Raw genomic sequence first — 1,153,433 nt, 5'->3', positions numbered from 1 at the left:
AATTTTTTGAGAAATCTCCATAATGTTTTCCATAGTGGCTCCACCAGTTTACATCCCCACCAACAGAGCACAAGTGTTCTCTTTTCTCCACATCCTCACCAACAGTTTTTTGTTGTCTTTTTGATAACAGCCCTTCTGACAAGTGTGAGGTGATATCTCATTGTGATTTTGATTTGCATTTCTCTAATGATTATTGATGATGAGTATCGTTTCATGTGCCTGTTGGTCATCTGTATATATTCCTTGTAAAAATGTCTATTTAGATCCTCTTCCCATTTTTCAATAGGGTTGTTTGGTTTTTTTTGTTGTTGTTTTTTTTTTTTTTTGATGATAAGTTGTATGAGTTCTTTGTATATTTTGAATATTAACCCCTTATCAGATATGCCATTTGAAGATATATTTTCCCATTCAGTCAGTGGCCTTTTCTTTTTGTTGATAGTTTCCTTTTCTTCACAAAAGCGTTTTAGTTTGATGTAGTCCCATTTTTTTAATTTTTACTTTTTTTTCCCTTGCCTGGGGAGACAAATCCAAAAGAATTTTACCAAGACTGAAGTCAAGTAGGATACTACCTATGTTTTCTTCTGGAAGTTTTATAATTTTAGGTCTTACATTTAATTGTTTCATCCATATTTAGTTTATTTTTGTGCATGATGTGAGAGAATAATGCAGCTTGATTCCTTTACATATAGCTGTCTAGTTTTCCCAACCCTATTGAAGAGGATGTCTTTTCCGCATTGTATATTCTTCCCTCCTTTGTCATAGATTAATTGACCATAGGTGCATGGGTTTATTTTTGGGCTCTCTATTCCATTCCATTGATCTATTGTCTGTTTTGTGCCAGTACCATACTATTTTGATTACTGTAGCTTTATAGTATAGTTTGAATCAGGGAGCTTGATACCTCCAACTTTGTTCTTTCTCAAGACTGTTTTGGCTATTCAGGGTTTATGTGTTTCCATACAAATTTTAGAATTATTTGTTCTAGTTCTGTGAAAAATGCCATTGGTATTTTGATAGGTATTGCATTGAAGCTGTAGATTGCCTTGGGTATTATGGTCATTTTAACAATATTAATTCCTCCAATCCACCAACCCCATATATCTTTCCATCTGTTTTTATCTTCAAATTCTTTCATCAGTGTTTCATAGTTTTTCAAGTACAGGTCTTTTATCTCCTTAGTTAGATTTATTCCAAAATATTTTATTCTTTTGATGTGATTGCAATGGTATTGTTTTCTTCATTTCTCCTCTGATAGTTTATTGTTAGTGTATAGAATGTAACAGATTTATATATATTAATTTTCTGTATATTATTTCTGTATAATTAATGTCTATATATTAAATATCCTTCAACTTTACAAATTTATAGATTAGTTTTAGTAGTCTTTTGGTGTTGCCTTTAGGATTTTCTGTGTATAGTACCATACCATTTGCAAACAGTGACAGTTTTACTTCTTCCTTTCCAATTTGGATTCCTTTTATTTCTTTTCCTTCTCTGATTACTGTGGCTAGGAATTCCAATAACATGTTAAATAAAAGTGGTGAGAGTGGGCATCCTTGTCTTGTTCATTATCTTAGAGGAAATGCTTTCAGCTTTTCACCATTGAGTATGATGTTAGCTGAGGCCTTGTCATATATGGCTTTTATTATGTTGAGGTATGTTCTCTCTATACCCACTTTGTTGAGAGTTTTTGTCATAAATTGATGTTGAATTCTGTCAAAAGCTTTCTCTGCCTCTATTGAGACCATCATATGATTTTTATTCTTCAATTTGTTAATGTGTTGTGTCACATTGATGGATTTGTGGATATTGAAAAATCCTTGCATCCCTGGGATAAATTCCATTTTATCATGGTGTGTGATCCTTTTAAGTATTTTTGAATTTGGCTTGCTAACGTTTTGTTGAGGATTTTTGCATCTATGTCCATCTGTGATATTGGCCTATAATTTTCTTTTTTGTGATACTTTTCTCTTGTTTTGGTATCAGGGTGAGAGAATAATGCCACTTGATTCCTTTTTGTGTGTGTGTGATACCTTTGTCTCGTTTTGGTATCAGGGTGAGGCTGGTCTCATAGAATGAGTTTGGAAGCATTCCTTCTTCTGCAATTTTTGGGAATAGTTTGAGGAGGATAAGTGTTAAGTCCTCTTTAAGTATTTGGTAGAATTCATCTGTGAAGCCATCTGGTCCTGGACTTTTTATTTGTTGGGAGTATTTTATTACTTTTATTTATTGGGAGTATTTTATTACTGATTCAATTTCATTACCGGTAATTGATCTTTTCATATTTTCTATTTCTTCCTGATTTAGTCTTGGAAGATTGTATATATCTAGGAATTTGTCCACTTCTTCTAGGTTTTCCATTTTATTTGCCTATAATTGTTCATAATCTGTTATGATACTTTGTATTTCTGTGGTGTCAGTTGTAACTTCTCCTTTTTCATTTCTGATTATTTGGGCCCTCTATCTTTTTGTCTTTATGAGTCTGGCTAAAGGTTTATCAGTTTCATTTATCGTTTCAAAGAACCAGCTCTTAGTTTCATTGATTTTTTTTCTAGTTTTTTTTTTTTACTCTTTATTTTATTTCTTTCTGCTCTGGTTGGTGGGTCCAGTTCCTGACATGAGTGGCTGTAGGGTTCAGGGTGTCCTGAAGCTGTTCTCAACATGCTGGTGTATGGTCCCAGATCCTGAAGTGGCTGGATGAGGAGACCAAAGTGTCCCAGAACTGGTATGCCGTCCTGCTGGTGGGTGGGGCTGGGGCCCAGGGTATCCCAAGGCTGGTGCCACCCACTGGTGGTTGAGGCCAGGCCCTGGGGCTAGTGCTGGCCCACTGGTAGGCAGAGCCATGTCCTAAGTTCTCTGGCTGCAGGTCCTGGAGGACCCAAAGCTGGTGTCAGCCCACTGGTGGGTAGGGTCAAGGCCCAGGTGGTCCCGAGGCTAGTGCCAGTCCACTGGTGGGTGCAACTGGGCCCTAGGGTCTCTGGCTGCAGGGCCCTAGGGGTCCCACAATTTGTGTGTCAGCCCAATAGTGGGTGGGGCCAAGGCCCAGGGAGTCTTGGGGCTGGAATCTGCCCATTGGTGGGTGAAGCTGGTCCCGGAGCTCATGCTGGCCCACTGGTCCTGCAGGGGATGGGGTTCTCAGAGTTGGTATTGGCCTACTGGTGGGCACACTGGTATGCAGGGACAGGTCCTGGGCCCTCTGGTGGACAAGGCTAGTTCCCAGGCAGCTTGGTCTCAAAGGGTCAGGGCTAGTGTGTGGGGCTGTGTCCCTACTTGGGTAGCTGCTTGATCTCAAGTGTCCTAGTACTGGTGCTGACAGGCTTGGGGGTAAGGGCAGGTCCCAGTCCTAATAAGCTAGAGGGAGGATTCAAAAATGGTGCTTCCCAGGACCAGTGTCCTTGTAGTAAAACGAGCTTCCAGAAATGGTTGCCAGCAGTGTCTATGACCCCACGGTGAGCTTCAGTTGCCTATTGCCACTCCAGGAGGCTCTCCAAGATAAGCAGGTGAGAGTTCCTTTAAAATTACTGCTTCTGCCCTGGGTCCCTGAGATTTTGTGAGAGCCTGTGAGATTTGTGTGTGTGCTTTAAGAGTGGAGTTTCTTTTTCCCACATCCTTCTGGGAAGTCCCCCTTGCCTTCAAAGCCAGACTTTCTGGGGGCTCATCTTCCTGTTGCAGGACCCCCCAGGTTGCAGTGCCCAATGTGAGGCTCAGACCCCTAGCTCCTCAGGGAGAACCTCTGCAGTTGTAATTATCCTCCCATTTATGGATCACCCACCCAGGGTATACCTTGACTATACCCCTTCCCCACACCTCCTACCCATCTTGTTGTGGTTTCTTCTTTATATCTTTAGTTATAGACCTTTTCTGCTAGTCTTTCCATCTTTCTCATCAGTGGTTGCTCTGCAAGTATTTGTAATTTTTGTGTGTCCATGGGAGGAGTTGAGTTCAGGGTCTTCCTACTCCACCATCTTGGCCATTCCTCCTAGACCTTTTTTTTGAGGGGGAGCAGTCAGGTTCATAGCAAAATTGATCTATAGGTACAGAGATTTCCCATATACCCCCCCATTATCAACATCCCCCATTGGAGGGGTACCTTTGTTTCAGTCGATGAACTTACGTTGACTAGTCATTATCACCCAGAGTATACAGTTTACATTAGTGTTAACTCTTGGTTTTGCACAGTCTATGGATTTAGACAAATGTATAATGACATGTATCCATTAATTTGGTATTGTACAGAATAGTGTCACTGCCCTAAACATGCTATGTGCTCTATTTATCTCTCACTCTCACCCCCGCTTTTATGAATTTTATGTAAGAACCGTAATTTTTACTCTAGATTTTGAGCTCAAACATCCTTGACAAATTCTTTATTGTCCAAAAAAAAGTCACATGAATGAGAATATTTTCAGATATTGTTATAGATACTTACCTGAACTAGGCAGAACCTGTCTCTTATAACCAACATCTTTGTGCACATGATGGGCAAATCAGGTAGAGCAGCACCTTGAACAGAATTCAGCCTCAAAGAGGTTTATTTCTGCCTGTGCATGCCACATGCTAAACAGTCCCCTTCATGCCTCTGTATTTTTGCACATGTTGCCCCCTCTTCTCACACTGCTGTCCCTCTTTTTTCTATCTGATAGAATGCTATGCATATTTTAATACTTTTAGGTAACACATCTCTCTTCTATAAGGTCCTCCTGGACTCTCGAGTGAGAAATGAGTTCTCCTTTCTTTAGGCCATACATTCTCAGTGGGGGTGACATCACATCCAATTACGCAAACATTGATTTTGGAGAGCCAAACAAAGTCTTTTCTGTGTAAAGTAGAGACTTCCATGAGGTACATAAACAGATATATAATATATGTGTGGTATAAAAATTTAATATCAGGAAAGTGATTAGGGAAAAAATGTCTTTTAAAAGGCTCTTTTAGGGGGGTGATAATGGAAAAAAAACAAGATTGAGAAATATTGTCCCAAGCTGATATTGTATCTGCACATAACTGAATTTCAGTTCTATAATGCTTTATTGTATTTGTTTACTTACATATCTCTATCCCCTGTAAAATTTTGAGGACAAGATCCAAGTGTTCTCTTTTCAGCACTGCCTGACACACAGTAGACACTTAAATACATGTTGACTAATTAATGAACAAATCATCTGAATGACTATTTGCAAAACGCAGGATGAGAGCTCTGTTGATCTGGGAAAACAATCCCCCACCCAACACACGTCTCCAGTTTAGAGAGTAGAAATTCCTGGTCCCTGAACCTCCCTTGTCAGCCCCAAATCTTTCTTTCTCTTTCTTGAAGGATGTTTTGGGCAGGGAGCAGTTGAGGGACTAGCATCCTCATGAAATTCCTGAGTGCTTTATGCACATGGAGAGTTCCCAAGGAAAGCGTATGGGCTAATTACTTTCCTCCTTTCTCCTCCCCACCCTTTACAATGCTAGGTATTAATTCGGGTCATTTTAGGACAGGACTGCCTGTAAGTATAGTTTTTCAAGTCATCACTAACAGCACAGAGCCTAGTCCCAAATTACTTTTCCGGTTGAAAAATAGCTGAGGTCCAAAGACTACACCCTAACTGATACAATGTGTCCAAGTGAAAAAAGCAGGAACACTGCTATCAAATTGGATTTTCTGTGTCCCAAAGGCAGTGTTGTTTTTGACAGGGCTCAGTACAAAATACTTCCACAGATGAAAATGTATGGCTCCCAGCACTGTCTTTACCCACAGTGTGTGGGAGGGCAACGTCAGAAGCCACCCAGCGCTCATTAAAGACTGCCCTTAGAAAACATGGAGTCGCCGCCACCAGCCCACAGTAAATGAGAGACCTAGCAATATCCTCAAGGGTTTCCAAACAAGCAGTCGTCCAGCAGCCACTATTCACTGTGCTGCGGGTAGCAACTGTCTCTCAAGTGGGAATGTGCACTTGGCCTCAGATAAAGAGATTCTGAGCACTTGATGCAGCAAATGATATTAGAATAGAAATGCGGCTCTCATCACACTGTTTTGCTTTCTTGAAGAAGCCAGACTGGGGACGTGCAGGTGAAAAGCAATTAACCTCTTAATACAGACGTGGAGATTGGCGCTAGAATTGATTCCGGAAATAGCTGATTCCATTCCCTTGCCAAGATGAGAGAAGCCGCTGGAGCAAGCTAGCTACCCTTTTCCCACGGAGGGAAGGTAACCTCCACGGCTCAGCCTGGGGCCTTCCTCCACCCCACCCACCCCATCCCCCCCCTACAGCGGCGCTGGGCGTGTGACACACACAGGTGACACACAAGCACAGGTGCAGGGGATTCATCAGAGCTGAGGCGGGGCTGTGGCCCGTGTGACCTGAGCCCCGGCTCCGCAGGGAGCACAGCTCCTCTGGGCTGGAAAAGGAAGTCACCCAACCGAGGCACAGATGATAGGAAAGATTTGCTCCTTTGTTCATCCAAACTTTCATATATTCGACACTGTGCTTGGTCTTAGGAACATAATAGTGGAGAGATTAAAAAAAAACAATTTAAAAAAGTGGTCCTTTCATTCAAGGTGCTTACAGAATAGATGCAGAGATAGGAAATAAGCAAAACACTAACAAATGAGGTCATTTTGATCAAGGAGAGAACAATGAAGAAAACAAGGTGTTAGGATTGAGAGCTTAGCCTAAGTTGTTTCCACCCTGAAATTCAAGCCTTGACAGGCAGGGGGCCTTTTCACGGGAGCTGACTTCCTTTGGGAAGGGGTCTGTGAGCAGGAGCTTTCCCCCAGGCACCTGGGGGAGAAAATGAACGTGGGAGACAGAGAAGTGTGTGTTTCCTGCTACAGCCACAGACTCACCACTGCACCTGCAGAGGAAGGGGCTAAAGACAGAAGCTAAGAAACTTAGCTTCTTAGCAACATGAGTGGCTGTGCTTGGGTGCCAGGTAAGAGGGAGATTCAGGCTGAGAGAGGGGACCTTGGACCCCTTCCGTGGGGAACTGGCGTGGTGGTGATGTAGTGAGTCGGCCAGGGCATGCCGCGCTCTGAGCAACACAGACAGCACCCCGGACACAGCCATCACTGCTGGGGTCACCCTGGGACCCCACTGACAGCTGTGCCCAGAGGACTTCACCTGGGGAGCTGGAGGGAAGGGACACCGGAGGGCTGTTCGTGAGCTTCTGTAAGACACTGTCCTGTTCTCACTGTGCAGCAGCCAGGGGTGATTTTGACAGGAGGACACATCATATTAGAGACAAAATGCACTAAGAATTGCAAATACAACATAGCTACTGGTATTATGTACCTGGCCTTTGCCAGACACTGGTAGACTTTTGGACATGTATTAACCTTCAAAGCAACTCTATGGTAGATATCAATAGCCCCATTTTTTGGTAAGAAAACTGAGGTTCATGAAATCCTCCAATATCACAGAGCTATTCAATATTAAGTGACAGCAAATATTCAAAATTGAACTTTGTGCCTTCACTTCTATGGTGTGAAACAGTCAGCCAGTTCTTGAGGAAGGAGCAACACAGAGTCATGTGAAGTTCTCCTCATTAAGCCCCACATTCCTAGCCTCTCTCACCTCCCAACTTAGACGTTAGTGTTCGAATCTTCCATTCAAACACTAAATAACAGTTATTTGTTTGTATTTTCTCTCCCTCACTCTCCAGAATCCTGTCTCCTCTGCTCTGCATTCAGTGAGAACCAAAGCCTTGGTGTGAATCCTCCTTACGTCTTAACTCCCTTCCACAGGACAGATGGTTATAAAAAGTAGCACAAGGATGGGCCTTTTGTCTGGTCTCACTCTATGAACTGGTAACCTCGGGTCCCAAGAAGCCACTTTCATTAGATGGCCACCTGATCCATCCCTTAAAGAGTATGCAATTATTCTTACCTTCCATGGAGTCCATAGATTCCTAATGAATAAAGTCCCAATAAAAGATTTCTCAATCCTTCTCATTTCCTCACTCTTCTATGATGATGTTTTACTGCTTGACTTGTCTGTACAGTATCTAGAATGCCCTGTGGTATTTCTATGTTAATACATTTAAGGTCTGAGCTTGAGCCATTTTGCTTCCTTCCATTCTGCTTAAAAATGAAATAAGGATGCCATTAAGGATACACTTCTTCACAACACGGTAAATCAACTCTACTTCAATAAAATTTTTAAAAAAGAATGCACTTCTTGTTGCACCAATATTTTATATTCCTCTAACAAGTTTGAGGTCTATAATAAAAAGGATTATAGACATTACCAAGTTTTTTTTTTTCAGATTGCATTTATATTATCTAGTATATTTTTGCTAGGAAAGCACTTTACAATGAGGAGAGTCTGGAGATTATGCAGAGATAGCTATTGCCAAAAGGTCGAATGTTACATAAAATAAAACTGCCAATTTGCAGTTGATTTTCCACAGTTATGTAGTGTTTCTACACTTGATACCTGATATTAAATATGTATTCCTTTGCTACCATGTAATAGATGTGTGGATGATGATGATAAGGGAGATAAACATCAGACAAAGTATTCCTGAATACCAGAAAGATAACAAATTTTTGTCCAAATATGAGTATAAAAATCTAAGAACAGGACGGATCTTCCATCTTCTTCTCTGGGGGGGCATTTTGAACCAATGTACCAGATCACCACCATCAAGCACCAATTTGTCACACAAGAAATTCATTATGAAATTAGCAGTGTTTGCTTTTCTTTAAAAAGTTGAACATCAATTCAGAGGTCAGAGTGGAACAATCTAGTAGTAGTTGGTGCATTAGCAGGAGGCTCTTAAAAGGCAGAAATAGTATAAACGTAGGAATAGATTCAGCAATCGAACACAGTAGCTTATTAAAGGCAATCAGCCCAGATGCTCACTGACTCCCTGCTACTTCGTGTACCATCTCTAGCAAATGTTCCACATGCCGCTATATGAGCAGGATCCTGGTAGCTGGTCGAGGTAAAAAGTGTGCAAACACCCCCCTAGTTCTATATTCTCAGACAATCAACCCATACACTGGGTACCTACTGACCCCAACACTCAGAGTTTGACTCCAGCTGGCATTCAAGGCAATGAGCCCGCTCTTCCTTAGCCCTCATCTCTCATCAGCAGCCTCAGGAACCCCAGGACCTCCCTGATTCATCAGCTTCCTTACCTCTTGATTTTCCCACCCATTCCCAGACAGAGTTAGGCACAAGCCACTGCAGTATACACAGAGACACACGAATATAAATAAATAAATATATATACACACACACATATGTACATATGTAATATATATATTACATTTTATAAATAATACTTGTGTTTCATAGGTGATACCTATAAATATCTAAATATATATTCATCTAAAAGTATGTTTTCATATTCTGTTAATATGTGCATAATCATTTATATAGCTTGAGTTTTAAAAAGCAGCTGATACCAGTCATGCCCTTTTATGGATGTCAGGTATTAGTGAAATCAGCAGTTCTGCAAACACACTGTTTCTGCTCTTAGTCTCTTGGCTACTTTAACCTGCAGAATAGTTCCTGGTACATAGAGAGAGTTCAACAAATGGTGAATCAAAAGGAATGGCACAGAGGAAACATTAGACTTGGAGATAGAATATCTAGATTCAAGTTTGAGCTAATTCACTTCAATTCTTCCTTAGCTATAAGATGGGAATAAAATCCCTTGGTTGGCTCTGTCTTCCTCAGAAAGATATTGATGATAGAAATAGCAATAGTTTCAGTAGCAGTAACAATATCAGCAGAATTGGCTTTCAGTACCAGGAACAGTGGCAATAATAAAGTAGAAATTACATCTACTGTAAATAGTACATTGGTATGAATTCATAGATTCAATTATGCCAGGAACAGAAGACAGAGTCCCTACCCCAGGGGATCACCATCTAAATAAAGGACAAAATAGTGCATGACAGGGGAATAACTGTTTCCACATAGATACACATGGAAGTTTTCTCTGCATTCCTTGTCAGGGTGAAATGCTGTAGCATAATTCTCAAGGACAGGTAACTAGCCTCTTCAATGTATTTCTTTTTCCTGCCATTTAAATTGGAACATGTTTTTTATCTTAGATAATTTTAACCTCTGCTCCTATTCACCTAGGTAAATTCACTGATTCCCCTAAGTGCCAGGCACTTTACTAAACCTTGAATTTCAAAGAAAAAAGATTCCCTCCACTTAAGTAAAAAATTTTCCTCATTGCCAGGAAAACAATAAGAATTCACCAAAGGGACCACTCTGAAGATAGCTAAAAGGTACTTTGCAAATGAAATCTCAATACTGAGAAGTGAAATGTCATGATATCTAAAACTTACCTTCAAATGGTACAGCAAAAAATATGCACGTACATAGAGAAAGAGAAAACAAATACGACCAAATGTTTACAACATTGGAATGTTGAAGGTATAAGTTAATTGTATTATTTCAACTTTTCTTTATGTTTGAAACATTTCATTATAAAAAGTGGGAGAAAAGGAGAATAAAAGCTTCAATGGAGTCAGATCACCCTGGGTTGAGGTCTGGCTCCAAACAGTCAGGCAGTGTGAACTGGGAGAAGCTATTATATTAAACTTTCTAGACTTTCAGTTTTCTCATCTCTAAAATAAAGACTACCATTGTATATACTAGGATGGATTGTGGTAAGCATTAAATTAGATAACACATGTAAGTCACTTAGCAGAATCTTGATACTTAAGTAAAATAAATAAATATTAGCTACTATTATTTTACAGAATCTTGATACTTAAGTAAAATAAATAAATATTAGCTACTATTATTTTAATTTAAAAACATACATCTGTGAAGTAGTTAAAATGTAGAGATTGGGAATGTGCTATGAATATGTCAGACTAGATGTCCAGAAAGTCCTTCTAGTACAGACCACCTGAAAATATTTTTTTAAAACCTTTAGCCCACATTTTAACTACATGGCTGAGCTAATGGCAAGCTAAGGGAAATCTACAGATGCCAGGAAAAAAGTACAAAGTGTGTTTCCTAAGAGGTAAGCAAACTCTGGAGCAGGCATTACTTTGAGAGCATATGACAATCTCTGGTGGTTTTGATCCCAAGTTGTAAAGGATCCCATGACTGAGGGGACAGGAGGCAAAGCCTGGGGCTTGCAGAATGCAAAAGTTTGTATCAGAGATAATCAGATGAAGCTAGGGTTTTCACAAGGCAATATCAGTGAGTAATCTAGAGAAAAGTCCCTTTGGACAAATTGAGATGGGGAAGATACTTGCCTAGGTCTGAATAGAGCCCATATCACATGCATTTAAAACTAGAAGTTATATCCCAAGCTAAAATTATTTGAAAATGGACTCAGGTTGGTAGTATTATCTAGCACTTGAAACAAACACAATCCTACAAGAGAAAAGGTACTTAAAACCCACACTTCAAAGATTTTACAGAGATAAGAAACAAAATTCATAAACATGTGAGGACAAAGGTAACATGAGCAAAAGTCAATCATAACAACAGACTATAGAATAAGATTCACAAAGCTATAGGTTTGTTATAATTAGTTTAATACATTTTAAAAATAAAAGAAGTTATTAAAAGTATGCCAATGGAACAAAGCACTTCAGAAGCACTAAGACACAAATTTGACCACTAGACATAAAAATCTAACATTAAATTAAAAATTAAATTACAGGTTAAACAGCAGACAGGACACAGCATAAAAGTGATATAATGAACGAGAACATAGATCTGAAGAAACTGCCCAGAATTTAACACAATCAAAGATGCAGAAAGTACAGAATTTCAAGTGGAAAGAATGAAAAGAATAGACTAAAGGGAATATTCAAAGAGAAAATGACTGAATTTTTCCAGAATTGGTTAGACTTGTCCTCAGATTCAGAAACAACATATCTTAAGCAAAAATAAGTGGAAATAAATGCATGTTATATGGTAACCGCAGAACACCAGGGACAAAGAAACTATCTTAAAAACCGGCAGGAAAAAAAAGAGACCAATGGCATAAATAGAAATTACAAAAGAATGAAAGAGAACCTTAACAGTCGCAATGGAAGCCAGAGGAAATGCTTTAGCATTTCAAAATGCTAAAAGAAAATAACAAAGAATTATGAGAAGAAGAAAACTGTGTTTTAAAAAAAAAAAAAACTGAGTGTTTAGTGCCAACAGAAACTCCAAAGAAATTTCCAAAGAAGGAAGAGCAGAAAGAAAAATTATTTCAGAAGGAAGATCTAAAATGCAAAAAGAAATTGTGAGCTTAGAAAATGATGAACATGAGGTAAACATAAATATCAACCATATAATAATCAGGAAAATGTCTAATTTTTAAGGCTTTTTTAAAAGCAAAGTAAAACTAACATACCTCAATGGCATAACACTAGCAAGCTATTAACAAGAATGCTTCCTAGGAGGAAAATAATGATATTAACTTTAGACTTGGCTAAGTTACAAAGGAACTTTAAAATCGTTAGTGAACTTGCTAAAAGAAGAGAAATGCAATATATAACTTCCTCACTTCACAGAGTTTTTTAAAACTTTGAAAAAACTCTACAATTAAAAGACAAATATTTTCAAACTGGATTAAATAAAAACAAAACCCAGTACATGCTATTTCAACATCATACTGGAGGGTCTAATAATTACATTGAACATTTATTAGAACATTATCATACCAGGCACTGATTTAAGCACCTTACAGGAATTAAATTATTTAATCCACACAACATCCTATGAGATAGATGTACCTTCATCCATTTTTGCGGATGAGAAAACTCAGGTTTTATAGCTTGTCCAAGGTTAGATAGCAAGTTAATAGCAGAGGTGGGTTGACCCAGACAAACTGACTCCAGAATCTGTGCTCCTAACAATTAAACAATACCCTCCTAGCAAGCAAAATAGAAACAGAAGGAAATTAAAACAAAGATCATAAAGGAAGAAACAAAACTCAGTATCAGATGACTGCCTGTATGTAAACCCCAAAGAATCTAAAGATAACATACGGGAAATATTAAGAGAGTTTAACAAGATCGATGGATATAAAATCATTATGCAAAATCCTATTGTATCTCAGTAAATCAGTAGAAGTTAGAAAAATCTGCTTTTAAAGCAATGTCATTTAAAATTGCAACAAAAAACTGAGATGCTTAGTAATAAATCTAACAAAAGTTGTGTAAGACCTTTATTTAGAAAACCATAAAAACTCTTTAAAATATTAAAGACTTAAATAGAGAGGTATATCATGTTCATGGACAGAAATAAACAATATTGTAAAGCTATCATTCTTTCCAAAATATTCTGTAGGTCCAATGCAATTGCAATAAAAATCCTAATAGTATATTTTGTGGAACTTGCCAACCTGATTCTGAAATTTATGTGGAAGATCAATGGTCTAAGAATAACTAAAACACTACTGAGGTGGGGGAAAAATAAGATCAGAGGTATTTGTTCTTCTGGATATTGGCTTAGTTATAGAGTAATTTAGGCACCAAAGTACTGACACAGGGATAGACGAACCACTGAATAGAGTAGAGAACTCAGAAATAGACCATGCATACATAAAAACCAGTATAACATAGAGCTATCATTATAGCTAATTAGGCAAAGATTGGACTGAACAGAAAAGCTGGGACAATTGTTACTCTTATGGGGAAAATGGATTGAAATACCCACTTCACCATTCACAAAAATCAATTCCAGGTGGACCAAGGACTAAGAAATGTACAACTTTCAGGAAAAAATATCAGGGAATAACTTTATGATTCAGTGTAAGGAAGAATTTCTTTTAAATAACTCAAAAAGTAAAAATTATAAAGAAAAAGATGAATTCAACTACACCAAAAGACTTTTATTCATGAAATCTCACATACATACATACATACATACATACATACATACATACATACACAAATGCACACACACACACACACACACACACAAACAATAAAGGTAGTAAAAAGCCACACTTTCCAAGAAGATATTTGCAACATATATAACTGCTAAAAGGTCTGTATCCAGAGTATATAAGTAAGTCCTACAAAACAATAAGAAAAAGATAAATAATCCTTTATAAAAATGGTCAGAATACATCAACAGGTATTTTACAGAAAAGGAAACAAGAGGCCATTAAACATGTGCAAAGATATTCAAACAGTATTAATCAAGAGAAAGCAAAGTAAAAACACAGTGATATATCATTTTATTTCTCATGAGATTTATAAAATTTAAAAGTATTGACTAAGATGTAAAACAAACAAAAAAAAATCTGAGACGTTATTAGTGAGTTTAAATTGGTACAACTTGCACAATAATCAGGCATTCTCTTGTAAAATTGAATATATGCATTTTTCACGACTCTTCAATTCTATATGAGTATACATCTTAGGGAAATTCATATAAGTCCACCAAGAGATATACCTAAAAATATAGAAATATTATCAATATTTTATTATAAAATAAAAAAATTGAAAACAACCCAATTGTCCAAGTAGAGTAGAATGGGGGAAAAATTCAGGTGTTGTAGTCATGTGATGGAATACTGTACCACAGTAAAATTGGATGAACTATATGACATTTATCAAGAGATGAATGTTAAGAGTTCTGTTGAGTGAAAAGAACTAGACACATAAGAATATACACAGTATGATTCCATATATATAAAGGTCAAAAACAAAACTAAACAATCTATTACTTAGAGAAACATACTTATGTGATAAAAAACATTTAAAAAAATAAGCAAACAGTAAACAAAATTCGGAATTGAAGTTCCCTTTTGGAGGGGAGAGGAAAGGGATGAAATTATAGAGGACATACAAGGGTATTCAAAATTATTGTTTTGTTTTATTTACTAATGAATCTCATTGCTCATTTTGCTATTTTAAAGGTATACAAACATGTTAAATATTTCTTTGTGTGTATGACCTAGTTCTCTAAAATAAAATAAAAATGGAAACCATCTGTAAACATGTACTTTGTATTTTGACAGTACTTTCTATGGTACTTAATAAAACTAGCTCAGATTTCAATACAAACTTAGTAAAACTCAAATTTTAAAAAATAAAATGAAATGGGAAAAATTTACCCTTCATAAAATACCCAAAAGATTTAAAGAATTATTATGATCATTTTAGTACCTTGTCCAGTAGCTTGTGTTTGACACCATTTACCACTTGGGTAATAAAAGGAAGATGGGAACTCCTGGTTCGGGGTCTCTTCCCTCTGCCATCACTGAACTGCCCCAGAGCCCGAGGGGAGGGCGGCCTCACTGAGGCTGCTGGCTCAAGAGGGGCTCCAGCAGCCTAAGCCAAGACAGTCCTGGGGACCGAGGGCCAGATCACTCATCCTGGGGTAAGCCAGCTGCCATGTCATGAGGACACTCAAGCAGCCCTAAGGAGAGATCCATGTGGCAAGGAACTGAGGCCACCTACCTACAGCCACATACTTCTAAATATTTTCAAAACATTTGTATGAATTTTCATCCTTAGCAGCAGTTAATGAGATTCAAGGATTATACACATTCTTGTCAAACTTGATAATACCTGTCATTTTCATTTGAACTTTCTGGTTGTATTGGTGATGATGGGGTGCCGTGAGAGATATGACTTCATTAAACAGAATAGCTTCAAGATGGCGGAAGAGTAAGACGTGGAGATCACATTCCTCCCCACAAATAAATCAGAAATACAACTACATGTGGAACAACTCCTACAGAACACCTACTGAATGCTGGCAGAAGACCTCAGACCTCCCAAAAGGCAAGAAACTCCCCACATACCTGGGTAGGGAAAAAGTAAAAAGAAAAAACAGAGACAAAAGAATAGGGACGGGACCTGCACCAGTGGGAGGGAACTGTGAAGGAGGAAAGGTTTCCACACAAGAGGAAGCTCCTTAATGGGCGGAGACTGCGGGTGGTGGAGGGAGGTAAGATTCAGAGCCACAGAGGAGAGTGCAGTCACTGGGATGTGGAGGGCAAAGCGGAGATACTCCTGCACAGAGGACCAGTGCCGGCCAGCACTCACCAGCCCTAGAGGCTTGTCTGCTCACCTGCCAGGATGGGGGGGTGCTGGGAGCTAAGGCTCCCGCTTCAGGCAGATCCCAGGAAGAGGACTGGGGTTGGCTGCATGAACACAGCCTGAAGGGGGCTGGTGCACCAGAGTTAGTCAGGAGGGAGTACAGGAAAAGGTCTGGAACTGCCAAAGAGGCAAGAGACTTTTTCTTGCCTCTTTGTTTCCTGGCGCTCAAGGAGAGGGGATTCAGAGAGCCGCTTAAAGAAGCTCCAGACACGGGCACGAGCCGCGGCTATCAGCGCGGACACCAGAGACGGGCATGAAACGCTAAAGCTGCTGCTGCCACCACCAAGAAGCCTCTGTGTGAGCACAGGTCACTCTCCACACCTCCAATCCCAGGACACTGTGCAGCCCGCAACTGCCAGGGTCCTGTGATACAGGGACAATTTCCCTAGGAGAACACACGGCGTGCCTCAGACTGGTGCAACGTCACGTTGGCCTCTGCTGCCGCAGGCTCGCCCCTCACTCCGTACCCCTCCCTCCCCAAGGCCTGAGTGAGCCAGAGCCCCAAAATAAGCTGCTCCTTTAAACCCGTCCTGTCTGAGGGAAGAACAGACGCCCTCAGGCGACCTACACACAGAGGCGGGGCCAAATAAAAAGCTGAATCCCAGGAGCTGTGCAAACAAAGAAGAGAAAGGGAAATCTCCCCCAGCAGCCTCAGGAGCAGTGGATTAAACCTCCACAGTCAACTTGATGTACCCTGAGTCTGTGGAATACATGAATACACAACGAATCATCCCAAATTGAGGAGGTGGACTTCGGGAGCAACGATATATATATATTTTTTTCCCTTTTTCTCTTTTTGTGAGTGTGTAATATCAATGGTGAAAATCTCCCAGAGATCTCCATCACAACACCAAGACCCGGCTCCAATCAACGACCAGCAAGCTACAGTTGTGGACACCCTATGCCAAAAACTAGCAAGACAGGAACACAACCCCACCCATTAGCAGAGAGGCTGCCTAAAATCATAATAAGGTCACAGACACCGAAAACAAACCAACAGATGTGGAACTGCCCACCAGAAAGACAAGATCCAGCCTCATCCAAGACAACACAGGCACTAGTACCTTCCACCAGGAAGCCTACACAACCCACGGAACCAAACTTAGCCACTGGGGGCAGACACCAAAAACAACGGGAACTACGAACCTGCAGCCTGTGAAAAGGACACCCCAAACACAGTAAGATAAGCAAAATGAGAAGACAAGGAAACACACAGCAGATGAAGGAGTCAGGTAAAAACCCACCAGACCTTAAAAATGAAGAGAAAATAGGCAGTCTCCCTGAAAAAGAATTCAGAATAATGATAGTAAAGATGATCCAAAATCTTGGAAATAGAATGGAGAAAACACAAGAAACATTTAACAAGGACCTAGAAGAACTAAAGAGCAAACAAACAATAATGAACAACACAATAAATGAAATTAAAACTTCTCTAGAAGGGATCAATAGCAGAATAACTGAGGCAGAAGAATGAATAAGTGACCTGGAAGATAAAATAGTGGAAATAACTACTGCAGACCAGAATAAAGAAAAAAAGGATGAAAAGAATTGAGGACAGTCTCAGAGACCTCTGGGAAAACATTAAACACACCAACATTCGAATTATAGGGGTCCCAGAAGAAGAAGATAAAAAGAAAGGGACTGAGAAAATATTTGAAGAGATTATAGTTGAAACCTTCCCTAAAATGGGAAAAGAAATAGCTAATCAAGTGCAGGAAGCACACAGAGTCCCATACAGGATAAATCCAAGGAGAAACACGCCAAGACAAATATTAATCAAACTATCAAAAATTAAATACAAAGAAAAAATATTAAAAGCAGCAAGGGAAAAACAACAAAAAGCATACAAGGGAAACCCCATAAGGTAAACAGCTGATCTTTCAGCAGAAACTCTGCAAGCCAGAAGGGAGGGGCAGGACATATTTAAAGTGATAAAAGAGAAAGACCTACAACCAAGGTTACTCTACCCAGCAAGGATCTCATTCAGATTTGATGGAGAAATTAAAACCCTTTACAGACAAGCAAAAGCTAAGAGAATTCAGCACCACCAAAACAGATTTACAACAAATGCTAAAGGAACTTCTCTAGGCAGGAAACACAAAAGAAGAGAAAGACGTACAATAACAAACCCAAAACAATTAAGAAAATGGTAATAGGAACATACATATCGATAATTACCTTAAATGTAAATGGATTAAATGCTCCTACCAAAAGACACAGACTGGCTAAATGGACACCAAAAAAAAGACCTGTATAAATGCTGTCTACAAGAGACCCACTTCAGACCTAGGGACACATACAGACTGAAAGTGAGGGGATGGATAAAGATATTCCATGCAAATGGAAATCAAAAGAAAGCTGGAATAGCAATTCTCATATCAGACAAAATAGACTTTAAAATAAAAACTATTACAAGAGACAAAGAAGGACACTACATAATGATCAAGGGATCAATCCAAGAAGAAGATATAACAACTGTAAATATCTATGCACCCAACATAGGAGCACCTCAATACATAAGGCAAATACTAACAGCCATAAAAGGGGAAATCGACAGTAACACAATCATAGTAGGGGACTTCACCACCCCACTTTCACCAATGGACAGATCATCCAAAATGAAAATAAAAATGGAAAGACAAGCTTAAAATGATACATTAAACAAGATGGACTTAATTGATACTTATAGGACATTCCACCCAAAAACAACAGAATACACTTTCTTCTCAAGGGCTCATGGAACATTCTCCAGGATAGATCATATACTGGGTCACAAATCAAGCCTTGGTAAATTTAAGAAAAGTGAAATCGTATCAAGTATCTTTTCCAACCACAATGCTATGAGACTAGATATCAATTAAAGGAAAAAATCTGTAAAAAATACAGACACATGGAGGGTAAACAATACACTACTTAATAACCAAGAGATAACTGAAGAAATCAAAGAGGAAATCAAAAAATACCTAGAAACAAATGACAATGAAAACACAATGACCCCAAAGCTATGGGATGCAGCAAAAGCAGTTCTAAGAGGGAAGTTTATAGCAATACAATCCTACCTTAAGAAACAAGAAACATCTCAAATAAACAACCTAACCTTACACCTAAAGTAATTAGAGAAAGAAGAATAAAAAAACCCCAAAGTTAGCACAAGGAAAGAAATCATAAAGATCAGATCAGAAATAAAAGAAAAAGAAATGAAGGATACGATAGCAAATATCAATAAAATTAAAAGCTGGTTCTTTGAGAAGATAAACAAAATTGATAAGAAATTAGCCAGACTCATAAGGAAAAAAAGGGAAAAGACTCAAATCAACAGAATTAGAAATGAAAAAGGAGAAGTAACATCTGACACTGCAGAAATACAAACGATTATGAGAGATTACTACAAGCAACTCTATGCCAATAAAATGGACAACCTGGAAGAAATGGACAAATTCTTAGAAAAGCACAACCTTCTGAGACTGAACCAGGAAGAAATAGAAAATATAAACAAACCAATCACAAGCACTGAAATTGAGACTGTGATTAAAAATCTTCCAACAAACAAAAGTCCAGGACCTGATGGCTTCACAGGTGAATTCTATCAAACATTTAGAGAAGAGCTAACACCTATCCTTCTCAAACACTTCCAAAAAATAGCAGAGGGTGGAACACTCCCAAAGTCATTCTACAAGGCCACCATAACCCTGATACAAAAACCAGACAAAGATGTCACGAAAAAAGAAAACTACAGACCAATATCACTGATGAACATAGATGCAAAAATCCTCAACGAAACACTAGCAAACAGAATCCAACAACACATTAAAAGGCTCATACACCATGATCAAGTGAGGTTTATCCTAGGAATGCAAGGATTCTTCAATATACACAAATCAATCAATGTGATACACCATATTAACAAACTGAAGGAGAAAAACCATATGATCATCTCAACAGATGCAGAGAAATCTTTCGAGAAAATTCAACACCCATTTATGATAAAAGCCCTCCAGAAATTAGGCAAAGAGGGAACTTACCTCAACATAATAAAGGCCATGTATGACAACCCACAGCCAACATCATTCTCAATGGTGAAAAACTGAAACCATTTCCACTAAGATCAGGAACAAGACAAGGTTGCCCACTCTCACCACTATTTTTCAACGTAGTTTTGGAAGTGTTAGCCACAGCAATCAGAGAAGAAAAAGAAACAAAAGGAATCCAAATTGGAAAAGAAGAAGTAAAGATGTCACTGTTTGCAGATGACATGATACTATACATACAGAATGCTAAAGACGCTACCAGAAAACTACTAGAGCTAATCAATGTATTTGGTAAAGTAGCAGGATACAAAACTAATGCACAGCAATCTCTTGCATTTTTATACACTAATGATGAAAAATCTGAAAGTGAAATTAAGAAAACACTCCCATTTACCATTGCAACAAAAAGAATAAAATACCTAGGAATAAACCTACCTAAGGAGACAAAAGACCTGTATGCAGAAAATTATAAGACACTGATGAAAGAAATTAAAGACGATGCAAATAGATGGAGAGATATACCATGTTCTTGGATTGGAGGAATCAACATTGTGAAAATGACTATACTACCCAATGCAAACTACAGATTCAATGAAATCCCTATCAAACTACCACTGGCATTTTCCCCAGAACTAGAACAAAAAATTTCACAATTTGTATGGAAACACAAAGAATCTTGAGAAAGAAAAACAGAGCTGGAGGAATCAGGTTCCTGGACTTCAGACTATACTACAAAGCTACAGTAATCAAGACAGTATGGTACTGGCACAAAAACAGAAATATAGATCAATGGAATAGGATAGAAAGCCCAGAGATAAACCCATGCACATATGGTCACCTTATCTTTGATAAAGGAGGCAAGCATATACAGTGGAGAAAAGACAGCCTCTTCAATAAGTGGTGCTGGGAAAACTGGACAGATACATGTAAAAGTATGAAATTAGAACACTCCCTAACATCATACAAATAAATAAACTCAAAATGTATTAAAGACCTAAATGTAAGGCCAGACACTATCAAACTCTTAGAGGAAAACATAGGCAGAACACTCCATGACATAAATCACAGCAAGAACCTTTTTGACCCACCTCCTAGAGAAATGGAAATAAAAACAAAAATAAATAAATGGGATCTAATGAAACTTAAAAGCTTTTGCACAGCAAAGGAAACCAGAAACAAGACGAAAAGACAACCCTCAGAATGGGAGAAAATATTTGCAAATGAAGCAACTGACGAAGGATTAATCTCCAAAATTTACAAGCAGCTCATGTAGCTCAATATCAAAAAAACAAACAACCCAATCCAAAAATGGGCAGAAGACCTAAATAGACATTTCTCCAAAGAAGATATACAGATGGCCAACAAACACATGAAAGAATGCTCAACATCATTAATCATTAGAGAAATGCAAATCAAAACTACAATGCAATATCATCTCACACCGGTCAGAATGGCTATCATCAAAAAATCTACAAACAGTAAATGCTGGAGAGGGTGTGGAGAAAAGGGAACCCTCATACACTGTTGGTGGGAATGTAAATTGAAACAGCCACTATGGAGAACAGTATGGGGGTTCCTTAAAAAACTAAAAATAGAACTACCATATGACCCAGCAATCCCACTACTGGGCATATACCCTGAGAAAACCATAATTCAAAAAGAGTCATGTGTCACAATATTCATTGCAGCTCTATTTACAATAGCCAGGACATGGAAGCAACCTAAGTGTCTATCGACAAAGGAATGGATAAAGAAGATGTGGCACATATATACAATGGAATATTACTCAGCCATAAAAAGAAAGGAAATTAAGTTATTTGTAGTGAAGTGGATGGACCTAGAGTCTCTCATACAGAGTGAAGTAAATCAGAAAGAGAAAAACAAATACCGTATGCTAACACATATATATGGAATCTAAAAAAAAAAAAAATGGTCATGAAGAACTTAGGGGCAAGACGGGAATAAAGATGCAGACCTATTAGAGAATGGACTTGTGGACATGGGGAGGGGGAAAGGTAAGCTGGGACAAAGTGAGAGAGTGGTAGTGTATATATGGATATATATACACTACCAAATGTAAAATAGATAGCTAGTGGGACGTAGTCACGTAGCACAGGGAGATCAGCTCAGTGCTTGGTGACCAGCTAGAACGGTGGGATAGGGAGGGTGGGAGGGAGGAATATGCAAGAGGGAAGAGATATGGGGATATATGTATATGTATAACTGATTCACTATGTTATAAAGCAGAAACTAACACACCATTGTAAAACAACTGTACTCCAATAAAAATGTTTAAAAAAAAAAAAAGGGAGATGGAGTTCTACCACTGCAGACACTCACCACTTAGGAGGTGGCTGACAATTAGCACTCCCAAGTGTGCAAAAGAATCCATGATATTTGACAGATTGTGTATGGTAATGTCATCTCCTTGTGAGGGAGTCATTGCCTGACTTTGTGGAGCTTTTAGTCTATTGAATGAAACATAATAAGGAAAAAAGCTAATGAATTGTAGCAAGTGTTGTTAAGAAAATAAACTCACACACCTATGGTCAATTAATCTATGACAAAAGAGGTACGAATATACAATGGAGAAAAGACAGTCTCTTCAATAAGTGGTCCTGAGAAAACTGGAGAGCTACATGTAAAAGAATGAAATTAGAACATTCTCTAAGACCACACACAAAAATAAACTCAAAATGGATTAAAGACCTAAATGTACAACCGGATACTAGAAAACTCCTAGAGGAAAACATACCCAGAACACTCTGTGACATAAATTGCAGCAATATCTTTTTGGATTCCTCTCCTAGAGTAATAGAAAAAAACAAAAATAAAGAAATGGGACCTAATTAAACTTGAAAGCTTTTGCACAGCAAAGGAAACCATAAATGAAACAAAAAGACAACCCACAGAATGGGAGAAAATATTTGCAAACAATGCAACCAACAAGGGATTAATCTCCAAAATATACAAACAGCTGATACAGCTCAATATCAAAAAAGCAAATAACCCAATCAAAAAATGTGCAGAAGATCTAAATAGACATTTCTCCAAAGAAGACATACAGATGGACAAAAATCACATGAAAAGATGCTCCACATTGCTAATTATCAGAGAAATGTAAATCAAAACTACAATAAGGTATATCACCTCACACCGGTCAGAATGACCATCATCATAAAGTTTACAAATAATAAATGCTGGGGAGGGTGTGGAGAAAAGGGAACCCTCCTACACTGTTGGTGGGAATGTAAATTGGTACAGCCACTATGGAGAACAGGATGGAGGTTCCTTGAAAAACTAAAAACAGAATTACCATATGACCCAGCAATCCCACTCCTGGGCATATATCCAGAGAAAACCATAATTCGAAAAGATATGTGCACCCCAATGTTCATTGCAGCACTATTTACAATAGCCGAGACATGGAAGCAACCTAAATGTCCATTGATAGATGAATGTATAAAGAAGATATGGCATATTTATACAATGGAATATTACTCAGCCATAAAAAAGAATGAAATAATGCCATTTGCAGCAAGATGGATGGACCTAGAGATTATCATACCAAGTGAAGTAAGCCAGGCAGAGAAAGACAAATATCATCTGATATCGCTTACATGCAGAATCTAAAAAAAAAATGATACAAATGAAATTATTTACAAAACAGAAACAGACCCACAGACATAGAAAATATATTTATGGTTACCAAAGGGGAAAGTTGGGGGAGGGATAAATTAGGAGTTTTGGATTTACATATACAAACTACTATATATAAAATAGATAACCAACAAGGACCTACTGAATAGCACAGGGAACTATACTTAATATTTTATAATAACCTATAAGGGAAAAGAATCTGAAAAAAATAGATATATATGTATATACAACTGAATCACTTTGCTGTACACCTGAAACTAACACAACATTGGAAATCAACTATACTTTAATAAAAATAAGTTAATTAATTTTTTGAAAAAAGAAAAGAAACATGATTCAGGAGTGGAAAATAACAGTGAACAGGTGTGTAGAATAGGTTGGGTCCTTCCACAAGTTGACCAGGAAGAGCCTCTCTGAAGAGAAGGCATGCAAAATCAGATCTGAAAGAGGAGAAAGGGCCCAGTTTGAAGAGTGGGACAGGCAAGGAGTTGGAGGCAAGAGGAAGGAAGATTCCAGGCCAAGAGAAGTGCACCTACCAAGGCCTGGAGAAGAGGTTTGGCATCTAAGAACTGAGGAGCAGAATGGAGGAATGCTGAGAATGTCAAAAGTAGGACTGAAAAAAAGGAGGCTGAAACCAGATCATGCAGGGCCTTGAAGGCCGTGTTAAGGAAGCCTGATCCTTTTTCTCAAAGATCAATAGGAAGAAATGCAATGAGTTTAAGTGTAGAAGCCACATGATTCAATTTGTGCTGTAAAAGATTACTTTGACTGTTATTTGGTGAATAGTAGAAACAGGAAATTACTGTGATAATAGTAGAGTTGAAGCAAAGTAGAGGGTAGAACTAGGATTGTAGCGTGTTAGAGACAAAGTGAGGAGATTGAAGGTCTGTTCTGAAGATAAAATTAATGTGTCAGAAAAAATTACATAAAACAGTAATAGATCAAAAATGTATACAGTTCTCATTCTCTAAGGATGCTTCAGTTATTTCAACTGATTTCTCTGTCTTCATAAAGTTCTACAGAAATTAAAAAATAAAACTAAAAACCTCCTTATTATTCATAGCACTGACAGTACTGCCCAGGCCACTCTAAGTCACACAACTTCTTCCTGGGGAAAAAACATAGAACTATCAGAAACATGTCAGAATATCACAAACACTTTCAATCATCTGTATAAATTGTAAAATGTGTTATTATTTTACTTGTTCCCTAAGTTTCCAATTTTCATAGATAGAAAAGTAAAGCCTTTCACTACCACAGCCAACTAATCTGTGCCCCTATTTCCCAACACATTTGTTTCTCTCTGACCCCGCTTCCTAGAATAATAAAATAAGCCAATGCTTACTAGGCACCAGCACTGCTCATAACACTTGTAAATATTAACTGGTTTAACCCTGAGAGGAAGTTACTCTTAATTATCCCCATTCACTATACATGAATTCAAACATGTTTATTGTTGCCCCAGCTTTAGGATTTAGAAGGAGCTTGGAGCCACACTGACATCAAACAGTGCATTGTAACCTGCCCTAGTTAAACATGCTTTGATCTTAAGTGTCTTTGCTGATTAATTTTGGTAAAAATAGCCGATCAAGATCAACAAAAATTTAGAAAACACATTGGGTACAAGAATCAACATCTCCCCCAACAGACTGAGAATGAGCGATTTCTCTATTACAAGGAGATAAATAGGAACTAGAAATGCAAGCAAATTTCTAAGCAAATAAACTCTTTATTACCAAGTATTTCAAATGTTGCAGAGTATATAGAATGAAACCAGCCAGGATCCAAACATCCCACTTAAAACTGGGAGAAAAAAAAAAAAAGAGTATAACATCTGGATATGTAAAACTCAGCTTTTATTTCAGTTTTGTTTTGTTTTTCAGCTGTCACACTCCAAAACAGATTAAACTGAAATCTTTCTTAGGAGCCAGGAGATCCACGGGAGCGTGTTGACAGCCAGAGGAGCCACAGCCTTGGCACGGAAGTCCTCACTTACCAGCACTTAAGTACTAAGCCTGTAATGAATGGTTCACAGTGGTACTAAGTCTGTAAAGCACAGTTCATCGTGGTTCTCAACCTTGGCAACACCTTAAAATCACCTGGAGTGCTTTCGTAAAATACCACCCCAGAGATTCTTTTCAGCTGCCCTCAGGTGGGCCCTGGGAGTGCTTCTTACAAACCCCTGAGTGATTCTACTGTGCCGCCAAAGCTGGAGAACCACCTCTGGAAAGCTGAGCCTCAGGGGTTGCCATGCTGCAACATGATTTTGGGCTTATCCCTGCCTGGAAAGGCAAGAAAATCACAGGACGCTGAAGCCAGCTTCTGAGTTCCTGCAGTCGCTATAAGCACGGGGTTGAACCTCTCTCTCCCTGCTGAGCTCCCAGCGGAAGAAACCACGTAAGAGCACCGCCCTCTGGAAAACTTCGCTGTCAGTCAAGCTAGCCGCTGCCCACAACTTCTTTCAAAACTTACCTCTTCAACATAACATGTTAACAATCTTTGAGCGCCAATAAAAGTATAGTTTTCTTCATTGCTAGTATGAGTTAGGTAACTGTGGATTAGAGAGAGCGCTGAGTGAAGAAACTGAGTACCTAATATGTGTTAGATGTTTTACTTACTTTGCTTTCAATCCTTACCACAACTCTGTGAGGAAGGAGTTGTTTTATTTTAGTCTTCCAGGAGGAAACTGAGGCTCAGGGAGATTAGTCACTGATTTCTCAAGGTCACAGGGCTACTGAAAGGAACAATGGTAGGAGACCCAATCTGGATTTTACTATCCCGCACTGCCCCCTATGGCAGAAGGGGTCATGCAAGTGCAAGTTCAAAGAACTTAAAATGCCTGAAGGCAGCCAGCTTGAAATCTTCCCGGTGGACCTAATTGGCTGTGATTGCTCTTTCCTCCCAACACTTAACAGCCTTTCTGTTGGTACCACTGGTTTACAGCTGAACTCTTACCGCCTTTGGTTAATTGCCAGCTCATGTGCTTTCAGCTCATCGAGATTACAAGCAAGCTCAAACGAGTAAAGGCGGTCTTTGGTATTTTTAATCCACCTGAGAGCCTAAAATTGCCTTAGGCAATGCTTCTCAAACTATTATGGTCTTATGAATCACCTATGGACCTTGTTAAAATGCAGATTCTCATGCACCCCTCCAACCTCCATCTTACCAGCTTCATCCATATGCCCCCATCTTTCTATGTCCCTTTTCTTTTCAGAAAAATTTGCCTGTCTCTTGGCTTTTCCAGTTGGGATCCAATCTCCTTAGAGACAGCAAAGAATTAGAAATAACAAATAACTTTACATGCACAAACACTCAGTTCTCTGTAAACACTTATTAAATTAATAAATGGTTTTGCCCTCCTGTAAACAAGGCAACCCCAATGGATCCTCAATATTGAGTTCTAGAAGTCTCTACTATTAAAAAAAATTAGGTGTGAAAATGTGAAGAAGTAACAGGTATCTATAAAACTCCCTCTTAATTGGATTCATTTCAGCCTCTTTTCACAAAGAGAAAAGAATAAATCAAAGGTACCACCAATACTTAGATGGAATTTCAGAAAGAGTGCAGGGGCAAGGACATCAGGATGTCAGAAATGCTGTTTGATACTCCTAAAGCACACATCTTCCTATGATAGTCTTAAACTATATAGAGAAACATGTAGGAAATGCCCAGCCCCGTGAAATTTGTATGATTCACTTGATACATACTAAAGTTGTCTCATAGGTGAACTGAGGATATTACTACTTCTAATATGGGTTTGTCATAAAGGGTAAAGGAAATGGCAGATGTGTTTCTTAGTAGTTACCACTAAGTAGATACTCAGTAAATGTTCAGTTCCAGCTTATGTTGGTAGCACTTTTCATCCCAGAGGTATGGGGAAGAAGGGTAGCAAATACTTAGTCAACATATTTGTTTGTTGAACTTATAAGAAAGAAAGCTCTGACCATGGCAAAGATTTTATATGTTAAGCAATCTTAGCTCTTGTAGCCTTCCAAAATCATATGAAAGGAGATGCCAAGTTCTAAAAAATATAGTTGTCCATGTACAATCAAATTGCACCCAGGGACAGGGAAAGAGGGAATGATGAAAACAAACTGGTGATAGAAAAAGTCCCATCACTGCAAAAAAGTTCATAGGAAAAGATCAAATCATAGCACCAGATAATAGGCACTCTAGTAAAGCAGTGACATTAAAATAATTATAAAAGAAAATCTGAAAAAGAACCTTACCTAAGGGAAAAGTAAGAAAAAGGAAACAATGATTGTTAATTGAACAAAATTTAGCCTATATATTTAAGATAGGCAAACAAGGTATCATTCTCAGATAGAAATTTTTATTAAAATTAAAGTCATACATAAATTGTCCAATTGAGTAACAGTCCCCACAAACAAAACCTACAGCAAGATGTCAGAGCTAAAATATTCATGGCAAATCAAAAACAAAACAAAACAAGAAAGTGCAAGATATTTTATATTACATATTTACTTAGCAATAAAATCATCTTTTCTATTTCTTCCTAAAACTTTTGAGCATTCAACTAGCAATTGTCCTTAATGTACTACTGCATCTATTCAATATTTTGTTAATTAGGTTACACACAATAAAATCCAGGGGCTACAGAGAACACATTCAAAGTCGATGGGCTCAATACAAAATTCTATTATATGTGATTACATTTTTAAGGCCAGAAAGAAAGCCCATGGGAATGAAGGTAATTCCCACACTTTACACGTGTGGAAAATGTCATACTATCTCCTCTCCCGGAGGTTTCTGAGGAGTGTATTTTATTCCATGGGAAGCCTGAGGCATGTTAGAATCCCTCAGCCCGTGTGTACTCCCCTCCTTTGTCTCCCCTCCACAATGAGTGCGGTGCCTTAAGTGTCTATGCTCAAGACTGTACTCTGGTTTTGGTTTTGGTTTGTTTTGTGTCAGATTCACATGCCCATCTTCCTGCTGATTCTCTTACTAATGCTGTAGCTTTGATGAGTCACCACCACCTAGAGACCTGTGACGTCTATTAGAAAGCATTCTCAAATCCTGAGCCAAGAAAGAAAAGTAAGGGCTAGTTAAACATCATTAAGGACTGTTGTCTCAAAAAAGCCATTAGAGACGTACCACAGCTCAGCGCATTCATTCATGTTTTCTACTGAAAAATGAAACTTTAAAAAAAAAAATGTTAGTACTAATAATTCAAGTACTTTGTCTAACAAAAACCAGCGTAAAAACTGGAGATGTCAGTTCATCTCAAGTTCAGTTCCCGGATGAGGATGGGGAATCAGGCCCTTGACTTCAGAACAGATCTTATGACTTCCCAGAAGAGTTATTCACCTACGTGGTAAATTCCAAAGGTTCTGGAAAATCATCCCCAACTCAACTACATCACATACCCACATCTACCAAAAATGTACTTTCTCCACATCTTGAATGATATATATATATTTTTTTGGTGGGGGGCTGGGTTTGGTCTTCATTGCTGCACACGGGCTTTCTCTAGTTGTGGTGAGTGGGGGCTACTCTTTGTTGCAGTGCACAGGCTTCTCACTGTAGTGGCTTCTCTTGCTGTGGAGCACGGGCTCTAGGCACACGGGCTTCAGTAGTTGTGGTGCACGGGCTTGGTTGCTTTGTGGCACGTGGGATCTTCCCAGACCAGGGATCAAACCCGTGTCCCCTGCATTGGCAGGCGGATTCTTAACCACTGTGCCACTAGGGAAGTCCTTTGGATGACATTTTTATTATTGTTATTATTAGTATTAGTATTAGAGCTGCTTCTCTTGGTTTCCAGTTGTCCTCCACTTGGATGCAGGTAGTCTTAGAAAGGTAACACTTCAAGCCTTATATACTTGCATTTCTAAGTTATCTATCCCTTTACTGAGAGCTGCAGTGGTGAACAGATCTAATGAGGATGTGAGAGGACACAGATACCTGGGAGGAGAGCAGGAGAAGGAAGGGAGCACTACGGGTTCTGAAATCAAGCTGATCTCCCCACAATTTTACCTAAAGCTTCAGCAGGGCAAATACTTATGTAAATGAAATCATAAATAGAACAAAAAACATTTAAAAGAGATAAGCCCAGAGCTGTTCTGATTGATGCTACAATTGAAGCCTGGACCTCTGCCCGCTGTACTTGTCCTTCCAGAGCCAGAGGCAGTTCAGAGAAATGCTAGGCTCTCAGGAAAGATGCTTTGAAAACCACCAGTCCATTGGAAGTTGATACAGTGAAAGAAATCCTCTCTAAGAACCATTCCTTCTCTTAAATCTTTAATCAAGAATTTATGATTTCAGAAGTTAATATCTGGATAAATAGTTGGGAGGATGAATGCAAGAAAGAAAGGTATGATAAACTGTTGTTTTTCATCCATATCCTTTTTCCTATTAGCATCTCTATTTTCAAATAACATGGGACTAGCTTAAGCAAAGGTAAGGTAGACTGAGGGAGTCTCTCCCATCCATCGACAGGGAAGAACACTCCTCATGCTCAGATGCTAAAAACCTATGGAAACACAGCCATTCCCTTCTCTCCGTATCCTGTTGCTATGTCTCTCTTGCTGCAGATGGGGTTTATTCTATCCTAAGCCCATGTGAAGGAAACGGTCACCGTAACTAAACCCCTGATTTATACCTCTGTTCATGAAATCAGGCAGAATAATTCCAAATCCAAGTTTTCTAGAAAGTACTTTGCTCAGCCCAACTTGAGTGGAGCATCCCTGATCCAATCAGAAAAATCTGGCTGACAATTCTGCAGTGGGTAGGGCAAGTTTCAGAAAAGAGAGCAAGCACAACATTGTAAATCAACTATACTTCAATAAAATTTTTAAAAGAACAGAAAAGAGAGCAAGGTGTTGAGAAAACTAATAATAGCAGCCAGCACTTCCTTCCTGGAAACCTATGGTCCCTGATACAGCAGTGATGTGCTGGACCAGCTTGTACCAGTTGGCGAGAACTGATTCTACCCTCACTTCCAAACTCCATGTTCAATGATGTCATACTGGTAGCTCGAAATCAACTATGGTAGGAGTATTTATACCATGAAAACTAGCAAATGCTATAAATCAGGGATTCTTTTTTCAGAGAATCAGTTTACCAGCACACTATTGTCACATGAGTCTCCATGATTTGTGATTTTGGACACAGCCACATTAACTTCTACTCACACACTGTGAAGTTCTGCAGATAGCCTTAGTACCCTTTTCCTCACAAGCAGAGTCCTCTAGAAGGAACTCTGTCCACTTGTTCACCCAGGTATGTTTATATGTTTAAGAAAGAAAATAAAACAAGACGTGCATCACCATGAGTCAAATGCATCACATCTGTGGTTCAACACAAAGCCTTTTGTCTACTATACTTATTATAAGGTTAGATATATGTTAGAATGATCTTGAAAATTATCCGTATTCTTGGTTAAAATAGAAAATAGCAACTGGAGAAATCTAGGGCAGAAAGTGTGAAGAAATAGTAGAAGTCACAAGAGCACTTACTGGAATACAGTAGGAGATCAATAAAGGTTTGGGAAAGGATGAAGGGAAGAAAGGAAGTGGGAAAGAGGGGAGGAGGTACGGGGCAGAAGGGAGAGACGGAGAGCAGAGAATACAAAGGGAAACAATGAGCCGTCGATCAAAGGAGACAACCTCTCACTGAGAATAGAAGCATAATAACATATTAAATGATAATATGAAAGTAGTCCTTTATTCAACAAACTGTATAAAATGCTGAACCTGTGTCAGGGGCTGGGCACACAATGCTTAGTAAGACATGGTCCTGGCCTTGGGCAATGCAGAGTTTAGTGGAGGAGAGCTGCAAGTAACATCATCTCAATACTGGTAAATGTTATGCTTAGTTAACCAGGGTTGCTGAGGGAGACCACAGAAAATCTTCTACCCCGAACTTGGGAGTCAGAAAAGACCTAACAGAGAAAGGAACACCTAAACCAAGCCCCAGAGAACACACAAAAACTCCACAAATGAATAGGATGAGGCCAAAGGCATTTCAGATGGAGGAGGAAAAGCAAAAAGGTTTGGTGTGAGTAGGAACTGGCAATCATGGGTCTGAAGTAAGTTTAGACTGGCTGAGTGTAGTGTGCGAGAGAGGAAGTGGAGATAAAATCCACTGCGGGTCAAGAAGGTGTTGAGTGCATACTGTGAATTGGGACTTTAAGAACAAAAGTGAACTATCTAAGGGTTTAAAGAAAATAACACTTTAGAAAAATCACCAAGTCCTGATTACTTTATCTCCTGAGTAGCTCTCACATTAGTCACTTTTCTTCTTCACCATCACAACCTTTTTCTTTCAACAGGAATGACACCACAACCTCCAGCTGGCCTCCCTGCCTCCACTCTGTCCCACTTCTAAACTAGGGAAAGACGGGAGACCAGCTGATGGCTGCAACATCAGTTGTGTTGAGAGAAAAAGATTGTGGTCATGAAATAGGGAGGTGGAGCAGTTTGACAGCTATTCAGGGGATAAAGTAAGCAGGATTTGCTGAGTAACAGGACTCGGGAGGCAGGAGTTCAGAGAGGTTCCCAGGTTCCTGACTTGGGCAGCTGGATGGATGGTGATGCTTTTGACTATGAGAAGAAAATTTTGTTTTAAATAGGTTTAGCGGGGTATATCAGGAATTTAATTTTGAGCTTGAGGTGCTGTGGGACATCCTGGCAGAGATGTATAATAGGCAGTTAACTAGAAAAAACACAAAAGGGGGATTATCATGATTTACAGTTTTTTATACCTTGGGTTTTGAGGGGTCAATAACAGGGGCATGAACAGACAGAAAAACTATCCCCTTTGATTATCGATACATGCCATGCTCATGTGAAAGGATTTCAATCTAAAATGGAACCAGAGGATATGAAATAGAGAATCTCATACACGCACCCCCAGAAGAACAGAATTTAAGAAAGGAAGGACTGATTTCCTTTAAATGCTTGATTTATGGAAGACTGAGATTTATCTCCTGACCAATGAACATCTGCCAAGAAGCTCTCCCCATCTTCAAGTCAATGAACTTACTGCTCGTGCTCTGGCTGTACTTCCTCCACTTTGCACTCCATAAATATAGCCCACCCCCAACCCTCAAAGGACTCGCCTGTAACTTGCTACAGCATGCGTTTCCAGAATTGCAATTCCTCAGATGTTCCCTAATAAACTCAATTTCTCATAATTTCTTCTTGCCTCAGTTTAACTCTTTATTTAGGTTGACATTTGGGAAACTTATGTTGCCAATGTTTCCGTCCTGATTTAGAGAGAATATGGTCATCAGCCTCCAAGATGGCCCCTAAAGATCCCTGCCACCTAGTATGTGTGTCCTTGTGAAGCCTTCTCCCACACTGAACAGGGCTGACTTGCGTGACCAATAAGATACTGTGAAAATGGCAAATGTGACTTCTGAGGCTAGGTTATAAAAGATGTAGCAACTTCTATCCTGCTCTCTTTTGGATCTCTCACTCTGGGGGACATGTCACGAGGTTACCCAAGCAGCCTGACAGAGAGACTCACATGGTAAGGAACTGGGGCCTCTTGCCAGCAGCCATGGGAGCGAGCCATCCTGGGAGAGACGCTCCCAGTCGAGCCCCTAGATGACTGACACTCAACCATCATCCTGACTGTAACCACATGAGAAACCCTCAGCCAGAACCACCCAGCTAAGCTGCTTCCGAATTCTTGACCCACAGAAACTGTGAGATAAAAATGTTTATTGTTTTAAGCCACTAAATTCTGAGGGTAATTTGTTACACTGCAACAGATTAATAATACAGAAACTTACTTACCAGGTCATAGCAAAAAAGCTGGAGAACTGTAGGCCTCATGGAGGGGTTCCTGCCCTGTAAAACTTAGGCAGTAGTAAAACTTCAGCATGCAACACAGTCAACTGAAGGGATTATCAAAACACAGATTTCTGTTCCCCAACCAAGAGTTTCTGATTCAGTGGATCTGAGGCAGGGCCTGAAGATTTGCAATTCTGTGGTGAGTTCCAGGGATCTGATCAAGGAAAAAGATGTGACCATAAAATCATCAAGCTTTATTTGGGTGACACTTTGACATGTTTGCATGTTGGAAAAGTCCCTCACAGCATAAGTCAATCCAGAGGCTACCACCCAGAAAGGGGATCGTGTGTCTATCTGTTGTTGTTTAGCTGCCCAACAGAGAGTCTCTAGGTCACAGAGCTCTGAAGGTCAGCAGGAGCTTGGAGCCTTATTTATAGTTGCAGGATTTACCTTATCTTTTCTGTGGTTAGCAGAAGGGTGCAATTTCATGGGATAAACAAAGCAGGCAGGATCTATATGGTTAAAAAACTGCTTGTTAGGGCTGTACTTAAAAAAATGGACATGATAAAGAAAGTGTGGTGTGTATATATATATATGTGTGTGTGTATATATATATACACACACACAATGGAACATTACTCAGCCATAAGAAAGAATGAAATCTTGCCATTTGTGACGACATGGATGGACCCACTTGGTATTATGCTAAATGAAATAAGTCAGACAGAGAAAGACAAATACCATATGATTTCGCTTATATGTGGAATCTAAAAAACAAAACAAAACAAAACAAATGAACAAACAAAACAGAAACAAATTCATAGATACAGAGAACAAACATGTGCTTGCCAGAGGGGAAGAGAAAAAAGGGGGAGGGAAGAAATAGATGAGGGAGCTTGAGGGCTACAAACTTCCAGCTGCATAAAAATAAATGGGTTAAGGTTATGAAATGTACAGTGTGGGGAATATAGTCAATAACTATGTCATATCTTTGTATGGTGACATATCGTAACTAGATTTATCGTGGTGATCAGTTTGAAATGTGTAGAAATATTGAATCACTAGGTTGTGTAACAGAAACTAACATAGTGTTGTAGGTCAATTATACTTCAAAAACAAACAAAGTCATAAAAAAAAGATCAGATTTGTGCTGCGAGAGGTGGGGGTAAGGGCAGGGAGCATAATTGGATGAAGGCATTCAAAATGTAAAAACTTCCAATTATAAGATTAATGAGTACTAGGGATGTAATGAATTAACCCTGCTGTATGTTACATATGAAAGTTGTAAAGAGAGTAAATCCTAAGAGTTCTCATCACAAGAAAAATAAATTTTTTCCTATTTCTTTAATTTTTTATCTAGATGAGTGTTTACTAAACTCGTGATAATCACTTAATGATGTATGCAAAGCAAATCATTACGCTGTAGACTTTAAATGTATACAGTGCTGTATAACAATTAGATCTCAATAAAACTGGAAGAAAAAAATGGATACGTAAAAATGGAGCTGGGTGCCAGTGGACTTTTGAGTTAACTGCTCCCAGGCTGCTGTGGAAAAGTAAACAACATAGGACCAATATACAAAGGTCATCTTTAGCTCATTTATACAACCTGTCTCCAGGGGATCCTAATGCTGCTGGTTCAAGAACACACTTTGCAAACCACTGACCTAGAGGCTTCTTTTGGGCAGAGTAGCTCTGGAAATGAGGGTGAGGGTCAGTTTCTTCTCCCAGACTGACATTTCAAATAAAGTCTCGTGCACTGGAGAGAAGGAACAGGGAAGGAGAGAGATGTTATTGTAGCAGAAGTGCTATGCACACAGAAGGAAGCATTAGAACTAAGGAAGAAATATTCTGTCCCCATATTCTAAAAAAAAAAACACATTTTTTTTATTGGAACTTTTTTTCATTGTTGAGAAGCAGGAGCTCCAATGAGGACTGCGTGGTTTTCTATAAACAGAAACCAGTTTCATTACCCTGACAAACAATAGTACTTTGCCTGTGGGTGGCAAAAGCTGTTTATATAGTCTTACCTTTATTAAGTAATCGCTGACTGAAAAGGATTATCTCACAAGTATTCTCAACAGACTTTCTTTAAAGAATTCCAAGAAATACATCTATTTTCAGTGTTACAAAAGGTATATAAACTGAGATCTCCTATTAAAGCTGTTTCCTTAATTCAGTTTTTAGTTTCTTTCATTTGTCCTTCACAAGATTCACGTCCCCATAATCATCCATTAGTTCAATCACTAATTTATTCATATAGTCTTGCATTGAGAACTGCCCTGGGTGCTTTGAGATGATGGATGTTGAAGCCACAGCTAGGAATGAAAAAACAAACAAAAACTTTTTTTTTTTTTCCACTGAGACCTATATAAAGAAAATTAAAGAAAATTTGGTTACTGGAAGATTTTGACATGCTGCTCTCAGCTATTTTTTTTCCTTCCCTCCTCCCCATCACATTTAAAAGAATTAACACTAAATTAGCATGAAAAATTCAAGAGGGAAAAGACAACAGAACCACAATCCTAACGAAGAAAAACTCCACCATGAGATTTAGTGAAGAGAAATGTGTCACTTTACATGGTAGTTTTAATGACAGATGATGAATCTTCAGTAGGTTTTGTACTTCTTCCTGGCTGAAATCTCAAGCTGGCCGGAAGCTCCAGCCTCTTCGTCCTGTCCGTGTTGATACCAGTTGCCTAAGTACCTGTAATTATCCCCTATCAAGTGCCTCCTCTCCAACCTTGAACATTTCTTCTTGATTCATTATAATTAAGGAGCTAGTGTAGCCATTCAAGTTCACATTGTCAATGACCATGTAATCATCTTCCCTAGTGACCAGAATTCTTTTCTTTTTATGAGGTTACAATTCAATTTCTTCCAGCCATAAGGTCAAAAGAATCTGGAACAGTTAGCCTTCCCAGTGACTAATTACACACCTGTGACTCTGGTGCATATAAAAAAGACCTCTTAAATGGAAGGTGTCAAATTAAGAAATAATATACATTTGACCACTGAAGTCAATTAGACATAAAAATTAAAGACTGTGGATTCTTTTCCTGTTACTGGAAGTGATGCTTGACACTCCACTTATCAATTTAAGACACATCTGTGTCCCTTAGAAATGTTAAAGTAATTTGTAAGTTGGAAGAGAATTAAAATGGCTCAAAGACTGGGAGAATACTGGCCAGAAGATTAAGATAATGTGCTCATGTCTGTTTCATATAATAACTTGTCCATCACTTTATTTTTTTCCCTTCTCAGATTTGCTTAAGTTCTTCTAAAATAGATTTTGTTACTTTCCCTACTAATGAGGCTTTTTACATTTTGTAAAGGACTCTGATTATTAGATCACTACACATTGCTAAGTGCCATGAGCAGATTTAGCCTCCGGCTTCCAAGACATAACACTGACCAGGGAAGACTTCTCTTTTTCCTATCAGCCTGAAATTTACTGTGGACCTTCCTCTTCACCTACAGATTTCAGTTTCACTTCTACACACACACCCCTCCCCAACTCCCTATGCCTTTATCCTTCTTTCACCTCCAAGACAGTTGTTTTCAGCAGTGAGGCTGGAACCCTTGCAGGTCTAAGTTCAACAGGAAGTCTCTGTCAAGTCTCCATCTGTGTGTCTCAAGGGGATTTCCAGAAAGGAGGCTGCCTATGGTAGCCACAGTGCTCCTACCACCATAGCTCAAAGGGGCTGCTGGAAGGATGAGGTGTGTGACCCACAGCCAGCAACCTCCAAACTCTGCATTTCAGCTACCCTGAGATTCCAGGAAGTCAAATAGACCACCTCATCAGGAACAAAGGCAGGTGATCTTCACTCAGAAACATCTAAGTGATGACTCTGAACCCTGAAGAACAAACAAGATCCAGCTCCTGAACTTCTTGAAGTTGTTGCTGGTACCTCTTGGTCTCATAAGAGAAATAACTGTTGTTACTACCACCCACAATCCATTTACTTTTCTTTTGATAACTATACCTCAATTTCCCTCCGTGTAACATGTTTTCCCTGCTCTCAGCCAACACGCTTTGGATCACATTTTGCATGGCTGTGGGTGCCATGCAAAATGGACAGGGTGATACGAGTTCTCTGACCTGGCAGTTCTTTGACCTATTCCTGGATAGTAACTCTCTCCTCCAGGCTATCCTTTCCCACAGCACACCATGAGCATAGATTTTGCCTGGATCTTCTGTACCTTTGAAATAATGAACCCAATACCCCACTCTCTGAGTACAATATCAATCTTCCCAGTTGTTTCATTTAACACTTCTTCCAGGTCATAGACCCCTCTCATCTCTATGACCATGCTCTATCTTCACATCTTCCCTACCCACCTACAATCCTTAGACCCTTGCTTCAACCCTTACCTGTATCTCTCTTCCCCATTTTCCTTCTGCCTCACCAACCTGACATATCACTTATCATATATTATCCTAATTGTCTATTTAATTCTTTATCTTCCTTGTGAAACTACAGGCTATGAGAAGCACGGACTTTTTGATAACCATTGGATCCTCAGTGCCCAGCATCACTGTGCTTGACAAATAGCAGACAATTAACAAACTTATTCACCCAAAATATATCTCTTATGAATTGACTATAGGATGGAAACTGTGCTGAGTACTGAGAATGTGATGATCAGAAAATATTCAATAAGAACTCAGCCCTGCCTCACAGAGCTTAGTCTATTGGGTATAAAAGCAAAGCAGTGGCAACACTGCACTGAGTAAGACATGGTCCTGCAAGTCCAGGCAGTGACCAAGAACAAAGAGAGTAGTGTTCATTGCAGAGGAGTTTCAGAAGAACTTGCAATTCAGAGAATTAGCTGCCAAGTGGACAACTCACAGACAAATACATAATAAATAATTTCTTTCCCAAATATATTGAGGAAGTTGTCTCTTGAAATTAGAGACACTGACGCTTGCTACATATGTACTAAGAATTGGCCAAAGATCATAAAATGAAATAAGTTTTGATATGTTTCCTTGACAACAGGGATAAGGGAGTGATACCAAAAAAGGAAGTTTAAAACTTTTAAAACTGTTTTACTAACCTGGAATCATTTTCAACAGATTGTACTGAACACATGTATTATGTTTTCCCCTGGGATTTCCAGGCCTTGAGCCTCTCAAAGATCCATAAACATTGAACACTACTAATGGAAAAGGAGCATATAACACACCTGATGAAACATTTAGATGATAATAAACTGGGAGAATATGCAAAAGCCTGAGAAAGACAGAAGAAAAAATTATAAACGGCAGTTATATGAATCCAAATAACAAAATAACCAAATCTCAAGCACCTGAATTAACATATTTTAATGGCAAAAAGAAAATAATAAAATGAGATAAACATCTTAAATACAAAAGGATAACCATTGGACTGCTTTAAATTTCAAGGACTCAGAAAAAAAATATTGAAAAGGACCCCATGATCATATCAGGATGCACTGGTAGTGTCCCAGGCAGGTACAGGGTATTCTTGAATGTGAGTCTGGGTAGAATTTACAGTTAAATGAGGTGACCACTTAAAATACTAACTGATAGGTAAACAAACAAACAAAAAAATCAACGAAGAAGGGACCAGAGAGTTTCTTAGGGATTCTAGGGAAAGCCAAAATTCCCTGGACCCACTAGGAACATAGTGGAAAATGGGCAAACTGCAAAGCACAAGATGAACAAGAGAAAGAATTAGACAAATGTTAAGGAATTAAAGGAGATGAATATTTATGGTCTAGTTCAGCATTCACATCAAGCTGGAAAGCTTGACTTTGAATAATACAGAGAAGGACTCAGACATCAGAAAACGAGAGAGAGATATCCTTATTGGTTCTATTTCTCTGGAGAACCCCAATTAATACAGCCATCATTCTTTATATATGTGTGTGTGCATATATATATATATATACATATATATATACATATGGAAAGAGAGAGATACAGGGGAATATGGAGAAAAATACATATATATATATGTATATACATATATATATAGTGTAATTCAGTTCAAAGGCCTGAGAATCAGGAGACTAATGGTAGAAGTCCAGGTCTGAGTCCAAAGCGCAGGAATCTAAAGTGCTGATGTCCAAGGGCAGGAGAAGATGGATGTCCCAACTCAAGTGAATTCAAGAGAAACTACCTTTCGGTTCTATTCAGGCCCTCAGTGAATTAGATGATGCCCACTCACATCTACTGACTGAATCGCTAACCTGTTCTAGAGACAACCTCACAGACACACCCAGAAATAATGTCTACCAGCTATCTAGGTATCCTTTAGCCCAGATAAGTTGACACTCAATTAACCTTCCCAGTTGCCATCTTCCTTCCACTGCCTTCCCCCTTTCTCTCATACTTCTGTTGGAGAAGTACCCTGACCTCCTCACATACCTTGTGTTAGGAACACCCAAAAACAGAGCAAGAAGGAGGGCTAGCACCACTCAGCATGCTGTAGGTGAGCTCTGTGGTAGGCCCGTGAGAGGTGGAGCATAGCTCTTATATTATATTACTAGGTGTGTGGTCTTAGGTGAATCACTCAACTACTCATACAAGATGGTGATACGACAGTTCTATTGTTTAAATAATAGTGCTTGACATGTAATGGGTGCTCAATAAATGTTTGTTCTGTTTCCCCTTTTAATTCATAGAGCAGATCAAATAATTAAAAATGCATTCATGACAATAATACAGGGAAGAGTCTAGCATTTATCTCTATATAGATGATTTATTAAGTTCTGTTTGTGATTATCACACTGTGGGGTAAGAAAGAATGAGATTCATATTCATTATATTCTAATTATTATGTTTTGGATTATTGCAGTGAATCAGAGAGCGTTTGGAACTTGTTAGCATTACTTGGTCATAAAAGTGTTTTAATTCCTAGGTAAGATAGTGTAATTGAGCCAATAATAATTAAGTCCCTGTCTCTGAATAAGCCTTAGGAGAAACTAATTTAATGAAAGCAAAACCACCACATGGGAAGTGACCCCCTGCTCTGATGGAGAGAAGCAGGAAGTCCATGCAGTGCAGACCTGGCCCCAAGCAGGAGGGCACCTGGCCTCCCTTGGAGGGCACTCTGAGCCCCGACACCTCACTGGGACTTCTCCTGGGCCAGAACAGCTCCTGAAAATGGGAGCCCAGGTGGTCAATGATGTGACATTGGTAGTGAGCAACATCCGTCCTGAAGAAAGACTTTCCTGACAGACCGACAGAGGAGCCAGGTGTAGAGAGGGGAGTGGAAACAAATCCCTGCCATTTGTTTCTTGGGTTTGTTTCTTCCTTTTTTGCTGACTGTAGCCAGTAAGTGCATGGTTCTCGGAGTGCTCAAATCTATCAAAACATATGGATAAAAATTCACAGCACTAGGTTATTTAAAATTATTTGCTCTTACTCTGAATGTAGGTGCTATGCCTCTTTCCAGGAAACATAACCGCAGCGCATTCCACATCCTGTAATTGAATAGGGCGCTAGTGGTGGGACGCTGAAGTGAGCAAGAGCTGCTGGAGTGTGGAGCTCTCCACATGGGGACAGCAGAAGTTACCCAACAAGCCAAGGCCGCCCCCTGCCCAGATCTGACAGAGAGCTGGGCAGTGGGCAGCTTGGTCTTTGGCTTCCCGATGCCAGTCTCTCCAGTTTTTGCCCAGCATTCGTCCACCTAGTGTGGCACTCAGGTAAGTCCTCAGCCAAAAATGTCTCATGTGATCCCTGGCCTGAGACAGCCAGGCTGACTGACCTCTGCTGGTTTAGCGCTGAAGGTCCTGTGTCCTGAGATGTTCCGGAGTCCTGGGCAAACTGGGTTGGTTGGTCATACTACACAACATAGTGTGTTATGAGACCTCTCTTTAGACAGATTCCTGATGAAGTGGGATCCCCAGGCCTCACACATTAGGACATTAGGATGTGAGAGCAGATCAGACTCCCTTGGCCACTGGAGTCACCATTCACCTTCTGGCCTCTTTGTTAGAGCAGCAGAGCCTGGAATGAAAGAAGCTCTGCCTCACAAAAGGCTTGCTGAGCTGGTGAGGACGTGCTGTCTCTCCTTCTGGGATCTGGTTTTGAATAGGATTATGGAATAAAAGCAGAAGAGAGAGAAAGAATTTGTCCAGATTCTCGCAGTTAATTAGACAAACATACCAATTTAATTTTGCAATGAAACGTATTTTCTGCAACTGAAAGACGAGTGGTGAGGCAAAGCATCTGCTTAATGACAGAGCTGTAAGTCTGACTTTAGTGTTTAAGACAAAAGGCAGGCACCTGGCCACGGAGTGTGATTCATTAACATTAAACCAGTCAGATTCCATTATCGTGAACTTCCACTGACGCAGAAACAAGATAGGCATTAGCTAAGCCTTGTTAATCATTCGGGGGTGCAGAGATTTTCAACATAAAAGCATCCATAGCTGTAGAATCCAACTGGTCCCAATTATACCAGACATTCAAGTAATGCTGTACATTGTTGATTTGTTTCAGAATGCCAAAGATGTTGATGTCAGGATTGAAGACTCTTCACCTGATAGGTATATTTATATAAGGCATTAAAATAAAACCAGTGGAGAAAATAGACAAGTAACCCATATAAACAAATACTTCAAGAATATAGAAACCTCTAGACTCTAATTTGTTACTTGCCTAGACTCATGTTTATCAGAGATAAAGTTCAGTAGAAACAAAATATTAATTTAGACCTGATATCACAAACTGGCAGCCCACAAGATAAGGAGGCCCAGACAGTGTATAGTTCTGGTTTATTTGTTTTTAATTTCAATTAGGGTAAACATGGCAGACCAAACACATGTGTTTATATCCACTCCCTCATAAAATGTCACTAAAGTGATAGTAAAGTAATAAAAATAGTATGAACCCTGATGATTAAGAGGACAGGAAGAAAGGTGGTAAAGTATAAGAGATGTCAACAAAATTTTGGAAGACAGAAAGTGAATTGAGGGGTGGTAACAAACTTAACAAAGAAAAAGCTGAAACTTAAGTGCCTTCAGTTGGCAGCAGTAGTATTCACGCAATCTGCTTTTTGGAAAGTTAGAAGGTCTTAGACCTGAGAAGCAACACAGAGTTCAAAGTGCACTTGAAGGCTTAATACTGGGATGGATGGAAAGCCTCTTTCAGGAGCAACTGGACCCTCAAGTCCCCTCTCCCAGTCTGTGTGGTTAGGCAATTCCCCTTATGCTCACCCACCGAGAAGACCAAATGTTTACTCTTTTGGGGAATTGAATCTGAGCCATCCTAGACTCAGGGACATCTGTTCAGTGTAGGGCTAAGGCAGGGGGATTATTGAAAGTCTACATACAGAAATATTGAGAAGTTCAAAGCCTTCTTCTCTTCTCCTGCCTAGTCCTAGAGCACCAGCAGCCAGACTCACACAACTAGGAAGTCTTCTCTGAAAACCTGAACCACCCCAAAGGAAAGACATAATGATGTTAACATTGAAGAGCTCCAAAGAAAAATCAGATATTGCCCAATAACCCCATGGCAAACCCACCAACCAGTCAACCCTGCCCTTGCATATAGAACTTATAAACGGCTTCTCAATGCTTCACTTTAAGTATCAATAGACCACCAAAGAGCACCAAAACATTTGAGAAAATCCTACAACATTCAAGAGATCAAAACAAACAAAAATATTAAAAAACTTAAGGACTCCAAAAAACAATTCAATGGGAGGAGCAGAAGAAACAGAGAAAGATGAGATATATGGCTGTAAAAATGAAAAATCAGAGATCAAGAAAGAGATCAGAAATTTTAAAATATGAAAGCTGAAATTTTTCTTAAAAATCTATAGATGAGGGACTTCCCTGGTGGTGCAGTGGTTAAGAATCTGCCTGCCAATGCAGGGGACACAGGTTTGAGCCCTGGTCCAGGAAGATCCTATAGGCCATGGAGCAACTAAGCCCGTGCGCCACAACTACTGAGCCTGTGCTCTAGAGCCCGTGTGCCACAACTAATGAAACCCGCACGCCTAGAGCCCCTGCTCTGCAACAAGAGAAACCACCACAGTGAGAAGCCCATGCACTGCAATGAAGAGTAGCCCCCGCTCACCACAACTAGAGAAAGCCCATGCACAGCAACAAAGACCCAACACAGCCAAAAATAAAATAATTAATTAATTTTTTAAAAAGTCTATAGAAGGGATGGAAAATAAAGCCAGGAAATCTCCATGAAAGCAGAGCAAAAAGATACACAGATAGGCAACAGGGAATAGGTGATAAGAAAGTCAGAGAATCAGCCCAGGGGATTCCACAGTCAACGATTCCAGAAAAAAAGACATTCCAAAAAGCGGTGGGGAGGTTACTATCAAGAAATTAATACAGGAAAATTTCCCATTCAGGAGTCTTCATACGTAGGGCCAACCAAGTGCCCAGCACCACGAATGAAAAAATGCCCAGGCCCCAGACATCAACATGAACTTTCAGAACAACCAGAATAGGGAGCTTTTACAGAGGAGAAACTCAAACCACCCAAAGGATCAGGAATCAGAAATCAGAATCACTTTGGAATCCTCGATAATAGTATAAGATGCTAAAATCCAGTCAGGTGGCCTTCAAAACTCTGAGTGAAAAAAATGTTTTTCACGCTCAAGTTCTTTTACCCAACCAAACTACTAAATACATGTGAAAGTAGAAATCTTCAAACATGCAAAGACAAGAAATGTCCCTCTCACACACTTTAGAAGCCAGCGGCAGCTGCACTTCAACAGAGCAAATGAGGGAACCAGACACAGGAGGAGGAGGCACCGGGATAGAGGGGCCCTAACACAGGACCTGCTAAGGGCAACCATAGGAGCACAATGTGCACAGACATGACGAACATGACCCACTCCAGGGAGAAGTCAGGAGTGGGAGAGGGTGACCTGTCTCTATTTTATTACAGTATACATTTTCTATACCATGCGATTTTTTAACCAGTATGTGCTATTTTCATAAAAAATAAGTATTGGCTTCCCTGGTGGCACAGTGGTTAAGAATCCGCCTGCCAATGCAGGGGACACAGGTTCGAGCCCTGGTCCGGGATGATCTCACATGCCACGGAGCAGCTAAGCCCGTGCACCACAACTACTGAGCCTGCGCTCTAGAGCCCAGGAGCCACAACTACCAAGCCCACATGCCACGACTACTGAAGCCTGCGTGCCTAGAGTCCATGCTCCGTAACAAGAGAAGCCACCGCAATGAGAAGCTGGCACCGCAACGAAGAGTAGCCCATGCTCACCACAAAGAGAGAAAGCCCGCGTGCAGCAACGAACACCCAACGCATCTAAAAATAAATAAATAAATTTATTTAAAAAAACAAAAAAAAGTATCATTTTTAGAAATTTTCATTGGTTGTAATATGTAAAAATTAGGAGATTTCACATAAAAATTAAAATTTATGGTTTGTATCAGTCAAGATGGGCTAGTTTGAGACACAAATGACCATAAACTCAACATTAAAGAAAAAGTCCACTTATTTCTTACTCATGCTATATGTTCTCAATGGGCTGAAATGGCCTCTGCTTATCTTATCACTCAAGGAGACTGACAGAGGCTTTATCCCAAAACATGTCCCCATGATTTGAAAGGAAGGAAAAAGAACATAACAGAACCATCACTGTTCTTAAAGCTTCTGCCTGGAAGTGACACATATCACATGCCTGAGTTCACAGCATAGGATATATAATCCATTTACAGAAGGGAACATCACTGGGCCCATGTTTATTTTTAGCAGGAGTCTGCAAGAGCTGAGTAGCTCAGCTTTATTAAATATGTCTTTATTTCTTTAAAGACATATGCACACGCAAATTTGCTAAAATCTTCTTCACTACACTCTAATGTCTCCCTGACATGGAGACCCATATTAGTTGCCATTCACTACTGCACTTGCAATTTTTTATAGTATAGTATATTTTTAAAGGTAGCAATAAAAAGAAAATGAAATATTTCTCTATACCCATGGAGGAAAAAGAAAAGTAGAACAAGAGAATTGATTGTTTCAAGAAAAATGGAATAGATATTATTTCATCATAGAAGTGAAGAATACTCCTAAAAATTCAGCCTGCAAACAAGGCATAATTTCTTGCACACTCATTTGCTTTACCTTTATGTTATGGTTTGAATTGTCCCCCAAAATATATGTTGAACTTCTAAATCCCTATACCGCAGAATGTAACCTTATTTATAAATAGGGTCCTTGCAGATGTAATTAGTTAAAATAAGATCATCCTGGAGTAGGGTGGATCCTTAATCCAATATGACTAGTCCCCTTAAAAGAAGGAAAAGAGGGCTTCCCTGGTGGCGCAGTGGTTAAGAATCCACCTGCCAATGCAGGGGAAACGGGTTCGAACCCTGGTCCAGGAAGATCCCACATGCCACGGAGCAACTAAGCCCGTGTGTCACAACTGCTGAGCCTGCGCTCTGGAGCCCGCAAGCCACAACTCCGGAGCCCATGTGCCACAACTACTGAAGCCTGCGTGCGCTAGTGCCCGTGCTCCGCAACAAGAGAAGCCACCACAATGAGAGGCCCGCACACTGCAACGAAGAGTAGCCCCCACTCGCCAAAAGCTCATGTGCAGCAACCAAGACCCAATGCAGCCAAAAATAAATTAAATAAAATAAAATAATTAAAAAAAAAAAAAAGAAGGAAAAGAGACACAGGAGAGAATGCCATGTGACCACGGAAGCAGATTTATGCCACACAAGCCTGTGAACACAAGCCTGGGCCACCAGAAGCTGAAGGGGCAAGGAGGGATCCTCCTTCAGAGACTTCAGAGAGAGCATGGTCCTGGCAACACCTTGATTTTGGTCTAGTGCTGTCAGGGAATAAATTCCTATTGTCAAAAGCCAGCCAGACTGTGGTACTTTTTTACAGCCGCCCTAGGAAACTAACACACTTCCTAACCACTGCAGGACCAGACCCTCCTCCTTCCAATTTAGAGCACTGCTGAACCACAGAGCCAAGAGAGTTCTGCAACTGTCTCTTTGAGTGAGGACCTCCTTCTTCCATTGTATATTTAATGGTAACACAGCAGACTGCAGAAATCATTCTGATCCTGATAGTGTCCATCAGCAAGCCATGAACCATTCATTACCAGTTAGTTCAGGTGGACATAGGACTGTGGACTTTCTAGATTAACTGCTATACAATTCACAATCCCATTTAGAAAATTGGGTTCTCCAAGGAAGGGCTTGTGAGCACTACAAATCACAAGAGCGTGCTAAGTTCAGAGTCCAGGGTTCCAAGCAGCTAGTAGGGAGCAAATATTCCAGGTTAGCCAGCTGGGGTTAAAATCCAAGCTGAAGGGCATGAGCCAAAAGTTCATTCCAGAGGGTGAGGACGAAGTGTAGTCTAAGGCTCAGAACAAATAAGTAAATCCACATAAGGAGCACAGTGGATGATGACAATTTCTCCTAGGACAGAGATCAGCTGCCCCCTGCAGGAATGGATCTAGCAGATCTCCACTGAGAGCCGGTAAGGCAGGTAAGGCAGGTAAGGTAGCTTTGCGGAGGCCCAAGGAGCATGTCCTCAGGTGGTCTTCTTGCACTTTCCTCAGTGCTATTTCAGAGAAAGTTCACACCTATCAAAGCGAGGTGAGCGTATTTATCTGAATCAAGTAACTAAACCACGGCCTGGAGATTCACTAACTTACAAGATGCTACATTGTCAACAGGAAGGAATAGCCTATTTTGCCTGTAAATGCCATATTGTTTGGGAAATGATATTTTAATTGCCTGTTGGTAGTCTAGCCTTGTTTTTTAATCTTACAATTCAGGGCATAATGTCTTCTCATTTGTGTTGTGTCAAAACTATCCTCACTGCATTGTGTTTGTTATGCTTTCTCTTTTTCACAAATCACATACTTTTTTATTAAGGGATTCAGCTTTTATCTTTATTTTCCATGATGTTCAATTACTTTTGTCTCCTAAATCATTTCTTTCTCCTATACATACAAAGACACATCAATACTAAAGGGCTAATTAATTTGGACTTTCATCCTATGTTGCTTCCCTGTGCTTTTTAGTAGAATGGCCAGAGCACATCGTTTGCTAGTCACTTTTATAATAAGCACTAAGTTTCATTCTTAAATAGTTATTGATCTAAATAGCCAACCATAGGAGAATCGTTAAGAAAACTAAACAATTGCCACAATATGGAAGATTAGGCGCTGCTAAGCATGATGCTTAAAAATAATTTTTCATGTCTTGAGGACAGACTTGCAATATGATAGGTGAAAAATCAGAATATAATATACAATAATGGTATTTATGTAATGGTATTTATGTGAAAAATGTAATTATGTAATTATGTAATGGTATTTATGTAATGGTAATTATGTGAAAAATGTGTGTTAAGACCTAGGCAGTATTTCTTTTGTTCATCCCTTCTGTGCTTTTCAAAATCCCAATAATAAGCAAGTATTATTTTTATAATCAGAAAAAGATTAACAAAAATTTTTGGTACATGAATGGTATTTACAATTACCTTATATTATCTGGTATTACCTCAGAAGAATTCGTATTTGCATTCAAAATCATTGAACAATTTTCCCAATAAAAAATAAATAAATTCTTACATTTGTATTTAGGCCACTACATTCACACTGGGCTTGTGATCTCTCAGGGAAGTTTTCCCATAACAACTCTGCAATCCAAAAGCAGAGTCTGCAAACCGATTCTTAAAAGGTGAAATAGTAAATTTTTTTTTTAATCTGGGTATAGTTGTTTTACAATGTTGTTTTAGTTTCTATTATACAGTGAAGTAGAGTTCCCTGTGCTATACAGCAGGTTCTCATTCGTTATCCATTTTATACATATTAGTGTATATATGTTAATCCCAATAGTAAATATTTTACGTTTTGCAGGCTATGCGGTCCTTGTTGCAACTATGTCTACTCAGCTCTGGTGCTCTGGCACCTTAACAGCACAGGCAATGCTTAACCAAAGGACATGGCTGTGTTCCAATAAAACTTTATTTACAAAAACAGGTGGTAGTTTGCCAATCCCTACTCTAGAGCAATGCATCTCAAACTTTAATGGGCATAAGAATCACCTGGGGATTTAGCTGAAAAGCAGATTCAGATTCAACAGGTCTACACTGGAGCCTGAGAGTGCATTTCTTACAAGCTTCCACTAGATGCCATTGTTAATGGTCTGAGGACAATACTTTGAATAGCAAGGCAGATCATCCATTTTATCAGTCACATAAAATATAGATTTTCCCTTGAGACAGACCTCAGTAGGAGAAAATAATACACTGTGTTTACCCACAATACGTTTGCATATAGTAATAATATTTTGCTTAAATTTTTTTTACCTTATGCCCTGTTTTATTGGAACTAATTAAGGACATTAAGTGGAAGATAGATGACTTTAAATATTTAAAAATAGTTTAAGCAAAATGATTAATTGATTTTCATGTAGACAAAAATTCATTTGTTTGTTCATTCAATAAGCATTTACTGGTTGCTTCTAGACACTAGATTGCCAATTGCTTGGAAAACAAGAATAAAGAAAACACAGTCCCTGCCTTCAAGGAGCTCATCATCAAAAGGGAGAGGCAAACACATGAAAAGACAATTTTATTAAAGAAAATAAGTGGGTCCAAAATAGTTTTTTCTTGGAAGAAGTCAGATCTTTTTGCAAAGTTTTTAGATTGTAGAGAGATGTCATTACTCAATGCTGAAAATCCAGCCACTTATCAAACTGTGTCATGGAGGCATCAAACTTCTAACAAGCCACAGTGGCCAATTCTGCAAATATTCCTTCAAAACTTGCTATTTTAAGGGCATGTTGTGAATGTAACCCAGATTCCCTCAGGATTCATTACATGAGGTACTCATGAGTTCACACTAACTGAAAATCAAGTCTTGACATTCTGAACTCAATATGGGCAAACCAAACTCCTGAACCCCCCAAATCTGTACCACTTGCATCTTTTTAACTCATCTGATGGCAATTCCATCCTTCCTATTGTTCAAGTCAGCCATCCTTGACACCTCCTTCTCTCTAGCCCAACAAATTGTCTTAGCTTTACTTGCAAAATATATCCAGAATCTAACCAGTCTTAGACTTCCACTGCTTACCACTTCCTCTGCTGCTAACTGGTCCAAGCTTCCATTTACATGACTGCAATATCACCTTAGCTGGCCTCCTAGATTGGACACTATTCTCAGCACAGCAGCCCAAGAGACCCTTTTAAACTTATCAATAAATGTGATCTGTCATTCTCTACTCAAAACTCCACAGTATCTCTCCATTCACTAAAAGCAAGACCTTACAAAGGCACTTGTGATCCAGTCCCAGATCATTTTTCTGACCTTGTGTCATTCTACTCTCCCCCTTGTTATTCCCCTCCAGCCACTCTGGCCTCCTTGGAGTTGCTAGAATATGCCAACCACATTCCCACCGTAGGGCCATTGTTCTAGCTATACCTGCTGAATAGAACACATTTCCCTCAGGTACCTGCTTGACTAATTCCTTCACTCCTTCAATTCTTTGTTTAGATATCCCCTTCTTAATGATTCCTACGCTGACCACCTACTTTCCCCACAAATACATTAATAATCCCACTATTCTGCTCTTTAAGATATTTTATTACACATATCACTGCCTAACATACTAGGTAATATTATATTTATTTTTTATTGTATTAATCAGTTTGGGCTGCCATAACAAAATATACTATAGACTAGGTGACTTGAACAATGGGAATTTATTTCTCACCATTTTGGAGGCTGGGAATTCCAAGTGAGGGCCCTTTTCCTAGCTTGCAGACAGCTACCTTCTCACTGTGTCCTCACTTGTGGAAAGAGAAGAAGCAAGCTCTCTGGTGTTTCTACTTAAAGGGCACTAATACTATCATGAGGGTCCCACTCTTATGACTTTGTGTAATGTAGTTACCTCCCCAAAGCTCCAGGGTCAAATACCATCACACTGGGGGGTTAGGGCTTCAACATGTAAAGTTTAGGGGGGCACAGTTCAGTCCATAGCATTTATCATCTCCACCCCCTCCAAACTTTGTGTAAATTCCACAAGAATAGAAATCTTTGTTTTGTTCACTGCAGCATCTCCAACCCCAAGAAGAGTGCCCAACCCAGATTTGTCAATGATTGAATGAGTTCTATCCCACTGTACCAATATAAGACCTTTTGCACCTTTTGAAAGTCTTTCCCAGTAATTTGGAGAAGTCTTCAGGAATGTCTCCCATGAGTTCATGAATAGCCATTTCAGGTCTTTGCCCTGCTAATGGTTGCTGTTCATAATCATTCTTGAGGGCACCTCCCACCCACCCCTGCTGCCAGCCCCACAACCACTGTAACCACCCACTGCCTATGCCAAGGATGGATGAAGCTCCTGAACCTCCAAAGCAGCAAAGCTGTGGCACATTCCACACAGCCCTTGCTGAGGTGGACATTGTGTTTTGGTAGCAGTGGAGAGAATGCTCAGCATTCTCATTTGTGGCCATGCATTGTCACTGGGGCACCACAATAGGCCTGCACACAGAAGCCTATGGATTACTGGACCTACAGACTCCCCCAAAAGTTCAGAAATATCTGAATTCCACCAACAGAAGCAACTTAAAGTTCACCCATTCTTCAATTCCAAGATGGTGCTTCTAAATTTTGCTGATGGATAGGTAGATAATGTAAATTTGTTACTTTGTCAAGATGTTGTCCCTTGGGTTATTGAGTACTACTCTTATAGGCCCAAGCCATTGCTGTGGTATCAAACATGTGAAGATTAAGTGAAAAAGCATGTATCCAACAAGCCACACCTAACCTGAAGTGCATAAGGCATTTGTCCTGTAGTTCCTTGAAAGAAAGGCACTAAACATATAAAGAAAACCTTTCTTGTTATACATTATTCAAAGGCAATTTGGATATACATCTTGTTATATACATTATTCAAATGTAATTTTTCACAATAACAAATAAATACTCAAAAATGTCCCACTGCCAAAGGATATATCAATATTGGATGAAGTTCATTCACAACATTTTATTTAGAAACAACATGAGTCTTTCTATTACTTTTATAAATGTAAATTGGGTGGCTTTTTTTCTTCATTGAATTACATTTAAATTCCCTTTTCCTCAAACCAATTTAACTGCAGTGTTTCTGTTTTCAGCAGAGGCAAGATAAGTGCATCAGACAGAAAATCGAAGTCCTGGCTGTGGTAACAGTGGGCTGTGTGACGGCAGATAGTCTGTGTCTCAATTGTCGATAAAATGAAATGTTTGGATCAGATCATCTCTAATACCTTTTCCAGCAATATATTTTCTTGATTCCATGTTTTAAGAAGAAGCAACCTAATTTTAGGGGTTGGAAAAGACTCATTATCAGTGCACATTCAAACTCACCATTAAGTAAAAAATGGCAATTTCAATTCATCTTTAAGAGTTCAAAAATAATTACTTACATTGTAATTATATTGTTTAAAATTTCTACATATATTATAGGAGAATCGCTTCTTGAAGTATGCTATACTAACATAATTATTTAGATTTTACAGATGCATTTATTTGGTCAACATTTTTTGAGCACCTAGTATGTGTCAGGAATTATGTTAGATCCTGTACACATAGTTACAACATAGTCTCTGCTTTTAAGGACTAGATGAGTAAGATAAGATAATGGCAATAAAAATGCTGTAAATCTAGGATGAATTCTATATAAGGTCCAGAGTGGACATAAGGGAAAGAAGAAGTCAATTCTATCTGGAGGGAGGGGCTGAGGAAGGCTCTCCAGAGGAAATGGGCTTGACCTGAGAGTCTTAGTGAGAAGGGGAGTGAGAAGGGTGAAGGTGTTCTGGGAAAGGAAGATACACCTGCAGAGATAGTAAAGCTTAAGGTGGCATCTTCGGGAGGACAAGTACTCCACTAAGCCTGGGGCTTCAGCAAAAGAAGAGTGAGGCAAGAGAAGATAAATGAGGAATTTCCATCTCGTGCTGAGGAGCTAGGTTTTAACTAGCAGTGATAGGGAGTCACTTAAGGATTTTAAGCAGGGAAATAATGATTAGATGTGCATTATTGGAAGCTTCCTTTAACATTGTTTTGGAAGATGAATCAGATCATGGTCAAGGAAGGCAGAGAGATGACATATTAGTTTGTCATGGCTGCCATAACAAAGTACCACAGACTGGGCAGCTTAAACGACAGAAATTTCTCACATTTCTGGAGGTTTGAAGTCTGAGATCAAGGTGTCAGCAGGGCTGTTTCTTTTGAGACCTCTCTGCATACCTTGTAGACGATGGTCTTCTCTTTGACTTCACATGATCTTCCCCTGTGTCTTTCTCTGTCCTAATCTCTTCTTATAAGGACTCAGTCAGGGGTCTGGGCAAGATAGACCAGGAAGAGTAAGATGCGGAGATCACCTTCCTTCCCACAGATACAATAGAAATACATCTACATGTGAAACAACTCCTACAGAACACCTGCTGAACGCTGGCAGAAGACCTCAGACCTCCCAAAAGGCAAGAAATTCCCCACGTACTTGGGTAGGGCAAAAGAAAAAAGAAACAACAGAGACAAAAGAATAGGGATGGGACCTGCACCAGTGGGAGGGAGCTGTGAAGGAGGAAAGGTTTCCACACACTAGGAAGCCCCTTCGCGGGCGGAGACTGCAGGTGGCAGAGGGGGGAAGCTTCGGAGCCATGGAGGAGAGTGCAGCCACAGGGGTGCGGAGGGCCAAGAGTAGAGATTCCCACATAGAGGATCAGTGCTGAGCAGCACTCACCAGCCCGAGAGGCTTGTCTGCTCACCCGCCGGGGCGGGCGAGGCTGGGAGCTGAGGCTCGGGCTTCGGTCGGATGGCAGGGCGAGGACTGGGTTTGGTTGCGTGAACACAGGCTGAGAGGGTTAGCGCACCACAGCTAGCCAGGAGGGAGTCCGGGGAAAAAATCTGCAGCTGCCAAAGAGGCAAGAGACTTTTTCTTGCCTCTTTGTTTTATGGTGCACAAGGAGAGGGGATTCAGAGCGCCGCCTAAATGAGCTCCAGAGACGGGCGCGAGCCGCGGCTATCAGCACGGACCCCAGAGACGGGTATGAGACGCTAAGGCTGCTGCTGCCGCCACCAAGAAGCCTGTGTGCGAGCACAGGTCACTATCCACACCGCCCCTCCCAGGAGCCTGTGAAGCCCGCCACTGCCAGGCTCCCGTGATCCAGGGACAACTTCCCCGGGAGAACGCATGGCGCGCCTCAGGCTGCTGCAACGTCACGCCGGCCTCTGCCGCCGCAAGCTCACCCTGCATCCGTACCCTTCCCTCCCCACCGCCTGAGTGAGCCAGAGCCCCCGAAGCAGCTGCTCCTTTAACCCCGTCCTGTTTGAGCAAAGAACAGACGCCCTCAGGCGACCTACATGCGGAGCCGGGTCCAAGTCCAAAGCTGAACCCCGGGAGCTTTACGAACAAAGAAGAGAAAGGGAAATTTCTCCCAACAGCCTCAGAGGCAGCGGATTAAAGCTCCACAAACAACTTGATGTACCTGCATCTGTTGAATAACTGAATAGACAACGAATCATCCCAAATTCAGGAGGTGGACTATAGGAGCAGGATATATTAATTTTTCCCCTTTTCCTCTTTTTGTGAGTGTATATGTGTATGCTTCTGGGTGAGATTTTGTCTGTTTACCTTCGCTTTGACCATTTGTCCTAGGGTTCGGTCGGTCCGTTTTTTTTTTGTTTGTTTTTCTTTTAAAAAAATTTAAAAAAGTTTTTTCTTAATAAATTTTTCCTTAAGTTTTTTTCTCATTTTTTATTATAAAAAATTAATAAATTTATTTTTTTAATTTTTAAATTTTTTTCATTATAAATTTTTTCTGAATAACTTTTTACTTATTCTTTATTATAATAGCTTTATTTTATTTTATTTTATTTTATCCTCTTTCTTTCTTTCTTTCTATTTTTTCTCCCTTTTATTCTTAGCCGTGTGGATGAAAGGCTCTTTGTGCTCCAGCCAGACATCAGGGCTGTGCCTCTGAGGTGGGAAAGCCAAATTCAGGACAATGGTCCACAAGACGTCTCCCAACTCCACGTAATACCAAATGATGAAAATCTCCCAGAGATCTCCATATCAACATCAAGACCCAGCTTCACTCAACGACAAGCAATCTACAGTGCTGGACACCCTATGCCAAACAACTAGCAAGACAGGAACACAGCCCCATCCATTAGCAGAGAGGCTGCCTAAAATCATAATAAGGCCACAGACACCCCAAAACACACCATCAGACGTGGACCTGCCCACCAGAAAGACAAGATCCAGGCTCACCCACCAGAACAGAGGCACTAGTCCCCTCCACCAGGAAACCTACACAGCCCACTGAACCAACCTTAGCCACTGGCGGCAGACACCAAAAACAAAGGGAACTACGAACCTGCAGCCTGTGAAAAGGAGACCCCAAACACAGTAAGATAAGCAAAATGAGAAGACAGAAAAACACACAGCAGATGAAGGAGCAAGGTAAAAACGCACCAGACCTAACAAGTGAAGAGGAAATAGGCAGTCTACCTGAAAAAGAATTCAGAATAATGATAGTAAAGATGATCCAAAATCTTGGAAATAGAATAGACAAAATGCAAGAAACATGTAACAAGGACCTAGAAGAACTAAAGAGTAAACAAGCAACAATGAACAACACAATAAATGAAATTAGAAATACTCTAGAAGGGATCAATAGCAGAATAACTGAAGCAGAAGAACGGATAAGTGACCTGGAAGATAAAATAGTGGAAATAAATACTGCAGAGCAGAATAAAGAAAAAATAATGAAAAGAACGGAGGACAGTCTCAGAGACCTCTGGGACAACATTAAATGCACCAACATTCGAATTATAGGGGTCCCAAAAGAAGAAGAGAAAAGGAAACGGACTGAGAAAATATTTGAAGAGATTATAGTTGAAAACTTCCCTATTATGGGAAAGGAAATAGTTAATCAAGTCCTGGAAGCACAGAGAGTCCCATACAGGATAAATCCAAGGACAAACACGGCAAGACATATTAATCAAACTATCAAAAATTAAATATAAAGAAAACATATTAAAAGCAGCAAGGGAAAAACAACAAATAACACACAAGGGAATCCCCATAAGGTTAACAGCTGATCTTTCAGCAGAAACTCTGCAAGCCAGAAGGGGGTGGCAAGACATACTTAAAGTGATGAAGGAGAAAAACCTACAACCAAGATTACTCTACCCAGCAAGGATCTCATTCAGATTTGATGGAGAAATTAAAACCTTTACAGACAAGCAAAAGCTAAGAGAATTCAGCACCACCAAACCAGGTTTACAACAAATGCTAAAGGAACTTCTCTAGGCAGGAAACACAAGAGAAGGAAAAGACCTACAATATTAAACCCAAAACATTTAAGAAAATGGGAAGAGGAACATACATATCGATAATTACCTTAAATGTAAATGGATTAAATGATCCCACGAAGAGACACAGACTGGCTGAATGGATACAAAAACAAGACCCATATATATGCTGTCTACAAGAGACCCACTTCAGACCTAGAGACACATACAGGCTGAAAGTGAGGGGATGGAAAAAGTTATTCCATGCAAATGGAAATCAAAAGAAAGCTGGAGTAGCAATTCTCACATCAGACAACATAGACTTTAAAATAAAGACTATTACAAGAGACAAAGAATGACACGATATAATGATCAAGGGATTGATTCAAGAAGAAGATATAACAATTATAAATATTTATGCACCCAACATAGGAGAACCTCAATACATAAGGCAAATACTAAAAGCCATAAAAGGGGAAATCTACAGTAATACAATCATAGTAGGGGACTTTAACACCCCATGTTCACCAATGGACAGATCATCCAAAATGAAAATAAATAAGGAAACACAAGCTTTAAATGATACATTAAACAAGATGGACTTAATTGATATTTATAGGACATTCTACCCCAAAACAACAGAATACACATTTTTCTCAAGTGCTCATGGAACATTCTCCAGGATAGATCTTATCTTGGGTCACAAATCAAGCCTTGGTAAATTTATGAAAATTGAAATCATATCAAGTATCTTTTCTGACCACAACGCTATGAGACTAGATATCAATTACAGGAAAAGATCTGTAAAAAATACAAACACATGGAGGCTACACAATACACTAATTAATAATGAAGTGATCACTGAAGCAACCAAAGGGCAAATCAAAAAACACCTAGAAACAAATGACAATGGAGACACGATGACCCAAAACCTATGGGATGCAGCAAAAGCAGTTCTAAGAGGGAAGTTTACAGCAATACAAGCCTACATCAAAAAATAGGAAACATCTCGAATAAACAACCTAACCTTGCACCTACAGCAATTAGAGAAAGAAGAACAAAAAAAAAAACCCAAAGCTAGCAGAAGGAAAGAAATCATAAAGATCAGATCAGAAATAAATGAAAAAGAAATGAAGGAGACAATAGCAGAGATCAATAAAACTAAAAGCTGGTTCTTTGAGAAGATAAACAAAATTGATAAACCATTAGCCAGACTCATGAAGACAAAAAGGGAGAAGACTCAAATGAATAGAATTAGAAATGAAAAAGGAGAAGTAACAACTGACACTACAGAAATAAAAAGGATCATGAGAGATTACTAAAAGCAAATCTATGCCAACAAAATGGACAACCTGGAAGAAATGGACACATTCTTAGAAATGCACAGCCTGCTGAGACTGAACCAGGAAGAAATAGAAAATATGAACAGACCAATCACAAGCACTGAAATTGAAACTGTGATTAAAAATCTTCCAACAAACAAAAGCCCAGGACCAGATAGCTTCACAGGTGAATTCTATCACATATTTAGAGAAGAGCTAACACCTATCCTTCTCAAACTCTTCCAAAATATTGCAGAGGGAGGAACACTCCCAAACTCATTCTACGAGGCCACCATCACCCTGATACCAAAACCAGACAAAGATGTCACAAAGAAAGAAAACTACAGGCCAGTATCACTGATGAACATAGGTGCAAAAATCCTCAACAAAATACTAGCAAACAGAATCTAACAGCACATGAAAAGGATCATACACCATGATCAAGTGGGGTTTATTCCAGGAATGCAAGGGTTCTTCAATATATGCACATCAATCAACGTGATACATCATATTAACAAATTGAAGGAGAAAAACCATATGATCATCTCAATAGATGCAGAGAAAGCTTTCGACAAACTTCAACACCCATTTATGATAAAAGCCCTGCAGAAAGTAGGCATAGAGGGAACTTTTGTCAGCATAATAAAGGCCATATATGACAAACCCACAGCCAACATTGTCCTCACTGGTGAAAAACTGAAACCATTTCCACTAAGATCAGGAACAAGACAAGGTTGCCCACTCTCACCACTATTATTCAACATAGTTTTGGAAGTGTTAGCCACAACAATCAGAGAAGAAAAAGAAATAAAAGGAATCCAAATCGGAAAAGAAGAAGTAAAGCTGTCACTGTTTGCAGATGACATGATACTATACATAGAGAATCCTAAAGATGCTACAAGAAAACTGCTAGAGCTAATCAATGAATTTGGTAAAGTAGCAGGATACAAAATTAATGCACAGAAATCTCTTGCATTCCTATACACTAATGATGAAAAATCTGAAAGTGAAATTAAGAAAACACTCCCGTTTACCATTGCAACAAAAAGAATAAAATATCTAGGAATAAACCTACCTAAGGAGACAAAAGACCTGTATGCAGAAAATTATAAGACACTGATGAAAGAAATTAAAGATGATACAAATAGATGGAGAGATATACCATGTTCTTGGATTGGAAGAATCAACATTGTGAAAATAACTCTAGTACCCAAAGCAATCTACAGATTCAATGCAATCCCTATCAGACTACCACTGGCATTTTTCACAGAACTAGAACAAAAAAATTCACAATTTGTATGGAAACACAAAAGATCCCGAATAGCCAAAGCAATCTTGAGATCGAAAAATGGAGCTGGGGGAATCAGGCTCCCTGACTTCAGACTATATTACAAAGCTACAGTTATCAAGACAGTTTGGTACTGGCACAAAAACAGAAACATAGATCAATGGAACAGGATAGAAAGCCCAGAGATAAACCCACACACATATGGTCACCTTATCTTTGATAAAGGAGGCAAGCATATACAGTGGAGAAAAGACAGCCTCTTCAATCAGTGGTGCTGGGAGAACTGGACAGGTACATGTGAAAGTATGAAATTAGAACACTCTCTAACACCACACACAAAAATAAACTGAAAATGGATTAAAGACCTAAATGTAAGGCCAGACACTATCAAACTCTTAGAGGAAAACACAGGCAGAACACTCCATGACATAAATCACAGCAAGATCCTTTTTGACCCAGCTCCTAGAGAAATGGAAATAAAAACAAAAATAAACAAATGGGACCTAATGAAACTTCAAAGCTTTTGCACAGCAAAGGAAACCATAAACAAGACCAAAAGGCAACCCTCAGAATGGGAGAAAATATTTGCAAATGAAGCAACTGACAAAGGATTAATCTCCAAGATTTACAAGCGGCTCATGCAGCTCAATAACAAAAAAACAAGCAACCCAATCCAAAAATGGGCAGAAGACCTAAATAGACATTTCTCCAAAGAAGATATACAGATGGCCAACAAACACATGTAAGAATGCTCAACATCATTAATCATTAGAGAAATGCAAATCAAAACTGCAATGAGATATCATCTCACACCAGTCAGAATGGCCATCATCAAAAAATCTAGAAGCAATAAATGCTGGAGAGGGTGTGGAGAAAAGGGAACACTCTTGCACTATTGGTGGGAATGTAAATTGATACAGCCACTATGGAGAACATTATGGACGTTCCTTAAAAAACTACAAATAGAACTACCATACGACCCAGCAATCCCACTACTGGGCATATACCCTGAGAAAACCATAATTCAAAAAGATTCATGTACCAAAATGTTCATTGAAGCTCTATTTACAATAGCCTGGACATGGAAGCAACCTAAGTGTCCAACATCGGATGAATGGATAAAGAAGATGTGGTACATATATACAATGGAATATTACTCAGCCATAAAAAGAAACGAAATGGAGGTATTTATAGTGAGTTGGATGGAGTTAGAGTCTGTCATACAGAGTGAAGTAAGTCAGAAAGAGAAAAACAAATACAGTATGCTAACACATATATATGGAATCTAAGGGGAAAAAAAAAGGTCATGAAGAACCTAGTGGCAAGACGGGAATAAAGACACAGACCTACTAGAGAATGGACTTGAGGATATGGGGAGGGGGAAGGGTAAGTTGTGACAGGGTGAGAGAGTGGCATGGACATATATACACTACCAAACGTAAAATGGATAGCTAGTGGGAAGCAGCCGCATAGCACAGGGAGATCAGCTCAGTGCTTTGTGACCACCTAGAGGGGTGGGATAGGGAGGGTGGGAAGGAGGAGGACGCAAGAGGGAAGAGATATGGGAACATATGTATATGTATAACTGATTCACTTTGTTGTAAAGCAGAAACTTACACACCATTGTAAAGCAATTATACTCCAATAATAAAAAAAAAAAAAAAGGACTCACTCATTTGTGGGATTACGGCCCGTAAATATGACCTCATTTTACTTTAATGACCTCTTTAAAGGCTCCATCTCCAAATACAGTTGCATTCTGAGGTACTGGGTGTTGGAACTTCAGCACAGGAATTTCAGGGTAATGTAATTCAACCCATAACAGATAAGTTATGTAAAGTATGCTGCAATGGTCCTGCTGATAGACAGGAGCATGAACAAGGCAAGAGCGCTGGGGATGCAGGGGTGGTAATGGGCGCAGGACACATTAAGAAGGACCTGGTCACCACCTATATCTGGGAGGGAAAAGCAGAAAGAGAAGAAGGAGAACTCCTAGATTTCTGGAGGATGGCAATGCTCCCTAAGAGAAGGAGGGCCAGGTATGAGGAGGCGATTTTGAATTTTTATGTATTTTTAGTATGTTATGATATATGTGTTCATCGATTTTTGTACTTATCAACACATTGTATATACCTTAAAGAGTCACATATCACAGGCTTAAGTCAAAAAGAAGTCTTTGGCCCCCACCCACCTCCTATGCCTTCTTCCCTCCTCAGAAGCAATCACTTTCAACTCTTAGCTCTTTCTTCTGGTATTTACCACGATGTTTCTAAATAATACTAACATTATGTTGATGGGGCTTAACATCATTCTGCCTTCTGAGTTCAGTACTGATTGGGAGGCAGGCACAGGAGTCAGATGGCTGAAGATCAAAGCATCAGCTTGATTACTGACCAAAGCATATGGGCTCCCTAAAAGTCCACCCTGAACTTAACTTGCCTGCCCAGGCATGGCAGAGGTGGACAAACTGCAGGCAGTGCATGCCCTGAGAGCTTCCCTTCTCTCTAGGGCAGAGGTGCAGGACTCTTGCAAACTGGATACTGTTCAAAAGATCTCGGAAGAGCCTGACCAGGCCTGGCTCCAACTCCCCAATTTACCTGTAAGATAAGGTCCGGGTAAAAGAAACAGAAACAGAAAAATATTCCACTAACCAAAAAAACAATCACAAGAGTTAAAAATAAAATCAAGAAAGAATGAAGTTGCTGATACTAAGGAATCCTTGTTAATTTTTATGTATAATGATGATATTGCAGTTATACTTTTAATATTTTTAAATTTTTTTCCCCAAAAAGAAAAACTTTTATTTTTTTTCTTATTTTTTTAAAATCAGTCATCAATTTTATACACATCACATATACATGTCAAACCCAATCGCCCAATTCAGCACACCACCATCCCCACCCCACCGCAGTTTTCCCCCCTTGGTGTCCATATGTTTATTCTCTACATCTGTGTTTCAACTTCTGCCCTGCAACCCGGTTCATCTGTACCATTTTTCTAGGTTCCACATACATGCGTTAATATACGATATTTGTTTTTCTCTTTCTGACTTACTTCACTCTGTATGACAGTCTCTAGATCCATCCACGTCTCAACAAATGACTCAATTTCGTTCCTTTTTATGCCTGAGTAATATTCCATTGTATATATGTACCACAACTTCTTTATCCATTCGTCTGTCGATGGGCATTTAGGTTGCTTCCATGACCTGGCTATTGTAAATAGTGCTGCAATGAACATTGGGGTGCATGTGTCTTTTTGAATTACGGTTTTCTCAGGGTATATGCCCAGTAGTGGGATTGCTGGGTCATATGGTAATTCTATTTTTAGTTTTTTAAGGAACCTCCATATTGTTCTCCATAGTGGCTGTATGAATTTATATTCCCACCAACAGTGCAAGAGGGTTCCCTTTTCTCCACACCCTCTCCAGCATTTGTTGTTTGTAGATTTTCTGATGATGCCCATTCTAACTGGAGTGAGGTGATACCTCATTGTAGTTTTGATTTGCATTTCTCTAATAATTAGTGATGTTGAGCAACTTTTCATGTGCTTCATGACCGTCTGTATGTCTTCCTTGGAGAAATGTCTATTTAGGTCTTCTGCCCATTTTTGGATTGGGGTGTTTGTTTCTTTAATATTGAGCTGCCTGAGCTGTTTATATATTTTGGAGATTAATCCTTTGTCCGTTGATTCGTTTGCAAATATTTTCTCCCATTCTGAGGGTTGTCTTTTCTTCTTGTTTATGGTTTCCTTTGCTGTGCAAAAGCTTTGAAGTTTCATTAGGTCCCATTTGTTTTGTTCTTATTTCCATTACTCTAGGAGGTGGATCAAAAAAGATCTTGCTGTGATTTATGTCAAAGAGTGTTCTTCCTATGTTTTCCTCTAAGAGTTTTATAGTGTCCAGTTTTACATTTAGGTCTCTAATCCATTTTGACTTTATTTTTTTGTATGGTGTTAGGGAGTATTCTAATTTCATTCTTTTACATGTAGCTGTCCAGTTTTCCCAGCACCACTTATTGAAGAAACTGTCTTTTCTCCATTGTATATCTTTGCCTCCTTTGTCATAGATTAGTTGACCATAGGTGCGTGGGTTTATGTCTGGGCTTTCTATCTTGTTCCATTGATCTATGCTTCTGTTTCTGTGCCAGTACCATATTGTCTTGATTACTGTAGCTTTGTAGTATAGTCTGAAGTCAGGGAGTCTGATTCCTCCAGCTCCGTTTTTTTCCCTCAAAACTGCTTTGGCTATTCGGGGTCTTTTGTGTCTCCATACAAATTTTAAGGTGATTTGTTCTAGTTCCGTAAAAAATGCGGTTGGTAATTTGATAGGGATTGCATTGAATCTGTAGATTGCTTTGGGTAGTATAGTCATTTTCACAATATTGATTCTTCCAACCCAAGAACATGGTATGTCTCTCCATCTGTTGGTATCATCTTTAATTTCTTTCATCAGTGTCTTATAGTTTTCTGTATACAGGTCTTTTGTCTCGCTAGGTAGGTTTATTCCTAGGTATTTTATTCTTTTTGTTGCAATGGTAAATGGGAGTGTTTCCATAATTTCTCTTTCAGATTTTTCATCATTAGTGTATAGGAATGCAAGAGATTTCTGTGCATTAATTTTGTATCCTGCAACTTTACCAAATTCATTAATTAGCTCTAGTAGTTTTCTGGTGGCATGTTTAGGATTCTCTATGTATAGTATCATGTCATCTGCAAACAGTGACAGTTTTACTTCTTCTTTTCCAATTTGGATTCCTTTTATTTCTTTATCTTCTCTGATTGCTGTGGCTAGGACTTCCAAAACTATGTTGAATAATAGTGGTGAGAGTGGACATCCTTGTCTTGTTCCTGATCTTAGAGGAAATGCTTTCAGTTTTTCACCATTGAGAATGACGTTTGCTGTGGGTTTGTCGTATATGGCCTTTGTTATGTTGAGGTAAGTTCCCTCTATGCCTACTTTCTGGAGAGTTTTCATCATAAATGGGTGTTGAATTTTGTCAAAAGCTTTTTCTGCAGCTATTGAGATGATCATATGGTTTTTCTTCTTCAGTTTGTTGATATGGTGTATCACATTGATTGATTTACGTATATTGAAGAATCCTTGCATCCCTGGGATTAATCCCACTTGATCGTGGTGTATGATCCTTTTAATGTGTTGTTGGATTCTGTTTACTAGTATTTTGTTGAGGATTTTTGCATCTATATTCATCAGTGATATTGGTCTGTAATTTTCTTTTTTTGTAGTATCTTTGTCTGGTTTTGGTGTCAGGGTGATAGTGGCCTCATAGAATGAGTTTGGGAGTGTTCCTTCCTCTGCAATTTTTTGGAAGAGTTTGAGAAGGATGGGTGTTAGCTCTTCTCTAAATGTTTGATAGAATTCACCTGTGAAGCCATCTGGTTCTGGACTTTTGTTTGTTGGAAGATTTTTAAGCACAGTTTCAATTTCATTACTTGTGATTGGTCTGTTCATATTTTCTGTTTCTTCCTGGTTTAGTCTTGGAAGGTTATACCTTTCTAAGAATTTGTCCATTTCTTCCAGGTTGTCCATTTTATTGGCATAGAGTTACTTGTAGTGGTCTCTTAGGATGCTTTGTATTTCTGCAGTGTCTGTTGTAAGTTCTCCTTTTTCATTTCTGATTTTATTGATTTGAGTCCTCTCCCTCTTTTTCTTGATGAGTCTGGCTAATGGCTTATCAATTTTGTTTATCTTCTCAAAGAACCTGCTTTTAGTTTTATTGATCTTTGCTATTGTTTTCTTTGTTTCTTTTTCATTTATTTCCACTCTGATCTTTATGATTTCTTTCCTTCTGCTAACTTTGGGTTTTGTTTGTTCTTCTTTCTCTAGTTGCTTTAGGTGTAAGGTTAGATTGTTTACTTCAGATTTTTCTTGTTTCTTGAGGTAGGCTTGTATAGCTGTAAACTTCCCTCTTAGAACTGCTTTTGCTGCATCCCATAGGTTTTGGATCGTCGTGTTTTCATTGTCATTTGTCTCTAGGTATTTTTGATTTCCTCTTTGATTTCTTCAGTGATCTCTTGGTTATTTAGTAACGTATTGTTTAGCCTCCGTGTGTTTGTGTTTTTTAAGGTTTTTTCCCTGTAATTGATTTCTAATCTCATAGCGTTGTGGTCAGAAAAGATGCTTGACATGATTTCAATTTTCTTAAATTTACTGAGGCTTGATTTGTGACCCAAGATGTGATCTATCCTGGAGAATGTTTCGTGCGCACTTGAGAAGAAAGTGTAATCTGCTGTTTTAGGATGGAATGTCCTATAAATATCAATTAAATCTCTCTGGTCTATTGTGTCATTTAAAGCTTCTGTTTCCTTATTTATTTTCATTTTGTATGATCTGTCCATTGGTGTAAGTGAGGTGTTAAAGTCCCCCACTATTATTGTGTTACTGTCGATTTCCTCTTTTATAGCTGTTAGCAGTTGCCTTATGTATTGAGGTGCTCCTATGTTGGGTGCATATATATTTATAATTGTTATATCTTCTTCTTGGATTGATCCCTTGATCATTATGTAGTGTCCTTCCTTGTCTCTTCTGACATTCTTTATTTTAAAGTCTATTTTGTCTGATATGAGAATTGCTACTCCAGCTTTCTTTTGATTTCCATTTGCATGGAATATCTTTTTCCATCCCCTCACTTTCAGTCTGTATGTGTCCCTAGGTCTGAAGTGGGTCTCTTGTAGACAGCATATATATGGGTCTTGTTTTTGTATCCATTCAGCAAGCCTCTGTCTTTTGGTTGGAACATTTAATCCATTCACGTTTAAGGTAATTATCGATATGTATGTTCCTATGACCATTTTCTTAATTGTTTTGGGTTTGTTTTTGTAGGTCCTTTTCTTCTCTTGTGTTTCCCACTTAGAGAAGGTCCTTTAACATTTGTTGTAGAGCTGGTTTGGTGGTGCTGAATTCTCTTAGCTTTTGCTTGTCTGTAAAGCTTTTGATTTCTCCATCAAATCTACATGAGATCCTTGCCAGGTAGAGTAATCTTCGTTGTAGGTTCTTTCCTTTCATCACTTTAAGTATATCATGCCACTCCCTTCTGGCTTGTAGAGTTTCTGCTGAGAAATCAGCTGTTAACCTTATGGGAGTTCCCTTGTATGTTATTTGTCGTTTTTCCCTTGCTGCTTTCAATAATTTTTCTTTGTCTTTAATTTTTGCCACTTTGATTACTATGTGTCTCAGCGTGTTTCTCCTTGGGTTTATCCTGTATGGTACTCTCTGCACTTCCTGGAATTGGGTGGCTATTTCCGTTCCCATGTTAGGGAAGTTTTCAACTATAATCGCTTCAAATATTTTCTCTGGTCCTTTCTCTCTCTCTTCTCTTTCTGGGACCCCTATAATGCGAATGCTGTTGCATTTAATGTTGTCCCAGAGGTCTCTTAGGCTGTCTTCATTTCTTTTCATTCTTTTTCTTTAGTCTGTTCCATAGCAGTGAATTCCACCATTCTGTCTTCCAGGTCACTTATCCGTTCTTCTGCCTCAGTTATTCTGCTATTGATTACTTCTAGTGTAGTTTTCATTTCAGTTATTGTATTGCTCATCTCTGTTTGTTTGTTCTTTAATTCTTCTAGGTCTTTTTAAATCATTTCTTGCATCTTCTCAATCTTTGCCTCCATTCTTATTCTGAGTTCCTGGATCATCTTCACTATCATTATTCTGAATTCTTTTTCTGGAAGGTTGCCTATCTCCACTTCATTTAGTTGTTTTTCTGGGGTTTTTTCTTGTTCCTTCATCTGGTATATAGCCCTCTGCCTTTTCATGTTACCTATCTTTCTCTGAATGTGGTTTGTCTTCCACAGGCTGCAGGATTGTAGTTTTTCTTGCTTCTGCTGTATGCCCTCTGGTGGTTGAGGCTATCTAAGAGGCTTGATGGGAGGCTCTGGTGGTGGGTAGAGCTGACTGTTGCTGTGGCGGTCAGAGCTCAGTAAAACTTTAATCCACTTGATTGTTGATGGGTGGGGCTGGGTTCCCTCCCTGTTGGTTGTTTGGCCTGAGGCAACCCAACACTGGAGCCTACCTGGGCTCTTTGGTGGGGCTAATAGACTCTGGGAGGGCTCACGCCAAGGAGTACTTCCCAGAACTTCTGCTGCCAGTGTCCTTGTCCCCACGGTGAAACAGAGCCACCCCCCACCTCTGCAGAAGACCTTCCAACACTAGCAGGTAGGTCTGGTTCAGTCTCCCCTAGGGTCACTGCTCCTTCCCCTGGGTCCCAATGCACACACTATTTTTTGTGCGCCCTCCAAGAGTGAGGTCTCTGTTTCCCCCAGTCCTGCCGAAGTCCTGCAATCAATTCCCACTAGGCTTCAAAGTCTGACTCTCTATGAATTCCTCCTCCCATTGCCGGACCCCCAGGTTGGGAAGCCTGACGTGGGGCTCAGAACCTTCACTCCAGTGGGTGGACTTCTGTGGTATAAGTGTTCACCAGTCTGTGAGTCACCCACCCACCAGTTATGGGATTTGATTTTACTCAGATTGCGCCCCTCCTACCATCTCATTGTGGCTTCTCCTTTGTCTTTGGATGTGGGGTATCTTTTTGGTGAGTTCCAGTGTATTCCTGTTGATGATTGTCCAGCAGCTAGTTGTGTTTCTGGTGTTCTCTCAAGAGGGAGTGAGAGCACGTCCTTCTACTCCGCCATCTTGGTTCCTCTCCCCTAATTTTTTTAAATTTTATTATTTTTTTTAAATTTATTTTTGACTGCATTGGGTCTTTCCCTGCTGTGTGCGGGCTTTCTCTAGTTGCTGCAAGCGGGGGCTACTCTTCGTTGTGGTGCGTGGGCTTCTCATTGAGGTGGCTTCTCTTGCTGCAGAGCATGGGCTCTAGGCACACAGGCTTCAGTAGTTGTGGCACGTGGGTTCATTAGTTGTGGCTCACGGGCTCTAGAGCTCAGGCTCAGTAGTTGTGGCGCATGGGCTTAGTTGCTCCACGGAATGTGGGATCTTCCCGGGCCAGGGCTCAAACCCGTGTCCCCTGCATTCGCAGGCGGATTCTTAACCATTGCACCACCAGGGAAAAGTCCCGCAGTTATGCTTTTTAAAATATTTCTTTTCTTTTGGCAGTACAAGCTGAAATATGCATGGGTGAAATGAAATGATGTCTGGAATTGCTTCAAATTAATATCAGAGGGAGTAAATGAAGGTTTAGATGAAACAAGATTGGCTGTGAGTTGAAGCTGGGTGATGCTTCCGGGCCTTCATTTTTTAATTTTTCTTACATTTGTATCCATTTATTAAAGTTTTCCATAATAAAAATTTTAAAGAGAAAGAGAAATAATTAAGTTACAAAACCAAGAGATAGTGAGTTTCAAGATGGAAGTAGTCAAAAATGACAAGGCTACTGACAAGTTAAGTAAGATAATAAGGCAAAGTTCTTTGCTTTGATGATTAGAAAGATATTTTTTCATTTCTTGAGCAGGTGTTATGTACCCGGCACTACTCTGGGGACAGAACACACAGTGGGGAACAAAACAGAGAAGACTCCTGCCCTCTTAGAAATTACCTTCTAATGACAGTGACGTTTCTCAGAACAGTTTCATGCAGTGGTGAAGTGTAGCTGTCTAACAGCAATAGGCACAGAGTTAGAGGGAAGTGAGGAGGTAAATATAAGACAGAGTACACTTTTTGAGGGAAAAAGAAAAACAATGCAGTAGCTGGAAGAGGCTCTTCTTTTTTTTAATGTGAGACTTGAGAATATGGGTAGGCTATGAGGATGGAACAGGTAGAGGGGGAGATATTGTAAAAACAGAAAGAATAATTAATAATTTCCTGGAATAGCTGGGAGAGAATTGCATCAGACCTCAGTGGAGGGATCTTCCTTGAATAAAAAAAGGCCACATTTTCCCTAAGTTTAGTGTAAAGGAGGAGAAGGTGGATTCTGTGGAATGAAACTGGCCTGAGAAAAGTTAGCCTGGTCCAGGCCATATGTATTATGTAGGAAGTGGGCACAGATGTTCCTACTCCTAGACCACCAGGAATGCTCATCTTTTCCTTCCAATTCGCACCTGCTACTTAGATAACACCTATTTATATCTCATTCACTTACTCAGAAATTCCATCCCAGACTCCATAGTTTAAATAAGGTTCTCTGTATATCAGGTAGAAATGCATTCAGCTGCAAGTAGTAAAAAAACAGTGAATTACTAATAACAAGGAAGCCTCTTAATGATGCTATTAAAGCTCTAGGCTTGCTCATTCTTTCTTCTCCACTATTTTAATTGATGTTTGTTTCATCCCCATGGACACAAAATGGCTGCTGTAGCACCAGACATCACGTCTCAAGTAGGAAGAAAGAGGAAAGGACAGTGCCAGAAGCATCTGTCCCTTTTATCAGAGAAAGCAAAAGTTTGTTGTTTTTTTTTTCCCCCGCTGAACCCTCTTACAGATTTCTGCCTGTACATACTGGCCAAAACTATGTCACCTGGCCATTCCTAGCTGCTAGAGAGTCTGGGAAAGTGTTTGCCAAACTGTAGAATTGGGCAAAAAAAAAAAAAGCTAGGCTCGGAATGGCTGTAAGTTGTGATTTAACAGTATCTGTCATACCCTTATTATACTTTCTTACTAGACTATATGCTCCCTGAAAACAAGGCTCATGTCCATGCCTCTCACCAACATATGCCATTACTGGAGCAATACCTAGAGGGGAAGAACATCTGAAATTTTTGCTGGCCAAGCATCCGTCTTTTGTGCCTTCTTTTGGTTACAGAACATTGATTTCCCTTTGGGGAATGGCCCTCCCCCAGTGTATGCAATTGTGGTAGGACTGTCAGTCAAGGGGTCCTATCCTTCCCACCAAGGTGTGAGAATTGACTCAAGTTAGTCATTTTCCCATTTTCCTGGAAAGTTAAATCTTCACAGGGTGAAAAGTTTAGAAGCATGGATGCCAGGAAAGCCTCTCTCTAGCTCCTGCTGTTAGACCCTTGGAGCTTCCCTGGGTCTCGTCTTGGAGGCCTGCTTGGTTCAGCTTTGCCTTCTATTCTGTGAGCCACCTTCTATCATGACCATAAATTCTTTTATTATTTTGTTCCTTTATCAAGTGCATCAAAGAAGCCTAGCTGATAAAAGCAGGCATTTAATTATTTGCTGAATGACTATTGTTTTGACCAAAGTTAACCTATAAACCAGAGGATCCTGAAACCAAAATGAAATAAACTGAATAAGAGTCCAACTTTCATTTGGGGCCAAACTTCTTGATTGGCAATGTTTTACTTTTGTGACTACAAAATGTCCCTCTTTGTCAATCTCTTCATTTTAAATGTCAGTGATTATGTTTTTTATGATCTGATTTACTCTCCCATGGTGCTTCTATCCTAATCCCCACTGTCTGCCAGCCCATGCCCTCTTCGTCCTCTCTCCTCATTCTTCTTGAAAGGCATCTGTTACCTCTAGACAAGCAGCCATCAAAGGAATCTCTCTTCACACACATCTGCAAGTTGTCAGAATGACAGTCTCAGAGGGATGTTACGTCACCACCTCCAACTTTGAATGGTACATTTTCTTTTCCTTCAGGTTTTTGGGGATATTCTGTTCCAACTCCTTCCCTTTGAAGAAGGGGAGGGATGCCCAGGGCATGCTGTGACCATCCCAATGACACACACTCAGTTCTTAATAGAGCCGGCGTGAGCACTGAGTCTGGGGACTCCCTGATGATTATTCTTTCCAGCAGACTGTACTATTTTCTTGGTCTTTACATTTGTTTATACTCTAGAACTCCACACTATGTAAGATATTAAAATACTTCCCCCTAAAATCTCTACCTCCACTTCCTAATTATTTTGTATCCTCAGCTAAAAGTGATTGCAGGACACACACTCTTTCACTGGTGAGTGCCCTTGGGATAAACATCTGTGGAAGTGAGGGGAGGAAACAGAAGTGGACACAGAGAAAAGTCGAGTGGTGAGGCAGGCCCCTGAGAGCTCAGCCAAGCCCACGGAGAAGCTCGGGAGCTAGGGCAGCCCTTCAGAGTTCCCCCAAGCCGACCCAGGATGGTGGCCCCTGTCACTGCAGATCGGCCACCCAGGAATGATGTGACCTTGGTCTCAGATGGGCTGAGCGCTGAAGCTGTTGACTGACAGCACTGTGGCAACCAGGATAGAAGTCCTCCTTTGAAGGGGGTCATATCCACCGACACTGTTACCCTCCCAACAACTAACCTTAGTCCTACCAGTAGTCTAGAAATTGTCATGATTCCTGCCCCTGAGGAGCTTGTAGTCTGGTGAGAGAAACCTTAAGAAACCATGACGATAATTGAAGCATAAAATTAAACACATAAGAAAACAGACTCACAAGGAGGAGGTGATTATGTACATGCAGAAGAGGGGTGACTGAATCAGGATAGACAAGACCCAGGAAACACAAGAGCAGAGGAAGAGCCAGCAGCCTCTGCCTTTCTTTCTTTTCTTTTTTTTTTTTTAACATCTTTATTGGAGTATAATTGCTTTACAATGGTGTGTTAGTTTCTGCTTTATAACAAAGTGAATCAGTTATACATATACATATGTCCCCATATCTCTTCCCTCTTGCATCTCCCTCCCTCCCACCCTCCCTATCCCACCCCTCTAGGTGGTCACAAAGCAACGAGCTGATCTCCCTGTGCTATGTGGCTGCTTCCCACTAGCTATTTTATGTTTGGTAGTGTATATATGTCCATGCCACTCTCTCACTTTAACCCAGCTTGCCCTTCCCCCTCCACGTGTCCTCAAGTCCATTCTCTAGTAAGTCTGCGTCTTTATTCCCATCTTGCCCCTAGGTTCTTCATGACCTTTTTTTTTTTTTCTTAGATTCCATATATATGTGTTAGCATAAGGTATTTGTTTTTCTCTTTCTGACTTACTTTACTCTGTATGACAGACTCTAGGTCCATCCACCTCACTACAAATAACTCAGTTTCCTTTCTTTTTATGGCTGAGTAATATTCCATTGTATATATGTGCCACATCTTCTTTATCCATTCATCCGATGATGGACACTTAGGTTGCTTCCATGTCCTGGCTATTGTAAATAGAGCTGCAGTGAACATTGTGGTACATGACTCTTTTTGAATTATGGTTTTCTCAGGGTATATGCCCAGTAGTGGGATTGCTGGGTCATATGGTAGTTCTGTTTTTCATTTTTTAAGGAACCTCCATACTGTTCTCCATAGTGTCTGTATCAATTTACATTCCCACCAACAGTGCAAGAGTGTTCCCTTTTCTCCACACCCTCTCTAGCATTTATTGTTTCTAGATTTTTTGATGATGACCATTCTGACCCGTGCCTTTCTTGACAAATGGAATCTGCTCACGTTTGCATTGGAAAGTCTCCGTTTCCTTCCTTCCTTTTAAGGTCTCCCTCTCCCCAATATCTTTCCTTTGAATATAATCCTCTTAATTTCATTTCTCACTCATTTCATGCATTTTCCTTATTTCTTCTAATGCCTAGGGAGTTATTTTTCTCTACCTAAAAAGCTAGTCCCTCAGCATGTTTTAAGGTAAGCTTTAAAAACTAATTGTATGACATTTTTGCGTATTCACTGTGATTGCACACCTGGCAAACAGCATTTTCAAAGGATCTATAGAGTTAATGGGTTCAGGTTTCAAATATGTACATAGTTAAATTTCTGATGTTAATAAAAGAAATATTCAAATGCTAATTAGAAATAAGACCCTGAACAGGGAGGGAAGTGGGAAATGGAGTCCTTTAACAAGTATTTACTGGTAAGGAGATTTTTAACAGGTGATGCTGCCAGATCTGAAAGGTTACGTTGCAAATTTGACAAAGGGAATATAATCAGGAAATGCAAACTGGGACTTACAATCCCGTGGCCAAAAAAAAAAAACAAAGAAGGGAGGGAGGGAGGAGGGAAGGAAGAAAGAAAAAGAGACAAACAACTTGCCCTATTCAGACTTGAGAATTGCAAGAAGGGAACACACACTGAACTGCATTTGAAAATAACTGGCAGCAGCCTCCTCAGAGAGGCTGGCCGCTTCCCACTTGCTGGTGGAGCTGGCCTCAGACCCACAGCGGAAGATCATTGAAAAGTCTAGCGTGCCAAGCCACCACCTCATTTCCCAGGGGAACTTCCCTCACACGGTGAGAACGAGTGAGGGCAAACCTCAAACCCACAGCCCACTACGCTGGATCGCTTTCAAGCCAGGCACTTGAACTGCACACTGGCTGCAGCCTGCTGGCAAGTGACAAGTGGAAAGCGGCCCGAAGCCTTTGCTGTCTGTGCCAAGAAAAGCTTGTGAAGTCAGGGACAGACCTGGGTCCTGCGCCTAGAGAGTTGGGGGGTGTGGGGCGGGTAGGATGCAATCATTACAATGAGTCAAAGTCCTCCCTCCCCTTTGAGAGTGGAGTCAAGCCCAACCTGTATTTGATGGCCTGTAAGAATGGGTAATACTCTTCACAACCCTTTGGGGGTGAAATGTTTTGTGGGTTGCTCAGGCCCACCTGGAAGGTTGGTAGATGCCCTAGGCCACAGAATCATTTCGTTAGAGCAGCTTCCGAGTAGTTTGGGCTTTACATTTGGAATCTTTTGGTTCTGAAGATGAATTACAACCTAATGCAGCTGAAAAGTGTGGCAGGCCTCTCCAGATCCATGAATTATGTGAGCTCCTGGGAGGAGGAAGCGGAGATTATTCGCGTTAAGGCTTTGGCATCTGTCCCTGTTGCCTCTGAGCTCGGAGTCGTACTGCAGTCCAGGAGCCGACTTTGTGACACCGAAAACCAAAGCCAAACCTCAACCACCAGCACCATGTGCTTAAACAAAGAACAAGTATGTGTGTGTCTGCGTCCACGTCCAGGTTACTGGGGATGTGAAAACAAAGCCAAAGAAACCAAACACCCAGCTGGTACCAGAGAATGACATGTTTGCATTTAAATACTTCAACTTTTAAAAAGTGATTTTAAAAAATATTGTTTTAATAAATTATTCCTGAACATGGCTTTGGTGCAAGTTGCATTCGTATATATAACTTTACTTTTACGTTTAACCATCATTTGGGAACATCTTTTACGTATCAGGCATCGTGCCAGGTGGTAGGGAAGAATAAAAAGTAAATAAATTTAATCTCAAAAGAGCTTATATTGTACAGACTCGTGGGAAATCGTGTTCAGAATGGTCATAACTAAATTTTGAATCAAAACACAATTATGTCCTTCAAAGAGGCACTTTCACAGGGGCTTCTGCTTCTAGGACCTCCCTAAGTAAGACCAGTTTCCCACTTTATAGTGGGGTAACTGTTTCTGTGAGTGAACTTATGAGGACAGGGAATAGTAGAGCTTTCTGTCTGGGTCCTCTTGCTGCTGGAACTAATATACTTCCCCAAAGTAGCAGTGTGTCCCACAGAGGGAGAGCAGATAACCCAGAGAACTCGTGAGTAACAGGCTTGAATGGGCCTTTTTATTTTTGCTGTTATAAATGGAGCATGTTTTTTAAATAAGAAAACCATCTATTTTAATGTTTGTGAGAATTCTTAGACAACAGCTAATACTGACTACTTAATACCACAGAGTTCAATGTTTCACATAATTTTTTTTTCTTTTAGTAGTCAATGAGGTAGGTGCAATTATTATCTCCAGGTGAGGAAACATGCTCAGAGAGGCTAAATTACCCACGTAAGGGCACACAGTTAATAAAGGGTGGAACACAGATACTAACCCAGGCACTTGGACTTGGCAATTCTGCCTTCCCCTGTTGTCGGGACTTCCTTACCACTTTTCATTGGTGTCTAATAAATGAGAGGATTCTTTAAAGGATTACTAGGACTATTTGGTTGAAAAAAGTCTCCATTTGGACATGTTTATGGAGTAGAAATTACCAAGGCAGCCACAGATCTATAATATATACCTGCCCTCACCTTCTAGGCAGGGGCAATGTGTTCTCTTCTGGACCCCTGCACTGTTCTATTCTTCTATTATCCTCTACTGTATTGATTTATTTATTGGTATTTCTCCTCTTGTAAATGATTATACCCAGCAGGAGGGATTTTGAATTATTTATCTTTGGATTCCCAGCACCTATCACAGTGCCAGGCATACTGTATGTATTCAATGAATGTTTAAATGACTGTATAAATGAAATAATCCAGAGACTTAAATATTAATAAAATAGATCAGAACTAAAAGAAATCAGTTGAGTGGGGTACAAATGGAATTTACTGAGACTTACTATGTGCAAAGTACTGTGATATGCTTATTTTAATTCAGTTAATCTTCAGAACAAACTTGTGAGGTAAAACTATATCTCTCATTTTATAGGCAAGGTAATTAAAGCTTGGAGAGTTTTAGCAGGTTGCCCTGGGTCACATAGCTAGCAAAGAGTAGCACCGGATTTAACTCAGGTCTTCTGCTTTCAAAGCCCTTGTTTTTTTTTTCTGTCCTTCTTCTTCCTTTAAAGATGATCTCTATCCTTCCAATTGCTACCACCAAGTTCAAAGAATTCTATTCTTCCTCAATTGCACCATACCTCATTTTCTTTCTTAAACTTTGTAAGGATAGTCTCATAATGTTAATTCCTTTATAATCTAGCAGTCTCAAAAGTTAGTTAAGTTTTAACTAGTGACTGACTGAATGAATAAAATGATGGATGGACGGATGGATGGATTCATTAACACCTCTCTTATTCTTACTAATACAACAATGTTAGCAGGGAAACTAGGGTTTAAACATTCAGCTGTAGAGCAGGATTTGGGTCTCTGTTTGCAGAAGCATAATATCTGCAAGATTTCCTTTGGTCTTTTTTAATTTGTTTAATTGATTTTACAGTAAGCATGGAAATCAAAATTTATTTTTGCCTCTATTTTCCTTAAAACATAATTAGAGTTTGTAAGAAATTTAATTGCATTTAGCCACTTTAAAACAGTACATTTAAATGTCATAATTTTAAATGAAATTACATCTGAATTTAATAATAAAATCAAATTTTTCATATATTGTTAGAAAGTGCTAGTTAAATGAATTCTCAAAAGACAATAAGTTGCTGTTTAGTACTTAAAAAACCTGGCAAATTCTGCCTTGCTATTTGTTAAAATGTACTTTAGAATATACAATGCAATTTGAGAATTTTAATTTTGGATCATAAAGCAGTATTAAGATTTTTCTCCTGAAATTTGTTCAGTAAACTTTATTAGGTCTTCTTTTGACCCTCACTAGGGAGAAAGAAGATAAGGACCATTCAGTGGGTGAAGACACACAGCAGAGAATTGAAACTGACAATAGAAAACAAGTGGATCATTCAGACAGCAAACGACTGGGAGTAAGTGGCAACAGGTGATTCCTTGGAGCATAAAGCATAACAGACAATGGGTTTGAGGGGGAATGGTGAAACCTGTGGTGCCTGAGTATGGGATAGTTGTCATATATGGGACATCATTGATATGGGACATGTGAGAGGGCTCAGTTTAGAGCCAAGAATGCCAGACACTGCTGGTATGATCTCTCTTATATGTGGAATCTAAAAAAAAGAAAAACCAGGCTCATAGATACAGAGAACAGACTGGTGGTTGCCAGAGGTGGGGAGTGAGGGGGGGAGGGGTTAGACAGACAAAGTTGGTCAAAAGGTACCAACTTCCAGTTATAAAGTGAAAAAGTCAGGGAGATGTAATGTCCAGTATGGTGACTATAGTTAATAATACTGTGTTGTATATTTGAAAGTGGTAAGAGAAATTGTTAAAGTTCTCATCACAAGAAAAAAAAGGTAATGGATGTTAACTAGTTATTGTTGTAATCATTTTGCAATATGTACAAATATCAAATTGTGTTGTACACTGGAAACTAACATAATGTTATGTCAGTTATACCTCAATTTTAAAAAATGCCGGGGGACTTCCCTGGTTGTCCAGTGGTAAAGAATCCGCCTTACAATGCAGGGGACGTGGGTTTGATCCCTGATCAGGGAAATAAGATGCCACATGCCACGGGGCAACTAAGCCCGTGCACCACAACTACTGAGTTCCTGTGCCTCAACTAGAGCCTGCATGCCACAAACTACAGAGTCCACACTCCCTGAAGCCTGAGTGCCACAACTAGAGAGAAACCCGCCTGATGCAACTAAGACCCAACACAGCCAAAAATAAACAAATAAATCTTTAATAAATAAATAAATAAAATGCCAGGCACTGGATGATTAGACTGGGCTCTTGCCAGAGCAGTTACCATCTGATATGTGTCTTATTTCCATTAAGCCTCACAACCACCCTCTCAGGTGGGTATGATTATTATGCCCTCTGAACTGAGGCTCACCTGTGAACAATGTCTCATCAGGGAGTGGTGGACATGAGAGTCAAACTTCCAACTGCCATCTCCAAAGCTGTACTCTACAACTAAAGTGTATTCTACCAAGTTCCACTATAACCAGTTCTGCTACACTATGGAGTGTCTTCCGCCAAGATCCACTCTACTGCTGAGACTTACAAGTACACTTAGTTTTCTTCTAGGTTGTCCAGATAGTTCACTGGAATAAGAATGGAGGTAAAGCAAAAGATCCTGGGACGAAGACCTATTCAGGTGCTCTTTCTTTAATACTTGAGTATAGTGATTATGGTAGCGGAATTATGAATCCTGAAAAAAAAGATATATTTGATGGATAATATATCTGTATCTCATATGATAACAGAGCATGTGAAAAAAATGCTCCTAATGTTTTGCAAAGTTGTAGGAAAAATATTGATATTAGTTTGTAAAAGGACACACACCACCCCCCCACACACACCAATGTTGTCTTACAAATTATACTAAATTTTTTCCACATTCAAGAATTAACTGTGATGAAACTATGTCCACAGTAGTTCACCTGAAACATTATGGGCCAGATGTGTTTTGAATTCGAAATTTTTTGGATGTTAGTAAAGTAATAGAGTACTATATTACATGACACCCTCAAATGGCATATGAAATGTTGACCTGAAACAATAGACTGTCAGATATTTCCCCAGCAAAGATGGGTTTATTCAGAATCAACAGTGAATTGCAGTTCAGGGTCTGCAATCCTGGTGAGCCACCTACAAGTCCCAGCAAGGAAGGAAGAATGCTTTCACAGAGAAAAAGGAACTTGGGAGGGATATACTAAACAGAGTCCACAGCTTTTCATTGGCTGAGTCCTTGCCAGGGAAGAAAAACTCTTTTTTCTTCCTGTTGGGCTCTGCTACTGTGTCAGGGTGTAAGCACTCCCCCTTCGGTTTCTCAAGTCTATTTAATTGAGGTCTCTGTTTATTAATTTTTTACAGAAGCAGCATCCATATCAAATATTAATATTTCTGCCATGAAATATGAATATTGACACTAAGTGGGATAAATAAGTTCTATGTGAAACTTCGTGTCATTTCTGGTGAGGTTTTGCTGCCAAAAATGTTTGCCACAAATTTATCAATAAATTTTTCAGAGATTTTTAAATTTCAAAACTAAATATATAGGGTTTTAGACTGGTATTTTCTTGAAAAAGTCTATTTTGTAAACATCATTAAACCTTGGATTTTGTCAAAAAATGTCCACATCTCAAACTGCATCTTAGAGCAAAGTAAACATTCATTTCATTATCCATTTTCTAGATTCTTAATTCAACACATGTGACAACCTACAGAAAATAAGCCAGTTAGATCTGATACAACATTTGTGCCTTAAGATTGGTAAAATTATGAAGCTGTAGAAGTGTTTCTTCCATAACTCTTTCTCTATACTGCCAACCAAAACACAATGCAGGAGGCTGCAAATAAGAAAAGAGTTTATTCAGGGTCTTAAGAATTGCAATTCAGGAGACACAGATTCAGGTAAAACTTAAAGAGGGTTCCAGGGAATAGAAAGAGTCAGGGGCTTATAAAGACCACAATGTTTGTCAACTGAAAAAATGCACAACCTAAAATTTGAGAACTACATTTTATTTGGTGGGCTTAGGATTTAAGCCCAGGATACAGCCTCTCAGATAGCTCTGAGGAACTGTTCCAAAGAGGTGAGGGAGGAGCCAGGATATATAGGAGTTTTTGCTGAAAAAAAAAAATGTAGTCGAACATTAAAAGATTATTGCTAATCACAAAAAAACAGACATCTCAATTTAATGATTTTAGTGCTTTTCTATGTATGGGAAGATGTAAGAGTCTGGGCTTATTGAAATCATTCCTTTGAAATGTATGTTAACTATCAAGGGCCAGAATCCTGTTTTTCTCCATCCTGAATTCCCCTCTGTGTGCACTGTTGGGGGCGGCTGAAGTGGCTGCTGGCTTTATGGCCATAATATCCTTTGTTTACTGAAATGGCAGGTACCATTCTTGGTCCATAGTGCCTCCTCTTGGTCATAAATTCAACCAATGTTTGGGAGGCATTTCATGACCAATTTTGTCCCATGATGCCAAGAAGGCTCATTCTTAGATCAGGCAAATACTCTGGTGATAGACCCCTCAAGTGCTAATTTTTGGATTAGGCCCTGTTTATAATCTAAAATTCTCTGGATCACCTGTCTTACTAGTCTACTATGATTCAGGAAATGTCTTCCCTTATTGCTTCTTCCCATATCTAGAGTTGCTCTATTAAAATTATTCTATGTAGAGTTATATATGTGATTGATTGCCTCGAGACACTTAGCCATCATTACTTTTGTTGGATGCCTGGTTACACATTGGGTAATGCAAGAGACAACAATCTTATAAAATAGACAGGATATAAGTAATACAGCTGTAACATTAATAAAGTCACAGTACAGCAGAGACAGGCACAAGGCATAAGTAGTTTGAAAACAAGAGAAAACAAATTAAAACAATGGTTAGTATAACTAGTAGTAATCTGGTTGCAATAAGCCATCAAGTCCACAGGAAAGCTGGCTGTAGAAACAAAATTCTGGAGGGATCAGGTAGAGAGAAAAAGATAAATGTTTCATCTTTGTTTACAAAAATACACTTTATCAACTTGTTGTAGGTCATAGTTAACATAAGAGGAAAATTTTCCTGGAAAACAAATATTAAATGCCAGTATTTTTCAGTAAAAATGTCATAAAATTATAAATCATATTGATCAGTTCATTCAGTCCCATGTAATTAATTCCTGTTGATCTGGATGAACCATCAGGTTTTCCATTAGAATTTTAAAATTTCTTACCAGTTCAGTGATATGATCTGAGAATCATCAGAAACTCATATTTGTCAAAAAGTCCTTGTTATGAATCTTCTTGAAGATCTTAATTTTATAAAAATATCAGAGTAAAACAATGATTGTCTATAAATAACAAAAGACAATGGCATGCTTAAAGATCTGATTATAATGCAATTGACAAGAAACTTTATTTCTGTGACATACATTTTAAGATAATAACTAGAATTATGACTAATAATACTATACCAGGACATAACAGACTTTTAGGAATTCCACATAAATTTTGGAATATCTGTTTGGACATTTATCCAAACAATATAACCAAAGATTTTATCACCACTTCTTTGACAATGGTTCCTATGTAATTTAACATACCAAATAAATCTAAATTGTTTATATCTCTCTTTGAGATGTTTCTGGGACCCTTTGAAGCATCTCAAAGTTAGCTGGAGGTCAAAAGAATCTTAATTAGAATTTGATATTTGGGAAGTCTGTCAAAAAATATTATCAAAAGTTTTCATTTTTTTATTTTTTAAATTTTTTTTTTTTTGCTGTGCTGTGTGGCTTGTGGGATCCTAGTTCCCTGACCAGGAATCAAACCCAGGCCCTCAGCAGTAAAAGCACAGAGTCCTGACGACTGGACTGCCAGGGAGTTCCCCTCAAAAGTTTTTTAAAACAGTTGGTCAAATAGGATCGTAGGTCACTGTGAAACAATACTTATTCACTCAACCAAAGTGACAATAAAAGTTTCTTTAAGGCAAATACAGATCATTTAGAAGGCAAAGAAACTCACAATCTGTTATCAAAAGTAGATCAACATTGCAAGAAAACTTTGTTCTCTTAACAGAGGGAGAAACCAACTCCAGTCCTGCACCAGCCCACTCTCAATAACTAAATTCATTTACCTAATTCAATTCCAGCCTAACCATGAACAAGGACCCTTTTTCAGGGCTCTCTTTCTATAAACCTTCCACAACTTTCTGTATCCATATTAGTTTGTCCCTTATTTTTCCATCCAGAAATAACCAGCTATAGGACAAAATTAATCTTTCCCCTTAACAAAATGTAACTCTATTCTTCATACCTTGTTTTGCTGAAAACACACATCCTACTTTCCTTGCATACTAAAATGTTTCCCTTATTATTTTCAGTAGCTTTAATTACATATTACAATTTTAACCCTTAAAAACTTTGATCTCCGGCAAAAACCTACAAGCAGCAAGCAATTGTGAACTGTTTGTCATACCAGTATGACATGTCTGTATTGATTAACCCAATAAGTTTAAGCTAGTTTTAATGCAAAATATTAATTTAATATTGAATATTTCCTGGATAACCTGAAATTCATTCTGGTCAGTTTTCTTTATATTTAGAAATATTTAATTTGTAAACACTTTTAAGTCAATTAAATAGAATTCTTCTATAAATTTAATTTTGATAATATTTTCCAGAGATAGAGACATCTCATATGTATAATGTACACACAGACATGTAAACAGACAAAACTAGAGATCTCATAGCTTCACTTTAACATTTAGTGACGAATCAGGTCTTACAATATAAACTTATTAGTTTATAAAGAACAGTTGGAATACGTTAAATTTATTTGCTCAGATGACTAAGTCTTTACTATTTGTGGAAAAGACTTTTAAGATATATATTTGTTCTTGATAAATTCTTAAGGAAGCTGTGAATTAGAGTTTGTGTTAGGGAGTCTTTCCAGTGGTTTGAGTTTTAAAAGGGTACTTTTTTCCTTTTTTAAAAAACTTTGGTTTCAGGTTTTACATGATTGAACTAATTAGACTCAGTTGCAGGTTATTGTGGGCTGTATCTACATTTCTGATTTGCAAGACAAAGACAGTTGCCTTAATTCCCCAAAGAACTGGTCTGCCACATAAATGATATTAAAAGATTGATTTGCCCAACTATATTTTCATTAATTTGCTTTTTTATATCAGTGAGAAGATTCCCAAATAGACTGAAAATCAAGAGTTCTATGTTCTAGAACTTTAAGGATCAATTTATCATGCTTTCAGAATTTTGCACAAGGCATTCAATAAAGGACCTCTTTCTGAGGGTACAAGTTAAACCCAGAGCAAAAAAATTTCTATTATTGTTTTCATTAGCCCCTGAATATTAGTTCTCAGTTTTTATTTCATATTATGCAGGCTCAAGTAATCCTGTTGTTTTCTTTTAGTATGTTTAATTACTATTGTCTGAAGGGCACATTTATATGCCCTGATAATACCAAGGGGAGGTGAAGCACCTCAGTGTGACATAACGTCTATCACACAATATAATTAAGCAAAAGTGATGTAACCATTTTATATAAAGCCCATTTAAGTATACCAATTTTTATCAATTTTCTCAATTCTGTCAACTTTAATACCTTTAACTTTAGTTTCCATTAAGACCCCATCAACAAGCTTTGGTCTTATAAGGAATCGTAGAAGCTTTCCTTTTAATTCCCCAGACATTTTATCTATTTTTGTATAAAGCCTTTGGGATCCCCAGTGAAAGGTTGAGCCAAGGGACTCAGGTCCTTTTGTCAATCTTTTAACTTGATTAATTGGCCTTTTGCCCCAAGCAATTGTTGATCAGATATCTCAGTGTGATTTTCTTCCAGCCTTTTAAATATATAGATTTTAACTGGGGTCAATAGAGTGGACTCATTTGGGGCCCTTTAATGTTGGGACCAATAGGGAGTCCCTTTGGCCCATCCAACCTTAGGTCATGTTGTATAAAAACCTTTTGTTTTAATCCCATTAATGTTCATTTTATTTAATGTCTTATTTCTTAATAACCATCTAAAGATTTTTATTCTTTTGAGATGAGTTCCTTTAAAATTTCCACCTTATTGGGAAGAAGTCTCTAGACTTTCTTTTCAGTTTTTTCTTACTTCCCTGTTAACCCAGTTAACATTAATTATCCTAATGTTTTTATTAGCATCTGTAAGGCCCATTGAGGGGAAGTGGAGACCACAAATAAGGCTTTTCAAATTGGTTTTTTATTTGTTTTAAACTAAGGGAGTTCTTAGGTTAACTATATATATATATCTCTATATATAGATATATAGATAATATATATCTATATATATGATATATAGATATATATATGATGTTCTTCTAATTTGTTTTTTTCACCAATAGGTACCAGCTATTTATAATGAGGGCTCTCTAAAACTTTACCAATTTAGAAATTTTTTCAATTTAAAGGATCTATCATATGGTCATTGATGAAATGTATCTAAATAGCAGCTCAGGCCACAGGAGGCATCCCCACAAGAGAGTGCAATGGATGCAGCCTTCACAAGATCTAGAAAGTTTACTCCCCAAAACCACCTAAGAAAGTAATGGGCCTTTGTTGTACAGGTAATGCAACAAAAGTTAAGGTGACAAAGACCCCTGTGAGCTGGCACAGCCAGACAAAACACTGCTCAGAATCCCAGTCTATTTCACTGGCTGCCAAATGTACACTATATGTGTACCTTCTGGATGGTAGAGATCAAGCTCTCAAAACACAGAAAAGGAAAAAACAAAAACAACAACAACAACAAACAATGCCTAAGATCAGGTAGAACATTTACATCTCAAAGACACAGGGAGAGAGATGTAAGGGTTTTTGTTTTCTTTAAGGTCAGAATTCTGAAAAGATGTTTTATGAAGCCAGTTTTCTCTAACTTAACTGTGTATATAATAAATGAGCCACATCTTGGGCATTTTCAGGGCAAGATTTCCTTGTAAATATAAGTTTTGTACATACATACAAAAGCCTGGCTGGGGTATTAGTTAGAAGCTGGCAATCTGTCATTCCTTTTCTTTTGTTTTGAAGACTTTGTTCTCCATTCCAAGGTCAGTCTGCCAAGATAAATTGCTAGTGATGATCATGCAGTAGACCAATGTGCTGTTTGTGAGCTTAACTCCTCTAGGAGTTTCAGCCCTCTTACATGTCTCAGTTTCTCCCTTGGGTAGTATAAGACCACTGTGGGTGTTCAGATCACTGAGTGGCCAGGTCTCATGTGTGTCCGCAGCAGAGCAAGTTTTTAATTAAAATGAGTGGGTTTCTCTATAGGGACAGCTGCACAGTATGAGGACTTGCTGCCACCACTTGCAAAAGTTTCTCAGTTCCCTGAGAAAGCCTTTGTCAGCTGGGAAGAAGATGTTCCTTATTCACAGTTGAAAGCTCTCATGAGATATATCTTCACTTTTATTCCAACAAACTCTATTAAAGTAGCCAATTCAAGGAAAAATGCCAGGCCAATCTCCCATCTAATTACCCAGACCAACCTTACTCATTGTCTAAATTAGGCAAAAATCTTCCCAGTGTCTTTCAACTGAGGATAACCCAGGTACCTCTTCTTGAAACTAAGTTTCAAGGATAACTTTCTCCTCCAGAGAGGAATTTAATACGACTGAATAAAACCTAGGATCATTAGCCAATAATGGGACATCTGAGAACCAGGAGAGACTCACACAAATGTGTCTGGACTCCCTCAGGAGGCGGACAGACCCAAGAGGCCTCTGCTTGTACCGGGTTCCAGATCTTCATAGAGTTCAGGCAAAGGAGAGAAGTCTTCTCTGAATCCCTTCACTGGTCGCCAAAACTATCAACTGAAAAAAACAAAAACAAAAAAACACACAACTTAAAAGTGGAGAATTATGTTTTATTCAGGGCATTACTGAGGGTTATAGCTTGGAAACAACCTCTCAGATAGCTCTGAGGAACTTTTCAAAAGAGGTAAGGGAGAGCCAGGATATACAGGAGTTTTTGCTGAAAAACAAAACAAAACAAAAAACGTAGTCAAACGTCAAAAGGTTATTGCTAATCACAAAAAATCAGACATCTCCAGTTAATGATTTTAGTGCCTTTCTATATATGAAAGATGCAAGAGTCTGGGCTCACTGAAATTATTCCTTTGATAGGTATCTTAACTATCTAGGGTCAGTATCCTGTTTTTCTCCACCCTGAATCCCATCTGGGTGCAGTGTTGGTGGTGGCTGCAGTGGCCAATAGCTTTATGGCAGCAATATGCTTTGTTTACTGAAATGGCAGGCAACATTCTTTGTCCACAGGTTGTTAAAAGTTGCCTGGTGAGAACTGTGATAAATTCTGATGTGAATCAGAAAATATTTGTCCTTAAGGAATCACAAGTTATTTTAGGGTTGGGGGTCCAACAAGTAGATAGGATGTCACCAGTTATTTTACAGTAAGGTTCTTTTAAGTATCTTGAGTTTCTGGCAGATGTTCTGGATACCTTCATTAGGACAATAATAAGTCACACTTCCTCAATGGCCTTCCAGCTCCATTTAGAGAGTTCACTTAGCAATACCAACTCCACTTTGATTTTCCTCCCACAATATCTCTCCCCCATCTGAGGCATGTTTTCCCTTCATGCTGACCCATGTGTTCCCTCAGTGGTGACTTAGCTCTTCCCCAGCTCCTCAGCCCTGTTTCTCATTCAGCACCCTCAGGGGCCTGCTTTTCACCTGAAGAGGAGCCAATGCATATTGTCTGGTCAGAGCCTCTGCAACATCTTAGTTACTCTAAAAGCACCAGTTTAGGGCTTACAAGAAGCAAGATGGGTAATTTTCTCCATTTTAGAGATGACAAAATGAGGTTAAAAAAATAAAATAACTTGTCCCTGTTGGCAAATAGCTAGCCGAGATCTGAACCCAGCGTTTCCCCCTTCTCATATAGCCTCTAAAGTGCACATTCATCTGGAGATCCTCTTTGTGCTGAAAGGCAAGTTGCTTAAAGTGCTACTGTTCCAGAATAGTGAATTTAGAGCTTTGGAGGTGGGTGGGCTCAGTACTCCTCAAATCAGACTGTGTGGATGTCCCTGACCTGCCAGCATCCAGCTCCATCCTGCTTCCCAGGGAAGCGCCGAGCCCAGGATGCAAGCAGAGTCCCAGGGTGAGGATCAGGCAGGGAAGGGAAGTGCATAGGAAGAAAGGGAAGTTTAAACATGGTGAGGCCTTTTCTAGCTTTTAATGTCCACTGAGAGAATATTTTAAAACATGTCAGTGAAACAAGGCAAAGGCAAATTCTGAAGAGGGGAAAAAATAGAGAGAAAAATCACAGAGAAAAGACTTGTCCTTCCCAAGAGATGGTCGCCCCAGCAGTATTCTTCAAGAAGCCTTCTTTCACAGCCCAAATCACAGAGTTCCCACAAAGCAGTTCCCATGGTGATGAGGAAGCTGCCCACTGAGCCAGGGAATCTGGAGGCTGAGATATGCTGTCAGAGCCAACTCTGAGAGGCAGTTGTCAGGAAAAGCAGTATGTGTCATGTCAGTACTGGCCCTGCATTCACTAACTGGTGACCTGGTGCCTGGATTACCACAAGCAAGTCAGAGGACGTTGTAACAGGGAAGAGCAAAATCGGACTCCATGTTGGATCTGTTTCTTTTACTTTAACGTCTGCTTTTCGTTGCTTTTGTTATTATAATCACACATAATGGCCTGCCTCAGGGGACCCTGCCCCTCTGCCTGAATGTTAAACTAAAGTGCCTTTGTTTAGCTCAAAGGGAGACAATCTGACCCTGCCCACCTGTGAATGGTTGCAGAAAATAAGAAATCAACACATTCCCTCCCCCAGGCTGGCCAAGCCAGGAAAAACTAATAGCCTTTTTACTTTACTTCCTCTCCTCCTCTCCCTCTCGGTTCTATAAAAGAAACTGGCATCCAGACCCCGATAAGATGGTTTTTTGGGGACCCTAGCCCCGTCTTCTTGGATGCCCAGCTTTCCGAATAAAGTCGCTATTCCTTGCCTCAACACGTCGTCTCCCAATTTATTGGCCTGTCGTGCAGTAAGCAGAGCAAGCTTGGACTTGGTAACAACATGACCCTGTGGCCCAAGGGGAGCCCTCGCAGGCTGACCCCATGGCCCTGCAGGCAGTGGAACAGAGCTTCCCCAGTGCTGTGGGTTCCCAGGGGGGTCAGGCTCATGAATTACCCTGGGGAACCTGTGTAAAGAACTATTTGCACCTGCTGGGGAAATAGCATTAAAAATAAATCGTCTTCCAACCCAGAAAACCTCTCCACAAAGGCAGTGGAGACAGAAAATAGGTACATTAATGAATAAAATTTAAATCAGAATGTGATACACACCACAGACAGTCTGGTGAGAGATTGCAGTGACAGAAAAAAGATCTGACCCCCTTGTGTAGCCAAGCAGATAGAACCCATTACATACAAGTTCTCAGACAAACAATAACTAGTCCTCAAGTAAGGGGACTTGACAGTACCATTTGTCACACATACGTGGTAAATGGGGTGACTTACGTGGTAAATGGGGTGACTGTCTGTGTTAGCTTATCAGCTGTATCTAGTGGAGAGAAAAACTTCTCATATTTTTGTGGCTGGAGGTAGTTTTACAACTTGCAGGGGGATCCTGGCGCAGCTAAGCAAAGAGAACTTGGCCATGAAGTACTCAAGTTATCTTCTTTCATCATGACAACAAACTCACAGCCAGGCTCCATCTATCTTTTTTTTTTTTTTTTTTAATAAATTTTCCTTCTTTCTTTCTTTCTTTCTGGCTGTGTTGCGTCTTCATTTCTGTGAGAGGGCTTTCTCCAGTTGCGGCGAGCGGGGGCCACTCTTCATCACGGTGCGGGCCTCTCACTATCGCGGCCTCTATTGTTGCAGAGCACAGGCTCCAGACGCGCAGGCTCAGTAGTTGTGGCTCACGGGCCTAGTTGCTCTGCAGCATGTGTGATCTTCCCAGACTAGGGCTCAAACCTGTGTCCCCTGCATTGGCAGGCAGATTCTCAACCACTGTGCCACCAGGGAAGCCCCCATCTATCTTAGAATTCAGAAGTGAGGTGAATGTCTTAAAAGAAAGGTATTGCCATGTTTGTTTGAGTTGGGGAAGAAAATAAAGTTAGGTGCTTTCTGATCCCCCAAACCTTATGCTTTTACTTGGCTGACTGGTCTGACCTGAGGACTGGCTTTGGCTAACTGATGGAAAATGGACAACACTGTCCAAAAACTGAATGAGTTAAATGTGTAGCTCCAAGGCTTTGAAGAATATATGTTTCTGAGTCCAAGCTCGCTCTGCTCACTGCACAACGGCCAATACATCGGGAGACGAGGTGTTGAGACAAATAATACGACTTTATTCGGGAAGCCAACTGACCGAGATGGCAGACTGAAGTCTCCAAAAAACCATCTTATTGGGGTTTGGATGCCAGTTTATTTTATAGAACAGAGAGGCGGAGGAAGTGGGGAAGTAAAGTAAAAAGGCCATAAGTCTTGCAAACATCTCCTGGAATGGCCAGCCACAGGGAGGGAATCTGTTAATTTCTCCTTTTCTGCAGCCATTCACAGGTGGGCAGGGTCAGATTGTCTCCCTGTGAGCTGAACAAAGGCACTTCAGTTTAACATTCAGGCAGAGGGGCAGGGTTCCCTGAGGCAGACCATTATGTGTGATTATAATAACAAAAGCGACGAAAAGCAGACGTTAAAGTAAAAGAAACAGATCCAACATGGGGTCAAAATTGGCTCTTCCCTGTTATAAATATATAAAGATATCAAAAGTACATATAAAAAATTTTTATGTCGACTTAACAATATTGTTAAAAACAAAATTCAACCAAGTAAATCTGAAGATCTAATTGGCTTTATTAGGCAATTCATAAATCAGACATCATCCATTCTAGCAACTGGAAGATCCTTCTGAGGGATTGTATAAAATGGAAGGTTTTTATAGAAAGAAGGGTAGGACAAGGGAGCTATTAGCAAAAGAAAAGAAAGGATTATTTTTAGGCCAGGGCATCTGCTTTTGGGGGGAAGAGAACGGCAAGGGTTTTATCATGCAGGTTGCCTCTTCCTCCTCTGGGGGATGAAGAGGGCCCACAAGACCTACTACCTCAGTGGTGCTGACCAGTAAGTTTTAGACCAGTGATTAAGCTTATACTTCTGGTGACAGTTGAAACTGCAGTTAGGTTAGGTATTAAATCTAGGTTTGGCTTTAGCATAAGTGACGCCATTTGAGGCCTGCAGTTCTTCTCTTTAACTGTATGCTAGAAGGTATATAGTTTTTTGGTTTTGTTCTATTTTCATGTTCAGGGAGTATGTGGACAAACATGTTATAAAGCATAGCCTGAAAGATTGGAAGGCTTGAGACCTTAAACAAACTTAGTGCCATAGAGGGCAATACAGCTCACAAGTAAAAAAGATCAAAAGAAGGAAGCATAACAACCACCCCATGGCACCACTAGCAGCAGCATCTCTATATTTGTGGTAAATATAACAAGTTCTTGAAGGGTCCTAATAAAACACTGAGAAAATTAGCGACGGTGTCAAACAGTAATCAGTATCCATGGCAGCACCAGAGGTAAAGGTAAGTCACTTAGGATCCCACTTCTGATGTCATGTAATGTCAAACAATAATCAGCATCAAGGCTGCAAAGGACAAAGAGCTTTATCTGGGGTCTTAGGAATTACAATTCAGGAGACACTGATTTGGGTAAAGCTGAGAGTGTTCCAAGGAAGAGAATGAGTCAGGGGCTCATAAAGGCAAATCCACAAGGTTGTTAATGTTGCCTTGCAAGAATTATGATTAGCTGTGATGCAAAAAGGAAGATTTGCTTTTAAAGGATAGGATGTCACAAGTTATTTAGGGTAAGGATCCAATAAGTATCTTCAGTTTCTGGAACTTTGGGCAGATGTTCTGGATGCCTGATAAGTGGTCAAAAGTTCAGATTCCATCTGGGTTGAGACGTGCATAATTCCCACTTCCTCATTAGTCTCCCCACTCCATTTTAGAGAGCTCTCTTAGCAATACCAACTCCAATTTGATTTTCCTTTCACATTTCCCCCTTTTGATTGAGATCTTTCTTTGGAAAGCATTGATGATCAACCGAGGACCAGCCAAAGACTTCCAGAAATATACCCGTTGTTGAACAAACTTGGTTTATTGGCTCATTGCAATGAAAGAGACCATATGCCATGGAGAACTGTGTGATATCTTAGTAAGAAGGTGCTAGAAAGGACTTGTTATAGGTATTTTAAAATGTACCTGGGATTTTGGTTTTACTCAAATTTGGTGTGGACAACAGATTAGAAGACAAGTGCCATTGAAAAGATAGTCTATTATGCACAGTTTCCAAGAATAGGAGGACATGCCACAGGAGAGAACACAAAGGTTGGTGGCAGGCAGAGAGTGAGGGAAACTGGGAAGAGCTTTCATGTATTGTGGTTTTCCCAGGAATGGATGGGCTGACCAGGTTTACAATAGTTTAAATAATTTCAGTGGACTCTGGGGTGTAGAGGATGTCCCTATTTGTCTGATGCCTAGCCCTGGGAAGATTAGGGCAGGAGATTAGTATCTTATGAGGGTAAGTGGACTTTGGATTGGTTAGTTTTCGTATGAAAGCAATGTCCCAGTGGTCAGAACATCAAATACAGAAACCAGACAATGTGGTTAACACAGTAAGATTTGGCCTTGTATTATGGGACTTTTGGAATGGTACAAGAAAAGTAGCCTTTGCTCAGCATTGGATGTTGTCAAGAAGCAGGAAAATTCTCTGATTGGATATCTTCATACTTGTTATCTCGGTGGTGGGATGAATGAAGCAGAGCTGAAACTCTACTTGGTAAAGGAGCAGCAGTCTTTCAAATTAGCCAGAAAAGGGAGAAGTTCAGTCATTTTTGTGGTTTGAACAAATTCTTGTTTTGGTTTTGGCTCTTTAAATTATTTCTCTGGTGTTTTGTTTTTTGGTTTCTTTTGGTATTCAGACATGATTATAGAGTGTTTTTGTTTTTTCTTGCTTCTTCATTTTCCAAGTGACTTTTTCTGCTGTTGATATTCTGTGAAATTGTTTATGGGCAACAAGAGAGTTGAGTTCCAGGCCAGCATCTGGCTGTCAGCAGCTGCTTCTCTCTGTCTCACAATAATCCTACAAAGTAAGTCCTACTATTTTCCAAATGGGGAAACAAAGACTTAGAAAGGTTAAGCTACTTAAGTTCACAAGGTCAAGAAGCATAGAGACTTTGATCCCAGCTACTTCATGATTCTACTTCCTCCCTGCTGTAAATAATATGCAAACACAGTGGTTCTTTCTGAAAGTATGAAAGATAGGGGGAAAAGCAGTGCCAAGAGAAAGGGGTTGGATAAACAATCCAAAAGGTGTCCACTTTCTTACAAATGTGAATTAGTAAGTAATTCCACTGGTGCAGTGTTTTAGTGTTACTCTGATAATATAAGTAGCTTCCTTTTATTGGTGTCTAAAATCTAAGTAAAGAATCAGATTCAGGGGTTGAAGTAGAAACATTTGAACCCAGGAAATACTAACTGAGCAACTGGACATGACCATGACACTTAAGTAGGAACTATTCACTGTGAGGAGTCCAAGAATTAAGTTCCAAGAAGTGGTATAAATGGCACCTGGAAGGAACAATTCCTGTTGGAAAAAGCTGGTTTTATATAAGCAGCTTATTTACAGCATATGACACAATTTTCTTGTATTAAGTTGATTGAATTATTCACAGAGGAAGTTATTTTAGGAGATGACTAAACTGTAATCCAGCATACCCAGAATCTGTTTCTACCCATGTTCATGAACAAGAAAATAGTAAATGGCCTGAATTCCCTGGACCTTGTTATTCAGCAGGACAAAGAAATGTGTTCCCAAAAGGTTTTTAAGGGATACGAAGAAGAATTTAGTTGGAAACAGTTGTATATAAAGGGTATCGTTTTGCAAATACCATGAAGACATGGAAAAATTACCATGTTCCATCTCAAAATAAAGTGTTTCCTATAAAATGGTTATAAAAATCTTCAACCTTGTGATTATCACATATATCTGAGTTTATGAGTTTTAGCATGTTATACATTGAAAGCAACAGGTTAAGACAAAATGTATGAGTTATTTGTTCAGTGCACATAAACCTGAGTACCAAGAACAGAAGAGTTACGATAGTGTGTAAATGCTACCACCTAAGTGTATTTATTTTATTTTATTTTTTAAATTAATTAATTAATTAAGTTTTGGCTGTGTTGGGTCTTCGTTGCTGCACGCGGGCTTTCTCCAGTTGCAGTGAGTGGGGGCTACTCTTCCTTGTGGTGTGCGGGCTTCTCATTGCGGTCTTGTTGTGGAGCACGAGCTCTAGGGGTGTGGGCTTCAGTAGTTGTGGCGTGGGCTCAGTAGTTGTGGCGCATGGGCTTAGTTGCTCTGTGGCATGTGGGATCTTCCCGGATCAGGGCTCGAAACCCGTGTCCACTGCATTGGCGGGTGGATGCTTAACTACTGTGCCACGAGGGAAGCCCACTGTATTTATTTTAGCATGTATATGTCATACAGATCCAATGTAAAATAAGAGGGGGAAAACTTACTTCATTTTGAAAAAATGCCATGTAAAGTTTAGAAGAATTCAATGTACTGTAAAAATGCCAGAGCTAATCACTTATGGGTTTATTTTCCCTAAAGACCTAAAGGATTTATGAAATTAAAACAGGTACCTATTAAGTAGCAAATTAGGCCGCAGGTACTAGAGTTACTTCTGTCAGTACTTGAAAATTGTATAATAAATAAAAGGAAAAAACAAAAGGGCTCAGATGAGTAAATGTTTTCTATTAAAAACCCTAGTCCTTTTAAAGAAATGCCTGAGGCTTCTGAAAGATAAAAGCCTGAAAATAGAAAATTTAGGTACACACACGTATATATAAAACCCAGGCCCCAAGAATAGTTAGTTTAAAAGTCTAAGTAGTACTAACACAACAAAAATAGCAATAATTATAATGACCTATCTGGCCTCTGAGAATTAAGAGCTTTACAAATGAAGTGGCAATTTTAAAGATTCCATATCTCTAAAACGATCATAAAGAATTAATATTTTTGAGGTTAAATATTTTCTAACAAAGCCAATTATATCTGTCAGAATACTGTCACCACAACCCAGTGAAGAGTAAAAAGTTATGATGTGACTTTTTCATTGAATGCGGCAGGAGTGTCCAGTATTATTTCAGTGAGTTAGGGGAAGAGCAAGAAAACATCCACATTGTGTTTACAATTATTTTTAAGAAGTTTTATTGAGGTATGATTGGCATATAGAAATTCTTCTCCCCCCTCTTTGTCCCTCCCTTTCCCCTCCCCCTAAGGAGGAGCATCTAGCCTCTTTCACTCAGCATAATTATTCTGAGATTCATTTCTGTTGTTGCATGAACTATTGATCAGCTCATTCCTTTTCATTGCTGAGTGGTATTTTATTTATGGATATACTACAACTTGTTTACGCATTCACACGTTAAAGGACATTTGGGTTGTTTCCAGTTTGGGGCTATTACAAGTAATAGTAAGTATGAATATCTGCTTTCATTTGTCTTGGGTAAATAACTAGGAGTGGAATGACAGGGTCATACGATGGGTATATATATGTTTAACTTTTTAAGAATCTGTCAAACTGTTTTCCAAGCAGTTTGTATCATTTACATCCTCACCAGCAGTGTATGGGAGTTCTGTTCCTCCAAATCTTAGCCAACGCTTGGTATGGAGGGTCTTTTCAATTTTGGTCATATTAATAGGTGTGTAGTGGTTACCTCATTATGGTTTTAATTTGCATTTCCTTAATGACTAATGATTTTGAGCATCTTTTCATGTCTTATTTGCCATCTTTATATCTTTTTTGGTCAACTGTTCAAATCTTTTGCCCATTTTTCAATAAGATTGATTTCTTATTGTGTTTTGAGAACTCTTTATATATTATGTATACAAGTCCTTTATCAGGTATGTAATTTGCAAATATTTTTTCCAAATCTTTGGCTTGTTTTCTTTTAAATTTTCTTAACAGTGTCTTTGAGAAGCATAAGTTCTTAATTTGATTAAATACTGTTTATCAGTTTGTTCTTTTATGGATCATATTTTTGATGTTATACATAACAACTCTGTCTAAACACAAGGTCATGAAAATTTCCTGTTTTCTCCCAGAACTTTTATAGTTTTACATATTAGATTTAGGTCAAACAACCATTTCTCTGGTATTTTGCCCTGCAAAATCTACCAAACCTGTCTTCCCTAAGCTCTCCCCTCTATCTCTCAACTCACAGAGACTGACAGGTACCACCTGGGTTCCCCCTCCCTTCACCATGGCCTTAAAACTTCCTCCAGGCAGTAAGCTGAAGCAATTGTAAGGTTCACCCAGTTGCTTCTCATCTCTCAAGAGTCACTGTACCTTGTTGCCCATGTCCAATGTCTTGAGTTCCAATGTCTCATGTATTTAGTCCAGTTCTTTATGTGTGTCAGGCAGGAAGGTAAAGCCATCCCCTGTTGCTCTATCCTGACAAAAGCAGAAATCCTGTGAACTCGAACTTTAACAAAATTGCCTTTCTTTAGTGACAAAAGGGCAAGAATATGACACCTGAAGTTGGAATATGTCACCACATTCCTCTAACTTTGTTCTTTGCCTATAAACCTCAAAGCATTTAACAGCCTGTGAAAATTATGGGTATTTCTGTATCTCTCAAACCAGATGGCATAAAAATAGGTATCAAAAAAAAAAAAAAGTTCTGTCTGCCCTTTCATGAGGCTACATTTCCTTACTATTGCTGTTCTAAATTTATTATTTTTTTAAAAACTATCTAGACCCTGCAAGATGGGCAGCTAGTCTCTCAAAGCCTTTTGTAAAAGTTTCATTGAGGTTGAGCCCAGCGATCTCTGAATTGAGTCATTATATGACTTGTTAAGATTATCCCAATGTGAAACTAAATATGATGCCATAATAATTCTCTCAAATTATAATGTCTGTGACTCTGGATTATATAATGTGGACCTGACAATACCAGGAAGCAATGTCTTGATATTTTTAACCTACATGGTCAGTCTAACCATGGTCATAAAATTGACTTTCTATTATCTGGAAAGAAGGCAGATGGAAAAATTAGCAAGGAAAAAAGACCTCACCATGTGCCAGAAGAATCCATGCTACTGCCCAGAGAACACCCTCAGATGACTCAGAAAAAAATCTCATAACATAAGAAGTTTTAATACCAGGATTTCCACGTTCTGGGTGGGGGTGGGAGTTCTCCATTATGCAGACAACCTGCCCTCTTGGAAAATGGGGGCTGAAAGGGCCTGTCTTCATTTTCAAGTATTTCCCTAAGAGTTCTTTCCTTTATTTGTATCCTTATTTTTAACTTTCCATTTTCCCTTTGACCGCTGTTTCACCCCACCCTCTTGTGGGCAGAATCTCTAATATAAGCAAATAAACAACAAAACAAACAAATAGTACCTCTTTAAGCCCCATATTCTCTAAGTAGCAACCCAGTTTTTCTTGGTATTTCTCTAGCCCAGAAGGATCCCAAATCTTTCAAAGCAGTCACTGTGCTACTAGTATGTTTCATACCTGTGCTCTCAAAGGAGAGAAATTGAATGAGAAGAAAAAAAATGTTCCCCAAATGTGTCTCTTTCTCATTCTTGTCATTTCTCAGATTAGGAAACACTTAAAACAAATTAGTAAGCTTTGCTTTGAGAATGCAAGAGACCCTTTCAGAGGCCTCTCTTACTGAAGCAGTTGATTATAACCCTACGTCCTTTTTTTATTCCAGCTTTATTGAGATATAATTGAAAAGCATTGTGTAAGTTTCTGGTGTACAGCATAATGATTTGACTTCCATGCATCGTGAAATGATTACCACAGTAAGTTTGGTGAACATCAATCATCTCATATAGATATAAAATTAAAGAAATAGAAATATTTTTTCTTTCTGACAAGAACTCTTAGGATTTACTCTTTTAACAACTTTCATATATAACCTACAGCAGGGTTAATTATATTTATCATATTGTACATTACATCCCTAGTACATATTTATCATATAACTGGGAGTTTATGCCTTTTGATCACCTCATCCAATTCCCCCAACCCTCTTCCTCCCTCTCTGGTAATGACAAATCTGATCTCTTTTCTTATGAATTTGTTTGTTTTTGAAGTATAATTGACCTACAATACCATGTTAGTTCATGGTACACAACATAGTAATTTTATATTTCTGTACATTTCAAAATGATCACCATAATAAGTTTAGTTACCATTTGTCACCATACAAAGATATTACATAATTATTGACTATATTCCCTACACTGTACATTTCACACCCATGACTCATTTATTTTGTAACTGAAAGTCTGTACCTCTTAATCTCTCTCACCTATTTCTTTCCTCCCCCCACTCCCATCCCATCTGGCAACCACCTATTTGTTCTCTGTATCTATGAGTCTGTTTCTCTTTTGTTATGTTTATCCATTTGTTGTGTTTTTTAGATTCCATATATAAGTGAAATCATATGGTCTTTGTCTTTCTCTGTCTCACTTATTTCACTTAGCATAATACCCTCTAGGTCCATCCATGTCGTTGCAAATGGCAAGATTCCATTCTTTTTTATGGCTGAGTAATATTCCTTTGTATCTATAAACCACAACTTTTTTATCCATTCATCTATTGATGAACACTTGGGTTGTTCCATACCTTGGCTATTATAAATAATACTGCAGTGATCACAGGAGTGCATATATCTTTTTGAATTAGTGTTTGTGTATTCTTTGGATAAACACCCCAGAGAGTGGGATTGCTGGATCATATGGTAGTTCTATTTTTAATTTTTTGAGGAAGCTCCATATTGTTTTCCATATTAACTGCACCAACTTACTTTCCCACGAGTGTTCCCCTTCCTCCACCTCCTTGCCAATACTTCTTATTGTCTTTTTGATAATAGTCATGCTGACAGGTGTAAGGTAATTTTGATTTGCATTTCCTTGTTGCTTCATGATGTTGAGCATCTCTTCATGTGCCTGTTGGCCATTTGTATACCTTCTTTGAAAAAATGTCAATTCCTCTACCCATTTTTTAATTGGGTTGTTTGTTTTCTTGATGTTGAGTTATATGATTTTTTGTATGTTTTTGGATGTTAACCCCTTATCTATATATATCATTTGCAAATATCTTCTCTCATTCAGTAGGTGGCCTTTTCATTTTGTTGATAGTGTCCTTCACTGTGCAAAAGCTCTTCAGTTTGATGTAGCCCCATTTGTTTATTTTTGCTTTTTTTCCCTTGCCTGACATATCCAAAAAAATACTGTTATATTGGTATATATATATATATATGTCAAAGAATGTACTGCTTGTTTTCTTCTAGAAGTTTTATGGTTTTAGGTCTTACATTTAAGTATTTAATCCATTTTGAGTTTATATTTTATATGGTGTGAGAAAGTAGTCCAGTTTGATTCTTCTGCATATTGCTGTCTAGTTTTCCCAACACCGTTCATTGAGGAGGCTGTCTTTTACCCAATGTATATTCTTGCCTCTTTTGTCACAGATAAATGTGGCTTAATTTCTGGGCTTTCTATTGTGTTCCATTGATCTATGTGCCTATTATGTGCCAGTATGATACTGTTTTGGAGTAGCTTTGCAGTACAGTATGAAATCAGGGAGTGTGATACCTCTAGTTTTGTTCTTGTTTCTTAATATTGTTTTGACTATCGGGGTCTTTTTTGTTTTCATACAAATTTTAGAATTATTTGTTCTAGTTCTGTGAGGAATGTCATTGGTATTTTGATAGGGATTGCACTGAAGATGTAGATTGCCTTGGATAGTATGGTCATTTGAATAATATTAATACCTCCATTCCATGAGCAGGTTATATCTTTCCATCCCCTACAATGTGAATGTTAGTACACTTGATATTGTCCTGGAAGTCTCTTAAACCTCCCTTATTTTTAAAAATTCTTTTTTCTATTCAGCTTGGGCGATTGCCACTACTCTGTCTCCCAGTTCACTGAACCATTCCTCTGTACTATCTAATCTACTGTTAATTTCTTGTAGTGTATTTTTTATTTGTTATTATATCTTCAGCTCTGTTTTGGTTCTTCTTTATACTTTTCACTGTGTATATCCATTCTTATCCCTTGTTCTTTGAGCATCTTTATGACCATTACCTTGAACTTTGTATCGGTGACGTTATTTTAAGTACAGTAAGTCCCCTACATACAAACGAGTTCCATTCTGAGAGTGTGTTCATAAGTCCAATTTGTTCATAAGTCCAACAAAGTTAGCCTAGGTACCCAACTAACACAATTGGCTATATACCGCTGCTTTTACGCTTGCTTCTGGACATCCTGGCCTTGAAATAAACATACTGTACTACTGTATACAGTGCTGTACAATGAAGCACACAAAAGCACAACCACTTGTAGAGGATGCACGCACATGACAATGTACACCAGACAGGTGAACTGACTTATGTGATTGGACATGCGAATGCATGTTCACATCTTTGAAAGTTCGCAACTTGAAGGTTCCTATGTAGGGGACTTACTGTAATGTGCTAGGCCCTCCCCCCACATTGGTTGTCAAACCTGGCAAAAGGGGAACCTAGAGGATTGAGCTCTTGTGTGTGACCCTGGCCTGCACCCTAAGGCCCACATTTCTCCTAGTGTTGGACCCTGTGGGTGCTGTGTGACCTCCTGCTTGTCCATGATCTCTCTTGGAGCTAGCCCTGTGCTGCCACCCACCTGTTGTCTGCCAGGCATTCACTGGCACTGCACAACACAGGTTTATGAGTATGTCTGAACCCCACAGAAGAAGACCTGTCCCAGCCGTACGTGGAATCTATTCCTCAGGCTGAATACCTACTCCTCTTGATTGTACTTTCTCCTTCCCATCGTATGTAAACTATCCACCAAATTCAAGATTTTCCTTCTGTAGTTAAAACAATTTTAACCCTAGCCCTGTTCTCTTCACTATTTCTATAAAATCATTTCTGATGTCTGTGGCCTTGTCTTTTCCTTTATGCAAACATATTATGCTGTTTTACTGAATATCTTTTTCTGCAGCATTTCACCTCAAGAATTAAAAAAAAATATTTTTGATGGGCTTCCCTGGTGGTGCAGTGGTTAAGAATCCACCTGCCAATGCAGGGGACATGGGTTTGATCCCTGGTACAGGAAGATCCCACATGCCATGGAGCAACTAAGCTTGTGTGTCACAAATACTGAGCCTGTGCTCTAGAGCCTGTGAGCCACAACTACTGAAGCCAGAAAGCCACAACTACTGAAGCCTGTGCGCCTAGAGCCCATGCTCTGTAACAAGAGAAGGCACAACAATGAGAAGCCTGTGCGCAGTAACAAAGACAAAATGCAGCCAAAAATAAATAAATAAATAAATTTATAAAAAAAAATTTTTTTTGATATTTTGAAAAAACATAAATATGACTTCCACATATTAAATTACCCATTTAGTTATCTAGGTGATAAAGCTTGGATAATAGTAAGATTTCTGCCCCGCTAACACAAAACCTGGTTTCTTGCAGTATTTCTCATCTTAGAAAATGGTAATACCATCTTTTCAGTTGCTTTGGAAGGATGGAATGCAAGATAGAAAAGAGTGACAAACATTCTCACACATTTTTTACTTTTGAAAAACAGCATAAAATATCTATGTTCCTGAAATGGGACTACATACAGGGCCTACTGAATGTTCTCTAAGCCATGCACTGACACCCTAGCTTGCTCACACATGGGCCAAGATCTTGTTTTCCTGTATGTCCCAGTCAAGGGTCAGGGCTGGCAAGTCTGACAGACACTCTGGCCCAGTCACAGTGGAAGCACCACTCTTACCACTATCAGTTGTATTTTCCTTCTTTGTTCCTTCCATGTTTACTCCTTGCAGGTAGTGGGTTAGCCATGATGAGTTAGTTAAGAGTCACAAAGAAAGGCCCATGAGAGATGTAACTATATAAAAATAGGAGAGAATCACATGAGGCTGGGAGTGTGTGTGTGTGGTGGTATTGTTGTCATCATGGCCTAAGCCTGGAAGGTCCAGCAAACTACGAACTGTTTATTTAATGTGACAGAGACAGTCTCTTCAGTCTTAGCCCTATGAAGTTATGTGAAAAGAAAGAAAGAATGAAGGAAGGAAGAGAGGAAGGGAGGAGGAGGAAGGGAGGAAAGAAAGAAAGAAAGAAAGAAAGAAGGAAAGAAAGAAAGAAAGAAAGAAAGAAAGAAAGAAAGAAAGAAAGAAAGAAAGAAAGGAAGGAAGGAAGGAAGGAAGGAAGGAAGGAAGGAAGGAAGGAAGGAAGGGAGGGAAGAAAGAAAAGAAAGAAACAAAGAAACAAAGAAAGGAGAGAGAAAGAAAGAGGAGAGAGAAAAAAGAAAGAAAGAGAAAGCAAGAGAGAAAGAAGTAGCGAGGAAAAGTGTGTGGAGGGGGAATCCTTTGGCCAAATTAATTGACAAAATTTAGTACTTTGCTTTGAAGGAGTATGTCTTAGGAATTCTCTTGGAGCCTGTTAACTCTGAGTTTTCTTCATTTATTAGGCCACAGTTGTTTCTACAGTATCTTAATAAGTGGAAGTGGTATAGGGTGGGAAAAAATGGTTACCAGTGCTAACCATCCTTTAGGTCAGGCCTACTTTGTAGAAGTGGCAAAAGTTTGGAGACAACCTCAGGTGCTTCCCCCTATCTTGAGGACTTTCTTCAGAAAACAAATGTCCATGGCCCAGAGGTGAAAAATATTTTAAAATTAAAACCATTTTGAAAAGCAAAGCAGAAGGTAAAATATTAAAACTAAAAATTGATAATTTTTAGTAGTTTAGCAAAAATAAAAGTCAATGAAATACATTTAAGAAATGAAGTTTATAATAAAGAAATAAAAGGAATCTGAAAAGGATAATATGTAGATACTAAAACAAATTGCTAAGATGAGCTACATCTGGAGCTTGGTGAGATTCGAGATCATGCTGGTCTTGTTCACAGCATAGTGCCTAAAACACAGGGAGTAGTACTCAGTACATATTTACTGAATAATTTTTGAACTATATTTAAAACCATTTTTTTTGAAAGGAGAAAAAAGTAAGAAATTAAGCTAAAAATATAAATATGGAAATTCAAAGAAAAAGTAACGTTTGAAATAAGAGGAAAAGAGGAAAGGAAGGAGAGGAAGGAGTGAAGGTGAGAGAGGAAGAGGCCATGAGAGGGAAAGAGATAGATCTGCTATAGAACTAGGAAGAAACAACAAAAATAAACGTCACACTTCATGGCAATAACAAACTGTGAAACAAACCTAAGGGGCTAATTAACATGACAGAATATAACCATAATGCAAACCAAAACAAAACAAAAATAAAGAATAAGAGGGGAAAAGAGGGAAGAGTGTCCTAGAGTTGTGAAGATTACAAAGATAATGAATGAAAAATGCTTACCACTGTGCTGACACTTAGGAAAACCTCAGCAAATAGTTAACAATTGTTTTATTATTACACACTCCACCCACATATCCAGACCTACAGCTAGCCTTAATAACAGAAAGTCATGGTGGAGCTTAGCTTTTGGTATACTTAGCCAAGTACATCTTGCTGTGTCAGAAATGGCACTCCCACCCTCAGTGCCCCAGCAGCACCCAGCAATCAGCAGGGCAGATAGGCTGGCCTCACTTGCTTTAGAATCTAAACTTTTCTTGATTATCAGGTCAAATCATGTATATCACACATTACCACACAGAACTCTTCTCAGGGATTGTTATCATGACAACCACTAGCCAACACTAGTGCCATTCACTTAGTCTATTCTAGGCTTAACATTGTACTAGATACTACTGTCCCCACCTATCAATAAGAAAGTGCAGAGAACCAGTACTTTAAGCTACTCTCAGACCTCAGTTATGTTCTTCTGCCTCTTCCCTTATTGACTTATCAGTTGTCAAAGTCATCAAAACTACCATGGGCCTTCCTCTAGTTTTCAACCCAGGATATGCATTAGAATTACTTGGAGATCTTTTTTAAAAAAACCAATGCCCAGGCCACCCAACTCCTTGTTGATTATGATGCACAGCAATGGTAAAAGAAACAAACAAAAAAACCCATACCATTAGCCATGTTTTTCTCACCTGTACTCTTTCACTTATTAAGATACTGTAGAAACAATTGACCATGGGCTAATCAAGAAACAAAACTTAGAGTTAATAGGCCCTGAGAAAATGTCAAGGCCTTCTCCTTCAAAGCAAAATGCTAAATTTTGTCAATTATTTTGACCAGAGAATTCTATTTTCCCCTTCCTTCCTTCCCTCCTTCCTCCATCCCTCTTTCTTTCTCCTTATTTCTTTTTAAGTACTCACTTCTTACTTCATAGGACTGAGACTATTATTTTTGTCCTATTAAATTAAGAGTTTGTAGTTTAGACGTACTGGTTCTCTGTAATGGACATTCTGGTTGCTTTTCCAACACCTCTCCCTCTCCTTTCGGCAAGTATCCTGACTTTCGGATATATATCCTCTGCCTCAAATCGAATATGCTTCCAGGAAAGCAGATGGCCCCCACTTGTAAGGGTGGGACACTTGGATCAGGCCTAAACTAACCCACAGACCCTTGCTGAAGTTTCTGGTTCATAGGTTGAAAAGTCGCACAATACAGGTAAATGTGGCCTGAGTGTGAAAGCTTCTTTTCTTTTCTAAGTGCACTTCTGGAAGGGACCCCAACCCCATCCTTGGATTTAATAGCTCAGGAAGCTGTAGCCATCCTGGGCTCACATGGGGCAGCCTGCTGTAGAATGCTTATGCCAGAGAAAGCAGAAATGAGATGCAAAGAATCAGGATCTTTCATGACAACTCTGAGTCACTAAATTAAACCAGCTGAAATCTACTGTGCTTCTGGTAGTGAAGTCAGTCAGTACTTTAGTGTTTAAGCCAGTTTGAGCTGTGTTTTCTGTTATTTGCAACCAGATGCATCTTAAAAGATCCACTGCACATTTTATAAGGAAGGGAATGCCTGTTTTTCGATCAAATTACATTAATAGAGTGCTAAAACAACATATACAAGTTCTGAATATTTTTTGCTGTCATATTTAGTAGTGTTACCATACTAAGAACTGCTATTTGGCTTCAGGTTGTTTTGTAAGAAATGTGGCAAGCTGTGTAAGTCAGTTTATTCTGTAATTACAGGGAGGCATCAGTATGCTGTAATTGCCATTCTACAGAAGGCAATTAGTATGGGGTTAGTACCAGATGAACAAGAAAAATAACATTCAGCAAATAAAACATAGAGCAAAACAATGTATTTAATAGTGCACTCGTTTTATTGATGGCAGAAGAAAAAATTCTTTCACTTGTAAAAGGTATTTGCTTTATTTATTGTATTTTTTCCCCATTCTTTATGTGGGTTGAATTTTTTTCCCCTAAAATCTGTCTTTTAGTTCTCCAAATAATAATATCCACCATGGCTCCATCTTATTCTGAAGGGAAAGTAGGAGGTCTATCAACAGGTTTTGACCAGGATGTTTCAGTCAACAGCTCCTTTCTTCACAAAGACTCTATTTAAAAAGAGAGGAAGAAAGTGAAACTGAACCCTCAAATTGACTTTTCCATATGCAAGATACACTGCTGAAACTTACCTGTAAATGTGAAGTGTATGTATAAGTATCAATAGATCACAAGTAGAGCAAATTGGACACTGTTAATTCATAAACATAATTTCTATAAATCAGTATGTAAACAAAAAGCAAAATCTTTTAAAATAATTTTTTCTTCTAGAAATTCTTAAAGTACATCTCTGTCACTGTTAGTCCCTCTATTGCTAGCATGTGGACTTCAGGAATTCGGATTAACTGAGTAGAGTTTAACAGAGGATGACCTAAAAAAGATGCAGTCTGCCAATGCACGTCTACCCCCATTCTACCCACCTCCATTTCCCCTTTGAACACCTTTGAGCTGGTTTAGTCTCACAAGTAATTTACTTGAGTCTGCCGCCTCCCCCTGCCTGCTCCCCACCTTTATCAGATACCACGCTAGTAGAAACACTCTGGGTGGTGACAACAGAAAAGGCTGAGAGAGGTGGTGAGAGAAGCCTTGTTTGCTCCAGTCCTATTTCAGTCTCATGGATGAAAGATTGGTTGGGCAGGGATGGGTAGCATTCCCATGGCTGCATTCAAACAGAGCAGAAGTCTTCTGAGGTAAGTAGTCTCCTGATTAGAAAATAAAGAGCTTTGGGTACTATTATCCTCACACAATGCCTATCCTGCTGGCATCATGGGGTCCTGTAATAATAGCTACCTTTATGGCAATCACTTCCCTGACCTTGATTTGAAAAATTTTGCAAAAAGATGCTGATCTAGATTGTCAAAAAAAAAAAAAAAAAAAAAAAAGCCATTTAAAAATCCATCTTTTACCAGCTACAAATGGTGCTAAAACCTGGACCTTAGAAAATAAACAAAGTCATGGTATTTATACAGTAGTCTATACTTAGCTATTGGTTTCAAGGTTTCTGGTTAATATGCAAAACTGTGAAGACTACTCTTTCATGAAACAAATAAGAAACTAGAAATGAAATTAAAAGTGAGTCACCATTTATTAAACCACTTTGCATACTTAGCCTTAACCTCCATGGCACCAGGGAGCTTCCTGCTGATGTGTGTGACAAGGTCTTTCTACACAGGTGTGCCATTTCTCTCCTTTTACAGCAGGACACGAGGCTGTAACTCTTTGACTGGACCAGTGCAATAGCTTCTTAGATTCTTTCCCTCCTGGTGTTGTAATCCATCCTACATCCAACAGCAATATTTCTTTCTTTCTTTTTTTTTTTAATTGAGGTATTGTTAATTTACAATGTTGTGTTAGTTTCAAGTGTACAGCAAAGTGCATCAACCATATGTATACATTTATCTCCTCTTTTCTGGATTTCCTTCCCATTTAGGTCACCACAGGGCACTGAGTAGAGTTCCCTGTGCTATACAGTAGGTTCTCATTAGTTATCTATTTTATACATAGCAGTATATATATGTCATAACAGCAATATTTCTTAAGCTTAATTTTAATCATATAATTCTTATTCAGAAGTTCATGATAGCACCGAACACATCAAAGTCAAACTCTTAACGTGTCTAAAGCCATACTCTTCTGCCACCACCAATAACTGGTATCTAATTCCTAGGACTCCAATCATGTCAGAAACCTCTCCAAATGCACATAGTTCTGGTCATTTTCATTGATTAAATAACTATGTATACTTTCTCTATCCATATATGCTCTTATCTCTAAGCTGTCTGTAACAATGATGAGCCCAGGAACTAGAGGTTTTGGGCCCTCTGTTCCCTCAGGGGGTGAATCTGACTTGCCAGAACTCTTTCTCAGACCTAGGCCTATTTCCCACATTGCCCCCAGAGACCTCTTCCTCCACTGAGCCCTAACTCCCAGCTATCTGTCGCTTTTGCTAAGCATTGATGTTGTCCTTAGTACCAGGCTCAAGCAGAATCTAATTCCCTTTCCACTTTTGGGGAAGTATATGAGTATGTAGGGGTGGGCGGTGGTGGTGATGGTATAGAAGGCTTGTAAAAAACCTTCTTAGGATAATCAAAGAATGTAAATTACACATCAACAACTTTAAATCTTTGATTTAATACACTGATTTAAAAAACACTTACTTAGCAGCTACTATGTGTCATTCATCACCCAGCAAAGTACCCAAAACATAAAGATTATGACTATGAAATTATGTTTTTTAGAAGTGATAAAAGAAAGTGTCTTAAGTGTTTCTCACTATCTTGAATAATTTTAAATAACAAAATCTTACAAAAATGTCAGCATATATTAGAATTCATGCTTATATTTGCTGGGAGTCAAATGGCTGGATACAGTGTATATCTTCTTTTTAAATGTTTAAGTTAAATGGAAACCAGGAATGAGGAAATAAAAAGAAAACACACTACCAAATGTAAAATAGACAGCTAGTGGGAAGCACAGGGAGATCAGCTCCGTGCTTTGTGACCACCTAGAGGGGTGGGTGGGATAGGGAGGGTGGGAGGGAGACGCAAGAGGGAGGGGATATGGGGATACATGTATGCATGTGGCAGATTCACTTTGTTGTACAACAGAAACTAACACAGTATTGTGAAGCAATTACACTCCAATAAAGATGTATTAAAAAATAATAAAAAAATAAAGGGCCTATGTTAAAAACCTTTCATTTAAAATTGTATCTTAAGAAAAAAAAGTAATAAATATATCAACTTAAAAAAAAAGAAAATAATATATTCAGTTGTGTGACAAAAGCAAAAAGTATAATTATTGCTGAATCTCCTATTCAAAGATAGTATATTTAATTCTACTTCATAATTTTTCATAACATATGTTTGAACTAAGTACAAAAATGAATAAATAAGTTTTTTCAACCAAGATCACATGTGTCTTACTAATTAATTTTTAGAGTAAATTCTGCAGTGAGGTTTTTTTAGTGATACCATCATGGGACTGTCCCCCACCAAAATTAATTTTCTTACTGTGAGGATTTCCATGTCAACAGTATAATCCAAAGCAAGCATCTGGGAAAGATGGAAGTTTTAGCTCAGGGAACATAGAGAACCACTTAGATTGTAACGTTTTAGTTGATTAGGAACAATTTGCACTGTACAGTTTGATACGAATAAGCTACAATTACCCCAGGGCTATGGTTTATAATTTACTTTTAAGCAGTGTACTCTTTTTCAAAGGAAATTTTTGATGGAACCCTAATGTATAAAACATATGAAAGACACTAAAGAAGAGGCCAGAGGACTGAGAGTTCTACCCATTGGCTACACTCTCACTCACTCCCACCATCTTCTCTCTACTTCTAGCCCTCCCTTCAACAGCCCTAAGGCACCCTTGAAGAGCCCGAGTCCTGCATCCACTGTCCCAGAGCAATCAGAGGGTTGAGAACCTTTGGCCTCATTTTAAAACCTGTTTTAAACAATTTAGAAGACCCTGGGAAGCTAACAGGGAATTCTGTTTTCATTTACCTTAAATAAGATTTAATTATAAGCACACTGAGCTTATTTTAAAAGTGGATGTTCAACCGTGCACAATGTAAAGTTGCTAAGTCCTTACGTATACTTTGATTCTGCTTTGGTCAATTCTTGCATGCTACAGAAAAATGCCCAAAGTCAAGAAATAGCTCTTCTGTGATACTGTGGACAATAGGTCACGTTTGTTTACTTGACAGCCTTGTATTAAGTGCAAAGAAAAACCAACGATAAGAGGAAAAAGGTGCTATACTGGCTTACTCGGGTAAATCAGAAGTCAAATAGCATCAGGCTTCTGCTCCAGGCACACTATTACATAAGGAGCAAAGGGCTAGAAAATACAAGAAAACATTTCTTCATTTAGGATGACAGAACTAATTTTTAACCAATGAAAGAGCTTTGGGGAAGCTGCGGGAGATATAAGACTCTGGAACAGTGCTGTCCAGAAATATAATGTGAGACATACATAATTCTTACTTTTCTAGCAGCCACATTAAAAAGTAAAAATAAACAGGTGAAATTATTGTAATAACTTTTTATTTAACCCAATCTATTAAAAATATTATCATTTTGATATATAAATAATAAAAATTATTGAGTTTTTTTTTAAAACTAAGTCTGAAATCTGGTATGCATTTTTTATTTATAGCACATCTCAATTCAGGCTAGCTGCATTTCAAGTGCTAAACAGTATTGGCTGGTTTGAGAGTCACTTAGTACGGGAAAAATACAATGTGGATAACAGCATTATCGGAATGAACAGCTGAAATAAGGAATAAGGAAATAAGGAAATAAGGAACTGGGAACAATTTCTTAAAAATTCTCAGTAGTCTTGCTACTAAGAAGAGACTAAGAAAAAAGATATAAAGTCTAAAATAGTCTTATGTGATGTATAACAAAAGCTGTAACGGGAAAACTCTAATTATTAAAAAAAAAATATTCAAAAACCCTGGCATAAGGAAAAGACAGAAATGTTACCAAAGATGGCGAAAGTATTTCTTTCTAAAAACATATTAAGAAGTAAGGTCTTTGTTCATCAAAATGAGATGTCTTAGATTGGTCCTATAATTTGCTGACTTTGTTATATTTCTCTTCCTTCCTACTGAAGATGATTTTCAGATACCAACTCTCTTTCTGAAACTCTAAGATGAAAGTTTCTGGATCGACAGCATAAGGCCCCAAAATTACATCTCAATAAGCAGTCATGTTGTCTTCATCCAATTCCTGAAGATATATATATAACACTTCCTCTTTCTTAAAAAGGACTGAAATCAACTAAACAAAAAATAAACTCAATTACCCAGGTTGATAATTATTTAGTCCTTTGTTTTCTTTCATCTTCTTCCTGCTTTCAAATCTATAGTCATTTCACTGATTGTCATCACCTCCAATAGAAAAGAGTAGGTATAGAGAGAAAAGGGGATTAGGGATAGCATTTGCGGGGAAAGGTTTGGAGAAAAAGTAGTTTGTAACTATGGTATTATCTTAAATACTTTATAATTGAAAGTAGTTTTAAAACATTAGTTTTCTTCTATTACAGGCAAACCCCAGAGATATTGAGGGCTCAGTTCCAGACCACCACAATAAAGTGAATATTGCAATAAAGTAATCACCCTAAGTTTTTGGTTTCCCAGTGCATATAAAAGTTATATTTACACTATACTGTTGTCTATTGAGTGTGCAATAGCCTTATGTCTAAAAAACGATGTACATGCCTTAATTAAAAATACTTTATTGCTAAAAAGTGTTAACCATTATCTGAGCCTTCAGTGAGTCATAATCATTTTGCAATAGTAACAACAAAGATCACTGACCACAGATCACCATAACAAATATAATAATAATGAAGAAGTTTGAAATATTGTGAGGATTACCAAAATGTGACACAGAGACAGAAAAGTGAGCAAATGTTGTTAGAAAAATGGCACTGATAGAATTGCTTGATGCTGGGTTGCCAGAAACTTCCAATTTGTAAAAAATGTAATATCTGTGAAGTGCAATACAATGAAGCACAATAAAATGAGGTAGGTCTATATGTTATTATGAAATATTATATATATATAAAATATTTATATATTATTATATATAATATATATATTATTATATATAATATAATATGTTATATATAACTGGACTTATATATTTAACATGATAGTATCTTTCTTTACATGGAAAGCTCCTCACAATGTCAACTTTACCTTCTCACATTAGGTCCGAGCCCGGGGAGGTTGGTAGAACTGCTGGGTTGGCCGAGTGGATCGTCTTGGCTGGCCATCACCTCCTCTACGGAATTCAAGAGTTTGGTCATAGGTGGCTTCTTCTTCCTATTTGCAAAGAGTAGTGATTTAACATGTTCAAAACAGTTCCAAGTTTCCTACATTAAATACATTTTATGGTCCCCATTTTGATATACCCTCTTAAGCTGCCCTGGGATTCACATCTGTCAACTTTTATAATAGTGAGCGGCAGGGGAAAGAAAAAAAAAGGCAAGGACATTGTTAAAACTCTTTTGGTCCTTGTTAATAGAAGAATGAAATTTATAGTAGTAACATTAGAATCAAATTTAATTCTAGAAAAGGAAACTATTTCCACACAATAATATGGCTATCTCCTCAAATGACTTGACACAATGTGGTGAAAACACAGAAAAGCGAGCAATGTAATACAATTTTAGTTGAGTATTTGGGCTTCTAAATATTTCCAGGTATTTATCATGGAAAGGGGTTTTGGTAAGATATGGAAAAGGGATTGAGGAGCCAGAGAACGTTCACCAGCTGTTTGTCCTCATCTGATGAAATCTCCAACATCGTTAAGAACCTTACATCTAGAGACAGGAGAAAATAATGGATTGGAATGAGGAGAGAAATACAATTTACATATAAAGAAAGCTTCATGCAAGACACAGCAATCACCACGGTAAGACGCAAACTGTTTTCTTCTCATATTCTTTCTTACTAAGGGGGTAGATAGAACCAGCAGTTCAAGGAATGGCATGGATACATTAGTATAAGCAGAATAAACAGCAGAAACAGTATAGTTAATTACAATATTTGAAAAGGACTTAGAAGCAACAGAAATGTAGCCAAAAGCCACACTGGTTTCTTACCGAGTGCTGCCACCCTGTTATTTTAGTGTTTTAAGTTAATGCAGCTGTGAAGTATGTTCCCTTCAGAGAGAGAAAAAAATTGGCTCTCATTTTTGTTTATGAAAGAAACAGTATCTATTTCAAAAGTAGAGTTTAAATTCCAGCTGAATTATTAGAGCACAATAATTTGCATGATTTAGGAAATTTATCCTATTTCCTCCTCCTCCTCCTTACTTTATCATTGAATTTTCTGTCCCAAAAGATTGTTTTCCTTTGACCCTAATAGCAAATGGAGTTATATGAAAGACTGAGTTCTACTCTTTAATTTTTACAGATCAATTATTGCAATTTTACTTGATGCAAGTAGAAAGATGCTATGACAATTTGATCAAATCCTATTATTTAGAAATGATATTTAATATTTGGCACAAACATATCACTCATTAATAGGCATTCTCCACAGTATTCTTAAGAACCGTTATCTCCATTTTATATAAAGGACACTGAAGTCCAGGAAAGCTTTGTGACTTTGCCCTAATACTTCGAAGATAAATCTGAGTTTTGATTCAGACACTGCTATTTAAATTCTTAAGTCTCAGTCTGCATGTAAAAGAAATAAACTAATTGCCAAAAATTAATGATCACCCTTAAGGGGCCATCATCACCTAAATAAGAGAATAGAGAAATCTGACAATATATCTGGCATAACTCAATAACAACATTTTTGAGACAAACTTCCAGATTAGTCCTCCTTTCTCTATGCCCCTTTCATTAATAATCAATCTCAAAATGGTTAGAAGCATCAGATATTATGTCTATAATTTAGTAAAGCAATTAAAACGTGGGAAGAAAAATTAAAGTGCTGAGGAAAGAAGAGAAATATTTTTTATTAATATGGTCACTGCTCTGAATGATTATTGTCAAATCTTATAGCTAAATTTGAAAAGAAACTATTTATTTTTATGACATATGACATTTGAAACTGTGCATATTAACTGAGAAGGATGAAAATATGTTTGCTGCTGTAGAAGGTGAAGTAATTATTCTAGGAATTAGAATGGAATATTATTATTCTCCACACCCAGCTGCAAAACTGGTTAGAGGACATCTAAAAACCTGTATACTTTATCAGTAAAATATAGTGTTAAAGGTAGGACACTACATTTACTGAGTGAGTGAGCTGGATTTATATAATAAATATGACATTGCTATTTGAAAAACTATCTCTACTGTTTAAAAGAATCTCAGACTAAACTAGCCATAACCAATTAAATGGTTTTATAGAGATGACCAACCATGAGATTTCTTTCACATTATTTGATGTCTTCATAATCATTTTATACAAAATGGAAGCAAAAAATAAAAATAATTCTGACAGCTTGGTTTTCAGTTGTCAAAGGCACAATCTTGCTCTGTTAACTTTGAAATATTCTTCCCACAGAGTAGTCAGGGGCAAACCTGGTTACTCACAAAAACCACTTCATACAGTTTAGAGCTAGTAATTTTTAGCACTGAATGAGCAATTCTTTCCATATAACACACAGCTCAATTTAATAGATCAGTTTATTTGGAGTCATCTTTGAAAAAAATTTATACCTTTATCTTCTTCCTTTAGTTTCACTACTCTGTAACAGCTTTAGAACTAAAAAAAGTTTTAATTTCACAGTTCATGAACATTTTTTAAAAATCTGACAGTATTTTGAGCTGGCACAGTCCTGGAATGCTACCTGGTCTGTTCCCTTAGGTTTGACAGATGAGGAATCTCTAAACCCAGAGAGGTGATTTTCCCAAGTCACAGAGCTCACTAGAGGAAGAGTCCAGACCAGGGCCATTTTGTTTCTGACACAGACAAGGCTCCTTAAAAGACTGGTGATAACGTTCATAAAAATGGAACTGACCAATGCCATCTTCACCAAAGCTTTTGAGATTTAGAACCATTTTATTGGGACTCAGATTTTTGCTCACCATGCTATCAGATTTACCTGGTTTTAAAATACTAAATAAATAATATTCAAAATGTGCCCTCTTTTTATGCCAATATTTAGTAGTTTATTATTCCTTTTAATGAAAAGATACATATGCAATAATCATTGTGACACCAAACATGAATGAAGTGATATGTTGAAAGGAAAAAAAGAGTCACAGCACCAATGCAAAAAGGAGATACACAACTTCACCTATAAAACACATTTGACGGGTCACAACTACACCTTTCCTGCATATCATTTTTAGTTTCTCATTAGCACAAACTACATCTTGAGTAAGAATACAGACAAATACATTATTTCCTCATTTATAAATGAGCTGTTGGAAAAGCTCATTGTAAATCAGTTACTTCGAACCTGGAACATACTTCAGTAGGAGGTGTGAAACACATTTAAATACAGGTCAGGTTCTCTGTTCCACAAATAAAGGTGATGTGCAGATAAGCATATAAACCACCACTCTAAAGAAGGCGGTGGATCTGGTGGTTCTCAACTGGGAGTGATTTCCCTACCCCACTGAGTGGGGGTGCGGGGGAGGTAGCCAATGTCTGGAGACATTTTTGGTTGCTATATCTGAGGGGTGCTACTGGCAGCTAGTGGGTCTGGAGACATTTTTGGTTATTACAAGCTGAAGGAGTAGGTGGGGGGAGTTGTTACTACATCCAGTAGGTAGAGACCAAGGATGCTCGCTAGGTAAATGAAGGAAGAGGAAACTTCCTATTCCTAAGTGCCAGGACAGCCTGGAAAATAATTCTGAAATTCAGGAAGTTTGGGTTTGCCACCCTTTCCCTTTTCCTTTTCGGATATTTCTTCTGCCTCTGCCTCTAATGCCTAAAAGCTGCGTTTATGGAACTTCTGTGGGGAGGTCTCTATTCGCTGACAATATTATGTTTTCCTCTGCTTCAGCAACATGTTCATACTTACTTAACTTACTGAATTGCCTTATCTTACATTACCATTTCTTCAGCATTTTTGCACAGCCATGACTTTGTAAGGAGAAAACAATTATTGATTACTGGTGGGAATAGGGAACAGGGATGGCAATTCTCTTCACAAAAAACTTGGAAAAACTTATTAATATTGTCACCTCTAATAGCTATTTTGTGTGAAATTTAATAAAAAATTTTCTAGTCAGTTCCTTTTAACAATTTGCATAGTAGTCACAAAAACACAAGCCAGCATTCAAAATGTATACAACGTACCCTCAACAATAATCCTTGAACTCTGAATATTTTGAACACTGAAATCTTAATGAGTACATATCTCCTTGAGTGATTCACGTATGAACTACTTATGAATTTCCAGACCACATTTGCCTATCTGGTTAACTTGTGTAGTCAGTTTATAGAAATAGAAACTAATTTTAATATAAAACCTAAGCAAACAATAATTTTAAAGACAAACCTGCTTTCCCAAAACATCATGTAATAAAGGCAAAATAGGGACAGTAAAAAGATCATTGGTTGCCAAGGGTTGGGGGGGGGTGGATGGAGGGATGAATACGTAAAGCACAGGAAGATTTTTAGGGCAGTGAAACTATCCTGTACGATACTATTACGGTAGATACATGTCACAATACATTTGTCCAAACCCAATGTACACCATGAGTGAACCCTAAGGTAAACTATGGACTCTGGAAAATAATGATGAGTTAATGTAGGTCTACCAATTGTAACAAGTGTACAACTGATAGATGGTGGGGGATGTTGATAAACGGGAGAGGCTATGCATGTGTGGGGGTGAAGAGTATATGGGAAATCCCATACCCCTCTCAGTTTTGCTGTGAATCTAAAACTCCTCTATAAAATAAAGTCTAAAACAAACCAAAAAAAACAGGCTGTAAAGTAGGCCACATCAGTGGGATACTTTGTGCCTCATATATTGCTGATGTGGTAGATACTTAATATTTCATGAAATATTTGTTGACCTGCCTTATTAAAATGGCACATCTTGATCCATTCAGATTCTTCCTGTGGTTACCCGTAACTAAAATATGAGAATTAAATTTCTTTCATCCTTGGGATGCCATCAGCATTAATTAATGTATGAAAACCACTTTGAAGATTATTGAGCTTTCTGAATTGGCTCTAGGTTGTGTTTAATTTTGATTATACCTTGGATATTCATAACATTTCCTCTTGGTTTCCACTGGAAAACTTTGACCTTTGATTTTACTTTTTAGGCCAAGTAATGAAATAAAGTACCTCTGCCCCATTCAAAAACAAAAACAAAAAATCATATAATGGATTCCAAAAGTAGAACTTAAAATATTTTAAGTAATCTATTTTAGGTCAATTATACTAATATTCTATTATATTAGAGTAAATGAAAATTGAAGAGTAATAAAGAAATTGAAGATTATGGATAACAGCTGTGCTTACAGGAGTGAAGTATTATGATTAACACTGAACCTTAGTTTACCAATTATTCTTGTTTAAAAATATATTCCAATTCCATATTTACAACTCCACCACAAAATAAACTGGGTCTGTGGTAGCCTGGAATCACAGACTACAAAACAGATAGTTTCTGTAAAGAACAGTTAGTCCAAATAACTAAGAAGCTATAATTTGCTCAAGTAATTAGTACCATAACCTGAGTTAGTAGGTCTTCTGATTCATAGTCCTGTCTGCCCTTCACACTATGCTTCCAAGTAATAAGGGCAAGAAATACAGATACAGTGAATGCCAGAATTGGAAAAGGATTTGGGGATAATCTAATTGAGCAGATTTAAATTTTAAAAATCATCATTATCATCATCTGTTTTTGGGGTAAATGTGACACTCTTCTTTCAAATGAAATTTTATATAGAATTCCAATATAAAATAGATGGGCTCAGGTTACAGTGGGTGTTTTTACATGTGCATGAGAGCAGTATCCCCTTGGCTTTCTCTTCTTTAGTTCTTCCAAGTTCTGTAACCCCTAAAGCACAAAAACTAAAACACAACCTGGTTCAACCTCTGCTGTACACTAGGAACCAGCTAGGTTGAGTGGGTTGATTAATATAAAGGAAATGAGCTGCTGAAAGAACAGGAATGGGAACACAGGCCCCTGACTCAGTTCAGAGACCGTTGCCTTTGCGTGTTGTCACAGGGGAAGTCTAAACCCTGCTTTTGACTTCTATGAATTAAATTTCTCATTTGACAATACAAACTCACCTTCTATACCTAAATGGGGAAAAATAAAATTCTCAGGCTTCATTAAACATAAGCAAATTTTATGATAATAAACTAATTTATCTGTTTTTGAAACTTTGAAATAAGATACCATTTTACAATAAAGTGTAATGCAGAATTATAATCCCTCTTTCCCTCAGAGCAGCTCTAAGATAATCTCTTTAATATACCACATCCACTAATAATTTATTTTAACCAAATATTTTGTGGCAGAAAAAAACCCCACACTGCTACATGTAAAAGAGTGAAATTAGAACACTCCCTAACACCATACACAAAAATAAACTCAAAATGGATTCAAGACCTAAATGTAAGACAAGACACTATAAAACTCTTTGAGGAAAACATAGGAAGAACAGTCTTTGACATAAATCACAGCAAGATCTTTTTGATCCACCTCCTAGAGTAATGGAAATAAAAACAAAAATAAACAAATGGGACCTAATGAAACTTCAAAGCTTTTGCAAAGCAAAGGAAACTACAAACAAGACGAAAAGACAATCCTCAGAATGGAAGAACATATTTGCAAATGAATCAATGGACAAAGGATTAATCTCCAAAATATATAAACAGCTCAGGCAGCTCAATATTAAAAAAACAAACAACCCAATCCAAAAATGGGCAGAAGACCTAAATAGACATTTCTCCAAAGAAGACATACAGATGGCCAAGAGGCACATGAAAAGCTACTCAACATCACTAATTATTAGAGAAATGCAAATCAAAACTACAATGAGGTATCACCTCACACCAGTTAGAATGGGCATCATCAGAAAATCTACAAACAACAAATGCTGGAGAGGGTGTGGAGAAAAGGGAACACTCTTGCACTGTTGGTGGGAATGTAAATTAATACAGCCACTATGGAGAACAGTATGGAGGTTCCTTTAAAAACTAAAAATAGAATTACCATATGACACAGCAATCACACTACTGGGCATACACCCAGAGAAAACCATAATTCAAAAAGACACATGCACCCCAATGTTCATTGCAGCACTATTTACAATAGTCAGGTCATGGAAGCAACCTAAATGCCCATCGACAGACGAACGGATAAAGAAGATGTAGTACATATATACAATGGAATATTACTCAGCCATAAAAAGGAACGAAATTGGGTCATTTGTAGAGACGTGGATGGATCTAGAGACTGTCATATAGAGTGAAGTAAGTCACAAGGAGAAAAACAAATATCGTACATTAACGCATATATGTGGAACCTAGAAAAATGGTACAGATGAACCGGTTTGCAGGGCAGAAACAGAGACACAGATGTAGAGAACAAACGTATGGACACCAAGGAGGGCAGTGGTGGGGGTAGTGGTGGTGGTGTGATGAATTAGGAGAGTGGGATTGACATATATACACTAATATTTATAAAATGGATAACTAATAAGAACCTGCTGTATAAAAAAATAAATAAAATAAAATTTAAAAAAACAACCACTCACACTGATTCAAGACAAGAAACAAAATCGGATTCAAAATCTAATTACTAAGCAACTGGTCCAAAATGCATGGCTGACAATATAATCGTTTTTTTTTTTTCTTCCTTTCACTGTCATTTTAATAGAAAAAGAATATAAACTTCTATATTACAAAGTATATTTCATATTTTTTTCAATAGAAACTTAAAAAGCACTAACTTTATAAAATAAATGGATGTTTAAAAGCAAATTCTGGATGGTACTCCATCAATGTGGGGAAAAAGTGTTTTAGGGTACAAATACCCATTTGACTATGGGTACAAAGTATCAGTGAATACAGAGAAGAAATTCCAAGTGAATAGTGTTCTGACCGCTATGATCTTTTGGTCTCTATACCACCTCACTTATGATTCAGAGGCTGATCTGCGGATCAGTTGCCCCAAATAAGCAGTGATTGTCTTCAATCTATTATTAAGAAAGTTTTGTTCTATTTCCACTTGCCCTCCAGGCCCAGCCAAGGATGCCACCTGGTCGATATTAGCATTTCTTGGAAGAAAATAAATGATATTATTAGTGATCTTCTGGGAAAGTCTGAAAAATTTCAAAGCCATCAGGAGACGTCATGGTGCTGATGTCGAAGATCTCGGCGGTGGTGTAGTCTGGTCCTCCCCAAGGAGGGCTGAAAAACACGACCTCAACCTTTAAACGAGAAGCCAGCTGCAGGAAATCTCCGCAGATGAACTCAATCTTGTCTGCTACCCCATCAATTTCTGCATTATTGCAAGCAAGATCGATCTTAACAGGATCAATATCAACGGCGATCACTCTCTTTCCTGTTAAGGCAAACTGAATGGTATTTCCTCCAACTCCACAAAATGCGTCAACTATGGTGTCACACTAAAAGGACTGGCTGACCCTGCCGGCAATGTGCTCAGCGATCTTCTCGGGTGTAACTGAAAACCAGCCCTCTCTAATTTAATCCCATCGTCAAAGCGGGAGAAGAGCCTGTATCTCTGGGCCCAGTACTTTGCCAGCTCAGGCACAGCAGTGATCTCAGGAGGCAGACCAATTCCCTTTCTGTTCTTGCTTTTATTCTTCTTCTTTTTATTTTCAGCTTCGGCTTCTACCTGAAGGCGGTCTTGTGCAGCCTGGGCGGGGCAGTCCCCCTCATCTGTCACTGCTGCTTCTGTGCTGTCCCTGTCAGTTTTCTCTGTTCCCACTTCCCCAGCTGGAGACATGGCACGACGCTTTCCAGGTTCTAGCTCACTTGTCTCTGGTGGGTCATCCCCTTTTTCAACAGACACTTCTTGTTCCTCTGAACCACTGCTTGTGCAAGTATCTTGCATGTTGTTATGAGAAACTGACTCCTGCGATGCTTTCTCATCCATTGGTTCATTAACCCATTTTAGGAATTTTTCTACCTTACTCAAAGTTTTGCTTTTCTTGAAAAGAGTTTTTCCTGGCTCTTCAGTGAAGAAGATGTGTTTGTTTTTCATATGGATTTGTCTTCTCATGTCCAAGTACTTTGACTTGTACTTCACATTCTTGTGTACATACCTGACCCACCGGTGACTGAAATTTGAAATTCCACTATATTTTTGTCCTGAGCCATGCTTGAATCCTAGAAGGGAACCGTCGACATCAAAGTCTGAATCCGGGTTTTCATCGATGTCCAGTTCATGGCTCCTCTTGAGTTTGCTTGGCTTCTGTTCAGGTGGATCTTCGCCACTCTCATCTCCATCAGTGCCTATGAGGCGTGGTCTGTCTTTGATGGTGTTTGCTTCTGATGACTCTTGTGAATCCTGAGCTGGTTGGCTTGTGCTTCTGTTCCCAGACAAGCTGCTTTCCTTGGTTCCTCCATTACATGATTCACTTTGGCCTGAAGCAAGGCATTCTCTTCTGCTCTTAACTTCACTTAAACACTGATGTCCATCACAACTCACAGAGGGATCTAATCGGCTCTGTTCTACTTCCTCTGAATTCAGACTTATATTACTAAGTCCATCAAGAATTTCATTATGATCTTTATCACTTGAACTAGAGCTTTCGCTACCCACTGATGAAGATGGAGAAGAAAGTTCATCTGCTTTCGTGCGATTTTCATCTTTCTTGTTGTCAACTACTGTTTTAGACCCACAAGTATCTGTATCACAGCTTTGTGAAGCATCAAAAGTCCAACCCTGAGCTTCCCAATACTGAAACTATTCCAAATAATACCAATACAGCTGGCTATAATGCTGTTCCCATTCCTCCTTTGTATTAGGGATGTTCCAGGGTTCTGAGCACAGCGTCTGACCTGTATGCTTTTCTTGCCAGCTTTGTCACAGCAGATCCCCCCCCTGTATTCCTTCCAGTACTTCTCCCAGAGCTCCGTAATTTCCAGCTTTGGAGATAATGTATTTTCAGCAGGAAGATTCTCACCTTCAATGTCTTTTTTGGTTCGAAGTTTATACCTTCTGGTGTTCTCATTCTCAGATGAAGATGGATCATCTGAAGCCAAAATGTCATCTTCCTCACATTCTTGTCTCCAAGATTCTCTCTTAATTTCATCTAAGTACTTCTTTTGATGTTTTTTCTTTTTCTTTTTTCTTTTAACTTTGTTTCTAGTATTCATAGATACCTCAAAATTCTTATGTGCAGACACCCTACCAAACTGAAGTGGTAGTCCTATACTTCGCATGAGTTCAGCCTCAGAATCAAGTTCACTTTCATCTGGGCCTACGTCTTTGCTGTCACGTGACTCTGCAGTGCCCTGGGAACGACCGCCTTCTTCCTCTTCTGTAGCTTGCTCTCCTGCACTGTTGCCATCGTCTTCAACGTAGTAGCCTTTTAATCCCAAACTGCACAATTTCCAATCTTCCACAAACGCCCTGGAGCAGAGGCAGAGGATGCAGGAGCCCTCCCGCAGGTCTTCAAGGAAGAGACACATCTCCACCATAGAGCTCCACTTCTCGCAGTACATCGTAGCGCCTCAGAGGAGGCGGCCACGTGGCAAATGGCGCCGGAAGGCCTCCCAGCCGCTGTTCTGCTGCTGGGGACAGAGGGGAGGACTGGAGGTGCGCCTGGCTGCCAGGGACGAACGGCAATATAATGTTTTCATTCCTGTATCATGTAGAATTTCAGGAGAACTCTGAGACATTTCACTGTGTTCTGATATTCTCTTTTTAGAAGACAGTATATTCTCTAAAGTTACATAAGAATTAGGTAAGGATTATTGATGATTCTATCAGATATTAGGAAATCATCTGAATCCCTACCTCAAGGGTTTTATTCTGTACTCTGCCAACTAAAGCACTACCTAAATAAGACAACTAAACTTTAACATGGAAGAAAACTGGATGTTTCAATGACAGTTAAAGCAAATACAGTACTATTCACCATTGTATTTCCTCTAACATTGTTAAGATCTTCTACTATTTAATACAAAGTAAACGAGCTATTTTTGGCAGCTTAGACACTCAAGAAAATGCAACTCAACATCAAAAGGCTGCATTCATATTTTAAATAGGAGAATATAATACAAAAAAGAGACTAGAAAACGTCACCCTTATCAAACTTCAAATAATAAAAGTACTGATACTCTTCCATTCAAAAACACACCCAATTTTATTTAAAACTTAGAATAGAAAAAAGGGGAATGAATGATTATTCTACTATGTGCCTGGCATTTATCTCATTTAATCCTTGCAACAATGTTTTGAATTACTTAATCTCATCCTTCTACAGATGAACAAGCTAAGGCTCAGAGTAACTTACCCAAAGTTATGTAAGTGGCCATGCTTCAATAAGACCCCTGGCTGTCCACTCCAAAGTTCTTTTCATGGCATCAAATAGTGTATATTTTACATTTCTTGCTTCAGACAGTTTTGCTTATTTTTTTCTAATAGCTAGCTAAAGACTAATTTTAAATAAGTAGACGGCTTCTGCCCTGAGGCTAGTATAAACAACATTTAATGGTCAGCATCTTTGTTGAAATGCCATAGTGAAGTCCAAAGAATGAATATATGATTTGTAAAAATGTGTACCTCTCTCCAACTCATTTCCTCTTTTAAAGTTAAAGGTTAAATAGATTCCAAAGCTTGTCCAGAAGTCAGGGTAGGAAGCATATTTCTGCTCCAAAAGATGCCAATCTACTCAGATTTCCTTGAGAGATACCTTATCATGGCATTGGTATTTAAGACCTCAGTCTGTTAGGTCAGATCTGAGTCTGAGTTTAGACTCCACCACTTCCTACATGTGTTACTCAACTTCTCTACATCTCAGTTTTCTCACATAGACAACAGTAATCAACTCATAGGTTTACAATGAGCATTACATGAGATAATAGCTAAAAAGAGTTTAGCAAATAAGCCATATATGTTGCCTATTATTCTGAATTAAGTAATTCTTTGACAGTAATATATACATGTTCACTTCAATTAAACTATCAAGACTCACAGATTTTGCTAAAAATCAGGTTTGTTGTAAGAATATTCCTCAAATTGCTTTGGTCAGATAAGGAAAGTGGAAAAGCCATTGAAGAAAATGAAAGAGCCAATACAAGGAGAAAGACTCTTGTCACCTGCTTGCATTTTATTTCTTCAGAAATTTTAAAAACATCTATACACAAAAACTAATAATTTCACATTATAAATCATTCCATTGTTACCACTGTTTTTGTTTCTTTTAGGAAGAGGTCTTCTTCTTTTTTAATTATAGAGAAAAAGGGCAAATAAAACAACGAAAAGGAGAAAATTAGCAAAGACACATTATTGAAAATGATTAATCAAAAGTTAAAGACATTATTTGCCTAATATATGAATATTTTAAGAAAAAGCTAAAAATAAACGTGATTAACCTCTTTGAACATCTTGCCTTAATACCAATACCATACCCTTAAAATTTTATCAAGTGCCATAAAAAAAAAATTAGAAACACTATTTAAACAGCAGAGGTATAGCAATGATGATTAATAATGAAAAATGCTTATCTATGCCTGTTGCTATGCTTTCAGGTCAATGCCTATAAATTATCCTTGCAAAAGCAACTGCTTTCCCAAATATGCTAATTGAGCAAATATGTTTTAGAATATTTTATGGTTAAAACTTATGAGCACTAATCACAAGTGGTTAATCATTTCACTCCCTCATAAGTTATACAATTTTTACATCTTAAATTGGTAACTAATACAATATACTTTAAGAATGAATTAACTAATTCTTTCTCTGAAAGTAATAATAACCACATCATAAGGCCAGACTGCTTTTTATTCTAAAACAGTCAGCCCAGTACATTTTATGTAACTGACCACTTGAGACCAATACTTATGGTATGCTTCAGTGACCTGTAATACAGACTAAAGAAACAGAATTAGGAAAAACAATCTCCATGTCAAATTGATAAAATACAGGCCAGATCTTTGCCATTAAAAAGTACTGAGTGTTGGAGTAGGGAAAGGAGATGACTTGACATGTTTTATATAAGAAAAGGTTTGCAATATCTAACAGTACAGAAATAAAATCATTTGCTAATGTTTTCACCCGGTTAGTGAAAGTTAAGAAACATAAGATAGACAGGAAAAGAATTAAAATTTTGAATCTTATAGCAGCTATCTATAAGATTATTTATAGTTATCTATAAGATTACAATGTAATAATCATTTTCACATTTAAATCCCATACATACCCAGCAACCCATATTAACAATGTCTGCATAATGAAGTAAAATTATTTCTCTTTAGTGAAACACAAAGAAAACATGTTTAAAAGTCCCTATCAAAATAACACACACAAGGGAATCCCCATAAGGTTAACAGCTGATCTTTCAGCAGAAACTCTGCAAGCCAAAAGGGAGTGGCAGGATATACTTAAAGTGATGAAGGAGAAAAACCTACAACCAAGATTACTCTACCCAGCAAGGACCTCATTCAGATTTGATGGAGAAATTAAAATCTTTACAGACTAGCAAAAGCTGAGAGAGTTCAGCACCACCAAACCAGCTTTACAACAAATGCTAAAGGAACTTCTCTAGGCAAGAAGCACAAGAGAAGGAAAACACCTACAATAACAAACCCAAAACATTTAAGAAAATGGGAAGAGGAACATACATATCGATAATTACCTTAAATGTAAATGGATTAAATGCTCCCACCAAAAGACACAGACTGGCTGAATGGATACAAAAACAAGACCCATATATATGCTGTCTACAAGAGACCCACTTCAGACCTAGGGACACAGAGAGACTGCAAGTGAGGGGATGGAAAAAGATATTCCATGCAAATGGAAATCAAAAGAAAGCTGGAGTAGCAATTCTCATATCAGACAAAATAGACTTTAAAATAAAGACTATTACAAGAGACAAAGAAGGACACTATATAATGATCAAGGGATCGATCCAAGAGGAAGGTATAACAATTGTAAATATTTATGCACCCAACATAGGAGCACCTCAATACATAAGGCAAATACTAACAGCCATAAAAGGGGAAATCGACAGTAACACAATCATAGTAGGGGACTTTAACACCCCACTTTCACCAATGGACAGATCATCCAAAATGAAAATAAATAACGAAACACAAGCTTTAAATGATACATTAAACAAGATGGACTTAATTGATAATTATAGGACATTCCACCCAAAAACAACAGAATACACATTTTTCTCAAGTGCTCATGGAACATTCTCCAGGATAGATCATATCTTGGGTCACAAATCAAGCCTTGGTAAATTTAAGAAAATTGAAATCGTATCAAGTATCTTTTCTGACCACACCGCTATGAGACTAGATATCAATTACAGGAAAAGATCTGTAAAAAATACAAACACATGGAGGCTACACAATACACTACTTAATAACGAAGTGATCACTGAAGAAATCAAAGGGGAAATCAAAAAATACCTAGAAACAAATGACAATGGAGACATGACGACCCAAAACCTATGGGATGCAGCAAAAGCAGTTCTAAGAGGGAAGTTTATAGCAATACAAGCCTACATCAAGAAACAGGAAACATCTCGAATAAACAACCTAAACTTGCACCTAAAGCAATTAGAGTAAGAAGAACAAAAAATCCCCAGAGCTAGCAGAAGGAAAGAAATCATAAAGATCAGATCAGAAATAAATGAAAAAGAAATGGAGACAATAGCAAAGATCAATAAAACTAAAAGCTGGTTCTTTGAGAAGATAAACAAAATTGATAAACCATTAGCCAGACTCATCAAGAGAAAAAGGGAGAAGACTCAAATCAATAGAATTAGAAATGAAAAAGGAGAAGTAACCACTGACACTGCAGAAATACAAACGATCATGAGAGATTACTACAAGCAACTCTATGCCAATAAAATGGACAACCTGGAAGAAATGGACACATTCTTAGAAATGCACAACCTGCCGAGACTGAACCAGGAAGAAATAGAAAATATGAACAGACCAATCACAAGCATTGAAATTGAAACTGTGATTAAAAATCTTCCAACAAACAAAAGCCCAGGACCAGATGGCTTCACAGGCGAATTCTATCAAACATTTAGAGAAGAGCTAACACCTATCCTTCTCAAAGTCTTCCATAATATTGCAGACGGCGGAACACTCCCCAGCTCATTCTACGAGGCCACCATCACCCTGATACCAAAGCCAGACAAAGATGTCACAAAGAAAGAAAACTACAGGCCAATATCACTGATGAACATAGATGCAAAAATCCTCAACAAAATACTAGCAAACAGAATCCAACAGCACATTAAAAGGATCATACACCATGATCAAGTGGGGTTTATTCCAGGAATGCAAGGATTCTTCAATATACGCAAATCAATCAACGTGATACATCATATTAACAAATAGAAGGAGAAAAACCATATGATCATCTCAATAGATGCAGAGAAAGCTTTCGACAAAATTCAACACCCATTTATGATAAAAGCCCTGCAGAAAGTAGGCATAGAGGGAACTTTCCTCAACATAATAAAGGTCATATATGACAAACCCACAGCCAACATTGTCCTCAATGGTGAAAAACTGGAACCATTTCCACTAAGATCAGGAACAAGACAAGGTTGCCCACTCTCACCACTATTATTCAACATAGTTTTGGAAGTTTTAGCCACAGCAATCAGAGAAGAGAAAGAAATAAAAGGAATCCAAATCGGAAAAGAAGAAGTAAAGCTGTTACTGTTTGCAGATGACATGATACTATACATAGAGAATCCTAAAGATGCTACCAGAAAACTGCTAGAGCTAATCAATGAATTTGGTAAAGTAGCAGGATACAAAATTAATGCAGAGAAATCTCTTGCATTCCTATACACTAATGATGTAAAATCTGAAAGTGAAATTAAGAAAACACTCCCGTTTACCATTGCAACAAAAAGAATAAAATATCTAGGAATAAACCTACCTAAGGAGACAAAAGACCTGTATGCAGAAAATTATAAGACACTGATGAAAGAAATCAAATATGATACAAATAGATGGAGAGATATACCATGTTCTTGGATTGGAAGAATCAATATTGTGAAAATGACTCTACTACCCAAAGCAATCTACAGATTCAATGCAATCCCTATCAAACTACCACTGGCATTTTTCACAGAACTAGAATAAAAATTTCACAATTTGTATGGAAACACAAAAGACCCCGAATAGCCAAAGCAATCTTGAGAACGAAAAATGGAGCTGGAGGAATCAGGCTCCCTGACTTCAGACTATATTACAAAGCTACAGTAATGAAGACAGTTTGGTACTGGCACAAAAAACAGAAACATAGATCAATGGAACAGGATAGAAAGCCCAGAGATAAACCCACACACATATTGTCACCTTTTCTTTGATAAAGGAGGCAAGCATATACAGTGGAGAAAAGACAGCCTCTTCAATAAGTGGTGCTGGGAAAACTGGACAGGTACATGTAAAAGTATGAAATTAGAACACTCCCTAACACCATACACAAAAATAAACTCCAAATGGATTAAAGACCTAAATGTAAGGCCAGACACTATCCAACTCTTAGAGGAAAACGTAGGCAGAACACTCTATGACATAAATCACAGCAAGATCCTTTTTGACCCAACTCTAGAGAAATGGAAATAAAAAGGAAAATAAACAAATGGGACCTAATGAAACTTCAAAGCTTTTGCACAGCAAAGGAAACCATAAACAAGACCAAAAGGCAACCCTCAGAATGGGAGAAAATATTTGCAAATGAAGCAACTGACAAAGGATTAATCTCCAAGATTTACAAGCAGCTCATGCAGCTCAATAACAAAAAAACAAACAACCCAATCCAAAAATGGGCAGAAGACCTAAATAGACATTTCTCCAAAGACGATATACAGATGGCCAACAGACACATGAAAGAATGCTCAACATCATTAATCATTAGAGAAATGCAAATCAAAACTACAATGAGATATCATCTCACACCGGTCAGAATGGCCATCATCAAAAAATCTAGAAACAATAAATGCTGGAGAGGGTGTGGAGAAAAGGGAACACTCTTGCACTGTTGGTGGGAATGTAAATTGATACAGTCACTATGGAGAACAGTATGGAGGTTCCTTAAAAAACTAAAAATAGAACTACCATACGACCCAGCAATCCCACTACTGGGCATACACCCTGAGAAAACCATAATTCAAAAAGAGTCATGTACCAAAATGTTCATTGCAGCTCTATTTACAATAGCCAGGACATGGAAGCAACCTAAGTGCCCATCATCGGATGAATGGATAAAGAAGATGTGGCACACATATACAATGGAATATTACTCAGCCATAAAAAGAAATGAAATGGAGGTATTTGTAATGAGGTGGATGGAGTTAGAGTCTGTCATACAGAGTGAAGTAAGTCAGAAAGAGAAAAACAAATACAGTATGCTAACACATCTATATGGAATCTGAGGAAAAAAAAAAAAAGGTCATGAAGAACCTAGTGGCAAGACGGGAATAAAGACACAGACCTACTAGAGAATGGACTTGAGGATATGGGGAGGGGGAGGGGTAAGATGTGACAGGGTGAGAGAGTGGCATGGACATATATACACTACCAAATATAAAATAGCTAGCTAGTGGGAAGCAGCTGCATAGCACAGGGAGATCAGCTCGGTGCTTTGTGACCACCTAGAGGGGTGGGATAGGGAGGGTGGGAGGGAGTGAGACGCAAGAGGGAAGAGATATCGGAACATATGTATATGTATAAGTGATTCACTTTGTTATAAAGCAGAAACTAACACTAAAAGATAAAAAATAAAAATTCCATATCAATTATCAGGCTTGTTAATAAAAGCTGTAGTTTTAGAATTGTGAGGTGCCCCAGGAGTCAATGATCTGATCCACAAGGTACAAAATTCATCCCCACACATCACACACAGGTGGTGTGATGGTTCTGTCTCCTTCAAGTAAGTGGTGAAGGATGCCCAGGCTTTCTCAGGCAGCCAACCCCACTCCTTTGTATCCTTCTCTAGAAAGTGCAAAGTACCCGGGCTTTCTAGTTAAGCCCATTTCCTTTGCCATACGGAAGATTTTAAATTATTTTAAAACAAGTATTATGCCTTTCCTTAGTCTTCTATTTTCTAAAATCAAAAGACTCAGTTCCTGGAATCATTTGTCAAATACCATTATTTCCAGTATCTCCTATCATCTTGATCATCTTTTCCTTTATACATTTTAATATTTACTATTCTATGTAACCTAGTATTCAGAATAATATTGCATGAATGGTCTGCTTGCAACATAATACTACTATTTCCCATGATGAGCAAACTGTATATAATCATTAGTGCAATCTGACCTCGCTTTAATGTTTTTAACAGCTGCTTGATCATTCCTTGCTCATACTGTACTTGTAATCAAACGAAATGTCTACAACCTACTCCCAGGTCTATTTCATCATATATTTGAAGAGAATTATTTTCCCAACCTAATGTTTTAAATATAACTGTAATTGAATACATGCACTATTGAAAGATACTACTTTGGCATACTGTTATCATTGGTGTGTTCTGAATAACTATACAATATTAAGTCAGTTTTTCTAAAAAGTTATCTTGGTAATTTGGTTTTTTTTTTTTGCCTAGTGGAAATTGGAGGATTACCACCTAAAACATACATGGGTGGCTAAAATGTAGTTTAACCCTGAAACTAGATTCCAGTGAAATTTAGAAGATAAAAGGAGATTCACAGTATAAGATTAAGCTCTCAGGAACAGAACTGTAGGTTAAAGGAATAGGTTGATTCTTTTTCTACTCTTTGTAAAATATTTTCTAGCCCCTTGAGAAATACTAGCTTATACCTCTTGAATATACATCTTTGCTTCTCATTTAAAAATTCTCTAAATTTTAAGAGAGCATTAAGACTGAATGAACTAAATAGTTGAAAGTTTCTTTACCAAAACCGTGTATCACATATTGAGTACAAACTTACTGCTATGATGAGATTTTTATATACATTATACAAAAAGTAAGTTGGTATCATTTATCTCTATTTACAGGTAAAGTGTAAAATCATGTGCTATAATGTCAGCAAGTCTGCAAACTGAACATCAGCTCTACAACTTACTAGCTCAATGATTTTAGGCAAGTTTCTTAATGGCTCTGAACTTGGATTTGTACTTTTTCATGCATATTAAGTGGGAATACTAATAATTATTTCATAGGGTTCCTGTAGTTATTAAATCAGTTAACACAGGTCAAGACATATATGGTGCCTCGCGTATATGTTCCAATTATAAGCAGGCATTGTATAGAAGGAACTCCAATCTTCACCTTCTCAATCATTTATTCTAATTTATTTCAATATGTTGGTAGATATAACATATCGTCTTGCTGTTACCTAAGTATAAATTACTCTTAGTATGCTTAAATTTATGAGTTTTTTTCCCTCATGTTGAGATTTCAAAATGTTCGGTATATGAAGAGTTAGCTTTTTTTAAAAAGAAATCATTTTCTTTCCAAGCTTAGCTTCTCTTTTCAATCATTTTTGATGGTTAGACTGTTGAAGAAAGAAACGGTATCACAAAGATTTTCTCCAAGAATAATAAGGGAGATAAACTCATTTCCATCAACTTAGGTAAAGAAAAATTAGACAGTATATATCACCTGATTTAATTAAGGCTATTAAACATATTATATTTTGCTGTAATAATACTATTTCTAGGTTTATTGAAATTCAGGAACCATGTTTTTAGTCACATGTAATTCCACACCTGAAACATCTGAGATGTTCAACAGAGGCTGGGGGAACTGATAATATGCTATGGAGAATAATTTGCTCATCATCATACCCAAAGGAAAAGCAAATAAATGTTTGTTCCTACCGAATATGTAAATATTCTTGTAGTTCAAGAATGAAGCTATTGCTCCTTCTCCATTCAGCCATGGCTGGAACAATGATGGTAAGAACAAATCAGGAAGGTATAAAGTCTCTGCATTAGAGTCAAAAGATTTTCTTGGGTGTTTCAAATACCCAAGAAATAGATCAAAATCAAGTGCCTATACAAATAGATCAAAATTTACATTTTAAATACATCATAAAATTAATAAAACAAAATGGATGTGATATCATTTAGGTGCTACAGTTCTTACTGTAAAACACAAATTATCCACAATGCTTAATATGTACCTTCTGGAAAGTATTAAGGTAAAACAATCAACTTTTTAAAAATTCTAAATTCATCCATAAGATTATTTGAAGTGTACTCCTTTATGCAACTTGAAACTCCTTCCCCTTCCTCTCACTTTCTCCCCCACATACAATGTAAGCTGCTTATTAAAATAAAAAGTAAGGCAAATAGATCCTCTGGACAAGAAGGGACAGTAGGCTATCAGTGATGGTGTCTATATTGTACAAGAATTGGTAAAACTGAGAATTACTAATTAAGGCTTAATGAGAAATCAGTAAGAGGACTTCCCTGGTGGCGCAGTGGTTAAGAATCCACCTGCCAATGCAGGGGACGTGGGTACAAGCCCTGGTCCGGGAAAATCCTACATGCCGCGGAGCAACTAAGCCCATGCGCCACAACTACTGAGCCCGTGTGCCACAACTACTGAAGCCCGTGTGCCTAGAGCCCGTGCTCTGCAACAAGAAAAGCCACGGCAATGAGAAACCCATGAACCACAACGAAGAGTATCCCCCTCTTGCGGCAACTAGAGAAAGCCTGCACACAGCAACGAAGACCCAACGCAGCCAAAAATAAGTAAATAAATAAATAATTTATTTAAAAAAAAAGAAAAATAAGACTAGTAAAGTTTACGGTACTCCTTCAGAGTGTAAAATGTATGATAAAATAGTCAAATTTCACTTTCATTATCTATGGATAAGAGCAGCACAGTCTCTTAAAAGCTGCACTGAAACGAGGAGGAAAAGCCTGTCCGGGGTTAAACACTAATTTATGCAAAATCCCGGTTTTGACAAGAATCCTGTCAATGTCAAGCAGCAGGTACACTGACAGCAGGACAGGCTGAAAAATTCTCTGTCAGAGCTGGGATGGAAGTCGCCAATTTATGAAGGCTGTTATAAACCACAGGATTTCAAAAGTGTGAAAGAAAATGATGGAAATTTTTATAACTTTGCAGGCATTACTATTAGCTTAAAGGGACTGCAGTTCTTTCACTTTATGAGAAAAACTAGTTTACTTTAAAAGACTTGTGGATTTTTATATTAGGGCTATATTGTAAGACTCTTAATACAAAAGTTTGTTATACTAGTAACATTCAAACAGAAAAGAAAACTTTAACAGGACATATAAAAGGAAAAAAATTAATTCAAAGAAAAAGATGGTACAAGGAAGCAGTTTTGGTTTCCTTCCAAGAGGGGTAATTTGGGATGGATACCCAACTCCTGATCTGGAAGTTCCAATCAGTAATTGCTGCGGCTTTCAAGGGTCAACAAATATCACTTCGAGGAAGTGAACAATAAGGGAGGCTGCTATTTCTAAATCCTTGAAGGAAAACTAAAGAAATGGAAACAAAAGTAATTAAGAAACTATGTGCCAGGCATTTTGATCATTTGATGACTGAACAAAATATTTATTGAGCAGCTACTATGTTCTTTAAGACAACCAAAAGATTATGTATCTTGCCCAGGTTATGCTGGACTCTAAAATCCATGCTCTTTCCACACATCCCAGTAGATGCAGAGGCTGAAGGAGAGAATTACCTATCATGTTAAACTTTTACAAGGCTTATATAAATAGATCAAAATCAAGTGCTTTCCATCTCATTTACATTTTAAATACATCATGAAATTATAAAACAAAATGGATGTGATATCATTTAGGTGTTATAGTTCTTACTATAAAACACAAATTATCCACAATGCTATCTACTCTGAGCACCGCCTACTAAGAATCACTCAATGAGAGAATGAACTACCCTGAAATGGCTACACTATCAATAAGCAGCTACTATACTTTAAATAAATTAGTGTTAAGTCAAGAGCTTAGAATAATGTTGGGTACAACATTAAGTGTTCAATAAAGTTAGCTATCATTATTCCTTCACAAGTGTAAAGTTCTATTCTTTATAATGTCACATACAACAGTTTTTCTTTTATTGGTTTGAGTCAAGCAATTTGACTGCATTATTCTAGTGAGTTACAGAGGTTGAGAACACATAAGGCTAAACGAGCCTTGATGTGGCACTTTACATTTACAAAGTGATTTTACAATTATTGGTGTTAATAACCAATGTAATACAAAAGTGAGGCTAAGAATCTGGTCAATTAGCAACATGTTCATTTTTCTTCCAGTGAAGAAAGGAGCCCAGAAGCAATCTTCTTTACTGAGACAAATCCTACTAGCTTACCAAATACAGTACATTTGTCCTTCAATACCCATGAGTGATTGGTTCCAGGACTGCCCCTCCATATCAAAATCTGTGCGTGCTTATATACAATGGTATAGTATTTGCATGTAACTGACACACACCCTCCTGTAGACTTTAAATGATCTCTGGATTACTTATAATATCTATTACAATGTAAATGCTATGTAAATTGTTGCCTGCGTGCAGCGAAGTTAAGTTTTGCATTTTGGAACTTTCTATAATTTTTTTTTTCAAATATTTTTGATACACGGTCAGTGGAACCTGTGGATACAGAGGGCTCACTGTAATTGTCTTTATGAAATTCATCCAACTTAACGTCCCCCACCCTTGGTATCCACAGACATGGAGACCCTTCTGAAAAATATTACTAATGAGAAGGAAAGTATAATAAAGCAGTAAAATTCACCAATACAAATATTTTCACAACAGATTCTTCACATTAACCATTACATGTTCCAAGACATTTATCCTCAGAGGCTTAGATGAATACAAACAATTCTGCTTTGTATATGTAATTGGCAAGTTCCTAAATTTACTTAAGAACTTACATTTTAAATAAAGGATGTTCATCAATTTCATAATTTGATAAATCTCATAGTATTGTTTCTGTTTAATGAGTGTTATCACATTCTGTGGCATAAACTTTGAGACAAATAACTTTCCTAAGCTCTCTTAGGAAAGTTGAAAATAAGTTGTTGAGGCTCTTTCTTCAGAAATCTTTATCAATATTTTGGTATGGTAGCAATGAGAAAGGGCTGTCCACTTCAATAGCAGAACAAGAATAGTCCATGGTAGCTTATAAATTAACTCTATGATTGTGAACAGCATATGTTCTTAACTGGTTTCATATTTGGATTGTTTTATAATTCCATAGCTAGACAACTCTTTATAACTGTCATGCAAAAATTACGATGAGCATTTAAAATTTTTTTTCCTTATTTAAAACTGTGTCCATCTTAGGAAAATCTCCTTCTATAAATAGGTCAGTTAATAGAAAAGTCAATAGGTTAAGTTTTTTTTTTTTAAAAGCTTTTCTTGCTGCCTTTTAATTAATTAATTAATTTATTCATTTTTGCCTGTGTTGGGTCTTCGTTTCTATGCAAGGGCTTTCTCTAGTTGAGGCAAGCGGGGGCCACTCTTCATCGCGGTGTGCGGGCCTCTCACTATCGCGGCCTCTCTTATTGCGGAGCACAGGCTCCAGACGCGCAGGCTCAGCAGTTGTGGCTCACGGGCCTAGTTGCTCCGCGGCATGTGGGATCTTCCCAGACCAGGGCTCGAACCCGTGTCCCCTGCATTGGCAGGCAGACTCTCAACCACTGTGCCACCAGGGAAGCCCCCATTAGGTTAAGTTTTAAGATATTAAACAGGAGTTTAAAAATTTTTTACCTTATTTTCTTCTCTCCTTACTGAGATAAGCCACTCTAAATGAACATTTTAGTAACTATCACAATTTTTTAAACAATGATGTCTCTCACATGCTTGCACACTTGCACACCCAAACACGCACAGGGTCATTGCGTCTTCGAATGTTCTAATACCTAATTAACATTTTTATCTATTTAATGTATCATTACCTGGCATGAAGATTAGCTCAAGAAGGCCTGAAACTTTTGTTAACATTCCTAGGATTATACTAATGTTACTAGCAAGAGCTTAAAACCATTTTCACAGGGCATTTTCCAATACTGAATTCTAATGAGGTCCTAGGGCAATAATATAGTCATTATGACTGTGCAGACCTTCAAATATCAGGTCCTTAATGAGAACCTCTACTGAAAATTGGCTGAGTGGTTAACTTGTTAGTTTCTACTTAATAAACTTGTAAAGTTCTTCTCATTTTTATATCCACTTAAACTCTTCCTGCAGCTACTAAAAGACCAGAAACTGAGCATGAACTGTCACAGAATGCTTTGCACATAAGTTTTACTAAGGGTTGAAAACTTCTGCTGTGAAAATACATTCTTGGTCAGCGTCTTCTCCCATTTTCCTCGGTGGTTTCTAAATCTTTACATCTCTCTTCAAAATTCCTCTCCTATTCTTGACCTCATTACTTTGAACAGATGACCTGCTTTTACCTGACAGAAAAGAGTTCATTAGTGAAGAATTATTCACCTTCCTTCCCTGAAACCCAGCTTACTCTCATCCACACCTGTATTTACTTCCTTCCTCTCTTCTCTTTAGTACTCAACATACCCAAAGTCACCCAAAGTGATCGTACCCCACTTTCTCACGACAGCCTGGATTTTTTTTAATCCTTACACCTATTTTTACAACCTCTCTCTCGTTTCTTCACTCTGCCTTTGATGTAAACATGCTTGGATTTTCACCCTGAGCTCCTTTACTCCTTATTCTCTTCTTCTATCCTCTTTATCTTCACAACCGAGACCCTCTAAGTAGCCTAACCCTCATTTTCTTATGTCCCACTTACTGTCAAGAAACCACAAATTGCCATGCACATCCACCATTCCACTGAAAGTGCATTCTACAGTTATAAGAACCTGTCGATTGCCAAATCCAACAGCCACTTTTCAATTCTCATCTTCCTTGACCTTTCCAGCATTTTATACTGTGGATTAAACATCCCTCCCCATCTGCCCAACCCCTTGTCCTCCTAAGCTACAGCTACTTCTCAATGTCCCTTCCCACCCCTCAGCTGTGAAATTCCCTGGAAGTTGGTCCTTGTCTTCGTCTTTTCTCTTCTTACACACTTTCTTTTTTCTTTTTACACACAATCTCACCCATACTCTTTACTTTTGCCTAGACTCTGATGACTCCAAAGTCTCCATCTCTTGCCTTAACTATTGCAATAACTGGTCTCCTTGCTCTCTGCTTTCACTGAAACCCATTTTCTATACCACAGGAAATCATCTCTTAAAGCAAAATCACATCATGACGCTCCCCTACCCAAAATCCCTCATTGGTCCCTATTCTCAGATATAAATATTCCAACTCCTTACTGTAACCCACCTGACTCCCCATCCTTTAAGCCACCTGTCTTTGCAGCCAGCCTCATCTGTTGACACTTGCTGCACCCAACCTATACTGCTGCCAAAATACCTCACCCTACCATGCCCTCCTACACTCTTTGCTATTCTCTCACACATTTTTTTCCCAAGCTAAGTCCTTCAAAACTTTCGAGACTCACATTAAACTTCATTCATTCAGATTTAACAAGTACTTATTGAAAGCCTTATGTTTCAGGGACTGTTCTGAATGCTGAAGTATTAGCTGAGTCAAAGTCCCTGTTCTCACATTGCTTTCACTTAGGGGTTGGAAGGAGGAGCAGGATATGCAGAAAATAAAGCGGGCAAAGGGGATAGAGAGTTTGTGTGATGGCGCATTGCTGTTTTATAATACGATAGTTAGGGAAGGCCCCACCTCTTCTATGAGTCAGTTCCTGACTGAGTTAAACACTCTCCATCTATGGTGCTTTACTTGCTGGGCTCCTCTGCTAGTCTGACTCTTTTAGTGTAGAGACTGCGCATCTATGCATTGCCATTGTCCGGCATGCAATCGTTCTAAGGAAATGTGTTGTGCTGGGCACTGTTCTGGGTGGAGAGATAAAGTCACATAATAAGTGCTCAAAAAGTTTTTTGAAACAGATTAAAATATATTTGAAATTATAAGTTAATAAGAAAACCTCAAATATAAAAATATCACTTTACAGTTAATATTTTAATAGTGCATCAAAAACTAAAACAGGAACAAAGAGTCAAACAAAGTATCATAATTATATACTAACATATTCCCAAAATTATGAATGTTAAGTAAGTACCGGCATACCTCTGAGATATTGCAGGTTTGGTTCCAGACCACTGCAATAAAGCAAATATCACAGTAAAGGGAGTGACACTAATTTTTGGTTTCCCAGTGCGTATCAAAATTTATATTTACACTATACTGTAGTCTTTAAATGTGCAACAGCATTATGTCTAAAAAAAAAAAGCACATACCTTAATCAAAAATTACTTTATTGCTAAAAAATGCTAACCATCATCTGAGCCTTCAGCGGGTTGAAATCTTTTTGCAATAGTAACATTAATGATAACTGATCACAGATCACCACAACAAATATAATAGTAAAGTTTGAAATAGTGTGAGAATTACCAAAATGTGACACAGGGACACAAAGTGAGCAAATGCTGTTGGAAAAATGGTGCCAGTAGACTTGCTCGACACAGGGTTGTCACAAACCTTCAACCTGTAAAAAATGCAGTACCTACAAAGCGTAATAAAGTGAAGTGCAATAAAACAAGGTATGCCGGTACGGATTAAATAAACATTTCATAGGAGAAATGTATTTTCCTGTGCATTTGAAAGCACTTGGGAGAGACTGAATTCTGAAGTGTTCTGGGGACAGTGATTAGGAGAGAATTTTGCAAGGAATTGGAAAGTAGGTTGTATGGACAGATGAATGAAGGTGGTAATTTGTATAGGTAAGTCTATTGGTTTAGTTGTAGGAGTATTTCATTTACTAATTATAGACAGGAACAAGTTCAAAGATCATGGTATTTTATCATGGAAAACCATAATCATGTTGTTGTTAACTTCACTGAAGGCAAAGGGCAAAATCAGAAAGAAGTTATGTTTTTATTCATATTTCTTTTTTTAAACTCCCATATTTTCAGATCCTTTTTGCAAATTTTAGGGATTTTTTTTAAGACTAAAAATCCCTAATCATGATCAACTTTCTTCTTGGTAATTTTATTTTGCTTGCTGTTACTTTTTCAAATAAAAAATGTAATACAAAATTATAGAAAGTTTATAAAATTGAAAAATAAGTATATACACATATACAGAGTCTGTACATAATTCTACTACACTAAAACAACCACTACTTTGAGGGCATTCTCAACTCTATAAATTGCTTTCATTCACTCATCATAAATATTTCCCATGATTTTACAGCCTTCATAATGATCTTTTATCAGAATTGTAAAATATTTCACCCAGCTGATGAATGATGCTTTATTTTACCATTCTTATTGTTAGGCATTTAAGTAGTTTCTAGTTTTTCCTGTTATTGCTGCAATGATCATTGCTCAGAAATTCACTTATTCCTTTGATCTTTCACTAGCAGAGATTAACAACTGTGGGATTATTAGTTTAAAGGGAATGAACACTTTTAAGGCTTGGAAAAAAATCAGAAAGATCACACCAATTTACACTGCCATCAGCAATGTATAAAAGCACTCGTGTCACTGCATGTTTGCCAGCATGAACGTTATCATTTAATTTTTTTCCCATTAATTCACACATTTAACACTGAAGTTAATTGTTTCGATTTGCATTTGATTGCCACCAGAGTTCGATATTTCTAATTTTTAGTTAAGAAAGATGACACTGCTACTTCAGCAAGAAACCATATTGAGCATAAGTCAATGGTTCAAGGCTGTAAAAATAAAATAAAATAAAAATTTTAAGGAAGTTAATCTAATCATGACATGAGTAACTGTTACTGTGCTCCATGGTTATAAGGCATTAATGGCAAGCAGTTAACATAAGGGGCTATTATTACTATTATTGACACATAGCCAAATCAAGCATTCTTAGATTATGTGGGAAGGTTGGATCAAGTAGAGCTATAAGCTCTCGTTATGCCCTCTTAAAGATCCCTTGATCTGAAACCAGATGTGATGCAGAAGGCAAATTCTCTTTCCTCCTTAGCTCCATGCAGGCTCTATCAACTGAACACCCAGTAAAGACAACAGGTGTTATAAATTTAGTTTGACTGAGGGTAGGCTAGAGTTTACTGAGAATCAAAGATGAGGCCAAGTCAGATATAACTCAAAGAGCTGAAAAAGAAATGGCCACTAAATCCCTTGTCTCCTCTCTATGATTATTCCTCAACTTAGGATCTAGCTTATCAGTGAGATTTCAGAAGAACTTTTAACTCTGAACTATTTCCATCTCCTTTCCCACAGAGGAAAAGAAAGGACAAGAGACACAATCATATTCCCATTTACCCAATCAACCTTACTAACTAGTGGAGAAGTGATCTGGGTAACACGATTTAAGGGACTTCTGCCAACACTGTGCGAACTTCCATGCACTGGAGATTTTTCGACGTTTCTAAGTGCACAATTCTGAGAAGATTAAAGAAGAAAGGTGAGAGTGGGAAGGGTAAAAAGGGGCAACACAATCCACACTCTATAATGAAGATTAATTTAACCAGTCTGGTTTAATATTCTTAGAATACTTAAGTCTGAAGCATGCAGAGGACAGGAATAAGAGTTCCAATATGGAGAGGATATAGGGAAAAGCAAAAGGAGTTGTCATTTTGGGCTGCTTAAGAAATGCATAGCCAAGGATACTAGACTACGGAAGAACTGGGAAGAAGAAGGCCAGGTTATAATAAAATTTTAAGTTTCTATAGACCTTGGGAGTTTACAAAGCACATTTCCTTTCATCATATTACTTAATCCTTACAACAACCTTGTACTGAAGCTGAGACCCAGAGACATTAAATAACTTACCCAAAGTCACATAGGTAGTAAGTGGCAGAGCCAGGACTCGACCCAGGTCTTCTGACTCCTTCTGTGCATTTCCAGCTCCCCTGGAGCTGAAGCAGGGGCAAAAAGGGAGGTGGAAGTAATTTGCCCAAGACTAGCCCTGCCCTCTCCCCTTCTTTCAAAGGCCAAGCAGAGCAGACATTTCACTCTCTCAGTGACCCCTTTTCATCAAATTCTTTCAGGATAAAGCACACAGAATCTGAAAATGTTTCTCAGCCTTGGGTCCAAGAATGGCAACTGGCAGTAGACAATGTCAGAAGTATTTTTGCCATTTATGTGAAATTTATTGGAACTTCAAAGAATAGCAATTATCATTTCAGAAAGCAAAACTTGTTCTTATAATTGAAATTATTTAAAGCAGTTTGTTTAAAAAATTTTTGTTTAGCAGTTTAAGTCAAACCTTTTAAATTATACCATTATGAAAATTATTTTGAAAAATGCTTAAGAATCAAGATACCAAATCTACATTTAACCTACTCTGTGGTCATTTTTTTTCCTATCTTAAATATCTTCCCTCAGTCATTAATTTCATTAAAGCAATTATAATCATTAGAATGACTAGAATATTCAGTCTTTTCATAGCCAATTTTAAGTATTTTCAATAAATCAATAGGAAAATGTGCATATCATCTTCCTGAAATTTAAATCTTATATTCATTTCTAAATTATATCTAAAATGTTTTTATTGTAGCTTTTATAAGTAATTTTCTATAAAAAAATTTAGAGTTCTCAGTCTCAAGTTTTTTGTAACATTCCTTAATTTTTCTTAGGGAATTATATATTTTAATTTTAAACACATTCAATGAGAATTTTTCTTTGCTTTGCTTATTTCCTAAGAATACAAGGATACAATTTAAATGGACTGGGCATGTGACCAACGTTTTAGCATTTCTAGATCATTTTGTAATCAGCTCCACTACATCTCAGTCTCTAACAGTCTTTCTATTTATGAGAACTACTATCAGTAAGGCCAACTGCTTAGTATGCATTAACACTAATCAGGGCTCATAAAAGATCAACCAGGGATATCTTTATTTGTGCCCAAAGCTTTTAGAGGCTTTCTGAACTACTACCCTCAAGTTCTTGATCTGTCTCCCTTTTCTATTTGCTTTAAGACTTCAATTCCATATTTTAAAAATCTAATTAGTCTAACATTCGTTTGAGTACTGATGGTCAAATTCAGGAATTCTTAATAAGATTCATATTAACTGATCACTTTATAAGGAAAAAAATAGACTAGAATACTTTTCTCCACATTATTTTAAGCCTTATTTATTTACTTAAATCTTTTCAAGATAAAATGCTCATTATATTCTCCTTAATCATTCATTAAATAGTATCAAAAATGGCTACCAACATTAAAAAAAGATAACAAGTCCACAAATTTTAGAATTTGAACCATATAGAAACAGAATGAAACTGACTTCTAGCATCTTACTTTGTATAATAAGCTCTTGGGTAAGCATGACCAGGAGGGTTGAACCTAATTTCCCAATCACATGATCTGGGGGAAAAAATGAGCACACTTCAGGCAAAATAAAAATTCCAATAAAAAGTTGTTAAAGTTAATACTAGTTGTAAAAAGTCAACTTTGGCCTTCCCCACTTACTTCCTTCACACCATACCATTCATTTAACAGGCATAACAAAATTATAATCAAGAACCATGACAACAATGGTTCCCAGACTGGAACCATGCCAGCCAGATAGAGGCCTTATTAATATTTATTATGTGGCTTCTGGAAGGAAGGAAATTTATCTTCTACTTGTCTTATATCCTTTTAATCCCATGCATATATAGGCCAATCTATTTTCTGAAGTAGCTTTGCTATAAAAAGCACTCAGAATACTTGTGGAAAAACTATCATATTAAACTGTTACACTCAGGCTTCATGTCTGAAGTAATAAGGGTGACCACTAGGACTACATTAATCATTCAGCAAATAACTACTGACCTCTTTCCACTGTTTCAGCCACCAAGTCAGTTCATATGCTCACTTAAAATCAAATCCCCTCAAGCTCTAAAACAGATGGTACTTATAGTATACATCTACTGCTTATTAATAGAGTTCCTTTGCACTTTCACTAGCTATTATCCAACCATACATTCTGCCCTTGTTTATAATTATAAGTGCCTGGAAAGGATATGTTTCTTAAAATAAGAATTTTTTCCCCTCTAGATCTCTCAAGTGAACTCTGGAGTTAGATCCAAGATTATCAATTCATCTTAATAACTGTTACAAGGAAAATGAGAGATCTTCTGATCTCTTGAACAGAAGATCAAGAGCAGTTAAGTTTAATAGTTTGTTTCCTCTGAGACTTTTAACAAGCTTTTAATTAATTGAAATAATACTAGTCAAAGGCTTGAGAACACACTAGCCTATTAGTAAAGGAGCAATACAAATGTTGAAACAAAACAGAATTTTTGGTATTTTAGGAGTCCTCTTCTTCATTTAAGAATGCCCACACACTCAGTGGAATTAACTTGCTTTGATACTTTCTTTTGATTCAGTAGTCAATGTCAGTTTAACAAAAAAAAGGATTTCAGATTTTGCCTTAGACTAGATTATTGGAGAATAACAAATACAATACCCAAACAAATGATGACAATGTCTTGCTGCTGAAACATATAAATATCATGTGGGTTATTAGGCAAGAATTACAGAAAAGAAACAGCAATATTATAAAAGCTACAATGGGAGTTTTCATGAATGAAAATTTTAAAAAGTTAATCCATAAATGTTTCTAGAATTAGAGTTAAGTTAAAATTAAATTAAATGACCAGTGAGTTGTGTATAATTACATATAAAAGAAGATCTCAATTTTATTTTTATGTAATAAAACACTACTACTAATGGCATAAGTACTTAGAAGGGACATACATTTTCAGAAGTATATTTTGTCCTCTATTCATAGAAAGGTAAAGAACCATGGAACATGTTTGAGGAAAAATTGCCTTTTATATATTTAGTCTCTATTTATAACATAAAAGTACAATATTATATTATTAAGAAGAAGTCTGGAACATCTAAAACAATGTTTCTGAAGATAAATCTTAACCCTATTTTAAAAATGTGAAATTTGAAAACCAGAAAGAAGAAAAGAGCTACGATGTTTTTCAAAGTACCTCCTGTAGACTTTCTATAACAAATTTTATACAGGAAAAAAAAAAGGGTCCCATGAGCAAATAAGTTTGTGAAGCAATAAACACTATATATGTCTCTTTTGGAGATTTAAAATACATATTAATCTGTTACTGGCTCAAAGAAGTCCTATAATCAAAAAGTATACTTAATTTTTTAACCTAGCATTTCCAAATTTACTTAACCAGGAAACAGAACTAACCCTGAGCTAGATGGACTAGGCATGAAGAAGTACGTACAAAAAAATAATAACTTTTTAATTCTTATGATGGTCTGAGCTACTTAACTAGAACCTTATCATTATGTTTACTCTTAACAAACTATATGGTTTGTTTTTTTTTTTTAAGGCAAATAAAATGTACTCACTGTTGCAGAACGTCCTGTCCCTTCTGAATGGAGCTCTCAGCCACGACAGGCCACTACTAAGGGAGTTATTTCAAACTAAGGTGTAAAACTCTTGCCAGTATTTCCCAACTTTAATGGAACTGAAAGCTATTAACACCAGAGTGTTTCTCACAAGGAGACAGATCAACTCCACTCTTTTTCTAGAGGTGTGATAGTGAAGCCTACTGCACATGATTCTAGAACAAACAGCATAGGTCCAGTAAAGTTCAGGAAGTTAGGATCAGTAGGAAGGGTAACCAAATACATCAAGAGATACCACCCACTAAATGTGAAAAGAAAATAAAGTTTAAAAAACAAAGTCAAAAGGATACAATGATGTTTAAGAAATAGAATGAAAACACAGAGAGATGACTAATAAATAAGGTGACAAAAGCAAGAGTATAGAAAAACACAAATGACCATGTAAGGTTAAAAAAGAAAATGGACAACTGACGATTCATTATGGTACGCAATCAAATATGTATCATAAGTCCTCTTCTAGCCTATCACCAACAAAGTTCACAACCACTGACTTTAGAATTGGGAAGATGCATTGTAGGAGCTCCATCTGAAAGGGAATAAAGTCCATGGTGCAATAAGCAACATATTTTTCTGCCTTTTTAGGTATAGCTGGAAGAGGCTCAGAAATTCACTAGAAACTAAAACAGAACTGTGTGCACTGTTTTTTTTTTTAAATTCAAGAAGGATGCCTCTTCAGATTTATAAAAATCTTTAAAACATACTGACATGAGTGCCTAGTCAAGTCACATGCCCAATATAAGATTTTAACATCTTTGGGAACAAGAAATAAAACAAAACAAAAATATTCCTCAGATTGATTTATTTTACTACTTTATTTGCTGAGCAATGAGTATATTAGCAAGTCTTCTGCATACATATGTGAAGGAATGGTAAAATTCAGTGCAGTTTGAAATTACAGTTTTAAAAATCTGGGTTAAGTAAAGTAAATGAAAAAATAAAATGTACACTTGAAAGAGAACAAACCTTGGGTCTATTAAATCAAAAATGTCAAAGGAAAAAATAAGTTCATCTGACAATCCTAGCCCCCTTCAGCTGTAGATCATACCCAGGATGCCTCCTTAAGACTACTTTGAAGAAAAAATAAAAATTATACAACATTTAGCATAAATCTAAAGCATCTCGAATTTACTTCTCAATTGACCAGCACCATAATTCAGGAGTCCATCCTTTAAGTTGCTATTAATAAAGGGGAGACTTAGAAGATAAAAGATTAACACAATAGCTACTGGTGTTATTCATGTACACAAAAAAGATTTTTCAAACAGTTATGCTAACTTGATTATTAATATTTAAATAATATAAGGCTTAAATTGTTTTATGAATTGTAATTAAAGTTAGAAACAAATCAAAAAGACAGCACATCTTAGGTAATATCCTACCATGTTATTTCACTTTGGGAGTTATTTTACCTTCAGTAAAAAGGAACATGAAATAATAACATGATGTACTTTCATTGCTCAATAAAGGAAAACTCAGATTACCCAGAAACCTTTTAAAGATATTTTTATATACAGTTCCCTTGAATAGATTACAATACATTAAATTATCAGATAGCAAAATTCAAGCAGTACTTTTGTACAGGTTCTTAAAATAGCATACTATTTTCTTAGTATTAATTTAATGGTGAAATAAAATGTCTCTTGAATAATATAGCCCGGTCAAAACTAGATTTCGAGATTTTCATAATAATCTCTTAGGTTCCATAATAATCTCAAATTCACAAACTGAATTTGGGATTCAGGAGGTAGATGTCAACAGTATTTAAGTTGATATATCAATGTATATGGCATCATTTATGAATGAATCATCTCTCCCTCTATGTCAGAAGCTTTCATATCTCTAGTAAAGTCCTTCTGTATAATCCACAACCTCCTGTGGGAATTGTGAAAAGCTGGGTGATAGATTAAGAAATAAATAAAGCATATCAAATACAACCAAACTTTATTAAAACAGAGCTTAAACATATTATACGGAATCCTCCAAATTCTATCACCCATAAGGTGAAAATTATGTTCTTAAATGGGACCAAACCAGCTGTACAGTTTCCTTTTGATTTACTCTGTGTTTATACTGCAAAAGAAAATAAGCATTGCCTATATGGCAACCTCTGAAAGGGGAGTGTCCCAAAATATGTATAGTGGAAGAAAATGTATTTCAGTATTTCACTGACCTTACTCAAATTATGCTTTTAGTGCAGAAATTTAAGTATGGTAAATTATACCCACTAATTCATTTAAGAATTTATTATCAGAAATGAAAAACCTTCTGGACTATGATCAAATAGGTGCCTGCACTTTTTACTGGATACTAATTGGCAGAACCTCACTGTTACATAATTCTAATTTCCCTTTGAAGTTAATGGTTTCTGTAACAATTGTCCTCCTTTTAATATCTACTATGATCTTTGATATCAAATACAAACTAGATATAGCCTAACTTTATTACTATATCATTAAAATTACTAACATGACCTTGTTCTAATACATTTTAACTCATTAATTTACATATCACAACTCTCAATCTCCTTCCTCATTAAATAGGTTAGGGGTTTTTGGGGGGTAATATGTTTCTCTTTAATATTTTTATTAGTGGTAGAATACTTTATGTTTTTTTCTGAACATTATTTGAATTTGAAAAGGTAATTTTCAAATGTGCTTCCCAGGATGTCATTATAAAATAAATTTTGCACAAAGTTACTTCAAAAGTAAAACTTGAAACTGATAGTTCTTTTTTTAAAGTACGCTAAAACTGAAAAAAATATACATTATAATTATTTTTAAAAGAAACCCAAACCCACCTAAAAAGAAATTTACTTTTTAAATCAAGTAGATAAACAGATAGGAAATTTTAAATAGATAAAATTCATTAAATGACACTTCTTTCTTCTGTAATAATTTTATCTTCAAATAAGGTGAAATAAAATAAAGACCTAAACATTATTTAAATTAAAAATCAGTAAACAACATTTTTCCCACTTATATCTTGTTTTAAAGCTTCAAGAGGTAAGAATGAACACTCCCATGAGATATTTAAGTTTGTTTCACGTAACTGGAAATATAACTTTCTTCTAACTTTGTGGGCAGGACTTTTGTGTGTTTTGAGTACTAACATATATTCCTCACCCAGAACAATGTCTAGCACCTAACATACATACAATGAATATTTGTTGAATAAATAAATATGCTACAGAAAAACATTTAAGGTAGGTTAAAAGACAATAACAATCCATCTGTCACTTTCCAGAATTACTGCCCAAGATGATGTGTATGCTAAGGTCTTAGAACTAACCATTATCGATACAATCATAATTTTTCTAGTTGGAACATTAACTGAACAAAGATCATTTCCTGATACTATGAACCTTTAAAAAGGAAGTTTAGAAATCAGCATGTTCTAAAACATTTCTTGGGATATAGAAGTCTCAGTGGCATACAAGTCATAATATTCTGGGAAATCAGGACTTGACACTGTCTTTCCAGGTTTAGAAAAGTGATTCAGAAGCAACAACACTCTAAAAACACAAAAGATTTGTCTGAGCAGCAACGCCAGGGTATTTTACAGTAATTCCAAATTGCCTGTGGCATCTTTTTACTGGTTTCCTGATATTAGTTTTAGAGTTAAAAAGAATAAATTTGAAAAGCGCCTGCAGGAAACACAAATAGGTTTCCTTTGCCCCTAATGTTTTCTCATACAGTGGTCAGAAATATAAAATAATATTATGGTTTTCTCCCTACATAGTTTTACACATAATATGAGATTCCATAATGCTTCATTTACTTTGGTAAAATAAGGAAAATCCTGCAATATACAAAGAACATTTTTAAAAAAGTTAGAGGATTTATCCAGTTAAGAATGAGCTGTGGGGGCTTCCCTGGTGGCGCAGTGGTTGAGAATCTGCCTGCCAATGCAGGGGACACGGGTTCGAGCCCTGGTCTGGGAGGATCCCACATGCCGTGGAGCAACTGGGCCCGTGAGCCACAATTACTGAGCCTGCGCATCTGGAGCCTGTGCTCCGCAACAAGAGAGGCCACGATGGTGAGAGGCCTGCGCACCGCGATGAAGAGTGGCCCCCACTTGCCACAACTAGAGAAAGCCCTCGCACAGAAACGAAGACCCAACACAGCCATAAATAGATAAATTAATTAAAAAAAAAAGAATGAGCTGTGAATCTCACATTAATATATGATAGAGAGTTTACTATAATAAAGACACTAAAATTAAGACAGAATATTTTACCATAGTTAAAAGATCCAGGTTTAATCTAGCTAGAAGAAAAAAATCAAGTATGATATAACATAACAAAAAGTTCAGTAGATCATTTTGGAGGAAATAAAGTATTTAATCATAATCAGAACATATATTTTTACCATCTAAAATATCATCACTGAGTATGTTCTGGAAGTAAAAAGGTACATCCAGATAGAAGGGGAAAATAGAAATTTGTCTACAGACAGATTTAAGGCAATTAGTTCTTAAACTTCATGAGAAAAATATTAACAGTTAGATTTAAACTATTAACTTGATTTTTATTTTAATTTTCCATATAAGAGACTATTTACTTAGTCATTGAATCTCATTTCATGCTTTTTATTTAATAATTTATCCTTACACCTTTAAGAGACAATACAAACAACTGATTTCTATAAAGATTTTTGGTTTAGATGCAGGCTTCTTGGTTATTTTTCCTGCAAACTATTAAAAAAATTTCAATGAATGATCATTGCCACATTTAGGAAAACAAGAGGTTTTCCATAATCTTGTGCCAATAACAAACATAAACCTTAATAAAATATACAAAATCATTTCATAATTAAAAACAGTAATGTACATATGTAGTGCAAGAGTTAAAAAAAATAAAAAATTACACAGTCCATAGTGTGAGTGAATAATTGTGCTAAGGCTTCTAACACCTCGCTATACCTTTGCAGCTCTTTAATTTTTCTAGTATGACTTATCAATTAGAGTTACCTTCTTATTGGTATAGTGAATGTTTTGCTTTGATTAAAACTTGTTACAATTCCCAAGTTACAAAAAGAAAAAGTGCTCATAGACCCCAACATCAGCACTCTCAGAGGATAAGAGAACTCTACACTAATTCTGTGTTAAATGTACTGACAGCCACATAGATTGTTTTTCTTCAGAGGCTTTTTATGTATATGCACACATATGTATTTTTTTAAAAATGGAGATGGGTTAAGATATGTTAAGCTGGTGGCTTCTATTTATCAAGAAGGAGCTGCTTCTACAACTAAGTCAATTATTCACACAGATAAGAAAGAAAGGATGATCTTATCCTCAATAACACTGTTCATGATCCAAAAATATTTGCTATATTAATTTATGCAAAATCATAAAACATCAACAATCACTTGGTTACTTGTAAATAGGAGAAAAGAAATACCAGAATCTCCAAAATATTTAGTAATACTATCCTGCTTCTACCTGAAAAATATTTCATGTATCTTATGAAAGATTTTTAAGTTGACTGCAGAAAAAGTAAATAGGTAAAAAAAAAAAAAATAGCACAATAAAGCCTAGAAGAGTATTCACAAGTAGGCAGGGAGAATATGAAAGTATTGCTGTGGTTCAGAATCACTACGTGGGCTGTCACATGATAAATTTATTGTCCAGCTAAGTTTACAAAGACCTAAAATCAATAATAAAGCAATGAGGGCTATTAAGGGGAAAAAAGGAAAAGTCACTGACTGTAGAAAGAAAATGATCACTTCAGTACCAAACACCTCTGAATGGAAAAGCTACAGTGAGGAATGAGAAATGTGCTCATCAGTTATGTCCACTCTGGAACAGAAAGAGGCAGTAGAGAAGAAACAAAGTAAGGAAACTTAAATTTTTCTTTAGGAAGAAAAGAATAAAATTAATCTTTTATTAAATCTCCTAAAAAAACACTAAATGTAAAAATTTAATTTTGACTCTGACTGTAATGGCCAAAAACACTGGGATCACATGATGAATAGCAAACTAGGGTTCAACTTCTAGAAATACAGACTCAATAAATACTTTTACCATCAAAACTACATTAAGATGTGAGTATTAATGAAAAAGAGAATAAATGAAAAGAGAATAAAAACAGCCATCGCATGGGAATCAAAAGGGCAAAAGATATAGTTACATCAAGTTTCTCTAAGAAAAGATATAAATTAGATATTGATGGTATTTCAGTCTTTTAGGGAAAAAGCAGCTAAACTTTAGAGAATGAGAGTGAAGGAAAAGGATCTCTTAAACGTATGAATGTTGCACTGTAAAATATGAAACAATAAGCTACCTAGAAAATGATCATTTTTCTAGAATAAAAAGGTAAAGAATAAAGATCTATGGACCCAAATATGATTGCTGCTACTAGGCTTTTTGTTGTTGTTTTATTTATCTTCTTTTTTGGGGAGGCGAGAGGGAGTAGTGACACAGAGGTCATGACAGAAAAATCTAGAAAGACCAAAGCGAAACTAAACTAAAAGCAGCTCATGAGAATGTATGCTTCAATGATGAAGGCTACTGTCTAGATGATATAGTTTTCTAGTATATTTTTACATTTTAGGGAAACAGCAACAAATTAGGCTTCTAGTGATAAGTTTATTAACAGCTATCCACAAATTACAGAAAGGAAATAAATTTTTAAAAAACTTTAAGAAAAAAATTCTAATATGCCTTGTCCTTCTGTTTTTGCCTAAATGTAGCTGAGAATCTATCTAATGTAAAGTCACATAAGTCCTGTATAAAATGGACTCCATGAGGCCAATACAGTCTAAATTACATCAACAAAATCATCACAGCTTTGACATAACATTTGGCAACAAAATTAATCAAATAATTATTAAACAAAGATATTTAAATTTTATCTGCACATATACATATATAAACATATGTGTAGTAAATGGAGTATGAGTTCATATATAATTTAAAGTGTTTTTCTTAATTTTACATGTAACTAAAATAATAAAGAATATACATGTATCCAACAGACTTAAATTTGACAACTGCTGGACATAATTTAGTCAAATTTAAAGTAACAAACTCGGAAAGAACAAAATATGCATAAGAACCCATAAAAACATATACACATTTTTCGCCAACATATAAATGAGGGCACCTATTTCCAAAGCATAACATAACAAAGCATTATACAAGAGAAGCGATTGCAATGCATTCATTTTTACTGTAGTTCAGTGTAATTATTAAATTAAAATCTTACTTTAGGAGTAGCCGGTTTTAAGCAAATTCAAAATATTTTTCCACTGGCAAATTTCGTATTACTATGACTAATCTTTTAGAGCTATGTATTTCCTTCAAAACAGCTTATGCCTTTGTACAGAATTTGGATCACGTACCCATGCCTCTGTCTGAATGGGCCTGATGTTGCTTAGTAGCACCTCTTCATAGTTTCCATAATCAATGAATTTAACAACTGCTGTCACACCTGAAGAATGAAGAGCTTCAACTTCTGCTCGGTAAAACTGAGGAGACAAAAAGGAGTTTTAAATATGACAATCAATATTGTCTACAAAGGGTGATACATGATGGAAATGTAAATACTCAAAATGTTACAATATTTGTATTTTTTGAAAGCTCGTTTTTAAAATCAATTTTTATTGAGACACAATTGACGTATATCATTGTATTAGTTTTAAGTGGACAACATAATGATCTATGTATATATTGTGAAATGATCACCACAGTAAGTCTAGTTAGCATCCATCACCACACATAGTTACAACATTCTTTTTCTTATGATGAGAACTTTTAAGATTTACTCTCTTAGCAACTTTGAAATATACAATATTTTAAAGAAAATAATTTTTAAGAGAATAATATTTTTAAGAAAGAAAGCTTACCTTTGGATAATCATAAATTGGCTAAGGAAAAGAGAGAAATTCTCTCAGCCATGTGAGTTCTGACATACGTATACTGAGCAGTAGTAAGATTTCAGAACTAAGAGGGTCAATAGAGAAGAACATTCACATGCTAATGGGTGTAAAAAGAACTAGTGTTATGTTTTGTTGTTAGCCATTGAAGCCCTTTGACTAACACTGGTAAGATGATTCTTATGTACTAATCAGAATATTTAAGTATGGAGCAATGTATTTAAAAAACAGAAATATATGACAAAAAAAAAAAAAAAACCCAAAGTAAAAGGCTCAATGTTGCAGTCATACAGACAGCTGTGGTGAAGGAGGGTCTTCAGGTAAAAAGTAAGCACATTACTTATATCCAGGATTTATAGGATTTGAGACACTGTAAGACCGGACACTTTTATTTCATCTGTTTACCCAGTGTTCCTTGGCTCTTGGAACCAACACACATTAACAAACTCACTAGGAACTGAATTTACATAACAACTACAATTTTTAAATTTATCTGTTGAGGTAACTGGGAGTAGGTCAACTGATTGGAGTATTCCCTCCACTATAGGCCAACCCATTCAGGACTCAAATTATACGTCTGAACGTTGCTTAGTGAATATGAAATGGAAATGAAAAACTCATAAAACGCTTATTTACTCTTAAGGAATGTTTTCTTCAAACTAGGGCAGTAGGATGCTCTAATATAACACTCTAACAGTAACTCTTAATATAACAGGACCTTGTAGGGACCTTCCCAGGACAAACACCCCTCTCCCTCCATGTCCTCCACGTGCCTCTTGTCTGTAGAAAAACTTTAGCCAAAGAATAAATTTAATCAGAGAAGTGAGAAAATGCAGAAACAAAGGAAAATAGTCAAGCAAGACAAAATAATAATATTCATAGTTTAGCCATTAAGCAAAGTCAAGGACCTTTAGTTTCTCCTCCAGGGCTATAGATAAATATTCTGAGCTGTATCCTTTGAGCTGTTTTGTAGATACTGAAACCCCCACCAGGTAGAAAAAGTTAACCACATGATGACTGTAGCCATGACATAAGCTGTTCCATCTTACACAATTCCAAGAACTGGCCTCAAGAAAATGGGAACACACCGACGCTGGAGTTGAAGATTACTTGTACTTAAAACAATCATATGACGATCAGATCACTGCATGACCAATTTCAAGATGATTGCTGGAGCTGACTGTACTGTTCTGCATGTAGCTCCCCTCCACCAACCCCTCGCTCCACCTGTACATCCCTGAAAGTCCCCTTTAAAAGCTCTTGCCCCCCGATCAGCAATGGGGAGTTAGTTTTTTGGGACACGAGTCCATCTTCTTCCCAGGACTGCCAGCTTCCTCAATAAAGCCATCTTTCTTTTTACCCAACACTTGTCTCTCGAGATTTGGCTTTCAAGCTATGAACAGCCAAGCCTGAGTTCAGTAACATTAATAGGCTCACCAGAATCAAAAAATACTAAACACAACAAAAATTCTTATTCTCTACAATCTTCTAAAATAGCAGTTACTCTGGGTGTACCAGGAAAGAACCTGCTTTCACTGATTTTTTTTTTAAATAAGTGATGCTTTTTTTTTTTTAAAGTCTTTATTGAATTTGTTACAATATTGCTTCTGTTTTATATTTTTTGGTTTTTTGGCCCCAAGGCACGTGGGATCTTAGCTCCCCGACCAAGGATCGAACCCACACCCCTTGCATTTGAAGGCAAAGTCTTAACCACTGGACCGCCAGGGAAGTCCCTGTTTTCACTGATTAACTAGTATACTTCATATTACAAAAGTTATTAAGTTAATCCATGGTATTTTCCTTTCCAGATCTGGATGCTAGCAAATTTAGAGATACCATGCTAGAATTTTCCTTATCTTAGAGTTCTTATTATACATTCACATCTCTCCCTTCCTCCTTTATTTCTTAGCCTTACACGTCTGTGTTCTGTAAACTGCTGTATTTCTGGACCCATGCTTCAGTTGTAAGCTTCTTAGATAATTAATGTCAGTTCACGTAAGTTCAACAGTTAAGTTCAACAATGACAGCCAGTCATAATATATCCTAGGAAAATAAATAACTTGACATCCTTTTGGGAACTACATGTGAAAAATGACTTCTATATAATGTGGAAAGTACTGCAGTAAAGGCGTAGTGATATGGCACTTAATAAAGCTGAGGAGTTAAGGAAAAGCTTCCTGGGGCAGATGACAATGGATACAGTCTTCAAGGATGAAGAGTATTTAGCCAAGTTAAGAACTGAGGAGGGTGTTCCAGGGAAAGTTACAGAGACATAAAACATGAAGACGAGTATAGGAAACAACAAGCAGTTTTAAATTAACTATGGCATGATGTGAGAAGGGTCAACCAATAGGACAAGAAGGTAAGGACCAGCTGATAGAGGCTCTATATGCATGCTAAAGACTACAAGTGAAAGATTTTTAACCAGGAAGAATGACATGCTCTAAGACCAAGATCACAGTGTTGGCAGTGTCAGTAACAAGTTTAAGAGGAGTAAGATTTAAGGCAGGGAGACCAATTTGGAAGCTGTTACAATATCCCAGTTGACAGGGCTGAAAGAGCTGAACTAGTTATGGCAGACATACAGGGAGAAAAAGCATTGTCCCAAATGCTCAAATCCTTCTATGGAAGTAAAGCTTGAGAGAAGGTAAGATATCATGAGGAATGTTTTAAATGATACTATTTCCAAAACATTATTACAATGCAATTAAGATTATGGTTTCTTAATGACAGTTATAGACAATGCTTTTCTTAAATCTTTACCTTAGTCTCTGGCTAGAAAATTGGAAAGTTGCCTATTCTTGAAAAGACACTTAAAAGTTATCTCTTAAATTAGGTGGTTTCAGAAGATAACTAATGCCATCTCTTTCAGAGAGTGAATATTATTTATCTTATTTGCTTAAAGGTGCATCTATACAGAGCCTACAGTCCTTCACTCTAAACTGAATGTATACATCCACGTAAATTCAAAGTAGTCATCTTAGACGATCACCCAATTATTCTAAGAATACTCTAAAAGCTCAAAACATTTTGGGAAATATTAGGCACTATCTTTCAGAAGCTATATGACATTATTTTGAATATATTCAGTAGAGGCAATAGATGAATTCAGTATCATTGATTTTCTGAGAAAATTACAATTGAAAGTAAAGCTTTAATAACAATCTCATCAGGTATTTGAAGGCATTTGGGTAACAGCACAGACAAAACTATCTGATATATCCCAAGCACCTAACACTTAGCAGCTACTCAATTATGGTCTGTTGAATACTCAATATTTGTTGAAGAACTTGTCTAAGTGTAATATCTGAATATCTTAGGTCTGTTATTCTCTGTTGCTTTATTTGTTTCTGGTCTTTCATATTCTCTCTCTCTCTCTCTCTTTGTATTTTTAACCATGCCTTATAATTTTTTATAGGATGCCAGACATTGTAGATGAAATACTATGAAGAGGATCTGTATAGAAAATGTTACTTTTCCCCAAAAGAGGATTATATTTTGGGGGGCAGGCAGACAGAGTACAAGGAGATATCCTTAATCATGTAAAGGGTTGATTTTAGGCGTTGTACTGGCTTGTTTGTATTTTGCACTTACTACTAGGGCACAATCCTTATGGGATTTCAATGGAAAGCCTGAGTCTTTTACCAAGCCTTTCAAACATTATTAATGATTAATTATTAATCATTTACTTCCTCTGCTCGTCAAGGTCACCATCAACTCCATGCTGTCCGCAAAATAAAATTTCCATCCTCATCTTAACCTTTCACAGAAGCATCTGACAGAAGTGAACCCTCCCTCTAAGGTAGACAATGTTAGTTCTATAAACTAACACTGACTTCCAACTACTTCTTGCCTCTACCATAATGGAGAAACAGTTAAGCATAAGTAATCCCTCACTAGCCAAATCAAATAGTTGTATTTTGGAAAGTGAGCGGTCTCAGCTGCAAGAGTAAGAGTCTAGATAGTGAAGAACGCCTCTACTTGGTTTCCAAGTCTCCCTAATAGCCAAGGAGAAGCCATGTGAAACAGTTCCAACCAATGAAATTGTCTGTTGGTATTTCTGGGAAGGCTTTTGCTTTTCTTGAAAAAAAGAAAAGCCACAGCTAGTGCTATCTCCTCCTCTGCTTTTAGCCTTGCATAAAAACTTGACAGTAGAGATGCTGCTTCTAGACAAATATTATCCCACATTCATACCAAAACCTTAAAAGACTATGCCATCTAGTTGTACCTGGACCCCTCCTTGCTCCTATCATTAGATAACACCTCCTGATCCCAAGCCCTACAGCATCTTTTAAAAGATCCAACCACACTTCCTAGCCTGAATTTCAGTTCCTTGAAATTTTCAGTTAACTTTACTTCCACCACTCCTTTTAGCCACACACAGGCACACCCTTATCAACTGAAACTACTCTACATATGAAATATTTATTTCAAATATTTTTTGACTTGATCCTCACATCCACCTAGGTCCCTCACACTATAACTCACCTCTGTTTTTATTACCTTGCTAATATCTCCAGTCCCCTAACTACTCGATTTTTTTCCTGTGTAGGTGCCCCCTTGAGAATGAACTAGTTAACAAAGTCAACAAATAATTATGAAATACCTACACTATGAGAGGAACAGGGCAATAGAGGAAAAACTAGAGATACATGGTCCTGCCTTCAAGGAACTTAAAATCATGGTAGGGGAAAGAGTTATCAAAACCAAAAATACTTACAAAATGTGGTAAGTTTTAGAAAGTGAACAAGGCACTGATTGAGGAAGACAATAATGTAGAAAGGATGAGGGGGCAGAAAAGAACGGCTTCTTCTAGAAAGTATCTGAGCCAAGTCCTCAAGGATCAGAAGAGTAGTTGGTGGAAGAGCATGTTGGGCAGAACGGGAAACACGTACAAAGGCCTTCTCTCTGACGGTCCCTCTGTCCTCTTCCCCTTCCTGTTTGCACTGTGTTGGCCTTCTCCCTCTCAGCCAGGCTCTTTTATCTGATGCACTGTATTCCTTCTCAACCTCATCTTCTTTTTTTTTTTTTTCATGATTTCCCTCTTTCCCTTTTAACCAGAATATAATGTAGAACTGAAGATTGTTTAAAATGATTTGTTTCTTAAATTATTTATTATTAGCTAAATACTTAACCCTCCTGCTCTTAATTTTTTTTTAAAGTAGGCTGACTGTGTATTTATCTTTAAATTAAATGAAATCTGCAGAATTTGTGTGCCATTCAACTGATTCTCTTCCTTGTGAATCAGTATAATTTTACTAGAAAGAAAATATTAATAGTTCAGTTGATGATAACTGAAGTAACTCATCAACTTCACTTAATCACTTTTAAAATACTTTTCTGATATGCAAGTGAAAATCAAACCTAACATAACCAAATCCTATGGGACTCCTAAGCATCCATAAAAAATATTAAATATTTTGTTTTCCCTTTGATAAGTTATATATGTGTACATCTATTCAAAGACTTTACAAACAAGTACAATCATAGAACACAACTCAGTCCCAAAGCAATGGCTTTCTATGGTCTCACTAGACTGTTACATTCAGTACTATTAGTATTTAATAACTTTATAACATGCATACCTTGTTGTCTTCCCAATAAAGTGCTAAACATTCATCTCCAGGTTTCCACAGTTTTGCATACTCCATAGGAATAGATGATTCTAGTACTTTTTCTGGCTTAATTGGCCCAGATCTTCTTTTGGGTCCACTATTGTAAAATATTTTATCATCATAGGGTGTAGCTGTGATGAGTCCTGCTGGCTTAATAGGTCCTACTCGCCTTCCCTTCAGTGGCATTTCAGTCTCTCCATTTGGAACACCAATGAAACTATTCGTTTGGACAGGATACTGGTAATCAGCATTTACATTAAAATGTTTTTCAATTTTTACACCACTAAAAGCTTCATTATTTATTGTTCGTGGTTTCCTATCATAAAAATGATCAGTATTTGCTGTTTGGCTTTCTCTTTTCCCACGTTTTTGATTATTGTAATCTATGGATCCTTGAGGAAGTGGATTTTCTTTTGCCTCTGCATAGGATGGAACTTTTCCTGATTTGCTTTGCATAGAGTTATCCCTTTTTTTAAATGCAGCATCATTGTGCTGGGAACTTAAAGGGTATGAAGTATCTTTAGTTCTATCATATCTAGAATATGGTCTATCACACTTGATTCTCTCTTCAGCCCATACTTCAGATCCTGAAGAAGTACTTGGTCTTTCAGAACCTTTGTTTCTAGGTAATCCACTGCCTTCTAAAACTGACTTTGAATTTTGGATGTCTCTTTGAAAACGAGGAGGTTTTTCATTTCTTGGCTGTCTGGTATCATTTCGAGGAAGATATCTTGGTTGATTATTATCTTTTACTCCATTTTGCTCAGTATTTGACAATCTGTGTTGTCCTTGATGAAGCTGCTGTGGCTGTGATTTAGGTTCTGAAAAGTAAAAGTATATCATACGCATATTAAAATGAAGACTCTGCATTAATACTTAATTATCAAACTACTATTTTAACATCTTCCACTATCTTCCCACCTCATTATCTTAATCCCTCTTTGCTTTGTTAGAGTCCTGTATTTCTAATGTACAGTTTGCCTGGTTAGCCACATTAGTGAAGTAAAGCAATGATATGAACCATGAATAAATGGTGGATAATTCAAAATCAAGTTGTCTTTGTCACTGAATGTTTGCACTGTTATAACATAGCCAATCTATATATGCTATTCTGGTAATTCATCTCCCAAGACAGTAATGAAATAGAACTGCAACCTGATAACACAGAAGCTGCTATGAAACTGTACAAGTACAACCCTTGCTCAACTCCTTTCTGAATCCCAGTCCCATTTAAAATGTATAGCTATCATTGTCAGTCAAGTTCTAGTCTTTGCAAAAAAAAATATTTCTCAAATCTTTCTGGATCTGGAATTGCCAAGTGTTTGGATTACAATTAGATATTTACTATAGACCTATCAAAGTAATTAAGAACAGGTACTACTTGGAAATACAGAAAAAAGTGTCAAAAATATGATTAAGCAAAATAGTGCAGATAATGTCCAACTAGAAATCAAAATCAGTAACATGGTAAATATATACTCATAATCTGATGGTTATATTTCACATAATGATTTTTATTCTACTTCAATTTGTACTGTGTCACTTACTCTTTCTTCTTCCATTGTTTCACCTAGCATATCTATAACACTATTACCAATCATATTGACTGGTCTTTGGTGTACACATCTTGTTTCTCTTGTCATACACTATAATCAATATGCAGATCAGGATTATTCTTACATTTCCCCACGGTCACAATACTTCTTAACAGGGGCACTACTGACATTCTGGGTGAGAATGTTTCCTGTATTTGCAAGAAAATTAACTTCTTTGACCTCCAGGTACTAAATCCCAAAGCATTCTCCCTCAGCATTCCTAGTCACTGTGACTACCCAAACTGTCTCCATACATTTCCAAACAACCACTGGAGGAAAAAATGTACCAGATAAAATGTTTAGATCAACAGGAATAAAGAGAAGACCTTTAAAAGTTCCTGAGTGACAAAGCAAGTCAAGACTAAAGATCAAGGCTCAAAATGAAAAGAAACTTCTCAATGGAACCACTGGAAGCTAGAAGGCAATCTAACAGACTTGAAATGTCTTTGAAATTAAAGGAAAATTATTTTCTAAGTACAATTCTATATTCAGCCAAACCACCCATTAATTGTGACGAAGAATAGAGATTTTTCAAATATACAAGATCTCAAATACTAGCCAAGACCATCTACAGAGACATTTTTACAAAATCACTTTTTCCCAAGATCGGCTTTACAAATATAACACTAATATCTTATTTTTAAACCACTGTAGTCAATATTAATTTTTTCTTTAGAGAGAAGAAAAATGGACACAAATGAGCATTTTCAGCAGAAAGCATGTTTTGGCATTTGTTCCAGTCATTATTAGAGAATAAAGGCAGCAGCCGTCTCTTGCTGACAATGTGCTATGTATTAGGTACCCACACTAGCACTTTATACACATTATCAATAGTCCCCACAGTAGTCGTAGCATACGATCAATAGTCCCCACAGTAGTCGTAACATTTAGGTGTTGTGGGGTTTATTTAATAGAGAGAGGTAAAGTCCTTTATATATTGAATTGAAGAAATTTTTCAGCTTCCAAAATAAATCAAATATGAAGGTATTTTATTTCCTGACAACAAGGTTTGAATAGATATTCGGGGAGTAAGCTTTTTAGATCTGTGTTTAGGGATCAATTTTTCAAAATTATTCCAGTTAGGGACACCAAAATCTATGATGATCAGGATATACAAATAACTTAAGTCATCATGAGAGTAACTGAGTATCCTGGACTACAAATGGCAGTTGAATAACCATATATACGGAATGAAGGCTTCAGTTAGGCTTGGTAGGTGTGGGAGAACTTGATTTCAGTTCTTCTAAAAGAAGAAAAAAGTTAAAGATTTCCTAATCTATTTAACTGAAGATGTACATTAGATTACAGAATAAAACAATTTTACTACTAAAGAATATATTTCATTTGCATTATTATGCTGAGGCAATATAGTGAGAGAAGAATCTATAAAGGAAACTGCTTTTTAAATAAGAACACCTTTAAAAAAATAAACTCAATGAGGCAGAAGATAAAATTGTGCTTTTTAAAGAACATAGTTTTCATATACATCCATTTCATTCCAAAATAAAATAATAGTAAGCCAAGGAAGGTCCTTAAAGGTTTCATCATTCTTGGATTTCCTTAAACCTAATACCTTTTATCTTAGGTAGTTAAGTAATGAAGTCAGATATAAAGTAAATATTTTGAAACTGAACTAATCTATTAAATAAATAAAAGAATATGCTCAATCACTAAATTGTGGAACGGTGATTTTAAATAAATTAAGAAATAGCCCAAAAGTCAAACAGAAAGCTCCTCAATTCTGCAGTAGGAATCTAGCGGCTCTCTGCCACCTTTCCTGAGGAGGTATGATGATTCCAAACCACCAAAATACTAATTGGCACCAGGGGCCAGGTCTACAGTCACTGTAATAGGAATATACTGAGACACTCTTCTGTATAGGAAGGAGAATAAAATGCATCACTATTTTTTTCTTTTTTTTAATGACCTGAAGGGGAAAGATGAAACAAAACCATAAATGGAAATTGGTAACATTTAATATTAAATAGGAGAAAAAAAAAAAAAAGAAAATTAGCAAAAAAATTACAGAAAAATTCATCACAAAATAGATAAAACTGTGAAAACATCTAAAAAATTAAAGTGATAAAAGTTCATATGATAAAATTAATCAAAGACTACTACATGAGTTTCATTTGCCTTGTAATAAAATGTTCCTATTAGACCAGATCATTGAGTTTCAAAATGCATCTTTACAAGATAATTGATTACAATGTTTTACAGCCCCATGATCTGAAATGCAAGGATCATTAAGAACGAATTTATTAATTGTCACAAATTATTTAGGTTTGTACATAAGAATGTGCTTAATTAAGCAGGTATCTTAAAAATATTAATACTTCTTTGCAGAGTATTCATTCTCCAGTCACAGTTGTACCTGCTTTTTATAGTAGAAAAACAGGTATATTTTGTTTCCCAAGATGACTCATTTTATTCTGAGACACCTACCTGAAGAAATGACTTAATTAAGACTTTACTACGTACCTGACTCTACTTTAAGGTCTTTTGACTACATTACTTCATATAATTCTCCCAACCATGCTGAAGGGCAATATTATTATCCCCATTTTACAAGTGAATTAACAAAAAGGAAGGCTAACAGCTAGAAAATGTTGAAGCCAGAGCTTAACTCAAATCTAACTGAAGGAAAAGCCCACGATTTTCTCACTATGCCAAGCTGCCTGCCCACAGGAACAAAACAGAATGTAACCAACATGTTAACTATAATTTTATCACCTACATTTGTTCATTTCTGGTGCGATGCAGAAATCGCAAAAGCTCTTTCGCAAAACCAAAGGAATGGCCATTTATGGGCTAGATACTATTTTTAAAAAGTCATAGTACCACAGTACAACAGGTTACCTACTAATGCAGACATTAATTCAAGAAGAATAGTTAAAATTATGGCTGAGTAATCCTTCAACAAATAAAGCAAAATAAAAACAAATCATTAAAGATACTTGTTACAAAAAGATGGTATTAACTGATTAGTACATGAATTCACATTAAAACAGAAGCATAACACTTTCTCATATTTCTATATCTATATATAAACCCGATTACATTTTTTTTCACATCAAAATTTTCAACTAATTTTCTCAGTTATACAAATCAGGGCTTTTGTGTAAAATATCATTAGATATTGTGTATATTCTGTAATGATCACAAAACTCTTTGGCTATAAAATTTTATCTATCAGCTCAAAATTTATACTTTGTTTCCTCTGTAAAAAGTTACTTCCTCTATAAATTTATTCTGTATGAATTCTGACTTAGATTAAAAAGGTTAAGACAAGGAACTATGTTTCATTCTTAGCAGGTACATATAAACACAAGTGGTTATTAAATGATTATGTTCTCCATATAGTAAAAAAATAAACTGTAGCCTTTTAAAAATATTATGTTATAGGAAGAGAAATTGCCCATCACCCCAAGCCTAAAGCATAACTTTTTCATGCTATATTAAATACGTCCTTTCTTACCACTCTTTTCAAAATAATCACTTTAACATCCATAGAACATTTATCTACTGGATATCCTTCAGCTTGTCTTCTAACCCCACTATTTCACTGACACTATTTTTATCAGGGTCTCCAATCAGTGGTGTGTTGGAGCCAGTCTGAATATTGCACAAAAACTGATTATTAAATTTTCAGAAAATCTGCAATCTGGTTGCAGATTGAAATTAGCTAATTGTTGATAGCTTGAAATTAGCCATAGTGGAATATTTACACCACAGAAATCAGGAAAAGCTAAAAATCAGAGCATCCCTCCCCTGCCTCCCACCTCTTCCCCCAGAGCCAGTTGTTAAACATTCACCAGCACACTCTTAATGCTATGTAAACCCAATGGACACTTCCCATCCTTATCTCTGTTTCTACTCCTCCTCCTTTTTGGCAGCTGTTTTCTCAGTTTCCTTTGCTGGCTCTTCCAGCTCTATTCAATCTCTAAATTCTACTGCCTGCTGAGTATCTCTCCTTGATTTTTTAAAAGCATAACATATCTTTAAAAAGTGTATTTCAAATTCACGGTAAGCCAATTTTCACCAACTTTCTATATATTACCTTTAAAATTTTTCACTAAAGTTATCCCTAAATCCACATGTAAATTTCTATATACAATTAATTTTTAAATTCAAATAACTACTAACTTTGCATTAATAATCCGGACATTACCTGTGCAGCACTGTGGCATATTTTCACTTTCCACCTGCTATTTTATCTAACACCTTAAACTACCTGGATAACGTCAGGTGCTATGCTATCAGAATGCTTGCAAATCTAGGGACCACAATGTCATAACAACACAGATCAGAGCATTTCAAAGTAATTCTAGCTAAGGACCAGGGTTTTTGTTGTAGTTATTGGTTCTGGTTTTAATTTCCAATCAACTGTTGACTGTCACTTTTGTAAAATGCAGTAACAAATATTGAGGCATTGACAAACTGCTAAAAGAGTTTCTGAATACTTACTCTCAATTTCAGTACTTATCTGTACTTACTCAAAATCAGACACTATACCAGTATAGACTACAGTATCACTGGTACAGACTATTCACTGTTAAGGTAACAAGTCCACATGACAGAATTAGAAACAACTATCTCAAGTTAACCTAAAGCACTATCTAGATATGTGGGGTAAATTTACACTTAAAAAAAAAAAAGGAACAGTAGAAAGAAATCAGTCCTATAAGAAAAAATCAAGGACTGGGAAGGTCATACTGGTGGTTAGGGATAGAGAGAAAGTGACAGGCAGTGGGTAGATAACTACACATTTTCTCTCTTTTGCTAACAGCTTATGACTATTCACATAGCAATCATTCATCCCTGGCTTCCAAGTAAGCATTCCACCATCAATTTCAATCAATCAGTTGCACAGGGAAATGAGGAGGAATGTTGTTTGATGCAAATGGATGTAAACATGCACAATACTCAATACATGGGCGATGTAAACATACACGATACTCAATACATGGGCAATCCTTTCTTGAGGAAATCCTTCACAAGAACATCTAGCCTAACACATACACATTCTCCTTGTCTTCCTGACCTAGTTTTCTGGCCTTCCAATTAAACTGTTACCATTCTATCACATTCCTTTCCTGTATCCCTATTCTTCATTCTTTAAAATTCAAGCTATAAATCTATAAGTCAAACTATTTAAACTGACTTGAAACTTGATTAAATGAAAATAAAAACAAAACCAAAAAAGACACCTACCAACCATCAAAAGCCTGCGACTTCATATGCATTACTCATCAACCATTAATATTATACCTGCTACCATCTAAATATATTACATCTGAATATTATGTGGAATTTGAAATTATGCAGTACCATTAACCAAGAAAAATGATACTTCTCACAAAATCCACAGAAAATAAAGAAACAGAACTCCACAAAAATAGTATATGTAATATAATCTGAATTTTATTCTGCCAACAAGAAGAGTCAATGGAACATTTTAAGCAAGGGGGTAGTGGGATCAAATTTGTGTCCTGAAAGATCACTGTTTGCAAAATGGAGGATGAGATGATAAAGTTCTGCAAAGAGTCAGTGGAGGGTTGATGAGGGCCTAAAGTTGAGTAGTAGGGGAGGAGATGAGGACACAATGAGTGGAGGATGCTATCGCTACTACTGCTAATCACAATGATGGTAACGATGATGACAGTGGTGGTGGTGGTGGTGTTAGAACTACCATTATATGGAGGCCTATGTGCCAAACACTGTGCTTAGCACTTTTATGCATAATCTAATTTGATCTTCTCAATAACTCTAAACTTAGGTGGTGCTACTGTTTCCCCATTTCCCAATAATGAAATGAAGGTTTGAGAGATTATATAACTTTCCCAAAGACATACAACTAGTAAATACAAGAGCTGTGAGTTAACTTAGTGGTAGAATCAGTTGAGTTAGTGGTAGAATCAGTTGTATTTATCTGCCACAGCATCCATTCAATTCTCCCCTTCTTTTGGTAACAGAACTCTGCTTTCAGTGATAACTACTCCCTCCCCTTTAACATATAATCCAGAATCAATTAAGATGTCCTAAGCTCTCCTGACTAAGAAGGAGGCAGATATAGACATTAGAAGATGGGAAGGTCTTTTTCTGTCTGATATTCCAGGTATAAGGGCCATTTGATTGTTTCTGAGAAATATTTTTTTTATTACTTTTTCATATTATGAATGGAGATTTGACACCAACAACTGTCAAATAGACCATCCAAGTCTCTTTGTACTCCTATTTCAGCCACTTCATACACACAAATGCCAACATCCCCACTGGGAGTTGAGCTTGGGGAATCAATAATTATATGATGAAAGGTATTTATCTTTTCCCAGAAAAAATGTGCTTGCAAAATTAAGATAAGTGTTTTTACATGCCTATCTTTATATGTCATTATGCCCCCTTATATACGTTGGCCTTATGCTATATCTGGTGCTACCTGGGCCAATCTTTGCTACCACGTGAAGACAGCCCATCAACACACAATTCAGAGACAGAGAAAGACCTTCCAGTTACATAAGCCAATAAATTACTTTTTTGCATATTTGGATTTCTGTGGCTTACAGCTTAATGCAAACTAATTCAGAAATTAGTGTCAGGAAAAAGAGTGATACAAGTGACAGACCTAAAATGTAAAACTTGTTTAGTAAAGGAAGGGTACAGGGTAGTGAAAGCCGCTTCATCCCCTAACAGAAGTTGGCACTCCTCATTGTTTGGTTAAACTGTAGCCTATTGTCTTGGAACTGAGACCACCTAACTAATGAGGCCAATGCTTTAGAGAACTTGGTATGAAAATGTCAGGGTGATGAAAGGTGTTGGTTACTTCTTATTGCCTTCAGCAAGTCCTACAAGAAAGCAACAAGCTGGCAAGCTTGAAAGTAGAAAGGACACAGATGCAACTAGCTATGAGGTGCTCTTCTCAATTATACCAACAAGCCAAAAGGACTGTGACTCAGATAATCATGCTTCTTGAGAGATTACAGAATTCTATGAACCAAGGAATAAAAGAGGAAAAGTAGAAGATGAGACTGGGTCCTGGAAAGGGGAAGCTTGATCACCTATGACCATGTCCAACATTTATGAATGTTGGATGAGTTCTTAGTTCCTATAATTGTTTAATTTAAATCTTATCCTTTTCATAAAAAATATCTCTATTTGAATTCTGTTCATATTTTTCTAAGTGTTTACCCTTTATACAACTGGGTCATATTCTCTAGTCCACTTTCTAAAATTGTGACACAAAATATGGAGAAACATAAATAAAACTTGTAACACATACTTAATTTACAAAATAAGCTATAGAAACAAGGAAACAGAGGCGTATGAATTTAAGAAAGTTACTCTGTCCACTTTTCTCACAACGCCTCTTGTTCCCCATTTGGAAAAATGAAGGTTTTCCTGGTTTTATTTAGATGTAAAAAGTTAAAACAGTAAAGTTACTGTCTTAAGGCAACCCCTCCCTCTATCTCTGGCCAACCCAGATATCTTCCATGATAATAGAAAGAATAAAACCTACTCTTTTTGTCCCAAGTTGAAACTTAAAATACATATTTCTAGTGGGCATTGTTTCAAATGGTGGTTATGTATTAGTGAAGTAATATATTGATAAGCTTAAGATATGTAAAGTTGAAAGTTGGCCTGATAATCTGGCCATGAACTCTATCTAGTCTATGAAACCAAAATTTTTTTAAGAGCCTATATATGAGCCTTTTCGAACACAACCCTATCACAAACTCATCAATTGAATATTGACATCAACCAACTTGACATCAAATTATTACATATCACATAGAACACTTTAGTGATTACTCTCATAAAACAATGTAATCCAACCTCATTTTTTTCAGAATATTGATAATAATGTCAACTAGAATTACATTTGACTTGAATTAAAAGACACAACAAAAAAGTTAATGATACGAGAAAATCTCTAGGAAAAGTACATGTGATGATCAATTATAGGCACTACTTATTTTATTGCATTTCACTTTATTGTACTTTGCCAATACTGTGTTTCTTACAAATTGAAGATCTGTGGCAACTCTGAATCATTAGATGATGGTTAGCATTTTTGAGCAATGAAGTAATTTTTAATTAAGGTATGTACATTGTTGTTTTAGACATAATGCTATTGCATACTTAACAGACTACTGTATAGTGTAAACATGACTTTTTTTTTTTTTTAAACATGACTTTTATATGCACTGAGAAATCAAAAAAAATTTGTGTGACTCGCTTTATTGTGATGTTTGCTTTATTGTAGTAGTCTGGAACCAAACTTTCATTATCTCCAATGTAAGCCTGTACCTCTGATGGAAATTTTTAAAAATCAGAATAAAGAAATGATAGTGCCCTTTGTTCTTTTAGAGAAAATTATATAATACAATGTGAAAGTAAATGTGTTACTTATCTGCATTAAATCTGTAAGAAACACATTCTTAGAGGACGTATTTTTTTTCCAATAAGCCCAACACATTACACAGAATTTGATATGACATAACAAGTCCATCCAGGCCTAGGCTTATTCAGCTAAACACGACTTTTAGGGTTACCTGAACTAAACAAAATCCTCAGACAGCTTAAATGATACAAAACATACAAGCAAGAGAGGTTTGATAATTCAACTGAATTAGAAACAAACATTAAAAAAACCCCAAATATACACATCATTGAATCATGATTACTTCTTTATAATCAATTTAGGTCTGTAACAGACACAAATAATGACACTGATGATATGAACATGAATAAAATTAGAAGCCCATAGTTATTTTCATTAGCTGTCCATAAGGCATTTAACCATTAAAATTTATGGAGACTCTATCCTGAAAAGCTTTCTAGATTTTCCTTAGAAAAATGGCCAATATTTTCTCCCATCAATGCAGAGTTAATTTTAGAACATAAGATTTATGGAACAATGACCAAATTCTGAGGGAAAACCAAAGTGGAGATTCAATTTTACAAAAGTAAGAGGTTATTCTGGGCTTTATTTTCAACTAAAAAGAAACATGAAATCATGAAGTAAGCAGAAAAACAATTCATTAGCTTGCCCCAACTGTTTATTTTACTATGAACCTCAGCTCACCTAGGAATACCTCAATAGTATGAGAATTAATAACAGAAGGAGTAACAGAATGATCTTTGCAAGATACCTGAGGAGGACAACACATCAATCATTTCCATTAATCCTGTCACCTTTATTTTAACAGGATTACATGAAGACAGAGCCAAGAGGACACAGGCACACCTCGTTTTATTGCTCTTTGCAGATATTGCATTTTTTTTTAAACAAATTGAAGGCTTGGGGCAACCCTGCATCAAGCAAGCCTACTGGCACCAGTTTTCCAACAGCATTTGCTCACTTCCATTCTCTGTGTCACATTTTGGTAATTCACAATATTTCAAATTTTTTCATTATTATTATATTTGTTATGATGATCTGTGATCAGTGATCTCTGATGTTACTACTATGACTTGCTGAAGGCTCAGATGATGGTTAGCATTTTTTTTTAACAATAAAGCATTTTTAATTAAGGTATGTACATTCTTTTTCCAGACATAATACTATTGCACACTTAACAGACTACAATATAGGATAAACATAACTTTTATATGCACTGAGAAACCAAAAAATTCGTGTGACTTGCTTTACTGCAATATTCACTTTATTGCGGTGGTCTGGAACCGAACCTGCAATATCTTCCAGGCGTGCCTGCATAAGAAACATCTATAAGCATGATAATCTTCAGTCCATATATGTATCAATTTATTGTCCCGCTGTTTGTGCTCATGTTTGTTATAATTAATCTCCTCTGATGCGATGTCAGCATCATGAAAGAAAGAGTTTAGGGTGAGAAGAGCTATTACTGAAAGGGTAAGTTTCTCTGGTCAAACATTTAAAACAATGAAATAGCAAACCAAGCAGTATTTTCAAGGCTGCCTGTTTAAAGGATTTCTTAGCCATTCAAAACAATTAGTTAGCCTTATCTTGGCAATAAAACTTTGAAATAAAGAATGTAATATTATTACAGGTTACAAAAATGCCAGATCAGATTTGAGTATTGTATTCAAAATACCTCTGCTAAGTCTTTATATTTTGTTTAGTGTTGCTTACACTAAGTAAATGATAAAAAGGTTTACACAAAGTAAATAATAATATTCTTTTTAATAAGCATTCCTATGACCTTTTAAGTTTGTGGTTTCTTCTGTCTCACAAACTAACAGTAAGCTTCTTTGGGGCAAGAGCTACAAAATCCATCTATTTCCCCGAATTTTCTGAATGAGGTATTTTATTAAATTTTGTATCCCTGCCGCTTATCATAGACCAGGTACAAATAAATACTACATAAAATACTGCATATATAGAATGAATAATTTCTTACAACACATACAGTTGTAGCCTCACTTCAGTCTCAATCCCATTTTCCACCTTGCCAATGGACAAATTTTTTTTCTGAAAGCACCAAACTTTGTTACTGTCATGCCACAAACCCCTTCATGGCTTTGCACTGTCATTTGGATAAAATAAAAACTCCTTAGGACAAAATCCTCTTGATCTGGCTCCAGACTACCACTTTTACATCTGGCCTTCTACCTCCACCTCTCCCATAACCTCCCAGGCATAGGAACTGGCGTTCTGCTGCCTCCAGTTCCCTACATTTGGACTGCCCTTCCCCCAACACTCCTCCTTTGACCTGTCTAAATGCCACCTACTCTAAGAAGCCTCTGCCTATCTCCCATCTTGGTTAGCTGGCCTCCCCACACAATACTTCTAGGAAAGAACAGAAATTTGCTTCTCTGAGAATAGTGGTTATCAAGTAGGACAGAAATCTCTAATGTGTTGGAGGGGGTAATTTCTGGGGTTAGGATGATCAAAGGAACATGTGAATTTGGATAAAATTTAAGAGCCTCTACAAATGTTAGAAATACCTAATTTTTTAATTTGGGGATTTATGAAGGTCACAGGTTATATTCCTTGTGAAAATCTAGGGTGTGAAATACTATCATAATGTCTATATCTTTCTCACATTCTAGCTGACTCTGTACCATATTAATAACAATAATGTAAATACAAAACAGTCTACTAAAACAATATCCAATATTAACATATGTGTTTATAAATTTCTGTCCCCTCAGAAGTAAATCTCTCTAACACTGATGTTTGGATTTGAGTGCATTATTCATGTCATCTATCTTAATTACTAAATTTTGTTGGTATAGGATGTGTTCTGTGAGAACAGAAAGCTGATAGACACACAGGTCACCGTACAATTACTATTCTTGGTCTCAACTTCATTATGATTTAGGACAGACTCTAGGAGTCAAAAGCAAATGTAGGGAGACAGAAGGATAAAAGGAAATCAAAGGAGATCTGATTGGGATAGTATAAAGGGAGGCTGGGACAAAAATATCTAGAAGTCAGATTTTAAGAAGCAGTAGAGAATCTCCTGCTAACCTTGCAGAAGCAAACATGTGAACTGCCTAGGGAGGAGGTCATGTGGCAAGAACCTGAGGGCTTCTAGGAACTGAAGGCACTCCCCAGGAAACATCAAACAAGAAAGCAAGAATGTCAGTCCTACAACCACAAGGAAGTGAATATTGCTAAGAACCAGTTAACTTGTAAGAGGACCTCAAGCATGAGGCAAGATCACAGCCCCAGCTGAAATCTTGATTTTAGTACATGAAACATTGATCAGAGATCTCAACTAAGCTGTGTTTCAACTCCTGAACCACAGAAACTATGAGATAGTATATCTGCATTGTTTTAAGCCACTGACCTTTTGGTAATTTGTGAAACAGCAATAGGAAATGAATTCATCATACTTTAAAAGCAAGAAAATATTGCTCTTACATGTGTCTACTTACAAATCTCATCTACATTCTACATCCAACATTTGTTTTTCAAACAATGCATTATCTTTTCTTTGTCATCTAACAAAAGATTCCATTTTCATGAAATCTGTACACTTCAAATTTATAATAAAAGCGTTTTATCTCTGAGCTTAAAATTTTTTTTAAATGTCAATCAATTTCTTATTAATTTATTTATTTTTATATCATTTTTGGCTGTGTTGGGTCTTTGTTTCTGTGCGAGGGCTTTCTCTAGTTGTGGCAAGTGGGGGCCACTCTTCATCACGGTGCACGGGCCTCTCACTATCGTGGCGTCTTTTGTTCCAGAGCACAGGCTCCAGACGCGCAGGCTCAGTAGTTGTGGCTCACGGGCCTAGTTGCTCCGCGGCATGTGGGATATTCCCAGACCAGGGCTCGAACTCATGTCCCCTGCATTGGCAGGCAGATTCTCAACCACTGCGCCACCAGGGAAGCCCTCTGAGCTTAAATTTAATTCGAAATATATCTGAAAGAGAAAACTAAATCTAAAAGAATATTTCCCTAACTTTTTGGAATCATATATTAAAATCTTAAAATTCTAGAAAATATTTATCATATTCCGTACTTCAATTAAAAAATAAACATTTAACATGATTATATATTTCAGTATTATGTTAGTAACTAAAATATATCATACTAAGAAATATATCACAATGTGGGAGCATACTCACTCACTGTGCTCATTTAACCCTAACCATAACCACATATTATCATACAATGTGTAATATGTAGAGAAAAAAGAGATAGACCAATTTCACAATCAAAAAAGTTATATAAAATTATATAGTAATTTCTCTAACATAACAATATGTTTTCATAGCTAAATCTGTCATCTAGTAAACTGAGGGAAAGAGTTTTGTGATATTGCCCATCATAGAGTTAGAGGGCAAAATAAGCTTTAATATTTTCAGAATGCAACAATTAAAATTTTCTTCTGTTCTTTTGTCAAACAGGAAATTTGTAATTAAATAAATCTGTAAATACCCAGAGTAGACATTCACACTATCAGTATATTATACCTTTTTTTGTACAATTCCAAATAAAGTTTGGTGTTTTAAAAAGAAATCTACTTTAGGGATTTCCCTCGTGGCGCAGTGGTTAAGAATCTGCCTGCCAAAGCAGGGGACATGGGTTTGAGCCCTGGTCTGGGAAGATCCGACATACCACGGAGCAACTAAGCCCGTGTGCTACAACTACTGAGCCTGCGCTCTAGAACCCGCGAGCCACAACTACTGAGCCTGCACGCCACAACTACTGAAGCCCATGTGCCTAGAGCCCATGCTCCGCAACAAGAGAAGCCATTGCAATGACAAGCCCACTCACCGCAATGCAGAGTAGCCCCCGCTCGCCACAACTACAGAAAGCCCGCACGCAGCAATGAAAATGCAGCCAAGAGGGGCAAGATGGTGGAAGAGTAAGACGCGGAGATCTCCTTCCTTCCCACAGATACATTAGAAATACATTTACACGTGGAACTGCTCCTACAGAACACCCACTAAACGCTGGCAGAAGACGTCAGACCTCCCAAAAGGCAAGAAACTCCCCACGTACTTGGATAGGGCAAAAGAAAAAAGAAATAACAGAGACAAAAGAATAGGGACGGGACCTGCACCAGTGGGAGGGAGCTGTGAAGGAGGAAAGGTTTACACACACTAGGAAGCCCCTTCGCGGGTGGAGAATGCGGGTGGCAGAGGGGGGAAGCTTCGGAGCCACGGAGGAGAGCGCAGCCACAGGGGAGCGGAGGGCAAAGCGGAGAGATTCCCGCACAGAGGCTCAGCGCCGAGCAGCACTCACCAGCCCAAGAGGCTTGTCTGCTCACCCGCCGGGGTGGGTGGGGGCTGGGAGCTGAGGCTCGGGCTTCAGTCAGATCGCAGGGAGAGGACTGGGGTTGGCGGCGTGAACACAGCCTGAAGGTGTTAGCTCACCACAGCTAGCCAAGAGGGAGTCCGGGAAAAGGTCTGCAGCTGCCGAACAGGCAAGAGACTTTTTCTTGCCTCTTTGTTTCGCGGTGTGCAAGGAGAGGGGATTCAGAGCGCCGCCTAAATGAGCTCCAGAGAAGGGCGCGAGCCGCGGCTATCAGCGCGGATCCCAGAGGCGGGCGCAAGCCACGGCTATCAGCGCGGACCCCAGAGACGGGCATGAGACACTAAGGCTGCTGCTGCCGCCGCCACCAAGAAGCCTGTGTGCGAGCACAGGTCACTATCCACACCACCCCTCCCAGGAGCCTGTGAAGCCCGCCACTGCCAGGCTCCCGTGATCCAGGGACAACTTCCCCGGGAGAACGCACAGCGCGCCTCAGGCTGCTGCAACGTCACGCTGGCCTCTGCCGCCACAGGCTCGCCCCGCATCCGTACCCTTCCCTCCGCCCTGCCTCGCCTGAGTGAGCCAGAGCCCCCGAAGCAGCTGCTCCATTAACCCCGTTCTGTGTGAGCGAAGAACAGATGCCCTCAGGCGGCCTACACGAAGAGGCCGATCCAAATCCAAAGCTGAACCCCAGGAGCTGTATGAACAAAGAAGAGAAAGGGAAATCTCCCCCAGCAGCCTCAGAAGCAGCGGATTAAAGCTCCACAAACAACTTGATGTACCTGCATCTGTGGAATACCTGAATAGACAAAGAATCATCCCAAATTCAGGAGGTGGAATTTGGGAGCAGGATATATTAATTTTTCCCCTTTTCCTTTTTTTGTGAGTGTATATGTGTATGCTTCTGGGTGAGATTTTGTTTGTATAGCTTTGCTTTCAACATTTGTCCTAGGGTTCGGTCCGTACGTTTTTTTTTTTTTTGTACTTAAAAATTTTTTTTTTCTTAATAAATGTTTCCTTAATAATTTTTTCTTTATTTTCTATTTTTAAAAATTAAAAAACATTATTTCGTAGTAAGTTTTTTCCTATTTTTTATTTTAAAAAAGTAAAAAAATTTTTTCTTAATAAATTTGTTACTTAATAATTTTTTTCTTCTTTTTTATTATAAAAAATTAATACATTTACTTTAAAAAATTTAAAAAAAATGCTTTTCTTAACAAATTTTTTCTTAAAAATATTTTTTCCTGTTTTTTATTATAATAGCTTTATTTAATTTTTTCCTCTTTCTTTCTATTTTTTCTCCCTTTTATTTTGAGCCGTGTGGATGAAAGGCTCTTGGTGCTCCAGCCAGGCATCAGGGTTGTGCCTCTGAGGTGGGAGAGCCAACTTCAAGACACTGGTCCACAAGAGAACTCCCACCTCCACGTAATACCAAACGGCAAAAATCTCTCAGAGATCTCCATCTCAACATCAAGACCCAGCTTCACTCAACGACCAGCAAGCTACAGTGCTGCACACCCTATGCCAAACAACTAGCAAGACAGGAACACAGCCCCATCCATTAGCAGAGAGGCTGCCTAAAATCATAATAAGGCCACAGACACCCAAAAACACACCTCCAGACGTGGACCTGCCCACCAGAAAGACAAGATGTAGCCTCATCCACCAGAACACAGGCACTAGTCCCCTCCACCAGGAGGCCTACACAACCCACTGAACCAACCTTAGCCACTGGGGACAGATACCAAAAACAAAGGGAACTATGAACCTGCAGCCTGTGAAAAGGAGACCCCAAACACAGTAAGATAAGCAAAATGATAAGACAGAAAAACACACAGAAGATGAAGGAGCAGGGTCAAAACACACCAGACCTAACAAATGAAGAGGAAATAGGCAGTCTACCTGAAAAAGAATTCAGAATAATGATAGTAAAGATGATCCAAAATCTTGGAAATACAATAGACAAAATGTAAGAAACATTTAACAAGAACGTAGAAGAACCAAACAGGAACCAAGCAATGATGAAAAACACAATAAATGAAATTAAAAATACTCTAGAAGGGATCGATAGCAGAATAACTGAGGCAGAAGAACGGATAAGTGACCTGGAAGATAAAATAGTGGAAATAACTACTGCAGAGCAGAATAAAGAAAAAAGAATGAAAAGAACTGAGGACAGTCTCAGAGACCTCTGGGACAACATTAAACGCACCAACATTCGAATTATAGGGTTCCCAGAAGAAGAAGAGAAAAAGAAGGGGACTGAGAAAATATTTGAAGAGATTATAGTTGAAAACTACCCTAATATGGGAAAGGAAATAGTTAATCAAGTCCTGGAAGCACAGAGAGTCCCATACAGGATAAACCCAAGGAGAAACACCCCAAGACACATATTAATCAAACTATCAAAAATTAAATATAAAGAAAACATATTAAAAGCAGCAAGGGAAAAACAACAAATAACACACAAGAGAATCCCCATAAGGTTAACAGCTGATCTTTCAGCAGAAACTCTGCAAGCCAGAAGGGAGTGGCAGGATATACTTAAAGTGATGAAGGAGAAAAAACTACAACCAAGATTACTCTACCCAGCAAGGATCTCATTCAGATTTGATGGAGAAATTAAAACCTTTACAGACAAGCAAAAGCTGAGAGAGTTCAGCACCACCAAACCAGCTTTACAACAAATGCTAAAGGAACTTCTCTAGGCAAGAAACACATGAGAAGGAAAACACCTACAATAACAAACTCAAAACATTTAAGAAAATGGGAATAGGAACATACATATCGATAATTACCTTAAATGTAAATGGATTAAATGCTCCCACCAAAAGACACAGACTGGCTGAATGGATACAAAAATAAGACCCATATATATGCTGTCTACAAGAGACCCACTTCAGACCTAGAGACACATACAGACTGAAAGTGAGGGGATGGAAAAAGATATTCCATGCAAATGGAAATCAAAAGAAAGCTGGAGTAGCAATTCACATATCAGACAAAATAGACTTTAAAATAAAGACTATTACAAGAGACAAAGAAGGACACTATATAATGATCAAGGGATCGATCCAAGAAGAAGGTATAACAATTGTAAATATTTATGCACCCAACATAGGAGCACCTCAATACATAAGGCAAATACTAACAGCCATAAAAGGGGAAATCGACAGTAACACAATCATAGTAGGCGACTTTAACACCCCACTTTCACCAATGGACAGATCATCCAAAATGAAAATAAATAAGGAAACACAAGCTTTAAATGATACATTAAACAAGATGGACTTAATTGATATTTATAGGATATTCCACCCAAAAACAACAGAATACACATTTTTCTCAAGTGCTCATGGAACATTCTCCAGGATAGATCATATCTTGGGTCACAAATCAAGCCTTGGTCAATTTAAGAAAATTGAAATCGTATCAAGTATCTTTTCCGACCACAATGCTATGAGACTAGATATCAATTACAGGAAAAGATCTTTAAAAAATACAAACACATGGAGGCTACACAATACACTACTTAATAACGAAGTGATCACTGAAGAAATCAAAGGGGAAATCAAAAAATACCTAGAAACAAATGACAATGGAGACACGATGACCCAAAACCTATGGGATGCAGCAAAAGCAAATATAAGAGGGAAGTTTATAGCAATACAAGTCTACATCAAGAAACAGGAAACATCTCGAATAAACAACCTAACCTTGCACCTAAAGCAATTAGAGAAAGAAGAACAAAAAAACCCCAAAGCTAGCAGAAGGAAGGAAATCATAAAGATCAGATCAGAAATAAATGAAAAAGAAATGAAGGAAACAATAGCAAAGTTCACCAGAACTAAAAGCTGGTTCTTTGAGAAGATAAACAAAATTGATAAACCATTAGCCAGACTCATCAAGAGAAAAAGGGAGAAGACTCAAATCAATACAATTAGAAATGAAAAAGGAGAAGTAACCACAGACAATGCAGAAATACAAACGATCATGAGAGATTACTACAAACAACTCTATGCCAATAAAATGGACAACCTGGAAGAAATGGACACATTCTTAGAAATGCACAACCTGCCGAGACAGAACCAGGAAGAAATAGAAAATATGAACACACCAATCACAAGCACTGATATTGAAACTATGTTTAAAAACCTTCCAACAAACAAAAGCCCAGGACCAGATGGCTTCACAGGCGAATTCTATCAAACATTTAGAGAAGAGCTAACACCTATCCTTCTCAAACTCTTCCAAAATATTGCAGAGGAAGGAACACTCCCCAACTCATTCTACGAGGCCACCATCATCCTGATACCAAAACCAGACAAAGATGTCACAAAGAAAGAAAACTACAGGCCAATATCACTGATGAACCATAGATGCAAAAATCCTCAACAAAATACTAGCAAACAGAATCCAACAGCACATTAAAAGGATCATACACCATGATCAAGTGGGGTTTATTCCAGGAATGCAAGGGTTCTTCAATATACACACATCAATCAACGTGATACATCATATTAACAAACTGAAGGAGAAAAACCATATGATCATCTCAATAGATGCAGAGAAAGCTTTCGACAAAATTCAACACCCATTAATGGTAAAAGCCCTGCAGAAAGTAGGCATAGAGGGAACTTTCCTCAACATAATAAAGGCCATATATGACAAACCCACAGCCAACATTGTCCTCAATGGTGAAAAACTGAAACCATTTCCACTAAGATCAGGAACAAGACAAGGTTGCCCACTCTCACCACTATTATTCAACATTGTTTTGGAAGTTTTCGCCACTGCAATCAGAGAAGAAAAAGAAATAAAAGGAATCCAAATCAGAAAAGAAGAAGTAAAGCTGTCACTGTTTGCAGATGACATGATACTATACATAGAGCATCCTAAAGACACCATCAGAAAACTACTGGAGCTAATCAATGAATTTGGCAAAGTAGCAGGATACAAAGTTAATGCACAGAAATCTCTTGCATTCCTATACACTAATGATGAAAAATCTGAAAGTGAAAATAAGAAAACACTCCCATTTACCACTGCAACAAAAAGAATAAAATACCTAGGAGTAAACCTACCTAAGGAGACAAAAGACCTGTATGAAGAAAACTGTAAGATACTGATGAAAGAAATTAAATATGATAGAAATAGATGGAGAGATATACCATGTTCTTGGACTGGAAGAATCAACATTGTGAAAACGACTATACTACCCAAAGCAATCTACAGATTCAATGCAATCCCTATCAAACTACCACTGGCGTTTTTCACAGAACTAGGACAAGAAATTTCACTATTTGTATGGAAACACAAAAGACCCCAAAGAGCCAAAGTAATCTGAGAAAGGAAAATGGCAATGGAGGAATCAGGCTCCCTGACTTCAGACTATACTACAAAGCTGCAGTAATCAAGACAGTATGGTACTGGCACAAAAACAGAAATATACATCAATGGAACAGGATAGAAAGCCCAGAGATAAACCCACGCACATATGGTCACCTTATCTTTGAAAAAGGAGGCAAGCATATACAGTGGAGAAAAGACAGCCTCTTCAATAAGTGGTGCTGGGAAAACTGGACAGCTACATGTAAAAGTATGAAATTAGAACACTCCCTGACACCATACACAAAAATAAACTCCAAATGGATTAAAGACCTAAATTTAAGGCCAGACACTATCAAACTCTTAGAGGAAAACATAGGCAGAACACTCTATGACATAAATCACAGCAAGATCCTTTTTGACCCAACTCCTAGAGAAATGGAAATAAAAACACAAATAAACAAATGGGACCTAATGAAACTTCAAAGCTTTTGCACAGCAAAGGAAACCATAAACAAGACCAAAAGGCAACCCTCAGAATGGGAGAAAATATTTGCAAATGAAGCAACTGACAAAGGATTAATCTCCAAGATTTACAAGCAGCTCATGCAGCTCAATAACAAAAAAACAAACAACCCAATCCAAAAATGGGCAGGAGACCTAAATAGACATTTGTCCAAAGAAGGTATACAGATGGCCAACAGACAGATGAAAGAATGCTCAACATCATTAATCATTAGAGAAATGCAAATCAAAACTACAATGAGATATCATCTCACACCGGTCAGAATGGCCATCATCAAAAAATCTAGAAACAATAAATGCTGGAGAGGGTGTGGAGGAAAGGGAACACTCTTGCACTGTTGGTGGGAATGTAAATTGATACAGCCACTATGGAGAACAGCATGGAGGTTCCTTAAAAAACTAAACATAAAACTACCATACGACCCAGCAATCCCACTACTGGGCATATACCCTGAGAAAACCATAATTCAAAAAGAGTCATGTACCAAAATGTTCATTGCAGCTCTATTTACAATAGCCAGGACATGGAAGCAACCTAAGTGCCCATCATCGGATGAATGGATAAAGAAGATGTGGCACACATATACAATGGAATATTACTCAGCCATAAAAAGAAATGAAATGGAGGTATTTGTAATGAGGTGGATGGAGTTAGAGTCTGTCATACAGACTGAAGTAAGTCAGAAAGAGAAAAACAAATACAGTATGCTAACACATATATATGGAATCTAAGGAAAAAAAAAAAAAGGTCATGAAGAACCTAGTGGCAAGATGGGAATAAAGACACAGACCTACTAGAGAATGGACTTGAGGATATGGGGAGGGGGAGGGGTAAGATGTGACAGGGTGAGAGAGTGGCATGAACATATATACAGTACCAAATGTAAAATAGATAGCTAGTGGGAAGCAGCCACATAGCACAGGGAGATCAGCTCGGTGCTTTGTGACCACCTAGAGGGGTGGGATGGGGAGGGTGGGAGGGAGGGAGACGCAAGAGGGAAGAGATATGGGAACATATGTATATGTATAACTGATTCACTTTGTTATAAAGCAGAAACTAACACACCATTGTAAAGCAATTATACTCCAATAAAGATGTTTAAAAAAATAAAAAAAGAAAATGCAGCCAAAAATAAATAAATAAATAAATTAATTAATTAATTAAATAAAAAGAAATCTACTTTAAGTTGGCCTACCTTCCACACTCAAAGTCCCCATTTTAGATTCCAAGAAGTCAAATAATGTGCTTGGTGCTGATGGCCTTGCATTTCCCAGTTCCTCTTCATCTTCAGATCTTATTCGCCCCCTGCCTTTTCCTTTACCTTAAGAAGTAAAGCAAGACATATACATTATACATGCAAAAACAAAAGAAGAATATACACTAAAATATAGTCAGCAGACATCTTAAGTAGAACTTTATATATATATTTCTTTTCATATTTTTCTGTATATTCTACATCCATTATAACAAAAATGTTTTTAAATGACTATATTAAGTAGCACCTTTAATCCTGTAAATGATCTATCTAGAAATTTAAATTTGTTCATGTAAATTATTTTTTAAGGAAAATAAATCATTTTTATAAGATTTTTTTAACCAGTTTTTTTTTTTTTAATTGAAGTATAGTTGATTTACAATGTTGTGCCAATGTCTGCTGTAGAGCAACCACTTATTTTTTTAAAAGAATATAGGATTGGGACTTGAAAAATCACATAATACATTTGACCATACAATAATTTTAAAATAACATTAAATAAAAGTCATGTTCCTGTTAATTATTAAAAGTTTATAGACTAATTAGTCATTTACACAAATGGCCTAGTTGTAGAAATAGTTAATAGAGCTAGTTACTTTATATTTTCTGTATTATTCATGACCTTGTTAAGTAAGGTATTAGACCTACTTTATATAAAGATGAAGACAGTGAGACTAAGAATAACCTACATAAGTCTCTGTGGTTCCCAAACTGCTGCTCCTTCCACTTACCATAATGGTAAATGAAGTTATAGCCTTCACAGCAACAAAACCCAGGCTTTGTCGACAACATATATTTCTCTGAAAATCAAATAATACTGTCAGGCACATTGCTTAATGAATTATACCTCTCAGAGGTGGACCCGTAACAGGTTTCTGTTTATTGCTGTTAAGAAGTACATTCAGTGCTGCTTCTAAGTTGTTGCCATTATCCATGAGAGCTTGCCTTGATGCTTCTTTACTAAAGCCCATTTCTGTTATGTGCCTCAGAGCCTTCTCATCAACCTGTAAGGAACGAAGAGAAAAGTTATGCTGATAGCCAATAAACAAGCAAGTTATAAGTTTTTAACTACATACTGTTTTTTAACTAAAAATTACATCTGATGTTTATGGAAAAAATGTGATATTAATACATCACTTGCTGTTTTTTCATACCAATAGTCAAGGAAGGATCTGTGATATGCGGGGTTGTGCCTTGAGTACTTTCTCTGTACCATTACAAATGCAAAACAAACAAAAAAGAAATTTTATATGTCAGAATAAGGCTTTTGAAAATAATACAGGCAGTGAAAACTACCCAATGAAAAATTTTCATGGTTGATACTTCTCTGTCCTAAGGAAGTGCAATTTATATAGCACCTCTCCAAAAATGCAAAGTGTAAAAAGAGGCTAACAAAATGGTACCATCTCAGTAGCTTGGTTTTTTTTCCTACTCTCTATTGTTTCAGTACTCTGCTCTATATTTATTAGCAATACTATCTATGAAGCTTTGACAGCCTGTACCCCAAATAAAAAATCTACTTTACAAATGTCAGAACCCCAAATCTTGAAAAATCTAGACCTGAGTAGAATTAAAGGACTGTTTAAGTAACATAAACATATCCCATGAAGAAATTTACTGAATCATAACCAGCCGAGGAATACATAACTAACTTTTATACATTTAAGAGTTAAGATGGATAGGCTTTAAGATAGCATTACACATGGCATGCATGGTGCAGACAGCTACTCTGATACCCATGTAGACGTTGTTAAAAGCACAGCACTTTTTTTAAAATCCTGTTTTTAAAACCCTGACTTTTTTTCAAACCCTGGTTTTGTGACTTCCAAACACAAAATCCTTTCTAAATATAGTAGCAACTATCAACAGATCAGAGTTGACACATAAGAGAAAATTTACATCCCTGCTGTAGATATGCTAAAGTAAATGTAAAAAGGACTGGACATTAAAACTATAATTCATCCTTCTTATTCAAAAACTTATCTAAATGTAAAAAAAAAAATCCTTCCAAAGCCTTTCCCTCTCCCAATTATCTCCCAAGTAAATATCTAATTAAGAATATTGTCCCATACATAGAATTTAACCAAACACACTCAAGAATCAATTAATATTCAACCTTGGTATAACTTATTGTACCTTTCTTGTTAACATGATTTGCAGTTAACCAGTTAACTCTCATTCAGTGTTGTTGGCAGGGCCATGCTCTCTTTGACAGATTTAGGGAAGAACCTTCCCTGCCTCTTCTAGTTTCTGTTGTTTGTTGGCAATCCTGGGCATTCCTTAGCTTATAGATGTATCACTCCAGTTACACAGCCATCTTCTCACTGTGTGTCTTCAGGTCAACTTCCCTCTGTAAGTGTCTACCTCTGTGTCTAAATTTCCCCTCTTTATAAGGAGATTAAATTAGGGTCATATTGGCTTAGGGCCCAACCTAATGACCTCTTTTTAACTTGGTATCTCTGCAAAGATCTCGTTTCCAAAGAGAGTCAGTCACATTTTAAGGTACTGGTGGTCAAGACTTCAAGCTATCTTGTTTGTGGGGGCGGGGGGGGGGGCGCGGGAGTGATGGATGGGACACAATTCAACCTATTATACCACCTATTATCAAAAATTATTTTAAGGACCTGTCAACTGACATCCCAATCAAGTCCTCTTTCAATTGTTGAAAATAAAGAACTGAATATCATGCAACATGCAAAAGAACAGGGTTCCTGGTCATTAAAATTTCAAACTGTCCTTTTGATAGTCTCCTTCATTCTTAAATGACAGTTTTTCTGAATATAGAATTACAGGTGAACAGTTTTTTTTCTTTCCATACTTTCAATATATCACCCCACTGCTTCCTTGCCTCCATACTTTCTGATGAAAAATTGGCCATTTATTTATTGAGGATCCCTTGTATTTGATGAGTTGCTTCTCTCTCACTGCTTTCAAGATTTCCTCTGTCTGTAGCTTCCAACAACTTGATTATGTGTCTTGGTGTGTCTCTGAGTTTATCCTATTGGAGTTCACTAAGCTTCTTAGATTTGTAGATTTCATCAAATTTGGGAATTTGGGGGCATTAGTTCTTCAAATATTTTTTCTGTCCCTTTTTCTCTTCCATTGGGAAGAGAACATACACAACATAATGTGTATGTTGGTACATTTGATGGTACCTCATAGGTCCCTTAGGCTCTATTTTTCTTCATTTTTTTCTCTTTCTGCATCTTAGACTGGGTAATTTCAATTGCCCTATATTAAAGTTCACTGATTCTTTCTTCTGCCTGCTCTAGTCTGATGTTGAACCTGACTAATGAAATATTTATTTCCACTACTGTACTTTTCAGTTCCAGAATTTCTATTTTGTTTATTTTTATAATTTATCTTTATTGATATTCCCTACTTGTTCATATATTGTTCTCCTGATTTCTTTTAGCTCTTTGTCAATGGTTCCTTCACACCTCTGAGCATTTCTAAGACAGTTAATTTAAGTTCTTGTTTAGTAAGCCCAATGCCTGAGCTTCTTCAGGGATAGTTTCTTTCAATTTCTTTTTTTTCCTATGAGTGGATCATACTTTCCTGTTTTATGGTATGCTTTATAATTTTCTGTTGAGAACTGAAAATTCTGAATACTGTATTGATAGTAATTTTGGAAATCAGATTCTCCCTCCTCCTCAGGGACTGCTGTTGTTACTTAATGAAGACTGCAGCTGTAAGTTTGTTTAGTAACTTTTCCAGATTTTCTTTTGTAAGGATTTTATTCCTTGTGATATGTGATCACTGGAGTCTTTGTTCCATTATCTCCCTGGTCAGCCAGTGACCAGCCTCTTTCTTCATTAATCACCACTCTGTAGGCTGCAAGAGTCTGACTTGACTCCAGAGTTGTAAAATAGTTGCTTCAGACAATGTTTGTCAGCTTAAGAGTTGTTTTGGTGGACAGCCCAATTCCTGGAGCTTTCCATTCTGCCATCTTTGTGATATCACTCCCTTCATATGTTTTTACTCCTCACAACAATCCCAAACTGCTGGTCTTTGGTGTTCTACGGCAAGACATCCCCAGACGAGGGTTCTCAATTCACTCAAGTTTAAGAGCTTCTTGAGTTAGAGACTGTGTAGTTTTCAACTTGCTGTATCCACTCAAACCTGAAAACTGACTTTTTTATTAAAGAAAGAGATGGTCATGTATTCAAGAAAAAGATAGTCTGGCTCTGTTATAAATCTATTCTCCTTGGCTAGTGATTGATTTAGGAGTGGGCATGTGACCTAGTTCTAGTCAATGAACCACAGACGGAATTTACTGGAGATTTCCAAAATTATTTTTTTATCTGATAAAACAGACCCACACCCAGATAAATATCTCCTTTCCTCTTGCCTCTGAACTTTTTGCATGAAGATTTAACACACAGAGACTCCTGTAACCCAGAGAAGAAAACCAAGAAACTAGAGAGATGCTCACCAGAGCTCCAACACTGTTACACTGCTGAATTTACCAATCTTTGTAACCACCTATCTCCAAATTTCTTGTTATATGAGATGATGAAACCCCATTATTTAAGCTAGTCTTAGCACTCTACAGACAAAATCACCCAAAGTCATTTAACTTTTAAAGGCAGCGGAAAATGAATTCCTGTCAGTTCCCTTATATCTGAGGACACTGTAGCATACCAGAAATATCTGACTCCTCCCATTATCTCAAAAATCCAGGAATATTTTGCAATTGAGTCTATAATATACATTTACTATTTCAATATATTTTTCCCAAAGAACACAACAAAACAAAATCACTTTAGACAAAATTTGAGAAAAGATGTGGGGAAGGGTAGGGAACGGCCCATAACTGTATGATTCTGATGCATCATCTTTTAGAATATAATTTCCATTGAGCGTTTTCTGTTTAACTTGATGACTTTTTATCATTCCATTCTAAAAGACATCATTCAGACATTAGAAAGTTAAGTAAAATGTAAATTTTACTTAAGTAAATTATTTTTCAACCAATCCAAATTTTCCATGGAATAACTGGAAATTATTAACTGGAATCCTTAATGAAAGCCTTCTTAGAGTTGTGACACCTATTTATAATATACTCAAAAAGCCAGTGGTGGTTCTGAGAAAGAATTAAAAAAACCAAGGCTATTAAAGAAAAAAAGACATAAACTTTGTGGTTGGTTCTTCAGCCTTACCAGTTCTCTATAGACACCTTCATGTTTTCCCTCTGATTTGTTTGACTTTTCTTTCTGTAAAATCTCCCTATTTCGGTTGCCAGCAGCACTCATGCTGAGATTACTTCTAGCACCACCACCACCTCCTCCAAATGTCTTGGTCTTCAGATAACAGAAAGATAAAAGAAATGTAAATAAATAACATTTTAAAAAGCTCTAAAGACTAAGCTATGACTAAAAACTGAAGTAGTTAAGTTTCTTAATTATGCTTTACAGGAAAAAAATGAAATGTTAACTAATTCTTTCTAAATATCTACTAGTCATAATCTCACAAGTCCAGGTGAGGCAATAAAAAAATTACATGATTATAATCTTTAAATTTCCAAGGCAAATCATCAGAATAAACTTAAGTAGACAACAATATAAAAGAAAAGAAAATAGTACAAGTATTATGGAGATTAGGTGTCAAAAATTATTCTAGGGTAAAATACTCGACTGATATCATGAGACCTGAGTTACAAATCCAGCTACATGGCAAGGCTTTCTTTAGCAAGGCACCAAACCTATCTAGGAATCTGTTACATTATGTTCATGATCCAGTAGTAGGATTCTAGAATCTAAGAAAGTAGACAAATAATAAAAATTTTAACATGGGGTTAAAACTCTCATTACTAATTTATTATTTACATTAATTACCAAATATGCTCTATCTTACCAACTATGTATAAAAGCTTTAAAGTCCATATTTCTTATTTTGTCTGACTTATTTGAATAATTATATGTGTAATCAAATTTGAATTTGATCTCATTTTTGTTTTGTCAAAACTACAGTGGAAAGACTAGAACATAAAAAACATCGGTTTGGAAAGATACAAATTCATGATTGAAAAGCATTCCGCAGTTGTTATTTGTACAATATTAAATTAAATATCTGGTTATATAATATCTTTATAGTTTTCTAATAGAGCTAATAAAAGCAGAAGCCAAGACTTGATTTTTATTAGATATAATTATCAGTATTTTTTAATGTATCTTAAAATGATTACAATAAGAAAACATGCTAGATATACATTTATATAAGACAGGGAAATTATTTTGAATCAGATGAAAATGTAAAGAAATAGAACCTGAAAAATAGAAAAATGATGTGAGATAAGCATCAATGGACAACATATTAAATATCTCTATTAGGTAGTTGATACACCACAATATTTAAGTTTAATTCAAATCAAAATTAAAACTACATCTTCAAAGACCAAAGACCCATTACTGGATTCATTCAATTTTTGGTTTCTGCAATCCCAGCAAAAAAAGAAAAAAAATAGCTTTGGAATGTCTTGATAGTCATTGCTTACATAACCACAAGGAAAAAATGTGAGTTTATATTAATGTGATACAAAGTTTATTAGATTGGGAGACAATGTAGTACAGGTAAGAATACAGGCTTAAGAGCTACAGAAGGCTGGGACTAAATCTATACTGAGCCACTTCCTAGTTCCTGCCCTCAGGCAAGTCACTTAACATCTACCCTCCATGAACCTCGGGTTTCTCATCTTTAAAACAGGGATGAGAGAATTCCCTGGTGGTACAGTGGTTAGGACTCCACACTTCCACTGCAGGGGGCAGGGGTTCAATCCCTGGTCAGGGAACTAAGATCCCACAAGCCGCGTGGCTCGGCCCAAAAACACCTACCTCACTGGGATGTTGTGAGGATTAAATGACATCATCAACATGAAGTGATGAATTCAATAACTGGCACATGGTAAACACTCATAACAGATGGCAATATTACTGTTTTGCTTAATATATTAGAACATAGTTACCTGAAAAGTCTGGAGCCTGACCTGTTCCAAATTAAATATATTTCTGGAATTTAAATTACGTAACTCCAAAAGTGCTTTTTATTTTGGTGCCAGTGAAATAGTACCATCTTCTGGAGGCATTTCCTTATTATTTTCTTTCCATTTTATGGATTAAGGAATAGGATAAATAGCATTTTCAGAATTGCTTTTCACTACTTTAGAACAGTTGTTACCCACTAAACATACAAATATCTAGAAACATCACAACTTAAACATTACCCATAAGGTAAATGATGTTGTCCTGTTGGGTAACAGGACACCATCCCGTCCATATTATGTGAATTAGGCATCTGTGACATCATCACGACCATAAACCCCAAGTGCGCCTTAATGCTGTCTTGCAATCTTACTACATTTTCTTAGCCTATTCACCCTCCCAATCTTCTTTAGCATGGCACCAAACCTATCTAGGAATCTGTTACATTATATTCATGATCCAGTAATAGGATTCTAGAATCTAAGAAAGTAGACAAATAATACAAATAATACAAATAATAAAAACCACTATTTTACATGTTCTCCTCACTCCTCAAATCTCAAACATCTTCTCCCTCATTGTGCCCGTTTGACCATGCTTACTTCCTCACTGAAAAAATGGAAATAATCACTAAAGAACTTACATAGATTTTTACCACATCAACCCACCCACTGATATCTGCACACTTATACTTTACCTTACCACCATCTATATGAATGATAAAGGAATGTGGAGAGAATGAATGACTCCTCTAACTCTACATTAATTATCAGGCCACATCTTACATGACTTTTCAACAGTCTTTGATAAATTCAATACATCATCCTCCATGAAATAATTTCTGTATTCTCTTGTTTTGATCCTATCTTACTGGTCACACCTTGGCTGGTTCAACTTCTTTCATTCAACTGGTAAGGTTGAAATGCTACAGGGTTCATTCCTTCTCCTTTTCTCTTCCCTTCAGCTCTCATTCCCTTGGTGATCTCATTTGACCTCATGATTTTAAATATAATCCATACGCCTACCACTTTCAAATGCATACATCCAATCCAAAGCTCACCTTTCAGCTACACTCTTCTCTGTATCACTGCCTATTAAACATTACCACATGGATGCCTAAGAGGTACCTCAGTATTAATATACTAATTATATTAATAACACCCTGTTCCACCCCGGTCTTCTCCAGTACAAAGTAAGCAACTCTAACCTGTCAATTTTTCAGGCCAAAACCCTTGAAGTCATTCATGACACCTCTTTTTCTCTCAAGCTCCATCTTTAATCTCTCAGAAACTCTGATGGCTGTATTTTCAAAATACCAGAATCTGAACACTTTGCACCACCTACACAGCTGCCATTGCTACAAAAAACTTTTCTCCCCCTGGATTACTTCAGTAATTTCCTAACTCGTCTGATTCCCATCTTCCAGAAAATAGACATCAAACAAGATTTTGGAAAGAAAGTCTGTCTGAGAAAAATGTAAATCAAAAGAACAACTTTCCTATAATCATTAAGAAATTGATATACTCCCAATATCCTTTTCTGAAACTCCATAATTTTAACAGCTTTTTGGGAAAGAAGAAATGCATTTTATGTAAACTGTGCAAAATGAATTTCAGAAATATTAAAAATAATTTTTAAGTGTCTTAGAATAGAGAAAACATTGAGGAATAGCAATAGTCACATTTACTGAAGGCTTTTAGCAAAGGACTATTGTAACTGAGGCAGTGAGACTATAATTAGGGGCTCTCAGCTTCTCGGCATTATTCCAACTCTATTTCTTAGTTAGGATATGGCTGTGATCTTATGCTTACTATGCCTGACTTCTACCTTATTTACCATTAACTTAGCTTAGCTTGTTGGATGAAGAAAGCTGTTGATGTATATCAAGACTGAAGATTAGTTATTCTGTAGGCCTCATCCTTGTTCCTTATTCTCCAGGAACAGGTAATCAAAGATTTATGACTTAATGTTCCAACCACAAGCGAGACTTGCTAGCTACTTGGAATCATGTGATCAAGAAAAACATCTCTGAAAATAGAAGACAGCACCCTCCCCATGAGCACGTAGCCCTTTCCTCTTTCCCCTATATAATCTCCAAGCAAAACCTGGCGGGTTGGGAGTTGGTTTTTTGCAACATGCGTCTACCTTCTCCCAGGATTGCCAGCTTCCTCAATAAAGCTATCTTTCCTTTAACCCAACACTCTCAGCATTGGATTCTTGAGTGACAAGCTGCCAAACTGGAGTTCAGTAACAATATCATGATCTGTGCCATGTAGTATTCTAAATGTTTTAAAGATTAGCAATTTTAATTCTCACAGTTTCATAGATAAAGAAAATATGGTACAAAACTTAAGTAACCTATCCAAGATTGTCAGCAGGATATGTTTCCTATCTGCCTGATTCCAGAATTTGTGCTCTTGTCCCCTACATAAACATGAGAGAAAGACACTGCAGGAAGAACTACCAAAATTCAAGAAGTCTCCTACTTAAAATTTGAATTTAAATAGGAAAACAGTTGTTAGCTAAGATTTATTACTGGTTCTGAATAAAGAAACCTATTTCAATACCACTGGTTAAGAAAAGTCTATCTAAGCAACCAATTCATGAACTAAAATTTCTTGTCAAAATCTAAAAATTAATAAATAACTAGAGAAAAAACCTATTTCAAATAAGCAAGCAATTAAAAATAATGAAAAGAAAACCTTTTGGCTAGCAGTAGTAAATGATAAAGGAGGGTATGTATAAATGCACATATAATCCAAAGATAAAAATTATTTTTTACTATACATTAGATTTAAGAATGAAAACTGACAAAAATGTTAATCCTGAGCCATTGATTTACCTTCTAATGTTTACCTGAATTCCTCAAAAATTTCTATTATAGGGGAAAATTATCCTCAAAAAGTATCATCTATCCCAACTAATAGTGGGATACCCTCTGCCATTAAAAAAAAAAAAAAAAAAAAAAAAAAAAAGTTGTGTTCACTTGTATACTGTTAAGAAGAAAAGAAAGTGGGAGAAAAGAAGGGTGGTTTGCTAGCAAAGGTAACTTAATGGAATTGTTAAGGAGATTGGAAAAGGAATGTTTATGAGTAAATGTGTAACCATAAGACTCCAAAAGGCACCAGGGCATTTTCTACTGATGGAATATGGAAAAAGAATGTCAAAAGTTTGTTCAATTACTTTATGTGAAAAGACAATAATGATTGTGAGTAATCTAAATAGAACATAATGGCAAGGAATAAGAGAAATTCATAATGATTTAGTTTCTTACTTCTTTGCTCTTTGCAACTTCTGCAATAGCAGCAGTTCTTTGCTTTTCAAATTCATCATTATCATTTGGAGGTTTGACAGGCAATGTAACTTGTAATGTCTTTCTTCGATCAAGTTCTCTGCTATCCACTTGGACATGAGATACACACTTCTGGTAATAATAAATAAAAATAAATTGTTTCAGTAGTTCCAAAAGAGATTCAAGTTTTTCATAAGAAAGTAATGTCTTCAAAAGAAATATTTGTATCACAACAGCTAAAAGCCCATAAAAATACAATTATTTCCCATAGATTTAAAAATAAAGGTAGAAAACTAATTGAAGTAACTTTTAAGTAATTGTAACTGGTAAATGAAAGCTACACTAAATGTAGGCAGTCTAAAACAGGGCACATTTTGGGTTGGCCAAAAAGTTCGTTCGGGATTTTCTGTAACATCTTACGAACGAACATGTTGGCCAACCCAATATATAAAATATACATCAAACCAAAGGATCTAAGTTTCATTTTAGGATAATGACTTAAAATAATTTTAAATTTCAAACAGTCTAGACTATTGCACAAGAAGTAAATTCAGTTTTTTATTAAGCACTTGATTTCCACATTATGCCACAATATCCATGAGGGTTTACAGTTATTTTAACATATAGAAAGGTGTCTCTCAACTTATAAGCCAAAAGCTAAAAACATACTCCCTCCCCCTAATCAGGCTGCAAAGTTTTAGGTTTTTAGTCTCTTAAGACAAATTAAGAAAGCCATCATTGTCTAAAAATAAGTCCTGAATTCTGTTCTCTCTTCTAATTCTAGCAGCAAAAATCCTATAAAATGAACCTTTTTCAACTTGATAATTTTAAAGAGGAATAAAAATATGCTCTTAAATAAATGTGTTAGACAAATATACAGATTTTTGATTTTTAATAATATAAATATAAAATAGCTGATTCTAACACACAGCCAAGCATATTCTGTCTTTAGCCCATGTTCAAGGCTAAGATGCTGAATAACAGATTTTCACAATGGACTTCATAAACAAATAATATTATTTAAGCTATAACTTTTAATATACTTCCTAATACAAAAAAGCTATAAACACACTTCAAATTCTTGAAGATAATTAAATCTTAAGTCTCTGTGAGCAACTTTTGAAAGAAATATTATCACCAAAATGTTTAAGGGGAAAGAAAATTCTTACAAACACAGCATTTATTATTTTCAAATATAAATTATTAAAATGTTTACACTCTGTTTTCATTCTTGGGGTTTTTCACTGATAGAAATAAGAATATCATCAGCATAGATCATGCCTCCTTTTATCTTGACTGTCCCATGTTCCAAAGCACAATAAAAAATGACATATGTTTTAAATACTTTCAAAATAGCCACGATGCAAGAAGGCCTTATGTAATTTTGAGTAGACCCTCCAAAAAGGGTTTTGAAGAGGATGCCAGTCAACTGATTCTACCCACTTATTTTCTGATCAACTAGGTACCTGTTTTTCATACCAAAATTTTTTTAATTGTTATTGAGATGTAGGTCTCTGTTTCCTAGCTGTTGTGTCCCCAACTCATCTTCACTTTGAGCCAGCACTCTTGAAGGAAAATACAGCACAAATGCAAGGCAGATTACCAAGACCTAATTTTAGTGGCATCATGTTGCAAATAGCAAGCAGCCACAGGGATTATTCTCAGATTCTTCAGGTATAAAGCAGGGACAAGCTGGAGGAGATTGTTTTAAAGGCAATTTGATGCTTAGCACAACCAGGAAGACACAAGATATTGGTCAGCTGAGGAGCTACCTCAAGGTAACATTTTGCAGCAAGGGGGTTGAAAGTTAGGAAACAGAAGGAAAACCTTTAGCTTATGTGAGAGAAGAATCAGGGCTGCTGTAGTTGAAAATGAAAATACCAACTGGAAATAAAATTAAGTACCTGACTGAGATGGGCATTTGGATCAAGGCAGAACAATAGAATCTCGGAAGGGACCGCTGGGACAGCAGGCTCTCCTAAAGTGCAGTGATGCCTTTCCCTGCCTCATGTTCTCACTCTTTTGTCTCCTGTCAATCTTTCTGTTGATGCTTTTATTTTTTCTCCCTCTTTTGTTTTTAATGAACAAAGTGAGAAATTATAGCATATTTTTGTCTTCTTACTTTTGCATTTCTCTCTCTCCCTCAAAAAAAATGCCCCCACCACCATCTGATATTAATTAATTTTAAGCTGCATTTCAGGTGTGTCTCTTAACTGTTTCAATCTTTGGGTTAACAGCCTTTGAGAAAAGAATCTACACAAAAACTTAATGATAATAACTAGAAAAAAAACACAATTATTGATTTCCTGTAGTTAATATATTTCCATATAACTCCTATGACCTCTGAGTGAACAGTTCAGCACAAAACTAAACACAGCTTGAATACAAATGAAAAATACTTTTTGCTGATTAAAATTCATCTGCCATAATGAAAGTCATTACCTGTCCAAAAGGCACAAAAGGAGGTGGTCCACCTTCGGTTCCAATATTGCTTCTATTGTGTTTTGACAAGCTCTGTGAGAAAAGTGAGTTGTAAAACAGATTTTTTACATTAAAAATATATTTAACAACACTTATAATGTACCAGGAATCTACTCATTTTAGTAGATTCTTATAGGAAATAGAAAAAAAGCCTTCTATTATTAATTTCAAACTATATAAAATATCTTATTCCTAACTTCAATAACTAGGCAAAGGCTCTCCCCTTACTTCCCCTTTCCAAAACCCAAACTGACATATGATTTTCAGAAGTATTTGCCAAGTTGCTCCCATAAGAAGAAAACACAGTTAAAACCTCTCAACAAAGATGATAAGCTTTGGTAGCAAGAATTTCATTTTAATTAATTTCATTTTAATGCATAGTAAAACTATAATCTGACAGAAAAATATTATCTGGAAATCATCTTCAAAATGAAATTTTTAGACATAAAAATCTATTAGCAAACAACATATTTGTGATACTGTTATATAATAAGAAATATATATTTGGTCTTTGTCCTCAGTTTCTGGAACAGAGACCCTAAAACACTTGAAATTTCCTGAATAACAGGGGTAAGGAGCACATTTTGTTCTTCATAATAAGCGCCTTTGAGCATCCTGAGTTTATATTAATGAGGTGACTATTAATGGGCCCCTAGCAAGCTCCAGGGTGAGGACTGGTTGCTGGAAAAACCAACCATGCGATTAGAGGGCTAGAGATTGAGTCAATCACCAATGGCCAGTGATTAAATCAAGCGGGCCTATGTAATGAACCTCCATTAAAACCCCATAAACGATGGGGTTCAGGGAGCTTCCAGGCTGGTGAATACATCCACGTGCCAGAAGGGTGGTGCACACCAAACTCCACAGGGACAGAAGCTCCTGTGTCCAGGACGCTTCCCGATCTTGCCCTATTAACCTCTTCATCTGGCTATTTATCTTTTATAACATCGTTTATAATAAACCAGTAATGGCAAGTAAAGTGTTTCCCTAAGTTCTGTGAGTCATTATAGCAAATTATCAAATCTGAGCAGGGGATCTTGAGAACCCCTAATTTATAGCCAAGTTGGACAGAAGAGTGGATAACGTCAGAACCTACTACTTTCAATTGGCACCTGAAGTGAGGGGCAGTCTTCTGAGACTGAGTTCTTAACCTATGGGGTCTGTACTAACTCCAGGTAGTTAGTGTCAGAACTGAATTAAATTTTAGGACATCCACCTGGTATCCAAGTGGAGAGAAATGGAGAATTGCTTGATGTGGAAAAGAGAACTCCACACTTGGTGTCAGAAGTGCTGTTAACTAGAAACAGTTCATAGGAATACTGATAAAAGTGATTTCTAACTGTTTAAAGAGATCAGACTGTTATAGTTTATAATATGGAGGTTAATTTCAATTACAGTAAAATTTCCTTAATAAAAGTCTTGTTTTGCAAATCAATTTATACTTCAAAGAAGTATTCAACAGATTGCTCTTTAATAAAAAAAAAGCTTCCAAACGCTACTAATTTTAGTTTTCTTTTTTCCCTATCATATTTATGATTAGAGAGATAACAATATATTATGGAAATGAAAAAAATAACTTCCTAGCAAAAGCAATTTCTCACATTATAAAGTCCTTCAAAAATGCCATGAGGAGGAGCTTCAAGATGGCAGAAGAGTAAGATGGGGAGATCACCTTCCTCCCAACAAATACATCAGAAATACATCTACATGTGGAACAATTCCTACAGAACACCTATTGAACACTGGCAGAAGACCTCAGACCTCCCAAAAGGCAAGAAACTCACCACGTACCTGGGTAGAGCAAAAGAAAAAAGAAAACACAGAGACAAAAGAATAGGGACGGGACCTGCACCAGTGGGAGGGAGCTGTGAAGGCGGAAAGGTCTCCACACACTAGGAAGGCCCTTCGCAGGCGGAGACGGGGGACGGTGGGGAAGCTTCGGAGCCACAGAGGAGAGTGTAGCCACAGGGGTGCAGAGGGCAAAGCGGAGAGATTCCCGCACAGAGGATCGGTGCCGACCAGCACTCACAAGCCCGAGAGGCTTGTCTGCTCACCCGCCGGGGCAGGCGGGGGCAGGGAGCTGCGGCTCCGGCTTCAGTCAGGTCCCAGGGAGAGGACTGGGGTTGGCTGCGTGAACATAGCCTGAAGGGGGCTGGTGCGCCACAGCTACCAAGGAGTGTGTCCGGGAGGGGGTCTAGAGCTGCCGAAGAGGCAAGAACTTTTTCTTGCCTCTCTGTTGTGCGGTGCGCGAGGAGAGGGGATTAAGAGTGCTGCCTGAACGAGCTCCAGAGACGGGCGTGAGCCGCGGCTATCAGCGCGGACCCCAAAGATGGGCATGAAACACTAAGGCTGCTGCTGCAGCCACCAAGAAGCCTGTGTGCAAGCACAGGTCACTATCCACACCGCCCCTCCCAGGAGCCTGTGCAGCCCGCCACTGCCAGGGTCCCGTGATCCAGGAACGGCTTCGCCAGGAGAACGCACGGAGCGCCTCAGGCTTGGTGCAATGTCATGCTGGCCTCTGCCGCGGCAGGCTCCCCCCGCATCCGTGCCCCTCCCTCCCACTGGCCTGAGTGAGCCAGAGCCCCAGAAAAGCTGCTCCTTTAACCCCGTCCTGTGTGAGCAGGGAACAGACGCCCTCAGGCGACCTACATGCAGAGGCGGGTCCAAATCCAAAGCTGAACCCCAGGAGCTGTGCGAACAAAGAAGAGAAAGGGAAATCTCTCCCAGCACCCTCAGGAGCAGCGGATTAAATCTCCACAATCAACCTGATGTACCCTGCATATGTGGAATACCTGAATAGACAACGAATCATCCCAAATTGAGATGGTGGACTTTGGGAGCAACGATAAATATATATATTTTTTCCTTTTTCTCTTTTTGTGAGTGTGTATGTTTATGCATCTGTGGTGATTTTGTCTGTATAGCTTTGCTTTTACCATTTGTCTTAGGGTTCTGTCTGTCCTTTTTTTTGTTTGTTTTTTTAGTATAGTTTTTAGTGCTTGTTAACATTAGTGGATTTTTTTATTGGTTTGGCGGCTCTCCTCTTTCTTTCTCTCTTTTTTTTAAATTACTTTTTTAATTTTAATAATAATTTTTATTTTAATAACTGTATTTTATTTTATTTATTTATTTATTTTTCTTTCTTTTTTTCTCCCTTTTATTCTGAGCCGTGTAGATGACAGGGTCTTCATGCTCCAGCCGGGCATCAGGCCTGTGCCTCTGAGGTGGGAGAGCCGAGTTCAGGACATTGGTCCACCAGAGAACTCCCAGCTCCATGTAATATCAAATGGCGAGACAGTCATACAGAGTGAAGTAAGTCAGAAAGAGAAAAACAAATACTGTATGCTAACACATATATATGGAATCTAAAAAAAAAAGAAAATGGTCAGAAGAACCTAGGGGCAAGATGGGAATAAAGATGCAGACCTACTAGATAACGGACTTCAGGATACAGGGAGGGGGAAGGGTAAGCTGGGAGAAAGTGAGAGAATGGCATGGACATACATACACTACCAAACGTAAAATAGATAGCTAGTGGGAAGCAGCCACATAGCACAGGGAGATCAGCTCGGTGCTTTGTGACCACTTAGAGGGGTGGGATAGGGAGGGTAGGAGGGAGGGAGATGCAAGAGGGAAGAGATATGGGGACATATGTGTATGTATAACTGATTCACTTTGTTATAAAGCAGAAACTGACACACCATTGTAAAGCAATTATACTCTAATAAAGATGTTAAAAAATAAATAAATAAATAAATATAATCAAAGGGTAGAATAGATATGAACCAGCTAAGGGTGAAAAATAATGTCGAAATAAGTAAAAAAAAAAAAAACAAAAACCAAAAAGTGAAAGGAAGGAGAGAATGGTATACAAAGTGGTTGTACATTGGATTTACATGTGTACTGAGTTACCTGAAAGCAAGGTCTAAGAAAGCAGGGTTGATGAAGTATATCTTACCAGGATTAAAATGGAGCTGCCAAAACTCAGCTGACCTTAGAGGATGGGGGAAATTATCTCACTTCCTAGGCCTTTGTCTTGTCAATTAATCAGACACATTACCAGATTAATTGATTAAAATCTCTATTCTTAAAATGAAACTCAATCCAGAAATCAACTTTGTTAAGTAAAAACTGATGATTAAAGGAAGAAAAAAGATCTGGGGGCAATCAGAGAGTCTAGAATTGCTGAGGATATGAGATCCATAAACAGAATTTCAGCCATAATGATATCAAGGTGAGGGAGTGGCCCTCTTCACTGAGACCAGAGGTAAACCCTCTGAATATTTAACAATGAACTCTCTGTATAGGAATGTATCTGTGTATAGGTATGTGAGTACATGATTAATTCATCCACTGGATATTGGATTTCTTTGAGCAGTTATACTTTATAATAAACATAGAATCAAAAATTTAAAAAAAGCTATCTCCCCATCCTATGATCTGTAATAAATTACAGACTTTTATAACAACAACAACAACAAAAAAAAAAACCAAACGGCAAAAATCTCCCAGAGATCTCCATCACAATGCCAAGACCCGGCTCCACTCAATGACCAGCAAGCTACAGTGCTGGACACCCTATGCCAAACAACTAGCAAGACAGGAACACAACGCCACCCATAAGCAAAGAGGCCACCTAAAATCATAATAAGGTCACAGACAACCCAAAACACACCACCAGACGTGGTCCTGCCCACCAGAAAGACAAGATACAGCCTCACCCACCAGAACACAGGCACTAGTCCCCTCCACCAGGAAACCTACACAACCCACTGAACCAACCTTACCCACTGGGGACAGACACAAAAAGAAATGGGAACTACGAACCTGCAGCCTGCAAAAAGGAGACCCCAAACACAGTAAGTTAAGAAAAATTAGAAGACAAAGAAACACACAGTAGTTGAAGAAGCAAGGTAAAAACCCACCAGACCTAAAAAATGAGGAGGAAATAGGCAGTCTATCTGAAAAAGAATTCAGAGTAATGATAGTAAAGATGATCCAAAATCTTGGAAATAGAATGGAGAAAACACAAGAAACATTTAACAAGGACCTGGAAGAACTAAACAGCAAACAAACAGTGATGAACAACATAATAAATGAAATTAAAAATTCCCTAGAAGAGATCAATACCAGAATAACTGAGGCATAAGAACAGATAAGTGACCTGGAAGATAAAATAGTGGAAATAACTACTGCAGAGCAGAATAAAGAAAAAAGAATGAAAAGAATTGAGGACAGTCTCAGAGACCTCTGGGACAATATTAAACGCACCAACATGAGAATTATAATGGTCCCAGAAGAAGAAGAGAAAAAGAAAGGGACTGAGAAAATATTTGAAGAGATTATAGTTGAAAACATCCCTAATATGGGAAAGGAAATAGTTAATCAAGTCCAGGAAGCACAGAGAGTCCCATACAGGATAAATCCAATGAGAAACACACCAAGAGTCATATTAATCAAACTATCAAAAATTAAATACAAAGAAAAAAATATTAAAAGCAGCAAGGGAAAAACAACAAATAACATACAAGGGAATCCCCATAAGGTTAACAGTTGATCTTTCAGCAGAAACTCTGCAAGCCAGAAGGGAGACGCAGGATATATTTAAAGTGATGAAAGGGAAAAACCTACCACCAAGACTACTCTACCCAGCAGGGATCTCATTCAGATGTGATGGAGAATTTAAAACCTTTACAGACAAGCAAAAGCAAAGAGAATTCAACACCACCAAACCAGCTTTACACCAAATGCTAAAGGACCTTCTCTAGGCAGGAAACACAAGAGAAGGAAAAGACCTACAATAACAAACCCAAAACAATGAAGAAAATGGTTATAGGAACATGCATATGGATAATTACCTTAAATGTAAATGGATTAAATGCTCCAACCAAAAGACACAGACTGTCTGAATGGATACAAAAACAAGATCTGTATATATGCTGTCTACAAGAGACCCACTTCAGACCTAGGGACACATACAGACTGAAAGTCAGGGGATGGAAAAAGATATTCCATGCAAATGGAAATCAAAAGAAAGCTGGAGTAGTAATTCTCATATCAGACAAAATAGACTTTAAAATAAAGACTATTACAAGAGACAAAGAAAGACACTACATAATGATCAATGGATCAATCCAAAAAGAAGATATAACAACTGTAAATATCTATGCACCCAACGTAGGAGCACCTCAATACATAAGGTAAATACTAACAGCCATAAAAGGGGAAATTGACAGTAACACAATCATAGTAGGCGACTTTAAGACCCCACTTTCACCAATGGACAGATCATCCAAAATGAAAATAAATACAGAAACACAAGCTTTATATGATACATTGAACAAGATGGACTTAATAAATATTTATAGGACATTCCATCCAAAAACAACAGTATACACTTTCTTCTCAAGGGCTCATGGAACATTCTCCAGGATAGATCATATGTTGGGTCACAAATCAAGCCTTGGTAAATATAAGAAAACTGAAATTGTATCAAGTATCTTTTCTGACCACAACACTATGAGACTAGATATCAATTACAGGAAAAAAATCTGTAAAAAATACAAACACATGGAGGCTAAACAGTACACTGCTAAATAACCAAGAGATCACTGAAGAAATCAAAGAGGAAATCAAAAAATACCTATAAACAAATGACAATGAAAACACGATGGCCCAAAACCTATGGGATGCAGCAAAAGCAGTTCTAAGAGGGAAGTTTATAGCAATACAATCCTAGGGTACGAAACAAGAAACATCTCAAATAAACAACCTAACTTTTCACCTAATGCTATTAGAGAAAGAAGAACTAAAAAATCCCAAAGTTAGCAGAATGAAAGAAATCATAAAGATCAGATCAGAAATAAGTGAAAAAGAAATGAAGGAAACAATAGCAAAGATCAATAAAACTAAAAGCTGGTTCTTTGAGAAGATAAACAAAATTGATAAACCATTAGCCAGACTCATCAAGAGAAAAAGGGAGAAGACTCAAATCAATAGAATTAGAAATGAAAAAGGAGAAGTAACCACAGACAATGCAGAAATACAAACGATCATGAGAGATTACTACAAACAACTCTAGGCCAATAAAATGGACAACCTGGAAGAAATGGACAAATTCTTAGAAATGCACAACCTGCCGAGACAGAACCAGGAAGAAATAGAAAATATGAACACACCAATCACAAGCACTGAAATTGAAACTGTGATTAAAAATCTTCCAACAAACAAAAGCCCAGGACCAGATGGCTTCACAGGCGAATTCTATCAAATATTTAGAGAAGAGCTAACACCTATCCTTCTCAAACTCTTCCAAAATATAGCAAAGGGAGGAACACTCCCAAACTCATTCTATGAGGCCACCATCACCCTGATACCAAAACCAGACAAAGATGTCACAAAGAAAGAAAACTACAGGCCAATATCACTGATGAACATAGGTGCAAAAATCCTCAACAAAATACTAGCAAACAGAATCCAACAGCACATTAAAAGGATCATACACCATGATCAAGTGGGGTTTATCCCAGGAATGCAAGGATTCTTCAACATACACAAATCAATCAATGTGATACACCATATTAACAAACTGAAGAAGAAAAACCATATGATCATCTCAACAGATGAAGAAAAAGCTTTCAACAAAATTCAACACCCATTTATGATAAAAACCCTCCAGAAAGTAGGCATAGAGGGAACTTACCTCAACATAATAAAGGCCATATATGACAAACCCACAGCTAACATCGTCCTCAATGGTGAAAAACTGAAACCATTTCCACTAAGATCAGGAACAAGACAAGGTTGCCCACTCTCACTACTATTATTCAACATTGTTTTGGAAGTTTTCGCCACAGCAATCAGAGAAGAAAAAGAAATAAAAGGAATCCAAATCAGAAAAGAAGAAGTAAAGCTGTCACTGTTTGTAGATGACATGATACTATACATAGAGCATCCTAAAGACACCATCAGAAAACTACTGGAGCTAATCAATGAATTTGGCAAAGTAGCAGGATACAAAGTTAATGCACAGAAATCTCTTGCATTCCTATACACTAATGATGAAAAATCTGAAAGTGAAAATAAGAAAACACTCCCATTTACCACTGCAACAAAAAGAATAAAATACCTAGGAGTAAACCTACCTAAGGAGACAAAAGACCTGTATGAAGAAAACTGTAAGATACTGATGAAAGAAATTAAATATGATAGAAATAGACGGAGAGATATACCATGTTCTTGGACTGGAAGAATCAACATTGTGAAAACGACTATACTACCCAAAGCAATCTACAGATTCAATGCAATCCCTATCAAACTACCACTGGCGTTTTTCACAGAACTAGGACAAGAAATTTCACTATTTGTATGGAAACACAAAAGACCCCAAAGAGCCAAAGTAATCTGAGAAAGGAAAATGGCAATGGAGGAATCAGGCTCCCTGACTTCAGACTATACTACAAAGCTGCAGTAATCAAGACAGTATGGTACTGGCACAAAAACAGAAATATACATCAATGGAACAGGATAGAAAGCCCAGAGATAAACCCACGCACATATGGTCACCTTATCTTTGAAAAAGGAGGCAAGCATATACAGTGGAGAAAAGACAGCCTCTTCAATAAGTGGTGCTGGGAAAACTGGACAGCTACATGTAAAAGTATGAAATTAGAACACTCCCTGACACCATGCACAAAAATAAACTCAAAATGGATTAAAGACCTAAATGTAAGGCCAGACAGTATCAAACTCTTAGAGGAAAACATAGGCAGAACACTCTATGATATATAAATCACAGCAAGATCCTTTTTGACCCAACTCCTAGAGAAATGGAAATAAAAACACAAATAAACAAATGGGACCTAATGAACTTCAAAGCTTTTGCACAGCAAAGGAAACCATAAACAAGACCAAAAGGCAACCCTCAGAATGGGAGAAAATATTTGCAAATGAAGCAACTGACAAAGGATTAATCTCCAAGATTTACAAGCAGCTCATGCAGCTCAATAACAAAAAAACAAACAACCTAATCCAAAAATGGGCAGAAGACCTAAATAGACATTTCTCCAAAGAAGATATACAGATGGCCTACAGACACATGAAAGAATGCTCAACATCATTAATCATTAGAGAAATGCAAATCAAAACTACAATGAGATATCATCTCACACCGGTCAGAATGGCCATCATCAAAAAATCTAGAAACAATAAATGCTGGAGAGGGTGTGGAGAAAAATGAATCTTCTTGCACTGTTGGTGATAATGTAAATTGATACAGCCACTATGGAGAACAGTATGGAGGTTCCTTGAAAAACGAAAAATAGAACTACCATACGACCCAGCAATCCCACTACTGGGCATATACCCTGAGGAAAGCATAATTCAAAAAGAGTCATGTACCACAATGTTCATTGCAGCTCTATTTAAAATAGCCAGTACATGGAAGCAACCTAAGTGTCCATCAACAGATGAATGGAGAAAGAAGATGTGGCACATATATACAATGGAATATTACTCAGCCATAAAAAGAAACAAGACTGAGTTATTTGTTGAGTTATAGTGAGGTGGATGGACCTAGAGTCTGTCATACAAAGTGAAGTAAGTCAGAAAGAGAAAAACAAATACCATATGTTAACACATATATATGGAATCTAAAGAAAAAAAATGGTCATGAAGAACCTAGGGGCAGGAAGGGAATAAAGATGCAGACCTACTAGAGAATGGACTTGAGGACACGGGAAGGGGAAGGGTAACCTGGGAAAAGTGAGAGCGTGTCATGGACATATATACACTACCAAATGTAAAATAGCTAGCTAGTGGGAAGCAGCCGCATAGCCCAGGGAGATCAGCTCGGTGCTTTGTGACTACCTAGAGGCATGGGATACGGAGGGTGGGAGGGAGAGAGACTCAAGAGGGAAGAGATATGGGGATGTATGTATACGTATAGCTGATTCCCTTTGTTATAAAGCAGAAACTAACACACCATTGTAAAGCAATTATACTCCAATAAAGATGTTAAAAAAAAAATGCCATAAGGAATCTTTTCACCCATCTATTCCTCATATCTGTTTTGTCTTTGAGGTGTTAACATATATCTGTTAAGCACTGGTTGTCACTTAATACATCTTCTCAACTCTAAAGCTTTTTGTGCATTTTTAATGATTATCGTTATAGAAAATGTTATGTTTAAAATATTTTAAATGGTGAAAAATAAGTTAAAAAATTACCATATGTACCTTATACATACTCTAGAGTCCCTGCATTATAAAAAAAATACTATGTATTTTATATAAGTTATATAAAAAAACTAAGACTAAAGACAACAATAATATTCAGTTAATCAAAGAACAATTTAAACTGTATATGAATATCACATTTCTTGATAAGCTGTATTTAAGATGTTAACCTATTTTAACAAAAAACAGCAAATGCATAAACTTATCTAGGGGTCTTTTCCCCAGTTTTAATTTAGATAAAAGAAAAAGACCATTCAAAGGGCAATAAATCATTTCAGTTTATGCCATGACTTCCTTAAAAGCTCACATAAGCTGCCAATAATACCATCTCTCAATACACAGTATATAATTAAAAGCATATTACAGGATTTCTACTTCCCATCCTATGACTGTGTAAGATACAAGACTTAATCTCCCTCTACAACTAGCAATCTGGACAACATGTAGGAAACAACTGTTTTAAGACATAGGGCAAGAAGTAGCACAGGACTGTAGTCCCAAAGAGAAAGAAAAAAACAAGAGGTGAACTCTGCCTTTCTGCTTGGAGGCATAATGCAGACAGAGAGCACAGAGAGCTGAGTTTAGAAAATGTCTCATAGCTCAAGCCAGGCTGAAATAACTGGAAGCTGTGGGGCAGAGTTTTGAAAAAGAGAGCCCTGTACGGAAAAGAAGCTCCAGAAACCTGTATAGGAATTCCCTTAAGTCACTGCTGAGAACTAGGCTAAGCAAAAAACAACTGCAAGTTATAAGCTTCCATTTATACTAGAATAAAAAGAATAATATACTTAGGGATAAAATTACACAAAGAAGAAGATCTATACAATGAAAACAACAAAAGATTCCTAAAAGAAATTAGACACCAATAAATGAAAAGACATCACATGGTCATGAGTTGGAAGATTTAATACTGTTAAGATGGCAATACTACTCAAACAGGTCTAGAGATTCAATGCAATTCCTATCAAAATCCTAAGAATGCTTTTTGCAGAAACAGAAAAATCTATACTAAAATTCATATGGGATCTCAAGGGACCCTGAATAGTCAAAATAATCCTGAAAAAAGCTCATACTTCTTGATTACAAAACTTACTGCAAAGTTACAGTAGTCAAAACAGTACTGGCATTAAGACAGACTAATAGAATAAAGAAATAAACCCTTGCATGTACGGTTAAATGATTTTTGATGAGGGAGATAAGGTCATTCAATAGGGGAAGGAGATTCTCTTCAACAAATGGTGCTGGGAAAACTGGATATCCACATGCAAAAGTCTTACACCATGTACAAAAATTAATTCAAAATGGATCAAAGACCTAAATTTAAGAGCCAAAGAGCTAAACCCATAAAACTTCCACAAGAAAACATAGAGAAAAAGCTTCATGATATTGGGATTTCGCAATTTCTTGGATATGACACCAAAAACATAGGCAACAAAAGAAAAAACCAGGTAAAACTGAACTTCAATAAAATTTAAAATGCTTTTGCATCAAAGGACACTACCAACAGAGTGAAAAGGCAACCAATGGAATGTGAAAAATATTTGCATATCATATATCAGATAAGGAATTGATATCCAGAATAAATCAAAAACTCACACAACAACAACAACAACAACAAAATTAAAAATAGACAAAGGACTTAAATACACATTTCTCCAAAGAAGATGTACAAACAGCCAGTAAACATATGAAAAGATGCTAAACATCACTACGCACTAGGGAAATGCAAATCAAAACCACAATGATATTCCACTTCACACTTATTAGGATGGTTATTATCCAAAAAACATGAAATAACAAGGGTTGGCAGGGATGTCAAGAAATTGGATCACTTAAGCATTGCAGATGGGAACGTAAAATGGTGCAGCTGCTGTGGAAAACAATATAGCAGTTACTCAAAATATTAAACAGAATTACTATGCAATCCAGCAATCCTACTTCTGAGTATAAACTCAAAAGAACTGAAAGCAGGAACTCAAGCAGATATTTGTACACCCATGTTCATAACACCTTTATTCACAATAGCCAAAAGGTGGAAACAACCCTAATGTCCATTAGTGGATGAATGCACAAAATGTGGCATTCACATACAACGGAATGCTATTCAGCCTTAAAAAGTTAGGAAATTCTGACACATGCTACAATATGGATGAACCTTGAAGACATTATGCTAAGTGAAATAAGCCAGACACAAAAGGACGAATACTATATGACTATACTATTATGAGGTAGCTGGAGCACAAGGTGGCCAGAGATTGGGAGGGGCGGATGGGAAGTTATTGTTTAATTGGTACAGAGTTTCAGTTTGAGAAGATAAAAAATTCTGGAGAGAGCTGGTTGTGTAACAATAAGAATGTACTTAATGCCACTTAATTTTACACTTAAAAATGATTAAAATGTTAAACTTTGTTATGGATACTTTATAATTTTTAAAAACAGAAAAAATTACAAAAAAAATTATCTGTCATAGGAGGTGAGGGGGGGAGCACTAAAATGTTATAGAACTACATTACTTTACAAATTATATCTGCTACAGAACTCTCCAAAACCTATCTTTATCATACTTTGAGGTTTGAGTTTTTCTTTTCATCACCTGTCTATAACCAACTTGCTACAACTACAACACCTACACATGCTTTAAATACTATCCAATGTTCTCTTCCCCCTCTATTTATTTTGCAAGAATGCCTAGGACCCCATTACTTCCAAAATTTACTCTATGGTTTATTATTTCTATGTGTACATTTGATTTCTATGTGTTTCACCTGCCAGATGCTCAAGTAATTTGAACTCTCCATGATTTCTACAACACTATGGTTACCAAAATCAAAAAAAACTATAAAACCAAAGAGAACTATTATCATATTAAGATGTTTTTAAACTCTTTTTCATGTAAATTTTTACTGGCCCCTAACAAGAAATACTAGCATGGCTTTCAGGAAACAAAGTGCAAAAATATATAATAAAGCATTACAAGAATAACTGTCAAACTACTACTGATCCATGCATGTGTTTGTGTGTGTGTATGTGTGTGTGCTGGAGGTGAGGAAGTTCCTAGGAATGTCTGACTGACTTTACAATTAGTAAGGTAGTTCTGGCTGGGTTGTAAAAATTATGTATAATATGTTGGTCTGACTTGACAACATCTTAACACACTTTTAAAAGTCTCTAATGATAATGAAAATACAATATATCAACTTGTGAAAGGAAAAGATCACATGAAATGGGTGGGATTTCTCCAGGAAATTCAAAGTTCATAAACTTGGCTATTTATATAAAACTATCAAACCATTTCTGATTTACTTGTTTGTGCAACATTTTCAATCAAACAATGCAGTTATGGAATATTATTTTATATTTCATAGTATCTTATATAGTATATAATAGTATCTTATATTTCACAGCAGCCCAAAGTGTAGCACATTAGTATCATAAGGAATGAGTACTAAGGAATAAAAAATGTGCCTAAATTTCCTTATCTATTTACATCCCAAACAGAGGCACTTTCAAACTTAGAAGATAAAAAAGAGTAATTTATCTTAAAATACCAAAAGCTTGAAATATTGCTAGGCCCCTTGGCTCACTTTAGACAACAGACAAGATCTGAGAGTGGCACAAAGACATGAATTCTAACTCAAAGAGTAATTAGCTCTATGTGCTTGTAATTCATTTATTTCACTTTTATTTGTTATGATGTTTATTACATATAAGACTCAGGGCCAACACTTTGGAGATACAGGAAGGCTCAGATCCATCACCTATTAGTGGTCTAATCATAAAATAAGTTTAACGGTTCTTAAAGCCTATTTTCTGATCCATATGGACATAACACTCTCTTACAAGACTGCTAGGTGAATTACATGATATACAGATACAAGAGCCCAGCTCAAGACCTACACACTGTTCAACAAATATTTGTAGAATTGAATAAAGATAACACAAACAAGAATTCTGACCTCAAAAAGCTTACAATCAAAGGAGATAAGAAATAAATATAATTTTAGTGCTAAATAAAAAGTAATATACTTCTTAATACAATGAATAAAGTATTCAAGAATTCAATAAAGGAGCAATTATTTCATTTTGTGAAAAAAACGAGCACTTGTTTTGAGTCTAAAACCATGGGGATGAGAGAGAAACTAAGATGAATGTCTTAAAACTGGGAAAATTTTTTTTCTTTTTCAAAAGTGCAACTGAGGAAAGCTTAGAGAATCAAAGAAAGAGTAAGTAGTTCCATTTAGCTAAAACAAAACCTATGTGAAAAAATTAAGAAAGTTGAAAAGGTAAGCTGGAACTAGTGCTAAATTATAAATGACCTGAATCCCAGATTAAGGTATGTGAAATAAAAGCAGGGTGTAGCATGGTCTGAATTATGTTGAAGATAATCTGGCAGAAGTACAATAAGTTAGAAGATGGAGAAAGGATATATGGTGGAACCAGTTAAAAGGCTACTGCAAGTAGTCCAGGCCAGAGACTTAAACTACAATAGTGGCAATGGAACCTGACAGCAAGGGATTGACAAGAGATCTGACTGCAGAGGATCAGTAAAACTGGTGGGTAGAAGCAAAGTAGAAGGACAATTACTAGGTAACCTAGATGACGAGGAGGATGAAGATACTGTTAACATAAATGGAGAAAACATCAACTAATGTGACTAGGAAGACAAATGCAACAAGAACCCTTTCATTATAGTGAAATTCTAATTTGCTTTCACTTGTATCTGTGTGTGTGTGTGTAGATAAGACAAATACACATACATTATTCATATATATGCACAAACACTTGTTTTCTAAAGAAAAGAATTATATACAGATACATTACACATATCTTATAACTGGTATCTTGGCAGTTTTGAAAACTCGTCAGTAAAGAATGGCCTTTAAAATATGTAATAAAATGTAACAAATACTGAAAATGACATCTGTTTTCGAAGAACAATATGCTTAAACAAAGGTAGATAGTTTCTGTAAAGATCACTGTGTTCCATTCTATTCAACTCTGGCATAAAGAACTAATTTTACTATCCATTATAGGAAGATCCCTTAAAGCAGAGAATACAATAAAAAGAGTGTAGTGGTTTAAAAGTTCAAACCATTCTTAGTTTACACTTACTCTCTGTAACTCCCATTTCTCAATAAGGTGTTCTACTTCACCGCCAAGAACTGTGGTGTTAGAATCATTCAAGAGCAGGAATCCATTTTTTATGTCCACAACGCCTGAAAGCTTAACTTTAGTTCCAGGTGGTGTGTTCAGGCTAAAGCAAAGGGAAAAAAAGAGTTAAAACACATTTAAGCTCCTTCCCCAAACTGGAATTCAGTCTTATACTGTGACCTGGTAAAATTCTTCAAAATGCACGAATGTGAAAACTATTTTTCAGGTGACTGGCTATATAGCGTGAATAGGTCATCAGGGAGGAAGTCAGAAGACCAGGTATAAGACTGTCATTTTCTACCTTAATTTTTTTCTACATGTAAAAAAATATGGATAAGGACTTCCCCCTCGGTGGTCCAGTGGGTAAGACTCGGTGCTCCCAATGCAGGGGGCCCAGGTGTGATCCCTGGTCGGGGAACTAGATCCCGTATGCATGCCGCAACTAAGGATCCTGCATGCTGCAATGAAGGTCCCACGTGCTGCAACTAGGCCCGGAGCAGCCAAAATAAATAAATAAATAAAAAATCAGTAAGTCAGTAAACAAACAAACAAATAAATAAAAAATATCTGGATAATAAAAATCACATCTCACAAACATATGGTAAAGATAAATAGAAGATATGAAAGTACTTTCTCAACCATGCCATGTTGTATAAATGTAAGATTTGCCCTTTTGGTCCCCTTCTGAGCTTTGCGCATTATTGCAAAGATATACTATGTTATAAAATTAAATTTCAATACAGAAGAGATATCAAACCAGTAATAATCTTAGACATTTAACACCTATATGAGTTACTGTAATCCACACGAAACAATGCTCTTTTTGGTTAACTATCCAGTTAAAGATCCAATGAGAGTTATTTGCTCTAAAGCATACTGACTTCAAAAGTATTTTTTCATAATAGGTTAACATTATCAGATGTGGGGCAAACATTATAACACCATGACCCCTTTTACAAAAACCAGAGAAAAGATGTTTACCCTCCTATCAATCTTTTAATAAAGGAAACAGTGGAAGAAATCCATTTCATCACATAGGTTTATTCTAAAGTAAAAGCACATATACCAAGCCCCATTGCATCTCTTCACACATTCAGCAAGGGGTAAAGAACTCCAAATAGGAATAAAGATAGTCATAAAACACTTAGGATAAATTAGAAAATCATGCTGAAAGACTTCACATTGTCACATTTTTAAAAGCTCATAAAATTCACCATGTGCTGATAAGTGCAATAGCAAATCAATGAAAGCACTGGTATCTCTGGTCTATTTTTAAGAAAGATGATTGATAAAATAGTTATTAACAAGAAGAAATAGAATATGCCTATTTTTAAGGTTTCAAAGAGCCCATATGGAGTAAGACATTATCTGGTAAAAATTATTCTGAGGACTCCAAGCTTAATCATTCTTAGTCATCCTATGTAACTTAGAAAACAAATGGTCATGGACAGCCTTGCCTAACCTAACTCTTAAGTAGAGAGCTGTGTGGTGGTAAATGTAGGAAACTTACTACAATATCTATCAAACTTCAAGATCAACAACAACTGAATACACTTACACTAAGTGAAGTTTTTCCCAATTCCAGGTAATCAGCAGATACAGATTTTCTAACTCTATAGTCATCATTTAGGGATAAATAAAAAAACTAAGCACCAAGGGTACCAGGCTGCTATATACTCTTTACCTCTAAAGAAATTATTAATGAATTACATCATTTATATAAGACCAATATGTGTTCTTTAAAACCATTTTCGCCAATAATTTCTAACACATTAGTAAATCGGAAATGAAATGAAAATGTAAAAAACACAAATTAGCAACATAAGAAACTACAAAAGACCTTAAAAAATAGCAAGCAAATTACAGGGGCATTTAAATTGTGATTTTTAAAACTAAAAGCTAATCTGAAAGCAGATAATGAGCTAATTTTTTATGTAAAATAACTGTACCTTCCCCAAACTCTTTCTCTAACAGGTTAAGAAGGAAAACATCGTGAATTACTTGAAGTTGGACATACAATTTCATTAAGATAATTGATAGAGAGTTCTATTCACAAAATTAAATTATAGTTCTATTCCCACAAAAGAATAAATAGGTGCTAAAATTTTAATATAGTTTTTATTACATCACCTTCAGGGCCATAACTAACTCTTACTCAGAGAGCATACTGTGGTTTAATTAATACTTTATTCGCACTCCAAAGTTCCTTTATTCTCTCTTTATTGAAATTAAAAAAATAAAAACAGAACAAAAACAAAAATACAGTGAGAAGTGGGGCTGGAGGTAGGATAGATGAATGGAAAGAAGCACCCCAGAGAAATGCAATGTCCAGTGGAGAAAACACATTCTACACCAGTTCCTGGTTTATCCTCTCTAGTGAGTTCTTCTACCTTCCTTCTAAGATAACCAATAACCAAACTTATTTTGAAAATAGTCTCCCAAATTGTTCATATGTGAGAACAATTCTGTAAGCTGTTGTTTTTACAGCACCAAAAGTAGACATGCTACTTCAATGATGAGTGAATGAGAAAGTAGCAACATTTTTTTCTTCAACAGTCAAACTGTAATAAATTCAACAAAAGAAAACAGCGTAAGGGACCCTCCTCTCTGGGTTGATCCTATGTTTTCATTTACCTCAGAGAAATATACAGCAGTAAAATGAGAGAATGAGCCATTACATGGTAAGTCTTTCTTCTCAGGCATCTGTGAACTCCCTTGGAGGGGATCTGATTAAATTTGTCAAAGGAGGAAAGGCTGCGTTTCCTTTTATGGAAGTTTCTCCATAAAAGTAGGACTCTTTCTATTCTTCAAAAAAAAGACAACGTGGGCTTCCCTGGTGGCGCAGTGGTTAAGAATCTGCCTGCTAATGCAGGGGACACGGGTTCAAGCCCTGGTCTGGGAAGATCCCACATGCCACGGAGCAACTAGGCCCGTGAGCCACAATTACTGAGCCCGCGCGTCTGGAGCCTGTGGTCCGCAACAAGAGAGGCCATGATAGTGAGAGGCCTGCGCACAGCGATGAAGAGTGGCCCCCACTTGCCGCAACTAGAGAAAGCCCTAGCACAGAAACGAAGACCCAACATAGCAATCAATCAATCAATCAATCAATCAATAAATCTTTAAAAAAAAAAACAGAAAAAAGACAACATAATCACAAAGTCAATATACCCCCCTTTGTATATGAAAATCAACATTTTAGACGAATAAATATATCTTCTAAGGAAGAAGCCTCCCTCACTAAAGGCAGACACTAGTTGAAGGAAAAAAAAAAAGAAATCATTGAACATGGCATACAAGGCCTCAACCTACCACATCTCCTCCCACATACTACAATGCCAATCACCTATGCTCCTCCAAGTGTAACTTTTCACTCATCTGCTATCAGGGTACCATGTCTTTGCATGTGCTATTCCCCCCTCATCTCTCTCAAAACACCTATTCATATTTTAAGTCCCATTCCTGACTCCCCCAGGTAAAGGTAATTTTCTGAACTTCTATTCATTTCAGTTGATATATTTATTATAATCTGTATGCTGTGTGCTTACCTTGTCATATAAGCTACTTGGAGACAAAATCTAAATTCTTTTTAAATACCTTTGTCCCTCCAGCACCGGATAAAGAGGCTGGAATAAATTCTTGGGCAGGAGAGAAGCAAGGTCTAGGCATTTACACTAAATGAAAAAGCTCAAAGGACCCTGAGCAGCAAACACAGCATATAAAATGACTAAGAAAAGGGGGGCGGGGTTTGCAAATGTCCAATGAAAATTCCCATCTCAGAAAACAGAGTTTAAACTGATCTAATGGGGACACTGAGAATAAAGGTGACACTTTCTCTTGCTTCTCACCGCTTTTCTCCATTCCAACAGGCATGACTCTAAAAACCTCTTATGAAAAATAGCCAAAACAAAGATTTGGAAAATGTTTCCTTATGGAGTTCTTCCTCCTCTTAGAAAGTGGGGTGGCATACAAACCTCTCTAGCTTCAATCATTTCCCCCAAGAAAACTCATTTGCTTATAAACTTTTCTAGACTGCTAAACAGTGTAATGGATACAACTAACTGCCAAGGAAGAAATTGTAACATATTTAAAGAAATTTTTGTTCTGAAAAAATTTTAATGACCTAAAATTTAGTGATAAAATTGAAAAGCTTACTTTCCATGTAAGAACACCTTAAATTTCTGTTTTTAATTATTAACTTTAAAAGTAAGGAGCGACTAACTCCATTTTAAACTATTTTTCTTTACAGATAAAGTAAAAATACAAACTCTTTAATTTATTCTGAAAAACTGTAACATGCACTTAAGAGTTCATTCCTTCTTTTCAAAGGTCTTAAAAACAAAATCCAATGTGAACAGTACCTTTAAACACTTATAACAAATATACACCATAAAGTGCCAATTACCTTATTTTTGACATGTAACTAAATTCTACTGCTGTACAACTTATATGACCATCAGTCATCTGCAAACGCAGCATTCTTGGGGCAGCCTGAGATTCTTCATTATCCTTTGGTGCAGCAACATTGCGAATTTTTTGAATTTGCAAAACACATGGACCTTCAAGCTGTCAAAAGACAAAGGAATAAATATCACTTTTAGCCATAGCTTCGTTTTCACTTAAAATGTTTCTCTTTTCCTTAATGGTTATACTTTATTATTTATAATGATAACTTCAATTAAATAAGTTCAAAATTTAAACTGTTATATACATCAGGGTGTTTTTTTTTTCTTTTGTATTTAAAGATAAAACTTCAAAAAAGTCTCCTGAAGAATATTTTTAATATAATTCTGAATTCATTTTCAGAAAATAACAGGAAAAAACTCCAGGGAAAAAGTTATTTTTCTGAATTAAAGGTATATTAAAAGATGTTTTCAGTCTTATGTGCTCTAAATTGTTCACATATAACCCCCCCGTTCCACCCATGTACACTAACAGACATTCTAGAATTAAAGAACTTGGTAATTTTTTAAGGGACATCAACGTTACAGCAGCACTTGAAAGGAATGTTTTCTGTTCAAAAACATCAAGTTTAAAGTATACCTTCTTCTGGCATTAAAAAAAAAAAATACATATTCCAAAATTTAAACTATATAAAATCTAAGAAGTGTGAACTATACTTGACTTATTGTCACATTTCCTTTTTAAATGAGTTTAATGCTATGTTGTTATGCATTGGCAGTAAGGAGAATAAACATCCTATCTAGCCATATTTTAATCAAAGAGAAAAAGAAAATTGATGGGCTAACTAGCTATTGAATATTAAGTTAAAAGTTTTTATATAATAAAACACTTATGTTGTAACTGGGGAATGAGAGCAAAATCTGCTTACATGTCTGAAAAATAAATTTAACATAAAGTAACACTTTCTACATTATAAAATATTATATCCATTAAGTAGTAGCATACTTACAAAGAAAAAAAAGCTTTTTGTTATAGCCTTTTAAGTAAAATCTTTCTGTATGCATTAGTTTAATTTTTATTTTCAGCAAAGAGAAATGTGAAATGATATTTACACAATTTCTTGAGTAAGCATGTTCCCAGGTTGACAAATTTCTACTTCATATTTACCAGTATCTTTCCTGAAAGGGAGTAATTTTGTTAAAAATTTAGCCCTAGAGAATATAATTAGAGAAAAGAGACGAAACTTACATCTAATTTTCAAGTATGAAAAAAAAATTCTAAGTTGAAATAAGTCTAAAATCTTTAACAGATGTAGATAAGCTACTAATTCAGGATAAACTTTTTCTTTTACTTTTGCTAATGCCATTAAAATAAAGACATTTAAATTAAACCAGAGGCATGTTACGGTTCTTATAATGTTCATCATTCTCTATATTCTACTACTCCCAATATTTTTAGCCTAGACACTGACAAATATTTAGCCTTTGCTTTACTAACCACATATAACTATTTAAATTTACATTTAAATTAATTAAAACTGAGTGAAATTAAAAATTCAATACTTCAGGGCTTCCCTGGTGGCGCAGTGGTTGAGAATCTGCCTGCCAATGCAGGGGGACACGGGTTCGAGCCCTGGTCTGGGAGGATCCCACATGCCGCGGAGCAACTAGGCCCGTGAGCCACAATTACTGAGCCGGCGCGTCTGGAGCCTGTGCTCCGCAACAAGAGAGGCCCCGATAGTGAGAGGCCCGTGCACCGCGATGAAGAGTGGCCCCCGCTTGCCACAACTAGAGAAAGCCCTCGCACAGAAATGAAGACCCAACACAGCCATAAATAAATTAATTAATTAAAAAAAAAATTCAATACTTCAGTCACACTGGTCACATTGAGTGTTCCATTATCTGCACAACACATATACAGACTGTCCTACATCACTGCAAAAAGTTCTATTAGACAATCAGTGGTGATCTAGACTTATGTGTTCCACAATGATACTAGGGAGTGCACATCCATTGAAGTGTGGGAGGAAAACAATTGTCTCTATTTAATTCTTAGTAAGAAAGAAATTAAATGTTCCTAATACTTAATAATCAGAGCAACAAAGGCACTCTCATTCAGTCCATATGACATACAGGTCACAAGGCATCTTTATAGAATTTGGGGAAATCTACATCTCAAGGGTGTTGACATGGCAACTTCACTGGTTTGTTTGCTTTCAATGTATTATGACAAACTGACATTTATTTGTGTGCAGTTAAATGGATATACAGATATTACCTAGTTTTAACCATTAATGATCACAAAATGGACAAGTGGCTTTAAAAGATTCTGCCAAAGAAACACAAATTGAAGATAATGCCAACAACGCAATCACAGAGGGGGAACAGGACCATTTTTGCTGATCTCCTACAACTGGTTGACCATGAGAACAAAAAGCTAGGAATGCTAGGGAGGAACACCTGCTCCCAGATCTTGATGTTTCCTAGCAAGCAGCAAGTTTACTTATTTAATTACTCCAACTCCTGGCCTCTCCATCCCTTTTAGTGAATTAAATAGTGGCCCTGCCAAAAGATATATGTCCACCTGGAACCTGTAAACATAACCCTATTTGTGAAAAGGGACTTGGCATACCTAATTAAGATCAGTATCTAAAGATGAGATGATCCCGGATTAGGAGAAATACAATGATGAGCTTCTTTAGAAGAGAAGGGGAAATAAACACAAAGACACTGGGTATAAAGGCCATGGGAAGAAAAAAATGGGAGCAGAAATTGGAGTTACACATCTACAAGCCAAGGAACACCAAAGACTGCCCACAGCTACTGGAAGCTATGAGAGGGGTATGAAACAGACTCTCCTTCAGAGCCTCCGAAAGGAACCAACCCTGCTGACACCTTGATTTTTGACTTCTGTCCCACAGAACTGTGAAAGAACAAATTTCTGTTGTTTTATGCCACCAAGTTCGTGGGAATTTGTTACAAAAGCCTCAGGAAACTAACACACCCATTTATGAAATGACTTATCTGATTGGGAAGAATATACTGTATATTTTGGGCTCATCCTCACCCTTCGTTTCTTGGGATCTAGGTAGGGACCCTGAGGAGGAGGTACCTACTCAGCCTCTTCACTGGATTAGCACTGCAATAAGTGAGTGTACAAATCTGTCAGGTTTGTGGTTCAATTAATGCATCCATTTGGCTCTCCCACCAAGCCACATCTCCCAAATTAATTTTTATCAGTAGTAAAGTTGATACTTCGGCCCACATCTGCCACTTCTTTCTTTCTCAATTGATTCAGAACCAAAGTAAAAAAGAAGGTACTATTTATTAGACTCTCCTTAGAAACTCCCAAATTACACACAGTCTTTTTATAATCAATTCTCAATTTGAAACAACAGGCCTTAAGACTAGTTCCACAATTCAGAAAGATTCTATAAGTAAAATTGCAGATATAACGATTTTTTTCATTATGATGTTTACAATATTCAGTTTATTATCCTCTGTAGTCAAAAAATAGGGAAGTACTGGATCTAAATAAAACACAAATAGTAGAATAAAATGTTAAGATCCTAGATTAATTTCACCTTTACATGAGCAATAAGGAGGAAGTAAAAGAAATTACTGTAAAAAATTTAAATAGGTAAGAAGAAAGATCTTTAATTCTAATAAACAATATCAAGTATACACCAGAGATATTCTCTGGGGCCAGAAAAAAGTCATCCAGGCTTCATTCCTTCCTTTCCCTAGGTAGATGGACCTCTCTATTATCTGAACTCCTAACTAGTCATATCAATTGATATGGAATGTCAGATTTAAATGACTGTATTAGTTTATTAATTTATTGATCATATTAAATAACATTCTTGTTTACAATCAGACTCTCCAAAGTTTGGATGACATGGAACCACTTATCTATAGTCTGATCACACCCAGATAAATGGTTAAAACAGGATTTTTGAGGAATCAAGAAACGATCTAAATTTAGACATTCTATGATACTATGAAAAATCTGCCAGCTATTTCTTTTTATAATCTTATCAATTTCCTTGAGAAATGAATTTCTCACTCTATCTATACCTAACAACATAAGCATCACATTTTCCATCAACACTAGCAACGGGGCCATATACTCAGAAGGAATCTATGAGTATGATTAAGTTCTGATAAATCTTCCATCATTATTGCAAAGTAGGTTAAAATTAAGAGAATAAAAAAGTTTCATTCTCCACAGTCCTTTTTAAGTACTTAAAATCATAATTTATTTCTTTACTCTGTTACTACTTCCAAAAGCATTTCCAGTGGCTTCAGTAGAGATTTTCTAGGGCTCATTTTTTCATCCACTCATATTTGTATCAAGAGAAGTTTTTGCTGGACTATTCACATCTCTACCTGAGGATCCAAGCAACTGGGTAATGATTCAAGTGCCTTGGAATATGAAATAGTGGTTCTGCCTACAGCTGCTTTAAAAGCCTGAAGGATAAATTTTTATGACGCCCTCTTTCTCATCTACTTCTTTGCTCTGTTGAAATAACTCAATATCATTTTAACAAAATTTGATATTAATAAACATGGGGGTGGGACAGGAAGAAATCAGAAAAAAGTATCATTTGTCACACTCTGTACTATCCTAAGGATAGTATCAGACTCAAGAAAACTGGAACAAAAGAAAATTGTTTATTACAATGTTAGAAATTTCAGAACTTTCCCCATGTCACCTATGCAGGCATCTATGGTAAGCCTCAATTTGGAGGACATTTTCCTCCGGACAAAATCTATGTTTGCTTCTGATCGAAACAACACTGCAATTGAGAGCCTCAGCTTTCGGCCTGTGGAAAAGTAGCAAAGTTAACCTTAGCCAGAATCTCAACTCACTGTCAGTTCGTAGCACCACACTAGCTCCGTAATCCTTTCTATCAGCTTTCCTGATTCAGGTGCCCAAGATTTCCATGCAGAAAGATAAAGAAATATAAAATTACAAGAAAATATGATACAAGGAAATAAGCTACAAAATATGAGAATCATAAAAATATTAATTTTTAAAAAAAATTTAAGACTCTAAGGAGTTGAGAATTTGGAATTATCAAACACAGACTATAAAACAATAAGCCTAATCTAGAGAATTTATATAGAACTGTGAACCTAACAACTAGGGAAAAAATATTCCCCTTAAGCAAGCATGTGACATATAAACATATATCAAGCCATAATGTAAGCCTCTATAAAATTTCAAATACAGCTATCTTTCAGTCCAAATTCTCTGACTACAATATAACTGAATTAGAAATCTGTAACAAAAAGAAAAAAAGAGATAATGTTCTATTATTAAAACAAAGAAGAAATCTTAATATAAACTGAAAAATATTTAGGACCGAATGATAATGAAAATACCATGCGTAAAACCTTTGGGATATAGTTAAAGCAATGGTAGAAGAAAAATTAATAGCCTTGAGATGCTTATATTAGAAAAAAAGTAAATAAATGAGTCGAACTAACAAGTTGGGAAAAGAACAACAGAATGAGTTCAAACAAGGTACAAGAAAGAAGAAAATAAAGATAAATTAATGAAATAGCAAACTAAAAATACAATAAAGAGGGTTAACAAAGTCTAGCGTTGGTTCTTTGCAAAGACTGATGAAACTGATACTGAGCAAGACTGACCAGGAAGCAAAGAGTAATAATGCAAATAAACAATCTAAGGAGTAATAATAGTAATAAAAACACAAACATACTTTCACTAGCAATGAAAAAACAATAAGAGACCTATGCATACCAATCCAAATGTCCATCAACTAGAGAATGGAAAGGAAAAAGTAAAGTCCATACAATGGAATACTACTCAGCAATAAATAGTAACAAACTACTGATACATGCTACATCATGGATTCACCTCAAAAACATGACAGTAAGTGAAAGAAGCCAGATACAACAAAGTATATATTGTGTGATCCCATTCATGTGAAGTGTCAACAAAAGGCATATTTATAGAGAAAACATAAAAGAATACACAGATATATTATTAAGAACAATAAATACAAGATAGCAAATTTAAGATTACCATACAACTATTGGTTACCTTTTTATGTACCCCTAACAGAGAAAAAAACAGTAATTTTTTAAAAAAACACCATTTACAACAACAAAAATAGGAAGTTCCGAGCATAAAGCTTGCATATAGATATACAACCTATATACTTTCAATAAATTATAAAACTTTATGGACAAAACTAAATAAATGAAGAGATACATCCAAGGGTGTGCTGAAGCCAGCTCAGGCCAGTTCACAAGTGCCTGTTATGAGCACTTCTTCCCAATTTCAGCTTTGGTGATTTCATAGTATAGCTTATAATCAGCCACTGCAGGAATTTTTATACTACAAATAGTGGTAACTACTACATATTAGGGCTTTATTTTTTCCTCTTCAGAGAGGCAGCTTACCAGCATTTCACTTGTAATTAGTTATCATAAAGATGTCAATTGTCTTTAAGCTGATATGCAGATTCAATGCAATTTCATTCAAAACTCTGACCCATTTTAAGAAACTTGATCATTTGATTCTAAAATGTATATTGGGGAAGGCGGTCATCAGGGACAGAATAGCCTGAGGAAGAATAATGTATGTTACAACCAAAAGATTAGAAAAATTTGATAATATCAAGTGCCACAAAAGACATGGATCAATGGGATCTCACATACACTACTGAAGGTAATACAAATTGGTACAACCACTTTGAAAAATAATTTGGCATTATCTGGTAAAGCTGAACACTGGCTTACTCTAGCATACAATAATTCAATTCCTGGTTATATTCCCTAAAGAAACTCTTACACACATGCATCAGAAAAAATATACAAGTTTGTTCCTAGACGTAGTAGTAGTCATCTATTATTTAAAGAAAAAAAAAGAAAGAAGGGAAAAAGAAACACATCTAAATATCCATCAACAGGAGAATGAATAAGTAAATTATGGCATATTTAGATAGCTTAATATTATATAAAAGTGAAAATGAATGAATATTAGGTATATACAACATGGACATATGTTACAGCCATCACACTGAATGATAAAAGCAAGTTACAGCAGACAATCTGTTAACATTTTGTAAAGCTTAAAAACGAAACAGTAGGACCTCCCTGGTGGCACAGTGGTTAAGAATCCACCTACCAATGCAGGGAACATGGGTTCGAGTCCTGGTCCGGGAAGATCCCACATGCCGCGGAGCAACTAGGCCCATGCGTCACGACTACTGAGTCTGCACTCTAGAGCCTGCGTGCCACAACTACTGAAGCCGCGTGCCTAGAGCCCGTGCTCCGCAACAAGAGCAGCCACTGCAGTGAGAAGCCTGCACACCGCAAGTTAAGAGTAGCCCCCGCTCGCCGCAACTACAGAAAAGCCTATGTGCAGCAGCCAAGACCCAACGCAGCCAAAAATAAATAAATAAATAAATAAATAAATAAATAAATAAATTTTTAAAAAAAAACTCTCTTAAAAACAAATCAACATATTATACAGAAATAACTACATATGTAACTAAAATATTTCTTCTAAAAGTCAAGAAAAGCTAAAGTCAAAATTCACAACAATCATTTCTTGGTGTTTGGGAGAGGAAGAGCTAGGACAGAATGGTATTGTAACGTTCTAGTTCTTACATCAGGCTGGGGCTTCACAGATGCTCACCTCATTTTTAAGCTTCAAAAGAGATATGTTTGTATATATCCAATATTACACTAAAATTGCTCAAATAATTTACATAACATTTTGAAATTAAGACATTGGGTAGTTCACAGAAGTGTCAGGAGTATCAGAGAACTAAGTCTGTAGCCTTCACAGCAAGAATAACAGTGAAAATCAAACCACAGACTGGTTTAATAGCACTAGTATGTTGATGAAACAGTTTGGGATAGGAAGGGTAGAGAAGAAGCCCTAATTTGTAGCATTTGCCAATTTCCATGGCTGATTTCAACTACTCACCTCTAAACAGGGAAGAGATGCTGACATTCAGCCTTCATGAGTTGGAACAAGCTAGATCCAGCACACTCAAGCATCTAGCTCTACACCTTGTACTATCAATCTTACTTGCCCTGGACACTGACCCCAGCACTGTTGGCAGCTATTACCCTAGAAACTCAATCCTGCTGTAGCTTCTGCCACTACCAGAGAGGATTCACCACAGTTCCTGCTTTTTTGTGTGACTAACCCATGTCCTATGCAGCTATACCTGAACTAGTAGAGCTGAGGTACATGTGCACAGCATAGGTGCAAAGGAGGCTGGGGAAAAAGTATCCGGCATTTTCTTCTCCACCACCAAGACTTTGAAAATGGGAAATTCCCCCAAACAAAGGAAGAGAATTCAGGTTCTAGGAAGTATAAATGTTAACTTACTTATCTTCCATGTATTATTATCAGGCAAGAAGATTTTGTGAAGGTCTATTTTCTATAGTTTGTATAGTAAAATACCTTTTTTGGGGTAGTTTTATTTTCTAAATATAAATAATATGTGTATGTGTGTATGCATGTGTATACATATATAACGTTTATACACACACCAGATACACTCTCCCACCGTAAGATGTTAAATATGCCCCCAAATGGGGAGTTACCTATTATTCCCTTATTGAGAATTACAAGTCTAAAAACTAACAGTCTAGCAAGAAAAGCAACCTCTCCACCTCATCTCACTAAGCTTAACAAGCTGAGATGGCTGCCCCTCCCTTGTATGTACTTCTGACATAGCATTTGTTCCACTATACTGACATTGTTGGTTCCTTGATCTCTTATTAGGGTATATGCTTCAAGAAGGCAGGGGCTGTCCTGTTGATCTCTGCAGCCCCTGCACTTAGCACATATATACATTCAAAAATTGCTTGATAAAGAAGTTACCTTGTGTTTTTACTATAATTTATTTAGCACTTACTAGATACACCAGAAAATGCAGCAGGATTTTTACATGTTATTTTTTTTATAAATTTATTTACTTATTTATTTTATTTTTGGCTGTGTTGGGTATCTGTTGCTACGCATGGGCTTTCTCTAGTTGCAGCGAGCGGGGGCTACTCTTCATTGTGGTGCACGCGTTTCTCATTGCAGTGGCTTCCCTTGTTGCAGAGCACGGGCTCTAGGCGCACGGGTTTCAGTAGTTGTGGCTCACAGACTCTAGAGCGCAGGATCAGCAGTTGTGGTGCACGGGCTTAGTTGCTCCGCAGCATGTGGGATCTTCCCGGACCAGGGCTCGAACCCATGTCCCCTGCATTGACAGGTGGATTCTCAACCACTGCGCCACCAGGGAAGTCCTACATAAGTTATTTAATTTACCTCCAGAACTAAAAAGTATATTAGGATCATCTGTGTGTCTTAAATGAGAAAATTGAGAGCAGAGGATAAAGTATTTTGACAGAGGTTACCCAGCCAGTAAGAGGTAGAATTAGAATTCAAACTCAGATATGCCACACACCAAAGTCTGTCTTCTTTGTTTCATACATTCTAAAACTATGATAAAATTTGTTACATACTAAAAACATGTAGGTATAAAGGGCAGTAGGAATATTAACTCTTAAAAATTAATTCTGTTCAAAAGAGGTCAAGAAAATTAGAAGAGAAGTGGCATTCAAGTTGGAATTTGAAGACTAAATAGCAGTTTGCCTGACAGCCGAGGGAAGAACATTCCATTCACATGGCAATTATTAAGGTCCTGTAGCAACAAAAGCCTATGATTTTAGAAAAGCTGCAGCTCCCTCATCTCTAAAGTAAAACAGAGGTTGGTAACGATTTCTATTTTTCAATGCTGTTCTGAAGATTACACAGATTATTTAACATGGGACCTGGCACAAAGTAGGTTCTCAATAAAGAGAAAGAGAAGTGTTTACTGAAAACCAGGGTTCTCCTAGGTAAGTTAGGGGCTTGTACCAATAAAGGTCAAGAAGAAAGCAGGTTAAAAGCAAGAGGAACACTGAAGGAAATAGCTTTGGGAAGGTAGTCCCTAATCCTGATCTCAAATTTTTCAATTGATATTCATATACATCAAGAGAGTTTAAATGGATAAATAAATAATAATAAAAGAAAAACTTTCTGAATCATAAATATGGTAGTATACCTACTAGAAGATCTAAAAGTTTCTACCCCTTAGAAATTTTAAAAACAGGGTATTATAAATGTCTAGTAATAGACAAAAAGACAACATAATATTGAATAGGTTTTCCCAAACTTGAGATCGCCTGAAAAAACATCAATTTATACATCAAAGTAACAGCACAGCAGATAATTTGCTCTTATTCAATCAGGGCAATTACAGCCAATCAATTATAAGAAAAACATTGTGGGACTCCAGTCAAAAGTAACACTTCTTTCAATGTGTCATTTGCCTATTTCCATCCTTCGCAGCTATAGCTTTTCATTTTCTGGGAGGGTTAGAAAAAAAAAAAAAAAAAGGTGAACAGTTTGTTTTTTAATTATCATTAGAGTATCTAATATATATTCTATATATTGATTTGTGCAGTTGTTTTTAAACTACACAGAAGTCCTACTAATAATTACCAATAAGCACTTGTAAATAAAGCACAGTAATATCAGAATTTTAGTAATCTATTTTTCTAAAATTAAAAGTGCATGTTTAATTTTAATAACTCACTAAAAGAAACACTGGTAAATCGTATTATTTATTAACATATATAAAACATGACACAATTTATTTAACTTAAAACATTTTTCAATTATTTTTTTTCTGAAAACATCCAAGTTCTGTATTGTCTGAGGGTGAGAGGGCATTCAGTTTGAATTTTAAGGCAGTGAAGCCATCTTGTGGTTGATGTTGGTGTTGCTGAGGCTTTGAGAAGGTCACTTCTAACCGGAAAAATTAGGCCTTTAATCACAGTTTCACATTTAAAAATGCATATATAACCTGTCAGTCCTAAAACTTAGATGAAAAAAATAAACACAGATCTGGAAAGCCTTTCCTGTTAGGGCTTCACAGTAATGCATTAAAGTCCTCACACAGCTGGACTGGTAATAAAGTATTTTTACATTAACCTATATTTTATAATTAACTTCTACACCTTGGTTCAGAGGCTAAAGCTATGAAAATAACTACAACAAAATATTAAACTTGGAGAATATGAAAAATATTAAACAGTTTTATAGGAAGCATAGTCTTACTTCCATTTCGTCATGACTTCTTTCCATGATTTTGACCTTACAAGCTAAATATTCCAGGACCTTGTAATATCTAGATATACAAAGCCTGCCCTGAAAAACTCAGAAGTTGCAGCATATAGCTTCCTCGACACATATTGCTCCACTCTTAAAAACCTTTATGGCCTAAAAATCAAACATAAACTGCTATGGGAAAATCTAGCTTAGGCTTAGAACCCTGGAGAAAAGTGTCATCTTCCCACTCTCACTACTTTTTAAATTTGTCTGAAATCTTTGCATCAAGGTTACAAGCAACCTTATGGAGAAAATATGGGAACTGCAAAATAATATTAAGAACAGAATGGGAGGAAAGAGAAAAGAATGTGAACAAAACTATTACATTAATTACTAACAAAGTTACTTGCATTTTTTTGGCCATCCTACTTCCTCACAAAATAATCAATGATAACTAATAGAATTATTAAGACTTCGGTTTCAAACTTCAGATGACAATGCCCTTCTGAAGGTCCCAGTTTGTCTTAGGACAAAACGGATGTAACTACAATGTTCCAGGATTAACTGTCTTCTCCTAACTGCAGACCTACCATCTCTCCAACCTGATCATAGCTCTCTCCACACTTCCTTTCCAAATGCTGAAAATGCTGTTATCTAAGCCTTATTAATTATGATAATAACAATACACAGCATGTAAGCATTTACTTTTGGCCTCTCAGGAGAAGAAGTTTGAAGACTCCTCTCTACATTCCTTTAATCTACTTCTAAAGAGGATTACTGCTCTGTCTTGCAGAATCTCTAGTACATTGGATGGAGCCTCGGGCCTAATGAATAAGCTTCCAAGGGGGATGGAAGACCCAGGACTACGGCTCTTTTAAAGGACCCACACAAAACTAATGGAAGTAGCTCCTAAAAAGACAGCCTCCTCTCTTCTCTTGCTTATTAAGGATTTGCTTCTTAAACACTGGGGCAAATGCTCTCCAATTCTTTTTCCTTTGGCTTTCTCTCTTAGGAGTGGTAATATCACAGGCAGGCAAGGAACTTAGTAGAAATAGAGCAGGACTTTGACCTACTTTGATTCTATTATACTAAGATCAACCTAGCTCTAGTGATAAAGTTCTGCATTAGGGGCTGGGGCTAAAACACAGTCAATAATGAAGTATCCATTTGCCTTACTTCATTTACTGCATTCCCTTGGAGATCTCTAAGTAACAAGATAACAAACTGAGGTAATAAACATGCACTCTTAGATCTCCAGGACAAAAATACCATCCTAAATGTCTCATAATGCTCAATACTTGCCATACACATTTCACTACATTTAAGATGTCACATAGATTACAACATTTAATTCTTCAATGTCATAAGGGACATAATATTTGAATGATAAGAAAATTAAAATCTGGCAAGATTAAATAACTACCAGAAGTCACAGAAACATAATAAGCAGAAGAATGAAGATTTAAATCCAGCCCAATAATTCTAAAATCTATATCTGTCCAATATGTTACCAGCCCCTACTGTTTTATTCTCCCTCTCCACATCGCATCTGAAGCACATCAGAACCATGCCTCTGCTTCCTGGGACAGCTAGTCTATCTCACACTTTAAATTTTCTGTCTAAATTAGTTTTTGCAAAACTAGTTTCTAGTATGATGTATTTGGAAAATCACTAGGTAATACAGTTCTTTCTTTCATTCATTATTCTTTTACTATTAAAAGAAAATTAGAAAATAATGTTATTTTATACCAAAATCTGACATGTTCAAGGAACAGGAAGATTACTTATTCAAATACTCTGTTTATCTTATGCACAGATTAAAATAAAATTTATTTAAAATTTTTTATTTAAAATTTATTTTATATAAGAACTATTACATAATTTTAGTGTCTAGACCCATGTCTTAATGATTATGTCACCATTAACATGATGAAGTGCTGGGTAATAAAGCTTTCCAATAAAGGCACAAATAAAGCAACTTTTACTGTATTAGTCTTATTTTACAAAGACGCACAACTAATTCATGTCAAAAATACATTCCTTAAACATTTACTTTTGCCTGAAAGCAGTTATATTTTTATACAACATATGAAGTTTTAACCAAAGGCAAATAAAATGAGTAATTCCCGTGTGTTGGCTTCTAAAAATTTTATTAAAATTATTTTTCAGAACATTTTCACGAATACTGTGAAGAGAATTTTATTTGGTGTCTGAAGGAAAAATATAAATGGGAAGAGCAGAAAGGGGATATCCCACTCTACTTCTGTTTCACATGAAGACAGCTTATTTTGTATCTTTTCATTTTATGTATAAGCTAAATCTACATCAGCATTAAAAATATTTCAAAGGATAAAATTTGGCAGAGAAAATTCTAGATTCAAATATTCTAAGTTATATTTTATTTTTGTTAGCTACATTCAAAGGAAATTCTGAAGAGACCACTTATAAAACTTTGTGAGAAGATGGCAGAGTAGAAGGGTGTGCGCTCACTCTCCCTTGCGAGAGCACCAGAATCACAGCTAACTGCTGCAAAATCGACAGGAAGACACTGGAACTCACCAAAAAAGATATGCCACATCCAAAGACAAAGGAGAAGCCACAACAAGACAGTAGGATGGGCGCAATCACAATAAAATCAAATCCTATTACCACTGGATGGGTGACTCACAAACTGGAGAACAATTATACCACAGAAGTCCACCCATTGGAGTGAAGGTTCTGAGCCCCACATCAGTCTTCCCAACCTGGGGGTCCGGCAACAGGAGAAGGAATTCCCAGAGAACCAGATTTTGAAGGCTAGTGGAATTTTATTGCAGGACTTCGACAGGACTGGGAGAAAAAGAGACTCCACTCTTGGAGGGCACACACAAAGTAGTGTGTGCATAATGACCCAGGGAGAAGGAGAAGTGAACCCATAGGAGAATGAACCAGACCTACCTGCTAGTGTTGGAGGGTCTCCTGCAGAGGTAGGGGGTGGCTGTGGCTCACTACAGGGAAAAGGACACTGGCAGCAGAAGTTCTGGGAAATACTCCTTGGTGTGAGCCCTCCCAGAGTATGCCATTAGCCCCACCAAAGAGCCTGTTGGCTCCAGTGCTGGGTCACCTCAGGCCAAACGACCAACAGGGAGGGAACTCAGCCCCACCCATCAGCAGACAAGTGGATTAAAGTTTTACTGAGCTCTGCCACCAGAGCAACACCCAGCTCTACCCACCACCAGTCCCTCCATTAGGAACCTTGCACAAGCCTCTTAGATAGCCTCATCCACCAAAGGGTAGGCAGCAAAAGCAAAAAGAAATACAATCCTGCAGGCTGTGCAACAAAAACCACATTTATAGAAAGATAGACAACATGAAAAGGCAGAGGACTATGTACCAGACGAAGGAACAAGATAAAACCCCAGAAAAACAACTAAATGAAGTGGAGATAGGCAACCTTCCAGAAAAAGAATTCAGAATAATAATAGTGAAGATGATCCAGGACCTCAGAAAAAGAATGGCAGCAAAGATTGAGAAGATGCAAGAAATGTTTAACAAACACCTAAAAGAATTAAAGAACATACAAACAAAGATGAACAATACAATAACTGAAATGAAAAATACACTAGAAGGAATCAATAGCAGAATAACTGAGGCAGAAGAACAGATAAGTGACCTGGAAGACAGAATGGTGGAATTCACTGCTGTGGAACAGAATAAAGAAAAAAGAATGAAAACAAATGAAGACAGCCTAAGAGACCTCTGGGACAACATTAAATGCACCAACATTCACATTAGGGGTGTCCCAAAAGGAGAAGAGAGACAGAAAGGACCTGAGAAAATATTTGAAGATATTATAGTTGAAAACTTCCCTAACATGGGAAAGGGAACAGCTCCCCAAGTCCAGGAAGCACAGAGAGTCCCAGGCAGGATAAACCCAAGGAGAAACATACCGAGATACATAATAATCAAATTGACAAAAATAAAAGACAAAGAAAAATTATTAAAAGCAGCAAGGGAAAAGCAACAAATAACATACAAGGGAACTCCCAAAAGGTTAACAGCTGATTTCTCGGTAAAAACTCTACAAGCCAGAAAGGAGTGGCACAATATATTTAAAGTGATTAAAGGGAAGAACCTACAACCAAGATTACTCGACCAGAAAAGGATCTCATTCAGATTCGATGGAGAAATCAAAAGCTTTACAGACAAGCAAAAGCTAAGAGAATTTAGCACCACCAAACCAGGTCAACAACAAATGCTAAAGGAACTTCTCTAAGTGGGAAACACAAGGGAAGAAAAGGACCTACAAAAACAAACCCAAAACAATTAAGAAAATGGGAACAGGAACATACATATCAATAATAACCTTAAATGTGAATGGATTAAATGCTCCAACCAAAAGAAACAGGCTTGCTGAATGGATACAAACGTAAGACCCGTATATATGCTGTCTACAAGAGACACACTTCAGACCTAGGAACACATACAGAATGAAAGTGAGGGGATGGAAAAAGATATCCCAAGCAAATGGAAATCAAAAGAAAGCTGGAGTAGCAATACTCATATCAGATAAAATAGACTTTAAAATAAAGAATGTTACAAGAGACAAGGAAGGACACTACATAATGATCAACGGATCAATCCAAGAAGAAGATATAACAATTATAAATATATATGCACCCAACATAGGAGCACCTCAATATATAAGGCAAATGCTAACAGCTATAAAAGAGGAAATTGACAGTAACACAATAATAGTGGGGGACTTCAACACCTCACTTACACCAATGGACAGATCATCCAGATGGAAAATTAAAAAGGAAACATAAGCTTTAAATGATACAATAGACCAGATAGATTTAATTGATATTTATAGGATATTCCATCCAAAAACAGCAGATTACACTTTCTTCTCAAGTGCACACAGAACATTCTACAGGATAGATGACATTTTGGGTCACAAATCAAGCCTTGGTAAATTTAAGAAAATTGAAATTGTATCAAGCATCTTTTCAGACCACAATGCTATGAGACAAGAAATAAATTACAGGGGAAAAAACATAAACACAAACACATGGAGGCTAAACAACAAGTTACTAAATTACCAAGCGATCACTGAAGACATCAACAAGGAAATCAAAAATTACCTAGAGACAAATGACCAGGAAAACACGATTATCCAAAATCTATGGGATGAAGCAAAAGCAGTTCTAAGAGGGAAATTTATAGCAAGAAACAAGAAAAATCTCAAATAAACAATCTAACTTTACACCTAAAGGAACTGGAGAAAGAAGAACAAACAAAACCCAAACTTAGTGGAAGGATAGATTTCATAAATCAGAGCAGAAATAAATGAATTAGAAACAAAGAAAACAATAGCAAAGATCAATAAAACTAAAAGCTGGTTCTTTGAGAAGATAAACAAAATTGAGAAACCTTTAGCCAGACTCATCAAGAAAAAAAGGAAGAGGACTCAAATCAATAAAACTAGAAATGAAAAAGGAGAAATTATAACAGACACCACAGAAATACGAAGCACCATAAGAGACTACTACAAGCAACTCTATGCCAATAAAATGGAGAACCTGGAAGAAATGGACAAATTCTTAGAAAGCTATAACCTTCCAACACTGAACCAGGAAGAAATAGAAAGTATGAACAGACCAATCACAAGTAATGAAATTGAAACTGTGATTAAAAATCTTCCAACAAACAAAAGTCCAGGACCAGATGGCTTCACAGGTGAATTCTATCAAACATTTAGAGAAGAGCTAACACCCATCCTTCTCAAACTCTTCCAAAAAATTGCAGAGGAAGGAACACTCCCAAACTCATTCTATGAGGTCACCATCACCCAGATACCAAAACCAGACAAAGATACTACAAAAAAAGAAAATTACAGACCAATATCACTGATGAATATAGATGCAAAATTCCTCAACAAAATACTAGCAAACAGAATCCAACAACACATTAAAAGGATCATACACCATGATCAAGTGGGATTTATCCCAGGGATGCAAGGATTCTTCAATATATGCAAATCAATCAATGTGATACACCATATCAACAAACTGAAGAAGAAAAACCATATGATCATCTCAATAGATGCAGAAAAAGCTTTTGACAAAATTCAACACCAATTTATGATAAAAATCTCCAGAAAGTGGGCATAGAGGAAAGGGAACCTAACTCAACATATTAACGGCCATATATGACAAACCCACAGCAAACATCATTCTCAATGGTGAAAAACTGAAAGCATTTCCACGAAGATAAGGAACAAGACAAGGATGTCCACTCTCACCACTCTTATTCAACATAGTTTTGGAAGTCCTAACCATGGCAATCAGAGAAGAAAAAGAAATAAAAGGGATACAAATTGGAAAAGAAGAAGTAAAACTGTCACTGTTTGCAGATGACATGATACTATACATAGATAATCCTAAAGATGCGGCCAGACAACTACTAGAGCTAATCAATTAATTTGGTAAAGTTACAGGATACAAAACTAATGCACAGAAATCTCTTGCATTCTTATACACTAACAGCGAAAGATCAGAAAGAGAAATTAAGGAAACAATCCCATTCACCCTTGCAACAAAAAGAATACATTACCTAGCAATAAATGTACATAAGGAGGTAAAAGACCTGTACTCAGGAAACTATAAGACACTGGTGAAAGAAATCAAAGATGACACAAACAGATGGAGAGATATATACCATGTTCTTGGAATGGAAGAATCAATATTGTGAAAAACACTATACTACCCAAAGCAATCTACAGATTCAATGCAATCCCTATCAAATTACCAATGGCATTTTTTACAGAACTAGAACAAAAATCTTAAAATTTGTGTGGAGACACAAAAGACCCGGAACAGCCAAGGCAATCTTGAGGGAAAAAAATGGAGCTGGAGGAATCAGACTATACTACAAAGCTACAGTAATCAAGACAATATGGTACTGGCAGAAAAACAGAAATATAGAACAATGGAACAGGATAGAAAGCCCAGAGATAAACCCACACATCTATGGTCAACTAATCTATGACAAAGGAGGCAGGGATACCCAATGGAGAAAAGACAGTCTCTTCAATAAGTGGTGCTGGGAAAACTCGGCAGCTACATGTAAAAGAATGAAATTAGAACACTCCTTAACACCATACACAAGAATAAATTCAAAATGGATTAAAGACCTAAATGTAAGACAATACACTATAAAATTCTTAGAGGTAAACATATGAAGAACACTCTCTGACATAAATCACAGCAAGATCTTTTTTGACCCACCTCCTAGAGTAATGGCAATAAAAACAAAAATAAACAAATGGGACCTAATGAAATGTAAAAGCTTTTGCACAGCAAAGGAAACTATAAACAAGATGAAAAGACAACCCTCAGAATAGGAGAAAATATTTGCAAATGAATCAACAGACAAAGGATTAATCTCCAAAATATATAAACAGCTCATGCAGCTCAATATTGAAAAAAACAAACAACCCAATCAAAAAATCGGCAGAAGACCTAGGTAGACATTTCTCCAAAGAAGACTTACAGATGGCCAAGAGGCACATGAAAAGCTGCTCAACATCACTAATTATTAAAGAAATGCAAATCAAAACTACAATGAGGTATCACCTCACACTGATTAGCGTGGGCATCATCAGAATATCTACAAACAACAAATGCTGGAGAGGGTGTGGAGAAAAGGGAACCCTCTTGCACTGTTAGTGGGAATGTAAATTGATACAGTCACTATGGAGAACAGTATGGAGGTTCCTTAGAAAACTAAAAGTAGAATTACCATATGACCCAGCAATCCCACTACTGGGCATATACCCAGAGAAAACCATAATTCAAAAAGACACACGCACCCCTTGGACTTCCCTCGTGGAGCAGTGGTTAAGAATCCACCTGCCAATGCAGGGGACATGGGTTCCAGCTCTGGTCCAGGAAGATCCCACATGCCACGGAGCAACTAAGCCCATGTGCCACAACTACTGAGCCTGCACTCTACAGCCTGTGAGCCATAACTACTGAGCCCGTGTGCCACAACTACTGAAGCCCACATGCCTAGAGCCCGTGCTCCACAAGAGAAGCCACCGCAATGAGAAGAAGCCTGTGCACCGCAATGAAGAGTAGCCCTCACTCGACACTAGAGAAAGCCCGTGCACAGCAACAAAGACCCAGCACAGCCAAAAATAAATAAATAAATAAAATTAATTTAAAAAAAAATACACATGCACCCCAATGTTCAATGCAGCACTATTTACAATAGCCAGGTCATGGAAGCAATGTAAATGTCCATCGACACATGAATGGATAAAGATGTGGTACATATATACAATAGAATATTACTCAGCCATAAAAAGGAATGAAATTGGGTCATTGTAGAGACGTGGATGGACCTAGAGACTGTCATACAGAGTGAAGTAAGACAGAAAGAGAAAAACAAATATCTTATATTAACGCATATATGTGGAATCTAGAAAAATGGTACAGATGAACCAGTTTGCAAGGCAGAAATAGAGACACAGATGTAGAGAACAAACGTATGGATACCAAGGGGGGAAAGTGGGGCTGGGGGGCAGTGGTGGGATGAATTGGGAGATTGGGATTGATATATATAGAGTAATATGTATAAAATAGATAACTGATAAAAAAGTGTTTAAAAAAAAAATGCTCTGAGAAGTTGGAGGAAGCAGAGGAAACTCTTATCAGTACCTTTCCCCATGAGCTTATAGTAGAGATAGGTGCTGAGAATCCCTAAAGACACATGAAGAAACAATGGAAAATCAATAATCCAGATTGCTGGTTTTCTTAAATCAACTAGCATAAGGATGCGCAGCCACTGCTTTGATATTAGTTACTTTTCCTGTAAAGAACTGTGCATTCATCAGACCTGTCCAAGACTGCTGCCTAATTTGGAGTTCTATACCCCAGAAGTTTTCTAATTATGCTTCCCAGACCAGCAGAATCAACATCCCACAGAGACTTGCTCATAATACAAATTCTAGGGCTCTATCCCAGTTGAATGGAGACAGAGGCGTGGGAGTGGGAGAGGTTAGAGGCTGGCAATGTGTGTTCTAGCCAGGCCTCAGGATGATTCTGATGTATGCTGAAGTCTGAGAACTACGACCACAACCAGAAAAAGAAATGTATGGAACTGGAGAGGACTCTGAGAAGAACAATAAAGATGAATGGAATGCCTGAGACAGAATAAACGGAGGAACCAAGATAGATGGCTTTAGCAAGAAGAAACCTGTGGTACTGACATTTACAAGGCTTCAAGTATATGAAGAATTATTCACAAGAGAAGGTAACCAGATGTTCTCCATTTCCCCTGAGGGAAGATAAAGAAGACGTTACGGACTTCAAGTTGCATCAAAAGAAATTTAGGTTAAAATACAATTAAAGTTTGCTGACACAGAGTGTTGTTAAACATTAAAATGAATTGCTGAGGAGTTTGTAGAACTTTCTTCTCTGAGTATCTGCTTCAAAAACTACTGTAAATTATAAAATAAACTCTTGTTTTCTTTCCAGCTAAATGATTACCATCTATTGCATTAGGGAAAATGTGAAAAATATGTTGTTACATTTCAGACCTTTTAAAATTATCTAAAATTTAAAATATCTGAGGTACAGCAACTATCTTAAATATCTGAGTGTTAAAATGATAAGAATACTTATTCAAACACAAAACATATACATTCAAAGTATTTCTTTAAACTACAGATAATGATGTTCCGTAATAGTTCAAAAAGTGAGCAGTAGCACATATAAAATTCTTGGTTGACACAATTTACATGTATTTTCAAATAAAAAGAAGAAATTGAATACAAATGAATAAGAAGTAAAAGACTGACTAGTTGGTATCTAAAAACTGTATCCTTGTATTTTAAAAACATCACTGAAAAAATTCATAACATGAATACATATATGTGTTACACAAAATGATAGCAGTAACCAAATGCATGGCTTTGCCAAATTGCTCCTAACACTCTCTCCCAATCTTATAGTTTTATATTAACAAGTTCATTAAACAAATATGGTTAACAGGTAACTAAAATAAAAAGATACAAAAAGGTCCTTTTCCTGAGCACCAATAATATCTGGTAAGTCTCACACGTAAAGTAAGTGTGTCATAGTTACAATTCCTGAAAAAAAAGTTTTTTTTAAATGTTGAAAAGTCACCAAAAGTTTAAAAGTTTAAGCTTTAGTAATTTTCCATGTGTATAGGAAGTCACTATAATGATAACTCTGTGACTTGTGCACCTCCAAAATATTTTGAAGTTGCAGTCTTCATTGACAAAAAATAATTCCAGTAATTTAGTAGATGTTCATATTTATCGTACTTAGCATAATTTAGGAAGTTAACATTTTTCATTACCTTTTCCACCTTTCCACCATTGATGTCACTGGGGAGGAATTTCTTGCCAATTGTTCTCAAGTCTGTCTAAAATAAAAATATTATTATTAAAATAAAATTATAGAGAAAAGTGAATCTAAATCTAATCTCACTCACAAACAAAAGATAAAATTACTTAAGGTATGTGGAACAAAATTTAAATAAATGTCTTTCAACTGATTATGAGATCTATATATATATATAAAATCAATCTTTTCTAATAACACAGTCCCATACATACATTGTTTAAAGTACGTCAAAGGCCTTATTTATATCTGGTCATACTTCTCTAGATAACCTTTTAACTTACTAAGTCTTCTTTATTAAAATCTAAAACTTGATTTTATGAAACTATATAGTCTTACTAAAAAATTAATGCCACAATCCAAAACTAAATGACTACTTTGAACATATAAACAGAGTATATTTTTGACAACTAAATTCTATATAACCTTGATATGCAGAGAGATGAAAACACATTACTCTATAGGCTGTGATACTTATGACATAACAAAGCTACATAACATAAAAATATCCCAGAGAACAATACCACTGCAACAGCAAGAAATCGTAAGACTATACTGTAGTAAATACTTATTTCATTTGCTTTTTAAACAAATTACAGAAACAGAAGTTGGTGAACAAATGACTAACCACATGAAAATTCCTAAGTACATATTATTCAGCAAACCAAAGCAAAACATAAAAAGGACAACATAGGACTAAGATAAAGTTGTAGGATTTCTGACATAAAAACAGAACTTCAACTACACAGTCTACATAAAAAAACAGAAATTTTCAGGATTTTGTCTTCTTTAAGAAGTGAAAACTAAAGGAATAGTAAGAAATTTGTTCAGAAGAAAACTAATACTACTCATGAAAAAGGCCTAATTATTTAAGCTAAGAAATTATCTTGCTGCTTGAGATAGTGAGGTTAGATTAATAACTAAATTTGTACTGTTTTGTTATTCCTTAAATATAGTAAAGAGAAGCTCTTCATTGCCTCAAGAGCAAAACAAAACAGACTTACAGTGCATTTAATCACAACATTTATAAGGGAGAAATTTATATTAGACTTAAGGAGAAAATACTAGATGATTAAAATTACTGTATCACAAAAGGATACATATAGAGAAGTAGGACAGTCTTCTTTGAACACCTACAATAATAGAATATCCTCTTATTTGAAATATCCATATATGGTCAGCTTAAGAAACAAGCATACATGTTATATAACCCTCACAGATCCTTTCCAGTCTTTTACTACAATGATTTATAATTTATTTCTCAATGTAATGCAAGGATCACTCCTAAAGTAAAACTCACTGAATGGAACTGCCAGGTAAACTAAGCCCCAAATCCAAATACTTGTTTAACAATTTTTCAGGTTTATCCTTTTTGCAGCCTCCACCCAATAATAGAGTGAAAGAACTATAAACCATACCTCAAGTTGCATGGCTTTGACTTTGAAAATACTAAGCAACATATGGGGAAAAAAATACTTTCCTATACTAGCATTTCCTATATTAGGATTGTTTTGAAGATTAAATAATGCATGTAAAGCATTCAGCACAATGACTTGCAAACAGTAAGCATTTAATGAATGTTAGCTCTCATGTTTACTTTAGCGAATATAAAACATGCATACTGTTATCATCTGAACGTGTACAAGTCAATAATACAACTAACAGTTCATAAAAACATAAGCATTATCTTGAAGTCACTCAAAAGCTGAAATATTTAAATATGTATAAAAAACAGAATATATAAAAATTTTATGATACATCATGGTCCTTCATTTCTGGTTTTTATCACTAATTATAAAATTAAAATTAAATGAGGCATTAATATAAATGAGAAATGAGCACTAGACTAAAATCCTAAACTTTGATTTACTACATACTGTAATTAACTAACATGACCTGGGACACGTCAGAAATTCTCTAAATCCAGTTAATTTATTCCTCTGTAACATGGAAAACATATTACCAATTCTATCTTCCAAAGCTGTTGTCAGGCTAAAAGGAGACAATGTATTCAAAGTGCCGTACACACATATAAGGAATGTTATTTCACTGTTCTTTTAGCAAGATGAAAATGACCTACCAAATCTTTAAACATCCTAAATTCAAAGTCAATTTATGAGTTCTGCAAAGGCAATTCTACGATTCAGACGCTGTTATATCAGGATCACTAGGATAACTGGGCCCAAAAATACATTTATAGTGAATAAGCAATTATGCAGGAGAAATATTTAACCTATTACATGCACGTATGCACACACACACAAGATTCCTGACTATTTCTTCAAGTAAATTCAGCAGAATATCTATTTGGCAAATCATTTTGTATTATACAGAATCTTAAAAGAAATTTTAAAATAATCTTTTAAAACTTTTACTGTTACATATTATTTAGTAATTTAAGACTAGGCTATCATTTAATTTTTTTCTGAATAATTCAGGAATTTGAACGCAAAACTATATGCTGAATTTCAAGGTTATTTCTTAATATCCTTACTCCTCATTCTACAGAGGAAAAAAATTAAGAACCTCCCTCCTTTCAACATAAAAACCCATGCAGAAAAGAGTTACATAGCAGCTCTGAGGCTGCTATCTTTAGAAGGGCCTGCTTACAAAGTTGGCCCGAAGGTGTCATCTGGGAACTTGGCACTTGAACCATTCCCTAACAGAAAATGTGGTTCACTGCCTAAATTATTTGTATTAACAATGTGATTTATGGTAAACACCTGCTTTTTGAGGGGGGGAGTCTGGAATTTTATTTCATGCTAAGCAGAGAGTACCTTCCTAAGCAGCCCAATAATAGCCTAATGGACTTCCCTGGGCAGGAAAACCATATACATACCATTGCTTTGTTCACTGCTAGATAAAGGAACAATTTCAGTGTGTTCCCACTGGTAAAAGAGAACATAAGCAAGCTTATGCATGGATTATTCTCCCAATATGTAATAAGTTATATGTAAGAACTAATAATGCAAGTCTTTCTCAATTAGTGATTAACATCCCACAATCACTTGAAAGTTAAAATAATTCAACAGAAATACTGTATATACCTGATTTTATTTAAAGGTTATAAACTTGAAACTTAGATTATTTGTCTGGTGTAGACTTCATCCCGATTAAAAGTATTTTTTTTATCCTATTATATCGCATAATAGCTTTGGACTGCAGTATTCAACTATATATTTTAAAGAAAATTATAAAGACAAATTAATTCACTAAGATAATAATCATCATGTACCTCTTATGTACACAGGACAAATACTTCATGTTGACTTACTTTACTTAGTTTCATACCCAATTTATACATAGCTCAATGCTATTTACCTATGTATATAAATAAGAAAAATAAAAAAAGAAGATTATCACAAAGCCTTTTTCCTATCATCTTTAGGACTTTTTTTAATAAACAAAGAAACTAGGGTTTTTTATACCATTTTTTGAAAATAAAATTCACTAATTTGGGTGCAAATCAAAGAAAGTTAAAGTGTCTAGCAAATATTCCCATTTGTAGTCACAGATAACACACATAATTTCTAAAAAACCTGTTGGTCTTACTGAATAAAATTTCAAAGCAGCTAAAAAAATCACAGGCTTCAAAATATAAATTTTATGTTTAAACCCAAGTTTAATTATATAAATATAAATTTAAGTAATTTGAAAAGTTATACACAGTTACATATTTATACTTCACATATTCTTATCAGTTGTCACCCTTTCTGCTTTATGCTAAACCTACTTTGCAGTGACATAATGGATTTATCAGACAGTAATTCTCTTCTGAATTTCATTGATTATGTATCATAGTATATGAAGTTGATTAATAGACTGTGACTGCAAAGGCGATACAAAAAACACTCCCACGGGGTAACTGCAAGATTGAAAAAAGAATATTAATTTACTTACATCTGTACGTCAAACAATTTTTAGAACTCTTCACAAAAATCCAGAAGTCAATCCCAATTATAGAAAAGATACAACTATACAAACGGGTAGAGGGAAAGAGCTTGGAAAGAAATATACACCAAAACATTAACGGTAATTATTTGGTTTTATTATTTTACTTTTCTGTATTTTATGAAGTAGTTGTATGGTACCATATATACTACTTTTATCGACAGGAAAAGTTACTTTAAAAGAAAAAATACAACTGTCAAGAAGCTATAACCTAGCTAGAGTTTCTATGTACATTAAAAGTCAATTTGTTTTCATGAATATGATCAGTTTTTACTGCTATTACATAGCTACTGTAAATGTAATGAAATTCTGTAACTGATCACAGGGTGAAAAAAAAGGAGTTTTAATTGCATTTTTCCCTTTTTCATTGAATTCTGAATAATAGATGTTAAAGAAATATATATTTCTAATAATTGGCTTATATGAGATTACCAAATTCAACAAACATTCCTGCAACTTAAAATGGACAATAAAAATGCAAGATGATTTATGATTTTTTCTCATCATAAAATCCAGTTTATTCTATGAGATATTTTTCATAAATATAGCTTCCAGATTTAAAACGTTTATAAGTCAATAAATAAAACCTACATTGAGAGCAATCAGGATGATGTCATTTATATTGACTTTGTCAGGAGAACTTGTGCACGCGTCAATGCCTTCATCTGAAAGATACCTGTTAAAATAAAATAAATGGCTTAATGTTTTCTAAAATCAAAATTAACCAAAATTATTTTCTTAAGTCTACATGCAATTTTGTTCTCTACTATAAAATGCTTCCACTACAAATACTAGGCAAAAAGAGCCCTGGATACTCCCTGTTTATTTACTATCTGATAGAACAGGATAGACAATGCATATTTTTCCTCTTTTATATCTTTAAAGGGATACTGTGTTAATAAAAGTATCCATATGTTTTCTGAGAAAAGCTATTTAACCATCAATACACTTCTTAAGGAATGAATGAGCTCCTCTTTACTATTATACAAATACAATATCCGACTTAAATATTTAGTAATACAGTAAACTCTTAAGAGATTGAGATGTGCTATAAAAATAGAACTAAAAACAACATAGATTTAAATATAGTCCAACAAACTTTCTTCTGGGCTACTTTCTTACATTATCTTCTCAAGTCCCCTTTCTCTAACATAATGTTCCCAAGAATCTTTCAATAAATACTACTGACTCCAAATAGCACAAAGATAGGCAACTTTTTATCTTACATCTTTTACTTTTCCTGTCTCTTTGCAGTTTTTTTTTACTCATTGTCTTATTGTCCTCTGTTTTTTTTTATTCAGTCCAAACCAACCATACATCTGTAGCAGACAATAATTAATTCAAGAGTAAAAAGATTATTGAATCCAAAGGGGGGAAAAATCATCTCTACCAATTCACCCACACCCAATACAGTCATTTTGAAATTCTTTGATAAATTCTACAATTCAGATATCATCCCCCCAAAAGTCCACCTGTAAAAATGCCCATTAACATTCAGCATCTTTTGTAATCAGTATCAGATACTCCTTTAACCAAAGGTCTGATGCTAGCATTGCCACTGCAGACATTCTCCCACTAAAAAGATCCCACTACTGGGCATATACCCTGAGAAAACCATAATTCAAAAAGATACATGTACCCCAATGTTCCTTGCAGCACTACTTACAATAGCCAGAACATGGAAGCAACCTAAATGTCCACAGACAGATGAATGGATGAAAAAGATGTGGTACATATATACACAATGGAATATTACTCAGCCATAAAAAGGAACGAAATTGAGTCATCTGTAGTGATGTGGATGGACCTAGAGTCTGTCATACAGAGTGAAGGAAGTCAGAAAGAAAAAAAGTAAATACCGTACATTAACGCATATATATGGAATCTAGAAAAATGGTACTGATGAACCTAGTGGCGGGGCAGGAACAGAGATGCAGTCTTAGAGAACAGACTTGTAGACACAGGTGGGTAAGGGGAGGGTGAGATGAACTCAGAGAGTAACACTGACATATATACACTACCATGTGTAAGACAGATAGCTAGTGGGAAGCTGCTGTATAGCACAGGGAGATCAGCTTGGTACTTTGTGATGACCTAGAGGGGTGGGATGGGGAGGGTGGGAGGGAGGCCCAAGAGGGAGGGGATATAGGCATACATATAGTTGACTCACTTTGCTGTACAAGAGAAACTAACACAACATTGGAAAGCAATTATAATCTAATAAAGATGAAAAAAAAAAAAGATACAGGAGTGCTAGTCTGACAGAGCTAACTCTGGCTCTTCCTGATGGCCAGCAATTCCACCATCAACCCTCAACCTTAGGCTGATTCTAAGACACTTATCAATGTAAACTTTACCTGAAGACAGCAACCAAAGAGCATTTGCCTTTAAGAAACATAGGATGAATGATTTCTCAAAAGTAAAAGGGCAAGTGAAAAGAAATGTGAATAGGAGAGTACAAAAAGCAATAGAAAATTAAAGCTGATAAACCTATGCATAAGATCAAGGAGGTAAAAGAAAGGAAAGTGTATATAAATCAAAGCAAGAATGTGTTAAAAAAATTAGATACTATTAAAAGTTGAAGACCATGGCAGTGCTAAACTACAATGATGAATGAAGGCAAGGAGTTAAGTGGGCTACAGGGAAAAATAGAAGTGTTAAGTAGGTAGATGAGTCAGTAAGAATGAATGGATGGGAGGCAGGAATAAATAGTACATGAGTGACCATGGAATACAATGTTTGCAGTCAGCATAGATGGCTAAAACACTGCTTTAATTCAGAATGGCTAAGTTCATTTCCTTATTACCCTGATAATTTTTCACTATTCACAGCCATTGACTGTATCCAGCACTAACCATCTTACAAATTCAGTTCTACAAATATTAATTAACTCCCCCTTTATGTGAAAAGTACTATGTGAATCAGTAATAAGATCAGTAAAATGACGAAAAATAAACATCTTTCTTCAAGGAGTTTACAGTCTCACATAAAGAATAATACAACATGTAAACAGCTATCATACAATGCCAAAATAACTATAAACAAAATGTTATGGGTGCTCAAAGTGGCTGCGGAATGGAAAAGAGTGTACAGAAAGGGAATAGTACGACCAACAACATGGAAGTAAAAAAGTATAAAGCACATTCTAGAGGTAATAACTTGGAACGTTACGGCTGGAAAATGGGGAAGAGATGAGAGGTCAGTATAGGTTGAGATGAATTTTATTTACTGTAGGAAGCAACAGTGCATAGAGGGATATGGGTGCTATATTAAATGCTGACTGAGTAATTACAAAAACACAACTTTCAAAATTCCTACAGTGGGGAAATAATATGCAATGACTAATAAAATACTTTTGTTTTCTAGAAAGGCAACTCTTTAGAATTAAAAGATTACAGGATGTCAGATGAACTGGAAATGATCTTAAAAAATAAAGTTTAACTCTTCAATTTTACAGATGAAGAAAAGAATGCCCAAAGATGTTAACCTAAACTTGCTCCAAAACACAAACTTAAGCTATGCAAAGTTAAAACAAAAATGTCTCCTGATTCCCAGTTTAGCAGTCTTTTCATTACAACACACTATTTTTATTTATCAACAACTAATGCTAATATCAGGAATATGATTTTTTTCTCATAAACAGAAGTCAACATCTATACAAATCAATTTCTTAATCAAGTAGACACTTTACCAACACACACAAAAAAGCACAACTAGGCAAATTCAATCAGTGTCTCCAAAGTATATTAAATAAGAATAGGCCTAGTTTCATAGTAAAAGATCAGGGAACTAATATTAACTACTATTAAGAGATTCAAAAATTGTTACAACAATAAAAATACCTATCCTGCAAAATATAAAAAGGAAACATCTATCTAACAAAAATTCTGAAAGCAGAAGAGATAAGGGGGTGTAAATTTGACTTCATCCATGTATAAATCAAATATCATGTGATTTCTTCCAAACGATGCCTGGAGAAGGCTTCCTGAATATAAGAAATTATAAAATATGGCTCAGTCTCAATTTCCAAGTTTTACAAGTCTCCCTTCCTCACCCTTCACATTAAAAAAAAAAAAAATCAAAGGACTTGAGCCTCACAGCTTTACTTTGTAATTATCAAGAAACAGGAGACCCATTCACAGGTCTCCCCAGTAATATCTTGGTGATCCTTCTGTCAATACTGGACCATTTTCACAGGACTAAATCTAAATTAACTGTAACTTGAGATTTACTAATTAATCTTTTTGTTTTTGTAAACATTTAAGACTCCAATATCATCAATGAATAAAAAAAGTGATAAAACTAAGGTATTATGTCCCAGTCAGCTTCAAGATGCACTACAGGAACACAGCAACTGAAAGAACAAAACAACACAAAATTCACCAGCCTTAATGTGGTCACTGGGAAAAAAAGGAATTGAAAATTGGCACAAGCGTGTCAGAGCTGATCCCTGTGCACATCTGCACGATGGACCTCAAGGGAAGTGAGTCATAATCAGTTCCCATGTGCCGTCTTCGAGCATGCAAACCCAAGGGCATGGACCTTAAAGAAGAAATAAACCCCAGAGAGCTCTTGTTGACTACAACAGCCCCAAAAGCACACACTTTTTTTCTCCTCTGGTGGAGATTTGAGAACAGTAACATTATAAAACCACTCATTACTATTCTGAACTAAAAATACATCGGAATACATTTTATTGACAAGCAAGGCACTAAAGGGCTAAATTTCTGCATCATACTCACAGAATAGACTAATATTTCTCCTTAGTTTTACCTTCAAATAATTCCATTTTAAATCACAGTTTAATAAACACTCAAATTTGTTTTAAAAGATTTTGGAAAGTGCTTCTTATTTTCATAAATAAATGTTAAAATTCTGACTTTCTCAGAGTCATTTAATTTTAATCCTGAGCAACTCTTCTTACTTAAGAAGTAAAAGCTTTAAAATTAATTACTATCCACCAATTTGGGGGAGAGGTGGTTTCCTATTACAAATAATGAATATATATTTAATAAGAAGGGTCTCACTGCTAAAACCATCTTTACCTCATGTTCTAAAGTTACTTGGGCATATAAAACAGACATTCCCAAACTACAGTTCAAGAATCTCAACTGACAGAAAACTGTGATAAAAACAAATACTATTGTTTCAATATCACTTGTTAGATCCAGATAGTGGATCACTATTACCAGTAATTGGATTCCTAACTGCAAGGGAAAAGAGTGCCTATTTTCCTTTGATCCATTCCTCTGGAAGTAGGTAAAATCCTTGAGTCTAACTTAATTACTGACTATGATGTACACATAATGAGGAGGGCAGCAACAAACTGAAGAGTACATGCCCATCTAAAGGGGGCAGCTCCAGTGACTATCTGTATGAGGATAGGTTAAGCAGCCATTGTCAGATCTTCTCATTTTTAGCTTTTAGTTTTTTGCAAAGCAATGTACAAGCCAAACAAAACAGGCTTCAGTCTGCATGTGGCACACACACTTTGTACGTATTAATTGTATTAGTTTATTTCAGTTATCTGTTTGTTTGCTCTTATACACTTTCAACTTGTCTTTGACATGCAGGGTTGTGCCCTAAGTGTCTCTCAAATGATATAATATCCATGGCTGACATCCTTTTCAAGCAAAAGAGGAGAAGAACTGTCTTTTAGGTCACTTTGTATGACTCCTGGACAGCAATAAACATATTTATGCATGTAAATAGTGTTCTTACCGGATTTATCGTCAAATCATTTACTTTGGCCTAAATTATCTTCAAACTGCACATATGATAACTCATCCTTACCTAGATTTCCAGACTACATATATTTTTTAGGGGGAAAAATGTTCTAATTGACCAGAAATACTAAAACAGCACACTGAACTTTTCTTCCCCTCCACCTACCTGTACCTGTCCAAGCAATGACTGTCCATTCAAGTCTGAACTGAGACCTGAATTCCTAAGATAATCAAAAACGGAATCTATTATCACGCATACAAATTAGGCTGACGACACATGAAAATTCTTTAAAATGCCAATAAGAAAATCAAGAGTGAAAACATTCTTCCCAAATGGATAGGGACTCAATCAAAAAATAAAGGACATATCTGGACAATGACTGCTACAGGATGGTCTTAACTGTCTCTGAAGAAAACCCAGATCGCATGGCCTCATGTGGTTTTTGGGGTCTCTGATCTATACATGATTATTTGCTGCTACACTGAGATTACTAGCCCACATACGTTATCCAAATACCAAAATGGGAATTTTATAACTGAATCCTTGCTTAGCTACAAAGAAAATAATAACTAACTCCCAATTACTCAAGCCAATAGAGAGACAGGAGAGAATAAAACCTGACAGGTAATTTTTTAAACATTTATATTAAAAGATATCTTTCATCTTAGCAAATATGAACATTGCCAACCTACTGCAAATTCCCAGGGCATTAAAAAATAATTTTTAAAAACTACCCAAACAAAGGTCTCTCTATTCACTCTGCATATCCTGTTTCCAGCCCCACAGTGTAAGTGGTCTGTAACATGCCTGCTGAAAATTTTGGTTTTTGCTATTATTCTTATAGGCTTTTGCTGTACCCAGTCAAAAACACTGAAATAATAATTTGCTAATTCCCTCCTTTAGGATAAAGGAAAATGGCTTATGAACTCCTATTTATGAACCACAGAGTAATAAGATTAGTTAAGGTAACAAGGCTAATAAAAATTTGGGCACAAGGACTTCCCTGGTGGTCCAGTGGTTAAGCACGCTCCCAAAGCAGGGGGCCCGGGCTTCATCCCTGGTCAGGGAACTAGATCTCACATGCCGCAACTAAAGATCCTGTACGCGGCAAGAAAGATCCCACGTGCTGCAGCTAAGACCTGACGCAGCCAAATAAATAAATAGTTTTTTAAAAAACTGGGGCACAAAATTTGCTTCAAATAACCTGGTACAGACTAAATGAACATACTAAATACAATTTATAAATACATTGGCGAGGGGGCGCGGGGGGGAGTCACCAACCAGAATATAACTTGGTACACCAGCATTAAGTTGAATGAATTTATGGTATTAAGCACAGCAAACAGGAGGATCAGAATCTATTAAAAGTAATTCAGAAGGGGGAGTCCTATGACCCAAATGGCAAAAAAGGAAAAAAAGAGGTCTTTTATTTCATTTCCCTAAAAAAAGTACCACTTCTATCACTACCATTTTCTTTCCTTCTTTAGGTTAAGTGGCCACCTACTATGCCAAAATGAATACCACAATCTTTATTCCAACAATTACAATAAGGACCTGAGTCAACACTAGCTTAAAATTTAATTTTCTCTATGGTTTATATACGAATGGATCAAATAAAGATATGTATTATACAAAGGAACTCTAAGTAACAAGTAATTAGTGTTCATCTTAATCAGTGAGTGAACTATTTTCTATGTAAGATTTATTTTATTCAAATATAAACTATCTTTAAAAATGCATCTCTTTTTCAGTTTTTAGTTTTTATGATTTCTTTGCATGCACAAATGTATATTACTTCCACCATTTAGCTAATACGATATTAAATTTTTTCTACACATGGGAAAATCTATTTTAATTTCTTCTATGCTAACTTTCCAAATTTTTATATTACAAAAATAAAAACACCAAAAGCAAAGAAATCATCATTAAAACCTTAACATTTTATGTGCAAATGTTTCAAAAAATTAACCTGCACAAAAATGGAGAGGATAAATATGCAAAAAGTAAAAAAAAAAAATCTGCTTAGTACTACATAAGGATCTTTTTTCTAAGCAAGTAACTTCAATAGAGACGTGAAGCATTATGAAATGCCTTGATACATCATGATTAACATCCGTATTACTCAAACTTCAACATTTCAGTGGCCAGACAAAAATCTGAGGGCCCAATATTAAAGATTAAGATATGGACATCAGAAAAGGTTCTAGGGATAATCCTTTGTAAAGTCATATATAATGTAAAATATTTAAAAGTGTTTAAATTCTGAAAATTTGAAACCTAGATTTGTTTTTGTTAAGCATTTCCTTTAAAATGTTAAAGATGTTTTAGAGAGCTAATTCTGAAGAATGTACTACTTGAAAACACCACTAGATGACAACCTTGCTTCACAAGCATAATATCATCAGCCCATTACTGGAAGCTAAGACTCCAAAGATGTACTAAACTGGCTTTCAAATAAAGGTTTCCAACATTTATTGGGTTTTTTTGGTGGCGAGTAGATATATCAAAAATAAAATAGACTGTTATAATTTTAGAGTTTGTGTTTGCTATAAAGATCACTCAGGATTTAAAAAAGAAACTCATTTAGCAGACACTCAAGAGATATCTCACATGGAAAAAACAACTGAAGCATATCAATAGACAATTTTCTCTCTTATTCTCTCCTATTCATCCTTTGGAAATAGAAACTTATAAAAAGTACACATAAATTACTAGAGATTAATGTTTTTTTGCTGTGGAATAGTTACAAAGAGTATTTTCAACATTATTTCAATAGTTGTTTTTCTCTGACATCAAAACAAATAAGTATGACAATTTTAAGATAACTATAGGAAGACAGGTGACAACAAATCACAAACTTCTATTTTTTATGATCCTTTTTCAGCTATTTAAAATATTTTCCCTATACATAATCCAACCCATGAAGACATTAGCCCTGGAATGCTTATTTGATATTAAGTAATTATTTTAACATCTGAGCAAGTAAAACTTCCTTTGAAATTCCATAAATGATATACTACAAGGATTAGTGGCAATGGGAACCTAACTATGTTATTATTCATTTTTGTAAACCAAACCCTCACATATTTTTAAAGTATAAATGAAGGCCTGGATATTTTTACTTTCATTAATTTATGTCCTTCCTCTAATTCAACATTTTCATACTTAAATTCTGAAGCAGAGTTGAAGTTAGTTTTTAATAAATCATATTTTAAATATGTGATTTGATATTTCTGTCATCTCTACTCCAGCACAAAGGTGATAGCTATAAAACCATACATCAAGTGGAAAGACTCACTTTAGGCCTAATGCCTGTGTGCTGACAACTGCAATACAGAATCAGGGCCTGTAGAGGCCAGGCCAAAGGCCTCCCAGGATTAACCCCAGACCATGTACCTAGTTAGGTTTACATGAGAGTTGTTACTTTAAAATCTAAGATATGATAACAAATATTAGAAGGCATTTTATGAATAGCTTGGAGAGACTGTCATCTGATCTGTACTTTTTAGTGAGACAGAACTAGATGCAAATCTCAGTCTCACCATTTAATAAATGTGGGATACAAAGCAATTTATTCAATCTTTCTGTGCCTGTTTCCTCCCCTACTTAAAAAAAAAAAAAATCTATAGAGTTGTTCTAAAAAAATGCTAATCTTTAAGAGTTGTTCTAAGAATAAATGAAATACCTGGCATATGCCTCATATGAAGTTAGATACTAAATAAAAACTAGTTTTCTTCCTTCTTAAACGCTGTACCCTTTGTGTCTATTCTGGAAAATATTTCCAAAACATAATGATACTTAAAAATGCCTTCGGGTTTCCCTGGTGGCACAGTGGTTGAGAATCTGCCTGCCAATGCAGGGGACACGGGTTCGAGCCCTGGTCTGGGAGGATCCCACATGCCGCGGAGCGACTAGGCCCGTGAGCCACAATTGCTGAGGCTGCGCGTCTGGAGCCTGTGCTTGGCAACCAGAAAGGCCGCGATAGTGAGAGGCCCGCGCACCGCGATGAAGAGTGGCCCCCACTTGCCGCAACTAGAGAAAGCCCTCGCACAGAAACGAAGACCCAACACAGCCATAAATTAAATAAATAAATAAATAAATAAATTTTTTTTAAAAAATGCCTTCTTCTGAAACTAATACAATTGAATCTACTATAGTTAAAAAAAAAAGTCTTCTGGGTTATTAGAAGGGAGGAGGGTGGTGGGAAAAATTGGGAGATTGGGATTGACATATATACACTAATATGCATAAAATAGGTAACTAATTAAAAAAAAGTAACACATGAAGTATGATTCCACTTTTGATGGGGAAAAGCCTATACTTAAAAAAGAAAAAAAGAAAGAAAGAAAAATGAAGGGAGGAAAAGAATGAAATCTGCCTACCAATAAAAGGAATTGACTTGAAGGCTACAGCTAATAGTCAAAAGTGTATAACCTTCCTTATTAGAAAGCCTAAACTACATATTTCCAACATGCTCTTCATATAGAGCTCACTGAGAAATGAAGGAGTCAGCAAGATGAAAAGATTTTTATTATTTAATTTTTTCCAATTTTACATATTGGATGAATAGACATAGTTTTTAACAATAAGAAAAAAACTTATTCCATGAGACTGTGCAAATATTTCTGCCTCAAAGAGAATTTTCAGTGCAACATACATTGCCATCATTTTTGCTCAATCTGCCATTTATGTCAAAATTTTTAAAAATGATGTCAAGAAACAGCTGGGAAGTAATAAGTTTAATATTCTATAGCAGAATTATATTGTATTAAAATTACAATTTTAATATCTGTTTTAAAATTAGACATCTTATAATTTACACTCATAATTTATTTAAACTAATACCATCTATTCAAAACTTTAAAAATGAAAACCTACTACTTCAATTATCATAGGCAATTATGACAAATACCTACTTTTCTATTGCATGTCATCATATATCTTACCATTTAATAGCATAACAATTCTCCAAAAATTAAAATGAAATGAAAATAGAATGCCTAAAATAAAAAACGGCAGTCACTTAAATATGCTACTAAGTTAATTAAGTAAATATAAATGAATTTTTTGCAAAAGAGTGAAATAGCCCCTCATACATATATCTTAGTCAATAAATATGAATAATTCTGATTTTCATTTCTTTAAAATGCAACTTAAAATATAAAATGCTTGGTGTTGATTAAATTTTTGAAATTGAGATGCTGCAAATAAATTAAAAGTTTTCTTTTTCCAGCTTAGAAAACATAATTTAAATGTATACCCATCTCTTTGCAGTGGACTGAATGGTGGTACCCCAAATGATATGTTCATGTCCTAATCTCTGGGACCACTGAATGTTACTTTATTTGGAAAAATGATCTAAACAGATGTAATTAAGTTAAAGATCTTGAGATGATTAGCCTGGTGGGCCCTTAATGCAATGACAAGTGTCCTCATAAGAGAACAGCAGAGGGAATTTTGAGACATACACACAGAAGAGAGAGACACAGATGGACACAGAAATTGGAGTGATGAGGTCTCAAGCCAAGGAATGCCAGCAACCACCAGAAAGCTGTAAGCGGCAAGTAACTGATTTTCCCCTAGACCCTCTACACACACCTTTATTTCAGACTTTTAGACTCCAGAACTGTAAGAGAGTACGTTTCTATTGTTTTAACCACTCTGGTTTGTGGTAATTTGGTACAGCATCCACAGGAAACTGATACACCTATTATGAATTTAAGTAATTTGAAAGTACTCATTCAATTAAATAAAAACCTATTTTTTGAAAAGCCATCCTTTACATTAGAATCTATGAAAAACATCCTCTATTCAATTTAAAATGTCCTGATTCATTAACTCTCCCTGAATGATCAAGTTCAGTGAACTTGATCAGTTTAAGCCTATAAATAATAAAAATACAACTTTACAGAGTTATAATAAAAAGTGAAAGTGGTCCCTCCCCAATTCTTCCAAAAAATAAACATTATTAACAATGTTATTAACAACGTTATAACAATATCCTTGTAATACACATACACATAAATTGGGGTGGATTTTAGAAGGAAATACTTGTTTATAAAAACAGACTCATATACGTAAAAGTTTCTGCAATACATCTTTTCACTTAAGAATAGATCATGGCCAACTTCTATTTCAAACATAGATTTCCCAATCTCATACTGTTCAATAGCTGCTTGTCCCTCAATACCCGAGGGGAATTGGTTTGAGGACCTCTGTGGAAACCAAAACTGGCAGATGTTCAATGTTCAAAATGGTATCTAGAAATAGAACTTTCAGGATAAACTCCTGATTTTATATTTATATATCAATGTATTCATTCTCATGTGTGTGCACTGTCTAGAAACAACACATGACTCATGTAATAGTTGTATCTTCATTAATCTAATCATAAAGAAGCCTTGGTATGACTTTTAATTTTAAAAGAGCAATAAAGCATTGTTTTATAATATCTGACATATATACATTAGAAAATGTTACAGATTAATAAAATCTCAATTTTAAAAAACTGAGGTAACATTGATTTATAACATAATACGTTTCATGCATACATTGTATTTCTATTTCCGTATACCCTAACAGCATGCTCACCACCAAAAATTTAGTTTCCTTCCTTCACCATAAAGTTGATCCCACCTGTTCCTTCCTCCCTGGTAAATACAAATCTGTTCTCTACATCTACATGCTTGCTTTTCTTTGGTTTGGTTTGTTTATTTATTTGGGGGGTTTTGTTTGTTTGTTGTATATTCCACATTGGAATGAGATCTATACAATATTTGTCTTTCTCCATCTGACATAATTCACTTAACATAATACCCTCAAGGTCCACACATATTCTTAGAAATGGCAAGATTTCATCCTTTTAATGGCTAAGTAGTATTACATTGTACATACATACCGCATCTTCTTTATCCATTCATCCACCCCCTGATGGACACTTCTGCTCTTTCCATATCTTGCATATGGTGAATAATGCCATGATGAACAGAGGTGTACATATATTTTCTCAAATTACTGCTTTCATACTCTTCGGATGACCCAGAAGTGGGAAAGCTGGATTAGTGATGTTGAGTAACTTTTCACATGTCTGTTGGCCATATGAATGTCTTCTTTGGAAAAATGTCTATTCAGCTCCCCTGCCCAGTTTTTACTGAAGTTGGTTTTCTTTTTAATTGACTTATATGAGTTCTTTATGTTTTTAATTGAAGTATAATTCACTTACAACACTATGTTGGTTCCAAGTGCACAATGCAGTGATTCGATATTTCTACACATTACAAAATGTTCAAGATAAAGTCTAGTTGCCATCTGTCACCAAAGTTATTACAGTGCTACTGACTGTATTCCCCATGCTGTATATTTCATCTGCATCACTCATTTATTTTGTAACTGGAAGTTTGTACCTACCAATCCACTTCACCTATTTTGCCCAAACCCCCATACGCCTCTCCTCTGGTGACCACCAGCTTCTCCTCTGTATCTATTAGTCTGTTTCTCTCTTGCATTGTTTGTTTTGTTTTCTAGATTCCACATATAAGTGAAATCATATGGTATTTGTCTTTCTCTGTCTGACTTATTTCACTTAGCATAATACCAACTGGGTCCATACATGTTATCACAAATGGCAAGACTTTATTTTTTTTATGGCTGAGTAATATTCTGTTGATTCTATAAATCACATTTTCTTTATCCACTCATCTATTGATGGACACTTAGGATCCTTCCATATCTTGGCTACTGTAAATAATGCTGCAGTGAACATACGACTGCATATATCTTTTCCAATTAGTGTTTTTAATTCTTCAGAAAAATACCCAAAAGTGGAATTGCTGGATTGTATGATAGTTCTGTTTTTAATTTTTTGAGGAGCCTCCGTATTTTTTTCCATAGTAGCTATACCAATTTACATTCCCAACAACAGTGGATGAAGGTACACTTTTCTCCATATTCTTGGCAACACTTTATTACTGTCTTTGATAACAGTCATTCTGACACATGTAAGATGATATCTCATTGCGATTTTGATTTCCAATTTCCTGATAATTAGTGACGTTCAGCATCTTTTCATGTGTCTGTTGACGACTTGATGTCTTCCTTGGAAACATGTCTATTCAGATCCTCTGCTCATTTTTTAATCAGGTTTTTTTTTTGACATTGAGTTGTATGAATTCTTTGTATGTTTTGGATATAATGTTTGCAAATACATTCTCCCATTTAGTAGGCTAGCTATGTGTTTTGTTGAGAGTTTCCTTCGCTCTGCAAAAGCTAGTTTGATGCAGTCCCATTTGTTGATTTCTGCTTTTGTTTCCCTTGCTTGAGAAGACTGGTCTGAAAAAAATTGCTAAGACCAATGTCAAACAGCATAATGCCTATGTTTTCTTCTAGGAGTTTTACAGTTTCAGGTCTTATATCTATGTCTTTAATCCATTTTGAGTTTATTTTCATATATGTTATGAGAAAGTAGTCCAGTTTGAGCCTTCTGCATGTAGCAGTTCAGTTTTCCCAAAACCATTTATTGAAGAGGCAGTTTTTTTCCTCCATTGTATATTCTTGCATCCTTTGCCATAGATTAATTGACCATATAAGTGTGGGTTCGTTTCCGGGCTCCTTTATTCTATTCCATTGACCTATATGTCTTGTTTTGTGCCAGTACCATACTGTTTCAATGACTGTAGCTTTGAAGTATAGTTTCCAATCAAGTCATGTGATACCTCCAGCTTTGTTCTTCATTCTCAAGATTGATTTGGCTATTCGGGGTCTTTTCTGTTTCCATACAAACTTTAGAATTATTTGCTCCATTTTTGTTAAAAAAAAAAAAAAAAAAGGCCATTGGTATTTTGATAGGGAATACATTGAATCTGAACTGCTTTGGGGAGTACAGTCGTTTTAACAATATTAATTCTTCCAATCCATGAGCATGATATATCTTTCCATTTGTTTGTGTCATCTTCAATTTCTTTCATCAATGCCTTGTAATTTTCCAAGTACAGGTCTTTATTCCTAGGTATTTCATCCTTTTTGATGCAAATACACATGGGATTGTTTTCTTAACACATTACTGACCAGGGGATTTCTGTAGAAACTAATGCCTGTGGCTGGCAATTTGTTATATAAGTGAATATTGAAACACCCGCGTTTGAGTAAATATCAACAACTTTTTTGCACTTAATGTATTTATTTGATACTTTGAACATGTCTTACTACAGCATTCTAATATAGAGTGTGACAGGCAGTACAGCAGGCACCTCTGTGTAGGGGAACAGAACATCTATTACAAATATACTATGTTTCACTGTGCTTTCCCCTGGAAGAGCAGACTCTACACTTTCTGGCAGCATTTTTTTTTTTTAGTCCTGTGGGTATTATTTCCTCTAGAATATGTTCTTTTATTTTACCTGATAGTCGACAAGGTGGATCTTTGTGGGGGGCTCTTTTAGAAATGTCACAAGAAGGACCAGGTGCGGGACCACCACTACATTCACCAGAATGGTCAGTTACCTATTCTATAGCTACTGCTAACAAAAATTGTAAGTCATTTTATTCTGTGCATTAAGGCTACAATAAATTTTAAATGCATTAAATAAACTGCAATTACTCAAATAGAAACCTGCTTTCTTATACCATTTTTGTGTTTTCCAGAGGATATTGAAGTTTGCAAGATATTGATCAGATCGATCAACTCCTTTCATATATTTATTATACTCTAATATACAAGTGGGCTTAGTTATCTGATGGCCAGTCCTCCTGTCTTCCTTTCCTGGAGATGCTATGGAGGCGTCATGAATAGTTGTCACCATGCGGACTAGGCCTCTTGTCTTTCCATATAAGAAGAATCACTTCTCCCTTCCATAAGAATGTCATTTCTCCCCTCTGTAGATTTTTAGATTTCTCCTTTAATTGGTTTGGTAGACCATGATTCTCTCTTACAGTACTATAAACTCTGGTTTTATTTTTCAACAATATTTCAGATGTGGACACACTGTTGTAATAATTGTCTTGGTAAATATGGTGCCATGACCAAGATAAGGTTGTAGGACTGATAATATTGTTTCTTGCAGTTTCTTTCCTTCAACCATGTGAATCTCAAGGTTGCATATATATCTAGTTTCACTTTCGCTAACCATTCTGACCAAAATTCCATAATTTGGAAGTTTTCCAGGATTATAGGTTTTGAATCTGAGTCGTCCTGTCCACTTTATCATTGCCTCCTCAAGTGATAGCTCTTCTCTGGGCATATAGGTCGATTGAAATTTTGGTAGAAGATAATCCAAAAGAGGTTTAATTTTTGAAATTCTGTCTGCAGGAAGTGGAGTTTCTGAGATATCGTTAAAGTGAAGACATGTCATTATTTGTTCAAACCTTGCCTCATCATAATCTTTGGAAAGACAGGTGTTTCAAGTAAGGGATCAGTCGGCCAATATTCTTTCCAGTGTGACTTTATTTGTCCCATCAAAATTATTAATCCAAGAAACTTCTTCATGTCACTATGGGTTACATCAGTCCATTTTAAAGCCTTATACTTTTTATATGATTTTTCATTCTGTTGGTGACACAAGTTTGTTTGAGAAGCGACCAACTCGAAAAAGTCGTTACCAAAAATTAATTCTGTTATTTCACTAACACTTGGAGGGTTATTACATTCAGCAGTTACACCTGACACACCTGTAAAGTCTTCCAATTTCTGTGAAACGTTGTCTTCAATCCACTCTTCTGTAGAAGCAAAGGAGCATTCTCCAGCACCGTTTCATTTTCACTTTCCGCATCAGAGTCAATCACTAAGGTTTTTTGTCTTTTTGTTGGTCTAATATTCACATCATCTGAATCAGAACTATACTCTGAAGAACTATCATCTTCTGAGACACTAGTATATATGTCACTTGGACAATCAGAGAAAGTATCTGCACAAAATTCACCAAAAAATTCTTCACTCAATTTTGTGATGTGCCATTTTTGAAAATTTTACAGTAATTAACTTGTGTTTATAATATACAAGATAGGGACAAAAAACAGAGCAAAATGTGAATGATAATGATAAGGATAATCATAAGTTGTATAATGAAACCTTGATCAATTTTAAGTGCTAACAACTTCGCATGGTGACGTTAATTGTATCACTAAAAACGTATTGATATGTCTCCGGTCAATAACATTCGGGTAGCAAAAGATGTATTAATACTTCTCCGGTCAATAAATTATTAACTTCTCTTTCTGATAGTTTGTTGTTGGTGTATAGAAGCACAACAAATTTCTGTACATTAATTTTGTACCTGCACCTTTACTGAGTTAATTTACTAGTTCTAACCGTTTTTTGGTCGCATTTTTAGAATTTTCTATACATGGTATCATGTCATCTGCAGTGATAGTTTTACTTCTTCCTTTCTAATGTGAATTCCGTTTACTTCCTTTTCTTGTCTGACTGCTGTGGCTAGGACTTGCAATACTATGTTGAATATAAGTGGCAAGAGTGGGCATCCCTGTCTTGCTCCTGATCTTAAAGGAAATGTTTTCGGCTTTTCACTGTTGAGTATGATGTTAGCTGTGGGCTTGTCACATATAGCCTTTATTATGTTATGTTCTCTCTACATCCACTTTGTTGAGTTTTTAAAATAGATGTTGAATTTTGTCAAAAGCTTTTTCTGCACCTATGAGACGATTATGTAATTTTTATTGTTCAATTTGTTAATGTGGTGTGTCACATTACTTGATTTGCAGATATTAAACCATCCTTGCATCCCTGGGATAAATCCCACTTGATCATGGTGTATGACCCTTTTACTGTATTGTTGAATTCAGTTTGCTAGTATTTTGTTGAGGAGTTTTGCATCTACGTTCATCAGTGATATTGACCTGTAATTTTTGTGTGTGTGGTATCTTTCACTAGTTTTGGTATCAGAGTAATGCTGGCTTCACAGAATGAGTTCAAAAGTTTTCCTTCCTTCAAAATTTTGTGGAATAGTTTGAGAAGGATAGATGTTAAATCCTCTTTAAATGTTTGGCAGTATGCATTTGTGAAGTCAACTGGCCCTGGACTTTTGTTAGGCATTTTCTGATTACTGATTCAATTTCATTACTGGTAATTGGTCTGTTCAATTTTTATTCTTCCTGATTGAGTTTTGGAAGATTAGACATTTCTAGGAATTTAACCAGTTCTTCTAGATTGTCCATTTTATTGGTGTATCATTGTTCGTAGTAATCTCTTATGATCCATTATATTTCTGCGGTGTCAGTTGTAACTTTTTCATTTCTGACTTCATTTACTTGGGCAATCTCCTTTTTGCCTTGATGAGTCTGGCTAAAGGTTTACCAATTTTGTTTACCTTTTCAAAGAACCAGCTCTTAGTTTCCTTGACCTTTTCTATTGTTTACTCTTTATTCACTTATTTCTGTTCTGATCTTTAGGATTTCCTTCCTTCTACTAACTTTGGGCTTTGTTTACTGTTCTTTTTCTAGTTCCTTTAGATGTAAGGTTAGGTTGTTTATTGGAGATTTTTTCTTGTTTCCTGAGGTAGGCTTGTATCATTATAAACTTCCCTCTTAGAACTGCTTTTGCTGTGTCCCATAGATTTTGGATTGTTGTGTTTCCATTTTAATTTGTCTCAAGGCATTTTTAAATTTCCTCTTTGATTTCTTCAGTGGCCCACTGGTTGTATAGTAGCATACTGTTCAGCCTCCACATTTCTTTTTGTTGTTGTTGTTGTTGTTGTTGTTGTTGGCTGCACCGCATGGCAGGCGGGATCTTAGCTCCCAGACCAGGGATCGAATCTCTGTTTGTGTTTTTTGAAGTTGTTTTTTTTTTCTTGTAGTTGATTTGTACTCTCATATCATTGGTTGGAAAAAATGCTTGAAATGATTCTTATATTTATTGAGACTTGTTTTGTGGCCTAACATGCGATATATCCTGGAAAATGTTCCACGTGCACTGAAAAGAATGTGTATTCTGCTGCTTTTGGGTCAAACGTTTTATACATATATATTTATCCCATCCTGTCTAATGTGTTGTTTAAGGGTAGTGTTTCTTTATTAACTTTGTCTGGATGCCCTGTCCATTGATGTAAGTGGGGGTGTTAAAGTCCCTTACAATTATTGTGTTACTGTCAATTTCTCCCTTCATTTTGTTAATATTTGCTTTATCTATTCAGATACTCCTATGTTGGCTACATACATATTTATAATTGTGATACGTTCTTGTTGGACTGATCCCTTTGTCATTATGTAACATCCTTTTTGTCTTTTGTCAGTCTTTGTTTTAAAGTCTATTTAGTCTGGTATGAGTATTGCTACCCCAGCTTTCATTTCCATTTGCATGAAATACCTTTGACCATTCCCTCATTTTCAGTGTGTGTCTTTACATCTGAAGTATCCTGTGGGTGTCATATATATGGGTCTCGTTTTTTGTTTGTTTTTTTGTTTGTATACATTCAGCCACTCTATGTCTTTTGATTGGAGTATTCAGTCCATTTACATTTAAAGTAATTACTGATAAGTATATACTTATTGCCATTTCGTTAATTGTTTGGGGTTATTTTTGTAGTTCTTGCTTTTTTTCTCCTTCTTTTGCTCTCTTCCCTTGTAATTTGATGACTATTTTTAGTATTATGTTTGGATTACTTCCTTTATGTGTCTATTTATCATAGATATTTGGTTTGTGGCTACCATGAGGGTTACATATTACAACCTATATATATACATGATTATTTTAAGTTGATGATCTCTTAAGTTCAGACTCATTCTAACCATCCTGAATTTTTATTCCTCTCACAACGTTCAATGTTACGACATAATATTTCACATCTTTTAGTTTTATGTACCCCTTAAATACTTACTGTGGATATCGATGGTTTTACTACTTTTGTCTTTTAACCTTCCTACTAGCCTTATAAATAGTTGATATACTACCATTACTGCATATTTACCTTTACCAAGAAGATATTCTTCCTTTCATAATTGTCATATTTCTAGTGTGCTCTTTTCTTTTCACTAATAAAATCCCTTTAAAATTTCTTGTAAAGCCAGGTTAGTGGTGCTTATCTCTTTTAGCTTTTGCTTATCTATAAAACTTTTATTGCTCTTCCAAATCTGAATGACAGCCTTGTCAGGTAGATTATTCTTGATTGTAGCTTTTTTCCTTTCATCCCTTTAAATATATCATGCTACACCCTTCTGGTGTGCCAAGTTTCTGCTGAAAAGTCAGCTGATAGCTTTATGGGAGTCTCCTTGTATGTAAATAGTTGCTTTTCCCTTGCTGCTTTTAGGAGTCTCTCTTTATGTCTAACTTTTGCCATATTAATTGCAATGTGTCTTGTTGTAGGCCTCTCTGGGTTGATACTGTTTGGGACTCTGTGCTTCCTGGACCTGAACGTCTGCTTCCTTTCCCAGGTTAGGTAAGTTTTCAGATATTACTTATTCAAATAAGTTCTCTGCCCCCTTCTCTCACTCTTCTCCTACAATTTGAATGTTAATATGCTTGATGTTGTCCAAGAGGTCTCTTAAACTATCCTCAGTTTCTTTTTAATTCTTTTTACATTTTTCTGTTCAGTTTGAGTGGTTTCCACTACTCTGTTTTCCAGTTCACTGTTCTGTTCCTCTGTATCATCTAATCTACTCTTGATTCCCTCTAGTGTATTTTTTATTTAAGTTATTGTATTCTTCAGCTCTGGTTTTTCTTTACATTTTCTAACCCTTTGTTAACTTTGGAACTTCTCACTGTGTTCATCCATTCTTCTCCTGAGTTTGTTGAGCATCTTTAAAATAATTATCCTGAACTCTTTATCAGGTAGATTGCTTAGCTCCACTTTGCTTAGTTCTTCTTCTGGGGTTTTATCTTGTTCCTTCATTGGGAACATTTTCCTTTGTCACCTCATTTTGCCTAATTCTCTGTTTTTACTTCTATGTATTAGATAGGTCTGTTACATTTCCCAATCTTGGAGAAGTGGCCTTTTGTAGGAGATGTCCTATGGGACCCCGTCACATACTCCCCTCTGGCCACCAGACTTATATGTTCTAGGGGTTCCCCCCATGTGGCCTGTGTGGGCCCTTCTGTAGTGGTGGGGCTGAATACTGTGGATGCACTGGTAGGTGGGGCTGACCCTGAGCCTGGCTGACTGCCTGGCCTTACCTCTTGCAGATGCTGCCCACCCAATGGTGGGCAGGGAGAGGTCCTAACACAGCTGGTAGTAGGGCTGAGGAAGTCTTGTGGCTGGTACCAGACTGCTGGTTGGCCAAACCAGGTCCTGGTATGGCTGGCTGTGGGGCTCAGGGGGCCTGGGGCTGGTGCTGGCCTGCTGTTGGGCAGGGTTGGGTGCTGGGGCAGCTGGTGCAGGGTCAGGGCTGGTGCTGGCCCACTGGTGGATGGGGCTGGGTTCCCACATAGTTGGCTATTCAGCCTGGAGAAGGGGGGTGGGGGCTGGATTAAGTCTCAACCTTTATAAGCACAAAGTCATCACCATTTTCCAATGAAAACATTTTTCTCACTTTAAAGCTGTACATATGAACAAAGATGATATTTAATCAAATAATACAGATAACTAAATATGTGTATTTCTATCAAACAATTATGGTAGTGACAATCCTAAAATGAATAAAGTCAAACTAGCAAGAGGTCAGGTTGTTTGAGGAAGTATTATTCTAAAAGCATGCTTATACAAAAACTATATGCTGACAAAACTGTATTTTGTGAATCCATTTTTTTAGCTTGTATAATTTAGAAAAATATGAAACCCATATTTTTGCAGTACATTTATCGTGCAGGTAATTTTAAAGACAAACCTTGTTATTCTATCTGTTAAAAAATCTGGTATTTCATTGACAATGGATATAGATGCAAATATATTTCTAGTGTGTGTAATGGTACTCATATGTCAATTAGGGCACAAGAATTTGGCCTTTTACATGGCCAAAAAGTTTAACAAAGGATTTTTTTTTCTTTTTTGTCTCCTTTAATTCAGTCAGTCTCATGAATTCTTTTCTCCTTCCTTCAACAAAACTTTTATTTGGGACTTACTTGGCACCAAAAGCAATTCAAGTTAAAAGCTCAGACCCACTTTCAAGAAGTCTATGATCCAGTGAACTGGTAGACATGAAAACAAGACACTATAATAAAAAGAAAAATGTTCTAAGGTACCCTATATGAATAAGATGAATTGGGCAGCTAAGTCTGTGTGGAAAGATCAGGGTAGGCTCTAAGGAGGAAGCGGTATAATGGGCTGAGATTAGAAAGAACACAACCCTGCAACTAGGACACCAAAAATGTAATCCTCAGTTTTCCTTCTCATTAGCAACAAAACTATCAGTCATTCATGAGAATGATAAACCTTGCATGATAAAAAAAAGCTCAGGGCTGTGAGATAGGTATACAAATTGTAGTAGTCAAAAGTATATTCTATGTCCAAACTGCAGCATCAGTAATATATTCTATACCTGCAACGTTAAACTGGATATAGCATCATAAAGTCTGCAATAAGTAAGAAAGGTATCAGTTGTGAATTTTATGCCTTCCTCAACTGAACACCCTCTGCCCTAATAAAGGAAGATCTCACTCATAAATGAGGCATATTAAAACAATTCTAAGGCAGTTGATTATTATTCTACAAACTCCAGTAGATCACCATATGCTAAAACAACCAGCCTCAGGACCAAGTAAGTTTGCTACAAATCTTACTGCCCTTTAAGAAAATTACAAGATAGGATAATATAACATATTAAATTCTCTGAGGAACCTGAAATAAACAAGCTGTTTTCTATTTTTTTTTAATGAAGAGTTAATTAGATAAGGGAACCTACTTTCTCATTTAACAGCCTCAGAACATATTTTGTATTAGCATTTTAGTATTTGAGGATTTAACTATTTGTAAGTAACCCAAGACTCAACATAATAATGTGTAATTTTGCTAAAACACAAATTTTAAGCACATCTGCTGAATGGCTGCTTTGTGGGAGTGAGTCACAGAAGAACTTGGCCAACCACCAGATATCCACATCTCAGTGCAGCTTTTCAGTATTCTATATGGTAGTCACAGAGAAATCAGGCCATATTCTTCACTAATATCAATATCTACTGTAATTCCTATAAAATATAAAACCCGTATTATAAGCACAATGGCTATTTCCCTATATTTCAAAATGAAAGTATGAAGTAACACAATATATAAATTAGGCCACATATATAACTCAACTCAGGATGCCTTACAGTAACAACAACAGCTAACACTGCTTGCTAGACACTGGTCTAAGTGCTTTATGTATATTAACTTAGTTAATCCTCACGACAACTTTATGAGGTAGGTAATATTATTACTCATTTTACAGATGAGGAACCTCAGGCATAAAGAGCTTAATTAAGTTGCTCATGGACACACAGCTTGCAAATGACAGAGCTGGCATGCTAACCCCAGGAGTCTGGCTCCAGTCTATACTCTTGGTAATGACACTTGAACCCAGAGTTTTAAAAAATGCTTAGAGTCTGAAACCTGGATTCTGCACTAAATCATTGGGACATAAGGAATTCACACTTCTGTGCTTTAGGTTAGTCATATATAAAATAAGAGAACTGGATGGATTCAAGATGGCGGAGGAGTAGGTGGACATGGACAGTTCATCTCTCTCCACGGATGCATCAGGAATACATCTATAGATGCAACAATTCTCACAGAACACCAGCTGAAAACTAGCAGAAGACCTTGGACACCAGAAAGGACTATAAAGATCCCTGCATAACTGGGTAGGATGGAAAAAAAGAAGAGAGAAGGAGGAGGAGAGGAAGCAGGATGGAACCTGCACCCCGGGGTGGGGGAGCTGAAGGAGAAGAGAGATTCCCGAATTTGGGGAAACCCCCTCTCTGACAGGGAAACAGACTGGGACAGAAGGGAAGCATTTGAGGCTGCTGGAAGAAAAAGTGGCCCATCTGCGGCAGACAGGACAGAGTGAAAACTACACAGACGGTCCATACTGCGGCCCTACGTGCCCCAGACTGGGAGTGTGTTCACAGGTGTGCAAGGGGGCTGGGAGCTGGTGCGTGGGGAATGAAGAACAGGCCCGGAGCAATAACTGCTGTTGGCTGTGGGGAGATGGAGTGAGGGGACAGGAGGGAGGAAATCTGCAGCAGGGAATGCCTATGGAGGAAGACTGGACTGCCAAGGAAGCAGGGTGCTATTGCTGAATCACAGGCAGAGGGAAGGGCCACTATTGTAGCCTCTCTCTCCCCACACGCTGGCGCCTGCTGACGACAATAAAAAAAGCCCCCTCAGAGCTGGCCCTCCCGCACTGGCTGCAGAGCAATTTAAAAAAATAAAAATAAAAAGCCCTCTCAGGGCTGGCCCTCACATGCCTACTGCCAGGTGCCAGAAAAACCCCGACAAGAGCTGGCCCTCACATGCCTTATGCCGGGCACCAGAAAACGCCCTCACTAGGGCCATATGTCTTGAGCACATGGCTGCCGGATTCCCTGTGCATTTGGCACCACTAGTGCTCCCGCAATCCAAGCAGTCATACCACCTCTGCACCCGGCCCTCACAGAGGCAGACCCAACAGGTCCAAGGCCGCCTTAGGACCAGACTCCTATGGGTGGACCACACAAAGGTGGGGATAAAACCAAAGTTGAACCCCAGGGATGGGGTGACTAAGGAAGAAGATTGAAAATCTTTCCATCAGCTGTACAAGCTGCAGATAAAATCCCCATGATCAGCTAGGAAGACCCTACATCTATGGAATATCTGAGTAGACAATGAGTGTTCCCACAAATGAAAACTGTCTATCTCTGGCAGCTGTGGCTTTTGGGGGCAAGCACATGCAGGAACTGGGCCAGATCAGAGTCAGAGTGGTCCCCACAGGGCACACAGCAGGTCCAGAGGCCAGCCCAGAGGCAGAGGAGGGCCTCTTGGGGAGGCGGAGGTGGGCTGTGGCTCACAGCGTGTACAAGGACACTCACAGCAAACACCCAGGGAAACATAATTATTACTATTAATTTTATTATGTTTTGATTCATTCTGTTGTTGATTCTAGCTTTTTTTTTCTTGGTTTCTTTTTCTTTCTTTTGTTGTTTGTTGTTTTTTGTTTGTTTGCTTTTTTGGATTTTTTTAGTCTTTTGGGATCTCCGTGTTTTATAACATTTTTATTTTAATTTTTTATGCATTTCTATTTTCACTTTGCTTTTCTGTTGTTCTGTGTTCTTTTCCCATATTTATTTTCCTTTCTTCAATATAGTTTTGTTTCTTTGTGTTTCTTTTTTTATATTTCCATTTCTACTTTGCTTTTCTGAGGTCCTGGGCTTTTCCTTTTCATTTTATTTTATTTTATTACTATTATTTTCTTAATCATTTTTATCCATTTCTTCTGTTTCCTTGCTTTATTCTTCACTTGGTACACTACTTTGGTTTTGTTTTAAGATTATGTGTTTTTGTTAGTTTTAATCCTAATTGTATGATTTCATTTTTGAGTTCTTCTATTTGTCTTGTTGTTTTCTTGCTTTTTGTTTTATTTGGCTCTATTTTTGTTTCTTTTATGTGTATGCGTGTTTCCTCGTCTCGGTTTTTGTTTGTTTGATTTTGTTTTTACCATTTCCCCAGGGTTGTTTGTCTTTTTTTTTTCTTTAATACATCCTCTATTTTACTTTTTTTTTATATTTCTATTTCTACGTTGTTTTTCTGTTGTTCTTTTTTCCCCTTGCTCTATTTTTTTTATATATACATCATTTTTGCTGGTTTTTTTGTTTCTTTGCTTCATTCTTCAGTTGGAACTCTGCTTTGGTTTTGTTTTTTGTTTCTAGGTTTTTGTCAGCTTTCTCCTTACTTGTTTGATTTCGTTCTTGGGTTCTTTTGTTTGCCTGCTGGACCTCTTGCTATTTACTTTACTCAGTTCTATTTTTGTTTCTTTTCTGTGTGTGCCTGTTTCCTTCTTTCTGTTTGTTTGATTTTACTTTTTAACCATTGGTCTGGGGTTTTCTTAGTCTTTTTTTCTTTTTTTTAATGCCCTTTATTGCCATGAAGAGTGACTTGTGGGGTTCAGAAGTAGGGCCTGAGGCTCTGGAGCGGGAGCACTGAGTCCAGGACACTGCACCACTAGAGAATTCCCAGCCCCAGGGAAGATTAATTGCCAAGAGCTCTCACGGAGACCTCTATCTGAATCCAAAACCCAGCTCCACCCAACTGCCAGCAGCTCCCAGTTCTGGACGCCTCACACCAAACAACAAACAAGAACACAAACCCACACATCAGCACACAGAGTACCTAAAGTCATACTAAGCTCACAAACACCCGAAAACACACCACTTAACATGGCCCTGCTCATCAGAGGGAAAAGACTCAGCTCCACCCACCAGAACGCAGGCACCAGTACCTCCCATCAGGAAGCCTACATGAGACACTGGACCAACCCCACCACCAGTGGCAAAAACAGAAGCAAGTGGAACTACGACCCTGCAGCCTAGGGAAAGGAGACCTAAAATACCACAAATTAGAAAAAATGAGAAGACAGACAAATATCTTACAGACAAAGGAGCAAGATAAAAAACCACAAAACCAAATAAATGAAGAGGAAATAGGGACACTACCTGAAAGAGAATTCAGAGTAATGATAGTAAAGATGATCCAAAATCTTGGAAATAGAATAGAGAAAATATAAGAAACATTTAACAAGGACCTAGAGAACTAAAGAGCAAACAAACAGTAATGAACAACACAACTGAAATTAAAAATACTCTAGAAGGAATCAATAGCAAAATAACTGAGGCAAAGAACAGATAAGTGAGATGGAAAATAGAATGGTGGAAATAACTGCCACAGAGGAAAAAAAGAAAAAATAATGAAAAGACTTGAGGACAGTCTCAGAGAACTCTGGGACATTAAGTGCACCAACATTCAAACTATAAGCATCGCAGAAGAAGAAGAAGAAAAGAAAAGGTGTAAGAAAATATTTGAAGAGATTATAGCTGAAAAATTCCTAAACATGGAAAAGGAAATAGTCAATTAAGTCCAGGAAGCTCAGAGAGTCCCATACAGGAATAAACACAAGAAGAAACATGCCAAGACACATATTAATCAAACTAACAAAAATTAAACACAGAAAACATATTAAAATCAACAAGGGAAAAGCAGCAAATAACATACAAGGGAAGCCCATAAGATTAACAGCTGATCTTTCAGCAGAAACTCTACAGGCCAGAAGAGAGGGGCAAGATATATTTAAAATGATGAAAAGGAAAAACCTACAACCAAGATTATTTTACCCAGTAGGGATCTCATTCAGATTCAATGGAGAAATCAAAAGCTTTACAGACAAGCAAAAGTTAAGAGAATTCAGCATAACCAAACCAGCTTTACAACAAATGCTAAAGGAAGTTCTCTAGGCAGGGAACACAAAGCAAGGAAAAGATATACAAAAACAAACCCAAAAAAACTAAGAAAATGGTAAAAGGAACATGCATATCAATAATTACCTTAAATGTAAATGGATTAAGGCCCCAAACAAAAAAATAGACTAGCTGAATAGATACAAAAACAAGACCCAAATATGGTGTCTACAACAGACCCACTTCATGTCTAGGGACACATAGAGACTGAAAGTGAGGGGATGGAAAAAGATATTCCTTGCAAATGGAAATCAAAAGAAACCTGGAGTAGCAATACGCATATCAGACAAAACAGATTTTAAAATAAAGACTATTACAAGAGACAAGGAAGGACACTATATGATGATCAAGGGATAAATCCACGAAAAAGATATAACAACTGTAAATATCTGCACCCAACGTAGTAAAACCTCAAAACATAAGGCAAATGCAAACAGCCATAAAAGGGGAAATCCACAGTAACACAATAATAGTAGGGGACTTTACCACCCCACTTACACAAAAGGACACATCATACAAACAGAAAATAAGTAAGGAAACAAAAGCTTTAAATGACACATTAGAACAGATAAACTTAATTAATATTTACAGGACATTCCATCTAAAAACAACAGAATACACTTTCTTCTCAAGTGCACACGGAACATTCTCCAGGATAGATCACATCTTGAGTCATAAATCAAGCCTCAGTAAATTTAAGAAAATTGAAATCGTATCAAGTATCTTTTCCAACCACAACGTTATGAAACTAAATATCAATCACAGGAAAAAAACTGTAAAAAATACAAACACATGGAGGCTAAACAATACCTACTAAACAACCAAGAGATCACTGAAAAACTCAAAGAGGAAATCAAAAACTACGTAGTAACAAATGACAATGAAAACATGACGACCCAAAACCTATGGGATGAAGCAAAAGCAGTTCTAAGACGGAAGTTTATAGCAATACAATCCTACCTCAAGAAAGAAGAAAAATCTCAAATAAACAACCTAAACCAATTAGAGAAAGAAGAACAAACAAACAAACAAAAAAAACCCCGAAGTTAGCAGAAGAAAAGAAATCATAAATATCAGATCAGAAATAAATGAAAAAGAAATGAAGAAAACGATAGCAAACAGCAATAAAACTAAAAGCTGGTTCTTTGAGAAGATAAACAAAATTGATAAACCATTAGCCAGACTCATCAAGAAAAAAAGGGAGAAGACTCAAATCAACAGAACTAGAAATGAAAAAGGAGAAGTAACAACTGACACTGCAGAAATACAAAGGATCATGAGAGACTACTACAAGAAAATATGTGCCAATAAAATGGACAAACTGGAAGAAATGGACAAATTCTTAGAAAAGTACAATCTTCCAAGACTGCAACATGAAGAAATAGAAAACGTGAACAGACCAATCACAAGGACTGAAACTGAAACTGTGATTGAAAATCTTCCAACGAAAGCCCAGGGGCAGATGGCTTCACGGGCGAATTCTATCAAACATTTAGAGAAGAGCTAACACCTATCCTTCTCAAACTCTTCAAAAATACAGCAGAGGGAGAAACACTCCCAAACTCATTCTATGAGTCCACCATCGCCCTGATACCAAAACCAGACAAAGATGTCACAAGAAGAGAAAATTACAGGCCAGTATCACTGATGAACATGGATGCAAACATTCTCAACAAAATACTAGCAAACAGAATCCAAGAGCACATTAATAGGATCATACACCATAATCAACTGGGTTTTATCGCAGGAATGCAAGGATTCTTCAATATACGCAAACCAATCAATGTGATACACCATATTAACAAACTGAAGAATAAAAACAATATGATAATCTCAATAAATGCAGAAAAACTTTTGACAAAATTCAACACCCATTTATGATAAAAACCCTCCAGAAAGTGGGCATAGAGGGAAACTACCTCAACATAATAAAAGCCATATATGACAAACCCACAGCCAAAATCATTCTCAGTGGTGAAAAACTGAAAGCATTTCCTCTAAGATCAGGAACAAGACAAGGATGTCCACTCTCGCCACTATTATTCAACATAACTTCGGAAGTTTTAGCCACAGCAATCAGAGAATAAAAAGAAATAAAAGGAATACAAATTGGAAAAGAAAAAGTAAAACGGTCAATGTTTGCAAATGACATGATACCATACATAGAGAATCCTAAAGATGCCACCAGAAAACTACTAGAGCCAATCAATGAATTTGGTAAAGTAGCAGGATACAAAATTAATGCACAGAAATCTCTTGCATTCCTAAACACTAACAACAGAAGATCAGAAAGATAAATCAAGGAAACACTCTCATTTATCACTGCAACAAAATGAATAAAATACCGACAAATAAACCTAAGGAGGCAAAAGGCCTATATGCAGAAAACTATAAGACACTGATGAAAGAAATTAAAGATGATACAAAAAGATGGAAAGATATACCATGTTCTTGGATTGGAAAAATCAACATTGTAAGATGACTATACTACCCAAAGCAATCTACAGATTCAGTGTAATCCCTATTAAACTACCAATGGCAATTTTCACAGAACTAAAACAAAAAATTTCACAATTTGTATGGAAACACAAAAGACCCCAAAGAGCCAAAGCAATCTTGAGAAAGAAAAACAGAGCTAGAGGAATTAGGCTCCCTGACTTTAGACTATATTACAAAGCTATAGTCATCAAGACAGTATGGTACTGGCACAAAAACAGAAACATAGATCAATGGAACAGGACAGAAAGCCCAGAGATAAACCCATGGACATATGGTCACCTTATCTTTGACAAAGGAGGCAAGAATGGAGAAAAGACAGCCTCTTCAATAAATGGAGCTGGGAAAGCTGGACAGCTACATGTAAAAGAATGAAATTAGAACTCTTCTTAACACCACACACAAAAATAAACTCAAAATGGGTTAAAGACCTAAATGTAAGGCCAGTCATTATAAATCCCTTAGATGAAAACAAGCAAAACACTCTGACATAAATCACAGCAAGATCTTTTTTGACCCACCTCCTAGAGTAATGGAAATAAAAACAAAAATAAACAAATGGGACCTAATGAAACTTAAAAGGTTTTGCAGAGCAAAGGAAACCATAAACAAGACAACCCTCAGAATGGGAGAAAATATTTGCAAACAAATCAACAGACAAAGGATTAATCTCCAAAATATATAAGCAGCTCATGCAGCTCAATACTAAAAAAACAACCCTATCCAAAAATGGGCAGAAGACCTAAATAGACATTTCTCCAAAGAAGATATACAGATTGCCAACAAACACATGAAATAATGCTCAACATCACTAATCATTAGATAAATGCAAATCAAAAGCACAATGAGGTTATCACCTCACACTGGCCAAAATGGCCATCATCAGAAAATCTACAAAAAACAAATGCTGGAGAGGATGTGGAGAAAAGGGAACCCTCCTGCACTGTTGGTGAGAATGTAAATTGATATATATGATACAATTGATACTATGGAGAACAGTATGGAGGTTCCTTAAAAAACTAAAAATAGAACTACCATATGACCCACGAATCCCACTACTGGGCATATACCCTTAGAAAACCATAATTCAAAATGATACATATACCACAATGTTCATTGCAGCACTATTTACAATTGCCAGGACATGGAAGCAACCTAAGTGTCCATTGACAGATGAATGGATAAAGAAGACGTGGCACATATATACAATGGAATAGTACTAAGCCATAAAAAGGAATGAAATTGAGTTATTTGTAGTGAGGTGGATGGACCTAAAATCTGTCATACAGAGTGAAGTAAGTCAGAAAGAGAAAAACAAATGCCGTATGCTAACACACATACACGGAATCTAAAAAAAATGGTACTGATGAACCTAGTGGCAGGGCAGGAATAAAGATGCAGACATAGAGAACAGACTTGAGAATACAGGGGGGGGAAGAGGAAGCTGGGACAAAGTGAGAGAGTAGCACTGACATATATACACTACCAAATCTAAAACGGATGGCTAGTGGGAAGCCTCTGCATACCACAGGGAGATCAGCTGATGCTTTGTGACGACCTAGAGGGGTGGGATAGGGAGGATGGGAGGGAGGCTGAAGAGGGAGGGGATATTAGGATATATGTATACTTATAGCTGATTCACTTTGTTGTACAACAGAAACTAACACAACATTGTAAAGCAATTATACTCCAGTAAAGATATTAAAAAAATAAAATAAAATAAGAGAGCTAAAGACATGATCTTTAATGTCCCATCTGGCCTGATTAAAGCTTTCTGAAGTCACAATATATCTTAGCAGCTTCCAACAACTATAGGTTCACCTCCTAGCCTTGCTGTTCCTTTTCCTTCTGTTTCTTCAATCATTTCCTTGAAAGCACTTCATCATGCCACTATAAAACTTGAATTTTAAGATTCAGGATAATATTGAGAAAAATCTTTCTTTTGAGAAATAATCCTTTCCTCACTGAGGCTTCTTTTTTTAAAACTACCAAGTGAATCAACTAGGAATGTTTTTGGCTGCATGCAACAGAAAACCAGCCTGGAGGGAAGCAATACTGGAGACCGACACCAATTGGAAGGCTACTGCATCAGTCCAAATCAAACATGATGGTGGACTAGATTAGGGCAGTGATGGGGGTGGGGGGTGATGTAGATTAACAGAGGCAAGAGGCATTTAGACAAAAAAAATTATAGCGTTTGGTGACTCAGGGGAAATGAGGGAGAGTGAGAATGGATAGTGAGAATCATTGGTGAGGAGCAGTTTTGGGAGAAGGATGATGATTTCCGTTTGGGGCAGGTTTGATTTGGTATGTCTGCAAGTCAGTCAAATGGAAATGTCCTGCAGATGGCTGATGTTCAGGAGACTATTCTCAGCTAGAGAGAAACAATGGAGAACTGTCAGCATGAAAACGGCAATTAAGGCTTAATAAGATACTACGTAGCCCAGAGCAAGCATGTAAGTGAGAAGAGAGAAGCCTCTAGAATAGAAACTTCTGGCATGTACTAGGTCCTCAATACATGTTCATTGAGTGAATAAAAGAAGACCAACAAAGGAAAAAAAGCCAGCAAAGTCATCTACAAGGCATACAGGAAGACAACTACATACACTTTGGCTCCAGTCATCCATTCCAGCCTCATTCCCAGACATGTCACCACTGGGCCCTGACCAACAAGTTACCTTAGACTACACTAAGTTACCAACTACTCCAAAACCATGTCATTCACCTTTACACTTTCTTTTATTTTCCCCCTTCTGTCCCCCCATCTCCAACAAATCCTTAGTCGTTCCTCAAGATGTAATTTAAAAGTCTCCTCCTCTGTTGCCTTTCTTCAATCAGGATTGGGCTTCAGCTGAACATTTTGCTCAATCACTGCTCTTTCACAATTTGTCACTGTATTTTGTTACTTGTATAAAAGACCAGTCCTCTCCACTTCAGAGTTCCTTACTTAAGGTAAGGTACTAGTCCCAGAGTTCCTTAAGGTAAGGTATCCTTAGTACCACGCTTGCCTCACAAGAAGTAGTTAATAAATATCTGATAAACTGAACACATTTTGTGAAAGGGCATATGTAAAGAAATAATTTTTTAAAGGAACTAGTTGATTTCCTTGAGCCTCCCTCTGTTTATTATCTGTAAAATGAAAATAGTACTACCTTCTTCAACAAGGTTGACGAAAAAATGTCATAACATGTGGAAAGTGCTTACTTCAGTGCCTGTCTCACAGAAGAATTTAATAAATGAACTTGAAAAATTAATAAATAAAATCAAGCCTGAGAAAGTCTGGCATCAAATTATAAAGTCCCTAAGTACCCTTCATTCAGTTTGCCTCTTTTCCCAGATGAATTCCAAAATGTTAAGGCCTGCCCTGATACAGAACCCTGTAAGGTATCCCATTATTAATTTCCTTATTCAGAGCGGAATCCAGACATCCTTGACACTTTGTTGTGTTTCACGCATTTGACAGTCACACTGCCTTATGATATTTCAGTTTGGGGTTTTACCCATCACTGGGGTGAAACTTCTTGAAATTTTTAAAACGTCTATTATTTAGTAGACTGGAATATGGATTCAGGGTGGGATTATATGTGAAACAAAAGAGAAATAGGGAGAGGAGAGGAATAAGAGGGGAAAAAAGTAAAGAAGGAAAATGGTCAACATTCTCTCACCCTCCATTACTCAAGGGCAGACTCGCAAACTCTGGCAACCAAGTGTTTGTCAATATAAAACAAAAACAAAAACAAAAACAAAAGAAAGAAATACCCACACAGAGTTTTTCTTTAAAGAAACTGAATGCGCTCTCTGGGAAGAAACAAGATAGCAAATATGAGTACCAGGTACCACAGAACAAATAAGCCCACCCCAATTCTAGCTTTTACGGGTCCTAAAGTGAGTTATTAAGTGATCCACTTGTTCACTCCAGAGCAATGCCTTTCAGGCTAAAAGCCCCTCCCAGTGATAAAGACTTTTTCTCCTCATTCATTCTAAAATGTGAACTAATAACCAAATACCATGGATAATTGGGGAAAATCTGTAACATGAAACAGAGACCAAGAATAAAAAATAGAAAAAAAGAAAAAATGGCACTAGAGGAAACAGAAATAATTCAGAAAGGGAGAGGATCTCTGATTACCTACCTCAGAGAAAGTCAAGAATGATATCAAATAAAAACAGAGTATCATGAAAATTATTAAGCATCTATAAAAGAAATATGAATAAAAGAATAGGATGTTATGAAAAACATTAAAGAACAAAGGGGATTCCTAGAAATTAAAAATACTTACCAAAATCAAAAACCCAATAGTAAGTTTGGAAAACATCAAGGAAATCTCTCAGGGAGTAAAAGAAAAAAGAGAAGCAGAAAATGGAAGAGAACCATTAAATTGTCCACTTTAAAACGGTTAATGTTATGTATATTTTACCTCAATAAGTTACTTTTTAAAGGGAGGAATAACTGGCAATATAACTTAAAAATCAAAGGTTAACTCTTCTAAGGATTTCAAAAGAATGGATCCTGATGCCTCAAATAATCATTTTGAAAAGTTGATAATCTGAAAGGAAAAATAAGATAAAACTATTGCTCCAGGGTGCAGAGCACTTAAAGGAAGAAAAAAAAATATGAAGAGAACTTGTTTTAAAACCATGATTTTAAAACCAAGAAACTATGAAAAGTAATTTCGTTGTATCTAGATAAATATAAAGTTTATTTTCTACAACCCTGCAACTCCAACCCTAGATAAGCACTCTTGATAAAAATCTCAAACATAAGTACAAGGAGATGCATATAAGGATATTCTATAACAGTGTTTGTAATAAGAAAAATGGAAATTAGAAACAACCTAAACTGTCAATCTCTAGGGGAGTAAATTGATGAAATGTGAAATGGGGTATATTCATACAGTTGACTACTACTTAGCAGTTAAAAATAAACTATATTACTCTACCTAAGAAGTACATATATTGGGAGGACCTTCAAGATGGCAGAGGAGTAAGACGTGGAGATCACCCTCCTCCCCACAAATACATCAGAAATACATCTACATGTGGAAGACCTCCTACAGAACACCTACTGAACGCTGGCAGAAAGGCCTCAGACTTCCCCAAAGGCAAGAAAATCCCCACGTACCTGGGTAGGGCAAAAGAAAAAAGAAAAAACAGAGACAAAAGAATAGGGATGGGACCTGCACCACTGGAAGGGAACTGTGAAGAAGGAAAAGTTTCCACACACTAGGAAGCCCCTTTGCGGGCGGAGACTGTGGATGGCAGAGGGGGGAAGCTTCGGAGCCACGGAGGAGAGAATAGAAACAAGGGTGCAGAGGGCAAAGCGGAGAGATTCTCACACAGAGGATCGGTGCGGACCAGCACTCACTAGCCTGAGAGGCTTGTTTGCTCACCCGCTGGGGCGGGTGGGGACTGGGAGCTGAGGCTCAGGCTTCAGAGGTCAGAACCCAGGGAAAGGACTGGGGTTGGCTGCGTGAACACAGCCTGAAGGGGGTTAGAGGGCCACAGCTAATGAGGAGAGAGTCCGGGAAAAAGTCTGAAACTGCATAAGAGTCAAGAGACCATTGTTTCAGGGTGCACAGAGGAGAGGAGATTCAGAACACCACCTAAACGAGCTTCAGAGACAGGCACGAGCTGCAGCTATCAGCGCAAAAATCAGAGACAAGCATGAAACGCTAAGGTTGCTGTGGCAGGCACCAAGAATCCTGTATGCTAGCACAGGTCACTATGCACATCTCTCCTCCCAGGAGACTGTGCAGCCCACCACTGCCAGCATCCCGTGATCCAGGGAAAACTTCACCTGGTGAACAAACAGCATGCCTCAGGCTACTGGAACATTACACTGGCCTTTGACGCCACAGGCTTGCCCCCCATTCTGTACCCCTCCCTCTCCCCAGCCTGAGTGAGCCAGAGTGCCCTAATCACCTGCTCCTTTAACCCCCTCCTGTCTGGGAAAACAAGAGACAGAGGGCAACCTACATGCAGAGGCAGGGCCAAATACAAAGCTGAACACCAGGAGCTGCACAAACAAAGAAGAGAAAGGTAAATTTCTCCGTGCAGCCTCAGGAGCAGCGGATTAAATCTCCAAAATCAACTTATGTACCCTGCATCTGTGGAATACCTGAAAAGGCAACAAATCATCCCAAAATTAAGGCGGTGGACTCTGGGAGCAATTGTAGACTTAGGGTTTGCTGTATGTGACTAATTAGTTTCAGATTTTTATGTTTATATTAGCATAGTTTTTAGTGTTTGTTATCATTGGTGGATTTGTTTATTGGTTTGGTGGCTTTTTTTAATTACATTTTTATTTTTTATTTTAATACCATTTTTTTATTTTAATAACTTTATTTCATTTTACTTTATTTTATTTTACTTTTTTCTCTCTTCTTATTTTCCCTTTTCATCTGAGCCATGTGGCTGACAGGGCCTTGGTGCTCTGGCCGGCTGTCAGGACAGAGCCTCTGAGGTGGGAGAGCCAAGTTCAGGACATTGGACCACCAGAGACCTCCTGGCCCCACAAAATATCAGTGAGAGCTCTCCCAGAGATCTCCATCTCAACGCTAAGACCCAGCTCCACTCGACGACCAGCAAGCTCCAGTGCTGGACACCCCATGCCAAAAACTAATAACACAGAACCACAACCCCACCCATTGGCAGAGAAGCTGCCTAAAATCATAATAAGTTCACAGACACCCCAAAACACACTACTGGACACAGTCCTGCCCACCAGAAAGACAAGATCCAGCCTCATCTCCCAGAACACAAGCACCAGTCCCTTCCACCAGGAACCCTACACAACCCATAGGACCAACTTTACCCACTGGGGGCAGACACCAAAAACAACAGCAACTACAAACCTGCAGCCTACAAAAAGGAAACCCCAAACACAGTAAGTTAAACAAAATGAGAAGACACAGAAACACTCAGCAGATGAAGGAGCAAAGTAAAAACCCACCAGACCAAACAAATGAAGAAGAAATAGGCCATCTACCTGAAAGAGAATTCAGAGTAATGACAGTAAAGATGATCCAAAATCTTAAAAACAGAATGGAGAAAATGCAAGAAACGTTTAACAAGGACCTGGAAGAACTACAGAGCAAACAAACAATGATGAACAGCACAATAAATGAAATTGAAAATTCTCTAGAAGGAATCAATAGCAGAATAACTGAGGAAGAAGAATGGATAAGTAACCTGGAAGATAAAATAGTGCAAATAACCACCACAGAGCAGAAAAAAGAAAAAAGAATGAAAAGAATTGAGGACAGTCTCAGAGACCTCTGGGACAACGTTAAACGCACCAACATTTGAATTATAGGAGGCCCAGCAGAAGAGAGAAAGAAAGGGACTGAAATTATTTGAAGAGATTATACTTGAAAACTTCCCTAATATGGGAAAAGAAATAGTCAATCAAGTGCAGGAGCGTAGATAGTCCCATACAGGATAAATCCAAGGAGAAACACGTCAAGACACATATTAATCAAACTATCAAAAATTAAATACAAAGAAAAAAATATTAAAAGCAGCAAGGGAAAAGCAACAAATAACATACAAGGGAATCCTCATAAGGTTAACAGCTGATCTTTCAGCAGAAACTCTGCAAGCCAGAAGGGAGTGGCAGGACATATTTAAAGTGATGAAAAGGAAAAACCTACAAACAAGTTACTCTACCCAGCAAGGATCTCATTCAGATTCGACAGAGGAATTAAAACCTTTACAGACAAGCAAAAGCTAAGAGAACTCAGCACCACCAAACCACCTTTACAACAAATACTAAAAGAACTTCTCTAGGCAGGAAACACAAGAGAAGGGAAAGACCTACAAAAACAAACCCAAAACTATTGAGAAAATGGGAATAGGAACATACATATCGATGATTACCTTAAATGTAAAGGGATTAAATGCCCCAACCAAAAGACATAGGCTGAATGGATATGAAAACAAGACCCGTATATATGCTGTCTACAAGAGACCCATTTCAGACCTAGGGACACATACAGACTGAAACTGAGGGGATGGAAAAAAATATTCCATGCAAATGGAAATCAAAAGAAAGCTGGAGTAGCAATTCTCTTATCACACAAAATAGACTTTAAAATTAACACTGTCACAAGAGACAAAGACGGACACTACATAATGATCAAGGGATAAATCCAAGAAGAGGAGGTAACAATTATAAATATATATGCACTCAACATAGGAGCACCTCAATATATAAGGCAAATGCTAACAGCCATAAAAGGGGAAATTGACAGCAACACAATAATAGTAGGGGACTTTAACACTCCACTTTCACCAATGGACAGATCATCCAAAATTAAAATAAATAAGGAAACACAAGCTTTAAATAACACATTAAACAAGATGGACTTAATTGATATTTATGGGACATTCCATCCAAAAACAACAGAATACACTTTCTTCTTAAGTGCTCATGTAACATTCTCCAGGATAGATCATATCTTGGGTCACAGATCAAGCCTTGGTAAATTTAAGGAAATTGAAATCATATCAAGTATCTTTTCCAACCACAACACTATGAGACTAGTTATCAATTACAGGAAAAAAACCTGTAAAAATTACAAACACATGGAGGCTAAAGAATACGCAACTAAATAACCAAGAGATCACTGAAAAAATCAAAGAGGAAACCAAAAAGTACCTAGAAACAAGTGACAATGAAAGCACGACGACCCAAAATCTACGGGATGCAGCAAAAGGAGTTCTAAGAGGGAAGTTTATAGCAATACAATCCTACCTCAAGAAACAAGAAATATCTCAAATAAACAACCTAACTTTACACCTAAACCAATTAGAGAAAGAAGAACAAAAAAACCCCAAAGTTAGCAGAAGGAAAGAAATTATAAAGATCAGATCAGAAATAAACAAAAAAGAAATGAAGGAAACAATAGCAAAGATCAATAAAACTAAAAGCTGGTTCTTTGAGAAGATAAACAAAATTGATAAACCATGAGCCAGGCTCATCAAGATAAAAAGGGAAAAGACTCAGATCAACAGAAATAGAAATGAAAAAGAAGAAGTAACAACTGACACTGTGGAAATACAATGGATCATGAGACATTACTACAAGCCACTGTATGCCAATAAAATGGACAACCTGGAAGAAATGGACAAATTCTTAGAAAAGCACAAACTTCTGAGACTGAACCAGGAAGAAACAGAAAATATACACATACCAATCACAAGCACTGAAATTAAAACTGTGATTAAAAATCTTCCAACAAACCAAAGCCCAACCAGATGGCTTCACAGGTGAATTCTATCAAATATTTAGAGAAGAGCTAACACCTATCCTGCTCAAACTCTTCCAAAATACAGCAGAGAGAGGAACACTCCCAACCTCATACTACTAGGCCACCATTACCCTGACACCAAAACCAGACAAAAATGTCACAAAAAAAGAAAACTACGGCCAGTATCATTGATGAACGTAGATGCAAAAATCCTCAACAAAATACTATCAAACAGAATCCAACAGTACATTAAAAGGATCATACACTGTAATCAAGTGGATTTTACCCCAAGAATGCAAGGATTCTTCAATATACACAAATCAATGTGATATATCATATTAACAAACTGAAAGATAAAAACCACATGATAATCTCAATAGATGTAGAAAAAGCTGTTGACAAAATTCAACACAGATATATGATAAAAACCCTCCAGAAAGTAGGCATAGAGGGAACTTACCTCAATATAATAAAGGTCATTTATGACAAACCCACAGCCAACATCATTCTCAATGGTGAAAAACTGAAACCATTTCCACTAAGATCAGGAACAAGACAAGGTTGCCCACTCTCACCGCTATTATTCAACATAGTTTTGGAAGTTTTAGCCACAGCAGTCAAAGAAAAAGAAATAAAAGGAATCTAAATCAGAAAAGAAGTAAAACTGTCACTGCTTGCAGATGACATGATACTATACATAGAGAATCCTAAAGATGCCACCAGAAAACTACTACAACTAATCAATGAATTTGGTAAGGTTGCAGAATACAAAATTAATGCACAAGAATCTTTTGCTTTCCTATACACTACTGATGAAAAATCTGAAAGAGAAATTAAGGAAACACTCCCATTTACCATTGCAACAAAAAGAGTAAAATATCTAGAAATAAACCTACCTAAGAGACATAAAACCTGTATGCAGAAAACTATAAGACACTGATGAAAGAAATTAAAGACGATACAAACAGATGGAGAGATATACCATGTTCCTGGATTGGAAGAATCAACATTTTGAAGAATGGGAGAAAGTATTTGCAAATGAAGCAACTAACAAAGGATTAATCTCCAAAATATACAAGCAGCTCATACAGCTCAATATCAAAAAGACAAACAACCCAACCCAAAAATGGGTGATAGAACTAAATAGACATTTCTCCAAAAAAGATACACAGATTGCCAACAAACACATGAAAGGATGCTCAACATCACTAATCATTAGAGAAATGCAAATCAAAACTACAATGAGGTATCACCTCACACCGGTCAGAATGGCCATCATCAAAAAATCTAGAAACAATAAATGCTGGAGAGGGTGTGGAGAAAAGGGAAGACTCTTGCACTGTTGGTGGGAATGTAAATTGATACAGCCACTATGGAGAACAGTATGGAGGTTCCTTAAAAAACTAAAAATAGATTACCATACAACCCAGCAATCCCACTACTGGACATATTCCCTGAGAAAACCATAATTCAAAAAGAGCCATGTATCACAATGTTCATTGCAGCACTATTTACAATAGCCAGGACATGGAAGCAACCTAAATGTCCATCAACAGATAAATGAATAAAGAAGATGTGGTGCATATATACAATGGAATATTACTCAGCCATAAAAAGAAACGAAATTGAGTTATTTGTAGTGAGGTGGATGGACCTAGAGTCTGTCATACAGAGTGCAGTAAGTCAGAAAGAGAAAAACAAATACCATATCCTAACACATATATATGGAATCTAAAAAAAAAAATGGTTCTGACAAACCTAGGGCCAGGACAGGACAGGACAGATGTAGAGAATGGACTTGAGGACATGGGGAGGGGGAAGGGTAAGCTGGGATGAAGTGAGAGAGTGGTGTTGATATATATACACTACCAAATGTAAAATAGATAGCTAGTGGGAAGCAGCCACATAGCACAAGATCAGCTCCGTGCTTTGTGACCACCTAGAGGGGTGGGATAGGGAGGGTGGGAGGAAGACACAAGAGGGAGGGGATACAGGGATATATGCATACGTATAGCTGATTCACTTTGTTATACAGCAGAAACTAACACAACATTGTAAAGTAATTATACTCCAATAAAGATGTTAAAAAAATAAAGAAAAATAAGAAATTATTTTAAATTTTTAAAAGAGTAAAAAAAAGTTAAGAAAAAGTAAAAGAAATACATATATCATACCTACTATATGCCAGATACTGTTCTTGGTGCTGGGGATTCCACAGTTAGTAAGACAAAGGCACTGTCCATGGGAGCTTACAAATAGATCTATATACACCAGCATGGACAGAAGACAGAAAAACAGGCTGTAAAACAGTAACTATATAAATTCCTAAATTATCTACTAAGCAATCCTACATGTTATTTATTTACACACATATAGATAAATACACTCTTTAATGACCTTAGAGAATACATGCAAAAATAACAGGGTTGCTTCTGGAAAGGGAAAGAAGGGGATCAGACTGAACATGTGGGTAAAGGGAACTTCTACCTGAAACTTTCCTTTTTTATTAAAAATAAAAAAAAAAGAAGTCATTGAACCAGCTAACAATAGTCAATTTTGGGTATTGAAAACACTGATTTTAGTATATTAATCTCTCTGCTTTATTTATTTCCAGAAAGAAGAGAATGTAAAGGACTAATCCAGGGGGATTCTATATCCACCTAATAAAAGTTCTAAAAACAAAAAGCAGTACTGAAGAAACTAGCAAAGAAAAAAATAAATAAGAGAATTTCCCAAAGCAAACATAAGACATAATTAATGACTTGAGAAAACCCAGTAAGAAAGGAGAATTCCCAATACAATAAGTGGGGGGGGGGAACCCCAGACATGTAAATGAATTTTCAGAATGCAAGGGATATAGAGAGGGAATACTAAAAAACTTACAGACAAAATAAAAAGAAAGGGGGAAAAGGCAAGAAGGAAGAAGAGTGAGGCTGACACCAAATTTACCCTGATTAATGTCCTCAAAAAGATGAAAGAAAATGATTTCCACTTATAACCCCATAGCTATCCAAAATATCACTCAGGTGTGTGGGCAAAATATAGTTTCAGATATGGAATACCTCAGGAAATTTACCTTTATCCATTCATAGGAAATTAAATTCCATAAGGTTGTAATCTAATGAGGAAATGAAATAAACTAAGAAAGTGAACAAAACCAGAAAATGGACCTAACCCAAGAAAGCTGCCCTGTGCAGAGCAGTATGTTTAGCAGCAGTCCTGGCCTCTACACACTAGATGCTAGTAGCACTCCCCAAGTTGGGACAACCAAAAATGTTTCCAGACATTACCAAGTGTCCTGAAGGAGGCGGAGAGTTGGGGAAATTGCTGTTAATTGAGAACCATTATCTTAAAAGAACTGAAGGAAATGATAATACCAAGCAATGCAAGGAAAAAAGAAATAGGAATTAGAAACTCCAGGAGATACAAAAGGCTGTTTAAGAAAGAATATAAAATCAGAGCTTATTTACATGATTTTTTAAAAGGAAAATTTATAGTCATATTAATAAAAACACTATAAACTTAATTGCAGCTACAGTGTCAAGCAGTAAGGAAAATAAGAATGATTTAATTGTAGTTACATGACAAAATATACCTATCATCTACCTTGATACTATATAAATACAGATAAGTAAGAAGGGAAGCAAGTAATGGGCTCCTAAAAATAATAATATAATTTATTAGAGAGGACAGATAAATCATAGAACAAGGCTAAATATTCATATATGGCAGATAAATAAAATTAAAACTTATAAAGTCAAGACAACTTGATAAAAGCATATTATATTAAAAGAAGACAACAACCATCAGAAATATTTAAGAGTTAAAGTAGGATGGGGGAGGGGGACAGAGATGGTTAGGCCAGGAACTACTGTTTTTCATTACAAGTCCTTCAGTATCATTTTATTTTTCTTTAAACTATAAAGATACATTACTTTGATAGAAGTTCTAAAAATCATGTTTAGAAACAATTACGTTTAGAAAAATCAATGATTACCTTTTACAAGAAAAAATTTACATAAATGAAAACAGAATACTAACATCAACCACAGATACACTGAAACTGCACTGTAACTTAATTTTTAAGTGCTATAATAGAACCATTGATTCAACTTATTCAACAAATATTTAATAAAAACCTACTATAAAGTTTAAATAAGTAAAATGAGTTATTTAAATACCAAAGCAAGATTTAAGTCTATGAGCAATGGAGAGATATTCTTGAACTGGGCAGTGTCCTGATTAAAAATTCTATTTTAGGTAGATTTGTCTGAAAAGTGTAAATAAACCACATGGATGGGACAGAAACTGGAGGTAATAGTATCAGTTAGGAGGCTACTGCACAAGTTTAAATGCAATGTGATAAGAAGTAGTGTGTAAAATATGATGGTAATTGTCAGAACAGACAAATGGAAATGATGATGGGGTGGGTATGATGATGATGCTAATGATGATAACAACTGTGACGACAATAATATCAGCAAGTATTTACTGTGCTTTTAAATGTCAGATAGCACACTAATCATTTGCCATGTATTATGTCATTTAATTGTCATAAAAGCCCTGTGAGGAAAGTACTGTTTTACTCCCATTTATAAAATAAGAAAGTAATAATACCATAATAATATGGTATCTGAGAGAAATGGCAAACTCAGTAAAAGAATGGCTAAAGAATTATTACTAAAACTTTTAAGACGCTGATGAAAGAAATTGAAGATGATACAAACAGATGGAAAGATATACCGTATTCTTGGATTGGAAGAATCAATATTGTTAAAATGACCATACTACCCAAAGCAATCCACAGATTCAATGTAATCCCTATCAAAATACCAATGGCATTTTTACAGAACTAGAACAAATAATTTTAAAATTTGCATGTAAACACAAAAGACTCCAAGTAGCCAAAACAGCCTTCAGAAAGAACAGAGCTGGAGGAATCAGGCTCCATGACTTCAGACTATACTACAAAGCTACAGTCATCAAAACAGTATGGTACTGGCACAAAAACAGACACATAGATCAATGGAACAGGAGAACAAGCCCAGAAAAAACTCACACACTTATGGTCAATTAGTCTATGGCAAAGGAGGCAAGAATATACAACAGAGAAAAGAGTCTCTTCAATAAGTGGCGCTGGGAAAAATGGACAGCCACATGTAGAAAAATGAAATTAGAACATTCTCTAATACCATACACAAAAACAAACTCAAAATGGATTAAAGACCTAAATGTAAGACCAGATGCTAAAAAACTCTTACAGGAAAACATAGGCAGAACACTCTTCAACATAAAGTGCAGCAATATTTTTCTGGATCCACCTCCTAGGGTAGTGAAAATAAAAACAAAAATAAACCAGTGGGACCTAACTAAACTTAAAAGCTTTTGCACAGCAAAGGAAACCATCTACAAAACGAAAAGACAACCTACTGAATGGGAGAAAATATTTGCAAATGATACGACCAACAAGGGATTAATTTCCAAAATATAAAATCAGCTCATACAGCTTAATATCAAAAAACAAACAACCCAATCAAAAAATGGGCAGATCTAAACAGGCATTTCTCCAAAGAAGACATACAAATGGCCAAGAGGCACATGAAAAGGTGCTCAATATTGCTAATTATTAGAGAAATGCAGGGCTTCCCTGGTGGCGCAGTGGTTGAGAATCTGCCTGCTAATGCAGGGGACATGGGTTCCAGCCCTGGTCTGGGAAGATCCCACATGCCGCGGAGCAACTAGGCCCATGAGCCACAACTACTGAGCCTGCGCGTCTGGAGCCTGTGCTCCGCAACAAGAGAGGCCACAATAGTGAGAGGCCCGCGCACCGCGATGAAGAGTGGCCTCCGCTTGCCGCAGCTAGAGGAAGCCCTCACACAGAAACAAAGACCCAACACAGCCAAATAAATAAATAAATAAATAATAATTTAAAAAAAAAAAAAGAAATGCAAATCAAAACTGCCATGAGGTATCACCTCACACTGGTCAGAATGGCCATCATCGAAAAATGTACAAACAGCAAATGCTGGAGAGGGTGTGGAGAAAAGGGAACCCTCCCACACTGTTGGTGGGAATGTAAATTGGTACAACCACTATGGAGAACAGTATGGAGGTTCCTTAAAAAAACTAAAAATAGAGTTACCATATGATCCTGCAATCCCACTCCTGGGCATATATCCAGAGAAGACTCTAATTCTAAAAACTACATGCACCCCTATGTTCACAGCAGCACTATTTACAGTAGCCAAGACATGGAAGCAACCTAAGTATCCACTGACAGATGAATGAATAAAGAAGATGTGGCATACATATACAATGGAATACTACTCAGCCATAAAAAGGAATGAAATTTTGCCATTTGCAGCAACATGGATGGACTTGGAGGGCACTGTGTTAAGTGAAGTAAGTCAGAGAAAGACAAACACTGCATGATATCACTTATATGGAGAATCTAAAAAATAGAACTAGTGAATATAGCAAAAAGCAGACTCACAGAAAACAGAACAAACTAGTGGTTACCAGTTGTCAGGGGCAACATAGGGATAGGGGAGAGTAGAAGGTGCAAACTATTGGGTGTAAGATAGGCTCAAGGATGTATTGTAAAACACAGAGAATATAGGAATATTTTATAATAACTGTAAATGGAAAGTAACAGGAAGGAAGGAAGGGAGAGAGGAAGGGAGGGCTGAACACTATTCTATTAGCCTAAGGAACTGTATCATCTGGTTACTGACCCAGTAATCATATCTCACTTCATACCATAAAGGTTTTGAGGCAGAAGGAAATAAGCAGAGCTAACTGAAGGTAGAAGGAAAGTGGAAGGAAACTTTAAATTCTGTAAGTATATTTATGGCAGATACAAGAAAAAGAAGTCACAGTACTGAAATGTTCTCTGTAAAAGGTACATGAGACTCTAGTTATCTAAGGCCACTTATAACTCGGTCAACATTTCTTAGAAAAGAGTGAAGAAAAAAGACTGGGCCTGTAACTTGTTTAAATAAATACATAAAATATATTTATCTTATATTTAATAAGATTTAGCCTTTAATTGCAAATATGTGCTCATTGAAAGATCCTCCTTATCTTTATTCCCATGAATTTATTAGCATTTTACCAGTTAGAAAAGCTTCTGGCAACCTAAAAATTTTTCTGCTGTCTTACACTCTCAATCATTTATAAAACTATCAAACAAAACTTGTGCTGGCATCTATTCCTGAAAGGCTGCACTTTATATTTTTACCTTTCTCTGACTAAACAAGTGGCCACTCATTCCTAACTACTTGTTACATATCTGAAATGAAGATTAGCTTATTCTTATAATTAAAAGAAATTAAAATTATTTGCATTGGACTCATATATCTCAAAAATTAATATCACTGAAAAAAATCTCACTGGTAAAGGCAGGTATACAGTAGGTAGTAGATCAACCACTTATAAAGTTAGTATGAAAGTTAAGAGTCTAAAGTAGTAAAATCAATTATAACTACAATATGTTAAGGGGTACACAAAATAAAAAGATGTAAATTGTGATGTAAAAAACATAAAACATGGAGGTGGAGTAAAGTATTGCTGGGGGCAGGTGAAATAAGTGAAGGGGATTAAGAAGTACAAACTTCCAGTTATAAAGTAAATAAGTCATGGGGATGTAATGTGCAGCATAGGGGATACAGTCAATAATATTACGATAACTTTTTATGACTACAGATGGTAACTAGACTCATCATGGTGACCATTTCAAAATGCATATAAATATCAAATTACTACAATGTATACCTGAACCTATTATGGTATGTCAATTATACTTCAATAAAAAAATTAATATCAAAGTCCAATTTTTGTGAAAAAGTATATTCTGCTGCATAAAACAATTCAAAGGAAAATATTATTCATAACTACTATCTATACTTTAATAACCCACTACATTCACAATATTATGTACTGTTTTAGTAAATATCTATGTAACACAAATCCATTTATATGTATATCCCATTTATATTACAGAAGAGACAAACACTAATAATTAATACTCCAGAGGAATAATCTGTCTTTTCTAAACATTTTAAAATTCAAATTAAAGTCTGAATAAACAAAATATTCACCACAGATAAAAGTTACAAAGTAGAAGTCTAAAACATATAAACATTGTGCTAAAAGACAAAAAAGCAATGGCTATATAGATAACTAGATAACACACTCAAACTCATTATGACCAGCTAGAACATAAAGATATTTTCCCATGGGTAAAATAAAGGGATTGGACAACATGACCAAGTAGCTTCCTGTTCAGAACCTCCATGTCACAATTATCAAGAGATACATTCAAAATAACATTGCTTTGCTCAGTGATATTCTAGGGCAATGAGCTAGCCTTCGTTTTTTTCAAATTAAGAGTAGACCTAGTCAATATTCTGCTTCAAGTGTACAAAACTTGAAACATTTAAGGAAACTGTAAGGAAATTTTAAAAATTAAGAGGATGATTCATTGGTTATTAATTCCACATTCTTTTACCATTAAGAAAGTTCTACAAAATTAGAAATATAAAGAGAAACACTGTGTTCCACAAAGCAGCAAGAGACCTTCACTCTCAACCAAATGAACAAAACAAATTGAATAAACTACAAAATCACAGGTTTTTAAACCCATCAGAGCAATGAGGACACAAAGAAATTTACATGAACTAAATTCTAGAGAGTGGCGAGTCCTTCATAAAAGAGACACAAAATTGTTCCATTCTTTCTGAAGAAAGAGGAATTTACCACACTTGAAGAAAGACAAATCGGCCAGACTTTCAACTTTTTACAGCCACATACAGTCTGGCTTCACAGATAAGAATCCCAAGGATTTACAGCCACAATCAAGTCTGCAATTAATGGCCAACTCTCACACAGGTTTTTACCAAGTGCTCAAGAGTTGTATGCCAAAAGCTGGAGGCGGGGGAAGAGGGGGCATGGGAGGTGGTGGTGGGGGGTGGTGGAGAGAGAAAGTCCATCAGAGGCAATCTGGGCTTTTAGGTACAGAAGGCTGGGTCCAGAGCAGGGTATCTGAGAGGTACCCTCTGAACACTTCAGGCTTTCAACTGCAAATAACTATGGGCAGGATAAGAGAGAAGCAAGAACTTCTCATCTCCTCCTATCTTCCTCACTCCCACATCTCCAGGCACTCCAAGCTTTAAACTACAGGCAGTGAGATAGGAGAGCTGAAAGAAACTACTCCAAGGCTCTCCAGGCTTTAAGAGACTAAACAGGCAACAGGGCTTACAGAGCCATAGAAAGTAGAACATGAATCATGAATCTGAGAGCTGGGCAGCAAAACAGAGAAACAGATCTCCCACAGTTTCATAGCTGGCAGCTTAGCTGAAGCAAGAGCAGAACTCTGGAAGTTAACACTGCTAAGATCCCAGGTCCTGTTGAAGAGAAAATTGTGATCCTATCCTCAAAGCACCTGAAACCAGTGGTGACCTGACTCAAACTAACACTGAAAAAAAGCCATCGTAACCTCAAATCTCATTACCTCAGGCTTCCCCATCCCACCCCTCTCCCCAATCTAGAAGAAGGGTATGGAAATGAATACTATTTATTTCATTTTCTACAGTTCTTTTATACAAAGTCTAGCCTGCAATCAAAAATTATATGGCATACCATAAAGCAAATATATATATATATATATATATAAAACAATCAAGAGATGAAATAGGCAGTAGAAACAGACCATAGATAAAACAAATGTCAAAACTGGCAGGAACTTGAAACTAGCTATGATAAAAATAAAAAGATCTCATGGAAAAAACTGAACAGTAAGCAGGAAGAGCTGAGGATTTTCAAAGGATATATAAACTATAAAAAATAGAAATGCTAAAAATAAAAAATACAAGTTAGAAATAAAAAATTCATAGATAGTCTTTACAGTAAACATGACACAAAAGAGGAAAGGATTAGTGAACTTGAACATAGGTTAAAAAGGAAGTAGATAACTAAAAAAAGAAAAAAGGTAGAAAATTAACAGAATGGAAAATCCAAGATAACAGAGTCTAACATGAAGTGTCAGTGGAGTCCTAGAAAAGAAATAGAAGTGAAAATGAGGCAGAAGAAACGTATGAAAAGATAACACCTGCATAATTTCCAAAACTGATGAAAGATACCAAACCAAAGATGCAAAAGCTCAACACTGTGGGGTTCACAGTGAATAAACACAAAGAAAACTACAGCAAGGCACATCTCAATTAAATTGCTGGGGGAAAAAATAATAAAGAACAAATCTTAATAGAAGTGAGAGAATTAAGACATTATATACTGAGAAAAAATATAAGAATTTCCACTAACAATTCATTCTGGAGAAAATAAAACCGTATCTTTAAATAACTGAAAGAGATAACAACCTATAAATCTATAGCCAGAGAAAATATCCTTCAAAAAGGAAAATGAAATAAGAGATTCCTAGATAAAAGCTGAGAGAAGTTACCAGTAAAAGACACACAATACAAGAAATGCTAAAAGAGGTTATTGGTCTTAAGCAAAATGATACAAGATGAAACCACAGGAAAGAATTAAAAGCATCTGAAATGGTAAACATGTAGGTAAATACAGAATATCTTTTTAAACTACCTATGACCAGCTTTCCCTGTGACCAGCTTTCCCTGACACCTTAGAAGGTAGATTTAGAAGTTCCAAAGGAGTGATTTCCAGCAGGTTCTGCCAGTGCAGGACCACAGCAACTTCTCTTCCATTCAGTACCCTCTTCAATGAGGAATGAATCTCAGACCCCAGGACAAGGCAAGTTCTTCCTCCTCAGGCGTAGTAGCTGCTCCTTATATCCTCTATTGCTATATTTTTTTAAATTCTCTTTGCTTCTTAGAACTCCTCATTATTCCAATCGCCTGTTACAGTTCATAATTTTTATATGAAATTTTCTCTGTTCAAGTTACCATGTTGGTTTCACTCTCCTTACTGGAACCAGACTGATACATTACCTTTGCCATATACTAAGTTTCCATTGTTTTGGTGTCTAAACAGGAAGTCCAATTCTGGACTTTCTGTTCTAGTTCCCCTTTTACCAAGGAGTTGTTCAATCAATTTTTAAGTTTCCAGGTGAAAGAGGCTGTTTTTGCTTTTGGTAGTAAAACTTAGTTTTATTGCATTGTAATCAGTAATTGTTTGTAATACTTCTACTTTATGGAAATTATTGTCTTGAGACCTAATATATAACCAATTTTGTCAATGTGTCATGGGCACTCAATAGAAACATGTATTCTCTGTTTTCAAGGTGTAGCGCTCTGTATGCACCAAATACCAATCTCAATGACTTTATTATTTAGATCTTCTACCTCCTTTTTTTTTTTTTTTTTTTTTGGTACACTTCATCTGTCTACTAATAAAAGTGGTATATTAAAATCTATTATTGGTATGTTTCTATTTATGTGTCCCTACATCTCCTGTGGGTTTTATTTCTGAAAGGTGGTTGATAAATAAACTAAATATTCATAAGTATAACATCTTAACTGTGGAGTGTGGGTTTAAGCATTAACCTTCTCTGTCACATTTAATGTTCTTGGACTTGAATTCTACCATATCTGATATAAAAATCACTATCTCTGCTCTCATATTGTTTCCATTTGTCTGGTATACTGTTATCCATCCTTTTATTTTCAGCTATTCTAAATCACATTACGTCTCTTATAAACAGCATATTGGGTTTTGTTACATGAACCAAAATTTTTTTTTAATTTTTGAGTAAAGCCCATTCACGTTGATCGTTATGACTGATATATTTGATCTCAATTTCATCATCATAGTTTATAAATTGTGTATTTTGTTATTTTTAGCATGTTTATCCACAGGATGTGTATTCTTTGCTATTTTGTTCTAAAAAGTTTTTTTGGTTTCTACAAAGGTCTGTATTTTTGTTTTCATGGTGCCTTTGTACTTATAGCTTTTTTTAATTCCCTTGAGTCTCGTTTTCTCATTTAACTTTTTAAGGTACGATTTATCATGTACTGTTGATGTTCTTAAATACCTACTGCCCTATTTTCCCCCTCCCCTCTCCATTTCCCTCCTGTTTTCCAGTTACATTATTTCTAATGCTGTCACAATATATAACACTTTTATATTAGTAGTCCATTCTCACACCAATCTTTGTTTTAGTGTTATACGTATATTTATACATTTTTTAAATGCTCATCATCAGTCCTTTTGGTGAATTTTTCCCAATCATCAGCTGGTTGGATGAAGCTCAACTTCTAGATTCCTCAAGAAAGACTGAGGGGTAGAGATTTCCCTAAGTTCTGGTTTGCTGAAAACTATGTTTACATAACCATATTTAAAGGCCAGCTTCACTGTATATAAAATCTGGAATCATTTTTTCATTGACTTTTTTTAAAACACTGTTCCACTTTGCCTTGCTTTGTATGTTGGTTTTGAAAAGTTTGATGCTAGTACAGTTGACCCTTGAACAACATGGATTGTTGCTTACTTATACACAGGTCCACTTATACACAGATTTTTTTCAATGAATATTATAGCAATACTATACTGTCTGCGGTTAGTTGAATCTGCAGATGCAAAACTGTGGATATAGAGGGCTGACCATGAGTTACACATGGATTTTCAACCGCATGGAGAGTCGGTACCCCTAACCCCCACATTGTTCAAAGGTTAACTATATAATTTTTTGCTTTTCTAAGTTATTTGGGTTTTTTACATGGAGTCTTAAGGATTTTATTATCTTTGATATATTAATATAATAATTTTACTAACATATATTAGAGTTACTTGTTGTGGATTAATTTTTCCAGGTTCTTGGTATACTTTCAATGTGTGGATTCAGATCTTTTCTATCTGGAAAGTTTTCTTGAATTACAGTTTCAGGTATTAGCTCTTTTCAATTGTTTTGGTTTTCTTCTTCAGAGATTCCAAGAACACAAATATTATTCCTTCCTTAACTAAGTCTTCCGTTTCCACTACTTTTTCTCTGATATTTTTTACTCCCTTATGTCATTTTAATTCTAATGATTATTTTCCTGTTTTGTTTTGTGTTTTTTGATGCTCATTAAATTTTCATATTAGTCTATTATCCCTTTGGCACCTTGTAATATATTCTTCATTTCTGGAATAATTCTGACATTTTCTTCTATTTCTTTTCTGAACTCCATCAATTCTTTTTTTAATTTCTCCCTGTTTATTGTCCATTTGTGTTTTCAGTTTTTGAATTTATGATTAAAATGATTTTTCATATTCTCAAGTGCTTGTTAGAGTAAATTTAATTCTGTTTGGAGTATCAATTTACAGTTTTTTTAATACTTCATGGTGTGTATTTGTGGGGAATTTTCCTCAGTTAATTTGTGTACAAATTTATTTCCTGATTTAGACATTTTTCTTTCGTTTTTTGTGCTGTTGACCTGTTTTACAGTATTTCTAGTCCAATGTCACCCTTTCCTATCAATACCAGGTACTATAATGGGGTGGTTGGTTGGTCTGTTTCCTTAAGTGGTGGGGAGGGGGGGCCAAAGTAGTTTTTGTAAATCCTCCAATTTGTGATTCAGTTGTCTTGTAAGATTCTAACTTTTCCCTTATTTTTTTCCTCTTCACTATCCAAAAGCCAAAGGAAACTACTTCCTACACTTTTGCCTTTTTTGTCTCCCAGAAGCTATGTATTTGTAAGATTATGCATTTGAATAGTGCATGCTCTTTGAAATCAATCTTAATCCTTTAAATAGAGTCTATCCCTTTAAATCACATACCTGTTCCTTTATATAGCTATCTATCTCTTTAAGTTGCATGCCTGGCCCATTGTACAACAACTATCTCTTTAAATCTCCCACCTGGCCCTTTATTTGGAACCTGTCCCTTTAATATATGCATAATTTGAAATACCTTCCTGACATGTCAAGTTACTTTAGTATTTTCAGTTTTAGGGTAGATTTCATCTTTCTGGTTTCACCCTCAAGCCACTGGCATCTCTCCTCTGCTTTTCCTATAGCCCTGAATCATCAAGCCCCACAGTGGGACAAGTTTGAAGTGGGAATGTGTGGAACAATGGTACTGGTGTTTGTTAACTTTCTTTTTTACCCTCAGCTATTTGATAGTTTCAGCATTCTCCACCTTCACATAATGTTGAGAGAATGCTTTTACATAGAATTTTCATACGTATAGTTTGAGAGGCGATTTTGGAGGTTGTTAACTATACTACTGTCATTTTCTAACTATCGTATGTTCCAGCAAGCTTTGTTCAATAAATAGGTAAGCTGATTCTAAAATTCATATGGAAATGCAAAGGATCAAGAATAGGCAAATTATACTGAAAGAAGAGATGAGAACTTGCACTAATTGATATCAATACTACTATAAAGCTTCATTAACCAAGACCGTGATATTGGCATGAGGATAGTCAGACAGAACAATGACACAGAATAGAAACTAAATATAGATGCACAAAATATGGTCAACAGATCTTCAACCAAAATGCCAAGTCAATCCAATAGGGAAAGAAAATCTTTTTAACAAATGTTACTGAAAAAACTGAATACCTGTATAAAAAAATAAATAAATAAAACTCAGCCTCTTTCCCACTCCACATACCAAAATTAATTTGGTCATATACCTAAATATAACCCTAAAGCTTCTGCAAGCAAATTTTAGAGCACTTTCACAAACTTGAGATAGGCAACAATTCTTGGACAGGACATAAAATGCAATAATCATAAAAGAAAAAACAGATAAAATTGATCTTTACCAAAACTAAACATTTCTAATATCAAAAAATAACATTAGTAAAAATAAATTGAAAACCCATAGATGGAAAAAGTATTCATAGTATGTGTATCAGTCAAAAGATTTGTATCTAGAACATATAAACAACTTCTACAAATCAATATTAAAAATCCAACAATCCAATTTTTAAAAAAATAGGCAAAAGACTCAAATAGATACTTCAAAAGAGAATATATACACATATTTATGAAACAGACTCACAGAGATAGAGAACAGATTTGTGGTTGCTGGTGAGGGGGCAGGGGGGTGAGAGAGGGAAGGATTGGGAGTTTGCGATTAGCAGATGCAAACTAGTATATACAGGATGGATAAACAACAAGGTCCTATTGTATAGCACAGGGATCTATATTCAATATCCTGTGATAAACCATAATGGAAAAGAATACAAAAAAAAACAAATATATATATATATATATATATATATATATATATATAGCTGAATCACTTTGCTGTACAGCAGAAATTAACACATTATAAATCAACTATACTTCGATAAAATTTTTTAAAAAGAATGTATACATTCCCACCAACAGTGCAAGAATGTTCCCTTTTCTCCACACCCTCTCCAGCATTTATTGTTTCTAGATTTTTTGATGGGAATGTAAATTGATACAGCCACTATAGAGAACAGTATGGAGGTTCCTTAAAAAACTAAAAATAGAACTACCATACGACCCAGCAATCCCACTACTGGGCATATACCCTGAGAAAACCATAATTCAAAAAGAGTCATGTACCAAAATGTTCATTGCAGCTTTATTTACAATAGCCAGGACATGGAAGCAACCTAAGTATCCATCATCGGATGAATGGATAAAGAAGATGTGGCACATATATACAATGGAATATTACTCAGCCATAAAAAGAAACGAAATGGAGTTATTTGTAGTGAGGTGGATGGAGTTAGAGTCTGTCATACAGAGTGAAGTAAGTCAGAAAGAGAAAAAAATATATAGTATGCTAACACATATATATGGAATCTAAGGGAAAAAAAAAAAAGGTCATGAAGAACCTAGTGGCAAGATGGGAATAAAGACACAGACCTACTAGAGAATGGACTTGAGGATATGGGAAGGGGGAAGGGGAAGCTGTGACAAAGTGAGAGAGTGGCATGGACATATATACACTACCAAACGTAAGATAGATAGCTAGTGGGAAGCAACCGCATAGCACAGGGAGATCAGCTCAGTGCTTTGTGACCACCTAGAGGGGTGGGATAGGGAGGGTGGGAGGGAGGGAGATGCAAAAGGGAAGAGATATGGGAACATATGTATACGTATAACTGATTTACTTTGTTATAAAGTAGAAACTAACACACCATTGTAAAGCAATTATACTCCAATAAAGATGTTAAAAAAATAAATAAAATAAAAATAAAAAGAATGTATACAAATGGCCAATAAGCACATGAAAGGGTACTCAACATCTTCAGTCATCAAGCAAACACACATTAAAACCACAATGTCATATCATTTCACTCAAGCATGAATGGCTAAAATTAAAAGGACTGAAAACACTGGTAAGGAAATAGAGAAACCAAATCTCTCATACATTGTTGGCTGGAGTGTAAAATGTCACAGCCACTTTGGAAATAAAGGTAAACATAAATCTACCCTATGGGCAACTATTTCCATTCCTTGATATTTTATCCAAGAGAAATGAAAACACATGCCCACAAAAAAACACTTGTACAAGAATGGTCACAGTCTTATTCCTAATAACCGGAAACTAGAAACAGCCCAAAATGTCTATCAAGAGGAAAATGACTTAAAAATTATGCTATACTCAAACATGTAGTACTACTCAACAATAAAAAATAATGAACTACTGCTACAGGCAAGAGCATGAATGAATCTCAAAAACCTTATGTTAAGCTTCTAAGAAATCAGACAAAAATTACTCCATTTTTATGATGTCCAATTACAGGAGAAATTAATTCAGGATGTCAGATGTCAGAAAAAGATGACCTGGGGGCAACAGGCCAGTGGAAAAGGACAGAGCATGAGAAAGCTTTCTTGGGTGATGGAAATGTTTTGTCTCTTGTTTGGGATGGTGGTTGCATAAGTGTATACAACTATCAAAACCTATTGCACTAAACACTTAAAAGCTGCACATTGTAATGTATGTTAATCATGCTGAAATTTAACAAGAAAAGTCCTATCACTTTATCTTTTTTTAATTTTTATTGGAGTACAGTTGATTTACAATGCTGTGTTAGTTTCTGTTGTGTTAGTTTTTGCTGCTGTACAACAAAGTGAATCAGTTATAGATATACATATATCTGCTCTTTTTTAGATTCTTTCCCCATACATGTCATTACAGAGTCTTGAGTAGAGTTCCCTGTGCTATATAGTAGGTCCTTATTAGTTATCTATTTTATATACAGTAGTGTGACTATGTCAACCCCAATCTCCCAACTTACCCCTACCCTCCATTACGGCCCTGGTAACCATAAGTTGTTTTCTACTTCTGTGACTCTATTTCTGTTTTGCAAATAAGTTCATTTGAACCATTTTTTTTAGATTCCACATATAAGTGATATAACATGATATAAATCTAATCACTTTATTCAGTAAACATTTGTTGACTCCCTACTCTGTGACAGACATTGTTCTAGTCCTGGGAATTCAAAGATGAAAGGAACATGGTCACTGACCTCGAATAAGTTCAGTTCCAGTGATGTTTAGTTGACCTGAAGAGACACATATAAATAATTATAACCCAATGAGTTAGAGCCAGAATGTTACAAGAGCTCAGAGGAAGGACCTCCCATCAGAAAAGAAGTCCGGTAACAGGTGACAGCCTAAAACGATAGGCAAGAATGAACTTAAATGGAGAAAAGCATTATGAGAAATGGTACAATGGCAGGACACAAGATACCATGTACACAAAAGGTTCACAAGCAGGTTGATGTTGTTACAGCACACACTACAGGAAGAGAGGAGCAAGAAAGGAAGCCAGAGAAAGAACAACAAGAGGCCATGTAAACCTGTGTAAGGAAGACAGTGTTCATCCTGTATGTAACAAGAGATCTGAAGATTAGACAACTATTTTAGGTTACTCATACTAACAGCCATAGAAAAGATGGATTTAAAAGAGGAAACAAAAAAACCAGTGAGGAGGCTACTAATGTGTTCCCAAGAATGAAGGCCTGAAGTGGAATAATATTTAGAAGGTAAACTGGCAGGACCAATACCTAATTTAAATATAAGAGAATGGTATGAGTCAAAAATGACTCTCATGTGACTGGTAAGATGAGTGTGCCACAAACTAAGACAAAGTGTAAAGAGAAGAAGTGGGAAAGAGAAGCACAGTTAGAGGCATGGGGAGTTTGAAGTGCCTCTGTGATACCTAGTTAAGTAGCAAGTGTTTCATATACAAGGGTGCCTTTTCAAATACAGGCCTAGGCAGTAGGAATCATTAGCATATAAAAATTAGTTTCAATATGAAAACAAATGAGATTTATCAGTTAAAGTAAAAAGAATGAGAAAGTGGAACAAAGACATAATTTTGGTAGTACCAACAGGAACGATAAGAAAAGGCAGAGAAGGGCAGGACAAGAATACCATAAAAAGACAGCAAATGAATAATCAGGAAGGAATGAAGAGAACAAGAATTCTGCAGTGTTAGGAGATACAAGGAATAGTGAATTTCAAGTAGGTTGACCAATACCATCCCATGTAGCAGAGGTCAGTAAGGAAAGGCCTGAAATGTACTTCACTGGGAGGTCCCTGGTAACCTCAGCAAAAGCATTTCAGTAGCATGGAAGAAGCACAAGCCAGACTGCAACAGACAACAGATGGAACAGTAAATAAAGGTAAAAAGGTAGAAAGTAATATAAAGACTGGTTCAAAGAATTCTACATATGAACACAATCATACATGTGCTCAACATTAAAACAGCAACTTTCAAACCAAAGAAAAATACCAGAAAAGGCATTCACAAAATAATTTCTTAAAAAAGAAATTCAGATCTTGAAAGAAAAAAAAAAAAGTCTTGCTTAATAAATATCTACTTATTACACGAATGTTTTAAATATAGCCTCACTCACACATTGGCCTGGAAATAGCACTAAAATAAGAATGGAATTAGTGGTTGATCAGTTAAGAAAAATAATGTCCCTACTACTTTTCAGAAATTTAGATCTAAAAACCATATTATGGACTTCCTCATCTTCCTTTACACTTAGAGAGATATGTTATTTATTGAAGGGATCAGTTGAAATAAGGTAGGTCATTTTTGCTATGACTTGACATCACACCATGTTAAATCTTACATCACTACTTATCAACTTACAAAGCACAATTTTTTAGGCATCCAACAAACTTATAAACTCTTATGAAAGGACACCAAGAAACAACCAGCACTAACACTAACAGAGTAAACAGTATTAACTGATTTTAGTTTTAAACTGGGGCAGAGTAGGGTAGGGAGACAAGTCAAAGACACTGACAGCCAACCAGAGTTTTCCATTTCTTCAATTCTTAAGGGAACTAAGAAAAAATTCATTGATGACATTTACCTCTAAAGACTGTTTTTCTTCAAACTGTCCCTGACTGACAATTAACCCATGCTTGAAATAAAAGCCAGAGTGATCTTTTTAAACCCAGCAAATCTGATCTTTTCATTGCCCTGATTTAAAACTTTCCATGGGTCTCTGGACCAGGGTGGTTCCCAGGAGATCCATCAAGTCATCCAAACAAAGTTTGGCCATTTGAGAAAAGGAAGCAATTTTATTTGTGTACATCTCACAATTTGATATGTAAAATTAATCATGATTTGTACAGAAAAACTAATGTATTCTTCAAAATTATATTATTTAAGGGTGTGGATGAGCTATAAAGATTGCCTTGGTATGTTTAACTTAGCTAAAATTCAAGGCCCAGTTTTCTCAATAATGGCATTTGCCTGTTAGTGGTTACATTTGTTAAACGGCATGTTTGCTTATAATCACCACATCAGTTATAGCCCCAGCACACCAAAGTAGTTAGATGAAATGTAAAAGTTCTGATGAAACAGTAACTTCTGTAATCAAAGTAATGTCAAAAAATGGATATTGTGCACTGGATCCCAGCAAATATGAATCTCTACATGGTGGGACTGTTAATTCTACAAGTGTGAGGACACATTTCCAAAAAGGAAAAATATGAATGAGGATGGCAACAGATATTGAAAAACTGCATTTTATTAGACCCTTCATGCCTAGTCCCTGGACCACTGTTAGAAAACTTCACCAACTTTGTGAAATCAAGGCATGGAGTTATTTTTTTCGTAAGTTCAATTTCTAACCTAAAATAATCAGCTTGTTACAGATAAATCAGGCTAATTTAAATGATTGGCTACCACATATATTTTGTTATTTAAAGACAAACTTTTATATTTTACTCAGGATTGATATGTTTTGAGAGGTTTTTCAACCTCACACCGTTTCCTTCCCTTAAGCAGTACTGATTTGATTAAAAACTACCTGTGCTCTAGGTTTTCTATAAAATCCAAAAGTTGTCCAGCTGTGATAGAAATTCTCAGTTGAAACCAATGAAGGATTTCTACCTGTCCTAGGACATAACGGAAGAAGTCTATTAAAATCATTAGACCATTTCAAAAACACCTGACAATTCTGTATTTGATAGAAAGCCCCATTGCCAAGTACTGGCACATTCCTATCAAATAGTGAGGATTTACTAATCTGTAAGCCAGCACCATTCATACCAATCATCAGTAGTGAGGACAAGAACAAGAACTGTCGTTGTTTTGGAAAGTTATTTTTGACAAATATTGGACAAGTAACATGTACTAGTTGTGCAAACTTCAGTGTTTTCTAAGTAATAATGGACTAATCTATTTTACTAATTACTTAAGGCAGAGACCAGCAAACTTTTTCTATGAAGGGTCATATAGTAAAAATTGTAGGTTTTTTTTTTTTTTTGGCTGTGTTGGGTCTTCATTTCTGTGCGAGGGCCCTCTCTAGTTGCGGCAAGCGGGGGCCACCCTTCATCGCGGTGCGCGGTCCTCTCACTATCGTGGCCTCTCTTGTTGCGGAGCACAGGCTCCAGACGCGCAGGCTCAGTAGTTGTGGCTCACGGGCCCAGTTGCTCCGCAGCATGTGGGATCCTCCCAGAGCAGGGCTCGAACCCGTGTCCCCTGCATTGGCAGGCAGACTCTCAACCACTGCGCCACCAGGGAAGCCCAAAATTGTAGGTTTTTGGGGCCATATGATCTCTGTCACAACTGCTCAAATCTGTCCCACAGCCCAAAAGCATGGTCTGGTTGTGTTCCAATAAAACTTTACAGAAACAAGCAGCAGGCCAAATTTGGCCCACGGGCCATAGTTTGCCAACTTCCTACTTAAGGTAAAGCTACACAATCTTTCTTTCTTCAAAAACTAGATTCAGAAGATACCTCTCTCAAAATGTATTTAATTTTAAAAAAAGTATATTGTCCCATAAATTTACATATTACATAGCTGGTTCCAAACATTTAATTTTTGAGGAGGACATCTCATTACTCCTTAAGTAAAAACCTTATTTACAAAAATAAAAGGCAAATACTTACTAAATTCAAATCCATAATAAGAGACTGCATATTGATCATTTCCTCTCTCAAATGTCTTTCTATTCTTCCTTTACAAATGAAATAATATTATATGAAATAAATATTCTATCTGTACCATTTTATCTTTAACTTGAAACACTAATTATTTATAAGATTACCAAATGATAAGAATATACTTATGAAACTTAAAATCCTTAAGACATAAAGATTTTTTTCTTTATCAAAGGAACCCTTTTAGAGACTATATAACATATTCTAAAACAGAGTAGAGGACAACTTTTCCCAAAAGTGAAACAATATCAGAAATCCATATATGTGCAAATCACATAAGTTATGAGAGTCCAGGCTTAACATACAATAGGAAGAACTGCAAGTATTTACTGAGCATTTAGCATATGACAAGCAATGTTCTAAACACTTTGTGTGTATTAACTCACTAATCCTCATAACTATGCTATGGGATAGGTGCTACAATTGACACCATTTAACAGATGAGGAAACTGAGGCAGCAAGCAGTTAATTAATGTGATCAGGCTTACAGCTGCTCAGTGGCAGAACCAGGATTGACCCTGGCTCAAGAGACTTGGACTTCAGAGCCCTTGTCTTAACCACCAACCATACTGCTTCTCAGGAAATAGGTATAAATTTGGAAATTCCTTGGCAGTCCAGTGATTAGGACTCCGCACTCTCACTGCTGAGGGCCTGGGTTCAATCTCTGGTCGGGGAATTAAGATCCCACAAGTCGCAAGAGCACAGCCAAAAAAAAAAAAAAAAAGAAGTAGGTAAAAATCTAATTGAAGATCAAGGGAACATAGTAGTGTTTTTGTAATATTTTTTCCTCAGTAATCCCTCATGATAATCCAGTTTTGTGATATAATTCTAATTATTTAATTCTAATTAATAATTCTAATATAGATTTTTAACTATTCAAAACCATGTAATTTATTAATCTCAGTTTCAAACACAAATTGATTCAAGCTTGCAAGCCTGTTTCTAGGCAATTTCACAATGCAGACTTTCTGCTGACCTATTAGTTCATGTACACTGGGTACTTAGAGGCGGAAAAAATTGGTGCTGCAGGACAACACTGGGCAGGCCAAAACAACAACAAGCATGTTGAATATAACAAAAACATTTAGTCAAACATTAGGCTACTTTCCACTTTAAAAGTATGTGTCTTTAATATGTAGAAATACATAATCATACATTTTTAAAATATACTTTTGCATAAAGCATTACCAATAACTATAAATAATTCAATTTACACATGAAAGTTATTGTGATAAGGTAAAACATTTTAAAAGACTACCAACAGTCCAATTCAATTTTATTTTCCATAAGTGAAGTAAGTCAGAAAGAGAAAAACAAATACAGTATGCTAACACATATATATGGAATCTAAGGGAAAAAAAAGGTCATGAAGAACCTAGTGGTAAGACGGTAATAAAGACACGGACCTACTAGATAATGGACTTGAGGATGTGGGGAGGGGGAGGGGTAAGATGTGACAGGGTGAGAGAGTGTCATGGACATATATACACTACCAAAGGTAAACTAGATAGCTAGTGGGAAGCAGCCACATAGCACAGGGAGATCAGCTCGGTGCTTTGTGACCACCTAGAGGGGTGGGATAGGGAGGGTGGGAGGGAGGGAGACGCAAGAGGGAAGAGATATGGGAACATATGCATATGTATAACTGATTCACTTTGTTATAAAGCAGAAACTAACACACCATTGTAAAGCAATTATACTCCAATAAAATGTTAAAAAAAACAAAACAAAACATGTTGAGGCAGGAATAATTCAAACCATGTCAAGCCAATATGATAATGACACAGGTAAGTCTTATAACACCAACTGTAAATTAATATTAGTTCGTATTAATTCATAACTAAAAGTATAAGAAAGTTACAAAATACATTAGAAAGGTATCTCATAACAAACATGAACATCCTTCTATGACGTGCCATACTAGGTATCAGCAACATGATTAAACTAGGAAAGCTTACAATACCCTTTTATAAGCAAATATAATACATACATACTACTTCTTTTTATGGAATGACACATAATTAGGGAAAGAGGGCTTTGCAAGCTGAGAAGTCCTTTACAAACATAAGATTATCATTTAAAATAATATAATTTTTCAGGAATTCCCTGGCGGTCCAGTGGTTTCACTGCTGGGACCTGGGTTCAATCCCTGGTCCAGGAGCTAAGGTCCTGCAAGCCGTACAGAGTGGCAAAAAATAAATAAAATAATATAATTTTTTAAGTAGAAGAATATTAGCAAGTAAATCAAATCAAAAAGTATGAAAGGCCAAAAATACAGTGCCTCATTCATTCATACCAATTCACGTAACATTACCATAATTTGAACAGCATCACTGAGTGAAAAATTCAAAGTGTATCCAGGTGGAATACATGACCCATGTGTCCATGCATCGGTGCAGTGCCAATTCTCAAACTCTTTGTTAGTGCACCATGATGGGATAAGTACAGAAACTGAGGTAAGCATTTAGAAGCAATCTGACATTGCTGAAAGATTTCACAGTTTACAAAATTACTGATCTGTGAGAAACTGGATATTTTTAAAACTGGCAGATAGTTTGAGAATCACTGAACTAAACCACATTTCTGAGAATCCCTTACAGGCAGATTGAGACGAAAGTTCTTGGAAACCAAGGACATGATGTGTGCCACCTTCCCCAACAGGGAACAACGACTCTATGGCTCTCCGCTGTCTTTCCTTTTCCTGTTACCTGAAACTCAGATAAGGCTTTGACCATGATGACAATGACAAGGCCCTAGAGCAGTGCTTCTCAAACTTTAATGTACAGAAGAAACACTGAGAAAATCCTGTTAAAATGCATGTACTGATTTACTAAGTCTGTAGTGGAGATCTGAGATTCTACATTACAAATAAACTATGAGGTAATGCCAATGCTGTTGGTCTGAGGACCTCACTTGAAGTAGCAGGGGTAAGAGGACAATGAATCAGTAAGACAGAAGGAACCCAGGTCCCTAAATGACAGCACAAAGCAGAATTTCCCACCACTTTGTTTTGTGACAGAAGAAAAAGAGGCTACATTCTTGAGCCCTCTGTAATGCAGGGCCTCTATTACAGCAGCCTAGCCTTCAATCTAACTAATACAGAGTGTTTTCTAAATATTAGAAGTGTGTATCTTGGGCCAGTTCTTGCATTTTAATTAAAATAATATCAATGTAAATGTTTATTCACATAAATATAAACTGGCAAAAACTTCGAGACCCTATTGCGTTTTCAATCAGACTTCAGTACGTATACATGATTTCTGTCATGTATCACTCAAATATTAAGTCCTTTCTCATTACCCTGTACCCATTAAAGTCTATACCACTACACTGGATTATCTTTTTCATGATGTCAAATCAAAATTTCAATTTGTTAAACTCTCAATTTGTTAAGAAATTACATCTAATTTTATGAAGATAAAAGTTAATTGTGAACTATCACTACAAAACAAACCTTGTCTATGTAACTGGTAGAAAATGTAATGAGTATAATGGTAGGAAAGAGCAGCTAGGTATGTCTACCAACAAAGTTAAAAGTTATGTTAGGTGATCACTTTGTAACAACAAGGATGTAAACAAAGACACAAAAAAGGGCACCGAAATTTCATTGTATTGGTATAGCAATTAACTAGGTATACATAATACTTTATTATTTATCAATTTTTAACTATCAAAGAAACACCTAATTAATATATGCTCATAAGAACTTCTGATGGATGTGTAACTAATTAAGTGAACAAGGGAAAAAATAGTAAAAACAAAGAAAACAATCACAACCAGAAAAAGCAAGTCAAAAAATTTATCAGCAACCAAAATAAGGAAACAGTACATGCCGGTCCTGTAAAACTTCCAAATGTAGCAAGGAAAGAAGATTCTGATGGAGCATGGGTATTAATCTACCCCTTCCCTCCCCAAGAAGCTCAACTGAGAAAAGAAGTCAAATAAACACAGCCCTGAAGAAACCTCACTATTACTCATAGGTGACAGTGAAACAGACTGAGAAATCAGCAGGCAGCCTGGACAAAAGATCATGATAAAGCACTAAGACTAGGAGCCCCTTTATACCAACTTGGGCTCTCAACTCAGGCAAAAAGGGCCACTGAAAAAGTATACTGAGAAGGAGCCTATTTCACATGCTTTGTATTCTAACTAGTAACATATACATGATCCTTTTTGGTGTTCATAATTTAAATAACAAAAGAGCAACGTGTGCTTGGCAGTGTCTTCAGGTGGATTGGGAGCCTATGCCAGCTTACTAGACTACAAAGTGCCTAAAGGCCTACTTCTTTGCCTCATCAAAGGTCCTAGAATGAATTACAATCTTGTCATCCTAACACCTTTCTAACCAGGGACCCGAAGCTAACAATTCTAAAATATCAAAAAGACAAGTAAAAATTTGTAGCATATCTCATAAAATATCTAATGTATAAAGAAATAATTAGGGGCAGAGGAGAGAAGATGGCGGAAGAGTAAGACGCAGAGATCACCTTCCTTCCCACAGATACAGTAGAAATACATCTACACGTGGAACTGCTCCTACAGAACACCCACTGAGCGCTGACAGAAAACGTCAGACCTCCCAAAAGGCAAGAAACTCCCCCCGTACTAGGGTAGAGCAAAAGAAATAACAGAGACAAAAGAATAGGGACGGCACCTGCACCAGTGGGAGGGAGCTGTGAAGGAGGAAAGATTTCCACGCACTAGGAAGCCCCTTCGCGGGCAGACACTGCGGGTGGCAGAGGGGGGAAGCTTCGGAGCCATGGAAGAGAGCGCAGCCACAGGGGTGCGGAGGGCAAAGCGGAGAGATTCCCGCACGAAGGATCCGTGCCGACCAGCACTCTCCAGCCCAAGAGGCTTGTCTGCTCACCCGCCGGCACGGGCGGGGCTGGGAGCGGAGGCTCGGGATTCAGTAGGATCTCAGGGAGAGGACTGGGGTTGGCGGCGTGAACACAGCCTGAAGGGGTTAGTGCACCACAGCTAGCCGGGAGGGAGTCCGGGAAAAAGTCTGCAGCTGCCGAAGAGGCAAGAGACTTTTTCTTCCCTCTTTGTTTCCTGGTGCGCGAGGAGAGGGGATTCAGAGCGCCACCTAAACGAACTTCTGAGATGGGCGCGAGCCGCGGCTATCAGCGCAGATCCCACAGCAACAGGGGCGCAGAGGAAAAAACGGAGAGATTTCCGCACAGAGGCTCGGCGCCGAGCAGCACTCAGCAGCCCGAGAGGCTTGTCTGCTCACCCGCCGGGGCGGGCGGGGCTGGGAGCTGAGGCTCAGCTTCGGTCGGATCGCAGGGAGAGGACTGGGGTTGGCAGCGTGAACACAGCCTGAAGGGGTTAGCGCACCACAGCTGGCTGGGAGGGAGACCGGGAAAAAGTCTGCAGCTGCCGAAGAGGCAAGAGACTTTTTCTTGCCTCTTTGTTTCACGGCACGCAAGGAGAGGGGATTCAGAGCACCGCCTAAACGAACTCCAGAGACTGGCGCGAGCCGCGGCTATCAGCGCGGACCCCAGAGACGGGCGTGAGACGCTGGGGCTGCTGCTGCCGCCTCCAAAAAGCCTGTGTGCGAGCACAGGTCACTCTCCACACCGCCCCTCTTGGGAGCCTGTGCAGCCCGCCACTGCCAGGGTCCCGTGATCCAGGGACAACTTCTGCGGGAGAACGCACTGCGCGCCTCAGGCTGGTGCAACGTCACGCCGGCCTCTGACGCCGCAGGCTCGCCCCGCCTCCTCTGTACCCCTCCCTCCCCGCGGCCTGGGTGAGCCAGAGCCCCCGAAGCAGCTGCTCCTTTAACCCCGTCCTGTCTGGGCAGGGAACAGACGCCCTCAGGTGACCTACACGCAGAGGCGGGTCCAAATCCAAAGCTGATCCCCAGGAGCTGTGTGAGAAGAGAAGGGGAAATCTCTCCCAGCAGCCTCAGAAGTAGCAGATTAAAACTCCACAAACAACTTGATGTGCCTGCATCTGTTGAATACCTGAATAGACAACGAATCATCCCAAATTCAGGAGGTGGACTTTGGGAGCAGGATATATTAATTTTTCCCCTTTTCCTTTTTTTGTGAGTATATATGTATATGCTTCTGGGTGAGATTTTGTCTGTATAGCGTTGCTTTATAATAGCTTTATTTTACTTCACTATATTATAGCCTTTTTCTTTCTTTCTTTCTTTCTATTTTTTCTCCCTTTTACTCTGAGCTGTGTGGATGAAAGGCTCTTGGTGCTCCAGCCAGGCATCAGGGCCGTACCTCTGAGGTGGGAGAGCCAACTTCAGGACACTGGTCCACAAGTGACCTCCCAGCTCCACGTAATACCAAACGGCAAAAATCTCTCAGAGATCTCCATCTCAACATCAAGACCCAGCATCACTCAATGACCAGCAAGCTACAGTGCTGAACACCCTATGCCAAACAACTAGCAAGACAGAACACAGCCCCATCCATTAGCAGAGAGGCTGCCTAAAATCATAATAAGGCCACAGACACCCCAAAATACACCACCAGATGTGGACGTGCCCACCAGAAAGACAAGATCCAGCCTCATCCACCAGAACTCAGGCACTAGTTCCCTCCACCAGGAAGCCTACACAACCCACTGAACCAAATTTAGCCACTGGGGACAGATACCAAAAACAACGGGAACTACAAACCTGCAGTCTGTGAAAAGGAGACCCCAAACACAGTAAGATAAGCAAAATGAGACGACAGAAAAACACACAGCAGATGAAGGAGCAGGGTCAAAACACGCCAGACTTAACAAATGAAGAGGAAATAGGTAGTCTACCTGAAAAAGAATTCAGAATAATGATAGTAAGGATGATCCAAAATCTTGGAAATAGAATAGACAAAATGCAAGAAACATTTAACAAGGACGTAGAAGAACTAAAGAGGAACCAAGCAATGATGACAAACACAATAAATGAAATTAAAAATACTCTAGATGGGATCAATACCAGAATAACTGAGGCAGAGGAAAGGATAAGTGACCTGGAAGATAAAATGGTGGAAATAACTACTGCAGAGCAGGATAAAGAACAAAGAATGAAAAGAACTGAGGACAGTCTCAGAGACCTCTGGGACAACATTAAACGCACCAACATTCGAATTATAGGGGTCCCAGAAGAAGAAGGGAAAAAGAAAGGGACTGAGAAAATATTTGAAGAGATTATAGTTGAAAACTTCCCTAATATGGGAAAGGAAATAGTTAATCAAGTCCTGGAAGCACAGAGAGTCCCATACAGGATAAATCCAAGGAGAAACATGCCAAGACACTTATTAATCAAACTGTCAAAAATTAAATATAAGGAAAACATATTAAAGGCAGCAAGGGAAAAACAACAAATAACACACAAGGGAATCCCCATAAGGTTAACATCTGATCTTTCAGCAGAAACTCTGCAAGCCAGAAGGGAGTGGCAGGATATACTTAAAGTGATGAAGGAGAAAAACCTACAACCAAGATTACTCTACCCAGCAAGGATCTCATTCAGATGTGATGGAGAAATTAAAACCTTTACAGACAAGCAAAAGCTGAGAGAGTTCAGCACCACCAAACCAACTTTACAACAAATGCTAAAGGAACTTCTCTAGGCAAGAAACACAAGAGATGGAAAACACCTACAATAACAAACCCAAAACATTTAAGAAAATGGGAATAGGAACATACATATCGATAGTTACCTTGAATGTAAATGGATTAAATGCTCCCACCAAAAGACACAGGCTGGCTGAATGGATACAAAAACAAGACCCATATATATGCTGTCTACAAGAGACCCACTTCAGACCTAGGGACACATATAGACTGAAAGTGAGGGGATGGAAAAAGATATTCCATGCAAATGGAAATCAAAAGAAAGCTGGAGTAGCTATACTCATATCCGATAAAATAGACTTTAAAATAAAGACTATTACAAGAGACAAAGAAGGACACTATATAATGATCAAGGGATCGATCCAAGAGGAAGGTATAACAATTGTAAATATTTATGCACCCAACATAGGAGCACCTCAATACATAAGGCAAATACTAACAGCCATAAAAGGGGAAATCGACAGTAACACAATCATAGTAGGGGACTTTAACACCCCACTTTCACCAATGGACAGATCATCCAAAATGAAAATAAATAACGAAACACAAGCTTTAAATGATACATTAAACAAGATGGACTTAATTGATATTTATAGGACATTCCACCCAAAAACAACAGAATACACATTTTTCTCAAGTGCTCATGGAACATTCTCCAGGATAGATCATATATTGGGTCACAAATCAAGCCTTGGTAAATTTAAGAAAATTGAAATCGTATCAAGTATCTTTTCCGACCACAACGCTATGAGAGTAGATATCAATTACAGGAAAAGATCTGTAAAAAATACAAACACATGGAGGCTACACAATACACTACTTAATAACGAAGTGATCACTAAAGAAATCAAAGGGGAAATCAAAAAATACCTAGAAACAAATGACAATGGAGATACGACGACCCAAAACCTATGGGACGCAGCAAAAGCAGTGCTAAGAGGGAAGTTTATAGCAATACAAGCCTACCTCAAGAAACAGGAAACATCTCGAATAAACAACCTAACCTTGCACCTAAAGCAATTAGAGAAAGAAGAACAAAAAATCCCCAAAGCCAGCAGAAGGAAAGAAATCATAAAGATTAGGTCAGAAATAAATGAAAAAGAAATGAAGGAAACAATAGCAAAAATCAATGAAACTAAAAGCTGATTCTTTGAGAAGATAAACAAAATTGATAAACCATTAGCCAGACTCATCAAGAGAAAAAGGGAGAAGACTCAAATCAATAGAATTAGAAATGAAAAAGGAGAAGTTACCACTGACACTGCAGAAATACAAAAGATCATGAGAGATTACTACAAGCAACTCTATGCCAATAAAATGGACAACTTGGAAGAAATGGACAGATTCTTAGAAACGCACAAACTGCCGAGACTGAACCAGGAAGAAATAGAAAATATGAACAGACCAATCACAAGCACTGAAATTGACACTGTGATTAAAAACCTTCCAACAAACAAAAGCCCAGGACCAGATGGCTTCACAGGTGAATTCTATCAAACATTTAGAGAAGAGCTAACACCTATCCTTCTCAAACTCTTCCAAAATATTGCAGAGGGAGGAACACTCCCAAACTCATTCTACGAGGCCACCATCACCCTGATACCAAAACCAGAGAAAGAGGTCACAAAGAAAGAAAACTACAGGCCAACATCACTGATGAACATAGATGCAAAAATCCTCAACAAAATACTAGCAAACAGAATCCAACAGCACATTAAAAGGATCATATACCATGATCAAGTGGGATTTAACTCAGGAATGCAAGGATTCTTCAACATACGCAAATCAATCAATGTGATACACCATATTAACAAATTGAAGGAGAAAAACCATATGATCATCTCAATAGATGCAGAGAAAGCTTTCGACAAAATTCAACACCCATTTATGATAAAAGCCCTGCAGAAAGTAGGCAGAGGGAACTTTCCTCAACATAATAAAGGCCATATATGACAAACCCACAGCCAACATTGTCCTCAATGGTGAAAAACTGAAACCATTTCCACTAAGATCAGGAACAAGACAAGGTTGCCCACTCTCACCACTATTATTCAACATAGTTTTGGAAGTGTTAGCCACAGCAATCAGAGAAGACAAAGAAATAAAAGGAATCCAAATCGGAAAAGAAGAAGTAAAGCTGTCACTATTTGCAGATGACATGATACTATACATAGAGAATCCTAAAGATGCTACGAGAAAACTCCTAGAGCTAATCAATGAATTTGGTAAAGTAGCAGGATACAAAATTAATGCACAGAAATCTCTTGCATTCCTATACACTAATGACGAAAAATCTGAAAGTGAAATTAAGAAAACACTCCCGTTTACCATTGCAACAAAAAGAATAAAATATCTAGGAGTAAACCTACCTAAGGAGACAAAAGACCTGTATGCAGAAAATTATAAGACACTGATGAAAGAAATTAAAGATGATACAAATAGATGGAGAGATATACCATGTTCCTGGATTGGAAGAATCAACATTGTGAAAATGACTCTAGTACCCAAAGCAATCTACAGATTCAATGCAACCCCTATCAGACTACCACTGGCATTTTTCACAGAACTAGAACAAAAAATTTCACAATTTGTATGGAAACACAAAAGACCCCGAATAGCCAAAGCAATCTTGAGAACGAAAAATGGAGCTGGGGGAATCAGGCTCCCTGACTTCAGACTATATTACAAAGCTACAGTAATCAAGACAGTTTGGTACTGGCACATAAACAGAAATATAGATCAATGGAACAGGATAGAAAGCCCAGAGATAAACCCACACACATATGGTCACCTTATCTTTAATAAAGGAGGCAAGCATATACAGTGGAGAAAAGACAGCCTCTTCAATAAGTGGTGCTGGGAAAACTGGACAGGTACATGTAAAAGTATGAAATTAGAACACTCCCTGACACCATGCACAAAAATAAACTCAAAATGGATTAAAGACCTAAGTGTAAGGCCAGACACTATCAAACTCTTAGAGGAAAACATAGGCAGAACACTCTATGACATACATCACAGCAAGATTCTTTTTGACCCAGCTCCCAGAGAAATGGAAATAAGAACACAAATAAACAAATGGGACCTAATGAAACTTAAAAGCTTTTGCACAGCAAAGGAAACCATAAACAAGACCAAAAGACAACCCTCAGAATGGGAGAAAATATTTGCAAATGAAGCAACTGACAAAGGATTAATCTCCAAGATTTACAAGCAGCTCATGCAGCTCAATAAAAAAACAAACAACCCAATCCAAAAATGGGCAGAAGACCTAAATAGACATTTCTCCAAAGAAGATATACAGATGGCCTACAGACACATGAAAGAATGCTCAACATCATTAATCATTAGAGAAATGCAAATCAAAACTACAATGAGATATCATCTCACACCGGTCAGAATGGCCATCATCAAAAAATCTAGAAACAATAAATGCTGGAGAGGGTGTGGAGGAAAGGGAACACTCTTGCACTGTTGGTGGGAATGTAAATTGATACAGCCACTATGGAGAACAGTATGGAGGTTCCTTAAAAAACTAAAAATAGAACTACCATACGACCCAGAAATCCCACTACTGTGCATATACCCTGAGAAAACCATAGGTCAAAAAGAGTCATGTACCACAATGTTCATTGCAGCTCTATTTACAATAGCCAGGACATGGAAGCAACCTAAATGTCCATTGACAGATGAATGGATAAAGAAGATGTGGCACATATATACAATGGAATATTACTGAGCCATAAAAAGAAATGAAATGGTGGTATTTGTAATGAGGTGGATGGAGTTAGAGTCTGTCATACAGAGTGAAGTAAGTCTGAAAGAGAAAAACAAATACAGTATGCTAACACATATATACGGAATCTAAGGGAAAAAAAAAAAAAGGCCATGAAGAACCTAGTGGCAAGACAGGAATAAAGACACAGACCTACTAGAGAATGGACTTGAGGATATGGGGAGGGGGTGGGGTGAGATGTGACAGGGTAAGAGAGTGTCATGGACATATATACACTACCAAATGTAAAATAGATAACTAGTGGGAAGCAGCCGCACAGCACAGGGAGATCAGCTCGGTGCTTTGTGACCACCTAGAGGGGTGGGATGGGGAGGGTGGGAGGGAGGGAGATGCAAGAGGGAAGAGAAATGGGAACATATTGTATATGTATAACTGATTCACTTTGTTATAAAGCAGAAGCTAACTCACCATTGTAAGGCAATTATACTTCAATAAAGATGTTTAAAAAAAAAAAAAGAAATAATTAGGGCCTAGGACAAACATATACTAACTTAATGAGCCTCTGAAAAGTTTCTAATTAACATTGCTTTGAGAAAGAACATTTCAAAGCCCTTACAGAAACAGTTGGTTTTCCCAAGCAAAGAAATTTTATCCACATATTTCAAAATTTACATCTAAACTTGTAAGTATATGTCTTTATATTCAGTTAGAAATAAGTATCAATAGAGAAATATTTCTGTAAGATTATTTCCTATATTTCTGAGATTACGTTCTTTATAAAACTGTTGGGTTTTTTTTCATTTCACAACATTCATTTCAGAAATAACAATTTTCTACTCTACAAAAAGCTTGAAGAAATTTTGTGTTCCTGGAAAACACAAAAACAATATGATGAAAGATACCGAGACTAATTAAGATGACACTAGCATTCATTCCACAAGCATTTAAGTGTCTACTGTATACCTCACACCCTGCTAAATGCTACGAATACTACAGAAAAATGAAAAGACTTGATCCTTGCCTTACAGGAGCTTACAAAATAACAAGGCATCAATCAAGCTATTTTAACTAATAAGAAAAGAAAAATATTCATTTAGCTTGAATATAAAATCAAAAATATATTTAGAGAAAAAGGTAAAATTATTTCATTAACTTTATCATGATTACCTATCAACTTTCTGGACACTTAAACTTACATACATCAACTACTTCTTAGTAACTCCCTAGCTGTCCAGTGGTTAGGACTCTGCGCTTCCACTGCAGGGGGTGTGGGTTCTATCCCTGGTCCGTGAACTAAGATCAGACATTTTGCTCAGCACGGCCAAAAAAAAAAACAATCTCTCTCTCTCTCAAAACAATACTTGAATGGAATCAATTCCAATATCCATTATAAAATGTTGGCTTAACTTATTTAGCAACTTTTTCCATCAATACTTACGTTTAGTGTTTCATATTAGGTATTTATCAAACTTCTCAAGGTCCTGCTTAGAAATTTAGCAAAATAAAAATGTTTTTTCTTAACATGTTCACGTCTTCTGAAAAGCTGCAACTGAGTTTCACTTGCATTTTATATTTACAGGAGTTCTGGGGGGATTTGGGGAGAATTTTTTTTAAATGACCTTCAGAAACCTTAAATTTATAAAGACTGTCTTAAAATCTGCTCTGAATCTATAATACCAGCAAGTCAATAAACTAATGATGACCTAATCAAATAATCTTGTCACAGAACTCTTAAGAGATTATATCCATTTTCTCTTCTTAGAAAAGTCAATGACTTCATATGCTTTTTCCCCCTCTGGCAGCTCCTTAAAGGCTAATTCTCTTCTAAAAATGCTGAAATTTGTCATTGCTTGAACCTAGCCTCTTCCTACTCAAAGCCTGGTCTTTAGATCATAGATCACTGCTGTCTAACAGAAGTATAATGCAAGTCACATATGTAATTTAAAATTTTCTAGTAACCATATTTTAAATAGTAAACAGGTGAAATTAATTTAATAATATGTTTTAACACAATATATTGAGAATATTATTTCAATATTATAAACAATATAAAACTTAATGAGAGATATTTACATTCCTTTTTTGTAATAAGTCTCCAAAATCAGTGTGTATTTTACATTTACATCACATCTGAATTTGGACTAGACCCCTTTCAAGTGCTCAGTAGCCACATATGGCTAATGTCTACTATATTGGACAGTACAGCCTTAGATGATCTCATCCATGCTCTGCTTCACCATCAACTATACTCAAATGACCACAGATTTATATCTCTAACCCAGTCTTCTCTGCTGAGTGCAAGATTAGTATTTAGTTGGCCAAAAAGTTCGCTTCTAAGCTGTTACAGAAAAACCCAAATGAACTTTTTGGCCAACCCAATATTTCCTAATGCCCAACTGGCATCTTATTTTAGATGACTCAAAGGCACTTCACACTCAAATAATGCCCAACTTCGATTCAAGATCCACCCCTCAAGAATGTGGTCTCCTTCTAATAGTCTAACTGTACTGTATTCAGTTCAGGTATACAAGCCAGAAACCAAGAAATCAAACCCTTGACACTTCCTTCTCTCTTACTCGCATAAAGTTCTGTCGATTTTACCTCATAAATATCTCTCAAATCAATCTACTGCTCTCTATCTCAATCATCACCACCATTCCATCCATCTACTCCTACCTAGCTCCAATCTATTTTCTTCAAGGCAAGGATACCTCAAAATGTAACTAAGATGTTGTTCCTACTTCAATCCTCCCACCCCCTAATAAAACTTTTCGACTGATTTCTGTTGCCTAAAAATAAAAATGAAACTTACCGTGCGTGACCTACAAGGACCAGGCTACATGATCTAGTCCCTGGGTATCGCCGAGTCCCACCTTACTACACTGCCTCTCTGTCTTGCCCTCCACTAATACTGGTACTTCAGTCCTTTGTACTAATCATGCCCCCTACTGCCATATGATCTTTGCATATGCTGTTTTTCCCCTACTTGGTGTAATTCTCACTTACCCTCCAGGTCTCATAGAAGCATTCTCTGACCACCATGAAGACACCAAATTTCCCTTTTATAAGCTCTTATGGAGCCATGTCCCTTCTCCTCTCTAGTATACATTACAAATGCAATATGTTTGAATATATAATTAATGGCTTTCTCCCCTAAGACTACACCTGATCATACTAAAAGAAAGTGCCTGTAGGGCAGAGGGCAGAATCAAGACGAACTACAATCCTGCAGCCTGTGGAACAAAAACCACATTCACAGAAAGATAAACAAGATGTAAACGCAGAGGGCTATGTACCAGATGAAGGAACAACATAAAACCCCAGAAAAACAACTAAATGAAGTGGAGATCAGCAACTGTCCAAAAAACGAATTCAGAATAATGATAGTGAAGATGATCCAGGACCTCGGAAAAAGAATGGAGGCAAAGATCAAGAAGATGCAAGAAATGTTTAACAAAGACCTAGAAGAATTAAACAACAAACAAAGATGAACAATACAACAACTGAAATGAAAACTACACTAGAAGGAATCAATAGCAGAATAACTGAGGCAGAAAAAAGAATAAGTGACCTGGAAGACAGAATGATGGAATTCACTGCTGTGGAACAGAATAAAGAAAAAAGAATGAAAAGAAATGAAGACAGCCTAAAAGACATCTGAGACAACATTAAACGCAACAATATTCGCATTAGAGGGGTCCCAGAAGGAGAAGAGAGAGAGAAAGGACCAGAGAAACTATTTGAAGAGATTATAGTCGAAAACTTCCCTAACATGGGAAAGGAAATAGCCACCCAAGTCCAGGAAGTGCAGAGAATCCCATACCGGATAAACCCAAGGAGAAACACGCCGAGACACATAGTAATCAAATTGGCAAAAATTAAAGACAAAGAAAAATTATTAAAAGCAGCAAGGGAAAAACAACAAATAACATGCAAGGGAACTCCCATAAGGTTAACAGCTGATTTCTCAGAAGAAACTCTACAAGCCAGAAGGGAGTGGCATGATATACTTAAAGTGATGAAAGGGAAGCACCTACAACAAAGAATCTCATTCAGATTCAGTGGAGAAATCAAAAGCTTTACAGACAAGCAAAAGCTAAGAGAATTCAACACCACCAAACCAGCTCTACAACAAATGCTAAAGGAACTTCTCTAAGTGGGAAACACAAGAGAAGAAAAGGACCTACAAAAACAAACATACAACAATTAAGAAAATGGTAATAGGAACATACGTATCGATAATTACCTTAAACGTGACTGGATTAAATACTCCAACCAAAAGACACAGGCTTGCTGAATGGATACAAAAACAAGACCCATATATATCCTGTCTACAAGAGACCCACTTCAGACCTATGGACACATACAGACTAAAAGTGAGAGGATGGAAAAAGATATTCCACGAAAATGGAAATCAAAAGAAACCTGGAGTAGCAATACTCATATCAGATAAAGTAGACTTAAAAATAAAGAATGTTACAAGAGACAAGGAAGGACACTACATAATGATCAAGGGATCAATCCAAGAAGAAGATATAACAATTATAAATATATATGCACGCAACATAGAAGCACCTCAATACATAAGGCAACTGCTAACAGCCATAAAAGAGGAAATCAACAGTAACACAATAATAGTAGGGGACTTTAACACCTCAATTACACCAATGGACAGATCATCTAAAATGAAAATAAATAAGGAAACAGAAGTTTTAAATGACACAATAGACCAAATAGATTTAACTAATATTTATAGGACATTCCATCCAAAAACAGCAGATTAAACTTTCTTCTCAAGTGCACACAAAACATTCTCCAGGATAGATCACATCCTGGGTCACAAATCAAGCCTCAGTAAATCTAAAAGAATTGAAATCATATCAAGCATCTTTTCTGACCACAACGCTATGAGATTAGAAATGAATGACAGGGAAAAAAATGTAAAAAACACAAACACACAGAGGCTAAACAATACGTTACTAAATAACCAAGAGATCATTGAAGAAATCAAAGAGGAAATCAAAAAATACCTAAAGACAAATGACAATGAAAACATGATTATCCAAAATCTCTGGGATGCAGCAAAAACAGTTCTAAGAGGGAAGTTTATAGCTATACAAGCCTACCTCAAGAAACAAGAAAAATCTCAAATAAACAATCTAACCTTGTGCCTAAAGGAACTAGAGAAAGAAAAATAAACAAAACCCAAAGTTAGCAGAAGGAAAGAAATCATAAAGATCAGAGCAAAAATAAATGAAATAGAAACAAAGAAGACAATAGCAAAGATCAATAAAACTGAAAGGTGGTTCTTTGAGAAGATAAACAAAATTGATAAATATTAGCCAGACTCATCAAGAAAAAGACAGAGAGGACTCAAATCAATAAAATTAAAAATGAAAAAGGAGAAGTTACAACAGACACCGCAGAAATACAAAGCATCCTAAGAGACTACTACAAGCAACTGTATGCCAATAAAATGGACAACCTGGAAAAAATGGACAAATCCTTAGAACGTTTTAAGTGTCCAAGACTGAACTAGGAAGAAACAGAAAATATGAACAGACCAATCACAAGCAATGAAATTAGAACTGTGATTTAAAATCTTCCAACAAACAAAAGTCCAGAACCAGATGGCTTCACAGGTGAATTCTATCAAACACTTAGAGAAGAGCTAACACCCATCCTTTTCAAACTCTTCCAAAAAATTGCAGAGGAAGGAACACTCCCAAACTCATTCTATGAGGCCACCATCACCCTGATACCAAAACCAGACAAAGACACTACAAAAAAAGAAAATTACAGACCAATATCACTGATGAATATAGATGTAAAAATCCTCAACAAAATACTAGCAAACAGAATCCAACAACACATTAAAAGGATCATACACCATGATCAAGTGGGATTTATCCCAGGGATGCAAGGATTCTTCAATATACGCAAATCAATCCATGTGATACACCATATTAACAAACTGAAGAATAAAAACCATATGATCATCTCAATAGATGCAGAGAAAGCTTTTGACAAAATTCAACACCCATTTATGATAAAAACTCTCCAGAAAGTGGGCATAGAGGGAACCTACCTCAACATAATAAAGGCCATATACGACAAACCCACAGCAAACATCATTCTCAATGGTGAAAAACTGAAACCATTTTCTCTAAGATCAGGAACAAGACAAGAATGTCCACTCTCGCGACTATTATTCAACATAGTTTTGGAAGTCCTAGCCACAGCAATCAGAGCAGAAAAAGAAATAAAAGGAATACAAATTGGAAAAGAAGTAAAACTGTCACTGTTTGCCGATGACATAATACTATACATAGAGAATCCTAAACATGCCACCAGAAAACTACTAGAGCTAATCAATGAATCTGGTAAAGTTGCAGGATACAAAATTAATGCACAGAAATCTCTTGCATTCCTATACACTAATGATGAAAAATCTGAAAGAGAAATTTAGGAAACACTCCCATTTACCATTGCAACAAAAAGAATAAAATACCTAGGAATAAACCTACCTAGGGAGACAAAAGACCTGTATGCAGAAAACTATAAGACAGTGATGAGGGCTTCCCTGGTGGCGCAGTGGTTGAGAATCTGCCTGCCAATGCAGGGGACACGGGTTCGAGCCCTGGTCTGGGAAGATCCCACATGCCACGGAGCAACTAGGCCCGTGAGCCACAATTACTGAGCCTGCGCGTCTGGAGCCTGTGCTCCACAACAAGAGAGGCCGCGATAGTGAGAGGCCCGCGCACCATGATGAAGAGTGGCCCCCGCTTGCCGCAACTAGAGAAAGCCCTCGCACAGAAACGAAGACCCAACACAGCCATAAATAAATAAATAAAAATTTTAAAAAAAATAAAAAGATTCAGACAATCCAGAACAGAACATGAAGTCCCCTTCACCACTACCTCCCCTGCCCAGCTCCCAGAGCCTCCCTGCAAGTAACCATCATCAACAAACAGGCGGCTTCCTTCCAGACCCCTTTCAAAAAAAAAAAAAAAGACTGTGATGAAAGAAATTAAAGGTGATACCAACAGATGGAGAGATATACCATGTTCCTGTATTGGAAGAATCAATAGTGTGAAAATGACTATACTACCCCAAACAATCTACAGATTCAATGCAATCCCTATCAAATTACCAATGGCATTTTTTACAGAACTAGAACAAAAACACCTTAAAATTTGTATGGAGACACAAATGACCCTGAATAGCCAAAGCAGTCTTATGGAAAAAAAACAGAGCTGGAGGAATCAAGACTCCCTGACTTCAGACTGTACTACAAACCTACAGTAATCAAGACAATATGGTACTGGCAGAAAAACAGAAATATAGATCAATGGAACAGGATAGAAAGCCCAGAGATAAACTCACTCACCTATGGTCAACTAATTTATGACAAAGGAGGCAAGGATATACAATGGAGAAAAGACAGTCTCTTCAATAAGTGGTGCTGGGAAAACTGGACAGCTACATGTAAAAGAATGAAATCAGAACACTCCCTAACACCATACATAAAAATAAACTCAAAATGGATTACAGACCTAAATGTAAGACTGAACACTATAAAACTCTTAGAGGAAAACTTAGGCAGAACAGTCTTTGACATAAATCACAGCAAGATCTTTTTTGATCCACCTCCTAGAGTAATGGAAATAAAAACAAAAATAAACAAATGGGACCTAATGAAACTTAAAAGCTTTTGCAAAGCAAACTACAAACCAGACGAAAAGACAACCCTCAGAATGCCAGAAAATATTTGCAAAGGAATCAATGGACAAAGGATTAATCTCCAAAACATATAAACAGCACCTGCAGCTCAATATTAAAGAAACAAAGAACCCAATCCAAAAATGGGCAGAAAACCTAAATACACCTTTCTCCAAAGAAGACATACAGATGGCCAAGAGGCACATGAAAAGCTGCTCAACATCACTAATTATTAGAGAAATGCAAATCAAAACTACAATGAGGTACCACCTCACACCAGTTAGAATGGTCATCATCTGAAAATCTACAAACAACAAATTCTGGAGAGGATGTGAAGAAAAGGGAACCCTCTTGCACTGTTGGTGGGAATGTAAATTGATACAGCCACTATGGAGAACAGTATGGAGGTTCCTTAAAAAACTAAAAATAGAATTACCATATGACCCAGCAATCCCACTACTGGGCATATACCCAGAGAAAACCATAATTCAAAAAGACACATGCACCCCAATGTTCACTGCAGCACTATTTACAATAGCTAGGCCATGGAAAGAATCTAAATGCCCATCGACAGATGAATGGATAAAGATGTGGTACATATATACAATGGAATATTACTCAGCCATAAAAAGGAACAAAACTGGGTCATTTGCAGGTACGTGGATGGATCTAGAGACTGTCATACAGAGTGAAATAAGTCAGAAAGAGAAAAACAAATATCGTATATTAATGCATATATGTGGAACCTAGAAAAATGGTACAGATGGACTGGTTTGCAGGACAGAAATAGAGACACAGATGTAGAGAACAAATGTATGGACACCAAGGGGGAAAGTGGCGGGGGCGGGGGTGCGGTGGTGGGATGAATTGGGAGATTGGGATTGACATATATACACTAATATGTATAAAATGGATAACTAATAAGAACCTGCTGTATAAAAAAATAAATTAAATAAAATTCAAAAATTCAAAAAAAAAAAAGAACCTACAAGGTAGTGAGCTCCCTGGCATTACAGATATACAGAAACATAAGATGCAGTTTACCCACCCTTAAGGATCTTAGAGTCCAAAGAACAATTTAGTATGTGTTTGGAATCAAAATATTGAGACTGGCCTTTCTAACACAGGTGGGATCATGTTGGAAAGCAGTAAAAGACTGTAAACGAATTCATACAACTAGTTTGAAGAACTAAGGCTTAATCAAACGAAGAATGGGGAAAAACTCAGAAAGAGTGATCCAAGATTTTTCAAGACAGCGTTGTGAGGTAAAGAAACTGAATGTAGAAATTCCAGTTAGAAGAACAAAAATAAAACTGAAAAAGGAGTTTTTAACGCTACAGTTTGTTATGCCAAGAGTGTTCTAAGCAAAAACTGTCACAACAGTAACAGTTAAAAGCACCAGAGCTGGAACCAGCCCCTCTGTGCTCACCATTCAACTCCACCACTTTCCAGTTATGTCATTTTTTTTGGAAAGTTACTTAACAATTTTGTGCCTCAATCTCTTCACCTGTAAAATGAGGTGCCAGTAGAGCCAGGAACAGCGTCTTCAAAACACAGGTGTTACAGCCCTCTAATCAAAAATTTAATTCACAAAATCAAATCCATCCTTTAGGTACTTGTAGGCTCCATATCCTGGCCACAAACTTTTAAGGTCTTAATCTTCATTGGACACCCTTCTACTTCCAGGAACCATAGGGATCTAGTATCAATTCTGCAAACCAATAGGCACTTTCCTACCTCTGTGCCTCATCTCCAGCGGCTCTGTATCTACAAAGCCTTTTCCTCACCATCTCCCAAAGCCCACTTCTCTAGGAAATTAACTCTCCTTCCTCTCCAATTCCATACCACATTTGCCTGCACCTCTGTACAGTTTACCACAATTTCCCGTTTTTGTGTTTGTTGTTTTAATGCCTCCTTCCCCCTCTTTTCGCTAAGATAGTGAACTTCCAGAGAGCAGGGGCAAATCTTTTTCAACCTCCTTCCCACCCTTCATCCCAGACTGTGCCCATGCAGGCCTGTTAAAGCGTTAGTAAATTAAACTGGATGTTTACAACCCTAATGGCCGAAGTTGCAGAAACTGCTTAATTCACATAATTTTTTTATTGTTTTCAGATTCTAAAATCTTAACATGTCTTTAAAAATCCGAACACCGTCATCCTTTCAAGAAAAGTTCTACGGAGCATCCACACGAGTTAATGTGGTCATTCTCAGCTTCAGAAGTTGTGTGTCTGCCGCAGAGGGCGGCTTTCCCCTGCTCCGTCCTGTACTTTGGAATAAGGAGGACGGAGACGCAGCCGGCAACAACCCGGGCTGTGGTCTGCCCTCAACTTCCCGCGGGCCCGCGGGCTCCGGCCGCGCTCGTCCCTCTCCGCCGCACTCCGTTCTCCAGCCCTCGCCTCCCCTCGTCCAGCCGCGGCATCAACCCCCGGAGCGGCGCGGTGGCGCTGAGGGTCCGCCCGCGCGGCTCGGCTCGGGCCTGCGTCGCCGCCCGCCCCGCCGCCCTGCCCGCGGCCCCCGGCCTCTCCCCGGCGCGCCGCCCGCCTTCGGGGCCCAGGCCGCGCCGCCACGCCGAGGGGAGCTGGGGAACTCGCTCGGCTCCGCGTGGCGCCGGGGGCGGAGCCGGCCCGGAGGGCCCGGGGAGAGGCCGGGGGCGGGCGGCGGCCTCCGCCTACCCCGACACGCACCCCACCGCCCCAACCCCAACCCTACTCCGGCCCGGCCCGCGCCCGCGGCCGATGGGACTCGCCACTTACCAACCCGCCTGGGACAACACCGCGCCGGGGACCTCGGCCATGGTAGCTGCTTAGGCCGGGGGTGGTGGGGGGCTCGGGTGGGGGTGGGGAGAAGGCCTGCTGCTTGAGACCAAAAAAAAAAAAAAGAAAGAAAAAGAAAAAGAAAAAAGAAAAGAAAAGAAAAAAACTCCTCTGGTCGGCTCTCCAACTGGGCATGCTCAGTGCGCCCGGCGCTTCCGCGTGCGGGTTCCGCTTGCCGCGTTTTCCGAGCGGCCGCAGGGGCCGGCCTGGCGTGAGGCTGTGAGGCTGAGGCGCGCCGACAGCAGCGATCCGCCTAGGACAGGCAGAGGCCTGCAGGTCGGGGCAAGTTTGTCGGTAAAGAGCACGGCACTGCCTCTCCGCCGAAGGCCGGTTGCTTTTCGTTCGGGGTCACTTTTCTGAGTTGCACACCGTGGAAACTAGTGGGGCGGTTCTTTGTACAGCAGAAAGTAAGGCCGCGTTTCCAGCGCCCACAGGCGGCCACCTCCGAGAGGGCAGGACAGCGCTAGAGCTGAGACGCTCGGGCGGTGGCGGAAAAGCGCTTCCAGTTAAGCACGAATAAGGCCACATTTCGTACAGGGAAAGTCAAAGGAAGGGTGTTCCCAGTCCACTCCACACAGGAGAAAAGTTTACTTTCTTATGAAAATTCGCTCCATTTGCTCCCTTTTTCGATCTGCCCGGATACAAAGAAAAGAAATATAATCGGATTTTTCCGACTCCCCACAGCTAAATCGGACTGTTCAGGTCCCACACTACAAGAAAAGTGAATGGGTCAACCCAGGGAAAACCTGCACTTAAGGGATATGGGAAAATCGGAGAGTTCTGTCGGTGCTAGTTTTTCCTGTCGCTCTCCCACTGGGCCCGTCCAGGTCCCGGCACGGCCCTCTGATATTGGCACGGGCACTGCCAGGCCCAGTTCCCACCCGCCGCTTCCCGGTGCCCTTCTCTAGCTCTACGGGGGACTGAAGCGGTAGAGGCGGCTTCCGAGTGGGCCTGCGCGGCGGCGCCGCCGAGTAACGCAGGAGACACTCCAACGCGATTGGGCGGCCGAGACTCACGCCAGCCAATCGGAGGAACAGGCGGAAGGGGCGCTGGGCCCGGGAGACGCTCCCTGAGAGTTTGCTCCACCCGCCACGGTTTTCCAGTCTTGTGGCTGCTGGGGAGAAACATTCAATCGAGTGGCTCTGGTCCCACGTGCCAAGTCACTTGGGAAGACTGTTAAAACCTTCAACCCTATAGCGGGGCTGCCTCATCTGTTTCATTATCACCAACGTGGATTTAGAGCAGAGACTGCGGAATTGGGCAGAGTCGCTCCTGGGACTGGGGAGGAAACTGACAGTTACAGAAGGAAGAGGATAATTACACTGGGTGGAGTTAAATTCCTTAATGCAAATTTTTTTCACGATGCTTTGCTTAGCTGTGATGCTACTGAAATGTGTGTCCAAGCACGTTGCTTAGATACTGATTTTAATGAAACATGTTTCCAAGCACTTTTAGAATCAGAAATAACTATATCCTTGTCCCTACATTTTGCAGTAGTATACAATGTTTAGTCCATTGATATACTACATGTGTATTTCAATTTATAGGCACCATTCAAAATATCCAGGAGTCAGGAAAAGATTTACCATTCTGAAGCTAAATAGATGACTCAAATTTAAATTGCTAATAATTTTTATTGGTTGTGGAATTTTCTCTTACCAATTGCATTTTTCAACTAGTGTAACTTGTTAACTATGAAAGTAATATGTTGTCCCAATCATCAGAATTCTTTGCTGGTTAAATGTGAAGCCTTTACACATTTGGTCTCATATGCAGTGTGTACAATAAGAATTTACCATTGTGTGGTACTTAAAATAACTTTAATAAAATGCTCCACAAAACACTAAATTCCCTTACTTCAAGAAATGCTTTAAAGAATGGGTCGAAGATTCCCACTGGAGGAATTTGGGATAATATGAGCATCAAAAAGAATAATTACAATAATTGAATTTTTAAAAAAGGATAAAGAAGATGCAAGAATTCAGAGTGCCAGCAAAAATAAATAAAAGGAAGGAGGATGAAACTTTTCTTTCAAAGAAATAGCAGAGAATAAATGTAGAACAAATAATAGAATTAGAAAATCACCATATTCCAAGTCAATCTCAATTGATTCAGACAGAGTCCATCAGAGAATGCTAAAAGGCACTGGGTGAAAGATTGTAGGAGTATAGAATCTTCACATGGTCTCAAAGTATCAAGCCATAACTTACTTCTTACAAAAGGGAAAAACATACATTTACTTTAAAGAAAAAAAATCATTGCCTTAAATAAGTGATCAAGGCTAGAATCACTAATGGCACAATCTGATATTATGTGCTTAGTGATACAATGCAATTAGAAATACATGTCATCTGAGAAATATTCTTTCCAAAATTGTTTAACCTGAATTTAAGCAAGTTTCTAGACAGTAGTTCACAACCAGGAGGTGGATCCCTACCCCACCCTCCACCCCCATCCCCTGGGCACATTTGGCATGTGTGGAGACATTTTGGTTGTTACAACCTGGTGAGAGGGGGATTCTATTAAACATCCTGCAATGAACAGGATAGCCACCTGATCCAAGATGTCAGTAGTGCCAAGGCTGAGATATGTAGGAGCTATTGGAACAAGTAAAACATAAGGAAACAGGCAAATAAATCTAGAATGTGGCATCTTCTACAAGAAACCTGGCCTGGGCTGTTCAAATGAGCCAATGCAACTAAAAAAAAAAAAAAACAAAAAACAAAAAAAAAATTCTTCCAGATTAAAGAGAGTAAAGAGACATGACAACAACATGCAACCCTGGATTTTAAAAGAATAAGGGGAAGGAAAAGGAGGAGAGATTTTTGTGGCCAAATGCACAAATTTAAATGGACTAGATATCGGATAGTACAATGGAATTATAATTTTCTTAGATGTGATAATATTGTCCTTAATGTTAGAAATTTTATGTCAAACATTTATGGCTGAAGAGTTGTGTCTACAACTTATTATTATATATATGTGTGTGTATGTATATATATATATATATATATATATATATACATGAACGAGAGGGAGAAGCTAAATGTGGCAGAATGTTTAAAATGGGTGAATCTGATTGGAGGGTCGGGTGCTCATTATATATTTTTAAAAATTTTATCTAAGTTTGAAACTTTTCAAAATAAAAATTTAAGGAAAAAAGCATGGATTATACTAACTTCTTTCACATCAAAAATTTTAAATTGGAATTATGTTCTGTATTGATAAGTTAGTGCCATGGGATATGGTAGGAGCTGACTAGACAAAAAATTATATTTCCATTTTTAATAAGATGAATCATTGATTTACAGAAAATATAAAGTCTACAATGAACTGAAAGCTGGGGGAGAGCCTAAGGATGACAAAAGAGCTTTGTTAGGTACAAGAGGACAAAAAGGAGGAGTTAAATGTATTGGAGTCAATGGTATAAATTAACAGAAGAGAGACTGAAAATCCATTCAACTATGTTTTGCCCCTTTCGTTTCAGTGAAGGAAAAGTTTCTCAGATTGAAAATGATAGAAGACTATGGATGAGGAGGTAAAAACCACAATTTAAAAAGTGGTATTATAAGAGTACCTAGCCCCTCGGAGGCACATTAAATCTTTTGACCTTAAGCCATTTACAACCCAGAGAATACTAAAATAACCTGTGAATAACTTAGATGAGCCAATGCTAGGGAGCTTTGAAGAACTGCTGAGCTTTTCAGGAAATGTCCTAGAAGCCTGTCAACAGGAAAAAACTATTTTCAGTTTTAAGAAAGGGAAGAGAATCTTTTCAACAAATGGTGCTGGGACAACTGGGTATTCACATGCAAAATAATAAATTCGGACCCCTTTTAACATCATATATAAAAATTATTTCAAAACTGATTATAGATTTAAATGCAGGGCTAAAAATATAATACTCCTAAAAGAAAATGTAAAAGCAAATCTTCATGACCATGGGTTAGGCAATAGATATGACATCCAAAACACAATTGAAAAAAAGAAAAATTAGATAAGACAGACTTCATCAAAATTTAAAACTTTTGTGACTCGAAGATCATCAAGAGAGTGAAAAGACAATTTACAGAAAGGGAGAAAATAGGGGTTTGTATCAAGAATATATAAAGACTCTTATAATTCAATAATAAAAAGACAACTCAGTTAAAAATAGGCAACGCATTTAAACAGATATTTCTTCAAAGGAGACATACAAATGGCCAATAAGTTAATGAAAAGGTACTCAACATCATTAGTCACTAGGGAAATACAAATCAAAAGCACATGAGATACTTCACACCCACTAGAATGGCTATGGTTAAAAAGATGAAGGACAATGACAAGTGTTGGTGAGGACATGGAGAAATTTGAACCTTCGCACATTGCCAGTGGGAATGTAAAATCATGTAACCACTTTGGAAAGCAGTTTGACAGGTCTCAAAAACTTAACTTAATAGAGTTTTCATATGACTCAGCAATTCATATATACTTCTAGGTATGTATACCCAAGAGAAAAGGAAACATGTCCACACAAAAACTTGTAATGGATGTTCATAGCATTATTCATATTAGCCAATAAGTGGAAAAAATAATCAAAATGTCCATCAACTCATGAAAAGATCAATAAAAGGAGTGGGGTTCCACAAACTAAAGACCAGGGAATTTGCTGTTAACCCATTTGTCATGGTTCTAGAACTCATGATTTAGGAAATGATTTAGTAGGCAGAGGATTGAAATAGCTGACCTCTAAAGATTGTTTGACTCGTAGAATTCTATGTAAAATGAGCCTCATTTCCTTTTAAAAAAAAAAAGAAGAAGAAGTTTCTTAACTACTGAGTACAAGAAATAGGTGGCCATCAGGAGAGTCTGGGTTATGCCATGACAATAAACAACCACAAAATATTAGTGATTTGTGATCAAAACATGTTTATTTTTCTTTCATGTTATATGTCTAATGTGGATGTCTGGAGAGTGGGGAGAAAGGCCTTGATCATTCTCACTCCAGGACCCTGACAAAGCACTAACCATCTGGAACATTGCTGATGGAAGCAGTAGGAGAAAAGAAGACTCTGGAGGATCTCACACTGGAAATTAAATGCTCTGCCAGGACTGGACATATGACAACACAGGAAGTCAAACACCAGGAGCCAGTAGGTGGAGAGCCAGAACTGCTTACTCAGTGAGCAAGATTAATGGCTGTGGTAGTCAATGTGGTGCAGTAACACCATAAAAAAAACAAAAACAAAATCCGGAAGATAAAGTGTCTATCAATAGGGAAATATTTAAATAAGTTATAATGGGTACCACTGTAGACATTACCAAAAAAAAAAGAAAGAAAAAATTTTAACAGATCACTATGAACTGACTAAGATATATTAGTGAGATACATATGCGGAGTAAAAAAATAAAAGCAAGTTTTAATGTGATGAATTACTACAAATCATTAAGAAAAAGGCAAAATTGCCATAGAGAAATGGGCAAAGTATGTGTATAGGCAATATACAAAAATAAAATCTAAGTATTCAGTAAATATGTGAAAATGTTTAACCACATCAATAAGCACAAAATGACAATGAAAACAATGGGATATCAATAAAATTCCGTTTTCACCAACCCAATGGTAAAAACTAGTAGACAATAATCAAACGTTGGCAAGGATATGGGGAAATTTTTAGTGCACTGCTCATAAGAGTAAAGTCAATACAACCACTTGGGAGAGTATTTTGGCAATATCTGGCAAAACCGAAAAGGTGCATACCTTATGATTGAGCATTTTCATTTTTAGATACGTGTTCCAGAGAAAAATGTTCATTGATGCATTGTTTAAACTAGAAGAATGAAAACAACTCCAATGTCCAACTGGGGAGAAATGAGTTTTAAAAAGTGATATATATATTTTTTTCTACAAAAAATAGAATGATCTATGCCAGTTTAAATAAATACACTAGACCTCCTACATGTCAGTTTGGGTGGATCTTGACAACATAATGCCAAGTTTTTTTAAAAAAAAAGAGCAGCTTGATAAACATACTCAGGGTACTACCTTATGTGAAATTTTAAACGCACATACTAAAATATATAACAACAGAGCTCTGTGCAATGATGGACGTGTTCTATATCTGCACTGTCTAATATACTAGCTGCTAGTCACATGTGGCTACTGAGCACTTGGAATATGGTTAGTGCAATAGAAGAACTGATTTTTAAAACATTATTTTAATTAATTTAAATAACCACACTGGCTAGTGGCTACGTACTGGACAGCATAGATATATTTATGTTTGGATGTATAGGTGCACACAAATGTACTGTAGAAGGATGAAAATACATTTGAAGGATACCCAACAAACTCAGAATACTGGTTGAAGTGGGGAAGAAAGGGAATACAGCTGAGGGAAGTTGCCAGAGAGGAATTTTGCTTTGTTGGTAAGGTTTATTCCTTTAAAAGGAATAGAAGCAATTATGACAATATATTAGTTACTGTTCCTTGAGTAGTAAGAATATGGATGTTTTAAAATTATTATTTATACTTTTGGTTGCACTTTAAATATCTCAAAAAAGCAAGTTGTAACACTGTTGTATTACATGATACTTTAAAATAATATATGTAATACACTTTCATTTTCTACAGTATGTTTTATGTTGTTAATATAATGAACATATAATCAGTATAAAAATAACAAGGAAGAAAAAAATAAAGGGGAAAGGAGGGCAAATAAAAAGACTATAATAGTGACCTTAGAAATTTGAAATGTGGAAGAAAATAGACTTGTCCTTGTCAATCCCAGATGATAGTCCTAAGGACTAAAGAAAAGATTTCAGCTTAATTTAATAAAGAATCCTAATCTAGAGGCAGTCCAAAAAGGAAACAGGCAGTCTTAGAACAGAGTGAGTTCCCCAGAGTTAGACGATTCAAGCTTCCGTTAGATGATTAATGGTACGAATATTACAGAAAAGAATCCAAGCAGTTAGACTGGTTCAGTGGTTCACAAAGGATTTTCTAAGGAGCCCTAGTGGCTCCACTTGCTGCCTGAGGAACCACAGTATGTGGCAATGAAAAGGGGCAGCAAGCTGGAGTCTGAGGCCCTAAGCCCCCTCAAAGCAGAACAGCACTTCTTTTATCTGCTTTAATTTGAATAAAGGATTCAACAATTAAAAAGAAGGTTTAGGAACCATGAGACTAGATGAGTAAGCCATTCATTCATTCAACAGGGATTTTTTGAGCCCACACTATGAGCCAACCACTGTGCCAGGCACTGCAGGTGAGATTAGCAGTCATGAGCCCTGCCTTTGAGGTTTATAGTCTATCTGAGGATAAAAACATTAAATTAATTATATGCAGTTACTTAGTTACAATTGTAGCAAGTGCTATGAAGATATCAAACCAAACCTGAGATCTTATGTGTAATATTATGAATCCATGGTTTCATTATTAAAATGACTAATTTTTAAGGAATTTGATTTTGTGCTATGTATTTTTTTTTAATTTATTTATTTATGGCTGTGTTGGGTCTTCATTTCTGTGCGAGGGCTTTCTCTAGTTGTGGCAAGTGGGGGCCACTCTTCATCGCGGTGCGCGGGCCTTTCACTGTCGTGGCCTCTCTTGTTGCGGAGCACAGGCTCCAGATGCGCAGGCTCAGTAGTTGTGGCTCACGGGCCTAGTTGCTCCGCGGCATGTGGGATCTTCCCAGACCAGGGCTCGAACCCGTGTCTCCTGCATTAGCAGGCAGATTCTCAACCACTGCGCCACCAGGGAAGCCCTGTGCTATGTATTTTGTGTGTGTCCTTGAATGTAACTGTTGATTATCTATTTATGCAAATATCCTTTAACAAAAATTTACTCAGGGGCTAAGCGTGGGGAGATACAGTGATTAAGAAAATGGAATCTCTGCCCTCGTAGAGTTTTCCTTCTAACTGTTTAGGGGAGAAACAATTTGTTTTACTTAGTAAGTTGAATATTTTAGGTGATCACTGTGGTTTTTGTCAGTTATTACAAAATAATACAATTATTTTGCATTATATGAGCATTATTAGACACAAATACAGCAACATGAGTTGTAAGTGAAGAAAAAGATTGAAAGGGCATATGCATGAATGTTACTAGTATAGCTCTCTAGGTGGTTATAGGAGGAGGATTTTATGTCCTTTTTAAATATATACATATTTTCCAATACAGTGTTACTTTTATAAGAACCAGTAAGTATATGGCAGAGTGAATTTATATGGCATCTTTTATTCTATGGAATCTTAGAGTTTTACATATACGTGCAATACTGTTGGTAGCTGTATCAATTTGAAGATTCTTCTATCTACCCTTGTTAAGGATTTTATCATCTAATACATTGCAACACTTCTTGTGACATATATTTTATATTTCTGATTATGCTATTTCTCTTTGTTATGGGTATCATGAATTATATTTATATATTTGAAATACTATTTTTCTAGTTTAATACTTTACTTAACCTAGGTATTCTACATAACCTTTTTATGTAATCATTTCCTATAAATCACTGAGTACTTCAAATATCTTATATTTCACTAAACATTTCCATAGCTGTATTAATGTAGTTTTGATATACCACTGAAAGTGCAGAACATGCAGTAGGAGTTGTCTTAGGGCTCTTTGGTTTCAATAACACCTAAGGGAAAGTAGAATGTATGTATAAAGACAGAGGGGATTCTATTCAACCCATGAGCAGAGAAGTAGCAGACCTTAAGAAGGACTGAAAGCAATAGCTGAAAGCCACTGGATTCCCAGGCAAAATTTTGTCCCTACATCTCTGCTGTTCCATGCATAACTTCTTTCTTCTTTTTCCTTACTTCCTAATTTGCATGACAGCATATGTCCTTAACTCCTGAGTTTACATACTACAGTTCCAGGCCCCAGAGAGATTAACTCTCACTCTTGACCCCAAAGGGAAATTTCAGGAAAAGCACTCTGGCATGCCATGGCATGGCATGGCATGGGTAAGAAGCCCACCACAAGTTCAACCAAGATGGTCAGAGGATGGGGTCACATTTCACACAGAACTGCTAGAGGACTACCACATGCAAGAAGCAGGTACTAAGGGGATATTTACCCAAGCAGACACTCCAAAAGATATCTACCACAGCTGTATTCCTTCTAACTGTATAGAAATCAATGTTTTGTCATGTATTATATTTTAAATTACGCAAAGAAGCTTCCATTTAAAAGAATACTAGTTGCACCCACTTATAAAATAAATCATCACAATTTTAATGTATCTTCTGGATAACTTTCAGTTTTCCAATAATCACTCATTTAAATAAAAATCATTGGCAGTCACTTTCCAACAACTTTTCAACATGAGCAAGTTTCATAAGTATGTTAAAGAGGAATTAGCCTGTTTTGCTTTCATATCACAAAATTAGATTGCACATATTTTAGTTATTTCATTTAATGCACTTCAAGTACTAAATGTTGCCATATTCCTTAGAGCCATTGAACTTACCTTTTAAACTATTTAGGAAAGACACCATATGTATTTTATGTTCACAACGTGATCTGATACAGTTCACAGGATGATATGTTTTTAAAGAGAAGTGAAAATACTCCCCAAAAAGTCTTTGTAGTCTTTCAGTGTCTGATGATAAATCCTCCCTTTAGAATGGTCAGTTAAGTAATGAAATTCAATGTAAACAGTATTTTATCTACATTTCTTTACAGACTATTTCTTCCAGCATTCACTTTTCTTGAAGTATTGGGAAATTTTGACCAAATATATATATGGATCTTGTTGATGAGTAGTTTTCAGTTAAATTAGTAAATGGTAGAGCCAAGATACCTTAGTATTCTGACTCCAAAGCACATGCAGTTAGGCCTCACACTCATAAACTGGAAAATGGTGGGATCCTTGACAAGGAGAGGAGGATGAAACGGATGTGCTGACTTCAGTCATGTCTAATCTAAAGTGACAAGATGTGCCAAATATCAAGTAGTAATTGGGCTGTAAACAGCTGAAGGGCAGATTTGGAGATACTGATTTTTGGAGTCATCTTCTTACAAGAGATTGTTAAAGGCTTATAAATGACCAGGCTTCTGAGGAATAATGTATAAACTGAGAAGAGGCTCAAAGATTGAGCCTAAGGAAAAATCACAGTAAAAGGTAGGAGAAAGAGGAAGTAGCAGAGAAATAGAGGAGCTATTAGTAAGTCAGATTGCTAGAAGGACTATGATGCTAAGAGGACAAACAATATGGATGGATTTTTAAAACAAATAAACTGAAGTCAGAATGGATTTGCTTGACAATCAACCTGTAGACAATGCCTTAATAAAACAATAGAAATATATCTATAGTCCCTTCCTTAGCACATCCTGTACATTTTTACCTTATGAGCAGCTTCATTATCGTTACAACAAAATTTATTGACTGTGCTAAATGTTTGCTTAAATACAAATGAGAAAACAGGATTATAGTAGTAAAATTACCTTTCCATGATAGCTGTGCCATTAAATGACAAAGCTGGGATTTACATCCATGTCTATCCAGCACTCAGACCACCCTCTTAACCAATACACCATTCCCAAAATATGGAACAAGTGGAGATGGAGAACATTTCTAGATTTCTATCATGAAATTTCTGTTTCTATCATAAACATCTCTATCATGTTTGTGAACATGATATTAAATAACATCAACTTAGTAAATATTTATTAAACCAATCACGTAGAGGAAAGTTATACCCTTTCCAATTCTCTTTCAGTTTGTCTCACAGCCTCAAAGAGAAGGTATCAGTTCGGAGCAAGTGTTTCTAACATCCCTCTAACACTTGCCAACCTCCATTTTTAACAAAAAAGATAGCAGGCCTTAAGGTCAAAATCTTCTGTAGATGACAACTTCTAACTATAATAACATTGCTTTGTTTTCTTTGTGTTTATTTTTTATAGTTTCTGTTTATGGCAAATTATTTTGCTTTTCTATTTATAGTAGTGGGTAAAGTTTCCTGTCTAAATACACATAAGATTTTTAACAGTGGATCTGTTCAAAAACTTATGTTAAGCAAACAAAAATACTGGAAGCATGTGGATATGGCAGAATTTTGAGGGTGGCATGTAAACGACTAAAATTAGGAAAAACTACATTGTGTTAAACATCTTCCCCCGCTCTGTGAAATCCTTAATCATAACCTTGGTGCCAGCGATCAGTTACTTATTTTCCTCCCTACATTCCTGTCACTCTTTCTGTAGCACTGATCCAAACAACGCCTTCCATGTGATTATCCTGTTCATATGGTAGATTTTTTCTTTTTTCTTTTCTTTTACTTTTTTTTTTAACCCTTGCAAAGTATAAAACAATAAATGGGACAACCAGATTGAAGAGGTTTTGGATCTCTAAATTTCAGCAACAAAAAAGCATATAATGATACTTTCAAATAGGTGCTTCAGTAAATGTTTTTGAAAAGGGTAGTAAATGGAGTAATTTTATAAAACTTCTGCTTGGCTCAGAGTGAATGGAAGAGAAGGTAACAGTTCATTTTTTAGACATAAGTTATCGAAATCATTCCTCCAAATATCCTTCAAAATTCTAAGAAGTCAAATAAAATTATTGCTAATTAAATGTTAATTATAGATAGTTTATTAGTGTGATCCAAATTTTCAAGGACCTTATCTGCCAGCAGGTTCAAATGCATCTACATTAGCATCTCTACACCAATTTTACTATCACTCTTAACTACAGGGGACTTAACGCATTACTTATTGCCACCGCAGCAAATAACAAATTCTAGTTTTGCAAAGACTCCTCAGGAGCTGTGTAACACTTGGGCAGCAACATTCCTCCACTGTCTTCTGTTCTAGCCTCTTGTTTCGTCCACTGGCTCGAAACCCACTAGGGGAAAGTACTTGGATATTATAATCATCCCATGACCTCTCTTTCTCTCTGTTTCTCTGCCTAGGAGATTGTTTATTACTGACCCCAAACCAGCAAAACCTCAACATGCCAAACCGCAATGTGTTCCCACCACCACGTCCTCTGCGTAAAGTGGGGACTGCCCCTCTCCAAATCCTGGTTGCACTTGGGGCACCTGGGACCCAGAGAAGCTCTGCTTACTCAGTAGGTCTTACACTTTCCTTTTGAAACAGCAGTTGCTTCAGCCCTCAGATTCCCTAAAGCTCAAACAAGAAACTGCACAGAACAGGGTTGAGGAACAGACACTGCATTGTCCCCTCCACTCTCCTGTCTTGCTGAAACCCCGTACCTCTCGCTCATGCAAGTAGATGTCAGAGAGGTCATGAGTCAGCCTGTTTATCAGACACATCTACACTTTTTTAACCCTAGCTGGGAAACATTCTCCTCCAACATTAGTTTCAATAATCTAGTTTTCTCATATATAAGAATTGTATTTTTTTACACAGATGGATAGTTTTAAATACATTAAGCCCATTTTTCTAATCAGTGGACAGACACATTTTATGGGATAATATTTATATGATAAACTACCATAGAATTGAGATTCAACAATCCTGGGTTAAACTCCTAACACTAGAATAACCAGTTGAATGGCCCCACTCAGATAATTTATTTCTCTGGGACTCTGTTTTTTCTTTAGAGGGTTTGATTTCCGAATAATTGGATTTTAAAGTCCTCCAGACCCTCCTAACTCCTGATGATTTCAAGTGTAATTTTATTATTTCAGATTATTGATAGGTTGGCAAATTGTTTTTTCAAAGATGACTGCACCAATATATACCCATGCCATATGCTCTTCTTACAGTGTGGCACTCACATGCATCCACTGACAGGTGGAATTGATTCTTCCTCCTTTTGAGTGCCTGTAACTTCCTTGACCATTCAAATGTAGCAGAAGTAAGGCTGCTTGATCTCTGAGACTAGATCATAAAAGGCAAAACAAGTTCAGTGTAGTATCTCCCCCTCTCTCAATGTCTCCCTATCTATCTTATGTGCCCTTATACCCAAACCATCATATTGTGAGGAAACTCAGGCCACACAGAGAGGGCACGTGTAGGTGTTCTGGCCAACAGCCCTAGTTAGACCCTCCATCAGTAATCCCCAGCAACTTCCAGATATATGAGTGAATAAGCCTTCACATGATTCAGCCTTCAGGCTTTGGCTCTTCCAGCTGAGGCTTCAGACATCATGGAGAAGAGAACAGTTGAGCCTATGGTGCTATGTCTGATTTCTGCTTCCTGACCCACAGGAACTGAAACAGGAGGGAAGGGGGCAGGGTACAACCTTTAAAAGAATGCCATAGCCATTAAGGATAAACTAGGCCCAAGATGGTGGAAGATTTGACATCCAGTAGACTTTGAGTCTCATTAGATGCTCACTGTAACGCACTACTATGCTAAATGACACACCCACAGTGGCCATGACAGTTCCAACGCTAATCATAAAAAGGCCAAAAAGTGGGCAGGGCCCAAATCCTGCAAATCTCCTCCCTTTCTCCAAAATAGTTGTAATAATCCTCCCACTTAATAGCCTATGGAATTACCCAGCCCATAAAAACTAACCACGCCAAGTTTTGGGGCCTCTCGCTTTCTGAGATGGTTCACATGCTGTCCGTGGAGTGTGTTTCTCCCATGCCCACTCTCACTTTCCAAGACGACCATGTGCCCTGGGGCCACACTTGCCTTTTGAGACTGTCCGCATTCTGTCTATGGAATGTGTATCTCTCTAAATAAGTCCACTTCTTACCTAGCACTTTGTCTCTCACTGAATTCTTTCTGCGACGAGACATAAAGAACCTGAGCTTCAGTTAAGTCCTGACACCAGGTGAGCAAGTTGAACTAAAGGACAATAGGTTCAAGTCCCGGCCCATGGGTTCAAGTTCCATCTGAGTCTTCACTGGGTTCAAATCCCATCGGAGTTGTGTGGTTTCAGAACTTTAAGAGAGAATAGGTGATTATTATTATTTTAAGCCATTGAGTTTTGGAGTAGCCTGTGAGGCAGCCAAAGTAACCAGAACCTGGGATATGAGATACTAACATGTATGGATTGCCTACTATGTGACAGGAACTTATTTGCATCATTTCCTCTAGTCTGCACCATGACTCAATATTTGCTTTTATGCTATATTATTGGACATATCTGTGATTTATTTTATGCTAAGTTTTTGTCAGTAAAGCAACCCCCAGATATAACATTGTCCCTTGGGAAAAATAAGACTTTAAGATGTTTCATTTCCTAGTGCTGTCCCCAGAAATGCCCTGTGCCACCTGATTCTTCCAAAAGAAAAACTACTGTGAGGTAATGAAAACTCATTTCAGGGTTAATGCTCAGAGAGAATGTTTTGATGTTGACAGTTTTGAAAAAAATATTTTTAAATGATTAAAATTGAACTCTAAACTGCCTTCCATCTCTAAGGTTTAATTCTGTAAAATTATCAATGTATTTATTTTTGGGGTGCCACTTAAAAAGAGGAATTTTAGTTTTATAAAATATTTCTTCTTCTACCTCTTCTTTCACAATAACTAATACCCATTTTTCTTAAGCTTTGCTGACTCTAAGAAGTATAAGGGGAAAAGTGGTCAAATGAGATAGAAATATTCTCATTTACAATCTTTTTAAAATATGTTTTATACCAAAACCTGATTTTATACAGAAATGCAGCTGGGCTTATGGCTAGTGTTTGAAGAAATTACCTATTTCCCCCACTCAATCTTTATTATGCAAAAATAAAAATAGTAATATAATAATACAGTAAAATTATATGTATACACACATAGATATTGATATATATGTTTAATTTTATGCATTCATTATGATTGGTGCTAATTAGTATCAGACACAATATTATTATTTTTAATAAATTCTTAAATATTTATTACAAATATCATCGTTATTATTATTGAAATACCTGGGGCAGAAATTCAACCCATGTGGAGTTCAAAGCAGCAATTCAAACTGCTTTGTTTTATCGGTCGTCAACAAATGGAACAGATGCAGTGTTTTGTTGACAGATAATAGTAAGTGTTATATTGGATCTTACGCTAGTAACACTGGTGAATATTAAAGTCATAAATAATTCAATCCTTTGTAGCATCAGTGTATGACCTCAAAATAACCCTGTTCAATCTGAAGCTATCGGTAATGACCCAAAGTTCAGTAAGGCCAAATCATAGCCTGCCATATATAGTAACACACTGTAATATAGAGTTTCAACAAAGAAAATACAGTTAGCATAATAATGAGGCATTAGCTGAAATGCACACGAAGTTGTTGACCTGAAACAAAAAATCTACAGAAAGGATGTGTTCTGAAGGATGCTGACAAAGTAATTAAAATAACTAGAGAAATAGACCTAGCTTAAAACTTAGCAAGTCGTAAGTACTGTCTTAGTCACTTAACCTTTAGCTTATGCTCCCTGATCCTTACAGACTATTTTAATATTCAGTTATTCAATAGAGTAAATTCAGAGTATTGTTGTATTTAATTCCAATACTCCTGCCACAAGCATCTCTACCCCAATGCCAAACTTTGCATGATTTCCATAATGTGCAATGTCTTTTCCTCTTTAGTGGCTCTTTACTTACAATGCTCTTAGCCTTGAATACCCTTCTTTTCCTTTGTGTCTCAGATTTCACATCTGTGAACCCTCACTTGATTTACCCAGATACAACTGCTGCCTCCTGTCTCTGTGCTCACATGCCATTTTGTAATATCCATTTTCTCCAGTTCTTAGTGTACCACATTGATATCATTTGTGTATACATCCACCTATTTCTCCCTTCACATTGTGAGGTGCTTAAAGGCAGGCACCTTATTTCATCCTTTTCCTACCCAGCTAGTCACAGAGCTTGGTGGTCAACAGTATGGACTTGGAAGTTATACATCCAGGTTTGAATTCTGGCTCTACCTTTCATTAGCGGTGTGTTCCTGGAAGAGCTACTTAGCTTCTGACCCTCATTATCTCCTAATGGACCACACTAACAGGAATCCTTGAAAGATTAAATGAGTTAAAACACACATACACAGAGTACTCAATAAACATTGGGTTACTGAATGTAATAAATGTTTGCTGTCATCTGATTAACTTGAAATGTTTACTCTAGGTTAGATCAGACTAATGGACTGAAATTAGTGAACAGATACCATTTGCCTTCTCTGGATTAAAAGAACTGTATGCACTTATGAATGGTACCCAACAAATTTCCAACACATCATGGGCAATAATAAAAAGAATCCATGGAGATATTACTTGACTCAATACCTTAACCTCTTCCAGAACACCCTCAAAACCACAAAATGATCATCATCATCATCATAGTTATCAACTTATACCAAATTCACTCCCCACAGTCTTTCCTTATTAATAAGGAGGTACATTTAAATTAATTTGGTAAAATTTAAATATAAAAATAAATATATTTTTCTATTATAGAAAATATTATTTTATTATATATGAAACATTCAAAATATATCAACTATTTAATATCTTTAGAAATAGTGACAAGTGGTAAAGAAGTAGGAACCATGAAGGAATAGTTTTTTGTGCGTTTTCTTATATAATAGCACTGGCACCATGCTTAGCCTTATACTAAAAAATGCGGAAGTCATTATTCCAGAATATGCATCTACAGGCTTACAGGAAACATGATTACACAGTAAAGGCCACAGTCAAGTTTGTGACCTGTTCGGTGCAGGAGAGCAAGTGAACTCTGCCTTGAATCTAATCGTGCTCCTGCTACAGGGCCAGGAGCTTGAAACATTTTGCATTTTTCAATATCAAACTCACCTTAGAGTGAATTTAATCTGGATAACTGACTGGATCTAATCTTGTTCATGGCCCTGGACAGTTATAATAGTGGGCTGCCAACTGCTCAAGCTATAGTCCTGAACAGGAGAGTGGCTGAATGAGGTGGAAATGTCTATGTAGGGCAGAGAAGTCAGAAGTCCTTCTCAGGGGAACTGGAGAGTGTAAGGAAATAGAGCAAAAATGAACCTTTCTCTCCCATCCATGCCAACATTTTCTTGCATAGGGACTGAAGACACTGTTTTCCCCTCCACATGAAAAAGCAAAGTAACACCAAGGACAGATCCTACTACTTAAAAACAGCATGGAAGCGGTAGGAGGTAAGAACAGAGCTGAATAATAATACTGTTCAACATTTCCCTCCATTATCACTGCTCTTCATTTCTTCTTGTACTTAAGCTCTTTTCAGAAATGTCAAGCAAATAACCAGTATGGTATTACTTCGAAATGCACACTCTATCTACAAATAGTGAGGGGGTTTGATCCTTATTATATATAAACTGTTAAGGCCTTTAAAATTCAAGGCTCTTAGAAAAACCTAAGTAAATTAATTCATTCTCAAATTTAGACCTCCCAGCAAATGATAGCTTAAAAATTGATATTCTGACTTTAACAAAATAAAATGAGATTTCCCAGTATTAATTGGCAGAATTAAATGTAATGAATAAAAATGTAAATAGATTAGTATTGCTTTGAACTTATATCATTTTTGTCAATTACACCTCAAATTATTACGTATATTTTTTGTTATTGTTGCAGCATTGTATAGGTAATCTTTTAATCTTCATTTTAGTAATGAAAAAATTTTATACATATATGTGTATATATATACATATGTATATATATATTTACATACATATATATATGAAGTTAGGTAGCTGTCTTTTGGTAATTTTGATGGTGAATGCATTAAATGGAAAACTCAGGGATCCTGAGCAATTCAAGTCAATAAATATATTAGCTGTCACAAATTCTTAACCCTAACCCTAGCTAAGAGCCTTGTCATACTATTGACTAATTGAAAAAAAGTAGGGTTTTTTTAAAAAATTCATCTTTGTACCATCTGTAGGTGTCATCAAGTGGTAATAAGTTAGGACTCACTACACTTGTTACAGGAATGTAGAAACACACCTTTCTCATCAAAGAAAATATATTCAGGGACATACAGTCAAAACTTCACAGAGCTATAAATAATCTTCAAAGCTCTTCTTTCCCAGAAACACCCTGACAAAGACTTAATTTCTCCCGTTCCTCTCATCCCATTCTCACTTAAACCCATTCCATTTTGCCCCCATTACTCCATTAAAATTGCTCTTGTCAGGGTTATCACAGACCTCCATATTGCCAAATCCAGCGCTCAGTCTTTCTTTCTCACCCTTTTTGACCTATCAGCGTTGACATTTAGCACATTGATTATCAGCCTTGACCCTGAACACAGTTGAGCACCTCTTCTTCCCTGGTACACATTCTTCACTGGGCTTGTGGGATACCACACACTTGATTTTTCTCCTACAAGAAAAACAAAGAACTTCATAGCAATTGAACCATTTGAAAGATAAAAAAATGTATCTATGCTCAGAGAGGCAGCCTTTGCCAATGTCCCATAATCTGAAATGCCTGAGGGTCTACTGATCTGAAGGTTTGCAATATTAAAGAAACAAAGTTCTCTGCACCAAACTAGAGAAATGCAAACAAAGCAGGAGATGGGAAACCTAGTATGAGAAGAAATTGGCATTTAAAAAAGGTCTGATGCTCAGGTTCTTCCTTAGCATCTCTTGTTATGAATTCTCTTCTTGCAAAAGGGAATAATCATTCTAATTGCAAATATTCAGTGGGCTTGTAGCTTGGGGGCTAAAAGCTGCTTAGTTATTGCCTATTCACTTGCAGACCATATGTTCACTGTGCTGTGAGACAAAGGACTAGATAAAGGTCTTGACACTGAGATCTGGACAAATAAAGAAGAAACTGAAGGTGGTTGCTAAGAAGTACAAATCCCTGCTCAGATTCTAAGTTGAATGACTAATTTAACAAGATTAAACAGATTTGGTGATTAACCCATGGAATTGCAGACTCAGAGTCAACTAAATTTTTAGATTGCATTGCTAGAGAAATCTCAAATTTAGTAAAGAAAGGTAGTGATTGCTTAATTCCTAAGTCCTAAGTAATCCTTAGACCTCCTCTCAGTGATTTCCTGATAAATGGTAAAACTGGCTACAGGGAGGGGGACATTGATTCATAGCATTTGCTGATTTCTGTAGTATATATACTCCCACCATGGCCATTTCAAGCTGCCAATATATGTCACTGGATTCAGAGTTGGCAAGAGATATACACAATTGGCTCTCACACCCCTACCTTCTTTGCACCAACAGAAAGTCGGCTGCTACAGACATAACTTCACCAGAAGGGGACTTGTCCTTAATGCTCATTATCTATGGAGGATACTAGACTAGGGAGATCCTTCCAGAGAGAGAACTAGCCAGATTGTATATGACCAAGGATTTTCTTTTACTCCCCAAGCAGAAGTCCATATTGTTCCTTACCTGCAAGATGTGATATATACTACTGAATCAGTGACCAGCCTTGGTTGTTTCCTATGCTATCCTCTTCTCTATATGAATTCTAAATTGAAATTAGGCTATTTTAATCTACAATTGCATTTTGAATTAATTGGAACTAGTTAGGTTTTGCATTTATCCACTGGTTCTCAGATCATGAGAATTATATCCAGATCTATTTGAAAACATGCATTATCCAGATATCTTAAATTTAGAGTTAGATGCAGTAACTGGACCAAACTCTCAGTTGTCTCCCTTTGGGAAGGGCAGGAGTGTCATTATGTGCCAAGGTAAGACATGTTTGGAAATTTATATTTGTGGAGAAAGATGAGTATTGGAGCTGAGTTACCAAAGGGTAGACGCCACTGGATTTTCTCCATCTAACAGTCATTCTCCCTCTTTTGTTAACAGTGTTATATTTGGATTTCTTTTGGGTGCCCATTTCTCTTCATTCTCATCCATGCAGTGTGGCATAATTTTACCTTTGGTTCCAGGGAAAAGTATGTGACTCAGGCCCTTCCAAATAGACCTCTGCTTTCCTCTAGAGAATAATTTGATCTACCATGAGAATGTGACCCCAGTGGGTCCAGTAAGAATGAAGTCTATCACTTTTGCTGAGTTACTAGCAAGAGGTATTTTCCCTTATTTTCTGGACTTGAATCTTGGAAGATATAAGCCTCGAGATTCAGAAGCCACTATTTAGTGCCTTAAAATGATACCCCACAATGAATGGCATGGTTGAAAGCGGTAAATTGATTTATTTTAGCCCCTAGATCAAGCCAAACCTGAAGAAATTGTTACATAGGCCAATAAGTTATTTAACCAGTTTGAATAGGATTTTTTTACCTCTTAAAACTGTTTCAAGTACATATTTCTCTTAGCTAATTTCAAATTAAAGAGAAAAATTTTACACTAAATTATATATATATTTTTAATACTTAAGTTTTCTCAGATTCCCCTAGCCACAATCTACTTCTTTAATTAAGTGGAATACTAACATTTCAAAAAAAAAAAAAATCAAATCACATTTAGGAAAGATAGAATACTGATTACTTGATTCCCTATCTGCTACCTTTTCAAAAACTCCAAAAAAATAATGCATAAAGCAAAAATTTGCATATTTATGTTTATTGAATTAAGTTGAAGAATTGAGATTTCTATAGTGGCTAGTTTCTGTGATATCACTGCAGCCCTGTCATCTATGGTCAAAAATCTGTTGCCATCAAGATCTTGTCTCTGCCATGTTCCATTCAATTTTATTGACCCTCAGACCTGTCAGATTTCTTGTCGCTACAAAAATCAAGATGATAAATATCAATAGCTTATATAATTAAATAATTTATATTATTATAATAGGAGAAGAACATGCTCTAGTAAAAGATCCCTTTGTGCCATGGCATATAGAAATATTTTGGAACAACTTGACCTTTTGGTGTCCCTCAAACCAAAATTGTAGTGAAACTCCCACTTTGTCAAATTGTTGCAACAATTGTAGTGACTTCTTTTAAAGGCATAAGTTAAACAAAGTGTCTCTTGAAAGAGCATGAAATTTTGATTATGACAAAGCTTTACAGAAGGTAATTAAGTATCATCTGATACAGGTAAATTATAATCCATACATAAGTTAATATATCTGTTTCTTATATTTAATGATCTATAACATAAAATATATTTGATCTTTCAATGAACAAAGATGTTACATTTTTCTTTTTCTTTTTCCTAAACAATGAGTTTCTTTAACATTTCATCTTCCCATTCTCATATTCATAAGGAATTTTTTGTTCCCTCTAATACATGAGGGTCAGATTAATTCTCAGGTTTTCTCTTGAGCTATCAGAACTCAGTTGGTGGTCTCAGAAAGACGTCTGTTTGAACAGAAGAAATTAGGCACCAACTTTGTATATTAAGGAAACTTAATGTAGGCACTGAATGAAACGCAGAAATCCGGGGAACATTTGTTCTTAGTCTGCTGTGCTAGGGCTAGACCAATACTCACTCAGAGCTCGGAGGGCACTTTTCAGAGAATAGATAAAATTAAGTAAAATGCTACATCTAGTCCTCTAGCTTCAAGTTCCTTCCCCATGAGATAGAAGTCGATTTACTGTGCCCAGTTTGTAAAATTTGCTAAAGAAGGATATTTTAATCTCAATCAGTTAAAACCACTGTCTCTTTCTATTCTGCACTGGAATTCTACGTATTGGGGATTTGCCTAAGGAGAACTGAGTTGGGGGTACATTTAGTCTGGGTTTGGAGACATGTATTTATGTAGTTTGTAGGCACTTCCCTGGATAGCTGTTATTGCTGGCTGTCCCAGTGTGGAATGACTTCCAGGAATCTTCCTTCATCCCACTGTGCAGACCCACCCAGCATCATAATACAAGAACATCAATTACAAATTGGTTAATGAGTGCTACCAGATCAGTCACTGCTTAAGAGATCTTGAAATGCCTTGAAATCCAATAACTCATGTATAAAAGAAACTTGATAGAGGATTTTCCAAATTTAGCAACAATATTAAAATTGTATATGGACTTGATCAACAGGAGTTGTGAAGCTGAAACTTTTCTAAATTTTTAATAAGAATGAACAAGTTTAAGTTAACTATGCTAGAGGAAAGTCTGAATTATTTTTCTATTCTCTGGATAAAAAACTATATTCTGAAACTATTGTCATATGAAGAGACAATTAATGAGCATGCTGCTAAAAAGTGTAGGGAAAAGAGTATTACAAAGATGTATCAGGAAGTCCATCAATTAAAAGAATTTTGTTAATTTTCTGGATTTTGTGATTTTTGTGGTATTTCAGGCTTTTGAAATTTGTAACTTGCTGCAATTTCTACTATCTTTCTAAATAATAATCACTTTATTACCAAATTTTATATTCACAACTTTGTATTCTTTTTCTTAAAGAAATCCCCCTCCCCAAATTGCATAAGCTTCAGGATACACAAAACCTGGATCCACATATACCTTCAAAATAAATATCAATACAATTCTATCTATTTGAGTGCAAAGTAAGAAAATTTATTATCCAGGAGTTTCCAGATATCTGGATGATTTGCTGTATTTTAAAAAATTTCTCATCAGGATGACTATCTCCTCAGATAGTCATAATCAATGAATGACATTTCAGAATGAGAATCTGATTTACAGCCTCTGCCAATTCTCCAGGCTATGAAATCTCATTTGTTTGAGGGTTCAATCCCACTCAAAATTAAAGAAAGTTTTAAATAACTCTGGTTATCATGGAAAATAATGTTCTGGCTCTTTGCTTCCTTATCATATAGTTCTTCTCATCTAAACACAGTAAGTTCTTCCTTTACATTTTTATTCAATATTTTTGGCTAAGAATAAAACAGTCGCTATCAACTTCTCACCAGTTCCTGAACATTCCTAAGTTGAAATTATTTTAGAGTAGTTATTCATGGGGCTTGCAAGTTGAAATGAAAAAGCAATGAAAATCAATTTCATTATAAGCTTTGAAGTAAAGGGATGTTGCATCAAAAAACTTGACTGGTTGGTAGGTGGTATTTACTTATTTTATTCTGGAATGCTATAGAACAGCAGCTTTTAAACTACTGAAAAACCCAGCTGGTGATTTTCTGAAATGCATCCCTGTACATAATCAGGGAAGTCTCAGCTTGACTGGGTGTTTGCACAGAATTCACTGAAAAGAATACATCTGTATTATTTCATGGCAGTGACTTCACTTATAACATTATGCACTTTCCTTCTCGGAGTGGATGCTTCAGTTAACCATCCTGTTCCATAGCAGGTTGGATATTTTCCCTGGTGAGTATCAAAATAGCGAGACTAACTAACAGTTCTCAAAACCCTGAGGACAGTTCAAAAATCAACGTTTGCAGTATTTAATGGGCCAGAAGCCTAAGGTTTAAAGCCATGCATACACAAGCAATGTGAAGTAGAGAATAGCAATTGACACTCAGAAATTTTAATAGCCCCAAGTGTTACTAACTTCTATGGGAAACCAGAGCTCTTCCCAAACCCCTTGAAAAGAGTCAAGGGCAAAATGGAGTCCCAAGTACACACAATTTAGGTTTTGATATCAGGAGAGGACAATTTAGTGGAAATTGCAAAGATACAGTCAACAGAATTCAAATCCTCCCTTCCTATGCCACTGTGCTGGCTTTCTACATTCTCTTCCCCCCACTGTGATGAATACATCAAGGTAAAGCCTGAGGGTATTTCCTGTATGGGAATCCTACCCCACCCCAATTTAAACAGTGTAGCCCTTTATGGGTTCTGGGATATCCAAGAGCAAACAGAGGGCTGTTTATCAGCAGAATCCTTATTGAGGATGCCCTAACTTTGGAAGGTCTAGTGGACGGCAGGGTGGGACCAGGAAGAGGAGACAGGCAAGCTCCTCTCCAGTCCTTAAAGACAGGGCTCTTGTTTTCTCTGCCAAGCTTCACAGGGAAAATTTCAGGTGCTTAGGGTCAATCAAAGAAGACCTAGGAGCAAGCCCCCAAACTACCTCTGGTGTAATCTGAAGGAATTCTCATGGATCTCATGTCCAACTACTTCACCAAGCACGTGGTCAGATAGGAGTTTTGACTAAAACTCAGGCATCAGACTTGCATATTACAGTGACTGTGGGCATCTGGCAGATAATATGACTGATCCAGGCAGGCCAGGCCTAAGGAAAGTAAAGCATGAGTGCCCTGATACAGCATCAGTGCCACCCACCTTCAAGGTCAGGGGGACAGGACAAAGTCGGGGAGCTGCCCCTCTACTCCAGGGGATTGCTGCCAGCCATCCTGATTTTTCAAGGGAAATTGGAAATCTGGATTTTCATGTGAATTCTCCTGATTTTTTAAGTTTTGTCAATTAACTGAAACTTTTTTAAAAACATGCTGGCTGATACCATGCAGGTCAAGCAAAAATAGCTGTAAACTGGATGTTGTTTATGGGCCACCAATTTGTAGTCTCTGCCAGGTGTTTACCATATGTTATGGGATCTTCATGTCCCCATGACTCTGTGTGGCAGTAAGTTGTTGCTTCAGGAATCAGAAGATCTGGGGTTCCTATCTCTTTATATGAGATGGTGGGACTAATACTACCTACTTAATAACAATAGATTCTAAAAACAAAATGGAGAGATTCAAATTCCAAGTAATATAATTATTATATTGCATTGAATTGGGATTGGAATTGGAATAGAAGGTGATAATTTTGCTCTCATTTTCATCTCAAAAGCTGGGTAGAGAGACAAAAACCAACAGAGAGCTATAAAATACTTAGGTTGTAATGCCTAATGTAGATGAGATTTTGAGGATAAGTTTATATGTAGGATAAATTACTCAATATTATGATTTTTAGAATAGGTAATGTTAGTACCCAGAAAAAAATAAATTACATTAGATTTGGAAGTAAGAATACGAAGTTCTATCTATAGAAAATCTGAAAGTGTACCACTATTGTATGAGCTATCATAACACGATTCAACTCGGGAAAACCAAAAAAAACTATAGTACCTTTACTACATTTTACAAATATAATGAAACAAGTGAATTTATTATGGAGAAAACATGGATTAATTTAATGCAAATAAGCCACAGGCTCTTTGCAGATAATTTAAAAATAACTCACTGGAAGCTCAAGAAAATGTGTGACGTGAATTAAAAAGACCAGATTTCTGGAAGAAAAAAATTCTTCATGGTTGATTGCAATGTCTAAAATAATGCAATATCAATGATGCTGTCACAGAAAGGGATAGAGCATTTCTTTAAAAATATAAAGATTTCTCAAGGGGAAGATCAGGTGAAAATAAAATTATGAGAGGAAAAAATATCCAAGGCTAACCATGAATTAATATCTCAATGATGTATAGAAAAACACATACACACACCCCACAAGAGTACCAGTAAAATGGGAAATCTGAATAAAAATTGATGGATTGCTTCATGTTAGCATGTTAATATCCTGGTTGTAATATTGTACCACTGTTTTGCAAGATGTTACTATCAGGGAAACTGGGTAAAGTGTACATGGGATCTCTGCATATTATTTCTTACAACTGTTTGTGAATCTACAACTATCTAAAAGTAAAATTTTTAATTTTAAAACACTAATAAAAATGTAAAATATCAATGACAAGTTGTTAAAATATTGAAAAATAGGAATCTTGCTAGAGAGGCACTTAATAACCACAGTGTGATACATGTACAGAGGAGAATAGAGAGAGAATAAATGAGTTGTTTGCTTCAGTCAGAGAAAAGACTTGAGGGAACTTCTCATTTCCATAGTGTCTTTGAGAAAGAAAGGTAGCAGGTACTATATCAAATATTGGCAATCACATGTACTAGCCTCAATTTAGTAGTGAGTTCTGGTAGTTCAAGACTCTGTAAGGTGTTGCTGTCAGCTATTAGCCACCATGAGCCCGAGGACAGGCACACTGCTCTATTATCTTTGTATACCTATTGCATTTGAGAGTACATGGCACATAATAAGCATTCAATAAATGCTTATTTTTCTATAGAAAGAAAGAAAGAAAGAAAGAAAGAAAGAAAGAAAGAAAGAAAGAAAGAAAGAAAGAAAGAAAGAAAAAGAAAGAAAGAAAGAAAGAAAGAAAGAAAGAAAGAAAGAAAGAAAGAAAGAAAGAAAGGAAGAAAGAAAGAAAGAAAGAAAGAAAAGGAAAGAAAGAAAGGAAGGGGAAGGGAGGGAGGAAGGAAGGAAGGAAGGAAGGAAGGAAGGAAGGAAGGAAGGAAGGAAGGAAGGATGAGGGAGTAAAGGCCTGAGGATTAGTGAAATGCCAGAGCAAACATTCCTCAAGAGGCAATATAATTCAATAATTAAGAGAATGGGCACTGGACTTTGACTAACTGGGTTCAAATCCTGGATCTGTCCCTAACTAGCTGGGGGGTTACACAAACTCTTTAATCCTTGGCTACTCACCCTTGAGCTGAGGATGATGAAATAACACCACCAACTTCACAGGTTTTGGAAAACTCAGAAAAGTTTAATGCAGCAAGAGTGCACAACACAGAGCCTAGGACACAATAAATGCTCAGTGAACATTAGCTGCTACTCTCCATAAGGAAGATCCCAGTGCTAGCTTTGAGCATTACAGGCCAGTAATCCTTCCATACTCAGTAAATTAGTTAACAGTGGAATAACAGTAATCACTAGCGACTAAGATAAATAGAGCAAGTGCAAGAAGATAATCCTTGCGCATCTGCTAGAGTTCTTCATGAAGACAATTGTTTACTAAATACCTAGTAAATGGCAGATGCCTTATGAAGTGTTTAACTTAACTCTAACAATAACCCTAAGAGGTAAGTACTATTATTATGCCCAGTTTACACATGAAGAAAGCAAAACCAAAGAGTTCAACTTGTTAATCAACTATCAAAGTCAATCAACCTGAAATTGGAAAAGCCAAACTTTAAGCAGGAGCTGCCTTGAGAGCCCCCTCCTTTGGAGGATAAAGAAAATTAAAGTATGATCAAGGATCTAAATACCAAAGGACATACTGTAGATTATCAGGCAGTACATACTTTTTTAGATAGTAAACAATAAAAACTGTGGAAAGAGGGTCTCAGGTATTAATAGAAATTATTTCTAATGGCTGTCTAACTAGTATAGAAACAGTCTTATAAATAAAATGTATGTATGGATTAACTTCCTAATGGCTCAATGATTCTAGGGAGAAGCAACTAAAATGATCAAGTCATTTCTGGAAAAATAAACAGAAAACTAGTGACTTGGTTGCCTCTGAAAGAACCTGAGTGACTGGGAGGAAGAGAGGGTCAGAGACTTACTCTTCATTATACACCATTTAGACTTCTATAATTTTTTTTTTTTACCATGTATGTATTACATTTCTTAAAAAAAAAAATGAACAGGGCTTGAAGAGTATGTTTCGGTATCCAGTTTGATACTATAAAATGCTAAAGTCTCAAACAAATTATCTCTGTGTAGTTACTGGATTAGATAGACCTTGGCTTCAAACAAATATGGCATTTATGGTTTTTAAGCTTGAATTTTATTAATTATTATATTAACTTTAGACTTCACATAATCTCATTACTAAATATCTTAATATTTTTATTTCTATGCAACTTCAGTCTTTTAGTATTAAAGTCTAATTAACCTTTTAGAATCTGGTCCCAATTTTATATATTTCTTTGCTTGTCTGGTATAACAGTAATGAATTTTGTGGTAGACTGAAGGGTGTCCCAAAAATGTCTACATCCTAATCCTCAGAAAGTTTTAACTTGTTTACCAAGAATTTTTGTGTTATCTTGTTCAGCAAAAGGGACTTTGCAGATGTGATTAAGTTAAGGATATTAAGGTGAAAGATTGTCCTGGATTATCTGGGTGGACCCAGTATAATCACACAGGTACTTATATAAAGAAGACAAGATAGAGAAGGAGATGTGAGACAAAAACATAGGTAAGAGTGATGCAGCCACAAGCCACAGAATACAGGCAATCTCTAGAAGCTGCAAAAGGCAAGGAACAGATTTTCCCGTAGAGCATCCAGAAGGAATGTAATCTTGCTGACACCTTGATTTTAGCTCTGTGAGACTCATTTCAGACTTCTGACCACCAGAACTGTAGGATAATAAATCTGTGTTATTTTAAGCTCCTAAGTTTGTGGTGACTTGTCACAGTAGAAATAGGAAACTAGTACAAATGCTTTGTTTCCAGTTCTTTTAAAACTGTAAATCTGTGAAGAGATATATGGATAATTGTAAAATCTAAAGATAATACAACACAATAAATAAAGATTTTGCTATAAGCAAGAGGTTTATCCACAAAATTCAAGGTTATTATAACAGGAAGAAACAATCAACAAAATTAATTATATCAACAACAAATTTGTAAACACTAAATGTTTATCTTAGAAGTGAAAACTCATTATTACAATTAAATTTGATTAAACAGATATTTACTGATTTAAGCTAGGTGCCAATAAAGGCCTGAGGCCCAGGCGAGCTGATCCAGGTCTACACAGCTGAGTGGAGAGCAAGAGCAGAATGTATATGAATGGGTCAGCCACGAGGCCATGAAGGAAGAGGGGGTGTTTCTGGAGGCAGAGCACGGAGTGTGGCCAGGATGCAACAGAGTGCACAGTGGAGCGAACCTGTGCATAAGGAGAGAGCCTGCACCCACACATGTGTGTAAGGACGGAGTCTTTAGGATTTTCCCAAACACCTAGAATGGCCACAGTGATTTGCCCTGTTTAATTCATGGTTTTATCCTTTAGCTGTAACTCAGTAATCTACAGAAGGCAAGTAGACTTTTCCCATTAAGACCTACAGTATAAGAATAATTGATCTCCACAATGACCATAATGTCCATAAGTACATGGTAAGTACATAAGTACAGTTTCTTTAATTTTTTGTGTCCCTTTGTTCCCTCCTTCCCCTGTCATTTGTTCTTGAGCCCAATAGACAGACTGTGAAACATTTATATGAACTTATTTGACACATCTTAGTTTTAACTTTCTTTACCAAGACTTTTTGTAAATATAAGGCATAAATGTTCCAAACATTGTATTCAGTTTAGAGCAATTTACTGGTAATTACTCAGACATATCTTCTCTTAGAAATTAAAAATGGAAAGAAGGGAGTGTTGCTAGGTAGAATTACAATTCATTGGTAAAACAATTAACATTTGTAAGGTGCAAACACAGAGTTAAATTTCATATAGACTAATCATTTCTATTTCACTGTTTTGACTTTTCAAACAAATTTACCTAACTTTTAAAACAAAATTGAAAAAGTTAGCGGCCTTAACTCATTTAAAATTAGGTTAGGGCTTCCTGGTGGTGCAGTGGTTAAGAATCCGCCTGCCAGGGCTTCCCTGGTGGCGCAGTGGTTGAGAATCCACCTGCCAATGCAGGGCACACGGGTTCGAGCCCTGGTCTGGGAAGATCTCATATGCCACGGAGCAACTAGGCCCGTGAGCCACAACTACTGAGCCTGCGCGTCTGGAGCCTGTGCTCCGCAACAAGAGAGGCCGCGATAGTGAGAGGCCCGCGCACCGCGATGAAGAGTGGCCCCCGCTTGCCACAACTAGAGAAAGCCCTCGCACAGAAACGAAGACCCAACACAGCCATAAATAAATAAATAAATAAAAATTAAAAAAAAAAAAAAAGGTTCTTCAAAAAAAAAAAAAAGAATCCGCCTGCCAGTGCAGGGGACACAGGTTCGAGCCCTGGTCTGGGAAGATCCCACATGCCACAGAGCAACTAAGCCCATGTGCCACAACTACTGAGCCTGCACTTTAGAGCCCATGAGCCACAATTGCTGAGCCCGCCTGCCACAACTACTGAAGCCTGTATGCCTAGAGCCCGTGCTCCACAACAAAAGGAGCCACTGCACTGAGAAGCCCACACACCGCAACAAAGAGTAGCCCCCACTTGCCACAACTAGAGAAAGCCCGTGCACAGCAACGAAGACCCAACACAGCCAAAAATAAATAGATAAAATAAATAAATTTATTATTTTTTTAAAAAGCATGTTAAATGTGCCATGATTAAATGGGGTAAGTCTTTAATGGATAATTCAGAGAAATACTTTTATACAACATAGGGCTGTTAAAACTTAACTTGTACTTATTGTGCTCAAACTAATCACCCTATTATCTTCATTTTACAATTCTCTACGCTTAGTTAACAACATGGCTCACAATATATTAAAGAATGATGCCTGAAAATAAGAATTAGATAAGCTTATGATATGATCAGTAAATCAAATTAAGTTGACTCTAGATTAAAGATAATAGGAGAAAAACTATTCTTACAAAGAGATAATGAATCAAGAATGTTAAGTACTGGGACTTCCCTGGTGGCACAGTGGTTAAGACACCACACTCCCAATGCAGGGGGCCTGGGTTCAATCCCTGGCCCGAGAACTAGATCCCACATGCATGCCACAACTAAGAGTTCTCATGCCACAACTAAGGAGCCCACCTGCCACAACTAAGGAGCCCACCTGCCGTAACTAAGACCCAATGCAACCAAATAAATAAATAAATATTTTTTAAAAAAATAATGTTAAGCACTTAATACTTTCTGTGTTGTTATTTATGGAGTATTTGTACCCTACAAGTAAGGCTGAGATTGCCCCTTGACCTTGGCTGTAGTTACAGGTTACTCAAACCTTTGCTCCTCCTGACTTGTTTTAGAAACAGAGAAAGGTTTGTGTGTTGGGCTGCTAGGAGGTATCTTGCTAGGTCCCCCTTCTGCCCGATGAATTGATTTCCCTGGCACAGTGGTGGATCCGGGCATGAGGGCACTATTTGTGCCACCTTATTCCAGGAGATGGACAAATGACTCAAGGTGAACTCATTGAAACTTCCCCATGATCTGAGATTTCCTTTCTCCTGATAATATAAATAATTTTAAACAACCTGAGTCATGGGTCGAAGAAGAGCTATAAACTGAAGTTGCAGAATTTCTAAAATGCAATGATAATGAAAACAATATATCAGTGCTCAAAAATGTCATAGCCCTAAATATTTACATTACTTAAAAAAGAAGGAATAAAAATAAATGAATTAAGCTATTAACTTAAAAAAGTTTGAAAAGGAAAAACAAAATAAACTTAAGAAAACAGAAGGATGTATTAGTAAAGATAAAAGCAGAATTAATGAATTTAAAAAATAGAAAATTGAAGTGATAAATAATTTAAAACCTCAGTCTTTGTGGAAAATAACAGAGTACATAAATGGGTTAAGGAAAAATATAAGGAAAGTATAACTATATAGATTGATAAATGACAGTAAGAAAGTAATCACAGAAAGGAGGACTTTCAAGAATTCTGAGATTACTCTGCTTAACTCTATACAAACAAACTGAAAAACCTGGATGTAATGAATAAATTACCATAAAAAATAATGAGTATATAAACAGACCAATTTTCAAGAAGAAATAGCAGCTGTCAAAGCGTGATCGTCTAAAAACATTACCAGACCCAGGCAATTTTACAAGAATTTCATAAAATCTTAAAAAAAGGTAACTTCAATGCTATTAGAACTATTCCAAGAATGGAAAAAAGTAAAATCCCAAACCTATTTTTTTCATAAGTTTGCAAGTCCTCTATGAATAAAACATTTAAATACAAAGAAAAGACACATATAGAGCACTTGAATTAATGGAAAGACATATCATATGCTTGATTAGGATTCAAATCAGTTTCTGCTAAGTTAATTTGCTAATATAATGTGGTCCTAGTAAAAATACAACAAATTTATTTTTTTCTATACAAGTTGTTCCTAAATTTTACATAGGAAATTAAAAAGCAAGAATAAAACATTAAAATTCTTTAAAAAAAAAAAGAATAGTGATGTAGAACTAGCCCTACCAGATATTAAAATATTACGAGGTCTTCAGACAAACCAATAAATCAGAATAAAAATTCCAGAAATACAGCCAAATAGATACTGAGAAACATATTATAAATTAATATATGATAAATGTGTCATCTGAAACCTGTTAAAAAAAGAATTATTCAATGAGTGGTGCTGGAAAAAATGCGGTGCTTTCTGGATAAAATTAAGTGAGATACTTCACTTAACTTCAAATGGAATTAGGAAGAATTCTAAGATGACCCCCAAGATTCCTGCCTTTCAGCATACACTTCCTGTATAATCCCCTACACTTGATTGTGGACAGGACCTGTGAATATGATGGGTTTCACTGCTGTGATTAGATTAGATTACATGGGAAAAGTGAATAGATTTGTAGATGTGATTAAGGTCTCTAATCAGTTGACTTTAAATTAATCAAGAGGAAAATTGTCCTGAATGGGTCTGACCTAATCAGTTGAGTGCTTTAATAACGGGTTTAGATGTCAGAGAGTCTTCTGCTGACCTTAAGGAAGCAAAAATCTCTGTTGTTAGAGGTCCTCTAAGGGGGCAACATAGCAAGGAACTGCAGGGGTCTCTCAAGGTTGAGAATGACTCATGGTTGACAGCCATTTACCAAATGAAAATTAACTTATTCTAAGTTAATAGCTTAATTCATTTATTTTTATTCCTTCTTTTTTAAGTAATGTAAATATTTAGGGCTATGACATTTTTGAGCACTGATATATTGTTTTCATTATCATTGCATTTTAGAAATTCTGCAACTTCAGTTTATAGCTCTTCTTCGACCCATGACTCAGGTTGTTTAAAATTATTTATATTATCAGGAGAAAGGAAATCTCAGATCATGGGGAAGTTTCAATGAGTTCACCTTGAGTCATTTGTCCATCTCCTGGAATAAGGTGGCACAAATAGTGCCCTCATGCCCGGATCCACCACTGTGCCAGGGAAATCAATTCATCGGGCAGAAGGGGGACCTAGCAAGATACCTCCTAGCAGCCCAACACACAAACCTTTCTCTGTTTCTAAAACAAGTCAGGAGGAGCAAAGGTTTGAGTAACCTGTAACTACAGCCAAGGTCAAGGGGCAATCTCAGCCTTACTTGTAGGGTACAAATACTCCATAAATAACAACACAGAAAGTATTAAGTGCTTAACATTCTTTTTTTAAAAATATTTATTTATTGATTTATTTATTTATTGTTCTAATTCTGTGAAGAATGTCATTGGTAATTTGATAGGGATTGCACTGAATCTGTAGATTGCTTTGGGTAGTATAGACATTTTCACAATATTGATTCTTCTAATCCAAAAACATGGTGTATTTCTCCATCTGTTTATGTCATCTTTGATTTCTTTCATCAGTGTTTTATAGTTTTCTGAGTACAGGTCTTTTGCCTCCTTAGGTAGGTTTATCCCCAGGTATTTTATTCTTTTTGTTGCAATGGTAAATGGGAGTGTTTCCTTAATTTGTCTTTCTGCTCTTTCATTGTTAGTGTATAGGAATGCAAGAGATTTCTGTGCATTAATTTTGTATCCTGCAACCTTACCAAATTCATTGATTAGTTCTAGTAGTTTTCTGGTGGCATCTTTAGGATTTTCTATGTATAGTATCATGTCATTTGCAAAGAGTGACAGTTTTACTTCTTCTTTTCCAATTTGGATTCATTTTCCTCTGTGATTGCCATGGCTAGGACTTCCAAAACTATGTTGAATAAGAGTGGCAAGAGTGGACATCCTTGTCTTGTTCCTGATCTTAGTGGAAATGCTTTCAGTTTTTCACCATTGAGAATGATGTTTGCTGTGGGTTTGTCGTATGTGGCCTTTATTATGTTGAGGTAGGTTTCCTCTATGCTCATTTTCTGGAGAGTTTTAATCATAAATGGGTGTTGAATTTTGTCAAAAGCTTTTTCTGCATCCATTGAGATGATCGTATGGTTTTTATTCCTTAATTTGTTAATATGGTGTATCACACTGATTGATTTGCATATACTGGGGAATCTTTGCGTTCCTGGGATAAAAATCACTTGATCATGTATGATCCTTTTAATGTGCTGTTGGATTCTGTTTGCAAGTATTTCGTTGAGGATTTTTATGTCTATGTTCATCAGTGATATTGGTCTGTAATTTTCCTTTTTTTTTGATATCTTTGTCCGGTTTTGGTATCAGAGTGATGGTGACCTTGTAGAAAGAATTTGGGAGTGTTCCTCCCTCTGCAATTTTTGGAAGAGTTTGAGAAGGATAGGTGTTAGCTCTTCTCTAAATGTTTGAAAGAATTCACCTGTGAAACCATCTGGTCTAATATTTTTAAATTTATTTATTTTATTTTTAATTTATTTTTGGCTCCATTGGGTCTTCGTTGCTGTGCGTGGGTTCTCTCTAGTTGCTACGAGAGAGGGTTACTCTTTGTTGCACGGCGCGGGTCTCTTTTTGCGGAGCACGGGCTCTAGGCACACGGGCTTCAGTAGTTGTGGCTCACGAGCTCTAGAGTGCAGGCTCAGTAGTTCTGGTGCACAGGCTTACTTGCTCTGCAGCATGTGGGAACTTCCAGGACCAGGGCTCAAATCCATGTCCCCTGCATTGACAGATGGATTCTTAACCACTGTGCCACCAGGGAAGACCCATTTCTAATTTTATTGATTTGCGTCCTCTCCCTTTTTTTCTTGATGAGTCTGGCTAAAGGTTTATCAATTTTGTTTACCTTCTTAAAGAACCAGGTTTTAGTTTTATTGTCCTTTGCTACAGTTTTCTTCATTTCTATTTTATTGATTTCTGCTCTGATCTTTATGATTTCTTTCCTTCTCCTGGCTTTGGGTTTTCTTTGTTCTTCTTTCACTAGTTACTTTAGGTGTAAGGTTGGATTGTTTATTTGAGATTTTTCTTGTTTCTTGAGGTGAGACTAAATTGCTATAAACTTCCCTCTTAGAACTGCTTTTGCTGCATCCCATAGGTTTTGGGTCATCATTAATTTCTATGTATTTTTTTATTTCCTCTTTCATTTCTTCAGTGATCTCTTATTTAGTAGCACACTGTTTAGCCTCCATGTATTTGTGTTTTTTATGGTTTTATTCCTGTAATTGATTTCTAGTCTCATAGTGTTGTGATCAGAAAAGATGCTTGATACGATTTCAGTTTTTTAAAATTTATGAAGTCTTGATTTGTGACCCAGTATATGATCTATCCTGGAGAATGTTCCATGTGCACTTGAGAAGAATGTGTATTCTGCCACTTTTGGGTGGGATGACCTATAAATATCAGTTAAATGTATCTAGTCTTTTGTGTCATTTAAATCTGCGTTTCCTTATTTATTTTCTGCTTGGATGATCTGTCCATTGTTGTCAGTGGGCTGTTAAAGTCCCCTACTATTATTGTGTTGCTGTCAATTTCCCCTTTTATGGCTGTTAGCATTTGCCTTATGTATTGAGGTGCTCCTCTGTTGGGTATATATATATTTATAATTATATATATTTACATATATATATAGGATTGATCCCTTGATCATTATGTAGTGTCCTTCCTTATCTCTTGTAACAGTCTTTATTTTGAAGTCTATTTTAACTGATACGAGTATTGCTACTCCAGCTTTCTTTTGATTTCCATTTCCATGGAACATCTTTTTCCATCCCCTCACTTTCAGTCTGTATGTGTCCCTAGGTCTGAAGTGGGTCTCTTGTAGACAACATGTATATGGGTCTTGTTTTTGCATCCATTCAGGCAGTCTGTGGCTTTTGGTTGGGTCATTTCATCCATTTACATTTAAGGTAATTTTCGATATGTATGTTCCTATTACCATTTTCTTAATTATTTTAGGGTTTTGGGGGGGGGGTCTTTTTCTTCTCTTGTGTTTCCCACCTAGGGAACTTCCTTTAACATTTGTTGTAAAGCTGGTTTGCTGGTGCTGAATTCTCTTAGCTTTTGCTTGTCCGTAAAGCTTTTGATTTCTCCATTGAATCTGAATGAGATCCTTGCTGTGTAGAGTAATCCTGGTTGTAGGTTTTTCTCTTTCATCACTAAGTATATCCTGCCACTCCCTTCTGACCTGCAGAGTTTCTGCTGAAAAATCAGCTGATAACCTTATGGGGATTACCTTGTATGTTATTTTTTGCTTTCCCCTTGTTACTTTTAATATTTTTCTATAAATTTAATTTTTGTTAGTTTGATTAATATGTGTCTTGGTGTGTTTCTCCTAGGGTTTATTCTGTATGAACTCTCTGTGCTTCCTGGACTTGGGTGGCTATTTCCTTTCCCATGTTAGGGAAGTTTTCAACTATAATCTCTTCAAATATTTTCTCAGATCCTTTCTTTTTCTCTTCTTCTTCTGGGACCCCTATAATTCGAATGTTGGTGCATTTAGTGTTGTTCCAGAGGTCTCTGAGATTGTCTTCAATTCTTTTCATTCTTTTTTCTTTATTCTGTTCCTCAGCAGTTATTTCCACCATTCTGTCTTCCAGCTCACTTATGCATTCTTCTGTCTCAGTAATTCTGTTACTGATTCCTTCTAGTGTATTTTTCATTTCAGTTATTGTGTTGTTCATCTCTGTTTGTTCTTTAGTTCTTCTAGGTCTTTGTTAAGCACTTCTTGAATGTTTTCAATCCATGCCTCCATTCTATTTCCGAGATTCTAGGTCACCTTTACTATCATTACTCTGAATTCTTTTTCAGGCAGGTTGCCTGTTTCCTCTTCATTTATTTACTCTTGTAGGTTTTTACCTTGCTCCTTCATCTATAACATATTTTTTTGTCATCCCATTTTTTTTTTTTTTTGATGGGTGGGATTGTGTTCCTGTCTTACTGGTTGTTTGGCCTGAGGCTTCCAGCACTAGAGTTTGTAGGCTGTTGGGTAGAGATGGGTCTTGGTGCTGAGATGTGGACCTCACTCTGATGAATAGTCCCTGGGGTCTGAGGTTCGGTGTTAGTTCAGTGGTTCAGACTTGGAGCTCCCACCACAGTAGCTCAGGCCTGATTCCTGGCTCATGAATCAAGATCCTGCAAGCTGTGCAGGGCAGCAAAAAAAAAAAAGAAAAGAAAAGAAAAAAAGGAGAACAATAACAAAGAGTAAAAAATAAAATAAGATTAGAAAACTAACAGATAGGTTAGAAAAAATAAAAATATAGAGGAAACAACAACCAGAAGGTAAAACAAAACCACAATAGCAAAAAGGAGGAAAAAAAAAAACGGGAAATGCCTTGGCTGTTGGGGGCATGGTTTAGGCAGCAGGTAGGGTCTAGGCTTAGAACCCATGCCACTAGAAAAGGCCCTGGAGGCACTGAGGGGCAGAGCTTAGGCTCAGCATGGCCGGAGGGGCCCCAGAGTGCCTCCAGCCTCAGTGGGTGGAGGACCAGGCCCAGGACCCCAGCAGGCTTCTGGGGGTCTGAGTGGGTGGGGGAAACTAGGCACATCTCCCCTGATCCTCCCATGCTGGAGGGTTCCTCCCCATCTGCCTCTTCTCTTCTTACCCCCCTCCCTCCCTCCCACACCCCTAGGACTCACGCGGCTGGAGAGGGCCTTGAAGGGCAGTGGACCTACCTTTGGAGCCAGCAGGCTTCCCGGGGCCCAAGTAGGCAGGGGAAACACCAGCTACACTTCCCCTGATCCTCCAGTCCTGGAGGGTCCCTCCCATCCATCTCTCTTCCTCTTCCCCCCTCTTCCCTCCCTCCTATGCCCCTAGGACCCACACAGCCAGAGGGGGCCTTGGAGGGTGAAGGACCATGCCCGGGAGTCCAGCAGGCTGTCCAGGGCCTGAGTGCACAAGGGAAATGCTAGGTGCATTCCCCCCAATCCTCCAAACCCCCAAAGATCCCTCCAGGTGTGGGAACTTCACTCCCCCAGCCACCCCTCAGGATCTGGCCTCCACTTCTCCTCCCTCCTCATTCCCCCCACATCCTACCCAGTTGCTCAGGGTTTCCTCCCAACCCCTTGGGTGTCAAGGTCCCCCACCAGTGTCTGGTAGGTGCCCTAGTTGTGGGGAGACACCTATTTTATACATAATAGTTTGTACCTCTTAATCCCCTTCTCCTATCTTGCTCCTCCCCCTTCCCTCTTCCCAATGGTAACCACTAGTTTTTTCCTTATGTCTGTGAGTCTGTTTCTGTTTTATGATATTAATCCCTTTGTTTTATTTTTAAAATTCCACATATAAGTGATAACATAGAGTATTTGTCTTTCTCTGTCTGAATTATCTCACTAAGCATAATATCATCCAGGTCCATCCATGTTGTTGCATGTGGAACCAGGTCCTGGGCCCTCTGGTGGACAGAGCCGTGTCCTGGGGTGGCTGTGGGCTTAGGGTGTCTTTAGGCACCTGCCTGCTGGTAGGTGGCTCTGTGTCTCCACCTCACTAGTTGCTTGGCCTGAGGCATTCTCAATACTGGTGCCAACAAGCTGATGGAAGGGGCTGATCCCAGTGCTAATAAGCTAGAGGGAGGATTCCAAAATGGCCCTTGCCAGCACCAGTGTCCTTATGGTAGAACAAGCTCCCAGAATGGCTGCCTCCAGCATCTGTGTCCCCTAGGTGAGCTCCAGTTGCCTCCTGCCTCTATGGGAGACTCTCCAAGATCAGCAGGTGGGTCTGACCCTTTCAAATTACTGCTTCTACCTTGTCTCCCAGAACATTTGAGAATTTGTGTGTGCCCTTTAAGAGTGAAGTTTCTATTTCCAACAACCCTCTGGCTCTCCTGAAAGTAAGCCCTCCTGGCTATCAAAGCCAAAGTGCTGGGGGCTCATCTTCCTGATTCAGGACCCCTGGGCTGGGGAATTTCATGTGAGGCTTGGACCTATTGCTCCTTTGGGAGAACCTCTGAAATTGTAATTATCCTCTCATTGTAGGTTTCCCATTTGGGAATATAGGTATTTACTATACTGTGGCTCCACCCTTCCTACCCATCTCATTTTGGTTCCTTCTTTATACCTTCAGTTGTAGAAGATCTTTTCTGCTAGATTTTGGTCTTTCTCATCAATAGTTGCTCTGTAAATATTTGTAATTTTGGTGTGCCTGTGGGGAGAGGGGGGCTCAGGGTCTCCATTTCATACTCACCAACTTAGCTAAGTTCAATTCTTTGTGGTTTATTTCACAGAAATAATTATTTCTTTTACCATTTAAAAAATATTTATTATGAAGTGCTTAGTACCAAATATCAACTATTCCATGGCATTATTTTTGGAGAGCATTCTGTTCTTGATATTGCTAATCACTTTTATCTTTTTTCTATAGCATCATTTTATCAATTCTGTGTCAGTTTCTTTTCTGTCAGTTTTAATGAGTGAGATTTCCCTGTACTGGTTATTTGCAGTTGTTTCCTATGGAAGGGTTCAGAGCATTGTTATTAAATCTACACTGCCAAGGATACCTTAATTTAACACCATGCAATTAAAAAAGCACTTTGACACATGCTCTTATTTTTATTTTCATCCTACTACAACCTGGTGAACCAGATAGGATAATTATTATATATTTTTCAGAGGTGGATGTTTGAGATCAAACAGATTGTAAAATGTTTCCAAGTAGTAAGTGATTAAAACCTAGTCTCCAAGTCTAGACTTCACTACCAAGTATATGGAAATTAATACCTCTCGTTGTACTTAGCATAAGTATCCTTCTAGGTGCTTTTAGCCCATCTTAAAATTGGCAGTGAGGGGGCTTCCCTGGTGGCGTGGTGGTTGAGAGTCTGCCTGCTAATGCAGGGGACACGGGTTCGAGCCCTGGTCTGGGAGGATCCCACATGCCGCGGAGCAACTAGGCCCGTGAGCCACAACTGCTGAGCCTGCGCATCTGGAGCCTGTGCTCCACAACAAGAGAGGCCACGATAGTGAAGAGGCCTGTGCACCGCGATGAAGAGTAGCCCCCGCTTGTCGCAACTGGAGAGGGCCCTTGCACAGAAACGAACACCCAACACAGCCAAAAATGAATATAAAAATAAATTAATTAGTTTAACAAAAATTGGCAGTGAGACATAACTTTTGTTATTGTTATGAAATGGCTCAATAAAAGAGTAAATTTATCTATTGTTCATTTCCTTCTTATATGAACTTTAAATTATATAGAATTTGGGATTATCTAAAGGAAATATTTGCTTAATTGACATTAATAAGATCTATTTCCTATTCAGTGGATAATTAGCTGGTTATTCAACTTCATGGATCTCAGTTTCTTTACCTTTATAAGGCCTAGGTTTAAACCCAAATATATAAAACTAATATTCAACGAGACTAATTCTCAATACGTACTGAACTGAGACAAAACCATGGCATCTTGAATCAAACACAAGATTGAAACACAAGATGAGACTCTCATAACCCTACTTTTCTGCAAGTATAACAGAACATTCTATGGACCCCCCCACACACTGTGTCATTCTCAGCCTTAGTTCTCCTCCCTGCACAAAAGGGAGCATCTCAAGGTAAGACAAACTGAAACCAATGTCCGAGGTAATTCCATGGGGCAGAGAATGCGAAATCCTCTTCTTCCTTTTTTTTCCTCCATTTTGTTCTTACCTCTCTGTCTCTCCCCTCATTGCCTTTCTTTGATGTAACGTTGAATATTGTTGCACTTCTTTGACTCAACAAACACGTAGTTTATGCCTACCACATGCCAACACGGTGTTAAGTACTGGAGTTCGTGATTGAGATACAGCTCTTACTGAAAGTTATAAGACTTTGAAGCCTCTTAGATAGCCTCATCTACCAGAGAGCAGACAGGAGAAACAAGAAGAACTACAATCCTGCAGCCTGTGGAACGAAAACCACATTCACAGAAAGATAGCCAAAATGAAAAGGCAGAGGACTGTACCAGATGAAGGAACAAGATAAAACCCCAGAAAAACAACTAAATGAAGTGGAGATAGGCAGCCTTCCAGAACAAGAATTCAGAGTAATGATAGTGAAGATGATCCAGGACCTCGGAAAAAGAATGGAGGCAAAGATCAAGAAGATGCAAGAAATGTTTCACAAAGACCTAGAAGAATTAAAGAACAGAGACAACTGTTTGAATACAATAACTGAAATGAAAAATACACTGGAAAGAATCAATAGCACAATAATTGAGGCAGAAGAACGGATAAGTGACCTGGAAGACAGAAAGGTGGAAATCACTGCTGCAGAACAGAATAGAGAAAAAAGAATGAAAAGAAATGGAGACAACCTAAGAGACCTATGGGAAAACATTAAACACGCCAACATTCACATTATAGGGGTCCCAGAAGGAGAAGAGAGAGAGAATGGACACAAGAAAATATTTGAAGAGATTATAGTCCAAAACTTCCCTAACGTGGGAAAAGAAATAGCCACTCAAGTCCAGGAAGTGCAGAGAGTCCCAGGCAGGATAAACTGAAGGAGAAACACACCGAGACGCATAGTAATCAAATTGACAAAAATTAAAGACAAGGAAAAATTATTAAAAGCAACAAGGGAAAAACAACAAATAACTTGCAAGGGAACTCCCATAAGGTTAACAGCTGATTTCTCAGCAGAAACTCTACAAGTCAGAAGGGAGTGGCATGATATATTTGAAGTGATGAAAGAGAAGAACTTACAATCAAGATTACTCTACCCAGCAAGGATGTCATTCAGATTCGACGGAGAAATTAAAAGCTTTACAGACAGGCAAAATCTAAGAGAATTCAGCACCACTAAACCAGTCCTACAACAAATGCTAAAGGAATTTCTCTAAGTGGGAAACACAAGAAGAAAAGGACCTACAAAAACAAACCCAAAATAATTAAGAAAATGGTAATAGGAACATATATATTGATAATTACCTTAAATGTGAATGGATTAAATCTCCCAACCAAAAGACACAGGCTTGCTGAATGGTTGCAAAAACAAGACCCATATATATGCTGTCTACAAGAGACCCACTTCAGACCTAGGGACACATACAGGCTGAAAGTGAGGGGATGGAAAAAGATGTTCCGTGCAAATGGAAATCAAAAGAAAGCTGGAGTAGCAATACTCATATCAGATAAAATAGACTTTAAAATAAAGAATGCTATGAGAGACAAGGAAGGACACTACATAATGATCAACAGATCAATTCAAGAAGACAATATAAAAATTAGGAATATATATGCACCCAATATAGGAGCACTTCAATACATAAGGCAAATGCTAACAGCTATAAAAGAGGAAATCAACAGTAACATAATAATAGTGGGGGACTTTAACACCTCACTTACAACAGTGGACAAATCATCCATACCAAAAATTAAGGAAACAAAAGCTTTAAATGACACAATAGACCAGATAGACTTAATTGATATTTATAGGACATTCCATCTGAAAACAGCAGATTACACTTTCTTCTCAAGTGCACATGAAACATTCTCCAGGATAAATCATATCTTGGGTCACAAAGCAAGCCTCAGTAAATTCACAAAAGTTGAAAATGTTCAAGCATCTTTTCTGACCACAACACTATGAGATTAGAAATAAATTACAGGGAAAAAAATGTAAAAAACACAAACACATGGAGGCTAAACAATACATTACTATATTACCAACAGATAACTAAAGAGATCAAAGAGGAAATAAAAAAATACTTAGAGACAAATGAAAATGAAAACACGATGATCCAAAACCTATGAGATGCAGCAAAAGCAGTTCTAAGAGGGGAGTTTATAGCAATACAATCCTACCTCAAGAAACAGAAAAATAAACAATTTAACCTTACACCTAAAGGAACTAGAGAAAGAAGAGCAAACAAAACCCAAAGTTAGTAGAAGGAAAGAAATCATAAAGATCAGAGCGGGAATAAATGAAATAGCAACAAAGAAAACAATTGCAAAGATCAATAAAACTAAAAGCTCGTTCTTTGAGAAGATAAACAAAATTGAGAAACTATTAGCCAGACTTATCAAGAAAAAGAGGGAGAAGACTCCAATCAATAAAATTAGAAATGAAAAAGGAGATGTTACAACCGACACTGCAGAAATACAAAGCATAAGAGACTACTACAAGTAACTCTATGCCAATAAAATGGGCAACCTGGAAGAAATGGGCTAATTCTTAGAATGCTTTAACCTTCCAAAACTGAACCAGGAAGGAATAGAAAATATGAACAGACCAATCACATATAATGAAATTGAAACTGTGATTAAAATCTTCCAACAAAGAAAAGTCCAGGGCCAAATGGCTTCACAGGTGAATTCTATCAAACATTTAGAGAAGAGCTAACACCCATCCTTCTCAAACTCTTCTAAAAAATTACAGAGGAAGGAACACTCCCAAATTCACTCTACAAGGCCACCCTCACCCTGATACCAAAACCAGACAAAGATACTACAAAAAAAGAAAATTACAGACCAATATCACTGATGAATATAGATGCAAAAATTCTCAACAAAATACTAGCAAACAGAATCCAACAACACATTAAAAGGATCATACACTATGATCAAGTGGGATTTATCCCAGGGATGCAAGGATTCTTCACTACATGCAAATAAGTCAATGTGATACACCATATTAACAAATTGAAGAATAAAAACCATATGATCATCTCAATAGATGCAGAAAAAGCTTTTGACAAAATTCAATAACGATTTATGATAAAAAACTCTCCAGAAAGTGGGCATAGAGGGAACCTACCTCAACATAATAAAGACCCTATATGACAAACCCACAGCAAACATCATTCTCAATGGTGAAAACTGAAACCATTTCCACTAAGATAAGGAGCAAGACAAGGATGTCCACTCTCACCACTCTTATTCAACATAGTTTTGGAAGTCCTAGACATGACAATCAGAGAAGAAAAAGAAATAGAGGAATCCAAATTGGAAAAGAAGAAGTAAAACTGTCACTGTTTGCAGATGACATGATACTATACATAGATAATCCTAAAGATGCCACCAGAAAACTACTAGAACTGATCAATGAATTTGGTAAGATTGCAGGATACAAAATTAATATACAGAAATCTCTTGCATTCCTATACACTAACAATGAAAGATCAGAAAGAGAAATTAAGGAAACAATCCCATTTACCACTGCAACAAAAAGAATAAAATACCTAGGAATAAACCTACCTAAGGAGATAAAAGACCTGTACTCAGAAAACTATAAGACACTAATGAAAGAAATCAAAGATGACACAAACGGATGGAGAGATATACTGTGTTCTTGGATTAGAAGAATCAATATTGTGAAAATGACTATACTACACAAAGCAATCTACAGATTCAGTGCAATCCCTATCAAATTACCAATGGCATTTTTTTACAGAACTAGAACAAAAAATCTTAAAATTTGTATGGAGACACAAAAGACGCTGAATAGCCAGAGCAATCTTGAGGGGAAAAAAACAGAGCTGGAGTAATCACACTCCCTGGCTGCAGAATATACTACAAAGCTACAGTAATGAAGACAATATGGTACTGGCAGAAAAACAGAAATATAGATCAATGGAACAGGATAGAAAGCCCAGAGATAAACCCACACATCTATGGTCAACTAATCTTTGAGAAAGGAGGCAAGGATATACAGTGGAGAAGACAGTCTCTTCAATAAGTGGTGCTGGGAAAACTGGACAGCTACATGTAAAAGAGTGAAATTAGAACACTCCCTAACACCATACACAAGAATAAACTCAAAATGGATTAAAGACCTAAGTGTAAGACCAGACACTATAAAACTCTTAGAGGAAAACATAGGCAGAACACTCTTTGACATAAATCACTGCAAGATCTTTTTTGACCCACCTCCTAGAGAAGTGGAAATAAAAAGAAAAATAAACAAATGGGACCTAATGAAACTTAAAAGCTTTTGCACAGCAAAGGAAACTATAAGCAAGATGAAAGACAACCTTCAGAATAGGAGAAAATATTTGCAAACAAATCAACAGACAAAGGATTAATCTCCAAAATATATAAATAGCTCATGCAGCTCCATATTTAAAAAAAAAAAACCCTATCAATAAATGAGCAGAAGATCTAAATAGACATTTCTCCAAAGAAGTCATACAGATGGCCAAGAGGCACATGAAAAGCTGCTCAACATCACTAATTATTAGAGAAATGCAAATCAAAACTACAATGAGGTATCACCTCACACCGGTTAGAATGGTTGGGCATCATCAGAAAATCTACAAATAAATGCTGGAGAGGGTGTGAAGAAAAGACAGCCCTCTTGCACTGTTGGTGGGAATGTAAACTGATACAGCCACTATGGAGAACAGTATGGAGGTTTCTGAAAAAAGTAAAAATAGAATTACCATATGATCTAGCAACCCCACTCCTGGGCATATACCCAGAGAAAGCCATAATTCAAAAAGACACATGCACCCCAATGTTCGTTGCAGCACTATTTACAATAGCCAGGTCATGGAAGCAACCTAAATGCCCATCAACAGACGAATGGATAAAGAAGATGTGGTACATATATACAATGGAACATTACTCAGCCATAAAAAGGAAAGAAACTGGGTCGTTTGTAGAGATGTGGATGGACCTAGAGACTGTCATACAGAGTGAAGTAAGTCAGAAAGAGAAAAACAAATATCGTATATTAACATATATATGTGGAATCTAGAAAGTGGTACAGTGAACCAGTTTGCAAGGCAGAAATAGAGACACAGATGTAGAGAACAAACGTATGGACGCCAAGGATGGAAACGGGTGGGGGTGGTGGCGGTGGGTTGAACTGGGAGATTGGGATTGATATATATACACTAATATGTATAAAATAGATAACTAATAAGAACCTGCTGTATAAAATAAAATAAAATAAAATTCAAAAAAAAAGAAAGTTATAAAACTTTGATCTATATATTCTGAAGAAAAAGCTATGGAAATTTAATCAATAAAGTAGGGAGGCTGTTGTACTATAGCTTATTGTTATCTCCAATCTGCAAATGTAACAACAAACATACTTTGTGGCTTTTATTTATTACATATCATTTTCTCCTTCAGCCAGATTTGTGGCTTATAAAAATAACCAAATATTTGCTTACAAATTGTTATAATGAAAATCTGTAGCCTGCTGCAATAAGATTCATGATCACAATAACTTTGAATGCATTCATTTTCTTTTGGAGTGTGGGGGAATAATTTAAATTAAAATTTTTTGCATAAATTATTTATATGTTGAGCCCAAGATGCAGTGCAATTATGACAACATTTGTTAGAAGTTTAAAATTTATAAATACCTCTTTATATTTTGGTGGCACTAGATATTGTTTTCTAGAAAGCTATATTTTTTGTTGTTTGAATAGCAGTTAGCTGTTTTCACTTTCTCTAACAGATGGAACCAAAGCATTGTGAACATTTTTATTAAAACAACAAATGAAGCTATGAAAGAAATGTCACATTGCCAAGTATTCATCTTGCAAATTAAATTCTACAACTTAGCAGGTGGTTTAAGTTCCCTTTAGAAATTTAAAATCAGCTTATTTCATTTATCTGTGGTTTAACAGGGACACAGGTTCACTGCTGTATTCAGTTTCACAGAATCTCTTTGCATGTTTCTTAGAATTGACAGTTGGAAAAATATTTGCCAACTCTCACTCAAAACAGCTCACAAAGGCCACATTCAGATGGCTGAGTCTTTGATTTCTTTCACTGTTAAAGTCTACTATTTGTCTCTGTAATCAGTTTCAAGGCCCGGATGGATTCAAAAATTTAAAGCCCACACTCGGTATGTTTTTTGTTTGTTTTTTCTACCATTTTGATAAACACTATCATTCAGGCACTGGCACTATACTATCCAATACAGAAAATTCCAATATTAGATAGTAATTGCTGTAGACAGAAAATTTGTGTCTCCCCAAAATTCATATGTTGAAAACTTAATTCCCAGTGTGATGGTATCAGAAGTTGGAGCCCTTGGGAAGTGACTAGGTCATGAGGATGGAGCCCTCATGAATGGGATTAGTGCCCATATAAAAGAGACTCCAGAGAGTCTCCTCTCTCCTTCTGCCATGTGAGGACACAGTGAGAAGGCATCATCTATGAACCAGGATCTGAGCTCTCACCAGACACTGAATCTTCTGGCACCTTGATCTTGAACTTCCCAGCCTCAAGAACTTTGAGAAATAAAATTTCTGTTGTTTATTAGCCACCCAGTCTACAGTATTCTGTTAGAGTAGCCTGAACTGATTCTAGCTTAGAGAACAACAGTGAAGCAATTGACACTTCCAAGTCTCTACTGGGCTGTACTGATGAACTATCGTAAATTAGATATATTAAAGTACCGCCTTCTGCAGTCATTTCAGAGGTGATGAAGTAAACCTACCCTTTCTGCTTCTGAGTCAGTGCCATAAGATTAATTTCACAAAAACATCATTTTTCCTCCAAAAAAGTTTTTAATGTTTTCCCACTACCTACAGAATAAAACTTAGATTCATCATTCACAGACTTCAATTTTGCCTCCAAACTCTTTTTACAACTACCTCTCAAAAGATCTTCTTGTTCCAGATAAACTGGTCTATTTATTAATTATCTCCCAAGCAAGTTGGTACTACTTTGCCTGCCCCTCTTTTCACTTTTTATATACCTTCTTCCTCCTCTTTGATTGTCTAAATCATTCTTTTCCCTGCAGGCACAACTTAAATCACAACACAATGAAATCCTTATTAACTACACTAGATTATATTTGTTTCTACTTTAAACCTCTCTAGCATCACTTATTACATGATAGCTTGTATGGTTCTTTATATTCCATGTATACATTCTACCTCCCAATTAGAATGTAAGATCCTGAGGGTAGAGATGCCATTTTACACACCAGTACCTAGGACATAGTAATCAATAATATGTGTTGATGTTGGCAGGCTACATCAAAAATATAAAACATACTTATTGGTAGCTCATAGCCCTTGCGGTTTAAAATTATAGCTGAAGTTTTGCTTGTCTAGCATGCTTTCTCACTTCCTTTCTTCAGGCTTTTTTGGGGACTTCACCCTCACTCTATGTGGAGTTGTCAATTTTAGTGTTGAATTTTTAAGAACAGGCTAGTACATGAATTTGGATATGAGTAAATTCAAGCAAAAGTTGAATTCTCACTCACACTGTGTCCAGAGTGCTTTGGTTCTGAGCTTTTCTCCACATTATCCTTACTGTGGAACCCAGGTTAAGATTTCAGTCTCTATCTGGAACAATGAAGAAGCAAAGAAATAAACTGTGGCAAATTGTGCACTGACTCTTAAAACTTGCCAAGGAAGTGACACACATGCACTGGCAGAAGGCTAAACATCAATGAAATAGAATTGAGAACCCAGAATTAAATCTTCACATTTATCATCAATTGATTGTTGACAAGGATACAGAGAAAAGTCAATGGGAGAAAAATAGTCCTTCTAACAGATGGTGTTGGGGCAATTAGATATCTGCATAAAAAAGAATAAAGTTGAACCACTACCTCACACCATATAGAAAAATTAATTCAAAATGGATCATAGACCTAAATGTAAAAGCTAAATGTGAAATATGAAATAAAAGGTAAATGTAAAATGTAAAGTTAAATGTAAAAGCTGAAATTTTAAAACTCTTAAAAACAGGACTAAATCTTCAAGACCTCAGGTTTCCTATATATGATACAAACAAAAATGTTTCCTTATATATGGCACAAACAAAAGAAAAAATTAAAATGAAAAACTTTGAGCTTTAAAAGACTCTATCAAGAAAGTGAAAAGACAACCGAAGGAATGGGGGAACGTATTTGCAAACCATATATCTGACAAGGGACCTGTAACCAGAATATATAAAAGTCTTACAACTCGACAATAAAAAGACAATCCAGTTAAGAATGGGCAAAAGATTTAAATAGACATTTCTCCAAAGAAGATGTACAAGTGACCAATAAGCACATGAAAAGATAGATATTCAACATTGTTAGTCATTAAAGAAATGCAAACCAAAATCACAACAAAGTACCCTCAAGAATAGTTAAATTTAAACGATAGAAAATAAGAAGTGTTGGTGGAGAAACTGAAACCCTTATACATTGCTGGTAGGAATGTAAAATAGTTCAGCTTCTTTAGAAAACAGCTTAGCAGTCCCTCAAAAAGATAAACATAGAGTTACCACATGACCCAGCAGTCTCACTCTTAAGTATATATGCAAAAGAAATAAAAAGAAACAAAAACATGTAAACAAATGTTCGTAGCAGCATTATTCATGATAGCTAAAATGTGGAGACAACCAAAATGTCCATCAATGGGTGAACGGATAAACAAAATGTAATAGTAAATCTATACATTGAAATATTACCCAACCATAAAAAGGAATGAAATACTGATTCTGCTACAACTTGGATGAACCTTGAAAACATTATGTTAAGTGAAAGAAGCCAGTTATGAAAGGCCACACATTGTATGAAACATCCAGAATAGGAAAATCTGTAGAGACAGAAAATAGGTTAGCAATGTGCAGGGGCTGGTGGGAGAGGAAAATGGGGAGTGACTGCTAATGAATATGGGATTTCATTTTGGAGTGATGAAAATTTTCTGGCATTCGATAGAGGTGACAGATGTACAACTCTGTGAATATACTGAAAACCACTGAATCATACAATTGAAGATGGTGGATTTTATGGTTTGTGAATTATTCCTCAATAAGGCTGTTATTTTTTAAAGTGATATCTGTTACTTCTGCTCCCTTTCATTGGTCAAAGTCACATGGCCATAAGTTACCCCCAATGAAACAGGGAAGTGCAGTCCTACCTTGTGATGGAAGCAAAGTGGAAATATCTGGTGAACTGCATTAATGTCTATAAGCAATGCCCTCAGCCTTTAGTTATACAGGTAAGCATGAGTCTCAGGGTAGGCCAATCATGACACTACAACCTCCTGGACACAGTGATTGGTCCTGTAGTGGGCATGTAGCATAAGCAAGGACAACAAGTCCTTTTATGGCATGGATGTATGTTACAGACAGAAAAACTGAGGTATTACTGAACAGGAGGATGGGAGTCGGGGAGTATCAGAAGCCATATATAAGATATCAGCCTGGTGGAGAGAACGTGCATCCAGCTATGACTTTTCACCCCCTGGATTTTCAAGACGCAGAAGAATTCTGATTAATGAGTCATTAACAAAAAAACGGGATTCTAACCTTATAATTCGTTGCTCAACTGGTGTCTCACATGTTCCCTGAAAATTCTGACAGTGTTTCTTCTTTGCCACCTTCTGGGATCTGCTCTCTTCCCCTCACATTGTTTCCAATGCCTTAAGGGAAGGATTCTCCTTCTACCCAGGCTCTCATTCTCCCCCTTGCCTACAACCTCAGAATCCATCTTTGATGTTGCCCCAGATTGAAAGATTTTTAATGGGGCTCATTCCTTCTGTGTTTTACTGCCTTTGCTGAACAGCTTCTAAAATGGCTCCCAATGATCCCCAACTCTTCACATATGTATGTGTGAGGGTGGGCTGGACCCTTGAGAGTAGGCTGGACCTGGTGACCTGCTGCTAGCAAATAGAATGCCGCAAAAGTGATGGGATGCCACTTCCAAGATCAGGTTATAAATGACTCCAATTTCTGATTTGCTTGCCCTCTCTTGCTCTCTCTCTTGCTCACTCCGATAGATGGAGACACCATGTTGTCAGTTGCCCTGTGGATAGGCCCACGTGGCAAGGAACTGAGGGCTGCCTCTAGCCAAAAATCCACAAGAAACTGAATCCTGTCACCATCACTTGGGTGAATATGGGAGTGTACATTCCCCAGTTGAGCCTTGAGATTTCTGCAGCCCAGCTGATACCTCGATTACAGCCTGTGAGAGACCTTGAAACAGAGGCCCCAGCTAAGCCATGTCCAAGTTTCTGACACATACAAACTGTGAGATCATAAATATTGTTTTAAGTCACTAAGTTTTGGTGCAATTTGTTATGCAGTGATAGATAACCAATATAGTGCCCCTTCCTCAAAATCTTGCCACAAGATTGGGAGCCCTTATGTCTAACTTTGTCCTAAGCTACTCTCAAAAACTATCCATTCCGGGATTCCCTGGTGGTCCAGCGGTTAGGACTTGGCACTTTCAGTGCCTGGGCCTGGGTTCAATCCCTGGTTGGGGAACTAAGATCCTGCAAGCCACGCAGCAAAGCCAAAATATATATATATATATATATCCATTCTCGTTGACTCCTTATTCAGGGCCCTAAACCAAGCAGATTTACCCTGCTTCTCTTCCTTTGAGTGAACTGCTTCCTCACCTCAGTATGCTGCCTGGGGAGATTAAAATGGGCCTCATGCCTCCTTCCTTGCTTGGTGGTCTTAACCCAGAGTTTCAGCCCAATGTGCCCCATAGTTTCTTTTCCCAGATGCCACAGGCTGCTTTCATACTACTAGAGCCTCATTGCTCCTGGACACTCTCCAAAATGCTCCAATTTGCAGTGAGCATGTAGCTAATTACCCATTATAGGAATCTCATAATAATAAGTTTCGGGACTGGATAGAATCAGGATAGTAGTAAAGTACAGAATAGGCTTAAGTAGGCTTCTTATATGAGCAAGTGTTGGTTCTACAATAAGCATGTGATGTCACGGCTACTTTCAATCTTCTGGTGGCCCATCCATCTCTACAGTAATGCCCCAGCTACTCAGCATTCTCCCTCTCATGCTGCCCCCACCATCCCTCCTCACATCCTGGGTCCAACCATGCTGCATTCCTTGGCAATCCCTAGACTTGCTAGGATCTCTCATGTCGGGTGTCTGGCATATGGTTCCCTCTGTCAAGAATACTCATTTCTAGATTACCTTGTGCTTCAAAACTTAGTTCATACAGCACTCTCACACTCTCCAGGAATGTCAAGGCTCCTCTCCACCCTGTCCTTCCTCCACAAACTCTCCCCCAGGGTAGAGCAATATTGTTAAGATTGGTCATTTAAAGGCATTTTACTGATCACCATGAAAGAAAAGGAGCTTTTCCTTGGGCTAAGCAAAGGGGTCAAAAGGTGAATCCACATAAGGCAGTACTGTGGTCTCCTGATGTATTGTGAAGAGGTGCAGAGAACTCATAACCTGCTCCTGCAGCCTTAGCCTGCAATGGCCTGAGCTAGGTGAGAGCCAGGGTGAAGGATAGAAGGAGGCAAAGGAGGACTTTGAGGCCACTTTCGTTCTGAGCAACTTGGCTTATGTAATTCCCATGGTCTGTCCTAATTCATTATTTCAAATGATTTAGGGCCAAATCTGATCATTAGTTTCTGTGCATACATTTCTCTGTGGAACATTGAAATGAGGGACTACTGATTAGAAAAGGATTGGGTAATCCATGTCCCAGTTATCTGTGTCTTTCTATATAAATGTATATGACTTCCTATTTGATGGGACTTTCTTCCTCTGGGAGGCTCTCTGTGGCTCCCAGGCTGAGCTGGGTTTGTTCCCTGGCTCCTGTAAGACTTCATACTTACATCTGATATAACACATTACACTTTGATTATTCTTTAACTCATGTGTTTCTCCACCAGATGGGGAGGTTCTTGAGAGGAATGATCATTGTCATTCAACTTTGTGTCCTCAGTATCTTGTATGGTTCTTGTCCCATGGTATTTTCACAACATTTAAAATATTTAATATATGAATTATACATATATGAATATATATATGTGAATATATTTAATATAGGAATCAATGCTATATGATTCCTTAGTTCTTTTTTTAAATTTTAATTAATTAATTTATTTATTTATTTACTTATTTTTATTTTTTTATTGGGGTATAGTTGTTTTACAATGTTCTGTTAGTTTCTACTGTACAGTGAAGTGGAGTTCCCTGTGCTATATGGCAGGTTCTTATTAGTTATCTATTTATACATATTAGTGTATATATGTCAATCCCAATCTCCCAATTCATCCCCCCCACCCCGGATGCCTTGGTTCTTATCCCATCTTTGTCACATGATAACAATTGATCATTACAGTATCTTGACTTGTTCTGTTATTAGTTAGCATTTACAAGTCTCATCCCTCCATTCAGAAATCACATTCTGTCCATTTCCATTTGATGTCAATTCCTGTTCCTGTCTTATCCCCTTTTTAGGTGGTCTTGATGACTCCTCATGTCTACAGTCTGCTCTGAGCTGCTTCAAAATTAAATGAGATGATATTGAATCTGTATATCAATTTTTTCATCCAAGGAATCAATAGAGTGTGAAATATTCAAGCCTGAGACAGGGTTGGTGAGTGAGCCCATGAATCTATCTAGGAGAACCCTGTAAATAATTGGGGTTGAGGATGCTTAACTGGCTCCTTCTGCTTCGGTTTCTAGGACTCCTCTGTCTTGGCCAACCCCTCCCACAGGCGGATACCCACTCACACATTCAACTTGAACCACAGTGGTCAGAGCCCTGGCCCCCCAGGGAAGCTCAGCCAATATGTCCTGCCAGCAGCTGGGATCTGCCCATTACCTTGCTCCTGCTAGCCCTACCCCAAGAGGATTGGGCCAGCCTGCCCTCTCTTGATTTGGTGTTACTAGTAACATAAAAGACTTAGCCAATGTCTAAAATATAGTAGACAGTTATCATTTCACTTCTCTCGTGTAACAAAGTGGTCACCTGGGGCCGCTTCCCCTCAGACAGTGGAAAGTCCTGTCCACAGGCCAGTGCCCATCTGGACCCTCCCTGTGGTTCCCCACAGCCTCCTTCCCTCAACTCCTCTCAGAAGGCTGAACATCCATCTCTACATTTACACCAGTTTCTACAAGAAATCCAACCAAATGAAATAGGTTGTGATTGTCTGTGGATTTTTATTCAATCTGGGAGGCTCTGGGAGCATGAGGGTCTCCAATGCAGCCTTTACAGTCTGAATCCATCTGCCTTTTTCACCCACTGGTGTCCTCCCAGGTGACCTAACATGCTGAGCACACCCCCAGGGAAATGTGTCTGGCCCTCGTACTCACAGCAGTGCCTCTGCCAGGAGTTTTGGTTTAAAAAGTTTCCTCCTTCTCATTATACTTGTTTTGGATGCACTTTCGAGTATGATTTGGCACTGTGTCTGATAACAGTTCCTTTTCTCACCTATTCAACCACCTTCCTCCCTTTTTTCTGATGCTGGTTCTAGAATTAGGCTGCATTTGCCATGCCTTGGGTGTGTTGGCCTGTTCCCCGGCATTTTGCATCCACTTCCCCAGCTGATCCTGCGTTGTTTACCACTAAACCCCTGCTTTGGGAAAGCCCTAACAATTGACTGGGACAGCAAAGCTTTTTCCATTTCATTGATGTGTGTGCTGAGCCGGAGGCAGTGTTTTCTCCTAGATCTGCATGCAGGGAGGCAGATTAATCAAAAAGATCTTAAGCAGGCACTGTTTGTTTTGCATGAACAAACAGCAATTGTTCTTTGTTTAAATTTAATAGTTAAAAATGAACAGTTCCGGTGATAATTACCACATATTTATATTGGTATTTTACTTTTTAAGCTCTAGAAGAACAGCAGTTTAACTCAATTGAATCATATTTATCAAACCAAAGGTTAAGTACTACTACTGCCTTTTAACACTAGAGAAGACAGAGAATTTAGTTAAGAAAATGCCCAATAATTATGCGCAATATACATCTCTTTTGTTGGGGGGGGGAGTGAAGCGAGAGCTAAGAGGAACTAACAGTAGATCAAAGGAAATAAGTATAACATTTATCTATTAGTATTGGGGAACATACATAGGAAATCATCTTTGTTGGCCACATTTGCATATGGCTAACTTCTGTCATTGGATGAATGAAGCATGTTTGTCTTAAAAGACACCAGTACAAACCAAATACTAAGCACTTCACACCACAAAACTAATCCTGCTGATGCAGCCCTTATCACGCTGTAAGTGAGAATGTCGACAGTGGCATTTTTAATACGAATATTTTTAATGATAATCTCATGATTTATGAAATACATTGCTGGTTTTAGAGTCATGCTTAATTTTAATCCTGTTTCTAGGCACCAGAAAGAGGAAAGTTTCTCTTTTCATTGTGACAGTCTATTTGCACCTCTCTTTAAAATATGTCTTTCCAGTGCATGGCACACAGGTATTTAATTAAAACTCATCCATATGAAAGCTTTCTACCTGCTCCTAGTAAATAATTACAAATAGAAATGTTTGAAAGAGACTGAGTTATGAAAAGAAAACAATTACCAATTTGGAATTAGAAATAGAGTAGATTACATAGAACACGTTTATAAAAATGTGCCTTTAGTTATTTTCACTTTAGAGATTTAAGATAACAACTTAAATTATAGAATTACAGAACTGGAAGAACTTTACAGGTTACCAAGATCAACCTCTCCTCATTCTCCTTAGATAAGGTAACAAGAGGTTAATTATGTATCTGAGACTACCGACCTGGTGGGAAGGGTGGAACTAATTCAAAAAGCTCCTGATTTCTAGATGAACATTCTTTCTACAACCTCCACTAGTGTTCCAGTAGTAAATAAAATTAATTTGAAGTATTAAGTTTCATTGTATTTTAATAGATCGATTTTCTCAATGAAATTAAGATATCAATATTTCAACCAGTCAAACCATTGACTTTGTGTGCATATATTTCATGTTTATAGTATTTTGCATATTTAAAATTCAAGATGTTCTTTTTCTAGACGTAATTTTCAATCCCTACAATTACTCAAGGTGGAGAGGGATAAGACATAGACTTTCAATATTTGCATTTTTTTCTGCCAAATGAGAGTTCAAAAAATTAGTTCCACTGAGGTTTTAATAAATGTGACTTGATGTTTTAATAAATGTTTTAATAAAATATGACTTGAATTGTAGAATACCTTGAAAGGAAATATATATCCATTCTAAGGTAAGTAAAATGTTTAATCAGTTATTCCTAAGCTGATTTTTTTGTTGTTGTCTTATAAGATTAGGTTGTAGATTTCCTTTTATTAGAAAAGTGCTTTACAACACTGGTTGAAGAATACTTCACACAAATAATCTTTCTTGAGAATTTGTAACAAATCGGTGGCTGTCTGACAATTAAAAATAGAAATCGCCTTCATATATCACTGTATCAGATAAGCTGCTTCCAGCTACAAGTAACAGAAATCCTAAATTAAACTGATGATAAGGAAATGTATTAGCTCACAAACAGAAAGTTTGCTTTGGTTGATTTTGCAGCTCAGCCGTGTCATCAAGGGCTTTAGTTCTTTTAATCTCTTTGCATGAGTGTCCAAAGAGCCACCTTCATCCTCTGTGAGGTAGGTACTAGCATTATCCCCATTTTACAAATAAGGAAATTTATGGTCTTAAAATGATGACATCATGGTCCTTTGTGGTCATGATATGACCTCCAGTAACAACAAGGGCTATATTATTTCCATCCAGTGGGAGAGACAGACACTGGCTTCCTGTTGTTCTCTATCAAAAGAACGGAAGGATGTTCACATAAGTCACTAGTACACTTCTAGGATCTTATTGGCCAGAACTGGCTTCACATTCATTCTCGTAGCAAACATTGCTGGCAGGGGGTGGAGGACGTGGGGAGGGTTACTTTAACTCAGTCAGACCCACCCTTGAGTTAGGGTCAGTTGTTCAACAAGGCATTGCTGCTACTCAGTGAGGAGGGGAGAGGTTCTGCATTGAGCAGAGGGGTCCCAACTTCCCCTCTGAAACACTCTACCCTCTTAATTTCCATGACCTCACTCTTAGCTTTCTTTCTGCCTCTCTCGTTCCTACTTCTCAGATTCCTTTTCAGGCTCCTCTTCCCCTTCCCTTTCTCTAAATGTTGGAGCTACCCATGCCCCAATCCTCAGTCTTCTTCTCCTTCTTTCTCTGACTCTCTCCCTTGGTTATCTCACGTGTTCCTGTGGCTTTGAATAGCACCCTAAATTGATAATCTCCCACCCACAACTTTCTCCTGAGCTCCAGATTCATATGCCCAGCTTTATGCCATGTGAACATTCAGGTACTTGGGTTTCTTCCTTTTATGTCTGCTCTTGCGCCTAAAATAGTGGTTCTCAAACTTGAGCACGCATCAGAATCACTTGGACTAAAACACAAATTTCTTGCCCCCATCCTCAGAATTTCTGATTCAGTAGGTCTGTGTTCGGACTAGAGAGTATGCATTTCTGACAAGCTTCTGAGTGATGCTGACGCTGCCCATCTGGGACAACACCTTGAGAGCAAGTGTCCTAGAGTGTTGTCCTCATACAACTGTCCAAAGCTGAGTCACTGCCACAAAGAGGGTGCAGCCGGTGGGAAGGGATAAAAAGAGAGGATAAAGGAAGCACATCCATTGTCTGAGGCATTTTCTCTAAAGTATTATCCATCATGCCTACTGACATTCTATTGGCCCCACATAAGTGAAAGGAACCTGGGAAACACAAAGCAGCTGGGCATTCATTTACCCAGCTACGTTGTAGTGCTGTAAAAGAAGAGGAGAATGGGTTCTGGTAGACAGCCATAAGTCTTCACCCTCTCCAATCTTCTAATACCAACTAGTCAACAGCCACACTTGCTTTCTTTTATTTTCTCCAGTGTTCACCAAGTGTATTTGCACTTGCTTCCACACTGCTTAGTGCCCAGGTATTAATTTATGAAGGTAGCTAAGTGACAACATGGAGAAGTTAATGCCATTGAAAGAAGATTTTTATTACTTACATTTCCCAAGAGAGAGGGGCACATGCACCACAGCACTCAAGGCAAAGGGAAAGTGCTAGGCTTTGGTCAGGAGGCAGAAGACAGGAGCCAGAGGAAAGCTTAGACCAAAGCCTTTATTGACGTTTCCTCGAGAAAGACAAGGCAGGGCAGAGTAAAGAGTTGAGGATCGGCTAGTTTGGCAGGCTTTGGGCTAGAGGAGTGGTCTCTAGTTGCCTAGTACCTGGCCCTGGGATGATTTAGAGCAGGGGAAATATTGACTTGGTGTGTGAGAACTAGATAAAGGGGGTGTTTGGGTGTACAGATTGAGGTTGGTTGCTTGGTTTGCATATGAAAGTCATGCTCCCAGCCCAGCCCTTTGCTGTCTCTAAGAATTGGCCAGCCTTGGGAGGGGCAGCCTTTCCCTGGGTCTGTAAGAACCCAGAATGTGAAAACATCCTAAGACGCAAAAAATATAAAACATGGGGCTTCCCTGGTGGCGCAGTGGTTGAGAGTCTGCCTGCCAATGCAGGGGACACGGGTTCGAGCCCTGGTCTGGGAAGATCCCACATGCCGTGGAGCAACTAGGCCCGTGAGCCACAATTACTGAGCCTGCGCGTCTGGAGCCTGTGCTCCGCAACAAGAGAGGGCGCGATAGCACCGCGATGAGGAGTGGCCCCCGCTCGCCGCAACTAGAGAAAGCCCTCGCGCAGAAACGAAGACCCAACACAGCCAAAACAAAATTAAAAAAAAAAAAAAAATATATATATATATATATATAAAACATGATTAACACACACACAAACACACATTCCTCTATGCTCTGCATGTAACTGATTCATTCTCATCTTTGGTCTTAATTTATACGTCACCTCAATAGAGAGGTCTTTCCAGAAACACCTTGCTTTAAGTAGACATCAGTCTACTTCACAGATCCTTGTTTATTTCTTTCTCATCATTCATAGCAATGTATAATTTTACTTTTTTAAAAATTTTACTATCTTGCCAGGAGTCAGCTTCATCAGGACAGGATTTATGCCCCTTTTATTCATCTCTGTATTACTCATTTGGAAAAACAATTTTTGTTGGTGACTGAAAACCATTTCCCTTCCCCTCCTTCTTACATAGCAGACTCTCAATTTAGCTCAGGTTTCAAGGGATTCTAGATCTCAGGGAAGATGGGACTAGTATTCTAGGAGCAGGTAAGTAATCCAATTCTAACCATTGAGATACAACAAGAAATTTAGAAAATCTTCTGTAAATTATATGAAGATGTGATATCTGGAGTTGCAGCAGCAGATTGTAATCATGAGGGAAAGTTCTAGCAAATTGCAGAGATACCAATCCGGAGACTCAACATCATTAAGCTGCTGCACATACCTAGCAAACACCAACCAATTGTTAAGGGAGATAATAAAGACCACTGTAGTTTAAGCTGCTTTCTATTACAGTGGTTAGATGGAGCCCAAAGTATTATGATTTAGCACACTGCTTGACACATGCAAGCAATATGTACTAAGTTAATACAGGTATTTGTTTTTGTTGAATGAATAAAAGACTACATAGCTAAGGCAAAATGAGAAAGGTTGTGGGAGGTATCCAGATAATATTATCTACATTAAAAACACAATTTTGTTTCTCAGGGTTAATCTTAGGGGGGAGAGAAGCAGGTGCAGGGCACATATTATGCAGACTGGTGATTTTTTTTTTTTTTAATTCACATTCTTATTTATTTATTTATTTACTTACTTACTTACTTACTTACTTATTTATTTATGACTGTGTTGGGTCCTCGTTTCTGTGCGAGGGCTTTCTCTAGTTGCGGCAAGCGGGGACCACTCTTCACCGCGGTGCGCGGGCCTCTCACCATCGCGGCCTCTCTCGTTGCGGAGCACAGGCTCCAGACGCGCAGGCTCAGCAACTGTGGCTCACGGGCCCAGCTGCTCCGCGGCATGTGGGATCATCCCAGACCAGGGCTCGAACCCGTGTCCCCTGCATTGGCAGGCAGATTCTCAACCACTGCGCCACCAGGGAAGCCCAGACTGGTGATATTTATTAGCCAACTTATACAAATATTCTTTCATTCATTTAAATAAAAATGTAATGAGGACTTACTGCTTTGAAAAGTATTACATTAAGGAGGCATACAGTATACTGTTTGAAGATACAGGCCACTAAATACTTAAACACAACCGCTTAAAGTCTGGTGACCTTAAGTTGTCACTGAATCTCATTTAACTTCAGTTTACTCCTCATCATAAAGGAAATATTCACACTTTTAAAAGGTTAGTGTGATGAGATGATATATGTAAAATGCTCAAAATGTCCTACATGCCCATCAAATAGTAAACAATAAAGTTTTGTAATTGTTATTATAATTATTAGGCATAGCTGAGAGAAGTGGGACATAAAGGTGAAAAATATATCGCCTCTTTCCATAATAAAAATAGCACAGAATATTTAAGTAACATAAAACAACATGATGGGGACTTCCCTGGTGGCTCAGTGGTTAAGAATCCACCTGCCAATGCAGGGGACGTGGGTTCGAGCCCTGGTCCGGGAAGATCCCACATCCCACATGCCGCAGAGCAACTAAGCCCATGCGCCACAACTGCTGAGCCCGCGCTCTGGAGCCCGCGAGCCACAACTACTGAAGCCCGCGCGCCTAGAGCCCATGCTCCGCAGCAGGGGAAGCTGCCGCAATGAGAAGCCTGCACACCACAACGAAGAGTAGCCCCTGCTCGCCGCAACTAGAGAAAGCCTGTGTGCAGCAACGAAGACCCAACGCAGGCAAAAATACATAAAATTAAAAAAAAATAAAACAACAACATGAGGAATGTGAAGGAAGGAAAGGTCTTTCTGCTTTGGAGGATAAGACAAGTTTTCAGTAGAAGAGAAGGCATTTGATCTGGACCTTTAAGAAAAGGTTGCATTTTTACATGCAGAGATGAGCAGGGAAACATGTATGTCACGGTGGTTGGAAAGGGAGAACTGACAAACATATTACAGGCAATAAGACATGGGGAGAGGAGGGCAGGAAAATACAAGGCAGTGTAGGTCATGGCTGATAGGATGGCTTGGAACCAGAATAGACTTAAGGAAGAGGCCCAAGGAGGTGAACCCATGGAGAAAATGGAAGGGCCACATCTCATGGAGGAGTCTCAATACCTAAGAAGGCTAGAGCTTTTTTGGCAGGCAATGAGGTGCCATGAAAAGGTTTTAAAGCAGGGCAAGAAAGTGACTTGATGAAACTGTGGCAGACACTATTAATACCTCCCCACCTCCATCCTTCCTTTGGTTTGCCCAGCCTCAAGGGATGAAGACCACCAGCTCTGACAATGTAACCCAAGTCTGAGCAATGAGTTGTAAGGAAAATCTACTGAGTGCTTCTGGAAAATAAAATTTTTTAAAAGAGAAAGATATACAAAGGGAAAATCATTTTGCTCTCTCCTCCATCTGGTTCCCCTTGCTGAACTCATCCTGTGAATTCTGTTGTGTACAGATACCGTGCTTAGAGCTTCAGCAGCAATCTTGAAGAAAGATCTCTCACACACTGAGGATTTGAGAAGCCTGGGTCTTTGATGACATTATTGAACTGTTGAATCAATTCCTGGACTGCCTTCTCCCAGATGACCAGTTAAGTAAACAGTAGATACATTATAGTTTAAGCCGCTACTGGTTAGGTTTCCTGTTATTTGTGGCCACACCATTCTAACTAATGCTGAGAGAGGTGTTTTAGGAAGATTCATAAGGGATCAATGGGATGAATTGATGCAGTGATGAAAATAAGGACAGTCAGTAGAAAAACAATTATTGAGCACATCTTGTGTGCATTTTTTAAATTCAGAAACACATGTATAGCACTTACCATGCACCAAACACTATGAAGCACTTTGCTCATTTAATTCTCATTAAACCTTTACGAGGTAAATACTATCATTATCACCATTTTTCAAATAAGAAGACTGAGTCATGGACTGGTGATACAGTTTGCCTCAGGACACAGAGCTAGCAGTAGTGGAGCATTTACCCAAGCAGTTCAGCTCCAGAATCTGTGCTCCTAGCCACTAGTATACATTTAATTTACACACAAGCACTATCTTACCCCTATGTGGCAATTCTATGAGGGAAAATGCCACCATTATTGCCATTTTTCAAATGAGGAAACTGAAGCAGAGAGGGTAAGTAATTTAGGGTCATGCATATAACAAGGAATGGAGCAGGAAGTCAAGGCCAGTTCCACCCGACACCAGAGACACAACCTTGGTGCCAAATTTCCAGCACTGAGACTGTTCCAGACTTCTGAATCAGAGGAGCGCCTCTACAAAAGTAAAAGGAGAAACTTATGCAAGACAGAGATTAGGCAAGAATTAAGGGTAGATTTTATGTTAGGGGAAAGGATGAAAGGTGATTCTGGTTTTTCAAAGCTAAGTTAAAACACAGGGATACTTAAAAAAAAAATTTTTTTTATTGAAGTATAGTTGATTTACAGTGTTTACAATGTTGTTAGTTTCAGGTGTACAGCAAAGTGATTCAGATAGATAGATAGATATTTTCAGATTGTTTTCCCATATAGGTTATTACAAAATATTGAGTATAGTTCCCTATGCTATACAGTAGGTCCTTGTTGTTTATATATAATAGCAGGTCTATGTTACTCCCAAATTCCTAATTAGGGATACTGCTTTTAAAAAGGAAGCCTGGAAAGTGAACATTTTAAATTTATATTTTGAGAGAACACTTCAAAATCCTTGTCAGCACACCCCAGTGAGTTAGGTTCAACTCCAAAAGCAGATATTAAGATGAACTATCTTGTTTAAGCAGCAATTTCTATGTGCATCTAAAAATGTGGTCCAGGAGGAACAGGTTAGGGGCCTCTTCCACTTAATCCTTTTGCAATTTCAGATCCCTGAGGCAATTCTCTAAACAAAGCTCCCTGATAACCTACCTCCTCTAGAAGTAGTGCGGGATTGCCTGCCCCCCACTCAGGCCTCTGCCACTACCACACATGGTCTCCCTCAGTGTAGGACACAAGGAATCATTTGTTTTAAGAACATAATACATGTAGTGCTGTGCAAGGAGTCTCATGATAGGAGCTATATTCACAGGGCCTCTGTGGGCTATTTCCTGGGCTTCTCTCACAGGGCCACCTGCATCCCAGCTCCAATCCTCTATTTTTCCTCTTACAGAACCTTATTTCTACCCCTTGGACAAGGCAGATGAATTTTTTTAGTTTCTGTAGTCACTGTAGAAGTTTAGCTCTAGGTGAAGGCTTTGGTTTGGCGTTAAAATGCCATTTTCCATCTCCACCTGAAACTCTGTTTGGTGGCCTCCAGGAATTCAACTTAATTCATTCAATAAACTTCCATTAAGCATTGACTAAGTGCCAGGCACCATGCTAGAAGCTTAAAGTTTAGGAAAGCGGTGCTTCTCAAACTGACTGCATAAGAAATACCTGGGCATTTGTTAAAACTGTAGGTGCAATAGGTCAGAGGTGGGGTTGAGATTCTGCATTTCTAAAAGTCTCCCAGGTGAGTCCATTTTGAATAGCCCTAGAGGAAGATTGAAATATAAACAAATAATAAAGAGTTACAGATGCTATGATAAATACGTGAGAAACTGAGAATGGAAAGAGGTTTCCCAAATTTCTCTGGTCTACACTGCTTCCTCAGTAACCTCCCCTAGACTGCTCCTGATTCATTTCAGTATTTCTGGTCCTGCTTTAAACCTCTGCCATCAACTCCTACTCTAAACATTTGCTACACACCTACTCCAACTAATATTCTCCTATGTCTACAAAAGCATCTTTCTGCACCACTATTTCCCTCATACTTCTCCTTTGTTTCACTTACACCTTTGTAGAATTCCTTCATCCTGGCTTCTAATTTCTCATCCATGGTTATCAGTCACCCTCAGGAAATTCAATTTTCCAGGCATACAATGCCAGATTCTATGATCTCATCCTTATGAACACTAGTAGTATATAAACATATACATGTTATACATTTACACTTATATGTTGATTCTTTGTATATAATCATAATAATAGTTAACATGCATGAAAAGCTTAAAATATGCCAAGCACTGTGATATCTCATAAAAGCCTATGAAATGGGTACTCATATTATCCCATTTGAATAGAACTGAAACAGAGAGATTGAAGTCACATTACCATTAACTGGTGGAACCATAGTTTAAATATTGTATCAGCAGTTAGGTCTTCAGAGGATGGTGCCATTTAAAATGAAACTAGTTACAGCTAAATCTACTCACTACTGTGGTAAGTTTGGGAAGGTGTGTTAGCCATTCCTGTGGTGTGGGAAATCTCCTCCATGATGTGGAAGTAACTGGACATTTTCTCCTCTGCCTATGAGTAGAAGGAGATCTGGTGTCTATCAAATGTGCTTTCAAATCTGGTTAAATGGCATGTCAGGGCAACTTATGGCTCTAGATGAGTCAAACTCTTAAATTCAGCTCTGCCTTATGTAGATGAAAGATTCACTTTTATTTGATGCTTTACGTTCTGATCAAGCCTTTCAGTCGAGTGTCTCAAAATGCAAATACAAATCTTGGTTTTATAACATCATCTGGGTTTAGCAGAAGATCTGATCTCACTAGAGAATTGTATCATGTTGGGTTCCTTTTATGCTGTCTCTATAATTGAATCGCCTTTTCACCAGAAAGATTATTTTGAACTCGTGGAAAACTTCTTAAAAAAATAAATGACAATGAAAGCCCAGAGGACATTCAATATGAAACCAAATTATTATAGCATTAAAGGATCAAGTTAAATCCATGAAGGCAAGAAAATTCAAAGCAAGTTTTTAGGAATAAAATTCCTTCAGTTTCATGCCTCACTGCATGTGCAGGACCACTTCCTTAAACATATAGGAGGGAGTGGAGGCAGTGAAATTATTTATCTGACAACTCCCATGGACCTTCAAATCAGTGAAGGAACTCAAAATATTGGTAATAGGAGCAGGATCAGAAGGAAATAATCCAATTTTTTTTTTCAAATGAAGCCTTTCATTATTACTATTCTCTCGTCTTTTCTTTATCCTTGGTGTTTTCTTCAGCATACTTCCTAATAGACGCTATCTTTTGGCCATAAAAATGATACCACAAAAGTGAGATTCCATTTTGAGTGCTATTACCACCCGTTCACCTGACCTAATTACCTCCCACCTCTGACCCTCACTGCTTCCCAGATTCTGTCTTCTTGTCTTCATTTTCTTTCTCTCTGTTGGCCCATCCTAACAAGAACAATTGTAAGCAGCTTTTGGCAGGAAAGAGCTCTTTCTCTACAGGAGGCCCCTTCTGCTTTGTCACTAACCTTAAACCAGGCGCCCCTACACTCTACTCATCTTCCGCTGAGCACACCTTTCAAATCTTTTGGTCACACAATACCTTGCCTAACCTGTTGGTTCTTCCCACAGATAAAAGAAGTAGAAGTAAAGAATAAGTAACTAACAGATGACCAGATCTCTTCCCTAGCTTTCCCTTCAGTAATCTTGCCAACTGTGTGAACAAACTGAGTGAACAAGAGAGCATCTAGAGAAAAATAACAAGAAGTCAATAAGCCTGCACACAAGCCTGCACACAGTGAGGGATGGCAATGACTCTGACCCCCATCTCAATGATTAACTGAGATTACTTCCCCTTTTCCCTTTAAATCTTTCATGGCCAAGCATAATCTTCGGAGGTGTTTTTGGGAGACACTGAGTCCACCATCTCCCCAGATTGCCAGCATTCAATTAAAAGCAACTTTCCTATCTACCAACATTTGCCTCTCTCGAGTGTTGATCTTTGAGCAGCGAGCAGCCAGATCTGATTCGGCAGCACAATCTTTCTTGGTTCTTTCCCTTTAGCCCCCTGTTGAACCTCAAATTCAAATCCTTCACCAGATCTCTGCACCACCTGATGACAATGTCCAGCTGTTTCAACATGCATGCATGTGGGAGGTTCTAATATAAGCAGGCAAGAAGAGCGCTCCAGAATCAGCGGGCAAGTAGCAGTTTGTATCAATTGTATCAAATCATTCAAAGGCTCTGGAACTTAGCGTGCTTCATATTGAGCCTAAAAACAAATATTTCCTGGCTCTTCCTGTAACAAAGTAAATATTCTGTAGTCACTTTTATTCATATAGGATAACTCTTTTCTGTAAGTTACAATAACCTCTGTCAGCTCCCCAGATTTCTTTTCTATGACAAGTAGAGGGTGTCCCTGCCTCATATAGGCTCTGGTGTGTACACAGTGCGGGCGTTTATCCAGAGCAATTCTCTCTTCTCTCAATTGTGTTTAGCAACCACTTTGGTTCAATCATGTACATAGCTTTGCAATTCAGAGCATCAGGCATAATTTATTTCTCTTCTTCTTTCTCCCTTTGGAATCAAAATGGTCTGAAATTTGGTAAGTCCTCTTGCATGGTTTCAATTCAGTACGTTAACCTTTCCTCTTTGGCTATTATCCATGCTGCAGAAAAATCTGGGAGGGTGGAAAACCCACCTACATTCTATTTCTTTTAACATTAAGTCTAGCTAAGTTAACAGAAATATGCTGATTAATCTTTATTATACACAACTCTAGCTCTATAGCCCTTTCTCTACCTAGTCAATTTAGTCAAATAAGGTAATACAATGCAGTTCTGCATCTTTTTCACAAGATGGCACTATAACTTTCTGTATTTATTATTGAGCAAGGAAATACAATAGAATTCTAAAATTTATAGTTTAAATTACATAAATTGTAGTTGAATACTAAAGAGAATATAATGGCACAAAACTATATTATGATCTAATTTTCTTTAAGATATTGTAACTCCCTTTAAAAAAGTAACAAGTGAAAATCAGAACTCTTTTGAAAAAATTTCTCCCTTGTTTTTAATATCTATTAAATCAGGAAAGGCTTTTTTTCTTTTAGAATAATATGATATGGTATTTCCACTGAACAGAGATGCTAGACCTCTATTTAGTTTCTGCTTTCTTGGTTCAATTTTTCTAATACTGTAATAAATTCTTATCTGGAGTTCCATTGTCATTAATATACAAAGTGTCAGATTTTTTTTTACCAGAAATTTAAGCTGGAGAGAAATCAGAACTATCAATTCAAATTGGGACCTTATTACCATCTATAAGCACAACCCTATAAAGAGTAGACATTTTTCTAAAGAAGATAGAGATTATGGAAGTGATAGGAGAAATAAAAGAGAAAGTAAAGAATGCATAATTACTTAAATTCTTCTATGTCCATGCCCTGAGGTGTGCATTATATGTAACTCTATGCAATATAATAGAGAACATTTATTGAGCTCTTATTCTATGCTAAACATTATGTTGGATTCTTTACAAGGATGAGCTCACTTGATTCTCAAAGCCCTATAAGGTGGTTACTATTATTATTCATATTTTAATTGGGGCAAACTGATATTCAATAAGATCATGCATTCATTCATTTCATCTTTCAGCAAGTGATTATTGAGTGCCTATTATGTGACCTGAACATTTGAACATGGCACAGTTAGAGTTAAACCCAGAATCTACTGAGACCAAAGCCCAAGACTACTTCACTTAATTACAGAACTATAAAGAATCAATTTCTCAGATAAGCCTAACAGGCAATTAAGTGGTGAAAAAGAGAAAAAGAAATTCCACTATAAAATGAGTAAGCAAATTGACACACCACCAAATCAGCACTGGTTTCTTGCTCTATGTGTTTTTCATAATGTTGATTTGAAGCTCCTTTATACAAGGTTCAAATTGGCCAAAATACAGTGTATACATTAATTATAGAACAATTTGAGAACCATTTCTTGCACACCAAATCTCTCTCAGAGTATAAAACATTTGGGGTAGAAAAAAAGGCCTGGAATGACTTCCAGTTAAAATGGTAGGCTACACAGAAGAGGAAAACCCCTCTATTTCTCCAACAAAAACGAAAATACAGACATCTTAATAAAATGTTTTACATTACTTTAATAGTATGTAGCCAACCTCAACACTAGAAAAAAAATCTCCAGGCTACATAAATGAAGAAGGAATTTAAAGGCTTAGAGTAAAAAGAAATAAAGTTGCACTGTCCACGAGGCACCAGGATACCATAATCAGGGTCTTGATGCTTTGTGGACATGAGACTCAAAGTGCAGATCCTTGCACAGCAAGAACTCCATTCCCTGCCTAAAGGTAGAAGGTGAGAAAGAATTGTCCTGCCACAGGTCTGACAGCCCCGAGACAGCCATCTGCCTGGGATCAGGAGGAAATAGTCCACACAGAGGAATCAAATCTATGCTCAAGTGAAAAGGATCTAAATTCACTCTACCCACAATATGCAAAAAAACTAAAAAACATGATAATTAGTTCAGAACCTCAGTCCAGGCAATGTGAAACTACCTGTGAGGAATGCCTTCCAAACCCATGTGAAACTGCCAGGAAAAATGAGTCTTATGAGTCTAAAATTACAGTTGTTCAAGACACACCAGAAGTACTGCGTGTTAAAGAAAATCAAAAGAATTTCAGCTCGGGTTTATATAAAGAAGATGTCTCACCAGGAACGGCGATTGGAAAGACACCTGAGATGATGAGGGTGAAGCAAACCCAGGACCATATTAGCTCAGTGAAGTATAAGGAGGCGGTTGGACAAGGAACCCCCATCCCAGACCTGCCTGAAGTGAAGCGCGTCAAGGAGACACAGAAGCACATCAGCTCGGTTTTGTACAAAGAAACCTTGGGAACAAGCATTCCAACCCCTGTCACTCCAGAGGTTGAGAGAGCCAAACACAATCAAGAGAACTTTAGCTCGGTGCTTTATTCTGATAGCTTCCGGAAACAAATACAAGGCAAAGCTGCCTATGTCTTGGACACGCCAGAGATGAGATGGGTGAGGGAGATCCAACGCCACATCTCAACGGTGAAATATCATGAAGACTTCGAGAAACACAAGGGTTGCTTCACACCAGTGGTGATAGACCCCATCACTGAACGACTAAAGAAGAACACACAGGACTTCAGTGACATTAACTACCGAGGTATTCAGAGAAAAGTGGTAGAAATGGAACAAAAACGGAATGACCAGGATCAGGAAACTACTACAGGTTTACGTGTCTGGCGTACAAATCCTGGCTCAGTTTTTGACTATGATCCAGCAGAAGACAACATTCAGTCCAGAAGCTTACACATGATTAATGCACACGCTCAGCGCCGGAGCCGGGAGCAGTCTCGATCTGCCAGCGCGCTGAGCGTCAGCAGCTGCGAGGAGAAGTCCAAGCATTCAGAAGATGCCCACCTCTCCACCTACAGCGACGGGGGCGTCTTCTTCTCTGCAACCTCACCAGCTTACAAACATGCAAAAACCACAGAGCTCCCACAGCAACGATCATCTTCAGTTGCTACCCAGCAGATAATGGTATCCTCCATCCCATCTCATCCATCTACTGCTGGAAAAATCTTCCATGTCATGTATGACTATATGGCTGCAGATGCAGATGAGGTGTCCTTCAAAGATGGAGATGCCATTGTAAACGTTCAAGCTGTTGATGAAGGTTGGATGTATGGCACCGTGCAGAGGACTGGCAGAACCAGCATGCTCCCAGCCAACTATGTTGAAGCTATTTAGGAACTTCAAAGCACTGCACCTGTCTACAGCACCTACAAATCTTGCCATCAGTATTTCAGTTTAGACTCTCCACTATTTCCCGAGTTCTGAAGCTGCCTAGTGGTTTTTGTGTCAATATGATTCATGGTTGTACCATCCCTTAACTTGTTTCTATATGTACCCCAATAATTCACCAGTAAAACAAAGGTTAGTACAACTAATCTGTCCAATTATTAAACTAGACTTCTATCTTGCGGACTTGCACATAAAACTTGAGACAACATTAAACCCATAGGTCTTTTAATTGCCATTATTAAATTTTCCTTTGGGTTTTAAAATGTTTAATTTCAGAATAGACATTTTTAAAGTTTCTGTATTGTTGTTATATTATTGCTGCATCAACGCAGAATCTTTCTGCATTATGAAAATGTTTAACAGTATTTCTTTTCTAAATCAAGAGTTCTAAACATGTTAAACACATTTTTTTTAAAAATGGCAGATATTCACCTTTTCCTTGCTGACTTCCTTTCCTTTTCCTTGCATCAACCCAGAATCTTTCTCCATTATGAAAATGTTTAACAGTACTTCTTTTCTAAATCAAGAGTTCTAAACATGTTAAACACATTTTTTTTTAAATGGCAGATATTCACCTTTTCCTTGCTGACTGCTGACAATCTTATTTCTAATCCAGTTCTGAAGTTAGTTATAAAGCTGATAGTCAATATAAACTGGTGTTAAGCTAGTAACTAATAAAATCTGCAACAAACAAACAAAAAAAATGAGTCTTATGGAAAAATGAGTCTTATAAGCAGTAATTATATGAGAAATTTAGTGGCCAAAAAGAGAAGCCGAAGGGGAGAAACCAAAGCCCCACCAAAAACTGGAGATTTCACAAATATGACAATAAAGAAATCTAAAGGGGACTTTAATGTAAACAATTTTAAAATGCTCAAAAATATAGTGTGTGTGTATATATGTATAGATAGATAGATAGATAGATAGATAGATAGATAGATAGATGATAGATTTCAATGAGCAGTTCATTAACACTGAAACAAGTTGGACTATTAAAAAAATGATAAAAAGGAAAGAACAGAGTCACTTAAAAAAATCAATAGACACTAAATAATAATTTAGATCTCTTTAGATAGAAGAAAAATTTAGTGAATTGAAAGATAAATCTATGGAGATAACTCAGAACACAGCACAGAGAAATAAAAAGATATATGATATTAAAGAAGAGTTAGGAGAAGTAATGGATAGAATAAAAAGATCTGGGCATGAAGACAGATGGCTAAGAGACTTCCAGAAGTGAGTAAAGGAGCACACATTATTCTGAACAAGATAAATAAAAATAAATTACTCTTAAACACGTAGTAAAATTGCAGGATAAAGTTACCAAACATAAGAACCCTGTGAAAATCTTAGAAGTAAACAGAGAAAAGACAGATTAACTTCCAAAATGGGCATTAACGTAAGCACTGACTTTTCAGCAGCATGAGAAGATGCATTGAAAAAAAGAAAAAGTGCCAACATGAAAGATGCTCATCACTGCTAACTATCAGGGAAATGCAAATCAAAACTACAGTGAGATACCACCTCACATGGGTCAGAATGGCCATCATATAAAGTCTACAAATAATAAATGCTGGAGAGGGTGTGGAGAAAAGGGAGCTCTCCTACGCTGTTGGTGGGAATTTAAATTGGTGCAGCCACTATGAAGAACAGTATGGAGGTTCCTCAAAAAACTAAAAATAGAACTAACATATGACCCAGCAATTCCACTACTGGGCATATATCCAGACAAAACTATAACTTGAAAAGATACATGCACTCCTATATTTATAGCAGCACTAGTTACATAGCCAAGACTTAAAAACAACCTAAAAGTCCATCGACAGATGAATGGATAAAGATGTGGTATCAATATATATACACAGTGGAATACTATTCTGCCATAAAAATAGAATGAAATTATGCCATTTGCAGCAACATAGATTGACCGAGAGATTGTCATACTAAGCGAAGTAAGACAAACAGAGAAAGACAAATACCATAAAATATCACTTATATGCAGAATCTAAAATATGATACAAATGAACTTATCTGCAAAACCGAAACAGACTCACAGATGTAGAGAACAGACCTGTGGTTGCCAATGGGGAGGAGGAATGGGGGAGGGATGGATTGGGAGTTTGGGATTATCAGATGCAAACTCTTATACATAGAATGGATAAACAACAAGGTCCTACTGCATAGCACAGGGAACTACATTCAGTATCCTGTAATAAACCATAATGGAAAAGAATAATATATATATGTATAACTGATCACTTTGCTGTACAGCAGAAATTAACACATCATAAATCAACTATACTTTAATAAAATAAATAATTTTTTTTAAAGTGCCAAGAAACAATAACTGTACTGAGCTAAATTTTATCCTAAAATGAGGGCAAATTAAAGACACTTCCAGATTTATTTATAACATCTAAAAGAAGTGTAAGTTGACCAACATTTTCCTCTTGCACAACCATGGTTTTCCTTTCAATGGAAAACTTGCCCAAAGTGGAGATAACTGACAAGTACATACAGTAAAGCCACTTGAGGTTAGGGGAATGTGTATTGTCTGTCCTGCTAAAAGAGGTTGTTAGTTGCCTTCTTAAGAAACCTCCTGTTACATGAGTGAAAAGTAAAAAAAAAAAATTTGTTTCAGTGAGAAAGAGGGTTAGAGAGCCATAGACTTTCAGGCTTCAAAATGTCCCCAATAAAGGTTTTCCTTGAAGAATTTTGTGTATAGCTACAAATCCAATGCATTGCTTTTTCTCCAGGTGCCATATATATCCTTTGGGCAGGAGTAGACTGGGGACATGTAACTTTTGGTGTTTAAATTTGAAGCAAGCCAATTCTTCCTTGTGTAGATCTGTTCGGTGCATTGCAGTGAGTTTGGCATCCCTGGTCTCCACCCACTAATTGCCAGTAATTCTCTCACACCACGCCAGTTATTTTGACAACTAAAATTTCCCCCATATTTTTGGAAACCCAGTTCCACTGCATCACAGGACTAATTGCTTTTCTTTACCAGAGCTACCATCAGCACAGTGCTTATCTAAAGACCTTCTTTAGAAGGTCTTATCACCTTCATCATCCATTGTCTTATCACCTAAGCATTTAAACAATGCAACCAGAGCAGCAGTTTGGTTCTGATTGATGCTAAATCCCAGTCTCGGCCCAATTATAGCCAATGCAATCTATAAATGTAAATAATGTTCCCTAAGTAATCAATCATACTGAAGTCAATTCAAGTTATGAAAACTCAGGTTGTAGCTGAGAGGTTTGCACCCTTGTCACCTCTGCACTGTTTCTGTCCCCCTGTCCATTGACAACAAGTCCTTCAGCTTGTCTTAATTCTGAGCCCTGAGTACAAAGCCTTTCAACCTCTTACAACCCTGTTTGCACCTAGAAATTCAGCCTCAGATTCATATTGTGTAGAACACATTAGGTCAAGAGTCTGGAGAAATCAGTATGTAAGCCATTTGAAAGTCGGTGAGAACATGTGGGAAGAGTAGCATTACCTCGCTCCTAGGGTCAGAGAGCATTTTCAAAATCATAAATAAATAACAGGCAGAAAGGAGGAAAAGTTTCCTGCTGACCCCCACCCCCACTCCATTCCAGGCATAACTGAGCCAGGCAAGTAAGGATGTGATAAAAATCCTCAGATAGAAAACCAATCTGTCCTTTTATAACAGTCTTTCCTCATGCAGATAAACATTCTCTCCGGTTAAAGAATAGAGTGAGAAAAATGCTATTGGTGAAATCAGTAACAAAGTGATGAGGTTGGCTTACTTCAGCAGACAGGGTCTTTTTGAGGCCTGTTGAGACTGTGCAGCCTTGGTATTGGAGACAGATAACACAGAGAGACCTATGTAAATAAAGGGAGGGGAAATGCAGCAAGGTGTCAGACTGAGCCGAAGCTTAGGAAGAAGCCTGCAAAGGGATGACGGCAGACAAAGTAGCAGCCCCTCCATCCTGTGCTACACAGGTAAGGCGAGTATCCAGGACAAAACATGCAGGAGGACTAAGCTGCTGAAGGAAAAAGAAAGAGGAAACAAAATTGTGCCTACATCCAGGACATGTATACCTAGGACATCAAGGATTAGGTAATATCCAATGATTCATTCTTTCACCCAACCATTCATTTATTCATTCAACAAGTTTTTATGGCGCTGTTATTACATGCCTGGCACTGTGCAAGGTGCTGCACAAAGATGAGCATAATAAAATCCCTGTCCTTCAGGTTTTAGTGAGGAAGACTGACAAACAAGCAGGTACAAAAAATGTGATCAAGTGCTTTAGCAGAATACAGGATGCCATGGGAACTTAGAGGAGAGTATGACTCTTTCCTGCAGTCATAGAGAAGGCTGGAAAATACTTCAGAGACCATATCTTTAAAGGGTGAAAAGAAAAGCATAGGACAGGATGCTGAGATGTAGGAGCTGCAGTTGATCCATGATGATCAGAAGCCAAATTGCCTGTGAGACAAGGTAGGGAATGAGGCTAGAGAGGTGGGCAGAGGAGGCCTTTCATGAAACACTTGTGCCATGATGAGGAGTCTTGATTTTATGTTGTAAGAAATCCAGAGAAAGTAAAGGATTTCAAACAAGGAGTAATATGGCTAACACTTATTAAAGAACTAACCAACAGCCATTCCCAACTTCCTCCTTCCTTGTCCAATTCTCTCTCTCTAGAAGCTGAAAAAAACTATATATTTTCCTGGTCTCTCTTGCAGCTTACACAGCCATAGGACCCAGTTCTGGTCAATGTGACATTAGTGGAGGTCTCATGGGTAGGCTTCTAGGAAAGATTTGCCTCCCTGGCAGAAGCAGACAGGCATGTGCGAGGAGCTCTCTCACCACCATGGCCACTCTGTTGTTTCTTAGTTCTGAGGCCTGGGGACATGATGCTTGTGCTGCGGGGAAGAAACATCAACTAAGTGCCCTAAAATTTGAAGCTGCTGATCTAATCCCCAAACCATGTGCATCCAGGTTTTTATTACATAAACAATATTCTTATGGCTTAAGCCATTTAAGCTTAACTCCAACTTAAGCTAGAGTTTTCTGTAATGTGCAGCCCAAAACATTCCCCTTACAGATAATTACTAAAATGTGGTAATTCATAAACTAAATTAAACGTATTCTAGAATTTACTGAGCACTCTAAATCAGTATTCTAGTGGCTCTTATCTTCTCAAAGTGTGTTGCAGATACCTGAAATTCCTCCTACTTTCTGAAAGTATCCTTTATTGTCAGTGTGTCAACTGTGTGATGTTGGGTTGGTCCCAGTTCTCATTCACTACTACTCTTACTCTTTAAATATAGGCATACCTTGAGGATATTGCAGGTTTGGTTCCAGACCACTGCAATAAAGTGAATATCACAGCGAACACACGGAGATTTGGGGAGAACAGCAGCCTGGAAAGGGTGTGGGAGCTAAAAGCCCTCTCCTTATACCTTGCCCTCTGCATCTCTCCCACCTGGCAGTTCCTGAGTTTTATCTTTCGTAATGAGCCAGTGATCTAGGTATAAATGGACCATCTTTAAAACCATTTCTATGGGAGAGGACCTTCAAGATGGCAGAGGAGTAAGACGTGGAGATCACCTTCCTCCCCACAAATACATCAGAAATACATCTACATGTGGAACAACTCCTACAGAACACCTACTGAATGCTGGCAGAAGACCTCAGACCTCCCCAAAGGCAAGAAACTCCCCACGTACCTGGGTAGGGCAAAAGAAGAAAGAAAAAACAGAGACAAAAGAATAGGGATGGGACCTGCACCAATGGGAGGGAGCTGTGAAGGAGGAAAAGTTTCCACACACTAGGAAGCCCCTTCACTGGCGGAGACAGGGGTAGGTGGGGTGGGAAGCTTCGGAGCCACGGAGGAGAGCGCAGCAACAGGGGTGCAGAGGGCAAAGAGGAGAGATTCCCGCAGAGAGGATCGGTGCAGACCACACTCACCAGCCCGAGAGGCTTGTCTGCTCACCTGCCAGGGCGGGTGGGGGCTGGGAGCTGAGGTTCGGGCTTTGGAGGTCAGATCCCAGGGAGAGGACTGGGGTTGGCTGCGTGAACGCAGCCTGAAGGGGGCTAGTGCATCACAGCTAGCTGGAAGGGAGTCCAGGAAAAAGTCTGGAACTGCCTAAGAGGCAAGAGACCATTGTTTTGGGGTGCGTGAAGAGAGGGGATTCAGAGCACCGCCTAAACAAGCTCCAGAGATGGGGGCGAGCCGCGGCTATCAGCGCGGACACCAGAGATGGGCATGAGACGCTAAGGCTGCTGCTGCAGCCACCAAGAAGCCTGTGAGCGAGCACAGGTCACTATCCACACCGCCCCTCCTGAGAGCCTGTGCAGCCTGCCACTGCCAGGGTCCCGTGATCCAGGGACAACTTCCCCAGGAGAACACGTGGCGCACATCATGCTATTGCAACATCACATTCTGCCGCTGCAGGCTCACCCTGCATTCTGTACCCCTCCTTTCCCCCGGCCTGAGTGAGCCAGAGCCCCCTAATCAGCTGCTACTTTAACCCCATCCTGACTGGGCAGGAACAGAAGCCCTCAGGCTTCTTGGTTATTTACTAGTGTATTGTTTAGCATCCATGTGTTTTTAGTTTTACAGTTTTTTTCCTGTAATTGATATCTACTCTCATAGCGTTGTGGTCGGAAAAGATACTTGATACGATTTCAATTTTCTTAAATTTACCAAGGCTTGATTTGTGACCCAAGATATGATCTATCCTGGAGAATGTTCCATGAGCACTTGAGAAGAAAGTGTATTCTGTTGATTCTGGATGGAATGTCCTGTAAATATCAGTTAAGTCCATCTTGTTTAATGTATCATTTAAAGCTTATGTTTCCTTATTTATTTTCATTTTGGATGATCTGTCCATTGGTGAAAGTGGCGTTTTAAAGTCCCCTACTATGATTGTGTTACTGTCAATTTCCCCTTTTATGGCTGTTAGCATTTGCCTTGTGTATTGACGTGCTCCTATGTTGGGTGCATAAATATTTACAATTGTTATATCTTCTTCTTGGACTGATCCCTTGATCATTATGTAGTGTCCTTCTTTGTCTCTTGTAACAGTCTTTATTTTAAAGTCTATTTTGTCTGTTATGAGAATTGCTACTCCAGCTTTCTTTTGATTTCCATTTGCATGGAATATCTTTTTCCATCCCCTCACTTTCAGTCTGTATGTGTCTCTAGGTCTGAAGTGGGTCTCTTGTAGACAGCATATATACAGGTCTGATTTTTGTATCCATTCAACCAGCCTATGTCTTTTGGTTGGAGCATTTAATCCATTTACATTTAAGATAATTATCAATATGTGTGTTCCTATTACCATTTTCTTAATTGTTTTGGGGTTTTTTTTGTAGGTCTTTTCCTTCTGGTGTTTCCTGCCTAGAGAAGTTCCTTTAGCATTTGTTGTAAAGCTTGTTTGGTGATGCTGAATTCTCTTAGCTTTTCCTTGTCTGTAAAGGTTTTAATTTCTCTGTCGAATCTGAATGAGATCCTTGCTGGGTAGAGTAGTCTTTGTTGTAGTTTTTTCCTTTTCATCACTTTAAATATGTCCTTATACTCCCTTCTGGCTTGCAGAGTTTCTGCTGAAAGATCAGCTGTTAACCTTATGGGGATTCCCTTGTACGTTATTTGTTGTTTTTCAGTTGCTCGTTTTAATATTTTTTCTTTGTATTTAATTTTTGATGGTTTGATTTATATGTGTCTTGGTGTGTTTCTCCTTGGATTTTTCCTGTATGGGAATCTCTGCACTTCCTGGACTTGACTGACTGTTTCCTTTCCCATATTAGGGAAGTTTTCAACTATACTCTCTTCAAATATTTTCTCAGTCCCTTTCTTTTTCCCTTCCTCTGCTGGCACCCCTATAATTCCAATGTTGGTGCATTTAATGTTGTCCCAGAGGTCTCTGAAACTGTCCTCAATTCTCTTCATTCTTTTTACTTTATTCTACTCTGTGGTAGTTATTTCCACTAGTTTTTCTTCCAGGTTACTTATCTGTTCTTCTGCCTCAGTTATTCTGCTGTTGATTCCTTCTAGAGAATTTTTAATTTCTTTTATTGTGTTGTTCATCATTGTTTTTTTTGCTCTTTAGTTCTTCCAGGTCCTTGTTAAACGTTTCCTGTATTTTCTCCATTCTATTTCCAAGATTTTGGATCATCTTTACTATCATTATTCTGAATTGTTTTTCAGGTAGACTGCCTATTTCCTCTTCATTTGTTTGGTCTGGTAGGTTTTTACTTTGCTCCTTCATCTGCTGCATATTTCTCTGTCTTCTCATTTTGCTTAACTTACTGTGTTTGGGGTCTCCTTTTTTGCAGGCTGCAGGTTTCATAGTTCCCATTGTTTCTGGTGTCCGCACCCAGTGGGTAAGGTTGGTTCAGTGGGCTTTGTAGGCTTCCTGGTGGAGGGAACTGGTGCCTGTGTTCTGGTGGATGAGGCTGGAGCTTGTCTTTATGGTGGGCAGGACCACATCCGGTGGTGTGTTTTGGTGTGTCTGTGAACTTATTATGATTTTAGGCAACCTCTCTGCTAATGGGTAGGGTTGTGTTCCTGTCTTGCTAGTTGTTTGGCATGGGATGTCCAGCACTGGAACTTGCTGGTCGTTGACTGGAGTTGGGTCTTAGCGTTGAGATGGAGATCTCTGGGAGAACTCTCACTGATTGGTATTACGTGGAGCTGGGAGGTCTCTGGTGGACCAATGTCCTGTCCTGAACTTGGCTCTCCCACCTCAGAGGCACAGGCCTGACACCTGGTCAGAGCACAAAGACCCTGTCAGCCACACGGCTCAGAAGAAAAGGGAGGGAAAAAAAGAAAGAAAGAAAAATAATAAATAAATAAAATAAAATAAAGTTATTAAAATAAAAAATAAAAAAATATTATTAAAATAAAAAAATTTAGAAGTAATAAAAAAAAAAGGAGAGAGCAACCAAACCAATAAACAAATCTACCAGTGAAAACAAGTTCTAAAAACTATACTAAGATAAACATAAAAATCAGAAACTGGTCAGTCACATACAGCAAACCCCAAGTCTACACTTGCTCCCAATGTCCACTGCCTCAATTTCGGGATGATTCATTGTCTATTCAGGTATTCCACAGATGCAGGGTACATCAAGTTGATTGTGGAGATTTATGACCCTGCTCCTGAGGCTGCGCTGAGAAATTTCCCTTTGTCTTTTTTGTTCACACAGCTCCTGGGGTTCAGCTTTGGATATGGCCCTGCCTCTGCGTGTAGGTTGCCCTCTGGCATCTGTTCTTCACCCAGACAGGAGGGGGTTAAAGGAGTGGCTGATTAGGGGGCTCTGGCTCATTCAGGCCAGGGGGAAGGAGGGGTTTGGAATGTGGGGCAAGCCTGCGGTGGCAGAGGCCAGCATGATGTTGCAACTGCCTAAGGCATGCCGTCTGTTCTCCCGAGGAATTTGTCCCTGGATCATTGGACCCTGGCAGTGGCGGGCTGCACAGGCTCCCGGGAGGGGAGGTGTGGATAGTGACCTGTGCTTGCACACAGGCTTCTTGGTGGCTGCAGCAGCCTTAGTTTTTCATGCCCATCTCTGGTGTCCGCGCTGATAGATGCTGCTCGCGCCCATCTCTGGAGTTTGTTTAGGTGGTGCTCTGATTCCCCTCTCCTCACGCACACCAAAACAATGATCTCTTGCCTCTTAGGCAGTTCCAGACGTTTTCCCCGGACTCCCTCCTGGCTAGCCCCCTTCAGGCTGTGTTCACGCAGCCAACCCCAGTCCTCTCCCTGGGATCTGACATCCGAAGGCCAAGCCTCAGCTCCCAGCCCCTGCCCGCCCCAGCGGGTGAGCAGACAATCCTCTCAGGCTGGTGAGTGCTGGTCGGCACCGCTCCTCTGTGCGGGAATCTCTCCGCTTTGCCCTTCGCACCCCTGTTGCTGTGCTCTCCTCCGTGGCTCCGCAGCTTCCCCCTCACCACCCCTAGTCTCCGCCAGTGAAAGGGCTTCCTAGTGTGTGGAAACCTTTCCTCCTTCACAGCTCCCTTCCACTGGTGCAGGTCCCGTCCCTATTCTTTGTCTCTGTTTTTTCTTTTTTCTTTTGCCCTACCCAGGTACGTGGGTGTTTCTTGCCTTTTGGGAGGTCTGAGGTCTTCTGCCAGCGTTCAGTAGGTGTTCTGTAGGAGTTGTTCCACATGTAGATGTATTTTTGATGTATTTGTGGGGAGGAAGGTGATCTCCATGTCCTACTCCTCTGCCGTCTTGAAGGTCCTCCAAAGCTACAGAATCTTGAGAAAGTTACTTAACCTCTCTGACTCTAGGTTCACTCATTTAAAAATGAGGTACGTTATACTTCATAGGATTATCGGGGAGATAAATGTGAAAATATGAAAAGCATCTAGTACAATACTAGATATACACTAGGTGCTCAATAGATATAACTTCTTCTTTTTAGTGATACTTTATATAGCAATATGAGATTATTTAATCTTTTTTCTTTTCTTTTGTGCTTCGTCTAGTTTCACTTGCTCACAGGGAGCCGTGGGCAGAGGCCTCACGCCAACCCTTCAGACCAGAGTTCCTGGTGCAGAACTGCCTTGCCAACACCTCAGCTCATGGGAAAACTTTTTAGAAAAATTCTTTGTGGTCTTGCCCAATTTGAGCACTGGTCTTATGCTAATTTTTTTTTTTTTTTTTTTTTTGTCCCTTATATTTCATCTCAACTGGCACAAATACTGATTGACAGCTTAAAATCCGTGTCCTTCTCTTGGAGTGAGAATTGATATAGGGATTTTGAAACCCCAGCACAGGGTTAGAAATCCACTGGCTGCTACGAATTTGAAGTCCAACAGAACACCTGGGCCAGATGGTTTAAACGTGTCTATTTACTAATCACTCAGTACAAAGAAGAAAATAACTCCCTAGCTAGATAGCATGTTTCAAATGGTTTTAGAGATGGGAATTAAGGTAATGAAAACCAGGTGAATAAACCAATTTTTCTCCTTAAAAATGCAGGTAGTACTTTCCAGTGCAGCTGCTATGTCTTAGGGGAAGATAATAGTAATGTACTTTTCTTATTTTACTATTTTGAAACTTGATTTTTCTTTGGGAAAGTTTGAAACATTACACAAATACAGTAAGTTATGACAGTTATTAATTATTATTAACTATCAACATTGACATTATCATTTGTATTAGTTATCAATTGCTGTGTGACAAATTATTCCCCAAACTTGGTACTTAAAACAATAATACTTACGATCTCATCGTCTCTGTACATCAGGAACCTGGGCATGGCTTAACTAGTTTTGCTCAGTCTCTCACAGGCTGCAATCAAGATGTCAACTTGTTTGCAGAAATCAAGGCTCACATGGGGAAGGAGCCACTTGCATGCTCACTCATGTGGTTATTGGTGGGAATCAGCTCCACATGAGCTGCTGGTCGGAGGCCACCCTTTGTTCCCTGCACTGTGGGCCTCTCCATAGCATAGCTCACAACAGGGCAGCTTGCTCCATCAGAGCACGTGAGCAAAGGGGTAGGAAAGAGCGCCAGCAAGCAAGAGTGCTATTAAGACTGAAGTCACAATCTTGCATAATCTAACGTCAGAGCAGCATCCCATCACTTTTGCCATATCTTGTTTGTTAGAAGCAAGTCACTAGGTCCATCCTATACACAAGGGGAAGGGATTACATACAGGAGGGAACAACAGGAGGCCAGGAACGTTGGAACCATTTTAGAAGCCATCAGTCTACCATACCATTATTGCTGTAGGTATGCTGAGGCAATGTCCTATTGCCCATAAGATCACAACCTTTGAAGTTGGAGAGAAGAAATTGAGGCCCAGATCTGTTATTTATTAGCCATGTGACTGGACACTTCACTTGACCTCTGTAAATTTTCATTTTCTAATCTCTAAAAATCATAATACTCCATAGGATCAGAAGGAGGATGAAGTGAAACATCAAAGTAGAGCACTTAGCACAGTACTTGGCACCTAGTAGGTGCCAAAAATTAATATTATAAATTATTATTGTTATAATATGAGACCATACAAGTGGCAAGGCCATCAATATTTAGAAGGGATTTGTGTGTGAAAAGCCCAAGAGCCTGGATGATGTTGATCTCAATATGCCCTATGTTGGCAGCTGAATCAACAATCCATCATTAGGTCCCATGAATTCTACGTCCAAAAATATACCTTCATCTATAGGTTTCTTCCTCTCTCCTTGGGCACATTCTCCTACCTGGATGACAGTGATATCCTCCTAATTGGTCTCCCCTATTCCTCTGTTTAAGACCCTACTGTGAAACTTCCATACAGCAATCAAGGTAATCTTTAAAATATTTCAAAAGATCAAATCACTCTCCAGCTTTAACACCTTTCAGTGGCTTCTCATTTTATATGAGATTCAAGTATTTTACTATGACCTACAAGGCTCTGCCTATCTTTCCAACCTCATTTTCTCCCACTTCACATTGTCCTTTTGACTCAGCTTGAGTCCTTGAGACCTTGTTGAGTTCCTTCGTGCCTCAGGAGCTTTATATGTGCTCTTTTCTTTTTCTCAAATGCTTCACCTTGCTGACTCCAGCCATCCTTCGGGTCACAGCATACATCATTCCCTCACTATGGGCTTCTGTCACCTTCCTCTTCCAATTCAATTGGGGCTTTTCCATTATTATTTCTTACAGCATCTTACTCCTCTCCTTCGCAGTTTCTAACTTTATTTAGGAGGATTATATGTTTAATGTTTATCTCTTCTGAGAGGGCTGAGCCTATGTCTGTTTTAGTCCCCATTATATGTTCAAGTCAAACACAATCCCTACTCATAGTGTTTTTTTTTTTTAACGTTAGTTCTATATATTTTGAGAGACACTTAAGTACACAAGGAAGTGTGGAATGTTAAACAATAATGAGGGCTTGTCCAATGGAGAATCCAGTGTCCTTTCAAGAAACTGAAGATACTCAAAAGTCACTCCCCAATTTCTATAAACAACCTTCTAAAAATGAACCTCTCCATTTGATACAAATATACAAATTTAAAATAAGTGTGTAGTTCAGAAAAGCCTACCATTTTCAGATTGCTTATTTCCCAGAAAATATACAGTTAAAAAATACCAGAGATGTAGAGCCAAAGGCTCTCTAGACCTATACAGCAAAAATAAACATCACTTCAGTAGGTAGCAATTTGTGGAGAACGTGGCATCCTTGGAAACTAGTAGCACTGAAAGATGGAAGATCACAAATCTTCCAAAGATAAGATGTATATTAAGGTCCATTTTCCCCAGAATGATATTCAAGGACAAAATCTCAATACTTGAATTGCAGTGTATATCCTAATGCAAAACTTCTCTCCTTATTTGTAGCACCTCACCCTACCTTGGGCGTTATATCCCCCATTAAATTAGGCACCTAGGCTTTCCACGTCTCAGAAATGCCTATGGGCACTAGAGAACAGCTTTCTCCTATTTCATTCCACTTTATGAGAATAGTATTTTATACTTTCTAAAAGTACTTAAAGAATCAGAATAGCCTAATTTTTAAATTTTATTTTATATTTTATCTATTAGCTGAAATAATAATATTGAGGGATTTTCATAGAGTCAGATCTCTCAGAGATATATACAATACTTATAGATGAAATGACACAATGTCTGGGAATTACTTCAAGTGATTTCGGGCATTGGTGGCGGCTACAAGTTCACATGAAACAAGACTGATAATTTTTGAAGTTGAGTGATGACACGAGAATGCTCATTACGACGTAACAGGGAAGAGCCAGTTTTGACTCCATGTTGGATCTGTTTCTTTGATGTTAACTTTTGCTTTTCGTTGCTTTTGTTATTATAATCATATATAATGGCCTGCCCGGGGAACCCTGCCCCTCTGCCTGAATGTTAAACTAAAGTGCCTTTGTTCAGCTCACAGGGAGACAATCTGACCCTGCCCACCTGTGAACGGCTGCAGAAAAGAAGAAATTAACACTTCCCCTCCCTGATGCTGGCCAAGCCAGGAAAAACTAATGGCCTTCTTACTTTATTTCCTCACCTCCTCCCCTATTCTATAAAAGAAACTGGCATCCAGACCCCGATAGGATGGTGTTCTGGGGGACCCTAGCCCGCCATCTTCTCGGACGCCTGGCTTTCCGAATAAAGTCGCTATTCCTTGCCTCAGCACCTCGTCTCCTGATTTATTGGCCTGTCGTGCGGCGAACAGACCGAGCTTGGACTTGGTAACAATTATACCATTCTCTTTATTTTTTTTATTTGAAATATTAATAATAAAAAATTTAAAAGAATTCTTACAAAATATCATTAAAAGCGCCTAGATTCTATACGCCTGCTTTTCTTTTCCCAGCCCCACCTTAGGTCACAATGCTGGCCATATGGATTTAAAACCCTAGTGACTGAGAGTACAGTCTGATCAAAACTGCTACAGTTCCAAACCAGGCTCCACCACTTACTACATGTCATATTGGTACATGCTGAAAGAGGCAGCATACTCTTTCTGTGGCTCAGTTTCCTTTTCTGTAAAGTGGGGAGAAAAATATCAATCTCAAATTATTTTGAAGATAAATAAAATAATGAATGTTAAATGCAGAGTCTAGCAGGTAGTAAGTGCTTATTCAGCTAATAATGACAATCATCTACAAATTAATTCAGTTGATTATTTATTGAGTACTTTTTGTGGAGCACTGTTCTAAAGGTAGCTATTATTATTCTCAGACTTAGCTATCAGCTATAAATACACAGGAACACTGAATAAGAGGAGAAATTTGCAGAAACTCTAGAGTTGGACTGAAAAAGGAAAGGCATTGAAGAATCAGAATGAGGGAAAAGAAAATAAAGTCATGGGTGCTAGTTTGACTATGTTTTCCTCCTTTGTCCCTGTGTCTTTATACAATGAAGGAAAGATAAGAGGACATCTTTGGTTTTTGAAGGACTTACAACTTCATGGGCAGAAGATGTCCTTTGAGGGTCCTCTTTATAATGGATAGGAACACAATTAAAGCCTGGTCAAAAGAAAACATCTATTCACTGGGGACCCTTATCCATTCTGTAAGAACAAACCCAGGAGAATTTTTATCTCAAATTCAAATCCTTAGAGGAAAAGGTTCATGAGGATTTGATATGCATTTTTTTTCAGGCTGCATCTAAGAAAAAAGCCCCTCACCTCAGTCATGTGTCTGTGTTGCTTATTTATCCCATGGCCACCCTGGCTTGAGAGAGACTCAGAAGCAAGGCAGACAGGAAGTTTTTTCCAAGGTTAAAGCTACACAGATGTGGTGAGTTCCTCTCTTCTCCATCTGCAGCTGCCCAGTCCTGTCCCTGTGCACTAATTCTCCCCAACTTCCGCCTTTGGTCAGGGGCCTCAGATCCCAAGGTGTCTGAGCCCTAGTCTTCTGCTGCCTGCCTGTCCCTGGCCTGCCTGCTCTGGCTCTGCAGCCCTCCCACCCAGCACTGTCCACCTCTCTGCTCTCCAGGTCAGCAGTTCTGTGCACCTGCTGCCACCTTGGGCCATGCTGCTGTCAAGAGAAAGTGAGAGCAAGAATCATAGCCTTGGAGAGTAAGACTCTTAACAATAGCAGAGTTATTGGGAGTTGTATTACAGTCAACAAGTACAAAAGAAAAACTTTTAAAATAGCATATCAGTTTCTTAAAATGTGGAAATTTTCTTTAGGAAAATAATTCTTTTAGAATTCTTTCAGAGTGCATTTGAAAGAATACACTCTTAGAAAATATAAACTTTTACAATGTCTCAACTACATTACCTAATTCGGGGTGAATGCAGAGCAGCTTTACTTTTCATGGAGTCAGGCCTCCTCTCTCCTCACCATATGGTATCTGACAAAAGAAGTTGACTACTGTATTCTTTTAAAAGTCATTTCCTCCTTTTTGATACATGTCAAGATCTGAATTAAAGACTTTTTATTTCTTTTAATTTCTTCTTTTCTTTCTTTGATATCTTAAGTCAACAGTTAGGGAGAGGAGAAACATCCCATAGTATTGAACAGTGACACTTGTTAGCAGTTACAGGGGAGAATTTGAAACTCAGTTTAGCTGGTGTGATCTTTCAAACGTTGCTAGGAATTTTCTAGAATAAATGACGCTTTCAATGACATCTTTCCTAATTTGGGTGTAGGGGAGTAGTGGGAGTTAGTAAAATGCCCACTTTTAGAATCTTGGGGGAAATGGAAGAATTCAGTGGTCTACAGGCTCAGTGTTGGTCAGTTAATATCCATCCCATGTTGATTTCCTGTTGACATCACCATTGCAGCCACTGTGGATATTGCCAACTCTCCTTAACACTCCCAAGTCCCCCTACTCCTTCCACTCTCTGCTGCTAATATCACCACTTTTCTGGAGAAATCCGGTCTCTAGAAAGTGAGCTTTCTCAGCTTTCCTCCCCTCCACTGTGATTTTCAATGTCTATATCATCTCAGTGAAGATTAAAATGTATGTGTGTTGGGGAAGACAGGTGAGAATTTTTCAAAATACCAGCAGTGATATTCTCTAGTGGGGATATTAATAAGGGATTGCTACTTCTTAAAATTTCCATCCCTTGCAAATTGTCAAGGAAGACAGTTAATAATATTTTGATCAGAAAAAAACTCTGTTTTGCAAATGACCTGAAGAAATATTTTTTCTCTTCTCTTCAGTATCTCTCCCCTTTTACCTCTTCTGGCAACCCCTTCATCCCTTAAAAGAGAGCCAGTATCAATTTCAGAGCAACGGGGGGTGGTGGGGAGGGAACTTTTATTTTGGAGACCTCAGAAGAAACCGTCCTTTCCCCTTGGCTCAGTTGTCACAATTTCCAGGGGCCCAATTTCCATTTATAGTCACAAGACTATCTCCCCTCCATTTTTATCCCTCGTCCCCCGGTCTTGTTCTCAGTCCCTTTTCCAGACTCTCTCCCTCGTACAGCGCTGATCTTGCCCAATCCCTCACCTTTCCTGTTCTCTCTCAGCCCTTCACATGCCTTGAGGAATTCTAGATCCATGCTCAGCAAACTCCTCTCTGCCTCTAACTTCTTGAATATACCTTGCACTTCTGGTCTAATGAAACCTGGCTGTTCCCTGAGGACACCACTCCTGGCAACCCTCACACTCTTTTTATCTCAGGGCTAGAAGTAAAGCATAGAGTGCTCCTCATTTCCATACGCAAGCCTTTTTTCTTCCTTCAAAGCCCAGATCCTTTGATTCTCCTACCTTCCTTTTTGCTACATTTTCTTACTCCTTTGGCTGTCATCTACTGACCCCCTTCCTAGGCTCCTCTCTTTGAAGATTTTTGCTCACTGTCTTCTGGTGCCTACAATTGTCACCACTCTCACTTATTCTTGACATCCACAAGGACGACACATCCTGGCCTTCTGGGCCTTGGCTTCCCAGCTCCAGTAAGCATTTCCTTTACCCCACCTCAGAGACCCACACCCAGGGTCAGAGTCTAGTCCTTGACCTCACAGTAATGGCACCTAAAATCAAACTTGAATGTGCTTCTTCTTAAATACCACCTCCTACCTTTCCAGCTCACTGTTCCGCTACATACACTGTAGTAATACTTTGACACTCTTAACATTTTTAAGTGATCACTTTCTACTGTTCATCATTCCTCTTCTGTTTTCATGTCCCTGCTTCCCAGTTTAGATTTCACGGTCTGTCACTCCCAACAACCACCTTACACACACTTGCCCCTCTCTTCTTCCATCACATTCACCTGTCAAAACCCTAACCTGCTTAAACACATATCAGCACCAAAGTTGCTAATGGCTGCTAGGAAAATGATGCAGAGGACTTACGCGGTGACTGGTGGCATCCAAATCATGATTACAAACCCCTGTTGAAATAATTTTCTAGGCCCAAGATGGAGCCACTTCTGCCTGGGGTGCACATCAGCAAACTGAAACTTAGATAACTTTCGTTTTCTTGTAAATCCTCCCCCTGACCAGAAACACAGTCTATTCAGTCAGCCAATCCCCAGACACCAAGCTGACTCTGGGCCTTCTCACCCCAGAGTTGACAATATGGGCTCAGCCAATCAGATATTTCATTTGTCTCTTCCTTAGTCTGTATTCTTTATCCTACACAAGCTTCCTGCCTTCTACCCCATTTTGCAGTTGTCCGAAAGGGGACTGTCCACATCATGTAGTGTTACATAGTTTGTTTGCATCATCTAAATTGTCTTTTTAAACCATTTTTTACCACCCTAACGGGCATCCAACTGCACCCAACAATCCCACTACGTTTCCCCGGTGAGTTTGCTGCCCCGATATCTGAAACCGCTCTTTAGTTCACACCTTCCCCTCTCTTTCCACACTTTCTTACTCCCTCACTCCAGGATGACCTTTCCTGATTCTTCATGGATAAAATAGAATTAAGAACTCTCTCTTCTTTCATGTTCTTTGCCTTCCTCATTTCCTCTTCCTCTTACTACCTTCCTCTGTGTCTTGGCCACCATCTCTCATTTTCTCAGACTTTGTTCCTTTGACTATTTCCTCTCACTGCAGCATCATCAGTCTCTCCCTTTCTACTGGCTAGTTCCCATCAGCACCACAGACACGCTCTGGTGTGTCCTTTTTAAAACATCAACCTTCCTTTACCCAACATTGCTCTCCAGTTTTCTCCTTATTTCTCTTTTGCTTTTCACTGCAAAATACCCCCAAACATGTTCTACACTTACTTTTTCTCGCTTCTTACTTCTTTCTCACTTCTTCATTCCCATTTTCTCTTCAAGTAATTTCACGCTGGTGTCTGCCTCCACCATTCTTTCTACTTCAATGTCTACTGTGCATCTAAAAACTGACTTGTTCAAAGCCATCCCCATCCCTTGAAATCATCTACCTTCTGGTCTTCCACAGTTTGGACAATGGAACCACCATCTGCCCAGATGCTCAAGCCAGAAATCTAAGGGACATTTTGTTTCATCCTGTTTCCTCCTCCTCAATCCAATCCATTAGCAAATCCTGTCATTTCTTCCTCCAAATATATCTAGAATCTGCCCATTCCTCTTCCTATTTATAATTGCCACTGTCTTCCAGGATAATGCTTTCTTTCTTTTCTTTTCTTTTCTTTTTTTTTCATTTTTGGCTGTGTTGGGTCTTCATTGCTGTGCACGGGCTTTCTCTAGTTGTGGCGAGCAGGGGTTACTCTTCGTTGCGGTGCATGGGCTTCTCATTGCAGTGGCTTCTCTTGTTGCGGAGCATGGGATCTAGGTGCACAGGCTTCAGTAGTTGCAGTATGGTGGGCTCAGTAGTTGTGGCATGCAGGCCCTAGAGGGCACAGGCTTCAGTAGTTGTGGCATGTGGGCTCAGTAGTTATGGCTCACAAGTTCTAGAGCGCGGGCTCAGTAGTTGTGGCTCATGGGCTTAGTTGCTCCACAGCATGTGGGATCTTCCCGGACCAGGTGGATTCTTAACCACTGTGCCACAAGGGAAGTCCCGATAATGCTTTCTTAAGTGGTCTTATGCTTCCACTCCTCCCCTTCTTCAATCCATTTTGCACAAAGCATCCAGGAAGAATGATCTGTTTAAATGCAAATTGGATCTTTTAGCACATCCTTTAATGGCACCCATTATACACATACAATACACTCCAAATCACCTTACCTCTTACTCTTCCCTTAGGGCACAGCCCAGATGTCACTTTCTCCAGACCTGTCTTCTTTCACTCCACCCCAAGTCTGAATCAGTTGCCCCTCCCAGAGTCACATAGCAGCCTTCCCTCCCCCCATGGCTCTTCCCCAACCACTCTATCCTACTATTTTTTCTTCTTTTCTGCCTCTCTCATTATGCTACAAATTCTTTTAGATCTGGGAATATGCTTATTTGCTCATGAGTACATTGAAATCTTTTAGTAGAGTGTCTAGCAGACAGGATGTCCTTGGTAAATAATCAGAATATGAATAGATAAATGTCCTGGACTTTCCTGGTGACGCAGTGGTTAAGAATCCACCTGCCAATGCAAGGGACACAGGTTTGATCCCTGGTCCGGGAAGATCCCACATGCTGCAGAACCACTAAGTCCGTGTTCCACAACTACTGAGCCCGTGCTCTAGAGCCCACGAGCTACAACTACTGAGCCTGCACGCTGCAACTACTGAGCCCGCGTGCCGCAACTACTGAGCCCGCATGCTGCAACTACTGAGATTGCGTGCTGCAACTACTGAAGCTCACACACCTAGAGCCTGTGCTCCGCAACAAGAGAAGCCACCACAATGAAAAGCCCACGCACCACAACAAAGAGTAACCCCTGCTCACTGCAACTAGAGAAAGCCCACAAACGGCTATGAAGACCCAGTGTAGCCAAAAAGAAAATAAATAGATAAATGTCCCTCCCTACTATGTATGTCTCTCCCCTGTAACCACTGAAGTTCACCTATAAAAGTCACTCTGGTAGGTGCTTCTCCTCATGTTGTCCAACCCAACGATGAAATAAACTTCATATTTTACGGCAAGACAAGAAAATTTTAAACATAAAATTTTAAACCTAAAATTTTTCTCTGCCCGTTTAGGCCTCCGCCCTCCCTTTTAGTGTGTGTTGTGCCTGTGCACAACATCCATCTTAGGAGATAACCTTCCTTCTGAATCTTGTAAGGGCCCATGAAGACACATGCCCCACTACTTGCTTTGTACATGTAGACCTGAGTTGTGTAAACTGTCAATGTCATTTAGCGTACAGCCCTCTTGTTTCAAAAACTCATATAACTGTGCTTTGACCACTAATGGGCAAACAGTTCTTGGAGCTTTCTGAGAGGCTGTTCCTGGGTTATAACCCAGGCTCAAATAAAATTTTCCATTTCTCTCTTAGATCTACTGATTAATTTTTTTGTTGACACCAAGTCCATGTGCCAGACTTGTGAGGTCAAACAAACCAAAACATTGGAGTTTGGAGCAGAGAAATGTTTATTGCAGGGCCAACAAAAGAGAATGGTTGGCTCCTGCTCAAAAAACCCAAGCTCCTCAATGGTTTTGTGGAAGAGTTTTTAAAGGCAACATTTGGGGAAGGGCTGCAGGGTACATGACTTTCTTCTGATTGGTTGGTGGTGAGGTAACAGGGTAGAGTTCCAGGAATGTCAATCATCCACCTTCTGGTTGCAAGCAGTCTAGAGTCTCAGCATGTAGTTACCATCCTCCACCTGGGTGGGGGTCTTAGTTCCTGCAGAATAACTCAAAGATGTGTGTCAGATTGTTACATATATACATACCTCCCTTGAGGAAGAACTAGGACTCTTTTATCACTGAACTAGTGCTTCTTAACTGTTTTTCCTTTGTTTCTGCATTCCCTCACTTCCCTAATGAGTAACTACTTGAATCCACTCTTTGGAACCAAGGGAAGGTCTAGGAGACTAAAGTCTTTTACTACAAACAAGAAATGGAGGACACAGAAAGGCTTTTGTAGCTGGGAGGGACTTGTAGGGTCCTGCTTGGTTTCACTCACATGTAATTGATAAAGAATCTCATTACTGATTTAAGAGAATGTTTAGTCAATATAGATTTATTGACCTTTATTTGTTGAACATAAGGCAAAAAACAGAATCAAGCAATTTTTGCAGTCTGTATAAGATTTGGAGACATGAAGGGTTCTGTGATGGAATTTTCTCCTGTAGTGCCAGCTGCCATAATTAAATGTGAAATGGTGACAAATATTTAGGACCTTTAGCTTTATGTTGCTAATCACACAAAGATCTATGGGCCTACATCCAGGAAAGAGAATCAGTGAAAAAAATAAAATTATAGTCACAACTACAAGAAAAAACTTTCAGCTTGACAGTTTTTCTTCTAGGTGTTGAAAAGAAAACCACAAACCCAAAATGGCATCACTCGTGCTGAAAGCCCAAGATACCAAACCTAGATTTAATATCTGATCTAATTGCAGTTTCAACCTCTCCCAGAAATGTAATCTTAATTGACCAGTCTGGAATTTTCTAGTCAAGCACCAGTAAGGTAATCAGTCATGTGGGCCCTCTCCATCCCCCAGAGAAAGAAGAGGCAATCTGCATGATAAAACCCTTGCCATTCCCTTCCCCCAAAAAAGAAGATGTCCTGGCCTAAAAATAATCCTTTCTTTTCCTTCACTAAAATCTCCCTTGGGTTCACCCTTCTTCCTATAAAACCTTCCATTTTGTACAACTGAAACAGGAAGGAAGAAGGCAGGAAACAACCTTTGAAAGAATGACATAGCCTAAGGACACAACATAAATTGATTAGAACCAAATAGGTCCAAGATGGCAGATAAATGACTTCCACTAGACCCTGAGCCTCAGTATGTGCTCATTGTAACACATCATCAAGCTAAATTACACACCCACAGGTGCCATGATAGTTCCAAGTCCGACCATAAGGATCAAAAAGTGGGCAGTGGCCCAATTCCTGGAAATCCCCACCCCTTCCCGAAATAGCTGGAATACTCCTCCCACTCATTAGCCTATGAAATTACCCACCCCTATAAAAATTATCAACCCCATACCCTGGTATGGGCTCTCGCCTTCTGAGATGGCCCACACTCTGTCTGTGGAGTGTGTTTCTCTCTAAATAAATCCACTTCTTACCTACACTTTGTCTCACTGAATTCTTTCTGTGATGAGACATCAAGAACTTGAGCTTCATTAAGTCCTGAAACCAGGTGTGTGATCTCAGTTGGAAGACTGTAGGTTATGGCTTGGGTTCAAGTCCCAATCTGAGATGCATGTTTTCACAACCCCTTGGATCATCCTTCCAGTTGCTCTTTGGGATGCTTCTGGATTCATGAATCTTTGAACAAGCCAATTAGGTCTTTAAATTTACTCTATTTAATTTTGTTTTTTAACATAGGTATAGCTTAAAATTAATCCAAAGCTCAATGAAAAGTACCTTTGAGTTCTTTTGAACTCATTTGAGATCTTTTGAAGTTTAATTTTTTAAAGACACCTACAATATATATTAAAGAAGAAATAGTTTATTGTTTTAATCCATTCATTCATTTATACAATCAATAAATATTTAATGAGAGCTTCTACATGTCAGGCATTGGGCCAGGTACCAGTAATAAGCAGAGAAAAAGACCTAAAGTGTATCTGCCCTCAAGGAGTTTACATTCAAATAGAAAGATAAATGCTAAACAACTAATTATATAATTCATTTTTTAGCTTTAATTGTGACAAGTGCTATAAATAAGAAACCAAGAAACTATGAGTGCACATGGGGGTGGACAATCTCTCTTTGCCTTTCATATGAGTCCTCTCCCTGTTACCACAGCTGTTGTTCCAGAATCATACCCCTGCCTCTCCCTCCAATAGAAACCAATGACTCTTATCTGAGTTTCAGGAGGAAGCTGCAAAGAGAAAAAAACAAGAACTGGTTAGAACCAACTGGGCCCAAGATGGCAGAAGATTCGACTTCCAGTAGACCATGAGCCTCATTATACCCTCGTTGTAACCCATTAGCTAAATGACACACCCACCAGTGCCATGAAAGTTGATGATTGTCATGACAACAATAGGAAAAGCCCAGACAAGGACTGGAAAGGAGAGTTGCCTCAGTTCTAGGTCCAAACCACACCCCTGTTCTCAGAAAACTCATGAATATTCCTCCCACTCTTTCCAAATCCCTCTCTTTTACTTTGACCCTCCTATATATTTGGTGTCTCTGCCCAAATTGGGTTGAGGAGTTGATTTGTGAACTAGGTTCCAGCTTCTCCATTCTTTGGCCAGTGAATAAGCGTGTGCTGTTCTAGTCTCAGCATTGGTTTCATAATTGGCTGTGTGAATCTGATCGGAAAAAGAACCTCCCTGGAGGAGACAAGGGTCTTGGCCTGGGCTAGGACCCCAGCACGGGTCCACTTGACCAATTCAGTAACATCCCTTCTCTGCTCTGCTCTGGCCTGGGAGGCTGACCTCTTTGGGCTACACCCATGTTTCCTTGCTCTCTGGCTTCCCTTTGTGTTCATGAGGATATAGGAGAGCAGAAGGGGATCAAGGTCAGGGTAACTACCTCCCAGGCCCCCTCTCAGTCCAACCCTGGCATGGCAGTAGTTATACTGCTTTCTTTAGGTCTTGGGAACCACTTCCTTCCCTTGTCACCCAGCCCTAGCCATGGGCACAGCTCCCACGTGACAGTCTGGCTGTACCGTAACCCTGCGTGCACGTGGTGAATCATCTTCTTCTTGAGCTCATCAGTTTTCCACGTTGAGTGTGCCACCTATTTCCTGTTAGGCTCCCGAGAACTCGGAGCAGATAGCTGGGGAATCTGACCAAATTTACTTATTTATTTATTTTTCAAAATTTAGATAGAAAGGGTGAGGACAAAGAAGGCTTCCTTGAGGAAGTCATGCTTAAGCTGCCGGCTAAAGGGTGTTGCTCTCCTGCTTGGTTCTTCTTACACCTCCTCTCCTCTCCACATTAACATCCACGAGACCAGAGAAGAGTAATGGCGTCCGTCATCAATTGTTCTTTATCCCTTTGATTCCACTGCCCTCCCTCAACCCCAGCAGTAAACACTTTCTCTTTCTGTTTTCACTAGAATGACCCCTCCTGGGATAGGTCATCATGCGCTCTGAGATCTTTCCCCCTCCTTACTCTTTCTCCTTAATCCTCCATCTTTCCTGTCCTGTCAAAATCCCTAAAATATGTGCCCTCCATGTGACCATGCTGTGACATGTATGCCTTCTCTCACTGCTCCTGTGTATTCAGCCACACTAGACAGTTTGCTGTTCAATGCCTTTGTTCACAGTTTTTCTTCTGGATCACCCTAACCTCATCTGTCTCTTCTGTTGAAATCCCTTCCAGTTTAAATGCCACCACTGTGCAAAGCCTTCCTAAAGGTCTCAGTAGGAAGTATTCACATCCATTATTTTTTGTTCCCATAAAGACTCCTTTTTTTTTTAACCTTTTTTGTTCTTCTCACATGATTTATAGTTTTGATATTTGTGAAAATGTCTTATTTCTCTCCCATGATTTTCAGCTCTGAGAAGGCAGGGACTAGTTTGCCTATGGAACATTTACAACACTACATCTAATACAATGCCCAGCACTTAGTAAGAGACTTTGGCTTTTAGTATCCATTGATACATATTATTTACCCTCTGTTGTAGAAAATCATAATGGAATCATTCCCTTACACAACAAAATAAATGAAAATGTTAGTGTGCTCTCTTTGTTTGTGGCCCCTGGCATGGTTACTTGCATAGTGTGCTTTTTATTGCAATGTAATTAAATCGTACAGTTAAAACAAACATAACTAAGGGAAATAGAGCTAAGAATATTGCCTCCAGTTACAACTTGGAAGGACTGATTTTATCCCACCATTTCCAATCTTCTAACATTCAAGAATCAGTTATGCCACAGTCTTTATCATCTCAGGAAAAAATAAAATAAAAATCTTTTAAAGCCCTCCAGATACCATATACCTGCATAGACCTGGATAAATAGGGACAAGGCATAGACAGATTAATTCAGGGGAAATAAAAATATGTTTCCCTTAGATTCATGTTCCACACTTCAAACTGAGATTTCTAAAAGTTCTCCCCTAGGAGGCTTTTGTTATGTCTATTGTTTGGTTTGATAATGCTGGAAGATGAGGAATTTGGGAATTTTAACTCCAAAAAGACTTTTCAGTTCTATGTATTCTGTGAAATTGAACTTGGTTTTAAATGGTAGTTTCTATACGTTAAAGATATATTTAAAATAAAGTAATAATACTAACTACCATTTATTAATCATCCAATAACTCTTTTAACCTTATAACTAGCTCCAATGCAGATATTATTGTCCCCATTACATAGATGAGGAAACCGAGACTCAAGATGTTCACTGCCCTGTTCCAGGGCACAGTTTTCAGGTGACAGCTCTTCCTTGGTCCAATGCTCATGTTCTTAAACACTACTGTCTACCTCCTCCTGGCAATATCACTGGGGTGATGCACATTTGTTTGGCCATCCTCTGTGTATGGTACAAATGTTCTACAACCTTCTGAAACTTGTATGATCTCAGAAAGCATCTTGCTTAGGGAGCAGAGCTGCACAAAGAGCTGGAGAAGTGATGGCCTGGAGGAAACATGACAGGGAAATGGACCAGCGCTATTCAGAGTACTGCTAGGGCTTCCTTTGCCTTTTAAACCAATAACAGCTGGGAAATGAGCCTGTTAATCTGCTGGGAAAGAGAGTCTCTGGAAGGACAAGGAAGGACTTTCTGCCCTGCACACATAGGTAAGCATGCTCTGAGAGCATATATCATCTTCTATTTTAAAAATCACTCCCGAGAATGTGTGTTTTAAAGTGGTTGGGTGGTAGATTTTTTACGTTGCTCTCTGTGCATATTTAAATACATTTTTTGGAGAATACAAAGGAGAAAAGATAGTCTCTTCAATAAGTGGTGCTGGGAAAACTGGACAGCTACATGTAAAAGAATGAAATTAGAACACTTCCTAATACCATACACAAAAATAAACTCAAAATGGACTAAAGACCTAAATGTAAGACCAGACAGTATAAAATCTTAGAGGAAAACATAGGAAGAATACTCTTTGACATAAATCACAGCAAGATCTTTCTTGACCCACCTCCTAGAGTAATGAAAATAAAAACAAAAATAAACAAATGGGACCTAATGAAACTTAAAAGCTTTTGCACAGAAAAGGAAACCATAAACAATATGAAAAGACAACCCTCAGAATGGGACAAAATATTTGCAAACGAAGCAATGAACAAGGGATTAATCTCCAAAATATACAAGCAGCTCATGGAGTGAAATATCAAAAAACAAACAACACAATCCAAAAATGGGCAGAAGACCTAAATAGGCATTTCTCCAAAGAAGACATACAGATGTCCAAGAGGCACATGACAAGATTCTTAACATCACTAATTATTAGAGAAATGCAAATCAAAACTACAATGAGTTATCACCTCACAACAGTCAGAATGGCCATCATCAAAAGATCTACAAATAATAAATGCTCTAGAGGGTGTGGAGAAAAAGGAACCCTCCTACACTGTTGGCAGGAATGTCAATTGATATAGTCACTATGGAGAACAGTATGGAGGTTCCTTATAAAACTAAAAATACAATTACCATATGAGCCAGCAATCCCACTACTGGGCATATACCCTGAGAAAACCATAATTCAAAAAGACACATGCACCCCAATGTTCATTGCAGCACTATTTACAATAGCCAGGTCATGGAAGCAATGTAAATGTCCATCGACACATGAATGGATAAAGAAGATGTGGTACATATATACAATGGAATATTACTTAGCCATAAAAAGGAGTGGAATTGGGTCATTTGTAGAGACATGGATGGACCTATATACTGTCATACAGAAAGAAGTAAGTCAGAAAGAGAAAAACAAATATCGTATATTAACGCATATATGTGGAATCTAGAAAAATGGTAGAGATGAACTGGTTTGCAAGGCAGAAATAGAGACACAGAAGTAGAGAACAAACCTATGGACACCAAGGGGGGAAAGTAGGGTGGGGGGGGATGATGGGATGAATTGGGAGATTGGGACTGACATATTTACACTAATAGGTATTAAATAGATAACTAATAAGAACCTGCTGTATAAAAAAAATAAATAGATAAAATTAAATTTAAAAAAGTGAAGTGGTTGGGTGGTAGATTTTTTACATTGCTTTCTATGCATATTTAAATACATTTTTCTCCAGCTGTTAACGAAAGTTGTTTAAACATCAAAAGCTTCAAAGACATAGAGACCCAAGAAAAACATTTTTTATTGAATTGAAGCTACATTTTTTTCATCGAGAAAGCAGTCATCTAAATGGTTTTTTCTATTTTCTATCTCACATATAACACCTCAATAGTAATATGAGAGACAGTATTCAGAAAGCAATTCCAAACACATTAAAAAAGCTGCTTTGGAAAAATGAGTCAAGTGAGTTTTTTCCCTCTAAAGGCCACAAAAAGAAACACCCTTCTCACAGGGCAATAGGTTGTAAAGGGGATAAGCGCTAGGACTCAATATCTCATCTAAAATCTTGCAGGAAAGAACGGTTATTACTGCAGGAAGCAGAAGGTGAGCCTAGATTATAAATGAGATCCTGCAGACAAGGGAGATGTATCTTGCTGAAGTATTACTGTGCAGAACGAACCTTTAAAGCTTGGACTCTGAAGGCATAAACCATTGTCAAATAAATCTAAACTGATGTATTCATTTTTAATAAAAGAAAATGCAACATAGCATGGCCACAATAATACGTAATTTCATCCTTGCATTTCAGTTCTCAAGGGTTATTTAATTTTCCTTAAAACATTACAGAAAATACAAGGAGTTAGATGAAAATAAATATTCTCACCTAGAATGATAATTATTTTATCAGCATTTTCCCCACCAATGAGAAACAATAGTAGAATATGCATATAGGAAGGCCTGTCTATAGTTTATCTATACAATAATTTTAAATATCCCGATTGACATATAAATAGTTAAGAGAAGGGATGGCTAATTTTTTTCTTTTAAAATTATTTAAAGGTCTTTTATTTGAATATTTAAATTCTCTATAAAGAAGGTAAGTCCCACAGGAAATACAAATATTAATTGTAAAAATAAAGAGAACTGAACTGGTATAGGAGTATTCTATTAAAAATGGTTCTCATGTGAATAATCCATGGGGTTAATTGCAGCCATGAGACAAATGACTGCCAAAGCTGTTTTTAAAAAATGTTTTTATGGGCTTCCCTGGTGGCGCAGTGGTTGAGAGTCTGCCTGCTAGTGCGGGGGACGCGGGTTTGATCCCTGGTCTGGGAGGATCCCGCATGCCGCGGAGCGGCTGGGCCCGTGAGCCACGGCTGCTGAGCCTGCGCGTCTGGAGCCTGTGCTCCGCAACAAGAGGGGCCGCGATGGTGAAGAGGCCCGCGCGCCACGATTGGGAGTGGCCCCCGCTTGCCGCAGCTGGGGAGGGCCCTCACGCGGAAGCGAGGACCCAACACAGCCAAAAATAAATATAAAAATAAATAAATAAATAGAATTTATTAAAAAATAGAAAATCTCACTCTTAAAAAAAAATGTTTTCTTAATGTGACATTGCGTTTTTGATCTCAGTTTTTTTCTCTCTCTCCTTTTTCCTCTTCACTGTTTTCCTTCTTGCATTCTTCTGCTATTTTTAAAGTAGGGCTTAAATTAGTTATATTAAAAACACATAAAGAAGGTGGTAAATAAAATAGAAATAAAAGTTACCGGAAACTAATGACTTTACTACAATCTTCTACAAAGATTGTAGAATCTTTCTGTGTAACAGACAGTGCAGCTGAGTGAGTTTTATGGTGACCCAGGTAGATGTTAGGCATTCTTTTTTTTTTTTTAATTGAGGTATAGTTGATGTACAATACTATGTATCAGGTGTATGACACAGTGATTCACAACTTTTAAATTTATAGTTATTATAAAATATTGGCTATATTCTGTGTTCTGTACAATATATCCTTGTAGCTTATTTTATACATAGTAGTTTGTAGTTAATCCCCTACCCCTATGTTGCCCTTCCCCTCTCCCCACTGGTAACACTAATTTGTTCTCTGTATCTGTGAGTCTGTTTCTTTTTTCTTATTTTCACTAGTTTGTTGTATTAATAATGCTGCTATGAACATTGGGGTGCATGTATCTTTTTGAGTTAGTGTTTTCCTTTTTTTCAGACATATACCCAGGAGTGAAATTGCTGGGTCATATGATAGTCCTATTTGTAGTTTTATGAGAAACATCCATACTGTTTTCCACAGTGGCTGCACTAATTTACATTCCCACCAATGGTGTACCAGGGTTCCCTTTTCTCTACATCCTTGCCAACATTTGTTATTTGCGTTTTTTTGATGATAGCCATTCTGACAGGTGTGAGGTAGTATGTCACTGTGGTTTTAATTTGCATTTAGGTATTCTTTTTTAATGACCAGAATCATCAGTTACTTCCTCTTCACCAGTGCCCAACATACCAGGGGAAATTCTATTATATAATCATATTTAATGTAAGGATGTCTTTCTGGAAGATTGTATCATGTGTCACTCAAAGGAACAGATATAATTAATCAAATAATGATTTTGATTCCAAAAATCTGGATGCAATTCAAGGGATACTGACTTTCAGGGATATAGTGTCTACAACTTTACTTTTTATGTTGAATAGAACCTTAAAAAGTTAAAGAGGAAAACAGCTTGGCAGCTTCTCAAAAAGTTAAACATAGAATTACCATACCACATAGGAATCCCACTCTTCAGAGTATACCCAAAGGAACTGAAAACAAGTACTCCAACAAATACATGTACATGCATGTCCATATCAGCACTATTCCTAATAGCCAAAGGTGGAAACAGCTCAAATGTCCATCAATAGATGAATGGATAAACAAATTGTGGTATATAAATACAATGGAATATTATCCAGCCATAAAAAGGAACGAAGTACTGATACATGCTATGGCAAGGACGAACCTTGAAAGCATTGTGCAAAGAGAAAGAAGCTAGACACAGAGGTCACATATTGTATGATTCCATTTATGTGAAATAGCCAGAAGAGGTAAATCCATATAAAGACAGATGCAAACCGGTGGTTGTCAGGGGCTGGGAATGCGGAGCAGCTGCTTAATAGGTGCAATGTGATAAAAATGTTTCAGAACTAGATAGAGGTGGTGGTTTCACAATATTGTATGTGTTCTAAATGTCACTGAAATGTTCACTTTAAAAAGGTTAAATGTTATGTTGTATTAATTTCATCTCCAAAAAAAAAGAAAAGAAAAGAAAACCTTCCAGAAAATAAGGAATGAAAACTCAAAGTCACTGAAACTTAAATTATAGCTCAGAAAAATATGGACAGGAGGCATTGGACAGTCAGAATTTGATGTAAATGAACATGTGATAATATCAGGAGACAGAGAAGAAAAGTGAGCCCAATAGCAAGTATATTATGAACAAAAAACTTCAATAGAAAGACATAGTCAAACAAAAGCAAACCCTCCCTAAAGCAAACTTAGGAAAAGCTCTTTTTAAATGAGTGAAATATAAATAGTAAATATGTTTTTAAATTTTATATTATTGAATCAATTACATAGTTAAAGTCCGAAGTTGATTTTTGTAGTAGATAATAGATAACTCATTTATAGTTTATTAAATTACATAATTATTATCAAATGTATAGTGTAATTCAATGAGTTGAAATATGCTCCCTCAATCTATTTTTTTGGAAGCATAGTTGATTTACAATGTTGTGTTTCATGTGTACAGCAAAGTGATTCAGATATATATATGATATTATAAGAATATATAATACATATATTCTTTTTCAGATTCTTTTCCATTATAGGTTATTACAAAATATTAAATATAGTTCCCTGTGCTATACAGTAGATCCTTGTCGTTTATTTTATATATAGTAGTATGTACCTGTTATTTCCACATTCCTAATTTATTCCTCTTCCTTTTTTCCTCCCTTCATCTTATTTACAGTAGAGTTTTGCTTCATATGGCTTATGTTCAGAGAGTAACGCAAAGGAAATTTTCAGTCTGTCTTTGGTCTGTTGTCAAAAAAAAAAAATCTGAGTAAGTTATGTTTACATATTTATAGCATGCAAAACAAAGAACTGTATCAGAATAAAAGATGTAGAGTAACTCTTAAATACAAAAAGAGGACTATAAAAGCCCACATATTGGGTCTGAGTTATAGAGATGGTATGATATAGTTATTTCAAATAATTTTAATGATTAGGGTAAGTTAATCTGAAAAAAGGAGAAAAACAATTTGAAAAACTGGAGACCATGTTGAGTACAATACAGAAGGATAAGAGAGCAAATGGGGAAAGGATATGGAAGTTTTCAGGAAGCAATTACTCGCTATCCCAGGGTTCTGTGAATGATCTAGCAGTAGGTGCCCGGGAGTGGAAAGGGGCCACTGTGAGTGAATAGGACCTGAAGGAAGTGATCAGAGATAAGAATACGAGTATCAGAGGCACAGATACAGAATTGAGAGAGAGGATGACAAAGTTTACAGCCTGAACTTAAAGACATTGCACAATAAGAAAGAAAGCAAAAGCTGAGAATGGAATGAGGGGTCTGCTCACAAATATTATGAAAACTTAAGATGATGGAATACAAGCTCACTGAAGGAGGCAGTAAGGGCATGTGAGAGAAGCCAGAATGAGGGGCAAAAAGCAGTAGCATTATCAAAAGCATAAATGAATTTTTAGATTTCATGTTCAAATGCGTAGACAGGAAAGGTGAATAGGTGCTATGGTTCAGAATATAATTCTCAGAAGAAACAATTTTGGAAAACCACAGTCTCATTTTAACTGAAAAATAGAAAATTAGTCACGGGCAATCAGGGACATACTGGGGCCAGAGTTTCTGTTCTAGAAGTTTCACAGAGATGCAGTTAACAGGAACTAAAACAGAAAAACTTAGAGCCTTTCCCAAACACTGACTCTGTATTTGGGAAAATATGAACAAATAGCACCAAGTAAATATTGGGAAGCTAATAACTACTAAAAATTCCATTAGAAATCATTTATTATCACATATCACATTTATAAACAAATGTGAAAATCAAGGAGCATATTTAACTATTTGAATTATACCAGGAACAGTTCTACCACCCCTTCAAAAATATTTATTTATGTTTTACTGTTTTAAGTGTCAAATGATATGGTCTTACATACAACCTTGTCTCTTTCCAGCTGTGTCCCTAATATTCCTAAGTCTCAGTTTTCCTATGTGTGGAGAGGAGGTAACAACACCTGCATAAATGAACGTCACTTGTCATCGAAAAAATAGCATGAGGTAATGTCAAGATGCACTCTGCAACTTGAGAAAACACTACATCACTATTAATTTTTTTGTCACTCATCACTAATGGTCATATTGCCAGTATGCCTCAGTCAAATAACATGGAAAGGGAAAAAGGAGGTTATGGCCAAAAACAATATAAGTCTATTTATTGTAGACTTAACATGATACTAAAGAAAATAAAAGCTCACTTTTTTTTTCTACAGAATTTTTAATTAAATGTTATATTTTTATTAATAACCATATTTTGGCATAAAAGAGGAAAGCTGCACATTAAAAAATGCTTCAAAGAGAAATAAGTCCAGTGTAATTACTCTGAATTGTTGAAATGCCAGCATATAAGAGTATATGTGCCCTATTATAAAAACCAGGTGTTTAAATAAGATAAAATTGCCTCCTGAAACAATAGGGGACTAGAGTTGAGTTGTGCTTTTCAAATATAGAAAAGATTGTTTCTAATTTCTTTCTCCATAGGTACCAAATTTGTGCATTTTATAAAAATGTTTCAAAAAGAAGTTATCAATGCGATTGTGAATATTTGTATGCACTCAGTCACTCTGGATGTATCTTTGGCCCTAAGAAAGAGAATTTAAATATCAATCTAGTATAGAATAATAGATGGAAAAATGCTAACCAAAATAGACAGGAAAAAATTTCTCCCAGAATCTTGAATTTAGCATAGCAATTTCTTCATAGTTTTGAATCTTAGGAAGGACATGTAAAGATGGAACAAGGTCCTGAAAGAGACAGAAAGTGACTGGCTCAAGAGGCAGGTGGTGGTTTTGGCCTTATAAAAGGAGAAGGAAAGACAGGAGCCTCTGAGACAGGCTGAAAGGAACTGAGTGCAGGTGTGAATGCAAATAGTTTATACATAGCAGGTCAGGATTTAAGAAAGGTCATGCTCAATGGCCTCAATTTTCTTGATTAATTGGGAGGCAAGATTGTCTTTTTGAGAGTGGAGCAGGCAGGGGCAAGTGGGGGAGGCTAAAACCAAAAGCAAAACGAAATGAAGCATTAGTCCTTGTCACAGATCCAGGACTGGGATTAACCCCAAGAAATGGTAAACTTTCTTTCCCCTTTTACATCTTTGCCCAAAGATCACACTCTTGACTAATTTTTTCAGTCCTTTAACTGTCTCTGTAGATTTCACATACTTTCTCTCATATATATATTCTTCACTAAACTGCTAGATATACACATAGTTTGTATCCTGCTCTGGTGGAAAAACCAATGCATTCATCTCCAGTTCTGCTGTGTTATCCACTCTTGCAAAAATTGTTCACCTCAGATTGATAACAGAGGTCACTCCCAGGGCCCCATATATGCATGAGGCTGTCTCTCAGCAATCACATCATTATGAAACCTTTGTTCCTCCTGAATGTCTTAGTCTCTGAAGATAATAATCTGGGGGAAATGCCTGCAATTTCTACTCTAATTACTGCAGTACTCCAAAGGAAGCTCTGTTTGAAGGTGAAGTCAATTGCCCTCCTCTTTCAGTTTGCCAGGAAACAACTTAAGGATCTTGTCCCTTCCATTTTTACCAAAAAAAATTGTCAGATAAAGAGATGTTTTAAGTATCCTGCCAACAAAACTTACCTGTTTATTTAGCAATAATAAGCATCTTTTCACCCCTCAAACATTGACAGATTCTCTTCTTGAGCAAACTCTAATCAGGCTCCTCTGAGCTCTATTTCAACTAGGTTTCGACTTTTAGACTTCTCTGTTCATCTCTGCAATGTCCAGTTTTAACAAGAATCCTGCTAAGTCCAAGTTTAGCCAGAATCCCTCATTCTCCATATCTGATCAGCCTCAATATCTAATCTCATCCTCCCCCACTCAGGTGATGTCTGATCACCCTGACGCACCTTCAGTAAGAATCCTGTTAGGTCGGTTTAGTCAGAATTCCCCTTTACTCCTGATGTTTCCTCATAGCAATTTTCCACCCACTGACCCCCACCCTGCTCCTTGACTCTAAATTCCCACTTTTTGTTGTTGTATTTGGAGTTGAGCCAATCTCTCTCCCCCACTGCAAGACCCCATTGCAGTGGTCCCTGCATCTATCACTATAGTCCCCCGAATCAAGTCTGCTTTACCATTCTTTAGTGTCATCCATTTTTTTCTTTAATAATATCAACAGTTAAACGTGGATTTATAAAGTGATCCAAGCCTCAGTCCACATAACGTAAACTGGACAAACCACAGTGAAGTGCGACCCATGATACTGTGACGCCAGGTGAAATAATTGTCTTACTTTTGGACAAGTCCTTTAGGTGGATCCAAGATATTTCTATCAGTTTATGGCTACATTCAAGGCAAACAAGATGTTGAACCCTCCAGGAGAAAATGTGCCACTTCTACAAGGGAGCCCCCTTGAGTCTTTGTTTAATCTTCATGAAGTCCTGGAAGAGTTGTTCAAAACAGCCGGTGCAAGAAAGCTTTTGGACTTCAGGGGCTGTAATGTATGTGAAACTATTAAACTTAAATATTATACATATGTGAGGAAGACAGGAGAATATATACCGCCTGAGTCTAACCCATACTGAAAGCACAATTTTATCACCCACCTCCATCTCTAGCCAGTTCACATGGAAATCAAATTTGTGGGTTGTATAGACTGCAATCATAAAACCTAGATGGATGGTTAAGAGAAAGGAAATGATGAAGCTGCATGATGTCCTAGAAATAGTTGGGGCTGATTCAAAGCAATGGAAGCTCCATTAGTTAGAGCACAGCTTGTTCTTTACTAACAATCAGCCCACGAAAGACTTGCTGTGGTTGGTCTGACACATGTCTGAGCCTGGGACTCTGTGGTTTGATAGTGAGCATTGACTTGAAAATCACGCATCTCGGAGATCAAGAAAAACCCAACCAAATGGGAACACCCAAGGAGAAGCAAAATGGGGTGCCATAATTGGGCTTAAGCACATTTGTTAACTCACCTTCCAACCATCCTTTTTTTTTTTTTAGTTTAGTAAGAGAGGAAAATGCAGAAAAGAGCCTGCAGCTCAGAGGCCCTTTGTTTTACCCTAGGCAAAAACAAGTGTAATCTATGATGGAAGTTCTTCCTTTTTCCTTATAAAATAAGATCCTTCTGTCTGTTAATAGTAGTCTATCAGTGTTAACTTCTTGATTTTAATAATGTATTATGTTTATGAAAGAGGCTATTGCCAGGGAAAACTGGGTGGAGGATACACAGAAACTCTTTTCCAACTTCTTATGAGTCTTGTATAAAAAGGTTTTAAAAACCAACCAAACAAAACAAAAAGATCTTTCTGCATACAAATTAGTCTCAATCTGTCCCCAGTGACCTATTAGTCAGAAAAAGATTATCTACATTATCAGCAGAGGAAGTGATTCTCTTTCTGTCCTCCTTCTAGGATATTTCCACCTTATTCATTTTCTCAAGATGACATAAAAGAGGTGTGAGGAAAAGGACTGGTCTATGTGGGGGCAGCTTTGGGGCAGAAATGTATTAGGGCTTTTATGTATTTGTCATCTGTGGGGAAACAAAGTTCACAAAGCCCATGGCACAGCTGGGCCCGACTGAGCACAAAATATATGTCCCATACCAGGGACTGGCATCCCTCTCCAGGGTCAAGGAGAGAGGGAAGGCCAACCTGTCAGCCCTCCTACCTTTTTCATTTCAGCCCTTCTACCTTTTTCATTTATGTCCCTGTCCTCCCTGCACACCCCCGCTCAACCTCCCCAGCTAGACAAAACCAGCCCAGGACTCAGTGGCTCATCCCATTGCCCAGAGGCTGGCAAGAAAGTGCCCTTCTCTGACTGGGTAATGCAGACCCATTAGGCTCCTGTGGTATCCCCACTGCTCATTACTCCAGCCCCACCCCATGGCCAAGCCCTTTTCCAATTTCCCACCAGGCCAAAGCAAGGCCCTGTTATTAGTCAGGATCTAGCTGCACAATTTTTTTTTTTTTTTAATTTGGCCTGTCTTGTCTGTGATTACTGCATTTGAAAGGACGGTACAACAGCTACTTGGATCACCTGGTACACATGATCAGTTCATCAAAGTATGTAGAAGAAAACATTAACACTGTACTGGTTAGCTGGCTATGTGGTTTGGCCAATATAGACACTGGTCCTGAGTCTCCAGGAATATGCAAGAGAGATCACTGGTAGAAGCAGGGGTCTTCATCTCCATATGCATCTGACTCTCACAATATTTTTACTGCTTAGTTACCATGTGTGGCTGGTGTGGGAAAGATCTCAGAAAGGCCATGACTAAAGCATTGGAAGAGAGTATCAGGAAGCACACTGACCAAGCCAGTTCTTCACTGAGATGATGGTATTGAAAAGTGTTGGGTGAGTATGAGGAATACAAACCAGAAATGATACAAGATGTGAGAAGACAGAAAGAGGCAACAGATAAGAAACAGAAGGGTGATGTAGACATAAAGTTGAACCATATAAAATAGCCATTTGTGTAGGTCAAAAACAGAATATCAGCAATTTCAGTGTTCAGCCTAATAAAAAGAGGCTTGGTATGGTCTCAGTTATGATTTACTTCAAGAAATAAATAAGCTATGTCATGTCATTGATTAGCTCATTTATTTTGTCATTCATTTAACAATGATTTATTGAGCTTCTACTATGTTCCATGTAACATTCCAGGCACTGGGATTCAGCAGCAAGTAGGACATCCAAATACCTCTGCCCTCACAGAGATGACATTCTGGTAAAGAAAGACATGCAATAAATAAATTATACATATACATATACATACACACTCAAAAGCATTAAATATACAATATGGTATGTTGGTAATATATAGGTACACCTATGTATGGTTAGGCCACTCAAGATGGCTGCTCTCTTGCTCTCTGTACATCCCCTGCTTGACCAATGCCTGCCTCACCTACACCCTACTCACCTGACTGACCTTCCTACATACTTGCCCCAGGCCCCAGCTAGTGGTTGTTCTTATCAAAGGGGCGGTGAGGGCAGTGCCCCTCTGCTGGTTTCCCTGGTAACCGATGAGCCAACCTGATGTCAATTCCCCCTATAACGGCAATCTCCCCTTCCCTCAGAAGTGAAGACTGCCATGTGCTGCCCACCATCTGCTGCACATGGTGGGTGTCGCTCCAGGACCTTGTTTCAGACGTGTAAGATCCCTTTATCCATTAAACCATTGATGTCTCTGTTGCTGACTCTGGGCTCTTTCTTTGGTCTTGAAGCTGGGCAAGCAGAGGCCTTGTAGGCCTGTGGGTTGCAGCCCAACAATATAATATTACTATCTATCATAGCATTATTATCTAACATAAATCTAACATTTTATATAGCATACATATGTATATGTACACATATTTATGTATATACAAATATATATATATATATATATATATATATATATATATATATATATATATATATATGCACAGATAGTAAAATGTACTATAAAGAAAAATAAATAGGAAAGGAAGATACAGAGTGACAGGAGGTTATACAACTGTATGCAATTGTAAATAAGGTGATTAACAAAGGCTTTATTGATAAGTTGACCTTTGAGCAAAGATCTAAAGGAGATAATAGAGTAAACAATGAGGATGTTTGGAAGAAGAACTTCCAGGAAGAGGGAACAGCAAAAACACTAGGTGACTCCAGTGCAATGAGCAAAGGGGAGAGTAATAGGAAGTGAGTTCAAAGAAGTAAAGGGAGCCTATCCTGTGGGGCACTGTAAAGCTTTTGTCTGTTGCTCTGAGGGACAAGGGAGTCATTGGAGGGTTTTGAGCAGAAGAGAACTATGCTCTGACATATTTTTAAAGAATTCTGGCTATTCTGTTGAAGAGACTCTTTAGGAGCAAGGGTGGGAGCAGAAAGAGGAGTTAGAAACTGTTATGGTGATCGAGGGGAGGGAGTGAGTGGTGGTGATAGAGATGGTGAGGAGTGGTCAGGCTCGAGGCATATTTTGAGGGTTGAATGAATAGTGTTTGCTGTAAGATTGGACATGGGATGTGGGAGGAAAGAGGGTCAAAGAAGACTGAAGATTTTTGTCTGAACAACTGAAAGTGATGCCGAAAGTCAGCCTCTGTGCCCTGGTGCTGAATCAAATCTTGGAGACAGAATTTTGGGTGAAGTAGAAAAGAATAGCTTTATTGCTTTGCCAGGCAAAGGGGGACACAGTGGGCCCATGCCCCTCAAAACTGTGTGCCCCAACCTAGGAGTATTTGATGAGAAGTTTTTTGGGTTTTTTTTTTGGCTGCGTTGGGTCTTTGTTGCTGCACGCGGGCTTTCTCTAGTTGCAGCGAGCAGGGGCTACTCTTCGTTGCAGTGCATGGGCTTCTCATTGCGGTGGCTTCTCTTGTTGTGGAGCATGGGCTCTAGGCACGTGGGCTTCAGTAGTTGTGGCACGCAGGCTCAGTAGTTGTGGCACACGGGCTCTAGAGAGCAGGCTCAGTAATTGTGGTGCCCTGGTTTTGTTGCTTCACAGCATGTGGGATCTTCCCGGACCAGGGATCGAACCCATGTCCCCTGCATTGGCAGGCAGATTCTTAACCACTGCACCACCAGGGAAGTCCCTGATGAGGAGTTTTATAGCAATGGTGCAAGGGTGGGGTTGCTGATAAATATCAGGGTGTGTGCAAAGCCTGCATTCCTTTAATCGGGCCTCAGGTGGTCTCCTGCTGAGTTTCTGTGGTTCTCAAGGTTATAAAACTCAGCAGGACAGTCTCTCTGGAATGAAGAATGCTTCATCAAGTAGTTAACATCTTCCATTTGTTGGGGGTTTTAGTTCTGCAGAAGAGCTGGAAGATATTGTTTTGTGTATCCCTTGAGGCAGGACCAAGAGCCTGTCCCAAGGCTGCACTATTGTTTCTTAACTGCTCTTCCCTTGTCTCTGCATCCCCTCCCTTCCCTGATTAGCAACTGTTTGAACCAGCCCTTTGGAACTCAGGGAAGGACATGGAGGCTGAAAGCCTATTCCCTGACCAAGAAACGGGGAACACAGAAAGGCTTTCATGCCCAGGAGCTCCACAGGATCCTGCTCAGTTTCAAAAGCATGAAAAACTGAAAGAGTAACATGGGAAAACTGCCATAGAAGTGAAACTTCACACCTCAGATGGGACTTGAACCCACGTCTAGGACTCAAACCCAGCCAAAACTCAGATTGGGGCTTGAACCCATGGGCTGAGAATTTTACTCAGCCAAAATGCAGACTGGGACCCATGATCTTTTAACTGAAATCATACACCTGGTCTCAGGACTTAATGAAGCTCCGGTTCTTTATGTCTCCTCACAGAATGAATTCAGCAAGAGGCAAAGTGATTGGTAGATTTATTGAGAGAGATACACACTCCATAGACAGAGTGTGGCCATCTCAGAAGGTGAGAGACCCCCAAATATGGGGCGATTAGTTTTTATGGGCTGGGTAATTTCATAGGCTAATGAACGGGAGGATTATTCCAACTATTTTGGGGAAGAGGCAGGGATTTCCAGGAGTTGGGCCACTGCTCAGTTTTTGGCCATTTATGGTCGGCCTTGGAACTGTCATGGCACTTGTGGGCATGTCATTTAGCATACGCTAATGTATTACAATGAACATATAATGAGGCTCACGGTCTACTGGAAGTCAAATTTTCGGCCATCTTGGACCTAGTTGGTTCTAACCAGTTTATATTGTATCCTCAATGGCTATGTCATTCTTTTAAACGTTGTACCCTGCCCCCTTCTCTCCTGTTTCAGAAGCCTTTCGAGGCAGGGTGAGGGGAAATAAACTATGAAGAGTTCAGTTTAGATTGTGTTGAATTTGAGGCATCTATTAGATATCTAAGTGTTACTGAACACTAATGGCCAGTGAGGCCAAACAAACTGAAACATCAGAGTTTGGAGCAGATATGTTTATTGCACGCCCAAGCAAGGAGAAAGGGTGGCTAATGCTCAAAAACCTCAAACTCCCTGATAATTTTTGGGGAAAAGTTTTATAGGAAAAATTTGGGGTGAGGGCTGCAAGGTGTGTGACTTTCTTCTGATTGGTTGGTGGTGAGGTAACAGGATGATGTTCCAGGAATTTTGTGCTCAGTCTGAAGTTACCATCCTCCACCTGGGTGGAGGCCTTAGTTCCTCCAGAAGAACTCAAAAGTATTGTTATGTATATTTCTTGAGGAGGAACTAGAACCCTGCTCCAAGGCTGCAGTATTGTTTGTTGACTGCTCCTCCTTGTTTCTGCATTCTCTCCCTTCCCTGATCAACAACTGTTTGAATGTGCCCTTTGGAACTAGAGGAAGATCAAGGAGGCTGAATGAAGCCTATTTTGTACAAACAAGAAACTGGGAACATCGAAAGGTCTCCCTGCCCCAAACAGGGTCCTTCTGGGTTTCATAAGGGTCATAATATTGCTACCCCAAATCTGGGTGTGCCTCTTGGTGGGTGTCAAGCCAAAAGACACAACCAAGCCAAAGATGGGGAGAAGGAAGGATGTATTACTTGCAGCAAGTAAGGGGAACACCGGGGATCTTTCCCAAAGCTGTGTCTCCCTGAACAGCAAAGTTGGGGAAGTTTTAAGCTAACGGCACATGCGTATTCATGAAGGGGCTTGAGCAGAGGAGAATTCAGCATAGAATTGGGGCAAATGTTGACATAGTCCAAGCTTTAGTTGATTGAAGTCACAAGGGTCAGAAAGGGTCAACATCATCATTCCTAAGGTTTGACCAGTCTGGGGTCTCAGCAAGTAGTTACCATCCTCCACCTGGGTGGGGCCTTAGTTCCTGCAGAACTCAAAGATATGTATCAGATTGTGATGCATATCCCTTGAGGAGGAACTAGGACTCTGTTTTATATCACTGAACCATTGTTTCGTGACTGCTTTTCCTTTGTTCCTGCATTCTCTTAAGATCATTAATTACTGAGACCTGTTCAAGGGCAAGCATTGTGGCCAGGCTTAGATCACAAAATGACTTAGGCCAAAAATGGCTTCTCTTATGTTAGGAAAACCATTCCTGGTTCCTTCTCAGGGGACCTACTAACCTAGACAGAATAACCTACTATTAAAAAATGATAGTATTCATTCCAGAGCCAGGTCCACAAACATTTTCATATATTCATAATTTTTAAGCCCCCTCTAATGATTGCTTATATGGTTATATAAATATCTGGTGGTTTAAAATTAACTTTATTTTCATGTTAGCCCATAAGTTAACATATTCTTTTCCCAAATGAATAGGAATTATAACAACTGACTGCAAAGAGTGTTTACAAGAATAAGAAAAGGTAGAGTTTGATCCAACTTATTTTGCATACTAATCACATAATTTGGAAATCTTCGCGTTAAAAAAAAAAACAACACATTCTTCCGTTCTGACTAATGTTGATTTCACTTCCAAAGTCATCTGTGTTGTCAAGACTATGAAAATTGAAAACTATCGATCCCAGTTTATCCACCTGTACTTGAGAAATAGAATCTGGCTCATTTCTAATTTTTTTTAAAATTCATGAGCTTATATCTGGCGTTCAGTCATGCAGGACTGTAATTTGCTACTCTTATATTCTCTTCATTTTAAAGTCAGCTTATTTGACTCTCTGGTGTCAGAACAAATGTGTCCAGAGTTCCAAAGCATGTACATCATCCCTTTCATTTCACAGAGTCCCAGAGAAGTCTGGATCTGAAGCTACTAAGAAAACAGATTGTGCTGACCCCAGGCCAGTGGGTCATTGTAACCCTCATGCCTGTGGATCAGAGACAAATGGATCTGTAAAGCAGAAATACAATTATATTCATGTCATTATTTCTGTGATTCAACTGATTTAACTTGGGCATTTTATCACATTTTTCATTTGTTTCAACAGCCTTTAGGTAAACAACAGAAGAACCTTGGATTTCAATTAGCAGGAGAAGTTCTTAGTGGCAAAAAGAATGAAGAGAGAAATGAGGGAAGGAGGCAGTTCAGGATAAGGATAGAATATTTTTAAAAGAAAAGAATGAAGGAAGGGGGGACAGAGGGAGGGAGGGAGGGTGGGAGGGAGGGAGGAAGGAAGGAAGGAAGGAATGAAGGAAGGAAGGTAGGAAGGAAAGAAGGAAACCAAGGACTCCTCCAAAACCAGCTTTGTGTTTATTACATTTTCCCAATTTTTGCTGCCTCTCATTTCCTAGCCACTACTATGCTAGGTAGTTTTCACACTCTGACTAGGCTGACTTTATGATTTCTGTCCATTTAATCATTCCCTTTTTTTCCCATTAACCCTCCGAAAGCTTTGAAACAGATAAGTTTGCCTATTGACCTAAACATAACATTTTCATCTAAGCAAAAATCCAGAGTGAATGGCTGATTATACAATTAACAGCATACACCATTTTAACCTCAAGATTACCAGGGGCTCCTTCCCAACCTCCTAAAGAAGAAACAGGCTCCTCCTAGTCAGCAAGAACAACAATAAATCTGCAATCTTATGCTTGGGCTGCTATATGAGAATAAAACGTGTTTGAACAGGGAAGGCTGCAGACTGGTATTTTTAAACTAAATTATCCAGATAATTGCACAATTCTTCATATCATTACGCTATTAGTAGCTTAAGCTGATATAAGCATCGACCAAGCTAAAGGCTTGTCTGCAATGCTAACTTTTTATTCTGCTTAGGTACAATCATTGAGCTTTCCTATGTTCTTTTTTAGTCACTAGACTTAAAAGTAAGGAAGAAAAAAAAAGCTAGAAAGAAGAAGGAAAGATGAGTGATTTGATCATCACAAACCCCAGAACCCTGTTAAAAAGTATTTGTACTTTAAAAAGTCTTTTTTGCTGAAAGCTTTTTCAGGAGAAATAAATTATACTGACTCTATATAAATAAAAGCAGAAAGAGCAAAGACGAACATGAACATATATTACCAATGCCATTCATCAAATATAGCTGACACTTCAATCTAATCCAGCAAATGAAAACACAGAAGTTTATAGAGTCATAGGAAGTAAGCAATTTAAACATGCCAGGGCATGAGGTCATCTAACATCACAAGAAGGAAGATGTTCCTTTTTCTTTTCTGTTTTTCTCTCTTGCATCCTTCCACTTCTCTCAGATACTGATTGATATCCATGTTTCTTGCAGGGTAAGGTGATCTTCAAATCAGATAATTAATAATAGCAGTCCAAATGTTCCTGAACAATCCACCTTCCTCTAATGTCATAAAATAAAAGGACTTTTCATGCATTTCACACCATCATTATGGTGCAAGGTTTCTCTCTCCATAATAAAGTAATACATTTCTTAACTAATTAGGTCACTAATTTTAAATGTGATTCCCAGTAAAAACTCTTTGAGATAGTTAATCTTTCTTAAAAGTGTGTGAGGTTGTAAAAAACAGTTCCCCAAGCACTGTCACCACCAATCATTAATGGTCTGAATAGGTGAGGAAATACAGAACTGCGAAAACACATCTCATTTGTTTTTGAAAGCAAACTTCCAAGGCCACTTTATAACCAGAAATCACATCCACGTCATGAAGAGGCTGTGGTAAACTTTACAGTTCCAATTAGGAACGGACAGTTTTCAATGCACTGTTCAAACGCTTTGCTAGTCTATATGTAAATACTTCACTAAAACCACTGAATAGTGATGGTGTTTAACATTAATATCACAAATTAAAGATGACATCTGAATGCCTACTATCCAGAAGAGTGATCAGAGCTCATGGCAAGGCAATAATCAGCGGCTTAAGCAACTTTCAGGCACAAAGGGGGAAAAAACAAATGTGATGGAACTTGGAAATTCCACTGGTGCATGAAGAACATACCATATTAAGAGCAACTGCAGATTGACCTGGTGATGAAGTGGAGGATATGACCATATGCTGCCATAAAGGACATTTGGAAACAGCTTCGAGATTGTCCCCCGAGAGCTCATGACTATTACCTGGTGGATTCCCATTAATTGACAATGTAAACTTTATCTGTAACTGTGAAATAAGCTGTCAAAATAACTGCCTGTCCTCCTGGGAGGAAAAAATTGCCTGAATAATTATCACGCCCAGCACATTTTCCCGACAGAAATACTGAAGGTTTATGATGTCTGGATTTACCTTAAGTTCTGTAATCATTGCCTTGGAGAGAGAAATGGTTTCCACTTCTGTACTCGGATAAACTGGATGGGGAAAATAGGTATGTTAACATGGAAATAGAAATATAAAGTCATAAGAGAGGTAAGACACAATCAATGAAATTTTGTAATCCCAAGCACGAGACCCTTTGCCATATGCTAAGGATACTACTCTGGGTCTGCTTCCTTTGGTAAATCATGTTTTACTTATAGAAACCAATCATACAAAGCAAGTAAGGGAGTAGGCACTGATGGTCCCAGGCATGAGGCCTAAATCCAAGAATCTCCCCAAAGGAAGCTATGAATCTCCCAAGACACTGCTCCCCCATTTCGTCCTTCATGTTGGGAAAACGTCAAGAAGTGAAAGTGAGCACAAATGAAAATAGACATTATTTTCTCATGACAGTGTGTGCTGGGGTCACAAGAACAGACTCTGCGGGAAAGGCTGCTGGAGTTCAAATCCTGGCCCTGCTACCTCCCAGCTGTGTGGCCTTGGGCAGGTTACTTAATCTCTCTGTGTTTCAGCTTTCCTCTGTAAAATGTGGCTATCTCACAGACCAGGGCCTGTTCTATGTCCTATAGCTGCTACCTCTTATTATTGTCTTCCTGAACCTAGAACAGTGTAGGGACATGTTGAGAGAGCAAATAAAGGATCAAAGTTTGTTCTGGCCTCAGTTCATCCTCTCTCTGCTTCAAAAGTGAGAAGGAGAATTTTTTTTTTAATGTCCAATGGATGAGTTGGGTTTTTTTCTTTTTTTAACTCTTATTGTTGGATTCCAAATTCCATTTATTTATTTACATACTTACTTACTTATTTTTGGCCACACTGCAGCATGCGGGGATCTTAGTTCCCCGACCAGGGATCAAACCTGTGCCTCCTGCAGTGGAAGCGCAGAGTCTTAACCACTGACCGCCAGGGAAGTCCCAAGAAGGGGAATTCTGAGGCTCTCTCATGATCCCCTTTGGCTGTGTCTACTGGAAAATCCTCACCCTGGCTGCTGAACCTGGATCCAGGCAGGGATGTTCCTCCACAATACCCTCTCCACCTGGGCAGAGACCTGGATGGCAGGCCAGGACCGCAGTCACCTCTTCTCCTGCTGCCTTTCTCTGCACTCTGTCTTCCGACGACTCCTCTACTCCCAAGAAGGGGGAGACAGATCCAGCACCATGTGGAAAGTGGGGCCATCCCACCACTGACACCTGTTTCCCCCATGTCCCCTACCGCTATGGGAAGCTCAAGTCGTCGGATCCCGAATGGCACCACCTCCCCTGGTTTCCTGGGGAAATTTGCATTAGAATCCTTGTCTCAGGGTCTTCTTCTGGGGAAACCCAAACTAAGACCCTCAGTGGGTGTCTTCTGGTGCTGTCACTAGAGTGTGAAATAGGTTAGGGAACTCCAGTGGTTACACTGATTTGGGTCAGCAGCAACCACAAAGCAGGCACCTGTGAGCAGGTGAACAAAGTAGGAAATGACCATAAACACTGGCATGCTATACTAATCCTCATGACTTTTATTTGTGGCCTACTCTTTTTCTGAATACTCTTTTGTTCTAAGAGGCTTTCAACTAGGAGTATGAAAAGAAAAGAAACGGGATACGGAAACAGTACCAAGAGAACGCTGCTTTACGCTATAATTGCTGTGAGCAGAGAGGCTACGAAGAACAGATGCCATGTCGGGTTGAGATTCTCTCACCTGCACCTTTTCCAGGAGGCTGACGCAAATGGGAGGATGTGACACGAGACCAGTGTCCCTGTAATAACAATCTACCATGACTGTACAATCCATAATAGCTGTAATAGAGAAAGCAACAGTAATAAAGGCACATACCTTGCCTCTGTGAGATCAAACAATGCTCAGATTGATGGAGGGTACACTTTAATGTCTCCTGAAAAGTCCATATTTCTGGATATTGCTGAACTACCAAAGCTTTTCCTAAGGTAAGGTTAAAAAAATAATTGTGGTTTAGGCTTCTATTTCAAAAGGAGAACAAACTGCTATTTAAGTTCTGTGTAAGAACCACAGAGACCCCGAATACAGACAGTGTCTCTGACCCGCTGTACAGCAGAAGAAAAATAAAGCTGGGCCATCCATTAATACCTGCCTTGAATTCGGGAGCAGTTGGAGTGGATAGAATAGGCAGGAGGTATTATTACTTTTTAATGGCTACTTTACCAGAGACGTACACATGAGCATTCTTCTTGGGGAAAAAGCTTCTATTCTCTAAGACACTTGTCACTCTTCAATTAAAAACATATTTATTGTCAAGGGGTAGTAGAATATTGGTTTCCTTCCACCTGTATTTTGTCTATTGTTGAAAATCTTACATAAAGAAAAAGTTAGATGCCGAGATGAGCTTTTTCTAAGTCCAGAGTGGGGAAATACTGCCACTTAAAAAATACCATTTCTGAAAGAAAGCAGAGGTGTCAGAGACAAAGAGAAAAAGGGGGAGATGTGTCAGTCAGTCAATAGTCTTTACTGAACACTCACTGTGTGGGGAGAACACAAAGGGCATAATATACACCGTGCTTATTCTCCAGGAGCTTGGGACCAGATGGAAGGACAAGCATTAACACAAGGAAACACTCTTAAAGCATACGACTAATTGCAACTTTAAAGAGCTGTGTGTGAGTGAATGAGTGTGAGAGTGTGTGTGTGTGTGTGTGTGTGTTTAAAAGGAGCTTGAAAATAAGACACAGGCATAGTAATGAAATCAGAGAATAAACACCATTGAACATAGGAGAAATGATACAAGAATACAAATTATCCTGTAGTACTTTTGTCTTTCAGTTGACTCTTCCCTGAGTGTAAATCAGAAGTAGAAATATAACACAGGATACCTTTCTTGTCATTGGGATGTCAAGTAACTGGCATCCTCCCATGTCTGATAGCTAACGCTTCAAAGATATGCATCACATGTATTACTGTTCCACCTCATGGAAGTGACTTGACTTGAAAATGCAATGACAGGGAGCCATATTGGGGAACAGAAATTGTTTACATAATTGCTCGGTCTGTTGGTGAATACAGGCCTTCATTTAGAATTCATTATTTTATAAACTGCACAAAGGGATTTCCAAGTTGTCAAGCTTGGTTTGTAAAAAATAAAATAAAAAGATATGATAAAATGTCTGGCACCAGCTTTTCTGACTTTAATTTTTTTTCCTCTGTACTATTCGTCTTCCCAGTTATAGCGGGTACTCCATCAGCTGTGATAGCTGCTATTTTCTCTGGATTTAGATCAAACAACCTCAGAACATCCATCAGGGCCATTTTTACATCCTTTCTCCTTTGATGCCAAACCCCAAAGATTCCCCATCACGTAGAGTCTGAAAGTTGTTGGACTGACAAGCATTAGTAACCTTGGAATGTCACCCAGACACCAGCTTTCATACTGGAGAAGGCTAATGAATTTTGCTGCAACCAACTTGGTCTTGAAATGATTTTTCTGTAGGTCACCTTTCATAGTTAAAATAGTTTGCTTTCTCATAGTTTACTTTTTGTCTGCCATGTGAAGGTGGCAGAGAGGACTGAGCTGGAGGACAAGAGTCTGGAGCACAAAATTCTGCTAAAACATGCTTTTAACACTGTATATTGTTTTTAAATCATCTCAGCAAAACCCTAATTTCTTACACACATATATCAAAATTATATTAAATGTATGCATATTGTATGCTTTTATTTTTAAAGATCTTATGCTTAAAATATTGAAAACTCTAAAGTGTGGGCTATACTTTTATAATCATATTTAGCAGATGAGGACCATCTAAGAAATTTAAGTTTTGTCCAGATGATTAAAAAATACAGTGTTAATAGCACATATCAGAATTTTGTGCCCCAGACTCTCTTGTTCTGGGGCTCAGTCCTCTCTGCCACCCTTACTCAGCAGACAAAAAAAAAAAAAAAACTAGAAGAAAAGAAAATGATTTTAAGTGTGAAAAATGACCTAAAGAAAAATCATTTTACACACACACACACGAGACTTTTAATTGTCAATGCAATTTTGGCATGCATAAAAATTGGCTTGTCCTTCAAAATAACTGAGTTCCCCGGGTTTGAGAACCACTGGTCCAGGGCTATAATATGCAAAACTATTTCTGGTCTATAATGTGCTCACATAGAGGAAAGTGCCCATGTGGCCAAGTCAAGAGTTGAAGCTCAGGATTCACTCTTTTATGTAATTAATAATATTTGTTGAAGACTAACCACATGCATTTCATCCACCATTGCTCAGGGCAGAAGAGGCGCTCAAAATTTCAATCAAAATAATTAAAGAGTATATGTAACCTAAGTTTTCTTCTCTCTCTCCAGTTTCTAGCTGCTAGCCAAGTTACTGGAATAACGGGTTCCTGCCCTCACCAGCGTAGAGCAGGCCTTGGGCCACTTGAAAGACCCACCCACCGGCTCTGTCTTTCTGCGCCTGTGCCCTGCGCGCGGCTCCCACGCGGAGTCCGGCCGTTGTCTCGCTCAGTGGCCCCCCGGGTCCACTGGAGGGCGCCAACGCGCTCCGTCAGAAGGCGCACTCGCCCGGCTTCCAAAGCCGCAGACTGGTCATCTCAGAGGATTGTCGCATTCTTTGCGTCACACTTTATCCGCTAGGCATCCAAAGAGGAGATGTCTCACCTAACCCCGCGTGAACGCGGCTCCCACAGCTTTGCCTGCAGCCACTCCCACGAGCGCATGAGGAATATCTGAGGAACCCAGATCTGAAACTCTCCGGAGCTCTCCTCCCTATGCTCACCCCCTCCCCCTGCTGCCGCTTCTGGGGCAGGAGGAAGGGAGAAGGTATCTATCTTGTTCTCCAGCTCCAACAGCCACCAGTCCAGCCTCAGGCTTTTTTGGCACTCCCAGCACCTCAGGAGACCAACACCAGCTGTGGGGTGAAGTGGAGGCCCCCCTGAGGTCCTAGGTCCTGATGATCCCCTTCCCCTCTCTTTTGTTCCCCCAGGCCTAGGGATGGTAGCTGCTTCCAGAAGTTACTAACACTAGGGCTACTTCAGCATTTTCTCTCTGCTCTTTTAGACTTCAAACTCTTGTAAATAATACCCTGTATGAAATTCCTCTGCTTGAAATACTTACTCTGGCGTCTATTTTCCTGACTAAAAACTAGCTGATATAGGCTATTTTAACAATAAAAATAGGGACTATATAAGATACAACAACAAAATGCATGCAAGTGTGACTACACCTTTTCAGATACAGCTTATCAACTGTGCATTTCTCAGTGACCCTACTAGAAATAACATATGTAAAACATTACATTGCATGCTTGGAACAGAGATGCTCATAAAAGGGGTATATTTCTTTGCCATTTGTACTGTCTTTTTTCTCCACCAGAGGAAGCTGAAGATTAGGCAGATCAAAATTATTAAGAAAAAAAAAAAAAGATTCCAGCTGTTTGACCAAAAAAAGCAATGTCTGGAATGTATTTCAATAATGTACCTCAACCGGATGTGAACTGGAGTTTTCTCCTTTTTAAAGAGCAACGATGCCTGTCCAAGAGGAAACACTTTAATCATCCCACTCTCCCTTTGGGACTGTGGAAAATTGTTGCTTGCAGATGCCACAGGCCTCATTGATCATGTGTGGGTATATGTAAGTGACTGTGTATGACTTCCATTACTCTATTTCTGACTTGCCTGTTTATTCTTAACAAATACTTGTCCACTTTTCTATACATCCTAGATGTTCTTAAGTCTTAAGGGAACTTGAATATTTTGGCAGCCTGGCTCCTGTCATTTAAATTATACTATGCACAACTGTGAATGTTTTTCCTAAAATAAAGAATCCTAGGAAAGTTGAAATTTTATGAATATTCTGACAATCATTTTATTCTATACAAACACAGCAGTTAGTGATTTTTATACCACTCCAATGACACTTGGTAAGTAGGTAGAAGATAAATAAATAACTGCATTTTTATAAAGCCAGTTAGACATCTTAAAAAATATAATACCCATTGTTTGTAATATTCCTGTTAGAGGAAAATGGTTTTTTGCCTCCATCCACATTGACTGAATTGAGTGAAGTCTACAGTTCTATTTATATGACCACTTTCTGCAGGTTACCAGTGGCCCAACACCATAAACTATCCAGTCAATGTAAAATAACATCTTGGATGCTAGTAGGAGTACCAAAGGGACATAAGATATGGGCCCCGCTTTCTTAATCAATAGTCTCCAGCAGGCAGTGATGGGATAATCATGTGTCTTTATATCAGTGTGGTAAACTTTGTAAATACATGCACATGCAGAGGGCTCTTGTGCTGCACTGAGACATGCTTAAGTGATAGATAATTCATGGAAGAGAGGCCATGTGGAACTTAGGGGAATAATTACAGTGACCTGGGATGTTTGCTTGTAGTCTTAACCCAAGTTCCTCCCAGGAAAACAAAGCCTGAGCCCTAGGCTTTTGTGCAGGTAGTTTATTCTGGTAAGTGATCCTAGGGACCAAGAGTGAAGGACGAGGGAGAGTGAAAGCAGGAAGGAGGAGAGGACAAATCAGGTGTTCGTGAGTGAGTTGGCCACAACTCTGGAGTTCTACCCTGCGGGCACCTCCTGAGTAGCTGAGTGGCATGGTCCACCTGAAGGATCACAGCCTTTATCCACTGGCTCTAGGATCTCCCTTGGCACTTCTTTGGTTGAGAATTGCCCACTGGGAATTAACTCCTTCCCACACCCGAGGCCATAGATGTCCCACACCACAGGCAGGGAGCCCAGAGCAGGTGAGAGAAGCAATTCTTTCAGCATGAGTCAGAGCTTGTGCAGACCTGTCCACAGTAGCCATGGCTTCAGCGGGAAGCAAGACAGAGGACACGGGGCAGGGCTCAAGGGGGAGTCTGATAGGGCCAAGGAAGTCTTCTACAAAAGAGATTTCACCCTCTATGCCACAGTAAGTGTTTTCATCATAAGTGCCTATCAGTAGGTCCTGATTTATGTTTTCTTTTTTTTGTAAAACATTTTATTTTCCCAGACATTTCACTACTAAAAATTAATTTACTTCTTAGCTCCCGTGTAAGTGATGTCTCATCAACTTTGAAGAAAGGGAACCATTCTTGTCTTCTTTTAATCTGGCTAGAATTTTAATTCATGTTGGGTACCACAGGGCCATCCCTACCTTGGGATGGGGGGAGGCAAATATTTTTTCAAAGAGAAGCTGTCTATATAAACAACGTGAGTTATCCAAAATCAGCCTGGCAGCATCATTCTGGTAGCCCATACATTCCTTTGACAGAAAGACTGAACTTTTTGCAAGAACAATTTGCTCACATGGCTGCCTCCAGGAATGGGCAACCAGCCTCAGGACCCCAGGACAAGCCCCACCAACGTGAGTCCAGCAGTTCCCCAGAGCATCTGGCTGACCCCACACTTGGGGGCTGGGAGGTGAGGATTGGAGAGCACCCCAAAGAGGAGCAATGGAGCCTGGGGCCCACACAGAGTGGTCTGGGGCAGGGCACCCTGCTGGGACGGCACTGCCACTTGGGCTGGTCACAGCCACTGGAGGAGGACTTAGATCGTTTGAGGAGGTGCTCCAAACACAAGGGGGAAGGAAGAGGGAGGAGCCGAGGTCCCCTGGCCCAAAGCCCAGAGCTTTTTGTCCAGGTCAAAGGGCAGAACTAGTTCTCCTAGTCACCTGCTTTTTCAAAAGTATCTTTTCTTGGGACCAAATCACTGTTATCCTGGCAGCCGAAACACTTGGAGAAATGGACTTTTCCTTTGTGTGCTAATGCCAAGTGTTTATAAATTGGGCTTCATGCAGTACAGAAATATGTATATATATCGGGAGCCCATTTTTGTCTGCAATACAACCAAGGAAAACTCACTAGCAGTATTGAAACACCATCTTCATGCTTTATATATTACTCTCCAGGATTCACATTACACTTAGAAGACATTCCTGGTTTGAACAGAATGGAATGTATCTCATTTTCATTTGATCTGTAACAGAATCTATAGGTAACACTGTATATTTTCTTCTTTAAAAGATGCCTCTTTGTTATTTTAACACTTGGTTAATATTTCTTACAACCTATATTTATATCACATATTCTACAGAAAACACCATTATCAACGTCAGGCAGTGCAGATATTATCACATACACCCTTTCTTAAGAAGGCAGCATTAATGCTGCTGTTATTGTTGAACTGTTTCCGATTCATGAGGTTAACATATAAAAATGTATTATTCATGAGATAAAATGCATTACATATATTTGCCAGTTGTTACTATTGTTCTAGAGGGGGAAATAAATGAAAATGGTGGTAGTTGTAGAAATGCATCCTTATTAGGAACTTAATATACAATACCAATTTAGACTACTTACCTTCTTCAACTTTACATCTTCCATTAAACTGCAAAGCTTGATGTCAGCTAAACTCTATAAATGTTAATTTAAGGTCAAGGTGCTCCTGGGAAGCATTTGAATGCTTAGAGCAAGGCCCAAGAAAACTTCTTTTCAAAGATTTACGGGATGATATGGCTCCTTTCTGAAAAATAGGAACTCTATTTCTACTTTTTCTAATCACTTTCTATTTCAAGTTCTAGGACACACTTTCTTTTATGGACCTTTCTGAGATGTTTAATAGCATTCTGGAGATGTTAAAATGCAAATATTTTCCCATGTGTAAGGTATAGAGTCTCTCCAATTTAATCTTCATTTAGTAATGGCAAATGCTCTGTATAGTGAGGAATGAATCATCCAAAACTTGGGAGCCCCTTCATCCATAAAGTAGCCAAGACACAAATGCATCATTTTCAGTATCTAAATTATCATGAGGTAGGTTTTTTAGCCAGTAGTCTCTTTTTCTGAAACTAAATCACATACCAAAATGCATTTAAGGTTTGGTTCAAAGAGGCCCGGGGTCCATTTTTCTTTGTTGCCTAAGTTACTAAATGAAATAAAGTTGGGCACACAGGAATCTATACATGTTCCCCCTTTTTAGCCTACCGAAGTTTCTTTCAACAGGGATCCGGAATCTTTCTGGGGGGTGGTCAGGGGGAGCAGAACAGTTTATTATTTGCCTGGAAGCCGTGAGGTCACTCCGTTCCATGCGTGAATGCAGGCTGCTGAGAGTGAGGGGAAGCAACATCGCCTCATCCACATGACTCTTTGGGATTCGGACCAGACAGGCCACGTTCACTGCTCTCCTAGGAATCACACACCACCCCCCCGGCGCCCCGCCCCAGCCACCCAGCTGCTGGTCAAGGAAGGCAAGTCTCTATGGTCCCTTAAGCATTTTATATGACACTTTATGTAGCACACCATCTCCTAGAGCAAGTGATGGAAGGCCAGCAAATATATAGGTTCCCCAGAGGTTTATTAGGTGGTTTGACACAACAGCTTTCTCCAAAAAGGGATAAGACAGGGCAATGAGATTTTTCTCTCAGAAATTTGAAAGTGAAAAAAGCAAAACCCAGAACTGAGCAATTAGCAGAGTGGTTGGAGGTGGAAGGATACACAGAGAAGGCTGTTTGGAGAGGCCATGAGGGCAGTAAAGGTTGTAAATAAGCAGAAGCTCTAATAATGCCAGAGTCATAAAGCAGAAAATGGACATTGGAGAGAAATTCCTACAAACTACCAGAATACAAACCGTCTCCATGAGGCCTAGTTGTAAACCTTTTCTTAGTTCCCTGAAATACTCGTTGTCCTCATTCCCTGTCTTTCTTGTTAATTGAGATGACCTGAATTTTTTGCTCAGGACCAACAAAAGGGGGCATACAGATAGCTTAGGGAGCTTCCAGGTAAAGCTTGGAAATTAACTAAGGAATCTTTATCTTCTTATGGAGGACTCTTGGAATCACATGACTGACAAGAGGTTGAATCATGCAGACTTAACAATAGTCAGTGCATTCCTGAGGAAAGTTCTGTCTAAATAGCACCTCTTTTCTTGGTGGGGCTGGGGGCAGCTGGGGGTTGGCATGGATGTGACTGCCCACAGCAGCTACAGGAATCTGGAGACGGCAGAGTAACCGATACCCTGCGGGCCTGGGGAAAGGATGCCATCCTAGACACACCCTAGTTGATACTATGAGGCCTGGCTTTCTAGATAAGAGCACATCTTGCAGCCTCTCTTGGTTATCTGAGAGTGGAAGAAAGACTCCAAAATGAAACCGTCTCTTGGAGGCATTGACACTGCAAATTTGCTGCAACCTGCGTGGGCTGCCCATTAGGAACTTGTTCTCTCAGGGAAAATCTGGTCTATGATCAGAATCAGGAGGGTAGGAGTGAAATTCCAGTGACCTCATCCAGCCTTGTTTCTGAGGTTGTGGGATGTGTGGAAAGAGCACTGGGGCGAGAACTGGGAACCCGCTTGGAACTGAGAGCGCCTCACTGCACTTCTTGGGCCTCAGCTTCATCACAGGTACACTGGGTGGTAGGATTAGATAAACATTAAGATCCCAGTTCTGAGGTCTCTGATTTGACACTGACACCTCCACAGGTTTTAGAGTTCTGTTCACTCTCCCTGGCACAAGCTCAGGGCTGAAAAGGAATATTTTTCTGCTAAGAGCTTTGTAATTGCCGGCTTTCATTACCATACGGTAACTTCCGAGGTTGTAGACAGGTATGTAAATATTGATCCGTAGTCAGCTCAGACTCTACAGTATTTTTGGCCTAATCAAATTTGAAAGATGCATGAATATGAGAAAGGGTAGAGTTCTCTTTAGTAGGCAACATAAACGGCTGACCATCACACAGGCTAGAAGAGCCAGGGAATTGACTCCCCTCTTGAACCCTCAAGCAAAGTCTGACCAGAGCTGGTATATAACTGCCCCTCAGGTAGGATAACTTTAAGGCACATGTCCTGCCCTGGGTCCCAGAGTTTTCCTAGTGGAATTTGGCTCCAGCTGCCCACAGTTTAACCATTTCTGTAAACCTGGCCTGCTGAGCCAGGGTCCACCCCCAATCTCCTGCCTGCCCAATATATCTGTATGTGTGAAATCTGAGGGCAGGTTAGTTAGTTTCAGGGAGAGAATGCACATGTGCAGAGGCCCAGGGCACAGAAAGAGATGGTGAGTTAGGAAAATGGTAAGTAGATCATTGTAACTGGAGCTTAAGGTGGAAAGCAGTGAAAGACAAGATTAGATATGGAAGCAATGGCCAGTTATGCCTAATAAGCCAGACTGAGGGTTTGGATTTTAGTATGTGGTAATGGGGAGTGACTGAAGGCTTTTTAGGGGGAAAATGACATGACCAATTTTCCTTTTTGGAAAATTCCTCTGGCTGCAATGTGGATAAACCAGAGAAAGCAGCAAGTGGGAGACAGGAAGACCAGCCCTGAGTCAGCTGGAGAAGTTTAGATGCGAGACCCTGGGGTTTTGGATGAGGTGGTGGCAGTGGGAATGGAGAAGAGTAGACTGTTAGTCAAGCTTTCCTTGGCACCCCCAAGCAGATACAGGCGGGCTTCCTCTATTCTCTCTTTGAAAACTACTTGTCTCTCTGTGGTTTCATTTAACATGACCAATTATAATTGTTTGCTTGCATGTCTATTTCTTCACCAGACAGTAATTTCCTTGAGGTGAATAAATGCTTATTTTCATCTTGTGTCCAGTCTGCCCACTCTCTGCGTGGTACAGAGTAGTTTCCTAGATGTTTGTTGAAGGAGAAATGTGTATCCCTTATACATTCCACCCATTTTTCTAGTTCTACCACTAGGCAACTGTAAGGAATACATTTAAATCCATTTTGAAAGATACATGCACCCCCTATGTTCATAGCAGCACTATTCACAGTAGCCAAAACATGGAAACAACCTAAATGTCCATTGACAGATGAATGGATAAAGAAGATGTGGTATATATAGACAACGGAATATTACTTAGCCATAAAAAAGAATGAAATAATACCATTTGCAGCAACATGGATGCAACTAGAGATTATCATACTAAGTGAAGTAAGCCAGAAAGAGAAAGACAAATACCATATGTTATCACTTATATGTGGAATCTAAATATAGCACAAATGAACCTATCTATGAAACGGAAACAAAATCACAGACATGGAAATCAGACATGTGGTTGCCAGTGCGGGGGGAGGGGATGGATTGGGAGTTTGGGGTTGGTAGATGCAAACTGTTATATTTAGAATGGATAAACAACAAGGTCCTATTGTATAGCACAGGGAATGATATTCAATCTCCTGGGATAAACCATACCTATTTGCAGGGTAGGAATAGAGATGTAGACATGTGGACACAGTGGGGAAAGGGGAGGGTGGGACGAGTTGGGAGATTAGGTTTGACATAAATATACTACCACGTGTAAAATAGATGGCTAGTGGGAACCTGCTGTATAGCACAGGGAGCTCAGCTCCGTACTCTGTGATGACCTAGGTGGAGAGGGAAGAGAGGGGCGGGAGGTCCAAGAGGGAGGGGATATAGGTGTACATATAGCTGATTCACTTCATTGTACAGCAGAAACTAACACAACATTGTAAAGCAATTTTACTCCAATAAAAAAAAATGGGACACACTAACCACTTTTCAAGTGCCACTAGCCACACATTGGAGGCGCAGATAAAAAACATTATCCCAGAGCCCTGAACCAACCAATGGTGGAGTAGAAGGACGTGCTCTTACTCCCTCTTGTGAGAACACCAGAATCACAACTAGCTGCTGGGCAATCATCGACAGGAGGACACTGGAACTCACTAAAAAAGATACAGCACATCCAAAGACAAAGGAGAAGCCACAATGAGATGGTAGGAGGGGCCCAATCACAGTAAAATCAAACCCCATAAATGCTGGGTGGGTGACTCACAGACTGGAGAACAGTTATACCACAGAAGTCCACTCACTGGAGTGAAGTTTCTGAGCCCCACGTCAGCCTTCCCAACCTGGGGGTCTGGCAACAGGAGGAGGAATTCATAGAGAATCAGACTTTGAAGACTAACGGGATTTGACTGCAGGACTTCGACAGGACTGTGGGAAACAGAGACTTCAATCTTGGAGGGCACAACAAAGTAGTGTGCGCATCAGGACCCAGGGGAAGGAGCAGTGACCCCAGGGGAGACCGAACCAGACCTACCTGCTAGTGTTGGAGGGTCTCCTGAGAGGTGGGAGGGTGGCTGTGGCTCATCATGGGGACGAGGACACTGAGAGCAGACATTCCGAGAAGTACTCCTTAGCATGATCCCTCCCCGAGTCCAGCATTAGCCCCACGAAAGAGTTCAGGTAGGCTCCAGTGTTGGGTTGCCTCAGAACAAAAAAACAACAGGGAGGGAACCCAGCCCCACCCATCAACAATCAAGCAGATTAAAGTTTTACTGAGCTCTGTCCACCACAGCAACAGTCAGCTCTACCCACGACCAGTCCCTCCCATCAGGAAACTTGCACAAGCCTCTTAGATAGCCCCATCCAAAAGAGGGCAGAGAGCACAAGCAAGAAGAACTACAATCCTGCAGCCTGTGGAACAAAAACCACATTCACAAAAAGACAGACAAGAAGAAAAGGAAGAGGGCTATGTACAAGATGAAGGAACAAGATAAAACCCCATGAAAACAACTAAATGAAGTGGAGATAGGCAACCTTCCAGAAAAAGAATTCAGAATAATGATAGTGAAGATGATCCAGGACCTCAGGAAAAGAATGGAGGCAAAGATCGAGAAGATGCAAGAAATATTTAACAAAGACATAGAAGAATTAAAGAACAAACAAACAGAGATGAACAATACAATAACTGAAAAGAAAACTACACTAGAAGGAATCAATAGCAGAATAACTGAGGCAGAAGAACGGATAAGTGACCTGGAAGAGAGAAGGGTGGAATTCACTGCTGCGGAACAGAATAAAGAAAAAAGAATGAAAAGAAATGAAGACAGCCTAGGAGACCTCTGGGACAACATTAAATGCAACAACATTCACATTAGAGGGGTCCCAGAAGGAGAAGGGAGAGAGAAAGGACCCGAGAAAACATTTGAAGAGATTATAGTCAAAAACTTCCCTAACATGGGAAAGGAAATAGCCACCCAAGTCCAGGAAGCGCAGAGAGTCCCATACAGGATAAACCGAAGGAGAAACACGCCGAGACACACAGTAATCAAATTGGCAAAAATTAAAGACAAAGAAAAATTATGGAAAGCAGCAAGGGAAAAATGACAAATAACATACAAGGGAACTCCCATAAGGTTAACAGCTGATTTCTCAGCAGAAACTCTACAAGCCAGAAGGGAGTGGCATGATATACTTAAAGTGATGAAAGGGAAGAACCTATAACCAAGATTACTCTACCCGGCAAGGATCTCATTCAGATTTGATGGAGAAATCAAAAGCTTTACAGACAAGCAAAAGCTAAGAGAATTCAGCACCATCAAACCAGCTCTACAACAAATGCTAAAGGAACTTTTCTAAGTGGGAAGCACAAGAGAAAAAAAGTACCTACAAAAACAAACATATAACAATTAACAAAATGGTCATAGGAACATACATATCAATAATTACCTTAAACGTGAATGGATTAAATGCTCCAACCAAAAGACACAGGCTTGCTGAATGGATACAAAAACAAGGCCCATATATATGCTGTCTACAAGAGACCCACTTCAGACCTAGGGACACATACAGACTGAAAGTGAGGGGATGGAAAAAGATATTCCATGCAAATGGAAATCAAAAGAAAGCTGCAGTAGCAATACTCATATCAGATAAAATAGACTTTAAAATAAAGAATGTTACAAGAGACAAGGAAGGACACTCCATAATGATCGAGGGGTCAATCCAAGAAGAAGATATAACAATTATAAATATATATGCACCCAACATAGGAGCACCTCAATACATAAGGCAACTGCTAACAGCTATAAAAGAGGAAATCGACAGTAACACAATAATAGTGGGGGACTTTAACACCTCACTTACACCAATGGACAGATCATCCAAAATGAAAATAAATAAGGAAACAGAAGCTTTAAGTGACAAAACAGACCAGATAGATTTAACTGATATTTACAGGACATTCCATCCAAAACCAGTAGACTACACTTTCTTCTCAAGTGGACACAGAACATTCTCCAGGATAGATCACATCTTGGGTCACAAATCAAGCCTCAGTAAACTTAATAAAACTGAAATCATATCAAGCATCTTTTCTGACCACAATGTTATGAAATTAGAAATGAATTATAGGGAAAAAAACGTAAAAACCACAAACACATGGAGGCTAAACAATACGTTACTAAATAACCAAGAGACCACTGAAGAAATCAAAGAGGAAATAAAAAAAAACCTAGAGACAAATGACAATGAAACCATGACGATCCAAAACCTATGGGATGCAGCAAAAACAGTTGTAAGAGGGAATTTTATAGTTATACAAGCCTACCTCAAGAAACAAGAAAAACCTCAAATAAACAATCTAACCTTACACCTAAGGGAACTAGAGAAAGAAGAACAAAAAAACCCAAAGTTAGCAGAGGAAAGAAATCATAAAGATCAGAGCAGAAATAAATGAAATAGAAACAAAGAAAACAATAGCAAAGATCAATAAAACTAAAAGCTGGTTCTTTGAGAAGATAAACAAAATTGATAAACCATTAGCCAGACTCATCAAGAAAAAGAGGGAGAGGACTCAAATCAATAAAATTGGAAATGAAAAAGGACAAGTTACACCAGACACCGCAGAAATACAAAACATCCTAAGAGACTACTACAAGCAACTCTATGCCAATAAAATGGACAACCTGGAAGAAATGGACAAATTCTTACAAAGGTGTAACTGTCCAAGACTCAAACAGGAAGAAACAGAAAATATGAACAGACCAATCACAAGTAATGAAATTGAAACTGTGATTAAAAATCTTCCAACAAACAGAAGTCCAGGACCAGATGGCTTCACAGGTGAATTCTATCAAACATTTAAAGAAGAGCTAACACCCATCCTTCTCAAACTCTTCCAAAAAATTGCAGAGGAAGGAACACCCCCAAACTCATTCTATGAGGCCACCATCACCCTGATACCAAAACCAAACAAAGATACTACAAAAAAAAAAAACTTACAGACCAATATCACTGATGAATATACATGCAAAAATCCTCAACAAAACACCAGCAAACAGAATCCAACAACACATTAAAAGGATCATACACCATGACCAAGTGAGATTTATCCCAGGGATGCAAGGATTCTTCAATATATGCAAATCAATCCATGTGATATACCATATTAACAAAGTGAAGAATAAAAACCATATGATCATCTCAATAGATGCAGAAAAGGCTTTTGACAAAATTCAACACCGATTTATGATAAAAGCTCTCCAGAAAGTGGGCATAGAGGGAACCTTCCTCAACATAATAAAGGCCATATATGACAAACACACAGCAAACATCATTCTCAATGGCGAAAAACTGAAAGCATTTCCTCTAACATCACGAACAAGACAAGGATGCCCACTCTCACCAGTATTATGCAACATAGTTTTGGAAGTCCTAGCCATGGCAATCAGAGAAGAAAAAGAAATAAAAGGAATACAAATTGGAAAAGAAGAAGTAAAACTGTCACTGTTTGCAGATGACATGATACTATACATAGAGAATCCTAAAGATGCCACCAGAAAACTACTAGAGCTAATCAATGAATTTGGTAAAGTTGCAAGATCGAAAATTAATGCACAGAAATCTCTTGCATTCCTATATACTAATGATGAAAAATCTGAAAGAGAAATTAAGGGAACACTCCCATTTACCACTGCAACAAAAAGAATAAAATACCTAGGAATAAACCTACCTAGGGAGACAAAAGACCTGTATGCAGAAAACTATAAGACACTGATGAAAGAAATTAAAGATGATACCAACAGATGGAGAGATATACCATGTTCTTAGATTGGAAGAATCAATATTGTTAAAATGACTATACTAACCAAAGCAAGCTACAGATTCAATGCAATCCCTATCAAATTACCAATGGCATTTTTTTACAGAACTAGAACAAAAAATCTTAAAATTTGTGTGGAGACACAAAAGACCCCGAGTAGCCAAAGCAGTCTTGAGGGAAAAAAATGGAGCTGGAGGAATCAGACTCCCTGACTTCAGACTATACTACAACGCTACAGTAATCAAGACAATATGGTACTGGCACCAAAACAGAAACATAGATCAATGGAACAAGATAGAAAGCCCAGAGAAAAACCCACACACCTATGGTCAACTAATGTATGACAAAGGAGGCAAGGATATACAATGGAGAAAAGACAGTCTCTTCAATAAGTGGTGCTGGGAAAACTGGACAGCTACATGTAAAAGAATGAAATTAGAACACTCCCTAATAGCATACACAAAAGTAAACTCAAAATGGATTAGAGACCTAAATGTAAGACCGGACACTATAAAACTCTTAGAGGAAAACATAGGTGGAACAGTCTTTGACATAAATCACAGCATGATCTTTTTTCATCCACCTCCTAGAGTAATGGAAATAAAAACAAAAAGAAACAGATGGGATCTAATGAAACTTCAAAGCTTTTGCACAGCCAAGGAAACCATAAACAAGACGAAAAGACAACCCTCAGAATGGGAGAAAATATTTCCTAATGAATCATCGGACAAAGGATTAATCTCCAAAATATATAAACAGCTCATGCAGCTCAATATTTAAAAGACAAACAACCCAATCCAAAAATGGGCATAAGGCTTAAATAGACATTTCTCCAAAGAAGACATACAGATGGCCAAGAAGCACATGAAAAGCTGCTCAAAATCACTAATTTTTAGAGAAATACAAATCAAAACTACAATGAGTTACCACCTCACACCAGTTAGAATGGGTGTCATCAGAAAATCTACAAACAACAAATGCTGGAGAGGGTGTGTAGAAAAGGTAACCCTCTTGCACTGTTGGTGGGAATGTAAATTGATACAGCCACTATGGAGCACAGTATGGAGGTTCCTTAAAAAACTAAAAATAAAGTTACCATACGATCCACCAATCCCACTACTGGGCATATACCCAGAGAAAACCGTAATTCAGAAAGACACATGCATGCCAATGTTCATTGCAGCGCTATTTACAATAGCCAGGTCATTGAAGCAACCTAAATTCCCATCGACAGACGAATGGATAAAGAAGTTGTGGTACATATATACATTGGAATATTACTCAGCCATAAAAAGGAACGAAATTGGGTCATTAGTTGAGACGTGGATGGATCTAGAGACTATCATACAGAATGAAGTAAGTCAGAAAAAGAAAAATAAATGTTGTATATTAACGCTTATATGTGGAACCTAGAAAAATGGCACAGATGAACTGGTTTGTAGGGCAGAAATTGAGACACAGATGTAGAGAACAAACGTACGGACACCAAGGGAGGAGAGCGGCAGGGGGGTGGGGTGGGGGTGGTGGTGTGATGAATTAGGCGATTGGGATTGACATGTATACAGTGTTGTGTATAAAACTGATGACTAATAAGAACCTGCTGTATAAAAAAATAAGTAAAATTCAAAAATTAAGAAAGAAAAAACATTATCCCAGAAAGTCCTGTTAGATAGCACTGATGCTTCACATGTTTGTCTATTTCATCAGTGAAGGCAGTGTTCTCTGTGACTGGATGTTTCAAGTAAGTTTTTCCAACTTTATGTTAAAAAAAAGAGGGAAAAAAACATAATGAAAAAGAATATTAAAATAGAATGTCTGTATGTGTATAACTGAGTCACTTTGCTGTACAGCAGAGATTGGCACAACTTTGTAAATCAACTATGCTCCAATTTAAAAAAATTTTTTTTTTTAATAACCCATTTTGTATTTAAAGTCTCTTCAGAGTTCCCCTTTCCTCTTCCAGGTTCAACAACCTAATGCTTTCAATGGTTCAGTGTCTGACTTGGTTGTGAATTCCTTCACCATCCTAGTTCACCTAATTATGCTAAACTCCTAGGACTGGGCATTGCACTTCTGGAAACTTGAAAGAGAAAAGTCATGCTCCAGAAGATAAGTGAGACTGAAGACTCCACCCAGTACTGCCGTGTTGATCACTGTCTATGTGCTGCCTGCATGATCATTTTCTCCAAGGGCCAAGCTAGAGACTAAAGTGAAAAGGAAGTGAACTTCCCCGGGGAAGTGCTCCCCAGGGAAGTGAACAATTTCCCCATGTATTTCACAGTACTGTCCTTCATATAAAGATTGGGGAGGGGTGGGGAGACTGTAGAGGAAGGGTCAGATGGGCAAGAATGGATCTAGCCCCTAGCAAAGAGGACAAGGACAAACAGCCAGTTGAAATAAGAACCCCAGGGGGTCTGTGTTGCAGTTCATTCCTTTGAGGCCAAAGCACAGAGTATCAACTTCAGTCCCATTCACAAGTTACCAACCCTATCTTTCCTACAAAACTAGAGTATTTAACATTCCTTGTCATTTTCCTTTAGATATACATGTATAAGCACATACTTTTGACAGGAGAAAGAGAGAGACAGCAATATTGAAGAAGAAAAGTTCCATTGTTCTGTTGCTTCTAAAGTAAATGATGGAAAATTATAAGCTAATTTACATATGGGAGATTAGAAGAGTATCCCTTTATTCCTATTAATATATTTTCTCTTCCTAATTATAAAGATTTGAATCTTTTTAAAACAACTTTATACAAAACATTTGTGTGGATATAAGAACTGCATGTTAAATGCTAATTCTGGATGAGTTATTTGCATAATCTCACAAAAGAGCTAAATTGCTTGTATTTAATAATAAATAGAGAGTTTAAAAGGATTGTGGATATCTTGAGAGAATGTGAAACAGAGAAAAAATTTGCTTCTATTTTAAGATATGGACTGTTTTTTACCACTTTGAATTTAAAACTACTCGCCGCCCTCTAGGGAAAACTTGTCCTAGCTTTTCGATAAGCTTAATATTTCAAGGTTCTGACAACATAACAATTCAAGTACATTGAAGGTGAAGAGCTAATATGTTTTAAAATGAATATGGATAATTTTCAAAAGATAATAAACTGCATCTAAAATAGTTCTACATTTGGAAAGTGGAGACTTTTGAAGACTGTAGATTCTGTGTATGACAACAAAATGGAGAGAATTGTAGAAGTTATCCAGAGAATTCAGGGAGAATCAAAATTCATGAAGAAAGAATAGATGGGAGACTTTTCTTAAGAATGTGATTTGACAGTGTTATGACTCAGCAGTTGTTATTTCTGCAAGTGAGCAGGAAAATCATGCTAGCAGGTAAAACACATAAAATAACAGATGCTAAATATATCTAATTTTGATTTGATGTTTATGCTTTTTGAAGTCAGGAACCAGTCTCGGTGGCATTCAATACAGCAGACCCTTCACCTTTCTCCTTCTCCTCCCCTCAACTCTTTGCTTTCTTGGTTTTCCTTCTGTCTCTTTGCCAATTCCTCTTCGGACTCTTTTGCAGACGCCTCTCTCTCTCTTTGACCTCTAACTGTTGACCTCTCATTCAGTCCTAAACCCTCTTTCCTTTTCTTTTATCCCCCTCCCTCTCGGTGATCTTTTCAGTTTCCATGGCTTTAAATTCTATCTCTATGCCTCAAATACCAAATTTACATCCTAAAACCTGTCCTCTGAGTCCTGGTTTACAGATGCTTGTCAGCCTCCTCGTTCAGATGTCTGCCAGCATCTCAAATGCAACAAATCAGTTTAAAACTACACTCTCGATGTGACCCACCACCCATGTCTCCCCAATCTTCTCCACTTCAGCAACTAGCACCACATGCACCCAGTCTAGCTGCTTGATATCAACACACTTCCTCTGTCATTTCATTGAAAAAGCATGTCAAATCCTTTCACTGGGCTTCATTTGTACCACTGTCACCATAGTCTAAGTCACCATCTCACATAGACTATTTTGTTGGCTTCTCTGCTGGCTACTGACACTCATGTCTCCTCCAACCAGTTTTTTCTCCAACGAGTTTTTCCCACAACAACAACAAAAAGTAATCATTATATGTCATTAATTATTATCAGCTGCCTTTCCTTAGAATTAACAAGCAGATTCTGTAGCTACTGTAAAATAGCTACTCTGGGTTGCCACAAGTCTGACCTGGTCTATGAACATGTCACTTTTCTATTAAAAAGCTGTCAGTGGCTTCCTATTACATAAGAATAAAATATAAACTCCTGACAATGGTGTTATATACCGAATGTTTGTATCCCCCCAAAATTCATATACTGAAATCCTAACCCCTAACATGATGGTGTTAGGAGGTGGGGACTTTGGGAGGTAATTAGGTCATGAGGTTGGAATCCTCATGAATGGGATTAGAGCCCCTCTGAAAGAGACCCCAAAAGCTTCCTCACCCCCTTCTGCCATGTGAAGACACAGCAAGAAGATGGCCATTTGTCATTCAAGAAGCTGACCCTCACCAGACACTAAACCTTCTGGCACCTTGATCTTGGTCTTCCCAGCCTCCAGAACCATGAGAAATAAATGCTTGTTGTTTAAGCCACCCAGTCTATGGTATTCTGTTATAGCAGCCCAAATGGACTAAGACAAATGGTCTACAAAGACCCCACGTGATCTAGCCCTTGCCTATCTGACAAAATTCATCTCCTGCCCATCCACCTTTTTCACTTTCCTCCACCCACACTGACCTTTCAACCCCTCAGATGTTCTTTTTTTTTTTCCAGTCTCAGAGACTTTACACATGCTGTTCCTTTACTGAGAATACCCTGTCCCCTACTTTTTATGTAACTGACACTTTCAATTCTCAGCTTAAATGGCACTCCCTCAGAGGTCTTCCCTGCCTACCAGTCCTGAGTAAGCCCTTCTCTACAATGTATCGTGTATCACTCTACCCTCTTTGTTTCTTTCAAAGCACTGATCATAATTTGTATTTTGTATTTTTTTATTTACTTGTGTATTGACAACCTCTTCTACTACACTGCTAATACCCTAAGGACAGGGATTATATTTGTTTTATTATCTAAAGAGCTTAGTACAGTACCTGTCACATCCTAGGCCTTCAATAAATATTTGTAGAATGAGTGAAGAGTAAATCAGTGAGCTGAGGGCAATTACAGAGATAATGTTTTCTATAAAAATTTTTGGTGAGTGAGCAAAACTAGTCAGCTGCTCAGTATCTGAAAATTCAGTGGCGGATGGCTGTAGTTTGCTACCTGAAAACTTGATATATAGTTTCGACAGCGATCTTTCCATGTCTGGAGAATATTAAAAGTTTTGGAAAGTAGCCTTTCAAAATGTCAAGTGCCTATTGTATTGAGGTTTTTAATGTTTTCAAATGATTTAAGCTAATTTGCATTCTCATAATTTATTCCCCAAACACTTGCATGGCCTGAAAGAGTAGAGTCAAGCCCAACAAATGAAGACAGGGACAGCACACAGAGACTGAAGTGGGCCGTCTGTGCCAGTCTCAGATTTCCCTGATAGGAGACGTAGAAACACCACGGCCAGGTAACTCTGGAGTATAATTACTCACCAGTGTGGGTTCAGACCAAGTGGCCTGAACTCTGAGAGTATGCGATTCAATGACTCTCAACATAGTCAACGAGTTGATATAGCTCCTTGGATTTCTATGCTATTTTTTCTGTTTCAGTACAGTTTTTCCTTGAGTTTTAAATATTGCTTCTGTAGTTATCTAATAATTACCTATGCAAGGATGATGTAAAATCCTTGGCAATTCCAAAAAAATGTTTTGCAACCTGCCAGGGAATAGCCTCTGCCCTGCTGATTCCACTGAGTGACATTTCAAAGCTGATTACTTAGTCCTATCCAGACAGATATCCCACTGCAATCAACATCCTTCTTGTGTTTACCTCAATAGGGATTTTGCCTTAATAAGAAATATAGAATTGGGTTCTTAGTGATAATTATGATAATAATTTTCAAAGGACAAGTCTTTCCCTTAATAAATAATCCTTCTCTAAGAGCAAGCATCCTTGAATCTTATCTCTGCTGTTTTTCAAATGAACATTCTTAAAAATCAATTTTGATACTTGAGACTTATGCAAGGATAAGTGGAACTCAGAAATGACAGATTCTGTTTTCATGTGGCTATAGATGTTTTTCTAATGCCAACAGTAGGGGAAAAATAAATAAATTTGTTTATTAAGGTCCTCTTTAATCTTCCATTGCCAAAGATAACCTCAGATTCATATTAAATAAATATTCCACCATTGTCCTAAATTAATTAATTAAAATCAACAGAGGCTGCCATATCAGCATATTGTTATCACTGGAGTTTAATACAAGGCAGGCAATGTTTGGATGGCTTGAGGCTATTTAGCACCTCCTATTTCCATCCATTATCCCCATCCACCTCCAATAATATTTAATTGAGTAAAAAGAGAGCATTTGTTAGTGTTTAATTCCTCAGCCCTCCCTTAAATTCACACTGCTGCCTCTAAGCTGCTCATATGTGGGAATTCTGGACCCATCAGTGAAGACAGCAATATAGTAAGTTAGCTAAGACTATGTAAATGTTCTGAAGGAATACGTGTAAAGTAAAATACGTGGCCAGGAGGCAGTGGGAGTCTGTACAGGATTCTCATGACACTGTCTCTGCACCATCACAGTTCAAGGCAGTTGCCTGCATTTCATTGTCACAATGGTGAGAACACTGAACAAAGAGCTGAGCAAGCAGGAATCGAATTCAGTCATTCCACTAGTAGCTGTGGATCCTTACCCAAGACTTCAATTTCCTCATTTTAAAATTGAATGTATTGGATTTCTGCTCCTGGGAACATAGAGTAAACATCATTTCCCTGTTTGTCATATAAAATAAAACTTTAAAACCCTGAACATTTTATATAAAACACATAGGAAGTCACTGAAAGGTGGAGAGAAGAAGGCAGACAAACAAGAGACTTTGGGACATGAGACAAAACATGGTGGTGGGTTCTCTAAGTTTTCTTTTAACTTCATATATCCAGACTTGGAGCTGAAGAAGCCAACAATATGGGAATGCCAATGGAGGCAAGGAAAAAAACCACAACAAAACCTGCTTTCTCTAGCCAAGCAATAAATAAAGGGCAACCCAACAAGACAGAAAACAATAAAAGCCAAGCACCCTAGAAAAGTCTGTGGCCCTACTCCACCCATGCTGGCAAAGACTGAGTGGAGTGAGGAGCTGGGACATCCACTCACACACACTATAGCAAAGTGCCCCAACACCCCTACTAAGGTGATGTCTGAGAAGACCAAGCAGGAAGATGGAACCAGTAATGCTGACCAGTAATGAGCCCCCTCTCTTACACGATATCCCTGGAGACCATGTGAGAGTCTGTAGTTCCACCCCGATCCAGCAATAATTAGGCACTCCTCCTCCTCCCTGTTAGGGCAGTGTCAGAAGAAGTCTAAGGAATGTGAGGACTTTCACCATCAACCAGCAGTAACAAGGCCATCTCCACTGTGGTATCAGTGGAGATCGCAGCTGAGCTGAAAGTCCCACTCATCCAGCAAAATGAGGATCCCTCTGACCAGGTGTCAATGGAGCCTGGATGGCCACAGAGGCCACCTCTATCTGGCATTAACAAGGAGGTGCCCTCCTCTTTCCCCAAAAGAACAAGTGTCAGAGAAAGAGAGTTAGAATAAAAGGAGTAAATAAGATCCAAAGTCTTATAACAAAACACAAAAATATTCAGTTTTCCATTGAAAATTACTCATCATACCAAGAACAAGGAAGATCTTAAAATGAATTTTAAAAGACTATCAATAAATATCAACGCTGAAATGGCAGAGATGTTAGAACTATCTGACAAAGATTTTAAAGTAGCCATCGAAAGATGCTTCAGTGAATGATTACAAACACTCTTGAAACTTTTGAAAAATAGAAAGTCTCAGCAAAGAACTAGAAGATATAAAAAAGAACCAAATGGAAATTTTAGAACTGCAAAATACAATCACTGAAATAAAGTGGAAAAAACAGCAGAAAAGAGGTGACAGAGTAAAGAATCAATGAACTGGAAGATAGAACAATAAAAAATTACCCAATTTGAACAAACAGAGAGGAAATAAGCTAAAAAAATAAAATTAACAGAGCCTCAGATACCTGGGGGACAATAACAAAAGATCTAACATTTGAGTCATCCAAGTCCTGGAACAGAGAAGAAAATGATGAGATTAAAAAAGTACTCAAAGGAATAATGATTGGAAACTGCCTAAATTTGGCAAGAGACATAAAACTACAGATTGAAGAAGCTGGGTAAAGCCCAAACAGGAAAAACTCTATGAAATCCATGACAAGACACATCATCATTAAACTCCTAAAAGCTAAAGACAAAGACAAAATCCTGAAAGCAGCCAGATAAAATAGCACATTATCAATGAGGGAAAATAATTCAATGACAGTGGATTGCTCATCAGAAATCATGAAGGTCAGAGGAAAGTGGAAATCAAAAAATACAATGAACAGAATGAAAAGGAAAACACAACATAAAAGTTTTATGTGACACTCCTAAAGCAATGCTGAAAGGGAAATTTATAACACTAAAATCTCTGTTAATAAAGAAGAACATTCTCAAATCAGTAATTTAACATCCCACCTCAAGAACCTGGAATAAAGAGAGCAAAGTAAATCCGAAGCAAGCAGAAGGAAAGAAATAATAAAGAACATAAGTTGGTGAAATTCAAAACAGAAAAACAATAGAGAAAATCAATGGAACAAAGAGCTGGTTCTTTGGAAAGATCAATAACATTGATGAACCTTTATTATGACTGAGACAGAGAAAGACAAATGCTGTGTGATATCACTTATATGTAGAATAACAAACTAGTGAATATAACAAAAAAGAAACAGACTCACAGATATAGAAAACAAACTGGTGGTTACCAGTGAGGAGAGGGTAGGAGGAGGGGAAAGATAGGTGTAGGGGATTAAGAGGTGCAAACTACTATGTATAAAATAAACAAGCTACAAGGATATATTGTACAGCACAGGGAATATAGCTAATGTTTTATAATAACTATAAATGGAGTATAACCTTTAAAAATTGTGAATTACTATGTTGTACACCTGAAACATATAATATTGTAAATCAACTACACCTCAATAAAAAAAGAGAAAAGAAAAATAAATAAATAAATAAACATTTACCACCCCCACCCTGAAAAATAGTTCACCCTTGAACAACATGGGTTTGAAGTGTGCAGGTCCACTTATGCATGGAATTGTTTCAATTGTAAATACTACAGTACTACACAATACACAACAGGTTGAATATGCTGATGTGGAATCATGGATATGGAGGGCCAACTATAGGTTATACATGGACTTTTGACTGCATGGAGAGTTGGTGCTCCTAACCCCCATGCTGTTCACAGGTCAACTGTACTAAAAACAACTCTACACAAATAAATTTGACAACTTAGAGAAATGGACAGATTCCTCAAAAAACACAGATTACTACAAGTCATCCAATATGAAATAGATAACGTGAATAGCCCTAAAGCTATTAAGGATATTGAATTCATAATTTTTTAAATTACCGAAAAAGAACTCTGATCTTAGATGATTCTACTGGAGAATTCTACCAAAAGCTTAAAAAAAAATTATCACAAATTCTACACACAAGCTCCTCCAGAAAAGAGAATACCAAAGGATAGCTCCCAATTCATTTTATGAGCTAGTATTACTCTGATACCAAAGCCAGACAAAGACAGTAAAAAACAAGAAAACTGTACAACAGTACAACAATATGCCTCATGAATATAGATGCAAAGTCTTTAACAAAATATTGGCAAATAGAATTCAGCAATAGATTTTTTTAAAAAAGAATTATATACCATGAGCAAGTGAGATTTATTCCATGGATGCAAGACAGTTCCAATATTTGAAAACCATTCAATGTAATCAATTTGACATAATCTACTATATTAAAAAAAGAAGAAAAAATAACATGATCAAATCAATCAATGCAGAGCAACCATTCAAAAAACTTCATGAAAAATAAGAATAAGGGGGAATTTACACAACTTGATAAAGAACATCTACAAAAAAACCCTACAGCTAACATTATGCTTAATGATACATGGCAAGGATATCTGCTTTCACCAATGTTATTCAACATAGTGCTGTAATTTCTAGCCAGTTCAATAAGGCAGGGAAAGGAAATAAAAGACATACAGATCAGAAAAGAAGAAATAGAACTGTCCCTATGACAGAAGACACAATTGCCTTTGTAGAAAATTTCAAATTCTACCAAAAACTCTCATAGAACAGATAGGTGAATGCAGCAATGTGGTAAGATACAAGATCTACATACGAAACTTGATTTTTTTTTATATACTAGCAATGAACATATGAATACTGAAAAACACAATACTTGTACAATAGCTTTAAAAAATCCTTATGTGTAAATCTAACAAGACATGCATAGGATTTGTATGCTAAAACTACACAATGCTGATATAAGACATTAAGGATTTAAATAAGTCGATAGAAATACAGTGTTCAAAATCAAAAAAAAGAAAAAGACCAGGTACATAATAGAAACTATCTTATTAACATCCATGAACAGTAGATTGATTCCTATAAAATAACTGCATAAAAAAAAAGAGGGACTTCCCTTGTGGTCCAGTGGCTAAGACTTCACCTTCCAATGCAGAGGGTGTGGGTTCAATCCCTGGTGGGGAGCTAAGATCCCACATGCCTCGTGGCCAAAAAACCAAAACATAAAACAGAAGCAATATTGTAACAAATTCAATAAAGACTTTAAAAATGGTCCACATCAAAAAAAATTCTTAAAAAAAAAAAAGGACAAGGAATACAGTGTTCATGGATTAGAAGAGTCAACATAGTAAAGATATCAATTTTCTCTAAAGTGATATACAGGTTTGACACAACTCCTATAAAAATTCTAACAAGATTTTTTGTGAGGAGATATATATATGTGTGTATATATGTATATACACACACACATGTATATATCTCCTAAATTTTATATGGAAAGGCAGAGGAACTAGAATAGCTAAAACATTTTTGAAAAAAGAAGAATAAAGTTGGAGGAATCAGTCTACTCGGTTTCAAGATGTATTACATAGCTACATCAATCAAGACTTTGTGGTACTGATGGAGGCGTAGACAAACAGAATAGAGAGCCCAGAAATAGATCCACAAAAATATGTCCTATAGATTTTTGACAAAGGTGCAAAAGTAACACAATCGGAGACAAAGTCCATTCAACAAATAGTGCTAAGGAAAGCGGACATCATCTGTAGAAAAAAAAAAAAAAATAGACCCTTGACCTAAGTATCACACCTTGTTCAAAAACATTAACTCAAAAGGTATAACAGACAAATTTAAAGCTATAAAACTTTTAAGGAAAAAACTGAAAAATCTTGGATAACTAAGACTAAGCATAGACTTCTTTGAGCTGATGCCAAAATCGTGATCCATAAAAGGAAAAATTGGTACATTAGGCTTCATCAAGGTTTTTAAATGTTTGTTTTGTGAAAGACCCTGTTAAGAAGATGAAAGGACAAATTACAGCCTGGCAGAAAATATTTTCAAATCACATATTCAACAGAGGGTTAGTATCTAAAATATATAAAGCACTCTCAAAACCAAAGAGCAAAAATCCTATTAGAAAATTGACAAAAGACATGGAGAGACATTTCACCAAAAAGGATATAATGTGGCAAATAAACACATGAAGAGATGTTCAACCTCATCTGCCATTAGGGAAATGCAAATTAAATCACAATTAGATATCACTATATACCTATCAGAATCCCTAAAATAAAGAATAGTGATAACACCAAATGCTGGTGAAGATATGGAGAAACTGAGTCACTCATATATTACTAGTGGGAATGTAAAATGGTACAGTCACTGTGGAAAACAGTTTAGCAATTTCTTAATAAAGTAAAATAAACATGCAACTACCATATGTTCTCTAGTGGAGAACAGATTAGTGGTTGGCAGCTGTTAAGGAGGGGGTGATAGTGGAGGAGAGGAGCGGTGAACCTATACAAAAGCAACATGTAGAATACTTGTGGCAATAGAAGGGTTCAGCATCTTAGTATTTTGATCATGACATTGCATTATAGTTTTTTTTTTAAACATCTTTATTGAAGTATAATTGCTTTACAATGGTGTGTTAGTTTCTGCTTTATAACAAAGTGAATCAGTTATACATAAACATATGTTCCCATATCTCTTCCCTCTTGCATCTCCCTCCCATTTATAAGACGTTACAACGGGGAGAAACTGGATAAAGGGTACACAGGATTTCTCTGCATTTTTTCTTACAATGTGAATATACATTTATTCTGCATGTGAATAAACTGCATGTGAATTTACAATTACTTCAAAATAAAAAGTTTAATTTAAAAAAAGAAGGTATCAGCTGGGTAGTTTCTCATATAACTTCTCCTGAGAGACTGTCTCTCAGTTATCATTTTAGTTGAACGATTGTAAATACACAGAAGTGTAAACATAAGACACAAAGCTAATTTAAGCTAATACATTTTTGGCATTTATGATTGAAGTAGAAATAGGTCACTAAGTTGAAAATTAATAGACTATATTCAGAATGGTAAATTCTTGCATATTTATCTCAGGTTGAGAATAGCAAATATAGGGTCAGCTTGTGAAATACTATTTGGAATAACGCAAAAAATCTCATGTCCATTTCATATAGTCCTGCAAAAAGCCTGTAGAAAAAAATTCTATCACAGGCATGTGGCCTAGGGTTGGACTAAGAAAGAGTGAAATGACAATTTCCCATTCTCCACAAAATGTCATTCTAAAGAAACACAAGGTTATATAAATACTGTGTTAATGTGGCAAAAGCAAAGAGAAAACAAACTCTATACATCAAAACAATATAAAAATAAAACAAAAAACAACGACCTATTTCCACAGTATAGCTTTTCCTAAACATAATTCATCCACTCCTGACTGCACTCTTCTCTTTCATTAGCCCAGTTTGACTAGAGGGACTGAGGACCGAGGAGCTCCCGGTGCTCTGTCTGGTGCTGAACTGAGGTCAAGGATCGGCACTCAGGGTCAAGATTAATAGATAGAAAGTCAGGCAGGCAGTCTAACTGGTTTCAGTCCCAGGGCCCAAAATGAGAGGCCAAGTCCAGATGTGAGGCAGCAGGTAAGAAACCAGGGGGAGCAGAAATTCCATCCAGAGCAGAAGAAGCCTGGAGAGACTCTCCGCGTCATCAGGGCAAAACCGAAGACACGTTTACAGGGTGCCTGCGCTTTCACTACAAGTGAGAGAACTGCTAAAGGTTCAGGTCAGTTCAGACACATTTATTCGACAGCTATTTGCTAAGAACCTCCCTGTGTGCTGGGTTTTGTGCTAAGTATTGAGGGAGCAAAGGCCATTAAGTGCTTACCGTTCAGTCGAAGAGAGGGATAAGGTAGCAATGACCAGAACCTGTGAAAAGATGGAGTAAGCACTGGGTGAGGTGGGTGCCCCCAAAGAGGCATTTCTGTTGATCTGTGGGTTTGTGATGGTAGAGGGATGGAGAGGGGGGCAGGCCAGAGAAACTGTTCCTGAGATCATACCACCTGAACTGGATCTTGAAAGGACAAATGTGAAGGAGAGAAGGATTGGGAAAGAAATTTCAGGCAGAGGAAAGGAGAAGGAAGCTATGTGAGACACTGAGGCTTGAAAAACTATGATGCCTCAAGAAATTTCATTTCTGAAGAAATCGACCACGTTGGGGACTTGGGGGACACTAGACAGAGACCCTGATGAGGGTGAGGCACAGAACCGAAAGCAAGGGCATTAAACTGGACAAAGAAAGGTGGATCTTCCAGCCCTACTCTTCATGCAGAATGCCAGCCTCCAGGCTCTTTCGCCCGAGGCGGAGGTTCATTCAAACCTTAACCACGTATGATTCTCTAGGGGATCTTGCTGAAACGCAGACTCTGATGCAGTAGATTTGAGGATGGGCCTGAGATGCTGCATTTCTAACAGGCTCCTGGGATGATGCTGATTCTGCTAGCCCATAAACCGCACTATGAGCAGCAGGGGTTTAGAGTGCACTAGTCTCCAGAGTGGACATGGAAATGTTCCACTGGAGTGAGGGAAGGAAATGTTAAGACATATCTATAGTCTTTATCAAAACAGTAGGAAATTAGGAGAAGGCTGCGGTGGCGGCGGCTCTGGAGGCCACAGTCGCGGTCCTGGCTTTGGCCCCAGCAGCACCATGGTGCTCGTGCATCAGGAGCTCATGCTCCGGGCCGCCCTCCTGGCCACGGTCTCGGGCTACTTCATCAGCATCGATGCGCATGCAGAGGAGTGCTTCTTCAAACGGGTCACCTCGGGCACCAAGATGGGCCTCGTCTTCGAGGTAGCCGAGGGTGGCTTCCTGGACATCAACATGGAGGCTACAGGGCCTGAAAATAAAGGAATTTATAAAGCAGACAGGGAGTCCAGTGGGAAATACACATTTGCTGCTCACATGGATGGAACATATAAGTTTTGTTTTAGCAATAGGGTGTCCACCGTGACTCCAAAGATAGTGATGTACGCCATTGATAATGGGGAGGCCCCCTAAGGACAAGACATGGAAACAGAAGCTCACCAGAACAAGCTAGAAGAAATGATTAATGAGCTGCTCGCAGTGGCAATGACGGCTGTAAAGCATGAACAGGACAACAGGGGAGTTCAGGAGAGAATACACAGAGCAATCAATGACAACACAAACAGCAGAGTGGTCCTTTGGTCCTTCTTTGAAGCTCTTGTTCTAGTTGCCATGACATTGGGACAGATCTACTACCTGAAGAGATTTTTTTTGCAGTCCAGAGGATTGTTTAAAAAGCCTTTTCCTGGGCTTCCCTGGTGGCGCAGTGGTTGAGAATCTGCCTGCCAATGCAGGGGACACGGGTTCGAGCCTTGGTCTGGGAAGATCCCACATGCCGCAGAGCATCTGGGCCCGTGAGCCACGGCTACTGAGCCTGCGCGTCTGGAGCCTGTGCTCCACAAGAGAGGCCACAATAGTGAGAGGCCCGCGCACCGCGATGAAGAGTGGCCCCCGCTTGCCACAACTGGACAAAGCCCTCGCACAGAAACGAAGACCCAACACAGCCAAAAATAAATAAATAAATAAATAAATATTTAAAAAAAAAAAAAAGCCTTTTCCTGATGATCCCAAACTCATAATTCACTGTTCACCAAACATCTTGGTCATAATAACGTCATTAGTTTCTACATTTTTATTTTCTGAACTGTACATTCACAGCTTCTGTTTCTTTGTGATTAACAGATATTGGGGGAAAACACTTTTTTAGGAAAGTTATAGTGAAATTTGACATGTGATTGGCATGATTTCATATTTGAATTCTGCCTTAATTATACAGGTCCTTCCAGAACTCAAGCACTGTAAGTGGAATATAGGTGTATAGTCCTTATTATACCTTCTTTCCTTTTGTTTTCATCATAAAATGCAGTTTGTTCAGGATAATACTTTACTAAAATGACTGCATTCTTGGGATCCCTTATCCTGCAGTTCAAGTCATTAAAGATTCATTTTGTTGAGTCCTTATGAGAAACAACAATCTGAATCTTGACATTTTCTATCCAGCCTAATGGCAGAGCTCTGTGACTAGAATATGCTACCAGGTTGGTACTTTTACACCTTGTCTATCTTGTTTTTGCTTTAAAGATAAGACTTAAACCAACAACCTTTTTCCCCTTATAGTTTTACTTTGAACCCTAGAACTCAATCACCTCCACTTAAAATTGTTGACACAAGCAGCTAATAACCATTTTTTTGGTTTCTGCCTAACCTTGTAAGAAGTCTCTATTAAAGCCAATTCTCTGGGTGTTTCAGTGAACGATAGTTCTTTTTCTTTCTATGCTAGCACATCCACTTTCTCTACTCTTGGCACATAGGAGGTATGCATTCAAGTAACTGGAAAAATCTGGATTTCTGATGCCAAAGGGTTAAAAGCCTCTTGGATTTCTTTGCAGTGATATACAGCCACTGTTTTATTTTTGATCAGTGGCATTTTGGCCACTGTTTAATTAGAGTACTGAACATTACTGTCAGTATTAGGGTTTTTGTTTTTGTTTTTCTTGGGTCTTTCTTTTATGGCACATGTGAATTTTGTTTTGTATAAAATAAAATGACTTTCTCTTGGTATCTGATGATGGGTTTAAAATTAAAGGAGCATCTGGTTTTGGTGTGGATTTGGTTTGGTGTGGATTTGGTTTGGTGTGGATCCAGGATTATGTTGTAACTGACTTATGTTAGTTACTCATACTTTTTTTTTTTTAATCTTTGCAAGGGGAAAACTACAAGTAACGAGTTTTATATAACTAATTTAAATTTATTAAAAGTTTTTATGTTCAGGATAAGCAATTTTTCAACCTTGGGTGAAAATACTTGCAACAGTTTAAGGTGACTGTGTTTTACCTTAGGACAACTGTTGCATGCCAATTTGTGTGCATGTGTGTGTGAAAACACTTCAAAACTGAGTTAAAAGATGTAAATTTAAAATTGGTTGTGTATCTAATCTGCCCGAGGTTCAGTAAATAAACAATTAATTTTAAAAACAAAAAACAACAACAAGAACAAAAGTAGGAAATTAAATGTTGTACAGTAATATACAGATCAAATCTGGTACCTTCACTCACTCTGTGTGCTGGACAATGGCATGTGTAATATGTAAGAAATCCTGTGGTGGGGTGGACATTCTGTAACTTGGAGGAATTGACAATGGCACCTTTTCTCCTATGTCAAATTTCAACTTATAGTCACATACTGCAATTGTATTACTCAGTGGATTTCTGGATTATATTACCTAATGTTAACTGAGCTTCATAAAATGGACAAGTGGCCTAAAAGGATTCCTACACACAAACTACTGATCAAGAATTACACTAGGAATATAAATACAGGTGAACAGGGCTTCCCTGGTGGCGCAGTGGTTGAGAGTCTGCCTGCCAATGCAGGGGACACGGGTTCGAGCCCTGCTCTGGGAAGATCCCACATGCCGCGGAGCAACTGGGCCCGTGAGCCACAACTACTGAGCCTGCGCGTCTGGAGCCTGTGCTCCGCAACAAGAGAGGCCGCGATAGTGAGAGGTCCGCGCACCGCGATGAAGAGTGGCCCCCGCTTGCCGCAACTAGAGAAAGCCCTCACACAGAAACGAAGACCCAACACAGCCAAAAATAAATAAAATAAATAAATAAATACAGGTGAACAATCAAGTGGCAGTGATAATGTTTCTACTATTCCTGGAATGAGGTCTTGGTAGCTACACAGTAACATCAAAATAATGATTCCAAGATCTGACTCCAAGTTTGTTAAAAATAAATCTAAATTATGAATAAGACTATTTGCACTATGTGTTTACATGTACAAGTATTAACAATTAACCCCACTATGACTGTATCTTGTTCCTTGGGATATTAGTGAAGCCATCATGATTAGCAGGACTTTTCAAAGCAAAGCATTTCCATGGAGCAAACCTGTACTATTTTTCAGCTACATTTAAAGACATGCAACTCTCAATCTGGGACAAAATTTTATTAAATTTGATGTTACATTTTTAGAAACCACTTTTGCATTTTCTTACATAATAGCAGAGACAAAAAGCCATGCACTGGGGAGTGACTTAGTCTTTCTGGTGTATTTTACCACCAAAAATGTACATGAAAAACAGTATGGTAACCAACACATAGAATACCAACAGTGACTCAAGGACTCCCCATCCTCTAGGTGCCAGGGTCATCTCCATTCAGCTAAAAGTTGAGAATAGTACACAGGATATTTTTGATTGGCCTAAAAATTGGCTTACATCACTTTTGCTCAGTTTCCATTGACCTGAACTCAAAACTTGACTGCAACTAACTGCAAGAGAGACTGGGAAGTATTGTCTACCAAAATTTTTAAAAGAGCTGTATTTGAAGCCAGTGTCTCTGGTGAGTAAGTAAAGCTGAGAAGAAGTGGGCCAAAGAACTATTGTATATCATTATACTTGATGGTTAAACTGTGTGCATGTTGGCTTTTTGAAAATTATGTCAAAAAATAAATTAAAAACAATAATAAAAGTATAAAATAAATGGGCATCCAGTCAGACATTTAGGACTAACAGCCAATCTGATTTGTGTATGTGATTTTCTTTTTCAGAGTTTTGTTTTGTTTTTGAGGATATAGCAGTGTCTAGCCCTATTTGAAAAATGTACATAAAGAAACAAACAGGGAAAAAATGCTTAAGGTCAGCTAGCATCTTATTCAAAATACATATAAATGACTTTTTACCAGATTCCTACAAAACTAATGACACATTAATAGATATTAGAGTGTATTATGAAGACTAAACATCAAAATCTATGAATCTAGATGGATTTACTTTCTTTTAAAATTAGTCTATAAACTAGTATATAAAATATACATTTCTGAATGCTTAATTGGTATCTAATAATATTCTCTAGAATTTAGGGAATTAATCTAATTAATTTTGCTAGGCCGACAACAAAATCACAGAAAACAACTCAAGAAATGCAGACCATATAACAGATGACTGTTCTTATTATCTCTGGATATAATAGTCCCAGGGAAGATAAAACATTCATCATACTGTTGTAAAATGAATGAAAGCTGCAAATTAAAATTCCAAATCCTGATAACATAACTGTACAAGAGGGAAAAAAGTGAAATTTACAAGGAACAATTAGAAAAATTATAAATACTTAGGTTTTCTAAAATTATTTTGTAATGTATTTGATTGCTGAGTTATTAAGATTTTTCTCTCATAAAATTACAATAAATTCTAGGCAGTCTGAAAATCCTATCAGCAGGAAGCATGTGTCTTTTTTTTTAATGCAATGTGGCTTTAAAATGAGCAATTCCCAATTATTAACCTTAAAGCATCCCAACAGACAGACACAGAGATAAATGCTTTGTTTTTCTAGAACCTCACACCACGCATTTTCATCCTCTCCTCCTTCCTTCATAGGAAGCAATTAAATCTTTGCATAGAAGATTTACAAGACTTTAGAAAAACAAAATCATTAGAACAAAACAATGTGGTCATTTGAAAAGCATATCAGGGTAGGTAATAACAACTGAATTTTCAGTTATTAAGGCAATAAATTTTTTAATCAATTTGGGAAGTATGAGTATCTGAAATCTTTACATGGCATTAAATGATTTTTCTCTCCTAAGACAATCATTCTGAGACTGACCTCTTAAGGTTTCTCCAAGACCTAACTCAATTATTTTTTTTTTCCTCAGACTTTCTAAAGAAATAATGTACTTTTGAAAATCAGTATGGAACAGAGTAGTAGTTACCAGAGGGGGAAGGGTGTGGAGGGAGGGCAAAATGAGTAAAGGAGGTCAACTGTATGGTGATGAATGAATACTAAACTTTTGGTGGTGAGCATGCCAATGTAGTGTATACAGAAGTCAAAGTATAATGTGGTACACATGAAACATATAATGTTATAAACCAGTGTCACCTCAACATACTCATTATGGTATTTGTTTTATTTTGTATAATTCTTTTTTTCTTTTTTTTTTTTTTTGGCTGTGCCTTGTGGCATGTGGGGATCTTAGTTCCCCAACCAGGGGTTAAACTCATGCCCCTTGCAGTGGAAGTGTGGAGTCTCAACTACTTGACTTCCAGGGAAGTCCCTATTTTGTGTAATTTTTATAGAAGTTAGCTATCATATAAGTCTTAGGATATTTATAAAAACACTTCTCCTTTTTAACCTGATGCAACGTTTAGAGTTGCTAGAAGCAAGAGCACCATCATTTATTGCTCTAAGTAGAGTTAAGGTTAATACATGATGATGTTTGGCAGGTCATAGTTGATGATGTTATGGTGAGATGGTCCCAAAAACAAAGGAATGAAGCAAGGTACTTCAAAGGCCCAGTTTTAAAGTAAGTATACTTGAGGTTGCAGACAGGAGCTCAGAAGCCAAGATTGGAATTTGTTTCAAGTCTCCTGGGAAACTCTTTCAGCTAAAGAGAGTGCAAACACACACACACACACACAAATCTTTCAGTTGTTGAACAGCTGAGTGCTGATGAATGTACACCTGAAGGGCTCACACCAGCAGATTTGCTGGATATGGTCCTGTTTGGGGGAGTCAGCACAATACTATGTGCTTACGACCCGACAGAGTCTAAGGACGGGCCATAGCCCAAAGATATGGACAGCAAAAGACACAGTTCAGAAACACACGACTATGAGTCAAGACCAATTCAAAAATGCCCCAAAATATTTTCAAAGGGATAGAACCATTTATTTCATGGTTACTTTTAAGAAATAAATAAAAATCCTGAAAATACTGCCTCTATCTTTGGCCTGACCTGTATTGGTCTAATTTGTGGTTGTTTTTTTTTTTTAATTTATTCATTTATTTATTTTTGGCTGCATTGGGTCTTCGTTGCTGCGAGTGGGCTTTCTCTAGTTGCAGCAAGTGGGAACTACTCTTTGTTGTGGTGCACGGGCTTCTCATTGTAGTGGCTTCTCTTGTTGTGGAGCACAGGCTCTAGGCACACAGGCTTCAGTAGTTGCAGCATGCAGGCTCAGTAGTTGTGGCACACGGGCTTAGTTGCTCCACGGCATGTGGGATCACCCCGGACCAGAGCTCGAACCCGTGTCCTCTGCATTGGCAGGCAGATTCTTACCCCCTGCACCACCAGGGAAGTCCCGTCTGATTTGTTTTTATCCACTCAAGCTCATATTTTGAAATCCAAACCTCCAAAGGTGATAGTACTAGGAGGTAGTCCCTTTGGGAGGTGCTTAAGTCATTAGCTGGAGCCCTCATAAATGGGATTAAAGCTCTTATAAAAGAAACACCACAGAGTCCCTAGTCCCCTTCCACCACATCAGGACACAACGAGAAGGCACTGGCCATGACCAGGAAGAGGGCCTTCACAAGAACGTGACCAAGCAGGTGCCTCTAGAACTGTGAGATATAAATTTCTGTTGTTTATTAGCCGCCCAGTCTGTGGTTCTTTGTTATAGCAGCCCAAACAAAGACAAACCCCTTATACCTCTTACTAGGATTATTGATGCAGCCCCTTATCTCCTTCAGTTTCTTCCATGACTTCTCAAATTTGAGTGTGAGCTCTTGCCAAGCTAGTCTTCCTAAAAATATATTTTCCCTGTTTCCTTATCTTTTCACAACATCTTTACCTCAGTGTGGTTGACCCATGTGGAAAACTGTTTACAAAAATGGCCACTCCTTGTGGTCCACACCCTTTGCCCAGTGATTTTGTAGCTCTTCCTATTAAGAGGAGTGTAATTCCCCACCACTTTAGTCTGGCTTTGTGATTTGCATTGACCAACAGAACGTGGCAAAAATGATAGCGTGCCAGGTGTGAGTCTGGGCCTTGGCATACTTCTGCTCTTCTCTTCTCCCCTGTACCCCTACCAGGTGAGGAGGAGCACAGACTAGCCAGCCGGAGTATGAGAGACCACCATGTGGAGACCAGCCATAGCCCTTCAGCCAACAGCCAGCAAGCCTAACATGTAAGTGAGTTTTTCTAGACTAGCCAGGCTCTAGCTGACCTCTTAGCTGACTACAAGCCTAAGTGAGATCCACTAGGCCTGGCCCAGATCAGTAGAACAATAGGCAACAGCAAATGGTCTTTAAGTTGGGAGGTGATTTGTTACATAAGCAACAACGGATGAATGTAGCCCCCACACATCCATGCTTATTTCCACCTCTTTGATTCTATCCTCACATTGTTCTTCCTAGAATGCCTCCTTCCCTCTCCTCCACCTTCATCTGTCCAAACACTTCTAAGACCCAAGTCAAGTGCTATCTCGCAAAGCCTTCTTTGACTACTTCAATCTATACACATATCTCCCTTTAGTTTAGTAAAAAAAAAAATTTTTTTCTCTGTAATATTTCATGTATCCCATATTCGATTATACAGACCCTGAGTTACCCCAGTCCCTAACACAGAGCTAGCTCATATTGAATGCTTAATAAAAATTCACTAGCTGAAAGCAAACAGATCTGATAGTCTTTCCACCCATCCAACCTGTGGCCTGGTTTAGGCATCAATACAATTCCCTCAACTGACTGTGTCTTGGAACTGATTAACAGGTGCAAAACTTTCCCTGTTGAAGCTCTTTATAAAGAGAATTGATGGCTATATAACTACAGTTTACTTAAACCATCAATTTCCTTTAAATAAAAGAACTGTGTTTTCATATATATGTATATAAAAGCTTAAGGGAATTCCTCCTTCATTAGGGCTATCAGTTTCTGTTTCTGCTTATTAAGGATGCACTTCATATTCACTTTACTTGACACTACAGGAAATTGTGCATGTCTCAGGCTACATAATTCTGAGCTTACTTCTGAAATGCTTTGTCTATTATTTCAAACTGTCACAAGGACAGTTGACTCTTAACATGTGTCAGGTAAAATAAGAAATATGTATATACATACTAATTTAAATTCCATAATAAGTTCCTATATTCAGTATTATCCATCACCAACTCATGTTGTAACATCACTTTTTTTTCAGAATGTATGATACTTACACAAGATACTGCAAAAGTTACAACATTGGAGTTTTAGTGCAATAAACAATTATAGCATATTTACCACTTTGGATTCATTCGTTACCTCAATACAATTCCAACAGTGAGACTGAGTAATTTAACTATTTAAAAACTAATTTCTTTCAGTGTAGTTTTTCTTTTACTGGCTTTTTCTTAGAAATCAAGAAATGCATGCTCATTTCTTTTTTTTTTAAATAAATTTATTTATTTATTTTTGGCTGCATTGGGTCTTCATTGCTGTGTATGGGCTTTCTCTAGTTGTGGTGAGTGGGGTCTACTCTTCGTTGCAGTGCACAGGCTTCTCGTTGCAGTGGCTTCTCTTGTTGTAGAGCACAGGCTCTAGATGCATGGGCTTCAGTAGTTGTGGCACGTGGGCTCAGTAGTTGTGGCACACGGGCTTAGTTTCTCTGTGGCATGTGGGATCTTCCCAGACCAAGGCTCAAGCCTGTGTCATCTGCATTGACAGGTGGAGTCTTAACCCCTGCACCACGAGAGAAGCCCAAGAAGTGCATGCTCATTTCTAAAAAACTTGTCTCAGCTCAAAACTCTTATGATAAGATTAGTGTTAAATAATGATATCACTGAATATTATATAAAGGCCCCTCAAGAAGTCAATCTAAGCCAATTTACAGTTTACAACTTGGCTCATGCAGAAATAGTCATCTGTTAGAAGTAGTACTAATTAGAAGGAGTAAGAGCAGCTCTTTCTAATTTGTGGCAACAATTTACTGAGTATTTACTATGCATCAGGTACATGGAAAGAACTTTAGCTTTATAATCTGATACAATTCTCACAATAATCCCACAAAAAATATTAGTCTCATTTTCGCCAATAAGGAAACTGAGGTTCTGAGAAGTTAAGTCGCTTACCCATAATCACATGGATAATGAACCATGTTTTTAATATTTTTTTTTAAAGTATTTTTTTTAATATTTTATTTATTTATTTATTTATTTATTTATGGCTGTGTTGGGTCTTCGTTTCTGTGTGAGGGCTTTCTCCAGTTGCGGCAAGTGGGGGCCATTCTTCATCGCGGTGCGCGGGCCTCTCACCATCGCGGCCTCTCTTGTTGCGGAGCACAGGCTCCAGACGCGCAGGCTCAGTAGTTGTGGCTCACGGGCCCAGTTGCTCCGCGGCATGTGGGATCTTCCCAGACCAGGGCTCGAACCCGTGTCCCCTGCATTGGCAGGCAGATTCTCAACCACTGCACCACCAGGGAAGCCCAAACCATGTTTTTAATATTGCATTCCTCCGAAGTTGCTCTTGTTTTCCAGAAGTCCAGAACTATCTTTAAGATTCCTCTTGAGATCACTGTGATGGCAAGTCTTCTTCCTGTTTTCACACCGTATCCCCTTTATCCAGGTAACTGCTGCCTTCTGTGCACAACCAGCCCATGAGAGTGGGTGTGCTGCACATGTAGTTTCTTTACATATATAATTTTAATTCTTATGTCTTGATATGAGTCTTCTAAACTCAGTGCTAAATTATTAGAAACTTGAGTATTAAATTTTGAAAAACACTTATGTTTTAAAAGAAGGTATTCAAAGAGGAATTGCTTATCCAAAGGAAGCAGTTGCTAGTAGTAGAAATTTAGGCAGCTGTGAAGATGTAGGAATAGGTCAGTGGTTCTCAGTCTTGGCAGCACATTAGATCACCTGTAGAGTTTTTAAAAAAATCTTTATCCAGTAATCCCCAGAGGTCTGATTCAATTGTTTTGTATGATAGATTACTAGGTAGCAGTCTGTTTTATAAAAGCTTCAAAGGTAATGATAATGGTGAACCAGGGCAGAAAACCAATAGTTCGCATAAAGAGATCACAAAATACCTACATATCTAAAAATTTGGATTTGGCCTTGGTTTTCCTCAAATGGTGTGTCAGTCTGTGGCACTCAGCTTGCTCTCCCGATGAAAAACAGATTTTTTACCAACATGTGGGTAGGTGCACTTCAAGATTTAAAAAAAAACTTTTTCTATAGTGCTAGAAAAAAACATGGGGAGAAATGTTTGTAATGCTGAAGTGTGAAATATCTGAGTTAGACATAAATCCCAGAAGCCAAGACAAAAAATTGATAAAGCTATAATACAAGCAATTATTTTTGCATAGGCAAAATAACCATAAATAAAGTCAAAAGAAAAACCTCAAACTAAGATAAGGTATTTGCCACATGTTGACAAATGGATAATTTCTCAAAATATAAAGAGCTTGAAACAGCTGAGAGGGCTGTGAGCAACAACACCCCAACAGCAATGAGCACACTTGGAAACCAAATCTTGGTTTCTAAATACCATCCTCCATTAAAAGGAACTAGGCTCCTTAGAGAAATGGCTGATTCCAGCACTAGAGCAGCAAAAGGATGAGGTAAGCCTGGAACATTTTTGTGCCAGAAAGTAAGGAAATGTTAAAAGAACATTGATGAGATGTCAAAAGGACAGAGGAACCAGCTTCAAGAAGATCCCACTGGCTAAATCTGGGACAATTTGAGTATCAAAATAAATACAGTAACTTATTATAATCCATTTAATAAAATAAGAGTCCGCAAGTCCATGCTGAAATGAATGAATGAATGAATGAATGAATGAATAAATAAATATATAAATAAATAAATAGAAACTTAGATGAGGAACAGGATATTTTTGTAATCTTAAATTATCTCCCCACAAAATACTTATTAATTAAAAAGGGAACCTGTAACTTTACAGACACCACTGTAATCAAATGATCTAAGTTAACATCTTCAGTAATGAGATAAATCAAAATCACATTCCATCTGATAGAATGCAAGGAGAACACACCTCAGTTCTGTGGTATTCCTGCCAAAGATGTGTAACATCAATCTTATCATGGGGAAACAAAATGAAGGGGATTCTGTTAAAAAAAATTTTAAAAACAACAACAAAAAAAAAACCCACAAAAATCTACTGGATTGTAATCTTCATAAGTGTCAGGATCATGAAAGTCAAGAAAAGACTGAGAAACTGTTCTAAACTAAAGGAAACCATGGATACATAACAACTAAATGCCACACTTCATTTCATACCAGATCCTTTTTCTATCAAGGACATCATTGGGACAGTTGGCAAAACTTGAACAGGGTCCGAGGAAGTAAAATATCAATTTTGATCTCCTGACTTGGGTACTTGTTTTTATATAACCCCTAAAGTATTTTGGGGATTTTAGGACATCAGGTCAGCAACTTAAGCTCAATGGTTCAGAAAAAAATCTTTGTACTGTATTTGCAATTTTTCTGTAAGTTTGAAATTGTTTCCAAAAAAATCCAGTGCACTGGGATTTATTAGGAAAGCTCAACGAGGTAGAGATATGAATCTACATATTTTCCCCCAAGAAAAGCAGGAATAATAACAACTCTCTAGATACTAGTTATGGCTAAACTATAGAGAATTTTCTGGTATCAAAAATCCTACCTTGAGGTTCCACCAGTGATCTTACCTTGCCTTCTAACATTTAGGACTGCTGGGAGTAGAGGGATTTCTTGTAAAGGAAATGACTTTTATGTCCTTCTCAAAATTCAGTGGAAGAAGGAAGGAATCTATAAAGAGAAATATATATAAATAAATAAAGCCCCAAAGTTCCATAGTCTGAACATTTATGTAACTGTGGTTTTTAAAAAATGTTTTTTTGAGTACAGACACTTATGAAGTTTCAACAAATATTTCACGAGTACAATTTTTTTTTCAGAAGTACACTAAGATTTTTTAGAATGCTACCTCTTATCAGAGATAAGAAAAACATACTGTTCATTGAATTAGACCTTAAAGAGACCTCTGGAGCTCATCTGACCCAAATACCTCCTGCTGGATTATAACCCCCATCCGTTTGCTCTGTCCTGGTAAGAGAACAGATAGAAGTCATCCTTTGATCCTGTGAGCTCTGGGGTCTGCAGACAGAGAGCCTGCCCCCTGTGCAGACCTGTGCAGGCTGCAACCATGCCTTATTCCCCACGGATCTCCTCCAGCCAACGTCGATATTGATGTTTCATGGTTCACAAGCTCCACGGGCAGCAACCTCTTCAGGACAGCAATGCTTACCTCCCAGCTGGTGTTGTTAATCTTCTTGAACTGTGTGGCTTGTGGACCAAGCTAAATGCAAAAGGGCAGAAACTGCCTTTCATTAGACTCTGAGGATATCTATGGGACACAAAATGGTCATATTTCACCCCTTCCCAGAGTGTAATCATCTTTCAAACAAGATTGCTTCTTAAAGTTACCTGTCCAGCTTCTCTTCCCAGACTTCACATACCCTGCAAAGAGGACATGCATTCAATCTCATGCTCCTCCTTCCTTACCTATCCTTCTGTAAGATGTATCAACCAGTCACCCATCAAGTGGACTGACTGAATTACCCCTACATTTTTTCTGCCACCTGATAGGAGATGAGGGCCCAATGTGGAGAGTGCCACAGGAGAGGGAAGCCAAAGACAGAGATAATGCTAAAAATAGAGAAATAACTGCGGAAATCTGTCCCTGGGAAATCTGAATTCAAATGTTTTATACCTGAAATAAACCACAGGAAATCAATGAACCTTCATAAAACCACAGAGTGGGAAAAGACTTTATAGTCACTTGTTCTGGCTGAATCCTGTTCACCATGGATATTTACAGTTCTTGAGCTATAATCCACATTCTTCATTAGCAAAAGCTTTTTTCTTTCCTCTTTAGATCCAGAAGAAGCAAGTTTGTGTAGTGTGGCCTGGTCCCTATAATTTATTAAGTCCTTAACTTATGCCTGGATAAGGATGTATAGATTCTATATTTCCTAAGCCTCTCAACCTCCTTATGAATTAGGAGCTACTATTTTCCCCTCTTTCTCAGATGAGAAAATTGATTCTTAGAAAGGTGAAGTGATTTATCCAGGGCCACACAGCCTGAGTGGCAAGACCAGGATTTGAAGCCAGAACTGTCTGATTCTGACAAGTTATTATTATATTTAGTAATTTCATTTTGAAAAGTAATTGTACTATATGATATGTATAAAAGAATATATGTGACATATTTATAATATTCTGGTTATTTATTGCAAACCATGTGGCTTAAAACAGCAATTTATTACTATGGCTCACAATTCTGTGCATTGATTCAGCTCAGCAGGGCAGTTCCCACTTGGGGTTCTGTATGTAGTTGCAGTCAGGTGGTGCCTGGGGCTGGTGTCATCTGCAAGCTTACCTGTGCTGGACACCCATGATGATTTCTTCACTCAGCTGGTGCCTCAGCTGGGACAGCTGGTCAGACATCACCCTGTCTCTATGCAGCCTCTCCTGTGGCTAACTTGGGCTTCCTCACAATATGGTGGTCTTGGGGTAGTTGGACTTCCTACATGGTGGCTTGCTTTCCAGTGTGTGTGCTCTAAGAGGCTAAGAAGGCAGATACAAAGTTTCTGATGACTTAGGCTTATAAGTCACATAGTGTCACTTCTGCTGCATCCTCTTGATTACAACCCCAGGTTCAATGTGGGAGGGGATTATACAAGAGCATGAATATTGGGAAGCATGGTGCATTGGAGGTTCATCTTTGGAGACTAGTTACCAAATATAAGTCATAATGCATAATCAAAACACCAATAGTCATCAAGCCACCCTTCAAATAAAGAAGCAAAACATTACTAACACCATTGAAGCTATTGTTTGTTTCCACCTGATGCATCCTTGCACTCTGCAAGTGGTAAATACTATCCTAAATTGTGTTTTTATTCTCTTGCTTGTTAAAAACAAAACAAAACAAAAAAGCAGTGTGTGTATACAAACTGTTTAATAGTGCTCATTTTAAAACTATTTGAATGGTATCATATAATGTGTAGTCTTCAGTTACTTGCTTTTTTAGTCTCAGAACTCTATCTGTAAGTTTCACCTATTCTGTTGAATGTAGACAATACTCACTCATTTCTACTGTTGTAGAATATTCTGTTTTTTGAAAGATATCACAATTCATCCATTCTCTTTTTAGTGGATATCTGGGTTGTTCCTGTTTTTTGCTACCACACACATCACAGCTATGAACATTCTTGTGCTTGTCTCCTGAGGTACATATATTGGATGTTTTCTCAGACACATACCCAGGAAGGGATACTGGGTCATGGATCACTGGAAAGATAGTCTTTCAATCAGTTTCCCTGTCCCCAGACTCATGCCCCTCTAGTCCATTCTCTACACACATGGTACAGTGATCTTTCTAAAATACAAATCTGGTGTTATTCCCTTATTTCAGGACCTTCAGTGGATGCCACTGACGATACCAGTTATTCTCAAATTTTGTGTATGTTGGATGCAAACTTTGTGTATGTTGTCAAAAACATTAGTGATGGTCCTGCCACTGAAGATTCTGATGCCATTACTAAAGGGAGACGTGTGTGTTTTAACAAGCTCCCCATATAATTCTGTTGCATATCAAAATTTGAGACTCACTGGATATATGATAAAGTCCCAACTCTTTACTATAATGTTAAAACCACTCCACAATTTATTTCCTGCCTATGACTCCAGATTTATCTTTACCCCACCTTGTCAAACTCTCTCAAAGCAAGCCAAACCAAAGGGCTTAAAGTTCCTGAAATGTCTCCTCTTGCCCCAATCCCCATCCCATCTATTTCATATTGTTGCATCTGTATTTCTACAGTGTGATTATTTTTACAGTCTCTCTTTACTAAGGTGAAAGAACTTGGAAATCAAGGAATCTTTCCTATTGCCAAAATATCTCCAACATTGTGTATAGTATCTGGGTGCTTAAGGAATATTTGTCAAATTCATTGATTTTCTCAAGGTCACAAAACCAGTTAATGGTGCATCTGGAACAAGAACCTAGAGGTCTTCATTTCTAGTCCAACGATATTTCTACACCATGTAGTCGATCTTAATGACCAAACTGCACATTATCATAGTGTTCCTGGTATCTGGACTAAAAGAATGGTGACCTTCATCCCCATTCTTAAGAAAGGGCTGCATATTCACTCCTGAAGGAGTATATTGAAAAGAGTATGGGAACCTATGTAAATCCTCAGACCTCAGTTTCTTCCCCATAGACTAAATTATGATTCTCCAAATCATAGGAAAGTTTGGTTCTATTAGCTTTGGTAAATATTTTACTTTTGAAAATTTATCAGTGCTTTTAAGGTTGCCTTTAGAAAGGTCCTGTCTGCTTATTTTATCACCTTATACATTTTTCTGTATTATTTATAGTTGTTTCCATTGTTTTAATAAAAACCTAAGCAGACATGTAGGACCTATACAAAACTGCTCATATTTAATAATGCATTTTGGAGAGATGCTTTTTGGAGATTCCCCGTAGAGCAGAATGTGAATGGAGTTGTTGATGTTGTTGTTGTGTTGTTATTGATTTGGCTTCTAGCTTTAGGATTCTCTCCAGATGCTTTCTTAGTCAGACTTCTCGGTTCTTCTATAATTTAGTGTTTTCATGTTTCTGAATTGCTGCTTTGTAGAAAAGCCATGCTGTATGCAACTTCAAAAAATATATAAACAACAAAAAAATTTTTCTGAAAAATCAGTTAAGGTGATTTACTGGTTAAATGAAGTTAATTCCACGCTGAAATAAGCCAAGATATTTCCCTTTATCGACAGATCCTATTTTACTAATATGAATTCTTGCCCTGACAGTGAGCCACAGAAGACAATTGAGACAAGAATAATTAATTAAAAGAAATATTTCACGAAGCAGATGACATTGACAGAGTAAGAAATGAACAAAGCAGAACTCACAATCTGAAGATGAGGCACTAAAAAAATTCAGTCCCTTCAAGTGGTATAGGTATTTTCTTCTGATGCACAAAAATGCAGAAGGCAATTCAACCCTTCAGAGGTCTGTTTTTCATCAGCTTTGATCTTAAAATTGAGACAAGTGTTTGGAGTACTGTCGCTGATAAGGAGCAAAGTGAGGGCTGGAAGCACACTCGAACAGAATGTGGTTACTCACACCCGGAACGATTAAACACTCACGCATTTTTTTAAAAGCGAATTCCACAAGTCACACAGTTTCAGAAATCATTACTGAGAAAAAGAACACCACACACAGTACTTTCGTAAGAGCAAAAACTGTCATGACCACAGAATACCAAAGCATAAGCTCTGCACATATTCCCAGTTTCAGCTTTAGTTTTTCTTATTTGTTTCTAGACTCTGTTTTCTCTGCCACCAACAGTGTTTACAGTCCCTGCCTGTCACATAATGAAACAGAAGCAGAAAGCCTTACTATGGGGCTAGTAAGGCTTTAGAAAGATACCAACATAGCTGGGTATCGGATTTCCTTTGCTTTATTTTATTATTTTTTAAAATTCTCTCTCCTGGGACATGCTATTTTCTTGATCTGAGGATTCTGAGGAATCCTAGGTCAGCAGGGTTTTAGTAACTGAAAGATCACGTTCATAGCCAGTTGCATGGTTGAGATGCAATCCAGTGAGACCTAAATTATTAGTTTGTCCCCTAGAAGAGGAAGAGACATCCCATAAGCCAACCCCTCCTTGCAGCTCTTAAACCTTAGCGACCAGGCAAGGGGTAGATTGATACAGAGTGGAACTTCCTCAACTGTCCATTTCATTCAGTGCCCGTCTCCATTTCAGGGAGGCAATACTTCACACTCCACAGCTGAAAAACAGAAACTTCTCACTTAGCTATTGGGCTTTAGTTTCCCATCTTGCATTAGCAAAAGCCAAGGCTAGTTGAGTATTTGAAAAAGTGTGTGGGAAACAATTCGTTTGGAAAGTTTGTTATCAAGTGACCTTCTCGGATAAGGGGAAACCTTGGAGAAAAGAACTAATTCCCGTCTCTAACACTGGCATCCAGAGGAAAGCAGACAAAATTGACATTAGAGTTGCTTTGAAAGGGGAAGGAAGAGGTAGAGATGGTGCAAAGAGGCAACAGGCGGTGTGGGAGGGAGGGAGGGAGGAGTGTAAGAGGAGGTGAAGTTGACCCCTGGCCAGTGCCCTTCTGTTTACATACTGTTTCCATGTCCAGACCTTTATCTAGTGGATTCTTAAATTTATTTATTTATTTATTTATTTATTTATTTATTTATTTATTTATTTATTTTTGGCTGCGTTGGGTCTTCATTGCTGTGCCGGTTTTCTCCAGTTGTGGCGAGTGGGAGCTACTCTTGGTTACGGTGCGCTGACTTCTCATTGTGGTGGCTTCTCTTGTTGTGGAGCACAGGCTCTAGGCGCATGGGCTTCAGTAGTTGCGGCACATGGGTCCAGTAGTTGTGGTTCGCAGGCTCTAGAGCACAGGCTCAGTAGTTATGGCACATGGGCCTAGTTGCTCCACGGCATGTGGGATCCTCCCGGACCAGGGCTCGAACCCGTGTCCCTTGCATTGGCAGGCGTGTCCCTTGCATTGTCCCACTGCGCCACCAGGGAAGGCCTATCTGGTGGATTCTTTTTCATTTCTCCACACATTACCCTAGTGACGTGGCCTCTGAAGCAGCACTGACCCCATGAGTGACTGGAATTGGAGATGTTCCTGGCTTTGCCATATCCTAGGGACAGTGCTATCTAAATCCCAAGAGAGACACGTAGGCTTGAGGTCTCTTCAGAAGAACAAAAATAGAAGAGAGACAAACACTACCTCCATAGAAGTTGGGATCCTGAGGAGATCAACTCTTTGGGAGAACTGAGCCTTTGACAGCAGTGAAATTGTGGAGAAAAGCAGAAGCCTGTTACCTGAATGACCAGGAACACTCAGCCAGACTTACTACTGATGATGGGAGGAGTGACTGAGGAGAAAGAATTTCCAATCCAATGGGGACTCGCTGAAAAGATTCAAGACAGATTGAAATTTGAAAGGAAGAAAGACACGTTCTCACTCATCTCCAGGTCTTGTTACTCCTTCTACCCCAACTGACACTGTATCACTGGTTTTTATAAATTTAAGTTGTATTGAAACACAGCCATGCTCATTCATTTAAACATTGTCTACTGCTGCTTTTTCGCTACAGTGGCAGAGTCGAGTAGTTGTGACAGAGCTTTGTAGCCCATAAAGCCTAAAATGTTTACTATCTGGCCCTTTCCAGAAGAAGTTTGCCAATCCCTGCTCCAAATCTATCTTACAATTTTCAGGAAATACAGTGGATATAAGATCAAGTTAAAATGGTACAACAATGATGCAATCAGCCAAATCCAGAATGTGGCACGTTCTACCCAAGTTTCTTCAAGAAATCAATTGCATTAAAAAGAGGGAAGGGATATTGTAGTATACAAAAGACTTAATGAACACAAGTGCTTACAAGGGGCCAAGGAGATAAGTAAATGGGTAAAATTTGCCAAATGTAAACAAGAAGGAATGACTGGAGAGGAGAGAAGATGGCGGAAGAGTAAGACGCGGAGATCATCTTCCTTCCCACAGATACAGTAGAAATACATCTACACGTGGAACTGCTCCTACAGAACACCCACTGATCGCTGACAGAAAACGTCCGACCTCTAAACAGGCAAGAAACTCCCCCTGTACCTGGGTAGGGCAAAAGAAAAAAGAAATAACAGAGACAAAAGAATAGGGACGGCACCTGCACCAGTGGGAGGGAGCTGTGAAGGAGGAAAGATTTCCACGCACTAGGAAGCCCCTTCGCGGGCAGAGACTGCGGGTGGCAGAGGGGGGAAGCTTCGGAGCCACGGAAGAGAGCGCAGCCACGGGGGTGCGGAGGGCAAAGCGGAGAGATTCCTGCACAGAGGCTCGGCAACGAGCAGCACTCACCAGCCCAGGAGGCTTGTCTGCTCCCCCGCCGGGGCGGGCGGGGCTGGGAACTGAGGCTTGGGCTTCGGTCGGATTGCAGGGAGAGGACTGGGGTTGGCGGCGTAAACACAGCCTGAAGGGGTTAGTGCACCACAGCTAGCCGGGAGGGAGTCCGGGAAAAAGTCTGCAGCTGCCGAAGAGGCAAGAGACTTTTTCTTCCCTCTTTGTTTCCTGGTGCGCGAGCAGAGGGGATTCAGAGCGTCGCCTAAACGAACTCCAGAGACGGGCACGAGCCGTGGCTAACAGCGCGGATCCCACAGCAACAGGGGTGCAGAGGGAAAAACGGAGAGACTCCCGCACAGAGGCTCGGCGCCGAGCAGCGAGCAGTGCTCACCAGCCCGAGAGGCTTGTCTGCTCCCCCGCCGAGGCAGGCGGGGCTGGGAGCTGAGGCTCAGCTTCGGTCGGATCGCAGGGAGAGGACTGCGGCTGGCGGCGTGAACACAGCCTGAAGGGGTTAGCGCACCACAGCTGGCTGGTAGGGAGTCCGGGAAAAAGTCTGCAGCTGCCGAAGAGGCAAGAGACTTTTCCTTGCCTCTTTGTTTCACGGCGCGCAGGGAGAGGGGATTCAGAGCGCCGCCTAAACAAGCTCCACAGACGGGAGCGAGCCGCAGCGATCAGCGCGGGCCCCAGAGACGGGCGTGAGACGCTGGGGCTGCTGCTGCCGCCTCCAAAAAGCCTGTGTGTGAGCACAGGTCACTCTCCACACCGCCCCTCCCGGGAGCCTGTGCAGCCCGCCACCGCCAGGCTCCCGTGATCCGGGGACAAGTTCCCCGGGAGAACACACGGCGCACCTCAGGCTGCTGCAACGTCACGCCGGCCTCTGACGCCGCAGGCTCACCCCGCCTCGCCTCCTCTGTACCCCTCCCTCCCCGCGGCCTGGGTGAGCCAGAGCCCCCGAAGCAGCTGCTCCTTTAACCCCGTCCTGTCTGGGCGGGGAACAGACGCCCTCAGGTGACCTACACGCAGAGGCGGGTCCAAATCCAAAGCTGATCCCCAGGAGCTGTGCGAACAGAGAAGAGAAGGGGAAATCTCTCCCAGCAGCCTCAGAAGCAGCGGATTAAAACTCCACAAACAACTTGATGTGCCTGCATCTGTTGAATACCTGAATAGACAACGAATCATCCCAAATTCAGGAGGTGGACTTTCGGAGCAGGATATATTAATGTTTCCCCTTTTCCTTTTTTTTGTGAGTGTATATGTATATGCTTCTGGGTGAGATTTTGTCTGTATAGCTCTGCTTTATAATAGCTTTATTTTACTTCACTATATTATACCCTCTTTCTTTCTTTCTTTCTTTCTTTCTATTTTTTCTCCCTTTTACTCTGAGCGGTGTGGACGAAAGGCTCTCGGTGCTCCAGCCAGGCATCAGGGCCGTGCCTCTGAGGTGGGAGAGCCAACTTCAGGACACTGGTCCACAAGAGACCTCCCAGCTCCACGTAATACCAAACGGCAAAAATCTCTCAGAGATCTCCATCTCAACATCAAGACCCAGCTTCACTCAACGACCAGCAAGCTACAGTGCTGGACACCCTATGCCAAACAACTAGCAAGACAGGAACACAGCCCCATCCATTAGAAGAGAGGCTGCCTAAAATCATAATAAGGCCACAGACACCCCAAATACACCACGAGACGTGGACGTGCCCACCAGAAAGACAAGATCCTGACTCATCCACCAGAACTCAGGCACTAGTTCCCTCCACCAGGAAGCCTACACAACCCACTGAACCAACCTTAGCCACTGGGAACAGATACTAAAAACAACGGGAACTACGAACCTGCAGCCTGTGAAAAGGAGACCCCAAACACAGTAAGATAAGCAAAATGAGAGGACAGAAAAACACACAGCAGATGAAGGAGCAGGGTCAAAACACTCCAGATTTAACAAATGAAGAGGAAATAGGTAGTCTACCTGAAAAAGAATTCAGAATAATGATAATAAGGATGATCCAAAATCTTGGAAATAGAATAGACACAATGCAAGAAACATTTAACAAGGACGTAGAAGAACTAAAGAGGAACCAAGCAATGATGAAAAACACAATAAATGAAATTAAAAATACTCTAGAAGGGATCAATAGCAGAATAACTGAGGCAGAAGAACGGACAAGTGACCTGGAAGATAAAAGAGTGGAAATAACTACTGTAGAGCAGAATAAAGAAAAAAGAATGAAAAGAACTGAGGACAGTCTCAGAGACCTCTGGGACAACATTAAACGCACCAACATTCGAATTATAGGGGTCCCAGAAGAAGAAGAGAAAAAGAAAGGGACTGAGAAAATATTTGAAGAGATTATAGTTGAAAACTTCCCTAATATGGGAAAGGAAATAGTTAATCAAGTCCTGGAAGCACAGAGAGTCCCATACAGGATAAACCCAAGGAGAAACACCCCAAGACACATATTAATCAAACTGTCAAAAATTAAATATAAGGAAAACATATTAAAGGCAGCAAGGGAAAAACAGCAAATAACACACAAGGGAATCCCCATAAGGTTAACAGCTGATCTTTCAGCAGAAACTCTGCAAGCCAGAAGGGAGTGGCAGGATATACTTAAAGTGATGAAGGAGAAAAACCTACAACCAAGATTACTCTACCCAGCAAGGATCTCATTCAGATGTGATGGAGAAACTAAAATCTTTACAGACAAGCAAAAGCTGAGAGAGTTCAGCACCACCAAACCAGCTTTACAACAAATGCTAAAGGAACTTCTCTAGGCAAGAAACACAAGAGAAGGAAAACACCTACAATAACAAACCCAAAACATTTAAGAAAATGGGAATAGGAACATACATATCGATACTTACCTTAAATGTAAATGGATTAAATGCTCCCACCAAAAGACACAAACTGGCTGAATGGATACAAAAACAAGACCCATATATGTGCTGTCTACAAGAGACCCACTTCAGACCTAGAGACACATATAGACTGAAAGTGAGGGGATGGGAAAAGATATTCCATGCAAATGGAAATCAAAAGAAAGCTGGAGTAGCAATTCTCATATCAGACAAAATAGACTTTAAAATAAAGACTATTACAAGAGACAAAGAAGGACACTATATAATGAACAAGGGATCGATCCAAGAGGAAGGTATAACAATTGTAAATATTTATGCACCCAACATAGGAGCACCTCAATACATAAGGCAAATACTAACAGCCATAAAAGGGGAAATCGACAGTAACACAATCATAGTAGGGGACTTTAACACCCCACTTTCACCAATGGACAGATCATCCAAAATGAAAATAAATAAGGAAACACAAGCTTTAAATGATACATTAAACAAGATGGACTTAATTGATATTTATAGGACATTCCACCCAAAAACAACAGAATACACATTTTTCTCAAGTGCTCATGGAACATTCTCCAGGATAGATCATATCTTGGGTCACAAATCAAGCCTTGGTAAATTTAAGAAAATTGAAATCGTATCAAGTATCTTTTCTGACCACAACGCTATGAGACTAGATATCAATTACAGGAAAAGATCTGTAAAAAATACAAACACATGGAGGCTACACAATACACTACTTAATAACGAAGTGATCACTGAAGAAATCAAAGGGGAAATCAAAAAATACCTAGAAACAAATGACAATGGAGATACGATGACCCAAAACCTATGGGACGCAGCAAAAGCAGTGCTAAGAGGGAAGTTTATAGCAATACAAGCCTACCTCAAGAAACAGGAAACATCTCGAGTAAACAACCTAACCTTGCACCTAAAGCAATTAGAGAAAGAAGAACAAAAAAACCCCAAAGCCAGCAGAAGGAAAGAAATTATAAAGATCAGGTCAGAAATAAATGAAAAAGAAATGAAGGAAACAATAGCAAAAATCAATGAAACTAAAAGCTGGTTCTTTGAGAAGATAAACAAAATTGATAAACCATTAGCCAGACTCATCAAGAGAAAAAGGGAGAAGACTCAAATCAACAGAATTAGAAATGAAAAAGGAGAAGTAACCACTGACACTGCAGAAATACAAAAGATCATGAGAGATTACTACAAGCAACTCTATGCCAATAAAATGGACAACCTGGAAGAAATGGACAGATTCTTAGAAATGCACAAACTGCCAAGACTGAACCAGGAAGAAATAGAAAATATGAACAGACCAATCACAAGCACTGAAATTGAAACTCTGATTAAAAACCTTCCAACAAACAAAAGCCCAGGACCAGATGGCTTCACAGGTGAATTCTATCAAACATTTAGAGAAGAGCTAACACCTATCCTTCTCAAACTCTTCCAAAATATTGCAGAGGGAGGAACACTCCCAAACTCATTCTACGAGGCCACCATCACCCTGATACCAAAACCAGACAAAGATGTCACAAAGAAAGAAAACTACAGGCCAATATCACTGATGAACATAGATGCAAAAATCCTCAACAAAATACTAGCAAACAGAATCCAACAGCACATTAAAAGGATCATACACCATGATCAAGTGGGGTTTATCCCAGGAATGCAAGGATTCTTCAACATACGCAAATCAATCAATGTGATACACCATATTAACAAATTGAAGGAGAAAAACCATATGATCATCTCAATAGATGCAGAGAAAGCTTTCGACAAAATTCAACACCCATTTATGATAAAAGCCCTGCAGAAAGTAGGCATAGAGGGAACTTTCCTCAACATAATAAAGGCCATATATGACAAACCCACAGCCAACATTGTCCTCAATGGTGAAAAACTGAAACCATTTCCACTAAGATCAGGAACAAGACAAGGTTGCCCACTCTCACCACTATTATTCAACAGAGTTTTGGAAGTGTTAGCCACAGCAATCAGAGAAGACAAAGAAATAAAAGGAATCCAAATCGGAAAAGAAGAAGTAAAGCTGTCACTATTTGCAGATGACATGATACTATACATAGAGAATCCTAAAGATGCTACCAGAAAACTCCTAGAGCTAATCAATGAATTTGGTAAAGTAGCAGGATACAAAATTAATGCACAGAAATCTCTTGCATTCCTATACACTAATGACGAAAAATCTGAAAGTGAAATTAAGAAAACACTCCCGTTTACCATTGCAACAAAAAGAATAAAATATCTAGGAGTAAACCTACCTAAGGAGACAAAAGACCTGTATGCAGAAAATTATAAGACACTGATGAAAGAAATTAAAGATGATACAAATAGATGGAGAGATATACCATGTTCTTGGATTGGAAGAATCAACATTGTGAAAATGACTCTACTACCCAAAGCAATCTACAGATTCAATGCAATCTCTATCAAACTACCACTGGCATTTTTCACAGAACTAGAACAAAAAATTTCACAATTTGTATGGAAACACAAAAGACCCCGAATAGCCAAAGCAATCTTGAGAACGAAAAATGGAGCTGGGGGAATCAGGCTCCCTGACTTCAGACTATACTACAAAGCTACAGTAATCAAGAAAGTTTGGTACTGGCACAAAAACAGAAATATAGATCAATGGAACAGGATAGAAAGCCCAGAGATAAACCCACACACATATGGTCACCTTATCTTTGATAAAGGAGGCAAGAATATACAGTGGAGAAAAGACAGCCTCTTCAATAAGTGGTGCTGGGAAAATTGGACAGATACATGTAAAAGTATGAAATTAGAACACTCCCTGACACCATGCACAAAAATAAACTCAAAATGGATTAAAGACCTAAATGTAAGGCCAGACACTGTCAAACTCTTAGAGGAAAACATAGGCAGAACACTCTATGACATACATCACAGCAAGATTCTTTTTGACCCAGCTCCCAGAGAAATGGAAATAAGAACACAAATAAACAAATGGGACCTAATGAAACTTCAAAGCTTTTGCACAGCAAAGGAAACCATAAACAAGACCAAAAGACAACCCTCAGAATGGGAGACAATATTTGCAAATGAAGCAACTGACAAAGGATTAATCTCCAAGATTTACAAGCAGCTCATGCAGCTCAATAACAAAAAAACGAACAACCCAATCCAAAAATGGGCAGAAGACCTAAATAGACATTTCTCCAAAGAAGATATACAGATTGCCAACAGACACATGAAAGAATGCTCAACATCATTAATCATTAGAGAAATGCAAATCAAAACTACAATGAGATATCATCTCACACCAGTCAGAATGGCCATCATCAAAAAATCTAGAAACAATAAATGCTGGAGAGGGTGTGGAGGAAAGGGAACACTCTTGCACTGTTGGTGGGAATGTAAATTGATACAACCACTATGGAGAACAGTATGGAGGTTCCTTAAAAAACTACAAATAGAACTACCATACGACCCAGCAATCCCACTACTGGGCATATACCCTGAGAAAACCATAGTTCAAAAAGAGTCATGTACCAAAATGTTCATTGCAGCTCTATTTACAATAGCCAGGACATGGAAGCAACCTAAATGTCCATCGACAGATGAATGGATAAAGAAGATGTGGCACATATATACAATGGAATATTACTCAGCCATAAAAAGAAATGAAATGGAGGTATTTGTAATGAGGTGGATGGAGTTAGAGTCTGTCATACAGAGTGAAGTAAGTCAGAAAGAGAAAAACAAATACAGTATGCTAACACATATATACGGAATCTAAGGAAAAAAAAAAAAGCCATGAAGAACCTAGTGGCAAGACGGGAATAAAGACACAGACCTACTAGAGAATGGACTTGAGGATATGGGGAGGGGGTGGGGTGAGATGTGACAGGGTAAGAGAGTGGCATGGACATATATACACTACCAAATGTAAAATAGATAGGTAGTGGGAAGCAGCCACATAGCACAGGGAGATCAGCTCGGTGCTTTGTGACCACCTAGAGGGGTGGGATGGGGAGGGTGGGAGGGAGGGAGACGCAAGAGGGAAGAGATATGGGAACATATTGTATGTGTATAACTGATTCACTTTGTTATAAAGCAGAAGCTAACACACCATTGTAAGGCAATTATACTTCAATAAAGATGTTTAAAGAAAAAAAAAAAAAAGAAGAAGGAATGAGTGGCAGGACCTAAGTGAATTCAAATGCAGTTTTCTAAAAAATGTAATGGACCCAACAAAACATGTTGACTGAATTGACCAGGCACAACTTGTGAGCTGTTTGTGTAGGTGATGAATGCTCCTTAATGCAGTTGATTATTATTATTCATTTATTTCTCAAGCTTCTTCAACTTAAATATCTGTGATTTTATGGTATTAGTTATTAATAGGTCTATTTGTCACTTCCAAGCCCTGTAAAATTTTATCCTCTTGGATTTCTTTTGACTTGAAATACTAATGTTTTCCCCCAATGAACATTAGTTGGTGTTGTCCCAAGATTAATCACGTCATGATTGTTTACCCACACATTTCTAACCTTGTTAGTTCCATATGTACCATGTTTCTATTCTTTCCTGTGTTGAAAACACCTCATTTAGTATAATCTGCAGAGTTTAATAAATTCTTTATTTATTCTCTCATAGAATTAATAAGAATATTAAATGAAACCTTTTAAATAGTAACCAGAATTTGCACAGCTCAGTCTTTGACTCTGTATGCGATCTTAGTAAAGCTGTTTAATCTCTAGGTACTTCTCCATTTTGGTACTTTTCACCATTGCTTCATTTTTTCCACTTATTTATTACCTTGAGTGCAATGACTTCTAAGGCTTTCTTCTGCTTTTTATAAGAATGAGTGTCAGAATTATAGAGTGGACAAGTTGATATACCTTCTTCCTTAAAAATATTTTTTCGTTTGTTCTCACTAAGTAAATATCTCATGAAGGCGTTGCATGAGGGAGTCGTGCATGAATTTGTTTCTTTGATTCTGCTGTTGTCATTTAGCCACATTATGATCAAAATGTGTTTGTAAAATGCAAACAGTATAACTACAAAAAAATATACAAACTGCTGCTCTAAATTCCTTCTAAGGGAAAATATGGATTATATAAGTTAAATAAAACTATATAAGATAAATGAAAATTTATCACATAAGCATCAGAATATGTACAGAATTTCAAATGACACACCTATAGAAAGAAGCCTAAATTGCCCCTTTGAAAATTGAGGAATAAAGGACTAAGAACTTTGTAGAAAAATGGAGAAAAGACACAAACACAATTCACCAAAAAGATATAAAAATGGTCATAGTATATGAAAGTAAGTTCAATAAAAATATAATGATATTATAAATATTAATTAAGTGTTTTACTCATAATTAGAGAAATTCAAATTAAAACAACACTTGAGATACAAGTTCTCACTTATGTAATTGGTGATATTAAAAAGTATGACAAAAAATAAAATTAAATTTAAAATATGACAAAAAATTAAATTAAATTTAAAATATGACAAAAAATTAAATTAAATTAAAAAAAAAAAGTATGACAACATATTCTGTTGGCCAAGCTATGGAGAAATAGGAATTCTCATACATTGCTGGGAGAAGGCAAACTAGTACAACCATTTTGGGGAGAATTTGGCAATTTCTAACAAATTCATATATATGCTTACTTTTTGACCAGATAATCCCATGTCTAGGAATTTACCCTGATGATATATCTCCAATAATATGAAAAAGTACACTCACACAGCTATTAAATTCAGCATTATTTATAACTGCAAAATATTTGAAACAACTTATGTGCCCACACATCAAAGGGTGGTTGAATAAGTATGGTATAGCCACACAGTGAAGTACTATGCAGCTGTAAAAAAAAAAATGAGGGGGATCTTTATTGACTGATATGGATTAATTTCCAGGATATACTTTTTTTTTTAATTTAATTTTATTTATTTTTTTATACAGCAGGTTCTTATTAGTCACCCATTTTATACACTTCAGTGTATACATGTCAATCCCAATCTCCCAATTCATTACACCACCACCACCACCCGCCACTGCTTTTCCCCCTTGGTGTCCATACGTTTGTTCTCTACATCTGTGTCTCAATTTTTGCCCTGCAAACCAGTTCATCTGTACCATTTTTCTAGGTTCCACATATATGTGTTAATATAAGATATTTGTTTTTCTCTTTGTGACTTACTTCACTCTATATGACAATCTCTAGATTCATCCACGTCTCTACAAATGACCCAATTTTGTTCCTTTTTATGGCTGAGTAATATTCCATTGTATATATGTACCATATCTTCTTTATCCATTCGTCTGTCATTGGGCATTTAGATTGCTTCCATGACCTGGCTATTGTAAATAGTGCTGCAATGAATATTGGGGTGCATGTGTCTTTGAATTTTGGTTTTCTCTGGGTATATGCCCAGTACTGGGATTGCTGGATCATATGGTAATTCTATATTTAGTTTTTTAAGGAACCTCCATACTATTCTCCATAGTGACTGTATCAATTTACATTCCCACCAACACTGCAAGAGGGTTCCCTTTTCTCCACACCCTCTCCAGCATTTGTTGTTTGTAGATTTTCTGATGATGCCCATTCTAACTGGGGTGAAGTGGTACATCATTGTAGTTTTGATTTGCATTTCTCTAATAATTAGTGATGTTGAGCAGCTTTTCATGTGCTTCTTGGCCATTTGTATATCCTCTTTGGAGAAATGTCTATTTAGGTTCTCAGTCCATTTTTGGATTGCGTTGTTTGTTTTCTTAATATTGAGCTGCATGAGCTGTTTATATATTTTGGAGATTAATCCTTTGTCCACTGATTTGTTTGCAAATACTTTTTCCCATACTAAGGGTTGTATTTTTGTCTTGTGTGTAGTTTCCTTTGCTTTGCAAAAGCTTTGAAGTTTCATTAGGACCCATTTGTTTATTTTTGTTTTTATTTCCATTACTCTAGGAGGTGGATCTAAAAGGATCTGGCTGTGATTTATGTCAAAGAGTGTTCTTCCTATGTTTTCCTCTAAGAGTTTGATGGTGTCCGGTCTTACGTTTAGGTCTCTAATCCATTTTGAGTTTATTTTTGTGTATGGTGTTAAGGAGTATTCTAATTTCATTCTTTTACAAGTACCTGTCCAGTTTTCCCAGCACCACTTATTGAAGAGGCTCTCTTTTCTCCATCGTATATCTTTGCCTCCTTTGTCATAGATTAGTTGACCATAGGTGCGTGGGTGTATCCCTGGGCTTTCTATCCTGTTCCATTGATTTATATTTCTGTTTTTGTGCCAGTACCATATTGTCTTAATTACTGTAGCTTTCTAGTATAGTCTGAAGTCAGGGAGTCTGATTCCTCCAGCTCCATTTTTTTCTCTCAAGACTGCTTTGGCTATTCAGGGTCTTTTGTGTCTCCATACAAATTTTAAGATTTTTTGTTCTAGTTCTGTAAAAAATGCCATTGGTAATTTGATAGGGATTACATTGAATCTGTAGATTGCTTTGTGTTGTATAGTCATTTTCACAATATTGATTTTTCCAGTCCAAGAACATGGTATATCTCTCCATCTGTTGTTACCATCTGTAATTTCTTTCAACAGTGTCTTATCGTTTTCTGCCTACAGGTCTTTTGTCTCCCTAGGTAGGTTTATTCCTAGATATTTTATTCTTTTTGTTGCAATGGTAAATGGGAGTGTTTCCTTAATTCCTCTGTGAGATTTTTCATCATTAGTGTATAGGAATACAAGAGATTTCTGTGCATTAATTTTGTATCCTGCAACTTTACCACATTCATCGATTAGCTCTAGTAGTTTTCTGATGGCATCTTTAGGATTCTCTATATATGGTATAATGTCTCCTGCAAACAGTGACAGCTTTACTTCTTCTTTTCCAGTTTGTATTCCTTTTATTTCTTTTTCTTCTCTGATTGCCGTGGCTAGGACTTCCAAAAACTATGTTGAATAATAATGGCAAGAGTGGACATCCTTGTCTTGTTCCTGATCTTAGAGGAAATGCTTTCAGTTTTTCACCATTGAGAATGATGTTTGCTGTGGGTTTGTCATATATGGCCTTTATTATGTTGAGTTAGGTTCCCTCTAGGCCCACTCTCTGGACAGTTTTTATCATAAATGAGTGTTGAATATTTTCAAAAGATTTTTCTGCATCTATTGAGATGATCATATGGTTTTTATTCTTCAATTTGTTAAAATGGTATATCACATTAATTGATTTGTGTATATTGAAGAATCCTTGCATCCCTGGGATAAATCCCACTTGATCATGGTGTATGATCCTTTTAATGTGTTGTTGGATTCTGTTTGCTAGTATTTTGTTGAGGATTTTTGCATCTATATTCATCAGTGATATTGGTCTGTAATTTTCTTTTTTTGTAGTATCTTTGTCTGGTTTTGGTATCAGGGTGAGGGTGGCCTTGTAGAGTGAATTTGGGAGTGTTCCTTCCTCTGCAATTTCTTAGAAGAGTTTGAGAAGGATGGGTGTTAGCTCTTCTCTAAATGTTTGATAGAATTCACCTGTGAAGCCATCTGCTCCTGGACTTTTGTTTGTTGGAAGATTTTTTTTTAACATCTTTATTGGAGTATAATTGCTTTACAATGGTGAGTTAGTTTCTGTTTTATAACAAAGTGAATCAGTTATACATATACATATGTTCCCATATCTCTTCCCTCTTGCCTCTCCCTCCCTCCCACTCTCTGTATCCCACCCCTCTCTATTTCATTACTTGTGATTGGTCTGTTCATATTTTCTATTTCTTCCTGGTTCAGTCTTGGAATGTTATACCTTTCTAAGAATTTGTCCATTTCTTCCAGGTTGTACATTTTATTGGCATAGAGTTGCTTGTAGTAGTCTCTTAGGATGCTTTGTATTTCTGCAGTGTCTGTTGTAACTTCTCCTTTTTCATTTCTAATTTTATTGATTTGAATCCTCTCCCTCTTTTTCTTGATGAGTCTGGCTGATGGCTTATCAATTTTGTTTATCTTCTCAAAGAACGAGCTTTTAGTTTTATTGATCTGTGCAATTGTTTTCTTTGTTTCTATTTCATTTATTTCTGCTCTGAGCTTTATGATTTCTTTCCTTCTCCTAACTTTGGGTTTTGTTTGTTCTTCTTTCTCTAGTTCCTTTAGGTGTAAGGTTAGATTGTTTATCTGAGATTTTTCTTGTTTCTTGAGGTAGGCTTGTATAGCTATAGACTTCCCTCTTAGAACTGCCTTTGGTACATCCCATAGGTTTTGGATCATTGTGTTTTCCTTGTCATTTGTCTCTAGATATTTTTTGATTTCCTCTTTCATTTCTTCAGTGATCTCTTGGTTATTTAGTAATGTATTGTTTAGTCTCCATGTATTTGTGTTTTTTACGTTTTTTTCCCTGTAATTCATTTCTAATCTCATAGTGTTGTGGTCAGAAAAGATGCTTGATATGATTTCAATTTTCTTAAATTTACTGAGGCTTGATGTGTGACCCAAGATGTGATCTGTCCTGGAGAATGTTCCATGAGCACTTGACAAGAAAGTGTAATCTGCTGTTTTTGGATGGAATGTCCGGTAAATATCAATTAAATCTATCTTGTCTATTGTGTCATTTAAAGTTTGTGTTTCCTTATTAATTTTCTGTTTGGGTGATCTGTCCATTGGTGTAAGTGAGGTGTTAAAGTCCTGCACTATTATTGTGTGACTGTCGATTTCCTCTTTTATAGCTGTTAGTAGTTGCCTTATGTATTGGGGTGCTCCTATGTTGGGTGCATATGTATTTACAATTGTTATATCTTCTTCTTGGATTGATCCCTTGATCATTATGTAGTGTCCTTCCTTGTCTCTTCTGACATTCTTTATTTTAAAGTCTATTTTATCTGATATGAGTATTGCTGCGCCAGCTTTCTTTAGATCTCCATTTGCATGGAATATCTTTTTCCTTCCCTTCACTTTCAGTCTATATGTGTCCCTAGGTCTGAAGTGGGTCTCTTGTAGACAGCATATATATGGGTCTTGTTTTTGTATCCATTCAGCAAGCCTGTGTCTTTTGGTTGGAGCATTTAATCCATTCACGTTTAAGGTAATTATCAATATGTATGTTCCTATGACCATTTTCTTAATCGTTTGGGGTTTGTTTTTGTAGGTCCTTTTCTTCTCTTGTGTTTCCCACTTAGAGAAGTTCCTTTAACATTTGTTGTAGAGCTGGTTTGGTGGTGCTGAATTCTCTTAGCTTTTGCTTGCCTGTAAAGCTTTTGATTTCTCCATCAAATCTGAATGAGATCCTTGCCGGGTAGAGTAATCTTGGTTGTAGGTTCTTCCCTTTCATCACTTTAAATATATCATGCCACTCCCTTCTGGCTTGTAGAGTTTCTGCTGAGAAATCAGCTGTTAACCTTATGGGAGTTCCCTTGTATGTTATTTGTCGTTTTTCCCTTGCTGCTTTCCATAATTTTTCTTTGTCTTTAATTTTTGCCAGTTTGATTACTATGTGTCTTGGCTTGTTTCTCCTTGGGTTTATCCCAAGAGTATGGGACTCTCTGCACTTCCTGGACTTGGGTGGCTATTTCCTTCTCCATGTAAGGGAATTTTTTGACTCTAATCTCTTCAAATATTTTCTCTGGTCCTTTCTCTCTCTCTTCTCCTTCTGGGACCCCCCCTAATGTGAATGTTCGTGCATTTAATGTTGTCCCAGAGGTCTCTTAGGCTGTCTTCATTTCTTTTCACTCTTTTTTCTTTATTCTGTTCTACAGTAGTGATTTCCACCCTTCTGTCTTCCAGGTCACTTATCTGTTCTTCTGCCTCAGTTATTCTGCTATTGATTCCTTCTAGTGTATTTTTCATCTCAGTTATTGTATTGTTCATCTCTGTTTGTTTGTTCTTTAATTCTTCTACATCTTTGTTAAACATTTCTTGCATTTTCTCGATCTTTACCTCCATTCTTTTTCCGAGGTCCTGGATCGTCTTCACTATCATTATTCTGAATTCTTTTTTCTGGAAGGTTGCCTATCTCCACTTCATTTTGTTGTTTTTCTGGGGTTTTATCTTGTTCCTTCATCTGGTACATAGCCCTCTGCCTTTTCATCTTGTCTGTCTTTTTGTGAATGTGGTTTTTGTTCCACAGGCTGCAGGATTGTAGTTCTTCTTGCTTCTGCTGTCTGCCATCTCCAGGATATAATTTTAAGTGAAAAGGCCAGGTGCAAAAGAGTGTCATAGTATGTATAATATAGTGTGAGAAATATTCCCATACCATCTCATTTGTGCAAACAGAAACACAGGAAGAATAAACCAGATCTAATGAATTTGGTCACCTAAAGAAGGTGGGTGGGCCTAGGTGGAAAGAACAGGAAAATGGGGACAGGGGAAAGGCTGAGGGAAGAATGACACTGCTCTGAGTGTAACTTTTTTTTTTTTAATAGCTTTGACTTTTGGAATCATGATAATTCTAAATGTAAGTTATACTGAATAAATAGTTTAAATGAATCAGGGAGTAGAGGAAACTCAAAGTACACACAGCAAAAATTTGGAAAACAGTGTTTGGACTATGTATTGTAAGGCTAACTACAAAGAACTGAACAATAGTAAATATTGTTACTAAATTTGTTTTTCACTGGGGTATTTGTTAGCAATTCAATAACTTCTCTATGTGCTTTCCAGAATTGATTAAATAAATAAATATATTGTGGATAATGAGAGTCTGGTTTCTCACTGCTAGAGAAAGAAATGAGGCAGGCTAGGGATTTGGAATCAGAGGTATCAGTGTGAAGTCACAGTTTTTAATATATTTAGAGAGAGTGAGCGAGAGAGAGGTAGAGGAGTGTGTGTGGAATGTATGTGTTAGGCCCACATGTATTTCTTATCTTTTTTCCCTACAAGAGCCTAGAAACAGTGACATCTCAGCATTGAGCCCACCTGGCACTCAGATCTTGGTTTTGTTTTTAAACCATTGTCCAATAAAAGCAGCGTGCATATTCTTGGCTGATTCCAGGACTGAGGCAAGAAAAATGCAAGAGGAGTCTGAAGTGTATATTGTGGTGCCAGAGAGTGAGGAAGTGCTCCAAAACTGATGGGGGCATGTGAAAAAGACATAAGAGTTCACTTGAGGGAGCTCCCCCGGCCAAAGCTCGGGAAAGCCACAAAATAAATAATGAGACTAATAGAATATAACCTATAGAAGAAAATAAAGTACTGTGATCCATACTGAGAGAAAGAAATCATTAATATTTTTATGTAGACTTTTTTTCCCCACAATATCTTCTTCTATAAAAATAGGGCTAGAAATATTTATCTTGCAGTATTGTTGTGAGGATTAATTGAGGGACAGGGTTTGAAAGAACAGTTCAAAATACATGAAAGGTGCTTATAAATTACTTTATTTTTCTGCCTCATTTTCTTTTTACACAGAAAACCAGAATATTACAATTTTGAAGTTGAATAACTGTAGTTTTGATTTAGTTTTAGAACCATGGTCTTAGTCTATTTTTTTCTTTTAGCCGCTTCCTTCAAAATGGAAGCATCTACCTATTGATTTGTCAGTGATCGGTAACCTATTGTAGAATAGTCTTTAGGAATTCATCATCATTTCCCTGTGCATTCTGCTCCAGCTTCTTCTTCCCTCCAGGTGAATTGTGGAAGTGATGCTGAGACTTGAACGGTCAGAATGCTGTGATTCTGCAGCATGCCCTGGACAGCTGGCTGTTAGGGAGCACTGCAGGCTTGGAAGAGGAAACTTGTTCCCTCCTTGGAGTTCCACTCACTACGTAGGCAGCTGTCATCTAAACAAAGATGCTGATCTCCCGTGGAAGGAGTTTCAGCTTGGCTGGAAGAGGCCTTTTTCTGTCCTAATATTTGGGTGGTCCACTTTTAGGGCTGGTAAAAGGAGTTTGATGAACATGTATTTTCTATGCATGTCGTCCTCTCCTTAAAGTAATATAATCCTTGAAGGCAGAGAATGTTTCCACTTTTCTTTGATAATCCCTTAACATCTAATTTAATAATCTGCACACTGGACTTGATGTTATCAATCCAGTTTTGGGTGCAAACTAATCCTAGGAAACAGATATAAATCCAATCTTCCCTCTGTTAGAGGGAGATAACACTACTTGCTTTTTACCTATTATATAGAGGTGTGTGGTAGCATCATTTCTAAAGTTAGACAAACACACTGTGATTTGTGAATAAGTGCTTTGGACTCTGGCATAAAGGCAAATAACTCATTGAATACACTATTACTTCACTTATTCAACAAATATTTACCAAGCTTTCATGATACCCCTGGCACTGTGTTAAGTAGTGAGGATGAATAAGACTTAGGGACAAATAAATGATAGCATCTGCCCTCAATGGGCTTGCAGTCAAGTAGAGTGTGATGGTTGTGTAAATACGTGTAGCAAAGTGCTGTGGTATATGTGTCATGATAACCACCTGTACAAGATACACTGGGACACAGGGAAGGTCCAGCAATTCCCCTGAAATTATTGAAAAAGCTATCACCGAGAACCTATCAATTTGAGCTATGTTGGAAAGATAATCTAGCAACAGCATGATGAACAAGTAAAAGGGAGGCTTGACTGCAAGCAAGGAGACCAGTGAGGGGAAAATTGCAAGAGTACAGGCCGGAGAGAGTGAGGTCTGGAGCAGCAGATGGGTGAGCACCAGCACGGTGCAGGGCTCAGACGAGGGCTTGAGTCAACATTTATAGAATGTGTGAAAGAGGAAACTAATAGATACAATACATGTTAAAGTAGATGTGACAGGAATTAATCATTCATTTATTTAACAAATATTTACTATGCATCTACTAAATGTCAGACACTTCTAGGTGATAAGGATATAGAGTTTATAAAACAGACTCTGCTCTCAGGAAATGTACATTCTGATGGGGAAGGTACAGTAAACAAACAAATAAGTATAAGTCAAGTGTGTGTAAGTGGTGTGACGAAAAATGAAGCAGGATAGGGCACTAGAGGATAGCAGGGGAGTGAGTTGCTGATTTTATGTCAAGTGGACAGGGATGGCCTTTCTGATGATTTTTGTATCAGCAGAGAGCTGAGGGAAGGAAGGTGGGGAGTCATGTGAGTTTCTGGGGGAAGAAAGGTCTGGTGGAAATAAGAAGGCTAGTATTTCTGGCACAGAGGGAGTGAGGTGGAGAGAGGCAGCAGATGAGGGCAGAGAGGAAGAGTGGGATGACCTGGGCAGAACATGGTGAGATGTCCTTCCAGGAGCACAGGTGTTCTATGGGTCTGTGCACAGATATTGAAAGGGAGCCCTGGGGGCCTCCACTGGCAGCTCCATTGATGGTGGAGGTGGCGTCTCCTAAAGAACATGGGGCTCCAGAGCCCTAGACCATTGAAAGGGAAGACTCAAAGGTGACTTCACCTTCTTTGTTGGATTTTAGTGCCATTCCACCAGATATATAATATAAGAAAAGCAGACTGGGAATATGGCAAATGATTTCAATTTGGAAATGTTGAGTTTGAGGTTTCTAGGGGACAGCCAAGAGAGTGAGTGGGTGGTTTACGTAGGAATCTGTAGCTCAGGAAAGACTTCAGAGCTGGAAAGGAGAGTCATGTGCTTATTAGTGATAGTGATCTTAGGGGAGTTATGTGGTCACCAAGGGAGGGAGGAGAGGAGAGTGCTGGTGTCAGAGCTCGAGGATTATCAACATTTTAAGACAGGGCAGGAATAAATGAGCCTGCAAACAAGTCTAAGAAGGAAAATTGGAAAGCAGGAGGGGAATTGCGGCATCATAGAAGTCAAAGGAGAAGAGATTCCTCAAGAAGACAGGAATAATCAACATTGTCCAGTGAGCAAATGCCAATGGGAGGTGAGAACACGAAGACATTGAGCATAGACTCTTTTTCAAGAAACTTTGGTATAGGGACTTCCCTGGTGGCACAGTGAATAAAACTCTGCACTCCCAATACAGGGGACCCTGCATTGGGTTTGATCCCTGGTCGGGGAACTAGATCCCACATGCATGCCACAACTAAGAGTTCACATGCTGCAGCTAAGGAACCCGCCTGCCACAACTAAGACCTGGCGCAACCAAATAAATAAATAAATATTTTAAAAAGAGTTTCAAAATCAATATTCAAAAAGAAAAAGAAACTTTGGTGTAAAGGGAAGATCAGGGAGGTGCCAGCTGTTGCGGAGTCAAGGCAATTGAGGTGAGGCAGTCTTAGCTTTGTTTTTATTTTAAAGGTAGTTGACACTTAAGCAGTTTGTTGGCTTTGGGGAACAAATCTTCCTTAAGAGGAAGCTGAAGATCTAGGAGAGAGAGGAAATAGCTAACTGGGCAAATTCTCACCAGAGACATGAAAATAGGAACAAGAGCTGTCCACTTGGAAGACTGGTTTACAAGTGAGAACACCCACTCTTCTTACTAAACTATAATGCTGTCATTATTTAAAATTTGGATATTTCATAAATTATGGATTTTTGCATTAATTTTGATATCTTGAAACATTGCATTAAAATATTATTTATCTTGATTATGAAGTTTTTTGAAGTTCTTTCTTGCCCCTTAAATTTTGCACCAGAAGTAAGTCCACTTGCCTCAGCCTAGTTCCAGCCCTATTTGAAACAGACACACACTTTATCTACCAAGGAAAATGTTGTTAGGATTAATCATCCAGGAAAGAAGTTAATTCTAGAAAAGCACTGGGGAATAGGGATACATTATGGACCTAGGCAGAGATGGACACTGTCTGGGATTCAGAGGTGTGAAGAGCTTGGATTCCAGGAAAGCAGAAACGCTCAATTCCATCCCTAGAAGGACACTATACAGAAAGGCACCCACAAAGAACCCATCCCCCCACACACAAATGGGCCTGGCTTTGAATGTGGGCACATATGATAATAGCCATTAGATGTCCACTAAGTCATTCTTTTATGATCTAACCCCTCTAACTTCAGTAAAGTCTTCTTTCTACTGATGACAAACTGTTTACTGCCCAGCAAAGATATCCCAGACTCTAGCTAATGAGTTCACATTATTACCAAATTATGAACCCATGCAGTACATTTCTTTCTTTTAATACATTCCTTTCCTTTCACACAACACAACTTATGTCCCTCCTCTTGTGATAGCTTCTTCTCCATCTCTGTCTGATATATTCATGCAATAGATTTATGAGTTTCATATCTTTACCGCTTTTCTAACAGTATAAGGTGTTCCCCACACAGTTGATTGGCGTAGTTTTTATTTCTTGTTGAAACCTAACTTAATTCTTTACTGCTACTGATTTACAGTGTTCATTGGTGAAAAAGAGAGAACAAGGGACTCCACTTGTGACTATTGGAGTTCACAGCATTATAAAAATAGCTAGTTGATAGTGAAATGTCCCACTAGCCAGTCATGTAAACCTAACTCAGTGTTTTGTTGGGCATCTGCAAAGGAATAGACATCCATTCATACTGTCTTTGCCAAGAATGTGATGGTAAACATTTAACAACTAGCTCTCCAGAAAATAAAAAAAGCCCTAATTTTGTTGTGTTCAACAATTTCCATGGTATAAATGTTCTTACCATGATTGATTTCAAGTTGCCAACCTGACATCACTGAACGTAGAATGGGAAAGAGTCACAAAATAACATAACTGTCTGCAATTTCCACCATACACATACAATGAATGCATAAAAGTACAGGTAGTTGTAAAATAACTAGGAAGTGATGAATTTTGAGTGTTTATTAGTTTAAAAACATGTTGCTTAGTTCTAAGTTTACACAATTTAATTTTTAAGAGTGGCTTGCAAACTTTTTGAGAATTTAACAGTCAGCCCTAATGAGCCTTTGTGACAGAGCTCCAGGACAACCCTACTCCTTACTACCCTTAGTGAAAAGGAGTAGGTTATGAGGAGACAGACCTGAAGCAAAACTTCCTTATTGATAGGACTAGCAGCAGCTTGGAGGGCTGGTGGCTGCCTGCATTGAAGGAACAATGGCAGAGGAAGTGCAAGACTGAGGAAAAGGAGCTTTTCGATGCAAGGGTTCAAGAGTAAGATACATTATCATGACTGTCTTACCCTCTGAAGAATTCTTGATGCTTTGACATATCGAGTTTTGTGCTGCACAAGTAGGACCATGCTACTGTATCTGCCCTACTCCACTAGTCTGCTGGGTAACTTTGTTTAGAAACTTGAAAAGTTTTCCCCTCTAGGTTTATAAGAACCAAGGATCCCACTCTGGAGTTGGAAAATGGGAGATCGTCATAAAGATGGTTAATTTTCTCAAACATAATACAGGGTGTTGTTATTATAAAGTAATGCCTCTAGGATCAAAGCTCTTTTTAACGAAATAAGATTTAGCATCCTTGGGTTGAGGAAAAGTTCCATTCTCCCCAGTTTTATGTCAAAGTCAGAGCAGTTTAGGAGAATGTCTTTGTACCATCTCTGCTAGAGGTTCCTTCCAGATGGGCCATATTCTGGAACCACATTTCCAGTGATCAGTCACCAGGATTGAAAGGCCTGGACCTAGGACATGTACAAATATTAATTACTGGGGGGATGCTCACTCAGGAGAGAGGCAAGAGAGCCGACTGCTTATCATGGGTTGTTCCAGAGCTCCAGCCCATCACACCTGAGGGAGAGTAGAGAATGCAGACTTGAAAATGCAGTCTTGAACCTGCAGCCATTTCTATTCCTAGTGGCAAGGCATAATACTGTAATGCAACTTTTTCATAAATGTAGCTATTATATTTTATTATTTTCTATTTATGTGTTACTTAACAAATTTCCATACTTTGAGCAAATTACATTTTGACTGCTTCTCTATTCTGGCTATGAAATCTGCCAGTCAAACAAAGCATTCTTAGAATAGGGCAGTGGTTTTCCAATGATCTTCCTGATAGCAGACACTTCCTGAGCAGTTCCTTTCTGCTGTTGAGTTCTGAGTATGGTTTTATTTGATAAAAGAGTTTCCTCAGCTCAAAAGTCAAGTCAGAAACCACTGGTAAGCAAGAAAATAGTCTGTACCTGTGTTACATGACAAAAGTACGAAAGAATTAATCTGGAATCATTGGAACGTCATTGTTGGAATTTGGACTATGATACAAGCCAGTTGGTTTAAAGCTAAAAGAGATGTGAAAAAAGCCCTCAATATTAAATTGAAGATTGTTGTCCTGATATCATTCTTACTCTAGGACTATTGATTTTTCTAAAAATCAAGCTGTTTAAAAATGTTGTGCTAAGGATGAGACCATATTCAATGACAAATGGACTGCATAAACTGTCTTCCTGGGGCCTTATCGAAGCTTTTCACATGGTGCTTGGATGGTTTGTTTTTTGATGGGCAGAATCTGAGTCGTTCACCCTTATCTGGCTTCATTATTATGGATATGAACATGGTTCCCGAGACTCTCACTGGTTCCACAAAAGGAGATTTTTTTAAAAGGCAGCCGGATAAATTCCCCATTCAATGAGAGCTGAGAACCGTTTTATTCCACTGTACTGCAGTTTAAAGGCATGTGACCTGAGTTTCTGCAGGAAGTTGTTTTCATAGGGAGAACATTTAGGTTACAAACCTTGACTATTACTCTCCTCTCCTTCTCCTCCTCCAAACCTGATTTAAGTGCTTTCCCCCCCACATTTATTTATGCAGGAGAACCTGGAATGAAAGAAAGGGATCAGGAAAGAAGGAATTGAGACCCCTTTCAAACACCTGGAAAAGCATTTTAGAGGAACATCCAGCTCACTTCATCGTTGTATGAATTCAGATCCATCCAACTCACTTCGAAAAAAAAAATTATTTTTTGATCTGAAGCCCCACAGGACCACATTTTCTATCATTGATGCTCCCCAGTTTGTGCCATTGATCTCTTATGTTTTTCTCATGACTCAGAAGTTGAAAAGGACTTAACTTGTAGGTCAGGAAAGAAAGAAGCCTGTTACTGGGGTGAGTAATATCAGACAAGGATATTCACTACAGGCTGGGCATTATGCTAAGGTTATCTGATTTGTTTCTTATAACAACTCCAAGGAAGGAAACCTTATTATCTCTACTTTGTAGATTAGGAAATTGAGATTTAGAGAGATTATATGATTTACCCAAGGTCACTCAGCTAAAAAAAGGATGTGACAGCCCTAGCAGTGGGATTCCAGTTCTGAGCACTTCACTGCAGATCTTACCACAGTGGAGTCAAAGGAGATGGAGGAGCAGTGTGACTCCATCAATGCAGGGATTAAGAGACAGCAGAAGGGGAAGAGCAATTGCCCTTTTCCTCATAGAGGCTATTTTAGGCCTTGCTTCTTAACATTCATCTATGCACTAGGATACTTTTTGTTTCCACACATAATGCAAAATTTTCTGTGTCCCTAAAATTTTATTATGTGCCTTATGTAATAATTTGTATAAGGTCAAATTTGCATAAGTTGAGTGTTGAGCAACCCAGTGAACATCTGTACATCATTATGTGTAACTAAATAGAAAGGGAAAGGAGAAAGATGGGTAGAATAGGTTTTTTATTCGGAGGCTGAGAGAGAAAGGATTATAGGGAATAAAGAAGTAGGGATGGAGAGGAAAAAAAAACTATGAGAAAGGAACCCGGTTGAAGGGGAGAACAAAACTCTTACTCAATTATAAAAATGCACTTGCTAGCCTTGATCCTGCTCACTTCTTTCTCTCTTTCTTTCTCCTTCCTCCCTCCCTCCTTCCATCCCTCCCTTCCTGCCTTCCTTCCTTCCTTCCTTCCTTCCTTCCTTCCTTCCTTGTTTTGTTATTAAGCTCTTTCAGATTCTCAGGAACATAAACGTGCTCAGGGCATCTCAACTATGGTAGTTACTTGTAAGAATACTGGAGAAAATAAGGAAATAGGGAAAAACGGGAAAAGTCCAGCATTTAAACTACCAGGTCTTGGGAATAATAGCCCTCTGTTCACAGTTATAAAGCTGGTCACAGTTCCAAGAACAAACCTGTCTGAGGAAGATAATCAAACTGACCAGAATTCCTCTGAGGAGGAATATCTAGTTTGAAGTAATCCTTGGATAAGTTGGTAGGCTGAGTGGGTGAGCCCTCAGGGCATGCTCAGGTTGCACAAGCTGATTGCTGTCAACTCTATGCATAAAACAAGAAGAATGGGTGTGACTCAGGAGAGACAGTTAGGAAGGAGAAGGAGGAGAGAAGAGACTGAATGACCTCTCTACCCTTCACCTCATTAACAACAAAGACTACAAAAGTCAAAAGACACTCAATGACCAGATATTTGTAATGGAAATGGTGAAAGAGAGCTGAGTTCTGTCTGGGTTGGAGCAAAATGAGGCAGTCCATGAATAGGCAAGAGGAAGACAGCCAAGTTACACAAGTTAGTGGCCCAGCCACCTGGAGAGACTCATTCTCTTTGCTCCTATTTCATGTTGCCAGAAAAGAAACTCTGATTGGCTGATCTTGGGACTGGTCTGTCTGATAGGCATGTACAGAATGACTGTTGGGTCCACAAGGGGGTAGATGGGATAGTTAAGGGGATTCTTGTGAACTGGTCAGATGTTCTAAAAAGTATTTAATACAGGGAAGAAATGGGTGTCAAGGGAACATATAAGAGAGGTGTCTAGTTCATGCTAAATATTCTTTGAATAAAAGAATGAGTAAACTAGACTTTCTTGTATGGTTTGTCAAAAGCTGTGATGTATACAGAAGGAAGACAAAGCCATGAGGCAGTCAAAGTCAAGAGTAAGAAAAAGCCATGAGGTAGGAAGAGAGTAAGTAGAATCCGTGGTTGCAAGAGAAGTAGAAGCTGAGACAGACTCCAGAGGCTTTGCTGATGTCGGGGAGGGCAGATGATGAGATGCGACCCAGTGAGCAGACGAACGCTGTTCCCCTAACTGTCTCTCCTGGGTCACACTCATTCTTCTTGTTTTATGCATAGAGTTGACAGCAATAAGTTTGTGCAACTCGAGCATGCCCTGAGGACTCACCCACTTAGCCTACCAACTTATCCAAGGATTATTTCAAACTAGATATTCCTCCTCAGAGGAATTCTGCTCAGTTTGATTATCTTCCTCAGACAGGTTTGTTCTTGGAAGCTGTGACCAGCTTTATAACTGTGACCAGTGCTTTAGAGCGGCACTCAGACTGGGGAGCATTCTTTGGGAAAAGGTAAAGAGAAGCAGAGAGGAGAGTCAGAAAGAACACTTCTGGGTGGACAATGTCTCTCCAGTTCTTGTCCTTGTTCTCTCTAAGGTTAGGCTGTATTCTTCCCCTTGGGTTCTGTGAAATAGCCCGTTAGTTAATAATTCCCTTCTTTGCTTAGATTAGCTACGCTATCTATTTGTCACCCAATAGCCCTAATTAAATACTCCTCTATCAAGCATCACTTTTTATTACCATTGCCGGTTATGTCTGTGCTCTCTCTTGATTGAAAGCTTCTTAAGGGCAAGGACTGCAATTGTCTTGCTCACTGTTTTATTCCCAGCACTTAGCATGTTTCCTGGATACTTAATAAATGTATTTGGAATGATTCTACAGTTATTGATTACCAACTGTACCAAGCACTACTTCATGCACTGCGATTATAAAGATGAAAGACATGATCCTTGACCTCACATTGCTCAGAGTCTAGTTACTTCCAAATCAGTCCAGTTCTACTTCTACTTTAAGTGTTCCTTGTATTAGTTAGGCCTCTTTGAGCTTTGGTGAAGGGGGCAGGGTTGGCTCAAGTGACCAAATCTCACAAGGGCCAAGGATAAAACTGGGCCATGGGAACAGCTAGAACCAAGGACAAATGTGGTCAGGACTTTTCTCCCTCTCTTGTTTCTATCTGTGGGTTGACTTCTCCACGTCAGACTTATTTCCTCCTGAGTATGGAAGAGTAACAACGAGCAGTTTTCACTCTTACGTTCTTCCAGTTTTACCATGATTTTCCATGTTTCCAATTTGAAAAATCCTGGGGAGGCCTTCCAATTGGCTCAGATTTTGTTCAGGGTGCTTCTCTGGGCCAATCACTGTGGAGAGAAGGCACCAGGATTATTTTACCTTGGGTTTCCATCACTACAACAATCAGAACCAGCAGGACCTGTCAGATGGTGGCATGTTCCAATCTTAGCCACATGAATGGGGCCTGGCCAGAAAGGGGGTGGGAACTCTTCTGGGAAGACAAACTAATAGATGTCTGCCTACTCCATCTCCTTAGCCTCACATGCATCAACTCCTTTCCCTGACTTTAACAAATATCTATTAAATGTTCATTTAGTGCAAAGCATTGTGCTAGGCTCTTAGACTAAGCATTTACATTTTACGTATCAAAATTAATTTTTTTAAAGGAAAGCAAACATCTTTCCTTAATCCCCACAGTCATAACCCAATCTTTCCTGCATTTATTTTTCAGAGTCACAGTATAGCAAACCCTTCAAACACTGGTTAACTTGGACCATCCCAGTGCACATGAATCAGGTGATTTTTATCTTTTGTTCCTATCCTTGCCATCCCTAATCTGTCAGGCAGTCCTGAATCTATACCATCAGGCTTGTTTGTTCTACTTCTCTATCCTTTTATCATGGTTCCATTAACTCACATCCAAGGATGTCAAGAGAATAAATAGCCCAATAAAACAAAAGAATATACTTCCAGATTTGAAAAGAAAGAAACATAAGAAATACATAAATCATACTGTATGACAATAGCCTAGAAGATTGCATGGGAGGATTTTCGTGTTTTCTGTAGAAGAAAAGAAAAATGGAATTTTCATGCCTTGCATCAGCACTTGACAGCTGTATATTGGACACTAAAAGGAGGGATGGGCATTAGGAATAATTTTGCCTGAAATAAGCACAATTCCATGGAGGATGACTGCACATTTTCTCTGGTGATCATTTTATAACTCAGGAAAATTTAAACATGAGACTAATTTTGTCTAAGAAATTCTTAATCATGAACATTTCCTCCTCATAAAACATGGTCCCTTACAACATGGGCTTGGCATGCCAACTTCCTATCACTTAATGTCACACCTACGTAATGGACATTCATGTCTCAATGAACTCTTCCCAGATAAGCAGAAGGCTCTTGTCCAAGAGTAATAAACACCTGGTACACAGGTTGCTAAGAGCACAAATAAAGACAAATTTCTTAGTCTGACCTAAATGTTCTCTGGATCTCAAATTAATCTAATGTTATCTGACATTTGGCACTTTCTCTATCTATCCCAAAAAGACCACTCTATTGTCAGGGTCTCATCACTCTTTTTCAAGAAGTAATTGTTCTTTTGCCTCCTGGTGTTCCTCTGCCGCTTCAGTGGGGTACATTGTGAGCTCCAAATGTAGCACCCAGATTCAAGCAGACTATAACTCAAAGTTATTCAAAATCAAATGTTTTGTTCCTGGAGTCAATGCTGTTGTAAGGCTAAGCCTACATCTAAGGGGAATTTTTTTTCTTTTTTGAGATTCTCTACATGGCTTAAATTAGAAATAAATTATATCAGCATTTAAACATTCACTTTAGCGTTCTCAATTTAAAATCATAGTTTTACAGTTGAGGAAACTCAGACTCCAAGATCTAATTTCCCCAAGGTCACACAGACCTTAGTGAGTGCCAACTTATGCTGGAACATTCAAAATATGTTCTATACATCTTAATATGTTTAGTTTTGACAAACAAAGAAATTTTCTCTGTCAATAGAAAGCTGGATTGGTGAGCAGCCAACAAGCTTACCTGCCAGCTTCTATAGATTCAGAAGTCAATAATTACTTTACCTTTCTAGGAAATAAAGATTCCGTACACCAGGTTCTGAAAGAAGACAATGCAGAGGCGAGAGGAACCACTGAGAAGGTCACCAGCTGTAGGTACAGAAAACACATGCCCCAATCTCCCCATTAAATAAGAACAGACTTACACACTAATATTATTACTACTATTACTATTTAACATAATCTAACCTCTGATGTCCTCCCAGAGCAAGCTCTGTAATGTGGTTTATAGCTCTTAGGAACTGATTCTCCTTTTCCAACCTAAGTCTGTTAGCTGTTGTCTGGAAGCCTGGTGTTTGAAAACAGCAGCTTACTGACAGCTAAGACTGAAATGAAACCTTTTCCTCATCACTTCTACTTGAACCTAATCTAATCTTCTGCCTGAAACAGGCAAGATGGCTGTACAATAAGACAGAACAGACCACTGGAGTCACACTGCATGTGCCTCAAACCCACAACTCCAAATGGCCGTGTGATCACTATGTGCTCCCTGCAAACCTTCCTGGACTTGCAAATTTCCCTTGTTTACCACTTTGGCCAGCTGGTCAATCCCTCTACTTCATGGCTCTGCCTACCTTCTCCACAGGATTATCATACAATGCTACAGATTTTCCCAAACATCTGCCCATTTTATTTATTCAGAAGCAACAGCTCTCCAGCTGACTACATCTGACGTCTTATCAAGACCAAATACTCTTAGGGAAATTCTTTTTTTATTATTTTAAACTTCCTCCTCTTAAGATAGTTTACTTAATCATGCATGTGTTTAACATCAGAGTGAAATTTAAATAAAAGGAAATTCGTTAGCCTTCTACATTCTGCAGGAGACAGATTACAGGAATTGTAAATCCACATTGTAAATTGACAATACTACACAGCACTGAAACAGAACGGATTCTAGATACATGCATACCATGGAGGAATCTTCCAGATATAATACTGAGCAAGAGAAGGGAGCACAAAAGAGTACATGCTGAATAATCCCATATTTGTCAAGTTCAAAAGCAGCAAACCTAAGTCTATGGTGATACAGGTCCGATAGTTGTTGCCTTTGGCTGGGTTATCAACTGTGAGTGGGGACCAAGAGCCTGCTGGTACTGCCAGAAAAGTTCTGTCTTGATCTGGGCAGTGGCAAAATTAACTTATACTTATGTAAATATCCACCTAGTTGTAGGCTTGAATTGTGTACTTTTTACTATAGGTAAATATGTATGCAACATGCTGTAATATTAAAAATTGTAAAAACATGTTATATCTTAAAAACTTCTGTTTAACTTCTGTTTAAAGATCCAGTGATGTGCTCCAGTCTCTGATTCATATAAGAAGCATTCCTCAAGGTCACCATTCTTGTAATTATAAATTTCCTTTTCATAGTACACAGTCTGTTGTCCTAGCCTTGGTCAGTGGGAAGGCCCACATCTCACCCCCTCGGCCTGGCTGCACCTCCAGGAGACAATCTTGGCCAGGTTGCTCTGCAGAGGATGTAGGCACCCCACCTCACTGCACTTGGCTACATCTTCCAGTGTTGCTATGATCCTCGTCAGGATCATTTTCTAGACTGAGTACCCACACATCTTTCTGGATACGCTAGACATATCCAAAAGAACACTCAGAAATCCTCCTTCAAGTATTTTCAAAATATTTTAAATATAACGGCATCACAATACTAAAGAACATTGTGGTTGATTCATAATCTTCATAATTAATGCAATTATGAGGAGGAGTGGGATACCAACGATTATAGTATGCTAGTGAATCACTTGGTTTCCTGTGTCCATGTTCTTTGTCCATCCTTGTATATATATATATAAATAATTTAAAAGGTATAATCATATCATATTGGCATTAAAAATAGGCACATAGATCAATAGAACAGAATAGAGAGCCTTTCCAATTTGGATTACTTTTATTTCATTTTCTTGCCTACTTGCTCTAACTAGCACTTCTAGTACAATATTGAGTAGACGTGGTAAAAGCAGATATTCTTGTATTATTCCTGATCTTGGGGGATCTAGTTTTCCATCATTAAGTATGATGTTAGCTGTGGATTTTTAGAGGTGGCCTGTATTAGGTTGAGGGAGCTCCCTTCTACTTTCAGTTTATTGAGTGTTTTTTTTTTCATGAAAGGGTATTGGATTTCACCAAATGCTTTTTCTGCGTCTATGGAGATGATATGTTGTTTTTTCCCTTCATTGCATTAATGTGGTATATTATATTTACCAATGCTTTTTTGAGATAAATCCTACTTGGTCATGGTGTATTATATTTTTATATGCTGCAGGATTTAGTTTGCTAGTATTTTGTTGAAGATTTTTGCATCTGTATTTATAGAAGATATTGGTCTGTAGTTTTCTTGTGATGTTTTTGTCTGGTTTTGGTATCAGGGTCATACTGGCCTCATAGAATGAGTCAGAAAGGGTTCCCTCCTCTTCTATTTTTTAGAAGGGTTTGTAAAGGATTGATGTTAATTCTCCTTTAAATGTTTGGTAGAATCCACCAGTATATAATTTCCTTGACACATTTAAATGGTATGGTATTAACACAATGTTATTTTAACTTGAATTTCTTTGGTAACTAGCAAGGTTAAACATTTTCCCATATATTTGCTTGCTAATTATCTCTGTTGGTATGTACTGTTTGTTTATATCCTTTGCTCATTTTTATATTGGGGTCTCAGTGTTTTTCTTATCAATTTTAATGAGCTTTTTAGAGTAGTAACCCTCAGAACATTATATTTTAATCTAGTAATTTTTCATCATCCAGAAATGTTAATGTATTTTAGGCATAGGGAGGATAAATCAGGTTTTAGAAGCACTTCTGCTTACAATAATTTTCTCACAACTTTATCCTGTTGGCATGCAAAAGTATTCCATATTTAATGGAGGAAACAGGAGGTCACAAATCTAATTAAAAATAAATTTAGATTCCTTGATGCCCAGGCCAATTTTTTAAAATTTATTTTCTTGAATATTTATTTGTTTTTACTATGCCAAGCCAGGCACATATATCAGACATACCCAACCCATAAGGTTTTATCCTCCCTCTGAATTCTTGCTGATGGTTACATTTAGTGAGTCTGACTTACTGAGTATCATGCCTACATGCTCAGTTCAGCATCTAATTCAACTTCCCCAACTTTTTTTACCCTAGGAAAACATCAAAATGGGAACCAATTTAACCAATAAGTACCTTGAAAAATTAATTCTGTTCACTATTCTAATGAAAAACTAATGAAGAGGATTTGATGAGTCTTCTATAGTGTCAAGCATTTGATTAAGAAGGCCAGTTGGCATAAGGTCTGCTTAAAGGATTTTTAGCTAAAATATCATTCCCTACAAGCCTATCACAATGCCTGGACATCCCCCATTAGAACTGTATTATTTGTGGTTAGATTTGGAAAAGACTTAATCCATATATATTTTGTGTGGGTTATGTGTGTGTGTCTGAGGGTGAGTGGATTGTGGGTGCATGAGTTTAAATGAAGGAAAAGGGAATAAAACATACAGAGGCACAAAGGTATATTTTTGCTAGCACAAAGTAGGAATCAAATCACTCTTAAAGTCAGCCTCAAGAAAGTAATTTAAACTACCTTGTGTAGATTTTGCTTGGCTTTTTGCACTGTCATTAGAAACAAAACTGCTGTTTGTGTTAGGAGATTTTTATCTCCTACTCTCTTGTCATTTTAGATGAGTACACAGTTATACAATGTCTTTTCATTCCAAACCTATAGAAATAATAAACATGCTGAATATATGGAAGGTGTTTTAATCATTCTTGTGTTTTTCACTCCTCTTTGGTCTATTTCTTGTGATCATAAATTGATGCTATTCCTATACATTTTATTCCTTTAAGAAGTATCCCCACATATTTTTATGTGTAATTTAATAAAGTATTGCTATCTCTAGAAGCTTGCTAGACAATGTATTAAATAAAATTCTACTTTTCCTCCCTAAGTTATCATTCTCATTCCATTTTTTGAACTATACAAGGCTGCAAGCTCTATCATTTACGTCTATGTGATACTTGTACAAAGTACCTAACCTCTCTGGGTCTCAGTTTCCCCATTCATAGTAGGATAACTCTTTCAAGGTTGTTGAGAGGTTCTACCAAACTTTTGCTCCAGCCATCTTAGCAGATGTTGCAAGAAGAGAGGCCACTGTCCAAAGGGCAGCAGCATAGGCCCAAGGAACATCATCAAGGAAAAAAACCCTGTCCTCTCTGCTGTCCAGATGATTCATAGCCCTTGCCCATTAACTGAAAAATCACCCTGGGTGAAGGGAAGGAGAAAAGAGAGAAGAAAAATCCTGAAGTGCTGTGTCTATGGCAAACCATGAGTAACCAAGAAAACACTGGACTGACTGAGTCCACCATGAATTGCCCAGATTGACTTTTCTACATTAACCTGCAGTTGTGAGGCTCCCTCCTTGGAGACCAGTAAATACCAGCAGTCTATTCTCTTCAATCACAGCTGGATCTAGTTTGACAGAATGGTTGGAAGATTTGGGGAGGAGGGTTTAAAGACTGTTTCTGTAGCTTTTCTCCTTATTATTATATCTTTCATGGATATCCTATCCATTACTAGATCCTAAGTGTTGACATCAATACATAGACACCCGCTTCTTTTTGAAGCAGACAAGTGTGTGAGTCACTGCTGGAAAACTTTTCTCCAACCTTAAGTCACGAGGAGCTTCAAGATGGTGGAAGAGTAAGACTCAGAGATCACCTTCCTCTCCACAAATACATCAGAAACACATCTACATGTGGAACAGCTCCTACAGAACACCTACTGAACGCTGGCAGAAGACCTCAGACCTCCCAAAAGGCAAGAAACTCCCCATGTACCTGGGTAGGGCAAAAGAAAAAAGAAAAACAGAGACAAAAGAATAGAGACGGGACCTGCACCAGTGGGAGGGAGCTGTGAAGGAGGAAAGGTTTCCACACACTAGGAAGCCCCTTCGAGGGTGGAGAATGCTGGTGGCAGAGTAGGGGAGCTTCTGAGCCACGGAGGAGAGTGCAGCAACAGGGGTGCTAAGGGCAAAGCAGAGAGATTCCCTCACAGACGATCGGTGCTGACCAGAACTCACCAGCCTGAAAGGCTTGTCTGCTCACCCGCTGGGGCGGGCGGGGGCTGGGAGCTGAGGCTCAGGCTTGGGTTGGATCCCAGGGAGAGGACTGGGGTTAGCAGCGTGAACTCAGCCTGAAGGCGTTAGTGCACCACAGCTAGCCGGGAGGGAGTCCGGGAAAAGGTCTGGACCTGCCGAAGAGACAAGAGACTTTTTCTTGCCTCTTTGTTTCCTGGTGCGCAAGGAGAAGGGATTAAGAGCGTCGCTTAAAGGAGCTCCAGAGATGGGCGCGAGCCGTGGCTATCAGCGCAGACCCCAGAGATGGCCATGGGACGCTAAGACTGCTGCTGCCACCACCAAGAAGCCTGTGAGCAAGCACAGGTCACTATCCACACCGCCCCTCCTGGAAGCCTGTGCAGCCCGCCAGGGCCAGGGTCCCGTGATCCAGGGACAATTTCCCCAGGAGAACGCACGGCGCGCCTCAGGCTGCTGCAACGTCACGCCGGCCTCTGCCGCCGCAGACTCGCCCCGCATCCGTACCCCTCCCTTCCCACGGCCTGAGTGAGCCAGAGCCCCTGAAGCAGCTGCTCCTTTAACCCCGTCCTGTCTGAGCAAAGAACAGACGCCCTCAGGCGACCTACACGCAGAGGCAGCGCCAAATCCAAAGCTGAGCCCCGGGAGCTGTGGGAACAAAGAAGAGAAAGGGAAATCTCTCCCAGCAGCCTCAGGAGCAGTGGATTAAATCTCCACAGACAACTTGATGTACCCTGCATCTGTGGATTACCTGAATAGACAACGAATCATCCCAAATTGAGGAGGTGGACTTTGGGAGCAAAGGTATATATATTTTTTTCCATTTTTCTCTTTTTGTGAGTGTGTATGTGTATGCTTCTGTGTGTGATTTTGTCTGTATAGCTTTGCTTTCACCATTTGTCCTAGGGTTCTGTCCGTCCGTTTTTTTTGTTTGTTTGTTTGTTTTTTACTTAAAAAAATTTTTTTTCTTAATAATTATTTTTTATTTTAATAACTTTATTTTATTTTATTTTACTTTATTTTATTTTATTTTATCTTCTTTCTTTCTTTCTTTCTATTTTTTCTCCCTTTTATTCTGAGCTGTGTGGATGAAAGCTCTTGATGCTCCAGCTAGGCATCAGGGCTGTGCCTCTGAGGTGGGAGAGCCAACTTCAAGACACTGGTCCACAAGAGACCTCCCAGCTCCACGTAACACCAAATGGCAAAAATCTCTCAGATATCTCCATCTCAAGAACAAGACCCAGCTTCACTCAACAACCAGCAAGCTGCAGTGCTGGACACCCTATGCCAAACACCTAGCAAGACAGGAACACAGCCCCATCCATCAGCAGAGAGGCTGCCTAAAATCATAATAAGGCCACAGACACCCCAAAACACACCACCAGACATGGACGTGCCCACCAGAAAGACAAGATCCAGCCTCATCCACCAGAACACAGGCACTAGTCCCCTCCACCAGGAAACCTACACAACCCACTGAACCAACCATAGCCACTGGGGACAGACACCAAAAACAATGGGAACTATGAACCTGCAGCCTGCGAAAAGGAGACCCCAAACAGAGTAAGTTAAGCAAAATGAGAAGACAGAGAAACACACAGCAGATGAAGGAGCAGGTAAAAACCGACCAGACCAAACAAATGAAGAGGAAATATGCAGTCTACCAGAAAAAGAATTCAGAATAATGATGTAAAGATGATCCAAAATCTTGGAAATAGAGAAAATACAAGAAACGTTTAACAGGGACCTAGAAGAACTAAAGAGCAAACAAACAATGATGAACAACACAATAAATGAAATTAAAAATTCTCTAGAAGGGATCAACAGCAGAATAACTGAGGCAGAAGAACGGATAAGTGACCTGTAAGATAAAATAGTGGAAATAATTACTGCAGAGCAGAAAAAAGAAAAAAGAATGAAAAGAACTGAGACAGTCTCAGAGATCTCTGGGACAACATTAAACACACCAAAGTTCAAATTATAGGGGTCCCAGAAGGAGAAGAGAAAAAGAAAGGGACTGAGAAAATATTTGGAGAGATTATAGTTGAAAACTTCCCTAATATGGGAAAGGAAATAGTTAATCAAGTCCTGGAAGCACAGAGAGTCCCATACAGGATAAATCCAAGGAGAAACACACCAAGACACATATTAATCAAACTATCAAAAATTAAATACAAAGAAAAAATATTAAAAGCAGCAAGGGAAAAACAACAAATAACACACAAGAGAATCCCCATAAGGTTAACAGCTGATCTTTCAGCAGAAACTCTGCAAGCCAGAAGGGAGTGGCAGGATATACTTAAAGTGATGAAGGAGAAAAAACTACAACCAAGATTACTCTACCCAGCAAGCATCTCATTCAGATTTGATGGAGAAATTAAAACCTTTACAGACAAGCAAAAGTTGAGAGAGTTCAGCACAACCAAACCAGCTTTACAACAAATGCTAAAGGAACTTCCCTAGGCAGGAAACACCAGAAGGAAAAGACCTACAAAAACAAACCCAAAACAATTAAGAAAATGGGAATAGGAACATACATATCGATAATTATCTTAAATATAAATGGATTAAATGCTCCAACCAAAAGACATAGGCTGGTTGAATGGATACAAAAATCAGACCTGTATATATGCTGTCTACAAGAGACCCACTTCAGACCTAGGGACACATACAGACTGAAAGTGAGGGAATGGAAAAAGGTATTCCATGCAAATGGAAATCAAAAGAAAGCTGGAGTAGCAATTCTCACATCAGACAAAATAGACTTTAAGATAAAGACTGTTACAAGAGACAAAGAAGGACACTACATAATGATCAAGGGATCAGTCCAAGAAGAAGATATAACAATTGTAAATATTTATGCACCCAACATAGGAGCACCTCAATACATAAGGCAAATACTAACAGCCATAAAAGGGGAAATCGACAGTAACACAATCATAGTAGGGGACTTTAACACCCCACTTTCACCAATGGACAGATCATCCAAAATGAAAATAAATAAGGAAACACAAGCTTTAAATGATACATTAAACAAGATGGACTTAACTGATATTTATAGGACATTCCATCCAAAAACAACAGAATACACATTCTTCTCAAGTGCTCATGGAACATTCTCCAGGGTAGATCATATCTTGGGTCACAAATCAAGCCTTGGTAAATTTAAGAAAATTGAAATCATATCAAGTATCTTTTCCAACCAAAACGCTATGAGACGAGATATCAATTACAGGAAAAAATCTGTAAAAAATACAAGCACATGGAGGCTAAACAATACACTACTTAATAACCAAGAGATCACTGAAGAAATCAAAGACGAAATCAAAAAATACCTAGAAAAAAATGACAATGAAAACACAATGACCCAAAAGCTATGGGATGCAGCAAAAGCAGTGCTAAGAGGGAAGTTTATAGCAATATAATCCTACCTTAAGAAACAAGAAACATCTCAAATAAACAACCTAACCTTACATCTAAAGCAATTAGAGAAAGAAGAACAAAAAAACCCCAAAGTTAACAGAAGGAAAGAAATCATAAAGATCAGATCAGAAATAAATGAAAAAGAAATGAAGGAAACAATAGCAAAGATCAATAAAACTAAAAGCTGGTTCTTTGAGAAGATAAACAAAATTGATAAATCATTGGCCAGATTCATCAAGAAAAAAAGGGAGAAGACTCAAATCAATAGAATTAGAAATGAAAAAGAAGAAGTAACAACTGACACTGCAGAAATACAAAGGATCATGAGAGATTACTACAAACAACTATATGACAATAAAATGGACAACCTGGAAGAAATTGACAAATTCTTAGAAATGCACAACCTGCCAAGACTGAACCAGGAAGAAGTAGAAAATATGAACAGACCAATCACAAGCACTGAAATTGAAATGGTGATTAAAAATTTTCCAACAAACAAAAGCCCAGGACCAGATGGCTCCACAGACGAATTCTATCAAACATTTAGAGAAGAGTTAACACCTATCCTTCTCAAACTCTTCCAAAATATAGCAGAGGGAGGAACACTCCCCAACTCATTCTACAAGGCCACCATCACCCTGATACCAAAACCAGACAAAGATGTCACAAAGAAAGAAAACTACAGGCCAATATCACTGATGAACATAGATGCAAAAATCCTCAACAAAATACTAGCAAACAGAATCCAACAGCACATTAAAAGGATCATACACCATGATCAAGTGGGGTTTATCCCAGGAATGCAAGGATTCTTCAATATATGCAAATCAATCAATGTGATACACCATATTAACAAATAGAAGGAGGAAAACCATATGATTATCTCAATAGATACAGAGAAAGCTTTCGACAAAATTCAACACCCATTTATGATAAAAACCGTGCAGAAAGTAGGCATAGAGGGAACTTTCCTCAACCTTAAGTCACCATTTATGTTTGACCTATTGCTAATGGAAATATTCTACCCAAAGTCCGGGAAAAATATACCCTTTACTCACCTTACTCACATAATCATGAAATTTTGAAAGTATCTACAGTCCTAAGCATATCAACATTGCCAATAACTACAACTAGGTCGTCAGAACTTGAAATAGATAATAAGCATTATCACCAGCAAGAGCCCATAAAGCAGAGGTCAAGAGTTAGTTAGGTTTTCATACAAACTAAAGGTTTCTAAAATCTTTAACATAGGAAACTCTTTTTCAGCTCTTTCCATCCAGTGACATGGATATGTTTTATTCATCTATGGAGTACACATTGATGCTGTGAAGCAAGCACTTCCTTCCCTATAGACAACTTTCTTATCACCATTAGTGATGAAGCTTCTGATAAGAGTTAACACAGTGTCTTCACATTATCTCTTTCTACAACTGTGAGCCCTTCTCAGCACATCAGCAAGAGCAGGAAAATGAAGAGCAAATGAAAACCTGAAAACAAGTTGGAAATGGAAGCACCTCATTTAATTGAACTGAAAAGTTCTTCCTAAGCTTGCTGCAAACTCACTTGGCAGCAAGGCCTGAACTGATATAAGACTGTTTAAAGACTATTTATCCTACTTATAGTATGAGTATTCATTCAGTTTTCTGCAGAAATAACAATATGCTTGATTATAGGGCACAGACCTGTTGGGGATGTTATATTACATATCAGCACATTACATAAGTTATATGCATTTAATTACCTTCTGAAACTCAAAAATCTCTGAATTCTAAAATACTTGTAACCTCAAAGCTTTTAGATAAGGAAGTATGAATCTGTACTCATTTTTCTAATTAGGTTATATAGAATTATTCTAGACACTTTTATTTCATATGGCAATATACTTGGTCCATATTCCTGATTCTAGTTTCCTCATCTGTATCCATAACTTATATCTCATCTTAACTGGAGTACTAGGTAATTAATGATAGCTAAGCACTTAACATGATAATATGTGTATATACATATAAAACAGATATATGTTTATGTGTATACAAATACACACACAGAACTGCTATGGAAAACACTTCAAATTTAGTTAACACAGGTTTATAATTGATACTTTCAATCAACAATCTATTTCTCAGAAGCAAAGCTTAAATCAAGAACCCTGGCAGTGATAGCGTACCACTGAAATGTCTGGTTTTAAAGAGGCTATCTTCAGGCGGAGAACTCCCAGATCTCTCTTCAAATTGCTGAATACCTTAAAGGAATTTGATCGTCATACTGGAAATCAATCTATCTGTATATTGTTTAAAGAGCTTCTATGTGACATCCACATCTACACTTAGCACTGCAAGCATTTCTTCTTGATTATATTGCAGGAATAGCTTAGGTTTATATTATGTTTTTCAAAGAACTGTAATATGTATTTTCTATATTCGATTTTATATAATGAGGATAATAATAGCCACAGCAAGAGTTGTTTTGAGGGTTAGATAACACATTAAATGTCAAGCCCAATGCATTCCACATGGTACCACTGTGAGGTAGTATAGCTAGCATCATTGTCCCCAGTTTTCAGATGGGGTCCAGAAACCGTAGGTGGCTTGTTCAAGGTCACATAACTAGCATACTGGAAAACTGACACTTGATCTCATTTTGCCAGCAGCAAGTTCAGTGTTCTATCCACACCATCTCACTACCTAAAATAAATGATAGTATTTTTACCATAGCTTTTTGCAAAATGGAAACAGCTTTGTTATTTTTGCTGACTATTCAAATAATACATATGCATTGCATAAACAATTACACAGATCTAAAATTGGATAGGTGTAAAGAAAAAGAGTACAGAAAAATCACATCCTCCAATCAGCCAGAAAGACCCATGTTTAATTAGGAGCATAAACTTTACACGTTTTTCTATGCATAAACACATATAAATACAATATAGCAATTAAAATAGGATAACACATATTTTTTATAGTGTTTTTTCATATAATAAATTATAGCTATATTTACATATTAATAAATCTAAGTTTTAGTTATTAATTTCAAAATATTTACTAAAGTGTATGAAACTTACAGTAAAATACTGCTTAATTTATTCTGAAGACCCACAGCTAGTAGAAAAGTCAACCTCGGCAATTCATGGTGGACTCAGTCCACTGTTTTCTTGGTTACTCATGGTTTGACATAGTCACAGAACTTCAGGGTTTTTTTTTTTTTTCTCTCCTTCGCTTCACCCAGGGTGATTCTTCGGTTAATGGTCAAGGGCTATGGATCATCTTGGCAGAAGAAAAACCAAGGTTAGATCCTTAATGATGCTCCTCTGTCTTATGCTGCCTTTTATCTGCCCTTTAGGCAGCAGTTTTCATTCTTGTCACATCTGGTCAGAGGGTTGGAATCACTCCTTGACATCTGGCTGTCAGATTGTACATTCTCCATCCACTTTATACCAAACACAAGGTCTCTTCAAGTCTGCCCACCAACCCATCTGCCTTAGCCTGCTATAACTGAATATACTATAGACTGAGTGGCTTAAACAATAAACATTTATTTTTCAGTTCTGGAGGCTGGGAAGTCCAAGATCAAGGTGCCAGTAGATTCAGTGTCTGTGGAGAGCCCACTTCTTGTTCATAGACAGCTCTCTTCTCACTGTGTCCTCACATTGTAGAAGGGGCAAGGCAGCTTTCTGGAGCCTTCTTTATAAGGGCACTAATACCATTTATGAGGGCTCCACCTTCATAACCTAATTACCTCCCAAAGGCCCCACCTCCTAATACTATCACCTTTCGGGGTTATGATTTCACAGACGAATTTTGAAGGGACACAAACATCCACTGCTTAACATCACCTGTGCCCTCTCAGCTGTTTTTCCAACGCCAAACTGAGGTTACCCTTGGGACCACCTGCTGACACATCTAATACAGTCATTTCTATTCTACTGCTAGTGTACCATGTTATAATGGCCCCCAAAGATATTCACATTCTCATCATCAGAACTTGTTATTATGTTACTTTACATGGTAAAAAGGACTTCACAGATGTGATTAAGTTAAAGATCTTTATAAACAGAGATGATATTGGATTATCTTGGTAGGCCCAACATAATCATAAGACCCTTATAAAAGGGAAGCAGGAAGATCAGAAGCTGAAAAGGAGATATAATAATAGAAGCAGAGAGAGGGAGAGGCTGGAAGATGCTACACTGCTGGCTTTAGAGATGAGAAAGGGGTCTTGAGCGAATGAATGTAGGTAGCCTCTAGAAGCTAGAAGAGGCAAGAGATAGATTCTCCCTTAAAGACTTCAGAAGGAATGTAGCCTTCCCAACAACCTTGATTTTAGCACACTGAACTCTAATTTTGTTCTTCTGACCTCTAGAATTATGAGGTAATAAATTGTATTGTTTTAAGTCACCAAGTTTGTGGTAATTTGTTATAGCAGCAATTTGAAACTAATACACATACTAAACATAGAGTTTCTTTAAAAGACCTGCAGTGTCCCTGGGCTGTACTTAGAGAAGTAAAACCTAGGTACCCTCTTCATTGGTGCACCTTAATTGAAATTGGATTTCTATTCTCCCCACTCATCCCACTTTTAAAGCTTAGCCAACAGGAATGCAGAGAACTATATTCCTTCTCAGAGACCACTGATAGCAGCCAAGTTTATTACTCTACTCTATGTCTGTGAAAAATAAACTTGTTTCTTTGCCCAGAAAGGAGAAGAAACTCACCCGACAATCATCCAAATCTATCATTTGTTTTAACACTTCAGAGCTTTGGCTTCTAATATGCAAAGCCAAACTTTTCAAACTAAACATCTTTCTCTCACAAACTCCAGCTCTTAAAAACCTAAACTTTTTGTTTTTTGCCTTTTATTTTATTTTATTTTAATTTTTTAACATCTTTACTGAAGTATAATTGCTTTACAATGGTGTGTAAGTTTCTGCTGTATAACAAAGTGAATCAGCTATACATAAACATATATCCCCATATCTCCTCCCTCTTGCGTCTCCCTCCCATCCTCCCTATCCCACCCATCAGGGTGGATACAAAGCACTGAGCTGATCTCCCTGTGCTATGTGGCTGCTTCCCACTAGCTATCTATTTTACATTTGGTAGTGTATATATGTCCATGCCACTCTCTCACTTCGTCCCAGCTTCCCCTTCCCCTTCCCGTGTCCTCAAATCCATTCTCTACGTCTGCATCTTTATTCCTGTCCTGCCCCTAGGTTCTTCAGCACCACTTTTGTTTTATTTTTTTTAGATTCCATATATATGTGTTAGCATATGGTATTTGTTTTTCTCTTTCTGACTTACTTCATTCTGTATGACAGTCTCTACGTCCATCCTCCACACTACAAATAACTCAATTTCGTTTCTTTTTATGGCTGAGTAATATTCCATTGTATATGTGTACCACATCTTCTAAAACCTAAATTTTTTGATTTAAGTTTAAAATTTCATTCACATACATATGTATTATGTTATATTTGCCTTCCTCCTGAGCCACTAAATGCATTGATTCAATGATAGGTGGAGAGAGAACTTGGGTTAATATCATCACAATTTAACTCTGTTCATATAAACCTCCATCAACATTTTTTTATTGAAGTATGGTTGATTTACAATGTTGTGTTAATTACTGCCATACAGCAAAGTGATTCAGTTTATATATATATATATATATATATATATATATATATATATATATATATATATATATATATACACATATATATAATATATAGTATATATATTCTTTTATAAAATATTCTTTTCCATTATGGTTTATCGTAGGATATTGAATATAGTTATCTGTGTTATACAGTAGGAACTTGATGTTTATCCATTCTATATATAAAAGCTTACATCTGCTAACCCCAGCCTCCCACTCCATCCCTCCCCTAACCCCCTCCCCCTTCACAACCACCAGTCTGTTCTCTATGTCTGTGATTCTGTTCCTGTTTCATAGATAGGCTCGTTTGTGTCTTATTTTAGATTCCACATGTAAGTGATAGAACAAGGTATTTGTCTTTCTCTTTCTGACGTACTTCACTTAGTATGATAATCTGTAGGTGCATCCTTGTTGCTGCAAATGGCATTATTTCATTCTTTTTTATGGCTGAGTAGTATTCCATTGTATATATGTACCACATCTTGTTTATCCATTCATCTGTCATCCATGAATATTTTTAATGATAGTAGAATATTCTATTATATGGTTACTCTGGAATTTATTTACCTAATTCCCTTTTGATGGACATTTTCATTGTTGCCAAGTGTTTACTAATATAAAAATGCAGGGACTTCCCTGGTGGTCCGGTGGCTAAAACTCTGCGCTCCCAATGCAGGGGGCCCAGGTTCGGTCCCTGGTCAGGGAAATAGGTCCCACATGCCAAAACTAAGAGTTAGCATGCTGCAACTAAAGGTCCCGCATGCCTCAACTAAAGATCCCACATGCCACAACTAAAGATCCTGCATGCCGCAACTAAGATTGAAGATCCCACGTTCCACGACTAAGACGCAGCACAGCCAAATAAATAAATAAATATGTTTTTTAAATGCAGAAATGAATTCTGATCAGTTATGAAATCATTTATTTAAAAAAGAAAGCCTTAGGAACAGTTTTTCTAGGTCAAAGTGTATGCACATTTTACACTTGGAAACTTGTTACCAAATCTATTTTCTTTTATGGTGGAAGTAAAAATGAATTGTCCCTGTCATTGTACCAATTTTTCTTTTGTGTATACCCAAGTGTATGAGAGTCCTAGTTTATCCACACTCTGTCCAATCATAGGAGTTAATAATTTTTCTTTATCCACAATGGATCAACAATAATATCAAATTGTTATTTTACTTTGTGTGTCTTTGATTATTAGATTAAATGTTTACTGGTCATTTTTATTCCTTCTCTAGATTCATCAATCATATCCTCGGTCCAGTTTTTTACATTGCCTTCTTCATATAAGCCTTTACATGCCATCACAACATTTTTCCCCATGCTTGTCACTTATCTTTTTCTTTTTATTTATTTTTACTTTTCATTTTACTTTTATGGTTTCTCTGCCCCCATGAGATTGTCAAGTATGTCAATCATTCTTTTAAATGTTCTGATTTAGCTAGTACTTCAGCTTTTAATTTTAGTACTGTTTGTGATTTGCAGAATGTGATATCTGAATGGATTAAGCAGGAACATTTAGAAATAAAAACTTTTCCTTTTTTTTTCCCCCAGAGAATATTTATTTATTTGTTTGTTTGTTTATTTATGTATGTATTTATTTATTTGACATGGTTGCATTTAGGTCTCCAATCTTACTATTACTTACTTTTTAAAATTGAATTATAATTGACATACAATATTATATTAGTGTCAGGTGTACAACAGAGTGATTTGATATTTTCATATATTTCTAAAATGATCACCATGCTAATGTCCAGTTACCATGTTGCCGTACAAAATTATTACAATACCATTGACTATATTCCCTATGCTGTATACTATATCCCTATGACATTTATTTTATAGCTGGAAGCTTGTACCTCTTAATATCTCTCATCTATTTCACTCAACCCCCTACCCTTCTCCCCTCTGACAGTTTGTTCTCTGTATCTATGAGTCTGGTTCTGTTTTGATTCACTTGTTCATTTGTTTTGCTTTTTAGATTCCACATAGAAGTGAAATCATATGGTATTTGTCTTTTTCTACCTGACTTACTTCACTTCACTTCACTTAGTGTAATATTATCATCCACCCATGTTGTTGCAAGTGACAAGATTTCATTCTTTTTTATGCTGAGTGAAATATTACATATATATGGAATATTATTTATTTATTATATATATATATACACCACATTTTTTTTTCCATAGTGGCTGTACCAATTTACATTCACACTAAAAGTGCATGAGGGTTCCCTTTTCTCCACATCCTCTCCAACACTTGCTATTCATTGTCTTTTTGATAATAGCTATTCTGAAAGGTGTGAGGTGATATCTCATTGTGGTTTTGATTTGCATTTCTCTGATAATGAGTGATGTTGAGCATCTTTTCATGTGTCTGTTGGCCACCTGTTTGTTTTCTTTGGAAAAATGTCTATCCAGATCTTCTCCCCAGTTTTTAAGCAGGTTGCTTGTATTTTTTTTATGTTGAGTTATAAGAGTTCTTTGTATATTTTGGATATTAACCCATTATCAGATATATTGTTTGCAAATGTCTTCTTCCATTCAGTAGGTGGCCTTTTTGTTTTGTTGAGAGTTTCCTTCGTTGTACAAAAGCTTTTTGGTTTGATACAGTTCCATTTGGGTTTTTCATTTGTTTTTCTGTCTTTTGGGGTTTTGTGTCTGTGTGTGTGTGTGTGTGTATATGTGTGTGTGTGTGTTTGCTTTTCTTTCCTTTGCCTGAGGAGATAGATAGACTGAAAATAATTGCTAAGACCAATGTTAAAGAGCATACAGCCTATGTTTTCTTCCAAGAGATTTATAGTTTCAAGCCTTACGTTTAATTCTTTCATTCATTTTGAGTTTATTTTTGGATATGGCGTGAGAAAGTAATCCAGTTTGATTCTTTTGCTTGTAGCTATCCAGTTTTACCAACGTCATTATTGAAGAGGTTGTCTTTTCCGCATTGTATATTCCTGCCTCCTTTGTCATAGACTAATTGACCATATAAACATTGGTTTACTTTTGGGCTCTCTATCCTGTTCCATTGTTCTATGTGTCTATTTTTATGCCAGCACCATACTGTTTTGACTACTGTATCTTTGTACAATAGTTTAAAATCAGGAAGCATGATTCCTCTAGCTTCGTTCTTCTTTCTCAAGATTGTTTTATCTATTCTTGTTTCCATAAAATTTTAGAATTATTTGTTCTAGTTCTGTGAAAAAATGAGTTTGGTATTTTGAGAGATATTGCATTGAATCTGTATATTGCTTTAGGGAGTACGGTCAATTTAAAAATATTAATTCTTCCAACCCATGAACACATTATGTCTTTCCATTTGTTTGTAGTTTTTTCAATTTCTTTTTTCAACATCTTACAGTTTTCCAAGTATATGTCTGTTACCCCCTTGGTTAGATTTATTCTTAGATATTTTATTCTACTTCATGCAATTGTAAATGGGATTACTTTCCTAATTTCTCTTTCTGATAATTCATTGTTAGTGTATAGAATGCAATAGATTTCTGTATATTAATTTTATATCCTGCAAATTTGGTGAATTCATTTATTAGTTCTAATAGTTTTTGGTGGTGTCTGTAGAAATGTCTATATATAGTATCATGTCATCCGCAAACAGTGACAGTTTTACTTCTTCCTTTCCAATTTGGAGTCCTTTAATTTCCTTTTCTTATCTGATTGCTGTGGCTAGGACTTCCAAACCTATGTTGAATAAAAGCTGTGAGAGTGGCCATCTTTGCCTTGTTTCTGATCTTAGAGAAAATGCTTTCAGCTTTTCACTATTGAGTATGATGTTAGCTGTGACCTTTATTATTTTGAGATGTGTTCCCTCTATACCCACTTTGTTGAGAATTTTTGAGAAATTTTGAATTTTGTCAAAAGCTTTCTCTGCATCTACTGAAATGATCATATGATTATTATCCTTCAGTTTGTTAATTTGGTGTAGCACATCAATCAATATGTAGATGTTGAACTATACCTGCATCCCTGTGATAAATCCTCACCTGATTATGGTGTATGATTCTTTTAATATATTGTTGAATTCAGTTTGCTAAAATTTTGCTGAGGATTTTTCATCTGTATTTATCAGTGATGTTGGCCTGTAATTTGTGTGTGTGGGTGTGTGGGTGTGGTGTCTTTGTCTGGTTTTGTTATCAGATAAGATGTAAATTCTGGCCTGGTAGAATGAGTTCAGAAGTTTTCCTTCCTCTGCAATTATTTTGGAATAGTTTGAGAAGGATAAGTGTTAACTTTTCTTTAAATGTTTGGTAGAATTCACCTGTGACGCTTTCTGGTCCTGGGCTTTCATTTGTTGGGAGGTTTTATTGTTTTGTTTTGTTTTCTAATTCAATTTAATTCTGTTCATATTGTGCATTTATTACTGATTCAGTCTTAGTAGACTGGGCATTTGTAAGAATTTATCTATTTCTTCTTGGTTATCCACTTTATTGGCATATAACTGTTTGTCATAATCTCTTATGATACTTTGTATTTCTGTGCTATTGGTTGTAACTTCTCCTCTTTCATTTCTAATTGTGTTTGGGTTCTCAATCTTTTTTTCTTGATGAGTCTGGCTGAAAGTTTATCAGTTTTGTTTATCTATTCAAAGAAACAGCTATTAGTTTCCTTGATCTTTTCTATTTTTTTAAGTCTTTATTGAATTTGTTACAGTATTGCTTCTGTTTTATGCTTTGGTTTTTTTGGCCACAAGGCATGTGGGACCTTAGCTCCCTAATCAGGGATTGAACCCACACCCCCTGTATTGGAAAGCAAAGTCTCAACAACTGGACTTCCAGGGAAGTCCCTCTATTTTTTTTTTAGTTGCTATTCCATTTAATTCTGCTCTGATCTTTATGACTTCTTTCCTTCTACTAACTTATATTTGGTTTGTTCTTAATTTTCTAGTTCCTTTAGGTGTAAGCTTAGGTAGTTTACTTGAGATTTTTCTTGTTTCTTGTGGTAGGCTTGTATCACGATAACCTTCTCTCTTAGACGTGTTTTGCTGCATCCCACAGATTTTGGATCATTATGTTTTTGTTTTTATTCATCTCTAGGTATTTTTTATTTCCTTTTTGATTTCTTCAGTGACTGATTGGTTGTTTAGTCATGTATTATTTAGCCTGCAAAAGTATATATATATATATATATATATATATATAAAACATTGTTTATTATATATATGTAAAACAGTTAAGATTATGTAATGTCTTTTGTGTCTTATCATAATCTTTCTTTTTAAAAGTCTATTTTGCCTAATATCAATATTCCTACCCTAGCTTTCCTTCCTTTCATTTTGCACGGAATACCATTTTCCATCCCTCACTTTCAGTCGGTGTGTCTTTTTTTTTTTCCTTTGGTCGTGCCACATGGCAGGTAGGATCTTAGTTCCCCGACCAGGGATCGAACCCGTGCTTCCTGCATTGGAAGTGTGGCGTCTTAACCACTGGATGGCCAGGGAAGTCTCCTGTGTGTCTTTAGATTGAAGAGAGTCTCTGGTAGCACATATATGTGTCTAGTTTTTGTAGCCATTCAGCTACCCTATATCTTTGGATTGGAGTAATTAATCCATTTACATTTAATTATTCATTAGGTATGTACTTATTTTCATTTTGTTACTTGCTTTCTGGTTGTTTTTGTAGTTCTTCTCTGTTTCTAGCTTCTCTTGTTCTCTCCCCTTGTGATTTGATGACTTTCTTTAGTGTTCTGTTTGTATTCTTTTTTCTTTATTTTTTTGCATATCTGTTATAGGTTTTTGGTTTGTGGTTACCATGAGATTCATATATACAAGCATATATGTGTGTGTGTGTGTGTGTGTGTGTATGTATAGCATCAACTTAAAATAATTAGGTATATATATACATATTGTATTATACAATTATATATAATTATGTTTATATCTTATGTATAATATATATAATTATATATAATATAATACATAATATATATAATGTATATATAATGTCAATATTATGTACATAATATATTATGTACATATATTATGTATATTATATATGTATATTTTACATATACATATATAATATACATATATGATATTTATATATTATATATATTAATTTATAATATTTAATTATATTTTTATTATATATAATTATATTATATATGATATAATATATGAATAATATACTACATATGATTTATAATATATTATTTATAATTATAATTATATACTATACTATATATACTGAAATAATAGTATACTATATATACGAAAATAATATTATTTTAATTGCATAATTATATATATTATAAATATTATATTTATTATATAAAACATTAGATATTTCATATAATATATGATTATATATTATTATATGTTATACAATATAATTATATTATTTTATGTATAATTATATATATCATATTATATTATATATTAAATATAATATATAATTTTAATGATATATAATATATATAGCATAATATTTAATATATATTACACATACGTAAAATAATATTTTATATATAATGTATATTTATATATAAATATATATACAATATGTTTTATATAATATATTATATATATACTATATTATACATTATTATGTATTATATATAATATATTGTAGGTAATATAGTTTTTAAAATATATAGTATCATAATATTATATATTATATATTATGTATATTAGTTATTAATATATTATTATATAATATATTATAAATATAATGTTTACATATTATATTTCATAATATACAATATCATATAATATTATTGTTATATATTATGATATATATTGTATATATTACAATATATAATTATATACAGTATATATAATATATGTTATAGTATATATATCTATTAATATATAATATATAATTTTAGTGTGTATTTAATTTTTATTATTTTTATTATTAATATTTATAATATAATATATATTAATATATTATATAATTATTACATTATAATGTATATAATATATAACATATATGACATGCAATATGTATAATATACATAATATTATATTATTACATTAAAATATATATTACATATAGTTATATGTAATATTTTATAGTATTTATAATATATTATTATATGTTAAATTATAGTATAATATGTAATTTACTTTATTATATATAATTTATATATAAAAATTTATAAATGATTCATAAATTATAAATATAATCTATATATATAATTATATATATAGATTATATATAGAAATTATATATAGAAATTATATACAATTTACTCATTATATATAATTATATATAGAAATTATATATATAATTATATATACTTGATTATTTTCAGGTAATTATTTCTTAAGGTTGAACAAACTCTAACAACCCTGCATTTTTACTCTCCACCTCCCTATGTTAATGTTTTTTACTTCATATTTTAATGTTTTGTGTATCCCTTAACTACTTATTATGGATTTAGATGATTTTGCTGTTAATACTTTGTCTTTTAACTTTCCTACTAGCTTCCTAAGTGGTTTTTCTACTACCTTTACTATATGTTTGCCAATGAGATTTTTTTCTTTTCATAATTTTCACATTTCTAGTTGCAGTCGTTTATGCTTAGCGAAGTTCCTTTAACATCTCTTGTCAATCCAGTTTAATGGAGCTGAGCTGTTTTAACTTTTGTTTGTCTGTAAAATTCTTTCTTTTCTTCACAGCTGTATGATGGCCTTGCTGAGTAGAACATTCTTCTTATAGATTTTTTTTTTCTTTCATTACTTTTATTATATTATTCCACTGCTTTCTGGCCTGCAAAATTTCTCCTGAAAAATCAGCTGATAGCCTTATGGGAGTTCCACTTTACCAAAATAGTTGCTTTCTCTTGCTGCTTTTAAGATTCTCTCTTGATCTTTAACTTTTGCCATTTTAATTAGAATGTCTTGTTGTGGACTTCTTTGGGTTTATCTTGTTTGGAATTCTCTGTGCTTCTTGGACCTGGATGTTGTTTCCTTTCCCAGTTTAGGAAAGTTTTCAGCTATTGTTTCTTCAAATAATTTCTCTGCCCCTTTCTCTTTCTCTTTCTATTTCTTGATATTTTAACACACTGTTGCCCTTGGTTCTCTGAGGTGTGTGTGTGTGAGTGAGTTTATGTGTGTCTGTGTGTATGTTGGGGAGATGCAAGTAGTAAAGAGAGAAATCCATGTATGTAATTGTTTTATAGATAAAAGTGTTTTGACATGGGATTTTTTATTCAAATATCAGTAACTCCTTCAAAGACAGTCTTGATGAACTGATATGAATAAACAATTATCTAAATAAACACTACTATAATTATGTTCCAGATAACTTACATGTTCCTACTTAAAATAAGTAAACGATACTGTAGAATATTACATAGCTATTAAAAAGAATGAACATAAATTTAAAATTCATACTTGTTGAACTTTTTCCCTCATGTACGTCTAACAATTGAAACTTACTTCAGCCAACTGATAAACATATTCAAGAATTGTCAAGCTATGAATGGAAACGAATGCACTTATTTTTTAAAAAATAACTTTGACTCAGAAACTATTATATTGAATATTTCTAATTCAATCTAATTGAATTTCTAATCTAATTTCTATCTTCAAAACTAGAAATCTTTAATTTAAATTTGCTAAAACAGCTTGGTTAAAAGTTGAGTACTATGTTTTTTCTGCTGATAAATTTAAATAGCTTGTATGAAAAATATCTGATATATTCTCATCGTATAATCTTTACTACAGACATTCAGAAAGCTTTGATTTCTCTTGACCACATTCCATCTAAATCAAATTTATTTTGTCCAATAAAACGTTCAGGAAGGCTGCATGGAAATACTATGAATGTTGAAATACCAGACATTTTCTAGATAATTCTATAGAAAAGATAATTCTGAATAGGATTTTTTTTTATCTTGATAATGGGCTGTTATTCATTTTTCTTGGAACCATTTTTTTGTAATACATAGTTTTTCTCCTGTAGTGGTGAAACCATTATTTTGCTAATAGTTAACAATATATCTCCCAGATGGTCATTTCCTCTGCTTTGGTTCCTTGACCTTTCTCTTCAGCAGTGAAAAATTCTTTTCAACAAATTCTTTCCAAAGATATCCACTAGCTTTTAACAATGAGGTTTGCAAGGAACCCAACAAACTCTGTCTAATTGCTTTTCACCTCTGACCAGCCAGTCATGTTTGGCTGCTGATTTATATGTGTCCAGAATACCTAAATTCCTTATCATGCTTGTTATCACTTGTTACTTTGGCAAGATCTTCGTTATTTCTAAATTGCAAAAATTCCTCTTCATTTTCCTTGTTAAAGAAAAATTAAAAAAAAACAATTTCAGTGTCATAGGACATAATTGATTTCATGATTGTCCTCATTTATTAGTAAGCTTGTTTCCTTTCTTTGTGATTCCTTCCCCTTATATATTTGTTAACACCCTGCTGATTAGTGTTAATCCTTTATATTACTAGAATATTTTGCTTACTTGCAAACATATATCTTTTCAACTAAAGTTGTCTCCTTATCTGATGTGTTGACTCTGCTTCCTTGTCATCTCAATTCCCAAATAGATTTCATTCATCAAAATCTTTTAGTGGTATGTGCTCAAGCCACTTGTTCTATAGAGTTCTCATTCCTTAAGGAGTTAAAAACTATGCTGGGTTTTTATTAAAATCTCTTAGATTGAACATTTCTTTCACACCTCTTGATTTTAACATATTTTTTTCTGTGCACTTGGATTAGTTGGGTATTTTTTTCATGAATTATTATATAGTCAAGTCTCTACTGTTATACTGGAGTCATTAATTTTCTCTACTCATATCTGCTTTTATATCCATAATGTTGTATAAAATACTTATTTATATTTCAACAACAGTATATCTTTTAAAAATTCCTGAAAAGACAGGCATTGTCCTCCATCTCTTCTGCAACACCTTAAGAATCTAACATTTAAGATAAAGAACTAATTTAAGAACATAATGATTCATCTGAGGATTATTTGGATTTAACTTGTTGAAATGGAAAAATCACAAAATCTATTTTAAAAAAATGTTTGAGTCTTAGTACTGCAATTTACTAACTATTATCTTGGTTGGGTTACATAAGTGATCTGTGTCTAGTCCTCATCTATAAATGTTAATATGAAGTAATTTTGAGGAAAAAAATCATGTTATTGAAAGAGCTATGTAAGTTGCAACACATTCTACATAAATTAAGTTTTATTAACACTCCCTCGTTGTTTATATAAGGGGTCAGGAAATCTGATATTAATTGATTTATAGGTAAAGGTTTGATCTGGGGGAAAGTGTACACATTAAAATAAGATTAGGTGTTATTTACTGAGGTTAGAGAAACAAGGAAAAAGAGAGGCCTTCCCATTCTTCTTTTGAAGACTTAGTTCTCTTTTTTTCTCTTCTGAGTGGTTAAAGTTAATTAAGAGAGCTTCTCTATTCTCTCCCACTATCTCTCTTTTCTACCTAGCCCATGTCTCAGAACAGCTGTTACCTCGAGCTGGAGAATGCAGCCAGGGTATACTGACTGTATAGTACAGGGTGTCACTTTCCCTGCCCCAAAGATCCTTTACATACATTTTATACCTAATCACTTCTCCCACATGAAAGTTTAGTAGTACAGATTTAGTGTATATCTGTTTCTGTACTGTGGCCCTTTAGACAGCCACAAACCACTGTAACTAGCTAAATATTTTTTTGCCCTTATGTACCAATTTTCACCCTCTACAAGGTTATTATTGCCTCTGTGGAGAATTTGTGCTATGGGGGACACATGGGAGGATTGGTATTTCAAGCTCATCCTCCCCCTTCTGTCCATTCTCACAGTAAATCTCCCCTTAGCTGAAAACAACTGAAAACCAGGGGACAGAGAAGTTCACAGATATAGTTTATTCAGGTCACCCTCCTAGGGCACAGGGCTGGGTACAGAAGGGTGATGAGTGACCTGGATGGGTGAATAGAAGATATTAACACAGACAACACACCAGTAGCCATGAAATACATCTTCTATGTGTGGTGGCTTTGAGAACAGGCAAAGTCAAAAGTCAGAGGAGGTGTGTTCTGAAGGAGACAGAGCAGAAAGGCAGTCAGAGTAATGAAAAGAGAGCTTAACACAAAAAACAAGCTAACAGCAATTGCTAGGATATTTCAAGACCTAGTTCTTCTTCCCAAATTTTAAATGCATGAGTCCTTAAGTCTCATGCTAGGATTGACACTCTCCTGCTCTTGTCTTGATGGGCTCTTAGTTCATTAAGGTTCTGGCAGGGATGTGGTACAAAAGGGTTGAGTACAACATTTCATTTAATGAAAGGATTAATGAGGCTTAAGAGAAGACGTGATGTGGAAGAATTAGAACTTTTGTCTAATCTCTAATAGACCCCAGGACCTTCCTGGTATATCACATTATACCACTACATTTCTCTGACTGACCCAAATTTCCCAGCTTGCTCCCTTCTACTTAATTCTTTCCCATTTCACTTGAATTCTCTATAGATTTTACAAATAGTATTAACAGTTATAAACTTTTATGTTGGGAAATTACACCTAATAAATTATTCTCAAGCATTCACACATTTGACTTTTTCACTTATCACTAATTATGAATGACCCCAAATTTGCATGTCATATAATAATTTGTCATTTTGCTGCGGGTGTTATTTTTAGTTCTTTGTCTTACAATGTAGCTGTCCCTTAGAGAGTAAGTAAGGCTAGCTTACCAACCCACATACACATTTAAATCAGCCTTGTGTTTAGCAACTTTCAGGGCCACCCATAAAGTGACTCATAAACACAAAACATTTGTGTGCAGTGATTTATATATCCATTTTCTGGTGCAAATTATGCATAAAGTTGGTTTTTAGAAATAGAGCAATTTGCAAAGATATAGTGAGGGTCCACTATAGTTGAAAATCTAAGGTTATAAAACAAAAAAGAATGAGATTTCTCACAGGATTTTAATTTTGTTATTTATTTTAGATGGCACATAAGAGAAGTCTTCAAAACATGTAGGTAGAAAGAAAAAATGAGAGAGTCTTAGTCATTATTCTCTTCCTGATAAAGTCCTAGAACAAACAGAGCTTTCTCAATTTATCTAACACTCTTTATAAGAGGCACAAAGGTGAAACAAATGGTAATTTTAAGAGAATAAATACTGACTCTGTTCTGCTTAAAATAAAATTACATATTCCCTTGTAAAAGGAAAGATGTCAGAGTAGGCACAGAAGGATGAATTCATGTTATTAAGGATTCACAATTAAAATATTAAAATTCTGACATTATAAAAATGCTCATAAACCCACAACCATCTTTTGATGTCAGGATGATATTATAGTCATTAAAAAATAATATTACCTAGAAATTCCATCTGAACAAAGAAATTACACAGAAGAATTTTATTAAATAAAATTAGCATTCCTAAAGATGTTTGAAATCTACTTTGAGTAACTTTTATGATTGTGAACTGTAAAAATGAGCATTAAGTACATATTTCAACCTGGTGAGGTACAATCACTTTTTATTTTGATTATATCTTGAGATCTGCAATTTGTAGGAAATACTAGCAAATTTATGTTCAGATAAGCTTTCAATGTTTATGAGTGTATTTAAACATGTTAAAGGTACATTTCTTAGCAACGTGATGCCTCAATAAACACTATATATAGTGAACTTAGCACTACGGGTGAATTGTATTCACCTATATGCTCATCAGTAAAATACAGAACATGCTTATTTATTTGTTTTTGTCTGCATGGTACAGTAGCATTGGCAGATGGTCAACCTTTAAATGAAAGTCTGAACCTATCCTTTAGCTTTACTTTATCTGGCATTAGAAGCAAGAATTGATTAGTGAAACAGTTTATACAGAGTTGGAAATATGTAATATATCTGCAAACTTATTTACTAACACAAATGATAGTATAACAACAATAAATGGACATTTAAAAAGTATATTTTTCCCTATGCCATGTAAAATAGAAAAATTCTTCTACAGACCATTATGAAATTTCATTTGCCAAGTTTCCTTCCATTCTGTGCTCTATGTATTAGCAATGAAATTCTCAAAATTTGTTAATGGAGGTATTTTTCTGTGGAAAAATGTCTTTTTCCCTTACAATGGAGAAAATGATATTCACCACTTCACAGAATATGACACTTGGCTTTATCATACTGCAAATGTGGAAATAAGGATTTTAGGGGATGGTTAAATTTTGTATAACAAAATTATTATTTTCAATATACTCCAGTAAACTGTTATTTTCACTATCTTCATACATATATTGACTCTCTAAGGAAACATATTTGAAATCTCAGGGTTCATATATTCAGTTCAACCAGAAATATCTTTGCAAAGCTTACCAAATTAATTTTTTCCATGCCTACTTTTAGTCCTAGTAGTATACATTTCTTTGAGGTAACTATCTGCCTTAATTTGTAAATGAGACAAATTTATAAATTCTGCTATAAGAATATTTTAGTTACTTATAAGTAAAATATCCGAGACATAGGACATCCTGTCCCCAGTTATTTATTCTACCTCTATGATTAAGAATTAATGTTCTATGCTTTCATTTTCATTGCTACCTACATAATACCTTGCTCTGCTTGGTCAAGTATATTCCTCACATTCTTCACCACCTTACTGAAATCCTATTGAGGCAGGAGATAGATGGGCCCCAAGTTAGACATTTACATCTGCCCTTCTGCTTACATTTCGTGGGGCAGGAAAAAGTGGGCTTCAGGCCAGACACTTACAACTGGTCTCCTGTTTGCATTTCCTGAGACAGGAGATAGATGGTCTCCAGGTTAAACATTTAAAATCAGCCTCCAGTTTACTCTCTGAAATGGAAGCAACAACAGAGACAGGGTAAGTAGCCAGGCTTTGTTTCTTATGGATGCCTTAATATAACAGTCATGGCAAGAACAAAGAGGGGGCAAAACCTTGTTTGAGTAAAGGATCAAGGGCTCTCCGCTTCTCCCCTCCTTGGGGCAAAGGAAGCACTACACATGCGCAGAAAGGCTCCTCGGGGGTCAAAAGTCATGGGACAGCACCAGGCCATAACGAGTATTGCTTTCCCCAGACTCCTTTGCATCGAGATCCACCTTGGCTGAGAAGTGCATGTGCACCTAAGGGAAGGGTCCTGAGACAGACTAGCCAGGGGGGGACAAAGCAAGATGATTGGCCAGAAGGAAGACAAAGACCCGGAAAACTTCCCCCTTATAAAAGATTTAAACTTCCCAAAGGCGCGACTCTCTGAGTTCGCCTGTGTGTCTTTCCGCATGTACTTTGCTTTTCCAATAAAATTTTTACTTTTCTCTTTACCTTCTGCCTCCTTGCCTGAATTTTTTCTTGACAAGGCAGGCAAGAACTGGGGATCCAGGTCCTAGTCGCTGGCCTCTGTGGTCTAGTGGTTAGGATTCCTGGTCCAGGAACTAAGATCTTGTTTCCAGCTACTGCTCCCTGTTGCTTGTGTGCATACGAAATCACTATCACCCTTCCATAAACTTTTTCCAAAACTGTAGAATTGTACAATTGCCTTTCCTGCTAAATGGCAATGGGTATTGACCACTGTGGAAGGCAGAATAATGGCCCCACAAAGATGTCAATGTCTTAATCTCTGGAATCTGTGAATATGTAAATTTACAGAGCAAAAGAAAATTCAGGGTGCAGATGAAATTAAAGTTGCTAATCAGCTGACCTTAAAATAATGAGATTATACTTAATAATTGGGGTGAATCCTTAAAAACAGAGGACAAGACTAAAGAGTCAGTGAGAGATGTGATGACACATGAAGAGGCAGGTGAGCTTTGAAGCATGAGTGGGACTTGATCTGCAGTTACTGGGTTTAAGATGGAGGGAGAGGGCCATGAGCTGAGGCATGTGAGTGGTCTCTAGAAGCTGGGACCAGCCTTCAGTTGACAGCCAGGAAGAAATGGGAATCTCAGTCTGCAACAGAAAGACATGGATTTTGCCAACAACTTGCATGAGTCTAGACATGCCTTCTCCCCTAGAGCCTCCAGAAAAGAATGGGCTCTGTTGACACCTTATTTTCAGCCTAGTGAGACCTATTTTGAACTGACTCCCAGAACTGTAAGATAATAAATTTCTGTTGTTTTAAGCTTAGTTTGTGGTAATTTGTGTGAGGATAGGAAACTAATACAATCACATTCACCTTCAACCATTAAAGTATTAATTAATTTAGTTATTCTACAAGCATCCATTAACTGTCTTGTAGATAGATGGGGTTGGTTCTGTTCCACTGTGACCAACTGGGTGAAGGGATTTAGCTCCTATTCTTCCCAGAATTCTATTGAAATATTAGTAAAGAAGCAAATAGGAGAATACATTCATTAAAGAATCAAAAAGAAGAGTGGGAACATCAACAGATAAGAGACTTTAGAAGATAGAGAGTAGTTTGGAGCATATTTATGAGTAATCTGGACTGGAAGAATGTACAGACCAAAACCTGCACAGGAAATCTTATAGGGGGAATGAGTATGGTTATTTCCTGCTAAGTCCTGGGAGACTTCAGATTCTGTATTGGACAGTTTAAAAATAGAGTGAGATGGAAATCAAGGTGATTATGTGAAGCAAAGTCTATAGATCAGCTGTGCAATTTTCCTCATTTGCATCTCTAGGTTAAAAATAAATGGGGTAACCTGCCAGAGGAGGGCTAAGGATCTAGTGTGGGGATTATCCACCAGAATAAGCCTCCCTCAGACTGAAAGATGGGAGAGAAGAGGACTCCCTGCCTATTCCTTCCCTTAAAGTGAAGAGAGTCAATAGATGTAATTATATTTGTCAGGTAAATGTTATAAATGTTGACAATGTGAAGACAGTAATCTAAATGATAGAAACGGCAGGGGGGGCGCTGCTGAGAGAGGTGGAAGGAACTAATTTCCTCGTTTTATGGTAGTTGAGAGATGTCATCTAAAGATGTTGAAATAAGAAACAAGATTTAAGTATGCATATTATTTAAAATTATGAATGTAACATATTGTGGTAGGCAGCCTCTAAGTAGCCCCAGTAATCCCTATTTCCTGGTATTCACATCTTTGTGTTATCTCCTCACCTTGAGTGTGGGCTAGGGTTACTGATTAACTTCTAATAGAATACAGCAGAAATGACAGGATGTGAATTTGAGATAGGTTATTAAAAAAAGACAGTGACCTTAACCCTGAGTGCTTCCTTGGATTGCTCAGCTGCCAGGTTGTGAGACAGTGTGGTGGAAAGGGCTGCAAGTGATCCTTTCCCCATCAGTGAACCTTCAGACAACACTGATGTCCTGGTTGGTAATTTGACTGCAACCACAGGAAAAATTTTAATTTTTGTATAGTCAAATATATCTCATCCTTTTTGCCAGAAATTTTATTTTCCTATCCATAGATTATACATAGAGTATCAAAGATTTTTGTGTAAGAATGTTTTTTCAGTTTTACAGCTCTAACTTTAATGCATATGAAATTTATTTTTTGTCTAGAAGAGTTTCCAATTTGACTTTTCCTGTATGCCTAGTCAGTTTTACCAGAAAAATTTATTAAATAATCCATCATTTTGCCACTTATGTAAACAAATAAAATAAATTTAATCAATTATCATATGTACTTGGATTTGTTTCTGAAGGCTATTCTGTTATACAGATCTCTCTTCAGAAGAGATTTGTTTATCATGGCAGACTGTCCATCTGTACTGAGGGGAATTAAAGGACAGACCAAATCTTTACAAATAATGTGCACTGGCTCTACTTATGAAACCTGCTCTGGAGAAGAGTCATAGTCTTCACATTGTAAACACAAGTTTCTTGTCACTGCCCTTCCATTTGTCCTCCAGCTTTCTCTCAACCGTTTCTTATGTGAGTTTTGCAGAAAAGGTTTAGAGCCAGCCAGACTCACTGTGCAGTTTATCTTTTATATATAAATCCAAAAACTGTACCACTATCCCAAATTAATGATGACATTTTTTATACCCTGTGATGCACACTAACATTAGAGAATGTAAAATAAACTAATATTTACTGAATGTCCATACGATAGTATTAATCATCTCACATAATCTTTACACTGTGGATCAGAAAGATTAAAAAACTACAAACAATAAGGATGACAAGTCAAAACCAATGGGTTTTATGTGGATATTTCAGTTTTGCCTACTCAGGATACTGTTCCATCTCATCTTTATTAGTGCGAGCATCCCAATTTTCTTTAAGGAACTCCACAACAATTCCTTGTGATTTGAATGCATCTGCCCACCCCACTCTCTCACTTGGGTAACTCAGAGCCCTCTCTAAACTTTATTTGCTTGAATTAGCAAAGAAGACTGGCTCAGCCATTGCAGTAGGAAAGAATGAGGAAAACATGAAAAAAGAAACAGAGAAAAGTGAATGCGAGAGACATCAGGGAGAAAGAGAGAAGGAAGGTCGTGCTTGACTTGAATCTCTAGCGCACCATCTTCATGGGCATACAACTTGCATGTCACACAGGATTCTGAACTTGGAAGGGCCTCACACATAATGTTGACTGCTCTGCTGTAGTCATCTTGAAATTCTTAATAATTTTTAAACACGGCATCCTGCTTTTTCATTATGCAAATTATGTAGCCAATCCTGATCTCCAGGCCCAGCTTCTAAGATCTAGTTCTTTTTATTATGTGAACTTCCTTAGTATTTTTTTGTTATACGAAAAGACATGCCCTACTGTGCTTCAGCTAGTCTGAGCTGAGAATTTGTGACTTGCAACGGAAACAGTTGTGACAAACATACCTTCAAACCTGCACTTTCTATCAGTCTTCAGGTTGTGATACCATTAACCCTTGATCATATGTGAAGGATAAGGTATTCACTTATGAATGATTTATGACACAGTTTTAACACCAAGTGCTGTTTTCTGGCCATCTGTCATGCTGTCAGGTAGCTTCACAACATCAATTTGATAGTCCATGGAATGAAAACTAATGTTAACAACTCCTAAAAATATATATGTTTCATTTATATAAAATATAAATACTTAAAATATATTAAAAAAAATAAAAGCATATCTGATACCTATATAGCATGTGCCAAATACATGCCAGGGAAAATTATAATATATATACTTTAGAGTGATTTTCAGTATATAAAATGTTTATACATACAACATATTACTATAAGAAGTTCTCTATTTTGAATAGAGCTACTGGGCCTATTGATAGGTAAACTATTTTGCATTTTAGTATTTTAAAAACAAATGAAAATTGTATCCACTGCCTTACAGAAGCATGGTTTACCTACATCTGAAATTCAGTTTGTGGTACTGGTAATTATAAGTTAGTAAAGATTTGGACAAGTAGGGAAAAATCCATCTATGATCAACCAAAACAGCTGAAGGGGTTGGGTGCTGCTGTACTGAGACAAGAGCTCAAAGACAGGAATTCTTTCAAGTGGAAGAGAGAAAACTAAGAGAGGACATGGTCAAAATACACGAAATCATATATATGAATTAGATCAAAAAGAACATGTGCTTTACATTCTGAAATATTAAAATGAGGTCCTGTCTTCTAAAACCTCAGTTTAGAAAGTTAGGTTGAACTAGAAGTACTACTTAATTTCAAAAAGCATTTGAGCAAATTTATCAAGGACAGAGAAACATGTGGTTACTAAAAGTAAACAGACTAAGACTGAACACTAAGGTTTAACACAGGTTTGGTGGAGGGCTAACACATGTTTCCATAGCCTTGTGGTTTTATCTGTCAAAAATATAAAAATTAGGAAAAAAAAATTCTGGGCTAGAGTCCCCTGTGTGTCCATCCCACCTGAAGACTTTAACAGGGCCTGGTGTACCCAACTGTCTGTTTGGCCTCCTTCTGAGCTCTCCTCATTTCTTCCTTTGCCAGCCTAGTTTGTCCTTGCTTAAGACCACTTTTCAGGAAATGGGTGAGGTGCAGCTCTTCCTTGTCATAGTGTAAATGAAGAGAGGATGTTTATTTTGCTTACAACAGTTCACTCCCTCCTGGTAGTAAGAAGTGAAAATTAGGTCTAGGGAATCACATAACTGAGAGAGGTGAAAATAGAGTTAGAGAAATGGCAGGACCTTAAAATGAATTCAGGATTTAGTAACCATCTGAAGGACAACAACAGATGGTAAGTTTAGAGGTGTACAAATATAATGGGAAGAGGTCAGATGAATTTCGATAGCAATCGCAGGAGAACTGCATGATAGTTTTGAGGAATAAAGAAGAGAAGAGAAACCATATGGTGAGATGATAGTTAGGTTCCAGCATTTGCCTTTAAGAAAAGAAAAATCTTGGAAACTTATTTATGAAGACGTAACCTGAGGTAAAGGTAAAGATTTATTGGAAAATAGAAGAAAGAGAGATGACATTATGGGTCTAAATTGCAGAATCTTGAAGAGATTTTACAGTAAAATTAAAACTAGGAAAATGAGTAAAGGAAAAATAGTAATTTAAACAACACAGAACTACGAATCAGGCTTCCTAATGACAGGAAGAGTAGAAATAGTACTGAGAAATTGAACAGAGTTCCCCAAGAAATTTTTTATAAAACTAACCCAAACCATTTTGACACTGAAAATAAACTTAGTGAATTATCTGCTTATTAAAATACAGATCTCTTCTTCATGTCCAGGAAGAAAAGCAAACATCTTTTCAGTGCAGAGAAAAGTCTCTGTGGAGTGTGGGTGACTGGTTAAACGTATTAAGAGCTTGCTAAACTCGGGGATCACTCCATTCCCTAGGTTAGGCTCAAGTTTTCTTTTAAGATCAAGAGAAGGTAGATGTTTCATATCAGGAAACTAGTTAAAATGTTTTTCCGCTGCCCATTCTCCAGTCAAGGCAATGCGTATGCCGCATTGGTTTATGGCAGTTTCTGCTTGAGAGGTTTCCAGTCTTATTCTTCTGAGGTATCAGAGAGTTGTGATAGCTGGAGGAGCTGGATTTTAAACCCGAGGAGAAACTAGGCAATCAGATAACCTTTTCAGAGAGAGCTCTGTGGCAGCAGCCTCTAGGATGCGCTGGTGGGACCATAGCGGAGTCTGAGAAGGCAGTCAGAGGCTGGTTCAGCCGAGCAGGAGAACAGTGTCTGAGGCAGGGCAATGGTGTGGAGAGAATGGATTTGAGGCGTGTTAAGGACTAGGAATTGACAGGATTTAGAGACTGGATGCAAAAGGGAGCAGGTTTCTGCTAAGGCAAGTGGGTAGGCCGTGTTGCTATCTGCTGAGGTGACTTGACTGGGTGAGAGGCAGGTAAAGAGACAAAGATGTTGATTTCACTTTTGTATGTGTTGGATTTTAGGTGTCTATGGGATAGTCTCATTTTATCCCCTCTCCAGTTCTGACTGCCCGCCTTCTGATCAATATTTTTCTTTACGTGGATTAATATACTCGTGAAGTCAAAGTTATCAGTCCTTTAACCTAGGAAAAAACCCAACAGCTTCTGATTATATGTTAATTTAATTAGTTTGATTATCAGAAGGGCAAACATTCCTCCTTTTCAGATTTTGGGGTGGTGCTCACTGTTCACCCTGTACCACCTTGACTTGGGTGTAATTTTTCAAAGAGAAGAAACGTCAAAGATAACTTTCAGGATTGCTGTCTGGAATATTGAAGAACAGCGGTGGTGCTGGCAAACGTTAACAATTGGGGTGGAGATTGTGAGAGGTTCAGTTTTGTTATATGCCTAAATTGGGAATATACTAGAATTGTGATATCATAGAATGTCAACATGGATGGGACTTTCAAAGAGAAGGAAAAATAACATTGAGCATATAATATGTACCCAGCACTTTGCTAAAACACTTTCATATATGTTACTTCAATTAATCTTGATAATATGCTTGTAAATTATTTCTCCTGTTTTGTAAATGGAAATAGAGATTCTCAGAGGATAGTAAGTAACTCAAAGTCACCCAGTTAGTTATGTAGTGGATTATTTAGAGCATTTAGAGGATGGGAAGGGAGCCGATATCACCCTTGGTACCTCATGCCAAAGGTATGAAAACTGGTTCTTAGGGGGCAAAAAAAGGTCTCTTTTTATTTCTAAAGCACTGATAAATACATGGTATATCTAAAGTATTAAAATTTTACAGGGAGGCAATTAGGAAAAATGTCTACAAAGTCTCCTTAAGGGAATGATAATAAAAAGAAAGACTGAGAAAAACTGATTTAGACTCCATTTCATTTAATAATTTTTTTTACTTTTTTCCAAATCCTTTTTTGTTCCACATGAAACCTCATGTTGAAGAATTCTATGTACAACAAGTAAAAGCAGTGTTGGTTTAAATGTCTCTTGGGAGAGGGCCCAGAATCATTCCATTTCCTTTTCCCTCCCCTTCTGTGGTGGCCCTGGAGGTACTGATATGAAAGATTAGAGCTCTGAGCATCTTAGTTGGAATATCTGAAGAACAATTTAACCTCTTCATTTTGCAGATGAGTAAACTGAGGCATGCATGTACCGCAGAAGCATGAACTCCGCCAGTCATTTGTATTTGGAGGCCCTGCAAAAAGTGGAACTGAATCAGGTTTTCTACCTTGAGGCATACTATAGGGTGAGATGCTATCCCGAGCAAAGGTCAGGGAAAGAATGTTTAGAGAGATGATGAGAGAAATAAGCGAGTAGACATGTTGAAGAAGGATACTCATCACAAGAAAAATTTTTTTTTGTAACTGTATAAAGTGACAGATGTTAAGTAGACTTATTGTGGAATCATTTCAAAATATATACAGGGGATTCCCTGGTGGTCAGTGGTTAGGACTCTGTGCTCTCACTGCCAAGGGTCCGGGTTCAATCCTTGGTTAGGGAACTAAGATCCCACAAGCCACGTGGCGCAGCCAAAAAAAGAAAAAAAAAATATATGTACAAAATCAAATCATTATATTGTATACCTGAAACTAATACAATGTTATATGTCAAAAAAAAAATTAAGAGAATGCTGTTATCAATGGCAGCAAATGGAGAGGTGATCAAGGATTGAGACCTGACAGCATAAAATTTTCTGGTCACTTGTGACTGCAGTTTCAGAATAGTGTGCAGGCAGAGCTTGATTTCACAGGAAATTGTAAATATTTCGGACATCATAGGCAAAAAACCTAAGGATGCTAACTTTGTTAACCATTGCAACTAATTATACAATATCCTTTCATGACTGGATAGAGACATCAATAGATTAATCACGGCAAACTGACAAAACTGTATTTATTCTATTGTATTAGGATGGGCTCAGCTAAAGAATTAGAACCAAAGTAAATAATGCACACAAAAGAATGCCTTCAGGAGAGAGCTCAATAAAGACAGGCTTTATGTACATTCGATTTTACAGAATGTCCCAAACACAGAAATTCATCTGAGGTTAAAAAAAGAAAAACATATATGGTGATGAGAAAGAGACATTAATGAAAGAAAAAGAATATTTGAAAATCTCTATACGGTACCATAGAATTCTAGCTTATTTTACATGTATTTTTAGCTTTGAGTTACGTAGTTACTACTTGCTATTGTTAGACAAATTATTATCCAAGTGACTCAACAAATTATATCTGGGCGTTAGTAATTGTGTTTTAATATGAAAGAATTAAACTGTAATCTTACAACAGTCTTAATGATTTCTTAATTCCTTTTTGCTACTTATTTCAAATATTGGGAGTGCGATCTGGTAGTGACATCTAACACTTTCAACTGAACCTTAGTTAAATGTTAATATTAGTTAATGTAAGTTAGTTAATATTAAGGAATGCTCCTGGTCCCTTTTAAACAGCTCTATCATCTACAAACATGGGCAAATTAATTTTCTAATCAAAACATCCTGGTAAACTATTAAGCATGACATTAAACTGTGTTAATATGTTAACTATATTCCCTATGAAAAATTTCTATCTGAACTTACAGCATAAGGCCCTGGAGAAAACTTAGCAGAGCACAAATTACTTAAATGTGTTTTAAGAAGAATCACATATCTATATAATAATTTTCCTTTTCACACCTACCTTGAATCAACTGTTCTCCACAGTGACTCATTACGGTAGCAAGATCTTCTTGGCCTTGCTAAACAGACTTAAAAAAAACTGTTAAAGCCTGTGTAAGTGTGTAATACGGCAAAGGGAAGAACTTGGCTCTATCATGAACATTTGTCTAAAATTAATATTTGCTTCTTACTGGAATACTACTCTCATTGAAGAAAAAGAAATAACCAAACAAAACAAACTGTGATACACCAAGGGGGAAAAATAATTTAGCAGGGGTCAGAAAATATTTTTCTGTAAAGGGCCAGATAGTAAACATTTTAGGCTTTGCAGGCCATATGGTCTCTGTCCCAAGTACGCTACAGTTGTAGAGCAAAAGCAGCTACAGACAATACGTAAAAGAACAGGCATAGCTGTATTTCAGTAACATTTTCTTTACAAAAAATAAGCAGCATATCAAAATTACAATGATATATCACTCCACACACACTAGCATGGCTAAGTTCAAAAAGTCAGGTAAAAGAAAAAATTGTTGGCAAGGATGTGAGGAAATTGGAACCATCCCTGCTGATGGGAACGTAGGATGGTGCAGCTACTTTGGAAAAGTCTGACAGTTCCTTAAACTGTTAGCATATGACCCAGCGATTTCTCTCCTGTGCGTGTATCCAAGAGAAGAAATACTTATGTCCACACAAAAACTTGTACGTGAATATTTATAGCAGCATTATTCATAATAGTCAAAAGGTAGAAAAAAATCCAAATGACCATCAACTGATGAATGGATAAACAAAATGTGCTATATCCATACAGTGAAATATTACTCAGCCCTTCAGGGATACTTGGCCATGCTTGGGGATATTTTTGGTGACAACTAGTGGGTAAAAGTCAGGAATGCTGCTACACATCCTACAGTATATAGGACAGTCCCTCCCATAACAAGGAGTTATCCAGCTCCAGAATTTAATGTGACGAGGCCGAGAAACACTGGTGTAGACACATACGTTATATAACTGTATCCAGTGGTCATTCTGTGGATGTGATTTGCTTTTTTCTCACCTAACATTCTATTGTAAAACAGCAGCAATTTTAACCAAGACGGACAAGCATGTGGAAAGTGTGGAAGAAGCCATGCCTCATATCCCGTCCGGGAGGCAACACTGTTTTATCTTGTCATTGAGGGTTCGGAATGAAAGCGCAAAGTCCGTGCTAATGGCCAATTATTTGAATACACTGTCATTAAGCACAAAATGCTACAGAATTTATGTACAGTGAGGCATTCCTCCACTGTAGTCAGGTGGTAAAGCAATGATGAAAATGATAAAGTTAAATTACTTAAGCTTGAATTAGGCTTGTTATTAAGTGGTTCTTGTTTTAATGCACTGACCACTTGGAAAGTACTCATGGCAAAGAACTGAATTTGTAGTTTAACTGAAAGAGGGAAATGTAGCGGTTTTCCTTGTTTCCTAGCTCTCCACCTCTGTGCTAATTTAAGGGAGAGAAGGGAAATGCAAGTGAGAAGAGAGGACAGAAAAAAAAGTGGAAAGGCAGGTGGAGGAGGAAATATGACTGATTACTCAAAATTTAAAAAAAATTAAAGTCATCCTAAAAGGAAATTAATTATTTCATTTTTCCTTACATGAACTTAATAGCTCATTGTCGTCTCAATGCCAACAAACTAAAATTTTCTGAAGGAAAGGGAAGAGTTAAGGGAGCTATTTCTAAAGTCACTTTATTTCTGTTAGCTTATGTATTTTGTTAAAAACCTTATATATAAAAAACTTATTTTCAAACCCCCAAAAAACCCTTAATATGAAACATTTCCAATAAACAGAAAATTACAGAAAATAATAAAAAATAAAATAGACACAAATATACCCACCAGTGAGATTAAATATGTGTTAACATTCTGCTAGATTTACTTCAGATCTTTCACTTTTAATAGATAAAAACATTTACCGATACTTCAGCTATAACATTTCAGCTTTAATTCCTTCCTTCTTCTTCCTTTCCTCTTTGGAACTAGATGAGGTTGTTGTGTTTATTTCCCTCATGTTTTTGCAGTGTTATCACACACGTACACATTACATTTATATATACATGTATATATATATATTTTGCCACTTGATTTTCCTCTTTATTTTTGAGATTTATCCACATATTCTCTGACTGCAGGATGGCTAAATGCTTTATCCTTTTTTGCTCTTACAAATGTTCAGGAAATACCTTTGTACGGCATCTTTGGCCTTCTCCAGGTAGACTTCAGACATGGAATTGCTGGGTCATAGGTACATGTACCTTCACCATTACTAGGTGTTTCCAAGTTGCTGCCCAAACTGGCTGTACCAGTTTTGCACTCTTATCATCTACGAAGAAATCCCTACATCTTGGTCAAAACTTGGTGATGTGGAACTTTGTAATATTTGCCAGTCTGATGAGGGTAAAATGGTATCTCATAAAATTGTTTGTCACTAAAAAAAAATTTTGAATGGGAATGATCCATCCCTTCCCTCAACTTTTCACAACTTTCTCTCTTATATAGTCATTAAGAGTGAACCCTCACAAGGATTGCATTACTAATTGTCTAGATGTTTAGAATGAACAGATATGATAAAGGAAAGAAACATATTCCTGGGTTCCAAGCTTCTCCAGGTCTGCCTTTGGTTCCATTCAACTTTGTCCTAGCCCTGGGTACCAAGGCTGGCACAAGGTTGCACTTCCAAAATTGTTGACTCAGTAGGGTATATCATATCCTTCTTGTTGGGGCATCAGAATGAGGGGCAGTGCATGCTTTTGTGATGTTTAAATAATAAACACATATAAAATGTACTTTAAAAATGTGAAATTTAGACAAATGTATTATTTTCGCAGGTGCATTGTGGTTGCAAAGAATTTCTATGAGAAAAATGTCAGAGTGCTCTATGTAAAGCCTGAAAATAAATTATAAGACCTCCTGCTTATTTCTATTTAGTACCATCTACATGCCAAGGACCTGAGAAAGAAAAAAGCAGCCCTTGACATCAGGGAACTAGTTGCCACTTCCAGCTGGGCCTCAGTGTTTTTAGAAGCTGGCCTGACACTCACAGATAGGCCCTGTTGTTCTTCTCAAGGAAATAACCAATCTTACAGAATAAGGTCAGTGGGCAAATCACTAAATACCAAACCTCCCGAGACTATCAATGACTGTTCCTCCTTTGTCAGTTACAGCTTTAGCCTCATTCTTTAGCCTGCCATCCTTCTAGATAAGATTTACTAAGATGCACACTCATCGAACCGTCCCCAATCCCTGACAGCGCTGAAATTCAGAGTAACCCTTCTCATTCTTTTTCTGGAGTCTTCCAAAATCACATAACCGAAGTCCAAATCCTGTAAGTCCTTTCTAACACCCTCTTACTGAGAAACCCCATCCCATAGTGCATGCCCCATTCTTTATGAGTAACAAATTCCACTGGTTCAACTACACATGTTCCTCCTGGTGGTCTGTGGTGGGAGAGGCTTTCACAGACATTTCTAAGACCTTTACATATGCTATCTCATTTAAGCCTGACAACACTGCTTGTTAGGTATTATTATCATCCCCTTTTGCATATGGAAAGGCAAAAGAAAGAAATTTTAACATCACCTCCAACATCACATAGCTAGTAAATAACAGGAATAAAATTTGCATCTGGGTCTAACGGTCACCAATACATAGGAACTACTTGCAGTTCTCCTGAACTTTCTGTTCTCCTGGACTTTCCCCTAAAAATAAGGTGCTTTTTGAGGACAGAGACTGGCACAGAAATTTTGGTAAACAAATATAAAAACAAATAAACATAGAACAAACAACCCCCCCCCCAAAAAAAAACAACAAAAAACTGTAGTGTGAAGACCTACTTGAAACTAAGGCCAATTTTCTCAACCTCTGTGCTAATTTCCTGAGTTCTTAGAGTTGTTTCTTGTACCCAAATCAGTACTGCATGTTTACCCACACCACCTCCATGGAGTCAGAAGATGCGTAGCTTAAGGAAACAGTTCAAAGGGAGAGACTGCTTTTAAAGGGGAAAGAAAGCACGCTTGCGTGTGGGAAAACTGCTTTGGCCTTGTATCTCGACCTTGGCTATACACAATAAACTCTTCGGAATGGTTTCAGCTCGAGGCCCTTCATTACGTGCCCTTGAAGTTTTTTCAACTCTTTGTTCTTCACTCCTCTTGGCCTTGCTCCTGCCTGGAACGTCTTTTATCTGAAAGTCCTGCCACTCTTTTCTGTTAAGAGAAAACCTAGGCATCCTTCCTTTAGTCTTTCCAAATCCCCTCCTTCAGATTTAATATCAATTCCTCTCTCTTTTGTTCTCAATGAACTTTTAAATTAACTGCTGTAACATTTACATTATTTTGTTATTTGTGTAAGGATTTGTGAAGCACATAAGACTGTGAGCTCCTTAAGGGCGTGGCCCAGCGCTGATTTTTGGTGGCCGTCTCTGCCACCCTGAGCGGGCTCGCAGCACTCCGGCACTCAGCAGGCGTTTTGACAATCTGTCGAGAAAGCACCTTATGGAGCGCCGTGGGCGCTGTGGTTCTCTCCCGCTTAGCACCCCTTCAAGTACGGGTCCCAGAACTACTTTTCCCAGTGGCCATCGCACTGAGACCTCCCGAGACGTGCAGAGAAGTTTAGCAGATGATTTCACATCCCAGCGCTGCTCAAATGGTGGTGTAGGGCGGGTCTCGCCAGACTCCCAGGTTAGCAGGAACCCATTCTCCAAATTCCAAATACACCCAGACAAGAGACTTGCCCGTAAATCCTCCACGCTTCCCCAAACCCGATCCCACCCAGTCCCCTTAAGGTGGGCTGCCTGGACCAACAGAAGCTTGAGCAGCGAAAGGAACGGGCGGAACAGCCAATCACGTTTCTCTTTGCCCGGAAGGGGCGGCTCCCGGGAGCGTCACTGATCGCGCAGCGCGGGATTGGCGGGTCCGGGCGGTCAGCGGCGGCGGGAATTTTCGGATGTGTTGGCTGCGGCGCGGGATTGGCGGGTCCCGTGCGGTCAGCGGCGGCGGGAATTTTCGGATGTGTTGGCTGCGGCCCGGGAGGCAGCGGTTGGGCTGAACCCAACTGGCGGCGTGGGCGGCGGAACCGGGAAGGCGAGTGCGCCGCAGACCCCTGGGCTCCCGCCTGTGGCTTGTAGAGCTGCCGCCTTCTTTCCTCTCCTACTCCCCCGGAGCTGCCGGGAAGCATGGATCGGTACCGGCCACGGCTGCACCCCGCGGCGCAGGGCTCGGCCGCCGGGGCTCCATATCCCTCCTCCGCCTCGTTCCGCAGCTGCCGGGACAGCAAGATGCCGCGCAGGAAGGGCCCCCAGCACCCTCCGCCGCCCGGAGGCCCCGAGGAGCCTGGAGAGAAACGCCTTAAGTTTGTAAGTTAGGCCTGAAGCTGGGGTGGGGGAGCTCCCACAGTGCCGGTAGGCTGCGGCTCGGTCCCGGGTCCTTCAATGTCATTCAGCTCTGACCTGACTGACAGCGTGGGTGGGCCCACAGGCCCTAACTGGGGACTACATTTTGTTCTAGATTGTCAGAGCTGCCAATCTCTTCATAGATTTATGACGGCAGGGTCCAATTCTATTTGGATCCTTTGACAAATACCCTGATCAGTGTGTTGACCCAAATTTTTTAAGGCTGACGCGAGAAGCAGTTCAAATGTCTGAGTATTGACGTCACTATGGACTTTGCATTTTTTTAAGTTAAACTTTTCCTTTCCCCCCCAGCATCTGAGGGTATGAGATAATCAAAGTGAACTTTTAGGTGATAGTATTTCTTTTTCTGCTTAATATTTAAATCCCAAGAAGAATTTTTAAAAGTAGATTATGGTTTTCCAAGTTGAAACAGCTCGTTTAAAAATTGGCGGGTCATGTGGTCACTGCTAAAGAATGTTTTGTTTAGTTTGGAAAGAAGTCTAAGTATTTGAAACCTGCTGTTCTGGTTGCTTCTCTTACTCACTTCAACAGTCAAAGGAAGTGTCATGATTAGCGCCTTGTAAATCCTTCTGTTGGCATCAACTAGTGAAAGAATAGACAGTGAAGATTGTTTTTGTTGTGTGTGTGTAAATAAATCACAAATTAATCACATAGAGAGTGGATACATTTGGGGTGAGACCAGTGGAATTGAAAATTTAATACTAACCCCTCCATTTTACGTAGGAATATGGAAAAACATTTTAGTCATAGGTGAAATTTTACAGCACAGCATGTGCCTTCTGTGAACAAATGAAAGTTGTTAGGAATGTAAGTCAGGATACACAAATGAAGGAAATAAAGTCTTCTGGAGGAGGAGTGAGTAGCTACATATAACAATTAAAAATGATAGATGAATAAAACTGAGAGCAGAGCTAAGAGATGTATCAGAATACTGAAAATGAGGGACAACATGGATTAGTTATACAAAATTAAGTATCAAGATGGCCATAGGAATGGTGAAATTTTGCAGAAGGATCAACTATGTTGTTGATTGTTATCTTGACAGAGCTGAGGAATAAATAAGATAGGGTTAGATTGGCAATGAAAGATTCTATCCCATATGAGAAGAATCCACTGGGCAATGACTTTTCTTCCTTTTACAGTTTACTCTCTGGGTTAATGTTGTCATTCCATTTTGTCTCCGACTTCTGTGCTCCAGGATACATGAAGTGTAATTTTCTGTGACTCATTCCAGCACGAAGGTCATGAAAACAGAACCTAAGATAATATTTAAGTTTAGTTTTCTTGAGAAAAGTATCAGGTGATGTGAGTTCTAGGGTCTGTGCTGTTTTTCATTTCTTAGGTATGTTGTAAAGATGAAAAAATGTCTGAAGACACTTTTAAGCCTTAAATGTAATAAACATCTAAAATACTGTGCGTGTTTTTAGATAGGGGTCTGATTTGAATCAAAACTTTATTAGAAGTAATTTGGATTCTTTGTAATCTCGCAAACTAATTTAGATTTTTGCTTACATGGTAATTTCTTGGTATTTTACATTTCACTAATTTTGTTATCAGCTATGTCTAATCTATTTAACTTGTGAATATGTGCGTTATCAATTATTTTTTTATTTCTGTAAGTTCCATTTGTTTCTTTTTCAAATCTGCCTGGTTACTGTATTCCTGATATTCCTTGTTTCTTATTCTTTTATTTCTTTAGACAATTCCTACTTTACTCTTTTTATTCTTTATTTGGCAGTTCTGGTATGTGCATCTTTGGACTGTCTGACATTGACTTGCACCCATGGTATCTTGGTCTCTCCCTCTGCACTTGTTAAACTTTGTATTTCAATAATTGCAAATTCAATAATTTCATTGCTTTGTCTTAACCTGTCTTCTAGGAGACCTAACTGGGGAGGCTTTTCTCTGGAGATGATCTGAGTCTGTTTCCACCAGGAGCCTGGGGTTGCCACCTCCCTATTGAACTGGGCTCTTAGAGGGCCTGGGGTTCCAGGCTCAGCTCTAACTCTGTCCTGGCCTAGGCTCAGTATCCCAATCTCAAGGTTACCTTCTGAGCAGCCCTTCCCAGTCTGCCTACTTCTCACTGTTCTCAGTCCCACTCCAGTAACACTTGTTAATGGGTTGGAGGGTGATCTTTGGAGACCACCTCTTGCTCACGAGATCTCTGCAATGCCTCAAAAAATGATTGTTCAGTTGTTCAGTCTGCTGTACTGTCAGACATCAAGTTGGTTCTTGGCTTTCTCTTGATTTGGGATGAAGTGATGCTAGCTAGCCTGAATCTCTTCAGGTCACCTAGTCATTAGGTCACGTAGTTGCCTGGGGCAGCTGCTTTTGACTGGAACAAGTAATGCAGGTTGGTGATGGGACAGGAGTAGGGATAATGTAGGTACTTGGTGTTTGCAACCACAAAGCTACAAACTGGTAGTGGAACTCAGGGCTAACCTGGCCACTGGCTCCTCTCTTAGTGTAAGAAGGCAGGAGCTCTGGTCCCCACTGAAGTCCTGTTTTACTATGAACCTGGATAAAGCAGACAAACAAATCCTTGTTTTCTACTGCATGTTTGGTTGCGGGCCTCAGGTTACTTCTGAATTATGTATAAACATCTCTAGCATAGAACTTCTCCCCATAGATGTGTGTAAATAGTAGAAGTTTGTCTATTATAAATGTAGGATAGTTTGGCTGCGTAATGAATCAACTTCTTTTGGGCTGCTTGCGAACTAACCAACTTGATTTCAGCAGAGAATATGGCAAGCAGTGTGTGTGTATTAAGGTACTGGGATAGTTACTGGGAGATGGCTTGCAACCAGTGGAGGCTGGAAGGACAATGCAGGAACCTGGGTGAAGAATGTGAAGGGGAAAAGAATTCAGTAGGATCATTAAACTTGTACCTGCCCTAGGTCACACCGTCAGTACCTGGATCTGAGTCCTATTTCCCTTCTAGAACAAAACAAAACAGTTTCTTACTCGTCGTGAAAAGCCTGTCAGTGATTCTGGGTATTCCATTCTTACCTCCCACTATTAGAAACACACAGTACGCACAGTGGTGGCCACCAGATCCAGAGTGAGAGCAGGATGTGTGGCTTCTGGAGAAGTTTCCATCTCTAGGATGTGTGCCAGCCCTTTGAAAGGGGGCCAGTAAATTCCATGATCCAAGCTGGAAGAGTAGCTCTTCTTTTTCAGTTAGGAATATCCTTTAAGTTCTCACAGACTTTAGTGTAAATCTGGCATCTATCTAATCATGGTTTCCATTGTATAGATTGTTATTGTCCAGTTATGTCATTACAGTACCATCAGTTTGGGTTGTGAGAGGTTTTTCACCATGCCCATTAATATCTGTATGTCTGCTGTGTTTGGTCATTGTTAGCAATGACAGTTAACCTTAGGGAGCCGAGCACTGTTCTAGGTGCTTCATAGCTTTCAAGTGCTTTAACCCTTATAACAACCCTATGAGGTAGATAGTATTAATTAGCCTTGTTTGCTAGAAAGGGAAACTGAGGTACAGAGGTTAAATTGCCTTTGGTTGCACAGCTGCCAGTGGGCGAGGCTGGGATTTGAACCTAGGCAAGCTGGCTCCAGAGTACACATCCTTAGTCACTATCCTGTATTGCTCTCCCATGCTGGTGGGAGTTTTACTTTTACTGCTTTACTGCTTCTTTTTTCATTCAGGAACCATTAACAGTAGTTAGTAATGCCTTTAATGAATATAGAATTAGTGATTTCCTGATTATAGGCAGATTGTGAGGTGGGAAGAGGTATTAGGTTGGAGAACTTTTGCTTATTGTACTGGGAACTTGAGAGTTGAAATCGGAGTGGGCTTGGTGAGAATAGTGCCTGCTTGCCTTATTTCCTTGGGCTTATTTGGAGGCAGGTGTTGTAGGCTGAATAATGATCCCCCAAAGTTATTCACGTCTTAACATTCACATTAATTCCTGGAACCTGTGAATGTTACCTAATGACAAAAAAAGGACATTGCAGGCATGATTAAGTTAAGTTTTAAAAAATGGGGATATTTTCCTGGATTATCAGGGTGGACCCTAAATGCAAACACCCTTCCTTATGAGAAGGAGGCAGAGGAAGATTTGACTACAGAAAGGGGGAAGGTGAGGTGACTACAAGGCAGAGATTGGGGATGCAGCCACATGCCGAAGAATGCTGGCAGCCATCAGAAACTGGAAGAGGCCAGGAACTCTTCTCCCATATCGGGAGATCGGCCCTGCTGACACCTTGATTTTAGCCCAGGTGAACACATTTCTGCTGTTTTAAGCCATCAGGTTTGTGGTAATTTGTTACGGCAGCCACAGGAAACTAACAGCAGTTATGAGGATGACCACATTGAAAGTTTTGGTTTCACGGTTTATAAATGTATGTTTTAGGAGAACCATCAGATTCATTTAAATCTCTTCCTGTGGTATCGTTTATTTTGGAAGATTCGTGATTTGAGCGAATATTAGATAACCACAGTTTGGTTTCCTGGAATAATGACTAGAAGCTTCATTCATCTTGCTGTGCTGTATCATTATCATAAAGCAACTATGATAATGACACCAGTGATTTCTGTGTGCTCTTTTTGAATTTATTTCTTCATTGAGTCCTCAGCTAAAGTGATGCTCTCAGTTGTCCTAGAGTTGCACTGTCAAGAATTGGAGGTGGTGTTCTTAGTTGAAGGCTTTAGGCACCTGAGTTTTATTCATGTCAGAATTCCACCTAACCTAGCAGGCACTGAAACCTTCATAAGGTAAAAATCACTTTATTCAGTCCAGTCTTCTAAGTATAGTCGTCCTTCGGTATCCACGGGGGTTGGCTCCAGGACCCTCCTCGGATACGAAAATCCATGGATGCTCAAGTCCCCTACATAAAATGGTATAGTGTTCGCATATAACCTATGCACATTCTCCAGTAAATCATTTCTAGATTACTTATAATACCTAATACAATGTAAATGCTATGTATATAGTTGTAAATACAATGTAAATGCTATGTAAATAGTTGCTAGCGTGTGGCAAATTCAAGTTTTGCTTTGTGGAACTGTCTGGAACTTTTTTTCCCCAAATATTTTTGATCTGTGTTTGGTTGACTAGTCAGATTCAGAACCTGCGGATACAGAGCGTTGAATGTAAATTGCTCTGAATCATCCCAGACTTTCTTTTCTTCTATCCTTCTAACAGGAAAAATAAGTTTACTTTTGTTTGTTAATAGATGATTTATCAAGAAAACAAAATATATCAAGTGGCTTTTGGGGAGTATATTTAGCTGCTGAAAATGGATAATATATGGTATTTATTACTTCTGGATCACTCTGGATCTTTTCTTTGTGAGTAAAAAGGGGTGGGAGCAGGGATAATTGTCTTAGATTTAGAGCAAGGCTTAATTGCTTTTTTCAAAGACTTGGGTCTTTAATTATGAAGAAGCAAACTGACGTACATTTATTGCACTGTGAAACCTTGCATCTCATCTAGTCTGTCTTGTAACAATTGCTTCTGAACAGATGTTACCTGAAACACCTTTGTGCAGTTGGTAGAATGCTAAAATTTGTCATGCTTTTATTATTGTTGTCTTAAATTAACTCTACTTTATGGCATAACTTTATTGCTGTGTCCTAGAATCCTTATATATTTATTGCCTTATAGATTGGATTTAAAATTGGCTTTTTACATAGAATGTAAATTAACCTGTGTATAACTTGTTTATGCTTGCAGAATAATACAAGAAAAAACTGCTATGTATTACACTAACGTAATTGTCTTTAACTCAGCACATAGTATCCTCCAAACTAGGAATGAAATGAATGCTACAGAATATGCTTACCATCACACTCTGCTTGTTTATCCCAGAAACTAATTTGACTTTTAGATCTATAAAATATAGATTAAGCATAACCTTTTACTTCATGAGATATTAAGGATCAAAGCACGAGCTTTCTTTGAACAGGATCTACAAAGGTAACTTTCTCTCAATAGCAGGAGGGTGGCATTGAAATACCTTACCATTGGGAGTAATTTTCTCAAATAGCAAATCACATAATCATTATTAACTTAGAGGAGAATTTAAGAGTTTCAGTAAGTTAAGTTTTGGTGAAGGAGTATTCAAGTTTCTATCTAATTAATGAAAAGTACTCGGAAATGCTTTGCCATAGATTTTATTCTTCAAAAGACCCACTGCCAACCTTTCTCACAGTTTTTTGTAGAAGAGGCATTATGAATAATGTTTATGAGCAGTGACTTGTACCATTTTTAGGGCTTCAATTCCAGCTATGTCACATATTAGCTGTGTGAACTTGGGTGAGTTATTTAGCCTCTCTCTGTCCCTGTTTCCTCATGTGTAAAATGGGGTTGTTGGGAAGATTAAAAGTTAATGTCATGGGCCGAGAACAGGACCCGTAACAGCACTGTAACCTCTAAATATTTACCATTGGTAGGTTTGTTGTTGTCATCATTAGCAGTAATAGTAGTAGTAGTAGAATTTTGGTCTAGATTTTAGGGCATTGGGGATGTTACATTGGATATATGAATAACTTTCTTATACTGGGAAATCTTAATTGGACCAGACTTTTTCCTCATGTTGAGGTGGAGGCATTCTGTTCCCAGGTCTTATCCTGGCAGGTCAGGTGACATGTGCATTGATGCAGACTTCTGATTCTTATGGCTGAAAGGTCAGAGCAAGCTTCTGAAGCTTTCTGAGGGGTATGTTCTTATTTGTAAAACGAGTTTTACGCAACTATGAAACTTAGGTACCAACGAAACCTACAAAAAGAAACTTGCAAAGGAAACGACCTCAAACTTAGGAAAAAAAATTCTTGTGATACTCCATTGTGGATTGAGTGATAGTGAAAATAACGTTACTTATCTATGTACAGATATAAAACCAAGTATAACTCTTCATGCTTATGGCTCTTTTACAAAACAGATTTACACATAAAATCCAAAACAAAACTATAAAACCCATAAAATTTAAATTAACAACATTAATTTAATGTGATTGATAATTATTTTTGTTGAAATTAAGTCATCATTGTTGGATTTAATAGTGGAAAGATATGTGTGAGGTTTGCTGTTTTCCTTTTTGTCAACTTGACTCTTGGATAGAAATGGAATTCCGGAGCTGAGGAGGCTAAGCACAGACTGATGGCTCCAAAGATCTGGCTCCACACTGTTGGTGGAGGCCTGTTATCTAACATCCCTGTTTTTTTCACAAGGTCTGGACTTGAGGTTCTGGGTGAAGTAATGAACTCTTATGATAAAAAGAAAAGAGCCATATGTAAATTTTTTTTTTTTTTTTTTTTTTTTTTAGTAAATTATATGAAACTGTTGAAAAAGAGCAGAAAGAATTGGAGCCAAGACCACCAGCCTCTATATTCATTTTTCTCTTGAAATTTAACTTTCCATAGCTTTGGGTATATCGTTCCTTGAATAGTGCCATTTTGGAATTATTAGAGCTTTTCGAAACTGAATTCTTCTTAAGTGCAGGAGCTTGTGAACCGTACGTGGCATGATGTCTATGTTGTTGGGCCTGCTGATACCATATTGGTAGAGCACACAGATGCAGGCATGGTCACCAAAAGTGCCTGATGGAACGTGGTTCTAGAGGGGTCATTCAGATTGTACAGAACGTGCTTGCTTTATTTCTAACGTTTAATATAATCTTGGAAAAATACAAAGTTTCAAAAGTCTGATAGAATTGGAGAGTCTGTGGAAGGGCCCTGCAGACCTCAGTTGGAGGAACCTGGAGATGACTTAAGAGGACGTTAGGAGAGTCCTTGAACAGGCAAAGGTTTTGCACCTTTGTTTAGTCTTTTGTTTCATGATGAGCGAAAAGTGATTAGCAAGTATTTATCAGTAGTGAAGGATGCATACAATGTGCTTTAAAACAGTTTACCTCTAAGTGCTTTTCTAAGGGTCAACATTTCCCTTGCAATCTTTAAACAATATACTTTATCATACAAAAGAGGTATAGAACACCATGTAACTGCTCACCAGTAAGCTTCAGAAATGAAACATCATAAATTCTATTGAAATGTTCATTTCTTCCCTTTCTATTTATATCTCCTTATAATGTTTACTCTTCATTTCTTTGAAGTAAGGGCTTACAGGATTTAAATTTTTTAAAAATTTTGATTAATATTTTTGTTGTTGTTGTGGGGGGTTCCAATTTATATCTCTCTCTTTTCCCTGAAAATAGATCCATGAATGGAATTAATACCTAATAACTTTCTAATCTCTCCATCTTTGAGCATCATAGCCCATCTTAAATACCAGAAAAAAAGTGGCCACTGGGATTTAATGTATCAAACATGTACTAAGAGCATCCTGTGTGCTGAGGGCCTTGGACCAAATAGCTGTGGTCCACGTCAAACCTTCATGGATTAAAGATGGCTAAATATCCTGCTCAAAGCTCTCCAAGGAAATTATTGCCAATTCTAAGTCATTCTAGATGTTAAAAAAAAAAAAAAAGTATATGCCTTTTTTGGGGTTAAGGTGTAGAATTTCTTGAAACTCTCAGTAAGATACATGGATTAATCTAATTGTAAGATCTGTAATGTTACATTTCTTTAGCTAATTTTATTGTGAGGTGTCTTCCCAAGATGCGGGGGAGTTTACCCTGTAATTGCTGCATTTTCCTGAGGCAGGCTGTTTATTTGGGTGTCATAAAAATGAAACTTTGTAACATTCAGTTTTTAACCAGGATTTACAAATTGGTGACATTGATTATGGACTGTACTATAGTATTAAACTGTTTTTGTTTATCAAAACATTGGATAGAATGCAATTCATAATGACAATTACAATTCATTTCTAATGAAAAATTGACAGCCCGAGAAATGAACATGAAAAATAGAGTGCACATAATCTACATTCAGAAACTCAGTATGACAGTTTCATTTCTTTATAAAAGGTGATGGTCTTCATTAAAACCATGTTCTAACTGCACTCATCCTATCTTCTGAGGGTATCATTTTGCTCTTATTGATGTGTTATCTCGAGCCTGCTTTCAGTTGCTGTATGCATATGTTTGTAAGCTTTTGGAAGTCACTTTCTCTCTTGGTGGCGCCTGATAAAGGCTTGAGCTTATGATGTGAACACTTGGCTAATTGAAAATCTATGCAAAACTACTCTTGTAACCTTACACCACTTGGTTCATTAATCTATTCATGATTAATTTTAATTTAAACAATATTGATATACCCTAAATGTCTATTTTCTTTTTATAAAAGATTGCAGTGGTGGTGGGTGAGGGCATGTAAAGACTACCAGAAACATATCTGGGTCATTGGAGAACCGAGCCTGCCGACTCAAGCTCCTCCAGGGGCCTGGCAGCGTGGCTTTAGAACACCCCCTCCAACCCTCCAACCGCTGTGATAAAGAGGGCTTGGGCTGGATTCAAATATGGCTGTATGTCCTTGGGCAAATTAACTTCTTTGCCTCAGTTATCCTATCTGTAAAATGGAATAGATAATCGTAGTATTGTGATGATTAGTTGAGGTAATGCATGTTACAATAGCTTGGGCACAGAGCCTAACAGTTAATACATGACAGCTGTTATTCCAGATCTTTCTGGATTTACCATGCGGCTGGGGCCCGATAAACCTGTTGTAAGTTGAAAATATAATAAGTCAAAAATGCATGAAATATGCCTAACTTACTGAACATTATAGCTTAGCCTAGGCTACTTTAAACGTGCTTGGAAAACTTACATTGGCCTATGGTCAAGCAAACTCATCTAACACAAAGCCTATTTTATGATAAAGTGTTGAATATCTCATGTATTGAATACTGTACTGAAAGTGAAAAACAGACTGGTCGTGTGGGTCCAGAGTGATTGTTTCTCTCGTGATCGCATGGCTGATGGGAGCTGTGGCTGCCGTCCGCCCAGCATCACGAAGGAGTATCCTACCACCTATCACTGGCCTAGGAAAGGATCAAAATTTAAAATTTGAAGTACAGTTTCTATTGAATGAGTATAGTTTTCACGTCATCGTAAAGTTGCAACTTTGTAAGTGGGAGACTGTAGTTTTTATTCTTTTGGTCCCCGAACCCCAAAATAGGGGAGATTCCACCTCTGTAGTGTTGAATTCTCTCAGGCTGGTCATCTTGAAGGGCATGTGACATGATCTCAGTTATTGACAGCATTTTGACCTTTATTCTGCTTCCCACCTTCCTCCATCCTCCTTCCTCCGTTCCTGCTGGACACCTGCATTGTGTCCAGGGACCTGACCTTAATTCCAGTGGGGAACATGCCAAGAGGCTTGGTCCCTGGACGTATATCCCCTCCTTTCTGTTTCATCTAGACCTCCATCCCCTTGACCTTGCCTCTCTTTCTTTCTCTGTCAGCCTCCTGCTGACAACATTTGCTCTACACTAAACCCACACCCTATGAAAGTAACCCAGGGCTTCCTTTTGAACTAGGATGCCTTCACGTTCCTCGCCTCCTCAAACCTGACATAAGGTAGAACATAAACAAATAAAGCAGCTCTGGCCTTCTTGTCCACTTGCTTCCTATCTCCAAGCCTGGAACAACCTGATAGGCTTCTCTGTGGCTGACCCGTGCTGCTGCATCCTGGTAGAAACCTCTCCAGCTCTGTGAACTGATGCCCTTAGACATCAGGAATCTACAGACTCACTGATTGTCGGGGTCTTCAGAGATGTTGATCACAGTCATCATCATGATAGCTATGCTTATTCAGCTCTCTTGGGCTGGGCGCTCTTTTAATCACTTAATCATAATACAATGCTTTGAAGTAGGTACTCTCACTACCCTTGTGTTACACTTGATGGAACTGAGGCAGGGAGAGAGGTTTGGGGATGGTCCCGAGGTGCTGCAGCTGGGAACAGGGAATGATGGATGTGAATGCAGCCAGGCTGGGCCAGAGCCCTGGCTTTGAACTAGCTTTTTAAAAAAAAATTTATTTATTTTTGGGTGTGTTGGGTCTTCGTTTCTGTGCGAGGGCTTTCTCCAGTTGCGGCAAGCGGGGGCCACTCTTCATCGCGGTGCGCGGGCCTCTCACTGTCGCGGCCTCTCTTGTTGCGGAGCACAGGCTCCAGACGCGCCGCAGGCTCAGTAGTTGTGGCTCACAGGCCTAGTTACTCCGTGGCATATGGGATACTCCCAGACCAGGGCTCGAACCCCTGACCCCTGCATTGGCTGGCAGATTCTCAACCACTGCGCCACCAGGGAAGCCCTGAACTAGCTTTTTGGTTACGTCCTTTTTTATTTCTCTCAGCGTTTATGCTGAGACTGTATTCACTCTTTTTACCTTCTCTATGGGCCTGATTCCGTTTTGTTGTAAATAGTTTTTTAAATTGAAAAAGTAATGTATGAAACTCTTAAAAAGCCCAACAGTGTAAGAGTTCAGAGTGAAATTCACTAAGACTCCCTTACATCCCAGACCACCAGTTCAGATTTTCCCCATACAGAGGCAATGATGACTTTTATTATTTTCTTTTGGATCCTTTAATGATATTCTCTGTGTGTGTGAAGCTCCCACTTGGTACTGCACAGGAACATGCCACAGCATTTGCTGAAATGATCTTAGAGATGGTTTCTCCTGACTCTTCACACTCACCTTGACACCTTCTTCAGAGAGGAAATAAAGGCCGTACTGCTTGAACTGGCTCAATTTCCTGCTATTGCTGCTGTAATCTTCTATATCTGCAACTCTTCATCCTTTGTCTTCCAATATCCACAGAGGAAGTGTCTGTTTTTCTATTCAAGGTTAATCCCTTTGCCACTGATCTTGACCCAGTCCCATTCCATGAAGCTGTTTCACTCTTCACAGGCTCCATCCTGTAAGAATGCTCAAATATCTTCCATTCTGAAAGAAAAAGCAGAAGCAAAACCAAACAACCTCCCTCTCCAACTTTCCCATGACCCTGTGACCTTCCCAATACCATGCTGTTTCCTTCCCTTATAGCCAAATTCTGTGAATTAGCTGTTTTCATTTATTCTGTAAATATTTGAATGGCCTTTAATACCAAGCATAGCACAGGTGGGTACAGTTTGGTTCTTGACTTCAAGAGGCTCCCATTCAGTCTGGCATGGAGAATAGTGGTACAGACCAAGTGTGTGGTATTACCAGCGACTCCATATTGTGTAATTTTAAAGAACTCGGGCCCTGAAGTTAACCTGGGTTTAAGTCCTGGCTCTGAAATTGGTAGCTGTGTGACCTTGGGAAATTACTTTTGTTGTTTGTTTCTTCATCTATGATGTGGGAACAGTAGTACCCGTATTATAGGTTAGACATGATGTTTCAATGTGTTATAATGGGGGTTAACATGTAAGTACTAAACAGCTCTTAGCTTGTTGCTGCTGTCATGATGGCATCGGCCAAGGGTAGAGTGCGCTCATAAGGGAGGCATTCAGACACCTCCCATAGGCTCCTCAACCTTGTCTTTGCTTCTGTCATTCCACTGAAATTGCTTTGGCAGATCAACAACTGCCAACCCAGTGGCCGATTTTCAAGCTTTGTCTTACTAGACTTCGTGGTGTTAGCACTGATCCCTCACTTCTTCAAACCTTTGCTGTAACTTATTCTTCTCTTCTAATCTTTGCTCATCCCTCTTCCTACCCTCTTAGTGTTCCCAAGTACTATCTCTTTGATCTTTTACTTTTTTTACTTGATACCTCCTTCCAGCATGAGCTCATTCATTTCATTAGCTTTTACTACCACCTAGATCAGTGCTGTTAAGTACAACTTTCTGTGATGATGGAAATGTTCTGTTCTGCTGTGTCCGATTTGATATTCACTAATCATATGTGGCTAATGCTACCAAAGGGCTGACTTTTTAATTTGAATTAACTTTTGAAATAGCCATATGTGGCTAGTGGCTAATGCTAGACTTTGGCTCACATTCATGTTTAAATGGACTGCCTGTGGCCTCAGGCACAGGCCATCTACAGGTCAGACTGCCTTCCAATGATGTGACAGTTTATTCCTGCTGGATAACTTGCACATCTTGTTCAAGCAAAGATGATATACTTTCTTAGCCTCTGAAGCTACCCTCAACGATGGGTTTATGAGCAAAACGACATCAACGATGACAGAAACAGGCATGGGATCACACCTGTTACAATGGCTGTCATCAAGAAGAGAGAACAAGTGCTGGTGAGAATGTGGAGAAAAGGCAACCCTTGTGCACTGTTGGTGGGAATGTAAACTGGTTCAGCCACTATGGAAAACAGTATGGAGGTTTTTCAGAAATTAAAAATAGAACTATCATATGACTCATCAATCCCAGTTCTGGGTAGATATCCAAAGGAAATGAAAACTGGACCTCAAAAAGGTATCTGGACTCCCATGTTTATTGCAGTATTATTCACAATAGCCAAGATATGGAAGCAACCTAAGTGTCCATCAACAGTTGAATGGATAAAGAAGATATGGTATATATATATATAGGCATATATACACACACACAATGGAATGTTTATTCACCTGTGAGAAAGAAGGACATTCTGCCATTTGTGACAACATGGTTGGACCTTGAGGGCATTATGCTAAGTGAGATAAGCCAGAGGGAGAAAGACAGATACTCTGTGATATTACCTATGTGTGGAATCTGAAAAAGAAGGGTGGGGGAATGTGTTAAGGGAGATAAACTTTGGGGAGATGAGTTAAAGGGTATAAACTTAAAATTAGAAGATAAGTCCTGGAGATCTAATGTACAGCGTAGTGATTATAGTCAACCATACTGTATCATAAACTTCAGAGTTGCTAAGAGACTAGATCTTAAGTGTTCTCCACACAAAAAAGAAATGATAATTATGTGAAGTGATAGAGGTGGTTAGCTAAAGCTACTGTGGCAATCATATTGCAAAATATAAATGTATCAGATCAACACATTGTATGCCTTTAACTTACACAATGTTATATGTAAGTTATACCCGCAGTCCTTGGTCATTTGCACTAGGTTATTAGGATCACTGGGGGCCTTCCCGTGCCTGTGGCTGTCAGCTGCTGACTTCCCCATAACCCTTGTTGACTCGTTTTATTAGTGTGCTTGAATCGTGCGATGATCAATATGAAATGTGAAATTATGAATATGAATCAATATGAAACTATGTGCTTTCAGAAGTCCTTTACAAATATACTTGGGTTATTACTAGAGAGTCATCGTTGAAGTCTCCTTGGTGTTGTTGGAAGATTGCCAAGGGCAGTTTAGGCTATAGTTGCTTGAGCCTGCAGCTTGACTACAGAAATTGGTGTGTTCAAAACCTAAGTTGTGACATAGAATTTTATGTGTTGGAATTTCATTATGTCATCGTGTGACATAGTGTACATTTGATACAGTATCGGACTGCTCTGTATGTAACCCCATTCAAGGATTTCTCTCTCCAAATTCCCCAAATTTCTTTGGATGAGAAGTGCAATGAAAAGTATTAAGGTGAGGAACCCATGTATTTCTGCGTGTGTAGCACTGGCACGATGGTTACTTTTGTTATATTATTTTTTGAATCACTGAAAAGGGAAAATAAGTGACCCAGGTTATTTATTTTTTCCTCTAGAACCTATTGAATTGTAAACTCCTTCAGGGCAGGTGCTGTGTTTTATAGTTCTTTATATACCAGGGCGGGCATGATGTTTTGTTAGCTTAGATGCTCAATAATGATATCTGGCTTGGTTAGTATTTCTAAAAGAGATGTAAAACATAACCACATTTTATGTATAGTACTGGGACTGCATGTAAGAGCTGGAATTGTGCTCTTTTTCCTCCTTTTTCAGATATTAAATTTGTAAATATACAATCATCTTTTTGACTCATTTTAAGTGACAAACCAATTTAGAGGGTAGTAATAAAAAGTAGTAATCAAATTATGCAGGAAAACTTAGTGGTGATTTAGTTATTTAAAAAAGAGTTTAAACTTATCAGTAATTTAAAAATTAAATTTAATTAGCTTTTGCCCTGTAATTAATTTCTGACAAGTATGTGTGTGTGTTTTTTTGAATGGTATTTTGAAGTGTGGATGTTTTTGTGGCTTATGTTTAGTCTGATTTGGAAGGACATGATGTATAAGGCTTGCGGCATGTACTAACGCTTAAATTCTACAAGTAACAATATAAAAACTATTGATTACATTTCTATTTTACACTTAAGCAACTTTAAAAAAAATAAAAGGGGAAACTCCCTAGCAAAACATATATTTTTGTGTTAGTCAGTTTTCAGAAATTACAATCCCCCCAGCTTCTTATCACCTCAACTTTTAAGATAAGACTTTGTACTCAGTGTTATAACACTTAATAACCGTCCAATTGGAATTATACTTATCTTTCTTTTTATTTATTTATTTAATTTATTTTTTTTGGCCGTGTTGGGTCTTCACTGCTGCGCGTGGCGAGTGGGGGCTACTCTTCGTTGCGGTGTGTGGGCTTCTCATTGTGGTGGCTTCTCTTGTTGCGGAGCATGGGCTCTAGGTGCGTAGGCTTCAGTAGTTGTGGCACGTGGGCTCAGTAGTTGTGGCTTATGGGCTATAGAGCACAGGCTCAGTAGTTGTGGCTCACGGGCTTAGTTGCTCCGTGGCATGCGGCATCTTCCCAGACCAGGGCTTGAACCTGTGTCCCCTGCATTGGCAGGTGGCTTCTTAACCACTGCACCACCAGGGAAGCCCTATGCTTATCTTTCTTGTTAAGATTTCATTTCCAATTTCTTTGCCTCATAAACAACTCAGAAACTGCTTCATTTCTACTGTAAGTCTTCCTCCCTAGGTTTGAAACAGCTGCTGCCCCACGGAGCGGCGAGGACTGAGGGAAGGGAAGGGGAGGGAAGGGAAGGGAAGGGAAGGGAAGGAAATTGAGCCTGGTTTTGGGGTCACATTGACCAAGGTTCCATTCCCAGCCTGGCCACTCATCCACTCTGGCAGATCACTTTTGTGACACTCAACTTACTGATCGCTAAGATGGGATAATGGCTGATTTATAGGATTGTTGGGTGTATTAGTAACTATGGTAGTGCTCAGTAGGTGATGGTGGAAATGGTAATGAGGTGGGCTATATCATATGGGTACCTAGGGATCCATTTTGCAGTCTTGGGTTCTGTCTCAGTCAAGGCCTCTTTTGGCTTAAAGGAACGTAACAATATCTAGTTTAAGCTTAGAAAGGGCAGTTGTAAAGAAGATGCACAGGGCTATCTCCTGGGATCAAGCACAGTGAGTTTAGCTGCCTCCCTTGGATTGGAGCTGAGAACTGAAAACGGGCAGCTTGTCTCATTCCCTTTTCTGGGATCATACATTTTTGTGGTGCTTCTTACCAGGCATTGCTCCACTGTTGTATCTCTGCATTGTATTGCTTCTGCTGCCTTGATTTTCACACAGCCAAGCCCAGAGCCTCATAGTTCCAGGTATACATATATGTTCTCGGTCCTGATTCTCATCTCTGAATCCCAAGTCCACATTTCTGGGAGAGTGAGGATTTAATTGGCTTTGCTTGGATTTAAGTGTTGAGCTCTGCTCACCTCAGCTGTGGCAGGGCTGGCTCACAAAGAACAATGAAGATTGCTGGTCCCACCCCTATGACATAGAGAAGGGATTGTGTGCACGAGACAGATAAACCCAACAGGTGTCTGCCATATCTGCACATGTGGGACTTTGGTGATACTAGGCACTAGAAGACTGAGCTTGCCCAATTTAGTGGTTTCTACCCCTGGCAGTATATTAGAGTCACCTTGTGGGTAGCTTAAGTACTTATGGCAGGCCCTATCTTTGGGTATTCTGATTCAGTTGGTTTGGGATATTACTCAGTTATTTGTATTAGGAAAAGAAAACAAAAACTCTTCAGGTGATTCTCATATTCAGATTGAAAAACCACTGGCCTAAATGTTCCCTGCGCTATGGTATGTCTAGGAGTTCAAAGATAAGGGAAACAAGGTCCCTGCCACTTTTAAAAAAAAGGAAGGAAGAAAAAAAGACAAACCCACAAACTGCAAGACAGTGAATGATCAATGACCCAAAGGAATTTTTTTTTTTTTTTTTATATACACAGAACATTTTTATTACAGGATAAGGATATAGCACAGCAATAGCAGAAGGCTATGCAGTGAAAGGGGTCTGGCGATCTCAGGCATAGGCTGACACACAGGACACGTGCTGTCCGCAGGTCTTGAACCACCACCAGCATACATGCAAAGCATTTTGGTACCAGGATGCCCCGTTTGTTCACGCCGGGGGTCTCTTACCTACATGACCAGCTTCCCCATCACCACCTGAAAGGAATAAGAGGGACTCAGTGGGTCAACCTCTTTTTTTTTGTAAGTCAACTATTTTATTTATTTATTTATTTTATTTTTGGCTGCGTTGGATCTTCGTTGCTGCACGCGGGCTTTCTCTAGTTGCGGTGAGCGGGGGCTACTCTTCTTTGCGGTGCGCGGGCTTCTCATTGCGGTGGCTTCTCTTGTCGTGGAGCACGGGCTCCAGAGTGCAGGCTCAGTAGTTGTGGCGCACGGGCTCAGTTGCTCCGCGGGAAGATCATGTGGGATCTTCCCAGACCAGGGCCAAGGAATTGTAAACAAAAGGGCTATGGGCGACAGAGGTGGGATCATCATTCCTTGATGATACTGAAGGTTCACCCACCCTAACTGTAAATTTATATGTGCAATACCTACTCAGTCTGTTTTCTTCCCTCACATTGTATTCTCCCCTTTAGCTGTCAGTCTCCTGAGGCCCAGGCAGCATGCTGGCTGTAGGGATGGTGCTGGGAGACTGCCACTGCTTGGAGTTCTCAGCCCCAAAGAAAAATCACAGCATGTGAGAGGCCCCAGCAGCTGAAAGGAGGGTGGTCCAATACAACTGACACCCAGCAAAGCAGAGCTGCTGGCAAAGTGGTTTCCACTGTTATTTACTATTTAAGTTGATTACTTATAACATGTTTTTATACTTAAACATTTGTGACTGTTCTGTTAGGGAATAAAAGCCCATGTCCTTAAGATGGCCTGGGACGGATCTGCCCCTCCTTCCTCTTTGATTTGTTTCATGTTGCTGTTGCCACGCTGGCTCCCTCCTTCCCTGAACCCTAGAGGTGCTCTTTCCTAATGGCCTTTGTTCTCGCTGCTCTTTTATCTGAAACACTTTCCCTGATTATCCACACAGCTACCTCCTTAGTCCACTCCAGTCTGCTCAGATGCCACCTTCCCATTCAGACTTATACCTACCCCAATTCCCACGTTTAAAATTGCAACCCTGCTTTCTGGGCCTGCCTTACTTTGTGCTACTTTTCATTTTTAGCAGAGCTCTCATCACCTTCTAACATCCTCTATAACTTATTAATGTGTTTGTTGTCTGTTCCCCAATAGAAGGTAAGCTTCTTTAGGACAGGAATCTTTGTTTTATTTACTGATGATTCCCTTGTCAATAACATAGAAACGTTTAATAAATATTTGTTGAATGAATGAATGTTTTAGGAATCTCTCATTGTGTAAGAAGGACAAATTCTGTACTACCAGTTTTACCTAAATCATGGCTAAAGCTTAATTTGACTTTAGTTTTAGATCACTGCTATAATGTTTGCATGTTCATTAGCAAGTATTTATGCACATATGATTAACAATGCTGCCTTTTCTTCCTGTCAGCATTAAATACCTCTGTTATGGTGCTTATCCCACTGTCTTGCATTTTGTTTATTCAGCTACTCGTCTTGCTGCTCCTTTGGTTGTAAGCTCTTAAGGGCAGGGACTGGGTCCTCTCTATTTATATATATACACACACACACATATATATATATGTGTGTGTGTGTGTGTGTGTGTGTGTATATATATATATTTTTTTTTTTTTTTTTGGCCCTAGACACCCCCCATCCCTTATGTCTCTGACTCCACCTCCTAGCACTCTTCTTCTTCTTCTTTTTTAAAAAAAAATTTTTTTTTAATTAATTTATTTTTTGGCTGCAGCGGGTCTTAGTTCTGGCATGTGGGATTTTTCGTTGCGGTGCATGGACTCTTTGTTGTGGCGTGCGGGCTTCTCTCTAGTTGTGGCGCTCAAACTCCAGAGCGCACGGGCTCAGTAGTTACGGCATGTGAGCTTTCTAGTTGTGGCACATGGCTTCTCTCTAGTTGTGGTGCACAGCCTCTTTGTTGCAGCATGCGGGCTTGTCTCTAGTTGTGGCGCGTGGCTTTTCTCTAGTTGTGGTGCATGGGCTTCTCTCTAGTTGTGGTGTGTGGGCTTCTCTCTAGTTATGGTGCTCAGGCTCCAGAGCACACGGCCTCAGTAGTTGTGGCACATGAGCTCTCTAGTTGTGGCGTGTGGCTTCTCTCTAGTTGTGGTGTGCAGGCTATTTGTTGCAGCGTGTGGGCTTCTCTCTAGTTGTGGCATGTGGCTTCTTTCTAGTTGTGGTGAGCAGGCTTCTCTCTAGTTGTGGTGCTCGGGCTCCAGAGCACATGGGCTCAGTAGTTGCAGCGCGTGAGCTCTCTAGCTGTGGCACGTGGGCTCCAGAGTGCATAGGCTCAGTAGTTGTGGCGTGTAGGCTCCAGAGCGATTGGGCTCTGTAGTTGCAGCATGTGGACTCTCTAGTTGTGGCACGCAGGCTCAGTAGTTGCAGCACGTGGGCTTAGTTGCCCCGCGGCATGTGGGATCTTAGTTCCCTGACCAGGGATCGAACCTGCGTCCCCTGCATTGGAAGGCGGATTCTTAACCACTGGGTGGGTCTTCTGTGTATTTAATATAGTGTCTTGCACATGTTGGCAGCCTAATTGTATTGTGTAGTAGAAAAATAGGGTTATGAGGGACTTCTCTGGTGGTCCAGTGGTTAAGAATCCGCCTTCCAATGCAGGGGACGTGGGTTCGATCCCTGGTCGGGGAACTAAGATTCCACATGCCGCAGGGCAACTAAGCCTGTGTGCTGCAGCTACTGAGCCCCCGCACCACAACTAGAGAGAAGCCCGCGTGCCGCAACGAAAGATCCCGCGTACCACAACTAAGACCCAACGCAGCCAAATAAACAAACAAACGAACAAATAAATAAATGAAAAAAGAAAAAAAGGATTATGAGACTAGGTCTTACTTGAAAAATCATGTCTTATTTCTTATACTTTGGTATCATGTCTTCATTTGCATTGAGTTATCAAGTGAGTGGTATTTACCTTAGCTTTCTTAAGATGGCATGAGATAGTTTACATTTACAATAAGGAAAAATGATAGATTTTTTTTTTATTTCTGACATTAATAAGTGTCAAAGTAGAAAAATAAAGCTAAGTCAATATATTATTGTTGCCACAGAAATTGAATTTGTGTCAAAAGGATTTGTGCTTGTGATGTAGTGATTCATATAGTTTTCTTGGAATTAAGTCTCTAGCAGGTGACAACATCAATAATTCACAAAACCAAGGAGCCTTTTGAGATTGGTTAATTTATATATGTGGATTAGAAAACAAATGAATAATGTGCTTAATGTATTCTGATGTATTTGAAAATATGCATTAAAAATCCAACCTATTAAAAAGTCTCTGTTTACAGTATTTATTAGATATTTTAGATTTTTATTTTTATTTCTTTTACTGTCTCATACATACATTTTTATTTGAAAAGGAACAAATCTATATTTTCTGCTTAGCGTGAAAAGTATTATCCATAGTAATTAAAAAAAACTTTTCTCATTATAAAAATAAATATGCTCATTCCAGACAGCTAAGAAAATACAGAAAAATGTAAAAAAAATTGTTTCAAATCCCACAATCCAGATATATAAAATTAACAATGGTTCCTGTCTGATTTTTTTCCATAAATGTATATATTAATGAAGTTAGAATTATATTGCAAATGCAATTTTAAATACAACTTAGTTTCATGTAACATTATATTGTAAGCATTTTCCCTATGGTGGGACTGTAATTTAATCTTTCACATATTCTGGGAAGTTTTAGGTTGATTACAATTCTAGCTATTTAAAATAATGCTGTAGTGATATATATCTATGCATAAGAATACTTGATTGTATTTCTTATTTCCTAAGTATAGATTCTACAAATAGAATTACTAGGTTAAAGAGTAATTACTAGTAGAATTACTAGGTTGAACATAGGATTTGTTTCACCAAATTGTTCTCTCAGAAGGTTTAACCAAATTTATTTCCTTATGGTGATGTTAAAATGTAAACAAATAAAATCCTTCTCAAATATAGAGCAGTGTGATGCGTGGTACTATATAAGTCTCAGGAATATCCAGTCTAAATTCGTGTCTTAGACATGACATCTAAGAGGCTGAGGCACTCTCAGAAATAACATAGTAATTAGAAAGCTTCAGGGTGATTCTGGAAGCTCTGGGACCATTTAAAATCCTTCTACAGCTTATATCTTACTTTTCAGCCTTCTCCAGATAATGAAAAAGGTCTTGGGTTCTGATGACCTCGAACCAGACCTAACTTGTAAAGGGGTTCAGGGATTTGAATTGTCTTTTCCTGGACCCATTGGAGAAGAGTTTTTGATCTGGTAATTTAGGTGAAAGAAACTGGAACAGCTGAAGAGAATATCTTAAAATAGGTATGAAGGCTGTGTTACTAGGATTAGTCATTATGTTTTCTCTTTGAAGGAAAAGGAACACTAGAGTTCTGCTAGAATAAAAAATGACTTGTTAGGTGTTCAGCCCCTGTGATGTGTAATTCAGGTGAGAGTTACAAGTAGCAATTTGAGAATTGGTTTTTCTGGAGAGGTGGTTGTTTTCGAGCAGTTATGTGGCAGACTTTTGATCCTTTTGAAAACCTTGTGCCCTCTTAGAAATGAATCTTTTCTTTTCATGTCTGTAAATGGTTGAATGATGCCTCCTTCTGAAACCTGGTCTTTCACAAAGAAGGAGTTATGGAGAAGGCAGGTCTGGATTCTTGGATGCTAAGAGTGCATAAGCCTTGGAAAATGGGCAGTGGACAGGTGTTTATCATCCTAAGATGGGCAGGATTACAGTTTTGAGTAAATGAACAGATTAAAAGACGCTGGTGAGCTTTTTCTGATTCTCACCTGTTCGTAACATCTCCTCTCTCACTTTTCTCCACCTCAAACTAAAAAAATGACCACATGAAGAGCGAGGCAGCTTAAAAGCTTTACTTTATAGTATCAAAGAGCCAGCTCTACTCTTGTCCTCAGTGCTGGGAAAGCTTCAATATTATTTTTGGACCCTCCTGAGCTGTTAAATCTGGGGTCCTTGAAAAACAATATTTTCACATCTAGGTGTGTCTTGTAGTTGCTGGGGAGATACCTCTTAGACCCATCCACAGGTGTGTTTAGTGTCACAGTTGCTAGTAGTATTATTTCACATTGCTACAATCTTTATAATCGGCATTGATATTAAAATAAAGACAGGTGTGTGGACAAGAAATGTTACTAGATTAAAATACATATTTATAAGTGTATTAGTGGAAGGGAATAAGCTGGACTTTAAAACAAAACTTTGAGCAGATTATAATTATGATTAAACAGATTACGATTAAGAGAGGACTGAGCCTGGCCCTTTCCCCTTAAGGTGTAACTGTGTTCTGTTGATCAGAACCTGTCACCCATTTTTTCAAGCAAATAGTGTCATGTCGTGGTTTGATATAATGAACAATTTTTGATACTTAAGTACTAAATATATGCTTATGAGATTGAATTATTGTACCTTAGAGAGAGACTAAGTATTTGAATAATTGATGCAATTGGTTATTCATCCTGCACTCAGAGATTGTTGAATTTTCTTAAATCAGTGCTAATTGGTGCCAGTCACTTCAGGGCACTAAAGCCTGTCCCAACCGTACCAGCTCCCTGTCTCTCACTTCTTTAAAATCCTCTGTGCTTCCTGTCTGCACCCTTTTTTTCATTTGTTTCAGGGACATAGATTTTAAATGAGGCATGTGACAGACATTGGTCTGTGTGCAGCCCAGGGGATGTTTAATGCTGATAGTGGTGGAGTGTGGTCCTAGGCTCGCTGCAGCAGCAGTGCCCTCGAGCCCCTTAAGTGTACAGGTTCCTAAGCCCCACCTTAGACCTACTGCACCAGGATCTTGGGAAGCTGAGGTCCTGCCATCTACTTTTACAAAGAAAGTCTTGATGTTTTTCTTGTGCACACTAACAAGCTGAAAACCACTTGGTCTGGAGCGTCTAGTTTATGAGAATTGGGTCCAAGTCACTTGTGTTCAGAGGCTTTAATCTTTTTAATTTTTCCTCTTGTTGGTAATTTCTCATAATGACCCAGTTAAGTGGTATAAACTTAATAGAATTAAATTGCAACAGCTAAAGATTATTCTGAAATATTACTGTGTATTGCCTCTGCTGACAGTGATCTGAGCCTGCTAGCTTGATGCCCGGTGGGCCTTCACGTGTCTAAGGACATCAGTGGACAGAGCCTTTGCTGTCTGCTAATCCATATGTGCCAACTAATGAAAGAAAATGTAAAATTTGCTAAAACCCTTAGGTTACAGCTTTGAATCTTTTTTTCATTGCATGTGAACCTCAGGGGTTTGTATGTTGCTTTGTATTACATAATTTATTTGGTCTTTGTTACTTATTTGTCAACTAAGTTGGTGGTGGTGTTCTCCATACCTCGATATTGACAGCATGTTGCACAGTGCTCTGAAAGCTCTGGATCTATTTTTTGACATCATGTACTGCCTTCAATAAAGGTTTTGATGCCTTGCTTAAATGGGAATATAGAGGCCTCTGTTCTGTGTTTCTGTCAAAACTGCCCCCACCCTCTTTTTGATTCTATGTTCTTTTGAAGAAAAATCTATAAAGACTTGTTCTCTCTTTCAATTCCAGAGTGATCCTCTTGACCATTCATCCTAGGAACTGTCATTAGCAGAAAACCTGTCTACATGTAGAGCTGCTTTCTTTTTAGGGAGAAATAGAATTAGCAGTTTGAGAAACATAGGCCCACAGGAAGAAGGGTGAGGTCTGGCTTCGGAAAAGAGCTCCAGTGTGCTTTAGTACCACACCGTAACCAATTACCAGTGGTCCTGTGTTCAGAGTTGTTTATATTTTGATATTATCACCACTTTTATTCTATCTCATTGTCATAAAGCATTATTAACACTATAGAGTCATAGGCTAAATAATGTAACTAAAGGTCACAAAGTCACATCTAGGTGTAAGTGTTTTAATATGTTTAAAATTGTATGCTTTTAACTTTTTTCCCCCCTGGCAAATATAACCCTAATGTTGCTATCAGGTTGTTATTTTTAAAAGTGTTCCTATTTGATTCCATTTAATAGTGGTTTTATGTTTCTGTTTCCTACTTGGTGTGGATGTTAGCAAATTCTACTCATGAACTGGATTGATATGGGCAGTTCCTGTTTTCCCCAACCAGACCACATAGTAAAGAGCATGCTGGTAGCTATAAAACAGAAATACTCATTCATTTTTTAAAAAAAATTAATTAATTAATTTATATTTGGCTGTGTTGGGTCTTCGTTTCTGTGCGAGGGCTTTCTCCAGTTGCGGCAAGCGGGGGCCACTCCTCATCGCGGTGCGCGGGCCTCTCATTATCGCGGCCTCTCTTGTTGCCGAGCACAGGCTCCAGACGCGCAGGCTCAGTGATTGTGGCTCACGGGCCTAGTTGCTCCGTGGCATGTGGGATCTTCCCAGACCAGGGCTCGAACGCGTGTCCACTGCACTAGCAGGCAGACTCTCAACCACTGCGCCACCAGGGAAGCCCCTCATTTTTTTAAGTGTCTTAGTTAACCAGACATTTGAACAGTACTTCAAGTACTAGTATAAAAGCAATAATTTTTTATAATAAAGTTTTTTTTTCTTTTATACATTAAGGATGTCACCCTTGTAGTTTTGTATCTCCAAAAGCAAGGCCAAAACCCCACAGAGTTATCTGAGGATTTTATGTCAGTCGTTCTCTTCTCCCTCTCCCTCCACTTTTTAGAAGTCTGTAATCTAAACAGGTAGGACTTTGAGATAATGTAAACTTTACCATAAACTTGAATTAATGTTAGCATTCCAAGATCCTACAAAAGGATGCCACTTGATCTAACCTTTACATCTTTTCACTAAATATTTAGTGTTTCTTTCTTTTTTTCCCCCAATCATACTGGAAGTGGACTGTGATTAGACATTTAAGTTTTTAGGGGAAATTACTCACACTTAGATCTACTCAAATTTTTTAATGCTAGCTTGTGTTTAGTGGTTTCTTTCAGATTGCATGTGGGTAAACAAATACCTGTGTAATCTCTGTTTTCTGAAAGCTGAATCTTGAATTGAAACTTATTCTGTCTCTACTGTTTGGAAATAGAAACCAACATTTTTAGATGAGTTTTCCAGCTGTTTACTCTGTTAGTCAACATCTCTAGTCCTGTCATGGGCCCTTGAATTTACTGTCATCCTGCCCTACTGGCTTCTCTTGCTGATGGTGAGAATTGATAGATAAGTGTTTCCCAGAAGAGAAGGAATAGTGAACCTGACCTTAACTTCTTGCTTGTTTCTCAGACTGTTAAACTTCCCACGCTTACATCCCTTTGAGTTTTCTTATTTTTCTATGTAAGCATTATAATTCTGTTGTAATTCATTGTGTGTTCTTTTTTGTGAAAGATTGTGTATAATAATATAGTTTGTAATTGGACTTACATGCATGCCTGTGTAGTTTTTAAAAAACAGGCCAAGCATTTAACAAATTAATTGAGTTGCTAGATCCTCAATGAAATAGTTTAAGGATATTAAAAAAAAATTAAAAAAAAACTATGACCAAAAAAATGAATCCTTATGTGTCTTGTTTCTACTCAAGAGTGACTACTCTTTTTCTGAAAGTTATGAGTCCAACTCTAATTTAAAAGCCTGTCCTATTTTAGGCCGTTGAAGGTAAATAAAAACATTCCTCTTGGTTATTTACATCTTCTGAATTTTACATCATGTAACCTACATTCCCTACGTGTTCTGTATAATACTTTCTGTATCTTCTGTGCAGTTTTTAGTTCATAAATCTTACATAGGCCCTAGTCTCATTTCTCTTAAAATTGTTTGTCTGCTTTCATTGTTTCTTCTCTCTTCTTTAACATCACTTTATGGCATTTTCCTCAAAGCAACTCAAACTGGCATTTTGGAATATTTCATTTGTGTAAGTACATGTTTTTGCTTTATTGTGGCATCCTATTCCAAGTAGGATTTCTGCATGATACTTTTTCATTAGCCTTACTTTTCAAGCATTAGGCCACTTAGAATGCTGTTGTGTCAGAAGTTGGCTCTATTCCTTTTTTCTTGTCAGAGGAACTTGAAATGATCCCTTTCAGGTGTCATGTGAGTTGTGACTGGGGTGATACCTCTGGTTGGAGAGTGAGAGAGCCAAGTGGTTAACCAAATGCAGTGGGCTGGAAATCTCTACTGGTGGGAAAGCACACATACAGTAGCCATGTGGATTTGGGTTCAATTCTAGTCATGGTCTCTGGGATGAGATTGTGACCCTAAGTGCCTCAGGATCACACCCACTCTCACGGACCTCTGTGCATACTTGTTAATTTCAACTGCTGAAGTTAATAGTGATTAAAAGTAAATTTTACAGCGCAGGATTCAACATTAAACTTTTGTTAATCCAGTATTATTACTTCATTGTTCCTAGGTCAGCATATGTGGTCTACTGATCACATAGTTCAGTCTAGAACTGGCATGGTCACTTATCCAGCTGCATTCTCTTTGGTATAAGCAAAGCTCAAGCTGTGTCCCTCCAGTTACTGTTTTTCCTGCCCTAGAAGAAGGAACATCTTCTCTGAAAGGGTGGAGAATCTGGGATAGTGATTTACACTGTACAGATTTTTAACCTGGATCATCGTCGAGGTAGATTCATTAGCATAAAAGTGCCATCATCAAAAAATCTACAAACAATAAATGCTGGAGAGGGTGTGAAGAAAAGGGAACCCTCATACACTGTTGATGGGAATGTAAATTGATACAGCCACTATGGAGAACAGTGTGGAGGTTCCTTAAAAAACTAAAAATAGAACTACCATACGACCCAGCAATCCCACTACTGGGCATATACCCTGAGAAAACCATAATTCAAAAAGAGTCATGTACCGCAATGTTCATTGCAGCTCTATTTACAATAGCCAGGACATGGAGGCAACCTAAGTGTCCATCAATGGATGAATGGATAAAGAAGATGTGGCACATATATACAATGGAATATTACTTAGCCATAAAAAAAACAAAATTGAGTTATTTGTAGTGAGGTGGATGGACCTAGAGTCTGTCATACAGAGTGAAGTAAGTCAGAAAGAGAAAAACAAATACCGTATGCTAACACATATATATGGAATCTAAGAAAAAAGAAAAAAAAAGGTCATGAAGAACCCAGGGGGAAGACGGGAATAAAGACGCAGACTTACTAGAGAATGGACTTGAGGATACGGGGAGGGGGAAGGGTAAGCTGGGACAAAGTGAGAGAGTGACATGGACAAATATACACTGCCAAATGTAAAATAGATAGCTAGTGGGAAGCAGCTGCATAGCACAGGGAGATCAGCTTGGTGCTTTGTGACCACCTAGAGGGGTGGGATAGGGAGGGTGGGAGGGAGGGAGATGCAAGAGGGAAGAGATATGGGGATATATGTATATGTATAACTGATTCATTTTGTTATAAAGCAGAAACTAACACACCAGTGTAAAGCAATTATACTCCAGTAAAGATGTTAAAAAAAAAAAAAGTGAATTCTAGTTACAAGCATGAATGATAAATTTCATTCTGTCAATAAATATTGAATTTATTGATACCTATTTGCCACTTATTCCGTTAGATGATGATTGCTAACACATGTCCTTTTATACTTTTTGTAGACCTGACCTGATTTCCTGTTTAGGAAATGTGCTTGACACTTTCTCTGCCCTTTTAAAGGTCTAATGCTACAATGAATAAGAAGAAGGAGAATTGGAAATTGATTCCAGCTACTTAAATACAAAATCTTCCCCAACTCCAGAATTTATAAAACTTGGATTGTTTTTTCCCCCTAAATGCTTAATTTTGCTTTTGAGCTCCACTTTGCAGGAAACTAATTTATTCACTTTCTAAAGTGGCCTTGTGTTTGTCTAGCAAGGAAATCGGCAAAAGGGTTCTCAAAGAAGTAGCAATGAAATTGAAAAGTGTCTACTGTCACCAACTGGTGATAAATCAAACCGATGTTAAAGATGCAAATAGTCATTCCAGTACTCTCTTCTCTTTTATTAGAATTGTTTAAGTTAATTAGCCAGCAAAGTACTTCATTATCTATTATGCTGCATGCTAATGGTAGATTTAAAGTTTCACTTTTATAATTTGAAAAATTTTCTGAAAATCTTATTTAAACCCCTATATCCATTGCGTTCTAAGTCTGTATGGTAGCTAATACTAATACTATTATTTGGGAGAATATATTTATTGTACTACAGTGAGGTTTCTAGTTTGTGAGGTTTACAAAGACAAGAAATTTTAGGAGACTATGACATTCAAGGTAACTTTTGTCCATCTTTTTGAGAAAGTGATTAAAACAATATATAATGCATTTTTATTAGACTGTCAGAAATTGAATTACATTCAACTTAGCATTGTAGAATTTTAAATGTACTCTATTAACTAAAATTAAAAAAGCTGTTATAAATTACTGATATGATTGGTTTCTTTCATTTGCAGCATTTAAATATTAGGACACTGACGGATGATATGGTAAGATTATCCTTGTTGTTTCCTTTGTTGTGAATCTTAACTAACCATGTAATGTTGATGGTGTGCTGCACTAACACCTTTGAAATTGCTACAAACTGCATGTTTTGGAAATGGACTCTTTTTATAGTGCTAAAGTAAGAGGTAGAACTGGTGAAATACATTAGATTGTTGCTTTCAAATAGTAAAAGGGACTAGTCAGTATGTTCATTTAAAAATTTTGTTTAATCACAAGTTGTTAGTCAACTTGGAATCACTCAAATCACCTCTCTTTCTTTGAGGGTGAATCGCACACTTCAAAAAGAGGTACAAAGGATAGCTAAAGACATGTCAGCTTTTCAAAAATATGTAGTTGCTAATTAAAGTAAACCAGACTAAAATATCACACATATATTTTTAAAAAGTTTTGTTTAAAAACGAGAGAACTAAGCATGCCTTATCCTATATTCTGCATGCTGAAAATAATCAGCTTTCTTATAAGTACTTAACATTTTATATCACCATTACAGATTCTTATATATTCAAATGAATTTTTCTGAGAAGTATATTTTTGAATGTAACTCTTGGTTAACGGTAAAAAATAACAATGAGAATAACAACAAGACCCAAATAAACAGTAGCACCAAAAATACAGAAGCATGATATAGAGGACCAAGCACAGCACTTCGATAACTAGGATTTGAATTCAGCTTCACTTTATGTCGAATATGAAACAGTGCCTAGAACACACTGAGCACTCAAAAAGTGTTTAGTACCCCCGATATCCAAAGTACCATCTTAGGCACATGGTTTAGGTGGGCATACAAAGATGAATGAGATGTAGATCTGGACATGCACGATTTAAAAAATTGAATCAGAATGCTATGTTTTATTCCTCTGGATTGTATCTAAGAAAAGGATATTTATGTAAACTTTTCTGGGTAACATTTATTTCTCATAGGATAATATGCAGAAACGGTAGTAATACTGAGCACTTATGCAGATTATGTATATAACTTCTCACCTTGCAAGGTGGGTGATGTACTTATTTTAGTGCTGAGTGCATCGGGGCTCAGGCAGCCTAAGTAGGTAGATTGCCCAAGTATGCACAGCTCTCAGGTGGTGTAGCTGTGGCTTGAGTCTTGTTCCATGTAGCTCCAAACCCACCCACTTGCTGTGCTGACTTAGCCTTCACATGGCTCCTAAGGCCAATAATAAAACCATGTGCAATTATTAAGTATGAACTTTTATGAGACTCTACAGTGGTATATTTGCAAAGCCTTACTGAGGTATAATTCACATAGCATGTAGTTCACCCGTTTAAAGTGTATGATTCAATGGTTTTTAGCATATTTGCAGAGTTGTAAAACCATCACCACAATCAATTTAAGAACATTTTCATTACCCAAAAAGAATATATATATTCTTTTTATATAGAATGTGCTATATAGAATTTTAATATAAAATATACTATACCTGTGAATAGTCTCTCCCGAATTATTCCCAACTCGCTCAGCCCTAGGCAATGGCCAATCTACTTTCTGTCTATAGATTTGCCTCTTCTGGACATTTTATATAAATGGAGTCTTACCTGCTCTTTTGTGACTGAATTCTTCCACTTGGCATAATGTTTTCAAGGTTCATCCATGTTGTGGTGTGTGTGAGTGCTTCCTTTCTGTTGCTGAATAGTATTCTATGTTATGATATTCTTGAGGTTTGTTCATATTTTATGGGCACTCTACATTTTTTTTTTCCTCTTTTCATTCAGACCCCACTCTTACCTTTGTTTCATGACTCTGTCTTTGCACTTTGCCAACCCATAATCTCTCTCCCAAGTTCTAGAAACAGAGTCGTGTTGTGGAGTGGCTTCAGTGGGCCACTCTGGAAGCTATCGTACTCTGATCTTACATTAGTAAATGGGTTCCTCCTCAGTGAAGACTTTCTCTCTCTCTCCATCCTGTCTCCATTCCTTGCCTCTCCCCTCATCCTTGCCCCTCGGCTTGGTAGGGTCAGAACTTTTGGGTTTTACCATGGTCCCCTGTGCATATATATATATATTTTTAAATTTATTTATTTATTTTTGGCTGTGCTGGGTCTTCGTTTCTGTGCGAGGGCTTTCTCTAGTTGCGGCAAGCGGGGGCCACTCTTTTTTTTTTTTTTTTTTTTTAAAATGTTGAGTTTCTTTAGGAGTTTTTGTTTAAATTCCTCTACTTTTTTTTGTTTAATTTTAATTAATTAATTAATTTATTTATGGCTGTGTTGGGTCTTCGTTTCTGTGCGAGGGCTTTCTCTAGTTGTGGCAAGTGGGGGCCACTCTTCATCGTGGTGCGCGGGCCTCTCACTATCTCGGCCTCTCCTGTTGCGGAGCACAGGCTCCAGATGCACAGGCTCAGCAGTTGTGGCTCACGGGCCCAGCCGCTCCGCGGCATGTGGGATCCTCCCAGACCAGGGCTCGAACCTGTGTCCCCTGCATTGGCAGGCAGACTCTCAACCACTGCGCCACCAGGGAAGCCCGCCTGTGCATATTTTTATCAAAGCAGTACATGATTTATGGTCTGTCTGTCTTTTTTTGTTTTAATTTTTATTGGAGTATAGGTGACTTACAATGTTCTGTTAATCTCAGATATACAGCAAAGTGAATCAGTTATGCATATACATATATCCATTCTTTTTCAGATTCTTTTCCCATATAGGTTATTACAGAACATTGAGTAGAGTTCCCTGTGCTATACAGTAGGTCCTTATTAGTTATCTATTTTATATATAGTAGTGTGTATATGTTAATCCCAATCTCCTAATTTATCGCTTCCTGCCATATTTCCCCTTTGGTAACCATAAGTTTGATTTCCAGATCTGTGAGTCAGTTTCTGTTTTGTAAATAAGTTCCTTTGTATCATTTTTTATTAGATTCCATGTGTAATGATATCATATGATATTTGTCTTTCTCTGTCTGACTTACTTCACTTAGTATGATAATCTCCAGGTCCAACCATGTTGCTGCAAATGGCATTATTTAGTTCTTTTTTATGGGTGAGTAAAATTCCATTGTATATATGTACCACGTCTTCTTTATCCTTTCCTCTGTTGATGGACATTTAGGTTGCTTCCATGTCTAGGCTATTGTGAATAGTGCTGCAGTGAATATTGGGGTGCATGTATCTTTTCGAATTATGGTTTTCTCCAGATATATGCCCAAGAGTTGGATTGCCAGATCATATGGTAGCTCTATATTTAGTTTTTTAAGGAACCTCCGTACTGGTCTCCATAACGGTTATACCAATTTACATTCCCAGTTTACAGTGTAGGAGGGTTCCCTTTTCTCCATACCCTTTCCAGCATCTATTTGTTTGTAGATTTTTTTGATGATGGCCTATGGTCTGTCTTTCTCACTGGTTTAAACCTTTTGAACCCAGAGACAATGTGTTGTTATTAATACTTCCAGGCATGTTGTCTGGCACATGTTAAGCATTTTCATAAATTTGTTCAACAAATGAAAGAACGTGTCTCTCTTTTGATAACCTGCCTGGTATTGTGGTTTCCTGGGATCTGGGCCTGGCTTGGTCCTGGTCAAGCTTCCTGGAGATGGAGTCTTGCCTTTGCACAGAGTAGAGAAGCTTTGACCAGGACCTGTTGTCAGCCTTTCTGACCACCTGGCTGGATTTCTGACTGTGGCCTTGACCTACCTTCATCTTAGATGTTCACATGATTGACTGTCCTGGATTTCTTGCTACCCTCTCCTTCCAGGGAAGGATTGAGCAGGCAGTCTAGTTTAGGCAGCTGGCCCATTGTTGTGGAGGTCAGAGAATAAGCACGGCTGTCTTGTACAGGAGACACCGACAACTCAGTTCTTTCTTGGCCATTGTTGATTGATGCTGTGTGGAAAGAGATTTGGACTTGGAATCAGAAGACTCTCGTTGGAAGACAGAACTTCACCACTTCTTAGCTCTGTGACCTTGGCAGATCAATTATTAGATTGTTCACTTATCAGTAAAGCAGGACTAATTTTATACCTTCTCTGCCTTCCTCACAGGGTTTTGGTGAGTCTCATTTAAGCTCAAGTATCTTGACTACTGCATTCAGTTCTGTCCATTTTTACCCCCTTTAAAAAATACTTCCCAATGTGTGGACAGAGGGGTGGTGTGACTGACTTATTTGCAGTTGACCCTTACAGGGTATGTGTGTTACAGAGCAATGCAGAGCTTTGAGGAGGGAGACGATAGCTGGATATTTTGAGGGCTCTTTAAACTATTTCTGGTGAGTCAGAGTGCAGGGAAACATTTGCCATGATGCTTTGATGTGTGCTAGCGATATGTTTTGTAATTGAAGTTTGCCACCCTTGCAACATGTGTTGCATGTGTGCTTTTAATTTAGAACTTCCTAACGTGAATAGCCTTTTTTGGGCAGGACTTGAGAGAAGAAATATAAGAGTGACGTCTGCTGTAGTCATATGTTTGAATAACAGTATTTTAAAAACATTAAATTGAAACATCCTGGGAAACATTAATGTTAGAAACCCATCTCTTTAGGTTGCTTTTGGTTAAAGCCCTGCAAAAGTACTTCACATTTCAAGGTTATTTCTTTTTTTTTTTTTTATAAATTTATTTATTTTATTTTTGGCTGTGTTGGGTCTTCGTTTCTGTGCGAGGGCTTTCTCTAGTTGCGGCGAGCGGGGGCCACTCTTCATCGCGGTGCGCGGGCCTCTCACTATCGCGGCCTCTCTTGCTGCGGAGCACAGGCGCCAGACGCGCAGGCTCAGTAGTTGTGGCTCACGGGCCTAGTTGCTCCGTGGCATGTGGGATCTTCCCAGACCAGGGCTCGAACCCGTGTCCCCTGCATCGGCAGGTGGATTCTCAACCACTGCACCACCAGGGAAGCCCTCAAGGTTATTTCTTAAATTACTATCAGAATTTAATTTCACAGGACACTGTTGGGTTAAAGGAAAGAAGTATTACTGTAGCCTTGAGGCCCCTAGGCAGATCTAATATACTTTAAACAGCGTTTGCTCTACGAATATTTGGGCACCCACTATGTATAAAGTGCTGTCCAAGGTGCTAGGGTAATATGAAGGTGAAAAAAAGCATTTAGCTTACAACGCTTCATTGTTTATACCTGGGTTGAAAGGAAAGCTTTCCTCGTAGAGGCAAAAAGGTTGGGAGGAGGACAGTGAAGGAGGGCACGTGTGAAAAGGTAAGCTGGACGAAACTGAATGTGGATGTCACAATGCTGAGTTTTCCGTCAAAGTGTCCACTGGGTGTTTTTGTGGGGTAGGCATTATTTTTGACCTGCTTTTTTCTCCCTTGTCCCTCACAACTGTTTGTCTAAAGTACAGTGCTCCTGCTGGTCTTCATCTCTCCTTTCATCTCTCTGCAGCCAACGTTACTATTGTAATCCCTTGTGTGGCCTTCAGCAGTGGTTTTCAAGCTTTTTTGACTAGGACCCACAGTAAGAAACACACTTTATTTTGTAGCCCAGCACACATACAGACATTCTCTCTGTCAAAACAGAAGTTTTTTTAAGAACCAATATTTAATGTTTCTAAGCGTAATGAACTCTAATCATTTTCTTTTCCTTCCTTTCTACTCCTTTTTACTCCTCTCCATTCTATGAAAAAAAAGAAAGGTGATCCATTCCACTAAATTGACTTCAAGACACCAGATAGTCCACAATTACAGCTAGCAAAACAGACATCGTCCTGTACAGCAGTTAGAGGAAGTTCTGAGATCTCCATTAGTGTCTGCTCTTCATTACATGTAGGTGAATGTAGGGGAGCGGGGTTCGGGTGCCAGCTCTGCCATGTACTAGCTTTGAATGTCATTTAGCTTTTGAGCCTTGGCATCCTTGTTTATAGGGGTTTTATAAGAGCTGAATTAAGTAATATATACTAAAATGCTTGGTAAACCATGCATTTACAATATTAGTGATTAGTAATATGCACTTTTAAAAATTGAGGTATGATTTACACATAATATAATGTATTAATTTTAAAAGTGCAGTCTGAATTTTGACAAATGTATACAATCATGCATACACTACAGTTATATAAAACATTTCCATCACCTCAAAAAGTTTCCGCTGTGTCCTTTGCAGTCAATTCTCTTCCCCCTTCCCAGCTCTTGGAAAATACTGATCAGTTTTCTGAACTATACAGTAGTTCATTCTCTAGAATTTCATATAAATGGCATTACATTTTATTTTGCCATTGTGTCTGGCTTCTTTTACTTAGCATAATGCTTTTGAGACTCATCTAGTGATTGGGTGTATCAGAAATTTGTTCTTTTTATTACTGAATAGTATTCCCTTGTGTGGTAATACTAAAGTTGGTTTATATATTCAACAGTTTGGGTTGTTTCCAGTTTTTGGCTGTTAGGAAAAACTGCTATGAACATTTGAGTGCAATTGTTTTTGGACATATGTTTTCATTTTGGAGGGCGAGTCATGTGGTTTTAACTTTATAAGATACTGACAAATTGTTTCCTCCAGTGACTAGTGATGTTGGACGTCTTTTCACGTGCTTATTTGCCATTCCTATCTTGTTTGAAAAGAAATGTCTATTACTAAATATAGGACTACTCAAATTTTCTGTTTCTTCTTGAGTGAGACCTGGTAGTTTGTCTTTTAAGAAATTTTTTTTCATATTATCTATGTTGTTGAATTATGAATTATTTGTGATATTTCCTTATCTTTTTAATGTAGGATCTGTATTTATTTCCCCCTTTTCCAATTCTGATATTGATAATTTGTCTTCTGTTTTTTCCCTGATTAGTTTGTCTAGAGGTTTGTCAATTTTATTGATCTTTTCAAAGAACCAGGTTTTGGTTTCACGAATTTTCTTTATTTTATTTTCATTTATTTGTTAATCTTTATCATTTCTATACTTTTGCTTTATTCTTTTTCTGGCTTCTTAAGGTGGAAGCTTAAATAATTGATTTGAGAACTTTGTTTTCTAATAAGAATTTTATGCTATAAATTTCCTTCTGAGAGCTGCTTTAGCTGCTAGTCTTCTGAATATTCAAAATAGTTTTAAATTTCCTGTTGATTTCTTCTTTTACCCATTGATTATTTAGATATATGTTGTTTAATTTTCAAATATTTGAAGATTTTCCTGATATCTTTCTGTTACTGATTTGTAATTTAATTCCCTTGTGGCCAGTGACCATACTTTGTGTGATTTCAGTCTTTTTCAATTTAAGTCTTGCTTTCTGTCCCAGAATGTGGTCTGTCCTGGTGGAAGTTCCGTGTGTATTCTGCTTTTGTTAGAATTGGTCCATAAATAGCTAATAGGCCAAGGTGGTTGATAGTGTTGTTCACATCTTGTATATTCTGATTTTCCATCTGCTTTTTCTAAAAATTACTGAGGAGTGTTGAAATCTCCAAGTATAATTTTGGATTTTTAAATTTTTCTTTTTAGTTCTTTCAGCTTTTGCTTCATGTTTTATGAAGCTCTGCAACTGAGTGCATATACATTTTGGATTGTTGTTTCAGTTTATCATTATAAAATAATCCTTTTTATCCCCAGTGATAGTCATTACTTTTTAGTCTTTGGAAATTTAATGGATTTCTCTGCTCTGCCTGATACAGTTATTTCCTTCCTCTTTGAAAAACAAAGATTTCTTGGCTTCTGTGGCACCAAACTTTATACGTTTTCATATCCCTCTGATTTTTCCTTTTCTGTCTCTATTGTGTGTGTTTTTCCTTTGCCTATTTTAAAACTATTGTCATTTCTCAGGTTGCTTTCCTGAAGCCATTGCTCCTTTCCTGTGTGTATAGTACTTGACTTAGTGTATCTTTGTGTATATCTTTGTGTATATCTCTGTCCATGATCTTTCCCTCAAGTTGAGACATTCATGCATTGACCTAGAATACCTTCACATGGATGTCTTATTTTTACTTGAAACTCTGTGTGCCCCAAATTAAACGCTTTACTTCCCTCTTAAACACATTTCTATTCCTATATTTTCATAGATGGTAACTTCACCCTTCCAGTGTTTCTGATTATTTCTTGAATATTCTTCTCTCAAGTCTTCTATGAGAGCACTAGTCCCTTTATTATCTCATCAGGGCTCTCACAACTTACTATTGCTTCCTAAAAAGCCAACTTCCTGCACAGCAACCAGAGTGACCTATCTAAATTGCATGTCTGACCATATTTTATCCTATTTGAAACTGCTTAATTGCACCTGTTATCTATAGGTCAAGCCTAAAGCTTTTTGACATGGCACATAAGGCCTCCATGGTAGGACCCTGCTTCTCTAACTTGGTATACGTCTCTCAGTCAACATGCAGGAATCTTCCAGGGAATAGAAAGATGTAAGATAAGTTGCTGGAGAATTTACTTAGAGAATGTAGAAACACAGCTGCTGATTGGAAAAGGGAGTGTTATGTGATAGTAAGGACAATTAATTACTAGCTATGTGCCAAGTAGCGTTCCATATGTTAGCTTTATAAACACATTCAGTTTTCACAACAAGCCTCTGAGTGGGCATTATTATTATTCCCTTTTTCAAACACAGAGAAACTGAGGCAAGAGATAGTATAAGTAACTTGTTCAAAGTCACATGAGGCAGCCAGGAAAACTGGCAGACTGTCCCCAGAGAACATGATCTTTACCAGGAGAGTTATACTGCCACTTAAGTCCTATCCCTTTCTCCACTCAGAGTGCCAGTGTAAAATCTAGACGTATTCAATACATCTCCTTATTTTCTGCTTTTCTCTTGCAGCCACCCATATGAGACTACTGACCTTGAAACTTACAAGGAAAAGTTGTATCATAGCCATCGATCTTAATCCTGAGAAAATTATAATTGTAAAGACATATTGTATCTAAGAATTTTTCTGTGATAAGAAATGAACTGTTTTGAATATTTCTAGTGAACAAAACTGAAAAAGGTCTGTCCCAAAGGAATAATGATGTGTGTGACTGAGAGATGGCAACAGGTAAAGGATATAAGTTTTCTTAATTTCAAAGGACGTAGAAAAACTTCTGTATGGAAATCACAGATCTAGCAACAATGGCAGCCTGCTGCCAGGTATACGTGCAGACTTTCCCGGTTCCCCTCCAAGTTCCCCACGGGAATGGGGTCTTAGAGACGCTGAGGGGTTCATGGTCTGGGTGTGCATTCTGATGAGTGCTTTGAGAAGCTTTCCCTGTTCTCCATGGGCCTTCAGACTCACTCAGTATAACTAACTGCTGCCAGACCACTCCAGCATATTCCTGGGTGTTTTCTGTGAGACTGGTTCACTTGAAGATGAGTTTCCAGATGGATGTGCCTGACAGGCCTGGATTTTGTCTACCTGCAGACTATTCCTGTGCCTACCTAGATGTGCTGTGTCTTGTGGGATATATGTTAAATTAAATGTCATACTTATGAAAGAAAGTAAAATGATTTTGATTATCTGATTTTGTGTCTAACTCGCAAGTGCGGTCACGGGACCGAAATCATTGACTTTAAAAAAAAGCTCAATGGAAAAGAGTAATTTAAAATAATTTTATCATATTGGCCTAGTAAGATATAAAGCTTTCTGTACTATAATTTGTTTTATTTTGCACTTTTATTCTTATTTTTCCTTTTTAAGTTAAAAACGAATGATAAAGCAAAAAGTATGATAATATATTCCATAGCTTTTCTGTAAAACTATATATTCAAAATATTCTGTGTAAAGTAGATATACCAGCATGGACTGGGACAACTGAATATAAGTGAAAATAAGTTCTATAAAACTTAAACTGTTTACTAAGTTGGGTGGGCCTTTCTGAGTCCATTAATATGAGTTAATTAGAGCTTCCTGTACTTAGATTTTCAGTAGTAACACTTAAGTGCTATCTTGGACTTTTTAAATATTTATGGGCTGGTTTAGAGAGCTCCTCTTCAAATCAGTAGAAACTTGGGAATAAGATCAAGAGCTCTCAGAGTTGAATATGTTAAGATGTAGTAGGGTATGCAGACTTGTTTATTCATCCTTTTATCCATTCATTCATGAAGCCTTTATTGAGGGCTTAGTACTATTATAGGAATACAGAAATGAATAATCTGTCTCTGCCCTCTGGGAACAGTGGGGAAACAGATGTGTACACAACCAGTATACAGTTGTAGTGCAGTGATATGGGCTGGAATGGCACAGTGGTAAGGTCAACTTTGGTCTTTGAGAAGACTTCATAGAGAAGGTGCCTTGTCAGCTGAGTTTTAAAGGACAGGTTGGAATACAGGCTGGCAGGAGTGGTAGTAATTTTTTTACCCTGTAATAATTTTACTTCCTGGATATCAGTGGAATGGATTCCCAGTGGAAGTGTCAGGTTGGCAAGTAGAAAGCCATTGTTGATGTCTTCAGATAATTTTTGTGTATGGGTAGTATTGGTCTGTATCTTAAAAATAGTCTGATACTTATTTACAGAGCTAATTTACATTTCCTTTCAAGCATATAGTATTATAATGTTTGAATATATGCAATTAGAAACTGTATTTGAGTAGATGTGGGTATATATAACTTTGAGGTATTTTGAATATTAAATTCTTTTAAAATGTATTTGTGCTCTTTTCCTTTGAGTGGGTATTTTCCTTACTATCTTATACCATGGTATTAAATTACAGAAATTCATACTTGTTTTTAGTGTAGGGGACTGCTCTTTGAAATAACAGTGTTGGGAAGAGTCTGGGTTTTTAAATTTAATATATAAAAGGCATAATGTCTGGCATTCTCCGTGATACGCTGTGTTAATTATTCCTTTTTTAAAATATAGTTGAGAAGGATTTAGAAGTGCAAGATGCAGTAGCTTGTGTCCTGGGCATGGAAGGTAGGAAGCTATTCATTAATTAACACAGTTGACAAATATTAATAGAACACCCACTACATGCTTAGGACCATGCCAAGTTCCAGGAACATTTAGTGAATAAAATAACAATTCTTGTTCTCAAGGACTTAAAGGTTTGTTGAGTAAACATATGTATGATGAAAGGCAGTTTCAGAGTAGTATACATACAATATAATGGAAAGCACTAGGTCTGTGGGCATCTAATCCAGTCTTGAGGTGTCAGAAAGGCTCCTATCTGAGATGTAGTTCAAACTGAAAGCTAAGGATTGAGTTGAAATTAGCCAGATAAAGGGGATGGGATAGGAGTTGTGGGTGTGGATAGGTTCTAGGCACGAGGGATAGCTTGTGCATGTGTAGAAGACTCTAGATTATTCATTACATCTAGATCATATAAGGGTGGTGGAGCAGTGAAGACATTGTCTGGAGAGGAAGTAAGATTTAGATTAAAGTGGACCTTTGAGCCATGGTAAGATATTTGAGGGTCATCCTCTGAGTAATGGGGTTACAAAGGCTGAAGGTTTTAAGCACAGGAGTGAGGGACATGATTTGATTTGCGTTTCGGTAAGATCAAATTGACATCTGTGCAGAGAGTAGCCTGGGGAGGGTTAGAGGTAGGGGGCAGTGAAGACACAGGGGCAAGTTAGGAGACTGCAGCAATTGTCCAGGTGGCCTGAACTAGGGCAGTGGCAGTAGGGGCAGAGGGCAGAGAGAAGATAAATTGAGAAGATACAGTCCACATGGTTTGATTTACGTTTCCTAGTTGATTTTCATTAAAGTTATTACAATTAAAATCACTTTTCTACTGACCAGAGTCAACATCAGAAGTCATAATCAATCCACATCTTCATTAAGCACCTATGTGCTTCTCCCCCATCCAGGTCTGTTTATTTTTCAAATCTGACAGTATCTCCCAACTTCTCCAGCCTTCGAAAACCCTCCTACTGTGCTCTTTGGAACTCAAAGCCTGTTATCTTTGAATGTTTGCTTTCCTCTTGCTCTACTTGAAACCTAGGGGTTATTTGAGGACTTTATTTCCCTGGTAGCTCTTCATTCAAAAGCTTCCAGCACTTCTTGAGCAATTTTATTTCATTTCTCCATGTTGGTCTCAACTGTAGGTCATCTAGTCCCTCCCATTGATTCACTGCAAGCATTAGAACTTGAGTTACTTTCTTTTCCACCACTATTTCTGTTATTATTCCATATCTACGTACCAGGAACTCTTAACCTGTGGTCCATGGACCACCAAGGGGTCTGTGGTAGAATTCATGGTGTTATTGAACTTAATGGGAAAGGATTAAATCTTTTTAATTAACCTTTAAGTGAAACTTAGTATTTAAAAAAATTATAAACATAGGCAAAACAAAAAAACAAATGAGCAACCGAACACATGCACAGTAGGATTGGACATGTGACTTTATCACAGATAAAGAAAGACTGAGGCCTTCATTCTTCCCTACGTGGGCATTTCCATTGTCTGCTCTGCACGTGGCACTTGGCTGTGGAATACATATTGCATGTGGTAACTTATTTTCAAGCAATTTAAAGGAATTTCAATAATAAGTATGTTTCTCATTTAATAATATTAAAATACTATATGAAATCTAAATGTGAGCAAATCATTGTAAGTAGTTAATTTTTTTTGGGGGGGTGGCACTTTTTCATCTTTTCAGAGAAGCGTCTGGCTAAAGAACTTTTCATAAATTTCAATAATACAAGTTAAAAGTGGGAAATGCCCATTTGTAATATTTAGGAACATTGAAGGCAGAATGAGGTAGTTGGTGGGTTTGTGGGAATTATTATTGGGTGATTGTACCTATGACTGGTGTGGTTAGCTTATCACACCTGAAACAATGAACGGCCAGTTTTCCTCCCCACAACGATGTCTCTTTGTAACAGTGATGTCACTAGCATTTTAGTAAAGACCATGGAACAGCACAGGTACACTGCTTAGCTTGTAACATGCACCATCTCCTGTAATTCTCATATCAGCCTCACCAGGTTCCCTGTGTATCCCCTTTCCAAAGCCTCTCTTGAGGTTCCTTCTCAACTCCAGAATTAATCGCTGGTCTCTATCTGTTGCTAATTTACTTAAGATTTTCTTGAGGGCATTTACAATACTTTATTTGTAATTTGTTATTATATTTTTCCCTTAAGTGGTAAACATTTGTGGGATGGCACTATGTTTTATGTGTTTTATCTCTAGTAATTGCTTATTTATCCATACCTTCAAGTACTTATTGACTGCTAGCTTTCTGCCAGCAACTGTTCCATAGGCTGAACACATAACAGTGGCTGTAACAGTTACCTGCTGCTGTGTAACAAACAAAGCCAAAACAGCAAACATTTATTATCTCATATTGTTTCTGTGGTTCAGGAGTTTGGACTTTGCTTAGCTGGGTGGTTCTGACTTGGTGTCTCAGGAGGTTGCGGTGAAGATGTTGTCTAGAGCTCTCATATCTGAAGGTTTGACTGGGGCTTCCGGGATGGCTTAAGCACATGGCTGTCGGCAAGACGCCTCCCTGCTTCTCTAGCTTCTTTAGCTCAGTTCTTTGCCCTTTGGGCCTCCCCCTAGGTCTTCTTGAGTGTCCTCATGATCTGGCAGCTGGCATATCCTAGAGTGAGTGATCCAAGAGGGAGCAAGACAAAAGCTGTAATGTCTCTTATGACCTAGTCTTGGAAATGACACTCCATAATTTTCACAGTGTGCTGTTGGTTACACAAGTCAGGGGATCATTGGGGGCTGTCCTAGAGACTGGCCACCACAAATAAGACAGTTGATGGTTTGTCTAGCATGGAACTTACATTTTGGTGGGAAAGAGGCAGAGTCAACAATTACAAAGTATATGAAAATTACAGGTTTTCGTAAGTCATATATCAGGACATATGAAGGAAATAAACCGTGTGCTGTGACAGAGAAAGGGGAGTGGGTGAGCTCATGTTCTACTTTAGATAGAGTGGTCAGCCTTTTAACCTGAAGCTGAAAGGTGAGTAGTAGTTTTATTTCCTATTAACAACTCACTGCCATATTAATTGTGGTGTACCACCTCCAAATAGCACTATAATAGGATTCTCTCAGTCTTCTGTGTATTTAACCAGTTCTTCATCAAAGATACTGTTGTGGAAATTTTAAGTAGTTTGGTTAGGGTAACCCAGCAAGCGAGGGACTGGGCAGGATTCAGAAGTCAGACTCTGGAGCCATGTTTTTAATCAGCAAGTTGCTTGGTTAGTAATAAAGCTAATTAAAAAGCCAACTTATTTTAGCTGTTAAGTTTTTTCCTTCTCTTAAATGTAGTACAAGATTGCATGAAAATTCATAATTTTAAGCGATATATTTTTCTGGATTTCAGGTATATGTGTTCAAATAGAATTTTTAAAAAAATATTTATTTATTTATTTATTTACTTGGTTGTACCAGGATTTAGTTGCGGCTCGCCAGCTCCTTAGTTGCAGCATGTGGACTCCTTAGTTGTGGCATGCGAACTCTTAGTTGAGGCATGCATGTGGGATCTAGTTCCCTGACCAGGGATTGAACCCGGGCCCCCTGCATTGGGAGCACAGGGTCTTAACCACTGCACCACCAGGGAAGTCCCTCAAATAGAATTAATTCATTACTTAAAGTGAACTTTTATTTGCTTAATAATTCTCCTGGGTTGCATGAAAATACTCCCTTCTGGGTTCCAAGGAAGCACGTTTATGATCACAAGTAGTTTTTCTGACTTTTCAAATTCTAAGATGACTAATAATTACATTTCTTCCTTTTATTTTTAAACATCTTTATTAGAATATAATTGCTTTACAATGGTGTGTTAGTTTCTGCTTTATAACAAAGTGAATCAGTTATATATATACACATATGTCCGTATATCTCTTCCCTCTTGCATCTCCCTCCCTCCCACCCTCCCTACCCCAACCCTCTAGGTGGTCACAAAGCACCGAGCTGATCTCCCTGTGCTATGCGGTTGCTTCCCACTAGCCATCTATTTTACGTTTGGTAGTGTATATGTGTCCATGCCACTCTCTCACTTTGTCCCAGCTTACCCTTCCCCCTCGCCATATACTCAAGTCCATTCTCTAGTAGGTCTGCATCTTTATTCCCGTCTTGCCCCTAGGTTCTTCTGACCATTTTTTTTAGATTCCATATATATGTGTTAGCATACAGTATTTGTTTTCCTCTTTCTGACCTGCTTCACTCTGTATGACAGTCTCTAGGTTCATCCACCTCACTACAAATAACTCAGTATTGTTCCTTTTTATGGCTAAGTAATATTCCATTGTATATATGTGCCACGTCTTCTTTATCCATTCATCTGTTGATGGACACTTAGGTTGCTTCCATGTCCTGGCTATTGTAAATACAACTGCAATGAACATTGAGGTACATGACTCTTTTTGAATTATGGTTTTCTCAGGGTATATGCCCAGTAGTGGGATTGCTGGGTCGTATGGTAGTTCTATTTTTAGTTTTTTAAGGAACCTCCACACTGTTCTCCATAGTGGCTGTATCAATTTACATTCCCACCAACAGTGCAAGAGTGTTCCCTTTTCTCCACACCCTCTCCAGCATTTATTGTTTCTAGATTTTTTGATGATGGCCATTCTGACTGGTGTGAGATGATATCTCATTGTAGTTTTGATTTGCATTTCTCTAATGATTAATGATGTTGAGCATTCTTTCATGTGTTTGTTGGCAATCTATATATCTTCTTTGGAGAAATGTCTATTTAGGTCTTCTGCCCATTTTTGGATTGGGTTGTTTGCTGTTTTGTTACTGAGCTGCATGAGGTGCTTGGATGTTTTGGAGATTAATCCTTTGTCAGTTGCTTCATTTGCAAATATTTTCTCCCGTTCTGAGGGTTGTCTTTTGGTCTTGTTTATGGTTTCCTTTGCTGTGCAAAAGCTTTTAAGTTTCATTAGGTCCCATTTGTTTCTTTGTGTTTTTATTTCCATTTCTCGAGGAGTTGGGTCAAAAAGGATCTTGCTGTGATTTATGTCATACAGTGTTCTGCCTATGTTTTCCTCTAAGAGTTTGATGGTGTCTGGCCTTACATTTAGATCTTTAATCCATTTTGAATTTACTTTTGTATATGGTGTTAGGGAGTGTTCTAATTTCATTCTTTTACATGTAGCTGTCCAGTTTTCTGAGCAACACTTATTGAAGAGACAGTCTTTTCTCCATTGTATATTCTTGCCTCCTTTATCAAAGATAAGGCGACCATATGTGCGTGGGTTTATCTCTGGGCTTTCTATCCTGTTCCATTGATCTATATTTCTGTTTTTGTTCCAGTACCATACTGTCTTGATTACTGTAGCTTTGTAGTAGAGTCTAAAGTCAGGGAGCCTGATTCCTCCAGCTCCATTTTTCGTTCTCAAGACTGCTTTGGCTATTCGGGGTCTTTTGTGTTTCCATACAAATTGTGAAATTTTTTGTTCTAGTTCTGTGAAAAATGCCAGTGGTAGTTTGATAGGGATTGCATTGAGTCTGTAGATTGCTTTGGGTAATAGAGTCATTTTCACAATGTTGATTCTTCCAATCCAAGAACATGGTATATCTCTCCATCTATTTGTATCATCTTTAATTTCTTTCATCAGTGTCTTATAATTTTCTGCATACAGGTCTTTTGTCTCCTTAGGTAGGTGTATTCCTAGATATTTTATTCTTTTTGTTGCAGTGGTAAACGGGAGTGTTTTCTTAATTTCACTTTCAGATTTTTCCTCATTAGTGTATAGGAATGCAAGAGATTTCTGTGCATTAATTTTGTATCCTGCTACTTTACCAAATTCATTGATTAGCTCTAGGAGTTTTCTGGTAGCATCTTTAGGATTCTCTATGTATAGTATCATGTCATCTGCAAACAGTGACAGCTTTACTTCTTCTTTTCCTGTTTGGTTTCCTTTTATTTCTTTTTCTTCTCTGATTGCTGTGGCTAACACTTCCAAAACTATGTTGAATAATAGTGGTGAGAGTGGGCAACCTTGTCTTGTTCCTGATCTTAGTGGAAATGGTTTCAGTTTTTCACCATTGAGGACGATGTTGGCTGTGGGTTTGTCATATATGGCCTTTATTATGTTGAGGAAAGTTCCCTCTATGCCTACTTTCTGCAGGGCTTTTATCATAAATGGGTGTTGAATTTTGTCGAAAGCTTTCTCTGCATCTATTGAGATGATCATATGGTTTTTCTCCTTCAATTTGTTAATATGGTGTATCACATTGATTGATTTGCGTATGTTGAAGAATCCTTGCATTCCTGGGATAAACCCCACTTGATCATGGTGTATGATCTTTTTTTTTTTTTTTTTTTTTTTAAAACATCTTTATTGAAGTATAATTGCCTTACAATGGTGTGTTAGCTTCTGCTTTATAACAAAGTGAATCAGTTATACATATACAATATGTTCCCATTTCTCTTCCCTCTTGCATCTCCCTCCCTCCCACCCTCCCCATCCCACCCCTCTAGGTGGTCAAAAAGCACCGAGCTGATCTCCCTGTGCTATGCGGCTGCTTCCCACTAGTTATCTATTTTACATTTGGTAGTGTATATATGTCCATGACACTCTCTTACCCTGTCACATCTCACCCCACCCCCTCCCCATATCCTCAAGTCCATTCTCTAGTAGGTCTGTGTCTTTATTCCCGTCTTGCCACTAGGTTCTTCATGGCCTTTTTTTTTTTTTTTTTTTTTTTTTTCCTTAGATTCCGTATATATGTGTTAGCATACTGTATTTGTTTTTCTCTTTCTGACTTACTTCACTCTGTATGACAGACTCTAACTCCATCCACCTCATTACAAATACCTCCATTTCATTTCTTTTTATGGCTGAGTAATATTCCATTGTATATATGTGCCACATCTTCTTTATCCATTCATCTGTCGATGGACATTTACGTTGCTTCCATGTCCTGGCTATTGTAAATAGAGCTGCAATGAACATTTTGGTACATGACTCTTTTTGACCTATGGTTTTCTCAGGGTATATGCCCAGTATTGGGATTGCTGGGTCGTATGGTAGTTCTATTTGTAGTTTTTTCAGGAACCTCCATACTGTTCTCCATAGTGGCTGTATCAATTTACATTCCCACCAACAGTGCAAGAGTGTTCCCTTTCCTCCACACCCTCTCCAGCATTTATTGTTTCTAGATTTTTTGATGATGGCCATTCTGACTGGTGTGAGATGATATCTCATTGTAGTTTTGATTTGCATTTCTCTAATGATTAATGATGTTGAGCATTCTTTCATGTGTCTGTAGGCCATCTGTATATCTTCTTTGGAGAAATGTCTATTTAGGTCTTCTGCCCATTTTTGGATTGGGTTGTTGGTTTTTTTGTTATTGAGCTGCATGAGCTGCTTGTAAATCTTGGAGATTAATCCTTTGTCAGTTGCTTCATTTGCAAATATTTTCTCCCATTCTGATGGTTGTCTTTTGGTCTTGTTTATGGTTTCCTTTGCTGTGCAAAAGCTTTTAAGTTTCATTAGGTCCCATTTGTTTATTTGTGTTCTTATTTCCATTTCTCTGGGAGCTGGGTCAAAAAGAATCTTGCTGTGATGTATGTCATAGAGTGTTCTGCCTATGTTTTCCTCTAAGAGTTTGATAGTGTCTGCCCTTACACTTAGGTCTTTAATCCATTTTGAGTTTATTTTTGTGCATGGTGTCAGGGAGTGTTCTAATTTCATACTTTTACATGTACCTGTCCAATTTTCCCAGCACCACTTATTGAAGAGGCTGTCTTTTCTCCACTGTATATTCTTGCCACCTTTATCAAAGATAAGGTGACCATATGTGTGTGGGTTTATCTCTGGGCTTTCTATCCTGTTCCATTGATCTATATTTCTGTTTTTGTACCAGTACCAAACTGTCTTGATTACTGAAGCTTTGTAATACAGTCTGAAGTCAGGGAGCCTGATTCCCCCAGCTCCATTTTTCGTTCTCAAGATTGCTTTGGCTATTCGGGGTCTTTTGTGTTTCCATACAAATTGTGAAATTTTTTGTTCTAGTTCTGTGAAAAATGCCAGTGGTAGTTTGATAGGGACTGCATTGAATCTGTAGATTGCTTTGGGTAGTAGAGTCATTTTCACAATGTTGATTCTTCCAATCCAGGAACATGGTATATCTCTCCATCTATTTGTATCATCTTTAATTTCTTTCATCAGTGTCTTATAATTTTCTGCATACAGGTCTTTTGTCTCCTTAGGTAGGTTTATTCCTAGATATTTTATTCTTTTTGTTGCAATGGTAAATGGGAGTGTTTTCTTAATTTCACTTTCAGATTTTTCGTCATTAATGTATAGAAATGCAAGAGATTTCTGTGCATTTATTTTGTATCCTGCTACTTTACCAAATTCATTGATTAGCTCTAGGAGTTTTCTGGTAGCATCTTTAGGATTCTCTATGTATAGTATCATGTCATCTGCAAATAGTGACAGCTTTACTTCTTCTTTTCCGATTTGGATTCCTTTTATTTCTTTGTCTTCTCTGATTGCTGTGGCTAGCACTTCCAAAACTATGTTGAATAATAGTGGTGAGAGTGGGCAACCTTGTCTTGTTCCTGATCTTAGTGGAAATGGTTTCAGTTTTTCACCATTGAGGACAATGTTGGCTGTGGGTTTGTCATATATGGCCTTTATTATGTTGAGGAAAGTTCCCTCTATGCCTACTTTCTGCAGGGCTTTTATCATAAATGGATGTTGAATTTTGTCGAAAGCTTTCTCTGCATCTATTGAGATGATCATATGGTTTTTCTCCTTCAATTTGTTAATATGGTGTATCACATTGATTGATTTGCGTATATTGAAGAATCCTTGCATTCCTGGGATAAACCCCACTTGATCATGGTGTATGATCCTTTTAATGTTCTGTTGGATTCTGTTTGCTAGTATTTTGTTGAGGATTTTTGCATCTATGTTCATCAGTGATATTGGCCTGTAGTTTTCTTTCTTTGTGACATCTTTGTCTGTTTTGGGTATCTGGGTGATGGTGGCCTCGTAGAATTAGTTTGGGAGTGTTCCTCCCTCTGCTATATTTTGGAAGAGTTTGAGAAGGATAGGTGTTAGCTGTTTTCTAAATTTTTGATAAAATTCGCCTGTGAAGCCATCTGGTCCTGGGCTTTTGTTTGTTGGAAGATTTTTAATCACAGTTTCAATTTCAGTGCTTGTGATTGGTCTGTTCATATTTTCTATTTCTTCCTGGTTCAGTGTCGGAAGGTTGTGCATTTCTAAGAATTTGACCATTTCTTCCAGGTTGTCCATTTTATTGGCATAGAGTTGTTTGTAGTAATCTCTCATGATCGTTTGTATTTCTGCAGTGCCAGTGGCTACTTCTCCTTTTTCATTTCTAATTCTATTGATTTGAGTCTTCTCCCTTTTTCTCTTGATGAATCTGGCTAATGGTTTATCAATTTTGTTTATGTTCTTGAAGAACCAGCTTTTAGTTTTATTGGTCTTTGCTATTGTCTTCCTCAGTTCTTTTTCATTTATTTCTGATCTGATCTTTATGATTTCTTTCCTTCTGCTGGCTTTGGGGTTTTTTGTTCTTCTTTCTCTAATTCCTTTAGGTGTAAGGTAGATTGTTTATTTGAGTTTTTTATTGTTTCTTGAGGTAGGCTTGTATAGCTATAAACTTCCCTCTTAGAACTGCTTTTGCTGCATCCCATAGGTTTTGGGTCGTCGTGTCTCCACTGTCATTTGTTTCTAGGTATTTTTTGATTTCCCCTTTGATTTCTTCAGTGATCACTTCGTTATTAAGTAGTGTGTTGTGTAGCCTCCATGTGTTTGTATTTTTTACAGATCTTTTCCTGTAATTGATATGTAGTCTCATAGCGTTGTGGTCGGAAAAGATACTTGATACGATTTCAATTTTCTTAAATTTACCAAGGCTTGATTTGTGACCCAAGATGTGATCTGTCCTGGAGAATGTTCCATGAGCACTTGAGAAAAATGTGTATTCTGTTGTTTTTGGGTGTAGTGTCCTATAAATATCAATTAAGTCCATTTTGTTTAATGTATCATTTAAAGCTTGTGTTTATTTATTTATTTTCATTTTGGATGATCTGTCCATTGGTGAAAGTGGGGTGTTAAAGTCCCCTACTATGCTTGTGTTACTGTCGATTTCCCCTTTTATGGCTGTTTGTATTTGCCTTATGTATTGAGGTGCTCCTATGTTGGGTGCATAAATATTTACAATTGTTATACCTTCCTCTTGGATCGATCCCTTGATCATTATATAGTGTCCTTCTTTGTCTCTTGTAATAGTCTTTATTTTAAAGTCTATTTTGTCTGATATGAGAATTGCTACTCCTGCTTTCTTTTGATTTCCATTTGCATGCAATATCTTTTTCCATCCCCTCACTTTCAGTCTGTATGTGTCCCTAGGTCTGAAGTGGGTCTCTTGTAGACAGCATATATATGGGTCTTGTTTTTGTATCCATTCAGCCAGTCTGTGTCTTTTGGTGGGAGCATTTAATCCATTTACATTCAAGGTAATTATCGATATGTATGTTCCTATTCCCATTTTCTTAAATGTTTTGGGTTTGTTATTGTAGGTGTTTTCCTTCTCTTGTGTTCGTTGCCTAGAGAAGTTCCTTTAGCATTTGTTGTAAAGCTGGTTTGGTTGTGCTGAACTCTCTCAGGTTTTGCTTGTCTGTAGAGGTTTTAATTTCTCCATCAAATCTGAATGAGATCCTTGCTGGGTTGAGCAATGTGTTTTTATTTTTTTTAAAAAAATATTTATTTATTTATTATTAGTTTTTTGGCTGTGTTGAGTCTTCGTTTCTGTGTGAGGGCTTTCTCTAGTCGTGGCGAGCGGGGGCCATTCTTCATCGCGGTGCGCGGGTCTCTCACTGTCGTGGCCTCTCTTGTTGCGGAGCACAAGCTCCAGACGCGCAGGCTCAGTAGTTGTGGCTCACGGGCCTAGTTGCTCTGCGGCATGTGGGATCTTCCCAGACCAGGGCTCGAACCCGTGTCCCCTGCATTGGCAGGCAGATTCTCAGCCACTGCGCCACCAGGGAAGCCCGGGTTGAGCTATCTTGGTTGTAGGTTTTTCTCCTTCATCACTTTAAGTATATCCTGCCACTCCCTTCTGGCTTGCAGAGTTTCTGCTGAAAGATCAGCTGTTAACCTTATGGGGATTCCCTTTTGTGTTATTTGTTGTTTTTCCCTTGCTGCTTTTAATATGTTTTCTTTATATTTAATTTTTGACAGTTTGATTAATATGTGTCTTGGCGTGTTTCTCCTTGGATTTATCCTTTATGGGACTCTCTGTGCTTCCAGGACTTGATTAACTATTTCCTTTCCCATATTAGGGAAGTTTTCAACTATAATCTCTTCAAATATTTTCTCAGTCCCTTTCTTTTTCTCTTCTTCTTCTGGGACCCCTATAATTCGAATGTTGGTGCGTTTAATGTTGTCCCAGAGGTCTCTGAGACTGTCCTCAGTTCTTTTCATTCTTTTCTCTTTATTCTGCTCTACAGTAGTTAGTTCCACTCTTTTATCTTCCAGGTCACTTGTCCGTTCTTCTGCCTCAGTTATTCTGCTATTGATCCCTTCTAGAGTATTTTTAATTTCATTTATTGTGTTTTTCATCTTTGCTTGGTTCCTCTTTAGTTCTTCTACGTCCTTGTTAAATGTTTCTTGCATTTTGTCTATTCTATTTCCAAGATTTTGGATCATCTTTACTATCATTATTCTGAATTCTTTTTCAGGTAGACTGCCTATTTCCTCTTCATTTGTTAGGTCTTGTTTGTTTTGACCTTGCTCTTTTATCTTCTGTGTGTTTTTCTGTCTTCTCATTTTGCTTATCGTACTGTTTTTGGGGTCTCCTTTTCGCATGTTGCAGGTTCGTAGTTCCTGTTTTTTTTGGTATCTGTCCCCAGTGGCTAAGGTTGGTTCAGTGGGTTGTGTAGGCTTCCTGGTGGAGGGGACTAGTGCCTGTGTTCTGGTGGATGAGGCTGGATCTTGTCTTTTTGGTGGGCACGTCCACGTCTGGTGGTGTGTTTTGGGGTGTCTGTGGCCTTATTATGATTTCAGGCAGCCTCTCTGCTGATGGATGGTGCTGTGTTCCTGTCTTGCTAGTTGTTTGGCATAGGGTGTCCAGCACTGTAGCTTGCTGGTTGTTGAGTGAAGCTGGGTCTTGTTGTTGAGATGGAGATCTCTGAGAGATTTTTGCCGTTTGGTATTATGTGGAGCTGGGAGGTCTCTTTTGGACCAGTGTCCTGAAGTTGGCTCTCCCACCTCAGAGGCACAGCCCTGATGCCTGGCTGAAGCACCAAGAGCCTTTCATCCGCACGGCTCAGAATAAAAGGGAGAAAAAATAGAAAGAAAGCAAGAGGATAAAATAAAATAAAATAAAGCTATTATAATAAAAAATAAGAAAAATTTATCAAGAATAAATTTATTAAGAAAAGTTTTTTTAAATTTTAAAAAATAAATTTATTAATTTTTTATAATAATAAGAAAATATTATTAAGAAAAAATTTTTTTTTATTTTTTAAAATAAAACTACGGAAAAAATTATTAAGAAAAAATTTATTAAGAAAAAAATTTTTTAAGTAAAAAAATAAACAAAACAACAAAAAAATAGGGAGGACCGAAACCTAGGACAAATGGTGACAGCAAAGCTATACAGACAAAATCTCACCCAGAAGCATACACCTATACACTCACAAAAAAAGGAAAAGGGGAAAAATTAATATGTCCTGCTCCCAAGGTCCACCTCCTGAATTTGGGATGATTCGTTGTCTATTCAGGTATTCAACAGATGCGGGTACATCAAGTGGTTTGTGGAGCTTTAATCCACTGCTTCTGAGGCTGCTGGGAGAAATTTCCCTTTCTCTTCTTTGTTTGTACAGCTCACAGGGTTCAGTGTTGGATTTGGACCCGCCTCTGCATGTAGGTCGCCTGAGGGCGTCTGTTCTTCGCTCAGACAGGACGGGGTTAAAGGAGCAGCTGCTTCAGTGGCTCTGGGTCACTCAGGCCGCTGGGAGGGAAGGGTACCGGTGCGGGGCGAGCCTGCGGCGGCAGAGGCTGGCGTGATGTTGCAGCAGCCTGAGGCGCACCGTGCGTTCTCCTCGGGGAGTTGTCCCTGTATCACGGGAGCCTGGCAGTGGCGGGCTGCACAGGCTCCCAGGAGGGGCGGTGTGTATAGTGACCTGTGCTCGCACACAGGCTTCTTGGTGTCTGCAGCAGCAGCCTTAGCGTCTCATGCCCGTCTCTGGGGTCTGCGCTGATAGCCGTGGCTCGCGCCCGTCTCTGGAGCTCGTTTAGGCGGCGCTCTGAATCCCCTCTCCCTACGCACCGTGAAACAAAGAGGCAAGAAAAAGTCTCTTGCCTCTTAGGCAGCTGCAGACTTTTTCCCGGACTCCCTCCCGGCTAGCTGTGGTGCACTAACCCCTTCAGGCTGTGTTCACGCAGCCAACCCCAGTCCTCTCCCTGGGATCCGACCGAAGCCCGAGCCTCAGCTCCCAGCCCCCGCCCGCCCCAGCGGGTGAGCAGACAAGCCTCTCGGGCTGGTGAGCACTGGTCGGCACCGATCTTCTGTGCAGGAATCTCTCCGCTTTGCCCTCCGCACCCCTTTGGCTGCGCTCTCCTCCGTGGCTCCGAAGCTTCCCCCCTCTGCCACCCGCAGTCTCCACCCGCGAAGGGGCTTCCTAGTGTGTGGAAACCTTTCCTCCTTCACAGCTCCCTCCCACTGGTGCAGGTCCCGTCCCCATTCTTTTGTCTCTGTTATTTCTGTTTTCTTTTGTCCTACCCAAGTACGTGGGGAGTTTCTTGCCTTTTGGGAGGTCTGACGTCTTCTGCCAGCATTCAATGGGTGTTCTGTAGGAGCAGTTCCACGTGTAGATGTATTTCTAATGTATCTGTGGGAAGGAAGGTGATCTCCACGTCTTACTCTTCCGCCATCTTGCCCAGCGCCCTTTATGACTTTTAGAGATTTTTATTTAAAAAAATTTTTGACTTTTGGTGAAAACTAAAATTTTGATTTCTTCTAACACTGTTGGAAGTTAAGTATTCACAAATTAGCTTGTGGATTGCTTAAACTTACTATTCCCATTTATTGACATGTTTACATTTATAATATTGATGTTGCATTAATGATGTTTTGCTTAATTTCACTTCATTATAAGTTTAGCATATTAATTAACTTTTTGTGTGTGTGTGTGTGTGTGTGGTGTGTGAAGAGGAGTTAGCATAGTTTCTACACTCAAGAATTGATATTACATGTATAGAAATGATGGCAATGAAGTAGTGATTCAGAAGACAGACAGAGGAACCAGCCCCATTTCTTAAAACAGCTGTTGGGTGTCCCTAGTTTTTTAAAACAAGTATCGAGGATTGGAGTACTGATGTACATAGAGACATAACTTCTGGACATATATTCATGTGGAGATAATTTTATGTTTCTGGGTTATTTCAAAGCAGGGAAAGTTTATGTTGGTGAGTTAGATGCCCCTCTTCTTTGCTAGTGTGATACACTGTATACACTTCTTGCTACATTGTCTACATAGCTTTATAATTACCTGTCTAGGTTCTTGTCTCCTCCACTGGATTGTTATTTGTTGCTTACGTTCTAAATAGCTAATTTATCTTTGTATCACCAGCTTCTAATAGAGCAACCTCTCCATTGCTCTTCATTTCTTTTTGTAAATATGGGATTCCATTTCTATCAATTCTGCCTGAAAAGCTTCTTTTGGCACTTTTTGTAGAGGAGATCTGCTGCAGACAGATTCTTTAGCTTTTGTCTGTCTGGAAATGTCTTTCTTTTGCTTCTATTTATGAAAAGTATTTTTACTAAACATAGAATTCTAGGATAAAGGTATTTTTCTTTCAGTACCTCAAAGATGCCATTCCCTTGTCTTTTGCTGGCATTGTTTCTGGTGAGAAATTTTCATTTGTATCATTTTTGTTCTATGTATGTCTTCTTTTCTCTGGCTGTACTTTTGTGGTTTTCCATTTATTTTTAATTTTCAGCAGTTTGACTATGAGGCTCCTAGGTTTTTTTTTTGTTTGTGTGTTTTTTGTTTGTTATCTTGGTATTCTTTCTAGGGTTTGCTGAGCTTCTTGGATCTGTGAATTGATATATGTATATGTCTATCTATCTATCCTCTCTCTTCTGCTTCTGGACCCCAGTTACCCTTGTGTTACATTTCATATTGTATCATGGATTGTGGTTACTCTATTCTTTTTTTTCCCTTTTCCCATTTTGTTTTTCCTTTTTGTTTCAGTTTAGATACTTTCTATTGATATGTGTTTAGGTTCACCAATTCTTTCCTCAGCAATGTTCAGGTTCTGTTAAAGCCATCTAATGAAGTCTTCATTTCTGATACATTTTTCATTCTAATAGAGTAAAAAAAAATAGTATCCATGGTTTGCTGTTGAAATTCTCCATCCTTCATGCATGATGGCCACTCTTCATTATATCCTTTAGCATATTTTTATAAATCTTATTTTAAATAGTCTGTTTAGTAATTCTACCCTCTGGGCCATCTCTAGGTGATTTCTTTTGACTGTGGGCCACATTTCTTGCTCCTTTGTGTGTCTAGCAATATTTGATTGTATGGTGGGCATTTTATTTAATTACAGTAGGAATTAAATAATGTTTGCTTCCAAGAAAGGGCATGCATGCCCTTCTTTCAGGCTGTTGGAATGGGGTCTGAGTCACTGTGATCTCTAGTTGAGCTGGATTTGGTTTCCTGCTGCTTCAGTTTTTTATTCAGCTCACCTGTGGCCTCAGATGTTTTGAGGGCTTAGGATCTGAGTGCTAATGAGATTCTGGCAATCTGCTTTTTGACATTACAACTGAACTTTAGCTTTGAAAACCGTCGAATATTTCTTTCTGCTTTAAAGTCCTGATGCCCATTTTTAGGGTTACTGTAGCATTCTCTTTTTTGTTTTCAGTTCCATTGCTGGCTCTCTGTTTCTTCAGAGAGACCTGTTATCCTACTCCCAGCCTTCGTGTGCTCTCTGTCAGCTGTGCTCAGCTGTTGTGTGCTCTCTGAAGGCCTGGATTTCTCTCAGGTCTTCTGTCTGGTCCAGAGCGTTCGGAGAGCAGCTGCTTTGCATTGGGAGAGACCTCTTATGCCTCAGGGAGCAAGCATCCCGCTCAGCTTTCCTGCTCTGCCCCCAGCCATTGGCCTCCTACCCCATGTAGCTGGTGAAGACTTGAGCGAAAGAGTTGGTAGGAGGGTGCAGACTTGCTCCATGGTTGGGGCTTCATGACCGAGGCCTTTGGAATTCTAATCTCTCATGCCAGTACCCATGCAGCTGTCAAAGTTCATAAAAAAAAACTTGGCTGGTTTTTCTTTACCTTTATTTTTCTTCAGCTGTTCGTCAGGGATAAAAGCAGTTTGTCACGTCCCAGTATTTAGTTCTTACAGGTTTTCTTGTTTCCTCAGCTTCCTGATGGGTTGAAAACAGTAGCAAGTACAATTTTGTAGGGTATCTGGCTTCTTTTGTTGTTAGGATGAGGGCAGTGGTGTTTTGTGACTACTTTGTAATCCTGCCAGAAGCTGTCATATTGTTAGTACTTTAATGTTTAGTTCATGTTAGATGGAGCATGTGTGAGTGTATAGTAAATGGTGTTTTTCCTAGGGATTATCTCCAAAGTGAACTTAAAGACCTATTTTGAAAGATAAACATTATTAACTTTGCATATCATTATTTGAAAAAAGTCCTATTTCTTTAGTGAAGTGAATAATCAATACTGTGACTTACTGTCCTTTTAAACAGAGAATTTTAAGTGTTATATTTCTTTAATGGGCTCTAGTAGCCCTATTCAGTAGAACCTTCTGTCATGATAGAAATGTACTTTGTGTGCTTTGGCCAATATGGGAGCCACTAGTCTCTTGTGGTTCTTGAGCACTTGGTATGTGACTAGGGCAACTAAGGAACTGAATTTAAAAATCTAGTTTACATTTAAATAACCACACGTAGCCAGTAGCTGCTACAATGAATAGTACAGGACTATGTACTACACATATATATGGTGAAAATAGTAGCTTAATGTGTGCACAGTTATGCTGAACAATTCCAGAATCATTGTGCTTTTTAAGTACACACTTCTTTACCTTTTTTGCTGGTTACCACTTGAAACACTGTATGTGTCTGGGTTCTCTATTAGGAATAGAACTTGTGAAATTCAAGCAATTTTCAATGAATGAACAATTAACTTTGTAAACTAATCTACGCATTTTCAAATATCCGTGGACTATTTGATGATATAATTGTAGAAGAAATCTCATTGCAGCCAAAATCCAGTTTTATTCCCTGAGGCTTTAGCTACTCTATAGTTGTTCATGAAGTTCAAATACAGACCAACCTGAATAAAGAGAAATGTGATGTCTATCAGGCCAACAAGTTATGGAGGTGTAAGTAAAAGTCAATTTTTAAAATGCCTAAATCATGCCCTGCTCCCCCACCTCCCCATCCCATAGTCTGTACTATGAAAAGGACACTGGATGAGGGGCTGGGGGGCAGGACACTGAGTACTAGTTAGATTGCCAACCACTAAATTAGCTAAGTTACCTTTGTAAAAATGCTTAATTTGTTAATCTGTAAAGCAAACGTCACTTATTAGACTCTTAATTCTATAATCTTAAGATTAGAAGGAATCTTTTGAGGTTGTGTATCTCTTCTGCCTTTAGACAGGATGGTTATGAAGACGCTTATTATTATATTTATTATTTCTTTTAATTGTAAAGATTAAGTGCTGAATTAATTGAATGCCTCCTGATGAAATCACAGTGATAATGTAATTGACCCTGTTTGTTTTTTCATTTTGGGAATTAGGTAAATATTGTTGGAGAAGGGAATACTTACGTGTGTGCTATTTATTTTATCTTTCTTCATAGCTGGACAGATTTGCCAGCATAAGAATTCCAGGGAGCAAGAAAGAAAGGACTCCACTTTCCAACCTGAAGACTGCATTTTCAAGCAATGATTGCTCTTCAGAGATGAATGAAAACATTCCAAAGCCACTGTCCGAGAAGGAACTCTTAGAGCTTTTTGAAAAGATGATGGTAAGAATTTTGATTCCTTATAAAACGTTTGATGTAAAAAAAAGCCTTTGCTTTGGCTCATGTTAATGGAACCACACATGTCTGAAGCTCAGGTTCCATAGGTGATTTCTGATGTCATTAAGATAGTACTTAAGGCATAGAGTTTTAGGATTACAAAAATAAGAATCCGAAGAAAAATGTCATACCAGTTGTTTTACACAGAAATACATAAAAACATAAACCTCTAAAGTATCAAATGATATACTTTTGCCTTAAATAGATTATCTAAGTGGTCTGTCTGGGTCGGTTGCATTTGAGAATGACGGTCACAGCTCTCTGCTGTGTGCATTGTTAAGTGTGCTGATTTTTGGACCTTGTTTGAGTCCTTTCTCAGTTCTCATGATAACCAGGTTTGCATAGTCCTGCAACAGTTAAATCTGCACTTGAACTCACTGAATTTGTGGTGTGCCTTTGTAATTCTTTTATCATCACAAGTTGATATAATTTCAATCTAGAACAAAAGAACGTAACCATTTTTGCTAGCCTTTGCATCTGTCAATGAGACTTGTGTAAGGTAGATTTCTTCAAGACTACCTTTGAGGACTCAAGATAATAAAGTGCCCCCTCATTCATGTCTCATATGTGGAACCACTACCTAAATTATCCGTGAGATTCTGGAATGGTACTTTTTTGGTTCACTTGTGACTACCTTGTTACGAAAAATTTTTCTTCTGGCTCATAATTGCTGGTGTCATCTGAGTAAGTAAAGCAAGTAGGCCAGTGATGTTAGACATTTATGGAGGCTTACAGCAGCTAGTAGTTGTTAAAGTACAACTACCTAGGAAGTACAGAACATAGTTGATCGTATTCTGTTCTGAACATGATGACTTTAGAAGTATTTTTCTGTTAGTCTTTCTTACCCTTCTCCTAGCTAAGAGTATCAATTTTAATTGTATGAACAGGGCAGATGGATTTTGGCATTTTTGAAGTGTTTACACATTTAATAACTGGGCCAGATCACTTGTTAAATCTTTTTTTTTTAGTTTTAAATTAATTAATTATATTTATTTATTTTTGGCTGTGTTGGGTCTTCGTTGCTGCCTGCGGGCTTTCTCTAGTTGCGGCGAGCGGGGGCCACTCCTCGTTGCAGAGTGCGGGCTTCTCATTGCGGTGGCTTCTCTTGTTGTGGAGCACGGGCTATAGGCGCGCGGGCTTCAGTAGTTGTGGCTCGCGGGCTCTAGAGCGCAGGCTCAGTAGTTGTGGTGCACGGGCTTAGTTGCTCCGCGGCATGTGGGATCTTCCTGGACCAGGGCTTGAACCCGTGTGCCCTGCACTGACAGGAGGATTCCTAACCACTGTGCTACCAGGGAAGCCCCACTTGTTAAATTTTAAACAGGTCTCCTTGTTGGCAGAAGATCTTTTGCAGTCAAACTCACTTTACTCAGCAGAAGTAAAATGAATTATTGCTTTCTCAGGGCTGCCCAATTTGCTAATGAGTGAGTTTGTCACAACTAAAGGCTTTAAAAAAAATAAAGAATAGGTTTGTTTTTTTTTTTCTCCTTTTTTGATACCTTGACCATATCACAGTGGTCAATGCAGGGAAAACCTGCTGGAGATTGTAAAGCTGAGAAGGGTCTTTCTCCTTTAAATGTGGACTAGTGATATTTCTCAGGCTTGTCAGGTGGGATACCACATCTTTGACAAATTTAAAGCTGTTTTTATGTCTGGGGAGGATGCTAGATTAGGTTGGGTTTTATTTTTGGCTTGCACCTATCCATACCATTTTTATTAATAAAAATTCTTTTGAGGAAGCAACATTGAATAATTTGCCATATTCATTTTTTGGCATTTGCCAAAAAGAGGTTTCATTTAGAGGTTGTACCTAGATTCTTTGTTTTGGCATTGTACAGTTTAAAAAAATCTTGTTTAACGTTATCAAAGGTACTTAGATGATTTTTTCATGAAGTAAAATCTTTGTTTTGAAGAACACCTCTTTTCCCTCCTCAAGATGGTCCTTTGAAAGACAGTGTGTTGACTTGATTACTTAATGAATGCGAAGTACAGTGTAATCCTTCAACATTTGTACTCATTTCACTTTTATTTAGGAAATTAATTTAGTTGGTCGCTGGGTAAAATTTTCAGTGCACTTTTTAAAAGTAGTGATGAATTTTTAGTTATGCTACTTCTTAAGGGCCTTTTTTCCTGTTTGCCATCCAGTGAAAGCAGAATTTTTATCTGAAAGCTCATCTTGGTTTCTCTTTAGATCTTAGATATGTGAAATAGTTGTGTGAGCATTGCTGTGTATACAGCTTTGATTTATGGATGTCAAATTTCAGTGGTTGCTCTTGAACTCACAGTAGATCTGTGTAGCTGGCTTTTTGACCAAGGTGAACATGGTAGGTACAGATTGAAAGTGACTTGTTTGTTCCAGCCAGTGCCCCTTTAAACCAGCTCTTTCAGCTTATTCTTTCCTGCCCCTGGATAAAATTCACCGCAGGTCCCAGAGTTTTCTGTTTGCTTTCAGATAATGAAAACCCTAGTTTAATTTAAATAAGTTAACTTTTATCCAGAGAAAGCCTCTCACTTTCCCTCTTTCAAGGCTGCTCCACTTAAAGCCTCCAGGGCAGGCTGTGGTCGTGGCTGTGGTTGTGGCTGTGCTTGGGGCCGTGGTTGTGGCCGTGCTTGGGGCCGTGGTTGTGGCCGTGGTTGTGGCCGTGCTTGGGACCATGGTCAGGCCCGTGCTTGGGGCTGTGCTTGGGGCCGTGGTCATGGCTGTGCTTGGGGCCGTGCTTGGGGCCGTGCTTGGGGCTGTGGTCAGGGCTGTGCTTGGGGCCGTGGTTGTGGCTGTGGTTGGGGTCATGGTCATGGCTGTGCTTGTGGCCATGCTTGTGGCTGTGCTTGGGGCCGTGCTTGGGGCCGTAGTCAGGGCCGTGCTTGGGGCCGTGGTCGTGGCTGTGCTTTGGGCTGTGGTCGTGGCTGTGCTTGGGGCTGTGGTCGTGGCCATGCTTGAGGCCATGCTTGGGGTCGTGGTCGTGGCCGTGCTTGGGGCTCTGGTGGGCTCTGCTCTGTTTCCCCACACTGCGTTTCCCTTCTTTCCTGCTCTCCAGACTGAACCTATCTCCTCCAGGATGACATTGGAGATGAGGGGAGGAGGAATAAAAATACTTTGCTGGCCGAGGGTATTTATAATCTGGCACTGGTGCCGTGGGGTGTTGTGTTAGTTTTATTGCTGACCATGACAAATTCCCACAGATTTGGTGGCTTAAAACCACACCACTGTATTGTCTCGTAGTTTTGTAGGCTGAAGTCCAGGTCGACTCAGCTGGTTTCTGTAGGCTGACAAGGCTGAAATCGGTGTCAGATGGCTGGGCTCTTATCAGAGGCTTTGGGGAGAATCCTCTTCCGATTTCATTTTGTTGGCAGAGTTCCCTGATGTTGTAGGACTGAGGTCCCAGTTTTCTCCCTGATTGTCCTCTGGGGGCTGCCTTAGCTTTGAGAGGCCTCTTTCCTATCCTTCACATGGGCCCTTACATCTCAGATACATCAAATCCATCTCACACTTAGAATTTCTCTGAATTCCCCTTCTGTGGCATCTCTTGCCTCCATCTGGAGAAAGTCCTCTGCTTTTTAGGGTTCATGTATTAGCTTGGGCCCACCCAGAAAATCCAAAATAATTTCCCTGTTTTAAAGTTTGTAACCTTAATTACATCTGCAGAGCCCCTTCTGCCATGTCATTTGACATATTTACAGAAGCCAGGGATTAGGGCATGGATATCTTTGGGGGACCATTTTGCCTGTCAGAGGTATAGGGGATTACAAATGCGGATTCCTTTCTCCTGTGGTATTTTCATGACTTCCCTGCTCCCAGTCTCACCTATAATTCCCTTGTCACTGGTGACGTCTCCTTTGGCCTTCTGCCCAGGCTTCCATGAGAGCATTCCTCTGGTGGGGTCACCTTTGGGATGCAGTATCTCTTAGATGGCCTGGGCCTGCTTCTCCCTGGGATCCATATCCTGTCCATGGGAAGCTCATGTGTCCTTTGCCACATTTCCTGTCCTTTATCTTGTTCCATTCAGAGCCTGTCCTCCACAAAGAATAGTTTACTCTGGCTCTTTCTACCAATAGCTTTTCATTTTTGCCGTTGTTTTGCCGTAGATGTTTACCCCTCTAACTGTAAATGGCAATCATCAGATCCTGTTTGCAACATGTAACACAGCACAGCTGTCCTCTTGTTTGTGTTTCTCATTTTCCTTTGGGTACCGTGACACTTTTTTCCTTTTCCTGATTTTTCTCCTCTCTAGCCAATTCATACCAGTTTACTTTCCATGCCTCCTCTTCTTTTTATTTCCTCAGAGTGTTGCCTCTGTCCCTCTTGTCTTTTCTTTATCAATTGTTCCCTACACACTCCTTCTAGGGGATTGGAGCCCTTTCATACTGTAGAATATTCCCTATATTCTGACTCTTTGCTGTGTCTTCTACAAAGAGCAGCTGTAATCGAGCTCTCTAAGAGATGTTAAACCTCAACAAGCCAGAAACTGAATTTATTTTCTTATTTTTTTCCAGTTTTATTGAGATAAAATTGACATTTAACATTGTGTAAACTTAAAGTATACAATGTGATGATTTGATAGAGGTATATTTTTTAAAATGATTGCCACAATAAGGTCAGTTAACACGTCCATCACCTCACATAATTATCATTTTTTTCCCTGTGGTGAGAACTTTAAGGTTTACTCTGAGCAACTTTCAACTATATAATATTTTTTTAGACTAGAGTCACCATTCTGTACATTACATCCTGAGAATTTATTCATTTTATAACTGTAAATTTGTATCCTTTGACTACCTTCACCCACTTTCCCCACCCCTCAGTCCCTGGCAACCACCAATGAACCCTGTTTCTATGAGTTTGGTATTTTTAGATTCCACATACAAGTGATAACACACAGCATTTTTCTTTCTCTGTCTGATTTATTTCACTTAGCATAGTGCCCTCAGGGCCTATCCATGTTGTCACAAATGACAGGACTTCCTTTTTTACGGCTGGATAGTATTCATATGTATATGTATATATAGGAGTGCACACACACACACCACAGTTTCTTTATCCATTCATTTCTCAACAGACACTTAGGTTGTTTCTCTATCTTGGCTATTGTAAATAATACTGCAGTGGACATAGGCATGAAGGTATCTTTTCAAGTAAGTGTTTTTGCTTTCTTCGAATAAATACCCAGAAGTGGAATTGTTGAATCATATGATAGTTCTATTTTTAATTTTTTGAGGAACCTCCATACTATTTTCCATAGTGGTTATAACAATTTACACTCCACCAGCAATGCATAAGGGTTCTTTTCTTTCACATCCTCCCCAGCACTTGATATTTTTTTTTTGAAAACAGCCATTCTGACTGTGTGAGGTGATATAATCATTGTGGTTCTGATTCGCATTTCCCTGAATGATTAATGATGTTGAGTCCCTTTTCATGTACCTGTTGGCCATGTGTTTAACCCTTTTGGAAAAATGTTTATTTAGTTCTTCCCATTTTTAATCAGATTTTGTTTCTTTGCTTTTGAGTTATATGTGTTCCTTATGTATTTTGGATATTAACTTCTTACCAGATATGTGGTTTGCAAATATTTTCTCCCATTTCATAAGTTGCCTTTTAATTTTGTTGATGGCTTTTTTTTTGCTGTGCAGAAGCTGTTTAATTTGATGAAACCCTTCACGTTTATTTTTGTTTTTGTTGCTTGTGCTTTTGGTGTCATGTTCAAAAAACTCATTGCCAAAACCAACATGAAGGAGCTTTTCCTCTATGTTTTCTTCTAGGAGTTTTAGAGTTTCACGTCTTAAATTTAAGTCTTTAATCCATTTTGAGTTAATTTTTGTGAGTGGTATAAGGTGGAGTCCAGTTTCTTTCTTTCTTTTTTTTTTTGCATGTGATTATCCAGTTTCTCCTCCTTTATTGAGGAGACTATCTCTCCCCATTGAGTATTGTTGGCTCCCATTTCAAATATTAGTTGACCATATATGCATGGGTTTATTTCTGGACTCTTGATTCTGTTCTGTTGTTCTTTATGTTTGTTTTCATACCAGTACCGTAATGTATTGATTACTATAGCTTTGTAATATAGCTTGAAATTGAGAAGTGTGATGTCTCCAGCTTTGTTCTTTTTCAAGATTGCTTTGGTTATTCATGGTTTTTGGTGGTTCCATACAAATTGTAGGACTGTTTCTATAAAAATGCCATTGGAATCGTGATAGGGATTGCATTGAATATATAGATGGCTTTGAGTAGGATGAACATTTTAACAATACTAATTCTTCCAACCCAAGAACACAAAACATTTTTCCATTTATTTGTGTCTTTTGCAGCTTTTCTCGTCAGTGACTTACAGTGTTCAGTGTACAGACATTTCACCCCTCAGAGCTGCTTGTGTATAAGTCCCTTGTGTAATTTATCCTTTATTTATTATTATTATTATTATTATTTTAATCAGTCATCAATTTTATACACATCAGTGTATACATGTCAATCCCAATCGCCCAATTCAGCACACCACCATCCCCACCCCACCGCGGTTTCCCCCCCTTGGTGTCCATACGTTTGTTCTCTACATCTGTGTCTCAACTTCTGCCCTGCAAACTGTTTCATCTGTACCATTTTTTAAGTTCCACATACATGCGTTAATATACGATATTTGTTTTTCTCTTTCTGACTTACTTCACTTTGTATGACAGTCTCTAGATCCATCCACGCCTCAAAAAATGACTCAATTTTGTTCCTTTTTATGGCTGAGTAATATTCCATTGTATATATGTACCACATCTTCTTTATCCATTCGTCTGTCGACGGGCATTTAGGTTGCTTCCATGACCTGGCTATTGTAAGTAGTGCTGCAATGAACACTGGGGTGCATGTGTCTTTTTGAATTATGGTTTTCTCTGGGTATATGCCCAGTAGTGGGATTGCTGGATCATATGGTAATTCTATTTTTAGTTTTTTAAGGAACCTCCATACTGTTCTCCATAGTGGCTGTATCAATTTACATTCCCACCAACAGTGCAAGAGGGTTCCCTTTTCTCCACACCCTCTCCAGCATTTGTTGTTTGTAGATTTTCTGATGATGCCCATTCTAACTGGTGTGAGGTGATACCTCATTGTAGTTTTGATTTGCATTTCTCTAATAATTAGTGATGTTGAGCAGCTTTTCATGTGCTTCTTGGCCATCTGTATGTCTTCTTTGAAGAAATGTCTGTTTAGGTCTTCTGCCCATTTTTGGATTGGGTTGTTTGTTTCTTTAATATTGAGCTGCATGAGCTGTTTATATATTTTGGAGATTAATCCTTTGTCCGTTGATTCATTTGCAAATATTCTCTCCCATTCTGAGGGTCGTCTTTTCGTCTTGTTTATGGTTTCCTCTGCTGTGCAAAAGCTTTGAAGTTTCATTAGGTCCCATTTGTTTATTTTTGTTTTTATTTCCATTACTCTAGGAGGTGGATCAAAAAAGGTCTTGCTGTGATTTATGTCAAAGAGTGTTCTTCCAATGTTTTTCTCTAAGAGTTTTATAGTGTCCAGTCTTACATTTAAGTCTCAAATCCGTTTTGAGTTTATTTTTGTGTATGGCGTTAGGGAGTATTCTAATTTCATTCTTTTACATGTAGCTGTCCAGTTTTCCCAGCACCACTTATTGAAGAGACTGTCTTTTCTCCATTGTATATCTTTGCCTCCTTTGTCATAGATTAGTTGACCATAGATGCGTGGGTTTATCTCTGGGCTTTCTATCTTGTTCCATTGATCTATGTTTCTGTTTTTGTGCCAGTACCATATTGTCTTGATTACTGTAGCTTTGTAGTATAGTCTGAAGTCAGGGAGTCTGATTCCTCCAGCTCCGTTTTTTTCCCTCAAGACTGCTTTGGCTATTCGGGATCTTTTGTGTCTCCATACAAATTTTAAGATGATTTGTTCTAGCTCTGTAAAAAATGCCATTGGTAATTTGATAGGGATTGCATTGAATCTGTAGATTGCTTTGGGTAGTATAGTCATTTTCTCAATATTGATTCTTCCAATCCAAGAACATGGTATATCTCTCCATCTGTTGGTATCATCTTTAAATTCTTTCATCAGTGTCTTATAGTTTTCTGCATACAGGTCTTTTGTCTCCCTAGGTAAGTTTATTCCTAGGTATTTTATTCTTTTTGTTGCAATGGTAAATGGCAGTGTTTCCATAATTTCTCTTTCAGATTTTTCATCATTAGTGTATAGGAATGAAAGAGATTTCTGTGCATTAATTTTGTATCTTGCAGCTTTACCAAATTCATTGGTAAACTCTAGTAGTTTTCTGGTGGCATTTTTAGGATTCTCAGTTTTACTTCTTCTTTTCCAGTTTGTATTCCTTTTATTTCTTTTTCTTCTCTGATTGCCGTGGCTAGGACTTCCAAAACTATGTTGAGTAATAGTGGTGAGAGGGGACATCCTTGTCTCGTTCCTGATCTTAGAGGAAATGCTTTCAGTTTTTCACCGTTGAGAATGATGTTTGCTGTGGGTTTGTCATATATGGCCTTTATTATGTTGAAGTATGTTCCCTCTATGCCCACTTTCTGGAGAGTTTTTATCATAAATGGGTGTTGAATTTTTTCAAAAGCTTTTTCTGCATCTATTGAGATGATCATATGGTTTTTATTCTTCAATTTGTTAATATGGTGTATCACATTGATTGATTTGCGTATATTGAAGAATCCTTGCATCCCTGGGGTAAATCCCACTTGATCGTGGTGTATGATCCTTTTAATGTGCTGTTGGATTCTGTTTGCTAGTATTTTGTTGAGGATTTTTGCATCTATATTCATCAGTGATATTGGTCTGTAATTTTTTTTTTGTAGTATCTTTGTCTGGTTTTGGTATCAGGGTGATGGTGGCCTCATAGAATGAGTTTGAGAGTGTTCCTTCCTCTGCAATTTTTTGGAAGAGTTTGAGAAGGATGGGTGTTAGCTCTTCTCTAAATGTTTGATAGAATTCACCTGTGAAGCCATCTGGTCCTGGACTTTTGTTTGTTGGAAGATTTTTAATCACAGTTTCAATTTCATTACTTGTGATTGGTCTGTTCATATTTTCTGTTTCTTCCTGGTTCAGTCTTGGAAGGTTATACCTTTCTAAGAATTTGTCCATTTCTTCCAGTTTGTCCATTTTATTGGCATAAAGTTGCTTGTAGTAGTCTCTTAGGATGTTTTGTATTTCTGCGGTGTCTGTTGTAACTTCTCCTTTTTCATTTCTGATTTTGTTGATTTGAGTCCTCTCCCTCTTTTTCTTGATGAGTCTGGCTAATGGCTTATCAATTTTGTTTATCTTCTCAAAGAACCAGCTTTTAGTTTTATTGATCTTTGCTATTGTTTTCTTTGTTTCTATTTCATTTATTTCTGCTCTGATCTTTATGATTTCTTTCCTTCTGCTAACTTTGGGTTTTGCTTCTTCTTCTTTCTGTAGTTCCTTTAGGTGTAAGTTTAGGTTGTTTATTTGAGATTTTTCTTGTTTCTTTAGGTTGGCTTGTATAGCTATAAACTTCCCTCTTAGAACTGCTTGTGCTGCATCCCATAGGTTTTGGATCGTCGTGTTTTCATTGTTATTTGTCTCTAGGTGTTTTTTGATTTCCTCTTTGATTTCTTCAGTGATCTCTTGGTTATTTAGTAACGTATTGTTTAGCCTCCATGTGTTTGTACTTTTCACGTTTTTTTCCCTGTAATTCATTTCTAATCTCATAGCGTTGTGGTCAGAAAAGATGCTTGATATGATTTCAATTTTCTTAAATTTACTGAGGCATAATTTGTGACCCAAGATGTGATCTATCCTGGAGAATGTTCCATGCGCACTTGAGAAGAAAGTGTAATCTGTTTTTGGATGGAATGTCCTATAAATATCAATTAAATCTATCTGGTCTATTGTGTCATTTAAAGCTTCTGTTTCCTTATTTATTTTCATTTTGTATGATCTGTCCATTGGTGTAAGTGAGGTGTTAAAGTCCCCCACTATTATTGTGTTACTGTCGATTTCCTCTTTTATAGCTGTTAGCAGTTGCCTTATGTATTGAGGTGCTCCTATGTTGGGTGCATATATATTTATAATTGTTATATCTTCTTCTTGGATTGATCCCTTGATCATTATGGAGTGTCCTTCCTTGTCTCTTGTAACATTCTTTATTTTAAAGTCTATTTTATCGGATATGAGTATAGCTACTCCAGCTTTCTTTTGATTTCCATTTGCATGGAATATCTTTTTCCATCCCCTCACTTTCAGTCTGTATGTGTCCCTAGGTCTGAAGTGGGTCTCTTGTAGGCAGCATATATATGGGTCTTGTTTTTGTATCCATTCAGCAAGCCTGTGTCTTTTGGTTGGGGCATTTAATCCATTCACGTTTAAGGTAATTATCGATATGTATGTTCCTATGACCATTTTCTTAATTGTTTTGGGTTTGTTTTTGTAGGTCCTTTTCTTCTCTTGTGTTTCCCACTTAGAGAAGTTCCTTTAGCATTTGTTGTAGAGCTGGTTTGGTGGTGCTGATTTCTGTTAGCTTTTGCTTGTCTGTAAAGCTTTTGATTTCTCCATCAAACCTGAATGAGATACTTGCCGGGTAGAGTAATCTTGGTTGTAGGTTCTTCCCTTTCATCACTTTAAGTATATCATGCCACTCCCTTCTGGCTTGTAGAGTTTCTGCTGAGAAATCAGCTGTTAACCTTATGGGAGCTCCCTTGTATGTTATTTGTCATTTTTCCCTTGCTGCTTTCCATAATTTTTCTTTGTCTTTAATTTTTGCCAATTTGATTACTGTGTGTCTCGGCGTGTTTCTCCTTGGGTTTATCCTGTATGGGACTCTCTGCGCTTCCTGGACTTGGGTGGCTATTTCCATTCCCATGTTAGGGAAGTTTTTGACTATAATCTCTTCAAATATTTTCTCTGTTCCTTTCTCTCTCCTCCTTCTGGGACCCCTATAATGCGAATGTTGTTGCATTTAATGTTGTCCCAGAGGTCTCTTAGGCTGTCTTCATTTCTTTTCATTCTTTTTTCTTTATTCTGTTCCACAACAGTGAACTCCACCATTCTGTCTTTCAGGTTACTTATCCGTTCTTCTGCCTCAGTTATTCTGCTATTGGTTCCTTCTAGTGTAGTTTTCATTTCAGTTATTGTATTGTTCATCTCTGTTTGTTTGTTCTTTAATTCTTCTAGGTCTTTGTTAAATATTTCTTGCATCTTCTCGATCTTTGCCTCCATTCTTATTCCGAGGTCCTGGATCATCTTCACTATCATTATTCTGAATTCTTTTTCTGGAAGGTTGCCTATCTCCACTTCATTTAGTTGTTTTTCTGGGGTTTTATCTTGTTCCTTCATCTGGTATATAGCCCTCTGCCTTTTCATCTTGCCTATCTTTCTGTGAATGTGGTTTTTGTTCCACAGGCTGCAGGATTGTAGTTTTTCTTGCTTCTGCTGTCTGCCCTCTGGTGCTTGAGGGTATCTAAGAGGCTTGATGGGAGCCTTTATGTATTATTTTGATATGTGTCTCTGCTAGATTAATTCCATGCAGCATCATCCAACTGGTTTATCATCCCAAATAACTGCCTGTTGAATTAGGTGCATCTTTCTAACTTTTAAGATTTCTAAGACTTTACATTTCTTTTCACCTTCAGTACTGTGTTTAGGTGGAAATTAGCTTTAATTGCCAGTTTGCTAAATAATACAAAAATGTTAAAATAATGAATAGGAAGAGAGATTTCACGCATTAATATCTTCTTTTTGTTTTCTCACTTTCACTATTTGTTGAGAGAACGAAAGCTGCAAGAAAGATCATCTATCAAGATGTGATCATCAACAGGCATTAAATGAATGCCAATGATGACAGAATTACTCTGACAAAAATTATTTAATTTCTGGACCTCCTGTCATCATTTGTAAGCATGGAAGAAATGGTCTAATAAAGTTGCATGAAGTACTTAAGTATGAATAGTAATGCTCTAATCTTTTCTTGGGAAGATGTTTACTAGGCTGTATTGTAATGTAGGAGGGAGCACATTTATAAAATGCCATCAGCATTATCTGTTAAGCATGCGTTTGAAGTGTTTATTGGCATTAAGATCTTAGATGACCTACTATTTAATACATATTTTAGCTTTAAGTGTGGGGAAACATAGTATAGATAATACAAAAGACATTCAGAAGTTAATTTTGAAACAATTTTCAGGATGTACTATCAAGTTGAATCTATCTTTGTTCAGTGGTGTTTTTAAATAGGGTATGTGAGGTATACAAAAAAGGATAGAACATAGATAATTAATTGAAATACTTTGTGTACTCCTTTCAATCACATTCTTCTTTAATTCCCAAAGGTGAACAATACCCTGAATCTGTTGGTTTTATTCCTATATGTTAAAAAAAAAAGTTTTCTGTGTCTTTAATGATAAATGTACAGGAAAAAAACTTTTTTTCTGAACTACTTGCTGGTAAGTTGCTGACTCAATGCCTCATAATACCTTAATATTTTAGTATTAGTCTACAAAAAAGGACATCCTCCTACTCAACCACAATATAACCACCACCATCAGGAGGCTAACACTGATCAATTTCTGTCAACTAATCCTCACAGTCTTAAGTTTTACCAGTAGTACCAGCAGTGCTCTTTATAGCAAAAGAATCCTGTTGAGAACTGTGTGTTGTATTCAGTTGTCATGTTTTAAAATCTCCTCAGTCTAGAAGAGGTCCTTAATCTTGTATCTTATGAATTTGACACTTGAAGATTCCACCTGATTAATTTGTAGAATGTCACTGAGTTTGCATTGGTATAATAAGGCTTTTTAAGTTTTGAAAGTCTGTTGGATATAAACAGGTTACCTAATACTTTAAACAATTTTTTTTTCTTTGATCATAAGTGAGGTTGAACATTTCTTCACACAGTTAATGGCCCTTTGGTTTACTCTTCTGTGAATTTCTTGTTCATATCTTTTGCCAGTTTTTTCCACTGAGGTTTTTTTCTTTTTCCTATTGATTTGTAGAATTCATCACATATCCTTAATGCTCGTGTCAGTTTATATGAGTTGTAAGTATCTTGTCCCAGTCTGAGTCTTGTCTTTTTACTTCCTTTTGGGGGTGGTAGGATGGATGAAAGTACAGAAATGTAAAAATCAATGTGGCCAGATTTGTAAATCTTTTTATGGTTTCTGCTTTTTGTATTGTTAATCAAAATTTCAGAAACAGAGACCTGATTGAATAAACAGGTGTTTATTTAGGGTTTGTTAGGATTGCAGCCCAGGAGATAAAGATTCAAGGACCATTTGAATTGTGTTCCTTTGGACTACAAAATGGGGGAGGGTTATAAAGGCAAAAAACTGCAAGGTTATTTCCATAAGTTGTTTGTCAAGAATTAGGACTGGAGTTGGAAAGAAGTAAGGGTGCTTGTTAATCAGGGATTGGCTGGGGTCTGAACTGATTACATAACTGTGAAGGGGGATGGACTTTGAAACTGCTACGGAGTCCAAGCTGCTAACTTGCTCCTTGCATGACAGGCCAATAAATGGAGAGGCTGAGACGTTGGGGCAAAGAATAGTGACTTTATTCAGAAAGCCAGCAGACCTAGAAGATGGTGGACTAGGGTCCCAACGAACCATCTTACCCGAGTTAGATTTCAGGCTTTTATACTAAAAGAGGTGGAGGTGTGGCTTGTTGTTGCAGACTTCTTGGTGCAGGAATCCCTTGTTCTTGCAGCTGTCCACTTAGGTCTGATCACAATGTTCCTGTAAATCTTCAACAACACAAATGTTATTTCTGTTCCGGAACTTTTTATCTCTATAGGAATGAAAGTTTTATACCTTAGAGGTCAAGCCTGGGAGGCAGACCCTTAAGAATGGGCTATCATGTATATTTTAGGCTATAGGCAACTTCTTTTACAAAGATGCAGAGTCAGCATGACTAAGCAAGGCAACAGAGCACAAAGGTTAGAGCTAAAGGAACAGATACAATATGGAGTCAGGTTTGTTCTTCTCTGTTAGAAAACTACAAGGGTGCAGCTAGCAGATACTAGGAGATACTGTTTTGAAATGGCTGGTCCTGTTCTTGAGTTTGATACAGTTCAGAGAAAATTCAAGTTCTTAGAGATGCAGGAATGTATCTGAAACCACATCAACAATGGTCTGGCTCCATTTTGGATGCCTGAGCCATAGTTGCTCCATTTTGATTTTTAAACGGTCTTAAATATGTCATAAGTGTATTATTTAAGAAATCCTTCTCTATCCTGACATCATAGATCTGTTCTTCTATATTCCTAAAATTGTTAGAATTATGATATCTTTATGTCTGACATGAGAGATTGGATCCAATACTTTTCCTACATGGATAACTAGTTTTTCTAGCAGCATTTATTGAATAGCCATTCTTGTCCATCATTTGTAATATCTCCACTGTTATACATCAAGGTATTGCTCATATGTGGGTTTGTTTCTGAGGTTTGATTTTGTCCATTGGTCTGTTTGTCTAGCTCTGCATTTATACCCATTGTCTTAATTAATATAACTGTATAATAAGCCTACATATCTAGGACCCCCTTCCCTACTTCAAAATTGTCCTGGCTCTTCTTGGCCCCTTTGTGATTTTATATTAATTTTACAATCAATTAGTTAAGTTTTATTCTAAACCCTGTTGGGATCTTGATTGGAATTGCAATAAATTTATTGATTTAGACAGGATAAATGCCTTTGTAATATTAAATTTTTCTGTGAACATTGGATATCTTATATCTATCTGTTTATTTATTTCAATTTTCTCTGTTCCTGAACTGTACAAGTTTATAATTTTCTCCCTAGAGGTCGTGTACATCTTTTATGAGCTTTAATCCTTGGTTTATTTCTAAAATGTAACTAGTATTTTTAAAAAATTAACATTTTTATGAAGATTATTAATTTGTGTGTTGCTTTTGGTATTCAGTAATCTTATTGAACTCTCAGTTTTTATTATTTGTAGAGTTCCTCATATTTTTCTATGTATGTAATCAGAATATCTGTGACTAACTTTTGTATCTTTTCCTATTCTTATTCCTTTCTTTTTCCTTTCATTGCACGGAGTAGAAAGCCCCAGAAAAGAGTTAATTTTTTTTTTCTTTCCTGTTCCTAAAGTATTTGGTAAAGGCCTTTTTTTCATTTTACATTTCAGTTATTTGAATTAAGTTGGCTAGCCCTTCACTACACTCGCCTTCCAATGAGGTAGACGTGTAGTTCTGCTAATTTTTATCCTTTAAACTGAGTATATCCTCCATTACTGATTAAATGAGTGGCTATGTATGATACATTTATGTTTTCTTTTATTTATTATGTCATTAGATCAGTTTTCTAATCTTTTCATAAGAACTCTATTTTATTGGACTATGAACATTTAACTTTATTCATCCTTGTTCCCTTCGTGTCTTCACAGTGCATACTTCATGTATTGTTGAATGAGTTAGTCTGTTTCTTCTGCTTTGGTGAATACCATGTCTAAGCAAGAAAAGATATAAATTAGTACACATAGAGTTAAATACTGAGATGTCTTTGTGTTCTTAGCTTTGTAGTCAACTCAGATATCTTTGAAACTAAGGTCCAGAGGAAGAAAGAAGAGCTCAAGTGAACTGATAAAATTGAATTTGATACTTTTTGGTACAGTTGGTGGGAGGAGGGTTCTTATTGCTATCTTTATTCCACATTGCCACTCTCTGGGTACACGCTAAAGATAATTTTTCTTTTTTCATTTTTAATCTTTTTTTCTGCTTTCATTGTTGGTGTTAAAGATTTATGCATAGCTATTTCTTCAGTCAGACAAATGAACACCTATTGTGTTGGATGTGTAAGTGATGTCTTAAGGGTCACCAGGAGTCTGAATGAAACACCAAGGAAAACTCGTTTGTGTTAGTTCTTTAAGTGCTAATTGACTGCTATAGATTCCTACTAGCAGTTTGCTTATTTCAAGTATTAGCGTTTTTTACAAATTTACTTTTCTGTATCATGGGTGTTACTAGCAGTTCGTTTATTTCAAGTATTAGCATTTTTTACAAATCTACTTTTCCGTATCATGGGTGTTTTTTATTTCTTATAAACTATAAAAGTATATTTTGGGTTGACCAGATAAAACGAGAGAGGTTCTATGGTAATGCTTTGTTCTGATCTATTAGTTGTCACCCATCTCCCTCTCCTTCAGGCAGAAATTGAAAAATTCAGGGAGAGGTTGTTTAAAAGCAATCCAAATAATAATCCAAATGGGAGGAGGAGGAAGAGAGGGTAGAAGTGTAAGGCTATTGTCAACTTGATTCTTGGGTTGTGTTTGTCAGGGGGATAATGTCAGTGCCTCGTTGTTTCTTCTAGATCCAGATAAATGAGAAAATAAATGATTTAGGAGCCTTAGATTTTGCCTGGTGGGAGTTCGTGGAACCAGTCAAATGGTTAGAAAGGAGAGTTTTAAAAGGATGAAGGTTATGTTAATGTTTAAGCTTGCTCTTTCACTAATTAGGAAGTGTGCAGGTACAGCCTTTCCAAACGATGAAGGCTTTTTTTTAGTCTTATTTTCTTCTCTAGAAACGTCAGCCTTTGTGCTTTGTGAAATAACCATTTTATCCTTTATGTAATTTACGAAGAAATGGCCATTTGTTTAGAAAAGTTGAAAAGCAAATAAGTGAATGAAACCCTTTTTATAAGTAGCAGTGTTCTTTTCTGCTGGATTGCATAACAGTTGCCTGTGATTGTAGGTGCTTATGCATAAGCTTGAACAGTTTCAGCCAGATTATATTCCAAAGTAGAGTTGTGCAGCATGCTGCATATTCATCTCATTTCTTGTCTATTCTGCTAAAATTTATAGCATGTGAGAAAAAAAGTGATATTTAAGTTTCTTCTATGTTTGTTTATTCCCTGATACTGGCATTAGGTTAAATTGTAATTTGGTTTCAAATTGAAATAGTTTGCACTCTTTCTATAAACTCCAGTTAGAATATTTGGTTGAATAACAACGTTTATGAGTTTGTTGTCAATCTCTGGGTAAATGCTATTTTCTGGCTGCTGTCCTGTTAATGAGCTAGCTGTCTGATTTCCTTTTAATTTTAATTGGGATTAAGTAAGGACATTGTGGATAGAAGAGTGAATCCAACCCCACTATTGGTGAAACCAAAAAATCTGACCTCTTTATAATCACAGTTATGTAAAAAAATGAAAGGATTATATAAAGGTTATAAAACCTTATATAAAGGTTTATATAAGAACGTAGTAAAAATGATGGACAAAGAAAGATAAAATATTTTATAGCTTTAGCATATTTATGGGCCTCTTCAATATAAAGTAGTAATAAAGTTATTCCAAGTTTCAGGGTTTTGGTTGTATTTATCTTTTACAGGTTTTCTAATTTTACTTAAGCCTAATCTAAGAATATAATATATTAAATTGCAGAACTACATGAGATTCAGTTAATGTGCACTATTTGGGAGTATATAATTACCTGGAATGAGATCATGAAATCTTTGATGTTTTTATTTGGCACTAAACCACTCATGGTAGTAAGAACATTCCTCAGTAGGGATAAACATCAGCAAGACCTTTTGACATTGTGTGATATGGAAGATGAATTCCAATGTGGTGAAGAACAGAATTATACCTTTAGAAGAAGTATGGGTAAAATTGCTCTTGTAGGATGTTGAGCTCTGAGGTCTCAGGAGAAGTAATTAGGGGATCACTGTGGACCTCTTAAAACGTAGAACCAATTTGTGGCTGTCGTGAAAAAAAATATTAGCAAAACTGCTACCAAGAACAATTATTTTGACTTTAACCCATGAAACAAAGCATTGAACACTACTGAAATGAGATGATAGCTGTTGACTTAATGAGAATGTTTGGTTTTGATATTGCTGTGCTTCCAATTTTTACCTTTTAATATTATGCTTATTGATCCTTATGAATGTTTTGATCCGTTATTGTACTGTTTTTCCAGGATCGATTTTATAACTCTAGTCATGCTTCTGCCTGTCTGTAGTGTTTTTCCTCTCTGGGTAAATTTCCTCACACCTGACCATCTTCAATTTGCTGCTTGTATATTCACTTAATTCTCCAAATAAGTCAATCATTTTAAATTTAGTCTGACTCTCCATGGCGTTAACTATCCCACTCAACTTGATGTATGTAAATTTAATGAACATGCTGTCTTATAAAATCCACATCCATGAATGAAAATAGTGAGTCTAATGTTTGTAATTCAGTTGAAAAAATGTCCACTCTCTGTTTGCCATTCTCTGCTTGATTACTCCTTGGTGCTCACTAATTGCATGTATGTGCAGCAGTATTAAGATTACATCTTTGTTTTCTCTCTCAGTTTTGCCAGAGAAGACGTAGAAGGTATTTCTTTTGGGTTGGTGTTTTATCAGCCTAGGATGGAGTCAAGGTGTCTAAAGATAGTAGCAAACTTGGATTTTCCTGGTTTGTGGGAACTTCTGGCCCCATCTGACACACAGGAAAAATCCTTTGGAGCATCTTAAAAGCTGCTGGCTTGGGCTTCCCTGGTGGCGCAGTGGTTGAGAGTCTGCCTGCCAATGCAGGGGACACGGGTTCGAGCCCTGGTCTGGGAAGATCCCACATGCCGCGGAGCAACTGGGCCCGTGAGCCACAATTGCTGAGCCTGCGCGTCTGGAGCCTGTGCTCCGCAACAAGAGAGGCCGTGATACTGAGAGGCCCGCGCACCGCGATGAAGAGTGGCCCCCGCTTGCCGCAACTAGAGGAAGCCCTCGTACAGAAACGAAGACCCAACACAGCCATACATACATACATACATAAAATAAATACAGTATAAAGTGTTAAAAATAAATAAATAAATAAATTAAAAAAAAAAAAAGCTGCTGGCTTGACTACATGTCATTGACCTGGTTTCCAGGTCAGGGCCACAAATACCCATTTGGTGTCCTTGTGCAAGTTAGAAAAATGTGTACACCTTCTTTCCTCTGAGAGGACACAGCACCTCACGAAGTCACACAGCCTGGTGAGTGAAGTCTTGGTGGGATCTCGGCGCTATTCACCTCTCAAGCAGGTGCTACTTTGCACAGCTCAACCACACATTGACGGTTCCAGGTCACAGAGGTTGTGTGTGGTTCTGCTAGTGCTCCCTGAAGACATGATGGATTTTAGCTTGGCCAGTTTTACCTGTGCCAGTACCACTGCCTGGAGACCCTGCCTCTGGAGCTGGACTTTGTCTCCAGTACTGTTCAAGGCTGGGGCTGTGAGTATTATCTCTGGCTCCAGCTCCATTTCCGAGAAAATTACCCGCATTTCATGTTTGTCCCAAAATAGGATTAGCAAATTCTATTTGGGAAGTTTTATTATATCTCATTTGACAAATATCTAAAAAGTATATGCAATATAAAAGAGACAGCAAGTGTAGAAAAAAGTTCTTTTAAAAATTATCTGTAGGGGCTTCCCTGGTGGCGCAGTGGTTGAGAATCTGCCTGCCAATGCAGGGGACACGGGTTCGAGCCCTGGTCTGGGAAGATCCCACATGCCGCGGAGCAACTGGGCCTGTGAGCCACAACTACTGAGCCTGCGCGTCTGGAGCCTGTGCTCCGCAACAAGAGAGGCCGCGACAGTGAGAGGCCCGCGCACCGCGATGAAGAGTGGCCCCCGCTCGCTGCAACTAAAGAAAGCCCTCGCACAGAAACGAAGACCCAACACAGCCAGAAATAAATAAATAAATTAAAGAAAATTATCTGTGAAGGCGGAAAAAGAATGACATATACAAAGGAGAGCTAGGGTTGAGGGGAGGCTTTTTTCTTTTAATTTTTAATCCATTAAGGATTAACATGTTTATATACTGAGACCCAACCAACTGAGAAGAGTTTAGTGAAACGGGATTAAAACAGGGTAATTGATGTGCAGTGCCCTTTTAGGAGGTGAGAGGAAAGAGGATCCAGAGCATAAATGAATGGGATTATCTATGGACAGAGGCAAGAGTTGGCACAGAAAAACTAGTGTGCAAATAAATTGGTAATAGAGGAAACAGGAAATTGAATTATAGGTTCCTTTTCATGGAGGAAATTAAAATTTGCTTACCGAAAATGGTAGGTAGAAGCAATGGTTTCATAGCTCCTGGAGAATGGCAAGTTTGAAATGAGTACTCTAGGGAATGTGAGGAGAGACTACTAGGATTTCCCATCAATGTTGTAGGAAGTGATGGACCATAAAAGCCTAATTGGGAGAAAATGGAGGGGGTCATGACACTGGAGGTTTTATTGAGGTCAGAAAATAGGTGGCTTGGGAGTGGGAGAAGTGAAAAGATAGAAGATTGAGGTCAGAGAAAAGGATCTTGGAGATTATGATGATAATAGAGGTGGAACAGTTTTTAGCTAATGAAAAGGCCCAGGTGTGGTCATGAAGACCGTGGCTGAGGAAAGTGGAAATGAAGATTGCTGGTTGTGGGTGTGAAGGCATGGGCTGGCAGAGGAGTCAACACAAGGTGTTGGCTGCCGAGCATGTCAGATGGCATTAGCCCCAGAGGAAGTGGGATTTTAGATAATGGAGATAAATAATATGGAAATAAGAATGGAGAGACAAATCTAAGCTACAGGACTGTGGCCAACTTACAGGATTTCCGTCAGTTTCAGTTCTCTCACCAATAAAGAGAGGATAGTACATACCTCAAAGGGTTATTACTGAGTATTAAATAAATTGTGCTTATAAGTGTTTAGCACAGTGCCTGGCTCAGACTTAACCGTTATTTAAGATTATAGAAATACCAGGTCCTTGTGAAAAGGTGTAGCAAGTGTTGCTGGGAGAATGAGTGAGAAGGATGGTTCAGAGAGCAGATCTGGAATGAAAATGGGAAGACATGTGAGCAACTTGAACTTTGTGTTTTGGAAAATTCCTAAGGATGCCTGACCTTTAGGTTTTGAATGGACTTCTGTTACCTGTGTCTTAACTCTTCCTCTCGGTAGCCTCAGATTTGTCTTGATAGTGGTTTCTTTACTTCCCTCTCCTCCATCAAGTTTGTGTGTATTTATTGTGGCCAGTACACTACAAACTTTTATTTAGTGGAGGTTTAAAAAACTACTGTGTTTTTAAAGAATGTAGGATGTTCCATTTTTCTTGTTCTTTTCAAATTATTTTTTAAAGCAGAATTTTTATGAATATTTTAATTTAGTTTTTAAAAAACTTTATTTTGAAATAAACTTAGACTTACAGAAGAGTTGCAAAAGTAGTACAGAGAATTCTTTTATACCCTTCCCCCAACTTCTTCTAATGCCAGCATCTTATATAACTTTAGTGCAGTTATTAATACTAAGAAATTAATGTTGGTACAGTAGTTACCAAACCACAGACTTTATTCAGGTTTTAGCAGTTTTCTCACTCATGTGCTTTTCCTGTTCTAGGTTCCAGCCCAGCATCACATCTTATGTTTGGTTTGCCATGTCTCTTTCATCTCCTGGTCAGTGGTACTTCCTCATCTCTCATGACCTTGACACTATCCAAGAATCCTGCTTATTTTTTAGCATGCCCCTTAATTTTTTTCTTCAGTATTTCTTCCCTGTATTTCTGAAATCTGCCCCTAGTGCCAGTCAGACTCACATAGTGAAGTAGCACAGTGATTCAATTTAAGTATAGTTTTTAATTAGAAAGTAATTAACTAGAGGAAAATTACTTTTTGATGCTGCAACTCCCAATTTCCCCAGGCAAAAAACTGTGTTTAAGCATGTATATGAAGGTAGTGCTATAAGTGAGTTAATTCATAATGTACGTTGCTAAGGTATTAATAGAACTTTCACAACAAAACCTCTTCAGATTGACAGACACTAAAGTTTTGATTGATGACTACTCAAAAAATATTTTTAAATGAGCTATATTCAGTTAAATAGCCAACTGATAAGGTTTTTCCATTTAAAGAAATAGATATTTATCTCATATCCACTGAAATATTAGCCTCATTCAAATCATTCCTCAGGCCTTATACAATTATGTGTTCTATGTAATTCCTGTTTATTATTTTATTTATTATAGGTATTTATTGAGTTACATATATATCAATATATAGATATATATTGAAGTAAACTGTTTTTCAGGGCTGTTATAAAATCTGTAGCTACAGTATCATTTTGTATCTATACAGTGTACTACATGTCCTGACCTATGTTTGAATGGAAGAATTGGTTAACACACAGAGGTTTATATTGCTTGTGTAGGCCATAAATGTGGGTTTCTGTATTATTCAGTTCTGCTTAGAAAGAAGCCTTATTATAATATAAAGTAAGTTATTTTCAAATGGTGTAGTGGACACTGTTGGTGCCCCTCCAAGACCCCCTTCACCAGGCTGGTTGTGGGCGTACCCAGGTGTGAGTGTTGGCTCCTGGTGGTTCCCAGCTGCCCTCTTAATCCAGAGATTTGGCCTCAGGGAACTGGGGTCCTGCAGCTAATGGCTGACTGACTCGGGTGGTGTCAAGGCTGGCCTCTCCCTCCAGGTACTATCTACTGCTGTGCATTTCAGGCTGAAGCGAGAATCCAGCTGAGGCCACATTTTCGAATGTCCCTGTCTCAGTCCCCTTTTCCTGAGAGCATCCCCCTCATTAATCACCTGCACCTGCATCCCTGTCCCAGGTCTGCCTCTAGGGAACGTGACCTAAGACAAAGGAAATGCGATATGATCATACTAACCAGCTGTGAACTCACTAATGTGAAAACTGATGACTTGCTCACAAGAGACCCTTTACAGTTATCTGGAAACTGCACTAGACTGGGTGTGTGGGCTTCAGTTCTCAAGCTTCTAACAACCAGATAGCTCTGAAAAGTCATTTCATTTCTATGGGCCTGTATTTTCTGTTGTGTAATACATACATGGACTATGTGATATTCAAAATCTCATGCTGAAGGTTTTGCCTTATGGCAGGGGCTTATTAAATAGAGATACTTGGCTCCCCCATTGCCTCCCACCTCCAGGTTCTTGGATAGCTTTGGAAGATGTTCAGCTTAACTTGAATTGGAACTGTAACATAAAATATGGATGTGCATTTTCTAGGAAGAAGCTTCCAATACATTTCACTAGGACTCTGTGACCCTCAGAGGTTCAGTGTCAGTGTCTTGTAGAGTTTTCTTCTTTTTTAGCCCTGTTCTCCACTGATAAAGATTCAAAATCTATTCTAAAAATCCTGTACCCTATTCCATAGATACATACATATTTTTTTTTTTCTTTCCATCACTCCCTTATTTCTCTTTTGTAAAGGGCAGAACTTTCCTTACTCTTTCGAGTGCCATTTCTTCTGGATGTAAAGAGAAGGACCATCTGTTAGATGAAGTTACCTACCTAGTGAGCGATCCTGGAAGGTTTGTGCGATTATGTAGTTGATTCCAAACTTCTCTGTAGTGTCATTTCTTCTTTGTTTCCTCTTGTTTTTAAGCAGGCACTGTCATCAAACTTTTGTTATGGAGTTGAGTGTCATATTTAGACAAGAGAGGTGGGGTAAGCCAGAGGAAAGAAGTTGGGAGAACTCTGGGTTTCTTCCGTAATTCCAAACATACAACTTTTGTGTATAAGCTCATGTCATCTTGAAGATGCCTTTGCAGAAAGAAAGCAGTAGCCTTTTCTTTCTTACAACCCTCCACCTTAAAATTTTATTTTGATTTCAGCCACAGCTAATGGGTTTTCTGTTTTTTAGTTTTCTATATCTATTAAGTATTTTAATTTGCTGGTTAAAGAGGCTGGATCACATTTGGCCATTAGACAGAAAATAAAAAATACAGTGAATAATTTAAAACAGATGTTCTCAGTGCTCTTAGGTGCCCCCCACACACAACTTTTATAACAATTGCTCCTTAACTTCCTCATTACTTTTTCTTAGTTAAATTCTTTATAGATTATATAAGCTGTCTCCACTCATAATTTAAAAAAAAATCAACATATAATGCCTTACTGTACTATATAATAAAACAGTATGTATTTCAGTGTAAACAGTTGGCCATCGACTACTCAAGAAGGCACAATAAAGTCACATTCTGGAGTCTTTGCCTCATGCCACTGTGGGTACAACAGCTACGATGTAGGTTGATGTAGGTGTGCTGTTCTGTTGATTCAGATACCACAAGCAGCAAAAGGTGAAGGTTTAAGTAAGCTAGGTCCTTCACCTTTTGCTAGGATTGTCCTGGGATACCTAAATTTCAGAAATGGAACACAAATGATGGTAAAGCTTAAAACAAAAACAGTGTAACTATAATTTACAGAGTAGTTGGATTCTTGGAAAATTCAATGTATATTAAGTTACATAATATATGAAGTATTAAATATGTAACAATTTACATATTCTGTTGTACATCTAATTTCGTTGAATTAGAGTCTAGGCGTAGATAATTATGGTTTTCCCTCTCTTGTTCTCTCTGTGTATCTCTCTGTGGGATGCAGGACAGTTTTCTTATTGTGTAGGATTAGCTCATGTGTAGCAGAATGTCTAGCACACCTTTCCCCTGTAAATGCTGGTAGCGTCACCTCAGTCACCATGACAACCAAAATGCCCCGAGACATTTCTAGAATGCTTCCTAAGTGGTGTTAAGGCGTATTGAAAATCACTGGCTTAGAGAAAAAAAAAAAAAAGAAACAAAATAAACCATTATTCACATAATAGGATATTTCTAACCAGAGTAGCCAAGAGTGACATTACTAATTGCTGCCTTTTATTGGAGTGTCAAATGGGACAACTTCTAAGATCTTAAGTTTTATATCAAGGTGAAATGAAGGGAATTTTGACTTTTAATTGCTTCAAAGTTTTGGTAGCCAAAAACTGAGTCAGCTAAAGGCATAAACGACAGTGTCTGAACTGTAGGACCCTTGTAAAACGTAGAAGAAATTAAACTTTCTGGGCTCCCTAGGTGATCCAAAGTCCTGGTTTTTATGGGCACTCTTCTGAGTGGCTATGTAGTTTATATACATTAAGACGTCCTACATTGCACACAGATGACCCAAGGCTAAGATCAGGAGGAAATCCAGTTGAGCTGCCCTCTCCTTCAGCCACTTCTGTCTTACCTCAGCCTCCCTTCCTTCGTCAGCTGAGCTGATAGATTCTGGTCGCAATTCATATCTTTATGTGGATATTCTTGGCTTGTAGTTTTAGTCAGAATTAGGCCTGTAGCAAGATCTAGCGTACTTAAACCTTTATTTTGATTGGTGCTGTTGAGAAATGTTAGGTTTTTAGGTGGTACTTCTTTTTATGGGTGCCACTTTTATGTGATTTAGAACATGCGATAAATTAATTAACGAATATTTTTGATAGGGGTGGAGAAGAGACAGGTAAAACTGCAGGATGCTTCACCTCTTGCTAGGATCAGTATTAGGTGTTTGGTATGTGCTTGTAGCTTATCAGAATCTGGAAAGGGATTGGCTTATGTACCTTTTAATTCTTATGACGTATGGAGCAGCGCTTTCAGAATGGTGCAAGATGGCTTCAGGTACAGCTGTTGTAAACATATGTTTATATTTTAAAATACATTTATCTACAGAAATTATAAATATTATATATTGCATATAATATATAATATTTATAATTTCTGTAGATAAATATATCTTTATATGCAATATATACATTTCACAGTTATGTATAAGTTGTGAATCCTAATAAGCTTATGGAAGGCAGAAATCTGCCACTGTCTTAATTATCTATAGTGACGTGAACGTAATGTTACTAGCCTGCTGTGAATTTAAAAAGTTTTCCTGGTAAGTGTTTTACCTGCTAAAACGATCTAGAATAGTCTGTTCTCTGTGTCTCCAGGTCCTTTCTCTTTTTTCTCCTGGCAGAGCCACATGTAAATCATTCCAAAACGGTTAATGCTGCTGTAGTCACAAATTATTGATTTTCTGTTCATTGTGTATGTAGAATTGTTGCTCTACTTAGATTCTAAAGCGAGGCTTTTTAATTGTGTTTTCCAGGAAGATATGAATTTAAATGAAGATAAAAAGGCACCATTGCGGGAAAAGGACTTCAGTACCAAAAAAGAAATGGTGATGCAGTACATTAATACTGCTTCCAAGACAGTAAGTAAAACTGTCAAGTTGAGAAGTACTGCTGAAGCATGTTGTGGTATGGAAAACAATACATTTGTCTAATGAAGTGCCTAAGTTTGCGGGCAACTGTAATCATAGAGCTTTTGTATGTATAATTAAAGGTACAAGTATTATAATAAGTTTGTTTAATTTGAAAGTATTTCTTACCTTGTAACTTTTAAACTGCTTTTGCTTTTTGGCCACTCACACTGTTACGAAGCACCGTGGCTGCTTGGTCCACTCACTCTAGGACACCCCTCCTTGTTAGTGAATTAAGATGGGTATTGATTTCTAATGTCACTTATAAACTGGGATAATACTTGTATTGTAGAAAAGTGAGACTGATTTTACTCTAACTACCTAAATCAGGATACATAATAGTGGCTTAGAGGCATATCTTTTAATGTGAGTTTCCCTGTGGATGAAATTAGCTTGTAACAAATTATAAATGTAGACACTGAAAGGAGCGTTAAGAATCCACGTGGCTGCCACTTTTCTAGGGAAACATGAAATATGTGAGTGGAAGTAATAACTAAATGTCTGAGAAACATGACCGGCACACAGAATCAATTATATTTATTTCATGGAACAACAAATGAGCTTTGTTGTCATGAAAAAAATTGTGACTAAGTGGATTGGATGAAAAATATAAAATGGAAGCTAATGAAGAAGAAAAGGCTCGGTAGAAAGACAGTAGAAAATGCTTTTGGTTGAATGTAAAATAGAATTGGATTGGAGAAAAATAACTAAACACACTGTAGTTTTCACTGGATACTTTAACCCAAGGCCAGCGTACAAGAATATAAGTTATTTATACTTTAACTCCATTTATCTACTAGACTAGTCAGTGATTCTGAGGTATTTCTTTTGGAAGAAAGATTCAAGTGATGTTTAATTTTTAAACATGTCTCATTTTTTGGCTGCCTGATGTTCAGATGTAGAATTCACTGAGTACTGTGCTTTTCCCAGTTCTTTCTATGGGCTCTGTATCTTGCCATTGAGATGTAAATTGCTTTTGTCCCTTGATGGTACTTGGCCATCACAAATTAACAGTGGGGATTTAGGAGTCAGGGCTCCCGTGATTTGGATTGACTATCCTCTGTTTGGTCTTGGACATCTTATTTTATCTTTCTGATCCTCAATCCCCTCGTCCATAAGATGGGGCTAATACCTACACCATAGGCTTGTTGTTAGAATTAAATTGTTTATTCTGTGATTAGAACTTAACAGATTTTTTTTTTAAAATTTTTATTTATTTATATTTATTTTTGGCTGTGTTGGGTCTTTGTTTCTGTGCGAGGGCTTTCTCTAGTTGCGGCAAGTGGGGGCGACTCTTCATCGCGGTGCGTGGGCCTCTCACTGTCGCGGCCTCTCTTGCTGCGGAGCACAAGCTCCAGACGCGCAGGCTCAGTAGTTGTGGCTCACGGGCCTAGTTGCTCTCCGGCATGTGGGATCTTCCCAGACCAGGGCTCGAACCCGTGTCCCCTGCATTGGCAGGTAGACCCTCAACCTCTGCGCCACCAGGGAAGCCCCCGTAACAGATTTTTAACTGGTGGCTGCCTCTTGCGGTAGCAGTGGTTGTAGTAGCAATTGTTTGTTTTTTATTTTTCTTTGTGATTTACTGTCGAAATTCTTACTGTTGAAATCATTACACCACAATTAAAAATATAAGTAAATGTACCTCAGTAAAAATACAAATTTCTTATTAGTGAGTCTACATTTCTAGAAGTTCATTTGTTCACTCAACACATTTATTAAGCATCTGTGTGTCAGGCACTTAATAAAAGTGTCTGTATTTAAGGCCCTGGCGATTGAGCACCAAGATAGTGCGTCATTGTATCCTATGGAGCAATGAGACACAAATGACAGAAACACACAAACACATGTAATGGGAGGTGAAATGTGATGTGGGGAAAAAAATGCAGGGGGAGTGGAGATGCTGTACCTGTTTTATGTAGAGTCATCAGGGCAGAGTCTCCTGTTAGGGAATTTAAAATCCAACAAGCATGAATCCACTTAATATAATTACAAGAGATAATATATTAGTTAGAACTGGCATAGAAAACCCTAGCATAATAGTGCAGTTTAATTCTGGGATTTCAGATAAACAGACTTTTTAATAGAATAAACCATTTTGAACTTCTTCACAGTGGATCTGTTTCAGCTTACATTCACTGATTTTAAAGTTTAATCCTCTAATTATTTTGGACTTGGGCTGGAATTTATTTACCAGAATTAAGTAATTAGATTATCAGGATTGAAATAGATTAGTTATCTAAAGTATGATTAAAGCATTTAATTGGTGTGTGGAGAGTCATGGCTTTTCCTAGGAGGGTTCTGAATAATTCGGCAAATGGTTAACATGGTAGAAGGTTCAAGCTGACCAGTCATCTATTTTTGCTCTGGAAGTAAAAACACATTTTATTAACTCTAGGATATGGACTTTGTTACGCCAGTATATTTAGGTTAATGAGTACTGAAAAAGTTTCTCTGAGAAAAACAAAGCTCCTAGATAGGTTGTTCTAGGGAGGATGTGGGGACTTTGTCAGATGTTACCATTTTAGCCTTAGAATTTGCTTTGAGATTCTCTTTTGTGGGTAAGCATTAATATTATTTTTTGGCAAATAGTATTGATGGCTCCAGTTGATTTTTTTGAAAACGCTTTTGAAATGTTAACACTCAAACTAGCCCTAAAGTAGATCAGCTTGGTTTTAAAATAGGAAAAAACAAAAAAACAATAAAAACCATTGATCAAACTAGGTTGTTTCCAAGATCTTAGTAGGTTTCAGTTTAGGTGGCCAAATAGTAAGACTGAATTTCTTCAGTTAGGAAAGATTATTAAAATTTACTAAGCAAATATTATATTTGAGGCTAAAAATGCCAGATAGACGTGTTTCTAAGTTCCTAGGGCGTGGGTATGTGATCCAGGTTTGGCCAGTACAGTCTGATGGCCAGGTCTGGTGGGGGCTTCTGAGAACGGTTTCTCTCCCTCATAAAAGGGTCCAGAGCAGGAAAGCTGCCTTTCCCTGCTACTTGTCGTGGCTGTGAGGGTGTGTGGGGTGCTTGACGCCTGACGTCATGGAGCTGCTGCTCTGGCCCAGTGCAGTCCTGCCTCCAGACTCTTCTATTATGTGAGGTGATGCCAGTTCTTATTGAAGCTGCTTTCAGCTGGGTTTTTGCTTTGCTGCTGTAAACATCCTGATAGACCATCCAGATACACTTTGGCCTATGTGGGCTATCTCTTTAATTCACTATGGAAATTTCTCTTTCCATCCAAAGGAGTATCTTACAAGATCTTCCCCTCACCCAGTATACTCAGAGCATAGATGGGGAGGCACTACAAGGCCAGGTGTCCATCCCTTGGTAAATGACTTGTGCTTAGCAGCAAGTTTATTGGAGAAAACTTCTTTCAAAACAGAACGATACAGATTTTACCTATGTACGATTACTTGCTGGAGGGTAAGACTATTCTGCAATTAGTGGTAAGGACCTTATAAGTAGGATGTGACACGATAGTCCAAATGGAAGAGAACCCACAGTTCCTGAACAAGGTAGGATGAAGAAAATTCTAGAACAAGAGAGGATCTCTTAAACCACAGTTGCCAAAGAATTTTCCTATTTTCTAAACGGAAGTGAGCTAGAATTTAAAATACAAATCTACCATATAAATGTATTTAATTATGCTTAACCCAACTGTGAGTATAATTCTCTTTTATTATGTGTGGTTCAATTATTTTTAATCCTTTTTTTCCTTAAACATTTTTTAAAGCCCCCTTCAGATATTAAGTTATGATTTTTGTAGTCAAGATTCTTGTGCTTTGAGTGGAACCAACCAGGCTTGGGAGATATATCCTAATAGAGTTGCTGCCTTCACCAAGTTTTCCTTTTCTTATTTCTTTTTTGTTTAGGTATATCATACCCTTTATCTGTGACATCAGTGTATATGTTGTGTGTATTTTCTGGGTGTGTTTTGTCTGGGTAATATGGAAGTCTCCCATGACAGGGTTAACAGAAAACCATGGATTAATTTATATGCAACTAAAGAATGTGTTAAAGAGGATAGCTGTAGAGAGTAGGATTTAGATCAATGAGTTGCCTACATCCCCCTGCTCCCACCCCAACCCATTGCAAAGGATTAGTAAAAATAAAATCTCTTTTCTATTTGTTGAGAAGAAAGAATTTGCTGTTCCACTTTTAGGCTTTTTCAGGGTGATGCGTGGCAATTCAAAACTAGAAACAACTTAGAGAGGCCAAAACCTATATCCCAGAAAGTGAAAGGAGGAAGAGGAGAATCGGCCAGGCGTGTTTGAGCGATAGGACAGGAGAACCAGAAAGATGTCTGGTCCTCTGTGGGGAGGTGGAGTTTCAGGGGGAGAGAGAGAGAGACATTTAAAGAGTTTTGAGGGACATTTTGTTTTATGCTGTGTAGTATAACACCTTTATGATGTCTTTAAGAACGATTATGTCTCTAAGAACCATTCATCTTCTTTTTCTTTTTTTCCTAATTTATTTTTATATATTGAGATGATGACACTGTCCAGGCAGTTTACTTCTATACAGACTACAACCACTACAACTACGACCTATCAGCACATGGTCTTTTTTGGCTGTACCATTAGGTGTGGATATAATGCTTTAAAAATCTCTCTTCAAAATGTATACTTCTAGTTCCTGAGGATTGCACTAGGTTGGAATCCAAAGTTCTTACAGGCTCCTTGACGTCCCCCGCCGCCCCCCAATATGTCATTGGAAACTGTATCCCAGCTGCAAGTAACAAGCTCATTTTAGGTGGGCTGACATGAAATAAAAAGGGCCTAATCTCATTTCTAAGGTGCATAATTATAACATCCATCCTTTATTCCCTATCTGTATTTAGTTTTTTCCTTTCTGATTTCTTTTTTCAGGGAATGAAGCAGAAATCCTCTTTTATAAGTGCTCCTGGAAGTTTACTAGCTTCCTTTGACTTTGTCTCTAATTTTTTTCTTTCCTAGTCAATCTAGACTGCAGTCAAGTGACTGCAAGGGCTCCTCCGAGGCATTTGTTAGAAAAGTTTGGATGGCGTTTAGCTTTACTCCTTGAATCCTTTCTGAAGTATTTCTGTAGTTCTTGCTTAGTCTTCTTTGATAAAAAAATAAAGTTAAATAACAAGTATTATAGAACATAATTTTAAAAGGCACATAGAAAGATTGTAACAAAAGTTTCTCAAAAAGCATGATGAAATGACTGAGTGTAAATTGAGTTCGTAAGCGCAGGATTATAGACTTTCACGTATGTGTATGTATAGAGGTGTGTATATGTAGTGTTCAAAAGTATTTTGAAAGGTATTATCACTTGTTCTAGCTCAGTAGGTCATGGTGTTCTCAAACATGGAGGACAGAGTTTTCTGCAGTATCAGCCTTCTAGGCATATTTTGATCAGAAGAGAACTGTGTTTTGAGAAAATATTAGTTGTGTGTTCATTTGTATGTATGAACGTTTTCTCCAAGTAGAAAATCTAGACTTGATTGAGGGTGTTTTCATAACTTTCAGTGTGTATTTTATGTTTTAGATTTCAGTTTCATATGTAAATTTTGGAAACATTGTCAGATACAGGTAAATCAAGTCGTTGTTGTCCTTGTTTTATTTCCTCTATTTTTTGTCATCGTTGTTATTTAAAAAGCTTATATTTTAACCACTAGAAACTTAGATGAACCATAAATAGTGATGCATTCTTGGTAAAATAAACACGGGTTATTTTTTGGCTTACATTTCAGGTTAGGGATTTGATCAAAGCATCCCTGCCACACAAAAGCTTGGTAAAAGTGGCTGGTACTCAGTATTAGACACTTACCTGTTTATCATCAGTACCCTTACAATACTTTGCCTGTTTGTCTCCAGGTCTTGCTTGCTGACGAGGAGAAAATTTCAGAGCCTCAGGGCAATGAACCAGCTTCTTCTTAAGAGTATTTCCTAATCTGTCTGGCATTTTAATTTCTATTTGTGCCTATATAGGACAGGTTTTATTTATGTACAATTAAAATTATCTTCTAACAGCTCAGATTCATCCAGCTTTCTTACAAGTCGTTCTGAGCAGCACCAGTGGTGTATAGTGTTCTCTGCTGTTACTGCATTGTGTTTTTGTTTAGGCAGGAGATGAATATGAAGAAAACAGTCATCTTCTCTTTTTTTTTTGTAGGATGAAATTATATTAGGTTCAAACTAGAATTGTGTATTTTTGGTCTTTTAAAAATCTTATGGCTCGTTAAGACGTCTTTTCTTTCATTACAGCACTTTTTAAAAGATTCGCCAGATACAGAAACATTGTTATTTACTAGTAAAATTTACTAGAATTTTAGAGCCTGACAGGGCCAATGGTGCTTACACCAGTTGTGGCATTAGAGGTCATTCTGAGGTTGTTTTCATCTTGGTTATTGAGGTGTTTCTTGATCTAAGATATTTTTCTATGTTCATGCTTACTTTTTAGACTTTAATGAATATAATTAAGCTTATGTCTGATAACTGCAAAAGTAGTGAAAACTTTGAAAGTGCCAGAAAGAAGAGGCATGTGATTATAATGGAGATGAAAGTGAAGAGCAAATATCCGTATGGAATGAACCTTTTGAAAGAAGGAACAGTTCTGAAGGAATAAGTGAAAAATTGAGAAAAATGCTATGTATTATGTGCAATTGTTTTTCAGTGAATGAAGGGAAAAGGTATGTCAATGCAAATAATCAATAAATGATCTATAATGGGACTAGAAAAGAGTTTTATTTGAGCCAAACTGAAGACTATAGCTTGGGAGACAGCCTCTCAGATAACTCTGAGGAACTGCTCCGGAGAAGCACGGTTTTCAGCACAGTTTTATGTCTTGTCAGAACAAAGAACATCAAACAAGTCAGGGATACATTCCTTCAGGGTTTCAGAAAAATACCCAAAACACAGATCAGCATGTACACAGTATGGTCTTGGCATCTGGGAAGGGAGTCTTATCATTTAAGGAGTATCAGCATTGGCCTCTCAGGAAGGGAGGCATTTAATCTTTATTTTTAACATGGACATTCTTTACTCCTGGTCAGTGCACACTTTTCTTTAGTGATTAAAGCAGATGTACAGTGTATGTTTGATAGGCCACAAACAGGCTGTTTTAGTCAGCATAGAATACAAATTAACTCATGTATAAGCCAGAATAATGTCCCCATACCTCAATATGTGAAAATTTCTTCTATTAGGTAATTGAAGAAATAGGAAAAAAAGTTGCCAGGTACAGTGGCGCTCAACCTTGATATCCATTAGAATCATCTGGGGAGCTTTAAAAATCTTGATATCTGGGTCCTGTCATTTACAATTAAGTCAGGTGGGCCCCAGGCATCAGTATTTAGTAATGTTCTCTCAGTGTTTCTAGGGTACAGTCAAGGATGAGAACTACTGGGCCGGACAAGATGAGAGTCTTTTAGTGTAACGTTAATTCAGCCAAAGACTAGAATTTAATAGGATTGAAAGGCTGAACATGGTGAACATGACTCATAAAACTGTTATCAAGCCATTGTGGGTTCCACGCTAGTTTGCACATGCATAACGTCAAAATGAATGTTCAAAGGGCATACTGTAGCTATGAAGAAATTCTCCGACCCTTGGCCTCTTGTAAAAGTCATCAAAGGGGGGAAGGTTATCTACTGTAACAGATGGAGGAACTTGGTCTTTTTTGGAAAAGGATGCCCAGTAGAACAGGTATGAGCAAGGAGGAGAAGAGTGTGTCTGGTTTTAAAGCTTCAAAGGTGGCAGTAAACTTAATAAACCCCTCTTTATTTTGGTTTGTACTTGAGAGACATCCTTTCAGTTCTTACTTATTCCTAAAGAGAATAAATTCTATACATACTTTAAAAGTCCATAATGGGTTAATCATCTTGATATACAAAAGGCATTCATTCCTAATTTCATGCTTCCCTGATTTACTACCATTTCCTAACTGGTACAATATAATGGTTTCTCCCCACCCTCAAGAAAATAAGTGTGGTTGGTATAGCTTCTTACCCTCAATGTAAAAATTATTTCAAATTCTTTTACTGTCAGAAGTTTCCCAGGGTAGGTTACATAAACTGGGAACTCTGCCCTTGGGATTCTTTGAGGTATGAAAATAAAATTGTCTGAAAGAAAATTCAGACAATCTTAGGTTTTATCTACTCCTTGTATATTATTACTGTTACGCTAGATTTTTCTCTCTTTTTTTTTTTCTTTGGTAGCCGTTGGGAAAGCTGTATTGCATTGTTTTGGTGAGTTAAAAATCATATTCTGCCCCCTTTTTTTTGGTTAAGGATGGCTTTGTTATACTCTTTCATTTAGTAGAGATTTTTGCAGTTACTGAGGTGGTTTTTTATTTACATTACGTCTGGAATTATCTTAGAGCATCTCTACATTTTGCAAATGAAGTGTGCGACAGCCCCCAGTTAGTAGCTAGGACTAGAAACCAGGGTTTCTGATTTTTTTAACTTTTGATTTATAAAATAAAACACAGTTATAGAAAACACCAACAAATAAATATGTAGCTTAATAAGTTATCATAAGAACACCACCCAGATCAATAAAAAGAACCTTGTCAGGCACCTTAGAAAGCCCTCCATCTACCCTGTCTCAAATCTTGCTTTTTTTCCTAAATCACTACCTTGACTTCTATAGGAACTACTTCCTTGACTTTCTTTAATTTTATCTCCCAAAATTATACCACCAGACACCACAGTTTATTGTTGCTTATATTTTAAAATTGGAATATCTTTAACTTTTTTTAATCTTCAAGTTCCCTTTATTTTATCTAAGGCAGTCTGTATTTTGCCGATTGCATACTCGTGGTAAAGTTAACATGTTTCTCTTTCCTTTGTATTTCCTGCAAAGTGGCAGCTAGATCCAGAGGCTTGATCAGACTCAGGTTTGATCCCTTTGGTAAGACTGTAGGAGGTATGTTCTGTATTAGGGAGTACTTCATGTCCAGTTTATCATTAAAATTCTGTAATTTTATTTTCATTTATTAGTTGGAATATATTTATAAAGAGACATTTTCTCTCAAATACTGATTACCTTATGATATAGGAAATTTAGGATAAATGCTTGATTCTTTTATTTGCCAGTTTTCAAGATATTGAATTGGTTCCCTATCATCCTCTAAAGGTGGTATATTATTTTTAATGTTATTATTCTTAGTGAAGCTTAAATTGTCCCATCTTCAACCAGTGGGACCTTGTCCAGTTGGCTTCTAGTCATTTTGGTTGGCACGGCCCTGTTATTTTACATTGTTTCATTTCTATCTGGTAAGGTAAGATTACTGCAGACTCCCCTCTTTTCCCACACTAGACCTGGAATCTGTCATTTCTTTTAGTGGGAGATGATATTTCAAGAACAATCTGGGGGTCAAGGATACTTATTGCTAGTGGGTTAATCACTGTTTGTAGGCCTTTTCAGTGGAGAGAGAGCAAAGGAAAAAAGTATGCGTATGTATTTATGTGTATGTATTTAAAATTTTTTTCTTTTGCACGTGCTGCCCACATCTCCAGCTGTTGTTTTTCTTGTACTATATCTACATGGAGCATATAGCCATTACATTTTATACTCCTTTAGCATTTACTAACTGTATTTAACCCCTAGTTAGTCTTTAATTCTGTGAGTAACTATATTTTAATGCTCACAACCAGTCCTTTTGTTAATATTTCTCTTAGTCATTTTGTTTGTCTGAAGTTTGTTCTTTAGTAGATTTGTCTGAAGAGGTCATGGAAACAGTATTCCCTGAGTTTTTCATGTTGATAGCAGTATTAGCCCTTTATTGTTTAGTCAGTTTTACTGGATATAAAATCTTTGGCTCACATGTTTTTTTCCTGCAAGATCTTAAATTTACAATTTTTTTCTTTTTTCTTTTTTTTTTTAATTTTATTTTTATTTTTGGCCTCGTGGCATGCGGGACCTTGGTTCCCCGACCAGGGATTGAACACATGCCCCCTGCAGTGGAAGCACAGATTCTTAACCACTGGACCGCCAGGGAAGTCCCACAATTTAAAAATTTTTCTGTCATAAAGCATGACAGCATTGCTCTTAAAAGGTCTGCAGATAACTAATTTTCATTCCCTATAGATTACTAGCTCTCTTTATTTTTATGTCTGACTTGGGATTATAAAATATGCAGATACCCTTTCATTATGTACTTGCTTTGGTTTTCTTCTTCATGGATCCTATTATCGGTATGTTGGATTTTTATATATCTTCAATATGCCACTTTTTCCCAAATACTTTTACCTTATTCATTTCTTTTTGATTTTTTTTGAAAAAAAATTCTGTATTTCATTTCTGAATCTCTTATAATATGATTTATTATTTTTTGTTCTTATATTTCTTCTAGTTCAGGCTTCATTTCTGAAGTGATTTATTTCCATTCTTTTTCCTGAGTTTTCTCACCTCACTTGTCTGAGTTTTTCTAATTCTGCTTTAGGTATTTTTTTTCATGTTTTATATATTTTTTAAATGTCTCTTAGTTCATTTTGAAATCGTAAGTTGCAGTTTGCCATGTATTATGGTTATGTTTTTGTGGTCAGTAGGAATGTTTAGCTCCGTGTTGATTTCACTCTCAACACTTTCTCCACATTGTGGGGTCCTGTCCTGGAAGGGAGCCCTGACCTCAGTGTTGGGACTCAGAGGACATTGACAGCTCCAGCCTCTTCAGCTCTTTTCTGCTTCCTACACTGACCCACAGCTGGTGTGGGCCAAACACCACTCATTTTCAGCTGCTGTTCTCAAATTGCTAAAGAATACCTCTGGGCTACTTTAGATTTCTCCTGTTTTCACATCATCAGACATCGTGTTTATTTCTCTGCTTCTTTCCACACAGACCTTGATGCTGTGCAGATCTTGTGACTGTTAGTGGTTTCTCTCCAGCTGCTTGTATTTTGAGGGTCATGGAGATACCTTATTGCTCAATATTGTTGGGTTTTTGGTTTTGCTATTTAGTTGTTTTGTTTCTTTTTCTGTGGAGATCCAGGCACTTTCAAAAACTATGCTGCTGCTGCCATCTGCCCAGGTCCTCTAGTCTTCTGATTTTTGAATTTTGTATTCTTTTCCTTATTTTATGTCAGTTTATGTGTTTGGTTAGAAAACCATTTCTGGATTGTTAGTATTCTTCCTCTTGCTCGCCCCCAGCCCCTCTTGACTTTCAGGGTAGAAAATGATGATATATTAATGCATGACTTTTTCCTATATAATGTCAACTGATAGCTCTAGATTTTGCTGTTTATTTCACCGGTAAACTGTCATCAAACCTCTTAATGGTCCATGACCTACAAATAGAATTAAATAAAACACTAGTTTTAGTCTTAATTTCTATACTATGTTTGTGCAGTGCTATCATCTTATATAATTTAAGTAAGTTATGCAAAATGCATTCTTTTTTATATCCCACTGATAGTTGGGAAATTCAGACTGCCCTTCAGTACTTTAACCACACCCCTGGAAAAATAGGTCTCATCTGCTTGTGTGTGTCTATAAATTAGTGAGTGTGTTAAATCTATCACAGCATGAAATCACTTCAAGTGCTGAAAGACTATCTTAAAGAATTTAAATTGATTGCAGATGTTGGTGCAATTAAGCAGGCCTGATGAGCCTCAGAATCATGTTTCTCAGATTTGAATATGAATGCATTTAAAAAATTACAGTGATGTACTCCATGTAAATGGAGTTCATAGGCATCTGAGAGTTTCTATCACCTTGTGCTTTAAAATGGTTTAGCAATGTGAGAAGTGATGTGTGACCCCTTATGCAGGTACCTGTATTACTTAGAATGAAAATGTATTATTCATCTTACGTATGTAGTTCCGTGCCATCCTTAACCAACCAGAATTGACTTTGAATGATTATTTTCCTTCGTTATTTCATTTGTCTACCAATTTTTTCTACCTTTTATGCCTGTAATTCATTTGAAAATTATTCTATAGACAGAGACAGAAGTATATTGTTACTTCATTCCCATTTTTAAAAAGAAAAAGAGTATAACAAACAAGCCAGATGTGTTGGTTTAGATAATAAAAGCATAGGACTTTTTTTCCCCTTGAGGTGAGACCTTTTGACTAGTTGGACTCTTCTTACCTTTAGTTGCTTTGGCTTTAAACTGCTGAGATGTAAAAGAAAGTTTTCTATTTATTATTTTAAAATATAACCTACTGGGTTGCAAATTAGGAAGTGAATTTTGAAACAAGTTTGTAACAAGATTAAGTAGAGCGTACGGCGTGCTCATTTTCAATTTATTTCAAATTGATCTGTGAACATTAAGTAATTAAACTCATCAATTTCTGTAACACATTGTAAAATGTTATGGACATTAGGACTTTATTATATATATAGTAGTAAAATAAATTACAAAAATGGTGAGTATATTTAGATACTATTTTTAAATACTAAGAAAATTACTGAAATAGTATAGTAATATTAATGATTTGAAATAGGAACAAAGAATACATTATATTGTTTTCTGGATGGTGTGAATTAAAGCTGTGTTCTGCAATATTTTATAAAAGGTTATTTTATTCATCACGGCAGACTATACTTTGTTTTTAGGAGTTGAGAATCCAGCTTTGTTACTTTTAGCTTTGTGATTTCAGAAAATTCATTATGCCCCTTGAAAACTTAGTTTACTAAATAATACAATTTAGGAGTGTTTGTATGGGAATTATGGGATGAGAAGTAGGGCAATGATTAAATAAAGTCTCGTATGTTATCTTTGTCTTAAGTCTCTTGATAAGTCATCTTATCAAAGTTTAAAGTGTAAAATGGGACTGTGTGAATGCTACAGATGAAGCATTCTTAAGTCTGATTATATTGGAATAAAAAGTTGAATACGAATTATTAAAACTGGTCATCATAAAAAAGTACATACAGTCTTTTTTCTACTTAGAACCTAAAATTATATGTTCACATCTCAGTATTTGAATACAGAGCCAAGCCCTTTTCTTTGAGTAGGAGTTGTTCCTACTTTGATTTTTCCTACATAAAGCATGAAGCATCATCTGTGATCTCCGCTTGTGTATTTTAATTCAGCCAAGAATTTATATTTGTAAAAACAGTCTAAGTTCAGACCTATGAGAATTTGTATGATTTTTACAGTGAGATCTTTTCAGTTCTCTTGATCATACCTAATTTGAAAACAAGTTTTTTTAAAGCAACTCAGCCTAATCTTGATGTTTCTAAGCATTAATTTGTCACAGAAACAACTTTTTTCATTCTCGTATATTATTACCGTAACAAGAACAATATTATCATACATCATAAACAGTTTGGGGTTTATTTAAAAAAATCACCTCTTGGTATTTACAGAATTTGATTCATAGGAGTAACTGTGTCGCCTACAGCATACTTCGGGCATCAATCACTCTGTTACAGACTAGTGGAGAGCCTGATACTGGATGTCTGTCTCTAGCACCTTAAACAATTCACACTCTGGTGAACTTTATTTTTTTCTTTCCTTTCTCTCTCCAGTGGGGTCGTAAAAATACAATTTTCTGTAACTTGTTTTATTTGTTACCCTATGTGAATGTTCTACCCTCTGTTAGAAGTGACCGACTCAACTCCAAGTGACTCAGAAAAACAGGAACATGTTGGTTCCTGCATCTGGGAAGCCCTGGGATATGCTGGCTTCAGGCAGGCCTGGATCTGAGTTCTCAGGTGACGTAAGGACTCGGTCTTCCGTATCTCTTAGCACTGTTTCCCTGTGTCTTGGCTTCATTCATGCAGGTTCTTTCCATGGTATATCTAGATGGTTAACAGAAGCTTCTGGCTCGTTTCCTGTATTTTAGGTCAGTAGTCTCCAAAAATTTTTGATCACTTACCCTATCAATTTAAAAAAAGCTGATCATATGTGCCACTAAGCCAATAAACGTTTATTTTAAACATGTCCATTGTATTAATACTTCATATATATTACGCTAAGTCCCCTGCATACAATCGAGTTCTGTTTGGAGAGTGCATTCGTAAGAGTCCAATTTGTTTGTAAGTCCAACAAAGTTAGCCTAGCTACCCAGCTAACACAATCGGCTATATAGTACTCTACTATAGTAGGCTTATAATACTTTCCACACAAATAATACATTAAAAAACAAACACAACAAATAAAGAAAACATTTTTAATCTTACAGTACAGTACCTTGAAAAGTACAGTAGTACAGTACAACAGCTGGCATACAGGGGCTGGCATGAAGTGAACAGGCGAGAAGATTTACTGACTAGAGGAGGGGAAGGAGGTGGGAGATGGTAGAACTGAAGGATCGTCAGAATAGGAGGCGGAGGGCAAGCTGCAATTTCACTCACACCTTACATGATTGGACATGCGAACGCACGTTTGCATCTTTGAAAGTTCGCAACTTGAAGGTTCGTATGTAGGGGACTTACTGTGATATAAATTAATGTATTAATATTTTATCCCTAATATATAATATGAATTGAAGATATCATTAAGATATAAATCAAAGTTTTAATAATTCATTAGAAAATTTTGCCTCATTCACAAACCCATTTGGTTTTTCTTTTTTTGTTTAGTTTTTATCACACTTTATGCTAGATTCATGACAAACAGATAAATATGCCTTTTTTCCCTACTCACATATTTTTGCACAACCTACAAATTACTTGATGACTTGTTATTTTCAAGAACTATACAACTTTCTGGGCTTGGTGCCTTTTTAAAAGTAAACTTTTAACTTAAAAATTTTTTTTTTATCAGTTTTCTTCTAAAAATTATACTCTAACCCCCAATTTTAAATCTCCTTTTAACTTTAATTACCCATTAAATTCATCCTCTTATAATGGAATCTATCATACCCATTCAGGAATGTTCTGGGAGCATGTCCAAACCTGCAGTAACCTTTGTTCATGGGGAAACCTTTGTTCCCCGAAGTTCCTGTTGACTTCCATCTTGTCCACATCAACTCTTTCTTGTTCTTGCCTGTACTAGTTCCTCTATTCTTGTACCGCTATCTAGCTCCCATCCTGCACTTAGCCACATTTAATTAAAGACTCAGTTTGTGCTGTTTTGACCTCAGTACTGCCACTCTCTTTGCCAATTTGGTTAGTGCTTGAGGGCCCAGAGAAGGTACAACGTGCCCTGGCTCTGCCTTTGTGTACTGTACTTGGAGGAAAAAGACAGAAGAAAGACATGCATCGAGCTAATGTGTTATCTGGACAAGATAGACTCCTTTGTGACAGTATTACCTTTGTGAATTCATGACTGTCTACAAGTGATGGAGTTTGAAGCCTCACAAACTTGACCGGTCAGCATTCTAAGACTCAGTATGTATTTTGTGGGCAGGTATACAATCTAAGCTAATAGGGGCTGATGTATTAAAATCCAAATATCACTTTAACAATCCGTAATCAGAAATACTATTATTAAGGAGAAAATTCTTATATTTTCTTCTCTCTTTTTAGGCTAGTCTATGTTAGATGCCAAATGGCAGAGAGTTGCCTACTTGGTTTGTTGGATGATCCACTATGAAGATAATGGGGTGTGTGCCCATAGCATCATATGATTTTCCTATCTGAACCGTCCTCATACTTCATGTATGAATTAAATTAGTTGAGTTAATGTGATGGACTAGAAACCCCATGAAGGCAGGGAATACCTGATGCAGCACAAATTAGATGATTGTGTTAATATTTCTGGCACCCCTTTTCCTGGGGAGTCTTAGTGGGGCTCTCTGAAGAACTCTGGGTCTCTGGACATGTCTGCAGGTAGGCCTGCAGACTGCTTCCTCTTATAGCACATACTCACCACTGTTAGCGTACCCTGCAATTCTGGAGGCCATACTTTTTATTGTAATTAAAATAAATTCATTTTATCTTGAGGTCATACTTGATCTTGGTGCACATGTGTAATCTCTTGGGTCATTTAAATAGGAGGCTAATTATCGGTTATATTTTGATTTTCCTAATTCATTATCTGAAGTCAGTTGTAATTTAAGATATGGGGGTATCTTAACAGTTGGTAAAATGTACCTCCCTTGAGGTTCACTTCTTCACTCCTTTTAGAGGAGAATGTGACAGGAACTGGTGTCCTCATTTTACTCTTTCGCTAAGAATTTTTATTTTTATAGCTTGTGATCTTTATATATTTCCCCCTGTCATTTTAAAAGATTTTCTTAGGAGACAAAGGCTGTTTAAATAATCAAAATGATTAGAAATTCTAAGATCAACTTATTTAGTAGTCAAGTAACATTCTAAGTGTCATTCATTTATTCAGATGCTCAAATTTTAAATTATTAAAATCAAAGATACATCTTAAAAAGCTAGAGTATCACTTAATGAGGTGGTCTTTAACCCATATGGTATAATTTCTTACTATCCTGTTGTTTTGTCTGTTCTTCCTTACTGAGAAAAGTATATGATTTCTAAATACTTTTCACATTAAAAGTTCTGTAGAGGCCTGGTGTTCTTGTGAGATATGATCAGAATTCAAATATCATCTTAATACAAAATAGAAATAAAAAAATGAATGAATAGAATGGCTGTAAGCAATTATTTACTTTTGTATAAAGCTTATTTAAAGTTAATAACAAAATCTAAGTTAAGTGTGACTAATGGGGAATGGACTGAATAAAGGTACTTAAACTGTAACAATTCTAACAATCTTTTTTTTTTCTTATTTCAAAAAAAATGCATTGTTACAGAAAATTTAGGAAGTATAAGACATCATAAAGAAGGAAAGAAAAAAAATCTATCAACCCAAGATAAGGCATTCAGCTACAGTAGTATTAAGGCTGTTTTGATTCTGAAAAAGTCTAAAAAGGAATTATTATAACAGTAAAACTAAGGTTTCTATAGCAGAAATATTAAATGTGACTTCTCCTACTGTGTTAGCATTTTGGCAGAAGTACAAAGGTCAAGGATAGCAAGTGGGATAATGATAGCAGATACCAGAGCAATGTGGCCATGAAAAGTGATTGTGAAACGGATTGTGCTACCATTAGCTCATTCAATTCCAGGCTCAATAAGAATAGGTTAGCAAATATGTAAAAAATAGAAGATTGATAGAGAGGCTTTCTTTGGAGATACAGGTGTCAGCTATGGCATTATCTCCAACACCTTTTAAGGGAGTAGAACCAAATGAGTGGACATTTGAGAGAACCACTGAGAAGCTGACTGTATCCCTTCCAATTTAAGGACACATAGGAATTAGAAACTGACTCTATTTGTGAATGGTGGCTCTAAAGGTAAGGGCTATGTGAACTGCTTTGGTGGCAGAGCAAGGAGAAAGGCTTAGACCTATTGTTGGAACAAGTTGGACTTGTACCAGAACATTGACTGGATGTGGACCTCTCCGAAGGGAGTTGACTTTGAGTTGTCTTGGAAGGAGTTTTGCCCAAGGGGCCCACCTGCACGTGCAATGACCCCCAACAGAGAGAGTCTAGGTGGGGTGGACTGCCAAGTCTCAGCAAGGGAGTCTGAGTAACCCACATGTGCATCCCACAGAAGGAGGCAGCATTTGCCTATCAGCCATATCCAGAGGACAGTGGCACCCGAGTGTGACAGTGATACCTGATTACAGCAGTTTTCTACATCTTAACTTTCTTTCCTCCCTACTCTCTCTCTGTTCAGGCCTGAAGGTGTTGGAGGAAACCTGGTGAATAGGGATGATGGAATTGAAGGACAAGGTGGAAAGATAGTGAAGATCCACAGCCCTGTTCAACATTATAGATTTCCTAGTCCGAGTGAGGGCCTCACTGAGGAAAGGGGAACTTTAAGTTAGTCAAGACTGAAGTTTTAAGATTAGGCCTATCTCTTCAGTAAGGAAAACTCATCTTTGCTAGGCTGGGTAAGTTATATGAAATGTAGAATATCATTCTGGGGTGATATTACTAAAAATAATCTTGGAGTGAGACAGTGTTTTTAAGCAAGTTTAAATCCAGAAATTGTAAAGGAAAAGATGGGTACATTTGTTAATATAATAACTCAAAACTTCTATATGGGCAGTGACAGGGAGAGGGAGGGAGTAAACAAAGTTAGAAGACATAAAAAACTGGAAGAAAATAGTTGCTAACATATCACTAACGTGTAAGGAACACCTACAAATCATTAGGAAAAAGATGAATAACCCAATAGGAAATTTTTTCCTTAGTATGAGTAAGCAATTTGCTTACAAATGGCAAACAGCCACTTGAAACGATGTTCAATCTCAGCATGTAAATTAAAATAGGTATGGAGAGCATTTTTCATCTGTCAAAATAGAAAAGCTAAAAAAGAGTGCTGACAGTAAGTGTTTGGTGAGGGTGTAGAAATATAAAGCAATTCAACCTTTTGGGAGTATAATTTGGCAGTATCTTTCAAAATAAAAAACTTGCATACCCTACTGATTTAACAGTCCCAGATTTTGAATCTATTTTTATCAATAGCTTTAATATATAAAGATCTATGTATGAGGTTGTCCCTTGTAGCACTGGGTAAAATGTCAAAGAAATTTAAAATAACCAAAATAACCATCAATGGAGAAATGATTAAGTAATTTATAGCACCTTCATGTAGTGATCGATAATACAGCTATTAAAATGAATGAGTTTATGATTTGGAAAGTTAGCTGATATAGAAAATGATATAGAAGCACATGTATAGTATGAACCACTTTTTGTTTAAAGGAAGTTGTTGTGTGAGGATGTACATGTATATGTGAATGAGTTGGTACCTGTGTGTATTTATTCATTTAAAGGAAAACTCTTTATGTATTCTAACCAAACTTGTTAAAAGCACTCACAGCTGTCTGTCATTTTGGCCTAGAATTGGAGAAACTGAGGCAAGAATTCCCATTTTGTCTCGTACTCAAACAAAAAGGAGTAGTGGGATTATGGGTGACCTGCTTTTTGATGTTTTTGTGTATTTCTCAAGATGAACAGGGTTGTTTTTGGACAAAAAGCAAAGAGGATGATGTGGGGGGAAGAGCGGGACAACCATCTACCAGATTATATCAGACTTTTGCATGTTGCCAGGTGCTTGCTGCTTGATTTTAAGCTGTAGTAATCTGGTCTTTCTTCTACTACATGCGAGAAACTTGGGGAAGCTAATGTCAGTTAAGACAAGGTCTCAAGTACATCAAGGAGCTCACAGTTTAGTAGAGACAAAATGTATTGGCAGGTGAAACGAGTACAGTGGAATACATGGGCCCTAAGTGCATGTTAAAGTGCTGGATTGTCGCCTGCAGCCATGTTGAGAAGGCCTCATACTCTGTCTTGAGGGGGTTAGCGGGGAGACCCTGGACTCTCCGCAGTCTCCTACAGGCTGCTCCTACTTCGGCTTCCTTTATCCAAGTTTTCGGTATTGGTACCAGAAACTGTCTCTTTAGAATAATATTTTCTTGGCAGAAACAAAATCTGATGTTGTTGCTAACAGAAAATACCATTTTTATCTTGTTTACCATGTCATTTTGCCATGGCGCAGATGGCCTGATAACACGGACCACATTTCAATTAGGAAAATAAAAATAAATCAGCAGAGCTAATAGTATGCTGTTTGCAGAGCTTTTGAATGTAACTTGGAATAGCGCACAGATTCATTTTACATTCTTGTAGTAAATTGGCACTCATTTAATAATCACTTTTATTTACAGAACTTAAGTTTTGGAAACATCTGGATAAATCTATGAATAATTTAAATGTTCAGTTTGTGATCATTGCCAAATAGTGTTTATTAAGCACTTACCTATGCGTGACAATGCTGGATGATGCAAATACCATAATAAATGAAAAATATAGGAAACCTTGGAGACTTGACTCATAAGAGGTGTATTACTACATTCAAATATATGAAAAGAATTATTTATACTTGAAGTATTTCATGTGATTTTTCTGTCTGCCTTAGAATTTATTAAGTATTACTAAAATTGATTTTTTTTCAATATGAAAAATTAGCGGGCTAGATCTGATAACATCTAAGTTGCTTTTCATTTCTGAAAATTCTTTGATTCCTTCCTTTACCAGGAAATGTTTCTCAGTTAGATTTCCTGCTTTCAAACACTTGATGTCTTCATCTTAATATGTTTTCAAAAGTAATATATAATCATTGCAGAAAATACATATAAACCAAAAAGAAAAAAATGAAAACCATCCACAATTTCTTCACCAGAGATAACTGTTGTTAAACATTTTTGGTTAGTTTTATTCAGAATGGAAAATGTGGTTGAGAATACCAACCTCAAGATGTAGTTGTGGAAAGAATGAAATACGGAATGTTATTACCACACACATGGTGTCTGGCATATATGCTAGGTAAAGCATCTAGTAGTACTAATGAAAGGTATATTCTTTGTTTTTTAAAGTGCCAGCATTATTTCTGATGTTTTTCTTTTTTTTCTTTTAATGTTGTCCTAATTATGTTACAACTCCTTTTGTTCTGAGACTGGTTAAAGACCCTTAGTAACTGTAATTTATAGTAAGTAGTGTAAGATACTCTTTGTAAAAAATACATTTGTCCTCTAAGTGTTTTTTGGCATTATCCAATGTCCCATTTCAAGAAAATTTTAGTGTTTGTGTATATAAAAGTTCAAGAAGTAGGTATTTTTTCCTGAAATTCAAGAAATTGGTCATGGCATGTCAGAAATTGGTCATGCCGGAGATTAGTTTTCATGTTCCTTGGTATAAAGACATGGTTGAAAACTTCTCAATGAAGTTAACTTAGCAAGAAGAGAGAAATGATGGAACCATTGTGAAAGCTTCTGTTAAGTGGATAGAGGAGGAGATTCTGGAAAGGTGCTACAGCTGTATCTTCATCTAGAGATATGATATAGACAGCTAGAGAAGAATTAGAAGGGATAGTCTAGGGAGAGGAGGCTCAGGTGGAAAAATACAAAAAAAAGGTTTTGCTTCGGGGAGACTAGGAGAGGGGGACCGAGAAGAGACATGGGTTAGGAGTTCCCTGATGGTCATTTGTAAGAGAAACTCTGGGAGAGGGCTGATGAGGGCAGAGGTAACCAAATCTATGAAGGCTTAAGAAGTGAATGCATATTGAGGAAGGGGGGATAGTGAATACACACCATACTTGTCAGTGTTTTAGTGGTGATAGAAAAAAAGAAATGAATTAGTAGCCTGAGGGGAAGCAGAATTGAGGGAGGTTTGGGTGAGAGGGTGGGTCTGGTTGAAAGGTTTGTAGAAAAGGACTCACTACAGAGAAAGAGGGAAATAAGGACTGGGATTAGACTGATGGTTTAATGTTAAAAGTCATAAGAATAAAGAAGCACACATGTTTTTCTGGGCAGGGAGTCTGGTAAAGATAGAAGAAAACTGGTTTCCTTGATGGAAGAGGAAAGTTGAGTCAACTGCCTAGTTTCACTGTTCTTAGTGAATTAAGGGGCAAAGTCATAACACTAAGAATAGGGCAGAGATAGGGATAGAGCTTTGAAAAGAGCCGATGGGATTTAAACAGGTATTGAAGGAATGGAATATGAATAAAAATATCTGAAAGCTTCTTGAGGGCCCATGTGAGGTTGGAAAATATAAACAACTACTAATGAAAATTCTCTTTAGTGTAAGAACCTTTTTGTAACTATATAGTCTTATATAGCTCCCTCCCTACTCCCCCGTCATATCTCAAAGATAAAAGTGGATCTGTTCTGTTGAAAAAGAGTAGTGGGCCTTAGAGGCCATGGTTAACCCTCCTATGGTCAACTCCGACCACGTCTACAGAAGCCTAGAGTTCCAGGGGATACAGTACAGACTGATACAGCCTGTCCTGATAGGGGACAAGTAGAAGGCACAGTAAAGGAAGATGATAAATGAGAACCTTGATATCATCTTCCATTTGACTACAAATAGACCAGAACAATTCTGATCCGGCAAATAGCACCAATTCAAGTGACTCCGAGGTTAAGGCCAGGCTGAGGAGCAAGTAAATACCAGAAGGTCAAGTAAGAAGCTAGAATACATGCCTAGGAAATCATTCAAAGAAGGAAACAACATGTGGTTCTGAGGCGTTCATGTTAAACAAGTGCTTCCATGAGTCTGGGAGTCAAAGAGAAGTAGTGCAGAAACAGTATAACGGATGAGGTCAGTACCGAGTGATTGGCCGTCATCCCATCTTCGTGATACCACTGGGTATGGATAAGTCTGAGTGTGGTGTGTGTGTTGGGAATGAGGTCTGGGGACTAAAGACAAATGTTGCTTCTGGATTTATGTTTGGCCATTGTTGGGAGGAGGTGTCTGGAGGCTTCCTCAAGATCCCATTGCGTGGGTGCTGCAAACAGCACTCAGTGCTTCCGTGAGTCTGCTGCCGCCTTGAAGTGTGGCTTGTAAAGCTCAGGGAAGGCGTTGCAATAGCCCATCAAGTTGTGTAAATGCAGTGTGAGCTTTATTAAAATTTCCTAGAGATCTTGATAGGGGTTCATGGCTCTGTTTTTGCCCAGATTCAGAGCTCCTGTGTGCTGAGCCTGCGTGTCTGCATTCTCACTCCTTTCCTCCCAGCATGAGATGATCTCAGCACTGGGTATTTGGGGCAGGAAAATGTTGACATAAATTTTGCCTTATGTGGTTGTTATTAAATGGTTATTATGTAGCCCAACTTTCTTTTCTCATCTTCCTCTAAATGTGAAGAGGAAGAATGGTAGAATTATATATATATAGGAACAAAGCCTTCAGGAATCTAAGTTTTAAAATGAGAACAACCATGTAAAATTGTACTTTCTAAAACTAAGGATTAGCCATCATATCCATAACTTTCTAGCCCAGTATCTGGAAATGAAGCTTACCTCACTTACGGTATAAAAAGATAGAAAATTCAAAGGATAAAAATTGTGTGAAATTGTGTGCTAAGAAAAAGACACATTTGTCAAATGGAAGCTCTGAGTGTACTATTACTGTAGTTCTTAAGGGTAATTTAAATAATACTGTCAATTATACATAAGTTTCAAAAGCTTTAGCTGTTGTGCATTAAGAAATAATTTGATTCATTTTTCTTAAACCATGTAGTGATATTTTCTCTTTATAAACATGTGGAGACTTAGGAACATTGACATGGGTAATGAGAATAGGAAATAATTTATATAGTACTGATTTTCTGGTACTGTCATAAAACCCACCTTGTATCAAACTTAGCAATTCATTTGGGTAAGAACATTGCAGTATCAATCAAATCTCTTTTAGTTGTCAGTGATAGAAGCCTACCCTGAACTAACTTGAGCAGAAAAGGCAATTTATTGATTTATTGACTCCTACCTGGAAGAGAAGGGATGGCTAAAATGAAGATCTAATGCCAGGACCTTCTCTCCCCTTTCCCCTTGGCCTCTGAACATTGGTGTTGTCTTCTGACTACAGAACATCTTTCTCCCAGAAATGGAAACCTTGAAACTGTAAAAGAAAACATAGGCATAATCAAGTGTTCAAAGAAGAGTTTGTATAGCAAACTAAGCATAGGTAAAAGACAATAGATGTAGTAAAAAATATTACTAATGATTTTGACACAGGGCTAATATCTGTTACCCTACGGTGAGCTTTCATGAGTTGACTAGAAAAAAAATCCAATAGAAAAATGGGCTAAGAACACATCCAAGAAGATAAATACATATGTAAAGATTTGTAGTTATGGATATTCAAATTAAAGTAACTATATCCATCAGATAGTTTTACTGTTTAAGTGGGAATGTGGGGAAAAAGTACCTTCATATGTTGCTGGTGGAGCTGTAAAATGAATACAGCATTTTTGGAAAGCTATCTTAAATGTTTATGAAAAAGGCAAATATACATGCTCTTCGACCCAGGGATTCCACTCCTGGGAATCTGTGAGGACGGAGCAAAAGCACTAATAGATGAGGACATACGCACAAGGGTGCTTCTTTCATTATTATTTACTAAGTTAAAAACCTGGAAACAAAAGGCAATGGCTAAATAAATTATGGGTAGCCATACCGGGGAGTATTATGCCAATATTAAGAAGAATGAATTAGAGTTATACTAGATAATTTGAGAAACTTCCATGAGGTGTGAATCAGAGAAGAGCAAGATGCAGAAAATTATGTAAGATGAGGCGCGGATAGCTCTCCCTACTAGGAAATCTGTCAGTGGGTGCTGGGACCTGCCCTGCTGGCCCGGGAGGGTGCAGATAGGTGCCCCCACTAGGAAATTTGCCTAGAGGAGGGGCTGAAACCACAGCTGAGCCCCAGGGGCTATGTGACTAAGGAAAAAGAGCTGAAATCTCTCCTTGCGGCTGCATGAACTGCAGAGTTACACCACTGCTGATGACTTCCAAAATTCAGCGCCTGCGAAACATCCGAAAGGACAACCAGTGCTCCTGCAGCTGGGACGGGTCTGGCTTTAGCAGCCGTGGGCTCTGTGGGCACGTACACGTGGGGGTTGGGCCAGGCCAGAGTTCAAGCGGCCTCCATAGCTCCCACAGCGGGTCCAGGTGCATGACTAGTGCAGCTCTGGGACCTGATCTCAGTGGACCTGTGCTGGTGGCCGAGTGAAAACAACGCCTGAGGGTCACCAGGGCCAATTGCTGGCATAAACCCAGTTAAGGCAGGACTGAGAGCAGTGCCAACAGCAGTGTACTTTGTGTGCCCGCACAACAGGCGAAAGGGAATGCAACAGAGCACATTCACAGGTGAACAGCTCCAAAGGAAGAAAACTCAGTGGCTTCTCTCCTAGTGGGAGTGCTCCAGTCCCACTTACCTCGCACCATAGATCAGAATCACAGCTGAGAAACAGATCCAGGGGCCTCAACTGCAACAACTAGGGAGCAGCCCCCGCCCCTGACAGTGACAACCACAGAACAAAGGGGAGGCCCCACTCAATCTCTAGGGCAGGCCCTGGTCACCACAACAAAACCCCCCTATCAAGGGGATAATAGCACAAGCCTCTGGAACAACCTCACCCACTAGGGGGCAGACACCAGAAACAAGAGGAATTGCAATCCTGCAGCCTGTGGAAAGGAGACCACAAACACAGTAAAGTTTGACAAAATGAGATGATAAAGAAATATGTTGCAGACAAAGGAGTAAGATAAAAACCTACAAGAACAACTAAATGAAGAGGAGATAAACAATCTATCTGAAAAAGGATTCCGAGTAATGATAGTAAAGATGATTCAAGATCTTGGAAAAAGAATGGAGGCACGGATTGAGAAGATAACAAGAAAAGTTTAACAAGGACCTAGAAGAACTAAAGAACAAACAAACGGAGATGAACAAGACAATAACCGAAAAGAAAATTATGTAAGATGATAACATTAAAAAATAAACTTTCTACCTGTATAGTTGTGTGTGTGTGTGTGTGTGTGTGTGTGTGTGTGTATGTATGTATGTATGTATATATGTATGAAATTATGTGAGCATGGGTTAAAATATGGAAGGTTATATATACCAGGCTTTTTACATGGGTTACCTTACAATGGGAAGGTGGGGAAAGAACAGCTAGGTAAAAAATTTCACTTTTATGGATTTATGAGAAGTTTTATATATATATGTATACACACACACATGAATAAAGAAATTAAGAGTTTTAAAAATTATGAAAACCTTATCAAGACTGCAATACAGGTTTGGTTATACTCAGAAATTATACTAAAGGATTACAGAATGTCACATGTATCAATAACGTTTTACATTGAAATATAGTTGATGTACAATATTGTATTTCAGGTATACTACAAAATGACTTGACATTTGCATACATTATGAAATGATCACCATGATAAGTCTAATAACCATCTGTACCCATGCAAAGTTATTACAAATTATTGTCCATATTCTTTATGCTGTGTATTGCATCCCCATGACTTATTTATTATATAATAATAACACTGGAGGTTTGTACTCTGTTTTTTTTAATTTTTATTTATTTATTTTATTTATTTATGGCTGCGTTGGGTCTTCGTTTCTGTGCGAGGGCTTTCTCTAGTTGTGGCAAGCGGGGGCCACTCTTCATCGCGGTGCGCGGGCCTTTCACTGTCGCGGCCTCTCTTGTTGCGGGGCACAGGCTCCAGACGCGCAGGCTCAGTAACTGTGGCTCACGGGCCCAGCCGCTCCACGGCATGTGGGATCTTCCTAGACCAGGGCTCGAACCCATGTCCCCTGCACTGGCAGGCAGACTCTCAACCACTGCGCCACCAGGGAAGCCCTGGAGGTTTGTACTCTTAATCCCCTTCACCTACCCACCCCCACCCCCCAGTTCCTTCTGAGAATGCTATGTTTTAAATCCCACTGCTCAAATTAAAGAAGTTGAGAAACATTGAAGACCCTGATCTTTGGGCATAAATTGAAGATGACTAATAGATTTACTGTGAAGGAAATAAACTTGAGGCAATGACATATCTTAATCACTTTTGTATCTTCTCATCCTAGCAAGGGGTCTGCTATCAGTGTATATATGTATATCTGGCATTTAATAAATGTTGAATAAAGAAATGTATATGCCTAATGAATCTCTCTCTCTCTCTCTCTCTCTCTCACACACACACACACACACACACACACACACACACCAGGCATGCTTGTGCCCCCCCATATATAAAATGCTTAATAATATTGGTTGAGTAAATGTATTGGAAGATGCAAATTAAAAGAGAATCAGACTTTTAGCAAGAAAATAATTTTAAAAAATATAATTTAGAGTACTGATTACATACATGTAATAAGCATAAAACTCTTAAGAAGAAATGTTTAATTCATTGTCACTTTGCTATATTTAGGTTTAACTTGTTACTTAATATTGAGACAGGATGAAGTGAGATTTGTGGCTGAGCAACCTAAGATGAATATTAGCTGTTGTAAATGTGAAGATGAAAGAAATATGTTTGTTTTAGATTTTTAAGTAATTTGAAATTCACATGCCATTGTGCCACTCCAATTTTCGCAAGAACTCTAATTTCACTGAAGGCAGGAATTGTGTAATTTTTATCATGCCTCCATCCAACCCTCAATGTAGCGTATGTACAGTAAGTTACTGATGAATAAATCCATGATTTATAAGTACAGTATGTGCCAAACACAAATTAGTCTAGCACAGTGTATTTTTCACTGGTGGTCTAGAGCCAGTTTCTCTGTCACATTTAGTGACATTGCATTTGTTGCTTGTAATCGGCCATTTGGGAGTATTTACATCCCATACATTGGCAAATACTACCAGTAAGTTGTTTTTCTTTCCCTGAGAGATGGTTGTAAAACATTTACCAGCAGCGCCGCTGTATTTAATTATAAATCATGACCTGTGAGGTGGTAGCTGTAAAAAAGGGAAAACCAATTACATATTCCAGAATTTAGTTTTTTTTATCAGGAATTCAAGTGTTAACATATTTATAACATATAGGATATTTGCTTTTCTTATACTTAAAGCTTTATAATTTTGTTTTATGCATTCTTACTTAAAAATTCAAGTGTGAATTTATTGCTTTTCCGTTATTACATCTGGGTGTGGTAGTAATAAACCCAGTTTATGCTTAGTAAGTGGCCTCTGCTTATGATACATATCAGTGAATGGAAATGGCATTAAAATTATATTCCTGTAAATTAATATTATCTACTTGAATTTTCTTAGCCTATTTATCAAGAAATATGTTTTATTAAAAGTCATATTTTATTTTGTTATTTAGTAATAATTTGTAGGGAATGTGTAAGTTTCTGCAGATCGTGAGCATTATTCATCATTCTGAAATATATCAATCACAGCAGTGATTAAATAATGCCTTTTCAGGACCACTGTATTTTCTCATTGGTTTTCTGTTGACAATTAGATACTTAATTACCTTATCTCCTTCCTATACCCGAATGTGTACAGTTCTTTATGGAGCACTGTGTTTTGTTGCTCAAAGCTATGATGAGTGGATTTACCCTCCTCTTGTGTTAGCAGTGATGACAGTACAAGTTAATGACAGGGGCTGGGAAGGTAGCCTATTTTATAAACTACCCAGGGGATTTTTTGAAAAAAATTTTTAAAAAAAATTTATTTATTTAATTTATTTATTTTTGGCTGCATTGGGTCTTCGTTGCTGTGCGGGCTTTCTCTAGTTTCAGCGAGCAGGGGCTACTCTTTGTTGCGGTGCCCATGGGCTTCTCGTTGTGGTGGCTTCTCCCGTTGCGGAGCATGGGCTCTAGATGCGTGGGCCTCAGTAGTTGTGGCAGGCGGGCTCAGTAGTTGTGGCTCACGGGCTCTAGAGTACAGGCTCAGTAGTTGTGGCATGTGGGCTTAGTTGCACCACGGCATGTGGGATCTTCCCAGACCGGGGATCGAACCCGTGTCCCCTGCATTGGCAGGCAGATTCTTAACCACTGTGCCACCAGGGAAGCCCCAAAAATTGTTTTTTAAGATCCAGTCCAGAGATGAAAAATGTTGATGGATTGACACAGGGCTGGTCTCCAAGTCATGATCTTTATTTTGAGTCATTATAGTAGCAGTGTATCTCTTAGAATAATAGAGATGTTTAACTCTCATTCATTCATCCATTCATTTTTTTTTTTTTTTCTTTAAAGAAATATTGCTCTGTGCCTGGCAGTGTTCTAGGCAGTAGGGTTATTGTGATGAACAAAGCTGACCATATCCCTGCTCTCATGTAGCCTGTACTTTAACAGAGGAGACAGATAATCAATAAATATGTAATATAAGGTTGGGTCTGAGAACGCGAGGAACTTGTATTAATTATTTTTTTACTAGTAGTACTTTTGTTCATGTTCTTCCAGAGTACCACAGAGTTTGAGAATCTGACATGTTCATCCTTTCTACCAGGACAGATATTCTTATTTATCCATAAGGTTCATGAGGGGCAGTGCTTGGTAGATACCTGAAGGAAAGGTTTAGGAGGTAATTGAAAGGAAATATACTGAATCACTGTCTAAGTAGTAGTGATACTGGAACTACTCTGGGAAGGAAAGAATTACCTACCAAATAGGTAAAAATCTCAACAGTATATTTCCAAAACTTAATAGGAATTTTTGATGGTTTTGTTCATTTCACTATTTTTAACATATAGAACACTGCCTGCATGTAATAGATGCTCTGCAAATATTTTTGAATGAATGAATGAGTGTCACTATTGTTTTAACCAACTGCCCTAATGTATTAATAGTTTTGATGAAGGTAAGATTTTTAAATTTCTTAAATGGTTTGAGTTCCTGTTTTCTGGGATGCATATAAACATATAAACCCAACATTTATCTTATTCCCAAGGAGTTTTTAATCTGGTAGAAGTCATAAAATGTATAAATATATTAATGAAACCAGGCAGAATAATTAAAGTACAATAGGAGAAATAAGTGAATAAGAAAGTGGGAATTTGGAGGTTTTCATGGGAAGGTGGCATGAGTAAGAATGAAGGACAGGTAGGATTTAAACATTTGGAAGTGCAGGGATGTGGAAGTATAGCAGGCTGTAGGAAGCACACCCGCAAAGATGCATGTATGTGGGGAAAACTGTGATGTGCACATGTGGATGGGAATTTGTTCTTTTGTCTGCAGTGAAGTTCCTATGAAAGAGAACAGTGGGATATGGGGTTGAAAAGGTAGGCTTGGAAAAATATTTTTTTTTTGGTAGAGCACTGAGTATTTTTGAGAAGAGTGGGGTGTTTAGAGAGAGAGTCCTTTGTGTCTAATTACAGGAGAAACGATTCTTCCTGTATTTTGTCTCTTAAGTGCCTTGGAGACAGAACATGTTAGGTTTCCGTAATGTGAGGTGAACCCACTTTCGTGACCAACTCTAGTAACTCATTTGTTCATCCCTCCCTCCTTCCCTCTCTCACCTTCTCTCTGCTTTTCTGTCTGTCTGCCTCTTCCTTTCTTTTTAAGGTTATAATAGAGCTGAGAAGATGAGTTCTTTCTTACAAGTTCTGAACTGGCCTTGTCTCTCTAACCTTATAAGCGTTCTAGAGGCTCACGTTTCTGCCTTCCTCGCTATTGCCAGAGTATCTGTCTAACATACAGCTTATTGTATTTTATTTCCAATTCTGCAACGACTTCCTATTATATGTGGGTGAAAGTCTACTTTCCTTGGTGTGAAGTAGGCACCTTGTGTGTTCTGGTTCCTGTGTATTTTCTGACTGCATTCTCTCTCCTCCCTACACCACCAGTGATGTATGTAGACACGTAGTTCCTGAAAGGCACTGGCTCTTTCACGTAACTGTTGTCTGTGTTATTCTACTTTGCATTCCCCATCCTTTAAGACTTGGTTCTTGAATTATCTCTAATGGGCAGCCTTCCCCGATTATCCAGATGACAGTTGGGACATCCTCCCTTCTGCTCACTGAGAATGGATTCATATCCAGCCTCCCCCATCTTATAACTGTTTAGATGCTCTTTCTCGCCTGATGATGAGCACCTCATGGACAGGATTTTCTCCTAACGGTTTTGAGTCTCAGTGTTCATAATAATGGTTGGTACATAAAAGATACAGATGGTTATTATTGAATCAATTCTTAGATGGATAGATAGGTTTTATAGAACATCCTAGAAATTATAAACTTATAAAATTGTTACTGTGCTACTATCAAAGTTTTTAACCTTTTTTGGATGTTGTTAGCAGGAGAACAGTAGCTGCTCAGTCAATTCAGATCCATTACCCTCTTTACTTTCTCATTTACTTAAGAAGCATTTATATAGTATCTGCTTAGAACATAATAAGGCCAGGGATTCTGGGAAATACTAAGAAATTTGAGACAGTTTCAGCCTTTTCATATCTATATACTTAGTTTCAAGGAGGGTGAACATCTAACCCCTTTTGGACTTGAGTTGCTTCTCATTTTGATGAATTCATTAGTTCATGCGGCTCCTTCTCTCACCCACCCTACAGACTGTGAGTCCTTCCTTCCTTTGCTTTGATCTGTATACTACACAGCTTTAAAACCTAATTTAAGAGAAGGGAATATTTGTTTATTATGACAAAATCAGATAATACAAGTATATTTCAAGTGTATTTCAGTTGCACAGCTTCCTCCACTCCGTAAGCACTGTAAATATTTTACACCGAGGAAATCATAGGTCAGAGTGGAATGAGATTCTGATGCAAAGATCTTGTTTCTTCCTCTCTGCTATTTATTTTTGTTCTATATATAGCTGTTAATGTTATTTATAAGAAGAATATTCTCAGAAGTGTAATAAATTTTTTTTTTGACATCTTCATTGGAGTATAATTGCATTACAATGGTGTGTTAGTTTCTGCTTCATAACAAAGTGAATCAGTTATACATATACATATGTTCCCATATCTCTGCCCTCTTGCATCTCCCTCCCTCCCACCCCTCTAGGTGGTCACAAAGCACCGAACTGATCTCCCTGTGCTATGCGGTTGCTTCCCACTAGCCATCTATTTTACGTTTGGTAGTGTATATATGTCCATGCCACTCTCTCACTTTGTCACAGCTTACCCTTCCCCCTCCCCATATCCTCAAGTCCATTCTCTAGTAGGTCTGTGTCTTTATCCCGTCTTACCACTAGGTTCTTCATGACCTTTTTTTTTTTTTTCCCTTAGATTCCATATATATGTGTTAGCATACTGTATTTGTTTTTCTCTTTCTGACTTACTTCACTCTGTATGACAGACTCTAACTCCATCCACGTCACAACAAATAACTCCATTTCGTTTCTTTTTATGGCTGAGTAATATTCCATTGTATATATGTGCCACATCTTCTTTATCCATTCATCTGTTGATGGATACTTAGGTTGCTTCCATGTCCTGGCTATTGTAAATAGAGCTGCAATGAACATTTTGGTACATGACTCTTTTTGAATTATGCTTTTCTCAGTGTATATGCCCAGTAGTGGGATTGCTGGGTCATATGGTAGTTCTATTTGTAGTTTTTTAAGGAACCTCCATACTGTTCTCCATAGTGGCTGTATCAATTTACATTCCCACCAACAGTGCAAGAGTGTTCCCTTTTCTCCACACCCTCTCCAGCATTTATTGTTTCTAGATTTTTTGATGATGGCCATTCTGACCGGTGTGAGATGATATCTCATTGTAGTTTTGATTTGCATTTCTCTAATGATTAATGATGTTGAGCATTCTTTCATATGTTTGTTAGCAATCTGTATATCTTTTTTGGAGAAATGTCTATTTAGGTCTTCTGCCCATTTTTGGATTGGGTTGTTTGTTTTTTTGTTATTGAGCTGCACGAGCTGCTTGTAAATCTTGGAGATTAATCCTTTGTCAGTTGCTTCATTTGCAAATATTTTCTCCCATTCTGAGGGCTGTCTTTTGGTCTTGTTTATGGTTTCCTTTGCTGTGCAAATCCTTTGAAGTTTCATTAGGTCCCATTTGTTTATTTTTGTTTTTATTTCCATTTCTCAAGGAGGTGGGTCAAAAAGGATCTTGCTGTGATTTATGTCATAGAGTGTTTTGCCTATGTTTTCCTCTAAGAGTTTGATAGTGTCTGGCCTTACATTTAGGTCTTTAATCCATTTTGAGTTTATTTTTGTGTATGGTGTCAGGGAGTGTTCTAATTTCATACTTTTACATGTACCTGTCCAGTTTTCCCAGCACCACTTATTGAAGAGGCTGTCTGAACTCCACTGTATATTCTTGCCTCCTTTATCAAAGATAAGGTGACCATATGTGCATGGGTTTATCTCTGGGCTTTCTATCGTGTTCTTTTGATCTATATTTCTGGTTTTGTGCCTGTGCCATACTGTCTTGATTACTGTAGCTTTGTAGTATAGTCTGAAGTCAGGGAGCCTGATTCCTCCAGCTCCATTTTTCGTTCTCAAGATTGCTTTGGATATCTGGGGTCTTTTGTGTTTCCATACAAATTGTGAAAGTTTTTGTTCTAGTTCTGTGAAAAATGCCAGTGGTAGTTTGACAGGGATTGCATTGAGTCTGTAGATTGCTTTGGGTAGTAGAGTCATTTTCACAATGTTGATTCTTCCAATCCAAGAACATGGTATATCTCTCCATCTATTTGTATCATCTTTAATTTCTTTCATCAGTGTCTTATAATTTTCTGCATACAGGTCTTTTGTCTCCTTAGGTAGGTTTATTCCTAGGTATTTTATTCTTTTTGTTGCAATAGTAAATGGGAGTGCTTTCTTAATTTCACTTTCAGATTTTTCATCATTCGTGTATAGGGATGCAAGAGATTTCTTTGCATTAATTTTGTATCCTGCTACTTTACCAAATTCATTGATTAGCTCTAGGAGTTTTCTGGTAGCATCTTTAGGATTCTCTATGTATAGTATCATGTCATCTGCAAACAGTGACAGCTTTAGAAGTGTATTAGATTTTGTGCTGTTATATGTTTTTGAGATTTTTACTAATATAAACAGATTAGATTTGTAGGCTAGCATGTATATATGAAGAGGCAGGGTGGTTTTCTTCTATAAATCAAGAAAAAGAAAGAAGAAACAAAGGAAGATGGGCTTACACTATAAATGTGACAGTGACACTTGAAAGTAGTATTCAGAATTGTGGAGGCAAATAATTGTGTAATTACCTTGAGGGGTGGAAAAACAAATTGCCTAATTTTAAAGACTGGAACAGCTGGTGTTTTCTAGCTCCTCACCCCACCACAACCTTTTTCGGTAAATGCCCAATAAAGTTGTGTTGTGTTATTTCTTTCTACATAAACATAATCAACACAGTGAAGAAGATAAGGAACCAATGACTTAAAGCATCAGAACATGTTGTTCTATGTTTTCAGATATGCCAAATAAATCTTTATCCTTCATTGAACCATCAAATAGAGACTGGCAAATTAGAACATCCATGTTTATTTAATCAGCTCCCTCCACCCCCAGATTTGGGCTTTTTTCCCCCCATTTCCAAAAAATATACTGAAGATGCTAAACAAAAACAAGTTGGCCTTATTTGACTTAGTGTAACTTTTTTTATTTAATTTGATGTTTTAGCAGGGAAATATACAATATTCTGTATAAAGTATTTTAAATGGCATTTTTTTAACATCTTTATTGGAGTAAAATTGCTTTACAATGGTGTGTTAGTACCTGCTTTATAACAAAATTAATCAGCTATACATATACATATGTCCCCAAATCTCTAACCTCTTGCATCTCCCTCCCTCCTACCCTCCCTATCCCACCCCTCTAGGTGGTCACAAAACACCGAGGTGATCTCCCTGTGCTATGTGGCTGCTTCCCACTAGCTATCTATTTTACGTTTGGTAGTGTATATATGTCCATGCCACTCTCTCACTTTGTCCCAGCTTACCCTTCCCCCTCCCCGTATCCTCAAGTGCATTCGCTAGTAAGTCTGTGTCCTTATTCCCATCTTGCCCCTAGGTTCTTCATGACCATTTTTTTTTTTTTTTTTTTAGATTCCATATATATGTGTTAGCATACGGTATTTGTTTTTCTCTTTCTGGCTTCACTCTGTATGACACTCTCTAGGTCCATCCACCTCACTACAAATAACTCAGTTTCGTTTCTTTTAATGGCTGAGTAATATTGCATTGTATATATGTGCCACATCTTCTTTATCCATTCATCTGTTGATGGATACTTAGGTTGCTTCCATGTCCTGGCTATTGTAAATAGAGCTGCAGTGAATATTTTGGTACAGGACTCTTTTTGAATTATGGTTTTCTCAGGGTATATGCCCAGTAGTGGGATTGCTGGGTCGTACGGTAGTTCTATTTTTAGTTTTTTAAGGAACCTCCATACCGTTCTCCATAGTGACTGTATCAATTTACATTCCCAGCAACAGTGCAAGAGTGTTCCCTTTTCTCCACACCCTCTCCAGCATTTATTGTTTGTAGATTTTTTGATGATGGCCATTCTGACCGGCGTGAGATGATATCTCATTGCAGTTTTGATTTGCATTTCTCTAGTGATTAATGATGTTGAGCATTCTTTCATGTGTCTGTTGGCAATCTGTATATCTTCTTTGGAGAAATGTCTATTTAGGTCTTCTGCCCATTTTTGGATTGGGTTGTTTGTTTTTTTGTTATTGAGCTGCACGAGCTGCTTGTAAATCTTGGAGATTAATCCTTTGTCAGTTGCTTCATTTGCAAATATTTTCTCCCATTCTGAGGGTTGTCTTTTGGTCTTGTTTATGGTTTCCTTTGCTGTGCAAAAGCTGTTAAGTTTCATTCGGTCCCATTTGTTTATTTTTGTTTTTATTTCCATTTCTCAAGGAGGTGGGTCAAAAAGGATCTTGCTGTGATTTATGTCATAGAGTGTTTTGCCTATGTTTTCCTCTAAGAGTTTGATAGTGTCTGGCCTTACATTTAGGTCTTTAATCCATTTTGAGTTTACTTTTGTGTATGGTGTTAGGGAGTGTTCTAATTTCATACTTTTACATGTAGCTGTCCAGTTTTCCCAGCACCACTTATTGAAGAGGCTGTCTCAACTCCACTGTATATTCTTGCCTCCTTTATCAAAGATAAAGTGCCCATATGTGCATGGGTTTACTCTGGGCTTTTCATCCTGTTCCACTGATCTAAATTTCTGTTTCTGTGCCGGTACCATACTGTCTTGATTACTGTAGCTTTGTAGTATAGTCTGAAGTCAGGGAGCCTGTTTCCTCCAGCTCCATTTTTCGTTCTCAAGATTGCTTTGGATATCTGGGGTCTTTTGTGTTTCCATACAAATTGTGAAAGTTTTTGTTCTAGTTCTGTGAAAAATGCCAGTGGTAGTTTGATAGGGATTGCATTGAGTCTGTAGATTGCTTTGGGTAATAGAGTCATTTTCACAATGTTGATTCTTCCAATCCAAGAACATGGTATATCTCTCCATCTATTTGTATCATCTTTAATTTCTTTCATCAGTGTCTTATAATTTTCTGCATACAGGTCTTTTGTCTCCTTAGGTAGGTTTATTCCTAGGTATTTTATTCTTTTTGTTGCAATAGTAAATGGGAGTGTTTTCTTAATTTCACTTTCAGATTTTTCATCATTCGTGTATAGGGATGCAAGAGATTTCTTTGCATTAATTTTGTATCCTGCTACTTTACCAAATTCATTGATTAGCTCTAGGAGTTTTCTGGTAGCATCTTTAGGATTCTCTATGTATAGTATCATGTCATCTGCAAACAGTGACAGCTTTACCTCTTCTTTTCTGATTTGTATTCCTTTTATTTCTTTTTCTTCTCTGATTGCTGTGGCTAAAACTTCGAAAACTCTGTTGAATAATTGTGGTGAGAGTGGGCAACCTTGTCTTGTTCCTGATCTTAGTGGAAATCGTTTCAGTTTTTCATCATTGAGGATGATGTTGGCTGTGGGTTTTGTCATATATGGCCTTTATCATGTTGAGGAAAGTTCCCTCTATGCCTACTTTCTGGAGAGTTTTTATAATAAATGGGTGTTGAATTTTGTCAAAAGCTTTCTGTGCATCTGTTGAGATGATCATATGGTTTTTCTCCTTCAATTTGTTAATATGGTGTATCACATTGTTTGATTTGCGTATATTGAAAAATCCTTGCATTCCTGAGTTAAATCCCACTTGATCATGGTGTATGATCCTTTTAATGTGCTGTTGGATTCTGTTTGCTAGTATTTTGTTGAGGATTTTTGCATCTATGTTCATCAGTGATATTGGCCTGTAGTTTTCTTTCTTTGTGACATGTTTGTCTGGTTTTGGTATCAGAGTGATGGTGGCCTCGTAGAATGAGTTTGGAAGTGTTCCTCCCTCTGCTATATTTTGGAAGAGTTTGAGAAGGATAGGTGTTAGGTCTTCTCTAAATGTTTTAAAGAATTCGCCTGTGAAGCCATCTGGTCCTGGGCTTTTGTTTGTTGCAAGATTTTTAATCACAGTTTCAATTTCAGTGCTTGTGATTGGTCTGTTCATATTTTCTATTTCTTCCTGGTTCAGTCTTGGAAGGTTGTGCATTTCTAAGAATTTGTCCATTTCTTCCAGATTGTCCATGTTATTGGCATATAGTTGCTTGTAGTAATCTCTCATGATCCTTTTTATTTCTGCAATGTCAGTTGTTACTTTTCCTTTTTCATTTCTAATTCTATTGATTTGAGTCTTCTCCCTTTTTTTCTTGATGAATCTGGCTAATGGTTTATCAATTTTGTTTATGTTCTCGAAGAACCAGCTTTTAGTTTTATTGATCTTTGCTATTGTCTCCATTTCTTTTTCATTTATTTCTGATCTGATCTTTATGATTTCTTTCCTTCTGCTAACTTTGGGGTTTTTTGGTTCTTCTTTTTCTAATTGCTTTAGATATAAGGTTAGGTTGTTTATTTGACATGTTTCTTGTTTCTTAAGGTAGGATTGTATTGCTATAAACTTCCCTCTTAGAACTGCTTTTGCTGCATCCCATAGGTTTTGGGTCATGGTGTTTTCGTTGTCATTTGTTCCTAGGTATTTTTTTATGTCCTCTTTGATTTCTTCAGTGATCTATTGGTTATTAAGTAGTGTATTGTTTAACCTCCATGTGTTTGTATTTTTTACAGATTTTTCCGTGTAATTGATATCTAGTCTCATAGCGTTGTGGTCGGAAAAGATACTGGATACGATTTCAACTTTCTTAAATTTACCAAGGCTTCATTTGTGACCCAACATATGATCTACCCTGGAGAATGTTCCATGAGCACTTGAGAAGAATGTTTATTCTGTTTTTTTTGGATGGAATGTCCTGTAAATATCATTTAAGTCCATCTTGTTTAGTGTATCATTTTAAACTTGTGTTTCCTTATTTATTTTCACTTTGGATGATCTGTCCACTGGTGAAAGTAGGGTGGTAAAGTCCCCTACTATGATTGTGTTGCTGTCGATTTCCCCTTTTATGGCTGTTAGTATTTGCCTTATGTATTGAGGTGCTCCTATGTTGGGTGCATAAATATTTACAGTTGTTATATCTTCTTCTTGGATCGATCCCTTGATCATTATGTAGTGTCCTTCTGTGTTTGTTGTAATAGTCTTGTTTTAAAGTCTGTTTTGTCTGATGTGAGAATTGCTACTCCAGCTTTCTTTTAATTTCCATTTGCATGCAATATCTTTTTCCATCCCCTCACTTGCAGTCTGTATGTGTCCCTAGGGCTGAAGTGGGTCTCTTGTAGACAGCATATATACCCGTCTTGTTTTTGTATCCATTCAGCCAGTCTATGTCTTTTGGTTGGAGCATTTGATCCATTTACATTTAAGGTAATTATCGATATGTATGTTCCTTTTATCATTTTCTTAATTGTTTTGGGTTTGTTCTTGTAGGTCTTTTCCTTCTCTTGTCTTTCCTGCCTAGAGAAGTTCCTTTAGCATTTGTTGTAAAGTTGGTTTGGTGGTGCTGAATTCTCTTAGCTTTTGCTTGTTTGTAAAGGTTTTAATTTCTCCGTCAAATCTGAATGAGATCCTTGCTGGGTAAAGTAATCTTGGTTGTAGGTTTTTCTCCTTCATCGCTTTAAATATGTCTTGCCACTCCCTTCTGGCTTGCAGATTTTCTGCTGAAAGATCAGCTGCTAACCTTATGGGGATTCCCTTATGTGTGATTTGTTGTTTTTCCCTTGCTGCGTTTAATATTTTTTTCCTTGTATTTCATTTTTGATAGTTTGATTAATATGTGTCTTGGCGTGTTTCTCCTTGGTTTATCCTGTATGGGAATCTCTGTGCGTCCTGGACTTGATTAACTGTTTCCTTTCCCATATTAGGAAAGTTTTCAACTATAATCTCTTCAAATATTTTCTCAATCCCTTTCTTTTTCTCTTCTTCTTCTGGAACCCCTGTAATTCGAATGTTGGTGTGTTTAATGTTGTCCCAGAGGTCTCTGAGACTGTCCTCAATTCTTTTCATTCTTTTTTCTTTATTCTGCTCTGCAGTAGTTATTTCTACTATTTTGTCTTCCAGGTCACTTATCCGTTCTTCTGCCTCAGTTATTCTGCTATTGATCCCTTCTAGAGAATTTTTAATTTCATTTATTGTGTTGTTCATCAGTGTTTGCTCTTTAGTTATTCTAGGTCCTTGCTAAACGTTTATTGTATGTTCTCCATTGTATTCCCAAGATTTTGGATCATCTTTACTATCATTATTCTGAATTCTTTTTCAGGTGGAGTGCCTATTTCCTCTTCATTTGTTAGGTCTGGTGGGTTTTTGCCTTGCTCCTTCGTCTGCTGTGTGTTTGTCTGTCTTCTCATTTTGCTTAACTTACTGTGTTTGGGGTCTCCTTTTCACAGGCCGCATGTTCGTAGTTCCTGTTGTTTTTGGTGTCTGTCCCTAGTAGGTAAATTTGGTTCAGTGGGTTGTGTAGGCTTCCTGGTGGAGGGGACTAGTGCCTGAGTTCTGGTGGATGAGTCTGGATCTTGTCTTTCTGGTGGGCACGTCCACGTCTGGTGGTGTATTTTGGGGTTTCTGTGGCCTTATTATGATTTTAGGTAGCCTCTCTGCTAATAGATGGGGTTGTGTTCCTGTCTTGCTAGTTGTTTGGCATAGGGTGTCCAGCACTGTAGCTTGCTGGTTGTTGAGTGGAGCTGGGTCTTGGCATTGAGATGGAGATCTCTGGGAGATTTTCACCATTTGGTATTATGTGGAGCTGGGAGGTCTTTTGTGGACCAGTGTCCTGAACTTGGCTCTGCCACCTCAGAAGCACAGCCCTGATGCCTGGCTGGAGCACCAGGAGCCTGTCAACCCCACGGCTCAGAATAAAAGGGAGGAAAAAAAAAAAGAAAGCAAGAAAGAAGAAGATAAAATAAAATAAAGTTATTAAAGTAAAAAACATAATTATTAAAAAACATTTTAAAAAAGTAATTAAAAAAAAAACGGAGAGACAGAACCCTAGGAGAAATGGTAACACCAAGCTATACAGACAAAATTTCACACAGAAGCATACACATACACACTGACAAAAAGAGGAAAAGGGAAAAAAAATATATATATCGTTGCTCCCGAGGTCCGCCTCCTCAATTTGGGATGATTCGTTGTTTATTCAGGTATTCCACAGATGCAGGGTCCGTCAAGTTGATTCTGGAGATTTAATCCGCTGCTCCTGATGCTGCTGGGAGAGATTTCCCTTTCTCTTCTTTGTTCGCACAGCTCCTGAGGTTCAGCTTTGGATTTGGACCAGCCTCTGCGTGCAGGTCGCCTGAGGGCGTCTGTTCTTCACTCAGACAGGACGGGGTTAAAGGAGCAGCTGTTTCGGGGGCTCTGGCTCACTCAGGCCGTACGGAGTGCGGGGTGAGCCTGCGGCGGCAGAAGCCAGTGTGACGTTGCACCATCGTGAGGCACACTGTGAATTCTCCTGGGGAAGTTGTCCCTGGATCACGGGACCCTGGCATTTGTGGGCTGCTCAGGCTCCTGGGAGGGGAGGTGTAGGGAGTGACCTCTGCTTGCACACAGGCTTCTTGGTGGCGGCAGCAGCAGCCTTAGCGTCTCATGCCCGTCTCTGGGGTCTGCGCTGATAGCTGCGGCTCGCACCCATCTCTGGAGCTCGTTTAGGCGGCGCTCTTAATCCCCTCTCCTCTCGCACCAGGAAACAAAGAGGCAGGAAAAAGTCTCTTGCCTCTTTGGCATCTCCAGACTTTTTCCCGGACTCCCTCCCGGCTAGCTGTGGCACACTAGCCCCCTTCAGGCTGTGTTCACGCAGCCAACCCCAGTCCTCTCCCTGCGATCTGACCAAAGCCCGAGCCTCAGCTCCCAGTCCCTGCCCGGCGGATGAGCAGACAAGCCTCTCGGGCTGGTGAGTGCTGGTTGGCACTGATCCTCTATGCGGGAATCTCTCCGCTTTGCCCTCTGCACTCCTGTTGTTGCACTCTCCTCCGTGGCTCTGAAGCTTTCCGCCCCCCCCCCCCCCCCCCGCCACCGCAGTCTCCGTCTGCAAAGTGCCTTCCTAGTGTGTATAAACCTTTCCTTTTTCACAGCTCCCTCCCACTGGTGCAGGTCCTGTCCCTATTCTTTTGTCTTGGTTTTTTCTTTTGCCCTACCCAGGTATGTGGGGAGTTTCTTGCCTTTTGGGAGGTCTGAGGTCTTCTGCCAACATTCAGTAGGTGTTCTGTAGGAGTTGTTCCACATGTAGATGTATTTTTGATGTATTTGTGGGGAGGAAGGTGATCTCCACGTCTTACTCTTCCGCCATCTTGAAGCTCCTCCTAAGTGGCATGTTTTTTAAATGTAAATTAAAGATTTAAAAGGAATTCCATTTGCATGTACCTATCTAACCTTAGGAATAGCATAAGGCATCAAAATTAGCAAATTTTAAAATGGATTTTTAGTACTTTACATTCATAAAGTCCACATATCTTTAGTGTAGTGCTAGATAAACTATTACAGAGTAAGTGCACCCATGTAATCAAGACTCAGCTGGAGAACTAGGACAGCGCTAGCAAGCTCCAGTGTCCCAGTCATTCCCCTTCCTCCTCCCCAAGATATTTCCTGTTCTGACTTCTAACACTAAAAATTTATTTTTTTCTGTTTTATAAATTTTTAAAAAGTTTCTTGTGGTAATATAAAATTCATCACTTTAACCATTTTAAACTGTACAATTCATTGGCATTTATTATCTTCACAGTGTTGTGTAACCATTGCTACCATCTAGTTCCAGAACATTTTCATCAACCCCAAAGGGGACCACATGTCCTTTAAGCAGTCATTCTACATCCCCTACCCCCCTGTATATTTGACTAATAGAAACCCTTTCAAGCTGGTCTTTTGTCCTTAGGCATATCCCCTTCATTCTTTGAGCACTTCCTTACTGTCTTGCATAAAATCTTCCAAGATCATCTTGTTCTGTCCTAGCCCTTATCCTTTTTGTGGAGAATGCAATTTAAAAATCATTATCTGGGTGCTAGGTCTTCTACTAATAGAATGGCTTTACTTCTAGGCCCTTCAGACAGAGCTAGGACATAAACATGTGTATGTATGTGCATGTAGACATACATACATACATGTATATGCTTGTATGTATGACACGTATATATATTTTTGTTGTGCATTTTTGGATATTGCATATATGTATGTATAATGTATACATATATAATATATGTGTATCCATATGTGGAAAACACATGATATGTGTATACAGACACCCATCTTATATATATTTCTTTCCCTATCTTTATGTATCTCTCTCTCTCTTTCTCTCTCTCTCTCTCTCTCTCTCTCTCTATCTATCTATCTAAATACCCCCACCTCCCAAAACCACACCTTCAAATTTCATATTCTGGCTTATTTCTCTGCCATTACTATCCATTTGAAATCCATTTGTATTTGGATTCATTTCATTTTAGGATTTCCTTCCCATTGTCCTTTGATTTTTTTTCTTTTTGAGTATATGAAACATCACCATAGTTCCAAAAATCTGAACTATACAAAAAGGTATATTCTGAGACTTGTCACCTACCATCCTTTCTCTTAGGTGTCCTACTCCCCCATCTTATCTACCATGTTCCCTTTCACCTCTGGAAGGGATAGTCTCATTAGTTCCTGGTTATTCCTTCCTGTGTCTTCCTGTACAAATAAACAGATATATGTATATTTTCTTATTTCTCTTTTATAATATACAAAGTATTATACTATAGATATTCTTTTATAATTTTTCCACTTCAAAATATGTCCTGATAAGCATGCCATGTCAGTTCATAGTGATATCTTCATTCTTTATAAGTGCATGTTGTATTTCATGCTATGTGTTCATGGTGTGTGGTGCTATAGTTTTTGCACTGTGTCTGTTGGGTGTGGCTCACTGTGGTTTATTCAGTAACTATCCTCTGGTAGAAGCAGCTGACTGTTAACTGTTATGGTATATCCTTTTTGAGGCTTAAAAGCTAAAGAACACCTTAGTTCTGGTCATGGTAAGCAGGTGGAAATGTTATAATGCATTCAGCAGTTGGAGCAACACTTTTTAAATACATAAAATTGTCTAAATAGTCAAGTGTCTTTTGAAGGCAATGGGCCAGCAAAGGAAAGCTTTCCTGTGAATGGAAGCGAAATCGATGCTAGTTAGGTATTGATGGATAATAAGAGAAATATAGTGTGTTGAATTTCTTTTATTATTTATTCAACTTAACTTCTTAGTGACTAAAATTAGTATGGGGTCAATCAGTTTCTTTTTTTTCTCTATAAAGATGTTTTAGAAACTGAAAGGGGAAAGAGCAGTAGATTTTCTGTATTTTGTCATGTTTCTTTGTAAAATGTACTTGGTAATTCTAAACTTTTAACATATGGTATTTTTACTCTACACTAAAAGCAGCCTTTAAAATTATAGGCAGAAGTTTTGGTTCATAATGGTGTTCATTAAATGCTTATGGAAAAAAATAACTCTTTAAGGGAGTTCTTTGCTAAACTTAATTTTGTTAGTGAATGCTCCTTTCTGTAGTACTTTTCATCGCTCGTTGTTTCTACTATGAAACAATATCGTAACATCATAATATCATAATATAGCATAATAGCATAATATCATCTCTGAATGACAGGTTTTATTGGCAGTGGAGATCTATTGGGATCACAAATGTTCTGAAAACAGGTAATTCATACTGCAATGACACAGGTTGATGTTTCTTTTGATCAGTAACATTGGAGATGCTAGAAATCATTTGAAAAATGCAAGGAAATTGTCACAATTCATTTTAATAGCAATACACATGATAGTAATTTAGATTTTAATTACCCCCTTGGCAGCAACTGTGCTACCCCTTTTTTGTACAGTGCTGACTCTGCTGTTTTCTTAAAATGTTGTCATTATCAATGCAAACTTTTTCTTTAAATAGTCTCCATATTTCATATCATCTTATTTATCTTCACAAGTCTCATCATCTGAATAGGTACCAAGAATTTGGGAATCGCAATGCTAAAGAGAATCTGAGGCAGTTAATTTGTTACTGACATAAATAGACAGACATAGAGCTAGACATATACACACCCTTGCAAGAGTACACATACTCATTACTATGAGAACTTAGGTGTTTTGACTATTTTGGCTTTATGTTGATGGAATTTTTCTGTATTCTGAAGTTAACCTACTGAAAATTACAAAGTGAATGTCATGGAGAAGGATCTTGAGTCCAGTAACTCTTCATATCTTCATACAAAAAGCACTTAAATCTTCAGTCTATTCTTACAGTCCCCCAATATTTTAAGTTTTTAACCTCTAGAGGCTATATTTTGGGTCTTCATGTTAAGAAATGCTGATTTTTCTTGATAGGTTTAGGTGTAATAAAAAAACTAAACAATTCCCTGAGGTTGGAGATGCTGCACGGTGAATTTTGGTACAGGCTACCTACTTTCTGAGAGGAATAAGATACGATTTAACAAGTTGAGTGATAGTTTACAGTGATTGGAGTAGTATTTTAAGGATACAGTTTCTGAATTCTGTGATGTCTCAGATAATGTAGGCAAAGTTTTGCTTAAAGCAACCTACCGTGTGTTAAACACTTTACTAGGGACTATAAGGCCATTGTCCTCACCCACATGGGCATTATGCTGTGTCAGCTTCCTGCAGAGCATGCAGACTTTCTAGATTTAGCTTTTTACTTTTATTATTTTAAAAATCAGGTCATCATTAAATGGTGTATTCTCCATGGTTGTATAGAAATAGTTCAGTTATTTGAAAAAGGAAAGAAAGTCAGCTCTTTAGTACTTTTCACTAGTAACTCGGAAATACAACAAAACAAAATACAGTATTTTTAATTTGTCATAGAAATGGTATTCCAAATTACTCTGCAAACAAATAAATGAGACAGAATAATGAAGAAATATGCTGAATAAGTCTTACACCTAAACCGAGATGAAACGCAGGCATCGAGGCAGGTACAAATGAATCTGCTCTAAGACAGGTCAAAGGAAATGGTTACTATTACCTTTAATAGTTACATAGCAAAAGAATGAATGTTTGATTTTAGAGAAATAGAACAGGTAAGGGAAATAAGTTGTGAAAGGGTATATTACTCTTTGTACCTTAGGATATTTTTTAATAAAAAATATGACAAGAGTAGTGTATGTACTTTTCTTTTTATCCTGCATATGGTATTTTAGAGTAAAATTTACTAAGGGATTAAAAAAGGTTTAAAAACTATGTTGGATAAATATCATTCTAATTTTTGTGATGTCAGGTGGACATCCTTCTCTTGCTAATGTGTTTTGATACCACAGGGGATAAAGCTTTCTAAATATTTTTGTCTTCATGGCTAATGGACTTAGAGGTATGCAGACGTGAGTATCTTCCTCCTCTTCCTGGCTGCTTCCTTTGAAGTTATGTAAAATGAAAGAAACACTGGAAGGGCTGTGTTTAAAAGGAATATTTCTGATTATTCATGTAACATAATATTTTCTCCCCTCAATTTCCTTTCTTTTGTACCTGTATTTTGATAGTAATATAATAAAAGGGGGGAAATGGTGCTGAAAACTAATCTCCCAATTATCTGGTCTATTTCCTATGTCTTTAAATTGAAATAGTCCTTTCTAGCTAAGCATTCATTCTTCAGAATTTTTTTTTTTTGGTGTGACGTATCTGCCTCTCCTTTCTTGTAATCCTTAGTCCATGTGTGCCTTCCATTTTATAACCTCATTCATTCATTCATTGAATGCTAGGCACTTTACCAGGGACTGGTGACGCAGTGCTGCATTAGGCTCCCAGAAGCAGACGCTGCCCTAGTAGATGTGTTCTAATGGAGAAGATGATACCACACAGAGGTGCTGACTATTCCCAGGAGGTTTGCTGACCTAGCTTATTGCTTTTCTTCCTGCTCCCTCCACTGTCATCATCCTTCCTGACTTGATCATTCACATAGATGATCAATCTAATATTCCATCCTCTTATTTCCTTGACTTTATCACTCCCAACAATTTTTGTTTTTCCACCCAATCTCACCCACCCATTACCTTGGATAATATTGATAAAATACCACCTCTAAATATGGTTTACAAACTTCCTTTCCTTTCCTGACCTACTTACTTACTTAACATTCCCACTTTAAGACTTCTATAACCCTTTTAGAACTGCTAATCTATTGACTGTACCATTTTTTCATGTCCATCTCCTCCCCACCCTCACCATGCTCTTACTTCTTGTCTTATTGACCTTAGACACACAGTCCTTTGTTATCTTACATAAATCTTCAGTTCATTTGCCTCTCTGTTCATATAAACTCTGCCCTTGGTTAGATGGAACTTCCCACCTCCTCTGCATTTGCACATCAGCACAACATACATCTGGGAGGGAGCACACAGCCACATTGACTAGTGTTTTCTGAATGACCACAGTTGACAAAGCGAGCCTTTAACAGATACGTTAACAGATATTCTACCACATGGCCTTTGTCAGCGTGCTTTTTTACTTTCTGAAAATGATTTCATATCTCCTCTCATACCTTTAGCTCTGCATCCTCACTTTTAGCTGATTATATTGCTGCTTCTATCACCGAGACTGTTGATGTAATCAGAGTAGAACTGCCACACCTTACTTCCTAGTCACCAGATCTAACAAGCTACCTGAATCTGTTCCCTTAGATTCATTCTGCTTTTGCTCTTCTTAGAATGATCCACTTTCCCTGCAATTGTGTAAGGTCAATCCTTCCTCTTGTATAGTAGGTCACATCCTCTGTCACCTACTCAAGGGTTTTTTGTTGTTGTTCACTTGTTTGTTTTCCTGCATCTATACCTACCCTTTGCATCTTCAATATCTTCCTCTTTGCTTGGTTATTCCCATCAGCATGCAAACATGTTGTGGTTTTCCCCCCAACACCCCAAATCACACCACAGGTTCCTTTCTAGCTACTGCCCTTGTTCTTTGCTCCCATTTACAGAATCTTCTTAAAAGAGTTGTCCCTTCTTCTTCTTGCTTTCTCCCTTGAATTTCTGATCAGGCTTATCTCCAATCCACCATTCAAGCTGCTCTTGTCAGGGTCACAGTAATCAGTAGATGGTGACACCATTCCCTTAGTTGTTGAGACCAAAAGCTTTGTCATCATCTTTGAATTTTAATTCTTTCACACCTCACCCCTCACACCCAAACTATCAGAAAGTCTGATCTGATCTTCCTCATATTGAGCAAATCTATGCCTTCCATCACTGGCGTCATATACTAGGCTGCTGTCAACTCTTCACCAGACAATGTAGAAGGCTTCTAATTTGTTTCCTTGTTTCATGTTTTGCCACTTAGAGTCTGGTGCCACACAGTAGTTAGAATAATCTTCTAAAAATGTTTGTTCTGTCTTATAATTTCTATGCATGTTTTTCCATCCACTTAGAATAAAAAGTCTCTACCAAAGTCTCTACCATGGTTTTTAAGACCTTATCAGGAGCCAGTAAACTTTTTCTTAAATGGCCAGATCCTAAGCATTTTAGGCTAGGGTGTTATGTATGCTTTTAGTTGTTTCTGCTGTTGTTTCTTTCCCTTCTTTCTCTGTCTTCTCCTCCTCTTCCTCTTCTTTTTTACAAGCTTTCAAAATGTGAAAACCATTCTTAGCTCAAGTCATACAAAAACATTTGGCTGTGGTTTGTCAGTCCCCTGCTTCCAGGATTAGATGTCTGCCTGTCTTATCTGTGCTTGTCATCTATAACTCTTTGTCACACTCACTGGGATTTAGTTGAATCTTCTTGCTGTCCTTCAAATATGCCGAGTTCATTCCTACCTTAGGGCTTTGTATTTGCTCTTCTGTTTGCTTGAAATACCCTTCTTCCAGAATGCCCATGTTCCCTGCTTTTCTTTATTCTGGTCTCTGCTCGGATTTTATTTTCTTAGACAGAAAAAAATGTCATTTGATCAAACTTATGACTTTTAAATAGCTGCTTCCTCTATTACTCATTCTTTTTCTTCCACCTTTTCCATTTAAGTAGTTAGCACTACATTTTGGCTTAGGCCCCAAACCTAGGAGTCATCTTTGACTTTTATGTCACCAGTGTAGCCACATCATATAAACAATGTCGGCACACAGTAGGTACTCAATATACCCTTTAAGCAATAAATAGCAATTAAAGTTATTACAATACAGAGTGGTGAGTGTTTTGAAAAAGGAATCCATAGATGGGGTGGGGGACTCAGTTTGTGTGGCTTATAAAAAAGTCCTCCCGGGAAGTTAGTTTTGGCCCAGATCTAACTGATGTCTGGGAGTAGCCAGTGCGAGGAGCCTGCATAGTAGTGATGCTGAGGGTTTGGGTAAGAGGGGAGGGTGTCAAGGCAGGAATCTCAGGTGAAAATGCAGAGGCCTTTACACAGTAAATGTTTCAAACTGGAAAAACCTAATATGGTTAAAATAAAGAATTAGTTTTTCCCAGTAAGTTTATTCTGTTTTTCCCAGTGTTTATTGGGAAAGTCTACTTGCTGCCCCATTTAAAATGTTGTCTGCGTTTACCTTCATTCTCTAATCAAACACACCGATAATTAACAGCTCAGCTTCTGTGTCTTGAACCAGAGTGGCCCCAGAGAAAAGATTGACAGATTGGCCTCGGTCTTTCCTATAAAGGGAACCAAACATTATGTTCTCTTTTTTTGGTTTGACTTCTTTAACTCAGCATAGTTTTTTGGATTCATCTATCTTGTTGCATTATCAGTAGTGAAATTTTTCATTGTTGCATAGTATTCCATTGTATGGATATAGAACAACTTGTTGATGAATGCTTGCATTGTTCCCAGTCTTTGGCTTTTATGAATAAAGCTGTTCTGAATGTTGTATGGATTTTTTCCCCTCCTACTTAACACCTAGTTGTGCACTTGCTGAGTCAGTGTCTATTTAACTTTAAAAGAAATCTCTAAACTGTTTTATAAGTGGTGGTACTGTTTTACATCTCCACTAGTTGTGTAGGAGAGTTCCAGGTGCTTCACACCTTCACCATTCCAGGAGGTATGTAGCATTATTTTGTTTTTGGTTTTATTTTGCATTTCCCTGATGACAAATGATCTTGAACATCATTTCATATGCTTATTGACCATTCATACATCTTCTTTTGCAAAGTCTGTTATTCATGTTTTTAAATGGACTGTTTGTCTTATTACTATTGAATTGTAGGAGTTCATTAAATGGTTTGAATAGAAATCCTTTATGACAGGGGTCCCCAACCCCAGCGCTGTTAGGAACCGGGCCACACAGCAGGAGGTGAACGGCAGGCAAGCGAGTGAAGCTTCGTCTGCCGCTTCCCATCACTCGCATTACTGCCTGAACCATCCCCCCAAACCCCTCGGTCTGTGGAAAAATTGTCTTCCACGAAACTGGTCCCTGGCGCCAAAAAGGTTGGGGACTGCTGTTTATGAGATATATTTATCGTTGGGAGAGACAGTCTACCATGGGCCCCGGATATCCCTGTATATTCTTTCTGGTTATGCCAACATGCAAGGCCTGACCATTCTTTATCCAGGTCATTTCTCAGGACTGCGTTTACAGTGAGGCAACTTTAGAGGTGAAGTTATATCTCTGTGGATAATGAGCGGGTTTGTTACTGTTCACTATGAAAGTGGTGATTCCCCCAAGCTCAGTGTTCTTCCCTTGTTATACAGTCCACCGCGTGTGTAGGTATCCATCATTCATCAGGGATCTCTGCATCATCCCTGTGGGTTGGTGGGTTAGGGAACCAACATGTATAATAGAGTCCTTTTGTCTCTAACTGAGGAGTCTTGTGTTTTCTGTCAGAATTCATGAAATAGTAACAGGCTAACTTAGCTTGTATGTAGGGTAAAATCTCAGCCTCTGCACAGTTCTTGACAGGTATTGCAATGTTTTCTCAGTCTGTGGCTTACCTTTCATTTTCTTAATGAAGCTATCTTAATAAAAAAAGAGCCTTTTGAAAAGTGGAAGGTTTACATTTTGATGAAATCCAACTTTATAGTTAGTGCTTTTGTATCCTAAGAACCTTTGCCTTCCTCAGGGTAGTGAAGATTTTCACTATGTGTTCTTCTAGACATTTTGTAATTTTAGCTTTTACATTTAGGTCTAGAATTTAGGTCCACATTCTTTCATGTGGATGTTCAATTATTCTAACACCAGTTGTTGAAAAGATTCTTCTTACCCCATTGAATTACATTGAGATCTTTGTTGAGAATCATTGACTACATAGATTCAAGTATATTTCTGTACTCTCTTCTGTTCTGTTAATGTTCCATGAATTCTACTTTGATTACTGTAGCTTTTCAGTAAATCTTGAAATCAGATAAAGTAAGCCCCCAACTTTATTCTTTTTCAAAATTGTTCTATTGTAGGTTCTCTGCATTTCCATATTAATTTTAGAACCTGCTTCTCAATTTCTTCAAAAAAGCTTGCTGGAACATTGATGGTGATTATATTGAATCTATAAATTATTATTTTTTAAATGTATTTATTAGTGGATTTCTTGATATTGAGTCATCTGATCCAGGAACATGGTATAGCACCTTCATTTATTTAGGTCTTCTTTCTCTCCACAATGTTTTATAGTTTTCAGTGTATAGATATTTCCCTTCTTTTGTTAAAAATTTTCCTAATGATTTTGTAATTTTTTGATGCTGTTAGAAAATGATATATTTAAAAGTTTTATTTTCTAATTGCTGGTAGTAGTTAGGAAAAAAAAATTGTTTTTCTGTATTGAATTTTATTCTGTGAGTTTGCTAAATTCGTGTAGATAATCATCTCATTTGCTAATAGACATATCTACTTCTTCCTTTCTAATCTGTGTGTCTGTTGTTGTTACTGCCTTACTGCACTATCTAGGACCTTCACTACAATACTGAATAGGAATGGTGAGAGCTGACATGTCTTCTCTTGTTCCCAATTTTAGGGGGACCAACATGTTGATTTGACCAACATGGAAGTTATAATACCTGGAAGACTTTATTAATGGGGACATTCTGTTCATTAAGTGCCCTATTCTGGGTCATTAAAGCAAATTAAAGCATTGTTCGGGTTTTTGGATGCCTGAACTCACCTCTTTAGGAACTTTGCTGTAAGGACCCTATAGAATGTGGATTCAGTTAGCTCCCATTTCATGGAATGGCATATTTTTCTTTAGTAAATTATGACTTGCTATTGATGAAAATCACCTGTTTCCCAGGGCTAATTTGTTTTGCATTATTGGGAATGTTTCCTTGTGCAACATTGTAGCAAATTAATAAAAATAAAAAGAAATGAAAAAATACATCTAATTTCCTACCATCCCAACTTAGCTGCTTTTGGGCATGTACAGTTCCTTTCCCATTAGATTTGTAATCTGTAATTTAAATAGATATAATTCTGGAGTTTATTATTAGTTCGGCATCCTCATCATTTCTCATCTGGAATAAACACATACCTTCTCAACAGGCCTTTCTGCTTCTGATGCTTCTGATCTCAGAGTAAAAGTCAAGTTCTTTGGTGGCCTGTAAGGCCTACAGTCCCCTCCATCACAAATTTTTTCCAGATATCTGCATGTTTAGAGCTCTCACCTCCTTCAAACCTTTATTCTAACTTTCAGGTTTGAGGCCTTCAGAGTCTTTTCTGTGAAGCTTTCTTTTTTCTTTGACCACCCTGTTTGAAATTGCATCCCACCTCCTAATGCTGCTTATTCCTCCTCCTGTTTTTATTTTTCTCTATAGCACTTAACACTACAGTGAGACGTATGTTAATTATTTTACATTTATTGTCTGTCATTCTTTATTCTTCTCCGTGGAGAATAAAGCTCCGTGCAGGTAGGTATCTTTGTCTCTTGTTCACTGGTTTTTTTCAGCACTTAGCACAGCGACAGGCACTTAGTAGGGAATTAATGTTTGTTGAATAATGAATGAACTCCAGCTCTTCTCATATGTATTTCATACTGCTGCCGGTGTGATGCTTCCAAACCCCCTGGAAAAGCTGTTTGTGTGGCGGTGCTCTACCACTCCAGGACCTGGCGTCTATCTTCAGTTGTATGTGCTATGTGCTTTTGTTTTTCTTTTTGGGTGTGTGCTTTTGTGTGATGTTTTAGTCTGAAAGATATTCTTGTCTAAGTCTTTGCCTACCTAACTCTTACATACCTTCCCTTTGGCTTCCCTTGTCCGTTCTGCCAAGTTGGGTGTTCCTCCTTTGGTCCCTTGGTGGCATGTTAGAGGAATTAGACTGCACTGAATAGTACTGTTTCCTTGCTTGGGTTTCTCCTTCCATACTTAGGTTTTGATAATCTCTGTGTCTGTATTGCCTTGAACTAGGTGCTTAATGATTTACAGCTTTTTCTGTGTTGCTTGGAATATTAATTTTAATAGGGTCATTCTTGTATTAAGTTTTGGTTTTTATTTTGCATGTGCCTAAAACACATTGGTATATTTTCAGATATTTCCTACGTTTTCCATGATAGTCTGGATTTGACAAAGCAATTATTTTAATTTGAAAACCTTTTGATATTATGTTGCTATCTTTTGTGGATACCATGGATTATAGATTTATGGGCAGAAGTAAGGAAATCATCCTCTCAAAATAATGCTACTCAGAGTAGTTGTGTGCCACTGTTAATATGAAAGGTGGGATTAATGTAGTTACTATTTTAATGGATAATCTTCACACAACATGAATTAAATTTTTTAAACTTATTTTACAGGGAAGTGTTAAGAGTAGTCGACAGATCTCACCTCAGGAATTCATCCATGAACTGAAGATGGGGTCTGCAGATGAGAGGCTTTTCACGTGCCTGGAGTCCCTCCGTGTGTCTTTGACGAGTAATCCCGTGAGGTAATTGTCTATCTGAATATGAGGGCATATTACTGAATTAAACAGATGCCATGATCTGCCACTTTTATGCAGTACTTCATGGTGCCTGTGAGTAAATAGGTGGTCTATCTCAACAACTTCTCAAGGTAAAAATTGAATACATAATTTTTATATGCATGTGGAAATACAGTCTCAATAGTACCTTTTGTGTTTATTACTGAGTGATATATAGCCTGTGGACTTTTAAAAAAGTCATTCTTTTTTTTTTTTTCTTAGGATTTTTAAAAGCTTAAGGTGTTTTTCAAAAGAGAACAGTCATCAGAAACTGTCAATTTAATGGGGCTGAGTTTCACTCTGAATTTTGGTATTGTACATATATATTGGCTCATTCCTGTTTGATATAGCAAGAAATACTATTAATTTATTATTTCCTTTATTGGAATTGGTATCTTTATAGGAGCCCATAGGTTAGCGTTGTCAGACTTAGCAAATAAAAATATAGGACGCCCAGTAAAATCTGGGTTTTAGACGTAGTTACGTTAAAAAATTATTTGTTGTTTTTCCAGAATTCCAAATTTAACTGGGTGCCCTGTATCTAGCTACTGTAACTACAATAGGTGTCTTGATAAATCAGTTTTTAGACCTTTTAGTCCAGCATATTCTTGAAAAATTTTAAGTAGGAATTGTTATAAAATGTCTGAACAGTCATAGAATCAGAATTTCTGAGCTGCAAGAGTCTAAGGTAGATTAGTTTTGATTTCTTATTGTATAATGAATGCTTATTTCTGCATAAATATATATAAATATTTTCTAGCCCTAGCTCTATATACATATATATGTATATATATATATGTATGCATATATGTGTGTGTGTGTGTATAAAGTATAGACAAAGGGCTAGAGGGCCAGAATGAAAAACTATGATTGGAGGTTAATGATATATAAAAGAATTTTTTTGATACTCTGATATTCTGGATGTTTCTGAAGTTTGGCTACAGTATGATAAAGATCCTTGACAGTATAAGCATTTAAAATAAAAAGACCCTACCTGCTGAGAGACATGAAAGTGAGGTTTAACTAAGGAGTATGAAGAGTGAACAAAGAATCTCTATTATTTCAATTTTATCTTTATTTTTCCATATTTTATCACTTTCAGTGTGTTCTCTAGGTTGTAAATTAATGGTGGGCATGAGACCAGGGATTTCATATGTCTTATATACCTCTCTTTACCAGGCACAGTGCTTTTAGCACATAGAAAGTGCTAAGTGAAGATTTGTTGATTGAAACAATTTTAACCTTCTTCAGTCTTATGTTGGCTATTGCTAGAAACTAAGTTGAATTAGGAGTTTATTTATTTGACAGGTATAGTCATACATGGAGAGCTCTGGTCTCCAGCTTAATCTTTACGTGTTAAATGTTTTCATTTAAAAAATGGTTATTGAGCACCTGCTGGTTTCCAAGTACCAATGTTTCGTTTCCAAGTACCATCTTAGATGTGGGGCTTGAGTAAATAGCAAAGCAGGTCCAGGCCCTATTCCTGTGGAGTTGAAATGTAGGAAGAGGGTATTTTTGGGTCAACTGGGGAGCTACAGTCATTTTTCAGTTTATCTGGCAGCTACTGGGCACTGGAAATAACCATGGAATTTCAGTATAATAAGAAATAGGCCCTGCCATTACCTCTTCTAATTTTTCATATTTTGAGTAGATGAACATGATAGTGAAAGAATAACTGTGAGAGAATTTTATGTATGAATTCAGGCATATTACAATGGATACAATTATTTATTGTAATTCCATATAAAGACACTGGGAAATAATGCTGTATGTTTCTTTCATGAAAGAATAAATATTTCAAAAATAAAAATTTGTGGAATTATTTCCCTGAGAGTGGCCAGTTCTATTGAGCCAATATACGTACAATAGAATATATTATCAGCAATTCACAAGTGTTGCTGTTTCCTACGAAGTAGTCTTTTTAATTGGAGAGAGTAGAAAACCATATCATTGGAGAAATTTTTCTGAAATCATGGCACTTTACGTAGATAGAAAATTGAGACACTCACGAGTATTTCTGTGCCCAGTGCTCCAATCAGAGGAATGGCTTAGCTGAACATGTAAAACTTGAAGCTATTTCTGATCAAATCTTTGGACTTTGCAGTTAGTTATGATGTGTCTGCTGATAAAGTCAGTTTTTCATATTTTCTTTTTTATGTACAGTATGTGACTAAATTTCAAGAGAGAAGGAATTCCAACTTTTTGTAAGCTTTTGAGATTATTATTAGATCTGTAGTATTATTGAGAAAATCAGAGTGAAATTCTTTAATGTCTGTGAATACAATGGAAAAAGAAGCAAGTGAACTAATTAATGACAGTTCTCCAATGCTGGTTTGGGATCAGGATTTATTTAAATCAAAAATCAAGGAAAAAGTAGACCACCCCCGCACCACCCCATCCCTGATATGCAGTATTTTAGAGCCATTCACCAACCTCTGAAACTCTGCGTAGCAATTATGAGACATGTCATCCTTTGACTATCTGCATAGTGAATTATGTGAAAACCAGCGCTTTAAGTACCAAATTATTGGCCTTGTTTTATAAAGAGTTGATTTGAAGATCACATAGTTCTTCTGTTTGAAGTTTTATTGATTATTCAACATCAAGGACAGTTTTGAGCTTAAAGACATAGTAGCTTTATTTTTGGAACACAAGTGAAAAGACCAATTTCTTCAAATTATCAAACATAAATTTTAGTGGATCTCAACATAGTCAACAATTATGTTTGAGCTTTCAAATACGTGGAGGTAGAAACATAAAAAGGTAGACACTAACATCATTATGATTGATATTAAGCGTTTTAGGCCATACTCATCTTTGCATATAGCAAATTAGTTATAGAATGCATCTTCATTTGCTCAAGTTGACGTGGCCGTCAAGGATAAGGTTTCTGTCTCAGAAATACCAGTCTTCTTAGATCTTTGTGTTTTGTGATTTTAGGCATTATCTTCCTTTACTCATGCTTAACGTGTGCATTTTGAAGTTTACAAGAAATATTTTACAATTTATCATTTTGTTAGAAGATTTCTAAGGAGGTTTTGGAACTAGATTTGATTAAGTTAATAACTGTAACTTCGAGAAGATCAGTTTAGAAAATTTTGCAGTAAAATATATGTTTACTGCAGAGCAAGTAAGCAGCCTGTATGTGTCATTATTCCATTTAATCAGTGCTATGTTTGGAGTGTAGTTTTCCTGCATTTCTGGGCTTGAAAACATAAAGCTGGTAGGAGAGCTTATCTTTGGAGGTGCTGAATGCTTTGTGCCACGTACTGCACGTGAGGATAGAGACAGGAGGCTTGTGGCAAGCAACGAGATCACTGTATTTCTTGGTGTCAACCTGATCTGAAGAGAAAAAGTCAAGACAAAAATTTGAAGTTACTAATAGTTTGACTTACTATAAAAGTTATTTTTATAAAATGTTAAACATATAAAAAAGGTTGTTTGTCATTACAGTGAAATAAGTGCCCACTCACCTACTAATGAGGCTAGCATATAGATTACAGCCTATAACTTTGAAGCTTCTATGCCTCCCTCCTTAATTCAGTGTCCCTTTCTTGCACTATTCCGTGGTGACCACTGTCCTGAATTTTGGATTTCTTTGCATTATAGATTACCATATATGTATTCCTAATATATTGCTTGGTTTTACATCTTTTGAACATTATTTAAATGGCATCATCTTCCATGTACTCTTTGAAGACTTGCATTTTCCTCTCAGTATTTCATATATTTATGTATGCTGTGTGCAGCTACTCACATTTTATCACAATTAATCATTGTTCATACCTTGTTCTTATATTTTAGGAACATCCTTTGTAAATAGGACATGGATGCTTTTTTAAAAAAATCTTGTCTGATAATCTTTGTTCAGATCAATTGTAGAAATATATTGGGATTTATATGACATTTCATTTTGAATTTTCAGTTTATGCTGCTTTTTCCATGTTCCTCTTCCTCCTCCTCCTGCTCACCCCTCCCCCATTCTTTTCTGTATTCTTCTTCTTCCTTCTTCCTCAAATTCTTTTGATAGATTTTAAATTTCTCATTTCATTTTTCCTCATTTACTAATTTGGAAGACATTCTCTTCGATCTTAAAACAGAAGAGAAATTTAACATGCGCACACTTAAAAAGGAAACTGTACATGTGTGTACTTAAAAGGGACACGAAAAAGCAGTCTCTCTTCATCTGAACCTAAAATACGTTAACACCAATCATCCTCTCTTGATTTGTATGCTAGTTCTGTGTGATATTTTAATTTTCTCTTTTTTCTTTTTTCGTATTGTAAGTTAGCTATTGTTACTACTGAGATATACTACAAATATCCATTTATGTATATATGTTTATACACATACGTACTCATCATTCTTTTTTGGTTCTTGTGCATTTTTTTCTGATTTTACTTTTGCTCAAGTATATCATTACATTCCTCTAGTGAGAGTCCTTTGATGGTAAAACTTTCTTTTATTTGTTTGAAAGTGACTTTATTTGCCTTTACTTTTGAAGAATAGTTTTCCTCAGGGCATGAAATTGAGGTTTTTTGATATCTTTTCTTAGTCCATTGAAGATATTATTTTTTCTTCTGCCTTACATTGCTGTTTTTGAGAGGTAGGCTCTTTTATCTAAAACTCGTGCTCTTCTAGGTAATCTGCCTTTTCTCTCTGGTTTTATTATGTTTTGTTTTTGGTGTTCTATAGTTTGTTCTATGTGTCTAGGTGGAATTTCTTTCTTATTTGTTTTTACTAGGGATTTTTTGGGCTTCCTGAATATGATTGGTGTCTTTCATAAGTTCTGTGAAAATTTCAGCCATTAACTCTTTGAATATTGATTCCCCCCTCCCCCAGTTTTGTATGTGTTAGCGCTTCTTACTCCATACACCACTATTTCCTAATCTCTTTGAAGTTTCCATCTGTTTGTCTCTCTGTACTGTATTCTGGAAATACTTTGTAATATCTTCTGGTTTCCTAATTATTTCTTCACCATTGTCTAATCTGCTATTTAATTTATAAGTTGTATTTTAAATTTCCATTATTATAATTTCATCCTCATAATATTTTTGGCTGTTTTAGAACTCCTTATCTTTTTTCATAATTTTTCATAATGCTCCTTGCTTATTTTTATCCTATTTATTATTTCTCTAAACATATTAAATATTTTATATTCTCTGTAATTTTAGTAAATAAAGGTTTCCTAGGCTTACTCCTGGTGTTGGTTATTTGTTTATTTATTTTTTCACCTTTACTCATTTCTTATTTCTTTGTGTGTTTTGTAATTTTAGAGTGTAACCTCCTATTCCTTGGAACTTTTTCTTTGAGATTTATTTTGAAGATATTTTGCTAGAATGAATTAATGTTTTTCTACTACTGGGAACGTAATGATCCAGGGCCGCCTTAAACTAAAATGACCCGCTTGAGGTTTTTGTTTTTTGGTTTTTTTTTCCTCCACATATATGTGTGACTGGGTTATGAATTATCAGAAGAAGTTTGCCTTGATGTCCCCCTTTACTGGGCAGGTTTATTGCTAGGTCACCTTCTTGCTTAAGGTGTGGCCCTTTGAGAGCCTTGCTTTTTGCCGGTGTTTCTCAGGCTTGATGGTGGGCTTGAGGCTGTAACACTTGTTCCATTCGCTCTGCTCAGCTACCACAAAGGAGATGTTGGGTTTCCAGGGCTTCCTGTTTTTCCCCCTTAGCAGATGAGGCTTGAGGCAGGCTTACCTGTCTAAATTCCTCTCTCTTTCTCTCTCTCTAAATTTTGCTTTTGAGGAGACTGTACTTTCTTGTCACCTCAGACACAATTTTAAAATCATGTCTCAGTGACTGTTGTTGGGAGGGTGGTTGTGGATATTTAGTTTAATACCAGGAAAAAAAAAGCTGGATAAGAAATTTTAAATTATAAAGGCATTATATTCTTATGTCAAAAATCTGAATTTCTTAGACGGGTATAACCAGAAAAGAAAAAGTCTTCATCTCTTTTGTCATTTGATTATCAAAGCCTGCTGCTCAGTGGTGAACTGTTAATAGGGTCTTGTGTGCCTTTGCCCTAAATTTTTAATGCATATGTTAGTATTATATTCTTTTACCTTACTGTTGCTTGCTTTTTTAATTTTTATTTTTTAAAGATAAACCCCAGAAGTTGCAGGTTTATTGCCCTGCAGGATATTAATTAGTTTTATATTTAAATTGTTGTTCTTCTTCTACTGTCCTTTCTTTAACTCACTATATATCTTGTGATGTTTTTCCAATTCTTTTTGAACCAGCCTCACCATCTTGCTGGTTCTCCCATTAATGTGGTAAGTATTTGACACTGCTGACTTTATTTGGGTGAGCAATGTTTTTATCTTTTTGAAAATCATACTTTGACATTAGACATTTGTGGGTGTGTTAATATTCCTCAGAAACATCCAAGAAATTCATGGAGAGAGTGAACCCAGTAAAAGTCTGGGTTTCCTACATCCTCTCTCCCTCCCATAGTTGGGGGAAGGGACAATGAATATGATGTAGAGATTGGGTGTTACTTGAGTGAGGAAGGCTTCTTGTCCCTCCTTTATTATCACTGCCAATCCCCCCAGGCCTTCATCCTTCAACCGTGCCTGCAGAGTCCCTCCTCTTGGTCAGTGAATTCTATCAATGACATTGTGGTGGGGTAAGGGTGGTGCAGGCTCTTTAGCGCACTCAAACTAAAACATCTACAAGTCAAACGTTTCTCTTCTTAAAGCTTTATTATACCATATTATGATTCTTAAAGAGTTTCTGTTTATTTCCTTGGTCTTACCAAAGATGCTTTCCTAGGAAGAAGTTGGAGATGAAATCAGAATCAAACTGTAATGCACATATATGTATATGTGTGTATTATACATGTTGTCAGGGTCCTAAGAGGAAAACAGGAACCAGAGTGCATGCTATACGCTTTTTAAAAAAGAAGTTAATGCCAGAAATTGGTTAAATAGGTGATGGAAAGACTGAGAAACCAAATAGGGAGCAGTGAGGTAGTGGAGGTTAGCAACAGCCGGAAGTTGCTCCACCCCTGTGCTGGAGGGAAAGGCAATGCTCTGGAAGCTCACAGCCTGGTGTAGTGTGGAAGAAACTGGATCCATGGGGAAGATGCAACTGTTGCAGAGAAACTGCCAAGGGAGAGAGAGGGAGAGAAACATCCTTGTTATTCTTTCTTCACCTTCCCTCTGGTCAAACCTAGCAGAGAGCAGTTGATTACAAAGCCTGGGAACTGCAGCCTGCAGGTTCAGCCCCTTTGAGACAACAACAGAACAGAATAGAAGTGGGGAAGAAGAGTGAGAAGAAATGGGGCTGAGTACCAGTGCATTATTTATTGGGATACATAATAGGTCAATAAGTGTTAAATTTTTGTTTTTTCCAGTTTTTAGTTTCATTGGGCATTTAAGTTCTTTATTTTAGTATTAGAAGATATAAACAAAAGTGCTTTTATAATGTGCCTCAGGACTTGAATCAGGTCAAAAACTTTCTAAGATACAAAGGGTTACCCTGCTCTGAATTTCTTGAAACGACCTCTATTTAAGCACAGTCAACTTGGTCAAGTGAAATAAACAGTCATCTCTCAGGTCCTGCATTTGCTTCAGCACTTTTTCAGTATCTGTCTTTTGCTTGGCCTCCCAAAGTCTTCTTTCTCTGTGACTCACCCCTAAATCCCGCAAAAAGAGACCTGTTACCATTTATTCAGTTTCCTGTAATTCAACTGCTATCCTGTTTGGCACGTACACATGCAAAATACTGGGTTTTATGATGATGCTAATTACACCGTCTTTTTGCTTTTGCATTCTGAAATACATTTAAAAAGTAGATGCAGAAGCAGGGTAAGAAACAAAATCAGCTGTACTGCTGGAAAAGCTAGAGTGAAAAGCAAAACTGGGGCTTGAAGGTGAAATATACCTCTTACTTCTTCCCACTGAATCACTTACCATGTAGTCGTAGGTAGAGAGAATAGGTAACTGCAGGCCAGCTTCCTATGCAGGCAGGAGCAATCTGGTTTTTTCTCCACTTTCACCAATTTGATAAAGTAATTTTTCTTGGGGGATATTCCAATAAGGAGGTAGAGGGAGTGACCAGAAGTAACGCCCAATGTTGCTTTATGGGGAATATAGTAGAAGACTATATGAGGGAAGGAGGATAATGTTATAATATGCTCCAGTTTATTTTTATTCTCATGGTGTTTTGGAATTTAAATAAAGACATGAGATAAAAAGTTTTTTTTTTTTAAATCAGGCTTAGAAAAACTAGCAGTTTATACAGATTTACAGTGACAATTTCTGAATGGGCAAGAGGAGTAAAGGTGTTCCTTGGTAAGGTACATTCCTTTCCTTTCTTTCTCTTTCTTTCTCTTCAGTAATGATGTCAGGAAGGTAAGTAATGTAGATGACTCTGTGTTTTCTTTCCTGTGCTGTTCAATACAGTAGCTACTAGTCACTTGTGGCTATTTAAATTTAATTAATTAAAGTTTAATGAAAAAAAGGGCAACATTTCACGTGCTCAGTAGACACATGTGGCTGTGGCTACCATATTGGACAACACATACATAACCATTTCTGTTATATTTTATTATACAGTGCTGCTTAAATGCCTTGGTTCTTCTGAGTAGCTGCATATTTCTTTGATATATTTATTGCATGATTATTATATTCTCAAAGTTATGTTCAAGACTATGGGAATACATATGAAGTTAAAGTCTTAAAGATTAAAGCTTATTTTTTAAAACCTCCAAGGATGAGTAGACATTCACACCAAGAGAATCAAAGAGTGATTAAGGGAGGCTGCCTACAGCAGGAACTATAGTCTTGGTGGGATAAGGCTAAGGGAGTGGGCTTCATACCAACTATAAAAAGTAGGAAAGGAAAGGAGAGGCTGGTCTGACACGCAGTGCTATAGCTATGGTCCATGGTGGCCTTCACTTTGGCTACCTGTGGTCAGGATGAGGAAATTGGCAATATGGCACATCATAGAAACATCCCCTTTGGTAGATTAAAAATATTAGTGAGGTTCATGTTTTTTTTAAACAGAAATTTCCTCAGAGATGTGCTTACTTTTACCTCTTACAAGCATTTTTTCCAGGTTGTTTTCCAGTAAGAAGTCAAAGCGTAAGGTAGGATGTTAATATTCTTCTTTACCTCTTTAGACATTGCCATATATCTTGGGATATGCCTTGCATTATTTATGTGTAAATTATCATTCAGGATTTGTAACTTTTATGACAGTATTGCTTATTAAAGAAATATTTGTTGAGAATTACCTCTAATTTTAGACCATTTTGCTTGCTGTTCTTTCCAAAGTGCTTTAAATGAATGAAATATTAATGAAAAATGCCCTGGAAGAAAATAGTTATTAACGTTTTCAAGTGAATGCTAACTTGATATTTTTGAAGGGCAAGCCATTACTTTCCAATGCATTTTTCACAGCAGCTCCAAAGCTGGTGTCATTTTTCTGAGAGACTCTCTAGAAGGTTGAATGTTCCCCACTAGTTGGGAGGCTTTCTCCTTTGTGTATTGTCATTCATACTGTAGCTTGGTTTTGGCTTATAGATATATTAAAATGTATTATAATTATTTGGTTTCAAAGTTAACTTTACCTGTATCTTAAAGCTTTGACTTTGAATGCAAGGTTAACAATAAAAGTAGAGTACATCGAAAATAGAGTAATTGCTCTTAAAAGAGAAATACATATTTTCTGCAAATGGTGAATAAGAGCTATATAGCTCAATTTATACTTGACATGAAAAGTCCTAGAATTCTAAAGTGCTGCCAATCTATTTTAAAATATATGTCTCCCAGTCTATTCAAAGTGAAATATAAATTGCTGTTTGAATAGCCAAGATTAATTAAAAAAAATCCTATTCAAATATAAAGTCAGTTACAATGTAACATAGGGTCTCAAATTTTTGCTTTTAAAATAGAGTAGTTTGATATTCAGGCATAAAAGGGAGAATATATGAATGAAAACTAATTATTTGAAAAGATTTGATTACTGCAATTTGGGAAAAAAAAAACTGCTGTTAATCTTAAACAATTTCTTATGGATGTAAAGGCAAAATATAAGAAACGTTCTTCTTTTCGGTCTGCGTTTCAGAAATGTAAACCTTCTGTGTTCAAATCTATAATAGCTATCAGTATGATGTTATTTACTGAATACTTTGGTTTCTTTGGTAAAGATAAATATTTTCAGTGGAAAAATTATTTGTACTGCAGGCACTAAAGCTTCTAGTTATTTGGTATCCTACAAACGAAAATTTATATAGTTTAGTTCTGAGACTAATTTTTTGGTCTTGACATTATGTGTTGAGTATATTGCTGAGTGGGTTAAGTAAAGAATTTAAATTAGATGATCCTTGTCTTGATATTCTCTGACATAACTATACATAGAGAAATATATAACTATAAATAAAGAAAGGCCTTAATATTAAAGGAGGCACAATATATTGGTAATAGAAGGAAGTTTTAATTTCTTTGATTCAGAAAATCGTATAGAGTAAAACTCTATTTTATACTGGCCACAGACTTCTGTTTATTTTGTTACAGGGGTAATGTACATCAGAAAGAAATAGGTATACTTTTCATATGTTAAACATCTTTTGTATGTTAAAATTTATAAAAGGTAACAGAAAAGAAACACTCACATTAAGGTTAGAACCAGTAAGGTCACCTGGAGTGTCTCTGCAGGGCCAAAGAGAAATTAGGCTCATTTGAACAGAAGTCCAGTAACTTTGTACAGCGATGGAAATGCTCTGTGTCTGTGGTGTTTCGAACTCATCACAGGTGGCTATCAAGCACTTGAAATGTGGCTACTGTGACTGAGCAATCAAATTTTAATTAATTTAAATTTAAGTATCCACATGTCACTAGTGGCTACCTATTGGACAACACAGTTGTAGAGATCAGAAATTCATGTAGTTTTCCTTGTGCATTTGTTTTGAGCCTTTGCACTCTTGAGTCTAGGTATGGCTGCTTCCTCTGTCATGCTGTCAATTTCTGAGGAGGGGGACAAAATGTTCAATTGTTGTAGAACCTTAATATGGGGCTCAGAAGAGAAGATCAGAGTGCAGGTTAAATGAACTTGAATAGTAAGGAGAGAACAGGGAAATTAAAGCATAAAATGAAGTGGTATGCATGAGCCTGTCTTGCTCATTCTTCAGGATAGAAGGCCAGGTATTTGAGTGTCTGTATGGACCTCCCTGTTACAAAACTAGAAGAGGTGCAAGCACTTCTCCTGGTCCTCACATTGCTAAGATTCCATTTGGAGAGAAATGTCTAACAAACATTAAAGAATAAATGTACCACCAGCTCTTATCTAATTAAGTCCTTAAGTATGTGGCATGGATAACATGCCACTAGAGTACAGCCGAGGGTGTAATATTCTACCTGTTTGAGGTACCACAGTAACAAGAGGCATACTGGGGAAAGTCATAGAAAATAGAAGTAAATAAAAGATATCATCAGTTCAGTCAAGAAAAAGTATGGGACCAACAGTAAAGCATAGAGAGCTTTTAGATGCAAGCTGGTCAGAGAAAGTCTTTCTGAGATGGTGAAGTTTAAGAGATCAGAAGGACAAGGAACTAGATAAGAGAAGCTTAGGCATTGGTGCTGGGCCTGGAGCATCTCTTGGGCAGCAGAGACCTGAGGTGGAGAAACAGTGGCAGGCGGATGGGACCGTCAGAGAGGTGGGCAGTGGCCAGGTCATGAGGGTCTTAAAAGTCATGGTAGGGAAATTGGATTTTTATTCTAAGTAAGTGGGAGGCTCTTAAGGAGTTTAAAGCAGGAAATGATGTATTCTAACTTACCTGTTTAAAAAGGTCACTCCTGCTGCTGTGGAGAGACTAGATTCAAGATGGGAGAGAGTGGACAGGGAGAGCAGAGGGGAGGCTGTGGAAGTAGCCACAGGAGGGATGAGGGGGGCTTGGATAAGGATGGTAGTAGTGGGCGAGGAGCTGGGTAGATTTTGCAGATAAAGTGAAGTAGAAACAGTAGGACATGTTGATGGATTGGATGTGGGCTGTGAATGAAAAGGAGAACCCAAAAATGGTACCTGGATTTTTGACTTGAGCAAAGAGGTCGATGGTAGTGCTGTTAACTGGTGTTGACTGAAAAAAAATTGCACAACCTAAAAGTTGAGAATTATGTTTTATTTAGCAGACTTACTGAGGACTTAAGCCCAGGACACAGCCTCTCAGATAGCTCTGAGGGACTGTTCTGAAGTGGTGAGGGAGGAGCCAGGATATATAGGAGTTTTTGTAAAAAAAAAAAAACCCAGGTAGTCAGAATATCAAAAAATTACTGCTAATTGAAGAAAACCAGACATCTCAAGTTAATGAATTTAGCAGTTTTCTGTGTATGGGAAGATGCAAGAGTCTGGGCTTTTTGAAATTGTTCCTTTGATATGCACCTTAACTATCCAGGGCCAGTATCATGTTTTTCTCCACCCTGAATTCCCTCAGTGTGCACCACTGGGGGTGGCTACAGAGGCTGATGTCTACAACATCCTTTGTGCATGGCAGGTGACATTCTTCATCCATGCTGGGAGAGAGGAAAATGATTGTTACTGATTCCATGCATTTTGGAGAAGAAAATCAAATATCTCTTTTAAACATGTTAAGTTTGATATGTCCAAGAGTTTCACAATTTGAGATATTGGGCAGGGAGCCAGATATGTGAGTCTGCAGCTCAGTGGAGAAATGTGGAGTGGAGATATGTACTGTTGTTTATATGTGGATTGTACATAAAGCTCTGAGAATGGCAGAGATCCAGGGTTGGGGTGTGTGTATGTGTGCACATGCATCCAGAAAGAGCAAGGTACAGAAGAGTTCCTGGAAGAAGCTCTGAGGAACTCAGCAATTATTTGTGGCACAGAAAGGGAGGAGAAGCTAGGAAAACAGATTGAGCTCTGGCTAGTGGGGAGGAGGAAAATCCAGGAGGCTGGTTTCCTGAACCTAAGAGAGGAAGAGTGTTTCAAAAGAGGCGGGTGGCAAACCACATAGAATGCTGCTGAGGTGGGGCGAGGTAATACAGTGGGAATTAGCAAGGGGAGGGCTGTTAGTGACCTTTGAGAAAAGTAATTTTGTGGAGTCTGCGTGGCAGAAGCCAGATTGAAGTGAGATGGAGTGAATGGATGAAGATGTACTGATTACACTTGTGATAAAATCATTTGAGACTTTCTGCTATAAAAGAAAGGAGAGAAATAAATGGGCAGTAACTGGAGGAATATCTGGGGTCACGGGAATGAAACCCTTTGAGCAAATGGAGAAATTTAAATTAGTGAGAGTTCAGACAAGGAGGAAACTTGAACTGGCCCTTGAAAGATGAAATCGTTTCATTGGTTAGAGAAGAGGTAATTCTGTGGAAGGGAGCATTATGAGTGAAGCTAGGAATGAACTTGACAGAATCAAGGGCAGATTATGGACTTAATAATTAAATTTATAGACTGATCTAATCTATTAGACTAGTATTGGGCAGTAGTAGCAAGTGTTTAGGGTGGGAACAGATGGTGGAAGGCCTGAAGTGTGATGACAATTTTTCTTTCCCCATTTGTTGGCTGTCAAATTAATCTGTATTTAAAATGAATAATTCAGTTAATGCTTTCCTAAAGTAATGATGCATTTGATACTAAGAAATTTGCTTACTAATACTTAAACTATTTAATAGTTTTAAACGATTTCAATTTCTGCAATATGTTACTTTTAATAGTAGGCTTAAGTTTTCATTAGAGCGCTTAGTGATATATGTTATTTTAAATCTGTAGTTCTCCTACTATCTTTTCATCTAAAGGTAAAGAACTCATGTTTCTTGTATAAGGTGCTTTGTTTTTCGTCATTGCAGTTCATCTGGTTTTCTTTACTTTTTATTTGGAATACTTTCTCTAGACATTTTATCCCCTTGAATATGTTGTAGCTAAAAAGTAACTATGAGAATGGATTATTCAGTTTGTTACTTCATTATTTCATCTAATATTAGAGGGGGGAATAAGTAGCTAGTTTTAAATACATAATTTCTTTAAAAGTCAATTCCTAGAAAATATACATATAATGGTTGTATTTTGAAGTTTGGTAGATTTTACAATCAGAACATTATTTAGTTCCTGAATTCCCTGTCCACCTATATAATTTAGTGTCATTTTTGTGGATGGACTGTTGAATGGGATGTAGGTGTATGTTTGTTTTGCCCTACAGGGCATGTTAATTGCTTTGTACTCTCCCCAGAACTCTTCATCTTAATTAATTAGTCACCTTGCTAAGAGTAGGTAAAAATGAAAGCTTAAAATAAGCTATAATTATATTCAGCATTGGTGATATATTGCTCTGACATAGGAATGTAAATTGGATCTGGATATTATACGTATTAAAGCTGACCTTCTACGTTTAAGGTCTGAAATTTGTTACTTTGTCACATGTGACCAGTGATGTATTTTTTCCTCTTTCAAGAAGCTCCTTATGTTGATTTTTAGCAAAATAACTTTATGGTTCCCTAGGCGTTCATGTAAAATTATTGTTTTTGGTAATTAAAAAATGCTGTCTTACTATTAAAAATATAAATTCATGACAGGAAAATAAACACTACATAAAAGCAAAATGAAGGAGAAATGAATAGCATCACCTACTTGGACACTGTAACTTCTTGGGTAGGAGTGGGTGTGTGTGAGGAGGTTCTCTTGTTCACCTCTATTGCTGTTTATTTGAAAAAAGCTGGTTAAAGCAGGGAATCATAAACTAAATGATTCACATATACCCTTTTTTTAAAAAAAATTCAAAACGTAAACATCCATTTTTTTCTGTAGATATTCGATGTGGAACCCAGAGCTTTTCTTGGAGGAGACAAAGGCTGACTGCATAAACCGTAGTCATGATGCGTTGTCGCCCTGATGATGGTGTTTTACTGGGGAACAGGAAAGTGGGGGCTCTACAAAGTAACCTGAGGATAGGATTCTTACTCTTTAAAAAAAAGTCTTTTTGATGATCTCTCAATATATTTACGCTTCCGTCTACATCACTTCTATGGCACCGTTTAAATGTCATCTTTTAAAAAATGTTTCCAAAGCATTAGACTTAGTTCTCATAGGAACAACAACTCCTTTCCCAATGATATGTTGTCTGTTTATGTAATTTAAATTACATAATTATAGTAATAAGTACAACTGGCAAAAATGGATTTGAAAACCAATCCAGCTGATTCTTGGTGGGAGCAGAAGCATGTGGATGTATGAGAGAGTAGAACACTTGCCTGGAATGCTCACTTTGCCATGGATGTTAGCCAGTGTTTCACACATGGAATGGAAACTGGCAGGTGAATGAGTGAGCTGATTAGGAGATAATTAAGAATGTGTCTGTATAGCTCCGCATACGTGACACATTTCCTATATATGAACAAAAACACATATTTTTGGAAAAAAGTAGAAATCACCGTATTACCATATCTGCTTTTTAAACTGAAGATATGTTAGCATCTTTCCATGTGAAGATTGTAGGCATAAAATTTTCTTTGACTGAGGATTTTTTTCTAGCCCCTGCCATGTTAGGTAGTTATCTTACCTGCTTCTTTAGCATCCTTTGCTTACGTTTGTCCTAATGCTTGTTATACCCTATTTTAATTATTTGTTTGTTTACCTCTTCTTGTTTCTCCTTCAGATATTTCCCATCAAATCTTTATCCCCTATTACGTTTATTATGTCTATTCTAACCACCCTTTTTCTTTTTCTAATTCTTCTGCAATCAGGATTTTACTAATACGGAGTTATTTATAAACTGGTCTTGAATTCAGCTTTTAATGGTTCTTTTCAGTTTTTATTTGACCTCACTTCAGCAGTTGACCCTTGACTCTTATCTATTTTCTCTCTTCTTATGATTTGTTTTTTTAAAAAAATTTATTTATTTATGAAGTATTGATTTACAGTGTTGTATTAGTTTCTGGTGCATTCCTTAAGATTTGTTATATCATCTTCACTGCCTTTTCTCAGGTGCCTTGGTTGGGAGTTTCTGCCGATTCTCACATGTTAACTGTAGATGTTTCAAACTTGTGTTTCTAAGAAGATGGAGTAGATGTACTTTTACCTATTCCTCACTAAGCACAACTAAAAAAATAAGACGTTGTATATGAAATAAATACAAAATGGCACATAGGCTAGGAAACTTGGGACCCAAGGAACAACATGGTGGTGAGTTCTGTGAATTTTCTTTTTGCCTCTTCTATCCCAGATTTGGACCTAAAGAAGTCAGCAACCTAGAAATACTAAAGAGCATAGACAAAATCCCAATAAAAGGCTACTACTACTCTTAAGCCAGGGGACCATGAAAGGGGCAGCCAGCAAGACAGAAAACTATGACAGTAACCAGTGTATGCCTACCAAATACCACAGAAGAAAAATAGTGCCCCGTCCCCACCCCCACCATCAAAGCCTAGTACGGAGCCTGGACTTAGACCCCCAGACAGCAGTAGCGAGGAGCTCTTCCCTCTCCCCACTGCGATGGTGTCATTGGGCACCAAGTAGAGAATCAAAACTTGCACCACAATCCATGGGTAACAAGATAACCCTCCTCCCTACCTCCCTTGTTGGTGCCAGTGGAAGTTCCATGGAGAGGATAATGAGGCAGTCCTATCTTTCCCTGCCAGGGAGGTACCACGGAGGCCAGGTGGGGAGCCCACACACCCACCATGCCCACAGTAACAGGGAACCTCTCTTCAGAGATGTGAGTGGAGGCCAGGTGCAGAACCTGGACTTCTGTTCCCACCTTGCAGTCTTGATGTGCTGCCTCTCCCTCCTCCACTGGAGCAGCATCACAAGAAGCCAGCTTAAAAATAAGAGATTTAAATAGGCCCAAAGTCTCCTAGCTTAGTACCCCAAGTTTCCAGGATTCAATATAAAAACCTGTCATCCCAAGAAGCAGGAAGATCTCAAACTGATAAGATAAAAAAGATAATTAATAGATGCCAATACTGAGATGACATAGATATTAGAATTATCTGACAAGGATTTTTAAAGCAGCCATCATAAAACTATCCTAATGAGCAATTACGCATATGCTGAAACAAAAGAAAAAATAGAAAGCTTCAACAAGGAAATAGGAGAAACTTTATTCTTCTTTAAAGGTCCAGATGGAAATCGTAGAATTGAAAAATATGATAACTGAAATTAAAAAAAAAAAAAAAAAAACCAAACTTACTGGAGGGGGCTCAATAGCAAAATGTAGGAATGAGAGGAAAGGGTTAGTGAACTGCGGTATAGGATAATAAAAATTACAAATTACCTAATCTGAACAATAGAGAGAACACTAAAAAAAAAAAGAACAGAGCCTTAGGGGCCTATGGTACTATAACTAAAGATCTAACGTTGCTGTCTTCAGAGTCTTGGAAGGATTTGAGAAAGAGAGCAGGATAAAAAATTACTTGAAGAAACAATGGCTGCACACTCCCCAAATTTGGCAAAAGACATCAACCTACAGATTCAAAAAACTGAATGAACCACAAACAGGATAAACCCAAAGAAATTCACGCTAAGACAAATCATAGTAAAGCGTCTGAGAACTAAGATTTTTTAGAGAGAAAAATCTTGAAAGCAGCAAGAAATGACACTTCAGTTATGTGAAAAAGCAATTTGAATGACATTGGATTTCTCATCAGACCGTGGAGGCCAAAAGCAAGTGGCAAAAGTTTTCAAATGAAGACAGAAAAGAACAGTCAGCTCAGAATCTTACATACTGTGAAAATATCCTTCAGGAATGAAGGGAAAATCAAGGCATACTTAGACGAAAGAAAACCAAGAGAATTTGTAGCCAGTAAACTTAGCCTAATAGCATGACTAAAGAACATTTTCTAAACAGAGGAAAAGATAAAAGAAAGAACCTTGGAATATTAGTAAGAAAAGAAAGAATGCTGTAAGTAAAGATAAGGGTATATACAATATACTTTCCTTCTCGTGATTTCTGTAAATTATGTTTGATGGTGGAAGCAAAATTTATAATGCTGTCTGATGTAGTTCTGAATCCATGTAGAAGAAATACTTAAAAAACAATGATTCTATAAATGGGAAGAGTAAAGGGAGAGCTGTCTTAACAATATACTACAGACTGGATGACTTAAACAACAGAAATTTATTTTCTCACAGTTCTGGAGGCCTGAAACCTTAAGATCAAGGTGCCAGCAGGGTTGGTTTCTTCTGAGGCCTCTTTCCTAGACGTGTAGATGGCCACTGTCTTACTGTGTCCACACTTGGCCTTTTCTCTGCATCCCTGGTGTCTCCTGCTCTTGTAAGGACACTAGTCAGACTGGATCAGGGCCCTACCCTTATGACCTCAATTAACCTTAATTACCACTTTAAAGGCCGTATCTACAAATATAGTCACATTGTGGGTTTGGGTTTTGACATTTGAAATTTGAGGGACACTTTTCAGTCCGTAACAGGAGGGAAGATTTCTATAATTCACTCAAACTTGTGAAGTGGTGACACCAATTAACTGTGATATATTCTGACATGATATCTAGAGCAAACACTGAAAAGGCCATACAAAGAGATACACATAAAAAACACACTAGGTAAATCAAAATGGAATTCTAAAACATGTTCAAGTAACCACGGGAAGTCAGGAAAAAGAAGATAAAACGAACAAACAAAAACCAAAAAATAAATGGTAGGCTGAAGCCTTAACATATCAATAATTACATTAGGTGTAAATGGTTATATGCTAATTAAAGGAGATTTGCAGAGTGGATTAAAAATATCACTAGTTATATATTTTCTATTAGAAATTTACTTCAAATATATTGATATAGGCAAATGGAAAGTAAAAGGATAATAGACATATACAAATGTTAATCAAAAGAAAGCAGTTGTGGCTATTTTTAATATAATTTAGACCTCAGAGTAAAGAAGTAAAAGAGATTGATTCTATATAATAAGAGTCAAACCACCAGAAGCTCAATCCTAAACGTGTATGTGTCAAATCACAGATGTGCAAAACACATGAAGCAAGAAATAACAGAACTGAAAGGAAAAACAGATAAATCCACAATTAGATATGGAGACGTAACAACTAAGTCAATAATTGATAACAACATGTGGACAGAAAATCACTAAGGGTGTATAAAAAATTCAACACCACCATCAAGTAAAAGTATATATTTATAGAAGACTCCATCCAATGATAAAAGAATACACATTCTTTTCTTATTACCACAGAACATATACCAAGACAGACCATATCCTGGGCTACAGAGCAAACCTCATCAAATTTAAAAGAATTGAAATCATACTAAATGTGTTCTCTCACCAAAATGGACTCAAACTAGAAATCACTAACAGAAAGATCACAGGAAGACTTCTGAACATTTGGAAAGTAAACAACACACTTCTGTATAGTCCTTGGGTCAAAGAAGAAGTCTTGAAGGAAATAAAAAAATATACTAAACATAATGAAAATGGGAATACCACATTTCAAAATTTGTGGGACACATCTAAAGCAGTACTGTAGCACTAAACACATACATTAGAAAAAAGGAAAAGGCTCACATTAATAATTTTAGTTATCACCTTAAGAATCTAAAAAAAAATAGGGAATTCCCTGGCGGTCCAGTGGTTAGGACTCCGTGCTCTCACTGCCAGGGCCTTGGGTTCAATCCCTGATCAGGGAACTAAGATCCCACAAGCTGTGTGGTGCCACCAAAAAAAAAAAAAAAAGAATCTTAAAAAAATGAAAAGCAAGTAAGCCCAAAGCAAGCAGAAGGAGGGAAATAATAAACAGCAGAAATCAATTAAATTGAAACCAGAAAAACAATAGAGTAAATCAATGAAGCAAGGAGCTGGTTCTTTGGAGAGATTAATAAAATTGACAAGCCTTTGTTAATACTGATGAGGAAAAAAAGGGAAGACACAAATTACCAATATCAGGAATGAAAACAGAGAATATCACTATAGACCCTACATCAAGAGGGTAATAAGGGAATGCTACAAACAACTGTAAACACACAAAATTGACAACTTAGTTGAAAAAGACCAGTTCTTTGAAAAGCATAAAGTACTACAACATTCCCAATATGAGATAGAAAATTTGAATAGTCCTCTATTAAGGAAGTTGAATTACTAATTTGAAACTCCTTGAAAGATCAAGTACAGATGATTTCACTAGAGAATTCTACCAAATATGTGAAGAAAAATAATATCAATTCTACACAGTCTCTTCCAGAAAATACAAGAGCAGGGAACAGTTTGCAGTTTATGAAGTTTGTACAGATAGTAAACCAGACAAAAACAATAACAAGACAAAACAAAAACAAACCTGAAACCTCCACCTTTACAGAGCAATGTCCATCATGAATAGAGACACAAAAATCCTTATTGTAATATACTATATGGACAAGGCTAGAGAAGAACAGTCGCGTGATCCTATCAATTGATGCAGACAAAGCATTTGATAAAACTTAACCCCTATTTCACGATAAAAACTGTCAGGAAAATAAGAATAGATGTTATGGATTGGATTGTGTTCCCCAGAAAGATATGTTTAAGTCCTAACTTGCACCTTAGAAATGTGACTTTATTGCAGATTAATTAAGATGGGATCATAGGGAGTAGAATGGACTCTTAATCTGATATAACAGGTGTCCTTATAAGAAGAAAAGAGACATCGAGAGCACACAACGTGATGACAGAGGTATGGGAATCCTAGATTAACAGCTACCACCGGAAGCTAAGAGGAGGCAAAGAAGGATTCTATCCATAGCCTCAGTGGGAGCCTGATTCTGCTGAGAATTTAATTTTGAGCTTCCAGCCTCCAGAACTATGAGAATAATTTTGTTGTTTTAAGTCACCCACTGTGTGATACTTTGTTATAGCAACCCTAGGAAACTGATACAGAGGGGTACTTTAACTTGATAACATGAATCTACAAATTGACACAGTGCTAGAAGTTCTCGCCAGAGCAATGAGGCCACAATGAAATAAAACGCATATGAATCAGAAAGGAGGAAATAAAACTGTCCCTATTTACAGGTGACATAGTTGTTTACACAGAAAAGTTCTTTTTGAACTAGAACTAATCACTGAGTTCAGCAAGATTGCAGGATTCAAGATAAACAAAAATCCAATGTGCTTCACAAGAGGAAAAGTTTTAGAGCTCTGTTGTACAACAGTGGGAATGCAGTTGACAGTACTGTACTGAACACTTAAATATTCAGAGGGTAAATTTATATTATCTGTTTTTTACCTGAACAAAACGATCAATTGTGCTTCTATATTCTAGCAATGACTTTTGGAAAACAACACTATTTACCACTGCTCCAAAAAAAGCAAACAAAAAAAATACTCTGGTGTAAGTCTAAACAAATTGTGTACAGGACTTTTATGCAGAAAACTGTGAAATCATGGTGAAGGAAATCAAAGAAGGTCTTAATAAATGGAGACATATTGTGTGTTCAAGAATGAGGAGACTCAACCCTGTTTGCTTGATCATTTGGGTTATTAGAATTCAATTCCCTGCATTCATGAGACTGGCATCCCTGTTTCCTTGCTAGCTGTCAGTTTAGGTTTGTCTCAGCTTTTTAGATTCCACCCACATTCCTTGGTTCATATTCCCCTTCCTCCATCTTTAAAGACTGTAAAGGCACGTTGAGTCCATCTCATGCTTTGAATCTCTTCTTTCTTCCATTTCATCTCTCTAACCCACCTGGGAAAGGGTCTCAGCTTTAATGAATTACGTAATTAGATTTGGTCCATCTGGATAATCTAGAGTAATCTCCCTATTTTAAAATCATCTGGTAGCAACTTTAATTCCGTTTTTAATTCCCCCTTTGCTATGTAGGGTATTCATAGGTTCTGATGTTAGGACATGGCCATCTTTGAGGGGTAGGGGTGGGATTACTCTGTCTACCACGTATGCCTAAACCCTGTAGTGGCTTCTTATTGCCCATGGCATTGTTCAGTCCTCCCTTGGTATCTGCGGGGGATCAGTACCAAAATCTGAGGGTGCGCAGGTTCCCTACATAAAATAGTATAGTATTTGCATATAACCTAGGTACATTCTCCTGTATACTTTAAATCATCTCTAGATTACTTATAATACCTAATAATGTAAAGGCTAGGCAAATGGTTGTAAATACAACAGAAATGCTATGTAAATAGTTGCTGGTGTGTGGCAAGTTCAACTTTTGCCTTTTGAATTCTTTTGAATTTTCTTTTTTTCAAATGTTTTCGATCTGCAATTTGTTGATCCCATGGATATGGAGTGCTGACTGTATATAGGTTTTTCACAAGCTCCTTCCTACCTGTTTGGTTTTATCTCAGATACAGCCACTTGTGCTTAGGACAGGCCATGCCTTTCATATTTAAAGTTTTTGCATGTATTCCCTCTGGCTTAGCGACTTCTCTTTCTTTCTGTGTCTTGTCCTTCAAGACTCAGGGCAGACATCAGCTGCTTTGTTCCCAGGAGAGGTAGATGCTGCACCTTCTTTCTGTTCCCTTAGCACCATGGTTATCGCACGTCTTACGTTATGGAAATAATTTTGCTCGACATTTGTTTCAACCAATAGTCTGTGAATTTTTTTAAAGGGCAGAGAACATGTTTTATTCAGCTTTGTATTTCTCACCCCTAGTGCAGTATCGAGCACACAGTGAGCCCCTACTAAAGGCTGACTGACTTAGTTAATGAGCATTTGTTTTAGTAGTGGTGAAACATCATCCTTTGAGCAGCAGTCAGTCAAGTCCTAAAGTGTGATGTAGGACAAGGACTCAGATTTATCCTCCTTGGTTAAGTATGTATAAGTACCAGTTCTAGAATCAGAATTGATGTTTCTGGCATGAAGGTTGAAACAGTGTCAGTGATGCTGCGTGGAAGGCGTCATCACTTGGTGCCTTTTTCTAAATATATAAAGTTAAGGTCATGAGCTAGGGCATGCATCGGCAGACTTAGTGCTATTTCTAAGCGACCTTAACTTCTCTCTGTGTCCCTTTCCTTATACAGTTGACCCTTGAACAACATAGGTTTGAACTACATGGGTCCACTTATAAGCAGATTTTTTTCAATTGTATATATTACTACACTACACAATCTGAGGTTGGTTGAATCTGCGGATGCTGAACCGCGGATATGGAGGTACCGCAGATAAAGATGTGGAGGGCTGACTATAAGTTATACACCGATTTTTGACTAAATGGAGGGTCAGTGACCTTAAGCCCTGTGTTGTTCAAGGGTCAACTGTATATAAAAGTGGAAGGAGTTTCACTTTCACTCCAAAACTATTTTAGTGCTTAATCTGTGCTAGGTGCTGGGATTTAAAGACAAATAAGAAATAGTCCCTATCCTGCAGGTGTATGTAACAGGTGAGGTTGCCCTTATTATCTGGTAGGTTTTTTCCACCTTTGACAATCCATGATGCATTTGTCTGTCTCTTCCTTAGAGCACACTTGGGAAGAGAGGTAATAACTTTAACTTTAGTCTATGGGAAACATATATAGATAGTGATTTCTTCCTTTGGCCAGGAAGTAAATTTGAGACCTGATTACCATTTCTGCTTTATGTGGTGACTGTATTTGCTTCATAAACCCAAAATTACACTGGAAACCACTCTGCACTTTTGATTTCATCCTCTGTCTCTGGAAGCAATAACAATTTCCAAGCCGAGGCTGCCTTGAACATTTGAAGGTGGTTTGAACATTTAATCCTAGAGACCAGTTGCCCCTCTCCCTCCTCTTTTTAATTCTTCTGTTACCTTTTCACCTCTTCTTTTCTCCTACATTGAGACCCCTACTAGGAAGTGCTAAATGGAAATACACTTAGAAGTTTTTCTTGAAGCAATTCAAAGAGAAGGCTTTGGTATTTCCAGTTATGGAACTTTTTTTTTTAAACATCTTTATTGGAGTATAATTGCTTTACACTGGTGTGTTAGTTTCTGCTGTATAACAAAGTGAATCAGCTATACGTGTACATATATCCCCATATCCCCTCCCTCTTGCGTCTCCCTCCCACCCTCCCTATCCCACCTTTCTAGGGGGTCACAAAGCACCGAGCTGATCTCCCTGTGCGATGCGGCTGCTTCCCACTAGCTATGTATTTTACATTTGGTAGTGTATATATGTCAGTGCTGCTCTCCCACTTCGTCCCAGCTTACCCTTCCTCCTCCCCGTGTCCTCATGTCCATCCTCTATGTCTGCATCTTTATTCCTGTCCTGCCCCTAGGTTTGTTAGAACCATTTTTTTTTTTTTTTTTTTAGATTCCATATATATGTGTTAGCATATGGTATTTGATTTTCTCTTTCTGACTTACTTTACTCTGTATGACAGACTCTAGGTCCCTCCACCTCACTACAAATAACTCAATTTCATTTCTTTTTATGGCTGAGTAATATTCCATTGTATATGTGTGCCACATCTTCTTTATCCATTCGTCTGTCGAGAGACACTTAGGTTGCTTCCATGTCCTGGCTATTGTAAATAGTGATGCAATGAACATTGTGGTACTTGACTCTTTTAGAACTATGGTATTCTCAGGGTATATGCCCAGTAGTGGGATTGGTGGGTCATATGGTAGTTCTATTTTTAGTTTTTTAAGGAAACTCCATACTGTTCTCCATAGTGGCTGTATCAATTTACATTCCCACCAACAGTGCAAGAGTGTTCCCTTTTCTCCACACCCTCTCCAGCATTTATTCTTTGTAGATTTTTTGATGATGGACATTCTGACTGGTGTGAGGTGATACTTCATTGTAGTTTTGATTTGCATTTCTGTAATGATTAGTGATGTTGAGCATTCTTTCATGTGTTTGTTGGCAATCTGTATATCTTTTTTGGAGAAATATCTATGTAGATCTTCTGCCCATTTTTGGATTGGGTTGTTTGTTTTTTTGATATTGAGCTGCATGAGCTGCTTGTATCTTTTGGAGATTAATCCTTTGTCAGTTGCTTCTTTGGCAAATACTTTCTCCCATTCTGAGGGTTGTCTTTTCATCTTGTTTATGGTTTCCTTTGCTGTGCAAAAGCTTTGAAGTTTCATTAGGTCTCATTTGTTTGTTTGTGTTTTTATTTCCATTTCTCTAGGAGATGGGTCAAAAAGGATTTTGCTGTGATTTATGTCAAAGAGTGTTCTTCCTAACTTCTTCTCTAAGAGTTTGATAGTGTCTGGCCTTACATTTAGGTCTTTAATCCATTTTGAGTTTATTTTTGTATATGGTGTTAGGAAGTGTTCTAATTTTATTCTTTTATACGTAGCTGTCCAGTTTTCCCAGCACCACTTATTAAAGGGGCTGTCTTTTCTCCATTGCATTTTGCTGCCTCCTTTATCAAAGATAAGGTGACCATATGTGCATGAGTTTATGCCTGGACTTTCTATCCTGTTCCATTGATCTGTATTTCTGTTATTGTGCCAGTACCATACTGTCTTGATTACTGTAGCTTTGTAGTATAGTCTGAATTCACGGAGCCTGATTCCTCCAGCTCCGTTTTTCTTTCTCAGTAATGCTTTGGGTATTCAGGGTATTTTGTGTTTCCATACAAACTGTGAAAGTTTTTGTTCTAGTTCTGTGAAAAATGCCATTGGTAGTTTGATAGGGATTGCATTGAATCTGTAGATTGCTTTGGGTAGTATAGTCATTTTCGCAATGTTGATTCTTCCAATCCAAGAACATGGTATATCTCTCCATCTGTTTGTATCGTGTTTGGTTTCATTAATCAGTGTCTTATAGTTTTCTGCATAGAGGTCTTTTGTCTCCTTAGGTAGGTTTGTTCCTTGGTATTTTTTCTTTCTGTTGCAACGGTAAATGGGAGTGTTTCCTTAATTTCTTTTCAGAGTTTTTCCTCATTAGTATATAGGAATGCAAGGGATTTCTGTGCATTAATTTTGTATCCTGCTACTTTACCAAATTCATTGATTAGCTCTAGGAGTTTTCTGGTAGCATCTTTAGGATTCTCTATGTATAGTATCATGCCATCTGCAAACAGTGACAGTTTTACTTCTTCTTTTCTAATTTGGATTCCTTTTATTTCTTTTTCTTCTCTGATTGCTGTGGCTAAAACTTCCAAAACTATGTTGAATAATAGTGGTGAGAGTGGACATCCTTTTCTTGTTCCTGATGTTAGAGGAAATGGTTTCAGTTTTTCACCATTGAGAACGAAGTTGGCTGTGGGTTTGCCATATATGGCCTTTATTATGTTGAAGTAAGCTCCCTCTGCCTACTTTCTGGAGAGTTTTTATCATAAATGGGTGTTTAATTTCGTCAAGAGCTTTTTCTGCATCTATTGAGATTATTGTATGGTTTTTATCCTTCAGTTTGTTAATATGGTGTATCACATTGATTGATTTGCGTATATTGTAGAATCCTCTCATCCCTGTGATAAACCCCACTTGGTCGTGGTGTATGATCCTTGTAATGTGCTGTTGGATTCTGTTTGCTACTATTTTGTTGAGGACTTTTGCATCTATGTTCATCAGTGATATTGGCCTGTAGTTTTCTTTTCTTGTGACATCTTTGTCTGGTTTTGGTATCAGGGTGATGGTGGCCTCGTAGAATGAGTTGGGGAGTGTTCCTCCCTCTGCTATATTTTGGAAGAGTTTGAGAAGGATAGCTGTTAGCGCTTCTCTAAAAGTTTGATAGAATTTGCCTGTGAAGGCATCTGGTCCTGGGCTTTTGTTTCTTGGAAGATTTTTTTAAAAAATAAATTTATTTATTTAATTTATTTATTTTTGGCTGTTTTGGGTCTTTGGTGCTGCCTGCAGGCTTCTTGTTGCGGTGGCTTCTCTTGCTGCGGGGCACGGATTCTAGGTGCGCGGGCTCAGTAGTTGTGGCTGATGGGCTCTAGAGCATAGGCTTAGTAGTTGTGGCATACAAGTTAGTTGCTCCGTGGCATGTGAGGTCTCCCCAGACCAGGGATCGAACCCATGTCTCCTGCATTGGCAGGCAGCTTCTCACCCACTGCGCCACTAGGGAAGCCCTGTTGGAAGAGTTTTAATCACAGTTTCAATTACATTACTTGTGATTGGTCTGTCCATATTTTCCATTTCTTCCTGGTTCAGTTTTGGAAGGTTGTGCTTTGCTAAGAATTTGTCCATTTCTTCCAGGTTGTCCATTCTGTTGGGATACAGTTGCTTGTAGTAATCTCTCATGATCCTTTGTATTTCTGCAGTGTCAGTTGTTACTTCTCTCTTTTCATTTCTAATTCTGTTGATCTGAGTCTTCTCCCTTTTTGTCTTGATGAGTCTGGCTAGTGGCTCATCAATTTTTTTTATATCTTTTCAAAGAACCAGGTTTCAGTTTTATTTATCTTTGCTATTGTGTCCTTTATTTCTTTTTCATTTATTTCTGATCTGATCTTTATGATTTCTTTCCTTCTGCTAACACTGGGTTTTCTTTTGTTCTTGTTTCTCTAATTGCTTTAGGTGTAAGGTTAGGTTGTTTCCTTGTTTCTAGGTATTTTTTGATGTCCTCTTTGATTTCTTCAGTGATCTCTTGGTTATTTAGTACTTTATTGTTTACCCTCCATGTGTTTATATTTTTTACCATTTTTTTCCCTGTAATTGATATCTAGTCTCATGGAGTTGTGGTCGGAAAAGATACTTGATATGATTTCAGTTTTCTTAAATTTACCAAGGCTTGATCTGTGACCGAAGATATGATGTATCCTGGAGAATATTCCATGAGCACTTGAGAAGAAAGTGTATTCTGTTGTTTTTGGATGGAATGTCCTATAAATATCAGTTCAGTCCGTCTTGTTTAATGTGTCTCTTAAAGGCTGTGTTTCCTTATTTATTTTCATTTTGGATGATGTGTCCATTGGTGAAAGTGGGGTGTTAAAGTCCCCTACTATGATTGTGTTACTGTCGATTTCCCCTTTTATGGCTGTTAGTATTTGCCTTATGTATTGAGGTGCTCCTATGTTAAGTGCATAAATATTTACATTTGTTATATCTCCTTGGATTGATCCCTTGATCATTATGTAGTGTCCTTCTTTGTCTTTTGTAATAGTGTTTATTTTAAAGTCTATTTTGTCTGATATGAGAATTGCTACTCCAGCTTTCTTTTGATTTCCATTTGCATGGAATATCTTTTTCCATCCCCTCACTTTCAGTCTGTATATGTCCCTAGGTCTGAAGTGGGTCTCTTGTACACAGCATATATAAGGGTCTTGTTTTTGCATTCATTCAGCCAGTCTATATCTTTTGGTTGGAGCATTTAATCCATTTACATTTAAGGTAATTATCGATATGTATGTTCCTATTACCACTTTCTTAATTGTTTTGGGTTTGTTTTTGTAGGTCTTTTCCTTCTTTTGTGCTTCCTGCCTAGAGAAGTTCCTTTAGCATGTGTTGTAAAGCTGCTTTGGTGGTGTTGAATTCTCTTAGCTTTTGCTTGTCTGTAAAGGTTTTAATTTCTCTGTTGAATCTGAATGAGATCCTTGCTGGGTAGAGTAATCTTGGCTGTAGGTCTTTCTCCTTCATCACTTTAAATATGTCCTGCCACTCCCTTCTGGCTTGCAGAGTTTCTGCTGAAAAATCAGTTTTTAACCTTAAACCTTATGGGGATTCCCTTGTATGTTATTTGTTGCTTTTCCCTTGCTGCTTTTAATATTTTTTTCTTTGTATTTAATTTTTGACAGTTTGATTAATGTGTGTCTTGGCGTGTTTCTCCTTGGATTTATCCTGTTTGGGACTCTCTGTGCTTCCTGGACTTGACTGACTATTTCCTTTCCCACGTTAGGGAAGTTTTCAACTATAATCTCTTCAAATATTTTCTCAGACCCTTTCTTTTTCTCTTCTTCTTCTTGGACCCCTATAATTTGAATGTTGGTGCATTTAATGTTGTCCCAGAAGTCTCTGAGACTGTCCTCAATTTTTTTCATTCTTATTTCTTTATTCTGCTCTGTGGTAGTTATTTCCACTATTTTATCTTCCACGTCACTTATCCATTTTTCTGCCTCAGTTATTCTTCTGTTGGTTTCTTTTAGAGAATTTTTAATTTCATTTATTATGTTGTTCATCATTGTTTGTTTGCTCTTTAGTTCTTCTGTGTCCTTGTTGAATGTTTCTTGTATTTTCTCCATTCTATTTCCAAGATTTTGGATCATCTTTACTATCATTACTCTGAATTCTTTTTCAGGTAGACTGCCCATTTCCTCTTCATTTGTTTGGTCTGGTGGGTTTTTACCTAGCTCCTTCATCTGCTGCATATTTCTCTGTCTTCCCATTTTGCTTAACTTACTGTGTTTGGGGTCTCCTTTTTGCAGGCTGCATGTTCGTAGTTCCAGTTGGTTTTGGTGTCTGCCCCCAGTGGGTAAGGTTGGTTCAGTGTGTTGTGTAGGCTTCCTGGTGGAGGGGACTAGTACCTGTGTTCTGGTGGGTGGGGCTGCATCTTGTCTTTCTGGTGGGCAGGGCTGTGTCAAATGGTGTGTTTTGTGGTGTCTGTCAACTTATTGTGACTTTAGGCAGCCTCTCTGCCTAAAGGGTTGTTTTCTTGTCTTGCTAGTCGTTTGGCATGGGGCGTCCAGCACTGGAGCTTTCTGGCCATTGGGTGGAGCTGAGTCTTAGGTCTCTGGGAGAGCTCTCGGCGATTGATATCACATGGGGCCAGGAGTTCTCTGGTGGTCCAGTGTCCTGAACTCCGCTCTCCCACCTCAGAGGCTCAGGCCTGACAGCAGACCGGAGCACCAAGACCCTGTCAGCCACATGGCCAGGTACGTGGGGATTTTCTTGCCCTTTGGGACATTTGAGGTCCTCTGCCAGCATTCAGTAGGTGTTCTGTAGGAGTTGTTCCCCACATAGATGTATTTTTGATGTACTTGTGTGGAGGAAGTTGATCTCCACGTCTTACTCCTCCACCATCTTGAAGGTCCACCCTAGCAGTAGTTTCTTAAAGGATAGTTGCATTGTGAAATCTCTGGAAAATACAGGTTGCTCACAAACCACAGGATAAACATCTGAATGTCCTCTCTGTGATCACCCTGTCTGAGGAATGGGGACAGTAGGCATCCCTCTCTCTTCAAAAAGAGGGCTTCTAATAGTAGCTGCTGTCCGGTTAAGGTGCCTGAGAGAGTTGTTGTCTGTTTTCATTTCCAGATTCATCCTTGATGGAATCAAGACATAAAGTTTCCTTCTAATTTGCTGCAACATTCTTCCAAAGTCAACACTTTCTGCCGATCCTCTTCCTGTGAAAGAAGTTGTCTCTGATGTAGCGCACCCATATCTTTGAGCTCTCTATCTCGATCTTTCAATTCTCCAGTGAGCAGCTGCAGCTCTTTTCCATTGTTTCTCGATAGTGGAAATCTCACCTTCTCCTGTTATGGAATTTTAAGAGGTAGATTTTGTGTTAAATTAGTACTTAGCACATTACTTTCTGCTGTTTTAAAGCGTTTTTTTTTTTTTTTTTTTTCCTTTACACATGTCATACTAATCTGTGTCACTTCTATTCACAAATAAAAAACATTTGCCCAGTGCTTATTCATCCATGAATGCAGGTTTTAGTTAAACCACATAATGCCCTATGGCACTATGCTGACAGGCACAGAGTAAATAGCACAGATTTTGTTTCCTGAATATTGATCGTTATTTATAGATCAGTTGATAATTTTTTTCCAGGTTGCTTCTTACATTGATGATGAGAAATTTTTCATTTCTGTAGAAAGCTATCGATTTTAATAAACCTCTGTCAGCACTGCAGACCTGCCTACTCAATATCACTTTTTTATCTTGAACATCTTTTCCAGAAGAGATAGGAAGTGATATTTGCTCCTATTCTTAAAAATAGCATTGCTGAAAATAGCAGGGGTGAGGGCAAGGGTTTTGAGAGAATGGGTTTGTGAATGATAACTTGTTAATACAACAATATGTTGGCCTTGCAAATTTTTAAGAAAAACATGGAAACTTTTTATGCACATTTAGTTTGTATTATAATATTACCTTTTCAATAAGTACTTTCATCAGCTTTCTTTTTATGTTTACATATTAGTGTTTCTTTTGTTATCAAGCATCTTATCTTCCTTTCCCTGCACCCTGTCTGACTTTCCTTGTTATTGATATGTTTTATGATGTAAGGTATAGTCTGGCTTTCGGAAGGCTGTTGCTAATCTCTGATTTTATCATTGTCAAGAAACTAATTCCCACCGTGAGTTAAAAGGTTGTAATGTAAAGTAATTGGGTATAATGCTTCTTTACATTCAATCTTAGTAAGTTTCTTTTATAATTAGTTCATATGTAATATGCATGAGTGAACATAAGTTTTACTTTAATGACTCATGTTCTGCATTGTAGAAGAGAGTTATTTAGTGGGTCCAGAAATAGTTGATTTGAGAAATTCTGTGGGTCCCAGTATTCTATAGTTAAATAGTTGTTATAATAGGGGTGATACATCTTCAAAATAGCTGTGTTCTATTATTTATTACTCAGACTTGATTTACCTGGATTGATATGCTTCCTGAATTTTATAGTGGGCTCCAACATGAGCATATGATGTGCAAGAAAATCGTTTTGTTACATTAACATGATTTTAAAATACTTTGTATATTTTGTTATAAGGCAGTTTTAGGAATAGTAACTTTATTCTCTATGATGATTGAAGGTGATAGCAGCATGAAGAATCCTAAACCATTTATATTAGCTTTACGATATCTTTATGGATATACTTTTGAATATGGAGATTGTTGAAACACTTCAAACAAAATACTGAAGTCTTACTGTGAGGTACTAAGACAGGAGGGTCTGATGAACAGAGCCTGTCCACACATCTCAGTGCCAGTCCAAGCAAAACGCTCAAATTACTCCTTGTGTGTTTGATTTCAAGCTTCCCTGCTGCAAGTGAAATAAGAATAAATACAGAATTGGATGTCAACAAGGCATACAGTTAAGTGGGATGCTATAGGCGTTTTCATGAAATATGAAAGCAAGATTTGAAATGCCTACAAGTAATCTGTGCGATGCTGATAGTGGAGAGTAAACTCTTAACTTTTGAAGCAGCATCCTGGTTTGAAAACACCAACTTATATTGAACTTTTTTTCTTCACCTTAGCTATAATAGTGATCTTCAGTCTTTTCTTTTACACGGGAGTATCTTTCCTGTTTAAGTGCATTCTTGAATTGGTTATTCTGTGGTTTTCATAGAGAAGAGATGAGTAAAATAGTCTGAGGTGAGTCTGCCAATCTAAATGGCAAATTCTTTTCTTGGGGGTGGGGTGGTTAAAATCAGAAACTCTGACTATTTGTAGGTGATTAAGCCATGTTCACAGAAGTGTACAAGTGAAGAAGAGGGAATTTTTAAAAGAAATTTTTGGCCGCACCATGCCGAAAATGTGGGATCTTAGTTCCACAATAAGGGATCGAACCTGCGCCCCCTGCAGTGGAAGCGCCGAGTCTTAACCACTGGACCACCAGGGAAGTCACTGGAACTTTTAAAATTATATTTTTATTTTTCATGCAAATATATTACATTTGGTGTTTTCTCTTATTTTCTAAGGAATGTAATACTGTGTCTTAAGTAAGAAAATGGTATTATATTCTGGTATGTGACTTAAATTTTTTATGCTTTATAACATCCTGCTTTTGATTATTGGATGAAAGTTTGTTATTAATATTCCATTTTTCAAAGGCTACACGCAGACACACATACACACATAAAACCATACATACAAACAAATAGGTATACAAGCACATATATACAAAGAAATACACATATATATCATATTATATCTTTTTCTTTCCCCCACTTTTTGGGAGACGGATTGTTAACATTATTTTATTTATTGTGCTAGGCTTTCCAAATCAACACTGATTTCCCCTAAGGTAGTTTTTCTATAATCAAGGTGAGCTGTTGTCTATTGGCAGTGCTATCCTAATTACATACATACTTTGATTATATTAATGGGTTTAATGGAATAGAGGTGGTTGGGTCAGGATGAAAATATTCACTTAAAAATAATGATAAAGCTCTTTTTAAAAATACAACTGAACTTTGAAAGTTAAGAAATTGTTAACATTTATAAAGATGTATTTTAGTGGTTTGGAAAATTCTCCTAGAACATGCTTTTACAATATTTTGACTAATTTTTTCAGTAATCTTTTTCTTTATGTAGACCGGAATCTTTTCTCTTTAAATATTGCTCACTTGCCCAATATCTGCTCTTTGGAATAGTCCAGAGTGAGGCTTGTCCAGTGGTGTGCTGTTAAATGTTTAACAACCAGCTCTGGGTGAGGGGATGCTCTGATTGGCAGCATTTGCTGATTTCTGTAGTGTCAATACTTCCAACATGGCAGGTTTTAAGCTACTAACGTGATGTCAATGGACATGGGGCATGGAAGAGCTGGGCACACTCAGCTCTCACAAGCCAAGTGCAAGCTGGGTTCAGCACATCACTGGCTTATCACATCATCGCTCCTTTTTTCACAAAGATTATGAATCATGAATGATTTTATACATAGTGTTATTCTTTTATTGTATTTATGACTAGAATATAACAAGTACAAAATATTTGTGAGTATATAGCATTATTGTGATATTCCAAACTAGAATACTGACTTAATATATGACTACCCTTTCTTCTGTTTTTCAGTTGGGTGGAGAACTTTGAACATGAGGGGCTTGGATTATTACTGGACATTTTGGAAAAGCTGATTAGTGGCAAAATGTAAGTATTGCTAATCATTATTTCTAATTAAGCTACATTTGCATGTCCAGTGATGGTTCCAACATTGATATCTTTTATGCAGACAAGAAAAAATTATAAAGAAGAATCAGCACAAAGTCATACAGTGTCTAAAGGCCTTGATGAACACCCAGGTATGTACATAGGTAATTGTATTGTAGTTGTTCTTTATCAGTTCTTACAGAAATTCTTATGAAAGAAGGGTTATGTAATATAGAATTTGCACTAAAGTGATACATTGCTTTGATAAGCTCTTCAGTATATAATGGAAAAAAATATTGAAGTATTGATTTCTAGTTTTCTATCAAATCAACTGTCTCTCAACAGGAGAAACATGGGGATGAATAGATCCTCTTCTAGTGCTTAACCCTTCATGCACAGATTAATTTTCTTTTCCTCCTGTCCTTCCTCCCTACCTCTCTACCTCCCTGTCTGTCCTCTTTTTTGTTCCCTTCTCTTCCTCCCTTCCTTCTTCTCTTTTAATTTTCAGAAGTGTAGCATGAATCAGCTTTGAAATCATACACGATTATTAAATGTGGTCTGCAGTAATACTTATTACCAAAGAATTAAGTTGGAAAGACTTAGTTTTTATAGTCTAGAGATTTAAATTTTTAATGAAATTAATGTGAACAGATATGAACAGGTCCCAGAGGTGGAGGAGCAATGATGCTTAATGCAAGTACAGTTGACCCTTGAACAATATGTGTTTGAACTGCACTGGTTCACTTATATGTGGATTTTTAAAAATAAATATATATTTGTACTGTAAGTGTATTTTTTCTTCCTTCTGCTTTTTAAAAATAACATTTTCTTTTCTCTACCTTACTTTATTGTAAGAATATAGTATATAATACATATAAGATACAAAATATGTGTTAATCAACTCTGTGTTATTGGTAAGACTTCTGGTCAAGAGTAGGCTATTAGTAGTTAAGTTTTGGGGGAGTCAGAAATTATACTCGGATTTTTGACTGCATGAGGAGCTGGTGCCCCTAACCCCTGTGATGTTCAAGAGTCAACTGTAATATTGAAACCAAATATAATATGGCAGGTCTGCAGTTTGAATATTTAAAGAAGATACATTAGAAGAGAGAAATGGTTTATGCTCTGTACTGAAGCTGGGTTTATCTAACTGTGTTTCCTTTTTTTCATACTGTTAATTGGAGAAATTAGCTTTACTCCATGCCATGTCTCTAGCTCTAACATCTAAACATATCTACCTCATGATGCGTGCAGTAATGATAGGGGTTTTCATTCATTAGACAGCGGGAGAGGAAATTTTACCTATGTTGGGTGATTTGTGTTTTATAGCAAAACTGTGTATTTCTGATTAATTTTAATTTTTAATATTTTTGCCTTATCCTCATTTTTAAAATAAATTTTTAGAGAACTTCGTACTTAAGTACTTGTACTTAAATTATTAACATTTACATTTCTTTTTATTAAATGCAGCAAATATTTATATTTTCTAATTATTTTTTAAATTGAATTATTTATGGATTTTTCATCATTTTCTGGAGTTAAGTTTTCTATTTTTAACCAATGAAATATTTTTCACCTCCCTGCTTCCTCCAATCAGATACGATTTTCAGGGAAAATATCTGATGTAGAAATCACAAGTACTTTCTGTACTGAACTCACTGTTCTGTGAGAATTCGATTTTAGATATATTATGTAGCCTTTGTAGAGTATGTTTTAAGAGTGAGTGAATAAAGGAATCAAATTGCTCATAGGGAGACATCTTTTCACACTGAGTGTATAACACTTGCTTTCAGGCGGGGTGGGGGGGCTTCTAAAATAAGAATATAGAAACTGGAAATTTCATTGGTGACGGGAAGGCTAAGCGTAGCGAAAACCCAGAAACGTTTTTCCAGAACAAAGGGGCACGGGGCATTTGGATCATAATTTGAATTTAAGAATGTCATGGTTAAAGTGAAGTGGTATATAGAAGATAATATTCCTACTTGGTTTAAGACTGAATTGGAAAGGGAGTAAACTATGTATTTATATTCTAATTAATATAATGTGATTTATTGTTATAATAATGGATTATTTTGTTTATAGTTTATGTGGAGCTGGAATATATTGTCATTTGCATTTATTACTGTCATGCTGATACGAATAAAAAGTTACTGATACTTGGAATTATAATGTCTGAATTCTAAACATAATTATATGTGAAATTTTTTGGTAAATATTTTTTTTCCAAGATTGGTTGATGCTTTTTCCTCTACCTTACTGTGCAGTCTTTATAAAAGTTCATTGAATGATGAAAAATATAGGCTTTAAGAGAAAAAATGTATGTACTAGTACCTTATTTGGTACTAGTAATTAATTATATAATTGATATTATGAGTGAATCTGATATCATTGTATGAAATTGAATTTTTTTATAATACTAAATTGAACTTTATAGTAGTGTTTAAATAGAAGAAGATTTTGAATATCTATTAGGAAGAAAATAAAAGTCAAGATGAAAGGTTAAATACCTTTAAATTAAGAGGTAGTCGGAACAGGGGTTTCATTTTTGTCAGTTAACTTTTTGTGTTAAGGTGTGTACCCCCAACGAGGGTGCCTTGTTCCTGAAGCCAGCACCCTCCCTACGTTATCTCTGCTGCTGGTATTAACTCACCGTGGGTAGTCATTCAGCACCAGTTTTCATGTAGGGCATCTGACACAGGGATTTAGGGTATTCACCTTCCCCTGCCTAACACACCTTCAGTGGCCTGCAGTTCCACCTATTAGGTAATAATAGGCCTCAAGTAGAATGCAGAGGGAACCTGGCACTGGTCCTCAGTTTAGAACATGTGAGTTTTCCTAAAATCTGGAGTGGATCCTTGACATTCAGTGGAGAGACATTCTTAGACCTTCCAAAATTTGTCACCATCTCTCTAACCTTGTAATAGCCTTCATTTAATGCACTTTAAGTGCCAGCACTGGTAAGTTGACTGTTTCTCTCACAGAGTCAATGGGTTTAGTTTTGCTTTGTTTTTTTAAATAATTGAATGAGAGTAATTTTATACAAGTAGGCAGCAGTTCAGTCTTTAATTCTAGATACTCAGTAGTGGTAATCTGGCCTCATTCCAGTCTCAAAATGAGCACCATACAATTTTCCATTAGCGAAGTCAGAGAATATTGCCAGTGATGCAGCTTTGAGTTCACAAGACACTGGTCGAAACTAGGAGATCAGAGAATGCTCCTATTCCACTCTTGACACATGGTTTAGGGTAAGAGGGCCTGACAGAGAAGGTAGGTGGTATCCCTTAGAGGAAATCAGTGTGAGTTGCTTTGAATGGCTGGAGGAGCCACAGGATTCTGATTCCCAAAGGGCAGGTGCTGGCTCAGGCCAGCCCAGAGTGGGGGAAGTGAAGGAGGAAGTGCTGAAGGCAAACTTTACTCAGTCTCAGGTTTATTAGGACAGAGCCAGCCCTTTGGTACTTGGTAATCATTGGCTGGTTGACTTTTTGAATTGGGTCTAAGTGGTACATTACAAAACTCTGACAATTCCCTGGAATGATTGTCGAGGCATATTGTAGTCTCTGACCTCATGCCTACTTTTCTTTGTTTCCAGTTATGAAACAGCCCAGGGTATCACAAAAGTGAGCATCTCCTGGCTGGTTTAGCTGTTTCCTTGTAAACGTTTCCCTGTCACCAAATAGGACAGAGAAGTCCCTTCAAAAATCATACCTTGGGGCCCTTGACCCTTCTGTTTGTACTTCCTTCTTTGTACCTGTGTTCTTTAGATAGTGGTTTCAAGCAAGTGCCATATTTCACCACAGTGTGAAGCTTCTTTACGTAAATGCGATATAGAAGACAGGAAACTTATAAATAAGTTTTCATAACATTCATAACGTTCAAAGCATTTGGATCTAAGCTTGTTATAGATTTTACTTTGATACCAATACCTAGTGCTGATTTTGAGTTCATAGGTCTGTAATTGGGCTTAAGTTCCTTTTTAGTGCTTAGTAGTAATTCTAATCAACTAAATTCTCACTCTTTAAAAGGATCCTCTGGGATGTATGGTAGATAAATAGTACTGTTTTATTGCTTCTGTTCATCCTCTGTTATTTGATACTTATCTTCCATAGATTGTAAGTGGACCCTAAGAGATGTATACATCCTTAAATCAAAACACTAAGTCGTTAACATAACTCCTTATCTTCCAATTGAATGTGACATCCTGGCAGTAGCAAACTTTGGCCTCATTCTTCTCAATCATTCCATTTATATAATGTGTTTACAACTGCATTGTCTTTCTGATAGCAAAATATCGTTCAGATCAGAATACACATGTTCTTATGGCAGTTTCTACATGGTATCAGCCCGAATCACCCTTCAGCTTTTGCCTGTTTATGAACTAAGTGTTACTATCTAGACCCGCACTGTGTAATGTGGTTGCCACATGTGGCTACTGAGCCCTTGAAATGTGGCTAGTCTGAACTGAGATGTGCTGTACGTGTACAATACACACTAGATTTTGAATACTTAGGAAGAAAAAAAAAGTAAAAATATCTCATCAATAAATGTTTTATATTGATTATATGTTAAAATGATAATATTTTGGGTATATTGGGATAATTCTATTAAAATCAGTTTTACTTTTTGTTTGAAATTTTACATTGCACATGTGGTTCACATTATGTTTCTCTGGGACAGTGATCTGTGCATTTATTTGTGGTACCTCTTACCAACCGTCCTTCCCAGGAGAGCTCCTCACGGCCTCAGTGTCTGGTTCAGTATCAGTCTGTTCATTTTCTATGTTCCTGTTGGGAAATCTCAGTATTCCTCACTGCTTCTCTCTTTCTCTAGTTGGCCACTTATCTGTCTTAGTAATTATCCGTCATATTGCTGTAAAATTACCTTTGAGGGGTTATCTGTATTTGATTGATTCTCATAGTTCTTAATGTAAAGGGAATACTTCTATGAATTTTTTTAGGATGCTATGCATTCTTTATATTTTCTGGCTTTACTACATGTACACATATATTATCTTATAAACATTTAAAAAATAACTACATTTCCTTCAGGGCACTATTTTTTCAACTAACCACTAAAATTTAACCTCTTATTTCCAAAATGTTGTAGTATGGCTTGGAAAGAATTATGAGTGAAGAGAGGAGTCTTTCTTTGTTAGCCAGAGCCATTGATCCTGAGAAGCCCAGTATGATGACGGATGTGGTTAAACTCCTTTCTGCAATGTGCATTGTAGGGGAGGAAAGCATGTAAGTCTTCTCAACTTATTTCTCTCATTACATAATAATTTAATACAGTTTCAGTCATATAATGTTTTCATTATTCTATTTTAGTCTAGAATTTACTTTAAAAAAATGAACTATACTTAAGCAGGTGATTTAGATTTATATTGGCTGAACAGAAATGTTTGAGTAGTAATTTTTTTCTCTTAATCAATACAGTAGTTATGGGCTAACATGTTTCTATGAATTTCTTCATTATATTTAAACAGTTCTGAACTCATTCTAAATGAAGACTGAAAAATATACAAATTGGTTCTGTTTCTTATGATTTTTTTTTTTTTTTTTTTTGGATAGAATTAATTCAATAATAAGTGAGTAATTGATAATGTAATGGTTGAGGGTGCAAGGTCCTTGACAGTAAAGTACATACTAAAGTTTTAACTTTAAAGACATTATCCACAATTGCTAGACCTGTAACTAAAAGACCATTACATACATATCAAAAGATAAATAAAAATAAACCTGTTTTTCTTTTTAAGGAATATTAATGTTCTTATTACAAGAAAACATTTAAAAATTATTTAAAGTACTTTTTATAAATGATAAAGATATACAAACTGAACAACCGAAAGAACAAACAGAAATGGCCCTCCCTCCTATAAGGGTAGGCAGAGCCCTGTAAGTGAAACCTCCTGCATGCATTTAAAAATTGTCCATGTAGAGGTCCTGTGGGCCGATGACTGTTGCGCCGCTCAGTTTGGACTTAGTTGGAGTTATTTGGGTTATTTGCTGTTTGCAATTTACTTTATAATTTCAAATTTTCCAATAGCCTTGAAGAAGTTTTAGAAGCTTTAACATCAGCTGGAGAAGAAAGAAAAATTGACAGATTTTCTTCTATTGTGGAAGGTCTTCGGCACAATTCAGTTCAATTGCAAGTAGGTTTCATGTTTATCATTCATACTGTGTTTTGTAACTGTTTTCTGACTGACTTATATTTAATACTGTAGTATGAAACCGCACATGCCATTTAATATTTTATAGCATTTTTAATAAATACAGAATTCTAACATATCATAATTTATCTTATAGATACAAATTTATGTACACCTATAATTATTTCCTTAGGTTCCTAGAAGTTGATTTACTAGATTTCTCTGTGAAATATATAATCATAGTCCATGAATTGTTATCTCAATTGTTGATTTTTATAATTTTTAAGAAGTCTAGGCAATTGAGTGAATTGTGGCTTCTCGTTGTATTAGTTTTATATCTGAAAAGTTGAGAGTGTCCATGAGTAAAAAGACCAAGATACACTTAGAAAAATCCTTTCAAAGATTTTTAAGCGCTCCCAAAAAGTCACATTTAGACTTGAAACATTATAGTACCCAAGCTGCATGTCTAATATTCATTTAATTTCTCCCTTTTTTTAAAGACACAAGGATTTTATTGCTGTAACTATTGTTACAATCATTGCTAATCAAACCTAAGTATTTTTAAGGAATTATCGATGCCTGATTCCTACCTTCAAATTTTAAAAAATTTAATTGGTGTGGTTGGGACCTGGCTATTGGGATTTTTGAAAGATCCTCAGGTGATTCTAGTGTGCGATAAAATTTGGAAACCAAGGTGCTAATAGTTATGAAGTAAATCTGTTTCACACTTAATAGTAAAATATTATAGTTTTAATTTTTACTTGAAAGCTCTGTGTACCTTAGCCATTTAATTGTTTCTCATTGTGGTTGGAATAGAAAAGCCAGATCTTGGTGTTAAATTAATAAAAAATAAACATGGCATTTGATGAAAAATCAGAAAATGTTAGGGACTGTCAAATTAATAATTCACTATGACATTTCTGAAGACGGTATTTTGTGAATCTGCTTCTGGTGACAGCGTTTGTGAATGGTGGTGAGCAACCCTGTGTGACTGGTTTCTCGGGACAGTATGCAGACTTGAAGATCTGAGTACGTGTACGGTCACTGTTGCGTGGGTCCAGTTCCTGGAGCTTCTGGAAAAGAGCTCCTCCTTCCACATCTGGGAGTGGGGGCCTGGGCTTCGTGTCCACCGCTGACCTCAACCCTGCTCCTTCAGTTGCTCCGTGGGCTGGGGTCTGTTAATCCATATACCATTACCCTCATTTCCCTTCCCTTCTCATTTCTCATTGGCACCAGATTTCCTGTTCACCACAGGACTAATGAAGAGTGAGCCTAAAAGAAACTGTGTAGAGAAAAGCTGAACAATTACTTTATCTGGGTTTTCCTCTAGTACTCATGTAACTTTTACTTGCACAGCTGTTTGTGTAAATACCAGTAGGTTATTAGATTAATTTTGGTAATTTGTGCAGTTTATTAGAAATTATGTCTAGTTTAAAAATCTAACTATGAAATGTAATAGTCCCTTGTAAAGTTTATCCCCTAGGTAAAGACCTTTTGGTCCTAATACATACTTTTTGTATTTAATGACACACATGTTACAGCAATGATGAAAACAATAGAGTTCTGAGTCAGGCAGGCTTGAATTTGAGTCCCAGCTCTTCACATCATATCTTTAGTGACTCTGGATCAGTTCCCAAATCTTTTCTATACTTCAGTTTTCTCAGTTGGAAGATGGCAATAATCTCAGTACCTAGCTCATTGTTGATGCAAGGATTACATAGGATATAGGTTTAAATGCTTAGTATGCTGCTTGGTTCATTAGCAGAAGCGTTCAGTAAATGCTAGCTTTAAAAAGTAATTTTGGTAAATTAAAAAACTAAAGTCAGTGGAGATTAAATGTGATCTTCATTTTTTAAAGAAACATTACCAGTGTTGATATTAAAATTGATACTTAACTGTACAACCCAGCATTTAATGAAAACTTGCTAATGAAAACTTATGTTCACACAAAAATGCATGCACAAATTTTTATAGCAGGTTTATTTGTCATAGCCCCACACTGGGAACAACCCCGGTGTCCCTCAACAGGTGAATGGTTACACTGTGGTACACCGTACATATAATACTATTCCACATCCAAGAGGAATGAACTACTGACTTACGCAACTTGCGTGAATCTTCAGAGAATTATGCAGATTGAAAAATGCCAGTCCTAAAAGGTTACACACTGTGTGATTTCATTTATATAACATTCTTGAAATTACCAAATTATAGAGAACAGTTCTCTAAGAACAGTTTACTGCTTTACTGGTTGCCAAAGATTTGGAATGGGGTCCGGGAAAGTGTTGGGTGTGGCTGTAAATAAATAGCAGGAAGGAGTGTCATGCAATTAAAGCAGTTCTGTATCTTGATTGTGGTGATGGTTACACAAATCTGTACACGTGATGAAATTGCATAGAACTGTACACGCATACACAGATGAGTGTAAAGCTGGTAAAATCTGAAAAAGCTCTGTGGATTGTGCCAATTTCAACTTCTTGGTTTTGGTATTGTACTATAATGATGCAGGATGTTACCAATGGGAGGAATTGTGTGAATAGTACTCAGGACCAACCTGTACGTGGTTTTTTTTTTTTTTTTTTTTTTTTTTTTTTTTTTTTTTTTGCAACTTCCAATGAATCTATAATTACTTCAAAATAAAAGGTTTAAAAAATCTTGATAAAATTGGGGTTCCAACTTTTTTCACAACAGTATTACATCATTTGATGGTTGAAAGCTGTGAGGGAAAGGATAAAGAAGGGCTCGTTAAGAACAAAGTCAAGTTTTGCCTAGGTAAATGACATGATTGACTCATTAATTGGAAAGTTTGACTGTTGCAACCTTAAAATTCTTGGTTATTTGGCATATTAGATTTGTTTTGGCTATCAGACATTAAACTAAATCTATCTGGTCTTTTAAAATCCTGATTACTGTATGAACTTGAAGGCAAACTACATGAATCAAAAAAATTCTTGGGTAAATTTATTCATTTCTATTATGGGTAGTTACTCTGATTTTACTGAAGGTGCTAAGTTATAGAAAAAAAATTTTATAGTTATGATAAAATATGATAAAGAGAACTATTAATTAAAAACTGGAAATTAAGATTACTACTCCATAGAAGACAGTAAGACTTGAAGAAATGAAAATATATTCGTCTAGAGAATTGATATAATTTTGAAATGATTTTTTTTAAACAGTTTTATTGAGATAAAATTTATTCATTTAAAGTGTGCAATTCCATGTTTTTCTTATGTATATGCAGAACGGTGCAATTTTCACCACAATCAATTTTAGTACATTTTCATCATCCCCAAAAGAAAGCCCTCATGCCCTGGCCGTCACCCCACGGTGCCCTCATTATCTCTAGCTGTAGGCAGCCAGTACTCTAATTTCTCCGTCTATAGAGTTTCGTATTCCAGATGTTTGGTATCAGTGAAATCACAGAGTATGTGGTCTTTTCTTCCTTCTTTCACTTAGCATAGTATTTTCAAGGTTCATCCATGCTGTAGGATGCATCAGAGCCTCATTTTGTTGTGGTTGTTGTTGGTGCCGTATATGATGCTGCTGTATGGTATCCCGCATTTCGTTTATCAGTTGTCAGGTGGTGGGCATGTGGGCTGTTTTAAACTTTTTGGTTATCATGAACAATGCTACTGTGAATATTTGTGGGGATGATTTCTTTCTTAATGACGGCTTATGTGCCATATTTAGTGTTAAGGCATTAAGGATGGAGAGGAGGGGCTAGCAGCAACCTCTTTCTGGACAGCTGTGGAAATTGCTTGAGGAATTTTTATCAGGATACAGGTGGCTGATTATATTAGCTTTTATGAAACTAATTCCTTAAGTTGTAATTAAGTATATTTTCTGTTACACTTAGTAGTGTTGTTATTTTTTGATGTCCTATATAAACACTAAAATTTCTTGATATAGTTTTTTTTTTTTTAAACATCTTTATTGGAGTATAATTGCTTTACAATGGTGTGTTTGTTTCTACTTTATAACAAAGTGAATCAGTTATACATATACATATGTTCCCATATCTCTTCCCTCTTGCATCTCCCTCCCTATCCCACCCCTCTAGGTGGTCACAAAGCACCGAGCTGATCTCCCTGTGCTATGCGGCTGCTTCCCACTAGCTATCTATTTTACATTTGGTAGTGTATATATGTCCATGCCACTCTCTCACCCTGTCACATCTCACCCCTCCCCCTCCCCATATCCTCAAGCCCATTCTCTAGTAGGTCTGTGTCTTTATTCCCGTCTTGCCACTAGGTTCTTCATGGCCTTTTTTTTTTTTTTTTTTCCTTAGATTCCGTATATATGTGTTAGCATACTGTATTTGTTTTTCTCTTTCTGACTTACTTCACTCTGTATGACAGACTCTAACTCCATCCACCTCATTACAAATACCTCCATTTCATTTCTTTTTATGGCTGAGTAATATTCCATTGTATATATGTGCCACATCTTCTTTATCCATTCATCCGATGATGGACACCTAGGTTGCTTCCATGTCCTGGCTATTGTAAACAGAGCTGCAATGAATATTTTGGTACATGACTCTTTTTGAATTATGGTTTTCTCAGGGTATATGCCCAGTAGTGGGATTGCGGGGTCGTATGGTAGTTCTATTTTTAGTTTTTTAAGGAACCTCCATACTGTTCTCCATAGTGACTGTATCAATTTACATTCCCACCAACAGTGCAAGAGTGTTCCCTTTTCTCCACACCCTCTCCAGCATTTATTGTTTGTAGATTTTTTGATGATGGCCATGCTGACCGGTGTGAGATGATACCTCATTGTAGTTTTGATTTGCATTTCTCTAATGATTAATGATGTTGAGCATTTTTTCACGTAGTTTTGATTTGCATTTCTCTAATGATTAATGATGTTGAGCATTTTTTCATGTGTCTGTTGGCAATCTGTATATCTTCTTTGGAGAAATGTCTATTTAGGTCTTCTGCCCATTTTTGGGTTGGGTTGTTTGTTTTTTTGTTATTGAGCTGCATGAGCTGCTTGTAAATCTTGGAGATTAATCCTTTGTCAGTTGCTTCATTTGCAAATATTTTCTCCCATCCTGAGGGTTGTCTTTTGGTCTTGTTTATGGTTTCCTTTGCTGTGCAAAAGCTTTGAAGTTTCATTAGGTCCCATTTGTTTCTTGGTGTTTTTATTTCCATTTCTCTAGGAGCTGGGTCAAAAAGGATCTTGCTGTGATGTATGTCATAGAGTGTTCTGCCTATGTTTTCCTCTAAGAGTTTGATAGTGTCTGGCCATACACTTAGGTCTTTAATCCATTTTGAGTTTATTTTTGTGCTTGGTGTCAGGGAGTGTTCTAATTTCATACTTTTACATGTACCTGTCCAGTTTTCCCAGCACCACTTATTGAAGAGGCTGTCTTTTCTCCACTGTATATGCTTGCCTCCTTTATCAAAGATAAGGTGACCATATGTGCGTGGGCTTATCTCTGGGCTTTCTATCCTGTTCCATTGATCTATATTTCTGTTTTTGTGCCAGTACCAAACTGTCTTGATTACTGAAGCTTTGTAATATAGTCTGAAGTCAGGGAGCCTGATTCCCCCAGCTCCATTTTTCGTTCTCAAGATTGCTTTGGCTATTCGGGGTCTTTTGTGTCTCCATACAAATTGTGAAATTTTTTGTTCTAGTTCTGTGAAAAATGCCAGTGGTAGTTTGATAGGGATTGCATTGAATCTGTAGATTGCTTTGGGTAGTAGAGTCATTTTCACAATGTTGATTCTTCCAATCCAGGAACATGGTATATCTCTCCATCTATTTGTATCATCGTTAATTTCTTTCATCAGTGTCTTGTAATTTTCTGCATACAGGTCTTTTGTCTCCTTAGGTAGGTTTATTCCTAGATATTTTATTCTGTTTGTTGCAATGGTAAATGGGAGTGTTTTCTTAATTTCACTTTCAGATTTTTCATCATTAGTATATAGGAATGCAAGAGATTTCTGTGCATTAATTTTGTATCCTGCCACTTTACCAAATTCATTGATTAGCTCTAGTAGTTTTCTGGTAGCATCTTTAGGATTCTCTATGTATAGTATCATGTCATCTGCAAACAGTGACAGCTTTACTTCTTCTTTTCCGATTTGGATTCCTTTTATTTCTTTTTCTTCTCTGATTGCTGGGGCTAACACTTCCAAAACTCTGTTGAATAATAGTGGTGAGAGTGGGCAACCTTGTCTTGTTCCTGATCTTAGTGGAAATGGTTTCAGTTTTTCACCATTGAGGACAATGTTGGCTGTGGGTTTGTCATATATGGCCTTTACTATGTTGAGGAAAGTTCCCTCTATGCCTACTTTCTGCAGGGCTTTTATCATAAATGGGTGTTGAATTTTGTCGAAAGCTTTCTCTGCATCTATTGAGATGATCATATGGTTTTTCTCCTTCAATTTGTTAATATGATGTATCACGTTGATTGATTTGCGTATATTGAAGAATCCTTGCATTCCTGGGATAAACCCCACTTGATCATGGTGTATGATCCTTTTAATGTGCTGTTGGATTCTGTTTGCTAGTATTTTGTTGAGGATTTTTGCATCTATGTTCATCAGTGATATTGGCCTGTAGTTTTCTTTCTTTGTGACACATTTGTCTGGTTTTGGTATCAGGGTGACGGTGGCCTCGTAGAATGAGTTGGGGAGTGTTCCTCCCTCTGCGGTATTTTGGAAGAGTTTGAGAAGGATAGGTGTTAGCTCTTCTCTAAATGTTTGATAGAATTCGCCTGTGAAGCCATCTGGTCCTGGGCTTTTGTGTGTTGGAAGATTTTTAATCACAGTTTCAATTTCAGTGCTTGTGATTGGTCTGTTCATATTTTCTATTTCTTCCTGGTTCAGTCTCGGCAGGTTGTGCATTTCTAAGAATCTGTCCATTTCTTCCAGGTTGTCCATTTCATTGGCATAGAGCTGCTTGTAGTAATCTCTCATGATCGTTTGTATTTCTGCAGTGTCAGTGGTTACTTCTCCTTTTTCATTTCTAGTTCTATTGATTTGAGTCTTCTCCCTTTTTCTCTTGATGAGTCTGGCTAATGGTTTATCAGTTTTGTTTATCTTCTCAAAGAACCAGCTTTTAGTTTCATTGATCTTTGCTATTGTTTCCTTCATTTCTTTTTCATTTATTTCTGATCTGATGTTTATGATTTCTTTCCTTCTGTTAGCTTTGGGGTTTTTTTGTTCTTCTTTCTCTAATTGCTTTAGGTGCAGGGTTAGGTTGTTTATTCGAGATGTTTCCTGTTTCTTGAGGTGGGCTTGTATTGCTATAAACTTCCCTCTTAGAACTGCTTTTGCTGCATCCCATAGGTTTTGGGTCGTCGTGTCTCCATTGTCATTTGTTTCTAGGTATTTTTTGATTTCCCCTTTGATTTCTTCAGTGATCACTTCGTTATTAAGTAGTGTATTGTGTAGCCTCCATGTGTTTGTATTTTTTACAGATCTTTTCCTGTAATTGATATCTAGTCTCATAGCGTTGTGGTCGGAAAAGATACTTGATACGATTTCAATTTTCTTAAATTTACCAAGGCTTGATTTGTGACCCAAGATATGATCTATCCTGGAGAATGTTCCATGAGCACTTGAGAAAAAGGTGCATTCTGTTGTTTTTGGGTGGAATGTCCTATAAATATCAATTAAGTCCATCTTGTTTAATGTATCATTTGAAGCTTGTGTTTCCTTATTTATTTTCATTTTGGATGATCTGTCCATTGGTGAAAGTGGGGTGTTAAAGTCCCCTACTATGATTGTGTTACTGTCGATTTCCCCTTTTATGGCTGTTAGTATTTGCCTTATGTATTGAGGTGCTCCTATGTTGGGTGCATAAATATTTACAATTGTTATACCTTCCTCTTGGATCGATCCTTTGATCATTATATAGTGTCCTTCTTTGTCTCTTGTAATAGTCTTTATTTTAAAGTCTATTTTGTCTGATATGAGAATTGCTACGCCAGCTTTCTTTTGATTTCCCTTTGCATGGAATATCTTTTTCCATCCCCTCACTCTCAGTCTGTATGTGTCTCTAGGTCTGAAGTGGGTCTCTTGTAGACAGCATATATATGGGTCTTGTTTCTGTATCCGTTCAGCCAGTTTGTGTCTTTTGGTGGGAGCATTTAATCCATTTACGTTCAAGGTAATTATCGATATGTATGTTCCTATTCCCATTTTCTTAAATGTTTTGGGTTTGTTATTGTAGGTGTTTTCCTTCTCTTGTGTTTCTTGCCTAGAAAAGTTCCTTTAGCATTTGTTGTAAAGCTGGTTTGGTGGTGCTGAACTCTCTCAGCTTTCGCTTGTCTGTAAAGCTTTTAATTTCTCCATCAAATCTGATTGAGGTCCTTGCTGGGTAGAGTAATCTTGGTTGTAGGTTTTTCTCCTTCATCACTTTAAGTATATCCTTCCACTCCCTTCTGGCTTGCAGAGTTTCTGCTGAAAGATCAGCTGTTAACCTTATGGGGATTCCCTTGTGTGTAATTTGTTGTTTTTCCCCTGCTGCTTTTAATATGTTTTCTTTATATTTAATTTTTGACAGTTTGATTAATATGTGTCTTGGCGTGTTTCTCCTTGGGTTTATCCTGTATGGGACTCTCTGTGCTTCCAGGACTTGATTAACTATTTCCTTTCCCATATTAGGGAAGTTTTCAACTATAATCTCTTCAAATATTTTCTCAGTCCCTTTCTTTTTCTCTTCTTCTTCTGGGACCCCTATAATTCGAATGTTGGTGCGTTTAATGTTGTCCCAGAGGTCTCTGAGACTGTCCTCAGTTCTTTTCATTCTTTGTTCTTTATCCTGCTCTGCAGTAGTTATTTCCACCATTTTATCTTCCAGGTCACTTATCCGTTCTTCTGCCTCAGTTGTTCTGCTATTGATCCCATCTAGAGTATTTTTAATTTCATTTATTGTGTTTTTCATCGTTGCTTGGTTCCTCTTTAGTTCTTCTACGTCCTTGTTAAATGTTTCTTGCATTTTGTCTATTCTATTTCCCAGATTTTGGATCATCCTTACTCTCATTATTCTGAATTCTTTTTCAGGTAGACTACCTATTTCCTCTTCATTTGTTAGGTCTGGTGTGTTTTGACCCTGCTTCTTCATCTGCTGTGTGTTTTTCTGTCGTCTCATTTTGCTTATCTTACTGTGTTTGGGGTCTCCTTTTCGCTGGCTGCAGGTTCGTAGTTCCCATTGTTTTTGGTATCTGTCCCCAGTGGCTAAGGTTGGTTCAGTGGGTTGTGTAGGCTTCCTGGTGGAGGGAACTAGTGCTTGAGCTCTGGTGGATGAGGCTGGATCTTGTCTTTCTGGTGGGCACGTCCACGTCTGGTGGTGTATTTTGGGGTGTCTGTGGCCTTATTATGATTTTAGGCAGCCTCTCTGCTAATGGATGGGGCTGTGTTCCTGTCTTGCTAGTTGTTTGGCATAGGGTGTCCAGCACTGTAGCTTGCTGGTCATTGAGTGATGCTGGGTCTTGATGTTGAGATGGAGATCTCTGAGAGATTTTTGCCGTTCGGTATTACGTGGAGCTGGGAGGTCTCTTGTGGACCAGTGTCCTGAAGTTGGCTCTCCCACCTCAGAGGCACGGCCCTGATGCCTGGCTGGAGCACCAAGAGCCTTTCGTCCACACGGCTCAGAATAAAAGGGAGAAAAAATAGAAAGAAAGAAAGAGGATAAAATAAAATAAAATAAAGCTCTTATAATACAAAATAAGAAAAAAAAATTATCAATAATACATGTATTTAGAAAAAAATTTTTTTTTAATTTTAAAAAATAGATTTATTAATTTTTTATAATAAAAAATAAGAAAAACATTATTAAGAAAAAAATTTATTAAGAAAAAACGTTTTTAATTTTTTAAAATAAAAAATGTGAAAAAACTTATTAAAAGTTTTTTTTAAATTTTTTTTTAAAAATAGAAAATAAGTAAAAAATTATTAAGAAAACATTTATTAGGGAAAAAATTTTTTTTAAGTTAAGAAACAAAAAACAAAAAAAAACGGACAGACCTAACCCTAGGACTAACGGTGAGAGCAAATCTATACAGACAAAATCTCACCCAGTAGCATACACATATATGCTCACAAAAAAAGGAAAAGGGGAAAAATTAATATATCCTGCTCCCAAAGTCCACCTCCTAAATTTGGGATGATTCGTTGTCTATTCATGTATTCAACTGATGCAGGCACATCAAGTTGTTTGTGGAGCTTTAATCCGCTGCTTCTGATGCTGCTTGGGGAGATTTCCCTTTCTCTTCTTTGTTCATACAGCTCCTGGGGTTCAGCTTTGGATTTGGACCCGCCTCTGCATGTAGGTCGCCTGAGGGCGTCTGTTCCCCGCCCAGACAGAACGGGGTTAAAGGAGCAGCTGATTCGGGGGCTCTTGCTCAGTCAGGCCAGGGGGAGGGAGCGGTAAGGAGGAGGCGGGGCGAGCCTGTGGCGCGGCAGAAGCCGGCGTGCCGTTGCAGCAGCCTGAGGCGCGCCGTGTGTTCTCCTGGGGAAGTTGTCCCCGGATCACGGGAGCCTGGCCGTGGCGGGCTGCACCGGCTCCCGGGAGGGGCAGTGTGGAGAGTGACCTGTGCTCGCACACAGGCTTCTTGGTGGCGGCAGCAGCAGCCTTAGCGTCTCATGCCGGTCTCTGTGGTCCGCGCTGATAACCTCGGCTCGCGCCCGTCTCTGGGGTCCGCGCTGATAGTCGCGGCTCGCGCCCGTCTCTGGAGTTCATTTAGGCGGTGCTCTGAATCCCCTCTCCTTGCGCGCCGCGAAACAAAGAGGCAAGAAGAAGTCCCTTGCCTCTTCGGCAGCTGCAGACTTTTTCCCGGGCTCCCTCCCAGCTAGCTGTGGTGCGCTAACCCCTTCAGGCTGTGTTCACGCCCCCAACCCCAGTCCTCTCCCTGCGCTCCGACCAAAGCCCGAGCCTCAGCTCCTAGCCCCCGCCCGCCCCAGCGGGTGAGCAGACAAGCCTCTCGGGCTGGTGAGTGCTGCTCGGCACCGCTCCTCTGTGCGGGAATCTCTCTGCTTTGCCCTCCCCACCCCTGTGGCTGTGCTCTCCTCCGTGGCTCCGAAGCTTCCCCCCTCTGCCACCCGCAGTCTCTGCCCACGAAGGGGCTTCCTAGTGTGTGGAAACCTTTCCTCCTTCACAGCTCCCTCCCACTGGTGCAGGTGCCGTCCCTATTCTTTTGTCTCTGTTATTTCTTTTTTCTTTTGCCCTACCCAAGTACGTGGGGATTTTCTTGCCTTTTGGGAGGTCTGACGTCTTCTGCCAGCGTTCAGTGGGTGTTCTGTAGGAGCAGTTCCACGTGTAGATGTATTTCTACCGTATCTGTGGGAAGGAAGGTGATCTCCGCGTCTTACTCTTCCGCCATCTTGCCCCGGACCCCCCTTGATATAGTTTTTAAAGTTTAATTTTCAGTGAGAAGTGAAAGGTCATTTAAGCATCATTTAAATTCATTTCTTTCTTATTTTTCTGATAAGTTCAGGTTAAATTTGTGTGGTCTTGATTAAGAATAGACAATGGAAAGAATTGTTCTCAATTCTAATATTCCCTGCTTAACCATTTTGTTGTGCGTTTATACTCTAATGGATGTTTCTTCTTCCTATTAAGCCAAATGTATGAAATAGCTAGCAGGTAGCAAGCTTAAGTTAAGAGTAAAGTCATTGTTTTCCTGATAGCTAACTTAGGGGGAAAAAAGTAAGTAGGTCCTCTTTTCTGGGGTTGCTAATTGTGTTCTATTTCCTTTAAAATGATCAAGCAGTAGTTTAGTAATATCTAAATACTTTTCTCTCTGCGTGTTTCTAAAGTTAACAAAAATAAAAAATATTTTAGAACTAGCTGGTTATCAATTTTCCCATAAAGCTATTGCTCTAATTACACATTTTTTTCCGTTAGCTATTTAAGTTGCATTTATTAAAATGTACTAGTCAGGGGTGATATTAGCAAATCAAATTAAAACTAAAACTTGTTTGTCTCTGAATAAAATAGAAACCAATTGTTTGCTTTTAAATTGGAGAAAATAGGAGATAGTAAAATTAAAAAAAAAATCCTCATTGTTCTTTTTAGTGCAAAGTATATTTATTCCAAAGTACTTTTTAAGGGAGCATTGTTACATTTACTTAAGTCTGCTAGTAATAATGATGAAGAAAACGTGACTACCTCTGATTCTGATAGGGTCCAGTCTTCATGTGTGTGATTAGCTCCTTGTGTTGGCTGGGTCGTCCTTAGAAGAGGGGTGGAATAATGTGAGTGCACCGATCTCTAGTATCTGTCACACTTTGATTTTCATTGTTATTTTCATTTCTCTCCTCTTATTATTATTTTTTCTTTCCATGTGTGTCTTCTTTGTTCTCTTGTTAGAGCCATACTTTGCTCGAGTGTCAGAAGCATTATCTAGATCCTAAAGAGTTTGTTCAAACCCATGTTGTTGGGCATAGGACTGATGGAATTGTGGTAGTTTTTTTGTTAGGAAAGGAATCAAAGTGTGGGAATCCTGGAGTTTTTGGGGTTGGCTATTTGACTTTTCCTCTGCATCTGTGTCCTCAGTGATGGCACGCTGTACCTCCTTCCTATGATATCTTCCGGGACTCCTGGAGTGTCAAGAACACAAAGGATCTGTGGTTTTATGCCACTTGTAAACTACCGTGTTAGTCTGCCACACTTGTACGGGTGCTGCTGTCAAAAGACACAAACTCCTAGGTCAAAAGCAAAGGACTTCAGTTACCCACAGCCATAGCAGTAGCTCAAGTATCAGCTTTGTCAACCCCAGTTTCCAGTTGCAGTGGGTTGTGTTATAGGGACGACACCCTGAGCTTAGAGAATCCAAGTCTGCTATCATGGGCAGTAGTTACTCTGACTGATGATACAGGCTGTGATGAGATCCATTCCATTACTCTCCTAGAGTATTTAATTAAGCCTGCTTGTCAGCAGTGCTTCAAGCAGCAGGTTTGAGGCTGCCCTGCAGTACTGACCTCAGGCATGCCTTCCAGGTCCCAGATCCCGTCAGCTGAACAAATCCCGTAAACCATCAAGGTCTATCTTAGGACACCAGGAGACTTTCTTATCTTCTTCTGTTGCTCTTTCATTCGGCCTGAGGTATTAATGATTGCACAGACTTCCCTTTGTTTAGCAAGGAGGACATCTGGGGCAAGTCTTTCATCTGTAGCAACCCTGGCAGTGAGTTAAAGCTGACCTGAGTGCCTTGCAGGGCTGACGCAGTGTCACTGATCACTTCAGCTAAAACCAGGGACACATTTCGCATCATCTGTTCTGATTCAGTGACTCATCGTAGGGATAACTGTCTGCAGGTGCACATATGTAGTGATCAGTGTTCTCTCCAGGAAACTCCCCAGAGTAACCAAAGTTGGCCTGGGTGTGCAGAGATGGCCACAGTTGCCTGAGGCTGTACATGTGCTGGCACTGTTTCCTCACACACCTGAGCATCTCTTATGTGCACCTCTGAGGTGTAAGTCATGGTGTTTTTGGAGAGAGAGGCAAGCTAATGCCTGGCTTTCCCACAAGATACATAGTTTTGAAGGTGCACATGGTGTTCCTGGAAGGAACATGTTGTTTATAGTTGTTGGGGACCCCCAATTGGGATCTCTATCAGTTGGGGGGCTACCAGGTGACAGTGCTTTCAACAAGGCCTCGCAGCCAGCTGATAAACTTTTGGGTTCTCAGTTCAGGAAATAATTGAGTCCAGTCTTTATTTTGGAGGGACTGTCTGAAGACATGGCTGCAATGGCAGGTTGTGTTACAGGAGCTTGGAGAGCACAGGTCTTTCAGAATGGGCTGTGGGTCTGCCTGCCCTTTTGCTCTGGAGGGGAGATGCTGTCTCTTTCTTCCAAGGTGGTTTGCTATACAGACATCCTTGTCAGGGTCTCGCAGAAGAAAAGCCATCTGTACGTCTACTTGCAATACATGCAGAGACACAGAGAGAATTGCCTGGCAGCAGAGAGCAGACCGTTGCACCTCCTTCTGTCACCTTTTTTGGCTTCTTTTCCTTCAGCCTGATGCTCCTGGTGTTGTTTCTGTATACACAAAGGTATGCATTTGTTGTACCTTGATGCTGAGTGAATGGAACAAAACCTTCACTAATTTCGGTTCATGTGATACTACAGAGTACTTATTTTCCCTACACTAGTTACTGACTAAAGGGAAAACATGTTTTCTAAAGTTTCTTAATCAGAGAGGAGAAGAACGAGTTCTGTAAGAGAGCAAACATGAATAAGGGGAGAGCTGGGGATGCTTGTTTCAGAGGGGCAAAATTCTTGTTCTCTTGTCTTTGGTGCTTTGATGTCGACCTGCAGCAACTTTAGTTTCTGAGCTTGATCACTTAAAATATAATTAAATCCTTTTAACCTTTAAACCTCCTGGTTTCTCAAAATTTGACTTAGTATATTCTTTAGATACTTATAGTTAGCTGGATTTTTGCTGTATTTCTGCAGACCACTTATTTTTACTATTACCTAGTAAAAATAACCCAAGTCTTGTAATTTCTTTACCCACTATTGAAACACATAGCCATTATCCTCTTTAGGTTTTTTTTTTTTTTTTTTTTTTTTTAATTGTGGTACAATATACATAACATTAAATTTACCATTTAAACCATTTTTAAGTTTACAGTTCAGTGACATTAAGTACATTCACATTATTGTGCAACATCATATCTTTGGCCTTTTAAAAAAATTATTTATTTATTTATTTATTTATCTTTGGCTGCATTGGGTCTTCGTTGCTGCGGGCGGGCTTTCTCTAGTTGCAGTGAGCGGGGGCTACTCTTTGTTGCGGTGCACGGGCTTCTCATTGTGGTGGCTTCTCTTGTTGTGGAGCACGGGCTCTAGGTGCACAGGCTCAGCAGTTGTGGCGCACAGGCCTAGTTGCTCCACGGCATGTGGGATCTTCCCGGACCAGGGCTTGAACCTGTGTTCCCTGCATTGGCAGGCAGATTCCCAACCACTGCGCCTTCCAGAGAAGCCCCTCTTTGGGCTTTTTAATATCTCGTGAAGATGTTAATGAAACAGTGGACAAGGATGGTAGATATATCCTTCTAAGATTCAGTGGACAGGAGTGGTTGGTAGATCCTTTTAGGATTCCTATGGTAGATATTCCTCTATTCTGGAATGTATTTTCCAAAGAAGCAAAAACTAGGAATATAATCCAAGTCTTCAGTGTCTCTGGAACTGTTACTAGAGGAAAATTATGTTATAGACACATTCAGGTCTTAACAAGTATCTTATGGTTACATATGAAAGTGCAGAGGGTGGTCACATTTAGAGAACAATAAGAAAAACTGAAAGTGTTCTGCTAAATATGAACTTCATTTATAATACTTATGAGTTAGACAATTTGAAAATGATACTCTTGCTGAAACTTTTTGTATGGAACCAAGACTGTTCATCTGGGTCCCTTGAGAAGCAAGGGATTTGATGTGCAGGGGACTAGGGGAAATGCCTTTAAGGGAACCTGAAGAGGGAGTTGGGGGAGGCTGGGAGATGTCAAACTCAATGCGGATCTGACCCCAGGTGAAGGAGAGAGGGAAGGAAGAAGCGTTGGGTGGAAGTGTCATAGGTTGCTGTGCATTTCTGTGAGGACTTGGCAAGGTGGTTGGGGAATCCTCCAGCCAAAGTCCTGGGCATCCCAGGATCAGGCACATTTTAGTAATCTTGCTGTGATCAGAAGTTGGCTGGGGGAGCCCATGGGAAGTGCAGCTCCAGCTCACCTGTTGTGATGGATGTCATAGGGCAGCAGCCAGGGCTGTTGGTCATTTATACTCACTGCAGTCAAAGACTGAAAGTGCATTCTCATGGCTGCCGTAAAGACAAAGTTTTCTTAACTTAAAAACAAAACAAAAACCCCCAAAAACCTCTTCACTCTCTGTGGATTTCATTGAGTTCAATTACAGAATAGCTCTTTGAAAATTTGATGGATTGAATTTCTTCCATGATAGTAGGGAAAAATGGCGTTTTTTTAATGTTAAAAAATTGAGATATTTCCCCCATTATACAAGTAGTTTAGGTTCATTAAAATGTTAAAACCAGAGTAGGAAAAAAAATCACTCTTAGTTCAATTATCACTGTACTTTGAAATATGTTACTTGGCAATAATCGACAAATACGACATTGAAACAAATAAGTTACAATGCCTTTTTGAATTTAGCCAAGTTTATTAGCTTCTGTTGTTTCCCTTACCCCTTAAATGCTCAAAATGTACCCAAGTTTAATTTTGCAGAGACCAAGTGAAGGTCTTCCTACAATGAATAGTCATATCTTGATTTACTGTTTCTTTTTGTTTCAAGTATCTCCTACCCCCTCAAAAAAGTCAATGTTAACTAGAGTTATTTTTAATATCAAGTAAGTCATTCGTACATTTAATGAAGGACCAAATGAAGAATACAGAGTATAGTAGAACGTTTATCTTTAGGATCATTGTTGGGGTGTTCCAGAAGGATGCAGAGATCAATTTATTTTAATTCCTCTCTTTTTTACCACTACTTTTATTGAGGTTTGCAGCATTTTGGTTACTGTATCTGTATGAATCAAAATGTTAAACATATTAAAATGGACTAGTAAATAATACGCCATTAAGCTAATAAACATTAAAGAAACAGAGTAAAATAATATACTAACGTGAACTCATGTTGTCATGTGGAGCACACACCGACTAAACTAAAAATAACATTTTTGTCCTAGAGTATACTGCCAATTTTCTGAGTCTGTGTAATACATTTTTTCACTTATGCTACAATAGACCACCAAAAAGATACACTTAATTCACGACTCAAGGTAACTGCAAAGTTTCATAGTTAACCAGTCAATTAGTTAATTATTCAGAGATTGCCGTTCAGGGTTCTGCTAGATATTAGAACTATAAAGATGAATGAAATACACTGCTTAAGTCCTTAAGAAACTTATTCTCAGGAATTTATAGCTGGCTAATGTTTCATATGAAAATTGCGATACTAGGAGTTTCAACAAAATGGGAGAACACAGAAGAAATTCATGATGTCTCAGGGGGAGTGTCTGAATAAACATTTAAAAATCCAAGTTCTGTCTTGAACCCAACTGTTCCTGTTCATATAAATTAGGGCCTCTTGAATCCTTCAGTTTATTTCTCTGCCTCTGTATGGGATATATGCAGTTACCTCAAGCTCTGACTTGTCCTCTTACTGTGTCTATCATTTACCGAATATTTAATTGGAAATATAAGTAAAATTATAGGACTTTACATATGCTAATATACTTTACTCTTTCTGTGTTTGTCTACATGATGTAGTAGTCTATTTTAGTTTATATTCTGAATTAACGCATGAGATTTTAAAATTCTTTGGAGTTTCTTTAGTTGCACTGGAGGCAAGATATTTCTCTATAAGCATCATTTACTCATTTTAACTTGATAATGTAGAATTTGATTGTGCAAAGAGAGACAGATGATTTCTGCTATGGGGTAGAGAAGACGAATAGCGGTCTAACCTGTGTCTTCCGGGCCCAGATAGTAAGTATTCACAGATTCTGATAGAATTTTTATTTAAGTACTTTACTGGTGCTTGTTTCCAGTCTGAATTTAGCTTAGGAAGCTGATATGTTTTCATTGTAGTATAGCCATCATTTTACATGTGAAAACATGTTATATTCAGGATGAGTATGTTGGCCAAGTGTGAACTTTCTAAAGAATGTTTGCTTTTGCTGTTTGTTGGATACCTTTTCAATTCCTTCCACATAATCATGGAGAAAGCATCTGTGCTGGTGGCCTTTGAAAAACCTGGACAGGCCTGTGTTTGAGGCTCAAGAATCACTGCTGTTAGTATACCTGGAATTTTGTGCTTAAACTTGTTTGTCTGAAAAGGGTTGGGAACCAAAGGTTAAAGATGCATAAAGTGTTTATTTTTTCTCCTGTTTGTGTTGCACATAGTGATAGCAGTAAATTAAATTGTGTACTAGAAGAAATTTAGGTGATACATATTCACATATGAAGAAACCTTCTCACTTCATTTTCAAGGGCAGAAAGCTGCTTTGCTGATTAAGTGATGTAAATTCCGGCATGTGTCTTTGTCTTGCTGTTTAACCTCTTTCTACTTCTAATGATTTTCCTTTGATCATTTGCCTTGTTCTTAAGATTGCCTTTGACAAGCTCTATCCCTCATATTGAATATCTTTGAGATTTTTGCTTACAGTTTATCTACTTTGTCCCCTGTTATATGTCTTTACCCTTCTAGTTTACAACATTGCTGACATTTGTCCCACTATTTGTAATTACTGTTTTGGCTGCTTATTTTCCTAATCCTTGGCTGTGTGGGGTTTGCTGGTCTCAGCTTTTGTAGGACATTTTCAGTCTGTTGCTGCTCTTGAGGAAATCCTCAACTGTCCTGAATTCTAGCTGGATATGTGCGTGCCTGTGTGTGCAGACACATCTTTACAGCTAGAAGTTACGTTAAAAATACCTTTTCTCATGTGAGCCTCCTTTTTATAATTGGGGCAAGAGTAACAAATGAGTTTATAGCATTTACTTTCCAAATCATTAGAACTGAGTACATATCTAACACCTAAAGATGTGTCTTACTTATAAGCCTTGTTTAAACCAAAGGTTAATAAGCAGTATTTCTAAAGTATAAAGGTACATATGGAGCAAGGAGAATATTTTAGAGCCAATCTTAATCGTATGCTTTCATTTACTGGTTGCATATGGTACATGTGAGAAGGAAAATGTTTTCCATGTGCAACAGCAGTTCTGTCCCTTTGTAGAAACTTCTTGTCAAGTCACCAATTTGCCGGATGCAGTGGTAGTTATCTTCTTTGACCTATTAGAGCATCTGACACAGTTGATCACTCTCCCTGTTGACACGCTTTTCTCCCATTCTTCCAGGACACCACAGTCTCTTCATTTATCTTCTACCACGTTGATAGCTTTTTACTTTTCTTTAACTCATTTCCTCAACCTTCAAATCAAAACCTACAATTGAAATGTCCCAACCAGTTCTTGTACCTCCTCTTCTCTCTCTTTACTACTCTCTCGATGATTCCATCTAAGATCTTGGTTTTTACATACAAATGCTATGGTAATCTCTTTCTCCAACTGGAGTCTCCTATATCCAATTTCCTTTTCTAGTTTTTTCGATGAAGATCAATAATAGACAATATTTCCAACTTAACATCTCCAAAACTTAAGTCCTGATCTTTCTTCCCAAGCCTGTTTCCTCTGTTTATGCTGATATTTTTTCTATCTTAATAAATGTCAGCCTTTGAATTGCCCAGGCAATTCAAACTGTGGATTCAATCTTGCCTCCTCTCTTTCTACAGTAGTGATTTCTGTCTTTTTCATTTCGTAACTGCATCCCTAGCACCAAGAAGTGCTTAGTAGACATCATTAACAGGCTTGGAAGGAATGAAATGCATGAGCTAGTAAACAGAGAAGGTCTGGTACCCAAAGATAGAACCTTCAGATAACTTAGGATGCTCCCAGGAGGGCAGAAACTCTTGTTTTCTTACCCTTGTCAGTTCCAGAGGAAGGTAGCTTTTGCCTGCTGTTGAAACTGTTAGTATGGCATAATTAATGCATATTAATGGAGATCATATATGCTACATTTTTGGAACATCAAACAGAACATAATGATTAATTCTTTATGATGAATATCACAATTTCATTATTTCCTTGAGCTTCTGTTAATATTCCAGCATTCACTAACTAATTTCTTAAATGAATGTATGATTCCTAATGTACATTTCAATCTCAGAATTTTAAAAGCAGGATTTATCCTATTCTCCTGTGAAATTTGTTTCTTTCCTTGCATTTTATGTCTCTGTTAATGGTCCCACCTCCTATCTAGTTGAACAACAAAGGTGGGAGGACTTGTAAATTCTTTTCTTATGCCTCAACCGCATATTCACCCAGCCATCAAATGTTTTTCAAATGTTGTTCAAGACCTCCTCATTGCTCAACGAAGCTACTTCTCTGGTAGCTTCTTAACTTGGATCTATTACCTCTATTATCGCCGCTCCTCTGCATAAAATCCTTTACGATTTCCCCTATTTTCAGCTGAGTCAGAAAGTTCTGACTCGGCACATGAAGCTGTGCCTCATCTGTCTGGCTTCATCTTTATTGAGTCCTTCCCCTGCTCTCCCACTTCCCGCCTTACAAACTGCTCAGGAAGTCTGAATTCCTTGTAATTCAGCAAAAGAACCTAAGTCTTTGAACATGTAAATTGCTCTGCTTTAAACATCTTGGTCCTCCTTTTCATCTGGCTGTCTCCCTATTAATCCTTAAGAGTCAGTACTGTTCCTCAGCTGTCCTTGTTTTTATTTACTGTCTCCACATTCTCATCATATACTGAGCACATCTCTTACAGTACATAGTATATTTGTGTTACTGAACCTACTTATCTTCGCTAGGGTAGGCAACATGTCCTATTTTACCTTTTTAGTTCCTGAGCCTTTTCTACTGTCTCTAGGAATTGAGTTATATGGGATAGATGCCAGACTGGCTCTCACTTATGCTGGTATGCTCTGCCAGTGTGAAATCATGTGATAAAAAAATGTCTAAATGTCTCAATATATGTATTAGAAACCTAGAAGGAACTCTTAGGTCTTTACCTTGATTATAGAATTTTTTATCTGTAAGGACATTAATCAATACATTTTACTGTATGTAGACATATGTTTACATGATATAAATTAATCAAAGAGTGGTTGTAGGTCATGATAGTGGCAAATTACTGTTACAATTGGGAAGGGAGCCTAAAGAATTAAATTCATTATTTCAGCTTAAGTCAGTTCCTAGTTTCCCTTTTGTGAAAAATTGCCTTTTAAAACGTTTCCTGGGAATAATTTGGATGATTCTTTTCCCTTCTTTCTCCTCAATTTCATGCTAATATTATTCTACACATATCAACTTTCCATTTAGGTGATATTTGCTGCTAATTTTTATGTTGTTTATTTTTGCTGCTTTCTTTGAGTTGTCTATAATTTGCATCTTTTCCTGGAAACCTGGTGACTAATACTAATTTAATTTCTCTGAACGTAGAGAAATTAAATTAGTATGCTAATTTAATTATTTGTATGCTGTTTGAGATCTTTTAAAATGCTGAAGAAAACATTTGTGGGTATTGGGTAATGACTGGCAAGGAAGTGGAAAGAAAGCATTTTAAACTTGACTTTTTGACATGAACTGGTTACAGCTGAGTTGAACGTGTACTGGAAAGGTAGACGCCGTTTTAAGTTTTTTCTTTTTTTCTTTTAAATATGTTTTCCTTTTCCCTCTTTTTCAAGTTTTGACAGTAGAGGCATGCTGGCCAGATTTTAGTGTTTAGATATCAAATAGAACAATTACAGTATATTTCAACCAGCAGGAACTGAGACCCCTGTTGGTGTCTTAATCCCAAAATGGCATTTTAAATTCATATAAACCTTGCCTTAAGGGATGGAGAAAGGACAATTTAGGGAACAGCATGAGGTTAAACACATTGATCAGTAAGCTGGTCTTTCTTGTTAGATTTTGGTAGAATGTGGACTTAGAAAAATAACATCATCAACAACAGCAAAGAATTCTTTGCTTCTCTAGAAGCAACCTCTTTTGCTTCCATTATATAGATTTTGGATAATGAAAAGATATAATTAAGCCAGGGATTTAAAAAAAAGGAGATCCAGGTTGAAAGTTGGAGTGTTAAATATGAATGGGAAAATACAGCGATTTTTAATTTTCGTCATTTAAGTTATATACTAAAGCATTTAGTTAGCTATGTTATTCCTTTATGTCTTCTTAATAAGCATAACACACGGTAAGCCGAATTTTTGTCAAAGTGTAGGAACCATTGCCTGATAAGTTAACGTCTAGTAATTGGCTGTGCAATGTTCATAATATAATTTTTGGTTATAACAACCCCATTAACTAGTTTCAGGCCTTTGTTAACTCTCGTTGACTTAAAGTCTTTGGGTTCCTCTTGATGAATGGGAAATTATTTTATTATCCTATTTTAGGATAGGATCTATCTAAGGATATTTGTAGTTTTTCAACTAGTGTGTGTTCAGTTTATGTCTTATGTGTATGGAATGATATTTTTGGACAAGAACTTAACTTTTGGTTGGAGTGAATTAAAAATTCCACTGCAACTATATTTCTTGTCTAATTTATAATTGACTAAAATATTTTACATACAAATTATCGTTTTTATAGACTCACCTGTGAAGGAAGATATTTGATAATACTTGGAACACAGCCTTGATGTTTCAGTTCTATTACTCCTTCTTTAATGTCAGAATCCAAGTCTAAGTCTTGCTGTGTAATTTATTGTAGGTAGCATGTATGCAGCTTATCAATGCTCTTGTTACATCTCCTGATGATTTGGACTTCAGGCTTCACATCAGAAATGAATTTATGCGTTGTGGATTGAAAGAGATATTGCCAGTAAGTGTCCTGCTGTCTCCTTATTGATATTTAAATTAGAGAAGTACTTGAGTAGGGGGAAATTTAGATAAATTACCTTCAAGAATAATTTATCTGTGGGAAAAAAGGCTTGAGTATAAAATCTATTTTTGAAATAGATGATAAGGTTTGAGTATTGTTTAACACTTTAAGTGTTTGAATGCTGTAAATCAAGTTGAATGGTTGGTTTATTGTTTATGTTTTTCATTAATTTTTTGCACTGTTAAAAACAAAACCGTTCCTTATAATTCCTATTTAATATCTCTAGAATTTAAAACGTATTAAGAATGATGGCCTGGATATCCAACTTAAAGTCTTTGATGAGCATAAGGAAGAAGATTTGATTGAGTTCTTCCATCGCCTCGAAGATATTAGAGCTGAACTTGAATATCCTTTTGTTCTGAAGTCTAATCAAATATGTAAAATTATTGCTAACCCTTAAACAGCCCCCACCCCATAAAATATTAAACTTCTGAAACCATTTCTAGATAAATGATATAAAATCAAACCTTTATTGAATCAGAAGGATGTTTGTATAAACCTTTTTTATTATTTTATGTGTGTTTTTGTGAATACATGCCTATGCAAATGGATGTTACAATCTACAAATGGATGCTTTTTAGACAAGCCTCTTATGTATACATGTACAATCTGTTCTTTTTGTTTGGCACCTCCCCTCCCCCTAGCGCCTTCATCGTTAGGAATAGGTGCCCTTAGCCTGCTGGTTAGTTCCACCCCGTACCTTGGGTGTACCCTCATATGGGCCTTTGTTAATTCTGTGCATCTGCACCTGTCTGTGCTTGTCCAGAGATCTGCCACCTTTCTGTCTTCCACTGGGGCTGCCCCATGGTAGGTAATGCCTAGCACCAGCCCTCTTGGTCAGGGCTCCCCCAGAACCCAAAGACTTCGTTCGCAACCAGCTGCCCACTACTCTTTCTGCCAGCAGTATCTTGGCTCAAGAGAGGAATATTGGTTGGAGTTGATTGTGGAGGAGGAGCCAGGAAGTGTCAGGTCACGTTGTCATTTGCACATAGTTTTCCCTCTATTCTCATTCCTAACTACATGTGTTTTACTATATGCTGAGTATATATGATGCCTATTTTAGGTTAAGATACACAATAATCTTTTGAAGCCTTACAGAGCAGATTCCGTGTCACATTATTGCAGTTGTTCGGTATAGAGGATAAATAAATCCACATATTCCTTAATCAGTTTACTGAAGCGAATGATCTTCACAACATGGTGTGGAACACAGTTAAGGAAACCAGAGCAGAGGGATATTTCATTTCAATTCTGCAGCATCTTTTGCTGATTCGAAATGATTATTTTATAAGGTAAGAGGAAGCTGTATTCTAATATTTTCTTTCACTAATAAAATTCTTTTAATTGTGAAATTCACCTGATGTTTGATTTGGGCAAGCAAATATTTTTAGGTTTTGTATTTCTTTCATAATATTGATTCATAGAATGCACTGTTTCCTCTGGGCATATATTTAGGTAGAAGATGGTATAAAATGATACTACTATTACTTTCTAAGCTCCAGCAGATTCTTGGTTACAACTTTTCAGCTGAATAAAAATGCAAACTAGCAACAAATTACTAGTTTACTGCGTGATGAATAATGTTTTCTGGTTAGTCCCTAGGCAGTAGGAATGGCAGATACTAAACATCACTTTTATTAGTGTTTAAGTAGCTAGCAAGTTCCTTAATAATGCAGTTGTGTTTAATGTTGCTAATGTATCAGAAAGCTAGACAAATGACTTTTCAAGTTTGATTATATCCTAGGCATCTTGAGCGTAACAAATTGCTTACAGAAAATAATTGTTTATCCATGTCTATCTGTAGTTAGATATGGATAGTAACACTTAAGCTGCTGGATTGTTATGAAGATTAAAATGGTAACATGCGTGAGACTCCTAGCCAAATATCTGGCATATGGTGTATGCTCAATAAATGTTCTCTATACCCTCTTAACTCTTTTATTACTGTTTTATGAAGGAAGCTGAGATCTTTGAATATAAAACCATTTTGGTCACCTTTAATTTAATTTTGCTGAAATTTTATTCTCAAATACTATGGGTAGTATGTCTTTTCTTACTCCAATTTCAAGTAGAAGGAGTTGCTAGACAGTCTCATTCAGGCTGTGTCCTCTAGGTGATGTCAGAGGGTGTAATTTAGGTTTTTGATGTACCTAACAAGTGAATAGAATAAAAGTCTAAACATGGTAAAACTTTAGGTTCTTCGAGATGAGTACAGATCATCCACCCTACCTCTTTCCTTTGTAGAATTGGGAAATCCCAATGGTATTCTAAAATAGAGTTCAGGAAGCTGTTTTGAGACTTCATTTGCTTCTTTCTCATATTTTATTAAAATAAGACACTTTAAATATTTAACCACTTTATAAATGCTAGATAAAAAATACTAATACTTGATTAATAATATTTTTAAGTATCATAGGTACCCCACTAATTGTAATACTGTACTCTCCTGAAGATTTACCTAAAAATAAACTTGAAACTTCCATTTATTCTAAAGTAGCCCCATCCTTTTCTTGATACCTGTGTGGTTGGTCCTGTCAACCTCTGACTTTTTGCCACTTGAATTTCCAAGAATTTAAGACTGCTGTTTGCTTTCGAAGTGTTGAATGTGTCTATAGTGTTACAAAGGGGGTTATTTAATCCCTTCATCTGTGTTCTGGGGGGCATGTGGTTGTGTCTAACTTCAAAACAGATTAAAAAGCACAACTGTAGTGGGGCACGCTCAGGTGAGCCTTTCACTTTAGTGGAATCAAGAGTCTAAAGAAATATTACATTGTAGCATTACCAAAGTGACCTTAGTGAGGCATAGAAGTTCATCTAGTTTGGTCATTTTTTGAGCAGTACCTTTTAAGTTTGATACTCCTCTATGTTGCCTTCTTTCTTGGCTCTTTAAGCCTGAGGCCCTTGGTCTTTGTTCTAGATATGGTTGCTATGAAGGCAGAATTCTTCCCATGACTGCTGTAGTGAAGATGATCCCATCGATTCTTTCCTATGTTCCAGAATTCTCAGTTATTTATTACTATTATTGTTGTTGTTGATTCTTAGAGTGAGTATATATTTATTACAAGATAGAGTCAGAATTGTGGTCACTTACATAACATGTTTATTATATATTCATCCTTTTAATTAACATACAGTAAATTTTACTCTTTTTGCTGTGCAGTCCAAGATTCATAAATCTTTTTCTTTTGGTTTTACCTTCAGTTTTCGGTTTTACTATCTCGAATGGACCTAGATTTCACCTTTCAGAAATATTCAGTTATCTGAACATTTTCGATTGATGAACATTTAAAATTAATATTGACATTAATAAGTACAATTTTTGAAGTTTTTTATCAGTTAATTTTCATTGTAGAATGCAAAATATTCTCATTTAAAAGAATTAGTGGATAGGAAAATTAAAATCTTTGCTTATTTTCACATCTGGAACGAAAGGAAATTTTACTGAAATGGAACTCTATTGGAGAATGTACATCAAAGGTCCCCAAGAAAAATCAAATGCAGTAAGATAATTGGAAGGTGGATATAAGATCAAATTCAATTCTGTAACAAATTATTAATGGCTTATTGTGTGCAAAATAGCATGTTAGTTGAATGTGCATGGGAGATAATTTCTGATATTTGGTAAAAAAAAAAAAAAAAACTGCAGAGAAAGTGAAGGTGATTTCAAAATATTCTCCAACAAAAATGACTTTTATTAATGAAGTAATGACATTTATGTTTATCCCTTAATTAAGTTGTTTACATATTCCTCTGACATATTCACTACCTTATCAATATCACTCATAGAGATTATTTTCTAGATTTACATTTCTGGAATCCAGAAGTACATTGTTCTTTACTAGTATTGCCTTACTGAAAGACTTTTTGCATGAATTTTCAGCTACATTATAAATGAGCTCATAATTTAGGATGGTGGAAGTGAGAAAACACTTAATGACATTATGTTTTTAAAAAAATTACACACAATAGCTTGTGTTAATTTAAGCCTTGTTTTTATTAAAACAACATCAAGATAACATTAAATAAGAGTAAAAAAGGGACAGAGTGCATCATCTCAGTTTTTAATTGTGATAGATAGAAACATGTGTGCCATTTATGTACCTCAAGTGTAAATGTGGTTATTATAGCTAAAATATTAGGGAATGGGAGATTATTTCATTGAAAGAAGTTGAAAAAATTGAGGAAAGCATTGATAATACCTTCTTGCTTTAATTTGTATCCAAGAATACTATGTCTTGAATATTTTTACTCTATGACAGTTAATGAACATTGTCTTATTTGCTAATGTTAAGCTGTACTGAATTTTATTCAGCATAATGGATGGTTTATTAGGTACCAGGTAAATAGGTCCAGGGCAGTACGTCATAGTATACAGGGAAGGAAATCTCAAGTAGCTGGAGGCATCATCTCATACGTGGTGAGAAGGAGTTGGAGAGGAAAACTGTGCAAAAAGTCATTGAGAAGAAATAGTCCTAAGTGGTGGTTCGGATGGAGGACTGTACTCATTAGAATATTACCCAACCTCTCTATCACTCTCTCTATCACTGTAGTTTGGTTTTGTTTGTAAAATCTTCTGGATATTTCTATCACGTTTGTTGGCTTGAGTTTTAAGGGATGTTTTTTAAGCTTATTACTAACACAGGTGGATTGAACTTAATTGTACTAACACATGAAGCCTATTTGGGGATTTTAATTAAATTTAAATTTTGGACAAAAATTGTTATACTGAATTTTTCTAGCTTTCTTTTGAGTAAGGAACATTCATTTGATATTGTTTATAATTCACAGTATCACAAGCATTCTAAAAACAGTGAACTGTATGGTTTAAAGAACCTTCCAGATAATTTTTTAGAAAATATATCTTTTGGTTTGTATTAATAAAATGAATTAATGGTAGCTCTTTCAGTATGGCACAGTGATAGGTTGATGGTCTCTGCTGAGGACGCTTTTAAGTACATATCACTTCATTTTAATATTCTCTTTCTTACTGCCTACTAATTAAGTCAAGATTCTGACTTTTGTAAGAAAATGATCTTTAAAGCACACTGTATTTATAGCTAAAAGATCATAAAAAATATAATGTGTTAAAATCATTAGAAGGAAAGTAGCAGTTGTATTTACTCTCACTCCCATGTTAGATCTGTATGTCAACTGTTGAAACTATACAATTGTATATTATTGAACTAGAAATCAAGCTACTGAAATATTTTGTTTTGATGTAAAGCTACACTAATAGAGTGTACATTTATTCTTTTCCTTGGTTCTAGGCAACAGTACTTCAAGTTAATTGATGAGTGTGTATCCCAGATTGTACTGCATAGAGATGGGATGGATCCAGACTTCACATATCGAAAAAGACTAGACTTAGATTTAAGTCAGTTTGTTGGTGAGTGTTTCTCTGTTATTTAAATGGAAATACCTTATGCCCCTTACCCATGGGTTAGTGCTAGAGTGTTGTTTCTCACAGTGTGACCTGTAGACTCCAGAGGGTCCTGGATACCTTTTCAGGAGGTCCTAATAGTCAAAACTATTTTCATAACAATACTGAGACAGTTATTTGCCATTTTTACTCTATGGATATTTTCAGAGCAATATTGGGGAAACTGCTGGTATTTTGTTGTGAATCAAGGCAGTGGCACCAAACTGTATTAGTAGCCATGGGATTCTTTATTCTCAGTAAAACAAAAGAAATGAAACAAAAAAAGTGCCATTTTTTATTTAAGAATGTCCTTGATAAAGAACTAAAAAAATGTTAATTTTATTAAATATTTACCTTTGCACACACATCATTTCAATATTCTGTGTGAATATATTCAATATTCAATATATTGTATGTGTGAATCACTTGTGCTGCAAACCAGAGTCCAACAGGAAATACTTGTGTAATCGTCTGAGTTGCCAGCTGAAATGCCTGCTTTTTTTTTTTTTTTTTTTAACTTTGAAAAAAGGATTGTCATACAAATTCTGGCTACTCAGATGTGAGTGTTTGGCACACACTTTCCTAAAAATGAAATGAAATGTGTCTGTAACTTCAATGAAAATGACAGAATATGTTACCAATGATAAAATTGCAATATTCAAGTAAATATTTGAGTTTTGGAAAACTTGTACTTGCTACCATCATCTTGGCAGCTTTGCAGTTTTAAATTTTTTTCTGATGAGATCAGTGGTGGTATTACCCTATCTGATTATTTTGATATTGTATGATGAGATGTGTCACCATTTGGAGGATCTGCATGACTCTGCAAACCACTCTTTCCCAAATGACCAGGGCTTGATGTGTCTAAATGATTTAAAAGTAACAGAGTACAAAATGGTCATTGACATCATACCCGATTCCACATTGTAACTAATGTTTAAGAAGTTACCATATGTCAAATCTTGGTTTAACATTAAAAAGGAATATCTATTATTTGCGTGAAGTTGTTTTTTCTTCATATAATATTTGAGTTCAGGAAGAAATGTGGAATGTATAGAATGAGAAAGGAGTAGATAATACTAGTGAGACTGATAAAGTGAATACTTGTTTCTCTCTGCAGGAGAGAAGAAATTAGGAGTTCCTGGGGGTGGGAGGGACATAGAAATGAAGAAAAATATGCTCTAAATATGCAGCAAACTAAAATGTGGAATGATTCTGAACAGTGTCTGAAGAGAAAACTTTTTCTACCAGGACATTAGGAATATTTTTTCTTGAGTAGGTGAGAGGTTTTGACATTGAATTCTTGAGAAGGAACTACTATATAATCTTTGAATACTTCTTGGCTACATAAGTGAAACATGTTACATAGTTATAATAAGTTCATTGTGTTTATTGATTATAAATGTTTAGAATAAACTTATAGACACAATGCAGAAGACTTAAATACAGAAGAGAGTGTCCCTGTATTTACACGCTTAGGTGAGAGAAGACAGTAGGGGAGACAGATATTGGAAAGTATAGGGCACAGATAACTCCATATATTAAAGAGGGATTCAAGAGATGCTGTCTGTGCAACAGGAATCAGAGGATTAAGTATTAATTTAGTGCTACAGAGCCAGCCAAATGAAAGTAAAAAATTATCAAAAATTGGGATTAGATAGGAAACAGTGTTTTCTTATTTCATAGTAGGAAGTTATCTATAATGTCCTAAATAGTTAAATCAGAAAATAATGGTGTACACACTTTATTTAGAGTTAGGAAGCTAACCACCAGAGCTGTAAGAGGAAGCATTTAGGAAGCGGGACTGAGTTTTGGACGCAATGATTTGGTTGACTCTTGCTTCTCCTAACTTGTTCTGTGGTATGTTTTCTTAAACCATGTTCATTATTACTTTCATTAAAAAAAGAAAGAAGGGATACAGTACATTCATAAGACATCCATAATGAATTCATTCATCATATGAATTACTTCTCCTGCAAAGTATCCCATCATGTGGATACATATCAGAGCTTATTAGTCAATCTATTATTGGTGGGCATTTAAGTTATTTGCAGTTTTTTGCTAACATAGTATTTTAATGAATATTCTTGCTTAAAGGCAAAGTTCTAGAAATACATTACTGGGTGAAAGAAAATATTAATTTTAAGTTTTAGTACATATTGCATAGTTTCTCATCAGCAAAGTTCCTTAATTATACTTCCACTGTTTTTAGGAGAGTAGGGCTCCCTGTGCTATCTCCAATACTTGACATTAGGGTTCATTTAATCTTTGCTTATTTCTCATTAAAAATTTTTATATTTTCATATTACTAGGGAAAATCAAGTATCTGTTCTTATGATTTAGCAATTTTTAATTTTTTTATTCCTAATTTTCTGCTCATTACTATTGCACACTTTCCTAGTTGGTATTGACTATCCTCTTCTATTTTTTCAAAATATTTATGAATCGAGGATAGCAACCTTTCAGTATTGTATGTTACAGTTGAACTCCCTCCTCCTTTTGCCTAATACAAAGTTAGAATTGTAATTGGGTTTATCTTTCTCCTTATATTTTGTGACCTTGGTATCATGCTTAGAAAATCCTTCTCCATTCTAACATTATATGTTTCACCATTTTGTTTATTTTATTACTGACACCAATTCTAATTTTTCTCTGTGATTTTTTTCTTTCTAAACTTTTAAAGTAACAATGAATTTAAGAAAAATTTTGTCATTGCAATTTTAGATATTTGCATAGATCAGGTGAAACTAGAAGAGTTTGAAGAGAAAGCATCAGAACTTAACAAGAAAGTAAGTAATTTGACTAACTTCACAAGACTATATGGGGGCTCCTGCAGCTCTGCTTCTGCCTCATGGACTCTGTGCCTTCTACTCACTTCCTTCTTTACCTCCTTCAGGTATTTGCACAAATGCCATTCTCTGAGGAGGACTTCCTGGACCATTATATTTAAACATTTAAACTCCCCACTCCCAACTCTGACCCTCCCTGTGCTTCTTGTTTTTCTACTGTCGTATTTATCACCATCTGACATTTTGCATCATTTAGGTATCTGTGTGTGTATATGAGAATGTCTTGTCTATTTCTCCCTCTGGAATAAACTTTATGAGGGATTTGTGTTTGCTTTATTCACTATCCTGGCACCTAGAACAATTCCTGGACTGAGAACTAAAACATATTCTTTGGATGAATTGAATGAATAAATGATTGACAATGTATAGAGTCAGCATTTTAAGATTGGAGTATTTCTCAAGACATCATATAATTCAGTCCCTTAAGATTGGAATTATGTCTAAAAATTTTAAGAGAAGAAGTTTAACTTGCTTTCTGTTTTGATTAAAGTTACTTCATTAGACTAAGTGGAACCACATAAAATTGTCATTTTCATAGATAAAAAGTATTGGATGTCAGCAGTTTCATTTGTTTCTGGCCAATAGTATTGCTGACCATCTAGCCATTCCCTACTTTTCTTTAAGGTAGTGTTTTGTGCTTTTATCTCTACTTAATGGGTATCTATTAGACTTTTTCTCTGTTTTTTAAATTTTACTTTTAAATTTTATTTTATTTTTTTGTTGTTGGATTCTTTACATTTTAAGTAGTCACTCTGATTTGAATTCTTAGGGCTGGTTCCTCACATTTGAGGAATCATGGTAATTACTGCTACCACCACCTCAATGAACACATATGAAAGGAACATTTACACTGAGTTAGGCACTATGCCAGAGACTACATTTTTGATGTGTCAAGCCCTAAATGAATCTTGAGAGAATTGTACATTTTTTATAGACTTTTAAGATAAAACATAACTTGCAAATGGTAGACACTTTCATAAGTTATTTGTAACTTATGAAAAACTTTGTAAGTGTCCTGTCCAAGAAGTCCTAAGTTTCACCAAATACTTAGTGAGAGGATATTATCTCCCAGGCCTTTGGCTGCAGGCTTGGATTACAGCTGTGGATATGATATCGCCATTGCTGCGAAGCAACTTTGTTTACAGGGGGAAACAAATTAATAGATCCTTTAAATTAAGTGTCATAAGTGTTCCAGTTGATAGATGTTTGTGTTGTATGGTGACCTTTCACCCCACTGACTCTGTATTCCAAGCTCAGTAAATACTTCAATTCATCGTGGGAAAGTAGTAGCAAACTTTCAAGTGCTTGATTTGAATTCATCCCAGATAGTTTAAATTTGCTTTCTTTTTTTTAACATCTTTATGGAGTATAATTGCTTTACAATGGTGTGTTAGTTTCTGCTTTGTAACACAGTGAATCAACTATACATATACATATATCCCCATATCTCCTGCCTCTTGTGTCTCCCTCCCACCCTCCCTATCCCACCCCTCTAGGTGGTCACAAAGCACCGAGCTGATCTCCATGTGCTATGCGGCTGCTTCCCACTAGCTATCTATTTTACGTTTGGTAGTATATGTAAGTCCATGCCACTCTCTCACTTCGTCCCAGCTTACCCTTCCCCCTCCCTGTGTCCTCAAGTCCATTCTCTATGTCTGCGTCTTTAATCCTGTCCTGCCCCTAGGTTCTTCAGAACCTTTTTTTTTTTTTTTTTTTTTAAGATTCCATATATATGTGTTAGCATACGGTATTTGTTTTTCTCTTTCTGACTTACTTCACTCTGTAGGACTGTCTCTAGGTCCATCCACCTCACTACAAATAACTCAGTTTCGTTTCATTTTATGGCTGAGTAATATTCCATTGTATATATGTGCCACATCTTCTTTATCCATTCATCTGTTGATGGACACTTAGGTTGCTTCTGTGTCCTGGCTATTGTAGATAGAGCTGCAGTGAACACTCTGGTACATGACTCTTTTTGAATTATGGTTTTCTCAGGGTATATGCCCAGGAGTGGGATTGCTGGGTCATATGGTAGTTCTATTTTTAGTTTTTTAAGGAATCTCCATACTGTTCTCCATAGTGGCTGTATCAATTTACATTCCCACCAACAGTGCAGGAGGGTTCCCTTTTCTGCACACCCTCTCCAGCATTTATTGTTTGTAGATTTTCTGATGATGGCCATTCTGACCAGTGTGAGGTGATACCTCATTGTAGTTTTGATTCGCATTTCTCTAATGATTAATGATGTTGAGCGTTCTTTCACGTGTTTGTTGGCAATCTGTATATCTTTTTTGGAGAAATGTCTATTTAGGTCTTCTGCCCATTTTTGGATTGGGTTGTTCGTTTTTTTGATATTGAGCTCTGTGAGCTGCTTGTGTATTTTGGAGATTAATCCTTTGTCAGTTGCTTCATTTGCAAATATTTTCTCCCATTCTGAAGGTTGTCTTTTTGTCTTGCTTATCGGTTCCTTTGCTGTGCAAAAGCTTTTAAGTTTCATTAGGTCCCATTTGTTTATTTTTGTTTGTATTTCCATTTCTGTAGGAGGTACGTCAAAAAGGATCTTGCTGTGATTTATTTATGTAACAGAGTGTTCTGCCTATGTTTTTTTTTTTTTTTTCCCACACACACACACACACACACTGTATTTTATTTTTACAAGAGATAAATAGACTGACACCAAGCATTGTACATGGATGACCACAACAAAAGCAACAATGATTGCAATTACCAAACATGAAACACACTCATACTATGTCATAATATTGACATTCAGTCCAGTAATCCTCCACTGTAACAGCTCCTTTACTTTGCAGTGAAAATTGATTTGTATATTCTTTGCCTCTGAGTCCTTGTGGGATTTTTTTTTTTTTAATTCAGACAGAAAGTCACAAAAATTATACTCATCCTCATCAGTTCACTCAGTCCCATGTAATTAATTTTTTTTTTCATCTTGATCTTTTGTTAGCACTTTTATGAGTTCATCAGTTTTTCATTAGAGTTCTGAAAATGCTTATTCATTCAGTTCAGCAGTACAGTCAGTTACCAGAAACCTGTACTTGTCAGAGTCTTTTCCATGAATTTCTTGAAGATGAAAGCCTTTTATAGGAACATATTTGCAAAACCTATATTTTCCTCTAAGAGTTTTATAGTGTTTGGCCTTACATTTAGGTCTTTAATCCATTTTGAGTTTATTTTTGTGTATGGTGTTAGGGAGTGTTCTAATTTCATTCTTTTACATGTAGCTGTCCAGTTTTTCCAGCACCACTTATTGAAGAGGCCGTCCGTCTTTTCTCCATTGTATATTCTTGCCTCCTTTATCAAAAATAAGGTGACCATATGGACGGGAGTTTATGTCTGGGCTTTCTACCTTGTTCCATTGATCTATATTTCTGTTTTTGTGCCAGCACCATACTGTCTTGATTACTGTAGCTTTGTAGTAGAGTCTGAAGTCAGGGAGCCTGATTCCTCCAGCTCCATTTTTCATTCTCAAGATTGCTTTGGCTATTCGGGGACTTTTGTGTTTCCATATAAATTGTGAAATTTTTTGTTCTAGTTCTGTGAAAAATACCATTGGTAGTTTGATAGGGATTGCATTGAATCTGTATATTGCTTTGGGTAGTATAGTCATTTTCACAATGTTGATTCTTCCAATCCAAGAACATAGTATATCTCTCCATCTGTTTGTATCATCTTTAATTTCTTTCATCAGTGTCTTATAGTTTTCTGCATAGAGGTCTTTTATCTCCTTAGGTAGGTTTATTCCTAAGTATTTTATTCTTAATGTTGCAGTGGTAAATGGGAGTGTTTCCTTAATTTCACTTTCTGATTTTTCGTTGTAGGTGTTTAAGAATGCCAGAGATTTTGTGCATTAATTCTGTATCCTGCAACCTTACCAAATTCAGTGATTAGTTCTAGTAGTTTTCTGGTGGCTGCTTTAGGATTCTCTATGTATAGTATCATGTCATCTGCAAACAGTGACAGTTTTACTTCTTCTTTTCCAATTTGTATTCCTTTTATTTCTTTTTCTTCTCTGATTGCCGTGGCTATGACTTCCAAAACTATGTTGAATAATAGTGGCGAGAGTGGACATCCTTGTCTTGTTCCTGATCTTAGAGGAAATGCTTTCAGTTTTTCACCATTGAGTATGATGCTTGCAGTGGGTTTGTCATATATGGTGTTTATTATGTTGAGGTAGGTTCCCTCTGTGCCTACTTTCTGGAGAGTTTTTATCATAAATGGGTGTTGAATTTTGTCAAAACCTTTATGTGCATCTGTTGCGATGATCATATGGTTTTCCTCCTTCAGTTTGTTAACATGTTTTATCACATTGATTTGCATATATTGAAGAGTCCTTGCATTCCTGGGATAAACCCCACTTGATCATGGTGTATGATCCTTTTAACATGCTGTTGGATTCTGTTTGCTAGTATTTTGTTGAGGATTTGTGCATCTATGTTCATCAGAGATATTGGCCTATAGTTTTCTTTCTTTGTGACATCTTTGTCTGGCTTTGGTATCAGGGTGATGGTGGCCTCGTAGAATGAGTTTGGGAGTGTTCCTCCCTCTGCTATATTTTGGAAGAGTTTGAAAAGGATAGGTGTTAGCTCTCTAAATGCTTGATAGAATTCACCTGTGAAGCCCTCTGGTCGTGAGCTTTTGTTTGTTGGAAGATTTTTAATCACAGTCTCAATTTCAATGCTTGTGACTGGTGTGTTTATATTTTCTATTTCTTCCTGGTTCAGTCTCGGAAGGTTGTACTTTTCTAAGAATTTGTCCGTTTCTTCCAGGTTGTCCATTTTATTGGCATAGAGTTGCTTGTAGTAATCTCTCATGATCTTTTGTATTTCTGCAATGTGAGTTGTTACTTCTCCTTTTTCTTTCTAATTCTATTGATTTGAGTCTTCTCCCTTTTTTTCTTGATGAGTCTGGCTAATGGTTTATCAATTCTTTTATCTTCTCAAAGAACCAGCTTTTAGTTTTATTGATCTATTTTATTGTTTCTTTCATTTCTTTTTCATTTATTTCTGATCTGATCCTTATGATTTCTTTCCTTCTGCTAACTTTGAGGTTTTTTTGTTCTTCTTTCTCTAATTGCTTTAGGTGTAAGGTTAGGTTATTTATTTGACATATTTCTTGTTTCTTGAAGTAGAATTGTATTGCTGTAAACTTCCCTCTTAGAACTGCGTTTGCTGCATCCCGTAGGTATTGGGTTGTCGTGTTTTCATTGCCATTTGTTTCTAGGTAATTTTGGTTTCCTTTTTGATTTCTTCAGTGATCTCTTGGTTATTATTAAGGAGTGTATTGTTTAGCCTCCATGTGTTTGTATTTTTTACATATTTTTTCCTGTAATTGATATCTAGTCTCATAGCATTGTGATTGGAAAAGATACTTGATATGATTTCAATTTTCTTAAGTTTACCAAGGCTTGATTTGTGACCCAAGGTATGATCTATCCTGGAAAATGTTCCATGAGCACTTGAGAAGAAAGTGTATTCTGTTGTTTTTGGATGGAATGTCCTATAAATATCAATTAAGTCCATCTTGTTTAATGTATTGTATAAAGCTTGTGTTTCTTTATTTATTTTCATTTTGGATGATCTGTCCATTGGTGAAAGTGGGGTGTTAACTTCCCTACTATGATTGTGTTACTGTCAATTTCTCCTTTTATGGCTGTTAGCATTTGCCTTATGTATTGAGGTGCTCTTATTTTGGGTGCATAAATATTTATAATTGTTACATCCTTCTTGGATTGATCACTTGATCATTATGTAATGTCCTTCTTTGTCTCGTGTAATAGTCTTTATTTTAAAGTCCATTTTGTCTGATATGAAAATTGCTACCCCAGCTTTCTTTTGATTTCCATTTGCATGGAATATCTTTTCCATCCCCTCACTTGCAGTCTGTATGTGTCCCTAGGTCTGAAGTGGGTCTCTTTTAGACAGCATATTATACGGGTCTTGTTTTGTATCCATTCAGCCAGTCTGTGTCTTTTGGTTGGAGCATTTAATCCATTTACATTTAAGGTAATTATCGATATGTATGTTCCTATTACCATTTTCTTAGTTGATTTGGGTTTGTTATTGTAGGTCTTTTCCTTCTCTTGTGTTTCCTGCCTAGAGAAGTTCCTTTAGCATTTTTTGTAAAGCTGGTTTAGTGGTGCTGAATTCTCTTAGCTTTTGCTTGTCTGTAAAGGTTTTAATTTCTCCATCGAATCTGAATGAGATCCTTGCTGGGTAGAGTAGTCTTGGTTGTAGGTTTTTCCCTGTTATCACTTTAAATAGGTTCTGCCACTCCCTTCTGGCTTGCAGAGTTTCTGCTGAAAAGTCAGCTGTTAACCTTATGGGCATTCCCTTGTGTGTTATTTGTTGTTTTTCCCTTGCTGCTTTAATATTTGTTCTTTGTATTTAATATTTGAGAGTTTAATTAGTATGTGTCTTGGCGTGTTTCTCCTTGGATTTATCCTGTATAAGCACTCTCTGTGCTTCCTGGACTTGATTGACTATTTCCTTTCCCTTATTAGTGAAATTTTCAACTATAATCTCTTCAAATATTTTCTCAGACCCTTTCTTTTTCTTTTCTTTTTCTTGGACTCCTATAATTCGAATGTTGGTGCATTTAATGTTGTCCCAGAGGTCTCTGAGATTGTCCTCAATTCTTTTCATTCTTTTTTGTTTATTCTGCTCTGCAGTAGTTATTTACACTATTTCATATTCCAGGTCACTTCTGCGTTCTTCTGCCTCAGTTATTCTGCTATTGATTCCTTCTAGAGAATTTTTCATTTCATTTATTGTGTTGTTCATCATTGTTTGTTTGCTCTTTAATTCTTCTAGGTCCTTGTTAAATGTTTCTTGTATTTTCTCCATTCTAGTTCCAAGATTTTAGATCATCTTTACTATCATTACTCTGAATTCTTTTTCAGGTAGACTGCCTATTTCCTCTTCATTTGTATGGTCTGATGGATTTTTACCTTGCTCCTTCTTCTGCCGTGTGTTTCTCTGTCTTCTCATTTTGCTTAACTTACTGTGTTTGGGGTCTCCTTTTTGCAGGCTGCAGGTTCATAGTTCCTGTTGTTTTTGGTTTCTGACCCCAGGGGCTAAGGTTGTTTCAGTGGGTTGTGGAGGGGACTAGTGCCTGTGTTCTCGTCGATGAGGCTGGATCTTGTCTTTTTGGTTGGGAGGACTGCGTCTGGTGGTGTGTTTTTGGGTGTCTGTGACCTTATGATTTTAGGCAGCCTCTTTGCTAATGGGTGGGGTTGTGTTCCTGTCTTGCTGGTTGTTTGGCATAGGGTGTCTTGCTCTGTAGCTTGCTGGTCGTTGAGTGGAGCTGGGTTTTAGCGTTCAGATGGAGATCTCTTGGTGAGGTTTCACCATTTGATATTACATGGAGCCGGGAGGTCCCTGGTGGACCAATGTCCTGAACTCAGCTTTCCCACCTTAGAGGCGCAGTCCTGACACCCGGCCGGAGCACCAAGACCCTGTCATCCACACGGCTCAGAGGAAAAGGGAGGTAAAAAAAGAAAGAGAAAAATAAAATTAAATTAAATAATTTAAAAAAATTATTAAAAATAAAAAAAGTTAAAAAGTAATAAAAAGAAGAAAGAAAGATGAGAGTAACAAAACCAAAAAACAAATCCACCAATGATAACAAGCACTAAAAAACTATACTTAAAAAAAAAAAAATGCACAGACAGAACTCTAGGACAAATGGTAAAAGCAAAGCTATACAGACAAAATCACACAAAGAAGCATACACATACACACTAAAAAAAAGAGAAAAAGGAAAGAAATATATATATCTATATATAAAAAAAGAAAAAGGAGGAAGAGAGCAACCAAATTAATAAACAAATCTACCAATGATAATAAACTCTAAATGCTAAACTAAGATAAACGTAAATCCAGGAACAAATTAGATGCAGAAAGCAAACCAAGTCTACAGTTGCTCCCAAAGTTCACCGCCTCAATTTTGGGATGATTCGTTGTCTATTCAGGTATTCCACCAATGCAGGCTACATTAAGTTGATTGTGAAGATATAATCTGCTGGTCCTGAGGCTGCTGGGAGAAATTTCCCTTTCTCTTCTTTGTTTGCACAGCTCCTGGGGTTCAGCTTTGGATTAGCTCTGCCTCTGCATGTAGGTCGCCCTCTGGCGTCTGTTCTTTGCTCAGACAGGAAGGGTTAAAGTAGCAGCTGATTCGTGGGCTCTGGCTCACTGAAGCCGGGAGGAGGGAGGGGTATGGAATGCGGGGGGAGCCTGCAGCGGCAGAGGCCGGCGGATGTTGCAACAGCCTGAGGCGAGCCGTGTGTTCTCCTGGAGAAGTGTCCCTGGATCACCGGACCCTGGCAGTGGCGGGCTGCACAGGCTCCCAGGAGGGGAGGTGTGGATAGTGACCTGTGCGTGCGCACAGCCTTCTTGGTGGCTGCAGCAGCAGCCTTAGCGTTTCATGCTTGTCTCTGGTGTCCGCGCTGATAGCCGTGGCTCGTGACTGTCTCTGGAGCTCGTTTAGGTTGTGCTCTGAATCCCCTCTCCTCACCCACCTGGAAACAATGTCTTGCCTCTTAGGCAGGTCCAGACTTTTTCCCGGACTCCCTCCCGGCTCGCTGTGGCCCACTAGCCCCCTTCAGGCTGTGTTCATGCAGCCAACCCCAGTCCTCTCCCTGGCATCTGACCTCTGAAGCCCGAGCCTCAGCTCCCAGCCCACACCCGCCCCGGCGGGTGAGCAGACAAGCCTCTTGGGCTGCTGAGTGCTGGTCGGCACCGATCGTCTGTGTGGGAATCTCTCCACTTTGCCCTCTGCACCCCTTTTGCTGTGCTCTCCTCTGTGGCTCCAAAGCTTCCCCCCCGCCACCCCCCGTCTCCACCAGTGAAGGGGCTTCCTAGTGTGTGGAAACTTTTCCTCCTTCACAGCTCCCTCCCAGAGGTGCAGGTACTGTCCCTATTCTTTTGTCCCTGTTTTTTCTTTTTTCTTTTGCCCTACCCAGGTACTTGGGGAGTTTCTTGCCTTTGGGATGTCTGAGGTCTTCTGAACAGGTCTTCTGTTCAGTAGATGTTCTGTAGGAGTTGTTCCACATGTAGTTGTATTTCTGATGTATTTGTGGGGAGGAAGGCGATCTCCACGTCTTACTCCTCTGCCGTCTTGAAGTTCTCCCCTACATTTGCTTTTATGATCATTTTTAGGCATACAATATTCATATACGACTGGTGTTAAACTTGATAACTTTCTTAAGACATTGTTTTAAAATTGTAAGCTTTTCATGTAAATAGAAGAAAGACCTTGTTCAAAGTTAGTTTTCTCCATTTAGTCAGCAGTTATATGTCTTAGGTATATTCAGAAAATATTGTTTGCTCCATAAAAGATTTCTATTGCATACCATTTTGTATGTGTCAGCAAGAATTTTTTTCTGATAGCTTTATAAGGACACATGTAAATACTTTGCTTTAGGCAGGAAGCTATCATGGTTGCTAGACACATTCTTTATTTTAGTGCATAAATTTGAAAAATGAAGACCAGAAATGTCAGAAAGTACATAGAGAATATTGAGTTATCCACCTTCTTGTACAGATGCACTAACACATTTACCCTAGGGAATGAAATTAAGCAGAGCTTCAACCTTAACTGTGATTCTTGACATTTTTGTGTGTAATTTTGTAAGCATAATACTGCTCTGCTAACTCTTTTGGAGAAGAAGCCTATCATATCAGTTTTTATAAAGTACGTCTTTAAGGGAGATTCATTTTATCCCCAAGGCTACTGTGATTTGACTATATATATAAAAATGCTAAAGCACACTTTATATTTCGTCTGATCCTTTTATAGGGGAAGTTGTAGAAATTTATCTCTTTGTTAAGTAATACAGATACTCTCAGTATGGTCAAGTTAATTTAATAAGTTTCCTTTGAGTGTACTAATTATGACTGGTTGTTTTGATAGTTTTATTTTTATTCCTATAAATAATTCTTTTTCCATTTGCATCTTATTCTAAGGCCTATAAGATAGGATAGTGTACATATTGATATTGTGAAAAAGACTTCTTCATTCTTACTCTCATAAGAATTTAGTTTTTTATTTCTTGCTAAGTAGCAGGAAACATTGGCTGAGCAGTCGTATAAAGGAGAGTAGAGAAAATGACCTGTCAAAGATTTTTGAGGCTGGGAGATTGGGGACCTTTACTATATGATATTGACGTGGTTATACAACATATAAAGGAAGGTGTGACAGAAACAGGCTCATGACTTCACTCAACAAATACTTACTGAGTTTAATTATAAGTATAAAGCTTTGGAAAGGTGATGAATAAAATAGAAAAGGTTCTCGCTATTAGTCAGCTTCCAGGTTGGTGGGTTGTTATTGAGGTGTGTGATACTACCTTTTGATAATTTTGTATTACAGTGTGATAATTGTTGTGGTAGGAAAACCCTATGTGGTTTGTAAGCCTATAGATCTTGTGTGGCCAGGGAAGACTTACCCAAGGAAGTAAGAGCTAATGTGAGCCCTGATGGATTAGTGTGAGGCAAGAAGGTGAGATGGCCGAGGAGGAGGCATATATAAATTTTTTTAAAAAATAAATTTATTTATTTTTTATTTTTGGCTGCATTGGGTCTTTGTCGCTGTGTGCGGGCTTTCTCTAGTTGCGGTGAGCGGGGGCTGCTCTTCGTTGAGGTGCACAGCCTTCTCATTGCAGTGTCTTCTCTTGTTGCAGAGCACGGGCTCTAGGTGCGTGGACTTCAGTAGTTGTGGCACGCGGGCTCAGTAGTTGTGGCATGCGAGCTCTAGAGCGCAGGCTCAGTAGTTGTGGCACACGGGCTTAGTTGCTCTGTGGCATGTGGGATCTTCCTGGACCAGGGCTCGAACCCATGTCCCCTGCATTCGCAGGTGGATTCTTAACCACTGCGCCACCAAGGAAGTCCTGGAGGCATATATAAATTTATTTTGAATTTCCCAAAGGTACCTCAAACTTAATACCTCCAAAACCAAATTCATCGTTCTTGCCCATAAATATGTCATTCCCTCAAATTATAATACTTTGTTGCCAGCTTGCAAAGCAACAGAACAATGTTGTGATCTTAGATATATTCCCCTCGCTCATTTCCTTTGTTCAGTCAGACACTAATATTTTGGATTGTGTTTATATATATATATATATTTCTTTTCTTTCCATTACCCTATTTTCTACCTTCATTTAGGAAGGGCTTCAGTTCTTGCTTGGATAACTTCAGTAGGTCTACACTCATTTCTATGCCTCTAGTATTTATCTTTCAGTCCGTTGTCCACACTGCTCCTAGTTGGGTTTTCCAAAGTGCAAATTCGATTATGTTGTTTTCTTATGATAAATACCCTAATAGCTCTCTATAGTTTTTAGTTTTTACAAAAAAGAAGAAAGCTTCTTGGTTTATTGTGAAATTTCTTTCCACAGTTGCACTCCTATGTACCTCCAGCTTCATCCTGTGCAGTTTGGTCTCATATCTCCTTTTGTGCCCCTTACAGGGGATGGCTTGTCATTCATGTACACTCTGTGCTAATCACTCTATTTGAAATGCAAGCTACACTTCTCAGCTAATGACTCAAGTTCTTTAAACCTGAGATCAAGCATCATTCCTCCAGGAATGATGCACATGCCTCCAGTCTTTCTCTCTTTATTGCTGGTAATTTTCATAGATTTTGGGTGGTTAGTTTGCTTTGACTTTGCCACCAGACACTATGCTTACTAAACACAGTGATCGTGCTCTCTTAAACTCTGTACCCCTAGTCCCTGCTACTCTGAGAAACACATAATAGTCATGCTATTAGATATTTATTGAATAAAGGAAAATGACGGTATAGGACCAGTTATCAGGGTGTACTTAGATATTAGGTTAATGAGTATGGCTTTTATAATGAAGCCACTAAAGGTTTAAGAGCAAAGGAGTCATGATATATGTGGTATCTTTTAGATGGAACAGCAGTATTCAAAAAACAAAGTTTGTAGAGAAGAAGATAATATTGGCTTTGAAAATACTGGAATGCTTTCTTAGTCTTGAAAAATGTTCATTAAGTTGGAAATATATTTATAGACTGGCTTACAGTCTGGAATGCAGATGTGAAGCTGAGCTAGTGATAGGGACTTGGAAGCCATCAGTGTATGGAGCCCCTAACCCTAATCCTAACCCTGAGCCCAACCCTAACTCTCTCAAGGCTACATTTGTGAAATATTTGTATTTTTTTAAATGATTTTTTTTTTTTTTTTTTAATTTTTAAAAGGCAGTCAAATACTTGTTCTTGATTATGAGACAGTACTCTATTTGAATTCTCCTCTGCTAGTAGAGGTTTTTAGTCATGATGATGGCAAGGTGGAGCTGTTTGAATACAGGATGGTGACTTGTGATGAGTGACTGTATCAATTAGAAAACTCTTTGGATTCACCAAATTTTATTATTTGCTTTCCTCCCACAAAGTGTTGCACTAAGGACTTGAAAGACTAATTTATCGTTAATTTCCCAAAGATTAATGATAAATAAAATGGACTTTATCCTCTTAAACTGTTGTTGAAGGTTAGAGCCTGCATCAGGTCCTTAACCCTCATGATGTTGTAGTAAGAAAAAAGAAAGTAATTGATGCATTTACAAAGTGGAGTTATTTATTAATAAAATATTAAAGTGGAATTCTTTTAAATCATGTTGACAAACTTAAGACAAGTTTCAAGTATAAGTTTTTGCAGGTAGGGGTCAGGGAATTCAGTACAATGCCTAGCTCTCTATTATTTTACACAAAGTTGCAATGATATTTAGGGACTTTTAAGAAAAATGCCAGGGTTCTGGATAACTGTGGGCCCAGTTTGTTCTGCTGAGAGGAGATGGTCACACATTTCATTTCTGGCTTTGTCTGCTCCTTTGCAAATGAATGATTTTGGTGGGACCCGGAGGGACCTAGAGAAAAGCTGTGGGTGACTTAGCAAAAACCTACCACTCCTTTCATAAAAGTTTATGTTCTACCAACAGATCATTAGAATCAAATTTCTAGATGAAGAATAGTGCTTTTTATTTTCATCTTTCTCTCTTTCTTGTGTGTTTTTGTTTTTTTTTCTTTTTTCCTTTTCAGTTTGAAAAAGAGTTTACCGAACACCAAGAAACTCAGGCTCAGTTGCAGAAAAAAGAAGCAAAGATTAACGAGCTTCAAGCAGAGTTACAAGCTTTTAAATCACAGGTAAAATACCATCAACCTGGAGTGAATTTGGGTATTGAAAGCTCACCAGGGGAACAAAGGTCATATCATATCTTCATAGCATCAAAATGTTGAAACTTTAATTTCCCTTGTATGTTTTCATATTATTGTTTATATGTATTTCTATTCTGCTGTGTTTATTTTTAAAATTATTTTGCCCCTTTTTCTCTGTTTGCATTTTTAAGAATGTCTAAACTTTTACTAATCTGCTTCCTTATGTTTCGTTTGGGTTTTGCACCTGATGTCATGTGTTTGCTAGGTAATTAAGCATTAAGGGTAAGAAAGTCTTTTATTCTTAGATTTGTCATTCATCAATGATCTTTATCCCACTACAGAAAATTATTGCTCAAGCTATTTATTTTTCAAAACCTTCAGCCTATGGGTACCTTGCAGTGAAAGATAACCTCTAGCTGAATGAGAACATTTTCTGATAATTTTTCAATTTCCAAAAGTAAACAGATTTAAAGAATGACAAAAAAGAGAGCAAATCTGGATTATGGAGCAGATAATACATACACTCACGTACGCTCTCTACACATAAAGCATTTAGGTAGCAAGAAATACATCATCTGCATGTTTTAAATGGATGAAAGTAAGGAAGTAGAATTTTCACAGCTAAATTTTTTCATGTAGATTTACACATAAGATGATGAGCAGTAAGTATAGTTTTGCTGTTTTCCTTTCATCCTAATTTATGGTTATGTTGAAATAGTCTTAGGTATACTATTTCCTATGTTATTTTGAGAGTTTGTTTTCTTTTATACTTTAGTGTATAGTTTTGTTGCAGAGTCTGTCTGAAGATACCCTAAGAGCTATCTGTTAGTGTTCAGTTTTGGAAAAAAAAAAAAAAATTAGAATCTATCTACAAGAAAATTCTCAATGATCATCTTTCTTTAGTGCTGCAAGAGAAGGTACCACAATTTGTTGAAAGTTTTCATCTTTCTTATGTGGCTCTTTGTCTCTCATATTAAAGAAACATTTGTGTTTTTAAATTTCAGATTGAGTTATAGACAATGGCTGAAATATTCATGAAAAGTTTTTCCTGGTCTGGGCTAGTATAAATTTAGACTTTCCTTCCTTTTTAATTTTTCCCAGTTGAAGCATTACTCGTAAATCTACTCTAGAAAATTTCAGTTTATAGAAAACATATTCACCATCCTTGGATATGTTATTGCTGCATGTGCTTTTATATAAAATGGGAATATATTTACATTTTGAAACAGATTAAATCAAGGAATCTCCTGTGTTGTTTTAAATTGTGTACAATGATGACGTTTGTTTATGTCTATTAGAGGAAAGCCTGTAATTAGAGACTTGACACTGGACACAATATTCATTTTTGAATAACAACTGACAAATACTTCCTTTGGATAAGTTTGTATTTCTCATGAAATCTATGCATTTGTCTCAATATACTTCTCTTTGATCAAAGCTATGCTGATTATAAAGGTTATGAATAAAATATGTTTTATTATCTGTGACTTCATTCCTTCAGTCACTTAACGGCCAAGTACTCTTAGGTGCTGGCGATAGAATGGGGGGCAAGGTGGTCACAGTGTCTGGCCCCCTCAGTGATAAGTCTGTCACACCCATCAAAATCTAGAGCAAAAATTCAACCATACCTTTGTTTTAAGACATTAATTGTTAACCATAAATGTATACTGAGTGTGAGTATAATGTACATACATCCTTAACATTGAGAGGGCTGTGCTATTCATGATCACAGCAACCCAGCATAACACTAAAGTGATTCTTCTTTATACTTAATGTTTTTTGATAAGGCATGTTTTTTGACTGTGGTCTCAACTTCTCTTAAATACTTTTTCTTTGTGCTGACCTTGGATATCGACTTCAAGCCTTTATACATGATCTATTTTCCATAATTGTGCCATAAAACTTTTAAATGATTTATTAATACTCCTATAGCTATATGGCTCAGAGTTGAAGTTAGTAATTTCAGGAAATAACCATATCACAAAAAATTATTTATCAACCCAGATCACCTTTATGATAGTAAAAATGCATCTATTGTTATTATGCCATGGAAACATAAGGACAGAAGTGCCTAGTGGTCACAGGGACCAGATCGTGACATGCTCTTGCAGGTCCTACTAAGAATCTTAGATTTTTTTTCTCAAGGGCAAAGGCATGATGTGGCAATATTATTTACCTCTCCTTTTCTGGATCTTATTTTTTTTAACTTACCACTTAAATGCTGGTGTCCTGTAGAATTCTGTATATAAACCTTTCCTCATGCTACATACTCTGGGTGAACATATCTACACCCATGGCTTCTTCAGCTGTCCTGTAGAGACTGCTGACTTTCAGATCTTTTAGACCCATATTGCCATTTGCCTCCTGGACATCTCCACCTGGTTGGCCATAACTACCTCAAAACGGGGAGTAATATTTCTGACAATTACATTTTTATGAAAACAAAAGCTATAATATTCTTAAATTGGGAAAAAATATCTTTGAAATTTTGTTTTTAGGTTAAACCACATGATGTTACTGAAATTCAGTTGTTTTTGGTTTAAAATAATACCTTATTTTTGAGAAAAGTGTACTTCAGCGTGTTTTGTAGAGAGTTCTTTGTCATATTTCTTCTTTTTCCTTCCCCTATAGTTTGGTGCCTTGCCACCTGGTACCTATTTGCCTTCTTCAAAAGAAAATGGAACTGGCCACGCAGCACTTCCTCCACCGCCACCACTGTCCTCTTGTGGAGGCGTGCCCCCTCCACCCCCACCTGCACCCCCTCCCCTTCCAGGAATGCCCATGCCATTTGGTGGTGGTCCTGTGCCTCCACCACCTCCCCTGGGATTTCTCAGTGGACGAACCTCTCCCCCACCACCAACCCTGCCTTTTGGGTTAAAACCAAAGAAAGAATTTAAACCGGAGACCAACATGAGAAGATTGAATTGGTTAAAGGTAAAACAGAAATAAATAGAGAAATAATACTGTTACCTAGATTAAAACTTAAATATAATTGTATATAGTTTCCAATGGGAACCCTATTGAAAATGACATTAAATAAACAGGCATTATTTTAAATAAAAATGTTGAGTCAAAGCCCTTTGCTATTGACTAAAGCTCTCTGGTTTATAAATTGGGTAGGAGTTGATGTTAGTTGTTACAATGGGATTTGATTGTAATTAAATTGGCAGTTCAACATTATTGTGGTTATACTCTGTATTTTGAAGTGTTTTTCAAAAGTACAAAAAAATTAGTATTCTTAGGAACTTTTTTTATGTTGGTAGCATTGGGAAAAGTATTACTACTTGTCAGAAGTGGATAGTTAGTCGAGACATAGGAATTCTGAATCCTGCAGAATGATGGTTTCATGGTCACATAAATTGAGCATTGCTAAAGACTAGGAGAAGTATAATTGAGAAGAAACAAACTTCATTTCATTCAACTTCAAATCCCCAAGTATTTGAGAGTGGAACCTTTTTTTTCCCCTGATAACACCTTAACTTCCTGTAGAACTTGTATTTCATTGAACATACTTTGGGAAAAAATCTTACAGAGATTACTTCATAAATATCTGCTGGCAGCTCTGGGGCACTGGGTGTATACATGGTGATTGGGTGTGGGAGACAGATGAAACACTCAACTGTTTGTGAATCTGTCTTCTCTCTGGTTGCAGATCAGACCTCAGGAAATGACTGAAGACTGTTTCTGGGTAAAAGCAAATGAAAATAAGTATGAAAATATGGATTTGCTTTGTAAACTTGAGAATACGTTTTGTTGCCAACCAAAAGGTAAGTTTAATATCTTGGTTATTTGTTACTCTTAGTATTTTAATACTGTAACTTTTTATATGCTTACCTTTAGAAAGTATTGTGTCATATAAATGGTATTTTTATGTTACTAATGGATAAATGAATAATCCAATGAATAATCTGAAGTTAATTTTTTATATAGAGTATCAATTGAACAATTTTTAAAATACAAATGATTTAATACAAAACTTAAAAAAATTTCCTGGGGCTTCCCTGGTGGTGCAGTGGTTGAGAATTCGCCTGCTAATGCAGGGGACACGGGTTCGAGCCCTGGTCTGGGAAGATCCCACATGCCGCGGAGCAACTGGGCCCGTGAGCCACAATTATTGAGCCTGCGCGTCTGGAGCCTGTGCTCCGCAACAAGGGAGGCCGCGATAGTGAGAGGCCCGCGCACCGCGATGAAGAGTGGCCCCCGCTCTCCACAACTAGAGAAAGCCCTTGCACAGAAATGAAGACCCAACACAGCCAAAAATAAATAAATAAATAAATACATTTATTAAAAAAAAAATTTCTTTATAATACCTTCTTTGAAGATATTCTAAATTAGACTTTCATAAAGGAGGGTATTTTCAGAGAAAATTTTGGTGTGAAAATTCCCTGTAGTCAATGAGAAATAGAAAAATGAAAACAAAATGTAAGTCTTCCTCTAGTCAGAATTTTGCCACCCTTTAATGTTGCAGTGACTATCACATAATTAATTAGTATGACTCACATGGGATAGAAATATCAAATTTATAGAGCATCTTGAAAATTAGTTTGAAATAGAGTCTATGAGTGGATTATAACATTTTTTCATTAAATGCAATGGAATTCATTTTCAAAAGCCATCACAGATAGCTTTTACCTGTACAATGTGATTTTTCTCTTTTTAACAATTATGTTTAGGAATTACTCTTGTCTGAAATTTGATTTTGTCTCATCCAGTGTCATGGGCCTACCACTTATGTTTCAGGGCTGATATGCACATACACTGTTCAGTTCATTTTTTTTTTTTTTAAACATCTTTACTGAAGTATAATTGCCTTACAATGGTGTATTAGCTTCTGCTTTATAACAAAGTGAATCAGTTATACATATACAATATGTTCCCATTTCTCTTCCCTCTTGCATCTCCCTCCCTCCCACCCTCCCCATCCCACCCCTCTAGGTGGTCACAAAGCACCGAGCTGATCTCCCTGTGCTATGCGGCTGCTTCCCACTAGCTATCTATTTTACATTTGGTAGTGTATATATGTCCATGACACTCTCTCACCCTGTCACATCTCACCCCACCCCCTCCCCATTATCCTCAAGTCCATTCTCTAGTAGGTCTGTGTCTTTATTCCCGTCTTGCCACTAGGTTCTTCATGTCTTCATGGCCTTTTTTTTTTTTTTTTTTCCCTTAGATTCCATATATATGTGTTAGCATACTGTATTTGTTTTTCTCTTTCTGACTTACTTCACTCTGTATGACAGACTCTAACTCCATCCACCTCATTACAAATACCTCCATTTCATTTCTTTTTATGGCTGAGTAATATTCCATGGTATATATGTGCCACATCTTCTTTATCCATTCATCTGTCGATGGACATTTAGGTTGCTTCCATGTCCTGGCTATTGTAAATAGAGCTGCAATGAACATTTTGGTACATGACTCTTTTTGACGTATGGTTTTCTCAGGGTATATGCCCAGTAGTGGGATTGCTGGGTCGTATGGTAGTTCTATTTGTAGTTTTTTAAGGAACCTCCATACTGTTCTCCATAGTGGCTGTATCAATTTACATTCCCACCAACAGTGCAAGAGTGTTCCCTTTTCTCCACACCCTCTCCAGCATTTATTGTTTCTGGATTTTTTGATGATGGCCATTCTGACCGGTGTGAGATGATATCTCATTGTAGTTTTGATTTGCATTTCTCTAATGATTAATGATGTTGAGCATTCTTTCATGTGTCTGTAGGCCATCTGTATATCTTCTTTGGAGAAATTGTCTATTTAGGTCTTCTGCCCATTTTTGGATTGGGTTGTTGGTTTTTTTGTTATTGAGCTGCATGAGCTGCTTGTAAATCTTGGAGATTAATCCTTTGTCAGTTGCTTCATTTGCAAATATTTTCTCCCATCCTGAGGGTTGTCTTTTGGTCTTGTTTATGGTTTCCTTTGCTGTGCAAAAGCTTTGAAGTTGCATTAGGTCCCATTTGTTTATTTGTGTTCTTATTTCCATTTCTCTGGGAGCTGGGTCAAAAAGAATCTTGCTGTGATGTATGTCATAGAGTGTTCTGCCTATGTTTTCCTCTAAGAGTTTGATAGTGTCTGCCCTTACACTTAGGTCTTTAATCCATTTTGAGTTTATTTTTGTGCTTGGTGTCAGGGAGTGTTCTAATTTCATACTTTTACATGCACCTGTCCAATTTTCCCAGCACCACTTATTGAAGAGGCTGTCTTTTCTCCACTGTATATGCTTGCCTCCTTTATCAAAGATAAGGTGACCATATGTGTGTGGGTTTATCTCTGGGCTTTCTATCCTGTTCCATTGATCTATATTTCTGTTTTTGTGCCAGTACCAAACTGTCTTGATTACTGAAGCTTTGTAATATAGTCTGAAGTCAGGGAGCCTGATTCCCCCAGCTCCATTTTTCGTTCTCAAGACTGCTTTGGCTATTCGGGGTCTTTTGTGTTTCCATACAAATTGTGAAATTTTTTGTTCTAGTTCTGTGAAAAATGCCAGTGGTAGTTTGATAGGGATTGCATTGAATCTGTAGATTGCTTTGGGTAGTAGAGTCATTTTCACAATGTTGATTCTTCCAATCCAGGAACATGGTATATCTCTCCATCTATTTGTATCATCTTTAATTTCTTTCATCAGTGTCTAATAATTTTCTGCATACAGGTCTTTGGTCTCCTTAGGTAGGTTTACTCCTAGATATTTTATTCTTTTTGTTGCAATGGTAAACGGGAGTGTTTTCTTAATTTCACTTTCAGATTTTTCATCATTAGTGTATAGAAATGCAAGAGATTTCTGTGCATTAATTTTGTATCCTGCTACTTTACCAAATTCATTGATTAGCTCTAGGAGTTTTCTGGTAGCATCTTTAGGATTCTCTATGTATAGTATCATGTCATCTGCAAATAGTGACAGCTTTACTTCTTCTTTTCCGATTTGGATTCCTTTTATTTCTTTGTCTTCTCTGATTGCTGGGGCTAACACTTCCAAAACTCTGTTGAATAATAGTGGTGAGAGTGGGCAACCTTGTCTTGTTCCTGATCTTAGTGGAAATGGTTTCAGTTTTTCACCATTGAGGACAATGTTGGCTGTGGGTTTGTCATATATGGCCTTTATTATGTTGAGGAAAGTTCCCTCTATGCCTACTTTCTGCAGGGCTTTTATCATAAATGGGTGTTGAATTTTGTCGAAAGCTTTCTCTGCATCTATTGAGATGATCATATGGTTTTTCTCCTTCAATTTGTTAATGTGATGTATCACGTTGATTGATTTGCGTATATTGAAGAATCCTTGCATTCCTGGGATAAACCCCACTTGATCATGGTGTACGATCCTTTTAATGTGCTGTTGGATTCTGTTTGCTAGTATTTTGTTGAGGATTTTTGCATCTATGTTCATCAGTGATATTGGCCTGTAGTTTTCTTTCTTTGTGACACATTTGTCTGGTTTTGGTATCAGGGTGACGGTGGCCTCGTAGAATGAGTTGGGGAGTGTTCCTCCCTCTGCGGTATTTTGGAAGAGTTTGAGAAGGATAGGTGTTAGCTCTTCTCTAAATGTTTGATAGAATTCGCCTGTGAAGCCATCTGGTCCTGGGCTTTTGTGTGTTGGAAGATTTTTAATCACAGTTTCAATTTCAGTGCTTGTGATTGGTCTGTTCATATTTTCTATTTCTTCCTGGTTCAGTCTCGGCAGGTTGTGCATTTCTAAGAATCTGTCCATTTCTTCCAGGTTGTCCATTTTATTGGCATAGAGTTGCTTGTAGTAATCTCTCATGATCGTTTGTATTTCTGCAGTGTCAGTGGTTACTTCTCCTTTTTCATTTCTAATTCTATTGATTTGAGTCTTCTCCCTTTTTCTCTTGATGAGTCTGGCTAATGGTTTATCAATTTTGTTTATCTTCTCAAAGAACCAGCTTTTAGTTTCATTGATTTTTGCTATTGTTTCCTTCATTTCTTTTTCATTTATTTCTGACCTAATCTTTATGATTTCTTTCCTTCTGCTGGCTTTGGGGTTTTTTTGTTCTTCTTTCTCTAATTGCTTTAGGTGCAAGGTTAGGTTGTTTACTCGAGATGTTTCCTGTTTCTTGAGGTAGGCTTGTATTGCTATAAACTTCCCTCTTAGCACTGCTTTTGCTGCGTCCCATAGGTTTTGGGTCGTCGTATCTCCATTGTCCTTTGTTTCTAGGTATTTTTTGATTTCCCCTTTGATTTCTTCAGTGATCACTTCGTTATTAAGTAGTGTATTGTGTAGCCTCCATGTGTTTGTATTTTTTACAGATCTTTTCCTGTAATTGATATCTAGTCTCATAGCGTTGTGGTCGGAAAAGATACTTGATACGATTTCAATTTTCTTAAATTTACCAAGGCTTGATTTGTGACCCAAGATATGATCTATCCTGGAGAATGTTCCATGAGCACTTGAGAAAAATGTGTGTTCTGTTGTTTTTGGGTGGAATGTCCTATAAATATCAATTAAGTCCATCTTGTTTAGTGTATCATTTAAAGCTTGTGTTTCCTTATTTATTTTCATTTTGGATGATCTGTCCATTGGTGTAAGTGGGGTGTTAAAGTCCCCTACTATGTTTGTGTTGCTGTCGATTTCCCCTTTTATGGCTGTTAGTATTTGCCTTATGTATTGAGGTGCTCCTATGTTGGGTGCATAAATATTTACAATTGTTATACCTTCCTCTTGGATCGATCCCTTGATCATTATATAGTGTCCTTCTTTGTCTCTTGTAATAGTCTTTATTTTAAAGTCTATTTTGTCTGATATGAGAATTGCTACTCCAGCTTTCTTTTGATTTCCATGTGCATGGAATATCTTTTTCCATCCCCTCACTTTCAGTCTGTATGTGTCTCTAGGTCTGAAGTGGGTCTCTTGTAGACAGCATATATATGGGTCTTGTTTTTGTATCCATTCAGCCAGCCTGTGTCTTTTGGTGGGAGCATTTAATCCATTTACACTCAAGGTAATTATCGATATGTATGTTCCTATTCCCATTTTCTTAAATGTTTTGGGTTTGTTATTGTAGGTGTTTTCCTTCTCTTGTGTTTCTTGCCTAAGGAAGTTCCTTTAGTATTTGTTGTAAAGCTGGTTTGGTGGTGCTGAACTCTCTCAGCTTTTGCTTGTCTGTAAAGGTTTTAGTTTCTCCATCACATCTGAATGAGATCCTTGCTGGGTAGAGTAATCTTGGTTGTAGGTTTTTCTCCTTCATCACTTTAAGTATATCCTGCCACTCCCTTCTGGCTTGTAGAGTTTCTGCTGAAAGATCAGCTGTTAACCTTATGGGGATTCCCTTGTGTGTTATTTGTTGTTTTTCCCTTGCTGCCTTTAATATGTTTTCCTTATATTTAATTTTTGACAGTTTGATTAATATGTGTCTTGGGGTGTTTCTCCTTGGGTTTATCCTGTATGGGACTCTCTGTGCTTCCAGGACTTGATTAACTATTTCCTTTCCCATATTAGGGAAGTTTTCAACTATAATCTCTTCAGATATTTTCTCAGTCCCTTTCTTTTTCTCTTCTTCTTCTGGGACCCCTATAATTCGAATGTTGGTGCGTTTAATGTTGTCCCAGAGGTCTCTGAGACTGTCCTCAGTTCTTTTCATTCTTTTTTCTTTATCCTGCTCTGCAGTAGTTATTTCCACCATTTTATTTTCCAGGTCACTTATCCTTTCTTCTGCCTCAGTTATTCTGCTATTGATCCCGTCTAGAGTATTTTTAATTTCATTTATTGTGTTTTTCATCGTTGCTTGGTTCCTCTTTAGTTCTTCTACGTCCTTGTTAAATGTTTCTTGCATTTTGTCTATTCTATTTCCCAGATTTTGGATCATCCTTACTCTCATTATTCTGAATTCTTTTTCAGGTAGACTACCTATTTCCTCTTCATTTGTTAAGTCTGGTGTGTTTTGACCCTGCTCCTTCATCTGCTGTGTGTTTTTCTGTCGTCTCATTTTGCTTATCTTACTGTGTTTGGGGTCTCCTTTTCACAGGCTGCAGGTTCGTAGTTCCCGTTGTTTTTGGTATCTGTCCCCCGTGGCTAAGGTTGGTTCAGTGGGTTGTGTAGGCTTCCTGGTGGAGGGAACTAGTGCCTGAGTTCTGGTGGATGAGTCTGGATCTTGTCTTTCTGGTTGGGCACGTCCACGTCTGGTGGTGTATTTTGGGGGTGTCTGTGGCCTTATTATGATTTTAGGCAGCCTCTCTGCTAATGGATGGGTCTGTGTTCCTGTCTTGCTAGTTGTTTGGCATAGGGTGTTCAGCACTGTAGCTTGCTGGTCATTGAGTGATGCTGGGTCTTGATGTTGAGATGGAGATCTCTGAGAGATTTTTGCCATTCGGTATTACGTGGAGCTGGGAGGTCTCTTGTGGACCAGTGTCCTGAAGTTGGCTCTCCCACCTCAGAGGTATGGCCCTGATGCCTGGCTGGAGCACCAAGAGCCTTTCGTCCACACGGCTCAGATTAAAAGGGAGAAAAAATAGAAAGAAAGAAAGAAAGAAAGAAAGAAAGAAAGAAAGAAAGAAAGAGGGTATAATATAGTGAAGTAAAATAAAGCTATTATAAAGCAGAGCTATACAGACAAAATCTCACCCAGAAGCATTTACATATACACTCACAAAAAAAGGAAAAGGGGAAAAATTAATATATCCTGCTCCCAAAGTCCACCTCCTGAATTTGGGATGATTCGTTGTCTATTCAGTTATTCAACAGATGCAGGCACATCAAGTTGTTTGTGGAGCTTTAATCCGCTGCTTCTGAGGCTGCTGGGAGAGATTTCCCCTTCTCTTCTCTGTTCGCACAGCTCCTGGGGATCAGCTTTGGATTTGGACCCGCCTCTGCGTGTAGGTCGCCTGAGGGCGTCTGTTCCCCGCCCAGACAGGACGGGGTTAAAGGAGCAGCTGCTTCGGGGGCTCTGGCTCACTCAGGCCGGGGGGAGGGAGGGATACGGAGGAGGTGGGGCGAGCCTGCGGCGGCAGAGGCCGGAGTGACGTTGCACCAGCCTGAGGCGCGCCGTGCGTTCTCCCGGGAAAGTTGTCCCTGGATCACGGGACCCTGGCAGTGGCGGGCTGCACAGGCTCCCGGGAGGGGCGGTGTGGAGAGTGTCCTGTGCTTGCACACAGGATTTTTGGAGGCGGCAGCAGCAGCCCCAGCGTCTCACGCTCGTCTCTGGGGTCCGCGCTGATCGCTGCGGCTCGCGCCAGTCTCTGGATTTCGTTTAGGCGGTGCTCTGAATCCCCCCTCCCTGCGCGCCGCTAAACAAAGAGGCAAGAAAAAGTCTCTTGCCTCTTCGGCAGCTGCAGACTTTTTCCCGGCCTCCCTCCCAGCCAGCTGTGGTGCGCTAACCCCTTCAGGCTGTGTTCACGCCCCCAACCCCAGTCCTCTCCCTGCGATCCGATCCGACCGAAGCCCGAGCCTCAGCTCCCAGCCCCGCCCGCCCCGGCGAGTGAGCAGACAAGCCTCTCGGGCTGGTGAGTGCTGCTCGGCTCCGAGCCTCCGTGCGGGAATCTCTCCGCTTTGCCCTCCGCACCCCTGTGGCTGTGCTCTCCTCCGTGGCTCCGAAGCTCCCCCCTCCGCCACCCACAGTCTCTGCCCGCGAAGGGGCTTCCTAGTGCGTGGAAATCTTTCCTCCTTCACAGCTCCCTCCCCCTGGTGCAGGTCCCGTCCCTGTTCTTTTGTCTCTGTTATTTCTTTTTTCTTTTGCCCTACCCAAGTACGTGGGGATTTTCTTGCCTTTTGGGAGGTCTGACGTTTTCTGCCAGCGTTCAGTGGGTGTTCTGTAGGAGCAGTTCCACGTGTAGATGTATTTCTACTGTATCTGTGGGAAGGAAGGTGATCTCCGCGTCTTACTCTTCCGCCATCTTCTCTCCTCCCCCCCCAGTTCATTTTTAAGTAACACATTTTAGGTTTGTAGTACAAGGCACTTAGGTCAGTCATTATGTTTTTTTTGTTTGTTTTAATTATTTTTAAAAATTATTATTATTATTTTTTAAATTTTTGGCTGCTCTCGGTCTTCGTTGCTGTGCACGGGCTTTTCTCCATCTGGATGGAGATGGGAAGGCTTGGTGTAGACAGAAGAATTGACTTCTTAAAGTACCCACTGTGTACTAGGCACCATGCTAGATGCTTTGTATACGTGATTTAACTTGATCATCACAGCAACCAAAGGATGTTGGCAGATAGCAAAAAAATCATTTGCTTTTCTTTGAAATGCTTTCTAAAATATAAATTAAAAACTTTTAAAAAAAGAATTGTAAGTTAGAAACTCTAAAAGGTAATTGTAAATTAGATTTCTAGAATTTGTGTTAAATCCAAAGCCTTTATCAGACATTTTGGAACAGCATTGGTCTTGACCAAAATAGTAAAAATGATATATTTTGATCTTTGAAAACCAGGGGCATTTTCTTAGCAAGCTTATCATAGGAAAACTGGTGAAGTAAGCAGATCTTAATTTTATCTTTTGATTATGGAGAATCAAAATTTTCTTTGAATAAGATTAGTGCACTCTTCAGGCAATCAAGGAAACTATATGGCATTTAAAATGTGTATTTACATGTAAAACACTTCAGAATTTCAGATTTCATAATCTGGAATTGATTAGTTTTCCCTCTGCTTTTCTAGTAGGTAGAAAGGGTGGTACCTAAAAGCTATTTAAGTAATTCTGCGATCCAGCTTCTCTGTTTTTTTTCCCTCTTTACTCTGATTACTTTCTTAATTAATGAGGCTCAAAAGGGAAACTTGTTAGCATGTCTTTAATTTAGCTGTAGTGTTGGCCCTAAATGAAATAATTGGACCTTTAAAAAATTCTTGTTATCTAACTGTAGTCTTACGATTTAAGGTTGAAAAAAATCAACATATTTGCTCAATCTAATACTAGTTGTAAAGGTTAAGGTGAGGAAATAATGATCCTTTTCTGAATATTCCATATATCAGTGCCTCTCTGGCTTGGTGCATGCATCCACGCTGCCCTGAATCTCTCTTTGGTTTGACTTAGAGGCTGGCAGAGGCTATGACTTCTTATCTCTCAGCTCAAATGCTGCTTCCTCTTTTCTGGGACAGTAGATGATATTTCCATGATCAACAGAAAGATGGGGAAGCCCAGGGTTGTAACACGGGGCAGTGCCAACATTTCACAATGCCAACAGGTGGCGAGATGAGAAGGTGACTATTTTTTGGTTTGGATTTTAAAGAATAATTCCTAGAAAGCATTATTTGAGGAGCCTTAAGTGTTCCTTTTGGAATTATTAGTATTTCACTAGAAAAGGCTATTAACTGCTGCTTTCAGAAAGACAGGACTTCAGTAGATATTTTATAGGAAAGGTCAGAAAGGAAGGCAAGAGAAAGGTGCCTAGAAAACTTTGACAAGACAGAGGGCTGGTGGATAGGTTGCTCCTTGTCTCTTTATTCGTGGCCTGGCTGCTAATATTTGCCTGTTTCACGTGACACCAAAGGTTACTTTGAATCAATTTTGTCATTTCTGCAGAATTCAAAATTAAACCTATTATTCATTGTTGAGTTCCAGGTAGAAATATAGTTGCTCTCCACTGTCTAGCAGGCAGGGGGAGATAGAGGCACGGGCTGCTAGTTGATTGTCATCATTGGCTTGCATCACAACTTGGCAGGGAAGGACAAAGAATTCAGATTACTGAAGAATTGTGGATTTTTAGAGAAAAGATTTTTTTTTTTTTTTTTTATTGAAGTACCTGTTTGGACTGAGAACGAGGGCTCTTTCTCTGACATAGTTGAATGTTCCATTCCAGGCATTTTAAATGGTAGATGCCAATCTTTGTGCTTCCTAAGCATTTGAAATTGGCAGAAAGGAAAAAAAAAAAAAAAAAAAAAAAAAAAAGGAACTGAATCCAATAATCTAAAAAGAACCTTGGGATTTTCTCTCATGTTCTTTATTTTTTGTCACTAAGTATGGCTATTTATTTTACACTGCTTTAAGTTTATGAGACATTTAGGTTAAGATTGTTGGGTTTCAGAGGTCTCATACCCTGGGAGTTGGAAAAGGAAGAGGAACTAATAATCCCTACTGAGTACCTGTGGTATACCAGCCCTGAGCTGGGTCTTCTTCATGTGACCTTGTTTAATCTTTACCACATCTCTGCTGAGGTTTTGCTCTTGGTCTACGATTGCAAGACAGTTCTGACTCCCCACAATAGCACTCTGCCCCACTGACTCGTAGATGGAGCATGGTGTTCTTGGTAAGCGAGTTGGACATTTCCTCTTAACTCATGTTGCCCTTTATTATAGTCCTTCTTTTTTTTCCAGTTAGAGTTTACTTACTTTGCTTTCTAAACTAATCCCCTCCCTGTGACTTTTATAGCATTGCTTCAGTGGGGCGTGTCTTGTGTCATATCTTAAGGAGTACGGAAACCCCCGTCTAAGCCATTTCCTATGAAATCAACATTTTTTTTTTTCTGATTCAGTAGTATCATTTTCTTTTTTTTTTTAAAATTCATTTTATTTGTGTATTTATTTATTTATTTTGGCTGCATGGGGTCTTTGTTGCTGGGCTTTCTCCAGTTGCGGCAAGCACGGGCTACTCTTTTGTTGCGGTGCGTGGGCTTCTCATTGCAGTGGCTTCTCTTGCTGCGGAACACGGGCTCTAGGCGCACGGGCTTCAGTAGCTGTGGCTTGTGGGCTCAGTAGTTGTGGCACATGGACTTAGTTGCTCCATGGCATGTGGGATCTTCCTGGACCAGGGCTCGAACCCGTGTCCCCTGCATTGGTAGGCGGATTCTTAACCACTGCGCCACCAGGGAAGCCTATCATTTTCTTTTTTATACTTTATTTCCCTATTAAGTATCTCACTTTGTTTTCCTTGCTTCTCTTCATCCTAAACTTCTGAGATACATCTTAGCTTTCCATAGTTTAGATTCTTTTGAAAATAACATGTAGGCATTTTTCCTGATCATCTTTTTCTTTTCTTTTTCTCATCTGCCTCTTTAATTTCTTCTGCTTTTTCTCTTTATCCTATTTGGCTACCGTTGTTCAAGTCGACAAGTATTTACAGGGAACACGTTGTATGTGAGGCCTTGTGTTTGGCACTGAGGACGCTGTGGTGAGGGGCCCTGTACTCATGTTACTCTGTGGCCTCGGTGAAGCGCAGTCAAGTTCGCAGGTGAAGTCTAAGAACAAGGAGTGGGACAACCAGTGCTAATCTTGATTGTAGAAGAGACTGCCATGTTTTACTGTCTCTGGCTTCTGTTAAGACTTAACAAGGTTATAAAAAACATTGTTTGTATATCTCTCAGAAATTTAATCACAATGTTCATATACTATATTGAACATTTGGTATCATCAAAATAATGCTAATGACCTGCATATTTTTTTACCAGAGTGGAAGCATCTGTTGGTTAATTTTTACAGGCTGTTGGAAAATGGATTAACGTATACTAACAGGTTATTGGTGTTGGATTTATCGACTAAAATTAATATTAATTACTTTCATTATTCACAAACTGTTAACTTAATAGGGATTAAAGGGCTTTCTGAAAGTATATGAATAGTCTAATTCTCGTAGACTGATTTATTATGAAAATGTGATTCCACAATTGTTAGCTTTCTGAGGTAATCAAATTTTATAACAGGTGCATCATATTTGCCAGATAGGGCCAATAAACTGGTTTATAAATAACTTCTCAACTGAACAGTTATGGCATATGGAAACAGTTAATGGATTATGCACTTAAAAACAAATCAAGCTTAGATTTCTGACATCATAGTTCAGTGGACAAAGTATTGGGGTAGGGAGTGATAAACCATGGAGTATCCCAGTGACTTGGCTGTGCTGAGTTTGTTGCTTTGTCTCTGAAACACAATTTATTCCTCTGTATGAACCAAAGTGTATAAAAAATCCTGAACTACCTCAGAAGCCTACATTAAGATGAACAATATAATTTATAACAGAAATATGGTTCTTGGGAGCATGTTAATATAGAGATGATGCCAAAATAAATGTAACATATCTTCAACATCTTAAAGGTTTCTGAAAAGACATTTGACAAACACTAATTTGGGAAGATTGGGGAGGAAGTCAGTGGCGAATTAAATATTTCTCTAGGGATTTATTTTGGTTCTTGTCTGTGGCTGAATCTCAAAAGAACTTAAGGAAATTATGAGATAGGTCAGGAATGTCTTGCTTGTTTCGCCATTAGAGAGTATCTCATTGTTAGCAATTATATTCTCTGTTGGGTTGCAAAAGAAACAGAAATTTATTCTGAAAGCCTTAGAGAAATAAAACCTAAAGAGAGAGCGTAAAGAAAGGGGTTATTTAGGTTGGAGCCACAGGCAACTTTCAAGTCCACAAAATGCTTCAGTTACACACTTGGTTACCCAGCATATCTTTGGCATGGTGTGATAGAAGGTTTAAAGGTCCCTGTAAATAGACATGTTTCTTATATATTGTACTGATGCTATAAACAGAAAAGGAGGAGGCTTGGACTTGTGTGTACTGTATTGGGGGGCGGGGTATGCCCATAAACATGGCTTTTTTTTCTTTCCTTTTTTCTATTCTCTTTTTTTCTTCTTCCACTGGAGAAAGGAATGGTATTAGGGCACTGGATTCAACTAGTGTCACTTGACTAGTGGTAGATTGGGGGATGCTGTCTCCCTTCCGTATTACAAGTAGCTCATCTTGGTATTTTAATTCTGATAGCATTTTCAGTGGTGCGCCTGTAGCTGTCAAACCTTAACAAAATTGTAAAGTCATTACATTCCATTGTCATCGCTTAGGATTTTGTCTCTTAGGATTTCTCTCCATTTCCTGCATCTTCTGTCCTCTTCCCCATTTACCCTGGCATCTCTTGTTGCCCTCTGATTGCTCAAAGTGCATTTTTCGATTGCCTTGTCTGCAGTACGTTCTATCACTCAGGACTCCCACTCATAGTTAGTGCACACCATTACTCTCCTGAAAATATAAATGAGGCTCCTCCTTCTGAATGTGCTATTTTAATCTTAAAATAATATTTTGTAAATCTGGCCATTCACTTCCTCTCTTCTCTACTCTCTCTGACCCCCATGCCCTCCTCCACACACACCACTTGCCAGGCTTGGAAGAGAGAGAATCACATGGAGTTAGCACTGTACCTGGATCCATCCCTGGAGCACAGGGAGGGAGTGGGATAGTGGTAGGAGAGTCATAAGGAGATAAGCGCTTCTTGCTGGATTCCATGCTATAGGAATTCGATATTAAATAAACAGTGTAGAGGGCAGACAGCAGAAGCAAGAAAAACTATAATCCTGCAGCCTGTGGAACAAAAAACACATTCACAGAAAGACAGACAAGATGAAAAGGCAGAGGGCTATATACCAGATGAAGGAACAAGATAAAACCCCAGAAAAACAACTAAATGAAGTGGAGATAGGCAACCTTCCAGAAAAAGAATTCAGAATAATGATAGTGAAGATGATCCAGGACCTCGGAATAAGAATGGAGGCAAAGATCGAGAAGATGCCAGAAATGTTTAACAAAGACCTAGAAGAATTAAAGAACAAACAAACAGAGATGAACAATACAATAACTGAAATGAAAACTACACTAGAAGGAATCAATAGCAGCATAACTGAGGCAGAAGAACGGATAAGTGACCTGGAAGACAGAATGGTGGAATTCACTGCTGCAGAACAGACTAAAGAAAAAAGAATGAAAAGAAATGAAGACAGCCTAAGAGACCTCTGGGACAACATTAAACGCAGCAACATTCGCATTATAGGGGTCCCAGAAGGAGAAGAGAGAGAGAAAGGACCACAGAAAATATTTGAAGAGATTATAGTTGAAAACTTCCCTAACATGGGAAAGGAAATAGCCACCCAAGTCCAGGAAGTGCAGCGAGTCCCATACAGGATAAACCCAAGGAGAAACACACTGAGACACGCAGTAATCAAATTGGCAAAAATTAAAGACAAAGAAAAATTATTGAAAGCAACAAGGTTAAAATGACAAATAACATACAAGGGAACTCCCATAAGGTTAACAGCTGATTTCTCAGCAGAAACTCTACAAGCCAGAAGGGAGTGACACGATATACTTAAAGTGATGAAAGGGAAGAACCTACAACCAAGATTACTCTACCCGACAAGGATCTCATTTAGATTTGATGGAGAGATCAAAAGCTTTACAGACAAGCAAAAGCTAAGAGAATTCAGCACCACCAAACCAGCTCTACAACAAATGCTAAAGGAACTTCTCTAAGTGGGAAACACAAGAGAAGAAAAGGACCTACAAAAACAAACCCAAAACAATTAAGAAAATGGTCATAGGAACATACATATCGATAATTACCTTAAACGTGAATGGATTAAATGCCCCAACCAAAAGACACAGGCTTGCTGAATGGATACAAAAACAAGACCCATATATATGCTGCCTACAAGAGACCCACTTCAGACCTAGGAACACATACAGACTGAAAGTGAGGGGATGGAAAAAGATATTCCATGCAAATGGAAATCAAAAGAAAGCTGGAGTAGCTATACTCATATCCGATAAAATAGACTTTAAAATAAAGAATGTTACAAGAGACAAGGAAGGACACTACATAATGATCAAGGGATCAATCCAAGAAGAAGATATAACAATTATAAATATATATGCACCCAACATAGGATCACCTCAATACATAAGGCAACTGCTAACAGCTATAAAAAGAGGAAATTGACAGTAACACAATAATAGTGGGGGACTTTAACACCTCACTTACACCAATGGACAGATCATCCAAAATGAAAATCAATAAGGAAACAGAAGCCTTAAATGACACAATAGACCAGGTAGATTTAATTGATATTTCTAGGACATTCCATCCAAAAACAGCAGATTACACGTTCTTCTCAAGTGCTCACGGAACATTCTCCAGGATAGATCACATCTTGGGTCACAGATCAAGCCTCAGTAAATTTAAGAAAATTGAAATCATATCAAGCATCTTTTCTGACCACAACGCTATGAGATTAGAAATGAATTACAGGGAAAAAAACGTAAAAAACACAAACACATGGAGGCTAAACAATATGTTCCTGAATAACCAAGAGATCACTGAAGAAATCAAAGAGGAAATCAAAAAAAAGTAAAAAATAAAAAATAAACAGTGTAGTAAATTCTTTTGTAACAGAATAAAAAACTTTCTGTGGAAATAACTTTATTGTAATTTTATAACTTTGAATTTCATAAGTTAGGTTTGGAGGTGATTATATATTCATGTGTTTAGGTAAGCTGGGTGTTGTTGTTGTTGTTGTTTTGGTCCCTCAAGGTTAGGTCATTTGGGCATATGCTCTGATACCTTGAACATGTTCTATGTTTACCACAAGCTTTCTTGGCTGTCATCGCATCTGAGGAGAATGCCAGTTTAGAGACCTTTGCTTATCACAGCTCTGACTTGTCTAAGTAGGTGTCTGTGCCTTAAAAGAATGGATATTTCAAAGTCAGACACACACTACGCCAGGAGTTCTTAACTTGTGGCCTATGAACTTGGATAAGGAGAAAAAAATTAGCATCATCACTTTCATTAACCTCTAACTGAAATTTAGTTTTTCGTTCAATGATAAATATAGGCAACAAACACAGCAGTACCTATGTCGTTTCTACCTGTAAGGTTCATACGTACTTTCATATCACATGAGAATTGCTTCAGGTACATTGAAATATCATTGAAGCTCATCACTACTTCAAAATTAGAGTAGTTATTAGACCTGCAGCTAGACCTTGTTACTTAAGACATTAATAAAGAAGCATATTTTGTCTGTTGGGTCCTCCAGGAAGCAGATGCTGAGATGTTGAAGTGCAGGAGGGTTTTTTTAAGGGGCAAGGGATGGGTAATGCATGTGAAAGGTAAAAGGCGGTTGAGAGCAGGACTAGGCAGTAAGAACCTGGGACTATGATGAAAATCTGAGAAATTCTCAGGCAACGCAGCTGGGAGGGAGTGCTGGAGCCCAGAATGCCTGCCAGAGGAGTCCCAGGTTGGGCCCTGATGGCCAGGCCTGGCTACTTCTTGCCATGCTCAGTCCTTGGCTGGGGCTCCAAAACTGAGGAGGGTCCTGAGGGTGCTCACGGCTTGGAGCCTGTCAGCTAAGTGTGCTCCTTTGTAACCGAGTGGAAAGTTCTTTCCTAAAGGGAGATCTGAGCAGTCCATCTCCATGGTTGCCAGACATGTTTGTTACCAGTCCATAAACAGTGCATTTTAATAACTGCGTTCGAGAACAATTTGCTTCCTTTGAAATCTTATGTATTTAAATTATGCATTTAAAAATTATTCTGAGAAGGGGTCTACTTCTCTGATTGCCAATGGGGCTCCATGGCAAAAAAGGTTATGGACCCTGCTGCAGCATGTAGAGGTGGGAGTGAGGTGGAGGTCAGGGGCCTCGCCTCAACTGCTCCCTATTCACAGGTATGTGGTTTTTGGGTTTGTTTGTTTTGTAATTGAAAGGGCTAGTGTGTTATTTGTAATGAGATATTTCATCCAACTTAGAATAATTTTTTTATGGTGGTTCCAACATCTGGCCATCCATTTTTTAAATCCATGTTAACAGACCATAATGCATTTGTTAATAAAAGCGTATATCAAAAATGGAAAAAAAATAGAAAACTTATTCCCTAATTAGACAGTAATAAAACAACAGTATTAATAATGGGTCCTTCTTTTTAGCAGTTATGTTTATTTCATTTATATCATTTTATTTGCTCCCCAAAACAATCCTGCGAAGGGGCCCAGGCAAATGTTGTATACATACATTTTATCGGTTAGAAAAAGTTGTGCTCTTCAAGTGAAGTTCAGCTAAAAGGAGCCGCCACTGTGAATGGAATACAGATCTGAGTGTAAAGCCATCTCTCCTTCTGCTATGCCATGCTGCTTCTCTGATTAAAAGAAATCCTATTATGTTTTATTTAAAGTGCTCTTCTTTGATTTAAAATAATTTTCCTCTCATCTCCTGCCACCTTACCACTGCCCCACAGCGGTTCATCCTCATCCCGCAATTTATATTAAAGGCTTTAAAAACCTGCCGTTTTTTATTAAGACCATCTTTCATCATTTGGTACCTCTCTTCACTTCTGTAAGTATTTGAACTGTAAATACTAACATCACGCTGTGGAGTCTGCAGGAGAAGTGAGGCACTGTGGAGTCCACCTACAAGTGTGCGACCCCAGCCCTTACAGCTGTAGGTCTTTCCTGTCTAAAATGGGGGAGATAAGATCTAGCTCATAAGTTTATTGTGAGGATTATATAATGAATATTTTAAAACATCTTTTGCAATGCCCAGTTCATTGTAGTTGCTCAGGAAATTTTAGCTGAACTTAAATTCTGAAAATGCAGGCTCATTTTTACTTGTAATGTTTTGTGTATCATCTCTGAATCTTCCGTAATGGTAACAAGTTAAATGACCTCCCTCCAGCTTGGCCTCACTTCTTTTTTTTTTTTTTTTTTTTTTAAATAAATTTATTTATTTATTTTTGGCTGTGTTGGGTCTTCGTTGCTGCGTGCGGGCTTCCTCTAGTTGCGGAGAGCTGGGGCTACTCTTCCTTGCAGTGCGTGGGCTTCTCATTCTGGTGGCTTGTCTTGTTGCGGAGCACGGGCTCTAGCCGCGTGGACTTCAGTAGCTGCAGCATGCAGGATCAGTAGTTATGGCTCACGGGCTCTAGAGCGCAGGCTCAGTAGTTGTGGTGCACGGGCTTAGTTGCTCTGTGGCATGTGGGATCTTCCCAGACCAGGGCTCAAACCCTTGTTGCCTTCATTAGCAGGCGGATTCTTAACCACTGCGCCACCAGGGAAGTCCCTGGCCTCATTTCCAAATGAAGCTTTCTAAACCATGAAACTGCTCTGTTAACGGACCTATGTTAATAGCCACTTATGAAGACTTTTAGAATACTGGTCTGTACCTCTTGTTTCTTTCATTTTTGTGTACATCTTAACTGTCAAATGCTTTATTAAGTTTCTGTAGAGAAGGATCTGTTGAATCAGGAATAAATGTAAAGACCTGTTTGGGATTTTATTTCCCTCTTTTTTTAAAAGTTTTTCTGTGATTTTTTTTTTTTTTTCTTTCAGTTTATGTCGTTAATGGAGCTGGTGCCCATTAATGGAGCTGGTGTGTAATTTCATGAACTTTAAAAATTGAAAAATTTAACTTTGTTTTTCTTGATGTGATTCCGTTTTAGAGCATTGAGCTGATGATTCGAGAGTGATCTTGGAAAGCTCATTCAGTTCTGTATAAAACCTTACTGGATCGTGTTAATAATTCATTATTTTTGACACTTACTTACAGTTTCAACCTAACGAGGTTGGTACGGACAGCTTAATGTCATTGTGGAACTGGGGCGCATTAAGGCGTAGGGAACCTTTAGTTGATAGGCAAATAAGAGTACCAAGTAGAACTGATGGCCTAAATTCCCCCCAGGGTTTGCAGGAAGGATGATAACTGTTCATCTTCTTCATTTCATAGAGTGCTAGCATGATGTTCACAGGAGTGATAATTTCTCAAGAATAGGTTACTCCTCCAGCTCTGTGATGTAAGCTAAAGAAATTATTTAGGTCACCTGTATAGAGTTGTATTTTATACATATGGTTTAGCCTAACTCTTGTTTCCTGAACTGGTGACAAATTAAGGAAATACATGACCAGATGTCTGGAACTTAATTGAAAATGGGTGTTGGTATTTCTTCTTCTCTGACAGCCTGTCTAGTAATAGATAGGGGAGGCAAAACTCTTGAAGTGAAAAGTGTTTATCTCAGAATGACTCACAGCCCCCAAATCTAAGATTGGATGATGAACTTAGAAACTTACATGCTGCATTAGTGTATGTAAATCGATCTTTTCTGGTGACTCTGTGAGAAAGTTTGCCTGCGGGAGACAGTACCCAGTTAAAAGTGATTTAAAAGGGAAGTCTGGTGGTTGGTAGTCCCAGAGTTAGTAAATTCAGTATCCCAATGATGTCAGGACTCTAGGTTAGCTTCTCATCCGTTTTCTTCTCTTTCCCTCCAGTTTCAGCATAGTTTAGCTGGCAAAGGTGGGAGGAATTATTATGCTCACAGGTGGGGCTTTGTCTTAGTTTTTTTATTGCTGCTCTAACAAATTACTCCAAATTTAGCAGCTTAAATAACGCAAATTTACCATCTTACAGTTCTGTAGGGTAGTCTCACTGGGCTAAAATCAAGGGCTATGTTCTGGAGGCTCTCAGGGAGAATCTGTCCCTTGCCTTTTCCAGCTTCCAGAGGCTGCCCACATTCCTCAGTTTGTGGCCTCCTTCTAGATTCTTCAAAACCAGCAGCAGTGAGCTGAGTCTTCCTCACCTGATTTCCTTGAGTACATGTTTCTCAGACTCTAACCTATGTCAGGAGAGGTTCTTTAAAGACTCATGTGATTAAATTGGGCCCATCTGGATCGTCCAGGAGACTCTCCTGATCTTAGGGTCTTTAACCTTAACCACACTGGCAAAGTTCCCTTTTCCATGTAAGGTAAGATATTCACAGACTTTAAGGATTAGGACGTGGACACCTCTGACAGAGGAGGACGGGGGTTGGGATAACTGGATGCCATAAAATTGCATCATTTCACAAGGTACTTGGCCCTGTTGATTCCGCTCATTAAACTTATGTCAGTCTCCTTTAGCCCTGCATTCCCTTTATAGGAATGTCATTTTTGGGTCCTGGGGCATTTTGGCTTAACTGTTTAAATCATTTGTTCTGTTCACTAAATGTTTATTGAGCTTTGGATCTTTACTAATTACACCAACACATGTTTTTGTTACCACAGCCAAGTGCCTTTCCGGAGTTTTAGGAAAAATCCTCATATCATGTCTAAGTGCCAGGAATGATTTTTCCTCTTCTTTATTTAAATATACTATATTTAATTAATGTGAACAGGTATCACAGCCTACTGTATATTTTCCAGTTTGTAATGTATACTATTAATTTCATTTTTTCTAAGATGTTAGTAAGTTCTGTATATATGTTTTTACTTAATTTTTTTTTTTTTTCCAAGCCAGAAATACCCTTCAAAAAGCTAGGGTAAAGAACCACTAGTATTTAAAAACAAATTGGTTCTTGACTTTCACTTGTTACTATATAAGGAAGAAAGAAAGACTGGTTCTAATTTAGAAAAAGAAATGTGTTACATTTTATACATTATAAACTTTTGGGAGATGACTGTTTCTATATTGCCTTGTTGAAAAACTTAATTTCCTCACCTTAAAGTTTAATTATATTTTAAAGTACAGATTGTTACTCTTGTTTTACAATGTTTCACAACATGTTTTTATCTGAATAATATTTATTATATTTATGTAACATTTATATATTTATAAATGTTTATATAATATTTATATAATAGGGACTTCTGGAAGAGGGACCTTTTCCTAATCCAAATATTACTCAGACCTAATATGAACATACAGTTTCATTACAGGCTGGGAAATATGTTATTATAATTGCATATTTCACTGGATAATTTAAATACAATATATAAAAAGTTTATTTTAATTGGAAAAATTTCACCACTGAGGGAAATCACATTTATCAAAAGATCTAATACAACCACATTTCACACAAAGTAAGCAATTTATTTTAATTTAATTGTTGGCTCAGTTACTTGCCAGTCTACTCTTCTGTCATCATGTTGCCTGAGACTCATTCCTCCTGAAGCAGAGGAAGGGCTCTTCTCCATTCTTTAATCTTCTTTTCTTTTTCAATTAGAGAACCAATTATTTTTGAGGGTTTCACAGGTCACAGTGGGATAGTTTGGCGTTCTTGGTCCCGTTAGTGTGAGATTCAACCCAGAAGCGCTGAAGTAGCCAGTGGGATAATTATGTTTGTTTTTAAATGATGGACATTAGTTTTTAGAGCTTTTAAGTTTTTGTTTAAAAACTATCCGTTTTCTGAATAATATTTTTTAATTTTCCCAAGTTTTATTTAACTTCATTTAAAATCTTATCTATCTGTAAAAGTGAATATGAGCTTTTAAAATTGACCAGTCATTTGTATTTCCATTAAACTTATCTGCTTTCAGTACCAATAGCAAGGAAAACAGCAGTTTGTGTCAACTTCAGTGTGGCGACAGTACTTTTGTAATAGAATTTACTCTATATGTGTGTATATGTACATATATGTATATATACACCTATATGTATATATCTGAAAGAATACTGTTCCGTAGACTAGGCAATCCAAAAATGACTAATCAGTGGATTACTGGGTTTTTTTTTTTTTTTTAGCTATCATTTTTCCTCAGCAAGATTGTTGAGTGCAGAGAACGAAACTGACATGATAGTACCATGCCCACTTTTGTACCTCTGAGGTGTGCTTTGTCAAAAGAGCCATTTTCGTCAGTGTGTTCTTGATGAATAAGTATAACCTACAATCTCAATAACTCAAAATTTCTCATTATTCTTGATTATTCTAGAGTTATCAGAAGGCCAGAACAGCTGGTGGAAGCAAAAAAAGAATGAGAGAAAGGAACTGACTTCCAAAGTAAAGGGGAAGTGGGTGCTTGCTCAGCTCCTAACCAGGCTTGGTCCCCACATTATAAGAGTTAGTGTGAGAAGCTGTTGCCTGGAGAAGTTAAAAATCTAATCCTCAAGGTCGCATCATTAGAAAGAAGTTGAAAGTCAAGGGTTTACTTCTTCTTAACTTCATGCCTTGTGTTCGTTCCTCTCTCTCCTGTTGGAACACTAGAGAAAAGGAGGGAGGGAAAGGCGCGGGAGCATATCGGGGGGAGCCTGGGTGGACAGTCGATACGCATTGGTGTGGAAATGACCTTGAGACCAGCTACCTTGACTAACAGTGCAGCATAATGACGTATCTTCTGTTTTGGTCCTTTAAACTTTAGAAGCCATGATAGCCATTTCACTCATTATGTACTTTCTTCAAACCTTTTTTTCGTATTGTTTTCTCATAGTCTTCCTGTTTTTAAGACAGTAATATAAACTGTCTTCAGATTTGTCATCCCTACTGATCTCCCATATGTGCACTCATTCTAAGGGATTAAAAGAAAAAAGGCCTTCCCTGTCTGGCATTTGTAGCCTTCTGCATTCAGCTCCAAATTGTATTTTTAGCTGTATACTTCTTGCTATTTTTCTATTCTACACACCATTCTCCAGTAAATTTGGTCTACTTTTTCCATTAAATTTGGCCATGCATTGCATTGCCTCTCTCTGGGTCCTCATCACTTACTCTGAATGTTTTAATTTGCAGTCCCTACCCATTCTTTATCTCCTAGGAAAATTCCCCATGGGAGCCACTGCTGCCTTGTTGCCAATGTGTCATTCACCAGGTTAGCACTGGAGAGCCTGCCTGGCTTCCACCTCCGTGCAGCTGTCCTGTCTGCCGTTACGTGGGTCAGCCCTTTCTGCTGGGAGAGGGCTGAAGCTTTGGAAACCATTCTCGCTCCTGCTCCTCTGCTTTCTCACTTCCTCTGCTGCAACCTTCGTCTCAGTTCTTTCACTGCCGTCACACTGGAGAGCCTCTGTGGTTCACCTCAGACATACCAGGTAGACTCCTGCCTTGGGCTCTTTCCTGCCTGGAACACTGTTATTCCAGGTATCTGCTCGAGTCAGCCCCTTACCACCTCCAAGTCTTGATTTAAATGTCACCTTCTCAATGAGGCTCCTGTACTTACCCCCAGTTTAGTACTGCCACACTGCCTGTGTTCGCCCCCAACCTCTCCAACCCAATTCTCCCTACCTTGTTTTTCTTTTTTTTAAATGTCATTTATCACCTTCTAACATATTGTTTATTACTTATTTAGCAGGTATACATTTGTCTTTCTCTCTCTCCGCGCCAATTGGAATTTAGACCCCTTAGGAGAGGGATCTTTGTTTCGTTTACTGATGTAAACGAAATGTTACTTAGTCCCTAAGTACCTAGGGGACTGCCTGGCACCTAGTGGGCACCAAATTAATGTTGGCTGAAATTAATGTTTTTTTATTCCTTTAAAGCAGAAATATAATAATTTCAACCTCCTCAGGCAAACTGTCTTTTCTCATTTTAAGCAAATAGGAATTTTGGAAGGAGAGTAGAATTATTTAAATGATCTCGATTCCAATTAACTCTACCACTGATGACTTTAGCTCTGAGTGAATAACAGGCTAAATTAGGTAAAAAATTCAGAGAATAATGAAGGTGGTTGAGAGTGGGATAAGTTCAGAATCTAGATGCTAAAATGCTTCACCTTTTTTTTCCTGTTTTAGCAGCAAGAATCTGTATAAGAAGGAGGAAAAAGTTTAGGTAAATTCTGTTATCGTTGGATGGACCTTATTTGATGTCTGCAAACTCCAGGAATAACTGTTAGCAAACAGATTGTAACACATCACATTTTATTGTTCTTAGTTGTTTGTTTTTTTTTTTCCTTAAAATTGCTCCTTTGTTGGGTATTGATTTTTTTATAGTTGTTGTTAATTGAGGTACAATTCACATCACATAAAATTAACCAAAGTATACAATTCAGTGGCATTTAGTACATGCGCCACCACCCCCTCTATCTAGTTACAGATCATTTGCATCAGTCTAAAGTAAAATCCTGTACCATTAACCAGTTTCTCCCCATTGTCTCTTCCCTCCAGCCCTGGCAACCAGCAGTCTGTTTTCTGTCTCTGAATTGATCTAAGCTGGATGTTTGATTTAGATGGGATCATGCCATATGTGGCCTTTTGTATCTGGCTTCTTTCAGCCTATCAGTTTTGAGAATCGTCCACATTGTAACATATATCACTACTACGTTCCTTTTAATGGCTGAATAATATTCCCTTGTATGTATTATACCATGATTTGTTTATCCATTCTTCCTTTGATGGATTTGTGCTGTTTCCTCCTTTTGGCTATTGTGAATAGTGATGCTCTGAACATTTTTGTACGTGTATTTGTTTGAGTACCTGATTTCAACCCTTTTGGGTTGATTTTTTTGAGTGGAATTGCTGTATCCTATGGTAATTCTATGTTTAGTTTTTTGAGGAACTGCCAACTGTTTTCCAAAGCAGCTGAATTACTTTACATTCCCACCAACAACATACAAGGGTTCCAGTTTCTCCACATCCTTGCTAATATTTATTTTTCTTTTTTTTTTTTTTTTGATAAGTATTGATTTTGAGCTTTAAAAAAAAATTCAAAGTTTACTGAAAACCATCCTTTTATAAAGATTTGGGCACAATAAAAAAAAATCAAGTATGTTAACTCCTTTTCTTATAGACGCTAATAAATCTTTAAACAAGCAGAGAAACCTCAAGATACAAATAATATTTAAATATAACAAATTTATTGAGTGAAATGTGGTATAGGATTCAAAGGTATTATAACTGGGAAGCTTGCAATTTTACATGAAAGATAAATGTTATATGGGTTATTCTGTATTATAACTATAAAGTATTATATGTGTGTTAATAATCAACAAATATTACTTATGTTTTTATTAAAATTATGTAAAGATAATTCACTTAACTATTTAAACTGCTATAAAACTATTATGTTAGAGAAAATTTAGAAGTGGCTGAAAGAAAAAATACCACCCTAAACTCTACTACCTTACTTGAATTAATTATAGGATTTGACTGTATTTCCTTTTATCCTTTCAAGATTTGTATATGCAGTATAATTTTTTGTTACTTTCATACATACTTTCTATGCTAAGTAGCTTTTATCATATCTTGACTGACCATATTACATCAAGTCATTATATCACAACTATTAGACATATTTAAAAATCTGTTGATTTACACTGGGGTAATTAGAAAAGACCTTGTGAAGGAGGTAGCTTCACCTTGCTGACCCCCCATACATAATTCATTTCTTGGCTTATGTGTCATTTTCTTAGAGAAATGCCTTCTCTAACGTCCCAGATTAGGGTAGATCCCTTTGTAATTCAGTCCCACATTGCCCTTTGTTTTTCATTCATTACACTGGTTTGTGATTCAAGTAAAATTCATGTCTGTTTGTTTATTTAATGTTCCTTTTCCTATTAGATTGTAATCTTTCCATGCGCAGATACATGTCTTCTCCCTACTGCATTCCCTTCACTCAGGCCAGTACCTGATGTTAATTGTGCTTTATAAGCCAGTTGGATGGATGAGTGAGTGAACACACAAAGAGAGGGAGCTGAAACTGTGAACATGTTTGCTGGGCATGTTTGGCAAATATGTAGGCTTGGAAGTTAAGAGTACTGATGGAGTGTACTTCAGTCTCTGTGGAGATGGGGAGATGGATAGGGCAATGATGAACCTGGAAGATGAACCTGGAAAGAGTCGTGTTCATATTATGGAGGTCTTTATGTGCAAAATTCAGGATTTAAATTTTGTTCTGTCACTCATTTATATATATTAAGTTAATAATTGAAAATATTAAATGTATTAAATTCTATCACAAAGGTTGGACTGTTTTGAATAAATGTATAACATGATATAATCTATGCTTCGGCATGAAAATTCAGTATCGAGCTGCTCTGTGACATAGTAGAAAGTCCAGGGGCTGGAATATCAGTTAAGAGACTAATTTAATTACCAGGGGATTGGTGATGAAGTCCTGAATCTAGGATACTTCCATGGGAATGCATACATATGAGAGAGATTTGTGGATGTATAATCAACCAAGTTTAGATAATCATCAGCTGATGGACTTTGGAAAGAATTGTAGAACCACGGGGTAATTTAGGTTTATAGCATGAATTAGGCTGGTGTCTGTAGATTCTAGGCTGAAGACAAATGGGTTTTTATCCAGTTGACTTGAAATGCTGTTATGGATCTCCAGCATAGCGTGGCAAAGCTTTTCTATAAAAGGCGAAATAGTAACTATTTCAGTCTTTGTGGGCTTATAGCTTCTGTCATACTTATGCCCCTGTGCTGTTTTAGTACAAAAGTAGCCACAGACTCTATTTTAACTATTGGTCATGGCTGTGTTCCAGTTAATACTTTGTTTACAAAACAGGTGGCAGATGGGCCTATAGTTTGCTGACCCCTGGGTTGTGTTACTGAGGTCTTATTTTAGATTATATTGAATATTATTAAAGCATAGTGGACCCCAATGTAGGTTATGTGGTTTCCTTCAACAATGATCACTAATTGGAAATAGGACTGCAGAGAAACGGACATTGTATTTACTTAGGTTTGGTGATCCACCTCCCAGACATTTGTGGTTAAATGTCAAATAAGCAAGACGGAAAAGACATAGTAGGAGATACCTTAAGAAGTTTGATCTGGAAATCTAAGGTGGGTGGTGAAATAAATGAAGGCTGGTGGAGTGTCAGAGGGAAACTAGGTAGAAGTACAGGGTTAGAGATTTTATGAATGCTAAGAGCAGGTTTCTTGGACATGAGAAGAGCAAACTGTGGAACATTAAGTGCTGTGTCCTGGAATGCAGTAAGTCCCCTACATACGAACCTTAACGTTGTGAGCTTTCAAAGATGTGAACGTGCATCTTGTTCCAGCAAGGAACCAGAACCTGTGCCATGATCAATGTCAGGCGTGAGTGAAATTGCAGCTTGCTCTCTGTCTCCTATTGCTGACGATCCTTCAGCTCTACCATCTCCCACCTCCTCTTCCTCCTCCAGTCAGTCACTCTTCTTGCCTGTTCGCTCAATGCCAGCTCCTGTATGCCAGCTGTTGTACTGTACTACTGTACTTTTCAAGGTACTGTAAGATTAAAAATGTTTTCTTCATTTTTTGTGTTTGTTTTTTTATGTATTATTTGTATGAAAAGTATTGTAAACCTATTACAGTACAGTACTGTGTAGCCAGTTGTGTTAGTTGGGTACCTAGGCCAGCTTTGTTGGACTTACGAACAAATTTGGACTTATGAATGAGCTCTCGGAACGGAGCTCGTTCATATGTAGGGGACTTACTATAAAAACCTTGCAGAGATAGGTCTAATTCTAACAATTGTGCAGCCAGAATGTTAGAATGAAATAATGGAAATAGAAACAAGATTCTAATGCAGAAATTACCAGTGAAAACCTTCAGCTTTGGAATCAGACTTTTTTTTTTTTTTTTCTGTTTGTTTGGGGTTTTTTTGACTTTGGATAAATTTTCACTCTTTTTCAGATTAACTTCAATTTTCTCATTTGAAAAAGAAGGTTAATAGCTTCTTAAAGTATTATTAAGAGACTATGTCTATTGAATACCTAGCATGATACCTGATTCACATTACTTCATAAATGGCAACTAATTTATCATTATCATATTAATTTCATTTTATTTGTATTGCATCATGGCAAAGAAGTAGAGTAGCTGTTGAAGCTTTTATTAATGGGACATTGGACTGGATATTCTCTAAGTTCCCTTCTATATCTAGGATTTCTTTTTTATTGATATCATTCCAGGTTTCTTCAGTGGTATTAATTTCTCTGAATTCACATTTTTAAAGCATAGTATTTAGTCCCACTTTTTTTTAATAAACAATAATCTTATGAGATTTATTACAAAACAATGTTATTAGAAAGATGTGAAACTCTCCCTTCCCTCTTGGTAGTCTTTAAATTAGATCATAGGTTTAGATTATGTCTGATGGTACTGCATCAAAATTATTGCTTCTATTAATGCAATGGTGCAGTAACTGGGGTTGATGGTTGCCATTGGTTTATTTCAAAACAGTAAAGTGTTAAGAGAACCAGACAATGGGCCATGCAGAGTTAAAGTTAGGATCGCTGTTTTTGCTAATGACATTTTCTTAACTTTTTTTGAAAACTATTGAACATGAGCATATGAGTTTTTATACTAATTGTAATGCATTACTGTACCCCATAATCTATGAGAGTGTTCACCTCTGCACTCTGCCTGTCCAGCTGTTGTCTTGAACAATTATCAGCGAATTATTATTCTGGTATGAGCTGTGTCATGCTTGAAAGTGGCATGAAAAAATGTTAATGAGTGTGCATGAATGTTGGTTGATGAAGGTTAAGTGGTTGCAGATATGCTCTCTGCATTCTTTCCTGTGAATGTTCAGACTGAGGCAATGGGTTCTGATGAGGGATTACAAACAAATGGTGCTGATTGACAGTTTTTGATTGAACATTATAGTGGTATCTAAAGGCAGATTGTGTGTTTCAGCTGAACAATAGACACAGTGTTGTTGACCCCCAGTGCAGCACCACACTTCAGCCATCAGTTTTATTTTACAATTTCCATTTTTTTCTATTGTACTAGATTTTCACATTCTCTCATTTTATATTACACATTATTTTAAAGATGTGCCTGGCAGTGGTGGTGTCGTTTAACAAATTTTTCAACATGTCTATTATGTACTTATGTTTTTTTAGACTAATAACTGCAATTTTAAGTATGATCAAATTATTGTATCCAGTAGCTGTTCATGTTGATAAGCCTGGGCCAATATTCATCAGCAACATGTCCTTTCCTTTGTGTCTGTTTGCCTGTATTTTGTTATTTGTATACTAATTAAAATTAGCTGTGTATATATTCTTTTGGAATCTTTTGGGTTGATTTTTGCGAACATTGTATTTCCTGTGCTATATATTGAACAAGAACTGTACAGTTTTTTTGTTTTGTTTTTTTTTTTGAAGAAATGACAGTATAAGGAACAGTATGAAGTAGTGTTGATAGGGCTTTTTTTTCTCATCATTTTCTTCGTTACTGATAAACTAGAACTTGGTGTTCCAACTGGAAACTATGCTTTGTAAAGTGTAAAACGTTATACAGATACTTGTTTTTAACCTTTTTAGCCGAAAGGACCACCCATAATGATCATAGTGCTTTGCATCTTGTAACAGAAAAAGTAGGAATGTTTGTTAAATAAACATTAACTGGTAAAGTTAATAGGATCTATAGTGATCATTTTATCATTTAATAGGTGAAAAATTTGATGGCTAAACATAGTAGACTTAAAGCCTTTGCCAATAGAACCATCATTGGATGCACTTGGGTTTATTTGTTGATCATTGAGAAATATTTTCTTTCTTTTTTATATTCCCTATAATTCATTGCCTATTTAATGTAAGAGTTTTTAATAATAACCCAGAAGGTTATTCTTAATTTTTTTATATAAGCATATTTTTAATGTGTAAAGCTTGCTTTTAAAAATTTAATTTATAGGTTTAAATAACAATTAATTCATAATTATTATAGAAAATGCTCATGCACACACCCTGAGTTCTGAAAGAAACAGGACAGGAATACCCACCCGTTCCTCTTGGCACTGGTTCCCACATCTATTCTGCGGATCGATACTCCTCTGCAGAAGAGGGGCCTTCTTATCTCTAGCCCAGCAGCTTTGTGCTTAAGGACTATTTCTCCTCAGAGCTCTGTAATCCCTATTGTATTAAGTGCTTAAGTTTTCGTGCTCCTGTGGCTTTTTTTCTGTCAGTGAGTGAAATTGGATATACAAATCATACTCCCTCAGGGCTAGCTACTTCTTAATTCTATGACTAGGATTGAAGTTATCTGCCATCAGCAAGCAATGGCTCTGGTTTTGGTTATTGAATAAATCATGGCAAATCATGCAGCTCAGTCGACCAGCCAGCTGACCAAACAACCAGTCAGCCAAACAACAAATAATATTGGATGTCTACCCTATAAAAGGTACTGTGCTATCTCCTGAGATGCAGTGCTGAGCAAGACAGATACAGATCCTGCCTTCGTGTAGTGTATTTTCAAATGGAGAAGATAGAAAATGAATAGGTAGATAAAGAAAAATAACCATAGTTTTTGAATGTGCTCTGAAAGTAATGAGCAAGTTTTGATAGGTGCTGGATTGGAGAGGATGGTCATGGAAAGCCTCTGAGGTCATGACATTTAAATGGAGACTCAAAAAGAAGTAGGAATTTGCCAGGCAAGGGATCAAGGGACAAGATCTCCAGATGTAGGAAATCGCATGTTCAAAGTTCCTCAGGTTGGAAAGAATCTGTAACCTAGGATCCATCAAGTTCAGTATGGTTTGGGCATATTATGTGAAACAGAGAATGGCAGGAGATGAAGTCTGAAGCCTGGACTGTTTGGAAAATCTGAGTTGTTCTGAAGGATGACTATGATTTTTGAAAGCAGGGAGGAAGGAGAACGCTGTTCCTGCAGAAGGAATGGTGGGGGCAGAGGAAGAATTGACACACTATTGAAATGCCTGCTAACTTAGGCATAGGAAGGTAGATGGTGATGATGATGGCATTGCTGGCCAGGTGGGGTGGTGGTGGTGTTACAAAGCTAGGAAGTGGCCTGCTACGAGCCTAGAAAGATTGATGCTAACGGCGAGTTCTTTTTAGAGGCTTTGCCTCGCTTCTCTTAAAAGAGGTGAAAAGGTCTATAGCCCCTTTATTTCTAACACACAGAAAAGTTTGGTTGAAACTAATTAGTTTTTGACTCAACTCTGCATTAATAAATAAATATATTTAAATAAATAAACTATCAAAAATCCCATTGCATACAAATCATGGTGTCCATTGCTTTAATTCTGCTTCCCTGTAAGAATTGGTTTCTCTTTTGTCTCAGAGATTCAGGAGGAGTTCATGTGTGATGATAATTCTTAAATTAAACCCTCTTGTTCTGCAGCTGCCTTAAGTGGAATAAGACTGGAAACAACCGAAGCTCTTGCCCTTTGGATTTGTTTCTTACTCAACTTTCCTTCTACATTCTATAGAAAACTTATTCAGGACTATATTTTACTATATTGTGTGTGTATACAAATTCATATATTTATTTATATACAGAAAGCGACTCTTTATGGGGGTGAGAGAAAATGAATGCATTCTAGTCCTGTCTATTCATCTTTTAAGGCCCACATCTGATACCCCTTACTCCATGAAGATTTCCCTGATCAATCTGGCCATATGTTATTCTTTTTGCTTCTCTGAACCTCCATGCATCTTTTTTCTTGATTGGCCTCATTTCTTTTAGTCATGCTTTCAATAAACTCTTTTACTGGGCTTTTGATTGGATATGTATCAAATGATGCTGAGTTCTCTAAAACTTTCCACTTTATGTAAGTGATTGTATTATTCTATAATTTTATCTCTGCCCATCTTATTGCTCCAACTTTAACTAAAATTCTTTAAGGACAGAGACTGTTTTACTTTCTCAGTTCTTCTGTGGATAGCCTCAGTGCCTTCTGAGTGAGTGAGTGAGTGAGTGAAACTTAAGATTGTCTTTATAGTGGCAAAGGCATCCTTGGGGAGCTCCATACTGACAACCATTACAGGTCCAGTTGTTATCACTGCTCTAACAGGGCTCTCTGCCCTGGATGTCCTCTTCCAGGAAGTGGAGTATGGTACAGTGAGAATGGCCTAGAATCAAGCTGGATTCTAGTCTTGAATCTACCACTAGGTAGTTGTATGGCCTTAGAGAGGTTAGTTCTCCTGGCCTCAGTTACATATCAGTAAAATCAGAGTTCATTTTAGTATAACATTTAAAAGCTACCAAAATAAATTTTAAAAAATCTGTTTTATCCAGGTAGTAGAAGAACTGTGCTAATAGTGATAAATTGATCATACTTCTTTTTTTCTTATAAGGGAATGAGATTATCACTTAGGCACAGTTAAAAGTAGACACAACAAAGCTTATACACATAGGAAAAAATATATGTATAAGGATGTTCACTGTAATGACATTTTTGATAGCAAAAGTTTAGAAACAAATACTCACCAATAAGGAAAATAGTTAAATTATGATATTGTTGAATTACGGTACCTAGGAGATATACTATGAAGCTGTTAAAAAGAATGTGGTCAATCCATAAATATGAATATGGAAAAATGTTAAGGGTTTATTGCTTTGTGAAACAAGTAAAATATAAAATATTATATATGGTAAAAGCTAATTTGGTTAAAAAGAAAAAAAAAAAAAACCTAAAATGTAGTTTGGTATACACATAATATACATCTGTTTGTGTTTATACTCATACCCATTTTATGTGTAGCCTTTTAGAAGACTACCAGTAGCAGTTTTTTTTACCAGTAACTATCATTACCAGTACTAATTTTCTTTGGGGAATATTTATAGTAACGTGTAAAGGAACCTTCACTTTATGTACTTTTATACTGTTTGAATTGTCTTATAATGAATTTTAAAATTAATTTCTTTTTCCTAGAGAACAATTCCAGAATAATTTGGCAATTAGCTGGAATAGTATGTTCAGTCTTTTTTAAAAAAAAATTCTTATATATTTTATATGTGTATTGTTTAATCAGAAGGTAAAACGGTGACTTTGCCTTAGTCAATGTAAATGAATCCCCAAAATTGTAACAAGATATGTAAGTCATTTGTTTTATTTTTAAACAGTCACAGCTTAGGAATGACCTTAGCTTTCTGAAGTGGAAGAAATTTTTGTCAAGTATATTACATACACAAGGTTCCATTAATTCAGTAAACTGCATTCAGAAGGCAATATATTTGATAGTTAATTATTCCAAATGGTGCCAGTGATCAAAAGAGACACCCATTTGTAATACAGGGAATCTGTGTAATGTTTATTCCTGAAGAATGTTTGCTCAACTGTGAGGACAGAAGTAATTGATGAAGTGAAAAGTTGCATATATCTTCCTCAGGCTTAGAAGGAGCAGCTTGTGAAAAGCTGAGAAAGTATTGTGAGTATTCAAGTAACCTAGGAGGACTAAGTATTGGGATACGATTTTAAATTTGATAATTTGAGGTCAAGTTTTATATGTCAATAGTAAAGTATATTTTATATGTTACTTTTCTTTGGGGCATTTGTATGTACATATTGGGAAGAAATATTTTTTTGCAGTTCCTCTCACCAACTTAGTCTTTAAAGTTTAGAATATAATATTTGCTGCTTGTATAGATTGTTTTCCTATTAGAATTGCAGGGGAATTTACATCCAGTGTGAATTTCTCAATCATTATTTGAGAAGTCTAATGTAGTATAGCACATATTTCTGAAAATATGTCTACTGATGCTTTAGCACTTGCACGCCCCCGTTTACAGAGCAAGATACTCTTACAGGTGCCCTCACTGTCTAAATGTGCGGGCGCCATTCTTCTCCAGAGCTTGCCCTGTGTTGGTAAAAGGCCACTGAGAGACAGTCTGCTCTGAGGTTTCCAAACCCTCTTTGGTGTCTCTTTACTCCCCAGGCCTCTCCCCCAGCCCACTTCCATCGGTGGGAGGAGGAGGGGAGCACACCCTCTACAGTTGGGTCTAAAATCTGATCCCCTACAAATTCTCCATTGGCCCAAGAAGGGCTTTTTTGTCTTTCCTGTGTCTAAGACTTTGTGCTTCCCTTACATTCTGCATCTTTCCTTTCCACTGCTTGTGGGATCCTGTCCTCAGTTTTATGTAGTTAAAGGAAAATTCTGCAAATGCATTAAAAATTTTTTCCCTCTAAGTACTCAGTTCTTGCAATTGAACCACATAGCTTTCAAGACTTTTGTCTCGCTGTAGATATTAACAGTAATCTAATTTTATACTCAGTGTTGAGGGATGATGACCTCTTATTCTAAGTGTTATCTTTCCCCCAGAGGAAATAAATGCCATTGATCCTGAAATGGCAAGGCTGTGGGAAAAATCTCAGCAAAGAAAAAAAATTAATCTTCAGTTATCATCTCCACTTATTATCTGGCTCTACTTTCTCTGCAGGGTAGGATGACTCTCCGCCTTTAATTCTGTTCACTTCTCACATCATCACATTTGCAGTTTCTACTGATAGGTAAACTAGATAGGTTTCAAATGTCCAGGATAGTAAAATTTCCAGTGGAATAAGTCCAAGAACAGGAGTCCAGAATCCTGATGTGCATTTGTCAGACTCTTAGCCTCACTCTGCTTTAGTTTTCTTGTTGTAAATTGAGATTTTTATTAGATGATTTTTTTACTATCCATTTTAATTGGGGAAAAACGGATTTGAAGCTTCCAGAAATTCAAGTAATCATTTGATATATGGAGTTGATGTTTCTAGCATGAAGTAGAATAGTCTTAAGAATAGAAATACAGTATATTAAAGCATTTTAAAGATTAGGAATTTTGACATGCACCAGAAAGTCCCAATTAATAGGTGTTCCTAGATGTCAAAATTGTTGTTTTGTTTAATATTTCATTTCCTGCTCTGCATTGGCTTGTTGGTATATGTCTTTTGATCATTAACTTTTAATGCCTGAGATTTTCATGAAGCATTTAAACTAGAGATAGTTTTTAATTAGTAAGGTTAGATAGTTTACAGTAAGTGATGTTTCAGTTCCTGTAAAGATTCTTCTCCACTAAGATGTTAATGCTTCTCTGCTCAAGTGTCAGGTGGCCCAACATAACTGTGAAGTAATTGAGTTGAAAGTGAGATTCTCTAATAAGATTTAAGCCACTGCATTCCCATTAATGAAAGATTTCTTCCCTTCCCCTTTCACAGAATGGTCTGTTAAGTACTTTCTTTTTTCCTTTTAATAGCACATTTGGTTAGTCTACTAAATGTAAGATGGTTTTCAGGAGGCAGGCTGGAAGACATTGGGAAATTATGATTTAAAAACCAGTAACTCTAAATATAGACATTTGGAAGGAGGTGGAAATTATGTTCCTCTTAAATTCTTAGGAATTTTTGTTGGGCTTGGAGATTATAAAGCATCAGGGGTTTCTGAATCCAGTCTTGGATCAGCTCTCCTTTTTCCTTGGTAAGATATACCCATAGGGATCCACACACAGCACAGGAAGACAAAACCATTTTATTACAGTGGCTTTTGTCTGAATATGCTAAATAGGACTCTCTGGCCTCAGGTAAGTGGTTTGAGGCTAAGAACCCATGTAGCAGCTGCCTAGATGGAGCAGCAACCAAGGAGATGAGAGGGTCAATTCCAGTGCTGGAGAATGTCAGGCTCTCTTACCTGTGCCAACACTTAAGCAAGGAAGGAATTAAAAGGCGGGAGGGCTACACTCTGTGCCTAACCTCTTAAAGTGGAGGGATAAGAAGAAGTGAGAAGGGGAATTAGATCTCCTTTTGTATAAAAATCCACCCTTGTTTTCTCACTTGTCATCTCTAATTGCAGAGTAGTTGACGTAGGCTACCATATTCTTAGAAATCTGAGAGCAGGGTTGTGACATTCAAGAACATGGAAATATGATTAGGTACTTAAAACACTGAATCGCCCAAGAATTAAATTCCTTGTGCAATTTGAAGAGATAATCCAGGGTGAGGGGTAATAGAGGAAGGATTCTTTTGTAGCAGTATTTTCTGTGTCATCAGAGAAGTAGTCAAACCACTGTATATGTGTGGGGGTGTTGTGCAGAGTAAGTACCATCTTGGCCTCACCACTTCTTGGGAAAGTGGGAAAAACCATATGCATTTTAAGTGATCCCAGCTTCGTCTGGTTGAAGAATTTTGGAATCACTTAGATTTCTGTTTCTTCTTTTAAAAAAAAAAGTTTGTACTCATTCCTACATATATTTCCAAATCAAGAAGAGGTCAAATTAATATTATTTAAAACATGGTTTGAAATCCAGCCTTAATAAATAGTTTTCCTATTTTTGAAAATTGTGGTTAATTTACATAACAGAATTTTACAATTTAAATTATTTTGAAGCACAGTTCTATGGCATTAAATACATTCACATTGTTGCACAGCCATTACCACCATCCATCACTAGAACTTTTTCATCTTCTCCAACTGACACTCTGTACCCATCAAGCACTAACTCCCCAATTGCTTGTCTGCCAAATAAAGATATTTTTAGAACATTTCCCCAGTCACAGTATAACATGTACCCTCCTAGTGCTCCCTTAACCACTTCCCTATAGTGGAAAGGTATATATGGAACATTTGGGTTGCATCAAAGGAAGGTGATGCACTGGAAAACAGGTGTGTACATGAGCCAAAGTTCAGGTGGTTATGGGAAGGAAATTAGCACGTAATAGTTGATTCTAGAAAATAGCCCAGACAAATAATGGAGCTCCATTTAGGTAGAGCACCTGGAGACCAGAATGATCTAGAACATGGGCAGTATCCTGGAACACAGAGGAATAAAGATTCAATAACTGAGAAATCAGGGAAATAACTTGAATTTTCAACTGAGCTATCAGAGACAGGAATATAAAATCAGAGGGACAGGATAACTACTTATCAGAAAGGCTGTATAATTAAGGTTGAATTGAATAAACATCCAGGCATTGTCTCCATCTCTTCCTCCCTATACTGGCTCCCGTGCGCGCGTGCGCGCACACACGCACACGCACACGCACACACACACGCACACACACACACGCACACACACACTATGGCATTTTTTTGATCAGAGACGACATATATACCCCTTTCCCAGGGCAACGCCAAGCCCATAGTTGGAGACAAGTCCAAGGTTTTTATGATAGAGTACCAGAGCTTCATTTTTCTTTTCCTAACACTAAAATGTTAATGTGAAATTTGTGTGTATCCTCCACACTCTGATTAGTTTTTTGCAAGAATACAAGATCCTGAAGAATGTAAGCATGCTGTCATTGAATAGAATTATGTTCATTGTAAAATTCTGCTTCTGAAACCTGAAATTCTTTCTCAGTATTTTGGAATAATGGTCATTTTTATGTCTGATCACATTTCTCGTACCAAGTTTTGGATAGTCCTGCAAGCCACTTTGATGAAACTCTGTGTTGTTTTCCATGCACACTGATACATCAGGGATGACCTGCTCCCTATTTATTTATTTATTTATATTACTGGTTTTCTTTTTTTTTTTTAATGTTTGCTTTTAATTTTTTTTTCTTATTAGTCATCCATTTTATACACATCAGTGTATACATGTCAATCCCAATCTCCCAATTCATCACACCCCACCCGACCCCCTGCCTCTTTCCTCCCTTGGTGTCCATATGTTTGTTCTCTACATCTGTGTCTCAATTTCTGCTCGGCAAACTGGTTCATCTGTTCCATTTTGTAGGTTCCACATATATGCATTAATATACGATGTTTGTTTTTCTCTTTCTGACTTACTTCACTCTGTATGACAGTCTCTAGGTCCATCCACATCTCTACAAATGACCCAATTTCGTTCATTTTTATGGCTGAGTAATATTCCATTGTATATATGCACCACATCTTCTTTATCCATTTGTCTGTCGATGGGCATTTAGGTTGCTTCCATGACCTGGCTATTGTAAATAGTGCTGCCATGAACATTGGCGTGCATGTGTCTTTTTGAATTATGGTTTTCTCTGGGTATATGCCCAGTAATGGGATTGCTGGGTCATATGGTAATTTTACTTTTAGTTTTTTAAGGAACCTCCATACTGTTCTCCATAGTGGCTGTATCAATTTACATTCCCACCAACAGTGCAAGAGGGTTCACTGTTCTCCACACCCTCTCCATCATTTGTTGTTTGTAGATTTTCTGATGATGCCCATTCAAACTGGTGTGAGGTGATACCTCATTGTAGTTTTGATTTGCATTTCTGTAAAAATTAGTGATGTTAAGCAGCTCTTCATGTGCTTCTTGGCCATCTGTATGTCTTCTTTAGAGAAATGTCTATTTAGGTCTTCTGCCCATTTCTGGATTGGGTTGTTTGTTGTTTTAATATTGAGCTGCATGAGCTGTTTATATATTTTGGAGATTAACCCTTTGTCTGATGATTCATTCGCAAATATTTTCTCCCATTCTGAGGGTTGTCTTTTCGTCTTGTTTATGGTTTCCTTGGCTGTGCAAAAGCTTTTAAGTTGCATTAGGTCCCATTTGTTTATTTTTGTTTTTATTTCCATTACTCTCGGAGGTGGATCAAAAAAGATCTTGCTGTGATTTATGTCAAAGAGTGTTTTTCCTATGTTTTCCTCTAAGAGTTTTTATAGTGCCTGGTCTTACATTTAGGTCTCTAATCTATTTTGAGTTTATTTTTGTGTGTGGTGTTAGGGGGTGTTCTAATTTCATTCTTTTACATGTAGCTGTCCAGTTTCCCCATCACCACTTATTGAAGAGACTGTCTTTTCTCCATCGTATATCCTTGCCTCCTTTGTCATGCATTAGTTGACCATAGGTGTGTGGATTTATCTCTGGGCTTTCTGTCCTGTTCCATTGATCTATGTTTCTGTTTTTGTGCCAGTACCATATTGTCTTGATTACTGTAGCTTTGTAGTATAGTTTGAATTCAGTGAGGCTGATTCCTCTAGCTCCGTTTTTTTCCCTCCAGACTGCTTTGGCTATTCAGGGTCTTTTGTGTCTCCATACAAATTTTAAGACTTTTTGTTCTAGTTCTGTAAAAAATGCCATTGGTAATTTGATAGGGATTGCATTGAATCTGTAGATTGCTTTGGGTAGTATAGTCATTTTCACTATATTGATTCTTCCAATCCAAGAACATGGTATATATCTCATCTGTTGGTATCATCCTTAATTTCTTTCATCAGTGTCTTATAGTTTTCTGCATACAGGTCTTTTGTCTCCCTCGGTAGGTTTATTCCTAGGTATTTTATTCTTTTTGTTGCCATGGTAAATGGGAGTGTTTCCTTAATTTCTCTTTCAGATTTTTTCATCATTAGTATATAGGAATACAAGAGAGTTCTGTGCATTAATTTTGTATCCTGCAACATTACCAAATTCATTGATTAGCTCTAGTAGTTTTCTGGTGACATCTTTAGGATTCTCTATGTATAGTATCATGTCATCTGCAAACAGTGACAGTTTTACTTCTTCTTTTCCAATTTGTATTCCTTTTATTTCTTTTTCTTCTCTTATTGCCATGGCTAGGACTTCCAAAACTATGTTGAATAATAGTGGTGAGAGTGGGCATCCTTGTCTTGTTTCTGATCTTAGAGGAAATGCTTTCAGTTTTTCGCCATTGAGAATGATGTTTGCTGTGGGTTTGTCGTATATGACCTGTATTATGTTGAAATAGTTTCCCTCTATGCCCACTTTCTGGAGAGTTTTTATGTTAAATGGGTGTTGAATTTTGTCAAAAGCTTTTTCTGCATCTATTGAGATGAGCATATGGTTTTTATTTTTCAGTTTGTTCATATGGTGTATCACATTGATTGATTTATGTATATTGAAGAATCCTTGCATCTCTGGGATAAATCCCACTTGATCATGGGGTATGATCCTTTTAACGTGTTGTTGGATTCTGTTTGCTAGTATTTTGTTGAGGATTTTTGCATGTATATTCATCAGTGATATTGGTCTGTAATTTTATTTTTTTGTAGTATGTTTGTCTGGTTTTGGTATCAGGGTGATGGTGGCCTCATAGAATGAGTTTGGGAGTGTTCCTTCCTCTGCAGTTTATTGGAAGAGTTTGAGAAGGATGGGTGTTAGCTCTTCTTTAAATGTTTGATAGAATTCACCTGTGAAGCCATCTTGTCCTGGACTTTTGTTAGAAGATTTTTTTTTTAAATTTATTTGTTTATTATTTTTGGCTGTGTTGGGTTTTCGTTTCTGTGCGAGGGCTTTCTCTAGTTGTGGCAAGTGGGGGCCACTCTTCATCGCGGTGCGTGGGCCTCTCACTGTCGCGGCCTCTCTTGTTGCGGAACACAGGCTCCAGACGCGCAGGCTCAGTAGTTGTGGCTCACGGGCCTAGTTGCTCCGCGGCATGTGGGATCTTCTCAGACCAGGGCTCGAACCCGTGTCCCCTGCATTAGCAGGCAGATTCTCAACCACTGCGCCACCAGGGAAGCCCCACAAAGGTTATCTTATGTCATCTTCTCAACAACTGTGCCAAGTGGGATTGTTATAGGTCATTCTGTCTTCTGCAGCCGGGTCACCAGTAGGCTGTAAGGCGCCATTTTGTGCACTGACAAAGATGAGGTCACTTTTTGGAAGATTTTTAATCATAGTTTCAATTTCATTACGTGTGATTGGTCTGTTCATATTTTCTATTTCTTCCTGGTTCCGTCTTGGAAGGTTATAACGTTCTAAGAATTTGTCCATTTCTCCAGGTTGTCCATTTTATTGGCATAGAGTTGTTTGTAGTAGTCTCTTAGGATGCTTTGTATTTCTGTGGTGTCTGTTGTAACTTCTCCTTTTTCATTTCTAATTTTATTGATTTGAGTCCTCTCCCTCTCTTTCCTGATGAGTCTGGCTAATGGTTTATCAATTTTGTTTATCTTCTCAAAGAACCAGCTGTTAGTTTTATTGATCTTTGCTATTGTTTTCTTTGTTTCTATTTCATTTATTTCTGATCTGATCTCTATGATTTCTTTCCTTCTGCTAACTTTGGGTTTTGTTTGTTCCTCTTTCTCTAGTTCCTTTAGGTGTAAGTTGAGATTGTTTATTTGAGATGTTTCTTTTTTCTTGAGGTAGGCTTGTATAGCTATAAACTTCCCTCTTAGAACTGCTTTTGCTGCATCCCATAGGTTTTGGATCATCGTGTTTTCATTGTCATTTGTCTCTAGGTATTTTTTGATTTCCCCTTTGATTTCTTCAGTGATCTCTTGGTTATTTAGTAACGTATTTTTTAGCCTCCATGTGTTTGTGTATTTTACGTTTTTTTTTCCCTGTAATTGATATCTAGTCTCATAGCATTGTGGTCAGAAAAGATGCTTGACATGATTTCAATTTTCTTACATTTACTGAGGCTTGATTTGTGACCCAAGATGTGATCTATCCTGGAGAATGTTCCACGTGCACTTGAGAAGAAAGTGTAATCTGCTGTTTTGGGATGGAATGTCCTATACATACCAATTAAATATATCTGGTCTGTTGTGTCATTTAAAGCTTGTGTTTCCTTGTTACTTTTCTGTTTTGATGATCTGTCCATTGGTGTAAGTGAGGTGTTAAAGTCCTGCACTATTATTGTGTGACTGTCGATTTCCTCTTTTAGAGCTGTTAGCAGTTGCCTCATGTATTGAGGTGATCCTATGTTGGGTGCATATATATTTATAATTGTTATGTCTTCTTCTTGGATTGATCTCTTGATCATTACATAGTGTCCTTCCTTGTCTCTTGTAAGATTCTTTATTTTAGAGTCTATTTTGTCTGATATGAGTATAGCTACCCCAGCTTTCTTTTGATTTCCATTTGCATGGAATATCTTTTTCCATCCCCTCACTTTCAGTCTGTATGTGTCCCTAGGTCTGAAGTGTGTCTCTTGTAGACAGCATATGTATGGGTCTTGTTTTTGTATCCATTCAGCAAGCCTGTGTCTTTTGGTTGGAGCATTTAATCCATTCACATTTAAGGTAATTATCGATACGTATGTTCCTATGACCATTTTCTTAATCGTTTGGGGTTTGTTTTTGTAGGTCCTTTTCTTCTCTTGTGTTTCCCACTTAGAGAAGTTCCTTTAGCATTTGCTGTAGAGCTGGTTTGGCGGTGCTGAATTCTCTTGGCTTTTGCTTGTCTGTAAAGCTTTTGATTTCTCCATCAAGTCTGAATGAGATCCTTGCCGGGTAGAGTAATCTTGGTTGTAGGTTCTTCCCTTTCATCATTTTAAGTATATCATGCCACTCCCTTCTGGCTTGTAGAGTTTCTGCTGAGAAATCAGCTGTTATGGGAGTTCCCTTGTGTGTTATTTGTCGTTTTTCCCTTGCTGCTTTCCATAATTTTTCTTTGTCTTTAAATTTTGCCAGTTTGGTTACTATGTGTCTCGGCATGTTTCTCCTTGGGTTTAACCTGTATGGGACTCTCTGCGCTTCATGGACTTGGGTGGCTATTTCCTTTCCCACGTTAGCGAAGTTTTTGAGTATAATCTCTTCAAATATTTTCTCGGGTCCTTTCTCTCTTTCTTCTCCTTCTGGGACCCCTATAATGCGAATGTTGTTGCGTTTAATGTTGTCCCAGAGGTCTCTTAGGCTGTCTTCATTTCTTTTCATTCTTTTTTCTTTATTCTGTCCCGCAGCAGTGAATTCCACCATTCTGTTCCAGGTCACTTATCCATTCTTCTGCCTCAGTTATTCTGCTATCGATTCCTTCTAGGGTATTTTTCATTTCAGTTATTGTATTTCTCATCTCTGTTTGTTTGTTCTTTAATTCTTCTAGATCTTTGTTGAAGAATTCTTGCATCTTCTCAATCTTTGCCTCCATTCTTTTCCCGAGGTCCTGGATCATCTTCACTGTCATTATTCTGAATTCTTTTTCTGGAATATTGCCTATCTCCATTTCATTTAGTTGTTTTTCTTGGGTTTTATCTTGTTCCTTCATCTGGTACATAGCCCTCTCCCTTTTCATCATGTCTATCTTTCTGTGAATGTGGTTTTTCTTCCACAGGCTGCTGGGTTGTAGTTCTTCTTCTGCTGTCTGCTCTGTCGTGGATGAGGCTCTCTAAGAGGCTTTTGGAAGTTTCCTGATGGGAGGGACTGGTGGTGGGTAGAGCTGGCTGTTGCCCTGGTGGGCAGAGCTCAGGAAAACTGTAATCTGCTTGTCTGCTGATGGGTGGGGCTGGGTCCCCTCCCTGTTGGTTGTTTGCCCTGAGGCGACCCAGCACTGGAGCCTACCTGGACTCTTTGTTGAGGCTAATGGTGGACTCTGGGAGAGCTCGCGCCAAGGAGTATTTTCCAGAACTTCTGCTGCCAGTGTTCTTGTCCCTTGGTGAGCCACAGCCGCCCCCCACCTCTGCAGGAGACCCTCCAACACTAGCAGGTAGGTCTGGTTCAGTCTCCTATGGGGTCACTGCTCCTTCCTCTGGGTCCTGATGCACACACTACATTTTGTGTGCCCTGAGTGGAGTCTCTGTTTCCCCTAGTCGTGCCGAAGTCCTGCAGTCAAATCCCACTAGCCTTCAAAGTCTGATTCTCTAGGAATTCCTCCTCCCGTTGCCAGACCCCCAGGTTGGGAAGCATGACGTGTGGCTCAGATCCTTCACTCCAGTGGGTGGACTTCTGTGGTATATGTTTTCTCCATTTTGTGAGTCACCCACCCAGCAGTTATGGGATTTGATTTTATTGTGATAGCGCCCTTCCTACTGTCTCATTGCGGCTTCTCCTTTGTCTTTCCATGTGAGGTGTCTTTTTTGGTGAGTTCCACTGTCTTCCTGTCGATGATTGTTCAGCAGTTAGTTGTGATTCCCGTGTTCTCGAAAGAGGGAGTGAGAGCATCGACCTTCTCCCTATTTAATATGGCATTGCTTTATATCTGTCAGTTAATATAATTTATTGTTACTTTTTCTATTCCAAGGTTACTTAGCACGGTGTGTACAAATACTAATAAGTTGGCTTATTAAGTCTTTCCATTCTACGGCATGCTAGATATCCTGAATTACCTGTGTCCTCATTTGGACTTAATCCTTATTTTAAATTAGGAATGTACACTGAGTTCTCATTCTTTTCATAATAGGGTTCTTTCCCCCTTCAGTTGATTCTCTTGTGTATGCATTAGCATGTCATACATTAACTTTTAGTCTTTGCTTTGTAATTTCTTTAGCAGAGGTATATTTCTACTTTCTAATATCATCAAAGGATATATGGGAGTAGCTTGTGCTGGCAAAAACAATAGTTAGAAAAATTATTTTTTATGAATGCACATATTATTCCATGACCAGGAAACAGCAACATTCAGAAATAATTCATAGGGGTAGGTTCTAGAAACATTCCTTATAGTGGGGAGATTTTGAGGATACGATTAAGGGATGTTGTTATAAGAAGTTGTGATGAGCCAAGAAAGATCATGTGAGAATGGGCTTCATTCTCTGGTAGCTGAGTGTTTAACTTTTTCATGATTCCTTTTACTTTCTTCCCTCATACCTATGGTTTATTGAATCAAAACTCATCTCAATTTGTAACTAATTTAATTAAAACGATTAACACTAAGATATACATGATAAATAGGCTTAACTGTCCTAGGTTTATTTTTCACCCCAGCAAAGCTTGTTAAGTTAAAAAAAGTTGTTGAATATGTGATTTTGAAGGGTGTTGATAATTTTATTTGGTTTGAACTCCTTTTTTTTCTGCTATCTAAGTCTTTGGTCACGAAGGGGTGTTTACACCCAAGGGAACCTGAAGAAAGTGGTTCTTTTAGTTTGTAGTGGTAATACTTTTGAGATGAGCGATATTGCTAATTTCTGTGGTGGCAAAGGTCCTTAGAGATCAGGTAGTTTCCATAACAGTTTGTTTTGATCAGCTTGTTTTTTCATATAGGAAAAAGAGATGTAGAAAACAAATGCTTTTAGTTAAGTATGTAGAAATCATGTGATCATTTTGAAGTATATGTTTTAAGTTTTTTATAAAGTACATTCTCAATGCCTTAATAATCCTTTTGTACATCATTTAAAAAAAAAATCTAGCTACACCTCTAGTTCAAGGCTTGTTAAGTAGTGAAATCCTTCTCCCTTATCCATATAGGACTTGAGTTATAGAGAAAAAATCCTTCAAGAAAAGTTGTTTTATACCCTTGTCTTCTAATCGTATAGAGAAATGTGCATTTATTTGCTATACTTTTGATTGTTACTGGTGTTGAAATCATGTATTCCATAAGATTATATTTAGTGCTTCAACTAGTCTTTTTATATCCTATATAATTTTTAGCCTTGGGTTGCCAAACAGACATCTTTTTGCTAGTAAAATGCTCTGATTAGTTATGGCAGTCATATATTAATATTTGAGTAAAAAAAATAGTTTGTTTCTGCCCTACTTATTTTCTTTGCAGTTAGGCACATAGCCATTTATTTTTGTGCCTAGAAATATTAAAACTGGGTTTGACAGACCAGATGTGAGTAAAGCTATTTATACAATTATCGTTTTCAGTACCAAAGTGTTTACTTTGATATTTTGCCAAGGGGATAGTGCCAACTTAAAATATGCTAATTTATTCCAAGTTTTCACTTTTTTCTATGTATTTTGTATCTTCTGTCTTCGAGCTGCCTAAATCTTCCTTGAAGCCATATCGTCCTATCACAACTCCAACAGTACTAACTCTAAGAAATCTGCTTTCTTTTCTCAGCCATTCACCTGTTCTCAATACCACCCCTAAGACTCCCAGGTCCATTCCATTCACCCCATGTAGCTGAATAACTGATCCTCGTCCAAAGGGAGCCACCATGTGAGAGTAGTGATGGGTGAATTCTCGACTTTCCCTCTGGAAGTATAGTTTTTTCCCATAACTTTAAATTCTGCTCATTGTGTTCAGGAGACCAAGCATTTCTCTTCCTTCCCCAGGTCCACTCACTGCCTCACCTACTCTCCCAGTGAACATGTGCAGCATGGAAAAATTCCATTACCTGAAAAAGCAACGCTTGGGGAGTTAACTTCCTCTTATGTGATTGGTTGCAGACTGTTTTCCTGCTGCAGATTCCCTGCCCCAGAGCTTCTCTGGGCCTGTGATGCAGTGGTCAGTGTTCTTGTCTGGGATCTGGTGACAGCCGAGGCCTTTGTGTGACCTCGGGCAAGTAACTCATGTTTTCTCTACTTAGGTTTCCTCACTGATAGATGAGGTAGTTAAACTTCATATTCAAGGTCTGTTTGCTTCTAAATTTCAGCCCAATAAATTTTTGATACTCTTTATTGGCCTCTTAGAACCTCAGTAGTTAGAAAAGTCAGGAAGAAAAACAACCACAACTGTGCAAATAATCTCTAGTTTATAGCTCTCTCCCTGCCCCCACCTTTCACCCCATTTGAAGGTTGTGGTAGGCCTCAGTTTTCGTTTCCCAATCATATGATTTATGTTCGCTTTATTTCTGTAGTTGAGATGATTTTTATTGGCTTCTCTCAGTGTCATAGAGAATGGTTATTTAATCATTCAGTCACTTCCTTTTATCCTCTGAAGGCTAGTGCTATAATAATCTAATGAACAAAAAAAGGGTAATTTATTTTAAACATACAACATGTAAAATTTAATAGCACGTGTACTAAATGAAAACCAGAAAAAAATTAAAATGCTTAGTATTTTAAAGACATTGTCATAAGATAGTTACTCAGGAAGCTCTGACAAAAATAGAATAAAAAATTATTGGTCACATTTACTGATTTAAAATACTCAACTGTGGAAAGAGAAACTATAGTATTTATTACATTTTGCGCCTCTACTAGCTACTCACACATTTAGAATTGTGAGAATTGTGCATATTCTAGAATTGTGCATATTCTAGAATTGTTTGCAGTGGTTAAATAATACACTGTAAAATTTATGTGGAATCCTATTCCTAGAAAAAGGTCACATTTTTAATCAATCTGATTAGAAAATAATGGAAAATGAACTAGAATAAGATGTATAACCATGTACCATGGAACTGTGATATTTAATGGAAAATTTAGTATGAAAGAAAAGATTTTGAAAGGAGATCCTTTATATAATTTTGCTGCTATTTTTGAAACTTTGAAAATAGGAAAAGAATAAAGAGAAAATGTAATTAAAAAAGACTTTTTCAGTTCATGGCTCTCGGCAACATAGAGTTTTGTCATCTTTGACTTCTTTCTGACATAAAACCCTCATGAAATGCGGCATATGCTGTGTTAGTGATCAGAACCATTCTTGAACAGGATTAATCTTCTCTTGGAAAAATGTAGGCTTACTCAACATCTCTAGGAAGTAAGGTTAAACACGGACTTATAATGGCAGAAAAGCTAGATTACAAGTACAGATGGCACTAATAATCTGACTTTATGGCTCATACTTGAAGAGAGCTAGTCTTTTCGTGAAAATGTATTGGTACTGGGTTGAGAATAGGAGCTCCACCAGTGGATGGGATGAGTCTAAAGTGTGCTCGCCTCTGGGCTCCTGAGCTGTGGTCAGGCACTCTGTTTCTTATCCCTTATTTCTCTGTCACTGCAGAGGTTGGGGATGGTTTCAGGAAGGTAATGATCATTTCACTTCATTCTCACAAGTCCTTAGAGGTCCAGTGTCTCCAGGTGAGGGATGTAAGCCGCAGTGGACTGTGTATGGTACTCTGTGGGGCCAGGATGCAGAACGTGGCATTGAGATTCCAAGCCTGAGTTCCCTGCAGAACCCTGCACTCTCCTGGCTAGTATTCCACAGAGATACTGTCAGCATGGGAAACTGAAATAGGATTTTGTGAAAAAATTTCATTCCTGCTAAACAGCCTCCTTTATTCTTATTCCTCTTTAATGCATCCCTGTTGTTGTCAACATGTATATCCTGCTTTATCAGTGACCTTTGCATAAACATTTTCACTGATTTTATTCTGATTTGAGGCAGTCCATTATCTGGCTGTATTTTTTTCCCCAGCAGTACTTTTCATTATTTCTCAGTATGAAAGATTTTAACCAAATCAGTCTGTTTGGATAATAAACTGATTATCTGGTTTCATATCTACATAAGCAGATTTCTACCTGTTTTTTTTTTTTTTTTTTTTTTTTTTTTTGAATCTTGTTTTCTATCTTAGAAAACTCTGCTTCTTCCTCCCTTTACCCTATTTCCATTCCATCTTTCCCCAGCCATCCTTTGACTATATGGAGCAGAGAAGAGAGGAAAGCCATGATTTCATTGCATTATGGGTATGCTGATACATTAAACTCAATGAGTCTAATTTGTCGTCTTTATAAAAAAGCAGAATTGGTTAAAATTGCTTCAGTTTCTGATTTGCAGGTTGAAGTGGTCAACATTGCTAGATAAACTTTTTTTCTTTTTTTAATGTGACACCTAACATATTTTACAACTAGTGGAAAGAATATTGGAGTCAAAGTGTAGTGACCCTTATTCTTTTGTCAGATCTGTTGCTTTTAAAGCTACTTACCTTAAGCATTATCTTTCTCATCATGATTATGATGATGATGATAGTAGTCACAGAAATAGTATTACTCTTATGAGAATTATAAAAGCAAGTGCAGCAGAAAGTGTTCAGTGCAATGCCTAGTAGATGTTCAGTCAATATTATTTAAAATTTAAGGTTATTCATTTCTTTGACTTTTTTCTTTATGTAGACCAGAAAATGTTTCAGAATGTGACAGGTTACTGCTGTTGAGAGACAAACTGATTTTTAAAAACTTAGAATCAGCCTTTTTCTTGAGGATAAAGATAGGAAAATAAAATGTATACATCTTCTAAAGAGTAAAGGATTGCCATTTGGTCAGGTTAAGGAAAGGAAGTTCACTAATAAAATTTTTACTCGCCTTCATCTGAAAATTTTAGCCAATATAACAAGACAAGGAAAAGATTTCAATACTAGCAATAAGGAGACAAATGTATCATTATTTGCTGAAACCTGGAGAACCTGTGACAGTCAGGAGAATAATTATTAGGACTGATACCTGTATCACTGTTTCAGGTTTCTCTTCTGTACATTCAGCTGCCTCTTGTACATGACCATGTGGAGGTAAAAGAGCTCCTCAAACTACACATGTTTAAAACTGGACTAGGTCAAAACTGTTCCTCATTTGTTGCTGAATTAAATAAACAGCACCATCATCATCTGCCTGGTTGCTTAAACCCTTCTTTCTCCTTTAGTCTGCAGGTACATACATACCTACATACATACATCCAACAGACATTTACTGAGCTTCTGCTATGTTCCAGGCTTGGTGCTCAATATACAACGGTGAACAAAGTTCCTGCCTCTAACAACTTGCTTTCTAATAGGGGAAGAGAGACAGTATCAGATTTATGATATGTGAGGAGTAAGTGCTTTGGAGGAGAAAAAAGGCAGAGTGATGGTGATAGAGAATACTGGGTGGGGGTCGGGGTGCTATTCTGTATAAGGAAGTAAGAGAAGTAAACCTTTTCTGTTAAGGTTTAACAGGAGTCTTTTGCTGCGCTGTGGTGAAGAGACTGCAGTTGGTCAAGCTTGGAAATGGGGAGACTAGTTAGAAAGCAATTGCGATCCAGGTGAGAAAGGATGGTAGCCACAAGCGGGGGAGTATAGTAGCCCCCGCTTATTTTAGTGAATATTAAATTTTAAATTTAATATTAAATATTAAATTTTAGTGAATATTTTAGAGTTAGAATTGATGGGGTTCACTGATGGACTAAATGTAGTTTTGGGTTAATGGAAAGAGGATGACTTCAAGCTTTGTGACTTGAGCAATTGCAATAAGAGCATTTCCATTTCTAAGATGAGGAAAATTCCAGGAAGAGCAGCGTGGAGGTGTGTGAATGTGGGTTTTGGACACGTGAAGTTGAAGGTGCCCATTAGACATCCAAGTAGAGGTGTGAGAGTAGGCAGTTGGATAGTCAAGTTGAAACTCAGGAGATGGGTCTGGACTGGATTCTGCTTTGAGGGCTCATCCATTCTCTCCATCCTGGTGGTCTGGATGAGGTCCCATTTTTTTCTCATTTGGATTACTACAACTCCCTTCTGTTTTGCCCTTCTACCATTATTTTTGCCACTCTTTCAATTCACCTTCAGTAGGCTGAGTTTTTTCTAAAATGCAGTTCTTTTGATGTCTCTGTCATACTTAAGCCTTCACTGGCCCCACATTGCTCTGAGGATAAAAGCCAGAATTCTTATCATGGCTTAAAAGGTCTTGCATGATCTGGCGTCTGATTAATTTCTGGTGTCATTTATTTACACCCAATATTCTGTGCTCTTCTTCTTTTTCTAAAAAAATTAATTAATTAATTTTTGGCTGCATTGGGTCTTCGTTGCTGCACGCGGGCTTTCTCTAGTTGCGGTGAACTGGTGCTACTCTTCGTTGTGGCGTGCAGGCTTCTCATTGCTGTGGCTTCTCTTATTGTGGAGCACGGGCTCAGTAGTTGTGACACGCAGGCTCAGTAGTTGTGGCTTGCGGGCTCTAGAGCACAGGCTCAGTAGCTGTGGCACATGCACTTAGTTGCTCCATGGCATGTGGGATCTTCCTGGACCAGGGATCGAACCCTTGTCGCCTGCATTGGTAGGCAGATTCTTAACCACTGCGCCACCAGGGAAGTCCAGCTCTTATTATTCTTAATTCTTTCTGTGCCCTTCAAGTTCTTGCAGAACCTGAAACACTATCCTTCCATTATCTGTCTGTGTCCTTCCTTCCCGCACCCTAAAACTTTCTCACCTGGCTAACTTCTTTTTGCTTTCTAGCTTTTACTTAGATATCATTCATTCCATGAAGACTATCCCTGGCAAGTATGGGTTAATTTTCTTTAGTATCCTGTGGTTCTTACCCAAACACTGAAGATATATCTATGTACTGTAATTGCCATTTACTTTGCAGTCCTCTCGATTGGTCCTTAAATTCTTTGAGGCCAAGACATCTCCATTTTGTCTAGCATGGTCTCTTTTAGTTGGTGCTTAATAAATACTTCTTATTTGAATGAAAGAGTAAATAAGTAAAGTGAATGATTATAAAACATATATGCAAAATTCAGCAGTTTCTGTATTCCAGCAGTAACTAGTTGCAAAGTATAGTGGGGAAATGTAGAATTAACCAGTACCCCCTAGGAGTATAATAGGAGTGTAATAGACATACTTAGGATACCTAACACTAACAATAAATATACAGGATGCCTATGCAGAGTGCTGTGTTAAGTTGAAAAATTATAGACACATGTCATGTTCATGATAAGGAAGTTTAGAAATTGTCAACATATCAAATTTGCCTGAATCTGTTTACAAATACCTTGCAATTCAAATACAATTCAAGTGGATTTTATTTTTGGAACTTCGGAATTACTCTAAGGTTCCTGTGGAAAAATAAATGAGAAAAGTGAAGCAAGTTTAGAAAAGGAAGAAAAGTAATTTGAACAGCCAATTATATAGTAAGATATATCATAAATCCTATAGTGCTTAAGACAGAATGATAATAGCACAAGAGTAGTACATGGAACAATGGAGCAGAATTAGAAGTCCAGGAAAACACATAGAATAAAAGTGTAATATAAAATCAGTTGAGAAACATGGTTGATTATTCATAAAATGATTTAGTTAATAAATATTTTGAAAAATATAAAATTTGATCCCTATTTCACACTATGTACCCAAACATGTAATTATAATGCTTTTCTGATATACAAAGAATTTAATTATAATGTGCTATCTTGTATATGAAGATTGTTTTCGAAGTTATTCTTCCTCAACATTAGTGATTTATTTGTACATATCTAACTAAACAATTTGATCCGTTGTTCTTTGTTATCAAGATCCTAATTTTGTAAAGATGACTTACTTTCATCAGAAGTGCTGTCAATATATGCAAAAGAGAGGAAAGAAGACAGGTTCACTTTATTGGTTACAGCTGTTAACCTTGACTGTCAGGTGCTGTGCTATAATCACAGTTCATATATTGTTGTTTAGCATGATGTATTTATTCTCTTATTTTTTAGCAAGGACAGAGAGGTTAAATGCATTTGCTGATTTTTAAAAGCTCAGATAAAGTAGGTTGAGTATCAAAATTTGAATATTTTTCAAAGATTTGGAAAACAAATTGTAGACATTCTACTCTTCGAGTTTTATATGAGCTGTCTTTTTAAATGAACAAGGTATATCAAACGTAGAACAGTTAGGTGTTTGTCTTTGTTTAGCACTCTTAGAGCTAACTTCTTAACCTATCCTAAGTGTAATACATTTACTTTTATAATTGTGTACTGTACATTGTTCAAAGGAGCTAACTGTACTTATTCTTCACCTGATAGCATTGGTTTCCATAGTGCACATCAACTTTGTTTTTGTTTTTGCTGTTTAGACCTCTAAATATTTACTCTTAGTAGTTTTTCTAGGGAAAGAGCCGCCACTCCCCATCTGAAATAGTTTAGGTCTTTGGATATCTATTATTCTATTATTTTTATAACTGATTGAAACGATTTATATCTTTTTTTAGATTCTTTTATGACAAAGTGCATATCGTGTCTTTTGGCAATTAAGTGCCTACCACCCTTAACATGGATCTATCCTTGGTTTTACAGAGAGAAGAGAAGAGGAAGATTTTGAAGAGAAGAAAGCTATTAAGAAAAGAATTAAAGAACTTAAATTTCTAGATTCTAAAGTTGCCCAGAACCTTTGTAAGTATCAGATTTCAATACAATTAAATTAGCAAAACACACCACTGAACACACTGGTTCCTTTAAATTATTTCACTTTCTTTTTGACTCGCTTTTCATTTTATGTTAATTTTATTATTATCATTTATAATAAATTCAAAGATAATTTTCCTTTCCTTTAGGTAAATTATGAGTTAAATTCTTCAAAAGATTAATGCATATTAGAAGATAAAACTAAGAAAGGGAAATATATTTCCCGTAACTGAAAAGAGACCTACCCTTTAAAGTCTTTCTTTTAAGTATAACAGTAAAGAATTATGGAATTTAGGTGATGACATAATATTTTGAAAAAAATCGGTAGTGGATTATTTCTTCTATACTGCTGAATCTCTATTATTTGTGATACTTGATCACACACAAAGGAGGTTGGAATGTTAATGGAAATAAGGATGATGATTAAAATGAATCCTGTTATCCCATCTGAGCAGTTCAAAGCCTTTCCTCAAAAGTACTGACTGGAAATACTTTAGATTAATTATTGTTACAGGAGCTAAATTCTTAGTATTGAATTGTTTTCCTGACTGAATTATTGTGGGAGAAGAGGGCAAATAGTTTTGCTTCTGACTGATTTCTAACTGCATCTTAAATGCATCAAAGATAGTTCTATTTGGAACTGAGATAGTATGATCTGGATATATTACTTTTCTGTTGCTATAAGAGGGATAAAATGTGGAGAGTCTAGAGGCATGAAGAGCTAACATGGCTTTTAGTCTGCTTTTCAATTATTACATGCCTCAAGTGAGCTTTTTGCAAGTATTGGGACAAAACAATTCTTGATGAGAGGATAAAGATCCATGCTATTGATTAAAGAGGGAGTTAAGTTAGCGTACAGAGAAGGCAGAGTTGACATTTCTTTTGTGAAAGCTTTGGAACCCTCTTGCTTTGCAACTCACTGTGGCAGAGGGCCATCTCTTTTTCTGCAGTGTAAGCCTGACAGGATCCCCATGGGTAGTGTGCAGACATTAGTGCTATTGGCCAATACACAGTTTTCTATTTCTGGGCACATACCTGCCCCTTTCAAGTTAGGTGGTACCATGTGACTTGCTTGGGCCAATGAAAATATCAGTGGGGATGAGGTAACTTTTGTGTGGAAGCATTAATTGCTGATGGGAGCAGCTCCAGAGCTCTCTGCCCCACACCCAGACTGGTGTTCATCATCCCGATATGAGGGTGATAAGTAAAAGAGCCTGTCTTCCTGGTATGTGATGGACATGTAGTCTGAATTAGAAATGTGTTTTTCAGGGGAGGTTAGACCAGTGAAATTTTGGGGTTTGTTATGTGATACAGATATTTCAGGGAATTTCCCTCTTAAAGGAACATTGTCTCTGTTAAAAGCATTAGTAACTTAGATAATGTCAAAAAGTTCTATACTCTGTGATTTGAAAGATGATTTTTGTCTTAAAAAATGTTTATGACCTGCGTTACAAATTGTCCTGTTAGGTAGGTGTCCTAAAGAAATATCATTTTGAGTATAATTCTTTTTAGATGGGTTAGCCATGATAAGATAGCCTAAATAGCCATCTCAAAGTTGAATAATTGACTTGTTGAATAGGGTTCTATTTACATATTACACACATGTGCTAAATGGGATTTCAAATTTAATTGTAATAGCTGATGTGCTAGTTCTGTATTTGGCTCTTTAACCTTTACTACAGTCTCATCATGTAGGTAGTAGTATTGACATTGTAAGTAGGTGGGTGTAGCAGTTCTGGTAGCAGTTCAGTGTAGCAGTTCTGGTGGGTGTAGCAGTTTAGTGACTTGAAAAAGATTGCTGATTTTGAAAATGGCCTGTAGGGATAGGGCATATTTATTCCTGTTTAGAGATAACAAAATTATATTATCATAAAGAAGGACATTGTTGTCTGGGTTGCTGTAGCTAGGGCATATGTATCCATTCATTTAATTGTTATACATGTTTTAAAGTATAAGATCAAAAGGTCAGAATTCATACCAGGTTATTATATTATGAGGTAATCCATCTCAGATTATTCTTACCCTCTCTGATTGTAGCAAGTGTTATGATTTAAGCTTTAAGAAGCTTTAGCAGCCTATAATCTTTACTGTAATTATAGTCTGATTCACAGCTGGTTTTTGTCTAGGAAATTCAGAGTCTTCTGAGATACTGAATTCTGAGAAGAGTCTTGTGATGGTGACAAGACTCTCATATCACTTAGAAATCTAAGATACTTTCTCTTAGATTTCCCTTAACTGAAATATTTCACAGAGTTTTGAGGAAAGGATCTAAAATCCACAGATTTATTTACCTATTTATTTAAAGGTGGGTTGGGATCCCTATATTTTGAGTTTGTAAAGGTTTTGGCAGACTCTGGGCTCAGTGTAAAAGATAGAATTCTAGCCATTCTAGGATCAAGAGATGGCTCGGGAGTTTTACAAGGTTCATATGTTTTACCAGATTTTTTGGAGTGGGTAGTAGAGCTATAAAGGGAGGAACCCTGAAACCTAGGAATTAATGTAAAGGTTTAAATATTTATAAGTTCCCTTGCAGAAAACATGTGTGACTGGTTCCAAAATCTGCACACTTTACACCCCTTCACTGCATTCAAAGCTTCCCACTGGGATCAATATAATCACATTTTTGAAGGATAAAATGCATGTTAGTACAAAGATTCAGTTTAATGGATATTTTTTAAGCTTTAAATGAGTATCTCATTATTCTCAATAACTTAAAAATTTTTCTTTTTAAAGGTCTATGCTTGTTTTCTGATTTGTGTGTTATGCATTAGGCCACTTTCAACTCTTCTGTAGTTTATTTGCCCTTAGTTATAGCAAATGTTTTCCCCAAAACTTATTCATAAACTATAAAAAAAAAAACCATAGTTCAATCTTTATAAATATATCTGTTTAATATATATGTTAATTATGGAATAATACCTGAAAGTAGTGGATGAATTACAAATATAGAAGAAAGTTAAGGAATAAGTTACGTCTGTCTGCAAAATAGATTTTTCTATTCACATTTAATTTTTTCTTTCATGTATTATTGTATGTTGTTAAACATGTATTATTAATTGTACATTATGTTATTTATGTTTTAATAATTACATAATTGTATAAGTGAGATCATATAGTTGTTTTATTTGCAAAGTTAGGGGGTCCCCAAGACTACCTTCACTTCTGACACCAGTTGCAAATTTGGGGGTCCCCAAGACCACTCTTAAGTTTGATAATTTTTTAGAAGGACTCACAGAATTGACTGAAAGCTGTTTTACTCATGGTTATAGTTTATTACAGCAAAATGGTACAGATTAAAATTGGCAAAGGGAAGAGGCATGTGGGGCAGAGTCTAGGAGAGTTGTAAGCATAAAGTTTGTAGTTGTCCTCTCCCAGTGGAGCCATGGACAGTAGTAGCTTTTCCCAGCAACGATATGTGACATTTCTCACAGATTATTGCCAATAGAGATGCTCACCCTAGCCTTGGTGTTCAGAGTTTTTACTGGGTGTTGATTATAGCTGAACCCCCATATGATGGCCTTAGTTCCCAGCCCCTCCACAGTTCAAGCTAATATTGTGTGACCCAAAGCCCCCACCATAAATCACATTATTAGCATAGACTGTCTGGTGTGGTCCAGTGAATGCCCTCAGTAAACAAAGACACTGTTATCACACAGGGCATTCCAAGGGCTTACAGAGTACCTCATAGGAGCCAGACCTTACCTGGGTAAACTTAATCCTTTACCACACAGTATGTCACCTTTTTCCACCAGATGCATTTTGTTTTCATATTATTCATTTAAATTTGTTTTAAATATATTGTTATGACATATTACACATATGAGAGAATATATAAAATGCATGATATATAAATCAAACATTCATACCTAAAGAAATGGAACATTACTAATACTTAGGGACTTATATACGACCCTCTCTAATCTTATCCCCCTTCCTGTGAGAAGTAACCTTATCCTGAATCTTGGGTTAAATATTCCCTTCCTTTTTTCTCTACAGTTTTACCGACCACGTACATGTTCCTAAACAATAAGTTGTTGGTTTTGACTAATATTGAATATTACATGTATAAAATCATACCATGTTAATGCATCTAGCTATAGTGTATTCATTTTCATTGCAGTTTAGTGTGTATAACATTCTTTGAATATTATACTTTATTTCATTCGACCTCTGGGTTGTTTCCTACTTTTGGTGATACTAATGGTGTGGCATACTATAGTTCTCAGGCTAAATGTCGTCCATTGCCTGTTTTTTTAAATAAGTTTTATTGGAACTTAGCCAGGGCCGTCTTTTACATATTATCTATGGCTGCTTTTGGGCTGCAATAGCAGAGTTGAGTAGTTGTGACAGACTGTATAGCTCACAAAACCTAAAATATTTACCATGTAGCCGTTTACAGAAAAAGTTTGGCTTTTCTCTAAGTATACCCCTACCCTAAGTATATACCTGTTCTGCATTCGTACCAATTTTCTCTTCCAGTCTCAAAGCTTGAGTGTTCCCACTGTACAAACTCTGCCATGCTTAGTGTTTTACAAGAAGCTAATGTAGCTTTAAAGAAAAAATTATGTTTAGGACTTGTTGAGCGTCCTTGTTCTGATGATTTGTCTCTCTCTAAAATTCTGGAAAATGACATTTTCTCTTTAAATATGCTTTTTCTGTGGTGTGTGTGTGTGTGTGCATGCATGTGTGTATGTGCATGTGTTCCTTTTGGAACTCCAAGAAGACATTTTTAGGTGTCCTTACTCATCTTCTGTGTCTCTTAACCTAGTACTTTTCCATCTCTTTGTCTTTGTGTTTTGGGTAGCTTCTCTGCCTATGTCACCAATTTTCTCTTTATCTGATGTCTAATCCATGTGAGTTTTCTATTTCAGTAGCTAAATATATATATTTTTATTTTTAAAGTTTTTTTCTCCCTCAAGTCTTTGTTTCTTTTTATTAATGTTCTTTTCTTTCCTGTCCAGTGTTTCAAACTTTTCTTTCATTTCTTTAAGTAATTATTTCATTTTCTCCAGGATTTCTATTTTCCTTTCTTTCACTACGGCTCAGAAATAGATTTAAGATTAAGATAAAAAATAACTTTTTAAAAATAGTTCAAGGTTCTCTGTCCACTTTGCCATGCTGCCTGAAATACAAAACTGTAATTTCTTTCTCTCAATTACTATATTATGCCTCAGTGTAATTCTTTCCTTTTAATCTTTCCATTTAACATTATAACCTTTTCTATGTTTTGTTATTGTGTCCATGGTTAGGTTTCTTGAGTAGAATTTACTGTCTCTCAAAGGGAATTTTAAGGATTCTGATTAATCTTACTATCTTTCTAAGTTTGCAATACAGGTACTATCTTAACAACTTGCCTTCTCAATTTGCTTACTTCTGATGTTTAACATATATTATTTTTTTGTAACTTTTTTCTTATTCCTTTGAGTTTTCATACATTTTCCTCATTTTCCTATTTGGACCTCATTGTATTCTAAATGAAGTGGGAGAAAGCCCTCTGAATTTTGAGGCAGGTTCATCCCCCCAATTTCCTTGCTTTTTAATTGTTTTAAGCGCTTTTAATTGTTTCAGTGTTTTCTTTTTATTTTGTCAGATATCAATCTTTTCATGTTTTTCACTGATTTTTATGATTAAGAAGTTCTTCTCTAACCATAAATGAGCTAATTTGCCATGCTAAATTTCTTTTAGTATTCCTATTTGTTAATATTTACATTTAATCCTACAATCATATGCAACTTGTTTTTACATGATGTACAGATTTAGATTTTATTCCCTCTATATCAATTATTCATTGATTATCTCTTTGAGATCATATAGTTATTATCTTTTTGTGCTTTCTAGTGTCTACTATGGGGTTATCCTTTTATAATTCCACTAATCTCTATCTTTTACAATATAATTTAGCTCCTTTGTTCCCTCTTATTCTTGGGATATTGAGGATTATACACATTTATAATTTCTAGCACTATTATCCCACATTTATGACTGTGTGAGTTCAAAATGTGTGAATGAAGCTGATGATAAGAACACAGATGGTGCTCTCGTTGTTCATCTGTAGTTGATCCATGGTATCCTCAGGAATACAACCTTGCTCCAAGAAAGAAGAGATCATGTTTTCTCTATCTTATGTAAAATAGTGTTTTTATATGAAAATACCTACAAATAAAATGATATGTTTGGTGTATAAAACAAAGTAGTAGGGAGTGGTAGCAAGGTCTGAGTGTGCTCAAGAAGTGACATCTTTCACTGGACAGAAGAAACAATAATACTAGTAGAATAAGGGGGGAAACAGTAAAAGCCTTAAATCTAATGCTATGAAAATATTCTTATATACTTTTGAGATCATTGTGTTTTAACATAAGATGTATGAGGTATAAAAATGTAAATAATGTTGAAATTCTCAGTAATAACATATTATCCCATCTAGTCCATTTGGACAGTTTTCCATTGAAATTTGTGTTCTAATATTGCATATTTAAGCTTTAGTTACATAAAAAAGGTATTTCTCTGGCATATTGTCTACAATATTTCTGAACAGTGAAGTGCTATTATAACTTGGAAAAGTGTTAATGCACTGCTTAGCAGTTTTCTTAAAAAAAATTTTTTTCCGGACTATTTAGTAAGGCCAGAAGATATTATGCAGGCTAATAACACACATGTGTAGATAAATATTACATGTACATATTGGGGTTTTATGATTCTTTTCATTACAATGTGATATCTCTATAGTGTTCTAAACATATTTCAGTTTTCTAAAATCACAGCAAAATTGACACAATTTCTATGTTAGGCTAATAACTAAGCATTAAAAATCAACCTCAGAACCAGCATAATAATATAGGACTGTTGTTTAAACACTAGTTCTAGAACTGGAGAAGAGTATAAAATGTGCTAATGAAAGTTTCCCCCACAGTAATTATATTAAATAATTAAAATCTCTCACTTTATGAATTATTTTTGATTTTATACATAGAACTACATCTCAAATTGTTTTCTTACCTTCTTCATTATGAACCTCTTTTTTTCCTCCTCCTCTTAGCAATCTTCCTGAGTTCTTTTCGGGTGCCATATGAGGAAATCAAAATGATGATACTGGAAGTGGATGAAACACAGTTGGCAGAGTCTATGATTCAGGTAAACAAACAGGCAGAGAGCTTGAATTCCAATATTTCATTGCAAGCTTCTCATTAAATAGAAATCTGTAAGTGAAGCAAAATTCTTAAACTAAATCATTCAACTGGAAAATCATTGCTGCATAATTAGTTTGAGCATAACTTCTGCATTGCCAGGAGATAAAGCTCTGCAACTTCTCTTAACTGCAAACTAAATATAATGCTATCAAATGATTACATTTCAATTATTTCAAATGACTGTTTTTGAAAGGCAGATTGTTTACTTTTACACTTATGTTTATGTTTTTGTTACAGTTAAGACTAGTAATATGCTAATTTAAATTTATTTGTATAATCCTTATAGAATGTGTTTTTCTTGGGCTTATATGTCTTATAAAGGTGTATTATTGTTTGGTATAGAAGACTGAGGGAATTTTCTCTTTATTTAGAGTTACCTTGATTAACAACCCTTACTTGAGTCATTTGTGTTCCCATGAATTCTAGAAATTTGTTTGCATGGTATTCTGAATCATTCAGAAGGCTGGAAGATTTTTAAAATATTTTCTACTCACAGGATTATTTAACAAATGCTAGTATGGTTTCAGAATTACTTGCTGAGTTCTATACATAAGGTACAGTAATGCATGTCTTGATAGAATTTAAAGTTGGAGAAGCAGACCACAAATCATACAGTGAGAGAATAATATCTTCAGTTTGCTACCTTTTATTCTTATTAGTTAGTGTTAACAACTAATTAAAAATATTCTAGATGTTTTAATCCATCAGTAAGTGGTATCCTTGGAAGTTCTTGGTTTTGTCTGTCCTATCTTCTAAGTGTGGTGGTAATATATAATCCCATCAGTGATTTGTGCTGAGTCTCAGGCTCATAAACTACCTAATTCAACAAACCTTCTTCAAGAGTTTTCTTTTTTTTTTTTCTCTACTAGTTTCTCTTTACTACGTTTTGTCTTTATTCCTGTTGATCGTGAATGTGCTTTGTTCTTGAGAGTAGATTTCCAAGTCCCTTCAATAAAATATTTCTACTTAATGCATATGTATTTTTCACAATGTATTTGTTAAATATTTACAGAGTAGCTTTTAACTTGATTATATGAATATTTTGGATGATCATGTGGCTTTTGTTGTTTGAGATGGAAAAAAGTTTGCATTTTAAAATTCATGTCCTAAGAACATTCAGTTCCATGTAATTTATTAATATATTAGTTTTCTATTACTGCTTTAACAATTTACCACAAATTTAGTGGCTTACTATAAAACAAATGTATTACATTTTTGTAGAACAGAAGTCTGGTGTGGGCCTTACCGTGCCAAAGTCCAGGTGTTAGCAGACTTGCATTGCTTTCCGTAGGCTTCAGAGAAGAGTTCATTTCTTTGTCTTTTCCAGCTCCTCATGGTTGCCCGCATTCCTTGGCTGGTGGATGCCTCCCTTTAATCTCAAGCCAGCAATGTTGCAGCTCTCTGTTCCTGTCTTATATAGTCACATCTTCCTCTTATTCTATTATTCTCTCCCTTTTCCACTTTTAATGACCTTTGTGATTACACTGGGCACATTGGATAATCCAGGATAATCGCTCTAGTTTAGGGTCAGCTGATAGCAACTTTAATTCCATCCCAAACCCTAATTCCCTTTGTCATGTTACCTAATATTTCACAGGTTCTGGGGATTAGGTGTGAACCTCTTAGTGGGATTGGGGCATTATTCTGGTTACCACATTTGCTAAATATAAAACCAATCTTATGAATTTAAAATCTAAAAATTTAGTTTGGACATATGCAAAGTCTTCATATATTCATTAACAATAAGAATTTTATGCTATTTGAAGACTTGTTTTTAATTTTAAAAATACTTTCTAATTGTAAAGTGAAGAACTTGCCTGTTTTGAACAGGGCATGGAAAAAGCATTACTTTGTAATAATCATTATTTTGGTAGGCTTTGTTCATTGTCATGATCTTATTATGGCATATCTAGTTATTTATTCATATAACAAGATGTCAGTATTGATGTCATCTTTGCATGTTATTTTTCCACCTCATTGTTTACCCATTTACCTTTGTCCCATCAGTCTTTAATGAATGAATTAATTAATTAATTTAGCACGTATTTCATAGTGCTCACCATGTGCAGGGCATGGTGTTAGGCTCAATTGGACATAGACTTTACCTTTCTGGAGTGGCAAGGGAGATGGCATTTATATATAACTATAATACAGGATAAATATGGCTGTGTTGAGATTGTTTTAGAACTAGATAATGTGCTAAGTGTGCATATCTGTGTGTAAGGGTCCTTAAAGGTTGAATATGGCATGTATGTAGAAAAGAGCAGAGGGATCGTGTGAGGGAAAAGCTGGGTGTGTGGGGGCAGATGAAGAATTTAGTTCGATAGGAGCTTAGGATGGGAAACATGATAAAGGGAGAGACAAAGGAAGGTCAGGCCTGTACTCTTACAAATCACAATAGTTTCATTACTTTAGAAAGCAAAAATAATGAAGTGAAAAATTAATGAATTTGTGATGAAAGATTAAAACTTAAGTATATATTAACTAAAAGTATTCAAGGGGATATGATGATTATCTAAAAGGATGCTGAAGAAATCCAGAAGCCCAATGTAACAAATAGATCAGATGTCACCTAGAATGATTAAAAGAAAATATTAATAACCAGGTGTTTTGGTCTCAGGCAATTCTACTAAGAGAAACTTCTGTTTATATGGGAAAATACTTTTATTGTTTTTATTCAGTTTGATAGTATTAATCGTGAATACTTTTTTAAGGGATGATCTTAAATTGCCACTTTTTTGTTTGTTTTTGGCCAGTCAATCAAGTTTATGTCCAAAGGTACACAGTGAGTCAAAAACTTGTTCTTTGATCTAACTCTTTGATATGTAACATTCTCTAACATTATTTTTTAACTAATAACACCTTTGGGGGTTTTTTTCCTCCTTAAATATATTCAGCATGATGTAGGGTTAATTATAATTTATACTTGACTTTGGGCTTGTACAGAGTTTATTGATGGTGTAATTTGGAATTGTGAGCACCAACCACTCTTTTCTTTCTTAATTTTAATATCAGTATACTAACTCGCTATAATACTATTATAGTCGATTATATTTTGATACAAAGGATCTATACAGACTTTGTCTAAGGGATGGTTTAACAGGGAAGCGTAATTATATGTGTTCCCTTGGTCTTTCTCCATTGGGAGTCTTTCTGTTGTCTAAGTGTGTGGCTTGGGAAAGGCTGTGCATGGACAAAGGAGCCAGAACAACCAAATGAACCTGTGGTTTCTGGGCTGCAGATGATATAGGCAAAGGGCTGTTACAGCCACGCACTTAAGTTCTCTCTATATGCTTTCATCTGCAAGGTGTATCATCCTGTGCCTTCAATGCCTTTTCAAATTTTCTTTCACATCAGAAAAGTTACTTTGTCTTTGTTTTAGAGATATCTTCAGTTTCATTATTAAAACTGTAATCATATTGGTTAAATCTTGCAAGTGCTGTCATTACAATTCCCTTGATTTCTTTTCCATTCTTTCCCTTGCCTATTAGTAGCAATACGATGATTTCTTTTATCCCCGTGAGTGAAGTGTTAAAATATGTTTGGCTTTGCCTGATATTTCTGACATTTAATTCCCTAAAGCTGAAATGTAATTGATCACATTTATCCAGGTGAGAAAGCTGTTCCTTTGGTATAGGTTGAATTCTTCTTTCTCCATTATATAGCTAATCAAATAAACATTCAGTACTGCTTGATTTGAATATATAGTAACCCTGGATAGAGAAGAGGAAAATTGGTTGCTTTCAAGATGCAGAGAATGTAGCCTAAGGTTTAATATTAGGGAGGTTACCTAGAAATAAAACTAAAGATTAACTTCTTCAATGATTTCCTTCCCATAGTTTATTAAAAATTTTTCCTAGAATTTAAGAAGCACATTTAGTGAAGATATTTTCTTTTGGTTTTAATTTTTAGAACTTAATGAAACATCTTCCTGATCAAGAACAGTTAAATTCACTGTCTCAGTTCAAGAGTGACTATAACAATTTATGTGAACCCGAGCAGTTCGCTGTTGTGGTAAGTACTGTTTCTCAGTGTCAGCTCTCTTTGGAGGGGATTTTTATACAGTGCGAAAACAGAGAAAAGGAAATGTAAGGCTTTTCACATCATCATTGCTCAAAAACCATCTTGCTTTCTTTTTTTAAACCTGAGGATATTTATGGGAAATTATCTTGATTTTAAAATATATATTGAAATTCTAGCCGTAAATGAAGTCCAAGGATTTTTTTCAAAAGCATAAACATGATGTTTTTTTAAGTTCTCTCTTTAATGTCAAAATGTAAAATGAAACCTGCACTCCTAAGACTAGAGAGTATATTTGTGATTTATTCTAGAGCTGTATATTCCAACATATTGCAAGAGTAGCTTCAGTTTTTCGTTCTAATCATTCACTTCAGTTCATCTCATATTTTAGACTCTGAAATTAGAAATGTAGTCTCTTTCTTGGCAATGAGGGTGAAAAATGAATACGTTTTAGAATATCTTTGAGGCACCTTGATAATCACCTTGTTCCGGCCTCCTACTTTATAGAAGGTGGGGTCTAAAGAGGTGAAAAAAGACTTTCCAGTGTTATATATTAGCGGTATTGTAACTTTAAGATTTTTTATCAAGCTTTCTTTTCTCCTGCTCTTTCCTTCTACCATTAAATTACCATTTTGAGATTGGTTACACTCAGCCATCATGATGATATTTTAGAGTAGTATTTCATTTTTTTAATATATAAGATTATTTTTTTCCTGCAGTCTTCAGCTATATTATTACCAACTTCCAGGGACATGATGGAATTGTATTTGATATAATTTTGAAATTTTGGGTTGGATAACTAAAGGACTATGTCTACATACTATATTTGGCATGTTGTCGACGTTTGCTCTTAAACTCCTTCCTATGTCTTCATGAACCCATTCTACTCAGCCCTCCCTACAGCACCTCCCCTCCTCCCTCACCCTCCATCCTGCACCCAAAGTTCACAAACTCAGAATAGAACTCAGAAGAAAATAAAGCACCTTTTTCCTGTTCACAGCCTTATAATTTTTATTATAAAACTTTTAAATTTATTATTTTTAGAAAAATGCTTTTTTTTTTTACCCAATTCTCCAGAGTACTCTTTCCTCCTCATCTTTTTTTTCTCTTTTCTTTTTTTTTTTATTTCCTTATTTATTTTCTTTCACCTGATCACTCTGTCTTTCTCTTGATCCCTATTTGACACAACATCTTCCATATGAGACATGGGAGAATTTGCATTCATTTTTAACCACAGACTACTTAGAGTTTTGATTTTTGCCCATCTTTTTTGACTCTTGAATGAAAAGCATAACATGTAAAATTATAATTTTGAAATATTCCCATCCACATTAAGCCTGAAACACATACAAACTTATGTGAAAATGTCTATTTAACGAGTAACCTTTTATGTTGCATATCATCACAGAGATTTAAAACTATTCCCATGTTCTTTCTAGTGATTGTCACAGAAGAATGAACTCAAACTTGCAGATATTTCAGGTTTATTTAAATAGCCAGGTTATGCCCGCCTTTGAAAACGAGAGTTCACATCAAAGAGGTATGATTTACAAGCAGTGTGCTCAGAGGGGTCAGAAAGTTAAAACAATTATAATCCCAGATAGCAGGGCTAGAGGTTATAGTTTTGATTTTAAGACAGAAATGGATCACTTCCATTTCAGGACATGTCAACACAAACTTGACCTTGACTCTACACATTCTATGCTGGATCATATCTGACTACAAATGGAATATAATGAGAAAGGAGTGACGCTGTTGAAAGCCATCTGCTATGGAAATATGAACAGAGCTTCATTACCTGTTGATTATGAATATTCCTAAAAATATTGTTTCAAGTTCTGGTTTGTGTTGTACTAACATTTTAAAATATAATTGTTTTGGTGAAGAAAGGAGAAAGACAGTTGAAGAAAAAAAATGAGAACTTTCTATATACTCTTTTTTGGGGGAGGGGTTGACAAACGGTAATGTTCTTCAACTTCACCTTTTTTTCCATATCAATTATTCACCATTTCCAATCTGGCTTTCCCTACTTCTCAAACTCCCACCCATCCCCCAAAAGACAGGAAAACTTGCTTAAAGTTCTAAACAATACTTGAGAGTTACCCAAAAAATGATACACAGCATGGAATGCCTTGAAGTTTTCTGTTCTCCTTTCTGGATTAAAAGCTCAATAAGTTCACTAATTCATTAGAGTGATGTGTTTTCAATTTATCAACATTGTATAAATGATATAAATTTGGTGGTTTTAGGAAACTGATTATAATAACCAGGTACATTTTTAAAGATTCCCATAATGCTGTTTTATTTTTAAAGTGATATGCTTAATGTAATTGTGTATATGTCAAAGACTGGCTGTTATCTTGAGGTAAGCTAAACTGCAGATTCCTACAAGACTTTTCTCTTGTAGAAAAGCCTTTACTTACTGACTAAACCTAAAGTGCTAATAATTTCTAGATGAAAAATCATCACAGAGTCATAAACAAGGAAGAGTCAAGGGTTGGGATAGCCTTTGCACCCCAAATAGGGCCAAAGCTTGCCTTTTTATTTGTTTTCACCATAGATGGACTTGCTGTTAGCTCTGTTTCATCTTCAGGTTCTATACACTGATATTTTGATTTCTAGCATTGTTTTCATTTTAACAAAAATCAGTTAAAACCCTGCAGTTATGTTACTTGCCAGTCAGTTTACATTTTGCTTTTATCCAGTTATGTAAATTCATTAATTTGACTCATGTGAATTACAGATGTATTCTATTTAAATAAACACTCAAATTTGATACAATCGATAAAGTCACTAAGGTTGTTTGCATTATATAATCAACTTTAATTCCACACAAGAATTATGTAAAATAGTAAACAAACAAAACGCAGCTTACCTCAACATCTGTGTTTGTTTACATTATTTCTCTTTGGTAGAAAGGCAGTGTTCAAAAGTAACACATCCAAAATGCTAATAACCAATGTCAATTAAAGACCAAATAGAATGTATAAAATATAACATGTAAATTAGAAATATGTTTTACTTTTGTCATGTATTACTTACATACAACTATCCAGGGTTCTATGTCCTATAGAGTATGGTATACAAATATAGTATTCAGAAATATGTGAATATCCATTAAGTTGTACGTCCTTGAAGCTTTCTTTCAACCACTAAAGTATTTGCTATGTCTATATTCTCTCCAGGTTTCCTGTAATACAGAGTTTCATATCCACTTTTATTGATTTCTCCCTTGAAATTGGAAGCAAAATTCTTTAATCCTGATATTATCTCTATTCTTTAAAAAACAGTCTTAATGCAGGAGTACTAGACCTGGGTACTTTTATGGTTCTACGGGTTTAGTCACTCATCTGTTGTTACTGGTAATTCAGAATCTTAAGGTATCTCCCTGAACTAATTCTCCCTGCAGCCCTTCTGACTCGGGCATTGGCCAGTTTGAGCAGGACAGTTCTCAGGTGTTCCAGAGCTGGCCCTGTCTATGCCTTGTAGTCTAGTAGTGGTGTTGACATGGTTGTGGCTGGTACCTTTTAGAACTGATATCCAGTGCTGTGAATTCAGGACCTAATAGTTTAATGCTATTATTGACTTGTTTTGTGGCTGATAGTGTATTTATATGTCCTTTGTTTTCCAGGGGATTTTGGCGTAAGAAAAACAATAACCCATCAAAAAGTCTGAACAAGCTGTCATTTAATGTTGAGAGACTAAGTGTTCTAGTCAAATGGTATTTTGTTATTTTAGAGGAGCGTTCTGGGAGGTGGTTCATCTCTATATCTTTCTGTGTGACTTGAAATGAATGAGACAGCTTACATGCTAATTTTATTTGTTGGTTTAGGTTTTGAGCAGAAGACACTGAGTACTAACCGATGTGCTGAACTTGAAATATTCTTTTCCCTGCATAGTCCAGGACACAACTTTTTGCTGAGAAATTGGTTCATATTTGACATGTCCTTGCCTCATGCTTTATTCAACTTAATTTTCTATCAATAAGATTTGGAAATGAAAATATTCTTCCTAGAAACTCTCACTCATTGGATCAGTTACCTGTCTCTTTTCTTGGATCCTTCCCTTCCCTCTTTAGCCCCAGAACCTTCTCATTTATTTCCCCAAAATATTGCCTACTTACCAAAAGTTGGTTCCCATTGTGTAGAACCTGATTTTAGTTACATGACTGTATTTTTTATATTTGCAGTGATCTTCTGATCAATAAGCCATTAGGTAAAATCATTGTACTCACAGTGGCAGGGTTAACTGTGTGAGAAATAAGATATGTAAATATTTAATAGGATCACAAGATTTAGCTGAAGCTTAGAAAGAGACCTAAAATTTGCATTTGAAACTTGTATACTAGACTTTCTTTGATTAAAAATTCTAGGTTTTTGAGTATTTGTTTCTACATTATTTAGTTCTGTTAAGCTGCCAATTCTTCAAAGGAATCATAATGTTTATAGGAGATTGAATTGAACAATGTTATGTTTGTGTACTGTATTTTGATCTGCCACCATTTGGTGTCACTGTAGGGCAGGGCTTTTAAACTTTGTGCAGTAGAGACCTCCTGTTTTTTTTTTTTTTTTTTTAAATCAAAAAATGTTGTAGGAAGTTCATGCAAATTTCCCTGCATTAAAAATGCCTTATTTTAAAATACACCTAAATATTCTTGTTATAAAACATTTAAATAGCATATAAAAATATTGAATACAATGTAGAAGCTCCTTGTATCTCACTACCCACTGCATTCCATATAAATGATCATTTTTAACATTTTGTTGACTTTCTGATCCTATTTCTTTGTATTTACAAATGTATGCATGTTCATATGCACATTGTTCTGAAACTTTTCACCGTGAAATATGTTTTGGAGGCTTTTATTTTTATAATGTGTTGTTTTGAAATTCCTATGTGGTATTTCATGGTCCCTACTATGACTTTTTCTGTAACTTCCCTTAATGAAGGATAGTTGAAAGAAAGCTTCAAGGACGTACAATTTAATGGATATTCACGTATTTCTGAATACTATATTTGTATACCATACTCTATAGGACATAGAACCCTGGATAGTTGTGTGTAAGTAATACATGACAAAAGTAAAACATATTTCTAATTTACATGTTATATTTTATACATTCTATTTGGTCTTTAATTGACATTGGTTATTAGCATTTTGGATGTGTTACTTTTGAACATTGCCTTTCTACCAAAGAGAAATAATGTAAACAAACACAGATGTTGAGGTAAGCTGCATTTTGTTTGTTTACTATTTTACATAATTCTTGTGTGGAATTAAAGTTGATTATATAATGCAAACAACCTTAGTGACTTTATCGATTGTATCAAATTTGAGTGTTTATTTAAATAGAATACATCTGTAATTCACATGAGTGAATTGAAGATCCAGGTTACTTACTTAAAGGAGCATTCTGTGTTTTGGGACAAGCTTGGTTCTTTGCATATAATAGGAACGTGATAAATAGCAGTTGATTAAGTCTTTCCTTTAATTGTGTGGAACATCTTGTAAAGTTGTAAAATAAGGAGTGAAATGCCACTGACCATCCCTCACTGGCTCCCTAAGCTACTTCAGTTGCTTACCATAACTTTTACGTGGGTGTCTAAAATTCTTAGATAGGCATTAAAGTGTTAAAAGCAAACAAACAAAAAAAACTTCATTGAGGTATAATTGACATACAGTACAATGCACATATTTAAAATTTGTAGAATTTGATTAATTTTGACATAAGTACACTCATGAAACCATCACCATAATTAAGATAATGAACATACTGATCACCCCCAAGTGTTTCCTCAGACTTCTCCATAATCCCCTCCTTCCTAGCCACCCAGTCACCCAGCATTAGGTCTTTAAAGAGGCAATTCCTGCCCTGCCCCCTGTCTTACTTTCTCCCTGTGCTTCATCTTTCCTCCACAACTTGCTGTGCTCTCAAGGCACCACACTCAGGGCTGTCAATAGGCTGCTTTCCCTTTCTTTTTGCTTTGAGGAAGCCCTTTCTGGAATTCTTTCCCTAGCATTTCTGTTATTCCCTGTAGAATTCAGGATCCTGCCTCTTTGTTACCATAATGCCCAGTGCATATATCTAAATGGTTCTTATTACCCTGGAATATAGTCATAGTATTCATTTATGCTTGCAACTTTTTGACAGGCTGAAGTATACCATGCTTATCTTTATATTCCTGACACATGGCCCATCTTCCAGTACATGGTGGCCACACGATACTGGCTAAGTGATTATATGAGATAAGGAAGAGATGAACAGAAAGGAGGGAAAATACATATAGCAAGAACAGTAAAATAAAAAGAAAGTTAAAAATTGTTTTTAAGATTATACTTTTTAGAGCAGCTTAAGGTTCACAGAAAAATTGGGGGCAAGTTACAGAGATTTCCTGTATCTCCCCACCCTCCACCATCTGCACAAACCTCCCCCTTTATCAACATCTCTCACCATTCATGAACCTACACAGACACATCATAATTGTCCAAAGTCCATAGATTACCTTAGGGTTCACTCTTTTTTTTTTTTTTAAACATCTTTATTGGAGTATAATTGGTTTACAATGGTGTGTTAGTTTCTGCTTTATAACAAATTGAATCAGCTATATGTATACATATATCCCCATATCCCCTGCCTCTTGTGTCTCCCTCCCAACCTCCCTATAGGGTTCACTCTTGGTGTTGTGCATTCTGTGGATTTGGACAAATATATAATGACATGTATCCATCATTATGGTATAATACAGAGTATTTTTTTAAAATCACATTTTGAAATGAAAATGTTAGATACTTTTGAGATAGTTATTTTAATTTTTGTTAAAATGGGTCTCCAGACAATTATTTCTTTGGGTAAGAATGGGTTAATTCAAAAGTAGACCAAGTAACCAACACTTTTGGGCATAAAAGTATAAATTCACACTTTTTTCCAAAACAGAATATAATCACCCTATATGATTCTGCCACCTAACTTGTAGACTTGTCACAGTATTCCACTTTTCTCCTGGTACCACACCTACGTTGGACCTTTTCCTGATCCTTCTTTAACTCAGAAGGCCATGGTGTTTAAGTCTGTCAATACTCAGGTACTCAGTGGTTGTATATTCTAAAAAGTGTTGAGGAAATTGTGATTTGGTATAAGAATCACAGCTTATTGAAACAATTTAAGAAAAGACTGATCAAGATTGGTGAGGGACCTGAAAGAATATGTCCACTGAGCCATTGCTTTCCCAGATTTAAACTATCCATCTCTCTCATTCCTCAAGTGTTGATTATTTTGAGTGCTTTGCAAATGTCCAGATAAAAAATCATTCATGTTTCACAGAATTATCACTTTAAAACTTAACAAAAGACATGGAATTAGTGCACTACAGTGTCTTCTTCAAGGACCCATTTTGGCTTCTTGTAATTACTATTTCCTTTTCTCTTTAATAATTCATCTTCAATCTTGTCTGTCAATGACATAAATCTTGCCAGCCTCTCCTCCTGGAAAATGCGAAGTTCTATTTGTCTTCAGTTGCTGCTTTTTGGTACCTGTCCAGTTGTCCCAGGACCTTCACATTTCATGATGTTCTAGATAGCACTCTGGCAGTCTCATCTGCAAATCTACCCAGGAGGACATTTGTTTAGAATAATAAACTGTTATAACTCTATCCATAGCTATTTAAATCTTAGAGGTCTGCTTCTTTTAAGATCACAAACGTTCAGCTGTTGTTCAGTTATTCTTGTCACTTTGCTTTGCAACCTTCTTGACGTGCTTCTACCAGGATCCAGGACTTAATATAGGCTCACTAGCGCAGATGGCTTTTCTTCCACCTAGTTTAGGGCTTATTAATTTAGCTTGCTTTCAATTGTCATTGATCTGTAGCCTGAAATTCTTCAGACATGTAATACTTCTATCATTTTCCTTACGATCTGATTTCTGCTTTTCATCTCCTTTAGCAGTCTAAGTCAAAATGGTCACAGTGCCGTTTGAATTTTTAGTGAAACCTATAGAAATTCTGTTGGTTTAAGTAGTTAAACATCAGTTGTCAGCTAATGTCTGTTGGTTTAAGTAGTTAAACATCAGTTGTCAGCTAATGTCTGTTGGTTTAAGTAGTTAAACATCAGTTGTCAGCTAATATCTGTCTTGCCCATGCTAGTATTTTCTCTGAAGATCTTTTCTCTCACAGATTACTTCTTAATTCTGCCTACATATGACTCAATGGGGGTACATGTTGACAAAACTCTTAAAAGGCCATTTACACCTTTTTCTTTACATGTTTAACAGGTAGTATAAAATAATGTGTAACAGATGTATCGATTTAGGCAAATATACTGAAATTCACAGAAAATTAGAGGCTTTTTTATGGTTGAACTTAACATAGCTTCACTGCTGATAGACTGAGTATATTTAAGAACATCTCTAGTATTGATCTGAGTTCTCATTAGATGCTTCTGAGGAAATGGCTTCGGGTCCATTAGTGTTGCCTCAGCCTTTTGGTGTTACAAGGGTTTGGATTACCAGATGTTTTATGGATGAATTTAGACCTTGAGATTATATTGGTAACTCTACTGCTGTCTCATGTGTTTTATTTCAATACCTGTCTCCTTGGTTCAGCAATGATTCATTCGTTTGTTCATTTATTTGGCAAATATTTATTGAACACCTACTGTGTGCTGGGCAATGCTCTGGACTCTGAGTTTGTTGCAGTGAACATGTCTCTTACTCCTTCTTGGTCTTACATTTTGGCTGAGTATAGTAACAATATACACAGAAACAAAAACGTGATGTAATATCAAGTAATACTAAGTACTCCTCAGGAAGTGGTGGCATGAGGGCGGTGCATACATGTGAGATTAACATGGCTGGGGAAGGCCTCTCCCATCTGAGCAGAAGCCTGTGTGGCTGTCTTGGGGAAGCATGTTATAGACAGAGGAGACAACAAGCGCCAGGCTTTGAGGGATAAGTGCGTGTGACACACTTGAGGCCGGGGCTGTGGCAAAGTGAATGAGAGGGTGTGGGAATAGGAGGGGACATTAGAGAGATGCCACCAGGATCTTGTAGCCATGTTGTGAGGCCCGTGGACGTTATCCTAAGAAAGCCATTGGAGAGTTTTAAACAAAGAAGTGAAATTATCCTATCTGTGCTTTAGATTTAGATCGGATTGATTATTCTGGCAGTTGTGTGAGGAACAGATTGCGGGGTGGGGGCATAAATTGAAGGCAATGGCCAGTTAACATGCTATGACAATGATTAAGGTGAGACATAGTGGTGGCTTGACAGGCTTGATGGCAGTGTCTCTGGTGAGAAGGGCAGATTCCATATGTATTTTGTAAGTAGGGAAGCCGAGATTTCCGACAGATTGGATTTAGGGTATGAGAGGGAGTCAAGGATGACCCCCAAGGTGCTTGGCTTGTACAATTTGAAACATAGGAGATCCTGTTTACAGAGAAGAGGAAAAGACTTGTAAGAGAGACAGACTGTGAGAGGGAAGATCACTTAAAACACCTATAGACATCTAAGTGGACCTATGAAATATGTAGTTAGGATGTTAGCTGGGAGTTCAGGGCTGGAGGCATAAATTTGGGAGCCAGTCACATACATGTGGAATTTAAAGCTGTGGGACTGGATGAGATCAGCCAGGGAGTGAATTAGAAATGTAACACAGGAGGCAGTGAAGGGTAAGGCAAAATATGCAAACCTTACTGGTTTTCTCAATCTTCTCCCTTGAGAGAGACTCATCATCAGCAAGGTTTTGTTTGTTTTTGCTGCTGGTTACCACCTCTCTGAGGAAAATTGCAATCCATGGTCTAGGGAATTGTACAAGGTGATTTTATAATGTGACACTATTGCAGTTTGTTTCAAAAACTAAGCATGAGGAAGGGTGAGAGGGCTGTTTGGCATTTGTGGGATATAATTCATCAGGGACCTTTGGAAAGAAGCTAGTGGTCATGAGAATGTGTATCTGTGGAAAGGAAGAAAAAACTACCTTTGCCTCTAGATTTTGCTCTCATATGAAAGAAAATGGAATGATCTCTAATATATCATAATAATAAATGTATAGTGCCTATATTTATGAACTAAGATAAAGTTAAAATGCCAAAGGTGTGCAGGCATGTTCTGTGATAAAGTCTCGTTTAATCAAGGGATTGAGTTCATTTAGTTCAAATCTACATCAAAATAGTAATATCAAATCCTGCCATTAATGGGAAAAAATCACTTACATACTACCAATTGTGTTCTCTGTAGAGTGGGAGGATAAGTGGAATTGAACTCTGAATGAATTCTCTTATGAGCTTTTGTTACCTTTGTTCCCCTGAAATTAGTAGAATGTCAGCTATATTAAATAACTTTGCAATTCTTTAATTTATTAGAACGAATAAAAACACAGCATAATCAGAATGATATGCTGTTTCATTGAGTTGCCAACTCTAGTGAGTTTCTCAAAAACTTTGAATTTTCAACTGTGATTTATATTGATCTTACCCCTTTCTTCATGTGGTGGCAAAAGGTACGCAGTTTTGTTTGTGTTCTATCTGACATGAAAGTAAAATGTAAAATGTTGTGAAATAATTTGATAATATTAAGAAGTGATATCTGTGTCAACTTATCTATATCACAGTCTGTTCTTAACACAGCAGCTAGTGACATAAGGCAGATAATGTTCTGTCTCTACCTATAAACTTATACTGGCTTCCCACCTCAGAGGAGGAGCCTAAATCCTTGCTATAGTTGACAAGGTTCTGCATATGTGCCCCTGCCTCGCTGTTTTGCGCCTCATTTTCTACCACTCTCCCCTAACTCAGCTTTAACCACGTGGCCTCTGTACTGTTCTTCAAACATGCCAATCACATTCTTGGGAGGTTTACATTGGCTGTTTATTCTCCTTGGACTTATTTCCTACATATATCTAAATGGCTTGCTTCCTCATGTCCTTTTGATCTTTCTTCCTATGTCAACTTTTGGAGGTCTTCTCTGAGTACCCTATTTGAAATTGCCCATAGCACTTCTTTTCCTCTTCCCTGCTTTATCTTTCTCTCAAGCACTCATTACCTTCTCATTTACTATATTATGTTCTGTCCATTAACCTATCTATTAGTTTATCATAAGAATGACTGTGATCATGGCAGGAATCATTCTCTTAGACACCTATTGGTGAATTTCTAATGTCTTGAACAATACCTGGCATGTAATAATCACTAATAAATATCTGATAGATGGGTAAATAACTTTCCCTAAGGTGCTTTATGGTTTATTTTAAATACTGAAAAACTAAAACCATTTAGCTCTTGGCTTACTGAGACTTGCCATGCCACATGTTCCTAGTACTGAAACACAAATCTGGGTTAAAATGACTTTGTCTTGGTATTCCAGGTTCCTTCAAATATCCTTCATTGCATTTCTAGTCTAATTAGACAGACCTGGGTTTGAATTCTTAAGGTACCATATACTGGCTATAAAATTTTGGGGAAGTTTCTTAACACCCCTCAATTTAATTTTCTTTATTTATAAAATGTATGTGAATTTAGAGCCTATCTCATTAGGTTGTAGTGAGATTTAAGGGAGAGCGTGCATGTGTGGAGTCAATAGTGAGTAATAAGTGCTCAATTCTGTTAGCTGTTTCATACCCTCCTCTATCTCAATGATTTTATTCACTCCACAATTGTTTTCTAATAACTCTTTGACCATTTTTTTTAGATCTCCCAGGCTTTTTTGTACTTTGACTTTTAAATATACACAATTTAATGTCCAAAGCAGCAAAGGTCATCAGTTAGGAGTGTGGCCTAAAGGCCAGTACTGACTCATGAACCATCTCAGTTATGATCAGCTATCATGACTTCAGGTCTCATGATGAGATATGATGCTGGAGTATTTATTTTCTGTTCATGGGACCAGTTTTCAAGGGGACAATTCAAATTACTGAAAACCTGATTAGGATGAACGTCTCGTATTAGTGGCACGTGTTGGAGCCAGAAATAACCTCTAGCTCTCTGACTAGGTATATCCAACTGAGGGTCTCCGCCTTAGGAATCTCGTGAAATCAAAATCACCCAGTTGCATACAATAATAGCTTGATGGTTATTATAGAAAATGTGCTCAAGGACCAAAAAATACTCCAAATTCATTTTAATTATCTGAGATATTATAATGTAGCAGGTTAACCTTCTGCTTGTAAATCATGTCATGCAATAGGAGAGCTAGAGGAGATTAAAAACTTACTCTACATTAGTTTAGTCTGATTATTTTTTAATATGGTATCTGAGACTTATTACACTTAGAAGACGAGAGTTTGGATAATAGGAGCAAGGAGAGAGATTAATTTTGGAGTTTCAGGTCAGTGACATAGGTATTGTATCAAATTAGCAACTATACCACAGTCAAGTAATTACATGACAATTATATTATTTGGCTTTAGTGATGCACAGTTCACAAGGTATATGTATATACATTTACCTGGTACATCTATCCCTGTGATATGACAGCCTCTTAGGCTTATAAGAACTGAAACTCATATAGAAGAGGTGACAACCCAGAACCCCCCCACCTCATAAACAGAAGAGAAGGATTCAGACTCAGGATTTCTGACTCCACATTTCCATATTTTATTTTGTTTCCTCCATACCGTGTTGCTTCTAAATACAAGATTCCTGATCTATTGGTAAAGAACGCAGGAGGGAGGAGATGTGGGAACGTATGTATATGTATGACTGATTCAGTTTGTTATGAAGCAGAAACTGGCGCACCATTGTAAAGCAATTATACTCCAATAAAGATGTTTAAAAAAAAAAAAGAAGAATTGTATATATACGAGAGGTGGGAAAGGCTAATGAATGCAAAGGGAAGGTTTTTAAAGGTAGACTTTAGCCTACATTGCATTTTTGCTCAGGACTAGTCCCATCCCTGCTTTACTGAAGTTTTGTGCTATGGGCAAGTAGAGTCTTTCAGTCCTATTTTATCAGTGTTTACTTTGTAAGTAGCTCCACTTGGAACTACTCACCGCAGTAAAGCACCTCAGTCATTCTGATCAATTGAATGCTGGTATATTCTGAAAGGATTTAAGGTTCCAGTAGCTTTGTATTATGGGTTTCCTTGACACTATCGTTATTTATGCTTTTTCTAATTTCTGATCCAGAATTTTTTGAGGCATTCTATATTTTGAATGCAATTAAGAAGAAACTAGTTCAGTTAGCTTCATGACAGTCCTTTCCTTTATTGCTTAATTGTCTGTTATTCTGTTCTCATTCTATTACTTTATGTACTCTTTTTGCCTTTTTTTTTTTTTTTTTTTTTGCTTTGCTTGTTCTTAGCCTCTTATTTCTTAGTGGATTTTTATAATCTCCTTTGGAACTCTCTCATTCTGACTGTTGGCTTTAGTAATTACCTCTCTTGCCAGTTGAAGACTACTTTTTCCCCTCAACTTTAACCACCCCAAAATTCAGGTTTCCATCTATTTTTTTCTAACCATGGGTCTTAGCTGTAGCCTAATCCTTTGTTAGTTATGTGCCTTGTCTAAATCCTGCCTTCAGACTTTCCTTTGTCTTACCACACCTTAGTCAGTATCCACGTACTTCTCCCATTTTGCCTGAAGTGCAGATCACAGACCTGGGCCCTCTGTCATCTTCAGACAAAGCAATAGACATACTTTATTACTGAAGGGCAGAAGAGTTGCCTGAAAAATGTATCAGGGTGATTTGATTTGAACGCTCCCAAAACGCACCCACCAAATCAATGGCTTGAACTGAAGCATGAACCCAAACGCTGAATGAATTTCTGAAAGGCCACTGATTTATTTTTAGAAGCCCCTGAATGAACTTTATTTGTCCTAATGTAGAAACAGAATAAAAACTGCAAACAATCAATACTAAGAAATGCAGCAAGGTGTCATTCCTAATGAGTTTCAGTTTGGAATAAATACAGAAACACCTTTGCCATTAATATCCTTGTATTAGAGAAGGAGCAAGAATTTGTAAAATGGCATAGGAAAAAATAAAGTCGAGGCAAAGAGTCTGTCATTTAAGAGTATTTTGAGGAGAGTTATTATTTTAAAATATGACTTAGATAACAAATGTTACCGGAAAAGGCCCTCTTATTCTTTATTACTTTTGAGTAAGCTAATCTATGCCATAGTTTTTCCTGTGTCACTTTCTTTTACTTCCACTACCCTGACCCTGCCACCCTGAAGTACCACCCCAAACTTTAGTGCCCACTGGTGAGGTCAGCTTCTGGAGATAGAGATAAAAGGGTCAGCTGGCTGGCATCGCATCCAAGGATCCAAGTTCGACTTTCTGATGTCCAGCTCCAACTTTCCCTTTTACTCTGTGACTAACCTTTACCTGGTCCACTGATTAACCTTGAACATGTAATTAATTAACCACTTGTGAGTTTAGGGGATTTAGCCAAAGTGCCTCTTTAATGTAAGTATCTTGTTTATGGTATTTTAATGATTTCTCATAATCCCTCTTTTGTTAAATAAAATTCTGAAAGTCAGGCAGGGGTTGCCATGCCTAAGGTGCTTTTGTTTCATACATGTTAATAAATGGCAATGGGAAGACAAATTTAAAGTAGAATAAAGAATGGGTATTCATTTTAGAATAATATTGTTGAGAAAGGATAAAATCTCAGGGGTGGTGGTGCTGGGTCAGCCCATCATAACTGTATATATTTTTGTGTTTGCCATTTGTTGATAACCTATTGTGTTTCAGGCCCTATGCCTCATGTTTTGAATGCTCTGTCCTTTTCCACATAGCAGCTAGAGATCTTTTACTATAAAAGTAAATGTGATTATGTCACTTCCAAGCTTAAAATACTCTAATGGTCTGAAGTTTACTTTGTGTTATATTAATATAGCCAGTCCAGCTTTATTTTGATTAGTGATAACATGGTATATCTTTTTTTGTCCTTTTCCTTTTAACCTACTGTTGTTACAGGCAGCATATTAGTTGAGTATTGATTTTTCTGTTTTTAAATCCAGTGTGATGATTTCTCTTTTTTAACTAGAGGGGCCATTTTCTGTTAATGTGGTTACTGATATGGTGGGATTTGAATCTCCCATCTTGTTATTTATTTTCTATTTATCTCATCTGTTCTTTGGTATTCTTTTTCTCTTGGATTGAGTATTTTAATAACTTTATTTTTCTGTTGGTTAATTAGTTATTACTTTTTGTTTCATTTGTGGTTGTTTTAGGGTTTACATAACATATTTTTAACTACCTTCCAAGGATATGATACCACCTTAAGTGTGGTGTGAAACCTCACAACAATGTTCTCCCATTTTGGGCTGTGTGCACTTGTTGTCACACATCTTACCTTGGCATATGTTTAAACTCATAACATGTTGTTATTTTTACTTTCAGCAAATCAGTTGTCTTTTTTATATACATACTCCAGCATTCTTCACTCTGTTGTGTACATCTTCCATCTGGAATCATCTTTCTTCCGCCTGAAAAATTGCCTGTAACATTTCTTCCAGTGCTAATGAATTCTTTCAGTTTTTATATGTCTGAGGAAGTCTTTTTTAACCTTCATTTTGAAGTGTTTTCATGGGTATGAAATTCCAAGTTGATAGTTCTTTCTTTCAGCACTTTAAACATGTTACCGCACTGTCTTCTTGTTTGAATTATTTGGGCAGGAAATCTGCCATCACCCTTAAATTTGTTCCTCTGTACATGTTTCTTTTTTTCTCTGGTTGCTTTTGAAGACTTTCTTTATCGCTCGTTTTGAATAATTTGATTATGATGTATCTCGGGTATAGTTTTCATCCTATTTTTGTCCTTGGGTTTCATTGAGTTTCTTGGATCTGTTGGCTTATAATTCTCTTTAAATTTGGAATTTTTTTAGCCATTATGTTTGTCAGATATCTTTTCTATACCTCCCTTCTCTCCTCTATATCAGAGACGTAAGTTACGCATATATTATTTTATTACTACACATATGTTAGGCTTCTTAAAGTTGTTCCGCAGCTCATTGATGCCCTTTTTATTTTCTTTTTCCTCTTTTTTCATTTTGGACATGCATTCCAGTTCAATAATCTTTCTTTTATGGTGTTTAATTTGCTGTTTTTCCTATTTAGTCAGCTCAGATATCATACCTTTCTATTCTAGAAATTCAGTTCAGGTATTTTTGAAAAAATATCTCTCATGTCTCTGCTTAAAATCCTTAATCTTTCCTCAACCTTCTCAAACATATGAAATATAATAACTTTAAAATTTCTCATCTAGTATTTCTATCATCTGTGCATTTGTAGGTCTGTTTCTATCAAATTTTTTCCTCATTGTTTGTATTTTCCTGATCCTTTGGGCTCCAAACAAAAATTTTACCATGCTGTACCCTAGATACCTTTGTATTCTTATAAATATTCTTGAACTTTGTTTTAGGAGGCAGTTAAATTACTTGGAAACTGTTTCAGACTTTTATGGCTTGTTTTTAAACTTTGTGACATGGTATCAGAGTAGCCTTGAGTCTAGAACTTATTTTTCCCCACAATTAAGGCAATACCCTTCTGAGTACCCTACTCAATGTCCCATGAATTGTGAGGTTTTTCCACTCTGCCTGTTGAGAACAAGAAAGTGTTCCCAGCTTTGTCTGAGAATCGGGCACTGTTACCTCCAGTGCTTTTGACTGATTCTTTCCCCAGCCTTCAGTAGTTTTCTCATATGCATGTGGTGGATACTACAGTTAAAGACATGAGCGGGAAACTCTTGAGATCTCTGGAACTTTCTGTCTGTGCTACTCTTTCCTTTCTGATACTCTGTCCTGAGAATTCTAGCTGCCTTGGCATTCCCAGACTCTCACCTCCCTCTCAATCATGGACACCTCCTGCCTCCACCTGGGTTCCTTCTCCCTGTGCTGCAGTTTGGAAACTCTTTCTAAACAGTAAGCTGGGACGGTCACGGGGCACACCTGTTTCCCCTTTCTCAGGCACCACCATCCCACACTGCCTGGAGTCAGTGCCTGAAAACTGTTGCCTCAGGGCGGCAGGGAGAACGGAGATAAGTCCAGTCCCTGTTTTTCCATCTTTGGCCAGAAGGGGAATTTCCTTCTGGTCATTCTAATGGTTTCTAGTTTCATTATAATTTGTAAGATAATCTTGTGTCTGTTTCTTCAGTCTTATATTTTACCACTGCCTTCATTGTCCGCTGTGTCTCAGCCACATTCGTTTTTTGCTCCCACCTCAGATTTGCACTTACTCCTGCTGCAACCTCTGCTTCAGCCCAGGTGCCACTTTCCTGTGGTAGGGCTCATCATCCTGGTGTACCCCCCCACCATCATCCCACTTATTCATGAGCACTTATCCTTAACTACAGGGATCCTGTCTATTTGTTTTATTGTTTTTCTGTCTTTTTCTCTCCCTTTCTCCATCTGTTTACTTTAGTACAGCCATTTGGACCAGGTCCCTGTCATCTTATTTTCAGTGTGATTCCCCAAGGCCTTAAACAGAGTTTGGTACATAATAAGTATTCAGTAAATACTCTGATACATAAATAAATGAGTAATTATATCTGACTCTCACATAACTCCAGAAATAGGCATTACCATTTCAGAGCTGAGGCAACTTGTTCACTCAACTAGTAACTAGTACAGCTCAGCTGTGAACCATAGTTTTATGACATTAAAGGATGTCCTTCATTTTTTATGGTGGCGGTCACTCTTGTGTGTTTGTTTGCCGTAGGTGCCCACTGTACTTGAAGTTGCTTTTAGCACTGGTTTCTGTATGCTTCATCACTGGAGCAAATTTAGTTTTGATATTTAAAGACTAACTTGAGTTAATAATAAGTACAAATTACTTAGTATGTTTATGTAGGAGCTTAAATTATTGAGCTGTTGAACTTGAAATTAAGTTTTTGGAAATTTTGTCAGTTACTCCTTTTTCTTCTTTGGGATTTTAAATCTTCTAAATAGGCAACTAAAAAGTGGGGCATTTGAGTCCATAATAGGAATTATGATTGTTTTTTATTGTTTTTTGGTATAGAAACATGATGCTTTCTAGTTAGACCATCTATGTAGTATTGAAATTTTATGGCACAATCTGCTTAATGTGTTTCATTTGCAAAAACAAAACAAAACATCATTATAGTCACATACTAATTACTAGCCATGCATCATTCATTTGAAATAAAGCCTAAAGCATTTTGTAGCTGTAAGCAAAAAGGTCTCTTATGATTCATCACTTTGCAAACAACATTGTTTTAAGGTTGCTTTTTAGATCTGAGTATCATCTACTGCCTGAGAAGCATTTCCTGTATTCTGCAAATCTCATCATACAGGTCTCGATATTCTCTTCTAAGACTACTTTGGAAACATAATGGAAAAGGGAGACTGGACTAATGAAACTAAGTTACTGTAGAGTTAGGCAGTTTTATCGCAGTGGTGGCTTAAGGTGTAATTGTTGTAGATATAGACTGGTTTATTTTATATCTCATTCTTGATGCCATCTAGAAAGGTCTGTAAAGTGCATTTTTAATAAAGTTCAGTAAATACTATAACCGGTATTCTACTTAATGGCTCTCCCCATTAACACAAAGGTGAAAATTTGATGAAAATAAATTGTATACATACTATATTTATATAGTCTCAAAGCATCTTCCTATAAGTAACTTATTAATTATATAGGGAAGATGTAACTTTACATTGATTGGAAAAACTGGTGGACATAACCTTAGCTAAATATTTATGTATTGTATTATAGTATATATACACATATGTATTTCCTTTATAATACATATATATGAAGAGGAAGAGAGAGAATATGATGGAGCAAATGATACAAAATGGAAACACTTGGTTAATCTGGGTAAAGAGTTTTTTGTATTCTTAAAACTGAAATTGTAATAAAAAGGTTTTAAAATTCCATTTACAGTAACAAAACTATAAAAATACTTAGGAATAAATTTTTAAAAATCTGGGTAAACCACTAACAATGATAAAATGGATAAAATATTCAGGTCCTCTGTTTTAAGGCCATAGACAACCAGTAGAAAAAACCTGCAAGCTTTGGGAGAATAGAAACTGCATGAACTTGTGAATGCCCAGCTTTTGGTCTGACGAAAGTTTTCCGATAATAGCACAGAGAGCTGGGGTTTGAGCAGAAAGTGTGGTTTTCTCTGGAGCATGGAAGCAGGGATCAGAATTTATAGCAGCTGAAACAGGGCAGGCCATTATAGGGGAATGAACTGTGCAGAAAGGGACTCCAATTTTCCATGTGGGAGTCTCCCTGGAGTCTGTGCCTGGAGGCTGAGCTGTCCATATGCTGAGCAAGATTTGCCAGATAGCACCTGCTGCACGGTGAGGGTAGAAGAGAGATACTAGGGGTCCACATTCCTAAGAGGCATTGGAGTTCTGGCCCTGCCAGAATAGAGATAGCTTCTTGACACCTCATTAGCTTACTTGGCATTCACTCAAACAACTGGAAAGGTTATACCTTAGGAAAGAAGACCAACATCCTAAAGGAGTACCTACTGTAGACTCACCCTAAGAAAACCTATAATCGAGTCTACAGGCTTCTCTGGGAAGAATGAGTCCTACCAAGTTAGAGGGACTAGAGAAACAACTCCCACTTTCCACAGAGCCACACTAACAAAGTGTAAGCTCAAGCCTATTAAGCCTATAAATAAGCCTACCGAGAAATTTAAGGTGATCACCCAATGATTGATTTGCCTGCTAAAACAAAAAGGAACATTCTTCAAAGGAATATTACAACTCAAGAGTTGTTATAACATTTCATCATTTAATTAAGAAGTAAAGATTAATAAAATGGGATGTATTGTAAAAGAAAAAAACAGTCAAATAAACAAGACGGCCCAGGTTTTAGATTTCAAATGCAAAGACTTTAATGTGGATATGATAAATATGTTCAAAGAACTAAAGGAAATTATCTTTTAAGAATTGAAGGAAAACATGATCTTAATTAAGGAATCTTTGCAGGGAAATGAAAACTATAAAAATTTGCCATATGGGAATTCTCAAACTGAAAAGTTCAATAACTGAATTAAAATATTCAGTATATGGGTTAATAGTATATTGGAGATAAACAGTCTAAAACACCTGTAATTGTAGTCCCAAAAGGAGAAGAAAGTGAGATTGTGGCTGGCAAAATATTTGAAGAAATAAGGGCCAAGAAATGCCAAATTGAGTGGAAAATATAAACTTAGGGTTCAAGAACCTCAGCAAACCCCAGTCAGGATAAATATAAAGAGAAAGACATTTTGGCACATTCCAGTCAAACTGCTGAAAGACAAAGACAAAGAGAAAGTCATGAAAGTGATTTGAGGAGGGGAAAACAAGGAGAGAGATTTAGCTGACCTTGCAGAAATAATGGAAAGCAGAAGTCAACAGGAGGGTGTATTTTAAATGTTGAAATAAAGGAACTCAGTAAACTCAAAATTCTCCATTTAGTAGATACCCTTCCCAAAATAGGGTAAAATAAATACATTTTTATTTCTGTGAAAACAGAGAGTTTGTGACCATCGGACCTGCCCTACAAGAAATGCTAAAGTTGTCCTGCAGGCCAAATGGAAATGATACTAGATGAAAAGTGATATCCACAAAAAGGGATGGAAACCATGTGAAATAATCAATGAACTATGTTTTCTTTCTTCTCATAATTTACTTAAAACTAATAATTAAAAAAATAACATTGCAGGATAAGGTTTATATGTACATAGAAGTAAAAGATATGATAGTAGCACAAATGATTGGGTAGAACAAATGGAATTATGCTGTTGTAACATTATAACACACATGAAATGAACCGGAAGGTGGGAAGTGTGAGTGAAATGCTGGAAGGGGGAGGCAGGAAATGAAACCTATGAACCGGCACAATACTGACTTAATAGTCACTCTAAATAGACTACATAAAGATGCATATTGGTAGTCCTAGAGCAACCAGGAAAAATATAGTAAAAAGATATAGTTAAGAAACCAGTAGAAGAAATAAAATGGAATACTAAAAATTGCTTGATAAACACAAAAGCAGGAAGGGATAAAAGAGAGGTAAAAAGCAGAAAGGACAAATGGAAAACAGATACTAGACAATAAGAAAAGTAGCATAGCTTTGTATATTTCAGAGAATGTGTATTTCAAGACAAATCATATTATAAGAAATAGAGGCATTACACAAGGATACAAGGAGTAATTTACAAGAAACAATCATCTTAAATATGCATGCACCTAATAAAGAACATTAAAATTCATGAAGCAAAACCTGTAGAATTAAATGGAGAAGCAGATAACTTCACAATCATAATGAGACTTTAATGCCCCCTTTCAGTAAATTCTAGAAAAAGTAGTTCAAGAAACAAATCAGTAAATAATTAGAAAATCAAGACAGTTCTATCAACCAGCTTGTTCTTATTGGTATTTATAGAACATTGCCCATATAACTGCAGAATATACATTCGTTTCAAATACACGTGGAACATTCACCAAGGTAGACCATATGGGAACATAAAATAAGTCTCAGTAATTTTCAAAAGACTGAAATCTTGTAGAGTATGTTTTCTATGTAAATTGGAATTAAATTGGACAACAACAATAATAGAACATCTCTCACTGTTTGAAAATTGGGTAACATAGTTTTAAATTATTTGTGGGTCAAAGAAGAAATAATTTTAAACCTAATGAAAATGAAAGCACTGAAAAAGAAAACTAAATTCTCATATTTCCATCAGGAATCAAAGAAGGGAATCTACTACAGAAAATTAGAGACCCACATCATACATAAACATATATACAAAAATTGTCAAAACGTTTTTGTATCAAATAGTGCAGTGCCTAAAAAGCTCTGTGTCATTACCAAGCTGTGCAAGGTTGGTTTAACATTTGAAAATTAATTAATGTAGTTGACCATATTATCAGAAAATAGGGAGAAAAATCATATAATTATCTAGATTCAAAATAAAAAGCATTTGACAGAATTGCATCTTGTTTATGATATATAAAAACTCTTAGCAAGTAGAAATAGAAGGAAACTTTCTCAACCTGATAAAGGACATCTATGGAAGACACGGAGCTATCCTCATACTTAGTTGGAAAAGATTAAATTATTTGTCATTTATGATTGGAAACCAGGCAAGGATATCTATTTTTATCACTTTTCTGCATTATAATATATGTTCTAACTTGTGTAATAAAAGAAAATGAGATAAAAGGCCTGTACATTGGAAATGATGTAAGTCAACTTATTATCTATGTAAATACGTAAGGAATCTGTAGTAAACTTTGTTAGAAGGTCACAAAATAGTCACTGTACCAAAATCAGTTGTATTTTTCTCTATAAGCAATGATATATCGGAAAGCAAAATAAAAAATAGTACTATTTTCAATAGCATCAAAAAATGTAAAATACTTAAGGTTGCATTTCACTGAACATGTGCAAATTTTCTACACTGCAAACTACAAATTATTGCTGAGGGAACTTGAAGAAGTTGTAAATAAATGGTGATACATACCATGCTCCTAGAGTGGAAGACTCAATTTGTTAAGATCTCATTTTTCCCTCAAATGATCTATAGATTCCTAATACACATACGATACACATTCTCAATCAATCCCAGCAGGTCTTATAATAGTAACTGACAAGATATCACAAAAATTCATATGGCATGCAAAGGACCTGGAATGGACAAAATCAATTTTGAAAAAGAACAAACTTGGAGGACCTAGACTACTGATTTGACATCAAGACGGTAAGGTTTTGGCTTAAGGATATATAAATGTTTTTCTTAAAAGTATAGAAATAGATTCACAAAGATACCATCAGTTGATTTTTCAACAAAGACTTTAAGGCTAGTGAGTAGAGAAAGGAACTTCTTTGTACCAAATGATGCTGCAAAACTTGGATATTCTATTGACTAAAATGAATCTCAACTCCTTCATCACACCACGCAGAACAGTTAATGAGGGATGGAATATAGACCTAAATGTGCAAAGATAAAATAAAAGCTTCAAGAATAAAGCATAACATTGGCAAAGGGGGCGTAAAGTGTCATAAGCCACTTTGTAAAAAGTTTGACAATTTCTTATAAGGTTAAGTATGCATTTACACTATACTATTTAATGGAAATGAAAAGACTCATACAAGAATATTCATAATATCCTGTATTAGTTTCCCTGGGCTGCCATAACAAATGTCCACAACGTTAGTGATTTAAAACAACAGTAATTTATTCTGTCATATTTCTGGAGACCAAAAGTCCTACATCAAGCTGTTGGCAGGGTTGGTTCCTTCTGGAGACTCTGAGGAAGAATCTGTTCCATGCCTCTCTCTTAGCGTCTGGTAGCTGCTTGTAGTGTTTGGTATTTCTTGACTTTTAGCATCACTCCAGTCTCTGCCTCCATCTTCACAGTCTTCACATTGCCTTCTCCTGTGTGTGACTTTCTCCTTTCTTGTAAAATGACATGGCATTAGGTTTAGGGATCTCCCTGAATCCTGCATGATCTCATCTGGGGATCTTTTAATTACATCTGTAAAGACCCTATTTCTACATAAGGTCACCTTCACAGGTACCTGGTTTAGGAATTATCCTTCCAGTGCCTATTCATTCCAACCCACTACACAGCCCCAAACTGGGAAGAAACCAAAAAGTCCATCAACTTTTTGGTTTAGGAAAGAGGCTAAACAAATACTGGTGTATTCTTGCAATGAAATATTGCTCATTAATAAAAAGGAACAGTACTCAATCATACTAACATGTGTGTGAATCTCAAAGTCATTTTATTGAGTGAAAGACGCCAGACACCAAAAGTGTTTCCTGAAAGTTTCATTTATATAAATTTCAAGAACAGGCAAAACTTAGTTATAGTGATAGCAATCAAAACATTGGTTTCCTATGTTAGGGTGGGGATTGTCTGGAAGCAGACATGAATGAATTTAAGACACCAGAAAGGTTCTGGGTTTTATGCCAGCTTTTTAATTCATCAGATATGAAACTTATGTGTTGAGTGTTTGCTAAGACTGCCAAATTAAATAAGAAGTCTCTCGCTCTCTAACTTTACCACTTTCAGATCCTGAGTATCTGCAGAACTCATTTGGACCTCCTGTGAAATCCTTTGTGGTCCAGAATTGATAAGCATTTGTAGACAAAGAGAAAGCATATCTGATGTCTATAGCTAATTGTCTATTTCTTGACTACCTGGAGGAATATACATTTTATCCTTTTAATTTTTTTTTTTTTTTTTTTGGTATAATTCTTGGCTTTACCTTGCTCCTTTGGAAAAATATAAAAAATGCGACCTTGCCACAGCAAAGTACCAAAAATGTACTTTGCTGTTGTGTAGTTTTAAAAAAATAATTTTAGCTTATGAGTTTTATTATCATAAGGGCACATTTATTTTAAAAATACTCTTGATATTCTGAGCACTACCCAGGCATAAGGCACTTGAATAGCTATGTTTTTGATGCCTTTCCTAAAGTGAAATGAACTTTTTTTTCTGAGAATTCTGGAGATTATGAAAATATTGGCCAGCTAACAGTAAAGGAAGACATTTTTCATATAGTTTAATTAGAAAAATCAAGTTCAAAACTTTTTCCTAAGTGTCTTAAGTCTGTTATTAGATCACCTTCCTTTCTCAGATGTCACTTTTCTCCCTCAACCCTTTGTCGTTTTCTCTAGTCTTGTCTTTCACAAAGATGCACTCGTTTTTTCACAGTCTCCTTGCTTCTCACACCTCTCTTACAGGGAGTGGAAGAATTAGCAAATATGGAAATAAGAGTGGAGAGTGCAGTGTAACGGGACAACAAAAGTGGATCTGGAAACATACAGGGGTAGTTAGGTATACCAAGAAGAAAGGAAAGAAATATGAAGTAGTAGCAGGCAGAGCTCACAGCAGGGTCAACCTGTCTCCATAGTGTTTTGTCTAATAACTACCGTGGGGAAATTAAAGTCTGTTCCTACACATAGGAAAACATTGTAGAAGTATTGATAGTTTGAGTATCAGGTGGCTTTTAGGTTGCGGTTATTAATTTCCACGTTGTGGAATTTCACAGTTAGTCGGCAGCAAGTTAGCTCTAGGCTCATGCCCTGCTGTCCCTGTGACCTTGAAGGAGTCATTTAACCTTACAGAAACGCCGTCCCATTATTCCTTATAATTATGTATTTACAACATGTATAACGTAAAGGTTTAGAGTGGTAAATCAAGTAAGACTCAAGCTAGTAACTTTTCAATCAGCAGGTTACTTGTATTAGAAAGAAAGTTGAATGATTAATTAGTCTTACCACAACCTTAGGGAAGAATAATGAAGATATAGAGGATGTTCTCAAATTTCTTTTGAGGTGCGCCTACACGAGGCTGCAGGCAAGAAGTGGGGGAAAACCCAACAAGTTTTGAATAAGTTGGCTCCTGAAAATCTCATATTTATAAAAGAAACTGAATAAAGAGGATATAGTGTTAAGTGTAGTTGGTGTAAAAATGTCAGATGGATTCTGTTTTTTGCCCCCTGTGAAATAATGGATAAAATTAAAATTATATGAGGAAAAGATAACCATAGTGAGATTATGGGAGATTACATCTCCCTGAAGACTTTTTCTCCTTTTTGCCCTTTAAGACAGATGGAAAGAATTCAGTGATACAAGGGCAGCAACCACCACTTCTGTGCCTTTCGCAGCACTGAGTAGGCACCCAGTCAATCAATGCTTGTTGGTTCACGGATTTTCTAAAGGTCTTTTCATCTTACTTTGTACCTGCTCCAACAACATGTATATTGCCAACAAGCAAAATTTTGAAATAAAAATTACCCTTAGTGTTCTGGATATTGTTTGTTGATTTTATCCAGTCACTGTTCTTAAGGTTTTTTCATTCTGGCACGTGACATCTGTGGTGGTGTGATGGGGTGGTTGCCGGAGTACTGCTGCCTGCTTTCAAAAGATAGTAATAAAACCAAAATATTTTTACTTTCTTTTTTATGCCTTTAGGTTGATCTTCAGACTATAACTCATTATTGTCAGATTTTGGTGCTATGTGTTTACATTGCTAGGACTCTGTAATAATAAATGTAAAGGATACCTCTGTAAAAATGAATTCTAATTTCTTCTAACATTCTAATTATTAACTATCTTACAGTTAAACTTTTGCAGTAACCCTTCCTTTCTTCATCTTTTTTTTATGACTTTCTGTTACCATTGAGAATATTATTTGAGCATCATAGCACTCCATTTATGCATTCAGTCTAGTCTTTTGCAGACAAGTCATAGTTCTAGATTCTTGGGCAAGCAAACAGAATGCAAATGTCCAGTGTTTTTTTTGTTTTTGTTTTTTTTAGATATTTATTCATTTGGCTGCATCGGGTCTTAGTTGTGGCACGCGGGCTCCACAGTGCACAGGCGTAGTTGCCCTGCGGCACTTGGGATCCCAGTTCCCTGACCAGGGATCGAACCCACGTCCCCCTGCATTGGAAGGCCGACTCTTAACCACTGGACCACCAGGGAAGTCCCAGCAAATGTCTAGTGTTGATAGAATATGTGAGGGGGTGAAGAAACATTCTTCAGGATTTAAAAAATATATATATTTTCCCTCTTTTTACCTTTTTTCTTTGATCCCATCTGAAGAAATAGAGTTTGATTTGCCCAGTGAGAAAAATAACTCTGCTATTATCTTCATAGATTACAAGATTAGATCTTAGAACATTAGCTTTCATTGACTTTTTTTTGTTTTTGTTATTTTTAAAATAGAAGGGGCAGCCATTTGGCCTAGGGGATTAGCGTAGGCTAAATGGTAGACCCTGTACAGGATCTAGTTCTGGTGATCTCTCAAATTCCTTTCCAGTGCAGTAATTTTGTTCACTAAAACGCATTTGTTTCTCAGCAGCCAAAATACTAACTTTTCAGAATTTGGAAGAAAGAACAATATGAAAAGGACGTCTAATTTAAAAAGGTGTTCAAAGATCTGTTTAGGTTACCCTTCCTGACTTGGCTTTGTCAGGGTATTTGATAAACTCATAGCACTTTGTTCTGCATTACGTCATAGACTTACTCTATTTTTTCAAGGTATCTGTCCTAGTGCCAGGTAGACTCATTACTCATACAAATCTAGGTTATATTTTTCTAGGAAAATTAATTACTTTGTACTGGCTACATATGGTTCGCTTGTCAGCAGGAAAGCTTTAACATACTTCGGCGTAGTTTAATGTAGGCATTTAAGTAGTCTTTTTTCTCTTTGCACATGAAGTAGTACATTAATATATGTTAAAATTAATATATTTTGCAATACTAATGTTTTGCATGGGGTACTGGATAATTCTTCTCTTGTTTATTGCAAAATACCAAATACCTGATTTCATAATCATGAATGAGGGCATAGGCTGAAAGCAGAGATGCCGTGGGCCCATCATACACCTTCTGAATGGCCATAACTGTATGTGCTCATGTGAGTGCTCCCTTATATGTCTTAGTATTCTAAAGGATAAATTAAATGTAACAGAGCGTGGTACAGCATTGGTCCGGTATAATATGAATATGTACAAATATTACATTTGTAATATTTAAGTAAGGGTACAAATTCCAGGTAAGTGAGTCCATTTGGGAACATTTTAAAACAAATGAAATGACTTTATCAGAAGTAATCACTGCTTACCTCTACTTTGTGTGCTAGACATACAATGTCCAAACAATGATTCATGCCCACTAAGAATTGGTATTCTGATAAGGTCTCACTTTGTCTTTCATAAATTTTTATATTACTAAAATTCATTTTATAAAACCATTATTAGTAATGTTTCTTTGTACTTCAAAAAAATGTCATTTTTGAGCTTACAGTTTCTTTACTCTCTTCTAGGAGAAAAATTTTTATTTTCTCTAGATGGGATTTTGAAGATGTTTCTTGAATTCAAGGAATTTTAAGACATTCCTTAGAATACTTTGTAGAGGAGACTTCTTACTAATTATATTAGTTGAGCTTTTAGAATCTTGGTTGCATACACATAAGCATTTAACACGTCAAGTTGCTGGGGAGAATGCTATATGTAAATTAGATATATTATTTGCTGAGAAACTATTTAGTGACTGTAAGAACTTGGTTCCTCTGAAGATATTCTCTCAGAGGTATCTACTGAGAGCTCTTTATTGCTCCGATTTTGTTAGATGAGTACACTTGGTTATGTTGTTAAGTCATTAAGGCAGTGTCTGTAGTATCCTATCAGAATCTAATAAGTTCAGGCTTTTGTATGGTACATTTTATTTTAAATAACAATCGTAATATTATGAGCAGATAGTTTTTAACGGAAATCCTATAAGCTTCATGTGGCATTGTTTTTTAGCTTTTCAGGGTCAGTGATTAACAGAACTATTCCCTATTTTGATCCTATCATGTTCTGTCACTTTTTTTTCCTGACCTTGCCTCAAAGTGCTTTTGATGTTTATAATCGTTGTTGAAGTTCACCTGTTTTACCACTGCTGCCCCATCAATCTGTTTTTGTTTTTTTTTTTAACATCTTTATTGGAGTATAATTGCTTTACAATGGTGTGTTAGTTTCTGCTTTATAACAAAGTGAATCAGTTATACATATACATATGTTCCCATATCTCTTCCCTCTTGCGTCTCCCTCCCTCCCACCCCTCTAGGTGGTCACAAAGCACAGAGCTGATCTCCCTGTGCTATGCGGCTGCTTCCCACTAGCTATCTATTTTACGTTTGGTTTGGTAGTGTATATATGTCCATGCCACTCTCTCACTTTGTCACAGCTTACCCTTCCCCCTCCCCATATCCTCAAGGCCATTCTCTAGTAGGTCTGTGTCTTTATTCCCGTCTTACCCCTAGGTTCTTCATGACCTTTTTTTTTCTTTCTTAGATTCCATATATATGTGTTAGCATACGGTATTTGTTTTTCTCTCAAATTCCTAACATGTTTGGTCAAGGAATCCACATGTAACTTAAATGTGGTATGTCTCCAGCCTTCAGGCTCTTCCGCCTCACGTGTGTTGCTAGCACATGGTTCGGGGGTAAATTTAAGGCAAGAACTTGCTGACCCTCTAGCCCTTTTTTTCTTTTAACATTTTCAACCCCCTATATACCCAGTAAGGAAACACAGAGTCCCAAATGGGGCTAACCTGGCACGTGGCAGACCTGTGGCTTTGCACCGCTTCTGTCTCCTGCTCTGCCCATGTTTTCTAACTCTGACTCTGCTAATTTAGCATGTGTCAGGAGTCATTCTGCTGTCCTGTGTTTCTGAAGAAAGTCAATTTAGCACAAATTGGGACCTATTTACTCTCCTTCAATCTAACACATACTGTTAGTCAGCAGGGCTCCTGTGGACAGCAATTGCCACTTGAAGAAACAAACCCTCTTTAGACCTTTCTGAATATGTTTTAAACATGACTCAGCATATTTCAGTATTGAACAAAAATTAAACCAGTGCTATGAATGCTTTGTAATTTGTTGCCTCTGTATCCTGTTACCTTTTAAAAATTCAGTTGTTTAAAAAAAAAAAGATATATGTACTTTATTACTTAAACTTTGCCATTTAAGTAAAGCTCTCTTTTCATCAAACATCTAAATTTTTTTTTTTAAACATGGATTTAATTAATTAATTAATTAATTTATTTTTGGCTGTGTTGGGTCTTCGCTTCTGAGCATCTAAATTTTTAATGTTTTCTTTGAGTGATGACTTAGGATTCCTCACAAAAACACGCAGGGCTTTTCTCTCTTCCTGCTCTCAGTTTTAGGGGACATATTGCTTTTTCCGTACTGTCATACCAATAAATCATCCCAGATTCCTTGCAGCCGCACAGTACTAAAGTATACCATGCATTTTAAAGGAAATCTGCTATTTTCTTTTCAATCAGATGAGCAATGTGAAGAGACTACGGCCACGGCTCAGTGCTATTCTCTTTAAGCTTCAGTTTGAAGAGCAGGTGAACAACATCAAACCTGACATCATGGCTGTCAGTGCTGCCTGCGAAGAGATGAAGAAGAGCAGGAGCTTTAGCAAGTTGCTGGAACTTGTGTTGCTAATGGGAAACTACATGAACGCTGGCTCCCGGAATGCGCAAACCTTCGGATTTAACCTTAGCTCCCTCTGTAAAGTGAGTTTGTTTTTTCAGAACATATAATCTGCCTGAACACTTATTCTTAAATGTCAGCCCTGATGACATTACTTATTTTTTATTTTGATGTGCTCATTGCCGAGAACTTAAACTGAACCATCAACCCCAAACCCAGAGTGAACTGAGCTCAACTCAGCCTCTGAACTAAATCCAAATGCTAATTTTCTCTGATCTGCAAATTCAACTGAAGAATTTTGTTTAACAGCAAAATTATGTTGTAAACCTGTGCTTTCTCAAACTGATGAAATGGAACATCAAAATATTATTTAAACCCAATATTCATTCAGTATAAATACCTGCATATGACAGTATATATATTGAGCATTGCTTGGAATTGCCACTAAAATCTTTACCTTTAACTATTTAAATATTTCTTTGCATTTTTCTTTTTTGAAAGCTGACTAGAGAGAAAAGTGAGACTGCTTTATATAAAGGGAAAATCATTATATTAAGAATAGACATAACTCGGATGTCATTAATTATTTTGAAATGCTTCTATCTAAATATAATTTTAGAGGAGATGAAAATTGAGTAAGCTTAGAGATTATTTTTCTTCCAGGTTGTTCCATAGTTTAAATTTTCTTACAGCATATGTATTCAATGTTGTATATAACAGAGCTCTGTCTTAAGAAGTGGGCCATAGTAATAGTGCTTTATTGATCAGCTTACAACAAATTCTTCTCAGTTACACATCACAAGAAAAGCTTTCTCTTGTTCTTGACCTCGTAACATCTACGCTCCCTGATTAAGGAATTTGATTATTGCTATTACCAGCTAGATTGGAAGGTGAGAAACAAGTTCAGCTTTAGCTGTGGGTTTGCTGAATAGTTGATCTCTTCGTGCTTTCATGGCTTTTCTTACACAATTTCCCTGGCTTATGCTTTCTGTTGGTATCGGTGACTTGTGAGCTTTTCCCCTCTCCCATCTCCATCTTTTTATTTTCCTCTCCTTGTTTTCTTAGCCTGCTGTGTTCAGTTAAGATTCCTAGCAAGTATTATGATGTGATTCATAATACATGTATTAAAGACTGTACATTTATAGAGTGCTTACCTACCCCTGTGCCAAATGCTTGACCTGATCATTTCATTTAATGTATGTGATTAATATTTACCTGGGATAATGCGACTCATATTTTTCACATGTAAGCCATTAATTATGCTTAGATATTTTAATGGAGCTCTATACTAAAGTTATGGCAGCAGAGTTAAGAGAGAGTGGCTAGCTTGGCTAAGGAAGGGCAGTTTCACACTCAGAGAGGATCAGGAATTTGAGCTGGATCTGGAAGGATGAGTGGATGTTCCCTGAGAGGAAAGGGCATTCTAAGCAATGTCAACAGTTCACACTAAGGGTTATATCATGGCACAGTTGGAGCCTGGATGGGAGAGGAGTGGAGAAAATGTAAATGTGATAGTAAATGGCTCTAGATGGTGAAGAGACTCAAATGTCACACCTTATATTGAAGGTTTTATGTTACTTCTGTAAGTCAAGTGATATTATCATCTGTCTTCCAGGAAGATAATTCTAACAGCAGTATGGAAGAAGGGTAAGCTGCACTTCCCAGTACTGTCACCATTAGCCATACATATTTAAATTTAAATCAATTACTATTTAAATAAAATTAAAAATTTAATTCCTCACACTTACCATGTTTCAAGTGAGTCAGCGTCCATACATGCTGGCAGCAAATATGGCACATTTCCATCATTGCTGGAAGTTCTATTGGACAGTGCTGGGTTGGGGGTGGGGGGTAGAGTGGGGAGAGAATCGGTGATTGGCTGACCTGTGTCATGTGACCTGGGAGGATGCCAGAGGAAATGGAGCTGAGAAGATAGATGGGAATGGTGAAGGAAAAAGGGAGGGGTCAAAGATAACTCCTTGCTACTGACATGTTTGAAGTAGTTGCTCAAAAGAGAAATGAGTTCAGGCTGATTTTGGTGTGTCCTTCTCCTAGCTTACCTCAGTGTCTTAGAAGGCATCTGACTGAAGCTGCCTTACTCAAATGTTTTACCAAATATTTGAGTGTCCACTACGAAACTGTCACTGTGCTTTGAGATGTTGGAGGTCTGAGATAAGGTAGTGGTAAAGGGGTAGAAGGGGAAAGGGGATGGAGGAACATTTAAGGAACATCTGGTTATTGTCAGGGCATGGTGATTATGAACTTGGAGGCTGAAGGATAAGGAGGCAAGTAAGACTGCCAGGTTCAGGCTTTCTCTGAGAAGGGAAGCAAAGGAAGAAAAACAGGATGAGGAGCGAGTTGGGGGGAGAAGTTAATTCCACACGTACAGACCTACTGGAGTTTGTTTCATAGTGCCAAGTGTCTGTTCCTCTTTAGATTTTGCATCTCAGAACTACAGCCAACTCACAGGAAGTTGACCACGTGCCCTCCCTTATTTCTTCCTTGAAAGAGAAGTGTAGACAAGAGATTAGGTCTGATTAATGAGGTGGAATTCCCTAATACAGTACTTGGTACATAGTAAATACTGAACAAATAGCTGTTGAATGGATAACAGTGCAGTAGACACAATGCAGTACATACAGTGTTGAGTAGAGACAATGTTATTACGTAGCTGAAAATAGAAATCCTCTCATGTTGATATACAGTCACTGATGCATAGTGATTTAAAACCTCTTACAAATACAATGCATGCTGCTACTATTTTACTATAGTCATGCTACAAACCAGTTAATCTGTCTCCAGGTAATAGAGTTGACTGTATTTTCAGTCAACGATACTGGCTATTTTGATCATCCCTATAAGGAACCTTATGTTGTACAAGAAACAAAATAAATACTACAACTTCATATTTTTTATTAGCCTACATGTCAAGTTGAAAGCATATATTGAACAAGATGATATCTCATCATGTTTGTCATCAGAAGTAGCAGCTTGATCGTTGACAATTGTGATTTTCACACTGAGTGTAAAGCATTTGGTTTGATGATAAGCCCCCACACAGGGAATTCCATATTTATTTGACAGTAGAAAGACAGGGTAATATTTTAATCTGTTCGAACATGCTGGGTAATTATATGACATTTACTATTCTATATCCAAAATCTTTACTTTTAAATGCCCTTTATAAATTTAGCTTAAGTATGAACAGTGTGTGAAAATTCATATTAAATTGTTAACTTTGCGTTGCTTAGACATAAATACATGAGTCATGAATCCTGTATGCAGTGGAGTTTGGTTTTAGAGTTTATATTATATCTTTGTATACATTTGTAATTGAGATGACTAACTATAATAAATGAGTTCAGAGAGAAAAGATTTTACTTTCTTTTACTTAAAGATTCAATAGGGTCTATGATAAATAAATATAAAAGTAAAATATGAGATATAAAGTAATCATAGACTAGAATATATTAAGATGTAAACATAAATTAAAGTAGACGTATAGGTTTGAGGCTTTCTGATGGAAAAAGTGAAGTGCAAAACATGGTCATGAAACTTTTCATGAGCTAAAAATTGTGGTTTCTCTTATTAGCCACAGCTGAACTTCACGAGAAATTTTACGTTTGTGTCATTATAAAGGGAAAATACAGTGTTGAGCAGTGTTCTTTTAAACAGCAAATGAAAAAATCCATTTCATGAGGTTCTTTCTTTTAGAACCATCTCCCCTTCTCTGCTCTTCCCCTCCCCTCCTCCGACAAATATGTACTCAGAGCCTCTTATGGGGTAACACTCCAAGAGAACCCTCATAGTAAGATACATATGTACTTTTCAGTTACAGTAATGCTTTCCCTAGTTTAAGCAAAATGGTGTTAAGTATTCAACACCTTGCTTTCTGGCGGCTTGACTTTTTAAAAGGATAAACCTCAGACTATATAGAAGAATGGACAGACTGCTTGTCATTCATAAAATCCTCCAAAGATATTACTAAACTTTAGATAAATTTGGATAATAAGCAGTTTGAGATTATATTCTTTTTTTAGGACCTGCTGTTGGTTAATTCGTAACCTTAGAAATACAAGCAGCAAATAGTAGGTGCTTGCCTGACCAAAATGCCCACCTTGAAAAATTTGTATGTCATTAGTGTTGAAATTAGTAATTGTGGTGAATCTGAGCGTAGAGCCAGGTAGATCAGCATTCTAGCAAAAAATAAGTTGACTCAACCATCAAAGTTCAACACCATATTAAATATATGAGATGATTTTAACTTGTTATTTAAAAAGCAGATGTTATTAATCCACGCACAATGACTATAACATGTGTTTGATAATGTTTACTAATGTCTACTGAAATGTTTGATTCCTGAATAACAAATCATCTCAATCAATACAACTGGATGATGGAGCTGTAAATTGTAGCTCTTTGTTCTATGTAACTAAATAAAGTGACTACCTGTATTGGGATAGTAAATATAAATTTTGCAAGAGTTTACCAATTGTAATAACTTATTTCTATCAGTTTATGCTGTTATTTGGAGGAAAATTGCAGAAAAATTCACTATTGATTTCCTCTATAAATTTATCCATATCATTACTTTGTAGGAAATTTTCTGTTATCAATAGAATATGCAACTAGTTCCTCTCAAAGGTGAAATTATCAAAGGATACATAGTAATGGGGCTCTTGGTGTTGGGAGTTAGGTGATAAAAGGCAGTGGTGGCAGGTCAGATTGATTTTTGTCTAAGTTATCTTTTCTAGTGCATGAAATTCTTATCTGGTCTGTATATTTCTTTCATGAGCACAGGCTAACCAAAAGTAGAATAACTTCACCAAAGCTGTGACGGGGAAGATTTTTTAGAAAAAATGTTTAGTTTCCTCATTCTTTAATGCTGTCACCAACTCAAGTGAGTGATTTCTTAAAGTTGTGAACAGCTCTCCTTGTGGGACATCGATTCTCAACCCACAGTGCCCTTTAAAAAATACTGATGCATCAGCCTCACGTCAGATCAATTACTTCAGCATGTATGCATGTGGATCCTGATTAGTGGCATTTTTAAAAAGCTCCCCCAGGTGATTTTAATGCACAGACTGGACTGAAAATCACTTTGTCTGTCTTCTGCCCTGCTTACTTATCCCAGAATGAAAAACCCCCAATTGGTGGCCTGGAACCAACCAACCAACAAACACACAAAAGCAAAACCTAACCAACACAAGAACAAAATCAGAAATGAAACAACTCTACTTCCTCACTTAAGGATGAGAGGTGAAAATATTTCCAAAACTGCTACTTTTCTTTCATGCCAGGCTGGACATTATTCTGAAAGGGAAGAAAGGGAGTGAAAGGAGTATGAATCTCAGGCACATGGTGGAACTGAAATAAGTTGATGGTCAGTGTTCTGAGTTATTTTGCAGGACTTGACCTTGGAAAGTAGAGTTTCAGTGATTATGAAAAGCAGGAGGCAAATCCCTCTGCCTCTCACAGACAGTTTCTATTTCATAAGCCTGTCACAGTCACGTGGGGTGCCACTGTGAATCTTTGTGAAATTTTGATTCTTGTATATCACCTTTTCCTTTACTCCATGAAGTTATTTTTAAGAAAGACCTCTCCCAAACAAATCCATTGTTCCATCTGCATTTAGTGTTTTATAAGGATTTTAGAGGGCTTTTTATTCTTTATCAGATTGGAAAACCACCCTAGTAAGTTTTGGCACCCTTGGAAAATAAAGCAGTTTTTGGCCAAAGACTTACAGATAACAAATGCCATTCTTGTTTTACATCCAGCCAATTAAATCACTGAAAAATACTGACTTCCAAAGCAATGTGAAACTATTTAGAGTCCTTAACCCTCTTTGACTCATTCGTTAACACATTTAGTCTATAGCATTTTCCAGGAATTATTTAATTAGCTTTACTAAGTAGTGTTTTTGGTAAATTTATTCACATTACCTTTGTTTTTTCAGTTACTATGAAACCTTGTAAATTAGAATTATTCCTTTAATCAAATTATAAAAGATAAGTGGCTTTGCTCATGAAGAGCAAATGCACTGCTTATGTGTTGTCGTCTCACCACTCTCAAAACCAGCATTGCTAATCTGTCAAACTTCCTTTCCCTGAAGCAGACAGCCTCAGAATCCTCCTTAACACCATGCTTAGAGATAGCTACTACCCATCAGAGGTAGTAATGAATCCTACCAGCCATCTTTGGTTCAATCTAGTCTCCTGTTTTTACACATTTTATAAATGAAAATAAAAAATTAAACAAGATACCCCATTCCTGATACTCTAGGAAGCTTTCTTTTATCAAAGGTCTGGATCAGAGACAAAACATGCAACACTATTATCTGTATAGTAATACTTAGCGAATAGTATTTGTGAACATATGTGCTTAGGTAGCAGGGAAGAGTCTGATGATGAAATGAGTGCACACCAAAACCAGACAAAAACATTACAAGAAAGGGAACTTATAGACCAATATCTCTTATGAACATAGATGCAAAAATCCTCAACAAAATATTATAAATCAAAGCCAACAATATGTAAAAAGAATTAGATACCATGACCAAGAGGGATATATTCCAGGTATGGAAGGCTGGTTTAACATTTGAAAATCAATTAATGTAATTTATCAAATCAACAGGCTCTAAAGGAGAAAAACCATTTGATCATATCAATATATGCAGAAAAGACAGCTAATCAACTACAATACCCATTCATGACAAAAACTTTCAACAAACTAGAAATACAGGGGAATTCCCTTAAGTTGATAAAGAACGTCTATAAAAACTACAGAGAGCATCATACTTAATGATAAGAAACTAAATATTTTTCCCCTAAGATCAGGAACAAGGAAACATGTCCCTTCTCACCATTTCTATTCAGCATTGTACTGGAGGTCCTGGCTTAATGCAACAAGACAAGAAAAGGACATAAAAGTATACAGATTGGGAAGGAATAAATAAAATTGTCTTTGCTCATAGGTAAAATGATTGCCTATGTAGAAAATCCCCCAAAATTGACCAAAAAAAAAAAAAAAAAAGGAAAGAAAGAAAAACTCTTTCTGGAACTAATAAGCAATTAGAACAAAGTTTCTGGAAATGAGATTGGCATTAAAATGTTGACTACTTTTTTAATATCAGCAATGAAAAATTAGAATTTGAAATTAAAAATGGAATATCATTTACTTTAGCACCAAAAATTTTCTACAATATTTGTATGAGGAAGATGACAAAACTTTGATGAAAGAAATAAAAAAAAGATCTGATAAAGAAATAGATACCCCATGTTCATGGAAAGGAATATTCAATATTGTTAAGTTATCAGTTCTCCCCAGCTTGATCCATATAGTCAATGAAATTCCAATCAAAATCTCAGCAAGTAATTTTGTGGGTATTGACAGATTGATTCTAAATTTTTTATGGATATGTGAAAGACTCAGTCATTACAACACTGAAGAAGGAGGAAGAAGAGGAGGAGGAAGGGGAAGGACTGACTTCAAGAATTACTATAAAATTACAGTAATCAAAACTGTGGTATTTGGGGCAAAAAGATAGATAGTCAGTGGAACAGAATAGAGAGCCCAGAAATAGACCCACACAGGTATAGTCAACTGATCCTGGACAAAGCAGCAAAGGTAATTCAATGGAAAAGAATAGTTTTTTAAAGAAATGATGCTGGAAAAACTGGACATTTATAAGTTAGCTACTATTTGAATTTAAAAACTTCTGCTCTGTGAAGTGAAAAGACAGTCCATAGAGTGGGATAAAATCTTTGCAAAACACCTATCTGACAAAAGACTTGTATCCAAAATATACAAAGAACTCTAAAACTCAACAATAAGAAAACAACCCAATTTTTAAAAAAAGGCCTGAACAGACATCTTACTGAAGATTTACAAATGGCAAATAACTGTATGAAAATATACTCAACATCATATGTCGTGAGGGAATTGCAAATTAAAAAAACAACAAGACACCATTACACATCTATTAGAATGGCTAAAATCCAAATCACTGACAGCACCAAATGCTGCTGAGGATGTGGTACAACAGGAACTCTCATTCACTGATGGAAGGAATGCAAGATAGTACAGCACCTTTAGAAGACTGGCAGTTACAAAGCTAAATGTAGATTTAACATAGGATTCAGTAATCACATTCTTGTTTACTCCAAGGAGTAAAAAACCTGCATACAAATGTTTATAGCAGTTTTATTCGTGGTTGCCAAAATTTGGAAGCAACTCGAGAAGTCCTTCAATAGCTGAATGGATAAAACCCACTGATATAGTCATACATATAGTCATACAATAGACCAGCGATGGGGAACGACAGGGGGTGGCAGATGAAGCTTCCCTTGCTCTTGCTCGCCTCCCCGCTGCTCACCTCCTGCTGTGTGGCCAGGTTCCTAACAGGCCGCGGACCCATACTGGTCTGTGGCCTGAGCATTGGGGACCCCTGCAATAGACTATTAAATCAGTCATAAAAAGAAAGAATCTCTTAAGCCAAGAAAAGACATGGAGAAATGCATAATACTAAGTGAAAGAAGTCAATCTGAAAAACCTCCATACTCTGATTCCAACTATATGACATTCTGGAAAGGACAAAATTATAGAGATGGATAGTAAAAAAATCATTGGTTTCTGGAGGTTTTGGGGGAGGGGGAAGAAGGAAGAGATGAATAGGTGGAGGACAGGGGATTTTTCAGGATGCTGAAACTATTTCCTATGACTCAGTAATGGTAGATACGTGACATTATGCATTTGGCAAAACCCATACAACTTTAGAACACAGAGTGAACCCAAAAGTAAACTGAGGTTAATAATTAATAGTTAATAATAATGTATCAATATCATCAATATCGGTACATAAATTTTAACAAATGTAACACATTAATGCAAAATGTTACTGATAGGGGAATTTGTGTATGTGGAGGAGAGAGTATATGGGAATGTCTTTTCTGCTCAATTTGTCTTAAAGCTGAAACTGCTCTAAAACATAAAGTCTGTTAATTAAAAAAATTAAGTATAAAAACCATTTAATTTAAAATTAATGTATTTGATCCATTTATATTAACTAAAGAACACTGAGCTATTTTAAATCTCTTGTGGAATAAGGGAATAGTGTAAATAAATAGAACATTGAACAATATAATAATGCAGTAAGATAAAATTTTACTAAAATGCAAAAATGCTTTTCATGCTGAAGTGCTCACTAAAATCCAAGAGAAATATGTTTAAAATATAATTCAGAGATAGTGTGTCTATGGAGATATAGCAGAAATCAGTTTAATTATAGAAGTTGACATTATTTAAAGCATTTTCTTCCATATTTAATGTTTCAACTCTCATCATTTTAAAATGAAAACTAAGCAATAAATATGTTTTTAATATGTGAATGCTATAAATTTATCTAATATCTATTTTACCTAATATTAGTTTATCGCTACCTATCTTTAAAATCACTATGGAAGTTTTATTATAGGTATTAATAGTTATGGCAGTGACATAGATGATGCAAAGCATATTGTTTATGCTAAGATTTTGAATTTCCATTCATTTTGGAGGGATACACAGTATTTTTGAAAAATTTAATCAGCACAGTGATTGTTTTTTAAAAATGTATTTATCATATCAGGAAACAGTTCATTCTATAATTGTAGTTGGTTTCACTAGTGAATTTGAACCTACGCATTGACTTTTGAGCTTCATATCTGAGCAATTATGATATATTCTTTGGCAGTTCATATTCACACATCCATTTTCATGTGGGTACATGTAACTTACATTTAGAGATGTTTCAAACATATACAAAGCACTTTATTCTGCAAATGACTTAAGATGGAATATGATGTTAGTAAATATACTTGGTTGGGTCTGTTAAAGATGAAACTTTACAGTTTCATTCAACCATATTTTTATCATATTTTGTGAACACTGATCTATTAGCAGTATGGAAAGACCTTGCATTTGAGGTAAGATTCAGGTAGCATTTTATTAATTTTATAGATAAAACAATAGAAAGAATGCCATGCTTTTAGAACTAGAAGTGACTCAGGGTAGGGGTATAGAGGCTTTCCAGGCTAGAATTAGCAGGTTATAGGGCTTCAGTTATTTAAATTGCATTAATGAACACTATTTTACTGTCTTACTACTATTTTTATCCACTGTGTTTTTGAGAATTTTGTTTCTTTTGATGCATAATAATCTATATTAAATAAAGATTTTGTAGAGGAACTGCATTTTATAGTGGTTAAGAGCTTTGGATTCACACAGAAGTGGGTTCAAATAAATCTTGGCTCTACTGGATAGTAGCTATGTGATCTGGGGTATGCTACATGATGTTTCACATCTCTTTTGCCCTCTTAATAGTGAGTGTAATACCAGTTCCTTCCTCATAGGGATGGTGTGTGTTTCAGGCACTTAACAGGTATTGTATTATTTGGCCAATCCCTGTCTCCTAGTAAGTGCCACACAAATAAGAGTGGCTGCTGTTGTCCTCAGCATTCATACTGTTTACAAGGTAGGGTCTTCTAGAATGTTCATGGAGCCATTACAGACCCTCATAACTTTGTCATTTTTCTGGTGTTCAGCAATGTCCACAACATCCAAAGAGTCACTGCTGTCTGGATAACGTAATTGAAGTATAGGAACATGATAATGGGGAAGAGCTACAAATTTGACAATATTCTTAAGATAAAGTTTTATTATTCAGAGTGTAAGGGGTTGTAGTTCTTTGGATTCTGAAAATCACCAGGACGATACTTAGTTTTTATTTTAGGAATTTTCTTTCTTGTGGCTAAAACAATGGAATTTTCTTTAAGTGTCATCCAAATTCGTGCTGAATAGCTTAAAAATATTCCCAAACCTTGCATTGTAGCTACAAAGGAGTTCTATCCAGACTGACAACTAGGCCATGATTTATTACAGGATCTGCTTTTAACATTATTTTGTCTGGAATGAACAGAGCGGTTGAAGAAACTCCATCCATCTTTTTGTTTATTTGACATCTATGCCACATTAAATGTTCCTTAAAGAAACAATATATAAACAAGAAGTCCTCCTTAACAGTGACGATTACTCATCAGTAAGATAAATCTCTTGACAGTGATACCAAAGGAATCCTGTCAAGCAATGTCGGTGAAAATTTAAATAAAGCATATTTTTTAAACTTAAGAATAAATTTTTAAACCAGATATTTTAGCTTCATTTTCTTTCCAAGAGTTAGCACTACAGAGTATGCTCAAGTTGTTTTTTCTCTTCAACAAAATTAGCACCATCTCTCAAGCTTTCCTTGTTCTAGCTCAATCGCTGATTATGTATGATATGAATAATTAGTAGAAATAGAGTGTGCCCTTTTTGTTGTTAATGTTTATCAAAAGGTGAAAAAATATTGAGCAAGTAAACGAAGACTGTGATAAATATATTTTGCTGTGCTTTCATATATTTTCATGTGCTTTCTGGGAGGGTTTTTTTGTTTGTTGGTTGGTTTTTGTTTTGGGTTTTTGTTTTTTTTTTTTAAGTGATTTGGGGGAGGGAAGGAAGGAAGGAAGGGAATAGTGTAATTGAGGCAGGAAGAATACCTTCCCGGCACTGTGCAGTTTTTCCTGAGAACGTTAGGAACTGAATGAGGAATCTCTGTCCTGGAATTTAGAGCAACTAGTAGTTTATGAGTAACCATGCATTGTCAACAAATGGTCACTCTCTGTGTTTCTTAACTCCTTATCTTTTATTAGGTATATTTTCAGATTTATTTGGGAATTTGAGTGTTTTTTTTTAAGTCTCCTGGTTGTTAAATATAGATTCTGGAGGGATGGGAGACTTCTACTTCTATTTATTATTCAGTGAGTATATTTTAAATATTAGGCTGTGACCAGTATGTGAATTGCTAACCAGCTGATGTTTTCAATAGTACAGCCAGGATAGCAACCTCCTCCATAAGTTAGTGTTTAGCTTTGTGATTGTCTCTAAATATTTGAATCTGTGTTTGACTTGCATCCTTAACATTTATTAAATTGGTAGATGCTATAGCCTATAGTATGTTCCAGAATTCTAATTCTGAATTCTTATTGCTCATGAATAAAGATCAAGATTGATCCAGTTGCTTATTGTTGGATCATAGAGATTTCTTGATATATTAATCCTAGCAATTGCTGGCCATTTAGCTATATCACAAATAGCCCTGGAAAGCTCTTTCCAGGTGCTTGTCTTAATCAACATTCCACACAGGACATGTGTCTAGTTTCACATGAACGGAGCATGATAAGAAAGGTGTAAACTGGTGACAGTCAGGAACTGGGAGTCCACCGAAGGAACAATATTCTCCAGTCATTGCTATAAAGAGGGAGGTGGGGGAACAGAAGAGTAAACCATTAGAGTGCTTTAAAAAAAATAGCAAAATTAAAATCAAAGGACAGTTTTTATACTGACTCTTGGTTGTACCAGGGAAAACTATTACATTTGTGAAAGTTTGCTACTTTTACCCTAGCCTTATCCATTAAAGACGATAGTATGAATGAAGTTGTAGAGTTGAAAGGAAACTTTTATAAATCGGATTAACGTTCTCAGTGTATGTGAAAGCTGAAGCAGAAGGATTTTAACTGACCCAAGCATGCAAAAATAACTTCTGAACTGAGATTATAACTAGGTTTCTTCATTTTTATTCTAGTGTTTTTTTAAAATAGATTTTGCAATGTCTACTAACACAAGTCCACTGTAAAGTATATTTAATATTTTTGGAGTGGAAAGTGAATTAAGAGTTTCCTTTTCCTGTCCAGTTCCATATTCTCACTTTATTTATGTGAATCTGAGGTCCAGTAACTTGGCCAAGGTGACGTAGCTAGTTAAAGGCCAGTTTTAGTGTTATGTTTTAGCAGGTCGTTCACACATTAGTGGCAATCAGTCTAGCTAGTGATCAGAGTCAGTTTTTGAGGAATAATTTTTCAGAACACTCAGATGAGTGTTGTGATTTATGTTCCTTTTAAGAGGCATCAAATAATGGACTCTGTTCATATCAGTCAGTTTTTAAAGTGCCAGGAACCATTGCTGCTGAATGGTTTGCATGCTAAATAAGGCCAATGCAGCGTTTGAACCTGTTATAAGAGTAATCATGTGAAAGCCTGGCTGTCTATAGTAGGGTAGCTCTGTGTTTCCAGGGGCAAGACAGTTTGTGCATTAATAAGTCATGTGTGTTAATATTTGTGATGGCACAGAATATCTCCTTCTGCCACAATCGGATAGTAGCTTTCATTTGATATTTTTCTGATAGTGATATAATATTTAGTGACATAGAATTTGAAAAAAATACATATGGATATATATGTGTATGTGTGTGTATACACTTATTTTAAGGTAGAAAATTGTTGGAAAGTAAGCAATAGGGTTGTGCACAGTTAAGTATACCAAGAATTTCCAACTCTAAATTAAATCCTGGTGTGAAAAGAGTGATTTTTTCTCCCCTTATATGTGTATCTGATCTGGATGATTACTCATTTGTAGGGAACACTATCAGATTATGTATTTGCCGTGTGTTCACACCCAACACCCCCTACCCCCATCACTCACAAAACCTAAGCTGACCTCTATATGTACCTAGGTTGTAGCCTAGCCCTTTCTCCCTTCTGATTCATTCCTTGGCCTTTTCAGATTAGGATTGATCCATCTTGGTCTTCTCTTCAAGCCTCTGTTCTCCTTTCTTTTATTCTGTGTACTTATTTGTGTTTATTTGGTCAACTTTTTAGCTTTGGAGGCTAAGAGCTCACAAACCGGTACTCCTAGAATAGTTCACTCCTCTAAGTTCTCACTATGTATTCTCTACAGTTTATCACCCTCAAGGGATGGAAAATTGGTTCTTGGGGAGCAAAAACATCTTTCCTATCTTACTGTTTTTATGTGTAAAGCACAGATGTACATGCAGTACATAAACAGGTATACAGTATATGTATCATTTTAAAATTTCATAGGTACAAATGATTTGGAAAAATATGCCTAAAACATGTTAGCCAGCAATAACGAAAAAAAGGTTGACAACACTGTTCTACACCTCTATGTATCTATATCCTTTCCCAACGTCTCCACTTAGATGTTACGCAAAAACGTCAAGTTCACTTGCCCCAAACTGAAACAATTCTTTTTTTCTCCACCCCACCCAAATCTTTTTCTCATTCTTTCTGTCCAGTTTCAATAGATGTCATCGTGTGGGTTTCCATGCCCTCCCTGTCCCATTATCTCATGCCTAAGGCGTGACCTCATCTCAGGCTGTTTTCTTTCCCTGCCTGGATTATTGCTACAGCTTTTAAAATGATTCTTCCTTCTCTGTTCTTACCCTTGCTCTAATCTTTTATCCACACTGTGCTAGAAGGAGCTTTCTAAAATGTACGTCTGATTAGCTCTCATCTAGTTTAAAACCTCCCAGTTCTTAGGGATCAGAATCCTATATCCATAGCATGGTCTGCCTTTCTTTTAATTTTCTGGCCTTCTCCTCCGATTTCTTTCTACTCTCCCTACTTCCCCCTCCCCGCCGCGTATACTTTTATTTTGGAGTCACTTGGACTCCTCTAAAGTGCCACTTTCTTCCTCATCTATGGTCTTTTTCAAATGCTTCTCCATCTGCCTCTGATACTGTGCCTTTGAGTTTTTTCCTTCCCTTCCCCAACCCATACAACTTCCTGCCTGCTGGTGTTCAGTTCAGGTGCCCTGTCCTCCTAGGCATACTGTATGATTATTTTTACTATACTCTTTGTCACACAGGGGAAATGCATATTTTCTGGGGTTTTTTTCTCCCCCCACTAAATGGCTTCTTGAGGAATGACTTATTGGTTGTTGTGTCTCTGACTCCTGCAGTACCTAGTAGGCATTCTATAAATCCATGCCAAATGAAAAAATGAGCAAGCATGTGGGATTGTTTTAAGTGCTGATATTATATACGTTCCTATTATATACGCTCCCCATGAAACATTGCATACTACATTGAATTAAGCTTATTCCTTCTTTACAGTAAATATTAATGACTTAGACCAAACAACAGTATATGAAGAGTAGCTTTTCAAGTGTTTAAATAGTGCCTTTTCAAAAATAGCATTAACTAATTTTACAGCTCATTTATTTCTTATCTATAAAAAACAGTATTAACATTATTTAAGTAGAGAGACTATCAAAATATTTTTGACTCTGTATTTTTTCTCTCTCTCATTCTATTTAGCTAAAGGACACAAAATCAGCAGATCAGAAAACAACACTACTTCATTTTCTTGTGCAAATATGTGAAGAAAACTACCCTGATATCCTCAATTTTGTGGATGATTTGGAACATTTGGACAAAGCTAGTAAAGGTTTGTGCTTTTACAGAAAAGATTTTCGTGCTCTGGGTCTTCAGTTGATACAGAAAATAATGCCTTTTATTTGAACATACTTGCCACTTTGTCACTGTGTTTTCATACTAAATATGTCATTTTAAAAATAGAGAGAAAGTTGTAGGACATTTACTTTATCACTTGTCATTATTGGAGCTATGAGTTTAATTTTTTAACTGGATAATGAGGCCCTATATTCAAAAACACGTAGTTTTGCAGTTTTTTGGGTTTTTTTAACATCTTTACTGGAGTATAATTGCTTTACAATGTCGTGTTAGTTGCTGCTGTATAACAAAGTGAATCAGCTCTATCTATACATATAGCCCCATATCTCCTCCCTCTTGCGTCTCCCTCCCACCCTCCCTATCCCACCCCTCTAGGGGGACACAAAGCACCGAGCTGATCTCCCTGTGCTATGTGGCTACTTCCCACTAGCTATTTTATATTTGGTAGTGTGTATATGTCCATGCCACTCTCTCACTTCATCCCAGCTTAACTTTCCCCCTCCCCGTGTCCTCAAATCTATTCTCTACCTCTGTGTTTTTATTCCTGTCCTGCCCCTAGGTTCTTCATAACCATTTTTTTTTTTAGATTCCATATATATGTGTTAGCATACAGTATTTGTTTTTCTCTTTCTGACTTACTTCACTCTGTATGACAGACTCTAGGTCCATCCACCTCACTACAAATAACTCAATTTTGTTTCTTTTTATGGCTGATTAATATTTCATTGTATATATGTGCCACATCTTCTTTATCCATTCACCTATCGATGGACACTTAGGTTGCTTCCATGGCCTGGCTATTGTAAATAGAGCTGCAGTGAACATTGTGGTACATGACTCCTTTTGAATTATGGTTTTCTCAGGGTATATGCCCAGTAGTGGGGTTGCTGGGTCATATGGTAGTTCTATTTTTAGTTTTTTAAGGAACCTCCATCCTGTTCTCCATAGTGGCTGTATCAATTTACATTCCCACCAACAGTGCAAGAGGGTTCCCTTTTCTCCACACCCTCTCCAGCATTTGTTGTTTGTAGATTTTCTGATGATGGCCTTTCTGACCAGTGTGAGGTGATACCTCATTGTAGTTTTGATTTGCATTTCTCTAATGACTGGCAATGTTGAGCATCCTTTCATGTGTTTGTTGGCAATATGTATATATTCTTTCGAGAAATGTCTATTTAGGTCTTCTGTCCATTTTTGGATTGGGTTGTTTGTTTTTTTGATAATGAGCTGCATGAGCTGCTTGTATGTTTTGGAGACTAATCCTTTGTCAGTTGCTTCATCTGCAAATATTTTCTCCCATTCTGAGGGTTGTCTTTTCATCTTGTGTATGGTGTACTTTGTCGTGCAAAAGTTTTTAAGTTTCATTAGGTCCCATTTGTTTGTTTTTATTTCCATTTCTCTAAGAGGTGGGTCAAAAAGGATCTTGCTGTGATTTATGTCATACAGTGTTCTGCCTATGTTTTCCTCTAACAGTTTGATAGTGTCTGGCCTTACATTTAGGTCTTTAATCCATTTTGAGTTTATTTTGGTGTATGGTGTTAGAGAGTGCTCTAATTTTATTTGTTTACATGTAGCTGTCCAGTTTTCTCAGTGCCACTTACTGAAGAGGCTGTCTTTTCTCCATTGTATATTCTTGCCTCGTTTATCAAAGATAAGGTGACCATATGTGTGTGGGTTTATGTCTGGGCTTTCTATCCTGTTCCACTGATCTATATTTCTGTTTTTCTGCCTGTACCAAACTGTCTTGGTTACTGTAGCTTTGTAATATAGTCTGAAGTCAGGGAGCCTGATTCCTCCAGCTCCGTTTTTCTTTCTCAAGATTGCCTTGGCTATTCGGGGCCTTTTGTGTTTCCATACAAATTGTGCAATTTTTTGTTCTAGTTCTGTGAAAAATGCCATTGGTAGTTTGATAGGAATTGCATTGAATATGTAGATTGCTTTGGGTAGTATAGTCATTTTCACAACGTTGATTCTTCCAATCCAAGAGCATGGTATATCTCTCCATATTAACAAATTGAAAGAGGAAAACCATATGATCATCTCAATAGATGCAGAAAAAGCTTTTGGCAAAATTCAACACCCATTTATGACAAAAACTCTCCAGAAAATAGGCATAGAGGGAAATTACCTCAACATCATAAAGGCCATATATGACAAACCCACAGTCAACATCTTTCTCAATGCTGAAAAACTGAAACCATTTCCACTAAGATCAGGAACAAGACAAGGTTGCCCACTCTCACCACTCTTATTCAGCATCATTTTGGAAGTTTTAGCCACAGCAATCAGAGGAGAAAAAGAAATAAAAGGAATCCAAATCAGAAAAGAAGAAGTAAAATTGTCACTGTTTGCAGATGGCATGATACTATACATAGAGAAAACTAAAGATGCTACCAGAAAACTACTCGAGCTAATCAATGAATTTGGTGAAGTAGCAGGATACAAAATTAATGCATAGAAATCTCATGCATTCCTATACACTAATCATGAAAAATCTGAAAGAGAAATTAAGGAAACACTCCCATTTACCATTGCAACAAAAAAGAATAAAATACCTAGGTATAAACCTACCTAAGGAGACAAAAAACCTGTATGCAGAAAACTATGAGACACTGATGAAAGAAATTAAAGATGATACAAACAGATGCAGAGATATAACATGTTCTTGCATTGGAAGTTTTACAGTTTAAACCTTGTGAATACCTGCCAGCCCCACCCTCTGCTGCTAAGCCCCTTCCACTGTGTCCAGTGCAGTTCTCTTTGGATGAGTCATTCATAAGCACCTGGGATGATTATGCATCTGAGCCAAGCACCTGTAGTCAGTGTCCCACTTGGACTGATTCTGAATCTCCATCTGCCTGCCTTGCAGGTAGAGCCTGCTTCCTCTGCCCCAGTAGGCACCAAACTGCCAGAGATTCCAGTCATCCCTTCCTAATACCTCAGTTTCTAAGCTCCTTCTTAGCCCCTGCTGTGGGCTTAGATCTGGTTATAGAAAGGGTCAGAGATAGGATAGGCCTATTATTTATATTTGGTTTGAATATGACTTATGCAGTTTTTTGAACATCTGAAGCATCCAGGTTATATATCACATCAGTTCTGTGGGAAAAAAAACTTTACTTGCCTCAAAAAAAAACGAATTTATGAATACACATTTGTATGAATATATACAAATGTATGGATATACATTTTGGAAGACATCTCATTTGGTCTGGGAGACTATCTTTATTCTTTTTGTATAGGCCACTGATCATTTGTCAGCTTAAAGAAGGATACTTTTTTCCAGTATTATAGTGAATTTTTCTTCTTAAAGTAAAAAAAATCACTTTTATCATTTCATACCCTGTTTATTTTTTTATTTTTTTGAACTTTATTTTATTTATTTTTTTATACAGAAGGTTCTTATTAGTCATCAATTTTATACACATCAGTGTATACATGTCAATCCCAATCACACAATTCATCACACCACCACCCCCACCCACCCTCTGCTTTTCCCCCTTGGTGTCCATACGTTTCTTCTCTACGTCTGTGTCTCAATTTCTGCCCTGCAAACCGCTTCATCTGTACCATTTTTCTACGTTCCACATATATGCGTTAATGTACGATATTTGTTTTTCTCTTTCTGACTTACTTCACTCTGTATGACAGTCTCTAGATCCATCCACGTCTCAACAAATGACCCAATTTCGTTCCTTTTTATGGCTGAGTAATGTTCCATCGTATATATGTACCACATCTTCTTTATCCGTTCATCTGTCGATGGGCATTTAGGTTGCTTCCATGACCTGGCTATTGTAAATAGTGCTGCAGTGAACATTGGCGTGCATGTGTCTTTTTGAATTATGGTTTTCTCTGGGTATATGCCCAGTAGTGGGATTGCTGGATCATATGGTAATTCTATTTTTAGTTTTTTAAGGAACCTCCATCCTGTTCTCCATAGTGGCTGTATCAATTTACATTCCCACCAACAGTGCAAGAGGGTTCCCTTTTCTCCACACCCTCTCCAGCATTTGTTGTTTGTAGATTTTCTGATGATGGCCTTTCTGACCAGTGTGAGGTGATACCTCATTGTAGTTTTGATTTGCATTTCTCTAATAATTAGTGATGTTGAGCATCTTTTCATGTGCTTCTTTGCATTCTGTATGTCTTCTTTAGAGAAATGTCTATTTAGGTCTTCTGTCCATTTTTGGATTGGGTTGTTTGTTTTTTTAATATTAAGCTGCATGAGCTGTTTATATATTTTGCAGATTAATCCTTTGTCTGTTGATTCATTTGCAAATATTTTCTCCCATTCTGAGGGTTGTCTTTTCGTCTTGTTTGTGGTTTCCTTTGCTGTGCAAAAGCTTTGAAGTTTCCTTAGGTCCCATTTGTTTATTTTTGTTTTTATTTCCATTACTCTAGAAGGTGAGTCAAAAAAGATCTTGCTGTGATTTATGTCAAAGAGTGTTCTTCATATGTTTTCCTCTAAAAGTTTAATAGTGTCTGGTCTTACATTTAGGTTTCTAATCCATTTTGAGTTTATTTTTGTATATGGTGTTAGGGGGTGTTCTAATTTCATTCTCTTACACGTAGCTGTCCAGTTTTCCCAGCACCACTTATTGAAGAGGCTGTCTTTTCCCCATTGTATATCCTTGCCTCCTTTGTCATACATTAGTTGACCATAGGTGTGTGGGTTTATCGCTGGGCTTTCTATCTTGTTCCATTGATCTATGTTTCTGTTTTTGTGCCAGTACCATATTGTCTTGATTACTGTAGCTTTGTATTATAGTCTGAAGTAAGGGAGTCTGATTCCTCCAGCTCCGTTTTCTTCCCTCAAGACTGCTTTGGCTATTCAGGGTCTTTTGTGTTTCCATACAAATTTTAAGATTTTTTGTTCTAGTTCCGTAAAAAATGCCATCAGTAGTTTGATAGGGATTGCATTGAATCTGTAGATTGCTTTGGGTAGTATAGTCATTTTCACAATATTGATTCTTCCAATCCAAGAACATGGTATATCTCTCCATCTGTTGGTATCATCCGTAATTTCTTTCATCAGTATCTTATAGTTTTCTGCATACAGGTCTTTTGTCTCCCTCGGTAGGTTTATTCCTAGGTATTTTATTCTTTTTGTTGCAATGGTAAATGGGAGTGTTTCCTTAATTTCTCTTTCAGATTTTTCATCATTAGTGTATAGCAATGCAAGAGATTTCTGTGCATTAATTTTGTATCCTGCAACTTTACCAAATTCATTGATTAGCTCTAGTAGTTTTCTGGTGTCATCTTTAGGATTCTCTATGTACAGTATCATGTCATCTGCAAACAGTGACAGTTTTACTTCTTCTTTTCCAATTTGTAATCCTTTTATTTCTTTTTCTTCTCTGATTGCCATGGCTATGACTTCCAAAACTATGTTGAATAATAGTGGTGAGTGTGGACATCCTTGTCTTGTTCCTGAGCTTACAGGAAATGCTTTCAGTTTTTCACCATTGAGAATGATATTTGCTGTGGGTTTGTCATATAGGGCCTTTACTATGTTGAGATAGGTTCCCTCTCGGCCCAGTCTCTGGAGAGTTTTTATCATAAATGGGTGTTGAATTTTGTCAAAAGCTTTTTCTGCATCTATTGAGATGATCATATGCTTTTTATTCTTCAGTGTGTTAATATGGTGTATCACATTCATTGATTTGCATATATTGAAGAATCCTTTCATCTCTGGGATAAATCCCACTTGATCATGGTGTATGATCCTTCTAATGTGTTGCAGGATTCTGTTTGCTAGTATTTTGTTGAGGATTTTTGCATGTATATTCATCAGTGATATTGATCTGTAATTTTCTTTTTTTGTAGTATCTTTGTCTGGTTTTGGTATCAGGGTGATGGTGGCCTCATAGAATGAGTTTGGGAGTGTTCCTTCCTCCGCAGTTTTTTGGATGAGTTTGAGAAGGATGGGTGTTAGCTCTTCCCTAAATGTTTGATAGAATTCACCTGTGAAGCCATCTGTCCCGGACTTCTGTTTGTTGGAAGATTTTTAATCACAGTTTCAATTTCTTTACTTGTGATTGGTCTGTTCATATTTTCTTTTTCTTCCTGGTTCAGTCTTGGAAGGTTTTACCTTTCTAAAAATTTGTCCATTTCTTCCAGGTTGTCCATTTTATTGGCATAGAGTTGCTTGTAGTAGTCTCTAGGATGCTTTGTATTTCTATGGTGTCTTTTGTAACTTATCCTTTTTCATTTCTAATTTTATTGATTTGAGTCATCGCCCTCTTTTTCTTGATGAGTCTGGCTAATGGTTTGTCAATTTTGTTTATCTTCTGAAAGAACCAGCTTTTAGTTTTATTGATCTTTGCTATTGTTTTCTTTGTTTCTATTTCATTTATTTCTGCTCTGATCTTTATGATTTCTTTCCTTCTGCTAACTGGGTTTTGTTTGTTTTTCTTTCTCTCGTCCCTTTTGGTGTAAGGATAGATTGTTTATTTGAGATTTTTCTTGTTTCTTGAGGTAGGCTTGTATTGCTATAAACTTCCCTCTTAGAACTGCTCCTTCTGCATTCCATAGGTTTTGGTTCATTGCGTTTTCATTGTCATTTGTCTCTAGGTATTTTTTGATTTCCTCTTTGATTTCTTCAGTGATCTCTTTGCTATTTAGTAATGTATTGTTTAGCCTCCATGTGTTTGTGTTTTTTACGTGTTTTTCCCTGTAATTTGTATCTAATCTCATAGCGTTGTGGTCAGAAAAGATGCTTGATATGATTTCAGTTTTCTTAAATTTACTGAGGCTTGATTTGTGACCCAAGATGTGATCTATCCTGGAGAATGTTCAGTATGCACTTGAGAAGAAAGTGTAATCTGCTGTTTTGGGGTGGAATGTCCTGTAAATATCAGTTAAATCTACCTGGTCTATTGTGTCATTTAAAGCTTGTGTTTCCTTATTAATTTTCTGTTTAGATTATCTGACCATTGGTGTAAGTGAGGTGTTAAAGTCCCCCACTATTATTGTGTTACTCTCGATGTCCTCTTTTATAGGTGTTAACAGTTGCCTTATGTATTGAGTTGCTCCTATGTTGGGTGCATAAATATTTACAATTGTTATATCTTCTTCTTGGATTGATCCCTTGATCATTATGTAGTGTCCTTCCTTGTCTCTTGTAACATTCTTTATTTTACAGTCTATTTTATCTGATATGAATATTGCTACTCCAGCTTTCTTTTGATTTCCATTTGCATGGAATATCTTTTTCCAGCCCCTCACTTTCAGTCTGTATGTGTCCCTAGGTCTGAAGTGGGTCTCTTGTAGACAGCATATATATGGGTCTTGTTTTTGTATCCATTCAGCAAGCCTGTGTCTTTCGGTTGGAGCATTTAATCCATTCACGTTTAAGGTAATTATCGATATGTATGTTCCTATGACCAATTTCTCAATTTCTCTCTTTTATTCTCTTGTGTTTCCCACTTAGAGAAGTTCCTTTAGCATTTGTTGTAGATCTTGTTTGGTAGTGCTGAATTCCCTTAGCTTTTGCTTGTATGTAAAGCTTTTGATTTCTCCATAGAATCTGAATGAGATCCTTACCAGCTAGAATAATCTTGGTTGTAGGTTTTTCCCTTTCATCACTTTAAGTATATCATGCCGCTCCCTTCTGGCTTGTAGAGTTTCTGCTGAGAAATCAGCTGTTAACCTTATGGGAGTTCCCTTGTATGTTATTTGTTGTTTTTTCCTTCCTGCTTTCGATAATTTTTCTTTGTCTTTAATTTTTGCCACTTTGATTACTATGTGTGTCGGCCTGTTTCTCCTTGGGTTTATCCTGTATGGGACTCTCTGCGCTTCCTGGACTTGGGTGGCTATTTATTTTCCCATGTTAGGGAAGTTTTCGACTGTAATCTCTTCATATATTTTCTCTGGTCCTTTCTCTTTCTCTTCTCCTTCTGGGACCCCTATAAAGTGAATGTCACTGTGTTTAATGTTGTCCTAGAGGTCTCTTAGGCTGTCTTCATTTCTTTTCTTTCTTTTTTCTTTATTCTGTTCTGTGGCAGTGAATTCCACCATTCTTTCCTCCAGGTCACTTATCCGTTCTTCTGCCTCAGTTAGTTATTCTGCTATTGATTCCTTCTAGTGTAGTTTTCATTTCAGTTATTGTATTGTTCATCTGTGTTTGTTTGTTCTTTAATTCTTCTAGGTCTTTGTTAAACATTTCTTGCATCGTCTCGATCTGTGCCTCCATTGTTTTTCCGAGGTCCTGGATCATCTTCACTATTATTATTCTGAATTCTTGTTCTGGAAGGTTGCCTATCTCCACTTCATTTAGTTGTTTTTCTGGGGTTTTTTCTTGTTCCTTCATCTGGTACCTAGCCCTCTGCCTTTTCATCTTGTCTATCTTTCTGTGAATGTGGTTTTTGTTCCACAGGCTGCAGGACTGTAGTTCTTCTTGCTTCTGCTGTCCTCATACCCTGTTTAAATTGTTTCTTCTATAAAGTGGGGATTGTAGCACTTTTTTTGCAGAGAGGCATGTGATTGGATGAGATGTTATTTCACACGTTTTCCTGATTTATATGTTTCTTTGAAGTGTATATCTTATATAGTCTGTTGAAAAAAAAAGTTGGAAACAGTTAATCTGGATTTTTAAGGCAAAAATTAAATCTTTTAACTTTTCACTCTTGCATCCTAATGTTCTAATGGATTACTCTTTACTTTTCCCTTGTGCTACCTTAAAATGTTCATGGCATAAGAAGATAATGTCCCTATGTATAGGTGTAAGTGTTTTATGGGAATTTAAGAAGGGAAAATGATCCCAATCATCTTCTCATATTAAACAGTGTGAGACTGGCCAAAAAGGCACAGAGGAAAAGAACATTAAAAATAACTCACAGATACTCACCGTAGCTTTTAAGTGATTAGTTCATTAATTCAAGTAAGGCAACTTTCTTAAAACGAGATTTCTGGAATTCTGGAATAAAATTTAAGTAAATGGGATGAAAAAGGATTGAAAATGTGTGTTCTTGATGAATATTAAGCTTGATAAGTAACAGAGTACTAGATGAAGAAGTGCTGCCTTCAAGTGCCTTGAAATATAGAGGAATTTCTTTTTCTGGGGAAAAGATGGTTGAGTAGTTAATAGCTTACATCAGCATTAGGTTTTTAGCAAAAATAAAATCAATGTGGGCATTTTCTCATAATAGCAGTTTGCACTTCTGGTCACTTTACTATTTTTCCTACTCGTTCTAAAACAAAATAGTAAGGTGGAACATACTTCTCTTTCAGATGTATTTTTTTTTGTATAATATATTTTCTAGCAGTTTTTGCTATGAATTAAGATAAATGTCATTTATCTATTTTGACTCATTTGATTGTACTTAAAATTCTGTATAAATATTACAATATTTTGCTTTTCAAAAATATTTAACTTTCATAAGGGTTTGCTTGCAGTGTTGTAACTTGGTAATGATGTTTTTCTGTTTGTTTTCTTTTTTGGTGTTTCTGTGGGGCATTATAGGGCCTTGGGGGTTTTAGTTTCCATCTGTTATAGCGGAGGCATGCCTATGTGTATGGGCCAGCAGATACTGCGAATGTGTTTCACAGGGAGCAGCCAACTTCATATTTGAAATAGAAAAGCCATCACTGAGAGATTTTTTTTACAGTGTAGGTGTTTGTTGAGCTAGATTTCTTTTCGTGAGTTTATTACCCTATTAATGGATGGGATTTTAGAGGAATAAATGTAATGTTCTGGATGAAATAAGCCTATGTTTTCTTTGGAAAATTTCAGTGCTCTTATATTATACATCATCATTTGAAAGTTTCCAGATTCGAAATCTCCTCAGTGAGCTATCACATGAATTTATAATACCTTTGTTTTTGAGACATAACAAATCCTGGCCATTAGGTACTCCTGGATCAGCAGGGGGAGCTTTCATTGTAACTGATGAGCTTACCCGTATGACAGTGTTCAAGAATCTACTTCATTAGGGCTGCTTCTTTGCTAAAAGATAACGGCTTACAACTTTTCTGTTGTATTTCAGTGAAAATATTTTGGATCATTATTGTATTTCTGTATACCATTGTAATATTTCTTTCCTTTATGGACTTCTAAGGGTTGAATACGTTTTACCCTTGTCTAAACAGTTGAAATTAACGAACTCTAATCTATGATGGTTTTATTGATTATTTCACAATAACCTGTTTCATTATTAATTTGGAATGGTATTTTATTAATGAATAGAAAATATGACCAAACTTTGGAGGTTTTGGAGTGTATTAAAATAATACCAAGGTAAATTTACAGTGTCACCTTGTTCAGCCCATGTCTTTTTTAAGGTATTATAGCTCTTCCACATATTTCCATTTTTCCCTAGATAGTTAACTCTGAATTCTAGAGATACCATGCTAGTCTAGTCTGTAACTCACTTATTCACTCATTCATTTAACAAGCATGTGTTGTGTGATTACTGTGTCAGAAACTGTGCTCTATCTTGCTGCTTTTCCAAGGTGTGGTTTCTGTGTCTTGGTGCAGCCCCGGTTACCTCACTCACAACTGTCTCCTCTCCTTATATACGCAACTTCCTCCCCTTTTTCTATGCACCCTCTAAGTATTGCTTTTATTATTAGCCTAATACTGAGTCCTTCTCTTTTTTCTCTCTGTAGCTTCTCCTTAGGTGATCTCTTTAGTCTCCAAGGGCTTAAATAGCATCGTTACATTAATGACTTACAGATTTATATCCCAGACTTCCTTCTGAGCTCCACACTTGCATATCCAACAGCTTACTTGCCATTTCCAGCTACACTTCAGTGTGTAGATCATGATATGCTGTAAAATGTGGCTCTTGATTCCTACTCCCTTACTCTGTCCTCCCCAGATTTTATTTACTTGAGAAATTCCTTTTTGGCTCACTTTCTTCTGATTTCCTTTTTCTCACTTCCCCTGCCTCCTAGCCCTCAGCATGTCAGCTGAGAGCTGTGTGGTAGATTCTGTGGGAAGTGGCAGCTGTGGCCTAGAATGTTGTCTAGATCTCTCCTTTGTCAGGTACCTTAAGGTAAATGTCCCTTTCCCTTTGGTACTTTTTCCTGGTGCTTGCTGGGAACCTCACCTAAGTTTCTGTGTATTCCAATCTTTCTTTAAGGATAAATTCATAGGTTTTCCAGAAAATCTTAGACCACTATTCAAGAACTACTACTCTAGATTAGAGACTATTCCTGGAACTGCTGGGAATGAAATTAGCTTCTTGAGAAAGGACAATATTCAGTGTATTATCAGAGTGGATTTAATGATCGACCATTTCTAATTTTTTTCACTTTTTCCATTTCCACATTTTCACCTTTCAGGAGCATTCTTTGATGTTTTATATTTGAGTTTTTGTTTGTTCTATTTTATAGACCTCTCTGCTTTTAAGACTGTTTGTTTGCTTTTAGCTAGTAATACCTTGGTCTGGCCCAAATATTTGTCTAGTCAAATACATCTGGTTTTCAATTCCTCATGACTTTCCAACACTTTATGATAAATGCCTTACTAAATACTGAATGCTTGTCTTTTATTCACCTACTGTGAGCACTTAGAACGCTTAATTTCCAGGTGGCTGCCACCTGGAAATGCACAGTGTTTGAAAATTTCAAATTCATCTGCTGTAACAAGCAGAACACATTTTCGAAGGCTTCCATTAACCTCCTTATGCTATAGACTTCCAAAAATGCCAATTAAAATGTATTAGCAAGTTGGATATATAGTTTAGATATTCAGTATTAGTTATTAATTCAACTGCATTTTATATTTTAAGTGTATATTGTAAATATATAAAAATATTTATTATGCAACAAAATTAACAGCACAACCAACATGGTGTTAGTTGAAACCATTATGTCATGGAGATTAAAGTTGGGGCCTCATAATTTTGCAAGATAAATAAATTATTTTGGTATTTTAAACCAGTTGTAAAGTATTAAGAGTCTTATGAAAATACACATTCTTAGTGTATCTTTCTGCCAATACAATGAAATAATTTGACAGGACACATTGTTGATGGTGGGGGCATTTATAGTAAGCTAATTTAGTTACAGAAGACAACCATGTAGGATATTGCTTTAATTGTCAATAAAGAGCACAAAATATATTCTGTTATGGGCTGAATTCTGTCCCCATATATTGAAGCCCTTTGTATGTTGAAGCCCTGACCCCTGGTACCTCAGAATGTGACTCTATATGGAGAGAGGGTCTTTAAAGTGGTGCTTAAGTTAAAATGGGACCCATAGGGTGAGCCCTAGTACAATCTGACATGTGTGCTTATAAGAAGAGGAAATTTAGACCCAGGGAGACATCAGGGGTGTGCATACCAGACCAACCATGTGAGGACACAGAGAGAAGGTGGCTACCTGCAAGCCAAAGAGAGATGCTTCAGAAGAAATCAAACTTACCAACATCTTGAACTGTGAAAAAATTAATTTCTTTTGTTTAAGCCACCCAGTCTGTGGCATTTTGTGATGGCAGCCCTAGCAAACTAATCCAATTATTTAAGACATTTTTCTTGCTTAGTTTTTTGGCTTTAGAATAGAGTGGACCATACTGCATGATTTTTGACTTTATCAGATAATTTGAAGAAACAGTCCTAGATCTGCTGTGTTGGATGTTCACTAGTAATCAATTTAGGAATAGCAAAGGTTCTTACACAAACCATGAATTATCACAGGATTTTAAATAATTCCAAGTATGCCTCAATTCCTTTTTTTGAATAGATGACACATAAATTAGTACATGTATGAGGAAATATTGAGGCCTTCTAAATAAATATATTCATGAGCATTTACATTTAATTTTCATGGTGAGATCTCTGGCATCTCCTGGATCTTATTTTAGAATGCATTCATTTACACTGAACTAAGGGTACTAAGTTTTTGTTTTGTTTTATCATGTCTTTTACTCATTATATCCCTACATGTATTTCTTTACCACTTCTCCCTGTTTTGCTACTGTAATAGTTGTAATTTTCTTATAAGCAAGTAGCTAACAAAGACTAGTAACACTCTGAACTATCTGTTGACAGTTTTCTAAACGTGAGGTATGAATAGATGGTTTTACCTTTCCTTTTTTCATTGTCCTGTGGAAATAGTGAAAGTATTCGATGTCTCCTACTTGTGTACCATTGATTCCACATATAGATGAAGAGTAAGAAGCTATGTCTGGAAAGCTAGTTTATGACTCCTATGTAGTTATATCTCAACTATTTTGACCATCTGTAGCCATCTAATACATATACTCAGGGACTGTAAAACAATTTTAATATTACTACAAGCTAAATGTAATTTAAAAATAAATTTATTTTTAAAAGGCAATTCACATGTAGGTTTCCATATACTTACTAAAAGGGCTATATATGTAAAATTTTATATTCAGCAAATTAACACTTTTAACATAAAAAGGTATGATGAAATATAACTGAACCATTCACAAGGTAATTGCAGGATTTATGAAAAATATTTATAGTGTACTGGGAGTGCAGTGTACTGGTAAAGAGCCACTAGGTCCAAGTTGTTTGATGAGCAACATTTTATTTAAGTCCTGCCGGTTTATTTCCAAGGATTATCTATGTAGAGTTGGCATCAAAAGTTTAAATTGGAGACCTGAGTGTGATAAGGTTGTATTACACTATTTTATGGTGCAAATATAAACTATTTTGGAAGGCAGCAGAAAGGAATATAGACAGAACATGGCCAAAATCTCTAGAAGGATTAAGGATTCTTTAGAGTGACATTGAAGAACACTGGCATGGAGGAACTACTTGCAGCTAAAGATTGCTTTTTGAGATACTGAGCTAGGAACATTTCCTGAATTGGCTGCTGCTTGGGCTGATAGATGATGATGAAGAAGAAAAACACACCAGGAAGACCTCTGTATCTTTTTTGGAGGTTAGCAGACTGAAAGTGGCATCAATACAGCATTAATCTTTTCAAGAAACTAACAGTTTACAGTGTTTGCAGATTTTTGGCCAGCTACAGATTTGAAATAGCTATTTGAATAGTTCTATCAGTGTCACCTATGAGCCATAGCTAACATCAAGTAACAGGACAGGATCAACAGTGACGACCAAGGTCTTGGAGCTTTCTTAGACTAATGGCTGGGAAGCAGTATTTACTGTACTTCAGTTTTGCAACATGAAGTGAGAAATTACAAACCAGGTAGATGAAAGAAAATTTCCCAGCATTTTGAAGGATAGCTTAACATAACAAATCTGTATACTATAAAGAAATCTAAGCAGTGGATGAAGCAAACACAGTTATGGCTGTCTGTTGAATCTCATTGCTCACAAAATTGACATGTAACCAACTGGGTGAAGAGGCATGGAGCTGATAAGATGCTGAAGGTAGAATTGCCAACTGCTTCCCAAAACCAGACTGTGTTTATATAGCTTGCAAAATCTTGAATTAGTAGTTGTTTTAGTTTCCTAGGGCTGCCATAAAGTATCACCACATACCAGGTCACTTTAAACAACATAAATTTATTCTCTAACTGTTCAGGAATACAGAAATCTGAAATCAAGGTGTCAGTAGCATTGGTTTCTTCTGTAGTCTCTTGGGAGAAACCATCCAATGCCTCTCTCTAAGCTTCTAGTGGCTGCCAGCAATCCTTGGCATCCCTGTGCCTCTGCTTTTATATTGCTTTCTTCTCCATGTCTTTGTATCCTCACCTCTCTTTTTAAGGACAGCAATCACTTGATTCAGGGCCCACCCTAGATCCAGGATTATTTCATCTTGAGATCTTTAACTAATTCTCTTTGCAAAGACCTTGTTTCAAAATAAGGCACTTTCTGATGTTCTGGGTGGACATGGAGTTTGGGGGACACTATTCAACCCACTCCAGTCATCGTTGTCATCCATCCTATAAGTGCATGGAGGCAGCACCATCATCTCTTGAGTATTATGAAATAGTTAAGGGTAACTGCACTGTTAGCATTATATATAGAAAGCGTTTATATTATGTTGTGAAATGTTTTGGTGTTTAAGGGTTATTGTTGATGATGAGCTGCAAAATACCTTTTTCTTATATCATCATATGCAAATACTGAAGCAGTTAAAGCTGAAATTCATAATATGCCGCTGAATTTAAGGAGTTTTTATTGACAGGCAGTGACAATTACAATAATTCCAATAAATGATTTCAGTGGGTGAAATAAAAACATGATAGAGGCATTATATTATAGGAGAGGCTATTATTACAATCATGGACTCTGAAGCTAGACAACTGGGGTTCAAACCCCAACTCTGCCCATTGCCAGAGGAATAACCTTGGATGAGTTTCTTATCCTCTCTAGGACTCAGTTTTCTTATGTATAAAATGGGGATAATAGTAGTATTAATTTAGAGGTTTGGTGTGAGGATTAAATAGGTTTGTATGTGTACATATTTATAAAGCTTGTATGTAGCACCTAGTTAGCACTATGTAAATATTCTCCACATTTGTTGTAGTTGTTGTTGCTGTTGTTTTTCAGTGATTATTTCTTTTTTTTTTTTAACATCTTTATTGGAGTATAATTGCTTTACAATGGTGTGTTAGTTTCTGCTTTATAACAAAGTGAATCAGCTATACATATACATATGTCCCCATATCTCTTCCTTCTTGCGTCTCCCTCCCTCCCACCCTCCCTATCCCACCCCTCTAGGTGGTCACAAAGCACTGAGCTGATCTCCCTGTGCTATGCAGCTGCTTCCCACTAGCTATCTATTCTACGTTTGGTAGTGTATATATGTCCATGCCACTCTCTCACTTTGTCCCAGCTTACCCTTCCCCCTCCCGGTATCCTCAAGTCCATTCTCTAGTAGGTCTGCTTCTTTATTCCTGTCTTGCCCCTTGTTTACACACATCTGCCTATGCTGTCATGAATGATGCAGGTAAACATGGATCTAATATATTACTATAGAATTTTAATATATATTCTCGAAAATTGTTTGAACGGATTCCAACTGTGTCTTGCCTAAAACTCATGCAAGCTTTAGAGTACAAGGCCAAGAATTTTGTAGATTTGTGTTATTGAAAAACTGTTGTACTTTCTAAAAATTAGATAATAATATACATATAGGAAATTGCACAAATCATAAATGTACAGCTCAATGCATTTTCTCCAATTGGACATAACAGCATAAGGAATGGAATTTGGAAAATGGATTCTATTTACCCTTCTGTGCTTCAGCCTGACACTATTTTTAATTCATATTTTGAACTTTGATAAAAGATTTCTTTTGAAAAAGGGTTCCTACTACTAAACAACCTTTGAAAACAACTAGTCTCCAGCAACTCTTCAACAACTTACAGTTATTTTTTTTCTGGAGGTGTTTGCATGTTATGTAAAATCAAATTTATCAGCCCAGAATTATTGAGGAATGCCATATGGAAATATGAACTAATACTGAAGATAGATGATAGAAGTAATAGAAACATCTAAACAGATGTTTACTCTCCTTCATAGGAAAACGTAAAGAAAATGTCTTCTTAGATAATCTTCCCCTCTGTCCTCAAAAGCAAAGGTTTAAAACTGATCAGTTGGGAGACCCTTGTGTCATGTAAATATGTCTATCACCTTGATGGCAGCTTCTCAGTAGCTGTCTGTCAAACTACATATTTTACGGAAAAAAGAACTAGTGATCATTAATAGTTTTTGATGTTTTGACCCTACAAGGAAAGAATTCTTTCCAAAAAGTTTATTGAACTCTTGCTGTGTGGCAGACACTGTCCTAGGCACTTGTATTAATAAGGATTAGACAAACACAAAAAACAAACACCAACCAAACAAAAAAGAATAAGGATTAGAGTGACTTTGAGTGACAGAAAAAAAAGTAACAGTGGCTTACATAAGATTCATTCACTCAGTATTTCATGAGTTGTTTTCTGAATGCCTCTTCTGTCTCAGGTACCGTTTGAGGTACTGGATAGAGTAGTATATGAACACAAAGGAAATGTCTCTGCTCTCTTGAAATTTACATTTTAGGTAGTGGATACAGAACAAAGAAAGAAGTCAATGTATATTATGTCAGGTGGTTAGCTGTGGAATCCTAGGCCAGGTGTTCATTTTTGTTTGTTTGTTTGTTCTTTGGAATGTAGGTTGGGAGGTCAGAGAAGGCCCCATAGAGAAGGGCTTTGCATGAAAGCCTGACAGAGGAGTGAGGAGGCATGGCAAGGTATGTGAGAGAAGCATTCTAGGCAGAGGGAGGAGCAGGGGCCTAAGCCCTAGATATGGATGTGAGACTGGATCAGAGGGAGGGAGGGAGGGGGAGGGCATAATAAGAGGTACGATCAGAAAGGTAGCAGATCCAATAGGACATTATTGGCCATTGTAAGGATTTTGACTTTGCTCTGAGATGGGGAGCCATTGGAAGGGCTTTGAGCAAAAGAGTGACATCTGACTTGCATTTTCAAAGGATTGCTTTGGCTGCTTCTTTGGGGAAAAATGTAGAGGAACAAAGGGGAGATGCAGTGAAACCAGTTTGATGCTGTAAGAATAATCCAGGGGAGAGAGCATGTTGGCTGGGACCAAGAGGTTGCAGCAAGGGAGGTGAGAAGGATTTAAGCAATGCACCTACATTGAAGGTAGAAATCAACAGCATTTACTCTGTGATTGGGTGTGTGGGGTATGAGGGAAAGAGAGGAGTCATAACACCAATCATTTACTGAGGTGCAGGAGCAGATTCCAGAAGGAAGATAAGTTCCAATTTGAAAATGTGAGTTTAAGATGCCTATTAAATATTAAGTAAAGATATTCAACGGGCAGTTGGAGTTCAGGGGAAAGACCTAAGCAGGAGAAAAAATTTGGAATTTTTCAAGTTTAGAGATATGCATGCAGTCCAGGACTTGTTAGGCTGCATCGTCTCCAATAGCCTTACATGAAAACTCATCTCATAATTTTCATGTCAGTTAGTCTATCCTTAATATTTATCATGGGACACATTAAAAGCAGCCACACCTCCCTCCCACAAACATGCACACAAAACCATTATCTTGAGGGAATATTTTCAATATTGTTACAAACATCTCTATTATGGGCCTCTTTTCTTTAATATTTACCATTTTCTTGAACATCTTATTTGCAGAAAGGAGTTTTCAAATTCTTATAGGTAAACATGATTTTCCATTAGATAGGCTTCTCTCACTAAAATTGTTTTCTCTTGTAAAAAGGTTGTTATGCCTTTAACAGCCTCTTTATAGTCAGAGAGGACAAGGCTACTTCTTTTCTGCCCAGAGTGGGGGAAATGGGTCAGCAGAACCGACTGGAGCCCTTTCACTGGTTGTGCTTGTCATTTCCTCTGCTTGCCTTCTGCCTACCTGTCCTCTCTCCAGACTCCATAACAAATATAGGCAATTCCCTTGCAGTGTGATGTATATAAAAAAGGTAACAACAAAACCCTCATTGCATGTATAGATCTTCCTTGACTTATGATGATGTTACATCCAGATAAACCCATTGCAAGCTGAAAATACCATAAGTTGAAAATTCACTGAATACACCTAACCTACCAAAGTTCATAGCTTAGCCTGGCCTAACTTACACGTGTTCAGAACACTTACATTAACCTATAGTTAGGCAAAATCATCTAACACTAAGCCTAATTTATAATAAGGTGTTGAATAGCTCATGCCGTTTATTGAATACTGTGCTGAAAGTGAAAACCAGAATGGTTCTCTGGGTACAGAATGGTTTGTAAGTGTATTGATTGTTTACTCTTGCATGGCTGACTGGGAACTGCGGCTTGCTGTCCATCATCACAAAAGTGTGTACCCATATTGCTATCCTGGGAAAAGATCAGCATTCAGTGTATGAAGTATAGTTTCTATTGAATGCATAGCTCTCCCCACCATCGTAAAGTTGAAAAATCGTTAAGTGGAACGTAAGTCAGGGGTCCTCTGTAGTACTGGGTTGGCCAAGAAGTTCATTCGGATTTTTCTGTAACATCTTATGGAAAAACCCAAACGAGCTTTTTGGCCAACCCAATATAATAAATTAATTAGGGGATGCAAATTATAATGTATTATTATGTGGAGTTCCATCAAGAATCAGAACAATGGGAAGAAGGAAAAGCTGAGCAGAAGGCAAGCTGAGGATGACTGGCCAGTCACTTAGCATTGCTTCTTTCAGTTTACACCTTTGCCTGTTATGAACCAAACTGCAATTTATTTTGAGTTTCTGCTTTTTTTACCATCTTATTTCAGTTTTATGCTTTTCCGTCAACTTAATGAATGTTATAATAATACTGTAGATCTTAGATTTTGTTCTACGCCTACTTAATGTTAGGGATTTCTTTTAATGGTACTGAGGTTTTTGTCCATCTTGTCCATTCATTTTATTATTTCTAACGTGCATTTGTGAAATATTCTTACAGCTTTATTAATACCTTTATTATTACAATCGTCTAGGAAAAATCACTATGTTGAAAGCTTGAAATGCTATAGGCCCTAGTTTCTCTCACAAAACAATTGTGTCTAGGAGCATAGGGAGGGTAATTTAGTTTGAATGTTTACAGTTTTTTGTTAATAAGTTGCTGTTTAAGCATTCTTTAAAGGAATCAACTTCCCTGTAATGTATCATGGTATGTAAGAATGACTGTGCCATTTCTTAGTAAGCTTGTTATAAAATAATGACCAATACCTCCAGGAGATATTCATAGACGATTATTATTTAATTACAGAGATTACTTAAATGTATACAATTTCTCCTTTTTTATTTGAAATCTTAACGTGGTAAATCATAGAGGCCATCGTATTACAGAGAGCCTATATTCATGATTTCTGTAAATCTAAATATTTATGGTTGTGATTTTGACTTTTATTCAGAACTTTTCTAACACCTCTAGTGTATAATTATCATAATAACTAGGCACTTGGAGAAAAGTCTGTGTCTTGGATTTTAAGGTTTTAGATATTTAATCTGTTATATTTTCCCATTTTTAATGCTTTTATCTCAAGAGGTTAAAGTTAAATACAAAATCCATTCCTTCAACAAACATTTGAGTATCTGCACTATGTTATGTAACCCAAGGTACAAAGATGAATAAAATATGGCTCTCTTCCCTTAGGAATCCCCAGTTAGTTGGGAGAGGAAGACACATAAAAAGATAAAAGTAATAGAGTGTAGTAATTGCAAAGATGGAGATAATTACCAGGTATGACAGGTAGGGAGGGCACGTCACCAGGGTCCTGACTGGGGTTTTGGACTCTTATTGTAGAGTATGAATAAGAATGACTTGGGTGGAGTGGGCAAGACAAATAGACACAGTATTTCCAGCATTAGGTACGGAATAGATGAAAGGGATTGGGAGGAAGGGAACTACAAGCAGGACTGTTGATTTGGGAGTAAAGTGTGGCTGATTAGGAGGTAGAACCAAGTTGTGGGTGGAACTCTGATGTTGTCATGTAAGCAGTTTATTGTCTGTTTTTTAAGCAGGGAAGGGACATCTTTAAATTAATGTTTGTCTGGAAACTTCCATGTACAGTGTGGATATGGCTCTGACAGAGACAGTAGGAGACAAGAGGGCAGAGAAAAGTGTTCCAGATGCCTTGAATAGTGTTCAACCTAGCAAGGAAGTAGGTCCTATTTGTCAAGTAAAATGCGAGGAATGTCACGATCCTTTGGATCTGAGGGTTCAGGAGAGGGAAGGGTCAAGACTAGCAGGTTTCTAGCACAGGAAACAGAATTTATGGTTCTGCTGCCCACTAACGTGTGGAGATTACAGATGGGCAGTTAGTTGGGGACAGAGACACATGGTATCTGAGGTGACTGAGGGACATCCCATCTGATTGAATATTGAGTAAAATGCAAAAATTGAAATTGCCTTAAAAAAGTCTATTCAATTCTGTTTGATGATGGCTATGTTTTGTTACTTCTAAATAATGAAAAGGAATTAAAAATAAAAATAAGATTAATTTCTTGGTCAAGAAATGTGACAAAGTTGAAAGATAAAATTCATACACAGGTCAGATACAGAGACACCAGTAAATTAACACTTCTTTGAGGGTGTACAATTTAAAATTCTCTGCTCCAGTTGGGATTTCTGATACAAAAAATTATAGTCACTGACCTCAAAAAACTTGACACATGAGAAAAGTATGGCTAAATTATGTTCACGGATGTATAAAGGTGCTATCTTTGTAAATATAATTGCTGAAAAAGAAAAACACCAAAGAAATTCTTAAATACTCTTTAGTTTTACTCATCAGATGGCCCCAAACATTGGATTATATTTTATTCTCCTAGAATTTGCACACACGTTTCTTTCTTTCAGTTGTGCTTTGGTCTTCATTTAAAAACCAGCAGTGAAAAGTAGATCAATCACACTTAAATTCTCTTAACTATAATATATAAATGTAATCAGATAGTGCTGAAGAAGCTTAAATAATGGCTTAATGGGATTTCCATCTGTAGAGTAGCCACAGAACCATTTTTTAAGACAACCTTCTTACTCCTTATGATGTCAACCTTAAATGTTTGAATATGCCCCAAAGCTTCCTAACATCCCGAACATTTTGCTCTTGAAATTAGCAGCTTTTCTTTTTAGCCTGAGTTCTACAACACTGTTCCTGGCATGATGATGATGATGATGACGGTGATGATGATGGTTTTTTTTTTAAGTTTCCTTTGATTCTAATATTACTTACTTTAATCTTTAAGGTCTTCATGTCTTACCGAGTTCTAAGAATAAGAATAACATCTCATAATCCATTTTATTTTAAAAAAAATTCTTCATCCTATATCATAGCATTTGATCTTTATGAAATATCAGTGAGGTAAAGGTATGAGGCGAGATTCTTCGTATTTCACTCATGTGGAAATTGAGCCAGTGAGAAGTTGCTTCATATCACAGTGAAAGAACGTAGTCCCTGACCCACTGCTACCAATGAGTTGGAAGAGGCTCAAAGGATCCCCTAATAAGCCTTTCTTCTGAACCTGAAGCCCTTCTCTCATCCCACTGAGAAGCACTCACTGGGATAGCTCTATGTTCAATTACAAGCAGCTGGTCTCCTCTGAGGGCTGCCCAGGCTGTTAGGCAGCTCTGAGGGTGACAACTCATAAATCAAAAACGTACTCATCTTATACCTCCTCACAGGTACTGGAGTTCTGCCTTCTGACCAGACATGCACTTCAGTGTCCATGTGGCAGAGTAAAAACTATATATTGGGTCTTTTTCCTGATTCCTAAAATCTTTCTTAAATGATGAGAGTGTATTTTGTGTGCTACTGAGATGACTCAAGGCAGATGGGGGGAGGGCCAGCTTAGGGAGCTTCAGGATGGGGGCACTGGTTGACAGAGGTACCAACCATGTGATTAGAGGGTTAGAACTTTCAGCCCACCCTCTGACCTCCAGTTCAGTCACCAATAGCCAGTGATGTACTCAGTGGTGCCTGTGTTGTGAAGCTTCGATAAGAGTGAAATGACGAGGCTAAGGGAGCTTCTGCTGTAGTGAGCACAGGGGTATGCTGGGAGGGCAGCATACCTGGAGAGAGCATGGAGACTGTGCTACCCCCTCCCTCCCCATTCCTTGCCCTATGCCTGTCTTCCATTTGGCTATTCCTGAGTTACATCCTTTATAATAAAAACTGTAGTAGCAAGTATAGTAGGTACTTCCCTGAGTTCTGTGAGGGAACTCACATTATAATTTTTCACATTATAAAAAATAAATGGGTTGGTGGGGAGGGCATGGGAACCCTTGAGTTTATCATTGGTTAGAAGTATGGGTGATCCCTGGGGCTTGTGACTGTCCTGTGAAGTGAGGGCAGTCTTGTGGGATTGAGTCCTTAAACCTGTGGGTTCTGGGCTAACTCCAGGCAATGCGTGTCAGAATTGAAGTGAATTGGGAGACACCCAGTTGGCGTTGGAGAATTGGAGAATTGGTAGCTATTGGAATGAAGTATTAAGTGTCAGAAAAAAACAAATAATCCACCTATGTTCCTTCCCAGTGTTTGCCTTGTGGTTTTTGTTACATGGGAGTTCCTCAGATTTTATTTGTCTTTTCTCTAGGTGTTTCCCAAATTTGATGTGTGTGTGTAATAAAATTTGATCGGCAAACTTAATCATAATGTTTTAATTGTGTGATTTTGTTCAATGGTGTGCTAACACATTAAATTTAAATGTTAATTTAAAATGATAGTATATCTATCTTCCATCCAGCCATCTATCCATCCATCCTGGGCTTAGCTGTATGTGAATCACTTGTGATTTGCACTAGGCAAGAATGTACACACAAAAAAATCTTTATTAGTTAATAAACACAGATTGTCCTCATAGTACCACTAAAGAAAGTTTGACATTTGTTTCACATGTTATTCAAATAACCCCTGATACCTTTTCATTCCTGTCATGGGGGACCTTGAACAGAAGAGCATACTTTCCCCATCTTTTCCATGTATATTTTATTTTTCCCTCTCAAAAGATCATGATTTTGAAAAATGCTAAAATTATATTGAAATAGTTTTAATTTTAAAAACATTGTCTTTCTTTGCCTTCTTTTTCTGAGTAGACTGTTTTTTGTGTGTGTTTTTGAGAGGTCAAGGACTCTGATTTTCAACAAAAAGTATTTCTTAAATGTGGTTTGTACATGTGAGCTTTTCCTAAATTTCATCTTCTGTTTTAAATAATCTTTTATTAAATTGTCTTCATTCTGGATTTAAAAATGAAAAAATTTAAGTGAAATTTACCTTTCATTTATTTTAGTGGATTTCCATTATTATTTTAAGGTTTTTCACAATTGTTTTGTTTCTAGAGTGTTTTACTTTTTTATATTATAATTTTGTCCTTCTAATGCATATAATATTCTCTCTCTTAGTTTCTGTAGAAACGCTGGAAAAGAATTTGAAGCAGATGGGAAGGCAGCTTCAACAGCTTGAGAAAGATTTGAAAATCTTTCCCCCTCCTGAGGACTTGCATGATAAGTTTGTGACAAAGATGTCCATATCCTTTGATATCTAAATAGCTTAAGTCACTAGTCAATTAGGAGTACGATTTACTTAACATTTTAAGTATACTTGCATAACGAGAGATCACCCTACAGAGCCAAATTATAGAAGGTTTAACCTTTGCCTTCTTGCAAGGAAATTTATCAAGGCTTTTACCTATCAAGAATAATATAGAAGTTTATTGATTTCAATCCTTTTTTCCTTTTTATCAATCTGTATAGTATGTTGTCTCATCTTTTTCCTTCCATATGCCCTATTTCCTTCTGATGTTCATGGTAAACTGAAAGGATAGGAAAACTCAATTTGAGGAAGTTTGAATCTAATGTCATGTTGTGATTTAGACACTTTTGAAATGTTTTAGGAAGCAGATGAAGACTTTATAAACTGTTGTGACTAGTCAGCTTAATTTCAAGAGTTGTTATATATTAAAAATTAACTCATATTCAAGAAACTTTAAAATCTCCTTTAGAAATACTGCATGGTTCCAAAATCAAAATGGAACCTATCCCAATCACTACTGGTGTAGGTATTCTCTAGACCCAAAATAACATTGACAAAATATGTGTGTGTGTATGTTTATGTGGAAGTGTGTGTGTGGATATACATATATACATAAAAACTAATAGCATTAGGATTGTGCCCTGCTTAATTTAAGGTTCCTTTAAATTCAATTATCTTTGGTTTCACTAACTTTGTCAGTTAATCTCTAATGAGTAATTGAAGTAGTAAACTTTTTTTTTTATTTCCAGAAACTAATGTTGAGTTGCTTTCCAAACCATTCTGTGAAATTAGATATCTTTTGCCTTCTAATAAAGTATCACTACTATGCATTATTAAAATTCCATATGGACTGCAGAATTCTATATGAAAGGATAACCCACTTCTAAACGAGCTCTTATAAATAGATATTCCTAATATTTTATTTTAAACTGTGATACTTGAAATAAAGTAACTACTTTTCCTCTTTCTATCTCTTCTCCCCTGAGACTTGGCAAATCACAAAATTATTACCTGGCTTGTCATAGATTTTATTGTATCATATACTTTCAGCTTAATTGTGAATTAGTTCAATTTTAGCTTTCTTCACTGTCTCTTTTGGGAAATATCATAAAAAGGCACTCCAGCAACAATCAATTCAGGCTAATGTGTTTGTTTCCTTTCATATGTTTCCTACCCACCCAGTTTCTTCTTTTATTAGGCAGGAGGCCTTTATCACTACATTTGAGAAGGTTGTTTTTTTAAAACTAAAGTCTGTGTTTATCCATCAAATATGTATTTGCCACACCTTCTAATTTGGCAAAGTATGCTTTTTAAACAAAATTTGTTATTGCAGAATTGTATCAGATTCATCATTCTTAGCTTCCCCCCCCAATTTTATCATATTAAAATATTCATATGTGACAATTTATTGTAATCATTAAGAACTGTTCACTGAGGCACTTTTTATTGTTCCCTATAGATAGAAAGCATTTTATGAAAGGTTCTGCTTGCATACAGTTTCTGGTAATACACTGTACGTGTACTAATTATGAAGCTCAGTTACCTGGAACATAGGACCTGAGATAAATTCCTGAGCTTAGAATAAAGGTGTTAGAATCCTGCTCAGCAGATGATCTCAGGACCTATGCATACTTGTGTTCATATGACACAGAAGCTGAATGATGTCAGCTTCTTGAAAGGTATGTAGCTCATAAAAAGCAATGAGCAGGAAATCAGAAATAGGAAGGATGAAGCTTTGTTGGAAACAATTTTTCATTCTGAGTACAATTATACTCCATGGACAAGAAAGCTCCTACATCCTGTCACTAAATATCACAACCTAGAAGCCTCTAATGAACTGATTAGCATTCATGTATCTCTTGGAAGTCAGATATATGAACAGTTGGTGCACTTCGCTATTGACAAAGCTTATAATCATAAATATTCTTTGCTGAGATTAGATTGCACTCGTTTGCTTTTCATCTTAGTTATTAAATTCATTCATTGCAAAGCTTTGTTTACTTTAATTGGGACTGACAACAAGTCAGATTTTGAATATTAAATGCATTTATACAGATCTTATTAAAATGGCAAATTGTGAGCTTCTTAACATCTTAGAAAGTGGAAGATTTTGGAAACTAAATGCACAATGAATAAAAATGTGTTTAACTAAAGTTTGGATTGTTAACACTGGAATTTTATGTTTTAAGTATTAGTGCTTATTAGCTGAAGCACATATCAAATGTTTGGATCATCAACAAATTCTGATAGAATATTTGTGTTATCTAAGTTGTTAAGGATTCATTTTTGCAAATAGATATTTACGTTAAACAGTCATGATTTAGTGAACTGTTAATCTGTTAATTGAATTGTTTTAAACTATAGTGTACAATTTTGTTATAATTTTACGAAATGAAATTTCACGAATACCACTCAACTATAGTTTACGGTATTTTTATTCTGCGAGTACTTGCTTTCTTTACATACACTTCTTAATATTAAAAAATACAAATTTAGTACATTCTTTAAAAGGCATGCACAATTATTTCATATATATCACATTGACTTTTTAGTAATAATTATGTTACTTTTCAATTGCAAAGCCTGGTCAAAAGTATAATTAAAGTAGAGTAGTTTCACTGTAAATATTTGCTTGAAAATGAGTAATGTGTTTTGTGGTAGGGTCACCAGTATTGTTATATATGAAGTATTATATGTGAGGTATACACACTTATTAAATTCTTTATCAGTGAGAAAATTAGGAAAATGCCAGGATTGGTGTCATGCGATGCTTTTTCCTTTCTTCTGACCTTTACATTCTGGAATATATGTTATTTTGAGGAAAATAACAAATAGATCCTAGAGCATCACCCTTGAAATTCTCCTTGCACAAGCCTTTACCTTTCTCTTTTCTCCTCATCCTACCCCCTCTCCCAAATCTCTTAGAAAAAAATCATTTTGCTAGACATTTCTATATTTTTGTATTTGTCACACAACTTACGTGACACGTTATTTGACTCTTTTCCATTTTATAGTCTTTAAATTTCTTCATTGTTATCTCACTTTATTTTCACACTTTCTTTTTTGTTGTTACGCTGTATAACAATATTTTGGATGCTCCTGAAATTACTACGTAGATGCTAAAACTGAGAGAAAGACTTGCATCTTACTTATATCTATATTCCACACTGCATAAAGCACAGCATTTTTCAGGTAAACGAATTTAGTACATTTTTATTTAATTGAACTGGTTAGGAGTAAAATAGAAGAGTGGAATGGGTGAGATGTAAACTAGTAGAAGACATGATCCATTTGCAAGAGTGGGAAGTTGCGTAATTGAGTGATTTGTAAGAGCAGATTTTTTCTTTTGAATTAGTCTTCTTTCCTCCCTCACCTGTTTTCTGCTTTCTCTCTCATCTGTTTTCCATTTAACCCATTCTTAATAAACTTTTAAGACTCAGATTAAAATATCCTGCTCAAGAGACCTTCAAGATGGCAGACGAGTAAGACGTGGAGATCACCTTCCTCCCCACAAATACATCAGAAATACATGTACATGTGGAACAACTCCTACAAAACACCTACTGAACGCTGGCAGAAGACCTCAGACTTCCCAAAAGGCAAGAAACTCACCATGTACCTGTGTAGGGCAAAAGGAAAAATAAAAAAACAAACACAAAAGAATAGGGACGGGACCTGCAGCTCTGGGAGGGAGCTGTGAAGGAGGAAAAGTTTCCACACACTAAGAAGCCCCTTCGCTGGTGGAGACAGGGGGTGGGCAGAGGGGAAGCTTCAGAGCCATGGAGGAGAGCGCAGCAACAGGGGTGCAGAGGGCAAAGTGGAGAGGCGCCCGCACAGAGGATCGGTGCCGACCAGCACTCACCAGCCCTAGAGGGTTGTCTGCTCACCTGCCGGGGTGGTCGGGGGCTGGGAGCTGAGGCTCGGGCTTCGGAGGTTGGATCCCAGGGAGAGGACTGGGGTTGGCTGCGTGAACACAGCCTGAAGGGGGCTAGTGCGCCACAGCTAGCTGGGAGGGAGTCTGGGAAAAGTCTGGAACTGCCTATGAGGCAAGAGTCATTGTTTTGGGGTGCGCGAGGAGAGGGGATTAAGAGCGCCGCCTAAACAAGCTCCAGAGATGGGCGCGAGCTGCGACTATCAGCACGAACACCAGAGATGGACATGAGATGTTAAGGCTGCTGCTGCAGCCACCAAGAAGCCTCTGTGCAAACACAGGTCACTATCCACACCTCCCCTCCTGGGAGTCTGTGCAGCCTGCCACTGCCAGGGTCCCGTGATCCAGGGACAACTTCCCCGGGAGAACACATGGTGCACCTCAGGCTGTTGCAATGTTATGTTGGTGTCTGCTGCCGCAGGCTCGCCCCGCATTCCATACCTCCGGCCTGAGTGAGCCAGAGGAGCCTAATCAGCTGCGACTTTAACTGTGTGCTGTCTGAGCGAAGAACAGATGCCCTCAGGCAACCTACAGGCAGAGGCAAGGTCAAATCCAAAGCTGAACCCCAGGAGCTATGCGAACAAAGAAGAGAAAGGGAAATATCTCCCAGCAGCCTGAGGAGCAGCAGATTAAATCCGCACAATCAACTTGATGTACCCAGCATCTCTGGAATACCTGAGTAGACAATGAATCATCCCAAAATTGAGGCAGTGGACATTGGGAGCAACTGTAGACTTAGGGTTTGCTTTCTGCAACTAATTTGTTTTTGGTTTTATGTTTATCTTAGTTTAGTATTTACAGTTTATTATCATTGGTAGATTTGTTTATTGATTTGGTTGCTCTCTTCCTTTTTTAAAAAATATATAGATATATATATATTTTTTACTTTTTCTCTTTTTGTGAGTGTGTATGTGTATGCTTCTTTGTGTGATTTTGTCTGTATAGCTTTGTTTTTACCATTTGTCCTAGGGTTCTGTCTGTCCTTTTTTTTCTTCTTTTTTTTGAAGTACAGTTTTTAGCGCTGGTTATCATTGGTGGCTTTGTTTTTTGGTTTGGTTGCTCTCTTCTTTCTTTCTGTCTTTTTTTTTAAATTACATTTTACTTTTTTTTATCTTTAATAACTTTTTCTTTCTTTCTTTCTTTCTTTCTTTCTTTCTTTCTTTCTTTCTTTCTTTCTTTCTTTCTTTCTTTCTTTCCTTCCTTCCTTCCTTCCTTCTATCTTTCCTTCTCTCTTTCCTTCTTTCTCTCTTTCTCTCTCTTTCTCTCTTTCTTTCGTTCTTTCTCTCTCTCTCTTTCTCTCTTTCTTTCGTTCTTTCTCTCTCTTTCTTTCTTTCTTTCGTTCTTCCTTTCTTTCTTCCTTTCTTCCTTTCTTTCTTTCTTTCTTTCTTTCTTTCTTTCTTTCTTTCCTTCCTTCCTTCTATCTTTCCTTCTCTCTTTCCTTCTTTCTCTCTTTCTCTCTTTCTTTCTTTCTCTCTTTCTTTCGTTCTTTCTCTCTCTCTCTTTCTTTCTTTCTTTCGTTCTTTCTTCCTTTCTTTCTTCCTTTCTTCCTTTCTTTCTTTCTTTCTTTCTTTCTCTTTCTTTCTTTCTTTCTTTCTTCCTTCCTTTCTTTCTTTCTTTCTTTCTTTCTTTCTTTCTTTCTTTCTTTCTTTCCTTCCTTCCTTCTATCTTTCCTTCTCTCTTTCCTTCTTTCTCTCTTTCTCTCTTTCTTTCTTTCTCTCTTTCTTTTGTTCTTTCTCTCTCTCTCTTTCTTTCTTTCTTTCGTTCTTTCTTCCTTTCTTTCTTCCTTTCTTCCTTTCTTCCTTTCTTTCTTTCTTCCTTTCTTTCTTTCTTTCTTTCTTTCTTTCTTTCTTTCTTTCTTTCTTTCTTTCTTTCTTTCTTTCTTTCTTTCTTTCTGTCTGTCTTTCTTTCTTTCTCCCTTTTCTTCTGAGTCGTGTGGCTGACAGGGTCTTGGTGCTCCAGACGGGTGTCAGGCCTGTGCCTCTGAGGTGGGAGATCCGAGTTCAGGACATTGGTCCACCAGAGACCTCCTGGCTCCATGTAATATCAAACAGCGAAAGCTCTCCCAGAGATCTCCATTTAAACTCTGAGAGCCAGCTCCACTCAACGACCAGCAAGCTACAGTGCTGGTCACCCTATGCCAAACAACTAACAAGACAGGAACACAACCCCATCCATTAGCAGAGAGGTTGCCTAAAAGCATAATACTTCACAGACACCCCAAAACACACCACTGGATGTGGTCCTGCCCACCAGAAAGACAAGGTCCAGCCTCATCCACCAGAACACAGGCACCAGTCCCCTCCACCAGGAAGCCTACACAACCCACTGAACCAACCTTACCCACTGGGGGCAGACACCAAAAGGAATGGGAACTATGAACCTGCAGCCTGCGAAAAGGAGACCCCAAACACAGGAAGTTAAGGGAAATGAAAAGACAAAGAAACACACAGCAGATGAAGGAGAAAGGTAAAAACCCACCAGACCAAACAAATGAAGAGGAAATATGCAGTCTACCTGAAAAAGAATTCAGGGTAATGATGGTAGAGATGATCCAAAATCTTGGAAATAGAATGGAGAAAATACAAGAAACGTTTAACAAGGATTTAGAAGAGCTAAAGAGCAAACAAACAATGATGAACAACACAATAAATGAAATTAAAAATTCTCTAGAAGGAATCAATAGCAGAATAACTGAGGCAGAGAATGGATAAGTGACCTGCAAGATAAAATAGTGGAAATAATTACCGCAGAGCAGAATAAAGAGAAAAGAATGAAAAAAAAGAGGACCATCTTACAGACTTCTTGGACAACATTAAATGCACCAACATTCGCATGATAGGGGTCCCAGAAGAAGAAGAGAAAAAGAAAGGGACTAAGAAAATATTAGAAGAGATTATAGTTGAAAACTTCCCTAATATGGGAAAGGAAATAGTCAATCAACTCCAGGAAGCACTGAGAGTCCCATACAGGATAAATCCAAGTAGAAACATGCCATGATACATACAAATCAAACTATCAAAAATTAAATGCAAAGAAAAAATATTAAAAGCAGCAACAGTAAAACAACAAATAACATACAAGGGAATCCCCATAAGGTTAACAGCTGATTTCTCAGCAGAAACTCTGCAAACCAGAAGGGAGTGGCAGGACATATTTAAAGTGATGAAAGGGAAAAACCTACAACCAAGACTACTCTACCCAGCAAGGATCTCATTCAGATTGGACAGAGAAATTAAAACTTTTACAGACAAGCAAAGGCTAAGAGAATTCAGCAGCACCAAACCAGCTTTACAACAAATGCTAAATGAACTTCTCTATGCAGGAAACATAGGAGAAGGAGAAGACCTACAATAATAAACCCAAAACAGTTAAGAAAATGGTACTAAGAACATATATATTGATAACTACCTTAAATGTAAATGGATTAAATGCTCCAACCAAAAGATATAGACTGGCTGAATGGATAGAAAAACAAGACCTGTATATATGCTGTCTACAAGAGACCCACTTCAGACCTAGGGACACATACAGACTGAAAGTGAGGGGATGGAAAAAGATAATCCATGCAAATGGAAATCAAAGGAAAGCTGGAGTAGCAATTCTCATATCAGGCAAACTAGACTTTAAAATAAAGACTATTACAAGAGACAAAGAAGGACACTACGTAATGATCAAGGGATCAATCCAAGAAGAAGATATAACAATTGTAAATATTTATGCACCCAACATAGGTGCACATCAATACACAAGGCAAATGCTAACAGCCATAATATGGGAAATCGACAGTAACACAATCATAGTAGGGGACTTTAACACCCCACTTTCACCAATGGATAGATCATCCAAAATGAAAATAAATAAGGAAACTCAAGCTTTAATTGACACGTTAAACAAGATGGACTTAATTGATATTTATAGGACATTCCATCCAAAAACAACAGAATACACTTTCTTCTCAAGAGCTCATGGAACATTTTCCAGGAGAGATCATATCTTGGGTCACAAATCAAGCCGTGGTAAATTTAAGAAAATTGAAATCATATCAAGTATCTTTTCCGACCACAACGCTATGAGACAAGATATCAATTACAGGAAAAAATCTGAAAAGAATACAAACACATGGAGGCTAAACAATACACTACTAAATAACCAAGAGATCACTGAAGAAATCAAAGAGGAAATCAAAAAATACCTAGAAACATATGACAATGGAAACACGATGACCCAAAACCTATGGGATGCAGCAAAAGCAGCTCTACGAAGAAAGTTTATTGCAATTCAATCCTACCTCAAGAAACAAGAAACATCTCAAATAAACAACCTAACCTTACACCTAAAGCAAGTAGAGACAGAAGAACAAAAGAACCCCAAAGTTAGCAGAAGGAAAGAAAGCATAGAGATCAGACCAGAAATAAATGAAAAAGAAATGAAGGAAACAATAGCAAACATCAATAAAACTAAAAGCTGGTTTTTTGAGAAGACAAAAAAGATTTATGAATCATTAGCCAGACTCATCGAGAAAACAAAGGGAGAAGACTCAAATCAATAGAATTACAAATGAAAAAGAAGAAGTAACAACTCACACTGCAGAAATACAAAGGATCATGAGAGATTACAACAAGCAACTCTATGCCGATAAAATGGACAACCTGGAAGAAATGGACAAATTCTTAGAAAAGCAGAACCTTCCAAGACTAAACCAGGAAGAAATAGACAATATAAACAGACCAATCACAAGCACTGAAATTGGGACTGTAATTAAAAATTTTCCAACAAGCAAAAGCCCAAGACCAGATGGCTTCACAGGTGAATTCTATCAAGCATTTAGAGAGGAGCTAACACCTATCCTTCTCAAATTCTTTGAAATATATCAGAGGGAGGAACACTCCCAGACTCATTCTACAAGGTGACTGTCACCTTGATTCCTAAACCAGATAAAGATGTCACAAAGAAAGAAAAATACAGGTCAATATCACGGATGAACATAGATGCAAAAATTCTCAACAAAATACTAGCAAACAGAATCCAACAGCACATTTAAAGGATCATACACTGTGATCAAGTGGGGTTTATCCCAGAAATGCAAGGATTCTTCAGTATATGCAAATCAATCAATGTGGTAAACCATATAAACAAAGTGAAGGAGAAAAACCATATGATCGTCTCAATAGATGCAGAAAAAGCTTTCAACAAAATTGAACACCCATTTATGATTAAAACGCTCCAGAAGATAGGCATATAGGGAACTTACCTCAACATAATAAAGGGGATATATGACAGACCACAGCCAACATCTTTCTCAGTGGTGAGAAACTAAAACCATTTCCTCTAAGATCAGGAACAAGACAAGGTTGTCCACTCTCACCACTGTTATTCAACATAGTTTTGGAAGTTTTAACCACAACAATCAGAGAAGAAAAAGAAATAAAAGGAATCCAAATCGGAAAAGAAGAAGTAAAGTGGTCACTGTTTGCAGATGACATCATACTACACATAGAGGAAACTAAAGATGCTACCAGAAAAGTACTAGGGCTAATCAATGAATTTGGTAAAGTAGCAGGATACAAAATGAATGCACAGAAATCTCTTGCATTCCTATACACTAATGATGAAAAATCTGAAAGAGAAGGAAACACTCCCATACACCACTGCAACAAAAAGGATAAAATATCTAGGAATAAACCTACCCAAGGAGACAAAAGACCTGTATGCAGAAAACTATAAGACACTGATGAAGGAAATTAATGATGATACAAAACGGTGGAGAGATATACCATGTTCTTGGATTGGAAGAATCAACATTGTGAAAATGACTCTACTACCCAAAGCAATTTACAGATTCAGTGCAATCCCTATCAAACTAGCAATGGCATTTTTCACAAAACTAGAACAAAAAATTTCACAATTTGTATGGAAACACAAAAGACCCCGAATAACCAAGGCAATCTTGAGAAGGGAAAATGGAGCTGGAGGAATCAGGCTCCCATACTTCAGATTATACTACAAAGCTACAGTAATCAAGACAGTATGGTAGTGGCACAAAAACAGAAATATAGATCAATGGAACAAGACAGAAATCCCAGAGATGAACTCTCACACATATGGTCACTTTATTTTTGATAAAGGAGGCAAGAATATACAATGGGGAAAAGACAGCCTCTTCAATAAGTGATGCTGGGAAAACTGGACAGCTACATGTAAAAGAATGAAATTAGAACACTCCCTAACACCACACACAAAAGTAAACTCAAAATGGATTAAAGACCTAGATGTAAGGCCAGACACTAGAATACTCTTAGAGGAAAAATATTCAGAACACTGACATAAATCACAGGAAGTTCCTTTTTGACCCACCTCCTAGAGAAATGGAAATAAAAGCAAACTAATGGGACCTAATGAAACTTAAAATCTTTTGCACAGCAAAGGAAACAATAAACAAGATGAAAAGACAACCCTCTGAATGGGAGAAAATATTTGCAAATGATACAACTGACAAAGGATTAATCTCCAAAATATACAAGCAGCTCATGCAGCTCAATATCAATAAAACAAAAAACCCAATCCAAAAATGGGCAGAAGACCTAAATAGACATTTCTCCAAAGAAGATATACAGATTGCCAACAAGCACATGAAAGGATGCTTAACATCACTAATCATTAGAGAAATGCAAATCAAAACTACAGTGAGGTATCACCTCACACCAGTCAGAATGGCCATCATCAAAAAATCTATTAAAAATAAATGCTGCAGAGGGTGTGGAGCAAAGGGTACCCTATTGCACTGTTGGTAGGAATGTAAATTGATACAGCCACTATGGAGAACAGTATGGAGGTTCCTTAAAAAACTAAAAATAGAACTACCATATGACCCAGCAACCCCACTACTGGGCATATACCCTGAGAAAACCATAATTCAAAAAGAGTCATGTACCACAATATTCATTGCAGCACTATTTACAATAGTCAGGACACGGAAGCAACCTAAGTGCCCATCGACAGATGAATGGTTAAACAATAAGTGGCACATATATACAACAGAATATTACTCAGCCATAAAAGGAAACGAAATTGAGTTATTTGTAGTGAGGTGGGTGGAATTAGAGACTGTCATACAGAGTGAAGTAAGTCAGAAAGAGAAAAAGAAATGCCGTATGGTAACACATAAATATGGAATCTAAAAAATAAAAAAATAAAAACGAAAATTTCAGAAGAACCTAGGGGCAAGACGGGAATAAAGACGCAGACCTACTAGAGAATGGACTTGAGGATACGGGGTGGGGGAAGGGTAAGCTGGGACAAAGTGAGAGGGTGGCATGGACATAAATACACTACCAAACGTAAAATAGATAGCTAGTGGGAAGCAGCCACATAGCACAGGGAAATCAGCTCAGTTGTTTGTGACCACCTAGAGGGGTGGGATAGGGAGGGTGGGAGGGAGGGAGATGCAAGAGGGAAGAGATATGGGAACATATGTATATGTATAACTCTTTCACTTTGTTATAAAGCAGAAACTAACACACCATTGTAAAGCAATTGTACTCCAATAAAGATGTTAAAAAAAAAAAAAGATGCAGACATAGAGAATGGACTTGATGGGGGAAGGGTAAGCTGGGATAAAGTGAGAGAGCGGCATGGACATATATACACTCCCAAATGTAAAATAGATAGCTAGTGGGAAGCAGCCATATAGCACAGGGAGATGAGCTTGGTGCTTTGTGACCACCTAGAGGGGTGGGTTAGGGAGGGTGGGAGGGAGACGCAAGAGAGAAGAGATATGGGGATATATGTATATGTATAGCTGATTCACTTTGTTATAAAGCAGAAACTAACACACCATTGTAAAGCAATTATACTCCATTAAAGATGTTAAAAAAATATATATCCTGCTCCTCATCCTCTATGAATCCTCAAGTCTATGATGATCTCTTCCTTCTCAGAAGTCTTACTACATTTACAATGTCGTGTTCGCGGCTTCTTGACAGTCATGCTTCAGTCACTGCCACCTTCTCTGCCAGGACTTCCCTCACTATGCAGCATAAGTTAGCCTCTGTCACTGTATACAATATCACACACAAACTTTTGTTTTCTTCATAATGCTTATTATTGTTTGAATATCTCATTAATTTACTTCTTTATTACCTGTCACCACACTCTAGAATTCATGTTTCATGAAAGCAGGGACTTTGTTTACCTTGTTAACTACTGGTTTTCCTCATGTCTAGAAGAGTGGTACTTAGTGGTGTTTAGTGACTACTTATAGACTGGCTGCCCACCTGGCTGGCTGGCTGGCTGGATCCTGGGTACTGAAGAAGATCTATAAAAGGTTTTAGACTATAAAAGTTGTAGGACTGATTGGAGCTGGTCCTTGTAAGAGGATTAATGGAAGTAATAGACATCCTTGGTGGGGAAGGTGCAATAATGGGGGCAAAACATGAGAATAAATGTAGAATGTATTTGTGCTGAGTGGCTTGGGAATGAACAGTACTTGCTAACCAGGAGTTAAATCCCACATCTCATTCTGACTACTTAGTTGGCCAACACTAAACATTTGTGGTTCAATGTGTGTGAACACAGATCTGGTTGTCATGTACCTTCAAATGGGAAAATTATCCTTGTTCAAGTAGAAATTAATCAGAATTTGGCCTTAGTCCTGGTAAAGGAAAAGAAAATAGATTTTATAAAAATATCAAGTAGTTGGCTATATATCAATATTTCTGTAATGAGTTTTATCAAAGTTTAATTTTGTTGTATAGCTCACCTATTTTTCTAAAGCTCTTCACAAATATAGAACTTTCTGGGGATAAAAATAAAGCCTTATGACTACTATGGATATGGGCATTAACTTCTAACTGGAGTTTAACAATTGGCACAAGAACACCTGTGTTTGTTTTTTCTTTTGGATGATGTTGATTTTTTATCTGAATGTTCCTCCATCTCTTAATGAGAAGGTACCCAGCAGTAACGATGTAGAGTGCCTCATTAAGGTAACCATTTATTCCATTCTATCAAATAGTCATTTTAAACTTCTGAGAATTTATTTGGCTATTTCCAGAATTGCTTCAGTTCAATCACAATTTTACCGTTTTTGTGGGTAATTCCACTTATTTAAAGCTCTACTTACTTTCCTTTGGGAGTACATTGTTTTGTAGATAACAATGATAAGAAAATTAACTTATAAATCTCTCTAGATGTTAAAACAAGACCATGTAGTTTCCATGGTTTGGGCTCTTGGTCTTCTTTCCCATCACATCATTTAATAGGATTTTACTGTTTTATTTAAGTATGCTCAAGCATATTTCTGATATGTCATTAACTTTTGATTCTTAACCTGACAACCTAAAAAGTGTTATTGAATAATAGAGCTTTATTTTAACCTATTTGCCAAACTGATTCCTGTGAATGGGCATATTCCCAGGTATTAGAATAAAATTACTCATATTTATTAAAACTCAAAGCCTTATAAGCAGTGATAAGGGCAAAAAAGGAGTAGCTGTAGAACCATACAATTAGAAACACCCACCATAGTAGTGCAACCTGTTGTCCAGGGTACCTAATTTTTAGGAACTCTGTTAGCTCTTAGCATTACATCCAAATTTTATGTGTTCGTGTGTGTGTGTGAATGTGTGTATGTGCAATTTTATGAAGAGAAGTTCCTTGACTTACATCAGACTTTTGAGGAGGCCTGTTACTCTTCCCACCGAAGTTTGAGTGGTGACAGTAGGGTGAAATAAGTCTTTGGCACCAATGTAGTTGCAGATGATTAGACTTAATACAGCATCTAGAGAAAGGGCTGATAATCACAGGTGATCTCGTGGCAAAAACAAAACACTACTAGGGGATTGGACTAGAAGGGAAAACAGAACTTCATTACAGAGATACCTGGACTAAAAGTGCTATATATTCAGTGGAAGAAATGATCACTCATAGTTCTAGAGATTAGAGAAGGCAGCTTCATGGAAGAGGAAGAATTGAACCAAACTTGGAATGATAGGTTTGGACAAGCAAAGGCAGAAAATGATTCCTCTTTTAGGCAGGAGTTAAGGATATATAAATAATCCATGTGGATATAATCTCTATCTGGGACATAAATTTTAGGTGAGAGTTTATAGATTGAATATCTAAACCAATGTTGATTTCTGAATTTGCTAGGTAAATGAAGGGATACTTACTGCACATTACAAATCAATCACCATATGTTCCATTTAATGATAGTTTCTGAATGCATTTCAAATGTGATTTTTATTTACATAAATTTACTTTACCTAGAGCATTTCACAAATATGGATGTTTCACGCGACAAAGTATATGGAAACATGTGACTGTATTATAATTTCTTATGATTTTGTGATTTTACTAATACAAAATCTTTTGTGCATCCAAGGATTAAAAAATGATGCTACTTATAAATGCATCGACCACTGGCACTATTATGATCTAGATTCTTAGAAAGTATGAGGAGGCATTTTGCTGTTTAAACTAGCCAAAGAAAGATCCATAGATTTTCTAAGCTCATTAGAAAAAAAAAAAAATCAAAATCACCTCTTGCATTAGAATCTAGACTCCTTACATTCTAGTCTAGTCTTTCTTCTAAAATACTATATATTTAACTAAGCAGAGCATAGTATTAAAAAAACAAACAAACAAATAAAACAGGCACGGAAGGGCAGTATGTAATCTGTGGATTGACTGTAGACATGGGTACAGGTGATTGATGGGGATGTCTTGTTTCCTTGTGGGAGCAGCATTCTTCTCTGCCCCAGGTTCACCACGTATCTGGCAGCAGTGCTACCTCTTTCTTTCATTCTTTTTCTCAAAACAAAGGACCTGGATCATTTTCCTTATTTCATCCTCTACTGGAGAATGCTCTGACCAGAGGAACCATATCTTTTTGAAATTGTGGAAAATTTTTCTTTTTAGACATAAACATTCCATTTTTTAATTTCTTTCTCTCAATCTCAGTCTAGTTATTCTTATTTTCTGACTTCTGAAAAAATGTGTTAATATCTGTTTATCCTTTTGTGTTAGAGACAATAGAATGACTTCAGTAAGTTTAATGTCCCAGTTTAAAAGAGCCATAGATAATTATGACTGATGCTGTAGCGGAGTCATCTTTTCAGAATGTGGTGTGGAGATTTTTTATCTGGCTACCGCAGCAATCTGTCACACCACAAAGGAAATTCTATTGTTTGTTTAGAAAATGTGTTCTAATGCCACCACCACATTCACAGAAAGTTAGTCTTCTCGGTCTCAGTGTGCTTTTGACTAATTGTCATAAATAAGTGAGAAAAGAACATTTCTGTGTGTGTGTAATCATAATTTTAAATCATGTAATTCATAGAAGAAATTGTATACCAATTTTCCAAAGAAGTTAAAACATGAATTTACCTACACAATATAAGAAGTTTTTAATGTAACTTTTAAAAAATTTATCGCTTTTAGAACCTTAAGTAGAGCTTAAGTTGAATAAGTGGGCAATAATAAGGCCAAGTATTTATATGTATGACGAAATGCCATTTATTTTTCTAAGAACTTTGTATGTATTAACTCATTAGTCCTCACAACAGCCCTATAAGTGATGTTATTATTATTATTCCCATTTTACAGGTGACGAAATTGTGGCACAGAGAAATGAAGGCATTTGTCCACAGGCACAATACTACTAAGTGCAGGAGCTAGAAATTGACCCCAGGTTGTCCACTTTAACTACTATGCACAATGCCTGTGTTATTGATTTCAATATCACTGAAACTACTGAACTATAATTTTAAATCATATTGCATGATCTGATAAGATAGGCAAATTGGAAGAAAAATTTCCTTGTACTTAATTGTAAAAGAGAAATATTAAATATATAAATAACTTTTCTGATAATTTCGCCAGTGTTAATTAGGAAGCACACTTAAGATTTCATCACTGTACAGTGTAGATTGAATTGTAAGAATGGTTAACTATTAGAGCTAATTTTGGCACTTTGGAGATATGTAATAATGGCTAACAATTAAATTAAAACATTGGACTTATAGGATTTTTTTCCCCTAAAACATTACTTTGTAAATTTCAGAATACCTTAACTGTAATATACAGCTTTGTTATCAGTGCAAAAGAACACTATGAGAAACTTTCAAAATTACATGAAAACATGGACAAGTTATACCAGAGTATAATGGGGTACTATGCCATCGATGTGAAGAAGGTGTCTGTGGAAGACTTTTTGACTGATTTGAATAACTTCAGAACCATGTTCATGGTATGTTAAAAATCTTAACTTGTTTTTTAAAAGTGTTTGTATCTATATTACTTCATCTATTATTACTCTTATTACTTCATTCTACTCCTGTTGTCTGTAGTAAAATCTACCTTTTCTGATATTGAAAGTTAGCTTTAAAATTTTCAGATTTTTAAATCTATTGAAAAATGTGTGTTTTGTTCTTTTTTTGGCCTTCCCAACATTAAGCTGTAATCAGAAATTTTGATTGAAAAAGTGACAAATTCTGAAGTCTTTCGTAGAGACTCCCCTCCTGGCTGACTACAAAGCACTTTTGTAATAAGTTTTTGGCTATGAATTTGTTTCTTTATACTTAAGATCAATTTGTATTTTTGTGGTATAATTTTACCAAATTCTGTGCAGTTCTTATGAAGCTTTTTTCCCCTTTTCTTTTCTTAATGCATTGTATAATAAGCTACCTGCAATTTGCCTTTGAATGGATTTTACATTCCTAGGGTTTCCTTTAGATACTTTAATAGGGAGGTCAGGTCTCTGATGTGGAATCCTTTCATTTAGGCATTAAAAAGATCTTTTGAAAAGTATTAGCTGATTAGATGGGGGAGAAAACCACACACGTATTAGAGTGAGAAAGCATTGTTTCCTCTAGGGAAACTGGTAATACATTTCTACAACGAAAAATTACGTTATTCTTAATAGATGGGTGAGTCACTTTTGTGTTTCAGCAAATGTTTGTGGGGATTAAAAAGTTTTGAGGTGTAAAGAAAAAGAAGGTTGAATTTAAAGAAGGTTGAATTTCTTTTTAATCTCAGGAAAACTTTATTGCTGAATTTATTGGACTTGATTATAATCACCTGGTTGTGACAAGATAACCTTTCAATAAAAACTCAATATTTTAAATGAAAGCTGGTCTACAATAAGTGCACATTTGCTCACAGCTCTAGTTTATTTCCTCCACAAATTCAAAGTGATTTTTTAAATTATTTTTTCGCTACCAGAAATGAATCTATTAAATATATTTATTATGTGCCTATATTTGTGATGTATAATATACTACTTTAATTTTTATAACATTTTATGAGGCAACATGGCTTAGTGGAAGTAGCAAAGGCTTTGCAGTTTGAGAGAGCAAGGTTTGGATTCCACACTAGTTAATATATGACTATGAATACTTTTAACCTTCTCGAGCCTCAGTTTCCATATTTGTAAAAGGGGATGTTAATTCCTTTCTCATGAGAGTATTTAAATATTAAATGAGATAATATATATTAAGTATCATAGCTCCTGGTGCATGGTAGTTGCTTAATAAATTATTATGCAGTAAAGGGTTAACTCAGTAGGCTTGAGGTACTCAAACCCTGTACATTTTAGAGAAAGTAGTGGCCCTTAACTGGCTCTGGAGAGAGCAGCTCTAAGCCTTGGAATATCCTGCCCGATATGGCCATCTTTGTATACCTGGGACCTTGGGCCAAGCTAGATAGTTTATGCAAAAAATGTGATTTACGGTGAACACCTATTTTTGTTCACCAGGGACCTTGGGCCACACTGTGTCAGTTCGTCGTCTGTGGGGTGCTGGAGACTGAGTAGCCAAGGTCATTCATGCAGGGAGCCTATATTCATGCCTGCATGACTGACCTCAATAACTCTTATTTATTTATTTAAATTTTATTTTAGTTTTTTGGCTGCATTGTGTCTTAGTTGCAGCACATGGGATCTTTTGTTGTGGTGCATGGGCTTCTCTCTAGTAGTGGCATGCAGGTTTTCGCTTCTTTACTTGTGGCGCGCAGGCTCCAGGGTGAGTGGGCTCTATAGTTTCGGCATGCGGGCTCTCTAGTAGAGGCACCCGAGCTCAGTAGTTGTGGCACGTGGGCTTAATTATCCTGAGGCATATGGGATCTTAGTTCCCCAACCAGGGATTGAACCCATGTCCCCTGCATTGGAAGGTGTATTCTTTACAACTGGACCACCAGGGAAGTCCCCTCAATAACTCTTGACTTCAAGGCTTGGGTGAGCTTCCCTGGTTGGCAGTACATCACAAGTGTTGTCACACATTGTTGCTGGAATAATGAAACTCCACTGGGAGAAGACAACTGTGATTTTAATCTATATCCTTTCACTGTAAGAAACTGTTAACAGTGAGTGTAACAACTTTTCTGAGTTCTGTGAGTCCTTCCAACAAATTATCAATCCTGAGAGTGGTCTTGGGGCCCCATGACACAATTATGCATAAAATTATAAAATGCATATATAAAATAATAATACCCATCAGATACTGAGTATTTTCTATGAACCAGACATTTTTCCAAATGACTTCCATATATTATCTCAGTCAATCTTCATGATAATTCTGTATCTTTTTGCTGTTTCTATCCCCCTTTGGCAAATGAAGAAAGAGACCAAGGCCGTATTGTCTGGTTTTGAAACCAGACCTATTCCACATCTTCCGGAGATCTGGTAGGAGTTCTCTGGGTAACTTGGCATTTCTGTTACTAGGTGGTGGGCAGAGAGAGAAAGTGTTTGAATGGAGAAGGGTTCAAGGTGGAGGGTCATAGAGTGACAGCTATACTTTGCCTATTTCAGAGTTTACATGGGTCCTAGAAGTAGCTGCTATCACACACACATACATACAGACACAGACACAGACACACACACACACTCATATACACATTGTACTAAATTAAAATCATTAGAGCTAAGTATAAAACACTGTATCTAAATAAATAATCTGGAGAGGAAATTTTCTTTAGAATAAAAATAAGCATAAAGATAAAAAGGACTGGCGAGACGAACCAAGATGGCGGAGCAGAAGGATGTGCTCTCACTCCCTCTTGCGAGAACACCAGAATCACAACTAGCTGCTGGACAATCATTGACAGGAAGACACTGGAACTCACCAAGAAAGATACCCCACATCCAAAGACAAAGGAGAAGCCACAATGAGACAGTAGGAGGGGTGCAATCAGAGTAAAATCAAATCTCATAACTGGTGGGTGGGTGACTCACAGACTGGTGAACACTTATACCACAGAAGTCCACCCACTGGAGTGAAGGTTCTGAGCCCCACGTCAGGCTTTCCAACCTGGGGGTCCGGCAACGGGAGGAGGAATTCATAGAGAATCAGACTTTGAAGCCCAGTGGGAATTGATTGCAGGACTTCGACAGGACTGGGGGAAACAGAGACCCCACTCTTGGAGGCCGCACACAATATAGTGTGTGCATCGGGACCCAGGGGAAGGAGCAGTGACCCCGGGAGAGACTGAACCAGACCTACCTGCTAGTGTTGGAAGGTCTCCTGCAGAGGCAGGAGGTGGCTCTCTTTCACCGTGGGGACAAGGACACTGGCAGCAGAAGTTCTGGGAAGTACTACTTGGCGTGAGCCCTCCCAGAGTGTGTCATTAGCCCCACCAAAGAGCCCAGGTAGGCTCCAGTGTTGGGTTGCCTCAGGCAAAACAACCAACAGGGAGGGAACCCAGCCCCACCCATCAACAGTCAAGTGGATTAAAGTTTTACTGAGCTCTGACCACCACAGCAACAGTCACCTCTACCCACCACCAGAGCCTCCCATCAAGCCTCTTAGATAGCCTCAACCAACAGAGGGCAGACAGCAGAAGCAAGAAAAACTACAATCCTGCAGCCTGTGGACCAAAAACCATATTCACAGAAAGATAGGCAAGATGAAAAGGCAGAGGGCTATATACCAGATGAAGGAACAAGATAAAACCCCAGAAAAACAACTAAATGAAGTGGAGATAGGCAACCTTCCAGAAAAAGAATTCAGAATAATGATAGTGAAGATGATCCACGACCTTGAAATAAGAATGGAGGCAAAGATCATGAAGGTGCAAGAAATGTTTAACAAAGACCTAGAAGAATTAAAGAACAAACAAACAGAGATGAACAATACAATAACTGCCACAGACCGGCTGCAGAAAGCTAGAAGTTCCTGGCGGTGAGGGGTAAGGAACTGAAAACCACCAGTATGGGATCAGAAGGGCCAAGACAACTGATGGTTGCAAGGCAAGTTTATTCAAAGAGCATGAATGTATATATAGGTTTAGTACAGAACGAATATCAGACAAAAAATCAGTAAACCTTGTATTTCCACATAATTCTGTCGCCACTATCTATGCGCCACTATCTATGCGTCAGCATGCCTTATGGGCCATTCTTTGGAGATACAGACTTCCCCCTCAGGGCAGCACGTCCTTCTTCTGGGGAACAACCAGGGGCTCTTAGATGCAGAGCAGGCACCTGGAACGAAACTGGCCGCAAGCCATTTTCCTTTTTTACGCTCAATACCGCAGCGTCAGGAGTGCATACCAAGAAAGAGACAAGCAGTTCTCCAGAAAGCAGACAGCTGAATAAGCTTACAGCTTGGGGGCCACCACAAATTACTGAAATGAAAACTACATTAGAAGGAATCAATAGCAGAATAACTGAGGCAGAAGAACGGATAAGTGACCTGGAAGACAGAACGGTGGAATTCACTGCTGCAGAACAGAATAAAGAAAAAAGAGTGAAAAGAAATGAAGACAGCCTAAGAGACCTCTGGGACAACATTAAATGCAAGATCATTCGCATTATAGGGGTCCCAGAAGGAGGAGAGAGAAAGGACCGGAGAAAATATTTGAAGAGATTATAGTCGAAAATTTCCCTAAAATGAGAAAGGAAATAGCCACCCAAGTCCAGGAAGCACAGAGAGTCCCATAGAGGATAGACTCAAGGAGAAACATGCCGAGACACATATTAATCAAATTGGCAAAAATTAAAGACAAAGAAAAATTATTGAAAGCAGCAAGGGAAAAACGACAAATAACATACAAGGGAACTCCCATAAGGTTAACAGCTGATTTCTCAGCAGAAACTCTACAAGCCAGAAGGGAGCGGCATGATATACTTAAAGTGATGAAACGGAAGAACCTACAACCAAGATTACTCTACCCGACAATGGTCTTTAGATTTGATGGAGAAATCAAAAGCTTTACAGACAAGCAAAAGCTAAGAGAATTCAGCACCACCAAACCAGCTCTACAACAAATGCTAAAGGAACTTCTCTAAGTGGGAAACACAAGAGAAGAAAAGGACCTACAAAAACAAACCCAAAACAATTAAGAAAATGGTCATAGGAACATACGTATCGATAATTACCTTAAACGTGAATGGATTAAATGCTCCCACCAAAAGACACAGGCTTGCTGAATGGATACAAAAACAAGACCCCTATATATGCTGTCTACAAGAGACCCACTTCAGACCTAGGGACACATACAGACTGAAAGTGAGGGGATGGAAAAAGATATTCCATGCAAATGGAAATCAGAAGAAAGCTGGAGTAGCTATACTCATATCAGATAAAACAGACTATAAAAAAAAGAATGTTACAAGAGACAAGGAAGGACACTACATAATGATCAAGGGATCAATCCAGAAAGAAGATATAACAATTATAAATATATATGCACCCAACATAGGAGCACCTCAATACATAAGGCAACTGCTAACAGCTATAAAAGAGGAAATCGACAGTAACACAATAATAGTGGGGGACTTTAACACCTCACTTACACCAATGGACAGATCATCCAAAATGAAAATCAATAAGGAAACAGAAGCTTTAAATGACACAATAGACCAGATAGATATAATTGATATTTCTAGGACATTCCATCCAAAAACACCATATTACACGTTCTTCTCAAGTGCGCATGGAACATTCTCCAGGATAGATCACATCTTGGGTCACAAGTCAAGCCTCAGTAAATTTAAGAAAATTGAAATCATATCAGGCAACTTTTCTGACCACAACACTATGAGATTAGAAATCAATTACAGGGAAAAAAACGTAAAAAAAAAAAAACACATGGAGGCTAAACAAGACATTAGTAAATAACCAAGAGATCACTGAAGAAATCAAAGAGGAAGTCAAAAAATACCTAGAGATAAATGACAATGAAAACATGATGATCCAAAACCTATGGGATGGAGCAAAAGCAGTTCTAAGAGGGAACTTTATAGATATACAAGCCTACCTAAAGAAACAAGAAAAATCTCAAGTAAACAATCTAACCTTACACCTAAAGGAACTAGAGAAAGAAGAACAAACAACACCCAAAGTTAGCAGAAGGAAAGAAACCATAAAGATCAGAGCGGAAATAAATGAAATAGAAACAAATAAAACAATAGCAAAGATCAATAAAAGTAAAAGCTGGTTCTTTCAGAAGATAAACAAAATTGATAAGCCATTAGCCAGACTCATCAAGAAAAAAGGGAAAGGACTCAAATCAATAAAATTAGAAATGAAAAAGGAGAGGTTACAACAGACACCGCAGAAATACAAAGCATCCTAGAGACTACTACAAGCAACTCTATGCCAATAAAATGGACAACCTGGAAGAAATGGACAAATTCTTAGGTATAACCTTGCAGGACTGAACCAGGAAGAAACAGAAAATATGAACAGACCAATCTCAAGTAATGAAATTGAAACTGTGATTAAAAATCTTCCAACAAACAAAAGTCCAGGACAAGATGGCTTCACAGGTGAATTCTATCAAACATTTAGAGAAGAGCTAACACCCATCCTTCTCAAACTCTTCCAAAATATTGCAGAGGGAGGAACACTCCCAAACTCATTCTATGAGGCCACCATCACCCTGATACCAAAACCAGACAAAGATACTACAAAAAAAGAAAATTACAGACCAATATCACTGATGAATATAGATGCAAAAATCCTCAACAAAATACTAGCAAACAGAATCCAACAACACATTAAAAGGATCATACATCATGGTCAAGTGGGATTTATCCCAGGGATGCAAGGATTCTTCAATATATGCAAATCAATGAATGTGATACACCATATTTAAAAATTGAAGAATGAAAACCATATGATCATCTCAATAGATGCAGAAAAAGCTTTTGACAAAATTCGACACCGATTTATGATAAAAACTCTCCATAAAGTGGGCATAGAGGGAACCTACCTCAACATAATAAAGGCCATATACGACAAACCCATAGCAAACATCATTCTCAACGGTGAAAAACTAAAAGCATTTCCTCTAAGATCAGGAACGAGACAAGGATGTCCACTCTCACCACTATTATTCAACATAGTTTTGGAAGTCCTAGCCACGGCAATCAGAGAAGAAAAAGAGATAAAAGGAATCCAAATTGGAAAAGAAGAAGTAAAACTGTCACTGTTTGCAGATGACATGATACTATACATAGAGAAACCTAAAAATGCCACCAGAAAACTACTAGAGCTAATCAATGAATTTGGTAAAGTTGCAGGATACAAAATTAATGCACAGAAATCTCTTGCATTCCTATACACTAATGATGAAAAATCTGAAAGCGAAATTATGGAAACACTCCCATTTACCATTGCAACAAAAAGAATAAAATACCTAGGAATAAACCTACCTAGGGAGACAAAAGACCTGTATGCAGAAAAGTATAAGACACTGATGAAAGAAATTAAGGATGATACCAACAGATGGAGAGATATACCATGTTCTTGGATTGGAAGAATCAATATTGTGAAAATGACTTTACTACCCAAAGCAATCTACAGATTCAATGCAATCCCTATCAAATTACCAATGGCATTTTTTATGGAACTAGAACAAATCATCTTAAAATTTGTATGGAGACACAAAAGACCCCGAATAGCCAAAGCAGTCTTGAAGGAAAAAAACGGAGCTGGAGGAATCAGACTCCTGACTTCAGACTATACTACAAAGCTACAGTAATCAAGTAATCAAGACAATATGGTACTCGCAGAAAAACAGAAACATAGATCAATGGAACAAGATAGAAAGCCCAGCGATAAACCCACACACCTATGGTCAACTAATGTATGACAAAGGAGGCAAGGATATACAATGGAGAAAAGACAGTCTCTTCAATAAGTGGTGCTGGGAAAAGTGGACAGCTACATGTAAAAGAATGAAATTAGAACACTCCCTAACACCATACACAAAAATAAACTCAAAATGGATTAGAGACTTAAATGTAAGACCGGACACTAGAAAACTCTTAGAGGAAAACATAGGAAGAACACTCTTTGACATAAATCCCAGCAAGATCTTTTTTGATCCACCTCCTAGAGTAATGGAAATAAAAACAAAAATAAACAAATGGGACCTAATGAAACTTCAAAGCTTTTGCACAGCAAAGGAAACCATAAACAAGACGAAAAGACAACCCTCAGAATGGGAGAAAATATTTGCAATGAAATCAACGGACAAAGGATTAATCTCCAAAATATATAAACAGCTCATTCAGCTCAATATTAAAGAAACAAACAACACAATCCAAAACTGGGCAGAAGACCTAAATAGACATTTCTCCAAAGAAGACATACGGATGGCCAAGAAGCACATGAAAAGATGCTCAACATCACTATTTATTAGAGAAATGCAAATCAAAACTACAATGAGGTATCACCTCACACCAGTTAGAATGGGCTTCATCAGAAAATCTACAAACAACAAGTGCTGGAGTGGGTGTGGAGAAAAGGGAACCCTCTTGCACTGTTGGTGGGAATGTAAATTGATACAGCCACTATGGAGAACAATATGGAGGTTCCTTAAAAAACTAAAAATAGAATTATCATATCACCCAGCAATCCCACTACTGGGCATATACCCAGAGAAAACCATAATTCAAAAAGACACATGCACCCCAATGTTCATTGCAGCACTATTTACAATAGCCAGGTCATGGAAGCAACCTAAATGCCCATCGACAGTCGAATGGATAAAGAAGAAGTGGTACATATATACAATGAAATATTACTCTGTCATAAAAAGGAACAAAACTGAGTCATTTGTTGAGACGTGGATGGATTTAGAGACTGTCATACAGTGTGAAGTAAGTCAGAAAGAGAAAAACAAATATCGTATATTAACGCATGTATGTGGAACCTAGAAAAATGGTACAGATGAACCGGGTTGCAGGGCAGAAGTTGAGACACAGATGTAGAGAACAAACGTATGGACACCAAGGGGAGAAAACTGCGGTGGGGTGGGGATGGTGGTGTGCTGAGTTGGGCGATTGGGATTGACATGTATACAGTGATGTGTATAAAATTGATGACTGATTAAGAAAAAAAAAATAAGCATAAAGAAGACTGTAAGGGAAGTGTAATTTCACACACAAATTTTTTCTTCCTTTCTTTATGGTTATACTCCTTGAATTTTAGACACTGTATCTTTAAAAAGACCACAGTGTCAAGACTGATAGAAATTACTGACAAATAAATGTCTATTTGTCAATGTCTTCTGATCTCTTAGGTTGCTATTTAATTCCATACAATTCAATTGTGGAAACCATGCTAATTTCAATGAGTTAGTATGAAAATATTAGGGACAGATGTGGACCTTTAATATGTTGAAGGTTTGTTCTGGAAAGCCACATTAATACAATAGGCAAAAAAATATATTTTCTCTTTAAGATACTCTTAAGATATGTTTACATTGTTAAGTATAGTTGATACATTAAACTTTGTTTACACCGTTACTTCATCCACTGACATTCATGATCCCTGGTCATGAATGAGCAGCAAATTTTCCAGTAAAGTGGCGGTCCGTTTGTATTACACATAAGAAGTTGGAGCCCTGTCCTCATTCTACACCTGCTCTCCACTACAGCAGCTTTCCATGGAATGTTTTCTTTCAAGTTCTGGCCACTCTGCTCGTTGTTCCCTATGCCTGGCGCACTCCCTCCATATTTTGCCCGGGTAAATTATTGTACTCGCACTTCTAATCTGTGCTCAGAATTTGCTTCATCTAGTATCAGATGCCCCCATCTACAGTGGGTGGCATTTTTTTAAAATTGTTATTTATTTATTTATTTATTTATGGCTGTGTTGGGTCTTCGTTTCTGTGCGAGGGCTTTCTCTAGTTGCGGTGAGTGGGGGCCACTCTTCATCGCGGTGCGCGGGCCTCTCACTGTCGCGGCCTCTCTTTTTGCAGAGCACAGGCTCCAGACGCGCAGGCTCAGCAGTTGTGGCTCACGGGCCTAGTTGCTCCGCGGCATGTGGGATTTTCCCAGACCATGGCTCGAACCCGTGTCCCCTGCATTGGCAGGCAGATTCTCAACCACTGCGTCACCAGGGAAGCCCATGGGTGGCATTTTCTAATAGCTAACACATATACTGCCAACCAAGTGCCAGGTGTTCTCATTCATTTTGTCCTTACAACAACAAATAGATGTGGTATGTGTACTGTAATTATTCCCATTTTACAAATGAGGAAACTGAGGCTTAGATAGATAGTGACTTGCCTGTTGTTACACAGCTAGCAAGTGACTGAACGGAGATGCTAAGCCAGGGAGTCTCACCAGTGTTAACTAGGATCTCTCAACTAATTTGCATAGATATAGCTGTTCAGCTTCCTTCCTACCTTCCTTCCTTCCTTCCTTCCTTCCTTCCTTCCTTCCTTCCTTCCTTCCTTCCTTCCCTCCTTCCTTTTTCCTCCCTGAGAGACTTTTTACAATAGCTAACAAAGGAACATCTGTTTCAGTATCCTGCCTCAAGCCCAGTAGACCAAGGGGGGAAGCTTTCATGATCTTGTGGCTTCCTCTGAGGAACAGCTGTTCATTGTGACAGTTTAACTTACCCCTCTTCTATCATCTTCAACCAAATACAGCTGCCACTGATGGAATTGCTAAGACCCTGTGCTAGGTGCTCTTCGTGTGTCATCCCATTTAGTCTTCACAACATTTTTATGAGGTACAGAATGTTACCTGGAGGGAACTGCAGGCTAGAGAAAGAAAATCCATGCCTTGGCAGACACACTTCAGAATTGGCAGAGGCAGGATAAATGGAGGCCTGGCCTGCCTGACTCCAAAGCCTGTACTTTTCTTTTTTTTTTTTTACCATTTCCAAGTACATTGCTGCTCAGAGAGTTTGTAAGAACAATCAAAATGTAATTTTTAAGGGTGTTTTTTATAACTTACTAGAGGGAATCAGAACAAGGCACACCTTATTTCCTCACCCCTTGATAGAATAACTTTCTATTTACATTGATGAGCTCACGATAGAAAAATGTTTGCAGGTCTGGTTCTATTTCAAAGCATAAAATGTTCACTTTTAAAATTAGAGGCCTATTAATGCAAAGCCTCGTGGCTGGGATGAGGGTTAAAGTGAGCGGTAGAGAGCACCTCTCTGTAATAGATTTTTCTTTCTTTAACCAGAATTATTAGCACAGTACAACAACACTCTTAACTCCTTGAGCAAATTTCACCTGACACCTCATTTATTTTACTTAACATCTCATCTTAGAGAAATACTTGCAAATGCTTAGGATTCCTTTGTTATTTGTCTTCTTATAAGTAACATGTTTGAATACAAATTTTCTAATAAGTTTTACTTATTAAGAATATATCATTTTTCTGTTTTAATTAGACATATGTAACTATGTAGACCCTTTGAGTTTACAGTATTATATATTCATGTATAGAATTGATGTGATTACACTTAAAGAAGTCAGACTTTTTGGTTCATGTAGCTTTTATCCTGAGTACATGAACATTCTCTGTTGGGATGTTGAAGTACTGGAAAAGTCACTAGACATCCTTCTTTATTAATAGGTTCAAAGACCCTGCATATCTGGACACCCCACTTTAGTGTTAGGATTTTGAGGACAGCAGAAAGCAATCCCTGCCTTAAAAGGGATTACTGTTGCATACACAAAAGGTGGAGGAGCCTTGTATTTTTTTTGTTTTTTGCACTGGGTTTAGATATATGTGCTGAACTTTGCAGTTATTAAAGTCCATAAAGTCCAGTTTGTTTCTCCCTAAATTTTGTTTTCCACATATATACCTCCCATCTGAATTATGTGTGATGACAGTCAAAGAAAAATAATTTCCTCTGATTTCTTCACATTTTAAGTGATTGCTGAATTCTGCCTATGATAAGCCTCACCCTTTGTTTGTTTTTAATAGTGATGTTTTTCCTGTCCACGTCCCTACTGGGGAGACAGCAGTGGCTGGGAGTGCAGGCTTTGGCATCCGAGTGCCTTGGGTGTTATGACTTTGGCAGATTACTTAACCTCCTGAGCCTCAGCTCCCCATTAATAACAGCATGTGTTCCTTAGGGATGTTACAGTTTGAAGATCAAATAGCATAATGTTCATATACCCTCAAAATAAGTGATGTCTCTACAGAGAATAGAAGTAATTTTTACCTTTCCCATTTCATTCTAACAAGATCAATAGTTTAAGGATTTTATCTCTTTTTTATTTTATGCTTCCATATAGAATACTCTGAAATAAATGGCTACCTATTTTCCATCAATAGCTTTGTCTTTAGATTATATCTACAGTTTTGTTAAAGTTATGTTTCATCTAGTTAAAGATTTATCATTCATGTTGTTTGCAGACTTTAAGTTGATGTTTGGTTCACACAATTGAAGGATACCATGTAGTAAACAAATATAAAATCAGTTATAACTCATTTTGTCTTGCTGCATGTGTTGATCAAATACAATTTATCCTTCTAGTGAATACTCAGACTAAAGTAGTGATTTGCCAAACAAAAATGAAATCATCCAATGAGAAGGTATTTTTAGTGTAAATTTTTTTCATATAGAGTACAGCTAGAACAAAACTCATTTTGTCAAATCATTTAAATTACCCCAATTTGATGCTTGTCAACTCTAAATGTCATTTCTGATTACTATATAGACCAACTAGGTGACCAGCAGGAACTCCAAGGCATTAAGCATTTTCTGTATGCTCCTTAAATCTTGTAGATGGACTCATTTTACACTATCAGAGAAAAGAAAATCATGTAAAAGTCCTGTGATTGGATGTTGAGCCAGCTTATGTAATTATAATAGGAAGTATCTTCTATCCTTGCTGATTTGGGTGAGGTTACGACTTGAAAATTATCTTCACTGGCACCATTGTTATTCTGAGATCATACTTAGAGGTATAAAGCTACAAACCTAGAACAAAATAAATATTCTAACTATAGGATCTTCTTTTCTTCTTACCCGTTAGCATCTGTTTATTTAAAGAATTAGATCAATTCCAGGTGCTGAATATTTGGGTTTGCAGCCTTGAAAATTAATTCTGTTAGGTTCTTCTAATCTTTGTTCTTTAGGCTTTTCACAATAAAGACACACCTAGATTACTTGGCTTAATTTTTCTCTTTACTGATAAGATTTATTCTTAGTATGCATTGCTTAGTGGGATAATAAATGCATTTGAGTGACAGATTTCTGTATGACTAAATGACTGGTGATTTGTATATCCCTTTTACATTTTAAGTATTTTGTTTATGGAAATAATATAGCAAAAAGTAAAGACTGGATTATCTTAATACAGTAATAAGAACAACAATTGATAATGGAGAAAAAAGGAATCAACTACATAACTGATACAGCATAATAAGTATATTAACCCATGTAATTGGAAAGATAGCACTAAACTAGGATACCACAAATGAAAATGAATAAAATGGCATATTCTTTGTACATCAGATATACTGGTCTTCCATGTCCTGGACAAGGGAGAAGGACAGAAAAACCACTATTGGCTTAAGGCTACTTTTTATGTTATGTTTAAACATTACCATGTTTATATGGAATATTGTTGGGCTTTTGTTGGATGTTTTCCTTGAAGAGCTGATTAGCAATAGCTCAAAAAAAAAAAAAATGCTGTCGTATCAACAGGCCTATCTTTAAGCACCATTCTTCATGGCTGCTGTCTTGTGCCTAATCGTGCCTTTATTTAGCCTCATGATTGGGAGATAAAAAGAAAAAGAATATTTTTATAGTATATCACTTCAGAACACAAGAGAAGAGAACATATTTAATGGAAAAATCAAGTTCTACTTTGGGAAAACCTTAATTATGAACATTTCATACTTTATTTATTAAAGACATTGTTTAATAGTTTGAAAAATCTCATTTGCTTGAAAATTTTACAGAGTACTTGGACGAATTGCAAACAAACTCATGGCATAATTATGAAGGGCCAGTAATGTTAAGTCCCTGATGGGCTAATAAGTAATTTGGTGTTTCATCTGAGACTGACTTTACAATAAAGAGCAACTTGAAGCTAAAACTGTTTAATCATCAGCACCTGCACATCCTTTGGGGCATTCTCAAAGGATAGTTTTCCGTTTTCATAAGTTTCACGGGTCGTAGAAAGTTCAACTAAAAACACTGTCTTGAATGTTAAGATGATGAAGTGTTGGTGCCAGTGTATAGTATATCATGCTTTCCTGTTCTCACTGATAGCATTTTTTAATTGGATTTGGTAATACCAGAGAAAATAATTTGATTAATTTTTACTGTCATTCTAGATTCCTTTCTAAAGCATCTACCTTGTAATTCTATCAAGAAAAAGGGGGGATGACAATTTTCACAGATCTTATGAGAATATAAATTCCTTCCATCCTTCCAATTGCAAATAAAGGTTTCTAAGAATAAACTTATTTTTCATGAGGTAGTTATAATCTATTTAGTTAAAAAAGTAATTTTGATGGAAAGCTGATAAGTAGATCACATACCTTTTACATTCTTAGAGACTTTAATGACTGGTATTAATTATCTAAATGTTTTTTCTTTCATGTTGCGTATATACAGGAGTACAGGAATGCATTTTTAAGGTAGGCAACAGGAATTTCTAGGAAGCAGTCATTCCATATGGCTGAGTTTTGCCTCTTCTTAAGGTTAGGTAAAGTCCTAACAAGCATTTAGTGGGAATGTGCTGGACTCTTATGTGGTTGTTTACTTTGAGAGAATTAGCCTATGTCTTCGTAGTCCTAACATCCATCTCTTTGGAAAGCATGCAGATTTAAATTCAGTTTGTCTAATATCATTTTAGGGACTTGAGACAAAATTGAATACGTAGGCAAGAAGAAAAGATTTTTGAGTTTAGTAAAAACTGTACTAAGAGATCCCTGGCTTACATAGCTTAAATATCCATTAATGGTGAAAGAAATATAGCTCTGAACAAGAAGACACTTATAAACTTAATATTTTTTTCATTTAATAAAATTGCCACAAATTTTCTGTTACAAAAATATACAAGACATTATCATATGTTGAAAAATGTTGAGTTGGGCAGATTAAACTATTTAAATAGGTTAAGAATCAAATGGAGAAGTGCAATCAAAACGTCAGGATCTGTGGAAGTCTGCTTGTGTCTTATACTCAAAATTTTATTTTACTACAATTTTATCTTATAACTTAAGGCTAATATATTTGTCAAGTAAAGGCATAGTTGGAATATAGACTGTTTCTTAGGCTTCTTTGGGAGGGGGTAATATGCACATTGATTTTTTAAAATTTTACTTTTGGGGAAAATAAAGCAACTATTAATTGTATCATTGGGCAATGTTTTAAGTTAGTTTATCAGAAAAGTCAAATTTCAAGTGAGGAATTTATTGGGAGGAAGAACACAAGAAACTAAACTCTTTTCCAGAAAAATCTCTTAAAGCTTATTAGAGTATTAAAAACAATGTGTGTGTGTGTATGCCAGGCACTTCTGTAAACCATTTACATGTATTAGTTCATTTAATTGTTAAAATATCCCTATAAGCTGTGTATGTGTATATTTATATATAATTCATATATATATATATGTATTAAATTTTTAGCAGTAAATAGCTAGACTTGAGGTCAAGAGTACATCTAGCTTCCATATTTAGTTCATCTTTTTATCTTCCCTGCCAAGTAATCTAGCTGTATTGGATGCATGTTTTGATGGTACTTCCTATCAACTCCATGTACAGTCATATTCCAATGTCTCTGGATGGAAGGAATTTATATTCTCATAAGATCTGTGAAAATTGTCATCCCCCCTTTTTCTTGATAGAAACATATAAATGATGTAAGCTAGAAATGGCTCTTCTTTGATTTGTTACTGGATAAATAATTGTGTGTTTGAGGTATTTGGTTAATGACATAGTAATAATGAAAATAATTTTATAAGTTTGTAATAATATAATATTACTAATAATAATATTAATAATTGCTAACATTTATATAGAGTCTACTATGTGCCAGGCACTTCTGTAAGCCATTTTCATGTATTAATTTATTTAATTCTTACAATATCCTCATAAAGTAAGTATTATTTTACTGAAGAGGAAACTGAGATACAAGTCACACAGCTATTTAGTGTCAGGTGGAGATTCAAACAAAGACAATATGACTTCAGATTTCCTCCTTCTAACCAGTATGCTCTTTCTAATATACAGTAATAAGCTCAGATAGATTTTTAAAAATAATTTCTGAAAGCAGTGAAATGTCATATTTACTGTATTTTTTAAGACATTCTTTTCATTTAGCAAACTGTTTTGAGTGCCTGCCTAGGAATGACTTTATATGGCTGTGCAATGTTAAATTGTTTACCTTTAGATTCTAAAACATACATGTATAATGTACCCAGGGAGAAATATACAGTGTATAAGAACTGCCACATTATACAAAAGTATTTAAAGATTTTTTTAAAATTTTATTTATTTTTAAGTTTATTTATTTTTGGTTGCATTGGGTCTTTCCTTGCTGTGCACAGGCTTTCTCTATTTGCTGTGAGCCGGGGCTATTCTTCGTTGCAGTGTGCGGGCTTCTCATTGCAGTGGCCTCTCGATTCGGAGCCGGGGCTCCAGGCACGCGGGCCTCAGTAGTTTTGGCATGCGGGCTCAGTAATTGAGGCGCATGGACTTAATTGCTCTGCGGCAGGTGGGATCTTCACAGACCAGGGATCGAAACCGTGTCACCAGCATTGGCAGGCGGATTCTTAACCACTGCGCCACCAGGGAAGTCCCTACGAAAGTATTTAAGAAATAAAGATATATGTGTTGGTCAACCTTCTAAAAGAACAAACTTTTGAGGACTTTGCTTTTCACAATATGTTAATAGGGATACCTTTATTTTTTTAACATCTTTATTGGAGTATAATTGCTTTACATTGTTGTGTTAGTTGCTGCTTTATAACAAAGTGAATCATCTATACATATACATATATACCCATATCCCCTCCCTTTTGCATCTCCCTCCCACCCTCCCTATCCCATCCCTCTAGGTGGTCACAAAGCACCAAGCTGATCTCCCTGTGCTATGCGGCTGCTTCCCACTAGCTATCTATTTCACGTTTGGTAGTATATGTAAGTCCATGCCACTCTCTCACTTCGTCCCAGCTTACCCTTCCCCCTCCCTGTGTCCTCAAGTCCATTCTCTACGTCTGCGTCTTTATTCCTGTCCTGCACCTAGGTTCTTCATAACCATTTAAAAAAATTTTTTTTAGATTCCGTATATATGTGTTAGCATACAGTATTTGTTTTTCTCTTTCTGACTTACTTCACTCTGTATGACAGACTCTAGTTCCATCTACCTCACTACAAATAACTCAATTTTGTTTCCTTTTATGGCTGAGTAATATTCCACTGTATATATGTGCCACATCTTCTTTATCCATTCATCTTTCTGTGGACACTTAGGTTGCTTCCATGTCTTAGCTATTGTAAATAGTGCTGCAATGAACATTGTGGTACATGACTCTTTTTGAATTATGGTTTTCTCAGGGTATATGCCCAGTATTGGGGTTGCTGGGTCGTATGGTAGTTCTATTTTTAGTTTTTTAAGGAACCTCCATACTGTTCTCCATAGTGGCTGTATCAATTTACATTCCCACCAACAGTGCAAGAGGGTTCCCTTTTCTCTACACCCTCTCCAGCATTTATTCTTTGTAGATTTTTTGATGATGGCCATTCTGACTGGTGTGAGGTGATACCTCATTGTAGTTTTGATTTGCATTCCTCTAATGATTAGCGATGTCGAGCATCCTTTCATATGTTTGTTGGCGATCTGTATGTCTTCTTTGGAGAAATGTCTATTTAGGTCTTCTGCCCATTTTTGGATTGGGTTGTTTGTTTTATTGATATTGAGCTGCATGAGCTGCTTGTATATTTTGGAGATTAATCCTTTGTTAGTTGCTTCATTTGCAAATATTTTCTCCCATTCTGAGGGTTGTCTTTTCATCTTGTTCATTGTTTCCTTTGCTGTGCAAGAGCTTTTAAATTTCATTAGGTCCCATTTGTTTATTTTTGTTTTTATTTCCATTTCTCTAGGAGGTGGGTCACAAAGGATCTTGAAGTGATTTATGTCATAGAGTGTTCTGCCTGTGTTTTCCTCTAAAAAAATGTGTCTGGCCTTACATTTAGGTCTTTAATCCATTTACAGTTTACTTTTGTGTATGGTGTCGGGGAGTGTTCTAATTTCATTCTTTTACATGTAGCTGTCCAGTTTTCCCAGCACCACGTATTGAAGAGACTGTCTTTTCTCCATTGTATATTCTTGCCTCCTTTTTCAAAGATAAGGTGACCATATGTGCGTGGGTTTATCTCTGGGCTTTCTATCCTGTTCCATTGATCTGTTAATATGGATTCTTAAAGATCCATCCCACTACAATACAACAAAGCATTTTAAAACATGGCTGTTTTGTGTGAAAGCAAGGGAGATCTCTGAGGGTAAAAAGGGTTAAAGAGAAAAGGACAAAAACTGAAACTTACATGTTGAACATAACATAGATACACAAGGGGGAAAGCCAGGCTTGCCCTGGGATGCCAAGATTAAGACCAGGGCTAAATGCAGGTTAGGTACACTGCGTAAGATTTATATGCCAAGCCTAGGACAAAAGGAAATTAAACTTATACAGGTTACAAATGATACCTGCTTATTTACAGAAGCAAATTAAAAACTCTGTGCAAGAGGCAATTACAATTTTGATCCTCTAGATTCTTGCAAATTAAGTTTAATCAAATAAGAGTACTTAATCGCAATCAACAAACACACAAAGAAACAAGGCGTTGTATGATGAAATGATCATGATAGAACAGAACAATAGATATAAACCCCCAAGACTCTAGATACTGAATAACAATTTGTGATGTTGAAGTAAATAACAGATGAGATTAAAGAGAGAGAAAGAAACAGGAAATTACCAAAAATGACGAAGTAGGTTTGAAAAAGAATTAAGATAGAATTTAAGGAAATGGAAGCATGATGGTTGAAATTAAACATGTATTAAACAGCAGACTACATTCAGCTGAAGAAAGAAATGGCGAATTAGACAATAGATCTAAAGAAATTGTCCAATGCAATCCAGGGAGACAATAAGATTAGAAGTGTAAAAGACATGTTAAGAAACATGGAGGACAGGGTGAGAAGGGCTACCCCTTGTACCATGAGAGTCTCAGAAAGATAGACTCAAAGGAATGAATGAAAGACAATATGCAGAATGATGGCTGTGAGTTTTCCAGATCAAGAATCCATAGAATAGGAAGTACAACCTATACCAAGCCAAATGAATAAAATGAAATTCACTTAAAAAATATTGTAATGAAACTGTAGAACACTAAAAGACAAAATCTTAAAAGCAGCCAAAGAGAAAGATACAATCACTAATGCAACAACAATTAGATACAGATGACTTCTCACTAGCAAAAATGGAAAATAGAAGAAAGTGAGATATTTTCAAGTGTTGAAAAAAAATTACTGTTCTCTTAATTTGGGGTATTCAGCATAAGCTCTTTATAGAACAAGGGCAAAATTAAACTAATTTCAGATAAACAGATAATAAAGGTGTTTTCTGTGAATATCCCTTTGTTAAAAGACATTCTAAAGCAGAAATTGGCAGACTTTTCAATGGGCCAGATATTAAATATATGCAGCCTCTGTTGCAACTACTCAGCTCTGCTATAGCCATGCAAAATCAGCCATGGTCAGTAGGTAAATGAATGGGTGCAGCTATGCTCCAACAAAACTCCATTTACAAAAATAGGTGGCTGACCAAGTGCTGTAGTTTGCTCACCCCTGCTGTAAAGGATGCATTTAAAGAAGCAGAATTTTTATTTAAAGGAAAATTTGAGACACAAGAAGGCATACCTACCATGAAACTAAATGTATAGAAATGAAGTATACAATAAAACAATGTGTAGCTTGTTTTGCAGGGAAGGGGAGACAGAGCTTAACTATTGGACAAATTGTTAAGTAAATTGAATGAGATATTTGGAGTTCAGGTATTTTATATTCTCTGTATTGTTCAAAGGGGAGGAAGGGAGGTCACGATATCAATTAACTTTAAACATCATTAATTTGTGTATTAAAATTACAAGTATAGTCAGTAAAAAATAGTATAAGTTCCAAACTATAGGGTGAGAAATGGACTAAGAAAGACATATGAAGTAAAACAAACACAAAAACTGCATGTAAAAGGAGGATAGATTAAACAGGACAAATAGAAGAAATAATGTAAGTTGTGGACACAAATATTTTACAAATTATAATAACATTTTAAAAGACCATAAGATTGGACAAAAACCAAAATATAGTCTTATGCTGTTTATAAGAAACTAACCAATAACCCAAGGATACGGAAAAGTTTGAAGTAACAAAACAGTTAATGAAATACAAGACAAATATTAATTAAAAGAAAAAGGGAAACTATGTTAATAACAGATAAAATAGACTTAAGGGAATATTATTTCATGATAAAAAGCTTAATTCACCAGAAAGATACGATTCAAAAATTTGCATGTGCATTATAACATGGCATCAAAATAAACATGTAAATTATGACAAACTATAGGAATAAGTTGACAGATAGCATTATATTAGAAAACTTCAACAAAGTTCTCTAACTTATTGATGAGTCAAGAATAAAAATATTGCTAAAGTTATGGGAGCTTTAAACAATTCAATTAATAGATTTGATTTGATACATGTGTATAGAACCCAACCCAGCAATTAAAGAACACATATTCTTCTCAATCACAGGTAGACCTTTTATCAAGTTAATCACATACTAGAGATTGTGAAACAAATCTTAATAAATTTGTAAGTTTCAGGTTTATTCATTGACCACAATAACATGAAGTTAGAAATAAAATTTAAAAAGGGTGACCTTTTAAAACCTTTTAAAAAAATTCTAAAAACATACTAAATAATTAATGTATCAAAGAAGAAATCATAGAAAAAGACAGACCTGAAAGTACTGAAAATACATCAGAATTTGTGGGCCAAAATAATAGTGGTGTAAAGAAATTTATACCCTGAGTCTTTATATTAAAAAATCAGAAAGACAAAGTTAATAAGGTTAAGCATCTGACTTCAGAAATTTAAAAACAATTATACAATCCAGAAAAAATAGAAGGAAGGAAATGAAGGGGAAAAAATGACTTTAGGGAATTTTTAAGAACCAAAATGTTCTTATTTCGATAAGACAAGTTAATTAGATAAATTTCTGAAGAGATTAATCAAGAAAAAAGAGAAACAGTATTGAGAATGTAAGAAGGAATATAACTATAGATATAGAAGATACTAAAAAAAAGAGCATACTGTAAAAATTTGTAGGCCAGAATTGGAAAGGTCGATAAAATGGATAAGTTCCTAGGAAAAAAAATTACATATTGAAATTGACTTTAAAAGAAATAGAAAGCTTTAATAGGTCTATGACTAATTTTTAATTTAATGACTTCAAATCTTCCAACAAATTAAATACTTGGCCCAGAAAGTTTTACAAATGAGTTTTCCTAAATTTTAATTAAACGATTATTCCAAACTAATAGAGTGTAAAAAAAATTATGACCAAATGTTCAAAAAGGTAAATTCTTCATGTCCAAGTTGAGCTTATCTCAGAAATGGAAGTGTGGTTTAGAATTAGAATATCCATGTCACTACATTAAGAGTTTCAATAGATTGAGAAAACATTTGATAAAATTCAACCCTTGTTCAGATTTTAAAACAAGAACAATAAACTGGTTGAACCCTCTATCCCTCAATATGAAATGTAGGACAAAGGGAACCATCTTTACCTAATAATGGAAATTTAACTTTTAGCTAGTACAGTACAATAAGACAAGAATGAAAAGTATAAAAACTGAAAAGGAAGAAACTAATCGTCCATTATGTATTTCTTATTTTTAATAATTTTAATAATTTTCCTGTAGGTTCCTTTTTGCATTATTCATAGGAATAATTCATAGGAATAATGCAAAAATGAACCTACAGGAAAATTATTAAAAATAAGAAATTTTATCAATGGTATGTACAGAATCAACTACATTTTTACACATTAGTTACAAAATATTGAAAAATCATAATTTAAAAAAAATACATCATTTATAAGAAATAGGAAGAGAAGATACAGACAATAAATCTAACAAAAGATGTCCAAGACCTGAATGGGGTAAATTCTAAGTTTTTTTCAATAGACTTTTAAAACGAAACTTAATGGAGAGCCACATCATGTTCATAAATAGAAAGATTCAATATTGATATAAAGATATTGATATAAAGATATCAATTCTCAATTAATCTACAGAATCAGCAATTCTGTTCAAAATCCTAATAAGCTTTTCAAAACCCTTAATAAGTCTATTCTGAAATATAGATGACAAAGCAAAGGCCCAAGAATAGTGCAGTCATTTCTAAGGAAGAAAAGGCAGAAGAAAAAAAAGATATAAGCTATCATAATTAAGACAGAGTGTTATTGGTGCAAACATGGATACATTGATCAAATGTACTAAAACAGCCCCAAAACATCAGCATGTATATGGACACTTGAAATTCAGAAGAGATGGCTTTGTAGATCAGTGGGGGAAAGGATAGGCTACTTGTGAAATTGTTATGGGTCAACTCATTTTTCATATGAAAAAATTAAATCGGATTCCCAGCTCATTTTATTCACAACTGTATTCACAAATGTTGATCCCAGTTAAATAAAGTAGGTACTGAAATGTGAACATCATTTAAAATTTTAAGAAGAAAATATGGAGGAATATTGTTGTCTTTGATGTAGGGAAGGATTTCTTAAATAATATATTAAAGGTATCAACAATAAGGGAAAAGAGATTTTTGACTACTACATAAATTTGAGAACTTCTGTTTACTGCAAGACAACATACATAAAGTACAATGACATTTACAATCCAGGATATATTTAAAAAGCATAAAGCTAACAAAAGATTAGTATCCAAAATATTTAAAGAACCACAGTCATTAAGAAATTGATAACCTAATGGAATAGTGGAAAAGAGATAGGAATAGGCATTTCATAGAATAGGAAATACAAATATTTTATAAACATGTGAGAAAATACTGAAATTAATAACCATAGATATACAAGTTAAAAGCATGATGTGATACTATTATATTATATTATATGGCAGGTATATACCTGCCATATAGGTAAAAACTGATGATAACAGTCTTGGTGAGTATGTAGGCTATGGTTATGTACTGATGGTGGGGGTGTACTTTGGCTCAACCACTTTGAAAACACTTTCACATCACCTAGTGAGACTGAAGACAACCCTCTCCTTTCATTCATCAGTTGTGCTCCTATCCTAGAAAGCAGTGGCTTTCAAACTATTTGACCCTAACCCACATTGTAAAATAATATTTTATAATGGGACCCAGCACTCTTATATTTATATATTTTTTGAACAAAAACAAGCAATACTTATCCTCACTGCTTATGTTCTAAAGTGTTCTGTTCTCTTTCACTTAAAGAGTATCTGTCAACAATTTCTAAACAGATCTAAGAACCAATGAGACCTGCCATTAGAAAAAACTCTTACACATATACACAGGGAAACATACAAAAATGTTTGTAACTGCGTGGTTCATCATAGCCCCAAATTGGAAACAACCCAAATCCCACTGATAGGAGAATAAATAATGAAACACAGTTTATACATAAAAATATGGATGAATCTTAGAAATATAATGTAGAGTGAAAAAAGCAAGTCATAGAAGTTTATAATAAAGGATAATGCAAATATAAAAAAACTCAAAGATAACATTTATGATAATAGCCACGATTTATGGAGGATTATACTCTGCAAGACTTCTAAATTCTACATACATACACATACACACATTCATTTAAATTTACTGGCTTTGGGTTATTTTGCTTTCTCTGAGAGAAAATGTGTTGTATAATGCTATAATGTATATTTAAACTAGTTGTGGGAAAGTTCTTGTTATTACATTTAGTTATGCAGAAAACAAACTATAGGAGGAAAACAATTGTGAACTGGTGTATTTTATTTTCTTCCAAAATACACACACATGAACACATACAGACACATGTATATTTGTTAACATATATCTATATATTTTTGTAGGTACATTTATTAATATACCTCTGTATATTTTAGAGATATTTTAGAATCTTCTATTACCATAAAAATCACATGAGCCTTAGGAACCCAGGTTAATTATTGGTTATGCCTTTGAAGTGAACAGTCAAAATGTGACTGACGTTTTAAAATCCTCTAGACTGGTAAGCCCATAGATCTTTCAGACAAGAGCATGTACCAGGCTGTGTCTGGAAGTTCTGCAAGCACTCAAAGAATTTGTTTTGGCATTACATAGGTGAAAGTAGTTAGTGGCAGTGCAGTTTATTTACCAACTGACTATATGGAAAACCAGGTCAAGAATAAGTTGATTAAAAAAGAAATTGTTGTCTTATAGCTAACTATGTATATGGCTCACCCTTAACTTTCCTTTCTGGCTTCAAATTTTAGAATTGAAGTAACTAAGAGGCAATTATATCTAGAGTAATGTGGTTTTCTAAACTTTTCTGTTTTAGGCTGCTTCTACTTCTCAAAATTTAGGATAAAAGAAAACTCCAAATTACTATTTGAAGTGAGATAGTATTTTCAGACTAACTGCCTATTTCTGTGCTGTCTGTTGGTATTTTTCCAGCTAAAATTATTCTAATAGTTATAATGTTCGAATAAGATACATTTTCAATGAGATAGGCTTTTAAATGAGACTCTATAGTGCATTTTCCATAAAACAGAATAGCTTTAAGAACTACTTCAGACCTTATTTCTAAAGGTAAACATTATTTTTATAGATCCTAAGAAGTAAATTTGACTTTTTATTGCCCAATGGAATACTAAAAGGGTGTGGCACTTATATCTGGCAATAGGTGATCTATTCAATGTTCTCATTGAAATGCATCCAGTCATTAAAGTAAAAAATTCACATCTGGAAATTGTATGCTTTAATAAGTTTGAAAAATAAGCTACATGATATATTTTTTATCTATTACCCGTTCCTCTTACTCATTTCCCTCAAACAAGAAATAAGCTTTGATTCCCAAATATTTGCCTACCCTTTGTCCTCCACAATCCACCTTTCCTTTCCCATCTCCCTTATACATACATACACGGGTGCACATGCACACACACATACAGATATGCACACTTGTCTGTGAGACCACACTTCTTTTCTTTTCTTTTTAATAGATCTTTATTGGAGTATAATTGCTTCACAATACTGTGTTAGTTTCTGTTGCACAACAAAGCGAATCAGCCATATGCATATACATGTCCCCATATCCCCTCCCTCTTAAGCCTCCTCCCTATCTCACCATCTAGGTCTTCGCAAAGCACCGAGCCGAGCCTATCTCCCTGTGCTATGCTGCTGCTTCCCACGAGCCAACTATTTTCCATTTGGTAGTGTATATACGTCTATGCTACTCTCACTTTGCTCCAGTTTCACCCTCCCACCCCGTTTCCTTAAGTCCCTTTTCTATGTCTACCTCTTTATTGCTGCCTTGCAACTAGGTTCATCAATACCATGTTTTTTTGTTTGTTTGTTTGTTTGTTTGTTTTTTAGATTCCATATATATGTGTTAGCATACGGTATTTGTTTTTCTCTCTCTGACTTACTTCACTCTGTATGGCAGACTCTAGGTCCATCCACCTCAGTACAAATAACTCAGTTTCATTTCTTTTTATGGCTGAGTAATATTCCCTTGTATATATATATATATGCCACATCTTCTTTATCCATTCATCTGTCAATGGACACTTAGGTTGCTTCCATGTCCTGGCTATTGTAAATAGTGATTCAGTGAACATTGTGGTACATGTCTCTTTTTGAATTATGGTTTTCTCAGGATATGTGCCCAGTACTGGGATTGGTGGGTCATATGGTAGTTCTATTTTTAGTTTTTTAAGGAAACTCCATAATGTTTTCCATAGTGGTTGTGTCAATTTACATTCCCACCAACAGTGCAAGAGGGTTCCCTTTTTCATTGCACCCTTTCCAGCATTTATCGTTTCTAGATTTTTTTGATAATGGCCATTCTGACCGGCGTGGGTTGATACCTCATTGTAGTTTTGATTTGCATTTCTCTAATAATTAGTGATGTTGAACATCTTTTCATGTGCCTCTTGGCCATCTGTATGTCTTCCTTGGTGAAATGTATGTTTAGGTCTTCCGCCCATTTTTTAACTGGATTGTTTGTTTGTTTGATATTGAGCTCCATGAGCTATTTGTATATTTTGGAGATTAATCATTTGTCTATTATTTCATTTACAAATATTGTCTCCCATTCTGAGGGTTGTCTTTTTGTCTTGTTTATGTTTCCTTTGCTGTGCAAAAGCTTTTAAGTTTAATTAAGTCCCATATGTTTATTTTTCTTTTTATTTCTGTTACTCTAGGGGGTGGGTTAAAAAGATCTTGCTGTGGTTTATGTCAAAGAGTGTTCTTCCTATGTTTTCCTCTAAGAGTTTTATAGTGTCTGGTCTTACATGTAAGTCCTTAATCCATTTGGAGTTTACATTTAAGTCTTTAATCCATTTGGAGTTTATTTTTGTGTATGGTGTTAGGGAGTGTTCTAATTTCATTCTTTTACATGTAGCTGTCCAGTTTTCCCAGCACCACTTATTGAAGAGGCTGTCTTTTCTCCATTGTATTTTCTTGCCTCCTTTGATGTAGATTAGGTGTCCATATGTGCATGGGTTTATCTCTGGGCATTCTATGCTGTACCATTGATCTATATTTCTGTTTTTGTACCAGAACCATACTGTATTACTGTAGCTTTGTGGTATAGTTTGAAGTTGGGGAGCCTGATTCCTCCAGCTCCATTTTTCATTCTCAAGATTGCTTTGGCTATTCGGGGTGTTTTGTGTTTCCATATGAACTGTAAAATTTTTTGTTCTAATTCTGTGAAGAATTCCATTGGTAGTTTGATAGGGAGTGCATTGAATCTGTAGATTGCTTTGGGTAGTATAGTCATTTTCACAATACTGATTGTTGCAGTCCAAGAACATGGTATATTTCTCCATCTGTTTATGTCATCTTTGATTTCTTTCATCAGTGTTTTATAGTTTTCTGAGTACAAGTCTTTCGCCTCCTTAGACAGGTTTATTCCTAGATATTGTATTCTTTTTGTTGCAATGGTAAATGGGAGTGTTTCCTTAATTTCACTTTCTGATTTTTTGTTGTTGGTGTATAGGAATGCCAGAGATTTTGTGCATTAATTTAGTATCCTGCAACCTTACCAAATTCATTGATTAGTTCTAGTAGTTTTCTGGTGGCATCTTTAGGATTTTCTATGTATAATATCATGTCATCGGCAAACAGTGATAGTCTTACTTCTTCTTTTCCAACTTGTATTCCTTTTATTTCTTTTTCTTCTCTGATTGCTGTGGCTAGAACTTCCAAAACTATGTTGAATAATAGTGGCGAGAGTGGACATCCTTGTCTTCTTCCTGATCTTAGTGAAAATGCTTTCAGTTTTTCACCATTGAGTATGATGCTTATTGTGGGTTTGTCATATATGGCCTTTATTATGTTGAGGTAGGTTCCCTCTATGCCCACTTTCTGGAGAGTTTTTATCATAAATCGGTGTTGAATTTTGTCAAAAGCTTTTTCTGCATCTATTGAGATGATCATACAGTTTTTATTCCTTAATTTGTTAATGTGGTATATCACATTGATTGATTTGCGTATATTGAAGAATCCTTGCATCCCTGGGATAAATCCCACTTGATCATGGTGTATGATCCTTTTAATGTGCTGTTGGATTCTGTTTGCTAGTATTTTGTTCAGGATTTTTGAACCTATGTTCATCAGTGATATTGGTCTATAATTTTCTTTTTTTGTGATTTCTTTTCTGGTTTTGGTATCAGAGTGATGGTGGCTTTGTAGAATGAATTTGGGAGTGTTTCTCCATCTGCAGTTTTTCAGAAGAGTTTGAGAAGGATCGGTGTTAGGTCTTCTCTAAACGTTTGATAGAATTCGCCTGTAAAGCCATCTGGTCCTGGACTTTTGTTTGTTGGAAGATTTTTAATTACGGTTTCAATTTCATTACTTGTGGTAGGTCTGCTTATATTTTCTAATTCTTCCTGCTTCAGTCTTGGAAAATTCTACCTTTCTAAGAATTTGTCCATTTATTAATGGTTGTCCATTTTATAGGTTGCCTTCTCTTTTCCTAACTTATGTTGACTTTTTAGCAGCCGTCGTCTTATAGGTGGTGCTTAACGTATCATCAATATGAAGCCATATGGTGGAAAAAATATAAACTGCAGATAGCTTTCAAGTCTTGCTTCTGCCTCTTACTTTCATTGTAGTGAACAAGCACACAATCATTCTAAGTCAGAATGGAGGATGCAGATTCCATTTTGAGGAAAGGAGGGATTGCATATTAAAATATGTATTATTGCAGCTGGCATTTCATAGCTTAGCAATAATATTTAGTGTTACTATATATCATGAACTGTGAAGAGTCTGAGAATTTATCAAAGTTTCATGATTTCCATAGTTTCGTGGATGTTGGTAAAGACAAAAGACCATGGGGTCAGAAACGAAGAATGGTTTATTACAGCACTAGTCATAGCTAGAGTAAATAATTTCGTAGATTCCTGATCTCAGGTTCCCACAGGGCAATGTGAAGAGGGCTGGGTTTAATACCTACACACATAGTGCTTTGTATTACTCGAAGGAAATCCTGAATTTAGGGAACCCAATCTTTTTTCAGAATTAGTAAGACTATTTGACCTTTGCCCCAGTTTATCATACTGGACAGTAAACAAATCCATTTGCTTAAGAGGTAGACACTACCTCTATCTTCCAAGAGTGTTCATTATATAAATATCTTTGAAAAGATAGTTTGGAACAAAGGTGCTTCATTCGTACTTGTATCTTAGAGTACTTAGTTTTGCACTCTCTTACTTGAAATTCTTTAGTTGTTTCCTCCTTCCTTGAAGGAAACTCTAACCCCCCCTATCTTGTTCTAGAAGATCCTAAATGATCAGGCCCCAGCCTATCTTCTGACCTTATCTAACACCACCATACTGGCCTCTTTCTTCTCTCTCCAACCCACCAACAACCTTTGCATTTGTTTTTTCCCAGATCATTTTCTGGGTAGCTCCTTGACTTTGAGCTTGAATCAAATCAGAGAGGGAGGCCTTATCTGACCACCTAATGTAAGTTAACTGTCCAGGCATTCTATCACATCATTCTTTTAATTTTTTTTGTAGTACTATATTTATTAAAGATTTTAATTGTTAATCGTCTGTCTTTGCCTCCTGTCCCACCCTATCACACAGAATGTAAACTTGTTTTAAAACTATATCTCTATTTCCCAAGTCTTTAGGTTAGTACCATTTACTATTCAGTCTGTCAGTAAATGTTTATTGCATGGATGGATGGATGGATGAGTCTAATTATTCCCTCTATTCTGTGCTTTTTTTCCTCCTTTTTTCTTTGCAATTTTCCTTTTATTGTTTTGATCAATAATACTAAACTTTATTTTATTTCTAATGAAGAACTTGCATTATCCCTAGGGTAAAGAGAAAAAAAAGAATATTATAGTAAAGAAGAAATTAAAGCCTCCCCCCAAAATAACATGCCACCTACTTGTTAAAGTTTAATTATATACTTTTCTACTTAATTCTATTAGTGATAAACTAGCAATTAGATAACCTGTTTGGATTCATTGGTACTGAGAATATGGTCTCCACAGGAGAGTGTAATATGATGCCATGCTGTTTGTTGGCACTTTGAAAAATCTATGATTACCTGCTAATTCCCACAGATGCCACATGAGTGGCATTTCTTGATTTGCATAAAACTTTAAAAAATAAGAAAGTAACTAATCACATATCTATTGAGATCTTCTTATGGTTCACATGTCATTATTGGTTTTGATGAACAGTCAGAGGGCCTGACTTTGAAATGCCAAATATTTCTTTAGTCATCCTTATGACACTTCTCTCTGTATGAAAGAAATTGTTAAACGATGGTTTGTAATATAAGGTAGCCATTACAAAATTTCAGCTCTTTTCTATCATTTCTTCTGTGATTATTTTTCTTGTACCAAATAGTTTACTTAGCAGAGGAGGTATGGGAGACTAATACATTTCCTAGACACTCTTTTGGAAGTATGTATAGGAAAATGGTTTTGCTTTGTAAATTAAATGCTCTTTTATCTTTAGTTTCTGTCTTCCTTCTCTTAGTTGATTTCACTAACATGCAGGTGCTTTAAGCATAACAGTTATATTTTTACATACATAACACATTTAACAAAGGTTCATGTGCTAATATTTTAAAAGATTGTGTTACTAATATAAGAAGTAGTCATTACTTAAAGGACATTTAATCACAATTCTACAGATTAATAATTTTCCATTTTCTTTGTGGAATCACTGTGGTTAATATTGATCATTTTCCAAAATGTGTTTGTAATAGCAAGCAATGAAGGAGAATTTCAAAAAAAGAGAAGCAGAGGAAAAAGAAAAACGTGCCAGGATAGCCAAAGAATTGGCAGAGAAGGAAAGACTTGAACGCCAACAAAAGAAAAAACGCCTGTTAGAAATGAAGACTGGTGAGTACTATCAAATTTGCTATTTATACTGTGTACACCAAGATTAATATGGGTTACTTTATCAGCAGTTTAATATACTTCTGTGAAAAAGGAAGACATGATCGCTTATTTACATAGCTAAACAGTAGAGCAATTCTTTCTTTTATGGGCTTTCCCCACTTTAGTTTACTAACAAGTAGTGTTTTCATTCTGACATTGGTCATAGGTGATTTTGGTCCTCTGGTGTACTGTTGTAGTTCCATTATATTAGCAGTTCTTTGGCTACTACTTAAATAACCAATCTGCAATAATTTATGTCAGTGAATAAATTAACTATAGGAAACTGTGGGAAATTCTTTGGGACAAGTAATCTGTTTTCTTTAACAAAATACTCTTAAGGAAGGGGAAAATATGATGGAGGGGAAACTTACTGATTAAAAGAGACTTAAAGAGACATATCGACTAATTGTAATAAATGAAACTTATATATACTCCAATCCAAACAAATGTGGAAAAAAGTAGTCTGAAAAATTTGAATGCTTTATTTTTTCTTGTAAACATGACAACATTGTTGTGAATATGTTTTAAAGTTTCTTTTAGAGACTTGTACTGAAATTTTATAGATGAAAAGATATTATATCTGAGATTTCAGTCAAAATAGCCTAGCATGACTGGAAAGTAGGCAGGTGTATAGATGACACAAGATTGGCTATAAATAATACTTGGTAAAGTTGGGTGATGGGTACTTGGAGGGTAGGGTGTGTTCACTATACCATTTTCTCTACTTTTGTATTTTGAAATTTTCTGTTTTTTTTAAATTTATTTATTTTGTTTATTTATTTTTGGCTGTGTTGGGTCTTTGTTGCTGCGCACAGGCTTTCTCTAGTTGCCGCGAGCGGGGGCTACTCTTCATTGCGGTGCGGTGGCTTCTCTTGTTGCGGAGCACGGGCTCTAGGCACGCAGGCTTCAGTAGTTGTGATACATGAGCTCAGTAGTTGTGGCTCACGGGCTCTAGAGCGCAGGCTGAGTAGTTGTGGCACACTGGCTTAGTTGCTGTGCGGCATGTGGGATCTTCCTGGACCAGGGATCGAACCTGTGTCACCTGCATTGGCAGGTGGATTCTTATCCACTGCACCACTAGGGCAGTCCCTGAAATTTTCTTTATTAAAACGTTCTTGGAAAAAATTTAAAAGAAAAAGTAGAAAAACTACTGTTTTACAGAGACGTATATGTATATTTTCTAAAGCTAAAAGTTACCACTAAGTTAGAAGCAAAAGAATTAAGTAAATTGTAGTCATATTTTTACCCCCTCAAAATTCTGTCTCTTCCACCTCCAAGCCACTAAGGATTGCAGAAGACTTTAATTAAAATCCGTCAACTTCACTGCTCAATTACCATAGTTTACAACTCAGGGCTGCAAATTCACCTAAGGTTTCCCTGGGGTAAACCGAGATGCCTTTTTTGCCTTCTTTACTTTCACTTTTACAGACATATTTTATCTTTAATAAAGCAAGCTGAGGAGCTTAATGTATTGTACATGTTTCTTCTAGGGGAAAAAATTATCCAAGCACAATTTCTTGTTCATAGGAGTACATTTGAAATTCAGGAAGTGTTCTCAGAAAAATCTTAAAGTGTTAACAAAATGGAGATCAGGAAAACTTAGCACTGATTTTTAAAAGAAACTTCTGGACACCTTTTTAAAATAATGTATTACTGCCTAATTTACCAGACATTCTGATATTTGAACATTAGCTCATTTAGTGTTGGTTAACAAGTCATCTAGATGAGTTACTTGATGGCAGATTGGCTGTGTACTGTTTGTGGGTTTTACCTAAGGGTCTGTCACACAGAGCCTTTTTAGCAATCAGTCTGGAAAGTTGAAACCTGACAGGAAGCAAAAATTTTAATGAAACCTCACATCCAATGTAATCTTAATAATGTTTTCATTTAAATTTCTATTTCTCCTGAAGGAAGTTTCCATTTTTAAAAATAACTAAGTTTATTTTATTTTCCAATTTGAAAATAATATTTTCATGTTATAGAAAATCACCTAAAAAGTAGTGGATCAAAGACCATTATCCATAATCCAAAGAATCACTGTTAATATTTTGACACATTTTTCCTTCAGTTTTAAAAGCTTGTACCTTTTAACAACGTGAGTTTAGTGTCTCACATTACCTTGCTGAACCTCCTGAATGTTTCATGTGTTACGTAACTTGTGATTTTTAATTTGTAATTTGTAATATCTATGTCGTTGCCTCCACTGGCTATACCACGTCACATTAGTCAATGTGAGGTCATAGAACAAGAGTTATTTCCAACTTTTCAGTGTGATATTTATTTATGCATAACTAATTGAAAATGTTTGTAATTATTAGAATATGGAATAGAAAAGGGTAAATATTTTTAAGACTTTTGGTGCACGTTACCAAATTGATTTCCAGAAGTATTATTCTAATTTCACCAACTTTTAACGTTTAGTTTATGAATGTGTCTTAGTCGAGTAGTCTCATTTTTTAAGGTTTTTGTTAATTTAATAGATTAAAAAGTTGTATTTTATTATCTTCACTTGCATTTCTTTGAATATTACTGAATCTGGACATTTTTTCAAGTGTTCATGGTGCATTTGTATATCCTCCTTGGTGAATTGTGTTGTCTTAGTCTTTTTCCTAATTGATTTATGTGTTAGCTTATTATGCATCAATATTTACCTTTTAAATAGATTTCCTCAATTCGGCTTTTTATTTTTATATCTTGACATGTGTTTCTTTTTATGTAATGTTTTATTATAATCTTTGTTTTTGTGATTTTTTTTCTATCATCTTTAGGTTTAGAAAATCATCCCTTCAGCAATTTCATATTCTGCTTCAATCTTTTTTTAGTTTAAGTTATTCATAATACTATTCTCCATTTATTTGTAATTCTTTCTTAGTCATTCATATATTTGATGTATAATTTTTAATATACTAGGGTCTGTTTCTGAATTCTATCAAAACTGTTCTAAAATTTGACGATCAATTATGGCTAATAGCTGGTTTATGTTGTTTTCAGATAGGTAATTTTATGTTGAGGTTGTTACTTTTCTATTCTCAATTATTAAAATAAATTTGAATACTTTTGAGTTTTCAAATAAATTTAAGGAAAGTTTTCTATTACATCTTTGGTAAATTGGAGCTCATCTTATTTGACCTATTGGATTATTTTATGAAATTTTTCTATACTATCTCTTCCCAAACGTGGTCTGGAAATTATTGTAGATGGGTTTCAAATAAATGTAAGGCTCTCATTTGATGGGAGCTCCCAAAGCCTTTATATGCTGAGGTCCATATGTACCATACATTTTGACATTTTCCGGGAGAGTATTCTTCAAAGGATAGTCTGGCTAACATTGATTTATATAAACAATATTAAATAAATAATTTAATACTATATATTATGTGAATATTTTAATAGATTTAATCAATCATTTGATAAAAGATCATACAGCATTTGATACAATAGAAAGCTATGATGCAGTTCTTTTGAAAATTTTGGAAATCAACTTTGAATTATTTTCCTGTAGACTGTAGAATTTTAAAGAATTTAGGGCTATATCCCAAATTTCATAGCACCTAAATATATAATTTTCTCACCAAAGTAAAAGACCTCTTCTAAAATCCCAGTAAATGATGATTATTCTGAATGGTCTTTAATTTTCCTTTAACCATAACATAATTATTAGCATAGAAAAACAAAATATTCAGTCTCAGTATTAATGTAGTTGTTATAGCCAAGTAAGTCATATAAGAATCAAATATATTATTATTTGTTGATACCTTTTTTCATATTTAAAAATAGTACTGTTTTAAAAATAGTACAAATATGAAGTCACCTTTTTCTTTCCATATTAGATGTAGAACATGCTTTTTGTCAATACATTGTATTATTATGAAAAATATAATTGCTGTGGTCTTCCATTATTATTTTATTGGTATAGAAAAAATTAATAGCTAGGCCACTTTTGTTTCTTTTATTCATCAACAGTTTTTTTTTTTTTCCTATATGCTGTGATTGCAGTGATAAATAAGGATAAATAAGATTTCTGCTGTGATGAAGTTTAAAATTATAATGAGTGAATCAGACAACCACATATGTAAGATAATTTCAGATTATAAAAAGCTATGAGAAGTAAAGTAAGACAGGATAATGAGATGAAAATAGAGACTGGCTGTGTTGGTGTGTGCTGGAGATGAAATTTGGTCTTCAAAACTAAAGAGAATATTAATGTATATCAAACTTATTCATTTAAAATATTGGTTATAAAACTCCTTATAAACTGATAGGATAACCAGGCTCATGTACATTTACTATGCTATATATGCTAATAGTGTGAAGTTTTTAAACATCTTATTGTGAGGATCAGCTAAAACTTTATATTATTTTTCTTTCTGGGTGTTATATTTTCATACAGAATATAGTATTGCTCTAATCTTTGTAGAAGTTGTTGCCCTGGCTGTCTTCAAAAGAATGTAGAAGGGCAAATTGTTGAATTTATAGTAGTGCTTTGTCACCTCTCTGGACCAGGAACTTCTTGTTTTTTCTTATTTCTGTATGTAGAACACATACCCCTGAATGATAGAGAAGGAGAAAAATCTTCACATAACCCTACCCTAAACCCACAGGAAGCTTCCTTCCATATATTTTCATGACTTTAGCATTTTCACCATACACATAAGAACTGTGTTTTTTCACAGATGTACAAATTCTTGTACCATCACCCGAGGCAGTAGAGTAAATTCAATCCCTGCTCTTTCTTATCCATCATAAATCACTACTTGCCCTTGGCAAGACAGCAAGCAACTATTTTCAAGTCTACTATTTATTATCACTATCATTTCAGAATTTTTTTTTGTTAGTAGAATGAAAATAAACATGGGTTAGTGGGATGTTTCCCTAAGAAGAAAAATGAAGCATTAAAAATCCTTTTGAGCAGCAAAACTAAGAAGCACAGCATCTTGTATTATGTAATGGCATTAAAAGGTCATTTGTCTCATTTTTGTTTTCTTTAAAAATGATGAGCCTGGAGGTCTCTTAAATATTCACATATGCAGTTGTAGATATTCCTGTTGAATGATTTGGTATTACATTAAACAAACAAGCAAATTAACTACATTTTCATGATGTCCTTGTTTAATTGGTTGAATTTTGAATACATTCTCTGAGGTTGATGTTTAAATTTGAATTATTTTTATTTAGAAGATACTGAAAGTATTAAATATCTGATGTAGAAATTAGTAAGTATAGACAGTGAAATTTATTTAAAGTGTGTAGCTATCCTTATGTGTGATCATTTCTAGTAAGACAGATAGTGATTTTATGTGATTATGTACAACTTTTTCAAAGCTGCACTTCTGTCTCTTAATCATGGAAACGAATAGGGCGTTTGATAATAGAATTCAAATATTATGCTTTAAGACTTCCTGAGTCTGTAAGTTGATTCACTTAATTTTTAAATAGCACATCAGAATGGTCTTGAAATGGACCCAATGTTGTATAATTATGTTTTGTGAAGGAGGTAAATAAGAGCTTATTTAATGGAGCAATAAAAACTATATGAGCAGCTTCTATATTTTAGTCTTTAGATTACAATTTATTATTTATTAGACTTAAATGTCTCATTTGGTACAACTTCAGTCTATTAAATAAAGAGATAATTAGCTTTTAGAAATCTGTTGTTTACCCACATGGCCAAAACTGCTCCTTTGTTTTCCATTCTGCAATTTAGAATAACTAAGCAATTAGGCCTCCATTTTAGAGGAAATACATATTACAGAAATACTACTTGGGAATGTCTCTGCCAGTCTCAAAGTTATGCAATTAATGTGTGTACTTGCTTTCAAAGGCTTGACAATTACCCTGTCCTCTACATATATCATAAAACTTAGATTATTTTCCATACTTGCATATATTCTAGTTTTATAGAGTAGTGCTTTCAGTTTTTTAGCATCTTTTGGCCATTTATGCATATAAAACAGTAGTTTTAATTATTTCTCTACTTAGAAGAATAAATAAATTAGATTGCATTGGCCTTGATTATTTCTCTTTTCTTACCTTCATCTTTTAAGGAATAATAATAATTATTATTATAATAATAATAAAAGCAACAACACCCACTACTACTACTATCATTACCACTACCACCACCATTTTATGTGTCACATATTATTTGCCAGGCTCTGTATGTGTTCATTATTGTATGTAATAGTTGCAGTGATCTTAGAAGACTATTTTTATCAAAGAGTCAGTTAATTCCTTTTGTACATGGTCACAGTTTTAGCAAGCAGTGAAGCCAAGACTCATGTTTTCTGACCAGAGGTCATGTTTTTATTTTTAGTTCTTTAAATTTTTTTAATTGAACTATGGTTGATTTACAATATTGTGTTATTTCAGGTATACAGCTTTAGATTCTTTTTCATGATAGGTTAATACAAGATATTGAATATAGTTCCCTGTGCTATACAGTAAAACCTTATTATTTATCTATTTTGTATATAGTGGTGTGTAGCTGTTAGTTCCATAATCCTAATTTATCCCTCCCCCTCTCCTTTCCCCTGTGGTAATGATAAGTTTGTTTTCTATGTCTGTGAGTTTCTTTCTGTTCTGTAAATAAGTTGATTTATATTATTTTTTTAGATTTCATCTCTAAGTGATATATTTGTCTCTCTCCATCTGACTTACTTCACTTAATATGATAGTCCCAGAAGTCGTATTTTTAACTATTGTGCTGTTATTCCTTTACCACTGATGACTTAACCATAATGCAGAAAAAAGGGACCAAAACAATTTTAGTAATTGGTGACTGGCACTAGACTATACCTATGTATTGTATACCTTTGTTGAGAATTGTCTTCCCTGAAAACCTGTGAGAGGGACAACTATCTCTTTAGTGCCATATCAATGGATTTAAACTAGATAGCCTCTTCCTTTGTCTTGGGAAGTTTTGAGAGAATTGCCAAATTAGGAATGTTTCCCAAATGCTTCAGATTCTACTTTGATTCTTCTGCTTATCCAAAGGTTTGTATATCCCAATGCCTAGAACTAGCACCTCCCTGCCCCACTTTTTCTTTTTAATTTTTTTATTGAAGTATACTTGATTTACAAGAGGTTTAATTTTTATTTATTTTTATTTTATATTGGAGTATAGTTGATTTACAATGTTGTGTTAGTTTCAGGTGTACAGCAAGGTGATTCAGTTATACATATACATATATCCATTATTTTTCAGATTCTTTTCCCATATAGGTTATTACAGAATATTGACTAGAGCTCCCTGTGCCATACAGTAGGTCCTTGTTGATTATCTATTTTATATATGGTAGTGTGTATATATTAGTCCCAAACTCCTAATTTATCCCTCCCCCCACCCCACATTTCCCCTTTGGTAACCATAGTTTGTTTTTGAAGTCTGTGAGTCTGTTTCGATTTTGTAAATAAGTTCATTTGTATCATTTTTTTTGAATTTCATTTTATTTATTTTTTTACATAGTAGGTTCTTATTAGTTATCTATTATATACATATTAGTGTATATATGTCAATCCCAATCTCCCAATTTATGCCCCCACCCTCACCCGACTTTCCCCCCTTTGCATCCATACATTTGTTCTCTATATCTTTGGCTCTATTTCTGCCTTGCAAACTGGTTCATCTGTACCATTTTTCTAGATTCCACATATATGTGTTAATATAAGATATTTGTTTTTCTCTTTCTGAGTTACTTCACTCTGTATGACAGTCTCTAGGTCCATCCACGTCTCTGCAAATGACCCAATTTTGTTCCTTTTTATGGCTGAGTAATATTCCATTGTATATATGTACCACATCTTCTTTATCCGTTCATCTGTCGATGGGCATTTAGGTTGCTTCCATGACCTGGCTATTGTAAATAGTGCTGCAGTGAACATTGGGGCACATGTGTCTTTTTGAATTATGGTTTTCTCTGGGTATATGCCCAGTAGTGGGATTGCTGGGTCATATGGTAATTCTATTTTTAGCTTTTTAAAGAACCTCCATACTGTCCTCCATAGTGGCTGTATCAATTTACATTCTCACCAACAGTGCAAGAGGGTTCCCTTTTCTCCAAACCCTCTCCAGCATTTGTTGTTTGTAGATTTTCTGATGATGCCCATTCTGACCAGTATGAGGTGATACCTCATTATAGTTTTGATTTGCATTTCTCTAATAATTAGTGATGTTGAGCATCTTTTCATACGCCTCTTAGCCATCTGTATGTCTTCTTTGGAGAAATGTCTATTTAAGTCTTCTGCCCCAACCTGCCCCTCTTGAAGGAGGGATTTTTCAATAGTCTAAATAGTTCTGGGCCCAGAGCTCAACATCTCTGAAAGGGGTGAAAATGTCTTCAGTATTTTCACTGTTTGACCCAGGTTAGAAGTTAAGGACCCAGGGAACTTGCAGTATAGTATTTTTGAAAGGGCACAAACACCTTAGTGTGCTTTACTGGAGCACAAATGCCCTGAGACACCCCATCTCCACCCCCATCTCTACCATGTGACTTTTTTTTCTGATGGTATTAAGAGACTGAGACCCCATGAATAGTATCAAGGGGTGTCTGGTGGGAGACTTTTCCTAGAGAGTCTCACTAATAGTTATACAGGTTTTCATTTGTGTGCAGGAGTCTCTCACTGGAAAACACAGCTTCAATTTGTGGAAACTCATTTAGAGAATAGCTTTTGTGTGCACTCATAGATGACTTCTCTGTGTAGATGTGCAAGGCTCACATACCATTTTGTCTCCTTCCAAAATGCCCCAGAGAAGAGAAATTAGGAGAGGAGGCTCTCAGACTTCTCCAGCACAACATATCTTGAAACCTTGATTCTTTTTTTTTTTTTACTTTGAGTTATGTGTGTAGTTCTTTGTTAAACATCATTATGGTACATCCTCACACTGATTGGTTTACTGCTCATCCAGTATTTAAAAACCATTTTCATTGCCCTTCTTATGAATATTATATAATATTAACTACATGCCAAGTAGAAAATAGACTCCAATTTTTGTTGTTTAGGTTTGTTTTGGAGTGAGAGATTAAATGCCAATCATCGGGGGAAAATCATTTAAATCTTTATTGTATAGCACAGATTTCTTTTATGAATTTTACCAAAGAAATCTTTATATTAACATCACTTATTCATAAATTTTTTTATTACTAAGCCCAGATTCACCCTGTTTATATTCTAGGCAGAAATCATATCAATCAGTACTTTTGATCTTATTACAATATGGAGATGCTATAACTTTGATAACATCAGTTACACTTATTGTACTGTAATTGAGGACTCAGTCACAGTAGCATCTTCTTTGTGTAGAACACTGAGTACTCCTTAGATAACTGTCTCCCTAATCAGTAGTTATTTACACAGTGTACACTTTCCAAGCCAGTGGATTGTTGTCACCATGAGCCCTTCCAAGTCAGATTGTCAGTTCTGAGTGGAATTATTATTTGTATTTGATGGGAAGTTGTTCTCTTCAATTTCAGAGATAGACATTGAATGCTGTCTTATTTCAGGCATAATCACAAATCTCTTTGTCTTTTAACAGACTTATCTTGTTTCTGTAATCTAATGTATTCCCTTTAAACATTTTGTAAACACACACACGTACCAGGGATGGTATAAATTTCACCTTTTTTCCAACTGTTATATATATGTATATATGTGTATGTATGTGTGTGTTTGTGGGTATATATGTTTGTGTGTGTGTATGTGTGTGTGTATGCTAGTCAAAAAAACTATAGCAACCAATCAGACAAAATTGCAACCAAAACAGAATTGCTTAGGTCCTTCAAGCAGTTAAATATGTCTACATCCCCTTTTATAAGTCAAAAATGCAGGATGCTCTGAAAACCAAAATTTTTAAAGTAACTTTAGTGTCCAAACTGATTTGATGCCAAATCTGACCTGAACTGATAAGAGGTTCCATCAAATGTGAATATTCATGCTGCAGAAATAATAAAATTTTTAATTAGAGGATGCTGCTCTAAGTTGCTCTGGGTGTGTTATGATTTTACAGCGTATACACCTTTTTGACCTTTCTACAGTCCGAAAAACTTCAATTCTGAAATATCTGACTGAAAAGGTTACAGATAAGAGACCATGAACTTGAAATTCTCAGTGACTGTCCTCTGTCTCTGTTGAACTGGTTATACTATCCAGTGTACCTCTGGCATAGTTATTCCTACTTCTCTGAATTTATTTCTGATGTTCTCTCTGCCATAAATACCTTTTCTCTAATTCTTAACTGACTAAATCTAACAAAATGTGATTTAACAATTCTTGCATTCTCCAAAAAGTCTTCTCCTAATATTTGCTCTTGATAATAGTCTATTTTTTATAAACCATTATAGTCTTGCCATATAAATTATGTATAGAATATTTGGTTATCCTCATTTTATTTGCTTTAGTCTTGTGCTTCTAATAGATTGTGCATTTTTCGAGAATATGGCCTTATGCGTTCTTCTCGTAGGACCTAGCACACTGTGTGCACATAGTAAATACCATGGAAGGCACTCAGAAGATTTGCCAAACAAATGATACATATTTAACTGGCTGAAAGACATCTCTTCCATTTTGTGTTCAGTTGAGCATGTTGTTATTTATATGTAAAGTAAAAATGTAGGTCAAACTACAGCCCTTGAGCCAAATCAGCCTGCACCTCTTTTTGTAAATAAAGTTTTGTTGGAAAATAGACACACTCATTTCTTTACATATTGTCTGTGGCTGCCTTTTTGCTACAAGTGCAGAGTTGAGTAATTGGGACACAGACCATTTGTCCCATATTTGCTATCTGGTCCTTTACAGAAAAAGTTTGCCAACTCCTAATATAAATAATCTATGGAGACTATTCTTTTGAGTTTTATGACACAGAGTAAAGAAATTGTTCTGTTAACTTTTTTCTTATCTTCCTATAGCCAAAGCATGCATTTGCAAAATGGCTGATCTGTGTTGCAAAACGAGGATCTAGTAGTTAAATGAGTAAAAATATTGACAAAAATCATGGTAATTGTTAGGGAAAACTTAATCTTTCAACACATTTCCAACAGCAGAAAATTACCTGACTTTTAGATTCTGTTAATTTGAAATGGAAAATTGTGCAGTTGAACTTTTGAAATGTTAGCAAGAGCCTGGGCTGTCAATTGTTCCAGTAACCAACCTAGCACAACCATTGTGCTCTTATCCTTTTATCCCAGCTTTTGTCCCCAGTATTTCTGTACTATTGTTTGTATATCTTTTGAGATGAAAATATCAATGTGTCAAAAGGTCATTGGGGAGCCAGCTTTCTATTTCTTTATTAATAGACTGTCTCTTTTCTCTTCCTATTTTTGGTCATTTTGACATTAAATCCTTAAAGTTGAAGGAAATCCATTCAGTGGTGTTGAACTTGGTCATGAAGGTTGCTCAAAGTCTGAAGTGATTATCTTGCTGAGTAAAAGAGGAACTCAATAGTATTTGGCTTTTGATGATAAATAAGTATACCCTAGGGCAGACTGGGAAAATTAAGCAGAGAAATTGAATATTTATGTGTTACTTGAAAATGGTATAAATAGGCATTAGTGTTTAGATGAAATTAGACATTATTTTGTGATAGGATTTTAAAATATTGTTTCCTGAATAGCTTCCTTCCTCAGGTACCCAATGTTCTTCAAGAAAATTAGAAGCAGCATAATATTAACGAAGTCAACATCGAGGGCAGCCTTAACACAGGAGAGGATGCCCCAAGGCAGGAAGAATTTGACAGACTAGTGTAATACAGAAAACAGATGACTGACTGTTTTTGGAACAAGCAACTCTTGGGAGACATTACTGGCTAGAGTAAATTGTGTCACCATAGCACTTTCACCAATAATTATCATTAATGGGTAAAAGTGACAGTAATTTTAGTAATATAATCCTTTTAATGTTCATTTTTAAACTATTAGTGGTATTCATGCAGCAACACTTGCAAAGTGGAAACATTTTTTGTCAAATTAGTGTTGAGTCAGAGGCTCCATCACTAACTTTCAAGAGGGTTGTGTAAAGGATCACTGCATTAGGAGGCTGGATAGTTTCCCTCCAAAGTCATTCCCACTCTGACTCTTTGACTTGCCATTAGTTCTAACCTTCTAGATGTGCAACAGTTCCTGTTTTTAAGCTAACTGCAGAATAGCCTTCAAATGTCATAAAGTCAAGAAGATTGGCGAACAAAAGGGACTCTCTTTATTCAAAAGCTAAGAATTAAGAAAAAGGGGGTTTTTCTATTGCACTTCAGATATATTTTATAACTATTGATTGTGTTTGTGCTGAATTGCAGTTATTATCTCGTTTCCAGTGGATATTCTCAATGCTAATTAGATGGTATTTTCTGTTGGTTTCACGAATGAATAAAAGTACTTTCTTTTCTTTCTCTTTGCCCTCCATTATTTATTTTAAATGGAACAATGTTAAGCTCTCAAAAAAACATGGCAACTTTTGATAGTAGTCGCTCACTATTTCTTGTTTGCATGGAGTATTTTTATTAGATAGATATTAAATCAGTAAGTGAATAAATAGATCTATTAAATGTTTTAATAGATGATTCTACCATTTTGCTCTGCCTCTATCATTATCCTCTGATTTCAACTTTGGTAGATGAAAATATCATTTATGATCATTGGAAGCACCTTTCATCCCTGCAGAAAGACCCTAATGTTGCTCACCTTCCCTGTAGACTGCAGCCCTTGGAGAGCTTTTCCATGGGATGCTCAAGGAACTTGGTCCAAGGAAACATGGGGTTGGGGTTATACTGTGTTCTAACTGATTTTCCCATTTCACTTTACTGTGCCCAGCATTGCAGTCTGAGGAAGTGATGTTTCCTAAATCATCTGCTGGGATTGAACATAAAATGGCTTCATGTTATATTTGGAGGCATAGTAGGGAGTTTATGAACTGTTCCTTCTCTGCCTGGAAAATTAGAAGAGCCCAAATGATATCCAGCTTTGTTCAGAACTACTGCACTCATGTCATAGGGGAGAGCTTGGGAAGGAGTGTTGTTTTTCCAATCTTTCCTCCTCCCAAGGAGGAAATTCCCATTTTATGTTTGGTACCATCCTATTCCTAAAGCAGTGCACTTTGGTGGAATAGAAATGGAATACCAACTCAGTTGCCATCTATCGACTCTAAAAAGGGAAAGGTAAGAAGAGAAGGGAGAAATATCTGCAACAGTGTTTACATTGTTAGAATCTGAGGAACTCTTCAAGGTAGAAAAGTTTCCATCTTAGTATTACAGCTTAGCTAAGGGAGGCCTGTGTGTGTGCATGCTTTTAGCCTTCTCCAATTTGAGGTCAGTTAATTATGAAAATAAAAATCAAAAAATTTGAGAATTTGTTGTATTCCTCCTAAAAACTTATCAGAGGCCTCTTTGGAGTAAAAGGTTTATCTCATTTCATTAATTAGATGATATTTATCTTCTATAAAATGTGAAAAAAGAAGAAAATGACATGAAACATTTGCTATAGTTATTTGGAATGATACTTCAATTAATGTTCTGATTTAGCTATAAAAAATCTGCTTTATACATGAAAATCAAACATACTATTATTTCTCAAGAAATCTCACAAAAATAAAATTCTTTCATACAAAATTAGTCATGTTTAAAAAATCAATAAACCTTTCAAAGTGAGTTTCTGTTTCTAATATAGTATCTTTCCCTAGCAGGTATTCAATAAGCACTTTTAAAATATTTATGGAATTCATGTCTGCAGGACAAAAATTCCTCAATTGTACATATTCTATTTGAGCAGACTCACTTAAAGGTAAATTGACCCAATCCTAGGACAAGATATGATATCTGTCACGTTTGTTTTGTTGCTTTTATAGTATTGGTAGCAAATAGGTATTTCAGTCAAGAGAACAAATTCATGTGTAATATTTCTATAGATGTAATAGAAATATTACATGCAAAGATGTAATATTTCTATAAATACAGTTTAATTTCTGACTCTGAACCACCAGCCTGCCTAATGGTAAACAATTTAGTCAATTCTCTGTCTCTGTGTGTTTTAGCTCAGTAATTCCAGTGTAGAATTCAGTTATTCATGTTTGAAATTCCCTGCCAAGCTCTCTCCCTAAAGGGGACCCCAAGCTTGAAAGTCGGCTTGGGGTACACATCTAAGAATGTGCATTCTTCTTGGTGCTGTTCTGTCTGGGCCCAGAACACCCTCCCTACTTCCACATAATTTCTCCTGCCTGCTTTTGGTAAAGGCGATGTCTGTTTTGCTCTTGAATGGTGACCCGGGAGATCTGTCAGATTGCTCACAGATACCTACCTCCTTTGCTCCCTTACATTGGTGATTCTCAGGAGTATATCCACGTTCTTTGGTTGGACTTTCTCTCTAACTTCCTTTTCTCCCCAGCCAGTGCCCATAGGGAGTTCCTGTGTTCCTCCCACAGCTCTCAAGTCCTAGGGGGGCTTCTGCAGCCCTCTTGTGCCTAGACTTGTTCCCGGGCCACCTCTCGGGAGTGCATGGTGCATCCACACGATGCTTCCCTGGATCTGCCACTCTCCTAGATCTGCTCGTTGGACACAAGATGCTTCCACTCTTGGATTCCACTCTGTGACTCCATGGGAAATTCTGCCCTTTAGTCCCATATCCTTCTGGAATGAGGAGCAGTGTGCTGGGATCCTATGCTGCATGGACTCTCCTCATTTTCTAGTCTCTCTCCCAGCAGATGGGGGCATCTTTTTCATTTATAACCCAAGTATGGGGACTTCCCTGGCAGTCCAGTGGTTAAGACTCCATGCTTCCCACGCAAAGGGTGTGGGTTTGATCCCTGGTCAGGGAACTAAGATCCCGCGTGCCGCATGACCAAAAAAAAACAAAAAACAAAAAAAAACCCAAGTATGTGGTTTGTGTCCTCTCTTATGTAGATAGGTCCTATATTTTAAAGGTCCTTTTGGCTTCCACAGTATGGTGGAAGAAGGGAGGTGGGCTGACATCTGAGCAGTAGTGGTCAGACCTCTACTGGTACTTAGAAATCCAGAATCTTGAATTAGGTGGATACCAAATGAACACAAACTGAAATAAGTCAGGGCTTCCACTGAGCCTCCCAATAAGCCTCGGAATCCACTGGGCTAAATTGAGACACAGAGGCATGAAATTCATATTTGGACAGCAATAAACAGTGTAGCAGGCCTGGAATGATCGTTGAGTAGAGCTGTGGGAAAAGATGAAGCTAAATTGGAAGACAGGGTGGTGTGCTGTGTTTTGGATTTTTGCTTCATCCTCCAAGGGCATTGTGCAGAGCGGTGATAGCGTCTTCTTTTAGAGAGATGGATCTGACGGCAAAAAAGCAGATGGATTAGAGTATGTGGAGGGAGTAGAAAGACTGAGACCAGTTAGGAATCTGTTGCAATTTTGCAGGAGTTAAATGCCAAAGGCCCGAACTAGAATGCACTGAAAACGGGAAGACAGGATAGATTGGAAAGGCAGTTAGAGGTAGCACCAATAAGCCTGTGTCGCTGATTGGGTGTGGGGAGGCTGGGAGAAACTTTCACGATAGGGTGGATGATGCCTATACTAGCTTTAGGACACGTTGAGTTTGCATCTCCAATTTAAAGCCTTTTTATTTGGGGGGTAATTTTATCTGAAAGGGACTGGCATAGATTATGAAACACAACAACTGCACATAAATGTTAGCTTCTTTCTTAGAGGAAAGAAACAAACTTCTTTGTTAACAAAGACAGTTTAGGTGTTTTAGTAACTACACTAACCAAGAACATTTAAAAACAAATCATGTTAGCTCATAAGGATACGCTGGGGGCACCCTTCCCCTGGAGGCTGACAGAGGCTTGGGATGCGGGTAAAGTAAGACAGAGAACGTGTCCCATTCTCCCCTTTGAAGGAAAATGGGTCACTCCTCCTCCTTCCACTTCAGCTGGTATCAGCTCAGATATTCAGTTCCAAGGCTCTGGGATTCTCAGTATTAAAATTTGTTTTCTTGTTTATTTACCTGGCATATGCGATGTTTCAGTATTTTGTGATTTTTTTAAAGCATTAATCACACCTTATCTAGCATAAAAAAAAGACATTCCTAAGGTTCCTGTGTGATTTGCTCTTGTGGTTTTAAATTTCTGACAAAAAATTTATAAAAATTGGCAATGGAGTGCCTTCCTTCATTAATAGAATTATTACCGTAATGGTGAAAAATATCCTTCCTATCAAAATGTTGCCTTCATTTAGCAAATATTTATTGAACACATATTATGTCGCGGCACTATAAAATGAGCAAACATCCCTGCCATTTGTGGGCTTGTATCCTGGTGGAGAAGACAGTGTTTAAGATATATATACTATAGTGTTAGAAGTCAGTAAGTTCTGAGGAGAATAAAATAGAGCAGGGTCGTGGGAACTGGAAGCGTGGGAAGGAGTAACATTTTAGATCGGGTAGTTTTTTTCATTTGCCCCAATCCACCATGTTGTGGACAGTGTTGTTATCCCCTTGGACTATGGGCAGCCTGGTATAGTGCTGAGTGGCCCAGCCTAGTGGTCAGCGTGACCAGGTTTCCAGCCCTGGCTCTACCAGCAGCTAAGTGACAGTGAGCAGACCAGTTAGCTTCCCAGAACAAAAGTCTTCTCATCCATAAAATAAGGTTCCTTTGGACTCTGAAATCTCATTTATATTCTGCAAATTAATTTCTAAGTAAAAAAAATGAGCCTTGTTAGAGCCCAAGCAATCAAACTTTGTTTAGTTCTCCACTCACTCATTCTATAACACTGTCCTCTATTAAAATACAAACTCTATTATGGTAAGACTCTTTCCATTTGGCAGTAAATAGGAGTCTCTCTCCATGTGCAGGGTATTGTTTTTGGTTTTGTTTTGCTTCCCATTTGGTTATAGGACAAACGTATTTGAAAGTTAACCTGTTTCGAATGTTTTCTCCACATTTTTGATCAGTAACATAGAGACATGAGTTTAGAATAAGTTACTGATATGGGGAACTTAGGGAAATATGTATATATGCAGATATGTATGTATGTATATATATGGACAAATCTTTTCAGTAATGAATTGTCTCATGTCAATTACTAGTTTGCTTCTATGCTATCTTAATTTTCTGAATGGAATGTGTTTCATATGTATGTAGAACAGAAATGAAAATGCCATTTATTATAGAATCAGTTGACCTTTTTACAGATTGACAACTTCTCATTTTCCCTGACAAATACTCAACCAGCACTTCAGTCTATTAAGAGCAGAACTCATTAACATGCATAAATTAGCAGTCTGATCTAGTTATAATGCATCTTTAATGTGTGACTTATACAGCGTAGTGTAGGTCCTCAGTCTTGTAATAAAACGTAGAGTAGCCTCCAGTGATCAACAAAGTTCCGAGATCAATTTAACCTGGTTAAAACCTTTATCCATAAAAACTGTCATTAGGAATGACTAACATTTCACTAATTAGCTCACCATTTACAACACATAAGCTTCTCACAGATGGTGAATGTTTATAAACACCCACAGATGTGTGCACAGCTGACTCCCAGTTATCCGCAGGAGTAGGGGACAGATAATTTAGATTCGCTTACAATACAAACCCCTCATTTTAGCTAGTTTCAAGCTCCTTTCTCTTTGGACTTTTTACCACAGCTGTTAATGGAGTAGCAAATTAACTAATCTAATTTCAGCTTCTCCTCTTACTGATGCATATACCCCCTGGTGAAAGCACTAATATGTACAAATGTGATCACAAGATGGCTGGCAAGAAGATGAAAATGGGAAGTTCAGGCTTAGATGAATATATGGAGCATGGAAAATCATCATATACGTTGGTAGCTGTGTGTCTAGTAAGAGGTTTCAAGTTGTGAAAGCACAGCAAGGCTCCCACTTCAACAATGTTATACCTAAACTCCCAGAAATAGAAGAGAATATCTTCTCAAATTTGAGAAAAAGGAAAGGACACCATTTCCCTTCCCCATCAGGCAGTCTGATCCTGTGTTAATTGTTTCTTTTCCAATAACTCTTTCTGTAATTTGGTCTCAAGTTTTCACTGTAACTTAAGCCTGTTTACTGTCTGGTGCTGAATTAAGATGAGGAGATGTAAATATGATCACTTGAGTACCATGAAGTTATTTATTTCCCTTATTTTCTTCAGCCTAAATAGTCTTAGATCTTGCTCTTCTTTTGTAGGTTCTTAATCTGAAACTTTTCTTCATTCTCCTTTGTGCACTGGGCTGTATTTTACTTGTCCAACCAGTTTAAAGGCATTGTTTGAGCCCACCCAGAGTCAGGAGCCATGTGGAGATGACTGAGGTCCACAGACCATTTACAGCAGTGCTCCCCAACCTTTTTGGCACCAGGGGCCAGTTTCATGGAAGACAGTTTTTCCACGGAAGGGGGGTGGGGGATGGTTTCAGGATGATTCAGGCACATTACATTTATTGTGCACTTTATTTCTATTATTATTACATTGTAATATATAATGAAATAGTTATACAACTCACCATAATGCAGAGTCAGTGGGAGCCCTGAGCTTGTTTTCCTGCAATTAGATGGTCCCATCTGGAGGTGATGGGAGACAGTGACACCCGAAGTCTGTTGCTTATGTCCAGTCTACTCCGTAATATGCTGCTTAATTGTCACTTGCCACTCACTGATAGGGTTTTGATATGAATCTGCAGGCAATTGATTTATTATGGTCTCTGTGCCGTCAAACCTCTCTGCTAATGATAATCTGTATTTGCAGCTGCTCCCCAGTGCTATCATCACCGCCTCAGCTCCACCTCAGATCGTCAGGCATTAGATTTTCATAAGGAGCACACAACCTAGATCCCTTGCATGCGCAGTTCACAATAGGGTTTATGCTCCTATGAGAATCTAATGCTGCCACTGACCTGACAGGAGGCAGAGCTCAGGTGGTAATGTGAGTGACGGGGAGCGGCTGTAAATACAGATGAAGCTTCGCTCACTCACCCTCGGCTCACCTCCTGCTGTGCGGCCCGGTTCCTAACAGGCCATGGACTGGTATCGGTCCGTGGCCCAGGGGTTGGGGACCCCAGATTTACAGAATAAGCTGTGAAGGGCAACCATTTTGCTTCCCGGTGACCTGCAGGATATGTACCATGTCTTCAGGCTGAGGTATTCATAAGTTAATACAAGCTGTTTCCCAGAGTTTCCTTACTTGAGAAACATTGCTTTATTTTAGCTTATTGAAGAGGAAAATTAACCATTCCATAACAGCATGTTAGAAATATCCAAAGGAGTTTAAAGAAGAAATTTTATAATGGATTAGATGGTGATCAAAATTAGTGTCAAGAACATGAATGACAAAAGAACGTGGCACCGAGGAAAGAAATGTTGCCCCACTGGAGCTCTCCAGTAGATCTGTAACTTTTCAGATAAAAGATACATTAGTTTTTGTTGTTTTTTCATTGGGGAGAATTTGTAAGTGCTAACAGGTTCTATAGGAATCTTATTGGATATTTCCCCAGTAAGAAAAGAGACTGGGAACTCAGTACTTTGAGATAGAGAGATCCTTCTATGTATACCTGTCTTCAACAGTTGCCATCTGACTTTAACAGGTGGTACCATTCACTGAGATAAGGAACACAAGGACAAGATGAAGTTTGGGGGAAATGGTGATGAAGTATCTGTAGGACACCTGAGTTACCATGTCTAGTGAATGATTGGGTATGGTCTAGGGTGCCCAGCTCATCCCAGTTTGCCTGAGACTTTCCCAGTTTTAGCACTGAAAGCCCTGTATTCCAGGAAACCCCTTAGTCTTTGGCAAATGGGGATTGTTGGTCACTGTAGCCAGAGCTCAGGAGTAGAGCTTGTGCTCTGGTGATGGAAACTTGGAGTTCTCAACATGTAAAGCTGTGGGAGTTAATAAAATGCCAGTGGAGACTGTGAGGAATGGTGTAAATGTAGGCAGAGGAAAAGGAGCCGGGAAGAGAGTGTGAGAAGGAGTCACCGTGGAGGTGGGAGGGGAACTAAGAAATTCTGGTATCATGAAGCCCAGGGAAGAGACCATTTCAAAGGAGAAAAGGTAGTCAATATTGTCAAATGCTGCCAAGAGATCATAGAATAAACAGACTGACAGTTGTCCCATTGACATCAGCTCGAAGGAGAGGGGAGAGGGTTGATAATTAGTATGGGAAGGGAGACTGAGATGTAAGAAGGCTAGTAACTAGAGGGGTTTGATGTCGAGAGGGCAAAGCAGATGTTTGAATTTGTTTAATTGTAGATTGGGAAAAATGAGAAAGGAAAGGAGGTTGGGAAAGAATGATACTCAATAGAGCAAGGTCCTGAGGGCAGCCAGAAAGAGTGTGGAGGATGAGATATCAGCACAGGTGGAGGAAGTTGTCTTGGAAAGTGACATGCTCTGCTAATGTGATGAGAGGGAAGGAGAAAAAGCTGGGCCCAGGTGCAGATACATTTGTAGATTTGATGGTAAGAAGTTAAGGGTTTTTTTCATCAAGTAGTTTCTATTTTATATATGAAGTAGAGCAAGTGCTCTGCTGAGGAAGGGTAGTCGGTTGAAAGGCTTGAAAGAAGCGTCGAAACAGCCCCTCTCAGGGAGTGGGAGTGACAACCTCCAGGTAAAACATAGACGGTGTGTTGGATAGTACTAAGAATCCAGTTGAGGTTGGTAACTGTGATTATGTACCAGCCCTGATCCTGCAGTATTATTTTTCACCACAATTATTTAGCAGCTAGTGTATAGTGCCAAGAAGATAGAATTTTCAGTTCATTTAAGTTTTACCAGTAGTCTGCGAAAGGACCGTAATGGAGGAGGAAAGTAAGATATTGGATGGTGAACAGTGGTCAAAGTGATGAACCACGGATAGGCAAGGAAGTGAAGACAGTGGAGCCAGAGCATAGGAGATTTCCGTGATAGATGACAGGATGAGGGTTAGGGGGAGGGAGAGGGACAAAGAGAGAGAAAATAAGGATAGATAGCTTGTATGAATCCAAATTAATAGAAATAAAATAGTTGTGAATGGTAGTAAAGTTCAGATTATGGATGTGAGAGTGGGTGACGGAAAGTAGGGAGAAAGGATTCTTCCCTGGAGATGAGGGAGGTCAAGGAACTCATTTGCTGTTGGATTAGTAGTTCACATGGAGTTGAATTCATGCAGGATGATGGCAAGACTTGACTGGCAGAGGAAGACTGAATCAGGTGACAAAGTCAGATGACAAAGAAGTATGAGAGGATGAGCAGTGTCAGCTAGAAGGGTGCAGGGAGATCATCCCTCCAGTTTTCCAGTTGCAGTGAAAGGAGTGTTCATTGAAGACATCAAGATAGTAGACAAGTTGCTTATGTTAATAAATACTGGAAGAAATAGGGGTCAGAAAGAACTTATCTCTTAGACAGAGTAACTGAGAATGATAGTGATAGTGGTTTGACTGGCCTCAAGGCTTTAATCCAACTGTAGCAGTCATCCAGTAGGTGGCTTGTAGGGAGGGACCAGGAAGCCACTGCAGACTGTACTGATTCTAGTATGTCCAGGTACTCCTGGTCCTGGAGGAAGGAAGATGTCTCTGGCCTTTCCCTATAAGGAAGGAGTCATCAGTGACCTGCATCTCATTTATCACCTGGTTCTGGAGAAAGGTGCCTGGCTCCCAGTGAATTTGGGGACGCCTAATCTGTGCTTGTTGGTTGAGTTCCCAGCTATGAAAACCACTGTCTCTTTGTGCCCTGAGGCATTTCCTAAAGCAACTCTAAGTACAGCTCTACAAAGCTGAGGATCTGAGTACTTCTCAGTTATCACACAACACAGATACGAGTATCAAGAGGATCGTAGTATATCAATGTGTCACAATACAGAGGGTCAAGAAAAGTGAGTGTAATGGAAAGAATGTCAGCTTCAGAATCAAAAGATTTTGGTTCAAACCTCCCCTTTGCTACCTACCTGTTGTAGGGCTTTTGGTGCATTACTTTACCTCTGCGAGCTTCAGGTTCCCTGGCTTTAAAATGGATCTGGTAATAGCTACCTTGCAGGGCTGGAGACTTAAATCAGAAAATCTAGGTAAAATGCTCCACACAGATCCTAGTACATGGGCATTCAATGATGTTTCCTCATATATCTAACTCACATTTAGTTTATGTTCTTTTTGTTATGCATCTTTTCTTTTCTAAATAAAATTGTTCTCAAACTTACCTAATATCAGTTTTTATTTGGGGGCTTCTGTATTCATTTTGTCAGCTTTTTGTACCTGAGGGAAAAACTTCCATTGTTCTCTTGAGAGAGTTTAGCACATTTTTGCCTCCAGTTTCTTTGCAATTGTTAATGAGTTAATCAAAAGTTCAGTTGTCTCTCATTTTCATTTCTTTTCTGTGTTATTTGCTTTCTCAAAGCATATGTCAATTCCTTTTCCTCCTCACTTTCCACTCATTCAGACTTGCCTTATTATCTTTTCTGACTTCCTTTCTTTCAAAAATATGTTGCTGTTAACCTGATTAGGACTTTCAAATATCTTCAGTTTGTAATATTAATGTCATAATTCCTGCATCTGATTGGGGAAGGAATACTATATTTTTGCAGAAGAAATCTGTATTTCTCCTTTGAAATGAACTGAAAAAATAATGAATACTTAATACTTTGAACCACAAATTCATATTCGAAATGAACCTAGAACTTGAATCTAGTAAAATTACTTTGGGCAGGATCGACAGTAGTGGGGTGGCACTTGACTAAGAGCATTCTTGGCACCCAAAATACTAATACACAAATTGCCACTGTTTGCTGTGCTATCTATAGGGTCGTGTGTTTTAAAGTACAAATAAAACCTATCTTCAGAAATTTAAGTGCAAATACAAGTACCGAAGAATAACCCCTGAAATCATCACTGGGCAGCCATAGCTCTACCTCTAACCTACTGCCTCTGTATTAAGCAATTTCATACCACTTGGCTTTCTTTTTTGGAACATTCGTCATACAGGTAGTGACGAATTATGTGTTGAAATTGCCCTAAGACTGCAAGTCCCATGAGAACAGGGCAGGGGCTGGTTTCAGTGCCTGCCGCATATCCCTTAGTGCACATTTGTAAGATTGAATTGAACTACAGACTTTATAGTTTTATATTTCCAACTACTTCCTGGACAAAAGAGTTTGACTATTCTGCCAGCACCTCAAAATCAGTTCATCTAAAACCTAACTTGTCATGTTCCACATAAAACCTGATTTTTATGTTCTCATTTTGGGTTAATGATATCACTGTTTTCCCAGTCACCCAGGCTTGACACCTTCACACTGTGCCAGCTTTAATCATAGTGAAGTCCAATTTTGATTATTTCACACCTTTCAAAAACATTCTATGGCAGTTCTTCAGCCTTGAATCCAAGCTCCCTCAGCCTCCCTTCCTGACCTTATTTTCCCCTTCTTCCAGTATGCACCATATGCTGCTGTCACAGCATGACTGGTAGTTCCCTCTGGGCCCTATTCACTCTTCTAGGTACCGCTGGTTGAGAGTGGCCTCTCATGGCCTCAAGTCCATTTGTCCCAGCTTCTCCTGAAAGAAAATTTCTGCAAAATCACCTCTATTCCCTAGCTTAGCCTCCCCTTGATTCTTGGTATTGAATAAGCATTTTTATTTTCTCTATCTGAAATCATTTCATTCTTTGTTCAAAAACTTCATGAAGAACAAAGCCATTGAAAAGTCTTTTCAAAATTTTCTAATATATGAAAATATTAAAACAAGTTTAAAATATATCTAATATATTTTCAACAGGAAGTAAGCAATTGCGAAGCTTAAGCACTGTCAGACTAATTTCTCAGAATAAAATGAAGCTCTTGTGGGTGACAAGTTAAGCTTCTGCTTAGAATGGTGGTGTTCTACCGTGTAATTAACCTTTTCCTCTCTGGGTTACTCTGTGATTATAGGGTCATGGGTGTTCACTGTGAGTGAGAGTCACATCTTGTTAAATGTCATTATCATTTCACATCTACATATGTATTTAAATAGATACATATTTTTCCCCAGACACTCTGTACTTTTGCATCTGAAGACCTCTGTTCAGCCCCCTCAGCCCTGTACAACACACAACTTTGGCAAGGTTCTTTTTGCCAGGGAGTCAATACTGGTTTAAATTTTGTTTTCTTTAGTAATTGTTAGAATAGGTCACTGTGAACAAGCTAATCAGAGTTGGTCACTTGGATACTTACATGGAGATATTTTAACAAACATTTAACACAGAAAGAATGATTAGGTAGTGCCTTTCTTCATCATCATGTGGTGGAGTAATTGCTAAGCAGGAAGTCAGGAAATTTATCCTCTGCTTTGTAGCTAATAGCTGTGAGTGATCATAGAAAGGTCTGTATTCAATGTCCTCATTGATAAGTGATTGGCTTTTTTCACTTACTATGTTTTGGATATGGTCCATATCAACAATTTAAATATGCTTCATTATTTTTTCCTCATCTCAGCATATTTTAGTATATGAATGTCATAGTTTATTAAGTCTGTCTCTTGCAGATGGGCATTTAGGTCGTTTTCAATCACTTGTTATTATAAACATTGTAATGAACATCCTTGTACATATGCCCTTGCATTCATGAGTTATAAGTAAGATAATTTCTTAGAAAAAAATCATTTCATCAAATGGTATGTGCAATTTTATTTCTGATACAGATTGCCAAATTGCATTCCCAAGAGGTTGCATTGGTTTTATATTTCCACCAATAATGTGTGGAATGATATGTTTTCCAACCTTTACCAATTATCCTCAGTTGTTATTATTGCCATGCTGATAGGTAAAAATGATCTCTCATTGATGTACTTGGAAAATCTTTAATTATGAATGATGTTGTGGATTATATCCTCTATATAAAAGCCCTATTTGTTTGTCTTTATGATGGATTTCCTGAACATATTATTTGCCTGATTTTTTGTTATTTTTTTATTGATTGTTGATTTTTTTTTTTTTTTCCTGAGTCATAATGTTCTTTATTTCAAGAAAATCAGTTTTAGGGAATACCTGTTTTCAATTTTTTTTTTTTTTCCTGGTTTCTCCTTTCATTGTTTATGTGTAGACTTTGTTCTATTGTTCTTGTGATTTGTAGACATTTATTTTAGTACAAACTATATGACATTTGGGTATTCAGATTTTTCCTAGGAAGATCTTCTCCTTTCAGAACTAATGAAAAATATACTTTTCTATACTGTCTGCTATACTTTGCAATTTAATTTTTTAATGTTGAAATAGTTGATCCACTTGGGATTTATTTTGGTGTAAGTAGCAGGGTGGGATCCAAATAAACTACCATCATAGTAGTTATTGAATCTTTTCTTATCCTCTACTGATTTGAAATGCCACATTTATCATGAATCATGAATTGAGTTTTCGTAGTCAATGTGAAATTCAACCATGAATTTCGTTTCAATACTCAATATGAATTGCCAAGAGTGATATATACTATACATTATTTTCCAGGCATATCTGACAACAGAACCGCCCCACTTCCCCCACAGTACACACACATGGACACACACACAGAGCTTCTCATGGGTCTAGCATTCTGTGGTACACATTTTGGGAAATTCTGTCTGTCTGATTGAAGTTGTGTTTTGGTGTATTTTTTTTTTTAATATTGGATGTCTATTTAATACAGCACAACTAAGTTTTTGCTATAATATTTCGTAATGACAAACTCATTCATTGACTATATGGTTTGTTTAAATCTTGTGCCTTAAGTGTGCTTACATTCCAAAAGTGGTTGTGCCCTTTTTATTTAAGAGGAGAATTAAATGAGCAGACAAGTAACTTATTTTTCTGGAATTTGGTCAATTGTTTATATTAGTTTTTAAAATGAAAGAACTTTCATAAAAAATTCCAGAAGAAGGTAAATTAGATATCTTCATGAGCTAAGCTGAATGACTATGATGCCAAAATCATTTTCTTACAACAGAATCTAGATCATAAGAAATTTGGAAATTAAAAGTTAATAACAATACACTTTGATTTATATACAACAGTATATTTATTTTACTGCTTTTTCTTGGTTATTTGTATAATTAGAATAGAACCACGCTTTATACATGACATCCAGTAATGGATTTTTTTTTTCTTTGTGAGACTGGAGAGTTCAGATAAGAAAAATTCTTTATTTTACAAATATCTCTATAACTCTACTTACTATAAGACATGAAATAATTTAGATTCCAATCTGAATACAATGTAATAAATAGTATAATAATTATGGTTTACACATTCAAATGTATCTGCAAAATATTTTTCACTCAAGCTTTGAAAAATATAGCCTTATATTTTATCCAGAGCAACTAAAAGAGTGGCCCCGTGGTCTGTGCTCAGAGTTATGATGACTGTCACAGGTCCAAGCATATTCAAGGTAGCGAGAAGGGGTAGCAACGTGCGATGGCAGCCACAGCTGTCACAGCTCCGGTAGATATTCAAGATAGGAGGAAGGGGGAGAGTGGCTATCAGCATCTGCCTCTTCTGATTCTAGCAGCACCATACAGGTGATCACTTACATTTTATCAGTCAGAAATGTATCATAGGGCCACCCTCAGCTTCACTACAAGGGAGCTTTGCAAAATGAGGTTTTAACTTTTCCAGCCTCTGTAGCGGAAGCAGACAAAGAAAGGGTAGGGAATGGATGTGTTGCACTGGCCATTCAGCAATGTGTGCCATATTAGTGAAAAAGAAGAGTCATATAATATTAAAAATAATAGTAATATTTATTGAAGCCTTACTGTGTGTGAGGCATTATCCTAAGTTCTTTACATGTATTAGCTCACTTAATCCTCACAACAGCCTTTTGAGGAACGTACTATTATTATCCCCATCTTATAGAGGAGGAAATAGGGAGGCACAAGATGGTCTTTAAGGGGCACACAGCTGGCAAGAGCCAAGATTTAAGCCCAACACTTTGGCTCCTTGACCTTGCTCTTAATTTTTTTTTGGAAAAAAGAAAAACAACCTTACTTCATTGTAAAAGATTCTACATTTTTCCTTCTAACTTGTAACAGGAAATATATTTAATTCAAGATATGCAAATAATGAAGAATAGTGAATAAAGCCAGAAATATTAAAGTATTGGGTTTTTAAATATAAAATTCCACTTCTCATGGTTGAGCCAGTCATTATAATATACGAGAGAACTGTTCTAATTATCGTTTTATCAGTTAAATCCCAATGAAAATTGGCTTTCTAATTCCCTTGACTCAAATAAATTTTCAGTTTCACATCTAGATTAAGACATGTTCAAAGATGTTGTTTTACGTTATTCCTGTCTTTTTGCTTTCTGGGTTAAGTAGTATTTTGAGCTTTGTTCTAGAAGTTTAAAGACTGAACTAGGTTAGCAAGTAAATCACATACAGCCTTGTCCCCAGAAGGTCTATAACTAGCAGCATGAACAGTAAATTCATGTAATTTTGTTGGGGCAACTGTCTTGTGTTTCTTTTAGAAAGAGGTGGGTTAAATTCTGAGTCTCTGAATTTTGAGTATCAGCTGCACACTTTCAACAATTCTTTGGAGAAACTGAGCTTTCCTTCCCTATCCTCATGCCAAATTCCAGGTGGTTATTATATGTCTTACTACTACTAAAGTCATATCAAATGTGATGAGACTTAAAGAAAGTGTGCCAGAGACTGTGGGAGTGAAAAGGGGAGCTCTGGAAGCACATGCAAAGTGAACACAATGGAAAATGGTCACGGGTTGAGAACAGTTGTTTCCTCCTAAAATCCCCTTTGCATATTAGCTTGCCATGTGGCTTCCCCTCAGCTCTTTTCTTATGTCTACACACACCCTTCCTAACAGAACTCATGCTCTGCCATAACATCAATAATGACCACAGCAAAGATTAACTGTTATTAAGTTCTTATGATGTGCCAGGCACTCTGCTGAGTGTTACACATGATTTATCTCCTTTAATCCTCCCAATAATCTTGTGAAGTAGGTGCTATTATTAGTCACACATCAAAGTTGAGGAAAAAAGAATGGAGGTTAGTAAGGTTAAGTAATTTGCCCAAAGCCACACTGATTTCTAATTGGAAAGCCAGAATTTAAATACAAGTTGTCTAAATTCAAAACCTGTGTTCAATACCATTTCACTATGTTTATGTTCTTTTCTATAGCTTCCAGTATGACCAGTATGCTTCTAAGTTCAACTTGTTAGTATAACTAATTCCTCTCCCCCAAGTTTTAAACCTGTGAAACCATCATCCTTCCAGACACCTTTAATCACCTGCAGTTGGATATCTCATGAAGATCTCAACATATCCAAACTGAATTCTTCTCTTGCCTCAGCCCCATTCTACCATGAAACAAAAATAATTCAGTACTTGGTGAATAACACCAACATATATCCGACTGGCCGAACCGGATACTTGGAAATTAGCCTCGACTTCATTTTTTAGTACTCACATCAACGCAGACCAAGATTTTTCTGTTTTTCCTCCTTTCTCTTTCCGCTTTTCACCGCTTCTGTTCTTTACCTGATTCCCACAATCGCATTTTGCCTGGACTTAAACCAGGAAACCTGCCTTCTCCTTATTTTCCTTGCCCTTTGTCTTGTCTCTTCTCAGAGTGATCTTTGTAAAGTAGAAATTTGACCATGTTAATTCTTCATTTAAAACAAGTTAACGGCTCCCTTCCAAACTCCACAGTCTGGCATGTTCAGTGCTTGGTGATTTGGCCCCTACCTGTCTCCTCAGCATCACCTCTCAGTAACCCCTACTGTAACCTGCCCTCCATTCCCATGGACATGGGAGTTCTCCCAAGTGTTTCATGTCTCCTGTACAGCTGTTCTGTGAACTCTGCAGGGCCTTCCCTCTTCAGGAAGCTCTGGCAAATGTAAAGACTTCTTTAAGTCTTAGGTCTTCAGGAGGCCTTCTGTGACGTCTTTCCCTTCTCCCTCTGCCCTATGCCAGGTGTCCTTCCTGGGTGGAGATCTCCATCACAATGCTCATCATTGTATATTGGACCATTTGTTACCTGTCTTCTTCCCCTTGTCATAGGAAAGCACGTTAAGGTCAAGAAGCAACCTCTTTCTCTCCTCTTCCTCCTTCTTGGTTGCCTCATCCTGTCAGGAAGTTTTTAGTTTCTTTGTGTTTATCAGTGTGATTTCTGCACATTCCTAAATGAAATACAGTAGGCTTATAGCAAAATAAAATACACTCTCCTTCACCGTCTCAACTCCCTCCCCTTTCCCAGAGACAACCACTTTTAATTCTTAGTGGGGTTTTTTTTCTGATATTTACCTCTTCCTTATTTCTAGATAATGTACTTAGATTATTATTTGTCAGTTTTTCATTTTAGACATTGAGTTCCTAAGTGGTAGAAGGTTTAGTTCCCTTATACCCTCTCCCCACTTATACTTTCCTCGTATACCCCTTCTCCTTTACCTCTGCTGTCTTCACATTATAATTTTATCATACCTGATGGTCAAACGAATAGCCAGTGTTTATAGTAGTGCAATGGTGTAAATTTTCCTCACCCCTCCAGTTAGTATGCCATGATTACTTCCTATTGGACAACAATATTATTTCTAGGTTTATACTAATATTTTTTTAAAAAATTTGCTTGGTATTTGTGTATACCTCTCTGACATGTCTGTGAAATAAGGAACAATCCTTTTTCCAAATGGTCAACCCAGCAGATTTGCTTTTAGTTTCTCGGCCACTGTTCTCTCCTATGGCCCAGTTGTCTCCCATGTGATCTCCTTAGCAGATCCCCCTCTGCCTGTCCTCACATCCTCTTGATTCTCCTTTAGAAATATCTCATCCCTAACTCTCCCTTCTCCATTTCCCTTGATGCTGTGTGACTTCTTAAAATACGATTTACAAATTAAGCAAGGTGATATGTTATTCACACAAAGCACAGCTTTGACTATTGCAGTTAGTCTATTTATTTAAAAGAGTTTTAACAGCAGGAGAGAGACTATAATAAATATTTTGAATATCAATTGACTTGTAGTTAAAGAAGTTGAATTCTAGTCTACAAGAAAAATGGCTAATTTTTATTTCTCTGGTTTGTATTAGAATAATGTAAATATGAGTCCTTTAAATACTTTATTATACCTCACTTTTGTTTTTATTTATAACTTTTGCCTTTGAACCTGCTATCTCTTCTGCCAGGTATGCTGTTCCCTCCCCAGTCCCTGCCATGGCCAACTCCTGCTTGTTCACTAGGTCATAATTCACTAGGAGAACTTACATCTCCGATAGAACCCTCCCATACCTAGCACACTGTTCTGCTTCTGGAGAGCTGAAAACATTTCTTGTTAATTCTTGGGACCTAGATATCCTTCATGCCTAGTAATGTTCTGGCGCATCATAGCCCTCAATAAACGTATGTCAAATGAATATTCTAAATGCATTTTCAGCATTTGGAAAAACATCTTCATTTTCTGTCTCCATCTTACACATTGGATTATTTTAAGAGTCTACCTGTATTTCTTTTTTAATTTTATTTCTTTATTTATTTATGGCCGTGTTGGGTCTTCGTATCTGTGCGAGGGCTTTCTCTAGTTGCGGCAAGTGGGGGCCACTCTTCACTGTGGTGCACGGGCCTCTCACTATCGCGGCCTCTCTTGTTGCGGAGCACAGGCTCCAGACGCGCAGGCTCAGCAATTGTGGCTCACGGGCCTAGTCGCTCCGTGGCATGTGGGATCTTCCCAGACCAGGGCTCGAACCCGTGTCCCCTGCATTGGCAGGCAGATTCTCAACCACTGCGCCACCCGGGAAGCCCTACCTGTATTTCTGATCAGAGCTTCCCTTAGAAATGATGTTATTAATCACATATGCTACTAAAGAGTTATTTAATTTATAATGGATCTAAAACAATGCTGAAAACCTAATCAGATATTACATAAACTTCCTATAGTGCACTATGGAGTTCATTTATGAATTTATTTCCCTACATTTTTTATCTCTTAGCAATTTACCACTGCTTTCATTTGTATGATCTCATTTGATCCTCTCATCAACCCTAGACAGGTATTATCTCTATTACACATGTCAGGAACATGTAGGAACTTGTAGCCAGTTGACAGCCCAGACTAGAATGCAGATCTTCTTTCTCTGATACACTATTCTTTCCATTGCGGGAGTGGGGAATGAAGGCCAAGCAAAACCATTAGCTCTGGGGGACAAGACCAAGGATAGAAGTTCCAGGTAGAGACTGATGGATGGGAGAGAAAATATTTGTGGAGAATCACAGGCAGTTGCCTTTAGCTGAAGAACAGATTGTGATGTTGGAAACCAGAGATAAGATTTAGAAAGCAATTGGAGTCAGTGTCAGGGCCAAGTGAAAGGGTTGGGACTTTATATTGTGGGAAGTGAGTGATATTGAAAATTTGTGACCAGGGGATCATAATTCTGCTTTAGTGCTCTATGGGATGAATTAGAATTAGAGAGAAACTAGAAGCAACATCATTTTAGGCAACTCATGCGATATTTCAGGTGAAAAATAATTCAGTTCTGGACCACCAACATTAAGTATAGTCAGAAAAGGAAACAATGGATCACTTCTTGGGATACCGGCATGTACATGAACAAGGTTTGGCAACTGAATGGTTGTGTGAGCCCAGGGAAAGGAGGGAACAAAGCTGTGCTGTTTACAGTGGTGGTGGGAATGTACTCCCGCTCGTTCCCTCCCCATCGCGACCTTTATTCTTCTATGTGGTGACTCCTTCCAGCTGACCATGCTAGTGCTTCATTTGTTAATATAGTCAGCATACGTTAATGAACACTTTCTTTGCTGGTATTAAAGATAAATGGAAACCACAATCCCTGCCCTCGACAAATTCTCTGTGGTAGAAACCATCAAGTAAACAATATTGTAAAGGATTTATTGCTATATGTACCACAAGTCATTAGGACACAGAGGGGCACCCAGTTCAGCACACACAGGTCAGGAAAGGATTCTCAGTTATCTCTCTTGAAGGAGAAGGAGTTAGATTGGTGAAGAAAGTGGGAAGGATGTTCTGTGTAGACAAAACAGCATGATCAAAGGCATGAAATTGAGAACGTGGAACTGTGGTGTAAGTTGTTTAGTGAGCCTGAACATGTCAGCATCTGTCTCCTAAGAACAGTGACATTATCCTCCCTGATCATAATATAATTATCAAACTCAGGTAACTAACATTGGTACAATATAATTATTTAATACCCAGCAAATTTTAAAATTTGTCTAATTATCCCAATAATGTCATCTGTGACTTTTTTACAACCCGAGAGCTAATGGAAAATTGTGTGTTGCATTTAGTTGCCATGTCTATTTAATCTCCTCTAAGCTAGAATGCTGCTTCCCTAAGCTTTTCTCCTCTCTTTCTCTTTCTTGGTCTTTCATGATATTGATGATTTTTAAGAACCCAGACCAGTTGTTTCACAGAATGTCGCTCACTTTGGATTTGTAAGATTGTTTCCTTACATTTAGATGCAGGTTAAATTTTTTTGTTGTTTGTTTGTTTTTGTCCTTTTTTTAGTTTGTTTTTGTTAAAGATGGTTTTAAGCTTTTGTTTATTTTGGCCATGCCGCACGGTTTGTGGGATCTTAGTTCCCCAGCCAGGGATCAAACCTGTGCCCCCGGCAATGGAGGTGCGGAGTCCTAACCATTGGACCTCTAGGGAATTCCCTGGTTAAATATTTTTACACAGTTTATATTGTGTCCATCTCAGTGCATCACTTCAGGAGACAATTATTGTCAGTGTGCCCCATTACTGGTGATGTCAAATTTGATTAGTTGGGTAAGGTGATATCTTTGAGATTTCTCCATACGATGTTCCTCCAAAACCTTACATACAATGGGTTTTGTAACCATTGATGATTTCTGCCTAATTAATTCTTACTGTGTGAGTTGTGATATGGTGAATTTTCTGTTTCCCTTATCTATCTCTTATATTAATGGAACTCGGTCCTCTTTATATCTTTGACATCTATTGGTTGACATTCTTATTTAAAGCAGAGCCTTTTCTTCACCCGTATTTAATAAATTTTAAAATTTTCAGTATCAGTATGGATGTATGATTCTTTTTTCCAATGTGTAATAATGATACCTTTAGATGCAATCCAGCACTTCATGGTTTTTCCTCTCCTTCTCCCACTCCATATTTGTATCTCGCATCCCACAGCAAGCATCCCTGTTGCCAACAGCATCAGCATGTTTACCCATCTGCTCAGGCTTATAATACACATGTAGTACTTTCACATCACTTCATCAGTACCACTAACAACAGCAAACTTACTAAAGAACGTTCAATGTTTCCTTTTACTAATGAAATATATTCACTACCTTAAATATTTAGCTTTACCTGCAGTTCTTTTTAGAAAAAATATAGTTGAGTTTGAGTGTAAATTTTCAAAGATAGTTACTAATTAAAGTGTCTGAAATATTTGACGTATTTTAATTAAAATAGCCATCAAGCCACTTTAGAATTAAATCTACATGTAAGTTAACAACCTCCAAATACTCTGTTTCTCACCCACCTGTTTTTGGATTACACCTACGAGGTTTAGTACTTCTCTAAAAATGAAACAGAACCAGATTGAAAAGGGCTGACACATGTTTATATTCACATATCTGTTTATAAACTGTAAATGAATGTGTTATTTGTACGCTACTGCATTCATTTGTCATCTGTTCCCTATAAAGGGATTGCGTTTCAAAAAAAGAAATAAAAAATCCAGAGGAAAATAGTTTTCTAGTACTTTACACATGACTGTATACCAGCCATACAATTTCATAGAGAATGCCTGAAAATAACTTCTCTCTAAGGGACAAAAAAAAAATCTTTGGCATTTTCATGAATTTAGGTTGATCCAATGGTTTCTTTGAAGCTTTTTTTTTTTTTTTACCACTTCCTTTAAATAACATTTAGCATTGACAGGTATAAATAGCTATAGATTATTACAAGATAACCAGATAGAGACAAATGGCTCTATAACCACATCTTCATCAATTATATACAGAATATCAATTTAAACTAATCATAAAGTGATATAATCCTTTAGATTTTTGAGAGCCTCTTTTGGTTTATTTTTCATTATAGAAGACAAACTTTTCATACATTCTGTAAAAGTTTGCAGTGATTGTTCTGTGTCACCTAAAGTCTGGGGACAATTACCCTGATATGAAGAATCAATCGTTGGGAGCATGTTCACAGAAATTAGCCTGGAAATATAATTTTGTATGATAAGTTTAGACAGCAGAATATCAATAACGACAACAGAAACACTCTCCCACACCTGGTCGATTTTAGAAAAGGAGCCGATGCCTTGAAAATAACCCATTTCTACAAGGAAAATGTGATTTATGATAACCTGAGACACAGATATGACTAGAATCACCTTCCATTTAAAGTTATTTTGCCGCCAGACTATAAAAGCAGTGCTCTGAAGTGAATCAGTGGAACTCGGTTCTCTTTAGTGGACAATAACACGGGCACTAATGAGGCAGATTTCATTAAAAGATATTTGATTTATGAGAGAGTTAAGTCCTATCATATTTTGAAATTGCTGGCTTAGTCCTGGCATCTGATCTTTTTTCCCCCTACCATACCATCACCAGTTTCTGCGCATGCTCTGACATTGCTATGGTAACCCCGAGGGCTGATGGAATTCCCTGCATCTCTTTTCACAGAGGGTGATGAGACAGGAGTGATGGATAGTCTGCTGGAGGCCTTGCAGTCGGGGGCTGCCTTCCGCGACCGAAGGAAAAGGACACCGAAGCCGAAAGGTGAACATTGCACTTGTTTCGTGTTCCTTTCTAGGGGACTATCACGAAGAACAACCCCCACCCCCGCACCCCGCGTGCGCCAACATCGCTCCCGCCCCCGCTTTTTGTAATTCTTTTAAAGTCATGTGTCAAGAATGCAGTGCTGTGGGCAACAAATCTTCAGAAGTTTTATAAGTTTGTTTAATCCTTCCCTTGCAATGACAAGTGTCAGAGAGAGAAGCGTTCCAGTTGGCCAGTGTCAGTAGCGCATTAACAAATCAATGCACTGAACCTGGAAAAGCCTGATTAGTGTGACAGGTCTCATCTAAAGAACCATATGTACCTTATCCCAGTGGAGTTCACAGTAGCATAATTAAATGAGAAGTAAAAGTCATAACATTATTGCTTCAAGTATTTCAGGGTATTGAAGCATTGCTTCGCTTCCAGAAATACTTAACCTTGGAAATATGTCTAATACTATTATACTTCCTGAGATGAACAGACCTCTATATTAAGATTCTTTTATATATATATTTTTAACAGATATTCGGCGAAGTCTCAGTCCAGCGTCTCGGCCTGTCCTGAAAGTTTGTAATCATGGTAATAAACCGTATTCATAAATTGCACATTCTCCTTATCTACTTTTATCCTGGTGATCTGTGATTTTAGTAGGCTGCTGTGAAGTTCTTGAGTTTCAGTATGACTAAAATAGTAAAAATGTGTGGATGTACATATTTGCAATGCGATCGTGCACTCATATTTTCCATCCTTCCATTATTGCCTTGAGGTAGTGTCGAGGATTCTTCTTTCAGGTCTCAAGTGCATGTTTTACTTTTATTATTATTATTTGAAGTTATCTCACACATTTCTGATCAGTGTTTTCCAGTGTATCCTTTCAAAAGCATTGTGCTTTCTTAGTACTATTTTAAGTAGTGGATTTGCTTTACATCAAGATACAATTTGAAATATTGAATTGTTAGCTGTTTTACTGTACCGTATTTGCCAGTACAGTGTGAAACACTGTGACCAGCATTTTGGCAAAATCTTTAATACAGATGAGCTTCATGTGATATTATTGTGGCGGGATGTGCTAGAATCACTAAAAAGAAGGTGAGTTAACTTAGTCTCCGATATTTATCTGAGACTGACTCCTTTCAGACATCTCTAACTGGCTCCTGAACACCCAACCTCATGGAGCCCTCTTCCTGTCTTCAAGATGTCATTTTGTGTTGATTGGGTTTTATTTACTTTGGTTCCCTTTCCCTCACTGTTATGTATTACAGGGTTCTGCTTACCTTTCATAGTCAAAGTCAAATTCATCCATCGTGACTGCCGTTTATTCAGTGAGATTGTTACCAAAGTTTACCAGATTTAGAAATGAAAAGATACTTGACAGATTTTATTCAAGAGTTGTTTTGGGTACAGATGAATTATGTTCTAGAAGTATTAATGTTTGACTGAGTAGAGAAACTTAAGTCGAATTTCTAGGATAACTTAAAAAAAGAGTATGAGGTAAATAAGAAAAAGACATGAATGTAATGATCTTTTAATAGCTGTGTAGATCCTTACTGCTCAAGGTAAAGTATACATAATACATGCTTAATAAATGAGAGAAAAGGTAAAAATCTACACCAAAATTTTAAATAGATCTTTGACTTTTTTCAATAGTATGTTTTTATTGTTTTGCCTTTCCCTAGTCTAACAATAGGAAGAAAAAATTGTAATAAGTCAGAAAAATTCATTGTGGATAATTAATCCCTAGCTTTGGGTTATTATTTAGAGTCATTATGATATACTAAATAATGGCAAAAACTGTAGAGGACAGAGAAACTCAGAGAGGCTGAAAACTTTCTAAGAGTACAGAGCTAGTTAGTGCCACAACCATAATATAGTATTGATTTCCATCGTGTTTCTTGTTTGATTGAATATAGGTACTTAGATTTTTTAATTATTATTATCAATACAATATATGAAATAAACAACTCAGCTCCCATTGTAAGTCATTAAAGAAAAGACCCACAGCCATATGATATGATTATAATGGCATACAGATACCCATGCTGTGTTTAATTTAAAATAAATATTTTGGCCATTATGTAGGGGGAAATTATTTAAGATAAATTTGTGTACTGGCCTTGAGAAACACAGTCCTTCTGTGACTGTAATGTTAGTAAAGTGTCCAGGCTACAAAGGTTCATCTATACTTGTAAATTGTGATACTTTTGGTCCAGATGAAAAAAGCAGGTGAGCATTACACTTCTATCACTACCAAGGCCAATGTACTATCTTAAGTTATAAGGCTTTTGTGATAATTAAGCAAGTAGATTATACAGCAAACCAAGGGAGGTATACCATAAAGATCAAATTCTCTGTTCTAATAAAAATGTAGTGGATTAAAGTATTTTAAAAAAGTATTTTCATTGATATTTCTGTTGTTTTCCCTTTATACTTCTAACCAAGTAAAAAAAATTCAAACCACCAGATTAATCTTTAAGGATTGTATGTATAAAGATAGATTTATCAGACTAGACATTGAAAAATGCAGAATTTGGTTAAGGACATTGCAACAAGCATCATGCGTATTTTTAGAAAAAGATGACATTTCAGAGTTCATTTTGAAATCTTTTTCTAAAAATTACTGTGTTTTCACTGAAAGTACTAACCCTACAACTGAACTATGCAACTGAAATGTAACATGGAAACCCCTTTTATTTTTTAGTTTGCTTTCATGAACTTAAACAAAACTAACACCTGATATTTATATTTTCTAAAAATATATAGTAGTTGATATTATCTCATTATTTTTAAAAGATATATGAGATTTTCTACAATTACTTTAAATTTGTTTGCATCCTAAGTAAAATAATATTAATAGTAATAATAATAAGTTAATATTTACTGTTACTTTGCTTATTGAGTTATTTAAGTTAAAAGCCAAGCAATATGTTGAAATGCTTTATACATATCCCATTTAATTTTCTCAATAATCCTATCAGATAGTCAATGTTTTTATCTCTATTTTATAGTCAAAAATAACCAAGGATTGAACAGGTCTGATAGTTTGTGTCCAGTCCTATGGCCAAATTTCAAACCCAGGTCCACCTGACTTCTGAGTCCAAGCTCTTAATCTCTCTGCCATGTCGTGCTCTGAATACAACTGCTTGAATCTCTATCTTTTCCTCTTCCCATCATCTGGGAGAACCATGTGTATACATATTTTTCTCTTGTGACATAAGTTCGAGCTATTGAGATACACCCTCACACCCTCTCAGAGGTTTTCTAGCCTCTGGTCTATCTTCTCCCTTGTTCCCAGATTGAACAACTAGATAGCATTCTTTTCTTTATCTGAGGCTTGGATTACAAGGATAAACCACCTTCTTGAATGAGGACCACTGTTTATTTCTTTTAATAAACTCTGTATTAAAATATCTAAATTAATCTAATAAGTTTATACTCTGTTAGAAAGATCATGGAAATTTTAGATTATATATAGATTATAAATATAGACTTAGACTACATATGTGTGTGTGTGTGTGTGTGTGTGTGTGTGTGTGTGTGTGTAGAGAGAGAGAGATCATCTTTTATTTCAGAATGAGAAAATCCTGATAAAATATCCTCTGAGACCTTGGGGCTAAAATATCATGGAATATATTTTGGCAAAAGATGACCTCAAGTATTCTAACTCCAGAAATTGTACACACTGAATAATCCAGCCCTTGTGTTGTGCTCCAAATCTCTACCCAAAATACTTTGGTTAAAACCTTTCCCTGTTTTATCTTTTGCTTTGTCTGTTAAGACCTAGGAAGAAATTAAGTGTTTGGTATTTTTCCTTGCTAAACCTTCACTCATTCATTTATTTAGCAAAATGTATTAAGCACTTGCTAGGCACTTAATATGTAGAGATTCCCTCTAAGAATCCACCATCCAGTTGGGAGACAGATGAGCAACAATTCTCATATATCTGGTTAATGCCAAGATAGCGGTAATGCACAGAGCTTTTGGAACACCAAGAAGTCTGAAAGACCAATCCAGACTTTATGAGGACAATTCAAACTTGGCTTCTAGAAGGACCTGAAATCAAAGCTGAGTTTTGAAGGGTAAGTAGAAATGAGGCAAAACCCTGAGGGCAAGCGTGAGCCAAGAAGCAGAAGCAGCATGTACACACTTTCCCAGGAGGTCTTTTCTAAACCTTAGTCTGAACCCTGTAAAACCGTATGCTCTTATAAGCACCTGTATGCTCTTACTAGCACCCTGGTTTTTCCTATTATGCAACACACATTTGCCTTAAAATGTTCTTATTCAGTGTCTGCCACACTACTCCTGAGTCCCATCAGGGTGCAAACAAGACAATAAAGGAGGATTTCTGCCTTGTTTACTGCTGTAACCCCAGTTCTTCGATGGGTTGGTGCCCGACACATGGATATTTAGTAAGAATGTGTTGAATGAACAGACATGCTTATGTTTAGGCTTGCATAGAACAATTAGTGTACATTGAGCAAAATCGGGTCTGCGGTTGTCACCCAAATAAGTAGGACTTAGTATGCCAATTGCTAAAGCTCTAGCTGTAGCTAGAAGGAGTTATCCTTCTCATCTTCTCCCTAATATGTTATGTCATCAAAAGGAGATATTTGATCGTCACAGGTTTGAAGGTTGTTGCATCAGATGTGTAGGGTGAGGTTCAATCTTGATTGGATTATTTACTCCTTAGCAGTGGAGAGTTACTTATTAATTAGATTTCTTTCCCTTGCTTAATCAAGCAAAGTTTAACAACAGTAAATAAATGAAAGCATCTGCTAATGAGTACAGGGCATTATCTCATTTCTTTACTTAATACAGTGCATTTGAAATCTAAAGATTTTCTATAGTTTATAGAAAATAGTAAGTCAAGATAATCAAAATATTTATTAACACATTTTAATAAAATCATACCATATTTGGGTGTTAGTGAATCAACTGGCCTGGTTAAAAATAAAGGGCCAGATAGGGAATAAGTATACTGAGAGTCTGATGCCAGACCAAGAACTTGGACTACTGAGGTTTTTGAGCAGGAAAATGACAGGTCTGAGCAGTTTGTATGGAATCGAAGTGACAAATGTTAGAGAGAAGAAAGAATCGAAAGGACTTTGTAGCCGCTTTGAGCCGACATGGTTTGCGTGCAAGGAATGGGGAGAGTTAGAGAGCTGATCAAGGTGCGAGGGGAGAAGCCAAGTCTAGAGCTCTGTGTTGATACCCTCACGAAGACTTGCTAACACTGCATAAGCAGATGAGTTACCTGCAGGAAATCTTCAAACCTAGAGAATGCAAGTCAAGGACTGAGCCTCAGGAATGGACACAGGTGAGTAACAGAGTGAGTGAGAGGCAGAAAAGGATGAAGATGGGAAGGACTGCATAATAGTGGAGGCTACATTATGAAGGTTGAAAGAAGACTTTCAAGGACTTGGTTTCCCCCATTTCTTTTTCTTTGGTTGGTTCTTTCTTTTTTTCTTTATAAAACTGAGTGGTATTACCACTGAGTGACTGGTGTTTTTCAGGGTACAGTGATTTCTACTCTCTTCAGGGACTTCTTTTCCCTTATAGACTCTGTAAAACGTTTGTGGCAAAGTTTTAACAAATATGAATTGTTCGGCCACACCTTATGGTGCATCTGCCTGCAGTTTGATTGCATCTCATTAGATGGTTCTCTTTTCATTAAGTGGTACAGTGGGATTTTTTTTTTTAATTAACTGGATATAGAGTAATCAGAAAGAATTCTATAAACTGTATGCAATTAAAATCCCTAATGATAAAACTATTTAACTGTGACAAAATAAGATAAAACATAATCAAAATTTTAGGCAAACAAGGATTACACATTTTCAGTGAGCATCCATAACCTAAACAAAATCTTGCTATATTATCTTTACACCAAATCAATTCTTAATAGGCTTAATTTGGATTTGATTATCTATTTTGACTCTTCCACTTCTATATGGAGCTTTGAGAGATTTTTACAGAAATAAGATTGTATTACCTCCAGGCACAGCTGCTCTGCCACTCCAAGACTGGAAGTCAGAATTAAATGTGAAGCTAGGTAGATATCTTTGAATTGGCAGTACTTCCCACAAAATAACACTATGGGGGGGCGCACAAGACAGGCTTTGTTGTTGATATATTAAAACTTCACACACAACCATCCCCCCTCCCTGCTTCACTCAGCCTTGGGTCCCCTTATTTCTTGACCTACCTTTTTCTGAAACAGCAAGAATTTGTCTTGAGGCAGAATTATGAAATTTGTAAGGTTTTCAGTGGTGTCTATTGAGCACTAACTACCATAAGGCTTTTCTGAAAACAGTGAGGACAACACCAAACCAGTCTTTGTCTAGAAAACCTTATCTATCAAAGTAGTAAATGGTGACAACTACCATTTCCATTTTTTTTAAAACTGTATCCTATTTTAAAGTAGAAAGAGCATAAAGAATAATATAGTCAAATTACATGATTTTGCTAAATGTCATTGGCTTATTTTCTTGAGAATCTTTTTTGTTCTCTTTCTGATGAATTTGTGCCTGCCTAAGGACGGGAACTATTAAAATACTCATTGTTTTTGACACCCTTACACTTGGGCTTTCAAGCAGAATTAAGTACTACCTGTAAGTGTCAAAAGACTTAAACATTTTTTAAGGAGACTTTTCCAGGCAAAGAATATAAAACAATTTGGGTGCTATCACATTTTATTCAAACATCAGTCTCTGCTATTTACTATGTAGTCAAGCAAAAGGAAGAACAAACTCATCAGGGCTCCTGCCTGGGTAAGGATGCCCTGTGGGTAGACAGAAAGGCCTTTCTAATTTATAGTCAGGGCAGGACAACCTTTTGGCTAGTCACTATCAAACAGACTCTTAAGCATGAACAGGTTAGAAAATTCTCAAGTAGTGAGGACCTCAAGTTGCTTTAAAAGGACATTTATGCAAGAAATAGCAAATGCCTTTCATTTAATGAGCACTCACAGATATAAGTTGAAATTGAGTGAAAAGGAGATAAAGAACTATTGTATAAGGAAAGTTAAGTCCTTGACTTCTCTGAAATAGTTGTTATGATTAATATGTCTCTTGTTCTGTTTGTGTTACACAGTGGACTATAATTGTTATCTTTAAATTTTGGGGCCCATTCTAAATCTCTCCTTTTCTTATAGCATAGGTTCAGAGTCTGGATTTGTAAGGAGTCAATGGATAGACTAGAAGCTCCTTTAACTCTGTACTTTCATTTTAGATTTTGTGCTTGGGCATATTTTTTTTCCTGCTAAAAGGATCTGTTGATTTTATCAAATCTCCAAAGAATTAAAAAATAATTATTTTATTGTTTGATTACTGGTTTGTTACAAATTTTCTCTATTTTTACATGTTACATTTTTATGCATATATACATGACGTGTTTTCCCCATTTGTGACTGTCAATAAGAGTCTAGTTCTCAAATGACTTTTACTGTTATTTTTTTGTCATTTGAAAACTAAACTTTCATTGACATAATCACAAATGTGGAAAACATATCAAATGGTTGGTGGATCTACAATTTTGGTGACAAATAAATTGTTTAGGATAAACAGTTAAGGTCCAGTGAACTTGTGCTACTGTGGAGGTTCACTCAGGATGCAGGGAGGGGAAGACATCATCTGTACCCAAGACAGTCATTAGTCTTGCTGGATCTCCCAGGCAGGAAGGTGTGCAGGGCTCACTGGGTTATGCAGCTGGGAAGGAACAGTCTCCCAGAGGCCAAGAGAAAGAGCAGTCAGCAAAGCCACAGGCTTCAGAAAGGCCAGGTAAGGAAAGGATGGAGGAGCACCCAGGCACAGATTGGATTGAAGGGCACAGGTGTCATTGTTCACCTCTGGAAGAGCAGTTGTGGTAGAATAGTAGACACTGAAGCCAGACAGTGTTGGTTAGAGTAGTGGACGCTGTCCTTTCTAAAAGCCTGGGTATGAAAGAATGAAACAGAAGGGAAATAGCTGGAACTAGAACAGGTTGTAGTTCAATGAGGGGCTGTGTTTCTTTGCCTTTCGTGTGCCTCTGGCTTTACTGTCTGTATTCTGAAGGGAAGGAGCTCCGGAGGGGAGGGATGAGTGTTTGGTGGGGCAGTATTGAGGGTGAGGTTGCTGGGGGATGGGATGGGAGAGCACAGGTGCGGAGCACCTGGACGGTGGAAAGAAAGGATATATGGAGAGAAGTGGATACAAATATTGAGCAAGGGAGTTTGGAGGTCTCACCTGATGACATCTTTTTTCTCTGAGAACTAGGATATAAGGTCTCCTCCTGAAAGTGACAGTCTCTGGGTGGGGAAGGAAGGCAAGGGCAGTGGAGGATGGCATGTCTCCTAGACGGATTGTGAGATGTTACTGCTCAGGGAGGTGCAAGATAATTTTTGCATCAGTGGCCCAGCTGAAAAAAGAGGCTATTACTTGTGTAATAATAGCTGTCTGTAAAGTCTGAGAGAAAGAAAAGTAGCCAAGGTGCTTCACAGGCCCTGTGACAAAGGGCATTTTGTTCTCCAACTGCCTAAAAGTTCTAAAGGTTAATCTCCAAATGTAACCATAGGGATCAGTTTGGCAGTAGGCCAACTGAGTGTGCTTTAGAGCAGGAGTCCCCAACCCCCAGGCCTGTTAGGAACCGGGCTGCACAGCAGGGGGTGAGTGGCAGGTGAGCGAGCAAAGCTTCATCTGCCGCTCCCCATCGCTCCCCATCGCTCCCATTACAGCCTGAACCACACCCCCACCCACCTTCCGTGGAAAAATTGTCTTCCATGAAACCGGTCCCTGGTGCCAAAAGGGTTGGGGACTGCTGCTTTAGAGCACCAGCCAAGCAGAGTCATCCCTTTTTTAGAGGATAAGGTATTTCATGTTTTAAAATAGTGTAGTAGTTAATTAGGAAAATAATGGACACTCTGTTGGAACATCTATACCATCGAAACACAATGCTGAAACAATGTGTTTCAGCATTGTTTGGGTGTCGTGCTACATATGAGGAAGGCATTCTAGCAGGGATGGTGGGGACCCTAATGCAGCTGGTTTTCCTCCAGGCATGTGCCAACTACATCATGTGTCTGAGATCTTTTCCTACAAAAAAACAACACTTGGTGCTTTAACTCAATATTTCTAAGGTACTACTAGATTTACTTTTACATTTTATTTTATTTGCCCTCATTAAAGGTCAGTCTGGAGTAGCCACAGATACAGAAACCACTTTTCAAGATTGTCATCAGTATCAGAAATAAAGGTTTTGCCAAGTGCCTGTCAGGTATAGTAGTTACTTAAAAAATAGCAATAGCTGTTCTTACTCACTGACTATTTGTGAAAGCGTAAAACTAGCCAGATTCTTGAATCCTGTTTATAGAAGCCTTGGGTGATATGGTCAAACAGTATGACTTGAAAACAGCATGGAGTCAGGCTCGGGCTTTAGAGGCAGACAGGCCTTGGTTTGACTTCTTGACTTAATAAAAGGGTGACCCTAGCAGCTTATTTAACCTTTGGATTTCCTTTTCCTCAGCTGTAAAAAGAGAAATTACACTATGTGCTTCATAGACTATTTGGAAGATTAAATAGGGACTATACTAAAGTACCTACAGTTGAGTAGATATTTAATAAATTCAATAGATGTTAGTTCCTCCTCATTCTTCCCCTTCTCTGCCTACCTCCCGTGATGCATGTGTCAATAGAAAGTTATTATAAATTCTTGAGCAAAGTGACAGTAGTATGCAGAATGGGTGTGCTAATTAGAGAGATTGAAATTAATTCTCTTACTATGAATAGTTCCTATACTGCACTTAACGTGCATTAATTGGTATGAACTAGTTTAGAAAAGACAAAAAATTAAAAGTCTATAGAGACTTTTGGTTTTAAAATAATAAAGGTATTTTTAACCTCCTTTTCCCCATGGGAGTCACCACAAAGCCACAAGGAAAAGGAGTAACAAAAACCAGTGTCAACTTCTATGAAGTCAAGACATGTTTAACCTGGAACAACCGCATATAAAGACAGGGAAGCAGATGATGCGGGAGAGAGGAAATTGGAATCCAGGTGTATTCATTTCCAAGGCTACCAAACAAATTACCGCAAACTGGGGGCCTTAAAACAACAGAAAATTGTTCTCTCACAATTCCAGAAGCTAGAAGTCTGAAATCAAGGTGTTGGCAGTGTTGGTTCTTCCTGGAGATTCCGAGAGAGGACCCGTTCCCCCTCTCTCACTTCTGGAGGGTGGCCAGCAGTCCTCGGTGTTCCTGGGCTTGTGGCTGTGTCACTCTCATCTCAGACTCCGTCTTCTCATGGCCTCCCTGTGTGTCTCTGTGTCTTCACATGCCCTTCTTATATGGCCACGAATCATTTGGTTAGGGCTCACCCTAATCTAGTGTGACCCCACCTTAGCTTGATTACATCTGCAAAAGCCCAATTTCCAAATAAGGTCACATTTACAGGTACCAGGTGTTAGGACTTCAACATAAATTTTGAGTGACACAGTTCAACCCACAACAGCGGGTAATCCCAATGAGAAACAGACTGATGTGCTCCTCACAGCACCACATAAGGGCTCAGGAATCATGGGTGCCAGGAACCACTGACAAGAGGAATGAGACATCCAGCTGAAAGTGGGGATGATGGCAAAGGAGCAGGTTAACATCCATCCGGGCAGCATGGCTCCCAAGTCCAGACTTGTGACCCTCCGGCTGCACTTCCCTCCCTCCCTTTCCTCCTCCCCTCCAGGAGGTGGGAGGTACAGATGTTGTTTGGAAAAATTGTGCTGGAAACTCTATAAATGGGGTGCAAGCCAGAGGTGAGGGGCTGCACTGGAAACAGGGGTTACCTGAACACAGAGGTGGATCTCCAGGAGAAAAGAGGAGACGTGAATGGCATAATCCTCTTCTGGCCCCAACCACCACTCAGTGTAAGCCAAGCGTATACTCCAAGCAGATGACAGAAGATTTTTCTGGAGATAATGAACACTCTAGAGAAAAGGCCTTCAGATACTGGCATTATGGGCCCCCTTCCCTCAAAAAATGCTAACTTGCTGCAAGAGCATTCCACAGAGAAGCCCCCTAGTTAACAAGCCTACTCACACAAATTTTTTTCTCTGAAATATTAATTTGGCCCAAGGACTCATCAGCTGACATTTGAGGAAAACATTCAACATGAAAAAAGAAGGGAAACAAACCAAAGGACCTCTTAGTAAACAGAGAATAACACCATAATAATTGCAAAGATGTCAAATATTTCAATGATGAAAAGAATAGGATATGTCATGTATATAAGATATATATATATTTATATATGTAAAAGGATTAGAAACAAAAATCTTTTGGATATGAAAAATATAGTAGCAGAAAAAATAGTACGGTATTTGGAAAAGCATAAACATACAGAGTTCTAGGGAAGATAAGGGGGGAAATGTAGAATTTACAGATAATCTGATATATCTGACTACAATTTTTATTATATTTGTATAATTGTATTATAAAGCTTTGGGGACAAGTATGGAAAGAGTGATAGGCACTAGGAAAATAAGAGGCAATTGTTAATTCTAGAAAAAAGTGATATACAGTTGACCCTTGAACAACATGAGTTTGAACTACACGGGTTCACTTATACACGCATTTTTTTCAGTAGTAAACATTATAATACTACACGATCTGCTGTTGGTTGAATCCATGAATGTGGAACCACAGTTGGGAGGAACCTCGTGTATGGAGGGCTGACTATAAATCATATGCAGATTTTCAAATGTGTGGAGGGTCAGGGCCCCTATCCCCGTGTTGTACAGGGGTCAACCGTATAATCATGGTACACTACTGTAATTTGGCATGGCCTTGTATGCTATTTTACAGTCATAATAGTAAAAGCACTGTGGTAGGCAGATTCCAAGATGGCCCTCAGTGATCGCTGCCTCCTGTTGTTCTTTCTCATGTAACCCACCCCCCAAACATTTTCCAGCATTAGTTTGTATAACCAGCGGAATAGGGCAGAAATGATAGTATGTCACGTCTGAGATTAGGGTACAAAAGATACTGTGACTTTCGTCTTGGGTGCTGTGTCTCCCCGTTTCTTGGTTCTGGGGGAAGCTATGTTGTGAGCAGCCCTATGGAGAGACCCAAGCTGTGAGGATATTAAGCTTCAATCTATCACAATAGAAAATCAATAAGTAATGTCTATAATTGATGAATCAAGAGATAGCAGGAGAAGCATCAATAAGGCAGAGTCAGGGACAATGGACTGCTGTATTTCATTGGAAGCCTTTTGGATTTCTTTATAAAGTAACCATTAACTTTAAAGAAAGTTAAAGTTAGAAGTATGAAACATCTAAATGGGCAGCAGGTGGGCAGTCAGGATGGCAAAACACCTAACGACTCAGTTTATCCCTATTGAGAATAACCAGAAGCTAAAATCTCTCGTTAGTTGTCTGTCTATCTTCTTCTTTATTAAAATACACAGATTTTACTTTTATTTTTCATTTTTCTTTTTCACTTTCTCTCTTCTAATACTGTGTATAAAGGAGACTTCTCTCTGTTCTAGCTTTCAGCTTTTCATTTTTATGTGATCCAGAGACTAAAGTGCTCTTCACTGTGCGTTCTTAAAGAGTGATATGGGTGATGAGAGTCAGTAACGGTGGTACCTCTAGCTCAGGATAATGACTGTGCTTCTCCATATAAATCAGACAGTCTTCCCACTTTTTTTGTGCCCTTTAGATAGCATTGGCCAGTGATTTTGCAGCACATATCTGAATATATTTGTCCTCTGTAATTCTTAATGTGAGAGAAAATGATGGAAATGCCTAATAGAGAAAATCAAGCACCACTCCACTTTTTTTTTTTTTTTTTTTTTTTTGGCCTTTTAGAGCAAAAGTAGCCTTCCAGTGCTGCATAAGAACTTGATGGCTAATCTGTATTCACTGAATCCTTAGAAAGCAAGAGAATGGGATGAGATTTGCATTTGGAATTCATATTAGTTACAGTTATTGAGTGAGTGTTTGTAAATAAGTGTCTTAATACATTACACTGGCCTCATGAAAGCCAAGGATGTAGCTAGTGTAGCTAGAAGAACTATTTGTGCTTTGGAGGGGAATGGTGGTATGACTACTTGTTATGTAGTCTAGGTAAGGAGATAAATATTTTTCTACTTTACGAGGGTCTATAAATTTATTTAAGAAAGCACTGACATGCATTAAGAAAGCTGCATGTCCCATTGATTCCCAAGTAAATTAGAAATTATTAGTGTTAGCCATGATGTACGTTATTGTGATATGACAGCATTTGGCTTAAACACTTTCACCATTTATTAGCTCTGATATTAGAATAAATGATAATGATCATTAAATGCTATGTACATTATCATTTAACCAATTATGCTTGCAATCTCCTTCTATTAGTCAAAAATCTTTGGGTTAATTAGAGGAGCTGCCTAATCCCGATTTCTAGAGGAATAATGAAATAAAGGAACATTGAAGTGTGCTAAAGAAAGTGTTAGTGCATCACCGTTTACCTCATATATTGACTTCATTTACCCTCACCCAGTGCATTATAGTAGCCTCAAGGTTAAAAGATTCTGGCAATTCTTTTTATTTTGAAATATGATTAGGCCGTTAAATTATATGTTCATACTTTTCCCATTAAAGCATGTATGCAACAGAAAAGTGCTAATATGCAAATGAAAACAAAATTCTCATTTACCAATATACCCATGTTGAAAGATGAACCAAAAAACACTGTTTAGGTTAAGCATTAAAAATGTTAATAACACGTTGTACTTTGATTCTGACAAGCTAATAACTCAAAATCCATAGAATTTTAAGGTTAAAAGTATAAGACACAACCAAGAAACTTTTATTATTAGGCCTTTTATTTCTTATTCTTGTTAATATAGTTAGGCTAAGGGATTCTTAAGCTGATGTTTGTTAAACCATGAGCAGGGTTTTATTTAATCCAAAGTATATTTTATCATTGGGTGAAAAGTATAATTTCATCCCTTTTTCTTAGTCTTCCCCATATCCCAAAGGAGGAGAAAAAAAGAGAAAAGGATCTTTTAAAATTCACTGTGACCTGTCATGAGGCAACTTCTCAAATAATGATGATGAGGCTCTAGTTTTGAACGTGCAGACAGAAATAAATGAAGGGCATAGGACGTGAAGAGGTAACTAGTACAGTCTCCCAGGCAGAGAGAAGCACTGCCCGAGAGAGCCCCTGGGATCCCTGCTACACTTGCAGCCGTTGGCAGTAGCATCCTCTCTAATAAGTCTCAAGGTTTTCATCACTTCCTAAACACTGCTCTCTCTGTTTGCTACTCACTTGCTGGGAACTGGACAAGGCCTATTACTCTCGATTCTGTTAACCTCCTTTCTCTTCATTCACTGATCCCCATTCCCTTTCCTCACCTAAATATAAAAAGACATGATCTGCTCAGGGTGAGAGATAAATATATTCAGTAATGGAACGAAGTAGGCAGAGTCAGTAACTCTAGGTACTATGTCATAGTAACTTGTAATGTTTCCTAGAAATTAACTCTGTGTCTTCTACATATTTCTTTTAAAGCCAGGGAAAGGGAAGGTTTTGAGAGAAATGTTTTTAATTATTAGTTTGTGATGAGTTTTCATGTCCTGCTCTCTTTGTTGTAGTTCCTTTGCCCCCGGGTCCATGCCTATCTGTTTTGAAAAGTGTAATTTATTTGTTTCCATGTTGTAGACCTATAGGGTTAGTCACGTGTTCCTCTTCTAAACAGATCTGTAGTCCTACCTAGAATCTCTTTATAGTTTTACACTAAGATTTTCTTTAACCCTTCACTGTACTCTTTCAAGAAATACCAAATACTATTTCTACTTTCTTTTTTAAAGTAAAATTATTTTTTATTATTTGAAAAAATTTTTAATTTAATTTTTATTTTATATTGGAGTATAGTTAATTTACAATGTTGTGTTAGTTTCAGGTGTACAATAAAGTGATTCAGTTATTGCTTCTCAGCCTTTTGGCTAAGATCAAGTGTAGTATCTGTTCTTATTAGTATTTCAAAATCAGGAATAAAAGACTTATAAATGTACAAATTACTGCCTCAGCAAAGCCCTCTCTTTGTTTCAGTAAAGTACTTGGCACTATGCATTTCAGTGCACTGGGAAGTATTATATTGTTTTGTTTAAACGTTTCTTATACTCTTATACTTCTTACTGCATTTTAAATGTATACTGTATATAGAAGAATAACATATAGAAAAGTACACACTTCCTGAGTATCTGGCTTGATGAATGCTCATAAAGTAAGCTTACCTATGTAACCAATACCCAGATCAAGAAACAATGTTATTAGAAACACACAGCCCCTTCCAGATTCTCCCTTTCATAACCTCACATCCCACACATATCCTGACTGTGACAGCAGTAACTACACTTACTTTGTCCTTTTTATAAATATAATCTTACACTTTGTATCCATGTTGTTGTGTGAGGTTGTAATTTGTTTGTTCTAATGGTTATTTAGCATTCCACTCTGAATATGTGAAATTTTTTTCTTTTGTTCATGGATATTTATATTGTTTCTAGATTTGGGCTATTACAAATAGTGCTAAGAACATTCTTATACATGTCTTCTGGCTCTGTCAGAAATATACCTATTGAGCTGCATGAGCTGTTTGTATATTTTGGAAATTAATCATTTGTCTGTTGCTTCCTTTGCAAATATTTTCTCCCATTCTGTGGGTTGTCTTTTTGTCTTATTTATGGTTTCCTTTGCTGTGCAAAAGCTTTTAAGTTTCATTAGGTCCCATTTGCCTATTTTGGTTTTTATTTTCATTACCCTAGGAGGTAGGTCATAAAAGACCTTGTTGTGATTTATGTCAAAGGGTGTTTTTCTTATGTTTTCCTCTAAGAGTTTTATAGTGTCTGGTCTTACGTTTAGGTATTTAATCCATTTTGAGTTTATTTTTTTGTATGGTGTTAAGGAGTGTTCTAATTTCATTCTTTTACATGTAGTTGTCCAGTTTTCCCAGCACCATTTATTGAAGATGCTGTCTTTTCTCCATTTTATATTCTTGCCTCCTTTGTCATAGATTAGTTGACCATAGGTGCATGGGTTTGTCTCTGGGCTTTCTATCCTGTACCATTGATCTATATTTCTGTTTTTGTGCCCTACAAACAATAAATGCTGGAGAGGGTTTGGAGAAAAGGGAATCCTCTTGCACTGTTGGTGAGAATGTAAATTGATACAGCCGCTATGGAGAATAGTATGGAGGCTCCTTAAAAAACTAAAAATAGAACTACCATATGACCCAGCAATCCCACTACTGGGCATATACCCTGAGAAAACCATAATTCAAAAAGACACATGTACCCCAATGTTCATTGCAGTACTATTTACAATAGCCAGGATGTGGAAACAACCTAAATGCCCATTGACAGATGAATGGATAAAGAAGATGTGGTACATATATATAATGGAATTTACTCAGCCATAAAAAGAAATGGAATTGGGTCATTTGTAGAGATGTGGATGGGCCTAGTAAAGTGAAGTAAGTCAGAAAGAGGAAAACAAATATCGTATATTAACGCATACATGTGGAATCTAGAAAAATGGTACAGATGAACATATTTGCAGGGCAGGAATAGAAACACAGAACTAGAGAATGGATGTGTAGACACGAGGGGAAAGGGGAGGGTGGGATGAATTGGGAGAATAGGTTTGGCATAAATACACTACCATGTGTAAAATAGATAGCTAATGGGAACCTGTGGTATAGCACAGGGAGCTAAGCTTGGTGCTCTGTGATGACCTACATGGGTGAGATGGGGGTGGGGAGGGAAGTCCAAGAGGGAGAGGATATATGTATACATATAGCTGATTCACTTCACTGTACAGCAGAAACTAACATCACTTTGTAAAGCAATTATACTCCAAAAAAAAAAAAAAGGAAATATACCTAGACGTGTAATTGCTGTTTCAGCGGATAAGTGTATCTTCAGCTTTAGTAGATACTGACCAACAGTGTTCTAAAATGATTGTACCAGTTTATACTTCCATCAGCAGTGTATGAGAGTTTTCATTTCAACAATTCTGGTAGGATAGCTCATTGTGGTTTTGATTTGCCTTTCCCTCATGAGTAACTTGAATACCATTCCATGTTCTTTTGGCTTTTTGAATATCTTATTATGTGAAGTGCCTATTCAAGTCTTTTGCATATTTTTCTATTGGCTTGTAGGTGTTTTTCATATTGAGAATAAATAGATTTTGATACAACTTAGAACTCCACGTCAAACTGCCCATTAAAGGAAAGACTGTGTTACTTTCTAGTAATATAATATTCTACATCACTCAGATCTTCTAGTGAGAGACCTTAGAATGACAGGTCTGGTCAATATATGTTAAAAGAGCAAGCATGTTGTAGAGTCTGCTGCCTATTTACCCTCTTCTGTTAAATTCCCTTTGGTGTACCTGTCCATTGTCTTTTCCTCCTTGTTGTCATGTGAGAGCAATCCAGAGCCCCTCTAGCTTTTCTGACTGAACTGGGGACACTACAAAAACATTATTCTAGAAAAGCTGACTATGTCATAGTAAAACTTCAGAAAACCATTTGTGAAATGAATGAATGAATACATGAGTGAATGAGTGAATACATGAGTGAATGTGTGAATATGTGAATACATGAAAGAAAGAATAAACACATGATGGCATAACTGGGTCTTGAAGTTGGGCCTTCCAACGCTAATCCTGGTATAAATTCCATTATGCTCTAATATTTACTATTAATCAGGAAATATTGAGTGTGGTAAACTATTGCCATAAAACCTTGTCCTCAACTTGTAACTCACAAACGTGTATCAGAGGTGAACTCTCAAAGTAACAAACTTGTAATGCATTTAGATTTAATTTTATGATAAAATTTGAGTAGCTTTTTTTATAAACTATTTTTGAATACATAGTCTATTACCAAAGAAAAAATTCAGTTCAATGCACATGATTCTACTATTGATGAGTTAGATCCAGATTAAGTGAATAAATGTATACATTTTTCCTAGAAGATTACTTTCATTTATATGTCACCAAAAACTGTATCATATCTTCCAAGGTCAAATATCAACATATTAATTATGGTAGTTTTAAATTGATACAGAATTAATATGAAGTAGAAGCTACTCTTAGTTTTTATTATTTTTTTTTATTAAACATTTTTTTAATTGTGGTTAAAAAAACACATAAAATTTACTATCTTAATAATTTCTAAGTGTATAGCTCAGTAGTGTTAAGTATATTCACATTGTTGTACAAACAGATCTCCAGAACATTTTCATCTTGCAAAACTCAAGCTCTATAACTCATTAAACAACAACTCTCCATTTCCCCCTTCCCTCAGCCCCTGGCAACCACCATTCTACTTTCTGTTTTTATGAACTTAATTGCTTTAGGTACTCATATAAGTGGAATCATACAGTGTCTGTCTTTTTGTGACTGGCTTATTTCACTCAGCATAATGTCCTTAAGGTTCATCCATGTTGTAGCATGCGTCAGGATTTCCTTCCTTTTTAAGGCTGAATAATATTCCATAGTATATATGTACAACATTTTGTTTATCCATTTATCTGTTGATGAACATTTGGGTTGCTTCCACTTCTTGGCTATTGTGAATAGCACTTCGATGAACACAAGAGTGCAAATATCTCTTCAACATCCTGCTTTCGATTCTTTAGGATATATACCCAGAAATGGGATTGCTAGATCATATGGCAGTTCTATTTTTAATTTTTTGAGAAACCACCATACTGTTTTCCATAGCAGTTGAACCATACTCTTAGTTTTTAAATGTTGATTCTAATTTATGGAAGGGGGAAAAAGATATGTAATTTACTAAGTATGTGTTCTTAAGTTCATTACTTACTATGCTTCCTTCTCTATAAAATGTGGTATTAGACTATCCTATAGTAAGGATGGGCCCTACATTTTTAACCAGCTTCTTTAGGGTTTTACCTTTACATGGTTTAAAAATTTTTACCGTTTAATAAACAGCACTATTTATTCAGGACAAGTTAACAGATATGAACAATTTTAAGGCTTTGTTATTCATATTGCCACACTGACGTGGGAATGGTGAAGAGATTATACTAATTTATACTCCTACCAGCATCCAGTGACTGTGTCCATTCCTCAAACCTTCAACAGCACTAGATGTGTTTCACAATTTTCAGCAATTAGACAAAATAGTATCTCATTGTTTTGCATTTTTAATTAGCAATTAAATTATATCTTTTTCTGTCTTTTATTATAACTGACAAAATGTGAGGGGCAGGGAGATCAGAAACAGAGGGGGAGGAAAGAAACTTTCTCAGTATTTCTTATCAAAATATGTCATCCATTAAGGAAAAACCATACATTTTAATGTTGTTATCTCTTCTGTCTTATTTCTCAGCTAGGAGCAGTTATTATTACTGTTTATCTGTGATGATTTTTCAATGCTGCTAGTCCAGGAGTAGGTTTTATTTTTACATTTTGGTTGTTAATAACAATACATATCACCAACTCTTGATTTATTGGAGTAACGAGGTAGAGATAGAGGGATGGAAATCAGAGACAGACCTAAATCCCAGTGGCCCATAAGTGGTAAAGGGAAAGCTAGAATCTCAGGTGGATTCACACCTCCTTCCCTGGGGGTTTTGGGTCATTAGGCAGCAGCTAATAGATCTGTATAGATGCTTGTGACTAAACTTAGTCGACTTGATGCCAGCAGAGCCTGTTGAAAGGTAAAGAAACTGAGCCAACCAACAAACTTCTTCGGGACAATTTTGGCAGCAATTTTAACAGATTTTTTTTCACTGAATTTATCACATGAATCCTTTTAATAAAAGATATTTCAGTAATGAAGGTATTGTACATTATGAGCACTTTGCTAAAATGTGATTTTTTTTTAATTTATAATTTATATACCTTACTTACTTCTAGGAAGAATTTGGGATGGCTTACAAAAGAAAGCATGTAGCAATCCTGTAATTATAAGAGAAAACAGATGCTGTAAGAAAACAGAAGAGAGTTGACTCCTTAGCTTACAGCTTTGGTTCTCAACTTTAGCATCTATCAGAATCCTTTGAGAGGCTTATCCAAACACATGTTGCTAGGCCTACCCCAGAGTTACGGATTCAGGAGGTTTGTGGTTGGCATGAGAATTTGCATTTCTCATAAATTCCCAGAGGCTGCTCATCCAGGAACCACACTTGGAGAACCACAGATCTTCGATCATCATGTTTCTTGAGTATTTGGAATCATGATTGATTAATATTAGATTTCTTTTATTAAATAGTTTCTTTTTGTGAACATATATCTCACTATCTGATCACACATAACAGCTATGTTATTATTTTCATAAGGCTCTTCATATGGATATAAAGGATATGATTGGTTGTAATTTCCAGTCATTTTGAACCTTGGCTACATTAAATTCACCTAGAGAGTTTTTAAATAACACCAATATGGAACCTTATTTCCACGGATTCTGATTTAATTGGTCCATGATGAACAATTTTTTTAAAACTTTCCTTGTGATTCCAAAGTGCAGCCAGAGTTGTAAGACACTGATACGTAGAGAGAAGAATAACCCATATTGCCAACAGATAATCAGGTTGTTTCATTTGTGGCTTGGGGGTTTTCTGTTTTCCCCCCATCAATTTGCCTAGCTACTCATTCCCATTTTTATCTGTGTGGTATGCTTTTGGTTCTTAAGTATGCTGTTTTGTTCTTCTCTTAATTGAACTTCATCTGTTTTTGATGAACTATTTCTCAAATCTATCAAGGTCATTTTAAATTGTATTTCTTTCTTCGAAAGTGTTTAACCCCTGCCCAACTAAGTATCATCTGCAAGTTTAATGAGCAGATTTTCAATTTCCTAATTGAGATTGTACTCATTAAGTTTTAATATTTTATAATTTTATTGCAAATTATTTCTAGCATGCGTGTGATGCTACCTTGACTTTGCCCTGGCCGTGCACATTTTCTTCATTATCAGTGAACATTTATTTAGTGCTTAGAGGTTGTGTGTTATTGAATCAAGTTCCATGACTTCTAAATAGTTGAAAATAAGTGCTGAATCTGACTCTATGTAGTTCTAACTCTAAGGAGAATGTGTATATAACATAAGCTGCATGAACAACACAGGACATATAAGCATTTAAACACAAAAATTGAACATTGAATCAACAGTTCATTGGTCAGGCGGATATTGTAACACTAACTGTGGCTGTAGAGAATAGAGGTCAAGAGTACCATCTGCCTCTTATTAGTTGTGTAACCTTGAGCAAGTTACTTGCTCCTTGTGCCTCAGTTTTGTCATCCATAAAATGTGATTTTAATCATTCTTGCCTTGGTTTGTTGTAAAAATTTGTGTCAGATAATGCATGGAAGATTCTCAGCAGAGCCTAACACATAGCAACAGTTCAAAGAAATAGTAATGATTAAGAATCAGTTAATTGAGGAATTGATAGTAGAAGGTATTTAAGGTTTGGTTTGACAAGACTGATCATTAACAATTTAAGTGACACAGAGATGATTGGTCTGGGATCTGTCCCTAATCTGGAACTTTTGGTTTTAACAAGTGTAAGCATGTTTTTATGTAAGCAAATAGTTTAGATTTTCATTCTCAGTGTGCTATGTTTATTATTAGAAAGGGTTCTTTTGCAGATAATTATAACTACTGAGTGGCAGAGCCAGGATTCAAACTCAGGACTTTTGTCTACAATATGCCAATTGCTAAATGGTAGAAACAGAGAGAATAGATTGCCCCAGACATAAAGGGTGAGAGGAGTGAGAATCTGTTTCAAAAAATAAGATTCCGTAAAGAATAAAGAAGCCAGTATTTGACCACTTACTACGTGTTAGACATTGTTGAGTACGTTATTTACATTGTGTCATTCAGAGGCTTAAAAAGGTTAAGTAATCCTTGCCCCAAATCATAAAGATGATAAATGGCAGAGCTAGGAATTGAACCCAGAAATGTGACAGCAAATTCCATTCTCTGAATCCCTTCAATAAACTGCCCATCCTTGAATAGAATCAGATTACTTTTGTCTAGAATAGAAGATGCACTCAAAAATATGATTTAGAGTACAGAAAGATACGGTGGAGACAAAAGTTGTGTTTACTTCCTGTTTTGTGACAGAGTAAATTGGAACAATCAACTGAGGAATTTTGTCTTGAGTTTAGCATGTATTTAAATTGGTTAAAAATTATAGCTGAAAAGTGAAGGTGTCCTGGGAGAAGAAGGCTGGAGATGGCCTAGATGAGGGTTTTAGAAATAGAGATAGATTGGAAGGGGTGGGTTAGAAGCGGAGGCAATTTATGTACTTCATCTTCTTTTCTCCAATGATTTACTTAAAATAAGTAAACATCAAGAGTGATTTCTTTGAGCTTTTGAAAGCTAACACATTTTTGATGAAACACACATTTTTATGTCACATTTACAGTTTTCAGAGGGCTTTCACATACATTCCTTTAATTTTTTTATCTTGTATTGGTGGGCACTTTTACAATTTTGCTTCTATTATCCTAAAATATCCATAAGTACAAGAAACATATTTATACCAAATTGAATAGAAGCTACAACTGCACTGGAGTTTCTTTGCACGTACCTTTTTAATGTGTTTATTTCATTATAAATGACGTTTAATTATGGTCAAATTAAACGTAGGTATTATTTGGGAAATATTGGCCATCAGGCAGTGTCATGGAGGATCTTGCTTTTCTCCCCTGTCATTTTACACGTTGTTTTTCTATCTCAAAAATCTCAATACTGCCACTGCTCAAACATGTTCAAAATGAAGTAATTTTCCCTATGTAATACAGTTTTGAGTCCCCAAATATCAGTTTGATAAAAAACTGTATTTTTCAGGCTTCCATTACTATAACATTTTTTATGACTATAAAAAAAGAACACTTTGTACTGCATTTTGTCTGAAGTTTAATGATTTACAAAAACTCTTGTTTTCTTAAATTAGAATTACATAAATAAATATCTAGTGATTCATGAAAGTAGAAGCTGAATTTCCTGGAAAGTCTTCTAATATTTGCCCTTTACCATTAGATTGGACTAAAATTAGACTTAGTCAAGTTATTTATCTACATATATAAACAATTTTTTTAACTCTAAAATTATTTGTTTTTGTTCTTTGACCTAGCATTAACTGAAGTGCTAAGTAATACTGTATGACCTGAACTCTGGAGATATCATTTAAAAGCTATAAAGCAGGATTATTTCTACCAGACAATAAAATAATCTTACTTTTCATTAACAGCTATTTACTACTAATAAAGTGTTTACTTTTTAAAATAATCTTTTATGGGCTTCCCTGGTGGTGCAGTGGTTAAGAATCCGCCTGCCAATGCAGGGGACAGGGGTTCGAGCCCTCATCCGGGAAGATCCCACATGCCGCAGAGCAACTAAGCTCGTGCGCCACAACTACTGAGCCTGCGCTCTAGAGCCCGTGCTCTGCAGCAAGAGAAGCCACCGCAATGAGAAGCCCACGCACCACAACGAAGAGTAGCCCCCACTCGCCACAACTAGAGAAAGCCCACGCGCAGCAACGAAGACCCAACGCAGCCAAAAATAAATAAATAAATAAAAAATAAATTTAAAATAATCTTTTATAAAATGAAAATAAATGTCTACATAAGTTAAGGGATACAATTTCTGGTCAGATTGTTTATATGTATGTTTTCAGACATTTTGTACCAAAACCAGTAGCTAATATGCTCAGTGAGAGTTCATTTCTCTCTCTCTTCACACCGACTAATCCACATCCCCAGATAATTAAGAAATCTGACTAAATTGAGCATCATTATGCTTATTATATGTACTGCTAATTTTGTTTTCATTTAGACTTTTCCCATTTTAGAATTTGTACTTACTGTTGTTCTCAAAAAAGACTGAAGCTATAAAATTACTACATTAGTAGTTGTGGTGTAACACAATATAGCTGAAATAAAGAGAATACTATAGGATAGACCTAGTTTTGAATTTCAGCTTTTCTGCTTATATGCTGGCAGTTACTGAATCTCTTTGCACCTTGGTTTCATCATATGTCAGTGGGTGGAAATTATGCCCACCTTATAGGGTAATTGTGAAAACTGAATTTAACAAGCCATACAAAACACTGTGCATGCAATAAATGTTAACTGTTATTATTGATGATAATATTTGGTCCCGTGCTGACAGGAATGTTGGTTTGGGAGGGGGAAATATTTGAGTTTTGAAAATTTTAGAAAAGAAGATCATCATCTGCCAAATAATAGCAACTAGCCTCATTGTCCCGTGCTGCCTGCACATCCTCCCCTTCATGGCTCATTGAAAAGTCCTCCTGAATCAGATCCACGGAATGGTTTACATGACTATGAGTGGGGCTGATCCAATTATGTAGCTTGACTGCAGAGCCATTTAATGGTAGCCAAGGTAGCTTATTTCTGTGTCATTTAGATTAATTTTTTTCCATTTTACTTGTACTACTACCAAACCGATTTCAAGATATTTTCAGCTTTCTGCTTTAAAAGTTTACTTTAAAAACAGTGATAAACAGGCTCCTGTTTGATTTTAAATGATTTTCTATAACTGTACGATTGTAGCTCTTGATATAAATTGCTTAGATATTGTTGTTCTTTCCTTCCTAAAATTACACACATCTAAGGCTTGGTTGAATATCCAGGTGTAAGGAAGCTCATGTTAATTTTTCAAACATTGTATACATTTCTATCATAGCAACTGATTGAGGGAAAAATGAGTTTGTAAATAACACTGTTACAGCAATATAAGTAAAGGCTGCCTCTCTTAAGGTAGGAAATAGAAAAATCAAGTTAAGACGAATCTAATGTGATCACTCTAATTATTTTTACTGGAGTTTTAAAAGAATGGATCAATAATGATATTTTGTTTCAGGCTATTAGCAGCCCGAATCTTGTCTTACAAAATTAAGAAATCAGCTCTCGTTAATTAAACTTAAATATGGTGGCAGAGATCTTTGTGCCGTGAAGCGAGAGCCTGATCTCTGGCTATTTTGTTCTGTACTTGGTATAATGCAGTACACTATTCTCAGCCAAAGCCCGATGTTGTCTCGGCAACTCCCGTTGCCATAGCAATGAAATTCTTTTGCGGGAGCAGGGCGAATGCTAATTGTAGCCATTTGTTGTTCCTTCTGTCGATCCCTTAACTAGCACAGTTGTAGAGCAGCCAGAGACTCTGGGTGAACAGCACGAAGTGCCCCCAAAAGCATTGCTGCTGAAGGCAACCGGCTGCTCTGCTTAAAAAATCATTTGAGTAGCTGACAGTGCCACTATGTGGGCAGAAGCACAGCTTGACTCAGACCCTGACAACTGTTGATCTGGGACTTAGAGAAAAAGAGAAGACTGTTTAAAACCTGTTGAGAAGGTACTGATGACATGGAGATTAATTTGACACCAGTCCCTCAGAGGTAGGTGGTAGGCATATCATAACAACTGTTTATCCAGGCTAAATGCAGTACTGGAATGCCCAGAGGCTGTAGGAGACAGATCAATGGTTCTTCCTTTTATTTCCGTCTGAAACTGCAGTACTGTGGCCTAAGGTAAAATGATTCATTTGTCTGGAACCAACCAATTGTAATTCATATAGGTATTAGATTCAGTTAATACTGGTAACTCCCCCCTCTCTTTATAAAACCTTATTTTTAGAGACTTATGATTTAGTTGCCAGAAATGAGTTGAAACTGAAAATCAACTCAACATAAATGAGAACAGACCCCTTTTGAAAAATAAATGACCAAGTGATATCTACCAGTTGTATGGTCTATCATGCTACTTTAATTTGAGAAAATGTTACTAACCTGGCTCATAATTCATTGTAAAGCCTAATTGCTAAAGGTACTTGGGGAAGAAAAAAATATTATAATGGTAAGAGAAAACATGTGAGGCACAATTATACGATTATATCTTCCCTTTAAAAGTGTATTGATCCTTAAAAATGGTCAAGTTCATGAGATTTTTAAAAGCAGCTACTTTGTAAACATAGTAATAAATTTCAAAGTATTTTTTAAGGTATAAATTTAATATATGTGCCTCTTAATTGAATAGACTAAAGGTACATCCTGGCTGAAATGTCCTTAAAATGTAGAGGAACTACTATCATAGGCTTGTTTTAGCAAGCTATTCCTCACCATAGCTTTATATTTGTTTGTATTGAGATGGTCAAAATTGGTATAAAGATAGCCCTATCATAACTACAGATCCCTCTTTTTACTGGCAAGCAGGGAAAGAAGGCCTTTCAATTCAATGTTTTTTTTTTTTTCCTTGAAAGAACTCTATGTGTATTTAATATTTTTATTGCTTGTCCTGCTCTTTCCAGGGAGGTAACTACCTGAATACCATTCAGTGCCCTGAAAGAAATTAGTGTCCTATGATAGTGATCATAATAAGTCAGTTGTGTGCTTCAAACACTAAACAAAGTAGTCCCATCCCATCCCATTGGTTAGATATTCAGTCCATAAATTCCAAGGAGGAAAGACTTGAAATTTACTTGTTGAAATTTTCTAAGACATACTGTTTTCTTCTTTTAATAATTTTTAATTAAGACAAGAAAATACCTATAAACTATATATAAATACTATTTTTTAAATGTATATATCTTTTTTGTGAATTTCGTATGCAAGGTATCTCAGATATTCCTTAATAAGCTTTTTTGGAATATTCTTTTAAAGGTTATTTTTACTAAATCCTCAACTTTAAAATATTTGGTTGTACTTCTAAAACACTGCATTCTCAGTATAATAAATGAGAAAAGAGCTTATTTATTATTAATGCTCTTAATTCCTCTTAATTCCTCAGTCAACAGAGTTCCTTATTGTCAAATTTACTACCAATCATGGCTTCTCCCATAGTGTTCAGAGAATAAATGAAGTCTAACCTTACCATGAGGCTGCACATCCATTTTTTTTTCTTTTCTTTTTTTTGGTAGAGAGAATTTGTGTTAACATATAGCTTAGCAGTGGACTGGATGATAAATGGCACGATAGATTTCCATCATGATTGGTCTACAGTAGCCCTCTGGAGAAATCAGAGTAGACCATCCATCCTCACTCAACCAAAATTCTTTCTCTTAATGGCCAGAGAGATGAAAGTCCTAAAACCTGAATATGGGATGAGGAGTGCTCTGATATCAAGCAGTGTTCTGAAAGCACATCATACGAATATTAGACCTCATCCAGAAAGCCAGCTTTTTGTGGTACCTAGAGCTCCCACCAGCTTTCTTCCACGGGCAGAACCAGACCACTGCTGACTGTGCTCCAGAGCCTCCCAGTGTAGAAACCTGCAGCCCAGCTTGTCTTACTGGGTTCTCTGTAGGCCTTTGCTTTTAGTGATACAGCATGCCAACATCTTACTCACTTGGGCCAAACAAACCAAAGCATTCCCAAACAACTTCTAGTGGAAGTGACAGTACACAGGCTTTTAGAATCAGGTTACTTGATTGGAGTGAGTCTTACAACAAGGACTATCACCTGGGAAGGAGGAGTTGAATATGAGGAGATGGAATCCAGGGCCCAAGCTGCTTCTCCTGGCCTCAGTCTGGTGTGGGTGACAGGATAATCACTTCCTGAAATGATAGATCACATGTGAGATAGTTGGCCTCTCGAAGAGAGAGCGCCTCCTAGGGTGTGTGTCAGGAAACCCAAGAGGAGATGTGTCTGAGCACTCATGAAGTTAGGTGGCCCTCCATTTCAGCTTGAGATTTCTTCTGAGGTGGGCGTCAGCGGGGAAGACAGAGCCTGATGGCTTAAAAGAACCACCCCACTGGGAAAATGAGGGAATGAGTGACCTAAATTTTAAAATTCGTTTTTAAACCCAGCTCAAACCACTCACTCCTTGTCCCTCCTTTTAAATCAAGGAAGCTCGAAGAAGGTATGTCCCACTGTGATTCTCCCTGGAAGGCTGATGAACCATTCTAGCAATACATAGACGGAGGCAGCCTGATTTAAAAATCTAGCAGCAAAATCTGTACCTCATATGGATATTTATTAGAAGATTCTTGATCTATGCCACAGTCAAGCCTTCCCAGGACATTATCGGGAAGTCCCTTCCTTAAGTACATACACCTCACTGACAGTCCTGAATAATGGTGGTGGTTTTTTTTTTTTTTCATGTATTGGTAATTGGTAACATGGATCACCTTGGCAACCTGTTAGATATTTTTTAGTAGTTTTGTGGTTTATAGTTTGGCTCATTTTTACAGTTATTTCTCAATTATTTTTAGCCAAACATGTCTTATTCACAGTTCAACATTCTTTTTCATTGTGCCCAGCACTAAGCAATTTGCTCCTAAGAATACTGGTGAAAAATTAATTATTCTACCTACTAATTATATATTCTTTTTTCCTTTTTTTTTTTTTGAAACTTAGCATGATTTTATAACTTTTGGATGATAGTTCAAGTTTAAATTTTTAAAAGTTAGACTCATTTTTCTCCTTGTCAGTCATTACATGAAAATTAGTCAAAAGCTAGAAACTAGCACTCTATAAATTATAAATTATACATAATGAGAAAAACTATCACTGGTTCCAAACCTTGCTGTGTGTCATAATCATTGGGAAGCCTCATTCCAGACCTACTGAAGCAGAGCCTCTGGGGGTAGGTTCTCTGTTTTTAAACAAATTTCTAAGATGATTATTGTGTTCATAAGATAGCCCTAGTTGGAGAAACAACGTTTCGGAAACAATGGTCTGGGGGTAATCTCTTTCACTTTTTAATATCAGGTTTCAAAGTGAAAAAAAGTCTTAAAATGTTGATGTCAATTCCAGGAATATTCACAGCTAACTGGCTCATATTTTTCATTTTGGTTCTTTTTTGATGTTTGTTTTTCTCTAAAATGAAAATATTCCCAATACCTGATTATAACAGATATATAAAATAAAAAACGATGTTAAATAGGTAATGTAAGTCTTATTGACAGGAAATAAATTTTTAGCAATACAGAACATGGACAGAATTGCTGTTTTTAAGTTATAAAAAGTTCTTTAAAAAGCACACCCCGGAGTACCAAAAAAATAATTGTGCCTGCATGAACCAGTAGATTGGAAAGATTCATTTTCAATCCATATCCTTCCAGACTATTTACTTAGACTAGCTTGAAACATACTTTCAACATTAGCGAAAACTGCCAAACAAACAGAGCAGAAATAATTGGCTGAAATTTCATTAGAAAATTTCTTCGTTTAAAAACTAATTTTTAGAAAACCCTAAAGTGTGCATTGATTATATGCACTCATTATTAGTCAATTTGCTAGTGACAGTTCACCTAGAGCTGAGAAGGACAACTCTAGGTCCAGCCTGCAGTTTCCGAGCTAATAGCAGTTCATTGTTTCAACAAAGTCTGGGCTGGTGGGGAATGGGACTACACTGAGTGACAACTTAATCTATATTTATATGTAGGTGCAACCTCGTTTTTGTTTTTGTTTTTTTTTGAATTTTTGAATTTTATTTTATTTATTTTTTTATGCAGCAGGTTCTTATTAATTATCCATTTTATACATATTAGTGTATATATGTCAATCCCAATCTCCCAGTTCATCACACCACCACCCCTACCCCGCCACTTTCACCCCTTGGCATCCATACGTTTGTTATCTACATCTGTATCTCTATTTCTGTCCTGCAAACTGGTTCATCTATACCATATTTCTATGTCCCACATATATGAGTTAATATACGATATTTGTTTTTCTCTTTCTGACTTGCTTCACTCTGTACGACAGTCTCTAGATCCATCCACGTCTCTACAAATGACCCAATTTCATTCCTTTTTATGGCTGAGTAATACTCCGTTGTATATACATACCACATCTTCTTTATCCATTCATCTGTCGATGGGCATTTAGATTGCTTCCATGACCTGGCTATTGTAAAAAGTGCTGCAATGAACATTGGGATGCATGTGTCTTTTTGAATTATGGTTTTCTCTGGGTATATGCCCAGTAGTGGGATTGCTGGATCATATGGTAATTCTATTTTTAGTTTTTTAAGGAAACTCCATACTGGTCTCCCTAGTGGCTGTATCAAATTATATTCCCAGCAACAGTGCAAAAGGGTTCCCTTTTCTCCACACCCTCTCCAGCATTTGTTGTTTGTAGATTTTATGATGATACCCATTCTAACTGGTGTGAGGTGATAATACCTCATTGTAGTTTTCATTTGCATTTCTCTAATAATTAGTGATATTGAGCAGCTTTTCATGTGCTTCTTGGCCATCTGTATGTCTTCTTTGGAGAAATGTCTATTTAGGTCTTCTGCCTATTTTTCGATTGGGTTGTTTGTTTTTTTAATATTGAGCTGCATGAGCTCTTTATATGTTTTGGAGATTAATCCTTTGTCCGTTGATTCATTTGTAAATATTTTCTCCCATTCTGAGGGTTGTCTTTTCATCTTCTTTGTAGTTTCCTTTGCTTTGCAAAAGCATTTAACTTCCATTAGGTCCCATTTGCTTATTTTTGTTTTAATTTCCATTCCTTTAGGAGGTGGATCAAACAAGATCTTGCTGTGATTTATGTCAAAGACTGTTCTTCCTATGTTTTCCTCTAAGAGTTTTATAGTGTCCGATCTTACATTTAGGTCTCGAATCCATTTTGAGTTTATTTTTGTGTATGGTGTTAGGGAGTGTTCTAAATTCATTCTTTTACATGTAGCTGTCCAGTTTTCCCAACACCACTTATTGAAGAGACTGTCTTTTCTCCACTGTATATCCTTGCCTCCTTTGTCGTACATTACTTGACCATAGGTGCATGAGTTTGTCTCTGGGTTTTCTATCCTGTTCCATTGATCTATATTTCTGTTTTTGGGCCAGTACCATATTGTCTTGATTACTGTAGCTTTGTAGTATAGTCTGAAGTCAGGGAGTCTGATTCCTCCAGCTCTGTTTTTTTCCCTCAGTTCTGCTTTGGCTATTCGGGGTCTTTTGTGTCTCCATACAGATTTTAAGATATTTTGTTCTAGTTCTGTAAAAAATGCCATTGGTAATTTGATAGGGATTGCATTGAATGTGTAGATTGCTTTGGGTAGTAGAGTCATTTTCACAATGTTGATTCTTCCAATCCAAGAACATGGTATATCTCTCCATCTGTTTGCATCATCTTTAATTTCTTTCATCAGTGTCTTATAGTTTTCTGCATACAGGTCTTTTGTCTCCCTAGGTAGGTTTATTCCTAGGTGTTTTATTCTTTTTGTTGCAATGGTAAATGGGAGTGTTTCCTTAATTTCTCTTACAGATTTTTCATCATTAGTGTATAGGAATGCAAGAGATTTCTGTGCATTAATTTTCTATCCTGCAACTTTACCAAATTCATTGATAAGCTCTACTAGTTTTCTGGTGGCATCTTTAGGATTATCTGTGTATAGTATCATGTAATCTGCAAACAGTGACAGTTTTACTTCTTCTTTTCCAATTTGTATTCCTTTTATTTCTTTTTCTTCTCTGATTGCCATGGCTAGGACTTCCAAAACTATGTTGAATAATAGTGGTGAGAGTGGACATCCTTGTCTTCTTCCTGATCTTAGAGGAAATGCTTTCAGTTTTTCACCATTGAGAATGATATTTGCTGTGTGTTTGTCGTATATGGCCTTTATTATGTTGAGGTAGGGTACCTCTATGCCCCCTTTCTGGAGAGTTTTTATCATAAATGGGTGTTGAATTTTGTCAAAAGCTTTTTCTGCATCTGTTGAGATGATCATATGGTTTTTTTTCTTTAACTTGTTAATATGGTGTATCACATTGACTGATTTGCATATATTGAAGAATCCTTGCATCCCTGGCATAAATCCCACTTGATCATGGTGTATGATCCTTTTAATGTGCTGTTGGATTCTGTTTGCTAGTATTTTGTTGAGGATTTTTGCATCTATATTCATCAGTGATGTTGTTCTGTAATTTTCTTTTTTTGTAGTATCTTTGTCTGGTTTTAGTATCAGGGTGATGGTGACCTCATAGAATGAGTTTGGGAGTTTGCCTTTCTCTGCAATTTTTTGGAAGAGTTTGAGAAGGATGGGTGTTAGCTCTTCTCTAAATGTTTGATAGAATACACCTGTGAAGCCATCTAGTCCTGGACTTTTGTTTGTTGGTAGATTTTTAATCACAGTTTCAATTTCATTACTTGTGATTGGTCTGTTCATATTTTGTATTTCTTCCTGCTTCAGTGTTGGAAGGTTATACCTTTCTAAGAATTTGTCCATTTCTTCCAGGTTGTCCATTTTATTGGCATAGAGTTGCTTGTAGTATTCTCTTAGGATGCTTTGTATTTCTGCGGTGTCTGTTGTAACTTCTCCTTTTTCATTTTTAATTTTATTGATTTGAGTCCTCTCCCTCTTTTTCTTGATGAGTCTGGCTAATGGTTTTTCAAGTTGTTTATCTTCTCAAAGACCCAACTTTTAGTTTTATTGATCTTTGCTATTGTTTTCTTTGTTTCTATCTCATTTATTTTTGCTCTGATCTTTATGATTTCTTTCCTTCTGCTCACTTTGGGTTTTGTTTGTTGTTCTTTCCCTAGTTCCTTTAGGTGTAAGGTTAGATTGTTTATTTGAGATTTTTCTTGTTTCTTGAGGTAGCCTTGTATTGCTGTAAACTTCCCTCTTAGAACTGCTTTTGCTGCATCCTATAGGTTTTGGATTGTCATATTTTCGTTGTCATTTGTCTCTAGGTATATTTTGATTTCCTCTTTGATTTCTTCACTGATGTCTTAGTTATTTTGTAACGTAATGTTCAGCCTCCATGTGTTTGTGTTTTTTACGTTTTTTTCCCTGTAATTGATTTCTAATCTCATAGTGTTGTGGTCAGAAAAGTTGCCTGATATGATTTCAATTTTCTTAAATTTACTGAGGCTTGATTTGTGACCCAAGATGTGATGTATCCTGGAGAATGTTCTGTGTGCACTTGAGAACAAAGTGTAATCTGCTGTTTTTGGATGGAATGTCCTATAAATATCAATTAAATCTATTTGGTCTATTGTTACATTTAAAGCTTGTGTTTCCTTATTAATTTTCTGTTTGGATGATCTGTCCATTGGTGTAAGTGAGGTGTTAAAGTCCCGCACTTTTATTGTGTGACTGTCGATTTCCTCTTTTACAGCTGTTAGCAGTTGCCTTATGTATTGAGGTGCTCCTATGTTGGGTGCATATATAATTTTCATATCTTCTTCTTGGATTGATCCCTTAATCATTGTGTAGTGTCCTACCTTGCCTCTTGTAAAATTCTTTCTTTTAAAGTCTATTTTATCTGATATGAGTATTGCTACTCCAGCTTTCTTTTGATTTCCATTTGCATGGAATATCCTTTTCCGTCCCCTCACTTTCAGTCTGTATGTGTCCCTAGGTCTCAAGTGGGCCTCTTGTAGACAGCATTTATATGGGTCTTGTTTTTGTGTCCATTCAGCGAACCTGTTTCTTTCGGTTGGAGCATTTAATCCATTTACGTTTAAGGTAATTATCGATATGTATGTTCCTATGACCATTTTCTTAATTGTTATGGATTTGTTTCTGTAGGTCCTTTTCTTCTCTTGTGTTTCCCACTTAGAGAAGTTCCTTTAGCACTTGTTGTAGACCTGGTTTGGTGGTGCTGAATTCTCTTAGCTTTTGCTTGTCTGTAAAGCTTTTTATTTCTCTGTAGAATCTGAATGAGATCCTTGCCGGGTAGAGTAATCGTGGTTTTAGGTTCTTCCCTTTCATCACTTTAAATATATCATGCCACTCCCTTCTGGCTTGTAGAGTTTCTACTGAGAAATCAGCTGTTAACCTTATGGGAGTTCCCTTGTATGTTATTTGTCGTTTTTCCCTTGCTGCTTTCAATAATTTTTCTGTGTCTTTAATGTTTGTCAATTTGATTACTATGTGTCTCAGCATGTTTCTCCTTGGGTTCATCCTGCCTGGGACTCTCTTCACTTCCTGGACTTGGGTGGCTATTTCCTTTCCCATGTTAGGGAAGTTTTCCACTATAATCTCTTCAGATATTTTCTCTGGTCCTTTCTCTCTTTCTTCTCCTTCTGTGACCCCTATAATGCGAATGTTGTTGCGTTTAATGTTGTCCCAGAGGTCTCATAGGCTGTCTTTATTTCTTTTCATCCTTTTTTCTTTATTCTCTTCTGCAGCAGTGAATTCCACCATTCTGTCTTCCAGGTCACTTATCCGTTCTTCTGCCTCAGTTATTCTGCTATTGATTCCTTCTAGTGTATTTTTCATTTCAATTAGTGTATTGTTCATCTCTGTTTGTTTGTTCTTTAATTCTTCTAGGTGTTTGTTCTTTAACTCTTCTAGGTCTTTGTTAAACATTTCTTGCATCTTCTCGGTCTTTGCCTCATTTCTTTTTCTGAGGTCCTGGATCATCTTCACTATCATTATTCTGAATTCTTTTTCTGGAAGGTTGCCTATCTCCACTTCATTTAGTTGTTTTTCTGGGGTTTTATCTTGTTCCTTCATCTGGTGCAAAGCCCTCTGCCTTTTCTTCTCGTCTGTCTTTCTGTGAATGTGGTTTTTGTTCCACAGGCTGCAGGATTGTAGTTCTTCTTGCTTCTGCTGTCTCTACTCTGGTGGATGAGGCTATCTAAGGGACTTGTGCAAGTTTCCTGATGGGAGGGACTGGTGGTGGGTGGAGCTGGGTGTTGCTCTGGTGGGCAGAGCTCAGTAAAACTTTAATCTGCTTGTCTGCTGATGGGTGAGGCTGGTTTCCCTCCCTGTTGGTTGTTTGGCCTAAGGCGACCCAACACTGGAGACTACCAGGCTCTTTGGTGGGGATAATGGCGGACTCTGTGAGGGCTCACACCAAGGAGTACTTCCCAGAACTTCTGCTGCCAGTGTCCTTGTCCTCATGGTGAGCCACAGCCACCCCCCCACCCCGCCTCTGCAGGAGACCCTTCAACACTAGCAGGTAGGTCTGGTTCAGTCTTCTATGGGGTCAGTGCTCCTTCCCCTGGGTCCCGATGCACACACTACTTTGTGTGTGCCCTCCAAGAGTGGAGTCTCTGTTTCCCCCAGTCCTGTGGAAGTCTTGCAATCAAATCCCGCTAGGCTTCAAAGTCTGATTCTCTAGGAATTCCTCCTCCCATTGCCAGACCCCAAGGTTAGGAAGCCTGATGTGGGGCTCAGAACCTTCACTCCAGTGGGTGGGCTTCTGCGTTATAAGTGTTCTCCAGTTTGTGCGTCACCCACCCAGCAGTTATGGGATTTGATTTTATTGTGATAGCGCCCTTCCTACTGTCTCATTGCGGCTTCTCCTTTGTCTTTGGATGTGGGTATCTTTTTTGGTGAGTTCCAGTGTCTTCCTATTGATGACTGTTCAGCAGTTATTTGTGATTCCAGTGCTCTCGCAAGAGGGAGTGAGCACACGTCCTTCTACTCCGCCATCTTGAACCAATCTACAACACCAAGTCTTGATCCTCAATGGAAAATCCGAGCAGTCATGGTTTCAGATCCTTCTAAGCTGATTATGGTTCTTAGAGGTAAGGGAACCAAGGTTTTCCATAATCCAGACAATGCAGAGCTTGTCTTTTGGACTACCAGCACTGGATAAATACTAATCAATTCGCAACCTCATTTTGCCTCGTATATTACATACACTTGGGAACTGGTAACCATTGGCTTGCAGGTAATTCTCAGTTGAGCAAGGACTATCTCTATTGCACACACCAGGGTCAACTGAAAAAGAAGAAAGAAAAGAAAGCACAGAAGGCTGCAAGTAAGAAAAGAGTTTATATGCGGTCCTTAGAATTATAATTTGGGAGACACAGATTCAGGGAAGAGAAATAGTTGGGTTTATAAAGCAATAGCCGTGAAGCTGTACTCTGACACAAGAAAGGAAATATTTGTCCTTGAGGAATGGCTGTCCCAAGTTGTTTCAGGACAAGAGTCTGATAAGTATTTTGAGTTTCTGGCTAATGTTCTGGATGCCTTAGTTAGGACAGTAAGTGGTAAAAAGATGAGATTACATCCAGACTGGGACATGTGTAAGCTATGCTTCCTCAATGGCTTCTGGCCTCCATTTTAGAGAGCTCGCTTAGCAATACTGTCTCCATTGTGAGTTTCCTTCCACACCAGCCATTAGTGAATCCGTTTCTTCCCTTTACCCACTAAAATTATAAGAGAACTCAGTACCCTTGAACCATTTGGCTGAAATACTTATTTCAAGTGCTCCTCTAGTATTGGAAGGATCACCCTCCAGATATAGCAGAATAATTGCTAAAACCTTTTGCATTCTGTTTTTAAAAGATAGTTAGCCCCTAGGTTAAACAGTATTCACACTTGAAATAGTACTGGCCCCTGCCATGTTGGGTTTTGGTCCTTTCTCCCTTCTATTTCACCATCTTTTTTTTTCTTTTTCTTTGTTCTTGTTAAACATGCTGACAAACCTCAGGCTGTGTGTTAAAGCCAGAGGAAAAAGAAAGACAAAAAAGTAACTAAGTTTTAAAATACTTCCTTCCAGGCAGGCTAAAGTTGTCAGGTCTTATGAAAGCAAGTGCAGCAAGAAACCTTTCTGGAACAAAAAGGTCCCGAGTCTTACAAGTTGTCCATCAACTCGACTCTACTCGTCCCTAACTAAAATACTTTAGTCGCTCCACATCTTACTCCCTGAGATTCTTTTTCTCCCTTGTCAGGCACATTCATCGTTTCAAAGCTCCCTTTCAGATGTCACCTTCCAGGCCCACCTCCCATCCCACTCCTGGTCAAAGAAAAATAATCCCAGCTGCTCTGTGCTGCCATAGTGCATTCTGACCCTGTGCCACCTGGTTAGTTGTCGATGCAGTTGTCATTCTTACTGGAATATGAACTCCTGGAGGGCGGGGACCATCGTCTTCATTTCCCATTCTCTAATACCTAGCAGAGTGCCCAGAAGATATATGTATTAAGTGACCTTAATGGTTATTATTATTTCTACCCATAATGTCATTTGTCTCTAGATCATATTTTTTCAGACAATTGACTGGTATCAGAATCCAAATATTGGATATTACATCTTCATGGGGTATCACACTTTTAATCATCTTTAAAAGCTGAGGTTTTATTTTTAGTTGCTGCAATTTTCTTATTTAATTTTTCATACGTGCAGAAGATGCACAAATCATGAGTTCAATGTATTTTCTCAAAATGAACTCACCATGTAACCAACACCCATATGGTTTTTCAGCAGTATAGAAACTTAAAGAATTGATTCTAATACAAACTTAGTATAAGAAATGGTTTGCCCCCGGTTTACTTGATTGTGTGTGAGTGTGTGTGTGTGTGTATGTTTTGAGACAAGGAAGTGACAGTGATACCTGTAGTGTGTAGAGATTTTTCCTCTATTAAAGTGCTTTTAAAATTCTCCCTTTTGCATTCCCTTGGCAATTTCAAAGGAAATTGAATTTAAATGTGTTTTTCTAGCTGCATTTAAATGTATGTAAATGGATTGTAAATAAAAACTTTAAAGGAAATGGAAATGTTTTACAAATATCCCATTAATTCCCCAAGCATCCCTATATGACTCTGAAAAGAGCAGTTGTCACAGAATCAAAAGGCTACAAGAGACCCTTCAGTAGAGCTATGAGTAGCCATTACAGAAAGATAATTGGCCACTTTCTCTTTAAAATGTTCAGAAAAGGAAATTTCATACTTTTTCAGGACAGTCCTCAATCTGGGCTGTCATGCAGACCTATAAGTGTTGAGGCTAGGATGAGAGAGTTATCTCAGTGGGGAGTCATTCCTCAGGCACCTCCACCACATGGTGCATCTGGAGCCTCTTATCCTACATCCTAACTCCTGCCAACCCAACCTTTATTACCATCCCTATGATGGAAACGTCCTCCCTTGCTTTGTCACCTCCACTACCACATGCACACAGCATTCGTCACCAAGTACAGTTTATCCCACTTCCATGAGGTTGCTCACACCTGGCCTTCCCTCTCTTTGAGCACCACTGCCTTCTTCCCGTCCATCCTCATTTCTAGACGGTTGGTTTTATTATAGTATCCCCATTACTCTCCTTCCCTCCAGGTTTCCTCCCATCCACTTCACTCCTCTGCACTTCTACTACTAAAGAGATCATCCAAAACTACAGACATTTTCATGCTCTGTGTAAATGCCAGTGGTTCAGAATGTAACCCCTCACGTGATCCTGCCTGTACCTCCCCAGCCTCACCTTTCTGCGCTCCATCACCAGACTCCAACACTTGGCTATACTTGAGCCATTTGCAGTTCCCAGTGTGACCCAAACTTTTCAACTTGTGCAGTTTCTTCATATTCTCGGAATGGTGCCTCTGTATTTCACATTCAACATTTCATTAAGATTAAAAATATGAACTCCCACTCTGAGCACTCCCACCTTCAAAGTCTATCATTTCTTCAATTCTGAAGAATCTTGTCATAATTCGTGAAGGGTGAACTGTCAAAGCTGCTTCAATATAAACATAAAATATGATAAAATAAAGTAAAAACATCACCTACTGTGTTGAGTAGACATGTCTTGATCTGTTCTTTTTCTCTTTTTTTCCCTCCTTTTAGCAGGATCTGTATTCAGATCACATGCTGGTCTTTTTAGATTACTACTCATTTGTGGATTGCTGGAAATAGTACGAGGAGGGATTGAGATGGGTGGGTGGTGACAGTGAGTTCGTGTAGTCTCAGGCTGAGATTCAAATCTCTTCAAATATTTTCTTATTGCCCTGGGTCTTCTCTTGCTTTTCAGTGTCCAGGTAGTTGTGGCTTGTGGTAATGCTTCTTATGTCACAGGCTTTTTGTATCGGAACCTAGTGTTGTCACTGCTTTGGCTGTAACTGTCTCCCTTGGCTAGGAAGGTGGTATGTCATCATTATTTCTCCTTCAAGCCCACATTCTGTACTGTATTGTGGTGTCTGACTTGTCTCTCCCTTGCCCCAGCCATTTCTTCATTTGGCTTTTGAATCAAATACTGTTCAGGACTCTGAAACTTAAATTTAGAGAATTTGTGTTTGCTGAAAATCTGCAGGGGTATGTGTCAGCAATTAGCATCCTTCATTTCAATGTTTTACTGATAAGCCTTTTAGTGCATTATGATTTTTTCCATTATTTCATTGAAAATTGAGGATTTTTTTACATTGTCATTTAACTGTTTTCTGCTTTAAGTTTTAATGTGTTGTTTCATTTTTGAATTTCTTACTGAAATATTCCATACATGCAGAAAAAGGTACAAATTGTAGAAGTATATAGCTCAGTATATTTTCTCAAAATAAACACACCATGTAACCCCACTCATACCAAGGAACAGAACATCACCAATACCCCCAGAAGCCCCATTACTAGACCCTTCCAGTCCCTAACTCCTCTGCTCCCTCCCCCCACCATCACCTCTCAAGGATAACCATTCTGTGCCTTCTAAGACTATCGGGTACTGTTGCTTCTTTTTGAACATCATATAAATGGAGTATTAGTCTGTTCTCTTTGGAATTTGCCTTCTTTCACTCAACATGTCTATTACAGTCAATCATGATGTTACACAGAACAACTGTTTGCTAATTCTTACTGCCAATATTCCATTATTTGAATGGTCTATAACTTGTCCATTCTGCTGTTGAAGTACCTTTGGTTGGTTTCCAGTTTGGAGCTATTCTGAATAGTACTACTGTGAACATCCTCAAACATGCCTTTTGGTGCCCAGAAATATGCATTCCTATCAAGTAAACACCTAGGAGTGGAATTGCTGGATAATAGTGTGTGCTAATGTTTAGCTTTCACGAATACTACCAGAAGATTTTCCAAATAAATGTTACTAATTTATACTTCGATCAGCAGTGAATGAAATTACAGTTGCTTCATATTCTCAGCAACACTTGGTGTTGCCAGTCTTTTAAAGTTCTTTTTTTTTTTTTAAATATATATTCCAATGGTATTTTCTTGGCATTTGACACTTTACTATTTCTTTCTTTTTTTCTTTTTTTAGCATTATTCATTTTTTAATTAATTAATTTATTTATTTATTTTTGGCTGTGTTGGGTCTTCGTTTCTGTGCGAGGGCTTTCTCTAGTTGTGGCAAGCGGGGGCCACTCTTCATCGCGGTGCGCGGGCCTCTCACTATCGCGGCCTCTCTTGTTGTGGAGCAGAGGCTCCAGACGCGCAGGCTCAGTAGTTGTGGCTCATGGGCCTAGTTGCTCCGCGGCATGTGGGCTCTTCCCAGACCACGGCTCCAACCTGTGTCCTCTGCATTAGCAGGCAGATTCTCAACCACTGCGCCACCAGGGAAGCCCTGAAGTTCTTTTTTATTTTAACCATTCTACTGGTGTGTATTGGTGTTACACTGGGGTTTTAAGTTGTATTTCCTTTAATTTTGTAACCTCTTTCATGAAATGCCTGATTAAGTCTTTGTCCCTTTTTCTATTAAGTTGTCTTTTTCCTATTAATTTGAGAAGTTCTGGATATATTCTGGACCCAAGTCCTTTGGTGGATATATGCAATACAAATATCTTCTTCCACTCTGTAACTTGCCTTTTTCACTTTTTCAGTGGTGTTCACTTTTTAAAACAAAAAGACCTTAATTTTAATGTAGTCCAATTAACTGAACCTTTCTTTATGGTTAACACTTTTAGTGTCCTGTTTAAGAAATCTTGCCTACCTCAAGGTCATAAATATGTTATTTTCTTCTAAAAGATTTTTTTTGAATCTTCTATATTTAATGCTACTATTCAGAATATGAAGTCTTTAATCGTCTTTTTTTTATTCCTTTTATTTACATCTTTATCTTGTATTTTTCATCCTTTTTCTCATATATATATATTTTACTGTAGTAAAATATATGTAACATAAAATTTATCATTTTAACCATTTTTAAGTGTACAGCTCTGTGGCATTAAATGCATTCATATTGTTGTGCAAACATCACCACTCTCCATCTTCAGAACTTTTCAGTCTTCCCCAACTAAACTCTCTCTCTACTCGATAAGCATTAGCTCCACATCCTATACATGTATTTTAAACAATAATACTTTTAATTCTTTCCACTTTTCTTGTAACATTAATACCAGATCTGCATACAAAAACATATTTTAAGCTCTTAATTCCAAATTTTTACAATTCCTAATTCATAACTTTAAAGTGAAAACTGTCAAAAAAGAGCAAAGTGTAAATATTTGAAAATTTTTTGTTGTTCATATATTTTTTACTTTACATCACATGATTTTGATTTAGCATTATTTTGTTGAAACTACATAGAGGAGGCTGAAAAGTATTCTTATGTCAATTTAAGGCAGTGCTCACAACAAAAAATCAAATAAGAAACCATGAGTAATTTCCCCAGTAATTTCCACAGACTTCTTTTCTTCTATTTATAAATCATGTTACATTGAATAATATTCAAATAGGTCCAATTTTGGAATTTAAGAGACTTTATTTTATAAACTTTTACTCTAGGCATATTAGCTATATTTGAATTGGGCTAAAGATTTTATTCTTGTATGAAATCTTTATCAGTCTACCTAATCATTTTTAATTTATTTAAGATTATGTAAATAATTTAGCATTATAGAGTGGAATATATCTCTAAATAAGTAACATTTTGCAATCCTGTCTCTAATTGCTAGCAATACTTAAAATTCCCTTATTACTAGAAATTCCTTTCATTGGTATTCTTCTTTCTAAAATACTCTTAAGTCTGTACTATTAAATTTGTAGTATTATGTAGATATGAGAAATTCAAATAAGTAGTATAATAGCATACGGACTAAAAGAATTTTTTCTTTTCCCTTTATATTTACTCACATTTTCTCTTTGTGTTTTTGTCTTCCATGCACGTACTCCTAAAATACCCCTGTAATGGGAGGGAATTCAAGGAGAAAAAAACACCAACTTTTCTGTGTATTTCTTCTTTCCTAATTACCCTATCCCTTTTACCTATTATCTTTCTTTTAAATAGCACCTGCTTGATTTTAAATTTTTCTTTAAGGTGATCATGTTTGTCTTGTCAGGGATGACAGGTGGTTAAACTGTAAAAATGACCTGTTAATGGCTAGAGTGGGGCACAGGAAATAACTAGCCCCCTTGCTCCCCTACAATTCCAGGTCACCTCTTAACCTCACCCCAATTTGCTCACCATCCCCATTGTTCCTTTTCCCTTCCCGGCCTTAGTTGTGGATACCTAGAGCTACTCCACTATTCACCAGCTCAGAGAAAATGCCCTCCTCCGTGCTTTTGGGCTACACCTTCTCTGTTCATCTTCTTGTTCCACCATCCCCGGCTCCTCATCCCTTATAGTATGAAAAATATGATAGGAGGAGTAAATGTATTGTTTCTCTAATATAGATCAAATGATTCTAACTTATAAAAGAAAGATAGATAAGTTATCTAATTCAAGCTCGTTAAAAGTTTCTTGAACCTTTACATGCAACTCGATGACGTTTTTCTCAAGATACCAAAGCTAGAATTTAACTTGCTTTCACTTTCTTCCATGGCATTTTTATTACTTCTTAGATGTTCATCGTTTGCTAATTTTACAGTTTCCTGAAGGCCTTGGTCCAGGGTGTTAGACGTAGCATGTGGGAAACCCCAGTACACAGGCTAATTAAATGTCGTTAGTACTATCATTGTAATTAATATTAGAAGGTACCATTTACTGAGCATTCTCTATGTGACAGGCACTGTCTACTTACTTATCTTAACTCTTACAATGATGCTGTGAAGCAAGTCAGACTATTCCTATTTCCAAGGTAAAGAGTGGTGAAATCATTAATATATGGTCTCATAGGTAGAGTATGGTAGGGATGGATTGGAACTTGGATCTTTCTGACTCCAAAATAGGTATCTCTTGAGTTCTGTGCTTAAAATGTCCCTTAATTGTTCTTAGACAAGAGTATGTTTTCAAAGGAAATAAAGAAAGAATATTCTGAAATGATTCTGCAACCTACCCTTGAATAAGTAGGTGAGAAGAGTGCATACTCGGTATCAAAAAGGTGCATGGTGCATGTCTGCTAAACTTCCATGATTGGCATGTAAGTACGTAAACTCTTGCGTATTTTCCAGTGCCCTTGGTTGCATTTTTGTAGTGCTTAACAGGAGTCAATGTAGCACTGTGGTAAGAGGATATGCATTGGGATAAGCAGACCGGGGTTCAAATCCCAGTTTTGATATTTACTTAATGTTTACTCTCTCTATGCCTCAAGTATCCTCATCTTTAAAATCCATAAAATGCATGTATTTTGTAGATTGCTGTAGGTATTAATTAAATTCTGTGTTTCAAAGCTTTTCACAGAATGCTTGGTCCAGATGATACTTACAGACATGAAAAACCATAGATGGTATTGTACTTCTGATGCTAATGGTACTGATGGTATTGTCATTGGTCCTCTGAACAGCACCAGGAGCCACACATGTTGATATTAGTAATCCCAGTTAATAAATGAGGAAATGGGTACTCGGAGTAGTTAACTGACTATCTCACGTGGCTACATAGAGAATAAAGAATTTCTAATTCTTGCATCTAATGTGGGGTTCCTACTATACCTTGCAGCTTCCGGTAGTTTTGTATTAGAATGTCAAATACATTCAAGATTCAAATTACAATTCAGTATGTCATTAGTTTATTTTCATACAGCACGTTGTTCTAGAGGATCACCTTCTTAACAAAATGCAGATTCAAAACTTCAAATCCCTTTAATAATCCCTCTACTAACAGTGGTCAGTTTTGATACTTTGGACCTAAGCATGAGGGATAGATCCTTACAGCATGGTCAGGAGAAATGGAAGGCCAGTAAGGAGAGAATTTAAACTTCTCCCCTGAAATGTTCTTAATATATGAAATTGAATTTCTTCACTGCTGTTTGACCAAAAAAAAGGAAAGAAAAAAACTTCCAGAAGTGGGAAAGCCATTGGTTGTGAACACAGTCAAGTTTTTGTGGACAGATGATGTATTGGTAAAAATATTTCAGTATAAAAGAGACATAGGTAATAATGTTCAATTGTCAACTGACTATCTAAAATTTAGTAAGAGAAATTCAGGTCAATCTGTAACTGTTATTGTAACAGATGCAGAACTGACTTGATCTACAGCATTCCCTTATGGCACTTAAATCTATCTTCATGGGTTAGTGGAATTATAGGTTTTAATTATATAATGTTGAGGAATATAGTCTCTTGTGCATATTTTCTTCTTGGTAGTCATAGTATTTGACAGTCTGGCAAATCTTTCCCAGTTGGGGGCTGCTTAACATAACAGCCCCTTCCCTTTCCAGCACAAGGAGAGAGGAAGTGCACTGAAGGGAACACGACAAGTCTTAAGCAGCTTAGGTACTGCTTTGGCAAGTCCGCATCTTCTGGGTCTGGCCAACATGTAGAGCACAGTCCCTCTGGAGGCACCTCTGCTGAGCCCTTCCTACTTCTTCAGCAGCCACTCCAGGTGCTGAGACCCCATTCTTCACCCTCTTACTGCTGTGGTCCCTGCACTTTCACAGGCCACCTTCTTGACGAAGATCTTTATTAAAATGACCTCAAACCATTGTTACCACGGGTACCAATTTTGGTCAGGGAATTCTATAAATCAGGTAATTTTGTATTTTAAGTGAAGAAGGTAGGTCTTGTACGTTTCTGAGGATTGGCAACTAAACTTGGAAGGTGTTTGAAGGTGAGGATTTGTGTATAAAGGGGAAGTGAAAGTAATATTTAATGAGCAACTATCAAATGCCCAGTGTTTTCTTGAATAGGTTAATTCATTTCAAACTCAAATCAACCTTTTTTAGGTAAATCCATTTTTATAGGTGAGAAAAAGGCAAACTAGGAGAGTAGCGTATCCCAGATCATGTATCTAGTTAGCTGAACTGAGATTTAAATCAAGCTTTGTGAGTACATACATGTTGGGGTTTGGAGCTGGTAGAACTGTTACTGCCTTACTCACTGTGATGCTCTCTTTTTATATCCATGGCTGCTACTACCTCCTTGGTTTGGTGTCTGTTTTGTTTACCTGTAGTCCCCGTGCCTGTGTTTTATTCATTTTCCTATGTCTGATGCTTAGTTTAGCATAGAGCACATAATAGGTTCTCAACTAGTAGTAAGTAAATGATAAATGAACATACAGAGAATATAGGCATTGAAATCAGGTTGAACTGACTTCAAATTCAGTTTGACATGCCCCTATGTCGTTTTTTGAAAATTGGAATAAAAATGTCTACCTTAGGCGTTTGAGGAGCCAATGAAATCATGTATATAAAGACCCTATCAGTGCCTTATGTAAAATAGGTCCTTAATGTTTCTTCCCTTTCCTTCTCCTCTCCCCTTATATAAATGCTTGTGTTATTATGAATGATCTTTGTTTTATTTTTATTGTGCAAGATTCCTGCAAGAATCATTCATTCCCGCTTAAATGAGCTTGCTACCTAATGCGATGCCAAATGTATCCAGGTTTTTCATTAGGTATTTTTTGATGTTGAAAATTGCATAGTGAGGTGTTACAAATTCTCAAAGTGTTCTCCAAGTTCTACAAATTCAATCAGGGTTGTTTTCTTTTCCTTCAAATGACTCAGTGTTATTCAACTCCACAAAATATTTAAAGTGCACTAGTCTTAGTCCATAAGTAATAACTTTTTCAGAAAAAAATTATGTATTCATATCTGCAAAGTACAGTCTTCTACATGAAATTAATATTCAATGCTTATTGACTGATATTTGCTTATAATATTGTATTTAAATGTTTAGTCCATTTTATAATGACATAGCTAAATAGTAAAAATAAAAATCTGGTTTGGGGAGATTTTGTTGAAATATTTCTTAAATAGTCATTTAAAAACATGATGTCAGATCTAAATAATCTAAAAGGAAATGTCATTTGTCTCTATTATATATAAAATTGTAGCAACTGAATCTAAAATTTGCTCTTGCAAAGTTTTAGTGGTGTTTTAGTCATTCACCTTAAAAATCAAATTAAAGAATAAGAACATTATGTGGTGTTAAATTATGAGATTCCTTACATGTACTATTAGACACTTCAAGAAATAAACTTTGGGCATTAATCTACCTTTATAGTTATATTTTTTAAATTTGAAAAGAAAATGAGGCCAGATGGACTAAAGAGAGTCGCCAGCACCTTCTGCCTGGTGGAATTGCTATTGATTTATGACAAATGCCAGTAAGAGCAGGCTGGGACTGGTTTGTTGCTGTCAGATGAGAACTGAAAGCAGACAGGTTTTGTTATCAATCACTGGTTGGCCGTGTCAGACAGCAATGGCTGTTATAATTGATTTGATGGCTCCGAATGACTTGAGCTTTAGTGGCCGAAGCAGATTGTGGCAACTCAGCCATGCAAGACATTGACATGAAGAGGAAGTGACACGAGCCCTCAGAGGCAAAGTCAGATGATTTAGAGGGGCAAATTTACTCACCAGTTCAATAACTCACAAACTTTAACTTTTGATATGAGATGATGTTGATGAGCAAAAAGAGAAAATTAGGTTTTTGTTTTTGACAGTTAGACTTTATGGTGCTTTTTGTTGGGTGAGACTAGCCTTTCATGTTTTTCTTTTTACCTCAAGACTCTGTTACCTATAAGTAATACTTAACTATATTTGTTTTAATGCAGAACATCATGTATTATTTATCACTTCCATTACTAAGCCATTTGATGGGAATGTGTGCTTTAATGGGGAGCAAAGAAAGGGAGATAATATGGACCAGATATCTACCTTCATATATGACCTTGATTCCTGAATTTGAAGAATACAGATAAGTTGAGTTTCCTTGAATAAAGCAACTTGAGGAACTAAATACAGTAGAAGGTTTGAATTACTGACTATATCTGCCTCGTTGTCTAAATGAAAACAGATTTCTGAAGGCATGTATGTATCAGTCAGTTGGGCAAACATACAGGTGTGTGTGTGTATGTGTGTTGACAACCTGGTTTCCATGCCAAAGTTTTCAGACATATGTGGATTATGAACTGGGCCAGATGTCTGTGGTGGATGCTGAATAGGGAAGGGAAACATTTGCCCTCTCTGGATGCACCTTCGACCTGTTGAGGTTGATAGTGGAAAGAGATTGGGGTGAATATTTGTTTGGAGTTTTCTTTTCCTAAGTAAACATATGTCAGAAATCTAAGAGACCACTGATACTGCAGGCACAGAAGACTTAAATTAAATATAATTAAACCACCATATCTTGGATATCATTCTTCAAATTTTATCTGCAATGAATACATCAGAGGTGATATATTTTTCTTTTTTTAAATTTATATTTAACTCTTTTTTAATATAAATTTATTTATTTATCTTTGGCTGTGTTGGGTTTTCGTTGCTGCGTGTTGGCTTTCTCTAGTTGCGGCAAGCGGGGGCTGCTCTTCCTTGCGGTGCACGGGCTTCTTATAGCGGTGGCTTCTCTTTGTTGCAGAGCATGGGCTCTAGGCGTGCGGGGTTCAGTAGTTGTGGCACGCAGGCTCAGTAGTTGTGACTTGTGGACTCTAGAGCTCAGGCTCGGTAGTTGTGGTGCACAGGCTTAGTTGCTCCGTAGCATGTGGGATCTTCCCGGGCCATATATTTTTCTTTATAAGGATATCTTTCAGAAATCTTTCAGGATATTTTTATTTTAAACTTAAGAATAAGATGATGGAACACGCTAGTTATACACTACTTTTTCAATAGTAGCTTTTATTATTTTCTTCTCAGTAGTTATACTAGATTATGGTGTTTTAAATTTATTTATTTATTTATTTATTTATGGCTGTGTTGGGTCTTCGTTTCTGTGCGAGGGCTTTCTCTAGTTGCGGCAAGTGGGGGCCACTCTTCATCGCGGCACATGGGCTTCTCATTATCGCGGCCTCTCTTGTTGCGGAGCACAGGCTCCAGACGCGCAGGCTCAGTAATTGTGGCTCACGGGCCTAGTTGCTCCGCGGCATGTGGGATCTTCCCAGACCAGGGCTCGAACCCGTGTCCCCTGCTTTGGCAGGCAGATTCTCAACCACTGCACCACCAGGGAAGCCCCTATGGTGTTTTAAATTGAAAATTTTTATGGAAATTAAGTTCTGGCTTTGTTCTGAGAAAAAGGAATTGCAAGGAATCTATTTCTTTCAAGTTTTACTCAGTAACGAACATTTTTTTTTATTCATTAATGTGCTTATCCATTAGAATTTTTTTAAAAGTCTCCTTTGGATAAAATTACATCTAATTCAGGAATAGTTCTTAATGAGCAGTGATGTAGGAAAAAAGATTAACACCTAAGTGAATGCCTTAGAAATTACAGAATGTAGATATTGAAGGAACCTAAAGATCTTCTATCCCCAGTGACTTTTGAACTTATTTGACCTAAACCCACACTTAGAAAAACATAATACGAGACCCACTACATATACATGCACACACACATATTTAAAACCAGAAATCAAAAAGTTCAGTTTTTACCTTTACTTCATTGTGATGTAGTCTATTCTCTTTTCTAATCCAATCTCTTCTAATCTACTGTATTTCATTAAAAATAAAATATGTTGCACCAGTCTTGATGGATAGAAACCTGATATTTTAGAAAATACTTTTCTAATTTTATTCTCTCATTTTACTGATTAAGACGCTAAAGCCAAAACTGAGAGGTACTCTTTGTAAAAAAAAAAAAAGTAATTATATTAATAAGTTAGGACTTCCATGGTGGTGCAGTGGTTAAGAATACGCCTGCCAATGCAGGGGACACAGGTTCATGCCCTGGTCTGGGAAGATCCCACATGCCGTGGAAAAACTAAGCCCGTACGCCATAACTACTGAGCCTGTGCTCTAGAGCCCTCGAGCCACAACTACTGAGCCCACGTGCCACAACTACTGAAGCTCACACGCCTAGAGCCCGTGCTCCTCAACAAGAGAAGCCACCACAATGAGAAGCCCGCGCACTGCAACGAAGAGTAGCCCCTGCGTGCAGCAACAAAGACCCAATGCAGCCAAATATAAATAAATAAAATAATTAATTAATTATTTAATTGATTGATTTTTTTAAAAAAGTTAATGCGAACACCACAGTCTCCTGTTAAGATGTAAGAGAAATTGAGCTCCAGGCCTTCATGGAATGTATAGACTGAAATGTAAACAGGACAAACACAATTGTATATATTATATCATTAACAACCAACCTTCTTAATACCAGATTATAACAAATAAAATTATAAATACTTAGATTATACTAACAAGAAAGCATATGGATAGACTAAAAATCTTTATAAACAAAATGTTATTTGAACTAAATTTTGAAGGAGTAGAGAAAGGTAATTTTTTTTCTGGAAAAGGACTGCTTAGGAAAGATGTTTTAATAGCATTCCGTACAGATAAAGTAAACATGACAAATCAAATTTTAGAACAATGAGGGTCAAAGTTGGAGATTGTTAACTCACTGTTGTGGTTCTAAATTACTCTAATATCCTACAACGTTTCAGCGTAGTTTAGCACAATGATCAGTTCTCATAATAATAGGCTTTTAAAATATTTTCAGTGACGTAGACACCAAGATTCTGACAGATGATCAGTAAAGACTATCTAGATGTTAAAAGTCTTCAAATTCAAGTAAAACAAGCAGAAAATAAGCTAGAAATCTTTCTAAATTTATGTACAAACATTTTCATTTCAGCTAAGAAAAGGCAAGCAACCTGACTTTTTGGTTCTTCTTGCTGTTTTCCTTTTTTTTTTTTTTTTTAATAATTATATTGAACTATAGATAACAAGCAGGCTTGTATGGTCTTTGAATATGGCAATTATGTCTTTTACGTTGATTTACTAGCTCATTCTCTTTCTAAGCTTTTTAACTGTGGTGATCGTTGTAATTACAGAGCCGCCTCTATTGTGTGAAGGCACAATTTGTAGGTCAAAAATGTTATACAGAAGTAGGTATGGTGGCTGTCTAATTAGATTGCTTAATATTTTTCAAAATGGCACTCTTTTTTGTTGTTCTGCTTTGCTTGTCTCAGTGTTCCAAATGTTCTTTTTTAATATAATTACATGATTGGATTTTCTTTTGAACTTTATGAAACATTAATTAGGGTTAAACATTTAAGCTTGAAATATGATTTGCTGTTTGACAAAATTCTACAGTTTCTTCATCAATGTTTTGTAGTCGAATGCTGAGAATTCACTCAATAGATAGATGTTCATTGTGCAGCTCCCAGTAGCATCTGTCATAGATGCTGGGGCTCTAGCTATTTTTGCCATTATGGACTTTACAAAGTTCACCTTCTCTTGCAGCAGCATTCTGCATTGGTGGAAATTCTAAAGTCCACACCTTGCCAGGAAACCTGGTGCTTTTTTTCTTCACCATGTGAATGTTTTGGTCACAAGCTGTTCCAACTTACTCCACCAAGTGCATTATTGTGCCTTCTGAGTATCTCATGATTAGTGACGTCCTCCAGAGATTTCAGCTCCCTGGAGCTAAGAGCAGTTCAGTGAGCAGAGTCTACTCTCCTCCCAAAACACTGGCTTATCTGACCTCTTGCAGCCCTTCTTTGGAACTCTTCCTACTTCTTGCAATATATCCTGTCTTTGTGGAACTATGTTCCTTACTTATAGTCCCCTAAATAGATGCTCCTCTATTTTATACAGATGGAGAAAAATTCACCTACATAAGTATATTGGCTTTTTTTCATTAAGTATAAATACTTCCCTATGGAACAAGGATCAAATCCAGTTTATAAATCATATATACAGGAGATGTAAGATGACTCCCGAACACCCCATCTCAGACACGAGGTCTTGTGTTGTCAGTGCAGTTGGTGGCTGGGCCTCCCTTTAACATCAGCGTTCAGAAGAGAGTGCATTGTATTGTTCTCAGTCAGGGACAGAATTTAGAATCTTTGGTATTGACCGCTTAAAATCAGGCCATTCGGTTGTATGCATGATCTGACTCAACCCAGTTCCTTCTGTCACAATTAATGTTTTCTAGTTACATTAAGAGCATTAAATTTCCACAGGGCAGATTCCCATTTCAACAAGGTGCGTACAACACACTAATGATGTTCTCAAATGAGAAAGCGGTGTGCATCCATACAAATTGAGATCACACCTCCATCCTTGGAATATAGTTGTGATTACATTAAAGACACATTACAAGTCAACAACAAAAAACTTCCCTGTGTATTAAATTAGTGACAAATTATATATCTTATTATAGTCACCTGTTTGTATATTACTTCACGTCCTATATATTAATTTTCCATTTTAATTGTCACAATTGACTACTGTTTATACATACTTAACTTGTTCTACTAAGCCATGATTATATTTATTTTATAATTAATTTCATTTTTAATAGATAGTACACTCTTATGGTTCAAAATTAAAAATTTATAAAAATTTCACTCCCACCTCTGTCTTTTATACACAGTTTCTTTTCAGAGTCAACTAATGTTACCAGTATCTTTTCTCTCTTTTATTTTTTATATATCTTACATCTCTTTATATCCTTTTCCCATTTTTGTTGTGTTATTTGGTCTTTTTCCTACTTTTTTCTAGGAATTCTTTATGTATTTGTTCATAAAGATATCAGTCAACATTAAGTCATTTACAATAAAATTATCCATTGAATTTTTTTTAGAAATAGATAAGCTAATTCTAAAATGCAAATGGAAAAACAAAGAAGCAAAAACTAGAAAAAATATTTAAAAAAAAAAAGGGAGAGAGAGAGAGAGGCCAGTGGAGGTCTAGCCTTACCAGATGTTATGACACAAAGCAACAAGAAACTCAGAGAATATATTTCAACTCACAAAAGACTAATTTCTCTGTTTTCTTTTTGATGCCCAAATTGTCAGACTTGTCCAGTAAGAACCCTCTTCAAGTTTCTGTATCCTTTTAACACTGACCCAGGCTTTTTTTAATGTTTCCTTACATTTTGGCAACAAGATGCTCCAGGCTCATTTTGACTATTTTTTTTCCCTGCTGTAGAACTTGGAATCAAGTTACTCTCCACAGCACTCACTTTCTTTAATGGAGAAGACTGTTAAAGACCAAAATGTGAACATTAGTGCTGCACGTCAAATTATGTACAATTGGCCCTCCATATCCGCGGATTCAACCCAGTTCCAGAAAGAAAATATTTTTAAAATTCCAGAAAGTTCCAGAAAGCAAAACTTGAATTTGCAGCAGGCTAGCAGCTATCTATATAGCATTTACATTATATTTACAACTATTTACATAGCATTTACATTGGTTCAGGTATTTTAAGTAATCTAGAGATGAGTTAAATTATACAGAGGATGTTGGAGGATGTTCCAGGATTACATAAGTTATATGTAAATACTACGCCATTATATATAAGGGACTTGAGCACCCATGGATTTTGGTATCCACAGGGTTCCTGGAGCCAGTCCCCAATGGATACCAAGTGACAACTGTATATGGTGGTAGGCTGGCTGCATAAGACCATAACCAGGCCCCTTTAATAACAGACTAGACAAGAAATTCCTTTTTTATGTGTATAAGTTCACGATGGTTTTATTTTCTCTACATCACATCTTCCTAACAATAGAAATAACAGCCAACATTTATGTAGCTCTTACTATAGCTAGGTAGTGTTTTGCCCTTACATATAGTAACTCATTCCATCATCACAAAAATCCCATAAGGCATAGGTATTTATATTTGTGTGTGTGTGTGTGTGTGTGTGTGTGTGCGTGTGTGTGTGTGTGTGTGTATAAAAGAGGAACTTCACAGAAAGTTGCTGAATAACTTGCTCAAGTTTAAATAACTAGTAAATGTCCGAGGTGGGATTCAAACCCATGCATTTGTCCATATCCTTTACTTGAGAAAAATGAATGAATGAGTATAAGGACTCCTATGGGAAAGAGTTCCAAATTCCCCAGTTCATTTCAGGCAAACATTTGGGAAAGAGGCTGACTGTGTATCAGCCCAGACAAGTTCTAATAGTCCTCTTCCCTGAATATTAAATAATTGTTTACTATGCTTTATGTGACCTCAAGGATATAAGACCTAATTATTATCCCAGTTTCCTAAACAACAACCTATACCCCTAAGGATTTGACCACCTAGCTGTTGCCAGGGGGAAATAAACACCCCTTTGTTCCTGCAGGTCACACTGACCTTGTAAGAAATCCACAGAGGTTGGCTTTGTTTTTGAAGAGGCTTCTTTAGATAGAATTAATTCACTGCCTCCATTGAGAGACACAGTAAGGAATAAAATATTTAATGTGAAAAAGAGACCCTCTTTCTTTGAAGGTCTTCAGTCTTTTTGTAGAAAAGATAATTTGTATGAAATGCCTTTATCAACTGAGTACATTTTATTATCATCATTGATTTCTAGCCTCTACTCTCTAATACATTCATTGGGAGCTCTTAGCCAAAAGTCATACATTATTATTTTTAATGTGTTTGTGTTTACTTCTCTGTATTACCTAAGGCTAATTTTATTATATTATTATTACCATCATTATTATTAAATTGCATTTTAGTACCCACTTGCCTGTTTTTCTCAAATGTCTAGTGAGGATAGTTAACTATCAGTTGGACACTGAAATCCTGAGACAGGAAGAGTCCAAAAGATCAACACTCTTATGAGTGAGGGGTCACAAGATCAGCCATCTGAAGACTCTCACACTAGATCTGTGCCTCAGTGAATTGGAAGAAATACATAAAGGGTTGGGGATTCCTTAGTTGGTTAACTGGACCAGGAGGCTCAATTATCTCATGAGGCCCTGAGGTAGATATCAGGATCTATACACATAGTACAGAGCCCAGTGATGACAAGGTCAGAGAAATGAGAGCAGGCAAATGGACCCCACCACTGCCTGGGGCTGATGGTTACCCTATCCCGAGGTGTTATGTTTAGATTACCTAGTTCTATCTGTGAACAACATATTCACAGAAATTCAGAATCATTTGATTCATTGATTCCTGTCTTATTGTATGTGCATGCTGGAGAAAACATCAGTTACATATAAAGAATTACATATGTGTATACATATGTAGGTCCATACATATACATGCACACACAGTTATTATTTATATAGGGGTGGAAATAACTGGCTTTGTACAAAATTCTTTCTATCAATTTGGTTATATGAAATAATATATGTAAATCTATATATTTAATTCTAGAATACAACACTTGTAAAGTGAAGTTCTAGTTTATGTGATAGAATGGACTTCGTAATCTGTTAAATATGGCAGCTATGTTTTCAAAAGAAATACTTTCTCCCCAAGTTAATAATAATCAAGGTTTGAGTTTTAATAAGTAATTATAAAATTTTAGCAGAGAAAAGACATTGGTCAGCAAAGCATATGATACTATTTTTTTCCTGTCTTTTACCTTTGTAATAAGCCATTTTTCTTAAGTCACTTTCTGCCGTTGAAAATGGTAGTGTTCGTGTTCTAGCAATAATTGTAGAGGTTTGAGTTATTATAAACTTCGAATATCAAGTCCTCCCCTTCTGTGACAGTTCTACCACTAGGGAAGTCAGGCTTGCAAGGTCTAATTACTGCAGCGTTTTGATATCCCCAGCTACAATATTGGCAGGAATTTAAGCCATGGTAGAATTCATTGGTGACACCATTGTAACTAAAAAGCACAGAATCTGTTTTTAAGCTTGTTCAGGGTGGAAAAAAGTATTAGATGATGTCAAATAGTCTTGCTGTAAGTTCAGAAGTGCCTTGGATGATTCTAATATGAAATGCTAATTATTTGCAATAGGATGTAAATAAGGTGGCTCCAAGTCTTATTTGCAGTGACTAATGAAAGCTGTTGTACTGTAATCAGTGAGATACAGAGCAACAGGGCAATTCATTAGGAAAACCATAGTTGACAAGCAGTTAATGCATGCCAGTCTGGACCTTTCCTCTTGCTTCTGTTTGCTTCTATTATTTCTCGTTGATAATAATAAGTTCCATATGGAAAACATGTAACAAGGATAAGAAGAAACTAGCAGCTACATTTTGCCAAGCTAGGCTGAATATCTACAGGCTGTAAGTCTCCCTTTAGCTTTTCTTTGCCTATGAAAAACAACTGCCATATTAGGCTGATTGAAAATACAGTGATTTTCTAGTCAGCAAACTGCTAGTCTGAGAATTTTTCATGTTATCTCTCCAGACGAGCAAAATTTAACTATGCTGCAAATTATTTTATATTCCAGATATATATTACATTTCAAAGTTTAAGCACATTTTCACTTCTCGTACTTTAGCAACAGAATACTTTTAACAAATAAAAACACAAAATTGCTTGATATACTGCTCTCTTCTCTGTGTTATCCAGTACATGCCTTAGTAAATAAAAGTTGAAACTCTGGAATAGCTTTTCTGCTCTGGGTTGTACGTTCATCACAGCAGCAATAGTATAGGATACTACACTCTTTTAAAACTTGTATAGCCAAATTTCTAACATATAGCTATTAAAGTAAAGGAAATAATTATGTTTTATTCCCCACAGGTAGAAAAATTAGGAAGGTGACTACTGTTGTCTGTAATTTTTAGACCTGTTTCTTTCACTGATTATCCATGACTACCAGAAAGGAAAGCCAGCTCATTTGATTAAGTGAGCATTTTATGGTCCCTCTCTTTTTAAAAAGATTTTAAGGTACCTTGTCTATTTAAAGCATGGAGAAGTAACTGAAAAGTCAGTACTGTGATTTATTTCTGAGCTTCCTGACAGCCAGGGGGAAGAAAGGAAGCAGAGCTGGTTCTAGAGTACCAAAGCTTGGGCTGCATCCTCTGGGCAAGAGAATACTTGAATCTAGGTTCAAGGAAACAAAACCCAGGAAATACCAAGGGTCTTAGGCCAATGGAGAGTTTAATTTAGTCTTTATTCCCCATTATTTAAAATGCCATGAATTATCCACACTGAGCTCTTTCGTTTTATCTGGAGGTGTCTTAAATCCTTTAGACAATCTCGGGCCCCTAAGCTGGTATAGAATAAGATCACTCTGCAGTGGTAGTGAATGCAAGGGGTTTTGCACAAGTAGGATTGCCAGTTAAAACACAGATGGTCAGTTAAATTTGAATTCCAATAAACAATGAATACTTTTTTAATACCAGTATTTCCCATAAATACTTTAAAAATATTATATAAATATATCCCAAATATTACATTGGACATACTGATACTAAAGATATTATTTGTTATTTATCTGAAACAATTGTTAACCTGAAATTCAAATTTTTGTCCTAAATCTGGCAACCCTACCCACAGCCTGCAGGTTATGCCTCACAAACTGTAATAGGGAACTGTCCCTTTATCACAAAAACTTAGTCTTTTTTTTCCTTCTTTTAACCTTTGTTGAGATCTTGATGGTGATAGATAGAAAAACCATTATTTTCTAGCAAAGAGAGACTTAACAAAGGAGCTTTAGGCCATACATGATAATCAACCCAAAAAGGAAGCTTTATCAAGGGGCTATTTCAAGTGAGCTATGGATTGTTGGGGAAAGAACACACACACACACAGAGTACAATTAAATTAAGTTTCCAGTTAAAATTGCCAGAGAGATAGCATCTTATGGGAAGTTGGATGTCTGCATGGTGGGAATGGATATAGCGTATCTCAATACCCCATTGCCTCCGGGAACTAATGGGGGCCAGCAGCTTCCAGAGCACAGTCCTTGGAAGTAGGGTCTCACTGACTCTGAGAAGCTTAGTTCTTATTGTACTTACTGTTCTTTTATCCTTGGGGTTTTAAATCTTGGATATTATTCTGGAAGTGCTTCTACTAACAATCTGGACACTTTGCATCAAGGAACTGTTTTAAACATTGGCCTCTCATCCTTGAACACATGTCAGTGTCACCAAGAGCACAAAAGATTCTGAGTGCGGGAGAGCCGAGTAGCATCCTTTAGTCCCTGAACATTATTTTCAAGTGCTCCTTTCCCTATAGACTTTGAACCCTGTATTGCTCTTCCTCTCCACTACAAACTGGAAATTCATTTCTTGGAAGGAGTATATATGTGCTGGCATGTGTTTAGATCAATGTTCAGCTTGAGACCAGAATTCAGTTTAAGCCAAAAAGTATTTATAATGGCACATTAAATGGATTGCAGTATCATTGGGAGAAATGAAGAAGCACTCTAGATTGAGTTTTATGAATAATATCCAAAGCCAGGACACAGGCCATCAAGGCAATTGCTCCCTCCTCTCTGAAACAGAACTGCCTGCTGAATTGGGAAGCTGCTGCTCTAGAACCTCACCGCCACTCCTGACACAAAGTCCCTATGATCTGGAAGCTACCGTCGTTACTGCCAGCTACAGAACCGCGCAGGGCCCTTGCTGTCTACCCCAACATAGCAGATACCCATCTTCCCTTTCAGCACCCACAAAGCTAGTGACCAGATACTGGGAACTTGCTGATGCTTCCAAAGTCACATTTGTGAGCAAAACCAGCAAAAACACGGCCTCCACTTTACTTCCACCTTTCTAAACCTTGAACAGTTTGGAGACTGGCCAAACCAAATCATATCCAAACTGCGAGAGGATCTTTGAGATGGTTCTTAGCTTTCCAGCCAGTATAATACAGGAAGGCACTGTAGTAGGTGGTTAAAATGGATGTTGACTGTCAGTTCTCCATAACCTTGTTTACAAGTAATTGTCACATCTTATTAATTAATCTGCCCCCTACAGAAGGGAAAAATCAATAAAGGCCATGTCATAAGGCTGTCAGACACTTTTTGGAAAATGTTTCTGAGGACCTTCTGTAAATTAGATCATTAATATTTCCGTCTGTAAGGTCATATACCTATTCTTGAACAGTGGCAAGTTTTTTTTTCTGGCCTTGAATTCCTAAGGGCTTTGAACACAGAATCTTTGACAGGGGTAATGACATGTCTTATGGACAGTGTTCTGACAACAGTTTTATGTCAAACGTAAAAGCTTCTTTATATGGTTGTATCTTTATTCAGAAGTATTTGCCTTGCTTCTGATGCTCCTGAAAGGGCATGCGCTGCCAGCACTATTCTGGCCATAACTTTGATGGTGCTCAGAAACTGTTTTCAGAACTAATCTACCTTGTTTCTGCTTTGGTTCCTCCAGACACAAGCAAGTAACCTGATGGGACTGGAATTCCTTCCCTTTTCACCTACTGTTATGGCTGGATTGATGCCAAGTGGGGCATACACAAATCTACCCAAGTTTTCTTTGGTTTATGGTACATCCTCTTTTCTCTGTCATTAACCATTATTTTTCAAATGGACCCAAAGCGAAAAGGTTCCTAAGGCAATGGTGAGAGGAAAATAGGGTAGAATTAGTGATAGTCCAGAAATACTTATAGGGCTATTTACAGGACTGGATTTTCATTTGGTAGGAAATAGAGAAACCCACATCATTGATTCACCTGGTTCTTATACAGTTGTGGAAATGTTGACAAATAACTATGAGTTAACAGCTTGAGTACTGAAGTATGGTTCCTCCTTTTATATTACTTGAGGAGCCATTGCTGTATAAAAATCACAGTGCAATAAATGCAATAAAAATCATCTTTATTTATCAAAATAACATTTATTACCAAGACATGAAAAAAAATGAAACTGACAAAGTAAGTTACACATTACTATCAATCTTTTGCAAGTTTCATGGATTCATTCAGTAAAAAGGCCATACTTGCAAATTCCACTTGAGCTTTTCTAATCAAATTTTCATATAAGTTGGTTATGATTGTTAACAATCCCTTTTGGGAAAATGGATGATTTTTTTTCTTAAATAGTACAAAACAAGATGCGCTATAGTATAACTGTAAAATATAATTCAAAAATCTTGACTTATATAATGTTTAGAGAGTTATTTGTGGAATTTTTCAATATGAAAATTCAGCCAAGTATACATTTAGTAAGTTGCATTATTTTGGATTGCTTTAATAGGGTAAAAATCTTAGAAAAATAAAAATCATGGGAATTAGGGCTAAGTTCCTACAATACTTCTTTAATAGCAACTGTATGCCTCACCCCACATAAATACTTCTTAAACTTTCATTTGGGATTGTTACATATGCTAGTCAGCCAATGAAAATGAGTTATTGGGGCAGATAAATAAATGGGCTTAAAATATTTACTTACTAGCTTAAATAACTACCAATAACTGTGTTCTGCTAAGCTTCGAAAATTCTAGTCATTTTCCTCTCTGTTTGCCTAAAGTCTTTCTCATACATTCAGCTTTATAGATAACTGACAGGCACATACAGAGGAGAACGCTTGCAATGGTGATATATTTTATGGCATTTTATTCGTTCAACCAGCATTTTTGAGCACCAACCACATGTGGAACCTGCCTTGGTTACAAAGGTGACACAGTGTTTCCTGGCCTGATGTACTTCCGCGTTTTACAGAAGAAACTATTGAGGTTTATATTATTATACATTGCCCATATTTATTAAAATAAGTTATTTCCAGATTTTTATGAACTTTTTTCATAGAATAAACCTAAATGTTTTCATTAAATGTTAATAGTTTGTAATATTTCAGACATAGTATTTTATTAATTTTTTTAGAATCTATGTTTTAATTAATTCTAATTTAATTTAATTTTGGCTAAGTAAAACATTCACATGGTTCAAATTGAGAATTTCAAAAGAAAATGCAGTGAACAATTCCCCTCCCCTTTGTCCTCCAACCAACCAGTTTCCCCCTCCCCAGCAAAAATGCATATTGGTTAAGATTAGGTTCAAGTGCATATAAGAGAAAACTCAAATATCATTGACTTAAATACTTCAGTTAGAGAAATTCAGAAGTATCAGTCTGATGCTTATATGGAAGTTCCACAATGTCATCAGGGACTTGGACTCCTGTCTTTTTTGTTTGTAGCTTTATAACTTTATTTGACAGTGGTTAGCTCTCATCCACACTGACTGTAGATTTTTGAAGGTGATGACAGGAACATTAATAACCAACATTTAGAGCTTGTTTGGTAAGTCTTCATCCTCATTACGTTTTCTGAACAACCACACATGGATCCAGTATGGGACATTCTGATTCCTTTGGCCCAGACAGCTTTGTTGAGCCTGGTGTCAATGTGCACATCTGGAATTCCCATCTCCTTCATGGAGAACTTCCAATGTTTTTGAGTGTCTGAGGGGTAGGCGTCGTGAACCCCAGTCCATGGATGTGCTTGTGAATGTTGATGGTATATTCTCTGGTCACCGCTTCACTGATGGCAGTCCCTCTTCTCGCCACCCTTCTTTGCAGGAGCCGTTCTTCCAGGCCCAGGTTGGAAAGGATGAGGGTGAGGGATTATCTCCTTCGGTCTTTATGCTTACCATCTTTATCCTTTAGCTTTTAGTCTGAAGGCTGCCTCCTGGTCCAGTTTGGCTACTGGGATGCCATGTGATTTCTGTATTCCAGGGAGGAGAAAGAAGTCAATAAGAGCCAAAAGTCATGGCTCTACAAACAGCTTTCCCCACCATGAAGAAGAGGAGATGTAGAGAGAAGTTTAGCTCACAGGGTACCCATGTGAAAGAAATGCCTGTAGCAGATAGGACATGAGCAGCTTGAGAGAAAGTATTCCCTGGAACGGAACATCACCAGGGACAGCAGTGGCCAAAGGCAGACTTCACGTATTTTACTTTTTTGTTTAGGACCAACCTTTTTAAATAACTTACATATATCATAGTTTGTTAATACATTCTTCATCAAATCATAGTATCTTATTTGTAAACTGAAATTTTACCTAGAAATGTGACATGGAACTGATATTAAATGTTGTATTTGATAGATATTTTCCCTAAGTAAGAATATGGCTCTTTATTCATTCTATGGTTCAGCCCAAATTACATAAGTACCCGGGTCCCATTTCACTAATATACTGTTTTTCGAGCAGGATATTTTATTTCATGGCTTAATTTCAAGGGGAAAAATATTCTGGAAAGAAGGCATTATATGAGGTGTTACAGAAAAAGAGCAGCCTACTGTTTTTGTACTAAAGAAAACTGAGAGCTTTTTAGAAAGATGTGTTTCTTATTAGAGGCAGACCATGAGCTAAATCTCAGGTAAAGAGATGCACTATCAGTAGTTGTCACAGTATACTTGTTTCAGGTTTGGATTCTGAATATACTTTCTTTAAATTATCAGTAGAGTTGGGGGGAAAAAAGCTTTTTGTGAGGTGGCACTGTCATTAAAGTATATGAATGTGAGGTATCTGCTACTTCTCACAGAAGCTGTAATAAAATATATGGAAAACTATTCTCCAGTCTTTTTTCAGCTTTAATGAGTTACAATTGACATATAAAACTGTAAGATGTCTAAAGTGTACAACGTGATGATTTGACATATGTATACATTGCAACAGCACACCCATTGAGTTAATTCATGCATCCATCACCTCACATACGTCACATATTTACCTTTCTTTCTTTTTTGGCAAAAACATTTAAGGTTTGCTTTCTTAGCAAAGTATGATTATACAATGCAGTGTATCAACTGTAGTAACCATGTTATACATTAGATCCCCTGACCTTATTCATTTTATTATTGAAAGTTTGTGCCCTTTTACCAATCATTCCCTGTTTCCCCCACCCCCAACTCCCACTCCTGGAACCACTTTTTTACTCTCTGTTTCCATCAGTTTCTTTTTTTTTTCTTTTTTAGATTCCACAGAGAAGTGATTCCATGTGGTACTTTCTGCCTAGCTTCTTCCACTTAGCATAATGCACTGCAGATTCATCCATGTTGTCAGGATGAAATGGCAGGATTTCCTTATTTTTAAGGCTGAATAATATTCCATTACATATTGTATACGTATATATACACACCACATTTTCTTGATCCATTCATTCATTGATGCGCACTTAGGTTGTTTCCATACCTTGGCTGCTGTGAATAATGCTGTAACGAACATGAGAGTACAGATATCTCCTTGCGATAAGGGTTTTGTTTCCTCTCTAATCTTTTTGATAATTAAAAACCAGCTCAGAGCCAGCTCTACCCACCACCAGTCCCTCCCATCAGGAAACTTGCACAAGCCTCTTAGATAGCCACATCCAGCAGAGGGCAGACAGCAGAAGCAAGAAGAACTACAATCCTGCAGCCTGTGGAACAAAAACCACATTCGCAGAAACATAGACAAGATGAAAAGGCAGAGGGCTATGTACCAGATGAAGGAACAAGATAAAACCCCAGAAAAACAACTAAATGAAGTGAAGATAGGCAACCTTCCAGAAAAAGAATTCAGAATAATGATAGTGAAGATGATCCAGGACCTCAGAAAAAGAATGGAGGCAAAGATCGAGAAGATGCAAGAGATGTTTACCAAAGACCTAGAAGAACTAAAGAACAAACAAACAGACATGAACAATAAAATAACTGAAATGAAGACTACACTAAAGGAATCAATAGCAGAATAACTGCGGCAGAAGGACGGATAAATGACCTGGAAGACAGAATGGTGGAATTCACTGTTGCGGAACAGAATAAAGAAAAAAGAATGAAAAGAAATGAAGACAGCCTAAGAGACCTCTGGGACAACATGAAATGCAACAATATTTGCATTATAGAGGTCCCAGACGGATGAGAGAGAGAAAGGACCCGAGAAAATATTTGAAGAGATCATAGTTGAAAACTTCCCTAACATGGGAAAGGAAATAGCCGCCCAAGTCCAGGAAATGCAGCGAGTCCCATACAGGATAAACCCAAGGAGAAACACGCCGAGACACATAGTAATCAAATTGGCAAAAATTAAAGACAAAGAAAAATTATTGAAAGCACCAAGGGGAAAACGACAAATAACACACAAGGGAACTCCCATAAGGTTAACAGCTGATTTCTCAGCAGAAACTCTACAAGCCAGAAGGGAGTGGCATGATATACTTAAAGTGATGAAAGGAAAGAACCTACAACCAAGATTACTCTACCTGGCAGGGATCTCATTCAGATTCGATGGAGAAATCAAAAGGTTTACAGACAAGGAAAAGCTAACGGAATTCAGCACCACCAAACCAGCTCTACAACAAATGCTAAAGGAACTTCTCTAAGTGGGAAACACAAGAGAAGGAAAGGACCTACATAAACAAACCCAAAACAATTAAGAAAATGGTCATAGGAACATACATATCAATAATTACCTTAAACGTGAATGGATTAAATGCTCCAACCAAAAGTACAGGCTTGCTGAATGGATACAAAAACAAGACCCCTATACATGCTGTCGACAAGAGACACACTTCAAACCGAGGGACATATACACACTGAAAGTGAGGGGATGGAAAAAGATATTCCATGCAAATGGAAATCAAAAGAAAGCTGGAGTAGCTATACTCATATCAGATAAAATAGACTTTAAAATAAAGAATGTTACAAGAGACAAGGAAGGACACTACATAATGATCAAGGGATCAATCCAAGAAGAAGATATAACAATTATAAATATACATGCACCCAACATAGGAGCACCTCAATACATAAGGCAACTACTAACAGCTATAAAAGAGGAAATCGACAGTAACACAGTAATAGTGGGGGACTTTAACACCTCACTTACACCAATGGACAGATCATCCAAAATGAAAATAAATAAGGAAACAGAAGCCTTAAATGACACAATAGACCAGATAGATTTAATTGATATTTATAGGACAATCCATCCCAGAACAGCAGATTACACTTTCTTCTCAAGTGCACACGGAACATTCTCCAGGATAGATCACATCCTGGGTTACAAATCAAGCCTCAGCAAATTTAAGAAAATTGAAATCATATCAAGCATCTTTTCTGACCACAACGCTATGAGATTAGAAATGAATTACAGGGAAAAAAACATAAAAAACACAGACATATGGAGGCTAAACAATATGTTACTAAATAACCAAGAGATCATTGAAGAAATCAAAGAGGCAATCAAAAAATACCTAGAGACAAATGACAATGAAAACGTGACGATCCTAACCTATGGGATGCAGCAAAATCAGTTCTAAGAGGGAAGTTTATAGCTATACAAGCCTACCTCAAGAAACAAGAAAAATCTCAAATAAACAATCGAAACTTACACCTGAAGGGACTAGAGAAAGAAGAACAAACAAAACCCAAAGTTAGCAGAAGGAAAGAAATCATAAAGATCAGAGCAGAAATAAATGAAATAGAAACAAAGAAAACAATAGCAAAGATCAATAAAACTAAAAGCTGGTTCTTTGAGAAGATGAACAAAATTGATAAACCATTAGCCAGACTCATCAAGAAAAAGAGGGAGAGGACTCAAATCAATAAAATTAGAAATGAAAAAGGAGAAGTTACAACAGACACCTCATAAATACAAAGCATCCTAAGAGACTACTACAAGCAGCTCTATGCCAATAAAGTGGACAACCTGGAAGAAATGGACAAATTCTTAGAAAGGTATAACCTTTCAAGACTGAAACAGGAAAAATAGAAAATATGAACAGAGCAATCACAAGTAATGAAATTGAAACTTTGATTAAAAAGCTTCCAGTAAACAAAAGTCCAGGAGTAGATGGCTTCGCAGGTGAATTCTATCAAACATTTAGAGGAGAGCTAACACCTTCTCAAACTCTTCCAAAAAATTGCCAAGGAAGGAACACTCCCAAATTCATTCTATGAGGCCACCATCACCCTGATATCAAAACCAGACAAAGATACTACAAAAAAAGAAAATTACAGACCAATATCACTGATGAATATAGATGCAAAAATCCTCAACAAAATACTAGCAAACAGAATCCAACAGCACATTAAAAGGATCATACACCATGATCAAGTTGGATTTATCCCAGGGATGCAAGGATTCTTCAATATACGCAAATCAATGATTGTGATACACCATATTAACAAATTGAAGAATAAAAACCATATGATCATCTCAATAGATGCAGAAAAAGCTTCTGACAAAATTCAACACCCATTTATGATAAAAACTCTCTAGAAAGTGGGCATAGAGGGAACCTACCTCAACATAATAAAGGCCATATATTAGAAAGCCACAGCAAACATCATTCTCAATGGTGAAAAACTGAAAACATATCCTCGAAGATCAGGAACAAGACAAGGATGTCCACTGTCACCGCTCTTATTCAACCTAGTTTTGGAAGTCCTAGCCACGGCAATCAGAGAAGAAAAAGAAATAAAAGGAATACAAATTGGAAAAGAAGAAGTAAAACTGTCACTGTTTGCGGATGACATGGTACTCTACATAGAGAATCCTAAAGATGCCACCAGAAAACTACTAGAGCTAATCAATGAATTTGGTAAAGTTGCAGGATACAAAATTAATGCACAGAAATCTCGTGCATTGCTATACACTAATTATGAAAAATCTGAAAGAGAAATTAAGGAAACACTCCCATTTACCATTGCAACAAAAAGAATAAAATACCTAGGAATAAACCTACCGAGGGAGACAAAAGACCTGTATGCAGAAAACTATTAGACACTGATGAAAGAATTGAAAGGTGATACCAACAGATGGAGAGATATACCATGTTCTTGTATTGGAAGAATCAATATTGTGAAAATGACTATACTACCCAAAGCAGTCTACAGATTCAATGCAATCCCTATCAAATTACCAATGGCATTTTTTATGGAACTAGAACAAAAGAATCTTAAAATTTGTATGGAAACACAAAAGACCCCGAATAGCCAAAGCAGTCTTGAGGGAAAAAAACAGAGCGGGAGGAATCAGACTCCCTGACTTCAGACTATACTACAGAGCTACAGTAATCAAGACAATATGGTACTGACACAAAAACAGAAACATAGATCAATGGAACAAGATAGAAAGCCCAGAGAAAAAGCCACGCACCTATGGTCAACTGATCTATGACAAAGGAGGCAAGGATATACAATGGAGAAAAGACAGTCTCTTCAACAAGTGGTGCTGGGAAAACTGGACAACTACATGTAAAAGAATGAAATTAGAACACTTCCTAACACCATACACAAAAATAAACTCAAAATGGATTTGAGACCTAAATGTAAGACCGGACACTATAAAACTCTTAGAGGAAAGCATAGGAAGAACCCTCTTTGACATAAATCACAGCAAGATCTTTTTTGATCCACCTCCTAGAGTAATGGAAATTAAAACAAAAATAAACAAATGGGACCTAATGAAACTTCAAAACTTTGCACAACAAAGGAAACCATATACAAGACAAAAAGACAACCCTCAGAATGGGAGAAAATATTTGCAAAGGAATCAACGGACAAAGGATTAATCTCCAAAATATATAAACAGCTCATGCAGCTCAATATTAAAAAAAACAAGCAACCCAATCCAAAAATGGGCAGAAGACCTAAATAGACATTTCTCCAAAGAAGACATACAGATGGCCAAGAAGCACATGAAAAGCTGCTCAATATCACTAATTATTAGAGAAATGCAAATCAAAACTACAATGAGGTATCACCTCAAACCAGTTAGAATGGGTATCATCAGACAATCTACAAAGAACAAATGCTGGAGAGGGTGTGGAGAAAAGGGAATCCTCTTGCACTGTTGGTGGGAATGTAAATTGATACAGCCACTATGGAGAACAGGATGGAGGTTCCTTAAAAAACTAAAAATAGAATTACCATATGATCCAGCAATCCCAGTACTGGGCATGTACCCAGCGAAAATCATATTTCAAAAAGACACGTGCACCCCAATGTTCATTGCAGCACTATTTGCAATAAGCAGGTCATGGAAGCAACCTAAATGCCCATCGACACATGAATGGATAAAGAAGAGTGGTATGTATATACAATGGAATATTACTCAGCCATAAAAAGGAACGAAATTGGGTCATTTGTTGAGACGTGGATGGATCTAGAGACTGTCATACAGAGTGAAGTAAGTCAGAAAGCAAAAAACAAATATCCTATATTAACGCATATATGTGGAATCTAGAAAAATGGTACAGTTGAACCGGTTTGCAGGGCAGAAAATGAGACACAGACGTAGAGAACAAATGTATGGACACCAAGCGGGGAAAGCCGCAGGGGGTTGGGGGTGGAAGTGTGATGAATTGGGAGATTGGGATTGATATGTAAACACTGATGTGTATAAAATGAATGACTAATAAGAACCTGCTGTATAAAAAAATAAATTTAAAAATTTTAAAAAAAAAAGGAAATCATGTTAGACACTACAAGACCAAGTACGTAGACTTTAATCTGGGAGAAATCAAAATGCTTTGTATGCTAAAAGTGCCTCAAGAAAAGCTGGCCACACTTTCTCTCACTTCTGTTAGAACTAATCAAAATTATCTTTTTTTTTTACATCTTATTGGAGTATAATTGCTTTACAATGTTGTTTTAGTTTCTGCTGTATAACAAAGTGAATCATCTCTACATATAAGTATATCCCCATATCTCCTCCCTCTTGCTTCTCCCTCCCACCCTCCCTATCCCACCCCTCTAGGTGTTCACAATGCACCGAGCTGGTCTCCCTGTTTTATGTGGCTGCTTCCCACTAGCTATCTATTTTACATTTGGTAGTATATATAAGTCCATGCCACTCTCTCACTTCGTCCCATCTTACCCTTCCCCCTCCCCCCCCCAAAAAAAAAAAAAACAGCTCCAAGGGTTACTGTATTGGATAACAGTCTACCAAAATGATTTAACAAATAATAATTACTTTTTTAAAACAGATATTACTTTTTTCTGCCTTTCTCAACATTTCTCTGTCAAAGATGTCTCAATTACACATACTGTATAGTATATGCAGAGTTTGTCTTTAAGAGATATTATTAGAAGACAGTACCATCTGACTTTTGGAAACTTGCTTATGGTGATCTACTTTCTTCCTGTATCATCTTAACAGGCTCATGGCATTAAGCTAATTCTTTTAGCACTTCACATTCAGTAACTGTGAATAGGATTAGGTAGTCTGTTTTATTTAGGCCAGGAACACTTTGGTGTTTATAATTTATAATGCTTTTCCTTGAATAAAACACTATCAATGTTTCTGAAAATTTGGATGTATTGTCAAGTGCTAGACAGCTTTGATTTTCTTTTTGAGCTATTCAAAGATAGAATTTAGAACAAGAGGAATTTAGCTTTGTAATTACAAGGACTTATCACAGTACCTTCTCTAAAGTTTTAGGACCTTGTTAGAGTGGTTTATGTTCAATAATATTCTTTTTAAAGGGAGGAAAGTTGAGTGTGAGTTTTTCCTCACCACAGGCAGCATGGTGTCAGGAAGGTAGCCAACAACCTAGCCTTGACCTTTAAGCCTGTTTCCTCACCATAACACTGAAATAACAATTGCAACCACAAAAGATTGTTACGAGTCTGAAAATGAATATATAAGTGACCTGGCTAGTGCCTGGTATATGCCAGTTCAGTAATTATTGATTTTTCTTTCTTTCTGCTGTTCAATTTCCCTGTTGTGGTTTAGTGTTCTCTGTAGAGATGGATTAGAGATTAAAAGTTCAATATGATTAGTGACATATAGAACTGTCTATTTTAGTAATTGGTTTTTTGTTTTGTTTTGTTTTGTTTTTACCCTTGGAACTCGGAGGCTAGCACTTTGGAAGATTTATCCTCCTATACCTATAATTCCCTTCGTTGCTATCAACTCAATGGTGGTAATATTGAGGTGGGTTTATGGTTATAGGGAAAAGTCACCAGTGTTTCTCTTGCATAGGTAACTGGAAACATAATGTAACCATTATGGGTTTTGTGGGGGGTTTAGTTCTATAAAGATAGTATTTTCGTTATATAATATTCATTATTAAGTACATGGCAAAAAAGTAAGATTTGTCCCAAAGGGTCTGAGTGAGTAGTCAGACTTGGCCTTGGTTGGACCAGGAGGAGTGAGCTGTTGGGTGACAAATTAATGCAGGACTTGGAATTAGATGAAGCAACAGAGACCACAAGTTCCTTCCACCATGGATCACTGGATGGCACTGAAGGTGGCTGGCTGACAGATGGCTACCCTCTGTGCAAACTGTAAAGTAGGCCCCTAAGAAAGTGCTTGCAGCTTAAATAAATGCATATAGATTAAAAATTGAAAATTTAAAAATTGTACCCCATATATTATAAATTTTTAACATTTAAATGATGTTTAAGAGTTTTAATTGTTTCACAGCAAACTCAGAGTAGTTCTAAAGCAGTGTTTTTCTAAAATTATACCAGCCCTTGTTGATCCTGTATTTTGATTACTATTTAAAATGTCAACCCTCCCGGACTGTTATGTTGCAGAGCTTTTGAATATATCTTGTCAGTGGTTTTGAAAATATTACATACGTGCTTGATATATACCGTTCTGTGTTTCTGGGTGCATTTTGTGAGAGTTACTCCAGTGTACAAAATTTTTTTTAAAAATTAAATTAGAATGTTTTTATTAGTATTACCTTTTATTTTTTTAATAGGCACACCAGTCACTAGTCAAAGTTATCACAAAGGAGAGATGATGTAATAATGTAAAGTAGTCACGTATTCCCCTATTGGTAGATAATCTCATTTAAAACAGAATTCAGTGAGTGAATATATTTTATAATAATTCTGTCAGACCCACTTATTTTATGTGTTAAGGAACCAATAGAGGGAATATAACATCAAAGACCAGGTTTCAAATTCAGCCTCAGCCACTTATAGTGTGACCTTATTTGAGTTAATTAAGCTATCTTAGGTTCAGTATCATATTTATAAAATGGAAATGTTAATAATAATATCTACTTCAGAAGGTTTCTGTGAGCACTTAAAGCTATTTAGATGTGAAGAGTTTGGTATGTTGCCTGGCACAGAGCACTTCTCCATGAGAGGTACCTGTATTTTTGTTGTCGACATCATCTTCATTATCATCGCTTTGAATTAACATTTCTTGGATGTCCAAGTCCAGCATTATTCCTGTGAATGTACGAAAAGTGGAATCACGAATATTTATGCATTTCAATATAAAAATTTTCATCAAGAGACTAATATGGCTGTAGACATTATAACCCACTGCTTGTCATATATAACTGAGGTTATTTAGTAAATGACATATCTGTGCATTAAGATTTTAAATCTAATTGATATTAATATGGCTGGTCCACTTTACAGTGTAGTTTTTGAACACTTACTCTCATCCTTTTGCAAAGGGTAATCTTTAGAAGTGCTCAGTGGTGTCATACTATCTTCGTGCACACCTTAAAAAATGCTTACATGCCAGCAAGCACTGTGTGTGCTCACTTATGTTATCTCATTTACTTTTTACAATGAATGTGGCAGGTGAAGATTATCATTCTCATCTTAGATAAAGAGAACATCAGTCTCAGATTGTTTATAGGACTTGTTCAAAGTTTTACCTCGTCTTGTGTCACTAGGTCACTCTTAATTCCATCAAACCTCCACTACTTTTCTTTAAAGTGCCATAATTGGGACAGACTATGGGAATTTCCTCTCAGTTAACTGGGGAACAGATTTTGTCTCACTCTAAAGAAGACCATTTTAACAGTCAGGACTGTATAATGACAGGCTGACCTCCCTTAGCACGGAACGACCTCTTTACCAGTTGTAAGATTCAAGCACAGGCAGAATTGTTGTTTTGCAGGAATGTTATGAAGAAATTGAGGTTTATATGAAGGAGTGGGTTTTGTATCTAGTAAAGGCCTTCCAAAGCTCAAAATTGTACCTTCTAGTGATTTATTTCCTCACCCCCTCCTCTAATCAGATGTTGTAACCTGAAGATTTTACCTTCACAAAGTTTCAGAACCCTCACAAATATTATGCTAGAGAACAGATGCATTAAACAAATATTTGATTGCCTACCATGTGCTGGGAACTTTGCTAAGCAGATAATTTGTGATGTCTTCTTAAGGTGAATTCTGAATAATTCTTTGAGGGCAGAGGAAATGATGTGCTCTCATTAACATCTAAATAATCGATGGTTATATGATGAACAGTAGCAAATATTGGATGGATGAAAGGAAGGAAAACAACCATATGCCTCATATAGATAGATAAAGGGGGAAATAGGCTCTATCCTACTTGCTGGTACATAAGCATCTCAGTTTATAAGAAGTTTTCATTAAAAGAAAGAAAATTATTTCAGTACTGCCCCTCCTCATTTGTCTCCCTGTTTTCTTATTGTATTTGGGGGAAGGGGAATTTAATTGGAGAGTTTTTTTGATGAGTAGAATACTTATTTTTGTTCACTTTTCGTATAAAATTGAGCTGTATGTTACACGTTAGAAAATGGGATTTCATGCTCTCCATACCCCAGCCAGCTCCCTGAGAGCCCCAGTCAGCCGTCTCATGAAGCCAAGAAAGCTGAGATTTCTTGATAACTGAGATAATAAATACACCTCTTATTTAAGTCACTTTAATAAGTAATGTGTCTCTTGAAGTTGGAGCATCCTAACTGATTTGGATGGGATGAGTGGAAAGAGCCCTGTGAAGGTAAAGTTGAGGATATGACATCTTATTGGAGGAAGAGGGACAAGATCTTTGTCCCTCAGAGGTTTAAGATCTCGACTGTTTTTTTTTTGTGTTTGTTTTGTTTTGTTTTGTTTTTTTAAAATTTATTTTTGGCTGTGTTGGGTCTTCGTTTCTGTGCGAGGGCTTTCTCTAGTTGCGGCAAGCGGGGGCCACTCTTCATCGCGGTGCGCGGGCCTTTCACTGTCACAGCCTCTCCTGTTGCGGGGCGCAGGCTCAGTAGTTGTGGCTCACGGGCTTAGTTGCTCCACGGCATGTGGAATCTTCCCAGACCAGGGCTCGAACCCGTGTCCCCTGCATTGGCAGGCAGATTCTCAACCACTGCGGCACCAGGGAAGCCCTCGACTGTTTTTTTAAAGTAAAACTTATTTTTAGTTTAATTTTTATAAAGCCTTCAACAACGTCATCAAGGATTTGGACTCTTTTTAACCTTCCTCTTTGCTCTCCATGGCTGTTTTTTCTTGGGCCCATCAATTTATGCTTGCAAGGTAACTGGCATCACAGCCACACACAGCCATGTCCAGAGACGTCAGGGTCTGGGAAAGGGATCTCTTCTTTTGAGTCTCTGCTTTCAGGAAGGAAAAATCTTTCCCAACAATCCTTTAACTGACTTCTCTGTCAGAACTAAAACACATGGCCATATGGGAGGCTGTCTCTGCCATTAAAAAAGCCTCTCACCTGTAGTGTTCTAATTGCACCCCAGCTGCTCTTCCTTCTTCAAGTCTTAACACTCCTTAGTCCGTCCACTGCCACCAAATTTTTCTACCTAAAACACAGATCTGATCAGGTCATTCTACCACTTAAAGATTGTCAGTGGTTTCCCTTTAGATACTGAAGGAAGTCTACCTCCCACCCCTTCCCCATCCCAGATCACTCTGCACAGTACATGCATGATGTCAGTCCTCCATGGAGGTGGGCTAGTTTCTAGTTCTGTTTGTAAACACTTTCAGATCATACCTTGAGTGTTTTTTTTTTTTAGCTTTCTAGAAACAGAGACCTTCAGGATACTGCAGATGATGTATGACGTGAAGAAATAGTCATCAGTATTTATTAAGCAAATATTTATTGTATACTTCTTCTGGGTTAGGCACTGTACTTGGAGTATAGGACTGAACAAAACAAACACAGTATTGTCTTCAAGGAGCCTGTGATCTAGAAACAGAGACTTGTTAAATTGAACAAGTAATTCTAAGTCAGTGTGACAAGTGTTAGAAAAATAGCGAGTGTCAAAAGACCCACTAACAGGAGGACCAACCCCACTCTGAAGGTGAGCTTCCCCAAAGAAAGTTTTAAATGAGAGATGAGTAAGTCCTAGCCAAGTGCAGAAGGTGGGGCTGGAAGGCCAGCCACGTGGAGAATGGATGGAGATTGGCTGGAACTTGCCGTGATCCAGACAGGAGATGGTGGTGGGCTCGACCAGAACTGAAGCAGTGAGGATAGAGAGAAAATACAGAACAGGATACGGGATTGTATGTGGGGAATAAACATCTGACTTGAGCAGATGGATGAAATTGTTGTATTCTGAGGAAAGGATTGGTGCTTGGTTGGCAAAAGAGGAACCAGAAAGAGTTTGAAAGAGCACGCTGGCAGCCTCCGCATCAGTCAGCCACTTGGAATACAGAATGATGTTCAGGTTATTGCCATTGCCCCAAGGGTGCTGTGCCATCCAAATGTCCTGTCTCTGCCGCTGTTGTTACTACCAGCAGATATAATGCTTTTTACCTTTTTGGCTTATGTTTACACGGTTTTCTTGACTTTATGACTCCAACCCATTGCCTTCTCTCTTGTCCTTTTAGTGTTCCTATACTATGTGTGCCCCTCTCTATGTGTTTCGTTGTCCCACAAAAGGAATTTACAGGGTGAGCTAGATAATATCAAGTCTAGAATATCCTGTCGGTCAGCATCTCCTGCCAGTTGTCCAGTGAACCATTACCACTGCTTCATGACCCAAAGCGTGGCAACTTTTATTTATCCATTCATGCAACAAATATTTTTTTACCATTAGCTCTGTGCCAATGATACACTAGGCCATGGTAAGAACATGTGCTTTGTAGTTATTAAAACTTGGATCTAAATTCTGGCTTTCTCATTCACCAAATACATGAACATAGGCCAAAAACTATTCTTAAGTTCTCTGTGCCTCGATTTCCTCATCTATAAAACAACACACCTCAAGTCGTTCTGAGGATTAAATGGAATAATGTAAGTAAAGGGCTTAATTTATTCATATCGATCATGAGGGGTGGTACAAGGGTAATGGCGGTGGCCGTGATAGCAGGAAAGGGAATCGTTGAGGCAGTGGGAACGTGTGGTGGGAATGGAGGCAAGCGTAGAGACTTTGATCATGAGAGGTGAGGGGGTGGCGATAGTTGGTTACAGGCACAAAAACTGCCCTTGGCTGCTTTGCTCAGAAGAGCTGTGGAAAAGAAAGGTGCTCAAAGCTTCAAGGACTGTCCAGTACAAAGGAGTTTTTAAATTTAGTTGGGCTCTATTGTTAAGAAACAAATCACTGTGCTCACTTAAACTTGGACCTTGGAGAGTATATTTTATGAGTTCAACACTGAATTACTTTCACAGTTCAAGAACACTGACAAAGTGACTTAAAAGTATACAACAATTATCTACTTCAGATGGGGAAAGTCTCTATTAAAATGGAAAGAACAGTGCTCACCTGAATGTACTTTAAAGAGCAAGTTAAAGCCCCACTTCTTGGCCAGGGTGCATTATGGCCGTTCAATTACATCCTCTGAGCATTTTGTCTTTTTGACAGAACAAACTGATTTCAAAGTATAGCTTTGTTCTCTGTAATGAACTGTATTGCTTAAAAACTTTCAGGCAGAATTCAGAGCTCAGTGTGAATATTCTCTTTGTTTTAATTATTTTTGTTACTTGTTCATTTGAATAGTTCTGGTGAAAAAAAATTTCTTAGGAAAAAAAACAAGATGTAGTAAACAAATTTAAGAAATTAAATATAATGGTAATAATAGCTAATATTTGTTAAGTCCTTAGTTTATAGATCAGACACTGTGCTAAGGTATTTACATGTATTATCTTAATTAGTAATCACTGTCATGAGATGAGAGCCAGCCTTATCTTCGTTTTACAGATAAACTAAAGCTTAGACTGCCCCATGCTCACACAACTTGGAAGAGACAGAGCCAGCATTCACACCCCATGTTTTTAACCATGTTGTTAGTTGAACAAGTTCTTTATTATTCCTTCACCCTTGTTTGTTTAGCAATAATTGGATAAGGATTGAGTTCAAATTCAGTAGAAGTTGGATTGTATACTTTTTTGAGAGTTGAATCACCATTTTATTATTATATCCCCAATCTCCTTCCATGTTTTAAATTGCATGCCTTTTTCAAATTGCAGTTTTGATTATCATGTGTTGTGTCATTTTTTAAACTAACTTTAAATGTAGAGAGTACATTTGAAATAACAATAATGAAGGATTTTTTTCCTTGAAGTCTGTAATAAGATGTTTACAGATATACTGTAATTTTTTAAAGCACAAATTTTCCATCATCCATCTGTTATTTTTCAAAAAGACCAACTTAATAAAAGTGAATCATGTTAAACTAATGCTTCTATAAAATTACAGGCTCACTCAGAAATAAAAGTTATTCAATAAAAATATGAAAGAGCACAAAATTATGTGCCCATTTAAAAACATTTTATTAGTTACTATTTTGTTTCAAATGGGCATAGATCCTCTTTATTTCTTCATAGACTTTAATGAATTTGTATGTGTCTGAATATAGTTAGACCTAGGTTATGGGAGAACAGGTGATTTATTCATTTTTATAGCCCTCAGAAAATCATACATGTCGATAAAGGTTTTTTGAATGAATGCACTTTTAAATTAGTTTTTTTTTAATAAATTTATTTTATTTACTTACTTTTGGCTGCGTTGGGTCTTCGTTGCTATGCCTGGACTTTCTCTAGTTGCGGTGAGCGGGGGCTACTCTTCCTTGCGGTGCACGGGCTTCTCATTGCAGGGGCTTCTCATTGCGGTGGCTTCTCTTGTTGTGGAGCATGGGCTCTAAGTGTGCAGGCTTCAGTAGTTGTGGTGTGCGGGCTAAGTAGTTGTGGCTTATGGGCTCTAGAGCACAGGCTCAGTAGTTGTGGTGCACAGGCTTAGTTGCCCCGCGGCATGTGGGATCTTCCCTGACCAGGGATCGAACCCGTGTCCCTTGCATTGGCAGGTGGATTCTTAACCACTGCATCACCAGGGAAGCCCTAAATTAGTTTTTGATTGTCCACAATAAATAGAGTCCTTTTTTTTTTTTTTTTTTTAATCCAGAAGAAAGGCAGCATGGGAGGTGGGGGGAGATTATAAAAACAGTACATCTTTAAAATATTCAGAGCATGCATTCCAAATATAGGTCAGGCCTGTGGAGGTATAAATTTGGGAATTCTCAGTAGGCAAATGGTATTTAAACAATGAGACTGAGTAGCTGACTTTGGAAATAAGTGTGGGCAGAAAGATAATGTTCAGGGCCTGAGCGCTGGGACTGGCTAACATTAAGGTCTCAGGATGAGGAGGAGACACGTCAGAACACTGAGCAGGAAGACGAAGCATTCTGATGTCCTGGAAGCCAAAGGAAGGTGATCTCAGGAAGGAGGCAGTGACGCCTGTGTCCACTACTGCCGAGGGGTCAAGTAAGGTGAGAACTGAGAAGTGACGGTTGGATTTATTATCATGGAGGTGACTGTGCAGTGGGTAGGACGGATACCTGATTGAAATGGGTTCAAAAGAGGAACTAGAAACTGAGATTATAGATAACTCTTTCTAGGAGGTTTGCTATAAAAGGAAGGAGAAAAATGGGTTGGTAGTTTGAGGAGGAATTGGGGTCCAGGAAAGGGCATTTGTCTGTTCTAAGATGAGAGAAACAGTGGCACGTTTGTTTGCTAAAGAGAAGAATCCAATGACGTGGGGAGGAATTGATGGTGTCAGAAAATGGTGAGTGGGTCGCTGGAGTCTTGTCCTTGAATGAGAAGCTGTGCGGTCTGGGTTGCAGGGGATAGGTTGGCCCTGTTAGAGCTCGGACAGTTCATGGGTGGAAATGGGAGGGAAGGTAGAGTGTGTGGGACAGTGAGGTAGGTGGAAAGATGTCACCAGTGAAGGGAGTTTGTGGAAGTTCTTGTCTCACTGGTTTAAAAGTAATTTTCATTTCTTCTCTTCTAGTTTAAGAATTTTATGAAAAGCTTTTTCTGAATTGTACAGTTTATTTAAACTACCTTCATGGAAATATTAAACCTTGATATGAAATATATCATCCATTCTTTTAACTTGTAAACTGTGGGGGATTTAAGCTTTCCAGAAATACCAGATTTTTACTTCAATCCCTTTAAGTCCAATTGCCTTTAGTGTGTTCACCCAATTTTAACTTTCTAAAGCCTTATTCAGCAGTTTTCTTCCTGATATGTTGTAACTGTGAGAAAGTCCATTTTATTTCTCTGAGCTTTCACAGTTAACTTGAGAAAGCCCTGTTTTCCAGATATTTAACCCGTTTCTAAATTACTTAACCAGTTGCCAGTGTACTACATTTAATGTACCAAGTAATGATTACTGATTGCTGGTCAATCCATATTCTAATTGCCTTTCTCCTCAAGGTATTGTTCTCTTGGGGGAAATTGTCAGCTGTTCAATGTTTTGAGACCAGAAACATTTAAAAATGCATGAAAACTTAAACTCTGAGCTTGGGAGAAACACATTTAGCTGGCTTTACTACCAGGTTCTGATCATTTTTTTCATGTAATGAATATGACTTCATTTTGTGTTAAAGTCTGTTTTCTCAGACAGATGGATATAACCATTTTCTGAAATTATTTCCACAATAACTGCTAATAATAGAATCATAATTACTTCCTTCCATTTATATGTATGTGTCAATTCTTCTCAATCAACATATTCCCATAGAAAATGTTATTAATATAAAATATTAATATTTTTGTTGGTAGTTTCAATTTGAAGAAATCAATTTAACTCTCTTACTGTCCAAAAGTGCTCATATGACTAATCTAAATTATCGATAGTAATCTGAGAATGACTAACAGGAGAGAGAAGGAGGAGAAGGAAGAGATGTGACCTCTCAGGGGGCTACTTTATTTCCTGGTATTAGTAACAGATCTCTCACAGCTAAAGCTTATTTTGTTCAAGAATCTAGGTAACAAAAGAAATAGCCTCTTAAAGTGGTAGTGTGTGGCTTTGGACACTTTTGAGTATCTCTTCATTTTGGGTCTTCTCATAGTTTATAAATTAAAATATCAGAACATTCTTCAAAGTATATTAAGAAAATATATTGAAGTAACTTAAGCACCATTATTTGCAGCCAACTTTCAGCTTCATAGTTTGTATTTTACTCATGTTCTTAATGATTCTCATTTCTTTCTTCTTCTCTGTTTGATCTAGTAACTCCTCAACTGAAGTTGGGAAGAGGTGGCTTTATTTCTTTACTTTTTTTAAAATATGTGTTATTAAGTTTAACTTTGAGAGTGATTCAGAACTGTAAGATGTAAAAAATACATGCACACTTGTATCTAAGTGGATAACAAAAATATTAACTGTAAGGAAACCTATGAACAGTATGGACACAGTTCAGCCTCATGAAACACAGAATAGAATTGTTAGAGACCTGCTTAGTGACACTAGCACAGAAAAGTGTTGCATTCTAAGCTGGGACATACAGACTTTGTTTGTTTGGTTTTTTTGTGGGGTGTTTGGTTTGTTTGTTTTGCTCAATCCTTTTTTTTAGTTGAATATAATCGATATACAATATTATGTTAGTTTCAGGTGTACTGCACAATGATTTGACATTTGCATACATTGTGAAATGATCACCACGATATCTAGTGAAGGTTTTGTGAACTCTAAATAATTTCATCTACCATAACAATATCTAGACTTCTCTGTATTCTTAATATTTTAGTTCTTCTGTGTATTCTTAATTCTTATCTTCCAATGGGCATTGTATACTTTGAAAATTATATGTTTAACCATGGGACTAAACTAATGAAACAAAACACTAAAATACTTATTTCAACAGTATTTTCACTCTTGTGAATTTTCCAGTTTCTTGAAATTGCCTTCAGAGCCAGTTTACAAACCACACAAGAATTGCCAGGAGCAGTTTTTCAGAGCTATCTGAAACACTGTCTCCCGGGCTGCAGTCCTCATTTTGCCCCAAATAAAACTTAACTCCAAAAAAAAAAAAAAAAAAAAAAAAATTCCCGTTTACCACACAGTCTTCCCTCACTGATCAGAAATGATTTTATGAGTTTCCTTTTTCATCAAACCTCACTCCAAAGGGATTCTATTTTTTTTTTCTAAAGCTAAACCTACTTTCAAGGGGAAACTGTTTTGCCACCATTGAAAATTAAGATGCTGCTGGCCCTGAAGGTCATTATAGAAAAATTGACAGATTCTTCTGAGCAGAATCAGAGGGACGTCAAGGGAGTGAGAGTATAACTTCCCACAGGAACTTTTGAAGGGGTTGTTGTTAATCAATCAGGGTCCTCAGAGGTTTAATGATTCATGGTTGCTCTCTTATCATGCCAAGAAAGTACATTTTGGTTTTTTGGTAGAATGAATATTTCTTGGAAGGGTAAATCAGTTCATCTTTACTTAAGAATCACTTTTTTTTTTTTTTTTTTTTTTTGGCTGTGCTGGGTTTTCGTTTCTGTGCGAGGGTTTTCTCTAGTTGCGGCAAGCGGGGGCCACTCTTCATCGCGATGCGCGGGCCTCTCACTATCGCGGCCTCTCTTGTTGCGGAGCACAGGCTCCAGACGCGCAGGCTCAGTAGTTGTGGCTCACGGACCTAGTTACTCCATGGCATGTGGGATCTTCCCAGACCAGGGCTCGAACCCGTGTCCCCTGCATTGGCAGGCAGATTCTCAACCACTGCGCCACCAGGGAAGCCCAAGAATCACTTTTATTCAGGCTTCTCTTATCTTACCAATGCAGTGGTCACAAATTCATTCTTTTATTCTTTCCATGTATTTTGAGAACTGAAGATGCAGATGTAAAACAATAGACAAAACTCCAGTTCTCCTGGAGGATACATTCTACTGAAGAGAGAAGGTGATAAAATAAGAAAGTAAAATATATAGTGTGTTAGATGGTGAAGTGTGCTCTGGAAAAAATAATAAAGCAAACCTCTGCTTCTGGGCGAGGGTGAAGCTGGTGGCAGGTCATCATCCCTAAGGCTGGAGACTGGAGGCTGGGAATCTTGCCTTCGCCCCAGAAAGAGGGCGGCTACTTCAGAGCAGCAAAACCAGCCAAGTTCTGGCAGTTATGTGGTGCTGGACTGGCAGAAAGGGAGCCTGGAAGGTCCTCAGCACAGAGCCAGTTTCCACTTTGTGACGTTTACTGTATTCCAAAGCTGTGGGAGGCCAGGAGTTGCAAGAGACTAAAAGTCTAAGCAGAAAATACCTTGTGGAGGACATCACAACCTGCCAGCTATCATTCAAAAACTCTAGAGGGCAATGCCCTAGGAACTGGGGAAATCAGAGTAGACTGAGTCTTACTAAAACTACAGCTTAGGCTGGGGTCAGTTCAGTCCCTGATTGAGTGAATCCTAAGGTAGTCACTCACTCATTCTTCCTAGGAGAGGAGAGTGTGAACCCTCAGGGAGAAGCATTATCATCAGGGCATAAGTATATACTTAACATATAGATTGCAATAAAATGTTTCTAGGTATGACAAGAGATAAGGATCTATGAACACACACACACTAGAAATAGATACACAGATGATCCAGACATTAGAGTTATTAGACAAGGACTTTAAATGAGATTAAAATATTCAAGAAAATAAAGGAAAAGAAAAATAGATAAGAAGATGGAGTGTTTTGCTGAAGAATTAGAATCTATAAAAAGAATTAAATGGAAATTCTAGTGTTGAAAAATACAGAATATGAAAACAAGCTGATGGGTAAAATGATGGTTGAAATGTCAATATAGACAAAACAGAATTGGTGAACTAGAAGACAGGTCATTAGAAAATATCCAATCAGGAACACAGAGAGGAAAAAAAAGGAGAAAAAATGTAATGAACATGAGACACCCAAAAATGTTTAACAGCACTGTCTAATAGACATAAGATGGCAGAATACATATTAACTTAAAGAGTTGAAATTAATTTAAAAATATATTTTATTTGATCCATTATTTAATAAAATATTATTTCAACATGTAATTAATATGAAAATATTGTTAATCAGACACCTCACCTTCTTTTATTCATGCAAAGTCTTTGAAATCAATGTGTGTTTTATACTTGGCCACATCTCATTCTAGACTCTCCATGTGGCTGTGGCTGCCATATTGGCAGCTCAGGTTTACATGTATGTGATTAGAACCCCAGAAGGAGGAGAGGAAAGGAGTCAGAAGCAATAATTTTTTGAAGATTAAGTAGGAAAAGGGATAGAGAATGCTAAATATTGGTAGTGGGGACATGAGGAGGTATATGGTTTTAAAGAAAGAAAAGAGGGAAGGCCTCCCTAAGAGCAATATTTGAGGATAGACATGAAGGAGATGAAGGAGTAGGTGGCTTTTGCAGATGGAGAAGACAAGAAGATTGAAGGCAGGGTCCTGAGGCTGGAGTATGCTGGCATTTTTTTAAAAACATCAAGGGGCCTGGTATGTGATGGAGGGATTATCTGGGAGAGAGAAGATTTAGGTCAAAGAAGCAAAGGGGGGCCGAGCATGTAAAGCTTTGAAGCCTTGATAGACTTTTTAAAGTTTATCTAGAGATAGAGTGTATATGGGCGTACCTCATTTTATTGTGCTTCACGGACACTGTGTTTTTGTGTGTGTTTTGGCTTTTTGGTTTTTGGGTTTTTTTTTTTACCAATTGAAAGTTTGTGGCAACCCTGCATAGAACAAACCTATTGGCACCATTTGCTCACTTCATGTCTCTGTGTCACATCTGGTAATTCTCTCAGTATTTCAAATTTTTCATTATGATTATATTTGTTATGGTGATCTGTGATCAGTGATCTTTGATGTTACTGCCACTCACTTGAAGGCTCAGATGATGATTTTTTAGCAATGTTGTATTTTTAAATTAAGGTATGTGCATTTTTAAGACATAATGCTATCACATTTAAATAGACTACAGTATAGTGTAAACATAATTTTTATATGCACTGAGAAACCAAAGGAATTGTGTGACTTCCTTTATTGCTTTACTGCAGTAGTCTGTAACCAAACCCATAATATTTCTGACATATGCCTTATGTTTACATTTTTATGTTTTGTTTACTCACTTCATATTGTTGATCTAAAATAAATAGACTGCCAGTTATTTCTCCACCAAAAATGGGTTTGTTCGGGATCAATAAAGAATTGTAATTCAGGATTTGCAACCATGGCAAGCCATGTGCAAGTTCCCACACAGCAAGGAGAGGACTCTTTTAAAAAGGGAAAGGAAACTGGGAGGGCTATAGTAAACAAAGAGTCTATGTGAGGATTTGAGGATTTGAGAATTTGAGGTATAGTGGCTTTTCCTTGGCTGAGTTGTAATAGTCTCTCATTGTCTGAGTCCTTGCCAGGCAAGAAAGGTAGTCTTTCTTCTTCCTATTGAGCTCTGCTATCGTCAAAGGGTGTGAGAGCTCCCCCTTTGGCCTCCCAACTCAATTTTAAGTGAGGTTTCTGTTTATTAAGTTTTACAGTATTAAGGGGTGGGGGAAATCTTAAGCCTTAAAAATTAGCTTTGGTTTTTCTTCTGTTGTTAATTAAAAAAAGACTTCCTAAGAGTGACTGACTGGCAGTCACGTGATGCTATCATAAGTGTGCCACTAGATATGCAGTGTGAAGAGTCAGGGAAAGTGTGTGTTTGTTTTCAGGTTGGCTTTCAGAAATCCTTTTCCCCTAGTCCCTAGGATATGATCAAGCCTTGTTAGCATAAGTTTTTTTTAAATAACAACTATTCCACACTGTGAATGTAATAACTAGCAAGAAAATCAATATAGTTATTCATTTTTTAAATTCTTACGTTTTGTTTTCTATTTTAAAGATTGAAAATAACCACATTCAATTAATTAAGCATGGATTTTTAAAATTATAAATAGCTTATTCTTCAGTATATTGTATGTTAGGGGACAGGAAGATATCTGGTTAGAAGGATAAGGCATTTCTTCTCCTGACAAATGAAGATATTAAAATGAAGGATGCCTGAGTGTTATATATTGTCTTCCTGCTCAATGATGTGTAAATATGTAATTCCTATAGCCAAGATGGGAAAATAAATATGAATCTTCATTCGCTGAGGTTGAATGAGAGGATTAATTATGGTAAAGGAACTTTCTTAGACAAGGAAAACAAAAGGTAAGAAGAAAAGGTTGAGAAGTTTAAGGACTAGGTCTCTTCAGGGATTGATATTAGCTCTAGGCTTACCTAACACTTCTATAAATAATCTGGAGAAAGACAGTTCTTGGTCAAATATCAGAGGTTTTAGAGAACACAAAACTTTCCAGTAGGAAAGAGTCAATAAATTGGTGAGTGTCCTCAGGGAGGCCCAGGCAGCTCTGTGGAGGTGGGCAGTGAGTGTTGAAATGGGCAAATGCAACAACACAGGGCTGGTCATCGAGAGGCCTGTGTATGTATGCCTGTGTGTGTGTGTGTGCATGCGTGCGTGCGCACGCATGTGTGTGTGACTTTAAGGCAGTGGCGTTTTCCCTTTTTGAAGAGTACCCAGATTCCTCTGAAAATCTGATTAAAGTTATGAATCTTCTCCTTAAGAAAAAGCTAATAATCCCCACAGTAAGAAGTCATGTTCCAAGGTGGTGGTCTTGAACTAGCTTAAAAATTCAAAAATAATTTTCCTTAATCTATTCAGTGCGGGAGCAAATATTTATTGAGCTTCAGTTATAATCTTGGCCCTATATTAAGTACCGGAAAGACAAACTTGGTATCTGACCTCACATAGGTTACAGTTTTGGGACAGAGATAGATAATCAAGCATTTGTGCTGTAATGTGATAACTGTCCCCATCCCCTTGCTAAAGGGCTGTGAGAGACCCTGGAGAGGCACCTAATTCAGACGTTAGAGGAGAAACGGAGATTTCAGAGATGACTGTGAGGGGACATCTAATTGACATCCAGGAGTTACCTTCAGTCAAAATTTCACCCAAAAAAGTCCAGAAACAGAAATTTATTATAGCTATATTGCAAACATTTAGTATCTGTAGGTCTGATACACCTCAAGATAGGTTCAATGGAATAAAGCAACTAATATGAACAGAAGGACAAGAGCAATTTTTAAGTGTGATTTTTTTGGACTAGAAGACAGAGGCTAAGTAATATGTGTATATATACACACACACATACACACACACACACACATTTGAGAAAACGAGAGAGTCAATGTAATGTTAGCAAAGACTTACTTACCAAATCCCTCAATACTAGAATAAAAGATATATAGCCTTGAAACTTGATCTGGGTAACTTCCTTTACTAAGTAAAGAAATTTCTGGGCTCATTATCCTAAAGATGATACCAGAAGGAAATATTAATGGAAATTAAGATTTTAGACAAATTTTAGAATGACACGAGTACTAAAATAATCTATTTCACCTTTAAGGTTGACTTACCAAGGGTACCCAATCTTTATTAGTCAGGGTAATGATGACTTAACTGTCATAGCAAACAAACCCTGGAATCTCATTGACTTAACACAGTACAAGTTTATTTCTCTCCACATGAGGTCCAGCGTAGGTTAGGAGACCTCCTTCCATCATGTAGCTACACTCTCTGGAAGACCACAGTCTCTGCCGAAGGGAAGGAGGAAAGGAGGAGACACTTTGGCTCTTAACTGCCTCATCCCCAATGTGACACACATCACTTCAACTCATACTCAGAGACCAGAACTAGTCACATGACCCCAACATAATTGCAAAGCATTCCGGGGAATGTAGGAATGCACATGGAATATTTGGTGAGCACTGTATCTGCCACACCTTCCAATACTACATTCTTTGTGGACAGTTGTCAGCCAAAATATCACTGTGGCCTAACAAAGGAATTCGTGTGTACCTGTGTGTGCACCCCTACACACACACACGGCTCCCTCTTTTCTAGGGTTCTCCAAAACAAGAAGCTCCTGCCAGAAAAATGTCTGGCTACTATTACAAAGAGTTCTACCTGAGTGATTGCCGGATAAAAGGGAAGCAGACAATTTGTTGTAGAGAAATATGCTGTTAGAATTCCTGTTCCCTCCCCTTTGTCCTTCCCCAGGATAGAACTACTGTAAGTGGCTAAGCAGGAAAATGGCAGTACCACTAAACAAAAATGTGAAGGTAAGGAGGAAGAGCAGGTGTTTCTCCCAGGGAGAAAATAAGTCTGCTTTTAGACATGAGGAATTTGAAGAAGGAGAAGGTGGCATTCTATACACAGATAGAAACTGATATCTGCAACTCAGAAAAGTGTTTAGCATAGAAGTGTAAAGTTTGGAGCCAAAAACCTACAGCTGAAACCATGGGCATAGGTGAGCTCTCTAGAAGAAAGTGCCAACATTTAAGGTTGACAGAGAGAATGTGAGGTTGGAGCTCAGAGGATCACAGGGTAAAAGAAGTGAAGAAGCCATATGACTTTAGGGGCAGCAAGGATATAGCAAGAAGTTTGGAAGGAAAAGGAAGAAAAAGAATAGCTCTTTCCATCCAATTTAGAGATTAGAAAATCCAAGTGAGGGAATTCCCAGCGGTCCAGGGGTTAAGACTTCGCCTTCCAATGCAGGGGGTGCAGGTTCGATCCCTGGTCGGGGAGCTAAGATCCCACGTGCTTCACGGCCAAAAAACTAAAATATAAAACAGAAGCAATAATGTAACAAATTCAATAAAGACTTTAAAAAATGGTCCGCATCAAAAAAAAAAAAGAAAAGAAAATCCAAGTGAGGCCATCATTCTAATTCCGCTCCAGCAGTCCGTGCAAGGTCACTAACTGCCCAGCGGGCTCTGCTTCCCTGGAGAAAGTCCAGCTACAGATTGAGATGGAGTGGATGACTGAAATCACTTTCTAACAGAAACCTGGAATTAAGACCAGTCTCTGCCTAAAAGAATTCCTCAAAAGAGTGGGATGCTGGGAAATAAATTTAAAAGTCTATTAAAATGATTGCTGTTGAATCGACATCTCATGTTTTCTCTGGATCTCTTAGGAAGGAGAGCAAATCTAGTCACATCATCTGTCACGTGGATTATTGGAATCCCCTCTTAACTGGCCTCCTGGACTCCACCCTCGTCCTCCTCTGGTCTGTTCTGAACACAGCAGCCAGGGTGAGCTTGTTCAAGTGTAGGTCAGATTGGATGCTCTTCATCTGAAAACCTTCCAGTAGGATAAGAGACCTACAAAGCCAAACCATCCACCCTCCTCATGTCTCTGACCTCATTTCTGCTGCTCCTGCCCTGGCTTACTTGTCAGCTGACCCAGCCACCTTGCTACCCCTAGAACACGTTAGTCTGTACCTGCTGTTCCTTCTGCTTGGAATGTTTTTCCTTCCAAAATTATGCATGCTCCTTCTGTTTTCCTGCAGATCACCGCTCCGTTTTCTCTTGATCTGAGAAAGTTATTCTGACCATTCTTTGTAAAATAGCCACCCCAACCCTCAGTGCATTTACTTTGCCCTTTTCTCCATTATGCCAACCACCCTCTGACATATGATGTATTTACTTGTTTTGTTTGTGTCTTGTGAGCCTACCCACTGCCTTCCCCCAGAATTCAAGGTCCATGAGTGCAGGAACCTTTTCAGTTTTGCTGTCTGTTCTTTCTAGAATAGAGCCTGACCAATAATAGGAGTTTAGTTACTAACTGTTGAATGAATGAATGAATAGAAAAATGACCCTTTGTAGTCACCTATATTTCATTTTTTTCTTTTTTTTATTGAAATACAGTTGATTTATAATGTGTTAGTTTCAGGTATACAGCAAAGTGATTTAGTTATATATATATATTTTTTTTCAGATTATTTTTCATTATAGTTTATTACAAGATATTGAATATGGTTCCCTATGCCATTCAGTAAATCCTTGATGCTTATCTATTTAATGTGTAGTAGTTTGTATCTGTTAATCCCAAATTCCTAGTTTACCCTCCCCTCCCTCCCACCTTCCCCTTCGGTAACCATAAGTTTGTTTTCTATGTCTGTGTCTGTTTCTGTTTTGTATATAGATTCATTTGTATTATTTTCTAGATTCCACATATAAGTGATATCATATAATATTTGTCTTTCTCTGTTACACATATATTTTACTTTTAATAAGAATATTTTAACATCCCCAAGAAAAGAACATATGGTAATTTTAAATTTGTATAAATTTAGCTTCAGGAATCATTATTTTTGTCATTTTGCCTCAGTGAATACTTGCGAGCACTGTTGGGGACCTCTTTACCATGCCAACCTAATTCTCTTAGACCTATTAGTCCTTGCCATGTAGTATTTGTGTTGTTCATAGGAAATAAATTGCTTCAAGCTGATTTAAGGAAATAAGAATATTACTTACTTCCTATTTTTAAGGAAAGCAGGAATATGGCTTATTGTGCTATTCTTTTTGTCAAAATATACAATTACAATACTTTTTTATGCACTAATTTAGCAACACTTGTTTTTTGCATATTCATTCCATAATGTTTTCAAGACAAATTTTAGAAAGACAGATAAAAGGAATATTTGCTGGTGCTTTGTTATCTTTAGTATCATTAAATATTATTTTCATAGTCAAGTTGCTTCAATAACTGCTGTGTTCTAAAGTTCTGATTTCCAGATGTAGCAGGTTGTCATAGAAAGTTTGTTGTTAGTACTTTTGTTTTTTCTCCTTTTCTTTTATTAGTTGTTTTGAGGCAGTAAAATAGTCCTGTGTTCCTTCATTAGAAAGACATCACTTTAAGTTATTTTAAGTCCTTGAAAAGACCACTTTATCACAGGGAATCAGAGACAGCAGACGGGAAAAGAGTTTAAAACCCCATATTAGGCTCAGAGTGAAATTGTAATCAGACAACCAATTATTTAATTTTCTTAATGATGCACTTTATAAATGTCAGTGCAATAACTTGTAGAGAGAAAAACAGTAAGAGTATGAAATATATTGATAAGTATAAAAAGGAAGAAGACAGATCTTTGAAAGATGCTGCCCGTGTTTCAATAGTCGTAAAATAAGCTTTCTTTGGTTTATGCATATTTGTGCAAATGTACTTTATTGAACTTTCCTAGGTGTTTAATTCTTACCAACACATAACAGAATTTTCCTTTCTTTGACTACCAGCACTTAAAATATTAGTAGAAAAAAAAGCCAGGTGCATTATTTATTTCTAAACAAAATTTTATATAGAAGTAACCATTTTATAATACAAGCACAATTAACATCTGACAATGAAAGCCTAATCATTCACTATTTCTAACCCCTTTCTTGTAAATATAAAAAGGTTAGTGTAATAAACAAGTAGTTGATAATTAGTTGGGTGATTTAAAGTTGTTTTTAAACATCATGAACGCTTGTCGTTCTTTGCTTTTATCAAAAGGTAGTCTTTATTCATAGTTTGTATGGAAGTGAAACCTCAGATTCCAGATTGTTCCATTGGTAAGCCTGAAACAGGAGTCACAGTCATGAAAGGGAGGATTGATTCTTAGATCTGTCACATGTTTACAATACATGTCTGTTGCAGCCAAAGAGGCAATATAGTCTCCTAGTAGCTATGATGAATAATGGGCACTCACACATTGCCTGTTTGTGGTGATATTTAAATATACTGTGTGTGTGTGTATATATATATATATATATACTCACACACACACACACACACACACATAATTATAGATGTTGGTACATGAACTTCAATTCCTTCTTTGAAAAGCCTTTCTGCCCTCTTGCCTGTTACTGTCAAAATGTAGAGTACTATGAGGAGGTATTACTAATAATATTTCATATTGATGTGTCTGAATTTTTACAACTATCATTGGGTTATATAGCCTTAATATGCCACATGCTAGTCAAGTTAAATGATTCAGAGATTTAGAATGAGATAATCCAGATCTCCTGGGATGTGATTTCTTAATCTGTTTGAAATACAATTAAAAGTTTTATTTTACAATAGGATAGAATTACAAGCCTGTACATCTCAATTAATACATCTTAGCTAATAAAATGAGAAGATTTTTTGGTTTCTTTATTAAGGGTTTGCATAAAATCAGGAGCCTACTTATCACATACAAATGGAGAAAACATAAAGCACTGTAGAAAATTCAATTTAGCATTACAGAGATTACTGCAACACAACAGCTCTTTATCTGTACTAGTATATAAAAGCACCCCTAACAGTGCATCAATTTTCACAGCCATTTAGTAGATTAGAAAGCAATTGTAAACAGTGTAAAACCCACATTAACTCTTGTCAACATCCTGCCTTTTTGCTCAGTTATGGATTTGTTTGAAATAACAGTGAGATCTAAAGTGATTGCATCGACATCACAGATTGTATTATAAATATGAATGAACCCACTGTAACAGGATGCATAGCACTATATGGCAGGCGTTTGTCCTCCCTATCATAGTAACAGGTTTGTGACATAAGGGAACATGGCATTGTCTCTAAGAAATAACTCCACATGTTCTCAAATGGTAATCATATCGACTGACAGGTTTTCAGATTGCCCCAAATTTTGTATTCTAATATTGCACCATTAATAATCATCTGTTGTTTAATGTTTAAAAATCAATCTAGATGATATGAAATCCATTGAGCTATTTCTCAAAAGTGATTATTAATTTAAATAATATGCCATTTTGATTTTAGTAGATTATCTTGATTGATCTCTGGCTAAAAGCATAAGATCAAGTAACCATCTCATCTGAATAGAAACTAGTGAATGTGATTGGGTACAGCTAAAATGGAAATTCTTTTGAGTGAAAGACAAGAGTTGCTGCATCCTTACCTTTCAAGCTTCAGTAAGGATTTAGTAAGCTGCTGTTTTCTTGTGTTTGGAAGATGAGAGTATATCATAGTCTCTGATTTTTGTTCTGTTTTTAAAGATAACCACACTGAGAGGATTTGGTGGTGGAACAAGGAATTTTTTTTAAAGCCATTTTTTCCATACTGTTAGATTAGAAGAAAGTGTACCAGTGCATATCTTTTTAATTGTTTGATTCAGCTTGAATTGTCATTCTTTTTTAGATAAGGGTCATTTTATCCTACTGCTTAATGTCCTTTTGTTAGAATACTCTTACTCTTATAAAAGGTTAGTGCTAACTTCTTAAGTACATCTTTTAGTCTTCAGAAAGAATAAATGCTCGTTTTAGTATCAGAACCATGAATCCAATTGGGTTGTGACCGTTCACTTAATAGGGGATGATTTACCTGATTGCTGACCTCTCTTCTTTGTTAGGAACTTTGCTGTTAAGTTTTCTGATGCTTAGCGGAGGGGGCAAGTGGGCACCTGATGGAAATATTTGTTTCATGACTTTTACATGAGAAGTACCATGCTTAATGCTTTACATACATTCTATTATCTCATTTAATACAGTCTCCTTTTAACTTGTAAATATTTGAAGGGGGGAATTATCTGAACATATTAAACAGTGGGTTATTTCTAAATACACAGTTTATTTGCAAAAGCAAGCCCCGGGAGAGAGAATATAGGATTTAGTATTACTCCCCCTGGCTTTTCTCATCCTAACTCTAGCCATCACCTGAGTTCCAGAACCAGGGAAGATGAGGAAAGCCCCACAGTGCTCATCTCTGAGGGAGAGACACCCATGCTTACCTTCAAGTAAACATCAGCTATACCCAGGAATATTAACTCCTACCCCCCTTTCCCTGTAGATGGACTGGCCAAATCATATCTACGGGTATCCTGTTCTTCAAGATGAGACCACATGCATGATGAAGCCTAACTAGAAACCTACAAAATATATTCACTAGACACTGTGGCAGTGGTTCAAAGTTAGAAAGATGATTAGTATATTCATTTTTATCCACTGTAGTACTTTATGATGCTTATGGAAATATTCTTAGTAAATTATTCAATCAAATAAATTTTTCATGAGGGTTTTACTAACAAGTCTAAAAAATTATTTTCAACTAAATTCAGTCAGACAGATGGATTTTGTTCTCCAGGTGCTTGTGTATTTTTTGCTTGATAACCTATTTGGCAGCACCCTTTTGAACCTGTGAATATTTATATTTCAGGGCCCTCTCAATAATTAAGAAATCCACATTCAGTGCCAGATGTTTCAGATGACTAAACAACTTTGTTTCATTCTAGAACTGTAACTTTTTTTTTTACTCTCTTTTTTTGTTGTTTTTAGTAACATTTTCCTAAAAATTGGAAACTAGGCAAGTATTTACTAAAGTCTTATATTCACCAAGAAGCTATGTTAAGGCTAATTTCCTTTATTAAGTAGAAACATAGGTATCCCAAGAGCATTATTTATTTAACAATCAGGTATTTTAGAAGCTATAAATATCAGCTGGTTTATGATATTTTCAGTTCTTATGTTGTTAAAGTACCCAACTAAGAAACAAATTTAACTTTAGAAACTGTGAAACTATGCTTTCCTCCAATGTATTATGTAACTTTTTGATGTAGAGCTTTACGTTTTTCTGTTAGGAATTGTACTACAAATAAAAAATGGCATGTCCTCCTTTCTCATAAACTAGACAAAAATCAAAATGTATCAACCTCATAAACTTATTCCTAGAATAAAAACCCTAACCTGAGAAGAGATTCTTGATTCCTATAGCAAATAAATCTTGAGTGTCCTATGGATGTTGGTGGTCATACACAATTCTCTGAGTTTTTGCCAGTCTCTGATTTTGTTTTACCTTAATTAGATCCATTCAAAGACTTTTCTTTTTTCTTTTTTTAAATTTAATTAGTTAATTAATTAATTAATTTATTTGGCTGCATCGGGTGTTAGTTGCGGCACGTGAGATCTTTGTTGCAGCGCGCGGGCTTAGTTGCCCCGAGGCATGTGGGATCTTAGTTCCCCGACCAGGGATCGAACCCATGTCCCCTGCATTGGAAGGCGATTCTTAACCACTAGACCACCAGGGAAGTCCCGACTTATTTTTCTTAGTATTATTGAGGTTGATTATTGGTTATTAATTTCAAGGCCAAAAAATTTAATAGCGTCTCATATCTGTCTTTCTCTACAAAGGTAGGCAAATTGAAGGTGGAGTATTTGGCACCTATGGTTTATATATAGCACCACAAGAATAATTCAGGATCACCAAAATAAAGCCACTTATTTGAACAATCACATTGCAGGATATTGCTAAGGATTTTTCCTTATGGTGAATTTAGAACGTTGTATACTAAACAGATTGTCATTTCATAGTTTATTTCAGAAAGTATTTCACTGAAAATTCACTTTTGGCCTTTTAAAATAAGAATTATAAAGATCCTTTAAAATTCAGATTAGAAAATAACAGTTTCCGAAGTCTGTGAGTCTGTTTCTGTTTTGTAAATAAGTTCATTTGTATCATTTTTTTAGGTTCCACATATAAGTGATATCATACATTTGTTTCTGTCTGACTTACTTTACTTAGTATGATAATCTCTAGCTCCATCCATATTGCTGCAAATGGCGTCATTTCATTCTTTTTTTATGGCTGAGTAATATTGCATTGTATATATGTACCACATCTTTATCCGTTCCTCTGTCGATGGACATTTAGGTTGCTTCCATGTCTTGGCTATTGTAAATAGTGCTGCAATGAACATTGGGGTGCATGTATCTTTTCGAGTGGGATTCCTGGCTCACAGATTTCGAAAACAAACTTATGCTTACCAAAGGGGAAAGGTGGGGGGGGGGGATAAATTAGGAGTTGGGGATTAACATATACACACTACTGTATATAAAATAGATAATCAACAAGGACCTACTGTATAGCACAGGGAACTCTACTCAATATTCTGTAATAACCTATATGAGAAAAGAATTTGAAAAAGAATTGATATATGAAAATGAATCACTTTGTGGTACACTTGAAACTAACACAACATTGTAAATCAACTATACTCCAATATAAAATAAAAATTAAATTTAAAAAAAGAAAAAGAAAATGCAATTTTCAATATAAATTATGGCTCCAGGTTTACTTTGCAACTTGTAAGATACTCAAATTTGTCATATAATTTTGTAACAATTTCCTTTGTCTTTTTATAAAAAACACTATATAGTTTTCACTATTTTGAAGATATCACATACTTTGTGAATTTTGCATGAGCTTTGTTACTTTTATCTAAGATTGGGATGTATGCTATTTTTGTTCTGCAGTTTGTTTTCATGTTAGATTGCAACACTAGGATACTTTATATGATGCTACATAAAGACTATCAAAAGAGCACTTGCCTTGAATTGTTTTTACAAATAGGAGAGAAGACTTTGCACTGTTAACTCTATTCATTCTTTGGACTTAGGACATATACTTTAAAAACTGAGTTCTAGTCAGTTATCCATTTTAAATATAGTGGTGTGTACCAACAAGGACATACTGTATAGCACAGGGAACTCTGCTCAATATTATATAACAACCTAAATGGGAAAAGAATTGGGAAAAGAATAGATATACGTATATGTATTACTGAATCACTTTGCTGTACACCTGAAACTAACACAACATTGTTAATCATCTATACTCCAATATAAAATAAAAAGTTTAAAAAAAACCCTGAGTTTTATGACAAGGACCATCAGAGAAATGCACATCTGGATAGGTTACACTCCTGCTTAACATCTGTTAGTGGCATCCCATGGTTCTTGGAATAAAATTCCAGACCTCTGCAATCTCAGTTGAGTGAGTCACTCTTACTTTTGGTCACTACATTCTAACCACAAGAGCCTTCCACCCAAGGGCTTTATGTAGATCCTTCTGCCTGGAATGCAGTTCTCCCATTAAACCTGTCTCGCTAACTCTTTAATTATCTTTCTGGTCTCAAGTATTATTTTCTCATTGAAGCATTCCTATAACTGCCTTGTCTCTGTAACGTAAGTCAGGTCCCCTGTTACACTTCATAATTGCATCCTTTACTTTTCCTTCATTGCATTTACAAATTATAATTACATATTTGTTGGATTATTTGTTTAATGCCTGCCTCTCCCAATAGAATATAAGCTCTGTGATTAAAGAAAGAGTTGGAGTCAGAGGAAAGACTTTATTATATTCAGTATTTCATACTTTTGACAGGTAAATGAGACCAATATAATTCCTAGGGAGCAACACACAGACCGCAAACCATAAAATCAAGGAGAAGCTCTGTAGTGTCATTGAGGTGCACAGACTGATTTTCAGAGGCCTCATAGAGGAAGGGGTGCTGGTGGTAGGTGTGTTTTATATGGAAAGCACGTACCATGACTGTTCATTTGGGGCATGTCTCTTGACCACTCTGGGCTTCAGTTTCCTTGTCAGTAAAAGAAAACCTAAAGTTCCGTGACCGTAATATTGTCAGCCTCAAACAGAATAGAGTGAGGCTTGGGCTCTAGTACTCTTTGGTTTCTAGAAGGTGGGTTATAGTTGGGAACCATGCTAAGGATTCCAGACAGCCAAGAATATAGAGCTTCTTGCAGGAGGGGTTGTATGTAGAAGGGCTGGAGGAGGGACACAGCTAGAAACTAATAACCTCTTTGGCTCCAAATTTACAATGAGTTATTTATCATTCACACCCCTTCTTAGCACACTAGTCCTAAACCTCAACCCTCCTTTTTGTCACCAAAATTTCATTGATAAATTCTCAGGATTCGGAAAAACAGCCATGAAAGCCAGTAATTTCTCAAAGCTATGAGGAATCTGTACCAAGTAAGATAGGAAAAACATAAAATTTCATTCTGTTTTTAGTTACCAAAAACAGAACAGATTACTAACCACTACAGCTGGGGTATCCTACATTCTAAATGCTGTGAGTGGCTTTTTAAAATGCTTTTTAACTTGCCTTAGGCTCAATGAAGTCCTAACATGTACCTTGTGTAAGCGTTACACTGAAGGGTCAGGATTATTTTTAACTAGTGTTTACAATGGATCAGTGGACTGTATCCTTTTGTTTATATTACACTTGAAAGAAATATAGTTTACTTAGTCCTAAACACTCTTCTTCAGCCGTCTGCAAATGGATCATGTACTTGAATATTAAAAAGTTCCTTGTAAACTTAAAAGGTACTTGAGCTGAAACATTCTTTCCTTTTTGTTTCCTTCTTTCCCTTTCTCTAGCTTTGCTTCCTTTCTTTTGTTTATGTATATGCATTAACTAAAATTGATCTGTGTGCAGACTGAAATGTTGGATGAACTTTTATTCTGAATTTTCCTGAAGCATGTGTTTACAGTGAGACAATTTCATATAATGAAAAAGATCATAATTTTGCTAATATAAAGCACATTAGTTTAACAGAAGCAAGCATAAGGAAATGGTTAAAATATGCCAATTTTTATTTTAAATGCTGATCCTTTATCATATTTCCTAAAACACTAAATATCGTTAGGCAAGCTTTTATCATCTTTGATTTGATATAGTTCAGCAAAAGGTTGGTGACAGTTAATAATACAACACATGGAGTTAAAAACAATACTAATGAAATGAGTAGGCAGAAATCTCCATCGTCTGTGCAAGCCAGGGATCTATTTAACTTTCTTGATCTAGCCATCCTCTTTTCTTTGGAAAATCCAAGATGATAAGATAGTCCAAGAGGCCCCAATATGGACCAATTTTGCTTATACACTAATTTTGATCCTTTCTTTTTTGGGGGGTAGGGGTGGGGTTCACTTTTGCTAGAGAGTGAATTTTTTTCTCTGTATTTTAAGAAGTATAGTTGATTTACAATGTTGTGTTAGTTTCAAGTGTACAGCAAAGTGATTCAGTTATGCATATGTGTGTGTGTGTATATATATATTCTTTTTCAGATTCTTTTGCCTTATAGGTTATTACGAATTATCGAGTATAGTTCCCTGTGCTTCTTTCTTATTCCCTGCACACCTTAAGCACATTTTATAGTCTGCATTTCACAGATTACCATATGTTTTTTTCTTCTTGGTATCAAGAAAAAGGTCCTTGTTGATCATCTATTTTATATATAGTAGTGTGTATATTTTAATCCCAAACTCCTAATTTATCCCTTTCACCCCTCCGCCTTTCCCCTTTGGTAACCGTAAGTTTGTTTTCTATGTCTGTGGGTCTGTGTCTGTTCTGTTTTGTATATAAGTTCATCTGTATCACTTTTTTTTTTAGATTCCATATATAAGCGATATCATATATTTGTCTTTCTCTGTCTGGCTTACTTCACTTAGTATGATAATCTCTAGGTCCATCCATGTTGCTGCAAATGGCATTATTTCATTCTTTTTTATGGCTGAGTAATATGCCATTCTGTCAATATACCATATCAACCTACAGAATGGAAGAAAATATTTGCAAACAATGTGACCAACAAGAGATTAATCTCCAGAATATACAAACAGCTCATACAACACAATATCAAAAAAAAAGACTACCCTCTCCCTTTTTTTCTTAATGAGTCTGGCTAAAGGTTTGTCAATTTTGTTTATCTTTTCAAAGAACCAGCTTTTAGTATCATTGATCTTTTCTATTGATTTCTTCATTTCTATTTCATTTATTTCTGCTCTGATCTTTATGATTTCTTTCCTTCTGCTAACTTTGGGTTTTGTTTGTTCTTCTTTCTCTAGTTGCTTTAGGTATAAGGTTAGGTTTTTATTTGTGATTTTTCTTGTTTCCTGAGGTTAGATTGTATTGCTACAAACTTCCCCTTTGAACCCCCTTTGCTGCATCCCATAGGTTTTGGATCCTTGTGCTTTCATTTTCATTTGTCTCTAGGTATTTTTTTATTTCCTCTTTGATTTCTTCAGTGATCCATTGGTTGTTTAGTAGCATATTGTCTAGCCTCCACATGTTTGTGTTTTTGACAGGTTTTTTCTTGTTGATTTCTAGTCTCATAGCGTTGTGGTCAGAAAAGATGTTTGATATGATTTCAGTTTTCTTAAATTTACCGAGACTCGCTTTGTGGCCCAGCATGTGATCAATCCTAGAGAATGTTCCATGTGCACATGAGAAGAATGTGTATTCTGCTGCTTTTGTATGGAATGCTCTATAAATATCAATTAAGCCCATCTGGTCTAATGTGTCATTTAAAGCCTGTGTTTCCTTACTGATTTTCTATCTGGATGATCTCTCCATTGGTGTAAGTGGGGTGTTAAAGTCCCCCACTATTATTGTGTTACTGTCGATTTCTCCTTTTATGGCTGTTAGTATTTGCCTTATATATTGAGGTACTCCTATGTTGGGTGCATATATATTTACAATTGTTATATCTTCTTCTTGGATTGATCCCTTGATCATTATGTAGTGTCCTTCTTTGTCTCTTGTAAGAGTCTTTATTTTTTTTTCTTTTTTTTAAAACATTATTCTTATTTAGTTGCTAGAATCTTCCCCCCATATTTTAGACCTTAAACTAACCTAGCACTAACCTTCTATTTTGATTCCATTGTTGACAAATACAGAGCACTAATTTTTTGATAACCACATGACTTACTCCCTTATTTCCCTCAAGTCTTTTTTTTTTTCAAGTATCCAATAATATTCTGGGGTGAGCATAAAAATAAACATCACAACACAAAGTTTTAACAGACAGTTCCACTACAATAGCTGCTGCAAGCACCAGACATTATTGGAATCTGTGGGGTTTTTTTGGGGGGGTGGTTTTTTGTTCATTTTTTTTTAACTTTTTATTTTATATTGGAGTATAGCTGATCAACCACGTTGTGATAGCTTCAGGTGCACAGCAAAGCGAAGAGTCTTTATTTTAAACTCTATTTTGTCTTCTATGAGTATTGCTACTCCAGCTTTCTTTTGATTTGCATTTGCATGGAATACCTTTTTCCATCCCCTCACTTTCAGTCTGTACGTGTCCCTACATCTAAAGTGCGTCTCTTATAGACAGCATATATATGGGTCTTATTTTTGTATTCATTCAGCCAGTCTGTGTCTTTTGGTTGGAGCCTCTAAACCATTTTCGTTTAAGGTAATTATTGATATGTTTGTTCTTATTCCCATTTTGTTAATTGTTTTGGATTTGTTTTTGTATGGTTTTTTTTCTTCCTTTCCTCTTTTGTTCTCTTGTGATTTGATGACTGACTTTAGTGTTGTGTTTTGTTCGATTCCTTTTTCTTTTTTGTGTGCATATCTGTTGTAGATTTTTGGTTTATGGTTACCATGAGGTTTTGATATAGCAGCCTATATATAAACAAGATTGTTTTACGTTGCTGGTATTTTAATTTCAAATGTATTTCCAATATCCTGCATTTGTGCTCTCCTCTTCTCACAATTGCTGTTTTGATATCATGTTTGTGTGTAGATGATTTCCTACATTTACTATATGTTTGCTTTTACCAGTGAGCTTTTCCATTCATAATTTTCTTGTCTCTAGTTGTAGCCTTTTCTTTTCTGCTTAGAGAAGTTCCTTTAGCATTTGTTGAAAAGATTTTTCAATATCCACAAATCAATCAGTGTGATACACCACATCAACAAGTTGAAGAATAAAAACCATATGATCATCCCAATAGATGCAGAAAAAGCTTTTGACAAAATTCTACACCCATTTATGACAAAAACTCTCCAGAAATTGGGCTTAGAGGAAACCTACCTCAACATAATAAAGGCCATATGTGACAAACCTACAGCTAACATCATACTCAATGGTGAAAAGTTGAAAGCATTTCCTCTCGGATCAGTGGACAAGGATGTCCACTCTCACCACTTTTATTCAACATAGTTTTGGAAGTCCTAGCTACAGCAATCAGAGAAGAAAAACAAATAAAAGGAATCCAAATTGGAAAAGAAGAAGTAAAACTGTCACGTTTTGCAAGTGACATGATACTACACATAGAAAACCTAAAGATGCTACCAGAAAACTAGTAGAGCTCAACAATGAATTTGGTAAAGTTGCAGGATACAGAATTAATACCCAGTAATCTGTTGCATTTCTATACACTAAATAGTGAAAGAGCAGAAAGAGAAATTAAGGAAACAATCCCATTTACCATCACATCAAAAAGAATAAAATACCTAAGAGTAAACCTACCTAAGGAGACAAAAGACCTGAACTCCAAAAACTGTAAGATGCTGATGAAAGAAATTGAAGATGACACAAAGAGATGGAAAGATATACCATATTTTTGGATTGGAAGAATCAATATTGTCAAAATGACTAAACTCCCCAGGACAATCTACAGAGTCAGCACAATCCCTGTCAAATTACCAATGGCATTTTTCACAGAACTAGAACAAAAAGTCTTAAAATTTGTATGGAAACACAAAAGACCACAAATAGCCAAAGCAATCTAGAGAAAGAAAAATGGAGCTGGAGGAGTCAGGCTCCCTGACTTCAGACTGTACTGCAAAGCTACAGTCATCAAAACAGTGTGGTACTGGCACAAAAACAGAAATATAGTTCAATGGAACAGGACAGAAAGCCCAGAAATAAACCCATGCACCTATGGTCAATTAATCTATGACAAAGGAGGCAAGACTATACAATGGAGGAAAGATAGTCTCTTCAATAAATGGTGCTGGGAAAACTGGACAGCTACATGTTAAAAAAAAAGAAAAAATTTAGAACATTCTTTAACACCATACACAAAAGTAAACTCAAAATGGATTAAAGAGCTAAATGTAAGCCCGAATACTGTAAAACTCTTAGAGGAAAACATAGGCAGAACACTCTTTGACATAAATTACAGCAATATATTTTTTGAGCCGTATCCTAGAGTAATGGAAATAAAAACAGAAGTAAACAAACAGGACCTAATCAAACTTACAAGCTTTTGTACAGTAAAGGAAACCATAAACAAAAAGAAAAGACAACCCACAGAATGGGAGAAGATATTTGCAAAACAGTGCGACTGACAAGGGATTAGTCTCCAAAATTTATAAACAGCTCATACAACTCATGCAGCTCAATATCAAAAAAACAAATAGCACAATCAAAAAAATAGGCAGAAGACCTAAATAGACATTTCTCCAAAGGAGACATACAGATGACCAAGAGGCACATGAAAAGATGCTGCTCAACATTTCTAATTATTAGAGAAATGCAAATCAAAACTACAGTGAGATATCTCCTCACCCCAGTCAGAATGGCCATCATCAAAAAATCTACAAACAATAAATGCTGGAGAGGGTGTGGAGAAAAGGGAACCCTCTTGCACTGTTGGTGGGAATGTAAATTGATACAGCCACTATGGAGAACAGTGTGGAGGTTGCTTAAAAAACTAAAAACAGAGAACAATATGATCCAGCAATCCCACTCCTGGGCATATATCCAGAGGAAAACATGGTTTGAAAGGATATATGCACCCCAGTCTTCGTTGTAGTGCTGTTTACAATAGCCAAGACATGGAAGCAACCTAAATGTTCATCGACAGATGAATGATTTTCTTTATTAGTCCTTTCTCCAGCAGTTAAATTTTTATGAATAAAAAGCATCTTGACAGTTCACAGCCCAACTCCTTCTGCCAGTATTCCTGCCATCATTTCCCCAAACCCACCAGACCCTTTTCACATCTGGTATTTTGTTTCTGCTCCTCCTACCTGAGATGCCCTCCTCCTTTTCTTTATGTGATAGACTTGAACTCATTTCTCAAGACTCGACACAAATGTTACTTCCACCATCAGTCCTTTGGAGGCTTAGTTCCTCTGTCCTCTTTGCTCCAGCAGCATTTTCCCCCATAACTCTGTTTTAGCACTTGTTTATAATTTATTTGTTTTAATAATGTGCTTCTCCCTGCTAGATAGGAGTGACTCAAGGTCTAGGACCTCCTTCACCTTTGCATTCCCAGCCCCAGCACCATGACTGGTAGGTGTGTAGTAGGCAATCTGTTACTGTTTCTTCGATGCATGAATTAAGTAACCAATTATATGAAATGTCTGAGGGACAGTCTTCTGCTTTGAAACCACTTGTATTCCCAAAGTTAATTTTTAAATCAGTTGTTTTGGAGCTCACAAAGCAATTTCCCACAGAAACAATGTTATAAATGTTACAAATGGTGGGTAGGTTCCCAGGCTAGACCTCAAGAGTCTGTTTAACCCATAATGTAGCCGAAACACTATGCAATTGTAATGAAAAATAGCAGAAAGCAACAGTGGTACAAATGTGCAGTATTTTCATTACATTAAGTAAATAAATTCCTCTTCTGTGTAGAAACTGCATTCCGGGGCAAATTATACCGATGGGCAAGCGTAACGTGACCAGCAACAAGAGCTGCATATAGGCCAAGCTTCTTTCACTAACTTGCCTCATAAGTCGCTTGACTTGACTATCCCTGAGTTTCTACATCTGTCCCCCCCAACTTGGTATTTCTTGCCTGCTCCCCCTGAAGAAAGAGCAAGGTATAAGTACATATTGAAACATATAGGGGGAACACTGTGTAAATGCAATGTGTGTCATGGTATAAATTACCTACAGACAAATGAAATTAAACTGAATTATGAACAGTTAATGGAGTAAACCTGAGGTTTAAACCTCATTTGGCCTGCCCCCGAAGCTGGGAGTTGGACAACCGTCATGTTACCCTCCTTCCATAATGACCAACTCTAGGACCTTTGAGTTAATCTTTCTGGGCCTTAGTTTCCTCTTGGGCAAAGTGACACTGGAGTTGATGACCTTCCAGTTCTGAATGTTGTCTATACTTAATATTATTTGGACAGAGTGGTAACTTTGGTAGGATTTTAAAATGTCCTGGAGGGCTAATAAATATGCTCTGAGTTTCTTCAGTTTTCTCTTCTGTCATGGGTTTGCTTCAGGCTCCACTTGCATACTTTATATCTTCACTGCTTTATACAATTGTTTCCTTAGTGTGCTGAATACGCCTACCTTAAAAGCAATGTGTTCCCCAACATCTGCCATGGGAATCTACATAGAAACTAACTTCTGTCACATAGCATCTCCACCCAAACTTAAAGAATAGCACTCTTCTTGTTCCTTACCCAGAATTCTGGTTTCTCCCAGGAAGAAGAAAGTTTCTCCATTGATTCTGGAACAGTAGATACATGCTCCAACTAACTGTCTAATCCAACTTTCTTCTCTATTAGGAGCCATCTGTTTGCCAATGACTACTCTGCTTGTTTTTTTATTTTAGCGCAAGCCATTTTAGCTCCTTCATCTGTTTTTACCATGCCACCTGTGCTACCCACTTTCCCGGCTCATTCATTCCTTCATTTTGTGTGGGTGCCGGAGGGGACAGAGTGTGATGGATCAGCAGGGGTCTGCTGTCCTCCAAACAAAATGCTGGAGACTCAACCCCTTCTCTCTGACTGGCTGGAATGCTTCCGTCCTCAGTCTGTCCAAACCCTCTTTATTTTCTGCCCTATATTTACGCTTCCCCAGAATATTTGTGGCTTTGAAGAGACTTTCCTGGAACAAAAGAAAGAAGTTGGTAAATTCTTGAAATTTTTAACTTTCTGTAACAAGAGATTCACATTTGTCTCTCCCTCAGTCATTGCTTTCCTTCTATGCCTGAGGATCCAATAGTACGTAATAAATGTGCAACCCCTTCTGTGGAAACAGTCGTTATTGGGTCAGACACCATTAGAAAAACGTTTTCTGTGTGATATTCCTGACACAACTTGATATTAAAAATGTTAGTATTCGATGACCCATGTTATGTTTTCTTGATTGCCTTCATATGTTCATCTGCATGAGTGTCACTTGTCCTGAACCTTAAGATCTACTAGGTTGGATCTTTGTAACATTTTTTAGTAAATTTCCCCTTAAATGGGGTGCCCTGCAAACTGTTTCTGAAGTGTCTTAAGTCCTGTTTTTACTGCAAAGCTCAACTGAGTCCCTGCCATTGTGAAGCCTGCCTTCACTTAAACTATCCCCAGGTACACCTCACTCCTCTGAAATCCTAGTGCGTTTGCTGTGTGCACAACTCATCTGGTACTTACCTAACACTAAAAAATGAGCCCAATAAGCGCTTCTTTTGTCCACGGTCCCTTTCAGACCAACAACAGTACCTTCAACTTCTTGGTAGTATGTAACTCTGTAGCTCATACATGTAGGTGCACTATAAACGTTCATTGATTCATTATTCAATTACATATTGACTTATTTGTTAAGTTGAAGTTTTCAGTGGATTCATTTTTTGACCTTTTCAGTTATTCGTTTTTTTGTCAGTGTTTTTGATTACTCAGTTGCATTTTTGCCATCAATAGGTTATGTCTATAAATAGAGGTCTAGAGACATTTTTAAAGTGTTTGTGAAGAAGTTCAGATTTTAAAATTGCAGATGAATATTGTGTTAGTGATTAACTGTAGCAAACATATTTTGAAGCAGTTTATCTAGCTCAGAAAAAGACAACAATAGAGCCATCCCTTGTGACTAGAGTTTCAATGGCTTCCTTCAAAAATAGTCATTTTAAAGTTTGTGTTTCCTTTTCTTTTAATCTCTCATGTCATGAATAATATTTAGTTGAACTCCCAAAGCAACTGGGGAAATAAAATCTTTGCTGTTGATTTTGGATAAAATATGAGACATTTACTTTTGTGAATTTTAATCTCAGGAGACTTGAACACAATCTTTTGTTCTCTGGTCTCTTGGGTCATTCAAAGATTTAAATTTAAATTTTTGTGTTTTGACAATAAGAAAGCCCACTGAAACATGTAAGTATGACAGTTTTAGTTATTAGTATCTATAGAAGTTCAGTACTCTTTTAGTTACCATTTTAGCAACTTCCAGATGGGTAATGCCTGTCCTTCTATAGGCAGTTTATAGAATAAGCATCCTAATGTTATACTATGTTGCAGTTCATTATTTCTCTGAGCTTTTTGTTTTACTCATATTTGCTTAGCAGCCAAGTTAATTGTTCAAAAATTATCATTCTAATTAATTATGCTCTGAATCCTTTAGATATATCATTTCAAAGCACTGAGATGTCAGATTTTGTCCTGACTTGTCAAAAGAGTTAAAACTCTACTTCCTACATTTTTGACCTTATAAAGTCCTTTCTTGCTACAAATTTCAAAACCTTATTGATCACAAAGTGCATTAATAGATCTGAAAATTCATGTGTTCTTTAAAAATATATACTTGTTGAGGACATATATTAGATCAAAAGTTTTGTCAGCTGTAATTCCGTTTTATAATTGTTTTTTAAAAGTCCAAACTAAGTTACTTCTCTCTGGTTTAAACATGTTGGCTGATTTTTAGACTTGGATGAATTTCACTGTAAATTGCTGTTTGATGTGACTTGAGTACCCAGGAGCTGTCAGGATGGCTCAGTGATTTAACGTTGGTGTCCTGCAGCTTTGACTGTAATCAGCAGATGCTGTGGTATTACCATAAATGTTTTCCTAACTGCTTCTGTCAAAAAGAGAAAATTCTTCCTGCCCTGAGTCTGCTGCTTCTGATTAAATTCAGTTTGCCTTCTTTTGCATAATTAATATCCCATGATGATCTCTAACCTTTTGTTTTTAATATTGCCTTTTGGTCTAGACTCACTCTTTCTGGGGAGGCTCCACTAAGAGCAGACAAGGAGAAAGGGATGTTGCTTTTACATGAACCCCCAGCACCTGCATGGCTCTGAAGTTGTTACTGTTTTCATACCATCACTTGTCAAAGATCATGAAAGGTTCTGGTCTTTGCAATGTTTTTCATTGTTGTGCCACTGCTCTGTTCTACTTCGGAAGGCTGTTTCTGCAATGCTTTGGTGCACATGGTTTTACCTGAGGATGTGTGATGATGGAATCTGCTTTAGAATGTGCTCACCCTGGGTGTATAAACTGTGATAAACTTCTGGCACCAACGAGGCAAAAGGCTTCCTAGTCTGCAAAACTTTCTGCACCTCTAACCCAAAGCAGATCAGAAAACTGTATGTGGCACAACAAAGTAAATGTCTACAAAATATAAGTATGTTAAAAATGAATGCCCTGTTTTGTCAGTGAAAGCATTCTTTATACTATCTCAATGGGAAAAAGGTCCTTGAATTTCTTAAATAGCAGTAACTTTTCCCTGAAGAGCCCAAAGTGCTTCATCATTTTCCTATTTATTCTTTTAGAACCTGTGAATACTTCTGCTGGTAACCACCTGTGATTGTTTTTTTCTTTTCCTAGTAGAACATTGATGTAAATAGATAGCCTTTGTGATGTTATTCTTACAGTGTAAGGTAAAAAGTATACGTGATATCTCTAAGGTACTAAATCCAGCCAATAGTAACTGGCAAATTTACAGCTTAGAAATAGTCTGTCATCATAGCATCTGAAATTAGGATTCTGCATGCTTCTTTGTTTCAGAAGAAAGGATAAAAGGCTGAGCTTCACATTTTCTGTGGTTTATCTACTTCTTTCTCATATAGGAGATTCTACTAACAAATATTTATCACATTATTTTTAGTATCATTTTCTTCATTGAATCAAAGAACTTTAAAATGGAAAAGGATCTTAGAAAATCGTTCCTTTTGGCACTGACCAAGCTGAGCCTAAATGACATAAAGCCACAGGTAGTGGCACATTTCGTTTGGGGATTTCCAGCTCTTAACTATTGAAATGTTAACTTTGAATATAGATTTTTGTTTATCTCAGATTAAAAGCAAATAAAAGAGAAACGGGGGGATTTCAGAATAAACCTATCGATCCCCAAAAAGATTCCACATAAAAGCAAGAGTTATGATCAACAAAGCTCATTTTTTCTTACTCAAGCTCTGTTGCTACAAAGTCTTTAAGCTCATAGCTGCTTAGATCTCCTGCAACTCCACTATATTCTTTTTTTTCCTACACAGCCACCAGCAGTACCACTTTTCCATATCTGTTCATATTAGCCAACCACTTGTACAATAAAGAGCACTCCCTTCAGCAAAACAGCTAATCTGTGACCCAGAAGACAATGGCAGGGTGCCACATAAGACAGAGAGACTTTTAAGTGTTCATTCTGCCTCTGCTTTTTCCTCACTGTGCCACTGGAGTAATCCACTTAATGTCTGGGCTCAATTTCCTTGTCGGTAAATGGAGATAAACAATAACCACCTCACAGGAGGATTAAGTGGATGCCATGTGTGCTAATGTGTCCACACACCTGCTTCTTTGAGACCTGTATTTGACAGCCAAGGAGAATGAGGAAGACACTTGGAAAAGGTGAGAATACAAGAACAAGAGTGCTTATATTTAATTAGAGATTTCAATGGTTCTTCTTAGTCTGTTTCCTCATTCCCAGTTTATTCGTGGACACAATGTTCGTTACTACTCAAAAAGACAAAAAGTCACAGATATGTCTCTTTCAGGTTAGTTGAACGTGAGAGTAGAAGGAAGTCACTTAGAAAAGCACCAACATTTTAGAGAAATGTGAACTATTTCTCTGGCTCTAAGAATGAAAAATCTCCTTTCTACCCCAAGTGCCACCCCCCCAAAAAAAAAGCTTTTCATAATCTCTTTCTTAATAGGTAGAGGCCCTGAAATCCTCAAATTTGATTCTTAAATGTATTGCTATTATCATGCTTTAAGAGGAAGCTGCCAGCTTATTTTAAATGACAAAGAGCTATAATTCATAAGTAGTGCAGCTGCCATTCTCATGAGATATAGTCAGAATTTGGATATCCACCCACCTATTCCCAGAAAATTAACACATAAATACACATGAATGGATTTACGACTTTAACCACGAATTTAATGATACTACATGTAAGTATAGCCAGTTTGCTGATGAAAAGGATTATGCTGAAAATATTAGAAATGAATTTTTCTTTTTGTTTTTTATATTAGAAGACATATCTTGATCAATTATTCCAAAAGCATCTATGCCTCTGTTTTTACTCAGAGTTATATGACTTCCGGAGTATGTGTTACTAATCTTTCTGCTGTAACCATCAGAGACGAGGCTGAAACACAGCCACTTTCAAGATTTGTGATGAGTGGACCCTTACAATGCTGTACATTTGTGTGGTGATCTGTCCGTCTAAGAGCTTTCATACATATTGTTTTTGTCATAAATATCCTGTGTAGATTTGGCTTATTTAATCATGGCCAGTAAACAAAGAAAGATGCTGAAGTTAACAGAGATTAAAAGAATCATTCCAGGGTATAAAAAGTGAATGACAGTGCTAAGAAGAAACCCTTACAATTTTTCCTTTTAGATATAAACTAACCCCATAATAGAGCAACCTCTGACCCAAGTTGTCACAAATGTGGAATTTGCAGCTAACCAGATGAGCCAGGGAAAATTGGTGTTGGTTCTCTTTCACGTAAATCCAAAGAAACAAATCAATGAGCATACAGCTTGATAAACGAAAAGGCTGTTCCATGGCGGTAAGCTCAGTTAAAACCAAGTCTGTAGAGACAGCAGTGGAAGGAGTAAAGCTAAACTTGCCTCCCACAAAAAGGCCTTTAACCTGCCTGAGGAGATCATCACAGCCTCTCCAGGAGACTGGGAAGAGTCACAGCAGCAAAGCCAAGAGCATTGTCATGGTCTGACAGATTAGTGGCTGACCTCTTGGCCTTGATTTTCTTCCTGTGTAATGGGGATATCAACAACAGCTTCGCAGAGTGTGTGAGAATGACCTGGGGAAATGTTATTAAAGACCCCTCCAATCATGACTAGCACACAGAGGCATAATAAATGATAGCAGTATCATCATTACTATTTGGCTGAGACCTGGTGAGAGATGTTTTTGGTAGAATGTAGTGGAGAAAACAGATATTAAATATGCAATTACACAAACACATCATGCTTATGGTAAGTGCAGAAGGAAAAGAACCGTGAGAATGAACAACAGGGGTGGAGGGGCAGGGGTTAAGGAGGCTTCCCAGGGAGTGACTTCCTGTGCCAAAGCACTTTCACCTGGTTTCAGACTGACTGGAGAGAATGGAAAACTACAACACCAGTGTCTTAAGAGTGGGCCAGGTGGAATGATTAATTCAGGTCATACTTCTCCCTTTTAATACAGTGTTGACAACAAGGAGAATAATAGGACTTCAAGTGCAAGGAAAGAACAGTGGAGGCAGCCACCATTCTCAACTACATCTGGAGCAAAAGTGTCTCGAACTCAGAACTTCTGATTGCAAATCCATCTCCTTCTTCATATGGTATTCCCCAAATCCTGCCCAATTCACCCTATTCCTGATTTGATCAGCTCCTTACCTGCATTTCTACATAGACTCTTTTTTTCCCTCCCTGTCTCTTGCCTGTCAATCCATTCCACAAGTAGCCTAGTTCATTCGCTCTCCTTAGATTTTCTCTGATTAGGCCCTGTTACCTTCAACACTGCTTCTGTTCCCTTCTTCATCATCTGCTACAAGTGACATATCCCCCTGCACCCTACGCATTCTCTTTTGAAGTCTAACACACCCACAGGACTTAAACATTTGTGTTTATTATTTAAGAGGCATGGATCCTAGTTTTGCTAAAAGCCATAACAGATACCAAATCCAATAATGCATTAAAAAACTGAGAGACATAATTGATGGCTCAGAACACTTTGAGCAGTTCTTGCTATTTCTCTTTGTTATATATGGAAGATAATAAGGAAATATCTCTATAAATATAGATATGTCAAGGCAGTTAGATTGTAGGCTTCCTGAAGGCAGGAACCATGTCTGCTTATTCTCTGCTGTATTCCTGACACTTAGCATAGCGTGGCCCACTGTACATACTCAGCGTTTTTTGACTAAAGGAGTGAAAGCAGTTGTCCATCTTGCATCCTACATCATGCCCAAAAATGATGGAACATAGACTCTGCCCCCTTGACTCTTATGATGAAATACAACACACATCTACATATAAAGCACTGCTTCTAACACCACGAGGGATTAGAAAAACACAGATCCTACTTCCAGTAGTTTATGGTCTTGTCAGTCGACTCTGGCCTGTAGCAGGGACACAAAAAACTATAACACTAAGCAAACTGGATGTGTAACACATGAAAGAAGTACAACAGAAGGCAAGGGACGTCACAACATTTTGAGAAATCAGGAGTTATCATTTGATGAGACTCGAGGGATTATAGATTATTGTAGGCAATGCTTAGGACAGAGGAATAGAGACGGGTAGAAGAATTGCATATAGAGTTCACTGCATAAGTACAGCTAAAAAAATGCATGTCTTAATTTAAGGAATAGTAATTTCCGCAATTATGGATTGCTAGTAAGAGAAAAACTATATGCAAACATTTTCTAATTTAAGATAGAATTGAGGCATTTGTGGTTAGTTCATTTTATTTTTTTAAAAACTAGAAAATTTTATAACTCTGGACTCTCCTTGGTACAAATTGGGTAGTATCAATTAAAATGTAAAGTTATTACATGTAATAATGTCAAAATAACTAGCTTTACCTATTTTCTAATGTACTAGTGAATCTGGGCCATAGATTTTGCTTCTATGAATAGCTAGTTATATTGCAGTTTTAAGTACAGGCAGTACTTTATACCATACAAGCAAAAACCCTGGAAAAGTATATTCCTGGTTCATTTCAACTAGAGAGCTCAATAAATTTTTAAGGTATTTGTCAGAAACAATATCGGTAAAAGTGAAGTGTCTCATAGTTCCTTTTTGGTTCCTTGTGCTAATATAGGAATACTGTCTGCTTCTCCTTCAGCATTTGTAGCTTTTTTTTTTTTTTTTTTTTTTTTTCAGTTAGATAACAGTGCTATAGTTTGAAGCCTGGAGCTGAATCTGGCTCCAATTGTGCTTGAATCCTCCCTCCACCCTCACTTTCCTCCTGACCTTGGGCAAGTTTCTTAACCCCTCAACACATCCCTTCCTCAACTGTGAAATGGGGAGAATAAATGTCACACTCCATTAGATTGTATGATGATTCATGTAAAACACCTCGTGCAGACGGGCGCTTAACTGCTCAAACACATTAGTATTGTTTTTATTATTAGTCTTTTATAAAACAAAACCTGAAGTGGGGGGGGGGGGGAAACTTACATACAATTATTTTATTAATTGTAATTTTATTCATTATAATAAGATGGTGATAATGACTATATTTGTGTTAGAACTAAACCTGAGTTCCATCTTCGCAGATTGTGTTATAGTTGAAAATTTTGTTGTTGTTTTTTTTAACCAATATTTTTGGTTTGTCACATAGTAAACCTCATTGGACAGATGAGGAGTGACCCACCCCTTCATTATAATTACTTCTTTCCTCTGATAAGATATAAGATGATAAGGCTTGTATACTCCAGGAGAAAACAGACACAAGCTATTACATGAGAGAAATAAAGTTATTCATGTTGGAAGGGCCGTGAATGTTAGGGTCACCAAATGGACTTGGTAAAACTGCAGAACACAGCACTTCTCTGTTATACTCCAGAAGAACCCTTTTTATGTTGTGGGATTCCATTATTTGTAATGGTTTCTTTCCTCTTCCAATCAAGTGAGAGCCCATATGGAAAGCTAGTACCATTGCAAAATCTAAGACCATTAGAAATAGAATAGTCAATTAGCAGACATATTATTACTATATTGTAACAGTTGTAAAAGAATGTATTATGTTCCATATTTTTAAGTCACTAAAAGTTATTCAAGGTGCTATCATACCAACTTAATGATTAGTGACAGGTGTAACTGTCTGACCTCTAGTGGCTATAGCTCATTGCTGCATCTCAATTGATGGGTTAAAAAAACAACAACAAACTAAGACTATGGAAAGAAATCTCAGCTCCTAATAATAGAGTTATACAAGTGAGTGTATAGGAAATTTTATAACTAGAAATTATAGTTGCTCTGAATTTCTGCTGCTCTGATTGTTGGGGTGCTGCCTCAAAGGACAGAGTCCAGAACCAACTTTGTGAATCTCTGAGTTCAGGTGCTTGAAATGTGTCAGCAGATGCTGCCCTGAGGTCCAGTAGTCAGGTGTTCTCTACAGCATTTTTAATAGACATTCTGAAGTTCATAGCAAGCTTCCAGCATCAATGTTCAGCATTATTTTATAGGTTTGCATGAAATTTTTTTAGAATAGCTATCAAATGTCTATATGAATAATATGTCTTTCATAATGTGCAGATGTTATAGGTTTATGTGAATATTTTCTGATTCAAATTGAACAGCATTACCGTTCCTTATATACTTCATCACAAGTTAAGGATGCTGTTTGTAAACAGGAAGCAGATTGGAATTGACCAACAATTTGGGGAGATGAACTGATTATACTAAAGCACTGAACTAAATAGACTTAGATATTCCGTTTAGTATGGTGCCCCAAACTGAAAAAGACTAAGAAAATTCACATTATCTTAAGGCTGAATAATAAAAAATGAGAACATTCTGCCATATGATAGTAACATATTTTCCTGTCTTTAACATAAACCATTTTGGAATATTTGACTTAATTTTTTTCTTTTCATACTTGGTATCTCAATTAACTGAATACTTTCATCTCAATAGTTTAATGAACTATAAATTGCTGGACATACATGGCTAGTGTGGATCTGCAGTAATTTTTTTTAAATTTCAAATACCATGTGGATTATAAAGTTCCATATACTTTAAGGCTTCTTCTGTGCTAACACTTGTAGCTCTTTTAGGAGAATGTACAAGAAATGGGACAACTAACAATTGCTCCATCTTGTCCTCTGTCCATTTTCCTGCAGTCAGCACCTTCTTTAGCTTGCCAAGAGTACTGCACTCTAATTTCTTTCTTTTCTGCCTGCTGTACGGTACATTTCTGCTGCTTTGTGTTTCGTGTTACCATAGAGACAGGAGGTGCTCCAAAGCCCTGGGAAGATGGGTAGAAGCGGGTCTTAGAGGAAACAGTCCCTGCTGGCTAGCGAAGCCTGAGGCAGGAATCTATAGCAGTAAATGGAAAGAGGGAATTACGTGGTCAGATCCAGCTGTGCGTCCATAGGGTCTTAGGAAGTGCAGGCCCAGCCTATACTGCATTCCAAATGAGTTGTTTACAGAAACGAATTTTTCAGAGATCTCAGTGTAGCGTGGGGTTTCATAGGAACCAAGCTTAGGGTTTTATTTGCAAGAAAATAACTGAAGTGACATTGACTTATTCCTTTTACTGTTTCCTCATTAAAAGGGAGCAGCTTCTAAGAAAAGTCCTCTTTGCCTGACTTATTTTGCCAATCAAAAATTTCACCTTTAAAATGCAGATCAATATTCTTTGACTCAGCCGAAACCATCAGAAGTCAGATTGCAGGCTGAGCACAAGGGACTCTACATCCAGCACCCAAGTCATTGATCCAAATACGCTAGTTCTAAAAATGAGTAGTTTTTACCCTAAATTGTCATGTACCCCTTCCATATTTTAGAAACATAACTTCAAGCTTTTAAACATTTCTGTTCTATGTCCTACTATATTATTTTAGCTCATACTTGTTAATATTTTTTATTTAGGAGAAATCTGCTATAATATTTCAAAATAATATAGTTTTTTTTCTTGCCTTTTCCTTCTGATATGTATGTGGGAATTATTGTTAAAGGCAGCCTTTTTTTTTTTTTTTCTTTTTTTGTTTTAGTGGATAAGATCCACACTCAGAGTATTTGTTGGATTTTTGTCACATATGTAGTAGTCTAAGCCGGGAAAGAATTCAGAGAAGTTCAGAAAACATCAACATATCTTCCTAGGTTACCGGTCCAAGGGCATAGTATGCAGAATTGTACTTTGGACGAGGAAGGCCGGTGATCTGTAAGTCTGTATAAAAGGAATATGGTTGAGTAAGGTCCTCTGAGGTACTTCTTTCCTCAAACTGACAGTAGGAGGCAGTAGTTTACTAGCCTGAGCGCCTCTCTAAGGTAATGGCAATGACTCATGCCAAAATTTTTTTTACTCATTTTCTAGAAATACAAGAAACCAAAATCTTAGAAGTCGTTTAAGATTTCATAATGAAGCTTGGTACCATCAATACAGTACATGATAATGCTGCTGGGCTATGAATAGAACAATCAAAAAAGGCAGGTCTTTCAGTCTTAATAGTGGCACCTCTGTGCACCTGGCCCCAATGTAGGTCCTGTTCCAATTTGAATAGGAGAGTGGCAAGAAATAAAAGTCAATCTCGTTTTTGGAAAGAAGGAGAGTCACATTTAATATGTTAGATCCTTCTAATTTTCACTGATTTACTAAAATGTCTACAGAACTATGAAGTAAAAATAGAAGAGTCTGAATGGTAACCTGGTCTCACTATGCCTTGGGGGCTAGATAAACATATGTCAAAGCAGAGATAGTAGAAACAGTAGGTATGTCATTATAGCAATCAATTTCATGATTGCATTTTGAATCTTTAGCCATTGTCTGTTTTACCATTCACAGAAGCTACGTAAATCCAGATTACCTAGGAATGTACAACTGTGTCTTCCTTTCTGTATAAAACAAAATCACAGTGAAATGCTAAATTTTGGAACATTGCATTCTTTCACTCGATTGTTTTTCATGTAGCGAAAAAATAATGTTTGAAAGCATTTTCCTTCTGTAATAACTGATTCCATTCATACCTTATCTTTCACTTATTGACCTAATCTCAATAAGGTATGTATTTTTGGATTTTTTTTTTCCTCAGTATTTGGGTTGTATTTATATCTGCAATTCATTTCCCTATGTAATTCAAACAGCACATATTTATTTGATAACTAATTATGATTATTATACAATCTGTGACCATAGAACAAAGCTAAGATTACTAGTCTGAATTACACAGGGAAATAAATTGCTGATATAAATGCATCCCTGATACTGAGGAGAAAAGTTCCAAAGTGCATATCCATATAAGCTTGGGGCCTGTGATCTTGATATTACTTATTTTTGCTTTAGCCCTGTGAACCATACATCCCTATATGGTGCCTTATAACAAATTATAGAAGTATTTTTAGTAAATATGGGGAAATGAACAATATTAATTTCCATTAGGATATGAATTATTCCAATTTGAACGTCTAACTAAAGTTTAAAAAATTATCATTCCTAAATTCTTTTTAATAATAATTATTAGCTTTCTAACAGTACAAAATCCAGCTGAGATTGTTACTCATCACTGGAATTTTCTATGAAGATATCTGACTCGAAAATTTACAGGTATTAACACTGTAGGAACTCCAGGTTCCTATGCTACCAATATAGTAGCCAAGAGCCATATGTGGCTCTTGAGCTCTCAAAATGTGGCTAGTCTGAATTAAGATGATCTCTAAGTGTACAATACATATTTGATTTTGAAGGCTTAGTACAAAAAAAAAAATGTTAAAGATTTCATTAATACATTTTTTATTTTGCTTACATATTGAAATAATAGTTGACATTTGGTTAAGTAAAATATATTGTTAAAATTAGTTACACCTGATTTTCTTTCCCAATATTTAATGTGACTACTAGAAACTTTTAAGTAGCTTATGTAGCCCGCTTTCATGACACTCATATTTCTATTGGACAGTGCTATTCTAGACTCAAGGCTAGGTCCTCAAGAGGCCAGAAAGCACAAAACTATACATTAAATAAAAATGACATGTAATCAGTTCGTTACTCAGGGAATGTTATTCTGAAGTGTTTCCTTTGGGAAGGATTAATATGAAACAAGGTGGTAAAATTATGCCATGCTTAGGTTCAGTCACTCAAGAAATGATGTTTTAAACACTCGTTATAAAGCAGGCACTATTCTAAATACTGTTTTATTCTAAGTGAATAAAACAAAGATGTTTGCCTTTGTGGAGCTTACATTCTAGCAAGTTAGATCAGAATTAGATGGATATGAGTTTGTTTCTCTTGCTCCTTGAACATATTACTATCTCCTGGATATAGCTAGTGACATTTATATTTAGTGACAGGCTGGGGAGAAGTAAAGGAACATAATTTTTTAATTTTTTAATTTAATTTTATCTATTTTTTTATACAGCAGGTTCTTATTAGTCATCAATATTATACCCATCACTGTATACATGTCAATCCCAATCGCCCAATTCAGCACACCACCATCCGCACCCCACCACGGTTTTCCCCCTTTGGTGTCCATACGTTTGTTCTCTACATCTGTGTCTCAACTTCTGCCCTGCAAACCGGTTCATCTGTACCACTTTTCTAGGTTTCACATACCTGCATTAATATACGACATTTGTTTTTCTCTTTCTGACTTACTTCACCCTGTATGACAGTCTCTACATCCATCCACGTCTCAACAAATAACCCAAATTCGTTCCCTTTTATGGCTGAGTAATATTCCATTGTATATATGTACCACAACTTCTTTATCCGTTCATCCGTCGATGGGCATTTAGGTTGCTTCCAAGACCTGGCTATTGTAAATAGTGCTGCAATGAACATTGGGGTGCATGTGTCTTTTTGAATTATGGTTTTCTCTGGGTATATGCCCAGTAGTGGGATTGCTGGATTGTATAGTAATTCTATTTTTAGTTTTTTAAGGAACATCCATACCGTTATCCAGAGTGGCTGTATCAATTTACATTCCCACCAACAGTGCAAGAGGGTTCCCTTTTCTCCACACCCTCTCCAGCATTTGTTGCTTGTAGATTCTCTGATGATGCCCATTCTAACTGGTGTGAGGTGATACCTCATTGTAGTTTTGATTTGCATTTCTCTAATCATTAGTGATGTTGAGCATCTTTTCATGTGCTTCTTGGCCATCTGTATGTCTTCTTTGGAGAAATGTCTATTTACGTCTTCTGCCCATTTTTGGATTGAGTTGTTTGTTTCTTTAATATTGAGCTGCATGAGCTGTTTATATATTTTGGAGATTAATCCTTTGTCCATTGATTCATTTGCAAATGTTTTCTCCCATTCTGAGGGTTGTCTTTTCGTCTTGTTTATGGTTTCCTTTGTTGTGCAAAAGCTTTGAAGTTTCATTAGGTCTCATTTGTTTATTTTTGTTTTTATTTCCATTACTCTAGGAGGTGGATCAAAAAAGATCTTGCTGTGATTTATGTCAAAGAGTGTTCTTCCTATGTTTTCCTCTAAGAGTTTTCTAGTGTCCGGTCTTACATTTAGGTCTCTAATCCATTTTGAGTTTATTTTTGTGTATGGTGTTAGGGAGTGTTCTAATTTCATTCTTTTACATGTAGCTGTCCAGTTTTCCCAGCATCACTTATTGAAAACACTGTCTTTTCTCCATTGTATATCCTTGCTTCCTTTGTCATAGATTAGTTGACCATAGGTTCGTCGGTTTATCTCTGGACTTTCTATCTTGTTCCATTGATCTATGTTTCTGTTTTTGTGCCAGTACCATATTGTCTTGATTACTGTACCTTTGTAGTATAGTCTGAAGTCAGGGAGTCTGATTCCTCCAGCTCCATTTTTTTCCCCTCAAGACTGCTTTGGCTATTCGGGGTCTTTTTTGTCTCCATATAAATTTTAAGATTTTTTGTTCTAGTTCCGTAAAAAATGCCATTGTTAATTTGATAGGGATTGCCTTGAATCTGTAGATTGCTTTGGGTATTACAGTCATTTTCACAATATTGATTCTTCCAATCCAAGGACACGGTATATCTCTCCATCTGTTGGTATCATCTTTAATTTCTTTCATCAGTGTCCTATAGTTTTCTGCAAACAGGTCTTTTGTCTCCCTACGTAGGTTTATCCCTAGGTATTTTATTCTTTTTGTTGCAGTGGTAAATGGGAGTGTTTCCATAATTTCTCTTTCAGATTTTTCATCATTAGTGTATAGGAATGCAAGAGATTTCTCTGCATTAATTTTGTATCCTGCAACTTTACCAAATTCATTGATCAGCTCTAGTAGTTTTCTGGTGGCATTTTTAGGATTCTCTATGTATAGTATCATGTCATCTGCAAACAGTGACAGTTTTACTTCTTCTTTTCCAATTTGTATTCCTTTTATTTCTTTTTGTTCTCTGATTGCCATGGCTAAAACTTCCAAAACTATGTTGAATAATAGTGGTGAGAGGGGGCATCCTTGTCTCGTTTCTGATCTTAGAGGAAATGCTTTCAGTTTTTCACCGTTGAGAATGACGTTTGCTGTGGGTTTGTCATATATGGCCTTTATTATGTTGAGGTAGGTTCCCTCTATGCCCACTTTCTGGAGAGTTTTTATCATAAATCGTTGTTGAATTTTGTCAAAAGCTTTTTCTGCATCTACTGAGATGATCACATGGTTGTTATTCTTCAATTTGTTAATATGGTGTATCACAATCGTTGATTTGCGTATATTGAAGAATCCTTGCATCCCTGGGGTAAATCCCACTTGATCGTGGTGTATGATCCCTTTAATGTGCTGTTGGATTCTGTTTGCTAGTATTTTGTTGAGGATTTTTACGTCTATATTCATCAGTGATTTTGGTCTGTAATTTTCTTTTTTTGTAATATCTTTTTCTGGTTTTGGTATCAGGGTGATGGTGGCCTCATAGAATGAGTTTGGGAGTGTTCCTCCCTCTGCAATTTTTTGGAAGGGTTTGAGAAGGATGGCTGTTAGCTCCTCACTAAATGTTTGATAGATTTCACCTGTGAAGCCATCTGGTCCTGGACTTTTGTTTGTTGGAAGATTTTTAATCACAGTTTCAATTTCATTACTTGTGATTGGTCTGTTCATATTTTCTATTTCTTCCTGATTCAGTCTTGGAAGGTTATACTTTTCTAAGAATTTGTCCATTTCTTCCAGGTTGTCCATTTTATTGGCATAGAGTTGCTTGTAGTAGTCTCTTAGGAGGCTTTGTATTTCTGCGGTGTCTGTTGTAACTTCTCCTTTTTCATTTCTAATTTTATTGATTTGAGTCCTCTCCCTCTTTTTCTTGATGAGTCTGGCTAATGGTTTATCACTTTTGTTTATCTTCTGAAAGAACCAGCTTTTAGTTTTATTGATCTTTGCTATTGTTTTCTTTGTCTCTATTTCATTTATTTCTGCTCTGATCTTTATGATTTCTTTCCTTCTGCTCACTTTGGGCTTTGTTTGTTCTTCTTTCTCTAGTTCCTTTAGGTGTAAGGTTCAGATTGTTTATTTGAGACTTTTCTTGTTTCTTGAGGTAGGCTCTTATAGCTTTAAAGTTCCCTCTTAGAACTGCTTTTGCTGCATCCCATAGGTTGTGGAGCATCGTGTTTTCATTGTCATTTGTCTCTAGGTATTTTTTTATTTCCTCTTTGATTTCTTCAGTGATCTCTTGGTTATTTAGTAACGTATTGTTTAGCCTCCATGTGTTTGTGTTTTTTACGTTTTTTTTCCCTGTAATTCATTTCTAATCTCATAGCATTGTGGTCAGAAAAGATACTTGATATGATTTCAATTTTCTTAAATTTACTGAGGCTTGATTTGTGACCCAAGATGTGATCTGTCCTGGAGAATGTTCCGTGCACACTTGAGAAGAAAGTGTAATCTGCTGTTTTGGGATGGAATGTCCTAGAAATATCAATTATATCTATCTGGTCTATTGTGTCATTTAAAGCTTCTGTTTCCTTATTTATTTTCATTTTGGATGATCTGTCCATTGGTGTAAGTGAGGTGTTAAAGTCCCCCACTATTATTGTGTTACTGTCAATTTCCTCTTTTATAGCTGTTAGCAGTTGCCTTATGTGTTAAGGTGCTCCTATGTTGGGTGCATATATATTTATAATTTTCGTATCTTCTTCTTGGATTGATCTCTTAATCATTATGTAGTGTCCTTCCTTGTCTCTTGTAACATTCTTTTTTTCAAAGTCTATTTTATCTGATATGAATATAGCTACTCCAGCTTTCTTTTGATTTCCATTTGCATAGGATATCTTTTTCCATCCCCTCAATTTCAGTCTGTATGTCCCTAGGTCTTCAGTGGGTCTCTTGTAGACAGCATATATATGGGTCTTGTTTTTGTATCCATTCAGCAAGCCTGTGTCTTTTGGTCGGAGCATTTAATCCATTCACGTTTAAGGTAATTATCGATATGTATGTTCCTATGACCATTTTCTTCATTGTTTTGGGTTTGTTTTTGTAGGTCCTTTTCTTCTCTTGTGTTTCCCACTAAGAGAAGTTCCTTTAGCATTTGTTGTAGAGCTGGGTTTGGTGGTGCTAAATTCTCTTAGCTTTTGCTTGTCTGTAGAGCTTTTGATTTCTCCTTCGAATCTGAATGAGATCCTTGCCATGTAGAGTAATCTTGGTTGTAGGTTCTTCCCTTTCATCCCTTTAAGTATAGCATGCCACTCCCTTCTGGCTTGTAGGGTTTCTGCTGAGAAATCAGCTGGTAACCTTATGGGAATTCCCTTGTATGTTATTTGTCATTTTTCCCTTGCTGCTTTCAATAATTTTTCTTTCTCTTTAATTTTTGCCCATTTGATTACTATGTGTCTCAGTGTGTTTCTCCTTGGGTTTATCCTGTATGGGACTCGCTGCGCTTCCTGGACTTTGGTGGCTATTTCCTTTCCCATGTTAGGGAAGTTTTCAACTATAATCTCTTCAAATATTTTCTCTGGTCCTTTCTCTCTCTCTTGTCCTTTTGGGACCCTTATAATGCAAATGTTGTTGCGTTTAATGTTGTCCCAGAGGTCTCTTAGGCTGTCTTCATTTCTTTTCACCCTTTTTTCTTTAATCTGTTCTGCAGCAGTGAATTCCACCATTCTGTCTTCCAGGTCACTTATCCAGTCTTCTGCCTCAGTTATTCTGCTATTGATTCCTTCTAGTGTAGTTTTCATTTCAGTTATTGTATTGTTCATCTCTGTTTGTTTGTTCTTTAGTTCTTCTAGGTCTTTGTTAAACATCTCTTGCATCTTCTCGATCTTTGCCTCCATTCTTTTTCCGAGGTCCTGGATCATCTTCACTATCATTATTCTGAATTCTTTTTCTGTAAGGTTGCCTATCTGCACTTCACTTAGTTGTTTTTCTGAGGTTTTATCTTGTTCCTTCATCTGGTACATACCCCTCTGCCTTTAATCTTGTCAATCTTTCTGTGAATGTGGTTTTTGTTCAACAGGCTGCCGGACTGTAGTTCTTCTTGCTTCTGCTGTCTGCCCTCTGCTGGATATGGCTATCTAAGAGGCTTGTGTAAGTTTACTGATGGGAGGGACTTGTGGTGGGTAGAGCTGGCTGTTGCTCTGGTGGGCAGAGCTCAGTAAAACTTTAATCTGCTTGACTGTTGATGGTTTGGGCTGGGTTCCCTCCCTGTCGGTTGTTTGCCCTGAGGCAACCCAACACTGGAGCCTACCTGGGCTCTTTGGTGGGGTTAATGACAGACTCTGGGAGGGCTCACGCCAAGGAGTACTTCCCAGAACTTCTGCTGCCAGTGTCCTTGTCCCCACAGTGAGCCACAGCCACCCCCCGCCTCTGCAGGAGACCCTCCAACACTAGCAGGTAGGTCTGGTTCAGTCTTCTCTGGAGTCACTGCTCCCTCCCCTGGGTCCCAATGCGCACACTACTTTGTGTGTGCCCTCCCACAGTGGAGTCTCTGTTTCCCCCAGTCCTGTCGAAGTCCTGCAATCAATTCCCACTAGGCTTCAAAGTCTGATTCTCTAGGACTTCCTCCTCCCGTTGCTAGACCCCCAGGTTGGGAAGCCTGACATGAGGCTCAGAACCTTCACTCCAGTGGGTGGACTTCTGTCATGTAAGTGTTCTCCAGTCTGTTAGTCACCCACCCAGCAGTTACGGGATTTGATTTTACTGTGATTGTGCCCCTCCTACCGTCTCACTGTGGCTTCTCCTCTGTCTTTGGATGTGGGGTATCTTTTTTGGTGAGTTCCAGTGTCTTCCTGTCAATGATTGTCCAGCAGCTAGTTGTGATTCTGGTGTTCTCGCAAGAGGGAGTGAGAGCACGTCCTTCTACTCTGCCATCTTGGTTCCTCTCCAACTTCAAGTATTAAGTCTACATGGAAATTTTTTAAAGGTTATATTCAGAAGGATTCTCTGAGCAGATTATTCTTTTGTGTTATAGTACTGGATACACTAGTTGGGTTTGGGTTTTTTCCGTAATTTTGAACTACTAAATGAATATGGTTTTGTATGTTCATAATAGAAATGACAGGACCCTAAATGTTTCAAGGACTCAGCACCTAGCATGGTGGATAAGTACACAGCAGGTTAACTAATGAGTTGACTTAACCATAACTTCAGCTCATGATCTCTGGAAGGACAGTTGAAGAAACTGTGGCTGTTTGGCTTGGCAAAGATTTGGGGAGTGTGATAGCTGTCTTTAAGTATTTGAAGGGCTGGTGAGTGGAAAAGAAATTAGACTCTCTTAATATAGCCCAGTGAGAAAAGCAGTAGGGCTAGTGACTAAGATTTCAGGGGAACAAATACTAGATAAATATAAAGTAAAACATTTAATTAGTAGAGAAATATATTGCCTTGTGAGATTGTGAGGCTATGACTGGAGGTCTTCAAACTTAGGCTAGACTGCCACTTGACAGGATGCTGAGTAAATGGAATTCAAGCATTGGATAGGTGGTTCTACCAGCTAACTAAGGGCTTTCCAATCCTGAGATTACATGATTCTATATTATATGATTCTATGAAAGTGAAATGGAGTTGAAATAGCATACGTTACTCATTCAGAAAAAAAAAAATCTGTACATTCGAAATATCTAATAAATATTGAATTAGGAAATATAAAAAATAAAGAAAAATACTTGAAAGCACACTGTAAGATACTACTTAGAAATGGCTTCAGGAAAACATCTTCCTTCCTGGTCATTAGCACTGGGAATAGGCCTGTCCTCAAACCCCAAAATGTAAAGTGCTCTTTACTTTTCACAGTATCTTTTTGCCGTGGTCTCGTCATGTGCTTCCAGAGCCATGGGGGAATAAGATTTGGATTGGGTTTCCCAGAAGCAAATATCAAAGTCTGTGTGGCCTTGACAGTTCATGAACTTCTCTAAACCTCAATTTCCTCATTTATGAAACAGTTGTTAATACCTATATTTTAGTGTTGTTGGAAAATTTTTTAAATAACATGTAAAGGGTTTAATATATAGTATATGTTCAATAACTGTAATATCAAACCATATCCCTGTGTAATTTTCCTACCTTCTTTTCCTTATAAACCACCAGACCAACCGATTATTTATAATTTATAAATAAATAAATTATTTATTATCTGGTATCTATTAGCTGACAGGCAATTGCATACTTTAGAAACCATTTATTTAATAGCTGCTAAGCCGCACACTGGTGACCACAAGTGCCTGGTAGCCGAGACAGCTGTCAGTGACAGATAGCAGGACTGGTAAACAGATGCTATGATTGGTTTCGGTATGTTAGTGTGAAGAGGAAGTTGCTTTGAATGTGAAAGTTTGACTCGAAAATGTGTTGTGTGATTATGGTAGGGCGTTTAGGTGGAAATGCTGAGGTAGGCACAGTACCAAAGCTCTCCCATTAGGGCTGGAGATGCGGATGTGGGCGTCTCCTTCCTGGAGGAGATGGTTGAAGCTGTGAGATCTTGGTAAAGAGAATGTAGAAAGGACAGAAATGAGCCAAGGATCTAACCATGAGAAATGGCCACATGAAGAGAGGTATCCTTGTGTTTGGGAGGTCTGAGAAAGTAAAGTAAATTAGAAGACTAAGAATGAATCATCAATAATTGGAAGAGTAAGCATGGTAAAGGGCCTTGTCATGATGGAAGGTGCTAACCAGGGGTCTGAAGACTTGAGTTTTGTCTCTGGCTCTGCCTGAAAGTTATGTCTGCTGCCTCAACTCTATGTAAAACAAGGTAAATACATCCATGTCACTGATCTCACAGAAGTGTTATAAGAGTAAAATGAGTAGATGTGTGGGAAAATTGCTTGCAAACTATAGCATATCTATGCATAAAAGTAAGGCGATGATACTGATGTTAAGTTATAGATAACATTCTGTAATGACTTATGATGCCAGCTGTCCGGAGTTAGGCCAAACTTTACAAGTCACAGTCCTCTAAAAGACTGCCCTTACTTCATACACTAGCTGCAAGTTTGAGGGTTCCCAAGTCCTCCCACACTTCTGACCAGCTGGGTACAAATTTAGGGGTTTTCACTCTCCCCTCAGGTTCAATAATTCACTAGAATGACTCCTAGAATTCAAGAAAATGCTCTACTTACTATTGCAGCTTTTTTATAGCAAAAGGACACAAGCCAGAACCAGCCAAACAGGTTCCAAACATAAAACTTCTGTTGTCCTCAGGGATATATTACCCTCCACCCCCCAGCGCATCAGTGTGTGACAATATGCATCATATTGTCAGTGTGTGATAATACTTATTGTGAACCAGGAAAACTCACCTGATCCTCAGTGCCCATAGTTTGTACTGAGGCTTCATTACTTGGGCATGATGGATAGGCCACATGACTGAACTCAGTCTCCTCCTCCCAACCCTCCAGTCACATGATTGGTCTTTCTGATTTGGCCATTCCCCATTCTGAATCACTCATTACCACAAACTAAATAGGGTCCCATCACGAGTCACCTCATTATCATAAATTATTAGGCATGGTCTGAGGGACCCACCGTGAATTGCTGTTAATTCAAGGGGTTAGAGGCTACCTCCCAGGAATGGGAAAAAGACTAACCAAATTCTTTATTACACACACTCTGAAGTGTTGCAACTGTAAGAGAAAATGAGGCATGGGAAAATTCCATTGAGTTGAGGGATTTTGAGGCTTCTGATAATCTTGTAAGGAGCAGTTTTTTGTTTTTTTTTTTAAATTTATTTATTTATTTATTTATGGCTGTGTTGAGTCTTCGTTTCTGTGCGAGGGCTTTCTCTAGTTGTGGCAAGCTGGGGCCACTCTTCATCGCGGTGCGCGGGCCTCTCACTATCGCGGCCTCTCTTGTTGCGGAGCACAGGCTCCAGACGCGCAGGCTCAGTAATTGTGGCTCACGGGCCCAGTTGCTCCGCGGCATGTGGGATCTTCCCAGACCAGGGCTCGAACCCGTGTCCCCTGCATTGGCAGGCAGATTCTCAACCACTGCGCCACCAGGGAAGCCCGTAAGGAGCAGTTTTAACAGAGAGGTATGGCTGAAAGCCAAATTAGAATTTGCTAAAAACTGGGTAGAAAGGTGAGAAAGAGGGAAGCAAATATAGAGTGGGACATTCAATTCAGTTAATATATTACAAATCAGAAAGATAAGCAGTTGACTGGAAGGGTTTGCATTACTATTCCCTTTAGAGAAAAGAGCTGGGTTTATCCTGGTTGTCCTATGCCCAGGAGCCTGCAGCATCTCGAGTTCCTTCTCACACTGTGTCAAATTAGGAAGGCCAGTATAGGAAATTGTAAAATGGCAGTGCTGTCTTTAAATTTTTATTTAAAGGGCAGTGAAATAGACCAAGACTGAATAGAAGTGTATATATGACGAGTTTATGCAAAAAACCTTCTAATTTAATTGTCAATTATCTCCTTTATTCAGAAATAACTTTTGTCTATCATCTCTGTCTTGTCTGTTTTGTTTGAATTAGGGGAGTAACTGCTTTGTTTTTTTTGTTTTTGTTTCTACATAATTGGTTTCAATAAGAGTTTCTTGGCACTCCTAAAAGACTTTAACTATATACAAAATGCCCTTTTTGCTCTTTTTATCATTTTTATATATTTTCAATACAAAAGATAAAATAGACAGCAAAATGAAGCAAAAGGAAGACAATTATTTATAGCATCAGTAAATCAACAGTAAGAAAAACCACAGGGATATGGGCTGCTGGCGGCCAGCTCTAACTTCAGTTATTGCATAGATTAAAAACATATATTTGTCACACATTTTACTATCATGTAGACCCAGTAGTGCTTTAAAAATTATATTTATGGGTCATTTTCTTCTCCTGTCAAAGTAATGGCATTGCTGGGGTGAAACAAACAGCTACTTAGTAGGTCAAAGTAATAGTTAAGAGCAAAAGGTAAAGAATTGTAGGGAGAGATCAAATTTCAGGAAGACTGAAGAGATGCAGTCAATTTAGAACACCAGAGTTCTATATTCTTCCTCCTGTCAAAGCTGCCACAGGCTCACCATTGACCACAAAAGGCAGGAGCTCAATTTTATATTTCATCTGAGAGTTGGCACTTCTGAGAAGCCAGTGCCCATTAGAACCACAATGTGATGGAGGATCAATACCGACTTAAAGGGAATAATGCCTCTTTCTGAACCATAACTGAGATTTCCTGTAGCAGAGAGGGTTTTCCCCAAGGGCTGTCAGCCAGGGCCTTAGCCTTGCCTTCTTAGCTCAGGAAGCATAACAGCTGTTGGCTGAAATATTTTCTCATTTAGATGCCAAGTTGCATATGTTTATATTTTCATTTTTGTCAGCAACTTTCCCGGTTCCTGTGTCTTTTGTGTTACTTAAGAAACAATGCAGGGACTTCCCTGATGGCCCAGTGGTTAAGAATCCGCCTGCCAATGCAGGGGACACGGGTTCGAGCCCTGGTCCGGGAAGATCCCACATGCCGCAGAGCAACTAAGCCCGTGCACCACAACTACTGAAGCCCGCGCTCTAGAGCCTGCGAGCCACAACTACTGAGCCCACGTGCCACCACTACTGAAGCCTTTGTGCCTAGAGCCCATGCTCCACAACAAGAGAAGCCACCACAATGAGAAGCCCGTGCACCACAAAGAAGAGGAGCCCCCGCTCGCTGCAACTAGAGAAAGCCTGCGCACAGCAACAAAGACCCAACGCAGCCAAAAATAAATAAATAAATAAATTTATTTTTTTTAAAAAAAGAAACAATGCAAAAGTTAGCTTAGGATGGTGGGTTTGGGGGGTGGTTTTTTGTTTGTTTGTTTTTAGCTTTCTTTGTCATCCAAATCTGTAGTCTGCCAAGGTCATGTGGGATCCAGCCCCGGATGTGGTTTAAGGCTTTTATTCTCTCTCTCTCTCTCTCTCTCTCTCTTTTTTAAGTCTACTGGGTTCTCTGTATTTGAGAGCCATTCAACTTTTCAACAATTTTCAACTTTTCATTTAATTTCAGGAAAAAGCTGTTGTGGGACTCCAGAATCAATTCTTATAGTAAGAATCATATGAGGAATTAAATTGAAATAAGTGAGTTTTCCTATCTTAAAGGAAAACAGCATGTATTCTCACCCTGTTTAATATTTCCACAGAACCATAAATACAAGATGTGTGGATTGGATTCCCTTACTGACCTAGCACTAAGAAAGGCAGCTGGTCCTTGCCCATCTGTACTCCAATCACCAGGGGCCTGGATATTGGCAATAGTCCTAGATAGATCATACTTCTCTTCACAGACGTCAATTATAGTGTCTTAAAGACAAAAAAAAAAAAAAAAAAAAAAGCCTTGGATTCAATTCATAAAACAATAGCACAATCTTCCTATCTTTGGAGAGTTAAGCAATCATTCTACTTTGCCTTAATGTTTTTTGTTTCCATTTAAAAATGTGTATTGGTAAGGACTTGACTTGAGGGGAAATAGAAAATTCTTCTCTTTTTATTGACACCCAGCTTTATCTTCCACCGAAAGAGTCCATGTGTCCAAGTGTGTCATCTTGTATTTGGAACTACTTTCATATAAAAAAGGTTATGAGCCCACTGGCCTCCAATTACAATTTATTTCATACCTCTGAACACCTATATAGGGTTTTCGCCAACTCACAGGGTTGTGGTATCCCCCTGATGTTTGAAGTGAACTATTTATAAACTAAGTGCATGTGTTTATGTAGAATTTGGGTCTCCAGTTCAACCCACATGAAACCACTAATAGTGGACTCTTAAAATAATAGTAATGGCAAAAGTCACCTGGCCTTGAACCAACACTGTAATAAAATTTCTGTATAAAATTGACTTGCAACTTGAGAGCTTTCTCTACTTGTAAACATTTTCTCTAGTTTGCAGTGGGACAGGAGATTCATTCTCCAACCCAACTTTATTTGTCATTTTGCAGTTTAGGGTGTGACTCCCTCAGTTCCACAGTTTGGGCCTCCCAAGGCTGGGGACCCAGATGGGGGTTGTTGGGATGCTGAGAGATAAATGTGAGGGCTGGAGTGAAGAAGTGTTATCTAGGAATTTCTAACAGCTATAAGCTCATTCTAAAATAAGCCCCTTACTTTCTTTTTTATTTCTTCAGTGGTCTCAGGAATGACCTCTTTCCATTTTATACTATCTTGTCTATTGCTTCTCATGAAAGATTCTCCACCTAAAACCACAGAAGAGTTACATGCCAGCTTGGTTTTTCTTCTAATTATTTTGTCCCTAAAGCTAGCCCACAACTATCTGGAGTTTTCTCAATAGGGTAGAAACACTTTTGCCTGCATTGGCCACCCATTGTTATCCACCTAAGGGTCCAAAGAAGTTCAAAGAGCAAACAGTAAAGAAAAACCCATAGGTCGAGTAAAGGAGGACAAAAATATCCAAGTGGGTATACAGGTCTTGTTTTTGGCAACACTAGTTTATTAGTGACCTTGACGAGAGCTGTTTCAGAAGAGTAAAGTGTCAAAAGCATGATCGGAGTGAGTTCAAGAGAAAAATGGGAAGAGAGGAAATGAGACAGTAGTATGGGCAATTCTTCTGAGATGTTTTGCTACAAAGGCAGTCAACAATGGAAGCAGTAAATGGAGCAAGATGTGGAATCAAATAGAGGGGTTTTTTTTCTCTAAAGGTTGGGACTGTTACTACATAGTACTTATATGCTGAGGAGAATGATTGCATGAAGAAGGAAACCTTTACAGTGCAGTAGAGAGAGGGCACAGCTGCCAGAGGGATGGACAAGCTGGCACCCACCTTGAGGGGTTGGTTGTCCTCAGAGGGGAGCACAGGAGATCCCCAGGAGGGAAGAAGTGGGCATGCCTGCAATCAGCAGATAGGTGTCGGGGCACAGGAAGCTTATGGGGGTTCTCTTCTGATTGCTTCTATGAGTGAGTGAAATGAGAGTGAAGGAGAACAGGTTGGACGTTTGATGGGAGAGAAGAAGGGCTGAAAGGGTTGTCTAGGAGAATGGACAATGAGTGCTAGGGAACTGTAGTGGATAAAGGTCGAACTTGAAGTTCTCAGTCAGGAACTTAAGTAATACCAGGAGAGAAAAGGAGTCTATGTGTGACCTTGGAGATACAGTGCTGAGGTAGTTTACATAGGTATACTATCCACTTTACAAAGTTATTGGGCGTATTAAATGTGTCAGAAAGCATTTTGAAGTATAAGTACAGGATATCGTTATTATGAAACTTAGCTTTGAATTACTTAGCACTTTTTCTTGGCAAAAAGCTTTTTAAATTTCTTTAAGACAGCCTTACTATCTCCAGAGACAGCGTTTGGCTTCTGCCACTGATTTACTCAGTAACTAAGTCTAAGCAAATGACTTAACTTCCTTTTGCTTTTTACCTCTCAATCTATAAAATGACGGTGGCAATGTTTCAAGCGCAACAGATGCTTTAGAAATAAAGGTGCTACATAAATACAAGCTATTAATAGAATGGCTTTCAGCTCTCATGGGTATGGTCACCAGAAAGTCAGAACGGTCAGAGCATCTGAACAAGCCTTGGGTGGTAGAAGCCTCCCTTGGAAAGCTTGGAGGGAGGTACCTCAAAGGAGGTGTCACCCACATCCTTTCCTTTAGTTCTCTTGGAGATTGATTATTAGAACCTGAGACTCAAAGAGGTGAGATAACTTGTTAGGGCCAAGGGGTTGGATTTCAACCCAGATTTACCTTAAAATCCCATGCTCTTTTCACTTTGCCACATGTGGAATTGGGCTTGATACATTATAGCCAGGGAAGGTGTGTAATACTTTATTTATGTATATTACAGACCCATATTTTAGCCAATTTAATCTCTTCTCTGTCATCAAAAATGTAATGAGAGTTGCCCAGCGGCAGAATAAACTAGTTTGTTGGAGATATCATCATGATGGAGTCGTTTACAAGAAATCAAATGACAAGAAAAGGTAGGAACGTTTTTGGGGAAGGAGCAGTGAGCTGACTAAAAATTTGCACTTAGCTACGATGCAGTTTTCAAACACCTTGGGGCAAGAGAGTGGGTGCTAGAAAAAAAATAAATTTGTACAGTCATGGAAACTGTAGGAATAGAGTGTCAGCTGTGCTTTTTTACTGCAAACATGATATGTACATTATAAACTATAGAACATAAGAGGCTCTAAGAGAAAGTCACTGAACTGTTAGTAACTTCTGAGTAACAATTGCCCACCTGATAGGGAAGATGATGATAGGAAAAGTGTATTTATTTTCTTCCAAGAGCTAAAAAGTGATCAGACTTCTAAAATTTGTTGAGATTGTCCAGGAAAGTGTGTAAAATACTCATCCATCACCGGAAGCCCCTGGTCAGGAAATGACAGTGCAGTAAATATCTTCAGCAGCCACCTTTTAATGTACCAGCTGTTTTCGGTTGGAATTTTCAGCACTCACATAAAACACACTGTCATGAGTGACTGCTTCTGCTCCGAAGTCATCACTACCGGGATAATGGAACATCTCTCTGCAAATAACCAAAAAACTTTAAATGTCATGTCAAGTTTGTTGAAGCCATTTTCAAGCTCTGTTCAAGGTTACATGAACATTGAGGGTGTCTGGTTTTTTTTTTAAATTTGAGATCTACGAGAGAGATCACTCATAAGGTTGTGCAATGTGAGAGTCAAGTTAATTAAAAGAAAATCTGTTGCTCTTTGGGAAAGTCAATCAGCTAGCACCATTTAGCCGTTAGCTATTACACCTCTCTCCTCACAGCCTGGATAAGTCCGGATCACTGTCACTTACCAATGAAAGAATATATATGTGTGTATAGGTTACAGGTCTGTATGAATATATGTGTACGTATTTGGCAAATTATGACATTATTTTGATTTGCTAGGAAGTTTTAACAATTAGCCTGCCAAATTCAGTATTTTTTTTAAAAGAAAGCATTGAATTTTAAAATTCCTGTTAGAAACTTTCCTCCTTGGATTTGTTTGAAAAGGAAATTAATCTTTTTATTATTCAGACTAACGTCTGTCTTGGCTCATAGAGTGTGGAAATAAATTCTTTGCCCAATGCATATTTACTGAGCATCCACTGTGCTCCACGGCCATCCTAGGCACCGACATTACAGCAGTATTTAGAACAATGTCCTTGCTATCTCAGAGCTCACATTCTAGTGAAGAGATAGACAACAGACAAGTAAACAAGTATATGATGTGTCCGGTGGTTATAAGTTCTGTGAAGGGAAAGATGAGTGTAAGAATATAGAGCGATGAAAAGGTGAGTGCTATTTTAGATGGATGGTCAGAGACGGCCTCTCTCGATAGCATTTGAGCAGAGACCTAAATGAAATGCAGAACCAAGCCTTGCTAATAACTGAGTGATGGGCATTTCAGGCACAGAAGAAGTAGGAAATAAGTATTAATGCTAATGAAATAGTTGTCTATTTATATTTTTTAGCTTATTCTTAACCTCTGCGTGTTTATTGTATTTATTTATTTTTCCAATTCAGCAAACATTTATTTTAAAATTTTAAAAAATTTATTTACTTAAAATTAGTTAATTAATTTTAATTGAAGTATAGTTGATATACAAAATTATATGTTACAGGTGTACAATATACTGATTCACAATTTTTAAAGGTTATATTCCATTTATAGTTATTATAAAATATTGGCTATATTTTCTGTTATACAATATATCCTTTTAGCTTATTTTATACCTAATAATTTGTACCTCTTAATCCTCTACCCCTATATTGCCCCTCCCCACTTCCCTCTCCTCACTGGTAACCACTAGTTTGTTCTCCATATCTGTGTCTGCTAATGAAATAGTTGTCTATTTATATTTTTTAGCTTATTCTTAACCTCTGCATGTTTATTTTAAATCTACCTTACTCTTTTGAATATTTTTTAGTTTAGTCTGTCTAAGAGGACTTGTTTGTTGAGAATAATTACTTTAATGTTTCATAATGTGCACAGTGCTTGCTTATCACAGTGATAGGTTTTACGTTTCTTTCTTCCTTACTGTAGAAAATCAGAAGTTGCAGTTGACAGAAGGGTCACATTCGCACTACAATATCAATTGCAGCTCAACAAGGACTGCAGTCACCAAGGAGCTTAATTATAATCTAGACACTCACACGTCTACCGAGAGGATCAAGGCAGCTGAGAAGAAGGAAGCCTGTAATGTAGAAAGCAACAGAAAAAAGGAAATGGAACTTCTTGGCTCGGTTTCTAAAAACGAATCCATTCCCGAAGTTGAAGCCCTGCTGGCAAGATTACGAGCTTTATAAATTAAAGTGGTAAAAATGATTAAGCCAAATATAAAGCCATGCTCTAAGCTATACCACTTGAAAAAAATTGCTTCTTATATAAGTGACTTTATATGGTTTTAAATTATGATATATATTAGAAAAATAAAACTCAATACATGATTGCAGTGCTTTTCCTATGTACTTGAGGTCTTGGCTTACTCAAGATTGTAATAGGCTTTAATGCTTTTTTTGTCTCCTGGTGTTCATGTGTTCTGTATTTGGTAGTAGAATTTTTATATAATGCTTTAGAGAGCAGGTAGGTGACCATGTGTTCAGCAGTGTGTCCTTAAGAAAATACCATCTTCCCAAGTCACTGTAATTTTTACTTTAGTATTTTCCAACATTAATGAACATCAAATCATCAACCTCAGGTCTTGCTACATACCCATGTATATTTTGTTTATGTTATTTATATAGGCCCAGGTTTCTCTTTAATTGGGATCTGTATGCTATCAGCATAGCACGGAAAACATAAAACTGAATATAACAGCTATGAGGAAATGATTGGTAAGCTCATTATCATCATTGTTGAATTCATGTTAATTAGACCCTGTAGGAGACTATACAGCAATTGAACACAGTTCCAAGAATGATAAATAGGAATATATGCTCTCTCTTTGCAAAATGTACATGCCTTTGTATAAAGTGGATGTACACAGTATTACAGCGCTGCCGAAACTCTTAGCCGGGAGAGCATTACCCCCGCGCCACCCCGCCCCAGCCCGGTAATTATGACTCTAGGACCGAATTGCCATTTTGAAACTTCCCAAGTAAGGAATTTTTTAATTTCTGTGAACAAATTTGAAATTGCAGATTCTCTGATCTGACAATCAATAACTTTAACAAAGATCTGAAGTGTTTCAAGGAAAGATTTCCTATGCAAATGTTGCAATTTTACCTCATTGGGGGCATGAAATTAACTCTGTTAATTCTATATCAAAGAAAATAAACTTGTTACTTGCACTAAATGAAAAAAATTGCTTCTTTTTTTTTTTGTAGTTACCATAGTCCATGGATTAGCTGGAAACAGACTGTGCTCTGCAGTCTATCTAAGCATCTCTTCTGCTTTATGACGTACAATAAGCAAGTGACTGTTCTTTTACCTCCAGTTAAAAAGCAGTAACATGGAACTAGTCTGCGAGGTCCACTGCCTTGTATTTCCTTGTTTAAGTTGTCACCTCCTTTCAGCTCCAAGTTAATAAAGTTAATTAATTAGAACTATGAGCCAGGCCCTGGTTATAGACATTGGGGAACAGAGTGTTATCCACAGCCAAGGTGGGAATAAATTGTTCTCGTCTGTATTGCTGAAATGTGCATTTTGCCCTCCAGTTGCAATTCCTGTTTTCCTGAGAGCAAACCTTAAAAATGAGGAAAGGTGAAGGACATTTATACGTTTAAGCAGGAGGAAGCCCTAAGCACAAGGAAAGAAGTTAAATGAAGGAATTCTGACTGTTCTTATCATAATTTTGCAAAGACTTGGGATTTTCAGAAAGAAAACTGAAATTCAACCCAGTAGTTTGGACACACCAGATGGCAGGTAAATACTCTGTCAACTTAGGGCTGGGGAGCAGACACAGGGGAGAAGCAGCCTGACCAGTAAAGGGAAGTGAAGATGACACAACCTCCCAGGGGCGGAGGAAGGCAGGGAAGTCCCGAAGCTGAGCAATCAGCCCCCAGAGCATCTGTCTGCAGAGGCTGAAGGACAGCCTTCAGGCGAGGGCCAGGAGCCGGGAACTGTACACACCTGTACTGCCTCGCCCTCTCTGAGGGAGCCTGTTCTGAACAGGCCTGAATAGGAGGGCTATAGCTGTGAGGAGGAAAGCACAAAACAAAGAGTTGACAGAGGTAAGAGCCAAGCAAGAAACATTGGTTTCTGTTGCAGATATTTCTTTCAACAATAGACGGGGGTTATAATTAGGGTTTTAAAATTCCTAATATTCCTTCAGTCCACTGCAGATGGAAACTGTAGAGATGACCTTTAATTTGAAGGCAGACATTGAGGTACAAGTGTGTGTTTCTGAGCAAACAGATTTTGTTCATTTGAATTAGTGGATAAAAGGCACACTGGTCGGTGCCTTGGTGAGGAAGCTCCGTCCAGGCTAGTGACAAGCCCGTAATAGATTCCCTTCCCCTTTCTCTCACGTCAGGGGAGAGAATTTGGCAAGAACACAGACAGCTAAGTGATCACTGAGTGGTCCCAAAGCAAAAACTTGTCGCTAACAAGTTTCCCAATCAAATATTTAAAGTAATTTAAAAATAAGGGGGCAATCTAATCATACATGCATGTATGTCCTTTTCTTAACATACTCAAATATTTAAACAAAATGGGCCAAACACCTAGTGTTTATATGGGGAAGTAAACGTTTCAGTAATTTATATGAAAAAAATTCTGCTAAATCTAGAAAATGCAATTATTTATACCGAGTAACTCCAAAACTCTTTTAGTTGTTACCATACAACTAAAACCATTATTCAAAAACAGGAGTTATTAATGACTTCAAAATGTTAGTTTAGCCGCAAATGATTATTTCCTGGGTGATTCGTTCTCATTTTAAAGTATCATAATCCAATGTAGATCTGAGTTTACTAGTTAGAAACTAAATCTATAATGTACATATCTGTGCTACATTTCATCTTATTAATTAAACTTTCATTTATAGATAAAACGGGTGGGCTGGGAGCATATCTGGTGATTAGTTTTGTGACAACCTTTTGTACAGAATGTAACTTTTGGAAAGTTGTAAGTCCTAATATAAACTGCTAATATGAATGAAAATTTTAAAAAGTGGCATTCATTGTCTTTTTCTTCATATTAATTATTAAAAATTTTGAGATCCAGGATTTGTAGCTGGCAGTGACCCGGTCCTCATTTTTGTCTGGTGAATTGTTGAATGGTAGCTGTTACATGCCCTTGCCAGGCATGACTGTTCTTAAAATACGTCCTAGAGCCAAACTGTTCAACCATTTTGCTCAAGAGCTACTGTTTAGCAAAACACGTGGAGCTGCCAAAGAACCACAGAGACTGGATGGCATTTCAGAATTGAATCCAAATCTCCCTATAAAATGAAAATAATGGAACCTTAAACCATAAAAATTCATGATTCCTAAATAGACCATTGCCTTTTAAAATAGGTATGAAGGAAGAGGTTACAGCTAGGGTGGGGGTGGGGTTTGAGGTAGAATGAAAGTTAGCTGTGCCCCTAATTAGGGTTTGCCTGTGGTAGTCTCTTCGTCTCCTACTCACCTAGTTAGAGTTGAGTGTCACATTTGTCTGCAACCATACTCTCCCTTCAGCATCTCCAAGAGACAAGAACTTAAAAGGAATCTTAATTTATTTCAGGAAACCTTAAAATGGTAGATTTTTTCCCCTCTACTATCCATTTTGAAACTCCAGCCATTGGATAAAAAATGTTTTGAAAATTCCAGAAATTGCCTCCTTCCAATGAATATCACTAACATGCTCCAGGTTCTGGCAGATCTATGTTGTTATACATTTTTTTTTTTTAAATTTATTTATTTATGGCTATGTTGGGTCTTCGTTTCTGTGCGAGGGCTTTCTCTAGTTACGGCAAGTGGGGGCCACTCTTCATCGCGGTGCGCGGGCCTCTCACTATCGTGGCCTCTCTTGTTGCGGAGCACAGGCTCCAGACGCGCAGGCTCAGCAATTGTGGCTCACGGGCCTATTTGCTCCGCGGCACGTGGGATCTTCCCAGACCAGGGCTCGAACCCATGTCCCCTGCATTGGCAGGCAGATTCTCAACCACTGCGCCACCAGGGAAGCCCTGTTATACATTTTTAAAGCTATTTGAAATATAAGTTTTTTAAAGGGATTCTGATGATGAAATTAGAAGCTGAATTTTTGGATTATCACTTCAGGATTGCCTATTCATTTTCTTTTACAACAGCCTTTTAACATATTTTAGTAAGTCTATTATTTACCTTAGTTTTTTTTTTTTTTTTTAATTGTATCTAAAGTTTGAGACTTTATATTTTTTTCTTGGCATTTTTATTCCATGTCATGTTTGGATTAAAAACCTATTTATAAAAATTTCTCCTTTTTCCTTGTTTTCTAACTATGTGTTATTAAAATTTTATTTTAAACATGAATCTCCAATGACAATCTAATCTGAATATTTTATGTATAATCTGGGTGTGATTGATGGTCAAACATTAAGATGCCAGAATAAAATAATTAAACAGATTGAATCAAGCATTCTGATGAATTATTTCTTGAGAGGGAGACCAAGTCCTCAGATGGGTATATTCCAGTTAATTTTTCCCCAAAGCATCTGTTTTCACAGGCATGGCTGATCCTGGTGGAACAGGTCTATCTTTGCATAAAAAAACAAATATTTATGGTATATTAACCATAAATATTTAATAACATGCATATTTAATTTAATATATTTAATAACATGTATAAAGGCAAATTATAGTTGATACAGATATATTAATAATATGGATATTTTTATTTACATGCTTTGTCATAATTTTAAAGTTCAATATGTGTAAAGCATTCTCTGTTAAAATATACCACAATCTGGCAGCAAAATTTAGACATCATTATTAAAGTATCCGACCTCTGAGGGAAGGTTGATTTTAAAATGAGGTATTTCTTCCCTTCCCTTCTATCAGGCACAGATACTTGGCCCTTTCAATGCAAAACCAAGCAGTTGCCTAATAAAAGAAGCAAACAAGTGCCTCTCCAGCCTGAAAAAAACGGCATTTCTTTGGAGGGTCTCATCTTGACTCCTTTCCTTTCCTTAATGACCTAACAAGGGCCATTCTGCTGATGGTGAGAGCCGTGACTGACATCCCACACCTGTGGCCTACCCAGAGCGTCAGAGTCCAATTTGACTGGGATAATAAATAAAATCTTGTCGTACTATTATAGGATGTTTGGCAAGGACAAGAATTAAGGCACTTTTATAACTCCCCAAGGAATCTGGTGATATTTCTAACGTGATCTCACACATCATTCTGTCCTGCCTGACCTTCCTTGTATCACCCTCCTGAATTATAGCTTGTATCCGTTACCCTCCCCTCCTTCCACAGCCTCTCCCCCAAATAAAGGAGTGCTGACCCGAAGAAAACAAATTTGATTTTCTTTTTTAACTTTATAAGAAAGTCAGTTAAAATGTCCTGGAACTCACTCCATATGTTTTCTGCAGAACATTTACTGCCCCCATTAGACTAAATGTATGTCTCACATTATGAAATGAATACTGAAAGTCTCTTAGAGATTAAAGGACCTCACCGAGAAGTGTCCAGCTTCATGGCTTAGTAACTTCTGGGGTCTCAGGATGTTATAGGAAACATTATGTATTCACTGAGTTCACCAATGTACCACCCACTTTTTCAACAATTAGTTCCTTTATCCTGACAGTCACTTGGAAGAGTTGTCTCTCAGGCACTTTCTCATGATTCCACTTCGGGAGTTTTTTGATATGTTGTAATAGCTTTCCTCATACTCTCCAGAGAAGCTTAACAGCTTCTGTCTGATGAGCCGGAGGAGAACACACTTACGTAAGAACAGGCACACTTCAAGGACACTGTTAAGCATAAAGATATTAGTGGCTCATGGGGATGGCAGCCATGCCTGTGGAGACCAGATGCCTGTTCAGGAGGGTGACCTCGGTCAGGATGACCGTTCTCTGGGCATGCCCCAGGTAGAGCATGAGGAAGGCAAGTTTGATTTTGATAAACCCCAGTGTTCCTGAGAAGCTGGGCTTCTGCCATCCTTATGGCTTCTCCTCCTCTATACTTGAACCTCCTTTGAGTTCTTTAAGTGTATGGTAACAGCAGTGTTACCCTTCGTTGAGGGCATATGCATTTTACATCTGACCTGTAAGGGTTGAAGGTCTACTGATGGAGAACTGAGAAGCGACAAAGTGAGGGAATCTACACCCACACATTGAATGGAACGCAGCGTCCCAACTTCCCCTTGTTTCAGTCTGAATAGCATTGTCGCCACCATCTTGTCTTCAAGGGGAGCCAATTCCCCTTTAATGCTGAGGTCAAAGCATAGACAAGAGTCCCTTTCCTCCATCCTCCTGCAGAGTTGAGACAAGATAGGATCTTGAAAACACTTCACAGAGCTCTGAGTAGAAAAGCAGAGGGATAGTTAGAGGCAGGAAGAAATAGAAAGGCATCCAAGCAAATAAGCAATAGTTATCCTCCACAGCAAACACATAACCCCCCCCCCCCCGTGCCATTTTGAGGAGAAGCTGGTGGGCACAGTCCTCTGGCAGGACAACACGTGAGGGAGGGGTCTAGTGGCCCATTTCTTAGGAACAACCCAGCCCTTTTACAGCTTTGGATATCCTACAGAATGGCAACCAGATTCATTCCCAGAATCATGGCCCACATACCCATTGGAATTGTCTGGGCATTTTGACCTTCCCTAAAGCTCAGAAACAAGACACCATGCCTTGCCTGAACTATAAAGTGTTGTCAGCCAACACTATACAGACCCTGGGTTGACATCTTTGTTGATTTGGGTTTGGGATGGTGCACTGACTGGAGGGTGTGGGTGGGAACAGAGGCCACGCACACATGTGGGGACTTAGGAGGAGGGCAGAATAGGCCACCGAGATCAGAGGAGGTTTGCTGAGCGGTGCTAGAAGGGAGGTCTCCATGGTGAGGGCTGGAAGCAATACTGATGCACAGTGTGTCTGTGTTCAGAGCACGGGAGGACTCAGAGGACAGGATAGCTGCCGTCAAATCCTTCAAAGATTAGTATGGAAAAGATAATGAACGTATCCTGTGTGTCTCCAGAGGATAGAGCAGGGGCCAACAGCCTATATGGAAAAGTATTTTAACCATAGAGCTGCCCAGTGAGAGGCTATCCTTCAAGGTTATGAAGTCATCGAGACTTAGAATTCAAACAAGTCCTTGTGAGGGGCATTGGAGGTCATCTAATTCAAACCCCTTGTTCTTCATCTGAGGGATGAACGGACTTGCTCCCCCATCGGAGCCCCTGTCTCCTTGCTCTTTGTACCCCCCGCCCTTATCACACAGCCTCCTTCACCAAGTTACTTCAGCAAGCAAAGGCCAGTAGAGAGGTTTGATTGGGAGGTAATGAAGGAATCTATTACTCAGGTAGAAGGTTAGCATATATGAGCCCTGGAGGATTTTATCACTCTCAGAATCTGTGTCCTGTGACTTTATGAAATCATAAGTGGGCACCCTAGCCTTGGGCTTATCGCCTTCGAGCCATCACACACTCTGCTTGCTTATCTGAGGGTCATAATAACTGTCCTGGTTTATTCATGTACCTGCACCAGGTCTTGCAACTGAAATAAATCAGCCCTATCCTAGAAAGAAGGGGTCTGGAAAGGCAAAAAGCCTAGTGGGAAAGCATAGCTGCTAAGGATCTGGGCTGGTGTGCTGCCTTGGTCTGAGCAATAGAGCAGCTCATTCCCAGCATGTGGAAAACATTAATGTGGGGTAAGCACTGTTCCAAGCATGTTATGTGTCTTATCTCACTTTATGTGTGTGTAACAGCCTCATGAAGAAGAGTTGCTTTTGGAGCCCATTTTACCAGTGAATGAGTAGAGAAGTTAAATAATTTATCCATGGTCATCAGCCAGTAAGGATTGAACTCAGAATTAAAATCTAAGCATTCCAAAACTCCAGACCCTGTGATCTTAAGCTATACTGTCTCCTTTTGCGATTCTAAAATGCCTTCTAGAAAAACAGTGGAGATGTAAGACTCAAACACCCTGCCTGCTCCATGTTTTGCAGACAGTTTTGTAGTTGCCCTTAGAGATGACTCACCACTCAGCTTCATTATTTTGTTTCAAAATGCTATGATTTCCCAGAATCTCCTATACCTATATATCAAAGATGAAAATAGATAATTTTATAAAATATTTTCTCATTTGAATTCCTGTCATCAATGCTTCTCTTTGAGTACAGTATTGTCAAATAATCACACATAAGGTGACTAAGTTTAAACATGAACATTTGCTGCCATTGTTGGTCAAAGACAGAAATGTTGGGTCCTCTGAGGTTGGTTGACTTTGCAGACACTGCTGCCACTAGGAATGCTTTTCCTGCACAGATGAACAGCTTGTCAAGCCCTCCGTGTTTTGAAGACTCGTGAGATTTCTTTTAGTATGGTATGTACAAAAGATGAGTTCTTCCCAAACCGTTAGCCTCTCAGCAAAATAACAATGTACATCATTTTTGTTTTTCCCTTGCCTTCCTTTTTTCTTTCTGAATTTAGGGGGAAATGGAAGTACAATACACAAGTTGTAACTTTGATAAGACTTATTTTTTGCCAAAACAATCACTTTGTTTAAAATAGGCCTTTTAATAATATCTGGAAAATTGAGTACATTTGAGCTTGGGGTTTTTTAAAAAATAAATTCAAAATGTGTAAAGTTTTTAAAGTTTTCAGTCCACTCATCAAGGTATTTCTCATACCTTTGATTAGTAGTAAGCTGTGCATTTTGGATTAACATTTTTTTAGAGATTTCTGAATTCCATTATTTGGATGAGCAGCAATTTATGTTCCAATCATACTGAAGGTAAGAGATTTATTGTACATGAACTGAACTGGGTATTGGCCTCCCATAAGTATGCTTTTTCCATTCTATAGTCAGCAATACTAACAAATAAATAATTGAATTTTTAAAAGACAACTTAAATGAAAAGCAAACTTGCCTGTTATTACTAAAACATTCCAGTATAAAGTTTCTATCTGTCCATTCTTTTTGTTCCCAAATTTAATCCTTTAAAGTTAAAAGTTGCTGACATTATCCTTACACACAAATCTAGCGGCATACGTCTCCAATATCTGACTTGCTTACAGAAAACAAGCTCTATGTTTTGTTAATTACCGTATCTTCAGTGTCCTGCATGATACCATAAAGCTTAATAAAATTTACTTCAATTGTGTTGCAAATAATTAATGAACAATTCATTTAATGAAAGAAGACTGAAGGATCTGTTAGAGAATGATCTTGGTTTATTCTTGGACAACTCTGACCGTTTTGCTAAAGTCCAGCTATGCATATAAAATATCGATTAGATGCAAGAGCCAATCATAAGCTGTTCAGATATCAGTCCTTACCATAAACCCACTCATTCAATAATGCCAGGGACTCTGCTAGAAACTAGGGATATAAGGCTCAAGAAACAGAGCCTCTGCCGCTGAGGGGTGTATAAGTCACCAAGGAAGACAGAGTAAGTGTGCTTGGTCTAGGAAACAGGCTTTAGGACAATGGGAGGCTAACTGCGTTGATGGGGGGTCAGGGAAGCTCTCCTGGGTAGTGACTTAATTCACGTGGAGAGAATGGTAAACTAGGCAGGCAGAGACAACTCCAGCTAGAGGAAACAATATAGACAGAGGCCCTGAAGATGGAAACAGCATGAAATTTTCATTTGGGGGCACAAAATAAGTCTGAGGTTGAGCAGCAGCTAACCAAGCCAGCATCCTACTTTGTCTATAACAACACACAGACATACATTTTTCTTGAACCATTAGAATTTTTTTTTTAATTTGACAGGAGGTTGTATAAATTTTGTTAAGCCACCTACAAAAGGAAAATAACTAACAATTACTCATGCCATCAAACATCCTAAATTTTGTTTCATCTTCATAAAAGCAAAATCTAACTAAATTAGGAGGCTTCAAATTTTTATTAATTTTACATGCATCAAGATTTATATTTGACGTATTCCAAGGTGAACATCTGTTACTGTATTAATTATGGCAAAAAATTAGTCTGTACTAAATTATCTTGGTATTTAAGGCAAGCATATCACCTTCCTACCAGATACATTTTCAGTATATGCTTTCATGTGTTTATTTTAGAAAATAACCATAGCGTTTGAGATTGTCTGTCACTCTAATTTTTTTTTTAAATTTATTTATTTTATTTATTTATTATTTTTGGCTGTGTTGGGTCTTTGTTGCCACACGCGGGCTTTCTCTAGTTGTGGCGAGCGGGAGCTACTCTTCGTTGCAGCGCGCGGGCTTCTCATTGCGGTGGCTTCTCTTGTTGCAGAGCACAGGCTCTAGGCACACAGGCTTCAGTAGTTGTGGCGCGCGGGCTCTAGAGCGCGGGCTCAGTAGTTGTGGCGCCTGGGCTTAGTTGCTCCGCGGCATGTGGGATCTTCCCGGACCAGGGCTCGAACCCGTGTCCCTTGCATTGGCAGGCAGATTCTTAACCACGAGCCAGGGAAGTGACAGGGAAGCCCTGTCACTCTAATTTTTAACACTACTGGTACATGCCATTAGATCACCCACATCACTGTGGGACATGCATTCTTTAGAAATGATGGGGAGAAAAATAAGAATATGTAGAAATAAGCATCTTGTCTGATTTTTCAGAGAACTGAAAAAAAATTTTTTTTTTTTCTCCATAGATGCATACTTTTCTGACAAATGCTAACAGTGGTGTCTTATCTAAGATCCATGCAGGCAAGGCTGTAGCCACTAGGGAGCTTCCCAAAGACAGTCATTTTCGAACAATAGAACAGCAATGCACAGATCAGCCAACTAATTTATGCTTCATCAATTTTACACACCCAGAAAGCATGAAACTTTAATATGATCTCACCAAAGTCAAATAAACCAAACAGAAGCTACCAAAACAGGCCTGACGCTTTTATCTAAACAAGCTTCTGTCGCGCGGCCTTGGAGAGCACAGTGTGTTCTGAAAGGGCAGGCCAGCCTTGCTCTTACACGCATGTTCTATTAGACGGCAGAGAACTACAGAGGACGCTCAGAGCAAAGTGCCTGGGAACCCAAGCTGATTAATGTGTAGCTTTATTTCACTTCAGGGTAAAGCACTAGAGGGAAAAAAGACCATAAGCTCATTTGACAGCTGTAAAGGTCACAAAGGAAATGATTGTAGGAAACATGATGTTGTCAGCGAGGCCGGGACCCCGCACTCAGAATGCGAGGCAGAGGCTCTGGAAATGAGTTGCCAGGCGGGCTGCCAGCCAGTGAGGGCTCGAAGACAAATGAAAAGGGCAACAGAAACATGAGCCCCCTAGAACCCCAAATTCTAGTTCGTGGCCCTCTTCCCCAATAAGTGAAATGAAGCGAATTGTCTGACACTAGGATTCTCAACTCCTAGGTCTTCAATGTGGTCAGTGTATTGTAAGTGCCTGACAGTAAGCTTTTGATTGCTGAGCATCCATTTCACAGCCATCCACTGCAAATTAACATATTGCCAGCTACACAAGTATGTAAGGAATCAGGCCACCCCACCCATGAAGTTCTCCTTTGAGAAAGCCCTGCGTAACTAGATAACTGACCACTTAGGGGACCCTGTTTCTCTCTTCCTGTGCTCTTATGTTTTAAATTTGCCAATAGAGTGAACCCCTGACACCCTAGACACCCCACCTTTGGACCCTAATGAAGGCAGGCCCCAGGTCCACATTCCTTCCCTGTGCCATGTACCCACCAGGACTTGTGAGTAATAAATCTTATTCCACAAGTTCCCTGATGACTTGTTACTAGAGGGCATCCTGCAGTCGTAAGAACCACAGGGGCTGGTCCAGCCACCACATTGGCCCTGGTGGCAGCAGGGAGCATTCCCTGGGGCTCACTACACGTCCTGTGGGCATTCCTAGCTAAGAACACTGCTAGCATTAGACTGGGACCAAACAGAAAAGGCAGATATCTCCTAATCTCCTCTTCTCACTGGCTCATGGAAATCAGCTTGACACAGACCTCAGGGTCACTGAGAGCTAGAAATGGTAGTGCTAGTTAATCCCCATCATTCCCTATTGCAGAGCAAGGATTTGGACGGAACCACAGCCATCAGAGGGCTAAGACAGGCGCTCCCACCGGTTTGCATTTTGTCTGCAGACAAGGAAATACCCTGTTCCTTTATTTCTCTAAGTCTTCTGGCAAACAACCTGAAGAGGTACCTGTCCTTAAAGATCGTATAAAGATGGACAAATGAGCCTTACACAACCTTGCTTTTAGGACCTCCATAGAATGAGAGTCCTGGGGAAAATGGAAATAAACTGAACAATTCCCAGCCCCTTCTGTCAGTGGCCTAGAGCATTAGCCTCTCAAACTGGTAACTAAGAATTACAACTGACATTGGTAGAGATCAAAGCCTCACCCCCAATTTCTGGGCCTTGCACTTCCCTAAAACCTTCCCAATTCATTTAGTTAAGGGCTGTGGGTCTGTTGGAGAACTAAGAGCTTCTTCCTAAAAAGTGGAAAGAGCATAGAAAAGAATCATCTGATCAATACAATCCCACAAAGCTCACGTATCAGTATGATAGGGACAAAAACATTAATGTGGAAGAATTCACACCCTCTTTCCTACCAACCCGCATCCCTTTGCTTGGATATTTCCACGGAGATCAGGGAGCTGAGTGAGGGGTGGATATTTGGGGAATCTGTAGAATAGGGTAGCAGGATTTACACTGAAAAGAACAGAGAGGGATGAGCAAAAGGCAGGAGAGGATAGAGGAGGAAAATGTAGAGATTTCCACAGTGAGAGGTGCTTTTGCAGCCACTGTAGGCATTTGGTGGAGATGGAGGGTGAAGAGGCATCAGAAGGCATTTTTCTGTGTGTACCATGTTTGAAGCCCTGCAGCGCTCCTTCCTAAAGACCTTTAAGAAATATCCATATGATTTCTCAAGGCATCTGGTGTCAAATTTGCGGGGTGTGTATAAACGGCTCAACTATACTTGGATAACACCTGAGACAGGCTCAAGAAGAGCCATCAAAACAGGAGACGACTCTTCTGAAATTCCTGCAGCCTATTCCAGAACAGCCCATGTCATTTAGTTTCTGTTATAATTGTAGTTTTAAACCTTTTGTTTCCTCTAAATATATGACTTGTTGCTGCTATTTTTGCACTTTCAGAATTGCAGCTTCAGCTTCCAGATCACATTTCCATCTGTAATTGTAACAAACCAAATGGTTCTAGTGGAAAATACCGCTCTGCTTAACTTTTGGCATCTGAGATGTACCCCACAGAGTGTGCCTCTGTAGCACACTGAGTGAAAAGACGAACAGTTCCGCACCCAGGAGATCAAATTAACTAATGAGGTAAATCTGACATTCATGGGTGAAACACCACACAGTGTTTAAGGATTCGTCTGAAAAGAACTTTAGAGAAAATCACTAGAGAACAAAGCTTCATTCTCAGGCTATTAGGAGCAACTCTTGAGAATTTGCCACTAGTTGAGTTAGGGTAGGCAAGACAGTGCGAACAAAGAGACTCGAAGACTCAGGGCTCAAGACGCTGGCAGTTCACTTCCTACCCCCCTCACAACCCCGAGAGGTTAAGGGTTGGCCTGCAGGTGGGGCAGGATACCCCACAAGTCTTTCAGAGCCCAGGCTGGTGGTGGCTTTGCCACTTCAGCATCTGGCTTTGGGGTTGCTGCGGGTGAGGAGGTGGGGAGAGTGGGGGCAGGCAGCTTAAGGAGAAAAAGACCATGAAGGAGGGGACACCGGAGGTTTTCCTGGCCAGGCCTGGGAGTAGAAGACACCATTTGTGTTCACGTCCCAGTGACGAAAAACGAATCACCTCACTACAGGGAAAGCTGTACTGCGACTGTGCACCCAAAGGAGGGGAGAAGTGTGGGAAAACGGATGATCTCCACCACAGCCGCTTCCCTGATCTTCCCTTCTGCCTTTAGGGATATTATTTATTGGAGAAATTTATTTGTATTTAATATTGAACAGCTAGTTATATGTATAAAGGAAGGGGAAGAATCATGACTCCTGGCCCAAGAAATTGAAATGATGATGGTGCCATCGATGAAAATGAAAGAACTGGGAAGTGTGCACATGTGTGTGTGTGTGTGGGCATGTGTGAGTGTTGGGAAGGAGGGCTGAAAAGGATGGAGGGTAGAGGCATTTTGGCAATGAGGAGAAAATAAACAACAGGATAGTAGTTAGAACAGGTAAAATGATCGAAAAAATATTATTTACATGTATTAATAATTACAGAAGGCCCACAATATGGGGGTCCTCTGTTGTAAGATGACATAGTTTTAAGATGTGGTTAGATGACACATTCGTGTCGCAGCGTGAATGTGGTTTTACTAAAATGATCTCTTGAGAGAAGAATGATTGCTAAATACTAACCCATGCAGGAAAGGTAGTGATAACAGTAGCATAGATGGGGCTTGATAGTTTATAAAGCACAGCCCACCTTAGGAAATTCAGTTAGAACATTAGAAACTCCAAAAAAATATTTTCAGGGTGACTTCTAGGGAATTACAAACATTGGCCCTTTCAAAACACAGAAAATTCCCTTTGTTATGTCCTGCAGTCAGATAAATTTAGTTTCATACATATCTTAGTTTTTATGTAAATATTATAAATACAAATATGAAGAAACTGACAAATACCTGAAATTTCCCTAGAAGTCATCACCACTAACATTTTGGGATGAAGGTGCTGCTGAAAACTGGTCCTCAGGTCCCCTCCTCCCCAGCTCTGCCCTGGGTAGTCCAAGTCCATCCTGCTGGCAACCCCACTGAGCCCAGACTAGCGGCCACACTTTGTGTCCTGTCTCCACAAGCTTTCTGAATTTTGTGTTCACTGTCCTCTCATATGTCTCTGTGGGTTTTCTGTATGTGTATATATTCCTAAAAATTACATTTTAGTCCTGCTCCGCCCCACCCCCAACTTTTCTCACTTCATTTCTTTCCTCTATATGTTTGAAAGTTACATTCTATTCTTTTAGTAGTTTCCCTATTTTGATAGTTTTATCTTTAAAAGTTAATTAATTATTCTTTGTAATTGAAAACCTCAGTTTTTTTCTTCCTAGGTAGGGAAAAACCCAATTTTTCACTATTGCGTTTTTCTCCTGTGACTCTCATTTACTACTCACACAGAACAGTTCTGACACTTCTGGTCACCAAATGTGTGGGGTTTTCCCACAACAACAAGCAAGTCTCAGACACCAGCTGGGTGTCCTCCAATTTAATTTATTTCTGATACTATCTACCTGGAGATAGCATCATATCCCACAGGTTGAGGGCTCAGTCCCACAAATTACCACCCCCCCAAACACACACACACACACACACACACACGCACACTTTAGAACTCAGTCCAAAGCCCAGGTTATCACCTGCTCTTCTGACCAACCAGCTAGAGATCAGAGGCTCCAATGACCCCCTCCCTGGGTTTGCTTAATTTGCTAGAGCGACTCACAGAACTCAGGGAAATGCTTACCATTACCGGTTTATTAAAGATTATCATAAAAGATACAAACAGCCGAATGAAGAGATACATAAGGCAAGGTCTGGGAGGGTCCTGAGCACAGGACCTTCTGTCCCTGTGGAGTTGGGGTATGTCACCTTCCCAGCACGGATGAGTTCATAACCCTAGAAGACTCCCCAAACCCCCAATTATTGGGATTTTCATGGAGGCTTCCTCATGTAGGCATGATCAATTATTGACTCCATCTCCAACCCCTCTCCCCTCTCTGGAGAAAGGCGGGGTGAGGCGGCCAATTCCAAGCTTCTCATCATGGTGTGGTCTTTCTGGTGACCAGCCTCCATCCAGGAACCCACATGGAGTCACCTCATTAGAACAAAAGATGCTCCTGGTGCTCTTATCACTTAGGAATTTACAAGAGCTTAGGAGCCCTGTGTCAGGGACAGGGTCAAAGAAAGACTAAATGTTAGGACAAGGGATGCTCCTTGCGCTCTTATCACCCAGAAAATTACAAGGGTCTGTGCCGGGAACCACGGGCAGAGAAATATATATATTTCATTGTTTAACTCTTCTTCCAAATAATACAACTTCTTAAATACTTTAACATCAACTAGACCCTTCGAAACTACATACAATCTTTCTTTTTAACTCCATAAATTAGTGTTATCACTGTTTTACACATTTTTTTCATTTATGCTATATTTATCAGTATCATTTCTTCTTTATTTCAAACTCTTCTGGAATCATTTTGCATCTACCTTCAGAATTTCCATAAGTAAGAATCTATCAGTAGTAAACAGTTTTTGAGAAGTTTTCTTTATTTCACTCTCATTCTTGAACATTTGAAAGATGTTGAAAGATGTATTTTATGTTTGCATATTTTCTTTTAGCACAATGATGGTATCATTCCACAAATTGCATTTTTGCTATTGAGACATTGGTTGTCAGTCTAACTACTGTTCTTTAGAGGTAATCTTGCTTTTCTCACTGAATATTTTTATATTTATCTTTGAGGTTCTGCAGTTTCACTATGACCTATATAGGTATGGCTTTGTTTTTATTTATTCTCCCCAAGATTCATTTAATTTCCTAAATTTGAGCTTTGGTGTCTCTCCACAATTCTGAAAACTTCTGGCCGTTTTCTCATTGAGTATGGTTTCTCTTCTGTTCTATCATCTTTTGGAAAATTAGATATGTCCAAGATGTTGTCTTATCTTCTATGTCTCTTAACTGTGCTTTTGGATAATTTCTTCCAATCTATCTTCCAGGACAGTAATTTCTCTCCAGCTGGTGTTAATCTTCGGTTTAATCCACCCTCTGTTTGTAACATTAACTATTATATGGTTCATTTTAGAAACCTGTTTGCTTCTTTTTCTGGTCTGCTTGGTTGTATCTAGTAGCCTGTTGTTCCTTTCACATTTTTATTCTCTTTTATTTACCAACACATATTAAATACATTATTTTAGAGTTTGTATCTGATAATTCTGATGTCTAAACATTTTGCAAGTTCGTATCTGCTGGCTCTTGCTTCTGGTGCCTTGTTTCCTTTATTTTTGAATGTGAGCTTATTTTCTTTGGAATCTTATCTCTAAGAGTTCTCTGAGGCTTGGGTTGAATTTTCATGCCTTCAGAGAGAATCTATACTTGCTTCTGCCAGTTGCCTGGGGCCACTGCCAGCTGGAACCTTTTTGGACTAACTGTACCAGATAATGAGAATTCTGGGTACAGAACCCCAGGAAGGCTGGCAAATCCTCAGGGTAAGATTTTTCCATTCAGTGGAAATGGACTTGTCCATGTAGTGCCAAGGCAGTGACAGGCAAGTTCCCCTGATCTCTCCTTCTACACAACAGGCCTTAGTTCTCATTCACTCGTACAGTAAAGGTATAGCCTTAGTGGTCCCAGTCAGGCCTTTGCTTTATCTTGTCCCCTTCTTGTACAAGCAACAAAAAGAGAACCTTTGGGTCTGAGGGTGTTGGCAGACACCCTCAGAATGAAAACTGTTTCAGTCCTCACTTATCTCACAGGGTTCTATTACAATTACACTTTTTTTTTTTTTTTTTTTTTTTACAATTCCACTTTTGACCTCTGAAAACTCCTTATTTTTATCCCAGCTTAGTAATATATTTAAAGAGCTTTAACAATTTTTAATCCAGCATTTTTAGTTGTTTTCAGGAGAAAAAAATTTCAGGCTATGTATTCCACAATACTGCCAGTAAGTTCTCTATACATAGAGAATCCTAAAGATCCACCAGACAACTACTAGAGCTAATCGATGAATTTGGTAAAGTTGCAGGATACAAAATTAATGCACAGAAATCTCTTGTATTCCTATACACTAATGATGAAAAATCTGATAGACAAATTAAGGAAACTCTCCCATTTACCATTGCAACAAAAAGAATAAAATACCTAGGAATAAACCTACCTAGGGAGACAAAAGACATGTATGCAGAAAACTATAAGACACTGATGAAAGAAATTAAAGATGATACCAACAGATGGAGAGATATACCATGTTCTTGGATTGGAAGAATCAATATTGTGAAAACGACTATACTACCCAAAGCAATCTACAGATTCAATGCAATCCCTATCAAATTACCAATGTTATTCTTTATGGAACTAGAACAAAAAATCTTAAAATTTATATGGAGACACAAAAGACCCCAAATAGCCAAAGCAGTCTTGAGGGAAAAAAACGGAGCTGGAGGAATCAGACTCCCTGACTTCAGACTATACTATAAAGCTACAGTAATCAAGACAATATGGTACTGGCACAAAAACAGAAACATAGATCAATGGAACAAAATAGAAAGCCCAGAGATACACCCACGCACCTATGGTCAACTAATCTATGACAAAGGAGACAAGGATATACAATGGAGAAAAGACAGCCTCTTCAATAAGTAGTGCTGGGAAAACTGGACAGCTACATGTAAAAGAATGAAATTAGAACACTCCCTAACAGCATACACAAAAATAAACTCAAAATGGATTCGAGACCTAAATGTAAGACCGGACACTATAAAACTCTTAGAGGAAAACATAGGAAGAACACTCTTTGACATAAATCTCAGCAAGCTCTTTTTTGATCCACCTCCTAGAGTAATGGAAATAAAAACAAAAATAAACAAATGGGACCTAAGGAAACTTAAAAGCTTTTGCACAGCAAAGGAAACCATAAGCAAGATGAAAAGACAACCCTCAGAATGGGAGAAAATATTTTCAAACGAATCAACGGACAAAGGATTGATCTCCAAAATATATAAAGAGCTCATGCAGCTCAATATTAAAAAAACAAACAACCCAATCCAAAAATGGGCAGAAGACCTAAATAGACATTTCTCCAAAGAAGACATACAGATGGCCAAGAAGCACATGAAAAGCTGCTCAATATCACTAACTATTAGAGAAATGCAAATCAAAACTACAATGAGGTATCACCTCACACCAGTTAGAATGGGCATCATCAGAAAATCTACAAACAACAAATGCTGGAGAGGGTGTGGAGAAAAGGGAACCCTCTTGCACTCTTGGTGGGAATGTAAATTGATACAGCCCCTATGGAGAACAGTATGGAGGTTCCTTAAAAAACTAAAAATAGAATTACCATATGACCCAGCAATCCCACTACTGGGCATATACCCAGAGAAACTCATAATTCAAAAAGACACATGCACCCCAATGTTCATTGCAGCACTATTTACAATAGCCAGGTCATGGAAGCAACCTAAATGCCCATCGACAGACGAATGGATAAAGAAGAAGTGGTACATATATACAATGGAATATTACTCAGCCATAAAAAGGAACGAAATTGGGTCATTTGTTGAGATGTGGATAGATCTAGAGACTGTCACACAGAGTGAAGTAAGTCAGAAAGAGAAAAACAAATATCATATATTAACGCATGTATGTGGAAGCTAGAAAAATGGTACAGATGAACCGGTTTGCAGGACAGAAGTTGAGACACAGATGTAGAGAACAAACGTATGGACACCAAGGGGGGAAAGCGGTGGGGGGGTGGAGGTGGGGGTGTGATGAATTGGCCGATTGGGATTGACATGTATACACAGATGTGTATAAAATTGATGACTAATAAGAACCTGCTGTATAAAAATAAAATAAAATACAATTTAAAAATTAAAAAAAAAATTTTTTTTTTCCTCATATATATCCTGTGGGTTTTTTTTTAAGTATACAGAATTTTGTATTTTACATAGCAATTAGGAATGAAAACTATATTATTTCATATTTTCTTGATATGCTTAGAAACAACCATAAACAATTGCTCCAAGATTATAAATATATGTTCTAGTATTTTTATTGTTTTTTTTTTTCCCATTAAAGTCTTTGATTTCTCTGCAATTTGTTGTGATATAAGTAATGAGGTTGGGAATCCAGCTTTTTATTTTTTACAAATGGCTGGCCAGTTACCCTAACACTTTTTGCTAAATAATCATTATTTTCCCTAATGATTGGGAAATGCTACCATTTTCATACATTCCTGAACACTTTCCCCACATTTTCTTGTGTGGATTTCTAGACTCTCTATTCTCCTTAACTCATCTGTCTTCTGCTCTTGCACAAGTGTTAATTTGTTTCAATTAGTGAAATATTAAAATCAATTGACATATCTGCTAAATTGAAAGCTCTTTCATTGCTTTTGCTTTTTAAATATTTTTTCAGAAATTTTTGGACAATGTTCTTGAACACTTTTTCTTCCAGATGAAATTCAGATTTATTCTATCAAGTTTCTGTGGTGTGCTCCAAGGACAAAGAACAAGATAAGCTCAAAGGGTCAATATTGCCAGAACAAAAAGTTACAGGACTCCTATCACTCTGTCATAACGTGACCATTGCAATGTCCCAGAGCCCTCCCAAGCAGCATGCCCTGTCCCTTTCCCATCCTATATAAGGAAAGACATTTGCCCCATTTTTCTCCCGCTCAGCACACTGAAAGTATACGTACTCTGCCCAGTCAGCAGATGACTTGCAGCTTCCCTGGCTATAAAAACAGACAAGCAACCCATGCTCATTGTCGACTTTCCCTGGCTACCTGGAAGTCAGCCCGCTGTTCTTGCAGCCACCCTTCTCTTTAATAAACTCTATCTTCCTTACATTCTGCCTTATGTCCGGATTTCCAACCCACGCTCGGACCACAGCGGTTTCTATCAAGTTATTCTATCAAATTTCCCAATAGTCCTGTTAAAATTGTGATTAGGATATACATAGTTATTTCCATACTTCCCTTTACGTATTTTTAAATGGGTATCATTAAAATATTGCTGTGGTTTCCTTCAAGGAGCAGTCAGAAAGCAAAGGTACCTTCAAAGAGTTTCACTGAAGAGCAGTTAATGAAAGGACTACTTCCAGAGGTGTGGCCAGGTATGAAAGAGATGGCAGAGCATGGGGAAGCACCAGGGGCAAAGGGTGGGAAGCCATTTAGCGCCCCTGAGTCTGCAGGGGCAAAGGAAGAGACACTGAGACCCGAGCCCACAGGAGGGGCCACATGGCAGAACACAGCCACTGTTCAAACCTTGGCAGGGAAAGGACAGGTAACCTGGCTTCCCTCATCCTGTCCTCTGATCTCCTGCTGGCGCCCCCTATTGGACAAGCCCAATCAGAAACCAGAGAACGAAGAGATATGGTAAAAGGGTTTTTAAATGTCAGCCTCCTGCAGCACAGAGAAGGTGGGAAAATGGATCTGTAGGGGCAAAGGCAAATGACAGCACAGCTCAATTTACGGCCTGGTAGCTTTTATACCTGCAACACTGTAGAGTTAAAGTTTGAAATGTATTCACAAACTCCATGAAAAGTCATTCTAGAGAAATAACTGACTCATTATTCTGTAGCCAGATGACTTTGTGAAAATCACATACATTGTTACCTGAATTGGTAACAGTTGTTTTTCACTTGAGGCATGACTTGTTGCAGGCTGCAAACCTTTCTTTTTAGATGGTAAAGTTGAGATTTTTCTGGTGACAGAGAACAGCAGCAGGCAGATAGCCTGTTTTCTCCATCCCTTCCCTCTGCAGACACAGAGCCTTACATTCCATCTATTACAGGACATGCTCTCATTAGCTTCAAATTTGAAATGCAGTCTTCTACTTCCTGATTGTAAAATCCCCAGCGACGCTGCAGAAGTTTTTAATTTTTTCTTCCAAAAAATGCAGAATGGTAAATCTTTCACAAAGAGAATCCAAAGAAACTAATAAACAGTAATTTATTTATTTATTTATTTATTTATTTATTTATTTATTTATTTATTTATTTATTTATTTATTTTTGGCTGTGTTGGGTCTTCGTTTCTGTGCGAGGGCTTTCTCTAGTTGTGGCAAGCGGGGGCCACTCTTCATTGCGGTGTGCGGGCCTCTCACCGTCACGGCCTCTCTTGTTGCGGAGCACAGGCTCCAGACGCGCAGGCTCAGTAATTGTGGCTCACGGGCCTAGTTGCTCCATGGCATGTGGGATCTTCCCAGACCAGGGCTCGAACCCGTGTCCCCTGCATTGGCAGGCAGATTCTCAACCACTGTGCCACCAGGGAAGCCCATAAACAGTAATTTAAATTCAAGAGTACCTGGAAAGTGTGCAGAGATCAGCAGGTGAGGATAAATTGGCCCCTTTCCAGGAAAGGTTGTTTGGGATCATTGCTTCCCTCCTTCTGCTAATTTCTCTGCTGGCCTAACCACATGAATCTGCAGTCAAATGCCTTTGCCTTAGAGAGTGAGAGGTAAAAAAATCCAGTGAAATCAGCCTTTGTCAGTCCTCTGCCGATGGACATCATCCCTCCTGATTTTAGCTAGGACCAAGGAGGATGCTGAGCCTTTGTTCTAAGAACAAACACAGCCCACTCTTCCTGGGAATGCAGGGCAGCATGAGAGCACAGTGCCAATAGGCTTCAGCTGAAGGACAGACATGAGCTGCAGTGAACTCTCTGCTCTCGCATTATTGCCAGTCATCTCCCCTGTTATATGCCAACAGGGTGGTATTAACCACGAGCCATTGTTTTCTGTGGAAATAACCGCCTTCGGTCATGATAATGAGCTTTGGCATCAGAGCATCAAAGCAAATGCAGAGAATGCCCCTGTGCAACCCCCAGCTGCTCTGATAAATCACCGATCGATGGAGTCTCAGAGAGAGACTATAGCAAATGAACAGATTATTGAATTTTTTCAGGTCATTTGACATATGCAAGGCTGCCTAGGATAAAGAAAGCAAATAGGTCTGTCGCTTTTCTGTGTCACGTTCGTTCTTTTTTTTTTTTTTTACCTCTGCTTTTTATTTATTTATTTATTTAACATCTTTATTGGAGTATGACTGCATTACAGTGTGTGTATTTTCTGCTGTATAACAAAGTGAATCAGCTATATGCATATGTAAATGCCCATATCCCCTCCCTCTTGCATCTCCCTCCCACCCTCCTTATCCCACCCCTCTGTGTGGTCCCAAAGCACAAAGACGATTACCCTGTGCCATGCAGCTGCTTCCCACTAGCTATCTATTTTACATTTGGTAGTGTGTATATGTCAATGATACTCTCTCACTTCGTCCCAGCTTACCCTTTCCCCTCCCTGGTGTGCTCAAGTCCATTTTCTACGTCTGTGTCTTTATTCCTGTCCTGCCCCTAGGTTCATCAGAACCATTTTTTTTCTTTTTAGATTCCATATATATGTGTTAGCATACAGTATATCTTTTTCTCTTTCTGACTTACTTCACTCTATATGACAAACTCTAGGTCCATCCACTTCACTACAAATAACTCAATTTTGTTTCCTTTTATGGCTGAGTAATATTCCACTGTATATATGTCCCACATCTTCTTTACCCATTCATCTATCGATGGATACTTAGGTTGCTTCCATGTCCTGGTTATTGTAAATAGGGCTGCAATTAACACTGTGGTACATAACTCTTTTTAAATTATGGTTTTCTCACAGTATATGCCCAGTAGTGGGATTGCTGTGTCATATGGTAATTGTATTTTTAGTTTTTTAAGGAACCCCCGTACTCTTCTCCAGAGTGGCTGTATCAATTTACATTCCCACCAACAGTGCAAGAGGGTGCCAGTTTCTCCACACCCTCTCCAGCATTTATTGTTTGTAGATTTTTTAATGATGGCCATTCTGACTAGTGTGAGGTGATACCTCATTGTAGTTTTGATTTGCATTTTTCTAATGATTAGTGATGTTGAGCGTCTTTTCATGTGTTTGTTGGCAATCTGTATATCTTCTTTGGAGAAATGTCTATTTAGGTCTTCTGCCCATTTTTGGATTCGATTGTTTGTTTTTTTGATATTTAGCTGCATGAGCTGCTTTTATATTTTGGAGATTAATCCTTTGTCAGTTGCTTCATTTGCAAATATTTTCTCCCATTCTGAGGGTTATCTTTTAATCTTGTTTATGGTTTGCTTTGCTGTGCAAAAGCTTTTAAGTTTCATTAGGTCTCATTTGTTTATTTTTGTTTTTATTTCCATTTCTCTAGGAGGTTGGTCAAAAAGGAACTTGCTGTAATTTATGTCATAGTGTGTTCTGCCTATGTTTTCTTCTAAGAGTTTTATAGTGTCTGGTCTCACATTTAGGTTTTTAATCAATTTTGAGTTTATTTTTGTGTATGGTGTTAGGAAGTGTACTAATTTCATTCTTCTACATGTACCTGTCCAGTTTTCCCAGCACCATTTATTTTTTTTTATTTTTTATTTTTTTAAATCAGTCATCAATTTTATACACATCAGTGTATACATGTCAATCCCAATCGCCCAATTCATCACACCACCATCCCCACCCCACCGTGGTTTTCCCCTCTTGGTGTCCAAATGTTTGTCCTCTACATCTGTGTCTCAATTTCTGCCCGGCAAACCGGTTCATCTGAACCATTTTTCTAGGTTCCACATACATGCATTAATATACATGCATTAATATATATATATATATTGTGTATATATGTGTATATTCCACATGTGTATATTCCACATGTGTATATTCCACATACATGCATTAATATACATGCATTAATATATATATATATTTTTCTCTTTCTGACTTACTTCACTCTGTATGACAGTCTCTACATCCATCCATGTCTCAACAAATGACCCAATTTCATTCCTTTTTATCGCTGAGTAATATTCCATTGTATATATGTACCACTTCTTCCTTATCCATTCGTCTGTTGATGGGCATTTAGGTTGCTTCCATGACTTGGCTATTGTAAATAGTGCTGCAATGAACATTGGGGTGTATGTGTCCTTTTGAATTACGGTTTTCTCTGGGTATATGCCCAGTAGTGGGATTGCTGGATCATATGGTAATTCTATTTTTAGTTTTTTAAGGAACATCCATACTGTTCTCCATAGGGGCTGTATCAATTTACATTCCCACCAAGAGTGCAAGAGGGTTCCCTTTTCTCCACACCCTCTCCAGCATTTGTTGTTTGTAGATTTTCTGATGATGCTCATTCTAACTGGTGTGAGGTGATACCTCATTGTAGTTTTGATTTGCATTTCTCTAATAATTAGTGATGTTCAGCATCTTTTCATGTGCTTCTAGGCCATCTGTATGTCTTCTTTGGAGAAATGTCTATTTGGGTCTTCTGCCCATTTTTGGATTGGGTTGTTTGTTTTTTTAATATTGAGCTGCATGAGCTCTTTATATATTTTGGAGATTAATCCTTTGTCCGTTGATTCGTTTGCAAATATTTTCTCCCATTCTTAGGGTTGTCTTTTCGTCTTGTTTATGGTTTCCTTTGCTGTGCAAAAGCTTTGAAGTTTCATTAGGTCCCATTTGTTTATTTTTGTTTTTATTTCCATTACTCTAGGAGGTGGATCAAAAAAGATCTTGCTGAGATTTATGTCAAAGAGTGTTCTTCCTATGTTTTCCTCTAAGAGTTTTATAGTGTCCGGTCTTATATTTAGGTCTCTAATCCATTTTGAGTTTATTTTTGTGTATGCTGTTAGGGAGTATTCTAATTTCATTCTTTTACATGTAGCTGTCCAGTTTTCCCAGCACCACTTATTGAAGAGACTGTCTTTTCTCCATTATATATCTTTGCTTCCTTTGTCATAGATTAGTTGACGATAGGTGTGTGGGTTTATCGCTGGGCTTTCTATCTTGTTCCATTGATCTATATTTCTGTTTTTTTGCCAGTACCATATTGTCTTGATTACTGTACCTTTGTAGTATAGTCTGAAGTGATGGAGTCTGATTCCTCCAGCTCCGTTTTTTTCCCTCAAGACTGCTTTGGCTATTCGGAGTCTTTTGTGTCTCCATACAAATTTTAAGATGATTTGTTCTAGTTCCGTTTAAAAAGCCGTTGGTAATTTGATAGGGATTGCATTGAATCTGTAGATTGCTTTGGGTAGTATAGTCATTTTCACAATATTGATTTTTCCAATCCAACAACATGGAATATCTCTCCATCTGTTGGTATCATCTTTAATTTCTTTCATCAGTGTCTTATAGTTTTCTGCATACAGGTCTTTTGTCCCCCTAGGTAGGTTTATTCCTAGGTATTTTTTTCTTTTTGTTGCAATGGTAAATGGGAGTGTTTCCATAATTTCTCTTACAGATTTTTCATTATTAGTATAGGAATGCAAGAGATTTCTGTGCCTTAATTTTGTATCCTGCTACTTTACCAAATTCATTGATGAGCTTTAGTAGTTTTCTGGTGACATTTTTAGGATTCTCTATGTATAGTATCATGTCATCTGCAAATAGTGACAGTTTTACTTCTTCTTTTCCAATTTGTATTCCTTTTATTTCTTTTTCTTCTCTGATTGCCATGGCTAGGACTTCCAAAACTATGTTGAATAATAGGCGTGAGAGTGAACATCCTTGTCTCGTTCCTGATCTTAGAGGAAATGCTTACAGTTTTTTACCATTGAGAATGATGTTTGCTCTCGGTTTGTCGTATATGGCCTTTATTATGTTGAGGTAGGTTCCCTCTATGCCCACTTTATAGAGAGTTTTTATCATAAATCGGTGTTGAATTTTGTCAAAAGCTTTTTCTGCATCTATTGAGATGATCATATGGTTTTCATTCTTCAATTTTTAAATATGGTGTATCACATTGATTGATTTGCATATATTGAAGAATCCTTGCATCCCTGGGATAAATCCCACTTGATTGTGGTGTATGATCCTTTTAATGTGCTGTTGGATTCTGTTTGCTAGTATTTTGTTGAGGATTTTTGCCTCTATATTCATCAGTGATATTGGTCTTTAATTTTCTTTTTCTGTAGTATCTTTGTCTGGTTTTGGTATCATGGTGATGGTGGCCTCATAGAATGAGTTTGGGAGTGTTCCTTCCTCTGCAATTTTTTGGAAGAGTTTGAGAAGGATGGGTGTTAGCTCTTCTCTAAATGTTTGATAGATTTCACTTGTGAAGGCATCTGGTCCTGGACTTTTTTTTTTTTTTTTTTTTTTTTTTGGTCCTGGACTTTTGTTTGTTGGAAGCTTTTTAATCACAGTTTCAATTTCATTACTTGTGATTGGTCCGTTCATATTTTCTGTTTCTTCCTGGTTCAGTCTTGGAAGGTTATCCCTTTCTAAGAATTTGTCCATTTCTTCCAGGTTGTCCATTTTATTGGCCTAGAGTTGCTTGTAGTAGTCTCCAGGATGCTTTGTATTTCTGCAGTGTCTGTTGTAACTTATCCTTTTTCATTTCTAATTTAGACCCACTTTAGACCTAGGGACACATACAGACTGAAAGTGAGGGGATGGAAAATGATATTCCATGGAAATGGAAATCAAAAGAAAGCTGGAGTAGCTATACTCATATCCGATAAAATAGACTTTAAAATAAAGAATGTTACAAGAGACAAGGAAGGACACTACATAATGATCAAGGGATCAATCCAAGAAGAAGATATAACAATAATAAATATATATGCACCCAACATAGGAGCACCTCAACACATAAGGCAACTGCTAACAGCTATAAAAGAGGAAATCGACAGTAACACAATAATAGTGGGGGACTTTAACACCTCACTTACACCAATGGACAGATCATCCAAAATGAAAATAAATAAGGAAACAGAAGCTTTAAATGACACAATAGACCAGATAGATTTAATTGATATTTATAGGACATTCCATCCAAAAACAGATTACACTTTCTTCTCAAGTGTGCACGGAACATTCTCCAGGATAGATCACATCTTGGGTCACAAATCAAACCTCAGTAAATTTAAGAAAATTGAAATCATATCAAGCATCTTTTCTGACCACAACGCTATGAGATTAGAAATGAATTACAGGGAAAAAAACGTAAGAAACACAAACACATGGAGGCTGAACAATACGTTATTAAATAACCAAGAGATCACTGAAGAAATTAAAGAGGAAATCAAAAAATACCTAGAGACAAATGACAATGAAAACACGATGATCCACAACCTATGGGATGCAGCAAAAGCAGTTCTAAGAGGGAAGTTTATAGCTATACAAGCCTACCTAAAGAAACAAGAAAAATCTCAAGTAAACAATCTAACCTTACACCTAAAGGAACTAGAGAAAGAAGAACAAACAAAACTCAAAGTTAGCAGAAGGAAAGAAATCATAAAGATCAGAGTGGAAATAAATGAAATAGAAACAAAGAAAACAATAGCAAAGATCAGTAAAACTAAAAGCTGGTTCTTTGAGAAGATAAACAAAATTGATAAGCCATTAGCCAGACTCATCAAGAAAAATATGGAGAGGACTCAAACCCAGCACCACTTATTGAAGAGACTGTCTTTTCTCCATTGTATACTCTTTCCTCCTTTATGAAAGATATGGTGACCATATGTGCATGGGTTTATCTCTGGGCTTTCCATCCTGTTCCATTTACCTATATTTCTGTTTTTGTGCCAGTACCATACTGTCTTGATTAACGTAGCTTTGTAGTATAGTCTGAAGTCCAGGAGCCTGATTCCTCCAACTCCTTTTTTCTTTCTTAGATTGTTTTGGCTATTCAGGGTCTTTTGTGTTTCCATACAAATTGTGCAATTTTTTGTTCTAGTTCTGTGAAAAATGCCATTGGTAGTTTGATAAGGATTACACTGAATCTGTAGATTGCTTTGGTTAGTATAGTCATTTTCACAATGTTGATTCTTCCAATCCAAGAACATGGTATATCTCTCCATCTGTTTGTATCACCTTTAATTTCTTCCGTCAGTGTCTTATAGTTTTCTGCATACAGGTCTTTTGTCTCCTTAGGTAGGTTTATTCCTAGGTATTTTATTCTTTTTGTTGCAATGCTAAATAGGAGTGTTTCCTTAATTTCTCTTTCAGATTTTTCATCATTAGTGTATAGGAATGAAAGAGATTTCTGTGCATTAATTTTGTATCCTTTTACTCTACCAAATTCATTGATTAGCTCTAGTAGTTTTCTGGTAGCATCTTTAGGATTCTCTATGTATAGTATCAGGTCATCTTCAAAGAGTGACAGTTTTACTTCTGCTTTTCCAATTTGGATTCCTTTTATTTCTTTTTCTTCACTGATTGCTGTGGCTAAAACTTCCAAAACTATGTTGAATAATCGTGGTGAGAGTGGGCAACCTTGTATTGTTCCTGATCTTAGAGGAAATTGTTTCAGTTTTTCACCATTGAGAATGATGTTGGCTGTGGGTTTGTTATATATGGCCTCTATTATGTTGAGGTAGGTTCCCTCTATACCTACTTTCTGGAGGGTTTTTAATCATAAATGGGTGTTGAATTTTGTCAAAGCTTTTTCTGCATCTATTGAGATTATCATATGGTTTTTCTCCTTCAGTTTGTTATTGTATATCACATTGATTGATTTGCATATGTTGAAGAATCCTTGCATTCCTGCGATAACACCCACTTGATCATGGTGTATGATCCTTTTAATGTGCTGTTGGATCCTGTTGGCTAGTATTTTGTTGAGGATTTTTGCATCTATGTTTATCAGAGATATTGGCCTGTAGTCTTCTTCTTTTGTAACATCTTTGTCTGGTTTTGTTATCAGGGTGATGGTTGTCTTGTAGAATGTGTTTGGGAGTGTTCCTCCCTCTGCTATATTTTGGAATAGTTTGAGAAAGATAGGTGTTAGCTCTTCTCTAAATGTTTGATAGAATTCACCTGTGAAGCCATCTGGTCCTGGGCTTTTGTTTGCTGTAAGATTTTTAATCACAGTTTCAATTTCATTACTTGTGATTGGTCTGTTTATATTTTCTATTTCTTCCTGGTTCAGTCCGGAAGGTTGTGCTTTTCTAAGAATTTGTCCGTTTCTTCCAGGTTGTCCATATTCGTGACATATAGTTACTTGTAATAATCTCTCATGATCCTTTGTAGTTTTGCAGTGTCAGTTGTTACTTCTCCTTTTTCATTTCTAATTCTGTTGATTTGAGTCTTCTCCCTTTTTTTCTTGATGAGTCTGGCTAATGGTTTATCAATTATGTTTATCTTCTCAAAGAACCAGCTTTTAGTTTTATTGATCTTTGCTATTGTTTCCTTCATTTTTTTCCCATCTGATCTTTATGATTTCTTTCTTTCTGCTAACTTTAGGGTTTTTTTTGTTCTTCTTTCTCTAATTGCTTTAGGTGTAAGGTTAGGTTGTTTATTTGAGTTTTTTCTTGTTTCTTGAGGTAGGATTGTATTGCTGTAAACTTCCCTCTTAGAACTACTTTTGCTGAATCCCACAGGTTTTGGGTCATCATGTTTTCATTTGTTTCTAAGTATTTTTTGATTTTCTCTTTGATTCCTTCAGTGATATCTTGGTTATTTAGTAGCATATTGTTTAGCCTCCATGTGTCTGTATTTTTTACAGATTTTTTTCCTGTAATTGATACCTAGTCTCATAGCACTGTGGTCGGAAAAGATATTTGATACAATTTCTATTTTCTTAAATTTACCAAGGCTTGATTTGTGGCCCAAGATATGGTCTATCCTGGAGAATGTTCCATGAGCACTTGAGAAGAAAGTGTAATCTGTTGTTTTTGGATGGAATGTTCTATAAATATCAATTAAGTCCATCTTGTTTAATGTGTCAATTAAAGCTTGTGTTTCCTTATTTATTTTCATTTTGGATGATCTGTCCATTAGTGAAAGTGGGGTGTTAAAGTCCCCTACTCTGATTGTGTTACTGTCGATTTCCCATTTTATGGCTGGTAGCATTTGCCTTATGTATTGAGGTGCTCCTATGTTGGGTGCATAAATATTTACAATTGTGATATCATCTTCTTAGATGGATCCCTTGATCATTATGTAGTGTCCTTCCTTGTCTCTTGTAATAGTCTTTATTTTAAGGTCTATTTTGTCTGATATGAGAATTTCTACTCCAGCTTTCTTTTGATTTCCATTTTCATGGAATATGTTTTTCCATCCCCTTACTTTCAGTCTCTATGTGTGCCTAGGTCTGAAGTGGGTCTCTTGTAGACAGCATATGTACAGGTCTTGTTTTTGTATCCATTCAGCCGGTCTATCTTTTGGTTGGCGCCTTTAATCCATTTACATTTAAGGTAATTATCAATATGTATGTTCCTAGTACCATTTTCTTAACTGTTTTGGGTTTGTTTTTGTAGGTCTTTTCCTTCTCTTGTGTTTCCTGCCTAGAGGAGTTCCTTTAGCGTTTGTTGTAAAGCTGGTTTGGTGGAGCTGAATTCTCTTAACTTTTGCTTATCTGTAAAAGTTTTAATTTCTGCATTGAATCTGAATGAGATCCTTGCTGGGTAGAATAATCTTGGTTGTAGGTTTTTCGCTTTCATCACTTTAAATATGTCCTGCCACTCTCTTCTGGTTTGCAGAGTTTCTGCTGAAAGATCAGCTGGTAACCTTATGGGTATTCCTTTGTATGTTATTTGTTGCTTTTCTCTGGATGCTTTTAATATTTTTTCTTTGTATTATTTTTTGATAGTTTGATTAATATGTATCTCAGTGTGTTCCTATTTGGGTTTATCCTGTATGGTACTCTCTGTGCTTCCTGGAGTTGATTGACTATTTCCTTTCCCATGTTAGGGAAGTTTTTGACTATAATCTCTTCAAATATTTTCTCAGACCTTTTCTTTTTTCTTCCTCTGGGACCCTTATAATTCGAATGTTGGTGCTTTAAACATTGTCCCAGAGGTTTCTGAAACTATCCTCTATTCTTTTCATTCTTTTTTCTTTATTCTGCTCCCTGGCAGTTATTTCCACCATTTTATCTTCCAGCTCACTTATCTGTTCTTCTGCCTCAGTTATTCTGTTATTGATTCCTTCTAGAGTGTTTTTAATTTCAGTAATTGTGTTGTTCATCACTGTTTGCTCTTTAGTTCTTCTAGATCCTTGTTAAATGTTTCTTGTATTTTCTCCATTCTGTTTCCGAGATTTTGGATCATCTTTACCATCATTACTCTGAATTATTTTTCAGGCAGGTTGCTTATTTTGTCTTCATTTATTTGGTCTTGTAGGATTTTACCTTGCTCCTTCGTCTGTAACATGATTTTTTGTGGTTTTTTTTTTTTTTTTTTTTTGATGGGTGGTGCTGTATTCCTGTCTTACTGGTTGTTTGGCCTGAGATGTCCAGCACTGGAGTTTGCAGGCAGTTAGATTGAGCTGGGTCTTGGTGCTGAGATTAGGATCTCTGGGAGGCCTCACTCCAATTGATATTCCCTGGGGTCTGAGGTTCTCTGTCAGTCCAGCGGTTTGGACTTGGAGCTCCCACCACAGGAGCCTGGGTACAACCTCTGGCCTGGGAACCAAGGTCCCACAAGCCGGTAACTGGGCATTCCTCCTGTCCCCTTAGGTGTCCATGGTCCCCCACCAGTGCCTGGTAGTTACGCTAGTTGTGAGGAGATGAGAATTCCACATCCTCCTAGTATGCCATCTTGCCTCCGCCCCTCATGTTCATTCTTGAATTGAACAGAGCGGTGCCAACCTTAAGGCCAGTCTCACTCTGGCTAATTTTTGTGCATCATTTCTGGTTAATGCACCATGTTGTGAATATAGTTTAAAAAATAATTCCAGAAACAGATTTGTTTTTTGTTGGTTTTCTGGACAGGAATTTGTTTGGGCCTGATTTCACCTTTCCTTGTGGAACCTTCCCTGGTTGCTTCCCGTGGCCTCTGCTATCCTGGGTCACTTACTAACACTTTCTTCCTCCACACAGTGTCTCAGTGAAGATCATCGCCAACATCTGTCCTCAGGCACCACACCCTCCCTCTCTCCACTCACTCAGGCTTTCACCCAAGTCTGCATCCACAGCACGAATCCCTAGCTTGAACCCTAAATTTTCTCTCATCTGTTATATATCCCATTGTATGTTCTCCTCTTACCTAAACTGCACATGTGGGAACTCAGCTGGCCATTTTCCCTCAACACCAAAGCTCTTCTTCCTCCTCACTTGCCTGTTCTTTCCCTACTAGCCTTGCACTATTTTCTAATACCCGGGATGAAGACCTCAGACTTAATATTTCAGTTTCCCTTATTGCTTCACGTTCATTCTTTTCAAGTAAGGCTCTTATCATCTCTTACCTAGATTATTATTATTACAATAGACTCCCAACTGCTCCTCTCTGTGTCTCTAATCTCTTCCGATTCAGTTATCAGAAGATGCTGCCAGATTAACCATACTAAAAAATCACTTTAATCACATACCTAAAAACTTGCTATGGCTTTTTGGGCCATATGTGGGCCTATTACCTGTCTGGTAACTTATTGAATCCACAGTTTAGGATTCAGGGTGCTGTACCAGACTCAAATGAATGGTAACCCTCTCATTATTCCCTGGACCAGGGACCAGCAAACTGCAACCCACTGGCCTAATTTGGTCCATCACCTAATTTTTTTAAAATTAATTAATTAATTAATTAATTTTTTGGTTGTGTTGGGTCTTCATTGCTGCGCGCGGGCTTCCTCTAGTTGCAGTGAGCGGGGGCTACTCTTCGTTGCGTGCACAGGCTTCTCATTGTGTTGGCTTCTCTTTGTTACAGAGCATGGACTCTAGGCATGCAGGCTTCAGTAGTTGTGGCTTGTGGGCTTAGTGGCTCCACGGCATGTGGGATCTTCCCAGACCAGGGCTCGAACCCATGTGCCCTGCACTGGCAGGTGGATTCTTAACTACTGCACCACCAGGGAAGTCCCTATCACGTATTTTTGTAAATAAAGTTTTGTTAGAACACAAGCCCACCCACCTGTTCACATGCTATCTCTGTCACCTTTCACACTGCAGTGGCAGAGCTGAGTAGTTGCCACAGAGACTCCATGGCTCATAAAGCCTAAAATCTTTGCTATTCAGCCCCTTATGGAAAAGTTGGTGGATCCCTGCCCTAGACATATCCTTATATTAAACTAAACTCTGTTATTTGCCATGTTCCAAAGAGTAAGCCCTGAACTTCCCATTTATACATTCTTCACTCTTCTGGAAGGTTTTTCCTGCCCCAACTCTACCATTTCTTCAAAATTCTCCTCATATGTCACCTCCTGCAGGAACTTTCATCTGGTTGCTCTTGTTCTTTCATCATTGAATCACTTGTTTGGCAAATGCCTTTATTGAACATCTATCATCAGGCACTGTGATAGGCCATGAGGGCATTGTGGGAAATAATAGCCCTGATGAACTTGCTGTTGAATAGCAAAGAACCACTTCAAACAACCACACACCTAGGTGTGTGATGGCAAACTGTAATAAATGGTATAAAGAAACGTTATGGTGCTATGAAAGAATCAAGAGAGTCTTCTTTGAGTCTGAGACCTAACTGGTGAAAAAATTGGGGGTGAGAGGGTTCCAGCCTCGGGGAGTAACTGGGGAGGTGGCCCTGGGGCAGGACAGAGCTTGGCATAACTGAAAAACTAAACATGGATTCATGTGGTTGGTGCCTTTCCAGGAAGCAAGGAAGAATATGTACATGACAAGGTTGAGAGGCAGGCAGGGGCCCAGTCAGAAGAAGATTTGAAGGCTATACTAGGAGTTCAATTTTTTTTTTTTTTTTTCATGAAAAACCACTGTATCGTTTTGAGCCTGAAAGAACATGCTCAGCTTTTTTTAAAACTTATTTTGGCTTCTTTGTGGAGAATAGATTGGAGAGGATGGCAAGGTACATTCTCTGTCATCTAACTCCCAGTGCACTTTGTTAAGCCTCTTTTATGACCTCCATCACCTTCTACCTTGTCTTATTGTAAGTTGTGTAATAGTTATGTGTGAACACATCCTGTGGCCCTGCTAGATGCTCACAAACTGGATCCTGGATTCTCTTACCCATCTTAGAATCGTCTGCACCATCCACCACAGTGCATTGCACAAAGTAAACACATAATATTTGATGAATTAGGTTGAATTAGTTGTCCAGATTGCCCTGAAGTCACAAACTTCCAAATTTTTCTGACCCCAAATTTTTAGGCTCAGCTCAATTCATTAATCTCATTGGAAAGGAACTGAATTTCCCCTGGATATCTCCATAGGCAGAAGCAGGACTGATGGAGGAAAGTTATAGAGAGTCAATTTGGGCACAATATTCGGCACAGTAAGAAGACTCTCTTTATGAATCTGAGTTTAGCAAAGATGGAATCACCTGCCTTGTGAGAGAAGGAGTTGCTAATCATTACAGGTTTGTGCTGTGATGGCCAGAGACACCATGGATGATGTTGTGAGTTGAATGGTGGCTCCCAAAAGATCTGTCCATGTCTTAACCCCAAGAACCTGTGAATATGATCTTATTTGGAAAAAGGATCTCTGCAGATATAAATAAGTTAAGATCATCCTGGATTATCTGGGTGGGCACTAAATCCAATGAGAACAGTCCTTGTGAAAGACAAAAGGTGAGAGGATGCAAAGCCAATGGAGAAGGTCATGTGAAGATGGAGGCAGAGATTGGAGTGACGCTGTCACAAACCAAGGAATGCCTGAAGCCACCAGAAACTGGAAGAGGCAGGAAAGACTCTCCCACAGAGCCTCTGGAGCAAACTGGCCTTGCTGACACCTTGATTTCAGACTTCTGTCCTTCAGAACTGTGAAAAAATGAATTTCTGTAGTTTTAAAGTTTGTGGTAATTTATTACAGCAGCAATAGGAAACTAACACAGAGGGGGTTCCTGGATAGGGAAATACATTTCCTTAGATCTATGGTTTTCAAGCAACTTTTTCAAGGTTTAGAGCCTTTAGTTCAAGTGGAATATTACCTGGAAGATGAGAGTAAATCACATAGAAATTCCCCTGCTCTAGCTGAAGAAAATGGCCAGAGTCCTGCTTTCTTGCCCTTCCTCCACCCCCAAAGGTCTGTCAGAAGCTAGATGATTTGGAAGGTCACGTGCAACTCTATGATTCAATAGGAAGACAGAAGTCCAGGAAACATGGGTGAGTTAGGTTGGGTACCCCCAGAAGCCAACATTGAGTTTATTTGGGAAGTTATTCCAGGAGGGGACAACAGGGAGTGGGGAAGTGAGATTGGGAATTGAAGGAAGCCAAGACAGGGTGCTCAGAGGACAGGTTACTTCTGTGGGCGACTGGGTTGCATCCTCTAAGGGACCTCTGGGAGATGGTATAGAATATGCCTCAGAAGTATTCTACCTGAGAGGCCAGGAGGGTGGAACACTGATTCACTCATCCCAATTCACGTCTGGTTAGGGCTGCGTCAGCGGTGGTCACTCCCCAGTGCCTCTGACAGTTCCTCCTCTCAGGCTGAGCATGCTTGTGGCCAGCGGGAACCCTTAGAGCCCGGGGTGCTGGCAGCATGAAACCACTGGCACAGACTGGAACGATCTGAAGTGAGAGGATACGGCTGGGGCTCTGCTGGCAGGTCTGGGAAACACTCCAGTTGGTGCCCCACACCCTGTGTGAGAAACAACACTGTGTAAGACCACCTACCCTGTCCAGGAGGGAACAGGCAGAGCAAGCCCCTTGTCTCCCCATTGTTAACCTTAATCCTGGAATGGAAACTTTGCTCTAAAATGTGCTTCTGTGCAGCTATAGTCAATCAACTATTTGTATAAATAACTCACAGAACAACTGAGCATTTGCAACACACTTAGTGGCACATACAGCGTATGGGCATACGAAGAAAGGCATAGAAAACGTTAATTATCCAAATAAATTGACTACCTTTGTTTTAAATAAGTTCTCAGGAAGAAGAACTAGGAACAATGTCCCAATATTTTTATTAAAGGTTGTTGAGGATAAAACGCCCTTAAACAACAGGGGCAGCCTAATTCTAGTGAGGCTGCAGGAGTGACATACCGAGATTAATGCCTGTACATAGTGGGGCTTAAAACATCATTTATTCACCTCTGTTGTTTGTAAGATTCTCAAGACTTTGGTTCTATGTTGCTCAGGGACACACAGCTGAGGGAACAAGCAGAGAGAAGGAGATTTTGGACCTTCTGCTCCTGCAAAGGCACAGGGCAGGGGTAAAGAGTTTAAGTTACTGTAGTTTTCTATCGAGATGTTCAAGCCTGGGGCATAATCAGTGGTTGAAAGCATGTAAAGCAGTGTCTTGAGAGCCAGGGTAAAATCAAAGCCTGTAGAAAAAGAGGAGTAACCTCTCTGCCCAGGAACATGACTTCCCAAAAGGTTTGGAGTTCCCTGGTCTGAGAGGAGTTGAGTGCTTCTGGTGGGCAAGTGGCTGTGGGAGCTTCCAGCTTCCCCGACAGTCCTGTTCTGGCTCCCCAAACTCAGTCCCTGTTGGGTTTTCCCAGAGCATCCACATTTCCCACTAAATTTTCAAAACGCCCCCACTGTGAACCCTCCCACTCCAAACTACTGACTGTTCATAATTATTTTAAGCAGATGTAGTGGAATTAACAGAAAATCTATTTATAGGGTTTTTCTCTTGAGGAACTTGAAGATACAGTTTGAGCGATGCAGAAGTCCTCCTAGAGTTATTTCTGTACCTGCCGAGAGGTAGATTAGCA

The 1,153,433-nt window shown here is 37.4% G+C and overlaps 3 protein-coding genes and 3 pseudogenes across 6 annotated transcripts; 4 read left to right on the top strand and 2 right to left on the bottom strand.

Annotated features, from left to right (window-relative positions):
* Positions 1-102,471: 102,471 nt before the first annotated feature.
* On the bottom strand, positions 102,472-317,521 carry TDRD3 (tudor domain containing 3). Of its 2 annotated transcripts, none has more exons than XM_068526575.1 (14): positions 316,625-317,521; positions 235,244-235,328; positions 230,658-230,723; positions 209,152-209,312; positions 204,711-204,852; positions 189,328-189,399; positions 186,868-187,017; positions 181,776-181,916; positions 177,461-177,617; positions 176,554-176,679; positions 154,188-155,038; positions 148,069-148,194; positions 108,364-108,489; positions 102,472-102,703 (listed from the first exon to the last, which is right to left on the bottom strand). In XM_068526575.1, exons 1-13 carry the CDS (start codon positions 316,663-316,665, stop codon positions 108,373-108,375), a joined length of 2,235 nt encoding a protein of 744 aa, XP_068382676.1. In that variant the 5' UTR covers positions 316,666-317,521; the 3' UTR covers positions 102,472-102,703; positions 108,364-108,372. The 2 variants fall into 2 exon arrangements, with proteins under 2 accessions (XP_068382676.1, XP_068382677.1); XM_068526576.1 differs by having other exon boundaries at positions 186,868-187,014.
* Positions 116,246-118,803, bottom strand: LOC137752062 (trimethylguanosine synthase-like). Its single transcript, XM_068526773.1, is given in 4 exon segments — positions 116,246-116,437; positions 116,439-116,815; positions 116,818-118,180; positions 118,183-118,803. Coding segments are annotated over 4 exon segments (2,553 nt in total).
* A 66,598-nt stretch (positions 317,522-384,119) lies between the features above and the next one.
* LOC137751852 (nebulette pseudogene) lies at positions 384,120-385,426 on the top strand (annotated as a pseudogene).
* A 75,826-nt stretch (positions 385,427-461,252) lies between these two features.
* Positions 461,253-461,903, top strand: LOC137751851 (transmembrane emp24 domain-containing protein 2 pseudogene; annotated as a pseudogene).
* Positions 461,904-548,845: 86,942 nt separating this feature from the next.
* DIAPH3 (diaphanous related formin 3) lies at positions 548,846-1,117,402 on the top strand. 3 transcript variants are annotated; one of them, XM_068526480.1, is made up of 28 exons: positions 548,846-549,276; positions 577,867-577,899; positions 606,520-606,687; positions 632,591-632,695; positions 684,977-685,107; positions 718,651-718,725; positions 718,808-718,877; positions 723,829-723,965; positions 724,768-724,877; positions 747,129-747,235; positions 747,522-747,640; positions 748,471-748,587; positions 752,563-752,681; positions 755,439-755,503; positions 768,641-768,745; positions 771,389-771,691; positions 772,410-772,524; positions 824,268-824,363; positions 831,412-831,506; positions 835,475-835,576; positions 865,335-865,574; positions 880,679-880,808; positions 904,589-904,714; positions 920,733-920,896; positions 951,396-951,531; positions 986,123-986,218; positions 986,741-986,797; positions 1,116,166-1,117,402. In XM_068526480.1, exons 1-28 carry the CDS (start codon positions 549,097-549,099, stop codon positions 1,116,426-1,116,428), a joined length of 3,564 nt encoding a protein of 1,187 aa, XP_068382581.1. In that variant the 5' UTR covers positions 548,846-549,096; the 3' UTR covers positions 1,116,429-1,117,402. The 3 variants fall into 3 exon arrangements, with proteins under 3 accessions (XP_068382581.1, XP_068382583.1, XP_068382582.1); XM_068526482.1 differs by lacking the exon at positions 1,116,166-1,117,402 and adding an exon at positions 1,076,237-1,076,303; XM_068526481.1 differs by lacking the exon at positions 577,867-577,899.
* Positions 1,001,154-1,001,323, top strand: LOC137752283 (U2 spliceosomal RNA; annotated as a pseudogene).
* Positions 1,117,403-1,153,433: the final 36,031 nt, after the last annotated feature.

The sequence above is a fragment of the Eschrichtius robustus genome, chromosome 18 (assembly GCF_028021215.1).
Source record: "Eschrichtius robustus isolate mEscRob2 chromosome 18, mEscRob2.pri, whole genome shotgun sequence".
Classification (NCBI taxonomy): domain Eukaryota; kingdom Metazoa; phylum Chordata; class Mammalia; order Artiodactyla; family Eschrichtiidae; genus Eschrichtius; species Eschrichtius robustus.
Note: the sequence above shows the minus strand (reverse complement) of the source record. Positions and strands in the feature narration are given on the sequence as shown.

Bases quoted from the DNA above. Each gene is read 5' to 3' on its own strand.
- DIAPH3 (XM_068526480.1), top strand. From the start codon at position 549,097: ATGGATCGGTACCGGCCACGGCTGCACCCCGCGGCGCAGGGCTCGGCC. The intron at 606,688-632,590 runs GTAAGAATTTTG...TGTGTTTTCCAG, and splicing joins AGCTTTTTGAAAAGATGATG to GAAGATATGAATTTAAATGA. The intron at 951,532-986,122 runs GTGAGTACTATC...CTCTTTTCACAG, and splicing joins CCTGTTAGAAATGAAGACTG to AGGGTGATGAGACAGGAGTG.
- TDRD3 (XM_068526575.1), bottom strand. From the start codon at position 316,665: ATGGCCGAGGTCCCCGGCGCGGTGTTGTCCCAGGCGGGTTG. The intron at 230,724-235,243 runs GTAGGTTTTATT...TTTTTATTTTAG, and splicing joins TCATCCTGATTGCTCTCAAT to ACAGACTTGAGAACAATTGG. The intron at 187,018-189,327 runs GTAATGACTTTC...TATTATTACCAG, and splicing joins CTTTTGTGCCTTTTGGACAG to AAGTGTGTATCTCATGTCCA.